The sequence below is a fragment of the Harmonia axyridis genome, chromosome 7 (genome assembly GCF_914767665.1).
Source record: "Harmonia axyridis chromosome 7, icHarAxyr1.1, whole genome shotgun sequence".
In the NCBI taxonomy this organism is placed as follows: Eukaryota; Metazoa; Arthropoda; class Insecta; order Coleoptera; family Coccinellidae; genus Harmonia; species Harmonia axyridis.
The window spans coordinates 7224574-8213129 of record NC_059507.1 but is presented as its reverse complement, the minus strand read 5'-3'; the positions used below and the strand labels follow the sequence as shown (position 1 = coordinate 8213129).

Sequence of the window (988556 nt, the reverse complement as noted above, 5' to 3'; positions counted from 1 at the left end):
ATTAAGGACCATAATAAAAATGTCTACACCAGGTTGCAAGTTTTTTTTGATTGCCATAACAATAATAATAAACGAAGAGTGTAATCATAGGAAAAACATGTATTGTACTAGTACATGAATATATTTAATGTAGTCAAGGTCACTACACGCCGCGCCGTGCCGCTTAATATTTGTTTAAAAATCGCGCGTTTGACGAAAAAATAAATACACGTGATATCTTACTACACCCCCCCTCCCCCTTGTGATATTTTCGTGATTTTTATCAAACCCCTCCCCCCCTTTCAAGCCTCACGTGATTAATGGACAACCCCTTAACCGCTGGATCGAATTTATCAGCAAGTGGTTAACAGGGCCTTAGAGTAGCCGCACACTATACTCTTTCAATTTGAGGTATAAGATATTGTAACTAGTAGATGTTACCATTATTTATAAACATTAATAAATAAACTCAAAATTTGATGAGGCGTTCTGAGAGGATTGTTTGATCACAGAAACACTTATGAAATTATCAGTATGGCACACAGTGATCCCTGTCTTAGACACCTCAAATCTCCATAGCTCAGCTCAGATCTTATTTTTTTTAAAGATCCGGAATTTACATTCCCTTCGCCACTAATTTCATTTTTCCTATTTTCTGCTGTTGTCTGATCGGGAGGCTCTCCTCCAATCTCCATAGCGGAACATGGTGGGGTTAGATCACAAGCGGTTCCGAACTTCCGACAGATGCGCAGACCACAACGCCATCTCTCGGGCAAGCGAAGAGTCACTACAACAATAATAATAATTTATACCGTTTCGAAATCCGCCAATTCTCCATGTTACTTAGAAGATTGATCAAAGTATCAGCCAATTGAAAGACTGCAGTGTGCGGACCCTCTCAACCTTTATAATGTATATTAATGTATAATAGAACGGGTGTAGCGCGTCATAATATGACGTATGTTATACATAAAGAGTGAATTTTGCAATTCGAGGTACTATTGGTAGAATGTAGTAATTTATATTGCCCGTGCAATTATAATAATGAAAATCCTTGTTATTTGTGAGCAATATTTTTTATTTTAGTATTTTATTCAGCATATTCATATCATGAATCATTTTAATTTATAAAATAAATCATTTCATCCCATTTTTATAGACACATTTTTGAGAAAATTAGTTCATTTCTCTTTTTTTTATTTTGTATTAATATTTTCGAAATTAATTTTTCTTTCTGTATACCAAATATGTTGCTAAGCATTTTTGCATCATAATCTTGTAGGAAGGCACAATCAAGAGAAGAGTTTGCGGAAGTCATCGCCAACCTTCGATAGAAGACGGCACCTAAAGAAGAAGAATCTTGTCTTAAGAATTCAATCGATAAGCAGCAGTTCTTTGACGACATTCGAAATCTCTTAAAGTTAGGAATAAAAGTGGAAAGTTATATGCATTTTTCAAAAGCAAAAAATAGAGAGTAGATTTCCGAGATGTATGAAGGAGAATAATTTTCCTTCGAAATTGTTGCTTGAGATGTGTATATTGTTGTTGATATTTCGATAAAACCATATTTTGAATTCTCCTCCTTAATTTATTAACAGCAATCTTTAGAGTTCTATATTTTTTTTTATCATCAAAAAATGGCAAAGCTTGTTATCATATTAGATTTCTTTTTAATCGAAGAAATCGATCGTCAATTGTGATGTCAATTCAGTGTGGTGAATAATATTCATGAGAATCATTTGGAATGATATAAATGAGATATTTATACGCCTACATGTAAATTTGCTATCATAAATGTGTCTTTGAATGTAATAGTCATTGTCAGATAAAGTAGTTGATTCTTTCCAAGAATTTTCAAAGAAAAAATGATCTATTTGGAATGAAGGAGAACAACATATTTGTTTCTTTTCAAGAGTCAGAAAACAGAAATCACATATATGGAGATTTTATAAAATGGAGTACGAAAAATGCCAATTTCATAGCCGAAAAACAAATGACAACAAAAATATTCAAGGAAATATTCTTCATGAATTTATGTTATATTTCATTGTTGTTTAATATACCTATGGTTATTCTTTTACTAGCAAAAACCCTATGACTTGATCCTCACTAATTTTCATGTGTTTATAATTTATTGATATGAATGATTTTTATATTTCAAAAATGATGATTTTCATATTTGAGTCATGTGAATTATATAAGAACTAAGATTGACAGAAATGTGAAGGAAAGCATATAAATGTTATTATATTTTTCAGCTTGACCTAGTTTAAAAACTTAGATTTTTGTATGTATGTTATAAGACCATTTTTTTTTCTTACACATTCTCATTTCCACAACTGAGTTACCTTAGGTTAACTTTCTTCGAATGGCTTAGTTGAGCTTCATTCTGTATTCAAATATGTGATTACTGCCTTCTACCTAATTCTAGGAAGACGAAACATCTACTACTGACAAATCAGTAGAAATAAGATATCATTCTTAGCGGTCTTATTAAGACATTATCGTAAGCCTTGATATTAAGGCCAGGTTTTTGATGTACATAGAATTTATATAGGTGCTGGATTCAGAACGTCATTCGAATTTATTTAGTATTCCTCTCAATTCAACATTTGAAAGAGCATGTTATGAAATTTGTTTATCATTGTTATTGATGTTTCTCTGGAAACTATGAATGTTTTGTGAGAATGTAATTATTGTATATGTTGATATTTATGAATTGTTATTAGTGTAAAAACAAGAAACATTGATCTGATACTTCTTTGTCTAGTATTTCCCTATCAAACCTCTCCTTAAAAAAATGTTCAACATGAAAATTTTTGATTTATTTTTTCGATATGAAACTTAAAAGGAATGAAGCTTTAATCCTCTTTAGAAATTGTTCTTTATATCTGAAAAGATTTTCTCGTCTTTAGTTCCCCCTTCAGAGATTTTATCGGAAACTGTATGAACAACACTATCAGAATATACTTCCTAGGAAGTTTCCCCAGAAAATTTTCAGTATATCATCTAGGTGGAAAGTAGGATCGGTCAGAAATAGACTACCGACGTTATCTTACTTCCACTAGCTTGAACTTCCTATTGGACATGATAAAAGTTGATAAACCTCAGATTTCCAAAGAAACTATTACGACATCTCGTAGTATTTGTGGAAGTGAAATCGAGTTTGGTGTTGTATCTATTTCAAATTTTGATATGTGTCGGAAAATGGCGCTTTTAAGATTCAATTGGGTTAACATTTTCATAATCGTGTATATGACAATATTTTTCATAGGTAAATAGAACATATTTTCGAAAATTTAACAAAGAAGTTATTAATTTTATACCGAGCGTTTTGATTATGGAGGTAATGTCAATCAAATTCCAGTTCATTGTGCAGAAACAAAGATTAAAATTTTCATGAACGACTCTAACGTTCATGATGTCTATACTTTTGAGACAGGAGATAATGTCACAATGATCTGCAAAGGAGATGCACCACTTGAATGGAAAACACCTGTAGTGACAGATGAAGTGAGTTGATATAGTAGTGTCTATATCAACATTACTCATAAATAAAATTTGAATATTTCAGCAATATGAAGATTTCACAGGAATTTCCATATCCAACTATTCAATCCAAGAGAAAAATTACCAATACGCTTCCCAACTTGATATAGTCAATATAACGTTTCCATTTGTGGGTTACTATATCTGTTTTGAGAAGAAAAACTTAAAAAATTCTGAGAAGAGATATTTTTATGTTCATGGTGAGTAAAAAAGTAAAATATTAGGAAAAATGGAAGTCAAAGTTGATTAATCAATAATTCGATTTCATACATAGAAAAGCAATAACAATAAGCCTTCTACTTTATGTAACTGTTGACTTATAAAGTTCGAAATAAGTTTATTCAACAAAACAACTATAATAAGATAAAACACGTATTTGAATAACTTGATTTTCAGATGAACATCGCTTAGCTGTGAGAGAAACTAAGGCTAATTATGAAATAATATATTCCTCCAAGTATACCAGAACAGTGGTACCTTGTAGACCAACATCTCCTGATGTCAACGTAACTTTAATGACAGAAGGAGGCACTATAGTAAGTGGAAAATATTCAATCCTACCTTTCTTGTTCCAAGACAACATCAAGATATCATTTTGCCCAAATATCTACAATTTTCATTCATCAAAATGTTGGAATTTTGCGTGCATAGATTAACAACTCCAAGCAAAATTTTTGTGTCAACAGGGGAGTCAGAAAAGAAACATCTTGCTTCAAAATTTCCGATTGAGTATATAAAAAATTCAGACCATCATTCATGAATCAACTAACAATATTAACTTAGGATACACAACAAGATACATTTCTGAAAGGTCTGGATGACCTGCATTCGCCATATTCATGTAACAAAGTGTAATGTGTGTTTTTTTTCGAGGTATATAACTTTAAGTTGGCATTACTGTTCAAGATGGCGACCGATTCAACAGCTGTCAAGTGATCTATTCTCAGTTTGGTTCGGCAATTTATCATGAATAGACTCACAACCCTTGCAAATAATGCAATTTCATTTCGAAAATAATGGTTCTGTGCGGAATACGTATCGCGCACTACGTCCATTAGCGATGAAGTGCACTTCTGTCTGAATGGCTACGTCAACAAACAAAACTGCCGCATTTGGAGTGAAGCTAATCCTCAAGTGTATGTCGAAACACCGTTACATCCAGAAAAACTGACTGTTTGGTGCCTTTATGGGCTGGTGGAATCATTGGTCCGTACTCCTTCAAAAACGATGATGGCCAGAACGTTACAGTCAATGGTGATCGGTATAGAGCCATGATTACTAACTTTTTCATTCCTCAATTGAACAACCATGATGTCCAGCAGCTGTGGTTCCAACAAGACAGCGCAACATGTCACACAGCTCGTGCCACAAACGATTTATTGAAAGACACGTTTGGTGACCGCCTAATTTCACGTTTTGGACCTGTGAATTGGCCTCCAAGATCTTGTGATTTAACACCGCTAGACTACTTTCTGTGGGGCTATGTAAAGTCATTGGTCTATGCGGATAAGCCACAAACCCTTGACCATTTAGAAGACAACATTCGCTGTGTTATTGCCGATATACGGCTACAAATGTTGGAAAAAGTCATCGAAAATTGGACATCCAGATTGGACTACATCCGAGCCAGCCGTGATGGTCATATGTCAGAAATCATATTTAAAATGTAATGCCACAAGATTATCTTGTGGATAAAAAAAATTCATGTCAATCGAATAATCCATCGTTGTTTTATTGCAATTTAAAGTTCTATAGCTCTAAAAGAAACACCCTTTATTTCTTATTTTTGTTAAAGGTGCCACTGAACAACACGGATAATTGTGAATATGCCTTCGGTTATAATCCATATGAAGGTTATTTTTTTGATGCCAATTCCACAAGTGATAACTGCATCTTGAAATGTCACTTTTCCAGGAAAAATGTTTCTTACGACTATTCATTCCAGTTAGTGGTAGAACGTAAGTATACCTGGTATTATTGTCAGTAAAAATTAGGGGTGATTCGACTTGATTAATTATGTATTACTAACATGTTATATTTGAGAAATGCACTGCGCAAAAAAATTAACGCACATTCTGAAAATCTCAATTTTAATGAAAGTTAACTCTACATTGACTTTATAACTTATTTTTCATCTTCTCTCGGGTAGGTTTTGAACGAAATAAGACACATTAAATGGAAGAAGCTCGGCAACGACGGTTCATACTCAAAATGAGTGATCTCAAAATATTCTGATCTAATCCTTCCCAGATTTCTCTGAGTTGGATTCCTAAGTCATTAAGAGTAGCTGGATTATTTTCTGAACTTCTCAGCCTTCTATTGAGGTTGTCCCAAACCTGCTCAATCGGATTGAGATCTGGACTTCTTGCTGGCCATTCCATTCGAGAGACTTCAACCTCTTCAAGGTACTCCTGAACGATGCGCGCACGATAGGGTCATTATCGTCCATAAAAATGAAATTTTCAGCAATGTATGGGGCAAATGGCACTACATGCTCTTCAAGAATATTCCTTATATAGCTATCAGAATTCATAGCTCCATTATCAACGAGCACTAGGTCTGAGCGAGCAGTCAAAGATATTCCACCCCATACCATAATCGATCTTCCCCTGGAACCAGTAGTATTCAGGAAATTGCACTGAACATATCTTTCATGTGGACGTCTGTATACAAAAGGGAACGTCGATCACAATGGTAGAGGCAGGATCTAGACTCATCTGTGAGGAGAACTCTTTCCCAATCAGCCTCTTCCTAATGGATATGCTCTCTCGCAAAATCCAAACGCGCCCTTCGATGGGCTGGGGTAAGAGCTGGGCCTCTTGCCGCGACACGAGGCCTTAAATCATATTCTCTGATGCGATTTCTTATTGTCTGAGTGCTAATTTGCACCCCATGAGTTTGCACAAGCTGATTTTGAAGGAGTCGAGCACGAGCGGGTGCAAACCATTGTCTCAACGAAGAAACTCTCATGTAACGTTCTTGAATGGCAGTTGTTACCCGTGGTCTACCCTGTCCTGGTCTTCGGACATTCATACCTATCTCCCTGAATCTTTGTGCAATTCTTGTGTATGTCCACCCTTCTTCTAGCAAAACTACCGCTTGGGCACATTCCTCTTGGGTCAAATTGCGTGTTTCACGTTGCATAGCGATCGAGTGTAGAAAATCAAACGAAAGAAAAACTATTGATCACTAGAATTGATCGAGAACAACTGATTTCAGAGTGGAGCCAATATATTCAAAATCTGATAATCTCATCTTTTTTTATTCCCGCTGGGAAAAAACATCTGTATTGAAGAAAAACGTTGAAAGTGGATAACATATGGATGCATAATTCTGATTGAAATAATTATCATTGAGAACACCTTCAGTTGTTGAATAAATTTCAGAGTTCCATAATGTGCGTTAATTCTTTTGCGCAGTGTATTACTAACATGTTATATTTGAAAAATCATTTTATATTGTCTCAAGAATCCATCATCAAGATTTTCCACTAACTGATCATCAATATTACAGCACTTAAGTCACATATAGCCGAACCATTCATCAGTCAAACTAAGAAACATTTCATTGTTGGTGATAATTTGACCCTGGAATGTACTGTGGACAGTGATGTTTATACAGATATTATTTGGGAATTTCCCAAAGATGGAATTGTGAGTTATGATACCTATAGGTAGTGATGTTAAAAGTTCGTATGCTTTCTTTCAAACATTTAAAGATTTTTTTGTTCATATATCGTCATATACTCTCATTTGAATTCATACTTAAATATGAAGCTTTCAGACATTGGGTTTGTGTGATAGTTCCAACTTCTATTATTATTATTATTATTTCTTATAACGGGTGTTTTTTTTCGAGGTATATAACTTTAAGTTGGCATTACTGTTCAAAATGGTGACCGATATAACAGCTGTCAAATGATTTGTTCTCAGTTTGGTTTGGCAATTCATCATAAATAGACTCACGCCTGAACAAGGCTTGCAAATAGTGTAATTTCATTTCAAAAATAATGGTTCTGTGCGGAATACGTATCGCGCACTACGTCCATTTTATTTTGTTTAGCGATGAAGCGCACTTCTGGTTGAATGGCTACGTCAACAAACAAAACTGCCGCATTTGGAGTGAAGCTAATCCTCAATTGTATGTCGAAACACCGTTACATCCAGAAAAACTGACTGTTCGGTGTGCTTTATGGGGTGGTGGAATCATTGGTCCGTACTTCTTCAAAAACGACGATGGACAGAACATTAAAGTCAATGGTAATTGGTATAGATCCATTATTACTAACTTTTTCATTCCTGAATTGAACAACCATGATGTCCAAGAGCTTTGGTTCCAACAAGACGGCCCAACATGTCACACAGCTCGTGCCACAATCGATTTATTGAAAGACACGTTTGGTTACCGCCTAATTTCATGTTTTGGACCTGTGAATTGGCCTCCAAGATCTTGTGATTTAACACCGCTAGACTACTTTCTATGGGGCTATGTAAAGTCATTGGTCTATGCAGATAAGCCACAAACCCTTGACCATTTGGAAGACAACATTCGCCGTGTTATTGCCGATATACGGCCACAAATGTTGGAAAAAGTCATCGAAAATTGGACGTCCAGATTGGACTACATCCGAGCCAGCCGTGGCGGTCATATGCCAGAAATCATATTTAAAATATAATGTCACAAGATTATATTGCGGATAAATAAAATTCATGTCAATCGAATAATCCATCGTTGTTTTATTGCAATTTAAAGTTCTATAGCTCTAAAAAACACCCTTTATTATAAAAAAACACGATTTCTCTTCTGCTAGCATTAATTTCAATTTGATAAGATTCCTTACGTACTAATACAGATTCAATTAAATATAAAAATATTATTTCAGCAAAAAAAAGTTGATGAGGATAGGTATCAATCAACATTCAGTATCTCAAATCTCAATACAAGCAATTCAGGAAAATATAGGTGCTCTGTCCAAGATAAACAAAATCATTCTAGCCATACGGAAATAACAATAACTGTACATGGTAAAGTATTTTACATAACATAAGTAGGGCGATTCTGTAAATCATGTTCATTGTTTAATATTTAATGAATCACATGTGTTCTTTTTTTAATTCAGTGTATTTCTTGAGGATATTCAGCATTGAATTTAATATAATTTTTCCCCGAATTCTCAGTTTTAGACTTTATCAAGTAGTTGTTTTTGTTTTCAATAGATGACCAATTCGTTTTTTTTACCGGACCTGAAATGTTTGAAGATAAAAAAAGAAAAGTAGGATCAACTGTCACTTGGAATGTAACCTTCGAAGCATATCCAAACAGTGAAGCTCATTGGTAATGGTTTATAATTTTTTTTTTTATTTCGCTTTTGATATTCAAGTATATATAAAATATAAGATATTCAAGGTAAAGTTCAGTTAGTTTTACCCTATATTGGTCCTAGATAATTTCAAAAACAAAATATGGGATATACCTACAGGAAAAGAACAAATAACTATATTTAAAATTGTATATTAGACTAATTCCCAAGTTCATATTGTCATTTCTGGCAAGGCTCCCGTGTTTCTTTTATTATCAGCTCCTGTTTTCGTCTTGGTCTAATAATGATGCGTGCACGCAAGCAAAGAACCGAATACAGCTTGAAAAATCCCAAAAACTGAACAATTTCCAATGTTGCCAATGTAGGTGCTTATTCTGATTGTGCATATTTATTTCATTCATTTATATAAAATATCGTTTTCATATAAGACTAATAATGTGTCATAGTTAGTCTTCCAGTACAAAATAAAAGTTCAGGACAATCTCAAAATTTGTTTTGTAAGCAGTGAAATGATTTTTTCGACAATCTGGCTATGATATTTTCGCTTCGATCGCTGACGTCATACCATTTCTAATATAAATGAACTATAATTTGAATATGCTGCTACGAATAAAATCATTGTGCGTATTCCACATACATATTATTATACATGATATTTTTCACAGGTTTGATAACAATGATCAAATAATTATCCGAAATAGTACAAAATACGAAATGATTTCTGATAAATCCTTTGGGTACCTCAGTATCAAAAATATAACTTACAAAGATCGAGGAAACTATACTCTAGTCATAAATAATACTAAGGTGAAAAATAATTTAACAAAAGAACTACAGGTATACGGTAAATTGTAGATATGATTAGATAGGTATTCGTTTGATCTGGAATTTTTGTAATTTAAGGTGAACCTGTAATAGATCTTGTAGTGGACGAATTTCAGATGCCTGAAGAAAAAACTAAAATCATATGTGAAGTTTATTCTAATCCAATATCTAAATACTGGATTGAATATAAGCCTTGTTTAGATAATAGTTGTGAGTATAAAAAGGTTAGTAATTGGAAAGAATTTTTTCTTTATATCAGTATTAAATTACAATCATTAACTGTCGACATTTCAATATTTTCCTAAAACATTTGAATAAATTTGACGAAATAATTTTCCAAAATGAATTAACGAATTAAGGGAAATTCAATGAATTCTGTGATCAAATTATCAGACATACAGAATAAGAGAAAGAATAACACGCGCTTACATATCTGCTTTATTATTTTACTTTTGAAGTATCTATATGTTATATGTTTGTTATTATATTTTTATATTCCAGCTCTCTTCTCATGAAACACTTTTGTATTTTGGAAAAACGACACTAGAGAAGTCTTTCACGAGTTCTTCTATTGTAAAATGTACCGCGATAAATACAAATGGTTTGAAAGTAAAGGAAAAGAAGGTATATATAACAGGTGAGAAAATTTGTGTTTTTTATTTTCATCCATTTTCGATTTATTCGAAATTACGTTGCAACTGTATTATAATTCTCTTTCATTTTGTATTCCATGAATAATGTATCTTTTCCATCCATACTAGATGTATCTAATACTCTAATATTTATCCAATAATCTGATATTTTACTTTGTTTATATGAAAAATCAAATGACAAAATTTGAGTTAAATATTCTCAAAAATATATGGATTATGTTTATCAACTATACTTGCAGACAATACAATAACTCAATGGTATTTTTGGCTGGCCATCATACTTCTCATGGTATTGATTATAATAACATGTGTGATAGTTTATTTGAAGGATCACAGAAAGAAAGTGAGTAATATTTACATAAAATTATATTCGTGTTCTGAAAAACAGTTTCTAGAAATTGGAAAAACTACTCCGAGAAGTTGGTTTGGCTTATTTCAAAAGTGGACATTTGGAACATCTCAATCCTGAGCTTGGTTTAGAAGATCAAGTGGACTTACTACCTTATGACAGGAAATGGGAATTCCCAGCAGAAAATTTGAAGATAGGTAAGAAAGCTTCTTCGGAATTGCTTGATGAGATATTCAATTATCGTATTATATCAAAATTGAACTAGGAGATTTTGTTCGGGCAAACATGGCGGCCAAGTCAAAATATATATTATCAGGTGCCTAGGACCCGAATGGAGAAATGGTGAACCGACGAATCGCTCAGGGGGATACCCGGTACAAAATAATAGAGGAGAAAAAGAAGTTTTTTTTTCAGAAAAATCAAAAGTGAATCTTTTTTTCGTCTGATTTTAGAATCATAATTCTGTCAACCATTTTTGCTCATTTTATTGGCCTGTGCAATTGTCATCATTTATTTTCTGATATAATTCCTGGGCTAGATACTAAAAACCAATTCATGCTATTGTTTTGTTTGCAAATGCCTAACGAAATCTTTTAGGAAAACAGTTAGGAGCTGGTGCTTTTGGAGTAGTAATGAAGGGAGAGGCAAAAGGTATAATACCAGGAGAAGAACGAACAACAGTTGCAGTGAAAATGGTTAAAAAGGACGCTAGTCATATCTATATTAAATCTCTGGCTTCAGAACTCAAGATAATGGTTCACTTGGGAAATCACCTCAATGTTGTCAATCTTCTTGGAGCATGCACAAAAAATGTAGCTAAAGGTATACAATTCACAAGGGTTAATCTATACAAAACTATAGGGTTAGATATAATATACAGTGTGTCAATTTGAAAAGTTACCACCATTAACAACTAGGTCCCCATAAAAAAATCAGAAAAAAATGCAAAATTGAATCTCTGTACCTAGATAAAAATCTGGAAGGATAACTATAGGTCTTCATTTGCTTTTATTAACTGAAAATAGCTAAGTGTAACTCCCTCCCTTCGCAATGCCAATTCAGGGCAATCATCATGCCAAAAAAAAAACCAAAAAAAATTTTCACGAATCCATTTTTGAACTTCTAATACCCGGTATCTCAGAAACCAGCATGGTTTACATGTTGGATAGAAACTTCCTAACTTGAGGTCTAGAGTCTACAATTCATAGATTGGACATTCTTAATGAATCACTCTTTATAGTTAAGTTTCTTTTGAATCCTAGTTGATACCAAACCCTGATTGCTTAAGTAAATATGGAGAAATATAGATTTCCCTGCAGTATTCTAACCTAGATTCTTTGCAGGCCAATTATTCGTTATAGTTGAGTACTGCAAATTTGGTAACACCCATAATTATTTATATCGACATAGAAACGAGTTTATAGATCAAATAGATCGTACTACTGGAACCATTGATTTTAACATTGGGAACGAAAGATTGCAGAGATCATATTCTGTAGCAAGTTCGAGAAGGTATGTATGCAATCAAATCAATCATAAATATATTTTTCATAAATTAATATCGTACTAACATTTACTCTGTGACATAAAATACAACACCAAGGAGACGTTGGAATTTTTTGACCAACCTTGACAGACAAATTTCAACCAGTCGAAGATCGTTATGGATTAAAATTTATTGAATAAAGTGAAGGTGGTTTTTTATTTGGAGAAATTGCTAATCGTCTTGAGCATAACCAATACAGTTTAGAATTTTTGACTTGTAGTTTTATCGACCACATCTTTTGCTTCTTTAGTTAAACATTTGTCAAATTTGCTTCAAAAACTCCAAAGCCTTCTTGGGGTTGCATTTTTCAAGTTACAGAGTATGAGATGAAAAGTTAAGTCTGTAGACTATTATATAATTTAATTAATAAGCTTTCTCCACCTTGTATTGCACTATGGATTGTTTTATGTGAGCCAGCCTTTATATTTCTCAGTGGCTTACAATCTTAACGTAAAAGTTGGTAAAATGTTGCCTTTTTAGTTGCTTTCCAATGAATTATGTTACGCAGTTATCCAAACAGAGCAATAACTGTGTGAAATTTTCTTCAATATCCGAAAATGATTCAGATCAAGAGGACTGTAAAGGGATCAGCATATGTCCAAAAGCTGAAGAAGGTAAAAATTTGACAAAAACCATTACTATTGGATACTTTTGTTTATTCTTGTATCCCAGTGAAGTGTTACTGTACTTTTTTTATTCACAAAAAAATTACCTACTCAATATTGATTTAAACATCTCAATTTCTTTTTTCGATTGATCCTCTTTTTTGATTGAGCTGTATTCATATAAATATACATGATGCTGCAGGTATAAATTCATTCATTTGAAAAATTTAGAGAAGTATTGAATTCTGATGTTTCTCGAAAACGTGCTTGAATATTGAATAAATATTGGGGAAGAGCTACACGAATAAAAAATTTTCAGGTGAAGACGAAATATTGCTGAGCAATAACAGTAGCATACAGCCTAATTGGCGCACAAACTATAGAGGAGATTACAACGGTTCTGTTAAACCTGTCTGTACCAAAGATCTAATGGTGTGGGCATTTCAAGTGGCCAAAGGAATGGACTACCTTGTTTCCCGCAAAGTATTGCATGGTGACTTAGCTGCTAGAAACATACTCCTAGCGAATGATAACGTTGTTAAGATTTGCGACTTTGGCTTGGCGAAAAGTATATACAAAAACGATAACTACAAGAAGAACAGCGACGTAAGTATCATGAAATATAGAACAGCAGGGAAGCACTGACATCAGATATCCTGATGTCAGTCAGAGTTAAGCTTATGTATACACGAAAAATTTCATAACTATTCTCACTGAAATATTTTTTTTCGGCAACCGTCCGGGAAGTGCTCACTTCCCGGACGCTTTTTCTCTGAGAAAGTAGCATTTCCCGGCCTAGTCCGGAAAGTACGTACTTCCCGGACTAGGCCGGAAAAGAATCATAGAATCCATAGCAACCGAGATAACGGCTGACAGTTCATATGAAATTAGTTGTCAAAAATTTGCATGTTTTTTGATCGCAATCGCAATAAAATATGGAGAGCAGCAGCGATAGTGTTATTTTACATGGTTGCCGAAAAAATATTGTACGCAACACGCGGTTTTTTTGGACTCACAGAGTTCCAGGACTCGCTTACGCTCGTCCTGGAATTTTGTCTATTCGTCCAAAAAAACCCTATTTTCCGGACTTGTTTCGTAAATTACTATTCCCGATATTCGGCTTAAATTTTCTATGGTTCAGTGATCGAGCTATTCACAACAAATTTTTCACGAAGCTCGGAATAGTTATTATATGAACACACAGGACATTAAAACTGGATCTGATCAGTTATCAGGCAAACATTGAGTATTTCTTCTCCAAAACACTTGCCAGAAGAGGAGCACGAACTCTTTTTATTGGCCCAGATCTTTTCTGTAATATAGGTAAAAAACCTACAAAAAAGAGTTTCAAGTGAAGGGAAAAACCGAAAGAAAATCCCTCTGGCGGAATCTTTCTGGGTTGGATCATTCCAAAAAAAATTCTTCGAAACTTAGATACTGCAAGATCTGAGATGTATCTGGATCTTAGCTAGAATGCTCCTCACTGGATTCATTTGTTTATTTTATGACTAACAAGTTGCTTTTTAGTGTCCCTTACCTGTAAAATGGATGGCAATTGAATCCATCAGTGATAAGATATTTTCTACACAATCAGATGTCTGGTCATTTGGAATCGTTTTATGGGAATTTTTCTCCCTTGCCAGAACCCCTTATCCAGCTATGGATGTAGACGAAAGATTTTACACGAAGCTTGTTGAGGGTTATCGAATGGAAGCACCTGAATACTCAACCAATGAAATGTAAGCTTTTCTGAAAAAATCAATAAATAAAGAGGAAAATTCACCTTAAATTTCCAAAATAATGAAGGATGAATAATAATTCTGTTGTGATGCTATATTTTTCTCTTCATATATTTTCATTAAATATATACTCTGTGACTTAAAAAATGCAACACCATGAAGGGCATGAAGGCCAATTTTCGAGTACAGGATTCATTGCAAATCAATGGTACCCTTCATACAGTTTTCCGTCGATCAGAGCTTTGGCTTGTTGTCTTACGACCACATGTTGTGTTTCTTCCAGTGACTGCTTGTCATCGAGGACAACGTTTGTAGTGGTGTACCTTGGAACGGAATTAAGACACGTTATTAATAAAAAAATGCCTTCATCTTACGTTTGTGTCAAATTCGTTCGAAAAACTTCGAAACCTTCTTGGCGTTTTAATTTTTATAGAGTATTTTTATCTCTCAGCCTGTTTCGTAGCTTTTTTTCATTTACTTTGGCGGAATAGTACAAATATACTGAAAGGATCGTATGATATTTGATTTTTCTCATTACAGTTATCAAATAATGTTGGAATGCTGGTCTCAGGATCCTCTGAAAAGACCCTCGTTCAGTAAACTAGAAGATAGATTGGGAAAAATGATTGGAGAAGAAACACGACAGGTGAGATAAGTAGATATTTGATTTTTTTCATTTTTTATTGTAGAAGGAGATATTTTTCGCTTCTCCGATTCATAAAGGCCAACTAAGGAAGTATCTTTAGATCAAGAAGAAATGGTTAAATAGAAGTCTAGAAATCAAAAATTGTAAATTGTTAGATATGGTGGATGCGATAGAATTTTCATTTACAAAATTGAAGATACCTTGTTTCACTTATCTTTCATCATTCTCATATTTTATCTGTGCATTTCATTACGTGAAGACTATTCATTATTTTTCCTGAAAAACTATCTCAATTTACAGTATTATATCGAGCTCAACGACCCATACCTGAAGTGCAACATGGAAAGGAGTAGGAGCATCGAAGATTACCTGAATAGACTCAATTCTCCAAATTTCGAAAATTTGTCAACTCCTCTATTATACATGAATCAACCCAACCAATCTCCAGGTTACTTGATTATGGAAAATAGAAAACCTAGCGAGTTCACTTTTAAAACTGAATCATTATCCGATAATAATCTTTGTGATGACGTTTTCATCACAGAAGAAAATGAAAAAGAAACACATAAGGAAAATGAAAATTCTGATGCAAAAGAGAGCAGTGGAACCACTGGGTATTATGTGAACGCTATCAGTAATCCTTCCTATGTTTATCCTAAGATAAGGGATTCTCAGCAAGCCCAAAATCTACAAACTCACGCTTTGTGATGACTAAACCAACAAACCAGTGCTGGAACCAGTGAAGTATTCAACGAAAAAACGATATTAGTTTTATTCAGGAAGTCAAAAGGATGACTTGTAAATAATGAATTTTTTGCTAGTTTAATTTATTCATTATAATTTTATTTTTTCTCAATTTCAATGGCCTAATGATGAGAAATTAGTTATGTACTTTTACTTTTTTTAATAAAATGAATTCTCAAATTAGACTCTATGTTTTATTCATCAAATTTGAAAATTTCGTTTTGAAGAATTTCATTTTAGGTCATCTTGATATATCAGCGAAAAATGATCTTCATTTTCTATTCGAGAAATGGAATACACTTTTATGATAGAAATCAGTGCAACCATCGTTTATATCAGGCCAATTGAAAAATCCCTGGTCAACCATTGTAAAACACATTTTTTTGCCAAAATTCGATTTCATTTTTGAACATAGTTTCCTTCGAGGGCGACACAGCGATTATAGCGATCTTCTAACTTTTCGATACCATTTTTGTAGTACGATTTGTCTTTCGCTTCGAAATAGGCCTCAGTTTCGGCGATTACTTCTTCATTGGCGCTGAATTTCTTTTCAGCAAGCATTCTTTTGAGGTCTGAGAACAGGAAAAAGACGCTGGGTGCCAGATCTGGCGAATACGGTGGATGCAGAAGCAATTCGAAGCCCAATTCATGCAATGTTGCCATTGTTTTCATTGATTTGTGACACGGCGCATTGTCTTGATGAAACAGCACCTCTTTTTTTCTTCAAATATCACAAAATCTCTTCCGAACCTGCAGCAGAGGAGATATCCACTGGAAGAGCTCTGTACTGATTCATACTATGGTATCAATATGTCAAAATAAATGAAAAATAGAACGGATAATGAAATTCCAAGATGAAACTGTAAAAGAATACTTGCTGCATTACATCCTACACAGATAAGGAAAATATCGAGACCAGATTTACATATATATGATACCAAATTTATAACTTGGTTTTGAACCTATTTATTTTCAAGTTTTGTTGAAACGAAACTTTTTCGTATTTCCTGTATAGGGTGGTGAAATTTATTGATTGGGTCACGGAAATAAGTGTACCTTAAATAATCAACAGAAATAAAATTCAGTTCATATGTGAAGTTTATCGTGAACTTGCGATAAAATTGACACGTCAAAAATTAGATTTTCCTCATCTAAGTCCCAGAACGTGAGAAAATGTCACCGAAAGAGAATAATGAATGGGAAATTGCTGTATAGAATTTACATTTCTTGATAGGAGGTACTTTGGAGTTTTTGAAACTCTAAATCCCTAGAATGTTGGATTTGACTGAACATTCTATGTTTCAGAAGAAGCATATTGAATATATACTTGCATATAATCAAATGAAAATCAATCAATATGAATAATATCGAAAAGGAGAACACTTAAAGTATAAGCTTTGCTTAAGTAACCCCTCTCTTTCCTTAAGTAAAATTGACTGAAATAATAAAAAATATAGTTTCTTATTTGAAAATCTTGACTTTGATGAATTTGAGTTTTCCAAGTTAATGATCTTCTGATGAACACCTTGTACATTTTTGGTTCAAACCAAAAACAGTCTTATAATACTACATATTTGCATAAGCTAAAATGAAAAGAGTTGTTTCGAGACTATCTTTTTCTGCAGAAATATTAAGAAAAAAACCCCATCCCCATCGCTATCTTTTTTTTTCATAAGAATCCTATTAACTCATGAACCGTTGAGTCTTTACCCAAACCAAAAAAAAAGCTATCTGATGATGCAATAATATACTGAGTGTGCCATTCGAAATAAGAAATTAATAGTCTGTTTCCGGAATAATCACAATATGCCAATTTTCAGCTCAAAATTATGATTAGTTTTCCATAAACGTCTAATATAGGCCATCGCGGTGAATCACCCTGTATTTCAAAAAAATACATCTTGATTAAATGATCTCTGTTGGGCTTAAAAATAAATATTCTTGTACCTTTTAGAACAAAGGTAACAATATTTGTCTAGTATTACATCAAGATAAATGAGAAAATATTTAGTTAAGGATCAATAGTTGAAATACATCGATGTTAAGATGTCGAGTTACAGCACGCCCAACTACTCCAAAATACTAATGGACTGGGTAATGGGTGACCAGTAAAAGAGACTCAGGATCAGTTTGAAAACTATCGTGGTTGCGCGAAATACTAATGTTCAAAATGTGTCGGTAGATGTTCTTGTTTTTACGGTGATTATTATGGCTTTCCCAAAAAGTTTTCTGGTGCTTCCAACATTGATCAGTGCTTTTGGATTACTCAAAAGTGGTGAGCTGTTAATACCTTCCTTGATGTTCATTTCTCAAAAAATTACCCACTCAATATTTTCTTCGATGAAATTTTTGCGAATCTGTTGATATTTTCTTTAAGTCAATGAAATTGTTTTAATAATTCCTGTTGGAAGTTTTATTGAAGTGCAAAAATTCAAATCTCGTAGCCCATTCATAAGAATCCCAAAATCTAAAGACGCACAACACAGAATTTTTTTTTAAATATTGTGAGTGCGTACTATCAATTGAATGTCCGTTTTTCAGACATCGAAGAATAGTTTCAAATGGATATCAACTATATCAATATTATGCGAGAGGAAACATTGTTTATTTATATCATTCTTATAGATAATGAAACATCTATGCAACTACATCATCATACAGATAGGTTTTACTTGGTGTTCAATATAAAATAGCAAATAGAAAAAAATGCACTAAGGTGACATACCTCATCAGATTCGCATTAGGATGATATGACTAGATAATGAGTAAATATTTAAATGCACGCTAATCTCAACAATGATTTGCCTCAAACCATTCATAAATATAATAATTATAACGTCTGTTAGGTGACTAAGATAGTCGGAATACAAAAAATAAAGCTTGAACGATTCCTAAAATCAGAAATCACCCATGAAAAGTTTTCAATATCGTGTTTTTCAGGAAGTCTTTCAACGAATTAAATTTAATCGCAGAAAATTATCACATAACCTGCGAGATTAATTTTAATAATAATCGTTTTCTCAGGCTGTTTGACATACAATACAGTCTCGGTATAAAAATAGTTATCAAATATTTCGATATGACTCAATTTCGTTCATAAATTGATGTTTTTATATCTAATATCCACAAGTCACTTCTTCACTATCGTTTTAAGAAGATAAGTGTTGATCTGAATGATTCTCAGACGATCAATGCAAATTTTTTTTTTAAATATTTATGCAGTTTCATTCTTTACTTTTTTATACATTTTGCGCACTTGATCCCTGATCAGTGCGTTCTATAATCTAGCCACAATGTCTGTAAAACTTTAGTATGTAAACAAAGACAACTCTAAAATTTTTAGGGTAGGTTCAGATCTCGAATGCCATAGTTAAGTTAGTTAATGGGCAGATTAAGACTAGGGGTTTCATAAATTAGGTCAAAATTTTCTTTTCCCATCTCTCTCTGTGTCCCATCGTCACTTCATGTACAGCGCACTGTTAAAATTTTGCACAACAACGGTTTTTTTTCAAGATATTCGAAGAGGAACATAAATTGAACGCAAATCGATTGAATTCCAAATTGGGACTTTATAATATTCAATAGAATGAATTTAAAGTATGAAGCCTAGAAGAGAACGAAATTTACTCAAGAATGGTGCCACTTAACAACATTTAAAACCTTCAGAGATCACTTGAATAAGAAGGCATAAGGACAACCAGTTCTGAATTTTATTGGTTTTTAGAATAAATATCGATTGTTCAGGAAAAATGCGATTTTCAATAAGCTACAGCTTGACCTTTAGTTATCAAACTTTTCCACTAGTGATCTTTCATTTCCAAAGTGTTGATTACGTAAAAGTTGTTTGGTTTTTCCACAATCCTGACCAAAAGTAATTCCGAGTACTTATCTGCAATTCTTGTGTATATTTCTGATGATCGATTGAATGCACGTAAAGAATCGATTAGAATTCAGTTTGTATTGGTTTTCGGAAGGAGTCTGCAACATTGCCTAGGGGCTTCAGCGTGATTCAACGTAAACTTGTCTAATCTTTGGATTCACGAAGACTGTCTTCGGAGAAAGTTGACTCACCGCTCGAAGTGAATGGATTAAATAATCTAGGTTGAATGGAAGTGTTTAAATTCTTGTTTATATAATTTGTTTTTTTTTTGTAATTATTACAACCTGAAATTCGAAATCTTGAATGGGCTTCTACGAACGTCGTGAAGTGGTTGGTCTAAAAATAGAATTTCAAGAAGTTGACGCAGGTTCTACACAGACTATTGTGTTTGCGAGGATAAGTAATATTTACGATCTGACTTCGTTTTGGAAGCTTTTAGCGCTTGTCCATTCATGCACCTTTTGGAGATCATATAATGTAATACATATTTGAGATAAGGGATTCACGGCTTGGCTTGATTTTCATCAATAAAAAATTATGAAATGGAAAGGAACCTTGCAAAATCACTTATTTAACACTTATTAAACTTATTGTATAAAACAACCGAAAATATCAACAGGATCTAAGACACATGAGGCATCTTATAGATTTGTCGCCTAACCTATTTCGGGTTTTTGTAGAGCAGCTCTGGAAAATTGTCTTTCAACTGGAGTTGAAGATGCTCGCATTGATATAAAATCCTTGGCCATTTTGGCCAAGTTTTGGAAAATATTTCTGAAACTACCAAAATCTATCAATTCCTTTCATAGAAATGTGAGAAAACTACAAATAAAGTCACACTGGCGAATGCTTCAGTCTCTCGGCACTCGAGGAATCCCCTTATTTAGTCTAAATGCGCTCAGAAATATATGCTGTGCAACGCGTGCATATTAAGCTCAAGTAATATCAAGTCAAGCTGAAGTATGTAATTTTTCACAAGTTTGATTTTCAAGTTAAGTAGTTGGTTAAAATGTCAAGCTACTTGTCTTGATGAATCCCCATTTAAGATATGATTGATTGTGATGTCCTAGTTGTTGGTTGTTAAATGTAAATGGGTAGTTCTGATGATACGATTCTCCTGAAATTCTTCTTAAATATTTGGATGATTATACAATGTTATATTGTGTATCTAGTGCGAAAAACCGAACACCATTTACGAGTGGTGCAACCTCATGGGTCAGAATGTGGTTTTCCACGTGATGCACACTATACATTTTCTACGATTGTGAATAACCAGTAAACTTTCACAAATTCGAAATTAAAACTCTCAATTCGAAGTGATTGATTCCAAAATGACCTTCGTTTACAGCATTATACAGGGTGTTAGTGAAAAGGTGCGACAAACTTCAGGTTGTGATTCTGTATGGAAAAATAAAAAAAAATGACTCAAAATATCATTCGAGATGATCTTTGATAATACATTGTTTATTTAAGCTTATTCTAGGGTTGCTTCATGCAACGGATGCAAAGATTGGTAACATTTTTCTATGAAATTAAAACAAAAAGTTATCTCTGATGGTGATAATTGTAATATTGATGAAAACGACATGTATGTTCAAGTACGATAAGATTGAGTATTGAGGAAGCAGTACGATGGGCTATCTTTCAGACACGTCTATTGAAGTTGAACATGGGCTGCTGATCTAATCGATAAAAAGGAACTACTTCCTGTGGGCGTTCATCTGTTGACTCGATAAGACGACCCTTTATGGAACTCTGTTTACTTAGGGAAAAGTACGAGAAAAGCACTGATTTGGCGACAACTGAATTTGACTATGAATTCTTCATCAGTTATCATCAGATATTCGAAAATATCGTATTGCTCAAAAACTTAAACAATTATCTGAAGAATTTTCCATCAGGAAATGTAAATTAAGAAAATCAACAAATATATTCTCTCGACTAAACGACCAATATAAGGATTTTTTAAATCAAAAAGTGCATATCTACATTTTATAAGGTTTGAAAATTTCGAGATTTTATAAATTTTATAATACAAACAAACACAAAAATGTTGTTGCTGATTAGTTCTAGAGTTCAAATCTCTGAAACAATTTATACAAAATCATCAAATAGCTGAAATATTCAAGTAACCTATGGACGTTCGTTAAATTCAAAGAGATATCTTTGGTATGAGATTCGATAGTTTCGTTCTTTACCGGGCATCTCAATCACCAATATAAAGGGTGCTTTTTTAGAGCTATAGAACTTTAAATTGCAATCAAACAACGATGGATTATTCGATTGACATGAATTTTATTTATCCGCATGATAATCTTGTGGCATTACATTTCAAATATGATTTCTGGCATATGACCGCCACGGCTGGCTCGGATGTAGTCCAATCTGGACGTCCAATTTTCGATGACTTTTTACAACATTTGTGGCCGTATTTTTCAAATGGTCAAGGGTTTGTGGCTTATCCGCATAGACCAATGACTTTACATAGCCCCACAGAAAGTAGTCTAGTGGTGTTAAATTACAAGATCTTGGAGGCCAATTCTCAGGTCCAAAACGTGAAATTAGGCGGTCACCAAACGTGTCTTTCAATAAATCGATTGTGGCACGAGCTGTGTGACATGTTGCGCCGTCTTGTTGAAACCACAGCTCCTGGACATCATGGTTGTTCAATTCAGGAATGAAAAAGTTAGTAATCATGGCTATATACTGATCACCATTGACTGTAACGTTCTGGCCATCATCGTTTTTCAAGAAGTACGGACCAATGATTCCACCAGCTCATAAAGCGCACCAAACAGTCAGTTTTTCTGGATGTAAGGGTGTTTCGACATACACTTGAGGATTACCTTCACTCCAAATGCGGCAGTTTTGTTTGTTGATGTAGCCATTCAACCAGAAGTGCGCTTCATCGCTGAACAAAATTCGCTTCTATGATGAATTGCCAAACCTAACTGAGAATAAATCACTTGACAGCTGTTAAAGCGGTCGCCATCTTGAACAGTAATGCCACTTTAAAGTTATATACCTCGAAAAAAACACCCGTTATCTAAAAGGATTATTGTGAAATGGACCAACAGAGGTCACCATTTTAGAAAAATTCTGTTCGGTTAAGTGGAAAAACACAAGTTCTGTTTGATAGTGAGATAATTGTCGTTGTCCTCCGTAGTGATTTTCATTCACATAATTGAACGCTCGTTCCCCAAACCGAACTATCATTTTGTGCCGATAATTGTAATTTTCAAGCTTTGAGATTTGATTTGATGAAAATGGCATAGTTACTAATTAAATAAACAAAAACATAATTATTTCACGAAAGATTTTCAAAATGAATGCCAATTATTGGATAATCCGAATTTTATGATGGGCAGTGTATTTAACATCTGTTCATCTGACATCAATTGATCAGTGTGAGCATTTGCAATTTTAGATAGATCAACAATTAGTCATTCTATGTTTATCCATATGAAATTGACTTTAACGATATTGTTCCTGAATTGAATAATTCACACTTGCTATCTGAAAATGTAGTTCGAATGAATCATTTCTATTTGCATGTGAGAGGTGGGCAAACATCGTCTACCTCTCGTGTGATAAATTTGATTTTATATGCTAATACCTAATTTTTTCTTCTAATCTCATCTTGATAGTGGCGATGGCGTATCAGGGGAAGAGGAAGCCCTAATTCACTTTATTTTTATTGAAATTGATGAAATATTTCCATAAATATCGTTTTTTGCATTGACAGAATAGTTCCGAGTACCTAATGTAATATAACCGTGAACTCTATGTGAAACTGAGATATTTCTGCACGATTTCGTTCTACTAAGTATAGCAGAATGAACAGATCGCCACAAAATTAGAGAGAATCTATTTGGTGTCTAATGATCAAGATTCTTCAAAGTTACCCAAATAGGTTTCTGTAAAAAAATGTAAAAAAAAATATTTGAGTTCTGTGTATACTTTGTTACTATTTCTTTCCGCTTCAGGTAGTGGAAGGTACTTTAATTATATGTATATTTCTGTGCGGTCGTTCCCCGAACATATCACTTCATCATTTCGTTAAGATGTCTGTAATTTTCGAATTTTAAGTCGGGATAAGTTTAGGAAGATAAAGTTCGATTCACTGGTGACGTCATCAAATTTTCCATACTACCGGCCGACCATAAACACGATAACTCTCTAATGGAAAGACCTAGAGGTGTGAAATTTCCGGATCTCGAATTCAGCGATTGATAAATTTATTGTTTTATTCTAAATTTTCCTGATAATTTCGATCAGTTATGTGGTCTCCAAGAGCGCATTAATGTACGACCGCCCAAAAGCTCCAGTCAGTTCTTTCCTTGAATTTTTTTTATTTGATATAGATCTTTTGAGCAGGAAGGTGTTGATTTAAGTTAGAAAATATATTTCTTAATACTTCGAAGATTAATTTGACTCAGTGTCAGTACTTAGTTGAATCTTTGCGATTTGAATCAATTTCCGAAGAAAATGTGTGACCACTTCCTTCGGCGTTTTATCAAATATACGAGAATTTTTGATAGGAGTAGTAAGATTGAATGCAAGAATATGGAAGCCTAGATTCTGATATTATTAAATTTAGACCACATCCTGCGTTCTGCAGAACTTTTCAAGTTCGTTTTATGCAGAAAACCAAATCCGCTATTGCATCAATCATGATACCCAGATTTATGATTCGGTGAATACTCAGAAATTTCGGAAGATATTAATAACTGATATTGTCATTTCCTATATGAATTTCTCTTATTTCTTCAACAACACTTCTTCGAATAATTTTTCCTGGGATTTTCAGTTCATCCATCATATAATCTACATCGATCAAAGAAAACACTCCAAGTTTCACTAAATTGTTTATTATTTCAATTCATTTCATGAAAATGATAATTTTATGATTTCATTTAGGTTATTTATTAAATTCAACGTATTATTAGATATTTTTGGGTGACAAACTTGAATTCAGCCACGAATTCATAATAAGTGAGTTGAACTTTATCGTTTGAGATCATTTGATATTATAAACATTGTGACGAAATTTTAGAGAGAACTGTTTTACTGTGTTTGATAATAATATTCTGGAGTTCGAAGACATTCGTATTTCTCTTCAATCGACATAGATTATCATACTTAAAGTATTCCGAAGAGATCACCTCTTGTATACCTTGAGGAATACTAATAACTAAGCTCATGGTATGTGGACTAAGACACAGAATGTGTACCTACCTACGATGAATATATCAGGTTCTCTTACCGCTATATTCAACGATGTTTTGAATAATACACACTTAGAGTTTTCAGTTTCAAAAACACATTGCAAATGGAAATGAGTTTTCAAATTTTCATAAATACCTTCGATGTTTTTTTTAGCAAAGAATAGAAGGATAAAAATCACCTATTGTGCACCACAAAACTCTTGTATACCCATAGGTATTATATTTTTTACTGAAAATAGAAATCGGCAGTAACTTCTGGAAAATCATCTCATTGAAACCTAGTATGGCAATATAACTTTCTTGAATGCAGCGATCACTTCATAAAATAAGGAGAATAGACAATTTATTCCTTTCTCGAAATATCAAGCGGACAACCTTCATGGTTTCACCTTACGACTCACCTGGATGACTAATCGCGTTCAAGAATTTATCTTGAAAAAACATTAATGGACTGACAGTTCGTTGAAACATTTTGGGAACACCATTCGTATAACTCTGTGCTCTTGCAATCAATAGTTCGTCAAAAAACCTTCATGTGATGAAAACTCAGGATGAACTTCTTTCGATTCTCTTCGAATGAATACTAGTAGATGTCTTAAGAAATTTGCTAGTGAATATAACAGAATTTTAGTCATAATTTTTTTTCGCCACTTTGTGGCTCACTTTTGAATTTTGGACTTGTGGAAGAATATCAATGCCTTTTATACTTGTATCATAATAGTTATTTATAATACAAGTGCAGAAGGCATTCATATTCTTCCACGAGTTCAAAATTAAAAAACGAGCCACGAAGTGGCAAGTTTTTGAAAGAACGAGTGGTAGAATGAGCCTTTTGTACGCGTATTATACATTATTTTCTCTAATTCATTGCATTTTTATCGAAATCAATGAAATATTTCCATAAATATCATTTAGTGATCTTTGCATTGAAAAATGTTGGTTGGCAGAACTGATTTCTTTAAGGCAAATTGATGAATTGACAGATAAAGCCGTGGCGGAAAGTTCGGAGTACCAACATATAATAATTAAATATAACCATGAAAACTGTGTGTTTCTGATATATTCTCGCACGATTTTGTTCTACAAGATGTTGAAGAATGAACGGAATTACCACAGAATTAGAGAAATAAATATTAAGCTTCAAGAGCCAGTCTCTATTTCTGCAATTGCAACAATCAGATTTCTGTTTGTTTACCTCAATATTTCATGAAGTTTTAGCTTAACATCAGGTCATAAGACTCATTAGATTGGCTTCTCAAATGTGTTTTGATTTCCTATCTAGAGTATCTAGATTTATTACTCTGAGATCCTTACTAGCATTAGCATCATCACAACACAATCTTTGAATTTTTATATATCGTTAGAACTGGAGAAATATATCAACAACTTTGATAGCCCAGAATTTGAAGAGCAAATCAAATCATCGTTTATTGTATTGTGAACATTGTTTTGATAGGTCAATAAACCCAGACAAGATTATTGATAGAATTCCATCCCACGTATTCAAATGAGTACGGAGTAAGAATAGATTCATGTGTATTGTTTCCTCGAATGAGTAAATTGACATAACCAATAGAAAATTCTTTCCTTTTCCAAAAATTTGTAAATATTGTGGCACGGAAAAATTAATATTAAATTCACCTTTGAAGTCTCTATTTCGTTACGAATTTTATTGAAATTTTCATAGTAAGTTTACAATATCAGTTAGAGCTCCTTAAATAAGAAAATAATATAATAAATGTATAATAATAGTATGTTCACTTTAAACTGGAGAACGTCAGAAGTGGCCCAACAAAATTATTCAATTGATTCCGTTTTCATAACCCCCCTGAGACATTGTTGTGAAATTCAGAACTCAATGATCGCTAATTAATATTGGCTGGTAATTCCCAAGGAAATAGGGAGCTTTTAGTGATATTATTGTTTCATCGATCTCCTCAAACAATATGATGGAAATTAATTGAATACTCAGTTTCATCGTAATTGCACTTTGTCGCCATCAGAAGGCAGTTTGATTAATTTTTATCTCAACAACAATATTATGCTTCCTTAATCACTAAATGTTCAGGGCTTTTTGATCATATAAAATTGTAGAGGAAACAATTCCCCACAGCAAAATTCATAGAATTGATTAAATTAAAAACCATGCTGGTTTTCGATCATTTTCTCTATTTCATTTAGTATAATCCTTTCAATATTGCTTTTTCTCTTTGAGCGTTCTTTTTCCGGAAAGAGCTTTCCATCATTTAATAATTACTTCAGACACGAACGAGTTGAGAGTTTTCGTAGAAGATACAGGGTCATTCACCGGGATGGCCTATTAGACGTTTATGGAAAACTAATCATAATTTTGCATATTAAGGACAATTATCTTTCTACCCCCAACTATTTTTGTATGTAGAATCGACTGAAAAATATAGGTTCTCATTTGAAAATATTGAGTTTTGATGAATTGGAGTTGTGCAAGTTCATGATCTTTTTATGAACACCCAGTACATTTTTGGCCGAAACCGCAGTCTTATAATACTACGTATTTGCAGAATCGGGAGAAAGATCAATGTCTGAAACCCCAATAAGCAAATTTTCAGCTCAAGATTATGGTTAGTTTTCCATAAACGTCTAATAGGCCATCCCGGTGAATCACCCCGTATATCAACAATAACAAAAACAAATCTGAAAATTTTGGTTAAAAATTATAAATAAGAATACTTTAACGTTCACCAATACAATAATTTCAGTCAAGGTTGGTAAATATGAAACAATGAATATATATATATTCAAATAGTTCGAGCCATTCCTTTCAAGGTTGGTGAGTTGTCCATTCAAGCTTAACAATAGGACAACATCTTCATTCCTACGTCATATGGGTAGGCAGATGCATCATTTCTATTAATTTCACCTCAATTTGATGACCTAATGAGAGAATACAGTCGGTGCAAATGATCTAGGTTCTTCAATAATCTAATTTCTTCCTTATGATTTTGTCTTGATCTAGTGGGTTGTCTTATACATAATTTATCGTTTTTTCATACACGAAAGCATATTTCCATGATAATACCCAAACTTTAAAAACGAATTGAGAAAATCTTATGTCTTTGCATATTCTTCGAATCCTTATTCGAGTTAGGAAAACATACGAGAAATATCATTCTCGTACATAATATTTTTGGACAGGATTTCAATTGTGTAAACACAAAGTGATATTTAAGGCATTTACATGTGTTAAGTACGTGAGATATAGATGCTATTTACTTGATTATGCTAAGAAAATTCAGTTAACGTTTGTGAAACATAAATATCCATAAATGAAACCCAAGAATTGTTGTTATTCAAGTTGGAAAATTATGAAACCATTCATTCATTCGAGGAAAAATATCTTCCGATTGAATCCATAAGAGTTTAAATTCCAGTTCTGTTCAAAGATGCAATTTTTTCGAAGAAGAAATATTTCGCAAGATTCCTCAGAAAAATTGTTCTTCTGTTCGAATCCGTTATTCGAATTGTTCTATTTTTCAATGCGGAAATGAACTAATTCAAGAATTATCATCTCAAATGAAGGCAAATCGTATTCAATAGAAGTGGGCTTTGGTTCGAATATTCCATGAACGCTTATACAACACATCACTTTATGCATTCAATAACTTTCTCTCCAGATTTGTTCACACCAAATTTGTAATCGATTTCGAATTATTTTCTGAGGAGCTAAATGAAGCCAAATGGAATTACTAGAATCATTGAATTGCAAAAATGTTACTTTGAAATTTATAAGTGAAAATCTTTCATTGATTCAAATTCAATTGATTCGGTACTTACTTGATGGAAAATCTTTATCAAGTGATATGAAATATGAAATTTCAACAAATATTTTAATATTACAATTGTTTTGAGAATACTAATTTCATGTTGATCCCATAAACAACAGTAGAAAATTTTAGAGGAGTATCGAAAAAAATTACGCAATATTACCGTTAGCACAAAACAGTTGGTTGAGATTTTGGATTTAAGCTGTTCAAGTCATCAAAACCATAAAAAAGACACCATAGAAAATGTTTCCTCCCTGAAAAACATCACAAAACTTCCTTCTACCTCTGCTGTGTCTAGGGATTCACAGCTTGACTTGATATTCAAGCTACTTTACTTGAGCTTGACTTGAAATCAACTCTTGACTTGAACTTGTTCAAGTCAAGAAGTAGTTTTTCAATGTTAAGTCAAGTACTTACTTAGTGAATCAATACTTGATTCGACATTGAAAAACTACTACTTGACTTGAACTTGAGTTCATTTCGAATCAAGTTCAAGTCAAATAACTTGAATATCAAGTCAATCCCTATAGCTGTGTCTTCAGATAGAGTCGAACTGAAAACATTGTAGTTCAAACACATCAACTCAATTCCGATTATCAAAATTTGATTATTCGAATAAAGAATAATACAAATGGAAATACGTTTCAAAGAGCCAGCAGCATAGCGCGAGGAAAAAATAAACAGTTTTATCAGGAGGAAGTCTAAACCTACGCATTGCTTGATAGAACAATACATCCTCCGATTCGCATGTAACAGCTCCTTTTGTTCTTGATTGTATTTTTATTAGGAACGAAATCATTTTATTCGATCGTAGAATAGTTTAAATGTAAAGAATTTGAACGGCCTGTTCTGAAGGATAGAAAGAGATAAAGTGTTATCATCTCCTGTTATCTAACATTGGAAAATCCGAAATAGTTTTATACCAATGTGTTCAATATTTGATCGGATTATCATCGCATAAAAGCTCCTTTCTACAAATATCGAGTCAAGTTATACGAAGTGACATAGAAAAAAAGACCCTCAGTAATAATCAATTTGTTAGCATATGTTTAGATCAGTAATTTCCATGAAAATCTAACCGTTGTAAAAAATGAAAGAATCAATAATGTGTTGGGTTTTAACTATTTCTCATTCACTCGGATACACTTCAACACCTAATGAGGTGATCGATTTCCTATTCTCATCTCTCCTATTCCCAGGCTCCAAGTGCTGCTAGAGTCTGTGGATGATGATGGTAAGCGTAATCCCATAATATCCTAGAAATGTTCAATGGGTGAAAGATCAGGAAATCTATGGGGTCAGAGCTCTAGACTCAATTGTCTTCAAAATTGGCCATGTGCACACCTAGCCAAAATGATGTTGGACAATTTTGGAGATTATTGTACTCCCTATCTTTAACCAATTGAACACATTTGGTAAATTATGAAATTACTCCAACGACCATTATCTTGTTAATTATATGACCAAACGTGCTTCTGAGCGTATAAGACATCGTTGAGACACAACACATAAGTGTGCTAGCCCTACAGATGGCGTCAGAGGCTGCTTATTTCTCGGAAGAGCGGCACCTTCTCGCAAAAATTGATAGAATCATCAGAAAAATAGAAAATTCAAACAGATTATCAGGAAAAAAAGTAAACCACTGATGTGAGGACAGGAGCTAATGGGCGCTTGTTTATTCATACTCCAAATGCACCCTTGAAGACCACATATATACTATACGCTCGAAGGATCCTGACTTCAGTGCTTTCCTTATTTCTACGTCACTTGTGCAATTTTTGAAATATGATAATAGTTTTATTTTCAACCTCTACTTTTTTTTTTCAGAGAATATAATTCCAAGTCCGAAAATAGATTTCCCGCATTTGGAGGATGCTCTTGAAAAGGGCAGTAACTACACCATTTTCTGCGAAGGTAATTCCAGATTGAGCTGGTCTACGCCTTCCGTGAAAGATGTGAGTATCAAAGTTCAACTTGTTCAATTTGTGAGAAATCACTGATTATGAAACTTGATGTTGATATTTCACACGTTTGTGGTTCTCAGAAACTAGTCAAATGAACATTTTTCATTGATATTCCTAGTATAAAATATAACAAGGTTTTTCCAGTATCGATGCAGTATTCCATCGATATAAAATTCAATAGGTAAAATTGACATCATTACATTGTGTATTGTGATTGACGCAACTCATACATTTATTTGTCAGTTCTCTGAGATTCTATTTTCTTCCTATTCTGATATCCTGACGTGGAGTCAAAATCTTTTGAGTGCTACCATTTGATACAAATCGCATCAATGTAGTTAATTCTAAAATTTATTTATTTTCAGGATGAATATCTATTTTACACTCAGGTGAAATTTAGGGAGGCTAAACCTCGACATGATAAGTACAAATATGCTTCGGAGTTGCTGATAACGAACATCACCTTTCCTTTTGTTGGATTTTACACTTGCTATGAAAGTCCTCAACATTTCAGCCAACTATATCTTTATGTCCACGGTAAGATACCTACTTGTTGTGCCTTCTCTACCAGTATTATACTTGAATTCTCTGATTTTTTCTAGAAAATAATGGGGTTTATCCATAAATTTCGTTTATAGATATTTGCATTGAAGAATGTGAGTTTGCAGTGAAGTTTTGATGGATAATAGATAAATCTATGCCAGGATAGTTCCGACTAGCAGTATATAAATAATAGAAAAATATAGAAATCTGTGTGAATCCTAGATATTCTCGCACGATTTTCTTCAACAATATGTGGAGGAATAAACGGATCAGCCACAGTCGTTCAAATTTCCCCATTTCACACACGAAAATCACATCCAAACACTAAAATTCGTATCAGGAACATGTGATGATAATCTCCTCTAGAAAACCAATCATACACGAATGTGTTTTGTGTGTTGCCTAATCAAATATTCTACTCCTGCTCGTGATATACCTCCTCGATCTCATATGTTCCTGGTAAAAAATTCGTAGACCAAATTCTTGATTATTATTCGCTCGAATTTCCCCATTTTACACACAAAAATCAATTCCAAACCCAAAAATTCGTATCAGGAACATATGATGATTGAGGAGGTATCCGGGTCGAAGATCTTCTCTAGGCAGCCAATCATACACGAATGTGTTTTGTGTGTTGCCTACTCAATTATCCTACTCCTGCTCCTGATATACCTCCTCGATCTCATATGTTCCTGGTACAAATTTCGTAGACGAAATTCTTGTTTATTCTTTCGAATTTCCCCATTTCACACACAAAAATCAATTCCAAACTGAAAAATTTGTATCAGGAACATATGATGATTGAGGAGATATCCGGGTCGCTGATCTTCTCTAAGCAACCAATCATACACGAATGTGTTTTGTGTTTTGCCTACCCAATTGTACCCATGTTCTCGATTTCCTCTTGCTCCTGATATACCTTCTCGATCTCATATGCTCCTGTTACAGAATTCGTACACCAAATTCTTGATTTTTCGTTCGAATTTCCCCATTTCGCACACGAAAATCACATCCAAACACTAAAATTCTCATTGAAAACATATTCTGATGAGGGGGTGTCTGGGTCGCTGATCTTCTCTAGGCAACCAATCATACACGAAGACGTTTTGTGTGTTGCCTACTCAATTTTACTCCTGTTCCTGATATACTCCTGCTCCTGGTGTACCTCCTCAATATCATATGTTCCTGTCACAAAATTCTTGATTTTTTTGTCGAATTTTTCACCACTGTGACTTCAAATAATTTTATCATTCAAAACATATTTTTATCGGAATATTATAGAGGCTAAAAAAATGAAAAATAATAATAATTATTTTCAGATGAAGAACATCTTTCAGTGGAAAACAAAGATCTGGAAAGTATTGTAGTGACACAATACAGCGATGCTGTGATACCTTGTAGACCAACATTCCCTGATGTTTCTGTCAACTTAACGAAAGTCAGTGGAGATGAAGTAAGTTGGAAACATATTCTAAATGAAATTCAATAATAATTCATTTAATAATAATAATATTCAACAGCACAACTACAATCGCACGAAAAAGCACATAATACTTTAGTTGAACACTAAGCACGACGCTACCGAATCAGTATGCATTATTACCTATCTTTTTCGCATATCCAAGGCAAGCTCAATTGGATTTAAAACAGGCGACTGAGCTGGCCAGTCTGAATTCCTAACTCTTAGTTTTTCGTATGAAAAACCCAACAATTTTTTAAAACTAACTTTTTTCCATTGTGTTTGATTAGTTTATGATTATAAATTCCATAACGGCTGAAATTTGATATGAGAGTTTTATATAATATTAGGACTGCATTGTCCAATATGTTTTTAAGTCCTAAATAAAATGATTCCACTTGCTGAACACGAGAAATACAGATTCATTTGTTGGAGGTTCTCAAAAAATATGCACTTACAACTAGTCAGATACTCTCATAAAGGCTCAGATACCTATGACAATTAATGCTTACGATAATGATTGGTTTGAACTCTTAACTAGAGAGAAATTAAATATACAAAAAAATAATGAGGTTCAATGAAGAGCTCGTCAATGGGATGATTTATCAAATACTTACCTACTTATAAATATCGTCTGAAAAGAGAGCTTCTATGGAATCTGATTTACTTACTTATTTTATCTGGTATACAGGGTGTTTCCTAAAAATGCGGCAAAAATTCAGGGGGTTGTTCCTTGGACTATTCTAAGAATATTTTGTCCTTTGATGATTTTTGAAAAACCTATTTGTTTCGAAGATATAGGGGAAACAAAATTTCAGATAATAACATTTTATTATGAAAAATTACATGAAAATTCAACTCAACCTACAAAAACTGTTGAAAATGACCACCTCTAGCCAGCATACAAGCATCCAATCTTCTCCTCATTGACTGCCGAACCCTTTCAAAAACACCAGGATCATGTCTTATTAAGTTACACCCAGCAAACGAATTCAAATGAAAACCGTGTTTAATCTGTATTCCTTTACCATCTGCACTTATCAATTTTTAGTCAAAAAACTGGCCGTTTTTAGTAATTGGAATGTTGTTAAACAAATTTAAAAATAAATTGTACCTACTTAGTAAACACAGTGCGGTACGCATTTTATTTAAACTATTATTAATTTTAAAAATATGAAAAATGTTGTTCGCCCTGTATCTTCGAAACAAAGAGGTTTTTCAAAAATCATCCAAGGACAAAACATGCTTAAAATAGTCCAAGGAACAACCCCCTGAATTTTTGCCGCATGTTTAGGAAACACCCTGTATATCTGGACGAAGTCATTACTAGAAAATGGAATCTAATGCTATAGATATGTTATTTGAAGATATGAGTGATGTTTTTTATTTTCATTCACATCGAAATTTTCTAGATCAAAAGTTTTTATTGCAATGCGAAATATCTTGGAAATGATTCATCCTCCACTTATTTATGTTACTCATTTCTTCATTATTCATTCACTCGAGGCAATAATCAACTATGACCCATTCAGTCAATAATCAACATTGATCAATTGATGTACGAAAGACATACTTTTTTTTCAATATGTAAGTGTATTGTCATTGTTTTTTGTTCTGTCTCATTTAGGTGAGGAAAACTCGAAATATTCAATTCGAAAGCTTGAATAAAATTGCCATCAGTCAGAAATAATCAAGTCGACCCTGTTAATCAAAATCGAAAATTTCGGTCTATTTCCATAGCTGTAGATAGTATTCGAATCCATAGCTTTGCCACAAAACTCAATAGGAGTCTAGTTAATGAACTAATTCCATTGTAAATATTCCTCCCGTATCAATACCGCAAGTAACAACCGATAAAGATAACAATAATACGATATCGAATAAAAATTGCATTTATTCAATGTAAATCGAAACTTTTCTAGCTTCCTCCGTGGTTTAATAGCTTATATACGTCTCAAAGTTTCGAACGAAAAATAGAGGAAACAGGATACAACTGCAATATTTGAAGCATGCACATTTTGGGTGATAATGCCACCGATTTTACCTATACGTGGTTTAGTTCTAGTTTACTGAGGAAAAATTCAAGACCATATTCTTCGTATAAATTACATACAGGGTGATTCACCGGGATGACCCATTAGACGTTGATGGAAAACTAATCATAATTTTGAGCTGAAAATTTGGGAGAAAGATCAAACCTCAATATACAAATTTTCATCTCAAAATTATGATTAATTTTCCTTAAACGTCTAATGGGCCATCCCGGTGAATCACCGTGTCTATTATTTTTATCAATTGCCTAGAGTCTAGACTAAATTTTAGAGAAACACATATTTCAAGAGATTTGAGTAAAATTTACTGCAGATACTGTGATTTATCTGATTTGATTTATTGTCATTTTCTGTGCTGCATCATAACTGCAATACTGAATGAAAGTTAACCATCCCAACAAAACCTGATCTATAAAATTGGGGAAATTGTCTGTACTCATTTAGCAATCTTTATAGAGTGAATAGTTATGATTGTGGTTATATCCAAAGAATTCTTACGTAGGTATCTTCTCAGAAAATATGCTATTATGTAACGTTTTATTAAATTGAAAGCTTCAGACACCTCACGAGTAAGTAAAATCTCATTCAAGAGAAAATGACTTTTGATGAAACATGGTTTCAATTAATACTATAAATAATAATGTTATAGATATTAATATGAATGATTTTCCAATGAAATTTTTCATTTTTAATGGCTCGCTATCTGGGCTGCTGTCACTCTTGAAGCTGTTATCTTTTGACACTTGACAAATAAAACCTACGCCACTACTAAAAATGGGACGATACACACTTCAACATTCACTTAAAATTCACTTTAAAAATTGAAAATTTTGCAGTACATCGTTCGCAAAACTAAATAAGAACATTTTGGTCGTCGTGAAGACTTTCAAAATGCATCAAAACAATCTGGATTTTCATGGAAAAATCATCTTCAGTGATGGAAATCATTCTCACCTCGGTATGGCTACGTTAATAAGCAGAATTGTCGCATTTGGTTCTCGGAAAATCCAAGAATTTGACTTCTCAGTAATAAGGTTAAAATAAATGTATTCATCAAAGAAAAACATAATGAGATCGTGAAAAGAATGTCAATATCATTAACGTCTTGTGTATTCAAAATATGTTAAGCATTCTTGATACTTAATATACATTGTTTTTGATCTGAAAGAATATCGTGATTTGACTGGATCAAGATCTGGATGAGCGAACAACCTGTCAAAAACATCTAGCTTTCTTGAAGAATAACTGATAAATTTTCAAAGAAAGGAAGCTCTTGATTTAACATCGAATAATTCTGAATATTTTCAACCGTCGGTGTTTTTTTTAAAACTATAGAACTTTAAATTGCAATAAAACAACGATGGGTTATTCGATTGATATGAATTTTATTTATCCGCAAGATAATCTTGTGGCATTACATTTTAAATATGATTTCTGGCATATGACCGCCACGGTTGGCTCGGATGTAGTCCAATCTGGACGTCCAATTTTCGATTACTTTTTCCAACATTTGTGGCCGTATATCAGCAATAACACGGCGAATGTTGTCTTCCAAATGGTCAAGAGTTTGTGGCTTATCCGCATAGACCAATGACTTTACATAGCCCCACAGAAAGTAGTCTAGCGTCGTTAAATCACAAGGTCTTGGAGGCCAATTCACAGGTCCAAAACGTGAAATTAGGCGGTCAATAAATCAATTGTGGCAAGAGCTGTGTGACATATTGCGCCGTCTTGTTGGAACCACAGCTCCTGGACATCATGGTTGTTCAATTCAGGAATGAAAAAGTTAGTAATCATGGCTCTATACCGATCACCATTGACTGTAACGTTCTGGCCATCATCGTTTTTGAAGAAGTACGGACCAATGATTCCACCAGCCCATGAAGCGCACCAAACAGTCAGTTTTTTCTGGATGTAACGGTGTTTCGACATACACTTGAGGATTAGCTTCACTCCAAATGTGGCAGTTTTGTTCGTTGACGTAGCCATTCAACCAGAAGTGCACTTCATCGCTAATGGACGTAGTGCGCGATACGTATTCCGCACAGAACTATTATTTTCGAAATAAAATTGCACTATTTGCAAGCGTTGTTCGGGCGTGAGTCTATTCATGATAAATTGCCGAACCAAACTGAGAATAAATCACTTGACAGCTGTTGAATCGGTCGCCATCTTGAACAGAAATACCAACTTAAAATTATATACCTCGAAAAAAACACCCGTTATAACCTGAAGAGAACAGAACTGTATCAACCTAACAAGATATCACTGCAATATGACTGTAAATTATCAAGTATCATTCTCTAACCACTTTCGGATTGTATATAACGTAACAACCGAAAGATTCACAGATTGCCTGGTTACTAACATTTGCTTAGAATGGAATGTATTTTAATAGGAAATTCAGATTAAGATAGGATATCTATACGAGGACGGTACGATGTTCCAATACAATAGAATGTATGGATTCTTGACCAATGCTACCAATCAGGTGGAGATGACGTTCTTCAGATGTTACTTCACCAGAGGAAATCAAACATTTGACTACCCAATTTTGATGGAGAAAGAAAGTACGTGATTTTCACTTTGGATTTCACAAGTGGAAATCGCAGCAAGGAACTGAATGCAATGCAATCAATGAATTTTCTAGTTGATTGAATGGATTATCTTTTTTTTCTGATTAAAATAATACATAATATTTACCTACTGGTCCATAAAATTCAGAAAATTTTGAAACTGTTTCAAAAGTTTCCACTTTTTCCAACCATTCTTTAAGAATGAGTATTCTTTGGCGTCCACTTCATCCGTACTAAGTTAACGTCTAGGCATTATTGCAAAACAAATTTTCAGATTTTGGATCGAAAGAACGTAAAACATTAACTGATCCAAATTCTTAGAAACGCAAACGACAAGAACTTGTCTGAAACTGGAAAAGTTATCAAACGAGGAGCAAAAGAACTATTCAGACATAAAGAGTAAACATTTGATTTATCATAAATTAACATTTGGAAGACAAAAATCAGCTACTTTTGAAACGGTAACAAAATTTCTGAAGTTCCTTAAATTACTTAGAGTAGTATAAATACATTTCCCTTGGTTGTCTATACATCCCTCGATTATAACTTATTTGGATCGGCATTGAACGGAAGAACCAAAAAAATTGTATTTTGCAACAGATTATTGCTGCGATTTCTGCAAATGTTCTATTGTATTTCAGGTTGAAAATTTCACATACAACCCAAAAACTGGATTTTCATTTTACGCGTCTGAGTTGAGTCAAATTGGAGATTACACTTGTAGATTAACTTGGAAAGATCAAGAATATGAAATTGCTTATTTTGTCCATATGAACCGTAAGTTTGTGGAACTTTGGTCGTGGGGCTTCTTCCTCTACAGTGTTTTCTCTCTTTTTCTTCCTTCTTCTTCTTTCCATTGGTGTGTTTTGTCTAACTACTTTTATGTTTCTTATTAATCGGTGTCCAGTTTTGGTGGTGATCTGTGCTAAATGTCTTGCTCTTACTCAACAGACTAACACCTCAGAAGAAATAATAACATCAATTTTTTTCAATCTCATTTTGAATATTACTTCTACATTGAAAATTTCATATAATGAAGTTGATATGCATATTTGAGATCTCCTGAGGTTTTAGTCTTTCATTTCCACTTTTTTCAATATCATTTTATTGATTTTAGTTATAACTGATTCCTTGGCTCAACCGTTCATCGAAGAAGTGAATAAAAAGTTGCACAACGTTGTAGGTGATACAGTTGAACTAAAATGTATGATTAAATCACAGGTCCACACCACAATTGTGTGGGAGACTCCGATTCGAAAAATTGATGTGAGTTAACACTATTTTTTCGCTTAGATTTAAGCCAATCTGATTTTTTTTATTTCACAGGAAAGAATGTCGGTTTCTCCTCTGCAGAGAGATTCAGACTATTCTGATATGTATTTTCAAACTCTGACCATTAGAAATGTTAGTTTGAGGGATAAAGGAAGATATTGGTGTAAAGCTAGTGACAATCAGGACCACACCAATGAAAATAGCATCGATTTGACAATTTATGGTAATTATATTGACCATTCAATTATATTCAAAAAGTATATCAGTTGGTGATAAGTTTGAAATTCATCTAATCTTTCTAACTAAGATGTAGTCATCTGAAGAATTAGAAAAAAAAAATTTCACTTATTCTTGTGTTATTTTCCTATTAGCTTTCATTAAATTTGTGTCATAGTTAACATATTTTTCTTCAGATTCTAACGATCACTTCCTTCGTCTCATTGAGGAGAATGGGTCCTACCAAATTTCTGAGGAAGCAGGAGCCCCATCTGTCCAATGGAGAATTGACATCGATGCTCATCCAGAGCCAAATATTACATGGTAAAAATATTAGATATCCTCTTCACATAGTAGCATATTTTTCCTCCATTACCAATGATGTTCAAAACAATCGGATCACCCGGTAGAAAATAACTAATTTCAATAAAATTCATACGAATTTTATGGTTGCAATAAAACAAACTGAAAAAAATCAATATGTTCTTCACATGAATAAATTAAAACTTCTTCTGTCAGGAAAAAATATATAACTCTTTTGTGATAGTCAAACAGGTACTTAACATTGTGAAAAAATATTTTGTACTCCAAACATAACAACTGACATTTCACTTTCCAGTGTACGTTTAATTGTTTTATTTGATATAGTGACAACAAGATCCAAAAAAGTTGTTTCTATTATTCGTTTCATATTATTTTTCGACGTGTTCATATGACAAGAAAAAATACTGACAGATAAGGAAAACGGCAAATAACAATAGGTATTATTTTCTATATTGCACCTGTAGAATTTCGGAAACTTCTCCAATTCATTTGGCAACTGTAACAAGAATCAACATCGAACCTTACATCTTTCGGTGTCGAAAAGTGCAATGTTTACTTAGATTAATATGATATGATATCGGCATATTATACAAATAAGCAATGTAGGTAACTACAATCAAACATTTTATTCTTCTTCCTTTAGCACATGAACAGTTTTTCAGAAGTTCCAGTTGTTAGGTATTGTAATTTCACATAGAGATGCAATAGTTGGATAGTTGTAATAGTTGGAGACCTTTTTGAGATAAAAGATCGAAATTTTTATAATGATGTTAAATAAAAAAGGAAAATTTTCAACTACCGATCTTTCAACCTATTAATTTTTCATCTAGGCTCGACAACAAGAACGAACTGATCCCTCTAGGAGTTTCCAATAAATATGAAACTAGATTATCGGCAGAAAACGCATTTCTGATGATCAAGGATATCACCATACTAGATTTTGGGAACTATACGTTGGTAGCCCAGAACAAATATGACACTGAGATCCTTACTCTATTCCTCAACGTCACAGGTAAGTCAGATCAATAAAAGATTATTTTGTCTCATATCTCATTAGTGTGTAACTGAAAATCTATTATTTTGTGGAGCCTATCAGCCATCAGTAATTTTAATATATATTCTAATTTTCACCTTGTGGTGGTGATTTTCCCTGACTATTTTTCAATATTCATTTTTAGTTGGTAAATTCCTGACAGACATATTCAACATAATATTCTTCATTAGATTCCTTATGCTTTTTCTAGATAAACCTACGATTGAATTGAGCTCAGAAAAAGACTTCCAAATGAAAAATGAGAAATCTGTTGTGACTTGCACTGTGGCTGCCTATCCTGAGCCTGTGATTTTTTGGGAGTTCAGACCATGTTTGACCAACACTTGTGCCTATGTTGCGGTAAGTCAAATCCATAAACAATAAACCTAACAGAATACTCGAAACTTGAGAATTCCTAGTATAAGCTTTACACTTCTTATAGAGGCTAGGAAAGAAACATAACTTTAAAAAAAATCAAAATAACGAAAACAGTATAAATTGATGATAATCCAAGGAATTTTTTCGAATACAATACAACAATGTTTCTCACATTAAATATCTACAATACCAATAAATATCCTTGCCAATATCGTATATTCCATAAACCTATTTTATGTCTTCAAATCAGGAGGCCTAAATTATTCTAATTTTTCAGTTGAAAAGTGTTGGCTATCATCAAAATGGACTCAAGTTCATTTCTAATATGACAGTACAAATTGAACAATCTGGCGTTATAAGATGCATGGCTAACAATTCCAAAGGGCAGGACGTTAAGGAGATTGGACTATATGTATCCGGTTAGTAAAAAAAAATTGGTTTTATATTGATAGAACTCACTTTGATCCTCAAAATCATCGGATCATTTTGTTTTCCTTTTATCCCAACCAAATGTGTCTTTATCAAATATTTCATCATAAGTGTTCATAAACTAATGGAAAATTGATATTTCGACAGATGTTAAGAATGGTTTCGACATATTCGGCTTAGATGAAGAAGTCGTTTATGATCAGAAAGGACACAATGCTTTAGTTGCTATAGGAGAGTCCGTTACATTAACTTGTGGTGCTTATGTCCAAAATTTCTCACAAGAAATAGAATGGCGAAGAAATTCCGAGAAAATAATCTCAAACAACAGTGAGTATAATAGATATTTATTTCATATTTATTTTTCTCTTTTGGACTACAAAGAAATCAAATAGTTCTGGAATTCGGCACATGAAAAAAATCAGTAATTGATCTTAAACATCAAAATACACATCTCATATTTCGATTTCTTCAATTTCATTTCAGAATCTTATTTCTATAATAGAATCTCATTTTTAGCTAGTAAAATATACATTTTTTTTACAGAATATACCTTACAGAGGAGCCATACAAAATTCAGCAATAGATCTCTGTTAACAATTCACAATATGACGCACATAGACAATGGAATCTACACATGTGTTCTTTTCGATATTGAAGATGGAGAAAAAAAAGAGATCAAAAGAAGAAATATATCCTTTCACGTTGAAAGATCCATGGCTCCAACCTTAAACCGCTCAAATCTGAATGAAACTGTTGAAATCATTTATGGTGCTAGACTTGAGCTAGTTTGTGAGTTCATAGGCTTGCCTAAGCCGACTATAACATGGTTCAAGGTATGTATAAATTAAGTTGAAATATAATCGATATGAATTCATTTTTTTTGAGCTCTCTTTACCCAAACAGAATTCTCATTTGGTAGTGATATCTGTAATTATCGAATTATGAATAATAAGAAAATAATCTCAAGCTTTGTGCAAAATTTCAAGTGGGTAACATCGTTGAAACTGTAGAACATTCAAACAGTGTAAGGAAAAAATGAGGAAAATACTTCATCAAATATTATATATGTGTTTATACAATTTTGTGTTCTCCAAGTGCAAAATTGACGCATGAATGCACAAGCGCTCAAAAGCTCCTGACTTCTGGTCTGTGCTTCATGAAATGTCAAATTTAGTTATCGAAAGATCGAATTTTAGTTCCTTTCTGTGTAGACTACTGCACACAGTTAGAAATTGAGGTTTTTCTCATTTGAAGTTCTTTCTCGATAACTTTCGAAGTTTTCATTTTCGGTATAGGGTTTGTTTAAGTAACCAACCCCCTTTTTATGAGTAGAATTGACTGAAATAATGAAGAACATAGGCTCTAGTTCGAAAACCTTGAAATTTAATGAATTTGAGTCGTCTGAATACAAGATCTTCTGAAAAACACCCTGTACATTTTTGGTCGAAACCCTAACATGCAAATTTTCAGCACAAAATTATGATTAGTTTTCCATAAACGTCTACTAGCCCATCGCGGTGAATCACCCTATATAGCAAAAAAATAACAATAGCATTCCAATTATCTATATACAGTTATATATATCCTCCAAGGGTGAAATAAGCGAACGAGAGCTCGAAAGCTCCTGATTTCATGTCAGTGATTTCCTCCTTTTTCATTATGTGAATTATTTTAATTAACATCTTCTACTTGATTTACAGAATAACGAATTATTCCACGCTTCTGAGTCTAGAATGACAATGGAAGATGATAATCAGAAGTTGATATTTGCAAATACTCTTCCTCCAGATGAAGGAACATACAAATGTGAAGGGAAGAATATTTTAGGCAGTGAATCGAAGGAAATGGTACTATCTTTCAAAAGTGAGTAGACCTCCTACAATGCATCTGATGCATCTATTTAAATATCAGTAAATTTGGAGAGAAACCTCTAAAAGTTGCTCATAACCAATTATTAAATGCACTTATAATTTTTCATAGATAAATTTGGAAAACACTGGTACATAATTATCATTGGCATCCTCATCTTTGCAATATTCTCAGCCTGCATCATAATCTACATCAAGGACAACAGGAAGAAGGTATATTCCATTTTCTCATCGTCCTTGCAATTCTTGACATGATCTTTGTTTTTAGAAATTGGAGAAAGTCCTAATGGAGGCTGGATTAGCAAATTTCGAGAAAGGTCAACTGGAAAATCTCAACCCAGAGCTTGGAATAGACGATCAAGCTGAACTTTTACCTTACGATAAAAAATGGGAATTTCCTATACAGAATTTGAAATTAGGTGAGTACTCGGTACAAACGAGTCTGATTCTTCGTAATTGAACTCAATAAAAGATTCAGCTGTCACCCATATTTGTGTATCCCATAAAATACAATAGTAATTCGATATAACATAATATGTTGTTTTTTATGTCCTCTGTTTCCTTTTTTATCCTTTCAATTCCTTCAATGAAAATTCATGCAAAAGAATGAAGATTATAATATAAATTTTGGAAAATTGAGGAAAGTTAATATAAAACCTGAAGGGTTCACCACACTTAAGACGATGAGAAAATGAGGATATTCATCTAGAGCTTCAGGCAAAAAAAGATCATATACGTTAATAATTTGCACAAATTTTCAAATATCTGCTTTTTTGTTAATTTTTGAAATTTATCTTTTTGTTCTAGTAAATTCATTCAAATGAAAAATCAACTGAGTTATTTTCATGATTTCCTAGCAGCTTATAAATTATGCCCACAATCAATGCTTCGCTTTATGTGCACATCAACAAATTTTTTCCATTGAATAATGCATTAGGCTAATTCTGTTTATATATTTTTTTCAAAAACTTTTTCATCTAATATTGAAGTAAACGACTCAATTATCAGCAATGAATATTTAGCTTTTCAACAGCAATAATGAACAATAATAACCAAAAACTACTCACATATTCAAACTGAAAAAAGTTTGAACTTAAATGGTACATATCCCACAAAGATTTTCTTAAATAAAGCGCTAATATTTCATCAGATGATCTTCACGTCAAAGAGTTCTCGAGAAAACAATTTTCTCAAAACTAATCCATATTCCAAGCTTTGGTATTACCAGTTCATTTTTACTGAATGACGTCAAGTAACTTGCTTCAGGCATTCTAAGAATCTTCAAAGTAATATAGGTGCAGCATTTATTCCTTAATCATCAATATTCATGATTAAGAATCGAGCGCAATCTTCAGAACAACATAATTGATTTAATTTATCTCTACCCTACAACCGAATATTATGATAAACCAGAATATATTAATTAATTCAGCAATTATAAAATTAATTTCTGAATTTTATTCGACTCATTTTTTTTTCAGGAAAACAATTAGGAGCTGGTGCATTCGGTGTGGTAATGAAAGGTGAAGCAAGGGGCATTTTAGAAGACGAAGCTGTCACCACAGTGGCTGTAAAAATGGTCAAACGAAATGCCGAACATACCTACGTCAAAGCACTAGCTTCAGAATTGAAAATTATGGTACATCTAGGGAAGCACCTCAATGTAGTGAATTTACTAGGTGCTTGCACAAAAAATGTTGCCAAAAGTAAGATAATTGGTTAGATCGAATTGGATATATCATTAAATATTTTTTTTCTTTGTAGGAGAACTTTTAGTGATAGTCGAATATTGCAAATTCGGAAATTTGCATAATTACCTTTATAGACATAGAGATAATTATATAAATCAAGTAGATCCTCAAACTGGCAGAATAGACTTTTCAATAGGTGCAGATATATTGGAGAGAAGCTATTCTTTAGCTAGCAGCAAAAGGTGAGAATTCGGAAAAACGTAACATGGTCAGTTTTTGGCACTTTCTCACAAATGAAAATTTGAAATATTGAAATTAATCTTTGTGAATACTGATTGTTTGTATGTTTTCAGTGCATATCCAATGAAATATGCAGCGCTCTCATTCAGAAGCAACAGTGGTAAATCCAATGTAGACAGTAGACGAGACAGTGAACTGTGTAATACAGCAAAGACAGAATCTACTATTGTTAGTATGACGCCCAATACAGACCAAAGTGAGTTTGAAACATCTCATCCAGAAAATTACATTCTTTGAATTTATATTTTTCATTATTTAAAAAACAACTAGCTGTTTTTGATTGAGCTTCATAATTGTTAGAATTAGAGTCACTACACATTGATTCTAAATATTTACAACTTTGCTGTTTATTTTTCGAAATTCAAGACTTAATTGTAAAAAACTGGTTATACATTTATGATTCAAAGTATTATCCATCGCTGGCCACTACTTTCTCCCATCTTTCGTGAAGAGTACGAATCCCGCGTTGAAAATACTGGTCATCTTTTGAAGCGATCCACGAATCTATCCAATTTTTACTTCTCCATAAGACCGGAAGTGCTGGTAAGCCAGGCCGTGTTCCATTGATCGAAACAATAGATAGTTCAAGGAATCAACGTCTGGAGAATACGGCGGGTTGGATAGGACTTTCCATTTCAACGTTTCCAAGTATGTCTTGACCACTTTCGCAACATGGGGTCGAGCATTGTCATGCAAAATCACTTTATCATTTCTCTCGTTGTATTGCGGACGTTTGTCTTTCAATACTTGGCTCAAACACATTAATTGAGTTCGATAACGATCGCCTGTGATTGTTTCAGTCGGTTTTAACAACTTATAATACGCTACGCCGAGCTGGTCCCACCAAATAATGGGCATGACCTTAGAACCGTGAATATTCGGTTTGGCCGTCGACGTGGAAGCATGGCCGAGATATCCCCATGATTTCGAGCCTAGCAAGCAGCTGTTCACAAGTAAACAAACGCCGTTCGACATCTCTGGGCTTCAACCCGTATGGCACCCAATTTCCTTGATTCTGAATCATTTCCATGACTTTCGAGCGTTTTAAATTGGCTTATTGCGTCACTCCCAATGATCCTGCCAATTTTTGTTGCGTTTGACACAAGTTTTGATCAAGTAATGCCTCCAATTCGCTCTTCCACCGCCATGCTGTTCTTCGATGTCAAAATTACCGTTTTTGAAGCGTTCGTCACGTTCTTTCGCTAATAACGGCCTCGCCAAAGGTATTTGAGAGCATTCAATAAGCCTCAGTCTTCATATTAAAGCAGAAAATTAAAACCTCCCGCAAATGATGAGAATTTGGATTGTAAACTGACATGTTTAATCGAGAATAATTTTATTGATGCAGACATAAATCGACTTATATTTCAATGGCATTATGTTTACACATACCTAAGCTTATTGTATAACATCTACGATCTATTTATTTCGACTACCACTTACCGCTACGGCCATCTATTGCAAAACTGCGGAAGCAAAGTTGTACACCTTATGTAATACTGTAGTGGTGTCACTTTAGAAATTTATGTGAAAATAATGATATCTGATTTCAGTTTCAGCTGAGGAAGGATTAACTTCCAATAGCGGCAATAATATTCAGCCCGAATGGCGTAGCAACTACAAAGCAGACTACAAAGGCACTGTGAGGCCTATAGCAACTAAAGATCTCCTAGCCTGGGCTTTCCAAGTGTCCAGAGGGATGGAATACCTCGCCTCAAGGAAAGTTCTCCACGGAGATCTAGCAGCCAGAAACATCCTTCTCACAGACGACAACGTGGTCAAGATTTGTGATTTTGGACTGGCCAAAAGCATGTACAAGAGTGATAATTATAAGAAGAATAGTGATGTAAGTGTAATTTTCACTAAAGTGTAGAAGGTTATTATAGATCTTTGGATCGTTTTTAGGGTCCCCTTCCAGTGAAATGGATGGCAGTTGAATCTATCAGAGATCGAGTTTTCTCCACACAATCCGATGTGTGGTCTTTTGGTATCGTTCTTTGGGAGTTCTTCTCTCTCGCTAGAACACCTTATCCAGGAATGGAAGCTGATGAAAGACTTTATGCCAAACTTGTTGAAGGCTACAGGATGGAATCGCCTGAGTTTGCAACAAAAGAAGCGTAAGTGTTACATCACGAGAATTATTTAAGTAAATACCAAATTTTCATCACAGGCCTGAACCTTGATCTTTTGATTATCATGATAGTAAGTTTTTTTTAATATAATATCTATGTTTCTCAAGGTATCGCCTGATGCTGGATTGCTGGTCTGCGAAACCAATGAATAGGCCGTCCTTCACAAAATTGGCAGAACGGCTTGGATCTATGCTTGAAGACAGTGTCAGAAAGGTAATTAAATTTATAGCTCCTCTGTATTATTTTTCTCTTGGGTTTAGGGTATTCGTTATAACTAATGCAGCTTCATCACAAATGACGTGTGCCGAAGGAAAATTAAAGAATTAGACAGAAATAATAGGGTCTTTTTAATCTTTTTTAACTCCTGGACATTCGGGAATCAAAGGAAACGAAGAGGAAAGAGAAATACTCCAGGGGATTCTACCAGGGATGGATCACCCCAAAATTATAATTTTCGGAACTACAATTCTACAAGATGCAAAAAATTTAGATTCCGCTAAGAAAATCCTCACTGGCTTCCTCATAAGGCACTGCCACTCTAGGAAGTACCTAATGATAATAGGATTATCAGAAACTGACGAATGCAGATTCTGTGGGGGCAGAATGCAAAGTCATTGCAAGCTTACGCAGAAAATGCTTTGAACGAGAAATTTATAGGAGTAAGGATGTAACCCTCTGGAAGTAATCCCAGATACTAGACACTGGAGTTCATTAGATCTCTGAAACTGGAAGACCAACTGTAGATGGTGCAGCTCCCATGGGAGCTACAATAGACTTTATGATAGTGGTGTAAAGTAACCTTTTAACAGGATTCAGTACTTCATTCATTCTGAGGTTGTGTCATAGTTTGGATGTTTTTTTCATTGAATAATTGTTTATATTTGGGAAAATTATAGATATGGGTCTAGGTCTGAAAAACCACAATAAAAACAAAAAGTTTCAACTTCTTCCTTGTCTGAGTTGAAGATATTTAAGTTAATGCAGTTAATTATGCTTATTTAAACAATGTTTTTTGCAGCATTACATCGATCTCAACGACCCGTACCTGATGATGAACACCCAGCGTCTAGAAAATGGACAAGATGACTATCTAGCGATGGTCAGTCCACCCAACTTCGAAAACCTGTCATCTCCCCAGCACTACGTCAACGAACTAGAGCAATCCTCTGGGTATTTGAGCATGAAGAGTCCGACCATCTTCAGCCCAAGACCAGGAGAAGAACATGTGTTTACTTTCGAAGCCAAAAGAAGAAACAGTCACGACAATGACGAAAATTCGCCAGAACTTGCCCCAATGTTAGAGAATGGGAGAACTCCCTGCACAAGCCCAGTACCTTACAGTTTTGCCAACCCTTCATATCACCTGCCACCAAACATATGTGACGATTCAATGCGTAGTGACAAAGACATTGTTAAGTCATCTGATAATTATGTTAATATGCCCCAGAATAAAAGTCTGGTGAAAGAAAAGACTGACGGTCATCCCAATATAAAAGTGGATGAGGATACCAAAGATGTCCACTATGTCAACAGTAGTAGTAGAGACTGGGAAACCATTATAGTTTGAGTGTTGCTATGTACCTGATGGAATCGAATCCTTTGTGATAATAGTTAAAATGCTGCGTGGCACTTTAAGATTTTATCGGTCTTGCAGTATTTTTTCTAATTAACTTTGGACTTTTACCAATTAGGATTAGTCCACCTAACAAACTCTTGAAAGACTTAAATGTTCTCAATTCTGTACTGTATTTATCTCTAGAAGGAAGCTTGGAAGATCATACTTTGAGTTCATTCAAATCCTTAATCATATTGAGATTCAGTGCTCAGTGAAAACAGCGGCGCATCCAAGAATTGAGTCCAAGGGGCTAAGTGATGGTAATATGGCGAACGATAAGAAATTATGTTCCTTTTTCAAAAACTGTCAGAACTATTCTATCGTTTTTCTCTAGTTTATGCCAAATATATTACTTTCAGTACAAATTGAAAATATTTTCCTGGCAGGGTGTATGCATATTATAACCCCTTGTGGATGCGCCTCTGGTATATGAGACAGAATCCTGTCATATTACACAAGTGAGTGTGAGAGATTTGTAGAACACTAACTGACAGTTATGTGTTATTTGTAGATATTACGAGCGATATCAACAAAAATTCTTCGTAAAATGCTTTAAGAATCATTTCCTGATATTTTATGAAATTTGAAGAATCTGCTTATATTTATAACTATTAGTGTTTTGCAGGAAATTTTTATACGTAGAATAAGATGAAATTTATCTTATATTGCCTCTTATTATTCCTATTGGAAAAAAAAACTAGGTAAATCTTTCGAGGAAATCGAAATTTTTTTTGACTCCTGTTGAAGTTGAAAAGATTTTATCTTTCTGCAAATCAACGAATGCATGATCGAAATATGCCATAAAGTTCATTTTGACATTCATTTTTAGTCTATATGTCAACATTGTATGTACAAATTTATAATTATAATATTTTTCTGAATTTGTCCCCCTTTTTTTCACCTCTTGCAGTTAAACACTTCCACTAATTTTTTATGGTCCAAAATTTTTGAAGAAAAAATGGTACGCCACAGAGATATTTCCCTACTTTCAACTAAAAATCGGGCAACTCGACCCACCCCTGTTTAGCGACGCCACTGCTTTTATTGATTCGACATATATACACACATCGTCAAAAGTCTGGGCGCCTCCTATCAACTCTTTAGATTTTTCCTCATTTTTCCTATTTTGTCTCATCTTGCAAAAAGCAAAGAGTAACAAACAAAGATTTTCTATAAAAAAATATATTGCGGTTGAAATAGAAGAAAATATTCATCTGATTTCCAAAACATAAAATCTTTATTTCTTGAGAAACCTAGGGGGCAAAGACATTTGAAGATGTGTTTATTTCTAATGAAACACTCACACCTCATATATTCATTATTTAATTGGATTATATGTTGGATAACCAATATTTAGCCGAAGACATCTTATAACCTAATAAAATTCATCCTCATACTTCCTATAAATGACTTGCACGTCATTTTAGAACCCTAACCAAGTCGAATTCTGTGAAGAGCATAGCAGTCTAGCTATGGACATATTTCTTTTTCTTCCTTTCGGCACATTCGTAATAGGTCATATCTTCCTGCATTCGAATGCTGTATGGAACATTGTGAATGTTGTTCAGGTTTACCTTCTTGCAGTTGGAAAGTATTTCGTCCACCAGACCCCTCTTATAGGAATGCCACTTTTTCTGTTGAATGAAATCGTGAAAAATCGATCTTGTGTCCGGCAATCTCTGATTCAGAAATTGTCTTATATGAGTCCAGATCTCTTTGTTCTTCTGTATCAACCAGTAGCGTGGTATCAGGAGTATCTTGGTTTTTTTCGAAGTTATAATGAAGCGTCTAATGAAGTTCTCGCCAATGTTGAATGTAGCTAGGGAGTTGAACGTCCCCACCTGGGAATATGTTATTTCATTATCAAGGGGTCTTTATGAACCACTACATCATCAGAGTTGGCTGTGGGTTATTGTTTAGTTTGCTTCTCATTGCTCATTGAGGGTCCACTAGATATTCTTATGACAAACAACAATATTCCAACTGCCACCACCAGCAACAATTTGGAAAAATTTTCAGCTTACCCTTATGAAGTGTGTCTTGATTGATTTCGTAACAACTTCGAGGCGAGATTTCATTGGATCAGTGAAAGATACATACTTGCTCCTAGAAAATAAGGAATTTTTCACACAGTGAATTATTTGAGCTGGTACAAATTGATTTTTGACCACAATCAAATGTGTGGTAATACTTTAGATGTCAGGAATCTTTTTAGGCTAGCCCATATAAAATAGTCCAGCCGAATCAAACTGTTGAAAGGAGAAAAGTTATTAAAGGCTATGAAAGTTGATATTGATCCTACAATCGCAATGTACTTTGGTATTGAGATTTACTCAGTATAGAATGAGTGAAGCTTCCACTATGCAAGAAGAGAATGAATCGGCCATCAAACTACAATCTAGTTGTTTCAAGACTGCTTGAAATGTTTGATGTCTCTCAGTTCCAAAGCATCTGCCATCGTTAAGATTAAGCTTGATTGAGGAGGTTCCGTTTCACTGCGACCTAATGGTCTATTACTCTATTGTGTCTCCCAATCCCTATTCTCGTCATAACATAACTATAGCTCGCCTTCCAGTTCCAGAGTTCCAATGAACCCCAGTATCTGGGATGGCTTCAAGGAGGCTATTCCTCACTTCTACAAGTTTCTTGTCCAAAGCAGATTTTGCGTTGGCCAGTGATGGCGAGGCATTTCATCACCAGGTGATTCGGAAATTCTTCTTCCTCCCCACAAAATCTGCACTCGTAATTTTCTGCTAGATCCATTCTCATGGGGTGTTTCCTAAGGCGACAATGCCGTATGAGGAATCCAGTGAGGAGGTGTGGTATATTCTTGCTTAAATCCAGATACTCCTTGGATATCGCAATGTCAAAGTTGCAAAGTTACTTCTTGGATTGGCCAGAATGTTTCTCTTTCGATTTTTTCCTTCTCCTGAAAATCTTTCTTGTAGGTACATTTGTCTATACCACAGAAAGGTTCCGGGCCGATGGAAGTAGTTAGTGCTCATTTTCTAGCAAGTATGTTGGCCTCTCATCTGTCGTCGTTACAACTGATCACTACACGACTGAGTCTACTAGTGATTAAGCTCAAAATTATTGAAGGGATATCCTTCTTATTTAGAGTGAAGGAAACGTTTATGAATAACCGAATACTTTTTTGTAAAGCATATGCTTATTATTCATCATTATATATTGGATTACTTACTGATTCTTGTGTAGATTTTCATCAGACAATGACAGCTCCGACAGTTGACGTTCGTTTAAAAGTTGCGTTGAAGCTTCGCCGAATTTATCCCTTTCGCCAGAAGTAAGGTGATCATCGATACTGCTCAGTAGTTTATACGACTTCTTACAGCCCACCTCTGTCACTTCCATATCCATGTATTCGACTAGATGACACTGACCCTCGATTATAAAATACACATATCTCTTATCGCCCATATCCTCCCCAAGAACAAGTTCTTCAACGCCGTATATCTTGACCTTAGAAAGGATGCAGCAATCCCTTAGGGTCATTTCATCCCATGAGCTGAAATAGGTGAACATCGACATACATCGGCGAATTTCGTCCCATTCGGCCATCACCGAAGATTTCAACACGGAGTCGAAGTCTTCTTTATGTAGCACCAGCATCTCACAATGATCTATTAGAAGGAGGGGCATTATTATTATTTGAACTGGGGTCGTTGTGGTTCGGTGAGCCTTCCGGGAACTGCGACCCTGTAGATCTTTTGTTCTCTACCCTACTCATTCATGGAAACCCAAGGAGGTCGTCAATGACGTTAATAAAACTGACAACCTCCTTGGGGGCCTTGGCCGTTACCTCTCTGGTATCCAGGACCGACTTACCGATATGAATGGTTTTTAAACCAGCCAGCTCTGGCACTTGCATACCATGTGTTCGGCTGTTTCTGCTTCCGATCCACAGAGCCTGAAAATCTCATCTGCTGACTTTCCCATGCGGTACAAATGATGTTTGTACCGACAGTGCCCCGTTAGCAGTCCCACCATCACCCGAAGCTCGGCTCGTGACAGCTTCAAGAGCTTCTTGGCGTAGGTAGGTTAAATCGTCACGAATATCTTTGCCTGAGCAAGTCCAGGAGTGTTAGTCCAGTGGATTATCCTGTTATTCAACTCCCATAGCTGAACTGCAGCTTGATATTGGTCTTTTCCTAGCCCACAGAAAGGCTCAGGTCCAGCAGGTGTTAACCTTGATGCACTTTTTGTAAGTTCATCAGCTTTTTCATTTCCTTCAACCCCACAGTGCCCTGGTACCCATAGCAGAGTCACTTCATTGCCTCTGGGCAGTTGTTTCATTAAAACATTTGACCGTATCATCAAGGATTAGTTATTTATTTGGCCAGTCTTTCTCAAGCTAAATGGCGTAGGTGCGCCCTCTATCTAAGGATGTTGGTGTTTCTTCCGGAGGAGATCGCTGGTGGACTAATCAGTTGGACTATCCAGCGATCTCTGCCCAAGACACACCCTCTCACACCATCGTAGAGAGGTGGCTCTGCTCCAATTCGGGGATTCTTTATGAACCCACCGATGCCTCGCTAGAGAGTGACGCAAAGCCAGCAACGCCACCTCTCGAGCATGCAGTCACTACATTAATAATTGCACGGATAAAGTTCCACGAGCGGCAAGTTTTTGAATAAACGAGTATTAGAATGAACCTTCTGTATGTCTATGTGGTTTCCTCACCTGAAGTTACGACAGTAGCAGTTCTTTTGACACCGTGCAACAAGGAAACCTCCCCAAACATAGACCCAGCTTCTCTTGTTCCAACTTCTTGAGTGACCCATTCACTCAATACTGAATCGAAGACTGTTTTGTAAACGACCACCTCACCGGAAAGGAGAAAAAACAGCGCTTTTGCATCATCATCCTGTCTGACGATGGTCCTCTTAGGGGGTATATATCGAAAATACGTAACCTCTGCCAATTGCTCCTTCACACTCTGTCGAAAAATTCAGAATTATGCTGATTAAACGTTAATATACAGGTTTTTTCGTGAATATCGGGTCATACAAAAGAGGTCAATTGATCAAACTGATGTGTAGGCATACAGCGTGACCCATTTTGAAATATCCACTGAAATGACTCCTTGGGAAGATTCTGGATCCAAAAATGTTTCACATGAAATTTTCTTAGTCTTCAGGGGGACCCTGTAGATTTTTTGAAAAGTGAATATACATTTTTCTTTGTAGAATGAAAATCGTGACACCTGTTTACAAGATAAGTGAGGCATTTCATACTAAAAACTCGCTCTGTATGCAAAACTTAAAAAAAAAATTGGGCATTAAGGACTCACATTCGGATACCTTCGGAAGCACTTCAACCCACCCAAAACTCGGTGTAACTTTTTTTTCTCCTCCTCAGTTCGTCGATCCTTCGGAGTGCTCATAATTCGTTTTTGCTAAATTAACAGAAAAAAAATTTCGTTATTTCTGCTTCAACTTTTAATTTATTGATTATTCTTCATTCTAATTCACTTTCTTGCATACTCGGGATTCGAGACTGTTCAATTTTTCGCTGTTACCTTTTGTCTAATACCCTTTTCGTTATTTATTATACATACATTGTTATTCATTTTGATCAGCTAACATCAACTTTGGTACTGTTAATTTTGTGTCGTTATACATCTTTTGTCATTTATTTTATTATTTTCTTTAATTAATTTTATTTTATTCATTGAGAAATTATCATGTAACTATTGAACTTACCTCTATTGTAAAATTGCTTTTCTTTTTCGATTTTTGAGTCAAAAGTCTTATATTTCTCATAACGTTCTCTCCTAATTTCATATCTGAGAAGTCCTCCAGCCAAAATTGATTTGCCAGAGCTAACCTAGCAGTTGCCCTGAATCTCTTTCGTGCCCTTACAGCTCTTGCTGCTTTTTCTTCGGGAGTCTACGAAAAATCTTTTTGGAAAGAATCTCTTAAATTAATAAACTGACTTACCATCATTTGAGTTTTGGACTTTGCCTTGACCATGGTGATATAGATAATACACCACTACCAAAAATAAAATTGAAGCGAACAGAATAAAATAGGGAAAAAATCTAAAACGTTTTCACAAAGAAGTGAATTTCTGCTCGTTACATCTGTCAAAACCACAAATCAAATGATAATTTCGATAGTTTTGTAATGATTGATATTCTATGATTCAATCCTTGATTGAGATGGAATTGCTTCACATGGCTACCTCTAAATAAAGAAATAATAATAATAATAATAATAATAATAACTCCTGCCCACCGCAGATTCCAGGAGCTCCCTGACCCAGGAAGCTGAAACCTGTCGAAGGGTCCCTGTCCAGGGTAACGGACGAAGCCGTGTGGAAAGCAGAACAAGAATTTTTCCACCGTAGCTCTGCGGATCGTAAAAAGCGATCAAAGGTCGTCTCCCCCACGACACGGAGGAACCCATGAATGATGGTGAATTTGAGGAATAGGAATATAGAGCCGCTGCCTGAGGTTCGTCAGGGCGTGTCTGGAGCTGGCGCTGGACATGACAGTATGCGAGACGTCGGTGACAGAGTGCTAAGGAGACGGGCGTCTGTCGAACAAAATGCTACGCCTCCACAATCTCAACATTCTAGGAGAAGAATAACACGAGTTTCTCCGACCGCTGAAGATGCTGCGCAGGATCCCCAACCAGCACTCACCCAAGCAGGTCTACCAAGAAGACGCATGAAATGGACAAGTTCGATAAATGAAACGATCATGCGCATATATTATGAAGTGACTAATATGGAAAAGGATAAAATAGGCTACCGGCAAAAATTATTTGCAGAATTCCACAGAAACTATCCCGAACTCCAAGTTTCTGAGCAAAGAGTAGCCGACCAATACCGGGTCATATTGAGAAATAAAATTGTACCCGATAATAATAATAATAATTTTTTTACCTGACGTTTGGCTTACTACTGCGTAAAGCATCTTCGAAGGTTTCTAGGTCGTATATTATTACTGATTTACGCCAATGTGAACTTTACCAGTCACAAGATTTTGTATATTCACACCATCTGATCAATTTTATCTTTTCCACTTCTTGAAACTTGTCCCAGTTTTTGTATCGGTTTGTAAGTTGATTCTATGTTATGTCTTCTGAGAAGTTTGCCTATTTTGTCGGTAACTGAATATACAAGATGGTCCAACGAAAACTCAACTTGATGGGTCCAAGCGATTTTCCACTTTTTCATTTTAAAGCCAGAAAATTGACGTGTTAAGTTTTCTTTGGACTATACTGTATAAGAAGCAAGTATGCTTCTCTTTGGAATCATTTCTGATCACCTTTTTCGGTTTTTGATGACGTGGTCTTAATACTCGTTTAATTTCTCTCTAGCTGTAATACCATTGAGTAAGAAGGCTTACTCAAGGGATTCAATTCTACCTGGAGGTATCACTGGTACTATCCAGTGTCTTGATCACTTTCTCTTTTGGTTGTGGATGCAGATATATTTGTGAGTTGATTTGCCTGAGACCCATGTGTCCTAGTTTATCGTTACCAAGATGTCCAAAAATGGAAGAGCACTATATCTTTCAATTTCATTGGTGAATTGATACTTGAAAATGTTCTTCACCGTGACACCAAATGACAAAGATGTCATCCTCATAACACAGTCAAATTGATCTGTTTGTATACCATCTTTTTCGAATTTTTCCTTGTAGAAGTTTTCTCAGAAGAAGTCTTCAACTTGGCTGCTATATACAGGGTGGCCACTTTTTCAATTGGATTGTACTTTCAAACCATAATAGTTAGAAGGTCGGTCAAATGGAGAAAAAGTTGCATTCATAGAAGCATGTCAAGCAGTTCAAACAAATCGAGATTATCAGGGCCGGTTTTTGAGATATCATAAGAAAAGTAAATTCTGTCATTTTGATTTTTCTTTTTTTCCCACCTTATTTCAAATATTATCAAATAATGTTACAGGAATTTTTTATTCGACAGTAAATTGTTCGCAATTTGACGTAATCCGATTTCGTATCCAACGTTTCGTGCTCTCTGGTCCACCCTCAACCTCATTTTTTTTCAATATAGACCTGTATATTTTATGACACTTTTCGAAATAACTTTGAACGCTGAATTCCACTCTTATGGTTTAAAAGCTACCAATACAATGCCATTGAAAAAGTGGCCACCCTGTATAGATGACATCTTCGAGTAATAAAAATCATCATCGGTCAATAATATGAAGGATTATCTCAGAACAAAATGAAATGAATGAAGCTGATGGAAGCTAAGTGACACGGATAGTATTTAACGATAGCACGAAAATATAGAAGTCTTACCAAAAGATTTAGAAAACAGGTCATTCCATTTATTGATTAACAGTAAGGATGAAGTCCTGGTGGTGCCATCCTTAGATAAACATTCGCAAAAAATATCAATCGAAATGTTAAAAAAAACACAAATATCATCAGTTTAATACGGTTTATTAACAACACTAATTTATCAAACCCTATCTACCCTTTCTATTCTCCCTTATTGGGTCATCCCTGATCGAAGATGCCGTCCTCTTGACAAACGGCTTGCGGCACACGTAATAATCTAAGTCCTCGTTGAGACGAATGCTCAATGGTACGTTGTTTATAGAATTTATGTTCGATTTCTGCGATTGGCCAGCTATGTCATAATAGCACTCCTTTCTATAATCCAACCAGCCTCGTTTCTTTGCAAATTCGTCGAATAGTTGCTGTCTGGTAGGAAGACGATTCCTCAGGAAGATAGAGATGTTATTCCAGGTGGGTTTGTCCCTTGAGAACAGCCAATAACTAGGTATTGCCAGTAGTTTTACTTTCGTTCTAGAAACGTAATACCTCGAATCCAAGTGCTCACCAATGTTGAAAGAAGCGAGTAGACTCATTTTGGCCACCTTAAAAAAATATAATTATTTGGCGTGTAAACAAACGACATGAAATTGAGGAATATATATTTGTAATTGTTTGATACATGGCCAACATCGATTTTTTTTGTTAAGGTTTTCCCTTTTCATTATCATTGTAGCTTCTAGATCAATAATTAATGAAATTAATCAATGAAATGAAATTTTATTGCATTACAATGCACAAAAATGAATACAATTTCATAACAATGGAAACTCACCCTTATGAAATGCGTTTCTAAACTTGTAACAGGAACTTCTCTAGCGCAAGTAACTCTTGATACTCGACTTTCAAATTGTTTGACACTGGAAAAAGCATAATTTTTTGTTATTTTATTGCTTCAAATTTCAATCAATGAAATATACAAACAACGAATATACAGGGTGATTCAACGGCGCGATAGCCTATTAGACGTTTATGGAAAACTAATTATAATTTAGGTATAGGATTTGCTTAAGAAACCCCCATCTTTTTATACGTAGAATTGACTGAAATAATAAAAATATAGATTCTAATTTGAAAGTCTTGAGTTTTGATGAATTTGAGTTGCCCAAGTTCATGATCTTCTCATGAACATCCTGTACATTTTTGGTCCAAACCACAAACAGTCTTATAATACTACGTATTTTCAGAATCGAAAATTTGAAATGTTTTTTCGACAAAAACTTTTTCTGCAGAAATATTAAAAAAAAAATGTGAGTCCTCGTCGCCACCATTTTTTCACAAGAATCCCATTTACTCATGAACTGTTTTACCGAAGGTATGGCATATTTCTAAAATTGTGATCAAAAGAGCTATCTAAGGATGCAATAATATACTGGGTGTCTCATTTGAAATAAGGAAGTAGGTAGTAGTATTTTTCCGGTATAACCGGAAGTTGTAGAGATCTGAAATTTTTTAGGGAGAAATATCATTGTCTCAAACTCCAACAAGCAAATATTCAGCACAAAATAATGATTAGTTTTCCGTAAACGTCTAAAAGGTCTTTGTAGTGAATCACCCTGTAAGTGACATATAGATATAAGTTTTTAGCGTTAATAGTTTCGGAGAATTGATATATACAATTTTATTAAGATACACTTGAAGAATCCGCTAGATTTTTCACTTTCTGAAAAGATACTTTGAAAATTTTGAGAAAGGTATGAAAATATTAATTGAGAATGATAAACCAAAATGTAGCTATAAATTAAGACTATTAATGACCTAGAAATAAGAATGTGATTATTTGCTGTTTTAATATACGAGTTGATTACAAAGTTTTCCCTATTGACCTCATTTGTGAAAAAGGAAATTTTATTTGGTAAATTTTTATTCAATAAAATGCCAATAGATAACATTTCAATAACTTGAATATTCCCTATAGATATCATCCATTCAATAAATTTATTGATCGTCATTGAGGTTTATTAATAATTATTTACGTGTACCTAAATACATCAAACTAATTCCTACGTTAGTTAACCAAACTGGTATTTTGATGAGAGAGAGAATAATCTTTAATCATAACTAACACATTTATGATATTTGGAATTTTCTTCATTCATTTTTTTCTCATAAAACGGTTATTCTTGAGAACCTGGATTATATTTCGATTAGGATCGGGTTGTGTTATTTTAATGTACAGAGTGTATCTAGAAAACAAAGCGTTCGCCAGCCCATGTTTATAGCACTTTTTTTCTAATAATGATTAGAGGATCTGTCATTTTCTTTTGTACCTCCAATTTAGGAACGCCCTGTATAATGATTATTTCAATACATGACTTTTACCTAGTCCACAGTTTTACCTTGACCACAGTCCTACCTTGTCCACATATCTTACCCGCAAATATATTTTGCCCACAAATCTATCTTGCCAACTGATCTATCTGACTCGTGGATCTATCTAGCCCGCAGATCAGTAAATAGTATGAATAGGATCGTTTTTTTTTTCTAATTGCTTAAAGGCGGCCGAAGGGTTTGTAGTGACTCTCTCTCCCCGAGAGGTGGCGTTATGAGCTTCGCGTCACACTCTAGTGCAGCCCCGGCAGTTTTGTGAAGGCCGCCGCGTTGAGCCAGAGTCACCTCTCCACGATGAAGTGAGAAGGTTTCTTAGGCAGAGATCGCTGGATTTCCCAATCCACAAAAAGGGGAGCTTGGTTCGAAAAGGACTCGTTCAAAAGAAAATGAACTACAATCTTCTTTGTGATGTTGTTCATTTGCCTCGTTTAGCTAGTGTTGTGTAGATAATTTAATTTTTCATGAATTAAAGTTAATGCTTAGTGAAACTGTACTCACTAGTTAACTCGTTGAGCTGGAGTGAGTTCGTTTAAAACACGAGCATAAGAGAGCTTCCTAATCTGCCTCCTACGTCTTTTGTTTTGCTTCTTGGTCCCATCCATATCTAAATAGGGCATTTTCAACAGGCTCTTAGACAAATTCTCCAGCTCGCTGGAGCCGAACGAATGATTTTGTCTCAGCTTTATATCAGACATCGACTTGTCCACGTCCAATTTAGTCTTCACAAACTTCCCCAGGTCGACAGTCAAGGACCTACCCCTCTGCAAGGGAGCCATTTCGAACTGGTTGAACAGAGAGTAGGTCTTCTTGTTTTTGAACGTGGTCACCTTCATCTCCACGCATTCCAGAAGGTCAACGGCGCCGTCTATCAAGAAGTAGACGTACCTCTTGTCGCCGTGGTCTTGACTCAGTATGAGAGCGTGCTCCTCGTAGTAGCGCATTTTGGACACCATGCAACTCTGCTGGATGTAGCGGTCGTCCCACATCTTGAAATATTCGAACTTGTTGATGGACTTCTTGATTTCGTTCCATTCCTTCAGCACCGTGTCTCTGAGCACTCTGTCGAAGTCGTCGCGTTTCACCAGCAGGAATTCCGAACGCTCTGGGGATGCAAGATTGAAAATTCTACAGAAGAATTCATTATATTTGAAGATTTATAGTAGTCCGGGAGCCAGTAACAGATATACATGACCAAGTTCATCTCGAACGGTAATTAGTAGAATGCATCAGGTAATAGTAATAAAAAGCCTCGTGAACGTCAGCTGCGACTCTGCTGGGGGGGAGAGCGGCGGCAGCCCCCCAAACACGAAAAAAATAAATAAATTCAGTCATTTCCTCCCAACTGAAAATTTGTCAAATTGTAGCTAACCCAATATCTAGACGTAAAAATACAATCAGCTGGCTATAGCATGGTGGATTATACGTCAGCTGGTGCCTCAAACATGAAAAAAAAAAATATTTTCAATGACAGCGTGTGTGACGTCACGCCACTTACACGAGGCGACTGGTATTCGCACAGTGCTTACGAATTCATTGGTGTACAATCACTTGTACCGTTCGTGTCGTGTTTTGTTCGTTACGCGATGGCTGAAATAAAAAAAAAATCCTACAAATATTGTATTGTGCCTATGTGTGCAAGCACGACAATTAAAAACCCCAATAAATTGTTTTTTCATGTACCAAATGAGATGAATCAAAGGAAGAATTAGTGAAAATTAATGAGGCGTGACTTAATTGGACCTAAAACTACTTCATATGTGTGTGAAGATCATTTTGATGTAAGTACCTATCAGTACTAGCTGTCTATTTCTGATAATAAAAATACTAAGGTGTAAGTTGGTTTGAAATAAGTTATTGAGTAAAAATAACTTTGCCCTTTCACGAAGCCTTTTTCCATTATGGTGACATAAAAACAAAACTCGAGTTTAAACTACACTGTACAACTACAAACGGCGCGAGAGCCTTGGCGCGGCTAAGTATTCAAACCTAATTTATGGTGTAGCGATCACAGGCAAGTGGCGTGACGTCACAGACGTGTCGGAGACCAAAGACGTTCCGCGCTAAAATACGTAAATTTAAATAATCTATTTCTCAGTCATTTATTGATGAATTTTCAAAAATTTTTCACTGATTTATCAGTTTTGCTCAATATTTTAATTATATCGTGTCAAATATAGTATTATCAACATCACTAAACTAGTCCATTGCGAGAGAATGAGAGACTCGAAATTGTTTCGGTTTCCTTTTTTCTGCAAAATGGCCAAAATGCTTACCTACTTAATCATACTCATTCTTAGATACAGACCGTTCGTTATGATTGAAGCGCTCCTTTTTGCACCAATCAAAAGCGCCAGTTCACCGAACATATCTCCTGGCTCTTTATCCTTCAGGGCAACTTGTGTAATTTTTTCGATCAGTGGATCGTATTTAGATTTCAGCACCCTGGCAGTACCAGAAATAACGAAATACAAGGCCAGAGCTTCGTCTCCTTGTCTCACTATCATTCGATCGGCGTCGTATTCGGCATAATAGGTTATAGCAGCCAGGTCTTTCTTCACCTCCTGTAATCAGTTAAAATTTTGAATTGAGATTCTATTAGATATCTATGATATAAAAAATGCAACACCAAGAAGGCTTTAAGAATTTTGTGACCAAACTCAGCAAAAATATTCAACTACATACTCAAAGGTTGTATTGTAATTGATAAAATTTCATTCAGAATAATCTAGTAGCCATGGAAAAATTGACGGTTCATTTGTTGCTCCTATCGAAATTATTTTAGCAGGGCCGCCGCCAGACATTTTGGCGCCTTGGCAAAGTAAAATTTTGCCGCCCTGCTTCGCTCAATTTGTCTGAATTTCCTTTGGAGGAAGCCCCTGGAAGCCACATTTTTTCTGAGGGTCAAAATAAGTAGGATTGCAGAAAATAAGAGTTTAAGGATGAAACTTACTGAAGGGTATTTTCTGAAACATTTCATGGTTCCTAGCACCCTACGAAGATGCTGTTTTTCGGCATCGGTCCTTTTTTCTTGGGAAACTTTCATCATTGCTTTTTCCTTCAAAGAACATATTTCAAATTACAATAGGAAAGTTGATATTCCACTTTCACTTCGTGCAAAAACACCATTTCGATTCTGTGTAATTTGTAGGCTTCATTACTGTGTACCATCGTCACTTCAAAATCTTCATTCTAGTCATTTTGGCGTAATTATAGAACCAGGAGCTTTTGATGCGCTTTTGTTTCATGTGGCGGTTTGGTGAGAGGTTTTCAGCCAATATGAACGTATTACGATGATAAGGCGGTGAGTAAGACAATTCAGTGGTCCCTGTCTTATACACCTTCCACACATCTGTAGTGTGACGTACTAACGACCAATAGGAAATGCTGTTGCATGACGAATTCAGTAAGCGTTTTTGAGGATATAGCAGCCCTAACAATGCTATACTTGAAGTGGGGATGGACACAATAATAAAGCGTACATAGATCACAACAAGTTTTCATAACGCGCATAAGCGTGTTGAGCTTTTCAGAAGACTCCAAATAGTCTAGGAAAGTCAGGATAAAAACATTAAACCTTAGATTAGGTTGAATTAACGTCTGATGTGGGTTCCTATTGAATTTTATTACAGTAGGACTTTACCTAACTGGAATTTCAGTAATCACGATTTAATCGACAGAATCTTTATAAACGTTCAACCGAGCGTTGAACGAATCTTCGAAAACTGCAACTATTACTTTCTGAAGTCATATTACAACATTATTCATATACTTTACCGTCAAGGAGAATTGTCCCTTCGGTTTTTTCCTGGTCAATATTTGAATGTTTTTTGCCACATTCATACCAAGCTGTTCGCCCTCAGTGTCCTCCAACCAATAATGATTTTGGTATGCCAATCGAACAGCAGCCCTGAAGTGCAACCTGGCCAATCTGGCTCTTTTCGCTTTTGCAGCTGCCGCCTACAAAATGTAGAGTATTGGTCAAGAGCGTAGACATGGAATATAATAAGATGAATATTGATTAACGGGAAGATAAATCTGAAGGTAATGAATATTGGTTCTGATTCTTCTCACTATAGGTACATACATAAACAGAAAAATTTCTTAAATTTTATTATTAAGTCTTCTGTACTTACTAGCAAAGACATATTCTTTCTTCGATCCATCGTAGCTCATGTTAGGAGGTACCTATTCTCAATATATCAAAATCCCTAAAATCTTCTCTAAAATCGCGGAAAATAATACCTACATGACACAAAAAGTTTATTAATTATAAATAGGTAATAGGTCAAAAGTCAATTTTGATTTGAAATTAAGATGCACAGAATCTCTTATTTGAAATGTGCTATGGTTAAGCCCCGCCCCATTCGCCATTTTTAGGCTCAAACTGAGCGTATTGTCGTCACTCTAACTGTGCCAAGGCTAAGTCCACAGCCAACTAATGCACGTAGTCACGTAATAGGCTTTCATTTCAGTATCCAATTTCGAATTATTGTCTAAAGTTAAAAGAACAACTCAAATATATCTACAGAGGAAACCACAATACAAACACTAATTTACCACTACCTACTCTTATGACTTACAACAAACCAACACCACTAATCACTTTAATTTAATGTTTTCATCTTCATTCATTGTTTATTCCTTTCTGATTGAATCTTAAGGATATCGGTATGTTAAAAAATTGATTGTACTGCGATTTTTTAGATTGCTTCAGAACTTTTTCCACTAACTGCTTGCCATGTCTACTGAAATCTTTCCTTTTGTAAAAACGTTTTTCTACTTCTTCTTTAGACGGTACATTATGTTCGTAAAAGAATCTCATTCTATGCCATAATTTTTTATTTTTTTCCAATAGCCAGAATCTTGGTATCAGTAAACATTCAGTATCGTTGCTTGATGAGATTATTGTCCTATCGTGAAGGTCTTCGCCTATGTTGAAGCAGGACATTTTTGAAAATTGAAAAACCTCAAAAAAAAACAGAAATAGATCATAAGAATATTGATGGGAAAAAACAATAGCTTCAGAGATTTTCTTGAACCAACCTCGATAAAATACACTATGCTTTCGTTATTTTCTTGCCTAAAATTATTATAATATTTATTGATGTTTTCTCGTTGTCATCAGTATTGTAAAAAAGGTACTCACTCAGTATTTTCACTGTTAAACTGGTTCATCTGTATTATTTGTATAGCATTTGCCTTTCCTTTTAATATTAAATGAACAAACTGATTTGTATTCGAATCTTTTTCATAAATGATTTCCCCATCAGTGAAGTACTTAATTTTACTGAATTTTTCACATTCTTTTCTCAATGAAACATCCCAATCTTCAAAGTAGGAAATTTTATCGAGATAATTTGCAATATTGGGAGACTCGGAAAGTATAGCATTTTTATGTTCCGATAATAATTCTTTCTGATTATCCATAAATATAAACTATTTCAAGCCAAAGTTTTATGATGTTCCAAATAAGTAAGTACATACCTAACATCATTGTTTAGTCAATAACCCCTCGGTTACTAATATTGCCTCCATAATAACGCCATTCAAAATCTATAGAATATTCTATGAAAGTGTTCCATTCCAATTTATCGATGGCTCCAAAGACCTCAGAGGAAAAAGACCATAATTTCATTCTATGTTGCTGAATTTTGTAGTTCTCTGGTTTTCAAGGACGAAAAATCTATGATCAGGAATAAAATCAAGCCAAACAAACATTCTTCACATTGTTATGTATAATGTCAAAATTTGCAGTAGGAAATAGAAACATTTTTGGGTGAAAGGTCAAGTGGATAACAAGATATCGATAATGTTTTCAACATGAGCAAATGTTCAAAATTAAAAAGTATCATCGACTTTATAAAAGTACACTCGGAAATGATCATACTATCGGAAAACCGGTGTTCAGCTGGAAGTAACAAGTTGAAATGAAATTCTCCAGAAAAACGGTTTTTGTGGTGATATCCATGTTTCTTATATCATTTTTGTTTTCAAACATATTTAGCACTTCTACAATCGATCCAAAATTGATTGTTACTGAGAAATATCAGAATATTGGAGATCAGTCTACAAACCTTATATGGTTTGTTCAGGTACAGAAAACTTAATTTCATAAATTCTATCATTCTGTATATAACTTCTTTCAGATTAGTGATATTCACATTAGCGTATTCCGAGATCCTTCAAGAATAATTCAGTTTAAGGACTTCTGTTATCGTACCTTGGACACAATCAAACCTATTGTTGTATTAGCATCTGGAGATTTGACCGATGCTAAAAGTAAGGATCGGGTAGGCTCTACTCAAATAGAAACAGAATGGCAATATTACCACGATATACTTAAAGAAGCTCAAATTGAAGAAAAGACTCTTTGGCTTGATATACGAGGAAATCATGGTAGGTTCCTATTCCTATGAATTATCTTTAAAATTATTCATCTATTTCTTATGTTTCCAGATAGCTTCAATGTGGCTGGACAAAATTCAAAGCAAAATTATTTCAGGAATTATTCAATCCAAGGAAAGACACATCCTAGGTCTTATATGTATCAAATAGTAAAAGATAACGTTACTTATTCGTTTGTTGCTGTGGATGCATGTTTAGATCCTGGACCTAAACGTCCATTCAATTTTGTTGGTATACTGGATGAACCAGAAATAGCTCAAATAAATAAAATGAGAGAAAAACTAGATTCGAGTGATAATGATTATACCATATGGTTTGGTCACTTTCCTACTTCGTGTATCCTTTCATATGGAGAAGATACAATTAGAGATATTATAGGAAAAGATAAGAATGGACTTGCATACTTGTGTGGACATCTGCATAAATTAGGTGGTCTAGTTCCTAACATGTATACTTTACAAGACAATGGATTCTTAGAATTAGAGTTAGGAGATTGGAAAGATAATAGAATGTAAGTCATAGTGTTCTTACTGCATTTACTTATTTTAGGCCGATGATAATTTGTGTAAACATTAAAAAAATGTTTTTCTATTTCAGGTATAGAGTTATAGCTATAGATCATGGAGTATTGTCCTTCACTGATGTTGAGCATAATGACTGGCCTGTGATACTTGTAACTAACCCAAAACATGCACTTTTTGTGAATCCTCTCAGAGAAAACTTAGAAAGCATACGTAATTCTAGATTTATTAGGTAAGTTGTAGGTCTAATAGCGGTCCAAACCATATAGTGCTGATACTACAATCTGCGATATTTCATAGAGAAAAAAGACACCATGACTTATTATAATCTTTATAGGATTTTAGCATTTTCCCTATCCAGAATCACTTCTGTTAAAGTAAAAATTAATAGTGAGGATTGGAAATTTTGCCATCATGTTGATGGTCCTCTGTATGTTGCACCTTGGAATCCCAACCTTTATCCAGAGGGGCTGCATGATATTGAGGTAACATTATATACATAATGTTTAAATACAACTATAGGTAACACTTATACATATAATAGAAAATTCTTAAAAAACTTAAGAAAAATAGTTAATAATTTCAACATTTACATTTTGAATCTTTCAGGTTCTTGTAAAAGATTTAGATGGACGATCAAAAACAATTAAACATAGTTTTGCCTTAGATGGTACACGACTGACTTTCAACGCAATGCCCAAATTTTTATTGACGATCAGTGCCAATATTTTGGTGAGAATCATTCATTGCTGTTTTGATGAAAATAAATCTCACTAAAAAAACTTTGCTTCCAGTTTCGAGTGATGTTCATAGCAAGTGTTTTGTTTTCTGTGATCCCTCTGATTTTTTTGAGGTACCTGCATAAAATGGTAGAAGGTGAGTCTTATACCCTTTACCTATCTTCACCTATACTTGAGTCATTGATTTTAATTTTCGATTCATGCAAAGCATTTATCGATTTCATTTTAAGTTGATTTTAAAAGGGTTTTGTTGAAATTCGAATAATCGTTTTGCAGTAGGAAAAGTGCCAAAACCAAGACTGAACCAAAGTTGTTTTAAAATTTGGCTTCGAAAATTGTGGGTTCTTTCCACAATAGATAGGATGTTTTGGCCGATGGTAATATATCCGATTTACCTCTGTATTGGACCATGGTCTATTGGTTATGTTATTGAAGAACACATTGGTGTGATCTTTGCCTGGGGAATCTATGTTAGAGGAACTTTCCTTCCAGGATCTTTCACTTATGCCTATGGGTTCATACAAGTGAGTTTAAAGTATCTCGTTTTAATTAATATAATTATAACAATACTTTATAAGATGTGTGTAAGACAAAATAATCCCTTCACAAATGGAATCTTGAGAATTCAAAGTTATATATGTTTATTACTTCAAGTTATTCATTTTCATTTTAAATGATAGTCATCGAAAATCCTATGTCGACTTTCTGATGGGTTCCTAAAATTTCCTACTTAAAACATTGAATATAAATTTCTTTCCATTATCTAATAAATTAAATTGTTCGACTTTACTTACAGATCATAATGTTTCAAATTCCTCTGACTTTCATATTGGCCAATGGAGTGGATCAAAGGTAACGCAAAAAATAGACCCATATTTACCATATACTTATTGGTTTTTATTTTTAGATTTCAAAATCAAGTACTGAAACCAAAAAAAAAGAAATCGAAGTTGGCTGCTATGACATTACATACTCCCTTTGTGTTATTGATACTGTTTCAACTAGAAATGGCTTATTTATTTTGGTTGGCTTATGGTACCTTAGCCTTCATCTTAGGGCCGTTAAGAACATGGTCTGTGTTTCTGGCTATTGCTCTTTGGTATCAATCTCTGACTTATCCCTCAAATTGTACAAGGTTTGTGAAAATTGATTTGAATTTGACGGAACTTATATTTAATACGATTTTTTACATATGGATTGTTTTTTCAGAAAAGCTGCCTCAATATGGAGTCCCAAACAACCTGAAGAAAGTTCAACAATTAATACACTAGAACGATAGACTTATTGTTGTTAAAAATCGATCGATATCGATGTACTGAATAAACAAATACAGTAATCTTTTTTTCCTTTTATTCTATTCATGTTATCATTCAATTTTTTCTTCTGAATGTCAATATTTGAAATAAAATATTGTTGCATCAAAAATTTTTTTCATTCATACAGGCAATGTTATCACCAGCACTTGAGGGGTAGGTATGGGACATCAGGTTCCTAATTAAATTATGAAAGAGGTTCAATTTCCTTCACACTTCCAGCTCTATTGATAAACTCAACATTGCATTTTACATTAAGAAAAGAATTTTTACTAAGAAATGAAATGAAAATTATCAAAGGAATGGAACTAATTTTGCATTATTATTTCTAATCCATAATCTTTGGAAATCAAAGGAATAATTTCAACCCACTGAAATTTCCAGTTTACATTTTGGGATGTGTAGAAACCAAAAAAAAAGCCTTATGAACCGAAAGCCATAAGAACTATTGGCAAGAAAATTAATACTAAAATTGAAATTAAGAGCTAGAAACAAAATGAATAAATATAAAACTGAATACAATCTTTTTTACCAGAGTTCTTGCCATATAGTTTCGTAGTTACGAAAAAATATTTGGATTCAAAACCCGCATTCATTACAAGATTACTTTTGGGCCATATCAGATGTTTTTTCTTACGAGTTGAGAAATTCCACTAAAGAAGAAAAAATAAACCATAACATATTTATTATACATTGATAAGGATTCTTATTCCTGAAAACCACAGATCCTGATATTAATACTTTGTTGGTCATTTTGGCTTGAACCTTCTGAATATTTCGACTCGAATTTAAAAAATTTAAAAGTCTTTTGAAGCGTTATTGACGTTTGAAATATATGAATATTGGATAATGATAAATAAAATAAGAAAAAAAACGACAAAAAGATCCAGGTCTAGCTATATTGATCAGGCTGTTGTAAAGTTCCCACTCCCAGGCGCGATCCTACTACTGCTCGACACGGGGACTTTTGGCTGCTGAGTTTCCTCCCTGGCCCGGTTCGCCCCTCCTTGGCTAACCTGGTCATCCCAGACTCCTCTAGGATGACCAAGCTTAGTGCGGACGCCCAGTCAACGTAAGACGCTTTACCACAGGACTCCTGATCTCAAACCATCCACTGAACCCGACCTCCAAGTAGCTGGATTACAGGAGACGCCACGCTCCCAGTCGGAAGAGAGTGAGCAAGTTGTGGAAGTGTTGTTACCGATAGTCAACGTAATATAAAATAGATTATTTGTAATGACTTTCCTTACTTCTATTATAATAATGGAAAAATATTTTATTGAAAAACAAATATAAAATTGGTGAAAAATTGGAATGAAGTACAAATTATTTGAAGTTTAATGCTTCACGTCCATCACGCATGCGTGACCTAAGACAGGCAACTCATAATACGTTTGCCGAAAGAACCGAGAGCAATGAAATATTTATATTTTCTTACTTTGCGGTAAAAATGTTTTCACTAGGCGTATTGCGTAACATAATATGGATCACAAAATATTATAAAAGTAAATGCAGTATCGCCATCGAATGAAATGTAATATTTCGTATATTAATTATTTTATTTTATATTTCATGCCGGTACGTACACATTTATCTATACGTGAAACAATGAAATTTATTTGATAAATTTTCAGTTGGATACATTTCACTTATTCATGAACTTTTTCATCTTACACAAATAAAAACTATGAATGTCTCTTCTTGTCTACCCATACTTGATTTAAATACCTTATATTCTGCTTAACTATTATATTTCCTTTAGTTAACGAAAAAAATTGTTGATAGGTACGCACTTCTACTTTTTCTTAGCACAGTTGATGGTGGCTTCTGTAATGATTAATTGCATAAAAATATTTTAACATATTTTCTTTAAACTTTACATAATGAAATCCTGAAGAACTGTAGGACTGATTATATTAAAAAAATATACAAACTTTTCTTCCTTTTTTTTCTCCTCATTTTGTTAAAGATGAAAAAGATTAATTTTCGTACGGAACACTGTAAAACAGGAATCACCTTTTATTCAGAAGAAATTAAATAATGATAGATAGGAATTATGAAAATTTCAAAATAATTGATGAATGTATCAAGAGTTGCCTGCAAACTGTTGAATAGGTGTCTTCCGTTACGTTTTTCCTGTGTTGTATAAACGAAACATTGGACTAAATTCATAGATATTTCTCAAGAATTTACAATTTATTCTTATGAAACACTTTTCCTTCTATTATAATAGAGTTGAAGAACGAAATTCATATTATATTTCGTCTCTTGAAATTAGATTTACGCTAAGGACAAACGTATCATGTGTTGCCTGCCTCATGTCACGCTTGCGCAATAATGCCAAACATTAAACTTCAATTAATTCGTAAATCATTAAAATTTTTCACTAATTTTACATTTGTTCGTGAATAAAATACTTTGCCCACTATCATAATAGAAGTGAAAACGTCCTTATAAATAATATATATTCTATTTCGTTGACTATCGGTAACAACACTTCCACAAGTTGCTCACTCTCTTCCGACTGGGAGCGTGGCGTCTCCTGTAATCCAGCTACTTGGAGGTCGGATTCAGTGGATGGTTTGAGATCAGGAGTCCTGTGGTAAAGCGTCTTACGTTGACTGGGCGTCCGCACTAAGCTTGGCATCAATATGGTCATTCTAGAGGAGTCTGGGATGACCAGGTTAGCCAAGGAGGGGCGAACCGGGCCAGGGAGGAAACTCAGCAGCCAAAAGTCCCCGTGTCGAGCAGTAGTAGGATCGCGCCTGGGAGTGGGAACTTTACAACAGCCTGATCAATATAGCTAGACCTGGATCTTTTTGTCGTTTTTTTTCTCATTTTATTCATCATTATCCAATATTTATATATTTCAAACGTCAATAACGCTCCGAAAGATTTTAAATTTTTTTAAAAATTTCTTCTGAGCTCAATGAATAATGACTAAATAGGTATACCTACTGAACGAGTATGAATTTCTCATTATTTTTATTTGAAATGACATTTCTATCAGTGAGGGTGAGGACAATATTTCTGTTCTGAAGTATATTTGATAAATTTTCGCTTTACATGTGGAATGTGACTGTGATGGGATACCTACCTGATGTAAATTCAAATTAATTTTATGTAGCGCGCAAATTGTTTATAGATTTCACAGAATCTTGATTCAGTGTAAAATTGGTGCAGTGAGATTTCCGAAAAATCAATTCTAATTTGTATTTGAAATATTATTATCGACCCTTTGTCTGTCACTCTATACCTGAAAATTGTGATATCAATCTTTTTTTAGAAGTTGCATTATATATTTTTTATTTCTCTTTTCTACTAGTTGATATATCCTATGATAATATCTTGTCCACTCCTAAATCATTGTTCTGATTATTGAAACTTGATATTATTGCAGGTATTGTTCGTGGAATATTGAGGGTAAAAAACTCAGTACTTACATTTTGCTTAATACAAACTTTTTATTATTAATACATTAAATATACATATTAAGTCTTCTGATGAATGCTAAATAGTAATTTGTACTGCGATATGCTCCCACTAAATAAAGTTTATAAAAACTATATACCAATTAATAACATGATTAAATTCTATATCGTTATTATCAATAAAATTAAAAACCTTTAGATGCAACTACTATTATGATTTCATAGAAGCAGTGGAATTTTCCGTCATCAACATTGTTATTCACTTTTTCCCAGATTATGTCTTTGTTCTTCTTCATGATATTATCGTAATCTTCGAAGTAACTTTCGTGTTCCTCTTCTGGAATATTAGGTAGAAATGGGTTTACCGCTTTGACACTTGCTGAAAAATTCGAATAACTTATTAGATCAGTGTTTTTATTGCTTTGGTACCTATAGTAGAGATAAAGTTTGGAATTTTTTATTTTTTGCAGTTTCAGTTTATTCTACTAGGCACATATGTCTATTTTCAATTGAATTTCTGAAAAAATAATAGCCAATTGTGCCCTTGGAGACCACATAGGTATATACATATGTGATCTGCAAAAGCACGAGTGAAAAAATTTTGCTCGAAGCTTTGATAGGTAGGTAATATACCTAATTGTGTTTATTGACAGATCATGTTACTCGATTACTCACCATTGACTGTTGCCAGATTAGGATAAGTGTAACATCTTCTATCTGATCGGCACACCTTCACATGAAATCCAACCTTATTGAGAATAGTTCTAACCTCATCTTCAGGATCAGGAGAATTATGGTAGGGTGAAAGGTACTTCTTATAATCCTTCTTATACTTTGCCCATTTTTCCGTTTTGGCCATTTCTTCATATATGTCATAAATGGGGTTCTTTGCCAGAAACGTTAAAAGAATTTCTCCATCTGGTTTCAACATGGTGTATATATTTTGGAAAGCTATACTGAAACATTAACACATTTTTAAGATTTGGGGTTTATTGGGACAGCAGTCGATTATAAAATTATTCATACCTACATTTTTATTATATGAAAGCTGATCAATAATAGTTCAATAATTAAAAGGAGAATCTGAAATTTGTTTTCTGAAATTTGTGAAATTTTCGTTTTTGCACAACTTTTTAAATTATATCATGGATGTGACTGGAAATTTATTTTCAGACTAACGTCTATTGCCTCAACACAACAACGAAAAAAATTGTCAAAAATCAGGTCCATGCTGAGTGAGGTCATTTTGAATTTCAACCTTGAAGAATATATCCTGTATGCCATTTTTCGTTAAAGTTTCCATAATTTTTTTAATTTTTTACGCAGTTTGTTTCAAAATAATCAATTCGTTTCTATGCCACACCTGTATCTTGTAAGAAGTTTTATGTGGGCCACCCTGTTACGGAAGTGTTGCAATTTACTACCCAAACCGATAATCATTCTTATCAGATAAAATCGGCTAATAATTGTAGAAATCAAAAATATTAAAAGGATTTGAGGACATACAGAACGATAGACGTACAAAAAAGCAAAGATGTTAAGAAATTATCTTTACTGAAATTTCAAATTCCCAAAAATCCTAGAAATGATCACAATACTTCCGTCTACAGTTGGTAAATATATAGGTATTCAACAGGAAGAAAACCCAAGACAGAGACAAGTCTCGTCTATGAAATTTTGGAAGGCCATCGACCCGAGAATAGTATATCTAAATATCATAGGCCTACTACAACTTTTATTCTTTTCTTTTGGTTAATAATGTATTCATCCTCAGTAGTCAGTTCTAGCATTAAGATGTAATCTCTATCTATCCAAATTTCCTGCCTAGACCAAAAGTTTTGTGATACATACCATAGGCTGATAAAATAATCATTCTCAACATAATGGGTCTAGACCTATTGCCTTTTGACTAGTCTGATAATTGACTGAATTCACAAGAATCCCATAATATCTACTTTGAATAATCGAGTCAATCAAGGATGGAAACTACCAAAGAATGAGTAAACATCGCTCTACTTATTAGAATGATTACTTATATGTTTGGTATGTTGGACATCTACTCAATGATTTTTTCTAAACAAGTTTTTGAATTTTACATTTCTTGTTGTGAGACAAATTGGACACTTTTGTTTTGAAGGTGAAGATAATTGAAAACTAATGTCGGTGTCTCAGGCGTAAACATCAACTCCATATAGCAATCACTCTTACATAGTTACAGGGTGTTTTTCGAAAATGTTCGTTTTCGAACTATTGCTGTAACTTTTCTCTGTTGAAAATTTTTCATTTCTTTAAAAACATTCTTGAAGCAACTTTTGACGTAGAATTGAATGACGTAAATTGAGTTTTCCAAAAACTGATCTTTATGAAATATCGCTAAGAAATCTTTTGTTCAATTTACGTCAAAAGTGCGTATATATGTATACATATTTCAATAGAGATTAACATTCCCATTCCAAAAATATAGCATACTTGAAATTTTTCTGCATTCATGTTTAAGATATTGAATTTTCACCGCTTACTACGTTTTCAAACATATCGAATAGAAGAATCTATTAAAAATTCATTACATTACAAAATTATACAGAGTGGCCATTTGAAAACGAAACAGACGAGATTACAGACGAAATAAAGTTTTTCGATAGAAATGCTCGGACAGGTCGATTTCTGTTTCGAGGGGAACAACTTGAGATGTAGGTTACAGACGCATAGCGCTTCAACCCTTGCTGCTACAACCCCCACCCCCAATTTTTGAATAGGGAAGATGGGGTGAGTGATACCTCAATTTGAAGGTATTTTTATACTGATTTCAGCACAGTAATTGTTTTTTCATTTTATGCATTAGTTCTCGAAATATTCATGCGTTAGTTAGTTAGGAAGGAAGCCACAGTCATGGTTGTTTTGAAGCTCAAAATGTCGATTTTTCACAAAACACTACAAGTGCCATGAAAACACCACTTCATTTTCAAATACTTAGTTAAGAATATTTCGAGAACTAATGCATAAAATGAAAAAACAATTACTGTGCTGAAATCAGTATACAAATACCTTTCAAATGAGGTATCACTCACCCCATCTTCCCTATTCAAAATTTGGGGGTGAGGGTTGTAGTAGCAAGGGTTGAAGCGCTATGCGTCCGTAACCTACATCTTAAGTTGTCCCCCTCGAAACAGAAATCGACCTGTCCGAGCATTTCTATCGAAAAACTTTATTTCGTCTGTAATCTCGTCTGTTTCGTTTTCAAATGGCCACCCTGTATATTATATTCTCTTAGCTCAAAAACATGACCTATCAATTTTCAAAGCAAATGATTACCTACAGAAATAATCTGTAGAAAATCAGAAAATGAAAGTCCCCGAGGAATGATTTTTATTCCTATAAACTGTAAGATCTGAAACACTTCCGAGTTTCAAATTTTTGAATAATTTAGTATTTTTTTCTTTCATTATAATTTATATTGGTTTTAATGTGTTCTTCAGTTATAAGGAATATGTTCCGAATATATTTGAAGTGGAGCATTTATTAGATATCAATTCAGATATCAGATTCACTTCAAGTGAAGAATATTGGTGATAAGAAAAGGGTTAAAATTAGAACATTGTTGAATAGGAATATTTTCAATGAAGAAATTCAAACGACGATCACTTAAAACTAGGTGAATTCCATAGAACCAATAAGGAAAAAATATTTCTTATCATTATGTGTAGATAATTCGAAAAGAGGGTATTCAAAAATTGAAGAAAATAAAATATTCTGTAATACCCCACCGAAAATCTTTATCAAAAATCAACATTAAATTTGAATGGGAATGAAAAATAAAATAAATAATGAAATAAAATTAAAATTAATCATTAGATTGAATTTTTCACCAATTAATAAAAAGGAGGGAGCAAATTAATATGCCTATGTCACCTACCAAGTTGAGAAAAAAAATTTGTTGTGATATTTAAAATGAAATTTCACGTTTCAAATTCGATAGTTATTTTTCACGAACATCAGAATTATATGAGGAGATACAAACTCACCTCTGCTTGACAACCCAGTGAAGACAGAAAAATGAAAAAATATGATCAAATTTCTCCTGAAACTTCTCAGGTACATCAGTACATTCGATATTCAACTTTTCGAAAACAATTTGTTGGCAACCATATTCACCCCTTGCGTATTCTAACATCTCATTTGAATTGTCGGTTCCAATCACTCTATCCACCTTATCTGCAATTTTGGGCAGCAAAACCTCGCACAGAGTGTGTCCATCTCCTGATCCAACATCTAATATTGTTTCTTTATGGTCCTTCCATTTGAGATATTTCGAAAAATTTTCGATTACATGTGTGGCATCTGCCTGCTGAAGTCCCTTCTTACTTTTGTACAACTTGGCGTTATTCATTTTAAACTTGTGAATGAGATATGTTTACTTTTTTCTCGGAGAACCTTATGTGGTCTGAATGTAAACTAGTAATGAGGAATCCAAGACTACCTTATATATTTTGAGAGGGACCCTATAACCACTTAGGATTTGATCGATCCTCAGTGCGTTCTAACAAGTAGAATAATATTCTTCAATGGAACAACTGAAGATTATTTGACTGTGCTCGAGCCCTTCTACCCAACATGTTTGGTCCCCAAATTTACATTCCTTGGGACCGGATTTTGGGAGATAGTGGGTTCTAATAGATAATTTTCCTTGACTAGTGCGTGTTGGTCTAGGATTTTATATCGATAACGGTTCATTCTTGAAATAACTACTTTTGGGCTAGAGAATTGAAGCTTTTCAGGGGCGTAACATTTATTTAGATATTACATTTTGGATGTGAATTTTTAAAAAAAGTTTTACCCATGATTTTGCCTTGAAAATTCAAGGATCTTGTTTTCGAGCTGGAAGGATCAAACAATTTTGTAGCAAATTTCATGCTAATAATCTTATAGTTTCTGAGAAAAGCTGTGGACGATGGCAGACAGATTTGTTTATTCCATTTTTGGATTTTACACATTCCAAAAAAAAAATTCAGGGATAATTTCCAAAAGTTAATCATTGAAAGTATTCAATAAAAACGTTCAATATTACGTTGATTATTTTCCTTAGATACCCCAAATTATTTGAAAATCTAAAAAATCCTAATGTCTATAATAGCCCCTAGTTGAAAAAATGTGTCTAGAAATGATCTTAATGGCATATTTTTGGAATTTCAAAATATAACAAAGTAAATTATTATTTGTATGTATAATATGAGTATACCCATTAATATTAATTTTTTCAGAAGTTCTTTTTGAATAATGCATTCAAATACATATCAAAAATTCACAAATATATAATTATACAGTTGTTACAAGAAATTTAAGTTTTTATTAGAGAATACATCAATATGCAAAGTTGAATGAAATTCAACACCTCAATTCAACTTTTATATTGAGAGACAACCTGAGACACTCTTCAAAAAATCCAGAAAAAGTATTTCAACTCATCAATACTTCCTATCATAATCAAGTTTTTGAGCTTTCGTTCCCTGAATAGATTGCTCCATCATTTGGTCAATAATTGTCAGTAATTGTCGAATTGACGTGAAGTTTATATGTTTCGAGAGCCCGTTCATTGAGGCGCCAATTGCACCCTTGGATATACCGTCTGTGACCTCAAAGTTTGCAGTTTGTGCATACATGAACGAGCTTTCAAAAGTTTCCCAGTTTAGATCTATAATGCTTTCCCTCATATTTTTTTATAATGAAATAATTATATTCTTCTTTGAAGCAAATGATTTATCTTACAATATATTATTAGAGAATAGGAACAAATATTAATTCAATACCTTCAAAATACACGAAAAACTGAATAACTCATAAGAAATCATTTTAAGTTTGTCCCATATCAGCTCAGTTGTGAAGTTTAAACAGCTTGATAAGACGTATGCCGTTTAAATAATTAATGCAAATATTTTATGGAATATAAAGAAAAGGAATGGATCTGTGGAATCTTTGATGGTATTGTTTTTGATCTTCATTACCCTGAACCCAAAATGTGTAAACTACACAGAGGGTTATGAATTTTTATTCAGAATTAGATGGCAGTGTAGTTTTCATTCATTCAAAATCATCCTTCCTTATGTCTAAATAACTATTGTGCATATATTATGTTAAACTCATTGTCCACGTTACAATGATCTGAAATGAATAGAATTTCTTTGAAGAAATTATTTTGGTCCATTGATGGATATTTCCTTTTTTTCTCTATGGTGTTTATTTTCAATGGGCTTACCAGGAAGTGTATAGAAAGATTCAAGTGTGCATAAAAAGCGGGAATATATAAATTTTCCAGGTATAACTCGACATTTTGGGCGCTCGTTCTCTGAACAGATCACCCTATCATTTCGTCAGGAAGTCAGATCTAGAAATATGAAATTTTTCGGTTAAATGAGAAAATCATATTAGGGTTTTCGTAAACATGACAGTTAAAAAATTTGTTTTCCTGGTAATTTTAAATGTTATTGCATTTAGATGTGAAATAAAAGTTTTACGCTTCATGTAGGATTTCACCTTGATCGATCTGACAAAATTGATATTATAGGTGTAGATATAAAATAACCATAAGTTTTCCAATTATCCATATGATTTTTAGTTAGTACCAACCTTCAAACGATACGTGTCAAAATTTGACAGCAGTCCGACATTTAGTTAGTGAGATATTGCGTTGTTAGTGTAGCTACTTTTGTTATTTGAAAAAAGATGAAAAACAAAAAAGAATTTCGTGTGCTGATAAAATATTGCTATTTGAAAGAAAAAAATACAGTTGAAGCAAAATCTTGGCTCGATGAAGAGGTTCCGGGGTCGGCACCAGGAAAATCAAACATCATTGATTGGTATGCTAAGTTTAAATGTCGTGAAATGAGCATCGATGACGGCGAACGCAGTGGACTCCCAAAAGAGGCTGTCACCGACGAAAAAATCAAAAAAGTTCACAAAATAATTTTGTATGACCGTAAAGTGAAGTTGATCGAGATAGCAGACATTGTGAAGATATCATCTGAACGTTTTCATCATATCATTCACGAATATTTGTACATGAGGAATCTGTGTGCAAAAAGGGTGCCGCACGAGCTCACAATCGATCAAAAGCAACAACGTGTTAACGATTCTAAGCAGTGTTTGAAGGTGTTGAACTGTAATAAACCTGAATTTTTGCGTCAATATGTGACAATGGATGAAACATGGCTCCATCATTTCACTTCGGAGTCCAATCGATAGTCAGCTGAGTGGACTCCACACGATGAACCGAATCCAAAGCGAGGAAAAACACAACAGTCAGCGGGCAACGTTATGGCATCAGTATTCTGGGATGCGCAAGGTATAATATTCATTGATTACCTCCAAAAGGGCCAGACCATCAACAGCGATTATTATATAGCGTTATTGGATAATTTATAGGATGAAATTGTTGAAAAACGGCGCCATTTGAAGAAAAAAAAAGTGCTTTTTCATCAAGACAATGCGCCACGTCAAAAATCAATGACAAAATTGCATAAATTGGGCTTCGAATTGCTTCTGCATCCACCGTAATCGCCAGATCTGGCCCCCAGCGACTTTTTCCTGTTCTCAGACCTCCAAGAATGCTCGCTGGAAAGAAATTTAGCGCCAATGAAGAAGTGATCTCCGGAATTGAGGCTTATTTTGAAGCGAAAGACAAATCGTACTACAAAAATGGTATCGAAAAGTTGGAAGATTGCTATAACCGCTGTATCGCCTTCGAAGGCAACTATGTATGTTGAATAATAAAATCGAATTCTGCCAAAAAAATGTGTTTTACTATGGTAGACCGGGTTCCTTTCAATTGGCCTGTTATCTCGATCGCATCAGAATGTTATGTTCATTCATTTTTCGATTGTTGATTAAAACTTTATTTTTGTTAATTTTTCTGTAATTGGGTTCAGAAAAATAAAGCTGTTAATTTATTTATAAACTTCAATGCAGCAATCAGTAATTTCAACTTTTCCTCTCTGAAAATATTCATAGTAAGCCGGAAGTCATTTTCTTCCCACCCTACCCAACGCCGCTGCCCTATCCAAAACAAAATCCTCCGAAGACATACACAAACAACTCACAGCTGCCATGCACATCAGGTGGAAGGAATCCAAGAAGAAGCTCTGCATCGGCCATGACCAGACACAATTGGATTTTTTGTGAGTTGGTTGACCGGTCCACCCGGGCCTATTTCGTATATCCTAAAGTTTTAAATGTTGTACAGGTCAGTAAAATAAAAGCACCAAACTATATATCCTTATCTCGGCAGTGCGGGTCGTCTAACTGGCCTTGTTTCTCATTACAAGCCGGCACAGGGTTTTGGAAGTGTTCTCTAAGTTCAACGAACGATGGTTATGGTCGCTTACTTGTTTTACAGAATACTTTTGAAATTTTATTCGAAAGTTCATCCTTATACCGATCGAGTAGTATATTGTGCAATAAGTGGGGAAAGTTCAACTTTTCTCACGAGTGAGAAAAGGAGAAAATCCATTTTTTCTCACGAGTGTGGAAGTAGAACACACTAGTGAGAAAAAGACTTTCCTACAATTAATAATAATAATAATATAACTTTATTCAGAATAAATAAACAATAATATGGTTACAAAGAAGAAATGGCTACATTTCGGATATGAATAAAGTGGTTTAGAGATAAGTGCAAAGCACTTGTTTCCCATTACAAAAGACAGATAGATTCACTGTTTAAGTATAAAAATATGAAAAAAAAAAAAAAAAAAAAAAAAAAAAAACAGTGATGAGGTATTAAAATTAAAAATAAATATAAATGTAAAGTTTTAAAGTATATATGCAAAAATATTAATATGTAAGATGTTAGAATCATAAAAATGTGAAGTGTAAAAAGCATAAACATTCATAACGTAAAGATATAAGAAAAAGAAAAGAAAAAAAAAAAAAAAAAACAGTATCACAATGAACTCACAATAATAAACTGCAATAAAATGCAATATAGTACAACATATCAAAATACATATTATAAAATACAACGAAATATAACGAACATATACATTAGATTTCAGTGAGTTGGGAGAACCATTCTCTTTCATTTTCATATATGTATCTCTTTAATTCTCCTTTAAAATTCTGTGTGGTCTTGCAATTTTTTATCTCCTCAGGCAGCGAATTGTACATCTTTATTGAGATATAGGAATATGCTCTTTGCGTTTTGGATTTTGTAACAAGCGGGATTATGTGTTTATTTCGATTCCGTGTGTTGTGCTCATGGTTAGGAATCTCAGCTTTATTTTTCTGGAAGTGGTACCTCATATTCACACAAAGGTAAAACAATTGCCTGATATCCATGACTTTTAACTCTCTATAGAGGCTATTGGAATTATATCTAGAATTTTTATGTAGGATCAACTTCAGAAACCGTCTTTGTATTACCTCCAATTGGTTGAGATGTGTTTTAAGCGCACCACCCCAAGCTGTAATACCGTAACGTATATGACTTTCTACGAGGGAGAAATAGATCAATCGCATAATTGGTAGGGAAAGTAGCGTATTCTTCATAGGTTACTCAATTTCCAAACTATATTTTGCTCATACTGTGAGAAATGTTATTCCACACGGCACTTTTTTTAGTAAAAGTACAGTGCGCAACATGTGGAGAAAGTCCATTTCTCATTCGTGTGTTTCTGGCAATCGCCTTTCAGGCGAGTTCCTTCATCGAAAAATTGTACCTTTTTATTGATTGATTTGATTACGTGAATCACGAAAATGCTTGCAGTTGGGCGATCAGTATATTAATTCAGAAATTATAGGTAAAAATCTGAAATTTAAAAGAAAAAAATTTATAATATTCTCGAGGCTGCAACTTCTCCTAGACGTAAGCTACGCCCTTGAAACTTCAGTATGTTTTAGATCGGAACTGGATGTTTGAAAAACGTTTTTATTTGAGGGGTCTGTGACGAATATTTCAGGATATATAACGATTTTTGTAGGCAAATTCAATTTTTTCCCAAATTTCGAGTTCAAATTTCCTCAAAACCGGGGGTTCTACGGAGAATCGGTGAGCGATGCCGAAATTGACGATTCCTGATTAGCCGAATTTCAATCTCACTTGTAAAATTTTTTGTCCAAAAATTTTCGTAAAATTTTCCATACCCTTAGAAAATTGAAAAAAAAATTAAAGTTCCTTCATGGGACTATTGTATCATTTAATTGATTGATTCGACTACGTAGATCATGAAAATGCTTGCAGTTGGGCGATCAGTACATAATTTCTGAAATTACAGGTAAAAATCTGAAATTTTCGAGAAAAAAAATTGATAATATTCCCGAGGCTGCAACTTCTTCTGGGCGCAAGCTTCGCCCTTGAAACCTCAGTATGTTTCAGATCGTAACTTGATATTCGAAAAACGTTTTTATTTGAGGGGTCTATGACGAATAATTCGTGAGATATAACGATTTTTGGAGGGAAATTCAATTTTTACTGTTTTTTTCCCAAATTTCGGGTTCAAATTCCATCAAAACTGTGGGGTGTATAGAAAAATCAGTGAGCGGTGCCAAAATTGGCACCACTTTCAGAACACAGTGTTCCCTGCCTTATACACCTTCCATCTCCATATCGGAGCATGATGACTTTGCCGTAGAACGGTTATTTTTGATTATTCCTTCATTTTTCATATGTCATATATCAGCCTGAAATAGATATGTAATATTTTCATTCCAGGATTACAATGAAAGAACGTTATTTAACAAGAAAAAATTTATTTGAAAGCATAAATTTTTCGCTCTATCGCTTCTATCCGTAAAAAATAGGTACGATTGGAATATCAATTACAAAAACAGATAATTAAATCTATCGATACAATGATTTTAAACAACAGGCATATGCAACAAATCGCCGTACTTTATAAAATGTAATAAGACACTTTTTGAGACTATACATCCCAATTTGTTATTAATTGAAATGTACATATTTTTGAGCTTCAGAAACAGGCATTGTGAGTAAGTTCAGCAATCATTTCTCCAGCTTAGGGGATCACTTAATTCAAATTTAGATTTTTAATAATGCTTGAAACATGAAATGAAACTCAAGTTTCATAAATTACAGAAAACGATTAGGAGTGTATTCAAGTAGGTGAGGGTTTTATTTTTCGAATTTAACAAGATTCAAGTACTGATCTTGTTTATTTTATATTGTACAGGGTGTTATTCGATATTCTCTACTAAGCTAAAATATTTTTGGGAGCTGAGTCAGAAAAATAATTGTTTTGAAAAAAAATTTGTTTGTATTTTTCTTCTGATATGATTAAGTATTCAATTCTGAAACGCTATCTTCGGGAGAGATATGTTCAATAAAAATATAGCTGGGATAAGCTAAAAAGCTCACGTATACAGATTTACCTAGAGGAACTAATTTAACACGACACAGGGTAAAAAAAAATATCCTGGATAAACTATACATCCTGCAGGAACTATTTTCTGCTAATGGCAGTTTATAAAAATATTTCACATACATTCTTGGCATGGAAAACTCCAACCGATCTACTGAACATGATGAATGCTGAATTTACCAGTATAAAAATATCCTCATTTGGAAAAGATCTTTATCCTTTTCTTGCCAGAATTTGTTTGCTCGTATATCAGATGTATTCATAATGATAGTCGTCTTCATATTCTTCAGGAGTGCAGAAAAAGAACTCGATGAGATTGAAAATGGGTCCTCTTGAAAACGGATTGAAGTATCTACCTCTTCTATCCCTCAAGTATGGGTACCGCTTGTAATTGAACATTTCGTTTGTGGTTAGGTTCATACATGCATGGAGGACCTAAAAAAGATGAAAAATGATTGTCAAACAATGTTACAGAAAATGCATATCCAATGTATATCCAAGACAAGAGGATAATAGGAAAAATATTGGTGATGATTTATTAAGCAAAACATCTGAACATGCAATAAAACAGCACATTTCGGGTGGGGGAGTTGAGGTTTCGAACCCGCTAAACCAACCAGTGGCTACGCCCTTGGTATTTCTCTTTAAATATGTAGAGGAAAATATAATAAAGAATCCAGTGTGAAATCTTTTAGGAACATCACTGCACAGATAATTCAAGAAAGGTTTTTTAAAGGTATAATTTTTAAAACAGCTCGTTTGGCAAGGAATTCGAAGCGCAAAAAGCTACAAGAAAAAAGAAGATCAAGTTTCAAATCTACCATATTTACAGAACCCACAGTAGGTTTAGGACAATCAAAGAACTCAACCGTGGGATTCAAAATCCTAATCTTATCTGAATATTTCAAGTTTTTAGGTTTTCCGTTCGCGAATTTATCAATTCACTGCTCAAAATTAAAAAAATACATACATTGTGACGAAATTATATAGCGCTTTGTTGAAAAAAAAAAAAGATGCGATGGCCGGGAATCGAACCCGGATCAACTGCTTGGAAGGCAACTATGCTGACCATTACACCACCATCGCCCGTTGATTTAATGAATTATAAGATTATACCAAAGAGTAATAACCATAGATAGAAGAAGTATACGCAATTTTTACATGTCCCCAACATGGTTAGATTACGTTATCGGATTGTGATATATTTTCAAAGCCACAATTTTACTATCATTATGAATGTATATATAATAAACTATATATATATATATATATATATATATATATAAATTATTGATTGATTGATATTATATTGAATGAAATATATTTATTTGAGTGATTCCCGATTAAATATGCTAATTCGAATGTTTGGAATCCGATATATTTTCTAATTGTCGAATTTATAATGAGCAGAATATTTATTATTTTCTGTATTTACCTGCGGAAATCCAAGGTTTGGCAACTTTTACTCTCCTAGTGTCATCGGTTGTTCCACGTCGTTTGGCGCGCTTGAAGTTTGTTTTCTGAATTTCTGATATATTTAGATATTTATTTAAACATATTTTGAGAAAATACGAAACGTCGATTCACTATGGGACATAAGATGTGCGTTCTTTGTGGAAAAACACGCGAATTGAGAAAAAATCGTATCACTGATATGTTTTCATTTCTGCGCACTTAATGTCAAATTTGATAGTTCATGTTGGGGACAAAATTTGCTTACTGAAAATGACATATATGCTCCCTCTATCTAAGTTTATTACTATGAGGATTCTGTAATAGTCGAATGAATTGGGACTACAGCAGTTGAGAGTTCGAAATCATATAAAGTCATATTTAAATTGAAGTATCAATTTGTTCTTACCGAAGTGCAGGTAAGTATCCATCCTAATCCAGAGAAAACGAAGGCCTCAACCAATCCTAGTATATACATCACGCTGAAACCTTCGATAGCTATACAGTATGTAGCAAAGTAGATTGTGAACGAACAATTTATTGCTACACTCATGACAAACAGGAAGAACCAGGTTCTGTTTCTCAATCCTACGCAATTATATATAAAAGGGCAGTGATGATCGAAGTAAGACACACATCTATTGCATATTCGACAATGTTTCGCTCTAAGTGGACGAAGGCATTTGCAGGTATGACAGAGACGATTTATCATTGTGTTTCTCTTCTTCCATTTGTCTTGGTAAGGTATTTGCTTGATAGCCCTGTGGTAAGATTCGGTGTTCATTGGAAGGTATCCAGGGTTCTTCCGATTTGCTACAATCCAACAAACCCACATGACTATATTCCAGTATATAAAACAATAGTGTGAAGCTCTAAGGATGTTCCATGTGATCGGTATGCACTGAAAGAGAACAAAAGTCAGATCATTTTCATTTATAGTCATAGATAAAGAGATTTCAACATAAAAGTGGGAAGCATTATGTTTGCATCAATCAATTTTATTCTATCAAAGTCGGGGATACTCTATCATCTGAGTACACTCTGAAATTAGGAGTACCACAGGGATCCGTCCTTGGACCTCTGTTGTTCCTTATTTTTATCAATGACCTTCCTGCAAGTTTGAGAGATGAATTTTTCAGTTTTTGTTCCCAAAACGAGTTACCATCATTCTCGAAGATGTGTTTAATTATTTTGTTTGCTGACGACACATCGTTTGCTGTTAGGGCTTCTTCATTCGAAGAGCTCCAAATATTGTACGAGTTTCTACTTGATTGTTTTGTAAAATGGTGCCGTACAAATAATAATAATAAAGACTGAATGTATATTCATTTTTCAATGGGTAAATATAGTAAGAAACTCGTTCTTCACCATCTAGATACTGTAACCACATCTAAAGATTGTGTAAAATTTCTTGGAATTTTTCTGGATGAAGGTTTAAGATGGTTCAGTCACATTGATTTGGTCTGCGGTAAATTGAAAAGTTCATTTTTCGCTATAAGTAGAGTAAGACACTTGTTTCCCATGTCATCGTTGATCAATATTTATTACAGCTTAGTATATAGCCATATATCTTACAACATCCTACTTTGGGGAAATTCTTCAAAGGTTAGTAGGGTCTTTATTATTCAAAAGCGAATTTTGCGTATGATATATGATATAACACCAAGGACGTCTTGTAGACCAGTTTTTTCACAAAATGGTATTCTCACGCTGTCTTGTATTTTCATTCTTAAAACCTTATTATACATATATAAAGGAAAAAGAGAATAGCATCACAAAATTATCAAGCTTTCATAATTACCATACAAGAATTAAGTGGGGGAGTGCTGTTTGTGCCAAAACACAGAACAACAAAATTTGAAATGTCGGCCACATATCAGGGCATAAAATTGTTCAATCATTTACCTTCCCATAATACGTCTCTGAATCTTAGAGCATTCAAGACCAGTATGAAAGCTTTATTGTTAAGAAATTGTTATTGTACTGTTGGTGAATTTTTAAACGATACATTTGATAATTATTTATGTTAACTTTTTTCTTTTTTTGTGACTTATCTCCCACATAATTGCATGTCTTATGAGATCAAAGGACGGTTATTATTATTATTATTATCATTGGTTGAAATTCATACTTCTTCATCCTCTCCTTCATGGTCACGTGATCACAGACTCAATATGTGTTCTGAAACAAATTTGGCGACCAAATCGTCGCTGACTTTTCTACCACGTTTAAAGTTAGAATACTAAGTTTTTAAGGTTGTGTTCTCTGAAACAATGTCTGGCACTCGTCTTTTGAAGCTTGGGACAAACGAGAACAAGAGTGGTGTGGTACTAGCGCCATACCTTGGACTTATTGTGTGATGTGAATAGAATTTAATTCTATCAACTTACCCTTATGACATACATAGGATACCCCCAAAGAAGCACGGAGCATAAAAAGAAACAAAGAGGTGCTTTAGAATGACCACCCTTTCCGAAAAGCAAACCCCACACTTCACTTATCGGTGGGAACCACGTCTTCCTCTTCTTTATTTCAGATTGCAACACTTGTACAATGTCGAAATGTCGATGACTTTGAGCCAACATCAGTGGTGTTTTGTCGTTTTTGTCTAAAGGTTCCAAGTCGATATTGCTCTGAAAATACACGATACATTGCAGCAGAAGTTCACATTGATTGAATTTAAGCAGTCACCTTCTCAGCTATAAGTTTTACGCAAGTTACATTTCCTGAGAGACAAGCTAAATGAAGAGGCGTTGATCCAAAATGATCGGAGTTTTGTAGAGCAGCCCCAGAATACATCAGAAGTCGAATGAGATCAGCGTGGCCTTTGTAAGCTGCCCAATGCATAGCTGTGTCACCATTTATGTCTACTAGGTGGTTCAAAGCTCCCATTCCTAATAAATAAGCAGCCGTGGCTGTTCTGCCGAACATACAGGCTGTCATCAGAGGCGTCAGACCTAGAAACAAGAGGAGAAAGCACTTCTTATTTCCTCTTTAATGGTAATAGTTATTTGTTTTACTAGGCACCGAAGTAGTAGATTCCAATACTATTCTCCTCTGAATAACTCACTATTTCTCATCAAAAAAATTAAAAACGCTTTATTCCCATAGTAAATTTGCTATAACTCCATCTTTCACAACACCTCTCCCTCATTGGTAGTCTGCCAAGCGATGCGAGTAGAAGCCACGTGAGGGCCAGTCAATGTTATTATATGGTTATGGCACAATAGTGCCATCTGTGTGCCTAGCCCGGGAGTAATTTTAAAAAGAATCAAATATCCATTGCTCATAAATAAAGCGTCCCTCCTAATAGCTAGCTTACCTTTGAAATCTGCTGCATTCACAGCAACTCCAGCCTGCAGCAAGACCTGGACAACAGCTGTGTGTCCTTTTCGGCAAGCCCAATGGATCGGTCGAGGCCCTTGAATACCGAGACATGGAAGATCGAAAGGAGCTCCTCTGTCCACGATTAGCCTCATTATTTCGACATTTCCGTCTAGTGCAGCCCAATGGGCTGGTGTGTAGCCCCATTCGTCTCTGAATCGTAGTACTTGAGTTCCAGATTTTTCAATTAGTTCCTCAATTTCGGAAATTTCCCTACAATCATATCGAATATTGTTAGGTGTACAACTTTGCTTCCGTCGTTTTGCTATAGCGGTAAGTGGTAGTCGGAATAATAAGGTCGTAGATGTCATACAATAAGCTAAGGTGTATGTAAACATAACGTCAACGAAATATTAGTCGATTTGTGTCTACATGATAAAGTTGTTCTCGATTAAATATGTCAGCTTTCGAACCAAATTCTCGTCATTTGCTGGAAGTTTCAATTTTCTGCTTTAATATGAAGAAATCTGCGGCTGAGGCTCATCGAATGCTCTCAAATACCTATGGTGAGGCCGCTATTAGTGGAAGAACATGCCGAAAGTGGTTTCAACGCTTCAAGAACGGAGATTTTGACGTCGAAGACCAGCATGGCGGTGGAAGTGAGAAGGTTTTCGAAGATGCAGAATTGGCGGCATTACTTGATCAAAACTCGTGTCAAACACAACAAGAATTGGCAGGATCATTGGAAAATACGCAACAAGTCATTTCAAAACGCCTGAAAGTCATGAGAATGATTCAGAAACAAGAAAATTGGATCCCGTACGAGTTGAAGCCGGCAGATGTTTAACGGCGTATGTTTGCTGCTTGTAAGGCAAAGACGGAAGGGATTTCTGCATCGCATTGTGACTGAAGAGGAAAAATGGGTTCATTACGATAATCCCAAGCGCAGAAAATCCTGGGGAATATCCCGGCCATGCTTCCATATCGACGGCAAAACCGAATATTCACGGTTCCAAGGTCATGCTCAGTATTTGGGGGGACCAGCTCGGCGTAGGGTATTATGAGTTGTTAAAACCGACTGAAACAATCACAGGCGATCTTTATCGAACGCAATTAATGCGTTTGAGCCGAACATTGAAAGACAAACGGCCGCAATATAACGAGAAACATGATAAATTGATTTTACAGCATGACAATGCTCGACTCCATGTTGCGAAAATGATCAAGACATACTTGGAAACGTTGAAATGGTCCTACCCCACCCGCCGTATTCTCCAGACGCTGCTCCCCCAGACTATCACTTGTTTCAATCAATGTCACACGCCCTAGCTGACCAGCACTTCCGGTCTAATAAAGAAGTAAAAAATTGGATTGATTTGTGGATCGCTTCAAAAGATGACCAGTTTTTCTACGCGGTATTCGCATGCTGCCCGAAAGATGGAAGAAAGTAGTGGCCAGCGATGGACAATACTTTGAATCATAAATGTCGTTGAGTAGTGTATCTAAATTAATATACAAGATGGAGCATTCAACACAGAACTCGAAAAAAAGATCAGATGTACATAATTACCAGACAAGACAAATGCATAATTACTATCTAGATAATATAAGAACTAATAGAGCCAAAAATTCACCGATCTACCAGGCTGCAATGGAATACAACAACTTACCAGAAGAAGTGAAGAAGAGAAAACTTTGAAATTGTTTAATAGATCACTTGAAAATTATAAAATGACACATTCATCATTGGGGTTTTTTTATTTTTGCTTTGTGCTAATTTTTACAAAACATCCATGTATTGAAGATTTGTAGAATTTAATGTATTAATAGTATATTCATTCTAACACAAGTTGCAGAATGCGCTCCTATTCCAACACGAATGCGAAATTCGAAAACGAGCGACGAAGGAGCGAATTTTCGAACGCAAGAGTGTTGGAATTGCCTTCTGCAACGAGTATTAGACGATATTTTCTCTATTTCATTCAAGTTATGTGGAATATTGAAGAAATTCAATGAAAAATTCAGATTATATCCTAGTGACTTTTGTATTGTATTTGGCAATTGGTGTGGTTGTTACAAAAATTGACAGATTACGGAATTTGAATATGAATCGTATGTTTCGAATTTTGAAATAATTTACAATTACGCATTAAATTCGTGAATTATGTCTGTCGAAATCAATTTAACACCACCAGAATTAAGAGAAATTGCGAATATAATGTTACAAATCAATTCACTATATCCATATTTTATTATATTTACAATTATTGACGTTTGTTGAAATTTGATAGGAGTCAGTAAAGACAACCACAAAACGAAAAATATAACTGAAAACGATGCTGTAATGAATTGATCACAGCACTGTTTTTAGAACTGTAATGAACTCATTACGATACTGAAATAGAGATATAAATAAATAAATCTGAAAGAGAACTGACTATTTAAAATAATTTATTTTTATCAACTTTTAGTATTTATCTCGACCTTCAGTTCAATCTCCGAATTATAGAATGAATTTCTTATATTTATTACTTTTATACAACCAACAATTTACAGCCACCAATCGCAAGTTTTCAGTGTATTTTCATTCTTTGCGCTACCAAAAGCTTATTGCCGAAAATTCCAACAAAAAGCAGGATAAAACTCACCCAGATTTAACAATATCGAAAATAGTCCTATGGGTCTGCTCGGTGATATCGGCCTCAAGTCCGTCCCTGTCGTGGGCCTCCGAAGCAGCAGGATGGTCGGTGTCGGCTACCATGTTACAAGAAGTCTGCGGCAAGGCCCAAACGTTGCGGGCCGCGCCGGGACTCGGGTACACCTTGCAAAGCGTTCTGACCACCTTCTGCACCTTCCAGAAATTTCTGAGGTGCACTGCTGAGTTCTGCAGTTTTTTTTTTTTTCAGAGGACCCTATCTGTTTGTTTTGGTCTATGCGGATGTTTGAACTCTAAATGCTGCGGTGACACTATGCGCATTGATCGAATTTCTTGAATAGACGCATGCGCATTGAGAAAATCAAATAAAATTATTGGTATTTAGCACGATATCAAATTGCCGCTCTTAACAATTTTTTCAATAGGGGTCGAGTACGGCGCCAAGAAATTGTTCTTGGCTTCCTCAACAAGGTGGAGTCTGAAATACAGAATGTCCCCTAATTGAAAGAACAAACGCAAATGACAGATTCCTCGCATCATTTTAAGAAAATCCTATAAACATGGGCCCGCAAATACTTTGTTTTCGAGAGTTGTTTTTTTCTTAGAGCACCTTAATTCCCTTCACAAGATATTTAACCTAAATTTGTCATTGATATTCTGATTTAGAGTTTTCATCATGTGATAAGCTTATTTTGAATGCAAATCTACAGGGTAATATTTTTTCTGGATGAGTGCCCGCTTCTTTGTTGTTTGTAGAATTTTTTTACGTGGACCACTGATAGTTTATAAGAACGTTAAAAGAATATTTGGTCCTGTACTACACATTTTGGTTTTTTGTAGTTTTGTCATATCTGTTACAGATTTCGACGAAAAAATTCAAACAATTCTACCGTAATTCCCAGGAAAATTCAAATTATTGTAAAGATCCAGTTAGTAAGCTGTTATGAATGAATTAATTATAAGTTTTGGTACTTATTTAATTCTTTTCAAAATATTTAAGTGAAATATTTGTTGCCTGAGTGTATTTTAAGTGCGTTTTTAAGAGGACCTTAATAATTATTTGTGGATCAACAAAATGAAATTTTTCAGTAAGGACGAGTTTCAATTCATTCATTTTATTCTTAAAATAGTACATTTTGTTTTGGAACAATTACATAGTTTATACATGACATAGACATTAGTAATCTAAAGCTATTGAATGGATAACAAAAAAATAACATTTGTATAAATATAATTGCTATATTTCATAAATTAAGTAGTATATAGTTTCACAACATCACAGTCAATTAACTTAATGATATAATTCATAGAACCATAGATAAAGATATTCTTGTTACACTAAAAATCAAAATTTTATAACAACAATGTATAACATTCTTAAAATTTTGAAATACGTATAACTTTTTTAAAAATAAAGAAATTGTACATGTATGTGATGTATATATAATCACAAAAGAATGAGGAGAATTAAAACTAAAATATAAATGAGAACCATCGCTGATAATAAAATTTCAGCAAATAACTGAATCTAGTTACTTAATTTTATAATTAGCTGTCAAAAGGGTTAACCCCGTATCACCTGAGGTTTTTTTGTGTCTATTCTGACATCTATTTTCATGTCTATTTCTGAGCTTATTTCTGATGGATGACTGGCAAAATGCACTATACTTTTTCCATATTTGTTTCAGAGCTAATAGAGGAGTATCAGCTAATGTCACTCATACTACTCTATTACAGACCTTCATATTTTGTACATAAATATTTGAGACATTGATATAAAATAGTGTTGGTCGGCCTGCATTTTGACAGTTTAGGGGGAAAAGTTCGGGTGAATGCTTGAATCAAGAGTCAAAAATAAGCCTAAAGGAGTGTGCACTTTAAGCACACACTGTCAGGCTCAGAAATTGGCTTATTGTGATACAGGGTTTAAACGTATTTAATTCAAAATATTCAGATAACAAAATGTTAAAATACATTTCTGGAAATTGTTAAATTCTTTATCTAATGTTCATAAAAATAACTGAACAAAATTCTGCTCTAATGCTTTTGTTTTGAATAAATATGAAGGAACATCCTTAAAGTAAGCTGCGTAACATTTTCCATATATGAAATCTCCAAAATACAACTAATTAATATTTCCAATGAAAACAAGATGGGAAAATGAATGTAGTTGGAAAAAATAAATGAACTGGTATAATTTCACAGCAGTAGTAAATGATGGAAAGTATTAAGATCTAAATTTCCAATGAGCAAACGTATCTTAATGACGATTCTTGATAAAATATACCCAGTATAAAAATGAACACAGACTGTCAATTCTAGAACAAGATCACTAACCTCACTTTTAAGGAATGTTCTGAAAAATTAACTAAATGAACTTATTCTAATGACATTTATCTAACATCTTTTCTAATATGATATACATATTATGCTCAACTTGATATATTAAGCACCACTAAGTATTTTAAGCTATAACTTCACGAACTTAAATGATTTAAATCAATTTAATATATAGTATATATACCCAACTGAATCACATTGAACGTCACTGGAATCAATAGTCTATATTCCAAAACATTTTTCAGATTTCAATTTGAAGGAAAATTTCTCAAATAACTAAGAAATTATGTAAATTTTAAAGGAAAATCAAGATATTTTGCAAAATATACTGTAACTTAACAGTTATGTTCTGTTACTGTTGAAACCTTCTGTTTCTCAATTATTAATGAAGTAATAGGTAAAATTGTTAATTAACCATGAATACTGACCACAGATCAAAGACTATAGCATAAAATAATATAATTGATGTGCTTGTGAAACGAATTTATCTGTTCCCCTTACAACCAGCAGCCCTTACAGCCAAATCTTAAAATTCTCAAACGTATTTGTCTGGAATGATCAAATCAATAAAACTCTGTGTGAGTTCCAATGAAATGATATAATATTTGTTACAATTCGTTAATTTGATTACTTTATGCCATATCTTTCCCTTGTTGTTGAAGGAAATGAACCATGAAACCTAACATGAATTATCTCATGGGTCCAATAGCTTCAAATCTCAACCGTCAACTTTTAGAATTCTAGGATATGTACGACTCCTATATAAATACCAAATCAAGAAATTTCAACAGGAATTCGTTTGTAACAATAATATACATAATCGAATTTTCTACAAACCCGAATTTCATTGCTTCATACACCTTATCTGTCACTTGTTGTCTTCAAATAGACTGTTCTATATATTACAGTAATAAATTCCTGAAAAATGTTTTGTTTGCTTCTTAAAATGCTATAACATATTGAGATACCAAATTATACATAAATTCCTGCCTACCTTGCTATCAGCAATTGGTACTGGGTGGACAAATATCTACAGAAATGCTATTTTGTATCATTCTTAGTCTTAGAGAAGTTTAACAATTAAGTATCCTGACAATGAACCAAATGCCATACCGAAGCCAATAAAAACTGATATTATGCAAAGAGCAACTTCAGTTTCATGCTGTTCCACCAGCCTATAACACAAAAAACATTGTTTATACATTTTATCAATACTAAATCAAAGTCTGGAATAAAAATAAGGTGAAAAGTGAAGAATAAAGGGTTCTTATTATTTTTGCTAGAGTATACTTACTGTGGGGCCTTTATAACAGCTGCGTTTACTAAGTATCCATTGGTCAATGCAAACAGCGCCAATATAATTATAAATTCATAGTCCCTCGAAAAAACCACGTCCAGATGATGTCTTGGTTGGGCATTACACAGGAGAAGTAAGGGTACAAATATCAATCTCGAAAAACTCAATACTACCAAAACGATCAAATTTTTGGGCTGAAAACAAACATAAGTAGAGCAAAATCGAATTTTTATGAGCTACATTATTACTTTAGTGAACCTTCCTGCTGATAATCTACCGATATAGTCTGAAACGTTGAACAGTAAGTAGTTGATGACAGGAACAAAGAAGATATCTGCGAACAAATACGTAAACTTCAATAAAAAAAAATCACAAAAAGTTATGTGTTTGATTGTCTCAGTCTTTACTTGTCGGAAATTCATCTTGATGATTAAAAAGTAAAATAACTTATTTCCGCTTTATATATTTATTTTCACAACAATTGTTTCGTCATGATAACATGACTTCGTCAGGTGAGCATGGTAACTACCAGTTACCATGCTCACCTGACGAAGTCATGTTATCATGACGAAACAATTGTTGTGAAAATAAATATATAAAGCGGAAATAAGTTATTTTACTTTTTAATCAACAAAAAGTTATGTGAAATTGAAAATTCACAACCATACAAGGAACATAAGAGATTATCCTACTTAACGAATTGAAGTGAACATATTATCAAAAGTACTACAAAAATGGTATCGAAAAGTTGGAATGTCGCTATAATCGCTGTATCGCCCTCTAAGGCAACTATGTTGAATAATAAAATCGAATTTTGCCAAAAAAATATGTTTTACTATGGTAGACCGAGGACTTTTCAATGGACTAGTTTAGTGATGATGATAATACTATATTTGCCACGATAGAATTAAAATATAGAGCAAAACTGATAAATCAGTGAAAAAATTTTGAAAATCCATCAATAAATGACTGAGAAATAGATTATTTAAATTTACGTATTTTAGCGTGGAAATTCTTTGGTCTGTGACGTCACGGCTCTTACCTGTGATCGCTACACCATAAATTACGTTTAAATACTTAGCCGCGCCAAGGCTCTCGCGCCGTTTGTAGTTTTACAGTGTAGTTTTAACTCGAGTTTTGTTTTTATGTCACCATAATGGAAGAAGGCTTCGTGAAAGGACAAAGTGACAATTTGCCTAAAATAGATATATTCGCAATGATGGAGTTTTTTTCTTCAAATCCATCTTATGTCAGTGCAGAAATAAAAGGAGTTAAACTTTTCAAGTAAGTATCTACTTTTGAGTTTGCTTTATCATGGTTCAACTTATAACGATGATTTATTTAAAAAACGTTTCATAAACAGTTTGTAGTTGAGTACTGGTTGTTGAAGTCTATCAATGGCAAAACATATTTATGTGAGGAGTAAAAAGTAAAAATAGAAAAAAGTAATTTATATGTATGTATATAGTAAGTTATTTCAGCCATCGTGTAACGAACAAAACACGACACGAACGGCACAAGTGATTGTACACCAATGAATTCGTAAGCACTCTGCGAATACCAGTCGTCTAGTGTGTGACGTCACGACACTTACACTTACTATGAAATTATTCTTCCAAGCGCAACTTCAAAGTCCCATAACTTTTTCATTTCTAGAGATATTTCAATGATTCTTCCACATTTTTGTTTCATTTTACTTAAATTTTCAGAATTAATCCTTAACAAAAAAATTAAAACTAGTCCATTGGCCTGTTACAATGTTTTGAAGGATTTATCTCAAATCTTACTAACCACTCCATTTACTATGACCCTTTCCTTCAGACTCGACCAGCACAGTAACACCAGGTGAGACACAAGTGGTGGTGAAGAGGACCATGAAACAAGTTACTCCAATAGTCCAGATTTTTCTGAAAATCAAACTGTAATCGACGTCCTTGATGAACTGGGAACTGGAGGAATCAGAGTAATCTTCCAGAGACTTTACTCTAATGTTGTACTTGAAAAATATGGTGTTGACCATCAGGATGTAACTGATAATTCCCAGGAATATGGTGGCAGATCCTATGATGAAATAAACAAAAGCTGCATGTGTAGATGAGGCGCCGATAGCAAGTGAAATGATTTCAGCTATGGCTGCGAATATTCCACCAAGGGACTGACCACTGTTGACGGCTGTTATGTAGATGGCAGAGAAATTTCCAACTATTCCGAATATGCTTCCGCTCAATATTGCACTACATCCTACAATGTAATATTGTCAAAACAAGATCCAATATTGCGAAATGAAGTCATATTTTGATCAAATTTAAGATCTCTGAAAAATTTCCTCTCACCGTTAAGGACAATCATGGTAACCATTGTCAAAACGAAAAATTCTTCTTGCCCTGCAACAAAAATAATTGCATTATTAGGAAATAGGAGATATTAATTAATCTTAACAATATACTCACATTTGTCAGTATTCATAGTAACAAAAAACACAGTCATAATAAATAAAAATAACATTATTATCATCACAGTCAGGACTCTGGCACTGAGAGAAACCCTACAAATAAAAGAAAAATCAATGTTTAATATTCTCCCTAGAATAGAATGTTTGATGAAATATCTATATTTTACATACCTTTTGATTAAATAAATATTAAGGATCAAAAAGAGTAAGGTAGGTACAGATGCTGCTACATTGAGAAAAGAAGTAAACTCAACCTGCAAGTTAGTCTGCTTTTCGTTCATAAACGAAGAAACATTAGTGTTCACATCTCTGAACTTATACATCCAATACTGAAAACAAAATTACAGTTTCAATGAAATATTGCTTATTGTACAAAAAATATTTATTGTATGTTATTGTTTTCCAATAAGAGCTTTCAGTTTAATTTAAAAAGAAACGAGTATATTTTAAAAGAAATCAATAGATGTTTGTTTCATTGTGAAGAGGAAGGTGTGCCATTAACGATGGCAAAAGATATCAGCCAAAGGGCCGCTACGCCTACGGTTGCAGGACCATATCGTCGGCTAAGAGTGTAAATCTGCTAAGTCCATTTTGATGAATTTCACAGGAGACCAAAAAAACCGTACAGTACAGTGTTATAATAATAATAATAAGAGAGTTTATTCATGAAAATACATTCAATAAACTCTATTGAATGTATTTTCATGAATAAACTCTCTTATTATTATTATTATAACACTGTACTGTACGGTTTTTTTGGTCTCCTGTGAAATTCATCAAAATGGACTTAGCAGATTTACACTCTTAGCCGACGATATCCTTTTCATGAAATTTTCCATGTCTATTTTGCACATTTGCGGCTCTATGTCCTCGATTAATTCACGAATTTCATCTTCAAGATCGATTTACCAGTTTTAGAATTTATTGAAAGGTGTATCGTTCCATTTTTAGTAATGGCGTAGTTTTTATTTATCTACTGTCAAAAGATGGAATCTTCAAAAGTGACAGATGTCTAGATAGCGGGTTATTCAAAATGAAATCACTTATTGGAAAACCCTATATAAAGTAGATCATAATTTCTCTAGTTTTTCGTAAATCGCCCTATAGCTCTGAAACCAATACCCAATTGCATATTTATTGAGCCAAAATTAGAAGTTACATAGCCATTCTCAACTCTCATTTAAAACAAAAACAAATCAGATCTATACTAACAATATAATAACATGCAATATGTAACTCATATATTTCGAAATTAACGATTTGTTTTACATTATTGCGTAAAATTCATCCAGCTGCAATCTGATCCCTATCAAAAAAAATCTAGGATGCGTTGAACTTTGGCCAACTCGTGACAAGGAAGATATTGCTAAGTCGAATTGTTGTTCACATGCTGCTTTATCTTGAGTTTTAGTCATCTTATTTTTATTTCTGAAGATAGTAGCACCACATTTCCGGAATATACAAAAAACTCGAATATAACTTGATAGAAATTTATCCCATTGACAATAAGATGTCAATGATGTTAATTTATTCTTCAAAATCAAAACGCAATATTGGATTTAATTTTATGTCGATCGTCGATGGTAGCTGAAGTAGAAAACCGTAAACGACAACATTTTTTCATTGAACATTTGAGACGTTAGAAGTGAAAAAATCTACTAGTGGATGTGGCTTACAATCAGCCCTCTACAGTGCCTGGTTATACCACATATTGCCATTGTATGAAGAACCTATCTTTATACAACACATATTCGAAGTTCTTATGGAACCAGTTGTAGGTTTGTTCTTATAGTAACTTTCCAATGACTACTCAGCTTTTCTTTCACAAATCTTTAGTGTCCTCTGATAGTCGTATTCTCGGATAATTTTTGCAAGTTGCAGTATTAGAAAACTCTGTACATGCATATTGTGATAATAAAAATGAAAATAAGGTTGTAACCCAAAAATGTTATCTTTGTATTAGTGTTGGCCGATACTTAGAAATTTATGAATTTTTTTGATCGTAAACTATTGATAAGGATGTGAACGCCTTCAGCATTAAGTTCAATTACTAACCGACAATCCTGTTCAAAGTTTTCAAATGCTACAAATCCATTACAACAATAAGAAAAATAAAATGAAGAATTTGTTTAAAAAAATGGTCATATTTCTATATATTCATTATTTTTCGATTAACTGCACCATAAGAGAGCTCGATAAGGACTTAAACAAATTGATATTTATTAATTGAATCATTTGATGGAAACTATATCAACAAATATCAGGACATGTGATTTTCAAGTTCAGTTGTGGGATCGGAAAGGTTAGGCAGATGATATAAAAACCATATACATAATTAATAAGCTTTTGAGCGCTTGTTTTGATTCATCGTTCAAACGATATTACCGATAAATTTCATTGGAAGTTTTTGTTGGCTTTGTTGTTATGTAACTTGAAAGAAATTTATTGTTATGGACATAATACGTTACTTTCTACCGAAATACAAAATTTCAACTCGTCACAGCTGCAGTTTTGAAATTATCAGCAAAATAAAATTGCAAATGTTTATCCCTTAGTAACTTTTTGGTGGATTTTGCTCAGTGGCATTCGAGATCCGAAACTACCATAAAAATTCCGAGTTTTTTCGTACGAGAGTTATCGTATTTACGCCCGGACGGACGGACATATTTGAATTTTACCCCGAGTTGTTTATCAATAAGTCAAATCAAATTTTTCAAGTTGAGACCTCGGTTGAGACCAATCTTGGCTTTAAACTCGAGAAATACTGACATTGCGAAGGACTTAAAGCGAGCGCTTAGAAATATTCAAAATTTCGAAACCGCACAAAAAAATTTTGCGATAGGAAATATTCTATTCATTACCCTAATAACAAACAATTCATTTTGTTCTGCAGCGAAAATCACTTTGGGATAATAATACGCGGTATTGCTCTGAAGATGAACCAACAAGTCATTCGATAGAATAATGTAGCTGATATTTCTTTATTTTGGGAATAGTCCATGAATGAATGATTGGAGATGATATTCAATCAGATTTGAATGGAATATTCCAAAATGAGAAAAGACATGTAAATATTTCCACGTGAATGGAAGATTTTTTAAATGATTACGCAATTTGAAATACACATGTGACTGATAAATAAAGATACTTCGATGTTTTCGACCAAAGAACAATTTCAGTTCATTTTTCCCATAATAGACATTTGTTTTGAAATGGAATACAAAAAAATTAACTCTTCTGTCGTCCATAACTTTTCTTGTGAACTGTATAGCTATTTGCATATTATTTATCACAAATATTGGTAGGTATGTATATACCTCATTGATCATCCTATGTCCAGGAAATTATCAATCGGTTTTAAAGGCTGAAAAGTTATGTCTAGGAAACAATCATAAAACTTGACAAAAAGTGTTTCTATTAATTTATTCAAATTTCGAAAATTTTCGCAAAATAATTTTGTGGATCGATATTTCTTGTAGGATTTTTTAAACCAATTGCAATATATTGGAAAAAAGTGTAGAAGTGTACAAATTTACAGCGTTTTCATTTAATCGATTGGTGTAATAAAAAATCTTTTGTGAGCGTTTAACATTCCCTTGTTGCAATAATGAATGGATTTTCCAAATTAAATTCATAACTAATTTGTACTTGATCATGGCTGAATAATTGATCATTTCAGGATATCAGAAATGTACGCTATTTCGCAAGAATACGTAGAATGATTACTTAGTGCCTAACAAGTAATAATGATCAGATGACGTCATTTTTTGAATTTAAAAAAATTGAAGTGATCGATTACTATAATCCCATTTCTGATGTGACGGAATTAAAATTGATAATATTCGACTCATCGGCTATCGAAATAGGAATTTGTGAAAAGAAAATAATCGCCATGAAATATAAACATGAATATCTCGAAATAACAACAAATTTTGTTATTTCATTTAAAACATACCCTATCACATTTTCTTCAAAGTAGTTAACAATACCGGAGCAAACGATAATAAATAAATAATAAATGATAACCCAGTTTCTGAATATATTTTTTGTTTATTTTGGAGTTTTAATATTTATTTTTTATCATAACAACGCTTTTTGGCAATTTTTGAATCAAAGAACTGTATATAGGTAATTATATGAAATGTGTGTTATTATGATGTCATTGTTGTCGGTTAGTATATCTATACTACCGGGAATTTCGAATTCAGTAGGTGTTCACTCTTTGTTTTTTTCTTGATTTATCCAAATCCGAAAATAGAACCGGCCTATCGTCTTTAGATTTTGAATTATGATCGAAATTTGTAAAACTCATTTCAATAATGATGAATAGCTCTCTTGTTTAACTCGTATTTACTGCATTTGAGCTTTTGTAGTTACAAGAGTAAAATTGAAAAAAATTGTAAAAAATCATAGTTATTCAGGGTTCAATCATCCTAACTGTAAAATCCTATGCATGGATTTCATACTATTGGACTCTTGCAGGTAAGAAGTTTATGGTAATCTTTTTAAAACAATTTCAGGCAGTAAATGAGAAATAGAAAACTGAATTTATAATACTCACATCATTTGCAGTGACAAAAAACGACCAAGGTGTAATAACAACAATTCCTAACAAATAAAAGCTGAAGTAGGTTAAATAATATTTGTCTCTAGTTTGTCCAGGAATTATCCTTGATGTATCTCTTGTGCTGGCGTGAAGAATAATTTCCGAGTTATCATCTTTGTCCAAATCCGAATCCATATCTTGCCCTGCTTGAAGTAGGGGTTGTTTTCCTGAATGAGCCATTTCAATCTGATAAATCAAAACTTTTTGCATTTGCACTGTTGGTCCCAATAATTATTTTATTCTTATATTAGATACACATATTCAATTTTTGGAACATTTTCAATGATATGTGATGTAACTTGATTGAATCATTACTTTAAAAAGTTATGGTAGAATTCAGCATTTTCTTCTTGCAAGGCTTCAACTGGGCACCTCTAAGGCAGTTGATGAATAAAGAAATTTGCGGAAACTGAGACGAGAACTTATCTATATTACTCCCTATACTGTCTACTTTGGTTGAATTCGAGTCGTCTATTCGAGAACTGTTCATAAAACGAATACTCAAAATTGATTGATCAACTTGGCAAGAATGAAAGTGAAGTGACAGCACTTTGTTTAGAGATTTGTATTTGTTATTATTGAAATCCATGGTTGCCATTTACGTGTGGTACTGTTTGAACTATAAATACAAAATTTCTGTGAAATCAAGATCGAATTTTTAATTATAAATTATTCTTCCTTAAATCACACGATACTGTTCACTCAGAAAAACTTATTTCTTTGATCTCATGAATCTTATCTTCAGTGTAATTATTGTTTTCTGTCGAAAATATATTGGTAGTTCAATACGAATTTTTACCCCAAAATTTCATGTTCTGTCACATTGACTTATGTCTATTAAAACTTAAATAATAAAAATATTAAAGATATTTTGACTATCAAATCACGAAATTAGTTCACATAATCGAGAAATATTTTACAGTAGCAGGACTCTTCGTCTCTTCCAGTTTTAGTAGTATAAGAGGTCATTGAAGGTTACTTGATTTAAATGTCTGTATGGAATTTCTAGTTTGAGAACATTACTATTCGAAAATTAAGAATATTTAAAGGTGGTTTAGAATGTTCAGAAGATTACGCCAATTTTTAGTATGAGGTGGATCACTCATTTAGAAGGGGGGCCAAAAAGAGTTAATCATGCTGCTGTATCTGTGGGACATAAAGTTTATTCCTTTGGAGGATACTGCACTGGAGAAAATTCCCGGGAGTACACTTCTATGGATGTTCATGTTCTAAATACAACAACATTCAGATGGACTAAACACCCTGTTAGTGATCTTCCGTACTTCGAAAATGACGATATCCTTCCGTATAAACGATATGGTCACACAGCAGTAGTTTATGGTGATAAGATTTATATATGGGGTGGACGCAATGATAGGGCATCATGTGCTGTTTTGTTCTGTTTTGATACAATCTGGCATTGTTGGACAGCCCCTAATGTAACAGGAAATATCCCTTTGGCTAGAGATGGACATACAGCATGTGTATGGAACAACTGCATGTACATTTTTGGGGGCTATGAAGAAGCATCCGATGCTTTTGCTCGAACAGTCTTCTATTTAGATTTGACAAGAATGCATTGGAGATATGTGTGTACTACTGGTGAGTTAAAAAAGAACATGAATTATTATAAATTATGGTGAAATTTATCATGAATGACTACATGTTTTAGGAATGGAACCTTCTGTCCGAGACTTTCACACAACTGTTTGTATAAAGAACAGGATCTATCTCTTCGGAGGGAGAGGTACTTCTTATATGAATTCTTTTACAAACATCATTGAAACATATTCCAATGTTCTTTGGTATTTTGATTTAACAACCTTCACCTGGCATAAACCTGATGTCACTGGTGATATTCCTTGTGGAAGAAGAAGTCACTCAGCATGTAAGAAATATATTTTATTATAAAGACTCATAGAATTTATTGCAATAATTGTTTATTCTGATAATACATTCCTATTAAAAAAATCTTTAGTTGGAACACATATGTGTATGAGAACTATGTATTTACCACTACAATTTATATTTTTATTTAGTTTTGAATTTTAACTCATCCTCAGATAGAAAAGTTAACAATTGACTTCTGGGCAAAAGGTCAAAAATGCAGATTATGTAACCTCAGAAATAAATTATAGTGAGCAACAACTATACATGAGCAACTATCAATTAGTAAAGGCTGAAATATCCTTCTATATAGCTTTTTGATTTTTTTCAGTTGTTTACGATGATAAAATGTATATATTTGGTGGATACAATGCAATAGAAGGTAAACATTTCAATGATTTATATGAATTCGATCCGAGTATATTACGATGGAGGAAAATCGAAGCTCCTGGAGAGGAACCTTGTGAAAGACGCAGACAAGCTTGTGTTCTTGTAGGAAATAGGGTATTTCTCTTTGGTGGAACAAGGTGAGAATTGATGTTTTTCTGAGTTTAGAAAATCAATCTACCGTTTTTAGTCCTTTGCCGAACTTCTGTGAAAACGGTCAAGACATAGAAGATAGACTTATTGACCATAGTGATATGTTAATACTGGATTTTGCTCCAAGTTTAAGAACCTTGTGTATGGTCGCTATTAGAAAATATGGACTCAATGATGCAGTTTTACCCCAAAATTTGAAGTGAGTATACTTTGATGTATAGCAGGAAAATAATTTCTTTGAGAAGTAATACTAGACCTATTTGTAATGGTTTTTTATATTATCAGCTGATCTACTAATATAATAAGAGAACAATTTAAGAAAGTAGTTACTTTTGGAATTTCCTGCTCAGTAACTTTAAATGTAACAATGCTCCCTTTAACTGATATCTTTTAATAGACATTTGAACCTCTTTAAATTTCCGATAGGTCAAACTATTAGTTTATATTTGACAGCCTTTGAAAACAGAAAAGCTTGTGAATATATAACAAAAAAAGCTCTTATTACAAAAATATTATTTCTCAAGTCATAAAATGCTTTGAGAATAGATTGATTAATTGAAAATTGATTAAAAAATATATAAGTAATTTTAAAATGGTTTCAAAATGGCCATAAAGTTAAATCATATGTAATTCATTTTTCATTTCTGATAGATAATTATCTTAATTATTTTCAGAATGGACCTAAAAAATATGTTCTCTCCAAATAAAATAAGTCTAATCAGGCCTAGCAATTCAGCTGGATAATTGCTCAATACAGGTGTTCTTCAAGTATGTTGATACACTTATGCATATTCAAACTAATTTTATTTCTTTTTTCAATTTACGGGTAATTAACATTTTCAGGAATAACGGAAGTTGTCATATAAATAAAACTACTATCTGAGTTGTGAGAAACCCCATTCAATTGACCTTTGAAAAAGTTTGATAGTACTTGTAACTACCTTCAATTTTTCTGTCATGATATACTGAAGCTTTTGAAATAAATTTTCAAAAAATCAAGTATTCTTATCAAAAAGTTAATTTGAGTTTGAAAATTCGTATATAACATGACTGTAAGGAATAAATATTTTAAGAAATTCAGGATGTACTTATTCACCTTTTGCTACATGAATACAAGTAAACTGACAACAATCCATTTATCAATTTATGTACAAAAACTAAACAATTGAAAAAAATATTTTTGTTTTTAGTTATATGTATGTTATAAAGTTATATCTATATTATATATGATTATATATTTAGTATATTCCAGTGAAGCTTATGTTGAAATCATTGAATTGAAGAAGTGAGCTACAGTTTCCAAAATGCATAATAAGACCCTCTTGCTCATAGAGCGAAATGTGAGTTTATATGTCCTGAATTTCTTATATGTAAAGTCCATTGTGCGAATAATAGACTATTTCTCCCGAAGAAATAATTCATTTGAATTGGTAGTCAAAATCCAATAGGTCTCTCAAATACGATGTGAATAACTCGGTGCCTACATTCTCAGTTTGTTTTAATAGGAATGTTTAAATAGATATTTTCTTGTAATACATAATTTATTTTATTTAGTAACTGTCATTGCAGTATTTATTTATTCTCAATGAAATTGTAGAATGGAGTCATTCATATTGTAATAGCTCTACGATGATATGTCCATTTATATTACATTTGTACATTAATATATTTTAATAAAATCACTTGTGAAGAGTTAAATCATATTTTATTTCATCGATATATTATCTGGATTTCAGTTCAGAATTTTTTCATCTCTATTTCAAACGGCATTCGACAGTTTCTTTTTCAATTTCAAAATATCATTCCTTCCGTAGATATACATGAATCATATTAATTCAAGCATAATTACTACTACATAATTTTCCAAAAAATGTATATGTGCCCATTCCACATTATACAGTCCTAGGTTTCTATTACTGTTTCTCTACTTATATTAAGGTATGAAATAGTTTAACTGCCTTTGGTAGTTACTATTTATATTCTGATAAATACATGTTTTTCTAAACAATAAATAATTTATAAGAAAAGTTCGATTGAAAATAATTACTATTCTAGAAAATATTATAAATTTATTACTTTTGGGTCTCCTTTTCATACATTATTCAACACAACAGATTGAATCCAAGGCAAATGTGAAGAAACTCTAGTATATACTCCAGCACTTCTAGTTATACCACAAGCTTTGCCGAAAGATGTCACTCCAATGATGAAGTAATGTTTCCTTCGAGTGAAACTCACAAACTGAAGTGGTCCTCCTGAGTCGCCCTATCAACATAAAAATTAAGTAAGAATGATGTTGAATAATTAGATCCAGAACCAAGTTCTACAACGGTTTTTTTCTCAAGTAATAAATAAAAATAATCACCAATAACGGTTCAACGCGTTAGAGAAAAAATGCAGCTACTGTCCACAGAAAGACAATTTTTTTTGGATACAATGAGTTTTTAGGATTGTATTGGATTTAATGATGATCGTTTCTTCTTGATTACCTCGCATGTGTCTATAATTTTTTCTGCATCGGCTGAACCAGCACAAACTTGAAACTCATCGTCTATGTCACCAGTGGCTGAAGCTCTGCGATACTGGTGTCTACAATCTGCATTTCCTACTATTCTAAGGCGCACTTTGATCAAATGGCTACTGGGTTGTCCTGAAAAATTCATCAAATGTATGTTCAACGTGTAAAACATATTTTTTTTCAATTTTTCGGAGGCAATCTGAATAATAATCATTATATTCGTATAATAAGGAAACCAACTAATTTCTTGATATAAATTCAAATTTAGAAACCTTCCTTATGCTTTGAAACAGGAATGAAGCTGGTATCTCCCCAGGCCATCTTAGTGTCAAACTAGCTCAATTTAATGCTATAATATAGAACAAAATATCTACCAGCAAACTCAGTTATTCCCCAACCAGTAGCAGTAATGTCTTCATGGTCTGCTATCACTCCGCCAGGAAAGAGACAAGCAGGTTTTACAAAGTCGGTTACTCTCACTGGCCTATCTAAAACCAAAATTGCAATGTCGTGTTTCAGTTTTGATCGATCATAGTTGGGATGCTGAATTATCGTTTTAACATTGAAATCTTGTGGTTCTGCCTCATCAGTATTATTGAGAATGTCCAAATCACCAAGGCGTACGTATTTCACATCTCCTCTGTAAAAGAAATATATGTATTGAAGGATTTTGACTGTGGTTACATCATCCACATGAAATTTTGCATGAGGCTTGAAATTTTCATTCTACATCCAAATACAAATTTTCATCTTGATCGAAGCAAATTAACATAAGATAAATAAGTGCAACAGAAAAAATTACCTACTCACAAATCACGTGAATATAGACAATGTGCTGCTGTTAAAATATGCTGATGTGTGATTAGAGATCCACCACATTTCCATTCTTTTTGGTTCTCACTGCCATATCCCAGAATGGCCTTGAAAAATAAAATTAACTAAGACAATATTTCTACAATTCAATGAATAAATTTTGCTAGGCTCTGATATTTAAAATAGTCTAATATTGAAAATATAATAATTAATAACTACCATATGTGGAAATTCTTGTGCCAACGATTTCTCTCCTCCTACACCAGCTATGAACACTCCTTCTCGAGGAGGATAATATTCTTCACATTCTGAAAGTTTACAAATTTTTATTTCTATCAGAATGAAAAACTGCAATTTTTATACTATGGTTTTACGTATGCCCTAAGCTTTTGGGAGGTCTCACTGCAGTCTAGGATAGTTGGGATAGAAAACAAAATCCCTGTAAATTTTACACTATGATTCGTTATTTCCTGTTTCAACGCAAAAAACTTTACCCCTGATGAAAAAATGTAGAACTGTCAATGTAAATATTTTTTTTATGAATTCTAAAAATGTTTATCTCTGGAATTATAAGTGCTACTACTGCGGTAAGAAGTATTCTAAACATTATGATCGTAGGCATAACGAGGGGGGGGATTATTGAAGACATAAACCCCTCCATTGATCAGAAGAAATAAAAAAATTTTGAGTAACAATTTTTAAAAAAATGGAAAAATTTTGCGTTTTCGAAGTGGGGGTAGCCCCTATGAGTCAATCCTAGTTACGCCAATGATTATGATCATAACAATATATATTTCCAATATCATATTTATGTATTTGTTGTTAATTTTCTGAAAAATGAATTTTTTAAAATTTGTTTCCAAAATTTTTTGCTTCATAAATTCATGGATCATGTTCTCGAGGTTGAGGGATCAATGCAGTATGACAACCAATTTTTGTACCGAATTTCATGCCTTTAGCTCTTATAGTTTCCGTGAAATGCTCTAGACGACGCACGCATGTATTTTTTTTCAAATTCTATTTTATGATCTTACGCTTTTCAATATTTGACCGATTAAAAAGTTAAGGGAAATAATAAAATGAAAAATTTTCAATTCAATAGTGGATATTGGAACGAAATCAACTTATTTCTTTATAGATACCTACCTGAATTTTTTCATTGTAACAACTTACTTCTTTCGCTCCAAGCAGTAGAAGACAAACTTTCTTTCGTCAATGATGAATTTGTCGATGGGTTGAAATTACCTGCATTGCCCACTAGAGGCTTAACAGTATTAATTTTTTCACCAGAAGGACAACATATTATCGGGATCTTTCCATTATAACTGCAAAGATCGACACGTTGGCGTTGTTTTATTCGAGTCAATGCCCAAGAACAGTTTCCAATTGAGACGCAGCTGCCCTGCATTTTTTCGCTCTGAATTGAACACTGATCACCTGAAATTTCCAAAAAAAAACGCTTTTCGCCATTATTCAAAAAGTCAAGAAAAAATAATCTAATTCTAAACAGTTCAATTTGCACTACTGTAGTTTTTATAGATCACGTTTAATACCTCCATTCAAATGAAAGAATAAAAAGATTAGTTGTGGGTAATTTAAATCAGCCTCAATTATGTTATATTATCTTTTTATCCATACCTTCATATCATAAATAGTTTACTAAATTTGTTAATTTTTTTGAGTATTTAATTTAATTTGATGATAATATTTTTGGTATTCAAATCAGTTCAATGACTTCTCTATATGTTAGTTGTTATTTCTAGTAGGATGTTGACTGGAAATTTGAATGACCATATTTATTACCTTGATATAGTTCAGCTCCATTTGAGAAAAAAATTTTACAAAGCACAACTAAAGGAAACCACACGGAAAATAATAGGAGAATCATTGTATTAAGTTCAGTTAAGACATAAACACATCACTCAACCATTCATTGATTAAGTACTCTTGAAATTATTATAAGACCAGTTTCAGAAGAATTCAGTAGATAAGGACGCAACATCAGAAAGGTGAGCAAGTTTCTTCTTTTATATGACGTAGATATTAAAGTGAGTATTTATGCTTATTTAACGCTCTTGTTTTTTACAAGATCGTAGATCAAAGACCTTTAATTGATATAAGAATTTGTGAAGAATTCAATATCAAATAATTAGAACTAAATCACATCCTCTAAAATAAAATATTGGAATATCACATTTTACGTATATATTCATAATGCCGCCAATAATTACATCAACTTCTAGAAATTCTAGAAACAAACAGATATGAGTTCAGTACCAGTTTCAACTCCTTTTGTCAACTACGAGCATTTTGGGATTCTGTTAGTGAAGTTTTGCAAAACGAAGATCAAATCAACGCTGATTAGTTTTTTAATAAAAAAGGAGTAGTTCACAAAGAATTCGTTCCTTTTGGACAAACCGTCCACCAAGTTTTTTATGAAGGCGTCCTTGAAAGACAGAAAAAGGATCATTCACGTTAAACCAGACATTGAAGACAATTGGATGCTTCATCATGATAACTGCTTTTTCCATAATAGAATTTTTGACCTTAAAATGCATTCCAGTGGTTCCCCAGGCCCCCTATATACCTGATCTATGTCCCTTTGACTTTTCCATTTTCCAAAACTGAAAAATGTCTTCGAATGATCTATTTTCGGGAGTTTAGACAGAACATAAAAGGGTGTAATCATATTTTATTTCATCGATATATTATCTGGATTTCAGTTCAGAATTTTTTAATCCCTATTTCAAACTACATTAGAATTTTTTTTTTTTAATTTCAAAACTTTCATTCCTTCTGTAGATATACATGAATCATATTAATTCAAGTAATGGATATTACTAATTGCTAAGTACTTCTATATAATTTTCCAGAAAATGTATAAGTGCCCATTCTGCATTATGCTTCTGTGACTTTCTCTACTTATAAGGCACTCTAAGCTACGAAATGCTCCTTTTATACCCTATTATATAATGTCGTTACTCTTCAATTTAAAATAGTTTAACTGCCATCTGTAGGTACTATTTAATTTTAATGAATACATGTTTTTCTACAATAAATAATATATTATAAGAAAAGTTCGATTGAAAATAATTACTATTCTAAAAAATATTATAAATTTATTACTTTTGGGTCTCCTTTTCACACATTATTTACCACAACAGATTGAATCCAAGGCAAATGTGAAGAAACTCTAGTATATACTCCAGCACTTCTAGTTATACCACAAGCTTTGCCGAAAGATGTCACTCCAATGATAAAGTACTCTTTAATTCCATCAGTGTAACTCGTAAACTGAAGTGGTCCTCCTGAGTCGCCCTATCAACATAAAAATTAAGTTAGAATGATGTTGTTGAATAACATGTTACAGAACAAATGCAGCTACTGTCCACATAAAGATATAATTTTTTTTTATACAATGAGTTTTTAGGATTGCATTGGATTTAACGATTATCATTTCTGGACTTGACTTCTGGATAATATTATCAAATAAGATTAATTACTATTGATTACCTCGCATGTGTCTATAATTTTTTCTGGATCGGCTGAACCAGCACAAATTTGAATCTCATCGTCTATGTCACCAGTGGCTGAATATCTGCGATACTGGTGTCTACAATCTTCATTTCCTACTATTCTAAGGCGCACTTCGATCAAATGGCTACTGGGTTGACCTGAAAAATTCATCAAATGTATGTTCAACGTGTAAAACATATTTTTTTCAATTTTTGGGAGACAATCTGAATAATAATCATTATATTTGTATAATAAGGAAACCAACTAATTTCTTGATATAAATTCAAATTTAGAAACCTTCCTTTCGCTTTGAAAGTGGAATGAAGCTGATATCTCCCCAGGCCATCTTAGAGTCAAACTAGCTCAATTTAATCTTATTATATAGAACAAAATATCTACCAGCAAACTCAGTTATCCCCCAACCAGTAGCAGTAATATATTTATCGTCTGCTATCACTCCACCAGGAAAGAGACAAGCAGGTTTTACAAAGACGGTTATTCTCACTGGCCTATCTAAAACCAAAATTGCAATGTCGTGTTTCAGTTTTGATCGATCATAGTTGGGATGCTGAATTATCGTTTTAACATTGAAATCTTGTGGTTCTGCCCAATCAGTGTTATTGAAAATATCCAAATCACCAAGGCGTACGTATTTCACATCTCCTCTGTAAAAGAAATATATGTATTGAAGGATTTTGACTGTGGTTACATCATCCACATGAAATTTTGCATGAGGCTTGAAATTTTCATCTCGATCCAAGCAAATTAACAAGAAGATAATTTTTCAACTGCAACAGAAAAAATTACCTACTCACAAATCAAGTGAATATAGACAATGTGCTGCTGTTAAAATATGCTGATGGGTAATTAGAGATCCACCACATTTCCATTCTTTTTGGTTCTCACTGCCATATCCCAGAATGGCCTTGAAAAATAATATTAATTTAGACAATATTTGTACAATTTAATGAATAAATTTTGGTAGTTTTATATTGATAATATAATATCATAAATGAATATGTACCATGTGAGGAAATTCGTGTGCCAATGTTTTCGTTCCTCCTGAAGGATATACAAAGACCATGGGGTAGTAGCGTACACTACTACTACCTCCTTCTGGAGAAGGATAATATTCTTCAAATTCTGAAAGTTTATAAATTTTTATTTCTATCAGAATGAAAAACTGCGAATTTTACTATGGTTTTACATATGCCCTAAGCTTTGGAGAGGTTTCACTGCAGTCTAGGATAGTTGGGATAGAAAATAAAATCCCTGTAAATTTTACACTATGGTTCCTTATTTCCTGTTTCAACGCAAAAAACTTTAACCCTGATGAAAAGAATATAGAATTTCAATGTAAATATTTCTGGAATTATAAGTGCCACTACAGCGGTAAGAAGTATTCTATACATTATGATCATAGGCGTAACAAGGGGGAGGGGATTATTGAAGACATAAACCCCTCCATTGATCAGAAGAAATAGAAAAAATTGTGAGTAACAATTTTAAAAAAATTGAAAAATTTTGCGTTTTCAAAGTGGGGGTAACCCCCTATGAGTCAATCCTAGTTACGCCAATGATTATGATAATCTATATCTATATAATACTAGATGACCCGGCGAACTTCGTACCGCCCTATAATCAAGCTATTTTTTTTTTATTTGAATTGAGTTGATTTCTTTATTGCTGTTGGTATATTATATATACATATACATATATATATATATATATATATATATATATATATATATATTTTTTTTAATTCACACTAGCGTGGTTCAATTGTGATTATTCGGGCCGGAAGGCCAAGAATAATTTCTGTTGTCAATGGGGAAATATTATCTGTCGTATGATACCAACTGTCCCCAAGAGCACCGCCTTCTGCATCCAAATAGTAGTGTTGGGAGGCAGCTTCAATTCCTGGAGATGCTCTGTAGTTTTTCGATGAACCAATCCATTGCAGCTCATAATCAGAGGTTTTATTTCTACTTTTTCCAGTTGCCACATACTTTTCATTTGCCGTGACAGTGCCTGGTATTTGGTAATTTTTTCTCCATAGGTCTTAGTGAGATTTTAATCAAGTGGCACTGCAAAGTCTATGATATAGGCTATTTTGTTCTTCTTGAGCCATACCACCATATCCGGTCTGTTGTGCTCCACAGCTTGATCCGTGATAAGGGTCAAGTCCCAGTAAATTTTTACGGTTTCGTTCTCGAGAACCGTTTGTAGAGCGTATATATGGTGTGGTACAAAGTGCAGTAATAGGCCCTCCCTCAAGCACAGCAACTGATGTACGACCTTCCCCATGTTGTTGTGGCGGGCGAGGTATTTGGTGCCTGCTATCGCTGTGCAACCCGAGGACAAGTGTTGCACTGTTTCCTCGGCTTTGTCACATAGTCTGCATTTCGTTGAGACAACTGGCTGCTTCATTATATGCTTGGTATGAACACGTGTAGGCACGACCTGATCCTGAATCGCCAGCATTGTTCCCTCTGTTTGGGGGAAGAGGTAGCCCTGAGTCAGGTAGGTGTTGGAGTTCGACATGTCAACATCAGTCTGGTGTAGGCTCGCGTAGAATCTTCCGTGCAGCGGTTTTGCCTCCCAGATATGTTTTCGTCTATCAGATGGCTCCTCCGCTACAGGTTCCTGCGTGTCCACTTCCTCCTGGAGCGCAGATGGGTAAAGTTGTGCTGATACCCATTGTTGGACTGGTAGGTTTCCTATCCTGAAGTAATCTCTTATCTTCTTTTCTTCTTTCAGGTAGATGTCTTCCAAGCTGCTCAGGCCTCGACCACCTTCCTTTCGTGGCAAGTATAATCTTTCGATTGCCGAGTTTGGATGAAGCATACCGTTCTTCGTGAAGGTAGTTCTGATTTTCCTGTCTAGTCTTTCTAGGTCTGTTCTAGACCAGGTCATCACTCCTGCTGTGTAAGCAAATGCCGGCATTGCCCAGATGTTCATGGCCTCCATTTTGTTTTTTGATGACAACTGCGTTTTCATTATTCGGCGTACTCTGCCCATGAGCTCATTCGCAATCTCCCTCTTGTTTTCTGGCTGTTTTATTTCGAAAGTTTCCTGGATACCCAAGTATTTGTATCTCTCTGTTTCTCCAAGTGTGTTTATTGTCGTTCCGTCCAGCATGGTTAGCTTTTTCCCTTCCTCCAATTTACCACGCCTAACGTTGACCACACCACACTTCTCAAGCCCGAATCTCATTCCTATGTCCTCGCTAAACATCCTGACCAACTCTATCTGCCCCTCTAACTGTTTTTTACCTCTGGTGAATAATTTAAGCTCGTCCAGGTAAAATAGGTGACTCAGTCTGTTCCTTGCGTTCAGAGAATAGCTGTATGCAGATCTGTTCAGTATATTGCTAAGAGGGTTCAGCGCGAGACAGAACCACTGTGGGCTCAGTCCATCTCCCTGGAATATTCCTCGTTTGATCTTGATTTCTGAGGTCCTGTAGGAGGTTGATTTGTCTCTCCATGTCAGCGAAGTGCGCCATGTTGACATCAGGCACTTTAGCAGTTGTATTACCTCAGGATGGACTTTATAGATTTTGAGTATTTCGAGCAGCCATGAGTGTGGAACCGAATCGAACGCTTTTTGGTAGTCGATCCACGCTACTGAGATGTTCTTCAGCCTTTTCTTCGCCTGCTTAGTGACAGCATTATCGATTACTAGTAGCTCTTTGCTTCCTCGAGCCTTACTTTTACATCCATTCTGTTCCCAGGACATTATGTTGTTAGTTTTGATATGGGTGTTAATCTTGTGGCCAATGATCGATGTGAGTATCTTGTAAATCGCAGGTAGACAGGTAATGGGTCTGTAGTTTTTCGGATTCGTTAGATCTCCTTTCTTGGGTATCATGAGTGTCGTGCCAAGTGTAAAATAAAAAGGAATTGTCGTTGGGTCTTTTATTGCTCCCTTGATAAGCCGAGCCAGCACTTTATGGGTCGCTGTTAGTGACTTCCACCAGAAATTGTGGATTCCATCCACACCAGCTGCTGACCAGTTCTTGAGTCTCCTGACTGTTGCCTTCACGTCTTCTTCCGTTATAGTAATCTCAGTCATTTCTGTAAGGTCAAGATGTGCACTTTTTTCCGCCTCTATCCATGCAGCCTCGGTGTTGTGGCTCCCTTCCTGTGTCCAGGTGTCCGACCAGTATTGCTGCATCTTGTGCGTGTCAGGCGAAGCAGTTTGTTGGTTACTGTGTCCGCCCGAAAGTCGCCTGAAAAATTCTCGCTGGTTATTTTTGAACAGGTTGTTTTCTTGATACCTTTGAGTTCTCTTGTCTGTCTTTTTTAATCTTTAACTTTCGGGCGTATGCCCACACTTTCTTCTCGACTTTTTTACCCAACTTTCGGTTAACCAGATAGATGTGAAGGACGCCTATTTCTTTTCGAAGAGTTGTTATTCTTCTTTCTATTCGTGCCTTCCATGGTGGTGTCCTCTGTTGACGGTTTTCTTGATTTGGTGTTCGTGATGATGTGTCCTGAATGATGTTGGTTATATTAGCAGCGCAGTATACTTTAGAGGAATCCGTGGAATTGAAACGTCTTCTCCTCTGTAAATACTTCCCTTTCAAAATTGTGAATGTAATGGCTCGGTGGCGGTACCAACGGCGTCAGTTTGACTTGACCTTTCGAGCAACACAATGTAGGGGCTTCATTTTTAAACTTAAATGCCTTGCAATGTTGACAAACAACGTTCATTGGTCCAATAGCAACGATACGCAGTGTACTGTAGTCAATTTCTTTGTTATAATTAAGTGCAGCTCTATAGGGGTTAAACGCAACACTTCTATTTTGTTGGTTCCGGTTCCATCGATTCCGTTCAACTTCATTTCGCGTTTCACGTTGCTCATCAGTTTGACTTGCTCTTGTATTTCATTGACTTGCAGCATTGCGGGTTCTGAGCTTAAGTTTGTACGTCTAATTGCCGTCATTTTTAGAAACAAAAATTTAACTTAAAATAGAAAAAAACTATAGTACCTATTCTTTTGTAAAAGTATGAAAATGGTCTATCAAAACTTCCCAACACTATATTAATTTGACTAACCTTGTTGAACAAACACTTCAGAAAAAAACACACCCTACAAATTATCCTGTAGAAACCAATGTGAAAAATACACTAAGAAATGGTAAATGAATTATGTAGGTATTTTGTTATTACATAATTCATTTACCATTTCTTAGTGTATTTTTCACATTGTATATATAAATGAATCCCTTTTTCCTTGTTCACGGCATCACGCGTGAATGGCTGGACCGATTTCACTAATTCTTTTTTTGTTGTATTTGTTATTATTAGGAGAAGGTTCTTATGTAAGAAAAAAATACGAAAGTTGCAAAATTCACGTAGTTGACATTGAAACAAAGAAACGTAGTTTATAATGTTTATATGCTCTTTGCAAATATATTGGTCGAAGCCGCCTCGGTGGCGTGGTCGACAGAGACCTCGACTGCGGCACAGAAGGTCCGGGTTCGAATCCCGGTGAGGGCATGGATGTTAAGTGGTTGTTCAAGACTACGAAAAAAACTAAAATTGTATGTTGACATTAGGATGAATGCGAGTGTGAATTATATGTAATACATGTGGGAAAAATAGGGGAAATCCAACGAATTTGTGACTGGGTACATAACCAAAGGTTGAGTGAGCCCAACAAGCGAGAAAGAATGAATGAATAAATATCGGTCGGAGTTGGTCTGTGGTCGGAGCCGCCTAGGTGGCGTGGGCGACAGAGACCTCGACTGCGGCATCGAAGATCCGGATTCGATCCCGGTGAGGGCATGGATTTGCAAGATTTGCGAAAGAGAACCAAAACCGGTTTGGTAGTGCAGTGTTATTATTGGCAGGTGATTTTCGACAAACATTACCAGTAATACCACGTTCAACGCCAGCCGACGAACTTAAAGCTTAAAAACATCCATCTTATGGAAATATATGTTAAAACGCTCAAATTAAGTATGAACATGCGGGTCGAACTGCAGAATGACCAATCTGGAGAAACTTTTTCAAAGCAATTGCTCGATATTGGTAATGGAAAAATACCTGTTGTCTCATCGTCTGGATACATTACGTTCCCACCAATATCTGTCATTTTATGAAATCTAAGACAGAACTGATTGAAAAGGTTTTCCCAAATATTGCACAAAATTGTAAAGATCATGTTTGGATGAGAGATCGAGTTATATTGGCTGCAAAAAACATTGATGACAATGAAATGAATTTTCAAATTCAAAATATAATAACTGGTGAATTGATTACATACAAATCGATTGATTCAGTCACTAACCAAGATGACATTGTTAACTATCCAACGGAATTCTTAAATTCGCTGGAATTACCCGGATTACCACCTCATAATCTGCAATTAAAAATCGGATCGGTAATAATCATGTTGCGGAATATAAACCAGCCACGTCTTTGCAATGGCACCCGACTTGCGGTGAAGAGATTAATGAATAACGTGATAGAAGGTATTATTTTGAAAGGGAAGTACAAAGGAGAAGACGTTTCAATTCCACGGATTCCTCTAATTCCGAACGACATGCTGTTCGACTTTAAACGGTTACAATTTCCAGTGCGGCTAGCATTTGCAATGTCGATAAATAAATCACAAGGGCAGTCGCTAAGTGTTTGTGGCATTTATCTTGAAAATTCATGTTTTTCACATGGCAAGTTATATGTCGCCTGTTCCCGTGTCGGAATACCAACAACACTATTTATATACGCGCCAGAATATAAAACTAAGAATATTGTGTATCATAAAGCATTAGAATAATAAACACTTTATTTTTGGAAAAATTTCGATTTATTAATATACCAACAGCAATACTTAATAAAGAAATTTACTTAATTCGGATAAAAGGGTAACAGATATTTCTTGATTATAGGGCGGTACGAAGTTCGCCGGGTCAACTAGTAACTATATATTTCCAATCTCATGTTATGTATTTGTTGTTAATTTTCTGAAAAATGAATTTTTTTGGAATTTGTTTCCATAATTTTTTGCTTCATAAATTCATGGATCATGTTCTCGAGGTGAAGGGATCAATGCAGTATAACAACCGATTTTTGTACCGAATTTCAGACAATAGCTCGTATAGTTTCCGTGAAATGCTCTAGACGACGCACGCATGTTTTTTTTTTCAAATTCTATTTTATGATCTTACGCTTTTCAATACTTGAACGTTTCAAAAGTTTAGGGAAATAATAAAATAAAAAATTTTCAATTCAATAGTGGATATTGAAACGAAATCAACTTATTTTTTATAGATACCTACCAGAATTTTTTAATTGTATAACTTACTTCTTCCGCTCCAAACAGTAGAAGACAAACGTCCTTTCAGCAATGATAAATTTGTCGATGGATTGAAATTACCTGTAACGCCCACTAGAGGCTCAACAGTATTAATTTTTTCACCGGAAGGACAACATATTATCGGGATCTTTCCATTATAACTGCAAAGATCGACACGTTGGCGTTGTTTTATTCGATTCAATGCCCAAGAACAGTTTCCAATTGAGACGCAGCTGCCCTGCATTTTTTCGCTCTGAATTGAACACTGATCACCTGAAATTTCCAAAAAAAAAGTTTTTTGCCATTATTCTGCAGGTCATGAAAAATAATCTAATTCTAAACAGTTTATATTGCACTACTGTCGTTTTTTATAGAAGACGTTTTATACCTGCATTCAAATAAAAGAATAAAAAGATTGGAGCGAAAAATATTTCCCTGAAAAATTATATTTTCTCTCAATATAAACAGAGACTCGAGAGATTTTTTGACAGAATAAGTTTTTTCCGGCTTATCTTTCCATTTTATTATAATATAAAAATTCAATGGATTCGTTTCTTACTTGATACAAATTCATTATTCTTAGATAAAATTAAAAAATATGGAATAAACGTGAGATTATCAAAACAAAAGCCAAGAACAATTCGATAAATTCACTCCATTGGCTTTTTTCAAATCAAATATTTTTCAACGCTTATAAGCAAATGAACTCGAATAAACTGTTACTAGATAAAGTCTTGTCGTAGACGTTAAATTTCAAGTTCATTCAATAACATTCCCCTTTTTGAATTTTCAATATTCACTATTACCACACATTACACAATACTTAGAATATCACCTAAAATTACAACAATAAAATTTGAAAGGGATAAGTTGTAGGTATCATTTAAATCAGCGTCAACTCTATGTTACATTATCTTTTTATCCATACCTTCATATTATAAATAGTTTACTAAATTTGTTAATTTTTTTGATTATTTTATTTAATTTGATGATAATATTTTTGATATTCAAATCAGTTCAATGACTTCTCTATATTTTAGTTGTTATTTCTAGTAGGATGTCGACTGGAAATTTGAATGACCATATTTATTACCTTGATATAGTTCAGCTCCATTTGAGAACAAAATTTTACAGAGCACAATTAAAGGAAACCACACGGAAAATAATAGGAGAATCATTGTATTAAGTTCAGTTGAGACAAAAACACATCACTCAACTTCATTGATTAAGTACTCTTGAAATTATTATAAGACGCGTTTCAGAAGAATTCAGTAGATAAGGACGCAACATCAGAAAGGTGAGCAAAGTTTCTTCCGCCAATAATTACATCATTTCTAGAAATTCTAGTAACAAACAGATATGAGTTTCATAAAATATTCAACCGCAAAATAATTACACTATGCGAGAAATACAATATTATTCTATTATTCAGCTAACATTATTTACAATAATTCAAGTTTCACCTATAATCCATAATTGAATGAATCTGAGGTCGATATATTATGTATTTTTGGAAAAAAAATTGTTATTCTGTCTAAGTAATTATGAACAAGTGTTTCTATAAGAAAAACACAACTTCATGTTATAGTTCAACAGAAAACCCCTTGGAAAAATCAGAGTATGACACTGGATTGTTATTTAAACATCGTAAAACAAACAGGAACAATGTTGAAATTCGCCCAAATTTGAATTTTGGTCTACAACTTGAAAACAAAGGAAGATAGAGGAATGCAATTAACTTACCTGCAAATTCTGTAATTCCCCACCCAGTAGCTGTAATTTCAACGTCTGGATGTATTTTACCATCAACAAACAGACATGCTGGTTTCACAAAGCTGGTTATCCTCACTTCATCATTAAGTTCTAATATAGCTATATCGTGCTTCAAGGATGCCGAATCAAAATCTGGATGGGGAATAGATTTTTTCACATAGTAATCCTGGGGATCTGGTATATCTTGATCATCTGCTATGTCCAAATCGCCAAGACGAACAAATTTCACGTCACCCCTGTAAACAAATCTGATTTTACAAAACTGAACAAAAACAATTTTTTACAACCTAGCTTTTGTTGAGTTTTATGAAACGTTTCAGGCTAAAGTATATGGGGCAGAAGATCTAAAATATAAAAGTGTTTGTTTTATTCTGTCTTTTAATCGTTTAAAGTTTAAACCAAAGTGAATCACGAAACTATATTTTACAAATTATATTTATTTTGAGACTAAAACTAGTAGTTCCAAGTTCGTTTAGTCAGGAAAGAAATATACTTATGAGGGATATCACAGCTCTGCTCTTCTCAGAAACTTCACAGAAGCATGTGACAGCCAGAAATTTATAAGAAAAATTATCTTCTCTTCTGTAATGTTTACAGTTACACTTGTCAGATGAGGTTCTTTGATGAGCAGTATTGCATGAGATAATAAAGTACATAGGCGTACAACTTTGCTTCTGCCTTTTTACCGAATTTCCTGGCTTTGTTGTAAAAAACTGGTTATACATTTATGATTCAAAGTATTGTCCATCGCTGGCCACTACTTTCGGGCAGCATACAAATCCCGCCTTGAAAAGCTTGACTGCCAATTCTTTTTGCGTTTGACACGAGTCTTGATCAAGTAATACCTCCAATTCTGCATCTCCGAAAACCTTCTTCCTTCCACCGCCATGCTGGTCTTCGATGTCAAAATCACCGTTCTTGGAGCGTTGAAATCACTATCGGCACGTTCTTTCACTAATAGCGGCGTTACCTTAGGTATTTGAGAGTATTCGAGGAGCCTCGCAGCCGAAGATTTCTTCTTATTAAAGCAGAAAATTGAAACCTCCCGCAAATGACGAGAATTTATACGAATACCTAAGCCTATTGTATGACATCTACGATCTATTTATTCCGACTACCACTTACCGCTACAGCCATTTATTGCAAAACGGCGGAAGCAGAGTTGTACAGCTAATAACTATTCAATTCGAATTCTCAGAAATATTCCACCTACTCACAAATCGCGGGAATAAAGACAGTGGGCTGCCGTGAGGATATGTCGTAGACTAATAAGAGATCCTCCACATTTCCACTCTTTTTCTGCCTCTGTTCCATATCCGAGAAGAGCCTAAAAAAGAAATTTACATTTAGTCGTATATGGCAGTTCTACAGGGTGTGCCTCTGCTCTTGATGAAAATGGCTAGGAACTCGAAGAATATATTTATTTGTCATATAATATAGTTTTTCCAAGCTTTTGTAATGACTCTTTGCTTGTCTGAGAGATGGCGTCGTTGGCTGTGCATCTCTCGGAAGATCGGTACTGCTTGAAACATAGTCCTTCGGATTTTAATGCTGCAAGATCTTAAAAGTACTTGAATTCTAGTAAGAATCTACTAAACCTCCTCACTTGCTACCTCACAACTCAGTTGTCATCATTTATCAAACGCTGTGGTTCTGTGGACAACTGGTGGTTATCTCAGCTTTGATGTTGAAGTTTAACTTTTCCAGTTTAGTATCGAGACCACAGAGAACTCGAATTATTTCATTTCATGCTCACCATATGTGGGAATTCTTGAGAGAGTACTCCTCCTACTGCTGCAAATACAAAAGCTGGACGAGGTGGTGGAGGTGGATTATACTCCGCACATTCTGAAAAAAGAAAAATATACAGATTAAATATATCCTGAACAAAAAGGAAAAACTTCTTGAACTTATTGATTATGACATAGACTCCATGAAAAGAGGATGTGTGTGGCAAAAATGAGAGTGGCAACATTCCAAGTTATGTGGTGAACCTGCGCGGTTGTCCTTCGTGTATCAGTAACCTCCAATAATCTTTAAGTGAAGTTTTGCAAACCGAAGATCAAATCAACGCTGATTAGTTTTTTTGATAAAAAAGGAGTAGTTCACAAAAAATTTGTTCCATTTGGACAAACCGTCCACCAAGTTTTTTATGAAGGCGTCCTTGAAAGACACAGAAAAAGGATCATTCACGTGAAACCAGACATTGAAGATGCTTCATCATGATAACTGCTTTTTCCATAATAGAATTTTTGACCTTAAAATGCATTCCTGTGGTTCCCCAGGCCCCCTATTCACCTGATCTCTGTCCCTTTGACTTTTCCATTCTCCAAAACTGAAAAATGTCTTCGAAGGATCTATTTTCGGGAGTTTAGACTGAACATAAAAGGGTGTAATCATATTTTATTTCATCGATATATTATCTGGATTTCAGTTCAGAATTTTTTTATCCCTATTTCAAACTACATTCGACTTTTTTTTTTTTAATTTCAAAACTTTCATTCCTTCTGTAGATTTACATGAATCATATTAATTCAAGTAATAGATATTACTAATTGCTAAGTACTTCTACATAATTTTCCAGAAAATGTATAAGTGCCCATTCTACAATATGCTTCTGTGACTTTCTCTACTTATAAGGCACTCTAAGCTATGAAATGCTCCTTTTATACTCTATTATACAATGCCGTTACTCTTCAATTTAAAATAGTTTAACTGCCATCTGTAGGTACTATTTAATTTTAATGAATACATGTTTTTCTACAATAAATAATATATTATAAGAAAAGTTCGATTGAAAATAATTACTACTCTGAAAATATTATAAATTTATTACTTTTGGGTCTCCTTTTCATACATTATTCACCACAACAGATTGAATCCAAGGCAAATGTGAAGAAACTCTAGTATATACTCCAGCACTTCTACTTTTACCACAAGCTTTGCCGAAAGATGTCACTCCAATGATGAAGTAATGTTTTCCTCGAGTGTAACTCGTAAACTGAAGTGGTCCTCCTGAGTCGCCCTATCAACATAAAAATTAAGTTAGAATGATGTTGTTGAATAATTAGATCCAGAACCAAGTTCTACAACGGTTTTTTCTCAAGTAATAAATAAAAATAATCACCAATAACTGTTAAACGCGTTAGAGAACAAATGCAGCTACTGTCCACATAAAGACAATTTTTTTTGGATACAATGAGTTTTTAGGATTGTATTGGATTTAATGATGATCGTTTCTTCTTGATTACCTCGCACGTGTCTATAATTTTTTCTGCATCGGCTGAACCAGCACAAACTTGAATCTCATCGTCTATGTCACCAGTGGCTGAAGCTCTGCGATACTGGTGTCTACAATCTGCATTTCCTACTATTCTAAGGCGCACTTTGATCAAATGGCTACTGGGTTGACCTGAAAAATTCATCAAATTTATGTTCAACGTGTAAAACATATTTTTTTCAATTTTTCGGAGGCAATCTGAATAATGATCATTATATTCGTATAATAAGGAAACCAACTAATTTCTTGATATAAATTCAAATTTAGAAACCTTCCTTTTGCTTTGAAAGTGGAATGAAGCTGATATCTCTTCAGGCAATCTTAGTGTCAAACTAGCTCAATTTAATCCTATTTTATAGAACAAAATATTAACCAGAAAACTCAGTTATTCCCCAACCAGTAGCAGTAATGTCTTCATGGTCTGCTATCACTCCACCAAGAAAGAGACAAGCAGGTTTTACAAAGTCGGTTATTCTCACTGGCCTATCTAAAACCAAAATTGCAATGTCGTGTTTCAGTTTTGATCGATCATAGTTGGGATGCTGAATTATCGTTTTAACATTGAAATCTTGTGGTTCTGCCTTATCAGTATTATTGAGAATATCCAAATCACCAAGGCGTACGTATTTTACTCTGTAAAAAAATATATGTATTGAAGGATTTTGGCTGTGGTTACATCATCCACATGAAATTTACATGAGGCTTGAAATTGTCATTCTACATCCAACTATAAATTTTCATCTTGATCGAAGCAAATTAACAAGAATATAAATAAGTACAACAGAAAAAATTACCTACTCACAAATCACGTGAATAGAGACAATGTGCTGCTGTTAAAATATGCTGATGGGTAATTAGAGATCCACCACATTTCCATTCTTTTTGGTTCTCACTACCATATCCCAGAATAGCCTTGAAAAATAAAATTAATTAAGACCATATTTCTACAATTTAATGAATAATTTTTGGTGGGCTCTGATATTTGAAATAGTTTTATATTGATAATATCATAAATGAATATGTACCATGTGAGGAAATTCTTGTGCCAATGATTTCTCTCCTCCTACACCACTACTACTACCTCCTTCTGGAGGAGGATAATATTCTTCACATTCTGAAAGTTTACAAACTTTTATTTCTATCAGAATGAAAAACTGCAATTTTTATACTATGGTTTTACGTATGCCCTAAGCTTTTGAGAGGTCTCACTGCAGTGAGACCTCTCATCTTCTATCCCAACTATCCTAGACTGCAGTCTAGGATAGTTGGGATAGAAAACAAAATCCCTGTAAATTTTACACTATGATTCGTTATTTCCTGTTTCAACGCAAAAAACTTTACCCCTGATGAAAAAATACAGAATTATCAATGTAAATATTTTTTAATAAATTCCAAAAATTTTTATCTCTGGAATTATAAGAAGTATTCTATACATTATGATCATAGGCGTAACGAGAGGGGGGGATTATTGAAGACATAAACCCCTCCATTGATCAGAAGAGATAAAAAAAATTGTGAGTAACAATTTTAAAAAAAATTGAAAGATTTTGCGTTTTCGAAGTGGGAGTAATCCCCTATGAGTCAATCCTAGTTACGCCAATGCTTATGATCATAACAATATATATTTCCAATTTCATGTTTATGTATTTATTGTTATTTTCTGAAGAATGAATTTTTTAAATTTGTTTCCATAATTTTTTGCTTCATAAATTCATGGATCATGTTCTCGAGCGAGGTGGAGGGATCAATGCAGTATAACAACAGATTTTTGTAGCGAATTTCATGCCAATAGCTCTTATAGTTTCCGTTTTCAGTGAAATGCTCTTGACGACGCACGCATGTTTTTTTTTCAAATTCAATTTTATGATCTTACGCTTTTCAATATTTGACCGATTCAAAAGGTTAGGGAAATAATAAAATGACAAATTTCCAATTCAATAGTGGATATTGAAACTTATTTTTTTATAGATACCTACCTGAATTTTTTCATTGCAACAACTTACTTCTTTCACTCCAAGCAGTAGAAGACAAACTTTCTTTCGGCAATGATAAATTTGTCGATGGGTTGAAATTACCTGCAACACCCACTAGAGGCTTAACATTATTAATTTTTTCACCAGAAGGACAACATATTATCGGGATCTTTCCTTTATAACTGCAAAGATGGACACGTTGGCGTTGTTTTATTCGAGTCAATGCCCAAGAACAGTTTCCAATTGAGACGCAGCTGCCCTGCATTTTTTCGCTCTGAATTGAACACTGATCACCTGAAATTTCCAAAAAAAAAATTTTTTCCCATTATTCTGAAGGTCATGAAAAAATAATCTAATTATAAACAGTTTATATTGCACTACTGTCGTTTTTCATAGAAGACGTTTTATACCTCCATTCAAATAAAAGAATAAAACGATTGGTGCGAAAAATATTTCCCTAAAAAATCATATTTTCTCTCAATTTAAACAGAGACTCGAGAGATTTTTTGACAAAATAATTTTTTTCTGGAATAACATTCCCCTTTTTGAATTTTCAATATTCCCTATTACCACACATTACACAATACTTAGAATAACACCTAAAATTACAACGATAAAATAAGGGATAATAAGGGTATCAATTAAATCAGCGTCAACTCTATGTTACATTATCTTTTTATCCATACCTTCATATTATAAATAGTTTACTAAATTTGTTAAGTTTTTTGAGTATTTTATTTAATTTGATGATAATATTTTTGATATTCAAATCAGTTCAATGACTTCTCTATATTTTAGTTGTTATTTCTAGTAGGATGTCGACTGGAAATTTGAATGACCATATTTATTACCTTGATATAGTTCAGCTCCATTTGAGAAACAAATTTTACAGAGCACAACTAAAGGAAACCACACTGAAAATAAGAGGAGAATCATTGTATTAAGTTCAGTTAAGACAAAAACACATCACTCAACCATGCATTGATTAAGTACTCTTGAAATTATTATAAGACCAGTTTCAGAAGAATTCAGTAGATAAGGACGCAACATCAGAAAGGTGAGCAAGTTTCTTCTTTTATATGACGTAGATATTAAAGTGAGTATTTATGCTTATTTATCGCTCTTGTTTTTTACAAGATTGTAGATCAAAGACCTTTAATTGATATAAGAATTTGTGAAGAATTCAATATCAAATAATTAGAACTAAATCACGTCCTCTAAAATAAAATATTGGAATATATTACATTTTAGGTATATTTTCATAATGCCTCCAATAATTACATCAACTTCTAGAAGTTCTAGAAACAAACAGATATGAGTTTCATAAAATATTCAAACGCAAAATAATTACACTATGCGGGAAATATATTATTCTATTATTCAGCTAACTTTATTTGAAATAATTCAAGTTTCACCTATAATCCATAATGGACTAGTTTTAATTTTTTTGTTAAGAATTAATTCTAAAAATTTAAGTAAAATGAAACAAAAATGAGGAAGAATCATTGAAATATCTCTAGAAATGAAAAAGTTATGGGACTTTGAATTTGCGCTTGGAAGAATAATTTCATAGTACGTGTAAGTGTCGTGACGTCACACACTAGACGACTGGTATTCGCAGAGTGCTTACGAATTCATTGTTGTACAATCACTTGTGCCGTTCGTGTCGTGTTTTGTTCGTTACACGATGGCTGAAATAACTTACTTTATAAATACATATAAATTACTTTTTTCTCTTTTTACTTTTTACTCCTCACATAAATATGTTTTGCCATTGATAGACTTCAACAACCAGTACTCAACTACAAACTGTTTATGAAACGTTTTTTAAATAAATCATCGTTATAAGTTGAACCATGATGAAGCAAACTCAAAAGTAGATACTTCCTTGAAAAGTTTAACTCCTTTCATTTCTGCACTGTGATAAGATGGATTTGAAGAAAAAAACTCCATCACTGCGAATATATCTATTTTAGGCAAATTGTCACTTTGTCCTTTCACGAAGCCTTCTTCCATTATGGTGGCATAAAAACAAAACTCGAGTTAAAACTACACTGTACAACTACAAACGGCGCGACAGCCTTGGCGCGGCTAAGTATTTAAACGTAATTTATGGTGTTGCGATCACAGGCAAGAGCCGTGACGTCACAGACCAAAGACGTTCCGCGCTAAAATACGTAAATTTATAAATAATCTATTTCTCAGTCATTTATTGATGGATTTTCAAAACTTTTTTTAATGATTTATCAGTTTTGCTCTATATTTTAATTCTATCGTGTTTAATATAGTATTATCAACATCACTAAACTAGTCCCTTGAATGAATCTGCTGAGGTCAATGTATTATGTATTTTAAAAAAAATGGTTATTCTGTCTAAGTAATTATAAACAAGTGTTTCTATAAGAAAAAACACAACTTCATGTTATAGTTCAGCAGAAAACCCCTTAGAAAAATCAGAGTATGACACTAGATTGTTATTTAAACATCGTAAAACAAACAGGTACAATGTTAAAATCGCCCAAATTTGAATTTTGGTCTATAACTTGAAAACAATGGAAGATGGAGGAATGCAATTAACTTATCCACATATGATGATAAAATTTGAAACATACACCAGTCACCATTGGCGCAACGCTCTATTAAGCGTTGAAATTTTTGAATTTTTTCACACAGTATCAAAAAGTTCCATTAGAGATTGTTTACATAAAAAAATCTTCACAATTTTTTCCTCCAAATTTAATCATTTACTCCTTGTTATACTATCTATGTTTTACCAACAAAAATTTTTTAATTTAAACAGCTCCTTCAGGGTGTTGCAGTTTCTTTGTCAGTTAGTATATTTTAGTAAGTGAATGAAAATATGTGATGTTTTTTTTTCGTTCTGTGCCTGCAAATCTATGTAACGACCACAATTTTTTTTATGAAATTTGAATGCCTAAACTGTTTGGGACGCAACTACATATTTTCATACAAATGTCTGTTTTCCAGATATATGGTGAGCTGTGAATTAACATAAATGTTTTATTTCTTGTTTGACTGTTCTGATGTTGATGAAATGTTGATTTTAGTTTTATTATTTGCAATAATAAATTAATCAGTGAAAAATTACCACTCGAAAATTGCCTTTTTACTTTTTGGAATGTGAATCCAAATAAAATAATCCATCTGTCCGCAGTTTAGAGTTTTTCTCGAAAATTCACATGGAATTTGAAACAAAAATAAAGTAGAATTTTTAGTGTTTTATTTTATAAAAACATTTAATGCAGCAAGATTCTTTTTATTATTTTTTTATATGTTATCTTATAAAATGGATTCTATCCAAGATAAATGAGATGAAACTCTGGTGTACACTCCTGCACTATTTATAATGCCACAAGCTTTACCAAATGAAGTCACTCCGATTATAGTATAGTATCTGTTTATGCCATTATATTTTGTTATTTGTAAAGGACCTCCTGAGTCACCCTGCAAAAAAGAACTTATTAAAACCAATTATTTATTAAATACACTGTGTTCTAAATTGGAGGTACAAACAAAAATAAGAGATTCCCCGGATGATTTTAAGAAAAAAAGTCCTATGAACATGGGCTCGAAAATGCTTTGAGATACAGGAAAAAGTTTGATTTTTTCCTCAAAGAATCTATACTTTACAAGATATTCAACTTCGACACAGATATTCCGATTTAGAGTTTGCATCACGTGATATGCAAAACTACATGGTATTACTTTTTTGGAAGAGTGCCCGATTCAGTTTAGTACTGAACTTTCAGATTTCTTGAAGTTTTATCGCATCCTCTACTGATTTTGAGAAAAAATTCAAACAAATCTTTCGAAATTCGCAGGAGAATTAAATTATCACAGAAATCCACTTAGTAAGCTGTGATGAATAGATCAATTATTAGTTTTTGGTAGGTACTTATTTCCTTGATCTGAAGCAATGTTTCATAAAGATTTATTTCATAAACTCTTATAATTTTCATAAAAAAGTAGGACTAGAAGAAACAACCTGTATCTCGAATTTTTGATAAGCCTTAACTGAAATATTCTGTTGAAAACTTAATGGAATTATTTTTTAATGGATTCATTGATGATTTGATACATGTCGATTGCATAGTGCCAATAATTTAGTTATAAATCCTGAAAATTGGATAAAATACCTAATTATTATGCCGAAGCCTTTCACAGCCGGATTCTCCGACAAAATTGGAAAATTTCCAGCTCTTTATCCTTGGTCTAGTCGGATTTTCACCTGACGTTTCGCTTACTCCTGCGGTAAGCATCTTCAGAGGTAAGCGAAACAAAATTTTCCAATTCTGTCAAATTCCTAAATTGTTTTATTCCAACTTATAATTATAATTTACCTGACAAGTATCCATAATCTTTTTTTCATTAGCAGATTCAGCGCAGATATAATTCTCATCGTCAATATTAGCACGGACTCCACTCTTTGCATACTGTCGTCTACAATTTTGGTTGCTAATTATTTTCAACTGCACTTTTATTAGTTTACTGCTGGGTTCACCTGGAAGTTTTTATCAGTTTGCTCATAATTTATTTCGAATATTTAATAAATGTTGAGAAGCACTGCGAAGATAAGTATGAAATGGAAAACATGGGACAGAAATAAATATAATGAAAAAATTTGAACATCTCTTAGGGAAGTCATAGGTATGAACAGCCATCCTTAACAATCTAAATTGTAAGAACTGTTCACCTTTCGCTTGCGTTCAAGCCAACAACTTTTATTGGCCAAAGCTTATCATAGAGCTTGTAGAACAATCTCAATAAAGAAATGAACATATGAGAAGTGATACAACACTAGAAATCCTCGTTGAATAGCATATTATTTGTTCTTAAATAACAAAGGTTTTATCTACCTGCAAATTCTGTAATTCCCCACCCAGTAGCTGTAATTTCAACTTCTGGATGTATTTTACCATCAACAAACAGACATGCTGGTTTCACAAAGCTGGTTATCCTCACTTCATCATTAAGTTCTAATATAGCTATATCGTGCTTCAAGGATGCCGAATCAAAATCTGGATGAGGAATAGATTTTTTCACATAGTAATCCTGGGGATCTGCTATATCTTGATCATCTGCTATGTCCAAATCGCCAAGACGAACAAATTTCACGTCTCCCCTATAAACAAATCTCGTTTGACCAACACTGAACAAAAACAATTTCTTACATCCTAGCTATTGTTAAGTTTCATGAAACGTTTCAGATGATGAAGGCCAAAGTATATGGGGCAGAAGATCTAAAATATTAAAGTTTCTGTTTTATTCTGTCTTTTAATCGTTTAAACACGAAACTGTATTTTACAAATTAAATTTATTCGGGGACTAAAACTAGGAGCTCCGAGTTCCTTTAGTCAGGAAAAAAATTTACTTATGAGTACAGTACAGTAGCTCTGCTCTTCTCAGAAACTTCACAGAAGCATAGGCCAGCCAGAAATTCATAAGGAAAAATTCTCTAATTCTCTTCTCTTCTGTTATTTTTTCAGATCACTTGGATGATAAAGTTCTTTAATAAGAAATAAGCAGCATTGCATAAGATAATAAAGTACATAGGCTTACAACTTTGCTTCTGCCGTTTTTTTCCGAAATTCCAGGCTTTGTTTAAAAAACTGGTTATACATTTATGATTCAACGTATTGTCCATTGCTGGCCACTACTTTGTCCCATCTTTCGGGCAGCATACAAGTCCTGCATTGGAAAGCTTTCCTGCCAATTCTTGTTGCGTTTGACACGAGTCTTGATCAAGTAATGCCTCCAATTCTGCATCTCCGAAAACCTTCTCCCTTCCACTGCCATGTTGGTCTTCGATGTCAAAATCACCGTTCTTGGAGCGTTGAAATTACTATCGGCACGTTCTTCCACTAATAGCGGCCTCACCATAGGTATTTGAGAGCATTCGAGGAGCTTCAGCCGCAGATTTCTTCATATTAAAGCAAGCCTATTGTATGACATCTACGATCTATTTATTTCGACTACCACTTACCGCTACAGCCATTTATTGCAAAACGGCGGAAGCAAAGTTGTACAGCTAATACCTATTCAATCGAATTCTCAGAAATATTCCACCTACTCACAAATCGCGGGAATAAAGACAGTGGGCTGCCGTGAGGATATGTCGTAGACTAATAAGAGATCCTCCACATTTCCACTCTTTTTCTGCCTCTGTTCCATATCCGAGAAGAGCCTAAAAAAGAAATTTACATTTAGTCGTATATGGCAGTTCTACAGGGTGTGCCTCTGCTCTTGATGAAAATGGCTAGAAACTCGAAGAATATATTTATTTGTCATATAATATAGTTTTTCCAAGCTTTTGTAATGACTCTTTGCTTGTCCGAGAGATGGCGTCGTGGGCTGTGCATCTCTCGGAAGATCGGAACTGCTTGGAACATAGTCCTTCGGATTTTAATGCTGCAAGATCTTAAAAGTACTTGAATTCTAGTAAGAATCTACTACACCTCCTCACTTGCTACCTCACAACTTAGTTGTTATCATTCATCAAACGCTAATAAAAAAATCCTGTGGACAACTGGTGGTTACTTCAGCTTTGATGTTCAAGTTTAACTTTTCCAGTTCAGTACCGAGACCACAGAGAACTCGAATAATTATCTCATTTCATGCTCACCATATGTGGGAATTCTTGAGAGAGAGCTCGTACTCCTCCTACTGCTGCAAATACAAAAGCTGGACGAGGTGGTGGAGGTGGATTATACTCCGCACATTCTGAAGAACGAAAAATGTACAGATTAAATATTGATCTAGATATAACACTATGAAAAGCGAATGTGTTTGGCAGAAAAGTAATGAGACTGGCAACATTGAAAGTTATGTGGCAACACTGCGCTGCTGTTTCTGATAGATTAGTTTCATCACTTTTCTGTCACAAGAGGTACTATAAAAAAATTTGAATAATTCAACATAATTCCGTTACAATGTCTATATTTTTCGAATTTTGAAGAGGGAATTGTTCTTAAACCATAAGTTTCGACTCAGACATGACGAATCCGTCCTTAATTAGATTCAATCCGTCCGTAAACACAATAACTCTCGAACGAAAAGTGATAGTACATTCGATCAGGATGAGAATTTGTGTTTCGACAGTTCTACATTGAGCTCTTACAAAAAATAAATCTTACATGATCAATGTTTCATATCTCAGATTACTACTTTAAATTTGAATAAAAAAATGTTTCCTCACTTCTCCGGCTCAACTCTCCAACACTTGTAGCTCCTTTGTTAATTATTTTTTCTGTCGATGTTTCGTTTCTCTCCTTCAGGGCTTCCGAAGGACAGCAAATAATGGGAGTCTTTCCATTGAAACTACAAGTATGTACTTTCTGGCCTGTTCGAATTGCACTCAATGCCCAAGGACAATTATATATAGAAGAACATTCACCTTCTCTGCCGTCTATTTCACTTGTGCATTGATCTCCTGCGAAGTAAAATGTGTTCGTGTTCTTTTTCTTGTTCAGATATCAAAGGCAATTTTAAATGAGCGATACCATCTTCAGAAGCCATAGAAACTCAAAAAAATATAACCTAAATAAATTAATTTACACATTTAATATTTAATGTATGTTATCGCAAAACTTCAACAGATTTCTGAACTTTGTGAAAATATATATTTGAGCACTCGTTTCAAGAACAGATCTACATAAATGCTTCGGGATGTCTGAAGTGTTCGAAAAAGATCTTAAACGATAAGTTTTGACTCGCCGATGATAAATCATGGGTGAGATTGAATTCTGCACGTCCGCTTTCCATGAATACTATCATTCTTGAACGAAAAACCTAGAATCTTGAAATATCGGAAGAGAAATAACTATCTTTTTTAGTTGTTGAGTAAAAACACAGGATTTACCGGCTTATGATTGATCCATGTAATTGCAAGGAAATAAAGGTATGAGCTTCTTCGTGAATTAGAAAAAAATAACAAAAAATAATTTATTGAACATACCATTCATCTATATGCAACACTTATTTTTTTTGAAAGATATAATTGGTCAAAGAAATCTATCTTATTTTACTTAACAATTCATTAACCTTTCTGCAAAAACTTATTTCAGTTCTCTCTCTCTCTCTGGTTCTAAGACAATAACCACTGTTCAATCTAAGATTATTTCAAGTTAATAATTATCGAGAGCAATTGGTTTCCATGGAAATTAGGAAACATGCACCTATATAATAAACAAAACATTTGAATTTCAAGGACTCAAATTAATTTTGAGTTGGGACACAATACAAAGGCCTCATACCGAATCGACAATATTGAACTTTTTCATCAGAGAATAAGAATAATCAATTTCGAATCAAATATCCAGTACCTATTACCTTCGTAGAAGTTCGCTCCTTCAACGGAAATAATTTGACACATCACAAAGATAGGAAACCAAAGAGTTGAATATATCAGCAACATCTTCAGACCCTTCAATAATAATGTACTTGCAGAGTACAATTTAGGTACTGGTCGTTAAATTTCGCAAGTATATATCTACATTTCGGTGGGTTCCTTGAGGTGAACAGGTTATTTCCTTGATGACGTGTATTTATTAAGTAGACGAAGTAGTAGAGTAGGTATACCCATTCTGCAATCACACGAGAAAATGAAGTGGCAGGATTCCCAGAAATAATTAACTGCTCTGGTTAAAACTCAATGATTATATTTTAGACGTCTGATGAGCTTTTTGACGTCATCGAGATTTGGTAGTCTGATTATATTTGATAGAGTTATGATTAATAGTACATTTTTTATGAGAAACGGTTGAATGGTTCCCGTAATAAGAATACAAATTACTTTTAGTTATAATAAATTCTCTGGTTCCTCAAATCAAAATTTCAAATAAAAACATTTAAGTAAATAAAAAAATATTTTCAATAAAATTGAATTTAAAGGATTTAATGTAATCAAGCAAAAAGCCTATCTACATCTTGGTAAAAAATTTTATAGCCAAAACCGATTGGAAGTACTGAAAATTTCACACCTCAGTTTATTATTCTTCTTTTTTTATGACAATACATATATATTCTCATCTTTTTCTTTCAGTTAAAAACTTCGGCACTCGATGGTATACTAGTTCGGTAATTGGAATTTTGTATTAGATGTGTTAATTTGGCTGCTAGTATTCCCAAAGACCTCAATTTTCAAAGAAGTGTGTATATGCCTTCTACAACATAGTTGTATTTTCCTATCTTGTTATCAGTTCAAATGTAAATACCTGATGAAGCCATGGAGTGGCGAAACAATTGTGGTATTCATTATAAAGGGTTATCCATTTTGTAGCTTCGAAAGTAAATGTAAATAAACACGTCTAATTTTCATTGGACCTTGCTAGTATATGTGTGGAATACAACATCATTTATATGTCCTCCGCTTGATCTCTTACAAGACTCGATCCTTGTAAGGTAATTTTCGATGGCCGAGCAATATCTCACCAATAACTTGACTGATGTTGGTTTTCAGATTGTCAATAGTCTGAGGATTATCGCCATAAACATAACCCTTCAAAAAATCCATAGGCTATAAATCACAAGATCTTGGTGGCCAACTCACATCACCAAAACGAGAAATTACGTGTCCCGGGAATTTTTCTTGCAATAAACCCAAAACAGATCGTGTTGTATGGCTTGTTGCACCATCTTGCTGGAACCACATCTCTTCCAATTCTATATCATCAATTTCAGGCCAAAAAAAAACCGTAACCATTTGGGTATAGCGATGAAAATTGACGGTTTGAGTGACATATTCTTCATTTTCAAAGAAGTACGTGTCAATCACTACACCAGAACAGATTACACACCAAACAGTGATTCTCCGCATTTACATGAGGATTTTCACTGTGCCATATGCGACAGTTTTGCTTATTTTCATACTCAAATGAGCTTTGTCAGTAAATTCGATGCGAAAAATCGTCACCCAATAGAAATATATTCTCACTCATGTCAGTTTGCTTGAGTCATGTGTCAACTGAACCTTATAAGGATGGAGATCGAAATCCAGATACAAAATGCGCCATAACGTGCCGTGAGAGAGGCCCAAACGGTGTGCGCGCCGAAGAATCTAGAAATTTGGAACTTTTTAAACACTTTCACGGACAGCAGCAATATTGGTTGAGCGTGCATTTTGATGATGAAAGGACTTTGAAAAATCAGTAACAGATCCAGTCTTTCCAAGTTTTTCACTGTCTTACCAATTGTATGCTTACATGGACGATTTTGTCAATCATAATCTAGCCCTAATGATCTTGTATGAAACGTACAACTACAGAATCGTTATTTTGTAGTAAGTTTTCACAATTTACACACGTTCATCAGTAGATAAACGACCCATAGTTAGAAGCTATCCTTCAACTGAACATATGACGCTTCTGATGACAGATTAATTCAAAGTTATGAATTTTTGGATTTATTCGCTCATGTTTATACCACATGACATTTCTTGTAATCTCTCTGAGTTTATCTACTACTCTCCTCTCCAAATAAATCGAGCATAAAACATAGCTTACTTATTTTTGAACTGAGAGCTGAAGAAATTTAAGAAATTCTAAGCTTTTGAAAAATTACCTAATGCTTTGAAGAGTTGGCATAAAGAACAAATTGATATTATTCAATAATTTTTTTTCTAATATTTCAGAATATTTTAATGAAACAATCTCGGAGATTCAGGCTCAAACACAAGACCATTCTCTGTGTCATTCTAAGTAATTAATATACATTTTTCATGACTTTTTAATATTTTTTCCAAATGAAACCAGGCGAATATTGGTGTAGATTTTTAACTATTGATGCGATGAAGGAAATGAAAAAATCTCATATTGAGTAGTTCAATTGTAATTTTTTATTTCATGAAAACAAAAAGATTAAAATAAAACAAAAATTATTTTACAAATAGGCAGGTGGAAGAAATATCCAACAACATCTTACAAACCTGAAATGAAAAGAATAAAATATAAATCTAATTATTTCAAACAATACTGTACAATTTTCTTGTAATATATCTTTCTGCAATCAATTTAAAAAAATAAGGATCATGGAATAATTAAATTACAAAGTGAAATATTTCATAGAAAATTTTCAAATCGCTTAATAGTATTATAGAATAAATTAATTAAAAACTTTGTCCAAGAGCAAAAATTTCATCGGTTACTTCAACATGAAGTAAGTCATTTTCGAGATACAAAACCATAATTAGTATCGCCGAAGATCAAAATTTCAACTATTTAATTTTCTACAAAAACTTCAGAACTCACTTTGTCTTTCTATTCATTAAACCTTAATTAAAGGTTAATTTTCATGAGTAAAAACCCTTGGAGAATAAATTTATTATCAGTCCTTCGACACTAAATAAGAAAAAAAATAATGTCATATCTACACAATACCAGAAAGCGATCCCGTAGACCTGGTTTCAATTGGGTAAAATGAGATTAAATGGTTTATCAATAGCAGCGACAATAGAAAAGGTATAGAAGGAAATGTTGGAAGATTAAATAAAGCTACAAGATGGATTTTTATATGATCTACATTCTCAGAACTGCCATATTTCAAATCTCATTTTACAGAATGAAAGCAGATCCATTTCATCTTTAGACCCGCAATAAATAGCAAGATGCAACTATTCTGTCATTGGTATATCTTTGAACCGCTCCCTGGTGATTAAAAACCTCCTTGAACAAACATCAGTTACTGTGGCAGTTTTCATCTTGCGATACATGATTGCTATCTGGGGTTGCTTCTTTCGTCTCTTGAACAGGTGGTTTGAAAGCGGCAGCATAAGGAAAACGTTTGTTACACTTATTTACGTAGTCCTCTACCTGGGATTCACAGCTACCAAAAGCTCCTTTTCTCAATGATTGTAAAACGTTAGTACAATTCTGGAACAAGGAAAAAATAATAATAAATAGGCCAATGAATTCCATGAAGAATTCAAAATTGAAATATTGAACCATTTGGATCATAATCAAAACAAGAATTATACTTTCTTTGTTTTTATTACTAAAAATTGGATACTAACACTGATTTTTTCTATTCAAAAAACAAAATGTATTTGGCAATCTGAACCATAAGTGTCATTGGTGGGAAAAGGAGGAAATAATCTTTAAATTGATATCCTAATCAAAAAACAAAATGCATTTGGCAATCTGAACCATAAGTGTCATTGGTGGGAAAAAGAGAAAATAATCTTTAAATTGATATCCTAATCAAAAAACAAAATGCATTTGGCAATCTGACCCATAAGTGTCATTGGTGGAAAAGGAGATATTTACCTTTAAATTGATATCAGTATATTTTTTATTGTCCATGCTTGTAACCAAATTGATTGCAGCGTTCTGCGTCTTCTCATCTAAGAAATACATCATAGAAGCGCCCTCCAGTGCGGCCTCCAAACTCTTGGAATGACGCTTCAGGAAATCGGCGTTCAGAACTTTGGCGTTCTTATCACCGAAGAATTCTTTGGTTTCTCTCTCTACGACTTCGATTACGGCTGGGTCCCAACTACTCTTGTTCTTGGAACACACCTTGTGGAAGCGAATCAGGCAACTGTGGAGTCTTGGGTTTTCAGAGTCCAGTCTGAAGCACCGTTTCAGGGATTGCAGCATAAGAAGCACTTTGTCTGAAATATTGCATTTGAAAATGAACTTTTCTTCAAAGAATTTCTGCATCGACTGCTGAGATAATAAGTCTTTTACGATTAATACATATAGAGAATGTAGAGAAATATAGCAAAAATATAAATACAAAGATAAAATTTGAAGAATATAGATGAAACTACAAAATGTATAGATAAAATTGTAACAAATAGTATAAAGACAAAACAACGTAAACAAAATTTGTGTGTTTCACAATACATTGTTATTTTTGGATAGGTCAATATTGAAAGTCAAATTATTGTGGATATTGAGTAATGTAATAAAAATTGAAAAAGTGGACTTACTTTTCCTATAGTATACTTCAAAAGCCATTAAATGTGTTTCTATTCTATTATTTGCTAAAGTCTGCAATGGTTGCAAGAATTTTATGGCTTGGTCTAATGGATTATCCGCCTGTAAATAAAATTTCAATTATTATTACTGATTACAATTCATTATTGAAAATATTGAGTAGTAGTGGAGATACACACAATATAAGCACAACAAAGAGATTTTATATGTATTTATATTCCAGAAAAATACGATATCTTGAGCAGTATGTGATCAAATATATTTTTCTCTCGAAAGTGATCACAATGCTTTCACTTCCTTCGTTAGACTTGGAAGTAAAACATTAAAAGTGATCACCATTTTTGAAAATTTCTTTAGTCAATCTTTTACGCGCTTGTTATAAGCAAGGAAAATTGAAGCAGGACGGGAGCTTTTGAGCGCTCGTCATTCATACATTCGCCAATTGCATCCTTGAAGACCACATGTATACCTATCTACAGCTATGTGATCTTTCAAGTGTACAATATTCTGATGAATGAACAAGAGATCAAGATCTCCTGGACTCACATCAGTCTGATCAGTTTGATGTCCTCAACACTTACCCTTTCCAATTTTTCTGGTATTAATTCGTCCAACTGAGGTGCGTCTGGTTCAACATCCCCTTGTTGTCTGGACTTGTGATGTTGGTCCCTTTTTATCTGGGCCTCCTTGGCTTGAGCACTCTCCTGTTCTGCCTTCTTTTTAGCTTTCCTCTGCTTGCTCCTCAATTTTTTCAATTCGGAAGGCGCTAAGTTTTCTGAAAATAAAAGTATACATAAATATCGAACATCTTTTGGTTAGGACAGGATTCAATGTTCAAAATGAAAGAATGAGGGAGTTAAGATTCTATATAAATTGCAAAATCATCTTGTCTGGTTAGTAATACAGGGTCCTGCAACAGTGAAGAGGTGATAAAAATCTCTAGTTGAGGAAGAGAAAGAAATATATCTTTTTATAGAATCGCCTTATCACTTGAGCACTGTACTAAATATATTTTGTCATATATCTGTTCAGATATTTAGCAGATATCATTAGTCACCTTGAATATTTGATGTTATAAAGTTATGGTGTGTGTTTTTGGAATTTAACTATGATCAAATATTACACATTTCACCATATGGTATACTTAATAAAATTTATGGACTTTAGAGGCGTATATCCTTTTAATATATATACTATTATAAAATACCCATTAGGGTATTATAATTTATCATTCTAACTGTCAGATAGTTACGTTGACGTTCAATATAATTTCTCTCGTCCATTAAATGAATTGAAGAATTATCGATTGTTAGATGATTCCAATTGAAGATATAACATATCTCACCTTCAAATGCAGTGTATAGAAACTGAAGACAAAAGTATGACACCAAGTATCATAGTATTTCAACAATTCCAAATACTATCCGAATGTCTGAAATATCTGATACAATCGATATCTGTTGACAAGAATGTTACAAACATCATTTCCATCAATTTGAACTTCAACGTTGATCTCCCGATGACTAGATACAATATTAATTCAGACATATCTCCATTTTTGTCAGATAGAAAACCCGATATTTATGTTTCTGATTTGGATTTCAAAGACATGGAGTTGTTATTGGATAAACTAGCAACCAGTTACAGCTTCAACAACAAATCTGTTTTTATAAATGTAGCGAATAATTGTACTCAGTTGTCATCGGAAATTACTAGTCGACATTTTTCAGAAGTGTTGTTTTTACTCAACGGGGACATCGATGTGGTTCTTGGTTCTTCAGCTGATGGCAAGTTCTCGAAAAAATTATGCTCGATGTGTCATGGAAGAAAAATGGAGCAAAATACACCAAAAGTTACAACTAAATCAAAGTATTCGACTGTGAATATTCTTAATCTTGGTGTTACCGAATTCTGGCCACCGTACTTAATGCTAAATAATTTCAGATATAGAGGTCTTTTTATCGATATCTTAGAAATATATGCCGGACGCAACAATATTTCTCTTGTTGTCCATAATTTTGACATTGTAACGTACAAAAAGGAGTGCATCGATGATCTATTCGATGGCAATTACGACATATGCGTAGTTCCCATACCAAAAGCAAACAATATGGTCGATTTCGTTTATCACTTTTACGAAGACTACGATTACTGGTACGTACCAAGGTCCCAAAATGTCCCTTCTTGGTATTATATGATATTCGCATTACCCACTCAAGTTTGGCAAAGCTGGTTATGTACCTGCCTCTTCATACCTCTGCTCGTTTGGACTATGGGTAAATTAATCCCAAATTTCAACTGCGCGCTTACAACAAAGCCTATCAAATCGGTAACATTCGTTTACAAAACTTTCGTGGACCAACAGATCAGATTTCAGGCAGATACAATCTCCGATGCCATATTTCTGGGTGTTATAATCGTGTCAGTGTTTCTCCTTAATCTAATTTATAAATCGAGATTCACTTTTCTCCTTCTGGGTCCTAACTTCTACCCTCAGCCCATCAGGACGATCTACGATGCAGCTGAAGCAAATTACAAGGTGACTTTCACGTCGCATCTGAAAGTGGACTTGGAGGATTTGTATCCCGAGTTGAAGAGTTATTTTTCGACCAATTATATACCGTCCAACGAATTCAACTGGACGCATGAAGTGGCGTACAAGAGGGATACCATAGCTCTAAAATCGGATCTACCAGCCAAATATATGACACCAGCGTATCTGGATAAAGATGGAAAGAAACTCATAGTAAGGCTGGATGAACGAGCACGAAGGACTTTAGCTGCCTTCAACTTCATCAGAGGACATCCCATATCATATTCCCTAAAAAAATTCTTAACCGATTTGGCGGAAAGTGGTCTACTTGCACGAATCACGTCGACATATTATATCTCCGATGAATGTGTATTTCAAAGTATTGGACATCGAAAACTGAATTTTTTTCAAGTCAAAGGCCCTTTTATATTGTTGTTTTTTGGTGTTTCATTGGGTTGGGTAACTTTTCTGTTAGAATTAAGCTTTCGAACGTTAAATAAACATACATAAATTTTGAAATATTTTACTGAATAACATTATGATGATACTGAAGTTATCGTGTTTATGTTGTTATGTTTAGTCAACGTCAAAGATACAGAATTCAATCCGGAAATTTCGTTGAAAAAATTGAGTATTTCAGAAACGAATAAATAGATTCTTGAGATGTTTTCGTTCAATTATTGGTGCACAACTTTGCTTCTGTCGTTTTGCAATAGATGACTGTAGCGGTAAGTGGTAGTCGAAATAGACGTTTCTCCCTCGTTCTATCACTTGTTTCGATCAATGGCACATGGCCTGGCTGACCAGAGCTTCCGGTCTTTTGAAGAAGTTAAAAATTGTATCGATTCGTGGATCGTTTCAAAAGATGATCGGTTTTTTCAACGCGGGATTCGTACGCTGCCCGAAAGATGGGAAAAAAGTAGTGACCAGCGATGGACAATACTTCGCATCATGAATGTATAACCAGTTCTTTACAATAAAGCCTTGATATTCGAGAAAAAAAAGGCGGAAGCAAAGTAGTACGCCTATGTAGAATATTCTAAAAAGTATTTTAATGATTTACCAAATTCTATTCCTTCTATTGAAATATTATCATATCCTCAAGATGTTGTGAACTATGTGTGTGTACCAGTGATGCAAGAAGCGCGCTAAAGCTTGCTGCAATCTCCGATCATCTTATCCTAGATCAAGCGATGATCAAGTTCATTGCTTCGATCTTCACCTTTGTGTGTCTTCGTTTTCGTTGCTAATTGAACTTTATCTCTCGACGTTCAGACCAAGATCACGACTCACGTGTGTACCTAGGTCGATTATTATTACTACTGGGTGTTCTTATTGAGCGCTGGTCCACCGAATGAGACAAGTCTATCATTTGCCTTATATATCTATTTTTTCAAATTTATAGCCAGGGATGGTCTTAAACAGTTAGGTTAGACCAACTGATGATAAATTCTTGGTCTAATTCAATAATGTCCGGCCGCCTGTGAACACGATAACTGTCGAAAGAAATGAGCTAGAAACTTGAATTTTTTTAAAGTTGGTTAAGATCAAAGTTGAGATTTTGAATGATTAATCTCAAGATCCTTGAAAAATTTGAAGCTGATCACATCTTTATAAAAATATAAAATTCAAGAAGAATATTGGATAAGAATTACTAAATATTTCCGTGATTACAGATTTGATCGGATTGAGATTTTGCTTGTATGTATTAATAACAATTTCAAGCTTCGTGCGAAATTTCTTATGGATAGAGTAGCCTGAACGATGGGAAATTAAAAAATTTTGTTGAAAAACGAAAATCTTATTAATATTTCAAGGACAATAGATGTGACCGAGTTGAAAATTCGTGTTTATATAGAGGGTGTTTTTTTTTCGAGGTATATAACTTTAAGTTGGCATTACTGTTCAAGATGGCGACCGATTTAACAGCTGTCAAGTGATTTATTCTCAGTTTGGTTTGGTAATTCATCATGAATAGACTCACGCCTGAACAACGCTTGCAAATAGTGCAATTTTACTTCGAAAATAATGGTTCTGTGCGGAATACGTATCGCGCACTACGTCCATTTTATCGTCCACAAAATCGTCCATCAGAGCAGTTACTTCGATTAACCATGGAACGTTTTCGCACCACGTTTACTCTTATTAATAACTCGCATACTCAGAGACGCCGTACGGTGCGTACAGAAGAAGCTATTGTTGTAGAGCGTAGCATTGAGGAAGACCCGAATGAGTCTATCCGCCATCGAGCACAGGAATTGGATCTGTGTCCATCCACTTTATGGAAGATTTTGCGGAAGGATCTTGGTTTGCGTGCTTACAAAATCCAACTCGTGCAAGAATTATAGCCAAACGATCATCAAGTAAGGCATAGATTCGTCGAATGGGCCCAAAATGAGATTGCCGTTGTTTCCGATTTTCATAAGCGAATTTTATTTAGCGATGAAGCGCATTTCTGGTTGAATGGCGCTTTTTGGGCTGGTGGAATCATAGGTCCGTACTTCAAAAACGATGATGGCCAGAACGTTACAGTCAATGGTGATCGGTATAGAGCCATGATTACTAATTTTTTCATTCCTGAATTGAACAACCATGATGTCCAGGAGCTGTGGTTCCAACAAGACGGCGCAACATGTCACACAGCTCGTGCCACAATCGATTTATTGAAAGACGCGTTTGGTGACCGCCTAATTTCACGTTTTGGACCTGTGAATTGGCCTCCAAGATCTTGTGATTTAACTCGATGGCATACTAGTTCGGTAATTGGAATTTTGTATTAGATGTGTTAATTTGGCTGCTAGTATTCCCAAAGACCTCAATTTTCAAAGAAGTGTGTATATGCCTTCTACAACATAGTTGTATTTTCCTATCTTGTTATCAGTTCAAATGTAAATACCTGATGAAGCCATGGAGTGGCGAAACAATTGTGGTATTCATTATAAAGGGTTATCCATTTTGTAGCTTCGAAAGTAAATGTAAATAAACACGTCAAATTTTCATTGGACCTTGCTAGTATGTGTGGAATACAACATCATTTATATGTCCTCCGCGTGATCTCTTACAAGACTCGATCCTTGTAAGGTAATTTTCGATGACCGAGCAATATCTCACCAATAACTTGACTGATGTTGGTTTTCAGATTGTCAATAGTCTGAGGATTATCGCCATATACATAACCCTTCAAAAAATCTATAGGCTATAAATCACAAGATCTTGGTGGCCAACTCACATCACCTAAACGAGAAATTACACGTCCCGGGAATTTTTCTTGCAATAAACCCAAAACAGATCGTGTTGTATGGCTTGTTGCACCATCTTGCTGGAAACACATCTCTTCCAATTCGATATCATCACTTTCAGGTCAAAAAGAAAACGGTAACCATTTGGGTATAGCGATGAGAATTGACGGTTTGAGTGACATATTCTTCATTTTCAAAGAAGTACGGGCCAATCACTCCACCAGAACAAATTACAAACCAATCAGTGATTCTCCGAATTTACATGAGGATTTTCACTGTCCCATATTCGACAGTTTTGCTTATTTTCATACTCAAATGAGCTTTGTCGCTGAAGTAAATTCGATGCGAAAAATCGTCACCCAATAGAAATATATTCTCACTCATGTCAGTTTGCTTGAGTCATGTGTCAACTGAACCTTATAAGGATGGAGATCGAAATCCAGATACAAAATGCGCCATAACGTGCCGTGAGAGAGGCCCAAACGGTGTGCGCGCCGAAGAATCTAGAAATTTGGAACTTTTTAAACACTTTCACGGACAGCAGCAATATTGGTTGAGCGTGCATTTTGATGATGAAAGGACTTTGAAAAATCAGTAACAGATCCAGTCTTTCCAAGTTTTTCACTGTCTTACCAATTGTATGCTTACATGGACGATTTTGTCAATCATAATCTAGCCCTAATGATCTTGTATGAAACGTACAACTACAGAATCGTTATTTTGTAGCAAGTTTTCACAATTTACACACGTTCATCAGTAGATAAACGACCCATAGTTAGAAGCTATCCTTCAACTGAACATATGACGCTTCTGATGACAGATTAATTCAAAGTTATGAATTTTTGGATTTATTCGCTCATGTTTATACCACATGACATTTCTTGTAATCTCTCTGAGTTTATCTACTACTCTCCTCTCCATATAAATCGAGCATAAAACATAGCTTACTTATTTTTGAACTGAGAGCTGAAACGGTATAGACTCCTTTTAAGAAATTCTAAGCTTTTGAAAAATTACCTAATGCTTTGAAGAGTTGGCATAAAGAACAAATTGATATTATTCAATAATTTTTTTTCTAATATTTCAGAATATTTTAATGAAACAATCTCGAAGATTCAGGCTCAAACACAAGACCATTCTCTGTGTCATTCTAAGTAATTAATATACATTTTTCATGACTTTTTAATATTTTTTCCAAATGAAACCAGGCGAATATTGCTGTAGATTTTTAACTATTGATGCGATGAAGGAAATGAAAAAATCTCATATTGAGTAGTTCAATTGTAATTTTTTATTTCATGAAAACAAAAAGATTAAAATAAAACAAAAATTATTTTACAAATAGGCAGGTGGAAGAAATATCCAACAACATCTTACAAACCTGAAATGAAAAGAATAAAATATAAATCTAATTATTTCAAACAATACTGTACAATTTTCTTGTAATATATCTTTCTGCAATCAATTTAAAAAAAATAAGGATCATGGAATAATTAAATTACAAAGTGAAATATTTCATAGAAAATTTTCAAATCGCTTAATAGTATTATAGAATAAATTAATTAAAAACTTTGTCCAAGAGCAAAAATTTCATCGGTTACTTCAACATGAAGTAAGTCATTTTCGAGATACAAAACCATAATTAGTATCGCCGAAGATCAAAATTTCAACTATTTAATTTTCTACAAAAACTTCAGAACTCACTTTGTCTTTCTATTCATTAAACCTTAATTAAAGGTTAATTTTCATGAGTAAAAACCCTTGGAGAATAAATTTATTATCAGTCCTTCGACACTAAATAAGAAAAAAATAATGTCATATCTACACAATACCAGAAAGCGATCCCGTAGACCTGGTTTCAATTGGGTAAAATGAGATTAAATGGTTTATCAATAGCAGCGACAATAGAAAAGGTATAGAAGGAAATGTTGGAAGATTAAATAAAGCTACAAGATGGATTTTTATATGATCTACATTCTCAGAACTGCCATATTTCAAATCTCATTTTACAGAATGAAAGCAGATCCATTTCATCTTTAGACCCGCAATAAATAGCAAGATGCAACTATTCTGTCATTGGTATATCTTTGAACCGCTCCCTGGTGATTAAAAACCTCCTTGAACAAACATCAGTTACTGTGGCAGTTTTCATCTTGCGATACATGATTGCTATCTGGGGTTGCTTCTTTCGTCTCTTGAACAGGTGGTTTGAAAGCGGCAGCATAAGGAAAACGTTTGTTACACTTATTTACGTAGTCCTCTACCTGGGATTCACAGCTACCAAAAGCTCCTTTTCTCAATGATTGTAAAACGTTAGTACAATTCTGAAACAAGGAAAAAAATTATAATAAATAGGCCAATCAATGAATTCCTTGAAGAATTCAAAATTGAAATATTGAACTATGTATTTGGATCATAATCAAAACAAGAATTATACTTTCTTTATTTTTACTACTAAAAATTGGATATTAACACTGATCTGTACTGAATTTCCTAGTCAAAAAACAAAATGTATTTGGCAATCTGAACCATAAGTGTCATTGGTGGAAAAGGAGATATTTACCTTTAAATTGATATCAGTATATTTTTTATTGTCCATGCATGTAACCAAATTGATTGCAGCGTTCTGCGTCTTCTCATCTAAGAAATACATCATAGAAGCGCCCTCCAGTGCGGCCTCCAAACTCTTGGAATGACGCTTCAGGAAATCGGCGTTCAGAACTTTGGCGTTCTTATCACCGAAGAATTCTTTGGTTTCTCTCTCTACGACTTCGATTACGGCTGGGTCCCAACTACTCTTGTTCTTGGAACACACCTTGTGGAAGCGAATCAGGCAACTGTGGAGTCTTGGGTTTTCAGAGTCCAGTCTGAAGCACCGTTTCAGGGATTGCAGCATAAGAAGCACTTTGTCTGAAATATTGCATTTGAAAATGAACTTTTCTTCAAAGAATTTCTGCATCGACTGCTGAGATAATAAGTCTTTTACGATTAATACATATAGAGAATGTAGAGAAATATAGCAAATATATAAATACATAGATAAAATTTGAAGAATATAGATGAAACTACAAAATGTATAGATAAAATTGTAACAAATAGTATAAAGACAAAACAACGTAAACAAAATTTGTGTGTTTCACAATACATTGTTATTTTTGGATAGGTCAATATTGAAAGTCAAATTATTGTGGATATTGAGTAATGTAATGAAAATTGAAAAAGTGGACTTACTTTTCCTATAGTATACTTCAAAAGCCATTAAATGTGTTTCTATTCTATTATTTGCTAAAGTCTGCAATGGTTGCAAGAATTTTATGGCTTGGTCTAATGGATTATCCGCCTGTAAATAAAATTTCAATTATTATTACTGATTACAATTCATTATTGAAAATATTGAGTAGTAGTGGAGATACACACAATATAAGCACAACAAAGAGATTTTATATGTATTTATATTCCAGAAAAATACGATATCTTGAGCAGTATGTGATCAAATAATATATTTTTCTCTCGAAAGTGATCACAGTGCTTTCACTACCTTTGTTAGACTTGGAAATAAAACATTATAATTGAAATTGAAATTGTATTTTGAAAATTTCGTTAGTCAATCTTTTGAGCCCTTGTTAAAAGCAAGGTCAGATCCATAGAAAATTAAAGCAGGTCGGGATCTTTTGAGCGCTCGTCATTCATAAGTTCGCCAATTGCATCCTTGAAGACCACATGTAACCTATATCATAGTATAAGGAAAGGATAGTAAGCCAGTGTAGTGCTTTTTTCGATTTTGTTGATGTTGAGCGCCATCTAGTTGTACTCACGTTTAACTCGAATTTTACTATCAAAAATTGGTCCGTAAAGTGGAGACCTCTGAAAAAATTGGTGTTATTTTGAAGAACTAAAATATTTGAAATAGAGTGGTCAGAAGATTTCTATATTTTGATATTTTTTCTGCTCTGTAATAAGCATTTACGACAGTGGCGTGTATTTGTGATAACTTAATAATAACATAAAAATTGTTGGCAATGTCATGCGACCCCTTTTCAACCACGCCACTGAATGAATTATCGTATTATTTCTACGCCATCTATAGCTCATGATTCAGTGCCATCTATTATCGAGTTACTTATCCAAATCCAACTACAGTAGCGACCCCTGGTGACTATTTCCTTGCCGTCAAACGGCGGTTGGCCTCCTTATACTATGCCTATATACAGCTATGTGATCTTCCATGTGTATAATTTTCTCATGAATGAATGGGAGCTCAAAATCTCCTGGCCTCACATCAATGCTTCGATTATTGCTCAACACTCACCCTTTCCAATTTTTCTGGTATTAATTCGTCCAACTGAGGTGCGTCTGGTTCAACATCCCCTTGTTGTCTGGACTTGTGATGTTGGTCCCTTTTTATCTGGGCCTCCTTGGCTTGAGCACTCTCCTGTTCTGCCTTCTTTTTAGCTTTCCTCTGCTTGCTCCTCAATTTTTTCAATTCGGAAGGCGCTAAGTTTTCTAGAAACAAAAGTATACATAAATATCGAACATCTTTTGGTTAGGACAGGATTCAATGTTCAAAATGAAAGAATGAGGGAGTTAAGATTCTGTCAAACTTGCGAAATTATCATTTCTGATTAGTAATACAGGTTGCTGCAACAGTGAAGAGGTGCTAAAAATCTCTAGTTGAGGAAGAGAAAGAAATCTATCTTTTTATAGAATGGACTAGTTTAGTGATGTTGATAATACTATATTTGACAAGATAGAATTAAAAAATAGAGCAAAACTGATAAATCAGTGAAAAAATGTTGAAAATCTTTCAATAAATGACGGAGAAATAGATTATTTAAATTTACGTATTTTAGCGCGGATTGCTTTGGTCTCCGACACGTCTGTGACGTCACGGCACTGGTCTGTGTTCGCTACACCATAAATTACGTTTAAATACTTAGCCGCGCCAAGGCTCACGCGCCGTTTGTAGTTGTACAGTGTAGTTTTAACTCGAGTTTTGTTTTTATGTCACCATAATGGAAGAAGTCTTCGTGAAAGGACAAAGTGACAATTTGCCTAAAATAGATATATTTGCAGTGATGGAGTTTTTTTCTTCAAATCCATCTTATGTCAGTGCTGAAATAAAAGGAGTTAAACTTTTCAAGTAAGTATCGACTTTTGAGTTTGCTTCATCATGGTTCAACTAATAACGATGATTTATTTAAAAAACGTTTCATAAACAGTTTGTAGTTGGGTACTGGTTGTTGAAGTCTATCAATGGCAAAACATATTTATGTGAGGAGTAAAAAATAAAAAGAGAAAAAAGTAATTTATATGTATGTATATAGTAAGTTATTTCAGCCATCGTGTAACGAACGAAACACAACACGAACGGCACAAGTGATTGTACACCAATGAGGTCGTAAGCACTCTGCGAATAACAGTCGTCTAGTGTGTGACGTCACGACACTTACACGTACTATGAAATTATTCTTCCAAGCGCAACTTCAAAGTCCCATAACTTTTTCATTTCTAGAGATATTTCAATGATTTTTCCACATTTTTGTTTCATTTTACTTAAATTTTTAGTATTAATCCTTATCAAAAAAATGAAAACTAGTCCATTGCCTTATCACTTGAGCACTGTACTAAATATATTTTGTCATATATCTGTTCAGATATTTAGCAGCATATTTAGCATAAGTCACTTTGAATATTTGATGTTATAAAGTTATGGTGAGTGCTATTGGAATTTAACTATGATCAAATATTACACATTTCGCCATATGGTATACTCAATAAAATTTTTAGACTGTAGAGGCCTATATCCTTAATATATATACTATTATAAAATACCCATTAGGATATTATAATTTATTATTCTAACACGGAAACTGTCAGATAGTCATGTTGACGTTAAGTTTAATTTCTCTCATCCATTAAATGAATTGAAGGACTATCGATTGTTGGATGATTGAAGATATGACATATCTCACCTTCAAATGCAGTGTATAGAAACTGATGACAAAAGTATGACACCAAGTATCATAGTATTTCAACAATTCCAAATACTATCCGAATGTCTGAAATATCTAATACAATCGATATCTGTTGACAAGAATGTTACAAACATCATTTCCATCAATTTGAACTTCAACGTTGATTTCCCGATGACTAGATATAATAGTAATTATGAAATGTCTCCATTTTTGTCAGATAGAAAACCCGATATTTATGTTTCTGATTTGGATTTCAAAGACATGGAGTTATTATTGGATAAATTAGCAACCAGTTACAGCTTCAACAACAAATCTATTTTTATAAATGTAGCGAATAATTGTACTCAGTTGTCATCGGAAATTACTAGTCGACATTTTTCAGAAGTGTTGTTTTTACTCAACGGGGACATCGATGTGGTTCTTGGTTCTTCAACTGATGGCAAGTTTTCGAGAAGATTATGCTCGGTGTGTCATGGAAGAAAAATGGAGCAAAATACACCAAAAGTTACCACTAAATCAAAGTATTCGAGTGTGAATATTCTTAATCTTGGTGTTACCGAATTCTGGCCACCGTACATAATGCCAAATAATTTCAAATATAGGGGTCTTTTTATCGATATCATAGAAATATATGCCGGACGCAACAATATTTCTCTAGTTGTCCATAATTTTGACAATGAATGGTACAAAAAGGAGTGTATCGGTGATCTATTTGAAGGAAATTACGACATATGCGTAGTTCCCATACCAAAAGCGAACAATATGGTCGATTTCGTTTATCACTTTTACGAAGACTACGATTGCTGGTACGTACCAAGGACCCAAAATGTCCCCTCTTGGTATTATATGGTATTCGCACTACCCACACCAGTTTGGGGAAGCTGGTTATGTACCTGCCTCTTCATACCTCTGCTCGTTTGGACTATGAGTAAATTAATCCCAAATTTCAACTGCGCGCTTACAACAAAGCCTATCAAATCGGTATCGTTCGTTTACAAAACTTTCGTGGACCAACAGATCAGATTCCAGGCAGATACAATCTCCGATGCCATATTTCTGGGAGTCATAATCGTGTCAGTGTTTCTCCTGAATTTAATTTATAAATCGAGATTCACTTTTCTCCTTCTGGGTCCTAACTTCTACCCTCAGCCCATCAGGACGATTTACGATGCAGCTGAAGCAAATTACAAGGTTACCTTCTCATCTCATCTGAAAGTGGACTTGGAGGATTTGTATCCCGAGTTGAAGAGTTATTTTTCGACCAATTACATTCCGTCCAACGAATTCAACTGGACGAATGAAGTGGCGTACAAGAGGGATACCATAGCTCTAAAATCGAATCTACCTGCCAGGTACTTGACACCAACGTATCTGGATAAAGATGGAAAGAAACTCATAGTAAGGCTGGATGAACGGGCACGAAGAACTTTAGCTGCTTACAACTTCATCAGAGGACATCCGATATCATATTCCCTAAAAAAATTCTTAACCGATTTGGCGGAAAGTGGTCTACTTGCACGAATCACGTCGACATATTATATCTCCGATGAATGTGTATTTCAAAGTATTGGACATCGAAAACTGAATTTGATTCAAGTCAAAGGCCCTTTTATATTGTTGTTTTTTGGTGTTTCATTGGGTTGGGTAACTTTTCTGTTAGAATTAAGCTTTCGAACGTTAAATAAACATACATAGATTTCGAATTATTTTACTGAATAACATTATGATGATACTGAAGTTATCGTGTTTATACTGTTGTTTAGTCAACGCCAGAGATACAGAATTCAATCCGGAAATTTCGTTGAAAAAAATTGAGTATTTCAGAAACGAATAAATAGATTCTTGAAATGTTTTCGTTCAATTATTGGCGCACAACTTTGCTTCCGTCGTTTTGCAATAGATGGCTGTAGCGGTAAGTGGTAGTCGAAATAGACGTTTCTCCCTCGTTCTATCACTTGTTTCGATCAATGGCACATGGCCTGGCTGACCAGAACTTCCGGTCTTTTGAAGAAGTTAAAAGTTGGATCGATTCGTGGATCGCTTCAAAAGATGTTCAGTTTTTTCAACGCGGGATTCGTACGCTGCCCGAAAGATGGGAAAAAAGTAGTGACCAGCGATGGACAATACTTCGCATCATAAAGGTATAACCAGTTCTTTTCATTAAAGCCTTGATATTCGGGAAAAAAACGGCGGAAGCAAAGTAGTACACCTATGTAGAATATTCGAAAAAACATTATCATAATGATTTATCAAACTCTATTCCTTCTATTGAAATATTGTAAGATCCTCAAGATGTTGTGAACTATGTGTGTGTACCAGTGATGCAAGAAGCGCGCTGAAACTTGCTGCAATCTCCGATCATCTTATCCTAGATCAAGCGATGATCAAGTTCATTGCTTCGATCTTCACCTTTGTGTGTCTTCGTTTTCGTTGCTAATTGAAATTTATCTCTCGACTTTCAGACCAAGATCACGACTCACGTGTGTACCTAGGTCGATTATTATTATTACTGGGTGTTCTTATTGAGCGCTGGTCCACCGAATAAGACAAGTCTATCATTTTGCCTTATATCTCTATTTTTTTGAATTTTGAGCCGGGGATGGTCTTAAACAGTTAGGTTAGACCCACTGATGATAAATTCTTGGTCTAATTCAAGAATGCCCGGCCGCCTGTGAACACGATAACTGTCGAAAGAAATTAGCTAGAAACTTGAATTTTTTTAAAGTTTGTTAAGATCAAAGTTGAGATTTTGAATGATTAATTTCAAGATCCTTAAGCTGATCACATCTTTATAAAAATATAAAATTTAAAAAGAATATTAGATAAGAATTACTAAATATTTCCGTGATTACAGATTTGATCGGATTGAGATTTTGCTTGTATGTATTTAAAATAACAATTTCAAGCTTTATGCAAAATTTCTCATGGATAAAGTAGCCTGAACGATGAGAAATTAAAAATTTTTGTTGAAAAACGAGAATCTTATTAATATTTCAATAACAATAGATGTGACCGAGTTAAAAATTTGTGTTTATATAATATAGAATAAAAATTTCAAACTTTGTCAGAAATTTCGTGTTAATAGAAATTTCAAGCAGAATATCGAAAAGCAGTAAAGTCGAGTCTTGAACTGTTGACTTCAGGTAGCGATCATCTCCCAGGTTTCGGTTGAAATGTTTCGATATAAAATTTTTATTTTCATTTTGGTGTTTCATGACGGTTAGCTGAAATTTGGATATAAATTTTGGATGCTAAGGCTGTTAGAAAAGTTTCCGGACACACAGACAGACAGCTAGGAATGAAACCAGAGTTGTTCGAAATGGAATTGAATGCAAACAATTATTTTCATGAAGCTTCATATCTCGGTTTAAATTTTATCCCAATAATGGAACAACGAAAAATTCAAATGCAGCTTCTTGTACAAAAGAAAATAATTATTTCATTCAGAAAATTTCTTTCAATTTCTGTGGTAACGTAAGTAATGAACAAATACCTCATTTTCTTACGCTCACACTTCGGAAAAATATATTCAATATGCAGACGCACGGTTTCCACTTTTGATTATGTATATGATTATAATGAATTTCATGCATGTTTATGTATTTCAATTATATCGAGTGATTGAAGTTTTTTTTTCCCGAAACTCTTGTACTGTGAATGTCGCAAATGTTTCACCTTCGATTTGGTCATACTTTCCATTCGTTTTCAACCTTACTTTTACTTTTGTTTGGAAATTTTTCGAACATGAAAATTGTACGATATCTCAACAATATGAAAATATTTTAATGAGAAATTATTTGTGCAACCATCTTTGCTGCTGCGTAACACGCTCACGGTCTGCCTATTGTAATTTTTTTCACCGTCACGGATCGTTTATTGATTTGTTTTACATACATTCCCCGCTCATGTTTCGAAAAAAATACGGTTCTATCGAAACAGCGATCTATTTACCACGAGTGAGACTAATCAATAATTTCATTTGATGGTCGAAGTTAAATTAGAAAATAAATTCAAAACGCTGTATGTTTCACACTGTGGTTTATTATTTCCTCTTATTGCAAATTGTCTAGATACTCGTAAGTGGAAATAATAATAATTCAATTTAATTTGAAAAATATCAACAAATTCAGTATCACCGTAGCCACACATTTTTTTTTATTTCATGATTCATATTTTCCCAAGTTTCTCTTTAAAGTCGATTTCTTGTTTTTTGGTCTTCTAACAGGCAGACCGTTTTTTTTTCGATATTTGGATTCTGCCCATTCCAAAACGTAAACTGTTAAAATTTCAGGCGAGAAAATTTTTTCTCGTGCAATTCCAAAGGTATAATTGGTTATAATCATAGAGTTTACGCAATTTTAACATGTCCCAACATGGTAAGATTACGTTGTCGGATAATGATATATTTTCAAATCCACAATTTTACTATATCGTTTTAAATGTATATCACATTGAATGAAATATATTCATTTGAGTGACTCCTGATTAGATTCGCAAATTTGAATATTTGGAATCCGATATTTTTCCTAATTGTCGAATTTATAATAAGCAGAATATTTATTATTTTCTGTATCTACCTGCTGAAATTCAAGGTTTGGCAACTTTTGCTCTCCTTGTGTCATCGGTAGTTTCATATCGTTTGGCGCGCTTGAAGTTTGTTTTCTGAATTTCTGATATATTTAGGTATTCATATCAATATATTTTGAGTTGATATGAAACGTTGATTCACTAAGGGACATAAGAAGTGCGTTCTTTGTAGAGAAACTCGCGAATTCATTGAAATATCGTATCACTGATATACTTTCATTTCCGCGCGCTTCATGTCAAATTTTATAGTTCATGTCGAGGATAAAATTTGCTCACTGAAAATGTCATATGCTCCCTCTATCTATGTTTATTACTCTGAGGTTAGAATTAATCAAAATTCAAGAAAAGCAACCGCTCAGGAGTTTTCGAGTGCTCCCTTGGACACCACAAAACTGTATATAGGATTATATACCGCTTAATAATTAAAATCAATGATCTGTAATGAGTATCGTTCAAACCATAAAAATTGTTGAATTTTTGAATATGTATCTTGAACAGAAACCAAGATATAGCGAAATATTTGAAACGGTAATTTCTAAGAAACGCCTTGTAACTCAAGAACGAATCAAGATATCTATGATCTGCTTTCTGATATCTTTTCATTTCGAAAAAAGAGATAGGAAGTCCTTGAAGAATCTTATAGTTCTCTAAATGCATTCAGTGAGCATCGAATTTGGGACATCCTGTACATTGTTTTACAAAAAAAAAATTAAAATTAATAGTTTTAGTAAGCCTTACCTATATCTTCGAGAAAAAAAAATTTCATTGATTTTTCTGGATCTAAGTCGCACCCATATGTCAAGGATTCGAAAGCAGTTAATGAACCATTAAAGATTACCTCTCATCGTCAACTCCTTTGTTCTTAGACGCATATATCGTCTTTAATTAATTCGAAAAGTGGGCTTTTCAGCGAAGCCGCAGTTGCCACATCGTCTCATTTTGTCATTTTTCTGCAATATTGATATAGGCCAGATCCGACGATTACCACTTAGTCGTTTTGAATTATGTATACGCGACAAATATTCAGCACATGTGTCATTCGATATGATAATACGGTTTCGCCTATTCGAATAAATTCAGAATCGTTCGATTGCAATCGCATTCTTATCACGAGGTTGTTCGGCTGACCTATCGCTCGTATCTCCGCGAATCTCTTTGGAATTTTTAGCCAGTCACATTTTCTCAGTTTGGAAAGCGATGTGTGTGTGGATGGAATAAAATGGAATCGAATTACGGAATTTGGATGACAGGATTTGCCAAATTCGATGTTGACTGAATGCATCTCGGGAACTATAAGACTTAGAGAAAAAAATCTTCAAAAACCTTTTTTTTCGAAATGTAACGGGTGTTTGTTTTTTCGAGGTATATAACTTTAAGTTGGCATTTCTGTTCAAGATGGCGACTGATTTAACAGCTGTCAAGTGATTTATTCTCAGTTTGGTTTGGCAATTCATCATGAATAGCCTCACGCCTGAACAACGCTTACAAATAGTGCAATTTTATTTCGAAAATAATGGTTCTGTGCGGAATACGTATCGCGCACTACGTCCATTAGTGATGAAGCGTGGTTGAATGGCTAAGTCAACAAACAAAACTGCCGCATTTGGAGTGAAGCTAATCCTCAAGTGTATGTCGAAACACCGTTACATCCAGAAAAACTGACTGTTTGGTGCGCTTTATGGGCTGGTGGAATCATAGGTCCGTACTTCAAAAACGATGATGGCCAGAACGTTACAGTCAATGGTGATCGGTATAGAGCCATGATTACTAACTTTTTCATTCCTGAATTAAACAACCATGATGTCCAGGAGCTGTGGTTCCAACAAGACGAAGCAACATGTCACACAGCACGTGCCACAATCGATTTATTGAAAGACACTTTTGGTGACCGCCTAATTTCACGTTTTGGACCTGTGAATTGGCCTCCAAGATCATGTGATTTAACACCGCTAGACTACTTTCTGTGGGGCTATGAAAAGTCATTGGTCTATGCGGATGAGCCACAAACCCTTGACCATTTGGAAGACAACATTCGCCGTGTTATTGCCGATATACGGCCACAAATGTTAGAAAAAGTCATCGAAAATTGGAAGTCCAGATTGGACTACATCTGATCCAGCCGTGGCGGTCATATGCCAGAAATCATATTTAAAATGTAATGCCACAAGATTTTCTTGCGGATAAATAAAATTCATGTCAATCGAATAATCCATCGTTGTTTTATTGCAATTTAAAGTTCTATAGCTCTAAAAAAAAAACTCTTTACTAAATCACAAAGAAACTTCAACACCCAGAAGGAGCTGTATAAATTTTTAATTTTTTTTTTGTAAAACATAGATAGTATAGCAATCAAGATCCATATCCCATCAATGCAACGAATGCAAAATACAAACCAACTTCAATTACTTGCACATTCGATCTCGATAATTTAATATTTCTCCTTGTTACGCCACTTTGTATAGCTTCTTAATGTATCACGATTTCGCTATATTTTTTTCCGGACCCTATTGTAGTAAACCGTTTCGTTGAAATGTTCAGAATGCCTTTCTTTTTCGATCCACAGAGGTCACTTGGAGTGAAACAAGACTTGCACAACGGTTACAAATGCTTGCAGCACCCTGAGTGCGTTCACTCGAGGAATATAGAATAATAATTGGTCGAAAATGTGTATATTTGTGTGAAGTTATCATTCGTTTTGATACATCATTTTGAGAGTAGTATGTTCTAAATAAGTTGCAGAATGGGCTCCTATTCCAACACGAATGCGAAATTCGAAAACGAGCAACGAAGGAGCGAATTTTCGCACGCATGAGTGTTGGAATTGCCTTCTGCAACGAGTATCAGACGATATTTTCTCTATTTCATTCAAGTTTTGTGAAAAATTGTCGGAATTCAATGGAAAATTCAGATTGACAGATCACGGAATTTGAATCGTACGTTTCGAATTTTGAAATAATTTATAATTACGCATTAAATTCTTGAATAATATCTGACGAAATCGATTTAATACCGCCAGAAGTAAGAGAAATTGCGAATAATGTTGCAAATCATTTCACTATATCCAAATAAAATTAAATTGACAATTGAAATATCTTCAAATTTGATAGGATCGGAAGTCAGCGTAGACAACCACAAAACGAAAAATATAACTGAAAACAATGAACTTATTACAGCATTGTTTTTAGTACTGTAATGAACCCATTACAATACTGAAATAGAGAAATAATAAATAATAATACAAGACAGAAATATTGATGAAACGAATTTTTTCTCATTATAATCTGGTAGATAATTACATGGCATTATTTTTTATCTTTCATAAATAAAAAAAAGAGTTCTCCAGAAATTTGGCTCTACTGAAGAAGTGATTCAAACCTATTTAGAAAGCGAAGACGAATATTTCTACAGAAAAGATTTTGAAAACTTAATGAGCGTTGAAGTACTTTTGTAGGAGACTTTGTAGACGAAAAAAGTCGAATTTAAAAAAAAAATTTTCTTGTTAAGGATGGGGAAATCCTCCTCAATTTTTTCATAGTCCATAAACCCAACCGTTCTTCCTCAAAGTTGACCTTCCAGACAGATGATGACAATTCAGAGTTAACTGCGCCTACTTCAACCGATGTTTTCTTCACAATATCTTATAATAATTGGTGCTTAAATTAGTTTCTTCCACATACGAGGTATCCGGGATTATTATCTTCGACACAACCTCGAAAACTATTTTATTGCACGGAATATTTGTCTTCAACAATAAGAAGAATGCGGAACATTGAAGATATGTCGATAATGAAGGCAATTGTTATTGATAGCAACGAGTCGGTCATTTATTTTTTTGATATACATTCATAAATTCCAAGACAATCGGTTAATATTCATGTCCATATTTTTTATAATCATCTCGATATATTCCTGGAATAAAGCAATTTTACTATATATCACTGTATATTTTGATATATTCTCGATACAGTAACTTGGGAATGACCGACTTTCTCAATGCGAGAACTTGGTACAATATACTTCTCTCACAAATGTTTTCGACATGAATAAAACTTCTTGAATACCCCAACACATATTTAAAAAATCCGGCGAATTCGCCATTTTGTAACACCCTATATTTCGGGGAGGGATTGTCACCGACAAATCAGTTATCAAATAGGGGTGTCTGGCAGGGGGTAGCAACTGTTATAAGTGTCTGGTAAAGAATGACGAGTTTAGTTATACCGAAGAAAATACAAAAAAATTGAGCTTTATATTAGGTGAACAACTTTGCTTCCGCCGTTTCGCAATAGATGGCTGTAACGGTAAGTGGTAGTCGAAATAAATAGACCGCAGATGTCATACAATGAGCTTAGGTATTTGTAAACATTAGACCATCGAAATATTAGTCGATTTGTGTCTGCAACATAAAGTTATTCTCGATTAAACATGTCAGCTTACTAGCCAAATTCTCGTCATTTGCGAGAGATTTCAATTTTCTGCTTCAATACAAAAAAAATCTGCAGCTGAGACTCATCGAATTCTCTGAAATACTTTTGGTGAGGGTGCAATAAATGAAAGAAGGTGCTGAAAGTGGTTTCAACGCTTCAAGAACGGAGATTTTGACGTCGAAGACCAGCATGGCGGTGAAAGAGAGAAGGTTTTCGAAGATGCAGAATTGGAGCCATTACTTGATCAAGACTGGTGTCAAACGCAACAAGAATTGGCAGGATCATTGGAAGTGACGCAACAAGCCTTTTTAAATCGCCTGGAAGTCATGGGAATGATTCAGAAACAAGGAAATTGGGTACCGTACGAGTTGAAGCCGAGATATGTTAAACGGCGTTTTTTGCTTGTGAACAGCTGCTTGCAAGGCAAAGACGTAAGGGATTTCTGCATCGCATTGTGACTGGAGACGAAAAATGGGTTCGTTACGATAATCCCAAGCGCAGAATATCATGAAGGATATCCCAGCCATTCTTCCACGTCGAAGGCCAAACCGAATATTCACGGTTCCAAGGTCATGCTCAGTATTTGGTGGGACGAGCTTGGCGTTGTGTATTATTAGTTGTAAAAACGAACTGAAGCAAACATAAGCGATCGTTATCGAACGCAATTAATGCATTCGAGCCGAGCATTGAAAGACAAACGACCGCAATACAACGAGAGGCATGATAAAGTGATTTTACAGCATGACAATGCTCGACTCGATGTTGCGAAAGTGGTCTTGACATACTTGGAAACGTTGAAATGGGAAGTCCTACCCCACCCGTCGTATTCTCCAGACGTTGCTCACTTGTTTTGATCAATGGAACACGCCCTGGCTGACCAGCACTTCCGGTCTTATGAAGAAGTAAAAAATTAGATCAATTATTTCAACGCGGGATTCGTACACTGCCCGAAAAATGGGAGAAAGTATTGGCCAGCGATGAACAATACTTTGAATCATAAATGTATAACCAGTTTTTTTCACAATAGAGCCTCGAATTTCGGAAAGAAACGGCGGAAGCAAAGTGGTACGCCAATGTGTATATTCCCTTTCTTCCGAGATCATTCCAACTAGCTCTACGAAACCTATTCAAACCAACATGTTGCAGCCAATAATATCATTAAAGAAACATATTTCTCATCGCTTCTAATTTACAGTGGTGTCGATACCTCTCCACCTTCAAACGCAAAATTCAATCGAACGTTAACATCAGCCATGTTGCAACGCTATGTCTGCCCAGATTAGAATCGATTCTCTCGTCGAACCTTTTGTTAAGTGCTCCGAAACAGATCCGAATTTATGCCAGACATGTCTCATTATCGGTAGGTTCTTGCACGAGCCAATTTTCACGGACGTGGCTCGTGCACCGGGAGCACAAGTGAATGGACCGACAGACAAAAGAGGCACGCGTTGCTTGGGGCTGAACGTGAATGTGGCAAGGACGAGAATGAAAAAAAATTACATTTGATCTAGGTATCTCAGGTGTTCTTTAAGATCGGGGAGGTCCGAGATGAATGGCTCGATAGTTTTTGTCTGTTGCTATTGTTAATGAAGACTTAATTTGAAAGGTTTTAAAATCGAATACAAGGTGGTATCCATTGAGTAATTGAGATAGATATAGGGAGTATACGCAATTTTTACATGTCCCCAACATGGTTAGATTACGTTGTCGGATTGTGATATATTTTCAAATCCACAATTATACTATATCGTTATGGATGTATATTATATTGAATGAAATATATTTATTTGAGTGATTCCCTATTAAATATGCAAATTTAAATATTTGGAATCCGATATTTTTCCTAATTATCGAATTTATAATAAGCAGATTATTTATTTTTTTCTGTATCTACCTGCTGAAATCCAAAGTTTGGCAACTTTTGCTCTCCTAATGTCATCGGTTGTTTCACGTCGTTTGGCGCGTTTGAAGTTTGTTTTCTGAATTTCTGGTATATTTAGGTATTTATTTCAATATATTTTGAGTGAATATGAAACTTTGATTCACTATGGTATATAAGAAATACGTTCTTTGTGGAGAAACTCGCGAATTGAGTAAAATATCGTATCACTGATATGTTTTCATTTCCGCGCGCTTCATGTCAAATTTGATAGGTCATGTTGGGGACAAATTTGCTTACTGAAAATGACATATTCTCCCTCTATCTATGTTTATTACTCTTAGGTCAGGACATTGATTTGTGACACGGCGCATTGTTTTGATGAAACAGCACCTTTTTTCTTCAAATTGGGCCGTTTTTTAACATGAATGAATTTCTGGAGCACCGGGGACTTTTTCATTTAATAATCTAAACGTGTCCATCATATTATTCACGAATATTTGTACATGAGAAAGCTGTGTGCAAAATGAGTGCCGCGCGAGCTCAACATCGGTCAAAAGCAACAACGTGTTAATGATTCTGAGCTGTGTTTGAAGCTGTTTAGGTGCAATAAACCTGAATTCTTGCGTCGATATGTGACAATGGATGAAAAATGGCTCCATCATTTCACTCCGGAGTCCAATGGACAGTCAGCTGAGTGGACTGCACACGTTGAACCGAATCCAAAGCGATGAAAAACACAACAGGCAGCTGGCAAGGTTATGGCATGAGTATTCTGGGATACGCATTGATTACCTCCAAAAGGGCCAGAACATCAACAGCGATTATTATATAGCGTCACTGGATCGTTTGAAGGATGACATCGTTAAAAAACGGCCCCCAAGATAAAAAAGTGCTGTTTCATCAAGACAATGCGCCGTGTCACAAATCAATGAAAACAATGACAAAATTGCATGAATTGGGCTTCGGATTGCATTTGCATCCCACGTATTCGCCAGATCTGGCCCCCAGCGACTTTTTCCTGTTCTCAGACCTTAAAAGAATGCTCGCTGGAAAGAAATTTAGCGCCAATGAAGAAGTAATCGCCGAAACTGAGGCCTATTTTGAAGCGAAAAGTTGGAAGATCGCTATAATCGCTGTATCGCCCTCGAAGGCAACTATGTTGAATAATAAAATCGAATTTTGCAAAAAAAAATGTGTTTTACTATGGTAGACCGGGGAATTTCCAATTGGATCATCAACAAGTCAAAATCTAAATTAGAGTAAAACTCTCTGTATACTTATCTAATTCAACAACATCTGACGAAGAGTTCATCGTCCTGCGTTCATCCTCCACAACATCCTGTGCTACGGCGATGGTATTTAATTGGTAGCCTCCTATGATCGATACCATCACGACCTTCGATCTCCGAGTCAAGTTCAGGACCAATAATGGGATCGTCTCCGTGACTCGCGTCGTTACCTGGGGATTTCCTTTCGAAGATGCTAATACGATCACATCGGAGTTCCGCGTGGTGATCGGTGTAATCGAGGTGTCGATATTGTATTACCGCTCATTGTTATCGTGTTTTATTGGTGTTTTTTTAGTCGTTTGTTCTTGCCGGTATTTATGGTGGGAAATTTCGTTTTTTTTTTTTGCTACTCGATGATATATCATTATGTAATGAGGAAGCAACGTCTTTTTCAGGTTCCCGTTGCTTCTAAACAACTTGCTTATTTGGGAAGAAGGATGTCAGTTTGTCAAACATGCGCCAGACTAAAATTCTGATTCTCTTTAGATTAATTGATACAAAAAAAAAACCAACTATGATAAATAACAATTTTAACCTTCGTGTAGAATTTAGGGTGGAAAACATTATTAGATAGTATTCATTCGTATGTGTGAAGTTCAAAAGAGTCATAAAAAAAATTGTATAATATTTTCAAGAATTCGTGGGTTAATTTCGGAAGTTCCATTCATAGTTAGCTTCCAACACTTGGACTTCTATATTCTACGCGGATAGTACTATATTGTATCAAAACTGCAGACATTTTCACGGATTCGTTTGTCTGAGAGATGCTATCATCAATTTCGAGACATTCTGAGGACAATGTCTTGGCACCCCATTGTCAGATTATCCCTGAGGATATATGATTATGATTTTCCCATTTTCCACCATTACAGCTCGCGGTGCCTGGTTATGAACATTTTGGCTAACATATTTGATATTATTGGACATCAGATATATGAGGATTCAGTTATTATGGTCTCTCTTAAAAAAATTTCACAATATGTCGTTTCTCGGTCATGTGAATTATTCTGGAGTCATCTTGTGGCATGAAAAATGGAATGGAATGGAAGATCTTGGATTTTGTATATCATTTCATAGTCAATGTGGAGCAGTGTATAAAAAATTATCGATGGCGGTGCCTAATATAACCAAGGAAGATCATTTCTCAGTCGGGTTCTGGCCGCCGAACATCCAAATTCCATCCCAACCAGAAATGAGAGCTCCCCGATTGATGAGCAAAAACCCCGAAAATTGCAAAAAATCCATTTTCAAAGCTCCATATCTCGAAAATTGTCCACTTCTGATCAGTTTATCAAGAACTACAACATATCAAAAATTCAGCCAAATTCACGGAAAGCTATTTCCCATATAAAACGTGCGGGGTCCTTTCCTCTACCTTAATATAGCTATATATAAATTTTTTTTTAAAGTTCCCACATTGGAATTTAATACCATTATATCAATCAATTCGATAACTTAGATGACGAAAATGCTTGCAGTTCAGCGATTAGTCCATTATTTCAGTAATTATAGGTTGTAAACTGAAATTTTCAAAAACAATTTTGATAATATTCTCGAGGCTGCCAATTCTCCTTGAGACATGTTACGAACTTAAAACTTCAACATGTTTTAGATCACAGCTGGATCTATAAAAAACCTTTTATTTAATAGGACTGTGATCAATATTTCAGGAGATATAACGATTATTGTGTTCAAATTCAATCTTTACGGGTTTTTTCCAAATTTCAAGTTTAAAATTTTCACAAACTGTGAGGCCTACGAACAATCGGTAAGCGGTATTGGGATAAATGATCCCCAATGAGCCGAATTTCGCTCTCATCAGAATATTTCAGGAGATATAACGATATTTACCAATAATCCTGGGACACCCAGTAAACTGTGTCCTATTTGAACCAGTATTTTCAAGGTATTTTCCATTTATATCGGTATTCAAGAACTGTCAATCGTCCTTCTTCGACACAATAGTTATGCAAAACCATAAAGATCATCTTCATCTCATCTACACAACGCTAATAATCGATTGGGTACGGTATGACCGGGAATAATCGGAGAATTGAAATGTTTAAGGTGTGAAACAGCAGATAAACGTCAAATTTCCGCTTTTTGCCGCGTCTCCTTGAACGTGTAGGCGCCAAGACCTACAGAGACCATAATTATAGATCGGAATTTCGAGTGATCCGAGGACAAAGAGAGGAGATCTCGAGCAAGGTACGCTGACTAACATTCTACTTTTACTTTCACTGTTTCGACGTTCGCGCATTCATTTCAACGAGGACCTATAGATTCATACGATCGCAATTTTCAGCTATTTAAATTGTTCAATGTGAACGAAACAATTCATCGATATTGTCAATACTAGGTGATCTAGAGGCTCTATTACAGACCCTCATAGATGAAGCTCGGCAGAGGAAGGCTCAGGTATACATTGCTCTGTTTATTTTCTTTTCAATTGGTAGGACCTGAAGATGATATCTAGGAGATCGAAACATGTATCCACTCGATGAAACATTCAGAGTCGACATAGAGAGTTTCTCTTCTACTTTTACTTAGTACTACTCCAATAGGAGTTGATGGATGACGTTTTTATTCTCTAGAGCATACAGACCTAAAATGGGAATCTCTAAAACAGTGATAAGTGACCCCACTATTTTACAGAACGAGTCACTAGCTGTCTATACGTGCACCCACGAGTGTCTTAAAAGAAACCTCAAAGGGGCGCATATTTATATCACTACGGACTGAAGTCCTTGGAACCATATAGCCAAGGGTCTCTGCTGACATGGGAGTTTCGTAATACCCTTAAAGCAAACTGGTCAGAAGCAATTATATGAGTACCGAGGCATTGTGGTGTTAGAGTAAATGAAAAAGCACATAAGCTTGCGAAAAGAGCATCAGTTGTTGGCCCTGAGCCTTTCTGTGAATTTGGAAAAGACCAATATAAGGCAACGGTCCAACAATGGGAATTGGAAAATAGAATAACCCTTTGGAGGAATACTCCTGGTCTTGCCCAGGCGAATAAATTTGTGGTGCTTTCACTTAAACCAGAAAGTTCTTTAAGCTACCACGAGCTGAGCTTCGGATCATGGTGGGACTGCTGACAGGACACTGTCGGTGCAAATATCTTTTGTACCGCATGGGTAAGTCAGCAGATGAGATTTACAGGCTCCGTGGGACAAAGGAAGATATACATGACTTGACTGGCCTGGATATAAAAAATGTATCAGGTGTGTGAATAAGTCTTTCCCGTTTTTTGTAAGAGATGGCGCCACCAATACTGTGCGAGTATTTAATGGTTACATATGTCATAATCAAAGCTTATTCATCTGTCAACAATTCCACACTAACACATTAGTTGAAATTTTTTCGCATCATAAATTTTTGAAATCGTGAAAATGTCGAAATTTGAGCCGAGTCGACGTCATTTGCGGGAAGTTTCACTTTATTGGTTCAATTTGAAGAAATCTGCTGCCGAGGCGCATCGGTTGCTTCAGGAAGCTTATGGAGAAGGTTGTGTCGATGATTCAAGTGTTCGCGGATGGTTTCGACGCTTCAAAAGTGGCGATTTCGACGTGGAAGACAAGGAGCGTTCCGGGCGGCCGCAAATCTTTGAAGATCAAGAATTGGCGACTTTGCTTGATGAAGATTCGTGTCAAACGCAAGAAGAACTTGCTGAAGCATTGGGAGTTGACCGAACAACCATTTCCAAGCGTTTGAAAGCCATGGGAATGATCCAAAAGCAAGGAAATTGGGTGCCGTACGAACTGAAGCTGAGAGACGTCGAACGCCGTTTTTTCACTTGCGAACAGATGCTTCAGCGACATAAAAGAAAGGGTTTTCTGCATCGTATCGTGACTGGCGATGAAAAGTGGATCCGTTACGATAATCAGAAGCGAAGAAAATCATGGGGACTACCCGGCCATGCATCATCATCGACGGCCAAGCCAAATATTCATGGCGCCAAGCTCATGCTCTGTATATGGTGGGACCAGCTAGGTGTGGTTTACTATGAGTTTCTGAAACCGAATGAAAGGATCACAGGCAAGGTCTATCGACGACAATTGATGCGTTTGAGCCGCGCACTGCGAGAAAAACGGCCACAATACTCCGACAGCCACGACAAAGTTATTTTGCAACATGACAATGCTCGCCCACATGTTGCACAGCCGGTGAAAACATACTTAGAAACGCTCAAATGGGAAGTCCTACCCCACCCGCCGTATAGTCCAGACATTGCTCCGTCTGATTACCATCTCTTCAGATCGATGACGCATGGCCTGGCTGACCAGCACTTCCATTCCTACGAGGAAGCCAAAAAATGGGTGGATGACTGGATAGAGGCCAAACCGGTCGAATTTTTTCGCAACGGGATTCGTATGTTGCCAGAAAGATGGGGAAAAGTTGTAGCTAGCGATGGCCAATACTTTCAATAATTCATTTGTAACCATTTTTTCACAATAAAGGCTCAAAATTTGAAAAAAAACGGGAAAGACTTATTCACACACCTTAGAAAATGTAATGCTGCCTTGCCAACTCATCGATTAATGTTCAGCGTGTATCTAGTATTTTAGTAATCTTCATTTATCACCAAATTTAGTATAGCGTGCCTTTAAAAGAGAAATGTTGCATCCTTCATAAACAAAATGTACAAGCTTTACATGCTGGTGTTGCCCCACAACGCTTTGTCGATAGTTACCGAGTTGTCAGCAAAGTATAAGAAACAAAAGCGGTCCCAAAACTGACCCTTGGGGTACACCACACTCTACCTTCTTTATTCACTTGTGGGGATTCTTTAATGCTCTAGCCAAGTTGATAACAACCCCAAGAATTTTCTAAACTTCAACGACTGCTCTAACCATAAAATTTTGGGTTACGATAGTTCTCACAGTCTCATCATAGAAATAACAAACCACAGCGATCAGGTGAGATTCACACCCGAAATATTATAATTGAAAATAATAAACCAAAATTGTGGTACAGTTAGATTCGGCTAGTTCGAATTCCAAAGGTTTATTACGGACAAATGTAAATCAAAATTGTCGGATTCTCTACTTATAATTCTCCGAACCAATCAATCGAAACTGAATCAGGTCAAATCTATAACTTCCGTGAGACCAATACAAGTATTATATAACATAATGGCGACACAGTTAAGACCATAGATCATTCGACTTTGTAGCAATACCGTTTAAATCGTCTCATGTTTCGAAGCTCTAACGCACTTTCCTTGGTCATTTGAATAATTGACGCTGAGATTCTGTACCGGGCCTTTTTCGTGCAACGCCATGCAAATCTGGCTCTATATATTATTCTGATAGCGAGAGAAAGGAATTCGAGCAATTTTTCAGGAGATTATCATGGAAAGTATGTAGCATGATGTTAATATTTCAAGAATAATAAAATTCACACAAATTCTGCAGAAATCTTTATACGCTTCGAAAAACTATTTCTTTTGATGGCATTATTATTGATCATATCCTCTTAAAAAAAAATTAAATTCCCAAAACTACAGTTTTCAAGGAAACAATTAACAAAGCACCTACGTCAGCTTTTGAGCGCTCGTTTTTCAAACCAAAGGAATAATTTAGAGATTTCTTTCAAAACAAACTCAAATCTCAGTAAATTCACCAAACACAACAAAGCGCGCCAAACAGTGACAAGTTGAAAATGGAGAAGCTTTTCAACAATCATTATCATTATTATTGATTAGCATTCGAGATGAAAATGGGCCTCACCACTGAAGATGTTTTATCGATGAAAATACGGATAATTTTGATGCATTTCAAGGACCCAATCAGCGAAGATACGACGTTGCTGGTGATCGACCGGCTCGAGTTCTGGTGTCAACTGAACTTTAAAAGCCTAAAGGCCTAAATTTTTACGCTAAATACGGTGCAATGTCGTTTGTGGAATGTCTAATTTTCAAGATCGACTATAAATCTAAAAACCTGAGTTTTCGTCAAAACTGCGATCTACAGCAGCAATATTCTCAGTTCCAGAGCAATGTATCACTAACTTGTCCCAAAAGCTCGATTTTTTCAACAGTTTCCCTATTGCCGGCCGAGAAGGTGCTTCACGTCGATCTGAAGGTGTTTCACGTCGACCTAAAGATGCTTCACGTCGGCGTAAAGGTGCTTCACGTCGACCTAAAGGTGCTTCAGTTTTGGCGAACTGCGACTGCGAAATTTTCACAATTTTTGTAGTAAATTTTAACAATTTCAATGCGTTGTTGGATCATGTATCACTCCATTTTTAGTAATTGCGTAGTTTTTACTTGTCAAATGCCAAAAAATGACAGTTTTGAAAGCGGCAACTGGCCAGATAGCGGGCTATTCAAAATGAAACCTCTTATTGAAAAATCCTTCATTTCACTTGTTCCTTTTAAAATTTGAAGGGATGAAGTAGCTTTTAGTAGCTCTTCAATGGAAATTCGCTTCCCAGTCAACAAATAATGGTAATCAGCTGTCCAGATCGATTTAAGAATTTATAGGTACGCGACAATTCTGGAACGGTCTTGTTACGCTCGACCGGCAGAAGAAGGAAAAGGATATAATTTATACTTTCCTGATCGGAACACCCATAATAGAGGTGAGCGCGAATTCAGATTATACGATTGGAATCATAATAACAACGCGAATGCGTTCCGAACCAAACCTATTGACTTTCTCGGTACAAGACCAGACAAGGTGGTGAATTATTGCACCTTCCATTCTAGTTGAATTATTGTGAAAATCGTTCCCATTGCCTTGGGCGACTCGTTTATGTCCGTTGAGGGTGTGGTGCTTCCCGCGGAATTCAAAATGAATCATAGTGCATCAGGGATTCTGCCATGGTTGCTCTACACTCAACTTATTTTACTCGTTTCGATAAATACCTGTGAAAATTGAATTAAAGTATTTGATTGAGTGGCTCTTCACTTGATGCGAATTAATTTCAAACCGAAAATGAAGTAGCAGTTATTATAAAGGGTTTTCCAATAAGAATTGTTCGCTACAAAAATGGTGAAAATTTTGCAGTCACAGTTCGCAAAACTGAAGCACCTTTAGGTTGACGTAAAGCACCTTTAGGTTGATGTGAAGCACCTTTACGCCGACGTGAAGCATCTTTAGGCCGGCGTGAAGCACCTTCTCGGTCGGGAAAAATTGAAACTGGAGCAAAAATTGAGCTGTTGGGACAAGTTAGCGATGCCTTGCTATCTGAGAAGGTGTCATATTTCAACATTAGACAAGTGAATATGCGAAATTACTAAATACGGAAAGATACACGTATCAACAACGCACTGATTTTGTTATAATTTGCCACAAATATGGTGAACATTTTGTAGTCACATTTCGAAAGACTAAAGCACTTTTGGGTCGTCGTGAAGCACCTTCACGGTCGGCAATAGTGAAAGTGGTAGTAAAATTCAAGCTTTTGGGATAAGTAAGTGATGTGAAAGTACAATATTTATGGAGATCAATTAAGAAAGTAATTTTTTATTATTACAGCCAGGAAAGTTTAGTTGAGGCAGGAACAAGTTGTTTAACTTCTTGGCGCTATCGACCTCCATACAGACTTGATTTAGCTCATATGGAATTTTTGCTTAAGCGTAATCTCAAATTATAATTTTACGCCAAAAACAGGTAAGCCTAAATACTTGAGCGACAGAAGTTAGCGGAAGAGTTTACATTTTCCTCAATTCGTTTCAATAAATAATAATCGCATTGTGTCCTCTAATAATTTATGAGTCTATCGGATAGACATGGCTTTCTTTTTTTGAGCGTTCCAGAAAATATCATTTTTGTAAAAATAACTCATACAGTTCCCAAGGAAGTCTAATATTTTCAGATTCTACACATTTTAAAATGTGAATGTCTATTTTGTTCCAATGATTAGATTCTTCCAAGGAGAATAATAAATCAAAACGAATTTTCCTTTTTGGAAAACGCTGTAATCAATCAAAGAACCTAATATATCTTAGGTAATAGCATAATTTGAAAATTGGTATCAGTAGGTGTGGAAGACATATTAACCTGTCATTTTATAGAACCATTCCGAATATTTCTGATTTGTCAGTAAATAAGCTTCAACAAAATTTGATACTCGAATACATTCTGAAGGATGCTGTTAATCGTACTCAATAAATAAATTTGAAACTTGATGCGACGAAATCATAAATCAACACCTCTACGAACACCTACTTTACAATTACAATATAAAGCTAGAATAACATTTTTCTCAATACGATTCCTTCAAATTTGTGAAAATGAACTTCAGGTAATTAGATACAACTTGAGTACGGATCACAATAGAATTATCATAATTCGAGCGAAACTCGCCAACGATTCACAAAATGATTTCAGCCAGAAGAAAGTGAATCTAATCTGGACCAAAACATGAGAAGCTACATATACATACCGGCACAATGAAAAACATCAAACACGAACGTGAAAAGAAAATTTCTACTCTCACAAACCATTAAGATCCTTTTGTGGAGTTTGCATTAAATCCTTCTCTCTTCAGAAGTAATTCGAATTAATTACCAATTTCAATAAAACAAAGGCTCCTCACGACCAGACAATTCACATATGATTTAGTTGTCAAATATTTCGCTGTAGGTAATTAAAAAGCGGGGAAATCGAGTGGCATCATGACCTCTTTAGCGAGAATGCTAACTATCCCTCAAATGTTAACAGCAAATGAACCGATAACTAAAAAAAAAGGAAAGAAAAGCAATATTGTCTAAAATGGATAAATCTATAACTATCTTAAACGATAAAGGTTTAGATATTAAGTTGTGGTATTCCCCAGAATACTATTTTTGGGCCTTCTTACTACTATAAATACGTTGAATGTATATTTTTTTAAATAATTCGCATTTCTTGTTTTGTAAGATCCTTTCCTTGAATTATTCGGAAGATTCAACCGCGGAAAAATCAAACCAAAACCTCCAAGTCGAATGTAATATGAAAGATCTCATCTTCGAAGAAGGTGGCAATGACTCTAGCGGAACAGCATCAATCGTGAAAGTACCGAGTCAAGTTCAAGTGCGATATGAAAACAAACGGTAGCAGATGCTCATAAAAGATTGTCGTAGACTGGTATGTGTATGTAGGTTAATCGACATACGGCTTATGGCGCATAAATTTCCATCTTACTTTTCCTGAGCGTAGCTCATCATCGAATGTAGCTTTTTAATACGTCTCTTTGAAATATATTATTATCTTACTTAGTTGGTTATCAGGCTCATAAATTTCATCTTCATTCGATTTAATGATCAGTCTATTTCCAGTATTGCCTATAGTTAATATTAATATCGAATGCAATTTTCTCTTTTATTGAGTTCAGATTTGGATTAGAAGTAATTTCAATTGTTCTACGAATCTTTCCACGGAAATTATTTGAATCATCTGCGTTGAATTCAATCAACTTGCTAAACTATATTAATCTCTAAACATTCAAAAGCCTACCCAAAGGATTAGTTTCGATTAATATATTTCTTGGAAACCATGGAACAATAAAAGATTAATTCAACACAGTGTTTGATTGTAACGGGTGTTTTTAGCTGCATGAGAAGTTTTGATGTTCTATTGGCAATTCACCATGAAGAACGCTTCCAAATTGTGAAAATTTAATTGAAAAAAATCTGTTCGCGCGAAGTTCATAGAGAATTTCATCCATTTTACGGTCAACATAATCGACCTAGAGAGCAAGCTATTCTTGCAGTTATTGATCATTTTCGCACTAATTTTACTCGTCTCGTTTCAAAACCATCAACAATACAAAAAGTAGTGCACCGGAGAGATTAAAGCGTGAAGTGTTGAAGAAGACACCGAAATGTTGATACGTCGCTGTTCTCAACTTGTTGGCCTTTGTTCATCGACTACGTCGAAAGTTTTACGTAAGTATTTTGTCTTACGTGCCTATAAAATACAGCTCGTGCAAAAATTGAAGCCAAATGATTTCTTTTTATGAGACTATATTAAAGCCATTGGTTTATGCCGATAAACCAGCAATTCTTGAAGCATTGGAAGCCAATATTCAAGCCACCATTGACGCAATACGGCCAGATTTATGTAGTGTAAATTGGATTACCGAATGCTCAATTTTGTTTATGGTTTGTGCTGGTCATTTGCTTGAATGTAGTCAGCCAGTTGGACACTTGTTTGAAACATTTGGTTTGACTTCAAATTCAAAAACGTTTTTAGTGTTCTTAATGTAATTTGAAGGCTAAAAATAATCTTGCTGGTTTTCGGAAAAATGTGATACATATTAGTATATTTCAAACATCCTGCTGTTGGTTGATCAATTAATATAAGATTTGAAGGACAAAGGTTGGCGATTTGGAAATGAAATGCCTAAAACAGATATGGGATGCGATCTTTAAAAAAAATTGAATCAAGAACACAATACACATGTTTGATCTGTTGATTGTGGAGAGTTCTTCACAGGAATTATAAAAATAATAATTCTGGATAAAATTTCCAATACAGAATAATATTTATATAGGAGTATAAGTTATTGGGCGTGCACAAAATATTCATTCTATAAAGTATGAAGTATTTCAGCACAGACGAAGTTAAAGCAATATGCAATCAACTTGCGGGGTACTTGTAATGTCAAAGGAACTGATATATGAATTGTTCGATTAAAAACATTAATTATCGTTGAAAATGAGTCCAGTCACGATGATCTTTCGAGTTATGTACAGGTATTCGAGAACGTGGAATAATTTCTGCAAGACAATGGGATTTCCAGAAACCGGATCTGAATCTAGCAAAATGCGGAAAATTCAACAAGATCCGAATGTCAAATGCTGATACATAACAAGAAAGAATGTAGACAAAAATTACCCACTATATAATAGTTCCTGAATTGGAGGTACAAACGAAAATGAAAGATTGCTTGGATAATTTCAAGAAAAAAAAGGTCCTATGAACATGGTCCCGCAAAAGTTTTGTTTTCGGGATACTGGGTGTTTCTTGAAGTCCTACTTTCTTGAAATGATTATACCAGTTTATCGAATATTCTCAATCTTCGCTACATATTGAGTAAAGTACCAAAATTTATAATTCATTCATCTCAGTTAATTAGGTCTTCATAATAATTTGAATTTTCCTGAGGATCAGTAGATAATTGTTTGAAATTTTTCTATCCAAATCGATAGCAATTACGACAAAACTACAAGAAACTAAAATGTGGAGCACTGCTCCAAAGTTTCTTATTACATTTTTCTAAACTACCAGTGGTCCACCAAAAAAAGTTCTGGAGGAGAGAAGCGGGCACTGTACCAGAAAAAATATCACCCTGTAAAATTGCATTCAAAATGAGCATATCTATCACATGATGAAATCTTTAAATTGGAATATCCATGCCAAATTTGAGTTGAATATCTTCTGAAGGGAAGGTACTATGAGAAAAAAACTGAAAAAAAAATCAAAATTTAAGACTCTGTATCTCGAAAACAAGGCGTTCGCGTAGGGATTCACGGCTTGGCTTGATATTCAAGCTACTTGGCTTGAGGCTGACTTGAAATCAACTCAAATTCAAGTCAAGTAGTAGTTTTTCAATGTTAAGTTAAGTACTTATAAACAAATATTTGACTTAACATTGAAAAACAACTACTTGACTTGAATTTGAGTTGATTTCAAGTCAGCCTCAAGCCAAGTAGTTTAAATATCAAGCCAAGCCGTGAATCCCTACGCGAACACCTTGTTTTCGAGATACAGAGTGTTAAATTTCCATTTTTTTTTCCGGTTTTTTTCTCATAGTACCTTCCCTTCAGAAGATATTTAACTCAAATTTGGCATAGATATACCAATTTGAAGATTTCATCATGAGATATGCTTATTTTGAATGCAATTTTACAGGGTGATATTTTTTTCTGGTACAGTGCTCGCTTCTCTCCTGTTTCTCGTAGTACCTTCCCTTCAGAATTTGGCATGGATTTTCCAATTTAAAGATTGGGGTCCACATTTATAGGACTTTTTTTTCTTAAAATAATCCGAGGGATCTGTCATTTTCGTTTGCATCTCCAATTTTGGAACACCCTGTATAGCAAACTGTTATTATTTTTCATGCAGAATCGCCACCTGAAGTTCGTGGCACTTATTATCTAACATCCTGTATATCATCAAATTTCTTTGGGGATTGTCTGTTTTTGCATTGCCATGGTATGGTAATGAAATACTCCAAAAGTGGATCCATCGATCAAGCTGTGTAATAAGAGCATAGGCGTAACAAGGGGGGTTATTGGGGACAAAACACCCCCCATTGATTAGAATAAATAAAAAGCAATTGTAAGTAACAATTAACATTTTATGAAAAATTGATAGATTTTGCTCTTTCAGAGTGGGTCAGCTATGAGTCAACTCTAGTTACGCCAATAAAAAAGAGATACCTAATAAAGAAAATTCTTAAGGTGTGGGTCGGTCAAAACAATCTCGAAGATCTCCGAGACTGACCCATGAAAAGAACGAGGAAGAACAACTCATGGTCTAGGCGTCCTCACATGCACATAAATGGCTACTCCCAATAAGATCTTTCCGGATGATTGACTTTCGGCACAAATCATTTATGTACCAACCTAACCAACCCATGGGCAAAATCGCGATACCTTCGTACGGCCTTGCGTGTGCCCAAAAAATGACAATCGACGATCGTGCTCCGGTACCACGAGGAGGTACCCCTCCCGAGTAGCTGGGAACATGGACGCCGTCGTCGACTTCCTTCCAGTCAGTAGTACCAACTTGCCGGCCCGTGATGCCGGTCGCTAGCTAATCCCGAACATGTAACTGCGTTGCGCCAGCTAGTGTCAACAGCGAAAAAGGAGTTTTCCGGTGAATTCGCAAAAGTTGTGAGGTTCAGTGATTTTTTTTTCCCGAGGATTTACTGTTTGCACCTGTAGGCGGTTTGCTGTGATCTACCCCTGAAAAGTAAGGATGCGAAAGAGATAATAAAAGGATCACTTTAGCTAGTTTTTCTTTCCACCTAATGGTGTTGGTGTTTGTTTTCTATTATTTCGAAGAAATTCTTTTTTCTTGAACCAATTTCTCTCAATGATCATATTTCTTATTTAAAAAATTGATGAGTTCGTAAAGCATAAATAGGTTGATACAAAAATTAATAATTGTTGCAAAACTTTTCTAGTCGTTGACTTGGAACAGTCATCAGAATAGAAAAAGAAACTTTTAAATTAAATCATTTCCATATATAAAATGAGTGATTAGCCATATCCTAGAAGTGAATGCAGATCATCTAGGCCTTTCAGAAAAGTAGCTTGTTTTGTATCCTAAGACTGTTAGTTTCGGAGATACAGGGTGACTCATGCAAATTGGCCTAAATTTCTGATCTACATAAGAATCAGCAGTTCGATTTTTTTCAAATTTTGTGGGTGTCTTCACTACATGCAGCCCTTCGAAACGATTACTGTAATTTCGATATTTTCAGGGCAGTACTCAGATTATTGAATTTTTTCCTGAAGTCTTTCCAATCTATATTTTTTTCAAAAGAATTCAGTTTCATCAAGCATTGATATTTTAAGCAGCTTGTTACAACAATCAGTAGATGCTGAGGGTTTACAATGAAAGAGAGTTGAACAGAAAGCTATAAAATCCGAAAAATTGTCAGATTACACCAAATATTATCACAAAAAGAATAAAAACAGAACCGTATTTCAAAAAAGTTACAGAACACATCAATTCTTTCGTTTGCTACTCCTTTGAAGAAAATGTGCCATTCAAAGTAAAAATTGAATTAATTAGACTGAATTATGTATTTTTTTATGCCAATAATGATATTTCTCTAAAACGTGTAAAATATAGAGATTGCGAAGTCTAAAGGAAAAACTCTATAATCTGAGTACTGCACTGAAAATATTGAAATTGAATCTATCGCTTTGAAGGGCTACATGAAGTCAATAAACCCACAAAATTTTAACAAAATCGGACTGCCGATTCCCAAATTATGGAGATCAGAAGTTTTGGCCAATTTTAATGAATCACCCTGTATCCCCGAAACTAACAAGTCTTAGGATACAAAACAAGTTACTTTTCTGAAAGGCCTGAATAATAGATAAAACCGTGACCGAAGGGGTCAAATATAACCAAAACATTTTTGTGGAACTGAGATCTTCCCTCACAAATTTGTTCTACAAGGTATTACAGAATGAAGGGATTTGCCGCAGAATTAGAGATAATAATTCCAAGGCTTTTCTCAGATAAGTCTCAGAGATACAATAGCTCCCTATAGCATTATCTAACAAACTATAGTAGTTTCCGATTCAGTTTGACAGGTAACTGTTCCTGATGTAATTCCACTTAGCTTTTCCTTCAACGCCTCTCCATTTATTATAATTAGAGCGATAACGGAAGAAAATTACCTAATACATGTAAAGACGAAATCAAGAACAACAATTTATTGCAAAAACATTGCGGTACATAGATATTATGTAAGGAAATGAATCGTATCAGCAGAAAAAACTATTTCTCGGCGAATATATATATACATCGTATGCATAAATGCACTTTTTCTAAACAAGAAGAAAATCGATTGTCTCGTATCTATGCAATTCCCATGACAATTGTTGCACTCGATAATTATTCACGGGATCTCATGCAGCTATTGAGAATTCAAAATAGATTTATGCTTTCTCAACTGGGTAATATGTTGACATTGAAAAGTCATCTCAATGACGACATATTTGCGTTTATTCCCAACTATGCAGCTGTTGTATAATAGCATAGTATAAGGAATGGATAGTAAGCCAACCGCCGTTTGACGGCAAGGAGCTGGTCACTTGGAGTCGCTTCTGTAGTTGGAACCAATGTTTTACGGGTTGCATATATCGAACACTATTGACTACCCAAAGTGGAGAAGTAACTCGATAATAGATGGCGCTGAATCATGAGCTATAGATGGCGCAGAAATAATACGATAATTCATTCAGTGGCGTGGTTGAAAAGGGGTCGCATGACATTGCCAACAATTTTTATGTTATTATTAAGTTAACACTACATTTGAATATTCGAATAATTGCGTTTTGCATTATGATAAAAGTTTGAATGATCACTTAACTCTCTATTCAGGAATAATTAAAACAAATTGATAGATACAATTGAATTAAAATTATTCATATAATAGTAGAAAGTGGTTTCATCCGAAGAAATATGAATAGAATTGGGATATTATCAATGAAAAAATATATAAAAATTGAATATAAGATTCAAACATATGAATTTAGCAATAAAGAGTTCTAAAAATAATAATATAAGATTCCACATTCGAAATGTAATGCCATCTTTTAAATCGTTGGCAAAGTTTTTTCATTTGAAACCTTGCTTTTCTGATCCCTATGCATTGTGATTTTTAGACATTTCCCTATTTCAGTGGTCAAAAATTTTTTTATTCTGAATTGAGAACCGACGAATCTTTCTATTCTTTTAAACCTGGGGTCTTGAAATGTACACACATCATCCTCTAACTAAACTGAATCAGAAAAACAAAGTGTTTTGAATCATTCATAGAATTGAGGACGAAGTGTATTCTTGGAGGATTAAATGTTCTCAAAATCCGCTCGATCATTCTTTTTGTATCTGAATACCTGTAATGAGAATGAATTTATTTATGGCATTTAGATTGTATTGCTGTGTCCCAGCGTAGGATTACTGCGTCTACATAAGGATCTATAATTGTATTTTGAACGTTGTCATGTAATGAAAATTATTTATGAATTTCCAAAATGAGGTTTTTGATTGAGAATTAGTCTCGAAAATTAGCTCCGCTTTGGGTGATCGGTATTAATTTTCTCGATAATTTGGAACAATGAGCGATAACGAATGATACTGCTAGTCTACTTGGATGATTTTTTTATGCAATTTTTTCAATGAAAATTGTTTTGGGGTTTGAGGATGCATTAAATTGAATTTGTATTTTAGTATATCCTGAAACATACTAACTATATTTATCTTAAAATGATAAGGAAATGCCAGGCGGCAAATTTTCAAAGTGCCTGTTATGGTTTATTACATCGCTTGTCGTTAGACACTTCTATCTTTTGAGCGTTTTCTTGTGTACCTCCAATTTCTTTTATTACAAGGTCAGAAGGATTATTGAACGCATTACGACCCTAGGACCGGATCATAAAATACCATTTGGTACCTAACATGTACTTGGGTAAATATCTTATTTTCTCCTTTCTTGCTATAAGAATAAGGTTAAAACCAGAAATCATGGTTCTGCACTTCTGCAGTTTTTGCCCATTCTTATATTATTTCTTGAGAAGGATGAGAAAGAAATTGTGAAATGAAATTGTTTCTCGTATATTTTTCATTCCTCTGAGGAATCAACAAACTGATTGGATAATTGAAAAAAAAAACTAATACTTGAAATATCCAGAAGCTATTTCAGATGCGCAATAAAAAAGAACCCTACACGGTTTTTATATATAGTGACAAGGAAACCATCAAATATATGGGTCTCGGTACCTAATTTGTTATTTTTGCCAACTTCAAAGAAATAATTGCCAGTTAATTCATAATGATTATTGATGGTTGCAAGAGCATTCGCTCAGTATCTTCATGATTACAAGGTTTTATTGACTGAAACTGTGTGCTTTTCAAAGCATCAAATTCATTATCACCAGGGCAGCACTGAGACTCAATAACCCTCATCAATATCGTATAGTGTCTTATATCGGAAAAGCTTTATTCCCATAGAAAATTATTTTATAAAGAATTGGTGCGGGTTGAATTCAAATGATAGAGAGTATCGAAAAAATACATCGTATTGTTTCCTTCCAAGAACAAAAAAAAAAATCAGAAACTTTTGATTTCTAATTCAGTAAAAATTGAGGAAATCTCTCTAAATTTTTATTGAATTAGAAATCGAAAGCTTCTGACCTGGTCGTAGCTAAATTCTTTAATGTATTTCTGACATCTAAATTCACCTTGATACTCACTTGTTACCATTTACTTGAATATTGAAGGGATTGAGGCAATAGGTCCTTTCTCAAATGCTGGATAAATAACAGATTTAGAACAAGATCTTGTAGAACTGATGTTAACCAGAGAGCTAAGAGTTTTAATTAAACACGGATAACAACGATTCTGATTTAAAAAATCATTTTCAGTTCTTTCTTCGTTAATGGTTGAGCTTGGATTTAATAAAGTAGCTTATTTACTTTATAAAAAAAACTGCACAGCACTAAGAGTGGCTATTTGCTTAGTATGTATAGAAAAACTAAAATTCCATCTGTCTCTACCAACTCTTGAACTTTTCTTTATAAAATTTCTTTTATTTGATATTAAAACTGAATTTTCCAATTTTCAAGTTTTTTCCTTCATTTTTACCAAAAAAGATGTATTACTAGGAAACCTCTTATATTTCAAGCTCCTGACCTATATGAAAAATCCATTGATATGTTCAATCCACAAACTACAACCCGAAAATATTCATTTCAATTTTAAATATAAGGTAAATATAAAAATAAAACATGATTTTATTTATTTTCAACATCATTGAGATATTTCAATATAATTTGGTTGTTTAAGGTAAACTTTTCTTCAAATATTCATAAAAACATGGGCTGATTTTTCGGTCAGAAAATATTATTACAGTCGAATAATAAAATACATAACTCTAAGAATCGTAAAAGGTTGGGAAAAAATGATCGAAACCAACTGTCAAATGGTAAATATAGCTTTTGAGAAATTTCATAGGAACTTACGACATTAGGAAATTAATGTTGATAGAAACTTTACCTATTCTCACTCAATCTATGACAAAACAATGTCAATCGAATATTCTTCAAATACATTCAATTGCAATATCGATATCCCGGAAAATGGAGTTTATTCCATTCATAAATCCTGAAAAAACCTAGAGATATCATTTCATGACGACTGGACCTGATTAGTGATTTCATGATAACTTGTAGCATTGTACTTGTTTATCACAAATACACGCCACTGGCGTAAATTCTTATTGTAGAGCAGAAAAAATATCAAAATATAGAAATCTTCTGACCACTCTATTTCAAATGTTTTAGTTCTTCAAAATAACACCAATTCTTTCAGAGGGCTCCACTTTACGGACCAATTTTTTGACAGTAAAATTCGAGGCTTAACGTGAGTGCAACTAGATGGCGCTCAACATCAACAAAATCGAAAAAAGCACTACACTGGCTTACTATCCTTTCCTTATACTATGATAATAGATAATAGAGAAATATTGCCATTTCTGGCATGCTTCTAGCAATATTTCAAGTGTCTGAGTGAACTAAAATAGTTATTTATAATACAAGTGCAGAAGGCATTGATATTCTTCCACGAGTTCAAAATTCAAAAACGAGCCACGAAGTGGCGAGTTTTGGAATGAACGAGTGGTAGAATGAGCCTTCTGTACGAGTATCATACATTATTTTCTCTTATTCATTGCATTTTCATTGAAATTAATGAAATATTTCCATAAATATAATTTAGTGATTTTTGCATTGAAAAATGTTGGTTGGCAGAACTGATTTCTTTAAGGCAATTTGATGAATTGACAGATAATGCCGTAGCGGAAAGTTCGGAGTGCCAACATAGAATAATAAAATATAACCATGAAAACTGTGCGTTTCTGATATATTCTCGCACGATTTTGTTCTACAAGATGTGGAAGAATGAACGGAATAACCACAGAATTAGAGAATAGTTATTTATAATACAAGTGCAGAAGGCATTGATATTCTTCCACGAGTTCAAAATTCAAAAACGAGCCACGAAGTGGCGAGTTTTGGAATGAACGAGTGGTAGAATGAGCCTTCTGTACGAGTATTATACATTATTTTCTCTAATTCATTGCATTTTCATTGAAATTAATGAAATATTTCCATAAATACAATTTAGTGATTTGTGCATTGAAAAATGTTGGTTGGCAGAACTGATTTCTTTGAGGCAATTCGATGAATTGACAGATAAAGCCGTAGCGGAAAGTTCGGAGTGCCAACATAGAATAATAAAATATAACCATGAAAACTGTGCGTTTCTGATATATTCTCGCACGATTTTGTTCTACAAGATGTGGAAGAATGAACGGAATAACCACAGAATTAGAGAAAAGTCATTTTAACTCTCTTGGCTGTTCCTTTTCTCATTAATTAAGATGTTGAGAAATAAATGTAAACATTCAGATAATCAAAGTGTTGACTGCGTGAATTTCTTGCTACATTCTAAGAATTTAAAAGATAATTGACTCAAGTTTGATTCAATTTTTTCACTGAATAAATTTTCATTCAATCAGAAGATACGTAGGTCAAGGATCAGTATAATAGAATAGTCACTTTTTTTGTAACATACATTTTACAAAAATTACTTCGTTCATTTTTCATAGTTCATCAATAAGGCGGAATCTTAATATTATTCATAGTGCACAATGTATTATTCAATTACAGACGATTAAAACAGAAATGATTCAACGTCAGAAATAAACTGATATTATTTTCAGAACAATAACAAAATACGTTAGATAAACAAGAATTTTTCTAAGAATGCATTGTGAACCAAATATATTCAAGAAATATTCTCACATGGGGGTCAAGAGCTTTCGAGCACTTTTGAACATCATTCATCCTCTTATTGGAGACCACAAAACTGTTGTGTATATTAAATGTGATTTATGATATTATTGTTGTCGGCTATTTCGAGTAGATGAAGAGTTTTGATGAAACGATCCTACTGAAATTGGGCATAAACATTTGAGTGATTAATTAATTATCTAAGTATATATAAAACCGCTTGCACATATACGTCAAACTTTAAACGTAAAATCACAGCCCAAACGGGACCATCTAGAGCAAAAATGACAAGAATAAGACCCCCCTCAAAATCGTCTGGAGATTCCGGGAAAAATCCCAAACCTTCGATTCTCCCCGCGGTTTTCGAGTATACGGGGTGTTTCGGATCATTTTGACATTTCAAGTCCCATATTTCTGTGGTATCTGTGGACAATTTGGCTGTCAGTGTCATGTTAGTAATAAATATTCCATTTCGATATATGAAAGTTCTTGAAAAAGTTTGCAGTTTCCAAAATTGTTATTCAATATTTAAATAAATGCCGACAGATAAAATGCAAAGTCTTCCGCGAATCGAAAATTCGATAGATATTTGTCAAAATTTGGAAATGAACATTTATATCATCGAATGCATTTTCCTCAATTCAGGTTTGTTTTAAGTGTTTGTATTATTTGGAATTAATTGGATGAATGTTACTTTATTTCAGGAATTTTTCGTTTATTTTCCACAAACTATAAAACTACATTCCCTTTCGTGAAAATTTGAATTTATTGCGACAGAAGATGGAACTACCAAAGAGAACAGAAGCTTCATTCATCAATTCAGTCTTGGATTGGAGTAAAAGTTGTGCTACTATGAAACAGTATTAAACAGATAGAAAAACTCCTTATAGATAATTCACAATTGGCTTTATTACTGGAAAAAAAGAGCCAAGTTAGTCAGATAACATTCAAAAGTTTCCATATGTTTTTTGAATATCTAAAATATACACTTTTACGACAGAGGAGTGCAAAAATATAAGTGACCACTCCGTTTTTGAAGAATTTGAGTGCAGTGCTGTTGAATTTATAATGAATAAGTCAAATCTTTCATACTAATAATTTCAACTATATATACCCTGTTATATTATTTTCCGCTCAACTGAAACATGTATTAATAAACCTTGGAAATTAGAGACTCTCAAACTTATAACCTGATTTCTCAAAAAGGTTTCACCAAGATAAGATATTATAGGTAATTGCTTATGAGGTAACATAGGCCATGGGTATTTGAAAGGCAAGTCTATTCATTATGTCTCTTTTTAGTTGGTTTATTATAGCTATACTGAATATTTCTAAAAATAACATTCACTTTAGATGTGAATTAATTAAATTTGGACTTATGCATCATATCATATATGACTATGAAATTGAGAAAGATATATTCTTCTAAATTCCATTATAAGTCTTTTGAATAGTACTTTGAAGATATTGATTTCAATAACGTATGGAATATATCAGTTGAAATACTAGTCAAAATGTTACGACAGAAATAAATCTTGAAGGATCATTCAGTATATGAAGAATTTTAAAATGGCAGTCACTTTCGAAATTGGTATCAATTTTCCAGCAATTCAATGAAGGTATAAAATACTTTAAAAAGCAGACTATTTATTGAAAATTTCCATGTCATGAATGAATGATCAAATTTGTATAAAAATGTAGATACCTACCTATTTGTTCACTAAAGTTTCCAATCTTTTAATCGTTATGGAAATAGGTGCTATATGGCCATTTCAAAAATGCTATCCTACTGATTTATTCATTGCTTTTCATTTTGGTAGAAATTAAATTATTCATTGATTCAGATCCAAAGTTAACATTTGAAAAAATCAAGTCAGATATCGAACCCACTAATATGGGTCAATAGTATTGGCCGATACAATTTTAGTACCGATTTCAAATACTCAGTTCCTTTTGACTGAAGTAAAAATTGAACAATGATCTTTGTATCTTGAAATGAGTTTTGCACTTTTCTAGTGTTCAACAATGAGATAATTATTAAATTGACTCAAGAAATTAACAGAGTATGCTATATCAGGAGTAGTTAATACTGCTAAAGATGTTAATAAACCTATTAATTTCTTATATGGTTCATCATTACAATTCTCTTTTGTTGAATTAAAATTCCATTTAGTTTTCAAATGTTCACAATCAGACATGTTGAATTATTGCAATACATATTTGAAGAATATAATCGATAGCGTTACTACTTTTTCCATTATTTCTAGAAATATTCAACCCTAATCATTTTTTAGCTTCCCCTAATTTCTTTATCATAAAATTTTCTATCAGAAAATTCATTCAGAATTAACATTAGTTAAAACAAAAAAGTCATCCACGTACAATGCAACAATAGTAAGCCAGTTATTTTTTGATTTATGTAAATACTATGATCAGTTGTTGATCTTTTGAAACTTATATCTATCAAAATTTTATTTACTATATAGGACATAAATTGCCCTGTTTAATTCACTTCTGAGTAAAACCCAGAGCCACAAGTCTCGTTCTATAACATAGCATCAATACAATCTTCAGATACTAATAAACTCCTTAGTTCCTAGTTCGTCAGGAATTTCCAATAGGACCTTCAAATTGTTGCAATTATATTATATTTCCTCACAAAATATGGAATAGAAGAATAATTTTCTGCTCAACTGAAAAATGTATTGATAAACCTTGGAAATGAGGGACTTCTTATAACCTGATTTCTCAGATATGGGTATCGGAAAGGTAGATCTATTATTCATTCTGCCTCTTTTCAGTTTGTTTATTACACTTATACTGAATATTCCTAAAACAAAAATCTCACTGTAGGTCCTCTCATAGATCTTATCGAACGATTATGTAAATTCAATATTTGTCAAAACTGAAAATAAACATTGAATGCAATTTCTTTATTTCAGGTAGTATTTCTATTAATGAGTCAATTGAATAAATGTAACTTCATTTTAGGGCTCACAAGTAAATATCCAATGGAATGATAGCCCTTAAAATATATCTATTATTCATTTTGAATTGACTTACAAGAATATCAATATTTTCATCGGCAAGACATAAAATGACAAATTTTCTTTCAAAGTTGAAATTCAGAGAAAAATATGCTAATAATTGTCTATTGTAACTATTAAATAAACAAAAAAAAGGACCATAAAAAGGATTACAACTTAACTAACAAACATAAACTTTTTTTGTCAATTTTTCCCACCCAATCATCAATTAAATTTGGACTTATGCGTCATACATGTCTCTATAAAGAAGAAATGTGCTAATTTAAAATCTTAATGTTGGGATTATATTATTATCATAGACCTAATATCCATGGACGTCGCGTTAGAGAGAGAAGTCGAGAGAACGAATGAGATGGAACATCGGATGGAAGTCTGTCAACTCTCTTGATATATTGCCCTAGAGAAAGAGAACAATATACATCTCTTTCAACTCGAAGAGTTGAACGTTAAATCGTTATTTCAAATTTGAATTTAAAGCAAAGAATTGTGAATACTAGCTCTACAAATTTTGCTACTTACGATGGCAGTGTACTTTTATTTTGAGAGAATCTAGTGAGAAGAAGAGACTTTTTTTAGTGGAATTTTGCTACTAAATTTATTTTGTTGGGAAAGAAAGACTTTCAAATTTTTTGTTCTTTTGAGAACATCCATCATGCCTCAAAGTTGCTCAGCATATAACTGCACAGTTAAAAGAAAGAAAGGGGAGAATATAACATTACACTTGTAAGTTTTATCATCCCTTTAAAGCAACGAAAACTGATGAAAAACATTCGAATTTAGTTTTCCGAATCCAGGCACATTGAGAAATGAATGGATATTGGCTTTGAGAAGAGCCAATTTTGTTCCTACTCAATATTCAAGGATATGCAGCAATCATTTTCAGGAAAATGATTATCTAACGAATATGCAAGGAAAAAGAGTTTTAAAGAAAAATGCTGTTCCATCTAAATTTAACTTTAAAAGCTATCTGTCTGTTTTATGGCTGCTTTAATCTATTAAATTTGATTCTATTCGAAATAGATTGAAAGGTGAAATAGATCATGAGTTGGAGAATGGAATAGTATAGAACCTCAATGCTCAATCCTAATGGTATTTCGATAATCATGGATGAATGAATGTTCTCTTTTATCTAATAAAAATTTTCTGTAGCATAATTTTTCTACCTGAAGTAAAAGAAATATTACCAATTCCAAAGATGATTGAATCGAATATTACTTATCTTCACCTATAGCCAATAAGAGTATTGCTGATTCCTATAAGCAATTATTTATATGTATATTATATTTCCTTGAGATATCAACGAGTCCAACTCATTGTTACATTAAATCCTGTTCTGTCCCCACAATGTCAGAAAGAAGTATGGTCTAAAATTTCTCAATTTTCCTGATTCACATGGTAGAAGTTCATCCAAATATATGCCATATTTTATTCCATCATTGAATTAGGCAAATCGAAATGATAAATATAAAAAAGTATGTAAATTTCATTCTATTCAGTTCATAAAACGTATAAATAAATATCATGTCTTTATACCTATCTTTCAATCAGATGATTTTGACATTTGACCATCTCAGAGTAATAAATCACCTATGTATTTTATTGCTTTTAGGTTCTTTACAGATTTCCATCAGTAGCATCTCTGTTCGAATCAAGAGAAATCATATATTCTTCTCTCTCTAGGTCTTTCTCCTCTACGAGCTTCTGAAAAATCACGTGACACTCGGTCCATGGATATTAGGTCTATGATTATTATTCAATATTCTCTAAAAATTTTTTACAAACCTATAAGCATGAATAACTTTCTTGAAAGACTGACGCTCACATTTTGATTATTCATTTCTCCCAAATTCTTCAAAGAAAGAAATTGCCATTTCTGGAAAAATGAGATCTGAGAATTTGGTTGATATCGGTTATTTTTTATTCATTATTAAAGAATACAATATACGATTTATATTAGGGATGAGACGGTATTTCAATACCGCGATTTTGGAACGGTATTTTTGAGTAACGTAGTAGCGCGTTCCACAAACGTAAAGTAACCGGTTCCAAAGTAACGATAGTTACGGCGTACCGGCACCGGACTTCGAATAATAACATCAAAAAAAAAATAGTAAGCCAGTGCCTTTTACAAAACTAAATTCATTTATGATCACCCAAAAACTCCTGCTGTCAGTGCTTTCAATTTTTTTTCATTCATTTGCGCCATGTTCAACGAGGAGAAATTACTTTACCTTCCTGTAACTTCGTAAAAATCGTTTTTGCCATTGTGTTTTCAGTGCCTAATGGAATATATTTGATTTCCATAGTATCTTCCAGAATTAGAAGTAAACAATTCGATTAATGATTTTAATATTTTCGATGTTTTTTTTAATATTTTTTGATTATTTCTTCGATAAAAATTGGTTGTAGCAAATGTTAATTAGTTAATCCGAGATCACTTTCAACAATTGAACCTTATTCTCAATCGGAAATGCAAATATACTTAAAAATTCTCTGTAAAATAACGGTAAACAAAAAATCGATTCTAGATATGTATTACTATATGTGAAATGAGTTTCTATCAATTTGTAATATTCAATCAATTTGCCAATGAAATTCCAGCTATAATTTCTTTCACGTAATACCTAGATTATCCGATGATGGTATATTTCCACTGAAGTTTACACCATCTGTTTTTAATGAGGTGCCCTTCGAAGATTCTAACCATGTTGTTATTCTGAGCCACCAAAACATTTTTATGGTTTTATGATTTTGTTATGCTTGCATACGTTCCTCTTAAATTACGTAGAAACTCAATGAACAATGAATTATTATTCAACAGGACAGTCCACAAATAGTCTAGGTATACCAACGGTCTCGTTTCCTTCGTTCCTCCGTCGCTGGTACTCAACTTAGTTGCAATCGCCTACGGTTTTGTTACCTGTAACCACAGTTACAAAATCGCGGTATTTTGGAGCGGTATTTTTCTGGAGCGGTCGCGAATGTAACGCGACTGGTGAGTAACCGGTATTCCCATCCCTAATTTATATTCGAACAAAATTTTAAGACATGCGTCTGAGTTTGACTGACAATTATGGTCATAGAGAAATCTTTGTTTATGGTTATGACTGCGTTCGGCAAATCCACACTAGGGATGGGCAAAGGTCAGAAAACTATCGATATCTATATATTGTGTCGATATTTTCTGACACTATCGAAATGTATCGAAATATGTAAGAGTAAAATATCGATATTAGCGATTCAAGTTCATCCCCAAGCCACCTATCGGAAGAAACTGTAATATCGGCTTAAGGTACGGTAGGAGTGAAAGCTTTGACGGCGTGCATTTCTGCAGGTTAAATTTTTATATTTTAGTGTTCGAGGAGTTATAATATATATGAAAGTTTGTTCAAAGCATTTTGAAGAGTCTGATTTTCATACACAAAGTAAGTTGTAAAAATATCAGTATCAATGGAGCTCCATGTGTAGTAATATTTTTCAATATTCAGGTAAGGAGCTGAGACACGCAGATTTGTGTTTGAGACCGAGAAAAACTAACTTAAGACGCCGAAATTTGAAAAGAAATGCAGTCCCAACAAAAAACCTTCCTACAGGTACTCATGAGAACATAAAGAAGATAGAAAGACGAAATTTAACTAGATATGATCCTGTGCAACAACCAATTGTAATTATATAATGATCCTTTTAAATGAAAATAAATCTAATATTTACAAAATTTTCAGTTGAAATCTGACTGTGAAGTAATGACACAAAATCAAGATGAAAATGAACTTCATGCTCAGGTAAAGTATTGAGATATTCTAGTTGAATCAAATGATGATATTGAAATTTCAGGAAATGATTCACAGGCCTGATGAATTGTTGGCTGCTGAAGCTCTATGTGCTTTTATCAATAAGGACAATTTGTGACAATATTACTACAAATCAAAAGCTTAACAGCTTGACAGGGTTGAATTCTTTCGAAATGCTGAAAACTATTGAAATTTTAGTATTAAGAATAAAAAGAGAAAATTTTGTTTCATCCCTCAATATTAGGGAAAAAATACATTTACAAAACTAAAGAATGACACTAGCTATGTTGTATTGTCTTTACTCTTTGGAAACATCAGTTCCCAAAGTATAAAAGAAATTTTTTATGACATGCTAACTGTGTTAGCGACAGTATTGAAACCTGCGAGCTATCTTCCACCTATTGAGGAAATTCGTAATAATTTGCCGCAACACTTTGAGCAATTTACTGATGTGAGAGTCATTCTTGATTGTACAGAAATCTCTGTTCACAGAACTAAATGCCTGTGTTGTAGAGTAAGATGTTATTCTAACTATAAAGGGAATAACACTGTAAAATTCATGGTGGCCGTGACGCCTGCAGGATTGATCAGTTTTGTCAGTGAAGCTTATGGTGGAAGAGCATCTGACAAAATAATTTTTGAGCAGAGTGGTCTCATATCCTCCCTGAAGCCTAATGAGGATGCCATTATGGTGGATCGAAGTTTTCTAATTGATGAAATTTTTCCGGAAAACGGAATAAAACTGATTCGCCCACCATTCATGCGAAACAGAAAACAAATGTCTCTTCAGGAGGTTGAACAAAATATATTCATAGCTAGAGCAAGAGTCCATATCAAACGTGTGAACCAGAGAATAAAAATTTTGAGTAATGTTTTACCGTGGAACCTGGTTCCTTAAATAGTAGAAATAATGATTATATGTTGTGCGATTGTAAACCTGTCCAGCCCCATTTTTTCTGAAGATAATTTCTGAATATTTTTGTATTTTGCCTTTATTTCGAGTAGCAATGTAGATGTTAAATCTAAAGCTTCTGTGTAGCGAAACAGTTGTTATTTATATATATATATATATATATATATACATATATATATATATATATATATATATATATATATATATATATATATATATATATATATATAATCTGTATCCCATTTGTTACCTTTCAGTGTATGGGTTAGTTGTTATTTAAATAATAAATAAGTGGAAATAGAATAACTGTAATTTTATTTCAAAAAATATATTAATTTTTCAATTATTCATTACAAATATGGTGTAACATTTTCTCAATATATTTTTTTTGTTTGTTTTTTAGATAATGGACGATTATTCTTAAATAAGAATGAATTCACCTTCTATCACATTCCTATTATTTGGAGTTGCTTCCAAATACCGGAAATATTCAGTTAAACTGAGGAATACACTATTTTCTTTGTCCATCATATTTCTTTCTTCCCAAATAACACTCAAAATATTTTTGTTTACAATATCTTACCTTTAGCCGAAAAAGCATGCTGAAGAGGGCGCTGCCTACCCTTGAATCGGGAATATATCGCTGTGATATTTTGGTGTGAGAAAATTCTGTTGATTTGAATAAAGTTTTTCTATCATAGAGGATAATAATAAGATTCAGTGGAAAACGACATATTTAGTAGTTTGCTTCCATTTTTATGGAGTATTTTGTCCTCCTGAACATTCATAGGGACATTGATGTTGACGAGGACGCTGTGATTACAAGGTTCTCAAAGGGTTCAAAGTTTTGAAGACCAAATTAGATTTTGTGATGTAGTTGCCAATTGTTTTTTTTTTCATATTAAACAATCTATTTTTTTTTAATTTCTACCTGAATGGTTAAAACCCTGATAAGTAAATAATGGTATTATAATACAACAAATACATAAGGGTAAAACTTATTTTGCGAAATTCTAGGCTCTATTGTAAAAAACTGGTTATACATTTATAATTCAAAGTATTGCCCATCGCTGGTCACTTCTTTCTCCCATCTTTCGGACAGCGTACGAATTGAAAAAACTGGTCATCTTTTGAAGCGATCCACGAATCGATCCAAGTTTTTACTTCTTCATAAGATCGGAAGTGTTGTTCAGCCAGGCCATGTGCTATTGATTGAAACAAGTGATAGTCCGTGGGAGCAACGTCTGGAGAATACGTCGGGTAGGGTTGTGGGGTAGGAATTCCCATTTTAACGTTTCCAAGTATATCTTGATTACTTCAATTCATCTTCTCTCTCGTTGTATTGCGGCGGTTTATCTTTCAATGCTCGGTACAAACGCATTAATTGCGTTCGATAACGATCGCCTGTGATTCTTTCAGTCATAATATACTACGCCGAGCTGGTCCCACCAAATACTGAGCATGACCTTAGAACCGTGAATATTCGGTTTGGCCGTCGATGTGGAAGTATTGTCAGGATATCCACATGATTTCATGCGCTTGGGATTATCGTAATGAACCCATTTTTCGTCTCCAGTCCCAATCCGATGCAGAAACCCCTTCCGTCTTTGTCTTGCAAGCAGCTGTTCACAAGTAAATAAACGTCGTTCAAACACCTCGCGGCTTCAACTCGTACCGCACCCAATTTCCTTGTTTCTGAGTCATTCCTATGACTTTCAGGCGTTTTGAAATGGCTTTTAGTGTCACTCCTATTGATCCTACAATTATTGTTGCGTTTGACATGAATCTTGATCAATTATTACCTCCAATTCTGCATCTTCAAAAAACTTCTCTCTTCCACCGCGATGGTGGTCTTCGAAATCAAAATCACCATTCTTGAAGCGTTGAAACCACTCATCTATTTCTTTATTTATTTAATCAAACGGAACAAGCCATTTTACAGATGTACCAGAAAATAACTAAACCTAGACATAAACAATATCGTTGGTACGTTCTTCCACCAATATCGTTCTCACTATAGGTATTTGAAAGCATTCGATGAACCTCAGCCGCGGATTTTTTCATATTTTAGTAGAAAATTGAAACCTCCCGCAAATGACGAGAATTTGGCTCGTAAGCTAACATGGTTAGTCGTGAATAACTTTATGATGCAGACACAAATCGACTAACATGTCAATGGCGTTATGTTCACAAATACCTAAACTTATTGTATGACATCTACGATATATTTATTTCTCTAATTCTGTGGTTACTCCGTTCATTCTTCCACATCTTGTGGAACAAAATCGTGCGAGAATATATCAGAAAAGCACAGTTTTCATGGTTATATTTCATTATTATATGTTGGTACTCCGAACTTTCCGCCACGGCTTTATCCGCCAGTTCATCAATTTGCCTTAAAAAAAATCAGTTCTGCCAACCAACATTTTTCAAGCCAAACATCACTTAATGATATTTATGGAAATATTTCATTAATTTCAATAAGAATGCAATGAATTAGAGAAAATAATATATAATACTCGAACAGAAGGCTCATTCTACCACTCGTTCATTCAAAAACTCGCCACTTCGTGGCTCGTTTTTGAATTTTGAACTCGTGGAAGAATATCAATGCCTTCTGCACTTGTATTATAAATAACTATTCTACTACCACTTACAGTTACAGCCATCTATTGCAAAACGGCGGACGCAAAGTTGTACGCCTTATATAAATATTCATATGAATATCTAAATATAAATATTTTTGAGAGGTAAGGCTTGATATCGGTATAATCTGCGATTTGGTCCCATAGAAATACTCGAAGCCCATAACGGCGAACCCCCTCAAAATTGAAGGCTAGGACCGCCCTTGATTTGTCGTCATGGAAAGTTATTTGCATCAAATATTTTCATGTGAACAAGGGCCAAACGGTATGTTCTAGGAAAAAAAATCATACAGAATTCCACCCTAGAATCAGCATAGTATACCGAGTGAATCGTCTGAAATCAGCTAACGATACAAGGTTTCCGAAAAAAATCTTTTATTTTCTAGAGGGATACCCAGTGAAGGATCTACCGGCATAGTGACGGGGTCCAAGGGGCGGAGCCCCTTCGGCGAGCAGAGCGAGTTAACTATATAAAACTGAATTGCAATACCATATGCAGCGTTCAAGTTCGTTCATAGGTGTAATTCTACATTCGAAAATATGACAATTCGAAACGATACTTTCTTGGAAAGTCCAAAACTGCAAAATCGTGAAATTTCATAGTGTTAGCATAACCAAAACCATCAAAATTCAAGAACAATTTAGGAAGAAAAGTACTCAATATTTCGGTATTCTAGTAACAACACATCCTACGGAGAAATGTTGTTTATATGAGAAGAATAATCACACGAATGTTCATATACTGTTATAATCCTCACAAAAAAGTAGAACAAGCATAGATAGATACAAGAAACACAGTATCTCGAAGACTTTTTTTTCTTAAAATTATCCAAGGCATCTCGTTTGTACCTCCAATTTAGGAACATCCTATTTTGTTTGTTGTTTTTCTTCAAGTATTGCTCATTTAACACTTTTTCACCGTACTGATGATGGCCGAAAGTCCGAAACACCTGTCTACGGTTAGCGCTTCTCCTGAGGGCATGTCCAATATTCTTTTTCCTTGCTTTGCAATTTGACCCTCGATATCCTTTCAACATATCCTATTCCTGTTCAGAACATTCCTGTGCTCCCCAAAATGACGCATGAAAATCCCAAAATCTTCTGGCGCGAAGTATCTAAGCGCTTCTCCAAAATTTGTGAAAAAAAAACGTGATTTGAAATCCTCCTTCGAGAAAACTACTTCTAATAGCGTAGGATTTCTCCAGAAGTGAAATCCTACGTATGCAGGCATCTTGCGCAATATTCACAATGGCCCAAATCTGCAATTACACCAATTACCGACGTATAAACCTGAAAATTCTCACTTTCAGCACGGCCTACCTTGAAACAACCGACGTTTCCGAATACCGCCTTGAAAAAAGTCACACGGGTCATGTATGAATGGAGAGTTGTGACAATACCGAAAAAATAATGAAGATTAATTTGATGCTTGATGAGATCCGCTATCTTCACATCAAAGCATTCACCGGACTCCACAAGAACAATTAATAAAGCGAAAAGAGTCAAGGCGTTTGGTTTGAATTCCTTCGAGCGATTGTCCGATTTTTTCCATCCCACCGTATCGGATTAGAAATCGAATTTAAAACGGGAAAATTCACATAGCCTTTTTCGACAATTTAATACCCAACTGTCTTATTATGAAAAGTAAGTGAGCGCTCTATCTTGTAAACCGAGACATTAGGTGTCTATAAGTCAAGAATGTCTCAAAAGAAACCTCAACGAGGTGCATTTTTATATTGCTACGGACAGCAAGGCCACGCTGATATCCCTGGAATCATTTGCCAGGGGTCTCTGAGGACAGTGGAGTACCGTAAAACCAAAAAGTAACTGGCCAGAGGCAATTAAGTAACTCTACTATGGGTACTGGGACATGGTGGTATTGAAGGAAACAAAAACTTGCATAAAGAGCATCAAGGTGTTGGCCCTGAGCCTTTCTGTGGACTTGGAAAAAGCCAATATAAGACAGCCATACTATAATGAGAGTCGGACAATAAAAAAACCTTCTCTTCTTGGTCTTGCTGAGGCAAAGAAATCTGTGTTGCTTTAACCGACCTATAGCAGGAAGATCCTGAAGCTATCACGAGCTGAACTTTGGTTAATGGTGAGACTGCTGACAGGACACTGTTGGTGCAAATACCTCTTTTACCGCATGGGTAAATCAGCAGATGAGATCTGCAGGCTCTGTGGAAAGGAGGTAGAAACACCAGAACTCATTGTGTGCAAATGTCCGGGGTTGACTGGCCTAAGAGCCACTCATATGGAAAAGTCAATTGTGGATACTCACAAAGTAATAGCCAAGGCTCTTAAGGATGTCGTTAGCTTCTTTAGTAGTTGCTACATCCTCCTTGAGGTTTGTATGAATAGGTAGGGTTAAGAACAAATGATCTATTTGGTAGCAGCTCCGTAAAGGCTAACACAAACGATCCTGATTCAATAATAATAATAATATCATGTATGGAAAATGACATCATTTAAATGAACTCCACGACATCTCCGTACATACTGCATTGCGTCAACCCAATGTTTCATCACTTATTCACATAAATTCGGCTGTATTTCATCAAATGTTCATTTTCAATTATTCAGTTGTTGGATTATCAGTATAAACTTGTGACTCAACATCTCCTTACCACGAAGTGGAAAGAGGTGTTTACACCAAGTGACATTCTCATGATCTGCCAAAGTTTAATTACTCCTCTTCCCTCAGCGTTTTTGAGTTCAAACCACTTTTCAGGATGAGTGAAGCAATTTCAAATGTTCCTCTGGTTTACCGTCCTTCTCTACCACCCTATTCAAATACGTTTTAACGTCTTCTTCTTCTTCATCTTTGATTTTAAAAAAACTGGTTTTTCAGTCTTTGACAAGACTTCTTGAATTATATTTTTATGTGAAAATTCATGAAAGAATAAATGTTTGTTGGGAAGATTTTACTCACCAAATATCTTCTGAAACTAGACATCAATAAGCACTCACCTGCAAAAGAAAAATAATTGAAAACATGAAAAAAAAAAAGATGTAGTCATCAAAGAGTAATGATTTAATATACAGCATGATTCATTAATGTAATTGTAGGGTAAAATCATCACATTTTGAGGTCTAGATTATACAATTCAGAGATTGAACATTCTCAATCAATTATCACATAATTCAATCAGAAGCATGGGTTAATATAAAATTAACACTTCTCCAGGGGGTGTATCGCTTCATAACCTGCTCCTTGAAACAATAAATATGTAGATTCGAATCGCAGCATGCTACGAGAACAATTACGAGTACAAATTGATAGGAATCCATCGAATTGGTTCTCAAGGTGAAATTGAATCAATCATCTGTTACTCCGTTGCGATATAAGTATGAACTAGTTTCAAAATATTCGGTACAATTACACGTATTCAAATGGGTTTAACAATGCAGTACAGAATGATAATTGCCGGAGCACAGCTAGCTCTAGGCTACTCGGTACGAAATTCGCCGAGAAATAATAAGACACCCGATATATTTCACCTCATTCTAATGGTCAGTTATATTAAATAACGATAGAAATTAATTCGAATGTTGATACCTTATTAGAGGCTTCGAATCGAATATAATTGATCTGGATATAAAAATTTTACGATCGTTGATAAAGAGTAAAGGATCTACGCGAGTTTCCTGATCATTTCGAAAAAAATTTTCACGATTGAGGCAATGTTTTCGGTTTCTTTGGAGATTGCGTTACAAATCGGTATTGTATGAATTTTTGATATGATAGGGATCTTAACGTAATGGTAGGTAATGGACTAGTTTAGTGATGTTGATAATACTATATTTGACACGATAGAATTAAAATATAGAGCAAAACTGATAAATCAGTGAAAAAATTTTGAAAATCCATCAATAAATGACTGAGAAATAGATTATTTAAATTTACGTATTTTAGCGCGGAACATCTTTGGTCTCCGACTCGTCTGTAACGTCACGCCACTTGCCTGTGATCGCTACACCATAAATTACGTTTAAATAGTAAGCCGCGCCAAGGCTCTCGCGCCGTTTGTAGTTGTACAGTGTAGTTTTAACTCGAGTTTTGTTTTTATGTCACCATAATGGAAGAAGGCTTCGTGAAAGGACAAAGTGACAATTTGCCTAAAATAGATATATTCGCAGTGATGGAGTTTTTTTCTTCAAATCCATCCTATGTCAGTGCTGAAATAAAAGGAGTTAAACTTTTCAAGTAAGTATCTACTTTTGAGTTTGCTTCATCATGTTGAATTTTGTTGATTGGTTCAACTTATAACGATGATTTATTTAAAAAACGTTTCATAAACAGTTTGTAGTTGAGTACTGGTTGTTGAAGTCTATCCATTATCAATGGCAAAACATATTTATGTGAGGAGTAAGGAGTAAGAAGTAAAAAGAGAAAAAAGTAATGTTTACTGCCCGTATAAAATCCGGTATGAATCAATTCTATCTAAGTGGACTTGCTATTGATATTCATGTCATTTGGTACATGAAAAAACAATTTATTGGGGTTTTTAATTATCGTGGTTGCACACATAGGCACAAAACAATATTTGTAGGATTTTTTTTATTTCAGCCATCGTGTAACGAACAAAACACGACACGAACGGCACAAGTGATTGTACACCAATGAATTCGTAAGCACTCTGCGAATACCAGTCGCCTCGTGTAAGTGGCGTGACGTCACACACTAGACGCTGCGTAGTATGAAATTATTCTTCCAAGCGCAAATTCAAAGTCATATAACTTTTTCATTTCTAGAGATATTTCAATGATTCTTCCACATTTTTGTTTCATTTTACTTAAATTTTTAGAATTAATCCTTAACAAAAAATGAAAACTAGTCCATTACCAAATTTCTAAAAATCTATGATGACAAGGTGTGAACTTGACCAATACAGAAAGTGTTCCCGATTTCGAGATACAAACGATTCATTTTAAGAAAAATAAGTCCTATAAACATAAGTCCGCAAACGCTTTTTTTTCGAAATACGGGGCGTTAAAATTTGATTTTTTTTCAAACTTTTCTCATAGCACTTTTCTTTCACAAGATATTCAACTCAAAGTTGACATAGATATTTCAATTTCAAGTTCTCATCATTTGACTTGCTAATTTTGAATTCAAATGAACAGGGTGATATTCTTTCTGGAACGATGCTCGCTTTTTTCTTCTAGAACTTTCTTTGGAGAACCACTGGCAGTTCAAGAAAATGTAAAAAGAAACTTTGGTTCAGTACTACATTTTTTGATTTCTCATAGTATCTGCTACCGATTTCGAAGAAGTTTTGGTACTTATTTACTCAATCTGTAGCAAAAATTAATAAAGATTCGATAAACTGGTATAACCATCACAAAGAGGAGGACTACAAAGAACATGCTGTACCTCTAAAACAAAGCGCTTGCAGGCCTTTTTTTTCTTAAATTTATTCAAGGAATCTTTCATTTTCCTTTGTAACTCTAATTCAGGAACACGAGACGGTCAAATTCATGCAAGAATTCAGATTTATACAACTCGAAAAAAAGTGTCGAAAGCAAGTTATGAACGATGTGCATAATTAAGATTAACTTTAAACACCTCCAATATACTCCTCGGAGCTTTGAGGCATGAACTACTAATTGGGTATTATATTTCAAATATTCTGATTTCACACTGCTCTTATTAGCGATTTCAACGCGTTCAGCTCCAAATTTGGACACTTCATAACATCCTACTAATTGTGATGCAAATGAGGAATGATCCAATATCGAAGATTGAGAATAATTATTATTCATAAATAATGAATCGACTCAGACTTTGTCTGACTTTTTTTAGTTTCTTTCAACAAGAGGAATGCTAATACGTATAGTATTGAGAATTTATGGGCAAATTATGGCAAAAATCTAGAGAGATGATGGAATTGAATCAAATATACTGATTTATACTGGACAAATTATAACAAGCATTTATTATATTCCGATTATAGCTGATGGATTTTTTCACAACAATTAAAATATTTCGGACGTGAATATATCTTAAAATTCGAACAATTGAATATTGAATTATCAATTATCAGTATCATGGCCTCCTTCACACGTTTAGAGTTTCATAATTCTGTATTCAGTTTTTCAATAAGGATGTCAAAAAAATTATAGACAATGTTTCCGCTGAAACCATTTCAAATAGTATCATTATTATGAGAAAATGTCCCACATGGCCAGGAGTATTTTTGATCCTTTTTTAATAATTCATTTAATCAAATTTCTCTACTTGATACTACTCTAACTTTTCTTGGAAAGTACATTAAAATTGATGAAGAAATCCTCGAGCTTATAATGAATTTCACAAGTTGTAATAAAAAACATTCACACAAACTATTTAACATAAAATGATGCGATTGAAAATGTCTAATGGTTTATCCCAAATAATTATTATAGTTTCATATCTCACTAGATATTCATAAAAAAATCTACATTGATATTTTATTCATCTTATATCGAGTTATTTTACAGTATTTCCGATTTTTAGAAAACAACCATTCTAGAACTCTAATAAAAATTTGCAGGTGAAATTCTCAAACTTCGATCATATACGTCGAATAAAACTAATGTTGAAATATCGAACGTGAAGTGAAAGCCTCAAATCAATTATTTCAAGCAATTGCTACCGTAACCACCCACTAGACTTGACCATATTATAAGCAAATTATAATTCGTTTAAACGGATTCAGTTGATTGATAATTACCAATTACAAGAGTTCCAATCAACTGCAGAGGTTGCTGCCAAATTTGAGGACAACCCATAAAAAAATTGTCAACAATTTTGTTTCTTTATTAGATGACATTCACCATTGGGAAGCGGTGTTATCAGTTATCACAGTGGGGATTATGTTGATGAAAAAATTGCAACATCATTACACAACACAATAAAAATTCTCAGGCCGCTAACAATTATACAAATAGTATTAGTGTGTCAACTACCAATTTCAGTGTACAAGCTAAAATGCCTCAAGTTCGATTGTAACTTCTTTCAGAAGGTCTTCTTAAGAGTTGTAATTGTTTTGGTCGTGATACCCGATTATCAGTGATATGATTATCTGAAAGACAAAATCGATGTCGTAATTGTTAGACTCCTCAAAGGTCGTAGAACACTGAAGAAGCTCCGTGAACTCAAAACATGTAGAATATTGTTTTCTACAAGAGCTATGAAATATCGCCTTTGAATTATTATTAACTTGCAATCAAAAATCTTATAATATCGTACAGAACGGTTAAAATCCTTGCAGAATCATTTCCTCCTGTTCAGACTGCGCAAAATGATTCTGCAGAGTAATAGACCAGTGAAATACGTTCTTTTGAATTAGGGAAATATATAATGTCGACGAAGGCCATTTTGAAAAAAATTCTGGCTATTCACAATCGAAATGAAAGTATAGTCTGTAACGCTCGTTTTTTGTATTAGATACAATATACAATTATCGTTTCCGGTGTATATACTCAAGTTTGTAATGGAGAGATAAATGAATGATAGATTTTCTTATCATATCGGTACTTTCTTTTTGTTGTTATCGTTCGACTTTGTGAAATAATCGCGGTATAAGATAAAGCAAGCATTTGGTTTATAAGAAACCTGCGAGTTGTTGAAGATTGCGACGCTAGAATTACTGCATGAACTGGTCTTTATGTAGAGAGCTGGAAAAGAATCACGTCGTAGCCTTAGCCATCATATTCTCCTGATCTTTAGCTCATCGAGCATGCTTGGAAAGATTACCCAATTCTGAGGATACAATGAAAATCCGGATAAGTCAGCGAAGATACTTGGCTTGAGCTCTTGTTATTGACTAAAATTTAAACGCCTCAAGACCTAAGTCTTTATGTAAAATACATTATAATGTAGTCTGAGCAATGCCCAATTTCCAAGATCGATGAGGAAACGACAACCTGGGTTTTTTTTACTTCATACCAAAGAAACTAAAGCACTTTTGGCAGCCTCTGCCGATATACTTTACTTGGAACACCTTGTAACGTGTGTTTTTTTTTCGAGGTATATAACTTTAAGTTGGCATTACTGTTCAAGGTGGCGACCGATTTAACAGCTGTCAAGTGATTTATTCTCAGTTTGGTTTGGCAATTCATCATGAATAGACTCACGCCTGAACAATGCTTGCAAATAGTGCAATTTTATTTCGAAAATAATGGTTCTGTGCGGAATACGTATCGCGCACTACATCCATTTTATTTTGTTTAGCGATGAAGCGCACTTCTGGTTGAATGGCTACGTCAACAAACAAAACTGCAGCATTTGGAGTGAAGCTTATTCTCAAGTGTATGTCGAAACACCGTTACATCCAGAAAAACTGACTGTTTGGTGCTGGTGGAATCATTGGTCCGTACTTCTTCAAAAACGATGATGGCCAGAACGTTACAGTCAATGGTGATCGGTATAGAGCCATGATTACTAACTTTTTCATTCCTGAATTGAACAACCATGATGTCCAGGAGCTGTGGTTCTAACAAGACGGCGCAACATGTCACACAGCTCGTGCCACAATCGATTTATTGAAAGACACGTTTGGTGACCGCCTAATTTCACGTTTTGGACCTGTGAATTAACACCGCTAGACTACTTTCTGTGGGGCTATGTGAAGTCATTGGTCTATGCGGATAAGCCACAAACCCTTGACCATTTGGAAGACAACATTCGCCGTGTTATTGCCGATATACGGACACAAATGTTGGAAAAAGTCATCGAAAATTGGACGTCCAGATTGGACTACATCCGATCCAGCCGTGGCGGTCATATGCCAGCAATCATATTCAAAATGTAATGCCACAAGATTATCTTGGGGATAAATAAAATTCATGTCAATCGAATAATCCATCGTTGTTTTATTGCAATTTAAAGTTCTATAGCTCTAAAAAACACCCTTTATAAGTTTCACCTAGTTCCTCGTAATCATTGTTCTTCATTGCCGAAAGTTTTCACGGATTTCTGACCATGACAACGCACACACATCATTGGTTCCTATACAACGGTCAAAGCATTTCGAAAAACCCCAGAGCATAGCCTGCGTTGCATCCTTTGGGCTACACATCCATCAAAATCCTTCTAGTCTTCGCGTGTCCAGCTCTCAACTAGGAAAAGTTAAACGCTCACGTCGCCTCGGTCGTGATCTCGACTGATAAAGCATCCACGTACAAGTGGTTCTCATTTTTTCTTTTTTTTTTTGGACAATTACGGCTACGTGTAAGAACGCCTTCCGTATTTTCGAGTGAACGCAAGAAATAATTTGATCGGGAGATAGGATAATGGCTATCGAGATACGTCTTGGACTCTAAATAGTTCCTCACGCTTCGTGGTCTCTTACACCACTTCAGTTCGTTCACTTATTACAGTTTTGAAAAATTGTGTTAGGAATTTCGTTTTCAACGAAAACTTACCAACAAACAATCATAACATATATCGCTGTTATGATACTGAATAAAATAATTCTTACCACGAAAGTTCTAACACTCACAGCTCAAAAGAAATAATTTTTGTGATTTTTTCATCGTCATAATATTACGCATTTACTTCCGGAAAATGGTAGCTTAGAAGTTAGCAATCAATTCTTTGGTGCGGATTACCTGGGTTCGAGTCTTCCTTTGGCCAGTACATATTTTTTATATTCTTTCCTTTCTTTTGTTTTTTTAATTCCATTTATTAAAAATTTGAGATATTATACAAGGTGGTAAGAAAACAATATTTAATTTTCAACAGTGTGAGGTTACACTCCAAAAAAATGTTACCAAATTGACTTGGATTTTAACGATCAAGCAATCGTACAATCAACTCGTTGGTTGTAGTTCCTGGCTGGATCCAAAATAAATCCTAATTGAACACAAAAATCACTTGTGTCGTGACTGTCAACGTAATAAAAGTATTGTGAATGTTCCGCGTTGAATGAAAAACGCAGTGGCATCTCTAATCGAATTGTCTTCACGTTTCACCCGCATTTCTACCTTCACTTTTTAACGACAAAGCGCGCGAAGAATTTATATCGAGTTAAATTACGCTAATAGAGAGAATATCTGCCATATGTATCAATTTTGGACACTTTCACAATCATTTATCGCTGTTTTGCCTCTTTTTTTCAAATAGAAATGATTCAAAATGGTCATAACGGCAACAATGTGTATTTATTGACATTTCTGATGTCATTTGAGTTCACTAGGTTATGCCATTCAATAATGGACGCTTCGACAATTTTTAGAAATCATTAAATTGTTGTATAGAAATTAGTGAATACTGAGAAAAATAAGAGGAATTCATTCAAGGCATTACATATTCAGTTCGTTTCAATATTCGTGGTATTTATTATATATGTGGTATGCGGTATAGACAACTGAAATAACACTACTCGGAATACGTGTTCTCAGTTCTCGAGTGATCATTCGATTCTTAATAGTTCTCGAAGAAATTGTTCTCGAATGATCATGTGATTCTTGATAGTTCTCAAGAAGTTTGTTCTCGAGTTATAATTCGATTCTTGATAGTTCTCTAGAAGATTTTCCTCTATTGTAGCGTTTACTCGATTCCGTCCATCACTTATTTCATATGCAAATACCACAGGAAAACGACAGTTAGAGAAACCTACCAACCATCGATCAATCCATCTTAAGAGTGCAATCTACCACAGTGGTGTATACTGTATACTTCCTAAGACAACGTAATCACGGCTCGCCTGGTTAATTAGCGTTCCACAATATATTAGACAATGTAGAGTCGGTCACAATAGAAACGAAATCTGTGATGTTATTATAGGTTTGACGGGCCGCCGTAAAATCAGGAGGTGTGTTATTGAAGCAGACCTCATTACGAAATTCCGAATGATGACATACATCCAACCCAGGTGTTTGAAGTCTCCCTTTAATGTACGATCGTATCGTATGGAAGGTTTTTCATAAGAAAAAACACAAGAGATTTTTTCAATAGAAAAAACTAGATTGCTCAAAAGTTTAAACAAAACAAATAAGAAGATAGCGAAGCTGGAGTGTTTTCATTTAGTACCGTTTGTTCGAGTTGAATTGCTGAAAAGAAATCTAGTTTTGAGTTGAAAGATTTAAATTTATCCTATCTCAAGAAAGATTGAGTGAATTTTTGCTAGGTAAGGTAAATTCACTCAAATACTGAAAAGTCAACTAAATCTGACGGTATTTTCACTTTGACAAACTCTTATTTATTGCATTGATAGTTACAAATCGGCAAAATCAAGTTTAAACATTATTTCAGGTTTGAATCAATATAATAGAAGAAAAGAACGTAATTAAAAACAAAAACCAGATAAAATACAAATTGAAATTTCCTTTATATCTAGGTCGGCCAAAAAGACCACTTATTAAGATTTGTATCTTATTGAAATTACGTTGGGGTGTGCTTTGATCATAAATCTGATTATACATGAACTAGATTAATTAATTGAAACTGTATCTTTTTCGGAATCCAGTAACCTGAAGCAAGTAAATAAGTTTCGAAACATTCATTGTTATCGTCTATTGTTTTGATACAGGAGAACAATGCCCTGATTAGGAAAGTTATATTCACAATGTGTCAACGCAATATCGATCATAAAAAATATGAACATCATACACAAAAATAGTAGAATGACGTTATGTTCCTCAGTGGTATAGAAAAGATATTCTTAAATAGGAAAGAGATCATTATCTGTTCATTTGGGAATATTTCAAGGATACATTCGACATTTCTTTTCCAATATATCATCCAATATATCTTTAATTTTTGAAGATCCTGATGAACCAAGCTTGAAATTGTTATTTTAAATCGAAATACCAACTACTTGACTTGAAAATAAAGCTCGTGAAAAATTACATACTTGAGCTTGACTTGATTTTAGATATTTTTTACTTGACTTGATATCAAGCTACTTGATATTACTTGAGCTTGATATGCACGCGTCACAGGGCATATATTTCTGCAATCTCGTGCGCGCTTAAACTAAATAAGGGGATTCCTCGAGCGCCGAGAGACTGAAGCTTTCGCCAGTGTGACTTTATTAGTAGTTTTCTCACATTTCTATGAAATCTATTGGTAGATTTTGGCAGTTTCAGAAATATCTTTCCAAACTTGGCCGAAATAGCCAAGGATTTTTTTATCAACGCCAGCATCTTTAACTCCTGTTGAAAGACAATTTTCCAGAGCTGCTCTTAGAGTTACAAAAACCCGCAATAGGTTAGGCGACAAATCTATAAAATGCCTCATATGTCTTAGATCCTGGATAGAAAATTATAATAATAATATAGTTTATTCTGTGAACTACAGGTATAAACAATAAACTTACCTGGGTGCTTATTTTTTCATTATTTTTCATTTTGTTATGATTTATAGTGATTAAATTTATGTTTATTACAAAAAGTTGATATTTTCGGTTCTTTTATAGAATGAGTTTAATAAATTTAAGTGTTTTTGTAAGGTTCCTCCTCATTTCATCACTTTTTTATTGATGTGACGCTACACAATGAAACTGCTAAAAATCAAGCAGATTGATATAATTCAAGTACTTGATAAATGAATACTCGACTTGACTTAAGATTGAAAAACTAGCCAAGTAGTTTGGAAATCAAGCCAAGCCGTGAATCCCTAGTGGTCACAGAAATATTGGGTAATTTTGTGTCGATATTCTTCTTGAATTTTATCTTGTTCTGGTGATGCAATCAACAGAAAATTTAGCACGAAGCTTAAAATTGTTACTGTATATCGAAATTTTCATCTCAATCAAAACTGCATTTTTGAAATTGAAAATCCCATAAAAATCGGTGATTTGTAAGAAAAAATATCACTAATTTCGTTTTGGACGGAGAAGTGACGTGGTGGTTTTAGGAAGGATCCATACCTTCCTCCAAGAAGTAGACGGTCGTGAACAAGACTATTGTCCATATTGCAAAATCGTGCTATTGGTTAATTAAAGTGCTCTGCCAGCGCGAACGGAATCGTACTAGGTAGTATATAGTGAGTTATTATTTAAAAATGTTGCGCTCTGATTATCTCATTATGATGGATTATATCTGGGTATGTTCAGTCATGACATAACAAGACGGCTAATTCGTACACAACACCGAGGAAGTTGGCTACGAATGCACCGCACTCTGAGTGATGCAAAAATCAGGGCAATTATCCATAGATAATATAAAAGCGTCAGCGTAGAGATCCCGTATCTATGTAAATTAATGTAATGTTTAAAATGTCCGAGTGCAGCAACAAGAGAGTATCCGTATTGAGCAAAACCAATAGAAAATTTAAAATATTCAGGGTTTCTCAACGTGTCATTTTGAAAATTTCCTTAAGAACTCCAATGAACTAAAGAAAATGCAGAAATAGAATCGTGGTGGGTAGCTTCTTAGTGAATAACATTATTGAAATTCAGTGAACTCAAAGAATCCTATAAGATCTCTAGAAAACGTAGGTGCTCTATGTTTCGATAGGTTATTCGACAAAATTCAGTTATTCAATATTCATTCACTATATGAATATACAAGGTGTTTCAAAATTAGAGGTACAAACGAAAATGATCCTTTGATTCAAAAAAAAAAGTCTCATAAACATGATCCCACAAACGCTTTGTTTTCGAGATGCAGGGAGTTAAATTTTGATTTTTCTTCTCATACCACCTTCCCTTCACGAGATAATCAACTTAAAATTGGCATACATATTTCAATTTCATGTTTTCATCAAGTTATCAAGTGCTAATTTCGAAGGCAAACCTACGGGGCGATATTTTTTCTGGAACAGTGTCCGCTTCTCTCCTCCAGAACGTTTTTTAGGTGGACAACTGGTAGTTTAGCAAAATGTAGAAAAAAACTTTTGTTCACACTTTTTGATTTTTTGTAGTTTTGTCGTATCTGCTACCGATTTCGAGAAAAAAAATTCCATACTATTCTCTAGTAACCATCAGGAAAATAAAAATTATAACAAAAATCCAGATAGTAAGCTGTGATGACTAAATTAATTATAAGTTTCAGTACCTATTCACCCAATTTGTAGCGAGGAATAATAAGAATTCGATAAACTGGTATCAGCACCAGAAGTAGGACTAAAAGAATCACTCTGTATCTCGAAAATAAATCGTTTGAGGGGCCATGATTATGGGCCTTTTTTTCTTAAAATCACCTAAGGAATCCCTTATTTTCCGTTGCACCTCCAATTTAGGAACACCCTGTTTTATATACCGTTTCATGTTTTTATTTCATTATCAATAATCATCGATAAATCACTAAACTTAACTAAAATCAAACTAAGAATATAAATGTATATATACATTAAGCATTTTTTTGGTATCTGCTATAAATATTTCCAAAAAAAAAAAACTAAATGACACAAAGTGAGAGCACAGATAAGACAAAAAGAATACTCTCTCGAAATAATGATTACTAAATGGTGAATGCGCAGGTGATAATGTGTTGGCACTTATTTAACTTCTATCATTTCCTCATGATGACAGAACTTTATTGTTATTTTAAATCGGAGCAATGAAAAGATCTCTGGTGATGATACTCCGATTGTCATGATATATAACCGAGTTGAGTTTCTCGCTGTATCTTGCGCCATATTAAGTAGTTAACTACGGTGAGTAGGCTCAACTCGGTCTTGTAGTTGAATCGCAGTTTTCCTCTTTTGAATGACCATCTAGTACCTCAAGATATATAATAATAATAATAGATAGAAGATAGAATAAAAACAACCATTAGAAGATTATGGATGCTACTGAAATGTTGATGCCTGCTCATATTGATGTTATAGTACATTCATTTTAGCCATGGTATGAGGTCACTGAACACGAAACCGAGATGCCAACAGTATCCGTCTTGAAAACTCACACAAAACCAAACAATTTCTGAAATTTGTGTTGTCAACCCTTTGCTATGTACTTATTCTGATTGTGCCTATGTATTTCACTCTCAATAAGAATTACTTTTCGTCATTTCGGGTTAATCGGTCTGTTCGTGATGTTCCCGACCTATCCATTTGCAGGCGTTGTGTGAGGATGTTGGACGAGTTTTCGTTTCCTGAACTGCAGAACTTTTCTGGCTACAACCAAAGGACATGGTTTCAGCAGTTCACACACGTCCAATAAGACCTTCAATGAATCATCATTAATCTTCTGGTATGCAATGAAACGTTTGGAAAAGAATCTCCAAATTTTGATTTGTAAGCAGCAAAAGAATCGTTAAGACAGTCTGGCAACGACATTATCCTTCGACCGAATCCTTTAAAAAAACTCGCATTCTTCCTTCAGGCAACTACAGCTCGACTTACCAACCAGCAAAAAAAAAACTGCTCTGCCCTGCATAAGCCATTATCATAAGACCTCTTTCCGTTCTCTGAATGTTCCCAAAGCGTTCGCCGCAACAATTGTTACAATTAAAAATCGAATCGGGGAAAGGCTCGACAAACGTAGGAAATTACACACAGAAATACTAGATCAGTCGTGAACCCCTGTTGACCTTTCTGCGGTGCACCGATCTATATCTTATTCGGTTTAATAGCAAGGTTATCAAGGCGTGGCCGATCCTAGTCAAGTGGATCGCAACGGAACGATCTTTCTGCGGTTCGAATAATAAGAAATGCAATACTAATATAAAGGGCATTTCGGGGTCCGAAAATTCGGAATAGCAAGGTCTCGAATTGTTCTGGTGTCACCGATGTTTCTCAAGACTGTATAATTTGATTTTATTATTTAAATTTGAGGTGATCGGAGGTAGGTGGTACTCGAATATTTCCAGTATCGGTTGAAAGGTTATATACAGTGGATATACGGAAGTTGTAGTGTGTGTATGCACTTCATGTACGAAGTGACGTCCGACCAATCAAAAACTTCTTGTTACTGCTTGGAGCGTCGACAAATCCAAATATATTTGTTCGCCCTACCTGAACCTAACACTTCACTTAGTATGTCCCGGGTCTAGTTAATAAAAACCCATTTTTTCTTGAAAAATTTACTTTCAACAGTAATACATGTACTCCAATATTTCCCTTAACATTTCAATACTTTTTCTGTAGAAAGATTAGGATTTGCTTCCGATATAGGCTTCAACCTCGGCAATCATTTCTTCGTTGAGCTAAATTTCTTTGCCTGGAGTATTATTTTGAGGTTTGCTAAAAGCCAGTAATATCTATGGGCCAGATCTGGACAATAAGCTGAGTAATCGAGCACTCGGAAGCGAAATTCGTTCATATTGACCATTCAAATATTCAGAGCATAAGTAAAGTAATGTGTGCCAACATGATAAAATGAATTAACTAAAAATGATTTATTGACTAGGACATATCGATTTAAGTGGGACTCGAAGTTTAAGGCCCTGTATATTCAAATTAATCCGATGATCTTCAGTTTGTCATTGATCAAAATCATAATACTCGTTAGAATAGATAATGGGTAGATAAATTTAAAAAATAAAGCAAAAACAAAAACATTTCTAGCAATCATCATAGCACGTGTTGAATGATTCGATAGTATCGACGAAATTGCGGTATAAAATGTTAAACAGGTAGTTACTACACACTCGCGAATTAGTCGAAAGAGAAACTAATTGAGTGGTTAGAAGGAAAAACGTCATAATTGTAAAGTAGCGTGTCGAGAAAGTACATTGTTTTATATCGTTAAGATTCTTTCCGATGGTATAGATATGTCAGTACTTATCAGTTTGGGTTCTGCTTATTCTTAACTAATATGTATTCCAAATTTGATAAATTTTTTTACCTATATACCCGTAAGCAGTAGAACTTTATGGAAGAAAATATTTTTTTGTAATATCCGATTGAATCACATTCTGAAATTACATTATTCATCACATACATACACATTCATCACATATTATTTTTTAATTATTAGTTTAATAATGAAAATCAATTATTATGAATAGAATGATCAAATTCAATTTAACCATTTTTTAAAGAAACTGATTCTAGATGAAATATATGACTGGTATTGAACAGCAAAGCAAAATAAAAGGACACAATAAATAGTAATTCTAGCACTTTTACTTTCGTTGTGGACTATATGTATGCAAATCATTCTGAATGATTTACATATGTTGAATGAGGAGTGCTTTATGTGTAACGACTCTGGTGTTGGTGTATTTTTTCAAACATCTCTCCATAACCCGTTGACCTATAGACTTCAGATTTATTGTCTTTATTTTGTATTGGTAGTTTTCAATAGAAATATTCGAATTATCAATTAGAACCTACCAGGCAACTGCACAGGGTGTTCTTGAGTTGGAGGTACAAATGAAAATGGGAAATTTCTGGGGTAATTTTAAGAAAAAAAGTCCTATAAACATGGGTCCGTGAACGCTTGGCTTTCGAGATACAGGATAGTGAAGTTTGATTTTCTTTTTTCAGGTTTTTTCTCATCACCTCTGCACTTCACAAGATATTCAACATAAATGTATAACCAGCTGTTTACAATAAAGCCTGTAATTTCGGAAAAAAACGGCGGAAGCAAAGTTGTACGCCTATGTGAATCAGTACTAATTTATATCGATTGATAGTTTGATAATCGAAAGTACCGATAATAAATTACTAGGATCCAGGCTCAGATGTGGTACAAATTTTCGCATATGCCGACTTGGTTTGTAGGAGCCTTAATTTATTATGGATTGATAGTTTGATAATCGGTAGTACCGATTATCGATCTCTAATAAATTAGTAGGATCTAGAAGCGGTTCAAATTTTCGCATTTGCCGCGTGGGTTTGTAGGAGCCTGAATTTATTATCGATTGATAGTTTGATAATCGGAAGTACCGATAATAAATTAGCATATGCCGCGTTGATTTGTGGAAGCCTTTATTTATTATCGATAGATAGTTTGATAATCGGAAGTACCGATTATCGATTGATAGTTTGATAAACGGTAGTACCGATTATCAATCTATAATAAATTAGTAGGATCCAGATGCGGTTCGAATTTTCGCATTTGCCACGTGGGTTTATAGGAGCCCAAATTTATTATCGATTGATAGCTTGATAATCGGAAGTACCGATTATCGATTGATATCGAGTATTATCAATCTACAATGAATTAGCAGGATCCAGATTCAGATGCGGCAGATTCGCATTTGTCGCGTGGGTTTGTAGGAGCCCAAATTTATTATCGATTGATAGCTTGATAATCGGTATAAAGTACCGATTATCGATTGATATTATCAATTGATATTTTCAATTGATTATCGATTGATATTATCAATTGGTTATCGATTGATATTATCAATTGGTTATCGATTGATATTATCAATCTATAATAAATCAGCAGGATCCAGACTCAGATGCGGTACGAAAATTCGCATTGTTGGTTAATGCATTATAAATCGAAATCGCCAGTTCGCAACAACGAGAGATACCCACCGGGCCACACCCGCAACCTTGTTTTTCAGATTCGTTCCACTTGATATCCGATAATTCACGTTTTATATAACGTTTTGTCCATTTGAGCGAGACTCCAGCGACCGACCGACCGGCCGTCTCTTATCTCTCGAACCCGCAGATGTCGAAGCGATTGACCACACCGCACGGCGACCGTCTCCAAGCAGTGTCGGGCTAGGTGGGGCCCTCGTTTTTTCCATAAAATAATAGCCAAGAGAGAAAGGTCTCAAGGTTCCCTCTGGGCGCCCCACCTCCCCAAGGAGCAATTGCAATTAGGAAAATCGAGCAATAATGTTCGCGATTACGACGCGTTGAGATCGTGGCGAGACCGGTTTCGGAAGTGACAGTGCCGTAAGGACCTAACCTAACATCTGCCAGTAGGTTGTGTCGTATCCGAAGGGACTTTGTTGTCATCATGTGATAAGACGAGTGGATTATTTTCGAGGATATGAGAAAATATAGCTCGAGAAGTAAGGTTATAAAGGAAGACTGGGAATTGTTGACCGAATTGTAGTTGAAAAGCTTTTATTTTTAAAAGCAATAAATACAAAATCAATTTCTTCAAATTTGTGAAAATTTATTTCATTTGATGATCTTTATGTTCGTATAGTACATGACCGTAAAAACCATAGAGTAATAAACATAGATAGAGGGATTATACAGAATTTTTACGTGTCCCCAACATGGTTAGATTACGTTGTCGGATTGCGATATATTCTAAAATCCACAATTTTACTATATCGTTATGAATGTATATTATATTGAATGGAATATATTTATTTGAGTGATTCCCGATTAAATATGCAAATTTGATTATTTGGAATCCGATATTTTTCCTCAATTGTCGAATTTATAATAAGCAGAATATTTATTTTCTGTATCTACCTGCTGAAATCCAAGGTTTGGCAACTTTTGCTCTCCTAGTGCCATCCGTTGTTTTCCATCGTTTGGCGCGCTTAAAGTTTGTTTTCTGAATTTCTGATATATTTAGGTATTCATCTCAATATATTTTGAGTTGATATGAAACGTTGATTCACTATGGGACATAAGAAGTGCGTTCTTTGTGGAGAAACTCGAGAATTGAGTGAAATATCGTATCACTGATACATGTTAATTTCTACGCGCTTCATGTCAAATTCGATAGTTCATATTGGGGACAAAATTTGCTTACAAAAAATGACAAATGCTCCCTCCTCTATTTATGTTTATCACTCTGAGGATACGACCACTAGATTACGAGGACATGAATAAATAAAGCTCGAGAATTAAAGCTGAAGGGATATCTGGGAATGTACAAAAACTTTCAGTTGAAAAGCTTATATGAATTGTGTAAAAAAATGATATCCACAAATTTTCGAAAATTAATTTTGAAGTGCGTTCATTAGTTTACAAAATATATGCCCCAAACTTCTATCTCAAAACAATACAATTATGTACTCAATTAACCTGTTGCACTCTGACATACTATTGACATTACCTGATACATTAGTGATGTTGAACATTGCTTAAGTTATAAAAAAACCTGTTTTTTAAGTTGAGTAAGTAGTTTAAGTTCATTCGACGATTTTATCAAATATGCATAAACTCAAATATACAAAACCAAGAGAAATACCTTTATCTCGTTCAAAGGTCAACATTTTACAGAACTGGTTCAGATCATTTGCGGGAAAAAATCAAGGAGAATCGTTTCAGATTGTTAAATAATTAATATAAATTAATATAAACCATCATCTCAATTAAGAAGAACCTCGATCGTAGGATAAACTTTTTGCTATTTCACGGTTGAACTAGCGTAGGTAATGGTGAAGAGTTCAAAAGAATTAGCAGTTTGATCTGATATGATTAAAAATCTATTTCACATCATTCAGAACAAACCAGTCTGTATAATATACATAAGAAAAGTATTTTTTCTTGTAATTGTTATGTTAATTTTCCATTTTTATACTATGAAATAGGTAATAATCTGAAATTTTCAAAAAAAAAATTGATAATTTTCACGAGGCTAACACTTCTTCTGGACATAAGCTACATACTTGAAACTTCACTATGTTTTAGATAAGAACTCGATCTTCGAAAAACTTTTTTATTTGACGGGTCTGTGACCAATATGTTAGGAGATATAACGATTCTTGGATAGAAATTCAATTTTTACTGTTTTTTTCCCGAATTTCGAGTTCGAATTACCTCAAAACTGTGAGTTTTAGGAGAAATCGGTGAGCGGTGTCAGAATTGACGATCATCAATTTTCCGAATTTCGAACTCATCTGAAAATATTTTGTCGAAACATTTTCGTAAAATTCTCCATACCTAGACCTTGGAAAATTGAAAAAAATTAAAAGTATATTAGTATTGAATAAAAACAAGATTTACTTCCACGAGATTTAATACATACAAGTCAGCGTCTTTCTTGATTTTATTCATTGCATTTCATTGCAACCAGATTCCAATAAAACCCAAGAAAATGCTTACTTTCGGAATGGGAAGAAAGTTCAAAAGCGAAACCGCGATCCAGTCATAAAAATACTGTAACGAGGCAATACTGCAAAAACGACATCCTTGGAAGAAACATGCCTTGCGGATAAATATTTCCCATAATTATTAATTATTTATATAACTCCATACCTGCGCGAAATGAACAACTACTTAATTACATCGTCACCATTTTTCATGGGATTAATGTATTCATGTTAATAACTTATAATAGCTCAACAGCCTCGTTTTGCACATGACATGCTACACAGTGTGAAATAATCGTAATAAACTGCTCTACATGAATAAAAAAGTCGGTTTATAAATCTGCGAATATTCCTTCAACAACAAATATCAGTTCTTATTCGAATGAATTTATCCACATTGATTTTTTTCCGAAAACTTTATGCTCAATAATCAAAGTGTAAAAGTGCATCTTAATTAATAATAATTGAGAAGTTTTTTGTCAAAACTTTCGAGACGTGCGTTAAGTTGATAATTGGAGAAAAAACTAATTTACATTAGTATAAAATATTCAAAACTCGAAAATTCGTGCGAAGTCACAAAAATATCAAAATAAACATTCAGATTAGCTCTGCAAGAGGTCGAACATTCGATCTTTTAAAATGTGGGACTGTGGTCAAGCTTTCTCTCATTAGAAAATGAACAAATCGATAAATACTCCATGCACTTGCTCTGCTTAAAAGGAACAATTGTTTTACTTTCGCTAATTCAGATCGATCGAATGTTTAAACGGTATTATCCAACACATTCACTCGCTAATAATAATTGAACCTCTTGTATTTGAATACATCTGACTGACAACAAGCATTATTTCACACTTATATTTATTTTGACATAAAACACTGCTAATTTTACACCATGGTTTAGTATTTCCTAAGGATTCACGGCTTGGTTTGATATTCAAGCTACTTGGCTCAAGCTCAAGTAGCTAGAGGTCGACTTGAAATCAAGTCAAGTAGTAGGTTTTCAATGTTAAGTCGAGTACTTCGATAAATAAATACTTGACTTGATATTGTAAGCTTGATATAGTAAGTTGTGATCAATAAATTAATTATAAGTTTGGGTACTTATTTACCCAGTTTGTAGCTAAGATTAATAAAGATTCGATAAACTGGTATAATCATCACAAAAAAGGAAACAGAAATATCCTGTATCTCGAAAACAAATGGGCCCATGTGTATAAGACTATTTTCTTAAAATAATCAAAAGAATCTCCCATTTTCCTTTGTACCTCCAATTTAGGAACACCCTGTATTATCTGACAGACTTTTTTTTAACAGTTCTTGAATTCTACACATTCCAAAACTCAAACTCCTGCTTGGTTGTCCATAAAAATCGTGGATGGGCAGTTGAATTGATCGGTGATAGAATCCTCAACTATCAATTTTGAGTACATAGGTTAACTCCCAGTTGCAGGAACGTTAATTAAAATTTAATGTCGCCCTTAAAATTTTACGAGATTAAACTTTTTAATGCGGCATTATATTTTAATATATCTAGTTACGTTGCTGTAACTGGGTGTGGGACTCACATACAGCTGCAGGAACTTTCATTAGAATTTAATGCCCTCATTAAAATTTTATTCCTCCAGTAGAAGAAGCCTCTTAGCCGCCTGCAACGTTTAATGGAGAATTAAAATTTTGATGCAGCATTAAATTTTAAGGAACTTTCCTGCAACTGAGATTCAAATATAATTTTAAATAAAAACCAATTAGTTACAACTCGAAAAAATAAAGATATCAAATGTTAAAAAAAACCTCTTGTTACTTCCAGATGTATCCGAAGAAGATATTGATATTATCGCTCGCCATCGCCCTAGTCACATGCGCGGAATCCAAAGAACGCAACTTTCGCAGACTGGTTGGCGGTCACTTAAAAGTAGCGGACCAAACATCGAACGATGCGGAACTCCTCGACGCGAGATCCAGCGGTTCCAACGACAAGAAGAAGGCAGATTCGGACGGAGGCGCTGAAGAGGAGAAGAAGACGTTGGCTCAACAGGTGGCCGACGGAAAATACGGCCTGATCCAGAAGGAGCTGTTCAAGAAGCCCCTGAAGCAACCGGGAATCATCAGTTATGACGCTAATCCCGAAGTTCCCAAGGACAACATCAACAGCCTGGGAGGGCTGAGCAAGGAGGACATATGGCTGGCGGAGAACCATCTGTTGGTGATCAAGGGAGGTACTTATCCGAAACATTCGGATAAATTCGACAACTCTCCCTTGATTTGGCCGGCTATCGACAACTACACGGCGCCCAAGAGGCCTGTCAAATTGCCGTCACATCCTAAGGTGAGTTTCGCTATGCCGAAATCATTGAGAACTATAAAGTTACAGGGATCTTAGAACCCGTTCAGAAAAAAAAATTAAGATTTCGTGATCTGCCAATATTTTTCCAGAGGAGAAGGGACAAAAATAACGTACGGTGTTGCCAGAACGATTGAATGATCAGTAAAAGTTAGGAATATTACAATAATTCCAACTTTCGTCGAAAGAAATTTCTTTCGTCGTCCCGTTGTAATGCGGTCGTTTGTCTTTCAATGCTCGGCTCAAACGCATTAATTGCGTTCGATAACGATCGCCTGTGATCGTTTCAGTCGGTTTTAACAATTCATAATAGACTACACCGAGCTGGTCTCCCAAATACTGAGCATGACCTTAGAGCCATGAATATTTGGTTTGACCGTCGTCGTGAAAACATGGCCGGGATATCCCCATGATTTTCTGAGCTTAAGATAATCGTAATGAACCCATTTTTCATCTCCAGTCACAATGCGATGCATAAATATCTTCCGTCTTTACTTTGCAAGCAACTGTTCACAAGCAAACAAATCTCTCGGCTTCAACTGGTACCGCACCCAATTTCATTGTTTCTGAATCATTCCCATGACTTTCAGGCGTTTTAAAATGGCTTGTTGCGTCACTGCCAATGATCCTGCCAATTCTTGTTGGGTTTGACACGAGTCTTGATCAAGTAATGCCTCCAATTCTGCATCTTAGAAAACCTTCTCTCTTCCACAGCTATGCTGGTCTCCGACGTCAAAATCGCCGTTCTTGAAACGTTGAAACCACTCTCGGCACGTTGTTTCACTAATAGCAGCCTCGCTAAAGGTATTTGAGAGCATTCGATGAGCCTCAACCGCAGATTTCTTTATATTAAAGCAAAAAATTAAAAACTCCCGTGAATGAGGAGAATTTGGCTCGTAAGCTGACATGTTTAAGCTAGAATAACTTGATGATTCAGTCACAAATTGACTAATATCTCGATGCCGTTATGTTTACAAATACCTAAGCTTATTGTATGACATCTACGATCTATTTATTTTGACTACCAATTACCACTAAAGCCATCTATCGCAAAACGGCGGAAGCAAATTTCAAATTCAATATTTTTCGCAAAATACTGATGATATGGTATACCTACAAAGCTCTGATGCCGCACTTTATTTTTACCACTCCTCCTCTGTCAAATATTGACAGTTCACGAGAATGACACGTGTTGGTGTTCCCTCTCAAGCAAAAGAAGTTCAAAATCGACAAACCTCATTATTTTCCAGGTACCGCCGCCATTTCCTGTCCAACTCACCGAAGACGGACCACTACAAATCCTGGGCACAAACTCTACGCGAACGCTTGATGTCCCGCCGTCCCTATACGCCCTACCGCCCCCCGAAGGCGGCTACGTACCGGGAACGGGACCATACTTCCCCCAGAATACGAATACGGCCGACGCTGCTGCCGGGGGAGCTCAGAACGAAAATCCTAAGAAGACTCAGGGGGAAGGGGAAAGGGGGCGACCGTTCCCCCCGTCGTCTTTGAACGGTACCTTGCCCCCCTTCTTTGCGCATTTGCCCCCTGGCGCGGTGGCTGTGCCGCCCCCGCCCTCGATCAACGACTTCGACGAAGACGACCCTTCGATCTACTATCCGCCGCCGTACAGCTTCTCGTACCCAAGTAAGGACAACTCCTCTTGGGTGCCGGCCGGTCCGCTGGTACCCGGGATTATCCTACCCCCACCGCCGGACTTCTTCGCGCCGGAAGAGGAGACGCCCACGACGAAGAAGACGCCCAAGAGGCCGGTATACACTAAACGGCCCAAGGTGCAGAAGACGACGCAGCAATCTCCGCAGATCCATCCCACGACCACGCCCATACCGCCCACTTCGGTGATTAACATAACCCTTCGCAAACCTATCAAGGTGGTACCGAACAGCCCGGCGGACATCAACAACGAATTAAAGCCTATCGTTACAACCACGCCGGCTACCAGATCTTCACACAGGACTACCACAAAAACATCAGTTAACAAAATCAAGTCGTCACGTCCACATACCAAGAGACCGTCGGTTACCATACTGAAACCGGTCAAGTCTGTCCAATCGCATAGAACGTACTACAATCAAGCACCATCGTCTGGTAATCCATTCAAAATATACGGTCCGCCTAGAACAACGACGAAACCCAAAAGCTCTACCCAAGTGCCACTACAACACTATTACACTACCGCAGACGACATCAACTCCAACGTTGTCACGGTAATACCGGAAAGAAACACCGCGAAACCCACCAACTACTATTACTACGAAGAAGACCCTCAGACCAACAGCGTGACAACTCCGCAGTCCAACAAAGTAGCTCACAACTTCTTCAACCTGCCTAACCAATATTTCGAAGCGCCGAGAAAGACACAACAGCCAAGGACCAAGTATGTTTACGTAACGTCGAAACCATTCAACGCCCCCAGTCCTAGATACAACCAAGTACGGCAGAGAGGAAGACCGACCAGCTTCAATTTGCACCTAGAGAAACTGAAGGAGCAGATAGAGTATTTCTCATCGCCAAGACCGGTGTTCAGAGAGATTCAAACGCCGAGAGCCGTATACCAATACAGTTTTCAGGCGTCTAAATATAAGCCTGCAGACCAGAACAATTTCCGACCTTCTCAGCCTGATACCCCAACAGGTATGTAGCACAATTGAATTTCATTCAGTCAAATGTTCATATTTGTTTTTACCAAAAATTGAAGCGATATGGCTCATTGCTGAGCTCAAAATGTATACAACTCCCCTTTAAGATCATTGTTATCACATCAAATATGCTTGAAATGTCCAACTAGATCTTCTACTTATTGTAACAATTCTCATTTGCAGATGACGAGGAAGGTTTCAAACCCATGCCAAGATACAGCGTGCAGATCCAACAAGCTGTAGATATTTCAACCAACCAAACTACTCCATATCCACCCCAAAACCCGATATACTTCAAGCAAAGCTTCAGGGCAACAACAGAAAAACCTTTAGAACAACAACAACAACGGTACTACACCACAGCCAAACCCAAGTTCACCTTTAATAACGAACAGACTGGAAGAGGAAATGTACTGAAGACCAACCCCAGCGTTCAATACACATCTGGAGTGGTCGACCACAATAACGGTTACAGCGGTTACTTCTTTAAGCAGGGAAATGGTTATTACGAAGACTCGAACGACAAAAACAAGCAAATAGATTTCGGGCAACGAATACCTAGTCATACCACCGCAGTGCCATCATTGAGATACTCCACGCAATCTCCAAAGGTGGTGTACGTAACAGCAAGCAGTAGCCCGCCGCGTCAAGCAAAACCTATATCACTGGAAGGAGACACCTTGGTCAATTACAAAAACCCCCGTCCAAATGTGAACCCGGACGCCGAACTGATCCCTGTGGATACCCCTCAACGTGTCGAACACACCAAAGCTGCTAAAAACGTACGAAGGCCTTACAATGCCAATTTGGAAGGCGATAGCTTGGTAAACTACGTCAACCCCCGACCGAATATAAATCAGAACGATGAACTGATCCCTGTGGAAACCCCTCAGCGTGTCAATTACCACAAAGCGGCCAAATACGTGCAGAGGCCTTATAATTCCAACTTCCAACAGGAAGGCGACACATTGGTCAACTACTTGAATCCTCGGCCTGCTATAAATCCTGACGCTGAACTGATTCCTGTGGACAACCCTCAACGTGTCAAATACCACAGAGTGGCTAATTACGTACAAAGACCCTCCACTTCTCACAATCCCAACTTCCAACTAGAAGGTGACACACTGATCAATTACATAAACCCACGCCCCAATATAAATCCGGACTCCGAACTGATCCCTGAGGCCATCCCTCAACGTGCCAAATACCCCAATTACCTGCAAAGGCCTCTGCAATCTTATAACTCAAATTTGAGACAAAATTCCAACGGGGGGGCACAATACCTAAAGGCTGTACCAATAAGCGTACCCAACGAGGATGCAAGAAGAGGGTCCTTCATCTCGTATTCATTGCCTGGTAACAACGGGGCACATTTTTACTTCCTGACACCTCAGCTTGCGCAGAGTACAGATCAGGGAGCCGATTTCTATTACTCCCAAAGGGACAGTGAAAGGATACGAAGGAACAATAGGGGCGGAAACAAAAGATGAAGAATCGAAGAGAAAAGTGAAAAATTCTCCAAGTGTCATTGTAGTAGGATAACCTCGTAGTGCGTAACATAATCGGTCTGTGATTTTTAACGTTTCGCCAGGCGAAACATGACTTTATTTAAAGAGCCTTCAATGGTATGCAGGGCGAGTCTTGAAGGTGTACATTAAATTTAACGCAAAAATTATTTCATTTGATGAAAGACATCTATAGTTGAATTTAATGTACAACTTTAAGACTCAGCCTGTATATTGAATTAATGTTATCTACTTATTTATAAAAAATTAATATAGTCGACTATATTTACACTAGATTAGGATAATAATTTATATGAGAAAAATTGAAAATTCAATTAAATGTTGGTCTTGTTAATCATTCCTACGATCTGTTGTTCAAAATTATTAATATTGGGGCTGCTCATTCGTAGAATATTATTATTCAATAATTTTGGAGAAAGAGGATTTTGTGACTACAGTTAGTTATTGCAAAATTTGTTCACATTGAATTTTGAGGATCTCATCAATATTAATTTAAAAAATATTCACAGAATGTTCATAATCTATAAACTTATGATACTTTATGATTTCTTAAGAAATGTTAATAAAACGATCCAATACCTATGAAACAATCACAGCTGAAGAAACGCCAAATTATCATTCGTTTCAAGTTCAAATTACCGTGAGAAAATTTTTTGCAACTAGTCATTACCCCATATTTCTCTTGACATACAATGTCATGTCGTTTATCATTGCGAAGAACAATACAGCAAATGGATATGTATGTGAAAATTCTTCTTTTGTGAATGAAATTTCCAAGCATGCGAAAGTGGAATAAAGAAGAATTTGATCTCACCTGAGAGAATGCATATTTTACCATCGTTAAGACTGAGAGCAAACCTTAGGTATAAACATTGCACCATTTGACTTAGAAGACACAAAACTATTTCTCACAACCATTGTGATTTCTCTTCTGAACTTTGAACAGACAAGAATTTGGGCTACTTAGAAGACAGCAGAACATAATAGTGCAATGGAAATGCTACGATTTTTTTTTCCATATGCAACAATTTGATATTTGTATTATTATTATTGAATTTGTTCAATTATATGGTAAAAGTGAATATTTCTTTCATGAACAACATTGTAATCATACATTGAAAAAATATTTCCAATCGATAATATCAAAGCTTTTCTCAAAATATCATTTGAATAATTTATCCAATAAGCTGCAAAATTTTTTTGTAGATAAGAGTATAGTTTTCATTTCAATTTCATGTCAAAAATGTTTGATATAATTCCCAAAATTTCCGAAAATTATTCTGTACCCTTTTCCATATACGATTCAGATTACACAGACATCAAATTATTAGTAGCATGAACTAGATAGGCCAACCATTTTACATTTTCACTATCCAAAACCAATATAAAATTAACTCTTAGATGAAAATTTTCAAAAAATTGTATCCTTTCCGATAATTTTTAATTTTTCTAGTGAGTCAACTGAATATGTTAGACTACACTGTAAATAAGACAAGTTATTTAACCTTTTTAGGGTGAAAATAATCTTATCACTTTTTTTAGACGTATTTTTATTCCGAAGTGCCTTTTCATTATGCTTATTTCAGATATTTTGTGCAGTGGCATTCATGAATATTTGCCATTGGTGACAATTTACATCCATTAAAAAAGTAAATGACGTAAGTGAAATTATATTTTATGCTCAAGGTTATTTTTAATAATCAGTTCGTAATCTGTCATCGATTGGTTTGAATTAATAGCTAAAACTTTTTATTTTGCTTCCGAATCTACTGAAGATAGAGAGGAATACTTTGTGAACACAGCTGGAATGAAAATCTTCAAATTCAATATTTCGGTTCACAAAATGCATATCATACTATTCCTAATAATTTTGATTTAATGTGTATGTTGACCTATAGGTTTGAAAATCTTATAAATTACCTGAAATTCTTAACAGATTCTGATGAAATTTGTTATGGGTATCCAATTTGGATTTCAAATAGTCTCATACGAATTTCATAGTGAATTTTTGACAAATTTTTCTCATCATCATGAGAAATTCACTTTTCCACATCCAATATGGTAATGTTTAAAATTGGACGCAAAATGTCAAGCAATAATAAAAATTAAACTTACCTGTATTTAATTCCTGCTCTGCACTTTCGTCCTTCAAAGGTTCATCAAACAGATGTAGGTACACTTCTATAGCACATTTCGCAGATTTGAAATAGAACGGATGCCCACGTAAAACATCCTCTAATCTCAAAAGTCCAACATAGGAACGCAAAGTCATCTTTCTCATACAGTAAGTATGAAAATCAAATTGGTCCTCGATAATTTCCGAAAAATGCTGAAAGGAAAAGATTTTTACTGAGTATAACAGCTTGCGAAACATTCCTGATATTACTTACTCTATCAACTTCGAAACATTTTTTCAAAGCTTCCCCGTATTTTCCCAATCTTTGATAAGCCAAAGCACATTCAGTCTGGAACCACATACACTGCATCTCGTTTAGATTATCCATAGGAGAAATTCCCTCACGAGTAAACTTTGAGCAAGTCTCTTCCGCCTCTTTTACTTTGTTCGCTCTTAGCATATATTTGGAACATTTTGAATTAATGTAACGATCTGCTGTGTCGAGTTGCTGAGCTTCGTCCAACCACTTATATGCTTCTTGTGGATCACCAGCATGCTAATAAAACAAAAAATATATTTGGAAAATATTATACATTATTTTCTCTAATTCACGGAATTTTTATTGAAATTGATTGAATATTTCCCTAAATATCGTTTAGAGATTTTTGCATTGAAAAATATTGGTTGGCAACACTGTTTCCTGTATCATAAATTTGACAGATAATAGATAAATCTGTGACAGAATAGTTTCTAGTACCAATATATAATAATGAAATATAACCAAGAAATCTGTATGAAACTGAGATAGTCCCACACAATTCTGTTCTACAAGATATCACAGAATGAAGGGATTTGCCACAGAATTAGAGAAATAATCTTACCTTATGTATTCTTCCTTTGGTAACATACAGTTCAATTAAAGTTGGAGTATGCTCAATTGCAGCATCTATATACTTCAATGCTACTTCCGTTTTATCAAAATAATCATAATGTTGTGCTATGTAATAATAAACCCACAATAAGGCTGATGCAGGTTCTTTAGGACCATTGGTTGAGTTTTCATTATACTTCCCACACTTCTTAAGGGATTCAATATAACCTAAGCATAACTCTTCAATAATATCTGCTTTACTCTTGTCCTCATAAAGAGACCTGAGATCTACAAAGAGGGGCGGTACTCCTTTGGACAAAGCTTTCTGCATGTATTCATCTACCAATATTTTGAACTGAAATTATAAAAGAAATGAAAACATCGTCAAAAACATTATTCACAAATAGTTATTTATAATAAAACTGCAGTGGAGTTGATATTCTTCCATAAGTTCTGCACAAGCATTATACATTACTATTTCACTGAATTTTATTGAAATTAATGGAATATTTCCATAAATATCGTTTAGTGATTTTTGCACTGAAAATATTAGTTGGCAGAACTGTTCTCTGTATCATAAATTTGACAATATATAAAGTCATGACAGGAGTACCAACACATAATAATAATATATAACAATGAAATCTCTGTTCTGTAGTTCTTTTTATGAATCTGTGATTCTATAGTCGTTAGGTTATGAAAGGTAATGGGGATTGAACCACAATTGTGTTGTGAGCTGTACCGATCTCATTTTTGCAGTGTTGATATATACAGAATGAATAGAAATATTCAATTATCGTTATTGAAAACGCCTCACTCACCATTTCATAATGTATAATAAAGATTAGAATTTCTACACTGTACATCTATATAAGAATATACCTTTACTATAGCATCACATTCAAACTTTGAATTATTTTGGGCAAAACAAAAAAAAAATGTCGTAAGAAGAAATGTAGATGAATATTTAATTACCTGTTCACCAGATGCATAAACCAGAGGTAATCTCTTTGGTGGCATGGACCTTGGATATTTTTCCTTATAGTCTTTGTAAAACTTTACAATGTCTTCAGAACTAGTGATCTGTTTGGCCTCAATCATTTTTTTGTAATAACCAGTATTCTCGGGATTTCTTCTGATGAGGTCATCATAACATTTTGTGGCTTTATTGAATTGTGACAAAAGAAGGAAGAGTTCTCCAAAAGTTTCTTTGAGGGTTAATTTATCAACGATGTGATTCTGATTGTTCTCTAAATGTTTTAAAGCCTCTTTGAGATCGCCAGATTCTCTTATCACCATATTTTGATACAAAAGTAGTTCACTATGCTCATAATCGAAACTGTTGACAATCTAAAATAAATGGTAATTAATTTTTTTATTTCTTATTAGAACATAATAAAAGTGTAACACTAAAGCTTCAGTAAAACTACTGTCTGTGCATGATTTGAAACCAAACATATAATGATTTTCCATATCTATCTAGCATAACTTGAACTGGCTTATAAAACCATAGTTATATGCTATTTTTTCACCTGAAATGTCTAAAGACATCCCAGATCATACATAACCAAAGAGATGAGTTGTATTTTGTTCAATTTACGAACACCAAATTGAGTGTACTTACTGGCTGTTGATCTAAGAAAGTTTCCAAAATACTAATTGCATTTCTATAATCTCCAAGCAAATGAAAAGACATAGCATATCCAATCCATGAGGCTCTTTGAATTGGACGTAACATCAAAAGTTGATACCTTGTATCCTATAATAGATAAATTACACATTAACACTTATCTTATCTCAATCTCTCACATTTTATTGGACAAGTATAACTAATTTCAGATGCTGATTTCATTTAAAAGCATCAGAGGATTCATTACTCCAAGCTTACTACTTACTCTATAACCTTCAAGATCCCTCATTTGGATTTGCAGAAGAGACAAGTCTCTCAAAATCTGAATATTGTCTTTTTCCCATTTTAGAGCATTGCGATAGCATTTAATAGCTTCATCATATTTTTTGTCCGATCTCTGTAGTAATCCATACACATGCCAGCATACATGAGACCTCAAATCATTTCTAAGTCCTCTTCTAACATATTCATAAGCTTCTTCTTTTCTTCCTAAACAATTCAGGGTCAATCCTTTCATTGCAAGAGTTTCTAAAATAAAAAGAATAAGAATACTTGAATCTTAATGCATAATTTTTTATATAAAAGTTGAAGTATAAAATTCTGTTGAATTTGAAACAAAGTCCTATTTCATTCTTCCAAATAAATATATGTTAATAAAGGACCATAAACTTAAATGTTTTATAAATAATATTAATAAAAACAATCAATTGAATATTCGAATAAATATGTGGAAATTGGGGAACTTAAGTGAAGCTTTTCAAGACAACAGTAAGTTTTCATTTCAAAACATTCCAATTATTAATGTGAACTCTTGAAATAGATGTCTTAAATCATTTGATTAATATTTCATCTAATTATCAATGGTGCTTACCTCCATGTTCTGTAAATTTTGGATTTGACAGTATTTGTTTGGCAAATTTCAATCCATTTTTGTATAGTTTATGTTCATAACATTTCTGAAACACAAGTATTGATGTTGATAACATAAAAATGAAAAGTACTCAGAAGAAGTCATATTAACAAAAAAATTTTGAATCGGGATAAATTGGAGAAGAAAAGAATAAACGCAATAGAAAACATCATTCAGGAACCCTTAAAAGAGCATAATATATTTTTTTCGAATTCCTGATAAAGTAATACTTGCGTCTGGCAAAGGTTGTTAGGCTATTTATATGTCAAATTTACTAACCAAAATTCTTTTGAACAAGGCATTTTCCTTTGGCGGCAAGGGATTACTTGAGGGCATTTTAAATTACAACCCAAATCAAAACTTATTTCAGCCGGAAAATCAAATTTGATCGAAATCAAAACCTCGTGGCCACAAACTTTTCTCAATGTCGATTGTGGTCACGTGACTTATGTCATTTGACAATGACTGTCAAATCTAAACGAACAATCTATTTGAACACGGTATTAAAAAATTCATATCAAAAACAGAAAACTCAATGATAATAAATATATTTCATAAAGACGTAAGGAATCTGAATATTGAAAAGCGGACCCCTCAAATATAAATCCCTTGGTAATATGTCAATCCATCAATCTTAATTACCACAACAGAATACAATAGAAATTCTACTCAATCAGGAATGAAATTTGTATTATTTTTACAATTAATAATATTGCAAATGAGTATGTTGCCATTGAATATTGCAACTTCCAAATACTATTTTTGTTTTATTTTGAAATAATTACAGAAAAATAGCAAATAATAGTAGAACTTAGAACCAAAAATTTCAATATTCAAATATTCCCGCTTGGCCACATTGTATAGAAACATTTGAGTATAAAATAATATTCTATATTCTATGGAATAAATCCATTCAAATCTTATGTAAATACTTCTTTGTAGGGATGGGAATACCGGTTACTCACCAGTCGCGTTACATTCGTGACCGCTCCAGAAAAATACCGCTCCTAAATACCGCGATTTTGTAACTGTGGTTACAGGTAACAAAACCGTAGGCGATTGCAACTAAGTTGAGTACCACCGACAGAGGAACGAAGGAAACGAGACCGTTGGGATACCTAGACTATTTGTCGACTGTCCTGTTGAATGATAATTCATTGTTCATTGAGTTTCTACGTTATTCTAGAAGAACGTTTGCAAGCATAACAAAATCATAAAACCATAAATTTTTTTGGTGACTCAAAATAACAACAAAGATTAGAATCTTCGAAGGGCAACTCATTAAAAACAGATGGTGTAAACTCCAACGGAAATATACCATCCTCGGGTAATCTAGGTATTACGTGAAAGAAGTTATATATCTATGTGTATTGCTGAAGACGTGGTATTCAGCGTGAGACCTTAATGAGGTATCCATATTTACCAAACCTCGTTCAAATATCCCAAACCGTTTCGATGTTATTATTCGAAGTCCGGTGCCGGTACGCCGAAACTATCGTTACTTTGGAACCGGTTACTTTACGTTTGTGGAACGCGCGACTACGTTACTCGAAAATACCGTTCCAAAATCGCGGTATTGAAATACCGTCCCATCCCTACTTCTTTGTCAAAAAAGATCAGCAATATGGATTTGATTTGAGAATTAAAAGTTTATTTCCCAAAAAATGGAATCATGCTCCGCAGGAATAGCAAATTTTTTCACAATGTGATTCCAATGAATGTATTTTTAAATTCCAAGTAAACATTTTTTTTTCGTCCGAATGATACTCATTAATATTATTATTATTATTATAAATTTTCAGGAGACAAAAAACAACATTGTATGATGTTTTAAATTTGAAAAAAGAATGCTCGTCTAAAGAAATAAAAGATTCTTTTATAAAACTCTCAAAATTAGTAATAATTAATAATAAAAATGGTGAGTTTTATACATTATATAAATCCATTTTTAGTATCACCCAGATAAAACCAAAAATTCGAAAAGTGGTCACCAAAACTTCTTGAAAATTAATGAAGCATACAGTATTTTGAGCAGACCAGATTCAAGAAGAAATTATGATTTGAAATTGGAGAACCCTGAACCTATTGAACGAAAAAACCATTATCAAACTTATGATACATCCATGTATGAAAAGTGAGTTGAGTAATTATCTCAATTGATATTGTTTTTTTTTTATTGAGATTGATTATTATTTTATGTTGTCGCACACTATATATGTATCGTTAATAATTTAATATGGAATACTTTTCAGTCCTATTTTTCACCGTTATAAATCTAAACATGGTGCTTCTGAAGAAAAAGAATACTATGGCGTAAAAGGAATCAAAAAGCAACCTCATTATGTTATAGTTTTAATCTGTATTGGTATTGCTTTAATTGGTTTTACAGTTGAGATGGTTCTTGTAAGGACGTCATTTATTTTTAGAAGGGATAAAATGAAAAGGGACAGTGAAGCAAATGAATTATTATTAGAAAAAATAAGAAGTACTTCAGAACTCAATGGTAGACAACTCCAAATAGAAATTTTGAAGAAAAAGTTTGAGGAAGAAGCAGCAAGGAGGAGATGACAAATTATAATTTATTAAATGAATTGAAAAGCACTAATTTTATTATTTGTTTTCCTCAGCTAAGGTTGGGAGGGATTTGTTAATGAATAGAAATATTCAGATTAGCTTCCAAAAAGGATTCATTTTAACTTGATTATAAATTATAATCATTTTTGAGAAACATATTCACTATATCTGAAAAGTAATCATCCAAATTGATACTTTCTTAGGATTAACACTTAGTGAAATTTATTATTATTATTTATCCCTGATTTGTTTGATACACTTTATCATTAACAAAGTAATACTTCAATTATGTGTAATTTCAAAGTTCAAATATCTAAAAAATTATCCGTAATCTGTTGTTGGTAGCATTGGGTTTGGGTAATAAGTTGACGGTAAGGTTGTAAAGAAATGACATTTATGTTTAGGAAACATAACCTTAGAGATATGGATCTCAAATTCTGAAAATTCAGTTCTCAATATCTGATAAGAATCCACTGCCCAAAATGAAATTAATAATTTGTGGGTTCATCTCACTATTTTATTTTGATATTGTGAAAAGTGATTTCACTGTAGAAGATTGTTGGGCTTTAGGCTTTAACAAAGCAAATCTATTATGTTCTTCCTGTGAGCAGCTTCCGAATTTTGATTTAGATGTTATAAAAAACCACTGCCGTGAATGTTGTCATCAAGATGAGACCGTAAAAGAAGAGAAGAAGTATGCAAAAGCTGTTCTTGAAGTCTGCACATGTAAATTTGGTACATATGCTCAAATTCAAGCATTCATTAAGAGTGATAGACCTAGCAAATTTCCAAATCTACAGATCAGATATGTTAGAGGTCTAGATCCCATAATAAAATTGTATGATAAAGATGGTCACTTACAAGAAACGGTGGCAATTGAAAAATGGAACACAGATTCAGTTGAAGAATTTTTGAATACTCATTTGCTCAAGCCTGAGGAGTTGGATAATGATTATTTAAGAACTAACATGATTTGAATTATATCAATATTTAAATAAAAATTTTTGAAATATTTGACTTTTGTACAAAACCATATTTACCATTTAAGTGACATGCCTAAAAAAATCTCATATATAAACTTTTTTCTTCATTAGAATTTCAACTAGATAATTAGGCTACATGCCAGAATTTACTAATAAATTACAACTTGTAATCTCTTGAAACTAAAGCCAAGAATCTCCAAATAATTTCTTAATAGTGAAAAATATACTTGAATCCTACTTTATAAACTGTTTTTCACATCCAATTCAAGGCATATCAATAATGGGCAAGGTAAAAATAGTAAAAACTAAGGTATTATTGTTTTATTTTTATTTCTGATTAAATAGAAACCTTAAATAACATTTTGAAAGTTAGTCTTAAAAGTGTTAATACGAAAAAGTAGATGTCAACTGGAATCATCTTACAGTCCATGAGCATCTTGGGGAGACCTCACATCATCAATTTTTAGAATCATTTTAACTAATTGAGTCGCCAAGAGCAATTGTTGCTTCTTAGATTTCAAAGATTCAATAACATGTTGTTCCCTCATGTTACTGTTGCCTGTTTGCATACAATCAATTCCAAGGGCATGATCTTTGGTTGTAGTTTGTTTTGCCTTCATTTCTCCGAGAGCGTGAATAGCAGACAAACCACTGTTTTCAGCCAAAGCAAGTGGAATCGATTCCAAAGCCTCGGCAAAGCTTCTGAAGGCATATTGCTCCAAAGATGCCAATTGATCAGCCTGTGCAGCAACTGCCAGACTGCAAGAGATTTCAGCGGCACCTCCTCCGTAAACCACCCTAGGTTCCTGAATCAGACTTCTGACCACACACAAGGCATCGTGAATGCTTCTCTTAGCCTCGTCGACTATCATTTGATTTCCTGCTCTGATCAAAATTGTGACTGCTCTTGAGTTTGAACAATCTTCAATAACCAACATCCTGTCTTTCGTAGTTCCAAAGCATAACTCTCTGACCAAACCAGCCTTTCCAAGCTTCTGCTCGTTGAGTTCCTCAAAACGAGGGACAATTCTTCCGCCAGTAGCTATGGCGATGAGTTCAATCTCTGGGCCACCTACCCAACGTACAGCGGGTAGCTCTCTCTGAAGAAGTAGGTGATTAGCCTCATCGTCGAATCCCCACTGACAAATGGCCAAGGTAGCACCAGCATTTTTAACTAATGAAACCTGAAAAAAAGTATATAAAAATAAATTCGCTGTTAACAAGATGATAAGTCAAATTCATTTATTTATTAATGACATGAAAAGAACCTAAGATAAAAAAATTCTATATCATCTACTTCCACCCCTATTCCTGACGACTTCTCCACAATATATTCAAAATTAGTCTTCGAAAATCCAACAAACACATGGAGAAATATACATAGAACACACTTCACAAACTTTCTGAGAAATAAGTACCTTCGAATTTATTTACACAAAACTGTTCATCATTTTGTAAGTGATAAAATACATACATATACCTAGTCAGTTTATAAATCATAAACATTCACAAAATATATCCAAGAAAGAGATTTCCATCAATAATAGGTAACAAATATACATACCATTTCATTGAATTTATCTTGTTCATATTGCCTCAACTCTTTGTAATCTTCTACACTGGTAACATCCAACTTATGTTTAGTTTTAGGTTTTGGGGGTTCAAATGGGCAAGTGAGAATAGCCAATTTTACATTTTTCAATTCTTTTGGCATCTGAGGATGGGACATTGTTTTATCAATTACAACTCCTTTGACCAATATTGTGTCTTCCAAACGACCTGGAAACGAAAATATATTTAAAATTTATATGCATTACATAATTTAAAAAGCCAAGGGATTGGAAAAGAATAAACATAAATGATATTTGAGTCTACTTACCTCCTACTTTGCCTTCAACTTTGATAAGTTCAAAATTAACATCCTTAGTTTTCAAATCAGCTACCGCCATAACAGCTTTAACAGCTATTTCTGCCATCTGTCTATGACACTTATTGATTATTTTTGAACCTAAAGTAGTCATAGCTACCTCAACCAATGGTTCAATATTATCTGAAGAAACGGGGAATAACTCGGCTATCTTGTCAAGATGTTTTACAGCCACATCGCAAGCAAGTTCATATCCATCTGCAATCCTAATTGGATGGATACCACGATCAATTAAAGCACTAGCTTGCTCCAAGAGAGCACCAGCAAGAACTACTACTCCTGTAGTTCCATCTCCTAAAAAGTGAGGATGGCTTACAATACGTAAAATTAAAGATATATAATTTAAATAAATATACCTAATGTGCATCAACAATATTAAAGATAAAATTAAATTCATGTCAAATATAGGTATTCCAATATGACCCAAAGAGAATAAATGAATAATAGGGACTCATTTCAACAAACAATGCCTATCAAAATACAAAAAAATGTCTTATTTTACCTATTTCATCATCCTGCGATTGGGATAACTGAACTAACAATTTTCCAATTTCATGCTCAACATCCATCATTTTCAGAATTGTAGCACCATCGTTAGTGACTGTAACTTCCCCTAAAAAGATATTAGTGGTACTTTTAAGTCATTATTAATCACACTTTATTTACCATCTGAGGATACCATCATTTTATCCAATCCTTTAGGACCTAAAGAAGTTTTAACGGTTGCAGCAATTTGCTTTGCTGCCATAATATGTGACTAAAAAATAATATATTTTTCTATTCATAATAAGCAGGAATAAGATTTCTTTTACCTTCAAGGCATCTAAGCCGGATAGTCTTTTTTGTTTATCCTGATCTCTCAAAATAATAAAAGGTCTGCCATATTCATCAAAGGCAATGCTTCCTGGAAAACCCGACATGGTTTATATGTGAAAAAGATAATTTTTCACTAGGATGAATTCAGATTAAGATTCTCATAAGAATTTCGGTTATTTACACAGAAAGCAAATGACCAAGAGATGAAGGAACGTCAAAATTAGGGAATAATGAGCAATTCTGCTATTGCGCAGGACACTTCTATTGGGGGGCCCGTATGACTTTTAAAAATTGAAAATAAATTTTATTTGCTAACATAAAACTCTGAAACTTACCCATGGTATGATTTTCGTTTGAAAAAGTCTAATTTAATTAGAATATAGCCTTGATTGAAATTATATTCTGAAGAATCTAAAAATTATAACACAAGTGTTATTTCACAGACAATTCAAATTGACATATATATTAAACATAGATGATTGATAAAGATAATCAAAGATTGTGCTGAGATATTTTATTCGTAATGTTTCAATACTTGGCAAATAAATATTCTTTCTAACAGTACAGTCAAATAGGAAGAGGAGAGTTATTATATACCTCTCAATAAATAACTTTTAATTGGTATAGGTCTATTTGCATTTTGTTTTTTGCTCGATCTATGAATCGATAAAGTTTATACAATTTATGAGGACTTTCTAACACTAAAGATGGTTCAATCCGTTGCTGCGTTACATTAAAAATATTAGTATTGTTTTTGGCTGTTGGCCACATTGATTTATATATTCTATGGACTGTGGAAATGCTCGCTTTCACCTAACCAACCTAAAATAATTCTTGCTTCTTTATCCGAAAAGTTGTTTTTCATTGAATTATTTCAAAGTTCCGTTGCGATTGTAAGACCAAATAATCTAAAATAATGGCTGAAGCTATGAAACAAACAGTGGCTACTATGTTGAAGGGAATTGAAAGGTAACCTAATATAACTATGCTATGTCGATAGAGTATGAAGTTATTTTATTTTCAGATACAACCCAGATAATTTGCCCACTCTAGAACGTTATGTTGAAATTCAATCAAGAGAAAATGCTTATGATTTGGAAGCTAATTTAGCTGTTTTGAAATTATATCAGTTCAATCCCCACAGTTTCAGTAAAGATATAACATGTCAAATATTGTTGAAAGCTCTAACTAATCTACCACATACAGACTTCATCCTTTGCAAATGTTTATTGAATGAAAAACAAGTAGGTTGACATTCAAAGAAAAGTATATCGGATACTAATAATTTTATTTTTTTCAGCTATCTGATGAGCCGATAAATCAAATCATTTATTTGGCCCATATACTTGAACAATGCGAATTTCAATCATTTTGGAATAGAATTCAAACCTTACCCGATCTAACTAAAAGTATAACTGGTTTTTTGGACTCGATTAGAAAATTTGTTTGTCACGTTGTGGGCATCACTTATCAGACCATTGAGCGATCTAATCTTGCCCAACTTCTTGGAGATATTGATGATTCGACTCTGAATGTTTGGATAAAGAAATATGGCTGGAAGGATCAAGGAAGCTTAATCTTTATAGCCAATCAAGAAGAGAATATCAAAACCAAAAATATCAATGAAAAGATTGATTTTGATAATGTCGGTGCAATTATGGCTGCATGTCACTGAATAAATTTTTTTAACATTGTTTTTTATTCAAGTAATTAAACATTAAATATGTATAATAAATTTGTATTATGTCAGGATACATTGAATAAACTCCGAAGTTGATGTTCATGATTTAAATTTCCTTGTCATCATTTTTTTATGAAATTATTGTTTACTAGCTCAACATATTGCAAGGTGAGCAGTTTTATTTTCATTAGCAAAAATATGAATGATAAATTCACAAAATAAATGATTTTACTTATGGATTTTTGCAGCGAATGATATTTCGATAATGCATTCATACAAGTTTTTGGCAATTCTTAAGTAGTTTTACTGATAACTATGACGAAAATCAGTATTTTTGAGGCAAATTGAATTTAGGCACTAAAAAAATATTAAGGAATAATGTATAAGCCCATTGTGCCCAACAAAATGAGAATCTAAGAAAAAATTTATATTTTCTATGTCACAAGTTTGACGTTGGAATTAACCTGTAAATAAAAACATCTCATATTTGAAAGTAATAAAATTACATTTTATTATATTTCTCATTCTCTGCTCATATTGTTCTGGATTTAACATGTAATTTGATCTTACTAATTGGAATATGGGAAAAATGCAGAAATAATAAAACATCACTCTGGAATGCACAACAATTTTTGGAAAAAAGGTTTTTTCGACAATTGATTTTTTTACACTAAGCACTCAAATCATGGATAATGCACAAAATCTGCCGAACAATCCTCCAAAAAGCGTGGATGATTGCAACCAGGTACAGGAACTAGCATCATGGAAAGCGCTTGCTATAAGTTTATCATTTGAAAACCGAATGCTCCATAGACATTTAAAAGACATCTATACAGACTTAATTGATATGCATGATAAATTCAACATGGTTTTTGAATCGAACAATGTTTATTATTCACCAACTGGTAAAAGTACTCATGAACCTATGACTTATGAAATATTTAGAAAACATGCATATAAAGATGTAACAGAAATCGATGATATTCATGAACCTAGAACAGAAGATCTTTCATCTTCATTGAAAAATGAAGTTGATACTTTGATTGATACTAAACAGAAGAAGCATAATATGGTCAACCAAGCTGAAAATAATGATAAGGAAAAAAGTGATGATATAGAAAAATCTGAAGATGAAATTTATGAACTTAAGAATAAGAATGAAATAAGAAATAGAAGAAAGGATATACTGAAAGAGCTTTATGGTTCTAATAGTGCTCAGATAGCTGGCATTGAAACAGCATTACAGTTAAATTTTGAACGTGTTAATAGTCAATTGAAGCCAAGTTTGTGGCCCGAACTACAACTGAATTTAGGCAAATCAACAGTTTCAAAAATTCGAACTGAAGAATAAAGTTATTATCAACTCATTATAATATTGGTCATTAATAATTTTGATTATAAGTTGGAATCGAAGCAAATGGAAAAATGATCTATGATTTTAGAGATGTTGAAATGATATATTGTTTAGTTTTACTCTGGTAATTTTCAAGTTTAATTTTTCTAAATCAATTAGAATATTTATAATTACCACTTGAATATTTTGTTTATTTTGGTTTAGAATTTTTTGATATATGTTGGTTATATTAATCCACAAAATGTATTCAAAATCTTTTTCAAATAATAAAAAGTAAAATGTTAAATATGCATTATAGATGATTTCTTATGTTTGTACATATCTCCAATTGATATACCATAGCACAGTTTCAATTTATGTTGTATATGTAATATACAAGTATTTTTAAAACTCGATTCCTTGATTTTCAGGCTTTGAAATTAATCAAAAATAATACAGAATAACGGTTTAACAAAGAGAATACTGTATTGGCAAAGTTCCCCCTCTGTTTTCATTTAGTCATCATTGTTGGCTAGATTATAGGATACTGATGAGCTCTAAAATGATCAATACTGGTCTATCGTTACTCATTTCCGATGACTGCTTGTTTCCCTGCGCTTAACTTTAGACCATGATATCTATCGATATGATATTCTTATTAATCAATAAATTATTATTGATTAGATTAATAATAAACTAGTAAACATGTTTATTACTGTGCATTTTGGTAAAAGCAAGATGTCAGTGCCACAAAAACTGATCATTGCATCATGGGACTAAGATATATCTAAGTACTGGCATAGTATATATATATATAGTACTATGGTACTGGTGTGTTTACTGATTAGATTTTGTCTGAGATAAATTTGGCGATTAGAACTTGGGATAGCTGGTACCTACTTACCATTTCTTCTATAGGTGGCGCTATTTGATGAAAAGGCCATATTTCTATGGAAACGACTATAGATCTCTAGATATCTCTAACCTCCATACTTTAGAAATTCAAAAGTCTCTAGTTTTGTGTTATGAGTTTCAAGAATGAGTGGGTACACCAGTATTTCTAGGAGATTTACATGGAACTTACAAGACGAGGGATTCAGCTTTATCGGCAATATTTCAATGAAGTTAAGAACAGTGAAAAGTGAGTCGCCACTAACTACTTTTTTTGGAATTGCTTTCCGATGAAAACAGATTGTTAAATATTTCAGAATGGAGCAACAGTCAAGATGAAAAATACATATTTACACTAGAAAAATAATTTTGTTAGGTACACATCAATTATTGAATTTTCGTTCTTTGTCTTGGCGAGAATTCTGAAATTTCATATTTGGGGGGTGATTACCCCTTGTACCCCCTATATCTACGCCCTTGGTTTGAGCGTAGAGAGTTGGTCGGTGTGAGTGCCTATAGGTGGCAATGGTGGCATTATTGTTCCTCTCTACACTATTGAAACATTTTGAACTTTTATAACTTCAGAAATACATATAACAAAGGCAAATTATCAAAAAACAATCCTCTGTATATGCTTCCAACAAGTTTTTGTTGTACTTTCATGTTTTAATTCCTCTTGGAATAGTTCCATTGTCCTTTTGGACCAATCAAGAGCTGACATTATTTTTTTGAGATTCATCAAGGGAACTGAACTAATTTATTTTTAAGACATGTAAACCTTGATAAATGTGTTCGAAAAATGTATATAATTCTGCTGCGTAATCACATATCATGGTGCTTTTTGGCATAATTTATTTCACATTAGTGAATGAAACTTGAGGACGATTAGTGTTTTTCACAGTCGTTAGTGGCTTTTCTGACAGGATCCAACATTTCAGGGGCGCATCAGCCCAATCCATTCCAATAGTTGTATAGGAGCTCGATTTGGCATAAGTATTAATAAATTCGAATAATATTATCGAAAAAAAATCCTTCATTAACAAATAAGACAATTTAATTTGAGAATAGATACCTATATCCTTAAAAGGATATCCTTAAAAACGAATTGGTACCTATACATATAAATATAAAATAGATTGAACGTCAGTTATCTAGGTAACGGGTGTTTTTTTTCGAGGTATATAACTTTAAGTTGGCATTACTGTTCAAGATGGCGACCGATTTAACAGCTGTCAAGTGATTTATTCTCAGTTTGGTTTGGCAATTCATCATGAATAGACTCACGCTTGAACAACGCTTGCAAATAGTGCAATTTCATTTCGAAAATAATGGTTCAGTGCGGAATACGTATCGCGCACTACGTCCATTTTATTTTGTTTAGCAATGAAGCGGACTTCTGGTTGAATGCAACGTCAACAAACAAAATTGCCGCATTTGGAGTGAAGCTAGTCCTCAAGTGTATGTCGAAACACCGTTACATCCAGAAAAACTGACTGTTTGGTGCGTGGCTGGTGGAATCATTGGTCCGTACTTCTTCAAAAACGATGATGGCCAGAACGTTACAGTCAATGGTGATGGGTATAGAGCCATGATTACTAACTTTTTCATTCCTGAATTGAATGATGTCCAGGAGCTGTGGTTCCAACAAGACGGCACAACATGTCACACAGCTCGTGCCACAATCGATTTATTGAAAGATACGTTTGGTGATCGTCTAATTTCACGTTTAGGACCTGTGAATTGGCCTCCAAGATCTTGTGATTTAACACTGCTAGACTACTTTCTGTGGGGCTATGTAAAGTCATTGGTCTATGCGGATAAGCCACAATTCCTTGACCATTTGGAAGAGAACATTTGCCGTGTTATTGCCGATATACGGCCACAAATGTTGGAAAAAGTCATCGAAAATTGGACGTCCAGATTGGACTACATCCGAGCCAGCCGTGGCGGTCATATGCCAAAAATCATATTTAAAATGCAATGCCACAAGATTATCTTGCGGATAAATAAAATTCATGTCAATCGAATAATCCATCGTTGTTTTATTGCAATTTAAAGTTCTATAGCTCAAAGAAACACCCTTTATATGCAGAAATTTTTGACTGATGATGGATAATTTTTTTCAAAGAGTTCAATAGGTATACCAACTCTCTAAACCTTCTACATTCGGTAGTTACATTATTTATGATTGCCAATTTCGAAATGTTATCATATAGATATTTGTGAGAAGGATAGATTTAGAAGTAGTGGACTTTCTTCAAGTTCGACTTCTGTTTGAGATCCGTAATTTCTGCTTATATATTTTTTATTACCTTCAGTGTTAACATAATTGGTATAGGTATATGTAGCAAAGCCTCTATTTATATTTTGTCTCTCTCCGATAAGACACCAAATATACCTTTCTTGAAAAAGTGTAATTCTGGTAATCACAAGTTAGGTGGTTTGTTCTACTTAACAACTTCCTTTTTTGGTTTCCTGCTTTTGGACCACCTACAATGCTACTTCTCCTATACCTACAACACACAATGGAGTCAGTGTTCTCGATTAGAAGCAAAAGGAAAGTCTTATTTACATTTCAGAAAACTATTAGATTCTAAGATTTTTAAGAAGATTAGAATTTCAGTTGGAATCTATACTGCTCAACAATTGAAATGGATTTTCTAAATCAGTGTTATGTGTATCAATTTATGCTAAAAAAGAACTTAGGTGGAAATAAAGTAGGTATATTTCTTATCGTTATTTTACAGTCTTCGAGCCTATTTTGTTGCATGTTGAGCATGAGATGGAATCATAGACGTGTATCATCTTGGGATAATAAGGACTATAATCGAATAGAACTTGGAGAACATAAATATTTTAATTTTATTTTTATTTTTTGATGTACACCCAATATTTCCATATTCATATTCATAGAACCCCTATAGGCGGGGGCAAAGAGAGGCCAGGATTCTTTTATTTAAGGGGGGCAAGATTTTCAGATTCATCTAGTTAAAAACATGTTCATTTTTCTGCTCATGCTATATTTCAGGGGGGGGCAACAACAATTCAGAGAGGCCAGCAAAAATTTTGTAAGGCCAGCGAAAAATTTAGGGGGCCGGCCCCCCTTCGACGCCACTGGACATAATAGCGGAGCAGTAGATAGATTAAGTCCACCTACGTAAACAAAAAATGTTCAGGAACTTTCAATGTTTGAAATAGATTTCATCGAACGCATAAATTCAATACGAAATAACTCATTTAGCTCGAATAATTCAATAGTCCGAGCATCTTGCTCTGGCGTATAGCGTGGTACCATTTCACATCTACAAAATGAATATTTATTGTTGTACAACAGTTGCACATTCCACAAGTTCATAAATACTATATTCCGCTCACGAAAAATACCTCGTTCACACAGCTTTTATAAATATAATGTGAACATGAGCTTTTCAATTTGCATTTTAATTATTTGGTCTGGTTATTTATCGTGCCCATTCATTAATTCTTTATCTAATATTTTGCTCCTATTCTTCCGAACATGCTGTTGGGTCGAGCAACATTCTTAATGGATGTGTTAAAGATCACGCGAAGCTTTATGCGTATGGAGATTCTGTCAAGAAGTGGTTTTCGTGGAAGAATAGCGACCTCTGTATCTATTGGAAAGTATATCTTTTTAATTTTTTAATTATTTGATAATTTTTTTAATGGTTTTCCTTTCCTTCTGTATTGAATTTGTGTGTGAATTTCAAAAAGTGCCACTTTTCTTAACTCAGACTATTTAATTTAGATTCAGTTGTGAAATAACTACAATTAATCAAAAATAAATAATCGATAAATTTAGATTTTTTCTCGTTTTTCCTATTTTATCTCATTCTGGATAAAGCAAAGAGTAACAAACAGAGATTTTCTATCAAATATATTGCAGTTGAAATAGAGGAAAATATTCACCCCATTTCCAGAACTTTGATTGTAGATTTCTTGAGAAACCTAGGGGGGGGGGACAAGATTTTTGACGATTTGTTACCTATAATGTTTTTGTATCAATACTTAATAGTAAGCCATGCAATCATCGCGTGTTAGTTCATTTAGACTATCTGATTCTGATCAGTGTCTTCTTTCTCATTTCACCTTTCTGCATAAGGAGAGGTGTTAATTTCCACCATGAGAGCCGGCAAGTTGAGTGTACCGGTTTTGAAAAAATTGCCGGAGATTCAAACGTACATATTTTCGCTCTCTGGTCAACTTCTCATGGAACGAATGTACTTTGATCTTATTTGCCGACTACCTTTATTTTTCATTTCATTAAATCTCCTCTTAAATATTCGAATTTCTTAAGGCAGCTCCTGTTAATTTGCATGTTGTGCTCGTAATTTCTGGTGTTAACATCTTAAGCATTCAAAAGCCTCGGTCTGAGCCCCACACAAGATACACCAATCTGCTGTATGGGTTTAATCCGAATATTTTACGACCTTCAAAGGTACAAAAGGCTCTTATTTGCGACATGTTCGAGGATGAATTCTAATTATAATTATTATTTTCTCGGTTACTCATTATTTCGGATGAAAACGGAAAATTCTCGGATAATCCGAATCAAATTTTGTAGGTAAGTATCTGAGATAGGATTCTGGTCTGTCGTTACTCAGTATTTGAGGTCGAAATTATTACTTGCAGCTACTATAAGGATTACCGAAAACACCTGAATTATTAATATTTTAGGCCTATACATTTGCATGCGCATTTGGATTTGTACCAGACTTTAAAACTAAAAATTTCGAATTGCATATTTGTTCGTCTTAAAATTGACGAGAAGAGAATTTTTAAATTATTTAAATTGAATCAATGATACCGCATTGATCCTCCAAGATCGTGATTAGAACGAATGAATTATTGAGCCGAACAAATTTTGAGAAATTAATATTTACAGAAATTCACTACGCAAAATCATGACATTTTAAACATGTAATGCTATCGTTGTACTGAATGAAATATTTTATATTTTTTCTAGCTCAATAAATTTCGGAGTTACGAATTTTTCAAGATTCCCCTTTGAATATGTAGAAAATTCAAGAAAAATATAGAAAATGTTTCAATGACAACTAATTCGACAGAGTTGATATTTTGCGTTTATATATAATAGTTATTTATGCAACAAGTGCAAAAAGTGAATGTTTATTGCACTCGACGTGAAATTGTCCGACAACACGTCGAGTGCAATAAACAATTTTTGCACGAGTTGCATACAACATTTTTTCTACGTTCATGCAAAAAGCAAAAAATGATTTATTGAGGTGCGGCACTAGGTGTAGGAAAATGAAAAGCGCAACTTGAATACTTGAATATACTTGAATTATTAATATCGATTTGCATTGAAACAGGAACTAATATGTTACGAACAATTTAACTCAAACTTTATTTTTACCCTCAATGCTGAAAGTGAATGAACAATTGTTGACAGCACGTTGAAGTATAATGACAGATGAGTGCAATAAAGAACTTCTTTTTCCACTAAATATAGTTCAATAAAGTTTTGCTTTTTGCATGAATGTAGAAAAAATAACAATTTCAAGCTTTTTGCAAAATTTCGCGAAGATGGCGACATCAGAACCATGAAAAATCCAAACGATATATAAAGAGAAAAACATTTTAGTGACAGCCGATTCAACCATTTTAAAATTATGAGTATACCTAGATATTATAATGACTGTTTCAGCTTGATGCAGAATTTCATTTGGAAAGTTAAACCGAAATCATAAAAAAGGAGAAGAATATCTTAAAAATTTCCAATATTTTCCTAATAACCGATCCGACTAGGTTTAAATTTAGCTTGTAAAGGGTATTCCAATAGGAAGGGGATACAATTTGAAATGGTTATAATGGCAACACTGTGTGATATTTTTGACATTTGTTATGTCATTTGTGTTCAGTAGGTTATGTCATTTGATCAGGTGAAGATACACGCTTCAACAACGTTTTGAAATCGTAAAATTGTTCAATCATAATCACTGCTTATTTGGGAATACTGAAAAAAATTTGAGAAGAATTTATGGACAGCATTATTCAGTTGATTGACTTACTTTTCGTCGTATTGTGGACAAATTTGGAAGGGGTATAATGTACGTGACCTTCCATCTCAAAAGTGGGATCAAATAAAATCCATATGCTTTTCAGCGTTTTTATTATTATTTTCGTAAATTATATATACAAGAATATTTACAAGGAGAAATATACAGGATAGATAAATTTAAATTTTTAATTAAAAATTAGTACCTGAGATCTGGGATCGCACCTAATGTTTTTATATAAATTATAATGTATGAACAATATTGGGTGGTTAGTATAATTTTTTTCCTAGAGGTATGTTGAGTCAAATAAAACACATATTCGCCTCAGGTGGGATACATTTTTTCAGGATTTCTTACGTTAGAGTAATGTGATGTATCAATTTATGTCGTATTCTAATATTAGTATTTTGTGAAGTAGTAGTGCCGAGGTATTTGGTTTGTTTCAAGTTTTTTGGCAGCATATTTAAAGAATTTTATAGTATCGTTTTTTATTTTGTCCTGAATTAGTTCGATATTTCCTGTTTTGTGAATTTCATCGATTGGTGTATACCTTGATTCATTTAGAATGATTCTAAGGAATTTATTTTGTAACACTTGTCATGTTTTTAAATTTGACAATGAAGTTTGGCTCCATATTGGATCTGCATACAGGAATACCGGAAGGATGCATTGTTTGTATATTCGTATTTTTGATTTTTTGCTGAGTTTGCTTCCCTTAGACAAAAGTGGGTACAGACTGCGAAGTAGTATGTAGCACTTCTGTCTAATGTTGTTTATGTGGTCATTGAAGTTTAATTTTCTGTCTAGGGTGAGACCTAAATATTTGACCGTGTTTTGTTTGTTTATTATTTGACCGTTGAATGTTAGATGATTTGGATTTGGTGCAAGTTTATTTTTATGCGTGAAGTGGATTAGGGTAGTTTTACTAGTTTTACTCGTATCAATTTTGATTTTCCATTTCTGATAATATTTTTATAACTCGTTCAAATGATTTTGAATGTATTGATTCACTTGATTGGAATTTGATGATTCGGCCACTATTGCAGTGTCATCGTCAAATATTTTTAGTGTTGTAATCAAAAGAGAGATATTTGACGATTGGGTTATTATTCTAGGCGGTTCCGAACTTCCGAGAGATGCGATGACCACGGCTCCATCTCTCGATGGCTTCGAAGACTTTCTCTTAAGAAACTATCGTTCCATAATGTTAAGGCGACTTTCGGAAACTTCAAATCGAGAACAGACGTCGAGCTTCTGTGGAAGTTCATTGACGTCAACAAACATGTTACTTTTTCATCTCCAGGCACATTATGTAATTAGTTTTTATGCTCGGAAACAATGTGATTGAGGGTATGAGTCGTGTAATTTCCGAACTTAATATTCAGCCACAGTCCACCTCTGTGCTACGAATACCCATATCTCGGTACATAGCAATTAAGTTGAAATAAAGAAATTTTTTTATTTCTTTCGACGCTTCATCTAATTATATATGAGTTATATGTTGAACTGAGGAATTTGCATTGTTGTGGCTATATGTTACATTAACGGAAGGCATCGATACAAAATTACACGTAACCACTTCCTGAGCAAGACGAATTGAATCCGGTGAGAATTTAGGGTTACTGTCTAAACCACTTATTACCTGAAGGTATACAGGGGGATTCATTAAGAATGTCCAATCTTTGAACTGAAAATTTTAGACCTAAAAACAAGGGGTAGGCAGGGTACCCATAAATGCTCATATAACAGGCCAATTGAAAAGTCCCCGGTCTACCATAGTAAAACACATTTTTTTTGTCAAAATTCGATTTTTTATTCAACATAATTGCCTTCGAGGGCGCCACAGCGATTATGGCGATCTTCCAACTTTTCGATACCATTTTGTAGTTCGATTTGTCTTTCGCTTCAAAATAGGCCTCAGTTTCAGCGATTACTTTTCTTCATTGGCGCTAACTTTCCTTACAACGAGTATTCTTTTGAGGTCCGAGAACAGAAAAAAGTCGCTGGGGGCCAGATCTGGCGAATACGGTGGATGCAGAAGCAATTCGAAGCCCAATTCATGCAATTTTGCCATTGTTTTCATTGATTTGTGACACGGCGCATTGTCTTGATGAAGCAGCACCTTTTTTCTTCAAATGGGGCCGTTTTTTAACGATTTCAGACTTTGAACGATCCAATAACGCTATACAGGGTGTCCCGGGAAGAACGCGACAAACGGATACCATGAAATGAGGTCATCATGGAGGACTCATATCAAGAGGTTTCAATCGCCTGAGTGCCTTCGTTTGGGATATACAGGGTGATATTCGTCGTATGAGAGAAATTTCACAGGTCAATAACACTTTAACTAATCGACCGAATAATTTCAAATGTTGAAGTTTTGTCACCCCTTACTACCCCCTTCCTTCAATATTTCTGAAATGAAGTTAATCAGATCCGGACTAGGAAAATTTCAGATCATTCCTAACTTCATGAATATTGGATCACCCTGTACGTGAACATTATGATTTTTCTTCATTTTCGCATACACAAAGAATTGATTCACAATAAAAATTCTAAATCTCAGCAAGGCACGGTCATACAGGGTGAACAATAAACATTCCCTTAAGAGTGAATTTATTTTAGTTCAATAACTCTTCAACTAACCCACCGAATACCTTCAAATTTTGAAGTTTTGTCACCGTTTACTGTCGCCTTTCTTCAACATTTTTGGAATCGAATAAATCAGATTCGGACTAGGAAAATTTTAGACCTTTTCTATTTTCTTGAATATTGAATCACCCTGTACGTTGACATCATGATTTTTTTTCACTCATACGATGAACATCTTCCTGTATATTCCAAACGAAGGCACTTAGGCGATTGAAACCTTTTGATACGAGTTGATGTTCTTAATTTACGGTATTCATTTGTCGCATTCTTCCCGGGACACCCTGTATAATAATCGCTGTTGATGGTCTGGTCCTTTTGGAGGTAATCAATGAACATTATACCTTGCGCATCCCAGAATACTGATGCCATAACCTTGCCAGCTGACTGTTGTGTTTTCCTCGCTTTGGATTCAGTTCATCGTGAGCAGTCCACTCAGCTGACTGTCGATTGGACTCCGGAGTGAAATGATGGAGCCATATCTCATCCATTGTCACATATCGACGGAAAAATTCAGATTTATTGCACTTAAACAGCTTTAAATACTCCTCAGAATCATTAACACATTGTTGCTCGCGCGGCACCCATTTTGCACACAGCTTTCTCATGTAGATACAAATATTCGTAAATGATATAATATACACGTTCAGATGATATCTTCGTAATGTCTGCTATCTCGATCAACTCAAATAAAAAAAAACATTCAAAATTATTTTGTGTACTTTTTGATTTTTTCGTCGCTGATAGCCTTTTTTGGGCGTCCACTGCGTTCCCCATCTTCGGTGTTCAATTCACCACGTTTAAACTTAGCATACCAATCAATGATGGTTGATTTTCCTGGTGCAGACGCCGAAAACTCTTCATCAAGCCAAGATTATGCTTCAACTGTATTTATTAATAAAACACTACATTGCATTGAAAGACTTCGTATTTTTCTCGATTCTGTACATTTCAAGACATAGACTAACTTATTTAAGGTTGGGAAGACTTTCTGAACGATTACAAAGGTTTATTGTTGGAAAAATAAAACATACCTACCAATGAATAGAATTCAAATTTTTTATATATTCGCATTTTCAGATTTATTGAATATAATCCAAAACCACCACATGATACGATATTGGAGCTCCAGAGTAAGTATACATGACCTATCATATTCCAACCTTAATCAAGCAGAGAGCAAACAAGTAATTTGCATTATACTTGAATTAATTTTATATCACTGAAGTTTTAATAGCGTTAGTAGAAACAATAGGACCAGCAGAATGATGGTGTTTTATTAATACTTGAAGTGATTCAGGAATACTGTTTCATTTTATAGTTATTCATCCGAGTCGAGGTTAGTATAAATTTTTGTTCGGTTTAAACGAAGTATGTATAATGTACAAGTTTCGAAATACAAACATTTCCGATGGATCAGGTATTTCTATGAAAACCTTTGTGTTTCTATCCAAATGGTTATTATAATTTCTATGAGGAACTGAGTGTAACAATTATTTTAATTCCTTTTTCCTTCAATGGTTTTTATGAATAACAAACGAGTCACTCAATACTTCTGGGCACCGACAGAACCATGCCAATTTTTTCTTTGTTAGTACTAAGCATCAAAAAATCCGTGTCAGCATAGAGTTAAAAAAAAACTTCCTCAAATGCAAAAAAAACGAAAGAACAGATCAACCAGTAGAGCTATTTTTGCTACCATTGGAAAGCTATTACTGTTTAGTGTACATTTTTATCTGGAAGAACCATTGGGCTATTTTTGTCAGAAGATGAATCAATGCCGAACGTTATCATGGTGTGATATGATGAAATAATTTCTTGTGCCTCAGTAAGTTATGTCAAAAAATGTAAATACATCAATATATTACAAGAATTTTTACATATCAATGATATTAACATGAACGGTATAAACGGTATCAAAATAAATATGCTTAAAATCATTATCTCAGGAATTCATACATACAATTTCGATCTTGAAGTAATTTTGACTTTCTCTATTATTAAGTAATTGGTTGTAAACTCAAGTTTTCTTAAATTTAGGAGTATACCATCAACAAAATTCTTCTAACCTCTGATTCGATGCCAATTGGTGTGAGATATACCTACTGAAAGATTATTCATGTATGAAACGAACAATAGCGGTACAAGTATTGAGCCTTGCGGAACCCCTGTTGTTATATATAAGTTTGGAAAATTCTCCATGTCCATAAATGTGATATTATCTTATTTCTTGATCGTGCCATCGCCATTCTTGACAAGGATTACCACCAATCTCTTGCGCAAGTCCATGATTTTCTAAACATTTTTGAGATGAATTTCATCGAAGAGAATTAGAATACAGTTTCACTTTGCAAAGCATTTTGGAAGTTCTGAGATGTTCTATATTTCTAGCCCTTGGCGAATCAGTGTTCAATACTAAGGTAATAAAAATTAGGGGACGACGAAATGAAAAATCCTTCGTCATAATCGACAGAGCTCTTTGTTCTTTCGTCCTTTATTGCCCGGTAATAAAATATCATTATAATGGACCATCTGTCAGCTACTCTCACTTATGTTTTCAATACACTTACCTCCAACGATATTTTCTATTTTCTCAGGTAGGTTCTTGAATCTTCTGGATAATTTCATTACATAAAAATACTCACATAAATTCTTAATTATCATCATGTTTCCAGTTATGGATTGTATGCAGTTAACCCTCACTGTGTGAAATTTATATTCTGTACTGCTCGATTATGCTAATGAGGTACCTATGTTATTGAAAGACCAGAGTTGAATTTGATTCATTTGAAGCTGCCACAAAAGAGTTTGCCATCGCCAAGGTTGTGGTTTTGTGGTAGTAATGAACGATTGTATTACTAACCTGGCGTTGTACAGGGTGTTTTAAATGATTGCGAAAGATTTTCAAGGGCGATTTTCAGCGAAAACTGATGAGGACGAAGGTAATTCTTTCTTTGAAATTTTTCGCATTTTGAATTGCTTACAGTTGATTTATCTGCTTTTTCTTTATTCGTGTTTAGTTCATGGCAAAATTCTTTTTCTTATATTCATAAACATTTAATAATATGAAGTTTCAATATTTTTTCTGAAGAAAAATTATTTCTTTCAAAATGTCCAAGCAGTTGGAAGCGCAATTCATTCAATTTGAATATGGTTTTCATCGATTTGTGACAAGGAGCTTGTCTAGGTGTTTCTTTTCTCGATTAAACATGTCAGTTCACTAGCCAAATTCTTGTCATTTGCAGGAGGTTTTAATTTGCTGCTTTAATATGGAGAAATCTGCGGCTGAGGCTCATCGAATGCTCTCAAATACCTACGATGAGGCCACTATTACTGAAAGAACGCGCCGCGAGTGGTTTCGACGCTTCAAGAACGGTGATTTCGACGTCGAAGACCAGCATGGCGGTGGAAGAGAGAAGATTTTCGAAGGTGCAGAATGGGAGGTATTACTTTATCAAGAATCTTGTCAAACGCAACAAGAATTAACAGGATCATTTGGAGAGACGCACCAAGCCATTTCAAAACTCTTGAAAGTCATGGGAATGATTCAGAAACAAGGAAATTGGGTGCAGTACGAGTTGAAGCTGAGAGATGTTGAACGGTGTTTGTTTGCTTGTGAACAGCTGTTTGCAAGGCAAATATGGGAGGGATTTCTGAAATGAGTTCATTACGAGAATCCCAAGCGCAGAAAATCATGGGGATATCCCGGCCATGCTTCCACGTCGACATCCAAACCGAATATTCACGGTTCTAAGGTCATGTTGAGCCGAGCATTGAAAAACAAACGGCCGCAATACAACGAGATACATGATGAAGGGATTTAACAGCATGACAATGCTCGATCTCATGTTGCGGAAGTGGTCAAGACATACTTGGAAACCTTGAAGTTTGAAGTCCTACCCCACCCGACGTATTCTGCAGACGTTGCTCCCTTAGACTATCACTTGTTTCGATCAATGGTACACGGCTTGGCCGACCAGCACTTCCGGTCTTACAAAGAAGTAAAAAATTGGATCGATTCGTGGATCGCTTCAAAAGATGACCAGTTTTTTCTACGCGGGATTCGTACGCTGGCCGAAAGATGGAAGAAAGTAGTGGCCAGCGATGGACAATACTTCAAATCATAAATATATAACCAGTTCTTTACAATAAAGCCCCGAATTTCGGAAAAAAACGCCGGAAGCATCGACTGCTTTTCACTAAGCTAAGAAGGCTCTATTCAAATGAAAAACTCAAAATTCTGTTTATTCCTATAAAATAGCTCCAAATAGTGTACGTAATCGACAATGTGTTGTGTGTTGCTTTTGATCAGCTATGAGAAGAGACTGAATAGCAAGTATCAAGCTATTGCTTCGCTAGCACAGTGTTTTTTTCCATAAAAACAATGTTTTGAAACACGTTTTTATCCATTTTTCAAACATGATAATATGCTCCGAAATTTTGCGACGCATCTGTTGAAGGGACGCATTGAGTGACGTGGTTTCTGTCTGAATTCTCCAGTGATATCGCTGTAGCTATTCGAAAAACGAAAAACGAAGCAGAAACACAAGAATAAACTAGTTCGGAAATCAATAAAATAACAATATTATACTGCCAGTTCTCACGGAGAGGCCTGGCAACGTAGACTTGATGTGGAAGCGGACAGAAATAAAAGCAAATTAGTAAGTTAGTTAGAAATGATTTAGATCAGGACTAGGGAACAACAGGGCGCGCATGTTGTGCGTACCAGCGTACACATTTCCATACGTAGATCGTTATAAATTAGATGGAGATAGACGCCTTATCACGGTGTGCTTCATTACTACACCGATCCATAAATACGGACGTATGACAAATAAACCAAAGAGACCACTAGTATTGACTAAAGGATTCGCGAGAGCCGACTTATCATGTGAAATTCAATGTTGCCGAACTGGAAATCCAGCCTGGTCAGGGACGGATCAGTTTGAATTCGATTCCGAACAATACGCATAGAGATAGGCGTACAACTTTGCTTCCGATGTTTTATTTCCGAAATTCGAGGCTTTGTTGTAAAAAACTTGTTATACATTTATGATTTAAAGTATTATCCATCCCTGGCCACTACTTTCTCCCATCTTTCGGACAGCGTACGAATCTCGCTTTGAAAAAACTGGTCATTATCTGAAGCGATCCACGAATCGATCCAAATTTTTACTTCTTCATAAGACCGGGAGTGCTGGTCGAATGCCATTGATCGAAACAACAATAGTCCGAGGAAGCAACGTCTGGAGAATACGGCGGGTGGGATAGGACTTTCCATTTCAACTTTTCCAAGTATGTTTTGACCACTTTCGCAACATGGGGTCGAGCATTGTCATGCTGTAAAATCACTTTATCATGTCTCTCGTTGTATTGCACCGTTTTTTTTTCAATACTCGGTTCAAAAGCATTAATTGCGTTCGACAACGATCGCTTGTGATTGTTTAGTTGGTTTTAACAACTCATAATACACAACGCCGGGCTGGTCCCACCAAATACTGAGCATGACCTTGGAACCGTGAATATTCGGTTTGGCCCTCGTCGTGTCCGGGATATCCCCATGATTTTATGCACTTGGGATTGTCGTAATGAACCCATTTTTCGTCTCCAGTAACAATGCGATGCAGAAATCCCTTCCGCCTTTGCCTTGCAAGCAGATGGTCACAAGCAAACAAACGCGTTTGACAGGAGTCTGGATCAAGTATTGCATCCAATCCTACATCTTCGCAAACCTTCTTTCTTCCACCGACATGCTGGTCTTCGACGTCAAAATCACCATTCTTGAAGCGTTGAAACCACTCTAAATCTCTAGTTCTCATAATAGCCAACCCTAGGAACTTGACAGTTACAAATGAAAGGAAGCTTTCTCTGAAAGACGATCGAATTATGTTTATGGAACTGGATCCACTTTCAAGCTCCCTCTTCAAAGGCAACTTTCTAATAAAGCTGTCTTCACCAAAGGAGCTTTTTCATATTTATTATGGAACAGGCCCTTACTAATGTTCATTGAAATTATTTAAATTTGACGTTAACCTGTCACCGACACATATCTGAAATCACTGAATTTGACAAGGATCACCCAAATTCGATGCTCACTGAAAGCATCTAGAGAATTATAAGACTCAGAAAAATCTCTTCAAGTAATCTCGAACTCTTTTTTCGAAATTAAAAGGTATTAGAAAACAGATCAGAAATATCTTGGTTCGTTCTTGAATTGCAGGACGTTTCTGAGAAATGAAGGTTTCAAGTATTCATAGATCATAGAAATGAATTACCGTTTTTGAGATAAAGAGAAGAGTTGGGGTTTTTCAAATGGGACACCCTATATTTGATGTATTGATTACGAATAACGAGATCGGGGGTTCTCGAAGATTTTTTCTGAATTTTATAGTTCCCGAGATGCTCTCACTCTGTATCTAGCTTATTAGAGGAAAACTAGTATACTTGAAATTGTCTAGGTACGTTCCTACATGTAATTTTAGGTAATTTTTTACTAATTTTCCGCAAGATTGGTTAATCTCGAGCTCTTTTCATGACCTGTTTCTTTTAGTATGGAAGTTTATTGGGTTATTTTGACTTTATTGACACCGTTAAAAATAAATTTCTCAGAATGATTACCATAATGAGCATTTCGAGTGACAAATCTTTTTTAGGACGATTTTATCAAGGATAAAAGTGCAAGATGTTTTATTTATACGTAGAATTAACTTCTCCGTCATTAAGAAATCATCCAAGTATTGCGGAAAAAAGTACAACAGATTTCGAGGAAAGACGAAATGAGTTCGAAGAAAGATTGCAAAAATTGAGATTTAGATAATTGATAGAAATTTTGAAGGGAATTCAATCCTTTATAATATTGATAATAATGACAAATATCGAAAAAACCATAGGAAACGAGATACTTGCCAAAAAGGTACAAAATAGTAATTTACGTAACAAGTCCGGAAAATAGAGTTTTTTTGGACGAATAGACAAAATTCCAGGACGAGCGTAAGCGAGTCCTGGAAGTCTGTGAGTCCAAAAAAACCATTTTCGGGCGTGTTGCGTACAATATTTTTTCGGCAACCATGTAAAATAACACTATCGCTGCTGCTTTCCATATTTTATTACGATTGCGATAAAAAAACATGCAAATTTTTGACAACTAATTTCATATGAACTGTCAGCCGTTATCTCGGTTGCTATGGATTCTATGATTCTTTTCCGGCCTAGTCCGGGAAGTACGTACTTTCCGGACTAGGCCGGGAAATGCTACTTTCTCAGAGAAAAAGCGTCCGGGAAGTGAGCACTTCCCGGACGGTTGCCGAAAAAATCTATTTTTGTGGACTTAGATCTTGGATTTCAATGATCACGGACGTCAATTCATTTGTAGGTTCTGCGACAACCTTTAGGATGTCAAAATACAAGTTTATACGAGTTTATAGCTGTATATCTCAAATTCCTAGGTGAACTACTAAGATGACTGGACTATGTTGCCTTATACACTGTGTCCGTAAAGTATGGAACAAATTCATTTTAGCTAAACAGACTATTTTAAGAAATAATCCTGAAACACGTCGATTTTTCATTTTAATTTACCGTATTTTAAAATAATAATCTAATATACAGGGTGAATTACTTTCGAGACATGAAGTCACCGTAATTTTTTTTTATTGGAACACTCCCATTTTGTCTCAATTTTCCGATTACTCTAGCTAAGCTGATTCCAAAAATGTATCACATGTTGATTTCAATTGGTACAGGGTGGACAAAAATACAATAGTTTTGTGTGTGTTCATAAAGTAACGCGTAACATTCTTTATTAGCTAAATTAATAATATTATCAAAAATACTTATTGTCTAGCGGCAATTGGTTTGAATGTGACACCCTGTAGTTTGTTACATTTTTAGATTAATAAAAATGTATTAAAATAAGAAATAATTTCTTTCATATTCTATCTGCTAGACCACAAGTACCAAACATGTTTGGAAACAGCTCATTTTTATTAATCTAAAAATGTAACAAACTACAGGGTGTTACATTCAAACCAATTGCCGCTAGACAATAAGTATTTTTGATAATATTGTTAATTTAAATAATAAAGAATGTTACGCGTTACTTTATGAGCACACACAAAACTATTGTATTTTTGTCCACCCTGTACCAATTGGAATCAACATGTGATACATTTTTGGAATCAGCTCAGCTAGAGTGATCGGACAATTGAGACAAAATGGAGGTGTTCCATTTGAAAAAAATACGGTGACGTCATTACTCGAAAGTAATTCACCCTGTATATTAGATTATTATTTTAAAATACGGTAAATTAAAATAAAAAATCAACGTGTTTCAGGATTATTTCTATAAATGGTTTGTTTAGCTAAAAATGAATTTGTTCCATACTTTACGGACACAGAGTACCTATACATTTTCATTTACAAAAATTCAATTTCGTTATTCATCCCCACAATCCCCGATGCGTCAACATCATTGCCGCCGCGTCATTCTTCGATAAAAATACGGCCGACATGTTGCGGCCGAAGACACACGGTATCAATTTATCGTCGGGCTGTTATGAATATATTAGTGCGTATTTCAGTGGTGCCCATCAAGGGCTACGGCCCGCGAAATAGACAAGACAATAGTTTGTTTCTGTGGCCCAGACAATGGACGATCGGCGTGCGGCGTCCTTTTCGAATTCGCCGCGCTCCGAACCTTTCGGGTGCGGTGTTGCAACAGCGCGAGAAACTGGGTCTGCGCACGGAGACCACAGATCGGGCGTCAGGCCATAGATAAGGCTGTGTTGTGAGCTAATTGTGAGTGGGAGGAAGAAATGTCGGTTTTTCGTTCTTGTCGTTGTTTAGTTGGGATGTGAAGTTTATGTCTAAAAGAGGGATTACCACAACGTGGCTTTCCGCGTATCAGTCAAACTTTGGTAATCATTCATTTCCCCTCTGGTGCTCCTGCGATGATGAAACTTTGTACGGTATCATGTTTCTCGTTGTATTGCGACCGTTTGCTCGACTCAAACGCATTAATTGAGTTCGATAACTATCGCCCGTGATTGTTTTAGTCGGTTTCAACAACTCATAATACACAACGCCGAGCTGGTCCAACCAAATACTGAGCATGACCTAGGAACCGTGAATATTTGTTGGCCGTCGACGTGGAAGCATGGCCAGGATATCCAAATTATTTTCTGCGTTTGGGATTATCGTAATGAACCCATTTTTCGTCTCCAGTCACAATACGATGCAGAAATCTCTTCCGTCTTTGCTTTGCAAGCAGCTGTTCACAAGCAAACAAACGCCCTTCGACATATTTCGGCTTCAACTCGTACGGCACCTAATATCCTAGTTTCTGAATAATTCCTATGACTTTCAGGCATTTTGAAATGACTTATTGCTTAACTCCCAATGATCCTGCCAATTCTTGTTGCGTTTGACACGAGTATTGATCAAGTAATGCCTCCAATTCTGCATCTTCGAAAACCTTCTCTTTTCCACTGCCATGCTGGTCTTCGACGACAAAATCACCATTCTTGAAGCGTTGAAACCTCTCTCGTCACGTTCTTTCACTAATAGCGGCCTCACTTTAGGTATTTAAGAGCATTCGGAGAGCCCCAGCCGCAGATTTCTTCAGCAGAAAATTAAAACATCCCGTAAATGATGAGAATTTAGCTCGTATACTGACATGTTTAATCGAGAATGACTTTATGATGCAGACACAAATCGACGAAGTAGCACACTTAAATACTATCATACTCCAAAGAATTAAAACCTACGATGCAACAGTATGGTGTTAAATAAGTAATACAAAGTTGACAAACCACTACATTTTTATAAAAAAAAATGTGCCAAATAATAAATATGATCAGATACACTAAAATATCCACACTCCATATAAAGAAATAAATATTAGAACACATATCAATATAATTTCAAATAAATTTTATGAAACGAGTTCACAAGCAACAACGAACTAACAAAAGAAATAACTAACTGGGGAGAAACCTACTCAACATAAGCTCCCATATTGAAATCTACTGATCTTTCAACAGATTATCTGATGTATAACATAAAAACTATTTGACTTGATTACACCTAAAGATGAACAGAAAACAAAATCTGGACCATAACCATTTCAAATTGTATCATTTCTGTTGAAAAACCCTATACCTACGTAGTCGATAATCAATTATTTCATAAGTCAATCTTAAACTGATAAAATATCTGCGAATTAGGTGTCTTATGAAAAAAAATTGAAAAATTTAAAACGAGGTCATGGAAATTTTAGAAAGGGAAATAATTATGAATGTAGTTGATGAATAAGAAATGAGAATATTTAAATTTGCTTAGAATATTGCGAAACATGAACACATTTTCTCAGCTCTTCACTCGAATAACTGGATCAATTTCCATATTATCAAAAATTATCACGTATAACGTCAGCGTCTAACATTAATTTTATCGACATCTGTCAATACGTTTTGCAAAAGAAGACAAATAAAAAGAAACGAGTTTAGAATCACTTTAGTGTTATCAACGCTGGGCCAAGCGACAAACATATTATAGATTAGGCTTGTTATGAATTTTAATGTTTTCTTGAAGAAATAAGAAATAAATGTTTAAAATTTTGAAAATATACATAAAATCGAATGATGTCTGGATCAACTTCAAGTTATAATGTGGACTAATTTTGTACACCTTGTGCACCTGAAGGGTCCTTTAATGGTTGAGTTGAAGCTACCTACCTTTCTGTCCGTCTTCAATCCATCTATTCATGAAAAGAATAAGCGAATCCAACAGAATACCTGAACATTGACACAAACGAATATGAAAGAAGAATATATTGGTTTAAACAATTGAAAGACTTGTTTTTTTCGAGTGGTCTATTCAAGGTCACTTTGGAGCACAATAAAGAATTCTGTTCAAATTTTTAAATATTTGAAGCATAAAACATACCATGGGAAGATGGAGATATGATAAATAAACAAACAGATATGAGGTGAAAATTATTCTTGATACTACAACTAATATTAATTATTGTACTATTATTGGATAAGTTTTCACTGAAACGATAATAAAATAAAAAAAAATAATAGAGCAATAAAATGCTATTTAGATAACCGAGAAAAACAAAAGTCGAAAAAGGTATATTTTCTATTATCTGGAAATCTACGGAATTTTCTTCGATGCATTATAGAATACAGTGTCTTCATAAATTGGAGGTACACACGAAAATGCGAGATTCCTCAGATAGTTTTAAGAAAAAAAAAGTCCCACAGTCCCACAGGGTGTTGGAATTTTATTTTGTTTTCAAACTTGAACCTTGAAGGAAATGTTAGTAACATTGGCTGTCGATTGAGCTTTATTTATTGATTACCGAAAATCAATAGTTCAATACCATCATTGATTGGTATGCTAAGTTTAAACGTGGTGAAATGAGCACCGAAGACGGCGAATGCAGTGGACGCCCAAAAGAGGCTGTCACCGACAAAAAATCAAAAAAGTTCACAAAATAATTTTGAATGACCGTAAAGTGAAGTTGATCGAGATAGCAGACATTGTGAGGATATCATATGAACGTGCACATCATATTATTCACGAATATTTGTACATGAGAAAGCTGTGTGCACAATTGGTGCCACGCGAGCTCACAATCGATTAAAGCAAGAACGTGTTAATGATTATAAGTAGTGTTTGAAGTTGTTTAAGTGCAATAAACCTGAATTTTTGCGTCGATATGTGACAATGGATGAAACATGGCTCCATCATTTCACTCCGGAGTCCAATCGACAGTCAGCTGAGTGGACAGTATTCTGGGATGCGCAAGGTATAATATTCATTGATTACCTCCAAAAGAGCCAGACCATCAACAGCGATTATTATACAGGGTGTTTCCTAAACATGCGGCAAAAATTCAGGGGGTTGTTCCTTGGACTATTCTAAGAATATTTTGTCCTTTGATGATTTTTGAAAAACCTATTTGTTTCGAAGATATAGGGGAAACAAAATTTCAGATAATAACATTTTATTATGAAAAATTACATGAAAATTCAACTCAACCTACAAAAACTGTTGAAAATGACCACCTCTAGCCAGCATACAAGCATCCAATCTTCTCCTCATTGACTGCCGAACCCTTTCAAAAACACCAGGATCATTTCTTATTAAGTTACACCCAGCAATGATCCGATTTCGCAAGTCTTCCACATTTTCTACTGGAGTGGTATAAACTAATGATTTATGCACTTATCAATTTTTAGTCAAAAAACTGGCCGTTTTTAGTAATTGGAATGTTGTTAAACAAATTTAAAAATAAATTGTACCTACTTAGTAAACACAGTGCGGTACGCATTTTTATTTAAACTATTATTAATTTTAAAAATATGAAAAATGTTGTTCGCCCTGTATCTTCGAAACAAAGAGGTTTTTCAAAAATCATCCAAGGACAAAACATGCTTAAAATAGTCCAAGGAACAACCCCCTGAATTTTTGCCGCATGTTCAGGAAACACCCTGTATAGCGTTATCGGATCGTTTAAAGGATGAAATCGTTAAAAAACGGCCCCATTTGAAGAAAAAAAATGGCTATTTCATCAAGGAAATGCGCCGTGTCACAAATCAATGAAAACAAAGGCAGAATTGCATGAATTGGGCTTTGAAATGCTTCTGCATCCACCGCATTCGCCAGATCTAGCTCCCAGCGACTTTTTCCTGTTCTAAGACCTCAAAAGAATGTTCGCTGGAAAGAAATTTAGCGCCAATGAAGAAGTAATCGCCGAAACTGAGGCCTATTTTGAAGCGAAAGACAAATCGTACTACAAAAATGGTATCGAAAAGTTGGAAGATCGCTATAATCACTGTATCGCCCTCGAAGGCAACTATGTTGAATAATAAAATCGAATTTTGCCAAAAAAATGTGTTTTACTATGGTAGACCGGGAACTTTTCAATTGGCCTGTTATGACTTTAACACCTAGTATCTTGAGAACGGAGCATTTCCGGACATATATTTATTTGAAGAATTTATATCAGAATATTGCGCGGAATCACCCCCTGAAGTTTGTCAAAGTACTTTTGAATCACCCTGTATATTGACTGTATAACATAAATAGATGAAATTTTTGCTTCTTCGTATTTCAAAAATGATCCCTAATCAAAACCCCAAACGAAATTTCAATCCCCAAGTCTTCCCCTTCAAGTGCGTCAATAACACATCGACACCGCCAGTCACCTGCATCTTACAATCTGACGATAAAAACCCAACAAGGCAACGTCGTCTCTACCTGTCCGCTCCACACGCGGCTCCGCAGAATCCTCGCGAGGGGAGGGGGAGGCGAGGAGGCAGAAAGGAATGCAGGGAGGGCACTCTACAAACCACTTGCTCGCCCAACATCGGAAACCAACTCAGTCACAATCCGAGCACCGACTTCGGCTGGACTTAAAGCCGTTCGCACACGCGTCGTGATACGTGCTTACGCCACCCGGTATCCGTTCGATGCGATTCTAACCCCCAAAACTGGATTTTGCTAATCGAAATCGTTGCGATAATGAGTTGAACGCGCGAATATGTGATTGTGCAGTGTCGAGACATGCGAATTTTGGAGATTAAACTAGTGAATCTGTGAAACGAAAAGCGTTGTTGTGTTTATATCTCCGAGGATCCTGTTTCTACGCTCACTTTGGATTAATACGTCTCTTGCTCTTGCAGCGGCCAGCAGTTTTCAGTGGATTGGAGATACATGGTGTTTTTCTAGGTAGGTCCGAGGAGGCCTGGAACACCAGTGTGTCATTTAAACAGTTGATGGCTGCATTATATTACTTAACTTCCAGTTATAAACGGATAGAAATACCTAGATAGTTAGAGAAATTATGGTACAAATGAATCCGGACCAAAAAACTACCCTGAAATGAATAAATTTGTGATTATGCTAATACTAGCGGTTCAGAGTTGATTGAACTGATCAAATAACTTTGAAATGTAATTATATACAAAACAAATTCTCAAAGAGCAACATTTTAATTCAGACAGATACGAATAAAATTCGAGTTTTCGGAGATATCAACGCTGGGTTAAGAAATGAAGCGCGATTTAATATTTCCCATAATTGGCTGAATAACGCCTTATTCCCGTAATATTTTAAATGGTAGATACCAAAATATAACGCCAAGAAGAAAAAGTATCTTCCAAGTTCATATAGATCCGAATAAAATTCGAGTTTTCGGAGATATCAACGCTGGGTTAAGAAATGAAGCGCGAATTAATATTTCCCATAATTGGCTGAATAACGCCTTATTCCCGTAATATTTTAAATGGTAGATACCAAAATATAACGCCAAGAAGAAAAAGTATCTTCCAAGTTCATATAGATCCGAATAAAATTCGAGTTTTCGGAGATATCAACGCTGGGTTAAGAAATGAACAGAGAATTAGATAATTTTTCTCATAATTGGCTGCAAACTCCATATTGCCGAAATATTTTGAATGGTAGAAACCAAAATAAACTCCAAGAAGAAGTATCTTCATTCAAATCCCAAAAAAGCAATTCTAGATTCAGATAGATCTGAATGAAATTCGAGTTTTGGGAGATATCAACGCTGGGTCGAGAAAAGAACCGGGAATTAGATAATCTTTCTCATAATTGGCTGCAAACGTCATATTGCCCCGTGGAAATCTTAGTTCAAGTCCCGAAAAAGCATATTTTAGATTCAGATAGATCCGAATAAAATTCGAGTTTTGAGAGATATCAACGCTGGGTTAAGAAAGAAACCGGGAATTAGATAATCTATCGCATAATTAGCTACAAAGGCAATATTCCCGTAAACTTTGAGATGGTAGGAACCAAAATATAACTCTAAGAAGAAAAAGAATCTTCGTTTAAATTAGTAAATAACCCAAATAGTTCCTAGTAGCGCTTTTTAAGATATCGGTCCTCAAATGCAAATCTTTTATTGAACTCAGATCTCTAGATACATTTTCAAAGTTATCATATATCAGCGTTGGGTTAAGCAAGAATCCGAAGTTGTAGATATAGATTTCTTAATAACCAACGTGTTTTTTTTAAGATTTAATTAATCAAAATATGTAGGTATAACCTGATAATTCAACAAGAAGAGATCTTTTTAATGCTATAGTCAAATCCACAGACAGTTTATAGATCCCTTTAATCGATAGTTGGTCCTTTAAATTCATATCTTGAATCGAATTTCTATTATGAATAAAATTGTTTCAAAGAGTCATTTCTAGTTGGATCCAGTTCAATACTGAAAGTTTTTGGAGATACCAACGTTGGGTTAGGAAAGAAACTACCTATCGCTAGATCGTTTATAGCTCGGTTTATAGTAATAAGAATGGAACTTTAGACAAGGGAATAAACCAAAATATGAGTAATAAAGCTTATATCAATTTATATTTTCTTCTCAATATTCGTTACAATTTTCCATATGAATGAATAAATTCATTGAATAGGTGCGATCAGTTAAAGATCAAAGGATGATTACCCCAACTCGAAAATGTGATACAACCGTCCTAAAAAGCAATTTATACCTTTCTATTGTGAAAAGACATAGAAAAAACCTTATCCCATCTTATTATTCACCCACGAGTACATTGTGTTTGGAATGCTACAGTTTGCAGACCTGAAAGTCTTGAACTTGAGACCTGGGTCACTGCCAAATAGTTGGAGACGCCAATATACCTCTGCGGGAATGCTCTCTGGAGGATCTTCACCTTGGAGAATTTATAGCAGTCACATTTTTTCGATTCGAGAATGGCGCGCGTTGCTTCTATAGATTTTTTTCGATTCTATAATTACTTTTCAATTATTTCTGGAGTGTGTTTTGAAATTTATTTCGATTATTCTCATTTGATTTTTCCATCTGAGTTATTATCAGGATTCTTTATAGAAATAGAATATATGCGTTATTGCATTCAAGAGAAAATACTAATGGTATTATTCAGATTTCAAGATATACCAGAACTTGACAAGTATATTTATATTTTACAATAAAAGTAAAAACGAAATAAATTTTTGATGATATCTATAAGCGTTGAATTTCTTTGAATTGACGCAACTTGTACTTATCCATTCATTCATCAAATACGTTTCTGGATAGATTTCCACATGTATCTTGTAGAATAAACTCTTGTAATAAAGCTGATGAAGAACACAAAAATTTCAGAGTTCTTCTCAGAAACGACAAGAACTTGCGTGTAATTTACTGCTAGCTTCTCACCATTTATCATTTTAGCTGACAAATTTGATCTATGAAGATGAGAGATTGAAGGTTCAAGGATTCTTCAGATTTTATTCCCGCGTGCAGTTAATTCTATAATTTTGATAGAATTTGAATCCCTACAAAGCAACAAAACATTACTAGGCATTGATTCCTGATTACACAGCAGATGTATGAAAAACATACAAAAAATATAAGATACATTTTGATATGAGATGAAACAAATAAAAGAAAACAAACCAATAAAAATATGAGGTAAATATACGTCGAGTAGAATAAGAATCGTTGACAAAAATAGTTTCAGTTGGAAAGAAATAAAATCGACAAATTTTATAACACAAAATCAAGTTATTTATAACATGAAGGATACAAAGCTTTTGAAGATTTGGAAGTTATGGATTTCGTAATGAAAATTTGGGATTAAGAATGAATAGTTCCCTTTTCTTAAACGAATGAATGAATCTTGTATTTAAATTGAAGGCTCCCAAGTTGTGAACAGAATCCGTCGATCTCTCATCTATTTTTTTGTGACCGAAAACGATCTCCATTATCGGTGCTCCCCATTTTTTTTCTCGATATGAAGCTTACGAAGCACAAAAGCTAGAAAAAGCAATTTTGTGGCCGATTTCTCTAGAGCCTTGGCTCGGTTGCGAGAACAAAGCAAGATCTCCTCTTTTTTGGGCGATTGCCATCGCCATGAAGAGACGTGACACGGTCGTCGTTTGTTTTTTGGGTACAATCTCACCATAGCTACGCCAATTATTAACGGATCTGTTACCCGGCAGGGGCGTACGTCTGGACGGTGTCAAAAAGGAATTTCCGAAGGACTAATTCATCTTTCGAAAAATTTGTCTGTAATGGTTCGTTTACATTCATGATTCTTCATATTATCAGCTGGCCCAATTGTGCAGCAGAACGTTGTAACCTAGAATTCTTCAAGTTCAAATTGCACGAACTAAAATTATCATGTGTGGTTGCATGCAACTCTAATATTAATCGGCCTAATCGTTCGCTACATTAGCAGAACTTTTAGAGACTTCAACGTTAGATCAAGCGAGAAAATTGCCTTGAATTCATTATTTTAAATGAAAAGAATAATATTCATTTAGTTCCTTCAATTTTGAATTAAACTGTCTGGCTATTGCATTGTATCCTGATATGCTTTTCGCTCAGAAATTATTCCAATAGTTCGCTGTGATTTTGTAGAAGAATAACTCACTTCAGCACATATATTGCCGTCAACGTAAGGATCGTATTTCTTTTGAAAACACCTCTACATCTCCCTGTACTTCATTCGATAAATAACTCTGATTGCCCGCATTTGTGCTAGAAATATCTTATTCTGAGATGTGCTGTTTTCCCAGTAAACAGTGAAGTATGATTGGGTAGACAGAATATTGGCAATGTATAGAAGCTTCAATATATCTTCTTGGATGTGATGTTTCATAATATTAAGAGCAAACATTGTGGTGTTGAGTTTCCCGTTTAAGTATTCTATTTGGGCGTTCCACATACTTGTGTTGAAGTCTTCAAAACGATGTTATTCAGGGTTATATTTTTTGTTTGTATTGAAAATGGTAAATTCTGTTTTATTGATATCCAGTTGAAATTTGATGGTGATGCACCATTTCTCAAATTTTTCAGAATTTATTGGCTCTTGTCTATTACAATTTGGTTGCTTTTGTATTGATAGTACCTATTTGTACATCAGCGTGAATGGTAGTTTTAAAATCTGTTTTGGTTATTGTTTTTATCACATCAGGTAAGCCATTAACGTAAATCAAGAAAAGCAATGGACCCAGTATGCTTCCCTGTAGGACTCCCAATAAGCTTGCTCTTCCTCATTCTTTTTTGTGTTTTATTTTTAACTTTTTATTGATATTTTATCACTGAATTATTTCATTTACTTTCCTCAACATTACAAATCGAAAAACAACTTTCAATTTTTGTTCACAAGGTAGGAAAAATGAATGACAATTTTAATATTTCTTCGAAACTCCTCGAGATGGAATGCTTTTATTCTTATGGAGTATTGAAATGTCCTATTGATAAAGGTGAAAAAACTTTATTTCTCTTCATAGTTGTCCCCTTATCAGAAATTATTCAAAACCTGTTTTTATCAAAATATTTAACAACTTGTTCTTTTCCTTCTAAGATAAATACATCACCCATTCTTGAAGTGATTCAACTCAAACTACTTCGATTATAATTCAGGGATATATTCAGTTGAATGTTAGAGAAACCATGATTTGGAGATGTCAATGATAAGTTGAGAACGAAACTGAGACGAAAATGTCTCGAATATGCTAAAAATAGGTGTTATAACCGTAAAATTCAAATGAACTGATCTGTTATGAAGCAGAATTCCAAACATTCTTAACACAATAGATGTGTGTTCAATTTAGTAAGTTTTGAATACGTCTTATGTATTTTATACACCACTTAATGATTTTGGTGTTATGAAAAAAAATTGAATCACATTCTCAATAGATTTTTTTCCGTTTCTGAACTCTGAGGAATCTAATTTGAAGCCTTCGCTGAACGAGTAAATAAGATGAGTCGAAGTCGAAGCCGATGTGTCAAAAAATAACGATGTTTTCAAAAAAATAATCTAAGATATGTAGGTAGAAATCAGAACACAATTTGGCAATATGAAGAAAGCGTAAAGATAGGAAATTTCAATTAAGAGTATCAATGATCAATGGAAACTAACCTATGTTCGGGAGATATCAATGATGGGCCAAGACAGAAACTTAGGATTTCGATAATGCGTTGAGAAATTGGAGATGCCAACGACAGATTAAGAACGAAACTGACGGAGTCGATGAACGTTCGACACTTTATTAACTCAAGCAGATTATCTACAGTTCGATAAGCTCACGGCCTGTCTAGTTCAGCGGTTTCTAACTTTTAAATTCTTGTTACCCCTTCGGCTTATCATGGATAGTTTTTTAGTTTTTTCCATCTCATGGAATTATTATTATCAAGAAAAGATATTGTATTTAACATAATTCATCATTGTATATTGAACAAATGTACAATTAATTCACTCGTATATTAATCATTTGAGTGTGAAGCTCTCAAGTATTGTTTCACCGAGTTTTTCATGTACAGATTCAGAGTATTTCTGGTTTTGTTTTTAATTCAATTACCGAAACATCGACTTTTGGTTTCTTTCCATGTTTTTCGGAAGACACAGACTACTCCAGATATGAAGGTTTTTCCTTAGTTCTCGACAACTTTTAAAGTTTTCATTTTATGTATAGGGTTTGCCTAAGTGATCTTCCCCTTTTTATAAGTAATATTGACTGAAGTAATGAAAAATAATGGTTCTAATTTGAAAATCTTGAATTTTTATGAATTTGAGCTGTCCAAGTTCATGATTTTCTCATAAACACCCTATTTATTTTTGGTCCAAACCGTAAACAGTCTTATAACTAACTACGGGTATTGGCAATATCCAAAATGAAAAAGGTTTTCTCGAAAAAAACTTCTTCTGCAAAAATATTCGAAAAAATGTGAATACTCATCACTTTTTTTTCATGAAAATTCAATTGATACAAGAACCGTTGAGTTTTCACCAAGGTAAAGCAATTTGCTTTAATTATCATCAAGAAAGCTATCTATTGACGCAATAATATACTGGGTGTGCCATTTGAAATGAGAGTGTAGTAGTCTGTTTCCGGAAGATGTAGAGGTCTGAAAATATTTTAGGCAGGAAAATTATTTGTTTACTAGGCAGAAAAGTAGTAGATTCACTGCTGCGGCTGATAGTTCATAGCCGAGCGTGGCTAGGAATTCAGCCAAGGCAGTCAATCTACTTTGCTGCCGAGTTGAACAGATAATGTTTTCTTAGATTGTTTATAATGATACATGTAGGATATTGTTTTTGAAAATTATTACAATTCCCAAAATCTTTTTATTTTTCTTGTAGTGATAAATTAAAACGAAATTTGACAGATATCGCAATTGTTGGTTGCTATGGAAATGTATGTCCATAATAATTATAGTTTGACAAATCATGAAATATCTGACAGTTTTTCGGAATAATATCAGATATATTCATATTAGAGACAGTGATAGCGACTTAGAAGTACTTATCCCTCCAGAAATAAGGGAGGGAACAAAAAATATTGATTGTCAGAAAATGTCGAATGTTTTATGCGCATTGAGAATAATTATTTTGCTGTCCAGGCAGGAAAAGTAATACTTTGCTGATTGATATGCGTCTACAGAATTAATATTTGCTGTCAATCGGGGAAAAATATTATTGTTTCAAACCCCAGTGTGGATACTTTCAGTACAATATTATTATTAGTTTACCATTATCGAATCAACCTGTAGGTATTTATTTTTCGATAAAAAGTCGTCTAATCCTTTTTCCATTCCAAAAAAAAATCAATAAATAAGGACTTTCCGCAATGCCGAACTTTTCAAAACGAATAATAGTGGAAACCTCAAATAAATCGAAGCTCTCTATTGTAAAACATTACTTTTTTTTGAACTGACCGCTTCTTTTAAAGATGTTTTATTTTTTTGCACAAAAACGACGCCTCATACGAAAAAAAGGCATTCGACAATTTTTGTCACAAATTGAACCAGGAATTCAAAAATGATTTTTAATTTGAAATATCCCAGTGGCGTACAAAAAAAAAAATTGAGCGCAATAAATAAATAGTCAGTTTTTAAAAAAAATTTGCGAATAAAAGGTTATATTTCAGCTATCATTATTTTTTCATGCAGTTAGTCGCACTTATTCACCAACGCCTTGTGTAACATATTCAGGAAGTGAGCCTTCGAAAATAGTCGAAATCCTTCGCCTGCCCGTGCCGTACGCCCCTGAGGCGACCCGGTCTCCCAGCATCCCCGTGGCCGAAACCGAGCCGCTAATAACCAGAATGAAGTGCTACTACCATCTCCGAAAACATTCCATCCGAAAGAGAACCGTAGGATCTAGTGTCCCGGCCGACGACGATGGCCCTCTCCAAATATGTTTGTAATGGTTCCTCAATTTACCGGATTCTTTGAAGGTGCCGAGACAGATAATACTTCGATCACGTGACTTTTTCACACTTGCCCACGGCCAGGCGCAACAGTGGACGCTGCTTTATCGGCCGATTTGCCTTTATGAGCGTTTCTATTTGCCGTTTCTTTTTGCGTTTTATTGTTTCTCATTATGGAGAACTGTGGGGTGGTGAGGTGAGAAATATGCGTCGAGCGGTTGATGGATTTTTCACACTTAAGTGCGTATCAAAAAACTCTTCTCAAATTCGGAGAATGGACTGAAGATAATAAACATAAATAATTTTAAATATTCGGTTTTCTCACAGATGTTACTAAGATATCTAATAAATTCTCAATATCGTATTCAAATTCATAATAAATATTCAACAGTATATCTCTCATTTCCCAATTTCCCATATACGTCTTATATACTTTTTTAGTTTCTTGAGAGTACTCTCCCCACTTGCTGCACACTATACTTTTCTCACGAGTGAGAAAAAAGACTTCCTACAACTGATATGAAAAGTAGCATATTATTCTTCATGACTTATTGGATTTCAAAACTATGTATTCATTCTGTGAGAAATATTATTCCACATGGCACTTTGCCCACTCTTCGCTTGATAGACCAATAAACGACGTTACTAGAACTAGAGAAATCTCAACAAAAATACAGAGGAAAATGATCAATATTTCATTACAATAGATCAGACCAATTTAACGTTTTCCTTATTGTTATAAACAAAAATCATATAAGTCTTGTGCAAAATTTCTTTTCCTACAACATCTATGAAAAGTAGCCTATATTTCATAGCTTACCTAGTGAATTTCAGAACTATGTGTTACTCATACTATGAGAAATATTATTTCTCACACCACGCTTAATAGACCAATGAAATTGTGCTTTTGTAAAGTCATTTAAAACGTGAGAAATGCATAGGCACTATCAAGGCCGTTTTAAATTGCATCAGGTATATTACTTATATTATTTAAATTTGTGCAGTTGTAGGAAAACTATAGGGCGCAACATGTTGCGCAGCGTATATTGTTCAACAAGTGGGGAAAGTCCAACTTTTCTCACGAGCGTGAAAGTTTGTGTGAGAGCCATTCGCCTTTCAGACTTGTGCCGCAAACACACGAGTGAGAAAAAAGACTTTTCCTATAACTGATATGAAAAGTAGTATATTCTTCATAACTTATTGGTTTTCAAAACTATGTAATAAAGTCCTTTTTTTCACTCGTGTTGCGGCACTCGCCTTTCAAGCTCGTGCCACAAACTTCTGCACTCGTGAGAAAACTTGAACTTTCCCCACTTGTTGTACAATATACTAATTGTCCACATATTGTACACTATACTTTTTCTACAACTGCACAAATTTAAATAATACAATTAATGTACCTAACCCAATTCTAAATGACCTTCGTCAACAGTACCTATGCATTTATTGCATTTCCATAGAAACGACTTTCAAAAAGCCCAAATTCATTGGTCTACCAAGCGAGGTATGGAGAAAGTGGCATGTGGAACAATATTTCTCACAGTATGAGCAATACATAGTTTTGAAATTCAGTAAGCTATGAAGAATACACTGTGTTTCATAGCAGTTGTAGGAAAAGAACTTTTCCTGTTTCCTCTCAACTGTATTTCCATACCTCTTATATAAGACATATAAGTTTTTGAGCACCCACCCCGTAAATCTTTTTTGATACGTTATTACTCCCATTCCCTTCTTGCAGGATGTACGAACCTCCCCGATGATGGTCTACCTCTTCACCACAATGCTGTGGCTCAGCCTGCTGTTCGTCTGGGCGTCCGCAGGAGCCGAGCACATCAGGAACCTGGAGATATCCGAAGGAGCACCGGTCGGTACCAGGATAGGATTCATTGGAGATGGCGCTTCCGACTCAGGACCTCCCTACCTCATCGTACCAGTGGGCAGCGCTGTCGAAACAGACCTCAGCATCGACCAAAACACCGGAGAGATCCGGACTAAGGTGCAACTCGACCGTGAGAAACGCAACAGCTACTCCCTGGTTGCCATTCCTATCAGCGGCGACAACGTCAAGGTCATAGTGAAGGTGTTGGATGAGAATGATAACGCTCCTACGTTTCCCACTAAAGTTATGAACATCGAGTTTTCGGAAAATACGCCCAAAGACGTCAAACGCACTTTGAACCCCGCTAAGGACCTGGACTTGGACTTGTACAACACCCAACGTTACAATATAGTGTCAGGGAATGTTAACAACGCCTTCAGGTTGTCTTCACATCGTGAGAGAGATGGTGTGCTTTATTTGGATCTCCAAATCAATGGGTATCTAGACAGGGAGACTGTCCCGACTTACAGTTTGGTCATAGAGGCTCTGGATGGAGGTACGCCGCCTTTGAGAGGAGAAATGACTGTTAACATAACCATACAAGACGTCAACGACAACCAGCCGATGTTCAACCAAACCAGATACTTCGCTACGGTACCCGAAAACGCCACCATAGGAACCAGTGTGTTGAAAGTGTATGCCAGTGACAGTGATTCCGGTGAAAACGGTCAGATAGAATATTCCATCAACCGAAGACAAAGCGATCGCGATAATATGTTTAAAATCGATCCTACCACTGGTTTGGTAACAGTAAACAAGCCATTGGACTTCGAGACCAAGGAACTGCACGAGCTGGTGATCGTAGCCAAAGACCACGGTTTGCAACCCTTGGAGACGACCACCTTTGTTTCTATAAGGGTTACTGATGTTAACGACAACCAGCCTATCATCAACGTGATATTCTTGAGTGATGACGCCACTCCAAAGATTAGTGAATCAGCGAAGAAGGGAGACTTTGTGGCTAGGATATCTGTGAATGATCCAGACTCCAAGACTGAGTACTCCAACGTTAACGTAACCCTTACAGGAGGCAACGGAAGGTTTGGACTAACAACTCGCGACAACATCATCTATCTGATGATCGTTTCGATGCCTCTGGACAGGGAGATGCAGCCCAACTACACCCTGAAGGTCGTGGCTACCGACCAAGGGAACCCACCCTTGCACGCCTCCAAGGTTATCAACCTGCAGGTGACTGACATCAACGACAATCCTCCTAAGTTCGAACGCGATGTCTATTACGCCAACGTGATGGAGGTGTCAGATCCGGGGACGAGTGTTATCCAGGTGGTCGCGAGCGATATGGACGAGGGGAACAACAGTGCGGTACATTACTCGTTGAGGGATTCCCCGGAGACGCACTCGTCTTGGTTCCAGATCGATCCGCGTAGTGGTCTGATAACGACAAGAGTGAATGTTGATTGTGAAACAGACCCAGTGCCTCAGTTGACGGTGGTGGCTACTGACAACGGTTTCCCGCCGTTGTCATCTACTGTCAAAGTGCTGGTGACGATACATGATGTGAACGACAATGAGCCGATCTTCGACCAGAGCTTCTACAACGTGACAGTGGCTGAGAATGAGGCTGTTGGACGCTGTATTTTTAAGGTACGACCTTTTTTCTTTTAGTTGATAAGAGAATAATATCCTTCAGAAGGGTATAGCTCTTCATTGATTTAGAAACATTCTAATGGCGAGGAATGACTTACTGGAATACCATAAGGAGTGAGCTCGGTTATAAACGGTTGTTGTTGGTCTTTTGGTGCTTTTGGTTGCCACCAGCCTAGCTGTACGTAGAAGAACTGCTTTCTTCATTATATTGCATGGATGTTACACAAGTCCTAGTTCTTTAATGTTGTACCAGAGGTTCTCAGATACTTACCTCGCAGAATGGAATAGTTTTTGCTTGAAGTTCATGTATTTTGTAATTTTCTCGACTTTTGTCTTATGTTGTTGTTTGAGTTTGATACGACGATGAGTGTTGCTCTCCTTCAATGTTCGTTCGCTATTATTATGTCTGATCTTTTGTTTCATTGATAAGCTCTTTTGTTTTGATATTTGATTTCTATTCATCTCATTTTCGAACAAAATCCTTTAATACAATGGGTAGTTTTTCAAGAGCTTGAGAACTTTAAATGATGATATGAGACAGAAATATTAATGAAATGAATATAGTCCAATTTTTCATTGCTTTTCCAATCAATCTGGCCGTGTGGCAACTCAATATGCAAATTTGAATATTTGGAATCCGATATTTTTCCTAATTGTCGAATTTATAATATACAGAATATTTATTATTTTCTGCTGAATTCAAAGGTTTGGCAACTTTTGCTCTCCTAGTGTCATCGGTTGTTTCACGTCTTTTGCGCTTGAAGTTTGTTTTCTGAATTTCTGGTATATTTAGGTATTTATTTCAATATATTTTGGGTTAATATGAAACGTTGATTCACTATGAGACATAAGAAGTGCGTTCTTTGGGGATAAACTTGCGAATTGAGTGAAATATTGTATTACTGATATGTTTTCATTTCCGCGCGCTTCATGTCAAATTTGATAGTTCATGTTGGGGACAAAATTTGCTTACTGAAAATGACATATGCTCCCTCTATCTATGTTTATTACTCTGGGGTCAAAACTGAGCGAAAATAGATTCCTAATCCTCCCAATTTAGTTTACAAAATTCCACACAATGCAGTTAAATTTCTTAACTTATTTAGCAGTTACTTACGCTTCCGTAAACTCGGATCGACCATAAAATACTCCATCATCATCATCTCAATTCAAGTGGTATCATTTGATAACTAGGCATGATCTCACACAGCGTTAAAGTCGCACCAAAGATGAAGTTTAAGAGGTTTCTTTAGACTCGCAGCGAACTTCTAAGTAAACAAGAAGAATGAAAACCCCCACGGCCAAAGTCTGTATCATGAAGTCTGATCTGTAATTATTTGCTCATTAATGACACAGACCACAGAACTCGCTCTAAAATATTTCCCTACTTAGGCTTTAATGAAATATTGCGAGCATCCTATGAGTGTCAGAATGCTGAAAAATATCCATTTGATGGTTGAGAATTTCTTATCCTCACCACTGAGACCGAATGGTGGGGGCAAATTATAAGTTGTTCCTCGACTCAGTCGACGTGCTGCTAGAACATCGGAGCTGAACTGGCTCGTTTTTATTTAATTAGTTGAAAAAGTCAATTCGTCAAACAGTTAATTTCTGTACGCTTTTTTTTTTTTCGTCGATCGTTAGACTCACGAAAGCTGAAACGAAATATGTGTGGGTTGGATCTGTGAAGAGAAAGGAGCTGACCTGTTGTTACGGATGAATTTTCAGCTAGATATGAATTCATTTCGAAATGTTTTCTTGAATGGAATTCGAATGCTGTTCATACAGGGTGTCTCGTAAAGACCACGTCAAACCGAGGGAGAATGTAGATCAAAGGATAACCCACCTGCTATGACAAAATTCCTATAATAAAAGTCTTACCGTTTTCGAGATATTTTTTTTTTTCGAAAATAATGAATTTTTGCCCCTTTCAATAGTTTTGCCCTTACGGTTGGTACAATTTTACATCTTTCTGGTTAATTTTTTCAGTTAAATATTGCTGAAGAATGATTTTAACGTTTACATTAAGAACATCCCCCGAAAATTTTAAAGGGGGGCTAAGAGAAATATTTTTGTTGGAAATTTTGGTAGTGGATTATTTTGTTCATGAAGTTTAGCCCATCGTAGTGGAAAAAAAATGTACCGAGCTACTGCTGCACATTACTCCAATAATTTGTCTATTTTATAGTGATTTCAAAGAGGTATAATACAAGTAATTTTTTATTCGAAAAAAAAAGATATGGCTGTTTTTAGCCAAATGGGTACGTTTCTGACAAAATCAAGTTTGTCAATTCTGTTAAGAAATCTTCGATGTTGCATTACTTAGTGAACAATGGCAATTGTTCACGTGCGAAAATATTACTCGCATAATTATTCACCTCAACGAAATTCAATTTTGCCGGCAAATTTTGGAAAACATCATGCAGATCCAGATTTTTTTAATAAGATCATTTGGAGCGACAAGTCTTCCTGTACCAAGGATGGGTACATGAAGACCTAAATCCTCACCGGTGGATTGGAAGAGAAGGTGAAATTTTGTGGCCTCCTCGTTCACCTGACCTAAATCCTATGGACTTTTAATATTGGGGCTGCCTAAAAGACAAAGTATACGCAACACCCATACGTGATGAAGCCGAATTGCGGATGCGTTCTCTCAATTCGGCTTCATCACGTATGGGTGTTGGGTATACTTTGTTTTTTAGGCAGCCCCAATAATAAAAGTCCATAGGATTTAGGTCAGGTGATCGAGGAGGCCACAAAATTTCACCTTCTCTTCCAATCCACCGGTGGGGATAAGTTCTATTCAAATGTGCGGTATCTTCGAGTCCGTAATGTGCTGGGCATCCATCATGTTGAAACCACAGACTACGGCACATCTTCCAATAAAATGGGCAGCTGGTTGGTTAAAAATTCCAAATAATTGTTTGCGTTCAGTGATGGCGGCAGTTCAATCGGGCCCAAAATTGCACCATTAAATATTCTAGTCCATAAATTGATCTTGAATCGATATTGTGATCTATCTTCTCTCACTTAGTGTGGATTTATGATATTCCAGCTATGCAAACTGTGAAGATTCATATACTCGTCGCTCCAAATGATCTTATTAAAAAAATCTGGATCTGCATGATGTTTTCCAAAATTTTCCGGCAAAATTGAATTTCGTTGAGGTGAATAATTATGCGAGTAATATTTTCGCACGTAAACAATTGCCATTGTTCACTAAGTAATGCAACATCGAAGATTTCTCAACAGAATTGACAAACTTGATTTTGTCAGAAACGTACCCATTTGGATAAAAACAGCCATATCTTTTTTTTTCGAATAACAAATTACTTGTGTGATACCTCTCTGAAATCACTATGAAATTTATTGGTGTAATGTGCAGCAGTAGCTCGGTACATTTTTTTTCCACTATGATGGGCTAAACTTCATGAACAAAATAATCCACTACCAAAATTTCCAATAAAAATATTTCTCTTAGCCCCCCTTTAAAATGTTCGGGGGATGTTTTTAATGTAAACGTTGAAATCATTCTTCTGCAATATTTTACTGAAAAAATTAACCAGAAAGATGTAAAATTGTACCAACCGTAAAGGCAAAACTATTGAAAGGGGCAAAAATTCATTATTTTCAACAAAAAAAAAATATCTCGAAAACGGTAAGACTTTTATAATGGGAAATTCGTGTTAGCAGGTGGGTTATCCTTTGATCTACATTCTCCCTCGGTTTGACGTGGTCTTTACGGGACACCCTGTATATGGATATTTGATTCATTGTTCGCAATTGATATTTTTGTCGAATAAACACAATGAGTAAGTGCACATGCATATGAAATGTTAAATAGAAAAACATTATTTTTAATACTGGAGGTTTGGAATCGTTTGAGGAAAAAATATTTAATCCCACAGTTTTGCAATGAACCTCAAAGTAATACACATAGGTAGAGGCTGCATATGTCAATTTCAGTAAGCAAATTTTGTTCCCAACATTAACTATCAAATTTGACATGAAGCGCTCGGAAATGAAAACATATCTGTGATAAGATATTTCACCCAATTCGCGAGTTTCTCCATAAAAACGCACTTATTATGTCCCATAGTGAATCAACGTTTGATATCAACTCAACATATATTGAAATAAATTAAATAATAAATATTCAGCTCATTATAAATTCGACAATTAGGAAAAATATCGGATTCCAAATATTCAAATTTCCATATTTAATCGGGAATCACTCAAATAAATATATTTTATTCAATATAATATACATTCCTAACGATATAGTAAAATTGTGGATTTGAAAATATATCACATTCCGACAACGTAATCTAACCTTGTTGGGGACATGTAAAAATTGCGTATACTCTTTGTGTTTATTACTCTATGCAATGAACAGAATCCAAAAATCGAATAAAACAAATTCATCCGTCTGACGTTCAGAGATTTTTTTGGGAACTTTAAACAAGTTTGCTATAAAATTCAATTGTTGATCTCCTACCTCAATTTTTATCTGTTTAACATGAAATAGGTATCTCAAAGGATAGGCAGAATCTAAAGGTACGGTTTTCTGGGACAGTTTCCGTCGACCGCCGCGTTTAGACGACTTTATCTAGCCAATCGCGATTCTAGCAATGACGTATCCATCCACTTCGCTTTTCCTCTGACAGTCTCCGTCGACTGCCGCGTTTCGCCGACTTCATCTAACCAATCGCAATTCTAGCAATCGCTTAGCTGGGTGGAGCTTCAATTGAATCAAATGTTTTTACTTATTTCCCTTCAAGTTTTGTTTGCTGGTATAATTATTTATTATATTGATCTCTAAACTATTTAAGGACAAAAATAAACATAATCTAAAAATGAATTTTGTAATAAGCCTCTATTTCTGTAATAATTCCTGGTTAGTGCTGCGACTATAGAATGAAAGAAAACATCTAGTTCTTCTTCTTGAATTGCCGATCTCGTCGTTCGGCTTTGTAGGAAAGCCGTTTTGATCTCGTTCAACTCTTATCAAATTCTCCTGTTGCTGTTTCCGCTTTTTCTGATTCTCGCGGAATCTGATTACAAAATATCCAAAACCTTCAAACCAGTCGTGGATTATCAACGATTCCGTTTCCTATGGCGACTCATGTCTTGTAGCGATCTTATCTGTCGTTCCGTACACGGTTGTAGCGGAGAGAAGGAGCGCCCAAACACTCCGAGTGGTTCTTGGGAAATTTGGGACAGAGACTTGGATGTCGGGCCGCGATACGTGAAAAAGAAGTGAAATGCAAATCGGCCGGTTTTTAATTGGTGATGATTTATCATTTTTATTCCGTTTCGAATTTAGATTCCGATGATGAATGCGTCGACGTTTCTTAATGGTCTCGTCGATATTTCGTCATGGCATTTTTTTTTCGCTGGTATCGTTCGGAGTTTCGAGTTTGAACTATTGGCGATGATGGTTTTGTTGTAGGTATTGTTCCCAATGATGTATAGGTTAGTAAGAGGTTTCGTGTTCACGGAATATACAAGCTGTCTCATAATTACTGATCAATAATATTCTATGATCAAAAATTTAAAATATTTCTTTTGAAAAAATTTATTTATTTATTTTTTTCGGAACTTAAGAATCCAGAAATTTCTAGTATTCTGCAAAAAAATTTTCTCGAAAATTATCATCGAGGTATCATGTTTTATCATAAAATAGGTTGAAAATTTCTCATAATTATATTTCAATGAAAAAAAAAAATTAAAAAAATATCAATTTGATCCAATTATATGAAACTAAATTGATATTTATTTTGATCTTGATTGAACTAGGAATTCATCAAGCCAATTAGCTTGACATTTTAACCAACTACTTGACTTGAAAATCAAGCTCGTGAAAAATTACATACTTGAGCTTGACTTGACTTGATTTCAGATATTTATTGCTTGACTTGATATCAAGCTACTTGATATTACTTGAGCTTGATATGCACGCGTCGCACGGCATATATTTCTGCAATCTCGTGCGCGCTTAGACTAAATAAGGGGATTCCTCGAGCGCCGAGAGACTGAAGCATTCGCCAGTGTGACTTTATTTGTAAGTTAAATAAATAAAATAGTTTTTCGCAAGGTTCCTTTTCATTTTATCATTCTTTTTTTGATGTGACACTACACAATAAAACTGCTAAAATCAAGTAGCTTGATATGATTCAAGTACTTGATAAATAAATACTTGACTTGACATTGGAAAAGTAGCTTGAAAATCAAGCCAACCCTGAATCCCTAGTCATAACATAGAAAATAATAAAATTTTATCGGAGTCAGGAGCTTGTACGAAATTATTCAAATTCAAATCAATGTAATTTTGTCACTAAATTTCGCATGAACCGTTAAACCATTATAATACAATACAATTACTCAATTAACCTGCAAAGTGACATACCATGAAAACATAGAATTACGTTATTGCTCCAACTCTATATATCATTAATCATTTTGCTGAAGCAATTGTCTCTGAGCAAATGAAAAGCACGTAGAAATAATAAATGAATCCTTGAAAGGTTTAATTTTCCGCTTTTGATTTTGCCTGTTTCGATATATTGCCACTAAATCATGGAAAAAGAACATTCTGCATTAATTATAAGTTGGTACTTATTGACCCAATCTGAAGCGAAGATAAAGCTTCAATAAACTGGTATAATATCACAAAAGAGTAGAACTACAAGAAACACCCTATATCTCGAAAACAAAGCGTTTACGGGCCTATGTTTATAGAACTTTTTTTTCTTAAAATAATCCGAGGAATCTGATAATTTCATTATTACCTTCAATTACGGGATGGGTCCTGAGATATCGAAATTTCAAAAAAAAAAAAAATCCCCGAAAAAATATATTCACACGAAAAATTCCGAATGAACTTTGAATAATATTTCCGTTATTACATCAATCGAGAACAAATTCGTGTGATTCAAATGGTATACGCCTCGAGTCCTACTAGACCACTAGTAAAAGAAACATGGACGCCTCACAGAACAGCAGAGATCAACGAACACTGAATAGCAGGTTTTCTGTGACGAACAGGCGTCAAGTCGGAGGCGACTTTATCGGCTAACATTGATGGTTCCAGTGATTTAGGATGCAGGCGGCATAATTAAGTACCTTGAAAATATCAGAACGATCTATGGAGAATCTATAAATTGTTTGTTTCGAGAATGGGGAATTCTTTTATTCGGGCGATAATGAGGTGGGTATTCTTCGTGAAATATCCTTAAAAGGTTGAATTTGTGTCCTTAACACTCAAGAGGAAATATTGTGTAAGTGTGTGGAAATTTAAAATTCGAAATCGTCTGTGCTTTGGGTTCGGAGAAGCAGTACAGTTGAACTGAGCGGGTGTGGGCTGCTTTAGATTGTGCTTTTATGGAAAAATGTTTTATTTTAAATCAGTTTGACAGTGAAAATTTCGAGAGCACTGACTTGAAGTTAGGAGGTTTTTAAGCTCGTTCTTTAATGCACCAATTGAACTCTTGGATGTAACAATGTATTCTTTAAAGGTGCAATCGGAGCATAAATGAACGCGAGTTCAAAAGATTGTGACTTCACGTCAGCGATTTCATCAGTTTTTTCCATGGAGTAATAAACATAGATGGAGGTGTTACACGCAATTTTTACTTGTCCCCAACATGGTTAGATTACGTTGTCGGATTGTGATATATTTTCAAATTCACAATTTTACTATATCGTTATGAATGTATATTATATTGAATGAAATATTTGTATCTGAGTAATTCCCGATTACATGTGCAAATTTGAATATTTGGAATCCGATATTTTTCCTGTCGAATTTATAATAAGCAGAATATTTTCTGTATACAGTGTGGAACAGCCAAATGGAATAAATTCGATAACGGATAAATGAGGGCGTGTTGGGAAAAACGCTTGGACACGTCGATTTTTATTTTTAACTGCACATCTTTTAAAAAAAAAAAAAATTATATAGGGTGCGTCATGTGACAGTGGCCAATACCAACTTTCTTATTTTAAACGCAAGCCCCTGTATATTATTAATTTTTTGGATTCTTCAGAAAATTCTAGACATAATTCATGTACAATGTCCTAAACCTATCTTCAACTGTTTCGGAAATATTAAGTATTCTCAGATTTATTACAAAAATTAATTTTTTTTTTTTTATCCGTTATCGAATTTATTCCATTTGGCTGTTCCACACTGTATACCTGCTGAAATCCAAGGTTTGGCAACTTTTGCTCTCCTAGTGTCATCGGTTGTTTCACGTCGTTTGGCGCGCTTGAGGTTTGTTTTCTGAATTTATGATATATTTAGGTATTCATTTCCATATATTTTGAGTTAATATGAAAAGTTGATTCACTACGGGACATAAGAAGTGCGTTCTTAGTGCAGAAACCCACGAATTGATTGAAATATCGTATCACTGATATGTTTTCAATTCCGCGTGCCTAAAGTCAAATTTGATAGTAATTGTCGGGGACAAAATTTGCATACTGAAAATGAAATATGCTCCCTCTATCTATCATCTATGTTTATAACTCTGAGGGTAAATCTAAACAAACTATAAGAAACCAAAACCGTAGTACTGGACTAAATTTTTTTTTCCCATTTTTCTAAACTATCTCCAATTTAGGAAAACCTTGTATATTTCGTATATTATTGATCAATACCCCCCTTACGCTTTAAAAAGAAATTCAATTTCAAGGGATCGAAAAAGAAAAACGAGACTCTTACATCAATTATCAAACGTGCATTCCTGCCATCTCGTGCAGAATATATATGGGAGAGATAACCTAAACGTCGATTTGGAGCTCGATATATATACCCATTGAAGTTGAGACCGAGAAGAGATTTGTTTCCTATTGAAAAAGACGTAGTTAATGAGGCGAAACATGTGGCAACAATTTTTACTTTACAACTTCGCTGTACAGCAATCCTTGCGTTTAACGATTCCAGTTTCAGGAATCGAGGCTAGCGGCACGGGGAAATGAGAACTGATCCGATTCGTTTGCGACGTTGCCAAGCCAAAGGCCAAATCCGTAGTTCTACTCCAAATCACCAGATCACTTCACTGGAAATTTCTTACTCCAATTTCTGCGGCAAATCCATTCATTCTGATATACCTTGGAGAACAAAATCGTGCAGCAATATCTCAGTTTCGCAGAGTTCATGGTTATATGTCATTTTATATGTTGGTACTCGGCACTGTCCTGTCACTGATTTATCTATTGTTTGTCAAATTTTGGTATACAGAAAAAACAATTCTGCCAATTATCATTTTTCAATGCAAAAAATCACTTAACTATATTGAACAAAATATTCCATTCTACAATAAAAATTCCGTTGTCAGATTGTGGTATATTTTCAAATACTCAATTTTACTATATCGTTTATTATACTATATTTATTTTATTTTATTATTTTATTTATTATATTGAATGAAATGAGTGATTCCCGATTACATATGCAAATTTGAATATTTGAAATCCGATATTTTTCCTAATTGTCGAATTTATAATGAGCAGAATATTTATTATTTTCTATATCTACCTGCTGAAATCCAAGGCTTGGCAACTTTTGCTTTCCTAGTGTCATCGGTTGTTTCACGTCGTTTGGCGCGCTTGAAGGTTTTCTGGATTTCTGTTATATTTAGGTATTTATTTCAATATATTTTGAGTTAATATGAAACGTTGATTCACTATGGGACATAAAAAGTGCGTTCTTCGCGGAGAAATCACGAATTGAGTGAAATATCGTATCACTGATATGTTCTCATTTCTGCGCGCTTCATGTCAAATTTGATAGTTCATGTTGGAGACAAAAGTTGCTTACTGAATATGACATATGCTCCCTCTATCAATGTTCATTACTCTGAGGTTCTACTCGATGTTAATTGTTCAGATTCAGCTATCTTTCAGATTTTCCTGATTCAATCAGATATTATAACAATGAAGAGGTTTCACTGAAAATTTCTAATCAACAATCAATCAATTTAATCAACCCAAAGTCTTGGGATAGAAAAACCTACCCACTATAAATTTCCTTAATTCTCCCGTCAAAACAGCTGGCAACATCGCGCGGGGCGACTGACATGTTCTGCCAGATATACATGAAATCAGGGTTAACCGGTGCTCTTCTGCTCTTCTTCTCATTCAGGTTAGGTTAGGTCTATTAACGTCCTTATTACGCCTGTCAGTGTTACCACAAGCGCCTGAAATATGTCACATATCTTGTCTGTTCGCGGTAACCCACCGTGTCATACTCGTTGTTCAATTAACGCGAGATGAGTCCCTATAACACTCCTCTATGGCTTCTTTTGCCTCTCATCTACTTTCACTTTCGGTTTATTGAATATACGCGATTTTGTCTTTGAAGAAAAGTTTATCTGTTCTCTGGGAACGATTGAATCTCTATAGAATAGCATTGTGTTCATTAGGGGGCAACTAAAAGAACAGATTAAAAAACCATGCATAATTACATGAAATCAAAAATTTAAGCCTTAAACACCCTGCCGAAGGTTTCTCGTTTTTAGCTCCAAAGTACAAGTTCTCCTCACTATTTTCCTCTATATTATACTACCTGAAGAATACTCAAGACCATGAAAATAAAAGTACTGAGAAAGATTACATCAGGAAGAAGAAGAAATCCAACAGCTGCTATACAATTTCGATGAACATAAACCATAGAAAGTTTTCTATAATTTCAATGAAAGCGTCCCTAATTTCAATTTCTACATCATGAAATTCCAGCTACAAGTGATTTTATGTCGGACGCTAATCCGTCCATACTCTATACGAAGAATGTTGGATCATTAAGATTAGAATTGTATCATTTATAAATGATGAATCACAAGATGATTCTTTATACCTCCTGGAGCTAATAACTCATGAGAGCAGTGTGTACATCAGGTATTCGTAATTGGTCTTACAAGTCAATAATTGCATCAATCAAGATAATACTTACTACCTTCTCAGTTATCTCAATTTTATATCTTTACAATAGAAACATCTCGTATACTGGAGGGTATATAGATTAGAAATGCATGCTTAGTTTGGGATAAATAAGTCGTGTTAAATCCAAGATTGCATCAGTTAACCTACATTGGACTTGAATAATAGAAACGTATGATATGGATCGACAACAACTTTCAATTTTTTCAAAATGGGAGAATCTGATTCTTTAAGCAAGATTTCTTAGAGCAACTCTTGAAATTCTTGCAGTTCTGTTTACCAAAAAATGTAAACTAACGGATGTTGTAATGAAGACCTTCCCACATTCTCTTTACTTTACTTGCTGCTCTACTTTCAACCTTTCTACGGACCTTTCAACTGGGCTGATTCTTCGAGCTGCTCAATCAAAACAACGATCTGACAATTAAGTGAAACAATTGAAGAAGAACAACAGTTGAAGAAATATCATCGGGGATTGGTTGATCGAAAGATATCAAGAAAACCATTTTACTTCGAAAAAGGTCGGTGGGAACTTTCTCTTGATTGTAACGATACAAGAGATAACTACACCTCCTCAATATCAGATCTGAGTTGCATTCACTTTCTGAATGCGTAAAACCTCGAATGAGCAAATCCAACGGCCGAACAGATGAGAAACTCCGATTAGCGAGTGAATGAACAGCAGAGTTACAGGAGAATTGAGCACTTATATAAATAAAAGAGGAAAAGTACCGGCCTTACCTTGATAAAAATTACCTATGAATTCCCAATCTTCACTCGGGAACTAATTAACTGTAAAATCACTAATAAGGCTAACTGATTTCTATAATGTGAAGATACTGGAGATATCTATTAATCTGAAGACATTCCTTGATATTGGTAGGCAGAGGTATTTCACGATTGAAAATATGCACATGTGAAATGTTTTCGTTTTTTTTATGGTGACATGGCAATACGTGAGCAATTCTGAAGGGGGTCTATTGGTACTACTTTTCATAAAACAGACAGAAAATTCAAAGAAATTTACCAAATTGTAGCTGAAACAAGCAATAACAGGTCAGTATAACGCTATTGCAAAGTCCACTCAAAAAGATTGTCAAAGAGTTGGCAGAACTGTTCTCCATAATTCCACCAGTTACTGTCTGACAGATTTCAAAGAGTGAAGTTTCTGGATGCACAATTTTAAATTTCTATCAGGTACACGTCTGCAAAAATTTGAAAAAGGCCGAATTTTGGAAGTCTTTCTAGCTCATATGTGGAGTATTTTGGGAGTCATATCCATATGAAGGGTGTTTTTTCAGAGCTATAGAACTTTAAATTGCAATAAAACAACGATGGATTATTCGATTGACATGAATTTTATTCATCCGCGAGATAATCTTGTGGCATTACATTTTGAATATGATTTTTGGCATATGACCGCCACGGCTGGCTCGGATGTAGTTCAATCTGGACGTCCAATTTTCGATGACTCTTTCCAACATTTGTGGCCGTATATCGGCAATAACACGGCGAACGGCGAATGTTGTCTTCCAAATGGTCGAGGGTTTGTGGCTTATCCGCATAGACCAATGACTTTACATAGCCCCACAGAAAGTAGTCTAACGGTGTTGAATCACAAGATCTTGGAGGTCAATTCACAGGTCCAAAACGTGAAATTAGGCGGTCATCAAACGTGTCTTTCAATAAATCGATTGTGGCACAAGCTGTGTGACATGTTGCGCCGTCTTGTTGAAACCACAGCTCCTGGACATCATGGTTGTTCAATTCAGGAATGAAAAAGTTAGTAATCATGGCTCTATACCGATCACCATTAACTGTAACGTTCTGGCTATCATCGTTTTTGAAGAAGTACGGACCAATGATTCCACCAGCCCATAAAGCGCACCAAACAGTCAGTTTTTCTGGATGTAACGGTGTTTCGACATACACTTGAGGATTAGCTTCACTCCAAATGCGGCAGTTTTGTTTGTTGACGTAGACATTCAACCAGAAGTGCGCTTCATCGCTTATCAAAATTCGCTTATGAAAATCAGGAACAACGGCAATCTCATTTTTGGCCCATTCAACGAATCTACGCCTTACTTGATGATCGTTTGGCTGAGAATAAATCACTTGACAGCTGTTAAATCGGTCGCCATCTTGAACAGTAATATCAACTTAAAGTTATATACCTCGAAAAACAACACCCTTTATGTAGCCACTCAACCAGAATTGCGCTTCATCGCTAAACAAAATGAAATGGACGTAGTGCGCGATACGTATTCCGCACAGAACCATTATTTTCGAAATAAAATTGCACTATTTGCAAGCGTTGTTCAGGCTTGAGTCTATTCATGATAAATTGCCAAACCAAACTGGGAATAAATCACTTGACAGCTGTTAAATCGGTCGCTATCTTGAACAGTAATGCCAACTTGAAGTTATATACCTCGAAAAAAATACCCTTTAGTAACTTTTTCTCATTTTTAACTGTATATCTAGTCATTTTCATTTCACATAAGCCTTAGTTTTCTCTTCTTTTAATGTTTTGGTTCTTTTCATCTTTCTGTAAAAGATTTTTTTTCTCCAGTTCTCCTTTCTGAGTTGTGAGCGATCATTTTTCTGAAGAATATATAGCATTTACGATTTCCTATAGTATAAATTACTCTGAAAACCCCATGTTCATCCGACACAAGTGCTTTCTTTCGGACACCCCTTGATATATTTCGTTCGCTCCGACCATAGAACATATACTTATTATCATAAACACGCTGGTGCTTCCTCCAAATATGACATCTTCATTCATGAAATTTTTATTGCTCCAAACATTCTTCAACAAGATTTACGACTTTCCTTGCTATTTGAACGGCTCAATAATTTCATGCCTTGTATAAAATCGGATTAGATTGTGTTGGCTGGGTATTAAAATTAAAACTCCGTTTATCAGATGTCTACAACTGCCATCCTAGAATACTGAAGTGATAATTTCTCGAAATGTTACCCAATCGTTTTGAGATGGAATATCGTAAAAACTGAGTCGATGATATCTGTATTCATGATGGGAATTTTATGGTCAAACGCAGTTGCTGCAAGTGTTAAATGTTCATAGTATTACAAGTTGATGTAATGCGAGAATTAATATATCAGCGGTATGCATAATATAATTGGGTAATAAATAATGAAAAACTAAGTCAAACAGTGGGAGAGGTGACATAGATATTAATAATTGAATTTCTAAAAAAACATAAACTCCTTGTTACTCCTGATTTCTTGAATTTATTCCCAACAGAGTGTTGTGAAGGTTGATACTTGTATTTTTCGCTTAATGCACTGTGGGACATTTTGTGTAAAATATTTGGTATGCGATAGCTTCTACAATAGAGATGTAATGAAAAAATACATTATTTTTGAATGAAATACACAATTACATCCTATTGGCCAAAGCTAGCTGTTTCTGGTCGATTGCTTCCTTCAGATGGTCCAATTGTTGGCAGTACAGTTCCGAGTTGACAGTTGTGCCGTAGGGGAGCAGCTTATAGTAGATAATTTCCTGTCAATCCCACCAAACACACAGTAAAACCTTCCTGGCCGTCAATCCTAGCTTCTGCCGGAACCGTTTTCGCTTGACGTTGTCGTAAGTGTTTCACTTTTCAACACCAGTTACCAACTGCTTCAAAAATGGATCGATTTTGTTGCGATTCAGCAGCGATTCGCAGATGGAGATTCGGCTCGAAAGGTTTTTTGCGTTAGCTCATGTGGTATCCATTCATCGAGCTTCTTCTTGAGGTCAGCTTTATGAAAATATTTCCCAACGGTTTCTTGAGCAATTTTTAGCACTTGGGCAATCAGAACAGTGCTTACATGACGGACGGACTCGACAATGCCCATGATTTTATCGACAATTGGCCTTCCAGTGTGCGATGCATCTTTTACATCGGAATTACTGAAACGGAATCGACGAACACAAAATTGCGCGTGATTGGCTGTTAGAGTATCAGGACCATAAACAATATTTACATTTTCAGCCGCCTGGCTTGCATTTTCGCCTTTATCGAAGAAAAACTGTAAAATATAGCGTATTTTCTCTTTGCTTGTGTCCGTCTTTGGCGCGCGCTCAAACTAAACTGAGTCAACTAATCACAAAACTGGCAGAAAAGTTTTTGTAGTTCAAAATCTATCTAATGCCATCGGATAGGATGGCGATAAGATAGGATTCATAAAACGCTAAATACAGATAACTAAAGCCATCTATTGGGAATATAATGGATTTCTTTTTACTACAACTGATAGATTTCCGTAAAAACGACTCAATCTCCATTACAAATTTTGAACGAAAATTGCCAGCTTCCTGTTCATCTCATCTAGATCAATGCTGAAAAAGAAATGAAGTTCCCTAGCCATATAAAAGCAACGCGGTCATACCCACAATTAAATTGGCTGTTAGATTGTGTAGCCAACCAGGTAATGGTTTACTCAAAGGAACTGTTCGTTCGAATTATAATCAATGATTTCTCGAAAAAAATTCCTGCTACAATTATGGGTAACAGAAGCTTGTAATTCACTTCTTTGCACCATGTCCAACATATTCGAGGAATGAAATTCTTTTAATAAATACAAGGCCATAAACCGAACCTATATATAGGCAACTATAAGTTTACAGGCAGCTTCTTGACTCACAATCGGGAAATAACTTTACTAAGATGCTGCTGCTTTCTTCGTTCCAAGAAACCCTGTTTTGTTTTTTGTCTGAACATGGGAGATCTTGGCTGGCTGCTATGTTTATAGCTGATTGGAAATTATCGTTCTGAGATGGGAAATTCTATGAGTTTTTCATCGACGCAAAAACGACACCATATTGCTCAAAAGATTATTCTTTGTTGGGTAGTTATTACAAAAGTGATCATTAGTTGTGGGTTTGTATTACAAACGAGAAATTATTTTGTAATTAACAATATGTGGGGTCTGGGCTAAAAGTGTCTTGCACCCGCAATGCTTGGCCAAAGATAATAAGAGTTCGGAGTAATTAATTGTTTTGTATTATCGACGAACATAATTGCTTATCATATTTGAAGTATCCATTTACTTCTTTTCCATTAGCTATAGATGCATTGGGCGTAAGCAGTAGATAGCAGTTTTGAAATTTTCTATTGCATGTTTACTGAGGTGTATAAAAGAATATTTCCCTCCTGTCAAAAATTCTATGTATGCGGAGAACAATTATCGAAAATTACAGCGATAATTGCATTGTAGGAAGCGAAACTGCACTGCGATAATTGTTCTGTTCATAGATGCATAATTTCTATGCATCTTAGACAGTTCGAATCTATGGCAATTCCATTCTAAATCAGTTTGACAAGTAATGTAACAGTTTATTCGGGAAATATTCCCCCGAATTACACTCGTGCATCAAAATGACCGGATAATTTCGCATTCCAGCGTGTTTTCTTCGAAAAACTGCATTCGGTCATTTTCATTTTTGGAGAAAGAGCCCTCCACCTTCGGTGTCGGGCTCTTTCTCCAAAAATGAAAATGAACTCATGCAGTTTTTATGACAACACGCTGTCATGCAAAATTATCGGTAATTTTGATGCACTTGTGCAATTACTTATGATAATTCATCATATATTCGAAGTTTATCATGCTGGGTATGTCATAAAAAACTGTCCATTAGCTAACTGAAGGCTACCAATCACTAAATTCACTAATATTCACGAAAATATTCAGCCTATAATTCAGTCATATCCATCTATCTATATTTTTTATAGATCGTGTTGGGATATATACTTCAATTTTCTTCCTTGCATTATTCTCATAATAATAATATACTATATTTTCCATTATTTCATTTGATAATATTGCCCTCTTCTCTCATTGTGATAATAAATTATGTTTCAGATTGAAATAGTTTCAATATATGTGAAAGTTTCTGACTTCTTTTGGTTGTGTAATAAAGTTACTTTATAAAAATTTTACTTTTCATATTTTATTTATATGAAATAACATTTTATCAATTGATTTTTCTCAAAAACGAAATCTTTTATTGTTTTTTCAACGAAACTAATCCTTATATCATGAAATCCGATAATAGAAATGAAAGGGGGCATGAATGAGAGTTATTTCTCTTCATAAAATTCAAATTTTAGTCACCTGTTGCATGTAGTTATTTTAATTCCAATGCTAGACTCAAAAATTCGCCTTATATACCCTTCACATTATTAATATTCATATACCTAATCCTGACATAGCTAATTCATTTTTTGAGCACAATAATTATTACATATTCAATTCCAAATAACAACCAACTACTCTCTCTTTCTGATTCACATCAGAAGTGCATAATACACCTAGTTTCTTGCTCAATCAGTTCATTAATACTAAATGTCATTAACTGCAGAATTTATAACGTCTGATTCGTTGCTACTTCTTTATAATAACTTGAAATTATTACTTCGCTGGCATTCAGCTAGCTGGGAACACGAATTATTCGATAGTGAGTTAAATTTAATTACTGTAACAAATAATTTTTTCGGTAATATGTATATTGAGGAGAGAAGAGAAAGTTATCTGTTTCTTTTTACTGCAGACTCCAGGTGTAATAAGATGCGCTGTTTTGTTGATAAAATACTGTTTTTTGATGGGAAAAATACTCTGCAAGCAAAGCAATGTTTTATTCAGACTCTGCTCTATTGACATCTGTCAAAAGGTGGTATGCTGACTTTGAACGTGGTCGAAGAACATTCCAAGACGCTGAAGACTCTAGTCGCTACACTCGTGAGTCGGTGCAAGCCATCCACAGTGATCAAATACTCAAAAATCAGCTGGCAAGGTTATGGCATCCGTATTTTGGGAATTTATAGACGAAGATAAAACCATCAACAGTGAATAGTGCATAACTTCTTTGGATCGATTGAGTGCAGCAAGTAAAAAAAATGTCTTCAAATGCAAAAAAAAATCTTTTTCACCAAGACAATGCTCCTTGCCACAAATTGACGAAAATCATAATCAAATTGAAGAAATTGTGCTTTCAACTGCTTGATCACCCAGTTTATCCTTCAGATCTGGCCCACCAGTGATTACTGGGTTATTGAAGACCTCAAAAGAAAATTCTCCAGGGAATGATATTTGGCTCTAACCTAAAAAGCAAAGACGAGTACATGTATGACTCTTGAAGGTTACGTATAAATTTGATTTTTTAAGAAAAACGTGTTTTTACTGGTTAGACAGGGGACTAAAGTGAAGTGTTGTATTGAGGAGTGAAGAAAGAGTTGTTAGTTTTCTCTACTCCTGACTCTATGTATAGTAAGAGGCGTTGTTTTGTTTGTTAATTATTTCCAGGTTTTTTCTACCTATTTTTCGCACAAAATATCACTATTTCACGTACGTAATTCCCCATTTAATGATGCAACAAACGAGGTCCCGACACACATTATAATTTTAGCAACTGTAAAATTCAATATTTTACAACTTGTTATATGGTCCTGTAATGTTTAGTTGGATTCCAAAACCAGGTAGGTATATTGACCACCCATCGTGTGAGGGTTTTGACCCACGGAGGTAGAATGGGTCCTTTGTTCGACATATTTGCACACCTTCATCTTTGTTGACGATTTTTCGGGATTTTGTGTTTGGCGTTCAAGTGCGCCCTTCACTATGTCTTTTGTCACAACAGATACTATCTATTTGGGAAGAATTCCTTCAATGATTTCACATTGATGTTTGTTTGGGAATATATGGCTATTTATTCAGAGATATTGTAGCTATAGCTACAATATTTAAAGTCTTCTAGCAGGCCAATTGAAAAGTCCCCGGTCTGCCATAGTAAAAAAAAACTTTTTTTTTTTGGTAAAATTCGATTTTATTATTCAACTCAGTTGCCATCGAGGGCGATACAGCGATTTTAGCGATCTTCCAACTTTTCGTTACCATTTTTGTAGTACGATTTGTCTTTCGCTTCAAAATAGCCTTCAGTTTCGTCGATTACTTCTTCATTGGCGCTAAATTTGTTTATTTGTTTATTTCTTTCCAGCGAGCATTCATTTGAGGTCTGAGAACAGGAAAAAGTCGCTGGAGGCCAGATCTGACGACTACGGTGGATGCAGAAGCAATTCGAAGCCCAATTCTTGCAATTTTGCCATTATTTTCATTGATTTGTGACACGGCGCATTGTCTTGATGAAACAGCACCTTTTTTTCTCCAAATGGGGCCGTTTTTGAAGATTTCATCCTTTAAACGATCAAATATCGCTATATAAAAATCGCTGTTGATGGTCTAGCCTTTGGGGGGTAATCAATGAATATTATACCTCGCGCATCCCAGAATACTGATGCCATAACCTTGCCACCTGACTGTTGTGTTTTTCGTCGCTTTGGATTCGGTTCATCGTATGCAGTCCACTCAACTGATTGTCGATTAGACTCCGGAGTGATATGATGGAGCCATGTTTCATCCATTAACAGCTTCAAACACTGCTCAGAATCATTAATACATTGTTGCTTTTGATCGATTGTGAGCATTTTGCACTCAGCTTTCTCATTTACAAATATTCGTGAATGATATGATGTACACGTTCAAAAGATATCTTCACAATGTCTGCTATCTCGATCAACTTCACTTTACGGTCATTCAAAATAATTTTGTGAACCATTTTGATTTTTTCGTCGATGACAGCCACTTTTGGGCGTCCACTGGTTCGCCGTCTTCGGTGCTCATTTCACCACGTTTAAACTCAGCATACCAATCAATGATGGTTGATTTTTCTGGCGCAGACTCTGGAACCTCTTCATCAAGCCAAGATTTTGCTTCAACTGTATTTTTGCCTTCAAAAGCCAATATTATTTCAGCACACTAAATTTTTTTTTCATCTTTTTTCAAATAACAGAAGTAGCTACACTCACAACGCAATATCTCACAAACTAATGGTCGGACTGCTGTCAAATTTTGATACGTATCGTTTGAAGGTTGGTACTAACTAAAAATCATATGGATTCAATACTAGCACCGCCATCTGTGCATCAGACCGGAGACTTTTCAATTGGCCTAATATTACCAAACCCATTGGCAAAGAAACTCTTATTTTCGAGGTCATCGAACTGAAAATCATAACTAGTTGTATAAATCTCAATCTGAATAGTAAAAAGATGTTATAAAACACAATCTTAATCTGCGCAAATTCCTCTTAGTGATATTAGAGCCCGAACAAGATTAATTTTCTTGATTGAATTATTGAACACTTCTATCGATCTGTATCAAGGTAATGTTATCATCCCGAACAAAGATGTTGATTGAAGAAAAACAGTATGAGGTCTGCCCACGCTATAAAACAGCCGTTAAGGTGAGGATTCTTGATAGACCACGAAAAGGTTCTGGTAACAATTTCCACGCCTGGTCTTTTGACATATATGATAAAACGGATTTTCTTCGTACAGTTTCATGATTTATAACTGGTTTTTTTCCATCGCAATGAACTCAACTAAATTATATTTATCATGTCGTCCTTTTTCTCATCTCTTGGATTTATCCCGTTTTCTACTCGAAACGTTATATTCATTTAATTAACTCAAGCTAGGATTGAGGAATGTGTTTTTACTCAAAGCTTCTCGTTCATTCCACTATTTCTTGCATATTAGTCATTACGGGTTTATTACAAGTGCGCTATCAATTTGTAAGTTGTCATTTGTTGCTGTCAATTATTGTAATATAACATTATTTTTCTCTCCCATAACCTGAAAAATAGTCCGTCGGAAATGTTATAAGATGTCTTCGATTAATTTACGAACTTGTTTCGTTCATCTTGACATTTTTTCTCGAATTCCAACAGTTGTGAATGTGCAGGGAAGTCGGCTAATCAAAGAGAAAATTATTTCAAAGATGTCAACATGGCCTTTTTCAGCTGGAGGCGGTGATCACATTGGAAATACACACATCGCCAAAATTCTTGGATGTTTGTCGAAAAGAAATACGCAATTTAAATTGCAATAAAACAACGATGGATTATTCGATTGACATGAATTTTATTTATCCTCAAGATAATCTTGTGGCATTACATTTTAAATATGATTTCTGGCATATAACCGCCACGGCTGACTTTTTCCAACATTTGTGGCCGTATATCGGCAATAACACGGCGAATGTTGTCTTCCAAATGGTCAAGGGTTTGTGGCTTATCCGCATAGACCAATGACTTTACATAGCCCCACAGAAAGTAGTCTAGCGGTGTTAAATCACAAGATCTTGGGGTCCAAAACGTGAAATTAGGCGGTCACCAAACGTGTCTTTCAATAATTCGATTGTGGCACGAGCTGTGTGACATGTTGCGCCGTCTTGTTGGAACCACAGCTCCTGGGCATCATGGTTGTTCAATTCAGGAATGAAAAAGTTAGTAATCATGGCTCTATACCGATCACCATTGACTGTAACGTTCTGGCCATCATCGTTTTTGAAGAAGTACGGACCAATGATTTCACAAGCCCATAAAGCGCACCAAACAGTCAGTTTTTTTGGATGTAACGGTGCTTCGACATACACTTGAGGATTAGCTTCACTCCAAATGCGGCAGTTTTGTTTGTTGACGTAGCCATTCAGCCAGAAGTGCGCTTCATCGCTAAACAAAATAAAATGGACGTAGTGCGCGATACGTATTCCGCACAGAACCATTATTTTCGAAATAAAATTGCACTATTTGCAAGCGTTGTTCAGGCGTGAGTCTATTCATGATGAATTGCCAAACCGAACTGTGAATAGTTTACTTGACATCTGTTAAATCGGTCGTCATCTTGAACAGAAATGTCAACTTAAAGTTATATAGTGTCATCGGTTGTTTCAGGTCGTTTGGCGCGCTTGAAGTTTGTTTTGCGAATTTCTGATATATTTAGGTATTTATTTCATTATTTTGAGTTAATATGAAACTTTGATTCACTATGGGACATATGAAGTGTAGAAACTCGCGAATTGAATGAAATATCGTATCTCTGATATGTTTTCATTTCCGCGATCTTCATGTCAAATTTGATAGTTCATGTTGGGGACAAAATTTGCTTACTGAAAATGACATATGCTCCCACTATCTATGTTTATTTCTCCGAGCTAATTCCCAAGAAAAATGTACCTATCAATAAGTATTCATTATTTTAGGGGTGAGTTACCCTCAAAATCATTTCCTCACGCCCTTTGGATTCGTTCTTTCACCTATAAGACACCTGTGGCGTCAAACCTAACTTGCAATTCGATACGCCGTTTCGTTGTCAATTCTCTGGTCTCAAAAAGACCGATTAACAGTTACTTGGATAACTCCTATCTCTCTGGGTGTTGTTTCAGAAATATTTCGAAATATTCCGCCATATAAAGTGCCTTGAGCATCTGCTGGTGCGATTGTGCAGCTCTAGGAATGTGTTGATATTAGAATAGATATTAATCAAAATGATTTATACATACCTACGGACTGTCGTACTTCGTAAGGAACTGTAATCTGCAGAATGCGTTGGCTGTTGATGAAAATGTGCTGGCTATTCGAGTTTGAAGGAAATCGAGAATCATTCGTGTGCGAAATTGAAAAAGATGAAGAAGACGATCTCGAAGTGGTTTGTGTTTATTTTGACGCTTTTTTTCATGACTAGGTTTTTTTTGACCAAGTAAAGGCTACAAAATTTTAAGTTATTTCTTATTTATCTCTTGTCAACTGCTACAGATGAAGTTTTTTCTTTATTTGAGTTATGTCAAGTTTAACCTCAGAGTAATAAACATAGATAGAGGGAGCATATGTTATTTTCAATAAGCAAATTTTGTCCCCAACATGAATTATCAAATTTGACATGAAGCGCGCGGAAATAAAAACATATCAGTGATACGATTTTTCACTCAATTCGTAAGTTTTACCACAAAGGACGCACTTCTTATGTCCCATAGTGAATCAACGTTTCATATTAACTTGAAATATATTGATATAAATACCTAAATATATCAGAAATTCAGAAAACAAACTCCAAGCGCGCCAAAAGACGTGAAACAACCTATGACACTAGGAGAGCAAAAGTTGCCAAATTTTGGATTTCAGCAGGACGATACAGAAAATATTCTGCTTATTATAAATTCGAAAATTAGGAGAAATATCGGATTAAATGTTTCCCTATTTTTGAACTTTGTTGGCTCTACAGGATGATTGTTATTGTTGTCAAAGAAATACGTAATTATCTGAGTGAAAATGATTTGAATCATGAAATTTTCTATACTTCTTCTCTGTCATTTATTTCGGAGTGTGAATATTACAATTATAAACTCATCCCATGCGTATTTTCGAAGCATCAACCGCTAAAAATGGAAATAATAAAAGTTACACTGCCTCCTCTGAACCGGAGAATTTCAATTTATCTTTACCTTCTCTTTTCTTTCATAAGAAAAAAAAAGACACGTTGCGTTTTATGGTCCAAAACCCCCCTCATTTCAGTCCATAATATTCACTTCGAAGGAATCGCTACAGTTTTACGATCCAACAGATAATGACAGCAATTAGAAGATGAGGAAAGAACTCGCCTGTTCAAAACGTTCGAATACAAGGTAATAAAATCAAAAATAATGACGTAATTTCAATCTTTTACGTGCAACATTCAATTTCTGTGAGATAGGCCAAGGGTGAAGGGTGAAATATTAAACGATTCACCTTTTTTTTTTAATTTTAATACCTAACAATAGAAGCTTGCAATGAGAAGTATGCCGATTCGTGAAAACAAAATTATAAAAACAGTCACTACATGACTCAGGTGTGAATAAAGTATATAAAGACGAGTCAGGAATGCTTTATTTTTTTTAAGGATGCCTCCCCTGCCTCTAAATGGTGCTTCTATTATTCAGTTTTTTGTGATAACTTCTGAACGACTCAACGGATTCAGGTCATTTTTTGAATTTGAGTTAAAACAAATAACAGTAATGATTTGTTTCTCAATACTTTTCTCATAAGTCTTCAAGGCCGACAAATACAGACTAACCATAGAATTTATTGGTAAGAAACTTTTTTTCGCTGAAGTTGCCGACGAAATTCCTTGCAAGAACATTTTTGATTTCATTAATATCAGTAGTCAAATTTTCTAGAAATTGAGTTTTGAAATTTTTTTCCTGAATTTCTAGCCTTTATATGATTTTATTTCTAACGTACGAGAACGTTGTGAACAGTTTTCGCACGAATTTTCCTTCGAATGGTTTATATGAACGTATATTAAACTATTTCTTCCTTTGACTCCATCCCACGATTGAAAAAGTTGCCTCATAAGAGAGATAAACTCATAGAAAAGTTCATACAGTTCCTTTCTGAATTCCTACAATTTGATCTTAAAATTACGTGAATCTATCGTTATTCTCTGTGAACCGAGCTTAAAAATCCGCTCATATTATATAGGAAGCATTTCTCCAGTTATAATACCATATATTTCATATTGATAGCACGTTTTTACCGCCTGCCAGCACTCTACTTCAATACCAGGTATTAAATGAAATACAGTTAGATAGTTTCTTTATGTCTAAATTTGTCAGACTTAATTTCGTTGGACTTCCTACGAATTTAATTGGTCCTAATTAATAGCTTTTATATTCGATACAATCGAACTGAAATAGAGACCTTCGATTGTTCGATAACATTGCGTGCTGTAAGAACAATCGAGAAATCACATAGGCCATAGGGTATTCCAATGGGAATGATATACTTTAAAATGGTTATAGTGGCAACACTGTGTATTATTTTTTGACATGTCTTATGTCATTTGTGTTCATAGGTTATGTCATTTAATCATTGAAAGGTACATGATTCCCCGATATTATTTTTTCTTCTTCTTTTTTAAGAAGGCGTATCTAATTCGTGAAAATTTCAATGGTGATGTTTTTTCGTAAATTACAATTACAAAACACGAAGAAATATTTTAGAAACTTCTCGGAAATGATGATGAGCCCGTTCATTATATACAAATCAGCATAGTAAAAGTAATGATGATGATGAAATCCATGTTTCACATAGAACTACCCATAAAAAGCGAATATATTGCAGGCAGGACGTTGAAACACGTATGGTTATGTACCCTTGAGGTGAGTCTAATTCTAGTCATCGACTAGCTGTAAATAAAACGCAGCTTCAATCTGGACTTTATTATGGCAAAAAGAGCCAGAGACTAGTTTGATACTTCTTCATAATAAAATAATGAAATTTATTGTCGCTTTCTGAAAGATTTTCTATAAATAACGACTGTTTCACATGCTAGTAGAGAATTTATCAAATACATGTGTCGAATTCTATTACTACCAGTTATAAAATTGTCATATGAGGATATTTATATGCACTCGGGCATAGTATCAGCTCAATTATTACAAGAATTCTTTGCGGTATCCTGACTCTGTGGTCGGCTGAGTTAGGTTCGATTCGAAAATTAGTGTCTGGCGATTGGTCACAACACAGCAAACAGGAAGTTTGAGAATAATGCGTCCTAACAAGGACGTATCACTTTGACATGCGGTTATATCCACTTGAGGAAGTTCATATTTCAAAATCAACGAAGAAAAAAGGTTTTTATTGAAATCATCACTTGTTTTATTGTCATTATCTGTCAGATTTGTGATACAGAAAACTGTTTTGCCAACCAACGAACCAAATTCTTCAATGCATATATCACTAAATGATAAACTCGCCACTTTGTGGCTAGTTTTTGAATTTTGAAATCGTGGAAGAAAATAAATGCTTTCTGCACTTTTATTATAAATAATCATTCTTCTGAATGAAAGAGACGTTGTTTTGACGAATGGTGAACATAGAATATTCAAAGTAGTATATTTGAATTGGTTGTCAGTCTGACAGTTTACACATGAATGGTGTGACATAATGATGTGAAGATAGAGTACATATTTTGTGGGAATTGAAAGACTCAATCTTTTTACACTTATTCAAAAGGTATTTATTCAAGTTTGATTGAACGACCTCAAAAATATTTTGAGGTAACATTAACGTATTTCTGGAATTCTTTATTGTTGTTGTTACTCTATTTCTTTGAAATATGGTGAAGAAATTTGCAAGCAACCCATCTATGGAAGATAATCATATGAAGCAGACATTTTTATTGGTTCAGTGCAATTCCTGGTATTATAAAACATATCACCTGCACCTTAGTTGCCAATCTGGAGTGTTTTATAAAAATGCGATTGACATCTAGGCGATCTCAATAACTTCAAATGCCATCGAAATTACTCTCAATTCCAGTACATGCAAAAACTTCAGTAGATATGTTGACATTAAGTAATCACGGTTTCACTTCATAAAGTCATTTTTCTTCGATCCCAAGTCTTAGATCCAGGTTATCGGCCAACATTATGCGTTTTATATGACGCAAAAACTCGATTCAGAGATAGAGATAACTTTGTCGGAGAAACGTCGGAATAACTTGCAACTGCCAAGATAACTCCAGTTGAAAAACCGAGGAAATTTCAATTTTCAAAAAAATACAGGCGAGATATGTAATGAAGAAATCGCTTTGAACTTTCTCTTATAAATTACTATCGATGTCGATTCGGTTTTGTTCTGAAAACTTGTTTGAGACCCACGTATGTGTGGATATCTTACAACTTTCTTCGGTACTGCGCTAGAGCAGAGCATCTCACTCGTTTTGTCATCGATAAATAACAAAATCGAGATAATAAATTCCAACAGTATTTTACCTAATTGATTCTTTTCGACTAGAATGCTCGGAATGGAGGGAATATGCGATATTCTCAGCATGAGGAATAATTTCATGCGAGAGTACTTTACTATCTGAAGATAGACTGACTCATTCCACGTTTTTTGCGTTTCCAATATTCTCAGTGAATTCACGTAATCATAAGTTATGATACATAGGTGTACAACTTTGCTTCCGCAGTTTTTTACAAAATTTGAGGCATTATTATAAAAAACTGGTAATACATTTCATACATTTCAATACTCGGCTCAAACGTATTAATTACGTTCGATAACCATCGCCTGTGATCATTTCAGTCGGTTTTAACAACTCATAATACACTACAATGAGCTGGTCCTATCAAGTATGATGAACCGTGAATATTCGGTCCGACCGTCGACGTGGAAGCATAGCTAGGATGCCCCCATGTTTTTCTGCCCTTGGGATTATCGTAATGTACCAATTTTTCGTCGCCAGTCACAATGCGCTGCAGAAATCCCTTCCGTCTTTGCCTTACAAGCAGCTGTTCACATGCAAACAAACGCCGTTCAACATCTCTCGGCTTCAACTCGTACGGCACCAAATTTCCTTGTTTCTGAATCATTCCCATGACTTTCAGGCGTTTTGAAATGGCTTGTTGCGTCACTCCCAATGATCCTGCAAATTCTTGTTGTGTTTGACACGAGTCTTGATCAAGTAATGCCTCCAATTCTGCATCTTCGAAAATCTTCTCTCTTCCCCCGCCATGCTGGTCTTCGACGTCAAAATCACCGTTCTTGAAGCGTTGAAACCACTCTCGGCACATTCTTTCACTAAAAGCGGTCTCACTATAGCTATTTGAGAGCATTTGATGAGCCTCAGCTGCAGATTTCTTCGAATTAAAGCAGAAAATTACCTCCAGCAAATGACTAGAATTTGGCTCGTAAGCTGACATGTTTGATCGAGAATAACTTTATGATGCAGACACAAATCGACTAATATTTCGATAGCGTTATGTTTACAAATACCTTAGCTTATTGTATGACATCTATGATCTATTCATTTCGAACAGTGGAAGCAAAGTTGTACACCTAATATTTTTTGTCTTTTTCAATATTCAGGGATCTGCAGAGTTTTTTATTAATTCTATTTGATTCATTTATTTTTGTATTGAGAGTATGGTTTGTTTTGGAGAGTTTGCATACTTTTATGTTTGATTCCTCTGGTTTAAAGACGTATTGAGTTTGAGTTGAGTGAATAATTTATCAATTGCTTATAATTAATATGAAATAGGCGAGTTATTGTCAAAAATTGAATAGTTATCAAATGGTGTGTGTCTACATTGCTCAGGGCACTCCATCTCGATATCTAAGTTGAATTTTATAGGATAATTGAAATACTGTGATGAATTATGGAGGAGACTTAATGGATTCGAATGAAAGATGGGGTTATAAAAGCTTTGTGGGAATAAATGTAGTTTAATAATAATTTATACGTTTTCGGATACGTTGAAAATTTCCTCAGATAAGATCTCCGATGGCATGAGGCGGAACATTAAAATCTCTATAAATTGCGAAAGACACATCTCGTAGAAAACACACGTTAACAACAATTCAGAATAATTTCATCATAATCGACCATCACTATTTCGTTTTATGCATGCAATAAACATAACCGTTTTGCTTTTAAATCACTTTCACCACTGGACGCGTATATATACGCTAAAAAACATCGGCCACCTTTGTCGAAAAACCGAAAGTGTACCATCGTTGAAGAAAAAAAAACGAAATCTCGAATCGATCTTTCGACCATCATATGAATAAATTAATTTCCAATCGGAAGAAGAAAATGCCTCGATAAAGCGGGTCACGTGGTGTCAAAATAGCGGCCTAAAGCCGGCGGCCACGCCGTCTTGATTTATATCAAAACCTGTACAACATTTGAGCATTTAAATTCGCCGGTGTAGGTATGGTGCATTAACCCGATTTTATGAATGGATGATGGAATGGACTCCGATGCTTCAATAGATGTGCGGATACATCTTCGTCTTATTTTCTTACGGTTGTTGCTTGTTGTTGTTGTTGGCGATTAGAAAGCGGATGACCTCAAGCCTTTGCTCATTGTAAAAGTCGATTTTTTTCTGTATCGAATTGCTTACCTTCGGGTGTTCAACTGACTTCGATATTCAAATGATCCTTAGCCCAATAAGTCGCAACTTATAATTATGATACTAGGAAAAGTGAAAACACTGTATATTTCACGCAATGGTTTTCTATTTTCTTCCTATTGGATTATATATATTTGGGTTATATAAATACAGAGTATTCACTAATACACAGATGATGATAATAATCGTTTATTCTCAAGACAACTCTAGTAAGTCTAAACTCTATCTCTATACAAGTATAGCTCATAAGGCAGAACAGAAGAGACTTCAAAACACTCAGGTTATGTCGTTGACGTTCGCTCTCGATCATCGAAGATCTATTCTTGTTTTCTCTCTCGATGGCCCTCGATGGCCTCGCCACGCGCAGACTCGTAGCGCCACCGTACGACCTGACATAATACTATCAAGTGTAGGGTTGGTTGTCTCTCTCGTAATCTGTTCGGATGAAGTAATATTCTAACACTCCCTCCCTTCATCGTCGAACTACAACCAGCATTCTCCACTCCAAGTCTAATCTATAAACAGAACTCAATTAGTTTATACTCTAGTCCCTAGAAATACTCTGAAAACAAAAATTCAATGAGTTAGTATTAAATCATTAGATTTTGAGTTAATCTCTTATGACCGTCTGATGGTAAAGGTTTTATCATTAAGTCATCCACATTCTCCTTGGTTGGAATCCATCTCACTGTGATTCTCTTTACTTCAACACATTGTTTTACGAAATCACCATGTGTTTCAGCCATATGTCTTCTAAGTCCAGATTTCTCTCTATGTAGTAGGTCGTCATTTATTACCTCTAAATGATCATCAAATACTTTTAGTTTGGGACTACCATCTTTCTTGGTGCAGTCTCCAGCGGAATTTTTATCACACCAGACTGTTGTAGGAAACATCAGTTTTCCTATCACAAATCTAAGTACCTTGTCAAGAATTATTAATTCTTGATAGGCATTATTCATGGTTAGGTATTCGGCTCTACAAGTGGACAATGTGACATAGGTTTGATTATGGCTTCTCCAAGCTATTACATCTTCAAACAATTTAATAACATACCTTTCAGTTGATGACAAGTCGGTATGGTCTCTAAATGTTGCATCGGTAAATGCCTCTAAGTATTAAGTTTGAGCGGTGAATTTAAGTCTTAAATACACAGTACCTTTCAAATACTTGAAGATTCTCTTTACACCTTTCCAATCAGCTTCGGTCGGCTTCATTTGTTTTCTTGTTAAATAGTTAACAGCAAACGTAGTGTCTACCATTTGATGGATACATTAAGCTACCGATCGCTTCTCAATAAGGAACTCTTTTCATCTCTATAAGGAACTCTTCTCATCACTATACGGAACTCTTTTCATCTCTAGTTTATCTGAGTCATCTTGTAGATTCTCCGATTGATTTCTCTTAATCCTATTTTTAATCTGTCTGGTTACCATAGGAGTATTTTGAGCATTGCAGTCATTCATATTTAATCTATCTAATATATTCATGGTATAATTTGATTGATTGATTTATATACCTCTCTTCTCGGTTTCTCTTTATATTTATATCATTTCTCCTCTAAGTATGTAAACAAGGTCCATGTATATCATTCTCTGAACCAAGTTTCTAGATCTCTTCAGTGAATCTCTTATTACATCTCTTTGGACTTATCTTCAGTCCATATAGGGCTTTCTGGAGTTTATATACATAAGATCGTTTGATCTCATTGTCAATGTCTACTCCATCAAGAATCTCCATATAGAACCCCTCTATAGTGCCATTTAAAAAGGCAGGTTTTTTTTTTTCTTCTGATTGACAAGCATGTAAATCATATTTATTTATTATTGCAAATGTAGCTCTAATTACAGGAAGTCTAATGTCATAGATATTTTTGACCTTAAAGCCTCGTATGACTAATCTTACTTTGTATCGTATAAGACCATTTGCCTCTAATTTTCTCTCGAATACCATTTCGAGTCTATAATGTTTGCCCGTTTTCCAGATATTTGAAGATTCCTTTTATCTACCAAAATCCAAACCTTATTTTGTATCATGGAATCAATTTCTTCTTTTTATAGCTTTCTTCCATAAGTGGCCTTCTCTAGAATTTTTAGCTTCCTCGAATTTAATCGGTTCTCGATTTAATGAAGAGATAAGACAAAACCTCATATCTTCTTCTCTATTGGTTTTCTCATATTTACCTAAAATAATAATATTAATAGCTGATCTTTATTGATAATTAATTATCCAGAGGCAATCGACCGAGGTCGTTCAGCCCAATTTCTAAAATATTATTCTCTGAGTAATTAAGAAACCTTGCATAGCTTACGTCCTTTACGATTTTCTTCAAGTGTAGCAGGGTATTGGCCTTTTGATCGGCAGTTCCCTTATTTTGGCTCTTTCGAGTTTTTCATCCAATCCCAGTCGATTATGTTTTCCTGGGTCTGTAATTTTTCTTTAGTGTCATCAAGTTGTTTATTTCTATAAACATCTTTGTAGGCAAGTTTCTTGTTAAATCTCACATGTAGCTCGAGCTTGAATGCCACGTCAAGTATCCTGTAGCGGTATAACCCACTAGGACAGCTTTCAGGGCACATTATCCAAATTTCAAGCTGGGTTTTGGAATCTTAATGTATGCGAACATCGCAATACATAATAATACTTACAAATACTTCCAATACATCCAAAATCTCTCAATTTGATCAAAGTGGCATTTTGCATTTGGTGCAAACTTTGTCAACGGTGTTTGATATCTGATAGACTTGTGTGTTCTGTTGTACACATCTATAGATGCATCAATACCAATCTCCCACATACTCTTAGGTAGTCTGGAATCAAAAATGTATGTACGAACCTTCTTTTGGATCGTCAAGTTAAACCTCTCCGCTCTCTCATTCTCTATATTTTCTCTACTCAGTACTTCTGGGAATTTCCTTTTTGTAAATCTGTACCTTAATCTGACCTGATATAATATACCTTCTCATTTTTCTCCAACAAGTTTCTTGTTGATATTAAGAATTTCTTTAATGCTTCAGCCAACTCATCTTCTGTTTTAATGGATATGCTTTAGCAAGTCTCCAATAGTCTTCTATGTAGACATTAATGAATCTTTACTGACCTGGATGAGATGGTGGTTTAATAAGTCCCATCGTGTCAGTGTGTGTCAACTGGTTGTTTCTCAGCTCTCATTCTGTCTCTTTAAAATGTAATTTTTCCATTGTCGATATGATACATACTTCACGTTCATGTTTTGCAGTGATTCCAAGTTATCGATCTAAATTACCTCTCTACTGATATGACTGCAATCCCAATTTTTCTTGTTGCTCAGATTGTGTTTCATGTGTTTTGTCAGTTAAAATTTGTAGAACTTTCTCTTTAGTTGAAACGATGAGATTATATTGCTTCTCCCTCCCAATCGCAGATTCTGGTTCTCCCTCCGAACCTAATAACTCGTTATTGGAATGTGTCTGCGATTGCAAGCTTATCTCATCTTCTTCGTTTATCGTTGCTCGACTCTCTAAAACAATCTCATGATTAATCTTATTGTAAACACTTAGGATTTGGAATTGTCCTCTAAAGCAATTTCATTATTAACCTCATTATAAACTCTTAGGACCTGTTCTCTAAAACAAATTCATTATTACTCTTATTGTAAACTCTTAGGATTTGGAATTGTCCTCTAAAGCAATTTCATTATTAACCTCATTATTAACTCTTAGGACCTGTTCTCTAAAACAAATTCATTATTAATCTTATTGTAAACTCTTAGGACTTGGACATCTAAGTAAATATTGAACCCAGAGTCTGCGAGTTTACGTAAGGGAAGTAAATTCTCAGAAATCTCTTTCTCTGCAAAAACGTTTTGCAATTTCTTAGTATTCTCATTTCTAGAATCTGAATATAAGATTAACTCACCCTTACTATCGATTACAATGACTGCTATCTCGTTTTATTCGCTCTCTATACTCATATTTTGACATCTCTCAAAGTTTCTCAAGTCAGACAATCATTTACGATATGGTCTGTTGCTACAGAATCTGCAAAGAAGTTAATGATTGGATCAAGTTTACCTGTTTTAGTTTCTCTATGCTTTATACTTTCAACCCTTCTTGCCTTGGAGCGACCCTCTTTGTTGAATCTCTTACTCTCTCTCATTCTTCTCTGGTCTACGTGGCTTCGTTCTTAGTGTTGAAACTTGGCTTGTTCAACCTACCTCTACTCGATCCTTTAAATTTAACGTTTCGTTCGTGCCACCATTGTTAATGCAATCCTCTTACTTGATTGTCCCACAATCGAAGCAGAATCACTTACTTACTCTGTTGCCTCAAATTGCAATCAGTTGACCAGTGTCTCTCTTTGTTACAACGGAAGCATTTTAATTCAAGTACCCGTTGAACTTTTGGAATCTCCTCTTCAATTTCAGACCTCTTCTCAACCTCTAATCTCTCTGATCTCGTCTAAATTACCTTCTTGGTTTGGGGTCTGTCTCCTGGTCAGATCTGCATCTCGTATATGACTGGTAATGCAGTCTGATAAAGTGCAGGTCTTATCTTTTTGAGCAGTTAGCTCAATCACACCTCGAAAGCTTCATACTCTCATACTATCGAGTCGAATCTTTCACAGAAATCATCGACCGATTCGTGTTTCTCCATTTTAATGGAGTACGAGTGAGCTCTTACCTGAATTGTGTGTGTCGCATTTGACTTGTACTTCCTGGAGAACCTCAAACCTTTACTTACTTCAACAGGGTCTTAGGATATTGAAAGTTTTCTTTCAAGTAATTCTCCTCAATTATGTTTATGATAATATCTCATACTCAATTACTTCTCTTGGATTTGTTAGCCTCTGAAAAAGTTTGGTTACTCGTACTTGGCTCTATGACGTCCAACAAATCGTTTGTCAAAAAGCTCTGATCATAGACTGTCCATCCAGATCTTAAAATTTGAATTCTGCTCTGCAACATAGATTAATTTTAAATACCTGGGTTTTCTAGTACTCTAGAATTTTAACCCCAAAAATTATTCTCTCAATTCTAATCACCTCTGTGAAATGAATTAATTTTTATTAAATACAGCTGGGTTTTCTCAAACTCTTAAATCTCTAAGATTTAATCTCGAAAATATTCTCATCACTCTAATTACCACTGTAACATGAATAAATTTTTATATACCTGGGTTTTCTCGCACTCTAATCTCTAATATTCTCTACTCTACTCTACTCTATTGTCGACAATTTCTACTCTCTCAAATCTCTAAATCTCTAATATCTCAAAAGGGGTTTTGTGTAATGACTTCTAAAATTTCTCTAGCATCATCTCTCATCTAGTCTCATCGTATCACTCGTTGATAATGCTCTAGTCAGCTTAAATCAAGGAAATGGGCAATTATTAATTGCATGAAAGACTTACATTTGTTCTGACAATTCTCTCTTTCCTCGTAATGCATGAAACCTATATCTTCTGCACTTACGGAAATGGTGGAATCGCTATGATAATCCACCAATGGTTTTCCTTGATTTCCTTTGGTTACCATCTATTTCAGGATTTATGAAACAAAATATTTATATTATGTATTCTAAGATTTTTGTGCATTATATGCTCTCTTAGTCCATCTACTACCAGGTATAAGATATAAAATTTTGTTTCGTGCTTCTGAATTGCCTCAGACGCACAGCAATCTGATACAATTCGAAACGGAATTATCAAGTTTTCAAATATCACCACCTCATATTTGTAAACCTTACTACAAAAGCGGTATCACGCACTGCAATGAAAACCTGTTGAGTTAGGTATGGCCATTTTACAAATACGGGATGAATACTTGAATCCTATAATATCCCTAGCTTACAAACAAACAACACAGCACAGCAAGCATTGTATGAAAGAAGCCCTGAAATAATAGTTATCACTAATCTTACCATACTGCAGTTTTTGTAGTTTAGTGAAATAAATAATTCCCCAAATTTTTCATCAATATATATAGTCTCAAAATATCTCAATCTCTGGATTATGTTTATGGAATGTGAAACATCCAATTTTACATGCTCCAAGCAATGTATGTAGAATCTTCAAATCTACATGCTCCAATTCTCTAGGTGTGGTATGTAAATTCTATAAAATTATCCAGTCTAAAACAGAAAGTATGTTAGCACAATTTCTAAAGTTTACATAATCTCAGGCTCTGAAAGGTTTCAATAAACACTATAAAATTTCCTCATGTAAACCTCTCGAATGATGTATGTACATCTCTCAAATTATGACTCTGAAAAATACTCTAAATTCACATAATATTACTTTCTCAAATGATGAATGTGAAATCTCTAAATTTACAAACATCTAAATCAATTTGATACAATGAGTATGCAAAATCTACATCTGCATAATCTAAATCTATAAAACATGTGTATATTAAAATATCTCATTTCTCAAATCTGGATCTCTCATTTAAATCTATAAAACTTGTGTATAGCAAAATATCTCGTTTCTCTAATCTGAATCTTAATCATCTAAATCTATAAAACATGTGTATAGCAAAATATCTCGTTTCTCTAAACTGAATCTTAATCATCTAAATCTATAAAACATGTGTATAGCAAAATATCTCGTTTCTCTAAACTGAATCTTAATCATCTAAATCTATAAAACATGTGTATAGCAAAATATCTCGTTTCTCTAAACATCAACTGTCAATAACCGTTAAGAATCAAAGTTGATTCCTTGTCTAATAGATAGGTAAACACATTAACCAAATATAGTATATACTGTATAACAGGAATTCTCTATTTCAGGAATGAATATGAAATAAATCATTTCCATTCACTGAACTAACTAAAATATCTCTAGCCTCATAATTAAGTTGAAATTCAACTTACCTCAATGTTTTTCTTGTTGTTTACACAACATATTTTCAGAAGTTTACCTTGTTGCGCAGTTTAAAGCGTGCACTGAGCCTATAACCTATTGGATTATATATATTTGGGTTATATAAATACAGAGTATTCACTAATACACAGATGATGATAATAATCGTTTATTCTCAAGACAACTCTAGTAAGTCTAAACTCTATCTCTATACAAGTATAGCTCATAAGGCAGAACAGAAGAGACTTCAAAACACTCAGGTTATGTCGTTGACGTTCGCTCTCGATCATCGAAGATCTATTCTTGTTTTCTCTCTCGATGGCCCTCGATGGCCTCGCCACGCGCAGACTCGTAGCGCCACCGTACGACCTGACATAATACTATCAAGTGTAGGGTTGGTTGTCTCTCTCGTAATCTGTTCGGATGAAGTAATATTCTAACACTTCCATCTCGAAGAATATTTCAAATACAAAGATCAACTATCCCCAACAAGCCAAATTTCGAACTTGTCAGAAAATTTTAAGATTCAACAATTTTTCTCTAATTCTGTGGTTATTCCGTTCATTCTTCCACATCTTGTAGAATAAAATCGTGCGAGAATATATCAGAAACGCACAGTTCTCATGGTTATATTTTATTATTATATGTTGGTACTCCGAACTTTCCGCCACGGCTTTATCTGTCAATTCATCAATTTGCCTTAAAGAAATCAGTTCTGCCAACTAATATTTTTCAATGCAAAAATCACTGAATGATATTTATGGAAATATATCATTGATTTCAATAAAAATGCAATGAATTAGAGAAAATAATGTATAATACTCGTACAGAAGGCTCATTCTACCACTCGTTCATTCAAAAACTCGCCACTTCGTGGCTCGTTTTTGAATTTTGAACTCGTGCAAGAATATCAATGCCTTCTGCACTTGTATTATAAATAACTATTCTGACATTTCTAGGAATAATTTCTGCATGGGAATAATATACCATTTTATTATTTGATTCGATGACGTAGATCACGAAAATGCTTACGGTTGAAATAGTCCATTATTTCAGAAGTTGAAGGTTGTGAACTGAAATTTTTTAAAATATTTTGATAATTTCCTCGAGGCTCTCTACTCTCCATGAGGAAAGATACGGACTCGAAACCTCGATATGTTTTAGATCGAAGCTCGATCTATAAAAAATGTAATTATTTGAGGGGGCTGTGACCAAGATTTTGGGAGTTACAACTATTCTCGTAGATATACAATTTTTACTGATTTTTTCAAAATTTCGAGTTCAAATTGTCATAAACATAAAATTTTTCTACGAATTTTCAAGTTGCAAAGAGTCACTCCTCACACGGTGCTGAAAGCTTCTTATTTTTTTAATGAAAGTAACAGTGTTTTTTTCAAACACCAATATCAAAGAGTAAATTAAATTCTGTCATATCTCTTTGCACCAACGTCTAATTAACGCTAATGATAAGATAACTATGGTAATGACATGCAGCATTACGTCAATCATGAGTATATGAATAATCAATCGAATCAAATTTGATCAGTGAATTTAAATGCGCTTGCAGAAAAATAACTGTTTTGGCTATTTAAAATTTTCACTTATGAATTTTTTTTGCTAACGCAAGAATTTTGCTACTACAAAATAGTAATTTTCTAGTATATGACGTCGAGTGAAAAATTCCTCAAAACCATTAAAGTCAAGCTTACTTTTAATTACTGCTGTTTATGTATGACTAGAAAATTGCCTCTAATTGCAGGATTTATTGCGAATGCAGGTAAATTTTGAACTTCTCGGCAATTAACACGTAAAGTCTTATTTGGCGTTTGTACGTTTGTCGTAACACTTGTATAACTCGACGCGACATTGGTAGATATTAGACGACAAGCCATTGCTTCCGACTCAAGTCTGCGCAAAGTAGGTCGCCATTACCTGAATTTGCATCGAAAGTTGATATACACAGGTGTCTCGCACAGACAGGTTCTCAATCGCAGTCATTTCCTATCATATTCGAGAGAGTGCTATTAATCAAAGTAGTCCTTTCCCTCATTCAGAAATGCAATTATAGGTTCACGGTTTATTGCTGCTCAAACTTTGGTGCATATAAGACCATAATGCGATTATGATTACGTTGAACTTATAAATGTTTGTGCGGTAGTTGGCATTAACATCGGCAAGTATTGATAAATGGTCCTATCGGTTTTGACAGATGGAGAAATTGGTCAATCATTGAATCGTGACATTTGCACGGTGTTGAAATTGATTTTTTGCACGACTCGTGTAAAATTTGCTATTTTACACCTTTCAAAGCGGGAGTTATGCTAGTCTTCTTACTCCTTTCGGTAAAAAAGCATAATCAACATAATTAATAGAATAAAAACTATTATATTCTGTTTTCTTTGCAAAACCATGTTTTTTGTATAAATGACAACAAAATCAGTCGAATAGCTTTTTTTGAGACTACCGTAAATGCTCTATTTACGTAATTTTTGGTGGAAGCTTTGAAATTATTGAACTTCTCATAAAAACCTAATTAGTAGACAACCCATTCTGATTATGAATATAATCTATTTGTTTCTACAGAAACCAATTTCAACAAAAAACAGGAGCAATTTGGCGACCTCTCAGAGTAATGAACATAGATAGAGGTAGCATATGTCATTTTCAGTAAGCAAATCTTGTCCCCAACATGAACTATCAAATTTGGTATAAAGCGCGCTGAATGAAAACATATCAGTGATACGATATTTCACTCAATTCGCGAGATTCTTCACAAAAAACGCACTTCTTATGTCCCATAGTGAATCAAAGTTTTATATTTAATCAAAATATATTGAAATAAATACCTAAATATATCAGAAATTCAGAAAACAAACTTCAAGCGCGCTAAACGACGTGAAACAACCGATGACACTAGGAGAGCAAAAGTTGCCAAACCTTGGATTTCAGCAGGTAGATACAGAAAATAATAAATATTCTGCTTACTATAAATGCGACAATTAGGAAAAGGATTCCAAATATTCAAATTTGCATATTTAATCGAGAATCACTCAAATGAATATATACCATTCAATATAATATACATTCATAATGATCTAGTAAAATTGTGGATTTGGAAATATATCACAATCCGACAACGTAATGTTGGGAACATGTAAAAATTGCCTATACTTCCTCTATCAATGTTCATTACTCTATGTGCGACCCTTATTCATCACCAGTCATAGTAATTGAAATGTGATATTGATATAATTGATTCTGTTCTTTTTAGATTTTTTCAATTGTGAAATCGAGGCATACTCGAGAATGATTTTTCTTTCAGTGCTTCAATTCTTCTTTTTTCGTGAATCAGAATTTGAATGCGTGTTATAAAATAGTGAATACTTCATTGAAAATTAGAAACAACCTTATTGTTTCTGTGCAGATATGAATGTTGGTAATATTTATCACCAGATAGATATCGTGAGTTGTACTACTGCAGTTATCTAGATAATTCACCAAACGCATTCATGAGTTATACTCTGAGTCGTACTAGGTTGTGCAGGAACAGTAGAATCAGGAGATTGTTTTAAAGGCTTAATAGACAATAATTATTCTACATTTATGTAAATTATAATATGGAATAAATTATATTCACTAGAAACAACAAATCTGAACTTTCTTTATGGATAGTCTAATTCACATTGACGTTGAAATGAGCTGTATATTAAATAGAATGTCAAATCGATAACCAACGAAAAAAATAGATTGAATAAATTCAAATCAAGTACTCCAATTATTCAGCGGCAAATTATGTTCACAGAGCAGCTTTTTCGATATCGAGAAAATCGCAAAACGCAGAATGTTTTTCCATAAATTACATCAGATGTATCAGATTTGCTCGGAGACCGATAGAAAATGTAGGTCACGTAATTTCCTATCGACGGAGACACTCGCTTCAAACGCATTAATTTATATCGATCTTGTTCTAATGAGAGAAATTCCTCATTTTATGGACTCTAAACATATGTTAACGCAAGAATCGATCGTAGAGGAGATTCGTTTCTAAAGTGGAAACAAATGCATTCGATCTTTTTTCCTGCTGTTCTGAGAGCGACGAACATGAGAAATTGAGTCGACTTCTAATTAAAGTTAGTTTTGCCCCCGGCGACGCTTGCGTGCATTTTAAAATGGAAAAACATACTCGTCGTCGTAACAGCGGTCGATTTGAATATTGGCTGTTTTTTGAATCTTGAAAAAATTCACTGCTCCTTGGAAACGATTTTACTGTGATATTAAAAGCGAGAGAATTACTTCGTCAGATCCATGGAATCTGAGAGCTTCATAATAAAAGGTTCCAATAGGAATGCTACAGTTTAAAATGGTTATAATGGCAACACTGTGTATTATTTTTTGACATTTATAATGTCATTAGTGTTCAGTAGGTTATGCTATTTAATAATGGAAAGATAAAACAATTTAACAATTTCTAAACGTTGTTGAAGCAGGTATCTATCTATTATTGAATGGCATAACCTAGAGATAACAAATGTTAAGAAATGATATGCAGTGTTGCCATTATAAACATGTGAAATTATATCCAAGTTGGGATTCATCAAGCCAAGAAGCTTGACATTTTAACCAACTACTTGACTTGAAAATCAAGCTCGTGGAAAATTACATACTTGAGCTTGACTTGATTTTAGATATTTCTTGCTTGACTTGATATCAAGCTACTTGATATTACTTGAGCTTGATATGCACGCGTCGCACGGCATATATTTCTTCAATTTCGTGCGCGCTTAGACTGAATAAGGGAATTCCTCGAGCGCAGAGGGACTGAAGCATTCACCAGTGTGACTTTAATAGTAGTTTTCTCACATTTCTATGAAATCTGAGGGTAGATTTTGGTAGTTTCAGAAATATTTTTCCAAATTTGGCCAAAATGGCCAAGGATTTTTTTATCAACGCCATCATCTTCAGCTCCTGTTGAAAGACAATTTTTCAGAGTTGCTCTTACAGTTACAGAAACCCGCAATAGGTTAGTCGACAAATTTATAAGATGCTTCATGTGTCTTAGATCCTGGATGGAAAATTATGAAATCAAACAAAGCCTGAAAGTTTCTCAGTATTAAGAAACCTAATTCTTCAATTTTTCATTTTGTAATGATTTATAGTAATTTAATTTATGTTTCTATTTAAAAAAAGTTGATATTTTAGGTTTTTTATACAATAATTTGAAAAAATTAAAGTGTTTTTTACAAGGTTCCTCCTCATTTCATCATTTTTTTATTGATGTGACACTATACAATAAAACTGCTAAAAATCAAGTGGCTCGATATGATTCAAGTACTTTATCAATAAATACTTGACTTCGCTTGAGATTGAAAAACTTCTACTTGACTTGAAATCAAGTCAAGCTCAAGCCGTGAATCCCTATATCTAAGTGTTTTTCATATCGTAATAACTATTAAAAATATCGAAACAAGAATCTTTTCGGCTGTTTAAATATTTCCTAATGTTGTTTATTTTTTCTTAAACATCGAACTAACAAATTTTTTTTTTATTTTCAGGTGAGTTTCCACTATTGATGAATTTTCACTATGAACGTAAGTAATTCTTAGTTGGATACTTTATAGAGATTTTTTTTGTATATAAATTAACAACCTTAAGAAAGAGGGGGTTGGAATTCCTATAAATGGGCAAATATATTTTCTAGGAAGAACAATTTAACTACAACACGTTGAATAGTGAGTCATTTCACTGAATAATATCGTCTATGAATTGTTCTTAAATTTTTTTTTGGATTCACAAATACACACTGACTTTGATAAAACAATTCGACAATTTTCAAACGTTATTGAAGCGTATATTTTTCTATAACTAAACTATCTACTCATAAACTTCTGAACACAAATGACTTTCCCCGGTCAACGTTGTTGATCGCTTTAACAGGCATTTATATTCATTCCACATATAAGACAGACATACAAACTAAATAAAATTCTAAGAACGTCCGAAATACAGCTATATACGCAACTCTAATGAAATTTCCTTTGTAATTCCTAAATCTGCCCTTCAAGATTTTTCTATATTGCGTATTATTGAGATTCACTGGGGAAAACCGGAAAAGAATCGAAAGCCCGGTTCACACTTATTTTTCAGAAAACATAATTTGTGTTATAAAAATGTGTAACTACATAATCGAAACAATTTTCGACAGATCATTTCGTTATATCATCACTTCTTCAAACGACTATTGAACTAAGGATTATGATATCAAAATGTGTGTTCAATTTCATAAGTTTCAATTAAATTCAATTTCAAGATTTGGCATTCAAAATTATAATTGAAACACTAATTTCTTCCATCTGATTAACGTAGACATACACTAACTATTGTATATAAGTCTTTATATAAACATCAAGAGAAGACCCAAGTTATCAAAGATTTATCTTTTTATTTGCAATAACGAAAAAGACTCACAAACAAATATTCAATAATTCTTTCATGCTAGACACTGCATCTTTCGTAAATTTAAGGATACAACTAATGAGTCACCATATACATCGAAACTTTAATTGAAATGACTTCTCGATGCCCCAAGCTACCGAATAAAATCATTAATATATTAGGAATAAATCTGAAATAAATTATACTTTTCCTTGGTGCGTATAAAAAACATTCGAAAACTAGAAATCATAAACAATATATCCAATGGTGTGCCGTAGGTACAGGCTACGTTGAAACATAATGAGATATTATAGGAAATATGCTTTTTGTAGTTGGAAGTCTTTTTAATTGCTTTATAAATACATAATAAATCAAAAATTCTGAGATGCCGCTATGGGCAATTTTTATGACTCACCATATTTTATGATAGCTATTCAATTAGATCTTACACGTTATTTGTACCTTGGGTATTATACGGACGACAAAGAATAGTCGTGAGTTTATGGACCTTGCGGATGAACCGTGAAGCCATGTTTTCCTCAGCACATCATATGTTTACTCATTATGTCAAAAAGCGAATTCATTCTAGATTCACCTAATTTATAGGGATACCTTCAGGAATGAAAAAGAACTCGAATCTTGAATAAAAACATTCACATTGAACATTCTAGTTGGAAACCACGGTATAATTTATTTTGAGATCAGCTATATGAAATCAATATGAATTTTTTGCAACACGAGGTCGAGCATTGTCATGCAGTAAAATCATTTTATCATTCCCAAGACTTTCAGGCGATTTGAAATGGCTTGTTGCGTCACTCCCAATGACCCTGCCAATACTTGTTGCGTTTGACTCGAGTCTTGATCAAGTAATGCCTTCAATTCTGCATCTTTCACTGCCATGCTGTCCTTCGACGTCAAAATCACCGTTTTTGAAGCGTTGAAACCACTTTCGGCACGTTCTTTCATTAATAGGGGCCTCACCATAGGTATTTGAAAGCATCCGATGAGCCTCAGCCGCAGATTTCTTCATGTTAATGCAGAAAATTAAAACCTTCCGCAAATGACGAGAATTTGGCTCGTAAGCTGGCATGTTTAATCGAGAATAACTTTATGATGCAGACACAAATCAACTAATATTTCGATGGCGTTATGTTGACAGATATCTATGCTTATTGCATAATATCTACGACCTATTTATTTCGACTACCACTCACTTCTACAGCCATTTATTGCAAAACGGCGGAAGCAAAGTTGTACACCTAATAAGTTCTGAATGAGAAGGAAAAAATGATAAACCTTTTTGAAGAAATTTCAACGTTTGTTGAGAATTATTCACATTTTGATCGGTCAACAAATATTCTTTCTATTCAAGAATATTTTCAACGGAAATCGTGAATCCTGTGACCGAAAACTTTCTCTAACATCCTTCCACCTACGAAAATACTCCAGAAAGTGAACCTCACTGAACTCTGCCGCCATAATCGAATATTCATATCCACCACAAGACAAAAGAAACAAACAGCATCGTCCACAACAGACCGAGTTAAATTAGTAGCATAAAAATATAAAATATATCTGTTAATGTTAATCGATATATTATGTTAATAAGAACAAGAAATTCAGAGAAAGACATGATTTACAATATTACCACTATCCTTATGACTATATCAAAGAACGAGCATGTGTTAGCGTTTTGTAACGGTGCTCAACATATATAAATATGAATGAATCTGAAGAATTTTAGGCGATACCAAACTGGGAGTTTATTGAAGTAGTAATGCGTTCCGTTTGACCAATAAATATGAGGCTCGTTTTCAGCAGAAAAAGATAGAATTCACTAGTTTTTTTTGAGTTGTGGAACCCTGGGAAGCGATGAAACGCAAGTAGAATTCTGCGTATTCAAGAGATAATATATTCTTTGAACAGTCTCTATTCTAAACATAGGAAGAAAGTCGGAATTTTTTTTGAATAAGTGATAAACTTGATCAGAGGCCTAATTTGTTACTTTGAATCATCAATAAGCTCCTTAGAGCTACATTCTACATTCAATTGTTTGGAAATACACAGGGTATACAAAAAAAGAAATGACCTAACATTTGTTTTTTATGGACTCAAATAATGAAAAATCGAAATATCTCAAAAACGGTTAGTTTTATGAATATGAAACTTGAAAAAGTTTTTGAAGTCATCTTATTTATTGATTAATTCGTTTACGTATATCACAAAAATGCTTAGTCCATTATTTCATGAATTATAGGTATCTGAAATTAAAAAAAAATTGATTATTTTCTCGAGGCTGCCACTTCTTTTGGTTATACGCCACGCTCTTGAAACCTCACTATGTTTCAGATCACAACTCGATCAGAGAAAAACGTTTTTATTTGAGTGGTATGCGACAAATATTTTAGGAGATATAACGATTCTTGGATAGAGATTCAATTTTTACTGTTTTTTCCCAAATTTCGAGTTCAAATTTCTTCAAAACTGTGAGTTTCGTAAAATTTCCCATACCTAACCCTCAGAAAATTGAAAAAAAATGAAAGTTCCTTCATGGAAATATTGTATCATTTTATTGATTGATTCGACTATGTAGATCACGAAAATGCTTGCATTTGGGCGGTCAGTACATTATTTCAGAAATTATAGGTAAAAATTTGAAATTTTCGAGAAAAAAATTGATGATATTCCCGAGGCTGCAACTTCTCCTGGACGTGAGCTACGCCCTTGAAACCTCACTATGTTTCAGAGCGGAACTTGAAGTTTGAAAAACGTTTTTAATTGAGTAGTCTGAGACGAATAATTCAGGAGATGTAACGATTTTTAGAGGCAAATTCAATTTTTTTCCAAATTTCGAGTTCAAATTTCCTCAAAACCGGGAGTTCTACGAAGAATCGGTGAGCGGTGCCATAATTGACGATCTCCGATTAGCCGAATTTCGATCTCACCTGAAAAATTTTTTGTTAAAAAATTTTCGTAAAATTTTCCATACCTAACCCTTAGAAAATTTTCGAAAAAATAAAAGTTCCTTCATGGGAATATTGTATCATTTTATTGATTGATTCGACTTTGTAGATTACGAAAATGCTTGCAGTTGGGCGATCAGTACATTATTTTATAAATTATATGCAAAAATCTGAAATTTTCAAAGAAAAAATTGATAATTTTCCCGAAGCTGCCACTTCTTCTGGACGTGGACTACGAACTTGAAACCTCACTATGTTTAAGAGCGGAATTTGAAGTTTGAAAAACGTTTTTATTTTAGGGGTCTGTGACGAATAATTCAGGAGATATAACGATTTTACAGGCAAATTTCGAGTCTCAGTTCAAAATTCGAAAAACACATTCCTCGTAACGAACGAAAGAGCGATCGAATAAAAAATTATCAACATTTCTTCCATTCACAAAACCATAGAAGTCGAAGACCGTTTAACCTCAAAAACCACCCGAGAGGTACATCACTCACGTTCCCCAAACACGATAGCTGTCCCAAAATAATTCATTACCTCCGAACGTAGTATAATAGAAGCCTCAGCTCGAAAAGTGTGAAATCCACCTTTTCGCGAGACACATAGATTAATGCACGAGATCGTATCGTCCCCGCGCTCGTTTTTTTGGCCCCCCTCCCGAAATTCCTGCCCAAAACTCGATGATTTACCACTGGGCCTCCGACTATTTCGATACATCCTTTTTCGGACGGAGATTTCGAGATTTTCAAAGTCCAACGGAATAAAATTCTCTTCATCTGGTCCGGTGTCGTTTTAGGAATATTCAGAATGAACGATCAGGTTTCTTCGATTCCAAGATGGGCGCCGACTGTCGTCAACTAAAATCGGTCCCGACCGAATGCATATCATTAGAGGAGGTGAAATATCTGAATTTTAATAATTCCGCCACACATCCGATACGTTCGACCTTAGATAAGGTTGAAGTCCTCGCGTGTGTGAGGCTCTTTAGACGCATTTGGCGGTTTGGCTGATCAGGCAGGGGAAATAATGATCTGTCAAGGTGACTTTTCATTGCGGGATTTAAAAAATTGAGGCACCACTTGGATTATTCTGAATATTTAATATTTATGCATTACCAGACTTTTTCTCATAGATTATTTCTTACATAGGCGTACAACTTTGCTTCCGCCGTTTTTTCCGAAAATCGAGGCTTTATTGTAAAAAAACTTGTTATATACTTATGATTCAAAGTATTGTCCATCGCTGGCCACTACTTTCTCCCATCTTTCGGACAGCGTACGAATCCCGCGTTGAAAAAACTGGTCATCTTTTGAAGCGAATCGATCCAGTTTTTTTCTTTTTCATTAGACCGTAAGTGCTGATCAGCCAGGCCGTGTGCCATTGATCGAAATAACTGATAGTCCGAGGGAGCATCATCTGGAGAATACGACGGGTGGGGTAGGTCTTCCCATTTCAACATTTCCAAGTATGTTTTGACTACTTTCGCAACATGGGGTCGAGCATTGTCATGCTAAAAATCACTTTAGCATGTATCTCGTTGTAATGCGGCCGTTTGTCTTTCAATCCTCTGCTCAAACGCATTAATTGAGTTCGATAAAGATCGCTTGTGATTGTTTCAGTCAATTTCAACAATTCATAATACACTTCGCCGAGCTAGTCCCACCAAATACTGAGCATGACTTTGGAACCGTGAATATTCGGTTTGACCGTCGACGTGGAATCATGGCCGAGATATCCCCATGATTTTCTGCGCTTGGGATTATCGTAATGAATCCATTTTTCACAATGCGGTGCAGAAATCCCTTCCGTCAATGCCTTGCAAGTAGCTGTTCACAAACAAACAAATGGAGTTCAACATCTTTCGGCTTCAACTCGTACGCCACCCAATTTTCTTGTTTCTGAATCATTCCCATGACTTTCAGGCGTTTTGAAATGGCTTGTTGCGTCACTCCTAATGATCCTGCCAATTCTTGTTGCGTTTGACACGAGTCTTGATCAAGTAATGCCTCCAATTCTGCATCTTCGAACATCTTCTCGCTTTCACAGCCATGCTGGTCTTCGACGTCAAAATCACTGTCCTTGAAGCGTTGAAACCACTCTCGGCACGTTCTTTCACTAATAGCGGCCTCACCATAGGTATTTGAGAGCATTCGATGTGCCTCAGCCGCAGATTTCTTCTTATTAAAGCAGAAAATTAAAACCTCCCACAAATGACGCGAATTTGGCCCGTAAGCTGACATGTTTAATCGAGAATAACTTTATGATGCAGACACAAATCGACTAATATTTCGATGGCGTTATGTTTACAAATACCTAAGCTTATTGTATGACATCTACGATCTATTTATTTCGACTACCGCTACAGCTATCGGCGGAAGCAAAGTTGTACACCAAATACCATCTTCCTCTAAACCTCATTCTTCTTTATTGAACGCTCTTTCTCCGAATGGATCCCTCTATCATTTCTTCAAAAAAAAATTCGAAGATTTCAGTGCTTAACCGTGATAGAGCATCGCGTCAATGGAGGAACACGCTGTATATACTCGCAAAATTTCAACCTGAAAAGATTTGTATTCACTGAAATATTGGGAAGGTTTTTCTTTTCCGAAATCTTGAATTTTTTATAGTTCTTCTTGTAAAATCAGATTGAATGATTTACTTTCGATCTTCTTCTTGAATTCTTTCTGGTTCTGGTCATAAGCTCAACATGAATTCTGCATTTATTTCATTAATCTTAATACAATATTTCATTATTATCATATCATTTTTTTTTCTGCTGATACTTGTATTAAAAATAACTATATACATCGATCTCTTTCAGTTTTTCTCGTATCAAAAATTCGCGCAATACGCTGTTATACGAATTCTCCAAGGCCGGCTTCTGGGCATACGCAGTTAATTCACTTCATAAAATTTCGGCGTGAAATTTCAGATTCTATCAGGTAGCTCTTCAAAACCGTATAAATTAAAATGAAAAAAATTCCCCTGAGTCCTGTCCAAGCTGCCGCTCGTAGCGGCTCAGTCAACGTCGAGAGCGAGTAATTTCGCAAGTAGGATGATGGTTCTTTGATTGAATTGCGAAAATATATCGGTTGGATATATTCAACTGTGTTACTTTCTCTTGCCGATATACCATAAATGTTGTTTACGGTGTAGTTTGCCACTTCTCTCCCGATTCTGATGTCGGCATGTTGAAAGGAAGATCACCTGAATTCAGTGAGTGAATTGATGTTATCGAGTATACATTTCTTCGAAAAATGGATCCGTCCAGAAGCATTTTCAATTTTTTTTGTCGTTAAGTTGGCCATCCGTCTGTAAACACGAACAGCGTGGTTTACTTTGTAAATGGGCAAAATCAGATTAGGGGTTCTGTAAATATGACCGTTTTTGTTTTCCATTTGGACAATTTTTGAAACTACAGGGTTTTCCATTAAGAGGTTCCATTTTGAATAAACCGCCTCTGGGGAGCTGTCACTTTTGAAGCTGTCATCTTCTGACATTTGACAAATAAAAACTACGCCATTACTAAGAATGGAACGATATACGGTTTAAAAATGTATTGGAGTTGATAAAAATTCACTACAAAAATAGTGAAAATTTTGCAGTCACAGTTCGCGAAACTAAAGTATTTTTGGGTTGTCGAGAAGCACCTTCTCGGCAGGCAATAGTGAAACTGGTGAAAGAATTTCTGTTGTTGGGACAAGTTAGTGATGTAAATATCAAAATCGTGTGCAGCTCTCAAAAAAAAACTGAAAATATTGTAAAAGAACTCAAGCTGGTCGATGACCAGTAAGGTCGTTTCTTCGCTGATTGTGTCCTTGAAATGCACCAAAATGATTATTGTCAGTGATAAGTCCCATTTTCAACTCGGAGGCTACTGTAAATAAGCAGAACGAGACACAAAACACTATTCCCTTACAATGATGATAGATAAAAGTCCAAAACATTTTCCTATCGACTTCATTCAATTTCGGAGTATAGAAACTTCTGGAAACGAATTATTATAAAATTTAACACACTGTGTACGTAAAGTATGGAACAAATTCATTTCTAGCTAAACAGACCATTTTAAGAAATAATCCTGAAACACGTCGATTTTTCATTTTAATTTACCGTATTTTGAAATAATAATCTAATATACAAGGTGAATTACTTTCGAATAATGACGTCACCATCATTTTTCTTGAATGGAACACCCCCATTTTGTCTCAGTTTTCTGATTATACTAGCTGAGCTGATTCCAAAAATGTATCACATGTTGATTCCAATTGGTACAGGGTGGACAAAAATACAATAGTTTTGTGTGTGCTCATAAAGTAACGCGTAACATTCTTTATTAGTTAATTTAGCAATATTATCAAAAATGCTTATTGTCTAGCGGCAATTGGTTTGAATGTAACACCCTGTAGTTTGTTACATTTTTAGATTAATAAAAATGTTAAAAAATAAGAAATAATTTCTTTCATATTCTGTCTGCTAGACCACAAGTACCAAACATGTTTGGAAACAGCTCATTTTTATTAATCTAAAAATGTAACAAACTACAGTGTGTTACATTCAAACCAATTGCCGCTAGACAATAAGTATTTTTGATAATATTGTTAATTCAACTAATAAAGAATGTTACGCGTTACTTTATGAGCACTCACAAAACTATTGTATTTTTGTCCACCCTGTACCAATTGGAATCAACATGTGATACATTTTTGGAATCAGCTCAGCTAGAGTATTCGGAAATTTGAGACGAAATGAGGGTGTTCCATTCAAAAAAATTACGGTGACGTAATCATTCGAAAGTAATTCACCCTGTTTGTTAGATTATTATTTCAAAATATGGTAAATTAAAATAAAAAATCGACGTGTTTCAAGATTATTTCTTGAAATGGTATGTTTAGCTAAAAATGGATTTGTTCCATACTTCACAGACACAGTGTATATAAATGTCTAAAACATTTTCCTATCGACTTCATTCATTTTCTGAGTGTACAAACTTCCGCAAACGAATTATTATGAAATTTAACATAATAAATGGAGCATTTTCATGTGTGGTTGGTAGACCTCGAAAAAAGATCGTGCTTAAAACTCGTTAACAGCTCTTGTTAGTATGTCCCTCACTTCGGTTTCTTAATTTTGAGTAGCGATTAATTAAACAGAATAACTCCTCGGAATATCGCTCATGAATATGCATAACTCTTGACCGATTTCACATTTATCACAGTACATCTGCATTTCACTCCGTTTGGGAATGACCTAAACCCTGAAGCTTTGGTGAAATCCGCTCAAAAAAAAAATTACTTGAAATTAGCGACATCCCATTCAACATTTACAATCGCTACTTGACAAATCGAGATCTGAATCTTTGAGTCATCGCATCGAGTTTGGGTTGTTGTTGTGTTGACGAAAGTAAGTTTGACCTCCTAAAGTAGTTTTGGAATACGAATAAAAACTGGACAACCTAAAACAAAAGACAATACGGTAGTACAGAAACGTATTGAGACTATTTTCTCGAGGGGTTTTTGTAAGCAAAGATTTGCAAATAAAGTTTATTATACTGGACTTATATCCACTGTTTGGTGGGTACTGTGGTTAGATAATACTCAACAAATTTGTAAGGAAAGATTTGCAAATAATGTTTATTATACTGGACTTATATCCAGTGTTTGGTGATTACTGTAGTTAGATAATACCGAATATATTTGTAAGGGGAGAATAAAAAAAAAAAGTTTTTTATATCCATAATATACAGGGTGAGTCTTTGACTTGTACATATATTTTAACCCAAGATTCCTGAGGTCAAAAGAAACACTGTTTTCCTTTACCATTTTTTCTGATTCGGCCCGGTTAAAAAGATACAGGCTGTTGAAAATCGTTAAAGAAATGTGATTTTCAGCTATATCTCGTAAATGGTTCTATCGAAGGAAATGATTTTTGAAATATAGCTTTTTTTTTATGTGATACATCTTATCCGAACACAAGATTCCATACACATCACATCGAAACATACCACTAGGACTAGGTACATACTAGACAAATTTTCATGTGATTGAGATTGAATACTTTCATTCTTTTGCTATTCCATAAATTCATCCTAAGAGCATATGATTGAAATACTTCCAAGAGGGCCATAATTGTTTTAATGTGAAAACAAATTAGGTGAGTTGAAAGAAACTGGATATTCTATTGTGGATATTTAAATTGAATACTTCTCATTTATTTTCAATGCCAAAATCAAGATGAATTAAGTAGTAAAGTTGGCTATAATGTAGGTACACATTAAGAACAAATTTGATTACAAGTGGAGTCTAACATTTTCCATTGATTACAGAGCCAGAATATTTTACATATTTCCATACTTTCATACTGATGGCTTCAAAAATATTGATGCATTTCAATATTTTTATGAGATAGTTGGAACAGATCAAATGCTTCATTTCATAACAAATATCTTATAACAATAACAGTGTAAACTGTAAATGAAAATTTTAGGTTAGAACATAGATTATTCGAACCGAACTGCTGTGTTTATATTTGGTATCACTCGAAATTTGAAAGTCAAACTTAAAACCACAGATTACTATAGTCTGTGTTAGAACTTTCACAGATCAATATTATTTATTTGAGATTTTAAGGTTGAATGGCAATTCTTGTAAACAAAACGATATCATATAAATGAAATAATATAATGAATGAATGGATATGAGTATCAGAGCTAATATGGGTGGTAGCGAGCTCAATTCGTTATAATTATCGAAAATGAAATAGAAATCAAGAGAAGAATATTTAATCTTTAGCGTCAACGAAATTGGAATAACTCATTTATTTTATTATAAACACTACTTTGTTCAACAAATGGAATGTTAAACGTGAGTTTATGATGGTTTTTCTAATTTAGTAGCTTATTTCCAAGGTTCAAAAGGTGTATCTTATGCTTGAGAAAACTTCAGTGTTCCGGTTTTCAGGGGTGAATTAGCTCATTTTGAAAATTTAAAATGGCTATATCTTTTTAACAGGGCCGAATCGGAAAAAATGGTAAATGAAAAAAGTATTTCTTTTGACCTCAGGAACCTTCGGTTAAAATATATGTACAAGTCAAAGACTCACCCTGTATAATTATAGTATTTCTTCTATTCATCCAATAGGAAACTTCTCGTATATGGTAGTAATAAGATATTAATATACACGCGAAGACCTGAGGTCACAAAGTCCATCATAATTTGATTTAGTGCATTTATATTAAAACCGCATAGTAGGATGATGATTTTATTGATTCAAATACTAATTAACAGCACGAACTTGGAAAGTTAATAGCAAATAAATTCCCACATTTAACAGTCGCAAGATCCTTGTACTAAATAGCTCAGTAGTTCTTTCATCCGAGAAGATAATGGGAATCATTATAAAAAGTCAAATAAGTACCTACTTGCACATGTCACTCAGTTGTACTGGAATTAGCATTTTTATTATCATTGACTGAAACACCGCTTGAGAATACGTTACTAGATTTCATGCATACCCACCCGATGTTAAAAGTGACCTCAAATAAAGAACAATTATGATTGTTGAGAATGAAAGTGGGCATTGACTCTTTGTTCCACTGCTTTTACATCCGATGGCGTGTTGTGGAATGGCTGTCATCTTTCCTGTGAAATTACCTGGGATAATCTGTTTATTAGAAAGCGTGTAGTTCAGATGTTACAGTACGAGTAGCTAACTTCACCAGTAGTTGAAATAGTTCGACCGACACAGATCCCTTATTTTTATCCGGCTCGAAGGACCAAAATACGGGATCTGCGTTTTGCGTGTGTTTTGATGCTTGATGTATGATTTTGTATTTCGCATCACTGGTCTTTTGAATATCAAATTTTAGTCCTACTTGTCTCAGACCACTTTTTCCAGAGAATGTGAACGACAGGGACAGAGAATGAAAGAATCACATATTGCTCTCATTGAAGAATTGAATCCAATAGGTCAAATCGATAAGATGGGCTCTCGTTGGTACCACTTCTTCAAGAACTGCCAGCACTTTCGTTATTTTTTCTCAAATTAACCGAGTTTCAACTGTTTCATACTCGTTTTTTCATTCCTTATCCAAGTTGCTCTCAGTCACTTTCCAGTTTAACGACCAATAACCCCAATTATTCTGGTTGCACTTATTTCGATATGGCACCAATATTAATTTCACTACACTTGATTTCCTGTTTCTCTCGAGTTAATTGAGTTGTTCAGAAGTTACTGCATTCTAAAATAGTGGAATCTCGAGCTTGACAAATGGCATTTGGGTAATTGAACATGGGTTTATACTTCAAATTCAGTGGCTAAGTGATTGTCGTCCTCTTTGACGGAAAGAAGATTTGAGCAACTTAAACAGACGAGATAGCCGCAGGAGTGATAACTTGATATTCTTGAACTCTATGGGTTCACCATGCAGGCATTCTGTGTTGGCTTGCATTAGCTGTGCTCTGTGTGTTAAGGTGATCTGATTCTTTTTATTGTCTCTTTTCGATATAGTTTCATCGTTTTTTTACTTTTATGTTTCTTATGCTCCTTATTTTGCATTTTTGATTTCTACTCAATGAACAGATATTACATTTACTGAACAATATGTACCCATTTGACCAAAGATCTTTATTTTACTGTTTATACCCTTTTACAATATTCGGGGACAATGTTTAGGGATTCAAGAAGCTTGAGCTTGAATCAGGTAGCTTGAATATCAAGCCAAACTGTGAAGTAAGTATAATTTTTCAATGTCAAGTCAAGTATTTATTTATTAAGTACTTGACTTAACATTGAAAAACTACTACTCGATTTAAATTTAAGTTGATTTCAAGTAAAGCTCAAGGTACTTGAGCTTGAGCTTGAGCCAAGTAGCTTCAATATCAAGCCAAGCCATGAATCCCTAACAATGTTGTTCTTAGTTTGTTTTCATAATAGTTTCGAATTAATGATTATGATTTGAAATGTTCCGTTTGTTATTAAGACATTATGTTCATTTATTGAAATATATTATTCATTGAATTTAATAATAGCGAAATAATTTGTTAAGAAGCCTTCTTTAAGAAACAAAATCAAAGATATAGGCATACATACATCTTCGAGTCAAGGCATACTGTTATGATACAGAAAAAAATTAATGGAATAAAAGTAACGTAAAATACACTGGAGATCGCTGATGGCTTAAAATTAAAAAAAAAAGATAATTGGAAAGCAAAATTAGAATGAAATCTTCTTTCGAATGAGTAAAGAAGGTGTTTCTGCAACTTTACGCGCATCTCAACTCAACATTCATTTGTACAAGACGCCGTTCATAGAATGAATTTTTTTTTTGAGAGAATCGTGGTTACCAAGATAAGTGAATCACCCTGTACAAGTTTGGCAATGTAACGAAAACCCAATTATAATCGGCTCTTGTGATATTATCACAGGGATAACTCGAATTGAGAAACATAAACTTTCATGCGAAAAAAAAGCGATTTTTAATCGAATATTGTCGACTACCGGCTCGAGAATAGTCCGACCAGTCCTGCCTAAAGATGGCAAAAAATCGTAAAACACAGAGTGCGTTCTCGGGCTAGTCGATAAATTCGGAAAGAGAAAGTAACACAATTAACTTGAACTTCGCATCAACTTTTTCATTTAATAATACCAAAGTGGCCAGACCAGATTTCGATCGCAGACGTATCGGTGGAGAGAAGTTTACTTTTATACTCTATGAATTTATTCATTACATTATCTGCGAGCATCGCGATCATCGACATGCCGGGATTTATTTTACGCAAGGCAATTTCCGCCATGCGTAATTTGTTCGTGATTTTAATACATAGAAAAAAAGTATGGGACGACGCTGTCATTATAAGATGTTCCTGTGCCCGAGGTTCGATCTTGTGATCGGCCATGATGACGTTTTATAAGGTGTTAATTGGAAATAAAGGGGTGAAGTTGAGGTGAAATATTAGATGTAGTAAAAAGAAATCAATTATTTTTTCAATAGATGGCTTTAGTTATCTGTATCTCGCGTTTTATAAGTCCTATCGGGTTCAACTAGATGATATCAGAAAGATGAGATTTCGTACTACAAAAACTTCCCTGATAGTTCTGTGATTAGTTGACTCAGTTTAGTTTGAGCGTGTGTCGAAGATGGACACTAGCAAAGAGAGGATACGCTATATTTAATAGTTTTCTTTGATAAAGGCGAAAATGCAAGCCAGGCGGCTGAAAATGTAAATAGTGGTTACTGTCTTGATACTGAAACAGCCAATCATGCGCAATTTCGGTTTAGTCAATTCCGTTCCGGTAATTTTGATTTTAAAGATGCACCACGCACTGGAGGGCCAATTGTTGAAAATGTCGATAAAATCATGGACATTGTTTAGTGGGACCGTCATGTGAGCCTTGTTTCGATTGCCCAATAGCTAAAGATTTCACAAAAAGCCGTTTGTAACCATTTACAGAATATGGGTCCCAAGAAGTAGCTTGATGTATGGGTACCAAACGAGTTAACGCAAAAAACTTCATGGACCTAATTTTCATCTGCGAATCGTTGCTAAATTGCAACAAAATCGACCCATTTTTGAAGTGGTTGGTGACTGGCTATGAAAAGTGGATCACTTACGACAACGTCAAGCGAAAACGGTCGTGGTCGAAGCGCGTTGAGCCGGCGGAAACGGTGGCCAAGCTAGGATTGACGGCCAGGAAGGTTTTGCTGTGTGTTTGGTGGGATTGCCTGGGAATTATCAACTATGAGCTGCTCCCTACGGCGCAACTGTTAACTCGGAACTATACAGTTAGACCGTCTGAAGGAAGCAGTCGCCCAGAACTGGCCAGCTTTGGCCAACAGGAAAGGAATTGTGTTCCGTCAGGACAACGCCACACATCGATAGTGACTCGAGCTCCAGGAGCTTGGTTGTGAGGTTCTTATGCATCCACCTTATAGTACCACCAAATGATTACCATATGTTCCTGTCCATAGTGAACAATTTTGCTGGTGAAAAATTCTCTTCAACAGAGTCTTGTGAAAATCGATTGTCCCAATTTTTTGCCAATAGGGATGAGGGCTTCTATGAGAGAGGCATAAAGATTTCTTCAAAATGGCAACAAGTTATCTGATCATTCCTAACTATGGTAATTAAAGCCTTGTTTTCCATGCAAAAAAAAATTGATTTCTTTTTACTACACCTCATATTTACAACTTGGACCCCATCCAGTTTAATTAAACTCACCAAATGTATTCTCCGTGACGTATTTTAATCTCTTGGGTGCACATATAATCCCGTCCAGAAAAACAACCCAATCCAAGGACCAAAACCTCGATTTTTATTGGTCGCAAGAGCTGCATTCTATCGCCGCTCGGCTTAATCTCCGGTGGATCCGATTCAGCTAATTCTGAATTATGTCCCAAATCGTTTTAGCCGCCGTCCGAGATCACGGCCTTCTACGGCTTTTTTTTCGCACCGGTGTTGAGCATTGTGCGGGCAGTGTGGGTGAGCCCGAAGGTCGGCGGCAGGAGGAAATGCAAATCTAAGTAGTTTCATTCATCACTCCCGATTACGATTAGTTCGTATGAAAATGAATATGGGCGTAGTTGGCCATGCGTGCACTCGTGAGATTTGTTGTGGCTATCCGGTGTTATTTGAGACAAATAGGGGGATTTGGACAGTGGCGTAGAGAACAGGAGGCAATGGACTAGTTTTCATTTTTTTCTTAAGGATTAATTCTAAAAATTTAAGTAAAATGAAAAAAAAAGTGGAATAATCATTGAAATATCTCTAGAAATGTAAAAATTATGGGACTTTGAAGTTGCGCTTGGAAGAATAATTTCATAGTACGTGTAAGTGGCGTGACGTCACACACTAGACGACTGGTATTCGCAGAGTGCTTACGAATTCATTGGTGTACAATCACTTGTGCCGTTCGTGTCGTGTTTTGTTCGTTACACGATGGCTGAAATAACTTACTATATACATACATATAAATTACTTTTCTCTCTTTTTACTTTTTGCTCCTCACATAAATATGTTTTGCCATTGATAGACCTCAACAACCAGTACCCAACTACAAACTGTTTATGAAACGTTTTTTAAATAAATCATCGTTATAAGTTGAACCATGATGAAGCAAACTCAAAAGTAGATACTTACTTGAAAAGTTTAACTCCTTTTATTTCAGCACTGACATAAGATGTATTTGAAGAAAAAAACTCCATCACTGCGAATATATCTATTTTAGGCAAATTGTCACTTTGTCCTTTCACGAAGCCTTCTTCCATTATGGTGACATAAAAACAAAACTCGAGTTAAAACTACACTGTACAACTACAAACGGCGCGAGAGCCTTGGCGCGGCTAAGTATTTAAACGTAATTTATGGTATAGCGATCACAGGCAAGAGCCGTGACGTCACAGACCAAAGACGTTCCGCGCTAAAATACGTAAATTTAAATTATCTATTCTCAGTCATTTATTGATGGATTTTCAAAAATTTTTCACTGATTTATCAGTTTTGCTCTATATTTTGAATCTATCGTGTCAAATATAGTATTATCAACATCACTTAACTAGTCCATTGGCCTACCAGTGCGTGGTGGATCTTCAACATCGAAATTACCGGAATGGAATCGACGAAACCAAAATTGTACGTGCTCGGCTTCCAGTTAACATATCAGGACCATAAACACTAGCTACATTTTCAACGGCTTGGCTTGCATTTTCACCTTTATCGAAGAAAAACTGTAAAATAAACTGCGCTTAAACTGAACTGGGTCGACTAATCACAAAACTGTCAGAAAAAGTACAAAATCTCATCTCAGGTGGGATTGTGGAAATTTTTTCTGGTAGTAATTTCTAGCTGAGTTCTCTATATGTTGAGATCTTTTTTGGATCTTATATCACATGAATGACAGTCGGATCTCTTCTCATATACAAAGTCTCTTATTTTCAGCAGTTTCAATAACTAATCTTTTTATGAGTTCAGCAATCTCAGTCATGATCTTATATTCAATGAAATATTTTCATAACTAATAAAAAAATCGAACCAAGAATATGTTTGACTGAGTTTAAATATTTCCTAATGTTGTTTATTTTTTTATAAATATCAATCTAACAATTTTTTTTATTTTCAGGTGAGTTTCCACGATTGATGAATTTTTATTATAAACGTAAGTAATTCTTCGTTCCATGCTTTAGAGAGATTCTATTGTAATTCAAAACTTCAAGAATAAATGTGTTGGAATTCATATTTAGCAAACAATATTTATTCGAAAAATAGTGGCACCAAATTGATCCATGTTACAATGAGAAAAATAATCAAATAAATTTGAACATTGCCTCTCAATAAGTAAATCACAAGACATCTCCCAATTAAAAAATGGAGACTATCGGAATATACCCAATTAAACGTGTCTTTCCGAGCTTTATGATATGTATAAAATCCGAAAATTAACATATCCATTCGGAATCACGTGGGCTGCTGAATTTTGGCTGAAGGATCTACATGTCAAATCAAACAGTTCTGAATTCCCATAGAAACCACAGGACAACTGTTAGATACTTACGTAACACCGTATCTATATCGTGCTTGAATAAATTTAAAAGAATCTACGGGCATACCTTCTGAAGAGTGTTAATTTATTCGTCTATCGAAACGAAGAAGTTTTTGAATTTTTCGTTGTGTGTTTTTGTGGAACACTGGTGGGAGAATTTATAGATTGAGGACGGTGAGTGAATGTCACTCTGTTTTTTTTTAGTTTTTTTTTTGCACGACCTATATAAAAAGCTATTTCACTACCTTAAAACGGGAGTAAAGTATGTTTTTCATTCTCGTTCAACAATTATTATTATTCTCTTTTTCAACAATAAATAATCAACATCGAAGAATTTAAGCATCAAACGTCTAAAATTCGACAATATTTTTGAGTTGGAGTGATAGATATTGTTTATGATGGAAGATTTATATTTTATAATACCAGTTTATTATTGTTATTTTTCAAACCAAAAAACAAAAGGTTAATAAAAAAAATCTTGAAAGTTAAAAAATGAAATCCAATTGTAACCTGAAAAATTAACCTTTTTCAAGAACCAAGTTGGATGCACTGGTAGTTGGAATAAACTACAACAAAGTAATACTGCTATAGTCGTAAGAGAGTGAAATCCGATGTATATTTTAAAAGCCAATTATTAAATTCCTAGCGTTGCCCATTTATTGATGTGTTTTATTATGTCTGAAGTTGAAAGCCCTCTACGATTTGTCAGTGAATATTCAACGACTTTTTACGACCTGCCATTTTATACGTGTAGATTTCCTAGGTATCAACCTACGGTTACAGCTACCCAATGAAGTCGTCATAAAAGCATCATTTCGAAAAACTTGCGAGTTTCTAGGCTGAATAAGCTTTTCGGTCTGTTAGAGAGCGGCACATCAAAAGCTCCACTCAGATCATAAAATGTCGTAAAATACTGATCGTAGAAAGATAAAATAAATACCGCTTCATGTTGGCGGCAAAAAGTTGAAATGTAAATCAACTATAAATTTTTTTTCTCGAAAATTATCCCAAATAATTTTTTCAAGATTGATATTCTAGATAATATGGAGTTAATCAAGAAGTAGGTACTTATTTCCGCTTCATGATTTCGAGTAGGTTCATTAGTCCAAGCGTTTGTTAGTATATTTTCAATAACATAATTCAATAGACAATTCAATAACTTTTTTCCATATAATTATTGTCATACTCAGTTTATGGCCTTTTGTTGATGAAATTATGGAAATGTGGTAGCTATTTGATTTATTCATCGGATTTAATAATTAATAAATCATTAAAATAGATATTATGACAGCTTATACACAGTTTAATTATTTCTTCGAACATTATTACATCAAATTCATGTAAAGCCGTCAAATCATACGTATGTAGCAGCTGGGATTACAAACAATTTCATCACAATAAAGGTATAACAGAATATATTTTCTCCAATTCTGTGGTTATTCCGTTCATTCTTCCACATCTTGTAGAACAAAATCGTGCGAGAATATATCAGAAACGCACAGTTTTCATAGTTATATTTTATTATTCTATGTTGGTACTCCGAACTTTCCGCCACGGCTTTATCTGTCAATTCATCAATTTGCCTTGAAGAAATCAGTTCTGCCAACCAACATTTTTCAATGCAAACATCACTAAATTATATTTATGGAAATATTTCATTAATTTCAATGAAAATGCAATGAATTAGAGAAAATAATGTATAATACTCGTACAGAAGGCCCATTCTACCACTCGTTCATTCCAAAACTCGCCACTTCGTGGCTCGTTTTTGAATTTTGAACTCGTGGAAGAATACCAATGCCTTCTGCACTTGTATTATAAATAACTATTCTCTAATTCTGTGGTTATTCCGTTCATTCTTCCACATCTTGTAGAACAAAATCGTGCGAGAATATATCAGAAACGCACAGTTTTCATGGTTATATTTTATTATTCTATGTGGGCACTCCGAACTTTCCGCCACGGCTTTATCTGTCAATTCATCAAATTGCCTTAAAGAAATTAGTTCTGCCAACCAACATTTTTCAATGCAAAAATCACTAAATTATATTTATGGAAATATTTCATTAATTTCAACGAAAATGCTATGAATTAGAGAAAATAATGTATAATACTCGTACAGAAGGCTCATTCTACCACTCGTTCATTCCAAAACTCGCCACTTCGTGGCTCTTTTTGGAATTTTGAACTCGTGGAAGAATATCAATGCCTTCTGCACTTGTATTATAAATAACTATTCTCTAATTCTGTGGTTATTCCGTTCATTCTTCCACATCTTGTAGAACAAAATCGTGCGAGAATATATCAGAAACGCACAGTTTTCATGGTTATATTTTATTATTCTATGTTGGTACTCCGAACTTTCCGCCACGGCTTTATCTGTCAATTCATCAATTTGCCTTAAAGAAATCAGATCTGCCAACCAACATTTTTCAATGCAAAAAGCACTAAATTATATTTATGGAAATATTTCATTAATTTCAATGAAAATGCAATGAATTAGAGAAAATAATGTATAATACTCGTACAGAAGGCTCATTCTACCACTCGTTCATTCCAAAACTCGCCACTTCGTGGCTCGTTTTTGAATTTTGAACTCGTGGAAGAATATCAATGCCTTCTGCACTTGTATTATAAATAACTATTTTTCAATCTAATATTTTCCATGTATCGAATTGGCAGAGAAAAGTATCTTCCTTATGGTGAGATGAATAAATTCCAAACAATTGATATTCATCAATTAAAATGCCGGGATTTATTGTTATTAAAATTATTTTTACTTCTATACTTGAGTTAAGTAATAAATAAGTATGATACCGTAAGATTCAAACCTGAGATTTATTAGTTATGAATTCTTCTATTCCGCAAATTTCATGTTGAACAATTTTGGAAAAACTGCATTTATATTAATTTTATATTCTGCAAAAAATGTAGAGGCTTTTTTCCTAGAAGTATTTCAAATATTGAAACGAAGGAACTAATAGCATAACGTTAGTAAGCAAGAATGCATTAACATAATTTCGTTATTTGTCGAGGAGTATATTTATAATACTTGCTATGATAATGACAACACCATCTTGACAACAGGCGTTTAAGATTAGAGACGGCTTGTCCTTAAATTTTGTTGTCGGATATTTTGTAAGCCATTTAGCAATCTATTAAATCCACCATGTCTGTTATCGGTTCTATTAGTCACTTGCGCTGAGGATCTACAGACATTAATTGATCTCGGTTCTCTATGAGAACAATAACTTCATTCCACCGCCAACACTTCATGATTTTTTTCTCAGATTGATCTCATATATGGATCAGTATATGGTGGAGTATAGAGATATTTATTCTTTTTCCGAATATATTGTATAAATAAGAATGTAGGTCTTAAATTTCACGCACTTTTGGCTATCATATTATTTGACAACGTTACAGATTTGATCCTTGGACTATGAAATTTTGTGAATATTTGTTTCTAAGCTAATAACTCTGTATTTTTGTCATCAAAAAATGCTGAATGATATTATTTTTTCGGTGAGTATATGTATCTTGTGAAACGGGATAATATTTTATTGTATAAAAAACCAATTTTCAACTTTTGATGCAACGAAGTTTTTGAGTCAATAGAGTGTATTATCTTATCTGTGTAAAATTTGCAGTTCTTCTTCTTCTCTATTCAGATGCATCGAAACCTGCAGCAGTTATTTAATTAAGTGGGAAATAAATGCGCGACTCATTATAGAAGAATTTATGCATTCGTATCTCTCGAAAAAAATTAACATAAGAACTTTCCTGAGGATGATCAATTCACAAGAAATATAAGTAGCGAGTTGGCTGCTCGCTGGAAACTAGTTTCGAGAAATAGCGACATGTACATATAACATTCTTTGCACAATGCATGATTTTAGCATGAGGATTTATCACTTCGAAAGATATGAATAGGTAGTCTTGTTGGTGCCAACCCGGTAGCTACGCAGAAAATCAGCGTGTGCAGGACTTCCCTTCATACCGGTGGAAGAACAGTTTGATACTTGTATCGTAGCTACACTTTCTCAAAGTACCTACAGCAGTGGCACTACTTTATCCTTTTGCTAAAGGGTGTTTTTTTAGAGCTATAGAACTTTAAATTGTAATAAAACAACGATGGATTATTCGATTGACATGAATTTTATTTATCCGCAAGATAATCTTGTGGCATTACATTTTAAATATGATTTCTCGCATATGACCGCCACGGCTGGCTCGGATGTAGTCCAATCTGGACGTCCAATTTTCGATGACTTTGTCCAACATTTGTGGCCGTATATCGGCAATAACACGGCGGTTGTTGTCTTCCAAATGGTCAAGGGTTTGTGGCTTATCCGCATAGACCAATGACTTTAGATAGCCCCACAGAAAGTAGTCTAGCGGTGTTAAATCACAAGATCTTGGAGGCCAATTCACAGGTCCAAAACGTGAAATTAGGCGGTCACCAAACGTGTCTTTCAATAAATCGATTGTGGCACGAGCTGTGTGACATGTTGCGCCGTCTTGTTGTTACCACAGCTCCTGGACATCATGGTTGTTCAATTCAGGAATGAAAAAGTTAGTCATCATGGCTCTATACCGATCACCATTGACTGTAACGTTCTGACCATCATCGTTTTTGAAGAAGTACGGACCAATGATTCCACCAGCCCATAAAGCTCACCAAACAGTCAGTTTTTCTGGATGTAACGGTGTTTCGACATACACTTGAGGATTAGCTTCACTCCAAATGCGGCAGTTTTGTTTGTTGACGTAGCCATTCAACCAGAAGTGCGCTTTATCGCTAAACAAAATAAAATGGACGTAGTGCGCGATACGTATTCCGCACAGAACCATTATTTTCGAAATAAAATTGCACTATTTGCAAGCGTTGTTCAGGCGTGAGTCTATTCATGATGAATTGCCAAACCAAACTGAGAATAAATCACTTGACAGCTGTTAAATCGGTCGCCATCTTTAACAGTAATGCCAACTTAAAGTTATATACCTCGAAAAAAAAACACTTGTTATATTGTTTTCGAAATTGGAAAATAAAAAGTATACACTTGGATATACCTATACATATAGAGTTCTGGGGTCTCAAGGATACATGATACAGGACTTATATCATAGCTCCAATCCTCAACAATTTTTTTTGTCAATCTTTATTATCACCATTGTCATTGCCACAACTTTCGATGTAATGAGAAGAAATTGCAAGCTACGAACTCCATTTCAAAGAATGTAACCAACTCCGAATAGAAAAAACTCTTAGCGCTCTTTTGTTATATGTAATTCGAAAGCAAATAATGACGCCAATACATCAACAAATGTTACTTACCGGATCCATTTACGTTTTGGAAACCAACCGTAGCTGATGACTGGCTCCAGGAAGAGATATTTATAGAAAGTTCCGAATCAATTCCCGATCAACAATAGATCGTGTTATTTTTTTTGTTGATACCTAATGATTGACGTGTATAAATGAATATCGATAGGTGCCAAATCGTCGATAGATTGACACCTGTTGAATTCAGCGATGATGAAAGTGAGTAAATCAACTTGGTTCTCAAACTGCATCTTCAACCGGAAATCGTCCACTTGAAAATCCATTGTTTCCGTTCCATTGTCGATCTGTAGGCAATTTATGTTCGAGGTTTGAGCAGAATGTGGTGTAATTCATATTTTAGTTTGTTTAGAAATGAGCAATTGTATTTTCTTCGCTACTGAATGGATAACTCTATTCAAGAACAATGTGACTCGGAATTGGACTCTTGTGATTTGTTGGTGGTTTCTAACTTGCTCACGTCGTGATTATTAGACAGAAAATTACTGAAGTATTATGAAGTATTGATTCATTATTATTTACAAGTATGAAGTGTACTGCTCTGGTTATTTGTTGTAAGTTTTTTCTGAAAGTCAATGATGAAGTAACTCTAATACACATAGGTTTTTCCCTATGATTTGTGGAGTTGCTTTAGTTTTAGTTTACACTGATCAACAATTGCTAGAGGGATCACTTATGAACTTCTCTTCATTTGTATTTTTTTCAAGTTATCTCGTGAATATCTGTACATTATATGTTCTCTAAGGAAAAATTAAGATGTTTTGAGTTGATTATATCAAAGTCTTCCTCACTTCATCGGCTCTTGTTCACAAAATCGATTATTATCTGTAGGCTGTTATAGGTGGAGTGAAAAGCAATGTGGTATTTGTTATTAAATCTCGTTCAAACACATAAGGTGACAATAATTGAAGAAATGAGAACAATATCAGCTTATCAGTCATGCCGAGAAGACGTTTGGCTCCTGTGCAACTGGACCAAATCATACGGTGGATACAGGAAGGTTTGTCCCAGCGAGAAGTGTCCCGGCGGTTGAATGTTTCGCAAAGTGTCGTGAGTCGGGCTTGGAATAGGTTCATCCAAAACGACTCAGTAGCTTATGTTCATGGGGGAGGTCGGCAGCGCAGTACAACAGCTGCCCAAGATCGTCTTTTGATCCTCAATGCTAGGAGAAATCCCACTTACCCGGCGTCGCGGCTCAATAGATCACTGAGAGTTGCAACAGGAGTTCTAATTTCGAACCAGACTGTAAGACGACGACTACATGTTCGTGGTTTGAGAGCACGTAGGAGGGTACAACATCCCCGTTTGAATAGGGAACATCGGGTTCATCGACGGCAATGGGCTGAGGAGCACCGCAATTGGACACTTGAAGATTGGAGCCGATGTTTATTTACGAATGAGTCTAGATTTCGTTTGGTTAACTCCGATGGACGTATTCTTGCTTGGAGGGAAAGAGGTCGAAGGTATGCAGAACAGTTTATGGTACCCACAACAGCTTTTGCGCAGGTTCTATATGTGTATGGGGAGGCATTTGTTTGAACCAACGCACAGAGTTGGTTGTTCTGCAGAACACCACCATGACCAGCCAGAGATATCACGATATGATTATTGAACCCATAATTGTTCCGTTTGCGGCTGCCGTGGGCGAGAATTTCATTTTAATTGACGATAATGCCCGTCCACACCGTAGTCGTCTGGTTAATGAAACGCTGGAAACTCATGCTATTGATAGGATGGACTGGCCAGCTCGCTCTCCAGACATGAATTGCATCGAACATGTCTGGTCTGAGATGTCTAGACAATTGTCAACCTTAGAACAACCGATCAATAACCTGGAGGACCTTTCTAACGCTTTACGGGATATTTGAACGAATTTGCCCCAAAATTTTATAAATCGTTTGATCGAAAGTATGCCTCGTAGGGTAGAATGCTTGAGACGAGCTCGTGAGGGACCAACTAGGTACTAGCTTAACCGAAACTTCAGCCTTCTTGTGGTTTCATCATAAAATTTTTATGTTATTCATACACAGAATTTTGAGTGTACCTAATAAAGTCTTTTTTTCTCTCCAACTTTCCATTTTTTCATTCTTTTCTCAAGTAAACCATATTATCAACTGAAAATACTCTGATATCTGACTAAATTTATAATCTTGGAGCGAATATTTCAGAAATAAATTTAGAACAAGTAAGTGATCCCTATCAATTGTTGAGCAGTGTAGTTGGTTAAAATGTCAAGCTACTTGGCTTGATGAATCCCTAGGCAGAATTGCCAACTTAGCGTTAAAAAGAATTAGGGTAAGCCTTTTCAGCTGTAGAATATATTTAACGTAGTCCAATATTGTTATATATGCCCCTTGGTTCTTCATATACGGCGATCGCACATTAAACATGTCCCATTGATATCTTCGATCTGATGCAGTAACTCATAACCGTGCAATATAGTTGCGGGCATCATTTCAGCATTTCTAGGTAGCATTTAACGTTAACCAGTCCGAGCAGAGATAGCAATCAACCAATTGAAAATAAAAAAAAAATTCCCATAAGGTAATATGTAATCAAGTAATACCTTACGTATAAATTAAGTTTGAATAGATAAATGAGGTAGCGACCATAGAGGTGTATAAACGTGTGTTGCTCATTGCTACCCAGTGCGTTACACTAGAATACCATTGTTTTCAGTCATAAATTCATAATAATAAGACAATTCGCTAATAACCATTCATCAACTGACTGACACTTCCATTACTAGGAGCATTCAGAGAGGATCTGTTGTTGTCCGGCGCAAAAAGAGCTCTGTTGAGTATACGATTGTTGCTGCTGCACCATACTGCTTTATTCCACAGATAAAACCAGCAGTTTTCCCTCTGAACGCTTCAAAATGTGAATTTTACTATCCATTATTTCGAAGTACGCTTCCTAAGACTGGACATTACCACTTCCAGTATTCAGCAGCTTACAACTAAAGATAACGGTTCGACATGGGTCAATGTAAAGGCCGGAAAAGTCAAATAAATAATTTCGTTTCGCTAAAGAATCAATACCTTGTGCTGAATTTGTAATGGACACCAAATATACCGAATTTTTCATCAGATTGTGGATATTATTGGGCTTGTTCATATAACATTGAGTATAACACTTTACTCAATGAATCCTATTCACTTGCAATAGTGTAACTTCAGTAGGTAATCACTGAAGGCCATATCTGGAGAATCAGCAGTTGGAAAAGCAATTTTTTCTATTCAATCATTTTATTATTTTATTATTATTTGAACTGGGGTCGTTTTGCGACCATGCAGATCTTTTGTTCACTACCCTACTCATTCATAGAAACCCAGGGAGGTCGTCAACGACGTTAATAAAATTGACAACCTCCCTAGGGGCCTTGACCATTACCTCTCTGGTATCCAGGACCGGCTTGCCCATGTGAATGGTTCTTAGGCCAGCCAGCTCTGGACACTTGCATATCAAGTGTTCAGCCGTTTCTACTTCCGATCCACAGAGCCTGCAAATCTCGTCTGCTGACTTACCCATACGGTACAAATGATGTTTGTACCGACAGTGCCCCGTCTGCAGTCCCACCATCACCCGAAGCTCCGCTCACGACAGCTTCAGGAGCTTTCTGGTGTAAGTAGGTGAAATCTTCACGAATTTCTTTGCCTGAGCAAGTCTAGGAGTGTTAGTCCAGTGGATTGTCCTACTGTTCAACTCCCATAGCTGGACCGCAGCTTTGTATTGGTCTTTTCCTATCCCACAGAAATGCTCAGGTCCAGCAGGTCTTAACCTTGATGCACTTTTTGCAAGCTCATCCGCTCTCTCATTTCCTTCAACCCCACAGTGCCCTGGTACCCATAGTAGAGTCACCTTATTTCCTCTGGCCAGTTGCTTTATGGTGTCACGGCACTCCCAAGTCAGCAGAGACCCCTGACAGCACGATTCCAGGGATCTCAGCGTGGTTTGGCTGTACGGGGTGATGTAGATATGCGCCCCTTTGAGGTTCATTTTGAGACACTCCTGGGCGCATACATAAACAGCCATTATCTCGGTCTGTAGAATCGAGGGCTCACTTCCCAGGGCTTTAGAGATCCTCAGTCTAGGTCCATATATCCCAATGCCGGTGCCCTTCTCTGTTTTTGATCCATCTGTAAACCATATGGATGACTTTTTGTCCAGACGATTTATGAGACTTATTGCACTATGACGGTCATTTATAACCGTTTCAAAGGGCGTTTCAAAATCGTAGGTGGTTGGCATAATATCTGATGGTTTTGCGAGGAGGTTTGAATCTAGTTGTTCTATTCAATCATAGTTTTCATCGATTTAATTGGTTCTCACGATGTCTGAACATTTTTGTGAGAAACTGAACATAAAAAAAAAGAGATAGAAACTGAAAGTTGCTCTAAATTTTGGTTTCTGAAGACGCTTGTGAAGATTTTATTTGGATTGAAGTTGATAATATCAACTTAAGTGGTTCCTTCTGTTGCACTAAGAAGGTTAGCTTTTGGGAAATGTATGTAATGGAAAACCTGGAGAATAGCGAATAATATCTAATCATGTAAAATCACAAACTTATTCTATATTCCTTAGCATCCCGTTTGGTCTTCAATCAGAGACGCATATTGTAACTTATCAGTTAATATTCAGCTCTGCAACTCGAGGTGAAAATATCCTGTCACTGTGGGAAGCGAACACCCCACGGTGCATAGATGAATGGAACATAGATCGATACAATTAACAGGAACGTGCGGTTTGGCCTCAGTTTTACGGTCTTAAATCATTGTGAAGAGTTCAAGCACAGTTTCGACCAACACTTACATCAATTTTATTTGAAGAGTCACCGGTATTCGATTAGATCAGAAATATTAAAGCACCGAAGTACTTTATGAATGGATATAATTATTGTTCAGTGTGGACAACTTTTCTTTTTGTCCTTACTTATTACTCTGATTTTTCCGCGTCTGGAACAATGAACGTATCAAGTTGGCAGCTATCAATTAATGGCCAAGGATACTCAGATATTCAATTATCTGGTATGAGTTGTTAATTCCATTGGAACGACCTCCTGAAAATCTAATAAAATATAAATATCTAATTTAGTGTCGCGTTCTTTTTATCAGTTAATACGTCTTATTGATTTATATTGAAATTGATTTGCATTATTAGATATATATCACTTTGCTTGTGCAACTGGATAAAAATGAGTGGCACATATCAGAAATCGATAATTTGTCGAATCATATCTAATTGACTTTAATGAATGATACAGAATTATTTACCATCATTCTTCTGGATCAATGTAGTTCAATGGCTCAAAATAAAGGAATTAAAGTCAGAAATTTTTATTATTTTAATTTACCGTATTTTAAAATAATAATCTAATATAAAGGGTGAATTACTTTCGAGTAATGACGTCACCGTTATTTTTTTAAATGGAACACCCCCATTTTGTCTCAATTTTCCGATTACCCTAGCTGACCTGATTCCAAAAATGTATCACATGTTGATTCCAATTGGTACAGGCTGGACAAAAATACAATAGTTTTGTGTGTGCTTATAAAGTAACGCGTAATATTCTCCATTAGTTAAATTAACAATACTATCAAAAATACTTATTGTCTAGCGGCAATAAACAAATAATAACATTTCACAAAAAACTAGACGACTATGTTTTTTCAAATTGATAAGAAATAATTTCTTTCACATTCTGTCTGCTAGACCACAAGTACCAAACATGTATGGAAACAGCTCATTTTTATTAATCTAAAAATGTAACAAACTACAGGGTGTTAGATTCAAATTGCCGCTAGACAATAAGTATTTTTGATAATATTGTTAATTCAACTATTGAAGAATGTTACGCGTTACTTTTTGAGCACACACAAAACTATTGTATTTTTGTTTACCCTGTACCAATTGGAATCAACATGTGATACTTTTTTGTTTGGAATCAGCTCAGCGAGAGTAATCCGAAAGTTGAGACAAAATGGGGGTGACGTCATTACTGGAAATTAATTCACCCTGTATAGCAGATTATTATTTTAAAATTCGTTAAATTAAAATGAAAAATCGACGTATTTCAGGATTATTTCTTAAAATGGCCTCTTTAGCTAAAAATGAATTTGTTCCATACTTTACAAACACAGTGCATTTTACTCTCGATTTTACTTTGTTTGTACAACTGGATAAAAATGAATTTGTCGGATCATATCCAATTGACTCTAATAAAAAATACATAATTATTTAACATAATTCTTTTGGCTCTAAAGTCTGTTCAATGTAGGCTCGAAATAATGGAATTAAAGTCAGAAATTTTATTATCCAGGAAACTATAAACAGGTTGTTAGTCAATAAGTGTGACAAACTATACAGTGTATACATAAAGTAAGGAATAAATTCATAATCTGGAAAAGGAAAAATTTTTCGAACAAATTCTGTATATTTCTTTTGAAGCATTTGCAGAGCAAAAGAGCAAGCAGTTAAGTATAGATTATCTTAATACTCCGTGTCTCTAGTACAATTATCTTTCTAGATGAATCCAAAATGCTTTTCAAACCAGACTCTCCGTATACGTTACTGTTACTGGTTTGAAGATTATGCAGCGCCTGACTTCATCATTTTACCGTCTGCACTTTTATTCTTTATAGGCCGGTAGCAGCCTTCTCGGATTATGAATACCTCGGATCGCAGTAAACATCGAATTTTAGTATCGTCTCGGACGTTGAACAAAAACCCATAAAGTAGAGTTTGCGAAATATATTACTATAAGGCACGTCAAAAACGCGCAGAACGGAAAAAATGACCTATGTGCCATCTTCGATTTTTTTCAGCTGGTTTACTGTCTTCAGCAGCACTCCCTCTGTATTATTGCATGCAAATCACAACGCCCTGAAGTATTACTCGTTAGACTAGTGTCTACTTTCAAGTCTTTCTACACTCTTAAGGAAGGTAGAAATGCTTAGCTCGAGGATGCATAACTACATATTTAAAATATACGCATATTAAAATAAAAATACACAGTAGTAATTGAATAAGAGTGTGAATCACAGAATACTTATATATCTATGGTTCTAATGGTGTGACACTAGCCTTCGAAAGAATATTTCTTTGTCAGACTATCAAAACAATCTTTTTATTGCGTACAAAACAAATTTAGTCTTTCTATTCCGAACTTTCCATTCTAAACTGAATCATTCGAATTCTTATAAAATCCATATTTCATATAAATGCTGATGAACGTGAGTATAACAGATTAAAATTGAATAAAAACAAATTTTATTACAAATGGAATAAATACGCACTGTCAAAATGAAACAAATCGGCAACAAAAAGAGTTGACAACACAAACTTAAGAAATTGCTCGGTTCCGAGTGGTTTTTCAAAGCAAACAAAACGACATAAAGCATATCAACAATTTTTAGAGCTTGCTTTTTGAATTATCAATTCGTCCATTTGAGGAAACCATAGGAACTTTTCTCTGGTAGGAACTCACAGAGATAACAATCATAGATCTTATTTATTACTCTTCTGTGAAATAGATATACAAATCAACATCGCATCACATGATTTCATTGGATTTGAGAGATTCAAACTATTCAGCTTGAATCTTGATTCTACTATTCCATTATAAAATAATTTCTCATTTAATTTCGTCGAACAGTAAATCACTTTTATCGTCTAAGTTGAGATAATTCGCGCATCGATACTTTCACCCTGTGGAGGTGAAATTTAATTAATTCAAATCATGGTCTTGTCTCATAATTCAATTACGATTCGTGGAAGATGAGATGCCTGGCAATCTTCCGTTAGGTGAACTCGTGAGAGGTGCAAGAACTACATATGTAATTGCAATATGTGTTCAGATACTTATATGGATTTCATCAGCGATTAGTCTAATAATCAGTAGTTTCTAGTCCTGCTATTAGGGATGTGTTCAAAGAATTGGAGCCAGTTTTTATGTAAGCAGTTCTATCTTTAGAACTTTGGGGAAAATGTCTAGGCTATACCGAATATTTATTAACATTTTGAATGAGGAAAAATTCATGATATACTAAATATTTGATTGCCCAGAAAGTTCTTGGAATTGATCTTTTGGAAAGCTCGCTGTAAGGGATTTTGTGAATTATTTTTTTTCTATTGCTGGCATAAATGTAGATACTATACAGGTTGTTCCTAAATTGAAGTTACAAAGGAATATGACAGATTACTCGGATCATTTTAAGAGGAAGAGTATTATGAACATAAGCCGCACCCGCTTTGTTTTTGAGATATAGGGTGTTAAGGTTTAATTTTTTTTCAAATATTATTCTCAATTCTCATAGCATATTTTCTTCATAAGATATTTAACTTCCAATTTGAAGTTTTTGTCATGTGTAATGCTAATTTTGAATGCAAATCTAGGATCATATTTTTTCTAGAACATTGCTTTCCTCCAGAAATATTTTTTTCTCGACCCATGGTATGGAAATTAAAATTGAATATACCTACCATAGAGTAATGAACTTAGATAGAGGGATTATACGCAATTTTTACATGTCCCCAACATAGTTACATTACGTTGTCGAATTGTGATATATTTTCAAATCCACAATATTACTAAATCATTATGAATGTATATTATGAACGAAATATATCATATTTATTTGAGCGATTCCCGATTAAATATGCAAATTTGAATATTTGGAATCCGATTTTTTTCCTAATTGTCGAATTTATAATGAGCAGAATATTTATTATTTTTTGCATCTACCTGCTGAAATCCAAGGTTTGGCAACTCCTGCTATCCTAGTGTCATCGGTTGTTTCACGTCGTTTGGCGCGCTTGAAGTTTGTTTTCTGAATTTCTGATATATTTAGGTATTTATTTCGATATATATCGAGTTATTATGGAACGTTGATTCACTATTGGACATAATAAGTGCGTTCTTTGTGGGGAAACTCGCGAATTGAGTGAAATATCGTATCACTGATATGTCTTCATTTCCGCGCGCTTCATGTCGAATTTGATAGTTCATGTTGGGGACAAAATTTGCTTACTGAAAATGACATATGCTCCCTCTATCTATGCTATATTACTCTGAGATACCTGCCAATTGAGATAAGCATTGAGAGCAAAAATGACTAAATACAACGTTATGTTACATTTCACCGATATTTCGAACGAATAACGTCCCCGCATGCACCGCCACTGTCCGATATACGCGAAGGCGAAGCCCTTGCTCGAGTCTCATCAATTATCTAATGCGCTAATGAGTTTTATGGCTTTTCGTTCATAATGTAATCACAAGCTCGGGTCTTGGAGATGCTATATAAGCTAAAAATTTCATCCCCGCCTCTAGAGCGCTCAAATTAATCTTACGCTCACCAAATGGAATGTGTTTACTGATTTTTCGATCGGTCTACTTTAATTACCGGACGTCGAAGCTCCTACATTCCCTTGGATCTTGATCGATTCGTGGTTCGCTTCGAAATTATATTGAATTAGTAAAATCCATATTATGGTTTTTTGTATGACGCAATCGAAGTTTGATTTGGGATTAAGATACATACCAACTTTTATTAAAAAACTGTGAATTCTTCATCTTGGTTTATTATTTATTCGTAGAATATCTCAAATTATTAAAAAACTGTGAGAAAATTAAGATAAGATAAGATTGACTTGATATCATTCTACTTGATATTACTTGAGCTTGATATGCATGCGTCGCACGGTATATATTTCTACAATCTTCTGCGCGCTTAGACTAAATAAGGGGATTCCTCGAGCGCCGAGATACTGAAGCATTCGCCAGTGTGACTTTATTAGTAGTTTTCTCACATTTCTATGAAATCTAATGTTAGGTTTTGGTAGTTTCAGAAATATCTTTCCAAACTTGGAAAAATGGCCAAGGATTTTTATCAACGCCAGCATCTTCAGCTACTGTTGAAAGACAATTTTCCAGAGCTGCTCTTACAGTTACAAAAACGCGCAATAAGTTAGGCGACAAATCTTTAAGATGCTTCATGTGTTTTAGATCCTGGGTGGAAAATTATGAAATCAAACAAAGCTTGGAGGTTTCTCAATATTAAGAAACTGTATTTTTTATTATTTTTTATATTGTTATGATTTATAATGATTCAATTTAAGTTTCTATTTAAAAAAAGTAGGTATTTTCGGTTCTTTTATAAAATGAGTTTAATAAATAAAAGTGTTTTTTTCAAGGTTCCTTCTCATTGCATAATTTTTTAATTGATGTAACACTACACAATAAAACTGCTAAAAATCCGCAATAGTGTATTCAAAAATCATAAACTACGAGTTCCACGACTTTGTGGTTAAAGAAATTGTAATCAGTATAATTATGAAATGTTAAATTTTTGAAGAACGATTTATTCAATTTTTGTTTTATTTTCTGGTTTCGATCTAGAGGTAATCTGTAATTTTCGAATATTTCTATTTACCAAAGATGAAAGTTTTAAAATGGCTCAAAATCAAAGGTTTCGAAATTATGAGGGTAGGACAAGTCCGATGTCAAGTTCAGAAGAGATTGATAATTTCGTTTGGCATCCAGTTCAACATATCCGTTGCAATCTATCTCAGCCGATCTACCGACACGAAAATATGCAAAGCCACCGATTCTAAATGAACAGAAAGCTCGATCTGGACAGAGACCTGAGAAACAAGACCAAAAAATAACGCATACATCTACACGTACACACGAACTTGTACATACATCAGCAGCATAAAAAATAACCATGTCAATGAATAAAATACTTAAAAGGCCATTCTGGAACAGAAGTCCTTCAGCACATTGTCCTGTTAATGTTATAATTAAAGCACCGACGACACTTTGACATCTGGCGTGGTACTAAAGCTGTCAGGAAGCTTTCAATACCCGGTACCAGTTCAATACATAACCTCACCGGAGGTTAGTTGAGCAGTTCGGCCCGTCTGTCAGTCTGTCTTTCGGATCGCCCTCCGAGGTGAGTTATTTCGAGTATTTTTACTGTTTCTTTGGACGGTGCCTTCGAGAATGCAAATTAAGTTAGGGGAATGTTATTGTAATTAAACCCTGATGGAATTCTCTGCGCTGTTTCTGGCTCAAAAACGACCAAGTGGCCGTACGAATAGCTCACTGAGATTTTAATTTGTGCCAATTGCTTTACGTTGCATGTTAGGCACACGGACTTTCAGAATACGATGTATCGAAGTTGGAATTCTAGGCATCGAAATGTTGGAGCCTGTTGGACCTACCAATGGAAAAAAATACGAAAAACCCACCATTTCAATGAGAATCGTACCGCGTGGTTTGAATCTTGGTGTATTTGTTCAACATTTTATATCTGTGGAACAATAGGGGGTACTAAGATACAAAATATCCGTCTTCGCCTATTTATGATTTCAAGTCAAGCTCAAGTCAATTAGTAGTTTTCAATCTCAAGTCAAGCCAAGTATTTATTTATCTAGTACTTAAATTATATCAAGCTACAGCAGTTTAATTGTTCAGTGTCACATCAATGAAAAATTGATGAAATGAGAAGGAACCTTGCCAAAAACACTTTTATTTATTAAACTTATTGTATGAAAGAACCTTAAATATCAACTCCTTTGAAAAGGAAATATAAATTAAATCACTATAAATAATAACAAAATAAGAAATATTCAAAAAATAATGTTCGTTTGATTTCATAATTTTCCATCCAAGATCTAAGACACATGGGGCATCTTATAGATTTGTCGCCTAACCTATTGCGGGTTGTTGTAACTGTAAGAACAGCTCTGTCCTTCAACAGGAGCTGAAGATGCAGACGTGGATAAAAAATCTTTGGTCATTTTGGCCAAGTTTGGAAAGATATTCCTGAAACTATCAAAATCTAACAATAGATTTCATAGAAATGTGAGAAAACTACTAATAAAGTCACACTGGCGAATGCTTCAATCTCTCGGCGCTCAAGGAATTCCCTTATTCAGTCTAAGCACGCATGGGATTGAAGAAATATATGCCATGCGACGCGTGCATATCAAGCTCCAGTAATATCAAGTAGCTTGATATCAAGTCAAGCAAGAAATATTTTAAATCAAGTCAAGTCAAGCTCAAGTATGTCATTTTTCACGAGCTTGATTTTCAAGGCCAGTAGTTGGTTAATATGTCAAGCTGCTTGGCTTGATGAATCCCTAATCATTTCCGCAAATTGTAGGCAAATTCGAATAAAACTACAAAGGTTTTAGTACTCTCCGATACCAGTATGTTAACAAAGAGCGGACTTTCAAGTCCTCTCGTTTGAATTGTCCCCTTCTCCGATAATAACACCAACGATTGCATTACAAGTACGAATATGTCCCTACACGTAACATGCCATATTTGCATTTGCGACAATAGGAGCTGCACAACAATATGGATTTGATATATTATTGTCATTACGCCTAATTTTCGATATTTATGGACTTATTATATCATCGTACTTTACGGTCGACAATTCATGGTGCCCCATGTAAGACAATTATTATTATTATCATTGTATGCGTGAGAATTGTTGTTTGTTTGGAACAATACCTTGTCAGACCTCAGGCGCCTCTAGGGGAGAAATGACAATGTGGCAAACGCGCTGTCTTGTAAATAAGAATGATCACTGGAATGTTCTTGCCGAATATTCATATAAAAAAACAGATCTAGATCTCCAGTAAGTGCAAGAATAACGAGAGCTCAAAAGATCCCGACACCAAGTGCTTGTCTCGAAGATTTTCAATTATAACTATCATCGATCAAGAATTGTTAATCCCTTTATTAAATGTCCTTCAATATGAAAAAGTTAAAAATGATAGAAATATTGATATCTCTGAGATTTTTTGGTTTTCTCTGAGATTATTCATATAAAAAGAAGAAAAGTGTTCATACCAGAACTTCTGTGATCTGCATGATGGTCCATTCTTTAATTCCTTCACTCAACAATATTCAATCTGCATTGTAAAGGGTGTTTTTTTAGAAATATAGAACTTTAAATTACAATAAAACAACTATGGATTATTCGATTGACATGAATTTTATTTATCCGCAAGATAATCTTGTGGCATTACATTTTAAATATGATTTCTGGTATATGATCGCCACGGCTGGCTCGGATGTAGTCCAATCTGGACGTCCAATTTTCGATGACTTTTTCCAACATTTGTGGCCGTATATCGGCAATAACACGGCGAATGTTGTCTTCCAAATGGTCAAGGGTTTGAGGCTTATCCGCATAGACCATTGACTATACATAGCCCCATAGAAAGTAGTCTAGCGGTGTTAAATCACAAGATCTTGGAGGCCAATTCACAGGTCCAAAACGTGAAATTATATTATCTTTCAATAAATCGATTGTGGCACGAGCTGTGTGATATGTTGCGCCGTCTTGTTGGAACCACAGCTTCTATTGCTCATCATTATTGCTCAATTCAGGAATGAAAGAGTTAGTAATCATGACTCTATACCGATCACCATTGACTGTAACGTTCTGGCCATCATCGTTTTTGAAGAAGTACGGACTAATTATTCCACCAGCCCATAAAGCGCACCAAACAGACAGTTTTTCTGGATGTAACGGTGTTTCGACATACACTTGAGGATTAGCTTCACTCCAAATGCGGCAGTTTTGTTTGTAGACGTAGCCATTCAACCAGAAGTGCGCTTCATCGCTAAACAAAATGAAATGGACGTAGTGCGCGATACGTATTCCGCACAGAACCATTATTTTCGAAATAAAATTGCACTATTTGCAATTTTGTTTAGGCGTGAGTCTATTCATGATGAATTGCTAAAACAAACTGAAAATAAATAAACAGTAATAATAAGCCTTTATAATAATAATAAGCCTTTATTTCCAACAGGTATACCCAATTACAGGAAATCAAAAACTACAATCAATACTAATTTAACAAGAAAAAAAAAATTAATGCTATATCATGAACATAATCCAATAAAATCATGAAAATTAAGAGATAAACAACCCATACACACCCCAAAAGACAGTTTTCAGGCCCCGGAAAATAAAAACAAAATACAATAAATAAATGGAAATCGAATACAATATAATGTCATGCGTGTTCCCCTCAACTTCAGATGTTTTCATTCAAATACAAATCACATATATGAACCAGAGATTGAGAATGCAGATCACATCTATCCGCTAGAGAGTTAACAACGGAACAAGCAAATCTCAGTGGTGACTGCAACAGCAAATTAGTTCTTGGTGTACTTATGTAAAAAAAATATCTAGTTCTAGCATTCGGGCGAGGTACGAAAAAATCTAGCTTACTCAGCAATTCAACGCAGTCAATTCTACCACCCAGAAGACCATGAAGGAATTTGATGGCATGCAAACCTCTTCTGCATTCGAGGCTTTTTGAATTGAATCTTGATAATAAGATACTATGATCGTATCCCCTAGGTGGGTATAGTCCATCCTCACGATATGAAAGCCACTTCAAAAACCTTCTTTGTACAGTCTCTAGATGGTGAGCATGACAGTTATAGATTGGGCGCCAAATTAGGCAACCATACTCGAGCTTACTTCTGACCAACGCGTTAAATAAGTGAATTATTGTTGACGAATTCTCAAACAATCTCGCGTAATGACAACTTAAAGTGATATACCTCGAAAAAAACAACCCGTTATCATCAAATTTTGCATACATTTGTGTGTGGCTAAAAAAGTTGCCAAACAATAACAGTTATCAAACTTTTCTAATGTTATTTTATTTTGGTAATTTAATGATGTTTCTCTCATCAATTTTATACACTTTGGAGTTCATGTAAGATTGTAAGCGGTAGAATTATATAGCCTCTTTCATCTTGATAAAGACGGTTTTATACCTTAATGATATGGAGTAACTACCAGTTGATGTCTGGATTAATTTTTCCCCAGTTCAGTTATAATGAGATTTTTTCCTGAGGTACTTCGGTTTCTCAGAAGACCGATATAATAAATCGCCCATTTTGTTCATAACGAACTATAAAGTCCTTACTTCTGCCATTGTAAATTAAGGTCAACTTCCAAGGATATATGCAGGATGCTGAATTCAAGTTTTATAGCGTTTTTACAGCTCCACATTAGCAATTTTTTCTATTTGATCGTCTGGATCGTTTCTTTATCTTTGCCGTTTTATGCAGGCGAAAAAGGAGTGGATGTAGACGTTTAATTATTTGAGAAAATATCTTTATGGATGTGAGCTAGTAAAAAATCCATTCTTTATTGAAGAGAGATTATTTTTAGCTTTCTTCAGTTCAGGTAATGAGACCGGTAGTATAAAACTACTCACTTGATATGTATTTTTTCTATTATTATTTCAATTCTATGTGGTCTGAGTGAATATGATTGTTACAAGAGGAATGTGGGCCTTATCTTACATATATAGACCAATCAAGCCTCTGTTATTTCCCATCAAAGATAATGTTCAAGTCAAGTTCGAGTTGCATAAAAATAATCTAAGAGTTTAGTGATTGACTAAGTATGTTTTTATTGAAGGCGATGGACATAATGGAAATATTCGGATTTTTCTGTCTGTTTGGAAGGATGTTTACTCCTGAAGGGAGTTCTGAACTTCGTAATACATATGACAATTTCAAAAATTCAGAATGTAAATGATTTGCTCTGATGGAATTCTTGTTTTTCAATAAAAATAAAGATTCCTCTTTGTTTCAGTTATTTTATGTTCAAGGTACATTTTTGGTGTATGATTTTAGTAATAAATGAACGAAAAATTTCATATTTTTACTGACTTAGATATTCTATGAGATATTTGGAAGAGAGAAGGTTTCCGAAGATGCAGAATTGAGGGCATTACTGGATCAAGATTTGTATCAAACGCAACAAGAATTAACAGGATCATTGGGAGTGACGCAACAAGCCATTTCAAAACGCCTGAAAGTCATGGAGATGACTCAGAAAGTCAGAAACAAGGAAATTGGATACCGTACGACTTGAAGCCGAGAGATGTTGAACGGCGTTTGTTTGCTTGTGAACAGCTGCTTGCAAGGCAAAGAAGGGATTTCTGCATTGCATTGTGACTGGATACGAAAAATGGGTTCATTACGATAATCTCAAGCGCAGAAAATCATGGAGATATCCTAGCCATGCTTCTACGTGGACGGCCAAACCGAATATTCACGGTCCCAAGATCATGATCAGTATTTGTTGGTACCAGCTCAGCGTAGTGTATTATGAGTTGTTCAAACCGACCGAAACAATCACAGGCGATCGTTATCGAACGCAATTAATGCGAGAGAAATGATGAAGTGATTTGAAGCATGACTCCATGTTGCGAAAGTGGTCAAGAGATACTTGGAAACGTTGAAATGGGAAATTCTACCTCACCCGCTGTATTCTCCAGACGTTGCTCCCTCGGGCTATCACTTGTTTCGATAAATGGCACACGGCTTGTCTGACCAGCTCATCCGCTCTTATGAAAAAGTAAAAAATTCGTGGATTGCTTCAAAAAATGACCAGTTTTTTCAACGCGGGATTCGTAAGCTGCCCGAAAGATGAAAGAAAGTAGTGGCCAGCGATAGACAATACTTTGAATCATAAATGTATGACCAGTTTTTTACAATACAGTCTAGAATTTCGGAAATGAACGAAGGAAGCAATGTTCTTCGCCTATGTAAATTCTTTGATATTCCGAAACCTGCCTGCCAAAAAAAAGGAAGTAATCTTGTCATTGTTTTCCATACCATAGTTGAAGATCCCCACGATATCAATTGAGAGATCAAAATCATCGGAAGAACCCTGAAATTCACCAGCCTTCTAGATTCATCTGGCCGTCCAAGAAGCGGGAACAGACCCACTTACCATTTCTAACGGAGAAGGCATCCCAAGCCGAAGTTAGGCAAGAAATAAAAACACACTGAACATATGATGAGATCAAGTTCTTAGGAGCTAACAGACGTGGGACAAAGACGCACCGAGAGCATCTAGCGTGTTGAAAGGCGATGGACGCATTTTCGAAGTTACAGCGACTATACCTGAGCGTACGATGGAATGGACTACCTTGAGGCCATCAGTTTTTCATGTAGATAAGCAGTGTTGTCAAATTGTAAACCATCCCGTAGAGTAGAAATATGAGTGCTATTCGATGAATAGAATCAGGAAATAACATTGGAATACTGCTGGGTTCGTTTCGATTGCTTTCATGAAGTGCAGGATGCTTTCAATGCCATAGATAATGGGTAATGATATAAACATGACCGAATATCAGCCATTCATTGGAGCTAAGAACTTTGCAGTTGGTACCTTAGCAACTAGGTGATTAAACATATCAGTTTCTTCTTTCTCAAACAGATAAATACCTACATAATAATTTCACTAGGGTTAGGACAAGTTAACACATCGGAGATTATCTCAGGACTTCACCTAAGATCATGCTATTCCTATTCATACTCAAACTTTTAGCAAAAATTACGGAATTTCCCCTTTAGTCTGGATTTTTGAGACGAATACGCCATATGAGAAGATCTTTCCGTCTTTTTTAGAGCTAATTTCCTCACCTCCGGTTTCTGTATTCCGTGATTTCATTGAAAATTTCTACTAATCAGACGTCAAATCATTTGTAAACTATCAATTGACTTTTCAAATATGATTATACTAACTAACTTGAACAGATAACATAGCTGTTAACAGTTCTGTTAGTTGAGCAACACTTTGATAAACCTGACGTAACAACCTATGGAGAAAGCTTTTGCATGTTCAATAATTCTATGTGCTTCTTCACCAGGATCAATTATTTTACATAGTTCTTTTGAGATAAGGTGCAACCAAATAATGATTTAAATATTTCTTCGAAGGATAATATCTCGTTAATGATGAAAAATAATATAATAAATAAGTTCATTTTGAATAAATCATTATATGAAGTGTCAACAAAGAAGATACATTTTTACAGACAAAACCGTTTAAGTTAAATTATCTGCGATGATGTCTACAATTATAATCTTATAATGAAGGCGACAACAGCATAATTAACCAGTATATGGTTTTTGAGAAACATAAAAAACAATTCAAAAAGGGAAATTAGCACAAATACATAGGTCCTCGGGCAGTTTTCGTCGACCGCCACGTTTTGACAACTTTATCCAACCAATCGCAATTTTAGCAATCCTGTAGCTGGGCGGAGCTACGAGTTTGCTAGAACTGCGATTGGTAAGATAAAGTCGTCAAAACGCGGCGGTCGACGGAAACGAACCTTAAGTTGTGTTTTAGGTGAAGATTAAACTCAGCGAGCTAAAGCTAGTGAAGTTGGGAAGCAAATTGAAGAGACTATTTCATTGTATAGTGTTTCACAAAGTTGAAATACCATAGCAACGGCTTGTTTTCTAGTAGCAAAACTAACTTCTTTTGCGTGTTGGAAAAACCGCTTTTTGCCAATTCTCTCAGCACATTTGTTTTGACAAAACCACAAGTCATCCAGGCAAGTAGACAACATTCATAAATTGTCAAAGCAACAAACTTTCATACCAATCGAAAATTTGCAATTAAAATTCCTTTTTTTTTATGCTATGAACGAAAATACTTAGTAATCAATAAAACATGTGGAATGGGCATATTTCTTGATGGTTCATTTCATTTAAGTAACGTAAATGAAGAAAACGATGTAATGATGATATAATTGCTAGTCTCAGTTAGTAGGTATTGAACCTTCTGATGTTAATTGATCCTAAGTAGATTAGATTTCTCAATAAGGAAAGCTACGGTTTCCAGGAAAACAATTTGTCCAGTTATGGCCATTTATGGATACCTCTTACCCTCAAAATACTTAAGAAATTGTTTTCGTTTTAAGTTTCTGCGTAATCATTTCTATAATTTTTTTTTCTATTTCAACGAATATTCGAAGCTTCTGCGATCTATTATAATGGGTTTGGCAGCCTCGAAACAAATAACACCCTGACGGTATCGTCAAAAGATCGATATCAGCCGATGATCTCTGCCACCGCAGGTATAATCCCTGATTGACGTGTCAAACCGGAAACTTGGCAACATAGTTCCAGGTAGCTAAAACTCGCGGTCATCCAGCATGGAATGTGCATTCACGTGGCGAGAGATACACACTCGGGCATCTTTTGGTCCGCTTGGATTCTGTGGCCAATTACCGCGCGCTTTTTCACGTGTACGAGGCCATCCAAATTCCGAGGAATGGAACGCGACACTTGCTCTAATTGATCATAGCAAATTGAGACACCACCATAGAACCCAAAGTTTTCGTCGTTGGATTACAAAAAATTTTGAGAATTTTTTTTTCTATATTTTTCTTGAATTTTCTATGGTTCGGATGATGTCATCGACAAGAAATTTTGCATAAAGCTTCGATATTTTTATTTTACATCTACCTGCAGAATCTCAACTCAGTAGGATCTGTTGTTGCGCGAATATTAGGTAATATTTTTCCATATTCTGCTTGAATTTTCTATGGTTCTGGAGACGCTATCGAAACGAAAATTCGGACGAAGCTTGAAATTGTTATTCTACCTATACTGACAAAATCTCATCTCGATCGGATCTGCTGTTACGGGAATATCGGGTATCCCCTTTTCAATATTCTGCTTGAATTTTCTATGGTTCCGATTATATGATCAGCTAGAAATTTCGCACGGAGCTTGAAATTGTCATTTATATCAACTCTCAACATCCTAATTCCGTTGGTTTTGTGGTCTCTGAAATACTAGGTAATTTTTTTTATATTATTTTGAATTTTCCATGGTGCTGGTGAAGCTATGTAAAACAGAATTTTGGATGAAGTTGTAAAATGTTATTCCATATATACACGAAAAAACTCCAACTCAATCGTATCTGCTGGCATAGAAATATTGTTTTTTTTTCAATATTCCACTTGAATTTTCTTTGGTTCTGATATGATCGGCTTGAAATTGTCATCAACTCGAAATCTCAATTCCGGCGGTTACTTGTACTTTTTTCCGATATTCTTCTTGAATTTTCTAGAGTTCTGAAAACACTATCGAAACAAAATCTTGGATGAAGCTTCAAATTGTTAATCTATCTATACACGCAAAATCACATATCTATTGAGTATTTCTTTTTCAATATTCTATTTGAATTATCTTTGGTTCTGAAGATATGATCAGCTTGAAATTTCGCAAGGAGCTTGAAATTGTCATTTTATATCAACCTTCAACATTTCAATTCCTTTCGTTTTTTGGTGACTGAAATATTAGGTAATTTTTTTGGATATTTTCTTGAATTTTCTATGGTGCTAGTGACGCTATGAAAACAAAATCTTGGACAATGCTCGAAATTGTTATTCTACATACACAGAAATATTCAATATTCCAAGTGGAATATTGGCAGAGACATACCAAAGAAAATTCTAGTTAATTTTCTTTGGTTCTGATGAGCTTGAAATTGTCATACCCCAAAATCTCAAATTCGGCGGTTTTGTGGTCACTGAAATATAAGGTAAATATAAGACAAAGCTTGAAATTGTAATTTTACATATCGCCTCATATCGATCGGATCTGCTGGCACAGAAATGTCGGGTATTTGTTTTTCAATATTCCAAATGGAATATTGAACTATATCGAATGAATTTTAGAGCCAGATGAATGTACTAATCTTCACTCAAGACTTGAGACAATTATGAACAGACTTTGTGACGAAATTATAGAGCTATATGTTCAGAGAACCACTGCTCTAAAAGCTGATACTATGTTTGTTTCATTTTTAATTTGGTGTGGTTTTTTGGTGCTACAGCTCGATCAATATTTTTATAGACTGAATTGGAATTCTAGACGTGAGTTGTTAGGTAGTCACTGACATCTCTCTCGAAAATATGGAATAGCACTTGTTCAAAACCTAGACTGCTCTTATTCGAAGTGCATTCGAAATCGATGCTCTCCATCAACCACATTCAAAAGTAATTCCCATTCTGTGATCAATTATGGTGTCATTGATCCCCGCCACGTTGATTGAATATGTTTGAGTTGAAGGAATCGAATTGGAAGAGGAGGAAGAAGAGTATCTAATTTAAATCGAGATTAGATAGTCCATCGAATGGGCAGACTCTTCAAAAATTTATCACCTCGTCTTCGGCAAAAAGGGCGGCCCGTCTGCTAGATCTCTAAAATGTGGGCCATTATAAATACTCAGAACAAATTAAGCCCTGACAGAACGTATAAATTATAATCTGGAGATTTAACGAGAGTTTACACTTGGCGGTGATGAGACGGTGGTATCTTTTGGATCCGGCGAATGAAGTCGGATTTTTATTTTCAATTTAAATGGTCCTCCACGCGTGGGGATTCAAGTGCGGTTTTCGAGTGATCCTTGGAGAGTGAAAACATTACCGGAGAATATATCACGAGGATTTACAGAACCGAGCCATTCTAACTGATCATTCTATTGCAATTCACTGAGAATTTGAAATTTTTTGAAAAATCACTTTATCCTTCATTTGGGAATATACAGGGTGGGCCGCGGTCGATGTTACCTTGGAATTTTTCGGAGAACAAAAGGTACGATTTCATCGAAAATTTGGTTTCTTGGGTAGGAACTATACTGCTCTATCGATCCAAAACATTTTCAGCACTGGGGTGTTGCCGCTTATATCAAAAAAGACTAACTTCGATACTTCAAACGGAACACTCTGTATATTATATATATTTTTTTTTCGATTTGCCGTAGCCTCTTTATTAACAGGCCAATTGAAAAGTCCCGGTCTACCATAGTAAAACACATTTTTTTTGGCAAAATTCGATTTTTTATTCAACATAGTTGCCTTCGAGGGCGACACAGCGATTATGGCGATCTTTCAACTTTTCGATACCATTTTGTAGTTCGATTTGTCTTTCGTTTCAAAATAGGCGATTACTTTTCTTCATTGGCGCTAAATTTCCTTACAGCGAGCATTCTTTCGAGGTCTGAGAACAGGAAAAAGTCGCTGGGGGCCATATCTGGCGAATACGGTGGATGCAGAAGCAATTCGAAGCCCAATTCATGCAATTTTGCCATTGTTTTCATTGATTTGTGACACGGCGCATTGACTTGATGAAACAGCACCTTTTTTCTCAAATGGGGTCTTTTTTAACGATTACATCCTTTGAACGCTATATTATAATCGCTGTTGATGTTCTGGCCCTTTCGGAGGTAATCAATGAATATTCTACCTTGCGCATCCCAGAATACTGATTCCATAATATTGCCAGCTGATTGTTGTGTTTTTCCTCGGTTTTGGATTCAGTTCATCGTGTGCAGTACACTCAGCTGACTGTCGATTGTACTCCGGAGTGAAATGATGGGCCATGTTTCATCCATTGCCACATATCGACGCAAAAATTCGAGTTTATTGCACTTAAACATTTTGAAACTCTGCTTAGAATCATTAACACGTTGTTGCTCTTGATCGATTGTGAGCTCGCGCGACACCCATTTTGCACAAAGCTTTCTCATGTACAAAAATTCGTGAATGATATGATGTACACGTTCAGATGATATTTTCACAATGTCTGCAATCTCGATCAACTTCACTTTCTGGTCATTCAAAATTATTTTGTGAACTTTTTTGATTTTTTCGTCGGTGACAGCCTCTTTTGGGCGCCCACTGCATTCGCCGTCTTCTGTGCTCATTTCACCACGTTTATACTTAGCACACCTATCAATGATGGTTGATTTTCCTGGTGCAGACCCCGGAAATTCTTCATCAAGCCAAGATTTTGCTTCATCTATTTTTCCCTTCGAAAAGCAATATTTTATCAGCACACGATATTTTTTTTCCTTTTTTTTCAAATAACAAAAGTAGTTAAACTGACAACGCAATATCTTACAAACTATGGTCGGACTGCTGTCAAATTTTGACACGTATCATTTGAAGGTTGGATCTAACTAAAAATCATATGGATTTAATACTAGCACCGCCATCTGTGCATCCTAACCGGGGAGTTTTCAATTGGCCTAATAGCACCTTTGAGCGGACAAGAGCAGATTCCAAAATCTGTCATCTAATTCTAGACATTCCAGCTTAACGATCCAAGAAGGCATTACACAAAAAATGGAGTAAATTTTGAGCCACCCTTTATATCGTTCTCTCGGCATAATTAAAAACGAATAAAACGACTCGAAGTTGTAAACATGGCGGTATCATCTGCCGCGAAGAGCGTTAATACAGAATTCCGGATCATTACAAACGCACAACAAAAGAATGCAATAAAGCAGATAAAATTCGTTCGGCGCAGGATGAGAAACTGAAACCCGACAATTTCCTTCAATTTCCGTTTCATTTGCTCCATAGTTTATGACCTTCTGCTTAATCTTGAGGCAGGAACGTGTGAAAAAGGCCCCGTCCCGGGAGATATGAAGCCATTGGCTGTTATAAAACAGTTGAGTGTGCATGAAGCTATTTACGACCCGCCTGCAGTTGTTTTCACTTATCTGTACAGGAAGTCCAGCCGGCCGTGGTTTGTAAATAGTTGTAAGTATCTGCTGTTTTAGGTTCTCTCTCCGAGCGAAGGAGCATTCCACGCTCTTCACAGTTTCTGCTGGAATTTTGAACTGATTCGATTCCCCTCTTGGTTGTTATATGAAATTGTTTTTTATGGACCATAGATGATGGTGAAACTAATCAGATGATATTGCACTGAGATTGTTCTTCTTATTCTTCTTTTTATTACCTCAGAGAAGAGCTGCCCTGCCTACTCACATACTAGCGACCTGAAGATCAGAACTGTCGATTTGACCTGAGAATGAACATTTGAAATCCATATACATTTATTTCAGAACACTTTAGAACTCTTTCAGAAGAGAGGTTCAAACAAAAACTGATTTGGTATCAGGAATTGTTGAGTACTCGTCATTTTTGCTCATATCGCGCCTTTGGATACCTTATGACTGTACATATGGTGTTCCTGAATTATAGGCATCAACGAGAATGACAGATTCCTCGGATCATTTGAAGAAAGAAATGTCCTATAAACAGGGAAAGGCAAATGCTTTGTTTTTGGGATGCAGGGTGTTTGATTTTGATTTTTTTCTCATAGCATCTCCCCTTCAGGAGATATTCAACTTAAATTTAACATAGATATTCCAATTTGAAGTTTTTATTATGTGATATGCTAATTTAGAATGCAAATCTACAGAGTGATATCTTTTCTGAAACAGTGTCCGCTGCTTTCACCTAGAACTTTTTTCTGTTGGACCACTGGTATTTTAGAAAAATGTAAAAAGAAACTTTGGTCCAGTACTACACTTTTTGGTTTTTATCAGATTTGTCGTTTCTGACAACTTCTCAACAATAATAATCACAATAAATCACATTTCATGTTTGAGGTATAGCGTTTTCGGGTTTTCGTGTGGATTATTAAAACACTGATGGACGACAGACGAGAACTTCATTGTGGTACAGCACTTGGAAACATCCTTGAACACTCTTCTAACTCAACGGGTCATCACCTCGTAACTTACCCGACTGAACTCTTTTTTTTCCCAGTTTTATACCTGGGTTACAAACGTAAAATCATATTGTACAAGTGAATTTCTTCTTCCTTTTCTTATTCTCTAAGTTGTATGCCTGCGCAATGGTAACATGGTGCCTGCACACTAATTAGGGCAGAGGAAAGATATTCTCTATTGTATATTTCTGAGAACCTTTTGAATGAGAAAGTTGTATGCACAAGTACCACAAAAGACAGTTGTTGCACTAATACAGGTATATTTATATTAAATATTGTGACGACAATTTTGGATTGACAAAGACATTATATCTACTTGCTTTTTGTCGCCTCACATGTATTCCTATATTCAGACTGTTGTCTCCAAGGGCGCAATTGGCACATGAATTGAAGAGCGCTCAGAAATTTGTGATGCAAAGTCAGCGGCTTCTTTTTTATTTGATTGCGCATTTGTTTTAAGTAGGTAAATAATTTTTTCTTTTATAAAAACGTAGTCAATTGCCCTCACATATAAGTTTTCTATCTTTTTCTTTTTGGTGTACATCTATGTAGAATTTCTAATTCTTCCTGGGCAATTAGAGTGTGAGCGGGAATTATCAAATCTCTATCCAATTAACACATTGGGCTTCTAGGTGTTTCAACACATTTTATATTTATATCCACTCCTACAACAATCTGGTAAGGAATTCACAGATTGGATAGATCCGCTACGGTTACTTGGATATCTCGTAAGAGTGGGAAAGCATCAAACCCAAAGATATATTTACATATTCAGCATCCATCAGGACCACCAATACTTCATTATATTTGGATATCTTTTTACAACCTGTAAAAGGTGTTGCGGTATCTTCAAACCTCCCATAAAGCTTCGGCAGTTTATGGTATTGACTTCAAACCATTTTTTTTGTACAGTTATTTGAATATACGATGTTCTACTGTTCGATCGATATACGTGGGCTTTGTTGTTGCATCAGAATGTCTTTCAGTTTTTCGAAATTGGTGAATGAAAGGCGAATAATGCATTTATTCATTCAAATTTGGGTTATTGCATCCATAGAATAATCCAATAATTTAGGAATCGATTTCTTTACTTTTCACTTTTTCCTTCTTTGAAATGTTCATTTGTGGAAATAGTTTCATAACGATTTCATGGTTATATTTCATGTTATGTGTTATCTACAGCGGTGGATTTTTATGAAAATTTTTCTCAATTCTATCGTTTAGTTGCCATTTGCAGAAAAAAAATTGCTTGTTTTATTCGGAGAAAATCTTCTTTTGTAGCACGAGGGGAATTGTCAAACGTTGAAGCTTTGTCACAAAAAGTATTAAAATAGAATATTCTAAAACAAGTTGCAGAATGGGCTCCTATTCCAACACGAATGCGAAATTCAAACGCATGGGTGTTGCCTTCTGCAACGACTATTGGACGATATATTCTCCATTTCAGTAAGGTAAATATTATCGAAATTCAATGAAAAATTCAGATTACATATCCTAGTGACTTTTGTATTGTATCTTGGCAGTTGGTGTGACTGAAAATTGACAGATTACGGAATTCGAATTTGAATCGTTCGTTTCGAATTTCGAAATAATTTACAATTACGCAATAAATTCGTGAATTATGTCTGACGAAACCGATTTAACATTACCAAAATCAAGATAAATTGCGAATAATGTTGCAAATCATTTCACTATATCCAAATTATAGTCCATTCAGGAATTATTGACATCCCGGGTGGCTTTGGAAAATCGAAATTAAGTTGGTACTGGCTCATTCAGTAACATTTTGAATTGCAGATTTCGGGTTGGCATTGAATTGACAGGAGGTTAGATTTCAGTTTGTTTGTGTTATTGGTTTTGATCGAAGAAATTTTGAAACTTGAAAGTTGTATCAATTTCAAACACACATTGATCAGTTTATTCGAGTATTTCTCACAGTACTGTTTGAAAAAAGAAAAAGGCAAGTCATTACAACCTGGATTATTAGTGGAAGAAAACCTGTGCAATACGATTTCACCTCATTGAATGATTTGATTGTTACCAAAAGCAACCAATATATCAGTCTGGATAAAATTTGACCAAAAAGCATCTGGATTTTAAACAATCAAAGTCAACATTATCTACATAAACTTAATTGGTAACAAGTTCAAAACAGTTAATAAGAGGAAAATTCTTATTGATGAACAGAAAAATATTATGAGTTGAGTACGATTTTATGGTGAATACAGAGAATATTTGCAACAAAATGTGAAATTCATTTATCTGGAGGAAACTTGGTTATTTGAAAATGGCAGCATTATTCAACAGTGGACTCTAGAAAGAAAACAAAATGTTTTTCAAGTATTTTCAAGGGTAAAAGTAGAAGGAGCACTAGACGTTCAAGGCCTACTTCGATGTCAATAATTCCTGAATGGACTGTATGTTATATTGACAATTGAGGTGTGTTGAAATTTGATAAGATCGGAAGTCAGTGTAGACAACCACAAAACGAAAAATATAACTCAAAATAATGCTGTGAAGAGTTCATTACAGCACTGTTTTTAGTACTGTAATGAACTACTAAAACAGAGAAAAATCATTTTAACATTCGTTTATCCAAAAACTTCCCTTCAGATAAACTATTTAAATTTAGGGTATCTGACACCGCATAGGTTTCACAAAATCGGTATCGCCTTGACTAGTAGCTGACCGATGGCGCATTTGACTCGTAGCATTCGTGGAACATACCTTTTTTTTTCAATACCGAGTAGTAGGCAGTAATTGTGTCCGTCTGACGAATCGAGTAAAATTCCTAGGAATCGATAGATGATCACCCGATATACATTTCCAAATGATCATCTCTCACAATGGTTATTATTGACTTCCTGTAAGAGGTCTCCTGGCCGAAAATGACGGTCCGACTGAATATCGTATTCAAAGAAACTGGCCATTTCGAAAATCAATTACAGAGACCTGATCTAGTTTCTCTATCATTTTAATGATTGAGCCTGGCACCACAAAAAAAATCCGACGGAGACGTTGGTACTGGCTAGAAACCATAATTATCAGACCCCAAGGACCCCATGAGATTTCGTATCATAATAACAGACAATTTCGGAGTTATTTCTCTAAATAACACAGTATCGGTCCCTCTCCATTTCGGATTCCACTGGATAAGTATGCACATGAGTTATGTAATTCGTTCATGTTTAAGTTATTCCGATGCCCAACCACGGGTGACGAAACACCTGGATTTGTCGGTTTTCCACCTAGGGGCCGAAAAAAAGTTCGCTTCTCGTGCGTAATTTGACCATTTCGATCGATTAATCCAAGATTTGAAGTTTCCTGGTCTACAACAGAAAATATACTCAATTTTTTTTTAAAGTTAACTAATTATTAATAACTTCGGATTTGTTATGGAAGAAATTAACCCCTCCAGATATTTTCGAAGTTTTCTATTTTATAGAATCTAATTTTCGAAAGTATGGAATCCAATTTTCAAGTGTATGGAATCCAATTTTCAAATGTATGGAATCCAATTTTCAAATATATGGAATCCAATTTTAGAATATTCTAATGTTTTCTAATTTATAGAATCTAATTTTCGAAAGTATGGAATTCAATTTTCAAATGTATGGAATCCAATTTTCAAATGTATGGAATCCAATTTTCAAATATATGCAATCCAATTTTCGAGTGGATGGAATCCAATTTTCGAATGTGAAGAATCCCATTCTCAAATGTGTGGTATCCGATTTTCGAAAACTATTAGAACTATCGTAAGCAATTCCGAACAAAAATCAGTTGTTTTATCGCATTCACTTTCTTTTCTCGAAATTACATTAATTTTTAAGGCAATTGGAAATTGTGTACACATAAACTTTAAACGTGTAATGCTATTGATTGACACTTTGTAAGTCTATGATCTATGAACCTCTGAACACAAAACTTGAACCCAATTTTCGGATTCCTTCCTTCATCATGCGTGTGGTGTGAAAATACACAAACTCCTTTTATGACAACCAGGAAAATGCCTGTTAGATGTCGCCTGATTCGTATGTGACACTATGAATAGATTTATTTTCAGCTATTGTTTTCGAAACCGGCCATTTCCATTCATTAAACGGTGACGTTAAACACCGTTTAACTGTGAACATAGAGAGACTTTTGTTCTTCTTCGCGGTTGTTTAAATCATTCGAAGTGCATGGAAATTCTTTGTGTGCACTATCCAACGGTATTCTGCATTATAATGAATTGATATAGCGATTTCTCATAAATGAATCATTTTGTAATTAATACAAAACACATGCATGTTTAGGGATAATGAGAATAACAAGCTATAATATCGTTTTGCTTTGATGCAAAATGGGTAATTGAAATGTACAAAATTAGTAGGTTTTTTGTGAATTTTAACAATGTCAATCCTGTGTTTCGTATTTCGTTCCGCTTTTTTTGAAGGCGTAGTTTTTACTTGTCAAATGTCAAAAAAATGACAGCTTGAAAAGTGACAGCCCTCCAGATAGCGGGCTTTTCAAAACGAAACTTCTTATAAGAAAATCCTTAATTATGTAATCTTTAAGCTTTCCGTCAGTGCTTTCTTCATTTCTACCAGGACAATCCCACTCCAAATCATGTGGTAATATTTTTGTGATGATTGATAAATTCTCCTCGATATTCATGAATCAGAAATCAAAGGATTGTAGATCCAATATATCAAATTGTTCCCATACATACCTTTCCATAGCGAAGTGTTCGTAGGTTTTGTTTCCATCTTCAGAACTCATAAATCATTTTAAATTACTCTAGTCATCTCTGCCAGCTAGTATTATGCAACTTTACTCCCTCTAGCGTACAGTTTGTTAATGTTGTTTCCTCTTTTGCAGGCTAATCGCTTACTATGGTTCACGATTTGTATACGTCTCGAACAATTTGTTCGGGAAAGAATCACAGTGTATACTTTTTATTTATTATATATTTTTCATTTCAGGAACATGAATCATTTCATTGGATGTTCTGATATGAATCCATAAATATATTTCTTTTAAACAATCCATAACAAAATACTTTACATTTCTCGGATGTTCTACTCAGTGGAGATGTTCAGTTTGCACAAACTATTTCGATTCATTGGTCAATATTTCAATACTCAAAAATTGAATAAGTGTCACTTTAATTTAGTCTTTCTGGTGAATGCTATTATGATAGAGAAACGTGTAAAACGTACTGTATGAAGCAATATTATTAAAGATATGCTTAATCTATTTAATTAGTTATATATTCATGTGGGTGCATAAAATTTAACGTACCTACATATCATATTATGCGTTTTCAATTCAATAGAAAGAGTTCATTTTGCTTTTTTGCACATCATAAAACAAATATTAAAAACGAACACTGAAAGATAAAATAACATGAGATGTATGCTCGCTGTGAGATTATGAATTTTCATGAGCTTCATCCATCTAAAAAACGTTTTCACACGGTCTTAAAACGATTAGTCTGTTCATTGTTATGAACATATTATTAGTAGTAGAACAAGTTCAAGAAATATGTTGATTATATCAAATAGGATTTGAAGGTTCGTTTTATATTTTTTAAATTGTATATCTATGTAGATTATTTATACCGTTGCTGAGTTGGTTTAACGATAAGAATCAGTATGAGCAATTCATCAACTTCAGGATTAACTACACATTAGCCACTTGGGAATAAAATGATTTCTCAACAATTTTTTTCGTTGTTAAATGGGGGAGAGATTTTAAATTTTGAAATTAATCGGTATATTAGGCCAATTGAAAAGTCTCCGGTCTGATGCACAGATGGCGGTGCTAGTATTGAATCCATATGATTTTTAGTTAGTGCCAAACTTCAAACGATACGTGTCAAAATTTTACAGCAGTCCGACCATTAGTTTGTGAGATATTGCGTTGTGAGTGTAGCTGCTTTTGTTATTTGAAAAAAGATGGAAAAAAATTTCGTGTGCTGTTGAAAAATTGCTTTTTGAAGGAAAAAATATAGTTGAAGCAAAATCTTGGCTTGATGAAGAGTTTCTGGGGGTTCTGCACCAGGAAAATCAACCATCATTGATTGGTATGCTAAGTTTAAAAGTGGTGAAATCAGCACCAAAGACGGCGAACGCAGTGGACGCCCAAAAGAGGATGTCACAAAATAATTTTGAATGACCGTACAGTGAAATCGATCGAGATAGCAGACATTGTGAAGACATCATCTGAACGTGTACATCATACCTTCACGAATATTTGTATATGAGAAAGCTATGTGCAAAATGGGTGCCGCGCGAGCTCACAACCAATGAAAAACAACAACGTATTAATGATTCTGAGCAGTGTTTGAAGCTGTTTAAGTGCAATAAACCTGAATTTTTGCGTCGATATGTGATAATGGATGAAACATATGGCTCCATCATTGCACTCCGTAGTCCAATCGACAGTCAGCTGAGTGGACTACACACGATGAACCGAACCCAAAGCGAGGAAAAACACAACAGTCAGCTGGCAAGGTTATGGCATCAGTATTTTGGGATGCGCAAGGTATAATATTCATTGATTACCTCCAAAAGGGCCAGACCATCAACAGCGTTATTGGTTGGTTTAAAAGATGAAATCGTTAAAAAACGACCCCATTTGAAGAAAAAAAGGTGCTGTTTCATCAAGACAATGCGCCGTGTCTCAAATCATTCGAATTGCTTCTGCATCCACCGTATTCGCCAGATCTGGCCCCCAGCGACTTTTTCCTGTTCTCAGACCTCAAAAGAATACTCGCTGGAAAGATATTTAGCGCCAATGAAGAAGTAATCGCCGAAACTAAGGCCTATTTTGAAGCGAAAGACAAATCGTACTACAAAAATGGTATCGAAAAGTTGGAAGATCGCTATAATCGCTGTATCGCCCTCGAAGGCAACTATGTTGAATAATAAAATCGAATTTTGCCAAAAAAATGTGTTTTACTATGGTTGACCGGTGACTTTTCAATTGGCCTGCTAATTTATGAACGAAAAATGTCGTTAGCATATGAACGAAAGTGTGTAAACCAACTGGACACTGCACTTAAATGGTCAAGATGAAGCCAGATACATTCCTGAACATATAATATATCTTTTAATCCAACTGTTGAACAACCTACAGAAGAAAGTGCTACGAAATTGAATTAAAACGAAGGAAATAATTTTTCGATGGCATGCATGTTATCTCAAAGGAGCATAGAGCATAATGATCGTTCATAAAATAACAACTCGTCTCAAGTGTTATGTAGATACATTTCTGTGGACGTATCTGCGAACATTTCTGCATCTATTTGTTACGTCCGTTGTGGCATTCTCCTTATACGACGCAAGCAATTATATATATGATTCTTCGCAGATATATCGACATAATTTAATGTAAAAGTTGAGATTAAATCAGTGGATTTGTCACAGATTAAACGGATTTATGCTCAGTTCTTCACGGAACCTAGCAGAAGGAATTCGATTGAAACTTAAAACCGGAATAACCCTCAAATGTGTTTTCTGTGAACGTCGGGTAGGTTCGGTCAGTGAATCACTAATTTTTTTCAAGTGAGGCTTTTTTAGGTAGATGAGAAGTTTCGATGGTTGTTGTCTAACGCTTCTAAATTGTGGAAATTTACTTTAGAAAATTGAATCTGTTCGCGAAGTTCACTTTCTTCATTTTACGGTCAATGTTGTTGAACAAGAAATTCGTGCAGTTATTGATCGTTTTCGCACTCGATTCGAAATCATCAAAAAGACATGTGCGTACCGAAGATAATATTGCTTGGGTAGCACAAAGTGTCGAAGAATACGCCGAAATGTTAATACGTCGCCGTTCCCAACTTGTTGGCCTTTGTCCTTCAACTACGTGGAGAATTTTACATAGGGATCTTGCTTACGTGCCTTAAAATATAGCTTGTAAAGGGTGTTTTTTTCAGAGCTATAGAACTTTAAATTGCAATAAAACATGAATAAATATGATTTCTGGCATATGACCGCCACGGCTGGTTCGGATGTAGTCCAATCTGGACGTCCAATTTTAGCCCCACAAAAAGTAGTCTAGCGGTGTTAAATCACAAGATCTTGGAGGCCAATTCACAGGTCCAAAACGTGAAATTAGGCGGTCACCAAACGTGTCTTTCAATAAATCGATTGTGGCACGAGCTGTGTGACATGTTGCGCCGTCTTGTTGGAACCACAGCTCCTGGACATCATGGTTGTTCAATTCAGGAATGAAAAAGTTAGTAATCATGGCTCTATACCGATCACCATTGACTGTAACGTTCTGACCATCATCGTTTTTGAAGAAGTACGGATCAATGATTCCACCAGCCCATAAAGCGCACCAAACAGTCAGTTTTTCTGGATGTAACGGTGTTTCGACATACACTTGAGGATTAGCTTCACTCCAAATTCGGCAGTTTTGTTTGTTGACGTAGCTATTCAACCAGAAGTGCGCTTCATCGCTAAACAAAATTCGCTTATGAAAATCGGGAACAACGTCATCTCATTTTGGGCTCATATGCACTATTTTTGCAGAATCAATTTGACGATTACTTTTTATGAGGCTATCTCATTGGTTTAAGCTGACAAACCAGCAACTCTTGAAGCATTGGAAGCAAACATTCAAGCCAGCATTGACGCCATTCGGCCAGATTTATCAGAAAAAGTAGTGAAAAAATAGACTGATCGAATGGATTATATTAGAAAAATAATTGCCATGACATAACCTACCAGGTTATAATAATAACAAATTTATTCTAACAATACTTCTATCGTGTATTATTATTTAAAGTTCTCAAGATCTCCACAAAACAATCATTGTTATTGAATTATGAATTTTGTATCAAGGGAATCGAGAATTTCGTCCGATTGTACTTATTTTAATGAACTCTCAACTTCTTTTTACACTGAAAGTACTGAAACTTTTTTTTTTCAGGTAAGCGACAACCTTTTTATGAATTCAGATCGACCGAAAGGTGAGTCTTGGAAAATGATATTTTTCTTTAGTCTTTTTCAATCAACGTAGTTCGTTACAATGGCATCCCTACTACAAATTTCTGTCAACAAACGAACTAATCTCACGTCAGATACTTCAAGTAAAACGTATTTCTTCCATGAGTTACGTTCCACAGTAAATATATTAGAAAAACGAACATTACAAGACCATAATGAAGATCTACATTTACAAACTGGCTTTGTACTGGCGATTGTCACATACTTCTGGAAATCGTTCAAGCACACGGGATGTCATCTTGTTCACAATTAGTTGCAAACACCCCGTAGTTTTTACGGGACCAACGTACATGCATCTTGAAATTCTTGACTGATGTATATATTTATGCTCGTGGTGAAAAAACTGAAGATGGATGCATTACTCGTTATCTTCACTGAACCCATTTCATCTTCTCATTAATATGTTGAGAGCGTAACACGTAATGTGATTATTTCAACTATTTTCTATAATGGTAGAGTAGAAAATATGAAGACGTATTGGAAATTAATAAGAGATCGGGCCGAATAGAATATAGCAATTTGGTCTTGAACTGTAATATAATGACTATTGAACTCTATAAAGTGTTTTTTGACGGTGGAAGCTGTACTGTCTGGATTTATCTACGAACTACGGTAAAATACCGGACTGGACTGGTTGGTTAACATGTTGATTAGAAATTTATTAATTTCGAATGGCGTTGGGTCGTAACATTCTTCAGAAAATTATAGTTCCATGTTATTTCAGGTTCTCTTTTTGTTATTCCAATGATGAACTTTTGTTAACTTTCTTTCTGTAAAATTTCTCCCTAGAATTTCCACAGTTCATTTTTTGAACAATAATCGTTTTATACTATAAAAGATATTCGAATGGTTTTAGTACAAAATTCATTGAATGCAATTCATCATGGGATTTTCAGATAAAACATTAATTTTTTTAAACATATTCAAAGTACGTTCACTGAAATGAATTGAATTTTTATGCTGTACCGAATATAATACTTTTCACCGAATAGTTCCAATTTCCTCAAAACTGTGGGTTCTACGAAAAATCGGTGGGCGGTGTCGAAATTGACAACCCCTAATCAGCCGAATTTCTAACTCACCCGAAAATCTAAAATTTTCGGGGAAAAAATTGATGATATTCCCGAAGCTGCAATTTCTCCTGGACATGAGCTACGCCCTCGAAATCTCAGTATGTTTTAGATCGGAACTTGATATTCGAAAAACGTTTGTATTTGAGGGGTCTGTGACGAATATTTCAGGACATATAAGGATTTTTGTAGGGAAATTCAATTTTTTTCCAAATTTCGAGTTCAAATTTCCTCAAAACCGTGAGCTCTTCGGAGATTCGGTGAGCGGTGCCAGAATTGATGATCTCTGATCAGCCTAATTTCGATCTAACCTGAAAAATTTTTCGTCCAAAAATTTTCGTAAAATTTTCCATATCTAACCCTCAGAAAATTGAAAGAAATATAAGTTCCTTCATGGGAATTGTATCATTTTATTGATTGATTCGACTATGTAGATTACGAAAATGCTTGCAGTTGGGCGATCAGTACATTATTTCAGAAATTATAGGTAAAAATCTGAAATTTTCGAGGAAAAAATGGATGATATTCCCGAGGCTGCAATTTCTCCTGGATATGAGGTACGCCCTTGAAATCTCAGTATGTTTTAGATCGGAACTTGATATTCGAAAAACGTTTTGTATTTGTGGAGTCTGTGACCAATTATTTGGGAGATATAACGATTTTTGGAGGGAAATTCATACTCTTCGTATTCGGAATGAAACGCCCGAGTATGATTTTTCTGAACTAATGAAATTCATGAGAAATCTCGTAGTACAGAATGATGAAAATATAATAAAAAAAAACGATAATACTTTTGGAAATTTCGGGTCCAGAGAAATGAGCAAGGTTTCTAATGGGCAAGGGATTTGCCCAAATTTACAGTATGTTTTAGATTTTGTAAAATCTGAATATATTTTCCACGTAATTCACTTGTGAGAACATCTACATAACTTGAACATGAATCATTGACTTATATACTCCTTGAAATACTGAGGATTCCGATTTCTGAAAAGTACCTTCTGCAGCGATAGTTTTTCCTGTAATCAAACTCCTCTACGGTGTGACTTCACCTAACAACAATGCCTCGTTCTACAATAAAAACGATAAAAACAATAAAACGTGAAAATGGGTTCTCTCCGCAACGCTCACGGAATAATAAAAAGTACTAAGTTAAAGTGTGGTCAAGGCATGCTTCGTGACTCTTCATCTTCTCCTTTATGAATTCCGAAAGATAAGGGAATAGAAACATGCCTAACTCACCCACTGAAGTGTGGGTATATCTTGGGTTGGTGCACTTGTAGTTTTGAAATTGCTCCGTGATATTGTTCTCACTGGGTTCGGTTTGGTGAAGGTGAAGAATTGTAGGAATAGGCTTTTATAGACCGATCTCGCGATACCGGCAGATTAATTGAGGTTATGGTTGGGTGACCGTCGATCCAATAGAAAAAGACGATTTAGCGTTGGGAAAGGATCGAGCTGGATGCAGTAGTTCGAATGATATTTCATTGCGAAACAAGGATATTTCATTTCATATCGAAAGATGGAATAGTATATTTAGTATCGAGAACGGTAAGGACATTTTACCGATCGAAAACAATAGTTATTTTTGCCTGAGATCGGTAGTTCTTAACGTTCGAGGTAATTTTAGCGGTTTTTGAACGATAGACACACTTTCCATTGAAACTACAGAATAATTAAATAAAAAATTTAAATAATCATTCCTGACTTTAATATCAATGCTTTGTAGGAATATATTAGGTGTAGGTACAACTTTGCTTCCGCCGTTTTGCAATAGAAGGTTGTACCGGTAAGTGGTAGTCGAAATAAAACGATCGTAGATGTCATACAATAAGCTTAGGTATTTGTAAACATAACGCCATCGAAATATTAGTCGATTTGTGTCTGAATCATAAAATTATTCTCGATAAAACATGTCAGCTTACGAGTCAAACTCTCGTCATTTGCGGGAATTTTCAATTTTCTGCGGTTGAGGCTCATTGAATGCTCTCTAATGCCCATGGTGAGGCCGCTATTAGTGAAAAAACGTGCCGAGAGTGGTTTCAACGGTTCAAGAACGGTGATTTTGACGACCAGCATAGCGGTGGAAGAGAGAAGGTTTTTGGAAGATGTAGAATTGGAGGCATTACTTGATCAAGACTCATGTCAAACGCAACAAGAATATGCAGGATCATTGGGAGTGACGCAACAAGCCATTTCAAAACGCCTGAAAGTCATGGGAATGATTCAGAAACAAGTAAATTGGGAACCGATAGATGTTGAACGGCGTTTTTTTGCTTTTGAACAGCTCTTTGCAAGGCAAAGACGGAAGGGATTTCTGCATCGCATTGTGACTGAGGACGAAAAATGGGTTCATTACGATAATCCTAGCGCAGAAAATCATGGGGATATCCCGTCCATGCTTCCACGTCGACAGCCAAACCGAATTTTCACGGTTCCAAGGTCATGCTCAGTATTTGGTGGGACCAGCCAGGCGTAGTGTATTATGAGTAGTTAAAACCGACTGAAACCATCGCAGGCGATCGTTATCGAATGCAATTAATGCGTTTGAGCCGAGCATTGAAAGACAAACGACCGCAATACTACGAGAGACATGATAAAGTGATTTTACATCATGACAATACTCGACCCAAGTTGCGAAGGGGTCAAGACAAGTTCTACACCACCCCCCGTATTCTCCAGATGTTGCTCCCTCGGACTATCACTTGTTTCGATCAATGGCACACGGCCTGGCTGACCAGCACTTCCAGTCTCATGAAGAAGTGAAAAATTGGATTGTTTCAAAAGAAGACCAGTTTTTTCAACGCGGGATTCGTACGCTGTCCGAAAGATAGAAGAAAGTAGTGGCAAGCGATGGAAAATACTTTGAATCATAAATGTAAAACCAGTTTTTTACAATAAAGACTCGAATTTCGAAAAAAAACGGCGCAAGCAAAGTTGTACGCCTATGTAATAGAATGCATTGTTTTGGTGATGAAAGCTTATTGATTGTAGATTGTCGAAGTAAGTTATAATAATCAACTGAATTCACTTATAATAGAATTTAAAAATGAGCGATATCGAATCTGTCATTAGTTCTACTCATTAGAACACTCCACAATTAGTTTAATTTTTCATATAATTTCTCATTTGATCACTTGTTGCACGATTTTCAAATTGAAAGGCTGATTTAATTTCCAAACTTTATAATCATGAAACTGCCCAGATATTCGGTCATTCATCTAGCTCACCGCAAAATGCACAGGCTGTATATAATGCGGAATAGTGGATGGTAATTGCTGTTTATAGTTTTCTATAATGGTGTCCTTACTGTCTTTTGTTCGGTGTGGCATTAAATGGCCAACTACACTTCTATCCGATTGTATTTATGCCCAGAACCACGTGACTAACGTGCAAGGCTTGCTTGGATCGGGTAATGAGGTGTGCGGGAGCAGGCGTAGGTGTTCGTCGTTCTGCAGATCCGTATTTTTAAGGAAATTTATGGATTGTATGAGAAAGGATTAACTGTACTTACTTCAAGTGTCTTTGAGTTTCTCAGTTGGAATGGTAATTTTTCAGGTAGTGTTCAGCTCTAGAAAGATATATCATCATGATAGGAGGTTCCAAAAGTTTGGTGATCCATCGTTTATTACAATTTTGTTAAAACATTGTTGCCATGTATGACATAGTTATTATTCGAAGAATTTTAAGGAGTGCAAAGATATAAGGCCAATAGAAAAATCCCCGGTCTGATGCACAGATGGCGAAGCTAGTAATAAATCCATATGATTTTTAGTTAGTACCAACCTTCAAACGATACGTGTTAATGATTCTGAGGAGAGTTTGAAGCTGTTTAAGTGCAATAAACCAGAACTTTTGCGTCGATATGTGATGGATGAAACATGGCTCCATCATTTCACTCCGGAGTCCAATCAACAGTCAGCTGAGTGGACTGCACAAGATGAACCGAATCCAAAGCGAGGAAAGATGCAACAGTCAGCTGGCAAGGTTATGGCATCAGTATTCTGGGATGCGCAAGGTATAATATTCATTGATTACCTCCAAAAGGGTCAGACCATCAACAGCGATTATTATATAGTGTTATTGAATCGTTTAAAGGATGAAATCGTTGAAAAACCGCCCCGTTTGAAAAAAAAAATGTGCTGTTTCATCAAGACAATGCGGCGTGTCACAAATCAATGAAAACAATGGAAAATTACATGAGTTGGGCTTCGAATTGCTTCTGCGTCCATCGCATTCGCTAGATCTGGCCCCCAGCGACTTTTTTCTGTTCTCAGACCTCAAAAGAATGCTCACTGGAAAGAAATTCAGCGTCAATGAAGAAGTAATCGCAGAAACAGAGGCCTATTTTGAAGCGAAAGACAAATCGTACTACAAAGATGGTATCGAAGAGATGTTGTATAATAAAATCGAATTTTGCCAAAAAAATGTGTTTTACTATGGTAGACCGAGGACTTTTCAATTGGCCTGTTAATATCTTTTAGTTGCTCAATAAGAAAGACAACTTTTTTCCGTCTCTGTGATATCCTTCAGATCGTTGCAAGACATAGATAGGAAATGGCGAGGCATCCTCGTCACCAGGTGATCAGGAGTTTCTTCCTCCTTCCAAAAGAATATGTACACGCCGATTTCTGCTAGACACATTCTCATAAGGTGCTTCCTGAGACGCCCTGTAAGAAGCTTGCTAACATTCAGAAACTTCTTGGAATTCACAGTGTCAAAATTTCGAAGAAACTTTTTGGAATGCTCTAATCCAGGAAGATTCCACCAGAGTGTTTTTCTTCCGGCCTTTTCTTTCTCCTGTAACTATTTTTCGTGGGTACATATACCACAGAAAGGTTCCATGTCAATGAAAGGAGTTTGTGCTCCTTTTCTGGCAAGTATGTTGGCCTCTTCATTCCTTAATTTCCTGAGTGACCGGACCCCCAGACTAAAAAGACCTTATCATTCTTGCCTGTGGTCTCTATGAACTTAGGGTTCCTGGGAGTTATTCTAGTTACATTGTTCACAGGCTATATTTGAAGTAGTTGAACAGCAATTAGATATTCAATTATAACTCAGAACGACTTGTTTCAGGAGCGGATAGCTTCCGAAGTAAGAGAAAATATCCTCTAAAAATCATCTCATTAAGTAATACAGATATTATCCTGCCCTTTCAAAAGATTCAAGTCAATTTTTATGCCAGAGATGTTTGGTTCTCGAACACCACGAGAATTCTTTCTCAATCCGCCCCTGTCTTCGTCCATAGAACCGACCACAGTCGTTCTACCGCGACGCGAATCGTACCTGGTCCACCACAGATCACTTTACCGTAAACTTATCACACTACTGTTTTTCGTGTCGATGGCAATTATTGAGCATATTCATAATACATATCCGTAGTCGAACCAAACGCAGTGGTGGGGGAAGGGCTTACGGCCGGTCACCGAACGAAGAGTGGCCTCTGAAATTGGCTGAGAAATGAAATTGAGCCGCAGCCGATGGCCGTCTTGAACTTCGGTGGCCTTGTCGGCTATACGTAACACAACTAGTGAATGAGAGCTGGTCGTAAGACCAGCATAATGAATATCATAACCTCAGAGTAATGAACATAGATAGAGGGAGAATATGTCGTTTTCAGTAAGCTTATTTTGTCGCAAACATAAACTGTCAAATTTGACATGAAGCGCGCGGAAATGAAAACATATCAGTGATACGATATTTCACTCAATTCGGGAGTTTCTCCACAAAGAACGCACTTCTTATGTCCCATAGTGAATCAACGTTTCATATTAATTCAAAATATATTGAAATAAATACCTCAATATATCAGAAATCCAGAAAACAAACTTCAAGCGCGCCAAAAGACTTGAAACAACGGTTGACACTAGGAGAGCAATAGTTGCCAAACCTTGGATTTCAGTAGGTATATAAAGAAAATAATGAATCTTCTGCTTATTATAAATTCGACAATTAGGAAAAATATCGGATTCCAAATATTCAAATTTGCATATTTAATCGGGAATCACTCAAATAAAAATATTCCATTCAATATAATATACATTCGTAATGATATAGTAAAATTGTGTATTTGAAAATATATCACAAACCGACAACGTAATCTAACCATGTTGGGGACATGTAAAAATTGCGTATACTCCCTCTACCTATGTTTATTACTCTATGGTACATAGCTATGGTGAATGACTTGTAATACCTGGAACCTAGAGAATTTACATTAAGATTTCAACTCTTTGAAAATCCCAAACAAAAAATATCTCTTGGCTTGCATAGTCTCCAATCGAGAATCGCACAAAAAGCTTTTAAAATCCTTTGCTTCTTACCAAATGCACAATATACAAGGAGAGGTGTGGGTAACTGTTCTTCTCCTCATGTGTTCTTCTTCTCATATATCAGAGACGGGGTTCCCTTCCAACGGTATTCTATTAGTAGATCACTGACAGCCATTGTGTTAAAAAACACCAATCTTCTTTACACTCACCACGCAATCTTGCACGGGTCTTACAGAGAGCGAAGAGTAGGAGTTGCAGAGACCCCACCGCGTTACATGTCACCTTGAGAAGGGCCCCACTGGGGGGCCTCGCCGAACAAGGCACCCTCTTGGATATTACTGCTTCTTTTGTTACGACTTCCTAGATCGATAGTGTCCCCTTCGAAATGCATTTTCGCTTCTGAATTCGAGTTTTGAGAGGTGGTTTCTTCCTGGAATGGTGCTATTTATGAGTTCTCTGATGGCGATTTCGCTGATACTGCAGAGTTTCTTCACTGACAATAAGTAAATAGGCGCTATACTGGCTCAGTTATCATTCAGTGACGGGCGTAGAAGAGTTATTGTGAGGCGTCTTCTGGTTGCAGTTTCTGCTGTATTCTTTCGAAAAGTTTTTGGTTGAGTATTCTGTCAGATTAATTTAATGCTAGAGAAATTTGAGTCCTTTGTGCATTCAGTCTCTATTTCTTCCTTAGATATGCATTAGTCTTTATGAAGTGTTTGGTTGAAGTTGAACCAGAGAGAGAGAGAGAGAGATGTAGTTGGTAGTCTCTTAAGGTTGTAGACTACTTTGCGCTGAAACTGCAATTCCGCTAGATGGAGCTACCCGAAAATTTTTGGTAGATGTGTACCTGGCACACCCATTCAAGTTGAAGAACCGCCTGTTTGGTATTTATTGCCCCTAATAAAATCTCAACTCTCGATGAAGCCCAGCAAAGAGTAAATTTGTGTTTCTGTAAACTTTAGAAATTCAGTTCAGTTAAGATACAGTGGCGTATCCTAGGGGGGGGGGATAAGGGGGATATATACCCCCCAGAAGGAATATCCATTATATGTAACAACCTTATATATCACAATCTTATTATGAGTAAGCAAAATTCTTTGGAAAACTTCTTCAAAAGAAGGAAAATTTGTTATATTTGTTTAGTTATATATTACTAAATAAGATAATTACTGTAAATATTGTGAATACAGAAATGACAATGAACCACTGTCATGGACGTATATCGAATATGGATAATAGAAAAAAATATATGATTATCTCTGAGTGTATGATTTCACAGAGAAAATCATAAATAGTGCATATTGAGATTTCTAGAATTCTAGAAAATTCAATGATGGAATAAAATATGGCATATATTTGGATGAACTTCTACCATGTGAATCAGGAAAATTGAGAAATTTTAGACCATACTTCTTTCTGACATTGTGGGGACAGAACAGGATTTAATGTAACAATGAGTTGGACTCGTTAATATCTCAAGGAAATATAATATACATATAAATAATTGCTTATAGGAATCAGCAATACTCTTATTGGCTATAGGTGAAGATAAGTAATATTCGGTTCAATCATCTTTTGAATTGGTAATATTTCTTTTACTTCAGGTAGAAAAATTCTCAATATTTTTCACAATTCTTTGCTTTAAATTCAAATTTGGAATAACGATTTAACGTTCAACTCTTCGAGTTGAAAGAGATGTATATTGTTCTCTTTCTCTAGGGCAATAAATCAAGAGAGTTGAGTTAACGAAAAAGATTATTTAAATAAAATATTGCAATTTCTTAAACTTTTATGACATGAAATTTTCAAGGAGGTATGTATACAAGAATGGCTTCACGAAGCGAAAAATTTTACTATGAATTTTTTCAAGTTAATATTAATGAAGGAAGTACGAGAAAATTTTCTTAATCAAGAATTGCCTATTTTCAGGGTTAAATTTAAATGGTAAATATTGTAGATAGAGTTTCGGGAATAGGGAGTTTTTCAAAAGAAATTAAGCAAAAATATTTTATAATCTCGAGATCATGTCAAAATGAAGAATTTGAAGGGCTGTTTTCATTTCTAGATTTGGGATTTACGGCTTGGCTTGATTTTCATGCTACTTGGCTTGAGCTTGACTTGATTTTAAGTCAAGATCAAGTCAAGTAGTAGTTTTTCAATCTCAAGTCTAGTCAAGTATTTATTTATGAATCATATCAAGCAACTTGATTTTGAGCAGTTGTGTAGTGTCACAACCTTGCAAAAAAGACTTCTATTCATTAAACTTATCGTATTAAAGAACCGAAAATATCAACTTTTTTGAAATAGAAACAAAAATTAAATCACTATAAATCATAACAAAATAAAAAATTATGAAAAAATTAAGTTTCTCAATATTGAGAAACCTCCAGGCTTTGTTTGATTTCATAATTTCCCATCCAGGATCTAAGACACATGAGGCATCTTATAGATTTGTCGCACAACCTATTGAAAGCAGCACTGGAAAATTGTCTTTCAACAGGAGCTGAAGATGCTGACGTTGATATAAAATCCTTGGCCATTTTGGCCAAGTTTGGAAAGATATTTCTGAAACTACCAAAATCTACCAATAGATGTCATGGAAATGTGAGAAAACTACTATTAAAGTCACACTGGCGAATGCTTCAGTCTCTCGGCGCTCGAGGAATCCCTTTATTTAGCCTAAGCGCGCACGAGATTGCAGAAACATATGCCGTGCGACGCCTGCATATCAAGCTCAAGTAATATCAAGTAGCTTGATATCAAGTCAAGCAATAAATATCTAAAATCAAGTCAAGTCAAGCTCAAGTATGTAATTTTGCCCGAGCTTGATTTTCAAGTCAAGTTGAAATGTGAAGCTACTTGGCTTGGTGAATGCCTAGTTCTATCAGGTTGATTTGATACTTGAGAAATTTAAGTACTTTCTGCATTCAGTCTTTACTACTACCTTAGGTATGCTTTAGTCTTCATGAAGTGTTTGGTTGAAGTTGAACCATGAGACGGATTATCCATTTGGTATTTTCTTAAGCAAAAATATTTGGGAATCTCGAGATCATATTAATAAAAAGAATCTGAAGGCATATTTCCATTTCTAGAGTCTTCTATACCAGAAATATTTTTGCATTCACCTTCAACAGTTTAACCAAGCCAATTTATTGTTTGAGTTCTTCTATTCTTTCTGTGGCCAAGAAGACACTAGTTTAGTATAGGAATAATAAGCTTCAACAACATGTCATGCTGACATATGGCTGGTTTGCTGTAGGCAGATTGGAGAACAGATCTAGTTCAAAAAAGTTATTTTTGTGGAAGAATTTGCAATGTTTCCTGTTGAAGGCTATGTTTTTTTATAATAGATGTTCTCAATGAAACAATAATTTTGAAGAAATTTCTCTAATTAAAGTTACCTCATCATTAGACTTGAAAAACTCATCAATATATGTTAGTTATTCGCTGTTAGATTACAAATCCTTCCACCGAAAGAACGGATTTCCTCAAAAGGAAGATTTCATCAAAGCGAATCTTTCTTGACAGTTAGAAGGAATTCCTGCCGCACCAGAGTATGTGCTGCCGACTCTTCGTGCGCTCTTAACATGGTGGCAAATACGACATTTAATATACCATAATAATGGGCAAACTATGATAATCTCGAGTATGAAACAGATTTATGATAGCGGGGCTATTTGCTCACACTGCTTAGAGGTTAGACTAGAACAAATTGCGATTGTAATTTTAGCAGACGTAGTTGGCTCTAAATGATTATAAATTATATTGTTATATAGTTCGGAATTAAGACAGATCTATCTTGGCACTCGGTGGAAACTATAATAAACTCTCGGATTTCCTGAAGGTTCCATTCGGAAGAATTTACACGGTGCTTTGAATGTATAATTTTCTAGTTTGAAATTCAATTCCTATCGCCGTATATGTTCTTGCTCTAGGTATGTCTGGTCCAAAATCATTCTGTAAATATACGCAATCAACAATGAGGAATAGCTATAAATTATATGATAATTACGACGTTTTACTGCTACATGACGAAAGTTAATCAGTTTCTGTAATCGTTTCAGACTTTAGTGGTTTCAATGAAACTTCCTTTCTTTTCCTTCCCTGTATATTTTCTCATAGAGAAATGGATCCATCAATTTGACTCATCAAATGGAGGGTAGTCATGCCCGAGTTCTAGTATCTATAAGGTGTGTGAATAAGTCTTTCCCGTTTTTTTTTCAAATTTTGAGCCTTTATTGTGAAAAAATGGTTACAAATGAATTATTGAAAGTATTGGCCATCGCTAGCTACAACTTTTCCCCATCTTTCTGGCAACATACGAATCCCGTTGCGAAAAAATTCGACCGGTTTGGCCTCTATCCAGTCATCCACCCATTTTTTGGCTTCCTCGTAGGAATGGAAGTGCTGGTCAGCCAGGCCATGCGTCATCGATCTGAAGAGATGGTAATCAGACGGAGCAATGTCTGGACTATACGGCGGGTGGGGTAGGACTTCCCATTTGAGCGTTTCTAAGTATGTTTTCACCGGCTGTGCAACATGTGGGCGAGCATTGTCATGTTGCAAAATAACTTTGTCGTGCCTGTCGGAGTATTGTGGCCGTTTTTCTCGCAGTGCGCGGCTCAAACGCATCAATTGTCGTCGATAGACCTCGCCTGTGATCCTTTCATTCGGTTTCAGAAGCTCATAGTAAACCACACCTAGCTGGTCCCACCATATACAGAGCATGAGCTTGACGCCATGAATATTTGTCTTGGCCGTCGATGATGATGCATGGCCGGGTAGTCCCCATGATTTTCTTCGCTTCTGATTATCGTAACGGATCCACTTTTCATCGCCAGTCACGATACGATGCAGAAAACCCTTTCTTTTATGTCGCTGAAGCAGCTGTTCGCAAGTGAAAAAACGCCGTTCGACGTCTCTCAGCTTCAGTTCGTACGGCACCCAATTTCCTTGCTTTTGGATCATTCCCATGGCTTTCAAACGCTTGGAAATGGTTGTTCGGTCAACTCCCAATGCTTCAGCAAGTTCTTCTTGCGTTTGACACGAATCTTCATCAAGCAAAGTCGCCAATTCTTGATCTTCAAAGATTTGCGGCCGCCCGGAACGCTCCTTGTCTTCCACGTCGAAATCGCCACTTTTGAAGCGTCGAAACCATCCGCGAACACTTGAATCATCGACACAACCTTCTCCATAAGCTTATTGAAGCAACCGATGCGCCTCGGCAGCAGATTTCTTCAAATTGAACCAATAAAGTGAAACTTCCCGCAAATGACGTCGACTCGGCTCAAATTTCGACATTTTCACGATTTCAAAAATTTATGATGCGAAAAAATTTCAACTAATGTGTTAGTGTGGAATTGTTGACAGATGAATAAGCTTTGATTATGACATATGTAACCATTAAATACTCGCACAGTATTGGTGGCGCCATCTCTTACAAAAAACGGGAAAGACTTATTCACACACCTGATATATTATTTCCATTAAGAAACCTCTATCAAGTTGTCAAATACTTCTAGGGGCATATTCAACCATTTCTCTTAAACCACTTGCATAAGTTGCTTTGGGGAGCTCTAATCTTTCTTTTAATCTTATCCCATAAGTGCTCCATGGGATTCAGATCAGGTAAGCGAGAAGGTCACTCTAAAACTGAAACACCTTCTGATTCTAAGGAAATTTGCAACTTTCCTTGCCAGAGTCCGACCACAGCTTGCAATACTAAAACATCATACCTGTTAGGGCTTGTCGAATGGAAATTGATGGAGTTTTTTCACCAATTATAATTTCACCAAAACATTAAAGTATCTCCTTTATATTTGCCAAATCGCTGGTCATCAGTTCATAAGCTGATTCTAGTTTCATTCTAAAGTGAGACATATCTTCAATAGTCCAATTTTCATGCTCCAAACATCAATTTCAACGGGTAGTTTATTTGGCCTTGAAAGTTTTGGAATCCTTCAGTCTTCTGGTAAGTTACTCCCAAATGTGATGTCTTCTTCTGATTGTTTCGACAGAAGCATACCTGTAGCTTGTAGAAATTACCTATAATGTTCTGGTTGAGATATAGGATTTCTTCTTGCTATTTGAGCTACAAAGCAATCTTACCCTTTTTCCCTCTATTTCTCCTTGATGTATTCTTCAGGGTTTTCAATTCCAGGAACCTAGACTTTGTTTTTGGAACAAACCTTTACGTTACACCAACGGTTCTTGCAATCTGCCGTTGAGTGACCTCTTGCTCTTCCAGAGCAATAATTATTTCTTTTGGACTCAAGTGCGTCATTTTTTTGCGAAAAGAAAAGACTATAAACTCTCTGTAAGCATAAATCTTATCGAATTGTTATGTTATGTTTATCCACCTGTTCTTCTTAGTTAATACATGTACTCTCTCATCACTTTCACACCACAGGAAAGAATAGGCAATATTTCATATTAATACTGGGTGATTCCAAATAAGTTCGGTTGCCTGTTTGTTTCTCCACATCTATGACAGTCACTACATCCGTATAGCATATCCTTGCACGAAAACAGAATAATTGCTCAATCAATACCTACCAACCCATGATATTCTAATCATAACACACATAACTCAGAAAGCTGATAAGTGAAATAAGTCACCCACGCTCGACCTTTGACCTCAGTACCGGCGTTGTCCGCACTACAGAGAATAATTCTATTCTCAGTGGTCCACACCTCACACCTGATTACAATTTCTCTGATATCTGAACATAACTAAGGGTTTAACAATAGTGACATTTACACCGGACAATTAAATTCCTTACCGTCTAAAATATTTACTGGCTGAATATGTAGCGAGGAGAGCTGTTGGTTTCTGTCTGGCAATTAGAGAGATGGAACCGAATACAATGCCGTGTTTTGTGGGTTACATCAGGGCTTTATTTCGCGGAAATTGTTTATAAATCAATGTTACAGAGGCGCTGTATGCGAATATGGCGATAAACGCTGGTTTGGTCGTTCGAGGACATAGAGGCAGGTTCTGAATTCTTAAGCGGAGCTACATATCGGAAATTGGATTTCAGCCAGTGCAGCAGGTTGGATGTGTTTGGTTTTAAAGTGACCTTTGTGCACTGGGACCATTCATTTTAAGCACTTTATAATCTAGAAAAAAAGGAAATTTATCGTTATTATAATTATTATTGCATCTGCTACTTTAATAAAGAAGGTACCAATTGTAATGTGCTTGGTTTTGAAGAAACCTTTCTGCACTTGGTACCTAACATTCTACTTTAGAAATGAAGGTAATTTGGCATTATATGATTATAATTGCATATGTTGCTTCAACAAAGATTATCCCAATAGAAGAGGCACCAATTGTAACGTGCTTGGTTTTAAAGTAACCTTGCTACATTGGTACCATTTATTTTTGGTACATAACATTCTAAATTCTAAACGAAGCCAATTGATCAGTATTATTGTGATTATAATTGGATCTCTTGCTTCAAAAAAAGGAGATTATTCCAATAGGAGAGGTACCTATTGTATTCAGAGCTAGATTATGCATTTTCAGCATAGGTACATAAAAGATCACTCTTCGTTTTGGACGATGATAAAAATCATTATGCAGATATTATTCTCTTTCTAGATTCTAATCACCATCAACAACAACAAAACTAAATGTGGCCAAGGCACTTGTAAAGAGAGATCGATGTATATTTGAGCCAAAATCCTTCAGGAGGAACTGAATCAATTGAGACAAGACTTTGTATCCGATGGTTTCAGCTCGAAACTAATCGAACTAACATTGGGAACGACGTCAAATATGAGAGAACAGGGCTCTAAAAATAATTTTCAACGATAGAATATAGATACTTGTCGTTTATACCGACAAATAAGAAGACAAAATACATCTGCTTTCCAAAGCTGACGTATATAGAATACCTTGTGACAGTGGAAGAGTTCTTATAGGCAGTACATTTGAACTCACGCCCAGAAATTCTCTCAAATATTTAGAACTATTATCCTCGAATGAATATAAAAATCATCTTAATATATAAACTGAAGAGAAGAAACACCAATAGCTCATAGCGCCTGGTTACCAAAAAAAGATTGCACTGACACTGTCAGGGAATGTCCTAGGAACCTCTGAAGATGCCTGCCGCTGTAGTAGGCGAAAACTCAGGTGAAAAAGATTTGGGAACTATATCAAGTGTTGATATACTCATGATGCTTGAATTAGCCAACATATTCAAATGGAATTGCGTGTTAGAAGATACCGCCGCTATTCTGTTCAAAGCATGTAAGCGTTATGGGCGCAGTTCTGCTAACAAGCCAATCGAAATGTTAAAAATTGAATGTGAAAGTAACCTTCTATTCGATTGTCATCATCTAATAACGGTTGAGGAATCAGCGATATAATTATATTGGCAGTCATAAATGCACTTACATTATTACAATCTCGTATTTATTACACAGTTTCTGTGTAGGTATGTTTCGTACAATTAACGGAGAAAACACTATCATCTGTTATTCAACACAATGTTTGGGATGCATCTGGCCATTCCATGAATTTATGACATGTTCTTTAACAGCATAGAATTAACGCTCTATTGGGAAAAGCAATAATTATTCAACAGGCCAAATTGTTTTTCGCTGAACTGCGCTAATTGAATGGAATATTTGAGTTATGTTATATCCCACATTACCTTAACTACTAAAGAAATACAATAGCAAAGACTGGAAATTATGCTTCTTTAGAATTATTAATTTTTATTACATACACGATGTTTCTGAATTGGAGGTATAAACTAAAATGACAGATTTCAACTGGAGAAAGGCAAAGCCAAAAAGTGCATTCCAAGATCGTATGTATACGTATGTGTTTACGGTAGACTTACTGATTGATAAAATGAATTAGAAAATAATAGAGAAACTTTCAACAGGACAAAACAAGATTGAAAAACATCATAAATCATACAATAAAGCATGATATCAAATTAAAACGATAAAAAACAGAAAAAAGAAAGCAATTAGAACAAAAATACAGTAAGCTGTATTTACATGATTGTAGAAAGGAGGTTGTTTCCAGTATTCAGCATACTTGCTAACAGCATCATTTGGTTCCGATGGTTTTGTATGTAGCATTTTACTGACATTTTCGAGCATGCTAGTCCAAATTTACACCTGTCTTCTCCATTATCTGCTCCACCCCATTAGACTAGGTTATAGGGACATCTAGTAACTTATAGTCGATAGTGGGAGGGAACCACCAGCAGATTGAACCTGAAGCAGATTGCAGGTGACCTAAAACCTAACCTAAAACGTTCAGTTTTGAACCAACTCATCGGAGACAAAGAATAATAAAGTTGGTCCTGAAAAAAACAGGTTATGAACATATCACGTAAAATCATAAAAAATTTTTGTGGCTACCCTCATTATCCTCAACATGCACGTCCTCGGCTATCTCACGATCAAGACTCAAATGAAATAACGAATTGGACATTATGAGCTTATTACAAGACTCGTTCAGCAATCTAATGTTATTTTCGCAGAGCCAGTTTCACCATAACATATCATTTTATATGTGCACTCACTCTTAATAAGTTCGTTCCTTAAATCTGCAAATTTCGTGATACCATTCGCGATTCTGACTTCGACATTGTCGTATTTCTCGCTCCTATCAGGATGTTACATCATTTTAATGGCGCAGATCCGCCATGATATTAGTAACGTAAGACATAACAACTCCATGATGAATGGCATAGAAAAGGCAAAACATGGTCATTTTTAGTACCGGTCTGCAACTAACTTCATGTCGATACTGTGCTGATAGTTCACAGCGTGTCGGTCGCTCCTGAGAATAATTTCAATTAGAATTAAAACAGCAAGCCATGGAGGTATGGTGTCCGCCTAAAGGCTGCCACACACCAAGCGATTTACTTCACTCGTTTTCGACTCGTTGAATTAAGGAATTCAGTATCAAGGTACACTCGTTTGTATAAAATTTGGCAGTGATTTATGAACAAAATATTCCAGTTAATATGAAACAGTTTCGAAAACTTGAAGAATATGTGTTGCGAATTGTTATACGTCTCACAAATCTCAATCTAGGAATGGGGTTGCTGCTAATATTCCCGAGGAAATATTCTGAATACTAATGCAATTTTCACAATCAATATCGACACTTTGACCTTCTTATGTTGAAATTTTCTTGATTCTTTCATACGATCCCCCGTTTATGATTCATATTGTATCTTGAAAGTTTTATCTTCTCGTTTTTTTTTCGTATTCTTCATTCAACATCTCTGATCGCTCATGATTGAATTGCTCAAGAACAATCTATAAATAAAAATTGTTTCTTACATGTTATTTCAACATACAGTATTGGCAACGATACGTCCTGATATTATAGTTCCCATTAGTTAAAAAGATATAGTAACGGGTGTTTTTTTTTTGAGGTATATAACTTTAAGTTGGCATTACTGTTCAAGATGGCGAGTGATTTATTCTCAGTTTGGTTTGGCAATTCATCATGCCTGAACAACGCTTGCAAATAGTGCAAAGTTACGCACTACGTCCATTTTATTTTGTTTAGCGATGAAGCGCACTTCTGGTTGAATGGCTACGTCAACAAACAAAACTGCCGCATTTGGAGTGAAGCTAATCCTCAAGTGTATGTTGAAACACCGTTACATCCAGAAAAACTGACTGTTTGGTGCGCTTTATAGGCTGGTGGAATCATTGGTCCGTACTTCTTCAAAAACGATGATGGCCAGAACGTTACAGTCAATGGTGATCGGTATAGAGCCATGATTACTAACTTTTTCATTCCTGAATTGAACAACCATGATGTCCAGAAGCTGTGGTTCCAACAAGACGGCGCAACATGTCACACAGCTCGTGCCACAATCGATTTATTGAAAGACACGTTTGGTGACCGCCTATTTTCACGTTTTGGAACTGTGAATTGGCCTCCAAGATCCTGTGATTTAACACCGCTAGACTACTTTCTGTGGGGCTATGTTGAGTCATTGGTCTATGCGGATAAGCCTCAAACCCTTGACCATTTGGAAGACAATATTCGCCGTGTTATTGCCGATATACGGCCACAAATGTTGGAAAAAGTCATCGAAAATTGGAGGTCCAGATTGGACTACATCCGAGCCAGCCGTGGCGGCCATATGCCAGAAATCATATTTAAAATGTAATACCACAAGATTATCTTGCGGCTAAATAAAATTCATGTCAATCGAATAATCCATCGTTGTTTTATTGCAATTTAAAGTTCTATAGCTCTAAAAAAACACCCTTTATGAGGCGGTCATTTGAATATTTCCAACATCGCTTTGAGGAAAGGTGGTACATGTAGGCATGTTCTAAATGATTCGGTCTAGTTCATATGAATTCTGGCATTCTTTATGCTTTTCTTTCTAACACGAAGATATAACATCTAAAGATTTGTCAGTAGTATCGGTTGAACAAGATTAAATTTCTAAGGAGTCGGAAAATATTCAGAGATACAAGGGAAACGCGTGTATAACGGCCTTTAAAATTACAATTGAACCCGCAAGACGACACAAGTCTTATCTGGACATTAGACGAGGGTATGTTCTGTTGGCTATGATCTTTATCAGCATAATTTAATATTTGTTCGATATATTAAAATATCACATTGCAGTTGACGTATTTCTGCTAGATAATCTTCGAGAACAGGTGAACACTTCGAAGATTGTCATGGCGAATGTATGCAGCTTAGCATATCTTATAGCAAACCTTATAATTTCTGAGGAACTGGTTGTGTTTAATTGCTGTGAAAATTGACTACTTGAATACTGTCTTTTGATTACATGAGGTGGTATCATTTCGCAGATGTATTTTCATACATTGGAGGTAAATTTGAAGTTGAGTGAATTGTAAAAAAATCGGAAACAATACAAATTATCCCAAGTATTTTTTGCTAAGGCTTTGTTACTGTGTTCCATCGCCACTTGAGGCACAGCTTTGTTGATTTTTTATCCAACAGTGAATGGTCAGGATCCTGACACTTCTGTCAAACTGTGTTGACACTTCTGTTCAGTGAGGTTTGGCCATAGAGTAATGAACATAGAGAGAGTATACGCAATTTTTACATATCCCCAACAAGGTTAGATTACGTTATCGGATTGTGATATATTTTTAAATCCACAATTTCACTATATCATTATTAAATGTATATCTATTATATTGAATGAAATATATTTATTTGAGTGATTCCTAATTAAATATGCAAATTTGAATATTTGGAATACGATATTCTTCCTAATTGTTGAATTTATAATAAGCAGAATATTTATTATTTTCTGTATCTACATTCTGAAAACCAAGGTTTGTCAACTTTTGCTCTCCTAGTGTCATCGGTTGTTTCACGTCGTTTGGCGCGCTTGAAGGTTGTTTTCTGAATTTCTGATATATTTAGGTATTTATTTCGATATATTTTGAGTTGATATGAAACCTTAATTCACTATTGGACATAAGAAGTGCGTTCTTTGTGGAGAAACTCTCGAATTTAGTGAAATATCGCATCACTGATATGTTTTCATTTCCGCGCGCTTCATTTCAAACTTGACAGTTCATGTTGGAGACAAAATCTGCTTACTGAAAATGACATATGCTCCCTTTATCTATGTTTAATACTCTGAGGAATTGGCAATTCATCATGAATTGCCAGAACAACGTTTCCGAATTATGTAAATTTATTTTGGAAAAATAAATCTGTCCCCAAAGTTCATAGTGTCCTTGAAAACTTCCATTGTTTGTGTCCGAGTGGATGGCTCTCCTACAAAGTGCAGGCAAGTCCCGCACTACAATAGCTCAGAGAGGACGCGAAGAGTACGGTGATTAGTGTTAACACCTCGCGTATAAAAATGCAATCGTTTGTGTTTGTGTGTGTGTGTCTGTCTGTCTCTTTATAACTCTGTACGTGTTACTCAGCGAGTCGGCCATAGGGATCGTCTGTCCGAGGAGTGAGGAAATTAACAACTGGCCTTCTGTAATAAGATATAGCCAACTACGAAGAAGCGAAGGAGAAAGAACTTGGGTATCATTATATACAGACGTTGCGATGTCTCTGCGATTTGTATCCTACGTCTTAAGTGCGAACATTTGGTCGGTCTACGGCACAACATGAAACAATGATTATTAACTTTGAATGACATAGGGAAACAAAAAAAATCGCATATGACTCCCTGGAGAACCTAAATCTTTTTTGAAAATCAGATATGAAATTACACTAGTGAAATCACTATGGGGAAATCCTTTCAATCTGTGGAAATTGTGAAGAAAAAAATTATCGATATGATTTGCGATTGGTTATCCTACTCATGAGCGCTCGTTCCCTGAACGCTCTATCATTTCGTTGAATGTCTGTTACTAATATTTGCATTTTATGTTAGGAATGGCCTCAAATCAAACGATAAGGTCTAACCTTGACAATGTCAAATTCACTGATGACGAATTCGTAAGGCTGTAAACAAGATAACTCTCGAACGAAAAGATTCAGAAATCTTGTAAAGGAATAAAATCCAACTATAGGAGTTCCATAAGAATCGCCTTTCGAAATTTGGTTTTCTTGATAATTTCGAAACTGATTTGATTCTGAATGCTAGATTCAGATGTAAAATGATGATTTAAAGTTAATCGCCAAACCAGACCTATAGAAATTTCAAGAAGGAATTAAAAAAAGACCTTATATTAACGTAACCGCAGAACCGACGAAATTGAGATTTTGGTGTTGTTATAAAATAACGATTTCAAGCTTCATGCCAAATTTCAAACAGATCACGTCATCAGGAATTCTTCTTCAACAGCCTGTTCTCATCCACTTGACGAAAACCCACCTTACAATGTCTTAAATCTTAAAAGATCAATAAATTACTACTATATATATATGTTGAGACCATAGAGTCTGCATTCGCGATGCTCTTTACCGATCCTGGCCTGTCCTGCACCGACACTTTCGCTGACCAGCACACCGAGCGGCCATTTTGTCCAGTCCTTGGCCAACGCAGCGAAATAGCGATTAGTTTAACGGGCTGGTAACTCGTTAATTGACTTATTTATGTTAAAAGCCCGGTGATATAATATTAAATGTTGGATCTCAACTAATTATCGATGCTCCGTTGCCATAGCTATTTTACGCCTGGGAGGAGTTGGCATAATTAGGCTTGAAGTTAGCCACGGACCGTAAAGTGTGAAGATATTTGCATTCGCGGATATTTTTCGCAGCGAGCATTAATATCACTCGTATATGTATATAGGATGACGGGAACGTATCCTAAGAATAATTGCAACGGTCAGCTCCTATAGCCGGAATGACATGTTTTTTCGATTATGAGATTCTGACGACGTTGCAAAAACTTAATAGGAATGAGGAAAAAGTGGAACATGCTAAGATTCTCCTCATGCATATATATTATATCTATCTCCTGCTTCGCCACACAAAGCTTTCGATTTCAGATAATTCTGCATTATCGAGTTGAAGGCAATGATATAATGAAAGGTCACTCAACTGGTGTGGTTTTGATGTGGATATGAGTAGTCCGGATCTTTTGAGCGCTCGTGCAGGAATCATGAACGCCGAAAAGCTCCTGACTTCACATTTGAGCTTTCCTCATTTTTCGATATTCTGCTGCAATTTTCTATGTTTTCCATGAAGCTTAAAAGGTTTTCCAATAAAACGTTTCATTTTGAGAGAAATGTTTATTTAATTGTGAAGAGGAGAGTATGTCATTAACAATATCAGCCAAATGGCCGTCACAGCTACGGTTACAGCATTATATCATTTTCCATGACCTTCTTCTTCTTCTTATGTTAGGCCTTAGGCCTGTTCTTGACGATCTTTCAAACCTGATGCTCAGTTCTGCAGAAGTAACTGCATCAATTCACATATTTGCTGTATGTCCTCACGAATTTCATCTTTAAGGGCTTGAATCTACTGTGGAGCATTGGCATAGACCTCATCTTTCATGAGGTCTCAAATAAAAAAGGCTGAGGGTGGCCAATTGTGATCACCTCTTCGATTCATAATACGGCTAGGTAACTTCTCTTGACAAATTGCTATGGTTTCGTTGATTGTATGGCACATAGCACCGTCTTGTTGAAAATAAACTGGGACTATGCAAAATACAGTGTAATGTCGTTTATTCAATGCCTAATTCCTAAGATCGACGAGGAATCGTGAAAACTACAGCAATATTCTCAGTTGTTCCTGAATGATAAATTTGGATTCTTTCCATGATTAAGCCCCAAGTTTTCCACCAGTTTTACTATTACCGGCAGAGAAGATGCTTCACTAAGACCTAAAGGTGCTTTAGTTTTGCTAACTGTGACTGCAAAATTTTTACTATTCTTGTAGTGAACTTTAATCATTTCAGTGCGCTGTTGAAACGTCATTCGTTTCATTGTTAGTAATGGCGTAGTTTTTACTTGTCAAATGTCAAAAGATGACAGCTTCAAAAGAGACAGCTGCCGAGATAGCGGGCTGTTAAAAATGAAACCTCTAACTGAAATGTCCCTTTTTTTTCCAAAAATTCACACTCCGTTCTTACTAATGGAATAAACATTTAAACATAAATTGAACTTTTTCCAATATGCTCTGATATGGAAAATGATTTGACAACGTGTATATTCAGTGTTTCTGCGTGACCCCTCGTAAAGTCCTCCTACACGATGCGCTCCTGCATGTCTGTCATGAGTAGTGGAGGTGTCACAGCGACCGTGTCTTCGCTTCTAGTGGTCCAAAGTAATTAGGGGGAATGCTGCGAATGTCTGAAGTTCCTAACTTTTTGTCGAACGCCAAGTTTATAGCGTCGCATACTCTGAAATCGTGAGCCACCTTTAGTGGCCGCTTGGTGAGATAATAATGAAATTTATCCGCTTGAGGCTATTCGATGTAAGCTCACAGAAGAGCGTTGCTTGACGCGTTCACTCAGACTCGACCTGACCTGGTACAGTGCGGAACTTTTTCATACATTCAATTGCATTTTCACGATCACGACGATTTACCTTCTTATGGTCCAAATTTTCCGTGATTAATGTCAAGAAGTTGTCATACAGGGTGGCCACTTTTTCAATGGGATTGTATTGGTAACTTTTAAACCATAAGAGTTAGAAGGCCGGTCAAATGGAGAAAAAGACCCAAAGAAATTTGGATAAGGGTCAAAATCACCTGAAAATCAACTTTGAATGGCATTGTATGATATATCGTTGAATTCAGCGTTAAAAGTTATTTCGAAAAGTGTCATAAAATATACAGGTCCGTATTGAAAAAAATGAGGTTGAGTGTGGCCCAGAGAGCACGAAACGTTGGATACGAAGTCTGATTACGTCAAATTGAGAACAATTTACTGTCGAATAAAAAATTCCTGTTACATTTTTTGATAATATTTGAAATAAAGTGGGAAAAAAAAAATCAAAATGACAGAATTTACTTTTCTTATGATATCTCAATAACCGGCCCTGATAATCTCGATTTGTTTAAACTGCTTGATATTGCTTCTATGCATGCAACTTTTTCTCCATTTGACCGACCTTCTAACTCTTATGGTTTAAAAGTTACCAATACAATCCCATTGAAAAAGTGGCCACCCTATATATACTTTGTATTTTTGTGACGTTTCTTCATGGAATACATAGAGTAATAATAAACATAGATAGAGAAAGTATACGCAGTTTTTACATGTCCCCAACATGGTTAGATTACGTTTTCGGATTTTCAAATCCACAATTTTACTACATATATCGTTATGAATGTATATAATATTGAATGAAATATATTTATTTAAGTGATTCCTGATTAAATATGCAAATTTGAATATTTGGAATCCGATATTTTTTCTAATTGTCGAATTTATAATAAGCAGAATATTTATTATTTTCTGTTTCTACCTGTTGAAATCCAGGGTTTGGCAACTTTTGCTCTCCTAGTGTCATCGGTTGTTTCACGTCGTTTGGCGCGCTTGATGTTTGTTTTCTGAATTTCTGCTATATTCAGGTATTTATTGTAATATATTTTGAGTTAATATGAAACGTTGATTCACTATGGGACATAGGAAGTGCGTTGTATGTAGAGAAACTCGCGAATTGAATGAAATATCGTATCACTGATATGTTATCATTTCCGCGTGCTTCATGTCAAATTTGATAGTTCATGTTGGGGACAAAATTTGATTACTGAAAACGACACATGCCCCCTCTGTCTATGTTTATTACTCTGAGCATTTTTGTAACGTTCTCTCAATAAAATACAATCACTATAAATCTATGGGAGATGATTCCCAAATGTAGAGGCCTCTAGGGGACCTGGTACACCTGAGGATGCATTTCAAGGACCCAATCTGCAAAGAAGAGACGTTCTTAGTGAATTTGCTTGTGTCAACCGAATTGTCCTAAGTCCTTATGCAAAATACGATGTAATATAGTTTGTGGAATGCCTAATTCCTAAAATTGACTAGGAATCGACAAACTTGAACTACATGCTGATTTTCATCCATTATTTAATCTTCTTCTGTCGTTCTTCGATTCTAGCGCGTCATTTTTTGTTTTCTGTTATTTTGAATTGATGAATTATTTCATCATCCTTCATTATTATGTAAATTCTATCTTCTGCCTGCCTAAGATCATCCTCGACGAAGACACATAGTTCACGCAAACCCAAAGCTTCTGAGATCGGAATTCAACAGTTTTATTGAAGATATATGATGACAACTGAACAAATATTGTTCACGAAATATTCCAACCATGTCTGAATTGCCGGATAGCAAATCAATATTTATGCAAATGCGCTAGCTACATGGGTATAATTAAAATATCAAGCCCACTTATCGACTGTCTCACGTTCGAATATATGGCCCTTTTTCAACTGGAGACCTTTACCCTACTGAAAGTGAGGGCGTTTCTCTCGACACAAATTGACTCATTTCGAGAAATGCCAACCCTTTTTTCATTTCGCTCAGAAATTGAACAATAAATAGGTTGGAGAAAGTCTTACCCAAGTTTATTTACAACGAAGAAAATACCAAGTTATGGTTATAATGGTTTTTAACAATACAGTACGAAATGAGTCAATTTTTTTCTAGGTATTCAGTGGAACATAAAGTTGATTAATATCACATAGGCAGTTGGGAGTTTGCGAAATGCGTGACAAAGTCCACTTATTGAATATTTAAAGCAATATGCGTAGTTCCTATTGACCGTTAACACCCACTACATTGAATATTGATAGAAAACGTTGGTACACACACAGGAATTATTTTATGACTGGTACAGAATTATTTTCAATTGTCGTTAACCTATTTCAGTTGAATCGTTCGTTTTTTCAGGTTTACTTTGATCGATAGTTATTATGGATGGCATTTGCATTTTGACATCGTTCCACTACGATCGCTTATCGATTTGTACGTATTTCTAGCTCGTTATACAAATATAGTACCATAAGGTCTTAGGTGAGAATGAATAACAATACCTAATTCTACCTACTACCTCTTAGACTGCTGTAACCAACATTTTGTACACACCCCTCGTGGTTCTTGCATCATCGCCATCTATCGGTCATTTGGAGCATTTCAATCCAATTTATAAAACAATTCTCATTGATTCTGGATCGATTTTTTTCACGCAGAATATTCGTTATACTTATTTAACGTTAACAAAAGTTCTGGAGAAATAGTTATTTATGTATCAAGGGAGTTATGAGGGTTTTAACCACAGAGGGCAACAGATTTCAATCCCGAGGGACGTAAGTCCCGAGGGATTGTTGCGTTGCCCGAGGTGGTTAAAATCCAATAACTCACAAGATAGATAATTAATTTTATTTCATACTGCATGAAATATAAAAACCAAATTGTTTTGGTTTTCAGAACAAAACGAATTATCTTTATTAAGAATTAAGTAGGCATGGTTGCCATGGAAATGTCACTGACAACATTGTAGATATTTGTCATATCGTGTTTCTCATCATATTCAAATTAGTGAAAATGAATGCAAACTCAGAGAGAATTGAGATTTCAAGAGATTTGTTGGAAAAGGCTGAAAAAGCTCGTTCCGTACTACTACCAACAAAGTCGGAACTTAAGTACAAAAAGGAATATGACAAATTTCTTTGCTAGTTTTTTGGAATGGCCGAATCCAGAAACATTCACAGGACATTGTCTGCGAAGGACTTCTGCGACTGCCTTGGTCAATGCAGGAGCAAATATGACAACATTGAAGAGACATGATGGATGGCGAAGTTCAACGGTGGCAGAAGGGTATTTGGCCGACAGCATGGAATTGAAAAACAAAACTGCAAGACTGTTAGTTGGCATGTCGGATGAAAGAAGGGAAACAACTTCATGTTTGAATACAGTCATTAACAGTGACAACCGTTTAATAGAAAATCCTTGCAATTCGGGTAACAACTTTAGTGGTAAATTCGACAAATGTCGGTTTGTTTTTGTGAACACTTTAGAGGGAGTTAAAGATCTATAACTGCCCTGTTTAACTCCCAAGGGAGTTATGACAATGTTTATAGTTACGGTAACTAAGCATTTATTCCTTTGTAATGTATCAGTATGAAATAAAAGCATATTATATACTAAAAAAAAAGCTCTGTTAGCGAAAGATCGGGGATATGGGCGGCCATTGCAAAAGATTCACATGGGTCGCTTCGAAAAAGTTTAAACTTACTCGGGCAACATGAGGTCGGGCATTATTTTGCTGAAATATTGGATCTCGAGGCGGTTAAGGTAAGGGAGAACATATGGCTCCACTATTTCTTGAAGGTAACACAGCGCTGTCATGTTACCTCGAACGAAGACTAAAGGTAACCTACTTGCATGTGCAATAGCATCCCATACCATAACGCCTACTGTCTGGTGTACATGACACTCAACATCAAACTGAGGTTCACGTGTATTTCTACCCGACGTCGTCTAACCCTTTTTCGGTCATCATGTGCACCCAAGGAGAATCGAGATTTATCAGAAAAGACGACCTGATGCCATTCCACATTAAAATGTTGACGTTCTCTGCACCACTGTAATCGTTGCCGGTGATGCTCAACCGTCAGAGGTGACACAAGATGGGGTTGATAATGCTGCAGTCCAAAAAACCTTAATCGGCGGTAAACCGTTCGGACAGTTACAGGATGGCCTTGTTCTCCTAACCACTCATCAACCAAAGATCGAGTTGTCGCAAATCGGTCTCTAATGGCCATAAGTCTTAGACGTCGATCTTGAACTTCATTTGTGCCCATTCGACGTCCGGTACCTACTCTTCTTCGATTTTGGGCATTATCAAACCACGCTTGACAACAACTCAAGTAGAAGTTGGATTTCTGTTCGTACGGTTAGCGATCTCTCGAAATGACAATCCCCCCTCCAGTAAACCAATAATTCGGCCTCTTTCAAATTCACTTAGCTGGCGATAAATTCCGCGTACACGTGCTCTAGGCATTTTAACAACAACTAAACATCGACTTTGGCTCTCCTCGAACAGCTGGTTTGTTGTAAAATTAAAAAAACGACTACAATATTTAAGTAACAAAAATTGTTTACATGAAAAAACCTTTTTTTCGAAATTCAATCATTTACTCCTTGCTTTACTATCTATCTTTCATTCAAAAAACCTTAAAATTTAAACAGCTCCTTCTGGGTGTTGCAGTTTCTCTGTCAGTTAGTATGTCTGCGTGCAGGTTGGACTAAATGTTCTGAGTGATTGTCATGTTCAAGAAAAAAAATTAAAATGTCGTCGTTCTTATAGAGACCTTTCCTCCGCTGAAAATTGCAGGTTACAACATGTAAGGTGTCAAATTTTCGGCGGTTGGCTTTAATAACCTCCAAAATCGATATTGAATAATTATTGCGCTAAAACAATACTTTCCCCGTTGATATTCTTTGGTTTATCCTAAACTACAACCCATAACCATGGATTATGCTGGAACCTCTCATTACTTCTCTCTGTACTCAATCGAAACGAAGATTATCGTATCACAGATTAATCGAAATTTTGATCGGTCAGTTTGACCCATCACAATTTCTACAAAATTATATTACTTTGCATTTTCGGAATCAATTCAAGAAGATTGTTCCTAATTACCTTTAATGATAGAGTCATCAAATGTAAGAGTGCAGTTGAAGGGGAATCGACGTGAATGCTTCAGCAATTTTTCTCATCGCTATAAACTGCAACGAGTGGTGCTTACCAGTCTGCAGTGTTCACTACTGAAATACCACTTGTACTGACCAATTATGAACCCATAAGTCATCCAACAGCTCGATCTAGATTCGTAGGGTGAAGCAGATGCATTAAATTACCAGCTACGTCGACATTTTCTCGAATAAAAGAGGTCTTCATTGAGCCAGGGTCAACAAGATTTCGTACTTTTACATACCCTTATAAAACACATGGGAGAAGGCTTAGTTAACTGTAGAAACTGCAGGTGTCTTCTATAAAGTATCTTATCAGTCGCTGAGGAGCTTACGATTTTTTAATAGTTGCATATCAATAATGTATAAAATATGATGCCGAGAAGATAGAATAAAGTAGCTTAGTTATGTAGCCTTCACGTCCCTTGCTTAGGTGATCTCTGAATTGCTAATAGTGACTAAAACTAACTCCAAACCTGAATATTCTCAGATAATTTTGCACTTCTGCCTCACAACTAAAATAATTCTTGGATGGTTCTATTTGAAATTTCAAAAATTTAGTATATGTCGACACATCTGAACCATTTTGACTATGGGGCCAATAAATGTCACATGTTCATGCCATCAAATAGTGGACATGTATTGAAAGTTGGCGTATTCTGTAGAGACAGATGTATATTTCTTTATTGCACTTTTGGTTCAATATCAAGCAAAAATAATAACCATTCTCAGCTTTTTGATAACTAATATTATCTATTTTCTGTATAATCTTATATATTTTTTTATTTCAGGTTAGTATTACCCCTTCGTGATGATATTCTCAACAATTTGAAAATTGGTGAGTAATGGTTTTATATTATTTCAATCATATATGTATTAACGGTTCCGAAGAATGTAGAAATGTGAAAAGAAAGAAAATCTGATGGCTGATCTTCCGATGAAAAAAGAAATAACAACAATTTCAAATGAAAATTGTTTATTAAAATCTATTCATTAATAATTAACGAACTTTATATGACGGGCTCTCCGCCCTCTATCTCGAAAACGAATCAAAGTATAAAAAAGGACCTACCCGAACAGGACTCGAACCCGCTACGTCCGAATCACTAATCCAGTGCTCTCACCAACTGAGCCACCGAGGAAGTTGAAAGTCCAACCGCATATCGAGGAACCCTCTGTTAGCCATCAAATATTATGCTATTATAATTAATTTTTAATTTTATCTGATACAATAGTAATTATTACAGAAAAAAAGCGAAAAACCTATAGAAAACCATTGATTTTGATAGTCGCGGACACCCTACCATATTTAGGTGCTGAGACAACTTTTAGGATGTCCAATTACAAGTTCAAACAAGTTTCTAGCTGGGTATCACGAATTCCTAAGGTAACTAATATGTTGACTGGATGGAATTATTATAAAGGGTGTTTTTTTCGAGGTATATAACTTCAAGTTGGCATTACTGTTCACGATGGCGACCGAGTTAACAGCTGACAAGTGATTTATTCTCAGTTTGGTTTGGCAATTCAGCATCAATAGACTCACGCCTGAATAACGCTTGCAAATAGTGCAATTTTATTTCGAAAATCAAGGTTTTGTGCGGAATACGTATCGCTCACTACGTCCATTTTATTTTGTTTAGCGATGAAGCGCACTTCTGGTTGAATGGCTACGTCAACAAACAAAACTGCCGCATTTGGAGTGAAGCTAATCCTCAAGTGTATGTCGAAACACCGTTACATCCAGAAAAACTGACTGTTTGGTGCGCTTTATGGACTGGTGGAATCATTGGTCCGTACTTCTTCAAAAACGATGATGGCCAGAACGTTACAGTCAATGGTGATCGGTATAGAGCCATGATTACTAACTTTTTCATTCCTGAATTGAACAACCATGATGTCCAGGAGCTGTGGTTCCAACAAGACGGCGCAACATGTCACACAACTCGTGCCACAATCGATTTATTGAAAGACACGTTTGGTGACCGCCTAATTTCACGTTTTGGACCTGTGAATTGGCCTCCAACATCTTATGATTTAACACCGCTAGACTACTTTCTGTGGGGCTATGTAAAGTCATTGGTCTATGCGGATAAGCCACAAACCCTTGACCATTTGGAAGACAACATTCGCCGTGTTATTGCCGATATACGGCCACAAATGTTGGAAAAAGTCATCGAAAATTGGACGTCCAGATTGGACTACATCCGAGCCAGCCGTGGCGGTCATATGCCAGAAATCATATTTAAAATGTAATGCCACAAGATTATCTTGCGGATAAATAAAATTCATGTCAATCGAATAATTCATCGTTGTTTTATTGAAATTTAAAGTTATATAGCTCTAAAAAAACACCCTTTAGACTATACCTCTATATCTTCGATAGACTAACAAACAATAAAGAAGTGTTCAGAAAAAAACTAAAGTCTTCTATTGGAAAAGAAGATCATCTCCAACGGCTTGGTGTGTTGACCCTGCGAAAATTTCGGGACTCCAGTGTTGTCGGCCGCGAGAAAGAGATCGGCCTCATGCAAATCTCTGACAGTTATAAAGGTGGACCAGCCTGACAGAGATGTTTGTTTACTGCCCGGATCGCTTACGGGACAACTCTCGCATGCAGATCTTCGAGAGCTGTCATTTATCTGCTCTCCCCCCTCGGCCTCACCTCTTTCCGTATTTAGCCAGCACGGATAGTCGAAAGCTTTATTTATATTGCCCTAAAAGTCCAAAGGAATTTAGCAGATTTAAGCATGTGCTGTATACAATGCCATCAGATATTTTGCGGACGGCTGAGAAGTCTCGGACCTTTGCGTTTCTTTCAAGGAGGATGGACGGTCTGTGCAGATCGCCAAAATTTAATGGAAACACGGAATGATAAAACTGTTCGTTTTGTTTCCTTTCGCAGCGAACAAAAGAGTTTGGTGGTACCGAACCTTTTCGGCGATGTGAGATTTAGAGAGGTTAGGTTAGACTCTACAGCAATGAAGAACATAAATAGAGATGGCCTACCCTCTATGTCAGTACAGATTGTTGTGGATAACTGTCTGTCTTTCGTCTTTGTTGTTTCGATTTGTGGACAATTTGAGAAGAGGGGGGAGGTTAGTTATTATTCAGATGTCTGAAAATGTTTCCTTAACTTTTCTAAATCTTTTGGCTTGGTAGATCATGAAATTACTTGTCAATAAACTTGTGTGGCATCAGAGACGATCTATTAAAGCTATTACAGTCTTAGTTACTTGAAAGCAGAATGAACCCAATAAACGACAGATAATTCTCAAACTCTGTGTAAGCATGGTAAACAGCTAGGCCAACTAGGGATCCACGGCTTGGCTTGTTACTCAAGCTACTTGGCTTCAGCTTGACTTGATTTCAAGTAGTAGTTTTTCAATCTCAAGTCAAGTATTTATATTTCAAGTATTTGAATCATATCAAGGATTTTTATCAGTTTTTTTGTGAAGCACCACATCAATGAAAAAAATGATGAAATGAGAAGGAACTTTGCCAAAAACCATTTTACTTATTGAACTCATTGTATAGAAGAACCGAAAATATCAACTTTTATCTTATAGATTAATCGCCTAACCTATTGCGGGTTTATGTAACTTTAAGAGCAGCTCTGGAAAATTGTCTTTCAACAGGAGCTGAAGATGCTGGCGTTGATAAAAATCCTTGGTCATTTTGTGTCAAGTTCAGAAAGATATTTCTGAAACTACCAAAATCTACCAATAGATTGCTTAAGTCTCTCGGCGCTCGAGGAATCCCCTTATTTAGTCCAAGCGCGCACGAAATTGCAGAAATATATGCCCTACGATACGTGCATATCAAGCTCAAGTGATATCAAGTAGCTTGATATCAATTCAAGGAATAACTATCTAAAACTAAGTCAAGTCAAACTCAAGAATGTAATTTTTCACAAGCTTGATTTTCAAGTCAAGTAGTTGGTTAAAATGTCAAGCTACTTGGCATGAATCCCTAAGGCCAACAGTGAAATAATTGCTAATACATTCAAATAAACTTTTCAAATAATTATCATATTCTCTTGAATACATATGTAGGGGATAGATAATATCCCAATCAATTCTATTCTCAGGCATGCATGAAGTAATATTTTCAAGTAAAACTTCAAATTATAAGGTGTGTGAATAAGTCTTTCCCGTTTTTTTTTCAAATTTTGAGCCTTTATTGTAAAAAAATGGTTACAAATGAATTATTGAAAGTATTGGCCATCGCTAGCTACAACTTTTCCCCATCTTTCTGGCAACATATGAATCCCGTTGCGAAAAAATTCGACCGGTTTGGCCTCTATCCAGTCATCCACCCATTTTTTGGCTTCCTCGTAGGAATGGAAGTGCTGGTCAGCCAGGCCATGCGTCATCGATATGAAGAGATGGTAATCAGACGGAGCAATGTCTGGACTATACGGCGGGTGGGGTAGGACTTCCCATTTGAGCGTTTCTAAGTATGTTTTCACCGGCTGTGCAACATGTGGGCGAGCATTGTCATGTTGCAAAATAACTTTGTCGTGCCTGTCGGAGTATTGTGGCCGTTTTTCTCGCAGTGCGCGGCTCAAACGCATCAATTGTCGTCGATAGACCTCGCCTGTGATCCTTTCATTCGGTTTCAGAAGCTCATAGTAAACCACACCTAGCTGGTCCCACCATATACAGAGCATGAGCTTGGCGCCATGAATATTTGGCTTGGCCGTCGATGATGATGCATGGCCGGGTAGTCCCAATGATTTTCTTCGCTTCTGATTATCGTAACGGATCCACTTTTCATCGCCAGTCGCGATATGATGCAGAAAACCCTTTCTTTTATGTCGCTGAAGCAGCTGTTCGCAAGTGAAAAAACGCCGTTCGACGTCTCTCAGCTTCAGTTCGTACGGCACCCAATTTCCTTGCTTTTGGATCATTCCCATGGCTTTCAAACGCTTGGAAATGGTTGTTCGGTCAACTCCCAATGCTTCAGCAAGTTCTTTTTGCGTTTGACACGAATCTTCATCAAGCAAAGTCGCCAATTCTTGATCTTCAAAGATTTGCGGCCGCCCGGAACGCTCCTTGTCTTCCACGTCGAAATCGCCACTTTTGAAGCGTCGAAACCATCCGCGAACACTTGAATCATCGACACAACCTTCTCCATAAGCTTCCTGAAGCAACCGATGCGCCTCGGCAGCAGATTTCTTCAAATTGAACCAATAAAGTGAAACTTCCCGCAAATGACGTCGACTCGGCTCAAATTTCGACATTTTCACGATTTCAAAAATTTATGAAGCGAAAAAATTTCAACTAATGTGTTAGTGTGGAATTGTTGACAGATGAATAAGCTTTGATTATGACATATGTAACCATTAAATACTCGCACAGTATTGGTGGCGCCATCTCTTACAAAAAACGGGAAAGACTTATTCACACACCTGATAATATTCCCTGAATAATAAAAATGACCCTGAACATGATAACTGATAATTTCATATTTTTAAGCAACCTACATGAGATTGATCTTTGAAAGAAAAAAAACAACTACAATATTTCAGAATTATATTCTCTTCAAAAGTGAGGGTTACATTCCATACCAACTCGCTGTTCAACCATGACTTTTTCACATATTTTTTCACATACCTCCACATCTATATACTGGTTCAAATAAACGTAGAATTGATATATAATTTACCTGATTATATATTACAATTCGAAGGTAAAGTAGATCGGTACGGATGAGAACTAAAGAAAAAGAAAATTCGTATCATTTGAGTAACTGTATTCTGTAATTACAGTCCTGCGGAGGGATTATAAGACTCAACGCACAGAACATTCGCACACTGCCCGTCGAATCATAGAATAATCCGTTTTGAATCACCTGCCACGGTAATTCGATGTTAATACGATTGCTTATCTATGTATGGTATCGAATAAACTATGTGAGTGTGCTCAGCATAATCCATGAATAATAATTCTGATTACACCTTCGCTCGCTTTGGTGGAATCTGCGAGACGCTGGCTGTTGATGAGCCTAAAGGCTATCAACTCCACCTCGACATTTTGCTTGGTCGTTTCATTCGCGCGAGCAGTATCAAAACATGGACATTTCTTCTGTTTCTGTTGGATTGCGGCTTCAGGGCTCAGAGTAATAAAATATATAGAAATACCTTTTCTGTCTTATTCCTCGAGCTCAAAGATTGTTTTTATTTACCTCGAAACCACAGAATCCTCATAACAAAGATTTAATTTCAACACTAACTCTACGCTTTACCAGCAAACTTAAGCTGAACTTTAATTGATTTCTGAATCACAAGCCAACTAGATGTCCACTATATCCAAACATATAGGCAAGCAAAACCGAGCAATCCATATTGTTTGTTTGCCGATGTACTCAAGCATTTGAAAACATCCTGGTATTGTCATGAAGTTGCTAATCTTAAATCAACCTTTCTCTGTCCAGAAATGGTTCTTAAAGCCCATTTTGATACATTCAGACTTTAAATAGTAGAGTATATGCGTTAACTCAATGATTTTATATGAATTTCCCACTTCATATTAGCATCAACAATTTTGTCGTCGAAGATATATGTATTTCATCATCTCCTAGAGTCACTTCGCGAAAAAATTCATCCTTAGATTGATCCGTTCGAAACAAAATGAATTCAGCCTTTTCTGCATCGAGTAATATTCAATTGGAATTGTACCACTCCTGCACATTGACCACAGTTTCATTCTTTCCAGTAGCAACAATATAAGTGTCATCAGCATAAAGAATCATCATTTGATGACTTTGGCCAAGGCAATCAGGAGGATCATTCATATAAATAACAAATAACAAAGGTCCCAGGATACTGCCCTGAGGTACACCTATTTTAATTTCTTACATGTCTTAGATTTATGTTTTATTTCCAACATTCAATTTATTTTGTGAGTTCATATGTTATCATATATTTTTTGTACACAGAAAAGATCTTTAGAATTTCAAATGGAAACTACTGTATTTTATTGTCTCGTGGTACCCTTACATCGAGCATCTTCTTAAGACCATTAATTAAAGCCTTGGTTATTATGCAAAAATAATGGATTTCTTTTTACTACACATTATATATTGTTTCATAAACAATATGTAACCCATCTCCTACAGCAGCAGCCAGAATTCCCCCCGTGGCATCTCCACATATACCGGTCACGTTGAGGCTGAAAGCAGAAATTTCGAAAAGAGAACGGGCATGCTGATTGAGTCCCTCTTTAAAATATTCATTCGACGAAGATCCGACCGTAAAATATTCCGAATTTCAGAAGACCTTACAAAAGTCTGTGTGCAGCAGGTATTTTAACTAAGTATATCGTTAACTAAAGGCATTGTTCGAAGAGGCCGAAGGCATCTCAGGATGACAACGTCGTATTTTTTCCTGCAGTCCACGTTCTCCGATCAAGATAGACTGCAACCCTTATATTTGGCGAGTCAGGGACCTCTGCATCATGAGGAATTATGCACTCTGCACCGCAATATTTGTTTTTGGGTGTGCAGATCGCTATTTAATGATATATTATTATTTACTGTCGATGGATTCCTCGTTTCTTTTTGCGCGCTCACCGGGACTACTCGACACTCGTCGAATTCTGGCGATTCGGACGAGGAAATGTGCATCGGGTTATTTGTTCAGTGGCGGATCCAGACGGGGGGTAATTAACCTTCAAGTTTAGATGAAATATTCATAGTTTAAGAGAGGAATCGGCTTTCAAACAAAAGAAAATGCTCTTAGTATAGCTAGATACTTAAGAGGGAACACCACCACGTGGCTGCTCAGTTCAAAACGAAATTAGAGATATTTCATCCTAGAAATCAACGTTTTTTCTTAATGGGTTTCCTCTTAATTTCTTTAAACACTTATCTTTATTGAAGTATTTGAATATTTTCAATGAATAAAGCTATTTCATTTTTAGCAGTTTTATTATGTAGCGTCACATCAATAAAAAAATGATGAAATGAGAAGGAACCTTGCAAAAAAAATTTTTATTTTTTAAACTTATTATATGAAAGAACCGAAAATATCAATTTCTTTCAAATAGAAACATGAATTAAATCACTGTAAATCATAACAAAATGAAAAATAATATAAAAAAAGTTTCTTAAAATTGAGAAACCTCCAGGCTTTGTTTGATTTCATAATTTTTCATCCAGGATCTAAGACCATGAGGCATCAAGTAGCTTGAAATCCAGTCAAGCAAAAAAATTCTAAAATCAAGTCAAGCTCAATTATGTAATTTTTCACGAGCGTGATTTTCAAGTCAAGTAGTTGATTAAAATGTCAAACTAACGGGTGTTTTTTGTCGAGGTATATAACTTCAAGTTGGCATTACTGTTCGAGATGGCGACCGATTTAACAGCTGTCAATTGACTTATTCTCAGTTTGGTTTGGCAATTCATCATGAATGGACTCACGCCTGAACAACGCTTCCAAATAGTGCAATTTTATTTCGAAAATAATGGTTCTGTGCGGAATACGTATCGCGCACTACGTCCATTTTATTTTGTTTAACGATGAAGCGCACTTCTGGTTGAATGGCTACGTCAACAAACAAAACTGCCGCATTTGGAGTGAAGCTAATCCTCAAGTGTATGTCGAAACACCGTTACATCCAGAAAAACTGACTGTTTGGTGCGCTTTATGGGCTGGTGGAATCATTGGTCCGTACTTCTTCCAAAACGATGATGGCCAGAACGTTACAGTCAATGGTGATCGGTATAGAGCCATGAATACTAACTTTTTCATTCCTGAATTGAACAACCATGATGTTCAGGAGCTGTGGTTCCAACAAGACGGCGCAACATGTCACACAGCTCGTGCCACAATCGATTTATTGAAAGACACGTTTGGTGACTGCCCAATTTCACGTTTTGGACCTGTGAATTGACTTCCAAGATCTTGTGATTTAACACCGCTAGACTATTTTCTGTGGGGCTATGTAAAGTCATTGGTCTATGCGGATAAGACAACATTCGCCGTGTTATTACCGATATACGTCCACAAATGTTGGAAAAAGTCATCGAAAATTGGACGTCCAGATTGGACTACATCCGAGCCAGCCGTGGCGGTCATATGCCAGAAATCATATTTAAAATGTAATGACACAAGATTATCTTGCGGATAAATAAAATTCATGTCAATCGAATAATCCATCGTTGTTTTATTGCAATTTAAAGTTCTATAGCTCAAAAAAAACACCCTTTACTTGGCTTGATGAATCCTTAGTCCCAGTGTTCCACCAAAAAAAGTTCTGGAGGAAAGAAGCGAGCTGTTCTTCCAGAAAAAATCACCCTGTAGATTTTTATTCGAAATATCCCTGTATCTCGAAAACAAAGCGTTTGCGGGCCCATGTTTATAGAACTTTTTTTCCCAAAATGATCCGAGGTGCAGGACCATATTCATAGGACATTATTTCTCGAAATGATAAGAGGATCCTGTTATTTTTCGTTTATACCTCCAAATTAGGAACATCCTGTTGCTCCTATCATTCGATCATTCCAACTACCCCTCCAAGAAAACAGACTGATTTCACGAATTTGGCGTGAATGAGAAGCGGCACACATAATTCAGCACCTGAACGTAACGAGGGTTGCGTAGGTGATCGCAGCATCCTGCATTGCTTTATATGAACGTCTCTAAAATATATTTACGATCGTTCAGTATTCCCAAATGTGTTTCTACATAAGAATGTCCCTGCTCCGTGCCATACCCATAAATATGGCCGGCGTGGTACATCCACGGCCTTCTTCGACACCAGACAACTGGGTTGTATATCGGTAACATACCTTAATTAATTTGAATGTTATCTGCACATACAAATTAAACTGAGGCAGTTACTCGTTAACGGTAAACGTGGTTTATGTAAACGAGTCGCTTTTGTTCGCATTGCTACAAATGAGGGGATCAAGCGTGGATCCGATTCGTTAAGAAAATGTTGAAATTTAATGGTTTGGGAATGCAGCCGATGTCGCTTTTGGTGGATTTATTCGATCGAGTGACGCGGATTTGCCATCTCCTCTGGTTCACGGTTGATGCAACTCTGCACGATCCAGATTCGTACCTCAGAGTAATGAACATAGATATAGTAAGCTAATTTGCCTCCAACATGAACTGTCAAATTTAACATGAAGCGCGCGGAAATGAAAATATATCAGTGATATGATATTTCACTCAATTCGCGAGTTTCTCCACAAAGAACGCACTTCTTAAGTCCCAAAGTGAATCAAAGTTTCATATTAACTCAAAATATATTGAAATAAATACCTAAATATATCAGAAATTCAGAAAACAAACTTCAAGCGCGTCAAACGACGTGAAACAACCGATGACACTAGGAGAGCAAAGGTTGCCAAACCTTGGATTTCAGCAGGTAGATACAGAAAATAATGAATATTCTGCTTAGTATAAATTCGAAAATTAGGAAAAATATCGGGTTCCAAATATTCAAATTTGCATTCTATCGGGAATATCGAGGATATAGTAAAATTGTATCCAATCCAAAATCAATTTATCATGTTCCTTGTTGTCGTGCGGCCGTTTGTCTTGCAATGCTCGGCTAAAAAGCTTGAATTGCGTTCAATAATAATCGCCTGTGATTGTTTTGGTCGATTTAAACAACTCATAATACACTACGCCGAGCTGGTCCCAACAAATACTGAGCACGATCTTGGAACCGTGAATATTTGGTTTGGCCGTCTTGGTGGAAGCATGGCCGGGATATTCCCATCATTCTCTGCATTTGGGATTATCGTAATGAACCCATTTTTCGTATCCAGTCACAATGCGATTCAGAAATCCCTTCCGTCTTTGCCTTGCAAGCAGCTGTTCACAAGCAAACAAACGCCGTTCGACATCTCTCGTACGGAACCCAATTTCCTTGTTTCTGAATCATTTCCGTGACTTTCAGGCGTTTTGACATGACTTTTTGTGTCACTCCCAATGATCCTGCCAATTCTTGTTGCGTTCGCCACAGTCTTGATCAAGTAATGCCTCCAATTCTGCATCTTCGAAAACCTTCTCTCTTCCACCGCCATGCTGGTCTTCGATATCAAAATCACCGTTCTTGAAGCATTGAAACCACTCTCGGTACGTTCTTTTACTTATAGCGGCCTCACCATAGGTATTTGAGAGCATTCAATGAGAATCAGTCGCAGATTTCTTCATATTAAAGTAAAATATTAAAACCTTCCGTAAATGACCAGAATTTGGCTCGTAAGCTGACATGTTTAATCGAGAATAACTTAATGATGCAGACACAAGTCTACTGAAAAGTAAATTTGGCGTTCGGAATGGAGTTCTTGTGATGTGTTCAACAAAACTCGAATCTTTGACCCTGCAGACAAAATTGATAAAACACAGCACTCTAAAGGCTTTGAATGTCCATTTTTAATCACTAAGAACTCACGAAGATATTAGTCAACTCTTGGACCAATACTATTGGCCAGGAGGTTGTTGAGTACTCTAAGAGCGCTAGTGCCTCTTACGGTAAATATAAGTTTATGATTTCATAAAATAAAATCAGAATTACCTTCTTATCGACCCACAATCGTAATAGTTTTCTCGATACAAAAATTCCATCTCACGTGATACACTATACTCACCAAGAAATGCAGATAACTGTTCTGACGAGTTCCCATATCTTGAGCTACTCAATTATTATTATAATTCTAGATTGTGAGGCATCTTCGAAGATTCAAATTGATGATCTCGCGTTATTAGTACGTTGATGTAATGAAGGAAATAAATATAATCCCGAATAATACAGGAAAGGGAAAAGTACCACATCGTAACCTCTGAATTAACGACAAAAAGGAATGTGCTATTTAATTAGCTCTTTGTGGAAACGAACAGTTGGCAGAACTGGGTATTATACAGGTGATTCACGAGGATCTGTGTATATTCCTACCATGTGTAGAGGCTACTCAGGTTGACATAAAATAACAATTTCAAAGTGCAATCTACTCTTTATACATTTTATACAGGGTGATGATTTTCGGTTTTTATCGGAAATTTCGATCCATCATAACTTTTGAACGGTTTTCGCGAATCAATTAAAATTGTCGTAGTACAGAGAATTGTCTTTGTCGTTTTTATTTGAGAAGTCTGTGACGAATAATTCAGGAGATATAACGAGTTCTATAGGCAAATTCAATTTTTCCCAAATTTCGAGTTCAAAATTCCTCAAAACCGGAAGCTCTACGAAGAATCGGTGAGCGGTGCCATAATTGTCGATCTCTGATTAGCCGAATTTCGATCTCACCTGAAAAATTTTTAGTCCAAAAATTTTCGTAAAATTTTCCATACCTAACCCCTAGAAAATTTTCAAAAAAATAAAAGTTCCTTTAGGGAATATTGTATCATTTTATTGATTCGACCATGTAGATTACGAAAATGCTTGCAGTTGGGCGATCAGTACATTATTTCATAAATTAAAGGCAAAAATCTGAAATTTTCAAAGAAGAAATTGATAATTTTCCCGAAGCTCCCACTTCTTCTGTACGTGCACTTGAAACCTCACTATGTTTCAGAGCGGAACTTGAAGTTTGAAAAACGTTTTTATTTGAGGGGTCTGTGACGAATAATTCAGGAGATATAACGATTTTTAGAGGCAAATTCAATTTTTCCCAAATTTCGAGTTCAAATTTCCTCAAAACCGGGAGCTCTACGAAGAATCGGTGAGCGATGCCATAATTGACGATCTCTGATTAGCCGAATGTCGATCTCACCTGAAAAATTTTTTGTCGAAAAATTTTCCATACCTCACCCTTGGAAAATTTTTGAAAAAATAAAAGTTCCTTCATGGAAAAATATTCCCATACAATGATACAATAGTATAATTTTATTGTTCGATTCGACTATGTAGATCACGAAAATGCTCGCAGATGGGCGATCAGTACATTATATCATAAGTTATAGGCAAAAATCTGAAATTTTCAAAGAAAACATTGATAATTTTTGATTGATAAGTACTTTTAGTAACCAACATATTCAGAATTATGAGAATCCATAGAATCCCAAAAATTTCAGCCTGTGTATGGTTTATTTTCAATGTTTGATGATTATTATTCAAACATAGCAATTGTTGAGTGAAACTGGCAACAACATTCTTCATTGCCTTTCTGTAAGAGTTTCAATTGAATATTGAATTTCAGTTTTTGTTTTCGCTTAGCATAAAAGCTAAAAGTAGCTGTCACCTCTACCCAACATACAGCATTTTCATAAATGTGTATAGATGGAATAATAATTCTAAGCATCGTGTAATATTTCGTGTTAATAGCTTCATCAGAGTCATAGAAGATTCAAGCAGAATATCGAAAAAAAAACTAAGAAGTCAGAATCTTTTGGGTGAGCTTGAAAACCATATTTCCGTCTCATGGAGTATTTTGAAGATCAAACCACGGCTCATTATGAATGGATTTCAACAATTTCATTATTTTCAAATAGAATTCCTTCAATTCCTGAACGAGATCAGTCCAATCGATCATAAAATTGATGGACAGATAAACTTTTAACGAACACCCCATCATACTACCTTCGAGGCCTTCCTCGACTGATCCAAATACAATTACCGATGATTTTTCCTAGATAATCCCATCTCAACAAAAACCCATTCAGTTCTTTTATGGCTTGGTTCCTCCTAGTCCCAAGATCTTCGACGAAACCACATTCGATAATACGCTCAGGAATGCAAGAGGAAAGATGGACAGAAATAGACGTCTGAATTTACCGCACATCGTTGTCTTGTTAGTTTTTCAAAAAGCATTATTCGAACAGAAGTTTTATCCTTCCATCCCACATACAGTATGGCAATTCAAATAATAATTATAGAAAGTAAGGAGGACGATACTGTATAATTTCAGGGGCGCGCAGGGAGGGTAATGATAGGGTTCTGGCTGTGTCATTTCGGTGTGGAGGCTATTTCGTTGTAGCTGATGTTCAGCACGTATTCAAGGTCTTTCGAATTGCCTTCTGTGGTCCGTAGATTATGGAACCCAACCAGATATAATTACGATGAGGTATGAGATACAATATAATTCGATAAGAAATATACGGTGATAATGTCCTGTCTAACCCCTTAATGTACTTCAGATTGACTTTCCTCATGGCATCTTCAGAGTTTACGTTGTGGGATAATCAATTATCTCACAAGCTTATAGATTTCTGTGTGATCGTGTTCAATTTAGAAAATATTCATTCCCAAAATTCGACCATTACAGAATACAAGTACTCAAGAAGAAATAGAAATAGACTACTTCCAACATATTGTCATTCATCACTTTGCTAGAACAATTTTGTTGAGGCGGCGGAAAAGTGAAAACCTCAAGAGAAAATTTCCGAGAATGCCATCTTATAATCAACTAACATTCTATATCAATGAAAAAAAGGATTTTGCTCAAAAGAAAAAGTTAAGAGTGAAAGCATTTGCATTTGGTAGAAGTAAAAGAAACATATCTTTTCTACTTGCGAGCAAACCTTTCTGATCAAAAGTAGATGTATCCATACGGAAAACATATTGAAATGTGAAAATCAGCTTATTGAATTTCCCCTCTGCTTCATCACCTGATTCATCAAGCCAAGTAGCTTGACATATTAACCAACTACTTGACTTGAAAATCAAGCTCGTGAAAAATTATATACTTGAGCTTGACTTGACTTGATTTTAGATATTTATTGCTTTACTTGATATCAAACTACTTGATATTACTTGAGCTTGATATGCACGCGTCGCACGGTATATTTTTCTGCAATCTCGTGCGAGCATAGAATAAATGAGGGGATTCCTCGAACGCCGAGAGACTGAATCATTGGCCAGTGTGACTTCATTAAGAGTTTTCTCACATTTCTATGAAATCTATTGGTAGATTTTGGTAGTTTCAGAAATATATTTCCAAACATGGCCAAAATGGCCGAGGATATTTTATAAACGCCAGCATCTCCAGCTCCTGTTGAAAGACAATTTTCCAGAGATGGTCTTACAGTTACAAAAACCCGCAATAGGTTAGGCGACAAATCTATAAGATACCCCATGTGTCTTAGATCCTGGATGAAAAATTATGAAATCAAACAAAGCCTGGAGGGTTCTCAATATAAAGAAACTTTATTTTTGGATATATTTTTTATTTTGTTATGATTTATAGTAATTTAATTAATGTTTCTATTTCAAAAAAGTTGATACTTCCGGTTTTTCATACAATATGTTCAATAAATAAAAGTGTTCCTTCTCATTTCATCATTTTTTATTGATGTGACACCACACAATAAAATCAATTAGCTTGATATGATTCAAGTACTTGATAAATAAATACTTGGCTTGAGATTGTAAAACAACTACTTGACTTGAAAATAGGTCAAGCTCAAGCCAAGTAGCTTAAAAAACAAGCCATTATCATTATCTCTCATTTCTATGGATTACCTTTCACAACTAAGGGAAAGGCTGTGCTTATTTGTTCTTAATATTCATTTTTCACCAGTTTTCCTTCTTTCCATCAATATGGCTTATTGTGACGAACTGACAGAACGATCTTTTCGAAGAACCTTTAACGCAACAATGAAATTGAGAAAAAAAACGAGTAGGTATTCTTCTTTCCGCTAGAAGCGGCCTGACAGAGCCCGTTTATACCGACCCCGTATGGCAGATTTACGACCACAGATCCTAATCTACGGAACCAGAGAGAGGAGCGAACAAGTGACGAGTCCCGAAATTCGCGGACCACGCCTGAATCCACCAACGCCACCTGGTGACAGGTCCGGCCAAAATGGTCGGTCGTAGTTCGCGTTGTCAAGTCTTACTCTCTCTGGCCGATCTCATCGATTCCTCGAACTCGAATATTTTAATCTGAAATGACATCGAGAGGGGCGACGACCTCTGGCGGCTGGATGAATTTTGGTGTCGAGACGAGAAGAAGGTGAAGCTCTTGGCATTAGACTCCCATTGATACACATCACGTGGGGATTTCCTTATTGTGCGGAGGAGATGTGTTGTGTTATGTTCTGTTATGGTCGATTGTTATCTTCAGGAATAAGAAGTCATCTAACTGTGTCCTTGTTGTATAGATATTTAAATTTTTACATACAACGGTGAAGGAGTAAAGGCGATCTTGAGGCTCCAGGATGACAAATCGACTTGGTACCTGTCCCCGTAACCTAATGAGAATTGATTTTTCACTTATTAGTGGTATTTTAGTAATAACAATCTTCGTTTCCACTGTTGTATCAGGTGTGTGAATAAGTCTTTCCCGTTTTTTTTCAAATTTTGAGCCTTTATTGTGAAAAAATGGTTACAAATGAATTATTGAAAGTATTGGCCATCGCTAGCTACAACTTTTCCCCATCTTTCTGGCAACATACGAATCCCGTTGCGAAAAAATTCGACCGGTTTGGCCTCTATCCAGTCATCCACCCATTTTTTCGCTTCCTCGTAGGTATGGAAGTGCTGGTCAGCCAGGCCATGCGTCATCGATCTGAAGAGATGGTAATCAGACGGAGCAATGTCTGGACTATACGGCGGGTGGGGTAGGACTTCCCATTTGAGCGTTTCTAAGTATGTTTTCACCGGCTGTGCAACATGTGGGCGAGCATTGTCATGTTGCAAAATAACTTTGTCGTGCCTGTCGGAGTATTGTGGCCGTTTTTCTCGCAGTGCGCGGCTCAAACGCATCAATTGTCGTCGATAGACCTCGCCTGTGATCCTTTCATTCGGTTTCAGAAGCTCATAGTGAACCACACCTAGCTGGTCCCACCATATACAGAGCATGAGCTTGGCGCCATGAATATTTGGCTTGGCCGTCGATGATGATGCATGGCCGGGTAGTCCCCATGATTTTCTTCGCTTCGGATTATCGTAACGGATCCACTTTTCATCGCCAGTCACGATACGATGCAGAAAACCCTTTCTTTTATGTCGCTGAAGCAGCTGTTCGCAAGTGAAAAAACGCCGTTCGACGTCTCTCAGCTTCAGTTCGTACGGCACCCAATTTCCTTGCTTTTGGATCATTCCCATGGCTTTCAAACGTTTGGAAATGGTTTTTCGGTCAACTCCCAATGCTTCAGCAAGTTCTTCTTGCGTTTGACACTAATCTTCATCAAGCAAAGTCGCCAATTCTTGATCTTCAAAGATTTGCGGCCTCCCGGAACGCTCCTTGTCTTCCACGTCGAAATCGACACTTTTGAAGCGTCGAAACCATCCGCGAACACTTGAATCATCGACACAACCTTCTCCATAAGCTTCCTGAAGCAACCGATGCGCCTCGGCAGCAGATTTCTTCAAATTGAACCAATAAAGTGAAACTTCCCGCAAATGACGTCGACTCGGCTCAAATTTCGACATTTTCACGATTTCAAAAGTTTATGATGCGAAAAAATTTCAACTAATGTGTTAGTGTGGAATTGTTGACAGATGAATAAGCTTTGATTATGACATATGTAACCATTTAATACTCGCACAGTATTGGTGGCGCCATCTCTTACAAAAAACGGGAAAGACTTATTCACACACCTGATACTAGTTGACGAAATATCTAATTTGCAAATTAAAGGTTTTGACAACATATTTGAAGAGTTTTCCATTCAGAGGTTTCATTTTGACATTAATAATGGGTCTTTATTTATTCAAAATCGGTACATCTGATGGAGAATCTTCTTTTAACCCAATGTCATTTATCACAGTTTTGATGAGGAAACGAAAAAGCTCATGAATAAAATATTCTCGTATTATTTTTCATCTTTTATCAGAAAATCAACGCACATTCCAGAAATAATAATCTCTCTAACTAGTATGGTTCAAATTTTGTATCAGGACCATTCAGCCGAGAATGGAGGAATCGTCGCTACCTAACCCCGCCAATGTCAATCCAACAGTACAACTCCACCGGAAATAGATACTTGCAAAAAGTTTAGCTTTGCTCACGAAAATGAACTCAGTAAAGTAATACTTTCGTTTAAATGCATTTAACGCTGTTTCGATAACTAAAGATAAGGAATAATACGCAAAAACTTCATACCAGCGCAGGGCTACCGTTGCCAAGATATCTATTGTACCTTACTAACTGCTACAATGTTTCCTTGGCCTGCTTTCAGTTTTCTAATTAGCAAAGCGATTAATGGTTTATCAATAAGGGTCAAGTCAACAGTTGAAATAACAATCTCTCTCTTCATGCATTTAAATATCATCCATTCATTGTACTGTTCAGAAATAACACGACTAGTTGAGACATGATTAGTAACAGCTGACTTATTGTTCCCTTTATTACCAATATGCTCCTTGTATCAGTAATTCCCATCTAATCAACTCAAAATTGCTTTCGTCGAAACTATCAACACTGAAATCAAAGTCGCCATTAATACAATTAGGTTTTTCTCTTCCACTCAATTATTGCGAATCTTTTTCAATTTTAATTTGGGTGATATCCCAGATGTATAATCAACGGAAATGCCAATGAGGCAGCCAGAAAAATATAGAGTAAGAACAAATGTACGTTTCTACCTTTCAAATCTACTCCGACGATCTATACCTGCCAAACTTATTCCAAGGTCTATACCTGAAATGGCAATTTAATTCGATCTTATTTTCTTTTTGTATCCTGGATAGTGAACCAATGTTCGATGTCGATTTTTTTAATTTAAATTGCTAACTTGCTTCAATTAAATAATATTTTTTCGAAAAGGTATTGGTGATTGATCAGTTAAAAGTTCAAATTGCCGCTTACTGTTCTCTGCTCTGTTTTCTGTTTTCTTATTTCTGTCTTATATTTTGAGTTATGAGTGGATTTTGCATGAAGAATCGAGGAAGCCTTATAAAAAGACTAGATTTGTGAAGGCAAATCATAAATTTGACATTATGACAAGACATCTTATCTAAAAACTTAGGGATTCATCAAGCCAAGTAGCTTAACATTTTAACCAACTACTTGACTTGAAAATCAAGCTCGTGAAAAATTAAATACTCGAGCTTGACTTGATTTTAGATATTTATTGCTTGATTTGATATCAAGCTACTTGATATTACTTGAGCTTGATATGCACGCATCGCACGGCGTATTTTTCTGCAATCTTGAGCGCGCTTAGACTAAAGAAGGAGATTCCTCTAGCGCCGAGAGACTGAAGCATTCGCCAGTGTGACTGTAGTACTTTTCTCACATTTCTATAAAATCTATTGGTAGATTTTGTTAGTTTCAGAAATATCTTTCCAAACATGGCCAGAATGGCCAAGGATTTTTCATCACCGCCAGCATCTTCAGCTCTTGTTGAAAGACAATTTTTCAGAGCTGCTCTTACATTTACAAAAACCAGTAATAGGTTAGGCGACAAATCTATAAGATGCCTCATGTGTCTTAGATCCTGGATGGAAAATTATGAAATCAAACAAAGCCTGGAGGTTTTTAAATATAAAGAAACTTATTTTTTGATTATTTTTTATTTTGTTATGATTTATAGCGATTTAATTTATATTTCTTTTTCAAAAAAGTTGTTATTTTCGGCTCTGTCATAACAATAAGATTAATAAATAAAAGTGTGCTCTGCAAGATTCTCGAGCTTCACTTGAAATCAAGTCAAACTCAAGCCAAGTAGCTTGAAAATCAAGCCAAGCCTTGATTTCATATAAAAACTACTCTTGTGGATCTGCTCGACGGGTCTTCCTAAAACTCAAATTATCACTTCGAGATGAGTTTATAAGGTGTCAGCCTAACTTTGATGTTCTTTCGTACCTCTTGGTCTAAGTGCAGAATGCCGATAAAGACCGTTTTGTGAACAGTGTGGAGCAGTTTGGCATCATTTTAAGGCAAAAATCTCCGATATACAGGAATGTGTACCGTTTCAGTAGTGCCAAAGGAATTTGATATCACTGACCTGGCGAAATGCATTAAAGATATGTAAATGTTTCATTAAGATCCAGATGATTGTGGAAAACCATGTTGAAATGCGTACATCAGAACAGGTTTTGCTCTTAAAATTCTAACGTTACAGCGGAATGGCCAAAACCGACATTCGAAACTAAAATATTCTCTACTCTTGGACAATCACGGATAACAATCGTACCGGGAAAGAAAAAAGGTCCTAGCATTGAAGTAATCGCCGTTTCATTCAGCCTGGAAGATAATCATTCGAGATATTCCCAGCTATTGCTTTCACGGAGGCGTAAAATTCTTTATTTCGACCGTGGTTTTGAGAGTCGCCGCGCGGCTCAGTAAGTACAAGTGTAAATATGCTAGTCATATTGTATAATTGAAAATCGCAGGTAATGGACAAACGAAACCTGGTTTTTTACTGGCCAATTATAAATGAGAATCGTTGATAGCGAGTTTGGTGAGATATTTCGATATTCGACATTTTTTCTACGTTGTTGGAATTTTTTAATGTTGGTAGTATGTTTCGCACCAGAATTCGTTTCTGCATGGACTGATGCGATAGAATTGATTGGAACTCCTTCAATTGGAACTATTCGTATTGTTTATCTTAAGAATTGGGTTTTTTTCGATATTCTCCCGAAATATTGGGTAATTTTTTTTATATTCTTTAAAAATATTCGGTTATTTTTTTCGATATTCTTCAGAAATATTGGGTAATTTGCTTTTTGATATTCTTCAGAAATATTGGGTAATTTTTTTCCATATTCTTCAGAAATCTTGGGTGATTTTTTTTCGATATTCTTCAGAAATATTGGGTAAGTTTTTTCAATATTCTCCAAAAATATAGGATAATTTTTTTCGATATTCTTCAGAAATCTTGGGTAATTTTTTTTCGATATTCTTCACAAATATTGGGTATTTTTTTTGATATTCTTCAGAAATCTTGGATGATGTTTTTCTATATTCTTCAGAAATATTGGGTAATTTTTTTCGATATTCTTCAGGAATCTCCGGTAATTTTTGTTCCATATTTTTCAGAAATATTGGGTAATTGTTTTTCGATAATGTTCAGAAATATTGGGTAGTTTTTTCGGTATTCATCAGAAATATTAGGTAATTTTTTTTCGATATTCTTCAGAAATTTTGTAATATTTGTCAATATTCCTGAAACATTTTGGGTATTTTTTTTCAGAATTCGGTATCAGTTCGGAGACGACTACTCAAAATCTCCTGACGCAAATCCAACGTGTTATTTCGACTTGTTGAATGTTGCTGTTTTGCAAACTGTCAAACAGAGGTATATTGATTTCACAAGTAATCCCCAATGACAACTCGATTTCTTCCAATCCCAGTCGCAGAAAGAAACCACACTCTTTTTATAGGATAGGTTACATGTAGGTCCATTATCAACCAGTCTCTGGACACCACATTATTCAGTCTCATGTCCGTACATTAATTGAACAGGTACGTTATGAAATTGCACGAACAATGTCGACAAAAAAAAAACTATTAGTATCGTTTGAAAAGTGCAAGCCAGCGAGTGGTAACTGGATACTTCTAAGAAATGTAATAACCAAGTAAGGTTGAAAAATAACCGCAGATCTCAGTTATTTTATTCCGCTCGGTTGGTAATATCGGTGATGGATTCTAGTGATGGCTCATTGAAGAAATATCGCTTACCTCATGCGCTATGTTGAATTATATTGTTTTAGATTGCTAGATACACCGCGTGCAATAAAATCCCAGGTGAGGTTTGTTGCCAGAGACTCGAGAAGTAAAAATTATGGCTCAATTAATGCCTCCGTCGCTATGCGACATATACAGGCTGTTCACCTTAACAACCTTGACCGAAGTAACTCTGTTTCTAAGGATCCAGACAAAACATAATTGATTTACTATTTTTTTTTAATCAGATAAGGCTAGAGGTAATGTCTTAAAAAAAGATTCATTCGATAGTAAAAAAGAAAAAGAGAATAAAAGAATTATAGCGGATATAATATAACTGAGTCGGAGCAAGACCTCTGTCAAATTTGTCTTTGAAGTTGAAAGTGGAAAATCCTTCCACAACCCTTGATGCCTAACTCTTTCCAGAGGGAAACTACATTTGGCGTTGGTTCCTTGCTGAGGTTGAAATGTTGTCCTCTAAGATGACTGATATTCAAAGGTAACAGACTTTTGATGTCTTCACCAATCCTAGAAAGGAGATAGAAAGAGATTAGTATTCCACATAGACTGACCAGTTGAGGTCGGAACTACTGGTTTTTCTGAGATCTAGGATCTAGATTAAGTTATAGCGTTCGAAGAGTATGCTTTTTGGTATTCTAGGAAACTTATGATGCACATAGTATTTTTCAATGTTTAAGGGCTGGGATCTCAAGGAATGGTTTGGACAGACTTTGAAATATAGCTTTTCAGGAACGCTGCCAATAAAATAAAGCTTGCCATGTTGATTTGCAACGTCCGGAACGGATAAGGAACGCCAAGAAGAAGAAGAAGGGCAATGACAAGACAAGTCATTAAGTCATTCAAAAGGGCATCCAGATCTTCCTGGAGAATGTAAGAAAGCTTGTGGTTGAAGTTGAACAATTTGGTATCATCAGAAATTGGGGAGTAGACATATTTAAGGATGCTTGACAAATCTGAATCTTTCAGAATGTTGTTATTTACGTGAGATAAAGGAAAGCAGCGTTGGTTAAAGTTTATAGCGTTCTTGTTTTATTTGTTCGCCAGATAGAGTCTAGGAGACCCTGTATGCGTCGATTCGATAGATGTACTCGGCTGGTAAACGCGTACAGCGAATTGACATATCAATACTCCCTAACATCACCATTTAATGCCACCAATCTCCGCACAGCCATCTCTGCCATAACTTCCACAAGATCGATCTTGTGTAAGAGCTCTCGAAAAGAACTCATAACGGTGTACTGTCGATTAGAATCCACCTACTTTCATTCGGGAACTGGTCTGAAGCTTTATTTTTACGTATATCACACGAAGGTAAAGTGAATCGAGATGAAGATTTCAGATTCCAGGATTCCGCTGATGGTCGATCTTTTTTTTTTTCAAGCGATGGTAAACGTTGATATAGCCATAACGCTATGTGAATATAATTATTTCTTCATCTTCGCGTAAGATATCACGTTGCATGTTTGACTTAATAACGATGTTTTTAATTATCTTCGAGCTGATAACGAAGTTGACGAGAAAAAGGTGGGTTTTGTTGGTACATTTCTTTGAGTTTGAGTACGGGTAACTGGTAGCTTGAGTAAAGAAATGCCTTTTTCTCAACTAGAAGCAATTAGCAAGTTTGGTTTCGCGAAAAATGAACTAGTGAAGTATTGTGTTGAAGAAATTCCGGAGAGTTCACACTTTGCCATATACAGGGTGTTTCCTAAACATGCGGCAAAAATTCAGGGGGTTGTTCCTTGGACTATTTTAAGCATGTTTTGTCCTTGGATGATTTTTGAAAAACCTCTTCGTTTCGAAGATACAGGGCGAACAACATTTTTCATATTTTTAAAATTAATAATAGTTTAAATAAAAATGCGTACCGCACTGTGTTTACTAAGTAGGTACAATTTATTTTTTAATTTGTATAACAACATTCCAATTACTAAAAACGGCCAGTTTTTTGACTAAAATCATTAGTTTATACCACTCCAGTAGAAAATGTGGAAGACTTGCGAAATCGGATCATTGCTGGGTGTAACTTAATAAGAAATGATCCTGGTGTTTTTGAAAGGGTTCGGCAGTCAATGAGGAGAAGATTGGATGCTTGTATGCTGGCTAGAGGTGGTCATTTTCAACAGTTTTTGTAGGTTGAGTTGAATTTTCATGTAATTTTTCATAATAAAATGTTATTATCTGAAATTTTGTTTCCCCTATATCTTCGAAACAAATAGGTTTTTCAAAAATCATCAAAGGACAAAACATTCTTAGAATAGTCCAAGGAACAACCCCCTGAATTTTTGCCGCATGTTTAGGAAACACCCTGTATAAATCAATAAAATAGAACTAACATAAGCAAATTTCACTTTCCTTGAGATTTATTGCAGATTGCTCCGAAATTGTTGAGTCTTAGTGAAGAATATTCAATTCTAGTTGTTCATTTTTGTGAATAATTTAGCTGTTGGGGCCGTAGGGGACCAATCCAAATTTTTACCTTCTAATAGCTAGTGGACGAAGTATTCAACACTGTTCCAGATACAATTTTTAATATAATACCTTACTCCAATAGTCTCGGATCTGGTGCATAGATGGCATTTAAACATACCATTTTTTCTCGTTAGTACCAAGCTATTCCATGTTAATTCGCCAAAAAACATTGAAATCTGTCTAATCTATGCCGGCTCTTCATTCTCAAACATTGAACTTTCGAATCGTTCTAGAGCAGAAAATTGTAACAAGGCTCAAAACCAGGGCATCAGTTTCAAAGGATTTAGACATTGCTACAATGATACTGAATGTCTCACAGCAAAGTAGTTTTCAATAGTATTTTTAAACAAATAAATTGTGTTAAAATTAGAGGATCTCTGCCTCAGACTAATAAACATAGATAGAGGGAGCATATGTCATTTTCAGTAAGCAAATTTTGTCACCAACATGGACTATCAAAGTTGACATGAAGCGCGCGGAAATGAAAACATATCAGTGATACGATATTTCACTCAATTCGCGAGTTTCTCCACAAAGAATCATTATTTCATATTAACTCAAAATATATTGAAATAAATACCTGAATAAATCAGAAATTTAGAAAAAAAACCTCAAGCGCGTCAAACGACGTGAATCAACCGATGACACTAGGAGAGCAAAAGTTGCCAAACCTTGGATTTCAGCAGGTAGATACAAAATATAATAAATATACTGCTTATTATAAATTCGACAATTAGGAAAAATATCGGATTCCAAATATTCAAATTTGCATATTTCATCGGGAATCACTCAAATAAATATATTTCATTCAATATAATATACATTCATAACGATATAGTAAAATTGTGGATTTGAAAATATATCACAATCCGACAACGTAATCTAACCATGTTGGGGACATGTAAAAATTGCGTATACTTCCTCTATCTGGGTTTATCAGTTCAGTTGAGAGATAGTGTTGTAACTTCGAATTCTTCAGGATGTTCACATCGAACATCCTTGTTACTTACTCTCCGCATTCCTAAGGAAGCTGTCTATGATTTGATTCACTTAAGGTACAAGGAAAACATTTCAGCCAATTAAATATGATAAGCGTTAAATCTTTCCTTTAATAGTGATTTTAATTCGAATAGGTAACCGTTTAATGGTCAGCATCTTCATTAAGCCCCTGACATAACGCTGCGCCGGGGAACGTACCTTTATTATTCATTTTTTATTCAAATTAGGATTGAAAAACGCTTATCAGGAAGACTCGGTCCACTCCGTCTTCCCATAATTAACGCAATTTGTCACATTTCTAAAAACCTACCAATTTATCGGCGGGAGCCGCCTTCGAGAAATGAATAACGATAACGGTCGCGCCATCGAGCACTGCCCTGCTTCTTCTTTTTCGCGAATCGTTCTACGAGCACGAACATACACTGATATATGTCCGTAAAGTATGGAACAAATTCATTTTCAGCTAAACAGACCATTTTAAGAAATAATCCTGAAACACGTCTATTTTTTATTTTAATTTACCGTATTTTAAAATAATAATCTAATATACAGGGTGAATTACTTTCGAGTAATGACGTCACCCCTTTTTTTTTTTAAATGGAACACCCCCATTTTGTCTCAATTTTCCGAATACTCTAGCTGAGCTGATTCCAAAAATGTATCACATGTTGATTCCAATTGGTACAGGGTGGACGAAAATACAATAGTTTTGTGTGCTCATGAAGTAACGCGTAACATTCTTTATTAGTTAAATTAACAAAATTATCAAAAATACTGATTGCCTAACGGCAATTGGTTTGAATCAAACCCTGTAGTTTGTTACATTTTCAGATTAATAAAAATGAGCTGTTTCCAAACATGTTTGGTACTTGTGGTCCAGCAGACAGAATATGAAAGGAATTATTTTATTAATCTGAAAATGTAACCAACTACAGGGTTTGATTCAAACCAATTGCCGTTAGGCAATCAGTATTTTTGATAATTTTGTTAATTTAACTAATAAAGAATGTTACGCGTTACTTCATGAGCACACAAAACTATTGTATTTTCGTCCATCCTGTACCAATTGGAATCAACATGTGATACATTTTTGGAATCAGCTCAGCTAGAGTATTCGGAAAATTGAGACAAAATGGGGGTGTTCCATTTAAAAAAAAGACGGTGACGTCATTACTCGAAAGTAATTGACCCTGTATATTAGATTATTATTTTAAAATACGGAAAATTAAAATAAAAAATCGACGTGTTTCAAGACTATTTCTCAAAACGGTCTGTTTAGCTAAAAATGAATTTGTTCCATACTTTACGAGCACGAACATAGAATATGATAGAGCGAAGAAATCATCGAACGTTATTTTCGCTGAAACGGTCGTCGTAGATCTTACGGGAACACGATTTTGCATGCAATATTCTTTTCGGGATTTTGTCGTGGTAGTGTGAATCTCATGTAGCAATATTAATGACGTCTAGGTCGGTAATCGTGTTTTTCTATGGAACAGAACGGGATTCTTGTGCCATGACGATAATAATTTATACGGAATTAATTCTGCCTCTGCTGTTTACGCCGTCCTTCTTTCTTGCTGCCGTTTCACTTCCCAATAATAATATTCTTGTCCTCCTATCGGACTTTTTTAGCGCCTACCATTTCGTTACTGTGACTGTAATTTCAAAATTCAGACCCGGAAATATCGTCAAACTTTGAGGTTCTACTCACTGATTACCTTCATATTAGAGGCTTTTCAGCTTGCCAAAAAAGTGGTGGAATTGGTGGCGGAGCCACTTGCTTTTGTCAAAAACCAATGCTTTGAACAAGGATATCTCCCTGAATAACTCAAGATCGCTAGAATCCCACCTAACACTAAAAAGGAAGAAGTAAACATATGTAGGCAACTTCAAATCAATATCACTTTGTTATCACTATCTCCTGAACAACAAAAACTAATATAGATTCAAGAAAGGCCAGTCCACATTAACTGAGATGATAAAGATCATGCACTATCTGCATACTGCATGAGAAGCAGGATACACTGACCTATTTAAGGCATTCGACTGTATAGATTACCTAAAACACTTGTGCAAGTTAGAGTACCGTGGCATAAGAGATTCAGTGTTCGAACTGATGAGAGTCAAAGCGGGGTACCGCAAGGGTCCATTTTTGGCCCAAAATTATTTTTTATCTTTATGGATAACCTAGAAGACTCTACGTTTCTGTATAGATCGAAGAATTCGAGGATCCTTTAGAGAAAGACAGAATTATTGGAGAAGCAGGTGATGGGCTGGTTAGTTCAAAACAATCTGTCAACCAATCCAAAAAAAAACAGAAAATACCGATAATATTTAAGCCTATTGGCCAAAATAATTACTTAACACTTTTAGGTCTTATACTTACTCAGACGTGCTGCAATATTAATAATCTTGTGAACTTCTTTAGCTTGTGACTTTTTGACGTACTACAACGTTATGAATGTTTGTCTTATTAATTAAGTATTGTTTCAGATATATACGTTTATATACTTCAAGTTATTCTATTATATTGACAAATCTTGATAATTCGAAGTCAAAAATATTTTAATTCTATAAGCATCCAAAAAAGATGAATTTTCTTTCGAGGCACGTTGTAATACAGATTGGGCGACATGTACAAATTAAGATCCATCAAATGTCAATTTCCTAAAAATTGATGTATCACACTCTTATTTCGTCAATGGCATCAACGAAGGCATAATGCCTTCTTTAGAATCCAATGTGCCTTGAATCCGCGCAAAAACTATAGTAATTCGCTAGAATGGGGTGTACGGTCTTTGGGAATTATAGGGCTATTAAGTTTTTGCTGAGCGTGCCACCCACTTCGTAAACTGCTATCTCAAACTTGGACGTGCAGATGTTTGCTAGCTTACACCCGAGAAAATTTCAGATTGATGAAGAACTTTGGAAATAGGAAGTTGTTTAGCAAGGCTCTAGTTCTTTGTCCGTTTGAATTAGTGATGCAAGATTTAGGAAATTTCGACGCTCTAAAAAAACAATTGAACTATTTTAATTGTGATTATGGTTTATTGTTTCCGATGAAAATGCTTGCAAGGATTTTCGCCTTCTAAAATTTTTGCTTCGCACGAGAATATAAAGAATATTCGTAAGTAATTGCACAAGTGCATCAAAATTACCGATAATTTTGCATGACAGCGTCCGACACCGAAGGTGGAGGGCTCTTTCTCCAAAAATGAAAATGACCGAATGCAGTTTTTCAAGGAAAACACGCTGGAATGCGAAATTATCCGGTCATTTTGATGCACGAGTGTAATTCGGGGGAATATTTCCCGAATAAACTGTTACATCACTTGTCAAACTGATGTAGAATGGAATTGCCATAGATTCGAACTGTGTAAGATGCATAGAAACTATGCATCTATGAACAGAACAATTATCGCAGTGCAGTTTCGCTTCCTACAATGCAATTATCGCTGTAATTTTCGATAATTGTTCTCCAGATACATAGAATTTTTGACAGGAGGGAAATATTCTCTAAAATTTGGTATTGTTTGAGTGTCTTACAATAGTTATTTGTTTTACTAGGCAGCAAAGTAGTAGATTGATTGCCGCGGCTACGCTCGGCTAGGAATTCAGCCAAGATTTCTTGAACTTCTTACCAGATAAATACCTTAAATCCTTCTGGTAATTTATTGTAAATTTTCGGACTCCAAAAGTCAACTCCTAGCTGAGAAAATTCACGTCTATGATATGAAATAGACAGGTTTGTCCTAATTCTGAATTCTGGTGTAGATGGAATGATAGGTACTATTAGTTGAAAAGTTACTCAAGTTTTTATGAATATAGGTGGCACACTCCAATATATATGTCGCTGGAATGGTAAGAACTCTCAGTTTTCTAAACGCCTCTCTACAGCTCAGTTTGCTAGAGATTGTGGATTTTCCGCATTACTCTCTTTCGGTAAACCAGTAGATCTCGCACATGTACTGATGTTCCCCATAGAAGAATTCCATTAGAAGCAATTGAATGAAAGTTGGCAAAATAAGTTGTTGATGCTGCCTCTGTAGTAGATAGTTTAGTCAGGTTTTTATTGTATAAATGGCCACTGCCAGTGTTTTCTTCATGGTGTCTATTTGTGGTTTCCATGATAGAGCTCCGTCCAAAGTTACTGCCAATAGTTTCATTGTGTTCTCTTTCTTAATCGTTAAAATTAGTTGTTGTGTTTTGTTTGCATTTATCTAAAGATAATTATATCAGTTCCTAGCTTCCATCAGCATGCATTCAAGCAAGAAGGAACACATCTGATGTCAGACCTCAAAAGGGATCTTGCAGAAGAGTGTAACAGTCGAAATGAAAGGCATCAACATTAACGGCGCAATCACGCAAAGATACGAATTACCATCACACCCCAATTCCTGGAATTTGATGAACGTCTTCGGAATCCCAGCCTCCATTCGCCACCAGCCATTCGAGCATCATCTTAATCGGTCATTAATACGATTATTCAGACTCTGGACCAGGAACAGCGCGCTCAGATGAGTGCGCCCCTCGCATCGATTTGTACGATTTCGGCAGAGAATCGATAGCGTCGAAATTATAGGCCGCACTCTGATAGCTACCAAATAATATCTGATTTCGGGCGTATTGGCTGTGTCAATTGCGTGAACCGGCCAAATCAAATCTATCATTACGTTTTCGGGGTCCGCCCGACCGGGCCGATATTACCCCCTCTACCGGCCGGCCGCCGAACACCAATAACCCAAAATCTCCCGGTTCTACAATTATATTGTTTCAGAAACCGACGAAATTGTTGTCTTTGCGTTTTGAGTTATAACGAAATTGGCCCTCCGCTTGAGGATTTGGACGTTCAAGGTCGCGCTGGACGGGGCCCGTAATTATAGAGCTGGTGAACCGGGAGTTTTTGCTCTATTTTTGTCTGGTGTGTTCTCTTCTCTGGCTTGTAACGCCATAAGTTCTTTGCGACGCGGTTAATTGTTTTGCATTACCGGCGGAGGAGGGTTGATGTTATTTTCACGCCGTGTGGATACCGGCGGTAATGTTGACGGCCGAATTCGTCGAGATGGCTCTGGGTTTATAGTTCACGATGAACTGGAATTTTCAACAGAATTGGTGAAGCGGTGCCATAATTGACGATATCTGATTAGCCGAATTTCGATCTCACCTGAAGAATTTTTTGTCGACAAATTTTCGTAAAATTTTCCATACCTAACCCTTAGAGAATGGAAAAAAATAAAAGTTCCTTCATGGTAATATTGTATCATTTTTTTCATTGATTCGACTATGTAGATCACGAAAATGCTTGCAGTTGTGCGCTCAGTACATTATTTCAGAAATTATAGTGAAAAATCTGAAATTTTCGAGGAGAAAAATGAAAATATTCCCGAGGGTGCAACTTCTCCTGGACGTGAGCTACGCCCTTGAAATCTCAGTATGTTTTAGATCGGAACTTGATGTTTAAAAAACGTTTTTATATGAGGGGTCTGTGACGAATAATTCAGGAGATATAACGATTTTTAGAGGCAAATTCAATTTTTTCCCAAATTTCGAATTCAATTTTCTTCAAAACTGGAGCTCTACGAAGAATCGATGGGCGGTGCCATAATTGACGATCTCTGATTAGCCGAATTTCGATCTCATCTGAAAAATTTTTTGTCGAAAAATTTTCGTAAAATTTTCCATACCTAACCCTTAGAAAATTGAAAAAAAAATAAAAGTTCCTTTATGGTAATATTGTATCATTTTATTGATTAATTCGACTATGTATATCACGAAAATGCTGGCAGTTGGGCGCTCAGTACATTATTTCAGAAATTATAGTGAAAAATCTGAAAAATTCGAGGAGAAAAATGAAAATATTTCCGAGGCTGCAACTTCTCCTGGACGTGAGCTACGCCCTTGAGATCTCAGTATGTTTTAGATCGGAACTTGATGTTTAAAAAACGTTTTTATATGAGGGGCCTGTGACGAATAATTCAGGAGATATATCGATTTTTAGAGCCAAATTCAATTTTTTTCCAAATTTTGAGTTCAATTTTCTTCAAAACCGTGAGCTCTACGAAGAATCGGTGAGCGTTGCCAGAATTTACGATCTCTCATTAGCCGGATTTCGATCACACCTGAAAAATTTTTCGTCGAAAAATTTTCGTAAAATTTTCCATTACTTAGAAAATTGGTAAAAAATAAAAGTTCCTCCATGGTAATATTGTATCATTTTATTGATTAATTCGACTATGTAGATCACGGAAATGCTTGCAGTTGGGCGCTCAGTACATTATTTCAGAAATTATAGTGAAAAATCTGAAATTTTCGAGGAGAAAAATGAAAATATTCCCGAGGCTGCAACTTCTCCTGGACGTGAGCTACGCCCTTGTATGTTTTAGATGGGAACTTGATGTTTGAAAAACGTTTTTATTTGAGAGTTCTGTGACGAATAATTAAGGAGATATAACGATTATTGAGCAGAGATTCAATTTTGACGGTTTTTTCAGAATTTCGAGTTCGAAATTTCCATAAACTAAGCGATTCACGATGAATTGGTTAGAAGTACTAGAAAGAAAGATCCTCAATTAGCTTTATTTTGTACTTGCTGGGCTCAAATTTTCCATACCTGGACCTTAAAAAAAAATTTTTTTTAAATGTTCCCATATCTGGATTTTGTACAATCATATCCATTGATTTGATAACGTTAATTACGAAAATGTTTGCAAATCAGAGATAAGTCTATTAATTCGGCCTGCCAACACTTGTAAAATGAAGATACGGACTTAAATCCTCAATATGTTTTAGATCACAGCTCGATCTTCAAAAACCGTTTTCATTTGAGGGGTCTGTTGCCAATATTTCAGGAGATATATCTCCTGAAATATTGGCATTATTTTATAGAGATTAAATTTTTATTCATTTTTCCCTATTCCCTTTCGAGTGGAGACATCTCCGTCACATGTTAAGTGATTCTGGAACGGAAACAAAAGTTTTACGAGGTACTATAATTCTCGCATTCGACTGTGTCTCGATAAAACACCCGAGACTGTCGTCCAAAAAAAAGGCGTGAAATCGTAAAAGAATCCACGTCATATTCCTCTAATAACCACCTCGCGAACATCCCAGTTGAAAAATCCCCTTTCATTTCACAGCGAATTCAGAAATTATTACACGAGTTGGCTCTAAGTACCAACTTTATAGTGTGGAGAGATGCATCTCGCCGTTTCCAGATGCCACAAATAAGGCGCTTTATTAAAATCGAAGACGGCCGGCGATTTTCCGAGAGAGTCTCGAGATGCGCAAATATGAAAATACGACAAAAACGGCGGTCTCGTTTCGATCTTAATCCCTGTGCCAGATCATCTTTGTGAGCCTCGCCGTTCATCTTCGGATTAAATCAACAATTCCTATTTTATCCGATGGCCGTTTTGCATCTCCGCTTTTTTTTTCGTTCTTCCATATCCAATTATTTGAAGGTCGTAATTCAGCATAAATCTTCCTGGGAAGTCTCTACTGGCACTCTGCACTGTGAAATTATAGCTAAGTGAATTTTGAAATCCAGAAAAATAATAAGAAAAGACAAAAGATACGCTGGAAGCACTCGAACCTACCTTTGTCGGAATGAACTCCAGATTGGGGAGTTGTTACTATCCTGGTATCTATTTGCAGTCACACACTTCAAGAAAATGATTAGAATATACAAAATAACGAAATTTAATTGCTAACTTTGAACTGTGTTACGCACCATTTGAAGTTAGAACAGAATCAAATTTAGAAAATATTGAGTGTTGTATTAACACTTTGTGTTTTGAAGGGTTTGGAAGGGTCATCTGTGCTTATTTCATTTCTAATCAACTGATTTCCCTAACTCACAAAATATAGAATTGTTATGAAGAATTGCTGTGTGTTGTAGAAACTTGGATTTGGTATTCAGACCTTTTTGTTTTTCCTCAGTGCTAAGAATCCTCGAGCTTCGAACTTGGCTACTAAGGCACCTTGAAAAAACTCTACTATTAATCTAATTCGAAGCCCAATTCATGCAATTTTGCCATTTTTTTCATTGATTTGTGACACGGTGCACGGTCTTGATGAAACAGCACCTTTTTTTTTTCAAATGGGGCCGTTTTTTAACGATTTCATCCTTTAAACGATCCAATAACGCTATAAAATAATCGCTAATGATGGTCTAGCACTTTTGGAGGTAATCAATGAATATTATACCTTGCGCATCCCATACTGATGCCATAACCTTGCCAACTGACTGTTGTGTTTTTCCTCGCTTTGGATTCGGTTCATCTTGTGCAGTCCACTCAGCTGACTGTCGATTGGACTCCGGTGTGAAATGATGATGCCATGTTCCATCCATTGTCGCATATCGACGCAAAAATTCATGTTTTTTCAACTTGCACAGCTTCAAACACTGCTCAGAATAATTAACAAGTTGTTGGTTTTGATCGATTGTGAGCTCGCGCGGCACCCATTTTGCACACAGCTTTCTCATGTACAAATATTCTTGAATTATATGATATACACCTTCAGATGATATCTTCACAATGTCTGCTATCTCGGTCTACTTCACTTTTCGGTCTTTCAAAATTATTTGGTCGACTTTTTTGATTTTTTCGTAGGTGACAGCCTCTTTTGGGCTTTCACTGCGTTCGCCGTCTCAGCATACCAATCAATGATGGTTGATATTCCTGGTGCAGACCCCGGAAACTCTTCATCAAGCTAATATTTTATCAGCACACGAAATTCTTTTTTTCCATCTCTTTTCAATCAATAAAAGTAGCTATACTCACAACGCAATATCTCACAAACTAATGGCCGGACTGCTGTCAAATTTTGATACGTATCGTTTGAAGGTTGGTACTAACCTAAAAATCATATGGATTTAATACTAGAACCGCCATCTGTGCATCTGACAGGGGACTTTCCAATTGGCCTAATAGACGTATCTTGCGATGGAATTCGATGCGTAAGTGATTTTTGCCTCTGCACGAAATCGACTAATCGTTTTTTTTTCAATCGGCATATCTCTTCGTCTGGAAAATGAAGTAATTAATAGTTGCTATATCTTTGGCCGAGCAACAGTTGGCTCGATCCGGCTTATTATAGTAGAAAATCAACTCCGAGATGAGCTATTAATATAATCACATAAATATGCAATATATCATCTCGGTATGCCGTTCAGAAACTGCCGCTGCCCCGTAAGAACTAATTATGTCTAGAAGCGCGTCATTTTTACGAATTCCCAGTGATCTACCGCATTCGGTGCGCTTCCTCACTTCGTCCATCGTCGGCCGGGCATGGGACAATGTTATTTACGAGATCATCGGGATTAACGAAATCAAGACGGCTTTCGGATTTCAGCTGATCTCTGGATTTACACCCGTGGGAATGGCTGTAGAGTAATTGTCTACGTCATGTGTGTATCGCATTACGGATGCAGCGCATAATACGCCCATAAAGAGTTGTATTGGCTGAAATTATTACACTTCTGTTTCTTGTAAGGGAATTTTATGGGTACGCGGAAGATTTTTTGAATGTCCCCTGTAAGGCTGATATTGATGCTAGATACTGGACTTGTGCAGTAGACCGCTCGTATAGTGTGTTCGCATATTGGGGATCAGTTTTGGTATTCTTTTCATTGAGACCCAGGGATTGTAAGTCAGTCAGTTTATGTAATATGCTAATTTTGAATGCAAATCTACAAGGTGATATTTTTTCTGGAACAGTGCCTACTTCTTTTCAACAGAACACTTTTTGGTGGACTACTGGTAGTTTAAAAAAATGTAAAGAGAAACTTTGGTCCAGTACTACACTTTTCGATATCTTCTAGCTTTGTCGTATCTGTCGTATCTTTAGTAATTCTTAAGAAAATCCAAATTATTATAAAGATCCATTTAGTGAGCTGTGAGTTTTGGTAATCATTTATCCAATCTGTAGCGAAGATCAATAAAAATTCAATAAGCAGGTATAATCATCTCAAAAAAGTAGGACTACAAAAAACCGGAACTATCTCAAAAACAAAGCTTTCGCGGGATTTGTTTTTGTTTTTTTTATACAAGGAAACACTTTTTTTTTACCCCCAATTTAGGAAATCCCTGTATTAATTCAAACATATCGAATCAATTGTCATTCCCATAAATTACTATTTTCGACTTGAAATTGTGTATGTTACATCATTCTTCTCTATGCTTACTATGTTATATTGATAAAGAAATACACGAAAATCAATGTTGGGGAATGGCAGTGATCATTTGAATAATAGGCCCAAACTTCAACTTGTTTTCGAATAAAAGTTGTAAATAACTTCTTAATGAGTATATAAAATGAGTGAAAATAGTTATTTATAATACAAGTGCAGAAGGCATTGATATTCTTCCACGAGTTCAAAATTCAAAAACGAGCCACGAAGTGGCGAGTTTTGTAATGAACGAGTGGTAGAATGAGCCTTCTGTACGAGTATTATACATTATTTTCTCTAATTCATTGCATTTTGATTGAAATTAATGAAATATTTCCATAAATATCATTTAGTGATTTTTGCATTGAAAAATGTTGGTTGGCAGAACTGATTTCTTTAAGGCAAATTGATGAATTGACAGATAAAGCCGTGGCGGAAAGTTCGGAGTACCAACATATAATAATGAAATATAACCATGAAAACTGTGCGTTTCTGATATATTCTCGCACGATTTTGTTCTACAAGATGTGGAAGAATGAACGAAATAACCACAGAATTAGAGAAATATGTATTTATGAGAAACCAATCAACAGTTATAATGATATCAACCTTAACATTTGGGAATGACAGAATTTTCCTATTATCATACATTTTCAGTAATTCAACCGATATACACCTCATATTATTAAATCATTCATCATGCCACCCACTCTCTACTTACGTTCTAATCGGAATCGAAGAGCATTCTGAGTAATTTAGATGTACTAGAGTTCATTTCCAGGATTTTATGCCCACACTCATGGATATATTACGCTAATGTCCAATAATCTCCACTGGAAGCATCCAATAAACTCATTAGGCATAAGTAGTGTACGGCAGTTAACATTGAATAACACACAAATGCATTATGCGCAAAAAAAATGGCGAAGAAGTCGACGAATGCAACCGTTGATATTATCGGGTTTTAAAAACTAATCTTAATCGTCTTGTCTGAATCTTGATGAATCCTTGACTTGGTCTAATGGTTAAAACTTGTATACAATCAGTTTAATTATTGCGCTATTAATTTTATATCGTGAATATTTCGTGTTTTAATCATTTATAGCTTGAAAAATAGTTTTCTGCTTGGACGACCTAAAAATTCAGTCTTGGGGCTATCTCAGAATACACCGATAAAAAAGTACAAAATTTTAATGTGATGGCATGATAGCTATGGAATCTGAAGTATCAATTCCTATATGTTTTATGTTCTGAAAATATCTTATACAAGTGTTTTGTTTATTTTCGTTTGGGGGCTAGTCGAAAAAGTTATTCTGTTCTCGCATTGTAAAAGATTTACTTAATTATATCAGCTCTTATCAGCGAATAATTTGAAATAGCTCTCAAGTTTTTATAGCAAGTAAATTGATAGAGATCATAGAAAAATTGCCCAATTCTTTCTTTTAACGACTTTGTGTATTTTGTCACCTTTTAGCTTGGTCAAGGATTCGATAAACTTTTTCTCAGGAACTGAATACGTCATGGTTACATTGAAATCCTTTTATTAGGTTTCTTGAATCCAGGATCGTAACTGGATTATTTTTACTTTTCATCATTTTATTTTATTTATTACCCTCTCGATTAGGATGAATGAAAGTTTGTTTTATAAAATCATGTTTATTTATTATGGAATACGTTGCCGAAAGCGAATAGCATATGTATTATCGTTATCTTCAAGTATTTGTAGATCTACTTGAAATCCGATAAAACTGTTAAATCCACCTCTGGTAAGTTATCAACGGGAACCTGTCTTAATTTAAGTGACCTAATTTATTTTCGTAATGGTAGCCTCGTTTTGAGGTAGCCGATTTCGAATGTGTAGGCGTACAGAAATGTTTTGTTTCGATATTTTAGGAATTGATCAATTTCGTGTTTATATTATCTTCAGGAGAGTGTACCGTAAAAATCGAAAGGTTTGATGTTAATTATCGATGAATACGTTCCATATTCGAAGGTTATTATTGGACTGATCTGATTCGCCATTCCCAACAAATTTTTACCCACTATTTCCTTGACTACAAAACTGACGGAGTTGAGATTTGGGTGTACATTAGGCCAATTGAAAAGTCCCCGGAAAGATGGAAAAAAAGAATTTCGTGTGCTGATAAAATATTGCTTTTTGAAGGGAAAAAATACAGTTGAAGCAAAATCATTTCACTCCGGAGTCCAATCGACAGTCAGCTGAGTGGACTGTACACGATGAACCGAATCCAAAGTGAGGAAAAACACAACAGTCAGCTGGCAAAGTTATGGCAAAGTTATGGCGATAGTATTCTGGGATGCGCAAGTTAAAATATTCATTGATCACCTCCAAAAGGGCCAGACCATCAACAGCGATTATTATATAGCTTTATGGGATCGTTTAAAGGATGGAATCGTTAAAAAACGGCTGCATTTGGAGAAAAAAAGGTGCTGTTTCATCAAGACAATGCGCCGTGTCACAAATCGAAGAAAACAATGGCAAAATTGCATGAATTGGGCTTCCAATTGCTTATGCATCCATCTTATTCAGATCAGGCCCCCAGCGATTTTTTCCTGTTCAACAGACCTCAAATGAATGCTCGTGGAAAGAAATTCAGCGCCAATGAAGAAGTAATCGCCAAAACTGAGGCTTATTTAGAAGCGAAAGACAAATCGTACTATAAAAATGGTATCGAAAAGTTGAAACATCGCTATAATCGCTGTGTCGCCCTCGAAGGCAACTATGTTGAATAATAAAATCGAATTTTGCCAAAAAAATGTATTTTACTAAGGTATCACTGAGTCGAGATTACATTTCGAGGGCGCTATTGGTGCATGAATGTACAAGTGCTCAAAAGCTCCCGATTCCTAGTTACCTACTGCTTTTCCTGAATCTCTGATGTTGCGACAGTCTATCAAAGTGTTATATTCCTGGGCGCCGCTCAAAGTCACCTTCCATAACCGCCTTTTTTTCAAACCTCTGGTGTGTAAAATGAATAAGTTGCACCGTAGCATATAATTGTACCATTTCTGTACCCATCAATTAATCTCGTCCTGGTAGGACTCACCAATTAAAGATTCAACCACGCACACATGCGCTGCCTACGGTTTACCTACCCAACCGACATTTCATGTACACCAAATGCATATAATCAAGATGAAAATTCACTTTCTATCCAAGCTGAAAAACTAGTCGCCTGGTCTATAAGACCGTCACATCCTTGGCGAATATTACTAGATATTTGCTCGGTTCGTTATTATATTGTTAGTGATTTCATAGTTTGAGTGTTGTAAATTTGTAGCGATAGGAGTGTTGTAAAGTATAAAACGTGACTTTAAGTGTTTTCTTGTGCAAATTGAGCCGATACGTTATTGTTCGATATATCCAGTTATATTATACATTGTGTCATGCAAATTATTTTCTTTTGTGCGTTTTCTATATAAATAAATTGTCGAAGGGAAAAAGTTCACTGAAAGGAATTTATATCACTTAGGTCCGTCAACTGTTTGTCCGAGATTATCCAATATTAATACCGCTACTTTTAATACGCTCATTAAATTTAGAGGATTGAAAATACTGCAGAACCAATACAATATTTTTGACTCCGAGTCTACCGAAGGAAGAATAAAAAGCTTTATAGTTTTGGGTCTTCCGATTTGATTGCATTTTAGACACACTTTGACTTGTGTCTGTCGGTCTGTTTGTTCGTACATTCTTGTGAAGCTCATAACTTCTGCAATTCTTATCCGTTGTTGATTTGGTATGGGTATTCTGTTTTATTTATGAGAATCAAAGTGTACTTTTTTTTATTCCTTTAGAAGAACGTCTAAAGGTAATTTTGAAAAAAGCAAGCTACCACTCAAAAATATGAGAGTACAGGGATGCAAGAATGCCAGTAATATGATGGAAAAGGACAAGGTTTACTTTTTCGACCAATTCTGGAATGAATTAAATTATTTGTACAGGTTTGAAATAGTTGGTTTTTTGTTGATGAATATTTTCCCTGTGTTATTATCGAAGACCCCTATTAGCCATATTTAGAATGAAACATTTCAAAAATAATTATTAAATACTTTTGTTCTATACGCAAAATTAAGGAGTTTTTCCAATTTTAGAAAATACAATATAGAAATAGGCATATCACGTGATGTAAACCCTAAATTGGAATAACCATGTTGTGTTTCAATTGAACGTGTTGTGTTTTATGAAAGCTATGAGGAAAAAATTCGAAAATAAAGAAACTTTAACACCCTGTATCTCGAAAACAAAGCGTTTGCGGGTCCAATGTTATAGGACTTTTTCTTCTCGAAATTATCCGAGAAATCTATTATTTTCGTTTGTACTTCTAATTTAGGAATAATGTATAACATCTCTGGCGACCATTTCAAGATGACAAGATTGACAAGTGATAAAGATATAAATGTATGTCATCTCTTCCAAGTTGTGACACTAACTTATGCCCTATTTTGTTTCAGGTGAGCGGATTCAACTTCCAGGTCGGCCATGTGCAATAATCTCATCTCAGATCGGTAAAGTATTGTCATGTTACTTCTTTCTGCTACACATCGCCTTATTTGAGCAAAACTTCGCCGTACAACTATCCGCGTAACAAATGAAGAACAAGAATTGCAACTAATAAAAACTGTCTTTATGGACTAGCATTTTTCCTTAGAATACCCCGTTACTAATAACTTACTGAAAATGATTTCTTCTGCTAATTAGGGGGATTTTTCTCAAGAGGCAACCGGCTTTCTTGCTGCTTGCATCTCCCGCATTTTTATGGAACTTGTTTGGAAAGATTAAAATTTATGAAGTTGCACGCTGTCGATGTCAAAGTGAGGAAATTCATCGTCCATAGCGGTGATGAGGTGTGAAATTGATGCTTTCAAAATTGAATATGCCAGTGAACTATTTTTTTTTAATTTTATTCGAATCGCATACTTCATAATATACTAACTGACAAAGAAACTGCATTACCCAGAAGGAGCTGTTTAATTTTAAATTTTTTTTTGGTGAAACATAGATAGCATAGAAATGATTGAAATTTGGAGAAAAACACGAAGGGTTTACAATTTTTTTTAAATAAATTTGTTAATAATGTGTTTGTCTTGGCATTGTTGCAATAAAATGGTCTATTTCTTCTTGAGGGATACTATCCTAAGCTAGCTAACTCTTGAATATGTTTTGCATTTCTTCTGAGCGGTAATGGCTGAGATGAATGAATTTTAAATAATTTGATATTTAAGTGGACTATTAATTGTTAATTGAATTTGACGTTAACCAACGTAACATTAGTATCTAACATGATTCATATATCGTGTTCATGATAACTAGTCCAGATATTCAAAGCGAGTTGAAATGTCAAGGTTGAGTCTTTCTTTAAACTCTATCCGCATACTTTAATTAAGAAGAATTAACTATTAATGAAATAGGCTGTCGATATCCAGACTCTACATGATGTATTACAATTAGTCATAGCAAAATGTTAATTGGATCAGAATAAATTTAGTAGGTATCTCTATTTTTATACTGCAGTGATCGTGCTATAGCTTTATGGATTTGAAGAGAAAAAATGAAGGGAATTTTTAATATTAGGTGTACAAATTTGCTTCCGCCGTTTTGAAATAGTTGGCTGTAGCGGTGAGTGGTAGTCGAAATAAATAGATCGTAGATATCATACAATAAGCTTGGGTATGTGTAAGCATAACGCCATCGAAATATTAGTCGATTTGTGTCTGCATCATAAAGTTATTCTCGATTGAACATGTCAGATTAAGAGCCAAATTCTCATTTGCGGAAGGTTTCAATTTTCTGCTTTGATATGAAGAAAACCGCAGGTGAAACTCATCGAATGCTCTTAAATATTCATGGTAAGTCCGCTATTAGTGATTTATACGACGAAGACCAGCATGGCGATGGAAGAGAGAAGGTTTTGGAAGATGCAGAACAGGAGACACTACTTGATCAAGACTCGTGTCAAATGCAACAAGAATTGGCAGGATCATTGAAAGTGACGCAACAAGCCATCTCAAAACACCAGAAAGTCATGGGAATGATTCAGAAACCATAAAATTGGGTGCCGTACAAGTTGAAGCCGAGAGATGTTGAACGGCGTTTGTTTGCTTGTGACCAGTTGCTTGCAAGGCAAATACGGAAGGGATTTCTGCATCACATTGTGACTGGAAACGAAAAATGGGTTCATTATGATAATCCCAAGGGCAGAAAATCATGGAGATATCCCGGCCATGCTTCCACTTCGACGGTCAAACCGAATATTCACGTTTCCAAGGTCATGCTCAGTATTGGGTGGAACCAGCTCGACGAAGCGTATTGTGAGTTGTTTAAACCGACTGGAGCAATCACAGGCAATCATTATCGAACGCAATTAATGCATTTGAGCCGAGCATTGAAAGACAAATGGCCTTAATTCGAGGAGAGACATGATGAAGCAATTTGACAGCGTGATATACTGTAAAATTTGCTGATTCGTGGATCGCTTGAAGAGATAACCAGTTTTCTACAATAAAGCCCCGAATTTCAAAAAGAAACTGCGGAAGAAAAGTTGTACGCCTATGTAAACCTACAAAGCATCTTTTAAATTATTTATTTCTAAGATTACTGTTATTTATGAAATTAAATTTGTCGCATTCAGGACATTTGAAGTCCAATCAATAATTTGAAAACGAAGCCCCATAGGCAACAAATTTCTCCAACGTTTTATCAAGAATATCAGCCTGTATAGGTCCCTCAATTTTTCACCTAGTATTTCGAATCACCCTGTATATCATGGTGGAGTCTCATCATCGAAAATTTTCAAGTCTCGAATCCATAAAATCTCACTTTCCCCGGTTTCGCGAATGGAAAACGTACGACCGAGAGAGCATAGACATTAATTATTCCCCTAAATGCATTATTCTGGTGGAAATATTCAGTCATTCCTCATAACAACTCAGGTCTCCGCATCTTGGCGGCACTGGCTGCTCCACGTCCTGTAATTTCAGATCGACCGCTGCGGTCTCCGCAGCCTCTCTGATAGACATGCCCCATTAGAGGGGGCCCAGGTAGAAAATGAGGTAAAACAACGAATATGTAGCCACAGAAGCCGTTGAAATCGTAATGACGCAGTCTGATTGTCGGAATAAAAGTTTACATTATCGAATATGAAAAATGACCGTGGACGAAATTATTATACTTAGCGAAGGAACCTTCCAAAAGGTAATGGACGATGTCCCATGGGAATTAGAATCTTGATGGTCGGGCTTAGGAATGTCGATGTACGGAGTGTCGCAAGAATACGCTCTATTAGTGTGACGTCACACACCGCCATTTTTGGTTCTCCTGTCATTGTTCGGAATCCAAACAAATAAATTGTCATTCATATTAGTACGGTGTCGTTGAAGGAATTGGCTTATTTTCATGAATAAGAGTATTTGAGGAACGATTTCAGTATTAATTGATAGACAGAAGGAACGAGGTTGATACCTGTAAGTTTGAATCCTGTATCATTCCCCAGATTTTGTAAAAAGCCGTGTTTATCGTTCCTTCTGTGTATCAATTAATAGTAAAATCGTTCCTTAAATAATCTTATTTATCAAAATAAGCCAATTTATTCAACGACAACGTACTAATTTGAATGACAATTTGTTTGTTTGGATTCCGAACACTGACAGGAGAACTAAAATGAGTTTTGCAATGAGCAAAGTCCTTCTGTGTAAATGAGTCCATTCGACTTCTTGTTTTTCTATTGATATCAAAATTGCATATTCGAAATTTTATATTGACTGCATAACTTGAATCGAATGAATTTCAAGAAGAATATCGAAAAAAAATTACGCAATATTTCCAGGAACACAAAACCGACGAATTTGATTTGAAAATCAATGTCAAGCTCCATCCTCTGTGTAATGAACAAAAATAGAAGGAGCATATGTCATTTTCAGTAAGCAAATTTTGTCCCCAACGTCAACTATCAAATTTGATATGAAGCGCGCTGAAATGAAAACATATCAGTGATACGATATTTCACTCAATTTGCGAGTTTCTCCACAAAGAACGCAATTCTTATGTCCCATAGTGAATCAACGTTTCATATTAACTCAAAATATATTGAAATAAATACCTAAATATATCAGAAATTCAGAAAACAAACTTCAAGCGCGCCAATCGACGTGAAACACCCGATGACACTAGGAGAGCAAAAGTTGCCAAACCTTGGATTTCAGCAGGTAGATACAGAAAAAAATAAATATTCTGCTTATTATAAATTCGACAATTAGGAAAAATATCGGATTCCAAATATTCAAATTTGCATATTTAATTGAGAATCGCTCAAATAAATATATTTCATTCAATGTAATACACATTCATAAAGATATAGTGAAATTGTTGATTTGAGAATATATCACAATCCGACAACGTAACCTAATCATGTTGGGGACATGTAAAAATTGCATGTACCTCCTCTATCTATGTTTATTACTCTATAGCTGAAACACAATATAGATAAATATTCCAATCATTTCCGATATTTTTCAATATTTTTCCCAATATGCATCAAATACTTATATGATTTTTTCAAATGGATTTTTTCAAGCATAAATAATCGACAAACATTCTCTAATTTTGAAGAATGGTCCTTTAAAAGAAAGTTCCGATTTCTCTATTGCTAATAGTCCATTTTCGACTGTAGATACCACCAGAAACGAATTTATGAATATGTAATGACATGCAATGAAGATATCTAACTTTTAAGTGCCGTAAAGGTGGATAAAAGAAATACATCAGATTTAAAGTAGTCGGTAATCTATTATTTGGAACCGGCTCAGTGAAAGTCTTCCTCTGGATTACCAATGGAAATAATTTGTCGACTCAATTCAAACACATAAATAACATTGGATGCGTTAATTTTATAGTGCGAGTGTAAATTGGGAAATTTGATATTTGTAAAATAGTTAGTTGAATAGAAAGTCCATTTTTAATTTTTCTTTAGTACATGTATTTTATATCTTCTTTCTAGAGATGTTATGATGAAATATGTCATCTATACTTATTCATATATTGCATAAGTTCTCTTACTTCTTTACGATTCCGATCAATGGATTAAACATTGTTTACACTAAGCAGTGTGCAATGAGCAATACGAGACAAATGATAAACGTGGAGAATTGAGGGCAATAAAGTCTTTAGCCGTGAAATAAGGTCCACAACTTTTTTTCAATTTGAAAAGCGATACTTTCGAACACAATCGATGTGCTTGTGGTACTCAACGTAATACTTCACTCAATACAATAAGTCTCAGGTCCAAACAGTAAAACTCATTTTTCTTTAAAAATTCGACTTTATTCGTCATCATAATTGACTTCAAGAGTGGTACATGTACTCCAACATTCATTTTTTTTATATCTTTTCCGCAGGGAGATTCGTCTTTGCCTTCATTATAGCCAAATTTTTTCCCTAGAGCATTTTTCTGAAGTTTGCTTGAAGTCAGTGATCATTGGGGACCAGATCTGGACAAAAAGCTGGGTGGTCCATCAGTTGGAAGCCAATTATTGGAATATGTCAATGATATATTTTTTATTTTATATTCGCGGAAGTTTTTTCTCAATTTTTTCAATCTTTTGAAGCTTAGTTCTGACAAGAACACAAATTTTATGGCACTGGCCTTGCGATCTGTGCACCAGACATGAACATTTTTATAGGTGCACGTTGAGATAAACACACTTGTCACCAGCTTAGTATCATGTCGAATCTCAAGATGACCAGAGTAATAACGTGTGAATTTGCTTTCAAACTTTCAAGTCTAATGATTCGATGCGGCTACAAAAACTCCGAGTGAGTCACCCTAGCACAGAGCGAACATTCAATTAACAAAATGTTATTCATTTGTTAGTAGTTCATGTGCTGTGAAATGAAAGTTAGATGAAGATAGATTATTATTATCCTCCATCATTTCTGCCTACCGCTCAGAGATTACTTCAGTTTTATCATCCATTTTATTGACAGGAAGCTCGTCGGACATTTGCTTATCGAATTTTATGTCTGGTATGAATAGTTAGACAGAGCTGTCTTTGAAATTCAACCAGCTATCGCGGTAGAATGATCATGGTTTATCACATAACTCTAAGAAAAGTTCTGCGCTCTTAAGAAAAAAATCGAATAAAATAATGAAGAACGACCTGTTATTTGCAGACGCGCACTAGATAATGATTATCTACTTACATTACGGAACTCGCTAATGAAGAAAATCATCGTTATATGTGCATTGGAATGGCGGATGTCAAAAATCGTAAAAGAGACATAAAAGTATAGGAAGTTCATTTGAGAAGGAAAAATGTAGAAAGAATTTTTTGCCATTATTGCAATGAAGGTTTAATGCCTGATTTTCCGATGATAGGTACCAAGGATTGTTACTGCACAAATTCAAAAATGAAGTTCCAAGAGCCACTGACTTGTGAACATAAAAAAATATACGACCCAGTGGACGACAGAAAAATAGGACACTGTGTTACATATTATAACCATAATAAATTTTATCATTGCTAATGGAATGAGCTTTCATACTATGACGTAAGTATTACGAGAAAAAATCTGGGAAAATCAAACTTTAACACTCTGCATCTCGAAAACAAAGCGTTTGCAGACCTATGTTTACAGGACTTTTTTCTTAAAATGATTTGAGGAATCTATCATTTTCGTTTGTATCTTAAATTCAGGAACATCCTGTATAGTTATGAATTAAGGAAAGCGTGTATCAACGATTGTTCGAAACTATTGCACCCGTTCAGCTAATTAATAAACTCAATATCAATATTTCTCGATCTTAATAAGTTGCGTGAACCAAATACTTTATAGGCTCCATCAGAAAGGCTTTTCTTATCACCTCATTTGTTCCGCGTATTTTTACCCACGGACAATCAACACGTGCAGTATAATATCCTGCGGCATTTTTTCCGCGAGCTATCCTTTACCTGAAAGGTGAAAAATCGCCATTACGTAACATGGAATTACAGAAATAACTCATTATATCACGGAAATGGCTAATGAGGAAAATATACATCATTCCAAGATGTAAGAGATACCGAAAATCAATAAATATCGGCCGTGTACACGCATACGATGTTTAGACCATAGAAAAAACGATGCAGGAAGCGCTCGCTCTGTGCGCGCCGCGTTCTTTGGTCTCGATTGGAGTAGATCATCCTCCAGAGTATCGAGGTAACAATTAGTTTCTGTTTAATTGTCGGGTTCGGTTATTATGCTGTTTAGGACGTCATTAGGACTATTTGGGATCATAGCTGAATGTATGTCTATTAATCATGATATCTCGAAGGGAGAATATTCGAAATACTCCCATGAAATGAATAGGTATTTGCTCCGATTGATCTGATGAATTGATTGTTCAGAATTATTATACAGGGTTAGAACTATTTAGGGGGCCACTACAGGGATATCGAAAGCCGTTAGGAAGACAGGGTGACTTAAATTACAAAAAAGTTGCGTTATTTAGGGATTAGTGTCCAAAATATCTCCAATAGTTCTCGATATATTTCGGGATTTTCTTATTTTCTGTATAACCCATTTGTTTTTGGAGGTAATCTCACGAAATTTAGTTTATAGCCATTATCCAATATGGAGATTCTAATGGTGTATTCAGTTTTTTTTCTGTTTTCCATTGTTTCAGAGACGCGATAGCCAATTTTTTTTTCTTATGGACATTATATTGGTTCTCCTTATGGGGTGATGAAGAAAAAAATTACAAATTCAACAATGTATCACACTCTACAAAAATATTGAGTCTGAGTACGCAAATTTTCGAATTTGCGTACTCAGACTCAACAATTCTTCGGAGTTGTTATGTGAAATCATCACTTGACTATCGTTTCTCTGAAACAATGGAAAACAGGAAAAATCTGAAGACATCATTAGTATCTCTATATTGGATAATGGCTACAAGCCAAACTTCGTGGAGTTATCTCCAAAAACAAATGAGTTATACAGAAAAAAAAATCTCGATTTTCACTTTTTTCCAGATATCTCGGGAACCAATGGAGATATTTCGGATCTGTTCACACCAACACATTCATCTCTAAATAACGCAACTTTTTTGTATTTAAGCCATCCTGTCTTTCTAACGGTTTTCGATATCCCTGTAGTGCCCCTCTAAACAGTTCTAACCCTGTATACCTACATAATCTGAACTGAGAACACCAACAAAGGACGTCAAAATAAAAAAAAATTCGATCGGAAAAAATACCATTCTTATGATTCAGATTTTGCCCGAATGAAATCTCGACCAACCTCGGAAATATGTCTAAAATAAGAGTCTGCGAATGGCCTCCTAGTTAGACATGATGAACTATCATCGCCGAGACATTTAGAAGTGAATTAAACCAGCAGGCATTTCATCTTTCGCTCCACAAATGAGAACTGAAAACACTCGGCAACAAACAGCATTGAGCAATTGGCAAGAAGAAATATTTCATCGATTAGAAGATTTCTCCACCGGCCGGACTAATAGATGTGAGCGATAACGGAGGACATTTCTAGGTCTGTTGGAGGTAATTTAAGCATTTGTAGTCGCCACAATTCGCGTAACTCGGATACTTTCTTGTCAGATGGTGATAAACACGGCAAAAATCGACTTTACATTTGTGTGTCAAGGATAGGAGTCGGGAATAGAAAGACATTCGGCTCGAGTTCTACAAATTATAACAATGATAGTCTTTGTTGTATGAAATATGCACACAAATAGTAAAAATCTGTGTGTATTCCATTCAACGAAATCTCAGACGCTGGAAACAGACATTTAAGGTACACTTAATTTATTTAAGCAATAGCATGACGCCAGGTTTTTATGCACGTTTTTAAGGTAGTTACAGCTTGCATCTCGGATTCGTCATCAGTGACGTCATGCCAGTGCTAAATCAAATATACCATATTTTTAGTCACTAAACCCTAGGATAATATACAGCACAAATAAAAAAAACTCTGCCAAGACATTCTAATTTAGAAGGAATTCCTTTGGAATTCAATCCATCTAAATGTTTATATCCCGGACTTACATCCATATCATAGAACATAATCCTCTACTTAGTAATGTGACATCTATATCGCCAATAAGGATATACGATCTGTAATAACTTATGGTTTTCAAGGTATGTTACATTAATACATATTGTATGAAACCGTTTCTTAAACTGTGATAGCTTTTATTTGTACAATTTCAGGATATCTAGATCAGTAGATTTGTCCTTATCGTATAACCATGCACATGATCATTGACATTCCTAAAATAATCCTTCCATTTCCAGAATACTCTTTGAATGAGTTGATGGATATGATCAATGACTAAGACTATTTATTTCCATTGTTCTGAATACCATTTTTCTAGCGTTCGTATTCCGAAAAATAGCTCATTTCGTCACAATGTCTGTTATTCTCGAATTTTGGCCTAGAAATGGTTTAAACTCTAGAAGATAGGATTCATTTCATTGATGACAAATCCATCCTGGAATTAAATTATGCTGAAGACACATGACACATTTGAAGACCCCCTGTAGCTATGTAGACTCCATGAGAATTTCTTTGTTAATTTAAATATTAATGGCCCCAGAATACCACCTTGTGGTACTCCACATGAATATATTGGTATAAGAGAAAATTTTATGTTTGGTTGCCGTCGTTCATAAAAGTGCCAAACCACTGGACTTCAAGTAAACTAGACATAGGTGTGCGCTGCTACAGATCCACAAAATCCTGATGGATAGCCCAGCATCTATGTAGATATAGGTTTTATCGGTGGAAGCGACCCCGTGCCGTGGTTCGGCTGTTACATAAGACGATAAGAAACGGGTTGAGAACAAATCGGTTGAGCGCTAATGGGATTGGGACCGAATAATGAAGACCTCGAAAGACTCCTACAGAAACGATTAAGATTAGGCGGAATTCTGTTGATACAGCGAAGTGTCCCATTTAATGGCGTACCGTCAATTACGTAGATCTGTTTTGGTTTATTGTTTTCGATAATGAGCCCTGGTTGGCGTGGGGATGTGAATTTGGGCGATTTGCGGATTCTCAATCGCTACCAACTTAACACAAGAAATAATCGGAGAACACATTCCAATGAGATCTAGAAATATCAGAGTCCATTCTAACTAATCTTGAAGTATTAGGTGTACAACTTTGCTTCCGCCGTTTTGCAATAGATGGCTGTAGATGTAACAAATAGATCGATAATGTCATACAATAACGACGATATCAAAGCCGGAGTACCCCAAGGATCGATCATAGGGCCCATAAATTGTGAAAAATTACAAGAATACGAAACAAACTTCATATCACATTCTTTGTAATATCTTTCAGTTCACCTTGGACGACTTTTTGTTTTTATTTAACCCTGTTATATGCCTGTTGGATGCTATAATGATAAATGAATAAATAAATATATAGGTAGTACGCTTGGAAGACTCTTCCTCACGTAAAATACACCTCCCAGTATTTATGCTCGTTATTTTGTATTTAAAATCAACATTAGCTGGTCTTTTTTTCCTCATCTGCATTCAATAATCAGACGTACTACTCCTTCATAAAAATTTGATCTGATTCCTCCTTGAGAAAATGAGCGAAAACGTTGAAATTCTTCACATTACACACCGTCAAAAGCAGCGCAAAGAGATAGGTATTCCTTCCTAATATATACGGAGTAGGTGTTTCAATATTGTCAAAGATAAAAATCTTCTGGCGTTCTTTCGAATCACTCCATTGTTCTCTGTCTGAAAATTCAAATTCGACGTTTCAAGACTGAAATAATTAATTTATACTTTGTCCTAATGGATGCTTAGACTGGTTCTACACAATAATGGTCGAGGGGCGGTAACCCATGGGCGTTACAAAATGGAGAACCTATTTACATTTTAATTGAGAAAAAGTATGATACCATTCATATGGTCTTAATTAGTATGTGAATTTCTGTCATTTGGATGGTTCCCAGGTCGAAAACACGCGACTAAGTGCTGATAAATGTGTGAACAATAGAGTTGAAATGATTAATTATTTCAGCTAGGAAAAATTACCAACTCACTATGCCGTCACAATACCCAATCTAAAAGAGACAGAAAACGTCAAAATAATTCAAACTTATTCAGTTTCTGAATACATTGAAGGGACAGTATCGAAATGTTTGTCTTTGCCATTTATAGATTACACAGACGAGATCAATAGATTTTCTAAAATTTGGATTTTGAGAAAAACATAAAAATTTTATTATTTTATATTTCTTGCTATAAAGTTCTCCGAATTTGTAAGATATTGTAATGAAATGTCTATTTTTCTTTTAAACTAATGAACGATCCGTTATGGCTAGTATGACTGTATTTTATTATCTGGCTCACGCAAGAAGTAGGTAACATGTAAAATGAAGACATTAATTTATATTGCTCTAAGAGAACAAGAAGAATTTTTATGTGCATGTAAAACCAATATACGGCTATTGGTAATTAACGATTGAAATAATCTATACCTACCTTCAGCGCTGTAGGAGGGCAAGCTTTCAATGTTCCTGGAATGAGCCATTCTACTTACGTTGTTACGTCTCTCATTGTAAGTATTTATCAACGCATATTGAAAATTAATTTTTATCTTATAAAAATTTTGGCTGATTAATTTTTCTTTGTTTCATTCGGATTCAATATTAAATTTGGTTTTTCGTTTGGAATTATAGGTTTCATGGGTCATGTATACAGGGTGATTCACCATGATGGCCTATTAGACGTTTATGGAAAATTGACCATAATTTTGAGCTGAAAATCTGCACATTGGGGTGTAAGACAAGATCTTTCTCCATAAAATATTTTCAGATCTCTACAATTTCCGGTTATACCGGAAACAAACCACTACTTCCTTATTTCAAATGGCACACCCAGTATATTATTGCATCGTTAGATAGCTTTTTTATGACAATTTTGGCAATATGCCATACTTTGGGTAAAAACTCAACGGATCATGAGTTGATGGGATTCTTATAAAAAAAACGGTGGCGATGAGGACACATTTTTTTGAAAATTTGGACAGAAAAAGCTAATGAACTGTTGAGTGTTAATCCAAGGTATGACATATTGCCGAAATTGTCGTCAAAAAAGCTATCTAATGGTGCAATAATATACTGGGTGTGCTATTCGAAATAAGGAAGTAGTAGTCTGTTTCCGGTATAACCGGAAGTTGTAGAGATCTGAAAATATTTAAAGGAGAAAGATCATTGTCTCAAACAGTATAACTCCAATTTTCTGCGCAAAATTATGATTAGTTTTTCATAAACGTCTAATATGCCATCCCAGTGAATCACCCTGTATATTTGAGATCTTTAAAAGTGCAGGTTGAAAATGGTTTTATCAAAGAATCACATCAGCTGTAGGTATCTATTTGCTCAACTTAAAATCTTCTGGTTTCTGTTTAAAGAGGCTTCTCTGTTCAAATATTCGAAGTCTACTAGTTTCATCTTCATAATGAATAGTCCAAATAAGACTATTTGAGTCGAGACTTTCAACATAGTGACTCGTTATAAAACTCGAATGTGGGCACAAATACCATAAAGGTGGTTTCACATGTGTTTATTGAGACAAAACATTGAGTAATATTTTATATTTTATAGTCGGGGACAATAAAATAGAAAGCTATATGAAAAAATCTTCACTGAGATAGTTCTACATGGGAATCCAGAGATTTTATTCCACCAATTATTTGATGTTCTCAAAACTGAATATCCATTTAGGACAGTGATGAATTCATCATCATCAGAAATAACTTTTTCATCGGGTCATCAAATAATGCATATAACGGGTGTTTTTTTTGGAGGTATATAACTTTAAGTTGGCATTACTGTTCAAGATGGCGACCGATTTAACAGTTGTCAAGTGATTTATTCACAGTTTGGTTTGGCAATTCATCATGAATAGACTCACGCCTGAACAACGCTTGCAAATACTGCAATTTTATTTCGAAAATAATGGTTCTGTGCGGAATACGTATCGCGCACTACGTCCATTTTATTTTGTTTAGCGATGAAGCGCACTTCTGGTTGAATGGCTACGTCAACAAACAAAACTGCCGCATTTGGAGTGAAGCTAATCCTCAAGTGTATGTCGAAACACCGTTACATCCAGAAAAACTGACTGTTTGGTGCGCTTTATGAGCTAATCCTCAAGTGTATGTCGAAACACCGTTACATCCAGAAAAACTGACTGTTTGGTGCGCTTTATGGGCTGGTGGAATCATTGGTCCGTACTTCTTCAAAAACGATGATGGCCAGAACGTTACAGTCAATGGTGATCGGTATAAAGTCATGATTACTAAATTTTTCATTCCTGAATTGAACAACCATGATGTCCAGGAGCTGTGGTTCCAACAAGACGGCGCAACATGCCCCACAGCTCGTGCCACAATCGATTTATTGAAAGACACGTTTGGTGACCGCCTAATTTCACGTTTTGGACCTATGAATTGGCCTTACAGATCTTGTGGTTTAACACCGCTAGACTACTTTCTGTAGGGCTATGTAAAGTCATTGGTCTCTGCGGATAAGCCACAAACCCTTGACCATTGGGAAGACAACATTCGCCGTGTTATTGTCGATATACGGCCACAAATGTTGGAAAAAGTCATCGAAAATTGGACGTCCAGATTGGACTACATCCGAGCCAGCCGTGTCGGTCATATGCCAGAAATCATATTTATAATGTTATGCCACAAGATTATCTTGCGGATAAATAAAGTTCATGTCAATCGAATAATCCATCGTTGTTTTATTGCAATTTAAAGTTCTATAGCTCTAAAAAAAACACCCTTTATAAATTATAAATTGTTCAGGGAAGTTTATTCTTCTCCGATTACATATTTTTATTTTATATATAAGTAGTTTGAAAAGTTTAATAATTATGGGTATAAGAAAAATGAATCAATTTAAAACCCAAGTTAGTGAAATATAGTGTTTTCAGTTCAATATCCTTCTGTTCTAAATTCTATCTCTTCTATTCTAAAGTTTAATGTCCTGCTCAATTATAAAGATGTACGAGAAGATTTTGGTTTCAGCAATATAAATCAAGCTCAGTATAATTGAATTTATTCTCATCCTTATCTACCTCATTATGTAGTTTCCTGTAGCCTAGAACGAAAACATTATAATATTGATGAACAGAAAACAATTTCAGTTGTCAGATATCAATATCACTCTTCCAAAGACAGGAACTATATTGTAAAGATTTATATTCATCCTCACACCCAGAGTTCTATTAGCGAATACATGACTCAGTTTATAATCGATATTTTTGATCGCTGTAGCGATGACGAACTCGTTTTAAAACCGTAAAAGAAGGCTCAACAACACATTTCTACAGCCATTTTCACCCACTTAAAATTGTATCTGTCAATATATTATTAATTTTAATTACTAGACGAATAAAAAATTAAGAAAGACGTATGCATAAACCTAGTGATTCCAAAATATGTATCTGGTCGAAAGGTCAAAATTTCCATTTGGGTGTCATTGGTCATATGATGGTCGTACGTTAGGCATACTAGGCGGGTCCTTTCAAAGTATCATATTGGATCCAGAAGTTTTCAATCGATTCACTATCGAAAAGCTTCCATAAATAATTGAGAAAAAAACCTTCAAATTATATATCTGCCTATTCTTTATGATCTTCAATAATGAATAGATTCTAATCTATGAAATAATGTATATTGGGAGAATGTTTGGTAGAATGCAAGGAGCGAAAACATTTTTTGATGATGGAAAAGTTGATTGGTTAATTTGCAGATGGGTGGCTACCAATAGGTTGACGTAACCTCTCGTTGATTGTGATTATCTTGAAGGAAGTGATTAATTTCGTACGATGTGAACAATTAAGATAGCAGCGCATGATTGCGCCCACAAAATTCGGCAGGAAGGTTTGATTTGAAATTTTTCAGACGGTTTTTTTTCTACTATATTTTTGAGCGTAATACGTTCACTGAACCGAAAGCTCTATCATTTCGTCAAAATGTCTGTAGTTTTCGAATTTTGAGCTGTTAATGGACTAAATCTAACTTGGGAGTTCCGTTAATGAAGATTCGCTTGAGATCAATATTTGCATTTGGATCTACATTTACTACCTATGTAAAGTACCGTGGAAAATTTTTGTGTATCAAGAAGAATATCGAAAAAATTACCCAATATTTCCGTGTCTACAAAACCGACAGAGTTGAAATTTTGGGTGTTCATATAAAATTTCAAGCTCCGTGAAAAATTTCATGATGATCACATCATCAGATTCATGGAAAATTCAAGAAGAATATTGGAAAAATTGGAAAAGCACTGATGTGAAGTCGGAAGCTTTTGAGCTCCCGCTCATTTATACACTTATGTTCATTAATTGCACCCTTGGATACAACTTATACCAATAAGTTGTTCTGTGGTCTCCAAGAATTGAATTGGAGCATGAATGAAGGAGCCACGTCAGTCATTTTTTTTCATCAAAAATTCAGCATCTCTATGCAATTATTATCGATTCAATATTACTCAGTGTTATTGGGATATGTCAATTTCAGTTTGTTATTGGTTGTCGAGTTCATTGCAAAAAAAATGGGAATTTTATTTTTGATTTGTATATTTCAAGAAAAAGATAGATTTAGTCCGAATTTGACTACCAAATGAGAAATAAAATACAGGGTATGCTCAACATTAACGTTTGAATGAGTCATAAATGAAGTGTCTCATTTTGATAATCCCATAGAGTAACAAACATAGTTAGAGGAAGTATACGCAATTTTCACATGTCTCCAACAGGGTTAGATTACGTTGTCGGATTGTGATATATTTTCAAATCCACAATTTTACTATATCGTTATGAATGTATATTATATTGAATGAAATATATTTATTTGAGTGATTCTTGATTAAATAAGCAAATTTGAATATTTTGAATTCTATATTTTTCTTATTGTCGAATTTATATTAAGCAGAATATTTATTATTTTCTCTATCTACCTGCTGAAATCAAAGGTTTGGCAACTTTTGCTCTCCTAGTGTCATCGGTTGTTTCACGTCGTTTGGCGCGCTTAAAGTTTGTTTTCTAAATTTCCGATATATTTAGGTATTTATTTCAATATATTTTGAGTTAATATGAAACATTGATTCACTATGGGACATAAAAAGTGCGTTCTTTGTGGAGAAACTCGCGAATTGAGTGAAATATCGTATCACTGATATGTTTTCATTTCCGCGCGCTTCATGTCAAATTTGATAGTTCCTGTAAAGGACATAATAAGCTTACTGAAAATGACATATGCTCCCTCTATATTTGTTTATTACTCTGAGGATTTTCTAGTAGAGTTCTCAATGATCAAAAAGTCAGTATTTTCCTCCATTCTTCTGGGACTCACTTTCAAAATCTCATTCAAATAAATTTATTCATTTTGGAGTCATTGGATTTTTGGGAATGTAGCTCATAGAGCCTAATGATACAGAGTCGAAAAAAAAAACGAAAATTTCGAGGCTTAAGCAAATACTTCTTTGTTTCCAGGTTTGTGTTAGGAATACTTAATCTAAAAAACATCCACACGCGAAATTCCATAAGAACAATTTTATAAAAAATATTTAAAATTAATGTAGACATAAATGATATAACGAGAATACATGTCTATTATCATCATCATCATCAAAATGCAGGAATACTATACCACTGATCCGTTTCCGAAGAATAGCATACTTAGCTATTGGCCGAATGTTGTAGCTCCTCAAGATTTGTTCGACATTTTTCTCAATTGACTGCACGATATGCCGTTCGCCATCAGGCAGGTGGACCACAGAACGCCTCTTGTCTAATTGTCAGATCACGTTTCTCTCATTCCAGCTTGATTATCCCCCGAAGAGGATGCCTATAATGCCAAGGGTACACGCAGAACGATAATTAGACCGCTTTTTCGACATATTTTAGGCAAAGGAAGTTTGGACGGTCAACGTCAAAAATTCGAAGAGTTTGCGAGCTATTCGTTGCCAAACAAGAATATATCATAATAAGAGAATGGGTTTGGTACAATATCCTTCTTGTTGTGATTTTATTTCTCTACAATGTGCTTCAATGGTTTTTGAATTTTTTTTTTAATTTCAGCCCTCTGTAATTTTATTTTTTTTTTGTTCCGACATTAGAATCTCTCCGGCATAATTTACAGATTGCGTAGGATGAAATACCTCACGAGGTAATCGATCACCAGGTAGAATCTCCACAAAAAAGGATGCAGTAGTGTAAATAAAAAACTGAAATTCGGCAAAATTGACAGGCCAATTAGAGCCAATTTTATATTCAAAGTTTCAATAATCCCCAAAAAATAAGGATAATTTTTCTAACGCCCCTGGTATATACAGTCACTGACACAACCTGAGGCATTTGTTGGAGTTAATTTCATGAAGAAAAACTAGCAAGTATGAGGTATGACTTGTATATCACTTGTATACTATCATAGCATAGAGTAATAAATATAGATGAAGGGAGTATTTGCAATTTTTACCTGTTCTCAACATGGTTAGATTACGTTGTCGAATTGTGTTTTATTTTCAAATCCACAATTTTACTATATCGTTATGAATGTATATTATATTGAATGAAATATATTTATTTGAGTGATTCCCGATTTAATATGCGAATTTGAATATTTGGCATCCGATATTTTTCCTAATTGTCGGATTTATAATAAGCAGAATATTTATTATTTTCTGTATCTACCTGCTGAAATCCAAGGTTTGGCAACTTTTGCTCTCCTAGTGTCATCGGTTGTTTCACGTCGTTTGGCGCGCTTGAAGTTTGTTTTTTGAATTTCTGATATATTTAGGTATTCATCTCAATATATTTTGAGTTGATATGGAACGTTGATTCATTATGGGACATAAGAATTGCTTTTTTTTTGGAGAAACTCGCGAATTGAGTGAAATATCGTTTCACTGATATGTTTTCATTTCCTCGTTCTTCATGTCAAATTTCATGTTGGGGACAAAATTTGCTTACTGAAAATGACATAAGCTCCCACTATCTCTATTTATTACTCTGAGCTTCATAGTAACTACATACAAATTATATTCAATACGACACAATTCGCTGATCATAAAAGAAGTAAAATCTGGCAGTCCTGGGATCTTGAACTTGAACTACAGTTATCAATTCATTTATTAATGCATCATTGTAGAGAATAGGATCAAAATGAGCCAATCAATACTTCAAAACTGAAGTATGTATAAAATGTTTAAAATCATTAAATATATGCCGTTAATTTTGTATTCTTAGTATTTTGTAGGTAGGTAGTAAATATATTCCTTCATTCAATCACCAATGTGGTCGCCAGTAAAATTTTGTTACCAACTCCTATAATAAATTGGCGATTAATGCACTAGTTGTTTAAATGACCCTTCTGTCGACCTCAATGACTACACGAAATATATTGTCAGTGATTTCCATTAACCATTCTAATGATTTTATGGGCAAATAAATTAAGTACTTACAGAATATACAAATCCATGCTCATTCGCGATGCACCTATGGAATATGTTAAGTATTTGTGACTTTTACTGAGCGCTCGTTCTTCGAAGCTAACATTTCGTCGCAATTTTGATAAAGGGAATTTTTTTCTCAGTTCAATATTTTATTTAAACTATATTTCATATTTCTGTCAGTTACGTAAGATGAATATTGAACTGAATTATTTCAAATGCCTAATAGTTCGTCGAATTCAAATTGTCCCTATTGGAAGGAAGATACTACGTCATTGGAGTACTGTCTTTTGATTTGCTGGATGTTGATGATGCATAGATATACGTTACAGCGATGCCACTTCATTTGAAATAGTAAATAAGGTTGTAACTAATATAATATACTTACCTTATATGGGAAAAATTTGTATATAAGATTATCGGTATGTTTTTTTGGAACTGAGAGTGGATAAATTATTATGATTTAATTATAAACTACCTACTTTTGAAATTTGATTTGAATATACCTCTTTTACGATACTGAAGATATATCATTTATTAGACTGATAATATTCTGTATTCTGTTTATTACCTATTGTAGAATAGTTATAATAACTTCAGATCGGATGCTTAGGGTTCTACAAGATACCATACAAATACATTTTGAGTTGATAATGATTGTGCATCCGTTTCACTTGTTTAGTAAATTTAATCAAGTTCGTAATTAAGTTTCCTGTTAAAACCGGCAATTACCGGGTGATTTAATAAAGTTGGATATCGTAAACTGGAGCGAGTATATCTTCTGTAATTATCACAATATGGTTGATATTCAGGACCGTAGGAAGGTGTCATCGTTCATTGGAAGTAATAACTTGCTGCAACTCTTCGAAAACTTATTAGGCGTTCAAGGTGAAACCAAACGGAAGAGATTTTATATTTGTTGATAGTGATTCTGCAGAATTTCGAATAGGGGATATTTAATAGTGTAGCTTATATAGCAAGAGTAGAGAGAGAAATATAAATAAACAAATTTTTTCTAATTGTCGAATTTATAATAAGCAGACTATTTATTATTATCTGTATCTACCTGCTGAAATCCAAGGTTTGGCAACTTTTGCTCTCCTAGTGTCATCGGTTGTTTCACGTCGTTTGGCGCGCTTGAAGTTTGTTTTCTGAATTTCTGATATATTTAGGTGTTTATTTCAATATATTTTGAGTTAATATGAAACGTTGATTCCCTATGGGATATAAGAAGTACTTTCTTTGTGGAAAAACTCGCGAATTGATTGAAATATCGTATCACTGGTATGTTTTCATTTGACAGTTCATGTTGGGGACAAAATTTGCTCACTAAAATGACATATGCTCCCTCTATATATGATCATTACTCTGAGGTGAAACTAAACTGAAGATATCATAATTGATATCAATTGCCTTGAGATCATCGAAATACATTGACAACCACTTGACATCTATCAAGTTATTGATGTGAACAATGCCTTTCAAGTGAAATATTCAGCTGGTATTTGATGTGTTTGGTCGAAATTAGTGATACAGAAAGACTTTCATCCCATATGGAAGAAGCAGTACCGGTTATTGGCAAGGTACAAATTCATTCATTATCTGAATTCATCTCCGAAAAAATTGGGCTATGTAATGAGTTTAACTACACATGCTGCAGATTCAGTGATCAAATACCGTCAAAATGAAGCAGTTGTACATAAAAGCCTTTACCATACGCTACAGCTCATTACACAGTCATACAATAATCTGACAAAGAGCATAGAAGAAGATTTCTCACTATATCCACTTATATTAACATCCAATAATAAAGTTTCCTTCATTGCCTGCTTCGGCCCTGACCGCATGCGCCATAATTATCACAATATGGCCAATAACACTAATTGCAACTAGATATGGCCTCGGACTTTCGTTACTACATAATAATACAATACGTGACTGTGCTGCCATCTTCGGCGTAGACCTGGAAAACATTTATCAAAGGCATTTTTCCATCGAAGGGTAATGCATGGAATGAAATCATCTACTAATGAATAGGTTTGCTGCGGTATGCAATTGTCTAGGGAACATGGCTGTATACCAGTACCCTATCTCGACTTACAGACAGCATTGGGCGTATCTGAGGTGAGGAGTAAAACGAATAGGCCTTATATATGGCGTCCAGTTTGGTTTTTTCTTCGAGAGCTGCGAATAGAGTTTTCCGAAAAATCAAGTCGATTCAGACATTAAGAAACACCAGGTTTGGCTACTTGTAGGTAGCAGCAGCCTTTGGAAGAAAAAAAAGAGTAGAGATAAGGTCACAATTAATTCAATTCTTCTCATATCTGATAATTGAGAACATATATCATGATATAAATATATTCTTTTGAAGAAGAGTAATACAAAAATTGTTAACTTCAAACAATGAAGAATGTGTAGCTAAATCTCAGTATTAGCATCATACATTTCAACGTGAGTAGGTGTAGGTATTGTTTTGTGTATTTTTATACAGAATAAGCTCAAATATACTCATATTTAAGGGCTTCTTCATCCAAACCAAATCTTTTTCATTCTTCTTTTTCAATAAAAGTTGACGAAAGAATCCGAAACTGAATGGATAGCTTGGAAACCACCATGAAATTTATAAATTGAACAACCTTTCACCAAGTGGTCAAAGGTTTCTTCTAAGCCACACAAACATAATGGGCTTTCAATAGAATGCCATTTGAAGAGCATACTATTGCAACGACCATGACCAGTCCGAAGTCAATTTGAAGTACTCCAAATTTTCCTAGGAAGATTGAAACCTAGATCTTTCCCTGAAGAATCAACCATTAGACTTTTGTTGAAGAGATTACAAATACTCCATTCCGATCGCTAAATTTCCTTGTCACTTTCATTAGATTGAAGGAAGGTATTAATTCATAAAGGTTTGCGTGACTTTAATCTGGCAGCTCTAGTATGGGAGGTAAGATACAATTGAAAATAAGTTCGGATAGAAATGAAATTCTTCCTAAGATTTCTTGATTGATAAGTGATAGCACTGGTAAACAATGTAAACATGTAGATCCAATAGTTCCACTGATCATTCTCATAGAAACGTTAAGCTGTGCATCATTTTTATGAACATGAGCACTATTGAATCAAATATAACAACAGTATTCAGCAGCAGAAAAACCTAAGGCCAAAGCTGCTGTAGGAAGAGTGCTGGCATCAGCACCCCATGATGAACCATCTAATTTTTGAAGGATATCCTCGACTTCAATTTCAAACGTAAATTTTCCAAGTGAACCTTTAATTTCAAAGAATTCTAGTATCTGAGAGGTAAGATACAATTGGAGATGAGTTTGGGAAGAAATTACATTTCTCACAAGATTTCTTGACTGCAATCAGTCAAGGTGTGGATCTAATGGATCCACTGACAATTCTCACAAAAATAACATTGAGTAACAAGCTAAAAGAATAGATGTGATATAAAACCATTTGATGCATAGTGTCGATCTTTCTCAGAAGTGTCCACAGAATTCCCACAAAATGTATCGAAATTGATAGAAATAAAAATGTTTCCAATGATTAATTCACAAACACAATGAAGGTTATAAGGGTGTGAAATAAAAACCTCACATCCTGCCATGATTGGCTTGTCGATAATTGACACTTCAACCTCATCGAAGGAATTGCCCCCAAATGAGGTTGCAACTCTAGAAAATTCGACAATTTCCTGTGCTTCTCCTCTCGATGAATGAAAAAGGGGGCAAAATTCACCTATTCATGCTCATTCCATCATATTCAAAGTTTAAATATCCGTGAATGTTGTCGTGTATGGCTACTTATATTACGGTCGGCATCCTTTATGGAATTTCTGTTCAGAATTGAATAACTTTCTTGCATTTGTCCTCGCAGTGGATAAGCAGGGTCGAATCAGGTGGTGACAGGTTATGTATGTTTCAGATAGTGTTCCTCTTGAGTAATACGTGCAAGGCTACTACCTGGAAGGGAGAGATGGAGAAATAGTATTCAGCTATCATCATTCATCTCCTATTGTGTTTTATTTAATCTTTTCGCTGATATCCTCTATATCTTTGTATGACACTCTAGGTCTTTGTTTTCAGTTCTCCTTTGTAGTCTGAATTATTCAATAGCGAAAGTGTTTATTCAATTATTTTTATGAGAGTCTCTATTTTGAATTAATAAAGCATCAATTTCAGTTTCATGAATTTCTACTTAGAACATCAAAGTGGAGCTTTCTCCACATAGGCCATACTGTATTTTCGGCGAATAACGATAAAAAATCCAATATTCATCAATGTATTTCTGTTATTATCATAGTCTCCAGATTTTTGGAGTCATTGACCCAGTTACTAATCGTTTAGACCAGAGTTTTTTTGTTGATATTTATTCTGATTCACTACTATACAGGGTTTTCCTGAATTGAAGGGATTTACAGATTTCTCGGATCATTTTAAGGAAAAAGTCTAATAAACATGGTCCCACAAACGCTTCGTTAAAGTTTGATTTTTTTCAAGTTTTTTCTCATAGCACCTTCTCTTCACAAGATATTCAACTCAAATTTGGCAGAGATATTCGAAAGTTTTCATCATGTGATATGCTAATTTTGTACGCAAGTCTACAGGGTGATACAGTGTCCGCTTTCCTCCAGAACTTTATTTTGGTAGACCACTGATTGTCTAGAAAAATGCAAAAAGAAACTTTGATCCGGAATACACGACATAGTTTCGTCAACCAATTTCGAGAAAAAACATCAGAAAAATCTAGGACTACAAGGAACGCCCTGTATCTCAAAACAAAAAAAGTTTTCAGGCCCATATTTATAGAATCTTTTTTTACTCAAACTCAGCTTGTAGCTGTGTAATGCCATAGATATTTTGGTAACTTTGATAGCGTTAAGCAGCTAAATCCAAGTTATTAGAAACTTTAAGTGAACGTTGGGTCGAAAGGATGAGGCTAAATAATATTTTGTGACAAAACTCATAGCATAGCCTCATCCTCTTGCTATAACTCTTTCGCCGTCATCTCCTGTAACTCAATTTATTTGTAACATTGAAATTACTCATTGAATTTCATTGGGTGTTTTTCTGTCTTCCATGTGATCTCTTTTGATGTGTCCAGCCATTATTCTCGACTGTTTCTAATGGAGATATCTATCTGGCTCCCTGCTCTTGGCAAGTAATAGGTAGACGTACTTCCAGTTCTCTGAACACTGAAAGTACGTATACGCTTCAAATTTTAAATTATCACTCGTCAAAATATGGCTGACCATTCGAAGATGTCACCTTATCACTGGGTACGTCCCTGTTCTGGCCATTTGTGAGTATGGCAGATCAAACTCACTTTTTGTATCTAAATTGATAGTAAGTCGATGAGTCGACAGTTTTTTTATTTTTACATTAGATCTGTTCGTGGGGAAGACAATGGCCGCTCCGATGGCTGGCGATGGTTTTTGTAGAAGTAACCGTGAAATGACGTATTATTTTTCCAAACGGTCTTTTCCAAGACGAATCGGTTGATCGGAGAATCATTAGCGAAAGCTGCCTGGCTAACCTTTTGGAATAACGACATTCTTCGGTATACGGAGCGAGCAAAATTCGAAAAGTACTCATTTTCGTAAAAACAAAACAGAATGCCGGTTAGAGGAGTTCCGTTGGAACATCATCTGTTTCACTCTAAAAAGTTTTAAAGTATAAATAGTCAACTCAAAAGATCCAAAAAAAACGAAGGAACATTAATCTATACGTTTTTCATACTTATCTGACAATTTCTCATTTAAATTAAGTTTATTTACATAAATACAAAAACAGTCAGAATCAGAAGTAAAAACTTCGATTGTAAAAATGCGAAACATGCTGAGTATGCATTTTGAACCTAAGGAAATGTCTTGATATTGCCTGTCTATATAATTGATTGAACTGCAGCGATCCCAAAATTGACCCCTGGTGAACACCGCGAGCTTTACCATAAACTCAAGACTTCGGGAGCAATTATGCTTATAATTATTGACCATTTATTTTTATTGATCGTATTATGTCAAGTAACTTTTTTAATTAATTTTAAAGAGTTTTTCTATTAGAGGCTTCATTTTGGATAGCGCACCATTAGGTCGGCTGTCACTTGTGAAGCTGTCATTTTTTGACATTTGAGAAGTAAAAACCACACCATTACTAAAAATGGGCACTCTTCAAAATATACCCTATTTTTTAAAATAAAAATGAGACCTTCTATTGGAAAACCCTTTATAACGATGTTAACTACTCGAATTGAGGCACAAGTTTTTATCGTTGAGTCAAACCAAGAATCTTAGTGCAATTTTAAATATTTGCTCCAAATGATACCTCGTTATTCGCTTGACCAAGAGCACAAAATCAAATGGGTTACGTTCATCCCACATTATGAGTTAGTTCGAACGACATTCTCGTTGCGTCATTGTATCTCATCTTCACGCATCGAAAGAGAGCAGTTCCAACAACAAAACGTTAAAAACTCATTTAGAATAAAAGCACTCACCACATAAATCACGGGCTAAAGGTATCATAACTTGGAGATAATATATGGAATGCCGAATGGCGCATCTCTCATATATACGCGGTGTTTAATTATTTTTAATTTACAGCTACAGTTAGGTATGTTATTAACTGCATAATCGATATCATTCTAGATAATGCCGCTGACGCAGATTTATACGATGCTGCAACATTCTTGCGTATGTGTGACCGCTAAAGATGGAAATTCATTCTGGTTGGGGATTTTTCGCTTGACCATATCCAGTTTCAATGGCCGAAAAAAAAATTTGCCTAGATGCCAGATGCGTGAAATTCATATGAGTTATGACGGCTGTCACAAATTTTTCAAGATCAAATCATCATGAAATTCAAGATATTATGGTTACAGTATGTATAAAATATGGCTGGCGAATTTATTTGGACGCGTAAAGAAATAAAGTGGATATTACCAACCTACGTATGGAGTTTCTGCGATGTTATTGAAATGAACATGTGTTGTTTTGAGGTGAATTATGGATCTTTTTTACTGTTTGGCAGATAATAGATGAATTCGTAGTAGGAGAATTTCAAGTACCAACATAAAATGATGATATATTACCATGAAATCAGTATAAATCTGAGATATTCTCTCACGATTTTGTTCTACAAGGAGTGACAGAATGAACAGATTAGCCATAGAATAAGAGAAACATTTTTCTTTCTTGTGATAAAATGGATTTTTTTGGGTTGAGCATATATACTAAAAAAATCAAAACGTTCATCGAATCGCATTCTTGAATTAGCTGAAATGTTTAAATTGTCCATCTATTTCGGCTAAGAAGGACTGAGGGCATTGAAATATGCACGTGTGATTTAAAACTTCTCAGTCTCAATCCTGAAACGAACGAGATGAGCTGAACAGGCGAAGAGGAGTCATCATGTTCCTTTTGTTGTGGAATATCATAACGGGTTCTTCGCAGCAGCCTTGACCCTCGATGTGCACCACAAGAAACTATTTTAATTATTATTTCATTACAGAAGCGGCACTCGAGTTGTAGAGGAATATCTAACCTTTCCATTTTACTCATCGGCTAAAATAGCTAATTTGGATTTTTTCAGATCTTCAATAACGATTGGTACAAATCAATTAATTCCAAGGGGGGAATCTCTAAGTCGCTTGAACTCACAATATATGAGGTTGAGGAACAAGTAAATTCATTATTTCTGCTTTATTTCAATTCTTTGAAAAAATGTTACAAACATGCAATTTGAGTCAAATATGTGCCGTTCTTTTCAATAACTTGTTGCCAACAAGAATCCAACTTCATGATGCCTCTTTCGTAGAAGCCGTTGTTACTTTTGGTGAAAAAACAAAAAAACAACCAATTTTCACAGGCCTCTATTGAGGCCAAATTTGTACAGGTCGTATTCAGTTGGTGCCAAGTCCGTACTAGAGGGTAGATGCATAAGAACTTCCCATGCAATCTTCTGGAGCATCTAGCGCGTCATCAAAACCATGTGCTGCCTGACGTTGTCCTTATCAAACACGAATCCTTTCCTATTCACCAATGCTGGCCTCTTCTTTCCGATCGCCAGCTTCAAACAGGGGAATTCATCACAGTAGAGGGCAACACTGAGCGTTTGACTATAGGGGACCAGCTCATAGTAGAGTATTCCCTGCCAATCCCACCAAACACACAGCAACACCTTTCTGGCCTTTAATCCTGGCTTGCTCAGCAAATATCCCTGACTCACTGCATTTCGACCACGACCGTTTTCGCTTGACGTTGTCGTAAGTGATATTCTTTTCTCCTCCAGTCACCAATTGCTTCAAAAATTGGTCGATTTTGTTGCGATCCAGCAGCGATTCGCAGATGGATATTCGGCCTATGAGGTTTTTTGTGCTAACTCATGTGGTACCCTTACATCGAACTTCTTCTTGAGACCAGCCTTATGCAAATGGTTCCAAATGGTTTTTTGTCCATTCTTTAGCTCTTGGGCAATCGAAACAGTGCCTAAATAACGGTGGAACTCATGTGTCCCACAAACATCGAGCTTTTTCGTGATAAAGGTAAAAGAGTGTAACGATTTAGTGAGTTAATTTAGTTTTTCAATTCAACCACATTTGCTTGGTATGTGAGAGCTGGTACCATCCCGATCTCCGGATCTATTACACATAATGAAATATTACTCTCAATTCACTCTACACTCTTCTTGCATTGGTCCGCCAAAATTTCGATGGGTTTCTTATCATAAGAAACATAGCTACACACTAAATTTCATTGAAAGATTCCAACTACTATCACTGGGTGTTGTCACTTTGGTATAAATTGCATCGCATACCTGGAAGTTTTCCCAGAATTCCTTGGAGTTTCGATATCTTCATGGCTAATGAAGGGGAATGTAAGTTTCTGTCACCGTTGACACGATTGTATGTCGAACACCAACGAAATCTATTCAGTTGCTGGTGCGTTGAATTAGTGATCGAATCTAGAATAAATCGTAATGTTCATTAGAAGCAACACGGTTAACGTGTCTGCTGTTAGGTAATGGTACCTACACGATTCAGGAGAAGTTGCAAGACGGGCTAACTGATGAGGCTACAAGAGTGAATTGTTGATGGTGGTCGAAACAATAAGGTTCAAGGGAAATCATGAATGAATGAAATTGAAATATGGCATACTCCAAAGAAGATTCAACGAAGATTTCCTAGTAGTCTATGTATTATGCTTTGTTATGATACTATGACATGTGTTTTGTTTATGACTTTCAACATTTGTTCTGTGAGTCATATTTTGTTGACCTTTCAGTTTGGCGATTATTATAATCGAATAATTTGAAATTATTTTCGATTTTATCAAATATTTCAAACGAGTTGATCAGCTTAATGAAACTTCAAGGATCCTCTTATCTATCTTTTTCAAAAGTTTCGCAATAAATCGTGAACAGAGAGAATTTGAGGCATTTTAGACATCTTTTCTTTCGACTTAACAATCAGTTCGGAGTAAGTTAGCATCGAATTACAATCTAGAAATCTCTGAAGATACCTACCACAATGGACTAGTTTAGTGATGTTGATAATACTATATTTGACACGATAGAATTAAAATATAGAGCAAAACTGATAAATCAGTGAAAAAATTTTGAAAATCCATCAATAAATGACTGAAAAATAGATTATTTAAATTTACGTATTTTAGCGCGGAACGTCTTTGGTCTGTGACGTCACGGCTCTTGCCTGTGATCGCTACACCATTAATTATGTTTAAATACTTAGCCGCGCCAAGGCTCTCTCGCCGTTTGTAGTTGTACAGTGTAGATTTAACTCGAGTTCTGTTTTTATGTCACCATAATGGAATAAGGCTTTGTGAAAGGACAAAGTGACAATTTGCCTAAAATATATATATTCGCAGTGATGGAGTTTTTTTCTTCGAATCCATCTTATGTCAGTGCAGAAATGAAAGGATCTACTTTTGAGTTTGCTTCATCATGGTTCAACTTATAACGATGATTAAAAAACGTTTAAAAAACGTTTCATAAACAGTTTGTAGTTGAGTACTGGTTGTTGAAGTCTATCAATGGCAAAACATATCAATGTGAGGAGTAAAAAGTAAAAAGAGAAAAAAGTAATTTATATGTATGTATATAGTAAGTTATTTCAGCCATCGTGTAACGAACAAAACACGACACGAACGGCACAAGTGATTGTACACCAATGAATTCGTAAGCACTCTGCGAATACCAGTCGTCTAGTGTGTGACGTCACGGCACTTACACGTACTATGAAATTATTCTTCCAAGCGCAACTTCAAAGTCCCATAACTGTTTCATTTCTAGAGATATTTCAATGATTCTTCCACATTTTTGTTTCATTTTACTTAAATTTTTAGATTTAATCCTTAACAAAAGAATGAAAAGTAGTCCATTGAAGGCAAAAAGCTAGAGCATAGTTGAACTCAGTTCGACAACACAGCTTCGAAAGTTTTCAGGATCAGGAATTCATTTTGCCAAAATCAAGTATTTTGGACATATTAAGCTCAGTCTCAAAGCTTTCAAAGCTCTTTGACTACTTTGCATGGGTGAGAAACTCTAAAACTACAATGCGTTCTATGAATTGCCACGTACGAAATGATTTGTGGGACACATCGGTCAATTTCAGGTAGACCCTATGCTGTCTGAGTGTACATTAAGCCCAAATGCAGACGAAGATCTAAAGCCTCGACCACCACGCGAGTTATCAGCCATAATATCGCGAAAACCTCTCAGAATTAATTGCATCAACATCTCGCCTCTCATCTTGCCACTAAATTAAAAATGTAATACAGAAAGATGGAGTCGATGAGAGGCAACCATCAACCATGTAGAGATCGATCTCCAGCTGGTCATTTTCATAGCAGCACGTAGACCATGGGTCCGTGAAGAAGAAAATTATACCGTGATTACATGACGAGACTGTGTTTCGAGTTTGTTAAATGGCAATTTTGGGCTCTCATTCGGATTATTAGAGGGCATTATCACTTAATGAGGGCTGAAGTGGGCTTGGATATATTTCTGATCGGGATGTTTCTTCATACGGATTATTGGGGAATATAGGTTATGTGGTCTATAGAATGACAGAGATTTCACGTTCTACTGGGTTACAAAGTCGTCCTGATGTTACAGTGTTTCAATGACTTATGCCAAACAGAACTGTCATCCGAAGCGTTTAGTCGAAGCTTAGCCATTTAACAATTGTGAAAACTGACTACAAAAATAGTGATTCCTTAGTAAATACGTTCCGTGCATTTACGGTCGATATAATCGTCCATCTAAGCGTACAATTGGTTGGACATTGAGAAAATTCGAAGAGACTGGACCTTTTACTGATGTTTCAAAGCTCATACATCATCGAAATGCAAGCTCGACCGAAAATATTGCTGCTGTAAGTGAAAGTGTTGGAAAAGATCTAATAACGGGTGTTTTTTTTCGAGGTATATAACTTTAAGTTGGCATTACTGTTCAAGATAGCGACCGATTTAACAGCTGTTAAGTGATTTATTTTCAGTTTGGTTTGGCAATTCATCATGAATAGACTCACGCCTGAACAAGGCTTGCAACTAGTGCAATTTTATTTCGAAAATAATGGTTCTGTGCGGAATACGTATCGCGCACGACGTCCATTTTATTTTGTTTAGAGATGAAGCGCACTTCTGGTTGAATGGCTACGTCAACAAACAAAACTGCCGCATTTGGAGTGAAGCTAATCCTCAAGTGTATGTCGAAACACCCTTACATCCAGAAAAACTGACCGTTTGGTGCGCTTTATGGGCTGGTGGATTCATTGGTCCGTAATTCTTCAAAAACGATGATGGCCAGAACGTTACAGTCAATGGTGATCGGTATAGAGCCATGATTCCTAACTTTTTCATTCCTGAATTGAACAACCATGATGTCCAGGAGCTGTGGTTCCAACAAGACGGCGCAACATGTCACACAGCTCGTGCCACAATCGATTTATTGAAAGACACGTTTGGTGACCGACTAATTTCACGTTTTGGACATGTGAATCGGCCTCCAAGATTTTGTGATTTAACACCGCTAGACTACTTTCTGTAGAGCTATGTAAAGTCATTGGTCTATGCGGATAAGCCACAAACCCTTGACCATTTGGAAGACAACATTCGCCGTGTTATTGCCGATATATGGCCACAAATGTTGGAAAAAGTCATCGAAAATTGGACGTCCAGATTGGACTACATCCGAGCCAGCCGTGGCGGTCATATGCCAGAAATCATATTTGAAATGTAATGCCACAATATTATCTTGCGGATAAAAAAAAATCATGTCAATCGAATAATCCATCGTTGTTTTATTGCAATTTAAAGTTCTATAGCTCTAAAAAAAACACCCTTTATATTAGCATCTTGAGGTTAAGTTGATACAAAAACTGAAGCCAGGTGACAATGAAATGTTGAAACAACAACGTTTGGATGACAATTCTAATGAATTCTGAATGTATTTGTGCTTCATTCACGTTTATTTTCGAAACCACTAAATGGACAACTCTTTATGAACATTAAATGATGTGTGCCAAATCAATAACCTTTGAAATATACAGATATGAATGTACGCTGATGGATTAGTCTGGGATGCGAGATCTGCATCCTTCAAAGGCTAATTAGGAGTCCAAATCTGTTCTTTTGAATATTAATTGGATTTCACTGTTTACAGAGCTCAATCCGATCGATAAATTACAATATCATCGTTACAATAATCATCTATGTCCTCCTTCCTCCGCTAATTCTCCTAAGAGAGAAGTGATACCTCACATAATAATTAATGTTCGTAAATCATTTCTGTCTGTCACATTGTTTAATTAAGAATGTATAATGCCAATATCTGATGCAGACAGTGCTCCCTCTACCTTTGAAGAGGAGCACCACCTCCAAGTTAACTAATAATAGCCGTCACGTGACCATACTTGCAATTTATACGAAGGGTGGGGCAACTTTGACAAAATCTACTGAAATTGGATACCAAACGAGAAGTTGTTATTACCAGACAACCCTATATCATTACGTTGGAGGTCGTGGACCTTCGAACAATTCTGAGAAGAAATGTACGAATATCTGGGTTGCGATCTATATTTGCTCAAGAATTTTGTGAATTGGGAACTGCCTACAAGAAGGAGTCGAATGAGATGGGCTGGATGGGAATATTTTCAATATAGCAATATAGTGCAGATAAGCTCTAAATTAATAAGAATGTATTTTTTGGCGTATCCAATGGGAATAATACCCAAGGTTTGACCTTTGATTGAAAACTTCGTGAAAAGGCAATTTGGGACCTGTTCAACCCTACGCTTGATGCATCTTGCCCCATCAATAAACAGAAAGATTAATACCATATAGGTTCATTATAATGCAAAATTATGACGAAAAATAATTCAACTTTTTTTTCGAGAACTGGTTTTAATCACTTAGATTTTGACTCGATTTGAATATTTCCCATTATTTCTTCAGAACAATAATGATTCGCTTCTCCAAAATTATAGAAGGATGATACTCATTAACAAAGAGAATATACTTAACTCAATGATTCCAATCTCAAAATGAATTAATTTAATGTCATTAAAATTGCCGTTAAGGATTGAGGGATTCATCAAGCCTAGTAGCTTGACATTTTAACCAACTACTTGATTTGAGAATCAATCTCGTGAAAAATTACATACTTGAGCTTGACTTGACTTGATTTTGGATATTTATTGCTTGACTTTATATCAAGCTACTTGATATTACTTGAGCTTGATATACAAACGTCGCAAGGCATATATTGCTGCAATCTCGTGCGCGCTTAGACTAAATAAGGGGATTCCTCGAGCGCCGAGAGACTGAATCATTCGCCAGTGAGACTTTATTAGTAGTTTTCCCACATTTCTATGAAATATATTGATAGGTTTTGGTAGTTTCAGAAATATCTTTCCAAACTGTTTTACCAACCCCAGTATCTTCTGCTCCTGTTGAAAGATAATTTTCCAGAGCTGCTCTTACATTTACAAAAACCCGCAATAGCTTAGGCGACAAATCTATGAGATGCCTCATGTGTCTTAGATCCTGGATGGAAAATTATGAAATCAAACAAAGCCTGGAGGTTTCTCAGTATTGTCCAAATTCCTATGACAAATTGCTTAATTTATTTTTTTATTATTTTTTATCGTGTTATGATTTATAGTGATTTAATTTTTGTTTCTATTTCAAAAAAGTTGATATTTTCGGGTGTTTTATACAAAAAGTTCAGTAAATAAAAGTGGTTTTTGCATGGTTCCTTCTCATTTAATCATTTTTTTATTGATGTGACACTACACAATAAAACTGCTAAAAATTGAGTAGTATGAAAATCAAGCCAAGCCGTGAATCCCCAATTAAGGCACAAATATCTCTGAATATTCTTGTGTAAATCAAACAGGGTAAATCAGATGCCGGATCAAGACTTTATAAAGTGATAGTTTCAGTTGAAATAAGGAGTTCTTTTAAATATTTTTTCTTATCTCGAATCCCTTCGCAGATACAGGCTATATTGGCAAGATATTTACTATCTAATTTTTTATTATTACGAAAAAAAAGATCGGGGGTTCTTGAAATTTTTTTCTCTGAGTCTTATAGTTCTCGAGATGCTTTCAGTGAGCATCAAATCTGGGACACCCAGTACTCTAGCATCCCCTGAGCGTTATCTAGCTTTTAGACACTCTGTATAGCGAAAGATTTGTTTCAGTCTATCCTCCATTTGGCCACAGGAATCCATACTCAATACCTAATAAACAAACATAAATTATGCAGCATTCTTAATTACACGTCGACCAGTGTTGACTGTTACAAATTGTTGATATTTTGGATAATTCGAATAACGTATAAATAATAATCACCGTCGATTTGTTAAAGAAGGAAATGTGCCTTTTGATCGTGAAAGGGCTGAAATTTATAGTGTAGCTCTGAGCTGTTGCACTCCACGAATACTATACCTACATATTCGAAACATCTACGACGACCAGACCTATGAACTCAACAAATATGCATCACTGTCAAATTCTATCTAACTGGAGAGTGTTCGACCTCTATCTGTTGTTCTTGCGCTAGAACCCATAATTCTACAAACACATTCACATATAAGAATACAGGGCTGTACCAACATAAAACAGACGCACTCTTCGCTATAAGGACTTCATTGGAAGTAATGATATACTCCATTCATTTCAGCAATGGCATAACGTCAACGATCAAAAGGAAATGTCGTTACCAGATTGTCAAAACTATCCTTTTACTACTCATCGAACAATTTTGATACACCGAACGCTTCATTGTATACTGGAAGATTGATTACGAATCTTCCAAATTCTTATGAAATCAATATTTCACATGAGTACTGATAATAATGAATACTGTAGATGAAAATCAAATCGAAATCAACCAAACATAATTCTTGCAATTCTTTTCAAGGTGGATACCAGTTGGCATCTCGGATACGTCATCGATGACGTCACGCATTAGCGAAATATATACTATCTATAAGTACAGAACAGGGTCTAATGAAGGCTTTATAAGAAGAGCTAAAAAAATATGTCGGGATAGAAAACATTGAAACATGAACATAAACACCTCTGTTAGCAGTGCATAATTAAAATTGAATTCAACTAAATGAAAGGTTTCTCCAGAATTTTATTTCAGAACTATGAAGGTAGGTACATGTACGATGATAATGAACTAATATAATAATTGTCTTCGTCCAAATAGTGTCTAAGATTGAGACTCTTCTGTCCTTACTGAAACTCTCATAAAAGCTCTAATAAGCTTTGAGATGGGAGGAGGATGGAAAGACTTGATGTATTTTTTAAAATCATTTCTTCCAGAATGATGTTAATCATTATATTCTAATCAAACAGTATTATACAACTCTATTCAACATTCAAAAACGCAACATCTCTTCTAACAAGATGAAGAAATGCGAAATTCCGTGATTCCGCCCCTGATTTTTGTACTATTTCAATGAACACATCTCCTAACTAACATATATATTTCCACATGCTGAGTTCACAAGCACCCACTCCAATATTGAAAATCCAACCGTTAGACCGGAGGCCTCTTCATAATACCCATCCAAGCAATTGTTAAAAAAAAACATAATTTACTACTTAAAACTTTGAACATTCGTATTCACTTGTTAACGGTTCGCCAAGATCAATAAATTTCGAATTAAAGAAGAAGAAAGGTGTTCGTCCGCCGCTAATGCCATAGAAAATAACACGGATGAATAGTTGGAAGATACGTAAAATGCGAAGTGACAAGGTAAGACGCACAATGGATTATTGCGAATGGGAGATGACTGCCATTTGTAATTCATTAGGTGAAAATAGCGGCTCTTTTGATTCTGGGAGAATTATGCGAGGGCCATCCCAGCGGAGCTGGTTTCCGTCTTCCTTTGTGTTTGCATTTCCATGATTCATATACGGCCGGATCGATTATATATTGTATAGATCCGTGAAATTGTTGTGGGTGCATGTGCATATCTTCGGGTTCGATTTCCTATTAGGGAGGACAGCTGAAATAGAAAATTGATAGGGACTGCTTCCGTACAATCAATATCATATGGTAATACATATCAAGTTCAAGATTAGAAGTTTTATATTTTTTTCTCATTGAATCGTCGCTTCCAAAATGAAACACATTGAATATTTTTGGAAAATTTAGTTTCTTTGTGAAATTCAAACAATCCGATTATCTTTGGAATATGGTTATATGAAATACATGTAAATTTCTATGAAATACGTGTAAATTTCTATGAAATACGTGTGAATTTATATGAAATACATATAATTATATGAAATACATACATGCAATTATATGAAATACATTTTCGAATGAAGCAACAAATATTATTATTTGGAATATTCATTCGTTCAAAATGATACCTGTTCAGCCTTGCAGAGAGCCATTCATTTGGCTCAATTTACTAGCACTTTTTTGGACGTGCGCAACTGTATTTTGATAGTGGCTTCTTCAATATTGAATTTCGAATGAATTGTCTGTTGAAATATAATATTTTCCAATAATTTCGTTGATACGTTCGTTTTTAACACTTTTTTTTTTCAGGTAAGCCACTTGTGATGTCTCCTTCAAATGAATCCTGGTGAAGTGAGTGAAAAGTATATATTCAATTTGAATTTGTTAAGATATGACTAGCAACAGTAGACTTATCGAAAACATTGTCATTTATATGACCAATACTTAGTGAAATACGATTGATAACAGAATTCTTCCAATTCGAGCGTTGAAATACAAAACTAGTCCGGTTCGAACGAAACAGACAGACCGACCTGACGCAGTCCTTCGGATGCAAATTCAGAGACCTTCTTGGCCTTTAATCTATGCGCTTAGCATTTCTCGCATCGCAAAAAAGAAGGACGGTCGCTATCAGTTGATGTGTGCACAAGGACCTTGTTAATTCGCTCTTTAATTTCTTTTATTCTTTTATGGGTCCCACGACTTGGCGATACGATCGGGTCTACCACATATTTCTATAGAAGGAGGAGGCAGCCTTGTGAGCAGGTCTTGACGCAAAGATGTTATTTAAATTTCGCTAATTAACACTGAAAAGGCCTGAAATTGGCCGGAGAATGATGCGTCCTGGGCTGGTTGACTTATTATTGGACGTTTTCAGGATGAATTCTGGCCACACTTTGAGAGAATCACGGTGGCAGGCGGGTCATTTGGAATTGGAATTTTCGGAGAGTTTTTATGAGCATGAATTCATTATTTGCAATCGTGATACATAGGCGTACAAGTTTGCTTCCGCCGTTTTTTTCCGAAATTCGAGGCTTTATTGTGAAAAACTGGTTATAATGGGTGTTTTTTTTCGAAGTATATAACTTTAAGTTGGCACTACTGTTCAAGATGGCGACCGATTTAACAGTTGTCAAGTGATTTATTCTCAGTTTGGTTTGGCAATTCATCATGAATAGACTCACGCCTGAACAACGCTTGCAAATAGTGCAATTTTATTTCGAAAATAATGGTTCTGTGCGGAATACGTATCGCGCACTACGTCCATTTTATTTTGTTTAGCGATGAAGCGCACTTCTGGTTGAATGGCTACTGCAACAAATAAAACTGCCGCATTTGGAGTGAAGCTAATCCTCAAGTGTATGTCGAAACACCGTTACATTCAGAAAAACTGACTGTTTGGTGCGCTTTATGGGCTGGTGGAATCATTGGTCCGTACTTCTTCAAAAACGATGATGGCCAGAACGTTACAGTCAATGGTGATCGGTATAGAGCCATGATTACTAACTTTTTCATTCCTGAATTGAACAACCATGATGTCCAGGAGCTGTGGTTCCAACAAGACAGCGCAACATGTCACACAGCTCGTGCCACAATCGATTTATTGAAAGACACGTTTGGTGACCGCCTAATTTCACGTTTTGGACCTGTGAATTGACCTCCAAGATCTTGTGATTTAATACCGCTAGACTACTTTCTGTGGGGCTCTGTAAAGTCATTGGTCTATGCGGATAAGCCACAAACCCTTGACCATTTGAAAGACAACATTCGCCGTGTTATTGCCGATATACGGCCACAAATGTTGGAAAAAGTGATCGAAAATTGGACGTCCAGATTGGACTACATCCGAGCCACCCGTGGCGGTCATATGCCAGAAATCATATTTAAAATGTAATGCCACAAGATTATCTTGCGGATAAATAAAATTCATGTCAATCGAATAATCCATTATTGCAATTTAAAGTTCTAGAGCTCTAAAAAAAAACACCCTTTACATTTATGATTCAAAGTATTGTCCATCGTTGGCCACTACTTTCTCCCATCTTCTGGGCAGCGTACCATTCCCGCATTGAAAAAACTGGTCATCTTTTGAAGCGAACAACGAATCGATGCAATTTTTTTCTTCTTTATAAGGCCGTGTGCCTTTGATAAACAAGTGATAGTCCGAGGGATTCGTACGCTGACCGAAAGATAGAATAAAGTATTGGCCAGCGAAGGACAACACTTTGAATCATAAATGTATAACCAGTTTTTTACAATAAAGCCTTAAATTTCGGAAAAAAAAACGGCGGAAGCAAAGAGTACCATTTGAAATATTTCAAGAATCGAATACAACAAACGCTGACGAATTTGTTTTTAAAGAGCATTATTTAAAATGAAGACGGCTTTGGCTTGAAGTACAGCTTATGCTCAAATTGTGAACTAGTGAAAGTTAAGTATGAAAAGGTGAGGCAAAATTAAAGGCAGTATAGCAGCATATTGTATGTTGGTCCACCGATCAAATAACCAAACATTCTGACTATGGATTTCTTTAGGGGATCACTTTCGCAGGGAGACCTCAGTCCGAACGCCTTGTGCCATTTTATGGCCTGGCTGCTTGCAGAACCACATTGGTGTACGAGTATCATCGTCCACACCTACGAATAGAGAAGAAGTTGGCTCATTAGATGAAGTCGGGATTTTAATGAAGCTCCAGTGGTGACAGCACATGCAGTACTTGCACTGAAGCAGCGAAACATGGCTATTTCGTGGTTCTTTATGGTACCGGCGACAATGTGATTTAAATGCAACTGAATTAATCTCTTCCAGCTAGAGGTCGCGCAGTCTGTGAGGGTGTGGTCGATTCTTGGGTACATGCCGTTCTAGATGTGGGATTATTCGAGAGTATCGATGAAATACCTACTGGATAGATGGATTCATCAATGGCGAATGGGGATTCATCAAGCCGAGTAGCTTGACATTTTAACCAACTACTTGACTTGAAAATCAAGCTCGGGAAAAATTACATACTTGAGCTTGACTTGATTTCAGATATTTATTGCTTGACTTGATATCAAGCTACTTGACATATCTTGAGCTTAATATGCACGCGTCGCACGGCATATATTTCTGCAATCTCGTGCGCGCTTAGACTAAATAAGAAGATTCCTTGATCGCCGAGAGACTGAAGCATTCGCCAGTGTGATTTTATTAGTAGTTTTCTCACATTTCTTTGAAATCTATTGGTAGATTTTGGTAGTTTCAGAAATATCTTTCCAGACTTGGCCAAAATGTCCAAGGATTTTTTATTATCGCCAGCATCTTCAGCTTCTGTTGAAAGACAATTTTCCAGAGCTGCTCTCACAGTTACAACAACCCGCAATAGGTTAGGCGACAAATCTATGAGATGCCTCATGTGTCTTAGATCCTGGATGGTAAATTATGAAATCAAACAAAGCCTGGAGGTTTCTGAATATTGAGAAACTTTATTTTTTAATTATTTTTTATTTTATTATGATTAATAGTGATTTCTTTTATGTTTCTATTTCTAGAATGTTGATATTTTCGGTTCTTTTCTACAATAAGTTTAATAAATAAAAGTGTTTTTGCAAGGTTCCTTCTCATTTCATCATTTTTTCCATTGATGTGACACTATACAATAAAACTGTCAAAAATCAAGTAGTTTGATATGATTCAAGTACTTGATAAATGAATACTTGACTTGAGATTGAAAAACTCTTACTTGACTTGAGCTTCACTTGAAATCAAGACAAATCAAGAGGTGTTGCGATAACTTATTTTGAAAATCGTATCGAGTATTATCTGACCCTAAAATTTGGATTCAAAATATCCATCGATAATGAAATAATAGCGAAAATAGTGGAAGAGGCAATGTGGAATTTATCTCGAGAATATTATTCATATCAGACACATTTCAAATGTCTTCCATTATTTTACCTGTCATTTTGTTATCGCTGAAAATTTTGAAGCAAAATTTCAGGATAAGGCAGTATTCGATAAGATCTTCAAAATGAGGTATTGCAACACCCCTCATCCCTTTTGGAAATCAAGGGGTTGTACTCACTCCGTTAAGTGGTTGAAGTTACGGGAATGCGAAGAACGGAAAAGTTGTTCCCCCCTCCAATCAGAAATTGACGGGTCCGAGCGATTTTCCACATTTTCATTTCAAAGTCGGAAAAGCAAGGTGTTTAGTTTTCATTGGACCACGCTGTATATCTTCTCTTTATTGCTATTTCGTGTGTTCTTGACATTAACTCATACTTATTAAATTATTTATGTTCGCCTACCACAAGAGTGCACCAGATAGATCGACACGTAAATTCAATCAATAGTCCCAAGAATTGCCATAAAGAGCCATTCGTTGTGAACTTTGAGCGATTCTTGCAGTCATTCATCATTTATCGACAGACCTTTCTCTACGCCCATAAGTTCTGGCAAGCCAAACATAAATAATAATCTAGCGTGAGTACGAGACAACAGAGATTGTCGGTTATAAGTCATTAGTCTCGCTTTATGTAGGTATAATGTTATTATTTTCATTTCAGGGAAGTATGACAAAGTTTAGGATATCATCCCGTTAGGAATGAAGCCTACTTATTTGAAAGTTCCTTCGTTATAAAGGGTTTTTCACTAAGAGGTCCACTCAGAGTAATAAACATAGATAGAGGGAGCATATGTCATTTTCAGTAAGCAAATTTTGTGCCCAACATGAACTATCAAATTTGACATGAAGCGCGCGGAAATGAAAACATATCAGTGATGCGATATTTCACTAAATTCGCGAGTTTCTCCACAAAGAACGCACTTCTAATGTCCAATAGTAAATCAACGTTTCATATTAACGCAGAATATAATGAAATAAATATCTAGATATATCAGAAATTCAGAAAACGAACTTCAAGCGCGCCAAACGACTTGAAACAACCGATGACACTAGGAGAGCAAAATTTGCCAAACCTTGGATATCAGCAGGTAGATACAGAAAATACTAAATATCCTGCTCATTATAAATTCGACAATTAGGAAAAATATCGGATTCCAAATATTCAAATTTGCATATTTAATCAAGAATCACTCAAATAAATATATTTCATTCAGTATAATATACATTCATAACGATATAGTAAATTTGTGGATTTGAGAATATATCACAATCCGACAACGTATTCTAACCATGTTGGGGACATATAAGAATTGCGTATACTCCCTCCATCTATGTTTATTACTCTATGGTGAACCCCCTTGATTGACAAAACAATAAATTAGAGAAATTCTCTATGCCAAATCGACTCGAGCAATGGAACAATAATGAATACCTACTCTATATGAATCCTATAAGTCTACCACATCAAAACAGGAAATAATCGAATGGAAGGAATGCCAATTACTGAGTTAAACAAAAATTAAAGAAGCAGAATGTTATTCATCGCACCGACGTGGAAAACAAAGCCGAACATTTCGCAGAAATTTCATTACCGGAGCAAATTTCATTAGGTAAGATATACGAGTAAAGAAAGTGAAGTACGAAGAGTAAATAAAATGAGGAGTAACTTGACACATCGATAAATTACACGTGAGAACATCATCAAGACTCAGAGCCATAATTACGAAGATGACTTTGATGAATCTGATAGATTCTTCAACGTGGTGGACAAACCCTTCGTCTTCAAATTTTTACAGGAATGGCGCAGATTTACAACTCAAGAGGGCTTTGCGAAAATATACCCTATAATATCACCACTGTATTATTTTGAAGGGGGCTTACTCAGAAGACGATATAATTAATTTGGATAGATGATAAATGTTTCTGTTACACTGGTCAATTTCCGATATGATTTTGCCAATATAATCTGCCAAAATGTCTACAAATAGAGTTCCAAACTCCACATTTTATAGATTCACTGAGAGAAGTGTTTATTTGATATAAACGCAAATGCATATAGTTAAAAAATCATTTATTTGATATATGGACATACAAATATTAGTTTCATGGAAATAAATAATTTATTTGAAATCCCACCAATAATCATCATTTATTATTACACTTCATTAATTTACGCATAACTTATATTAATAATGCTGAAGAAATATCAATTTGAAGGAAATAAATATAGTTGAAGTTAATATATCATTTAGTAATAATTAATAAACCTTATTTATATGTAATAAAAATAATATTTCAATTCAGTAATGACTAATGGTTCACGTATTTCATGGATAATAATTTTGGTTGTTTCTACCATCCGATTGTTAGGGTATGAGAAGAACCGTTTCCCAAACTAGGTAATTTTTCACAGTTCATATTGAGAGTATCCGGGTTTGAACCCTAGTCGGATTGATCGCATCTGTTCCGTCTAACTACTGTTCTGCCAACATCACTAAAAACCAAATAGGTACAAACGATCTAAACCCAAAATTCAGTACAGATGTGCTAAGCGGTGTTCAATAAGCCCATAGTAACACAGATTTTATGTTTAAAAAGGAAATTCAAATCAAAGGAAAAGTTCAAAGACAGATCCTTCAAGGAGATGCGCTTCTCTTTGAGGGATGTGTCCTTGAACTTTTCCACAGATTGGATCGCTAGAATTATGTTAGTTTGTTAATTATAATAAATCCTATGTTCTGAGTGAATAAATTATTGAATTCTCGTAAGAGTTTATTCATAAATAGCAAATGTTCGTTAACTACCATTTGAAAATTCATTGACAATGAATCTATGATATTTTTGGAGATAACGTAAGTCCATATGAATTATTTATTAAATATTATCAAATACCTTGTGAACAAATATTTTATTCTCTATTAATAAACTTTTTTGAAAGCATTATTTAACTATTAATGAATATATTTAATTCAAATCTGCTGTAATAGTTGTGAATAAATAACCTCCAAATAAGTTCAATAAAAAAATATGGATTTCTCTCAGTGTTGGAAGATCTTTCACTAATTCAGATCCAAGACACGCAGCAGGAACCTCCTAGTTACCTATCTGTTCTTATAGTTCTGATTTCCAGTTATCGTCAGTGGAAAAATGCAGAACATCGAAAACTAACTGGAGGACATAATTGGTAATTATATATTACCATCTTGTCTTTCAGGTTGCGACGTTAGAGATTGTTGCCATCCCGATTCCTGTAATTATCTCAACAAAATGTGATTCGTCGATAGACATCACTTCACCATTGCGAAATTCAATAAAAAGTTCAAAATTAAGTCGTATTTTGTAATTAATATTGATTGCTTCAGATGTCTGGATGTTGGCTAATTGAATAGGTTTAATGATACAAAAAGTACTTGTTCTAACCATATTGGATTATTTTGAGTGAATAATTGTTCGTATCTTGTATTTGCACATCTACAGATCTCTAGAATATGGTATTTTTTCCATAAAGAAACACCAGTCTCATTATCGATAATGAAAAAGACTGAACGTTCGTTGCTTCGGACAAGAAACTATTGAAATACATTGAAAAGTTCACGTTGAATATTCAAGAGAACTCCACCCATACCTACTCATTAAAAAATCTCGATCTAGAATTATTTCACAAAAACTTGATTGGGAGGCACCCACATGGACAAAATAACACACTAAAAATAATCAATATGAAGTTTCTTAATATAGTTCAATCTAATAACATGGGATCATTTTGAGTGCAGTGAAATACCATCGTTCAATTAATTAGTGTTTTTCGTTTTTCCTTTGAGCGTCCATAAACTTCACATAAAATAGTTATAATAGGTATATTTCATGTTTATATGTCAAATAATCATTTGCTTCGGTTTTGCTTGACTGCTATGGTCATTAGTCTCAACATATATGATAGCCAATAGCCAACTTGGAAAAATATAACTCTCATTAATAATACAGCATAAAATAAGCAATTTGAATTGGAAAAATTGTTCGATACTTTAAAAGAAAAGGGAATGAACATCTGTTTCATTAAACTGAGGTTAGGTAAGGTTTGTTCTATGAAACATATTTTACACATTATAGTTTTTTCTCATAGTCTCAAACTCTATTCAAAATATTGATTATTGATTTGAGTTCATTGATGATTCCCAATGATGACAACATCGTTGGGAAGCAGCTTTGAATGCAAGTAAATATTCCATAGATACTAGTAGTAGTTTAGTTATACAGGGTGGCCACTTTTTCAATGGGTTTGTATCGTTAACTTTTAAACCATAAGAGTTAGAAGGTCGGTCAAATGGAGAAAAAGTTGCATGCATAGAAGCATTATCAAGCAGTTCAAACAAATCGAGATTATCAGGGCCGGTTATTGAGATATCATAAAAAAAGTAAATTCTATCATTTTGATTTTTCTTTTTTTCCCACTTTATTTCAAATATTATCAAAAAATGTTTCAGGAATTTTTTATTCGACAGTAAATTGTTCTCAATTTGACGTAATCAGGTTTCGTATCCAACGTTTCGTGCTCTCTGGGCCACTCTCAACCTAATTTTTTTCAATACGGACCGGTATATTTTATAATACTTTTCGAAATAACTTTTAACGCTGAATTCAACGATATATCATACAATGTCATTCAAAGTTGATTTTCGGGTGATTTGGACCCTTATCCAAATTTCTTCTGATAATCTCGATTTGTTTGAACTGCTTGATAATGCTTCTATGCGTGCAACTTTTTCTCCATTTGACCGATCTTCTAACTCTTATGGTTTAAAAGTTACCAATACAATCCCATTGAAAAAGTGGCCACCCTGTATAGCAGAGGCAACCACACAAATAAGAATTGTAGTTTTCGACCATGTTGAACTCTATTCTTTTTCTGAAATTGTGGATAGAATGAATATAACTTGAAACATTTAAGTCGATTTGACTTATTGTATAATGGTCTTCGTTGACTGTATACATTTCCTGCGTTTCCATAGCAACGACTTTTCAAAGGTAGATAACAATTTTTGTGGAAGAGTTCCAGAAATGTATTTTGCTTCGAAAAGATATTCTATCGAACCACTCCCTCTAGCTGCCAACTAGGGGAAATTTCAATACTGAGTTTACATTCAGTGTTCAATGTTAATAAGTCCCAGCTAAAAATAAAGCAGAATCATGGATAGATTATAAATATTTAGTAGTCACGACCTGCCTCACCGAAGAGCATTACAATATGCAGAGAGCTAATACCGCAAAAAACGCCAAGTGAAGTGTTTTATTGTGAGGACCAAACGGTTATATTCTCTATTCTTATATTCCCATTGTGTGAATGCGATTCAGAAACCCCACAAATGGTCATTCAATATTTTTCCTTCAATAAAAGTTGGAATTTGAATAACTAAAGCAGCGGTCACTATAAAATTCAACCACAGTATTTTGTTCGGTAACCTGGATTTTTACCGTTCTGTGTTGGTTCATATGCGACAATTGTTCTATGCTGTTGACATTCTTGTTCCTTTTTTACTGAAAACGTTTTTTCTATTTCTTTGTACAATCACGACTTTATGAAATATTGTCGGTGTATCGAATGAATCTGTGATTTCCACATTCAATGTACCCTCAGAGTAATAAATATAAATAGAGGGAGCAAATGTCATTTTCAGTAAGTAAATTTGTCCCCAATATGAACTATCAAACTTGACATGAAGCGCGCGAAAATGAAAACATATCAATGATACGATATTTCACTCAATTCGCGAGTTTCTCCTCAAAGAATGCACTTCTTATGTCACATAGTTAATCAACGTTTCATATTAACTCAAAATATATTCATAAAATACCTCAATATGTCAGAAATTCAGAAAACAATCTTCAAGCGCGCCAAAAGACGTGAAACAAGCGATGACACTAGGAGAGCAAAAGTTGCCAAACCTTGGATTTCAGCAGGTACATACAGAAAATAATAAATATTCTGCTTATTATAAATTCGACAATTAGGAAAAATATCGGATTCCAAATATTCAAATTTGCATAATAACTCGGGAATCACTGAAATGAATATATTTCATTCAATATAACATACATTCATAATGATATAGTAAAATTATGGATTTGAAAATATATCTCAATCCGACAACGTAATCTTACCATGTTGGGGACATGTAAAAATTGCGTATACTTCCTCTATCTATATTTATTACTCTATGGATGCACCAAAACCACCGACTACAAGTAGATCTTTTATCTTCAATTTCAATAAACATAGACTCTCTCTATGAAGGGAAATTTCAAAGATATATATTTTTAAGGACCGAATACTATACATGTTATATCAACCTATAAAACATATTTTTTCAATGGTAGTTTCTTCTGAATGCGTTATAATTTAAAGAGTTCTGATTTTGTTTATTTCCTCGAGAATTACCCGTTACAACACAGAGGCAATATATATCATACATGGAATGTACATTTACTCTCAAGCCAACTCGTATTTCACAAAGTTTTTTATGATATATTGTTATTAGAACCATAATACTCAGGTACTTCGTGATTTTATAAGACGTTCGTTACAAGTAAGTAGGTTTGCATTTTCTGATAAATCAGTTTATAGTAGCATTAATTGGAGATACATACATTCGAATCCATTCAGTACAATAGATCCAGGAAACATATAATTCTCCTGTAATAAACATTCCAATCGGATATGTAAATCTTAGAGAAACTCATAAGAACGTTACTTTTTACAATTATGTTCATACTTATTACGAACTTGAAATAAAGTTGACAGTTCTTCATTCTTATCATACAATTTTTCGTTCTGAATATGTTTCAATCGACTGCAAAGCTCCAACAATGCAGTTTATACTATTAGTAGATAACCAGATAGCTTCGACTAAATACAGCGTTGGAAATCTGTAGATCGCCAATAAATCGATCAAAGATAGCTACGACAGGCAAGCGAACAAACAAATTGAAAGTGCAAATATGGCCGCTGGGACTTAGTGCAAAACGGTGTAGGTAGAATATAGAAACACCTGAGTAACAATGTTGAAGCGCACTGGTATGCCTTCATGGTGTCATACGAAAAGAAGTGCAGAAATGTACATAGTTCCGGTATTTTTGGTTTGAAGAGAAAAATTCAGGCTCTTCGATGCACTAGCTGCCTTTTGAAGCTAGGAATTTCTCATAGTTTTGTAACTGTACCTACTTATACTACTTGTTAGTCTGCGTTCAGGAGAAATATATTGAAAAGTTGACTCATACTGCAACTATATCTGGGTAAAACCTGAAAATACTCGATCTAATAATATGATTTTGTCAAAGATGGAGAAATAACTGTTGGAATTCTTCTGGTACTCTCAACTAATCTCAACGTGAGTTGGAATTCTTTTAGGTTCAGCTGGAAGGACTGCCAATGGAAAAGATATTTTCTATCCAACCATTCTCTGTTGGGTAAAAAAAATTAGGGGTGCTGTGCTTGAATGGTAATGAGATACAGTAACAAAACTTACACAGAACACAACCTCTTAGCTCATACAAACTCTAAGCTGCTAAGATGCCTTACAAAACCTTAGGAAAGTCGGGATAGAAACATACATAAAACAAAAGAATATGATATGGATACTCTCGTACCCTTCAATGGTGTATTTGTTTTAGCGATGGCATGACATCACACCTTGTGAGAATTTGGTACCCTGACTCGAGCCATATCGTTTACGGCTCAAAACACGTAAATTACAGACAGTTTCATCTCATTTTCGACAATAATCTCTTCTGCACATCAATTCATCTTCCAGCCGACTGAATCCAAAAGAGCGCTTATCTCCGCAGTCACTCTAACGGATGCATTCTAAGTAAAATCGAGAAAGTCTCAGTAGGCCGATGAAAAACTCTCTTTACGCAATTTCATTTGGGGCAAGTCCTCGACGCCGATGCAACTTTCCAATGCACTTGATGCAGAAGCAATTTACATAACATTATGAAGACCAACAACGTACGTATTGTGAAGCTGATCGTTAACATGGTTTCGATGAATGAAATATACTTTCATTGATAACTGATTAATGAATTGTGTTTGAGAGTGAAAAAAGAAGGCGGTCAGTTCGAATGAACTCAATTGAAAGCCACTGCCTTGGGAGATCGATAGACGTCTGTGCAAATGCGTATAAGTAAAATGCGATCATTTGTTCGACTTTGGTTCCCAGTCATCTACGATTTCATATGGACTGAAATTACATATTGAAAACATGAAACGATTAGTCGAGAGTTATTTTTTCAGTATCTGTTCCTTTGGGTTATGTCGGTTATCTGTTATTTGCCGAAGCGTGAAAAGAATAATAGTTCGAATGATTGATTTTTATCTAAAGAATGTTCACTTGCGTTGGATTTCGAAAACCAGGAAAGTTGAGTTGGAACTCAGCAAAAACCACAATTGAAAAATGATATATCTTATATTAATTCCAGTAAAGTACATTGGAATTCGTTTGTAATAACTCTTTCTTCAGATGACCCACACAGTTGTTTTAAAGCTTCAGTAATAAATATAATACCAAGATCATGTCTCTTCTAAAGATCACAGTTATTGCTCTAACGAAAGCTGATCAATTTGGAAAGAAGCAAAGCGAATAGACTAAAAAATGAAAGGCTTCTGGTTCGAAAGAAACAGAATACTTGATATACAAACTCATACACTACACAAAATCATCAATAGAAACAGAAAACCAGTGAGCGCATAAAAAGGAGTAGAAGATCAAAAAATTTAAATCAGAGAATATAATGTTGGAGAGCTAGGAAAAATTAATTTAGAATTCACACAGCTGATTATGAACAAATTTAGAAAACTGAAATTATACCATGATTGACTGCAACAGAAGAAGAAGATAATCAACATTTGTAAACAGGGAATTCCGGAAGAGCCTGCAAAAGAAATGAATAGGCACATCGTTCAATTCTTGCAAATCTGAAGTTGGGATACCAACATCAAAGGAGAATATATCGGCATGTTACAAGGTTTGAAAACACAATACAAAAAAATCCCATTTAAGCTTGTAACCAGAAGGATCTGGTGTGTTCATTTCTGATGATCCTTCAACACACAGGAGAAAATTATTTATTGAAGCAGAGACATCCTTGAGAATGAAAAATGTATGGACTTCCAATGGTGTTATCTACGCTCTCTTGACTGAAATAATATGTTTCATGCTGCTTTTTTGTTGGTGAGATTTTACATTCTTTTGATTCGAAAAGTTAGTCTCCAACTTTTCTTAGTAGTCTTTTCATTGGAAGCAATTCAAGATTAGTAATACTGTTTCTCTAATTCTGTGGTTATTCCGTTCATTCTTCCACATCTTGTAGAACAAAATCGTGCGAGAATATATCAGAAACGCACAGTTTTCATGGTTATATTTTATTATTCTATGTTGGTACTCCGAACTTTCCGCCACGGCTTTATCTGTCAATTCATCAATTTGCCTTAAAGAAATCAGTTCTGCCAACCAACATTTTTCAATGCAAAAATCACTAAGATATATTTATGGAAATATTTCATTAATTTCAATGAAAATGCAATGAATTATAGAAAATAATGTATAATACTCGTACAGAAGGCTCATTCTACCACTCGTTCATTCCAAAACTCGCCACTTCGTGGCTCGTTTTTGAATTTTGAACTCGTGGAAGAATATCAATGCCTTCTGCACTTGTATTATAAATAACTATTCTGTTTTCCATAATACCATTTGGAATAGGTACTAATGTTAGAGGTATTTGGTTGATGTTTGAATGATGCTACACTACACAAGCTTAGCTTAGGCATCCTATTCAGTTGAATCTGTGTAATATTACCTGAATAATAGTTTTCATTTACCACAGATTTAACATTCTTTTGATTCGAAAAGTTAGTTCAACTCCTCCTAGGAGTCTTTCCAACGACAGCAACTTAAGATTAGTATAAATGTTTCTGTATCAGTAGTGATAAGTACTAATTGTTAGAGATGCTGGCGAGTTTGGTTGATGTAAATGTTTGAATGATGCTAGATAACTCAACACAAGGTTAGCTTATGCATATTATTCAGTTAAATCTGTGTAAAATTACCTGAAATATAATTTTTATCTATCCCAGATTTTACATTCATCTGATTGGAAAAGTTAGTTCAACTTCCCTTAGGAGTTTCTCCATCGGGAGCAACTTAAGATTAGTATTAGTAATAATGTTTCTGTCCTGTGTAATACCAGTAGTGATAAGTACAAATTGTTAGAGATGTTTGAACGATGCTAGACAACACAACGCAAGCTTAGCCTAGGCATCTTATTCAGTCAAATCTGTGTAATATTACCCGAATAATAGTTTTTATCTATCCCGTAAGACCCAAAACGCCGATGGCAACTTCCGTGCCAACATCGAATCGATTAATAACAATAAAACCAGTACCCATTTCCTCGAGGTATCAAAGTCAGGCCATCACCAAAACAGATATACGATCGATATCAAAAGATAACAACTAATATATCATGTTTTCAATTCGGTAGTGTCGCGAGACTGGAAATATTATGATAATAATTGACCCGCCTCTCGGATTAACATCGAACAGAAATGGTAGTCTCACGGGTAGCGTCAATTTTTTGGAGATAGCGGCGGAGAGAGGATGGTTGTTGCTTGGAAGGATTCGTCGCGCCATTGGTCGAGAGTTAAGTCAGCGACTACCGGTTGGTTAGACGGTCTCACCTGCCGCTCGCATTATGATGATAATAATAACACCGTGTGGTAATGATGAGCGCAGACTTGATCGTCAAGTAATTGAATGAAGGAGCATGGCTCCTTCTCTCAGTTGTGTCTATGACACCGGAAAGAGAGCATAGGATTGTGGAATGGGAAAGATTTGGTGATAGAAAATGCTCTGAGTCTGAGGATGAAGTATTTAAGGATATAGTGTGTTTATTTTAGTATTGGTATTATGTCATACCTAGTGAGATTTTGGTGCCAACCAAAAATGTCTGGTCACTGCTTGAAGTGTTCACAAATCTGGGGATTTTTGCTGAGACTACTAAATATGGAATGATGACTTGAAGAATCGATTATTTAAAAGGTCTCCTTGAAGGGATTGTCGAAGTGACAACTGTCCTTTCGTCTCACTTTACCTCCTAGACCATTTTGACAACTAAACGTTTTGATATGGTAGAAATCTAGAGATGAAATACTATTAATTAAATAAAGATTAACCTTTTCATATTCTGATCCCGCTTAGCTCTGCATTGTCTCCAAGGAGTTGTATTGTCGAATAACACACGATTCTCTATCTACACACAACCCAGCAGGAAGTTATAAAGAAAATTATCTTGCCTTTGGTCTATCATTTCCAGCAATGTATGACCATTTTTTTTTCAATTCGGTAAATTGCTTGCTATAGAGCATGCCCGTCATGGCAGTCACTGTTGGGACAAACAACTTAGTGATGTGCGAAGCTAAAAAACAACTGAAAATATTGCTGCTGTAGCCCGTTGTGTTGACAAAAACCCAGGTTTGAAGATTCCTCGTCGATATTGGAATAAGGTTATGATTAATGTTTTTTTGTGTGACCGAAAGATATTTTGCAAGAAAAGTTTCTTAGCTGTGTTGTTTATCGATGAGTTGTTAACAAGTCGCCACAGAGATCTTGTGATATAACACCTTTAGTCTCTTTTCTTCAGAGCCAGGTGGAAGATGAGATCTATGCCAATGCTCCACCATCGTTGCAAGATGAGATTCGAGAAGTAATAGGGGACAGGTAGCCTCAAATGTGCTTATTGTGCCTGGAACATGGCTGTAGCCGTGGCGGCTATTTGGCTGATATCGTTTTCCATCGATCGATTGTAGCAAACCTCAGAGTAATAAACATACAAAGAAGGAGCATATATATCATTTTCAGTAAGCAAATTTGATCCCCAACATGAACTATCAAATTTGACATGAAGCGCGCGGAAATGAAAACATCAGTGATACGATATTTCACTCAATTCGCGAGTTTCTCCACAAAGAACACACTTCCTATGTCCCATAGTGAGTCAAGGTTTCATATTAACTCAAAATATATTGAAATAAATACCTAAATATGTCAGGAATTCAGAAAACAATCTTCGAGCGCGCCAAACGTTGTGAAACAACCGATGACACTAGGAGAGCAATAGCTGCCAAACCTTGGATTTCAGCAGGTAGATACAGAAAATAATAAATATTCTGCTTATTATAAATTCGACAATTAGGAAAAATATCGGATCCCAAATATTCAAATTGCATATTTGATTGGGAATCACTCAAATAAATATATTTCATTCAATATAATATACATTCATAACGATATAGTAAAATTGTGGATTTGAAAATGCAATCACAATCCGACAACGTAATCTAACTATGTTGGGGTCATGTAAAAATTGCGTATACTTCCTGTATCTATGTTTATTATTCTATGTACCAAACCAAGGAGTTATATTCAGACGAAGAAGCAGCTACTGTGTTTCGCCGCTTCTCTGTAGCTTGAACACTTGAAGTTACAAAAAAAAAAACGTTCGAATACTGGTCAAATAATTACCGCCATAAAGCTGGCCCTGCAAAGTGTATGTTACAATTCAAAGCCCTAATTAAACACGGACAGGTATCCCGAAAATATGCAAAGTATCCTCTAACAAACGACAACACCATTGTCCATGAATAGCCTACTTGTAACTAGCGTCTCATAACTCGCGATTTCGAAGGCCTAAAACACCAATCGTCCCATTTACAAACCGCATTTCTCTTAGCTTAATTGCATTTTATGCAATGCTCTATGTTCGCGTCTGTGCGCCGACCACTGGTTCGACTATAACTTAGAGGTGGCAGGGCACAGTACCAGGCTCTCCTCTGTGTTCCGATCGACCAACGAGCGGCACGAAAATTCCACCTCTGATATTATCTGTTGGTAATTATACACTTCACCCTGGCCTACTGCGGGTTTCGAAGCCTGCCACCGTTCATTTGTTTCATCGGCTACCTTGATTATGAATTTGAAATATCTTGTGGCGTGTCTTGAGGAATTCCTAATAAAAGATAAGGTCACCCGGGAGTCTACCGGTTAATACCCGGTGTATATTCATTATTATTAATGAACTTTTATGCCCAAAATCTTGAACGTCTTTAAGAGTGACCGTTATCGATTCGATAGACTTTAATGATCGTCGGTGATTTTATGGCTTTATTGAATATTAGCTGCCTATATAGCAGCTTCGATTTTCGATAAATGTGTACACGTTTCTTTAGTTTCTCCCTCAGAGTGATGGACATAGATCGAGAGAGCATATGTCATTTTCAGTAAGCAAATTTTGTCCCCAACATGAACTATCAAATTTGACATGAAGCGCGCGGAAATAAAAACATATCAGTGATACGATATTTCTCTCAATTCGCGAGTTTCTCCACAAAGAACGCACTTCTTATGTTCCATAATGAATCAACGTTTCATATTAACTCAAAATATATTGCAATAAATACCTAAATATATCAGAAACTCAGAAAACAAACTTCAAGCGCGCCAAACGACGTGAAACAACCGATGACACTAGGAGAGCAAAAGTTGCCAAACCTTGGATTTCAGCAGGTAGATATAGAAAATAATAAATATTCTGGTTATTATAAATTCGACAATTAGGAAAAATATGGGATTCTAAATATTCAAATTTGCATATTCAATTGAGAATCACTCATATAAATATATTTCATTCAATTTAATATACATTCATAACGATATAGGAAAATTGTGGATTTGAAAATATATCACAATCCGACAACGTAATCTAACCATATTGGGGACATGTAAAATTGTGTATACTACCTCTATATATATGTTGATTACTCTATGGTTAGCACAAAATTGTATAACAAGAATTCTACAAGTGTCAATACTTTGATTGGTGTCATTGACAATTGTGAAATGGCTACAAAAGAGAGTTGAATGTCATGTGGTTCCTTTGCATAAAATAAATAGTTGTACTCGTAAATCCTAGTTAAAACTCTATCAAATATAATTTCAAGATCTGCCAAAAACTGTCATAAGATGAATCGAAAGAACACGAATTCGCTACAATAGATTTTAAAACATTTACTCTTGAAAAGTTTATACATAAAGCCGTGGCAGTAGAACTAATGCTAGAGCACGTAATGAAATTCATGCAAATAAAGTTTGTCATTATCGACGTATGTGATCATCGGGGGCGTACTTTCCCCTTATTCGATGTTCCCGTAATAAAACCTCGCTATCTAGATACCTGTCAGAATATAAGGTTATCTCATCCAAGAAGAAAAACTAGTGTATGCAATCCAGTCGACTGCTTGTAGGTTTATGTCTTCGTCTCCTTTCATGTTTTCTTCACTAAATTCTTTGAATGATTGCATTATGATCGTTACAATGACCTTAGAATCTTCAGTGTTTCAATTTTCTCATATATCATCTGAGTTAATTCATTCTTGTTCTCGTAAAATAAAACAGGCAGAAGATTTGTGAAATTATAAATTGGGAAAATGACCAGTAATTACCCCTTAGAATGGACCCACTAAGGCTCTACTCAGTCTAATTAGGTGTGGTAATACTGCTGATTCACTTTGTACTCTACAATCAAGCGAGGTATAACAATTTTCAGTCCACAAGCTACTTAAACTGGATAAAATCCCATATGTGTTCTTCTTTGTTTGCATTGGATAGGTTCGAGTGAGAATTTCCAGTTTATTTAAAATTCGAATTATTTCACACGTTCAATCTGATGAAGAAATGATTCCTTTTCATACCGCTCTGATACGTATATACACGGTGTCCCAAAGCAGGTTTTAGGTGTAGAAAAATGAGAAATTGTACTACAAAAACTTTTCTGACAGTTATGTGATTAGTTGACTCAGTTTAGTTTGAGTGCGCCTCAAATAAGGACATTGGCAAGGAAAAAATACGCTACATTTCACAGTTTTTCCATCAGTAAAGGCGAAAATGCAAGCTAGGCTGCTGAAATTGAATGAAAAAAACACGCGCAATTTTGGTTTCGTCGATTCCGCTCCGGTAATTTCGATGATAAAGATGCACCGCGCACTGGAAGGCCAATTGTCGAAAATGCCTATAAAAACATGGACATTGGGGAGTGGAGAAGATTTGTGCCAGTTTTGGGTGTATCTCTTCTAGGTGGAAACAATTGCCATCTCCTATTCGCCATCCGTGACGTCAAGCTCCTACTAAAGTCATCTATATGAAATGGTTATCTCTATCGTTTTACACGAAAATTATTCGAATTACACAGCCAGTGCAAAATATAACTGTTTTTGAATTCCCTACCGCATGTAAAATAAAAAAAATAAATTTTCATTATGGAAGATGCAGAGGACCGTTAGCCAACCAAAGCAATGAACGAATTGGCATTATCCAGAAATTGGCTTTATTGCCTTCAGGAATAATTACCACCGCAGGCCAGATGGAGATTTAAATTTATTTTAGTGTTCCAAAACGGTTTTATTGAGTCGTTGGATGTGGCATTTATATCTTTCAATGTGAGGTTCATGTTTCTGATATATGTACTCTTCTCGTTTTTTTATTGCCCTACAAGGGCTTAAGCTGACTACTCATCAACGAAAATCTTGAAAGAAATGCATGGAGCACCAAGAAATTTCTCAAAAATTACTTGTTGGTGTCAACATTAGGGTTAGAACTCAATTTTTTGTTTTGAATACAATAATATTATGAAGTATATTGATCATTTATTTCAGCAATGGTATGACGTCAACGATCGACGAAAAATGTCAATGTCAAACAACCCTTTTACTGCTCACAGTGCAAAATTCTTAAGATTTTATTTCGAAATTTTACACAGAACAAAGAGCTGACAACACAAACTTTAGAAACTGGCTAGTTTTGTGTGATTCTTCAAGATGAATGAAATTGGCTTCTCGGATGCCGTCATGCCATTGCTACATGACAAAATGCTAAATTAACTATATCTACAGCTAACAAAACTTTTTGACTAGAATAATAATTTCAGAAGTAACTGCCATTACAGTGATCTCTGTGAAATAAACTTATTGCGTTGCATACCTTGAGAATTATCTTCTCGTAATTCACAGTAACAAATTCCTTAGAAGGTCTTAATTACTCTATATTCAATCAGTTTAATTCCAACAGTTATATTCTAACTGTACCAAGTTTCTGTCTTAAGAACAAGAAAAATAAGGAACTTCAAATTGACAATATTGCAAAATTGTTAGCGACATGGAACAAATCGATGAACATCGTTCGAATAGATTTTTCAAAGATCATTGAACAAGTAATTTCTTCAAAACAACCGTTAATAAACGACATATCGCAAATTGACAGAATGTACAGATATTTGTTAGAACGTCTTATATTATCTGAAGCTATGCTCGATATTAAGACATGTTTGATGAATTACCGTTTGAATTCAATCAGATCAAAGCAACCCATAGATAGACGACTTCTAAACGGTTCAAGCCATGTTGACCGAGCAAGTTAATGAGGATAAGGATTGCTTCACGGAAACTCAAGAATACCAACGAATCACACACTGAACGTTGTGATGGTGAAATTTTTCCTCGACTTATTGGAGGTTACAGGCCAATTGTAAAGTCCCCGGTCTACCATAGTAAAACACATTTTTTTGGCAAAATTCGATTTTATTATTCAACATAGTTGCCTTCGAGGGCGATACAGCGATTATAGCGATCTTCCAACTTTTCGATAACATTTTTGTAGTACGATTTGTCTTTCGCTCAAAATAGGCCTCAGATTCGGCGATTACTTCTTCATTGGCGCTAAATTTCTTTCCAGCGAGCATTCTTTTGAGGTCTGAGAACAGGAAAAAGTCGCTGGGAGCCAGATCTGGCGAATACGGTGGATTCAGGAGCAATTCAAAGCCCAATTCATGCAATTTTGCCATTGTTTTCATTGATTCGTGGCACAGCGCATTGTCTTGATGAAACAGCACTTTTTTTTCTTCGAATGGGGCCGTTTTTCAACGATTTCTTACTTCAAACGATCCAATAACGCGATATAATAATCGCTGTTGATAGTCTGGCCTTTTTGGAGGTAATCAATGGATATTATACCTTGCGCATCCCAGAATACCGATGCCATAACCTTGCCAGCTGACTGTTGTGCTTTTCCTCGCTTTGGATTCGGTACATCGTGTGCAGTCCACTCAGCTGACTGTCGATTGGACTCCGGAGTGAAATGATGGAGCCATGTTTCATCCATTGTCACATATCGACGAAAAAATTCAGGTTTATTGCACTTAAACAGCTTCGAACACTGCTCAGAATCATTAACATGTTTTTGCTTTTGATCGATTGTGAACTCGCGTAGCATCTATTCTGCACACAGCTTTCTCATGTGAAAATATTCGTGAATGATTGATGTACACGTTCAGATGATAGCTTCACAATGTCTGCTATCTCGATCTACTTCACTTTACGCTCATTCAGAATTATTTTGTGAACTTTTTTGATTTTTTCGTCGGTTACAGCCACTTTTGGGCGTCCACTAAGTTATTTGCCACTCGTGACTAGATGATAATAAAGCGAATATAAAAATGAAAAATAACCATTTGACCGCTCCTTAGCAAATTTTCATAACAATTTGGACGTATTTTCCGAACTTGCCAGATACATATCTCGCGAAATATCCATTGTAATTGATATTCATGCAGCGTCCCCGTTGAATTTACATTTCCAGATTAAAATCGCATCTTAATTTTATTTTTAATCCGTGAACAATGTCTCGGGTAATAAAAATTTCATTTGAGTTTGTACACCGGGTAGCAAAACACAATGGTCGGATGACGTCACGCTTGACTACGGCGACCAACGCGAAGAATACCTCGAAACACAAATGCGACAATATGCATGGTTTCCACGCCCTCTATACGTGACGTGATAAGCTAAAACGACAAGTTCAAGTACATCGAACGATGGGCTAGAGTGAGGTTAGACTCTGGTTATAAAAGTCAATGCTTTGGGAGAGAACTCCCTTCAAAATTGTATAAGGAAAGCACTGATGTAAAGCTAGAGGCTTTTAAGCGCTCGATAATTCATTTGCTAATTACACAATGGACTAGTTTTCATTTTTTTGTTAAGGATTAATTCTAAAAATTTAAGCAAAATGAAACAAAAATGTGGAAGAATCATTGAAATATCTCTAGAAATGAAAAAGTTATGGCACTTTGAAGTTGCGCTTGGAAGAATAATTTCATAGTACGTGTAAGTGTCGTGACGTCACACACTAGACGACTGGTATTAGCAGAGTGCTTACGAATTCATTGGTGTACAATCACTTGTGCCGTTCGTGTCGTGTTTTGTTCGTTACACGATGGCTGAAATAACTTACTATATACATACATATAAATTACTTTTTTCTCTTTTTACTTTTTACTCCTCACATAAATATGTTTTGCCATTGATAGACTTCAACAACCAGTACTCAACTACAAACTGTTTATGAAACGTTTTTTAAATAAATCATAGTTATAAGTTGAACCATGATGTAGCAAACTCAAAAGTAGATACTTAGTTGAAAAGTTTAACTCCTTTTATTTCTGCACTGACATAAGATGGATTTGAAGAAAAAAACTCCATCACTGCGAATATATCTATTTTAGGCAAATTGTCACTTTGTCCTTTCACGAAGCCTTCTTCCATTATGGTGACATAAAAACAAAACTCGAGTTAAAACTACACTGTACAACAAACGGCGCGAGAGCCTTGGCGCGGCTAAGTATTTAAACGTAATTTATGGTGTAGCGATCACAGGCAAGAGCCGTGACGTCACAGACCAAAGACGTTCTGCGCTAAAATACGTAAATTTAAATAATCTATTTCTCAGTCATTTATTGATGGATTTTCAAAATTTTTTCACTGATTTATCAGTTTTGCTTTATATTTCAATTTTATCGTGTCAAATATAGTATTATCAACACCACTAAACTAGTCCATTGGATTAATACTTTCCTTCAATCTGATAAAAGTGGCAAAGAAAATTGGCGTTCTGAATTGAATACTTACAAGGTCTTCAATAAAAGTTAAATCGTTGATTCTTGTTGAACTCTTTATGTTTCTGATGATGTGATCAGCTTGAAATTTCGCCCAGAGCTTGAAAGTTTTATTTCATCTGAATACTCAAACTCTCAACTCCGTCGGTTATGCAGTGTATTACATAAATTTCCTTATTTTATGAATCAGATATTTCCCGTAGCATCTACAGAAGAGACACATCATTTTGCAAAACCAATTGGTGTTCTCCACGATACCATTCACTAGCCCCTACTGGAATATTCATCCAAACAAATCTACGCGACCATTATTTCACCTTGACTTCAACCGTCTACCTGTCACAAATCCTCTTGTACCATACTTATTTGAAGCGACATCTGCAAAGAAGGATTGGCACTAATTGAAGCTTTGAACTGACTACCAGTACAACTGATTGAAGTTATTGATTACTTAGTAAGGCATTCCCGACTAAAACTACTCTTTTATTTAATGTTAATGATATTCACAAAAAAAAAATGAATGCTCTCCAGAAAATCAAAAAAATCGAGAAAACCTTTTATTTAGTTCGACTCAGTTCTATGGCTATCTGTTCTCGATGGTTAAGATGGATGCTGCATTCAATTCAATTTGGCTCTGAAAAAAGTTGTATCTAACATTCAATTTGGCTCTGAAAAAAGTTGTATCTAAGATGTCTAAAATACTGGTGTGTTCACTGATTAGATTTTGTTGGAGATAATTTTGGCGACTCAGGCTCGGCATGGGTTCCTTTTTTTTTTTCTTCCTTAAGGTGGCGCTATACAAAGATGTAACCAATCAACGGCATCATTTTAAAATATTCATTTGTTCTGTCAAAAGTAGTTTATTGTTGATTTAACCTCAAAATGATATTGACAGAGAGGTGACGAAAGCGCCATAAGAAACGATGTGGAAATCAAGTGAAAAGGGACCAATACCATTAAAATCCAAGAAGGTTAGTACCTTCAAAAGTCGGCACTGTAATCTCAAGGTTTTCCAAAAGTAAGTGAACAAACTACAGTTTAAAGCATCCAAGACGTTTTTTAACTGAAAACGAAAAATGAATTCAAGAATCCTTTTTCTTGCTGAGTATTTCGTCAAGTTCATCAGCATACAGTTACGGACTGCTAGACCGCGAGGTGAGCTCTGAAACATGTCAGGTCGAATTTTATTGCTTCTAACCTAACCTCTCCACGTGTCTGAACTACTAAAAAAGCCTTATCTGCCTGATTATATCAATATTTCGGTGCAGACCAAACGTGGGTTGGCTTATCTGCCGGAATAATATAAAATATAACAAAGGACAACGTCGTGCAGGAATACAAATTCTCCGATTTCAAAGAAAATGGTTAGGGTGGGTTCAACGGTCTAGCCGGCGACATAGATGGCGCTCTGTCAGAGAAGCGAAAACAACCTGGTGGGTTATTCAGGTGTATCTCAAGAGCGCTGAATGGGAATTATGCTTAAATAGTCATTATCAAGTGAACTGATGTGGATAATAACCTATCGAGTATTTGATTTTACTTCGATCTGAAAGCTTTCTGATAGTGGGTAATGTGGTGGTTTGAAAAATGTTGGAATTGATATGGTCGGTTCTTAGGCTGGCCTGAGCCTACTATGCTACAAACAACATTGTCTCAAATGCTTTTTAAACTACCACTTGTTGGAATATTTCAGCATATATAGTTTTATGGCGAGATGAGTAAACCATGAAAAATTGAACATTCGGAATCTGAGATTAAGTCAATAAAAATCAATCAACCGTAAGCCTGATATTCATTATTGGCAAATATACGTCTCGATAGAGATATCTAATGAGAGGGATATCGATAAAATTCCATTAGTTGAATGAAGAGAGTATGATGCGGTCTATTTGAACAATTTCCGTTCCAACATCACTTTGAGAAAGGGAGAGTATAAGTAGGCGTGTCCGAAATTATCTGTCTAGACCTCAGAGTAATGAACATAGATAGAGGGAGCATATGTCATATTCAGTAAGCAAAGTTTGTCCCCAACATGAACTATCAAATTTGACATGAAGCAAGCGGGAAAACATATCAGTGATACGATATTTCACTCAATTCGCGAGTTTCTCCACAAAGAAATGAATCAAAGTTTCATATTAACTCAAAATATATTGAAATAAATACCAAAATATATCAGAAATTCAGAAAACAACCTTCAAGCGCGCCAAACGTCTTGAAACAACCGATGACACTAGGAGAGCAAAAGTTGCCAAACCCTGGATTGCTGCAGGTAGATACAGAAAATATTAAATATTCTGCTTATTATAATTTCGACAATTAGGAAAAATATCGGATTCCAAATATTCAAATCAGCATATTCAATCGGGAATCACTCAAATAAATATATTTCATTCAATATAATATACATTCATAACGATATAGTAAAATTGTAGATTTAAAAATATATCACAATCCGACAACGTAATCTAACTATGTTGGGGACATATGAAAATTGCGTTTACTTCTTCTATTTATGTTTATTACTCTATGGTATAGACTATCTGAATTTGGATTTAGTATTTATGGGAAATAAATATGTTTTCATCATTTTATTTTGCGATGTTTTCACGGTGGCATCATAATCGTAAAAATTAAATGAAAATTATGAATACCTATAGCCTTAAGCATAAGAACGAAAAAAAAGTCAACTGGAGTTGAATCCGGTGACTTTGCCGGCTTTGGTATCATACCTCTAGTGCAAATAAGCCGTCCAGAAAAAGTTCTGTTAATAAATTCTGACAGTAGAAATCCATCCTGATGAGACCAAATTTTTTTTGAATAATTTTTCCTTAAGTTAATGAAAATGCATCAGAAATCGAAAAAAACAATCTTGTATTGTAAACATCCTTATCACAAGAGGCTTCAGCAATTCGTCAATGCGATCTACTCCTTGTTTAGTGGTCCGTAAAATCACCGCAGCAATATAAAGAGAGAGACAAGGATCAAAATTAGCTCCGAGGGAATCACAAAGCCACAAAACAATTCGAGAAACAGAGCCGTGGCCCAAAATTGCTTATTATACGCCATAAAATGGCGGCCGATCATAAAAAAGCCCCAACCGGCAATTTGAGGCAGCGTGTATCATTATCTGTCTTTTTTTCGATGTCATTCACCCAAGCTGGATCATTAGATTCGGAATTGTGGTGTTTAGATGTATCATTACGTGTGATATCATCTGTTTTTCGTTTTCAGATTTCGAATTCTTATTATTTCGCACACCTCAAATAAGATGTCTCGGGTATGGTCTAGATGGCGCTGTCTCTCCCCCTTCTCAGATTGTATCTATTCATCGGGAGTCGGATCGTTTCCATTATTTCGTTTGTTTCGTGGGAACAAAAAGTACTACAGGGTGTAATTAATTTCATCAAGTTGGCTTCATATTCGTTCCTTCATGAACGAATCGACTACTAATTTCGAAACGTTGTGTGGAATTTGGCTTTTATTAGTCCAATTGAAAAGTCTCGGATCTGATGCACAGATGCTAGTATTAAATCTATATGATTTTTAGTTAGTACCAACCTTCAAACAATACGAGTCAAAATTTGACAGCAGTCCGACCATTAGTTTGTGAGATATTGCGTTGTGAATGTAGCTATTTGAAAAAAGATGAAAAAAAAAAAGAATTTCGTGTGCTAAAAAATATTGCTTTTTGAAGAGAAAAAAAACAGATGAAGCAAAATCTTGGCTTGATGAAGAGTTTTCGGGGTCTGCACCAGGAAAATCATCCATCATTGATTGATGTGCTAAGTTTAAACGTGATGAAATGAGCACCGAAGACGGCGAACGCAGTGGACGCCCAAAAGAGGCTGTCACCGACCAAAAAATCAAAAAATTTCACAAAATAATTTTGAATGACCGTAAAGTGAAGATGATCGAGATAGCAGACATTGTGAAGATATCATCTGAACGTGTACATCATATCATTCACGAATATTTGTACATAAAGATCTGTGTGCAAAATGGGTGCCGCGCGAGCTCACAATCGATCAAAAGCAACAGTGTTTTAGTGATTCTGAGCAGTATTTGAAGCTGTTCAAGTGTAATAAACTTGAATTTTTGCGTCGATATGTGACAATGGATGAAACATGGCTCCATCATTTCACTTCGGAGTCCAATCGACAGTCAGCTGAGTGGACTGCACACGATGAATCGAATCCAAAGCGAGGAAAAACACAACAGTCAGCTGGCAAGGTTATGGCATTAGTATTCTGGGATGCGCAAGGTATAATATTCATTGATCACCTCCAAAAGGGCCAGTCCATCAACAGCGATTATTATATAGCGTTATTGGATCGTTTAAAGGATGAAATCGTTAAAAAAGGCCCCATTTGAAGAAAAAAGTTGCTGTTTCATCAAGACAACGCTCTGTGTCACAAATCAATGGAAACAACGGCAAAATTTAATGAATTGGGCTTAGAATTGCTTCTGCATCCACCGTATTCGCCAGATCTGGCCCATAGCGACTTTTTTTTGTTCTAAGACCTCGAAAGAATGCTCACTGGAAAGGAATTCAGCTCAATGAAGAAGTAATCGCCGAAACTGAGGCCTATGTTGAGGCGAAAGACAAATCGTACTACAAAAATGGTATCCAAAAGTTGGAAGATCGCTATAATCGCTGTATCGCCTCGAAGGCAACTTTGTTGAATAATAAAATCGAATTTTGCCAAAAAATGTGTTTTACTATGGTAGACTGGGGACTTTTCAATTGGCCTGTTAGATGGCGCTCTCTCCCCCTTCTCAGATTTTATCTATTCATCGAGATTCGGATCATTTCCATTATTTCATTCTTTTCGTGGGAACAGAAATAACTAAAGGGTGTAATTAAGTTCATCAAGTTGGCTTCATATTCGTTACTTCATGAACGAATCGACTCCCAACAATTATCGTCAAAAATTGGTTTACTGACGTGTCGATAAACTGAAACTACTAATTTTGAAACGTTGTGAGGAATTTGGCTTCTACTGTCACGGTTGCCTTGGCAGACATACCTACTCCAAATGGATAATAAGACCGAGATTTTAAATTCTTAATGTAATAATATATATTTCTATGGAAACTCAGATGGCAGGTCAAGCGAGAAAATAATTGTAGGTTGTGTTCGTTTATTGATTAGAGAAATTACAATTTGAGCGGTATTTCTTAATCATTTTCTATATGTTGTTATAAACAAAGTTAGAGTAATAGTGAAGTCTTAAAGATGAAAAATTGAAAAATTTCTACCTTCACAAATGTTCGATGAAAAATCCAGAAGATACGCAATGAGGATAATTCTGAAATATAAGAAAATATCAGGTGTGTGAATAAGTCTTTCCCGTTTTTTTTCAAATTTTGAGCCTTTATTGTGAAAAAATGGTTACAAATGAATTATTGAAAGTATTGGCCATCGCTAGCTACAACTTTTCCTCATCTTTCTGGCAACATACGAATCCCGTTGCGAAAAAATTCGACCGGTTTGGCCTCTATCCAGTCATCCACCCATTTTTTGGCTTCCTCGTAGGAATGGAAGTGCTGGTCAGCCAGGCCATGCGTCATCGATCTGAAGAGATGGTAATCAGACGGAGCAATGTCTGGACTATACGGCGGGTGGGGTAGGACTTCCCATTTGAGCGTTTCTAAGTATGTTTTCACCGGCTGTGCAACATGTGGGCGAGCATTGTCATGTTGCAAAATAACTTTGTCGTGCCTGTCGGAGTATTGTGACCGTTTTTCTCGCAGTGCGCGGCTCAAACGCATCAATTGTCGTCGATAGACCTCGCCTGTGATCCTTTCATTCGGTTTCAGAAGCTCATAGTAAACCACACCTAGCTGGTCCCACCATATACAGAGCATGAGCTTGGCGCCATGAATATTTGGCTTGGCCGTCGATGATGATGCATGGCCGGGTAGTCCCCATGATTTTCTTCGCTTCGGATTATCGTAACGGATCCACTTTTCATCGCCAGTCACGATACGATGCAGAAAACCCTTTCTTTCATGTCGCTGAAGCAGCTGTTCGCAAGTGAAAAAACGCCGTTCGACGTCTCTCAGCTTCAGTTCGTACGGCACCCAATTTCCTTGCTTTTGGATCATTCCCATGGCTTTCAAACGCTTGGAAATGGTTGTTCGGTCAACTCCCAATGCTTCAGCAAGTTCTTCTTGCGTTTGACACGAATCTTCATCAAGCAAAGTCGCCATTTCTTGATCTTCAAAGATTTGCGGCCGCCCGGAACGCTTCTTGCCTTCCACGTCGAAATTGCCACTTTTGAAGCGTCGAAACCATCCGCGAACACTTGAATCATCGACACAACCTTCTCCATAAGCTTCCTGAAGCAACCGATGCGCCTCGGCAGCAGATTTCTTCAAATTGAACCATTAAGTGAAACTTCCCGCAAATGACGTCGACTCGGCTCAAATTTCGACATTTTCACGATTTCAAAAATTTATGATGCGAAAAAATTTCAACTAATGTGTTAGTGTGGAATTGTTGACAGATGAATAAGCTTTGGTTATGACATATGTAACCATTAAATACTCGCACAGTATTGGTGGCGCCATCTCCTACAAAAAACGGGAAAGACTTATTCACACACCTGATAAGATCATTCGGAAAATTATTTCTCTAATTCTGTGGTTTTTCCGTTCATTCTTCCAAATCTTGTAGAACAAAATCGTGCGAGAATATATTATCAGAAACGCACAGTTTTCATGGTTATATTTTATTATTCTATGTTGGCACTCCGAACTTTCCGCTACGGCTTTATCTGTCAATTCATCAAATTGCCTTAAAGAAATCAGTTCTGCCAACCAACATTTTTCAATGCAAAAATCACTAAATTATATTTATGGAAATATTTCATTAATTTCAATGAAAATGCAATGAATTAGAGAAAATAATGTATAATACTCGTACAGAAGGCTCATTCTACCACTCGTTCATTCCAAAACTCGCCACTTCGTGGCTCGTTTTTGAATTTTGAACTCGTGGAAGAATATCAATGTCTTCTGCACTTGTATTATAAATAACTATTCCAGAACTTCAGAATACACTTATGAGGTTTTAGATAGAAGATAATTCAAAAGTTTCTTAGTAAAATTCTACTACTTTTGACTCCAAATTTCTATAAAAATTGGAATCGACACAAAGTGATTATAAAAAATTTAAGAAAAAAATTGTTGATATTATTAGTACTGATTGAAATCTGTAGTGATCTTGAATAACTTTCGTGGTTAACAATTATTTTATTTTATATGGTCTTCTTCCTTTGACAGAAATGTCCACCCGAGACATCATGCAATTTTAGGTCGCCAACATCTCAATTTGAATAATAAATTGGGCTACATCCTATAGTAGATACCTTGCAGTCCTTGCAAAAGGGTGTGTTCAGAAACAGGTTTCAATCGGATACTGTCCACCTTCTCTTTACTTTCAATTACAGAAGAATTAGCATTCACTGAAAATCCCACTAAATAACAATTAAAAAAATTGATTCCAATCATATTATAAAGTATTGTATTCCGCTAATAATGCTTGTAACATCAATATAAAAAATTATTAGTTATTATGACGAAACAACTAGCATTTATAGTGAGGACAAACTTTCAATCTTCCCTTCATAACATCATTAAAAATATTCAAAAATGTAGATATTAGTCAAAATTGATCCAGCAAACAATTGTAGCAAATTCTGTTCTTGTTTTACTTTCATAACCCAGATACTATCCAAATAATAATCCAGAGTTACATTACAAACTAAACGTGGGTGACTTTTATGTAAAATTCTCTGCACTCAGGTCGACCAGTTTTAGTTCCAAGAAATTGAAAGGTTTCCTATATAAACACAACTACTATTTCACCTGCTTTCTGAATGTATTCTGCAAATGGAGCCGAAGTATCGAATAACTAAACCGTCACAAAAAGTATGGGAAAAAATATTAAAAGTAGATACAGTGCAGTTTGAGACCAGAATAATAATAATTAAATTTCTCCTGAATTATTCCTCGATAAAGAAACATACATTACAAAGCGGTCACCCATCCGGGTAGCAACCTCGTCCAACGCTGGCTTTTCAAGTCGATATATTTTTTTTTAATGTCATTTCGATTTTCCACGTCTTCCTATCAGCAATAATTCCGTTAATTAGTATCGACGCATATGAATATAATATCGGAAAAAGTGTGGGTATCGTGTTTCGAGAGAAATATCCTCCGCTCTTTTAATTTCCATTTCATTTGAATATATAATCCATTCCTGAGTGTTTGTGATCGGACACCTGCACTCTACTTGCGACATTCTCAAATAGGAATTCACTTTTTCAACAATATACGTATACAGGATGTCCATCCAGCTCTCTAGGTGTGAACACGTTGTTAATTATGAACTTTGGATTTTTAGCACTGTCTCGACAAAACTGAATGATCGCTCACATATATTATATTATGTTCACTTCGATGTGATTAGCACTACCACAGAGAAATCAAAAGGTGGAAATAGTTTATTCCTATCGTCATTAATTATTTTCAGTCTATGACTATGAATGAATAAATACTAAGGTTACTTACTTTCCCAAAGAGTTAGTTGCTTCCTATAATCTCACAGAATATTTGAATCAATATACTTCATACTATATATGATGATACTCTATCATCTGAGTACACTTTAAAATTAGGAGTACCACAGGGATCCGTCCTTGGACCTCTGTTGTTCCTTATTTTTATCAATGACCTTCCTGCAAGTTTGAAAGATGAATTGTTCAGTTTTTGTTCCCAAAACGAGTTACCATCATTCTCGAAGATGTGTTTAATTATTTTGTTTGCTGACGACACATCGTTTGCTGTTAGGGCTTCTTCTTTCGAAGAGCTCCAAACATTGTGCGAGTTTCTACTTGATTGTTTTGTAAAATGGTGCCGTACAAATAATCTTGTAATTAATATCGGAAAGACTGAATGTATTCATTTTTCATTGGGTAAATATGGTAAGAAACTCGTTCTTCACCATCTAGATACTGTAACCACATCTAAAGATTGTGTAAAATTTCTTGGAATTTTTCTGGATGAAGGTTTAAGATGGTTCAGTCACATTGATTTGGTCTGCGGTAAATTGAAAAGTTCATTTTTCGCTATAAGTAGAGTAAGACACTTGTTTCCCATGTCATCGTTGATCAATATTTATTACAGCTTAGTATATAGCCATATATCTTACAACATCCTACTTTGGGGAAATTCTTCAGAGGTTAGTAGGGTCTTTATTATTCAAAAGCGGATTTTGCGCATGATATATAACACCAAGTACGTCTTGTAGACCAGTTTTTTCACAAAATGGTATTCTCACGCTGTCTTGTATTTTCATTCTTAAAACCTTATTATATATTAAGGAAAAAGAGAGTAGCATCACAAAATTATCAAGCTTTCATAATTACCATACAAGAAGTGGGGGAGTGCTGTTTGTGCCAAAACACAGAACAACAAAAATTGAAATGTCGCCCACATATCAGGGCATAAAATTGTTCAATCATTTACCTTCCCATATTACGTCTCTGAATCTTAGAGAATTCAAGGCCAGTGTGAAAGCTTTATTGTTAAGAAATTGTTATTATACTGTTGGTGAATTTTTAAACGATACATTTGATAATTATTTATGTTAACTTTTTTGTTTTTTTTTGTGACTTATCTCACACATAATTTTATGTCTTATGAGATCAATAAACGATTATTATATTATTATTATTATTATAACACTTTGCCAGTTATGTCTGTCTTGATTTCCTTGGTTATGCATTCCAACAATCAATTCAAAAGTCAACTAAGCAAAGTTGGCAATTATAGGAATCTTCACATTTCTATGATATTATCACCGTTCGGTCAAAATATTTATGTGAAAGTTTGCTCGAAATTGAATTTGATTATCATCTACATGGAATATTCTTTTCAAGAATGTAATGAACAAATTACTTATTCAATTTTTTTTTACAGGTGAGACAACAGTTTTGACTCTTGTGACTGCCCTATAGTTACCTACATTTTGGTAAGCCTCTTCAATTGTGAAGAACTATTCTTTTGAAATAAATTGATAGCATTCAAGCTGTAGGGATTTTATGACATGAAAGGCTCTAATTTTAGCATTTTTGTACGAAATGATTGAGCTCTAAGAATTGCTATCACATTTTTACTGCTCAAACTAAATATTCTCGTACGATTACATACTATATACTTAGAAAAATTGTACAATTGAAAATCATTTTTATGGCGACATTCAACACATATTTTCCACTCTGAGTGTTGTGTAAGAGATTCTCCAAATTATTTTATCTAAGAGTATACATTTCAAATCTTTATTCTCCTATACTACGTGCATTTTTCATCTCGATGACGCGTTATGGTCTTCTTTGCGTGGGACGTAACATTGCTACACAAATTCCACAAAAGTAATGCGACGTACCTTCCACATCTAGTCATTTCACAATCTTCCGGGCATCCTGTATATTAGCCGACATCTGTCAACCATCAGTCTTGCTTTAACGATGTAATATCCGATAAGAGCAGCATAGAGAGAATATCAAGTTCCCATATTCAAGTCTGTTAGGTGTGGCTTATTCTGCTACTGATCTGCCTGATCCGCAATAACAATATGATTCATGTGTTTAATGAGTAGATCCTTGATCAATTATGCTAATAAAAATTTGCATAGAGTGGCCTCATTTTGAATTGCCGACAAAAAGGCAGTTTTCATTCATGGAACAAGATTCTACGTGGGCTGACAGGCGATTCTATGGTTCAGATAAACGGATTGTCGCATTGGTTTCATAATACATACAGTACAGTCATATTATTCATACGATGTTCGTTTTCTCCTTGTTTTCTGCAATTCTATGGGAATGGTACTCATTGAATATAATCTGATACAAAAAGAAGATTTTGCTTAATTACCAATGACTTGATTGCTTAGCGTAATTACTGACCGGTTTTGAATGTGATGCACATTGTAGTTCATCAAATGATCTGGGTTTTTTCCATACGTTGCAAAAAAATTATCTCAATAACGAATAGACAAACATTCGTCTGTTAACCTAACCTAACCTAACCTTTCTAGGAATATAAAATAAAAATTATTAACGATATTTCACCTATGCCCTTTCATGCCAAAACCTTTTCTATGGGGGGACGAGAGTGAACTTTGAAAACCAAATGGAAATTCCTGTTATTTATTGCAAACTCGTATTCTACGCGAAAAAATACAAAAGTTTTGTGAGAATCATTTTTGAGAATCGTCACAGAAGGCTCTGTATTCGAGTTTTAATTTTCCGTCTGAACGACCTTAACCTAACCGTTCCATTTCTCGTTGACATGAAATTCGGACGTTTTCTGTTGAACTGTTTGTTTTCAGTACATGTACTGGTATTGATCATTTGAAAATGAAGAAATTATTCGTTTTGGTTCAAAATATAATCCTCATGAGGATGTATCAATTGAAATTTAGTGAAGGTAGAGCTGAGACCATTTGTACGGTTCTTTTTCTGGTCGTCGAAGTATTATAGACATTTAAAATAATATTCAATTATATAGATTTGTGGAAACCATTGATTACGGAAAGTATCTAATCTCGACATTGACATCTGTTGTGATTGCACACATATACTGTCGTTAACTAAAGGGTGACATACAAGCTCATATCTCATTATTTCTGGTTATAATAAGAATGTCCATAAACGAAGAGTTAGCCAAGTTTTTAAAAAGGGAGTTTGCGAAACAGACAGCTACATTGAGGGGAGAATTAAGTGAAATTCTGAGGGAGGAAATAAAACAATCTGTACTGGCCAATGAAACTAGAATTTCGTCATGTGAGATAGAAATTAGTAAAATACAGAGTGAAATTCTGAAGATCAAACGTTCTGCTATAAAGAATAATGTTATAATATTCGGTTTGAATTTGGAAGATTCCAATTTGGTGCAGTCCGTAATCTCTCAGATAAATTCATTACTGGGGACAGAGATTGCTGAGAGAGAGGTCAATAATATCTATAGATTGGGTAAGAAGAAGTCAATAGTCAAAGTTGAGTTTCTGTCATTTCTTACCAAATTAAAAGTTGTTAGCAATCGTCGGAAGCTCAGGGGAACCCAGGTTTATATCAACGAAGATCTCTGTGAAGAGGACCGTCGTGATGCGGAACTTCTGAGACAACAGTTATCCCTAGCCAAAAGCAAGAATCTTAAGGCATATATAAAGGCAAGGTGCCTCTATGTTAATGGTGACAGATATACAGTTGAAGAACTCAGGGAAGAGGTGAAGGTGGAACTTGGACAATCTGATAGTCCTAAGAGAAGAGTAGCCGAATTACCTACGGCTGCTGAACATGTAATAAACAGTGCCCCCAATAGTCCCGCCCCTGTAGGAAGATACAAGCAAATGTTGAAAGAACACGATCATTTGCAGATTGAGGAAGATTCTAGGATTAGTAAGGAGATTTCAAACATATCACAGATCCTGGATAGAGCAAGGGATCTGGGTGAGTTGGGGAGGACGAGATCACACTCATCGAGCAGCAATAAGGGGACAAAGAAATCTGGTAGTTACGGAAATAAGCCAAAGACAGTTAAATAGGGAAGTATTTGGAAATATTGTTAGAATACTGTTTATTTTGGAATTTATTCAACGATTAATAAAAATTTTTGTTTCTCATTATTTTTGGGTATTTTGTGTATTTTTTAGACTATTTTTATTTTGATTGTTTTGTTCATGATGGATCAGTTCTTGAGAGACTTTGATGATGGTGAATATGAGACTAAATATATAGATCAAATATGTGATTTAGAAATGAAAGATTGTACACAATCTAAATTCAGAATCATTCATAACAATATAAGAAGTGTTGAAAAAAATCTTGACGAGTTCAAAATAAATTTAAGAACCTGTATCGACAAATTTCATGTTGTGGTCTTGACTGAAACATTCCAGATTTCAGATCTTAGAGTGTACCATATTGATGGGTACACGAGTGTTTACAACGGTGGAACATATAACAAAAATGATGGAGTCATAATATACATCCGTGAAGATCTGGAATATCGTCATAGGATAGTGCCGATTGGGGACATTACAGCCTTGGAAGTAGATATACAACTGCTAGGTAAGATAATTAGAATAACTGGCATTTACCGCTCACCACAGATCTGCACCCAAAGATTCAATCAGGATCTATTTTGTAATCTTGAAAATGCAGATGAGTGTGATCAACATGTGTTGGTGGGTGATATGAATGTTGATCTGATGGCTTCAAATGATGTTGTTGTGGAAGAATATAAAAATATTTTGAGTTATTTCGGTTACAGATCTTATATAAATGATATAACCAGGCCCCACAGTGGGAGTTGTCTAGATCATATATACTTGAAAAGCAATAACACTACTATAGGTAAAAATCATCATGCATATATTGCTCGTACAGACATAACAGATCACTATTCTATAATAATTTGCCTAGATTATGAAAAAAATCAGAAAACAACAACTACCACATATAAAAGTTACGTTAATTATGCAAAAATGAAAGATTATCTGAGAAATATAAACTGGCAGGAAATAATAAAAGGAAAAAACGTAAATGCATTTGCTGACACTTTAATTAATGTAATTACAACTTGTTTGATAGACAATACAAAGAAAAAGAAGTTGACATATAATAAAGCAGGAAAAAAGGATTGGATCACCCCAAGTATTTTGAAGTCTATTATTAAAAAAAACACTTTATATAAGGAACACATTAAGGACCCATATAATTCAGACTTAAAAAAAAAGTATAATGCTTATAAAAATGTTTTACAGAAGCTGATAAAAACATCAAAGAACAATTATATGAATAATTGTGTTTTGAGAAATTCATCGAGAACTAGATCTCTGTGGTCTTTCGTGGACAAAGTTTGTGGGAATGTCAGACCTGAAACAAAAATTAGTTCCATTAGAAGCACTAGTGGTAGAATGGTTACGTCTGGGAAAGAGATAGTGGAGGAATTCGGTGAATATTTCGGTAATATAGGGAAGCAACTTGCTGATAACATAAAAGAAAACCAGGAAAGTGTGGAAGATGTAAAATTTTGTGGAAGTTCATTATTTCTGTTTCCAACTTGTCCTAGTGAAGTAGAATTGATCATAATGGAGCTGAAAAATAATGGTGCTCCTGGAAAGGATGGTATAAAATCTGAGCTCTTGAAAAAGATAAAGGGGGAAATTAGTGAACCTTTATCATTGTTGGTGAACTTATGTTTCGAAACCGGGCAGTTTCCTAGGACTTTAAAGACAGGTATTGTTGTACCACTATACAAGTCAGGAGAAAAAACAAATATAGAGAATTATAGACCTATTACATTAACATCTAACTTTGCAAAGATTATTGAGAAAATATTCAAAAATCGCATACTCTGCTTTTTAGATAAGAATAAGATATTATCTGACAACCAATATGGATTCAGAAAGGGATGTTCGACAGAGGATGCGATTAGAAAATTAACAAAAAATATATATAATTGGCTAGATACAGGAAGGATGGGATTATGCGTTTTCATAGATCTTGCCAAAGCGTTCGATACAGTTTGTCATAAAAAACTACTCGGAAAACTTTACAGAATTGGTTTCCGGGGTAGGGCTTACGATCTGATTGAAGATTACATAACGGAGAGAACTCAACAAATAGGGGTGAATGACCATGTGGGGGAGATAAAGTCAACAGAATATGGAGTTCCCCAGGGAACTGTTCTGGGACCGATATTATTTATAATATATATGAATAATTTACTACTAATGGAAGGAGACGGAGATATTATCAGCTTCGCAGATGATACCGTTATTTTATATGAGGATGCATCATGGAGTAGATTAAAATTAAAGGCTGAAAAGGATTTGTACGGTAAAATTCAATGGTTCAAAGAGAACAAATTAACACTCAACTTAATGAAGACGAAATACTTACCGTTTAGTTCCTATAAGACAGGTCTTCCGCACATGGGAAATCTGGAAGTCGACAGAGGTGTATCAATTCTTGAAGCGGAGAAGATCAAATATTTGGGCATTATGGTTGATAGACACCTGCGATGGGACTTGCATATTGATTTATTGGTGAGAAAACTTAGATGTCTGCTTCCAAAATTTAGACATCTGAGAGGGTACATGAGTACGTCATACCTGAGGATGATTTACCTCTCTCTTTGCCAATCTCTCATTAAATATGGAATCATTGGCTGGGGTGGGGCATACATTTGCCATATGAGAAGGGTGGAGATTATACAGAAGTGGATACTCCGAACTATTTATGAGAAACCACTAATGTTCCCATCTGGTGAGCTGTATGATGTCTCGGGGGTTCTGACTCCACACCAACTCTTCGCTTTGGAGATGATATATTCAGTTAATGCCAAGAAGATTGATATCAAGATGAGTACTAGTGATCACGAAACAAGAAACAGAAGAAATCAGGTATTTAGACCAAGAGCTAAAAAACGGATAGGAGAAAGATGTTTCACCTACCTCGCACCGCGTGTCTATACGAACGTTCCTGATGATCTGAAGAATGGCCGAAGGCTTATTAAGAAAAAACTGAGACATTGGATTATGGAAAGAGGCAGGGAATATTTTTATAGGATTGTTAACCCATAGAACTGCTTAATGAAAATTCTTATTTGCGAAGCAATCCCAGTGTGGATGTAGTAGCTCGTTTTCCATTGGCGTGACAATCCAGCTACCCATAGGACACCCGTTTTCTTATTTTATGGATTTTTTTTTTTTTTCATTGGTTACATGATGTAATGGTCCATTTGCCGATAGAACATTCATTTTCAATTTGTTTAGAATAAGTATATTATTTTGGTTTTTGTATGAAAGTATTATATTTTGTATTTTGTATATCGCATACTGGCTTGCGCCTCAGCGATTAATGTTTATACTGATTTTTCAGAATAAACTATTATTATTATTATTATTATTATTATTATTAAGTAAGATTATTTGGAAACTAGTAGAAATCTAAGTCAAGCCTTCAATCTTGATGCGCAGAAAGTTTTTCATTGTTTCAACGACAAGTTGGCCAATTCACGATTAGAATTTCATGTGAATGATTAATGAAACAGATACATTAAAGTCGAACGACGAGAAATTCAAATTCAAATACAGATCTATCTGTATTCATGGATTCATGAAAGATTGTACAAAACTTTTGTATTTTTGCTGCAGAATAGAAATTCGCAAAAAACAATAGGGATTCTCGTTAAATTAAAAAATCACCTGGTGTTTTGCATTTCATTGTACAGTTTGGGCAAAGAGTTTCTGAAACAGGGATTTGTTCAAATTGGTGTGATTATAGGATAATACTTCTATTCAAAGAAAGCCATTGACAATGATGATACAATATGTTTTTTTTTTATTTAATTGCTGTTATTTTATGGGACCTACCATTTGAAAAATTCATATACGTTTATATGTTGGGATTCGTTCTTGCGGGTTAGCATTTTACATGTTGATACTGCCAACAACAAAAAATTCAACTCTACTAGAACGAACTACATAAAGAAACATTGAATAGGAATTTTTTTTTAATCCTATTGTCTGCAGCCTCCGATAAATTTCATTTCCTGGATTTATAATCAACAGGTCCGAGATATTATGTTTCATCTTGTTGCGCTTTACCCGTTGAGGCAGTCTACGGACGTGATATCGATTATTTTTTTACGCCATGTAATCAATTCACTAGACACAGTTCAATTATCTGAAATTCAATTCCGTCGGTCGCATACTTCCATCCAGACGATGCGGTTTCCGATACCGAGTGTTTTCAATGTCACCCGTTTTTAAACCCCTCAATCATACACTCAACGCACGAAACGTTGAACTGCTGCACTCAAGGTTGACAATTTTTAGCGTTCGATTCTTGAATAGATTGCTTTTTTATTTCGTCACAATGTTTGTATTTTTCGAATTTTGAGTGAGCTGAGAATGGTCTCAAAGTTCTAGTCCTAGTTCCTTGATATTTCTTTCAATATTTTTGTGTACTATGCCAGTTGTTGAGGTTATAATTGAAATAGTTCTCGTTGAAATCATATTCCACTGACGTTTCACCAGAAACTTGGGGTCCCTATATTTTGAAATTTTTTCGACCACCTTTTGAGGTATGTTGTTATTTGATGTTGCTAAGTCGATGAGTATTGCTGTCTTCTGATGTTTATCGACTAATAATATATCTGGTCTCTTGTGAAGAACTGTTTTGTCAATGAGATGAGAACCATACAATTCCTCTACCTATATAGTTTCATTTTCCAGGATGGTTTCCGGTTTGTTCTTGATTCACCTCGTTGAAATGTCTTTGAATATTTGGAGTTTTTCTGGAATTGTCTGAAACAGCACTTTTTTTTCTTCGAATAGGGCCGTTTTTAACGATTTCATTCTTTAAACGATCCAATAACGCTATATAATAATCGCTGCTGATGGTCTGGCCATTTTGGAGGTAATCAATGAATGTTGTACCTTGAGCATCCCAGAATACTGATGCCATAACCTAGCCAGCTGACTTTTGTATTTTTCCTCGCTTTGGATTCGGTTCATCGTGTGCAGTCCACTCACCTGACTGTCGATTGGACTCCGGAGTGAAATTATGGAGTCATGTTTCATCCATTGTTACATATCGACAATTCAGGTTTATTGCAATTAAACAGCTTCAAACACTCCTCAGAATCATTAAAATACTGTTGCTTTTGATCGATTGTGAGCTCGCGCGGCACCCATTTTGCACACAGCTTTCTCATGTACAAATATTCGTGAATGATATGATGTACACGTTCAGATGATATCTTCACAATGTCTGCCATCTCTTCAACTTCACTTTACGGTCATTCAAAATTATTCAATAAACTTTTTTGATTTTTTCGTCGGTGACAGCCTCTTTTTGGCGTCCTCTGCGTTTGCCGCCTTCGGTACTAATTTCACCAAGTACAAACTTAGCATACCAATCAATGATGGTTGATTTTCTTGGTGCAGACCCCGGAAACACTTCGTCAAGCCAAGATTTTACTTCAGCTTTATTTTTTCCCTTCAAAAAGCAATATTTCATCAGCACACGAAACCTTTTTTTCCATCTTTTTTCAAATAACAAAAGTAGCTACACTCACAACGCAATATCTCACAAACTAATGGTCTGACTGCTGTCAAATTTTGACACGTATCGTTTGAAGGTTGGTACTAACTGAAAATCATATGGATTTGATACTACCACCGCCATCTGTGCATCAGACCGAGGATTTTTCAATTGGCCTCATATAAACCATAGTGTTAAATGTGCAGTGTTTTTGGTGTTGCGTTTATGGAGCACTTTTAATTCAACGGAGCGAAAAACATAATTAGGCGCTTTTTCAATCTCGACTCGACAATATTTTCAATTAATTTCGCCGTAATTAATCAAGGAGTATATTCGAATCGACTTGTCAAGGCTCCCCGGTCTAAAACGGGATCGCTTGGTAGAAATAATGAAATTCAGAGAGATCTGAGACCGCGCCATATCCTTAATGCGCATAAAAAGCTCGCGCTGCGCTAGCGAAAAAGTTGAAAACCTTACTGAAAGTGTATATTTGGTTATCTTGAGCGATTTAGACGGTGTCCGATAAAAAATAATTATGCGAGTGTACTTGGCGGAGACGGGAGAGGGATCGATGTGATCTACGGACTGGCCGCCGCATTCCGCTGGGGAATATGCTACGCCTAAATGACATAGAAAACCGAGCCACTCGGCATTATTCCTGATTGCCGTTGCTGACTTTGATCGTTTTCTCACGATAAATCGAGCTCTTGGAATATCGATTTGAATCCGATCTGAAGGGAAGCGGACGGAGCCGCGCGAACTTCGCACAATAGGGGGCCGGTTCTTGATTGGTTATTACGGTCGAGTACTGTGAAACGTCATCAATGACGTCGCGCCTCGATTAGCGACGGAATTGTCTGTGTGCTCGGTTCGTTAATTATTACGCGATTCGGTGGTTTGGAAATGTCAACATTTCGGAAGGTTTGCTGAATGATGAAAGTTCATCCATACGAAAATGCATAGAAGAGATGGTGTGGATAATATAACAGGCCCATTGAAAAGTCTCCGGTCTACCATAGTAAAACACATTTTTTTGGCATAATTCGATTTTATTATTCAACATAGTTGCCTTCGAGGGCGATACAGCGATTATAGCGATCTTCCAACTTTCCAATACCATTATTGTAGTACGATTTGTCTTTCGCTTCAAAATAGGCCTCAGTTTCGGCGATTACTTCTTCATTGGCGCTAAATTTCTTTCCACCGAGCATTCTTTTGAGGTCTGAGAACAGGAAAAAGACGCTGGAGGCCAGATCAGACGAATACGTGGATTCAGAAGCAATTCGAAGCCCAATTCATGCAATTTTGCCATTTTTTTCATTGATTTGTGACACGGCGCATTGTCTTGATGAAACAGCACCTTTTTTCTCTTCAAATGAGACCGTTTTTCCACGATTTCATCCTTTAAACGTTAATATAATAATCGCTGTTGATAGTCTGGCACTTTTGGAGGTAATCAATGAATATTATACCTTGCGCATCCCAGAATACTGATGCCATAACCTTGCCATCTGACTGTTGTGTTTTTCCTCGCTTTGGATTCGATTCATCGTGTGCAGTCCAGACTGTCGATTGGACTCCGGAGTGAAATGATGGAGCCATGTTTCATCCATTGTTACATATCGACGCAAAAATTCAGGTTTATTGCACTTGAACAGCTTCAAAGTAGTGTAGTGTAGTGGCTCTTCTCTAGCTCGATAGATGGCACCGCACGCTGCGCAATTCTCGGAGAACGGCACCGCTTGCAACAAAACCCTGTGGCAAAGTTATGGCAGTCTGCTATGTAGGTGTTTGAGGCAGAGACTAACGAGTTTTCCATTCTGATTATTTTAACAGTGATCTTGGGATGAAATACAGCATTCCCCTGAGAGAGAGGGCACCGTTCAAATTGGTAGAAACGACTATTATTCCACATTAGTGGCTAGTACTTAATCGTCAATATTATTCAACCCACTGTCTTCAGTCATAAATCCAATCACATTTCATTGAATATCCTAAAATGAATAGGCATATCGAAGAGAACCAACTATCGATAAATCCCGTGGATCGTCTTACAAAGATGATTAGTTTTCGTTACACGGAAGTAGTAAACGATCGCCATTACAGTCGTCTCCTGTCCGTTAACAACTCAGACCAAAAAGGGAAGCGGAATACCGACAATTCAATAGATAAAGATCGTTCAATGAGAAAAATATCCACACAATCTCACCGTCCATTGTTTTTTCATTTCTAATTAACACTTTGTAAATTGCTGTTTGGCCTGTATAAGGAACAGTCGGCCTGTAATGGAATTTTGCACTTTTGCGATGGAAAAGAAGTTGCAGCAACGGAATTCCCAGTTTTTATGATTTTTATTTTATAGCACCGCATGTTAAGCATACTGAATTAAGATATTATGTTAATTTGCGCGGTGGGGTAATTACTCAGTGAATAATTCATGTAATTGGTATCGTGTATGTATAGAGTTAGGTGTTATATTTTATTCGAAACGCAATTTTGTTCCACTTCTCGGGTCGGATAGTCCGGAAGGTGCATGGGCGTAGACATAACTTTGTCGTAAGGTGAGAGGCAAGAAATATGAATTTGATATTAATTTTATTAATTTCGACATAAGCGATTTCCTGTGAGTGTGTGTAATAATGGTATAAGCACAATCTAGACAGATATTCTCTTGAAAATTTCAAGTTTCCTGTGTAGAAAATTTGGTACAAAAATTGTGTGCAATATCAGGACCGGCATAATGGACATTTTGCCGGGGCGCCAAATTTTATTAGCGCAAAGTCAGTTAATAAAACAAGACATACTTTTTTGACACAAAAATTTGTAGTAAAATAAAAGGAATTGTCAAGCGACAATTTTTTGACATTGAATAGATGAATTGTGCAAAGCAGGGCGGCGAAATTTTATTTTGCCGTGGCGCCAAAATGTCTGGCCGCAGTTTTTATTATTATTATTTATTGAAAATAAGAGAAGAGGCAAAAGCCTATACATCTCAGGTACAAATAAATTCAAAGAAATACATTGCTAGTGAGCGAGGAGTTCAAAACAATACAATCATGAAGAGAAGGCAGGAAAAAAAAAACAAACAAATTAAGATTGGAAATCACGATACAGTCAATTGATGATCAAGACGCTTTTTGAAAGCGTTTATTGACGGGGCGCATACAACTTCACTAGGCAGTGCGTCCCAAGCGTGGAATACACGATTAGAGAAAAAATAAAATTGTTTTGAGCAATATTACATTAAATTTTTCACACAGCTGGATATGGTTAATGAATTTCATTTTGGTCAGATCTGTTGTCACTGAAATGTTAATTTCTGTCGATATTCTGCCTCAGTTTCTTATTTTGAGTTCTTGATTATTTCTTTTCAGATATTCTTCTTCAATTTTCTCTGGTTCTGTTGGAACGTTCAGCGTGAAATTCGGCAATAGGCTTGAAATTATTATTTTACAACTGAATGATTATATTCATCACGATCGAATTCGCTGTTTCAAAATGATCAGGATGAGACTATTTCTAACGGCCATATTTGGGGAACTCCTTCTCGGATTTTGCCAATTAACAAACTTAGCCTAGAGATTTAGAGTTTCTCCTTTCAAGAGTCATCGTGTTCACAGCTGGACTAAACCAAAAAATCTAGCTATACTAGGTGGCTAGTTCATATCACCTCATTCATGTACTTGTTTTTGAGACTTGGAATGTAATCCGCAGACATAGAAAATTATAGACTGAACAACACAAGATCCGCACACACCCATGTTACTTCGAAAAGTAAAATCGCTATCTGTATATCAACTCTGAAATAAAACAAACTATTTCATAAACAAAGCGTGTTTATTTTCTATCACCATTCGAAGGACTATATGTCCAGCCCGTACCATCTTCTATGGATTTCTCGAAAATCCCGCCTCATTTAACAAATTATACTCGAGAGTAATCCTGCATGGACTAATACATTAATGAGGTAAATAATAGAGTGGTCCAGTGGACTCGGCGATGCACTATAGTCTATACGAATACCGCTAGGTGGCAGCGTTCAATCTTCCGAAAGCCATTTATAAATCCGAGACGTGATAATCGATTTTGTAGAAATGCACAGTTCAATAAAACTGAGTCGGCCGCGAGATCTTATATGACTTGTTTGCAGTGGAAATTCAATCTTGGACACTCCGTATCGATCTCCTTCTACGAAAGTGGCGGTGTTGCATTTCGGTTTTTTCGCAGAACGATCTGGATTGTATCACCATCAGAAAGAAGGTCGAATCTCTGCACTGGACCAATTGGTTTCTTACCGCTTTTCGATCGATCGGAAATTTTTTCCTTGTTTTCGATTTGTATGGATTCGAAACGAACGGAAAATAAGTCTATGTGTGTGTCTCAAGGAAATTATTCAAAAGATTGACACGATTCAGAACTAATTGAACATCACTGAACTTTTTCCTCTTCTTCTTCCAAAGGGTGTTTTTTTTTAGAGCTATAGAACTTTGAATTGCAATAAAACAACGATGGATTATTCGATTGACATGAATTTTATTTATCCGCAAGATAATCTTGTGACATTCCATTTTAAATATGATTTCTGGCATATGACCGCCACGGCTGGCTCGGATGTAGTCCAATCTGGACGTCCAATTTTCGATGACTTTTTCCAACATTTGTGGCCGTATATTGGCAATAACGCGGCGAATGTTGTCTTCCAAATGGTCAAGGGTTTGTGGCTTATCCGCATAGACCAATGACTTTACATAGCCCCACAGAAAGTAGTCTAGCGGTGTTAAATCACAAGATGTTGGAGGCCAATTCACAGGTCCAAAACGTGAAATTAGGCGGTCACCAAACGTGTCTTTCAATAAATCGATTGTGGCACGAGCTGTGTGACATGTTGCGCCGTCTTGTTGGAACCACAGCTCCTGGACATCATGGTTGTTCAATTCAGGAATGAAAAAGTTAGTAATCAGGGCTCTATACCGATCACCATTGACTGTAACGTTCTGGCAATCATCGTTTTTGAAGAAGTACGGACCAATGATTCCACCAGCCCATAAAGCGCACCAAACAGTCAGTTTTTCTGGATGTAACGGTGATTCCACATACACTTGAGGATTAGCTTCACTCCAAATGCGGCAGTTTTGTTTGTTGACGTAGCCATTCTACCAGAAGTGCGCTTCATCGCTAAACAAAATTCGCTTTTGAAAATCGGGAACAACGGCAATCTCATTTTGGGCTATTTGCAAGCGTTGTTCAGGCGTGAGTCTATTCATAATGAATTGCCAAACCAAACTGAGAATAAATCACTTGATAGCTGTTAAATCGGTCGCCATCTTGAAGAGTAATGTCAACTTAAAGTTATATACCTCGAAAAAAAACACCCGATACTTGGCTTAATGAATCCTCAATTCTACCACTCGTTCATTCAAAAACTCTCCACTTCGTGGCTTCTGCATTTTGTATTATGAGTAACTAATCCTATTTTCAAGAATTCTCGTCAAAATTCATTCTACTTCAAGCCAATTCGCCTATTTTCAATTCATTAATTAATTAATAATTTGTCATTCTATAGATATTGACTGGAGTTTTTCGTGCTTGATCCTATCTCCGTACCATTCCTGCAACATTCAGGATCCTTGTTCCATTCGAAAGAAATATATAAATAACTCAATAATGCAAATTGAAATCAGTTCCGATTGAAAATCGTAATGAATAGTCATAAAGCAAGTGGAGACAGGCTGACTGGCAAGTGTATCTGTCCGTTGAATGTTGCAATCTGGCCTTGCCTCAAAAAATTACGTGAACACAACACACCTTCCTTCTTAGAGACGAGGAAGGCGTAACATTAGTTTTTCTGTTTCCGAGAGCAGATCTCTGAACGGCGACAGCACGTCTAGTTAATATTATTGTAATGAGCGGATTCGTCACTGCGTAGGATACAAGTTTTGATTATAATTCGATAACTAACACCAACATTTGGAAGCGGATGTGAATACCACCTTCAAATAGTATTGGAGATTCTTTTTGCGAAGAGTTTTCAGGATTATGGCGTAACTGTTCATTTTACGCATTTTTTTTATTTATTTTTAATTTATTGAAGAATTCGAAAAGTAATTCTGAAAGAGATCTGAAAAAGACTATTTCAATATTGAAATTATCGAGACTTTCAATAAAAGTTATTGTAAATAAAAATGCAGAAGGCATTGATATTCTTCCACGAGTTCAAAATTCAAAAACAATCCAATAATAATTTTTCATTTGGAAATTATACAAGGAATCTCTCACTTTCCTTTTTACCTCCATTTAAGGAACACCCTGTATAGACGAAAAGTTGGCTTAGATGTCCCCAAAATGGTTTGATTACGTTGTCCGATTATGATATATTTTCAAATCCACAATTTTACTATATCGTTATGAATGTATATTATATTGAATGAAATATATTTATTTGAGTGATTCTCAACTAAATATAAAGATTTGAATATTTGGAATCCGATATTTTTCTAATTGTCGAATTTATAATGAGCAGAATACTTTTTATTTTCTGTATATACTTCCTGGAATCCAAGGTTTGGCAACTTTTGCCCTCCTTATGTCGTTTGGCGCGCTTGAAGTTTGTTTTCTGGATTTCTGATATATTGAGGTATTTATTTTAATATATTTTGAGTAGATATGAAACGTTGATTCACTATGGGACATAAGAAGTGCGTTCTTTGTGGAGAAACTCGCGAATTGAGTTAAATATCGTATCACTGATATGTTTTCATTTCTGCTCGCTTAATGTCAAATTTGATAGTTCATGTTGGGGACAAATTTTGCTTACTGAAAATGACATATTATGCTCCTTCTATCTATGTTTATTACTCTGATAATGCTCCATTTTGTCGGAATCGTAACATTTCAAAGAGGCAATCCATCGAAGGAGGCATGGTGTGGGCAAGGCTCACAGCTTCGAGAACGAGAACAAGAAGAAGAATCAAAAGCACTGTTCGCTATTCAGCTAACCCGCACCAGACAATGACATAATTAGTCAAAACGGCATGTCTACTTCAACTACAACATTGTATTTGTTGTTTGCTGAACTAATTATAAGCGTGTAGCCAGCGCATACTGTGGATCGTGATGCTTGGGGCAATGCAATACGAAATCAATTATGTGCAGTCGCATCAGGTGATCCAGCTGGCCTAAAAGGGTTCCATTAGAGGATCCTGAAGTTCGAAGTAATGAGGTAATGTGGTTGATTATAGACAATTGTATTCGTTAATAAGTCTCGATGACATCATGTCTCGAAAAATTCATACTTAGCCTTCGAAATCATATCTGTAATTTAGTTTGGGATTTGTCGTTGAAGGAGGTCAATGACTGAGAGATATTCTTCGTATTTTCGTTTTGGTATTCAACAATTAGTGTGTGCCGAATTGTTGAAGTCCTTCAATAGAATACGCTGCATCAGATTCTGAACAAAATGATTAAGTTCAAATTACAGGATTGGGACCATTGATATCAGGCCACCAATTTGGACAAAGCCAACTTTTCGTCTATAAAGGGTGTTCGTCATTGGGTAAATAAGTACCGAAACCAGGGCCAGCGTTAGGGGTGAAACAGTGAAGCGCCTCTATTTGAGGGGCGGCAATTCTGCCCATTCTTGATTATTAAAAACAAGCTCCATTAGAGCTACAATTTCTAATTGTTGTGTAGGTACCAAAAAGCTCATAAATGACCAACATATTTTTTTATGGAACACCCTATTTTTCATGGAATTTTCAGATTGAATATAATAAATGAACCCAATACAACTAAAATAAAAAGAATTACAATTTGAAGCTCGACCCAGAGTTGCGTGTTGATTACGTCGTTAGAACTATATAAAATTCAAGCCGAAAGTCTAGAATTTTTCACTTCATTTATCCATTTGAAGGATCAGAAATATCCAGCGTGGTCCAATAGACTCTTTACTCAATTGATCAACAACAACAAATGAGCGAACAAGGTCGTCCAATTCATCTGAATGGAACTGGACAATTTCAAAAATTCATAATAGTGCGATAGGCAGTGAATAAATCATTGCAGCGTATCAGAAATTCTTGGCATTCTATTATGTGAAAACAACGTTTACTTTTCAGGTTCTTGATATATCCACCAACTAATTAGTCTGTGATCTTATATCTCAGGTATTTCATACTAGTATAAAACTGCGGTAATAATAGTGAGTATTTTCAATTAGCGGAAAAAGAGTGCGTTTGATAGAACACTGGTCTCATTAGAAAGAGGTCCAGTGGCGGGTAGATAATCTTTCCGAGCAGAATTGTAGTTCGGAGCAGTTATGAACTGGACAGCGTAAATCAAAGAGATGAGGAGTTCTTTTCATCTATTACGCCCTTCGAAACCACATACATGTATATAGGAAGATGTGGTCCCCAAGGGCGCAAGACTGCTGTCATTATTTTTTCTTTCGATATTCTGCTTGAATTTTCTTCAAATGGTTATTCTGCATATAAACACAAAATCTCAACCTGATCAAATCTTTAATGATGGAGATATTGAGTATTTTTTCCAATATTCTTCTTGATTTTTCTATGGTTCTGATGATGTGATGATTTGCATAATTTTTTTCGACTTCTAGAAAAATGTTTCTCAAAACTTCGAGAAGACTTAAGAATAAAAAAAAATAACTAAGTAACATCAACAAATTAGAATCAATCTGTATCTTTATGAATTATAAACATCACGGGTGTTTTGAATTGTGAAGGGAGCTCATAGAGTGATAAACATAGATAGAGGGAGTATAAGCAATTTTTACATGTCCCCAACATGGTTAGATTACGTTGTCGGATTGTGATATATTTTCAAATTCACAATTTTACTATATCGTTATGAATGTATATTAAATTCAATGAAATATATTTATTTGAGTGATTCCCGATTAAATATGCAAATTTGAATATTTGGAATCCGATATTTTTCCTAATTGTCGAATTTATAATAAGCAGATTATTTATTAATTTCTGTATCTACCTGCTGAAGTCTAAGGTTTGGCAACTTTTGCTCTCCTAGTGTCGTCGGTTGTTCCACGTCATTTGGCGCGCTTAAAGTTTGTTCTCTGAATTTCTGATATATTTAGGTATTTATTTCAATATATTTTGAGTTGATATGAAACGTTGATTCACAATGGGACATGAGAAGTGCGTTCTTTGTGGAGAAACTCGCAAATTGAGAGAAATATCGTATCTCTGATATGTTTTCATTTCCGCGAGCTTCATGTCAAATTTGATACTGCATGTTGGGGAAAAAATTTGCTTACTGAAAATGACATATGCTCCCTCTATCTATGTTTATTTCTCTGAGATTGAGCCTCATACATAAACTGTAAAAATGACCTTCAATCAATGTATTTTTCAATGTAGGTACCTACCAAAATTGATCTCCTTCATTTTGAAAAATGAAAAATTTAGTTATGAAATACATTATTATTTTAGAATATCATTTAATACCATGAAATTCTGAAGTGGCACGTCACCAAATATCTAATTTTCTTCAAAATACTCGTTATTTTGATCCTTAACATCATGTGGAATTATTTCCATATCATGCGTAAGGTATACATAGCATAATCCCCGCCACTGTATCTCTGATTGCCGTTCGGTTATTAAGGAAGCCTGTCATAACTTTGGTTCTCATGATTAAAGTTGGTATAAAACCAACATGGCCTCAGAATTAATTTGCTCTCGCTGCTTCTGCCTAGTACCATCTCGGCTTTTTCTCTTATCGGATAGGGGATATGTAACAGACCCGTTGATTGCATAGCTGAAAAACCATATATTGTTTCGGTATGTACTTTGAAAAAACGAAAAACGTTTTTAGCATTCGCATGCGTTCAGATAACCGCTAATGAAGTCGAGTGCATCATACAAGTGTATTTATAATATCCGCAGAAAACAAGCAACTCAAATGTTGGGTTTGAAATTCTGTAACAAGCTGTAACAGAAATGTTTCATACCACAAGACATATAAATGCAATTGATATTTTCGAGCATTTCTATTTTAAAATGAATAGACATGATACTATTTTCCTAAAAGCAAAATCATGCAAATAGTAATTTACGTAACAAGTCCGGAAAATAGGGTTTTTTTGGACGAATAGACAAAATTCCAGGACTCGCTTACGCTCGTCCTGGAAGTCTGTGAGTCCAAAAAAACCATTTTCGGGCGTGTTGCGTACAATATTTTTTCGGCAACCATGTAAAATAACTCTATCGCTGCTGCTTTCCAAATTTTATTGCGATTGCGATCAAAAAACATGCAAATTTTTGACAACTAATTTCATATGAACTGTCAGCCGTTATCTCGATTGCTATGGATTCTATGATTCTTTTCCGGCCTAGTCCGGGAAGTACGTACTTTCCGGACTAGGCCGGGAAATGCTACTTCCTCAGAGAAAAAGCGTCCGGGAAGTGAGCACTTCCCGGACGGTTGCCGAAAAAAGTATTTTATCACTTCGCCAGTTATGTCTTGGTTTTCTTGGTTATGCAACCAATTCATTCAAAAAGTCATCTTTGCAATTCTATGATTATGTCACCTTCCTGTCACAATATAAATGGACTAATTCCTCTGCGTAATAAACATAGATAGAGGGAGCATAGGTCATTTTCAGTAAGCAAATTTTGTCGCTAACATGAACAATCAAATATGGCATGAAGTGCGCTGAAATGAAAACATATCAGTGATACGATATTTCACACAATTCGCGATTTTCTCCACAAAGAACGAACTTCTTATGACCCATAGGGAATCAACGTTTCTTATTAACTCAAATATTTCGAAATAAATACCTAAATATATCAGAAATTCAGAAAACAAACTGCAAGCGCGTCAAACGACGTGAAACAACCGATGACACTAGGAGAGCAAAAGTTGCCAAACCTTGGATTTCAGCAGGTTGATACAGAAAATAATAAATATTCTGCTCATTATAAATTCGAAAATTGGGAAAAATATCGGATTCCAAATATTCAATTTTGCATATTTAATCGGGAATCACTCAAATAAATATATTTAATTCTATATAATATACATTCATAACGATATAGTAAAATTGTGGATTTGAAAATATATCACAATCCGACAACGTATTCTAACCATGTCGGGGACACGTAAAAAATGCGTTTACTTTCTCTATCTAAGTTGATTATCCTATACCTAATTCACACTATTTCAGCATCGTTTTCGGTTGCACTTTTTTTAGTTTTGTGTTCTTCTCTGCATTTTTAGGCTGCGATTGTGCTTAGAGTGCAGCAACGTGAAAATTATCGACAACTGAAAGAACACCTCATTTCTCTCCTTCTCTTCGCTGTTTTCATCAATGAAATATTATATAATACGAAAGGAGAAAGACCTCTAGGTGAAAATTGCATATTTCGTAACAAATTTTTACAATTCAGCCGAAGTGAACGTTGAACAAATGGAACAACATTCCTTCATACTGACCTCATTGAAGAGACTCGTGAGGAAGATACAAGTAAAAATGTCGGATACTCTGATATTTTCCGTGACCCGAGATTCATGTCTATCTGCGGTACGACCTCATTCACATTAATATTATAATGTAACTGTTAGTAATGTTATTGAATAGTTTCCATTGTAAAGCAAGCTCAAGAACACGAGTTCTTACTCTTGAAAGCACAGAACGTCGAGTAATAGCTTGGTAACTCCCAAAGCACGACGTTTTGAACGAAACTTTCGATAACTCTGTTCATGGACACTCCTGAACGATTGTTTTTCACCATTCAGAAGGATTCAGATTATTACTCTGATTGTCTAGAGATGCTACAATATTTCCGCACCCCTGAGTTCTCTACCTAATCTTTCTCAGTCCAAACTTCCCTTTACGTGCTTTCTGTATAGGTATCATCGATATTTAGTTGTTGCTAAAATGCCTAGAGCACGTATACGCGGAATTTATCGTCAGCTAAGTGAATTTGAAAGAGGTCGAATAATTGGTCAACGGGAGACGTGATTGTCATTTAGAGAAATCGCTAACCGTACGAAGAGAGATCCAACTACTGTTATGAGATGTTGTCAAGCGTGGTTTGATAATGCCCAAAATCGAAGAAGAGTAGGCACCGGTCGTCGAAAAGGCACAAATGGAGTTAAAGATCGATGTCTAAGACTTATGGCCATTAGAGACCGATTTGCGACAGCTCGATCTTTGGCTGATGATGAGTGGTTAGGAGAACAAGGCCATCCAGTAACTGTCCGAACGGTTTACCGCCGGATAAGGTCTTTTGGATCGCAGCATTATCGACCCCTTCTTGTGTTACCTCTGACGGTTGAGTATCGCCGGCAACGATTACAGAGGTGCAGGAACGTCAACATTGGAAAGTGGAATGGCATCAGGTCGTCTTTTCTGATGAATGTCGATTCTCCTTGGGTGCACATGATTGCCGATGAAGGGTTAGACGACGTCGGGGAGAAAGACGTGAACTTCAGTTCGATGCTGAGCGTCATGTACACCAGACAGTAGGAGTTATGGTATGGGGTGCTTTTGCACATGCAAGAAGGTCACCTTGAGTCTTCATTCGAGGTAACATGAAAGCGCTGCATTACCTTCAAGAAATAATGAAGTCATATGTTCTCCCTTACTTTAACCGGCTTGAGAATCCAATATTTTAGCAAGATAATGCCGGATCTTATGTTGCCAAAGTTAGTTTAAACTTTTTCGAAGCGACCCATGTGAATCTTTTGCCATGGCCGCCCAGATCCCCCGATCTTTTGCCCATAGAGTATGTTTGGGACATCATGGGTAGAAGGCTTGGACTTTTACCCCAGCCGCCACGGACTTTGGCGCATCTTAGACATGAAGTACAGGTAGCTTGGGGTAGTATCCCTCTAGAAGAAATAGACCATCTTATTGCATCAATGCCGAGATGTGTTTGGGAGTGTATAGATAATCGCGGTGGACAAACACATTATCAACAAATTTAAAAAAAAAATTGTAAACCCTTCGTTTTTTCTCTAAATTCAATCAATTACTTCTTGCTAAAAAAATTGATTTTGAACAGCTCCTTCTGTGTGTTCTGGGTCTTTCTGAAAAAAAAAACTCTTTTTCAGTTTGTATATTTTTCAAAGCACTCCTAAACGCAGTCATCTCTACGTTCCTCTCTTTGTCGATGTCACGAACTGTATGGCCACATCTCCATCTTGAATTATGACATTCTAAGATCGTAACTAAAGGATTTAAGGGTCACAAAGCTTCCATTCTACATATTTTAGCTTCCGTTCGTACAACAAAAGACACTAGGAAAACAACTGGTCTTAAGTGCCTATAAACCATTGTGAATCTACATAGGAATCCATTCCGGTATATTTCAAAGTATCCAGGGAAGCTGGTTGGTCCATCTAATTTATGAAATTTTCACCGTTGCCTAATGTTCGTTCAGAAAACTACACACGTGGTAAAAATCTAGCGATATCGTCTATACGTTTCTCTATTTCAGTATCGTAATGAGTTCATTACAGTTCTAAAAACAGTGCTGTAATGAACTCATTACAGCATTGCTATCAGTTATATTTTTCGTTTTGTGGTTGTCTACACTGACATCCAATCCTACCTAATTTCAACACACGTCAATTGTCAATATAATAAAATTTGGATATAGTTAAATGATTTGCAATTTCTCTCAATTCTGATGGTGTTAAATTGATTTCGTGAGACATAATTCACGAATTTGATGCATAATTGCATATCATTTCAATATTCGAAACGTACGATTCAAATTACGTAATCTGTCAATTTTCGTAACAGTCACACCAACTGCCAAGATACAATACAAAAGTCACTATGCCGTATAATCTGAATTTTTCATTGAATTTCGACAATATTTCACAAAACTTGACTGAAATAGAGGAAATATCGTCTAATACTCGTTGCAGAAGGCAATTCCAACACCCATGCGTTCGAAAACTCGCTCGTTTTCGAATTTCGCATTCGTATGTTGGAATAGTAGCCAATTCTACAACTTGTTTTAGAAGATACTATTATTTACACATTATTGAAGTTATTCAAACTATAAGAATGAAAGTACCTCTAGGAAAAATTTTGAACTTGAAATTTAAGATCATAAATTTTCAAATTTCAGAAATGGAAATAATAGAAAAATCCCAGTAGCAGACGAAAAGTTTCAGTAGATTGATGTTGTCGAATAGAAATGGTCTTGATATTTCCCTTCGCTCCCAGAGGAAAATTGCGAAGGCATAATTACCTCAAGATATGTGCGTGTAAAATAAATATGTTTAACTAACATCTGTGAATTCCTGTTAAGTGATTTTTAATTAACATTATGCCAAAGGCGACGAAATGTATAATTATTCAGATTGGCGACACTGATATTGAATCGTTCTGCAACAATAAAACCTCCGATCCGCCATGTGTTCTTATGAATTAATTATGAAAAACGCTAGCTAGCTATATGAATAAAATGAAAATTTATGTGCTGAGCCTATGGCGTTGTTTATTGATTTATTGTTCTGTTGAATTCATTAGCCAATAATAAAACTGAAAGGAAGTGGTAACCGATACTTCATGCAATATATATTCATATCTTTATAATTGTGAACTCACGAATCAATATTAATTTTTCCATAAATAGAGAAACATTTCGGAAATATAGAGTGTTTTTTTTTCGAGGTATATAACTTTAAGTTGGCATTCCTGTTCAAATTGGCGATCGATTTGACAGCTGTCAAGTGATTTATTCGCAGTTTGGTTTGGCAATTCATCATGAATAGACTCACGCCTGAACAACGCTTGCAAATAGTGCAATTTCATTTCGAAAATAATGGTTCTTTGCGGAATACGTATCGCGCACTACGTCCATTTTATTTTGTTTAGCGATGAAGCGCACTTCTGGTTGAATGGCTACGTCAACAAACAAAACTGCCGCATTTGGAGTGAAGCTAATTCTCAAGTGTATGTCGAAACACCGTTACATCCAGAAAAACTGACTGTTTGGTGCGCTTTATGGGCTGATGGAATCATTGGTCCGTACTTCTTCAAAAACGATGATGGCCAGAACGTTACAGTCAATGGTGATCCGAGTGGTGATCGGTATAGAGCCATGATTACTAACTTTTTCCTTCCTGAATTGAACAACCATGATGTCCAAGAGCTGTGGTTCTAACAAGACGGCGCAAAATGTCACACAGCTCATGCCACAATCGATTTATTGAAAGACACGTTTGGTAACCACCTAATTTCACGTTTTGGACCTGTGAATTGGCCTCCAAGATCTTGTGATTTAACACCGCTAGACTACTTTCTGTGGGGCTATGTAAAGTCATTGGTATATGCGGATAAGCCACAAACCCTTGACCATTTGGAAGACAACATTCGCCGTGTTATTGCCGATTTACGGCCACAAATGTTGGATATCATATTTAAAATGTAATGCCACAAGATTATCTTGCGGAAAAATAAAATGCATGTCAATCGAATAATCCATCGTTGTTTTATTGCAATTTAAAGTTCTATAGCTCTAAAAAAAACACCCTTTACAATTTTCAAGAATTCGATAACGAGCATTTTGTTGTGGGGACGAGGCATAAGAAATTAATCAATTCTGTCAGGTCTGCCACTTTGTCAAGTATCATACACCTCGATATAGCCGACCACATATCTAATGAGATCTATGGTTTCAATTAGTGAGCTTACTTACCCACCATCGATCTGAAACAATAGATAAGAATCGAATGAATTCAAATAAATTCCTAACGAGACACTTAATTACAGTATTTAATTGAACTTTTTCCTTTTAGAGATTCAATTGATTCCCCTTTTATCAATGCTACACAGCAATCAGAGTCATTTCCTTTTGTTCGGCAGCGAACTGAGGCCACATGGGGCAGCTTTCATACAAATAACTCCGAGAAAAAGGGAAATATCGAACTTTTTAGTGACCGAAATTCAAAATAATCTCAATTTATCGTCAATATTTAGAGTTTGATTCAAGAAAAATAGATTAAAAATCTATTTAGAATGAACAAAAAAGACATTAGGTACCTTTGAAGAAAACGGAACCGAGATATGAAAAATTGTTCTTCAAAAATGACTGAGAATTCAAAACTTTATTGGCTAAAACTAATGTCATAAGTTTCTATACTCAACTATTTGCTTTTACTGCTCACAGTTGTTAATGGAATATCACAAAAGTCCTCATTTTTTGAGTATATTCACAGATTTATCGGAAGTATTTCCTGATGTTTTTTGCTAACAAACACCCGGTATCTGCTATATCTACGCCTGAAGTTATGCAATTTTTGGAACGAATCGTAGATGAGAATAGATACCCACGTAAAACCGCTCAAGATTTATCTTGTTATTAGATTAATAATTATTGTCCTTTCATATCCTAACTGTACTTGACGTCTATTCTGTTCATACAATCGTAGTGTATGCTAACAATTTATGACTTTTATCAGATGATGCGGATCAGTATATACTGTACGATGTAGAACTTCCGTCAAATTTTTAATCACAATTGGGAATATCTTGTTTTCAACCTCCCTATTCAAGGTTTATCGTGCTGCATTGTTACTAAGGTAACTAAGGAGATATTGTTCAAATCCTAAAAAAGGAGTTAATCTCGTGAAATATCTCTATCGACTGATGGCGGAAACTGACCCTTGAACATAACCAATTGAAGAAAAACAGTCCATTCGATTCACCAACTCATCGCGGAAGCCACATGAAAGATCAAATCCCAAGAATTAATTTTACTAGATTGGGGGGATTTGACCAGTTACAGAAGATGCCTACAGGATGTCGCCAACCACAGCTTTTTTCAAGTATAGTTGAATAAACCTGGAGATATAGAATCTCATTTCGAATTGAAACCACAATTAGACGTGTATTATAGTTTAGATAAGGTAAAAACAATTGGTTCTTCTTTGGCATTTGATTCGTAGACCTCAAAACTAATTTACTTATTTCATAGAATCAGAGAAACAAATAGATCGATATGACGCTTATTATGTTCAAATGGACCAAAGCCTTCTAAGACTGATTGTGGTCGGCGATATAGAGATATAGATAGATAGATAGGTAGATATGTTTATTCTCATTGAAATAAACAATTGAAACTATGAACTAGTACATTGGTGAATCTACATAGGAATTGGCTATGTATATTGAACACAAACATGTGTAGAAAGAGGAGAAAATGAGTAAATGTCTTCCCAGTTCATTTAAGAGAGAATACCACCACGTGACTGCTCAGTTCAAAAAACGAAACAATGAATGTAGAATGTAGAAAGTCAATATTTTTATTTTGCGAATGAAAAAAAAGTATTCAAAGTCACTCGAATTTTGAAGAGCATCATTGAAAGTGAGCTTAATAAGTAGAAGAATTTTTAAGCAGCTTTCATCATGGTCGACATATGGATAGACGTACGTACCTTTTCATTCATAGAGTTATAAAACAAGATAGAGGGAGTAAACGCAATTTTTACATGTCCCCAACATGTTTAGATTACGTTATCGGATTGTGATATATTTTCAAATTCACAATTTCTCTATATCATTACGAATATATGATATATTGAATGAAATATATTTATTTGAGTGATTCCCGATTAAATGCAAATTTGAATATTTGGAATCCGATATTTTTCCTAAATGTTGAATTTATAATAAGCAGAATATTTATTTTTTTCTATATCCACCTGCTGAAATGCTAGGGGTGGCAACTTTTGCCCTCCTAGTGTCATCGGTTGTTTCACGTCGTTTGACGCGCTTGAAGTTTGTTTTCTGAATTTCTGATATATTTTGGTATTTATTTCAATAAATTTTGAGTTAATATGAAACTATGAGATATAGGAAGTGCGTTTTTTGTGTAGAAACTCGCGAATTGAGTGAAATATCGTATCACTGATATGTTTTCATTTCCGCGCGCTTCATGTCAAATTCGACAGTTTATGTTGGAGACAAAATTTGCTAACTGAAAATGACATATGCTCCCTCGATCTACGTTTATTACTCTGAGGTTTCATTCTAACCTCAAATTCTTATACATGATAACGGGATGAAATTCTCACGAGGAATCGAGGGGCAATATAGGAGATATTTGGTTCATTTGCGAACAAAAGTGAATATTATCCAATCAGATATCTGAGCGGGTTCGGGACCATACGAACAGAGCATAAAGCGAAGTCATTACCATACAAACTGCAATCGTGTCTAGCAGCGCAACAGTGCGCTCTCTGTCGCGAATTTATGTAAGCTTCGACTGAAAAGCGCTAATGGCAACTATCTGAGAGCAGGGACTGCCTTAATTATCATGTAATTAAACAATACCTATTAGGTATTCAGTCTAGATGCTTGAAGTGCCCCGAGATTGCTAACAATGCAAAAGAGAATAGGTGCATGGCCATTCTCTATGCCCACACCGGGTTGTTCAGAGATCTAGCGGGCAGGAAATTGATACGAAAATCTGGTGGAGGTACCGGGAAAAATTAATTGAAATTCTGACCTGGAAGAAATATGGAGACCTGTATACAAATTATCAAAGAACCTACGTGAAACATAAATAATACTAATCTCATCATTCAACCCCATTTTCGTTCTTGCCCAAAATTTTAAGATGGAAAAATTTGTCTCAAATTTTACATACCTAGACCTTGAAATAAATTCTGGTGGCTGACTTTTACAAGTCAGCACTTTAAAATTTTCGTAAATAGCAATCATTTACTTCACTAACTCTCTGGGTTACCTGGTATAAAATCATTTCGTGCAGCCTCAAAGTATTCTATTGATCAAGCAAATACTGGTAGTACCATAATTGATTACGGTCTAATATAACATCGACTTCTCTTTCAATTCGCCTCTATGTTATAAATCCATGCGTGATGCAGTCTGGACTTATACGGCGCACACAGATATAAATAGAGGTGATACACAAATATTCGCAAAATAAAAGACAAGGCTGATGTGTAACATACCCCTTACTTAATTTATGCAATCAACGAACAAAGCTGTGCCGATGTTGTCGATGAACAAATAGCGGTGTTTTCTGATCGTTCAAAAGGACTATCATAATTCCTCATTGATATTCACGGCACAGTGGCGTAGTTCTAGTAATAATTCATTAGAGGTTCTGTACAAGCCTGCAGAGTTTTGCTGTTGTTGGTTGCTTACCGCTATTTTATGTCTAATTGAGAATTTTGGAATGTAATACAGTAATTTAAATTAAGTGTGAACAAGAGTACAATATTTAAAAAACGATATAAATAATGACAAACTTTTTTTCATCATATTTCAATAATTTTAATATTATATTTTCTTCTCGAAAATATATTAATTATATTTTTTTGTTACAGGTAAATATCAAAACTCTTTACAAAAAATCAACAAATGAGCTAAAATAAGGGTAACGTATTATTTTGAGTACAATTATAGCTACTAATTCGCAGAATCGTAATAGTTTCTGCTTAGAAAATTGTTGTACAAATGTACTTATTATAGTAGATTTAAATTTATTTGAGCATTGTCAGCGATCGGAGGACAAAAATCAAGTCTGTCAAAAAAAATGCTTTTACTGCTCACAAAACCAATTTTGAGATTCTATTCTGAACGTTTCATTGAATACAAAAATATTGATTATGATTCATTCAAATTCTTTTGAAATTAAAATTTTATATGAATGCTGATCCTCATGAGTATACCAGATGAAATTCAAATCGAAAACAACTAAAACCAATTCTTATAAAGGATTAAATAAAAACGCACAATCGGCATGAGTACATCGGCAATATAGCTAAAGAATCACTACATTAACTCTATTTTGTGTGCGTTTTCATTGTGGATACAGTTTTCACTTATTAGATACGTCATCAGTGACGTCATGCTATTGCTAAAGTTCAATGAATCGAATTCAGTGAAAAATTGATTTGAGAAGTAGCCAGTGATTTTGGAGGCTCAAAAACTTGCTAAAATTTATCAACACTAGTCCAACTAGCAATGAATCGAAGATTGACTGCAAAATACGGGTTATAACTCATGTTTCCATTTCTGCGTTGAAAACTGAATAAATCTGCGTACATCCTCGAGTTGTTCAACATTAAGAAACATCGTACTTGAGCTTACACCCCATCCTTCACTTTCCGAAATCTACATCTAGACTGGAAGGCAACATGACCATTTCCGAAATGAGCATCGGCTCCATAACTTATTGTAAGTTCGAATCTGAAAGGGTAATGCCTCAGTGTCCCTTACGTACCTACTCGGGACAAAATTCACCGAAACCGATTTCATTATCGGAATGGATGATTATATCGACCAGACAGATTTCTGCTCGGACATGTCCGCTTGTCCACCACGCATAATGGATGACATCCGAAGATGTCATCCCATTATCACGGAAATATTTTCGATCGATCATTTTTCGAGGTGGTTGACGATAAGGTTGCCCGGGGGACAGGGCCGTATCGGGAAAAAACGCGAGCTCAAGAATCGCCTTAAGTATAAGTTAATTACATGAATTCCAAAAGCATTTATTTTCGCTAGATTATAACTAGTGGTTTTTTAGCTTCATGAGAGGTTTCGTTACTCTTGAAAAACCTCAAAATTAGATTGGCGATTTTTTAAGGGACTAGCCTTCTTGGATTTTGATGGTATTGGTCTCTCTTTCTCAGAGTTATAAACATATGTAGATAGAGGGAGCATATGTATTTTCAGTACCTAAGTAAATTTTGTCCTTAACATGAACTATCAAAATTGACAAGATGCGCGCGGAAATGAAAACATATATCAGAGATCCGCAATTTCACTCAATTCGCGAGTTTCTCCACAAAGAACGCACTTCTTATGTCCCATAGTGAAAAAACGTTTCATGTTAATTGGAAATATATTCAAATAAATACCTTAATATATCAGAAATTCATAATAAAAACTTCAAGCGCGCCAAACGACATGAAACAACCGATGACACTAGGAGAGCTAAAGTTGCAAAACCTTAGATTTCAGGAGGTAGATACAGAAAATTGTAAATATCCTGCTTATTATAAATTCGTAAATAAGGAAAAATATCGGATTCCAAATATTCAAACTCGAATATTTAATCAAGATTCACCCAAATAAATATATTTCATTCAATTTAATTCACATTCATAACGATATAGTAAAATTTTGGGTTTGAAAATATATCACAATCCGACAACGTGATCTAACCTTGTTGGGGACATGTAAAAATTGCGTATACTTCCTCTATCTAATAACAATAACAATAATAATCAAAATGATACCGATGATTGGTTTATCCTTTGAAGAAAAGAAGAAGAAAAGGGACCCGTGCCGACCTAACCTACCAAACACAAATGACATGGAAAATTTAATTTTCATTTTCAATCGTATCATTTCTATACGCTCTATTAGTGATGACGTCACACACCGCCATTTTAGTTCTCCTGTCAGTGTTCGGAATTCAAACAAACAAATTGTCATTCAAATTAGTACGTTGTCGTTGAAGAAATTGGCTTATTTTGATAAATAAGAGTATTTGAGGAACGATTTTACTATTAGTTGATAGACAGAAGGCACAATATTAATGCCAGTAAGTTCGAATTTGTTAGGCTTTTTAGCCTAATTGATATTGGTAGAAAACAGAAATACACCTTCTATGAGACCTTTGTCAAGAGCGCTCTAATATATGGCGCAGAAACATGGAGAATAACGGAAAACAACAGGAGGAAGCTCGAAGCGACTGAGATGGATGTTTTTAGACGATCTGTAAGAGTATCCCGAAGAGATAGGGTCAGAAACGAAGACATCAGGCGGCGTATGGGAGTGGATGGATCATTAACAACAGATATTGAAAGAAAACAGCTAGTGTGGTATGGACATGTACAGAGGATGAATGTGGACAGACTGCCAAGGATGACCATGCACTGGATACCACCAAACCGCAGGAAGCGAGGAAGACCCAAGAAATCATGGAAGAAAGGAATAACCAAGGCTATGAGTGATAGGAATCTAAGAGAGGACCAATGGAACGATAGGAACGAGTGGAAGTTAGGCATCTGACAACGTCGCCGGACGTTTTAAAACCGATTATATATATATAAGTTCGAATTTGAAGTTCAACTAATAAACACGGCTTTTTACAAAATCTGGGGAATGATACAGGATTCAAACTTACTGGTATTAACCTCGTTCCTTCTGTCTATCAATTAATACCGAAATCGTTCCTCAAATACTCTTATTTATGAAAATAAGCCAATTCCTTCAACGACACCGTACCAATTTGAATGACAATTTATTTATTTGGATTCCGAATACTGACAGGAGAACCAAAAATGGCGGTGTGTGACGTCACACTAATAGAGCGTATTGAGATTTGGTAAACCCCTTTATAATATGTCCGAAATATACCTATCTGTTGAAAAATGTAAGCTACTATATGTAATCTCTTGCATTAAGTCCGAAAATATACATTTTTGATCCTTCAACATAATATACAATTTTCGAACCCTACCGAAGTTGATTTTCAATTTGAAAAGGATCGCTTAGGTCAGACCTCAAGCTGGTTTTATATTGCCCGAATACCGGTTTCCTCCTATTCGAAGCCACTCGGTAGAATCGGCCTCGTTAAACAGTGACAAAATGCAAATTCGAATTCGGCCGAAATGATATCGAGAACTATCGATTTCCCATTCGCGATCGTTTTGTTATCTCGAAACTACGCGAAATTTCGCTCTGACCAGATAAAATACGCCAACGAATAAATATTCATGAATCGGTGGACGTATTGGTGACTCGGCGTCCGAAGAAATTAATCTTTTGGCACCAAGATTATCACCTCGAGATTCGCTGTCCAAACGACGATTTTTTCACTTCATCTGATGGTAAGAAATTAACTACCTGCCGTCGGTTTCATCTGCGATATGCAAATCGAACCATCGCCAGATAGAACCTGTGGGTCCTGGAATGGTGTCACTACGCCTAAAACACTATTTCCAATTTTTGATTTAACTAAGTTTTTTTTGTGAAAATTCAACTCCATTGTGGAAAAATGTTTACAAATAAATCATTCAAAGTATTGCCCAAAGTTAGCTACAACTTTTTCTCATCTTTTTCGTAGAGCTCGAATACCATTTTGGTAAAAGTGTTCATCTTTCGAGGCTATCCACGAATCAAGCCACGTTTTGATGCCTTTGATGTGTTTTGAAGTGATGATTCACATCGGTCGCTTCGAAAAAGTTTAAACTAACTCTGGCAACATGAGGTCGGGCATTATCATGCTGAAATATTGGATTCTCGAGCCGGTTAAGGTAAGGGAGAACATATGGCTCCACTATTCCTTGAAGGTAACGCAACGCTGTCATGTTACCTCAAATAAAGACTAAAGGCGACCTACTTGCTTGTGCAATAGCACCCCATACCATAACGCCTACTGTCCGGTGTACTTGACGCTCAACATCAAACTGAGGTTCACGTCTTTCTCCCTGACGTCGTCTAACCCTTCTTGGGCCATCATGTGCACTCAAGGAGAATCGAGATTCATCAGAAAAGACGACCTGATGCCATTCCACGTTCCAATGTAGACGTTCTCTGCACCACTGTAATCGTTGCCGGCGATGCTCAACCGTCAGAGGTAACACAAGATAGGGTCAATAATGCTGCAGTCCAAAAGACCTTATCCGGCAGTAAACCATTCGGACAGTTACAGGATGTCCTTGTTCTCCTAACCATTCATCAGCCAATGATCGAGTTGTCGCAAATCGGTCTCTAATGGCCAAAGTCTTAGACGTCGATCTTGAACTTCATTTGTGCCCCTTCGACGTCCGTTGCCTACTCTTCTCCGATTTTGGGCATTATCAAATCACGCTTAACAACATCTCATAATAGTAGTTGGATTTCTGTTCGTACGGTAAGCGATTTCTCAAAATGACAACCCCGCCTCCAGTAGACCAATAATTCGACCTCTTTCAAATTCTCTTAGCTGGCGAAAAATTCCGCATACACCTTGCTATACTATTTATGTTTCACCAAAAAAAAATTTAAAATTTAAACAGATCCTTTTGGATGTTGAGGTTTCTTTGTCAGTTAGTATAAATGAACATTTTCGATTTTAATCTCATAGAAGCTGCATTTATCGACTGACGATAACCCAAAGAAAAAACTGCATTACAATGTAATAAGCGTAGCGAATAATTTTCATACTATTAATTCAGCTAACGAATAGTCGAAAGTATGTTAAATACCGATATTCACTGATGCTGTCATTATCAGTGCAGTGATCTCCATTGTCGTTACCCTGGTGATGAGTATCTTCTACATACATACCGTTATCGGCAAATTTAATCAGAAGAATTTCAACCGCGCCTATTGAAAACGCCTAGTTAGTACGGTCTTTGAGGTGGAAGCTCGTTTAGGACTTTAATAATAATAAAGTTCTTTCATCTAACGTAAAGTATGAATGAGCGAACGTTCTGCTAAAGGAACCGATAATTTAGACTCGATTGATTTGTGTTTTGATAGATTAGTTCGATAGCGAAAGGCTAATATCTCGTGAATCGATTTTTTATGGTTGCTCGTCTCATTCACTAATAGGCTAAGAGCCCAAGACGGCCAGAATTTCGTCATTTTATAAAAGATAAAGTTTTCTGTGCATGTCTTCTATACTGGTAAAGATGAGGAGCGACTATAGCTACCTATATATATAAACTGGATTGTGGTTACTTCGGCAGGTATAAGCTTTTTTAAACGATTTAAAAATAGCCAACTATAGGTAACTGAAAAGAATGTAGTTTTTCTCAGAGTAATAAATATAGATAGAGAGAGCATATGTCATTTTCAGTGAACAAATTTTCTTCCCAACAAGAACTATCAAATTTTACATTGAGCGAGCGCAAATGAAAACATATCAGTGAGACGATATTTCACTCAATTCGCGAGTTTCTCCACAAAGAACGCATTTCTTATATCCCATAGTGAATCAACGTTGCATATTAACTCAAAATATTTTCAAATAAATACCTAAATTCATCAGAAATTCAGAAAACAACTTCAAGCACGCCAAACGACGTGAAACAACCGATGACACTAGGAGAGCAAAAGTTACCAAACCTTGGATTTCAGCAGGTAGATACAGAAAATAATAATTTTTCTGCCTATTATTGATTCGACAATTAGGAAAAATATTGGATTCCAAATATTCAAATTTGCATATTTAATCGGGAATCACTCAAATAAATATATTTCATTAAATATAATATAATATACATTCATAACGATATAGTAAAATTGTGGATTTGAAAATATATTACAATCCGACAACGTAATCTAACCATGTTGGTGACATGTAAAAATTGCGTATACTCCCTCTATCTATGTTATTATCTATGTAGTTTTTCTCTCTGATAACGAAACAGCTTTGGATTCAGTCAATGACTGGATGAGTTCAACATACATCGCTTTCTAACAGAATATAACTCAAAATTTCTAAGGTAAATGGACTAATGACAATCACGCAAATCTCTCGACTTGTAATCAATACTTTTCTGGAGTTCTTGAAGTGAAGTATGTGCTTAATTAGCATTTCCTCTAAAAATCGATCGAACTGGAGACTTGATTGAGTTTTCGACCTGTAGAACTAGGGGAAGTTGCAGTTTCTCAATGTTTACCGCTCGGATTCCACTCAATTTAGATTTTATCTGCTCGAGACCTCGTTAAAAAATTTTCATGTGATTAAAAACTCAATAAGTAATTAGATAGTGAAAATTAATCCGACTTTATTACGGTATACAGTCGATTTTTCTCGCAACCAAACAACCAGTAGGTCTCCACTGCCTCCTTGCTGAACGTGTAATTATTGCCTGTTTATAGCGAAAATAATGATATAGAGCGATCTTGATGTTTACGACGGCATAGTCAACATTTTTTTTTAATTTTGAAGACCGGACGAAGAGGAAAATATTGAATTCACTGATGATTGTTCTTATAGACTCTGTTTCATCACGATGTGGTTAAAAAAATGGACGTTGGTCTGGAATTTTCCATTTAGATTCCACGCAGTTCGATAATCGAATGAGAAAAAATTGATTATCTACTTTTAACCATCTCACTCAATTTATGTATCCAGAAATGTCAGAATTATTTCCAAAAAAGGGATTGGAAGTTGGCCATAATCTTAGAGTAATAAATATAGACAGAGGGAACATACGCGACTTTCATTAACCTCATCATAAAATTTGACAGATAGATCGGAAGTACAAATTATAATTCAATGAGTATCTCAAAAATATCATATAGGTTTTGCTGAAATTTTATGTGTACAGGATGGTCTAAATTCGCACTAGGACCACCCACGTCAAAGATGATCTACCCTTACCAGTCATCATATCAGACGCCTCTTCTGTCATATTTAAACGTTCCAAGTTATTATTAAAAAGAATTATCTTATCGCAAATGCCCCTAAAATTACACATAAAATATTTGGGAAAAATGACTGAAGATGAATCTGCCAATTAGAGGAAGAGGTTATCTCTCTCGCGTTTATGGCACTTCCACGATGACCCTCTTCATTCATCAAGCCCAAAATTGCACCGATGGGCACAGAATAAAAGTCAGCAAACGTGTAATTACTTCGCTGACATGAAACAGATAATAATTGTGATTTCTCTTCAAATTTTAATTAAGGAGATAGTAATATTAGTGGGGAGAGGAGAAGGTCATGAACCCGCTCGGGATGTTGCCGAGATCCAATTTAAATTTCTTAATTAATGGTATTAAGGACTTACGGGTCGCTTTTAATTAATTGAAGATACAAAAAGGCGAAAACCGAATTTCATTGGCAGACCAGCGAGCTTCCACTGCGTCAAATTTCAATGTCCTGACTTCGCGTGCTTTTCCTGTTCAAAATGTTGAATTGATTTATTTTTCTGGTGGATCATTTTTTAATTATATAGGCGTACAACTTTGTTTCCGCCGTTTTTATCCAAAATTCGAGACATTTAATGAACCCATTTTCCATCTCCAGTCACAATGCGATGCAGAAATCTCTTGCGTCTTTGCCTTGCAAGCTGCTGTGCACAAGCAAACAAACGCCGTTCAACATCTCTCGGCTTCAATTCGTACGGCACCAAATTTCCATGTTTCTGAATCATTCCCATGACTTTCAAGCGTTTTGAAATGGCTTGTTGCGTCACTCCCAAAGCTCCTGCTAATTCTTGTTGCGTTTGACACGAATCTTGATTAAGTAATGCCTCCAATTCTGCATCATCGAAAACCTTCTTTCTTCCACAGCCATGCTGGTCTTCGACGTCAAAGTCACCGTTCTTGAAGCGTTGAAACTACTCTCGGCACGTTCTTCCACTAATAGCGGCCTCATCATAGGTATTTGAGAGCATTCGATGAGCCTCAGCCGTAGTTTTCTTCATATTGAAGCAGAAAATTGAAACCTCCTGCAATGACGAAAATTTGGCTCATAAGCTGACATGTTTAATTGAGAATAACGTTATGATGCAGACATAAATCGACTAATATTACGATAGCGTTATGTTTACAAATGCCTAAGCTTATTGTATGACAGCTACGATCTGTTTATTTCGACTACCACTTATCATTACACCCATCTATTGCAAACCTGTCGAAAATATCGGTTTCATATTGTATTTGCAAATAAATAAATATATAAAATTAATATATATAAATAAATTGAAACGAAATTTGAAAGAAATCCCAATTGTTGGAATGGTTGGTTGTTATGGAAATGTATATGCCCATAATAATTATAGTTTGACAACTTATGAAATATCTGACAGTTTTTTGGAAAAAATCGAATATATTCATATTATGGACAGTGGTAGCGATTTAGAAGTACGTAATCGTCCAGAAATAAAGGAGGTGGCAAAAAATTTGATTGTTAGAAAATGTCAAATGTTTTATTCCCATTCAGATCGATTATTTTGCTGCCTAGGCAGGAAAAGTAATACTTGCAGATTGCAGATTGATATGTGTCTGCAAAATCAATATTTGCTGTCAATCGGAGAGAACACTATATTTTTCCGTGAAGGCGGTATCAGAACCATAAAGAATTAAGCAGAGTTTTTGCACTCATTGATATTTAAAATCTTCTTCGTTAAAAACTGCATGGCGTCCATCGAACGGTCACCCATCCAGACACTGATCCAACCCAAAGCTGCTCAACATCTCGATCACAATTTTATTTTCACGCCTTGTAAATTCGTCAAAAACTAAACATTCAAACTTCGCGGAGGGTTAATTTCATCGTCTATGAAAATAACGGAGCCGAAAGGAATCGTAAATCCTTGCGAGGCGGTCGCGCGGCGCAACGAAGAAACAAAAGTACATACCAGTCGCGGAGCGCAACACTGAGGACTTCATTTTAATTCTACTTCAATTATGAATGAAAACGATGCTCAACGTCCGAAGGTAATTCGGAACAGCGAGGCCCCATTACCGCAATGGCGTTTTAATGCCGATATTTATTGATAATGGCGGATCGCATGCGATTCTTAATGCGATATTGCGGCCCCCCGTTGGGTGCAGCATGAGCATCCCGAACCACCCGTCGAAAAGGCCCGATGTCAGTTTTAGGTGATTTTGATGCCAAAATATTGGCCGTTCTCATTTGCATTTGACAAAAGTTATAGGATCGTCCTGGGAGAATGACTGGGACAGGACACGGCTCGCTGGTTTTTGAAAGGCATCCGCGAATGGGGGTAACGGTACGACGTTAGCTCTTCCACGTGTTCATTAGGTGGTGTAATAAAAAAAATCCATTATTTTTTCGATAGATGGCTTTAGTTTTCTGTATCTCGCGTTGTGTATGTCCACTAGATGGCGTTAAAAAGATGAGATTTCGTACTACAAAAACTCTTCTGACAGTTTTGTGATTGGTTGACTCAGTTCAGTTTGAGAGCGCGTCAAAGATGGAACATTAGCAAAGAGAAATTACGCTATATTTCACATTTTTTCATCGATAACAGCGAAAATGAGAGCCAGAAGGTTGAACATGTCAATAGAGTTTATGGTCTTGATACTGTAACAGCCAATCACGCGCAACTTTGGTTGAGTCGATTCCGTTGCGGTAATTTCGATGTCAGAGATGCACCACACACTGGAAGGCCAATTGTCGAGAATTTCGATAAAATCTTGAACATTGTCGAGTCCGACCGTCATGTCAGCACTGTTTCGATTGCTAAGAGCTGAAAATTGCACAAAATACCGTTTGGAACCATTTGCATAAGGCTGGTCTCAAGAAGAAGCTTGAGGTTTGGTTACCACACGAGTTAATGCAAAAAAACGAATTTTCATCTGCAAATTGCAACAAAATCGACCTATTTTTCAAGCGGTTGGTGGCTGGTGATGAAAAGTGGATAATTTACGACAACGTCAAGCTAAAACGGTCGTGGGTCGAAACGCGGTGAGCAGGCTGAAACGGTGACCAAGCTAGGATTGACAGCCAGGAAGGTTTTGCTGTGTGTTTGGTGGGATTGGCAGGGAATTACCTACTATGAGCTGCTCCCTTATGGCAAAACTGTTAACTCGGAACTGTACTGCCAACAATTGTACCGTCTGAAGGAAGCAATCGCCCAAAAGTGGCAGCTTTGGCTAATAGGAGAGAAATTGTGTTCCATGAGGAGAACACATCGATAGTGACTCGCCAGATGATCCAGGAGCTTGAATGAAAGGTTCTTATGCATACACCTTATAGTCCGGACCTAGCACCTAGTGATTATCATCTGTTCCTGTCCATGGCGAACAATTTTGCTGGTGAAAAATTCGCTTCAACAGAGGTATGTGAAAATTGACAGTCTCAAGTTTTTGCCAATAGGGACGAGGGCTTTTGTTAGGAGGCATAAGGGTATTACCTTCAAAATGGCAACAAGTTATCGAACAAAACGGCGCATATTTGACCTAAATCGGTTTTTTCTAATTATTATTATTAAAGCCTTGTCTTTCATGCAGAAATAATAGATTTCTATATATGGCAACTTAGCTGTTCGCCAATATACGAAGACATAAAGTTTCATTGGTTTTCAGCAGTTCGTATCTTCTTGGAAGAGCCGATTTCCGGTAACTTGATGAAAAATATAAAATAATTACAAATTTCTCGTAGCGCGAACAAGTTGTGATACGTTGCGAGTGGTGTTAATCAACGAATAAATATTCCCTTCACTAGACATAAAACAAACAAATAGCTAAAAAACATGATGGAGTTTATGACACCTGAGACAAGTATTGCGTAAAAAACTATATTGCGCAATAAATGTCATCGGTAATTGGCATATGCAAATGAAAATACGGCAATTTGTGGGCTTCCGCAACAAGAATACGGACCAGTATAACCGCGTCCGCCGAGAGAAGTCGCTAAAATATGAACCGCAAACCGCTTTAAACGCATTGAATAAATACTTTCATCATTTAATTGCCGTACAAATCCAGAATTCTTACTTCAACATTCGATAACATGTATGAAAAGTATTAACCTTCCAACGAGAAGGATAAGTTCTTCTTGGTCCTGTGAAATACCCAATAAGGTACCGCAGTTTGACGTCCGCATATTTTCAGAGTATAATTATAATCACTGTATATAAAGTATATAAAGTGTCTTTTTGCTATAATTATTTATGTGAATACATAAAACAATTATGGAAAAAATCACTTACAAAATGAGTAAAATATTCACTGATGTGCAGATTGCAGATCAGAATTGGAGCTGATCAAATGAAAATTAACATTCATTCAATGCACAAAAAAAAAACAACGACAGGTGGAAAAGTTTATGAGTGAAACACAAAAAAGTTCCAAGAATATGCATAACAAAAGGATTTCCAAAACGAAGAAATTGAAATCTTCTGAGATTATCATCTCGATAAGTCAGATAAATTTCTGTCTTATGTATGCTGCAATACTTAAGAACTATGAAGACTTCCGACCTTCAGATCTGAACAGAAGAAGAATTTTCACGATCGTCGCCATTCCATATTTCCCTTTCGTGATGTCTATTGTGGATCTGTCTTATTTTTCGTCCCACTCGACTGGCCCAGCAGCCTTGCGACTTTTTCAATCTTGCCACAAGCATAAGCGATGTAGATAATGCAAGAATGTGCGATTGTTGGAGATAAAACACAGGCTCTTGGTAACAACTAACACGGTAGCTACTGGTTGAGCCAGGTCTGGCATGAACGAACTTCCTCAATGATTATATTTTCCCTCTTTCGACCGATTCGATCGGAATGGGAATCTTAACATCAATTTGACAACGTCGCGAATTATGTCGTTCGAAAGTTGAAATGAAGTTGATTCTCGATGAAATAATCAGAAATGAATTGATAAATAGAATAGATGAATTGTGAAGACTTGAATTTTTGAGAAGCAATTTTTCGCATCAGTCATGTGAATTCATTTTGGCAATCTGGTTTGATGGGATTTGAATTCATTTATTGATTTCCTCCAAAATTACAGCCATTTCAAAGATTCGTTCGAAGATTTTATTTGAAACACTATATTTATGGTATATATTTCTCTTTGGTGTGACGTCATTGATGACGTATCCGAGATGCCTACGCCTTGAAAACGGAGATAGAACCGAGCAATTCCTAATGTTTGTATTGCCAACCGATTTCTATAATATACAGATATTTTCAATTGTTATCAGCATCTATATAAAATATTGATTTCAAGAGAATTGGAATGAATCATAATTAATATTCCTGTAGGTATACAATGAAACGTTAGGAATAGAATTTCAAATTTATTGTTTGGCAGTAAAACGATTGTTTTGAAGGTCTGGAACGACATTTTCTTCGATAAGTGGCATCTTGTCATTGCTGAAATGGATTAAATATAGAAATGCTTGTTTTTAAACTCTAAAAATAAGGGAAAACATCGAAATGATTTTGGGTGAGAAGTAGGGAACATTCCTAGTGCGCCTTCGATACGTTCCTGCATCCGCGGTCAATGTTTTACGATTTTGCGCTAAGCCTGACACTGTTGCCACTTTGCATTTCAAATTCGAATGTTTTTACGTGGAGTTCGTGCCAGATCGAGGGGAGATACTTAGCATAAAGATATGTATTATCCGAGTCTTACGCTGGGCCTAGCTGGGAGTGAGTGGCTGCCTCAAATGAAGATCTATTGGGTTCTATGTGCCATGGCATATCCTCCGTGGGAACATCGGCTACGTGGATTGTTACGGAACTGTCTAGAAAGGCATTGAATGAGCCGTTTGCCCCGCTAGGACGATAAATAAGCCGAATATAAATTGTAGACAATCGGGCATTTTGGCGCTGAAGGAAGTTTGCCATGTTTGCTGATTTGGTTTAGTGATTTCGTATTATCCGTTATAGGGAACGGAATGCAGTTGTGTCCGCTGCAGAATATTGCTATGCAACTCTGGAAGACCGAGCTTTGTTCGGTATACTCGAAAGGAACTATATTTATAACTGGGGACGTCAAAAAACTGGAGACCTTCATCAGAATTATCAATTTTCGGCTCAGAAATCATGCTAGTTGATAACTTCATGTTCTTAACTTTCCACTACGTAATGTCACAACCTTTTTCGTTTTTCTTTTCTACTCTTTGTCATTCTGGTTTTGTAGCATTTTTATTGGAGTTTGGTGTAGGTTTTTCTAATTCAGAATATTTTTCACATCACGCTAAGTTCCATATGTACCGGGTTTTTCACCATAATTTGACCCCCCCTATAACTTTATTACTAGAAGAGGTACAGAAAAATGTTTTTCACAAAAGTTTCATGAAATCGACTAGTGTTTTTTAAAATGATTTCACAAAACGAAATATATACAGAGTGGGCAACATATTGATAGCAACTTAATTTTTTCAAATGGAACACCCTGTATATTTTTCTATATTTGACTAGCTCTTTGTCCCCTGATTCCGAATATATAACATATGTTTGGACTATCTTTCTTATTCTGTGTACCACAGAGTTTCAAATTTTAAGAACCACCTGGCAAGCTAAGTAATCTGTTTTCAATTGGAAGGCTGCGATAACTCAAAATGCCCTTTTTTGAGTTATCTCGTTGGCAACGATATATAACATACGTTTGTCGTTGAATAAAACTATTCATCGAATATGCACTACATAGAAGCGGAAAAATATGAAATATTTTCGCTTTATGTGGAGAACAAAAAAAATGAGGAAGCTACAAGGAGAGAATATATGGAGTTGCATCCGAATGATCCAATTCCAATTTATAGTAAAAAACGTATGTCATATCGTTGCCAACGAGATAACTCAAAGAAGGGCATTTTGAGTTATCGCAGCCTTCCACTTGAAAACTGATTACTTAGCTTGCCAAGTGGTTCTTAAAATTTGAAACTCTGTGGTACTCAAAATAAAAGAGATAGGCCAAACATATGTTATATATTGGAAATCAGGGGAAAAAGAGCTAGTCAAATATAGAAAAATATACAGAGTGTTCCATTTGAAAAAATGAAGTTGCTATCAATATGTTGCCCACTTTGTATATATTTCGTTTTGTGAAATCATTTCAAAAAACACTATAGTCGATTTCATGAAACTTTTGTAGAAAACATTTTTTTGTACCTCTTTTATTCAAATTATAGTGAAAAACCCGGTACCTTAGTCAAGCTCTTTTATTCTTGTAGTAATTTTTTCCAATTCTTCAATTGACGTCGGCTGTTGAATAGTGTAGAATTTAAATGTATATATAAATAACACTTCCCTCAGGATGTCCTGGTCATTTTTTTCATAAATTCGACTTTATTCGTCAACATCTCAGAGTAATAAACATAGATAGAGGGAGCATATGTCATTTTCAGTAAGAAAATTTTCTCCCCAACATGAATTATCAAATTTGACATGAAGCGCGCGGAAATGAAAACATCAGTGGTACGATATTTCAATCAATTCGCGAGTTTCTCCACAAAGAACGCACTTTTTATGTCCCAAAGTGATTCAACGTTCTATATTAACTCGAAATATATCGAAATAAATACCAAAATATATCAGTAATTCAGAAAACAAACTTCAAGCGCGCCAAACGACGTGGAACAACCGATGACACTAGGAGAGCAAAATTTGCCAAACCTTGAATTTCAGCCGGTAGATACAGAAAATAATAAATATTCTGCTTATTATAAATTCGACAATTAGGAAAAATATCTGATTCCAAATATTCAAATTTGCATATATTATCTGGAATCACTCGAATATATATATTTCATTCAATATAATATACATTCCTAACGATATAGTAACATTGTGGATTTGAAAATATATTACAATCCGACAACATAATCTAACCATGTTGGGGACATGTAAAAATTGCGTATACTACCTCTATCTATGTTTATTACTCTATGGTCAACATAGTACCTTCAAGAGTTATATAGGTAGATACTCCAACACTTTCTTACTTTGCAATACCTTTCCATTTCACTTTACGTTGTGAATAGTAATAGTAATGAGTGGGTATTAATTAATACTGCTCTAAAACAGAATAAATTCAAACTTCTTCTTTACAAAACTTAGTAAAAAGTGAAAGCACTGACCACAAAATGTCAAACTTCATTACACAGAAATCGACGCACAATCGCCTGACCGGTAGCCAATTGCAACCACTGCGTGATTTCCCTACAAAAAAAAAGCCACCAGATATAATCCCCAGCTGATCGAAATCACCATCATGCGGTTAATTCTAGACGATTGAGGGAAAAGTGTGACACACCGTGGAATCGTAGAAATGGCCTCGGGCGGGAAGTTTAACCAGCTCCCATCAGTCGGCAGATTCCGGATAAAAGTGCATCGGCATATGTTCCCTCGGGGGCGCTACTGTACCGACACTCCCTTCTTGTAACTAAAAGATGGTAGGATCGAAGTTAATGAGAGTAGAAGATGATGGGAAGATCGCTCGAATAATAAGACCGATAAATTTCGTGCGCGTGATTTCGTCTCGATATTTATGCGAGGAGATTCTGTGCGTTGAAGGATTCGTGTTTCGTTTCTATGGTTCTTTGATGACTAACTTTTGGGTTTTGATTGGGAATGAGCATTATTACTCAATTCATCAGAAGAATGGACTTTAATGAACAAAGATCAAATATAAAGCTTAGTTTATTCGGCGAAAATTGTTCTTTCTTCAAATTTGGTTTATATCTATCTAATTATTCTACAAAAATGTAGGAAATTCCATGATTCTAAACAGAATTCGAATGAATTTCATCAATTGATACTCTCCAACAAAAAATTCTACTTTTTTAAGATTTTTTTCAGGAAGAACTGTGCTTCACAAGTCTACCAAATGGCTAGTAAAAGTATATTGTATAACAAGTTGCAGAATGGGCTCCTATTCCAACACGAATTCGAACGCATGAGTGTTGGAATTGCCTTTTGCAACGAGTATTAGACAATATTTTCTCTATTTCAGTCAAGATTTGTGAAATATTGTTGAAATTCAATGAAAAATTCAGATTATATATCGTAGTGACTTTTGTATTGTATCTTGGCAGTTGGTGTGACTGTTACGAAAATTGACAGATCACGGAATTTGAATTTGAATCGTATGTTTCGAATTTTGAAATAATTTATAATTACGCATTGAATTCGTAAATTATGTCTGACAAAATCGATTTAACACCACTAGAAAATTAAGAGAAATTGCGAATAAAGTTGCGATTCATTTCACTATATCCAAATAATATTGTATTGACAAATGAAGTTGATAGGATCAGAAGTCAGTGTAGACAACCACAAAACGAAAAATATAACTGAAAACAATGCTGTAATGAGTTCATTGCAGCACTGTTTTCAATATTGTAATGAACTCATTACGATATAGAGAAAAAGATTATTAAAGCCATGACGATTTTTCATGATCTTTTGGGAATAATTTCATAAAAATTACATCGTTAATGGATTCTTGACTGGTTCATTTCATAGTGAGGCAGGTAATCTAATCTTTCAACACCCGAAACATAACAAAAAGGGCTTATTTACTCAAATTATCATCCACCTTCCGAATGCCCCATCGCAGAAGCACAACAAACGAGTTCAAACTCTCCCAAATTACCCTTTATCACAATCGAAATCTAACTCAACCATAGAGAATACCCGCAAACAAAAAGGATCTAGATTGTTAACGAGCCAAAATCCGAAGGATGCGTTTAAAACCGGCGAAATCAAAAATTGAACCCACATATTCTCTAGATTCGGGCGACGATAAAAACAGACTATGTCAAAGTTTTCACATATCACTCGGTTTTTTAGTGCGGCCACGTCTTTAGCAAGGAATGTCGTCCGGAAGATTGACAGTACAATGAATGGGTGTTACTCGCTAAGATTTCAACCAGTTCGGTTTTCTCGGAGAGAGATACCCATCGAAAGTTGGTCGTCGTCGAAATGAGGTCCATGTAATGCACACTCCTATCCATCTGAAGGGTTGAATATCAACAAGCTCTCCGATTCGAATTTCATCTTCAATTGGTCGTTGACTGTACTTGCTTGGACGTCTCTCAGACGGTCGAGATACTGTCTGCGACCTGGGATTTATTCGGTACATATACTAAATGACAAAGAAACTGCAACACCCAGAAAGGAGCTGTTTAAATTTTAATTTTTTTCTTTTTGTAAAACATAGATTCTATAGCAAGGAGTAAATGATTGAAATTTGTAAAAAAAACGAAGGGTTTACAATTCTTTTTAATAAATTTGTTAATAGTGTGTTTGCCCACCGCGATTATATATACACTCCCCAACACGTCTCGGCATTGATGCAATAAGATGGTATATTTCTTCTTGAGGAATACTATCGTAAGCTACCTGTACTTCATGTCTCAGAGCCGCCAAAGTCCGTGGGGGCTGGGGTAAATTTCCAAGCCTTCTACCCATGTTGTCCTAATCATGCTCTATGGGCTAAATATTGGGGGATCTGGGCGGCCATGGCAAAAGATTCACATGGATATCTTCGAAAAAGTTTAAACTAACTCTGGCAACCTGAGGTCGGGCATTATTCTGCTGAAATATTGGATTATCGAGCCGGTTAAGGTAAGGGAGAACATATGTCTCCACCATTTCTCGAAGGTAACGCAGCGCTGTCATGTTACCTCGAATAAAGACTAAAGGTGACCTACTTGCATGTGCAATGGCACCCCATAACGCCTACTGTCCGGTGTACATGACGCTCAACATCCAACTGAGGTTCACGTCTTTCTCCCTGACGTCATCTAACCCTTCTTCTGCCATCATGTGCACCCAAGGAGAATCGAGATTCATCAGCAACACGACCTGATGCCATTCCACATTCCAATGTTGACGTTCTCTACACCACTGTAATCGTTGCCGGCGATGCTCAACCGTCAGAGGTAACACAAGATGGGGTCGATAATGCTCAAGTCCAAAAGACCTTATTCGACGGTAAACTTTTCGGACAGTTACAGGAAGGCCTTGTTCTCCTAACCACTCATCAGCCAAAGATCGAGTTGTCGCAATCGGTCTATAATGGCTTAGACGTCGATCTTGAACTTCATTTGTGCCCCTTCGACGTCCGGTGCCTACTCTGCTTCGATTTTGGGCATTATCAAACCACGTTTGACAACATCTCATAACAGTAGTTGGATTTCTGTTCGTACGGTTAGCGATTTCTCGAAATGACATATCCGCCTTTCGTAGACCAATAATTCGACCTCTTTCAAATTCACTTAGCTGGCGATAAATTCCGCATACAAGGAATTTTAACAACAATTAAACATCGACTTTGGATCCCCTCGAATAGCTGGTTTGTTGTGAAATTCAAAAAACTTGCAAAAAACTACTACAATAATTAAGTAACAAAAATTGTTTACATGAAAAAACCTTCACGAGTTTTTTCTCCAAATTCAGTCATTTACTCCTTGCTTTACTATCTATATTTGAACAAAAAATTTAAACAGCTCCTTCTGGATGTTGCAGTTTCTTTGTCAGTTAATATATTAATTGAATATTATGATGCGTCTATTCATTTTATGATTGTGACGGTAGGACATGTCATTTATATCTAAGTAGAAGATTGTGAATATTTTGTATCACAATTCTTCGACCTTGTTGTTGTGTTTTTTTCAATTCTTACCGATACTCGAGTTACTAGGCACGTCGGTTTTCGCCACGAATCAGCATCGCATTTCACGTACTTACCATCGAATTGCGGAATGAAAGAGAGAAGACCGGTAAGCCTTCGGAGATCCCCCTGTAATAAATCAGGAGATTGTCCGAGAGCTCTGCGCGAGAACGACTGACCGTTTCCGTCATATTTAGTCTCATTATGAATACAATTTCATAAATCGTTGATGTCGGATGGTTGCAAGCTTTAATGCACCATGATTTCTGGTAGCCTGACGTTGCATTCACCTTCAATTCAGGCCAGCTATAGCGAGATGAAATCGGCCTCGAGGTCTATTATAAAGCAGATTACCCAGATTTCGGTTTATTATTTTCAACCGGGGATGGATATAACTGATTTAATTGATTATTCATTAAGTGAATACCTTTTTTTTTTTATTTTACACATGTTGCAAACGTTTAGATATCCGCTTCAGGATGTTTGTTTCTCTTTTGGCTTTTTTTAGCTTTATTTATGAGAATTTCTTCAGTTTGTCTTATTTATTATTGTTATTTTATTGTATACTAAAATGTCTTTATCTTATTCAGTATTGTTCATATGTTGATTCATTTTGGGTATTGATATTTGTGGATATATTATATCTATTATGAATGTTAGAAATATTATCAGTTATAATATCACAAGAGCATAGACAATATCCGATTATACACCGATTCACGAGACTTAATTCGCGAAACATCACGAGAGCGCAGCTCGAGTGGTGTTTCGCGAATTACGTCGAGTGAAGAGGTTCGTATAATCGAAATATATTTTCTATGCTCGAGTGGTATTCGTTTATATAACGAATAATTTCAATATCTATAACCAAAGCACTGCATTTTGATAATTCAATGACATTTCACTGAGCTTGACTTTTATTTTTTGGCGAACGTCCAAGAATGATCACAATAAGGCAGGAGGCGAAAAACCAAAACTATTATACCAAGTCGTCAAGTAGTATATTCACTTATCAATACGCCGTAACTATGGGAAATTTACGGATTCTATTTATTGGTTCATCAGAGCATGAGTTGCGTAATGATATTTTGAGTACCCCATAGAGTAATAAACATAGAAAGAGGGAGTATACGAAATTTTTACATGTCCCCAACATGGTTAGGTTACGTTGTCGCATTGTGATATATTTTCAAATCCACAATATTACCATATCGTTATGAATGTAGATTATATTAGAAGAAATATATTTATTTGAATGATACGCAAATTTGAATATATGGAATCCGATATTTTCCTAATTGTCCGAATTTATAATAGGCAGAATATTTATTATTTTCGCTATCTACCTGTTGAAATCCAAGGTTTGGCAACTTTTGCTCTCCTAGTGTCATCGGTTGTTGCACGTCGTTTGGCGCACTTGATGTTTGTTTTCTAAATTTCTGATATATTTGGGTATTTATTTCAATATATTTTGAGTTTATTCACTATGTAACATAAGAAGTGCGTTCTTTGTGGAGAAACTCGCCAATTGAGTGAAATATCTTATCACTGATATGTTTTCATTTCCACGCGCTTCATGTCAAATTTGATAGTTCATGTTGGGGCCAAAATTTGCTCACTGAAAATGACCTATGCTCCCTCTATCTATGTTTATTCCTCTGAGGAGTACATGTATTACAATCGAAGGTGACCGTAACGAGATCTGAGTTAGTTTCTCTTGTATTTTTCAAGTGTTTAGTTCATTCTTCAACTGTTTGTTTCACTTTTCGAAATATCCGCTTTTCAAAACCCTGTCCTGCGTTCAGTTGCTTCAAATTCTGAAGAATCGAACTCCAGGAATTTCTTAGAAAGGCAGTGGTAAAAATCCGAGCCTCTCCATTTTCGTTCTGGCAACGATTCTGGGAAAACACCATTTCCCATCGAAGAGAACCACCAATTTCCAATCAACGTTTCACAATCGCAGGCCATTACAGATACCGCTTCACTGCGTGCATTAAAGTTTGACATCTTGCCAATAGAAGAGCCACAACTGCCGGGAGTATCGACAAAAAGACAAACGATGCAATCAATCAAAAAGCGTTGAGGAGTCGTGAAAATAGATTCCAAGAGTCATCCTTCGAATCTTCCTCTATCAATGGTTCCTTGGCCGATGTCAGGAGGCGCTAATAGAAAAGCGGTATCTTGATCTTGACGCGAGTATGCTGCTGTGCTGCAAAGAATGAGGTGTTTTATCGCGAGATCTAGCGAGAATTATGAATAAAAGTGATGGAAACACGTGTACAGTGCATCCCAATTTGGGTGAGACAGCCAGGTTTCTCGCTTGTTATTTAAGATAGAGCCTTGCGGTTTTCACGTTCCTGTCCTACTTTTTCGTGAAACTCAAGTTGGTCTAATCAGATTTTGCATAACTGTTTCCGTTCAAGAGATACAGGGTGATTTTGGAAATTGATACTTTTCGGACCCCTTCTTTATCTCCGAAGTTATTAGAAATAATGCTGAGGTAAAAACTACGTCTGAATCAGAATTCTGCGTAGAATCCAGTGGCGTACTCAATATTTTTTTTCGGGGTATGGTTTTGAAGATTCAACACAAACCTATGTTTTTTTAATGGAACACCATGTGTATCATTACTTCGTTGAATTCGTTATTTTTTTCCCTTCAAAATGATATATGATACTATGTAGGTAGGATGTTCAGAAATGTAAAAAAAAAAATTAAAACATCAAATAATGATGATTTTTTGTTAATGGGCCATGAATTTTCTATGTTTCAATAAGAGGATTATTACTTTCGATTTTTAAAAGTAGTAGGTCATTGATGACACAAACATCCTTGTTGTTATTATGGCTACTATGCATTTGGGAGCATTGTTTTATCAAGTAGGCATTGGAGGGAAAAAACCAATCTGATCTAGCTGTCATCGCTATAAATTATTGTTATCATTATTGATTCTTCTTTTCTATGGGAAATCCATTGCCCATTAACAAAAAATCATCATTATTTGAAGTTTTAATGTTTTTTTAACATTTCTGAACATCCTACCTGCATAGTGTCATATATCATTTTGAAGGGAAAAAAATAACGAATTCAACGAAGTAATGATACACATGGTGTTCCATTAAAAAAACATAGGTTTGTGTTGAATCTTCAAAACCATACCCCGAAAAAAATAATTGAGTACGCCACTGGATTCTACGCAAAATTCTGATTCAGACGTAGTTTTCACCTCAGCATTATTCCTAATAACTTCGGAGATAAAGGAGGGGTCCGAAAAGTATCAATTTCCAAAATGACCCTGTATCTCTTGAACGGAAACAGTTATGCAAAATCTGATTAGACCAACTTGAGTTTCACGAAAAAGTAGGAGAGGAACGTGAAAACCGCAAGGCTCTATCTTAAATAACAAGCGAGAAACCTGGCTGTCTCACCCAAAATGGGATGCACTGTACACACTTTTTGAAGATGGGGTTCGTTTTGATCTCGGCGATCGTCATTCTATATTAAAATGTTTTATTTCTCTGGGAAGATTTTTCGAGAAAATTCTTAGATATCTATTTTCAAAGATGGTGACGTTATGCCTGATTCAGATATGAGCCCATCAACAGTTTTTTCTAACGGTAATGCTACTTTTGAACATAGCCAATTGAAATTTGTATTGTCTCTATAGCTACAACAGTAACTTCCGAACCCAATTAGTAAACATACATTTTTTTTTTAATTCGACATTATTTGTTGCTCTCCTAGTGTCATCGGTTGTTTCACGTCTTTTGGCGCGCTTGAAGTTTGTTTTCTGAATTTCTGATGTATCTAGGTATTTATTTCAATATATTTTGAGTTAATGTGAAACGTTGATTCACTGTGGGACATAAGAAGTGCATTCTTTGTGGAGAAACTCTCCAATTGAGTGAAATATCGTATCACTGAAATGTTTTCATTTCCGCGCGCTTCATGTCAAATTTGATAGTTCATGTTGGGGACAAAATTTGCTTACTGAAAATGACATATTCTCCCTCTATCTATGTTTTTTACCCTGAGGCCAGAATGAACGGATTTACCATAGAATTAGAGAAAGAAACTTTGCATCTAACTTTAATTTGTTAAGTTTAAATCTACACACAAAATTTCTACTCGGTCATATCTGTTTCTACTTGAATATTTCATATTTGCATCCGATATTCTACTGGAATATTCTATGATGCTGGTGACACAATCAATATGAAACTTTGCATCAATCCTGATTTTGTTATTTCATATCAGAATTGTATCCAAGGAAACAGAGTTGATCTGCATCCTACAAAAATGATGCACTCTCGACCGGTTTTATCAATCTTCCTTTTGTTATGTCAGTAAGTTCTTCTTTATTTTCTCCGGACCGTCTTCAATAGATTTGGAAACACCATGCCCAATTCGAGATTTTGGTAATTTCATAGCTCGTTCATCTGAATTTAGATTCGGTTCCTAATTTACCGCCAGGTTAAGCCGCATTAACACTAATGCTTCGTTTGTTCCAGAATGATGGGTAGTAAGAATAATATAAAAAGAATGAAGGGTAGGGCATTACTTTTTTGAAATGTTCGAGTTCGTTATTGAAATGTTTAAAAGTCCTCGAACTGGCTGGAAAATCTTCTTGTTCCAACAATTTTTAGTCTATTCCATGATTTCAAATTATGCATACCATTTCCACCAATATGTACCTTGCCTAACCAGGAAGAACACATTTTTCTTTAAAAATTTACTTTATTCGTCAACATGGTCACCTTCAATTGTGATACATGTACTCCTCAGAGGACATAGATAGAGGGAGCGTATGTCATTTTTAGTAAGCAAATTTTGTCCCCAACTTGAACTATCAAATTTGACATGAAGCAAGCGAAAATGAAAACATATCAGTGATAAGATAGTTCACTCAATTCGCGAGTTTATCCACAAAGGACGCACTTTTTATGTCCCATAGTGAATCAACGTTTCATATCAACTCAAAATATAATGTAATAAATACCTAAATATGTCAAAAATTCCGAAAACAAATTTCAATCGCGCCAAACGACGTGAAACAACCGATGACACTAGGAGAGCAAAAGTTGCCAAACCTTGGATTTCAGCAGGTAGATACAGAAAATTACAAATATCTTGCTTATTATAAATTCGACAATTGGGAAAAATATCGGATTACAAATATTCAAATTTGCATATTTAATCGGCAATCTCTCAAATAAATATATTTCATTCAATATAATATACATTCATAACGATATAGTAAAATTGTGGATTTGAAAATATATCACAATCCGACAACGTAATCTAACCATGTTGGGGACATGTAAAAATAGCGTATACTCCCTCTATCTATGTTTATTACTCTACGTTTTTGCTTTCGAAATAGGCTTCAACCTTGACAAAACCTACTTCATTAGAGCCTAATTTCTTTCGTTCCTAGCTTCCTAGTCCAAAATATTTGAACTACATTCTCTATTGTAAATTAGATCTCGATGTAGAATACCGAGATAGAGCAATAAAATCAATTGCATTTGTTCAACATTTCGACATGTGCAGTTGAGCAGTGTTTGCTGCCGGTGTCTATACCTATAGAAGTAGACGTGGAAAGTCGTTCGAATAGATCTTTTTGAAGATATCTACAATTGATTAGAACACCTCGTAACGGTAACCTACCCACCCATATTCCGTTAATATAAGTATGGTTATCATAATTTTAGTACCACATTGTTTGAACTAGAAGGACATTGGATACTCGGATTGAAATTTAAATGTCTCTGTAAGAACATTGCGCGTCGTAAAGCAAAACGGACGTTTATGGCCACCATTATTCATATAATTGTTTCATATGTTCACGCTGTGACCGATTGAAGTCAACTTATGTTCATTATCATATCGTCACCTCAACATTTGGAGTTTTTGGGTAGATTTTTGAGGATTTGAATTATATGTAAGGTTCCTTATGTTGGATTAGATCAGCTCTTCTGATTCGATTTGAAATTGAAATATTTAATTTCTTATCAAGTGCGCAAAGTGTTGCTTTTCCTCCCGCAAATACAATTATATTGATAATTTCAAAACTTCTTGTTTGATCGAGATGAAATTCTGCCTTCAGATGTAGATTAATAACTTCAAGCTCCAAACAATAATTAAAATACTAGGATTCTAGAGAATTGGTAGAAGATACGACAGAAATACAAGAAACCAAAAAGTGTAGTACTGGAACATAGTCTATTCCAACATTTTTCTGAACTACCAGTGGTTCATCAAAATATTGTGCTGGAGAAAAGAAGCGGGCTCTATCCAAGAAATATTATAACCCTGTAGATTTGCATCCACTTTTCACTTTATGAAAACTTTAAAATTGGGATATCTATGCCAATTTTAAGTTCAATATCTTGTGGAGGGAAGGTGCTATGAGAAGAAATCAAACTTCAACACCCCATTACTTGAAAACAAAGCATTTGCGGGCCAAAGTCTTTTTTTCTTATAATCTGACAGTTTCGTTTGTACCTTCAATTAAGGAACACCGAGGGATCATTCGAGGATTCCTTATTAATCCTCACCAATAACTCTTATTACTAATTCTACCACATTTGTCAGGCGTGCATTCTAGAAACACCCCTCGAGATGAGGCCACTCTCCTTCTACTCCTTGGAGACAATTAAGAATCTCTGTTGCCGATCTGTTCAGGGTAATCAGTCATAGTACTCTTACTTCGTGTGAACACCAAAGTGCACACCACACTGTGACTTTGATGAATCGTTCCAGTGATGCTGGGCGAAATTGAAAATGCACAAATTTGTTCTTGATTTTATCTCGTCGGCCGTTTATTTTTAGCAGATTCTAAATGAGTCCCATGATTTGTTGTGAATATTCAGCAATCTTCTGGCATGCAAGGGTCTTTCGAATTGAAAGCCATTTTTTTTTACGAAAACATGCCATAATGAGCGTCGAAATTTATGAATAATTTAAAGTTAGTTGAATAGCAATATACTCACTGAAATACAGGGTGTTCCTGAATTGGTATAAACAGATTTCATCCCTCATTACACCTAGAACTACATATCAAAAACTCTGTGGTTCTCATTGTACTCCTTGATCTCATTGAAATGTTCTTTTCAGATCTCTGCAACCGATCCTGACTGTGGGGTCAATGCCATGGTGAATTACACCATCGGTGATGGTTTTGGAAAATTGAAAGAGTTCGAAGTCAGATCTTCAACTGGAGAAATTTGCATCAGTAAGGAGTTGGACTACGAAACAAGAAATTCTTATGAGTTCCCAGTCGTAGCTACTGACAGAGGTAAGCTTTTTGAATTGTTCACTAATTATCATCACTTTTATTTATACATTTCTATTCTTTCTCTGGAATTTTAAATGATACTATATTTCTTCAATTTATTTGAAATGCTGAAATTACCAAATCAATTGTATATGTCATAGAGAAGGATGCGGTAAATTTATACCTATATCTATCAGCCATTTATTCAGTGATGTCTGTTGAAACAAAGCATACGTCTCGGTATTTTTCTGTGGTTTAACATTCATAAATCAAACATGTATCGAATCCTAAAGCTAGATATATAATCTCTCAGGAAAATTGTCAGTTCGTTCTGTTTCTATCTTCGTACAATGCTGTTGAGGGTAATAAATATATTGTTCTCAACACTTTCGCATTCTTGAGTATCTGTATGGTCACCCCGAATGAAAAATGACACCTGTCTCACGATTTTTGGTTCGTGAGCCGAAGTTAAGAATGACATCGTGATTCCGGGTTTGTTTTGTACATCTGCACTTCATAAATAGTTAATAGATTATAGAATACAGTAGAATAGGATGCAGAAATCTATACGGCAACGCTTTGCTCTCAGAACCGGATTCAGCGGTTGCTAGATTCTTGAAAATGGGAACAATTCGTTTTTGGGGTTGTGTATTCCAACTCGTTTTGGGAGGAAATTGAAACTTCGAGATGAATTTTACGATTATTCCATCATTTCATCGTTTCAGAGCGATCGCTCCCCGAACAGATAGCTTTTTCATTTCGTCAGTTGAATTCTAGTACTCTCGCTGGAAAAAAACTAAAGACTTAAAATATCTGGTCACCTTCGAATCTCCAATGCTTCAGTTGAATTAGTCGAAGGGAAAAATCCAACTAGGGTTTCCGTAGATACATTAGTTCGAAATTTTGTTTTCCTCATAATTTAAAAACTACAAAATTGATCGAAATGAAATGTTGATAAGAAATTCCAAGGTTCTTGCTAAATTTAATGTTGATTGGCAATCAGAACTATATAGGCGTACAACTTTGCCTCTGCCTTTTTTTTCCGAAATTCAAAGCTTCATATTAAAAAACTGGTTATACATTTATGATTCAAAGTATTGTCCATCGCTGGCCACTACTTTCTTCCATCTTTCAGGTAGCGTACGAATTCCGCGTTGAAAAAACTGGTCATCTTCTTAAGTGATCCACGAATCGATCCAATTTTATACTTCTTCATAAGACCGGAAGTGCTGGTCAGCCTGTGATTGTTTCAGTCGGTTTTAACAACTGATAATACACTGCGCTGAGCTAGTCCCACCAAATAGTGAGCAAGACCTTGGAACCGTGAATATTGGGTTTGACCGTCGACGTGTAAGCATGGCCGCCATATCCCCATGATTTTCTGCACTTGGGATTATCGTAGTGAACCCATTTTTCGTTTCCAGTCACAATTCAATGCAGAAATCCCTTTCGTCTTTGCCTTACAAGCAGCTGTTCACAAGCAAACAAACGCCATTCAACATCTCTCGGCTTCAACTCGTACGGCATCCAATTTCCTTGTTTCTGAATCAATGACTTTCAGGCATTTTGAAATGGCTTGTTGCGTCACTTCCAACAATTCTGCCAATTCTTGTTGCGTTTGACACGAGTCTTGATCAAGTAATACCTTGAATTCTGCATCTTCGAAAACCTTCTCTCTTCCACTGCCATGCTGCTCGAAATCACCGTTCTTGAAGCGTTGAAACCACTCTCGGCACGTTCTTTCACTAATAGAAAAAAAGCCTCAATTATCTTGAAAACGGATACCACGATTTTTCAGATTTTGGTGTGCAAGAATATTGTGATATGGCCAATATCATGGTGGTATTTACATTATAGTCACATCTTTCCATTTTCGGTATAAAAATGAACTTCGTCATTTCAAATTGGTCACACTGTATGTATTTGTTTTACCTTTTTACATCCTTAAGAGATACTGAATATTTTTCATTGAATATTCCCTAAGTATACCTAAATGCCATAAGCATCGTCTCCAAGGGTGCAATAGGCAGGCGCTTTTCTCGTATTTTTCACCATATTTACATATTTGCTCTAAGCTCACTTGGGAAAAATATCATTTCACATACCCAAGTCACAATTTTGAAGGCAGAACAGTTCGTACCATTCCTTTATTCCAAATAGAACATTATTCATTGCGCGCATACCGCCACGGTGCCTTTCCTGCGCTTCTATCAGAGCAGCGTCCCCGGCCGTGAGTTCAGTATCGCATAGTTTCCGCAATTCCTGCATACTACTGTATTTCCTGCTAGAATTACGACCCCGCAAAAATCCTTATAGCAGCTATTATTACGTCTGCACGTGAAAACTATCGCATATATCGTTTTCTACAAGGAGGAGGCAGAGCTAGAGGAAACGGTATAAGATGTGAATTAAATCGCCTCCGTAACGTCGAGATGAATCTTGCAGAGGACCCTGGGATTTTCTCACCGTCCGGCAGTTCCTTCAAACGGAGATTCCATCGGTTCTAATTCATACATATGAATATCAGAATATCGGAAATACAACGATAATACATTGATATTTTAAAATACCTTCGAGTTTTTTTGTGGCTACACCCCAGGGGTCTGTTCTTGGGTCAGGAATGTTCGCTTAGAGGTGTGAAATTTCACATTCACGGAAAATATATTGAAAATACACTAAAGGGAGAATTTGAACTCAAAACGTGATGTCTTTCTCCTAATATCTTCGAAATTGCAAATGATTCCTTCAAATTCTTACGAAATCAATATTTTTTATAAATGCCGATGAGTATAGCAGCTGAAAATTAAATTCAGAACAACAAAAACATATTCTTATAACTAATGAAATAAATACGCACAATCAGAACCAGTTGACAACAGAAACTTCAGAAATTTTGGCCAGTTTTTAGTGCATTTTCAAGGGGGCTATAGTTGGCATATCGATTTCGTCATCCATGACGTCATGGCATCGCTGAAATGTATATACTACCATTATCAGAGTCCATAGCAGAATTAAATTTCTCTTGCTCTTCACATTCTCGAAATCAATTATAGAACAGAAACAGAAGCTGAATATCTGGCAAGATGCACTAGTATTTCATATTATCTACATCAAAATACATCAGAATTGATATTCTTTTCTACCGGAAAGGTTGGAACTTCTTCTCCAAGACACAAATTTCATTCAAAAGCTTATCCACTGATTTACTCGGTGTTCATTATCTACCAGCTGTCAGTGTCTTCAACCACAGAATACCAATCAATACATAGAAATTTTCTTCTTGTTTCAGGTGGCCTCGGCACAACTGCGATGGTCAAAATCCAGATCACAGACGTCGACGACAACCGTCCAGTGTTCTACCCCAGAGAATACAACGTCTCCTTACGCGAGGGTGACAGTTCTTTTTCAGCAAATTCACCAGTTGTGGTCGTCGTGGCGACAGACGCCGACTCGGGACGATTCGGCCAGTTAACCTACAAGATCTCTGCAGGAAACGACGCTGGACTCTTCAGAATCGACAGGCACACAGGGGAGATATTCGTCAACCGTCCAGGTTCCCTTTCCAGAAGGAATCTGCCTTATCACCACCTGAACATCAGCGCCACCGACGGCGCAGATCTGAAATCGGCTGTGGACGCGGAAGTGTTCATTTCTGTGATCGATTCTGCGCAGAGACCGCCCATTTTTGAAAGAGCTAGATACACGTTTTCTGTGACAGAAAATGTGGAGAAGGACACGCTTGTGGGAAATGTTACTGCTCGAGTTTCTGGCACAGGTAAGCAGGCGTTTTTTTTTACGATAATGGCATAATTGTAGGGCGCATAGAGCGCCATCTATAACCTACAATTTGGACGGAAATCTTTGGAGATGTATCTCGAAACAAAGTGTGTTTCTACCTCCAATTCAGGAACACCTCGTTTACCGAAATATTCATCCGAATGAAGATCCAAGCCAGCTTATCAGAGAGTCCAGCCCTGTCGCGTAAAAAATACATCGTCACATTTTATTACAACATCCTAAGTTCTCTGCACGAATATGGAATCTAACATGCAACTCGGAATGAGATGTTTGAAACTTGCCGTCTCTGACGTTTCCGAATTAATTTAGTATGTAAAACACCATCATAAATGGAAAATGATTAAAAAGATCCTAGTCGTGAGTGTATAAAACCACCTCTACAAATTCAGATGTCAGAATTAATATGGTGAGGTATTTCGAATATCCGGAATAGATCCTTGCGGGAAACCCACGTGGTCAAGTTCATATTTGAGTAACTATTCGAAATTTGTGAAATGTGTTATTACAATGACAGCATTCAGTTATAGTAAAATATTTTTATTGACTTTGGATTGACAAAAAAAAACACATCTGAAGGCGTTTCATTTTGAATAACCCGCTATCTGGGCAGCTGTCACTTTTTGAAGACGTCTTCTTTTGACGTTTGACAGGTACCATAAATGGAATGATACACGCTTCAACAACACACTGAGATTGTTAAAATTTACTACAAAAATTTTGCATTCACAGTTCGTAAAACTAAAGTACTTTTGGGTCGTCGTGAAGCACCTTTTTGGACGGCAATAGTGAAACTGGTGGAAAATTTTGAGCTGTTGGTAAAAATCAGTGATGTGAAGAATCGAAACCGTCTTCTTTCCCTTGTCTTAATTTCCACCAATCACAAACGCCCAATTTAGAATAAGAAATGGTTTCTAGATGGAAAACTGTATGACAGCACCTGTCAGCAGTTTTTTCGAGTTTACTCGCGTCAAAACTTAATAGTTATTGTCATGAAAGATTACAATATCTTTGAAAACAAGTAATTATGGCCTCATGAAGTCTTGTCATATACCATTCGGGCATTTAATTTTTCCTGTGAAAAAACACAAAGCAAAGTAATATTTTTTCAACAAAAATCATTCGTGCAGGTGCAAAAATCCTCGTTGCCGTGGCGGTCATTTGGCTGATATGGTTTTCCATGGTTAATAGGCATACTTTCCTTTTCATATTGAAACAAACATCCATTGATTACTCCAAAAATCAAACAACAATCAGTAATATACGCCAAAAAAAAAACAGAAAAGCTTGATTAATATTAACGTAATCAACTTGTAGATAAGGGAATTGGCAGTCTCCTTTGCAGGAATTGCAATTAGGGATTCACGGCTTGACTTGATATTCAAGCTACTTGACTTGATATTCAGCTACTTGACTTGATATTCAAGCTACTTGACTTGAGATTGACCTGAAATCCTTTCAAGTTCAAGTCAAGTAGTAGTTTTTCAATGACAAGACAAGTATTTATTTATCAAGTACTTTGGCAGCCACCTTTACAAGAATTGCAAAAGGGATTCACGGCTTGACTTGATATCCAAGCTACTTGACTTGATATTCAGTCCACTTGACTTGAGTTTGACTTGAAATCCTTTCAAGTTCAAGTCAAGTAAAGTAGTTTTTCAATGTCAAGACAAGTATTTACTTATCAAGTACTTGATTCGACATTGAAAAACTATTACTTGACTTGAACTTGAGTTGATTTCAAGTCGAACTCAAGTCAAGTAGCTCGAATATCAATTCAAAACGTGAATTCCTAACTGCAATCTTATACTAGGGACAATACGCTCTATTAGTGATGACGTCACACACCGCCATTTTAGTTCTCCTGTCAGTATTCGGAATCCAAACAAACAAATTATCATTCAAATTAGTACGTTGTCGTTGAAGAAATTGTCTCATTTTGATAAATAAGATTATTCAAGCAACGATTTCAGTATTAATTGTTGGACAGAAGGAACGAGATTAATACCAGTAAGTACGAACTAGAAGTTCAACTAATAAACACGGTTTTTTACAAAATCTGGGGAATGATACATGATTCAAACTTACTGGTATTAACCTCGTTCCTTCTGTCTATCAATTGAAAGTGAAATCGTTCCTCAAATACTCTAATTTATGAAAATAAGCCAATTCCTTCAACGACATCGTACTAACTTGAATGACAATCTATTTGTTTGGATTCCGAACACTGACAGGAGAACCAAAGATGGCGGTGTGTGAGGTCACACTAATAGAGCGTATTAATAGTGTAAATCGACTTTCAATGGTTCGCGACAACACCCGAATTGTTAGGTATTCTTCTTGTTTGAGATTTGATTGTATTTTCATTGAATATTCTATATATATATATATTTTTCGAGGTTTAGTCTAATTTCTGCCCCCATCTGGTACCCCTAAACCTCACCGCTCCCGATATCATCTTCTTCCTCATAACAATCGGAGGATCGCGAAAGAGCCTGATGGCGGACATTTTTGGGCAAGCGCCCCCCTCGGTGTGCTCCCCTCCCCTCTCCTCGACTCGTTTCGCGAAATCCAAGCCGAATCCCAATCCCATTTTGGCCGGTATGTACGATAAATAAATCGGCAAATTCAGTGCAACGCACCGGATTTCAGACGACACACAACTTCTTGAAAGTGACTCGCCGATACCCGTCTCGCGACCGAAGCCTACCAAGCCTGCCCCCTCGCCCCTCTGCTACGACCACCCCCCCTGCCCCCCCCTGGTTCCCCGCCCGATTCGGAGGCGGCAGGGACCCGTTTGTTTGGTTTTCGGGAGTTTCGTACAGCGAGCTGACTTTTCTGCGTGCTATAAATCCAAAACGGCGGTGACAGGTCCTAGAGGTTGTCAAACGGGGGTCCGTTTGGTCCGTGGAAGGGGCCCCAAACGATGAGGATGTTAGAAAATTGTTCGTTATTTTTCAAAAGCATCTTCATTTGATCTCATTCGTTTTGGTTCAAAAACCATCAGGTACCTGGATGTTTAAAAAATGGTAACCAGTCAATTTCAAGTGTTTAGTATAGTTTTATGTAGACCTTTATGCCTTTAATAAGAAAAGCTGGTCAGAAGACTCTGGTCAACGCTGGTTCCCAAGTTATAGGGTGTTCAAAATAGACAGCCATAGTTTTTTTCGCTACTTTGCGGTGTACAACTTTGCTACCGCCGTTCTGCAATAGTTGGCTATAGCGGTAAGTGGTAGTCGAAATATCGAAGATCGTAGATGTCATACAATAAGCTTGGGTATTTGTAAACATAACGCCATCGCAATATTAGTCGATTTGTGTCTGCATCGTAAAGTTATTCTCGATTAAAAATGTCAGCTTACGAGCCAAATTCTCGTCATTTGCAGAAGATTTAAATTTTCTGCTTTAATATAGAGAAATCTGCGCCTGATGCTCATCGAATGCTAGCAAATGCCAATGGTGAGGCCGCTATTAGTGGAAATACGTGCCGAGAGTGGTTTGAACGCTTCAAGAACGGAGATTTTGACGTCGAAGACCAGCATGGCGGTGGAAGTAAGAAGGTTTTCGAAGATGCAGAATTGAAGGTATTACTTGATCAAGACTCGTGTCAAACGTAACAAAAATTGGCAGGATCATTGTGAGTGACGCAACAAGCCATTTTAAAACGCCCGAAAGTCATGGGAATGATTCAGAAACAAGGAAATTGGGTGCCGTACGAGTTGAAACCGAGAGATGTCGAACGGCGTTTGTTTGCTTATGAACAGCTGCTTGCAAGGCAAAGACGGAAGGGATTTCTGCATTGCATTGTGACTGGAGACGTAAAATGGGTTCATTACGATATTCCCAAGCGCTGAAAATCATGAGGATATCCCGGCCATACTTCAACGTCGGCAGCCAAACCGAATATTCACGGTTCCAAGCTCATGCTCAGTATTTGGTGGGACTAGCTCGACGTAGTGTATTATGAGTTGATAAAACCGACTGAAACAAACACAGGTGATCGTTATCGAACGCAATTAATGCGTTTGAGCCAAGAATTGAAGCACAAACGGTCGCAATTCAATTAATTCGATTCATGTTGCGAAAGTGGTCAAGACATACTTGGAAACGTTAAAATGGAAAGGCCTACCCCACCCACCGTATTCCCTCGGACTATCACTTGTTTCAATCAATGGCACAAGGCCTGGCTGACCAGCCCTTCTGGTCTTATGAAGGAGTAAAAAATTGGATCGATTCGTAGATCGCTTCAGAAAATGGCCAGTTTTTTCAACGCGGGATTCGTACGCTACCCGAAAGATGGGAGAAAGTAGTGGCCAGCGATGGACAACATTTTGAATCATAAATGCATAACAATTTTTTCACAATAAACACAATAATTCACAATAAAGCCTCGAATTTTGTAAAAAACGGCGGAAGCAAAGTTGTACGTCTATGTAACTGAATTGCATAACATCAGTTCACTTGAAATTATTGTTCGATAAAAATAGATTTATTCGCTAATAATTTCAATAAAGAAAAAAGTGTCCTTCCATATAAGTTCCCGACTCGTTGAATCCTTCAGCATCTTTCGCTATCTCATCCGTAAACGAGATCATGTTGGGGACCGCTGGTTCAATTTAAAAAGGCCTGATATCCACGTCTCCAAAACGGACGTGCCTAGCGAATACAATGGTCACTTTTCACTTAGCATACTACCGAAATGTCGTCCGCTCAGACGGCAGACAGACAGACGCTCGCATCCCTTGAAATAATTGCCAACTGTGCTGCCCCCTGTTCTTTATTTTCGGATAGGAGTTTGCCTAAATGCTAATCAGGATGTTAGTCGGTGCGCTGGCGGACATACGACGTTTAAGAGAACACTGCCGAATTCAGATCGCATAAATAACGTCGTTGTATCGGAATTATTACTCGGTTTTATACAGTGTGTTCCTGAATTGGAGGTATAAAGGAAAATGAGACAGTATAACGACTGGAATTTTCTTTTACTATAATTTCTCCAATTTTCTACTGTTGTTCATTTGAGAGTAGGGATTCACGGCTTGGCTGGATTTTCAAGCTACTTGGCTTGAGCTTGACTTGATTTCAAGTGAAGCTCAAGCAAGTAGTAACTTCTACTTGACTTGAGCTTCAAATGAAATCAAATCAAGCTCAAGTCAAGTAGTAGTTTTTGTATCCCAAGTCAAGTATTTATTTATCAAGTCCGTGAATGATATCAAGCTACTTGATTTTTGGCAGTTTTATTGTGTAGTGTCACATCAATAAATAAAATGATGCAATGAGAAGAAACCTCGCTAAACACACTTTTATTTATTACACTTATTGTATAAAAAAACCGAAAATATCATTTTTTTAAATAAAAACATAAATTAAACCACTATAAATCATAAAAAATTAAAAAAGATGAAAAATAAAGTTTCTTAATATTGAGAAACCTCCAGGCTTTGTGTAACTCCATAATTTTCTATCCAGGATCTAAGACACATGAGGCATCTTATAAATTTGTCGCCTAACCTATTTCGGGTTTTTGTAACTGTAAGAGCAGCTCTGTAAAATTGTCTTTCAACAGGAGCTGAAGATGCTAGCGTTGATAAAAAATCCTTTGTTTGGAAATATATTTCTGAAACTACCAAAATCTACCAATAGATTTCATAGAAATGTGAGAAAAATACTAAAAAAGTCACACTGGCGAATGCTTCAGTTTCTCGGCGCTCGGGGAATCCCCTCATTTAGTCTAAGCGCACACGAGGTTGCAGAAACGCCGTGCGACGCGTGCATATCAGCTCAAGTGATATCAAGTAGTTTGATATCAAATAATATTTCTAAAAGAACACAAACCTTTTTGGATTACCCAATACCCTGAGAAAATCAGAATACAGTCTTCATAAACACACTCAACCATTTCGTTGAAAACATAAACGAACTGCAATATAGAAGAATGCACCTGGTTGGATTTATTCATTTTTTCAACCATTGTCAGCTGATTGTGTACCTATAGAAACGAAATTCAATATCTTATCAAATTACCTTAATTAATTGCTCTCTTTTATTCCTTTGTCGAGCTGAACTCATGATTTAACTGCTGCATTTCCTTTCTCATTCAAGAACACCGGATTGAATCTGAACCTGCCCTCTATTTTGTATATGTATTACATAAACGACGACGTTATACGTTTTGTTTTTCATTAGGTATATTCTTTTGGAGATCTCTTAACTCTCTTTTTTATGTCTTTTATAAAACTTATCTCAATGAAACAACTAGGTACTATAATGCTTTTTCGGCATCTCAGGAACTAATTTTCGATGTTGTAGATGATTTATTTTTCCTCTTCTGTATAATAACTTTTGAATATTTACTACCTCTAAGCTCCAGTCAGTCATTTCATTATATCAGCCAACAAATCTTCAGTTGCATTTTTACAAATTCTCTACCGAGTTGAATGTATTTAAAATGTTAAAATTTCCTTTTAACTATAACACTAATATAATCTCTTTCTATCTTATCTCTTTGTTTTCATTCAGGATTCTTTCTATAGCATGCCTAAAAACTTTGTCAACTCTTTCATAACTTATTTTATCCTTTGTATATGAACTGGATCCACCGCCCCCGCAAGGGACATCAACGCCCGCGTGCGGAACATATTTTGGCGCCCCTTAAAGGGGGGAGGTGAAGAAAAGCACTGCTGGATAATCGGAATTTTTTTTTTAATGTTTTGTTAAGAATTTAGTGTAGAATGGTTGAAAATCTATCAGCAACCTTCATTGCCTTAAGAATTTTATGGTGTTAGTTGTAACATAATAATACATTTCAAATGTGTTTCAAAACTTAAGCTGTATTCTTCTATATATCATTCATAAAGGCATTAACATTTAATTAGGATCAATCCAGAAATTGAATAGATGTTTTTCTAGATTTGGCTGCTGCAAATAATTTCATATTATCAATCAATCAATTTTATCGAGTATCTCTTGCTCTATATCTAAGATTGCCAAACCAGAAAATCTTTCTTATGACATGTATACTTCAAATAGTTTTAAATTATTTTTAATTTAGAGAATGATCTCTCACCAGAAGCAACAGACACAGGTAAAGTGAGAAGGATTCTTGAGGCAATACTAAGATTCGGTAGAGAAGAAGTTAGATTATTTTCAAAAATATATTGTAGAATTTCAAGAGGATTTTCGCTTCAGATGATGAAAACAATCTTAGGGCTTTTATCTCATTGAATAAATCATTTTATTTTACGTCAGCCTCTTTTTTTCCTGATCAGTTAGCATTTGTTGAAGAGCATTGCAGCATTTTAATAAAAATTTGTCATTTTATTTGAGAATATCACAAATAAAACAAAAAACGTTATCGTAATCAGATATGAAATCAAACCTACTATTTAAGGAACTTAGTGTTTGATCAATTATTTTCAAAAAGAAATGTATTTCAAAAGCGATTTTTTGGATTTTGGATCTTGAGGTGCCTCATCCGTCTGTTCATAACCGAACAATTTTGGTTTATACTTTCGTCTCACAGTATATAATAGAGAAAAACCTTGATCTATTTCAAGAGCTGCCGCTAGTTTTCCAGCTTCCGCAAGTTTTTCTTCGAAAACATTATCATCCCTATAATTTTTGAAATGATCAACTAAATTCTTCAAATAGTTTTGGCACACCTTAATGTCAATCGCTACACTTTGCATCATTTTGCTTACAATATTAATCTGGAATGAAACATCATAAGAAATTATTATACTTCAAATAAATTTAAAAGAATGAATATTTAATAAAAGAGATCTTGATTTATGTCTAGTTTCTATGTTGAAAGTATCATTTTCTGCTATTTCTAAACGGCTATCACATAATTGAATTAAATGAAACTTTAGCATCAATTCTACTTGACCATCTAGTATCACTTACTTCTTTTAGATGTAACTGAGGATCATGCTTTTTTATAATATTCCAATCTTTTTGTGGATGAAGAGAAATTTATATAAAGTTTCTGTACAATATCAAAGGAGTCCACTGTTTCATTTGAAACCTTAGCAGCATCATTTTCAGTTGAATTTAAGCTGTGCGCAGCACATGGCGCAAAAAATGCCCTAGGATAAGCATCGAGTATGCGATTTTGTAAACCAATATCTGGCTATTTCTTATCGATTGCGACGTTCGGAAAAAAATTGGTGAAAAAATTTGAAATAATCTTTTTCGAAAACCTTTGATCCATCGGTTCTTCATGAGGTCTATAAGAGGTTTTGGCGCCCTTTTAGAGTGGCGCCCGCGTGCGGTGCACGCGTTGCACGCGCGGTTGCGGGGGCTCTGACTGGATCACATCACCATATCCTTCTTATTTATTTCACAAAATGGTTTCTTTTCTTTTCCTAAACCTTTGTTTTATATACCTACTTGTTCGAAATCCACTTTCTGAACCGTATGTGAAAACAAATCTTGAATTAGTCTCAGAAAATTGGATGCAAAATGAAAACAGCTTTGAAACCGTGAGTTCGACCAACTTCTATTCATTCCTATTTTTCTCAGCATTTCCAACTATTCTGCATCTATAATCTTCCAAATACAATAGTTGGTCTCGTCTAGTTTTGCTCTGATCATCATCAACCACTTATGAAGGAACTAACCTTTTATATGAAATGTTTTTTCCTACAAATTGATGCTGTAAGAATGCAAGGAATTTAATAGAACATTTATCCACTTTGCCTTGTCACAAAAATGAACCATTTAACACAAAGGCAGTAGTTCGAATGCACCATTAAAATTCAGTGGTTGATATCAATCCAACCAAATAGCCAACAGTGCGATTGAAAGTTATGAAACGTCTTCTATTAGACACGTAGGTAACACTTATGACATATCGCCTGCGATAAGAAGACATAAGTTCACTTCTTTCTTACGCGCTTTTCAATGTAACAAAAACCGGTCTAACCTCAAACCGACTGTATATATCGAAGATTGAAATCGGTCGGCGAGGTATAATTACCAGAGATATTTCACTCCTTGTATAACGTGCATTCATGTCCTCCTAATTACATCAAAGCTACGTACGTGCATTATTAATGATCGACTTCATCAATCAAACCTCAAAACGCATTGTATCCCCACCGTTTCGCAACAGCTTCTATTAAGCTGGCTTCTTCTTCACGCTTGCGGATTTGGATCGAGTCATATAGCTTCCGACAAGCTCTCCTTTGTATAAAGGATCGTTTCAAGGTTGGAGCCCCCATGACTGGCTTCATGATCGGATCTAATGGCGTCATCTCAGGATGTGATTTGGAGCGATGGGCCTGATGCGGAGGTGCCAGCTGAATGCCAAGGGTTGCTCTTTTTACTATAATAGCCATTCATCCGATTCGGCAAGAAGTTATTGGGAAAGCCCGCATAGTAATAAACATACATAGAGGGAGCATATGTCATTTTCAGTAAGCAAATTTTGTCCCCAACATGAACTATCAAATTTGACATGAAGCGCGCGGAAATGAAAACATATCAGTGATACGATATTTCACTCAATTCGCAAGTTTCTCCACAAAGAACGCACTTCTTATGTCCCATAGTAAATCAACGTTTCATATCAACTCAAAATATAATGAAATAAATGCCTGAATATATCAGAAATTCAGAAAACAAACTCCAAGCGCGCCAAACGACGTGAAACAACCGATGACACTAGGAGAGCAAAAGTTGCCAAACTTTGGATTTCAGTAGGTAGATACAGAAAATAATAACTATTCTGCTTATTGTAAATTCGGCAATTAGAAAAAATATGGGATTCCAAATATTCAAATTTTCATATTTGATCAGGAATCACTGAAATGTGTTTATTTTATAAACAAACAATTAAAACTTGCCACTCGACATCTGCAATAGCAATATGAAATGCAAAACCACTGATTGATCTTTGGATTGATACGTTTCTTGGTGTTGCAAGAAATTTAAATATATTATTTTCTTTCAGATACAAGAGGTAACGTGAGATATTCCATATATTCTGGCGACCCAGACCAGTTCTTCAAAATAGGCACATTTTCTGGCGTTATAAGGACAGCTAACTTCTTGGATCATGAGACCAAATCCAATGTTCTCTTGAACATTCAAGCTACAAGTGGAGATCCACCAGTGTATGGACATACTCAGGTGAGTTGATCTTAGGGTTAACATTTCTGGACCGAATTGAATTCGTTCTTTATCCCATTTTATGAGGTCCATAAATGATTTTTAGTTTTTTACCATATCGTTTTATCAACAAAAAAATTCACACATCTTTCTGTTTTGAGCTTAGGGAAAAATAAGCTTTGTTCGAAATGTGTGTACATTGTGATATGGTCGGTGATATTTAAATTGTTGTCAGAACAATAATAAACTTTGTTATTCGAAACGAACTTCAATCAGTAGAATTAGGAATATTATACAACAGTATACAAGTACATTCTAATGATTTTTTTGTAGGATTTTTTTACCAATTTTTTTTAAATAACAAAAGTGCTTTGTGGGGATACCCAACTCTTCTGCAAAAAACGAAAAGTTGCCAATTTTTTTTCATTCGCAAATTGAACATATTGAAATAGTACAATGTAGATTATTGTTGGAGAAAATTATGTGCAAACTCCAAAAAAATCGGTGGTTTGTAGGAAAATATCTCTAATTTAGTTTTGAACTGAGCAATCACGTGGTGGTATTCCTTCTTAAGGAATTCAAAGTTCAATAACAGCTAAATGAACTTATTATTATCTCAGAAAAAGGAAAGATCTGTAAATGTAAATAAAAAGTGTTCCAATGGTTCATTATTATAAATATTAAAACAAAATTGGTACGGTTTATCCTATTTTAAGCAGCTTCGGACGCGATCAACATCTGGATGGGCGACCGCAAATATTCACCTCCCTTAACAGGTTTTTTTCAAAACACTCATTACATTTTTTTCTCCGCAGGTCAACATCGAGATAGAGGACGTGAACGACAACGCCCCCGAGTTCGAGTCCACCACCGTCCGGATAGCGGTGCCGGAGAACGTCGACGTGGGGGTCCCGATCTACTCGGCCCAGGCTGCCGACCGGGACTCGGGCGCGAACGGCGTTGTCAGATACAGGATCGTCAATCAGCCGGCCGGCGGCAAGCTGTTCGAAATCGACCCCAGACACGGCCATCTAACCCTGACGCGTCATCTCGATTACGAGATGACGCAGAGGCACACCATCGTCGTCACGGCGACGGACACCGGCAACCCGCCGTTGTCCGCGAATTTGACCGTTTTCGTCGACGTCCAGGACTTCAACGATAACCCGCCCGTCTTCGAGAGGCACGACTACGTGGTGCAAGTCTCTGAGGGTCTTCCGGTCAATTCGCAGGTGAGTTCAAGTTTTTTGGTGAGAGAAGTCGTGTCGTGGGGATGGTGCTTTAGTTGTGCTAGCACTCAGAGACCCTCCAGGCACATAAAAAAGTCCCACCTTCTATAAAATCACTGGTTCATGTAGGATGCACCCCATGATCGCAAGAACTGTCTTCCTTTTGGGTTCTCAACCATGGTGTTACAGGTACCATTAGATTCTTAGGGTATGGGTATTCTTTTTCCAATCGCAACCATGGAGATTGGCGAAATTTTGCTCACTACTACAACATCCCAGAATACCAGCTCTTCACATGGCAAAACACCAAGTATACACAAAGGTGCATTTAGCATTCAAACTGTATCAAATTGGTTAGTGTGAAACAGTGGCATCTTGAGAATTACACACAACATTTGAGCAATACATAGATGCACTTTCTAAATGAATACACAAGTGAGATCTGGTCGAAAAGACTCGTTTAGAAGTCCAAGTGCACCACGACACACAATACTGATAGTATGAGAGTGGTTCCAACGCGGAGATTGTGCTTTAGTACTGCTAGCACTCTGGGAAGTGACACTAGCTGTCTCTAAGTGAGCTCAAGAATGTCTCAAACGAAACTTCAAAGGGGAGCATATCACTAAGGACAGCCAGGCCACGCTGAGATCCCTGGAATCATATAACCAGTGGTCTCTGCTGACATAAGACTGTCGTAATGCCCTAAAGCAACTGGCCAGAGGCAAGAAAGTAACTCCACTAAGGGTACCAGGGAATTGTAATGTTAAATGAAATGAAAAAGCCGACGAATTTGCGAAAAGGGCATCAAGTTTAACACCTGATGACCCTGAGCCTTTCTGTAGGCTTTTAAAAGACCAATATAAGGCAGCGATCCAACAATGGGAGTTGGACAATAGAATAACCCTCTGTCTTGCTTAGGCAAAAAAATTGTGGTGCTTCCACCAGCTGCCACGAGCTGAGCTTTGGGTAATAAAGGGACTGCTGATAGGCCACTATCGGTGCAAATATCTTTTGTAGCACATGAGAAGCAGATGAGATTGTCAGGATCTGTGAACGGAGGTAGAAACAGCTGAACACATAGTGTGTAAATGTCCGGGATTAACTGGCCTAATAACCACTCATGTGGGAAAGTCCGTCCTGGATACTCACGAGGTAAAAGCCAAGGCTCCTAAAGACGTTGTTGGTTTCGTTGAGTACCTCCTTGGGTTTGTATGAATAGGCAAGGTTAACAACAGAAGATCCATGTGGTTCCAGCTTCCGTAAAACTAGCCGAGCTCACAGCGACACAGCATATCAAAAACCCCATCTTCTAACGGAACTGTGAAAAACAAAAATGTAGGGTACGCCACAAGATGGCAAGATCATTCTTTCTAGTGGGAAGACAACTATGTGGCACAGTACAGCTTGATTCTTGAGAAATTGGTTTCCTTTTCCCATTTGGAACCATGCAGTTCAGCAAACATCCCAGAATTAGAGCTCTTCTCTTGCAAAACACCATTCATTAGCCTCAGGATAGAAGACTCCATTATGCATTCACCTTTTCTTTGCAAAGAAATCACTATCAATTTTCCTCTCTTGCAGATCCTCCAGGTTGTCGCAGTGGACCTCGATACCGGCAACAACGCAAGATTGACATACAGGCTATCGCAACAAAACAATTCCGTTTTGGCCAGTAAAATATTCGGTATCTTTCCGAACAGCGGTTGGATTTACCTCAGGGAGAATTTGGACAGGGAGACCAAAGACAAGTTCAATTTGATCGTAGCTGCAACTGACAACGGTACACCTCCCCAAACAGCAACAGCTCGAGTCACCGTTAACGTTTTGGACACTAACGACAATAGTCCTATTTTTGTGAAGAAATCTTACGAGTTCCAGATTGAAGAGAATCAACCGAGGAACACCTTCGTTGGAACCGTATCTGCCAAAGATGCTGATTACGAATCCAATGCGATTGTCAGGTATCACATCATACCGTCTAATAGCAGCTTCCAGATAAACAGCATAACAGGTAAGTTTTGTTTAGTTTCTTCATTATTCGTCTAGGTATCTCAATAGCGTAAAAGGCTTGTGCGGGTTGGGAATAGATATATTTGATCATATTAGGCAATTGAAAAGTACCCGGTCACAACAGGCAGCTGGCAAGGTTATGGCATCAGTATTCTGGGAAGCGCAAGGTATAATATTCATTGATTACCTCCAAAAGGGCCAGACCATCAACAGTGATTATTATATAGCGTTATTGGAGCGTTTAAAGGATGAAATCGTTAAAAAAAAGGCACCATTCGAAGAAAAAAAGTTGCTGTTTCATCAGGACAATGCGCCGTGTCACAAATCAATGAAAACAATGGCAAATTGCATGAATTGAGCTTCGAATTGCTTCTGCAACTACCGTATTCGCCAGATCTGGCCCCCAGCGACTTTTTCCTGTTCTCAGACTTCAAAAGAATGCTCGCTGGAAAGAAATTTAGCGCCAATGAAGAAGTAATCGCCGAAACTGAGGCCTATTTTGAAGCGAAAGACAAATCGTACTACAAAAATGGTATCGAAAGAGTTGATATAATCGCTGTATCGCCCTCGAAGGCAACTATGTTGAATAATAAAATCGAATTTTGCAAAAAAATGTGTTTACTATGGTAGACTAGGGACTTTTCAATTGGCCTGTTATGCGTTTTCAATTCGAGACAGAAATTACTTCAATCAACCAACTAATATGTCATCGTTGTGAAAATATCTGAGCGATCACAACATATATTTTCTATTACACCCCTGGGTGGTTCAACATCTTTTCGAATGAATTTTCAGTCGAATAAAAGTAATAGTGGAGAAGAGCATATTTCAGTCGGAAGACTTCTATCCGAAGCTCACAAAGAGGTTCAGTATTTCTTCGACAAACACTATTAGTTCCGTCTGACAGCATAGGTGTGTTTGTTTTTCATTTACTCTATTTGTCGACATTCGGGAGATTGAAAACGTTCAAGAAGACAAATATTGAGGAAAACTACATGAATTTTACATTACCGGCAAATCTCAACCATATTCCTTTCGATAGTTGGATTTCATTCTAAATAAATTTGTATTTGGTAAAATAAATAATGGAGTGACAGGCCGAAAGAAATCATCAGGAATTTCGAGTCGAAGATATTTTCGTACCTGATGAAATGAATTTCATTGATTTCTTGATTTATAGCTTTTATATAATAATAATAATAATAATTGACTTTATTCCCACAAAACAAGATCAATACAAATAATTTTACAAAGAAAAAAATAACCTCGAAAATGTGAGAATAGGCGGAGTCCAGTGATGCACCTAAGTACATCTTCTGTTCAACTCAACCTGGGGTGATTTTTTTAGGTCGAATCTTTCAAAAATCTCGAAAAGGAAACATCTTATGGAAAAATATTTCCCTAGTCTGAAATATTCAAAATATTGCAAGTGACACTTGGCGAGTTCTCCTATATCTCTTTAAGGATCAGCAATAGACAAGATAAAGGCCTAGTCTGAAATATTCAAATTATGTCAAGCCACACTGGGCGAATTTTCCTATACCCTTTTAAGGATCAGCAATAGACTGGATAAAGGCCTAATCTGTAGTATTCAAAATATTGCAAGCTACACTCGGCGAGTTTTCCTATATTCTTTTGAGGATCAGAAATAGACATGAAAAACACATAGTATGTAATATTCAAAATATTACAAGCCGAAATCGGCAAGGTTTCCCATATCCTCGTAAGGATCTACAATAGACACGATAAAAGCCTAGTCTGTAATATTCAGAACATTGCAATTCACACTCGGCGAGTTTTCTTATATCCTTTTAAGGATCAGCCATATAAACGATAATGGCCTAATCTGTAATATTCAAAATATAGCAATCCACACTCGGCGAGTTTTCCCATATCGTTTTAAGGATCAGCAATAGACACGATAATAGCCTAGTCTATAATATTCAAAATATCGCAAGCCACACTCGGCGAGTTTTCTTATAGCCTTTTAAGTATCAGCAATAGACACGATAAACACCTAGTCTGTAATATTAAAATTATTGCACGCCAGACTGGGCGAGTTTTCCAATATCCTTTTAAGGATCAGCAATAGACAAAATGAAGGCCTTATCTGTTATATTCGGAATATTACAAGCCACACTCGGCAAGTTTTCCTATATCGTTCTAAGGATCAGCAATAGACACGATAAAGGCGTAGTCTATAATATTCAAAATATCGCAAGCCACACTCGGCGAGTTTTCTTATAGCCTTTTAAGGATCAGCCATATAAACGATAATGGCCTAATCTGTAATATTCAAAATATAGCAATCCACACTCGGCGAGTTTTCCCATATCGTTTTAAGGATCAGCAATAGACACGATAATAGCCTAGTCTATAATATTCAAAATATCGCAAGCCACACTCGGCGAGTTTTCTTATAGCCTTTTAAGGATCAGCCATATAAACGATAATGGCCTAATCTGTAATATTCAAAATATAGCAATCCACACTCGGCGAGTTTTCCCATATCGTTTTAAGGATCAGCAATAGACACGATAATAGCCTAGTCTATAATATTCAAAATATCGCAAGCCACACTCGGCGAGTTTTCTTATAGCCTTTTAAGTATCAGCAATAGACACGATAAACACCTAGTCTGTAATATTAAAATTATTGCACGCCAGACTGGGCGAGTTTTCCAATATCCTTTTAAGGATCAGCAATAGACAAAATGAAGGCCTAATCTGTTATATTCGGAATATTACAAGCCACACTCGGCAAGTTTTCCTATATCGTTCTAAGGATCAGCAATAGACACGATAAAGGCGTAGTCTATAATATTCAAAATATCGCAAGCCACACTCGGCGAGTTTTCTTATAGCCTTTTAAGTATCAGCAATAGACACGATAAAGGCCTAGTCTGTAATATTGAAATTATCGCAAGTCAGACTGGGCGAGTTTTCCAATATCCTTTTAAGGATCAGCAATAGACAAAATGAAGGCCTAATCTGTTATACTCAAGATATTGCAAGCCACACTTGGCAAGTTTTCCTATATCGTTTTAAGGATCAGCAATAGACACGATAAAGGACTAGACTGTAAAATTCAAAATATTGCAAGCCACACTCGGCGAGTTTTCCTATAACTTCCTCTTACTTCGGCGGTGTGGTCTTCTCCAACCAATTTTTTTTCTCCATCTAATCAGATCCGTATCGCGATTATCATAATTGCCTCTTGTAAGCCAGCGCCCAAAAACAGAAGAATCCGACATCATTACCGATATGAAAACCTCCCCGGTCGGCGGGATACACGAAAACGCAGAAATAACGATCGAACAAAAATCCATTCCGAAAGTGGAAACGTCCGCGTGTAGCGCCACAAGCATGTTCCATTATATACCGAGTGATAATTGAATACGAAGAAGCGCGTCGATTGGCCCAGCGGAGTGTCAATCCTTTATTATTTGTCGTTTCTCGGGCGGAATCCTAAAAGCATTCCTGGTCCGTATACCATCCCAATTTCTGGTACGTGACCGGCATCATCGGCCTCATACATTTCAATCATATTCTGTGCCTCTGTGGCGTTCTCTCGCATGTGGAGAGCGCTGCTCGCCGAGGTTCGTCTGGTGCGTTCGACGCTGACCAAAAAAAAAACTTGGGAGATGTCCGCGGAAAATGGCCGAATCTGCACTGATTACCATGCGATAGTTATTTATCCTAAATTGGAGGTACAAACGAAAATGACAGATTAGCTGTTTTATGTGGTATCATAGAGTAATAAACATAGATAGGAGGGAGTATACGCAATTTTTACATCTCCCCAATAATTTTCACATGGTTAGATTACGTTGTCGAATTGTGACATATTTTCAACTCTACATTTTTACTATATCGTTATGAATGTAAAGGGTGTTTTTTTAGAACTTTAAATTGCAATAAAACAACGATGGATTTATTAGATTGACATGAATTTTATTTATCCGCAAGATAATCTTGTGGCATTACATTTTAAATATGATTTCTCTAATTCTGTGGTTATTCCGTTCATTCTTCCACATCTTGTAGAACAAAATCGTGCGAGAATATATCAGAAACGCACAGTTTTCATGGTTATATTTTATTATTATATGTTGGTACTCCGAACTTTCCGCCACGGCTTTATCTGTCAATTCATCTATTTGCCTTAAAGAAATCAGTTCTGCCAACCAACATTTTTCAATGCAAAAATCACTAAATGATATTCATGGAAATATTTCATTAATTTCAATAAAAATGCAATGAATTAGAGAAAATAATGTATAATACACGTACAGAAGGCTCATTCTACCACTCGTTCATTCAAAAACTCGCCACTTCGTGGCTCGTTTTTGAATTTTGAACTCGTGGAAGAATATCAATGCCTTCTGCACTTGTATTATAAATAACTATTCTGGCATATGACCGCTACGGCTGGCTCGGATGTAGTCCAATCTGGACGTCCAATTTTCGATGACTTTTTCCAACATTTGTGGCCGTATATCGGCAATAACACGGCGAATGTTGTCTTCCAAATGGTCAAGGGTTTGTGGCTTATCCGCATAGACCAATGACTTTACAAAGCCCCACAGAAAGTAGTCTAGCGGTGTTGAATCACAAGATCTTGGAGGCCAATTCACAGGTCCATAACGTGAAATTAGGTGGTCACCAAACGTGTCTTTCAATAAATCGATTGTGTCACGAGCTGTGTGACATGTTGCGCCGTCTTGTTGGAACCACAGCTCCTGGACATCATGGTTGTTAAATCCAGGAATGAAAAAGTTAGTAATCATGGCTCCATACCGATCATCATTGACTGTAACGTTCTGGCCATCATCGTTTTTGAAGAAGTACGCACCAAACAGTCAGTATTTCTGGATGTAACAGTGTTTCGACATACACTTGAGGATTAGCTTCACTCCAAATGCGGCAGTTTTGTTTGTTGACGTAGCCATTCAACCAGAAGTGCGCTTCATCGCTAAACAAAATAAAATGGACGAAGTGCGCGATACGTATTCCGCACAGAAGCATTATTTTCGAAATAAAATTGCACTATTTGCAAGCGTTGTTCATGCGTGAGTCTATTCATGATGAATTGCCAAACCAAACTGAGAATAAATCAATTGACAGCTGTTGAATCGGTCGCCATCTTAAACAGTAATGCCAACTTAAAGTTATATACCTCGAAAAAAAACACCCGTTATTTTCATTTCCGCGCGCTTCTTGTCAAATTTGATACTCTGAGGATTATCTCGAACAGAAACCAAGATATAGCGGAATATTTGAAACAGTAATTTTTCAGAAACGCCCTGTAACTCGAGATATCCATGAGCTGCTTTCTGACATCTTAAAACTTCGAAAAAAGAGAATAGGGATGCTTGAAGATTTTTTCTCTAAGTCTTATAGTTCTCCAGGTGCTCTCAGTGAGCATTGAATTTGGGACACTCTACACTGGTATTTTTTTTTTATAATTCCTCAAGAAAAAAATTGTATATTAACCAGTATCCCATCTAGAAACGCACCTCTAACAAGCAGCTCTCAAGATATCCCCCCGTATATCGAGGATTCCTTTCACACGAACGGATATAAGCTCAACTGTTGAAAATCTCTTTTTCTCTCGTGTTTCATTTAATTTTTTTGTGTTTTCAACTTGTATCGCGAGGTGTCGCGATCGATCATGCTTCGCTGACAACGGCAAGATATTTGCGGTACAAGGATCGTATTACACGCACTGGGTGTTTTTTGTTTTGAAACGCCGTATCGTTTTTATCAGGTCTGCATGGCTTATTTATTTAGAAGGAGTACGCCGGCTACAGGATGTCGCAGAATTGGCATCAAACCGCATCCTTGAGGTATCCGTTCTGTATGTAATAACGCCCGTGACAGTTCGACCAGTTGTGTTTGCCTCGCTGAAGATGCTATTTTCTAATTATTTTATTTTAGGTTTTTGTTGATTGATACAGGATTCTTTCATTGATGATGGACTTCGAAGTTGTGTTTTTCGTGTAAAAGTGGTAACAAGAAGGAAAGCACATGAAATTTTCGTAATAGATTTTGTAGATTTCGTAGTAAAATTTGTTACATTTGTAGATTAATAAAAATGACCTGTTTCCAAACATATTTGGTACTTGTGGTCTAGCAGACAGAATACGAATGAAATTATTTCTTATTTTCCACATTTTTATTAATCTAAAAATGTAACAAACTACAAGGTGTTACATTCAAACCAATTGCCGCTAGACGATAAGTATTTTTGATAATATTGTTAATTCAACTAATGAAGAATGTTGCACGTTACTTTATGGGCCCACACAAAACTATTGTATTTTTCTCCACCCTGTACCAATTGGAATCAACATGTGATACATTACATAGCTCAGCTAGAGTAATCGAAAAATTGAGACAAAATGGGGGTTATTCGAAAGTAATTCACCCTGTATATTAGATTATTATTTTAGAGTACGGTAAATTAAAATCAAAAATCGAAGTGTTTCAGGATTTTTTCTTAAAATGGTCTGTTTAGCTAAAAATGAATTTGTTCCATACTTTACGGACGCAGTGTATAATACTCGTACAGAATAGTTATTTATAATACAAGTGCAGAAGGCATTGATATTCTTCCACGAGTTCAAAATTCAAAAACGAGCCACGAATAGCTAGTTTTTGAATGAACGAGTGGTAGAATGAGCCTTCTGTACGAGTATTATACATTATTTTCTCTAATTCATTGCATATTCATTGAAATCAATGAAATATTTCCATAAATATCATTTAGTGATTTTTGCATTGAAAAATGTTGGTTGGCAGAACTGATTTCTTCAAGGCAAATTGACGAATTGACAGATAAAGCCGTGGCGGAAAGTTCGGAGTACCAACATATAATAATAAAATATAACCATGAAAACTGTGCGTTTCTGATATATTCTCGCACGATTTTGTTCTACAAGATGTGGAAGAATGAACGGAATAACCAAAGAATTAGGGAAAGCTCATTCTCTCTCTCATCTATTGTGGCAGATTCACAGATTTGCCGCCTGTAGGATAATAAACTTGTGCCGCCAATGAATTTTGATACCTCAGTTCACAATCATATCCAAATTTGGAAATTCGTACTGTGCGACAAGAAGCGCTTCCAGTCAAACTTAATAGTTCATGTTGGGGACAAAATTAGCTTACTGAAAATGGCATATGCTCCCTCTATCTATGATTGTTACTCTGAGTGTATTTCCATACGATACTGTGTCAAAAAAAATTTCAGCGCATAACCATAATACAGCGTCGCGTCAATGGTGGAACACCCTGTATAAACAACGAAATTCCAAAGCTGTGATGAGGCTTCAAATGATCCTCGATAAAGTTGCGCGATTTCCGCAAAGAAACTCCATTCCGAACAGAAATATTCGAGATATGCGCACTCATATATCGGAAAAACGCTTTAAACAATGGTTACAACTCACTCCGACATCATCGCAGGAGTCATTACACAGATCTAGTTCCGAGCAGAAGCAGAGAATCAGGGCGACGCATAGAATTTATAGACCTCTCATACTGATATAAAGTCTCAGAAGTCTGTTGATTACCCAACGTTGGTGGCATCGTAGAACTGACGGCTGTATTCCATTTCTGACGATCTAATTGATCCAATAAAAATCCTCAGATGCTCCGGAGTTGTTTTATCAGCGTGAGAGGCTTCGCAGCATCCCGGACACGTCTTCTTTATTCTAATTGAGCTTACGCACGGACTCCTTACCAATATCACACTAAGATAATTTGTAAAAGTCGATGTTGATGCGAGACTTGGGAGCTCCGTAATGATGATGACGAGGACGAATATAAGTTGATTTCTCGGGCTCTTTGAGGTTCTACACAATCTCGAACTTGTTAGTTATGTACGCGATACGAGGTTTAGCATAATCGGGAAACTTTGAGAGCTCTTGAGGTATGCCAATATAGCCGAAGTAAATAATGCGCAGCTACGAGATGAAGTTGTCAAATTCCCTGTGACTCTCGTATGAAGTACGATGAAGTTAGCCGTTATGCTAACAATTTTCAACATTTAGTTTATTATTTACGATGACACATATTTGATATCAAGCGAAAAAATTGAAAAAAGTTCCCTACTTTCCACATTTTTCCGGTATTCTGCTTGAAATTTTTTTGTTTTTGACAACGTTATTGACTCGAAATTTTACTGAAAGCTCAAAAATGCTACTTTATATACACACGCAAAATATCAACTCGAACAGATTTGTTTTCACTGAAATTTTAGGTTTGTTTTGATATTCTGCTTGAATTTTCTATGTTTCTGATTGAGTTTTATACCTCAGAGTCATAACCATAGATGGAGGGAGCATATGTCATTTTCAGTAAGCAAATTTTGTCCTTAACATGAACTATCAAATTTGACATGAAGCGCGCGGAAATGAAAACATATCAGTGATACGATATTTTACTCAATTCGCGAGTTTCTCCACAAAAAACGCACTTCTTATGTCCAATAGTGAATCAAAGTTTCATATTAACTCAAAAAATATTGAAATAAATACCTAAATATATTAGAAATTCAGAAAACAAACTACAACCGCCCCAAACGACGTAAAACAACCGATGACACTAGGAGAGCAAAAGTTGCCAAACCTTGGATTCCAGCAGGTAGATACAGAAAATAATAAATATTCTGTTTATTATAAATTCGACAATAAGGAAAAATATCAGATTTCAAATATTCAAATTTGCATATTTGATCGGGGGTAAAAACCTAACGGTATTAGTTTTATTGCCACTGCTATGAGCCAAAACCACATTTCACCCCACAATAAGGAGTTCAAACATGAACATAGCACCAAACCTGAATAGCGGAAGCAATTTCATGTCCGTGTAGCTAAATTCTTATCGTTGAAAGAGATCTTTCACATACAAAAGCAATTTTTCCTTTTCAAGGTACGGACAGAGTATTACTCTGTAGCAGAATCATCAATCAACGACCTGTTCGATAATCTATGTTATAAGTGAAGAATGCCATAGGAAAACTTGCAGTGATTCAAACAAATGAAAGTTTTATGCATAGCTTTCTACTGATAATTTTTTGTATCCTTTAGCAAAACGCATTTCAAACAATTTGAAACAACTTGAGTTTTGCATAAGTAAATAAAAAATTTCTTGAGCTAACTCATGCATCTCTGTCATTATACCATCAGATAATATTGATATTGGGTAGGTGAAAACTCACAGTCAAACTCCACCAAATACTTTGAGTTTGACTGTGAGTTTTCACCTACCCAATATCATCACCTCCACTGTATGTCATGGATCGCCTCCGTTGGATAGATAATATTGATTTTAGGGTTTTTTGAATATCGATAATTGTTGGCACGAAATCGTAGAGGAAAACAAATCAGATCAATTAATCAAGAATTGATTCAAACAAGATAATTATAATGAGATGAAAGAACCAATGAACCTTTCTGTAATATTCACACTTAATTAATAGTCGACAACATTCTCAACCTTCGAAGAATTTCAAATGATTAATATTTTTCATCCCGAGTCTCCTAATCGCCAAGATCCCACAGAATCTGAATCAAACAATTATCCTTCCAGGACAAATCTTCACGAAAGAATCTCTGGACCGAGAATCGAAAGAATCGTACGACATCATCGTGGAGGCCAAAGACCAAGGGTCCCCATCTAGATCCGCGAGGGTCCCCGCCAAAATCCACGTTCTGGACGTCAATGACAACTCCCCGGAAATAGTCGACCCCCAAGAGGACGTGGTGAGCGTCCGCGAAGAGCAGTCCCCTGGAACGGAGGTCGTAAAGGTGAGAGCCATCGATTCCGACGTGGGGGAGAACGCCTCCATCACCTACTCCATCGTCCGGGAGAAAGACTCCGACGGTTACGACGCCTTCACCATCGATCCTGTTTCTGGAGTGATCAGGACCAGGGTCACCTTGGACCACGAGGAGAGGACAATCTATCGGTTGACCGTCGCTGCTACTGATGCTGGCACGCCTCCCAAGCAGAGCGTAAGGAAGCTGAGGGTTGGTGTGTTGGATTTGAACGATAACAGGCCTACATTCACTAGTTCGAGCTTGAGTTTTAAGGTAAGTTAAATCTTGAGGTGATAGAATAAGAGACAGAGGCACTGAAGCAGATTATTCACATGAGTAAAAAACGCTAATCTTCTTTTGGAGAAGAAAAACTGTATCCCAAAAAGACTTCTCAATTTTTCAGCTGTTAAATCTCTAAAACTGATCTCAGTTTGATAATGAAGTAAAAAGCCAACTGATCTCTTCGAGATCGCTTGATTTAAAATGAACAGAGTTTCGCCAGAGTCTTCAGTTCTCTGGATAGGCAGATGGTATTTGTTGCCTCATTTTCCCCAAGCACAACATTTCTATTTCAACAACTGGAACCTCTCTCTTGACAGCTCATATTCTAAAATCAAATATCCTCATTGAATTACAAAAAAAAAAACACCCATGAATATCCTTAATATTTCCAGGTACCGGAAGACGCAGGAGTGGGTCACACCGTAGGTTCTGTCGCTATTTCCGAATCCTTGGACCAAGAAAACGCCATCTATGGGAGTACAGGCGGCCACGTGACATACACCTTGACTTCCTGCCTCAATGATCAAGTGAAAGGTGCCTTCGATATAGACAGGACCACAGGCTTCTTGATCGTCGCCAAAGAACTGGACAGGGAATTGCAGTCCAAGTACCAACTGGAAATAAGAGCTTTGGATACCAGTTCCGTAGATAACCCACAGAGCAGTGCGATAACAGTAACGATTGAAATCGAGGATGTGAACGACAACTATCCCAAATGGCCAATGGATCCAATCACCATAAGTATCAACGAAGATGCTGATCTAGAGTCGGTTATTCACAACTTCTCAGCTTTTGACCCAGATAGTGGTAGCAATGGTGACGTGAGATACACTCTCATGAAGCAAGAACCAGATAGTTCAACCTTCTTGATAGACTCTCTCACAGGTCATTTGATTTTGAACAAACCTTTAGACTATGAGAACGTCAAGGAGTATTTTTTAGTAGTTGTTGCCACTGATCAGTGTCCTAATATCACCCAGAGATTGAGTTCTTCTGTTACTGTAAGAGTACTGATCAGAGACGTCAATGATAATGCTCCAAAATTTGTACATCCCATAAAGCATTCAATCGCAATGGAACATGGAATTAGTGTCGGCATGGCCATCACTCAAGTGGTTGCTACTGACGAAGATACAGGTGAAAACGGTAGAGTAACGTATATACTGTCTGATGAAAAACGAGATGGCTTCTTCTCACTTGGATACGACACTGGAATCCTGACGATTTTGAAGCCTTTAAAAGAATACCAGAAAACCTATTCGGTTAACATCACAGCTATGGACCAAGGTCACCCCCAAAAACGATCTAATCTACAACTGAAGCTCAACTCTGAAGATTCTGAGGACAGCGGCCCAAAATTCCTGAACTCTGTTTTCAAAGCTAGTGCTTCTGAAGATGCTGCTATTGGTACATTCGTCACCAAAGTCACAATTTCTGGTTCTTCAAATCATGGTGAGTTTTATTGCTTCAATTTCATATATTCTAGACTGATGATGTTTGTTTTTGCAGATGCTAACTTGACGTTCTACTTACCTTCCGAAGTGGCTGATGATGCTTTCTCAATAGACTCCGAAGGAAAGATAACCGTTGCAAATTTTTTAGATCGTGAAAAGAAGGATGTGTATAATCTACCTGTATACATCATCGACTCCTCCAAGTCCTCAAAAACACTCTTCGACGTTGCCAGCCTTCTGATAACAGTTTTAGATGTCAACGATCACGCGCCACAATTCAAGAACGGTGCTTGTTACCGGTTGTCAGTTCCAGAGAACAACGAATACGGCGTAATCCACACAGTAACAGCTGAAGACTCGGATGAAGGCTTGAACGGACAAATCACCTACGCCATCAGTGGCGGCAACGTCGGAAACAAGTTCGGCATCGACGCAAAGACCGGAGATCTAACTGCAAAATCTCTAGACCGCGAAAGCTTCTCCAGGTATCACTTGACGATCTTGGCGCATGATAGGGGCAATCCTCAGCTTCAGGGTTATTGCAACTTAACGGTTTTCGTCGAGGATCAGAATGATAACGATCCCAAATTCGACGAGATGAAATATTCGAGATCTATCAAAGAGGACATTGCTGCGGATACATCTATACTTAGAGTGCACGCTTCAGATTCCGATATTGGAATCAACAGTAGGATCATCTATTCCCTGGCCAACGAGAGCCAATGGTTATTTCGGATTGATAACAAGACTGGAATCATTTACACTGCAGGGTGAGTCATTTTCTAAACGACCTAAAGGTCTTCCAATTATGTTTTACTATTTTCTCCCTTCATGTTCCTTAGTGTTCTTCGAGTATCATAATTTGTATTTTATTTCAGGTCATTCGATAGAGAAGTCAAAAGTGTCTACAAATTCTTGGTGGTTGCCACAGATTCTGGAAAATACAATGCACGTTCAACAAGAGTACCAGTGACAATCTTCATCGAAGACGTCAATGATAACACACCAATCTTTTCCAAATATCCCTTCAGGGAAAAAGTATCGGCCTACATTCAACCCGGTCAGCCTATTGTCACCATCCAGGCAAAAGATTTAGACATAGGAAACAACGCAGAAATAGTGTATAGCATACCTCAAGGACATGGGCACGCCAAATTCCGTATCAACCCGAACAATGGCATCTTAACCGCTACCCAAAGCTTGGCTAGTGAAAACGGACAGATAATCTACATCGAAGTTGTGGCAACAGATAAGGGTAACCCTTCGAAGAGTACCACAGGTCTTGTTGAAATTACGGTAGGGGACATAGCAGAAGAAACGCCCAAACTTGTGTTTCAAACTAGCAGGTACGATTTATCACTGATGGAAAATACAGAAGAACATCAGCATGTGGCACAAGTGGCAGCGGTGAGAACAGATGGAAGGAGACAGAAGATATCGTACTCTTTCGGAAGTGGTAACGAAGAGAACATCTTCAGTATCAATAGCGACAGTGGGTATATCCAAGTGAAGAATTCGAAGCAGTTGGACTTCGAGAAGCACCACTCTATTCACTTGGTGGTTGAAGCTAAGACAGATGGGTACCCTGCTCTTCGAAGCTATTGTGACATCGTAGTCAACCTTACGGACCAGAATGATAACGCACCAAGATTTTCACAAGAGCTCTACACGGCTTCTGTTTGGGAGGAAAACAACAAAGGAACATTCGTTCTTCAGGTTGTGGCTCTCGACGACGACGGAGGTCAAAACTCAAGAATTAGGTACCACATAGTCGATGGAAACCGAGACAACGCCTTCAAAATCGAGCCTGCCTTCAGTGGAGTATTGAAGACGAACATAGCATTGGACAGAGAGATCAGAGATTCGTACAGGCTGACTGTTATTGCAACTGATGAGGGTATACCTCAGATGACGGGAACGGCGAAGATAAAAATAAATATTCTGGACGTGAATGATAACCATCCAACATTTCCCAAGCCGAAAACCATTCAAGTTCCTGAAAACACCAATGTGGGTAATGTCCTCACCACCGTGTCTGCCAATGATGTTGATTTATACCCATCTTTAACCTACAAATTCTCTGAAGATAACAGTGCTGAGATCAATCAGTATTTCAGTATCGATAGATTTAGTGGTAAAGTAACCTTGAGGCGAGGACTGGACTATGAGTCTAGACAGGAATTCACCATGAAGATTTTGGCTTCGGATTCTGTACATATTGCTGTGACAACCTTAACTATTAGAGTAACCGATGTCAACGACAATGCACCAGAGTTTTCTCAGAACTCCTATACTGCAGCTTTGCCAGGTGAGTTGAAGTATTATATTTCAATTTTATACTATAAATGTCATTTCGTTCGAACTTATCATGATCTCTATTCTTTATTACTTCAAAGGCATCTAATAATATGTTTTTATGTTTTCAGAATATTTAAATGGTACACCTATAGACATAATTCATCTCAATGCAACTGATATCGACTCAGAAGAGAACGCACTTATCAAATACAGTATACTTGGTAAACCACAGGGCTTTACTATCAACTCAAATGGTGTTCTTCAAGCAAACTTCACGAACTTTTCGAAAATTTCCGAAGATATCTACTTGATCGTAAAAGCTGAAGATTCTGGAAAATCTCCATTACATTCTTTGACCTCCGTTAGAGTGAAGTCCAGTGGATCAATGCCCGATATTGGAAGAAATAAAAAAGAACAAAGGTATGTATTAAATGATACTATTTCACAATCATCAACAATTCAGTAATAGTTAGAGTGGTTATTACATATTGTGTTTTATTTTTAGGCTCAATATACCTGAGAATCTCCAAAGAGGCAACATCATCCTAAAATTACCTCCAACCTCACGAGAGTCACTGCCATATGCAATTGTAGAAGGAAACGAAGATGGTAGATTCGAAATTGTCCCCAGCCCTTCAAACCTGATTCTTGCAAAACCTCTGGATAGGGAGACGAAGGATTTTTACCACCTCAAGATTTCGAATGGCGAAGAAGAGAGTCCCTCCATGATGAACGTTTTTATAACTGTCGAAGACTTCAATGACAGTCCTCCTGTCTTCAAAAGTGAAGCTTACAAAATAAGCATACCGGAGAATACTCCTCAAGGCTCTTCAATATCTACGGTTTCTGCCTCAGATGCAGATCTAGCAGGAACACCAAACTCTGAAATAGAGTATGAGATAACATCAGGCAACGATGAGGCATGCTTCTCTTTGGAGGAATCGACTGGTGTACTCAAAGTCAATAAAACTTTGGATTATGATAATGGAAAACAACAATATATGCTCATCATAAAAGCCTGTGACAAAGGAACAACACCAATATGTTCATTTACAACGTTCAGAGTAGATTTAGAAGATAGCAATGACAACATGCCGAAATTCCCAGTATCTGAATATCTGGAGTTTATTGGTGAGAATGAACCTGTGGGCACAGCAATATTTACTGCTCAAGCTACTGATTTAGACAAGGGCATTTATGGATACCTCAACTATTCCCTGGCAAGTTTACCTTCCAGCAATGATGACTCATATAAGATGTTCCACATTGATTCTTCTTCTGGCTTAGTCGTTACCAATGCGGTGTTCGATTATGAGCAAAGAAGCAAATATATTTTCATCGTTAAAGTAACTGACAGTGGAGGTTTTTCCAACTCTGTCAAAGTCAGAGTAGAAATAGAGGGCAAGGATGAATTTTATCCCCAATTCACGGAAAAGACTTACAAGTTCACCCTGGCTACTTCAATCAACCTTCCTCTAGGATTCATAGTCGGCTACTTGCAAGCAACTGATAGAGACAAGGGAGCGGATGGAAGAGTGGTGTACCAATTGACAACTCAACATAACTTCTTCAAAGTTAATCGAACTACTGGTGCTGTTTTGATAAAGAAGAAATTGGATAGTTCAGACTCACATGATTTAGGCCGAGAGGTTAGTCTAGTGGTATCAGCCAGTTCTGGGCGGCAAGGCTCATTGACCAACATGTCAGTTGTCGAAATCATCCTAGATCCTTTAGCAGATCCAGGCACCAATTTGGCCATAAACAGAAAAGACGGATCCAGTGTTGTAACAGCAGAAGATGGTGCTTTCAATTGGGCTATCGCTTTGTTTATCATCATAGTCTTGATAGTGATGGTTTTCGGAGCAGTATTCGTCTTTCTTCACATGAGAAATAAGAGGAACAAAGGTGGAAATAAATCTCATCTAAACTCGGAATCAGCCAACACTTCCAACAACTATGTGGATCCTTCAGCTTTCGATACGATTCCTATAAGAAATCTCGGAAACAACTCCAACAACCAAAACCAATTCGCCCCACCAAAGTATGATGAAATACCGCCATATGGGGGAGGTCATCCAGCAAGCTCGAACTCTGGAGCAGCTACAACTTCTGAATTATCAGGTTCTGAGCAGTCAGGTTCAAGCGGAAGAGGATCAGCTGAAGACGGAGAAGACGGCGAGGATGAAGAGATCAGGATGATAAATGAAGGTCCTCTTCAAAGAGATCCAAGAATGATGTGTCAAAACGACGACGACAATTTGTCAGATATGTCAGTGAGAAATACCCAAGAATATCTAGCGAGGTTAGGAATCGTGAACAATAATAGTAACGCAGCTGCTCAGACAGCAACAAGGCTATGTTCCGATCCTAGAGCCGGAAGTAGCAAAGATACCGTGCATCACCATCCCTCAGTTCCTTTAGATAGTCTGAATATCTACGATGAGGAACGAAACAACGATCACGACATCAGTAACTTTTATGCTAAATTGAACGATGTAGCCGGAAGTGATAGAGCTAGCTCGACCGACGAAGGTGGTGGTGTAAATCCTGGTTTGGACCACGTTATAGCTTTAGCCTCCTATGGAGAAGTCCCCACAGTAACTCATCAACCTTCTATGAATGGTTCCCTGAGTTCAATTGTTCACAGTGAAGAAGAACTAGCGGGAAGTTATAACTGGGATTATTTACTGGACTGGGGTCCTCAATATCAGCCTCTAGCTCATGTTTTTTCCGAAATAGCAAGACTTAAAGACGATACCGCTTCCGTGAAGAGTGGCGCGAGTGGTAATTCTAGTGTAAAAAGCAAAAATTCAGTGGCCTTGGCAAAAAACGTTTCACCGCCTATGATAACAAGTGTTGCGCCAAGAGCGATTACTATGCCAGTGTTGAGTGGAAGGACATCCAACCATCATACCGGTGGTCACAACCAAATGCATCTGTTACCCAGATCTCCTATCAGTCATGATGCATCAGGTGCACCCTTCAGTACGTCGTCTGCGATGTCGCCTAATTTTTCACCGAGTTTATCACCTCTAGCAACAAAATCGCCAAGTATTTCGCCCTTAGTAGCTCCAGGATTGTCGACAACGCACCACGTCATGCGGCAACCACCTCAGAACAGGAATAAAACTATCGTTGAAACAGAAATGAGACTTTAGGGAGAATTTAAACTTCTTTTCTCGGCTGTGTAGTAGTTACGAAAGACTTTTTTTTCAATGTGTAATTATGTAAATAGTAATATTATGATCCTGCCATTTAAAGCCATTCTAATGCAACGAATGTGACTCGTTTGAATGTTTTTGTAAACTTATAAGTTATTCAATTTTGTAAATATGTAATATTCTTGTATGATCAACTTTTGAAAATAGTGTCATAAATTAATTTTCAAATTAATATGAATTTCTTTTTTTAATTCACCGAAATATCGACATGTTTTAATTATTAAAAAACTTTTTTGAAGAATGTGAAAATCTGTGATTGTGTTGAACACTACCTATTTTTAGTTAAGTATAGCCAAAATCTGTAATATTTCATGAAATGAAATTATCTTGTATGTCTTTATTAGGAAACGAATTGTCAAAATGAATTGTAAAAATTGAATCATCAAAACAAAATAAAGAACAATTGAAATAAAATGATGAATAAAGAATAGCCAATTACTTTGAGTTTCTTTTCCCTAAAACCAAAAATAAAAATAACAATCCACTAAGCAATGATTTCAAACTACAAACAGAAAGATATTGCCACATTCCTTTGTATCTTAAAAACACTGCCAATATTTTCCACAAAAATTTAGCGTAGTTCCCAAAAAATAACATAAAAACAAGATTCTGTATATTCATCTATTCAGTTTGGTATAGTTACAAGAGTATTTTCAAGCATCATTTTCCATCAATGAGGAAATGTATTTACATTATATAAAATTAAAATGAAAAAGTAACATGATTTTCCATATGGAAGCCAACGTTACTTATTTAGTTAATATATTCTTATTTATATGAATATTTACATCATTACTGGGTGATCAAATTCATGCGTTGTTACTCAAAAAATAACAAAATGTTAATCGGGGAGTTGATTATTGTTTATTTCAGATTCAAAACATGGTCCCATTCAACACTATTTCAATGCTTTTTGAGTACCAACTGTATTTGATGAAGAACAAAGAAATTCTAACAACACATCTAGTGATTGAAAAAAATTTCGGTACATTATCCATGATTTCAATAAATAAAACAACTAATAATTCTACAAATATCAATAAATATTTAAATGTCATCTCGATACTCGCATGTTACGTGGGAATTTCGAATAAAAAATAAATTAAAAAATAATATTTTACAATAAATCCAATGGAATGTTATATACAGTCTTTTCACATCGCATAATTTAAAAAAACGCTCATGTTGACTGACTCATAAATAAAATTTGATACCACTTCCTCAAATTCAATTCATGGTAGAAAAGCGAGCATTCTGAGTATAATCTCATAAGTACAAAATTTACAAAAGCTACTGCCACAAAGGATCAATGGATATAATATATTATTATCTTCCGAACAGTGTTGCTGGTCTTTTAAGAAACAAAAGTTATAAATTTGTTTTATGTTGCCTTTCATTCATATTTTTATTTGCAAAAAAAAAATTAATCAAGTAATAGTGAATATTTTGTCACACAACGCTTTTGGGAAGATAGTAGATATTATTCCTTGAGAACATCTTTCAATTTTGATACACTATCCAAAATATTTAAGGCAATATCTACCTAGTCATAAACATGATATAAATTGAATTATTAAATTTTATAATTGCACAAAATGACTATATAAGTTTACGATTATCACCATCAAAATGTGAATTTTAATGAGGCACTATGGATTGTGAGTAAAATTAGTCAAATTCCAAGTTCTCATAATCACATTCATATAATATATATAATAACAACATGGTGAAAGATCATTTTCAAATCGCACTTCAGAATGTACCAACAAATCATTGAAGAAATATCTGAAAGCTAGTAAAATGGAATTTATGAAGTCTGCAAATATAACTTGAAGAAATGCATTACAGTAAGCTTCGAGATTTGTGTTTATTTGTCTACTACTTCTTCGTTTTTTTCTACTAGGAGTGATTTAAATCAGACTTGAGCTACTGTATTCACGAGAGGAATGAGTTTCGAGATCAAATATTACCAAAAAACAGTCAAGATCAGCTTGAGAGAATACTGATATTTAAAATCACTTGCCGAATATTCTGACGCAGCTACTTTACTAAATAGTAAATATATTTAGTCGTAACACAATGGCACAAAACAGTATATAATTATGTCATGAATACAATCGAATCAACAACAATTTATACAATATTTGAAATATTTTAAGAATTCAATGATAACATTGAAAATAGTTCGAATATATTGAATTAATTTCTACTTGATGAAATGAATCAATTGAACATCAATTTTTTTTCAATTCACAATGAAGGTGGGTTCGATATAACTGTTATTGGAAAACTAGCACCAAACAACACTTGAATATCAACAAATATCACATCTATGAAACAAAAAACCATATCTTACTTTCACATAATAAATAAAGACGATTACTATAAAAAGGCGATACCAATTTTCACAAAAAATTAATGAGAATTTTACTGGATATACAAACTGAATGGTAAAATCAAGAGTTTGATACTTTTGAGTTTCAAGAAGATTTTTCTGTGAAAGTTCAATTCTTGTATTGACATTTGAATTAACAGTTCCACTTAAGTATTAAAAATTATATAATAAAAATTATGTAAGTATATTCTTTTTTATGATTTACTGTGAAATTTCGTAGTAATACTATAATACTGAATAGACAAATAGATTACAAAAATGTAGTTCTTTTCAATACTTCATAAAGTTTAATTGATCTGATATGTTTTCATATTTGTTACGGTTCGCTAAGTACCTAAGACCTGTGAATTACTAAAAATTTTTGACAGAATACCTTCACCAAATGATCTCAGACAAACATTTCCTTACTGTGACCTTTTTTGAGCAAATTTTATGTTTTTCCTTTTCAATATGATTCAAGTTTGTAAAGATATTTTCTCCATGCAAATTGTTTAGTCATTTCAGAATTCGGCTTGTAGGATTAACACTTCTTGAATTTGATTGAAGTCCATCAAATATTCTGAACTATAATAGGTATATCGCCGAGAATTTCAGAGTGCTTACTAACAGTTTCCAATATTCCAGGTAACCTGCTTTGTATATACACTTGCCACTTGTCATTGGTCAACAGAATTTTGCCTTGACAGAAGTTTTGGAGGTTATTACTGGTTAATATCTTGCCATTTTTCTTTCATGATTTTTTTCTATAATCTGAAAATTAAAATGACAAATGACAAGACGAGTAGGAGTGGTTACCGAACTCGACCAGAATAAAAGTGCGGTTACTCTGGTAATAGATAACCGAAACTGAACAAAAATGATTTTCTTTAACACTATTCATTATGTATTGCAATATATATTTGATTATTGATTCTGATTGATTAGTATCTACATTAAATACAAGTTGTTTGGTGCTAGTGCCAAGTTAGAAAAGATAAAAATCCATTACCAGTTCTTATTATTGCATGAACTCCCTCTCCATTTCAGCAAAACTAGGCCTCTGCCTAGTCCGTCGCACTTGTAAAGGAACAGTAGTATCTTGAGCTTGTCCAATTATGGGTAAATCTCTTAGAGTCGTAGGAGAAAACCTTACTCTCGAAACAGAGCTATTACTTTCTTTTGCCGAAACATATGAACTATCATCAGATGTTAAACTGTCTGGGGGAGTGGGGTTTGTAGGAGTATTCCCCCCCGAATGGCCTTGACTAGTTTGAAAGTTGTTACGTTTGAGACTTGAGCGAAGCTTGGTGTAACCCGAAGTAGTTTCTAAAGTGCTAGGCCGTTCAAAATTACCAGAACGTTCGAAACTAATGTCGTGTGAACTTTGCCTTTGGAAATTATTATAATCGTAATCATACAACTGTCTCCTTACAAAATGAGTTGGGGTATGTGCTAAATCTTCTTCTAACCTAAAACTAGGATTTATATTGGATCCACTTATGTTTGTTGAGCTAGCATTGGAAACGTTCGAAGGAGTCCTTCTGTGAGTTTGCAGAGGTAACCTCTGGGGTGTTCTTGAACTACTATGACTACTTATACTTGATGGGTTGTCATATGCATAGTCAGTGCCATAACCGTATAGTGTAGTACTTGTCCCGGTAGCAGAATACTCTGAGCTGTATCCTCCGTAGGATTGATCTACATAATGTCCATAGGGGATGCTTTCTACTTTGAGAGGTGCCATTTCATGCTGGTAGTCACCTAAAAATTAATATAATGGGTATTTCAATACAAATAAGAGTAACCATAACACCACAAAATAATTGGAAAAAGACATTATGATGATTATGATTTTTTATTTCAATCGATATCTTTGGATATAGATCAAAATACATGTGATGAATTTTAATTTCAATCTCGAATATGTTACGTAGCTTTATCAAAAACATGCAGTTCACATTTTATTACCTGGAATGTATATTGTCGCATTTCTTTCATAAGGCCCATACATTTCAGAACCATCGTTGCTGGTAGAACTTGATTTTCTTCTCGGAGAAGGATTAGGTGGATGATGTTGAGGTGAATCGGTGAACCTTAGTGGTCGTTGGTCCTCCGGTTGCAAATTTATCAGTTGTGAACCTGTCAGCATCGGACGATAGTGTTTTGTGGGCCCGTGGTAAGTGTTATGGTTGTACCCTGAAGTGGTTGAGTATTCGTAATCTTGATTTTCAATAGGCCGCCAAGCAGGTAGATCGCCAAATTCAGACCTTAGAAAAGTAGGTAAATTTTTATAATGTGTTATAAAATGTCAATATGCACACATACTGTCCAAATATCGAATTCCACATTCTGAACTCACAGCTTCACAACCTTAAGTTTAGGAAAACTATGAATATCACCATAAGGTCGAACAGGTAGGCTTATCATTTTGCCCAAATGTATAATTTTCAAATTTTGAGTCAGATTAGTCTCAAATGACAAGGTCCGACTCACTGGTGCAGAATTCGATGTCAAAATTGTTCAAAAAAGTGACAAATGTCATTGTGTTCAAGCATCATTCTATTATGTCATGGAATGTCACTGGCCAGGAAGTTTTGACTTCAGATTTTTAAAGAATTTTAATGACGAGAGCTGTCTTGATCATGCTCTTGTATTATGTGAGGATTGTAAAAACAAAACTTGAAACAGTAAATATACAGGGTTAGAACTATTAAGAGGGGCACTACAGGGATATCGAAAACCGTTAGAGATACAGGGAATCTAAATAGTTCTAACCCTGTAAAATCAGACCATGTACTAAAGATAAATTTTCTCACCTATTAGGTTGAAGTTTTGGATGGAATGGTGAAACATTGGATAATCTTACATCATAGCCAGATGCCACTCCTGCTAACATTGCAGCGATATTGTACAGAACAAGTTCAACTATACCTAGCTTTGGTTTCACTCTCTGACCTGAAATAATTCAAAGTGTGGGTAACAATTTGAGAAAAACTTGAATTTTAATTGAAAAGTAAACGGTATTGATATTTTCGATCAATTTGTTTTGTGTGTTATCTATCAATTTATTTCCTACTTGAGAAAGTCTCAAGATTCAATAGAAAGAGAAACATGAAATTCATAAATCTCATTTATTGAAATATTTATATATTTGTTATATTCTGTTTCTAAACTTATCAGAAGCTCATCCTTTACTTGAATCAATATATATTCATTTTTCTTTTTTTCTTCCTGTAACACCTTGTTTCTAATCAGAACTTATTATACATTTTATATCCACTTACCTTCGCCACTATATAAAGTTGGAAAGGGCACGTTATGTCTTATTGCAGTCGGTATAGGATATTCAGGACCCCAATCCTCCGGTGGTACGAAATCTGTGAGGGCAAACATAAACTTTCTCTGATTTTTACACTAAGAAATATCATTATTATTCACTATGCTACTACTTCCAACAAGCTGTTAGCAAACCAAAAATATTTAATATCACTAGAACAAATCAGCCATAAGAAAAAACCTGCCATAAGTGAATAACAATTGACATTTTTCTGATTTTTTCGAAAGTGCTACATATAATCTTATGCATCAAATTGAATGCAATGTAGCAGTTAATTCAATATTTTATTTCATTATTTCGTTCAAAATATTTTGCTGAATCATTAATTTTGAAATCAAGAGCGATTTCTCTTTCAATCAAGAAAATTCGTAATTGGAGACAATCAGGAAACGAGTTTAGATTAGTTTTTCATCGAAAAATAAATTAATAAAGCTAGTTGAAATGTAAGTATGTATTCTCAATATATAATTTATTGTTTGAATTGATTTATTGTAAATCTTCGGTGATTTTATTATGTTAAATTTAAATATATACTCCATTTGTTATAGAAAATAGCAATTAGCAAGAACGTGCGAGAAAAAAGGACATGCGTGTGTAAAATAATACAGCAAATACAAAACATCAATACAGAATTTATTCAAACTCAAATTTACACCAAAATTAAACCATCACCATAATAGCAAACCCATTACAGATACAAACTATAAACAAAAAAAAGAAAATATATATCAAGAACTGTAATATAAAAGACTTAACTCATAATAGTGCATGACTAAATGATTATAGTTTATAAGCTAAACTTAAAATACACTACAGAAATAAAATAGGAAAAAATAGTCGACCATAATTATTACTGTGAAATAAATATTAAAACAAACATGAATGGAATAATACGAATAAATGATGGATGAAAAGTGAAAGACGAAAAAATAAATAAAAATTTCGTAAGAATTTATCACATAATGGTAATAACAAAGATCGAACAATCTAATAAAACACAGGAAACTTACAAATACTATGTGGTAAACTTTCCACAGATATGCCTTTGAATAGAATGTTTTTATTAATACAAAATAAAAGATAATTAACAACACAAGAATTTTGTTTATTTTCTACTCTGAATAACAAAAGTTGTCATCCAAAATTCTGCAATGACTATTCAATGACAAATTCAAATTATTTCTTTGAAACGAAAAAGAAACCCTGTAGATATCTATGTAATAACACTTTTGGAATTCATTGAATTAAAGAGAGGCATGAATTGAAGGCCAGAAAAAAAAAAACATGTGAATTATATGGATTTCAAAAATTCGGAAATACATGAAATTCATTAGTTTTTGTGAAAAAGTTAAAACGACGGCATTTTTCTGGCAAGAGAAAAGTTTTCTATAGTGAAATCAATACTCTGACTTGATAACTTTTTTATACTTATAGGCTTACAAATTAAGTTTAGCGTCCACATTTCCTGTGCTCTTTTTTTAACTTTTTTCATAGAAGCTTTAAAAATCTCTCAGAGCAGAGGAATGTAGTAAGATGCTTAGGGATTTGAAGAACAAGGATGTTTCGACGGGACTAACACAAAACAAATTCTGTTCAATTATAATGAATTCTTTTGATTTGACTTTTTACTTTTATTGTGCAATATGCATTTGTAGCATTTCATGGAATATTTCATTATTTCAAGTTGATATTTCTAAATATAGTATTTTCAGTGTTCAACCAAGATGTTGAGGTCTTTAATAAGAACTAACAGCACATTATGGATTTCCTCCCTGCATGTTGTTTGTTGTACATTTAACATGAACAGAATTGATATTGTGTAATTCAATTCATTATTAGAAATTAGAAGTATTCAATTTTCAGAATTGGTTTTCGAATTCTTATACACATGTCTATAATAATTCAATTTTTGAATCTAGGAGTAATCCAAGTATATTTTCAAGTATACCTGAAGTGGAAAAAGTTGAAATTCCATCAAACTAGTTCATTGTAAGCCTATATACCATATAAAAAGTGGGAGAGTACTGCCAACATCTTTTCTGTCTTAGAAAAGTCTCTATATACGGTCTATAGATTCCATTAAGTTAATGTTACAAATCGGTTCTATCACTGAAGTCCATCGAATTACTAACACCTTTAGCAACTACAAAACTATTAGTCGAAAAGATCGATTCATAATGGGAATCGGCTATGTTACCTATAGACCTACTCAGTCGATTATTGCTACCCAATCCTTTCTTAGCCGAAGCATTATTGCCCATCGGAAGGCTGTTATTTCTAGTGTTAAGCCCAAACCTTTTTATCTCACTCAGGGGAGTCAAAGCTTTACTTAGGAAAAGTTGAAAACCAGAACTCTTAACACTATCGGTTGGGGAGGAGTTGTTATTGTTTCTGGGGGGAGAGCTATTACCTATTTCGTGAGGTGATTTGCCTCCTAGAGGTGCGCGGGTCTTATCCAAATTAGGTGCGCTCTTTGAGAATATACTGCGGTTCTGAGCAGGTCTGAGCATGGTGATTTGACCCCTTTCCCTTTGGTGACAAGTGGAGGGACCCCAGGTTTTGCCCTTGACTCCGTCAGCGGGCACTGAAAATTCAAGGCTCACTTTTTTTTGTCTTAGTTAAATTGGCAGTTTTGCTTTTTTTAATTTCCTATAGTGGCGAGTGTGTTATTTTATGGATGAACATTCTGAAATTTTGTTTATTGTATAATTGAGACAAGAATTGCAGTGATACTTAGGTATAATCTGCAAAACGAATCGTTTTAAGGACCAAATATTAACAATTATACAGGTATGTATATGGGTTTAATGTATGGAACGCCTCATTCATCTGGAAAACAGAGATCACACGATTTTTATAGATTTGGGTCTGCAATGATCTGGTGGTATTTACATTATTGTTAGATCTTTCCTTTTTTCAAAATGATAATTAACTTTGTAATTTCAAATGTATCATCCTGTATATTATTTGCCTATTGAAATACTGATTATGTTTTTATATGTTCTTCCTCGAACAAAAACTCATTTAGTTTGCACTTCTTAAAATTGCCTTCATTAAAAAAAAAGGCTTTGGGAAATGTACTGAATAAAACATAAAACTAATGCAACAATAGTATATTCTAAAACAAGTTGCAGAATGGGCTCCTATTCCAACACGAATGCGAAAGTTTTCGACGCATGAGTGTTGGACTTGCCTTCTTCAACGAGTATTAGACAATATTTTCTCTATTTCGGTCAAGTTTTGTGAAATATTGTCGAAATTCAATGAAAAATGCAGATTATACATTCTAGTGACTTTTGTATTGTATCTTGGCAGATGGTATGACTGTTACGAAAATTGACAGATTACAGTATTCGAATTTGAATCGTACGTTATAAATTTTGAAATAATTTATAATTACGCATTGAATTCGTGAATTATGTCTGACAAAACCGATTTAAGACCACCAGGGAATCAAGGGAAATTGCGAATAATGTTGCAAAACATTTCACTATAACCAAAGTATATTATTTTGACAATTGACGTGTGTTGAAATTTGATAGGATCGGAAGTCAGTGTAGACTACCACAAAACGAAAAATATAACTGAAAACAACGCTATAATGAGTTCATTACAGCACTGTTTTTAGTAATGCATTACGATGCTGAAATAGAGAAAATATATTATCTAACCTGAACACTGAATAATGCTTATTTCTTCTGAACTGAAAATAAAGATAAATACATAACATCACATAACGATATTATGTGTTTAACCTCAATGTCAGTAAAGAAACTGAGTATTTACGTTGCTGACTCTTTCAGTCAAAAAATATATTCAATTTTGTCTTCTGCGACATTTCCGATGACGCTTTTTTCAAGTGAATAGGCTTCACGATAAAATATAAAATCAGCGTTACACAGGTAATACATTACCATCCGCAAATAGAAATTCAGAAGAGAAAAAAAGGACTATTCTAAAAAGTGAATAAAAAAGCTTATACTGAACAGTGATGCCTGAAAAGACTACAAATATAAAACAATCGTAAATATTCACGACTACTGTAAATCACACAGTAAAAAAAAAAATAACACACTTTTACTAACCTACATGGCTATCATCCATGCAGTTTTTGAAAAGAAGAAAATATCATGCCAATAGGAAAATAAAACGATCACAAAACTGCACTCTATATAAAATTGAAAGATAATTCAAATATCAAGTGAATATAAAAAATTATCTGCTCACCAATAAGGAGCCGACTGGTTTTCAATAATTATTATTTAGGAAACAATAATTATAAAAACATATGGAACTTATCAACCCTTAAAATAAGAAGCTTAAGCGAATATTTTTTTTATAGAATATTGTCGCCGACAGATTATTTTTCATATTCACTCTGTGCAATCGTTGAATTCACATTCAACTCCATTTACTCACGTGCTATTGCTCGGAGCCTGGGGATTGCTGGGCTTCCTGGTGGACTGTGGGGAGTTATAACACCAGCCATAGTTTTAGGATCTACAGTATGTTGGACAGTTATTGTATGCCTAAAATCCGAAGGGTAACCTATCGTAGTTCCTGGTTCTTTCTTCAGTAATTTCAAGCGAGATTTATTTAGCTTTCCTGAGAAAAAAAAAGAAGAAAATGGAATATCTCACGAAATTTAATAAATAATTGAATATACTCAGTTACATAAGAAGTATTACTCACAGAAGGAATAATTTCTTCAATCTGATTTCGGCTTATTTATAATAATAAACCTTGAGAATCGCATGAGTAAAAAAAATATCAATCCCTTCTGAAATTTTCTCAGTTCACGTGTAAGAATTTGTGGAATCTAAAAAAAATCTGTCGGTCCGTCGTCCACAGCTTTTATCGGAAACACTAAGTGCTATTCTCATGAAATTTAGTAAAAAAAATCTGTTGCCAAACCGCATTAATTTTTCTAGCTTGAAAACTCAATACAAGTTTTGCTGGTTTGCAACTTCCAAATTTCAGTTCGATTGGATAAAATTCTATATGGGAATAGAGTCCAATCCAATCGTTTCAGACCACTCTTGGTTCAAAATTGAAGAGAGGCTTTTCAGTGACCATTTCGGGACTACCATTGTCTGTAGAAAAGGAAGACCTGTTACTATGTGTACCCTATCAGCGCATGATAGCCTTTGGACTTTTTTTATGCCATCCACGATTAGTGTTTCCTTCAACTGCGGTTCAATGTCGACAACTTTTGAACTGTCGCAAAGAACCGCAACAAATGGAGCAGAATGAATCAACATCCTGATCAAAATAAGAACATAGAAGAATATTCGTGGAAATTTAACAAAAACAAATTATAAATTTTCTTAGAACTGGTGAAAAATATTCCTCAGTACTGTTTATTTCATCAAAGGGACCAACAAACACATTTTTTTTAAATTTCATATATTATTATTATTTTTATATTTTTATTTTTTTAATTGAATATCAATTTATGTTATCGTTTCTCATTGATCCCAGGCTACCACATCTGTTTCAGAAATCATTCCTTCTGATAACGATTTCGAGTGATACATAGTAGATTAATGTTCTTCTCATACAAGTGAATATTATTATCAATTTGGATGTAACTCACCTTTCCTCTTATTAGGCGTAGGTGTTTGTTGCGTTATTATAAAATTAAGTTCTCTTCTCAGAAGGTCGAATTCTCGGTCGTGCAGTTCTTTTTCTTTCATTCGTAATTGTTCCTCTTGCATCTTCTGCAGCATTTGCGCTTTTTGGAGGTCTTCTTCCCTACATCGAAGTTCCTAGACGAAACGAAAATAATTCATGTTATCAAGATATAAGAGAGCTTTCGAATAATTGATATTACCTCCTCGAACGTTTTGCATTCCTTCGCATATTGAAAAGCAGCAAAGAATGAAGGTGTGAATAGTTAGAAACACAAATATTCTTTCGTTTCATTCAAACTATATACAGGACATATATATTGGCATGACGGACAATTTTTTATTCAGAAAAAAGTACCACCTCGAGCGGGAATCGAACTCGCAACCTCCGAATCATTTGTCCAGCGCTCTAACCGATGAGCTACCGCGGTAGCTTAAAATTGTCTGCCATGCCAATATTATATCCTCTCAATTATTTTCAGACGAAAAATCATTATTTCATATATACAGAACCAGCAACAGTGGCGAGGTGGTCCATATATCGAGTAAGGAAATAAATAGGAATCATATTTTTTATATCTCCCCAAATAGAGATATGGAACACCCCGCCACTGTTGCAAGACCCTGTACAATCAAAATTACGATATAATAATAACCGAACAAGCTATATGTATAGACACACATACAACTAAATAACAAAGTAATGAGATCCTTTGTGTCGTATGGCTGGAATTCTGCAGGAACAGATGAGATTTCCGAGGCACGTTCGATTTTTAGCGTGTAATAAAGAGCACCGGTATTTTAAGATCGATAGACTACAGACTTACCTTTTCTTTTCGTCGTAGTTCCAGAAGGACCTCCTCAATTTCTTGCCGCCAGTCATCTTGCATGATGTGGAAACTTTCGTGTGGTGTTTGGGTAAAGGACGAGTGAACTATTGAATCTAAAGACTCCAGTATTTGTTCGAAAGAAGGCCTTCGGTGTGGATCAGATTCCCAGCATCCTGAGGAGGAAGAAATAAAGGGTTAGACTAAAGTAAACGGGGGATTTCATAACACAAATATATTTATTGAAGCTGTACAGGGTGGTTCGAATTTTATATCTAATGATGGGATCTACAGAGAGGCTCGAAAATGTGCCATCCACTTTTATATAACTGCTGTAGTTCACTTCGAATTTGAACCAGGCTGTACAGGGTGGGCACATTTCGATGTGCGAACTAAAGGTTGTTTTTTAGAGCTATAGAACTTTAAATTGCAATAAAACAACGATGGATTATTCGATTGACATGAATTTTATTTATCCGCAAGATAATCTTGTGGCATTACATTTTAAATATGATTTCTGGCATATGATCGCCACGGCTGGCTCGGATGTAGTCCAATCTGGACGTCCAATTTTCGATGACTTTTTCCAACATTTGTGGCCGTATATCGGCAATAACACGGCGAATGTTGTCTTCCAAATGGTCAAGGGTTTGTGGTTTATCCGCATAGATCAATGACTTTACATAGCCCCACAGAAAGTAGTCTAGCGGTGTTAAATCACAAGATCTTGGAGACCAATTCACAGGTCCAAAACTTGAAATTAGGCGGTGACCAAACGTGTCTTTCAATAAATCGATTGTGGCACGAGGTGTGTGACATGTTGCGCCGTCTTGTTGGAACCATAATGGTTGTTCAATTCAGGAATGAAAAAGTTAGTAATCATGGCTCTATACCGATCACCATTGACTGTAACGTTCTGGCCATCATCGTTTTTGAAGAAGTACGGACGAATGATTCCACCAGCCCATAAAGCGCACCAAACAATCAGTTTTTCTGGAAGTAACGGTGTTTCGACATACACTTGAGGATTAGCTTCACTCCAAATGCGGCAGTTTTGTTTGTCGACGAAGCCATTCAACCAGAAGTGCGATTCATCGCTAAACAAAATAAAATGGACGTAGTGCGCGATACGTATTTCGCACAGAACCATTATTTTCGAAATAAAATTGCACTATTTGCAAGCGTTGTTCAGGCGTGAGTCTATTCATGATGAATTGCCAAACCAAACTGAGAATAAATCACTTGACAGCTGTTAAATCGGTCGCCATCTTGAACAGTAATGCCAACTTAAAGTTATATACCTCGAAAAAAAACACCCGTTACAACTTTTAAACCAGAGGAGATAGACAAAATCTGATAGCCTATTCTCGTTTTTTTTTTTCTGAGAAACTAACAAAAGTAGTATTCATATTTGGCCAACATCTTTTGTTGTCGAATTATAAGCGAAAATTGGAAAAATGGCGATATCTAAAATCATTCATATCTTCGCTAATACTGATGATAGAGCTCTGAAATTAAAACATTATACAGGCACATTTTTACGTATAATCCAGTGGCGTGCTGGGTTTTTAATTAATATTTCATTTATTTGGAGATTTAATTCATTTTGTGTTCGTTGTATAATTTATTTTAATCAAGCCATATGTAGGGTTCGTATCAGAAAATTTTTTTAGATTTTTTCGTTCGGGAGTTCTTATTAAAGGCCGGTTCTTGAATTTGACCAAGAATTCGAAAAAGACTAAAAAATAGTATAATATGTGCATGATTCGCTCAAAAATAACAGAAATGTGAAAATAGCAGTTTTTTTCACGCATTCCAAAACGAAATGAAGAAAACATCAAGGAGATAAAAAATTCCTTGAACGATTCATAAGTTTTATGGTTGGCAGTAAACCGATATGAAGTCAAAACTAAAGACTTAAAATCAATTTAAGCATTCTACGATGCCGATGTGGACGAACAACAAAAACGACGTTCTCAAGATAAGTTAGGGTTACCAAATATCAAATTGCAACAAGTTCCCCTCTCCTATCAATTCCATACCGATGTTTTTCCTTCGAATCGATAGGTTTCTCGTTTTCCGGCTTTATAGGTCCGGTTCAAAACTTAATGGCATGTCGAAAAAACATCATTATATAATTGATCGAGGATCCATTATTAACTGTTCAGTCTGAAAACGACATAAGTATTATTTGAGTTCGATAACGCTTTGTTTGTTTTGCTTTCTTGCGGTTTGGGTTTTCCAGGAGTCGAACAATGCGCTGAAAGCGATGCGGCACAGGTCCGTATTCAGGCTGAGTATATGCTTAATGAATGTTAGTTCCTCCCTGGAGAAACTCCAATGTTTACAATTAGCGTGTAAGTTTTATGAAAATATTCGGGAAAAATACTGACTCGGTGTCAGGAGATTTCAAGCGCTCGATCATTCATGCGCCTATTGGAGACCAAAAAACTACTGCAAGTACATATTATGATGTCATTGTTGTCGGTTAAATAATCTCATGAGACAATCCCCTCGAATTGAATTTAAACCTAGTCCGATCTGTTGATTCTTGAAAGCGATCAACTTGAAATTTTGCATCAACCTGGAAATTGTTATTATACATATATTAGACCAATTGAAAAGTCCCCAGTCTGATGCTAGTTTTAAATCCATATGATTTTTAGTTAATACCAAGCTTCAAATGATACGTGTCAAAATTTGACAGCAGTCCGATCATTAGTTTGTGAGATATTGCGTTGTGAGTGTAGCTACTTTTGTTATTTGAAAAAATATGAAAAAAAAAAAGAATTTCGTGTGCTGAGAAAATATTGCTTGTTGAAGGGAAAAATACAGTTGAAGCAAAATTTTGGCTAGATGAAGAGTTTCCGGGGTCTGCACCAGGAAAATCGACCATCATTGATTGGTATGCTAAATTTAAATGGTGAAATGAGCACCGAAGACGGCGAACGCAGTGGTCGCCCAAAAGAGGCTATCACCGACGAAAAAATAAAAAAAGTTCACAACATAATTTTGAATGAACGTAAAGTGATGTTGGTCGAGATAGCAGACATTGTGAAGATATCAACTTAACGTGTGCATCATATCATTCACGAATTTTTGTACTTGAGGAAGCTGTGTGCAAAATGGGTGCCGCGCGAGCTCACAATCGATCAAAAGCAACAACGTGTTAATGATTCTGAGCAGTGTTTGAAGCTGTGTGAGTTCAATAAACATGAATTTTTGCGTTGATATGTGACAATGGATGAAACATGGCTCCATCATTTCACTCCCGAGTCCAATCGACAGTCAGCTGAGTGGACTGCACACGGTGAACCGAATCCAAAGCGAGGAAAAACACAACAGTCAACTGGCAAGATTATGGCATCAGTATTCAGGGATGCGCAAGGTATAATATTCATTGATTACCTCCAAAAGGGCCAGACCATCAACAGCGATTATTATATAGCTTTATTGGATCGTTTGAAGGATGAAATCGTTTAAAAACGGCCCCATTTGAAGAAAAAAGGTACTGTTTCATCAAGACAATGCGCCGTGTCACAAATCAATGAAAACAATGGCAAAATTGCATGAATTGGGCTTCGAATTGCTTCTGCATCCACCGTATTCGCCAGATCTGGCCCCCAGCGATTTTTTCCTGTTCTCAGATCTCGAAAAGAATGCTCGCTGGAAAGAAATTTAGCACCAATAAAGAAGTAATCGCCGAAACTGAGGCCTATTTCGAAGCGAAAAACAAATCGTACTACAGGAAAAAAATGAAAATGAAATAACTGTCTGAAATAAACGGAAAATTCCTGCCTGACTTTTTAATAATCCTCTTGGATCTGCTTATTATTATTACAATAGAGAAGGGGGGAGGCCGAAGCCTATAACCCCACAAAAACTAAACAGAAATTTCATGTATGAGATACAATAAAAAATATCGTGAAAACACAAGAAGTTTAAAAAAAAATAAAACAAATTATGAAAAAAAAGTTCATCAAGCTGGTTCTTGAAGCTATTGGCACTTGGGGCGCCCGTTATTGAAAAGTCTTCAAACAACATTGAATTACCCCAGTTCCTGTGAAAAATCTCCAGACCTGATATCGACGTTAAGAACTTGGCGTCGCAACGCCCAAATTTCAGCCATCCCACTCCATTCATCTCCACCGCCCAAAACCACGACAGCTCCACCGTCAATTCCGGGCGTCTTTCAGGCCATCATCGCAGAAGGACGTCCCACCGCTCTCGCTCATTTGTATGCGTCCTATCTACCATTGTGTCTTTCCTGGATAGTCTTTTATTTTAAAGAGCGCGCGTCGACAGCCTTTTCGGCCGTCTTGCATCTCAATTAGACCCGGGGAGCGACCATAATGGTGTCATCGTAAAAAATGAGCGTGTCGTTGGGGCGAGGATATCGTTGTCGTAAATTCATATTAGGCCACGGGGCCCGAGACGATATGAAAACAGAGGAGAAACGTAGAGAAAAGTGGATGGTTTTATGCCAGGGCGAGAGAGGCGGCGGTCGGTTACTCAGATGGGAAAACATAGCAAAATATCAATTATGGTTATTTTCGTTATTTCCTCCTATCTTACAAATGAAGGGTGTTTTTTTAGAGCTATAGAACTTTAAATTGCAATAAAACAACGACGGATTATTCGATTGACATGAATTTTATTTATCCGCAAGATAATCTTGTGGCATTACATTTTAAATATGATTTCTGGCATACGACCGCCACGGCTGGCTCGGATGTAGTCCAATCTGGACGTCCGATTTTTGATTACTTTTTCCAACATTTGTGGCCGTATATCGGCAATAACACGGCGAATGTTGTCTTCCAAATGGTCAAGGGTTTGTGGCTTATCCGCATAGACCAATGACTTTACACAGCCCCACAGAAAGTAGTCTCGCGGTATTAAATCACAAGATCTTGGAGTCCAATTCACAGGTCCAAAACGTGCAATTAGGCGGTCACCAAACGTGTCTTTCAATAAATCGATTGTGGCACGAGTGACATGTTGCGCCGTCTTGTTGGAACCACAGCTCCTGGACATCATGGTTGTTCAATTCAGGAATGAAAAAGTTAGTAATCATGGCTCTATACCGATCACCATTGACTGTAACGTTCTGGCCATCATCGTTTTTGAAGAAGTACTAATCAATGATTCCACCAGCCCATAAAGCGCACCAAACAGTCAGTTTTTCTGGATGTAACAGTGTTTCGACATACACTTGAGGATTTGCTTCACTCCAAATGCGGCAGTTTTGTTTGTTGACGTAGCCATTCAACCAGAAGTGCGCTTCATCGCTAAACAAAATAAAATGGATGTAGTGCGCGATACGTATTCCGCACAGAACCATTATTTTCGAAATAAAATTGCAAGCGTTGTTCAGGCGTGAGTCTATTCATGATGAATTGCCAAACCAAACTGAGAATAAATCACTTGACAGCTGTTTAATCGATCGCCATCTTGAACAGTAATGCCAACTTAAAGTTATATACCTCGAAAAAAAACACCCTATACATTTATGATTCAAAGTATGGTCATCTTTTGAAGCGGTCCACGAATCGATCCAATTTTTTACTTCTTCATAAGACCGGAAGTGCTGGTCAGCCAGGCCGTGTGCCATTGATCGAAACAATCGACAGTTCAACCTTTGCGCCAACTACCAAATTCCTTTCTAGAAATGTGGAATTTGGTAGTTGACCCGCGGTTCAACCGTCGGTTATCCTTTATAATACCGGCTCCAAATGAGATGTAGTTTAACAGTGAGTTGAATCGTTGAACCTTATATTTTGAAACCATTTCGACTCAAAACTCAAAATGATAGAGTTTCAGGAAGAAAATTCAATGATAATCTCCTGAATATTGTGTTCCACATGAGCAAATTATCGACTGTTATTCAAAAGACTTTCTCGAAATGTATCGATTTCATCTTAGGGTAATGAAGAACAATTAACCTATCATTCGATTCCGGTATAAATAACCAATATACGGGGAAATTCACTGAACTATAATAATTAACCTCAGTTGTTGAAACATAAATGCTAAAAAAAAATTAAATTGTTATTTAATTACAGGTAATTGTGATGCCGACGATAATATTCATTCGTTATAATTGTAAATCCATTAATGCAAAATATCAGGAGACGGCAAACCTTCACAATTGCTAGAATATAGAATCGTACCAATGATGAAGAACTGTTCGTTATATAGCTATATAGCATATAATAATATGTATATTGTAAATATAAACCATTACATTACATGGTGGACATTTAAAAGAAAATTCCAATGCGAATCAAGATATCTATGATCTGCTTTCTGATATCATATTATTTCGGAAAAAGAGATCGGGGGTCCTTGAAGATTTTTTCCTAAGTCTTATAGTTCTCGATGTGCTCTCAGTGAGCATCGAATTTGAGACAGTCCAATTGAAAAGTTCCCGGTCTACCAAAGTAAAACACAGTTTTTTTGGCGAAATTCGATTTTATTATTCAACATAGTTGCGTTCGAGGGCTATACAGCGATTATAGCGATCTTCCAACTCTCCGATAACATTTTTGTAGTACGATTTGTCTTTGCTTCAAAATAGACCTCAGTTTCGGCGATTACTCTTTCATTGGCGCTAAATTTCTTTCCATCGAGCATTCTTTTGGGGTCGGAGAACAGGAAAAGTCGCTGGGGGCTAGATCTGGCGAATACGGTGGATGCAGAAGCAATTCGAAGCTCAAATCATGCAATTTTGCCATTGTTTTCATCGATTTGAGACACAGCGCATGGTCTTGATGAAACAGCATTTTTTTTCTTCAAATGGGTCCGTTTTGTAACGATTTAATCCTTTAAACGATCTTATAACGCTATATCATAATCGCTGTTGACGGTCTGGCTTTTTTGGAGGTAATCAATGAATATTATACCTTGCGCATAGCAGAATACTGATGCCATAACCCTGCCAGCTGACTGTTGTGTTTTTCCTCGCTTTGGATTCGGTTCATCGTGTGCTGTCCACTCAGCTGACTGTCGATTGGGCTCCGGAGTGAAAAGATGGAGCCATGTGTCGTCCATTGTCACATATCGGACCAAAATCCAGTTTCATAGCACTTAAATAGCATCAAATACTGCTGAAAATCATTAACAAGTTGTTGCTTTTGATCGATTGTGAGCTCGCGCGGCACCCATTTTGCACACAGCTTTCTCATGTACAAATATTCGTGAATGATATGATTTACACGTTCAGATGATATCTTCACTATGTCTGCTATCTCGATCAACTTCATACGGTCATTCAAAATTATTTTGCGAACTTTCTTATTTTTTCGTCGGTGACAGCCTCTTTTGGGCGTCCAATGCGTTCGCCGTTTTCGGTGATCATTTCACCACGTTTAAACTTAGCATACCAATCAATGAATGTTGATTTTCCTGGTGCAGACCCCGGAAATTCTTCCATCTTTTTTCAAATAACAAAAGTAGCTACACCCACAACGCAATGTCTCGCAAACTAATGTTCGGACTGCTCTCAAATTTTGACACGTATCGTTTGAAGGTTGGTACTAACTAAAAATCATATGGATTTAAGTCTAGCACCGGCATCTGTGCATCAGACCGGGGACTTTTCAATTGGCCTATTATAATTCAATGAAGACGTTTTAAAATAATTGCAGATGGCACTTCTTTTTTAAAAGCAAAATTATCCAAAAAATATATAATCGAATTTGAATTCACAGGACGAAAAAGGAACAATATCCATTCACTCATTTGAAAACAATTTATACACAAATTTGTGGTCAATGTGGGATATAATTGGATATATTATAGAATTCTACTTGTTTCATGGAAAGGAAGGAATAAATAATCAGAGACCAGTTAGGAATCTATAATTATGTGAGAATATAAGAATCGATTTGAAATTAACAGAATAGTTATTTATAATACAAGTGCAGAAGGCATTGGTATTCTTCCACGAGTTCAAAATTCAAAAACGAGCCACGAAGTGGCGAGTTTTGGAATGAACGAGTGGTAGAATGAGCCTTCTGTACGCGTATTATACATTATTTTCTCTAATTCATTGCATTTTCATTGAAATTAATGAAATATTTCCATAAATATAATTTAGTGATTTTTGCATTGAAAAATGTTGGTTGGCAGAACTGATTTATTTAAGGCAAATTCATGAATTGACAGATAAAGCCGTGGCGGAAAGTTCGGAGTAACAACATAGAATAATAAAATATAACCATGAAAACTGTGCGTTTCTGATATATTCTCGCACGATTTTGTTCTACAAGATGTGGAAGAATGAACGGAATAACCACAGAATTGGAGAAAAAAAATTTTATATTTAAGGAACTCCCAAATGGATTCGAAAATTAAAAACATTTTAACGAAATGTAAGAATCTGCTCAGTTCGGTCAACGAGCGCTGAAAAAATGCGAAAAAAGGGTTTATACTCACTTTCCATCAGGTCTCCCCAGGGCTTAGGACAAGTACTCGGTATGGGCAGGGTAAGTTTATTCACAGCAACCCCGTACGCCACAGCCAAAGTGTCGATACCCCTGTACGGTGTTTCGCCGGTCAGCAACTCCCAGAGAAGTACCCCGTAACTCCAAACGTCGCTCGCTTTCGAAAATGTCGAATTTTTTATGACCTCCGGGGCCATCCAAGCGTATGTGCCGGCCTGGGACATTCTGGTCGTCTTATAGACCTCCCTGGCCAGGCCGAAGTCCGTGATCTTGAGTGTCTTGAACTGAAATTCGCCGTTTTCTATGTCTTCGTAGATGAGCACTGAAAAAGAAAAAAATAACGTCAATTAGTTTTTTTTAAGAAGGGTAATAATGATGAAAATAAAACTGTTGTCGAGGGAGAAGAGATACAGGGTTTTCCAATAAGAGGTTTCATTTTGAAATAAAAAACAAACTAGTATATTTTAAGAGAAAACAATGAATTGTCATTTTACAGTGAAGAAGAATGACCGTTAAATCTATGGCTGCAGCTTCATATCCTTCTCATGAAATTTTTCACGATCAATTTGTACATTTGCGAAAATATCAATTTTTTTGAAATAGAAACATAAAATCAATCACTATAAATCATAAAAAAAGAAAAAATGAAGTTTCCTATTATCGAAAAACCTCCAGGCTATACTTGATTCCATAATTTTCCATCCAGGATCTAAGACACATGAGACATCTTATAGATTCGTCGCCTAACCTTTTACGGGTTTTTGTAACTGTAAGAGCAGCTCTGGAAAATTGTCTTTCAATAGGAACTGAAGATGCTGGCGTTGATGAAAAATCCTTGGCCATTTTGGCAAAGTTTGGAACGATATTTCTGAAACTACCAAAATCTACCAATAGATTTCATAGAAATGTGAGAAAACTACTAATAAAGTCACACTGGCGAATGCTTCAGTCTCTCGGCGCTCGAGGAATCCCCTTATTTGGTCTAAGCGCGCACGAGATTGCAGAAATATATGCCGTGCAACGCGTGCATATCAAGCTCAAGTAATATTAAGTAGCTTTTATATCAAGTCAAGCAATAAATATCTAAAATCTAGTCAAGTCAAGCTCAAGTATGTTATTTTTCACGATCATGAGTTTCAAGTCAAGTAGTTGTTTAAAATGTCAAGCTACTTGGCTTGATGAATCCTTAAAGAAAAAGAATAAACGAAAACCGTCAACATCAGTGAGTATATTGGAGAATTATACCCATTTAACAACAAAAGAAATACTGAAAATTTCGGGCTTATTCCCAAAAAAAAAAACGTATAGATACAAAAAAATCATATAATATACATACATTGATACCTTTTCATAGGACACCATAATATTAATATGCATCGAATTGTTACCGACTAAAATCCCGCCTTACAGGAAGATCCGAATATACTTCTATTTATATCTCCATGTTTGTGGTTTCACTAATAAACACATCAATTTCAATTTCTCATTGCGCGGGAAATGAAATTACTTTTGGTCAGTATCGATGTTTACTTGCACTCAGTGATTTTCATCTGACAGAGACCGCTAAAACCGCGGAGCCAGACACACCTGCGAAATAATTGTTTCAATTAAAGCAACGGAAGTCGTTTGCGCCACCATTTTCCAGTCTGGCTCCTGTTCCGCCTAAAAATCGCGAGAACAGAATAATGAACCATCTCTAAACGAGACAGATCAAGTTATAAACTATAGGTGAATTCCGAAATAAATTATCAAAAATTCTCGAAAAAACACAAATTCTTCAAAACGGTTCATTATCACCTACTATCTTGAAGAATATTCAAAATTCAATGTTTTTTCGATTAAAAAATACTTTAAAAATGAAAAAAAACATTCAACCTCTTCGGATTCGAACCTGTGGTCACGAGAGTACTGGCAAAGAGTCGAGTCAAGTCAAAAATAATTTACTTACATTTTTTATGCAGTTTTTGAACACCACTGAGACATTTTGTTATTATAATAGTTCCTACAATTTAGGAACATGTATAATTGTATTAATTATTGATGAATTTAATTCTATTGACAATTGAGTACCGTATAATTTACTTATTTGAAAATATTTGCAAGAAAATAAAAACAAAAAACCTGCCCAAGATATGGATGCGATTTACAATAATGTTATGTTATTGTCTAGTAATCACATTTTTTTATGGAATACATATAACTATACGCAGCTGATGGTAAATTGGCTCATGAAAAATGAGGAGAAATTGGTATGATGACTCTGAGACCTATTTACTCATATACAGGGTGGCCATTTGAAAACGAAACAGACGAGATTACAGACGAAATAAAGTTTTTCGATAGAAATGCTCGGACAGGTCGATTTCTGTTTCGAGGGGGACAACTTAAGATGTAGGTCACGGACGCATAGCGCTTCAACCCTTGCTGCTACAACCCCCACCCCCAATTTTTGATTAGGGAAGATGGGGTGAGTGATACCTCAATTTAAAGGTATTTTTATACTGATTTCAGCACAGTAATTGTTTTTTCATTTTATGCATTAGTTCTCGAAATATTCTTAACTAAGTATTTGAAAATGAAGTAGTGTTTTCATGGCACTTGTAGTGTTTTGTGAAAAATCGACATTTTGAGCTTCAAAACAACCATGACTGTGGCTTCCTTCCTAACTAACTAACGCATGAATAGTTCGAGAACTAATGCATAAAATGAAAAAACAATTCCTGTGCTGAAATCAGTATAAAAATACCTTTAAATTGAGGTATCACTCACCCCATCTTCCCTATTCAAAAATTGGGGGTGGGGGTTGTAGCAGCAAGGGTTGAAGCGCTATGCGTCCGTAACCTCCTTCTCAAGTTGTCCCACTCGAAACAGAAATCGACCTGTCCGAGCATTTCTATCGAAAAACTTTATTTCGTCTGTAATCTCGTCTGTTTCGTTTTCAAATGGCCACCCTGTATATTCGAATATTCCTAAATATACTCGTAGACATTGGAATATTTCAATATATATTCATCTATATTCGAATATTTTAAAATGTACCCGTATATATTTGAATATTCCAATTTATACTCGTATATATTCGAAAATTGCGATATATACTTGTAAATATTCGAATATTTCAATATATAATCGTATATACATATTGGAATATTCGACTAATAATTATTGTTAAACGTCTATTCGAACATATACGACGTTTCTAATATATTTGAATATTAGACTAATACTTATTAATAACTGACTATTCGAATACATTAGAATAGAATAGAAAATTCGGATATAGTCGTTTACCAGTAATTAATAGTTAAATATTTAGATATATTACAATACTTGTTTATGTTCGAATAGTCGTTTATCAATAATAAGTATTAGTCGAATATATACAAGTATTCTAATGCATATTCGAATTGTCAGTTATGAATAATTATTAGTCTATGTATTAGACTGTTCGAATTATTCGACAATTCGAATGAAATATAAAACGACTAATCGAATTTATATATTTCTAGTCCTAGTCGAATCCCCAATAACCTTTCAACATAAACTACTCCTGACCCCTCCAGTTCAGAGATCTCACAGTTAGATTTTATGATTTTGTGTCAGCGCTTTTCAATCTTGGCAACAATCCAGGAAATCAATATCCTATACGGTTGCAAATCCTTCAGGGATTCAATCCTACCCTCTAAAAATCCAGCGGAACTTCACCTGCCATTGTTTTTCAACTTCCGAAGATATAAACCCGAATACGAGAATACGTAAACAACCAGCAGAATGGAAGAATGAATAGGCTGAAAACTTCGATATAAACCCAGGACAATACTGCAGGTTACGCCTTATTTTCATGAACCAAGACTGAAAATATTCGAATAAATAGTGGAACATGAATCGCAGCAATGTCAAATGATGGTTTCCCATTTTCACCATTCTTTATTTTCTCTTTCTCATTAATATAGGCTGTTTTTTTTTTCGAGGTATATAACTTTAAGTTGGCATTACTGTTCCAGATGGCGACCGATTTAACAGCTGTCAAGTGATTAATTCTCAGTTTGGTTTGGCAATTCATCATGAATAGACTCAGGCCTGAACAACGCTTGCAAATAGTGCAATTTTATTTCGAAAATAATGGTTCTGTGCGGAATGCGTATCGCGCACTACGTCCATTTTATTTTGTTTAGCGATGAAGCGCACTTCTGGTTGAATGGCTACGTCAACAAACAAAACTGCCGCATTTGGAGTGTAGCTAATCCTCAAGTGTATGTCGAAACACCGTTACATCCAGAAAAACTGACTGTTTGGTGCGCTTTATGGGCTGGTGGAATCATTGGTCCGTACTTCTTCAAAAACGATGATGGCCAGAACGTTACAGTTAATGGTGATCGCTATAGAGCCATGATTACTAACTTTTTCATTCCTGAATTGAACAACCATGATGTCCAGGAGCTGTGGTTCCAACAAGACGGCGCAACATGTCACACAGCTCGTGCCACAATCGATTTATTGAAAGACACGTTTGGTGACCGACTAATTTCACGTTTTGGACCTATGAATTGGCCTCCAAGATCTAGTGATTTAACACCGCTAGACTACTTTCTGTGGGGCTATGTAAAGTCATTGGTCTATGCGGATAAGCCACAAACCCTTGACCATTTGGAAGACAACATTCGCCATGTTATTGCCGATATATGGCCACAAATGTTGGAAAAAGTCATCGAAAATTGGACGTCCAGATTGGAGTACATCCGAGCCAGCCGTGGCGGTCATATGTCAGAAATCATATTTAAAATGTAATGCCACAAGATTATCTTGCGGATAAATAAAATTCATGTCAATCGAATAATCCATCGTTGTTTTATTGCAATTTAAAGTTCTAAAGCTCTAAAAAAAAAACCCCTTTACAGTTGATACAAAAAAAATCGAGAACTGACTGACTCAGTCAGTTTATTTATTAGTTTATTGGAGACCACAGAACTGTATATAAGAATACAGATATCCCATCATTTTACCTAATTTTTCCACTCAATTGCGCTCAATAAGATCACACCTTGTCAATAAGAGATATTTACCTATGTGGTTAGGCAAAATTAAATCTGTACATGATTTGATCCTCTTGTCGTTTTATTTCTCCAGAAAATATATCTCGAGGTCATTTAGAATTTACTTAACGCGGCAGGTTGTATGATAAGTTTTGGTTGAATTAGTTAAGTATATATCAAGAATAAACAGATAGATAAACTTATATTACAGTAAAAATGCAGAAAGGGGGAATACCGAAATACGAACTTGATATATGTATGTGTATCAACATTGGATAAAAATCTCCTGCCAATAAATAGAAAGAGAATGGAATATCATTCAGAAAGAACGAGTTTATTACGTGTTGAAATTCTGAAAACTCTTTTAAACTTTATAAAGAAATTATTATGGAATAAAACCATAGGGATTTCGGAAAAATAAGATACAATAGAATACAAAAAATATTTCTATGTTGAACACTTTATATTTCTACGGTTCATTTTATTACAAAAACAAAATAGAAAATATTTTCCTAGGTTTTTTACGAAGAATGAGATTCTGCAAAGAAAAATTTATATTCCCCATTCAAAAAATTTACTTGACCTTGAAATCAAACTCCAAAGTTTTCATTCGAAAACTACCCCTGAAAACTTGAGACATTTTTTGTTCCTCCCCAAAGATTTATTTAAACATCTTGTTCATTGTTAGCGGTGGTTACAATTATTGATGTAAATATGAAAAAATGAATTGAATTGAGTTTGCTATGCTTTTTTACCCCAGAGAAGTAGAATATTCAATTCATTCCCGTTTTAGGAAAGTAAAATGCTTATTATACAGATCGTGCAAAAAAAATTATTGAAATATAAGCACTAATAACTGAGGGACAAAAAAGCGTTTTATGTAGGTCACGAGCTGACATTTGACATTTTATATAATCCCTGATTACAATGAATTGTCTGCGAGACTAACCTCAATGTAGAAAAGTAACCTTAGTGCAATAGTGAAACTCCAAATAGAATAAAAAGACATGTTTTTCTCTTAATAAGTATATGTCAAGGAGTATTGTTCAGACAAAACGGTAAACGCGTTGTCCTGTCAAAAGAAAATTGACAGATTTGGAACACAATACGCTTATAAATATCAACTCTTGCAACTAGTTGAAATCTAGATCAGAAAATTTTCTGTAACAACTAACAATATAAATGCATTACTTCAGTAACTAATTGTTCACGATTTTCAGATCGAAAAATAAGGAAACTTCACATATGGATATGTTGATAATATTACATATTCCAATGAACAATACTTTCAATGGGTAGATTTATAAATGTGCACATAAACCGAGAACAATGAAGACAATAAAACATTAATGGAAATAATAAAATACAAGAACTTGATCGTTTTCCCAAGAACATGGGTAAATCTTTGTTGAACTAGGTTATTTGGAAATGAGGAAAAAACAAATAAATTTTTTTTAGTGGTATTCTTTTTTCTTATCAAAATATTCAGTCGGTTTTTTCTTCGTTTCACTATTGATTACTTTTTGACTGATGTTTGGTGAGCGGGTTGGGTTAGGTAAAGGTATTCATATGCATTTGATCTACTCCTCAACTTACTAGCAATGATTTTGTTTCGATTTTTTCCATAATTTTCTCGATAATTTTAGTCTAATCTTTATACAACTAAAAAAGAAAGCGTGGGATGCTCAGATTGACATTGCTTCATTTTCAATGTGCGCAATTGATATAGTTTTCATTCCTTATAGTACTCACCAATAATGAAGCCACAATTTATGTTGAATGTACGCAACTTCAAAGTAATAATCATAGATAGAGGGAACATATGTCATTTTCAGTAAGCAAATTTGACATGAAGCGCGCGGGAATAAAAACATATCAGTGATACGATATTTCACTCAATTCGCAAGTTTCTCCGCAAAGAACGCACTTCTTATGTCCCATAGTGAATCAACGTTTCATATTTACTCGAAATATATCGAAATAAATACCCAATATATCAGGAATTCAGAAAACAAACTTCAAGCGCCCCAAACGACGTGAAACAACCGATGACACTAGGAGAGCAAAAGTTGCCAAACCTTGGATTTCAGCAGGTAGATACAGAAAATAATAAATATTCTGCTTATTATAAATTCGACAATCAGGAAAAATATCGGATTTCAAATATTCAAATAAATATATTTCATTCAATATAACATACATTCATAATGATATAGTGAAATTATGGATTTGAAAATATATCACAATCCGACAACGTAATATAACCATGTTGGGGACATGTAAAAATTGCGTATACTCCCTCTATCTATGTTTATTACTCCATGGGCCTTATTGAGTGAAATGTTATATTGAATGCAACTGAATCTTTTAGTTTCCTAATTAAATTTTTTGGAAGGACAAACACTTCCGGGAGCGTTAAAACTCCACCTCTTCAACTACTCCAAACGGTCATCGCCGATAAAAACAAACGAGCAATCGATACACAGAGCTCCCGATGTAAAACCGATGGACACAACAGATCAAAGTGCAACCTTGTTCATCGTAAACGAACATTTGTTGATGTTTTGACTGAACAGCTGATTCGTAAGTAATATAAATCCACACGATGTAACCGACCTACCTAGGTTAATATCACGAGAAATTATGGAACAGGCCACTACTAACAGTAAGTTGTTTACGTTAGTACTAGATATCCTTGGCAGTCGTAACTTTCAACAATTAATTGTTCAGAGCCGGATCCCGCTCCAAAAGCACGGTCAGTTGGTAATTCAATTGTACTCCAGCGTATACGTACTCTGATGAACGACTAGGTTATTGCAGAATGGAACAAAGTTTCACATGATGGTGTATTATTTTTTCCTCCTTCGAAAAATGGATCTAGAAGAACGCTACTGTGATCCGGACTTCACAGCTCGGTTTAAATGACATATGTCAAACAGAACTGTCATCCGAAGCGTCATTTGTTGATTTGAAGGTTAGCCATTCAACAATATGGATAGTTTATCTACTGCTGAATGTGACAATCTTGTGAAAACTCTCTACAAAGATAATGATTTTGAAATTAGTACGTTTCGTGTATTACGGACAGATTATGGTCGACATAATCATCCAACTGAGCGTACAATTGGTAATATAGTGACAAAATTACTGGATTCGTAACTGACGTCTTAAGGACCATACATCACCGAAATGCACATTCTAGCAAAAATATTGCTGCTGTAAGTCAAAGTGTCGAAGAAAATCCAAATGTATCCATTCCTCAGCGCGCACAACCTTTGGGCCTCTCTTATGGCACGCTATGGCGTATTTTGCTTCTGGATTTGCATCTCCATCCTTAAAGATCCAGTTGGCACAAGAATAAAAGCCAGCTGACCATAGAATGCGTAGAACATATCCCTACTGGGTGCTTAAACGATACTGTTTGGATGACGATGTTTCGCATCGTATTTTCTTCAGCGACGGAGCACATTTGATGGTTATGTCAACAAGCAAAATTGTCGCATATGTGGCAGGGAAAATCTTCGCGTCCACCAAAAGTCACTGTATGGTGTGCAATTTGGTCAGGTGGCGTCATTGGCCCTTGCTTCTTTGAAGATGAAGAAGGTGCCAATCAAATGTCAATTCTCATCGGTTTTTAATTTTTGGCACGAAATTAACGATATGGAAATGGAAGAAATGTGGTTCCAGCCAGGGCCGACGTTAGGGTTGAAACAATGAAGCAGCCGTTTAAGGTACCTTTATTTGAGTAGCGGCAATTCGGCCCAGTTTGCTGGTCACTTTTTCTTATTTCATCCTCGATTCTTAAAAACAACGTAAGATGGTTCCGCTCTGCGGCGTTTGTCAATACTCCCTGCAGTAAAAATCTCCAAACCTCCTGTATGTGTATATAACGCATGGTAGTCCAACCAATATAAACAGAATTCCCTATTACCGTCATTGAAAGAGGGATAAAATCATTATGTACTTCACAAAGACGAAAAACAACACTACCTATAAGGTAGGTCATTTTGTTATTGATGCTTTTTCAGCAGGGGCACCGAAAAATTCTTTGCTTCAGGCACCAAATTACTCGCGCCAGTCCTGGTTCCAGGAGTATGGTACAACAAGTCATACAAAGCGACTCATTTTGGCTTAATTGCAATGAAAATTCATACAGAGTTACGGTAAGAGACACATTGGGTCATACTTATTGTTATTTTGTCCTTGTACAATGAAAGATATTGTACAGGGTGCTCAAATTCGATTCTCACCGAGAGCATTAATTAACTTTTAATTTAGATTGTGTGTACATCAGAAAATGCAGAGAAAACGTGTACCATAGAAATATTCGCAAAAGGATCATTGTGGTTATGAAAAAAAAACAAAAGATTTCTGGAAACTTTACCACCCTGTATCTGAAAAGATAGCACGTTAACGAAATATATCCGTATGAAGTTTTTTCCTTAAAATGGCTCCAAATATCAGCATATCTTTAAAGAACACCTGTAGATGTCGTTGCGTTCGAGAGTTATCATGTTCACGAACGGCTCAAAATTCAAAAAATACATTATGACAAAACGATAGAGCTATCTGTTCGGAGATACATCTTAAAAATAATAAACTGAAATGTGTTCCCCATCCTACATATACCAACTTGTCATATACGTGTTTATATTGTGTGTTTGTATCCCTCCATCTTTCAAGTGAATAAATCGTTTCATTTGAGAATCAGCACAAATACCACCCACTTACCCATTAACATCATTAAATTATTGAAATGTATGATAATGGGAGGCAGCTCACTCGCAGGTAACCAACCTAAATCATGTGTTTTGAAAAAAACACCCTTTCAAGAATTCAGTCAATAACAACGTTCGCGGCTACCTCCGCGCAGATTTTTGCGAAACTCGTCCCACGTGGTACCCCTTTTTCAGAATTTCAATGATAATCAAGTCGAAGTCGACGACATTCTGATTTATGTAGATGGCGCATAAAGTTCTCCGAGTTATTCGCCAGGTAGAATTGGACGATATCAATCTTCTTTGTTGTAAGTAACTATGAGATGTCCAAATTTGCGGGTTTGGTGACCCTTAGCACGCGTCGTTGTTTGTTGGATGCTCCGAAAAACATTATTAACTTTGTTTACCGAAAGAGGTGTTCCTCGGAGAACGCATATATTATTATTTCAAATTTGCATTGGTCATGGATGTACTGTTAAAAGCCATTTAAAGAACGGTCTAGTATATCGTATAGGAAAACATAAAATAAGCAGAAGAACACCTCCAAAGGCTGTTACAGGTTCTATAGAAGGGTAATACCTAGGGTAATACCATAAAGCAACTGACCAAAGGGAATAAAGTAACTCTACTATGGGCATTGTGATATTGAAGGAAACGAAAAAGCCGATGAACTTCCAGAAAAGAGCATCAATGTTAACACTTTTTGGACCTAAGTCTTTCTGTGGGCTTGGAAAAGACCAATATAAGGAATCCTAGCAGAAGTATCCGAGTCCTACCCTTCATCATCGGAGCAAGGGGGTTCTGGTGCCGAGAAAGCAGTGCCCATCTGCAAACCCTCTCAATAGACACCATGCAAATTAGAAGGGAACTTGTGATGACAACTCTACGAGGAGGATGGTCCATCCACAAGGATGTCAGTCGCAGAGAGTGGGATTAGCATTTCATTTTTAGCAAGATCCACAGAGCGTAATTGATCTTTTATGCGTGTTGCATGTGTTCGTGTTCGGGATTATGGCCTTTTCCGCTCTAAGTGTGTGAGAGTGAACGGTTGAGCGTTATCAAAGACAATTTTTTATTTTCACTTATACCATTGAACTGTGTCCTATATACGCTTGCGCTATTTGTAATTCACACTGTTTACTTGAATAAAGATCTTTAACAGCACTCCAACAATTTGAGTGGGACAATAGAAAAACTCTCTGGAGAAAAACTCCGGTCTTGCTCTGGCAAAGAAATTTGTGGTTCTTTCACTGACCTATACCAAGAAGCTCCTGAAGCTACCACGAGCTGAGACTCGGGTAATGGTGGCACTGCTGACAGAACACTGTCGGTGCAAATACCTTTTGTACCGCATGGATAAGTCTGCAGATGAGATCTGCAGGCTCTGGGGAAAGGAAGTAGAAACCACCGAACACAGAGTGTGAAAATGTCAGGGGCTGACTGGCCTAAGAACCACTCACATGGAAAAGTCAGTTCTGGATACTCACCAAGTGAAAGCCAAGTCTCTTAAAGATATCGTCGGTTTCGTTAACCGTATCGACGGCCTCCCTGGGTTTGTATGAATAGGTAGGGTTAAGAACTAAAGATCATATTGGTCTCAGTTCCCGGAAGGCTAACAGAGCGATTTAATATTAAGATCTCCAAGCAGAAGACCAAATGCATGTCCAAAGCAGGGAGACCGGTATGATGTACACTAGTACTGGAAAACAAAATCCATCACCAAGTCATGTCATTTGAATAGCTAGACATCACAACCTCAGGTGTCTCTTGGAAAATGAAGTGAGGAAATGGACCAACAAAGCTGGGGACATCTAAAATATCCAATCTGGAAAAACAAACAAAGACCAGTTGTGACATATGGTGCAGAAGCAAGAGAGAACATATCTGATAAAGAGAACAACCGATATGAACAAAACCAGGATATACACTGAGAAAAGTGTCAAACTGATTGATAAGAAGAAGAAGAAGAAGTAGGGAATGGACCAGCACGTTGACAGACGGAGTCCAGATTATCTGAGGAATGACGAAATATAGAAATGAAAATGAGGAAAAACAATTACGTAAAGTCAGGAACTTTTGAGCTCTCGTTCAGTCATGCACCAATCGAACCCTTGAAAACCACATACACCTTTATAAAGTAATGAGGTCTCCAAGGAAACAGCTCTTCATATAATATGAATGAGTTGAGTACTTATCAATCGATGCAGCTGAAGTAACCCGCTTCATTTTTGTGCCTGGGTGCCATATCATACGTATATCTGAAATCTTCATATCTTCATTCCGCCATACGTAAAGTGATTCATGCTTGGCCGGTATCGTTACATTTATTATAAACGCCAATAAGAGACGTGATAAAATATGACTAAGAACCCAATTACAAATACACATCCTTCTTTGTCAACTTTTATCACATCGACCTTCTGAATTTTATCGATATTGAAAATTGTTTTGGAGGGAATGCCAAATGCACTGAATCGATGAAAACATTATCTGCCCGAATCTCACTGAGATGTCTAAAAATACTGGCGTGTTCACTGATTAGATTTTCTTTAAGATAAATCTGGCAACTAGAACTAGAACTAGCTTGCCGGTAGTTCCCTTATCTTCCGTAGGTGGCGCTATTTAATAAAACTTCTTTCTTTCTTAAAAGGTGTTTTATGAAAACTAATCAAGATGCAAAGAATACATTGGTGTTCTCACTAATGTCCAAAACTACTGTATCTTGTTTATTTCACTCTGTAAAAGATGATGTCTCTGGAATCAATATTTCCATATTCGACAAGTGAAAATGATGATGACACCAGAAACAACATGTCAACAAAATAAATGAACACGTAGATTCGCTGACTTAATTGTGATTTCAAATTGTATCACTTCTTGGAACATGAATTGAAAGTTTGGAATACTTAATATAGCAATGTGACGTTCAATAGGATAAAGAGCTCTATTTACTTCAACTGAATTTTTTAGTATAGATACGACCATTTCCACTAAACTTTATTACTTAATTTGGTAGTTACTTGGTGGCAATTAATTTAATTGATATTAAATACTTAACTGTTTTAACAGGCCAATTGAAAAGTCTACCATAGTAAAACACATTTTTTTGGCAAAATTCGATTTTATTATTCAACATAGTTGTCTTTGAGGGCGATACAGCGATTATACCGATCTTCCAACTCTCCGATTACATTTTTGTAGTACGATTTGTCTTTCGCTTGAAAATAGGCCTCAGTTTCGGCGATTACTTCTTCATTGGCGCGAAATTTCTTTCCAGCCAGCATTCTTTTGTGTTCTGAGAACAGGAAAAAAGGCGCTGGGGGCCAGATCTGGCGAATACGGTGGATGAAGAAGCCATTCGAAGCCCAATTCATGCAATTTTGCCATTGTTTTCATTGATTTGTGACACGACGCATTGTCTTCATGAAACACCAACTTTTTTTTTTCAAATGAGCCTTTTTTCAACGATTTCATGCTTTAAACAATCCAATAACGCTATATAATAATCGCTGTTGATGGTCTGGCCCTTTATACCTTGCGCATCGTAGAATACTGATGCCATAACCTTGCCAGCTGACTGTTGTGTTTTTCCTCGTATCCATTTATTTTTAGTTTGTTCATCTGATGTGTCATCGGATTTAATTTTTTTTCCAGATACAGAATCCCAGAAACCAGTTCTCGTAAGAATTGCTTGAAGCTTTATAGTTCATTTTTTATTGGATCTATTCTATTACTTGTTGCTACCTTTTCATTTTCCGCCATCTGTTTTATAATTTTTCAATTTGTCGAATTTTATCTACTTCACTTGTAACAATTGGTCCTTTTAAGCAAAAGGAATGTCTGGGCCCATAAGGTGTAGTTATTAGATAGAGTACGCAGTTTTCGAGCAGTAATGAACTTCCCCAATTGTTTAATTCTAACAACTTGACATTCAATACAATACAGGTATCATAATGTTACATAGGGTAATAAATAGTTCCAACCGTTTGATGCGAGTTCCGAGATACAGCCACCAACAAAGTTTTCCTTGAAGGATAAGTTGGAAAAAGTTAATCCTTCAAAGACGCCGTCAACCTTCTTCAGGACCCACATTCCAAATCCAAGTGGCGAATAAATCGCCCGAAGAACGTCGGTAATATCGTCCGTTTTACTATTTTTTTTCGACCGATCCATTAAATTTTATATGGGCAACCAAAAATGAAGCGCTTTCTCCTGCAAATCTTAACGAAATTACTTCTTATGGCTCGCCCATTAAAGCAATATAACGATTTCACGGACTAGGACATTACCGTTCATATTATATCACGTGTATAATATATACCGAGTATAATTTATCACTCATTTATTGCCATTGGAGGAGTTTATACTCCATTAAAGGCCGCGTTTTCGAACAAAAAGATGGAGGAGAGAAGACGAGTGAAGAGGTCATATATCATCGATTGTGATTTCTGGAACGAATTCGGAAAATGTTTTCTATACGGATATTACTCGTTTTATTATTGTAAGACCATTTCGCACATTCTCGTTCTGTACGTTCAATGATGATGGCAATATTAGAAGAACCGCCTTACATTTTGCAATCCTTCGGGTTTTAATTGATGCACGGGCCTTGACTGCGTCTTAGCCGTCCCGTTGTGGCAATCCACATTCTTTTGTATTCAAGTGGAATGGTTTTGCTCGCATATGGGAATCCAGATATTAGGCCAATTGAAAAGTCGCCGGTCTGATGCGCAGATGGCGGTGCTAGTATTAAATCCATATGATTTTTAGTTAGTACCAAGCTTCAAATGATAAGTGTCAAAATTTGACAGCAGTCCGACCATTAGTTTGTGAGATATTGCGTTGTGAGTGTAGCTACTTTTATTGTTTGAAAAAAGATGGAAAAAAAGAATTTCGTGTGCTGATAAAATATTGCTTTTTCAAGGGAAAAAATACGGTTGAAGCAAAATCTTGGCTTGATGGAGAGTTTCCAGGGTCTTCACCAGAAAAATCAACCATCATTGATTGGTATGATAATTTTAAACGTGATGAAATGAGCACCGAAGACGGCAAACATAGTGGACGCCCAAAAGAGGTTGTCACCGACGAAAAAATCGAAAAAGTACAAAAAAAAATTTTGAATGACCGTAAAGTGAAGTTGATCGAGATAGCAGGCATTATGAAGATATCATCTAAACGTGTACATCATATAATTCACGAATATTTGTACATGAGAAAGCTGTGTGCAGAATGGGTGCCCCGCGAGCTCACAATCGACCAAAAGCAACACCGTGTTAATGATTCTGAGCAGTGTTTGAAGCTGTTCAAGAGCAATAAACCTGAATTTTTGCGTCGATATGTGACAGTGAATGACACATGGCTCCACCGTTTCACTCCGGAGTCCAATCGACAGTCAGCTGAGTGGACTGCACACGATGAACCGAAACCAAAGAGAGGAAAAGCACAACAGTCAGCTGGCAAGGTTATGGCATCAGTATTCTGGGATGCGCAAGGTATAATATCCATTGATTACCACCAAAAGGGCCAGACTATCAACAGCGATTTTTATATAGCGTTATTGGATCGTTTATAGGATGAAATCGTTAAAAAACGGCCCCATTTGAAGATAAAAAGGTGCTGTTTCATCAAGACAATGCGTCGTGTCACAAATCATTGAAAACAGTGGCAAAATTGCATGAATTGGGCTTCGAATTGCTTCTGCATCCACCGTATTCGCCAGATCTGGCTCCCAGCGACTTTTTTCTGTTCCCAGACCTCAAAAGAATGCTCGCTGGAAAGAAATTTAGCGCCAATGAAGAAGTAATCGCCGAAACTGAGGCCTATTTTGAAGCGAAAGCAAATCGTACTACAAAAATGGTATCGAAAAGTTGGAAGATCCCTATAATCGCTGTATCGCCCTCGAAGGCAACTATGTTGAATAATCAAATCGAATTTTGCCAAAGAAAAAAGTGTTTTACTATGGTAGACCGGGGACTCTTCAATTGGCCTGTTATCGTAAGTAATTGCACAAGTGCATCAAAATTACCGATAATTTTGCATGACAGCGTGTTGTCATAAAAACTGCATGAGTTCATTTTCATTTTTTGAGAAAGAGCCCGACACCGAAGGTGGAGGGCTCTTTCTCCAAAAATGAAAATGACCGAATGCAGTTTTTCAAAAAAAACACGCTGGAATGCGAAATTATCCGGTCATTTTGATGCACGAGTGTAATTCGGGGGAATATTTCCCGAATAAACCATTACATCACTTGTCAAACTGATGTAGAATGGAATTGCCATAGATTCGAACTGTGTAAGATGCATAGAAACTATGCATCTATGAACAGAACAATTATCGCAGTGCAGTTTCGCTTCCTACAATGCAATTATCGCTGTAATTTTCGATAATTGTTCTCCATATAAACATAGAATTTTTGACAGGAGGGAAATATTCAGTGTAAAACTCCTCGATATCCGTTACTTGAATTTTTTCGAAATTTTTTTTTTGCAGCATTCCCCAGATATCCAGCAACGAAGCTTCGCGCATAAAGTGCGATGTATTAATTACCAATTAATTAGACGGGAAGCTCAATCGAGTGAAGCATACGCTGTACGTGCTTCCACATAGCCGTGCAAGTACCGGCGCGCAGCAGAAATCCTTGTGCGGCAAAATTATAATTCTAATCTTGTTGCTTTTCGCAGTAGGATTCGCATTTTCTCGGCATAAGGACAACGTCAGGTTCAACGACACCAACGTCCTTTGTGGATGGCCGGAGATCCGACCGTTCTCCGCTCTGATGGAAATTCCAACATCGTTTGACGCTGCATATTCGGAAAAAAAAACTATGTATGCACATGGGTTTATTGTTTTCATTTCCCATAGTGGAAAAAGACGGTACGGCGGTAAAACAATGGTTTATCTTTTTTTTTTTTTCTATCTCGGGGAATATCTCAGATCGTGCAAAACTGTATAATGAGTGTTATGCAGGTGGATTCGAACCCGGAGTTTTTTGGTGGGATAGAATATGAACTATGTCTTCAACTTCAGATAAAAATGTAGAATTTGTGTTCTTGACATCACTACGTAACAGGCCAATTGAAAAGTCCCCTGTCTACCATATTAAAACACATTTTTTTGCAAAATTCGATTTTATTATTCAACATAGTTGCCTTCGAGGGCTATACAGCGAATATAGCGATCTTCCAACTTTTCGATACCATTTTTGTAGTACGATTTGTCTTTCGCTTCAAAATAGGCCTCAGTTTCGGCGAATACTTTTCATTGGCGCTAAATTTCTTTCCAGCGAGCATTCTTTTGGGGTCTGAGAACAGGAAAAAGTCACTGGGGGCCAGATCTGGCGAATACGGTGGATGCATAAACAATTCTAAGCCCAATTCATGCAATTTTGCCATTGTTTTTATTGATTTGTGACACGGCGCATTGTCTTGATGAAACAGCACCTTTTTTCTTCTAATGGGTTTGTTTTTTAACGATTTCATCCTTTAAACGGTCCAATAACGCTAAATAATATTCGCTGTTGACGGTCTGGCCTTTTGGAGGTAATCAATGGATATTATACCTTGCGCATACCAAAATACTGATGCCATAACATTTCCAGCTGACTGTTGTGTTTTTCCTCGCATTGGATTCGGTTCATCGTGTGTAGTCCACTCAGTTGACTGTCGATTGGACTCCGGAGTAAAATGATGGAGCCATGTTTCATCCATTGTCACATATCGACGCAAAAGTTCAGGTTTATTGCACTTGAACAGCTTCAAACACTGCTCAGAATCGTTAACACGTTATTGCTTTAGATCGATTGAGAGCTCGCGCGGCACCCATTTCGCACATAGCTTTCTCATGTACAAATATTCGTGAATGTACACGTTCAAATGATATCTTCACAATGTCTACCATCTCGATCAACTTCACTTTACGGTCATGCAAAATAATTTTGTCCTTCACAAAATTATTTCTCCTGAAATATACTCGATATATTTCGAAAACCAAAATGAAACCTTTTATTGGAAGACCCTTTATATGGGTTTGGTTTGTGACGTTACTTGGAACCATGATGTTTTTGGTCGAAATCCCTGAATTACCTTTAAAACGGTTTTGCGCAGATTTTAGTTTTATACTGCGTGAGCTTGTTCTGGACGGACAGTTGAAATTTTTGCTCAAATCAACCAATACATTTTCTCAAGTTCATATGACATATTCATTTTTGAGTGTTATTCCTTCTTCAGCCAGATGGTACATAAACAACTATTAAATTACAATGCTAAGTGTGTCATGAAAACACCATCGTGAATTCAATCCATTTAATATAATCATATTATATATTTTCATTGTTTACCAATTATCTCAAGTATTGATAAAAATGACCAATTTCACATTACTGAGAATTCCTAATAGGAATGAATCGATTATGATAACAAAAAATCGAATGTTTACATAGAACGCCATAGAAATATTCAACATAGATTCCTTTTATAATAATTAATTTTAATTGAGTATTTTTTATCGAAAAGGTGTATCAGTTTGATGATAGGATATTTTTCCTGTCAATTTCCACGAATTTTGCGAAATGTTCCTAACTGCATATTTATTGTTCAATAGAATTGAATAATCTGGTATTTCCCTGAAATAATTCACTGATATTCTGTTAAACCGTGTCTATTATACAGTAGCGATAATTTTGTTGTTCGATTATTTGCCTAGCATAACCCTGTAAAAGTCAAAGTTCGCGTTTTTGGAATGGTACAGAGGCGTAGTTACCGCCGTATCAATGGTACAAGACTCGAACATGTGTGAGCATTTTTTTTTTAATATTATCCATAATCTAGATTTATATTCAAGGGGAATCTAAAGCGTGTTTTTTTTCGAGGTATATAACTTTAAGTTGGCGCATTACTGTTCAAGATTGCGACCGATTTAACAGCTGTCAAGTGATTTATTCTCAGTTTGGTTTGGCAATTCATCATGAATAGACTCACGCCTGAACAACGCTTGCAAATAGTGCAATTTTATTTCGAAAATAATGGTTCAATGCGGAATACGTATCGCGCACTACGTCCATTTTATTTTGTATGGCTACGTCAACAAATAAAACTGCCGCATTTGGAGTGAAGCTAATCCTCAAGTCTATGTCGAAACACCGTTATATCTAGAAAAACTGACTGTTTGGTGCGCTTTATGGGCTGCTGGAATCATTGATCCGTACTTCTTCAAAAACGATGATGGCCAGAACGTGACAGTCAATGGTGATCGGTATAGAGCCATGATTACTAACTTTTTCATTCCTGAATTGAACAACCATGATGTCCAGGCGCTGTGGTTCCAACAAGACGGCGTAACATGTCACACAGCTCGTGCCACAATCGATTTATTGAAAGACACGTTTGGTGACCGCCTAATTTCACGTTTTGGACCTGTGAATTGGCCTCCAAGATCTTGTGATTTAACACCGCTAGACTACTTTCTGTGGGGCTATGTAAAGTCATTGGTCTATGCGGATAAGCCACAAACCCTTGACCATTTGGAAGACAACATTCGCCGTGTTATTGCCGATATACGGCCACAAATGTTGGAAAAAGTCATCAATTCGACGTCCAGATTGGACTACATCCGAGCCAGCCGTGGCGGTCATATGCCAGAAATCATATTCAAAATGTAATGCCACAAGATTATCTTGCGGATAAATAAAATTCATGTCAATCGAATAATCCATCGTTGTTTTATTGCTATTTAAAGTTCTATAGCTATAAAAAAAACACCCTTTATTATCAGAGCTATCAAAGGGGAGTCTATTATCAGAGCTATCATCGTAGTCTACAGCTTTCCCTTCAGTTCAAGAATTTTAATGAACTCCAGTATCTGGGAAGGTTTCAAGGAAGTTACTTCCCCACATCTACAAGTCTCTTGTCCGAAGCATTATTTGCATTGAGTTTCCTGCTAGACACATTCTCATGAGGTGCTTCCTGAGGCATCAAGGATTCCAGTGAAATGTGGTATATTCTTGCCAAGATCCAAATACTTTTTTTAGATCTCGCAGTATCATAGTGTCGAAGAAATTGTTGGAATGATCCAACCCAGGAAGATTGCGTCAGAGTGTTTTTCTTTCTCCTGAAACTCTTTCTTGTAGGTATATTCACTTATACCACAGAAATTTTCTAGACCAACGAAAAGACTTTGTGCTCCTTTTCTGGCAAATATGTTGGCCTCTTCATTTCCTCCAATTCTCGAGTGACTGGGAACCCAGACTAAACTGACCTTGTTATTCTTGCCTATGAGTTTCCTTCGTCACTCTAATACCATCTTAGAATCGATGATATGTGAGCTCAATGCTTTGATGGCAGCCTTCGAGAAACGCGCTGCATGTGTTAGCACACATTAGCTAATGAGTGATTCCCCCGTTTAGGGAAACAACAAAGATAACCATACAGAACAATGTTGACCATTCCTGTTACAATGCTAACCTTTTTTTTTATATTAATTTGTGAATAATTTTTACCTTCCATTGGGCCCTTATAAGACATTTTGATATATACCCCTCTAAGGCAAGCTACGCCACTGGTGACTGGAATGGTAATGAAGGAAATCAAGGAATGTGTTCTCATGAAATTTGGCACGAGAATCTGTTCTAATTCGTTATCGATCCTTTCATACTCCTGTTTTCACAGTAGAATATAAGGTAGGAGGTGAACTTCTTTCTAGTTTGTTCAATATTTACTGGAAGATGTCCAAAATACAGTTCACATAGGATTTAAGCTAATTTCTAAGAAGTTTTAATACAACAGTCATGTTCACAAAAATTGCTCGAAATGTCGTCCATTACCTCTGATACGCGTTTATGATTGTCTGATTAGTTAACCACGTAAAAATTAGATAGAGGGAGCATATGTCATTTTCAGTAAGCAAATTTGACATGAACTATCAAATTTGGCATGAAGCTCGCGAAAATGAAAACATATCAATGATACGATATTTCACTCAATTCGCGAGTTTCTCCACAAAGAACGCACTTCTATGTCCCACAGCGAATCCACGTTTCATATTAACCCAAAATATATTGAAATAAATACCTCAATATGTCACAAATTCAGCAAACTAACTTCAAGCGCGCCAAACGACGTGCAACAACCGATGACACTAGGAGAGCAAAATTTGCCAAACCTTGGATTTCAGCAGGTAGATACAGAAAATAATAAATATTCTGCATACTATAAACTCGACAATTAGGAAAAATATCGGATTCCAAATATTCAAAATTGCATATTTAATCTGGAATAACTCAAATGAATATATTTCATTCAATATAATATACATTCATAACGATATAGTAAAATTGTGGATTTGAAAATATATCACAATCCGACAACGTAATCTAACAATGTTAGGGACATGTAAAAACTGCGCATACTTCCTCCACCCATGTTTATTACTCTATGTATGATATATATCTCAAAATCTCCTCCCACTTTTTTTTTGGCACAAGTTTTTGTGCCACCTCAATAAAAATTAAATAGAATATCCATATTCTCTTGTCTCTTGAACGATCTGCAATAGAAGAAAATTCGCAATCGCCTCAATTAATCTCAATCACCTACCAAAATGAGACTGTGATAGATCCAGCACAAATTCTCCATGTGTATTCTAATGAGGCGACTTTTATGGAGAATGAGGTTATGTTTGTGTCGCCACTAATTTGAAATATTGTACGAGCGCTAGATATAGGTGCGCCCATTTTCGGAAACTCCAATTATCGTTCGATATTGTCGTGAGAAAGTTACTTACTTACTTGAAAGGCTACTTGATCAAATAAGAATGGGGTGATTATGATAACGCACCTCACAATGTTGTCAATCTACATAGTGAGTTTTAAGTAAAGAACACCTCATTTATCTCGGAAACTGAAAGCACGTTTTTTATAGATTTTGATGTGGAAGAATCTTGTGATGAGGCCATAGAGTACTAAACATAGATAGAGGGAGTATACGTAATTTTTGCATGTCCCCAACAGATTACGTTGTCGGATTGTGATATATTTTCAAATCCACAATTTTCCTATATCGTTATGAATGTATATTATATTGAATGAAATATATTTATTTGAGTGATTCCCGATTAAAAATGCAAATTTCAATATTTGGAATCAGATATTTTTCCTAATTGACCAATGTATAATAAGTAGAATATTTATTATTTTCTGTATCTACCTGCTGAAATCCAAGGTTTGGCAACTTTTGCTCTCCTAGTGTCATCGGTTGTTGTTTCAAGTCGATTGGCGCGCTTGAAGTTTGTTTTCTCAATTTCTGATGTATTTAGGTACTTATTTCAATATATTTTGAGTTAATATGAAACGTTGACTCACTTTGGGACATAAGAAGTGCGTTCTTTGTGAAGAAACTCGCGAATTGAATGAAATATCGTATCAATGATATGGTTTCATTTCCACGCGCTTCATGTCAAATTTGATAGTTCATGTTGGGGACAAAATTTGCTTATTGGGCTGTTATTATGGTGGTATTTATTTACATTGTTGTCAAATCTTTCCTTTTTGCTGAACAACAATGAACTTTGTTTAAAATTATATTTTTTACTTTCTGACATCCTTCAGAAATTGAGAAGACATCGGGGGTCCTTGAAGATTTATTCCCTAAGTCTTGTTCATGTTTTTCTTGTTCTTGAGATGCTGTCATGCAAATTATCTCGTACGTTACGTTGCAACGGCTCTCCATACGATGATACGATACGTGAATTCACAAACAAAGAAATACCGGTCTTCAAGAATCGGTTCTTCTATACATAATCACATATTTATGAAAATTGTATTCCGGTAGATCTTGTTTTCGTAGAAAGGAATATTTGTTGATCCATCAAATAGATATTCATAAACATGATTATATTGTTGAAATATTTCAGTGGAACAATCATTTCGATAGGTTTCATTAAAGTTAATCAGGTGTTTTCCAGGATTATCATTGAGATAAATAGGATAGGAAGGTATTGATTTCATGATCGTTTTCATATACACATCTTGAATGAATATGTTCCATTATATTGACTTGAAATTATCAGCATCGTTTTTCCACATTCGTTTCTACAATAAATACAGAATAGAATATTGTGTATCTAGTGCGATAAAAACGAACATTTCTTAAGAGTGTGGAAATTTGACGTCACACTTATAAGAAATGTGGTTTTCGAACCTGTTGCGCACTAAGTATACTTTTTCGATTGTAAAAAATTGTGAATATAAATTAAAACGCTTACATCGAAATGGTTTATTTAAAATTCAAACGGCTCTCAAAGGCCCAATTTTGTTGGTGTATAAATGGCAGAATCATTCAGGACAGTCCGAACTGTGGGAAATTCTTCACGGCTTTTAACCATGCAGAATAATAATGCATGGTTTTTGCGCATAACATGCAGAATCTTTCGTTTATAATGCAAATAAATGATGATATAAAGGCGATATTTCATCGCAGCCGTACAACAAATGAGGTCTTCATTATAACTAAAGAGTTATAATCCATTTTCTTATTTGAATGAATTATTTATTTATTTGTATAAATTAATAAAATGTTATGCAGAGTTTGCCGAAGGCGATACCTCTGCGTCAACATCGTAGGATTGTACCCAGATCGTTCCTCCTACAAAGTTTCAGAAGGAACGTAGAAAATTACCGAAAAACCTATAACAAATCCACGTTACATTGATTGTGCATCAGGAAATATTATCATTAGACTGAGGACACCACGATAAATCATAGCAGCTTGCTGAAATTCAGCGAAGCAATGTTAAAAACATTGCTCGATGTATGGGTACCACACGAATTAACGCAAAAAAAAACCTCATGGACCGAATTTTCATCTATGCATCGCTGCTGAATTGCAACAAAATCGAATCATTTCTGAAGCGGTTGGTGATTGATGGTGAAAAGTGGATCACCTACGACAACGTCAAGCGAAAACGGTCGTGGACGAAACGCGGTGAGCCGGAAACAGTGGCCCAGCTAGGATTGAGGGCCTAGAAGGTTTTGCTGTGTTTGGTGGTATTGGCAGAGAATTATCCACTATGAGTAGCTCCTTTACGGCACAACTGTTAACTAGGAACTGTACCGTCAACAATTGGGCCGTCTGAAGGAAGCAATCGCCTAGAAGCGGTCAGCTTTGGCCGATAGGAGAGGAATTGTGTTACATCAGGACAACGCCAGGCCACACACATCGATGGCAACTGGCCAGAAGCTCCGGGAGCTTGGTTGGGAGGTTCTTATGCATCCACCTTATAGTCCGGACTTGGCACCAAGTGATTGCCATCTGTTTCTGTCCATGGCGAACAATTTTGATGGTGAAAAATTCGCTTCAACAGAGGCTTGTGAAAATCGGCCGTCTGAATTTTTTGCCAATAGGGACAAGGGCTTCTATGAAAGAGGCATATTGATATTACCTTCGAAATGGCAACAAGTTATCGAACAAAACAGAGTATGTTTCACCTAAATCGGATCATTCTAACTATGGCAATTAGAGTCTTGTTTTTCATGCAAAAATTATTTTTTTTTACCAAAACTTATTATAAATGATAAAATTATCGTTTTATCATACCAAACATGGGAAAAAAAATTATCATCAACAGACTTACCATTCGAACTTTTCAGGTCCCTGTGGATCAGCGAAATCGGCGCTCCGCAGTGCAGATAGTCCATCCCCCTGGCGATCTGTATCGCCCAATCCACCAGCACGTCCGGCCTGATCTTCTTCCCCGCCAACACCCTGTTCAACGACCCGCCCCTGCAGTACTCGAGCACCAGACACAGGTTGGGTTCCTGCAAACAGACACCCTCGAGCGACACTATGTTCTCGTGTTCGAGCAGCGAGAAGAGTTTCGCCTCCTTGAGGACGTTCTCCACGACCGCGTTTATGTCCGCGTCCGAGTCCTGTCTCGCCGCCTTCACCGCCACCTCGGTTCCGCCGCCCCTGTTCCTCCACACGCCCCTGTACACTTTGCCGAAACCGCCTACCCCGATCACCTCCTCCAGTTCCAGTTCCGAGAAATCTATCTTTATCGGATGGATGTCGGACATGATCGTGTTCATCGCGTTTATCGGATCGTCGTAGGACACGAAGTTCGAAGGGAATATGCCGACCTTGTCGTCGATCTTCCCGGTCCACCATCCCTCGTCACCCGAGATCTTGGCGTCTTCGGAAAGGACCTGTAAAAATTCACAATGAATGAACGGCAGTAAGACATTAAGGGTGTAGGGGAAGGTTTGGGAACAGTCTTTCCTAAAGCTCTAGGGTTTTCTCGGACAGTCTCCGTCGACCGTCCTTTATCTAACCAATAGCAATTCTAGTAATCGTGTAGCTCAGCCCAACTGGGCGGAGCTCCGTCGACCGTCGCGTTTCGATGACTTGATCTAACCAATTAAAATTCTAGCAATTTCGTAGCTCCGCCCAGCTACACGTCTCCAGCTACAGTTTTCTCGGACAGTCTCCGTCGACCGTCGCGTTTCGACGACTTTATCTAACCAATCGCAATTCTAGTAATCTCGTAGCTCCGCCCAGGTGGGCAGAGCTACAATCTCCGTCGACCGTCGCGTTTCTAAGACTTTATCTAACCAATCGCAATTCTAGGAATCTCGTAGCTCCGCCCAGGTGGGCAGAACAGTCTCCGTTGACCGTCGCGTTTCGAAGACTTTATCTAACCAATCGCAATTCTAACAATGACGCCCAGCTACGCGCCTTGAGCTACGGTTTCTTCGGACAGTCTCCTAGTTCAGTCGACTTGTGCTCAAAAGGGCCCTCGCGGGAAAGTGTTGGGGTAGTTTTGATTTCTTCGATCATACATGGTTTTTTTTGGGTTGCTGAACTCGAATCTTAAGTTTGCTACAAAAATTTCGTGAAGGAACGTCAAAAAATACAAAAAAGTTTAAAAAATGCAAAAAAGTTTAAAAAATGAGAATGGTAAAGGAGAATCATGATGATCACCAATAGTGAATGATTTCCCTTCCAAGATTAACTTTCCTAACTCTTACGAACTTCATAGTTCGTAAGGGATACTGCTAACACTTGATTTCTCGGTTACTCGATTGGTAGAGCATCGGACTAGCGATTCGGAGGTTGCGGGTTCGAGTCCCGCTCGGGGAGGTACTTTTTCCGGAATCAAACAATTGTCTGTTAGCCATCAAAATATTGTGCTATTGCTTTAAAAGATGTCAAACCTCAGATTCGGATTCCAAAACCCCAAAAAATATATAAAATGGAAGAAATCAAAACTATCCCAAAACTTTCATGTGAAAAACACATATTGACTGCACTATCCGTCTACCGCCACGTTTCGACGATTTTGGGAAATATCCGAGTATGCCGTAGCCTTAAGGTGGTATACCAAATGTAGAGGAATAGTTCTTCCAATCATACTATTCCATAAAAAGATTTATCCAAATGTTCGTTTGATTTTATGCCGAAAACATACGATCTTTAAACCCTAGAGTTGAAAATGAAATTTACGTGAATGTATTGAACTGTGATGTCGATTCTTTCAGATAATTCGCGACGTGAATAGCTTTCATTGCCACTTCATGTAATTCAACTGTGTTAGAATTTGATTATTTTACAGTGCCGACCTGGCATATACCAGCAAGGGACATAATCAACTGTGATGACATGATCGTTGCATAAAATTATAAACGCACAACAAAAGTGTTTCAAATGAACTTGGAAATGTTCTGTCTGATGATAAGGCAAACTATTAATAACATTGATAAAATTGATCAGAAAATGTGGGGGATATTATAACGCCTAGTCCTTTTTGTATTCCACCAAAAATCTTTTCTTCAGAGGTATGACGGTCCTTGAGATCCGAAATCATTTATGTATTAGAAATATTCTACTTCGAGTGACTTTCAATGTACTTCATCCAAAAAAAAAAAAAGAGAAAAAAACAGTCGTACAACGAACTAAAAACGAGTAAAACTGCTCATTTCATTAATCCCTACGAACCGCACTGTTTTATGCAAATCATAATAAAAATAATTAAGATGGTGATGAAGGTGCGTAGCTGCAGCCAATGAAAATAACCAAATCGGCATCCGGCAGAACGTGGACTATTTTAGCCATTAGAAAAAACCAAATCTACACAGACCATCCGTTAAATACCGGAGTTTATTTGAAAGTATTGTTAGGCAATAAATCCCTGGCCTCAAATGCATTACTGGAAACTTGGATAACCCTCGTATAATCGAAATATGTATTCTGGCGGACTCAACTAATCATAATTTTGTTCGGAAAAGTTGCATATTGGAGTTTGAGACAATGATCTTTTCCATGAAATATTTTCGGACCTCTACATTTCCCTGTCATACCGGAAACAGACTACTACTTTCTCATTTCTAATGGCACACCCAGTATATGAATAATTATTTGAAAACAATTTCAGCAATATAACTTGGGTATAAACTCAACTCCACGTAAAATGTTATCTCAATTATCTCCATGCAATAAACAATTTGAATATATGTATTCAAACTGAAAATACTTCAAGAAACAAGAACAGAACTTTGCACTCCATAAATCTCAATTAATGAATAGGATAGTAGAAGTTATAATTGCAACAAAACACAATAAAATTGTAACTATAGATGTATTAGTAAGATGTATTAATCAATTTGCACCTTCATCTTTTCTTGTCTAAGTTTAAGAAGACTTCTAACCATCTTCCAATGTTCTAAATGTTATAATTCCACTATCGCCATCTATTAAGTCTTCAAACAATGACAGTACTGTTCATCTCCAAAAATCGTTTCATTAGCCTTGAAAGGAATCGTTTTACAAAGATTACTGTAAATATTACACTGCAAAAAAATAAGGATACAAGCTCAACAATTATTGACATACTTAATTGGTTTTTTTATCATTTACACTTAAACACATTAGGAAACAACAATGATTTTCTTGTAATCAAATTGGCTAGTTATACTATCAAAGTTGGAGAAAAACAAGTATTACTACTGTTCAATTAATAATAGTTCAAATATTATTAACAAAAGTAGCAAATAGGTAAAAACAAACTTTAATTTCTGTAAAAGGATTACTCTCGGGATTACTCTTTTCCAAAATCATCGAAACTTATGGATACAATTTCTTCCAAACCTCAATCTAAGATTATCTCTCAGATGAATTGAAGAATTTTGAGGATGAACGCAATAGTCAGCCACTAATGCTTAGGACGAGGTTTAACATGTAAAAGATATGTCAGATGTTTGAAGTGAACTAAACTCCATATATTAAGTTGCAAATTTATTCCAATCCTCTTATACTGAATAGTAGAAACTTAATTATTTCTTAAAAATGTGTCCTTCACTGAATTATTTGATGGTTTTATTTCCATCCCAACAATTTGATTTCTTTGGTTCAAAATTTCTATTTAATTATATCTCGATGAAGATCTTACCTCCACAATTTGCCCTTTGCGAAGAGTGAGTTCATCCTCCCCTTGCGCATCATAATCATAAAGAGCTGTACCCAAATTGTATGAGTGCGGCCCCCTATGCGGCCTTTCGGTGGAAGTATTTGTACTACTGAAAGTGCTCCCATTGCGATGGAACGATTCCATGGACCTCTTCGGCACTAGGCACAGGTCTATGGGAGGCATCCGTCAACAGTCGGATACAATTTCAAAGTGTCTGAAATTGAAGATAATAGACAAATGAATACACCACAAATATAGTCAAATATAGCTCAGGTAAATATGTATTTATAATACAGATGATCAGTTGTCAACCATGAGTAGGAAATAAACATAATATTTCTCAATTAAAATAAAATAAAACACAAAATTCACCAAATCAATATGATCTATGAAAATTGAAAATATCAGCAACATCATGATTAAATTCCATTATGGTTTTATCGCAATTAATATGATTATATTATTAATTTATATCAGAAATTTCCGACAAGAATAATTTCAAAAAGAGTAAATACAGAATAATAAATGGCCCACATTCACAAAGGAATTGCGAGATATTCAAAAGTGAGTTATGAGAATATCGATAGTTAATTTCGAATTAATAAATTGCAAACAAAAAATAGGAGAGAATAAAAATTCTAAAAATGAAACTTGAAATTTCATATGAAAAAATGTCATATCTAAGTAAATATAGAATATTAGCTACAGACTAATAGCTGAAGTGGAATTATGCTCACTCTAATTTGTCATTAATTAATGAAGAATATACAATATATTATATGTGAGTTATTCCATAAAATTCAAAATAAGATAAACTATAGATGTTGATCTATAACATGTTTCAGAAATTAAATTGGTTATTACATCAGTATTTATTTGGAATATAAGCAACCAAATAAGGTGAATTATTGTATAAAATATATCATGAATAAAAGCAAATACGTATCTTCCAAAACATTTCAAGATTAGCAGGATCTGCCCAAATGTCAAATTGCAGTTCAGAATAGTAAATAAACAGAATTCTTACCTTTTCTGGGGTTAGGACAAACATGAAAGTCTATTCCTTTTATGCCATAGGAAATAATTTTTGGAAAAGAAACCTTACACATATCACTTTCTAAGTAGAATACACCACAAACAAATACAATTGTAAACCAGGTGGTCAAGGAATACAACACTTCACAATTCACTGTAAAATAAAATGATCACTTGGAAACCTTCTATTTACCACAGGCCTTAAAATTAAAATTCACAGGTGTTTTAATAACATTGGAACTCACTTCAATCTCATTTTTCCAATTTTCTAATAAGATGTTTTCAAATGTCAGCAGCAGATCCTGCTAGCGGCCATATTTTCGTCACCTATTCTTCCCAACACCGACCACAGACTGCAGGTTTAAATCAAACTACAGAAACCAGAAGTTTGATACGTGTAAGTAGAAAACTTTTCTACTGGTGGTTCACGCCATCTCTTAGGTGTTCTACAAAGTCATTGCTTTAGAATTAAGTTGAAACCAACAGTGGCGTACCCACATGTTGAGTTGAGGGGAAACTGTAACTGTCGGCTATTTTTATTAAATTACATTGAATTGCAATAATTTCTTGCTATTCAATTTGAAGTAAACTTTGTCTTATATGATTTTTAGTCTTGATCGATATAAGGAATTAGCGGATACAATCAATAAATTGAATTGATATTTTTCAAATAATGGGAACAAAAGGATATTTTTATTGAAACAAATACACAAAAAACTTACAACTTACGAATTTTATTAGTTGCAGGATGAAAAAATAGATCAATAACAACACATTATGGATATGAAATAAATTATTTTTCTTCTATGGAACTAGAACTCGAATCATGTCCATATTTTTTCTTTGTATAATAAGTGACCCAATGCTGATAATGTTTCCTTTGGTTCTCCAAGACAATATGCGAGCTGAGATTTTCCTTATATTCAATACCAGAATGATCACTCTGAAGATCATTTCCCCCCTGTGGACAACTATGTATCTCCCCAACACTTATATTCTTGCATTTACAAATCACTTCTCCTTCCGACGATGCAAGGCTGGAGGAGTCTACCATCTTGGAACATTTCCTAGAGTATTCTAATCTTTCTTTAGTGAGGTTTGAAAGGTCTGAACGATATCTACAGGGAATATCATTTTTCACTGGTGGCTTATGCAGAATATAGTTAGTAATGCTAGTTTTATCTCTTTTAGATTGAGGAGAATTGGTCATGATGAATCCATCATTGTTATAAGATGCAGATATTTTTCTCGTACTGTTATTTGGTTCTGTCAGAATTATTTCATCTGACTGCATATAAGTATTTTTACTGGACGGTTCAATTCTTTTGAAAGATTTTGTACTCTCTGGTAACCTGAGTAATATGTTATGATCTGATAGTTTGATTTTGTACTTTCGACTTTTATCTAGTGAGAATTCATAATTTGTGGGTAGCATAGTCAGGACTGTACTTGTTGGCATTCCGTAATTTTTATCGTTAGGTTGTTGTGTTATAATGATTTGCGTTTCATCCAAAGGCTTTTCAATATTCTCTGCCTCTTCTGTATTTGTTCGGTCGTCATATTGTGAATCTTGTAGTGCGGGATTTGAACCTAGTTCAATCTCTTCTGTGACTGCTTTGATGATTTCAACTCTATTAGAACTGTCTTTTTCTTCTTCCCTTTCTTCTTCTTGTTTTTCCTCTCCTTCTTCTTCTTGTTTTTCTTCCCTTTCTTCTTCTTTTTCTTCTTCCCTTACTTCTTCTTTTTCTTCTTCTACTTCTTCTTCTTCTTCTGCCTTTTCTTCTTCTTCAGTTGAAACTTTATTTTGTTCTTCATTAGTCGTAATTAGAGAGGACTCATTCTGATTTTTTCTTCCCCCTTGGTGGGATATTTCCACATCTTCCATATATTCATATAAACGCTCTGGGATCGTTAATCTTTTACTTGGTAACTTTGTTATTATTTCCGTAAAAACATCGGAAAGATGTTTATTCGATTCCAAACGACGGTCTCTGTAACTGGCAGGGGATACATCCCCAGCTTTCGATTTATTTTCAGAAAGATCCTGCTCAACTACATCCAAGTTGTCTGAATTTTTGGTCTCTCCAATTTTGCTCTGTTCATCCGACATTCTAGATTCGACCGGTGGACTATCCACCAAAACTGCGGCTTTTCTCTCAGGCAGTTCTTCTTTCTCTATCAGTGATTTGTAGTAATCATCATGTTGTGGCTTCCGTTCAGAATCCGATTCTCGTCGATTTGTAGAAAACCGTTTTATGCGGTACTTTGGTTCCCCGTAGGGGTTATGAATTGTAGCTTCCATGTCAGTATGAGGAGCATCAGAAGTTTTCTGAGGAGCAAGGAACATTTTCTTCAAGGACGGTATTCTTTTTAGGCTTTTACTGGAGGTTTTGCTGATCAACTGAAATTCACCGATAGTGTCTTGATAACTCCTAGATGGGTCTGCCACAATTTCTGTTTCATCACCACTTATATCAGACACTTCATCCTCTTGTATGTCTTCGTTGATTGAACCGACAACAGTAACCCCATGGAATTCACAGCTTCTATTCTTTGTAACTTTAGTTCGACTAGGTTCTGTGTTGACTCCTATTGTCCTGAATTCTACAACACTACCATTACTTTCGTCCAAGGACCCTTGAAAATTGGTGGAAAAGGGATTAAGAACAAAAGAATCCCCAGTTTTTTTCATCAAATACTCTTTGAAACCAAATAAGTAAGAGCTATCGTTACCACTGTACACTGTTTGAGTATGGGTTGTCATCTTTGGAGGAGAACAAGGTAAAACTCCAGAGTCTACAAAGCTAGTGTTGGAGTCACACTGAGTTGAAATATTTTGTCTGAAACCCAGCTCAGACGGTGTCTTTTCCATATTCATTGATCTTTCTTTATGAGTTCTAAGCGAGTGCTTACTCGGTGTAAGTGTAAAATGGCTTTTCATAATGTTATCTTTTTTTTTCTCGCCATCATCTCGAACTTTAAAACTTGACTTATGAATATCTGCTTCTAATTCTTTGTTTTTCTTGATTATTGTAGACAATTCAACGCTGGTAGATTTACTGAGGACTATTTTCGTTTGAGTTGCTTCTTCATTCGTGTTCAAATCGCCAGCTATGTCATCTTTCACTACAGATTCATATACAAAGTTACTCTTTTTCGGTGCTTGAGGATGTTTAGATGGTGGAATGTCCAACTTGAAAATATTTTGTAGTTGTAAAGGGTTTCTAATATCGATAGCGGGCATCCTTTGTATCTTGAGACGTTGTTTCGAATTCTCAATCTCCTGAGCAATATTCATCCTCACCTTTTCCAACAAATCATGAATTTGGCGTTCTAAGCTACATTTACCGCAGGTTTCAATATTTTCACATTTATGCGTAGTATTATCACTCATTATTTTCTGTTGTTCACTAAGTAACCTTTCATTTTGTTGTTTCACCAAAAGGTTATTGAAATAGGACTTAGCCAGTTCGAGTTCATTTTCGATTGATTTGACTTTATCCGCCTCATGCAATTTTTTTGCCCTAGATAAATTTCTTTCAAGCTTGGAGATATGTTTTATTTGATTTTCTAATTCTTTTTTCAGATAAACTTCAGTTTTCAATGTATTGAATAATTTTATCTGGTCGCTTTTTGATCCCACCTCTCCCATTTTCAGAAGAGGTATGTACACAATATGTTTATCACAATAATTATTTTCACCTTTATTTTCATTAGCCTCATCACAATTGCTGCAATTTTGTATATCTGTCTTCAGCTGAATGAGTTCGTTCTGAAAGCTATTCAGAAGACATCGGCTATCTTTTATATTTTGTATATTAACGAGTAGATTGCCAATATGAGGACTGTATGATTTTGATTGTGTGGAGATTGGATCAACAACTGAATGAATTGGTGAGTTTGGTGGAGTTTGAGGGGTATATTGGTCCTTTTCTTCGAATTGGTTTCGTGCCATAGGAGGCGTTCCGAGGATATCTTTGATAGGGCTGACTCCTCTTTCTTGAACTGGAAAAATAAAAATAAAATAAAGATCAATATAGGTACAAATATTAAATAAAGTGGTGAAGGAACAGAAAAATATTTGTAGAATTTTAGGTTGCAAGGAGCTTATTTCGACTATGAATCTTGAGTTTTGTCTGTAATATTATAGAATTCCAAAATTTATGCTTGAAATGAAAATTTCAATTAATGCAAGCCGAAAATTTCGCAATAATCTCTGAATTAAATTAAAAAATAATTTCAGATAAGTATTTTGGAAGTAAACCTGAAGCAATTTCTAAAGATGGGTACTTGTAACGGGTGTTTTTTTTCGAGGTATATAACTTTAAGTTGGCATTACTGTTCAAGATGGCGACCGATTTAACAGCTGTCAAGTGATTTATTCTCAGTTTGGTTTGGCAATTCATCATTGTTGTTGTCTAAATGTATTTATAGTGTTGATGAATATATGCGGAAGATAAATTAGCTTAATTTAGGTTATTTTTTGTATTTGACATATCCTATACCTATAGTTGTTGCTGTTGTATATATAATTGATATTGTGTATATGATGTAATAATGGTCTAAAGGATAAATATATATTATTATTATTATTATCATGAATAGACTCACGCCTGAACAACGCATGCAAATAGTGCAATTTTATTTCGAAAATAATGGTTCTGTGCGGAATACGTATCGCGCACTACGTCCATTTTATTTTGTTTAGCGATGAAGCGCACTTCTGGTTGAATGGCTACGTCAACAAACAAAACTGCCGCATTTGGAGTGAAGCTAATCCTCAAGTGTATGTCGAAATACCGTTACATCCAGAAAAACTGACTGTTTGGTGCCCTTTATGGGCTGGTGGAATCATTGGTCCGTACTTCTTCAAAAACGATGATGGCCAGAACGTTACAGTCAATGGTGATCGGTATAGAGCCATGATTACTAACTTTTTCATTCCTGAATTAAACAACCATGATGTCCTCGAGCTGTGGTTCCAACAAGACGGCGCAACATGTCACACAGCTTGTGCCACAATCGATTTATTGAAAGACACGTTTGGTGACCGCCTAATTTCACGTTTTGGACCTGTGAATTGGCCTCCAAGATCTTGTGATTTAATACCGCTTGACTTCTTTCTGTGGGGCTATGTAAAGTCATTGGTCTATGCGGATAAGCCACAAACCCTTGACCATTTGGAAGACAACATTCGCCGTGTTATTGCCGATATACGGCCACAAATGTTGGAAAAAGTCATCGAAAATTGGACGTCCAGATTGGACTACATCCGAGCCAGCAGTGGCGGTCATATGCCAAAAATCATATTTAAAATGTAATGCCACAAGATTATCTTGCGGAGAAATAAAATTCATGTCAATCGAATAATCCATCGTTGTTTTATTACAATTTAAAGTTCTCTGAAAAAAACACCCTTTATAAATGGGTGAATGAATATCTTTATGTTTACTTGACATGAAATGAATAACTGGTATACAATAACAGAATTTCTATGAACTTACCAGTTTTCGGAGATTTTCGTGCTTTCTGAATCTCCTTTTCCAAATTCTTCTCGGTCCTCTCAATAACTGAGGAAATTTTTGGAATGAGATCTTCGAAAACTTCCAATTTTTTCGCTATATCCACATCTGTATCAGTTTGGTTCACTGAAAAGTCACATTGAGTTGAAATTGTGGCGCAGCTTTTCACTGGATTACATTTCAAGATCTCTTCCTTCGAGTATGAGGATTGCGGCTTTCTTTTAACATCTTCACCGTCTCTGGTTGGTGATTTCTTCTTGTTCTTGTGTCTCTTATTTTTGTAGATATCGCATTCTGGCACGCAGATCCTGAAAATTCAAATTATTTTCCGTTACCTAAATGGCGAACTATACACTATGGTTTATTATTTTTTTCTTTCCTCATAAAATATCTCATCGCTTATGAAAAAATCATATAATTAATATCAATTTGAAAAAAATTCACTGAAAATGCATCGGCGGGATTCGAACCTGTCGTCATTCGAATCGAACGGAATTCTTAAGGAAATATTCAAAATAGTTTTTGGAGGACTATGACTTTGCGGTAAAAAAATATTTTATTAAGTATCACCATTGAGTTTGAATCTATTCTCAATTTGAAGAATGATTTTTTCGAAATTCTATTTCCAAATTTCTCAACTGCAAATACAGATAGCGTTTATAGAGCTAAGAGGTTCAAGGCTTTCTGACAACCAATTTTTGTACCAAATTTCAAGCAAATAGTTTTTATAGTTTCAATTGTGAAAATTTCAGGGAGAGGTTTTTATTCTTTATTCGATTTGCTCAATAAATTTGAAAAAAATAGCTGCTACCACCAAATTTTATTTTTTATGGATGAAATAAATAATTTTATGCATACAAAATCTAAAAGTAGGATAAACTTTAGATTTTTTCTCGAAACTTGCGGTGCTTTCAGACGGAAAAAACTGAATTCCATCGAAAATTCTTCGTCACTAATTCAACCTAATCTTTTGAGGTAATTTCAGGCTCACAATTCGAATATTCGGGCAAAATGAACAATTAAACATGATTTCATATGAAATGAAATATAACTTGACAAAATCAAAACTAATTTAGGATTTTTCGATTTTAATAATAATAATAATAATAATAATAATAATAGTATTTATTTCCAGAATTGTATCTACAATTACAAAATGAAAACAAGTCAAAAATTCTTTACAAATGAAACTACTATACCTATGCTATATGTACATGACAAAAGTCTATAAATTCAAGTATTGAATATGGTTCACATTTTATTAACATTGCTAATAATTCTCTTTTGAAGAGTTTCAATTCCTTAATGGCTCTCATTTTTCTAGGTAGATGATTGAAGAGTTTCATACTCATATAAAAATTATTACGCTCCGTACTCGTTAGTTTGTGAATAGGTAGTAGATAATCAATCATTCTCCTGGTATTATTCACATTTCTAAAATTCTGAAAATAGGAATTGTTCTTGAATAAAAATAATAAAATTTTATAGATATATAGACCAGGTGCAGTTAGTATATTATATCTTCTGAATATACCCCGACATGATTCCCTGTATTTCATGTGAAACATTATCCTCATAGCCATCTTCTGAGCGATGAACACGCGTTCAGCCTGGGTGCTCCCACCCCAGAAAATGATTCCATATGCCATAATTGATTGAAAATTTGCAAAATAAACAATCCTCAAGGTGTCTATATCTATTCTATTTCTAATGGCTCTTAGTGTATATATGATCGTATGCAGTCTCTTCGTCACTGTTTCACAATGCAACCCCCAACCAAGATTGCTCTCAATAAATACACCTAATAATTTAGTACAAGATCTTACTTGAACTATTCCATTGTCAAAAGTGATACTCTCCGGAAATGTTAGATTTGGGCGATTAGTTGAAAACATTAAAACATTAGTTTTATTCCCATTGAGAACTAAACCATTTTCGATACACCATTTTTCAATCACTGTCATTGATGTTTTCAAAGTGTTCATGACATCTCCAATAGTCTGCCCTGATATTAAAACATTAGCGTCATCAGCATATAAATATGTTTCTATATGTTCTTCTCTGGGTGATAGATGTTCAATTGTTAAATTATGTTGTGGTGAAGTCTCAGTTGAATAGGTAGTAGATGGAGAAAGTATAAGTTGATCTTGAGGAACCAGAACCTTCTGGAAAATTTCGGGTAAGTCGTTGATATACACTACGAATAAGATGGGCCCCACTATGGTTCCTTGCGGCACTCCCTTGTGTATAGTTCTTTCAGATGATAGAATTCGAGTTCCTTCGTGGTCCAAAAAAGTGATTTGCTTCCTGTTGCTGAGGTAACTCTCAAAGAGTTTGAGGGGAATCCCTCTTATGCCGTATATTTTCAGTTTCTCCAGCAAAATCTCGTGATCGACAGAGTCGAAAGCTCTCGAAAAGTCCACGAAGAGCCCCGCAGGCACTCGACCTTCCTCAAGAAGAAAAGTTATCTTTCGTATGAATTCAAATAAAGCGGTTTCAGTACTCTTGGTCTTGGTGAAACCATGCTGACTCCCCGATAAAACCTTGAATTTTCTGAAGAAGTCCACAAGGCGGTTAGAGAGAAGCTTTTCAAAGATTTTAGCGAATGAGGTAACCAAACTAATTGGTCTGTAATTTGAAAGATTGTCCAAATCACCCTTTTTATGACATGGTTTAACAATGGTCCGTTGAAGAGCATCTGGAAAAACGCCTGACTTTAATACACAATTCATTATGAAACAAACTGGTTTTATTATAAGTGAAAAGTGTCGTTTTATCACACTCATTGGGACTTCATCATATCCACAGGATGTTTTATTTTTCATCACTCTTACTATATCCCGCAGTTCTGGCTCCAAAACTTCGAAAAGATAGAATGAGTTGGATAAAGGAGTTTTAGAATTAGAAACCTTATTAGTGACATGAGAACTGCTGGAATCTGGATATACAATGATTGGTGGAGTTATGAAAAAATCATTAAATTGATCTGCCAACTGGGACATTTTGGCACTACTATCAGTATATCCACTAGGAAGTTTATTCTCGGCTGATTTATTCTTATGATTTATATCCTTGATGACATTCCACACTACTTTTGATTTATTTGGAGCATTAGATGAATAAAAACTTCTTTTATTAAAACTCAGAGCCTCATCGTATCGGCGTTTACAATTTTTATATACATTTAAAAACTCTGAATTTTGTCTGGATACGAGAAACAACAAATCCAACTCATTCTTCAATGACTGAACTTCGGGTGTTATTTCAGCTTTTTTAGGTCTCATTGTATTTATAGATTTAATAGGAAAAGCCAATTTGAAAATCTCAATAAATGTGTCTGAAAAGAAGTTCCACATTTCATCTATATGTTCATCAGGAATGTCATAAAGTCTAGACCAGTTGACATCAAAAAGAAGATCCGCGAAAATATGATGGTTTTCTTCCTTAAATACTCTTACATTCTTTTTGCTAGTGAGCTTTCTCGAGCAAGTATCAGTTTGAAAGGTGAATTTCTGGCCGGAGTGGTCGGACAGATGTTCCTCAATTATTGTGGTAACCCCTTCAACGTTTGTTATGATGTTGTCTAAACAAGTTGAACTGTTTAAGGTTTTTCTAGTGGGTTCCGTAGTTGAAAATTTTAGATTGAAAGATTCAATAATTGCATGAAACATCTTTGACTCATTTGAAATCGTCAATAAATCTATATTAAAATCACCAGCAATAATGAATTTATATGCTTTGCATTTATCAAGTAAAATCATGAGTTTTTCAAAAAATATTTCGATATTGCTTAGAGGCAAAGTATTAGGACGATAAATACAAATAATTAAGTACTTGTCCGAACCAATTACCACCTGACTTGCGCAACATTCGAACGATCCATTTACATTCAGATTTTTAAAGTCTATTCTATCTGTGCATTGCATACCCTGTTTGAAAAATATGGCGCATCCACCATGTCGACCCTTCTCTCGGCAGTACATAGATGTCAGGGCATAACCATGTGGTATGTACATCATAAGTTCTTCTTCACTCTTCCAGTGCTCGGTTACGCATAAAATGTTTATTCCATGTATAGATAAGGTTGTCTCAAGTCCTAAAAACGAAGTCCCTATGGATTGAATGTTGTAATTGAGTAGACTGAATGATTTACTATGATTAACTTTGACCGTTACTTTACTATTGCATCTGAGATTGGATCCTTCCGAAAAAAATTCCTGAAGTTGAACTCTCTCAAGACTACACCACTTGGCCATGATGCCGGCTTTGACAATTCCAAATATAATGTGTCCGAGGGTACTCCAACACTAAAGGCAGAATTATTGCCTCTGGTGGGAAGTTTCCTTACTTCGAAATTCTCCTGATTTGTGGACTCCTTCAGAAAGTCTCTCACATCATTTTCTGTTACATGGGGTCCACATATTTTTCCAACGTACAACCATTTCCTTCTCTGTGCTCCTTTGATTTTAGATTCGGGATTTACCTGTCTCGATCCAGTACATAGCAGGCTGGATTTTTGTTTTTGTTTCGCTGTTTTTTTCTTGACTACCTGAGTCCAGGATAATTTTTCTGGTTCTTCAATTCGATCAATTGGTTTTTCAGTATGCAAATTCTTAGTTTGATCCAATTTCATACCCTGATCATTTTTATGCAATAACACTGGGTTTGATAAATTGGATATCTTCCTTTTACTGTTTCTGCTTGGAGGATTTTCTGTTGCGGAACTGCTTGAAAGAATATTCTCAGTTAGCATCATATTTCTGGGATCATCAGTTACAGATGCCGGTGAACAATCTGTCAAATTGTCGATTTTAATGACTGGTATAACAACCTTATGATGGGAATTGTTATCAACAGATTCATGATGTTCATTCGCGTTTTTCTGCGGTACATTTGTTTTCCGTTCGATATCCTGTATTCGTTGAAGGAGTAAGGCATTATTCAATTTTAGAATTTCATTTTTTTCATTCGCCGATTCTAACAGTTGAGTGAGAAATTGATTTTTAGTCTCCAATAATTTAATCTCGAGTAATCCCAGAGTACTCACTGTTTCTTCCTCTGATTTTCGAAGCAATATCCCGGTAGTTTCTTCGGAGTTGCAGCAGTTTATATGAAACCCATCAATAAATTTTATGTGTTCCATCTTTTTAGCACAGGATTTATGCATAATTTTTTCACAGAATGCACAAATGACTACACCGCACTTTCTTGAGCAGCATGAAAAGCCTTTTTCATTTTTATATTCGATATTAACATCGATATTACTTTGTTTTTGAGAGCTCGTCTCAGATACGTCATCACTTTCGTCGCCCATATTGAATATGGGAAAATTTTATTCTTAACCTGTTCAATATTTCAATTTCAAGTTCATACTTTTCAAAAAAAGACAATTATTGACACTGAATATTTTTATTGACATCAACTAATAGCATAGATTGTACAAGCATCAAATGATAACATTTCAGTTGTCTCTCAATAAACAACCAACATTTACAAGATATTGGCATAGTCAATACTTATATATTTGTGGCAATATGCACAAATCAAAAAGTTTTTATATATATAAGGGCCCTTGCAATATAAAGTATAGTATGATACAATTTTCCCTGTAATAACTGAAGAGATTCCTCTCATAAAAAAATTTAAGAGTATGAAAAATCTCAATGCTTCACGGATCTTCAGAAAAAATTGAAGATCACTATTAGCACATCGAGAAATAAGGAAGTTTCAGTAGAGTGAAATCAATATTATTTCAATCTAAAAAATTTTTTCATCAAAATTTGAAACTCTTATTCAATATCCTGACATTTTCCAATACAGTTGCAGATTTGATGCATCAAAGCATCTACTTTCTTAATTTCAATTCAAAAAATCAGAAAATACTCAATTGTGACTTGATGGCATAAAATCTACAAATTGAAAACTGTTGCTGAGGAAAAATTACTTCTTAATTCATTCTTACAATATACCAGCGAGTTTTGGAGTTCCTTTGAGTGAAGTTGCTGCTCCACATATTTGACTAGTTAATTTTCCACAATCAGAAATAATTAAGACATGGCTTGTTCCCCATACAAAGACAAACTAGAAACCATTCTCGATTAAATAATTTTCCATAACAAGAAATAAAAAGATAAGAAAGGAGTTAAGGTGATACTCCTGTTCAACTTAAATAAAATTCATAACATAACTCAGGACTAAACTTTGAAGTAAAATACAAACTCAACGAATATTCACTCTTTGCCATGGGGTGTAAAGCCAACTCACTTACAACTAAAACTTGCGCTTACATGGGAAAAAGCAGTTGAATATACCGGGTATATACATCTCAAAGAACGCATTAATGAAATGGATGAAAAAATTCTTCATTCGTACACAACTAGTGAATTACAGAAAAGTACAAAATATTTATACTAGTTGTGCGTATTGATTAAAAATGCTTATAGAATACTTGTAAATAATATATGCAGGGAGTATGGGGGGGAGTTTGTAGTATATTCTTAGATTCAATCTATATATACAATATTTACAAAAAAACTCCAATATACAGAGAATATAAATTATAAAATGAGGAAGGAAAATCGGAGCAGAGACAAATGCTCAGAATCTAAGAATCACAATAATTTTTATTATCTACATATTTTCGGCGATATAAGCCTTTGAATTCGGTGGTTTATACATCGTGGACATTCTCTGTCCCTACCCACTAAATTTGACACAGCCTGTTTTCATTTCTCTTGGATTACCCAACTGATTATCTCTTCCCCAAAATTTCGCTATTTTTCCAGCTATCATCTCCATAAACTTGTGAGACTCATTAGGACTTCCTAGAAGTCCGTCAAAAATTCTTCCATTTCTTTCGATAAAGGATATATTAAGTGTCCCTCTCTTTTTTAACCTTGTACTCCTCTCCAAGGATTGTTGCTATTTCACCCTGCATGAAGGCCCAGGGCACATTTGAGTTGGCCAGAGGGCATTTCTCTCCGCTAGGACAATACACCTGCAATAAGGATTCAATTGTCAATAACATTCAAGTATAATATATTCCAATATGAAACTTGAATTGAATAAAAAAATTTCAATACTCACTTCAGCTCCAGCACCTTGTCTCTTGATACTTTCCCTGCTGCAGGGGAAGCAAAACTTGTGATGGGGAACTGATGGACACTGAACGAAATGTGTATCTTCCAATCTCTCCTGGCATAAGGTACATTTCAAAATTGCAGTAGTTTGAGATGTTGGTGGTGCATTGGTCTCAGAATTTCCAGTTAGGGAATCTACACCTGAGCCACCAATGTTACCAGCGCCAGCTTCAGTTGAAGTGACGGTAGTCGATGAAACATGACGAGAACCAGAAGATCTACGTCCACTAGAAGAGCCAGCTGAAAAATTAAAATCACATCATTGCAGATTTGTCTCTTTTAATTATAAATTTACAGGTTAATGGACATTTTCAGTGTTTACTATGAAATAATTTGTGAATTGATGGATATAATCAGAAATTCAGAATACACCTGGTTGTCAAATGTCAAATGAAGGTTTATATTGTTGATATGTTTTATCTTATAGTTTATGTTCATTCTCAATTGTAAATCTCTTCTTTTTTGTGGTTAATCCTTGTAATTGGGTTATTCCTGTTAGGATTCCTGCTTATGTTAAATAATGAACTTCAAAAAAAAACAAGTTGCAGAAATATATTCATAAACGTGGACCATTAAGGAACAATTAAGTGTAATTAAGATCAATTAAATGTAACATAGGAAAATTAACTCAGGCATTGCAAAAAGAAACTATGTCATAGCCTTTGCTTCTGCATGTGCCATTTATTATTAGACTATATTTTGACTTCTCTTCAAACTTAACTGAAAATGGCCATTGTTTAAACTGAATGCAAGAATGGTTTCTGAACCAACCTGTAGAATTTGGAGAATGCTGCGACCCTCTGCTAGCAGATCTCGGCAAGGCGTTGGTTGGAGGACTGCCTCCTGTTGATCTGGGACTTCCTGGAGGCAGATTATCGGCCACCGACATCAGAGCAGCCATTGGACTTTGACTTGATCCAGAATTGGCTTGAGCCTGCTGGGTAGACACAGCAGTGATTGCTTCAGGAGGTGATCCAGTTCTGTTCGTTAGAGGCGAACCAGAACTGTTACTGTTAGAATTCGCTACTGATACTGGCACTGAAAAATCAAGATGAAGATTAAATCAAATTCTTTTTTGATGTGGAATTGTATTTGGTGGTAACGTGAATTCATTTGGTGGTTCAAGGAGTCATAAAATTCACAAATGTTCAATTGGATAAGAGATCTTAGTTCAATACTTTTAGCAGCAATCCCTTATGTCATCACCAGAGACTGTTGATTTGAATATCTGTTTATATCAGTACTGTTTGTTGTATTAGATTCTTTATATAGTTGGATATTGAATTTATTCATTTTCTCTGGGGTTTAGAAAGATGGTAAATGTTTGGAAATACATTTTCAGTCTCATTTTGCAGTTTCAAATTATCATTTTAATTGAAATTCGGTGTATGTTAGGAGACTATATGACGATGCTATCATCTGATTGAAAAGTATGTAGTGTATGTCCTTTTCAATTGTTTTCCGAACAGAGAAATGGTATTTTGAAAATGAATGTCAGTAAATAGAGAATCTCAAGCCAATGTGAATGTTATTGTAGTGTATGGTCTTGAGCGAATTACTGACTGATATCATGCAGTAGCCCAAATCGGTTGTGCTACTTTTTCAACTCCAGTTGGAAGTGAAGAATATTTGTTTTCTTTCTTTTTATCAACGGGTGATAAAGCGTCTATTTTGGTTCAAGTATAACGTAAAAGGAGCTGTCTAGTCATTCATTAATGACACTGTGATAACGATAACAAGTTCCCCTTATGCCATTGGTAGGCACAACGTGATGTGAGCAATTTAGATAACAATCCTATTATATTGAAGTTACTTAAATAGTAAGTCCCAAATTAAACAGTGGAAAACTGGACGTGACGCACAACATTCTCATATTGGCCCAAAATCACGTAGAATACACATTCCCAACGTGATTTTCTCCGGTATTATTTATAAACGAAAATTTACATCGTCTCCTAACCTTCAACTTCTTCAAATTCTTCTCGAAGTACTTGAAAAAAAATCACAAAGCAGATGATTCATTCATTTGTAATTCAACAAATCCAAGACTACGTTATACGTTTTGCATAACAAATTCTTCTTCTTCTTCTTCTTATCGAGCACTTCATTTGTATTCCCACTTTGTCAGCTTCGCCGATGAAGCCTGAGAATTTAATTGGCGCCTTTGTAATGTTGGAAACTTGGATCTTGTGATTGAAAAAGAAAATTAATTATGACAAGCGTATTATGACGTAGGCAAAACTGTACGGCACCAAGGATTGGTAACGGCTCACTTGATTATTCCGTCGGCAGTGGCGTACCGGAAAAATGAAACGTGAATTTTAATGTGCACGGGTAAAGATCTGAATAATGTGGAGAATGAAAACCGTTGAAGGTCATAAGGTACGTAGCTATCTAGCGTTTGTGATTTACATAAGTTATCATTCGCGAAAGTGAGAATGCTTTATGTCGTACCTGGCAACTTTGTGTATTTTTCAAATTGCATGCAGGAATGCTGAAATTTGACAATCGCGTTTGTATGTGTACGGGGGTCCAAAATTCGATGCTCAATGGAAGCATCTTGAGAACAACAAGAGTCAGAGAACAAAAATCAGAAATCAGATTGTAAATATCTTGTTTCGTTTTCGAGTTACAGGACGTTTCTGAAAAAAAAATGACTGTATCAACTATTTCGCTTATTTTGGTTTTTCTAGACACCGTACTTGATAACAATTATACAATGGACAAGAAATTAATTGAATCTCGATATAAATAAAAAATATTTATACATATATAAGGTGTCCCATCTAAAAAATCAAGTCGAAAAACTGAATATCTTTGAACAGCTCACAATCGATCAAAAAGTAACTACGTCTTAATGATTCTGAGCATTGTTTGAAGCTGTTAAGTGCAATAAACCTGAATTTTCGCGTCGATATGTGACAATGGATGGAACATAGCTCCATCGTTTCACTCCGGAGTCCAATCGACAGTCAGCTGAGTGGACTGCACACGATGAACCGAATCCTAAGCGAGGAAAAACACAACAGTAAGCTGGCAAGGTTATGGCATCAGTATTCTGGGATGCGCAAGGTATAATATTCGTTGATTACCTCCAAAAGGGCCAGACTACCAACAGCGATTATTATATATCGTTATTGTGTCGTTTAAAGGATGAAATCGTTCAAAAACGGCCCCATTTGAAGAAAAAAAAGATTCTGTTTCATCAAGACATGCGCCGTGTCACAAATCAATGAAAACAATGGCAAAATTGCATGGATTGGGCTTCGAATTGCTTCTGCATCCACCGTATTCACCAGATCTGGCTCCCATCTAATTTTTCCTGTTCTCAGACCTCAAAAGAATGCTCGCTGGAAAGAAATTTAGCGCCAATGAAGAAGTAATCGCCGAAACTGAGGCCTATTTTGAAGCGAAAGACAAATCGTACTACAAAAATGGTATCGAAAAGTTGGGAGATCGCTATAATCGCTGTATCGCCGTCGAAGGCAACTATGTTGAATAATAAAATCGAATTTTGCCAAAAAAATTTGTTTTACTATGGTAGACCGGGGACTTTTCAATTGGCCTGTTAATGTATCAACAATGTGTGTCATTCATATTATACTTTTTTGTAATAGAACATTAAATAACGAAAATTAGTTGCGACATCGAAACGACCTTCAGAAAAATCGCGACTAAAATACTTCGTTGCAAATATTTAAGGAAATAAATAATCGTTTCAACGATAAACACGGAGATAATTAACTGAAGGTCTAGGTAAAACGAGATAGCTGTTTAAGCGCACTGTTATCCTAATACCTCAAAAAGATAATGGATATTATCCACATTTTTCTCATATATTTTTTAATTTTCCTGTAAAACCAGGTGAGGTTCAAAATTACCACATCGAAATCGATGTTTTCAAATCGAAATACGGAAACAAAGAAAAGGAACAGGATCATTGAAGAGCTGTCTGTGATCGAACGTTCACAGAACACAACAAAACGTCACAGAAATAAAGAATGTCTGTGGCAGAATTTGTTGCGTTTTTTGGTATGCAGATCCTGGACCTGGGATAACCAAATTTGCACGTTCCAGGTCGAATTCGACCGGCTGTTCCCTGTCGAATTGCATGACGCACCCCACGCGACATGCGCCACGTTCGACTCCAACGCACATTGACGCCATTTCCGGTGCCGCTTATCGTTAAAAATATACGAAGTGGAAATCCATACAAGTTCGTGATAGTCTGTTCGGGAGGAAGCCCATTCTATGCAGACGCCGATCGTTTTCACTGAAATTCATTGACCTCACAATAGCCTACTCGATGAACAATCAATTTTGACAAGTGCATAGAAAATGCGCGTATATACATGGAGTATTGATTTTGATGTGTATTATTGAGAGGGAAATGGTTTCACTCTCAGAGTAATAAACATAGATAGAGGGAGCATATGTCATTTTCAGTAAACAAATTTAGTCGCCAACATGACCTATCAAATTTGACAAGAAACGCGCGGAAATGAAAACATATCAGTGATGCGATATTTCACTCAATTCGCGAGTTTCTCTACAAAGAACTCACTTCTTATGTCCCATAGTGAATCAACGTTTCATATTAACTCAGAATATATTGAAATAAATACCTAAATATACCAGAAATTCAGCAATAAAACTACAAGCGCGCCAAACGACGTGAAACAACCGATGACACTAGGAGAGCAAAAGTTGCCAAACCTTGTATTTCAGCAGTTAGATACAGAAAATAATAAATATTCTGCTTATTATAAATTCAACAATTAGGAAAAATATCGGATTCCAAATATTCAAATTTGCATATTTAATCGTGAATCACTCAAATAAATATATTTCATTCAATATAATATACATTCATAACAATTTAGTAAAATTGTGGATTTGGAAATATATCACAATCCGACAACGTAATCTAACCATGTTGGAGACATGTAAAAATTACTCATAACAAAAAAGTAATTTATTTCATATAAATTATCCACAAGACGCCTCATGTTGAAATCTTAAACAATGGGCTATGCTGTCAATTCATCGAAAAAATACGCATTATAGTATAATAGCCAATATTTACTAATAATTTATGACTCAAATCAAGAACTGAATAGTCCTATTTTTTTCTCGAACAATTCCAAAGATTCATTATTCGAAATAATTAACCTGAATTGTTTAAAGTCATTATCAGTTTATTGCTACTGCTATAAATTTATTGGCCTTGAGTATGATTCTGTGTGGACAAGACAAGCTGTTAACAATAAAAATGAAGATCAACTTGTTTTGGTGAAACTCAAAATTGTGGCAAAAATAAGCAACAATATTGAATTCGACAAAAAAATGGCTTCCCAATAAAAGGTTTTTTTTATATTATTTATATAGAAAAACCGAGTATATTTCAAGAGATATCTATGGATGTTCATTTCATTGTAATTAGGAAGGTATGTCATTAACGATAGAAAACGATATAATCCAAATCGCCGCCACGGCTACCGTTGCAGATCCACATCATTTTCATGATGAACAGAAGAAACAACAATTTTGGTACTTCGAGCCAAATAAAATCACAAATAAACTTTTTGGTCCTTCGAGCCGGATGAAACAACATTTTGGTACTTCGAGCCAAATAAAATCACAAATAACATTTTTGGTCCTTCGAGCCGGATGAAACAACATTTTGGTACTTCGAGCCAAATAAAATCACAAATAACATTTTTGGTCCTTCGAGCCGGATGAAACAACATTTTGGTACTTCGAGCCAAATAAAATAATACATAATGTCTTTAACAAGAGTCTAATCGTTGATCCTTCAGAGAAAGTTCCAAGTTCCATTCTTCCTAGGAAAACTTGGTGTACTTTAAATCGACTTAGGACTGGTCATGGTCGTTGCAATCGTATGCTCTTCAAATGGCATTCTATTAAAAGCCCATCTACGTGAGTGTGGCGTAGAAGAAACCATTCACCAGTTGGTAAATGGTTGTTCAATCCCATAAATTTCATAGTGCTTTTCAAACTATCAATTTTCGATTCGTTTTTAGAATGAGTCGCTAACTTTTCAATGTACCCAATGAAAACTATAACATATAGTACTCCTTTCTAGTTCTATTCTCTTTTGTTTTTTTATTTAATTACAATATGTATATGCGTCGTAAACTTCTGGTGAAAAAGAAGAATGGAAAAGATTTTGTTTGGATGAAGAAGTTAGGTCAGGTTATTCTGTAAACAAATGCACAAAACAATCGCTGCAACTATAGGGGAGAAAGAGTTTTTGCTGAGGCCCTAATCTGTGAGCTCTTGAATATCATACGTTGAAACGTATGATGCCTCATTCACATTTCATCTTCTAATGCTGAGATTATTCACATGCTTTATTGTTTGAGGTTGACAAAGTTTTCAAATAATAATCGATTCATCATCCAGTTTTCCAATGAACGTCTTGGTAAACGAGTGTTCCAAAACAAAACAACCCGAATATAACCTTCAAACCTAGACTCGAAACGCAGACAATTCAACGCCTCAGATTGAAAGGTGATGATAATCGTAAACTCAATCCAAAAACAAATCCTATATAGGCACGAACTCAATCGATCAAAAACAAAATAACCCAAACCAAACTCTTCATCATATTCTCTCTCATACTTCTATAACTTATCGATCTCCAACGAGCACAGCCGAAGGATCACCCCGCTGCTCGAATTTGTCACGATATTTACGTCATGCGACGTAAAAGCGGGTCACGTGAGTAAGCACGTATACGTCGAAACGGGCTCCCTGCTGACATTGTGTTCGTAATCTAACCCCCCCTTCCCTCGGGCCTTCGCCAATCGCAAAACCGGTCTGGCAACTATGAGAGCGACGCGGACGGACGTTGTTTTGCGAAAAACGAGCGGTATTTGAGATAGCGTGTAATCGCGGTTGTGCCACGAAGCGTTGACGGATATGTGGGGCATAGAACAGGAGGCAGAAAAGGCTGGTTCATTGATTCGGATTGCCTACATCCGTGGCGGATTTGAAAGCGTATATATATACGTCGGTTTGGGTTGTTATCGAGCGAACGTGCCTCATATTTCGACTCTGTGGATCGTGTGAAGGTTATTACACTATGCTTTGTTTCTATGGTTGATACGAAGAAGATTGAAGAATGATTTGTTGTTATTGTAACGTTTGAAAACGTATACTTGTCGAGTTATGACCAGAAAAAAGAATATGCAGGTTCCTAAGCAATAAAAAAATCTGGCTTCAACATTTCTGATTGAGTAGCAGATTTCCCAAAAATCAATTTTTGTTATGTTATCCTCGTTGTAATTGTAACGTTCGAATATGTAAGGTGCTTGTCATGTTATGACCAGATGAGAGAATATGCACTTATGCCACTCGGAAAAGGTTCCGAAGCAATAGAAACATCTGGCTTCAACGTTTCCGATTGAGTAACAGATTTCTCAAAGTTTAATCAATCTTATGTTATCTATGTTATCAGAAGAGAGAATATGGACTTATGCTATTCGGAAAAGGTTTCGGAGCAATAGAAACATCTGGCTTCAACATTTCCGACTGAGTAACAGGTTTCTCAATCATCAATCTATGTTATGTTATCTTTATTGTAATTGTGAGGTTTGAAAACGTATGGAGCTTGTCAAGTTATATCCAGAAGAGAGACTATGCTACTCGGAAAAGGTTTCGAAGCAATAGACCTGGCTTCAACATTTCCGATTGAGTAACAGATTTCTTAATCTGTGTTATGTTATCGTTGTTGTAATTGTAACGTTTGAAAACGTATGGAGCTTGTCAAGTTATGACCAGAAGAGAGAATATGCATTTATGCTACTCGTATGCTACTTGAAAATGGTTCCGAAGCGATAGAAACATCTGGCTTCAACGTTTCCGATTGAGTAACAGATTTCTCAATCATCAATCTGTGTTATGTTATCTTTGTTGTAATTGTAACGTTCGAAAACGTATGGAGCTTGTCAAGTTATGACCAGAAGAGAGAATATGCATTTATGCTACTCGTATGCTACTTGAAAATGGTTCCGAAGCGATAGAAACATCTGGCTTCAACGTTTCCGATTGAGTAACAGATTTCTCAATCATCAATCTGTGTTATGTTATCTTTGTTGTTATTGTAAAGTTTTAAAACGTATGGTGCTAGTCAAGTTATGACCAGAAGAGAATATACACTTATGCTACTCGGAAAAGGTTCCGAAGCAATAAAAACATCTGGCTTCAACATTTTCGATTGAGTAACATGCTTCTCAATCATCAATCTATGTTATGCTATCTTTATTGTAATTGTGACGTTTGGAAACGTATGCAGCTTGTCAAGTTATGTCCAGAAGAGAGACTATGCTACTCGGAAAAGGTTCCGAAGCAATAGATCTGGCTTCAACATTTCCAATTGAGTGACAGATTTCTCAATCATCAATCAGTGTTATGTTACCTTTGTTGTGATTGTAACGTTTGAAAACGTATGAAGCTTGTCAAGTTATGACCAGAAGAGAGAATATGCACTTTTGCTACTCGGAAAAGTTTTCGGAGCAATAGAAACATCTGGCTTCAACAAAAACAGAAATTTAGAATCCATTGTAAGAGAAAACATTGTTGCAAATTCAAAGTTTTCCAACCTGCAATACATTTTTCACAAAAAATTCTTTCAGTAATAGTAACGAAGTTTTGAAATTTCGAATATTCAATCATAAATTAATAATCTAGGATCAAATTCCACGCGATTATATTGATCATCATCATTTGGGATGGATAATGAAATATACGAATGGATAAAATGCGCATTTTTTTTCTTATAATTCAAGTACGTGAACTGTGGAAACGATAAACCAGAGAATGTGAACATATAAACATCTGTGGTCAGTTCCGGTTCGAGTGATAATATGGATAGACATTGGACATTACGTATGTTGTTGTTCATGAAAAAACAGTGATAGCGAAAGTGCGATAAAAACATTTGTAAATAAATTCATAGTTAGTTTATCTTATAACCCAAACCTCAACACGATCTCATTGCGAAAAAAATAATAGATTTCATAAGATTCATAGAGTAATAAACATAGATAGAGGGAGTATACGCAATTTTTACATGTCCCCAACATGGTTAGATTACGTTGTCGGATTGTAATATATTTTCATATTCACAATTTTACTATATTGTTATGAATGTATATTATATTGAATGAAATATATTTAATTGAGTGATTCTCGATTAAATATTCAAATTTGAATCCGAAATGTTTCTTAATTGTCGAATTTATAAGAAGCAGAATATTTATTATTTTCTGTATCTACCTGCTGAAATCCAAGGTTTGGCTACTTTTGCTCTCCTAGTGTCATCGGTTGTTTCACGTCGTTTGGCGCGCTTGAAGTTTGTTTTCTGAAATATTTAGGTATTTATTTCAATATATTTTGAGTTAATATGAAACATTGATTCATTATGGGACATAAGAAGTGCGTTCTTTGTGGAGAAACTCGCGAATTGAGTGGAATATCGTATCACTGATATGTTTTCATTTTCACTCGCTTATTGTCAAATTTGTTGGGGACAAAATTTGTTTACTGCACATGACATATGCTCCCTCTATCTATGTTTCTTAGCTTTTTCCTTACACGAATTTCTCCTACATAAAAAAATATTCTCCTGTATTCAATGCTTCTCTAATTCACATATTTTTTTGTCGATTATGAAAAAAACTATTAGCTAGGTCAATCCCTATACGAAAGAGACTCTTTTAATCGAATTAATTATTTGGATATTCGAACTGCCATTGATGTGCATTTGAAAAGAAAGAATACAGGTGCGGAAACCGTTTTTTCCTTTATTAAAATTCATAAACATGTTATTGAGTAAAGAAATTTCTTAAAGAACAGCTGAATAAGACCGGACACATCTGGCGGGCAGGTAGACCAGACGGCATGTTAGGCAGAAGGTAAAATAAATTGCCCATGCCTTTGTTCTCCTTGCTGGGACAAACAGTCGACCCATATTCAGAGCTTCGACGAGGACATGTGCATGAAGGGCATGGGAAAAGGATGACCTAAATTTTTCGAACGGTAAAAACTGATAGAGATAAACCTTTTTGAGAGGTTGGTTATTGGTTCACATCATTCAGGTCTGGAATGCAGACAAATTTCGGTTTTGGGTTGGTATTTCTAACGGTAAACAGTTATTGAATGGGAAAAATACCGTTGCTTTATCAGGTAGATGCTGTAAGCTGTGAATTTTACACTAAGGTCTTTCAACACAAAATATCTCGACACAGGACGAAAAAAATTGAAATAAAATTATCAATATGATATAATTATGAATATGAAATTTCAAAAATAGCTAGCTATGAGTGCTATAGGACTTTGCGGTAAAAACTATTGCATATTGCATACAGTATAATGGTTGCAGTATATAATTAATCTAATTCTGTGACAAACCATACCTTGTAGAATCTCAGAGTAATAAACATAGATAGGGGGAGCATATGTCAATTTCAGTAAGCAAATTTTGTCCCCAACATGAACTATCAAATTTGACATGAAGCGCGCGGAAATGAAAACATGTCACTGATACGATATTTCATTCAATTCGCGAGTTTCTCCACAAAGAACGCACTACTTATGTCCCATAGTGAATCAACGTTTAATATTAACCCAAAATATATCGAAATAAATACCTAAATATATAAGAAATTCAGAAAACAAACTTCAAACGACCGACGTGAAACAACCGATGACACTAAGAGAGCAAAAGTTGCTAAACCTTGGATTTCAGCAGGTATATACAGAAAATAAGAAATATCCCTGAACGATATATAAATATTCCATTAATTTCAATAAAAATTTAAAAGGATTAGAGTAAATAATGTATAACACTCGTACAGAAGACTCTTTCTAACACTCGTTTTTGAATGTTGAACTCATGGAAGAATATCAATGCCTTCTGCAATTTCATTTTTATTATAAATAACTATTTTTCACTGGAACATCGATTTGGCTGATCAATTTGGTCTTGAAGACCAGAACTCTGTTTTCAATAGCTCATTCACTGAAAATTTTACTAAGAAAAGATTTCTCAAGCAATGGATAGTGGTTGAATATCGAAATTTGTAATTTTCACGAAGAATTAAGCCTCAACTCCATAGGTAAATGCCAAAGCTCCATTCAAATCGATAGAGGAGCCTCAAAATTTTCCAACAGTAAATCTGTTCGAGTCGTAAATTGGCAACTAAAACACGAATAGCAGGTATGGGCCTGGCCTAATGTTTATTCAACATTATGGTTTTTTTTTACAGCTAGCGTGATCGCGTCAATATTGTTATTTCGTTTCTACTCGACCAGTGGATATAAATAAATACCGCTATCGTTTCGATTACGTAAGATCTCGCACGTTGAAGTGGGCTAATAGCCTTAGCGATACCCAGAATATTCGACCCTGGTTCTATTCTCGGAATATATCAGAAGAAACGTATGATATTCGAGAGAGTTTGCAGCCCTCGGTCTGCGGTCTTCGAGACATAACACAGCCTGTAGACCTAACTCAACTTTGAGATTCATTAGGGAAGGGAAGTTTGTACTTTATTTTTAGGAATAATAAATCTTCGGGTACGCCAATGTCAAGTCGACATTGTTACTCCTCCTGCAACCGTCGTAAATAGATGATATTTAAAAGTTAAAAGGGAAAACAAACGACATATGGTGAATTCTAATAATTCTACTAAAGGGTGTTTTTTTAGAGCTATAGAACTTTAAATTGCAATAAAACAACGATGGATTATTCGATTGACATGAATTTCATTTATCCGCAAGATATTCTTGTGGCATTACATTTTAAATATGATTTCTGACATATGACCGCCACGGCTGGCTCGGATGTAGTCCAATCTGGACGTCCAATTTTCGATGACTTTTTCCAACATTTGTGACCGTATATCGGCAATAACACGGCGAATGTTGTCTTCCAAATGGTCAAGGGTTTGTGACTTATCCGCATAGACCAATGACTTTACATAGCCCACAGAAAGTAGTCTAGCGGTGTTAAATCACAAGATCTTGGAGGCCAATTCACAGGTCCAAAACGTGAAATTAGGCGGTCACCAAACGTGTCTTTCACTAAATCGATTGTGGCATGAGCTGTGTGACATGTTGCGCCGTCTTGTTGGAACCACAGCTCCTGTACATCATGGTTGTTCAGTTCAGGAATGAAAAAGTTAGTAATCATGGCTCTATACCGATCACCATTGACTGTAACGTTCTGGCCATCATCGTTTTTGAAGAAGTACGGACCAATGATTCCACCAGCCCATAAAGCGCACCAAACAGTCAGTTTTTCTGGAAATAACGGTGTTTCGACATACACTTGAGGATTAGCTTCACTCCAAATGGGGCAGTTTTGTTTGTTGACGTAGCCATTCAACCAGAAGTGCGCTTCATCGCTAAACAAAATAAAATGGACGTAGTGCGCGATACGTATTCCGCATAGAACCATTATTTTCGAAATAAAATTGCACTATTTGCGAGCGTTGTTCAGGCGTGAGTCTATTCATGATGAATTGCCAAACCAAACTGAGAATAAATCACTTGACAGCTGTTAAATCGGTCGCCATCTTTAACAGTAATGCCAACTCAAAGTTATATACCTCGAAAAAAAAACACCCGTTACAGATCAATGAAAATTTTATACCACTGTTCATTATTTTATTTTCGACACAAAATATATCGATATTTTTATGTAATAGTAAATTATTTCATGAGGTTGAAAAGTGTCACTTTTTATGGCTTGAAAAGTCACTTCTCTTTCGAATTAAATATTTTTTTTTTCAAACCTTCAGCAATTCATAAAAATCTGGAGATCCTTTAAATAAGATTTATATCAACGATCGTTATAATTGTTAGATAAAGCTGTCATCTTTTGAAATTTGACAAGTAAAAACTAGGCCATTACTAAAAATCTCAGAGTAATAAATATAGTATAGAGGAATCATATATGTCAACTGCTAAAAACCAAGTAGCTTGATATGATTCAGGTACTTCGGTACTTGACTTGAAATTGAAAAATTACTACTTGAATTGAGCCTGACTAATCAAGTCAAGACGTTAATCCCTAATCTGTATATACAGTTATGTGGTCTCCAAATGGTCATGAACGAGCTTCAAACTTTACATCAGTGCTTTCTCAATTTTCCATCAAAATGCTTCCACTCGGAAGCAAAATCTGCGTGCGTAATTCTAAAAGAAAATGGTACGTGATGTACCACTAGTACTGGTACCCGAAGCGTTTCCATCGGACGTGTATATGGCGAGTGGAAGACGCAGAAGCCACTACGTAGCCTTGAACGAGGCTCACGTTCTCACGCCACTAACATCTGTTGCAAAAAAACGAACTTGTTTTCGATTGGCCAGCAGTCACGACAAAGACAAACACGATGGTGGGTAACATTCCTGCAGATCGACTCGTTCGAAATCCAGTTATAAATCGATTTTGCTATTTTTGTCGCCAAGAAGACTAAATCTGGCCGTAGACGGGTCGATATCATTTCAAAATATGTATCTGGTTCTGTTCGATATAAATTGATCGATATATTTGCAATGTATTTCGGTGTAATTCTCCCAAAAACATATTGCTCAACTTGGAAAATTCTGGGTGAATAAAAAATTGCATAAATAGGTAATTGTCAGTAGAGGCAATAATGGGATTTATGCAAGTAAGTATGTAACAATTTTTTTCGGCAACCATCTAGGAAGTGCTCACTTCCCGGACGCTTTTTCTCTGAGAAAGTCCGAAAAAATATTGTACGCAACACGCCCGAAAATGGTTTTTTTGGACTCACAGACTTCCAGGACTCGCTTACGCTCGTCCTGGAATTTTGTCTATTCGTCCAAAAAAACCCAATTTTCCGGACTTGTTACGTAAATTACTATTATTGCTAATAATGGGACAGTTAAAGCTCGAAATATTAGCCAACTCATAGCAACCTGATCCCTAGAATAAGCAAGCATTGATTTTGCTCTCAATACAAGGAATATTCACCAAGTAAAGAAAACAAGAAAATAGGTATAAAAGTTTAATGAGTCTACTTGAGACACAATAGTTGTCAAATTATTTGATTTATAGAAAATAGGTATTAATAATATAACAAACTCATAATCATCAAATCTATATGTTTCCAATTTCATGATTATGTTTTATTAACTTCACAAGAAATGATTTTTTTCTATTTTATTTACCTGATTTTTTGCTTTAAACGTTCACGGATTGTATTCTCGAGATAGAAGGACCAATACGGTATAACAATTGATTTTTTTTACTTAATTTTAAAGCTTTGGATGGATTGCGGACGAATTTTTCCTAATCGATTTTTGGATTCTACACATTGCAAAACTTAAACTGAAAATTTCAGGGTGTTGTTAATTTTTTTCCTCGATCGGTTCTAAAGATTTATTATTGAAAATTTTAAAAACAAAGGAGTTATAGCAATAAAGCTTCCTAAAAATGAAATCAAGACCTTCTTAACTATAATTTACGTGTATAGTGTATCCAAAGTCACTTGGAGGAAGCCATAATATTTCGATTATAGAAGTGTTGTCCAAATTTACGGAAATTCCTTTGGGACCTGCGAATTTATTGCCTAACAATACTCTGAAATAAACCCCTGCATTTAGTAGATCGCGGTATCCACTTCAAAGGGAAATCTGGCCAAGCGTTTTTATGGACTAGTTCAAGTGACTTTGGATATACTATACCAACTAGTTTGGATCAAATTGTTAATATATTTTGATGTTTGTTTAATGACTTTGATCCCAAGTCTGCTGCGCCTCTGTGATAGCTGATAATCAATAAAGCAAAGTCTTCACATCCACGTGTTAATGAGCATTCAGATAATAAACAAAGACTAAGTATGTAGCAGATTGAAGCTCCTTGTTATAATCGTCACCTAGCGTGTTGAAATCTTTGGTGATTAGTAACCTGTTCAGAAATAGAATCATTTTGTGGTGTGGCGGAGCAGGTAGTGCTGTTATTGGATTAATGCTCAGGGTTTCAAGTACTAGTACTGCTTTTAGAAAAGATGCCCTTTGCACTTGAGATAATCATACGCTGTTCTGCACTGAACATGAACTTATAAGCGAAATACGAATTATTATGAAGGCTACTTAGATTGTCTTTGAATGAGATTCATTTATCATTATAATATACAGGATGTAAATAAATATTACGAAATGTTTTGCTCTTCAGATAAACAAGTTATCATGGGTTCTACTAGATTCACTCTAAATTGGCAGTACCAAAAGCAAATCTGAACGAACCAAATGAAAAATCGGATTGCACCATAGTTTTTGCCGAGTTTTAAGCTCACGTTTGAACCCACTGCCAAATTTCTTCATATCACTGATATGTTTATTTTTCCGTGCACCTTATGTCAAATTTGTTAGTTCTTGTTGGGGACAAAATTTGCTTACTGAAAATGACGTATGCTCGCTCTATCTATGTTTATTACTCTGAGGAAATACCTGATGATATTATCCCTCTTCCAATGAGGGTTATAGGGAATTCTGTTCGATATTGGTTGGGCTGCCATGTGTTTTTAATTATACAGGAGGCTTGGTAAAGGCGGTTTGGAGATTTTTATTGATGCAGGGGATTTCAAAATATGTAATCTAGCCCATTCTCTACTCCTCGCTGTTCGTTGCGTTGAGGTATTCGAATGACTCACCGTCGAATTTAAAACCTAACAGAATAATCACAGGTATACGACTCATTGTTTTACGCGTTTCAAAATTAGCAATCAAAATTTAACGATCGGAAAATCTGCCCCGGCCTGGCGAAAAAATCCGAAAACAATGGTTCCCGAGTTAATCGACTCCATTTCTACACTTTATTAGCATTCCTGGATTTATCGACAGGAATTAATAGTGCGTTGGTGATTTCATTGCACATTTGTTTTTGTTTTCCATTGGCGACTTCAAGGTTCCGATATCGAATTCCAACCAAATTGCAATGGCGGATGAAATTGACTACCGGACCTGTTGCTAGGTTGGGATGTCGGGAAATTCGAATATATACACGTCGCAGTTGCAACGGGATATATACAGTGTGAGTATCAAGTATGGAACGCCTGATTTATCTCGGAAACGGATCGGATTTTTGTAGACTTTGGTGTGCAAGAATCTAGTATTATGGCTCATATCATGGTGGTAATTAAATTGTTGTCAGATCTTTCCTTTTTTTTTTCGAAATACTTCATTAGTTCATATGGATCACCCTGTATATTTTGTCCTCTGAAATCCTTATGAACTACTGAATACTTTTCGTGTAATATTCCAAAGGCAAAAATATAAACGATGATCCATTTGAAATAAAAAAGTTCATTATTATATTATCCCAGAAATATCCCACCATAGTATCGGACATATCACAAGATCCTTGCAGAACAAAATCTATAAAAATACTTGAAACTAACCTTGTATATACGTAAACAGTGGGGGTTGGTTTCTTATATTGAAAAAAAGAGGAAAACATGGAATAATCGCTCAAAACTTCAAGTCCTTCCAATTTTGTGCGCTAAAAAACTTATTTTCACTGAAATTTAAGATTTTTTCAATATCCTACGCGAATTATCTTTGGTTCAGATGACACTATCAACAACACGACATCAAGTAAAAATTTTGGAATCGTAATTAGGTAACGGGTGTTTTTTTTCGAGGTATATAACTTTAAGTTGGCATTACTGTTCAAGATGGCGACCGATTTAACAGCTGTCAAGTGATTTATTCTCAGTTTGGTTTGGCAATTCATCATGAATAGACTCACGCTTGAACAACGCTTGCAAATAGTGCAATTTTATTTCGAAAATAATGGTTCTGTGCGGAATACGTATCGCGCACTACGTCCATTTTATTTTGTTTAGCGATTCTGGTTGAATGGCTACGTCACCAAATAAAACTACCGCATTTGGAGTGAAGCTAATCCTCAAGTGTATGTCGAAACACCGTTACATCCAGAAAAACTGACTGTTTGGTGCGCTTTATGGGCTGGTGGAATCATTGGTCCGTACTTCTTCAAAAAGGATGATGGCCAGAACGTTACAGTCAATGGTGATCGGTGTAGAGCCATGATTACTAACTTTTTCATTCCTGAATTGAACAACCATGATGTCCAGGAGCTGTGGTTCCAACAAGACGGCGCAACATGTCACATAGCTGGTGCCACAATCGATTTATTGAAAGACACGTTTTGGACCTGTGAATTGGCCTCCATGATCTTGTGATTTAACACCGCTAGACTACTTTCTGTGGGGCTATGTAAAGTCATTGGTCTATGCGGATAAGCCACTAACCCTTGACCATTTGGAAGACAACATTCGCTGTGTTATTGCCGATATACGGCCACAAATGTTGGAAAAAGTCATCGAAAATTGGACGTCCAGATTGGACTACATCCGTGCCAGCCGTGGCGGTCATATGGCAGAAATCATATTTAAAATGTAATGCCACAAGATTATCTTGCGGATAAATAAAATTCATGTCAATCGAATAATCCATCGTTGTTTTATTGTAATTTAAAGTTCTATAGCTCTAAAAAAAACACCCTTTATATCTAGTTGTCATTGAGATATTAGGTTTTTTCTATGTTCTGCTTGAATTTCCTATGGTTCAGATAACGCAATCCATACGAAATTTTGCAATAAACAGACGAACAGAATCGAATTTGAGGATGGATTCTTAATTTGCTTGTCGAACCTTATCTTTTAAACCATTCCAAGCTGAGAAATACTGAAGTTGGAGAATCTTATTATAGCATATACGTTCTTGTGCATCAACAGAAATACGTACATCGTTAACACAAAATCCCATGACTTGTTCTCTACTAGCTCGTAAAGCCGTAAAATGCAGCATCTCCAATAAAACTGTCTGACAAAGTCAGCGGGGCATCATACAGTAATTTCCAACTTTTCACAATAATGTGTTGCACACCGAGATAAACATTTCGACGTTATGTAACCAAGATGATCTCATCCACGAGAAAGCCAGCCGGTCAACAAGTCGAACCGCTATCTCGTATGAGTTATCCTTCATAAGGCCTCAAGATGTAACGTTTTCCTCGGGGCAATGATAACATCATCATTATTCTTTTTCCGACTAAGGTATAAAAATAATCGTTATGGGTGTCACCCAACGGTAAACAAGGTGCCGCTCAAGCAGATTGGCGAAATGGGTTAGATCACCTCGACGTGCCAAGACCTTCGACCAAATGGAGAGGTCCATCTTTAGGTTCACGTATACGTGTTTTGTACAGAATGTACCAAGATTTACTTCCTTTCTTCAAGAATGTTGGCGAACGAAAAATTTGAATTTGTTTTAAAAAAAATTTTGGCCATGGATTCATCCACAACATCTTGGAGGACACAGCAGATTCTTCAGCAATAAGGTCGAGAACCAAACCAATGATTGTTGATGATAAGACTCCGATTCCTTTGAATTTCTATGCCTTTGAACTTGAGAGATTTCGCTATCTTATGTTCATATTCCATGATACTTAAGTGTGAGAACCTTACCAAGACAATACATGGATAATAGAATGCTACAGACGAGGTCGTTGGTCTTACCAGAAGAAATCGTAAGTAACCATTTGGATGCGCAAGCAACTAATAGTAATAAAAACCAAAGAATTGAACTTCCTACCTCTGTTATAGTACAGAGGCTAAATAATGAGCATATTGTCTTGAATTGTGGCCAGGAGATGATCGAGTCCTAAAATATACGTCCAAACTAAGCTTCTGGTGTACAAGAAGAGAGATGGAAAAGGCAGCTCTTTGTATTTTATTACTCTAAGGAGATCAGAGATGAGGAAAGAATGTGAATGAACTCCTTTCCTTTATACCATTTCCTAAAATCATAAAACTCGAAAGACCCAAACTTTGGAGGTACCATTAAATGCTCCCTCAAATGATTCGAAAACCGAAACAGGTGCTAGCGCTGGAGTGCTGACTATCCTATTGTTATTAAGTAACCGAGCTACCAAAAAAAACTCAAAATTGATTCAAGTAAAGTTGATTAGTTTGGTCGAGAATTAAATGAAAGAAGGCGCCAATACCCTTGCCAAAGCACACATCGCACCAACGCCTTCTTCTGGCCACTAACCTCTCTGTGGTATAGAAAAAATCACCTAAATGGAAGCCTTTCTATAGAAGGAGAAAACTGAAAAATGAAGTGAAATCTTTCAGGAATGAATAACGTTTTTAATACTCATTAAGCACAAGGTGCACCTCATCAGTGGTATCCTCACAGAGCATTGACGCCTTAGGAAGCACCTAATGAGAATACGGTTATCAGAAACTGACGAGTACATATTCTGTGGGGTGAAGAAATCCCTCATTATGACTTATTCTTCTTCCTCTTTCATTTAAGTCTCTTCTTGGCGGTATCTCTGTTGAAGTGGAGACCCAGATCTCCAACCATCTTTTCCTTGTTCTTTCTACATCTCTTTTTCCGATTGGTTATCACCTGGTCACTAATTGCCTCGTTATTGCAATCCAACGCAAAAAACCTTTTCATGAGACAGATTTAGGAGTGAGGATTTAATCTCTTTGTAGCCATCCCAGATACTGGAGTTTATAAGAACTCTGGAACTGGAAGGCGAGCTGTAGATGCTGCAGTGGTGCGATAGACCTTATGGTCGTAGTTTGGTTATCAGTAGAATGTGGTTTGGGATAGATACTATGAAAATTAAGGACTGAAAGATCAGATCACAATAAAAATAGCATGGCAAAAAGTCGACGAGTTGTAAATTCATTTGGTATCAGTAAAAGTGACGTAGGACTGTAGGCGAGAGCGTCAACTCCATCCCAGCTCAGCTACGGTTAACCCAGCTGTCGAAAACATAAAAATAACTTCATTAACGTTTTAGTGTCATGGGAACAATTTCATTCAGAGCCGCGGTCTTTCAGAGATGCTGCACTCTCCTTAATCTGATCAGAACCTTGCACATTCCATTGCCCTCGATGACCTTTACGCGCTACTAAAAATAAACCGACCGGTGCAATGTGCAACCAAGTTCTTCGCTGTTACGACGACTGTCGGTGTTGCAGTCACCACTACTACGCCGTCTGGTGCACAGTCTCCCAACTGGACCGACCGGTTTTCGCCATTTAATTCAACCTGTTCCACTGGGGCCGGTTCTTTCAACGTCATAAAGCAGCTTTCACAAACCGCTCGGACGGCATTTTTCTGCGGGCTGGAATCCGAGAGATAGAGAGAGACGGAGAGGTCGGATTCGGTAATGTCGAAGTGAGCTGGCCGTATCTGGACCACGAATCGCGACTGCAGGACTGGAAAACCATGACCAAATAAGCGCTGCTAGCTTAGGACGGTATGCGATTGGTATAAGCTGCGAAGGATTTCGAAATTAGTGGATTTCATCGATTTATTGATATGTCTGGCTAGTCAATCTTCATTTAGATGCGAAATCATTAAACCGTCCCCCACGATGAAGTCCTAAGTTATACTTTTCACCCAGCGCCATCTGTATAGTTTCAACTCGAAACGATACTATTAATTCATCATTGGAGTGTCTATCAATTACGTATTCATCTTCTACTCTACCAGACTGTGTTACAAACATGGAACTTATGCGAGTTAGGAAAGGATTTGTTACTGTGTCCTTCCACTTTAGGCAATTGATCGTTATTTGCTAACGCAACACCGAAATTCATATGTTTCAAGTGACTAGCCTGTGTAGGATAACAGATTAACTTTGATCAACATGGAACTCTCGGGAATTTCAGGTGTGCGCATTAAGTCAACATCAGCGCATCGGCAACATCTAACCATGAAGTTGAAAACATGTAACATATATCTCTAATATACTACAAGAACTGCTGTAGTATATTAGAGATATATGAGCACTTCTAGTTTCTGATTGTGATGAAAATTATTCATTTATTGTTGTTGTATTGATATTTATCTTATTTTTTCCTGTCGAGATAATTTGCTTTATAATATGAAATGTAAAGCAGTGTAAAATTAGTGGTATATGTTCAAACACAATATGTACTGTTTCGTCACAACTGTGTTATAAAGTGTGGTTCTTTTAAGAGCTTGAGAACTTTAAATAACAAAGCAAGACATAAATATTATCTGGTAGATAATTTCATGGCATTTATTTTTGAAATATGATCTCCGGCATATGTCCGCCGCTGCTAAGAGTTTTAGTCCATTCGCTCAGTCCAATTTTTCACTACTTTTTGAAATAAATCTGGCCGTAGGGCTTCAATGGTGGCTTGAATATTGGCTTCCAATGCTTCAAGAGTTGCTGGTTTGTTAGCATAAACAAATGACTCAACATAGCCCCATAAAAAGTAATAGAGAGGCTTTAAGTTAGAAGTTGAAAACTTGCGACAATTAAGTTCATAGTTTTTTATTTGAAATTAATTGTTACCGAGTGGAGACCGAATACATATAATATGCATAGATAACACCCCAAACTTGAAACTTACAGAACCTGCACAGTCAATCAAATATTCAAAATTTAAATAATCAAATTTTACATTCTGAGACCGAAAAATGATGTCTACATTTAATCTTCCACCATTGACTTAATCTAAAAAATTCAAAAGGGACATGTTAAGGCACAACTCCACTCAAAAAATTGTATCCCAAAGTATTCAATTTCGAAACGAAATTAACTGTAAAAAGGATATACGTAATAAAGTGAAATGATATCATATATCTTTTTTTATGGTATCGACAGAAAAGAGAGATCGAACAACCATAAAATCCCAGCAGACAGGCCCACCACAAATTATCGCCCTTCGTCAGAGGAATGTCGACTACCGACAAAATAATAAATTAAAACCGATTGCCCCGGCACCCAAACAAGGGCCTTCGAGAAACTAGGTCAATAGGAGAACCGGTCCTAGTCCGTTTTTCGAATCCCCGAGATCCTAACGCGACGGACCAAGCGTCCTAGAGCGATGACGCGAAAAGGTTTACTTTCTAACTGTTCACGAAACCGGATAATCTACTAGAAAGTTACCGAACCCGTACAAAAAAAAATCCTTCTACGCCCCGTAATAAAATCCCTTGGGCGACAATAACCGAGCACGGTCCTTCGAATAATAGTGTCAACTCGACGGGTTCGACGACCTCCAAGTGCCCAACATCGGCAATTTATGAATTGCCGCAATATCAACAAGAAGCCGAGGCAGCCGCTTGTGAAAGCTCGGTTTTAGTCATTCCGCATCGGATTTCAAGAACCCCGTCTCGACTAGTGACGTCACAGACAGACAAGTCGAGATGACGCACTAAAATACCATATGCTGTGCTTGCTTGGGAGGCCACGCCAACTGCTGGAAAACGAATTGTTGTTTGGCAACACGAGTTTCGTCATTGGGACTGAAGGTTATTTGTATCATATTGTAGATAAGCTTCTTGGGAATTATTAGTTTAGTATCTTTGATAACAACTACACGAAGAACAAGTTGCCGAGTTCGACACAGTTATATTTACTTCTTCAAGAAGTTTTCCTTACAATTCTACCTCACCCAATTCGAAGAATGTCTATCGTTCCATCTAGAATTAAAACGATAATGACAACAGTCATAAAAAGATTCTGATTTAATGTACATTGAACATACTGACTGCAATAATTGATATCTAAATATTGACGAGTCTATACATACTACCTATATAATCGCAACTGCAATTTGGAGATACATAGTGCATTTACATAAAAAACATGTTTAGAGTACACTATAAACATTCAATCAAAAAATCATCTGATCACAACAACTTTGTGGTGCTGCAATCTATTACAAATTTTCAATTATGACTTTCATTAACTTCATTGGCTTTTTGTTCGACCTTGTACTGACTCATCACAAAATTCGAATTTAATGAATAAACATCGAAATAAATACAGAATGTAAATGAAGCATTTTCAGGACAAACGATTCTTCCGTTGAATTCGAAATTGTCGAATACTAAAGTACTATTTTCCTAAATATAGACCGGTATGAGTCACGCTAGATAATAGAACTATAAAATTATGACAGGACAATTGTTCCATCAATAAACTTCCACATGAATACATTTTCAACGATACGTATCGAGTAGAAATTCGCAGATACATAAATAAACATCTAGAGCTACCAGATAGTACGTCATGAAATAAAATTGATCCTCACATAGCTTTTTTACCAGCTCAATTGAATAAACATCTTGCTCCATTTGGTTAGGAAAGTTTTATGGCATTAAAACAACTACGATTATACAAAACTACCTAGGTATTTGTCACGTTTGGTCGGATTTGCTATCAAAAATATGAGAAACAAATCATGTAATAGCACTTGGTAGGTAAAAGGCCAAGGAAAACGCAAATTTGGAGAATACGCAGAGGACAAAGACTAAACCTTGGATGGTTATGACAGTAGTAGTAGAAAAAGTTGAATTATTTTGATCAGAATTCTCAACAATGCAATTCAGTTATGAACCAGGTCAAGTGTCAATAACGTTCGTGACGTTTACCAACAAGCAGAGTTTCAAAATTAACCAATCTCCAGGAGATACCTTGAGCTCGGCGCTTTTACAAAATTGCCACCAGAAAACGTCTTGATACCACCAAACGTAAACAACTTATCATTCCAATAAACTCACCACTAGTTTTGAACGCAGTTGCCGTATCAAAGGAAGCTGTTCTTAGAGGATGTTTCTCCTGTTTAAAACTCCTGTCAGCCGAAACTACAAAACCCTGAGCTATAGAAACGGCTGGCAAAGAATCACCTCTGGTCAAGGGTGGCCTTACAGCATTACTATGTTCCTCCACAGACATCATCCTCTTGGAGGGATTCATCTCCCCGTTTGCGTGGTGACCTGGAGCGTGATGATGATGGTCATCATCATCAACAGCAGCCATACCACGCTTCAACCCTTGTTGAGGTATAGAACTGGCCCTGCCGTTGGAGGTATGATGATGGGAAATGGGGTGGTGAGCAGCTAGATGGGCAGCTACAGGAAGGCGTACCGTAGTGCGCCCAACAAGGGCCTCATGTTCAGGAGTAGCCTCTAGCTGCGTGGGCCTAGACATGGCAGCGTTCCTCGGCGGAGGAGCGCTAACAGTTTGGTATTCGGCAAGCATTCCTGAACGCGTATGGTGTAGATTATAATTAGTAGAATGGTGGCTGGAAGGTTGCCGGCTCGACGCTCCCACAACTTCGCCGTTCTGGTGCTCGTGTCCTGTACTCCTATGCGGCTTGGTCGCGTGAGAAGGGCGTGTCTGCTCCTGGAACCCGTGGGCCCTCTTCATCTGCCTCGCGGTCTCCAAAACTATCTCAATCCTGTCCGCACCTTCATAGTTCACACAGCCACGGCACACGGCCTCGCTGAAATCGTGCACCATCGCCCACGGCATACGCGGCAGATCGCATAAGTAGCAGTGCTGCCTCTTGGCCTGCTGTATCTGCATGACCGACATCTTAGGTTCGAATCAACAGTTCGATAAATACAACTCGAAAAACGATCACACGACAAGTCACTACACCATAATAACCAACCGTACCGCGCGAACTTACAATACTGACTACGCTGCGCTGCGTTTCTGAACTGACGCTGTTTCGCAGTACGCAGACGAGAGCTGTATGTGTGCGGTGTGGAGCAGCGTGTGTAGGCCGTGTAACGAAGGAGGGGTGGGGGGGAATAGGAGCTGGCAATCATTACACTGGGTGACGTCACGAGATCGTAGCGACCAATGGATGCGGGCGACTACGTCACTGCGCCGTCGGTGCAATTGGGTTTTGCGTACCCTTCTGTTCTGTTCGTGTTTCGGTGTTTACACTGTTCGGACGTTGCCGGTTCTTCGGTATTTTCTTGAGCAAGGGGAGAAAAAGGGAATTGTTTGGAATATTGCTGGCTTTAAAGGGTTTTTGGTTGGGCGATAATGAAACGCGTATTTATTTTAATACTGGATTGAAAGGTTCAATTTTCGCCATCGATATGTACTATTATTATATACATATAGATATATATCGACACCAAATCGTCTAAGAAGAATATAATGCTATAAAATTCGACTATTTCGGATGAAATCGATATTTTTATTGATTTTAACATATTTTTTGAATTTCCATGAATTCGGCAACCCTCGAAAATTCTTCTTTTTTTCTGTATCTTGGCATTTCTTTGCAGTAGCGGCTCGTAAGATTTGGATAGGTTTAGGCGAAAAACAGATTTTGAATTATACAGGGTGTAAGTCGGGAGGAACGGGCCAAACTCCAGGAGCGTATTGTACACGTGAAAATAATTCAAAAAAACTCATATGTTCATTGTATGAGAACATATGAGTTTTTTTGAATTATTTTCACGTGTACAATAGGCTCATGGAGTTCAGCCCGTTCCCGACTCACCCTGTATATTTATGAAATGTTATTAATATCTGAGTGGGAAGGGGCGTAAGGGTGCATCTGCACAACTAAATTTAAATCTTATAGATTAAACTAATTGACGGATTATTCAATACAACGAACTTATTGATAATTTGATCCATGAAATCATCATCCTTCTGCAGCGAACAAAACAATTCTTTTTCTATCGAAAGAAGTGCTAGCGACGACAACCTATGATTTTTCTTTGAATTTTGGCAATAGGTTTTGACACGTTTGAAGCAAGAAGAATGTCCTTCTACTGAAATACTTGTTGATGGAATGGTAGCAGTTAATGTGAATAATTTGTAAGCCTCTGGAAATATTTTTTGAAGATCATCAATCACGAAGTGTTTCAAAATTGATGCTATATTCGGTAATTTTGAAAAATCTTCGTCTTGGTATATTACAGTTAATTCACTTATTAATTGTTGTTTGTCAAACATATTTTTATAAAATTTAGTGAGATGATCTACTGAAACGGTGGGAAAGTTGCTAGTGTATGCTTTAAATTTTGAAGAATCTACTAAAGAAAAATATAATAATTCTGACATGTCTGCAAATCTTATGTCAAGTTGACTCACAATATTCTCGATGATTTCATAGAATGAAACTATCGAAGATAATCTCTCATCGTCTTTTACATCAGAGTCTGATAATCTGATCCTTTTGGAATGTTGGATGTCAACTTCATCCAATCCAATTCGCGATTGTGCTTTTTCAAAGATTATATTGAAGAAGTCCTCACTCATCAAGGATTTTATGCGTTCTTGCGCTGAAATAATTTGATTTTTGCAGTAATCGACATCTATTGAATTTTTTTGGAGAATATCGAAAAGGGGATCGGTGATATCGAAAATATTCTTGAAAACTGTCGTTAAAAATGAAAATTCTAGACTGTTCATATCTTGAAAATACCCCCTAGCACCATTAACAGACTCTATCGATGAGTTTTTATCGTCGATTATTTTCGAGAACACATTTTTAATATTGCTCCAGTCGGAGTCTATAACCTGAATAATATTAGACTTGGAAGTCCATCTGTTATCATCAGAAGAAGAGGGAATTCTGTTTTGGAGAATAGAATCCAGAATAAAAGTGCGTTTTGCTGACTGGTGAAAAAATCCGGAAATTGATGTTACAGTAGCAAAATAGATCCGGCAGTTTTTCATATTCCTCAAACCACCCTGTAAAACTAAAGTGAGCCTATGCGCGTAACAATGTGTAAATAGAGCCGCTGGTGCGTCATCTTTGATTTTTTTCTGCAACCCATTCAGAGAACCTACCATCACACTGGCGCCATCATAACACTGTCCGACTAATTTTTTTCTGTAATCAAACGGCTGTAAAACTGACTTTATTAAATCGTACATTGGATCGGCCTTTCTGTCTTCACTAACGTCATAAAATCCTAAAAAGACTTCCCTAATTTCGGCCTGTTTGTTTACATACCTGATAGAAATAGCGCACTGAGATTTTTCCAAAATTTCGGTTGTATCGTCTACTTGTACGGCAAAAAATAAAGACTCCTTAATTTCCGCGTGAATTTTGTCAGTGAGATGTTCAGAAATGCAACTAATCAGATCATTTTGAATGGTTTCGGATAACCCCGAGAAAATATGGTCAATTTTCTTCAAATGATTTTGTATCTCCGCATCTCGCTTAACTAATAAATCAAAAGTTTCATTGAAATTTCCGGAATCAAAAGAATCGCTGTTTTCATTATGACCTAAGAAAGAAATTTCCTGTTTTGCTAAAAAGCAAGTAACGTCAATTAAGTAACTCATCAACCTTCTATTTTTCCTTATTTCTTCATTTAACAATTTCAAAGTCAATGAAGACTGCATTTGTGGATCGTCTTGAACAGTGCGTGTGTCCTTTTCCAATTTTTTCAAACTCAAAAAACTACGCATGTGCTCCCTCGATAACTCGTGTTTTTTAACACCAGCGGATAAATTCTTCATGTCCGAATATCCCTGTGAAACCCAAACATTATTTCTGGCCTTTCCAAGAAGTAAACAGGGCCAACAAAATAAAGCCTGTTTGAAAGAGCTACCGCACAGCCACTGGCGACTGCCATACCAGTGGGTTTTGAAAGTACGTGAAAATGTTTCGCCATGCCTTTTATCAAGTGTTTGAAAATTGAGAGAAGGTGTCGGACGGCCAATTTTAACGATATCCTTTCGTTTATTATCGTCCAACCAAGAAAAAGGAGTTTCCAATAAGGAACGAATAATGTCAGGAATGGGATCCATTTCTCAAGAATTTGAAAATACGAACTAATGTTCCAACTAAACTAAAACAACTAAATAAAAACAGAAAGGTACTTATCAGGTTCTGTCACTTTCGGATAATGTTCAAATCAAATAAGGATGGTAAAACACAAATGCGCAAACACAGGATTCTAACCTCAAATATTATAATTATCGGTAGGTAATTATAATAATAAACTGAACTGGAATCTTTACAATTCCTGGCTGCGAGATCACTCAGAGAACGTTTTCGAAAGTACTGAAAGGCGGACAAGATCAGCGCCTACTCTTCGCCTTATTTCGTATATTTCACTCTACACACCAATGTATCTATCCTTTACTGACTCATTGGTAGATTCCGCGGCCATCGGCAGGCCTGACGTGAAGTGCTACATTTGCAGCCGTTGGGATAGATCGCCTTCAGATTGGTCGCGGCAGGAACATTGGCGTAACAAGAGTTGACTCATAGGGGACTAGCTGCAGTTTAAAAAAGGAAAATGGTTCAATATTTTATATATTTTTTCCATGGTATTGTTTTATTTCTTCTAATCAAGGGTGAAATATCACAATCGTGTGCGAGATTTTTAAATGAAAAATTCTTTGATAACATATTGGGATTGAAAATGTTAAAGAGGGATCTGATACGTAAAAATATATAAATCATTTTAAAATTTCGATAAGTGGATACACTAAAGATTTTGCAAAGTAGACGCCGTGAAGAATATCGATGCCTTCTGCACTTGTATTATAAATAACTATTCTACATATCAAATTTTTAAGTGGCTTATTTTGATTTATTATCTAATATATAAAATTCTTCTGTCACGGGGTGCGTAATCGAACTCCTCCGAAACGGCTCGACCGATTTTCGTGATCCTTAGCGAGGATATTAGTCAGGGGGGAGAATCGGACAACATTTATTTTTCATCCCCCTAAATGTTAAGGGTGGTCCACCCCTTAATTTTTTTTTTTTATTTTTCAGATAAAATTTTTTGTTTTTATTTTTTTATGATACATCATACAAAAATACATGCAACCCTAAATTTTCACCCCTCTACGATCAACCCTTATTTTTTATTTGGTAATTAAAAAGTTTTTTTTTTTTTTGCAAGAATTTTTTTTTATTTTGTCATGATATTTTTGTTTGAAAAATCTCTCAATTTTTCACCCCTCTACGTTCAACCCTTATTTTTTATTTGTTAATTATAAGCTTTAATTTTTTGGCAAAAATTTTTTTTTTATTCTATCATGACTTTAAATGAAAAATCTCATATTACTCCCAATTTTCACCCCTCTACGATCAACCCCTATTTTTTTTTGTGGATTATAAACTTTAATTTTTTGGCAAAAATTTTTTTTTTATTTTGTCGACTTAAAAAAAATCTGATTATACTCTCAATTTTTCATCCCTCTACGATTAACCACTTTTTTTTATTTGTTAATTATAAACTTCAATATTTTTGGTAGGAATTATTTTTAATTTGTCATGACAGAATAAAAAATTTCATATCTCTCTCAATTTTCACTCTTATACGATCAACCCCTATTTTAAAATCCCGATTTTTATCGTTTTTAATCTATCCACAGATCCGCAATAAGGTTGCAAGATGGCAATCAAATATTATAATTGTAGTACGATAAATTCTTATTCAGAGTTTATAATTTCAAGTTCCTTTTTTTATTTTCTGTTGAATTTTGTTTCTAAAGATGCCGGCAATTAGACGTACAAACTTAAGTCGCAGAACCCGTAATGCTACAAGTCAAAGAAATACAAAAGCAAGTCAAACTGATGAGCAACGAGAAACGCGGAATGAAGTTGAACGGAATCGATGGAACCGGAACCAACAAAATAGAAGTGTTGCGTTTAACCCCTATAGAGCTGCATTTAATTATAACAAAGAAATTGACTACAGTACACTGCATATCGTTGCTATTGGACCAATGAACGTTATTTGTCAATATTGCAAGGCATTTAAGTTTAAAAATGAAGCCCCTGCATTGTGTTGCTCGAACATAAAGAAATTAACTTAATTCAGATGAAAAGGTAACAGACATTTCTTGATTATAGGGCGGTACGAAGTTTGCCGGGTCAGCTAGTACTCAATAAAAATCTTTTGAATCGGTCAAGGAAAATAAATTGGAATGTTCATCAAAGATATAGAATTGATATTTTTAAATCTCTTCAGTTTAGACAATCCAATAATCAATATCTCTTATATCAATTAACATTATGGTACCTACTACTTGATCATTTGGATTTAATTGATATTATAACTATGACAGCTTTTATGAGATATTGATACCGAATATCAGTGATAAAATAGAGATATGGCTTTCGATTTTTTAAAAATACTCAATTTATTTTGAATAAATATAGATAAGATGATTATTATATCGGAAAAAAAATCAATTGATTATTGAGAAGATTATTGATTCAATGTGAAGAATGCACCCACAAGCTGTGGTGCAGGAGGTTTTAATTTTCCGCTTCGATATGAAGAAATCTGCGGCTGAGGCTCATCGAATGCTTTCAAATACCTATGGCGAGGCCGGTTTAGTTAAAGAACGTGCCGAGAGTGGTTTCAACACTTCAAGAAACGTGATTTTGACGTCGAAGACCAACAGGCGGTTGAATAGAGGAGGTTTTCGAAGATGCAGAGTTGGAGGCATTAATTGATCAAGACTCGTGTAAAACGCAACAAGAATTGACAGGATCATTGGGAGTGACGCAACAAGCCATTTCAAAACGCCTGGAAGTCATGGGAATGATTCAGAAATAAGGAAATTGGGTGCCGTACGAGTTGAAACTGAGAGATGTTGAAAGGCATTTATATGTAAAGGGTGTTTTTTTCGAGGTATATAACTTTAAGTTGGCATTTCTGTTCAAGATGGCGACCGATTTAACAGCTGTTAAGTGATTTATTCTCAGTTTGGTTTGGCAATTCATCATGAATACACTCACGCCTGAACAACGCTTGCAAATAGTGCAATTTTATTTCGAAAATAATGGTTCTGTGCAGAATACGTATCGCTCACTACGTCCATTTTATTTTGTTTAGCGATGAAGCGCACTTCTGGTTGAATGGCTACGTCAACAAACAAAACTGCCGCATTTGGAGTGAAGCTAATCCTCAAGTGTATGTCGAAACACCGTTACATCCAGAAAAACTGACTGTTTGGTGCGCTTTATGGGCTGGTGGAATCATTGGTCCGTACTCCTTCAAAAACGATGATGGCCAGAACACAGCTCGTGCCACAATCGATTTATTGAAAGACACGTTTGGTGACCGCCTAATTTCACGTTTTGGACCTGTGAATTGGCCTCCAAGATCTTGTGATTTAACACCGCTAGACTACTTTCTGTTGGGCTATGTAAAGTCATTGGTCTATGCGGATAAGCCACAAACCCTTGACCATTTGGAAGACAACATTCGCCGTGTTATTGCCGATATACGGCCACAAATGTTGGAAAAAGTCATCGAAAATTGGACGTCCAGATTGGACTACATCCGAGCCAGCCGTGGCGTTCATATGCCAGAAATCATATTTAAAATGTAATGCCACAAGATTATCTTGCGGATAAATAAAATTCATGTCAATCGAATAATCCATCGTTGTTTTATTGCAATTTAAAGTTCTATAGCTCTAAAAAAAAACACCCTTCATTTATAACAGTAACACTCTGTTAAATGAATGGAAATCTAAGAAAGAACGATATACACATCAAAATAAAATCATTTTATTCATTTAACAAAGTGTTATTATTAATATCCAATATTTGCCCTACTCCAACAAATCTGTTTTTTTTTTCGAATTAACGAACATTCCTTGATGATGGCTAAATGTATAGACGAAACGTTGTAATTTTCCATATCCCTACTATTGGTAATGAAAAAAAAAACTTTTCAATGGTTCAACGTGGCAACGTCGCAACGGCGTCGTAACCACGTCGATAACCATTGTCCTGGTGTTGTTTGTTGCCCTCTCCGCTTTACCGTTCTCATCCGAAACCTATCCGGCCCAAAAATGCGCTTATGTTATGACGTTCGAAATTTTCAATGATAATTTCTCTCTCGGCTCTCTATGGCCGTACGCGGTCATCGAGCCGCATCGGGCAGGTAACGTGATGTAATCTTTTCGACGAAGCGGTGACCTGAATAGCTTTGAAGCGGTCAAGTGAACCGACAAACACGCCAACGGGATTCCATTTCGAGAATGGCCTCCGATTTTGCCCGATCTGAAAGAGATAAGGTCAGTTTTCCTTTCGAGCGAAGACGAAAATAGATACCTTTTTATCCTTTCCAATTGTATAGGTACCTTTACCTCGGGAACGTTGTGGTTCCTACAAAGACTGCCAGATATGCGTGAATAATCGATAATTATAGCCAAAACAATATTTTTTCCCGAAAGAAAACCATTTTTCAATCATTTCAAAACACAGAAATGAAAATATACACGAATTACAAAAAAATGTTATATCTAAAAACGAACAAAGAAAAACAAACTACAACAAATAAAAAACTCTGAAAACACTAACACATACAAGGAAATATTAAAAAAAACATAATACGATGTTTGATGTCATATTTAATTAAATTCAATGTAATTGCAGAAGGCAATGAAGTTCAATCTAGACGGCTGTCTTTGAATTTCTCCAGTTCGTTTTTATCGACCTGTCACGAAGTTTTGATATCTTTGATATCAGTTCTCCAAACTTTATAATATCGGCTTTTGTAGTACATTCTAAAGTAAATTATTCCAACGAGAAATGTTATTCAGAATATAGAATTGAACTCGGTGTCCCACAGGGTTCTGTATTGATTCAACTATGAAGATCACGAAAATCCCTGCAGTTGGGCGATTAGTACATTATTTCAGAAATTATAGGTAAAAATCTGAAATTTTCGAGAAAAAAATTAATAATATTCCCGAGACTGCAACTTCTTCTGGACGTGAGCTACGCCTTAGAAACCTCAGTATGTTTTAGGTCGGAACTTGATGTTTGAAAAACATTTTTATTTGAGGGGTCTGCGACGAATAATTCAGGAGATATAAGGATTTTAAGAGGGAAATGCAATTTTTTCCCCAATTTCGGGTTCAAATTTCTTCTAAACCGTGAGCTCTACGAAGAATCGGTGAGCGGTGCCATAATTGACGATCTCTAATAAGCCGAATTTCGATCTCACCTGAAAAATTTTTTGTCCAAAAATTTTCGCAAAATTTTCCATACCTAACCCTTAGAAAAATTTTTGTAAAAATAAAAGTTCCTTCGTGAGAATATTGTATCACTTTTTGATTGATTCAACTATGAAGATCACGAAAAGGCTTGCAGTTGGGCGATCAGTACTTTATTTCATAAATTATAGGCAAAAATCTGAACTTTTCAAAGAAAAAATTGATAATTTTCCCGAAGCTACCACTTCTTCTGGACGTGGGCTACGCACTTGAAACCTCACTATGTTTTAGATCGGAACTTGAAGTTTGAAAAACGTTTCTATTCGAGGGGTCTGCGGCGAATAATTCAATATCAGGAGATATAAGGATTTTTAGAGGGAAATGCAATTTTTCCCTAATTTCGAGTTCAAATTTCTTCAAAACCGTGACCTCTACGAAGAATCGGTGAGCGATACTAGAACTGACGATCTCTGATTAGCCGAATTTCGATCGCACCTGAAAAATTTTTTGTGGAAAAACTTTCGTAAAATTTTCCATACCTAACCCTTAAAAAATTGAAAAAAAAAAATTTCCTTCATGCCGCATATGAACTGATGAGTTTGCATCATGAGAAGCGTCAATCGATATATTTTTACACCAATTCTAATTCTGGACGTTGAACGTAAATATTTATGAAAATGCTGAACCTGAAACTTACAGCGAGGAGTATTGAAATATTTCAGATGAGAACTGGTGGTTTTCCTGGAAGTCTTGCGATTCAGCAACTTATTTTACATGGACTTTGATATAAATTTGTGCCAAAACCATCAATATCTGATATTTCTTATTGATATACAGTTTTTTGTCTAAAAATACAATTCCAACTGACAAAATCAGAGGAGAAGTAAAGTTCTCGTTGGAACGACCTGTATAGAATTTTCACCGATATAGTATATCGATTGACAACTTGATTGTCACGTCATGTTTTTCCTATTCCCTTTAACCAGTTGACTTGTTTTTTTAAGTCTTTATACTTACTTGGAAAGTTATATCGAGAACAGAATTGTATAAGAATATGACTAATTTTGGTATCATGCTCGACAAATGAATGGGTATTGTGAGAAGTCGTTTTATCGTTCAGGGAACGAACAGAATACCATAGTAGGTGCTTCTAATAATGTTTCCGAGAAGAACAAGAAGCGCCGCCGATTTACCTTTTTAGCTTAATGGCATTTGAAGTAGATCAGTAGATCTGGCATCAACACAGTGGACTAACAAGCGCCAGTTTATATTTATCATGAAAAAGTTAGATAAATTCCAAACAATTCTGAAAGTCCTTATGTTTTTGCATTTTCAAATAGACGTGGCAACGTCGAAATTTTCTTGTTATTATGGGAAATCTGAAATCGGAACCCAAATTTTCTGAAAATCTCCAAAACCACCAATATCAAATAGGAAAATTGTGATCTGCGCTTTGTTTACAACGAAACGAAAGTTAAGAAAAATCCAACTATAGGGTTTTTTCGTCTCCAGGTACAATCCATACCGTATTTGCCTTGCAATCAGCTCTTCACAAGCAAACAAATGACGTTCAAAATCTATCGGCTTCAACTCGTACGGCACAAAATTTCCTTGTTTCTGAATAATTCCCATAACTTTCAGACGTTTTGAATGGCTTGTTGCGTTACTCTTCTCTTCTAGTTGCGTGTGAAACGAGTCTTGTTCAAGTAATACCTCCAATTCAGCATCTTCGAAAACCTTCTCTCTTCCACCGCCATGCAGGTCTTCGACATCAAAATCACCATTCTTGAAGCATTGAAACCACTCTCGGCAAATTTTTTCATTAATAACGGCCTCACCATAGGTATTTGAGAGCATTCGATGAACCTCAGCCGCAGATTTCTTCATATTACAGCAGAAAATTAAATCGCCGAGAATTTGGCTCGTAAGGTGACATGTTTAATCGAGAATAACATCTACGATCTATTTATTTCGACTACCACTTACCGCTACCGGCTACAGCCATCTATTACAAAACGGCGGAACCAAAATTATACACCTAATAATTTCAAACAATAAAGAATGTGTAGACAAAATCTCAGTATCAGCAGAGGAAATGTAAACGGGGTATCATACATTTCAAAGTATGATAGAAGAGCACAGATAAAAACCTCAGCAACAACTCTGTCTCCCCGTATTGTTTTGTGTATTTGTTGTGAGAGTTATTTAAAAAAGGACCACATCCGCGTCATCATCTATAGTTAAATTCGACAAAAAACGCTCAACCCCTTAGAAATCCCTTCAATATTACAGAGAAATCGGGAGGGGTTTCTTCAACCAGGACCTATTCTCCAAGGGATGATGTGGATCTATGGGCAATGCGGATCTACCGGCAATGTGGATCTACCGGTATTGTGGATCTACCGGTATTGTGGATCTACCGGTGTTGTGGATCTTCCGGCAATGTGGATCTACCACCGACAAGATATATCTACCGGTGTACTAGCTTTTTATTAAAAAAACAATATAAAAATAGAACGTAAAAATGACAACTTCTTGACATTAGTCAATCAATCCTGGTTTCTTCAACCAGGACCAATTCTCTAAGGGATGAGGTGGATCCATGGCAATGCGGATCTACCGGCAATGTGGATCTACCGGTATTGTGGATCTACCGGTATTGTGGATCTACCGGTATTGTGGATCTACCGGTGTTGTGGATCTTCCGGCAATGTGGATCTACCACCGACAAGATAGATCTACCGGTGTACTAGCTTTTTATTAAAAAAACAATATAAAAATAGAACGTAAAAATGACAACTTCTTGACATTAGTCAATCAATCCTGGTTTCTTCAACCAGGACCGATTCTCTAAGGGATGAGGTGGATCCATGGGCAATGCGGATCTACCGGCAATGTGGATCTACCGACAATGTGGGTCTAACACCTATACAAGGTAGAACCACCGGTGTACTAGTTCTTCATTAAAAAAACAATATAAAAATGCAACATAACATGAGATCTTCTTGTCGATCCTTGTATAATTATAATGCACACAAGGAACTGCACCTTCAACATCCCAATTCCCATAGTAGTATCCCGTGGAATGTCTTCGGAATGCTACGTATAAGCTTCAGATCGATAAATTCGAGACATGAACGAAAAGCGATTAATTCAAAACGTAAGATGCATGGTCACGGTTTTCCCTTGAAGAGTTCATTTCACCCGGACAAGGCATGGAAAAATAGCTGCCGGTTCACTTCGTACTATCGATTCGCTTCCCACCGTCTCTCCGGCAGGCAGGCCAGATGAACAGAAGTTGGTCGGAACGTGTCCTTAGGCGTGCCAGGACTGCCAGGGTAGGAAACCTGCTCTTATGGAAGGACCCGTTTCAAAATTTTATACTACTAAATCGAATGAAGGTGGAATTGAAAAAAAAAGTTTACTTTACGAAAAGATTCAATGTTTTCATGATGTGAAAAGTTTTAATTTTGATAACCTATTTCTATGTACATAAAAGAGGATCTATGAATATTATGTAAGGACATTCCGTTCAAGACAAGGTTAATACAACGAACTATTTTCGAAAAAATTGTACGGAAGAAAAAAAGGCTTTGCTTTTTCCTCCGAGCGAACGATCATAGAGTAAAAATTGACACTTCGAAGGAGGTATTTTGGGTTGCCTGACCAAAAAAAGGTGATTGTTATTTTTTCATGAATTCATTTTTTTTTATTTTTTGAATGTGAGTGTTAGAATGAGCCGTTTTTACAAGTATCATACATCATTTTCTCTGATTCGCTGAATTTTTATTGGAATTAATGAAGTATTTCCATGAATTCGTTTAGTAATTTTTTTATTGACAAATGTTGGTTGGCAGAAATGTTTCCTGTATCTCATAGAAAGAGAGTATAGGCAATTTTTACATGTCCCCAACAAGGTTAGGTTACGTTGTCAGATTGTGATATATTTTCAAATCCACAATTTTACTAAATCGTTATGAATGTATATTATATTGAATGGAATATATTTGAGTGATTCCCGATTAAATATGCAAATTTGAATATTGGAATGCGATATTTTTCCTAATTGTCGAATCAATAATAAGTAGAATATTTATTATTTTCTGTATCTACCTGCTGAAATCCAAGGTTTGGCAACTTTTGCTCTCCTAGTGTCATCGGTTGTTTCAAGTCGTTTGGCGCGCTTGAAGTTTGTTTTCTGAATTTCTGATATATTTAGGTATTTATTTCAATATATTTTGGGTTAATATGAACCTTGATTCACTATGGGACATAAGAAGTGCGCGTGCGTGAAGAAACTCACGAATTGAGTGAAAAATATTATCACTGATATGTTTTCATTTCCGCGCGCTTCATGTCAAATTTGAAAGTTCATGTTGGGAACAAAATTTGCTTAATGAAAATGACATAGGGAGGATATGTCATTTTCAGTATCTATCTATGTTTATTAGTCTGAGCTGTTTCTCAAATTTGACAGATAATAGACAAATCCGTGTCAGATATTGATGTGCCAAAGTTGTTTTTCAACGAGACGGCACTACGTGCCACAAAAGCTGTGCACTTTGTAAAAAAAGTTTCTTGGCCGTGTTATTTCTCGAAGAGATGATCACAATTCACCACCAGTTAGTAAACTGTGATGAACAAATTGATGATAAGTATCACACGTGTAATTGCGTCCTGATCAAATGGAGGAATTGTCGGATGAGGACAAACTTCAAGATACTAATTTTCAGCCAACGTTTCGTTTATTTTTGCATAAACTTCATCAGGGCCTGAAAGAGCACAAATTCTTATTACCCCATGTAATAAAAGGGGGTCAAAACATAAAAACATCAAAAGGGACAAAAGCAAGGTTAACACACATGATGTTACACATAAACTTACACACCTCAATTAGCGAAGCAAACTATGTAAAAACAAGGAATCATCAACATGGGTACAATCCCATAATTCAGGAACATAAACAACTAAGTGTAGAATAAAAGAATTAGATCGCAATATCAAAATATATCACATCAAATTAATGATAAGTTTCGGTACTTATTTACCAAATCTGTAACGAAGATGAATAAAGAATCGATGGACTGGTATAATCATCACAAAAAAGTATGTCTACAAGAAACACTCTCTATCTCGAAAACAAAGCGTTTGCGGTCCATGTACAAAGGACATTTTTTCCTTAAAATTACCCAAGGAATCTTTCATTCTCCTTTGTACCTCCAAGTCAGAAACACCCTGCAAGACCATAGGCGCGCGTTTCCTGCGCCTACGCGCTGATCCGCCACTGATCACCATAAATATCCCAATAACGATGGCAGTCCTCTCTCAGTAAACAACCTCCCCTTCAGCCCATATCTCAGACTGTGTCCTATCCCACATTCTGCGCCCCTCGAGCATCATCCGAGGCCTGATCGTCGTAAGTCGGTTTCCCTTCTAAAAAATCGATGTAGGCGGCTGCGCCTGCTTCCCGCCGCCGCTCCTGTTCGACCTCCGCCTTCCCCGTGACTCGCAGGGAAGAAACTGGGATGCAGCCAGAAAGCCTGCCTTGCGGGTCGGCCCCCGGATCGATGCATTACCAGGGCCAGGAAGGTTGGTCGGCTATCGATTCCGGGAAGAGCAAAAAGGGGCCCAGTCGAATTATGACGTCAGCTCCGGACAAAACATTCGGCTGGCTTTATGGTGTTGCAATTCCCTTTCTTCGGAATTCTCGGCGATGCGAGAGGAGATCGTATAGATTCGCGATGAGAGGCTGGAAGGGATCGAACTGGAGCCGTTGTTGGATGATTTATGCTGCATCTAGGGTGACTCGAATTATATGCTCAATGGCAGCATCTCGAGAACTATAAGAGTTGACCACTTAACCAGAAAAGAAAAGGAATGTTGAGAAGTTGAGCCTCAGAATGAGATCGACAAAATGTTACGTGTCATCCTCTTCTTAAGGTACCGTCTTCGTTCCGAAGTTTGGCTATCATCATAAAAGCTATGCGTATTCTTGATACTGCAGGTCTAAACAGTTGGCAGGTGTTGCAATTGTGCCATACTCTTAACTTCTTCAACCATGAGTTCCTTCTTCTTCCTATGGATCTTTTGCCCATTATCTTTCCCTGGATAATTAGCTGTAGCAACTGTTATTAACCTCCCTTCATAATATTTCCCAGGTATTGCAGCTTGCGCTTACTTGTTTGATGCACTTTATTGTGGGGTGGAATCATGGACTCTTGATGGAGATGCGATAAGACCACTCAATGCATTCAAAATGTGGAGCTCCAGAAATTTTGAAAGTTTCATGGAAAGATAGAATAACTAACACCGAAGAGTTGAAAGAAAGAGTAAGGAAAAAGAAGTTGAATTGATAATTAAGGAGAGGAAGTTGCAATATCGCCGGCAGAAATACAGTATCTCAAGAATGCCGGGGAAAATAGAAGGCAAAAGAAGTGTAAGATGAAGACGAATCTCATGACTGAAAGACCTGAGAGAATGGTTTGGTTGCAGTTTAAAATAACTATTTAGAGCAGATACCTCAAAAATCAGGATAGGTATGATGAATGCCAACTTCCACCTCGTTGAGATTTTCGGTGTTGATAAGAAATAACATTATGTTACCCATTTTTCGTCTCTAGTCACAATGTGTTGTAGAAATCTCTTCCGGCTTTGCCTTGCAAGCAGCTGTTCACAAGCAAACATACGCCGTTCAACATATCTCAGCTTCAACTCGTATGGCACTCAATTTCCTTGTTTCTGGATCATTCCCATGACTTTCAGGCGTTTTAAAATAGTTTGTTGTGTCACTCTCAATGATCCTGCTAATTATTGTGGCGTTTGACACGAGTCTTGATCAAGTAATGCCTCCAATTCTGCATCTTCGGAAACCTTTTCTCTTCCACCGCCACGCTGGTCTTCGACGTCAAAATCACCGTTCTTGAAGCGTTGAAACCACTACCGGCACGTTTTTTCACTAATAGCGGCCTCACTATAGGTATTTCAGAGCATTCGATGAGCCTCAGCTGCAGATTTCTTCAAATTGAAGCAGAAAATTACCACCTCCAACAAATGACAAGAATTTGACTCGTACGCTGACATGTTTAATCGAGAATAACTTTATGATACAGACACAATTCGACTAATATTTCGATGGCGTTATGTTTCCAAATACGATCTCTTTATTTCGACTACCACTTACCGCTACAGCCTTCTATTGCAAAACGGTTGAAGCAAAGTTATACACCAAATAGTATATTGATATTGGCCGCTTGATTTTCTTTGATTCTCGAGTAATAAGAAACCTAGATTTAAAAGCCCTTATTATGTTGTGACAAATGTCTTCTTACTGGCTGCCTTATTGATCCAATATTCATTAGCGGATAAGGGTGGTGTTAGACTCTTGGGCCATCAAATATTGGGCAGAGGAATCCAAGAGAAATCAATAAGGTGTTGAACCTACATGATGCGTTTTGCGCTCATTCATACGGATGGGCACTTCTAATAAGGTAATCGATATCTTGCAGAGAGGTGGTAGTTACTATTTCAGGCTACTAATACATCACGATGAAGCTCACCCCATCTGTGTAGGTTGCGGTAAATTGAGTAGGTAGGAAACTGTCGATTGGTTGCCCAGACAATGGGTAAAAATCGAAATGACTCACGTTTTTCGGAGGAGTCTGAAGTATATCTCGCTTGAGCCTTAAATGGTCGTGAGATATACATACAGGGTGTTTTTCTGATTATCTTACGAAAATTTAGAATTTGTTTCGTTAGATCGTTCAAAAAAAAGGTTCCGATGAACATCGATCCGAAGTTGCTTCGTTTCTGAGAAACAACAACAAAATGACATTTATAAAATATCATAACTGTTCTCTAACTGATTTGGTTGGAATTTGGTACAGTTATTTTAAATCATAGGGCGCTTATTATTATGATTATTCTTCGCTAACAAAAGTGAATGCAGGTCAAGCAAAAGTTTCTTATTTGATTCATTGTCTTGAATTTACTCTAAGTTGACACTGAAGAGGACAATATCGATGTCGAAACAGCGTTAAATGAAAATAACGTCATTTCATTTTTTAAATTATGCAGTTTTTTAGGCTTAATGTTTCAGGTATTATTCGGAATTGAGTCTATTCAAAGCAATAATATTGCATAAGTAGGTATTCAATTACGGAAGCGATAAGATAAATACATAGAAGGGACAGAGGTCATAATAGGCATTCACTTTACACCACATTTACATGTTGGGATGGCACATTAGCGCCATAATAGTGATAATAATAGAGATAAAGTGATAAACATAATTATATAGGATTAAATCACTTTATAATATTGTCGAATAAAAGTTTATTTGACTTCACACCAGACGATAAGATAAATAGCACCTGTTTAATGTAGTTTACGGCTCAGAGCCTGGATCCTACTAATTTATATGTTAATAATCGGTAACCTCCCTTCCCCTCACCATAGTTATTATGACAGAACTGAGAAATCTCAATATTTAGTGCTTTTCCTAAAAAAGCTAGCACAGGGATTCAATGAATATTGAACAATGAGCCTGATGAGTCACACGCTGAAAATCCCCCACAAAATCATAAAAACCGTTTAGAAAAACGAAAACAGATGAATAAAAGTAAACTTAAAGCTGATAAATAAGATATGATGATGATACGATCTTAATAACCTCGTAATATGTATATAGCTTCTGGAGAAGTTGGCCGAAGCTGCTGGGGAACACGGACTGAAAGTCGAAACCAAATTTATGGTTATATCAAAGAATACTCAAGCCAATGTGGATCTTATTCTGGGAAATCAAACGATCTAAATAGTACAGATATAAAAACACCAGGGCACTATGATAACACAAAATTAGAATAGAACAGGCAAGAGCTTTCTTTGTGAAGATGAAGCGAGCACATTGAAGGAGTGACCTCACGCTAGGCTTCAGGTTGAGGTTGCTACGATGCCATGTTTTCTATGTGCTTTTTTACAGCATGGAATGCTGGAACCTAAGGAAAACAGAGATAAGAAGACTGAATCTGTTTGAGACGTGGCCTTTCCGAAGAATTCACATTATAAGTTGGATAGAGCGAGCTACAAAATAGACTGTTATGCAAAGGAAACAGAAGCTGTGTTCACGCAGAAGAAGCGCAATATCTAGGACACATATGCAAGGAAGAATTGGGAAAAGAAGAAGCATATATGCAGGAGCCTAAAAGAGTGGTTCAATTGCTCTTCAAGTCAGCTTTTCAGATCTTCCCTATCCAAGATTTGGATAGCCTCGATGATTACCGACTTTCGAGAAGAATATATCATTCGAATAATTTAAAGACATCATATGAATGATTCGTTAATATTGAAGTATCTAAATCGATGTTCTGATGACATATAATTATTTTTAGAGCCAAAACTATAAACGTATATTTTTTCCGCCATATACATACAGCGATAAATGTGATTCAACCAAGTCCACTCTTTCTATGTTCCATCATTGTTTCTATCCATAAAAGACGTGAAAGTGTTAGTGAATGAAGGCCGAAGTCCAAACGAAGATAATTGACCGATTCAAACGTTTCTGTTTGGGCCCAGTCGTAATTTTATCAAACAACAAACAAACCAACTCAAAAACACGAGAAATATCGGCAGTAGCAAAACAAAACAGAGAGTTATCGGCAATTCCGCCCGTTATCACCAACGGCCACAACCAAAACATGGCAGTAGTAGTGATCTCACAATGGCGTATCCCGAAAAGCGGGACATGTAACATTTTACCCAGTTCTCATCTGCGCAGTCCTCGTGGGGCACTATGGAGATAACGCTGAAACTGCGGTGTGGATCAATTTTGCTAAGGCTCTTATCATCCACGAACGGATCTCGTGAAACGTCACTTTCGACCCAGACTGGCGTGACGCTATGGCTTCGTACGTGCAGAAGCGAAAAGATGGGATAGCGGCAGATTCCGCGAATATATTTTCGATTTATTGATTGCAACGATATCTTTGAAATAGTTGGAAAATTTTGGTTGTGTGAAGGATAACGAAGGGATTATTCAGAAAATAAAAAAAAAGTGCTAACTAGGGATTCATCAAGCCAATTAGCTTGAAATTTTAAGCAACTACTCGACTGGAAAATCAAGCTCGTGAAAAATTACATACTTGAGCTTGACTTGATTCTAGATATTTATTGTTTGACTTGATATCAATCTGCTTGATATTACTTGAGCTTGATATGCACGCGTCGCACGGCACATATTTCTGCAATCTCGTGCGAGCTTAGACTAAATAAGGGGATTACTCGAGCGCCGAGAGACTGAAGCATTCGCCAGTGTGACTCAATTAGTAGTTTTCTCACATTTCTATAAATCTATCGTTAGATTTTGGTAGTTTCATAATAATTTTCCAAATTTGGCCGAAATGGCCAAGGATTTTTTTATCAACGCCAGTATCTTCAGCTCCTGTTGAGTCACAAAAATCCGCAATAGGTTAGGCAACAAATCTATAAGATCATGTGCCTTAGATCCTAGATGGAAAATTATGAAATCAAAGCCTGGAGGTTTCTCAATATCAAGAAACATTTTTTTTTTATAATTTTTCATTTTGTTATGATTTATAGTGATTTAATTTATTTTTCTTTTTCAAAAAGTTGATATTTTCGGTTCGTTTATACAATAAGTTCAATAAAAAAAAGTGTTTTTTGAAAGGTTTCTTCTCATTTCATCATTTTTTTATTGATGTGACACTACACAATAAAAAAGCTAAAAATCAAGTAGCTAGATATGATGAAAGTACTTGATAAATATATACTTGACTCGACTTGAGATTGAAAAACTACTACTTGACTTGAGCTTGACTGGAAATTAAGTCGAGCTCAAGCCAAGTACCTTGAAGATCAAGCCAAGCCGTGAATCCCTAGTGCTAACCGTAGACACGTGTTTCGGGCTTTTGGCCTTTCATCAGTAACCGAAACACTGCATATTGATAATTCAATGACATTTCACTGAGATTAACTTTTATTTTATTGGCAAACTTCTTGGACGTTACTATGGAAATGATCACAATTTGGCAGAAGGCAAAACAACAAAACGATTAAACCACGTCGTCAAAGGTATATTCTTTCATCAATACGCCGTAACCATGGGAAATTCACGGATTCTATTGGTTCATCAAAACAAATGTGGGATGGTATGAAGTCTCTTTTATTTAACATGTAGAAACCAAAAAAGTTATTTTTATTACGTAGTGCGAAACAGCGAAACTTATTGAAAATCGATTCAATTACTTAGGATAATAGATAGTAATATGGATAAAATTTGTGACATTGGCGGGTGCTCCCAAAGTGCACTTGTCTCACGGAGCTCATCTCACAGGAGATGAATATTGAAGTGCAACTAAGTTGGTTCGTGCAGGTAATTTTGTATTAAATTGAAAGGAATTTCTCAGAAGGCAGACATTATTAATTCAATGGTAGATTATTTTTACTTGAAGTGGTAATTTGATCTTCATAATAAGACTCATCTATAAGATCCGACAATGTGACGAGTTTGAATGATTTTATAATGAGAATAACAATTTAATTTTGTTTCTATCATGTGGATGTTTATGCAAAAAAGTAAGAATCCTTGTATTCAATCTCGGCATATCAGATGAAGGGATTCACGGCTTGGCTTGATATTAAAGCTACTTGACTCAAGCTTAAGCTCAAGTAGCTTGAGCTTGACTTGAAATCAACTCAAGTTAAGTAGTATTTTTATCAATGTCAAGTTAAGTATTTATTCATAAAGTACTTGACTTGACATTGAAAAACTACTACTTGACTTGAACTTGAGTTGATTTCAAGTTAAGCTCAAGCTACTTGAGCTTGAGTCAAGTAGCTTGGATATCAAGCCAAGCCGTGAATTCCTAATCAGATGACAAAGACAGTGTCACACCTTGTTTTTATAATCAGCTCCAAAAGATACGTATCAATATAGAATCCGGAACGTGATATGGAATGGTGACTCTAATTTTGCTTATTTTTGGAGCAGTTTAAGCCATACAAACAGGATTTTTCTAAATATTTGACAATGGATGGAACCTCGATCAATCACTACATTCCTGTGTCAAAGAAAGCGTCAGCTGAGTGGAAATCTGTCAGTGAAAGCCGCCCAAAGCGTTTAAATCTCTGGCATCAGCTGGCAAGGTTATGGCATCCATATTTTGGGACGTGCTCATTGATTATCTTGACAGAAGTGAAATCGTCAATCTCTCTCACCAAGACAATACTCCATGGTCAAAATTAACGAAGTGCTCTTCCAACTGCTTGACCAGCCTGCTTATTCTCCAGATTTGTCCCCCATTGATAACTGGATTTTTGTACACCTCAAAAGAATGTTCTAGGAAAGGAATTTGGCTCTAATGAAGAAGTAACTCCCAAGGTTGAAGCCTATTTCAAAAACATAGACGAATCTTTCTATAGAAAAAGTATTGAAAAGTTAGAGGAGCGTTGATATAATGCAGGGCCCCCGCAAGGGACATCAACGCCCGCGTGCGGAACATATTTTGGCGCCCCTTAAAGGGGGGAGGTGGAGAAAAGCACTGCTGGATAATCGGAATTTAGTGTAGAATGGTTGAAAATCTATCAGCAACGTTCATTGCCTTAAGAACTTTATGGTGTTAGTTGTAACAGAATATATTTTAAATGTGTTTCAAAACTTAAGCTGTATTCTTCTATAAATTATTCATAAAGGCATAAACATTTAATTAGGATCAATCCCGAAATTGAATGGATGTTTTTCTAGATTTGGCTGTTGCAAATTTTTTTATCAATCAATCAATCAATTTTATCGAGTATCTCTTGCTCTATATCTAAGATTGCCAATCCAGAAAATCTTTCTTATGACATGGTAGACTTCAAATAGTTTTCAATTATTTTCAATTTAGCGAATTATCTCTCACCAGAAGCAACAGACACAGGTAATGTGAGAAGGATTCTTGAGGCAATTCTAAGATTCGTTAGAGAAGAAGTAAGCTTTTGTTAAAGAGCATGACAGCATTTTAATAGAAATTTATCATTCAATTTAGGAATATCACAAATAAAACAAAAAACGTTATCGTAATCAGATATCATATCAAACCTACTATTTGAGGAACTTAGTGTTTGATCAATTATTTCCAAAAAGAAATTTATTTTAAAAGCGATTTTTGGATCTTGAGGTGCCTCATCCGTTTGTTCATAATCGAACAATTTTGGTTTATACTTTCGTCTTACAGTATAGAGAAAAACCTTGATCTATGTCAAGAGCAGCCGCTAGTTTTCCAGCTTCCGCAATTTTTTCCTCGAGAACATTATCATCCCTATAATTTTTGAAATGATCAACTAAATTCTTCAAATAGTTTTGGCACACTTTAATGTCAATCGCTACACTTTGCATCATTTTGCTTACAATATTAATCTGGAATGAAACATCATAATAATAAATATATAATAAATTATTATACTTCAAATAAATTTAAAAGAATGAATATTTAATAAAAGAGAACTTGCTTTATGTCTAGTTTCTATGTTAAAAGTATCATTTTCTGCTATTTCTAAAAGGCTATCACATATTTGAATAAAATGAAACTTTAGCATCAATTCTACTTGACCATCTAGTATCACTTAGGGGTTTTGGATGTAACTGAGGATCATGCTTTTTATAACATTCCAATCTTTTTGTGAATTTAGAGAAATATATATAAAGATCTTGTACAATATCAAAAGAGTCCACTGTTTCATTTGAAACCTAAGCAGCATCATTCTCAGTTAAATTTAAGCTGTGTGCAGCACATGGCGCAAAAAATGCTCTAGGATTAGCATCGAGTATGCGTTTTTGTAAACCAATATCTGGCTATTTCATACCGATTGCGACGTTCGGAAACTTGTATAAATTGCAAGAAAGAAGTTTGGAAAAAAAAATTGTTAAAAAAATTTGAAAGAATCTTTTTCGAAAACCTTTGGTCCATCGGTTCTTCATGCGGTCTATAAGAGGTTTTGGCGCCCTTTTAGAGTGGCGCCCGCGTGCGGTGCACGCGTTGCACGCGCGGTTGCGGGGGCCCTGATATAATGTCATCTTTGAAGTCAAAATTTCAAGATAAAATGTGTTTTCACTGGTCAGATCAAGAATTATTGGAGTGTTAGAGTTATTATTCATAAAAAGAAACAAAAACACGAGTGATAATAATGATTCAAAACAATGTACCACCTTCACCAAGTTAACCATTTGCGAGACGCTATGTAAATATAAAAATTCTCTCAAAAACGAACGAAGATAAGTTTTGAAGTCGGGTCTGTTTTTATCTGCACAGAATACATGGCCTCTTTATTCTAAAGATATCTTGAGTAAACGGGGTACTATGAACCTATTGAGTAAGCGTGATATTCCACCATGCGAGCGGGAGATGATCGAAGATGATTCAAAAACAAAAAAATATGAAAATATCAGCAGTCTATTTACAGAATCTTATCAGAGGAAACACTGCAACATGTTTTCCATACGAAAGTACGTCGGAGATAAGGCTAATATCACGGATATTTCAAGGAGGTTTATAATATGCGATCTATTCCGTTTAGCATATCTGCCAATCTGGTTATGACGTCTTGGAGAAATTTCTGGCCGTTAGAAAAATGAACATCTGCAATCGTTTTGGAAAGTATTCAGGGTCTTTCACGAGGAACCTCACCCATATTTATACGGGAAACTACTGAACGTATTTTCATGAAATTCAGCACTTATAAGTATTTCACGATGCTGATGAAATCTAAAATATTTTCAAGGCATGAGCACCTCCGGTTTTTCCGGAAATGACGTCAACTTCCGTTTTTCAAATTAGAACACCATTTTTTTATTGCAGAACTAGATTCCTTAGAAAATTTCAAGTTATTTTGATGTAACATTTTTCAGTTTTGGTTGGAAAATTCTCTCTGAGCGGGAAAATTCGAAAAAAAAATCGAAAATAGAGCTCCGCTGAAACAAGAATAACTTCGAGGTTATTGGATGGAAAATTTTCATTTTTGGGATTTTTCAAGATGTAAGATTGATGTATCCACTTTAAAAATCGAAATCGCGATTCATGATACAGGGGGTGAAAAAATCGCTTTCAAAGTTATGGATGACAAAATCGTGAAAAATCAATTTTTTCAAATTAGAACCCCATTTTTTTATGGCAGATATTGAATCTACGTTAAAAAATAATGTGAGTGTAAGCATCACACCCTTGCCCTAAAATGGATATTTTCTGAGTTATTCACAAAAAACTGTTTTTCGTCTTGAATTTTCAGCTATTTTTTTTCCCTTCACGCCAAAAAGATGAAATTTTCAGGAACTGTTACTTAAACCATGTTTTAGATTTTACTACCCTAATATGCAAGAGAAAAAAGTAACAGGTTGTTCCTAAATAGATGGCGAATTTTGATTCGAATTTGTATCGGAAACCTCTTTATTTCAACTAATCGGCCATCGGTTTTCTCTCCAGTGATAAATAAATAATTCCTTATGAACCATATGCAGAAACTTACCATGTTTTACATTCTTTTTTTTTTAATAATAGATATCATTAATTACATCTGCCAAATTCCTCTTTATTCAGTAGCATTTTGTGTTTACTATTAATTTGGTGATAATTCGTATTAAGTTATAAAATCACTATGCCTAATTTTACCAATGAAGATTATTCAAATCTCATTCTACTTCATGGAGAATGTAATAAAGTTGTAGATAGAACGATTCGACTGCTCATTGAGAGGTTTCCTGACCGACCCAGACCAACGAGAGATACCATTAACAGAACCATGACAAACTTGAGAAATTCTCTAGTTATAACTGCGAGAGTTTGCCATGGTTCTCCTAATAGTAACTTGAAGTCGGTTTCAAGAACGGGTGAGTGAAAAATCTACAGCATGGTTCAAATAATAGTTCCTGAAAATTTCATCTTTTTGGCGTGAAGGGAAAAGAAATAGCTGAAAATTCAAGACGAAAAACAGTTTTTTGTGAATAACTCAGAAAATATCCATTTTAGGGCAAGGGTGTGATGCATACACTCACATTATTTTTTAACGTAGATTCAATATCTGCCATAGAAAAATGGGGTTCTAATTTGAAAAAATTGATTTTTCACGATTTTGTCATCCCTAACTTTGAAAGCGATTTTTTCACCCCCTGTATCATGAATCGCGATTTCGATTTCTGAAGTGGATACATCAATCTTACATCTTGAAAAATCCCAAAAATGAAAATTTTCCATCCAATAACCTCGAAGTTATTCTTGTTTCAGCGGAGCTCTATTTTCGATTTTTTTTCGAATTTTCCCGCTCAGAGAGAATTTTCCAACCAAAACTGAAAAATGTTACTTGAAAATATTTTAGATTTCATCAGCATCGTGAAATACTTATAAGTGCTGAATTTCATGAAAATACGTTCAGTAGTTTCCCGTATAAATATGGGTGAGGTTCCTCGTGAAAGACCCTGTATATGTGAGTGTTTCGAAATGGCGAATTTTGATATCGATTAGGATTTCGAAACGATACTCTTCAAGTCATAGCGCTTACACAATGAAATTATCAGGTTTTGTGAGTACACAAAAAAAGCCAATATTTTCGATTACTCTTTCTAGATTCTTCCAAGCTTTGGGCTCTATCTTGGATACTTCTTCTGAGACTAAATTACAAATATTGGTCTTTACTTGATGACAGTTGTTCTATTTCCACTTTTTATTCATATAAATAATTATTGTTTCGCTGAAGGAATAGCTTCTTCACCATAACGCCTACTGTCCGGTGTACATGACGCTCAACTTCAAACTGAGGTTCACGTCTTTCTCCCCCGAAGTTACAGGAAGGTCTTGTTTTCTCAACCACTCATTAGCCAAATATCGAGTTGTCGTAAATCAGTCTCTAATGGCCATAAGTCTTAGACGTCGATCTTGAACTTTTGCCCCTTCGACGTCCAGTGGCTACTGTTCTTCGATTTTGGGCATTATCAAACCAAGCTTGACAACATCACATAACAGTAGTTCTGTTCGTACGGTTAGCGATTTCTCGAAATGACAACCCCGCCTTCTGTAGACCAATAATTCGACCTCTTTCAAATTCACTCAGCTGGCGATAAATCCCGTGTAGATGTGCTCTAGGCATTTTAACATCGACTTTAGATCTCCTCGAACAGTTGATTTGTTGTAAAATTCAAAAAACTTCCAAAAACGACTACAATATTTAAGTAACAAACATTGTTTACATGAAAAAACCTCCACGATTTTTTTCTCCAAATTCAATCATTTACTCCTTGCTATATTATCCATGTTTTACCAAAAAAAAAATTAAATTTAAACAGCTCCTTCTGGGTGTTGCAGTTTCTTTGTCAGTAATTCCACGTATTCCAATTTCATATTAGAATTAGGACATACGTTTAACATAATCTTCAAATTCTACAAACCGAAAGTTAAAGTTATGGCAACAAAGTAAGGAAACTGAAATTTTCCATTAGTTTTTTGTTGGGATAATGGACGAAAATGTTCAAACGAGATATCGGAGGAACGAGAATCTATTTAATGAGGGCGAATATGAATCGAAATATTCTCACGGTTGATTGGAATATATATCCAGATGAAGTCATTATTTTCTATAGAAACCAAGCTTCAAGGTCTTTTTATGGTTGTCTACAAGACGTTGCGCCCAATAATGGAATATTTCTGTATAAAAAACTGATACTTGTGGCTTCGGAAGGTGTGAACAAACTTGATGCCTTCTTCGAAATGAAATGACATTTATTCTATTTCAACTTTATAATTATACAAATTGGGGGTACAACGAAAATGGCAAATTCCTCGTATTATTTCAAGTAAAAAGTAGTATAAATAACGCTTGGTTTTCGAGATACAATGTGTTGAAGTTTGGTTTGGCAATTCATCATGAATAGACTCACGCCTGAACAACGCTTGCAAATAGTGCAATTTTATTTCGAAAATAATGGTTCTGTGCGGAATACGTATCCCGCACTACGTCCATTTTATTTTGTTTAGCGATGAAGCGCACTTCTGGTTGAATGGCTACGTCAACAAATAAAACTGCCGCATTTGGAGTGAAGCTAATCCTCAAGTGTATGTCGAAACACCGTTACATCCAGAAAAACTGACTTTTTGGTGCGCTTTATGGGCTGGTGGAATCATTGGTCCGTACTTCTTCAAAAACGTTACAGTCAATGGTGATCGGTATAGAGCCATGATTACTAACTTTTCCATTCCTGAATTGAACAACCATGATGTCCAGGAGCTGTGGTTCCAACAAGACGGCGCAACATGTCACACAGCTCGTACCACAATCGATTTATTGAAAGACACGTTTGGTGACCGCCTAATTTCACGTTTTGGACCTGTGAATTGGCCTCCAAGATCTTGTGATTTAACACCGCTAGACTACTTTCTGTGGAGCTATGTAAAGTCATTGGTCTATGCGAATAAGCCACAAATCCTTGACCATTTGGAAGACAACATTCGCCGTGTTATTACCGATATACGGCCACAAATGTTGGAAAAAGTCATCGAAAATTGGACGTCCAGATTGGACTACATCCGAGCCAGCCGTGGCGGTCATATGCCAGAAATCATATTCAAAATGTAATGCCACAAGATTATCTTGCGGATAAATAAAATTCATGTCAATCGAATAATCCATCGTTGTTTTATTGCAATTTTAAGTTCTATAGCTCTAAAAAAAAACCCTTTATAACAAGGAGTAAATGATGAGAAAAAAACCAAGGGTTTACAATTACAGTTTTTTTGTCAATTAGTATATTTGAAACTTTTGACTATGGAAATAGCTCCTGAATGATTCTGGAGACTTATCTCTAGACACAAAAAACCGAGTGATCCAGTATTCACCACGTATGGAAATAAATTGATCCTTGACTTTCATCACACGTGTCATTTCATACATAATTCCAACATATCTACATCATAAATCGAGGAATATTTCTATAATTTGTAAACGGACATGTTTTATTGAAAATTCTCATGTTGCGCTCTTTTCATTACCTTATAATTATCACCCGATCTCCATTTCAAATTCAGCATCATTACGATACTGACGTAAGCCATTGTTTAAATATAATCGATCGTTTTTTATCTCAACGACTGTTTGTCCAGATTTTATTAAAGGTAATAAACACACGATATCTTATCGCATTATTTCGAATGCACACAAACTCGGTACATATTCTATACTTCTGTTATCTTTTTGAACACACAGATTCGAAGGGCATCTCATTATTGAATTTCCTGATTACAAGGAGCAGATGCCCGATTACTGTCGTTGACAGGGAAGGTGGCGTCCTCAATAAAACCATTATACAGGTCTGCTTTCATGAAGAAAATACTGACAGCTTATGTTCCCCCTTTTCAACAAGATAATACATATGCATCGAGAGATGCTACAATTCAATTTGTTCCTGTAGCCAATCCAAAGGATCTTTATTGGAAATAATAAACCCAAAACAATTTTTGTTCTTCTTCCAGCGTCCAAATAGGCACAATGCCTGATACACATCGCAATTCATCTCATGAAGGTAGATTATCGTTTTCGGGGTCGTCCTGGGCTTGGTTTTCCCAGTGGTGATTTATATGAACTTTCCTGTTCAGTATCCAATCATTGATGATGTCTATCTAGCTTGCTCTCCTAAGGGTCACGCTTCTCTGTCTATACCATAGGGTATTTCCAATTATTCTTCGCCCATTTTCCTTTCTGCTGCCTCCAATATCTGGCGAGTCTTAGATGTTCCAGATCTTGTTTCTGATGCATACGTTAGAATAGGTATTTCCTTGAATCAATTAGATTCAAACCTCTTGGCAAAACCCTCGGATGTAATGCCTATATTCGATTTCGAAAATCCCTTTGAAACGGTCATTGATGAAGGTCTCATTGCAATGAACTTCGTAAATCACTTGGACAAAAATCCTCCATATGGTATACCGATGGATCAAAATCAGAAAGAGGCACAGGTATTGGGGTATATGGGCCTAAAACAAGAATGCTTGGGAAGTGGGCCCTCTATCATGCAAATCGAGGCACTAGCTGACTATTCTTGTGCTCAAGAGTGCTCAAAAGAAACCTCGAAGAGGCGCGTATTAACATCACTACGGACAGCCAGGCCACGCTGAGATCCCTGGAATCATATAGACAGGGGTCTCTACTGACATGGCAGTACCATAATACCATAAAGCAACTGGCCAGAGGGAATAAAGTAACTCGACTATGGGTACCGGGGCAATGTGGTATTAAAAGAAACGAAAAAGCCAATGAACTTGCAAAAAGGGCAAACACCTGTTAGTCCTGAGCTCTTTTGTGGACTTGGAAAGGACCAATATGAGATAGCGGTCCAACAATGGGAGTGGGACTATAGAAAAACCCTCGGGAGAAACACTCAAGGTCTTGTTTAGGCAAAGAAATTTGTGGTGCTTTCACAGACCTATACCAGAAAGTTCCTGAAGCTACCACGAGCTGAGTTTCGATAATGATGGGCTGCTAACAGGACAACAACCGTTTGTACTGCATGGGTAAGTCAGCAGATGAGATCTGCAGGATCTGTGGAAAGGAGATAGAAACAGCCGAACAGATAGTGTGCACTCATATGGGAAAGTCGGGAAAGTCAGTTCTGGATACTCACGAAGTAATAGCCAAGGCTCCTAAGGATGTCTTCGGTTTCGTTAACCTTATCGACAGTTTCCCTGGGTTTGTATGAATAGGTAGGGTTAAGAGCAGAAGATAAATTTGGTCGCAGTTCACAGAAGACTAACAGAGCAGCAACGACCCCGATTCAGTGAATAATATTAAGGATAGAATCTTGTAAAAATGTTTTTTTTGTGTCACTTGTGATATTTGTTGCGGAATAAGAACTTGTGTTCTTACTTCTGGTTCTCTGTCACCATAACTAAAGGGTGTTTTTTTTAGAGCAATAGAACTTTAAATTGCAATAAAACAACGATGGATTATTCGATTGACATGAAATTTTAAATATGATTTCTGGCATATAATCGCCACGGCTGGCTCGGATGTAGTCCAATCTGGACGTCCAATTTTCGATTACTTTTTCCAACATTTGTGGCCGTATATCGGCAATAACACGGCGAATGTTGTCTTCCAAATGGTCAAGGGTTTGTGGCTTATCCGCATAGACCAATGACTTTACATAGCCCCACAGAAAGTAGTCTAGCAGTGTTAAATCACAAGATCTTGGAGGCCAATTCACAGATCCAAAACGTGAAATTAGGCGGTCACCAAACGAGTATTTCAATAAATCGATTGTGGCACGAGCTGTGTGACATGTTGCGCCGTCTTGTTGGAACCACAGCTCCTGGACATCATGGTTGTTCAATTCAGGAATGAAAAAGTTATGAATCATGGCTCTATACCGATCACCATTGACTGTAACGTTCTGGCCATCATAGTTTTTGAAGAAGTACGGACCAATGATTCCACCAGCCCATAAAGCGCACCAAACAGTCAGTTTTTCTGAATGTAACGGTGTTTCGACATACACTTGAGGATTAGCTTCACTCCAAATGCGGCAGTTTTGTTTGGTGACGTAGCCATTCAGCCAGAAGTGCGCTTCATCGCTAAACAAAATAAAATGGACGTAGTGCGCGATACGTATACCGCACAGAACCATTATTTTCGAAATAAAATTGCATTATTTGCAAGCGTTGTTCAGGCGTGAGTCTATTCATGATGAATTGCCAAACCAAACTGAGAATAAATCACTTGACAGCTGTTAAATCGGTCGCCATCTTGAACAGTAATGCCAACTCAAAGTTATATACCTCGAAAAAAAAAACACCCGTTAGATATATCCAGGACCAAGTAATAAAACTTCATCATTTGTTGTGTGATGGTTCCATTTACGACTAATTTACATCAGAGAGGTGTTTTGGAGGTGGTCATGCACTTAGTTTTGGCTGTAGATATTACCTTCTCAAGAGAATGAGCAAGTGTGTATCTGCAATCCAGTGTTATGGATTCGGTAAACTCCTCAAACAATTCTCATAACATTTTCCAAGGGTACAGGCACCCTTAAGTTCACTTCCTTCCATTCAAACAGATGATACAAACTAATTTCACCAACGGAACAAAAATAGGCCTTATCCATATTCCAAATCGTAATTGTCCATCACTCAAGTAACACCCGAACGGAAAATTGACCTCTGTCGAACTCGAAAATTGTAATAAGTTTTGATTAAAGCGTTCGTTCACCTACTAATACGACCAATTCATCGACAATAACGTATCGAGTGATATTCACTAGCCACTGTAACGAAATTAACGGTAACAATTACGAAAGTTGGGGCTTCTAAAAACTTAACGATCAGAAATTAACATCGCTGACGGAACGAAGCAAAAGCAGATTCAATGGTCTCGAAGAGGAAAGTTGAAAGAATTATTTTCCTGTTATAACGGTCTCACAGAACTGCATTTCATATGGACGTACTGCAATTAAAGGCACATACTGTTTCTTTTTCAACGCGCTTCAATGGGCAAAAACGGTACCTATATAAGCAGTATAATTTATCCATCATTCAAAAAGTACTTCAAACTTCATACTCTTGTTTATTATTTCCCGTTTCATCACAAAATGCCTCGAAGAAAAGAATATCAAATTATCGATGTAAACCAAAATTTCAATGGATATCTGAAATTCACATCCACCATCTTCACAATAATTATATTTCTGTTCTGACAACTACCTTTGTTTAGATATCATTCAGTATTGATTATCATCTTGTTGAGTTGATATTGACGGTGATATTTAATGTTATATGCGGATTAGAACAGTTTCTTCCCCTGAACTCAAGCGACGCAACGTGCCGCTTGGTTTGTTGAGGCATCCATTTTTTTGTAAAGCATTTAACGCTTTTGATTCAGAGTTCAGAGTAAATAAGTAAAGCAGCTCTTATTTTTAGTTACCATAAGTACATAGGTCTCTACTCAGAGCCTTAGGTTTTCATCCTTCACAAAATAAGTTATGTCTTAAGGCTCTTGTTCTAGTTGTTATGATTACTTTGGTGAATTCAGGAGTTTTGTCCTCTTTCTAGTGTATTTGGAATAGCATATTTTGCCTGGTGCCAAATATGTTATCATAGTTAGGAACTCATATCATCTCTATTATAGAGTAGACGACCTACTTCTGGTAACTAGCTAGGCAATTCGTGAAGTTTCACGATTAAGGATGAATCTTGGCGTTTTATCCTTCATTTTCGTTTCTTGTTCATTAAGTTTTCGTTGTTTACGAGTTCCTATAGAAAATGAAGGTAGGGTTTGAATAACTGTGCAGTTAGTCTGGAGTATTCTGTTATATAGGGTGTTTTTTTTTCGAGGTATATAAGTTGGCATTACTGTTCAAGATGGCGATCGATTTGACAGCTGTCAAGTGATTTATTCTCAGTTTGGTTTGGCAATTCATCATGAATGACTAACGGCTGAACAACGCTTGCAAATAGAGCAATTTTGTTTCGAAAATAATGGTTCTGTGCGGAATACGTATCGCGCACTACGTCCATTTTATTTTGTTTAGCGATGAAGCGCACTTCTGGTTGAATGGCTAAGTAAACAAACAAAACTGCCGCATTTGGAGTGAAGCTAATCCTCAAGTGTATGTCGAAACACCGTTACATCCAGAAAAACCGACTGTTTGGTGCGCTTTATGAGCTGGTGGAATCATTGGTCCGTACTTCTTCAAAAACGGTTATGGCCAGAACGTTACAGTCAATGGTGATCGGTATAGAGCCATGATTACTAACTTTTTCATTCCTGAATTGAACAACCATGATGTCCAGGAGCTGTGGTTCCAACAAGACGGCACAACATGTCACACAGCTCGTGCCACAATCGATTTATTGAAAGGCACGTTTGGTGACCGCCTAATTTCACGTTTTGGACCTGTGAATTGGCCTCCAAGATCTTGTGATTTAACACCGCTAGACTACTTTCTGTGGGGCTATGTAAAGTCATTGGTCTATGCGGATAAGCCACAAACCCTTGACCATTTGGAAGACAACATTCGCCGTGTTATTGCCGATATACGGCCACAAATGTTGGAAAAGTCATCAAAAATTGGACGTCCAGATTGGACTACATCCGAGCAAGCCGTGGCGGTCATATACCAGAAATCATATTTAAAATGTAATGCCACAAGATTATCTTGCGGATAAATAAAATTCATGTCAATCGAATAATCCATCGTTGTTTTATTGCAATTTAAAGTTCTATAGTTCTAAAAAAAACACCCTTTAGTTATTATTGCGTTGGAATATCGTAAAAAGGAAAGACAATCGACCTGCCTTACTCAAACAAAAACTAATGATCGACTGTTCGCTGTTCACACGAAGACGATATATTATAGCCAACTGAGATTGTTCATGGATGCATAATTACATGGAGGAGTTCAGTGTTATGGGATTAGTGGAAACAATTTACTATATTCATTAACATTCATATTATGTATAATGTAAAACGCATTTTTTCTCATGGAAATATCATCGGCTGCTGCATTACGTTGGTATTTTCGTCGATTCTATTGTTACGGAGAAGATACTAACAAAGCGGCTGATGAGGGAGTACCTAGTAACTACGGAACGTAGCGGATCGGAAACTGACAATAGACTATTGTTTCAAGACGATATTATTCAATGTTCACATAACCTCAACAGAAAGGGAAACGAAAAACACTACCGGGAACGTTCTCGATGTTTATCGTGTGAATTGAAAAGAAAAATAGTAAGCGACTTCACTAATACTGGAAAATTCGTTCAGATAGAAAATAATAGCTAAGTCACTCAAAAATTGAGGTATGCAAATAACTAATCAGTCTGCACAATTAACCTAGCAAAGAACTATCAGAAATGAGATATAGCGATACATTCTGATAGGCTGCAATGAAAACATTGAGCTCACCTATCATCAATTCTCCCATAGGTCTCTCCCATGGGAGAGACCTATGTCCAACAATGGACGCAAAGGGTTGTATGATGATGATCATCAATTCTAAGATGGTATTGGAGTGCCGAAGAAAACTCAATGAAATAGGCAAGAATAACAAGGTCTGTTTAATCTGATTTCCTGGCCACTCAAGAATTAGAGGGAATGAAGAGGCCAACACACTTGCCAGAAAAGAAGCACAAACTCCTTTCATCAGCCCGGAACCTTTCTGTGGCGTAGACAAATGTACCTACAAGAAAGAGTTCCAGGAGAAGGAAGAAATCGAAAGAGAAATACTTCCTGGTTTGGATTACTCCAAAAAGTTTCCTGGAAACTTTGACTTTACTAGATCCAAGCAGTATCTGGATCTTAGTAAAAATATGCTACACCTTCTCACTGGATTCCTCACAGGACATTGTCGCCTTAGGAAACACCTCATGAGAATGGGTCTAAAGGAAAATGACGAGTGCAGATTCCGTGGGGAGGAGGAAGAAACTCTGGATCACCTGGTGACGGAATGCCTCGCCATCGCAAGCCAACGCAAAATCTGCTTTGGATAAGAAACTTGTAGAAGTGAGGAATTAGACTCTTTGGAGCCATCCCAGATATTGGAGTTCATTATTAGAACTCTGGAACTGGAAGGCGAGCTGTAAATCACGTTATGGAGAGAATAGCTCTGATGGGGAGGATAATAGACCATTAGGTCGCAGTGAAATGGAACCTCCTCAATAAAATCTTAACACCCTATGGAATCAATCGTTGACAAAAGAGAATGTTCACGAACACTCAGATGTTGCCTCATCTTTTCTGAGTTTTTCTTCTTTTTAGTGATTGCTATATCTTAATTTTCAGTGAAATTTCAACACTTTGAATTTAAATGGTTTCATTACACTTCAATATCAACTTGATTTACTATAGTTCAACGGAAGTTGTGACCTTCCTTTGACAGTATCATAACTGATAATATACGAATTTTCCAAGCTCACACATAGAAGCTGATGATGAATCATTTCCGACACATTTTGGGGTGATCCTGGTGAACGATTCATCGAAAATGTTCTGGAATTCGGAAATGATACATACTGTTCAACCATCGAAAAACCAGCACACCACATTCGATATAACATCCCAATCGATAACCAAATAAGGCAATGAATGTAAGAGATCAAAGTGCCTTATCAGTTTATCAGTTATTGAACAACTTTTTTAAAGTACCCACAGAGGCGTTTTCATGTCTTATCTGGTAGGACACTTTCAAAAAATTGGCTGATAAATAGAGCGACAACCTTTTTTTTTTTTCGATGGATGTGGGAAGTATGTGCAAGAGCAAATGTTTGGACTCCGTTATCTAGGTTGGAGAGCTGATGTGATAAAATAATCTTATCCGTAGATATTTTCGAATAAACAGAAGTGCTTACGTTTTCGAATACCTGCTTTTGAAGGAGGTTATTGTATTCCATTACATACATAGTTTCCTTTTGTTGCTATGCGTCTATAATAATAATAGCTCCACTCATATGACAATTTTATTTACTTTTTGCTATAGAATTATCAGATGGATGCCTGATAACGGAACCTAATGAACAGATTAACTCGTCTCCGGTTAATGTTGATAGAGAAATATAGGAGATGGCAAAATTTGGATGCATTCAGTTCACCCAGAAAAATATTTTCCTTGAGTTCATATCAATTGTGAATAACGAATGTGTCAAAATTATGGAGAATATGTATTTTTCATTCAAATTCAAAGAATAATCTAACCAAATATTTTTTAAAAGGTGGTTTCAGGGATTAGCTTCAGAAGTAGCTTATATCGACTGAAAACGATTACAATTTTATTGAATGAGGTGTTCTACAGGGTGTTTCCTAAACATGCGGCAAAAATTCAGGGGGTTGTTCCTTGGACTATTCTAAGAATATTTTGTCCTTTGATGATTTTTGAAAAACCTATTTGTTTCGAAGATATAGGGGAAACAAAATTTCAGATAATAACATTTTATTATGAAAAATTACATGAAAATTCAACTCAACCTACAAAAACTGTTGAAAATGACCACCTCTAGCCAGCATACAAGCATCCAATCTTCTCCTCATTGACTGCCGAACCCTTTCAAAAACACCAGGATCATTTCTTATTAAGTTACACCCAGCAATGATCCGATTTCGCAAGTCTTCCACATTTTCTACTGGAGTGGTATAAACTAATGATTTTAGATGGCCCCATAGGAAATAATCTAAGGGGTTTAAGTCCGGGGAACGAGCAGGCCATAAATGAGGTCCACCTCTTCCAATCCAGCGATCTGGATTTATTTAAACTATTATTAATTTTAAAAATATGAAAAATGTTGTTCGCCCTGTATCATCGAAACAAAGAGGTTTTTCAAAAATCATCCAAGGACAAAACATGCTTAGAATAGTCCAAGGAACAACCCCCTGAATTTTTGCCGCATGTTTAGGAAACACCCTGTATAAGAGTCACGAAGATTTTGGACTGAAATTTTTTCACAAATGGAGCAAATCGACGAATAGATTCCTCAAACGCAGCAAAACTCAGACGGAGTAGGAACTGGGTCAGTTACACAAAATTCCATTAGTAATGCAAAATTTGAGACACACACTAGATCAGTTGGTGGAGCACTGGACTAGTGATTCGGAGGTTGCTGGTTCGAGTCTTGCTCGAGGAAAGTATCCTCTTGAATAACATAGGCGTACAACTTTGTTTCCGCCGTTATTATCCGAAATTCGAGGCTTTTTTTTGTGAAAATCTGGTTATACATTTATGATTCAAAGTACTGTCCATCGCTGGTTACTACTTTCTCCCATCTTTCGGGCAGCGTACGAATCCCGCGTTGAAAAATCTGGTCATCTTTTGAAGCGATCCACAAATCGATCCAATTTTCCACTTCTTCATAAGACCGGAAGTGCTGGTCAGCCAGGCCGTGTGCCATTGATCGAAAAAAGTGATAGACCGAGGAAGCAACTTCTTGAGAATACGGCGAGTGGGGTAAGACTTCCCATTTCAACGTTTCCAAGTATGTCTTGACCACTTTCTCAACACGAGGTCGAGCATTGTCATGCTGTAAAATCACTTAATCATGTCTCTAGTTATATTGCGGCCATTTGTATTTCAACGCTCGGTTCAAAAACATTAATTGCGTTCGATAACGATCGTCTGTGATCGTTTCAGTCGGTTTTAACAATTCATAATACACCTCGTCAAGCTGGTCCCACCAAATACTGAGCATGACCTTGGAACCGTGAATATTCGGTTTGGCCGTCGACGTGGAATCATGGCCGGGATATTCCCAAGATTTTCTGCGCTCGGGATTATTGTAATAAACCTATTTTTCGTCTCCAGTCACAATGCGATGCAGAAATCCCATCCGTCTTGTCCTTAAAAGCAGCTTTTCACAAGCAAACAGACGCCGTTCAACATCTCTCGGCTTCAACTCGTACGGCACCCAATTTCCTTGTTTCTGAATCATTTCCATGACTTTCAGGCGTTTTGAAATGGCTTGTCGCATCACTTCCAATGATCCTGCCAATTCTTGTTGCGTTTGACACCAGTCTTGATCAAGTAATGCCTCCAATTCTGCATCTTCAAAAACCTTCTCTCTTCCACCGTTATGCTCGTCTTCGGCATCAAAATCACCGTTCTTGATGCGTTGAAACCACTCTCGGCACGTTCTATCATTAAAAGCGGCCACACTATAGTTATTTGAGAGCATTCGATGAGCCTCAGCCGCAGATTTCTCCAAATTAAAGCAGAAAATTAAAACCTTCCGCAAATGACGAGAATTTGGCTCGTAAGCTGACATGTTTAATCGAGAATAACTTTATGATGCCGACACAACTCGACTTATATTTCGATGGCGTTATGTTTACAAATACCTAAGCTTATTGTATGACATCTACGATCTATTCATTTCGACTACAACTTACCGCTACAGCCATCTATTGCCAAACGGCGGAAATAAAGTTGTACACCTAATATGAATCATTGAAATTTCGTGTTTTTGGGAGGCTAGAGCGCAGGATATTGGCCAGGTTGAGTACTTCAAGATACCATTATTGGAGATAAGCCAACGGCTAGTCATCAAAAAGCCATCCTGTGTATACTAGTGGCGCGAACACCTCGTCGTGGCAAGCGATCCTTTGTTCTATCCGATTAAATATGTAAGATCTCTGCCACTTTATCTCTTCATCGCAAACAATAACATCCTCCAGTTCCCATCGCCGCGCGTACTAGGAGGCTCCGCATCAGAAGAGCAATTAAGTCGAGATAATATTCGATCGGACGTAATTTCCGAAAACATACGCATAATATCTCATTCTTCTGGCTCCTCTTCCATGACCGTGACTGTCCGACCTTCTTTCCGCTCTTTCTAGTCTCGATCCTCTCGTTCCACCACCACAGCCAGAGCCTGCTCGACTGAACGCACCGCCGACCCTGGAAAGGTCGACTTCACAACAACCATTCCCACACAATAATCGGTCTCTACACTCGCAACAATGCCGGCCGTTCTAACGAGTGCAAAAACAGAGGCGGAACCTACGACAACATTGGCGTTCGTCCGTAGGTGTTTATTGGCATTCTGCATGGCTCTATACAGATCCTAAGCGGTTCTGAACTGAGGCGTTTCTGTACTTCTGTCAAGCAAAGTAGCTCGACATCTCAACCAACTACTTGACTTGAAAATCAAGCTCGTGAAAAATTACATACTTGCGCTTGACTTGATTTTAGATATTTATTGCTTGACTTGATATTAAGCTACTTGATATTACTTGAGTTTGATATGCACGCGTCGCGCGGCATATATATTTCTCTTGCGCGCTTAGACTAAATAAAAGGATTTCTCGTGCGCTGGGAGACTGAAGCATTCGCCAGTGTGACTTTATTAGTAGTTTTCTCACATTTCTATGAAATCTATTGGTAGATTTCAGTAGTTTCAGAAATATCTCTCCAAACTTGGCCCAAGATGGCCAAGGATTTTTTATCAGCGCCAGCATCTTCAGCTCCTGTTGAAAGACAATTTTTCACAGCTGCTCTTACAGTTACAGAAACCCGCAATACGTTAGGCGACAAATCTTTAAGATGCCTCATGTGTCTTAGATCCTGGATGGAAAATTATGAAATCAAACAAAGCCTGGAGGTTTCTCAAACTTTATATTTTTTATTATTTTTTATTTTGTTATGATTTATGGTGATTTAATTCATGTTTCTATTTCAAAGAAGTTGATATTTTCGGTTCTTTCAGACAATAAGTTTAATAAATGAAAGTGTGTTTAGCAAGGTTCCTTCTCATTTCATCATTTTTTATTAATGCGACACTACACAATAAAACTGCTAAAAATCGAGTAGCTTGGTATGATTAAAGTACTTGAATTGACTTGAGATTGAAGAACTACTACTACTAAAAAGGAAGCTTGAAAATCCAGCCAAGCCGTAAATCCTTAGTGACCAGGCAATGTCTTGGTGGAAGAGAATTTGTTTTCTTTAACATCGATCTAATAACTTTATGTAATAATCACTGTTGTCGGTTTTACCTTTGCCAAGATATAAAATGAACAATACAATGCAAAAATACGAATTCCACAATCTTGTCAGCTGATGTTTGTGATTTTGGTAGCTTTGGACGGCTTTCACCAACTTCTCACTCAGCTGACACTTTTTTTGAATCAGGAGTGTAGTGATGAAGCCATGTCTCATTCTCTGTCACATTTCGACGCAAAAAAAATTCTGTTTATTCCACTTAAACAGTTCCAACAAGGGCATCAAGGAAAAGAAACGTTCTTTCGCAATTTTTTCACTTCACTTCGCCTCATTGATACTTCATACGAAATATGAGAAAGACCACAACAATCTTGGGAAGACATGGCCGATAGCGAGATCAAGAGGAGAAAATACTGTCAGTTAGCCATCAATGGACAATGATGAAGAAGAATAGAATAAAGTGGAAGGAGTTCATAAAATTTAGATAAATGTGTAGGAATTGTTAATTTGATTCAATGAACTCATACACCGTAAGAAATTATATGGGTTACATATCACATAAATTTCAAAAATTCAGCGTGATAGTCCACACAACCCATACAGTACCTTCGATCTTTCTTTCATCAGATACGCCCCTGGCCACAGAACACAATCGGATTGTGCATAATGTGACGACCTATCAGAACCAGCCGTTATGGGTGAGAACACCGAAAAATTCGAACATTCTACCGTCATACCGCTTACACACGTCAAGGCCATCAGTTACCTACTCCACAGTTTCGATTGTTCCACTTGCTCGATTCATACCACAGACAATGGGATGGGTACAACAGACACCAGCATGGAAAAGATCCTGCGATAAGCGTATCCGATGGGTTGGCTGGATTAGCTTACCATACGCTCACTTCCGACTTGTGGAGGATCAGACAACATTGGTAATGATGGTCATGTTGTAGCATCGTTTTTTAGGACAGTCCGAAACCATAATTAAAAAAAAAAGGGATTTGCTCAAAAAGAAAAAGGAAGAGTAAAAGCATTTGCTTCTAGTAAAGGGTAAAAGTACAAGCATATCCTTCATCCTTCATCATAACCTTTTACTTCAGAGAAAATCCTTCTGCTCAGAAGTAAATGGATCACCCTCACCTGCAACATAGGGTAAGTCTTCAACCTCTTCAGAAACCTCTTCGTTTGGTTCAAAATTTGGGTTACCTACAGTTTTTGCAATATTGTGCAACACTGCAACAAGCAACTATGACTTTAGGTACATAATTTTCTAGTTTAACGCGGCAGATATACTGCAATATTGGAAATCCCCTCTTCAGCTCACAGAAACACCTTTTCATGATCACCCTTTCCTTTTTAAGCACCTTATTGAGCTTTCTCTCTGTTTCATCATCTGTATCTGAGAAAGGTGTCATCTACCATGGCTAGAAACCCTATCCATCGTCCCTACTAGTACTGAGTTGGGTTTTGTATGCACAACTTCTTTAACTTAAAAATTTATGTCAAATGCTTCGTTGTGCATGGATCACGAACAACTAAGAGTATTGCTGCTGTAGCTTGTAGTGTTGACGGAAACACAGGTTTGCCAGGTCCTGTTCGATTTGATATAAATTAATGATTTTTCATATCCAGAATTAGAAGATATTGATGTGAACGACGTTTATTTTCAACAAGACGGCTCTACCACATAAGCAACGAAACAATGGCAATTTTGCAAGAAAAGTTTCCTGGTCGTGTATCGAAGAAGTATCACAGTTGGCCACCGAGATCATGTGACTTAACACCTCAAGACTTTTTTCTTTGAAGCTACGTAAAAGATAAGGTCTTGTTAATTTTGTTTTGGGAAAATAAACATTATTCTATTCTATTCTATTCTATGCTAATGCTCTACACTCGATTAAAGATCTTAAAGATGGAAACCGCAAATATCTGAATTGGTTTTGGAAAATATACCCTTTTTTATATCAAAATGAAACATCTTATTGAAAACCCCTTCATAAAAGCTTGTAGGACATTTCTCTGGTTATTTTCAAGCGATCTATTATTAAAAACCATGATTCAAAATATCACAAGATTATACAGATGGAGAGCCTTTTATTATTCGTACGATATTTCTCCATCCTCGTTGTATGGAATCCTGAAAAGAGCAAAACGTGCAATTTCTATTCCCCGCCCGTATCTTAAAAGGATTTCGACTAAAATGCACCGAATTCGCAGGACCAAGTATCTCTTACGAGACAAGCCGAGGGAATAGGCTATCCTGTCTGGAATACGGGAGTACACTAGATTCGTGACTTGGCTACCGCTATGACCATACTGAATATAAATATCTACGTAGGAATCTCATCAATTTAGAAGCAGTATCGGAGTACGAGGAGGTTCTGGACATCAATTTTACGAGTCTATTTATGTTTATTACTTTCAATCCGTTCTGCAGTGCAAACCAACTGAAATCATTGTAAGATATCATCCCTCTTTGCTTCATTTATTTATTTCCTATGACGTGACGTCATCGATGACGTATACAAAAGGTCAACTGTATCCACCTTAAATACGAGCATAAACCGTTTTCTATAGTGCCAAAGTATTTATTCTGATTTTAACTAATTATTTCACTCTTAATAAGAATTGGATTTGGTTGTGATTTTTTTCAGAAAAGCTCAGTAACTCGAGAACGAGGCAAGATATTCACGATTCGATTTCTAATATCTTATTATTTTGAGAGGAGAGATCGGAGGTCCTTGAAGATTTTTAGTCTAATAGTTCTGGAGATGCTCTCGGAGAACATCGAATTTGGGACACGCTGTTCGTTGACTTGGCAGGATTTTGCAAGGAAAATGAAAAACGTAGCCAGGATACTGTATCCGATCCAACTCAACGTAACAAACTGTCTCGAAACAGAAAAAAGCTCACCGTGAACTCGGGTATCGGTTAATTACCTATCCCGATCTGACAACTCTCGTAATGGACTTTCTAGTGGCATTCCTAGGCCTAGTAGAGTATGATGTAACGGTAAACGGTAAAGCCTACCCAACAACTATACATCCTTGTTTCGGTTTCACAGCGTTATTCAACGGTAACTTCAACACGAAGACCAGCTCGTACTACAGACCTTCTGGCTCATATTAACAATCATTTGAGTCAGTCAGGCCCACCAGGTAGTTTCGACATCTCGAATTCTGATGAGATTCGACTATTGAATTGATCAATATGATAATCGTATACGGGTGTCCCAAACTAGATGGCTCGTTAGACGTTTCTAACAGTAACAGCTCTGAAAACATTCCAGGTGGATTGGACGAAACTAATTACCTAAAAAATCAAATTTTCAATGTGATCCTACTTTTCATTTTGTGAAAGATATAATAAGCCATTGAAGTCGGTACAGTTAGAATATATTCATTCTTGAAACTGAGACAGGCCATTGTTCTGAAATTGCAAAAGGCGTTTGAAATATCGAGTTCAAAATTCAAAAACCAGCCACGGAGTGGCGATTTTTTGTTGTTTTTGTTTAAAATGAAACAACTTATTGGTGTAGTGACTCTGTAAGCCCAAGAGGTGGCGTTGCTGGTTTCGCATCATTCGAGGATTCATAAAGAATCCCCGAATTTAGCAGAGTCACCTCTCCACGATGTTGTGAGAGGGTGTGTCTTGGGCAGAGATCGCTGGATAGTCCAACTGATGAGTCCTCTAGCGATCTCTGGACGAAACACCGTAATACCTGGAGAGAGGGCGCACCTAAGCCACACAAACTTGGTTCGAGAACGATTGCCAAATTGGAAAGCCCTTTATAAGTCATACATATTATGACATTCGCAGTGGATCTTTCCTAGACAAACTTATGGAATACTTTAAGAAATGAAGATTCAAAGTGAATACATCGAACAGAGTTGCAATCTACTCGGAGGATCAATAGTAAAGAAAGAGAAAGCAGGAAACGTCAAAATAGAAAATCAAACAATAGAATGGAAAAAGCAAAATTCTAGAGTAATTCTAGATGAAAGAATGAACTTTAAGAAACAGATAGAAGAAAACAGGAAAAAAGGCAAGACAATTGCACAGGAGACTGTACCCGCTGCTCAATCCAAAAAGTAAACTTTCCTCAGAAAACAAGATGAAGATAATGAAAATAGTGCCTGGTATAATATGAAAGACAATAATAAAACAACTTGCAAAGTACACTAAATATAGTAATCAAAACAGCGGTTGGCGCCTCATGGTATATAACCAACCAACAAATCAGAAAAGAATTGAAAATTGAAACTATTGAGGAAATAGTTAACATACAAAGAACGAAGACAATAGAGACACTGAAAGAACATGAAAATAAGGAATTGAGAAAGATATTACAGATTGAAATAAGAATGATAGATAAGAGGAAGTACTTCTTTCAAAGAAGCAAATAGAAGAAAAATGTAACATGCAGTGGAGAAGAAAGTCTCGCATTTAAATAAAATTAGGAAATCGGAGAAATGAAGGTAGAGCTGTAGGGAATAAAATTCCAGTCATTATACAAAAAGAAAATTTGAGAGATATACGCTCTATTAGTGATGACGTCACACACCGCCATTTTTGGTTCTCCTGTCAGTGTTCGGAATTCAAACAAACAAATTGTCATTCGAATTAGTACGTTATCGTTGAAGAAATTGGCTTATTTTGATAAATAAAATTATTTAAGGAACGATTTTACTATTAATTGATAGACAGAAGGCACGAGATTAATGCCAGTAAGTTCGAACTTGAAGTTCAACTAATAAACACGGCTTTTTACAAAATCTGGGGAATGATACAGGATTCAAACTTACTGTTATTAACCTCTTTCCTTCTGTCTATCAATAAATACTGAAATCGTTCCTCAAATACTCTTATTTATGAAAATAAGCCAATTCCTTCAACGACACCGTACTAATTTGAATGACAATTTGTTTGTTTGGATTCCGAACACTGACAGGAGAACCAAAAATGGCGGTGTGTGACGTCACACTAATAGAGCGTATTCGCAGTGGATCTTCAATGCTTTGAGAAATTTTGTGATTATAAGGTACCTTAGAAAAAATAATAAACCATCATGTAAAATTTGCAGATTTTCATTCCAATTCCACTCTACCCAGAAAATGGAATTTTCAAGACAGCATCACATCAAAACGTATTCAGATTTATTATTGAACAACTTCCAAACAAAACTACGCAATTTGCTCAAGCCCAATATTGCTCAAACCTCTCACCAATCTTAAAATTCGCAACGTATCCAAGGGTAACTCGAAAATTCAATGTTAACACGTACAATTGTCGTGGTATTGACCTCGAAGTAGGCCTACTGATTAAAATCTATTCAGTTTTGCTATATGACATAAACAGTAAATCGTTCGAAGAGAAGAAACGAGATTGGGATGTTGTTGGTTCGCCGGTAGATCCGGCAACAGGGCTCTTCAAAATAGATTCGCCGGTGATGCCGGCCAGAATGCTGCCTACTTGCGCTCAACTTGCGCGGGTGTAAGCAAGATTCAGATGCGTCACAAGCCCTTGAACTCCATTGATGACAGTACGAATCCAATAAATTAACTGAGAGAAAAGGTGCAACGTTGCCGGACTGGATGCCAGCTCTAAAACAAAACAATTTCAGTTACCGCATCCTGTAGATACGTTTTTTATGAGAAAATCCAAGATGAAGTCTTTCGTGGTGTGTAGGTCTCCTCGTAAAAAGTAAAAATAATTCAAAATATGTTGGAGTAGTCATTAATCTCGAAAAGGAGACAGTTTTTTAGGCGCTCGCTCATTCATGCGCCGATTATAATCATAAATGAACAAGCGCCCAAAAGATCCCGACTCCTCGTCAGTGAAAAGTTTATTGGTCGTATTATTACAATTGACCACCAAGATCTTGTGATTTAACGCTTTTAGACTTTTTTCTTTAGGGCCACGTAAAAAATAAGGTCTATGCCAACGCTCCACAATAATACCTAATAGAAAATCTTAATTTTCCAAAGTATATATTATATATATTTATGAACAAAAAATAAATGAAGAGTTATTTGAAATACAAGTGCAGAAGGCATTGATATTCTTCCAGGAGTTCAAAATCCAAAAACGAATCACGAAGGGGTGAGCTTCTGAATGAAAGATTGTTAAAATGAGTCTTTTGTACGAGTACTAAAAAATAATTTCTCTAATTCACAGAATTTTTTTGAGGATAATGGAATATTTTTATAAATGTGGTCTAGTGAATTTAACATTGAAAAATAGTAATACGCTCTATTAGTGATGACGTCACACACCGCCATTTTAGTTCTCCTGTCAGTGTTCGGAATCCAAACAAACAATTGTCATTCAAATTAGTACGTTGTCGTTGAAGAAATTGGCTTATTTTGATAAATAAGATTATTTAAGGAACGATTTTACTATTAATTGATAGACAGAAGGCACGAGATTAAGTTCGAACTTGAAGTTCAACTAATAAACACGGCTTTATACAAAATCTGGGGAATGATACAGGATTCAAACTTACTGGTATTAACCTAGTTCCTTCTGTCTATCAATCAATACTGAAATCGTTCCTCAAATACTCTTATTTATGAAAATAAGCCAATTCCTTCAACGACACCGTACTAATTTGAATGACAATTTATTTGTTTGGATTCCGAACACTGACAGGACAACCAAAAATGGCGGTGTGTGACGTCACACTAATAGAGCGTATTAGCAGAACTGTATTCTATATCACAAATTTGACAGATAATAGAAAAATCCGTGACACGAGAGTTCCAAGTACCAACATATAATAATGAAATATAACCTTGAAATCTGTGTAAAACTGAGATATTCCGGCACGATTTTTTTACAATTTATGGCAGAATCAACGGATTTGCCACGGAATCAAATAAAATAATATTATGCAGCATGTTCATAAAAAAAAATCCAATGTATTGAACTGAATCGACTGTAGATATTGCCGGAAAAGGGATACTATAAGCTTGGCGCAGAATGCTTTCTTCTCAGATTTTCCAACGATTCGCGAGGATTGAATGGTAATGGAACAATCATGAAAGGAAGGCGCCACTTGAATGCATTCCTGGTAGAAAACAGAAATGCACGGCTCCTACGCAGGTTGCAAAATATCTTCCAATTGTTCTAATTGTTCTGACATCAATAAACCGTTCTTATAGAAAAAACATAATAAAATTTAGATCAGTGACGTAGACATAGAAGAAAGGAGCATAAATCGATAATAAAAAAAATGTTGCGTTCGACATAAAATCAGTTCTTATGGGATACCACTTTTCAGTCAATTCTCCTCTGTTTGATGTTATTCAAAAAATTCCAGAACAGCACTGGCCTTGAGTCATGATCTTTTGAGCGTTCATCTTTTATTATTATTATTGAAAATGATGTGGTTATGTTCTGACGATGGTATCAACAAAAAATTTTGCACGAAGCTTAGAATGATAATTGCCCTAATTCTTTTTGTATATTACATGAATATGTTGATGTGATACACGAAGCTTGAAATTGTTATTTTATATATATATGGAGCCAAAATTTGAACTCGGTGATTATCCCTAAAGATCAAAATCCAAAAACCAATCACGATGATGGTAACTGAAATATTGCGAAATTTTTTTCTCTCCTTGAATTTTCTGCTGTTTCAGAGACGTTTAAATGAAATTCCGCATGAAGATTTAAATTGTAAATTCACGTTGAATTTGAAATTTGGATTGAATTGTAATTTTTGAAATAATCATGAAAACGAAATTCCCAACGTTCATATCAACGAACAATGATAGAGTATAATTCGTCACTTCGAAGGATGTATTTTGGGTTGCCTGACAGAAAAAAGATGTTTGAATTGAATTTTCATCAGTTACACCACCAGTGTGAAGCCGGAACAGGCAGTCTAGTATGTAATAAAATCATATAAAATGCAAGTCTGCCTAATAATTTCGGATCTACTGTGTCTGTGCGACACCGACTTCCCCAGCCTAGAAAGCCACTTTGCACCCAGACAAATCGATCAGGGACGCGCACAGGGGCTTAAAGGATCCCGTGGGTTATCGATTTTGGAATACCGGACTATTGTGTCATGCCCAGTACGAGTCCTCTCCCTTCAGCCCCTCTTTCAAAGGGAAATATCTCTTTCACTGGTCATCAAAGCTTTAGGCCGAATTTTTAATGCGCATAATATCATCGGGAGGTAATAACATAAATTAAAACCAGGCAGCGAAAGAATAAAACAAACAATGTATTCATATAATAAATTAATACTCTCAACCTTATCGAATTCGTGATCATGCAAATATTGGGTACTCATTTTCCAACATTCCTCTTGAATTTTCTATGGTCCTGATGATGCTATCCACAATAAATTTCTCGAATGAAAAAGTCTCTTATGCCTTTACATTTCATGAATATTTTGATATGTGTGTTCGTTTATCCAGAAATACTATTAATTTTTGAAATACCTTATTGCATTTTTTCATACAAGATATATCGAATGTGATACTGTATTTTATAATTTAATACTGTATTTTATAATTTAATATTCGAACTGTATATCCTATGTATATGTATATCCACCTTCAGGTATTCGCAATAAATTATGCTATTAATAATACAATGATCAATTATTTAAAAAATAATTGAATACAAATTCGCAGAATTGATGCATTGACTAATGAATATAAAGTTTTTTAATTATATGTTGTTATGGGAATTAATCGACAATCTGAAACGTACCCGTTTTTGTTCAAGAAATATTTCCATGAGTTCACAAGCCATCCACAAAATATAAAAAAAATCAATTGTAAGAAGAAATGATATATTATTTTTTTTCTGAAGCCAAAATTTTAAACTTATCAAAATCATTATATCTCAATACAAGCACTCAAAATCTCCATTCACTCGGATGTGTTGTCCCTAAAATATTCCTGATTAATTGTTCGATGTTCTTCTTGGATTTTTTCTCTAATTTTTATGACCAGATCAACATCAAATTTGTCATCAGTCTTAAAATTGTTGTACTACATAATAAACGCTGATTTTCATTCCGGTCGAATATTTCAAACCATCAGGAAAACAACATTTCGAACGGCTATATATCTACGGAAGTCATAGTCATAGGCTTCACACCAACGAGATCTGAACCTACCTCGAAAATTTCAAGATAATACCGTATCAAAGTTATTATAAATAAGATAATAACTCGTACACATAATACGATTGAACGACATTAGGACGAAATAAGCGCTCAAAAAATTTATGACTGCCTCCTGTGAGGTTTGAACTCACGACCCCTGGTTTACGAGACCAGTGCTCTACCACTGAGCTAAAGAGGCTTGTTGTGCAATAACGACACCAAGAGATACACGTTATCAGGGGCTTTTCTCAATATTGAAAATCGTATTTTATAGATGATTTCATTAGTTTCTGTGTTGAAATCGCAAAGAATAATTTGAGTTCATACATTAAAATCAGAAATGTTATATCAAAAGTCTCGATATATTCATTTCAAGGGGAAATTGAATACCTTTATCGCTTTTCACAAAAAGCCAATTTTGTTCAATGGTAAAGCACAAAATTTCAATGCTGCAAATTTTAGATAAATCTTAAATTTTTTCTATCTCAACAGAGAATAATACTGATATATCTGGGGGTGATACAAGCCTCCGATAATATGTGCGAGCTGTTACAACATTTTATTAATTTGGAATTGTATGAAGTAGCATTTTGTTGAAAACAAAGTTTTATTTATATTAACCGCCTGATTTTTTGGCTGTAAGTCATGTATAGTGTTGAAATTTCATTCGAAAACGATTGAAAAAATTACTTGAGATATAGAAATAACCAAATACCAGAAGAAAAATATCATTACATTCAAACAAGAAACAGGGTCAACGCAGAAATCAGAAACATAAAACGTAACTACTGGGAAAAGTTTACCTGCGACATGGAGCATGACTTGTATGGAGCTCAAAGGAAGGTGTGGGGAATGTTGAAGAGAAGGAAACTGGACATCGTGGAATATGCACAGACACAACAAATTGATGAGTCCCGCTGGAAAACCTATTTTGAACAACTGTACACAGATAACCCCGAAGAGGAGGATAAGGAACACAGTGAAGAAGGAAGTGGAGAAAGCGAAGAATGTCCCGTAATATCCGAAGAAATGACTACAGAAATAGCAAAAAAGATTAAGAACAGAAAATCGCCAGGGCTCGATAATATACCGAATGAGCTGCTGAAATACGGAGGTCCAAAATTGATCGTGGAACTTACAAAGCTCTTCAACAAAATATTAACATCCAAAAAAGTCCCTAAAGAATGGAAAAAGAGCATAACCATTCCTATATTCAAAAAAGGGGACAAGAAATCACCAGAAAACTATAGAGGCATAACCCTACTTAGCTCAGTAATGAAACTTTTCACAAAGATCATAGAAGCAATAATAAGCGAGCATGTGAACATATCAGAAGAACAACAAGGGTTCAGGAAAAATCGGTCGACTATAGATGCTATTTTCGTGGTCAGGCAAGTGGTAGAAAAGGCTATAGAATACGGAAAGCCCGCATACATGTGCTTTATAGACCTCACCAAAGCGTTCGATAGGGTAAGACTAAGTGACGTAGTGGATATCCTTGGAAAGAAACAGGTGCCGAAAACAATAATAGATATCATAAGACAACTTAATCACAATACATCTACCCACATATTAGTTAATCAAAACCTAACAGAGGAAATAAAAACACCAACAGGAATTCGACAAGGAGATTCCTTAAGCCCCCAACTTTTTAATCAAATAATGGACGAAATAATAAAACAAGTCAAAAGTACAAAAGGAGGATATGCGCTTACAACGGGCATAATCAAGATTGTCTGTTTTGCCGATGACGCCCTGATTATAGCAGAGAACGAAGACGATTTACAACGGCTCCTGAACGCATTCTATGTGAAAGCTAAAAGTCTCAACATGCAAATATCCATCACAAAAACAAAAACCCTCGTCGTTTCCAAAGAGCCAGTGAGATGCAAACTTTCTCTGGAAAATAAAATCATCGAACAAGTTATGTCATTCGACTACCTAGGCATACAAATTACTTCAAGCCAAAATAGAACAAATGAAGTGAATGGACAAGCGAATAAAGCCAGCCGAATATCAGGTGCACTACGGGACATCATCTGGAGTAACACATTTATGAATAAAAAGGCTAAAGTTAGGATATACAAAACTTGTGTTAGACCGGTATTGACATACGCTACAGAAACAAGAGCTGACAACCAAAAAACTAAAAATATCATTCGAACAACTGAAATGAAAATACTAAGAAACATCTCAGGATACACACTAAGAGATAGGAAAAGAAACACTGACATAAGGCACGAATGTCAAGTAGAAGACATTGTCAGGTGGGGACGTAAGCGAAGAAGAGCCTGGAATGATCACGTGGACAGGATGACTACGGGAAGACTAGCAAAAATCGCTAGAGATGGTATACCACGGACACGACGCCCCTTAGGAAGACCCCCAAAGAGATGGATGGATTCGTGGTCATCAATATCTCAAGAGAGCTGAGAGTTGGAAAACACAGGCCTAAGGCCTATGATATGTGGAAGAAGAAGAAGAATATTTTTAGAAAGAATATCCTTTGAGGATCAATTGCAGTCGTGTATTTTACCAAAAAGCAGACATTTGGTGGTTATGAGGGAGTTCATGTTGTTTATGCTTTTTCAGCAGGGGCGCCGATAAATCCTTTGCACCCTTGAAGACCACATAACTGTATATAGGCATATCCAAGCCAATTTTGAGACGATTCACCCAAGACTCAACCTAAACCGCTTCAGGGGTAGGATTCTGTAACTTTCGTTATCATAGCAAACGAAAGCGATAACGTTACGAAGCGAAGCTAAGCGAAGCGAATGCGGTATTCTGTAAGCGTCTTTTTCTTTATCGTTTCGTTATCTTTACGCTTTTAGTTTCGTTGTCGGAGCTTACCGACTTTACACGAAGGAACATTGGCAACGTTGCAAATAAGTAGATATTTAAGCTACTGTAGGATTCTGCAGGTTTTGACATATGAGGTACCTGAGATAATCTGTAATAAGAGCAATGAGATAAGAGTCCCTTTTATGGACTCTAGCTGTAATGTCCTTTGAATAATCCACAGTATTTAACTTGAGTATTGTCAGAAATTATATTTTGATTTATGACTCTCATTGGAAGTTACTTAACAAAGGGTTTCATACCATTTTAAACTGTTTAGTTTATCATTAAGAATGAATTAGCTAATTGAATACAGCACCTGAATGCAAATATTGAGTATTACAAAAAGTCTTATTTGAGCACTGGAAGAAATTCGAAATGGAACCTCGTTCAATGGATTATAATTTAAAACCTTCATTCTTATTCCAGTTACAAAACCTACCCATACTACAAAATAAGTTCGGGGAGTCAACTAATAGTGTGTATAGGTATAAAGAAATATTCATCATGTTTTCAATGATTCTGATCATCGACGAGGAAATCTCAAGAAGAGTTCGTCTAACTCTTACAAGAGAGGAGAATAGATTTCTTCGAGATAGAAGTGATCCATTTAACTTAACGGATGAGAGATTCATAGACGTTTTCCGTTTGTCGAAACATTTAGTTCACGTTCTATTCGATGAATTGAAACCATTTATGGATAATTATTGGAGGAACACGAGAACGCCATTTGAACAGCGAATATTGATAACTCTGAGATTTTTTGCCAGTGGAAATTACCAACGCGGTATTGGACAAGAATATTTGCTAGCAGTAAGTCAACCCATGGTCAGTCGTTGTGTTAGTGAAGTGACTAAATTGATTAACCATGTATTCCAAGGAAGAATTAAATTCCCTAATGATTCTGAGAAGACCCAAAATAAAGGGAAATTTTTTGAGAAATGTGTGTGTTCTTTTCTTGAAGATAACTTTCATAACGCAATTTTTCAATAATTAATAGAATGAATTTCAAACTTAATATTAAGAATTGTGATATTGTGAAGCAAAACATTCAAAATTATAACCTCGAAATCGAAATCATTCAAGTGTCATAATATGACGCTTAAGACTTGGTCACGTGGTGAAAGTAAACCAATCAAAAACGTCGTCGGACTTTTCGTAATGACAACGAACCCTAAAATGTTTCGTTATCGTCATGAGGTCGTTCTTTGCTTCGGCAAACACGACTATTGCCGAATCCCTTTACAGAATACCGAACCGAGCAAAACTGTCGTTTCGTCACGTTTTCGCTTCGCTTTGCTGCTACAGAATCCCACCACAGAAGCGAAAGGATATCTAAATTTACGCCCGACCGAACGGCGCAGTTATCGAATTCGTTAAAAATAGGCCCCCTTTCGTTAATAACATTAACGACGTACAAAACGGGAAGACAGACAAAGCGCGACACGTGCAAGATACAAGCCCTTCCCCAGCACCTTGTGTACATTCGCCTTGGACAACGTCTTTCCTCATTGTGCAACCGTCGGCCGCACCTTTAGAAACTCTCCCTCCGTATATTTTTCTTCCTCGATACCGGGCAGATGTGCCTTGACGTATAAGAAAAGAAGAAGTGTGCGTAACCTCGGTTTTGCAGATGGCAGCTGGCCCTGATGACTTGTTAGCCGGAGTTTTTTTGTTCGGCCGAGACGCCGCGTGCGCAAAAGGTTCGGCCGCGCCGAACACGTGATCACTTTACGACCGATATTTCGGGATAGGAAGAATAGGTGATTATTTCTTGCGAGATTTGCCTAAGAATAGAAACGACGTACGATCTCCTCTGAGGAGCTGGCCTGACACGTGGCGTGAATTGATGAGGAGGGGATGCTAGGAACGTGGGTCTTTTTCACCCCTCGATAAGAGGGTCAGCCCATTGTTGACAAAACGAAGACACCGTAAGGTGAACACGGTATGATTAATATATGCCATTTTTTTCAAATGGCTGTGTTGGGATATTAACAAAAAACTTATCAAAAAGAGACCTAGTTTCTTCCAAAGACATCTGCCTATGGCAGCAATGATACATCTTGAACAAATTGGCCAAGTTGAATATTTGCTCTGATATCATCTCCCCAGCGAGTTTTGGTGGTCTTCCTACACTTGCTGATATTCTCGAAGTTCTCATTGTTCAATTCTTGTCCCACCTAGGACCATTTCATTTCCTCGATCCTACCTATTACGTCTTCTACCTTTGTTCTTCTTCTGAACTCTTCATTTCGAATATGGTCTCTCAAGGAGATTCCTAACATAGGATTTTCTATAGGTCTTTGAGTCGATTTGCTGAGTGGACTGTAAATGCTATCGTTTCCACGATATGAGTGAGAACCGGGAGTATACAGGTGTTGAATACTTTTCTCTTTAGGTTTATAGGAATGTCTTATAACATTTTTAAGTTTTCCCACAGCGACCCAAGTCAAACGTATCAGGTGTGTGAATAAGTCTTTCCCGTTTTTTTTTAAATTTTGAGCCTTTATTGTGAAAAAATGGTTACAAATGAATTATTGAAAGTATTGGCCATCGCTAGCTACAACTTTTCCCCATCTTTCTGCCAACATGCGAATCCCGTTGAGAAAAAATTCGACCGGTTTGGCCTCTATCCAGTCATCCACCCATTTTTTGGCTTCCTCGTAGGAATGGAAGTGCTGGTCAGCCAGGCCATGCGTCATCGATCTGAAGAGATGGTAATCAGACGGAGCAATGTCTGGACTATACGGCGGGTGGGGTAGGACTTCCCATTTGAGCGTTTCTAAGTATGTTTTCACCGGCTGTGCAACTTTTGGCGAGCATTGTCATGTTGCAAAATAACTTTGTCGTGCCTGTCGGAGTATTGTGGCCGTTTTTCTAGCAGTGCGCGGCTCAAACGCATCAATTATCGTCGATAGACCTCGCCTGTGATCCTTTCATTCGGTTTCAGAAGCTCATAGTAAACCACACCTAGCTGGTCCCACTATATACAGAGCATGAGCTTGGCGCCATGAATATTTGGCTTGGCCGTCGATGATGATGCATGGCCGGGTAGTCCCCATGATTTTCTTCGCTTCGGATTATCGTAACGGATCCACTTTTCATCGCCAGTCACGATACGATGCAGAAAACCCTTTCTTTTATGTCGCTGAAGCAGCTGTTCGCAAGTGAAAAAACGCCGTTCGACGTCTCTCAGCTTCAGTTCGTACGGCACCCAATTTCCTTGCTTTTGGATCATTCCCATGGCTTTCAAACGCTTGGAAATGGTTGTTCGATCAACTCCCAATGCTTCAGCAAGTTCTTCTTGCGTTTGACACGAATCTTCATCAAGCAAAGTCGCCAATTCTTGATCTTCAAAGATTTGCGGCCGCCCGGAACGCTCCTTGTCTTCCACGTCGAAATCGCCACTTTTGAAGCGTCGAAACCATCCGCGAACACTTGAATCATCGACACAACCTTCTCCATAAGCTTCCTGAAGCAACCGATGCGCCTCGGCAGCAGATTTCTTCAAATTGAACTAATAAAGTGAAACTTCCCGCAAATGACGTCGACTCGGCTCAAATTTCGACATTTTCACGATTTCAAAAATTTATGATGCGAAAAAATTTCAACTAATGTGTTAGTGTGGAATTGTTGACAGATGAATAAGCTTTGATTATGACATATGTAACCATTAAATACTCGCACAGTATTGGTGGCGCCATCTCTTACAAAAAACGGGAAAGACTTATTCACACACCTTATATTATTTTCATGAATTCTACAGTTTGTTTATGTTTGCCCAGTGTTATCGTATGTCCATGGTATACATACTCGTTGACTTTCTCGATTTCACTAACATCTATTTCGATCTTAACATCCCGTTCAGTCATTATCTTGGTTTTGCTCATGTTCCCTCTAAGACTTCACCTTCAACTGACAGTTCCCCAAGTTCTTCCACCGTGTTGCTTATGAGTATAATATTATACCCCATTCAGTCCAATTTAATTTTTCAAATACGTCTTCCAATGCAAGAATGAACAATTTTGGGGAATTGGTTTCTCCTGTCTAACTCTTCTTTTTATTTTTTGAATAGCTATATATTTTCTATTACATTTTGGATGGTTGGTCTGCTATATATTTGATCGACAAATTTTAAATGGAAAAAGGAGATTGAGTTTTTTATTCTCAGCCCTTTCGAGTTAAATATAAAACTGCAGGTGAATCCCACATTCAGCTTTTTTTTTCTTATTTTGGTGAGGCGTTCTCAAGCCAATTTCAAAGGTGCGCTCTCTCTGAAGATTGCGGTGATTCATCACGAGATCACTGATGAAATCATGAGTTTGGCACAGTGATCTTTGCCAAATACACCTTCCATCTCCATCGTGAAGTGGTGCCGATTTAGAGAGTGATGCACAGCCCACAACGCCATCTCTCGGGCCAGCACAGAGTAGTTACATACAGAAATTGCTTAAAATGTGTGAAATTCATGTTTTTAGCATTAATTTCGTGAAAATAACACCAAATTTTCCCCAATCCAAACGCTAAATACTTAATAATGAAGTATACAATGCAATATGCAATGTAGGATCATGAAAATAAAAAAACAACAAATCAGGAGCATTCATTCATGATTACATATTTATAATTTTACTTAGTAAAATAAAACAAAGCAAAATCCTACTCCTGATAATTTTAGAATTGTGAAATACTAATTATTTGATTACCTAATTGTATATTTTCGGATTCCGATTGAATTATATCTATATTTGAATTTGGAATATAAATTTAGAGTGAGAAAGAATTAAAAAGACATTTGAAAATGATTTTTCAGATGATGGCAATAATAAAAGTGTAAAATTTGGGGACATTTCCCATCTGATTTTGATTATACCTACACATATCACAAAACGTCAACTGAAAATTTTAGGAGGAAAGTTATTGATTTTTTTCCTCAAAGTATTCCAAGAAGTTCTTTTTGGAATTAATAAAACAATATTATTGTTTCAATCTCAGATGGCTATAAATATTGTTCAATATTTCTTTTTTAATGGTAGATTTACATATGTGAGGTGCATTTGTGGAAAGGTTATTTGTTCCTTGAACAATTGTGATTATGAATTCCTTGATCCCTAGTTGAAATATAGGTAAGATACCTTTAAAAAAGTTCCTTATTGAAAAGAAGTTAATTACTTACTTACCTGTGTGTTCAACACCAAATATACACTAAACATTCTCACATTATAGAAAAATTTTCAGCTCTCATTATAAATTATAGGGTAGACTATAGACTCACCGATCTGAAAAAAATAAAAGAGATTATACATTGCACTGAAAAAATTATGTTCTTTTAATATTTGTGCCTCAAAATTTGAGTGGAAGATTTGGTTGGAACTTAAACATATGTACGCAGAGAAGAGATTCAATTATTTGAAACAGGAAATTATTCTTATCCCACCTACCATATCCGTCACCTGCTTCCGAGCTTTTGCCTTTCATCAATTTCCTCCTATGTTCGGCCAAGGCACTACCATGCTCCAAATAATCTTTTCGTTTTTGATCCTTATTATGTATGGTAATTTTGAATTCAGTAGGTTGAACATTTTTTCTGAATGAGGATGGGGTATCAGGCTCGTAGAATTGAGAATTATTTGAACGAAAAGTCTCAATCTCTTTCCTAATCTCTTCAATTTGCTGGCTATTATCATAACAGGTTGTTAATTTGTTGAGGAGCAGTTCTTCTTTCAACGACTTCAAATATTTTTTTTTGTATTTTTCTGGTAGGGAAGGAATTTCCCTCTTTTTCGACTTTATTTCTTTTTTTAAATCTTCAACATATCTGTCAGTTGACAAGTTTGGATCTGTTTTTGATTTGAATTTATTTGTGCACAAAATTTCCTTTATATTCACTTTTATTATTCTATCTTCTGGTACACTTCTAAGATTGATGTCTACTCTGCCTCTATTTCTGGGTGAATTGTAATGTTTTGTTTCAGCCAATTTTTTTGCTTTTGGAGCCAGTCCATACTTTTTCAATTCATGTTGTAAAAATTTCTCACTTTCCTTAGTTGCTTTCACCCACGAGTTTTCATTGTTTTGGGATTGATCGTCGCTTTTGGATTGGTTCTTTTTGAATTGAATATCATTTGGACATGAGCAGTTAGATTTGTAAGTCTTTGAATAACTGGAAACATCTCTTGTGTTTTTTGCTGATTTGAAATTTTTTCTAGCATTGTACATTGTCTGAAAATTTCTACATCTAGGATGAGTATTGCTTTATGATAGAAAACACAATTCTAACGCTTCATAAGTTGCAGCATTTGTTTGTATCGAACGTGTCTGAGCTGGAAAAACATGTAGGTATTTACTCAGGAAAAAAGTTTATGATGAATTTTATTACTCAATAATGCATTTAATATGCATATTTGTTTCCGATAATCACCATTAAAGACAAGCAAGTCAAGAAAATGGAAAGATGAAGGAATTTTAGGAGATTCACTGAAATTTAGACACATTCTGTTGAATGATAACACTCCTGACATCTATTTGTCATTACTTCAAAGTATATATGGCAATCACAGAGCGCTGTAAAATAAGAATAATGAATTATGATATTTATATTTATTAATAATAATAAAGTTTATTTGCTTTCAACAAATTATTTTATTATAATACAAAAGAATTTACAATAAAATTGAGAATTTTTGTGCAATTATCTATATATAAATTTATGCAGAACCATGTAATGGAACTTGGGAAGATTGAATTAAACTTGCGATTTCTTTGAGTGATGATTTTTCTCATGTAACAAAACAAAATTGAAACAAAAATCACTTAATGACTATTTATACAAAACGAATTTTGACCAAATTTCTATGCTTTCATGAACACAAAAAAATAAATTCCTTTTTTTATAACCTAAAAATTTAAAAGTCATAACCTATATTTCTGAAAGGAAGTTAAATTATTGAATTCTTTTAGATTTTGTATTAAAAACATTACAGCCATGAGTGTTCCATTACCAACTGGTAGTGGATTTGAAAATGTTGACCCCGAACAAATTAAAACGGTAGCTGAACCTTTTTCTTGAAACATTAGTCTACCCATTTGTGTATATTGTAATGAGATTTGTCGTTTATATATCTATTTACCTTTTTTTTCTATTTTAGTTTAAGGATTTCCTAATATCTTACAACAAATTATCAGAACTTTGTTTTAATGACTGTATATCAGATTTTACCAGTAGAAATATAAGAAATAAGGAAGTAAGTAACATTTATTAACTGACAATTCATCAGTTTACAGCCCTTGATTATTTTTTAGGATAGGTGTGCACTTAATTGTTTAGAAAAATTTTTGAAAGTTAATCAAAGGATTTCACAAAGATTCCAGGAATTCCAAATGTTAGCGAATGAAAATGCCATGGCAGCAGCACAAAAACTTGGGCAAATGACATGATAAAAGCACTACAATGGTAGTTCTTTTTATAGTATATTCCTGTATCATCTTGTTTTTTGATATATTATAAAAGTACTATTGTTAACATACATATTCAGTTGACATATTTCAAGATGTTGAAATTTTCATTTTATCATAACATGTATGTAAACATCTTATTCTTGAAATGTTCAGTATTAAGATTGGGTACCTCATATTTGTTAGTTAGAGTGGGAAAAGTATGTCATCTGTTTAAATTAAAATATGCAATTATAAGGAGTTGAAATATATTTCATTATAATAATATTGTACAGGAATAAAAAAGAGTTGTGTAGTATTTTAAGCATTTTAATCTTTTGGTAATTTTTGAATAACATTGAGAGAATTACCTCACACAGAGTTGCCTAAGTCTTAACTACATTTTGTTATCCATTATATTTTTTTTATTAGAATTTCTAAGTCTTTTTGAAAAAGCAATATAAAAAAAATATATCATGCTGGCAGATGATATAAATGCCTTATTTTCTTGAAACCTGCTTACGCCATCAATATAAATTTTTCCATATTATTTGTGAATATTTCCACAAATAGTTTTATTATAATAAGGTTAGAAATCAATCTCAATATTGTAAATTTTTATTATTCATCTTACAAAGCATTGATTAACAATTTTTGAAATGAGGTATTTTTTTACAATATGGCATCCAATGAGGTAACTCTTAAATAATATTGAATCTCTACTATTCAAACTGAATAAACTACTACTTAAAATAATAATAAATTAATCAGTCCTTTCACTGTCGAACATGTTGCTCTAACCAATTTAAGGTCCACCAAATAATTTCTTTTTCTGATGCCCTCATGTTTATTGCTAACTGTGTATTATGTGATAATTTGCTTTCATTTAGCAATATTTTATCTTGTTCCAAAGATGTTTGATAGGTTGCTAATAACAATTTAAGCCTGGTTTGCAAGAATGTCCAAGATTTTTTCTCCAAAGATACATCTAGGGCACATTCAATATATTCCAAATCCCCAGGTTTATTACTTTTTATCCAATGATCCAGCTGGCCTAAAAGTATTACAAACAATCATATTATTTTTGTCTAATAAATAACCGAAAATTTCAGTTTATAAACCCGCGATAAGAAAATTTAAAATATGTCAAAGACCGATGTTACAATCATTTAAAAAGTTGCCTGTGTCCTCTGAAAATTTTCAGTTTAGTTGTAGGAAAGTTTGTGAATATTAAATGAAAAATTCTCACAAATTGCTTCTAAAGGTTTTTTATGAATTATATGAGGCAATTAAATTAATTGAAGACGGATCTATATTCCACATAGAATTTTAAAGTGTTCATTTGACTTGACCAAATGATAAAGTAGAAGAAAAATCAACTTCAAAACTATATTTTTGAAGATTAATAGGTTAGAACATTTTGAGAAATGAAATGAATGATGTTGAATCAAAAAAAGAATGATTCAAAAATGTTTCAACATTATTACCTTCATTCATATTGAATATTCTCAAAAATGCCAGAAGTTTTCCATTGATGGGGTTTTCTCCTTTACTCAATTTGAATTCTTGTGTATTCTCAAGGTCTAATTTTTTCAGAAGTATAGTTCGTTTATCTCTTAGTGGATCACATTTGCTAATTCCAAGTCTAACGAAATAAGAATCATATTCGTTATTGTTAGGGATGAACCTGAAACATAATTTGTGATTTTTTTAGTCAATGTGGCTGTTATACTATGAGGGTAATTCATTCAATTAATATGAAAGAGGAGATTCTTCAGAATGGACTTCTGTTTTGAAAGAAAAATGCTTAAGTATAAAAGACATGTTTTGCAGAGAAAATATTTGTATCTGGCAATATATTTCAATTACTCGTATTGCTATGATGAATTCATATTTTCTCCACTTTATTCTGAAGAATTTGTGTGACAATAGTTAAATTTTTCTGATTCTCTCAGTATTCTACTTGGGGCGTTAAAAAAACAAATAATCTTCATTTTCTCACCCGTTATGAATGAAGAACTCGGCGTTCGTTCTTGGTCCATAAAAAATGAACAACTGCTCATCTTTCTTGAAGTCCCGGAGTGCCAAACATTCGCTTCTGTTGAGTGCAGGATTGTAATCTGTGGATATCTGAGCAAAAAATGAGTGAATTAGTTATATGAAAGTACAAAATGTACTATAGATTTAATCTATTCCATTGAATACCCTGAATATTCAGTGAAAACCAACTCTAATGTACAGTAACTTTTGTAACCTTCTTTTTACAGGTTTTTCAGCTATAAGGAAATAATTAGATTGAGCAACATCATACCCATTTACTCGCCGAATTTCATGGCTTTAGTTATCAGTTTCAAAATTTGATTTTGATTCATAAATGAGGGTTCAGTACTTGGTAGTGGTACTTTTTATGTGTAAAGAAAATTCACTTTTGAATTTGTCTACAATACGAGTATATTGAGTTGATCAAGTGAATAATGTCGTCCATGAATTTAAATTTCTCTCATTATTGACAAATGTGCACTGAAAAAATTTTGATAAAACAATTATTCAATTTCTGAATGTAGTTCAAGCGTGTACCTCTCCATGATTAAATGACATAACCTACTGAACACAAATGACATAAGAAATGTCAAAATATAATACACGGTGTTGCTATTATCACTATTTTGAATTGTGAATTGTTACTGGAACACAGTAACAAAGCCTACACAGAAAACACCTGGATTAGCAAAGGTACATTGCAACGGAGGCAACACTTTCTTCTGCACATTTTCAAATACCGATTTACATAGATGTAATCATTATTTATGTGACACTAAACCGGAAATTCCGACAATATCTTGCTCTAATTAAAAAAAAAACGGAAAATACCATTTGCAAAGCGTTGACTATATGAATCATTACTTACTTATGATCCAAGAGTATTGTCGGTTGAGGATTTAATTTGAACTTTCTCTCAATCCAATCATGGAAACGGAAAATAATACAAATATTCCATTACATCGAATATTTCTGAATATAATATGGTGATTTAATATTAACCTATACTTACTGTCTTTGAATGATTACTTACCATTCCATTCGTATGATTACATAAATCCCAAAGGGGTATGAGAGCTGATACTTTGGTTTCCCCATTGTCAGAAGGAATCATATTTTGTCGAGTCATTACTGTAGACACTGCCCAACTGAAAAAAAGACATAGATTACTCTAATAAAACCATATGGAAATGAGATATGAAAATAATTTTGCTGAAATTATTCTTTCAATGACAAGAAAAATGAATCTAAAATCAAACATTTATAATACATAATGAAGCAGTATATTCGCTAACAATAAAAAATAAAACTGCAAATTGTAAAGCTGGGTCAACAGTCGAATAATTTTCAATTCAACTGCATTTGAATGAAACGAAAATCCAGATAAATATTCAAGGTTATCAAATATCTCTTCGTTTTCTCGACCAAGGTCACAGTCAATAAATAATTTTATTGATTTTCACCTGTTACGGATAGATATTCGAGTGAAAGAGAAATTATTAACTGTATTGAATAGGGTCAAGTTTTGAGATAAGAATGAGTAGATGAATCGAAAGTTTGGAAAGTTGAAAATCAATTTCCGAAATGAATACGGACGAACTAATAAACGAAAAATTCTAGAAAAGCACTCGGCATCGGGAGCTCTTGACGCTTGTCATTCATGCGCCGTTGGATATCACATAATTGTATATAAGTATAAATGAGATATAATGATGTCATGGTTGTCGGTTAGTTTATCTGGATTGGCGGTTATTTTACATAAACAAACTAATTTTTGATGAACGGAAGTGAAAGATATTGATGGACAACGTTTATTTTCAACAAGAAGGCGCTATGTGCCACACAAGCAACGAAACAATCCCAATTTTGCAAGAAAAGTTTCCTGGGCGTGTTATTTCTTGAAGAGGTGATAACAATTGGCCACCGAGATCTTGTGATTTAACACCTTCAGACTTCTTCGATTAGCAAAAACGCTAGAGAAATCAAAAATGGCCAATTATCATCGGGGCAGGTGATGTTTTTTGTTGGGGGAGGGGGCTGTCGATGGGATTTATTGATTCTTTTTCAGCAGAGGCGCCAAAAAATTCTGTTTCAGGCGTCAAAATTGCTCGCGCCGGCCCTGACTACATATACTAATTGATACACTTTATATTATTATGAGATGTCACCAAATTTTTATCGATCTATCGCCTCATTGGATTTGGTTTGAATTCTATGGTTCATCCAGGAACACACTGAAAGTTATGAAGAACTGATTTGCTCACGACAATGTTTTCTATCCTAACAGCTACCACAAAAGTTTTGAGAACCCACCCATAAGTATACTTAACAATCAACGTTAAAGGTGGATATTGACGTTAAAGTAAATAACTGTCTGTAAAATTCGCACTGTTTTTCAGACAGATCACGATCTCAACCGCTGGTTGAATAATAATATTTATGTGAAAGTGAAATCTAGTTTCGAAGACGCATTTTAAATCACATACCATCTGTCGCGCATATGGTAAATAATACGTTTCTATTTCTATTTTCACGCAATTCGTGATATCTTTTATTTCAATGTAATCAAATTTTAGTAGACATAAGTATCTCGATTCTACATGCAGTTTTCTAATACGAAGAAATGGCAAACCCTTCTTCGACAAAAAATCCAACACGCCACTGGAAAATGTGAATTTTTCACTGGGATCGATTATTTTATTATTGACTAGACATCAATGTTATACAGTTGTACAAACGAAAATAACATATTCCTCGGATAATTTCAAGAAAATACATACCATGCAGTTATCATCAATATATTTCGAAAAAAGTCCAAAATACGTAAAGATTGAATAACAGTCCAATTGAAAAGTCCCCGGTCTACCATAGTAAAACATAGTTTTTTGGCAAAATTCGATTTTATTATTCAACATAGTTGCATTCAAGGGCGATACAGCGATAAAAGCGATATTCCAACTTTTCGATACCATTTTTGTAGTACGATTTGTTTTTCGCTTTCAGCGATTACTTCGTCATTGGCGCTAAATTTCTTTCCAGCGAGCATTCTTTTGAGATCTGAGAACAGAAAAAAGTCGCTGGGAGTCAGATCTGGCGAATAAGGTGGATGCAGAAGCAATTCGAAGCCCAATTCATGCAATTTTGCCATTGTTTTCATTGATTTGTGACACGGCGCATCTTTTTTTCTTCAAATGGGACGGTTTTTAACGATTTCATCTTTCAAACGATCCAATAACGCTATATAATAATCGCTGTTGATGGTCTGGCCCTTTTGGAGGTAATCAATGAATATTATACCTTGCGCATCCCAGAATACTGATGCCATAACCTTGCCAGCTGACTGTTGTGTTTTTCCTCGCATTGAATTCGGTACATCGTGTGCAGTCCACTCCACTGACTGTCGATTGGACTCCGGAGTGAAATGATGGAGCCATGTTTCATCCATTGCCACATATCGACGCAAAAATTCAGGTTTATTGCACTCAAACATTTTCAAATACTGCTCAGAATCATTAACACGTTGTTGGTTTTCAGCGATTGTGAGCTCGCGCGGTACCCATTTTGCATACAGCTTTCTCATGTACACGTTCAGATGATATCTTCACAATGTCTGCTATCTCAATCAACTTCATTTTACGGTCATTCAAATTTATTTTGTGAACTTTTTTGATTTTTTCGTCGGTGACAGCCTCTTTTGGGTGCCCACTGCGTTCGCCGTCTTCTGTGCTCATTTCACCACCTTTAAACTTAGCATACCAATTCAATGATGGTTGATTTTCCTGGTGCAGACCTCGGAAACTCTACATCAAGCCAAGATTTTGCTTCAACTGTATTTTTTCCTTCAAAAAGCAATATTTTATCAGCACACGAAATTATTTTTTTCAAATAACAAAGCTACCTACACTCACAACGCAATATCTCACAAACTTAACTTGTATAATTTTGAGAAGAGATATATTTATTCTAGTAGGTTTATAATTTGGAAATAATAAAGACAGAACTCAAGTCGGAATATTTTAAACAGAACATAATGATTCAAAGGTCATAACAATAACTAGCTCCTAATATATAAACACAATAATTTCTATTATGGTCCTTCGACTTTCAAATTGAATAGTATTGACTATACGGTAATATAAACATGAAGATTGCACTGTACAATTATCATCCACAATAATCATTAATTACTACCATAGGAATCTCATGTTAGGAAACCAAATAAAGAAATAATAAGTCTGATTGAACTTGCACTCTTCTGGAACACGTTCAGTTAATTGCTTAGGCATCTAAGTTGGCGAATTTTCTATAGGACAAATCATTGGGAATACCTTGAAGACCTTTTTTTACGTAATACCATGTCAATTCATCCAAAGTGTGTACAACTACAATTTGCTTTCACGTTCCAGTTGGCTAGCCTAACATTATTGTTTGGAGTTTATTCAGTGTGAAGAAAGTAAAGCATCAATTATTATGGCGATGAATTCATTATGGGGTAATATTGTTACGTCTTTATCAGCTGATCGAGATAGTGACAAGACCTAGAAAATTGGTATATTCAGGGCATCGACAAATAAATGACATAATATACAGGGTGTCCCCCTGAAGTAGGATACGATAACTTTGATATCACGTATACTTAATCTAAAACGGTAAATTATAATTTTTTTTGTTGAATTTACCATCTCTTCTAGTCAAAAATGCAGAAATAAATGCAAGGTGTCGTACTTTTACTCCACTCGTTTGTTGTGATACCAACATAATAATAAGCTAATTCGCGGTTATAATTTCATGATGTCAACCGATAGAGCTTGACATTCCTGTTGTTTTCACAAACCATTTGTAGATAGAAAATGATAATTGTGGGTTTTCTACAGTTTCTTATACTCTACCTGTTACGTGACAGATTATTTATTGATCGATTATATTAGACTGGAGAAAATTTATTGTCTGAAGGCAGTTTTGTACATGAAATCAATGATAACGAAAACATTATTCAGGATGTATATTGAATAAAAAATCGATTGGAATATATCAGGCCAATTGAAAAGTCGCCGCTCAGATGCACAGATGGCGGTGCTAGTATTAAATCCTTTTGATTTTTACTAAGTACCAACCTCCAAACGATATGTGTCAAAATTTGACACCAGTCCGACCATTACTTTGTGAGATATTGAGTTGTGAGTGTAGCTACTTTTGTTACTTGAAAAAAGATGGAAAAAAAAAATTCGTGTGCTGATATTATATTGCTTTTTGCAGGGAAAAAATACAGTTGAAGCAAAATCTTGGTTTGATGAAGAGTTTTCGGGGTCTGCACCAAGGAAAATCAACCATCATTGATTGGTATGCTAAGTTTAAACGTGGTAAAATGAGCACCGAAGACGGCGAATGCAGTGGACGCCCAAAAGAGGCTGTCACCGACGAAAAAATCGAAAAAGTTCACAAAATGAATTTGAATGACCGTAAAGTGAAGTTGATCGAGATAGCAGACACTGTGACGATATCATCTGAACGTGTACATCATATCATTCACGAATATTTGTACATGAGAAAGCTGTGTGGAAAATGGGTACCGCGCGAGCTCACAATCGATCAAAAGCAACAAAGGGTTAATGATTCTGAGCAGTGTTTGAAGCTGTTAAAGAACAATAAACCTGAATTTTTGCGTCAAAATGTGATAATGGACGAAACATGGCTCCATCATTTCACTCCGGAGTCCAATCGACAGTCAGCTGAGTGGACTGCACACGATGACCGAATCCAAAGCGAGGATAAACACAACAGTCAGCTGGCAAGGTTATGGCATCAGTATTCTGGGATGCGCAAGGTATAATATTCATTTATTACCTCCAAAAGGGCCAGACCATCAACAGCGATTATTATATAGCGTTATTGGATCGTTTAAAGGATGAAATCGTTAAATGGCGGCCTCATTTGAAGAAAAAAAGATGCTGTTTCTACAAGACAATGAGCCGTGTCACAAATCAATGAAAACAATGGCAAAATTGCATGAATTTGGCTTCGAATTGCTTCTGCATCCACCGTATTCGCCAGATCTGACCCCCAGCGACTTTTTCCTCTTTTCAGACCTCAAAAGAATGCTCGCTGGAAAGAAATTTAGCGCCAATGAAGAAGTAATCGCCGAAACTGAGGCCTAATTTGAAGTGAAAGACAAATCGTACTACAAAAATGGTATCGAAAAGTTGTAAGATCGCTATAATCGCTGTATCGCCCTCGAAGACAACTAAATATGTTGAATAATAAAATCGAATTTTGCCAAAAAAAATGTGTTTTACTATGGTAGACCAGGGACTTTTCAATTGACCTGTTATTATATACGGTATATACGAGATTTTAGCTCTCGGTTTTATGTCTCACCCCATCCTCAAGCTAAAACCTAATTTTTTCTAATTCATATAAGAAATAACTATTTTACTTTTATTTTAAAAGAGAAATCTTCATGAAATTCAACACAAAATTCATCAACTTAGTATAGCATCCGACATCAATTCTCCTGTACCTCAACTATGCCACATGCCATCTCAATTGATGCCAATCAACTTGCCATCAGCCATCCATAAAAGTATTTCACGCAGAATGCAACGAGATCCCTCTTACAGATACCTGTCATCATGCAGTTAGCAAATCCCAGATTCGATAAACGCTTATCGGAAAACACTGAACCCATACACGTAGAGAAAGTAGCAGACAACGTAGCCGATTAAATCCATATTCTCTCGATTGAGCCGGTGCCACTCCAAGAGTCTGGATTTGTAGGCCATACTCGACCTTGATAGCCGGATGGTTTCTCGTATTGGAGATCGGAGGAAACGAAAAAAATCGCTATTAGTGTGAAAGATACAAGTCGCGGAAGGAAACAGTCGGATAGTTCTCTCTTTTGAATCTGAGGAGACGACGATATGGGAAACGGATGGTTCTGAAGTATCATTAGACGGCACATTTCCTATTAGGTTTATAAGAAATAACTGCCAATTCCGCCGAGAAGCAACTAGCACCTTATATAAGGTGTAGTAAAAAGAAATCCATTATTTTTGCATGAAAAACAAGGCTCAAATTACCATAGTTAGATCTGATCCGATTTAGATCAATTATGCCTCGTTTTGTTCCATAACTTGTTGCCATTCTGAAGGTAATATCGTTAAGCCTCTCTCATAGAAGCCCTTGTCGCTATTGGCAAAAAATTGAGACAGTCGATTTTCACAAGCCTCTGCTGAAGCGCATTTTTCACCAGCAAAATTGTTCGCCTTGAACAGGAAAAGATGGTAATAACTTGGTGCCAGGTACGGACCATAAGGTGGATTTATAAGAACCTAACAACCAAGCTCCTGGAGCTTCTGGTGATTCACTATTGATGTGGGTGGTCTGTCGTTGTCCTGATGGAACACAATTCCTTTCCTATTGGCCAAAGCTGGCCGTTTCTGGGCGATTGCTTCCTTCAGACGGTATAATTATTGACAGTGAAGTTCCCGTCAACAGCTCTGCCTTAGGGGAGCAGCTGATAGTAGATAATTACTTGCCAATCCCACCAAACACACATCAAAACCTTCCTGGTCGTCAATCCTAGCTTGGTCACCGTTTCCGCCGGCTCACCACATTTCGACCACGACCGTTTTTGCTTGACGTTGTCGTAAGTGATGTACCCTTAATCACCAGTCACCAACCGCTTCCAAAATGGGTCGATTTTGTTGCGATTCACCAGCGATTCGCAGATGGAAATTGGGTCCATGAATGGTGGTACCCATCTTTGACGCGCGCTCAAACTAAGCTGAGTCAACAAATCACAAAACTGTCACAAAAGTTTTTGTGATACGAAATCTTTTTCTAACGCAATATTGGAAAAATAATAGATTTCTCTCTACTACACCTAATAACATAAAATTTGAAAGGTCTTAAATTCTTATGGAACAATTCATGTCCCAATCAAAATATCTACATTCAATTCCAACAAAATTATCATCAAATATTGAGATCCAGGCAACTGGAATTTTAATCCTGGCGATTGAAATTTGGAAAATTTGAAATTGTTGTTGAATCATCTACGGTCCAAATCCATCCCATTACAATTGGGCAAGACTTATATAAGTTAAGGGGGTTACTAGGAGGTTGTAGACACAGATCAACACACAGAATGGTCTTAAGTATTTTTTCGAGGAGAAATATTATAGAATCAGAACAGCGAACGAAAACTTGGAGATTCGAGTTGGTAATGAACCAGCAAAAGTAAAATTAACATGTCTTAGTTAATACGATATCGATTAGGAAGAATCTAGATGCCATACGTGATTCAGGTTGAATTATTTTCTTGATTATCAATACAGAAATTTGGAGCAAACGTGCATAATCTGTTATTACATTATCTTGATAATGTTTCAGATAAAATAGGAAGTGAAGTCCTAAAAAGAACTGAAAAACACATAGTAAGTGTAGCCCAATTCGCATACTCTAATATTAAAACCCATACTTTGAAGGCATGATTTTTTTTTAAATGCCTCAAAGTAGTCTCCTATTACAAATAATAGGAGGTCTTTATTGATCTTCTTTTTGAAACACTTGGAAAAAAAACTCGGCAGTCGGCTAACGCCACACTACACACTGACACATTGAGAACGCAAACGGTTTCGATTCTTCGCATTACCAACTTGTTCAAACAGCTCAAATTTTTCACCAACTTCACTATTGCCGGCGGAGAAGTTGCTTCACGACGTCCCAAAAGTGCTTTTATTTTGCAAACTGTGACTGCATAATTTTCACCCTTTTTTTGTAGTGAATTTTAACAATTTCAGTGCGTTGTTGAAGCGTGTATCGTTCCTTTTTTAGTAATTACGTATATTTTACTTGTCAAATGTCAAAAAATGGCAGCTGGCGATTCAAAATTAAACCTCTTATTGGAAAACCCTATATTATCATTAAGTCGAACATTTTTCACGAAAATAAATGAAAGGAGCTGAATTGCAACAATCGACAAAGGCAGGCAGGTTTTTCGGAAAGATCATTTTCATCCCAAAAGTGATGGGAAAGCTTCCTTTACCTTTGGTAGACACTGAAGCAAACTCAAGTTTCTGACGCGGCTGTTCTTTGACATAAATGTGAAGAGGCATAATAATTCATATTCACAACAGTGTAATGGACCTAAGAACATTTGTAAGAGGAAGACTACCTACCACCCAGAATATCGTTTCACTGCCAATTTCGAAATTCGATCTGGTGTTATTTCACAAGCACAATATCGAATGGCATGGCTGTTACTATAGCAGAGTTACATACTTTAAGGGGTACCGGAAATGCATGGAATTCCTTCGAAAATAATTACCCCCAAGGAAGGCATATAGCTTTCTGGATACGTGATAAAACGCACGTCGTCTGCCAGCATATGCAACTTCAATCGAAAGGGGCTAGACACTGATTGAATGAATTTTCTTCCTGCTGCATGCCTGTAAGACCGATTAGATAATTCAGATCTATTGGGCATAGATTCTGATTTACTGGAATGCCCGTATGCTCTTTAAGTCTGTCGTCAATTGAAGTTTTTTACTTGTCTCGATTGAGTTTAAATCGCATTTAGTTTATTATTTCAATTTATCACAAAATATCTCAACCACACTGAGAGAAATCCATATTTTTTTTATTAATAAAGCACTTATTTGGAGGTTATTTATTCACAATTATTTCAGCCGATTTATATTTGATATATTCATTAATAGTTTCCTATTATGCTTTCAAAAAGGTTTATAAATACAGAATAAAATATTTGTTTACAAGGTATTTGATAATATTTAATATATTTCGGTGATAAATAATTTATATGAACTTACGTTTTCTCCACAAATAACATAAATTCAGTGTCAACAAATTTTCAACTGGTAGTTAACGAACATTTGCTATTTATGAATAAACTCTCACAAGAATTCAATAATTTATTCACTCAGAATACAGGATTTATTAATAATTAACAAACTAACATAATTCTAGCGATCCAATCTGTGGAAAAGTTTAAGGACACATCCCTCAACGAGAAGCGCATCTCCTTGAAGGATATGTCCTTGAACATTTCCTTTGATTTGAATTTCCTTTTTAAACATAAAATCCGTAACACAGATTTTATGTTTAAAAAGGGCTTATTGAACGCCGCTTAGCACATCTGTACTGAACTTTGGGTTTAGATCATTTGTACCTGCTTAGTTATTAGTGATGTTGGCACAACAGTGGTTAGAGTGAACAGATGCAATCAAGATGACTAGGGTTCAAACCCGGATACCCTCAATATGAACTCTAAAAAATTACATAGTTTGGCAAACGGTTCTTCTCAGACCCTAACAATCGGATAATAGAAACAACCAAAATAATTTTCTAAGAAATACGTTAACCATTACTGAATTGAAATATTATTTTTATTCAGCATGGATACATATTACATTTAAATAAGGTTTATTAAGTATTACTCAATGATATATTAATCTCAACTATATTTATTTCCTTGAAATGGACATTTCTTCAGCATTATTAATATAAGTTATGCGTAAATAAATGAGGTGATAAATGATGATTATTAGTGGGATTTCAAATAAATTATTTATTTCCATGAAACTAATATTTGTTTGTCCATATATCCAATAAATGATTCATTAACTATAATACATTTTCGATAATATCATATAAACACTTCTCTCAGTGCAGTTAAAAAATCTTATGAGAAATTCCAAGCTACGAGCTTAAAATCAGAAATAATTCCCAAGAATAAGAAGTGAATGAAACATATGTCGAAAATGTGTAAAACGATTAATTTGTATTTCAGATATTACAAGCATTTTGGAGAGAGTTACTCTCCAATCCAGTATTATCTCATTCTCCGAAGTTTTTTTTTATATTTTCCCCATCTACAATACCGTGCGTTTAATGAGTAACAAGTTTCCAAATCCAATAACTATTGATTGGCGATTTCTAAATGACGAATAAAGTTAATTGAACATTCAACGTATCATTCCCTCAGTGGTATTCCCCTAATCAGGAGCTAATTGGTCGGCTCAACTATTGTCGATAATGATGAACGAAGTGAATTGTAGAAATTATGACAATGATATCAATAAATTATCAATTACTGCGAAGGAATGTTCGAATCATATATGTATTGCCCAACTATTATAATAATTAATTGACCGTTAAAGGAGAACAGGGTCTTCTGTACAGTAAATATTCTTCTTTCCATCAGTAAAAAACTTTTATGTTAGTGTTTATATAATAAACATCAGAAGAAAATATTTTTACATAGGTTAAAGTAGAGAATATTCGTGTTGGTTCTTATCACTGAAGAGTGGAAGTACTGGGTTGTGTCGTAATCAAGATTTCACAGCCTTGTTTCAATGACATATGTCAAACAGAACTGTCATCTGAAACGTCAATGTTAAGTTGGAGGTTAGCCATCCAAAAATACTTACTTACCAAAATAATGATTCTGTATGAAGTACGTTTCATCTTACGATCGACATAATTGTCCATCTGAGCTTACATTCGGTAAGACTGAAAAAAACTTCGAAGAGGCTGGATCTATTAATTATGCCTCAAGGCCCATACATCATCGAAATCGCACGCTAGACCGAAAATATTGCTGCTGTAAGTGAAAGTTTTGAAGAAGATCCAAAATTATCCAGTCCTCGGCGCGCACAACATTTGGGCCTCTCTTACGACACGCTATTTGGATTTCCATGCTTTGCACAGCAATTAACAGTAACACGTCTTAAAGAGAGTATCTTATTTCCCTCTAATACACAAATTTTAGGATTGCAGATGTTTGTCTGATGATATTTTCAGTCGCATAACATCCAATGCACTTTTTTCAAATAAAAATCATGTCAAATGTGAACTACAATCTACATTTAATCACGTAAGCGAAAAGAATTTTGGCATTAGGTTCACAAGTAAGGTCTGATTTATGATTTGAAGACTTATCTACTACTAGATGCAATGTCAGAGTTGCCGGAAAGTTACCGGAATAACAAAAATGTTTATTGCAATTGGCTTATCGTCAATCTTCACGAGAAGCTTCAAACTTCATCATAAACTTCCTATTCAGGGAGAATTTTTCCAGGAAACAAAACTTTCAACAAAATTGGGATAAATAATAAACAACTTAATTAGGTTCTTACACCCTATCAGTATTCTAAGCACATTTAGCTGAAATTGTAACTGACGTCAATATGTTAAACAACTGTTGAAATTTCACCTATGGCGTATAAACTTTATTTTTTTAATAGACAGATTCTCCAGTATAGCGGCGACATATGTTGAACACGTTGATTCGGGCGTGCTTTGAATTTGTTCACTTTCTTTTTCACACCGTCTGTTTTGATTTGTTTAACATTGATAGATCACGAAGTTAACAATTCACCAGTGATTTGAGAGTCTTTGAAACACATGAAACTCAATTAATGAAAACCTAAACATAATGGAATGGTTGTGAACTAGTCACAGCAATAAATCATGTAGCACTCCCATACGAACAAATAGAGAGTTTTTTAAACAATCTGACTTTTTTTGGTATCAGAATATAACCTCTAACCATTAGAAATGAAGAAAATAGAAATAATTTCTACTCTTTGACATGTAACGGGTGTTTTTTTCGAGGTATATAACTTTAAGTTGGCATTACTGTTCAAGATGGCGACCGATTTCACAGCTGTCAAGTGATTTATTCTCAGTTTGGTTTGACAATTCATCATGAATAGACTCACGCCTGAACAACACTTGCAAATAGTACAATTTTATTTCGAAATGAGATTGCCGTTGTTCCCGATTTTCATAAGCGAATTTTGTTTAGCGATGAAGCGCACTTCTGGTTGAATGGCTTCGTCAACAAACAAAACTGCCGCACTTGGAGTGAAGCTCATCCTCAAGTGTATGTCGAAACACCGTTACATCCAGAAAAACTGACTGTTCGGTGCGCTTTATGGGCTGGTGGAATCATTGGTCCGTACTTCTTCAAAAACGATGATGGCCAGAACGTTACAGTCAATGGTGATCGGTATAGAGCCATGATTACTAACTTTTTCATTCCTGAATTGAACAACCATGATGTCCAGGAGATGTGGTTCCAACAAGACGGCGCAACATGTCACACAGCTCGTGCCATAATCGATTTTTCGAAAGACACGTTTGGTGACCGCCTAATTTCACGTTTTGGACCTGTGAATTGGCCTCCAAGATCTTGTGATTTAACACCGCTAGACTACTTTCTGTGGGGCTATGTTAAGTCATTGGTCTATGCGTATAAGCCACAAACCCTTGACCATTTGGAAGACAACATTCGCCGTGTTATTGCCGATATACGGCCACAAATGTTGGAAAAAGTCATCGAAAATTGGACGTCCAGATTGGACTACATCCGAGCCAGCCGTGGCGGTCATATGCCAGAAATCATATTTAAAATGTAATGCCACAAGATTATCTTGCGGATAAATAAAATTCATGTCAATCGAATAAACCATCGTTGTTTTATTACAATTTAAAGTTCTATAGCTCTAAAAAAACACCCTTTACTAGTCAATATTCATATCTTTAAAATGAATGTATTGGAAAAATTAAAATTGTTAGTACATTGAAGGAAAGCTGCAGCCCCAAAGCCTCTCTTAGCTGCTTCCTCTTATTGAACAGCAAATAATGATGGTGTGAAAAATTAATAGTCGGTGTTGGATATGGGACTTACATTGTTGTACATTTAACATAAAATCATCAAATCATTTGCGTCGTTTCCATTTCTCTTTCATCTCCATTCGTGTGCGAGAGAATGTGTGATTTTCTATAATTCCATTATGTTGATGTGCTTTCATTGTTCATTCGTGATAATTTCGCTTTTAATTGATCGATCCCGTGCGAATTAATGTAACTTTATGACCAGTATTCGTGCATCTTTCCCATGCTTTCCATTTCGGTTATAAACGATTTTTCGTTTTTCCACGCTTCTGATAACCAGCCATCTTTTCACTTTCTACAGATGAATCTTTTGATGTGTGTACTCACCTAATGAACTTTTCTGTCGATTTAATTTTTCAACAGCTAATGGAAATACAAAGTTGTAGGAATTGAGATGTGAAGAAGATATAATAAGAGTATGTATTAGATGAACAACTTTCCGCCGTTTTGCAATAGAAAGATCGAAATAAAAATCGATTTGTGTCTGCATCATGAAGTTATTCTCGATTAAACATGTCAGCTTACGAGCCAAATTTTCGTCATTTGCGGGAGGTTTTAATTTTCTGCTTCAATGTGAAGAAATCTGCTGCTGAGGCTCATCGAATGCTCGCAAATATCTATGATTAGGCCACTATTAGTGAAAAAACGTGGCGAGAATAGTTTCAACGTTTCAAGAACGGTGATTTTGACGTCGAAGACCAGCATGGCGTTGGAAGAGAGGAGGTTTAAGAAGATGCAGAATTGGAGGCATTACTTGATCAAGACTCGTGTCAAACGCAACAAGAATTGACAGGATCATTGGGAGCGACGCTACTAGCCATTTCAAAACGCATGAAAGTCATAGGAATGATTCAGAAACAAGGAAATTGGATGCCGTACAAGTTGAAGCCGAGAGATGTTGAACGGCGTTTGTTTGCTTGTGAACAGCTGCTTGCAAGGCAAAGACAGAAGGGATTTCTGCATCGCATTGTGACTGAAGACGAAAAATGGGTTCATTACGGAAATCTCAAGCGCAGAAATCATGAGGACATTCCGACCATGCTTTTAAGTCGACGGCCAAACCGATTATTCACGGTTCCAAGATCATGCTCAGTATTTGGTGGAACCAGCTCGGCGTATTGTACTATAAGTTTTTTAAACCGACTGAAACAATCACAGGTGATTGTTATCGAAAGCAATTAATGAGTTTGGGCCGAGAATTGTGAGACAAATGGCCTCAATACAACGAGAGTCATAACAAAGTTATTTTACAGCATGCCAATGCTCGACCCCATGTTGCGAAAGTGGTCAAGACATACTTGGAAACGTTGAAATGGGAAGTCCTACCCAACCCGCCGTTTTCTCCAGACGTTGCTCCCTCAGACTATCACTTGTTCACTTGTATCACTTGTTTCGATCAAGGGCACACGGCCTGGCTGACCATTCTCCCGGTCTTATGAAGAAGTAAAAAATTGGATCGATTCGTGGATCTCCCCAAAAGATGACCAGTTTTTTCAACGCGGGATTCGTACACTGACTGAAAATTGAGAGAAAGTAGTCCAACGATAGACAATACTTTGAAACAAAAACCAGTTTTTTACAATTAAGCCACAAATTTCGGGAAAAAGCGGCGAAAGCAAAGTTGTACGCCTATGTATCATGTTCCAATAAGAGAGGTTTAATTTTAAATAGCCCGCTAACTGGGCAGCTGTCATTTTTGACATTTGATAAATAAAAACCACGCCATTACTAAAAATGAAACGATATACGCTTCAACAAAGCACTGAAATTGATAAATTTTTTTTTGGGTCATCGTGAAGCATATTTTCGGCCGGCAATAGTGAAGCTGGTTGGTAATGTGAAGAATCGAAACCGTGTGCGTTCTAAACGTGTCACTGTTTAGTGCAGCGTTAGCCGACTGCCGTAAAACAATTATTTTCTCCTATTATTTGTTTTAGGAGAAAACTTTGAGACACTCAAAAAAAATTATATGACAGACCTCTTTTTTAATTTTTGTCCTAGAATCTTTTGAATCAATTCAGAAACACCCTGTGGATTCTGAGACCTTGGAGAAAATAATAAAATTTGCAGTTTTATATTCAGACAATTCTCGAGTCGAAATGTTTGATTTCCGAAAGAAAGCTAAAACACCAACACTTACTTTTAATTGTTATTGGTAAACCTCGTTTTCTTTGAGGTGAAGTACTCGGGTTTAAAAAGCTAATCGGTCATCCTATTTTGATGTCAACGTGAAATAGCCGGTTACATCTTCATTTCAAGGATTTTACGATAGGCGACTCTTAAAAGGTTTTGAGTAACTTCCTGCGTAGTTAAAGTATTCTTGGTAATTATTTTCACTTGACATCGGGATTACTCGAAAACAGGTATTGCCATAAATCACTCACGTAATGTATAAATGTTGATACCGCTTGTTTAGCTGCTGTTACTTGTGTTGGGAAATAATACTTACATATATGCATGCATCGGAGTTTTTCTGGTCTCATCTGGTGAATTTTAAATTGATTGCGCGCTATACATAATACTTTCTAAAAATACTCGTTACAAATCCATTTACCTAAGAAAAACAAGACTTGTCGATTCGATTTGATACTTTATTCCCAGAACTGAAAGATCTACAGGGTGGTCCTGAGGTACAAAGGAAAATGAGAGATTCCTTGGATAATTTTGAGGAAGAAAAGTCCTATAAATATGGGTCAGCAAACGCTTTATTTTCGAGATACATGGTGTTTCTTGTAGTCTTACTTTTTGTGATGTTTATACCAGTTTATTAAATCTTATTTATTGATCTTCGCTACATATTCGGTAAATATGTACGTACCGAAACTTATGATTCATTTATTCATCACACCTTATTAACTGGATCCAGAAAAAATATAACCCTGTAGATTTATATTCAAAATTAGCATATCGCACGATGAAAACTTCAAATTAAAATATCTGTGGCAAATTTAAGTTGGATATTTTTTGAAGGTGTTATGAGAAAAAAATCTCAACTTGATGACGAGAAACCAGTTACGCCGCTGATACAGACAATGTTTTTTCGGTTAAACATATTGGCTACTTCAATGCTTCGCAGAATTTGCCATACCTAGCCCTTAGAAAATTGAAAAAAATAAAAAGTTCCTTCATGGGAATATTGTACCATTTTATTGATTGATTCGACTATGTAGATCACGAAAATGCTTGTAGTTGGGCGATTAGTACATTATTTCAGAAATTATAGGTAAAATCTGAAATTGAATTGAAAATGAATGAGAGCGGAATTTGAAGTTTGAAAAACGTTTCTATTTGAGGGGTCTGTGACGAATAATTCAGGAGATATAACGATTTTTAGAGGCAAATTCAATTTTTTCCCAAATTTCGAGTTCAAATTTCCTCAAAACCGGGAGCTCTACGAAAAATGGGTGAGCGGTGCCAGAATTGACGATCTCTGATTAGCCGAATTTCGATCTCACCTAAAAAATTTTTTGTCCAAAAATTTTTGAAAAAATAAAAGTTCCTTCATGGGAATATTGTATCATTTTATTGATTGATTCGACTATGTAGATTACGAAAATGCTTGTAGTTGGGCGATCAGTACATTATTTCATAAATTATAGGCAAAAATCTGAAATTTGCTAAGGAAAAATTGATAATTTTCCCGAAGCTGCCACTTTTTCTGGACGTGAGCTACGCACTTGAAACCTCACTATGTTTTAGAGCAGAGCTTGAAGTTTGAAAAAGGTTTTTATTTGAGGGGTCTGCGACGAATAATTCAGGAGATATAACGATTTTTAGAGTCAAATTCAATTTTTTCCCGAATTTCGAGTTCAAATTCCCTCGAAACCGGGAGCTCTACGAAGAATCGGTGTGCGGTGCCATAATTGACGATCTCTGATTAGCAGAATTTCGATCTCACCTGAAAAATTTTTTGTCCAAAAATTTTCTATACCTAACCCTTAGAAAAATTTTTTAAAAATAAAAGTTCCTTCATGGGAATATTGTATCATTTCATTGATTGGTTCGACTATGTAGATTACGAAAATGCTTGCAGTAGGGCGATCAGTACATTATTTCATAAATTACAGGAGAAAATCTGAAATTTCAAAGAAAAAATTGATAATTTTCCCGGAGCTGCCACTTTTTCTGGACATGAGCTAAGCACTTGAAACTTCACTATGTTTTAGAGCAGAGCTTGAAGTTTGAAAAAGGTTTTTATTTGAGGGGTCTGCGACGAATAATTCAGGAGATATAACGATTTTTGGATGAAAATTAAATTTTTCACAAATTTCTAGTTCGAATTTTCTCTTAACTGTGAGGTCTACGCAAAATCGGTGGGCGATTCCTTTTTTCAATTCATATACAGGGGGTCACAATGAAAAAAGTGTAACTTTGGTCTATATCTCTGTTTTCGAATACTCTGTATAAAAAATTAAAATTATGCTTCTAACTACCCCAAACACTCATGACAAAAAAAGATTTTCAAAATATCTTCATCTGCGTCTGAGGTGGTGGCCACACGGTATAATTAAAAAGTGAAAAAAGAATACTTGTCATTTGATTTTAATTACTTTAGCCTAATTCATTACGTCCAAAGTTACCATAATGCTCGTCTCTTATTATCACAGTTTGTTGATGCATATAATCGAGCATCATAGAAACCCTAGCGTACATGCCCACCTTTAGCCGGAGAAAGCCTCTTTACCGATCTTCTGAGTACCAACTCCTCAAAACGCACATGCTTAAGTCGCCCAAATCCCCACTATCCGTGATTTGTGAAAGGACTCCAACAGCAGCACATGTCTTCGTCCGTCATTTAGTTCTAATCAAACAACACCAGAAGATCACCGATAGCCATGACGACAGTATGGTGATAACAGTTGCAAGTTTTCCGGTAGAAGATTTTCGGGATAAGTTTCTATGATCTCTCACGTTGCGTTCGATATGTCATCTTTCCAACTGTGAACGTTTTTTTACTGTTATTGTTTACATTATAAGTGTCAGTTGAAAAGTGCCGGTGCCAAAATGGTGTTTGTCAAGTTGGTGGTGTTGTTAACACTGACTAGATTAGGGGTGTTGTGTACTGATGATACGGAGGAAATTACTGAAGTGACGGAAGTGAGGGATGGGAAAGAATTCAGACTTGAGGTAATTGAATTTTGCAGAAATACCATCTATTTTCTTAAGAACAGTCTTGACTTCGTTCATGTTCGTCAAGAACTTATTTTTTTCAAGACATTTCAACTTCTTCTTTGACAAAATATTTTAAGTTATGAAAAGAAGCATACTTACTACTACTACTTCGGTCACAACAGCACGGTGGAAAAATGTAATAAGGGAGTAGCATAGAGTATTAAACATAGATAGAGGGAGTATACGCAATTTTTACATGTCCACAACATGGTTAGATTACGTTGTCGGCTTGTGATTTATTTTCAAATACTAAATTTTATTATTTGAAATCCGATATTGTTCCTATTTGTCGAATTTATAATAAGTAGAATATTTATTTTTTTCTGTATCTAGGTACCTGCTGAAATCCAAGGTGTGGCAACGTTTGCTCTCCTAGTGTCATCGGTTGTTTCACGTCGTTTGGCGCGCTAGAAGTTTGTTTTCTGAATTTCTGATATATTTAGGTATCTGTTTCAATATATTCTGAGTTGATATAAAATGTCGATTCACTATGGGACATAAGAAGTGCGTTCTTTGTGTAGAAACGCGCTTCATATCATGTTTATGTTGGGGATAAAATTTGCTTACTGAAAAAGATAGATGAGATTTGTCGAAGAATATTTTGTTATCAGTTTTTCAAAAATGCCAAATGTTTCAAAGATATTGAGTTTTTCGACTTGATGTTTTGATGGGACACCTTACTTATAAATATTTTTCCTTTATTTCGAGATTCAATTCATTTTATATCTATTGTATAATTGTTATCGAGTCAAATATAGAGTGTCCTATGAGCAAACGTACCAAAACATCTGAAAATGTCATGGAACCTCTACCTGATACAAATATCCTTACCAATTTTCATTTAATATCAAATAAGTAGAAGGCAGATTGGAAGTACCCTAAATTTCACGTTTACGCATGCTCAATCTGGCAAAGCTGAAAATTGTATGGAACTATCTATGGCCCAAACTGAATACCCAAACCTAATTTCATTGAAATCTGATAAGAATTGTAGAAATTAAAGCTGCTACAATGAGGTGAGGACACACAGACCCTCACACAGACATATATAGACAGACAGACACCAAATCATATTTGTTCAAGATACTCTGAAATGCATTTCATAAATAGAAATTTCAAAATTGGAGAAAAAAAGTGTTTCCATTCAAAAAGCGATCACACTGCTCTTACTATCTGCGGTAGACTCGAAAACAATTCGCCAATTCATATCGACAAAAAAAGACTGCCTGAAATTAAAATGAATGAAAATCCTGCAAATTTTACGCAACGGTTATCTCCTCTATACATCACGATATAAATAGTTAAAAACAACCTATAAATAATTAATTTACTTCGATGTTTGAACCTGGCAACACAAAGTTCAAATATAGACTCATTTTATAACTTAGTTGTTATTTTAATAGGAATAGGTCAACCTTCTGTTTACTATTATCACAAATTCAGAGTTATCTTATATGCAGGGTGGGCCTTCGACTTGTATATATATTTAAACCGAAGATTCTTGAGGTCAAAGGAACACATTTTTCAATTCATAAACACAATGCTCAAATCAGAAGATTGACTTTTTCATGAATTTGCATGTAAGCAAAATCTTGGAACTAAGCTCCTACCAATACTCGTACACATTTTTAGATTCTTCCCATACAAAAGCATGAACATTTTCAGTTGATTAGTAATTGCTTTCATCGGACCATTACAAAGGTTCCCAATTGGAAATAATCAACCAATATGAATCATTCGTGATTCCTCTCACAACGAAAATTATTGTATGTTCTTAGCGATTGAAAAACAGATAAGTATAACAGTTTGTTTTTGAAACAACTCAACAAGAAATGTGATAAAAATTACTCAAGCTACTTTATTTATACACGTTATCGTGATATAAATAACCGTTTCGTCGAATTCGATGGTTGATAACTAATCGAAGTTTATTTTCATTTCTTTCACCGTGAATAATTTTCACAATACCTTGGTTCAGTGGAAGAATTTATCGTCTGTAGTTGGCGTCAGAGGAATAAGATCTTTTCGATATCAGTTGGTATCTATTAACTATACAGGAAGAATCTTAAACAACTAATCTAGTATAGCTATTCAAAATGGAACCTCTTATTGGAAGATCCTTTATATGGGAGCAATAGAGAGCTGGGATAAAAGATGAATATAAGAAATTCAAGATATGCTATTTCCCATTTTGGAGAAATATTTATTATTTGAGAAATCTCAATGAAAACTACTTCGACAATGACAATGAAAATGTTCAGGGTATAGTTTCTCTGTTATTGACAAAATTAGAAAATTCTGGTCTTTTTAGTCCAGAATTTTCCAATTCGGTCGACAAATCCAGCCGTAAAAGCCTTCTGCTTTATATTCTCTATTATTACACCTATTGAGCATAACCAAGCGGTCGATCAAAGAAGAAAAGTATCAACTCTTGTGTAAATATATCATAGGCAAAAGGTTATCAATTTCCACTACCCGTTTTACTGATTCGATGTCAATAAAATTTGGTTTATGTATTCAGATTGGACCGTAAGTGGTCCCGTAGAAATGTCACCTCTTCCGTATGTACAAAGAAAAATTTCCAGAATACCTCGAGTTCTATGGTTAGATTTTGATGAAATTTGACAATAGGGTTAGATGGTGAGTGTCTCCATGTGCCATCCCTAAAGTTTCGTATTTATATATTTCAATCCCAATATATACTCTGTGACAAAAAATGCAACATCAACAAGGATTAGAATTTGTCACCAAACTTGGAAGAAATATTCAACTAGTCAAAGGTAGCAATTAATTGATATTTCAAAGAAATTCAATGAAAGATAACGGCATTTGTTATTAATAATAATGTGTTACACCATCCCTTTTATTTTGACACTCCTGCACCTCGCTGGACATAGATTTAACCAGGTGATCGGTTTACTCCTGAACCTCAGAGTAATAAACATAGATAGAGGGAACAGAAGTCATTTTCAGTAAGCAAATTTTGTCCCCAACGTGAACTATCAAATTTGACATAAAGCGCGCAGAAATTAAAACATATCAGTGATACGATATTTCACTCAATTCGGGAATTTCTCCACAAAGAACACAATTCTCATGTCACATAATGACTCAACGTTTCATATTAACTCAAAATATATTGCAATAAATACCTAAATATATCAGAAATTCAGAAAACAAACTTCAAGCGCTCCAAACGACGTGAAACAACCGATGACACTAGGAGAGCAAAAGTTGCCAAACCTTGGATTTCAGCAGGTAGATACAGAACAATATTCTGCTTATTATAAATTCGACAATTAGGAAAAATATCGGATTTCAAATATTCAATTTGCATTTTCAATCGGGAATCAATCAAATGAATATGATATATTTCATTCAATATAATATACATTCATAACGATATAGTAAAATTGTGGATTTGAAAATATATCACAATCCGACAACGTAATCTTACCATGTTGGAGACATGTAAAAATTGCGTATACTCCCTCTATCTATGTTTATTACTCTATGGTTTATGCCCACAAACCAGCAACTCTTGAAGCACTGGAAGCAGCCACCATTGACGCCATACGGTCAGATTGATTGGAGAAAGTAGTGAAAAATTGGACCGATAGAATGGACTACGTAACTCATAGATGCGGCGGACATATGCCGGAAATCATATTACAAAATCAAATGCCATGAAATTATCTACCAGGTTATAATAAAAAAATTGTCAAGCTTTTAAAAAACACCCTTTATATTCCGTATTTCGCATTATTCGGACATTCTCGATCAACCTCTAATTTCCATTTCATTACAGACATGGCGAGCTGTAGAAAACGATAGATTGGACATGTCCGGATGGATACCACAGGGTGCACCATCAGAACATCAGCAATTACCAATACTCAAAAGAAGAAGGCTACGTAAAAGAAAACGAAGACCAGCCCAAACCAAGTTCAACGACCAAAACTCCGGTAACATGCAAGACAGACTCCTATACTTGCCTACAAGACGTCAGCGTCCCTTCAAATTCGGCCAACACGACGAAGTATGGGACGACATGCAACAGGAAAGTCCCAAGCAGGCTGTGAACCGCAGAAGAGTCGTTCCAGAATACCCATCCGGCAACAATGTCGGATTAGAATCAGAACCGGAGATAGTTACGCAGAAACAGGCAGAATCTAATCCATTGAGTGCTGTGATCCGTTTCGGGGATGCAGTTGAAGAAACCACCAAGTCTAGGTCTACGGAGAGAATCAGGGATCCGTTCGATGCCCTCAAAGAAGCCGAGGAGAAGCAGAAAACTCCAGAAGAGATCAAACAAACTGCCGCACCGTCCAATCTCAAATCGCTGCTGAAGAAAACTGGTGGCACTATAAGTCTCAGCGAGATTCTCCAGCAGAAAAATCTATCCCTTTCCGAACTACTGACAGGAAACATTGAAGCTATTTCAGCTCTGACAACTCCTCCGGAGAGTACTCAGCCCACTGAAGTGATGCAAGCTAATGAACCAACCAGGTATCAAAGAATACCACCTTCAGAAAGGAAAAAGATATCGGATAGGGTTTCCGAGCAACCTTACGATTCTGCTGAATTCGAAGAGAAACAGCTCATAGAAGCTCAAAGAAAAAGGTTAGCTTTACTGCAAGCTCATAAAGCCAATAAGATATATCTTGGAATAACACACGCCTACGAGATTGTTACAGAGCCTATTACAGAAAGGAGAATATTTGTACCGTCACATCCTAAACATTATTCGACTTCCAGTTATAAGCCTATATTATTCCAAAATGGACAAAAATCAACGACGGTAAAAACAAGGACTTTCACAAATGATATTGATGAAAATAAGATTTCCGAATCCACAAATACAATCAGTCCATACAAATTTCCCCAAAAGAGATTGCCCATAACTAGTGCTAAATTACTTGCAAGAACAACAAAGAAAGCCCCAGTGGAAAAAAACAAGGTGTACACCATACCACCTGAAGCAATACGAATAACCATCGATGAAATTCTGAAAAAAGAAGAAAAACCATTAGAATCAACCAATGATGAGCCTCTGCAAATTTCATTGAACTTTGACATTCCGACTAAAGACATTGAAGACTCTTCACAAAGCTCAAAAGAAAGCATTGACACTGAAACTTCAAATGAAAAATTGGATATCTTAGGTGCAGGTGACGAAATAATGGAGATGTTGGAAGACCCAGTATATAAAGACAAATTATCTAGGATATTACGTGAAAGGAATATGACTTTGCAAGAGTTGGTAGATCAAAGAGAAAGAGGTTCCAGCCAACTCCATTTGGCAGACATATTCCACAATAAAACAAGAGAACCTGAACCTGTTGACGAACCCTTCGTTGGACTGATTATTGAAGAAAAACGCTCTAATAATTCTAGAGAACAAAAAAGTATGAAATTTGACGAAATATCAACAATAGAAAATGTAATTCTTGACATGAAAGACAACAAACTGAGTAGCGAAGAAGAAATTACAACATCACAACCAACAACTGAAAAGAAACCACCCCGTATTAGTGAATTTGGTAAAAATAACACTTTCAATTACGCAGCTATCATGCCTTTTTGGAAGCAATTCCATCCAGATGTATTCAACCGCTTTTATAAGGAAGAAGCCGAATCATTAAATGATGTTGATAGAATTGAGGAAATTAATAATAGATTATCAGATTCTATTACCAACAAATTTAATGTTGAGTTACCTCAGAAGAATTATCATCTGGATGAAGAATCTATTTTTGATATACCTTCTGGTATTAAATCTGCACTTGTTGCTAGTTTTGCTATAGTTGGACTGAGTTTATTTATGTTTTTAACAATCCTACTGATATTCAAATGGACACAAAGAAAAAAGAACAAACTGAACTACACAAGCAGTTTATCTGGTTCCAAAATTAAATCGCCCATTTTGGAAATGCCTCGCAGAAGTGCACTCAGGACTTTTGTTTGTGAAACACTTGGCAGAAGAACCAAGTTTTACAAATCAAATCTACAAAGCATGTCGGATATATGGGACAACAAAAAAGAAAAATTTTGAGATAAAACTGACTGGAGTAACTTTCCTTCAGCATTCCATTTCATTTTTGTTCAAAATTTTTTTGGACACTATCTAATGAAATTGAGAGAAATCTAAGGCTGCTTAGTATTTATCTATAGCCAATCAATAAACAATAACAGCTGGTTGCAGCAGCAAATTTCAAGAGAGCTCTATAGTAAAACAGAAATCCAACTGACATATAATTTTGTCATAAACAAGTTTCTTCAATATAAATTTGGATAGAGACAATTATTATATACTGCACATACATCAAAATTGATATTATGAATCAGACCAAAATTATTTGTAAGACTTATGTATAGATTTTCCTGTGCCAATCAAAATCGTTTTACCTGATATCAGCTTGTTTTTGAAAGTCAAATAATCATTATATTTTATCTGTATTGTGTCGTCAATGTTCTATCATATGTAATTGTAACAACTTTTCGATTGTGGAGTTCTATTTCTCCAAAATGATATTTCTAGAATCTAGATGGATCTGAGTCAGTGCAACATGTACTTCTAATTGAAAATGTATGGATTGATTGAATCATTTTGCTACAATTCCAATGATTTGATTCTACACAGGATCATGTAGCTATGCCATAACATACTATATTAATAATACAAATTAAAATTGTATGTGTTCATAAAAAGTAGTATCGATCAACACAAAAAGTACTTGAGAATTTGCATTTTAAATTATTTATTGGGGTTCTGAATGGTTTAGTTGTAAATTAAATTCCTACAACCAGTATTAGAGAAAAATCAAAATATTGTTGTATACTTTGTGCAATATTTCACCTGTAAATAAGAATTTTACATAAGACGATACTTTAGTGTTGTCAGTTTACGCTTTTGATAATTATTTGAGTATAAACTGAGACATTAAGTTATATATGTTTTGTGGAATATTTTCATCTTAATGTAACATAATGTTATTTATTGTTATTTGTTTTGTTGAAATGAATAAATATTTAATGAAAAATGTATGATGTCACTAATTCTAGAATTTCAGTTCTGATTTTTCTTCATTTATCTCACATGTTCATTATTCATTTCACATTTTTATTTTCTATTTTCATATTTATTGTAATACTTGTTTTTATTTTGTTAATTATCCTGACAAAAGATCACTCATCACACAAGATAGTCAGTTGTATGAGCAAATAACAGTGCTATCCTAATAAGATGGAATAAGTACCTACATAGTAACATAGGACATAGAATACAGTCGGTTTTCTATAGTGCCACATTAACTTCAAATTTTATGCACATCAGATTTTTCAATAAGACAAAATATTCTAGGAAAACTGAATTATCATTCATATGAAAATCAGATGTATGCTGAATAATAGCTGTTTCACAGAGAAATAGGAATTCGACTTTCTGGCTTCACATCCTATTCAAAGTAAAGGAATCTATTGATATTTTTCATCCCATCGATCTTATCTAATATAATATGTAATAAATTGTTATTGACTAAAAAAACAGAAATATACATCAATTCATGACTCACCAATATTCTTGGTACGTAAAGTGTGGCTTCAACAATCTGCTCACAGAATCATCATTATTGGAGAATAATGTATGAAAATAAGCATATTGCCTAGCCACACTCCTTATTTGTCTTAGAGCAACTTCTAAAGTAGGACTTCCTTTCAAAACCTCAAGTTCTTCCTTTGAGAAATAAAGAATTGTTGGATAAGACTTTGGTAAAATGTCGATGTACGGTTTATAGAACGAATTTTCTTTAAATTTTTCAACCAAAAGATAAATTGCTAATGTTACATTGGGCATATTTTTGAGTAATTGATCTTTTTCCACGTATTTCTTTAACATAGTTTTTTTTGCACCTTCAACTGTCATCATCAATTTCCTAGGAACTGCTATGAAAAGTGAAGCATAGGGAATATCGATATCAGCTTTTAAACCTAAATCATAGCCTGGAAATTCTGCGATAGAGGAACCATCGAAAATAGCACCATTAGCTTTCAACCATTTGGAAAAAGATTCAAGTTTTTCAGGCGTACACCGACTACCTTCTCCATTATCACTTATAGATTTTTGTAGTTCAAGATTCTTTATCTTATCAATGAGTGACGATAATTCACAATGATTATCCAATGCCTTTTTTATGATTGTTGGCTGAGATATAGATGTACTTAATTTAAGTAACTGATCCACTTTTTCCTTCAGTTCCTGTTTCTCGGGTATCAGGTTATGTTTATTTTGTATTTTGACATTTCTCTGAGGTTGCTTTTTACTGTTTTTACCCATTTTTTAGAAATATCACAATGAAAAATTGCACGTCACCACAACACTTCCAATCGAAAATTTTACCCCGAGACAAATGTCATATATTGCGTTTGAGAAATTTGATAGTTACATTTCTATTTTAAGATGAAAAGAGCCCACGTGGGAATACAAGAATTTAACATTATAATCAAATGAGACAAAATCTAACGGATAGATGTCTCTAGTGTCGAGTTTGAATAATCATCAAGAAAAATTTGAATTACGTATACTGAAATAAAAATATGTGCGAAGTAATATATAAATCTTTTTTTGATGGAAATATTCAGTTTAATTTAAATACTGGAAAATATTAATGAGGTAATTTGGAAATGTTGGATAATACCTACTTTGGTGAAATGTCGATATATTGCTATATATATAATCGATTTCCTGAAATCTTTCATCCAGAAGATAAATTGCTGAAGCTTCATTGGGCATATTTTTAAATAATTGACTTTTCTCCACGTATTTCTTTAGAATAATTCTGAAATGTACATCCATTCATCGATTTCTTTAGTTTCATCAATATTGGGCAAAAATATAAATTGATATTAGTCATAATAACATAAACAGAATACTGTCGGATTTATTATATCAGGCAAAATATTGCATTAGGAAATAACCCATGTATTCATTTACCAACAACATTATCGCACCTCCTGGACCTAGTCTAAGAACTTTTGGTACCAATCCTTTATAGAGAGCTTTCCAACCTTCTTCTTTATATATAACTATTATCGTTTTCATGCATGATCTATATTTGACTTTTCCTAATTCTGGTTGTGGACCTTGTATCCTTGATTTCGCTACATCAAAAGGAATATTTGCGCAAGATGCTAGTGTTCCTGCTGCAAATCCTAAGCCTAGTTTCTCAATGACTCCCATTTTTCTGCTATGTGCTGAAGACATATCTTTGATGGAATGGTAGAGAGCGAAATACACTATATTGAATACCGAACCTCTCATTATGGTTGCAGACAGCCCTTTGAATAAGCCATTCCTGCCAATACCATTTTTATGGTATATTTCTTTTGCCACTGTGAAAGGTGATGGTACCTCTTTCATTTTAGCCCTATTTGCTTGTAGATGGATCTTCACAACCTCGAATGGGGTCACCAAAAAGGATTCTGTAGCACCTGCGCAAGCCCCCGCTAGAGAGTATGTCATAGGGCTAGGTTTTTCTTGTCCAAACATGAACAACCTCTGGAACTCACCGAAAGTGAAAAACTTTATTGCTCTTTTTGGGGTTTCTACTAAGATTGGCGGCAGGATTCCTTTCCAAAATGAAAGTATTCCCTCGTTTTTGTAAATTTTCTTCATGCAATCGGCAATACCGGTGTAATAATCTGATTTATTTGCTGTTTCTTGTTTTGCTTGAAGCTGAAGTCTGGTTTTGACCAAATCAAGGGGATGCATTAAACATACTTCTACAAACCCTGCGCTTGCTCCTGCTGATAAGGAAATGAGTCTCTCTTTGCCTTTTCCTTCATTAGGAATCATTTGATTGTGGATGTTTTGTATAATTTAAAGAATCTAGTAAGAAGCATTAAGAACCTAATACCGAATTTCAGTTTTTGTACTTTCAAGTGGACGAGGATCAATTCTATACATTTTGGCAAAAGTCATTTGCAGATGGGTATGATCTCTTCAGATTCGAAATTTTTGATATATTCAAGTTGTCAAGGAATTATGTCAAAATAATAATTGCTTCTGGTGATGAAATTGACTTTTCTATTTCTGTTAGGGATCTCTCTTAGAAGACTTGGGGAGTTCCAGAATTACCCTTCTAACGAAAATTAAGTATTTCTGTAAAAAAAATTAATAATCTAAAATTGGAAAATGAGTAGGGGTACATAAAATTGAAATGTTTCATTTCAAAATTGCTCAATAAGGTAACATAGACTACATATTATGTAAATTATGTTACATACCTATGTAGAAAAGGAGCAAAGATAGTTATGGATTTCATCAGGTTAGAGTAACTGTCAACGTCTAAGGAAATAAATTTGATAATTCCTTCCAAAAAAAGAGTAAAGGCGGTACATTATATAGGAAACTAAAATACTATAGCAGTAAAAGAAAAACTACAGTTGAATGCTTCTAAGAGTGTTCTAGAATTTTAATGAGAGGTTTTGTTGTAATATAATATATCATCAAAAATGTAACCAAGTCTTGCTTTCATTGTCGTTGTATAAGTATGCTCATGCAGGTGTAAATTGATTTCAGAATCTGGAACAAAACAGAATAATAAGCAAAACTGAACACAAGTAAATGAGGTTCTTTGTAAATCTATTGTGGTGGCTATTTGCTAACGTCGAAAGAACGTTAACTCTTGTTACAGAAACCCAACCGTTTTACGTCAAAGTCACCACGCTCCGCTATGTGATGGAAGGTGTATATGGCAGGGATCTTCGAGTCTATGAGCTATCTGCTTATCATTGGATCAGTTTATCAGTCCCATGATTCTATTAATTTTGGTGTTTTTGATCCATTCAGTTCTATTAGTTCTAATAATCATTAGCTTCTAAAATTTTCGAATAACTTTCACCTACCCTTAGCACAGTTTTCAGAGCCACCTTTTCAAATTTTCCAACAGTCAGTACCAAGCATCTCTGAGACCTTCTCATCATTATCAACATCGTTTTACGTATTTCTGTGTCAGCGTCATACCATTCACTTTCGTATATTGCATCAGAGATCCCAACACTCTGTAAGTAATATTAATAGTGAAATGGGAGAATCTTTGGAAAATTCGACCGTTACCTCAGTGCTTAGTACTTCCCCATACCAATATAGTATTGTAAGTTGAGAAGAACTGCACATCAAGCAGCCGAATCCGAAAAACTTTTTCATAAATTCTTGAGCCTGAAAATGATGAGGTAGGTATATTCATGTTTCGGTTTTCAAATCAAAGTATTCTTCCGTGTTTTTATAATCCAAATATAGTTATTTTGTTGTGTTTATCAGATAACAGCGGTGTGACATAATTAATGTGTCGTATTCAGACATACATTTATTTAATGTCTTTGGGTTGCAACATTGGAAATTGGAACCTGTAATAATTATGCAACCAAACTATCTTGTTGAGGTATTTTGCAGCAGTGAATCTCATGTGACCGCGATGTGTCAATATATTTCCAAGAATAAATTTTTGTAGTCGTTTGGGGAAAAATTTCAATCTTCTCTTAAACTTTCATGTTTGACCTTTTGGGAATGTAAAACTGAATCGGCACATGCGCCAAAATTTAAAACGATGTTAATTATTATACTTACGTAACAACGTTTCTGTAATCATTAATAATTTTAGTACACATCTTCTGCTTCTGCAGAAGATGTTGGAAGTCGAAAGAAACATTTGTAATGAAAACACAATTCCTGAACTGAATAAGAAAAGTAAAACAATATGATCATAATATGAGGGAAATTTAAAAAAAGTCATCCATTAGGCAGTTATATTGCGTGAAATAAGAGCATTAGAGAAAATCAGTAAAGTATTGATAGCAAGAAACTAGCTGAAATCTATTAAAACAAATTATTATATATATATATATATATAATCAAAATCCCAATGATACCTTTCGGTGTTCGGGTATTAAAAAAATTCATGAATTTATATCTTGACTCTGCAGAGGTCTACATCAAGTGTTAGCTAGCACTCAACAGGTGGCACCTCGGGTTACGTCGGTCTCAGAAATGTATTACCATACAATATAAAATATCATTATACATATATTGAGTATAATGAAGAATTAGAAGAAGTTAATTAGAGGCGCAGGGATTATATACATATATTTATATATATAGGGAATATCTCAAATTATCGAGAGTTACCAGTTATCTTTTTATATAAGGACTGGTATTTAAAACCCCTTCGCCTCTAATTAACTGGATTCTATATCTTCGAAATGCCAAATTTCAAATCAATATCAATTTTACATTGTGGGGGATTTCAATATAAGCGGTATACATGGAATAGATTCCAATTCCGATAAATCGAATAGTGTTCTTGACAGTCTTAATGATTTCCTCGATTTGAACAGTTTCAGGTTGTATAACGATGTAAAAAATGTCCAAGATAGGACACTAGACTTAGTTATTAGCTCGGAAAATAACTCGAATAGGTAGCGAGGTACTTCCTCCCTTTCGTGAAAGAAGACGCATCTCATCCTGCTCTTGAAATCTCAATAACTTTAGATTGCCACAAAAAAAGTAACAAGTATGTTTTAGAAGAGCCAAGGTACAATTTTAAAAAACTAATTTCCTCAAACTAGTTAACAGCGTTAGAGATTCTGATTGGGAAAGTGTATTATCTGAAAAATCTGATGTGAATGTGGCTTTAGGTAACTTTTACAGGAAATTATATGAAATTATAGATGACTGTGTACCTAGGAACGTAGTATTTTCTAATTTTAAACGTTATCCGATTTGGTTCACGAATGAAATCAGGAATATGTTAAAGGAGAAGAAAAAGTATAAGAAAATGAGGTTTATATCTGACTTTTTAGAGACAAGTTTGTGAAAGCGAGGAGGGCATTAAAAAGAATGATCAGATCGGAAAAAGGGAATTATATAAGAAAGGTTGAAAGAAATATAACAACAGATTCAAACGGATTTTGGAATTTCGTGGCGTATAAACAAATAATAATTCTGATATCGGTACCTTCTCTACTATAGTTTAATTCGACCCAAACTTGAATTTGGTAGACAGATATGGTTTGCTGAATATCGCAGTGAATTGGTTCAGTTGGAAAAAATACAAAACAAATTTTTAAGATACATATTTAAAGAAATATAATAAACGAGCTGACTATAAAACTGTAAGAACATATCAACTAAGGAATGAATTTGAAATATTATCGCCAGAAAACAGACGAACTCTCACGGTGTTAACTTTTTTGCATAAATTGATCAATAACAAGATAAACTCACCGGAAATATTATCACTTGTAGGATTCAACGTACCCCTAAGAAAAACTCGATCTTTCCCTGTGTTCCTCGTATGTTCACTACTAGATCTCCGCTTGTGGCCATGTTACGATAAGCAAATGAACTCAATTCCATGACAGATCTTGAATGGACAATGTCGCAAAGTACTTTTCGTACATCAGTTATGCGATACCTCATACACCTCTCTGTGTGATTCAACCCCATTAAATTAAATTAAACTATATTGTATTATATGGTTAGGTTCAATGTTGGCATGCAACTTATACCTTCTTGTGATTTATTAAAAAAAAAAATACTTACAAGAATGATAGGAATAGATCAAGGAAGCGTCATTGGAACATTACTTTTCATAATTTACCTGAATGACTTGGGAAACATAATTCAAAATAGTGAAGGAAATATTGTCAATTTCGTCGACGACACAAATTTACTTACTGGTGCAGAAGATTTTGAAGAGCTGACAAGAAGAGCAAGTCACATTTTTGTAAAGTCAAAAGCATGGTTCGATCAAAATAATCTAATATTAAATGAAAATAAATCAAAAGTCCTGCTGTTTGATACAAATAGATCAAAAAAAGAAAAGTCAGATAATGTTGCTTTGTCGCAATTTAATTTCAAAATATCTGAGTCAGTGAAGTTCCTTGGCATATATATTGATCGATTCTTGAACTGGCGCCAGCATACGGAAATTATTTGTAGAAGATTAAGTAAAATTTGTTTTGCACTTAGATCAATTACAGAGTATATGAGTGAGAATACCTTGAGAATTATATATTTTGGAAATTTCGAAAGCACTCTCAAGTATGGTATTATTTTTTGGGGAAATAATGAAAATTTAGAAAAGATATTTTTAATTCAGAAAAGAGCTATACGTATTATTTGTAAAATGGGTTATAGAGAATCATGTAGGGGAAAATTTAAACTTAAGAATATTTTTACGGTATGTGGTTTATACTTGTTTGAATGTTTGATGTTTTTATATAAGAATAAGCATAAATTCTCAGTTGAAAATCCCAGTAGTTATAATACCAGAAACCTAGATATAAATTTTCCAACTCATAGACTTACATTAACTGAGAAATGTCCTTCTTATATGGCTATCAAAACTTTTAATAAATTGCCCTATGAAATAAAATGTATAACACATTATAAAACATTCCGAAATAGAGTAAAACATCTGCTTATTAGTTTAGAACCATATAGCTTAAGGGAATATTTTGATCGAGCTGGATAAAGCTCAGAATTTTGACGTCATTTCATTTAAATTGTCAGTTTTAGTTTCATACTGTAACTTTGAATTTACTTGAAATAAAGAAATATTATTATTATTATCTATGGTTATTTTTTATGTTACCTTTTTATCCTTGTAATGAGACTTTTATGGTCTGTTAGGATATAAATAAATGAATTACTTTCAATTGAAAGTAATCTGTGTAATGATATTTTATATATGCTTCTTTTGAAATAAATAAAATTTTTAATCTTTTGTAATAAATAAAATTATGTTCCACCAACAATAGAGAGGTATTAAATTAATACCTCTCTATTCTGTGCCTCTAGCTAGTCTTGCTTACTGGAGGGCACTATTGTTGGTGGAACATAATTTTATTTATTACAAAAGAACCTGTTCAAAGTGAGCACTAAACATAGCGGGTACTCATTCTAGAATAAGTAGGTATCGAAATTTCTCACCCTTATACCTCCCAAGCAGAATCCTGCCATTTGAATGGTTCTCAGAAAAAAATCAATGAAGAAAAGTTGGCTCATTTGTTTGTCTAACATCTCAACGTCGCTGGAAAGAACAGAAAGTCATAGAAACTTGGTCTTGCAAATTAAAACATTTTGTGTGAGAATTTCTGAAATTCCTATGTTGATGCTAATAAATTTGTTAATAAAGTAGAGGTACTTTGGAGCGACAAATGTTTCATATAGCAAATGAAACACTGAAATCCGGAGAATATGTTAATCAGCAAATAAGATTAAAAACTACCTTATTATATCCTGATGTTCGGATATGCAATTTCTCCAAAATGAAGCAGTTTCTTTGTATGTTATTTTTCGATAATCTGTGTCTTGAAAAACATCGTTACCAACATAGTGTTTGAAATGCTTTAGGACATGCTGAAGGCATTTCAGTCTCAAAATATGAAAAATGATGAAAACCAACAGAGCCATGTCCATGGTGTATGCCATGAAAGCTGTCACAGATTCGGTGACCACGTAAACAACTAAGGTAATTGTATAATACTGATCTCTGTCGAATGGTAACAGCATTTCAAATGGATGAAATGGTTCTTTGTGTTGTTTGGTGTGTGTATAACGTAGATAACCGCAAAGTCCCATGAAAGAAATATTCGTCATAATCACAGCTGACATGTAGATCAAAAAGGCTCTAAGAATTGGCTCAGAGGTGGTGCTCAGGATCTTCCTCAGGTGAGTACCTTTGAGACGGTGCATTTCCCCCTCTTTCAGAAATACTCTATCGAATTGATTTGGAATCTTGTTCACTTCGCAAATTATAATTTTGATTGCTGTGATTGTTGTTGTGCAAGTTGCTCCTATGTAATTAGAAAAGACCTCAGTTGATAGCCTGTTCATGTAGAAAATGTTGGAGATGAAGCTTAAAGAAGCTAAAATCACTATCAATTTCATTGTGAAAGCATAGGCCTGATATGAGATTGCTTTAAATCCTTTGGTTTTAACGCTTTTGCGAAGACCAAAATAGCTGAAAACATTGTGAAGATATCGGAATAGATCAGAGTTCGACATGGTTCTGATTCTTGTAGAATCATAGATTTGAATAAAGGGAAGGAGAACGATTAGTTATTCTTAAAACTTTTCACATACTCCATTAAGTAATTTTCCCAATAACGATAAGTCAGAAAGTTTTAGTTTTTCATGTGATTGCGCCAGAACAAAACTGCAAGGACTATTATTAAGGACTGTTAGTGAAGTTATTGCGGTTAATAGGGTAATTCCCTGAAATTTAAGGATCAGGAGATGTTTCAAATAAAAAATTCCATCAATAATTTGAGGTTTCTTTCTTTTATGACTCTCTACTTTTTGCAATTGTAATTTTAATAGTTCAATATAGTTTAACATTTGTTCGCCACATTTTGTTTTATATTCAACTGCTAATGAACATCCCAAATCCAAAATTGCAAACTTTGTTTTACAATAAATCTTCTATTCATAATACCTATTAGGCCAATTGAAAAGTACCCGGTCTGATGCACAGATGGAGGTGCTAGTATTAAATCCATATGATTTTTAGTTATTACCAACCTTCAAACAATACTTGTCAAAATTTGACAGCAGTCCGACCATTAGTTGTGAGATATTGTGTTGTGAGTGTAGCTACTTTTGTTATTTGAAAAAAGATGGAAAAAAGAATTTAGTGTGCTGATAAAATATTGGTTTTTGAAGGGAAAAAATACAGTTGAAGCAAAATCTTGGCTTGATGAAGAGTTTCCCTGGTCTGTACCAGGAAAATCAATCATCATTGATTGGTATGCTAGGTTTAAACGTGGTGAAATGAGCACCGAATATAGCGAACGCAGTGGACGCCCAAAAGAGGATGTCACCGACGAAAAAAATCAAAAAAGTTCACGATAATACCCCGTGTCACAAATAAATGAAAACAATGGCAAAATTGCATGAATTGGGCTTCGAATTGCTTCTGAATCCACCGTATTCGCCAGATCTGGCCCCCAGCGACTTTTTCCTGTTCTCAGACCAGACCTCAAAAGAATGTTCGCTGGAAAGAAATTTAACGTCAATGGAGAAGTTATCGCCGAAATTGAGGCCTATTTTGAAGCGGAAGACCAATCGAACTACAAAAATGGTATCGAAAAGTTGGAAGATCGCTATAATCGCTGTATCGTCCTCGAAGGCAAATATTATTATTATTATCAATTAAAATATGTTGAATAATAAAATCGAAGCACTACGAGCACATCTATGTCCGAGGTTTATTATTTTCCTTTATCTATCCGCTTTATCGGCGTCGCCCCTTATTTGCCATCTGTAATTTTTGCATTCTTAATCGGTATACACCTACTCGTTGTTTTCGGTTTTTTGTTTCATTCTCGTCACAAAATTTCAATACTGTAGTTATCAAAGTACTGAACTGAGTAATTCGCATCGAAAAATTGTCTGGGCCGTGTTATACAATTTATTGTGATTCATTCAAATTGCAATTTAATTGTGCAGATATCAGTTTTGAGTTGATTATATCTAAACGGTGTTCCTAATGTGTACAAATGAAAATGACAGATTTCTCGGATCATTTTGAGAAAAAAGTCCTATAACATGAATCTGCAAACGCTTTGGTTTTGAGATACCGGAGTTTTTTTTCCATAGTACCTTCCCTTCACAAGATATTTAACTTGAATTGGCATAGATCTTCCGATTTAAAGTTTTCAGCTTGTGATATGCTTATTTTGTATGCAAATCTACAGGGTGATATTTTTTCTGGAAGGGTATCTGCTTCTTTCCACCAGAACTATTTTTTGGTGAAGCACTTGTTCTATAGAAAAATGTGAAAAGAAACTCTGGTCTAGTACAACACTTTTTGGTTTGTTGTATCAGGTGTGTGAATAAGTCTTTCCCGTTTTTTTTCAAATTTTGAGCCTTTATTGTGAAAAAATGGTTACAAATGAATTATTGAAAGTATTGGCCATCGCTAGCTACAACTTTTCCCCATCTTTCTGGCAACATACGAATCCCGTTGCGAAAAAATTCGACCGGTTTGGCCTCTATCCAGTCATCCACCCATTTTTTGGCTTCCTCGTAGGAATGGAAGTGCTGGTCAGCCAGGCCATGCGTCATCGATCTGAAGAGATGGTAATCAGACGGAGCAATGTCTGGACTATACGGCGGGTGGGGTAGGACTTCCCATTTGAGCGTTTCTAAGTATGTTTTCACCGGCTGTGCAACATGTGGGCGAGCATTGTCATGTTGCAAAATAACTTTGTCGTGCCTGTCGGAGTATTGTGGCCGTTTTTCTCGCAGTGCGCGGCTCAAACGCATCAATTGTCGTCGATAGACCTCGCCTGTGATCCTTTCATTCGGTTTCAGAAGCTCATAGTAAACCACACCTAGCTGGTCCCACCATATACAGAGCATGAGCTTGGAGCCATGAATATTTGGCTTGGCCGTCGATGATGATGCATGGCCGGGTAGTCCCCATGATTTTCTTCGCTTCGGATTATCGTAACGGATCCACTTTTCATCGCCAGTCACGATACGATGCAGAAAACCCTTTCTTTTATGTCGCTGAAGCAGCTGTTCGCAAGTGAAAAAACGCCGTTCGACGTCTCTCAGCTTCAGTTCGTACGGCACCCAATTTCCTTGCTTTTGGATCATTCCCATGGCTTTCAAACGCTTGGAAATGGTTGTTCGGTCAACTCCCAATGCTTCAGCAAGTTCTTCTTGCGTTTGACACGAATCTTCATCAAGCAAAGTCGCCAATTCTTGATCTTCAAAGATTTGCGGCCGCCCGGAACGCTCCTTGTCTTCCACGTCGAAATCGCCACTTTTGAAGCGTCGAAACCATCCGCGAACACTTGAATCATCGACACAACCTTCTCCATAAGCTTCCTGAAGCAACCGATGCGCCTCGGCAGCAGATTTCTTCAAATTGAACCAATAAAGGGAAACTTCTCGCAAATGACGTCGACTCGGCTCAAATTTCGACATTTTCACGATTTCAAAAATTTATGATGCGAAAAAATTTCAACTAAGGTGTTAGTGTGGAATTGTTGACAGATGAATAAGCTTTGATTATGACATATGTAACCATTAAATACTCGCACAGTATTGGTGGCGCCATCTCTTACAAAAAACGGGAAAGACTTATTCACACACCTTATAGTTTTGTCGTATCTGCTATGGATTTCGAGAAATAAAATTCAAACAGCTCTCTGGTAATCCTCAGGAAAATCCAAATTATTATAAAAATCCAGTTAGTAAGCTGTAATGAATAAATTAATTATAACTTATGGTACTTATCAACAAATTCTGTAGAGAAGATTAATAAAGATTCTATAAACTAATAAATATAAGCATCACTAAAAAGTATGAAGTTTTGCGCCCCTGCAGACCTTGCGCCCGTGGCAAGAGCCACCTTTGCCACGCCCTAGATACGGCACTGTAGACCGAGGACTTTTCAATTGGCCTGTAATGATAGAGCTCTCTATTCGGAATAGGTATTCAAAAAGACTCTTCAAATCTCTTTGTTGATGCTCGACGAAGACTTGTGTTCACCTACATAGGTACATACCTCTCAAACATCTAATTGATTTGAGCGGAACTAACGAATTATTGTTCGTTTTCGGAGCATTTCGAATTCTAATCTCATTTCAATAAGATTTGTAGCCTGAACAGAAATGCAAATTGGTGTGAATATTGCTATAGATATATATAACTCGGCTAGAATCATTGGCTTATGAAATCTCGATCACATTTAGAAAATGATTTAATTCCAACTGTGTACGCATGAATTAGCATAAGTAATATAAGATTGATTCGAAAGGTGATCGTTTGAATTATACACTTTTGATGAATTTTTAGATTGATTTGGAAATATAGAAATATCCAACTCAATCTGGTTTGTTAAAGTTTCGAACGAATTTCATGGTTTAGATTATTCCAATAATTTCTCAAACATTGCTCAACGCTTTGAAAATCTTTTATATTGAGAAACACACCTGGCGTTTGGAGCTTTTGGGCGCGTTCGTCATTTATGCGCCTATTGAAAAATAGAAAAAGATGTTAACTTAAGTTCTTAGGGGGACATTGTGTAAAGGTCACGGGCGTAGCCAGGTTTCAGTTTCGGGGGGGGGTTTTACATATTATAAAAAAAAACTTATGTTTTTCTTTTTAAATATATCAACTTTAAAAGAGGCAACCCATTCAGTCTATTTTCACTAGTTTTATTTTTCAAGTATGTTTTGAGAAAAAAAGCATTTTCAAAATCACTTTTTGAAATTTTGTTTATTTCTTTACATCGATTCCTATGAATATATTTAAGAAAAAAATACCGTCGTAGTATTTATACAACAGAGTACTCAAATTCAAATTTATGAGTAGAAAGTTTATATGCAAAAAACCGGTAAAAAATGATAGTTATCACCTTTTTTGCATTTTTTTTAATGTTTCATCATGAAATTTTGGTGGCAAACTTCAGATTCGAAGTCTGTACCCCAGAAACAGAGATAATAAATCGAAGAAATTAAAACTAACCCATCAACTGAGTTTTAGCAGAGATAGATATAAGGTTTTTCGGACAAAAAACTTTATGGAAGAACACGTCAGAAGATTAAATTTTTTTTGTATTTTTTTTTAATGTTCCGTCACAGAATTTTGGTGCTAAACCTCAGATTCGGATTCAGAACCCAAAAAAATAAAGGGTGTTTTTTTTAGAGCTATAGAAATTTAAATTGCCATAAAACAACGAAAGATTATTCGATTGATATGAATTTTATTTATCCGTAAGATAATCTTGTGGCATTATATTTTGAATATGATTTCTGGCATATGACCGACAAGGCTGGCTCGGATGTAGTCCGATCTGGACGTCCAATTTTCGATGACTTTTCCAACATTTGTGGCCGTATATCGGCAATAACACGGCGAATGTTGTCTTCCAAATGGTCAAGGATTTGTGGCTTATCCGCATGGCCCAATGACTTTACATAGCCCCACACAAAGTAGTCTAGCGGTGTTAAATCACAAGATCTTGGAGGCCAATTGGTCCAAAACGTGAAATTAGGCGGTCACCAAACGTGTCTTCCAATAAATCGATTGTGGCACGAGCTGTGTGACATGTTGCGCGGTCTTGTTGGAACCACAGTTCCTGGACATCATGGTTGTTCAATTCAGGAATGAAAAAGTTAGTAATCATGGCTCTATACCGATCACCATTGACTGTAACGTTCTGGCCATCATCGTTTTTGAAGAAGTACGGACCAATGATTCCACCAGCCCATAAAGCGCACCAAACAGTCAGTTTTTCTGGATGTAACGGTGTTTCGACATACACTTGAGGATTAGCTTCACTCCAAATGCGGCAGTTTTGTTTGTTGACGTAGCCATTCAACCAGAAGTGCGCTTCATCGCTAAAAAAAATAAAATGGACGTAGTGCGCGATACGTATTCCGCACAGAACCATTATTTTCGAAATGAAATTGCACTATTTTCAAGCGTTGTTCAGGCGCGAGTCTATTCATGATGAATTGCCATATCGAACTGAGAATAAATCACTTGACAGCTGTTAAATCGGTCGCCATCTTGAACAGAAATGCCAACTTAAAGTTATATACCTCGAAAAAAAACACCCGTTACATACGATCGAATAAATCAAACTAACCCATAACTTTCCTTTGAGGGGCACATGTGAGCACAAATTAACTGGAATACGTAGAGGTAATTTAATTCAAATTTCACATTACAAATTAATTGAACTGAGAGTGATAATTTCATTCACTTTTTACAAATTCCATTAAAAAATATTTTCGAGATTTTGAAAAACAAATAAGTTTTTTTGACATCTTTAACATTTCGGGGGGGGTTTGAACCCCCAAAACCCCCCCCCCCCTGGCTACGCCCGTGGTAAAGGTTGGTTCTAAAAATCTTAAATTGGAAGGGGCTTGAGTGACATCTTCTTTTAAAGATTATTCGAAGTCCGTTTTCAAAAGTGCCTAACAACTAACATTGTTAGTACTTCCGAAAAATCAGAAAAAACAACATTATAAATTCAGTGAGGCAATGGCTCACAGATCATTTCCAAGAGAAATAGATTGGTAGAAGAGAGCCGATTGAATGGCCACCACGCATCCCTTGACATATTTAGATTTTTTCCTCTAGAGAGATTCGAACTGGATTATGTAAAAAATACAGCCTTGAAAAGTTGAAGAATAGAAAGTCAGGACACACACTGCATACCGAGAAATTCAAGTTCAGGTTTTCCAAAACGTAAGGGTCGAATTGAAAAATAGATTATATTATTATCCACATAATAATAAACAAAATCTTGAAAATCTTTTTTGATAAAAAAAATTCTCATTATTTCCATGTTTCATTGCAACTCTTGTTATCGTAACTATTCTAATCTTTTTTATTTTTCATACTGACAAAAAAGTGTATGGCACGTTTGAAAAGGCAATTGAATTACTCCATAGGGTTGATATACATTGATTAGGACCAAAGTTGACCTCTTTTTGAATTTTTCTTTTCTTTTTAATTTTGCATGGGGCTGATATATATAAAGGGGTGTAACTTTTCAATTGGACACACTGTATTTATATCGTTCTGATGAGTTGGTTAACATATATCGATCGAAAAGTCACCAAGCACTATAATCTACTAAGGTGGTGGGGTAGGTGTATAAAGTAGGGATCACTGACTAGTCTTACTGACAATTCCTTCAATGGTTCTCAGAAGAAATATCTTGCCTTTTATGGTTCTTATTTCCTGTGGTCCTGTACATTATATGTTCTCTAAGGAAAAAGTAAGATGTTTTGAGTTGATTATATCAAAGTCTTCCTCACTTCATCGGCTCTTGTTCACAAAATTGATTATTATCTGTAGGCTGTTACAGGTGGAGTGAAAAGAAATGTGGTATTTGTTATTGAATCTGTTTTTTTCTCTCGTTCAAACACATAAGGTGACAATAATTGAAGAAATGAGAACAATATCAGCTTATCTGTCATGCCGAGAAGACGTTTGGCTCCTGTGCAACTGGACCAAATCCTACGGTGGATACAGGAAGGTTTGTCCCAGCGAGAAGTGTCCCGGCGGGGCGGTTGACACTTCGTGTCGTGAGTCGGGCTTGGAATAGGTTCATCCAAAAATAGCTTATGTTCATGGGGGAGGTCGGCAGCGCAGTACAACAGCTGCCCAAGATCGTCTTTTGATCCTCAATGCTAGGAGAAATCCCACTTACCCGGCGTCGCGGCTCAATAGATCACTGAGAGTTGCAACAGGAGTTCTAATTTCGAACCAGACTGTAAGACGACGACTACATGTTCGTGGTTTGAGAGCACGTAGGAGGGTACAACATCCCCGTTTGCATAGGGAACACCGGGTTCATCGACGGCAATGGGCTGAGGAGCACCGCAATTGGACACTTGAAGATTGGAGCCGATGTTTATTTAAGGATGAGTTTAGATTTCGTTTGGTCAACTCCGATGGACGTATTCTTGCTTGGAGGGAAAGCGGTCGAAGGTATGCAGAACAGTTTATGGTACCCACAACAGCTTTTGGCGGAGGTTCTATATGTGTATGGGGAGGCATTTGTTTGAACCAAAGCACAGAATTGGTTGTTCTGCAGAACACCACCATGACCAGCCAGAGATATCACGATATGATTATTGAACCCATAATTGTTCCGTTTGCGGCTGCCGTGGGCGAGAATTTCATTTTAATTGACGATAATGCCCGTCCACACCGTAGTCGTCTGGTTAATGAAGCGCTAGAAACTCATGCTATTCATAGGATGGACTGGCCAGCTCGCTCTCCAGACATGAATTGCATCGAACATGTCTGGTCTGAGATGTCTAGACAATTGTCAACCTTAGAACAACCGATCAATAACCTGGAGGATCTTTCTAATGCTTTACGGGATATTTGGACGAATTTGCCCCAAAATTTTATAAATCGTTTGATCGAAAGTATGCCTCGTAGGGTAGAATGCTTGAGACTAGCTCGTGGGGGACCAACTAGGTACTAGCTTAACCGAAACTTCAGCCTTCTTGTGGTTTCATCATAAAATTTTTATGTTATTCAAACACAGAATTTTGAGTGTTCCTAATAAAGTCTTTTTTTCTCTCCAACTTTCCATTTTTTCATTCTTTTCTCAAGTGAACCATATTATCAACTGAAAATACTCTGATATCTGACTAAATTCATAATCTTGGAGCGAATATTTCAGAAATAAATTTAGAACAAGTAAGTGATCCCTATCAATTGTTGAGCAGTGTAGTTGCAACACCTTTGCTCTTCAAAGTTTCCGTCAACAGTTCTTGTAATTTTTCCTTCGTCGATATTCGTGATTTTTTATGTGCACATATTTGTCTAAAATCTGGTATCGTTACCAGATCTCTACTAGAGTAATGTGTTATTTTGAGGAAATAATTTTGCAGTGATACATTTCATAATCTGTTCGATTATGGTGATTTTTCAAAACAAATGAATGTTACTTGATGAATAACGAAGCATAACATCATTTTTCTAATATCGCAGTTTATAAGCTATTTTTAAGTTCTAGAAAAAAAAAATAGGTGATATCATTATTTCATTATCAATGAAATTATTTCAGCAATGAAGGTTTTAATGCTCTGTTTTCAATTTTCGACGAAACTGCAATACACAAAAACATATGAGTGTTGCCAAAATGATTCATTGGTAGTAAAATGATAAAAATTACCGGCGTTTCTTTAATTTATTTTGAAATGCTTTGTTGTCAGTAATCAAAAATGAATTATTGTCAATGTTCGATATGAAAAATTTGATATTTCAGCCTGTCATTCAATTCCATTTTCTATACCTAGATTAAATTCGTTATTTCATGATGACTTCCGTTTTTGTAAATCGATATAATCTCGTATTCTTTAATATCTCATCAGTTGATACATGTACAGAAATATGCAGCGCACCAATATTGTTTTATAACTTTCGATAATAATCCGTTGAAATTTTCAATATACGTTTTTTTTTTATTTAAATATGTAATTGGAATCCAAAAACTCAATAAAAAAAATCGAGGAAAGTAGGTACTGGGCTTTAAAGCGCTCATTCATTCATGCGCCGTTAGAGATCATAGAACTGTATAGGTAGTAGTATAGATGTCATTGTTGTCGGTTAGTTTTATCGAATTAATGGGTTCTGATGATACTATCCTCTTAAAATTTAGTATGAACATATTGGGATTTCTTTCGATATTTTGCATATTTTATAACATTTTTCGAAATAACTTTTAACGCTGAATTCAACGATATATCATACAATGTCATTCAAAGTTGATTTTCAGGTGATTTTGACCCTCATCCAAATTTAATGGTGTGTATGTAAGAAAAAACAAGTCTATTAATGTTCTGACCCAAATTCAATCGAACCCAGAAAAAAAATTGAGAACTGTGGCCAGTGAATGAAATTTTTCAAAAACGGCTGTTAATAAAATAGTCAAGAGCCGCGAATACAATGATTTTAAATTTGAATACCAAGCCTTGCAAAAATTATATCGTAATGATCTCAAAATAAAGTTCGATTCTGTGATTTGTTTCAACGGAACAAATGACAAATACAACAATAGTGATACCTCGCGAGAAAATTGAGAATGTTTTGGAAGGTATTCAAGGAGACCAAGCAAGCAAATGTATAAGAAGTATGGGTTCTAGACCCGTAAAGTGCATATTACAAAATGGTGGACATTTCGAACACTTATATCATTAATTTTCATTTACTTTCGAATAATCATTTGATTTTTCTTTCATCAAATGATACTTTCGTTTAATTATTATGAATTGAAATATTTAAATGATTATTATAAAAGAAGAACCAAGAAACCACTGGTTTCTTGCTTTGATTCTAATATGTCCCATTTAGTTCAAGATGGGTAAGTTGATTTTCTTATCGAAATTTATTGCATATTGCATGTTGTTAATTAAACTAAATGAAGGTAATTCAGATCCGACCCAAAGAAAATTGGATAAGTGTCAAAATCACCTGGAAATCAACTTTGAATGACATTGTATGATATATCGTTGAATTCAGCGTTAAAAGTTATTTCGAAAAGTGTCATAAAATATACGGGTCCGTATTGAAAAAAAATGAGGTTAAGGGTGGCCCAGAGAGCACGAAACATTGGATACGAAATCTGATTACGTCAAATTGAGAACAATTTACTGTCGAATAAAAAATTCCTGTAACATTTTTTGATTATATTTGAAATAAAGTGGGAAAAAAGAAAAATCAAAATGATAGAATTCACTTTTGTTATGATATCTCAAAAACCGGCTCTGATAATCTCGATTTGTTTGAACTGCTTGATAATGGCTCTATGCATGCAACTTTTTCTCCATTTGACCGACCTTCTAACTCTTATGGTTTAAAAGTTAACAATACAATCCCATTGAAAAAGTGGCCAGCCTGTATACAGTTCTGAGGTGTCAAAGGCAATTTACGCATGACAAGCGCTCAAAAGCTTCCTAGCATCAGTGCTTCTCTAATTTTTATCATTTTATGTTTTTCAAGGAAGGGACCATGAGTATCTACAATATTTCAGGATATTCGTTAATCTACTTTTTGAGTAACTGCATCACTATTAAATAATAATCCATTGGACAAATTCATCTAGAAAACCTAAAACACTGTCTATTTTTTCATAAAATAAGCAGATCTGAAAATGTTTCAGTAAATATTAAAATGCACATTTTGACGAAGGCCTCTACTTTATGTGGAGTAAGCCAATTAACACAAAACTAGCCCAGACGATATCAACGAAGTTGTGAAAAGGAAAAGTAGATATTTTACGCTAATCTCAGTATAGGTGTGTCTCAATGCAATTACGCAAGACTTTTGTTTTTCCTCGACAACAACAACAACTGAAAACTAATTGGAAAGAAATTTTCTCATTCATATTTATCTCTCTTTTGGTTTAGACTACGTCATAGTCACAGCCTGGACCACCGTCTTGTCCAGTGGGCTATCAACACAATACCGCTAGAAATCATTGAACACAGGTGGGTACTCCATAAGTACCATTTCCATTTCACATCACTTTCGACTTCATTTCAACGAAGAACAGTGTGGAGTTTACTTTCGGACAAGTGAGAACAACTAGTCGATTTGGTTAATTCTCGAGATTGAAATATAACCCAGTTATATCTGCAAGAATGCAGGTCAACCCCGAAGCTGTTTAATTAAAAAATAATAATAATTGTGTTGTGCGATTGAAGTATTATCTTGAGCTGGTCTACTTTCCATTCGTGGATTTACGAGAATGGTCCGGTGAGTCAGGATAGAGGAAAATTTGGGAAATTTTTATGTGTTTTCCTGCTGGTTCGATACTTTGGAGGTAAGTGGAAATGATAACGATGGAATTGGTTGATTGAGTGAAATTAAATGGCAATCGAGTTGAGGATTCTGCTTCGGAACTTTAAGTTTTAAAATATTTTGTCGTGTTTGGTCGTTTGGTTTTATGAAATATTTATAGTTTCAATGGACTATACTTTTATGAAAGTAACCATGTTCTTGTGCAAATAATTTTGATTCTTTTAGTCTTCAGTTAATAAAGTAGTTGTCGAAACGGCGTCAAACATTCCTTGGGCAAAACTGTGGTTACTTCAACTCTAAGCATCATTAAGACGCATCTTTAAGAGCTTGAATGAAATGTTATTTTAAATCTAAGCGATACTAAAGAGTGTTTTTTTTAGAGCTATAGAACTTTAAATTGCAATAAAACATCGATGGATTATTCGATTGACATGAATTTTATTTATCCGCAAGATAATCTTGTGCCATTACATTTTAAATATGATTTCTGGCATATGACCGCCACGGCTGGCTCGGATGTAGTCCAATCTGGACGTCCAATTTTCGATGACCTTTTCCAACATTTGTGGCCGTATATCGGCAATAACACGGCGAATGTTGTCTTCCAAATGGTCAAGGGTTTGTGGCTTATCCGCATAGACCAATGACTTTACATAGCCCCACAGAAAGTAGTCTAGCGGTGTTAAATCACAAGATCTTGGAGGCCAATTCACAGATCCAAAACGTGAAATTAGGCGGTCACCAAATGTGTCTTTCAATAAATAGATTGTGGCACGAGCTGTGTGACATATTGCGCCGTCTTGTTGGAACCACAGCTCCTGGACATCATGGTTGTTCAATTCAGAAATGAAAAAGTTAGTAATCATGGCTTTATACCAATCACCATCGACTGTAACGTTCTGGCCATCATCGTTTTTGAAGAAGTACGGACCAATGATTAGACCAGCCCATAAAGCGCACCAAACAGTCAGTTTTTCTGGATGTAACGATGTTTCGACATACACTTAAGGATTAGCTTCATTCCAAATGCGGCAGTTTTGTTTATTGACGTAGCCATTAAACCAGAAGTGCGATTCATCGCTAAACAAAATAAAATGGACGTAAAACGTAAAAAAACACCCGTTACATTCGAGCTAGGGAGTATACAAAAGTTTATTCTATGTTTTTGAGCGCTCTTTTCAATCCGCTTATTATTTCAAAACAAGGAAGCAACGTCTATATTTTTCAATTTTTGAACCGGCTAGATTTGATTTACAGAATCAGCATTCATATTTGAAATCAACCAGTAAAATAGGTCTTCAAAATATTAGGGAACGTTGTGGTCTAAACTTTTGTTAACGGGCAAAATACGCACAATGGTTTCGGAGTTATAGTGATCTGAAATTTGGTTCTCTCAATAACTTTGTCGGATTAAAAGTTGAATTTTGGTTTCATATCTCAAAGTATTTGCTACTAAATTTTGAGTTAGCCAATGGAGTATCGACAAAATGAGTCATACAAAAGTCCAGCTTCATAGCTCAGAAAGGAAACTTGGCTTTTTTGGAAATTTCTTAGGTGAATGAATGAGACCTAACAACAAAATCTGTGAACATAGAATCATGTATACTTCAGATGTCCATAAAATAAAATGGAGTGAAAAACATCCCAATCGAAACATAGAGTTTTCTGCAAAACTTATACAAGGTGTATATGAATAGTTGCGAAAAAATTTTGGGGGCGATTCTTTGTCAAAAAATTGGGTGGATCTTCCATTCATACTTTTTTTTTGAGCCTCTCCTGCCTAGTTACAGCCCCCTACAGATGACACCCGAAAAATAGTTTTTAATTTGTGTAAAGTTCATCATTGTTTTTTTTTTGTAACAGTACCAGTTTTGTACCAGTTCTCAATGAAAATATCGTTTTGACATCTGTCTATTGGATAAATTTAAGGTCGAAAATATTTCCAGCCTCCACAACTCTAGGCGTATTATCTGTTGATAATTTTTTTTCTCAAAAACCATGAATTTCAGCAATAAATACAAACGACCTAATTTGTTAAGTCTATTCAAAATTAATTTTCTCATTGTGAAATATGAATATAGAAAAAGTTATTGCGAAACAAGATTGAGGGTGGCTTTTTCTACCCCTTGGAATCACAGATGAACAGAACCAAAAATTTTTTTGAATGCATACCATCTTGCTCGCATAAAATATCAGTTTAATTTCATTGTCGTGAATTTATTGGTTTAAAAAAAAAATTAAAAACTACTTTTCGGGCGCCATCTTTAGGGAGCTGTAGCAGGTGGGCTCAAAAAAAAAATTTTTTTATGAAAGACCCACCCTATTTTTTGACAACTAAATTTTTTCGCAACTATTCATATACACCCTGTATATTTCAGAAGAACTTAATCAGAGAAAATTATTAAACTATTAATTGATGAGCATGCAAGAGATTTTGATCGGTATTTTATACTTTTCTGAATAATTAAAATATTAACGGTGTTAGGTGATGGGATACAGTATCAAAGCCTACACAGCACTCACAAAATGAGCTCTGACGTGGAGTCAAAAGCTTTCAAGCGCTCGGTCATGCATTATCCACTTGTACCCTTGGAGATCACAGAACGAAATAAAGGGTGTTTCTTTTAGGGCTATAGAAGTTTAAATTGCAATAAAAGAACGATGGATTATTCGATTGACATGAATTTCATTTATCCGCAAGATAATCTTGTGGCATATGACCACCACAGCTGACTCGGATGTAGTCCAATCTGGACGTCCAATTTTCGATGACTTTATCCAACATTTGTAGCCGTATATCGGCAATAACACGGCGAATGTTGCCTTCCAAATGGTCAAAACTCTGGTCCAAAACGTGAAATTAGGCGGTCACCAAACGTGTCTTTCAATAAATTGATTGTGGCACGAGCTGTGTGACATGTTGCGCCGTCTTGTTGGAACCACAGCTCCTAGACATCATTGTTGCTCAATTCAGGAATGAAAAAGTTAGTAATCATGGCTCTATACCGATCACCATTGACTGTAACGTTCTGGCCATCATCGTTTTTGAAGAAGTACGGACCAATGATTCCATCAGCCCATAAAGCGCACCAAACAGTCAGTTTTTCTGGATGTAACGGTGTTTCGACATACACTTGAGTATTAGCTTCACTCCAAATGCGGCAGTTTTGTTTGTTGACGTAGCCATTCAACCAGAAGTGCGCTTCATCGCTTAACAAAATTCGCTTATGAAAATTGGGAACAACGGCAATCTCATTTTAGGCCCATTTGCAAGCGTTGTTCAGGCGTGAGTCTATTCATGATGAATTGCCGAACCAAACTGAGAATAAATCACTTGACAGCTGTTAAATCGGTCGCCATCTTGAACAGTAATGCCAACTTAAAGTTATATACCTCGAAAAAAAACACCCTTTATCTTTATATAGTTATATATGGTCTCCAAGGGCGCATGAATGAAAGAGTGCTAAAATGCTCATGTGTTAATGATGCATACCTATAAACTTATATGTAGTGTATATAGGTCTGGTCGGATGGACTGAAAAATTTGAGGACGAATTTGTACCTTATCGTTTGAGACCATTCCTGGTTGAAAATTCGAAAATTATTGAAAAATTAAGCGATCATAATCTACGCACTATTAAGAGCATTCTGACCTGAGCTTTTACTGATCAAGTTTCAATAGAATGAAGCCATTTCGGTATATCCTTTCATTCAGGTGAACAGAAATAACAAATTACAAGGACTAAACATTTTAATGTTTAAGTTTCTACTGAGAGCAGGTTCGAACGATTGAGAAATAGTCTTGGCAAATAAGTCAACAGACTCTTGTTGATCTTGTATCTCATTTGCTAATAAGCTGTGTGACCAGATTTGTATATTTTCTTTTGAAATTAATAAATCATTTACAATTGTTCTTATTTGGGTCTTCAGGATGTTGTTATGAAATATTTGATCAACAGATGTTTTGGAAAGCATTGACGAAAGGAAACATTACCGATGTTAATAACATTAACATGACATATAAATCAGCGTATGAGGTCTTAATTTATTTTTTCTGTTTATCTGTCAAAATCTGTTTGGGGTTCGCATTAAACAAAATAACATCTATTTACTCACATCAAATAATAAGGTGCGATGATGAAGAAGACTGAAATTAGTTTTTCAACATGTGAAGATTGATTGAATTTTGAGGTCATTACGCACATAAACAAAGAAGATATGTTTCTTGCATTATTAGTTAATTTTTTTAGTGATTAGTAATAGGTAATATGTGAATAATTTATTGTGTCCCCCGGTCACTTACACCTATAATAATTATGGATGTAACTGTTAATTATTAACACCAGCAATATTAATCGAAAGTCCTATAAACAGCAAGAAGTTGATATGATGTTGTAAAATCGTAAAATCTATAAATAACTGATAAACAAGATGAAGATTATGCCATGATCACCTCCTGAACGTAAATCTATAGGTACCTACTTTCACTAAATTTACACTTCCAATATTTGGACCAAGAATTAGATAACCATACTTTCTTTCCACTGAATTCTACTTAATATGATTTAATGTTGTATACATGCATGTGAATGAATATGTTTCTGTGCCGAGATCAGGTCGTTTCGCATATTTTGGTCACATATTACAAAATGATGCAAATTTTGCATACATGCTTCTTGCTACAGAAAAGCTTCTCTCTTGGTGAATCTGAAATCTGAATACATTTTATCTGATCTTGAGTCTGGACAGTTTGAATTCGAGATTCAGCAGTCTGGATTAGATATGAGTATCTACCTTGAAATGACATCTATAAAACAATTTTAATGCTCATAGTCTAAGTAACAAACTAAATTATCTGTATCGAATTTCAAACATAATTTATACTAACTGACAAAGAAACTGCAACAACCAGTAGGAGCTGTTCAGATTTTAATTTTTTCTGGTAAAATATAGATAGTATAGCAAGGAGTGAATGATTGAAATTTGGAGGAAAAAACGAAGGGTTTACAATTTTTTTTTAATAAATTTGTTAATACTGTGTTTGTCCACCACGATTATCTATAAACTCCCCAACACGTCTCGGCATTGATACAATAAGATGGTCTATTTCTTCTTGAGGGATACTATCCCAAGCTACCTGTACTTAATGACTCAGAGCCGCCAAGTCCATGGGGGCTGGGGTAAATTTCCAAGCCTTCTTCCCATGATGTCCCAAATATGCTCTATGGGCGAAAAATCGGAAGATCTGGTTGGCCATGGCAAAAGATTCGCATGGGTCGCTTCGAAAAAGCTTTAATCATCTCTGGCAACATAAGGTCGGGCATTATCTTGCTGAAATATTGGATTCTCGAGCCGGTTAAGGTAAGGGAGAACATATGGCTCCACTAGTTCTTGAAGGTGTCGCAACGCTGTCATGTTACCTCGAATAAAGACAAAAGGTGACCTACTTGCATGTGCAATAGCACCCCATATCATAACGCCTACTGTCCGGTGTACATGACGCTCAACATCAAACTGAGATTCACGTCTTTCTCCCCGACGTCGTCTAACTCTTCTTCTGCCATCATGTGCACCTAATGAGAATCAAGATTCATCAGAAAAGACGACCTGATGCCATTCCACATTCCAATGTTGACGTTCTCTGCACCACTGTAATCGTTGCCGGCGATGCTCAACCGTCACAGGTAACACAAGATGGGGTCGATAATGCTGCAGTCCAAAATACCTTATCCGGTGGTAAACTGTTCGAACAGTTACAGAATGGCCTTGTTCTCCTAACCCATCATTATAATATTCAAGTAACAAAAATTGTTTACATGATAAAACCTTCAAGATTCAGGCAATTCTCATGAAAAAGCATAAATTATTTATTTATTGAATCTATTCGAAATATCATCTAGATCTAGTCAGTAATCACATGCAAAGCAAAGATTAGATTAGATTAATCTTCGATGCAAAGTTAGAACAACAGAAAAAAGAAAAAAATATACTTTTTTCATCCTCGTAGCTCAAGAGTACCTAGGATGTTTGAATGTAAAAAAATGAATGTATCAAATTCATATTGACTACACAGAAGGATCAAATTCATCGTTAAATTCGCAAGTTTTTCCGGAATAAGACGACACGAACTAATAGACGTGACTCTATTCAATTCCTGTATACTAATTTGCAACGCATAAAACTGATCTTGAAAATAATGAGAATGTCTAAAATTCAAGACGTAACCCCTTATGTTCGATGATGCCCAAATAAAGTATATTTAATTATTTCGTGGACAGTAATGATATCTGTCAACAGTTCATAATCTGTTTGTATCGATATAAATACGATATATCGAATACGATATCATACCTTACCTCCCATGGACAGCAATTATGTAACACTCGAATAGGAAACTGTTAATGACTAAACTCAAATTCTGATCAGATTATGCTATGAATGGAATTGGAATTATTGAACCAAAGGAATTCAATGATCACAATCGAAATTATTTATGTTGTTGTTGATATTAACAGGCCAATTGAAAAGTGCCCGGTCTACCATAGTAAAACACATTTTTTTCGCAAAATTCGATTTTATTATTTAACATAGTTGCCTTCGACGGCGATACAGCGATTATAGCGATCTTCCATCTTTTCGATACCATTTTTGTAGTACGATTTGTCTTTTGCTTCAAAATAGGCCTTAGTTTCGGCGATTACTTCTTCATTGGTGCTAAATTTCTTTCCAGCGAGCATTCTTTTGTGGTCTGAGAACAGAAAAAAGTCGCTGGGGGCCTGATCTGGCGAATACGGTGGATGCAGAAGAAATTCGAAGCACAATTCATGCAATTTCGTCATTGCTTTCATTGATTAGTGACACGGCGCATTGTCTTGATGAAACAGCACCTTTTTTTCTTCAAATGGGGCTGTTTTTTTATGATTTCATCCATAACGCTTTATTTTAATAGCTGTTGATGGTCTGGCCGTTTTGGTGGTAATCAATTCAATAAATATTATACCTTGCGCATCGCAGAATACTGATGCCATAACATTGCCAGCTGACTGTTGTATTTTTCCTCGCTTTGGATTCGGGTGATCGTGTGCAGTCCACTCAGCTGACTGTCGATTGAACTCCAGAGTAAAATAATGGAGCCATGTTTCATCCATTGTCACATATCGACACAAAATTTCAGGTTTATTGCACTTAAACAGCTTCAAACACTGTTCAGAATCATTAACACGTCGTTGCTTTTGATCGATTGTGAGCTCGCGCGGCACACATTTTACACACAGCTTTCTCATGTACAAATATTCGTGAATGATACGCGGTACATGTTCAGAAGATATCTTCACAATGTCTGCTATCAACTCCACTTTACGGTCATTCAAAATTATTTTGTGACAGTTTCGAATTCGACACACTGTACTTCGAAAGTTATTTAAAAAAACGGAAATAAAAAAAATTTCAACACCTTGTATCTTGGAAACGAAGCGTTTCCGGGAATATATTTATTTGGACAATTCATATTAGAATATTGGGAGGAATCATCTCCTGATTTTTGGCAAAGTATTTTTGAATCAACCGGTATATGAAATTTATCAATTACCTACTAAGTTTAGTTATCCAAAAAGTAAGAAACTATAGTTTGAATTGTGTAGTAATACAATTGTTATTCACCTAATGAAAAAGTGTGTACCTATAATTATTATCAATTATATTTCTACCATCTTACGACCAAGTCAATAAAATATTCTGTCATTATCATGAAATTTCAATTTTTGAACATGTAAATTAAATTATCATTCTCCGAATAGGATTTTCTTCATGTAATTCACGGTTATTTCCGAACACTCGAAGAAATCGTAAATTATTTTTTAACGACCTCCAGGAAAGAGATATTGTCGGTGTCCTATTTGCTCATAGAAATACAAGTAAGAGTACACTTCAAATTCCGAACGATTTCCTATTCGCGATATGAATAAAATGAATCATACTAACTTGTTTACAATAGTTGGGTTTTTCAATGCGAAGAATTCTCTTATCTTCCTATAAGTAAATAACTTAACATCGGTTATTCAACCTGTACCGTCCGCTAGAAGATTTCTCTCTGTACGAAGTTATTACTGAGGAAGCAATTACCTGTTATAACACCCTAGAAGCTATAACCTATCGGGTATATCACCACATTTAAGTTTTTCGAGCTTCACTTCAGAAAATTTCAATCTGTAATAAATTTTTGCAAAGGGTAATAGCATTCACAATTATAGTCAATTGTTCTGTGAATGTGGCTGAAGGTTTCGACTTTCTATGTTCCCACATGGAAAATCACGTCAAATCCGCATGAGAAACTATATTTTCCTACTTCCGGGCCTAAAGTGACAACTTCACTCCCTTGTGACAGGTACTAAAGTGTCACATTTAATCCCTCCGGGATTAAATATTGACGAAACTCCCGGAACGATTAAATCACAAACAAACGAATTTAAGGGATATTTTATTGAATAATATTATTAATTAGAATGGTAATTAACGTTAATATTCAAATTAATATTGTGACAGTTCGTCATATTGACCAGTCTTTCCTGGGTTAATGCACCAGGTAACTGACGAGTAACAGATAGGTCCTTTTCATATTGAACTGGTGTTTGTTTCGAAGATCCTGCAGAAACAGGAAGCGAGAATATGAGGACTGTGACATAACTATAGTGGACGAATCGGCGACTTGACCAAATATTTTATCTGAAATTTTTTGTTTATTTTTAATAGACGATTCAATATATCCCTCGGCCACGTTGGAGGATTTCCATCCTCCATGTCTCTTCAGCACGTCTATTGTTGCTCCCGAATCAGCTAACAAAGACGCAGATGTGCGTCTAAAACAATGTCCCGTATAAGACGTCGCATTTTCTAATTTCAAGAAAGCTGCTATTTGCCGTGGAAATGTACCAAACATGTTTTTTCCTACTACTCGCGTAGTACATTCTTTGTTGATGTATTGAACAAAAAATTTTGAATGAGGTGTCCCTGTCTTTCGCAATGCCACATATTTTAGAAATATCGCCACAAAACTGATGGCACTGTTTTCTGAATTTTTGATCACAAAATTTCGGTCAATTTTATTTTTGGTGTTTCTAATCGCAATTAGGAAGGAATCGCCCAAATCTCTCACATCGTCGATTTCTAAATCAACCAACTCTTTTCCACGACAAGCTCCCGCAACGCCCAAAATAAGTGCTACCTACAAAAAAATTGATTTCTTAAAATTTCTGAATATAAACAAATTTCCAAATTTACCTTAAGCATTAAATATTTATCATCCGGAGCCTCCCGTAAGAACTGATCTACCTGCCCAGACGTGAGAATTCTTGACTTCTTTGGCTTAAATCCCTCATTTCTTCTCTTCAAAAAAGCTAATAATTTTGGAAATTTACTTATATCAATATCTTCTCTAATGTTAATAACCGATTTCAGCATTGAGTAATGTGTCCAGAGAGTTGAGGCACAAACCGCTTTTGATTTATCATTGAAGTAGACTAACAGCGCATTTTCAGTAGGTTGTCTCACATTTTTTAAGCGGCACCACTTTTTAAAAGCATCGTACTGCTGCTCGTATAGTTTTCTAGATTTCGGTGGTAACAATTCTTCACCTACTTCGGCTGCTCTTTTATCAATATCAGATACACCTTCTTCACTTATGATACCAATAATTATCAATAACAATGTTTCTTTACAATGACACTAGTAATGACAATGTTTCTAAATTATAATTGTCACAACGCAATGTTACTATGGTAACTTATTTTAAAGACAGTTTATTAAATGAGTTGAAGAGAGAAAAAACTGATTGAAATTATTGAAATAATTAATAAAATCATACCGGAAGTACGAAAAGTATCGTATATACCTTGCGACTGAAGTACATTTAATCCTTCAGGTAAATTATGGCCCTCCCTGCGGTCGGGCCATAAACTTTACCTTCAGGATTGAATGTACTACTTCAGTCCCGCGGTATATAATATACTATTTCAATATGTATTGTATTATTTTATTGAATATTTCCCTCCTGTCAAAAATTCTATGTATATGGAGAACAATTATCAAAAATTACAGCGATAATTGCTTTGTAGGAAGCGAAACTGCACTGCGATAATTGTTCTGTTCATAGATGCATAGTTTCTATGCTTCTTACACAGTTCGAATCTATGGCAATTCCATTCTACATCAGTTTGACAAGTGATGTAATGGTTTATTCGGGAAATATTCCCCCGAATTACACTCGTGCATCAAAATTACCGGATAATTTCGCATTCCAGCGTGTTTTCTTTGAAAAACTGCATTCGGTCATTTTCATTTTTGGAGAAAGAGCCCTTCACCTTTCGGTGAAAATGAACTTATGCAGTTTTTATGACAACACGCTGTCATGCAAAATTATCGGTAATTTTGATGCACTTGTGCAATTACTTACGATAATACCACATAACTGTCAAGCAAGGTTAGTTTTGTTGATTGAGAATTGTAATAGGAACAAAATAACTTTTTGCGCGCTTGTAAAAGGTTTTCCAAATCAAGGTTTCATTTTGAATGTCCCGCTTTCTGAAGCTTTTATCTTTTGCCATATGATAAGAAAAAACTACGCCATTACTGAAAATGGAACGATAGACAGCGCATTGTCTTGATGAAACAGCACCTTTTTTTCTTCAAATGGGTTCGTTTTTTATCGATTTCATCCTTTAAACGATCCAATAACGATATTTAATAATTGCTGTTGATGGTCTGGCCCTTTTGGAGGTAATCAATGAATATTATACCTTGCGCATCCCAAAATACTGATGCCATAACCTTGCCAGATCACTGTTGTGTTTTCCTCGCTTTGGATTCGGTTCATCGTGTGCACGTGTGCAGTCCACTCAGCTGACTATCGATTGGACTCCGGAGTGAAATGATGGTGCCATGTTGCATCCATTGTCTATATCGACGCAAAAATTCAGGTTTATTGCACTTAAACAGCTTCAAACACTGCTCTGCATCATTAACACGTTGTTGCTTTTGATTGATTTTGAGCTCGCGCGGCACCCATTTTGCACACAGCTTTCTCATGTACATATATTCATGAATGATATGATGTACACGTTCAGATGATATCTTCACAATGTCTGCTACCTCGATCAACTTCACTTTACGGCCATTCAAAATTATTCTGTGAACTTTTTTGATTTTTTCGTCGGTGACAGCCTCTTTTGGACGTCCACTGCGGTCGCCGTCTTCAGTGCTCATTTTATACCATTTTTACGCATACCAATCAATGATGGTTGATTTTTCCTGGTGCAGACCCAGAAAACTCTTCATCAAGCCAAAATTTTGCTTCAACTGTATTTTTTCCTTCAAAAGCAATATTTTATCAGCACACGAAATTTGTGTTCCATATTTTTTCAAATAACAAAAGTATCTACACTCACAACGCAATATCTCTCAAACTAATGGTCGGACTGCTGTCAAATTTTGACACGTATCGTTTGAAGGTTGGTATTAACTAAAAATCATATGGATTTAATAGTAGCACCGCCATCTGTGCATCAGACCGGGGTCTTTTCAATTGGCCTAATATACAAGGATGAAAAAATTAAAATAAATCCTTCATATCAATTACGTAATGGCACAAATTTCATAAAAATATCTATGAAGCTATTGAAATCATGATGAAAGAATTTGGTTTTTTCTTTATTGAAACTTTAACACCCTGTTCCCAAAAGTTATGAGGTTTTGGATTTAGGTTTAATGAAACAGCATTTTATTATTCGAAGGAGCAATAATAAGCTAATGAATGAACGAGCGCAAAAAAAGTTACTGAGTTTTTTCAAATTTCTTTTAATTTATTATCGGAATTTCTACTACAAATTATTTATTCAATAAAAGTTTCATTTTCAAAGAGTAATGAGCATACAAAATTCCCTTTCATTGGAGCTGCATTTAGCATTTGATAAGAATCTTGAAAGAAACGGTTTCTTGACTTTAGGTACACCATCTACCTTGTCGCCAGAAAACTTTCCTCTTAATAGGAGAAACCCATTATAGCAATTTTTGTCACGGTTCGAGTAGCCATATCCCCTGAAGTTCATTTTGCGTGATGTCCCTGTTTCTTTCTCTAGTCAAAGTACTTTTACTTCTATAGTTCCACTCCAGATGATTCGTCTCTCAATAGATGGTCGCTGTCATTTTCGAATTTGATTGATTCGATTCAAGATTCATCCTCACGACTAGCTTATTAGAAATTAATTTCATCTCGAGTTTGTTTTGTAATCGATTTATTCATTATAGATGTTGAAAATTTCAGCTCTAACGCCTGATTAGAACGTAGATGATGTAAAATGCGCAATATGCTAATTTGAGTTCTAAAAGATGAAAATGAGGATAGCACTGCCTGAAGTATGAAGCTCTTGTGTGCTCGTACATTTATATGTATATATTTATATATACAGGGTGTCTCATTTAAAAGTGTCCACCCTCAATAACGCAAGAACGAATCAGAATTTGTGAAAACACTCAGACAGGTCGGTTTTTGATGACATGGGGACATGATCTGGGATACAAAGTTTGTTTCTACTAGCAACCCCTGGAGAGGGTTGCAACCCTATCAGAAAGGACCCCGCATGTTTCTTATGGGAAATGGCTTTCCGTGAATTTGGCTGAATTTTTGATATGTTGTAGTTCTTGATAAACTGATCAGAAGTGTCCATAGCCACAAAGCTCAAAAATGGACAGTTTTCGAGATATGGAGCTTTGAAAATGGATTTTTTGCAATTTTCGGGGTTTTTGCTTATCAATCAGGGAGCTCTCATTTCCGGTTGGGATGGAATTTGGATGTTCGGCGGTCAGAACCCGACTGAGAAATTATCTTCCTTGGTTATATTAGGCACCGCCATCGATAATTTTTTATACACTGCTCCACATTGGCTTTGAAATGAGATACAAAATCCAAGATCTTCCATACATCTTTTCATGCCACAAAATAACGCCAGAATAATTCACATGACCGAGAAACGACATATTGTGAGATTTTTTTAAGAGAGACCATGATAACTGAATCCTCATATATCTGATGTCCAATAATATCAAATATGTTAGCAAAAATGTTCATAACCAGACACCGCGAGCTGTAATGGGGGAAAATGGGAAAATCAAAATCATATATCCTCAGGGATAATAATTGATCACTATTGATGTCATTTACATATGATATGTGAATTGTTTCTCACAAATAGATAATCTGACAATGGGGTGCCAAGACATTTTCCTCAGAATGTCTCGAAATTGATGATATAGCATCTCACAGACAAACGAATCCGTGCAGTTTTGATACAATATAGTACTATCCGGGTAAAATATAGAAGTCCAAGTGTTGGAAGCTAACTATGAATGTAGCACAAATATATGCATGGATTCAAATTTGTATGAACCTGCAGTTTGTGTCTATAAAGTCAATATTCACAAAGTTACAGGGTGTTTTTATGGAATTATGGAACCGATAAAACTAAATGAAATAGAGATGTTCTAATTGATCGTATAATTTCTATCGAAAGAAAAATATTTTGAACAAACAGTATTAGTAAAAATTTACAGCAAATGCTCAAAGTACTCGCTTATTTATAAAACTTATTGTATAAAAGAACCGAAAATATCAACTTTTTTGAAATAGAAACATAAATTGAATCACTATAAATCATAACAAAATCAAAAATAATTAAAAATAAAGTTTCTTAATATTGAGAAACCTCCAACCTTTGTTTGATATCATAATTTTCCATCCAGGATCTAAGACACTGAGGCATCTTATAGATTTGTCGCCTAACCTATTACTGGTTTTTATAACTGCAAGAGCAGCTCTGGAAAATTGTCTTTTAACAGGAGCTGAAGATGCTGGCGTTGACAAAAAATCCTTGGCCATTTTGGCCAAGTTTGGAAAGATATTTGTGAAACTACCAAAATCTTCAAATAGATTTAATAGAAATGTGAAAAAACTACTAATAAAATCACACTGGCGAATGCTTCAGTCTCTCGGCGCTCGAGGAATCCCCTTTATTTAGTCTAAGCGCGCACGAGTTTGCAAAAATATATGCCGTGTGACGCGTGCATATCAAGTTCAAGTAATATCAAGTACCTTGATATCAAGTCAAGCAATAAATTAATATCTAAAAGTCAAGCTTAAGTGTGTAATTTTTCATGAGCTTGATTTTCAAGTCAAGTAGTCGGTTAAAAAGTCAAGCTACTTGGCTTAATGAATCCCATCTTAGTAGCTATATGTCATTTTATCACGATGTCTAAGTATATTTTCGAATTTCGAGGCAGAGTCAGAATTTTTTTTTAATGTTTGCCATATTTCACTCAATATAGCAACTTAATTTCCATAATGAATTGTATTAATATTTTGCTAGAATTCCTTCGAATCTGCTTCTTTTCAGAAAATGAAGCACGCATCAAGAATAGCATTCGTTGCTTTGGTCTTAATAAAACTATGTACCTGTTCTAACATCCTGATGATTACTTTAGGAGGGACGAAATCGCACAAAATACCTTTTTGGGAATTGGCAGGAGGACTCGTGACAAGAGGACATAATATAACATTTTTGAATGCTTTTCCACCGGATTTCGTTCTGCCGGGATTGGAAGAAATAACTCCCACTAATCTAGTCTTCTTCGTTAAAAATTTCACCAATTGGGACCTAGTAGGTGCCAGGATGAGGAACGAACTGCCTGTTCATCCTCTGGACATGATAAGATATGGCTATAAGGTGAGTGGAAACGAAAAAAAACATTTTGTAAAAAAAAATGAAAAATGAATTATTTATCTGTAAAACTAAATATGTGTGATCTGTTTACAATGATTATATAATACGTAGATGCGCCCTTCAGCGCTCATGCTGAGCATTTTGACATCAACATTGAAGAGAGAAAGGTTGAGCCTCCTGTCATGTGACCCTGGAGATGAGACTAAAGAAGTTTGAATTTCAGCCAATGACAGGATTAGTATTGACAAGAGAATTGGTTAACCAATTCTCCTGTCAAGAAATGTAAATAATACATATTATACGTCTTCATTTCTATGTTGTAATTGATTATAATATCTCTCTGTCTACGCGTTATCTGCTTATTACATCATTGTCATTTTGTAGGACCACATATTTTGTTGAACGATTCCAAGAAAAGAATTAATATAGTGTCGGTATCTATACATACATAGAAATTTTTATGGTTTACATTCAACTTCAAAACTAATCGCAATAAAAACAAATGATTACACCAATAATGGAATCTACTGAAAAAAGTGCCTGTAGAATGTTTTTCTTTCAAGTTTATAGCACCAGTAATAAAGAAGTTATGAGAACTTATCATTTCACGCCATTTTTCAATTTTTATTATAGCTTGAAAACAGTTGAATTGATGAGGTTATGGTATTTATGTATTTATGCCTATTTATTTCAATATTTTAATTTCATAAACTATATTATAAACCTCTCTGATCCTCCTTTGAATCAGAGAATAAGAATATCATGCACCTTGTAAAGGGTGTTTTTTTTTTAGAGCTATAGAACTTTAAATTGCAATAAAACAACGATGGATTATTCGATTGACATGAATTTTATTTATCCGCAAGATAATCTTGTGGCATTACATTTTAAATATGATTTCTGGCATATGACCGCCACGGCTGGTTCGGATGTAGTCCAATCTGGACGTCCAATTTTCGATGACTTTTTCCAACATTTGTGGCCGTATATCGGCAATAACACGGCGAATGTTGTCTTCCAAATGGTCAAGGGTTTGTGGCTTATCCGCATAGACCAATGACTTTACATAGCCCCACAGAAAGTAGTCTAGCGGTGTTAAATCACAAGACCTTGGAGGCCAATTCACAGGTCCAAAACGTGAAATTAGGCGGTCACCAAACGTGTCTTTCAATAAATCGATTGTGGCACGAGCTGTGTGACATGTTGCGCCGTCTTGTTGGAACCACAGCTCCTGGACATCATGGTTGTTCAATTCAGGAATGCAAAAGTTAGTAATCATAGCTCTATACCGATCACCATTGATTGTAACGTTCTGGCCAACATCGTTTTTGAAGAAGTACGGACCAATGATAGCCCATAAAGCGCACCAAACAGTCAGTTTTTCTGGATGTAACGATGTTTCGACATACACTTGAGGATTAGCTTCACTCCAAATGCGGCAGTTTTGTTTGTTGACGTAGCCATTCAACCAGAAGTGCGCTTCATCGCTAAACAAAATAAAATGGACGTAGTGCGCGATACGTATTCCGCACAGAACCATTATTTTCGAAATGAAGTTGCACTATTTGCAAGCGTTGTTCAGGCGTGAGTCTACTCATGATGAATTGCCAAACCAAACTGAGAATAAATCATTTGACAACTGTTAAATCGGTCGCCATCTTGAACAGAAATGCCAACTTAAAGTTATATACCTCGAAAAAAAACACCCGTTACCTTGTATATTCAATGAATAAAAAATTTTGTAATACAAAAAAAACACTGCTTTCAGTCTTGTGAAGAGACACTAGAAGATCCCGAAACAAACGAGATGCTTCACATCCACAAGTCCTTCGACCTGGTGATTTTAGACGGTGCTTTTCCAGAATGTGCTCTTGGATTCGTTAAACATTACAACGCACCCTTCATGTATATCAATACTGTGGCGATGTACACTGGAAGCTTATCTTTGGCAGGAAACCCCAATCCCTACTCTACCACACCTTTCTTGGCAACATCTTACACGGACAACATGAAACTTTATGAGAGAGCCTCCAATGCTGTGTGGTTCTGGGCAGGAAATATACTACACGCAATCATGACCAGATGGATGATACAGGTGAGAAAGTCTTGTTAATGACAATGGAAATCGGATTCTTTTCGATTGTAGTATTAGCCGGAAGCAACAGTTCAACACTTTTTAACAGATTATAAATTCGAATGTAGTATTTATCGTTTATACTGAGAGTTCCAGAAAGAGGAGTCAATAATTCATCAAGATTAAAAATTATTGTTGAAAAATTCCGAATTAAAATGTTATTCAGTCGAAAACAACAATCCTTATGGTCTGGAGAAAATTCATAGTCAGTTTGAATAGGTGCGTGCGCTCAGACTCAATACAGAAGTGCTTCAAATCAATGTCAGTTTTCTTTAAAATTCTAAAATTTAAATTTATTACAGATTTTACCCTTAGGCCATCTATACACAATTTATTGAACTTATTGTTGTATATATGGTGGATGCGCTTTATATAAGCGAATCCGCCAATTTACGTTTCCCGATTATAACATTTTTACATTTTGCAAATCGTCTCTCAGCCTAGCGACGGCTCTGTATATACAACAGACTACCATAATAGAGATGAAGAATAATCAATCATATTCTATTCGTATATCATATCATACGCATAGCAACAAGAATGTGAAAGTTATGAAGAAACTAAAATTCTATTATTTCAGGGAATTGTATCAAAAAAATTTGGATACGACATGCCTGCCATATACAAAATGTCGAGCAATGTTAGTTTTATACTTCAGAACTCCCACCCAGCAGTTACTTATTCTAAGGCTTATCTACCCAACGTTGCAGAAATTGCTTGTATACACTGTAAAGATCCTAAACCACTTCCACCAGTAAGTATGTTTAAAATTATTAAGGATATAGACTTACTTCATCAATATATTATGATTAATAGTACAATAGCAGAACTAATTAACACACTTGTGTCTAAAATGTCTAATACGACCACAATATTTTCTACAAAAAAAATTAATGCATTATTATTATGCATCTTTCGAAAAACTTTCTAGTTATCACAGCTATGCTACTAGAAACACTGCTATACTCTCTCTGCCTAAGCACAGCACATCCAAATTCGAAAATTCACCTACTTATAAAGGATTAAAATTGTTCAATAGATTGCCTGAATCAATCAAATTTTTAGATCGTACAAGTTTCAAAAAGAGAATAATGTCTTTATTGCTTGGAAAATGTTTTTATAGCATAAACGAATATTTCCATGATTCTCCTCTCAATTGTTAGGCATTTGTTCTATTATTATTGTTGCTATATATTATACTGAATTGTAATTCATTTGTTTATTTTTCTTTTCTTCTTTCTCTATGATGTGACTTATCTCATACATTTTATAATGTCTTAAGAGATCAATAAATGTTATTATTATTAATCATTAAAAAAAAACAACTTTCTCCCACTCTTTTCGAAAAGTGGAACATTACAAACAATTTTTGCATGTAGAGCTGAATTTTACACAATGACATTGTAAAAAATGAATAGATATTATTAAAAACTTGAGATTGTCAGTTCACTACAAAATAATATTAATTTTTCTCAATATTAGTCCTTCTATCGATAACCCTATTTCGATTTGTGAAATACTCAAACTAAAATTAATTATTTGATTAAGGGACTCGAAGAATTCGTAAATGGAAGTGGTGAAGCAGGTTTCATTTACTTCAGTATGGGATCATCAGTGAAAGCCTTCAACATGCCAGAGTATTTCAGAAGGATGCTCATACGAGTATTCAGACAACTACCGCAAAGGGTACTCTGGAAATGGGAAGGAGAAGACATGGAAGATCTGCCGGAAAATGTTAAACTAGGCCGATGGTTACCACAACAAGATTTACTTGGTAATATTTCATGTTGAAATCTTAACCTTTCATTATCTATACTCCAAGAATATAATGAGTATTAAAAAGATTGTTTTTCTTCATTTTTGACATGAGACTAAGGCCGATCTGAATCTGAATCATTTCTAGGACACCCCAAAATCAAAGCATTTGTTACACACGGAGGCTTGTTAAGTATGTTCGAGACAGTCTACCATGGAGTTCCAATAGTTACTCTTCCGGTTTTCTGCGACCATGATGCAAATTCAGCCAAATCAGAAGCTGACGGATACGCCATCAAGTTGGATTTAGCCACAATCAATGTTGAGACCCTCTTGTGGGCTATAAAACGAATAATTCATGATCCGAAGTATCGCATAGAAGTTTTGAGGAGGCAGAAAGTGTTCCGGGACCAAAAAGAATCTCCTTTGGACAGAGCAGTGTTCTGGACGGAGTATGTGCTACGAAATAGAGGTGCAGGTTACCTACAGTCACCTACGAGGTTCCTCAGTACCACGGAATACTATATGCTGGATATAGCATTCTTCTTCCTTCTTTGGCTTGTTATGGTATACTACAGTTTTTTGAAGCCAGCTTTTTCCTTTATTCCAAGGCTATTGAGAACAGATTCTAATAAAAAAGAAGTGAAAACAGATTGAGAAGAAAATGTCGAATCAAAATCTTTTCCTTTTGGAAAACTTTGAGATAATTGAAACTTTAGAAGGTACAAAAGTATCCTGAGGAAGTATCCAAAGCACTCATTTCATTTTCACTCACCTGATATTTTCTCTCATACTTTGATATAAGACAAAATATGTAGAGGAGTTGAATGAAGTGAAAACATGATTTTTAAACAAATTTTGTATGTTACTCTTCTGACCTGAATATGATTTTGATATGTGTGATTTAGTTGATAATTTGAATGAAGTGAGTAAAATATGATAAAATATTTATAACACTTATGAGACGTTTGTAAGAAGAATAAAAATATAAATTGTGTCTGACATAAACATTTTTTTTCACCTATAATAAAATCATGCAGTTAGGAATTAATATGTCTAAATAGTTATATTAATATAAATTCCTGATACAAATTTCAAAACTACTAAATCAGTTAACGTCAAATTCGTACGAGTCTAGTTGGAAAATATATGTTATTGTAAGTTTATTCTGACATCCAAGTTTTTTGGTCTGCTTTAAGCAATATTTCTAAAATGTATGAACTAATTTGGTAAAAGATATTTTGCATTACAAATTAATAAGGTTTATTGGTCATAAACACTTTCCCATTTCATAAGAAAAAAACGATATGTTGATACAATCATTGGATTGTTTCATGTTCCCATTCAAATGATCTTTTATTTTACTCTAATAATTGATAGAAAAAAAAGTACTTCATTCTTCTGGTAACTTTGTCTTTTATCAATTATATTCTATTCTTCCTGTTCACATATATTTTCAGAATATAGAAAATGGCTGTAGGATTTGAAAATTTTTTATTGCAAACATTTTAAGATAACAAAAATTGATTTAAACAGGATACAAAATATCATAATGTCCTGGACGATACAGAAGATGAACAAATGGAACACAACCTTCGGGAAGGTCATGTTCTGTAACGGCTTTTCCAACACCTCTATCCATATAAACAACGCGTACACCAGTTTCTAAAGCAGCACAAGCTGCTATGATGTGGATATGATCACTTTCTTTATACATAGGTTCAACTTCTTGATGGCAGAAATCCTCTACCTGAAGAAGGAATAAGGTCAAGTGCTTCCATCAGTGTTCGAGAAATATTTCTTTCCCAAAAATTGTAAATGGCAGTGCATAACATTTTTTATGTATGTGTTCACACACTGCATAGTTATAATATCATGAAAAAAAAAAAATTTGGCTATCCCAAAAAAACTGAAATAATCCTAAAGGATAATACAACAAAACAACTGTTGCTATTGCTTGTTTGACTCATCGAAGTTATGATAAACCAAAAATGGAGTTTATTCCAACTCAAATTAATTTCCTTTATAGTTCTATTCTACTTACTGTTCTGTGACCTTCAATGAAACAGCTATAAAAGTCTTTTTCCTTTTGCAACTGACCACTTGTAAGCAATCGTAAATAAACTACCATATAATCTGAATATCCTTGATCATTGAATAGATTCAATAGCTCTACTTTAGCTTCATCCAGATTTTCTATTTCTCGTACTCTCCGTAAAACGTCCATATACTATTGAAATAGAAATAAACTGACTGAATTGAAGGATATGGCAAATAATTCATTCCATAAATCCAAAGAAAATACTTTTTTCCTCTTAGACATATTTTGTTCAAATCAATATATGTACTTACAGTGTCATAAAAATCTTCAACTGTAAATTGTTGGAAACCAAGCTCAACCAGAACATCTTTGCTTTTTTCAGCTCGTTTGTAAAAGGAGTCAAATTCTTCTTTATTATCTAATAGTTTTTCAATATAAGCAAAACTGAAAGCCCTAAAGAAACAGTTGCCATCAGGCCTAGTTCTTCTGATGTTTCCATATTTAAGAGACAAATTTCTTATTTTTTCTTGATAAACAGCATCATGTGAATACTCGTGTTCTAATGAAAGGATGTTTTCTAAATTACCTACTAAAGGTATAGTCTCTGAAATCTGAAAAAGTAAATATAAGCACTAAGCTTTTCACTCTGGTGATTAGTTATGTAAAACACTTTTTGAATAATGTTCAAACGACCATATAAACAGTGACATATTGAGTTGTGATTACATTTTTTTTTCAACTTTTCTTAATTACATACTTCTTTTTCTATTTGTCTTTGCTGAGCCATTATCAACTCATCTTGATTAAATTGAGGAGCATCTTCTGTAGTAGTTGAGGAATTTTTTGCTTCGTCGCCCATTATTTTGACTTTTAATCAATTAAGAATAAATAACTCAAATAGGTAATGACAAAAAAATTATTTTTTGCGAATCCAAATGTGAATCGCAAATTTTTGTTTACTATCATAGAATATTGAACTAATTATTAATTGACTACAGATGGCAGGTCATAGAATTATGTATTATTAGTTCAATGTGGCAGGTTAATAGCTATGGCGGCTGGGATTATCAAACACAACAACTTTCAAATTAAAATGTCCAGGTTAAAAAATATATTAGTTTATGATGATTGCACTTCTTATTTTGTATCGATGTTTCATCCCAAATATTTTCACTCAGATAAAAATAAATTATTATTAGTTTTTTCAATATAGAAGAACTAATTTTAAAATCAGAAATAGAATAGTTCCAAACAAAAGTAGATCTAACATTCCTAATTTGCAAAACTGACATATAACCTCGAATAATTAGCAAAAAGGTTATTGTTTTCAATTTCTGGTGTTTACTGATTAATGTCTTCAGAGGAATAATAAAAATATTAAATAATGATATAAGTTATTGAATTAAATGATAATTCTTCTGTGTCGGTGTCTTTAAGATAACGAGCCAACTTTTTTTTAGCACTCCATAATTTTGATAAGTTTTTGTCACTAACAAAATTATAATGAAGTAATACCTGCCTGCTAAGGTATTAAATGATCGTTATATTTCTTCTCATATTGATACATACAGAATAAACTATTTATATAGAAAAGACTATCCTTTTTGAATGACAAGTCTAAACAAAAATTATTTTACAGATAATTTGCATTTGAAATAAGATGGCTTTGAAACTATGGTTTTCCTTCTCTATACTATTGGGTGTTTATGATTTTGGTTCCACTCATATGCTATTTTTTGATGAATATGAACCAATAATTTCCAAGATAGATACAAAATTTTTGAGTCTTGGACTTGATACCTCCGTAATTCAAAATGGATTCAAGAAATTTAATATGTCGTGAGTAAATCTATGTATGCTGATTAATATCATTTGTTATTTGAATTGAGCATGATTGAGGTACAAACTATAAGCTTTCTAAGATTGGAATTAATCCAATAATGGAAGTGTACTTTTTCAAGATATAAATCATCATGAATATCCCACCTTTCATAAATGTTAATGAGAATTCTATAGAGGCAAAAGTGTATTTGTTTTCTAGGAATCCAAAATTGATAAAAATGATATCACATTTGTCACCAGCTAATTTGAGAGTTGGTGGAAATATGGCAGATCGTTTGATTTTTGTGCCGAGCAAAGATGATTCAAAACACAATTTGAAATATTCAGAGCAAAATCCAGAATCCTCTGATGAATACTGTAATTATGTCTCAACACAGAATTTTTCTATGTATGGTAAGCTTAGATTCTAACTTGCTTACTTCATTCAATTCAGTGAGCATCTACAAATAGTTCTAGTTAATTCAACAGTGATGTTAAATTAATTGATAAAAATTCAAACTTTTGATCCTCTCCTTTATATCCCTGCATATCTCAGTCCAAGAAATCTATGTTGCTTAAACCAACCTTTCTCTCTTCAATGCTAGAATCAATGCTCTACATGATTCTTTCTGATTCTTGATTGTGTATTATGAGATGTATTAATTTTATTTTTGTAGGTCAGGACTGGCTAATGTTGAATAATTTGACAAGAAAAACAAATTTAGATATGGTTTTCGACTTGAATGCCTTGAGAAGATTATCAAATGACTCATGGGATTCAAGAAATGCTGAAGTTCTCATAAATTTTTCCAATAAATACGGACTCAATTTGGATTGGCAACTTGGAAATGGTAAAATATTTCAGCTTCAATCGATTTTACGCTGAATGAAATATATAATTTTTGAAGAACCCAATTCATTCCGACATAAATTCAACTATGAAGAACTAGCTTCTGATTTTCTCAAGCTCAAGAAAATCCTGAAAAAATACAAGAGGTATGGAAGCTCTCTTCTTATTGGTCCTGATACTACTAGGCCTGATATTTCACACAAAGAGAGCATGAAATATTTGGAAGAATTTTTGGCAAAGGGCAAATTTGCTATTGATGTTATTAGTTGGCACCAGTAAGTATTTTATAATTGCTAAAGGGATTCAATTCGAAAATATATGACTACCACAATCTTCAATGTTTTGAGTGAGAAATGAATGAAATGAGTTATAAAAGCTATTCGTTTTCAGATATTATTTCAATGGAAGAACAGCAAACCAATCAAACTTTCTCGATCCTGTTATCTTTGATATTCTGAAATGGCAGATCGATGTTGTAAAATTTATTCAGAAAAAGACTAATTCGACATCTAAAGAGATTTGGTTAGGTGAGTCTGTTGATATTTGTAAGCAATGGCATCTAAGAGATCTGATTTATCAGGCGAGACTGCATCAGCATGGGGTGGGGGTTCCCCCAAGTACTCTGACAAATTCATTGCATGTTTCATATGGTTGGACAAACTTGGAACAGCAGCTAAAAACGGAATAGATGTTGTAGTTCGCCAATCTATTTTTAATGGACATTATGCCCTCATCTCTGACACTTATGAACCAAATCCTGTGAGTGAAAATATTGTAAATTTTGCTGATTTATTTAATCTTGTTCACCTTTAGGACTATTGGATCAGCATTCTCTTCAAGAAATTAGTTGGGACTCGAGTCATCTCTTGTTTCAATTCAACTGGTAGTAGAGTCAGGCTTTACTGTCACTGTTCTAATAATAAAGCTCAAGAAAATGGTTTTCCTTCTATAACAGGTATTACATCAGTTTATTATAGGGTGTATTTTAAATATGAAAACAGAAATGTTTGCTATTTAATTTATTTAATTGGGTATTTCTTTGAGTTTATAAAATTTCATTTTTCAGTTTATGGCATGAATATGCAGAATACAACTGCCAAAATTCATATTATAGGATTGGATAGAGATCCCAGAACATCACTAAAAGTAGTTTCTTATACTATTTCCAGCAAAGGATCACTATTGGGAAAGTAAGTTGACATGAAGCTTTGGTAATTTCTCCAAATTAAAATAATACGAATTAATTGATTAGTTTGACTACAAATACTTCTTTGGTTGTAAAAACTATATTATTTTCAATTTGAAAATTATATATATTATACTTTAAGGTTTCTCATTCCAGAAATATCTATTTGAATGATAAATTGCTGAAACTCACATCCACTAATGATGTACCACACTTCCAGCCTAAAATAGTGGATGCGAAACCATATGTGGTCATTCCTCCATTTTCAATAGTTTTTTGGATTATACCTATAAAAAGTCAAATTTGTAATTAATAGGAAATAAGTTGTTTCCTACTTTCTCGTTCCAGACTATTAATGTAAACCCTAATTTTATATTTAACATTCTCTTTAAATTAAGATTATAACCTATTCTTCAAATAAATTTGTTGTTATTTTTTTTTGCTATACTCTGAATAAAAGATTCTGGAAATTTCAAACCATGGTTTATTATTTTCCCATTTATCACAAAATTTGCAATGAGATTTGATTGTAGCATATCGTAGTAACGTCACTCAATAAGTCCAGGGACTGGCGCACAGATGGCATCACCAGTACCATAGCACCATATTTTACTTGTTAGTATCAAACTTCAAAAGCTGGGTGTCAAGTTTCGGGATCGAGGTATTGAAGGTTAAGTGATGCTACATTTGTTGTTGTTCGAATAATGAATAAAAACGAGTTTCGTGTAGGTAGATATTGATAAAACATTGTTTTTTCATGGGAAAAAATATTGTGCAGGCAAAGCAATGGCTCGATCATTCAGATTGTGGAAAATAAATACCTAATATTTCCGTGATTAACGATTCGATCGTGACGAGATTTGACGTGTATCTTTCGAAAAGCAAATTCAAGCTTAGTGCGAAATTTCGCGTTGATTGCATTTTCAGAATCATAGAAAATGCAAGCAGAATATCAAAAAATACACAATATCTCTTAGACAACAGTCAAGTTGAAATTTTGAGTGCATATCTAGAATGAGAATTACAAAATTTCGTGCTCATCGCGTCATCAGATCCATAGAATATACAAGTAAGACCTGCTCGGCGTAGTGTATTATGAGTTGTTAAAACCGACTGAAGCAATCACAGGCGATCGTTATCGAACGCAAGTAATGCGTTTGAGTCGAGAATTGAAAGACAAACGGGCGCAATAAAACGAGAGACATGATAAAGTGGTTTTACAGCATGACAATGCTCGATCCCATATTGCGAAGGGGTCAAGACATACTTGGAAACTTTGAAAAGGGAAGTCCTACCCCACCCGCCCAATTCTCCAGACGTTGTCCTCGGACTATCACTTGTTTCGATCAATGGCACACGGCCTTGCTGACCAGCACTTCCGATCTCATGAAGAAGTTGGATCGCTTCAAAAGATGACCAGTTTTTCCAACACGGGATTCGTACGCTGCCCGAAAGTTGGGTGAAAGTAGTGGCCAGCGATGGACAATACTTTGAATCATAATAGTTATTTATAATACAAGTGCAGAAGGCATTGATATTCTTCCACGAGTTCAAAATTCAAAAACGAGCCACAAAGTGGCGAGTTTTTGAATGAACGAGTGGTAGAATGAGCCTTCTGTACGAGTATTATACATTATTTTCTCTAATCCATTGCATTCTTATTGAAATTAATGAAATATTTCCATAAAAATCATTTAGTGATTTTTGCATTGAAAAATGTTGGTTGACAGAACTGATTTCTTTAAGGCAAATTGATGAATTGACAGATAAAGCCGTGGCGGAAAGTTCGAAGTACCAGCATATAATAATAAAATATAACCATGAAAACTGTGCGTTTCTGATATATTCTCGCACTATTTTGTTCTACAAGATGTGGAATAATGAACGGAATAACCACAGAATTAGAGAAATGTATAATCTGTTTCTCAAAATAAAGCCTCGAATTTCGGAAACAAAAACGGCGGAAGCAAACTTGTACGCCTATGTTATGTATATTTCTCTTCAATAAATCATGAGGAGTAAAATAAAGTTTTCGTTCAAAAGTATAGATACTTCCCTAAATGTGTTGTCTTCTTCACAAGACCCCATTTTTTCAAAAACCTCCAAGAATTCATCAAATACCGAGAAATCTGAGAGAAAGCGCAACCTGGCAATAATGAACCTTTGTGTACAATTTGCAGCGTTTTCAGTTGATGATGCTCTATTTTCACGGTCACTGGATCCCTCCCGGAAGCGATTCCTCAGAAATCTGCATCATTCATGCATCGCACAGTCCTCAATTTCGACCCAGTAATTTCCCTCGACTTCTTCCTGAGTGCACGGCAACCGGGACACTTTCCAAAGCCAACTCGTCAAAGAGCTGAGTCCGTTTCGAATTCCTACCTTAACGATTTTTCGTCGAGGGTTCCTGAGACCTTTCGATCGGCCCACTCAAATATCGCCGACTCCAGAATCCGTGCTCGAGTGTTTGTTAACTTCCGAGTTCTAGCCACTTGTCCATCAATGAGTGTCATGCGAAAAATCTTTTGTTTCCAGTGCTTGTCCATTCATCAGAATCGCAAATTACACTGAAGACGATCGATATGCTCAATATAGTTCATCATTGATGTGTTAAATTCGAAGGAGAATGGCCGATTTTGTTTTAATTTAATCGAATTCTGTTTAATGCAATCGGAACGATCGAACTAGTTGTCTTTTTTTCGAAACGCTAGCTACTATAGCAAAGAACATGTAAATACTTACTCTATGACTACTAGCTAGCTAGTTCTTAGAACATAGAATAATTTTATACTCTATGATCTAATTAGTTTAAGTCTATGGTCCGTCGGGGGCGTGATTTGTGTTCTCTTCTTCTTGCTTGACTGGCCTTCAGGCTGTCCATATCGTCATCTAGTCAGAATAAAGATCAACATCAAGGAAACTTTCAAACGTATACAATTGCATCGTCGCAAACTAATAATAATGTAATCTAATATAATATAAAGAAAATAAAAATACGCACATGGGGACAGAACACATTATTTCTTGAGGGATGATTAACCCTGGCAACTTTCATATGGTTGGCAGATTTCTGTTATTCAGCACTACATCTCAGTAATTATTAGATATAGAGAAAATCTAAGGAAAGCACTGAGTAGGAATCAGAGGCTTTTGAGCTTCTATTGGAGATCAAAGAACGGTACATCAAATAGCTAGTTCCTCCTTGTTATTTCATCATTTCATTGTGCGCCAAATTTAAAACTTGATTGTGTAGCGCGAATACGAAATACAACCCAGTTGACATGAATACTCTTGAAAACGAGAAAATATTTCATTTTCAATAGAATTTCCGGCTCACAAGGTTTTTTGTAACTTTTTTTCAATAAACCTTCTCATTTTCGAAAAATCTTGAGAAAAATATAATTTAATGACATTTCGATGGAATTTTGTTGATGATATTTTAATTGTTGTTTCAATCATTTTTTCTTTCTAGAAAAAGAGATTTCAGACCTCTGCTTACTAGACATATCTTTTTCTATTTTTAAGGTTGTCGTCTTGTTTCGAAGGTTGACTATCATCATGATTATCTCATGACATATAAAGCGTGCCAAAAAATAACGCCTTGTTCGAAGAATTCTCGTACCCGCCGATTTTTATTTTAAAAAGCAAGTTACGCAATGCATTTTTTAATTTGATATTTCTAACCGCTCACAAATGTTTTTCTCGCCCATTCAGCATTATAACTAAAAGAAAAAATTGTCATGCCTTTTTTTCATCCAGACATTAGGTAGAAATAAACAATTTGTAATTGAAGAATACTGCAATCAGACCAAAATTCTTGTACAAGTACAAATAATTATCTGAAAATATCTTTCCACCCGTCGATTTCTATTTTCAAAATTAAGTAAATCCGTGCATTCCTGAAGTTGAAGCTAGGTTTATTCCCCTAGCCCCACCAAGTTTTTCTTCTTCTAGAAAAATATTGATTGTGAAAGGCATAGAATAGCCTTCCACAATCAAAATATTTTTCCAATAGAAGAAAAATTGGTGGGGGTTGAAACTTAAAAGAGTTATCTGACGAGAAACAGAAATGGCAGAAAAACTCAAGTTGCCTCGGCATCTAGTTTCTGAGATACAAGGGTGATTTAAAAAATCGGACTGTAGTGACTCTTTGGTAGATCGAGAGATGACGCCGCACGCTGCACAACTCTCGGAGAACGTCACTGTTTGGAATATAAACCCATCCATTCTACGTCACGCTCCGCTATGTATGTCGAGGTGTATATGGCAGGTACTACAGAATGGACACACTGATGATTCCATCATTAATCCCATAAATTTGATGGTTTAACCAAACTTCTACGTATCCAGGATCATTATAACTTTTACTATCTAAACTTTCTTTCTGTAACAGTCTTTTATTTTGTCGTATTTCACCAAGTTTTTACATTGAAGAAGTCAGTATTACTTGAGGTTCATCAGATTTTCCATTTTAAAACCAGAAATTTCAGGGTTTACCATCAATATTCACACTGGGTGCCACGTATGATGGTCTTGCAGATCTATTCATACAATGGATCCACAAACATACTTGGATGACCTAAGCCAATGTTTCTTTCACTGATAAGATTCAACATTTTGACTTGAATAAATCCTTGTTCAATTTTAAAACTCCCTGTCTGGTCATTGTGGCATAAATTCAATTTCTTGGGACTTTTCACTCGTCCACTTTAAAATGTATGTTCCAAAAGCTCAGGTCATGCGCAAGGACGTTATACCTACTAGAAAATATGCGCTTGGTCCCCGTAATACCCTTCACTTTTTTTCCCTCTTCAGTTCCGTTAGAAATTCAGAATGCAAAAGTTGAAATAATTGATGAGAAGATTTTCGGAAGGTCTTCTTGTATTCGATTGTTATCGCTATTCAGGAAAATGATGTTTTTACGAAGCAATTTCCTAACGTTGATACTCATCATTGTGTTCAGTTCATGCTTAGGAGATAATCCGTAAGTTTTTGAATTTTGAAGGATGTTAGTTGGTAGTTCGTGGACATAGTTCAATTATTATTCATTCAGCTTTTTTTAAAAATGAAACAATAATACCTACACTTGACAGTTGTGAATTCAATAAATGAATTCTTATTCGAAATTGAGACTAATTTTACAAAAATATAATTTGAGATATTTCTTCCCTTTGATTCGTGCAATAAATCAAAAAAAGTTTCAGTGAAAGTCTCCTAAGTCATAGGTCTTTGGATATTACACCAGATAAATACAATTTCTTCAAGTAATAGAGGCAGGATATCACGAAAAATGTATTTACAGAGTTTAAATGATTTATTTAGGTAAAATCTAAGACTGTGACAATATGTCTATGGGTAAACTAGAACAAGAGATTCTTATGAACTTAATTTTTAATATTTCATTGAAACAATTTCAAATTTCTGAATAAGCAGAACACTGCAGAAACTGAAAAAGCTTCTGTTTTTTTCGTTGTGCAGAAGTTACCACTAATTTTCCAATTTTCAATTTGTATAATAGTTGATAGTTATCAATCCATACCAGTTTTTTGATGCTGTTAATCACAATCACCAATCATAAGACCTTTTTTCATGAAATTTGGTACAAGAATCTTTTGTTTTACCGTACTGATATGTTGAATTGAATTGTTAAAGGATTATTCATAAGTTATTACAATTCAAATGTTTTTTCGTCTTTTTTCCTTATAAATATCTAATGTTTCATACTAATAGTAATAGTAATAATAATAATTATAATTCTGGAAATGTTATTTTCTTTTTCATTGAAGAAAATCGAACTGCGTAAAAATATTCATCATTCAGTTCAGATATGGAAAATGTTAATTTAGTTAGTTCTCTAAAAGATTCATCTTTGATATTCCAGGTGTAATCCAAAACAATTGTGAGAAGTACATTATTAGTCGGTTTCATATTCTCGATAAGTTTGCAGGATCTAGTAAGATCAAAAGGGTTGAAGCGTTGAATTATGAAAAAGCACGCACAACATAAGCCTACTCTTGTATCTAAGAATGGGGGCTCACAGTGACGGCTCGTCAATTCTAGAGATATAGAATCGAAATGTTGAAACTTATTCTGAATTATCAATATATTCATTCGGCTATATAAAATTTAAATTGTTCTGTGAACAAAATTATGCTATGCATATTAAACTAAGATTTTGATAAGTTTATAGATCATTCTGTGTGATCAGTATATTTTGTGGTTTATCGAAAACCATTCAGAACGATTTAATTGATTTAGTGACCAAAATTTTGAGGAAGAAATTCATAACGAAATTGAGAGTGTTTGTCCTGGGAAATGGACGAGACAGCAGATACCAGATGTTTTTCTCAGATGTCTGTAATTTTTCGCTTTTCAGAGAGATTTTGAGGTTTTTTGAAGTCCATAAAGGTCCAACCGCGAACAATATGTTTTCATATTTTGTTAGAGAATTTCGGTAATTTTAACATTGCAACAAAATTAGTAGGACAAACTTATTCAAGGCAGCTCTAATGCTAGGAAAATTAACGGTTTACAATCTCGAAACAAGACAAATGCTCCTCAACTTTTATTCATGCACCGTAATGCACATAAATTGAAGTTAGTTTCACATAATTCTACTGAAAAATTAATGATGTCGCGTGTTTTTTTCGAATCTTTTTTTTTATAATTTGTATATAGCTTTGGCCGTCCCACACCTAAAGGCACGAGCCGTCACTGGGGGCTCATTAAACTCCTTGTTGAGCTTTATTCAGTTATTGTCTCTACCTATAATACAAATGAACATAAGGGCGTCATGTCGAATTTCGTGATGTTTGATGCATAAATAAAATCCGTCATATCAAAAGTCAATAAGGTCTGTTATTATTGAGTGTAGTGAAAAGAAATCCATTATTCTTCCAACAGATTAGATATCTGCATCTCGCGTTGTATAAGTCCGATCGGGTTCCACTTAATGACGCCAGAAATATAAGGTTTCTTACTGCAAAAACTTCTCTGACGGTTTTGTGATTAGCTGACTCAGTTTAGTTTGAGCGCGCGTCAAAGATGGACTCTAGCAAAAGAAAGTACGCTACATTTTACAGTTTTTCTTCGATGAAGGCAAAAATGCAAGCCAGGCGGTTAAAAATGAGAAAAGTGTTTATGGTACTGATACTGAAACAGCCAATCATGCGCAATTTTGGTTTCGTCGATTCCATACCGGTAATGTCGATCTCAAAAGATGCATCACTAAAAGGCCAATCATGTAAGCACTGTTTCGATTGCCCAAGAGCTTAAGATTGCACAAAAAACCGTTTGGAACCATTTGCATAAGACTGGTCTCAAGAAGAAGCTCGATGTATGGGTACTACACGATTAAATACAGAAAAACCTTATGGACCGAATTTCCCCATCTGCGAATCGCAACGAAATCGACCCATTTTTGAAGCGGTTGGTTACCAGTGATGTAAAGTGGAACATTTACGACAACGTCAAGCGGAAACGGTCATGGTCAAAACGCGGTGAGCCGTCGGAAACGGTCGCTAAGTTAGGATTGACAGCCAGGAAGGTTTTGCTTTGTGTTTGGTGGGATTGGCATGAAATTACCTACTATGAGTTGATCCCCTACGGCACAACTGTCAACTCGAAACTGTACCGTCAACAAATGGACCGTCTGAGGTCTGAAGTAAACAATCGTCCAGAAGCGTCAAGCTTTGGCCAAAAAGAGAGGATTTGTGTTCCATCAGGACAACGTCAGGCCACACACTTCGATATAGTAACTCGCCAGAAGCTCTGAGAGCTTGGTTGGGAGTCTCTTATGCATCCACCTTATAGTCCGGACCTGGCACCAAGTTTTCCTTTTCCTGTCCATGGAGAACAATTTTGCTGGTGAAAAATTCGTTTCAATAAAGGATCGTGAAAATCGACTGTCTCAATTTTTCGCCAATAGGCTTCTATGAGAGAAGCATAACGATATTACCTTCAAAATAGCAACAAGTTATCGAACAAAACGGCGCATATTTGACCTAAATTGGATCATTCTAACTATGGTAATTGAAGCCTTGCTTTTCATGCAAAATAAATAGATTTCTTTTCACTACAATTTTTACTGAGAATGTTATAGTACCAGTATAATGAAGAAGGGAATTTTTAATTTCACGTCATATTCCAATTCTCTCTTATAGCTTAGAAACAGTTGAATTTATAAGGTTGCGGATTTCACTAAATTATTTCTCTCAAAAATCGAGCCATTAATTCTTTTCTAACTGAAAGGGATTCTGAGAATTCCTCACCAAATGACGAATTTGGGACAACCGATATAATTAGGAGTGTTTTTATGTCTACTGATACTTTACGCTTGAACTCAAGAAATAATGTATTTATTTACAGCCCCTGTCCACTCGATTACTATGCCGAGAAGGATTATAAGGAAACCCAAATAGAAAGAGAAAAAAATACAGACGAAGGCGAACCACAGTAAGTTAACTAAATATCCAACAAAATATAATTAATAAAGAACTTCTATCATGTTTTTTCCAGGACCGGCCTTACAATAAACGATATCATGCCTGAGGATCCAAATAACTATGACAAAATGAGACCTCCCAAAAAGAATGGTAACCCAACTACAGTATACTTTCATGTTACCGTTATGGGTTTGGACAGCATTGATGAAGGTTCAATGGTAAGTCTCATGCAGTGTTTATTAGGATAGGTTACAAGACAACGAAAGCGCCAAAAAAAGAAAAAAATGTTTGTTTTTATTGTTATCAATATCTTATAAATTAATATATCGAAAAGTCCAAGTGAAATAATTTTAATTAAATAACATTACTTTATATTAAATTCTATCCAGATGGCGACACAGATATACTATTCTTTATTCAGGAGAAAGTAGTCTCAAAATATTAAAATATTCAGAAGAAGCCAATCAAATTTTTTTCAGTTCAGCTTATTTCATAGAATACTTAACAAACTGTCTATAGTTTATTTTTTTCAGACCTACGCCGCCGATATCTTTTTTGCTCAAACTTGGAAGGATTACAGACTACGACTTCCTGAAAACATGACCACCGAATATAGATTGCTCGAGGTAGATTGGCTGAAGAATATGTGGAGGCCTGATTCTTACTTCAAAAATGCTAAATCAGTTACTTTTCAAACTATGACAATACCAAATCACTATATGTGGCTTTATAGGGATAAGACGATTCTTTACATGGTTAAGTACGTGCAACATTTATGAAAATATTTATAAATCACTCATTCACACATAGTTCACAACTTACAGTCGACAACTTAAAACAAACAGTTTCTAATTCAAAACTAAAAACTTGTTAGAAAAATCGAATTATTTGAGACCATATTTTCTATTCAGTCAAGGGCATTTTTGAATCAATTCGGAAATTCTGAAACCCTATAAATGCAAAAAAAAATCCTAAAAAATATTGCGAAATCACTAGCTCGCAATTTTGTTCAAGCTAATGGACCCTTGCCAATTGCTTGATAGAGAGGGCAAACATTATTTAGCTATTGAGGTTGAGCATTTGACTAACTAGATACATCTCAACCATTCTACATCTTTTGTAATAGATACTGCAAGTTAAACAAAGTTAAATCACCTCGACAATCTAAAATATTTTTGCTACTTCAATTATTCCAAATTTAATATTATGCAACCATATTTTGCAGGTTGACTCTGAGATTGTCATGTGCCATGAATTTCATGATATACCCACATGACACCCAAGAATGTAAACTACAAATGGAAAGTCGTGAGTAGAGTAAATTCGAATGAATCCTACTCCAAAGCAATATGGCAACTATTCCTTTCAGTTTCTCATACAACAGCAGATTTGATTTTCCAATGGGATCCTGATGTTCCACTTGTCGTTGATAAGAATATAGAATTACCACAGTTAGCACTTGTTGAAAACCATACAGCAGATTGCACACAAGTGTACTCAACAGGTAAAGAAAATCGAAAATCTCGAAACGATTCTTTGAGTTGGAATTTTCAGGTAATTTCACGTGCTTGGAGGTAGTTTTCCAATTGAAAAGACGTCTGGGGTATTATTTGTTCCATACATATATTCCAACATGTTTGATTGTTATCATGTCGGTGAGTATATGCTTATTTATTTATAATTATCATATTTGTTTCTGTTCTACACTGCTCAACAATTGATAGGGATCACTTACTTGTTCTAAATTTATTTCTGAAATATTCGCTCCAAGATTATAAATTTAGTCAGATATCAGAGTATTTTCAGTTGATAATATGGTTCACTTGAGAAAAGAATGAAAAAATGGAAAGTTTGAGAGAAAAAAAGACTTTATTAGGAACACTCAAAATTCTGTGTTTGAATAACATAAAAATTTTATGATGAAACCACAAGAAGGCTGAAGTTTCGGTTAAGCTAGTACCTAGTTGGTCCCCTACGAGCTCGTCTCAAGCATTCTACCCTATGAGGCATACTTTCGATCAAACGATTTATAAAATTTTGGGGCAAATTCGTCCAAATATCCCGTAAAGCGTTAGAAAGGTCCTCCAGGTTATTGATCGGTTGTTCTAAGGTTGACAATTGTCTAGACATCTCAGACCAGACATGTTCGATGCAATTCATGTCTGGAGAGCGAGCTGGCCAGTCCATCCTATCAATAGCATGAGTTTCTAGCGCTTCATTAACCAGACGACTACGGTGTGGACGGGCATTATCGTCAATTAAAATGAAATTCTCACCCACGGCAGCCGCAAACGGAACAATTATGGGTTCAATAATCATATCGTGATATTTCTGGCTGGTCATGGTGGTGTTCTGCAGAACAACCAACTCTGTGCGTTGGTTCAAACAAATGCCTCCCCATACACATATAGAACCTCCGCCAAAAGCTGTTGTGGGTACCATAAACTGTTCTGCATACCTTCGACCTCTTTCCCTCCAAGCAAGAATACGTCCATCGGAGTTGACCAAACGAAATCTAGACTCATCCGTAAATAAACATCGGCTCCAATCTTCAAGTGTCCAATTGCGGTGCTCCTCAGCCCATTGCCGTCGATGAACCCGGTGTTCCCTATTCAAACGGGGATGTTGTACCCTCCTACGTGCTCTCAAACCACGAACATGTAGTCGTCGTCTTAGAGTCTGGTTCGAAATTAGAACTCCTGTTGCAACTCTCAGTGATCTATTGAGCCGCGACGCCGGGTAAGTGGGATTTCTCCTTGCATTGAGGATCAAAAGACGATCTTGGGCAGCTGTTGTTCTGCGCTGCCGACCTCCCCCATGAACATAAGCTACTGAGTCGTTTTGGATGAACCTATTCCAAGCCCGACTCACGACACTTTGCGAAACATTCAACCGCCGGGACACTTCTCGCTGGGACAAACCTTCCTGTATCCACCGTATGATTTGGTCCAGTTGCACAGGAGCCAAACGTCTTCTCGGCATGACTGATAAGCTGATATTGTTCTCATTTCTTCAATTATTGTCACCTTATGTGTTTGAACGAGAGAAAAAACAGATTTAATAACAAATACCACATTGCTTTTCACTCCACCTGTAACAGCCTACAGATAATAATCGATTTTGTGAACAAGAGCCGATGAAGTGAGGAAGACTTTGATATAATCAACTCAAAACATCTTACTTTTTCCTTAGAGGACATATAATGTACAGATATTCACGAGATAACTTGAAAAAAATTCAAATGAAGAGAAGTTCATAAGTGATCCCTAGCAATTGTTGATCAGTGTATTTCAAATGTGTTTCCAAGCTATCATTTTATTATAAATGATTAAGAATATCTTACTTCATTGCAGTGGGTATCTTTTTGGATAAAACCAGAAGCTGCACCAGCTAGAGTTACACTAGGAGTTACATCTCTACTTACTCTTTCAACACAACATGCAAAGAGTCAAGCTGCTCTACCTCCAGTATCATATTTAAAAGCAGTGGATGCTTTCATGTCAGTGTGTACAATGTGAGTACCTATTCTTTTCACATATTCTGCTTTATTGAAATAACTTTTTTCGGCAACCGTCCGGGAAGTGCTCACTTCCCGGACGCTTTTTCTCTGAGAAAGTAGCATTTCCCGGCCTAGTCCGGAAAGTACGTACTTCCCGGACTAGGCCGGAAAAGAATCATAGAATCCATAGCAACCGAGATAACGGCTGACAGTTCATATGAAATTAGTTGTCAAAAATTTGCATGTTTTTTTATCGCAATCGCAATAAAATATTGAAAGCAGCAGCGATAGTGTTATTTTACATGGTTGCCGAAAAAATATTGTACGCAACACGCCCGAAAATGGTTTTTTTGGACTCAGACTTCCAGGACTCGCTTACGCGAGTCCTGGAATTTTGTCTATTTGTCCAAAAAAAACCTATTTTCCGGACTTGTTACGTAAATTACTATTTTAACCTCACTGAAATTTTCAGATTTGTTTTCATGGCACTGATGGAATACTGCTTGGTTAATATAGTCCTAGGTGACTCAGATCTTCCCAAACCGCCTCAACCTAATTCGAAAATAGAATCATTGATCGAAGGACCAACTACAAAGGAGAATTCCTTTCTTCTCAGTGGAAAACCCAAAGTTGCACCCACTGTTTCTCCTGCTCAAAGAGCCAGAAATCAAGCCATAAACATTGATCGATTTTCTAGGGTATTTTTTCCAGCGTTATTCGCTGTACTCAATGGGACGTACTGGATTATGTTCGCTGAGTATATATGAATTGATTGCGCCATGACATTTTTATTGTTGAAGTTGAATATATACATATGGTATCCATTTGAATTACGACCTAGAATAATCGTGTTCAATCAGTCTAAAGATAAATTAGGTAATTCGATATAGATTCAATAAACATGATTCTCAGTCAAATTTAATATAAACACGTATTTCATTATCACAATTGAAACATATAAAAAATTACGGACATTTGGGCCAATGATAGCTTGTTCCAGGACGCAAAAATATCATTCTAAATATTATATTTACTAATGCATCAAGTGAAAATCTATATACCTAATGTTTAACGAGCTATTTTAGTTTATAGTCAATCGAGTATTGTTAAAGTTTTTTAGAATAATTTTTCTGAAAGTATAAATTTTGCAATTTAGTAGCTATATCACACAAAAGTTGAAAATATCTATCAATTTAGTAGAAATCATGTTAATTCAATCTATATTTGTTCAATTAAACGTTTTCAGGATATCAGCCATATCCATTTGAAAGTACTTGGGGCTGTTACATTGACTAATTAATTCTAAACGACCGTATTTTGAAAATAACATGAAATTATTCTGACTATTCATGATTTCATTGTACGAAAAATGTGTAAAAACATCTATGATTAGTTTCGTCTAAGATATTGGGAAATATTAGTATTGACAACTACTCACTCTCGAAAAAATATAACAAAAGTGGTGACTAAGCCATAACCAGCCTTCTTCAATTTGAAGGAGATTCACATTCCTATTTCAGTCGATATCTCCATAATTTTTTTGGGTTCTCATCAAATTTCGCTACAATTCTATTATACAGCGCCACCTACACCGAATGAAAGGGAAATATCGGTAATCCTGCAACTTCGCGTCGCGTGAAATGTTTTGAACAAAATCTAATAAGTGGATACACAATATTTTCAGCCATCCCAGTTTTGCCCCTAAATAATAATAAATATTAATATGTATCTAAATGAGATGTCAAAGTCATTTGATAGATGTTTACCTATTGACAAAATTATTAGAAGCCTTATTATAAATCTTCATCTAAATTATTGATAGGAAAAAATACATATCTCACTTAATATTCAAGTTACTGTTTTTAAAAAGTTCTGTTCTAAATGAAAATATGTAGTTTCAATTTATTTTAATTTATAGCTGCTTAATTCTTCGTCCATTGATAAAATGCATACATAACAGAAGTTTGGTTGGAACATGAAGAAAGAGGAATTTCTTTTACCAACTTTTTCTCATGCTTACCGCAACGTCCAATCAAAAGATCAAATGAAAACAATAATATTTATGTTGTCCATTCCACATTGAAAGTTAATTACATTTCATGTAAATATATTGTATGTATATAAATAAAATTGAAATTCGTCGTTTATTTCTATATTAAAGTATACATTTAGTTACATGATTTTGTTCCAGAAGTGTAAACTTTGTGGGAGACAGTAGTTTCGAAGTTAAATTCGAAATCAAGTAAAATTTCATTCTCTCTATTTACACAAATCGAACTCTCAGAGTTCAATAAGTTGTAATTTTGTCACAGGAGCGGAAAATTCTGGTTGTCCAAATTTAGAGCAAATTTTCAAACTATGGTGGTGCCACCTGCGTAAGTTAGAGGAAGTTCCTTCAATCCCGAGCTTCTTTCTTTATTCTGAACTGTTTTTCATCCACTCCTGGACATAGATCTATCCCGAGCTAGCCTTCGTCTGAATTGTCTTAAAATAATTCAACAAGCGGAAACAACAGCATTTCCAGCATCACTTACCAAAACCATTAACCATTAATTATTTACGGATCATACCCAATGTCACCTGCTTTTGTCAGTATTGTCAAATGTCATCAAAAAACGAATTGTCAGTGTTGAAAGCAAATGTTTGGAGGAAGGGAAAAAAAGAGCAAGAACAATAAAAAACTGCCACTTAGAAGAAAAAATAATGTAATATTTGTTATCTGATTTTGTGAAACATATTTAGAATAATAAAGAATTGTAGAGAGATTCTTCATCTTATGGGTGATGAATAGGTAATATAATACTGACGTTTACAACTAACAACAGAATAGATGAATTTGTAAAGTGGATCACCAAATAAAACAAGAAAAGTTTCGAAAACCTTATACATGTTATATTTTATTCATTTCTTTCTAATATCAAAATGGAACACATTCAAATGAGAGACTTTTCCGAATTTTGTGAGCAATTACATGACATGAGACTCAAATTCCATAAATGGGATAGCTGTGAAAGAACTATTGCTCTGTACTATCTGATGGCTGGGTTGCCTTTTGCTAATGCAAGATTCTTACAACATGCCATCGAGGGTTGTATTGCTATAGTGAAGACACCTGAAGCTCAAATCCTGGAAAAGAATGCCAATGATGTAACTTATATTACCAGTATGCTTGCAGAACATCCCCAAAATGCTTTATCCCTTCTTCTTACTCATTTACCTCTACTTCAACCTGGAAATAAAGATACAGCATATTGTTATTTGGAAGCTATCAAAAAGGTTTTAACAGGATCTGTAACTCCACCCTATAAAATTCATAATGAGTGTGTGGAACTTATGTCTTATGTTTTTGTACATCCTGCATTTGACAAAAACGACAAAAAGAAATTTAAACATTTATTAAAGCAAGTCTTGAATAAAGTCAGTCCAGAAACCTTTGTTCATTCTCAAAGTAATGGAACCAATGAAGAAACTGTTAATCGAGAACCTATCCAAAATACATTGAGACAAAATAGAAGGTCTAATAGTCTGACTCCAGCTCAAACTAACTCATTTGATAATATTCAACAAAATCAAGTGTGGTCCTCTCAGGAAAATTTAACTCATCCTACACCAAAGCAGCGTAGTTATTCATTATCAAATGACAAACCATTAGTTATAAATGCGCCTCCAATTCAGGTTAGTAGTTCTGAAACAAGACTCCAGGATATTGACGGTATCAAAAATTATCCCGTTATGAAGAGTATAGTGTCATGGTTAAAAAGTCTAAGGTTACACAAATACAGTTGGATTTTCACCAATCTATCATATCATCAGATGTTGAACTTGGATGAAGCTACCCTTGAGGGTATAGGAATAACAAAAGGTGCTAGACATAAGTTACTCTTGAACCTAGGTAAACTGAAAGAACGACCTATTTTGATGAATGAACTAGAAACTGAAGTAATAAATGGAGGGGATTTAAATAATGCTTTGAAGAAGCTGAAGAATCTATTGCAGACCCCTCTACAAGTTTCAATAGAGGAAGATTTACCATCTAAATTTGTTAAAGTTATGGGAAAAAGTAAGTTTATCAACTAAATTGTTTTAATTTATAAAACTTTTGCCCCTGTGGGAATTGATATATCTTGCATATATAAATAATATAAAATTTCACTTAACAAAACTTGTAGGGTGAATAAGGTTTTTTCAAATATGTTACATTGTTTGGAATTGAGATATTTCCTTAGCTCATATTCATTTTTTGCAGTATTCACACAACTACTCATGTTGAGAAAGCCCACCGATGAAACATTGTCATTGTTCAGTACAATATGTGAGAGGGCTGATCTCTCAGATTCTTTCACAGATGAGCAAAAGCACAGGCTGGCAATGTGGCAAAACCAGCTGACTAAGGGACCAGGTCAAATACCGTTCTCCATGCAATATGGGGGCGTTTCCCAAAAGTGAGTATCTTCTAATCTAAATGTTTGTATGGCTCACTACACAATTTTCCCCCAAGACACAATGACTAAGTAATTTTTTTGTATTTCTTCAGACCTCTCCACTGTCAGCCTGTTAACTTATCAGTAGCCAAATCTACATTTCATCAGGCAGATTATGCTAAAAAAAGCTCATCTTTTCCTAACGTTCAAGTAACACCAATGCATACTGGGCATCGTCATTCCATTGGTAGTGTTACTTTGCAGAATCACTTGGCAAACTTTCCCTCACAAAATCCATGGCACCATGAAAGGTAGGTTTTTTTAATTAATGCTGCAAGTTAAGGTTAATAATTGATTTGACAATCAAATTAATCAAATGAATTGATTAATTTGATTCAGAGGGGTGGGTTTACTAGGAAAGAGTTTTTTTAATACTACAGGAAAATGTATACACAATGTAAGAATAGGAAAACAACTATTTTCATCATAGCACATCTTTATTTTTATCTATTCAAGGTTCAGTAGATTATCCTTTTCAAATTTCATTTTGTGTCCACCTGAAATCATTCATTACATGACAAAATTCAACTTAAAAGATAATTATTTCAATCATGAAAGAAATATTCTTGATAGAAGGATATATAAGAAATATTTATGTTTACAGTCAGATGATGACGGTTCAACGTGAGAAGAATATTAATTACATAGAAGCTCCACAACATCAAGTTCGTTTTCAGAATGTAGAGGAAAATGAAGTTCGAAGAAAGCAGCAAATTCTTAAAAACCTGGACATTGAAAGTAGTCTAGAGTCACTTTGCCTCCAAATGATGGAACATGCCTTAGGGCCTTGAAAATGTGAAGGAATTATATAAATATCTTATTCACATTGGTTCCATTTAATGAATGAAAGAAATTAATATTACAGAACGGAATCCTTTCAGAAAAATCACATTTGAAAGTGCTGCTTTTCAAGATTACTTATCACCCTTTCATTACACATTCAGATATTTGGGGTGAATAGAAATGAATATTATAACTATTGAATTTCCAGTCAAATCCTCAATCTGAAGGTGTTACAAAAGTTCTCTTGGGTTTTATCTTTTATCACAGCACAAAGTGATTTTTCAAGCAGGGATTCCTCGAATTCTTTTTGTTTTATTCAAGAAATACATGTGACAATGGCTGATTTCAGCTTAAGTGATTCAATGGTACTGACTTATAGGATGAGTCTGGAATGATATCCTAGATAATTATTGTAATAACGCCCAGTGAGAAACTTGAATGTGTAATGTTTTAATCTGTTTTTTCAATTAGTTTGATACAGTGCATAGCATTGATCGTTTTCTAACTGAGAAATTTGTTGTAAATGAGATATTCTAGAACTCAAACTGATTAGAGTAAATTTATATTTTTATATTCACTTAAGACATCGAATGTTAATAAACAAATTTTATCCTTTCTTGATAAATTTGAATTAATCATGTGAATGATTTCATTTTTACAATAATTTTTATTTTGTGAGTTATAATTCAATTCAAATGTTCAAACAAAGTAAAATGCTAAAAAAAATTCATTTAATTAATGAATTTCCCCATGAATTATTTCATGTATCTCAACCTAAACAAATATGAAGACTTTAAGTCTCATACTGGACGTTCACTTATTTACTTAAATTCAAAATAACTGCTGGCAGATATTTTACTTTATTTTCTGTGACACATTTTAACATAAGTATAGATTTTATATTATATCTTGAAATTTATTTATAGCATTTAATATCTGTACTGTTTGCTTTAATTTTCAGACTGGATTTTTATAAATGTCACCCGTATTAAAAATTCCTTTTGTAGTAGTTGTTTTAAGACGATAACATTTTAGCTCCCATAGTCTACAAAATTAAATTTGAAATTATGTTGTGTACTTGTGGATGTTTTTTGATCGTCTCTGTGTGATAATATTTCGTCCTTTGACGAAAACTGATGTTAAAAGACTGATATATGAATAAATTGGTATATATACTTCGCTTTTGTGAGTTTTTATTTGACATTATCCCAATTGAGTTATTATATTTTCATAAAAATGAAATGGTGTATTACCCCTTCGAGTATGACTGAACCCTCTCCCTGAAGAAAAAAGAGAAATCAAAACGAATTTTTGACAACCCCCTTGATGTTGAAATTCACTTCTTTCGTTCATCATTATAGACTATAGTTGAAATGAGTATGGAGAATGAGGAAAACCAAAGAGTTGAATTGAAAATAAAAATGAAATTCATTATTCCTGTAGAGTACGGAAAATATTTCACCTTCTGGTATATTTTTTCTATTTAGAGGATATTCAAAATACTAATTCCAAAGAATAAAAAGCTTTTTTTTGTTATTAACCACTTTTCCTCGATATTGTAAAGAATGTATGTGGAGTTTAGTTGATTATACCCATTTACAAGTGTTTTGTTTACAGATGGAGCTACTTGAATCTCGGATTAATATAAATATACTTCTGTTTTTTTGGCATAGTTCTGCAAATAATAATGAAAATTTATTTATTCTTATAGGGAAAATAGCCCTATTTAATATTTTTACTTAGAGGGCAAAAGAAGAGTAAGTTGAAACCATAGACTATCTGTTAAAAACGTAAATATTCATGCGATTGCGGAACTTGCACATTTTAGGCATTTTAGCGCATATTTAACAATTTCTCTATCCGAAAGTTGTACGTAGTACGAAACTGTACCTTTATCTGTTATTTATTTGTATATACTGATAATATTGAGACTTTGCTAATTTGCTTTGCTCTTAAATGACTTAGGTTATTTCTCTAGGCGTATTATCTACATTCACTTTACCAACAAGTTAAAATAATCGTAGTACAAGTAAGGTTTACAGTTTTGAGATAATCTAATTTCAATCACGAAACGTCATGTCGCACATAAGTAAAGTCGAAATAAAGCCCTACGAAGAATCCATCTACTTGAAACCTTTCAGGATGTCGTTTGTCGAAAATGGAGTGCAGAGGAACTGGGACTTGATTGAAGTACATGACAGTGTTGCAATTATAATCTACAATATTTCTCGAAATGTTTTAGTTTTGGTGAAGCAATTCAGACCTGCCGTTTACTATAATCAAATACCGTTGAATGAAAGAAAAGGGCAAATAGATACAACAAAATATACATCTGCTTTGGGTATGAGTCTTGAGCTTTGTGCAGGTATCATCGACAAGGAATTGTCAACTGTAGAAATTGCAAAAGAAGAAATTCTTGAAGAAACAGGATATTCAGTTTCCTGTGATCAAATTGAATTTGTTAGTTCTTATGCATCTGGTGTAGGTACAAGCAGTAGTCTTCAAACCCTATATTATTGTGAAGTGAAAGATGATATGAAAGTGGAACAAGGTGGTGGTGTTGATGATGAGTTCATCGAAATTGTTGAAATGACAATTCCAGAAATAAGAAAATATATTTCAGGAACAAATATTATGAGTCCACCAAGTTTCTTGTTTGGAATATATTGGTTCTTGGTGAATAAAGCAAAATCAGAGGTTTGATTCATGCAGACGTACGAAAGAAATGTATCCAATAAATAATTTTGAATCAATAGATTTTTGATTCCCAAAATTTGGATTTGGTTTTTCATGGAATACCTTTCAAAAAATATGATTTAAAGTTATTGCTGAGCACTATATTGCTGTTGTGTGAAATGAGTAGTAGTAGTAGTAAGAGATCTTTGTTGCTCATAAACAAACAAATGACCATTGACCTAAGGTCATTCAGCCTGTGAAATGATTTGTTGATAGTTGAACTAGAAAATAATGTTTCTCATCTCGCTCTCAATGAATTTTTGTAATCATTGATTTTATTTGACTTATGGTTAAGGAAGATATAATATCAGAAAAAATTATATGCAGGAAAGAGGAATAATTCATGAATATTGTCGAAGAAAACTTGGACCATAATAGCTCTGCAATACATATTAAATCAATGAATTTTTGAAGATCATTTAAAAATTACTGAGGTACAGAAAAAATACAAATTGTATTTTAATAAATTCACCATATTTCACCACTGTATTTCAAAGTATTTTATTATTATACGCCATAGGGTAATAAACATATGTTTATTGTTTATTTCTCAGACAAAGACTAACCTTTATCAGAGTTAGCCACCGATTTTAGGTTAAGGCTGGCCGTTCTACAAAACAGAAAAGAAGAAAAAGAAAACCCTGGTTATATTATTACAGATTAGTGTTTGATATTATTATTAAATAAAAAAAAAACGGCCGTTTCAGCACATAATACAATAAAGCATAAACAAAAATTATAGATTTCAGAAAAACATATTTCACTTTTATTGAATAACAGCAAGAGATTTATTGTTAATATTCTCTAGAGGAACTAGGCCTTTTCGTTCGAGAGTTAACTTGTTCATTGCCTGATGAAGGGATATAATTTTTGCATACATTCATCATTGATGAATCGAATCTTATCGTTTGAGACCATTCCCGGCTCAAAATATGAAAATTACAAAACAAATTACGAAATGAAATAACGCTGTGTTCATGGAGGGATCGCTAAAATATGATTAAGCACGGAGAGAATTATTTTTATTTTAGATTTTCTCCCAAAGTGAATGACCTTTCTCAACCCAATGGTATTGCAATGAAATGTTGTAATGGGATATTATAAACGAAAATGCTGCTTAGGGAACCTGTCTTCTTTCTTATTGTCGAGACTTCTTTTTATGGGGAAACACTCCTTTTGAACAATGTCATCTTCTATCCCTACCAGCTTGTTGGATTATAATCTTCGAAAATATATTAATTTATGTAAACATCCGACTTCTCTAATAGTCGCCTGAATAATGTTTATAAATCTCAATATTAATGTTAATCACTTTCACTCAAGCAAGTCATAGAAAAAACATGAAATGAAATCGATAATAACATTCACGGTATCAATTCAGAATTTTTTCAGTTTTTCAAATTTTTCAATGAATATTTTAACTATCTCCTTATGCACGAGAAATAGCAATAAATACTCGGCGTTCTGGTTAAAAAAGTTGTAGAACCAAAATACGAAAAATATCCATTCCCACTTTTCAATTTAAGAGTTTAGACTGCTAGTATTCTAACTTATTGCAAAAAAACTGCGGAACAAATATGTTCTCGTCAGTTTGGACTGGCAACACTTACTCATTTATCTCGGTTACCTATTCGTTTCTAATTTATAATCCATTAGGTTCCTTTTCATTATTACAATCTCGCGAGATATCAAGGTCATTGTGCTCTGTGGTGTTTTTTCATTCATATCATATTTTTAGATCGAATAGTTTTTCATCCAAGAATTGAATAAAATTAGTGCGCCCTTTTCTATATAGAGTTTTTCTCGAAAATTTCAGAGCTAATATTTTACTCAATAATTCTCGTTCCTAACCAAAAATAACACATTTTTTCTTAAAAATTCGATCAGTACGTCAACATAGTCACCTCCAAGAGTGATGAATGTACTTCAACGCTCCTCTTGCTTTTCAATGCATTTGCTGTAGAAAGTAAATAGGCGTACAACTTTGCTTTCAACATTTTTCTTCCGAAATTCGAGGCTTTATTGTAAAAAACTGGTTATACATTTATGATTCCATTTATGATTATTGTCCATCGCTGGTCACTACTTTCTCCCATCTTTCGGGCAGTGTACAAATCCCGCGTTGAAAAAACTGGTTATCCTTTGAAGCGATCCACGAATCCATCCAATTTTTTACTTCTTCATAAGACCGGAAGTGCTGGTCAGCCAGGCCGTGTGCCATTGATCGATACAAGTGATAGTCCAAGGGAGCAACGTCTGGAGAATACGGCGGGTGTGGTAGGTCTTCCCATTTCAACATTTCCAAGTATGTCTTGACCACTTTCGCAACATGGGGTCTAGCATTGTCATGCTGTAAAATCACAATGTCTCTCGTTGTATTGCGACCGTTTGCCCTTCAATCCTCGGCTCAAACGCATTAATTGCGTTCGATAACGTTGAATAGCATGACCGGGATGTCCCCATGATTTTCTGCGCTTGGGATTTGTAATGAACCCATTCTTCGTCTCCAGTAACAATGCGATGCAGAATTCCCTTCCGTCTTTACCTTGCAAGCAGCTGTTCACAAGCAAACAAACGCCGTTTAACATCTCTTGGATTCAACTCGTACGGCACCCAATTGTTGAATTCGTAATTTTTTTCTTTATCACCTCATAAGGAAAAGACATATGGTGTCCATAAGAAAAAAAATAACTATCCTGTCTCTGAAACAATGAAAAACAAAAAAAAATCTTACTACACCATTAGAATCTCTATATTGGATAATGACTACAAACCGAATTTCGTGAAGAAACAAATGAGTTATGCAGAAAAAAAGAATATCTCGATTTTCTGTTTTTAGAGATATCTTGGGAACCATTGGAGATATTTTGGATCTGTTAACACCAACACACTAATCCCTAAATAACGCAACTTTTTTGTGATTTAAGCCATCCTCTATCTCTTATGGTTTTCGATATCCCTGTATAGTGCCCCTCTAAATAGTTCTAAAAAAAATCTCTTGTAATTAATCCTTAGGAAAACTGAAATTATTACAAAAAATCAGTTAATAAGCTGTGATGAATACATTGATTATGAATTTTGTTACTTACTTACCAAATCTGTAGCGAAGATTGATAGAGATCAGACAAACTAGTAAGTAAAATTCCACAAAAAAGTAGGACTACAAGAAACACCCTGCATCCTGCATCTCGAAAACAAAGCGTTTGCGTTAAATTGTGCTTCCAACAACCTTAAACACATCACAAAAAATGATTTTCAAAATATCCATTTTTACTCCCTCCAAAATGAGATCCTTGTCTGGGGTGGACCACCCTGTCTAGTTCTTAGTATTTGTAGGTTCAAAATGAGGGATGACCCCATCAAGAAAACCCCATTTCCTCATTCTTGTTCCATCCCAATTGCACTCTAATTCATATCCTCCATTCTGAATTTTTTTTTTTCATCAAAACTAACAACATCCGTAACTAATTGCCGTTGCATTGCAGATTACAGATTGTCCTTTCTAGTAAAAAGCACTTCCTGCGCTCTGCTTCGGGGGTCACACCTATCGCGGGCCAAGATATGTGAGTAGAGATGAAGGTGAAAGTCTTTCTCATTGTCTTCAATTATATAAACCCCTCCGAGACCATTCTGAAGTCAGTTCAGTTCGCAGAAACATCTGAGCATCTTGCCTATCAATCTATACACGATGAAATTATTCGTAAGTATATTTGCAACAAATATCAGCGAGAATCCTCCCTTCCGGTATACAGTCTCATCTCAAAAGATCCCTCAAGATAACACTTCAATCCATAAGTCCGAAGCCTAATCAGCAAAAACACATTTTTCCTCGAAAATTCGACTTTGTTCTAATATTTCAATACCTTTTCTTTAGAAAGATTCGTCTTTGTAATCGAAAGGGCTTCAACCTCGGCAATCACTTCTTCATTCGTGCCTAATTATTTACCTTGAGCACCTTTTGATCCTTGTTGTCGATGAAACAGAGTCTGAATATCACTCATCAAGCCATTGCATATCTTGAACAGTATTTTTTCACTTCCAAAAACAGTGACTTATCATTACACAAAACTGGTTTCGATGTATTCCAAACTTGGTACTACTAGGACCAGGACTTCGTAAGTAAATTATAGCTTCATCATTATACCAAATCTTCTTTTTGAAATAGGTATTTGGAGCCTTTTCCCAATCAGTTAGTCCAATACTTATTCCAGTTACTTCATTTTGAAACCTTCCAAATCATTTTTGCTTTACTAAAAACGTCTTGTAACTTATGGAATGCCTAATTCGTATTTTTATAACTCGTCACAACTTCTTTATTTGTTGATGGTATAGCTAGGCCCGTTTGATTGAAGATTAACCATCAGAGGAATTGCCGGCTAACCCTTTTGGTTCTTTGCAGGTATGCATAGCTGTCCTTTCTGTCCTAGCAACAGTAAATGCCGGTTTTTCTGGTAGTTACGGTGGCGGTCAAGAAGAAGGAAGCTATCAAAGTCAACAGTCTGGTTACGGCGGTGGTTACGGTGGTGGTTACGAAGAGCACGATCCTGGACATCATGTTCACCATACGGTGGAAATCACCAAGCCAGTTCCAGTACCAGTCTATCAGCATGTCAGTGTACCAATTCCTCACTCAGTTCCAATCCCAGTGCCCAAACCTGTTGCTGTTCCTGTTCCACAGCCTTACCCCGTCCATGTACATGTTCCTCAACCCGTTGCTGTACCTGTCATCAAGACCATCACAATCCCAGTCGAGAAACCTGTACCTTACAAGGTAGAGAAGGAAGTACACTTCCACGTAGAGAAGCCAGTTCCTGTTAAGGTTGAGAAGCATGTGCAGATCCCAATCCCTAAACCAGTTCCAGTTAAGGTGCCAGTTTACAAAGTGATCTACCATCACAGCAAATCCCACCATCATCACTGAGGATATACCAGAAGACTGTTTTCATCTTAGATGCTTGTCATTTTAATTTATCTTGTTTCTTCTCTTGTTATTTGTTGTGACTTTCTCTTGTTGCTTATTGTTTAAGTATATTAATTTAAATGATTTAAAAAGTTGTTTTAATCGAATACGTCCTGGTTTGAAACTCGTTTGAAGTTGAAAGTATCATCAATTGAGTCGAGGACATTGCTCCTCTATAGCTGTTCTAAAAAAGCCTTTTTTCTCTCAATCGTTATATCATTATCATAATGAGCAAAAAAGAAGAATTTAGTTGTTCTCGAAACATGATATTTGAAGCAGACTACAGTCAACAATAGGTACCTACTCAATTTCTTCTTGGGTACTATTTCAGCTCTTATTTTACTGCTTGAACCTTAAAAAATTTCACAATTGTAGAATCACAATTGGAGTGATTTGAAACTATTCATTATTATTATTATTTTGATTCTTTGACCTCTCGTTTTTCAAATTGATCAATCTATAATTTCGTGACAAAGTCAAAAATAACACTTGAAGCTTCGTGCAAAATTTCGTGATATTCTTCAACCAGAACCATATTAAATTCAAGAAGAATATCGAAAAAATTCCTCAATATTTTCGTGACCACAGAACCGATAAAGTTGAGATTTTGGGTGTTTATATTGAATAAGTGAATAACAATTTCAAGCCATTTGCAAATTATTGGGCTGCTCACATTATTGGAAATATAAAAAATTCAAGATAATATTGGAAAAGTTATATTAATGATTCGATCAAATCGAGATTTTGATAATATCCAAACAGAATAGCTGAAAAAAGAGTCTAATAATTCCGGAACAATAAAACAATTCTAAACTTTATGGAAAATTTTATGTTGACCACGTCGTCACAATTATAGGAAATTCAAGAAGAAAATTGAAAATAAAATAAATAAAATAAATAAAATTTCCTTGATAACAGATACATCACATCTTTGGAGAAAATGACTTATTCTTTCTGAATTTTTTTGCAAGGAGAGTCGAAGAAATACCAAGATGCGAAAAATATATACTTGAGAAAAACGGAATCCTGGTAGGATGTTGAGTTTAGAAAAAAAGTTGAAGCATTTATTGAATAAAAAAGAAAATTTAATTACAAAGATTGAATTATTCCGAAATAGAAAATTTGAATACAGAAAAAATCGATCCTTTCAAGTATGCATTTGTGTTGATATTTTCTCGTTTTTTCACAAAAAATTGTTCCAAAATTGTGATAAATGCTGAAAGAACTTATAACGAAATACTCTGTTTTTATGGCATGCCCCTTTGCAGGGTGACTGAGTCAGTTTTGGAGTTAAATTATACAGAACTGTATATATTTACTTTTGGAATTGCGATTCATTTGACCTTCATTCAAGAAATTTTATAGCAAAACATGTATATTTTCTATGAGGTCCTGTTGTATATAGAACAGTTTCGTAATTAGGTATAGAGAAAAGATAGATAACTTTACAATAGCCTAGTGGAATTAATTGAACAATGAAGATATGCTTTTAGTCTGTTTAATATTCATGTGATATAATATTTTATTAGAAGCTGAGATTAATGTTTCCCTTCTCTTTTCTTCTTGTTATATTATATCATAGTGAACTCTGTCAGAAAAATCGAAATAGAAAACTCTATCCTCTGATGACAGAGACCAGAAACTTGGATTTTGGTTATTTTTATTATGGGGAAGTTATGGAATCTATATTTTTGGATTGAAATCTACAGTATGAGAGGGGTTATTGTTTTTTCTGGTATTATAGGAATGTACTAAATATCTCAACTGTTTTCTCGCGGCTCTATTTGTGTGCATAAAAGTGGCTTTCCATAATAAATATACCAGGTAGGGCCAATAAACCTATTTTTTTTAACAACCATCAAAACAAGATCTATAATTGAGATTATTTAATATCCTAATTGCCTTTCTCTGTCAACGTCAAATTCCATGTACCTTCGCACTATTGCCCACAATGAAATATCATACGTTAGAGCCTTAGACTCTAAGTTCCAAGCTCTCTCCAAAGCTCTCATCTGCATTTGCATATCTAAACATGAGCTGGATCATCTGATGATACATTAATTGTTGAATCAGTCATGAACAGAATGCAGCCTATTTTCCCAAATATTCTGGAAGGTCATTGAAATAAATTGAAAAAAATGGAGGACCCATAACGGATTCTTGACGAACTCCCATTTGAACGTAGAGCTTTCGCGAAGAACTGCGATCGTAATAGATACTGCGACCACTAAAATATTCATAATTACTAAAAATAAAAGAATGTTGAAAGCTTCTTACTTCCTGATTGTATAACATGCAATCGAATCAAAGAAAACAATAACAGTCGAAAAAATTATATTACCAATTGTTGAATACTTCGTTTTCTTATTGACTTCCATAGCCTCGAGAGAATTCTAATAATTTTCAGGATCCGGTAATTTCGCTATAAAACATATTAATCTTTATAAGAAAACAATAATACCTGATGGTAGAAATGGATGACATTCCTAAAACCATGCGATCGTCCATTCTATAACGATGTTCAGTTTGCCGGAAGTTATTATGAATGGAATTCGAAATGACGAAGAAACTGAAAAAAAATTCATGCCTGCTCTTCAAGAACATGATAAAGCTGTTGCAAACTGCCATTTCTCCATTTAATGAGACTGACCAGTGAAAGTAAATCGTAGCAATAAATAATTCGATTTATGTTAGATAGTATCTCTCCTTTCTGAATTCTACAATGTCATCGACCATTCTGATTCATTTATTTCTTGACCTTTTACGTGTTAATGAAAGCGTTAGCATCAAAACTTCCCAAGCTATCAATTCTGAAGTAAAAGTCTTATGAATATTTAGCCCGTATTCATAAAATTATATATTTTGGTTAATATTGCTTCCGACAGGAAGATGACCACATGGGAAATTGTTATTAATGTATTCAGTATCAAGATGAGTAGCTGTCGGCTTTTCCTTGTTCTGTCTAAGGTATAATGACCGCAATTGTTGAGAAATAAGTCTCACGATTTATCTAGTAGGTACTATGATAACTAAAGTGGTCCAGATGGATCCACAAATATTTATATGGTTTCGATAGAAAAAAGAAACGAAATGAAGGAAGAATGGACGTGAACTCAGGAGCATTTGAGCGTTCGTTCATTGATGCGTCAATTGCGGGTTAGGTGACCACATAACTGTACATATATTGGTATAGGGTGTCCCAAATTCGATGCTCACTGAAAGCATCTTGAGAACTATAAGACTTAGATAACAAGGACTCTCTTTTTTCGAAATAATAAGATATCAGAAAGCCAATCATTGATATCTTGATTCGTTATCGAGTTACAGGGCCTTTCTGAAAAATATTCTTTTTCAAATATTTCGCTATACAGGGTGATTCACCGCGATGGTCTATTAGACATTTATGGAAAACTAATCATAATTTTGTGTTGGAATTTTGTATATTGTGGTTCGAGACAACGATCTTTCCCCCTAAAATAATTTCAGACCTCTACAGCTTCCGGTTATACTGGAAACAGACTACTTCTTTCTTATTTCAAATGGCTCACCCAGTATATTATTGCATAGTTAGATAGCTTATTTGATGACAATTTCAGCAATATGCCATACCTTGGGTATACACTCAACGGTTTATGAGATTTTTATGAAAAAAAAAATGGTTGCGACGAGGACTCGCGTTTTTTCAAATGAAGGATATGCTCTGCTCATACTCTATTAGTATAAGGTTCTACTCGGAATATTATGAATGCGAGCTGAAGGATTTCCTTTATATCCTGCAAGTATAAGCATAACCTTTTTTTTATGAATACGGCCCATTATTTCTGCAGAAATAACGATTTCTTCCGTAGAATCATAAGAGCGTTTGCATTTCAGACCAAAATGTACAGGGTGTTTATTTCGAACAACTCAAATTCATCAAAATACAAGATTTTCGAATTACAACCTATATTTTCTATTTTTTCAGTCAATTCTACGTATAATTACTTGAGCAAACCCTATACCCAAAATGACAACTTTAATTATCGAGAGATAGCTTGAACGAAGAAAATAACGCAATTTCTTGAGTAATCTGTGACTTTCGGAAAACTCATACTATATTCCTGTTAGTACCAAGCTTCAAAAGACGAGTTTCAAAATCATAGAGTCTGGATCGAGATATTGAAGGTTAAGTGACGTTACATTTGTTGTTGTTTAAAAAAATGGAGAAAACGAGTTTCGTGTATTGATAAAAACAGTTTTTTGATAAGAAAAAAGTATTATTCAGATTCTTGTTGTTCATCTGCAACAACGGTTTTTGCTCTAATGAAGAAATGATTGAAGCCTAAAGCAGAATGAATAGGTATTGCCGCAGAAAATGAATTGAAAAATATAGGAGCTTTGGAGTACATGTAGATATCTTCAAGGTGTTTTCAATGTGTTTTTTTCTGATTAAGCTTGGGACCAATTTTTATTCGATTTTTATTTTTTTTTATAAAAATATTAAAATCGAAAGGACTTACCTATTCCTTATGGATGTATCACTCCTGATCTTCTATTTCTACATTCAAGGATTCTCGATAGGATTTTTCAATTCTTTGATTACTTTATCATTTTTTAACTCCCTCTAATACAGGCTATTAGATTCAAGTTATGAAAATTTGTAACAACATTTTATTTTTCGAGTTAAGGTTGTACAACTAGAATGATAACTCATTAATTTTTCAATATATTTTTCTATATTTCTTTTATAATCAAGAATTTATTCATTGCGATAAATGATAATCAAATAAAGAAGAATTCATATAAATTTAGTTCATTGTCTGAATTCCAAAAAATATAAATTCAATTGATTTTTCCTAATATATAACTTATAACATGCTACTTTCATAAATATTTGTCAGCTGATACCATATAAATAATATTTTTCTTTTATTTTTATCAATTATTTCAGTTCCATGATAACTGTATCATTATGTTTTTGGTATGATAATTATAATATTCGTAGCAGTCGTTTGTATTTATTATTTAAATAAAATATTTGATATTGTACGATGTTCACATAACAACTTAAACTCTATTCATATTGCACATAAATTATTTTGAATAAATTTGATTATTAACTTTCATACAACATACAACAGCTGGTATGTTAGAGAAATTGAAACCAAAACATTTTTCAACGTGTACCTATAACTTACGTTTAAAGACATCAATCAGCAGTCATAACATTTCATTACAAAAATATAAATAAATTAATCGCGAATTCAATACAATACATTATTAGATTCGAGATCCAAGAGGTGGTGGTTTAAACTCTCTTCTTAGTTCTGGCCTGATTTTCGCTTTTCTCGTGTAATCAAGACTTGCAGGAACTTTCCTTGCGTATATAACATTACCTCTAGTTCCTGCGATGTGTTTAACAAATTTCTGCTTGTTACGATATTTCGGTGTTGATTCAAACTGTATTTGAGGCACTACAATGTGCTGTATATAAGCTTGTTTGGGTATTTGAGGCTTTATCAGTTCAGATTGAATCTTTGACTTTAGAGGTGTTCCATCTACAGCTTGTAAAATGGTAGTTGGCGAAATTTTTACTGTTTTGATTTGTTGTTGGATCTGTGGTTCTTGATTAAGCTTCTGAAAAATATTCTCATGTTCTGTGTTTGTATTTAAAGTGTACAAATCAGGATTGGCCAATACTTGATGCTTGATAGGTGGTTCATTTATTTGCTCTTGGACATGAATAACGCGAAATTTTTCTGGTTTGGGGGTAGATGGAATGACTTTCACACGATCATATGCATTTTCCTTCTGAGCGAAATGGTTGGTTTCAAAATTCTCATCTTTTATAGCATCTGAGAATCCGAAACCTTCACTTTTAGATAGAGCCTTTTCATGGTCAAAGTTGAGCGCCCTATTTTCTATACGTTCAATAGGTATTTCGGTACTCCTGATGATTTTCACATTGGGACTCAAGTTCCTCCAAGTGTATTTTTGTTGGTATAAATCTGATAAATCCTGTTGGTAATCTACATCTTTGATTCTCCCCAATGCCTCTAGACTTTTCTGCGTAGTTGCGGAAATATACGATTGTCCAGCGTTTTCCAAAATAATATTTTCGGAATGTTGTGACGCAGATGCGTTTGAACCAAAAGTTTTTCTTTTTTTACTGTCTTGTTTGAGGCCGAATTGAGCATCTTCGTTTGAACTACCTGGAAGATCTATTTCAACATTTTGTTTCCTGGTACCTGTGATGATGTCCCCTTGTTGAATATTAGTGCGTTGAGGCTTTTCAAAAGCTATTTCTTGGTTCTGATTCTGTTGATTTTCGAACCTGACACTGTACCCCAGGTTGAAGAGTTGTGGCTGACCGTTGTTCTGGGGTAATTTGGATTTGATGAAGTTCTTCGTTGTGTAAATATTTTGCGATGGTTGAAGCAGTTTGGGTGATCTCTGATTGCTGAGTTCTAAGGCATGTAAAGTTGGTACTTTGGTGGGTAGGGTCTCAGGGTAGTGGATATCTGTGCTTGCATATCCTAATATTCCGTAGGGGAATATGAAGAATATTGATATCTGAAAACAAAAAATATTTTGCATTCTCATCTAATTATATTGATGATGAATAAAAAGGTAGAATTAAGCACCCTAGTTTAGTCTATTTTTTGTCAAATATAGTGGGATTGGTTGAAGAACGATAGAGCAAATTTACTTGAATGGACAGCACTGAAATGAAGTCGTTTGTTCGAATTTGTATTCTGCCATTTTTCAGATGAAGTTAAAAATTCCTGGGCTGTGATATGTCAAGTTAACATAAAATGCCTCACCAGAACTAAAGGAAATTTAAGCCAAATATCGAAAGGAAATTTCAGTAACAACAGAATAGGTTAAAATTCAGTTTTTATATATAAAAAAATCAATGTTCTGGCAATTTTAAAAAGGCAGTATTATCGAAACCTCGAATCTATATAAACTGATTGACGTTATGATTAATCAAATAAGATCTCGTTATTTGAATCTCGAAAAAAGGTACATTTCTGTCTAAGTCGAATATCCTAAGTATGTAATATATTGAAAAAAAATTATCAATTTGTTTTTATTCATGACCCGGATTTCTTTCTCTAGGACAGTTGAGAATAGGTATTTTTTCAAACTACAAGACCAACTGGAATTTTCAGATATGCGTGTTCAGTAATATGAAGAAAGTAGGATCAAGAGTATCATCTTAATTTCATTTTACAGTTTAGATTTGTGTTATTGACCCAAATTATTTAGATCGGAACGTTGGCTACATTCTGTTATTGGAGCAATAACAAAGTGATATTAGTCCAATCATTTTTTTCAGTGAAACAATATTCAATCAAGGACTTCTTCCAAAAATGTTTCGATATTTTTGATGTATACAAATTTTGCCGAGTAAATTTTCGGTTTTATAAAATTCTTAAAAAAAATCAACTTGAATGAAAAAACCACGAGAACATTTTACAGAAAAACCATCATGTTGGTGGGAGTTTTGCCACTAGAATTTTTAATCATGATTTGCTTGGAAATTTGTGGACAAAATTTGGATTTTATATTGATCAGGGTGTACTTTGAAGACATATTAATTATCAAGGATTCTTGTACCTTTTTTCAGGGAAAACTTCGTATGAACGATTGCCGTGAACGTCTTGATTTTTGAGATACAGGGTGATAAAGTTTTTAGCAAAAATCTTTTTTTGATAACTATTGGGTAACTATTGTAGATATCTTTATAAAATTTTTGCTGCACGTCTTCAATGCATCAAGGTGCATTTTTCAATGTACAAACAATGTTATTAGTTTTGCCAGTGGCTTCCGTAAGGTTTTTGGAAGAAGAACTGTTACGTTACTGATAACTCTTGAAATAAAAATTATTTTTGGAATTCTTATTAATTTCTTAGCAAATTCGATCTTTTGATTTCAATTCCTCTGATAGGCGTTTCACTTCAAGGCCAAATCGCTAAAAGTTTGTCAAGAGGACAGTTCTGACAATTTACAGAATCAATGCTAGTTTTGTTGCTAATTTATAATGAAAAGATTTGAGCCTTCCATATGAATCATTTTTTAAAATTGAATTGATCTCGTTTTTCAACCTAGCTGAAACTTCGGGTAAAATTTTGGTTATTATTGGAAATTGAGAGTTTTAAAATACCTAAAGTAAAATCAGTTGCCATTTTCTGACTTGTTCAACATTTGATTTTAAACGAACTCGTTTGAACAAAAAACCAACAGTTACTTACGCGATTTGACTCTGAAATTGAACGTTCTTTATTTTTTTTAACAAAAACTGTGTGTCACTCAAAATGAAACCAAATTTAATCAGAAATCAATAAAAATCTCAACATAATTTTTGTTTCAAGAAAAAGCAGTGGTGTAACATTTTTCTCCCAAAATGGTCAATGCAAAACCGGTATGGAACCAAAAATAATAAAATGCATTCCTGTTTTTCAAAAGTTAGAACGTTCATATAAAGTTTTTTTTTCAAATGGTTCGAAGAATCCCCCCCCCTTAAAAGTAAGCATGTCTTCAAGGATAACCCTGTATAGCTTTTGAGACATCCGAGCGACTTGTTTGGTATGTCACAAATGTCAAGATAGTTATTCAGCATCTACAACCACCGATAACAAATTTTTCTTTATTTTGACTTACTAGTTTAGCTTGTGTCATATTTGGTCAGTTCTCTCGGCCTTGCAGTTCTTCAAACTCGGTCTCCTGAACGAACAGTAGGCATACTCGGCACTCTAAGACACCCGCTATGTGACCCTGACCGCTACTACACTGGGAAAAACCTTATACAAACGATTTGTTTTAATCTGGCTGAAATATTTCAATTTGTTTCCCCCAGTTCTTTGCTTCTTCGCGGCAGATGCACTTGATAATTTCACCCGACAGTGTACGCTTTCAACTTTACTTTCATGGGGATAGCGCTTGTTCGATCGAGAGATTATTCATATTTTTCTATGGCGGAAAATGTAGTAATGAAGAACAAGGGAAACACGAGTGGCATATTATGTAGAAAAGAGCATGCTAACTGTATGTCACACGGTGGGTTGTTGTGCCTACGGAGTGTGCACTCAGAGAAAGTATCTGTCCAGGACTGTAATCGGTCAAAATGTAGCTGATAGATATATAGCAAAAACGTTTTGGGCAGTTTTGTAGAAAAAAATATTTTTTCTCCGATTGATAGTAAATATTGATTTTGCAGACACATATCTATCAGCAAAGTATTACTTTTCCTGCCTAGGCACCAAAATGATTATTCTCAATAATAAAACATTTCATAAGTTGTCAAACTATAATTATTATGGACATATAGGTACATTTCCATAACAACCAACCATTCCAAAAATTGCAAATTCTATCAAATTTTGCTAATACATTATCCTTCATATATCATTAAAAACAATCGGAGAAAGAATTATATGTTCAACTCGGCAGCAAAGTAGATTGACTGCCTTAGCTGAATTCCCAGCCTCGCTACGCCCTGGGTATGAACATCAGCCGCGGCAGTCAATCTACTACTTTGCTGCCTTGTAATACAAATATCTATTTTCTCCGATTGGCAGCTAATACTCATTTTGCAGACACATATCGATCAGCAAAGTATTACTTTTCCTGCCTAGGCAGTAAAGTAATAACTTTTCCTGCCTAGGCACCAAAATGATTATTTTCAATGAGAATAAAACATTTCATAAGTTGTCAAACTATAATTATTATGGACATATAAATTTCCATAGTAATCAAGCATTCCAAAAATTGCGATTTCTAAAAAATTTTGCAAATACTTTGTCCTACATATATCATTATAAACAATCGGAGAAAATATTATATGTTTAATTAGGCAGCAAAGTAGATTGACTGCCTTGGCTGAATTCCTTGCCTCGCTACGCGGCAGTCAATCTACTACTTTGCTGCCTAGTAAAACAAATAACTATTTTCTACGGTTGACAGTAAATATTAATTTTGCAGATACATATCAACCAGCAAAGTATTACTTTTCCTGCCTAGGCAGCAAAGTAAGGACTTTCCTGTCTAGGCAGCAAAGTAAGGACTTTCCTGTCTAGGCAGCCAAAAGATTGATCTCAATGGGAATAAAGCATTTGACATTTTTTGACAATCAATATTTTTTGCCACCTTCCTCATTTCTGGATAGGTAAGTACTTCTAAGTCGCTATCACTGTCCATAATATGAATATATCCGATATTTTTCAACAAAACTGTCAGAATATTCATAAGAATAGGTAACTTATGAGATGCCATTCAAAATATTATTGTTTTTAGGTTCCTGTAACTTTTTTAGCACGAATCGAAGTTTTATTTGATTTATTTTTAATTCCGACTCTGCTAGAACTCCGTGAAGCCTCTCATATATCACTCTCAGTATCATCAACCTCAAAGATACAGAAATTCACCATATATCTGATACATTTTTCTTCTGAATCACTCTCTGCATGAACTGTATCCATGTTAGCGTATAAAAGAGAAGATTAGTAATTTTGAAGCAAACCGTATAAAAGAAAACATCAATTCAATTATTTGAATCGGCATAACACGTTAAAATTCATGAGTAGATAATGTAAATTTGCCACGATGTACCGTTGTTCATGACTGTACCACTGCTTGATTTTTGCTTTCAATTTTCGATGAAAATGATAACAGATCTAGGGTAATGTATAGAGGTTTAATTGAAATAAAAGGAATTCGAGAAAAGCAAAAAACTTGGAGTTGGGAGCTTTTGAACTCTTATCCATTCATGCGCCTGTTGGAGACCACAAAATTATGTATGCAATCGGTATGAACTTTCGAAAGATTATAAAGGGTGTTTTTTTAGAGCTATAGAACTTTAAATTGCAATAAAACAACGATGGATTATTCGATTGACATGAATTTTATTTATCCGCAAGATAAAGGGTCCTGTAGACCCTACTTCATTTCCAACAGATTGTTGAGTTTTCCCTGCGTTTTCATATTAAATTGTTTATTGCATATCAAAAAGAACTCAAGGTTGCTGAAAAAATGCTCTGATTACCATGATTACGATACAAGACATAAAGATATTCTCTGTATTCCAAAACATAGAACAACCAAATTTCAGCACTCGCCAACGTACTATGGTATCAGATTGTTCAATCATCTTCCGGAGAGACTGAAAGTTTTGGAGTACAGAAAATGACATTAAGGAATTGTTGTTGATGAACTGTTTTTATAGTGTCAGCGAATACTTGGATTACTCTTTTGTTTAAGGAATTTGAATCTTTTGTAGATCAAATTTTCGGTTTCAGTTACTAATTTCTTTCTTTTTTCGTATTATTATTATTATTGTATGCATATTCATTTTGACGTTTTCTATACAGTGTACTCTGTCTTAAGGAAATAAAGAAATATTATTATTATTATTGGCATTACATTTTAAATATGATTTCTGGCATATGACCGCCACGACTGGCTCGGATGTAGTCCAATCTGGACGTCCAATTTTCGATTACTTTTTCCAACATTTGTGGCCGTATATCGGCAATAACACGGCGAATGTTGTCTTCCAAATGGTCAAGGGTTTGTGGCTTATCCGCATAGACCAATGACTTTACATATCCCCACAGAAAGTAGTCTAGCGGTGTTAAATCACAAGATCAAGGAGGCCAATTCACAGGTCCAAAACGTGAAATTAGGCGGTCACCAAACGTGTCTTTCAATAAATCGATTGTGGCACGAGCTGTGCTCCGTCTTGTTGGAACCACAGCTCTTGGACATCATGGTTGTTCAATTCAAGAATGAAAAAGTTAGCAATCATGGCTTTATACCGATCACCATTGACTGTAACGTTCTGGTCATCATCGTTTTTGAAGAAGTACGGACCAATGATTCCACCAGCCCATAAAGCGCACCAAATAGTCAGTTTTTCTAGATGTAACGGTGTTTCGACATACACTAGAGGATTAGCTTCACTCAAATGCGGCAGTTTTGTTTGTTGACGTAGTCATTCAACCAGAAGTGCGCTTCATCGCTTAACAAAATAAAATGGACGTAGTGCGCGATACGTATTCCGCACAGAACCATTATTTTCGAAATGAAATTGTACTATTTGCAAGCGTTGTTCAGGCGTGAGTCTATTCATGATGAATTGCCAAACCAAACTGAGAATAAATCACTTGACAGCTGTTGAATCCGTCGCCATCTTGAACAGTAATGCCAACTTAAAGTTATATACCTCAAAAAAAAAACACCCGTTTGTAATGGGTTTTTCAATAAGATGTTGTATTTTGATATTGAAAAATGATGCAGATTTGCAGCTGTTTATATTCGATAAATCGACCTTTAAGGTCTTAAATCGATTGTGGAGCATTGACAAACCTACACCTTATCTTTCACGTGGCTCAAAAAAAAAGTCTGAAGGTGTTAAATCACAAGATTTCGGTGGCCAATTGTGATCACCTATTCAATGATGCATTTCTAGGACCCACACAGCGAAGATGCGACTGGTGATCGACCAGATTGAGTCTTTTGGGCTAACTGAACTTCAAAAGACTTAAGACCTAAGTTCTTTTACCAAATACGGTGTAATGTCTTTTGTGGAAATCGACGAATCTGGGTTTTCTTCATCACCACAGGTTACATCAGCAATTTTCTCAGTTGTTCTTGAATGATGCATACGGTTTCGATTCTTCACATCACTAATTTGTCCCTACAGCTCAAATTTTTTTCACCAGTTTCACTAATGCCTACCGAAAAGGTGCTTTAGGAAGATCCAAAATTATTGAAAAATCAAAACTTATATATTATACTACACTCTTTTTGAATTGCTAGATTCCAAGTGGGCAGTAGGTCCAACCCAACATGTCCAACCCTCAGCGTAATAAAATACATTCATTTTTATTTTATAACTCTTCGATGCAACTCTTTTGTCTGCCATGAATGTAGGTAACTACTATAAAGTGGATTGAAAATTAAGAGGCCACTGCTTGATAAAATTCATTCGTGTCTAACTTCTTTCCAATGCGTAAAGAGAGCGCTAGTAGAAAGGTATTCCTTTCGTTAGTGCAAGTTTGATTTGTTGTCTAAGCAAAAGGAGTAAAGGAGAAGCTCCACAACCAATGAAATTTGTTAAATTGAAAAACAATTCACTTAATACAAATACATGGCAAAAATCGAAGGATATTCTCAATACAGGATGTTCCTAAATTGGAGGTACAAGCGAAAATGATAGATTTCTTGGATCATATTAAGAAAAAGGTCCTAACATGCAGAACGAAATATTATCTAGTCCGGTCAATTTAGACATTCGAAGTTATAAAGTCCCAACAAGCTGAATTTCTGTGAAGTTGTTCAAAACATAATTATAAACAATATAAGGAAAAAATTTAATTCAAGGTCAAAGGTCAAAAAAATCAGTTTTTCACGATTTTCAGCAAAACGGTAAGTTTTATCATAAAAATACTTCAGACAAAAATTGTAGATCATAAAATTATCTATAAAAAATGTATCAATACTTTTTTTCTAACGAGCCACCGTTTCTGAGATATAACGATTCAAAAAATTATAAAAGTTGTTATCGTCATAATATGCACACGTTTCCACGCCACCTATAAGGTAGTGTACTTAGCGCGTTTTTTTTAACGTGGTTTCCCCAGTAGGCCTACTCCACGGGTCAGTTGTGATCCTGTTCAATGTAAAACTATTGCAAAATAACGGAAATTTTCAAAGATTGGGAAAGATAAAAGCGATGTAAATGAAAAAAAAGTGTTGAAGTTTATTCGTCTTATTCGTAAGTTTCAAATTCTTGTTCTTCTTCTTGTTCTTCTCCTCCTGCTTCTTCTTCATCTTCATTTTGGATGCAAGTAAATTGCGTCAATAGCGATGTATCGCATGATACTTCGTCGGAGTCAAACGAATCCTCCATTGTTTGTGATTCAATATTAGAGCACGACCGGCCTTGACAATTTGTGCATGCCAAAGAACAAGACTGTCCGACTTTTTTGCAACCACATTTAGCACTGCATCCCTTTTTGCAGTTGCAAAAAATAGTGTTCAGCAGTTTTTCCGGCGCAGGTGGAAGTAAAGTTTGAACTGGCTCTAATATATTGTTGACCAACTTCCAACCCCAGCCTGTAGGGTCTAGCTGATAACCAAGCCACACTTGAACTTGGTAATATACTCGAAAAAGATGTTGCTGAGCAGCAACTGAGGTTGGAGGAAGACAAGCTAATTGAACTTGTTTTTTATTTTTAGTATTTTTAACGAAACATGCATATCGATGCTTATCTAAACAGGTAGTTTTTTTAGGAGCTCCGTACATAGAAAGAAGAAAGCGAATGCCGTTGGTAATAACTTCTTGTTGAGTTGAATTACTCTTTTTAAAAACTTCAGCACATTGAATTAAATCTTGTTTTTTAAACATTTTGAAAACTGCTGTTTTACCCCTCCTGTAAAATGCAGATGTCGTATCACAGCCAGTTATTGCGTGTAAAAATAGTACATGATCTTTACACTTTACACTAAAGTAAATAAACTTTTTGATGAATATATATCTGATTGATGCTGAGCTTTTCCTGGTTTTAAGAAAAAAATAGTTTTTTCAGTTGGCGTATATACAGATGTATATACGTGGCGTACTCATGCATATTATGACGATAACAACTTTTATAACTTTTTGAATCGTTATATCTCAGAAACGGTGGCTCGTAAGAAAAAAAGTATTGATACATTTTTTATAGATAATTTTATGATTTACAATTTTTGTCTGAGGTACTTTTATGATAAAACTTACCGTTTTGCTGAAAATCGTGAAAAACTGATTTTTTTGACCTTTGACCTCGAATTAAATTTTTTCCTTACAGGGGAATGATGGGGAACTTCTAGATATTGTTTATAATTATGTTTTGAACAACTTCACAGAAATTCAGCTTGTTGGGACTTTATGTAACTTCACTCTCATTTTTTGGTCTAAATTGACCGGACTATATCACACATTTTTCAACTTGCATAGTTTCATTTCTACTTCTCAAGACTTTACATGAGTTGATTTTAAAGATTTAATCGAAAAAACTGTAATTTTAAGAAAAGTGATTTCTCGATGAATAAATTCAATTAAAAAGATTGAGATTCATATAGCCATACATCTGATTTTCGATTTTTCTAGAACTCTCAGGTAAGTATATGAATATACATATATGATATATGAGAGTATGAAGACTCTCTGGGAATTATCTCATGTAATATAATACATAACGTTTCTTAATTTTTTTGCGATACACTTTTAGGCCACACTCGAAACATTTCATTAATGGAAAGGATATGCACTTTTGTCGATTTTCTCCTGCAGGAGACAATGGCTGGTTGAATGAATGAAGTCATTGTTGATCGTTGCTTTTGTTGTCTTGCATGTTGTTATATTTTTGATTTATTTTCCAGGGTGTTCTTGCATAAATTATTAGTCATTTCTGCTGAGAAATTTTAACTGCCTTGAGTGCCAGCTTGTTTCTTATGTACCTTTTACAACTACCTAGCCTATAAAATAAACAAACATTTATTTCCTAGTTGAAGTTTAGAAGAATATGAATTACTTGATGTTATTTACTTATTGTTAACTTTTCATCAACTTAGTCGAGGCATTCGAAGTCAGAACATCTTGAAAATTTCGAATTTCAAGGTTTTCCGTTTTATATACAGAGTGGGGCATTGAAAACGGAACAGCGGCTCTGTAGGTCGGGAAAACCGAATTATATACACGTGGTGCAACGAAAAGCTTCAAAATTAGTTGTCGCAACACCCCTCATCTCTATTCAAAATCAAGGGGTTTTGTGCTCAACCCCCTAAGGGGGTTGAAGTTACGGGTATGAAAAAGTGGAAAAGTTGTTCACCATCGAATCAGAAATTGACGTGTCTGAGTGATTTTCCACATTTTCATTTTGAATTCGGAAAATTGAGGGAAGGACACCATTCGCGATGAAATTTACCCGAAATGTGTTCCATCCCTTCTTGGAGCTGTGACCACCACCCCTAAATTTTAAAATGGAAACATATGAGTGAGATCTCATGTGAAATGTACATCTCTTGTTAATATTAAACAACAGAAATTAATCAATTCTGCTAGTTAGGATTTCAAGATATAAGGAATTTAAAGTTAGGAAATCACTTTTCTATTCCCTCAATCAAAAATAAATCTGATAAAGCAATTATGATTGCTAATGAACTAAATGTTCAAACTGTCTTCATTCCATTTCCATGCATCAGTACAAATTCTGTTCAATATGAAGCATTACATTTCGAAGCATTCATAGAATTATCGTTTATAAAGGGTGTTTTTTTAGAGCTATAGAACTTTAAATTGCAATAAAACAACAATGGATTATTCGATTGACATGAATTTTAATAATCTTGTGGCATTACATTTTAAATATGATTTCTGGCATATGACCGCCATGACTGGCTCGGATGTAGTCCAATCTGGAAGTCCAATTTTCAATTACTTTTTCCAACATTTGTGGCCGTATATCGGCAATAACACGGCGAATGTTGTCTTCCAAATGGTCAAGGGTTTGTGGCTTATCCGCATAGACCAATGACTTTACATAGCCCCACAGAAAGTAGTCCAGCGGTGTTAAATCACAAGATCTTGGAGGCCAATTCACAGGTCCAAAACGTGAAATTAGGCGGTCACCAAACGTGTCTTTCAATAAATCGATTGTGGCACGAGCTGTGTGACATGTTGCGCCGTCTTGTTGGAACCACAGCTCCTGGACATCATGGTTGTTCAATTCAGGAATGAAAAAGTTAGTAATCATGGCTCTATACCGATCACCATTGACTGTAACGTTCTGGCCATCATCGTTTTTGAAGAAGTATGGATCAATGATTCCACCAGTCCATAAAGCGCACCAAACAGTCAGTTTTTCTGGATGTAACGTTGTTTCGAAATACACTTGAGGATTAGCTTCACTCAAAATGCGGCAGTTTTGTTTGTTGACGTAGCCATTCAACCAGAAGTGCGCTTCATGGCTAAACAAAATTCGCTTATGAAAATCGAGAACAACGGCAATCTCATTTTGGGCCCATTCGACGAATCTACGCCTTACTTGATGATCGTTTGGCTTCAATTCTTGCACGAGTTGGATTTTGTAAGCACGCAAACCAAGATCCTTCCGCAAAATCTACCATAAAGTGGATGGACACGGATCCAATTCCTGTGCTCGCTCTACAGCAGCAATAGCTTCTTCTGTACGCACCGTACGGCGTCTCTGGGGATGCGAGTTATCAATAAGAGTAAACATGGTGCGAAAAAGTTCCATGGTTAATTGAATTAACTGCTTTGATGGACGATTTTGTCGACGATAAAATGAACGTAGTGCGCGATACGTATTTCGCACAGAACCATTATTTTCGAAATGAAATTGGACTATTTATAAGCGTTGTTCAGGCGTGAGTCTATTCATGATGAATTGCCAAACCAAACTGAGAATAAATCACTTGACAGCTGTGAAATCGGTCACCATCTCGAACAGTAATGCCAACTTGAAGTTATATACCTCGAAAAAAGCACCCTTTATTTTATAATTTTAAGAGGGGTTGCAACTTTAGCTTTTCGTCGAAATGTCACCCCATAAAATCTTTTGCCTCAATTCAGAACAACCTCTATATTTGGAAGGTATAGATCGATATTTTGCATTCCATTACAATCCATTAGATCGTATTGGTAATGTAACTGTAATAATGAAAATAGAAATGAAGACTTTATGTGTGCTCATACCTGCTGGATTATCTATTCGTGATACGATTACAACCAATACTATTTGTAATACTAGCCTGATCCACCAATGATTGGTTGAAGATTAGAATGGCCAGAATAAGAATGACCAGATGGAATGGTAGGCTGTAAATTCAATCTAGAAATGACTTTCTGCATTTTTCACGGAAGAATAGAATTACTCTTGATTTTAGACGACTAAAGAACTAGGGAATGGAGATTTTCCAAGATGAGGCAGTAAAAGACATTACGAGCAAGAAATTTAATTATTTTGCTGCGGTTACTTTATTAAGTTAGTTATAATGGACTTCAATAGAATCACAAGACTGAATCAACTATACAAGTCACTGGTAAAGTGGAACCAAATATTCATTTGGGAGAAACTTTGATTTTCTGAAATATAAAGTAAGGGAATATTTGATATTTGGATATTGAAATTCTGCAAAGAAAATACGTTTCTCTAATTCTGTGGCAAATCCGTTCGTTCTGTCATACCTTGTAGAACAAAAAAAAGTTTTGCCTATTAATGAGTTTACTTCACTCATTCATGAGCCAATTGGAGTCCACATATACCTGTATACTATTATGTGAATCCATGGGCACAATTGAAGCATGATTGAACGAGCACCTAGAAGCTCTTGACTTCAAGTCATTTCTTTCCTATTTTTTTTTAAACGAATATATTATTAGAGCCTTGTCTGACAGAATAGCGAGACCAGGCCTATATAACAGGTGTTTTTTTTCGAGGTATATAACTTTAAGTTGGCACTGTTCAAGATGGCGACCGATTTAACAGCTATCAAGTGATTTATTCTCAGTTTGGTTTGGCAATTCATCATGAATAGACTCACGCCTGAACAACGCTTTCAAATTTTTTATTTCGAAAATAAATGGTTCTGTGCGGAATACGTATCGCGCACTACGTCCATTTATTTTGTTTATCAAAACTGCCGCATTTGGAGTGAAGCTAATCCTCAAGTTTATGTCGAAACACTGTTATATCCAGAAAAACTGACTGTTTGGTGCGCTTTATGGGCTGGTGGATTCAAAAACGATGATGGCCAGAACGTTACAGTCAATGGTCATCGGTATAGAGCCATGATTACTAACTTTTTCATTCCTGAATTGAACAACCATGATGTCTAGGAGCTGTGGTTCCAACAAGACGGCGCAACATGTCACACAGCTCATGCAACAATCGATTTATTGAAAGATACGTTTGGTGACCGCCTAATTTCACGTTTTGGACCTGTAAATTGGCCTCCAAGATCTTGTTATTCAACACCGCTAGACTACTTTCTGTGGGGCTATGTAAAGTCATTGGTCTATGCGGATAAGCCACAAACCCTTGACCATTTGGAAGACAACATTCGCCGTGTTATTGCCGATATACGGCCACAAATGTTGGAAAAAGTCATCGAAAATTGGACGTCCAGATTGGACTACATTCGAGCCAACCGTGGCGGTCATACGCCAGAAATCATATTTAAAATGTAATGCCACAATATTATCTTGCGGATAAATAAAATTCATGTCAATCCAATAATCCATCGTTGTTTTATTGCAATTTAAAGTTCTATAGCTCTAAAAAAAAACACCCTTTACATGGACCTGCAAATGCTTTGTATACAAGGTGTTGAGGTTCGATTTTTTTTTCGAGTGTTTTCTCATAGCATTCTCCAAATCCAGATTATTTGACTGAACTTTGGCATAGTTTCAATTCCAATTTAGAGTTCACATTACGTGATATGTCAATTTTGATTGCAAATCTGCAGGGTGCAGATATGTTTTTGGAACAGTGCCTGCTTCTTCCTCCAGAACTTTTTCTGATGCACCACTGGTAGTTTAAAAATTCATATAGAGAAAAACTGTAGTATAAAACCTAACTTTTTGATTTCTCGTAGTTTTGTCGTATCACCTACCGATTTCGAAAAAACAATTTCTAACAATTCTTTCGAAATCCTCGGGAAATTTGGAATTATCATAAAAATCTATTCAGTAAGCTGTGATAAATAAATAAATTATTGGTTTTGGTGTTTATTTTCCCAATATGTAGTAGTGATTCATAAAGATTCGATAAACTTATATATAATAATCACAAAAAAGTAGGACTACAAGAAACACTCTGTATCTCGAAAACAAAGCGTTTTCGGTCCCAGGTTTTAAATCCTCAATTTACCAAGAAACAATTGAGCGACGTGCCAATGTAGATTAGATAGAAATCAATTCGAAACGGCATATTCTAATAATACCTACACATTCCATCCAGAAAAGGGGTATGTGCGCACTTTCGTACATCTTGCGCAATAAGACCAATTGAGATGGTCCAGTTTAAGCGGGTCACCTTCCTCTCGACGTATTATCTGTCACCACGAATTTTTTTCAACACGCATCGAATCGGGATGGTGTACTTTCAAATCTATTATCAAGCGGCAAGAAACCTCTCTCCTCTCGCTCTAGAATCAACTTGAAATGATGAAAGATTGGTAACTGGCGCGTTTAATATCTTGTAATTTCTAATCATCTGAATTGGAAGATCCTCCCATATACCTTGATCAATAATTATTTTTTTTTTTGGACACTCACCTGTGAAGCTGTGAAGTAACTATTTCATAAATGGGATGATTTTTAGAGAGGAAATACCTGGTTAAAGAAGTCGATCGATTGGTGAAAGATGGTTCCACTCACAAAATTGATTGCCATCAATATTAATCACTCTTCAATTAAATATATTTATATTTCGTCATCATGAGATAGTAACCCAAAATAGTCAGAAAAGTAAACCTAGCGTTGGTCAATAAAACAAGCAATATCACATAGTAGTACAACTTTGCTTCCACCGTTTTTTTTCCGAAATTCGAAGCTTTAATGTAAAAAACTTGTTATACATTTATGATTCAAAATGTTGTCCATCGCTGGCCACTACTTTATCCCATCTTTCGGGCAGCGTAAGAATCCCGCATTGAAAAAACTGGCCATCTTTTGATGCGATCCACGAATCGATCCAATTTTTTACTTATTCCAGAAGTGCTGGTCAGCTAAGCCATGTGCCATTGATCAAAACAAATGATAGTCCGTGGAGAATACTCTGGGTGGGATAGGACTTCCCATTTCAACGTTTGTTCAAGTATGTCTTGACCACTTTCGCAACATGGGGTCGAGCTAATGCATGATAATTCATGCTGTAAAATCACTTTATCATGTGTCTCGTTGTATTGCGGCCGTTTGTCTTTAAGCTCGGCTCAAACGCATTAATTGCGTTCGATGACAATTGCTTGTGATTGTTTCAGTCAGTTTTAACAACTTATAATACACTACACCGAGCTGCTCCCATCAAATACTTAGCATGACCTTGGATCTGTGAATATTCGGTTATGATGTCAAAACTACGAATTCTATGAAACTAAAACAGCAATTAAATGTAGAGTGACAGCTTGAAGCCCATTGCGAAATTTTATGATGATGTATAACCAGAACCGGAGAAAATTCTATCGAAAAAGAAAGTGACAACCGATACTATCGAGATTTTGTGTATATCAAATAACAGTTTCATGATTCGTGTAAATAAAAAATTCAATATCAAAATATCAAAAAAATGTAATATTTTAGTGACAACAGATCAAAAAATTTGAGATTTTGCACGTAGATGAACAATTTCAAGTTTTATGTACAATTTAATGTTGATGGCGTCACGAGAACTATTCTTTGTTGAATATTTCTATTCATTGTAATGATTGCAAAACTCCCTATAGATGAATTGTCGAAATTCTTAACTTTGAACTACTTTATCAACAGATGAGGCTCAATCTCCATCTGATTGAGAAATCTAATTTTATGGTATGTTTATTGGAATTTCTTATAGGTTTTCTTTTGAACTATCATTTAGATTGAATAAAGAATAGACTACTACGAATATTCCCAATATACACAAGAAGCATATGGGTCATATGAAGAAAAGGTAATAATATAGATGAATTCACTATCGCTATAATCAAGTTTTAACGACAGGCAAGCTATATCGAAACAGTCATTAAAAGTTTTAATTTTTTTTTAGAAAAAAGTGTTTGAATACAATAGAAGGTATTGCAATGTGTAAAGAGAGAGTTAATTTGCTAAATAAAGACTTATCCCATTATTTACTATTCTTAGTAAATGGTGATGGATGGGAACAACACATTATCAGATTTTTTCTTCAATTTGATTAAATTAAATGGAATACCCTCCATATTCAGAATTTTTCGGCCGAATTATTCACAATAATACTAAACTTCTGGAAGGATTTTCCGATTGGATTCTTTACATTGAAAAAACTATTAAAAATTTCAGGAGGTATGGAATACCTTATACACAATATTTATTTTGATTTTGAATAGGTTGATTAGGTATTTGGCTTGAAATCAAAATCACTAAAAAGGTCAATTTGGAGATATTTATTTGCTATTTCTTGTCCCTGTCATGTTTTGTGATTGTAAAAGGAAGTGGAAAATAATATTTTCTTTTCTTCTTGTGAATAATTTTTTCAATATATTTTATGATGCAATATTCGATTCAGAGATCAACTTACCATGCAACATTGGGAAAGCGGTTCAATCTGCGCTTATCTAACAATTATTCCTAACAAGTAGAGGAGCAAGTATGATTTGTTCTATATGTCAAGTTTAGGCAGTTCAAGTTTTTTTTAACAATAATTCTGTATTTTTCGCAATTAATAGCGTAATGTAGATACTTTCCATCAACAGTTGTGAAAAGTAGAATATTTCAAACGTATTTGAATTTAAAAAGTGTCACTTTCATAAGAGCCAATGAAAATCTCTAGAATATAAGCATGCCTTTAAGGAGCACTTTGTATAATGAGACAGGAAAAAATTGCTCATCGTTTCAGTATATCTAATTGATCAGATCAATGCAGCTAACCATTTACTCAATTCCTCATTAACTTTGCTGGGTTCTAATTAATTGAATATCTTCATATATTGATCATTTAATTATCACACTTTAACGGGGAACCAAGACACTAATGGATTTGGTAAGACCGGAAATATCTAATACATCAATAATTACACAACATGCCTTATTAAAATCAATTTCTGTAACAACATAGAGTTTCTTCAAATCTGCTTCTTTACTATACATGATAGTGCTATCTATGCAGGAAACGGCCCTCAAAAATGATTGTGGAAAATGAATTCAGAGTGCAATTTTTTAGCTTTGTATATGTATTACTACAAATCACAATGTGCACCCAACAGTAACACGTTTTAGAGTTTAGACTATCACTGTTTTTATTAACAAATTTGTGTAAATTCGGAGTCAAAAAACCATAATTGATTAGAAGAGTACGTACTTGATTCAACGTTTTTCCAGGTAAAAAATTATAAGCATCTAATGGTCTCCTGTCCTTTCTACGAACCACCAAGATAACATACAAAACTCAATCATTGTGAACGTAGAATATAAATTATCATTATTTGGATGAATGCTGAAATCCAGAAATAATGAGGAACTTTGTCTTGAACTAAAATAAAGATGAACACATTAATTTTCATTTAGGATCAGTAAGAGAAACTATTCATTCATTTCTATAAAAGCATTAAATTATGACAATCGATTTGGACCATGCACAGATAGTATTTAATTCTTTATGTTAGAAGGGGTATTTCAAAGGAATAATTTCATATCATTGGATATAATGAATTACAAACAAATTGAATATTATTAAACGAGGTTATTGTTCCATATCAATTTTATTTGCCATATGCCTCGTTAGGATTTAAGATATTCATGATGATGATTTGATGCGAAATATTTTTACTGCTTTTCAAAATAATCGCCTTTGAGATCTACAGGGTGTTTCCTAAACATGCGGCAAAAATTCAGGGGGTTGTTCCTTGGACTATTTTAAGCATGTTTTGTCCTTGGATGACTTTTGAAAAACCTCTTTGTTTCGAAGATACAGGGCGAACAACATTTTTCATATTTTTAAAATTAATAATAGTTTAAATAAAAATGCGTACCGCACTGTGTTTACTAAGTAGGTACAATTTATATTTAAATTTGTTTAACAACATTCCAATTACTAAAAACGACTTAAACCCCTTAGATTATTTCCTATGGGGCCATCTAAAATCATTAGTTTATACCACTCCAGTAGAAAATGTGGAAGACTTGCGAAATCGGATCATTGCTGGGTGTAACTTAATAAGAAATGATCCTGGTGTTTTTGAAAGGGTTCGGCAGTCAATGAGGAGAAGATTGGATGCTTGTATGCTAGCTAGAGGTGGTCATTTTCAACAGTTTTGGTAGGTTGAGTTGAATTTTCATGTAATTTTTCATAATAAAATGTTATTATCTGAAATTTTGTTTCCCCTATATCTTCGAAACAAATAGGTTTTTCAAAAATCATCAAAGGACAAAATATTCTTAGAATAGTCCAAGGAACAACCCCCTGAATTTTTGCCGCATGTTCAGGAAACACCCTGTATACACTTTTGCATGCGATTGAACCAACATTCGAAATATTTTTTCTAGTCAGAAGATGGAAGTACTATAACATGCGTTTGAAGGCCTCACCGCATCTTCAGGCGATGAAATCGTTGTCCACTAAGTTTATTTTTAATTTCTGGGAATAGGAAGAAGTGATTCGATGCCAATAAGTCGGGGCTGTAAGGCGGATGACCCAATAATTTGATGTTTGTGTCCAAATACTCATTCGTTGCATGCATTTGATGTGTGTGAGCTCGCATTGTCATGATGCCAGATGATTCGTTGTTTTGAGTATGTTTCTCTCAGTTTACCGAGAACTTCATGTTGACAAATTATTTCATGACACTCTGAATTAACGGTTTCTTGATTTTCAAGAGCCATAATTGCCACAGGATCAGTTTTCGTAAAGGAAGACCCAAGAAATATCGAATCGGTAATCAAAAAATGTTGACATTTCGACTAATTTTTGGTTCAAACTTCGTTATCAAACCTTTCTTTCTTACATTACAGATATGAGTAAACGTTGTCGTCAAAAAATTTTTTTGGTACCCCACTCCCAGGAAAAAAAAAGATCTACGCCCTAGATCGTACGTTCTATTTTCCTTATGATTTTTGGGTATGACTAAAACCAACGAATTCATCAAAATTTTGTGGAAACCACTACTACCATACTTCCTTCGATGATGAACTACACTCTTTCTTTTTCTGTTTCACATTTACTGAAATCGAGTTCGCTAACTCTAAATAGAACTAAGCATCCTTGACTTGTTTGAATAAGGAAGACTATTAGGAGATGAAATCTTAATCTACTTTCTTGACATCCATGAAAAATCTTCTGCTTTGATCCTCGCCATCCTCTGAAGGATATATTATATTATATACTTACATAAAAAATTTGATCGAAAATTGCTATAAGCGACAAAATAACATACTATTAGCTTCCTTCTACTGCTATGAATGCTTCATAAATCATATGCAGTTCTAATGAAACCGAGTATTTAAAAAATACACTTTTTATAGTTTTAGTATGTCTTGGGTAAGCCTCGGATTTTGAAAAACCCTTAAATGATATTGGTAATCCATATCTAAAATTTCAGCTTTCATGATACGAATTGCCAAAGTAATGAATGTTTAATTGAAAAAAGTATAAATGTATAGGGTGTTCCATTTGTACTATCGAAGTTGTTAGTATCTACTTTTCTTCCAATAAAATCGTACGTTCTATTTTCTTTATGAGATTAGGGTATGACTTGAATCAACGAATTCATAAAAACTTTGTGGAAACTGCTATTAACATACTTCGTTCGATGATGAATTACACTTTTTCCTTTTCTGTTTTCATATTTACTAAAATCGAGCTCAATAGAACTAACCATCCTTTACTTATTTGAATGAGGTAATGAGGAAGACTATTCAGAGATGAACTCTTTATCCACTTTCTTGACATCCATGAAAAATTTTCTGTTTTGATTCTCGCTATCCTCTGAACGATATATTACAGACGACTTACATAAAAAATTCGATCGAAAATTGCTATAAGCGACAAAATAATATACTATTAGCTTCCTTCCACTGCTATGAATGCTTCATAAATCATATGCAGTTCTAATGAAACCTAGCATTGAAAAGATACACTTTTTATAGTTTTAGTATGTCTTGGGTAAGCCCAGGATTTTGAACAACCCTTAAATGATTGGTAATGCATATCTAAAATTTCAGCTTTCATGATACGAATTGCCAGAGTAATGAATGTTTAATCGAAAAAAGTATAAATGTATAGGGTGTTCCATTTGTAATATCGAAGTTGTTAGTAGGTATCTACTTTTCTTCCAATAAAATCGTACGTAATATTTTCCTTAGGGTATGACTTAAACCAACGAATTCATAAAAACTTTGTGGAAACTGCTATTAACATACTTCGTTCGATGATGAATTACACTTTTTCTTTTTCTGTTTCATATTTACTAAAATCGAGCTCAATATAACTAACCATCTTTAACTTATTTGAATGAGATAATGAGGAAGACTATTCAGAAATGAAATCTTAATCTACTTTCTTGACATCCATGAAAAATCTTCTGTTTTGATCCTCGCTATTCTCTGAATGATATATTACAGACAGCTTACCTAAAGAAATTTGATCGAAAATTGCTATAAGCGACAAAATAACATACTATTAGCTTCCTTCTACTGCTATGAATTCTTCATAAATCATATGCAGTTCTAATGAAACCGAGCATTGAAAAGATACACTTTTATAGTTTTAGAATGTTTTGGGTAAGCCTCGGATTTTGAACAACTCTTAAATGATTGGTAATCCATATCTAAAATTTCAGCCTTCATTATACGAATTGCCGAAGTAAAGATGTTTGACCGAAAAAAGTAATGATATATAGATTGTTCCATTTGTAATATCGAAGTTGTTAGTATCTACTTTTTCTTCCGATAGAATCGTACGTTCTATTTTCCTTATGACTTTAGGGTATGACTAAAATCAACCAATTCATCAAAACTTTTTGGAAACCGCTGCTAACATACTTCCTTTGATGATGAATTAGACTTTTTCTTTTTCTGTTTCATATTTACTAAAATCGAGCTCAATAGAACTAACCATCCTAAACTTATTTGAATGAAGTAATGAGGAAGACTATTCAGAGATGAAATCTCAATCTACTTTCTTGACATCCATGAAAAATCTTCTGTTTTGATCCTCGCTATCCTCTGAATGATATATTACAGACGACTTACATAAAAAATTTGATCGAAAATTGCTATAAGCGACAAAATAACATACTATTAGCTTCCTTCTACTGCTATGAATGCTTCATAAATCATATGCTGTTCTAATGAAACCAAGCATTGATACATCCTTTCCAATTAGCATAGATAATTGTCCCAATGGCCGGTCCTACCTCACATCGAGAGAGTAAAAAAAAATGCGATCAATGAAAGAAGCAATTCAGAAGACACAATGGTCCTTTTCGAAATATATCGCACCTTTTTCAAACCAGTTTAACGTCGATGATTTTGCCATCGAGGATGTTGGTAGGGCGGTTCAGATCGGCAAAGAAAGTACAAATAAATATGAATGTCCGATGTTGAGATGTTCATTTTGTGATCATCAGCCAACTAGATCATATCATATTTCAGAGATGGTAAGTTTTTCTCATTTTGATTCGATTAGGTGACTAAAGTGAATGTGAAAGTGTCGAAGCGGATTTTTGTGGTATGCGTAATCGGATATTTAATCTTAATATCGGTCAATCTTCAGGTTTTTAGATGCATATTTCTCTTCATCCGGTTGAGGGGATCTCCTCGGATGTTGACGATTCATCCATGCATAATTGTATGCAGCTTAAGTGATAATTCTTCATGGATTTGGATTGGAAGTGATAATTTAAATACGTTCAATTTTTTCTTAAAATTTTGATAGAAAATATGATTTATTTGTCGATTTTTTTCGAATAGGGGGTATGTTTAATTTCAATTGTTCAAATATAATAGGTACTTCCGGATTATTCCTCAATCGCAGAAAAAATAATAGGATACGTCAAATTTAAATTATTTTAGTTCACGTTTAGAGATTAAGAAAATTATTGAAATTACGGTATTTCAAAATTGAGTTCATTGAAAATAAATACCAATCGGATATTTCTCATTGAATGTTTATATTCAATATTGAATCAATAACAAGTATCCCGAATAATTGTTTCAAATGATTATTAATTCCCCAATCGAATATTGCAATTACCTAATTCCCCAGTTTTTAATTTGTTATTGATTATAACTAACACTAATTTCACATCTTTCCTCTAATATAGTTTATATTTAGTACCTATTCTATATACCGAAATATCAGTACAAAAACTGATTTCTACCTATATTAAGCTTTTGACTTATTATCATGCAAAGACTAATCGCCCTAAATATTGACATTCAATCAGAAAAAATTGTGTATTTAGTTAAATTAGTTTCAAATAAAATGTACAGGAATTTTAGAAACATAAAATTCCAAAAACAAAAAAATATTCATATTTTCACTTTCAAAATTTTCTGTTTATATGTTCTTAATATTTTGCTTGAATTTCCTATTGCCTGGTATCGCGATCAACACAGTTTTGCAAACCTGGGGTTTGCTAATTTACATCCTTGTGCAAAATTTCAACTCGGTCAGATTGATTGTCACGGAAATGTTGTTTTTTTCGATATTCCGCTTGAATTTTTCATGATTCTCGTGAAGCCATCGAAACCAAATTTTGCATCTACCTCAGAATAGGTATTTTACATCTATACGCAAATTTTCCACTAGGTCGGAGCTATTTTCAGTGAAATATTAGGTTTCTTCGATATTCCGCTTGAATTTTCCATGGTTTTGATGACGAAAATTGAACGAAAATCTTCATCAACCTTTGTTGCGATTCCACATCTACATACAAAAGTACAACAAGGTCAGATATGCTGTCACAAATTATTGTGATACCCTTATTTTCTATTCTTCTGGTCATTTTATTCACATCATATTTTGCTTGAAGTCTCAAACTCTTATTCTACATCTGAATGCAAAATTTGATGCCCATCGAATAAGTATTTTAGAATTCAACTCTAAAACAAAATTTCGTTTTTCCGTTCGCGAATTATCTTGTCAGAATTTACTTTGACCAGGGTTTCTTCATCAGCGAGCCAAACTTCATCGTTTGAGACCATTCCTGATTCAAAATTCTAAAAATACAGGCATCAAGACAAAAAAAAAATGACGAGCGATCAAACCCATTTTTTCTGAGATAAGAAAATTGTATTTCATAATAATAGCGATGTCTCCTAATGAATATCAGATTGAAGACAATTACAGATCTGAACATATTCATCAGAGGACGATCTTCAAGAGTGACAGTCAAAATAATTATATTCCAAATAATTATCAGTTATTTTGATATGCTAACAATCGTGATCACTGTTATTTCTCCGTTTATGATTTGGAACTGTTCAATAATTACATGGCACTTATGTATTAAGATATTTAAAAGACCCATTCGAAAAACTCAATAGGAAAATAATATGCCCTTTAGGCAACAGTAGCATGATTTGAGAAAAAACTTCATAGTAATGAATATCGATTTGAATTTTCCATTTATTCCATAAAAAAACTGAAAAAAAGTAACTAAGAGGTTTTGAGCGTCCATTGCACCCTTGGAGACTATACATATAGAGAACTATGTATAACTTCTGAGATTTTTAGTATATCTAGATATAAGGATCCTCCTGAAATATGGCATGGACCTTCAAAGGATGATGTCACATAAATAAACTAAATTTCTGCCTATATTTGATCGTCCGAGCAACTTTGCTACCTCTATGTTTTTATTTGACCCCTTGATTCATTAAGTAGATACTTTAAAACTTACGAATTAAATATTGGTTAGTTATCTATTTCCATTCGTAAACCTCAGGAATTGTGAGAGTTCTCTTCTCTTCAGAAAAATTTTATAGTTGTCGACTTAAAGATAGTAAAGAATCTGATAATTGACATTCCTCCTTTCTTCCACTCACTACTCTAAGCTAATTGCATCAAATTACCTACAAAACATTTGCTATAAGTACTAATGCAGATAATCCAATCTATAGAGTTAGCAGACTGAAAAACGTTTTATACTTTTGACCTTTCGAAAGAGTTCTAATAGAATATCTCCTACCTCAAATTATACTCTTGATGTATGTATTCATTCAATTCAGTAACTATGTGAGTGTATGTTTCAAGTTCAAGGTTTTGAACGCTCGATTCTTGAACAAAATCTCTTGTCAAAATCTCTGTATTTTGAGCCTGAAACGGTCTCAAAATCACACTGATGTCGAATCCGTCCAAAAATTAAATCTAGATCGCCCATCCGGCCGTAGACACGATAACTCTCGAGAGAAAATACCTAGAATCTTGAAATTTCCAAGGTAGGTTCGTAGTTGACTAGGGCTTCCACATACAGGGTGTTTCTTAATCGGAAATACAAACTAAAATAATAATAATAAATCGTATCTCATATAGAATATATATAGAAAGTTTTATGGTCTCCGAGGGCGCAATTGGCATATGAACGACGAGCGATCGAAAACTTTTGAATAACGTCAAAGTTTTCCTCATTTTTTTATATGTGCCCCCGTTTTCTTGAAAAAATTGCTCGAGGTTGTCAAATGAGATTTTGCACTATTATGCTCGGTATTATGCAATTCTTTGATCTGCAGCACCCTAAGAAATTTTTAATATTGAAACAGGAATCTATATCCAAAATTTCGTGAAAGAATTACTCGAATAAGAATAAGAACAATTGCCCAAATAACGGGTGTTTTTTTTCGAGGTATATAACTTTAAGTTGGCATTTCTGTTCAAGATGGCGACCGATTTAACAGCTGTCAAGTGATTTATTCTCAGTTTGGTTTGGCAATTCATCATGAATAGACTCACGCCTGAACAACGCTTGCAAATAGTGCAATTTTATTTCGAAAATAATGGTTCTGTGCGGAAAACGTATCGCGCACTACGTCCATTTTATTTCGTTTAGCGATGAAGCGCACTTCTGGTTGAATGGCTACGTCAACAAACAAAACTGACGCATTTGGAGTGAATCTAATCCTCAAGTGTATGTCGAAACACCGTTACATCCAGAAAAACTGACTGTTTGGTGCGCTTTATGGGCTGGTGGAATCATTGGTCCGTACTTCTTCAAAAACGATGATGGCCAGAACGTTACAGTCAATGGTGATCGGTATAGAGCCATGATTACTAACTTTTTCATTCCTGAATTGAACAACCATGATGTCCAGAAGCTGTGGTTCCAACAAGACGGCGCAACATGTCATACAGCTCGTGCCAGAATCGATTTATTGAAAGACACGTTTGGTGACCGCCTAATTTCACGTTTTGGACCTGTGAATTGGCCTCCAAGATCTTGTGATTTAACACCGCTAGACTACTTTCTGTCGGGCTATGTAAAGTCATTGGTCTATGCGGATAAGCCACAAATCCTTGACCATTTGGAAGACAACATTCGCCTTGTTATAGCCGATATACGGCCACAAATGTTGGAAAAAGTCATTGAAAATTGGATGTCCAGATTGGACTACATCCGAGTCAGCCGTGGCGGTCATATGCCAGAAATCATATTTAAAATGTAATGCCACAAGATTATCTTGCGGATAAATGAAATTCATGTCAATCGAATAATCCATCGTTGTTTTATTGCAATTTAAAGTTCTATAGCTCTAAAAAAAACACCCTTTACTTCTTACTTCGAGTAATTCCTTTTCTTATTCTCATAATAAATCCTTTTGTTTTCTATCAAAAAGCAAATTAATTTGAGTGGCGTTGAAATTCTTTTTTCAATTATTATGAAAATATTACCCACTTTCAAAATGTAAATTCCCGATTGAAAGTAAAAAACAATGCATACTTCTTCAGATGAGTAGACAGTAATACCCACCTGAAGTAGTCATAGTATGACTAAAAAAAATTGTCGTAGAATAGTTATTTTTAATACAAGTGCAGAAGGCATTGATATTCTTCCACGAGTTCAAAATTCAAAAACGAGCCACGAAGTGGCGAGTTTTGGAATGAACGAGTGGTAGAATGAGCCTTCTGTATGAGTATTATACATTATTTTCTCTAATTCATTGCATTTTCATTGAAATTAATGAAATATTTCCATAAATATATTTTAGTGATTTTTGCATTGAAAAATGTTGGTTGGCAGAACTGATTTCTTTAAGGTAAATTGATGAATTGACAAATAAAGCCGTGGTGGAAAGTTCGGAGTACCAACATAGAATAATAAAATATAACCACGAAAACTGTGCGTTTCTGATATATTCTCGCACGATTTTGTTCTACAAGATGTGGAAGAATGAACGGAATAACCACATAATTAGAGAAAAGTAAATTATTGCTTTCATTCATAATTTCAAAATGAACTTTCGTCAAGTAAACACCGAAACAACCAAATATCAGAAAACAAAAGTAAGGATTGAAGAAACACATTCGAAGATAATTTAGAATGATATAGTTGGGGCGTACCTCCTTCACTTACTAATTCAAGAATATGAATACAAAAGAATAATCGAACACACACAGACAGATAGAATGTAAGATGAGATATTCCTAATGCGATAATAACATGCATCAACAATCTAATTTTCACATAGACAAACCCAACAATTTCGTTCCGGTATCGCTATACCTTAATATGAATTCATTTCCAGGATATCAATTTTTTTTGTTCGATATAATTGCTTGATTTATATCTTATGCTACATACTGGTAACACTCCCATTTCCTTCACTTGCATCTTGTTACCTGATCCACTTCCTGATCATTTAATATCTACGTTCAACGGATGAAAGGAAAGTAGAGGCTAGTAGCTGTTCATTATTTTTCTTTCCAGTCATCGTCATACCAAATTATCGCAACATAGTTGAAAAAATTATTATCTCGATCGAAGGATTTCACTTTTCAGATGACCACTCCACAGATCCCTTGGCTGATTAATGACTATCTCTTAAAGATTATGTGGAAAGAGGTTTTTCGAATTATAGGATGATTATACTTCCTGTCTCTATATTTCGTTCTTTCGCCAATCGGGACAACAATGAATGGATAAAAAAATCTCTTAACACAAGTTATAATTTTCGAAAATTATTAGACATTTGATCAGAACAGATATGTAATTGACAGGGTGTTTCCTCAGAGTAATGAACATAGGGAAGCATATGTCATTTTCAGTAAGCAAATTTTGTCCCCAACATGAACTATCAACTTTGACATGAAGCGCGCGGAAATGAAAACATATCAGTGGTACGATATTTCACTCAATTCGCGAGTTTATCCACAAAGAACGCACTTCTTATGTCCCATAGTGAATCAACGTTTCATATTAACTCAAAATATATTGAAATAAAAAACTAAATATATCAGAAATTCATAACAAACTTCAAGCACGCCAAACGACGTGAAACAACCGATGACACCAGGAGAGCAAAAGTTGCCAAACTTTGGATTTCAGCGGGTAGATAAAGGAAATAATAAATATTCTGCTTATTATAAATTCGACAATTAGGAAAAATATCGGATCCCAAATATTCTAATTTGCATATTTAATCGGAAATCACTCAAATAAATATATTTCACTCAATATAATATACATTTATGATGATAGAGTAAAATTGTGAATTTGAAAATATATCACAATCCGACAACGTAATCTAACCATGTTGGGGACATGTGAAAATTGCATATACTCCCTCTGTATATGTTTAATACTCTATGGGTGTTCCTAAATTAGAAGTACAAACAAAAATGACAGATTCCTCGGATCATTTAAAAAAAAAACTTCCTATAAATATAGGCCCGCGAAATCTTTGCTTTCGAGATACAGGGTATTAAAGTTTGATATTTTTGAAGTATTTTTTCACATAGCACTTTTCTGTTACCTGATATTCAACTTAATTTTGGTATAGATATTCCAATTTGAAGTTTCATCATGTGATATATGTACTACTTTTGAATGTAAATCTATAAAGTGATATTTTTTTCTGGTAGACAATTATTAGATGGTATAATCATCACAAAAAGTAGGACTACATAAAACACCCCGTATCTCGAAAAAAAAGTGTTTGAGGATACATATTCGTAGGACTTTTTTCATAAAAATACCTAGAAAGGAATCCCTCATTCACATTTGTATCTCTAATTCAGGAATACCCTGTACAATGTTTGCCCAAGTTTCAAATAAACCATTAGGAGATTAGAAGTTTATCTCATCTTATTATTTTTCAATTCATGACTGGTAAGTCTATTACCTGTCAAAATTTCGGAACAAGGAATCAAGTTTGTATCGAAATTTGAAGATCTAGCTACGCTACCTTTGTTGTTGTTCAAAAAATGGATGAAAACGAGTTTCGTGTACTAATAAAATGCTGTTTTTCGATGGGAAAAAATCCAGACTCTGGTTCATCAAAAAAAAAAAACAGTTAGAAGGTGGTATGCCGACTTCAACTTCAGCTCTAATGAAGAAGTGACTCCGAGATTAAATCCTATTTCGCAAGCAAATACGAATCGACATTTTCACATTCTGCAGATAAAATCATTAGGACAGATTTCATTTCGATCGTCTAAAATGATTGCGATATTTCTGCAACGAATTAGAATAGAAAAAACGCCCACTGATGTCATAAGCATATCTGTGTAGAAAATACTGATATCCTTTTTGGCCGGACTCTTCCTACGTATTTGCATTAATCTGCCATTATATGAGAAGAATTCTGGTAAGATGACAAAGTTCAGAATTTATCGACACCATTTAAAATTTTAATCGCTGGAATTGGAGAAAGCTTGCCTGATATGCTTTACATAATCCACATATGAGACTCTCCCTGAAATGCTCAATAAAATGACCATCGTCCTGGATTATTTCACTTTCGAGTTTTCTCAACAGATGAGAGCATTGGATTAAATTAAAATTTTATAGAATTAATTATTCGATAATGTCATTGACTTCCGAATGTGACCATTTAATCGTGTTTGGGTGTTAGTAAGATGTTTTTTATTACGGTTTTGACGGCAATTTTGTTTCATATTTATATCCAGATTTCTAAATTTTTGTCACAAGGATATTTCGATACATACTAAGAAGTAATTTCATCGTTTCTTTGTCTGCATGTTGAATATTTTCTTTGTCGACGTTTGCAATGAAAGCTGAGAATAGAATGCTTTCTCGCCTATAAACTATTCATAAAATTAATAAAAATTCAAGAATATTTTGAAAATTTTAGTACATATTTCATACGGATTCTCCTTTTGAATTCCAGATTCGTGTAAAACTAATATATATTTATTACAAAAACACTTTGGTTCTATTCAGGGATTCATCAAGCCAAATATCTTTACATTTTAACCAACTACTTGACTTGAAAATCAAGCTCATGTAAAATTACATACTTGGGCTTGATTCCTTGATTTGACTTGATTGCAGATATTTATTGCTTGACTTGATATCAAGCTACTTGTTATTACTTGAGCTTGATATGCACGCGTCGCACGGCATATATTTCTGCAATCTCGTGCGCGCTTAGACTAAAAAAGGGGATTCCTCGAGCGCCGAGTGGCTGAAGCATTCGCCAGTGTGATTTTATAAGTAGTTTTCTCACATTTCTATGAAATCTATCGGTAGATTTTGGTAGTTTCAGAAATATGTTTTCAAACTTGGACAAAATGGCCAAGGATTTTTTATCAACGCCAGCATCTTCAGTTACTGTTAAAATTGACAATTTTCCAGAACTTCTCTTACAGTTACAAAAACCCGCAATAGGTTAGGCGATAAATCTATAAAATGACTCATGTGTCTTAGATCCTGGATGAAAAATTATTAAATCAAACAAAGTCTGAAACTTGAAATTAAATCAAGCTCAAGCCAAGTAGCTTGAAAATCAAACCAAACCGTGAATTCCTAGTTCTATTTTATCTTTCTGCAGTACCATGCCCAACGTATTCCTGTTTTGTTATTGAAAAGATTTCAATTCGAAAATCTCAAACAAAAAACAATGATAATACTAATTGATTTCAAACAATATATCTCAATTTAATTTTCTTTGTTTCAGTATATTCAAACACTTTCGTTGGCATGCCTATTATGCTTCTCCTTATCCAATGCTGAATCTCCAACAACAAAAGCCCCTACTCCGAAGAAAACCAGAACAGCCGACAAAGAAAACACCTACGTTCCAAAGGAACCCGCAAACTCTCCAACAAATTTCGGATTTGTCCCAACAAAAACATCTGAAAACTATATCCAGAGGGAACCTTCAGCTAGATACGTATACCCTGATCTGCTGCGACAAACTCAAGCATACACAACAAAATACCAAACCTATGAAAAGCCACAAATAAGTCAGCAACCACAGGTTCAGTATGTTCAACAACAGGTTGTGCCTTCTTACAACATTGCTGGAACACAAGCAACTCAGCAATATGTGTATCCACAGCAGTACATACAGAACTACCAGCCTGCTCAAGACTATAGCCAACATTTCGAATACCAGTTCAGTCAACCTCAGCTGTCTCAATATTATCAAGAACCACAAACCACAAAAAATGTGAACTACCTTTCTGCCCATTCCGTACCTCAATACTTGTACCTTCAACAATCTAGTAACGCCATCGAGAATGTTATCAGTCCAAAGGATCAGGGTGTGAGATTCATAATGTTCATTCCAACTTTCGAACCACAACAAACCCTCCATCAAAATTATTATCAATCTCAACAAACATCAGGACAGGATTATACAACAGCTACCATCAAACAACAGCCTGAGCAAGTGCAGTATGTGTATAACACTGAACCTTCCCAAAACTCACAAAGAGGATCAAGTTATGAAAAGGAACCTACCAGTCTCTTGGATTCTTACGTACCTTCTGCTCTTCAAGTTCAGTATTATAAAAAATTACAAGCGCAGAGCCAGGCTAATCAGATTGTTAGCGATGAAAAACAGGCTACTCAAAGTTTGAAGAACAAGAGTAATGGTAAATATGAAAGATGAATGTGTTTCTTCAAATTGAGGAATGAGCTGTTTTGTGATAATCTGCTTAGAAATGTTGTTTTTTAAGCTTTATTATATATTTGCCTTAATGTTATTTTTTTCATTAATTAATTATCATTATTTTATTATTATTGTTTATTTACTTGTATTTAGTCTGAACATGTACATAAAGTTTTGTTAAACATGAAGTTTTTCATTATTAATGAATTCATAAATATACTTTCTTAAAGTACATCTTTTTCGAAATGACCTTAGAACAATTTCAGATTGTTAGACAAACATCAACTACTAAAGTTTATTATGGTATTAATGCATCTTTCAAACTTAACTAGAAAATATTTTTACATGAGTTTCCCACATTGGAATTTTATGCTATATTATCAATTATTTGATACCATTGATCACGAAATTGCTTGCAGTTTGGAGATTTATCTATTATTTCGGAATTTATAGGTTCAAAACTGAAATTTTCAAAAAAATTTCTATAATATTCTTAAGTCTGTCTACTCTCCCTGAAGCAAGATACGAACTTGAAATCTTAATATGTTTCGGATCACAGCTCGATCTTCTGAGAACGTTTATATTTGAGGGGGCCGTGGCCAATATTTTAGGCTCTATAACGATTATTATGTAGAAATTTAATTTTTACGGTTTTTTTCCAAATTTCGAATTCAAATTCTCATAAACTGTGAGGCGTACGAACAATCGGTAAGCGGTGTTAAAATTGACGATCTCAAATTATTCGAATTTTGATCTCATCCCAGAATTTTTATATCGAAAAATTTTTGCAGAATTTTCTATACCTGAAACTAAAAAAATTTGAAAAATTTAAAAGTTCCTTCATAGGAATTGTGTACCTCTTCATCGATTGATTTAATCACCTAGATCACGAAAATGCATACAAATGAGCGATTAGTCCATTATTTCAGAAATTATAGGTTCTTCAAAAAAATTTTGATAATATTGCAGAGGCTGTCAAATCTCCCTGAAGCAAGATACGAACTTTAAATCTTAATATGTTTCAAATCACAGCTCGATCTTCGAAAAACGTTTTTATTTGAAGGAGCTGTGACCAATATTTGAGGCTCTATAACGATTATTGGGTAGTAATTAAATTTTTACGGTTTTCCAATTATTGATCCTACACAACGTTGCTTCGGTTCCAATTCAGAAAAGTACATGGAAAATAAGACATTTAATTTGAATAAAGGTTTTTTAATTTTAGTGGCTCCGGACATCAATTGAGTACTTTTTTTCAAATTTTTTACAGGCATTGGATAAATCAATATCTATCTCCACTTATTAAAAACCATTTACTTCTGTGGAGTGTTATTTTTTTTTAATTTTTGGAAAAAAAAATGTTTTAAAATATATTGAGCCTACGACCGGCCAGATAAAAGTTGATTTAACCGAGAATTCCTCATAATCATGGGCATTAGGCCCATAAAATCCAGAGAATCAGCTCATAAAAGCAAGGTGGAAAAAAATAATAATTTATAATTCCAAAATATTTTCTTCCACTTTTCGTGTTTCATACTATTGCTTTCTCACACTTCTTCTTCAACATCCTGTGTACAGTAGTTGTAGATGGAAAGTTAAATCTGAATTTGCTGATGTCCTCTGATACGCAACTATCAAATTCTTGAGGAAAAGTTCTTTCATAATCAGTTCGAAAAAAGACAACCAATAAAAAACATAAATATATATTTTAACAATTTAAATAAACAAAAGGAAATAACGAAGTCAATTAGAAACCTAATTTTACTTTGGCATCAGTCGAAATGATTAAAATCACTAATTTCAATGTTTTGAAGTCACTGCTGTGGGTTGATGAGCTGGTCTCCAATCGCTTTGCTGAGAATACTGAGTCGTTGGAATCTTACTAGAGTACTTTTGATGAGATTCATTAGTAGCACTTATCTCTCTGTGCTCGAAAGAATCTTTGTCTTGTTTACCATCCTCCCCATGCTGGCTTATATAATTCTTCAAGTGGTTCTTGATCTGATTCTGTTGCTCAGCACTGAAGTTCTCTAGACCTGCTATGATGGCTGGTGCTTTGAAATTCGTCGGCGACTTTGAATATTGCTGTGCAACAACTTGGGCTAGCTGATTCAAGTAGGAATCACCCTGTACACTGGATGGTGGTGCATAGAAAAGTCCAGAATTTGAAGCTACTAACTGATTATTCGCTTGGTAATGTGATGCCAGAGAAGCAGGTCTTTCTGTAGCCACCAAATGCTTGTTGTTCACTTGGTAGTGAGTTGAAACCGAAGAAGGCTTCTCTGCAGCAGGTTGAGCTGTAGAATACACTGGGACAGATTGCTCTGCAGAGTGCGATTGATACGATTGATGTATTGGGTAAACTGTAGGACTTGCTGCAACATTATAATGTATCATCTGCACGTTTGAAATTCCTGAGCCATCTTGGTGGACGGATGGAGCCTGTCTCTGGATATTTGCAGCTTGATCTGGTGTCAAGTAAACTGGAAAAGCTTTAACGATTATAAGGGCGGCTTGGGGTTGTTGTGTGTACACAGAACGTTGTAGAAGTTGAATCGGCACAGGGACATAATGCTGAGGGTACTGTTGTGGAACTGCCCTCTGTTGAACTAAATACTGTTGATTTTGATGGTTCTGGAATTGAATGTCGTTTTGCAGATGAGCACCTTGGATGTCATCTTGTAGACCCACTGAAGATCCCAAAAGGCTCAGTATCACGATTGTTGAAATCTGGAAAAAAAAAAATCAGTATTTAGATGAAGGAAATCTTTCACTCTTCATTTTTTTGTGAATGAGGCGATAGGATGGATTTTGTTTAATTAACGATGCTTTTGATGTGAAGGTACTGAAGAACAACTTTCACACACTTCTGCAATCTATGAACCATGAAATTAACATTTCATTTTGTGAGTTCCATTCAACTCGATTCATCTGTGCTCTCATTCGAATGAAATGTCCACTCATTTCTTCTGCATATGCTGAGTGATGAAAGTGAATGCAACTGTGGTTTTTCATAATAAAAACTACTGTCATTGACCATCCACTCGAGCCAGCATCCGCTTGACTGGAACTCATAAATTAAAAAAAAAAAATTATGTGAATTGGAGGCTTTATAAAAACGTTATTTTTATCGGAATAATTTGAACTTAATCAGCATCGAAAATGCAAATGCTTATGAGTGTTTGGAGTTTCTATACTTATACAGAGTGGTGCACATAAAAGAGTCCAGCAGTAAAATACTGGGTTAGGCCAATTTTGATGTGAGAAGGTATATTTTGTGATGCAAATTCTATCATCTCTTTAAGCACGCATTGCCATTTAAGAGGATCTTAAGAGGATGATCGTACACCCCCGAATTTGCAATCACAAGATGTCTCCCATAAAAAAACTGGAACTGGGAAAATTTCAAAATTTCAAATCAACGGGAATATCTGTCTGGACTCTTTCATGTGATTCACTTGATTTTTGGCACTTTATAGTCGAATAATATCAAATCAAAAGAATCAGTTCGGAACTTTCATAATTCAAGGTAGGTTTTTATTTTCCTGTATGGTCAAATGAAAAATTTGATCTCATTCAATAAAATATCAATTAAATAATATTGTACATAGTTTTGTCCAATGAGATAAGTTATGAAACGTTCTCAAGATAATACCTTAGGGTAGAAGCCTGTCAAGAATCAAAAATATATCGTAAGTATGTAAATCAGATCAATAAACTTGGATTTTTTTTTAAATTTTTTGTAAATTTAGGTCGAGGCTTCCAATTTAAGTAGTATCTGGTCAAAAATTGAAGGATTATCAAGACGAAAGATTACAATAAGGAAAAGTTGGTAGATAGATACCATTCTAGTCGCAGCAATCATCCTTAGGACAACAGAGTGATTTCATAACGACGGGCAAGAGGTTCCAAAGAAGTAGCCATGCTATAGATCCATAAAATAATAAAGCCGTGAAATACATTGAATTTTGAGGAATTTTGACGTCCAAAACAAGAATTATGAATGACAGTACTGACTGAAAATTTTACACCTCAAAAAAAGGGACACTTCTGTAGTCACCACAGAATTCCTTATACATTTAACGTTTTCTATAAAAGCGTAAAGTAATGGTAATGACATCAAGTTTTGATATAATTATGTAAATTTGTTGAAAAATGCGAATGTGATTACATTTGGCTGTCCATTGAATTTGTGATGATTAGGCAGGTACATAATCTTCAATTTTTCCACGGAGAAAGTCAAAAAGTTTGATTTCTAGCAAGACAACGTCTACTGGGTGCATCAATTATTAATATTAAAGCAATGTGGAGATACAAGCATTATTAAACTCATCAAGAAAACCCATGTAACGTTCATTATAAAGAAAACAATGTGGCAGACATAATTGGCAAACGAAAGCTTCGACCCAAGATTAAGTAATTCATTGCAAAAGGCCTTGGTCACATTGAGTAGCATCAATAATTATACTGTCATTATTCTTTTATTAAAATAAGCAACGTTATTCTCTAAGCTCCCGAGTGATTGACCTCAGCGATATCAAAGAAAAAATGAACATTCCGGAAAAATCTACAAAGGATTCGAAAAACAGCTATATGTACTAGATATTTTAGTTTCCACCCGCAATTAAGAAACCTCACTCATATCATTATATACAGGGTGTCTCAGAATAAAATTTCAATAGGTTATTCCTGCTCAACTGGCCAAATACAAGTAGGTAGGTAGTTTGAAAAATTAATAAATCATCCTTTTTGGATTTTTTGGTTCGAAAAAGGGAAAAAACATTTTAAATTGATGATGCGTTGTTTCACTGATACTCATATAACTAAAACAACTCATCATTTATTTTGAAGACGATTGGAAATATTAAAATGGAAAAAAGTAACAACATTTATTCAAAAGACTTATTTTTCATTCTATTCTTATTGACCAATCATATGTTCCTACAAAAATTATGAGTAATGAAACCCTGTATTCTCCGAGCATGACTATTTTTTGGCAGAACTTCAACGCTAGTTTATGAAGTTTGGAAAGTTATAACAATGCTTCAAAGCGCATTGCGATATCTTTTAGGATGTCCAAGATATTAGGAAATTTTTTTTAAACTTCAACAACCTGTATTTTGATACAGGAGCATTTGTGTCAGGTATAACTTGAGATTTTTATGATTAAAAATCTGAAATAATGTTCGGGCAATATCATATTCAATATATATATGGCCAGCCAAAAAACCTCAATGGAAAAATGAAATTCTCGGAAAAAGATCTCTATTATTATTCTGAAAAACTTAATCATAGGGCAAAGTTTCATATTCTCCTCTCAAACAACGAATATCAGTTATTGTGGCTACATTCATAAGTGAATACTCTAATAACTCTAAATTGAAAACTAGATTTAGGCTTAAAAAAATCGAGAAATCTGAATACTACTCACAATTGAATTAGTTTTTTTGCACATGATTAACACTCTCGACTGATCTCTGTTTGAGAACTGAATGAGTCTGGTCCTACTTCTTCTAAACGAAAGTAAAACGAAAGATGTTCCTTTCGTCAATTTAAATTTATGAAATCAGAGAAATTCCATCGAGCATTTTATTGATTGCCAAATGGACGATCATAATTTAGTACATTCTTCTTATGTCCGAGAGTATTCATTGAGCAACTGTAGGAAGGAAATGTTTCAGTATATTTCCGCAACGAATGATTAATGAGAGTGTAATCTGCAATCAGTTATTGGAGAAAGGAAGTTTCTGGACGATGCATTTATGAAATTAAATAATTGAGTACGTGCTCTTTTTATTGTTTGTTAGTATTTGGAATGTTCAATTGGACGAATACCTTCACAATCTAAATAAAATAGTAGTTTCTAGTCCACAATTTTGTATTTCATACATTTGCCAATAAAGTTTATTGTCTATTCAGGGCGTTCCTTACGAATAGGCTAAAAATTGAAAAAAAAAAAAAATTAAATTCCTTCATGGGAACATTGTAATATTTCAGAAATTATAGGTAAATATCTGAAATTTTCGAAAAAAAACTTGATAACATTGTTATCCGAGACTAAAACTTCTTCTGGACGTAAGCTACGCCTTTGAAACCTTAATATGTTTTAGATCAGAACTTGATGTTTGAAAAACGTTTGTATTTGAGGGGTCTATGACGAATAATTCGGGAGATATAACGATTTTTGGAGGGAAATGCAATTTTTCCCCTAATTTCGAGTTCAAATTTCTTCTAAACCGTGAGCTTTACGAAGAATCGTTGAGCGGTGCCATAATTGACAATCTCTGATAAGCCGAATTTCGATCTCACCTGAAAAATTTTTTGTCGAAAAATGTTCGCAAAATTTTCCATACCTCTAACCCTTAGAAAATTGAGAAAAAATAAAATTTCCTTCATGGGAACATTGTATCATTTTATTGATTGATTCGACTATGTAGATCACGAAAATGCTTCAGTTGGGCGATTAGTACATTATTTCAGATATTATTGGTAAAAATCTGAAATTTTCGAAAAAAAACTTGATAATATTCTCCAGGCTACAACTTCTTCTGGACGTAAGTAACGCCTTTGAAACCCCACTATGGTTTAGATCAGAACTTGATGTTTGAAAAACGTTTTTATTTGAGCGGTCTGTGACGAATAATTCGGGAGATATAACGATTTTTGGAGGAATATTCAATTCTTTCCCAAATTTCGAGTTCAAATTTCTTCAAAACCATGAGCTCTACGAAGAATAGGTTAGCGGTGCCAACATTGACGATCTCTGATTAGCCGAATTTCGATCTCACCTGAAAAATTTTTCGTCGAACAATTTTCGTAAAATTTTCCATACCTAACCCTTAGAAAATTGAAAAAAAATAAAAGTTCCTTCATGGGAACATTGTATCATTTTATTGATTGATCCGACTATGTAGATCACGAAAATGCTTCAGTTGGGCGATTAGTACATTATTTCAGATATTATTGGTAAAAATCTGAAATTTTCGAAAAAAAACCTGATAATATTCCCGAGACTACAACTTCTTCTGGACAGAAGCTACGCCTTTGAAACCTCACTATGTTTTAGATCAGAACTTGACATTTGAAAAACATTTTTATTTGAGAGGTCTATGACGAATAATTCAGGAGATATAACGATTTTTGGAGGGAAATGCAATTTTTTTCCTAATTTCGAGTTCAAATTTCTTCAAAACCGTGTGCTCTACGAAGAATCGGTGAGAGGTGCCAGAAAGAAGAAATCTTTGAATTTTTTAGATTACTAGAAAATTGTTTGAAATGTTTTCTCGAAATCAGATTCGACAAAACTACAAAAATTTAAAAGTGTAGAACTGCACCAAATTTTCTCCACCAAAAAAAATTCTGGAGGATAGAGGAGGGCATATCACACTGTAGATTTACATTCAAAATTAGCATATCGCATCATGAAAACTTTGAGATGGATTTTCAATGACTTTAAGTTAAATATCTACTTGTGAAGGGAAGGTACTATAAGAAGAAAAATTGAAAAAACATACAACTTTAACAACTTGTGTCTCGAAAACAAAGCGTTTACGTACCCATATTTATAGAACTTTTTTTTTCAAATAATGCGAGGAATCAATTCAGGAACACCCTGTATATCTGTTTGCGTGGTGTCCAAGGGCATATTTGGTGGTTTCAAAAATTATTAACCTTCCAATATCCATGAAATTCCATAAATTTTGATTTAATCGCGAAGTTCAAGTATACAATATCTGATTAACGAAAATAAACTTACAATAATCTTCATTACTTCTATCTTCAAAATGAGCACTTCCTAGATCAGACGATTGACCACTCTCACTACCAGTTTGCAAATGTACAACGAGAGATATTGACCCTTTCTTTTATACATCTACCAATATTCCGAAGGTACTGCTGCACCAAAGAATGGTGCTACACATTCTGCAATCGAGAGGTATATCATAATTTCACCACCGTCTTTCCCTCAAAAAGTACTTTCGCTGAGGTTGAGTACGAATGCACGACATGGTACTCTTCGATAACCGGGAGAGCAAAGACAATAAGACGTTTTTTTCCGTCCCAAGTGCGGCTAATCGTAATTATAAGCCTATTTCCAAGCGGAAGCAAATCTTCTAGGTTAATTTTCCTCTTCTTTGCGTGCAAAAGTTCAATTAGGAAGAATGTGAGTATTACATGGAGCAGTGAGTAGTTTTCGAGAGAGAGAGATTAAGTTGGTATAATTTGTATAGTTCATTAAATATATATTAACATTATATTTTAATATGAGGATCTCACGTATGATGATGAAATCTGAATGGAGATATGAAGGTGTTTTCGTGGCAACCAGTAGCCTAGCAGTCTACTTTTTTTTTTGGTGTGGTGATACGAAAAATGTCGCATTGAATTAGTTATATAATATGTCCAAGATATCCAGGCACATATAAGCTTCATTAATGATGAGTGATCTTTGGCTTGTTGAGAAAATCCCATTAGTTCTACAGTCTAGACATTATACCATATTATAGGAGAGGTCAGCAACCAGTGGTCCACATGAAATTATTTTATACAGGTTGCTCCCATATAAAAATGTCCAGTCTAATACTTCCGTAATAAGTATAAGTATGAGTCTTTTCAACTGCCGAGACAGGTCAATTTTTATTTGTATGTCCTTAAGAGGGATTACTACCACGTGGATTTCTGCGAATAAAATCATACATTAATTATCCATTCATTTCACCTCTGGCGCTCCTACTATAACCAAACATTGTACGGTGTACGAAATTGTACATTCAATTTATCTTCTTTCTTTTTACGAAGCATATAAGTAGAGGGCAGCACGGTATGATGGTCGATTTCTTTTTTTCACAAAATTATAGTTTTACCTCTTTTGTAATGATTTTTGGTAGGTTTTTTCACGAATATTTCAAAAATATACTGACAAAGAAACTGCAACACCCAGAAGGAGCTGTTTAAGTTTAAGTTTTTTTGGTAAAACATAGATAAGTATAGCAAGGAGTGAATGAAGGTTTTTTCATGTAAACAATTTTTGTTACTTAAATATTGTAGTCGTTTTTTGCAAGTTTTTTAATTTTACATCGAACCAGCAGTTCGAGGAGATCCAAGTGCTTAGAGCACGTGTACGCGGTATTTATCGCCAGCTAAGTGTATTTGAAAGAGTACGAACAGAAATCCAACTACTGTTAAGAGATGTTGTCAAGCGTGGTTAGATAATGCCCAAAATGGAAGAAGAGTAGGCACCGGACGTCGAAGTGGCACAAATGAAGTTCAAGATCGACGTCTAAGACTTATGGCTGACTTAGAGACCGACTTGCGAACACTTGGCTGATGAGTGGTTAGGAGAACAAGGCCATCCTGTAACTGTCCGAACGGTTTACCGCCGGATAAGGTCTTTTGGACTGCGGCATTATCGACCCCATCTTGTGTTACCTCTGATGGTTGAGCATCGCCGGCAACGATTAGAGCGGTGCAGAGAACGTCAACATTGGAATGTGGAATGGCATCAGGTCGTCTTTTCTAATGAATCTCGATTCTCCTTGGGTGCACATGATGGCCGAAGAAGGGTTAGACGATGTCGAGGAGAAAGACGTGAACCTCAGTTTGATATAGAGCGTCATGTACACCGGACAATGACGCTATGGTACATGTAAAAGTAAGACTGCTTCTCTCGGTTTGACGCTGATATTGGCTGAATGGCAGGTCTTAGCTACTTTTTCGTTAATGTTGTAGGTATATAGTTTTTTTATTTACATATTCCATAAACTGTAGCGAGACTTCTTGCCTTGTACATTGATACTTTATTCGATTCCTTAAAATAACTTCAATTTTACTCCAGTGATATATGTTATGAATCATAGAGAATTCAATCCACAATGTCAGTTTGCCATTGAGGCAACGTTATAACAAAAAGAAGTGAGATAATTCTTCTGAGTGAGATTGTTGAAATCTTGAAATCAATTTTCAGGTAGTTCATTATTGACATAAACTAACTAAGGAAAACTTTCATTGGAAGAATTAAACTGCTATATAAATTGGAATTAGAAAAAGCCTTCTTGTTTCATTTAACTATTTCCATGTTAAAAATGGTCGGAGTTCCTGAGAGTTCTCATAAAGGCCTAGAAGAGTCGGGATAAAAAACATTAAAATACTTAAAAAATATATTTATTCAACTTTTGGTCTCATATAATTCATAGGCAGAAAAATCATATTGAATTTTATTTTCTCCTTTATGAGTCATTCTTTGGTTTTCTTCTCTCGAATTTGAATTTGAGAGGTCCGTTTGGTGTGTACATAGGATGAATGTGGTAGTCCAAGGGTGGATAGTTGTAAGAGATCTTGTAGTTTGCAATAACCTGAAACATTGAAAAAAAATTTAGACATTGTATCGTAAAATTTTTTTCAGATGAACTGATGAAAACCGTTGTTAAATAGTTGTATACCTATATAACTACAATTTGTTTTGAGCATAGGTAAGTTTCACTTTTTTAGAAATCTTTTGTTTCCAGCAAATATATGAAAAGTTTATAGAAAAACATCATGTTTAGGTAATAAAAATCAATTTTTACATGGATCAATTTGTCTTCGATATCTCATATCCTGCCATAACCAAAAAGTTGAAAATGAATCATTAAGACTGTGGCAATTCCTGTCCAGAGCATTTATCGTATGGATTTGTTATTGATTCATAAATCCTCTCAAATTTAAAATTCAATTTTTGAATGAAAAAGCCTAAAAATATAATTTCTAAAAAACTATGATATGTGCTTACACCTGTATGAATTAGACACTTGTGTTATATGTTCCTTCGAATACACTAGTTGCTACATTATACTGCTTATAAAAATTTAAGCTATTGAGTCAAAATTTAAAATAAATATCAATTGATAACATTATCTCTTCAATGAGTTGTAGTAAAATTCAACTGCAGCCTATAGTTTATCTCATTTAATTTCAAAATTTCATACTGATTTGATCTGATTCGTTAAGTTATGAGGATAATCTCAATTGTCATAAATGCTTGAACGAAGAACCATTAGATGATTATATGTATCACAATTCAAAAAGATGTTGCTATCTTATTGTTTTCTGAAACTCATCAGAATTTTCTGCCTTATAAAAAGTTAAAAGAACAGGTCTCCAGGACATATTTAAAGAACAAGCCAATTAAAACACTTTTAGGTAAAACGTAGCATGTGATGCCACTGGTAGGAAAAATAAGGTCCAATGTAGAAACCTCTACAATAAAAAATTCACCTTAGATATGACAACCTGCATCTCCATATCAGCGAATCTTTTTCCTAGACACATTCTCCTACCGTGGCCGAATGGTAAGGAAGCAAAATTGTGAGTTTTCCCTTTTGGGTCCGACCATCGTTCAGGTAAAAATTCGGAACTTCTTGGAAAATATTCATCGAGATTACTGATGACATAATGTTGAAAAATTACTTGCACCTGAAAAATAAGAAGTTTGAATCGTGTGAGTAGAATAAAATAAATTAGATAGCTTTGATTAGATGAACACAACCAAGTGTATCGAGCGTCCTCTTTAAGTGAAGTTAAAGTGTAATCCTAATGCGAAAAAACGTAAAATTGCCAATTTTTGAATAGGAATTTTGAAAACATAGGAATTATTGCGACAATCAATCAAACACCTGGTCATTTGAAAACTAGCAATATTTGTCTGAAGTATATTGGACAGAATCATCATATTTTGATGTCTAGAAGATTGAACATTCTTAATGAATCATCCTGTATATAAGAAATATTAAAAATGTTACCAACATTCTGTATCTATCTATTGAGCTTAGCATTTCGATATATTTTAATACATAAGTATTTATTTCGACTTCTTAAATACCAAAATCATTACTGATTATATGAACCAAAACAAAAAATCTTTTTTATTTCAGAAATGGTATTCCGAAGCATATAAATATAGGTTTCTGATAATATATACCATTTATTAAGAATTACTCATTGAAATTTTTTGACATATAGGTACCCATAAATAAATATAAATACGACTAATATTATATATAACAAAGTGCCAAAATATAAGGCAATCAATTCTCATTCAAATATTATTAGGTACTTACTCCTTTCGGTACTTGATAGCCACCTATAACAGTATTATTAGTTGTGCATCTGCCATTTCCTATAACAACTGGAAACATTCTGGAAAGTTATAATGGAAATTATACCTCTCTGCAGTTTAAGATATGTACCGGGTTTTTCACCATAATTTGACCCCCCCCTTTCACTTTGTTACTGAAAGAGGTATATACAAAAAAATGTTTTCCACAAAGGTTTCACGAAATTGACTAGTGTTTTCTAAAATGATCTCACAAAATGAAAAATATACAGAGTGGGTAACATATTGATTGCAACTTCATTTTTTCAAATGGAACACCTTGCATATTTTTCTATATTTGACTAGCTCTTTTTCCCCTGAATTCAAATATATAACATATGTTTGGCCTATCTCTCTTATTCTGAGTACCACAGATTTTCAAATTTCAAGAAACCCCTGGCAAGCTAAGTAATCTGTTTTCGAGTGGAATGCTGCGATAACTCAAAATGCCCTTTTTTGAGTTATCTCGTTGGTAACGATATATGACTTACGTTTGTCATTGAATAAAACTATTCATCGAATATGCACTACACAGAAGCGGAAAAATTTGAAATATTTTCACTTTATGTGAAGAACAATAAAAATAAGAAAGCTACAAGGAGAGAATATATGGAGTTGCATCCAAATGATCCAATTCCAATTTATAGTGAAAAACGTAAATATTATCGTTGCCAACGAGATACCTCAAAGAAGGGCATTTTGAGTTATCGCATCCTTCCACTTGAAAACTGATTACTTAGGGGTTTCTTGAAATTTGAAACTCTGTGGTACTCAGAATAAGACAGATAGATCAAGCATATGTCATATATTCGAAATCAGGGGAAAAAAAGCTAGTCAAATATAGAAAAATATACAGGATGTTCCGTTTGAAAAATTGAAGTTGCAATCAATATGTTGCTCACTCTGTATATATTTCATTTTGTGAGATCATTTTAAAAAACACTAGTCGACTTCATGAAACTTTTGTCGAAAACATTTTTTGTACCTCTTTTAGTAAAAAAGTTAAAGGGGGGGTCAAATTATGGTGAAAAACCCGGTACCTAATAGATTTGATGGAATTATTAATGGTCTCATTCAAAATAAATCTTGAATTTCAAATTTATTCTTACTCGCCTCATTGTTTCCTTAATGCAGTATTTCAAGTAACCAGATTTGTTTAGAAAATCAATAGTTATGTCTGAATTTGCTGTGATCTTACTAGATACTAGATGCTTGTATAGTTTTTCTTGGACATCCTGATGTTGTGCCAACTGGTATAAAATTGAAGCTACTGCGTTGGAAGTCTGAAAATATGGAATAAGGGAGATTACTTAAAATTTCTACTTTCAATTCGAATAGGTTAATATTATTAACACATTTATCATAATTGTTTATAAAAAAAATTATAGCAAATATACAGGGTGCTAGGGAATCAGTGCGAATAAAAAAATAATTACTTTTTCCATGAAGTATCCAACTCAAATATGTGTGCAAATGAATGTATCTATATCCAAAAGTATAATCTTATTTCATTAACTTACTGTATCTATTCCTACAAGAAACAAATCTAAAGCTAGGTTTTTGGCTGTTTTTGGATTGTTATTCCTCAAGACTTTCTGTAAGACGGAACAGTTTTCGTCAGTAGAAGAAGAAGGATTCCTCATAGCGTCTTCTATATGTATGTTACATAATCTGAAAAATATAACAAATTAAAAATTATCAGTTTCAATTCAATTTCTGGGGTTTTATAATTCAAGTGAGATATGGAACAAAGATGATAATAATAATAATATTTAAGATACCCGTCGAAGGGTTAAGCCTTTTTCAACAGTGAAAATGAAATGCATTCTGCGAGTGATGAAAATTTTGGAATCTGAGGCCAAATATCATTTTGACTTTAAAAGTGATCCCTACCTTTGGTAGACCAGAAAGCAATATAGATTAACTCAAAAACCCTCTACTTACACTCTACTTACTCATAAATTGTGTCCAAAGCTTTTATGTATTTCTTGAACAAAGGAGTAGAAACAATCCTCCACATTGGATTTTTCAACTCCAAAATTGGAACTCCCATAAAAAAGGTGTTAACTGCGTCTATTAATTCTTGTGTGTGCTTCTTTGGATTTTCGGCCAAACAATTCAACTTGATGTCCAGAGCAACTCTAGCCAAGGCTAAGATTTCATTTTTGAGCTAATATAAACTAAAAAAAGATTCATAATAGCATACTCACATTCTAATGACCATTTGTGGATTTCATTCAAAAAATCTCCAGGAACTTCTTCTTTATCGTCTTTTAGGAATTCAATTCTGGAAATTGCGATCTGAATTAATAATCATTACGAAATAATAAGAGATAATTCGAAAAAATAAAAATTTTTCATTTTGGAATTGTCTATTGTCTCGCAAATATTTTGTTTTTCATTCATATTAGAGATTAATTACCCAACTGGCCAACTCATAGGTGAACAATGTGCATTTATTCACATAAAATATGAATTATTTTAAATTTTATGTTACGGTTAGTGTTTCAACCAACTGGTAATTATCAAGAAAGTCTCCATGTTGTAATTGTAGTCTGCTCGGAAATACATTCTATTTATCTCAATTAACCAACACGTTACAGTTATTTCTCAAAGAACTATTATCAGCAACAAAGCAAGGCGAGATATACTTATTTTCATTTGTAAAACAACAAGGTTACTATGAGAGGAGCTTTCCAGAATTCATATTTATTTATGTATGTGTTTTATTGCATTGACTCGGTTTCGAGTCCGTTCTTTACTTGAAGGAAATTTATTCTAAATCAGAAATAAATTGACAGTTATTCCAATTCATGAATTCGCTACTGTGTAGCGAAACAATTTTATAAAATTACCTAAAAAGTGAAAATAGAATAATTGTCAATTTAATTTCGATATATGTTCTATTCATGAATTGATCGATAGGTATTACCTTTCTATGAAATTGTTACCAGCTTCATTTATTGTATCAATGTACTGATGAGCCGCAGAAGCATGCAACATGATCTGATTCACTTTAGATCTGAATTTCTGCCATTCTTCTCCATGCCTGAAAATAGGTTAAATATTATGAGATAAAAAAAAACATGATGCCAAAACGCTCATAACTAATAAGAAGTGCTTTCATCAGTCCTCAATGGACAAAATATACTGAGTGGATAAAGTAAGGAACTAAATTCATAACTTCGTTATTGAATGTTCTCGAACATTTTTTGCTGATTTAATAGACGGTACAGTTTACCTAATTGATTAAGTACAATATTGCTACCGTAGGTAACAATTTTTTTTAGAGAATGACACATTTACTGTGAGTGTTAAAAAATGAAACTTTCATAGAAGAAAATCTTTATGAGACCCAAAAAACAGACCAAATTTAGAGCAAATGATCAAATTGTGCTTCGTTAACCATTTGGCCGCAATGTTTCCAAATGAAGAAGAAACAGATTTACGGCATTAGGATTTTCATCAAATAATTTAATTAAAAGAAATTGCAGATGAAAGTAGTTGAGTTGAGTTTATTGGTGATGTGGATTTTGGTAACAGCTAAAAATGATCGATTTACGACCCAAAAATCCAAACAATAGTGAAGTACTCATCAATGATTTTATTTCCTTTTTATTTTATTACTTCTCTGGAAATAAAGAGCAAATGTTATTTATTGCTGAGGCAATAAATCATTGACCTTCAAAGTTTATATGATTTTCTACTCAAGGAAATCGAAAGTATGAAATCGAATAGCAGAGGAATGGGTTTGAATAATGATATGAAATCCAGTGAATTTAAAATTCAGATCTTATCGTCATTTTTATAGAGCAACGGTCTTTTTAGATTTCACGTCAATTGCGCCATTAGAGACTACATAATTGTATATAAGTGAATATGGTCTCCAAGGACGCCATTTATTTCCCCAATTTTTTTGAAAATGTTTGATTGAGTTATCTTCAAAAACAAACTTCTAGCACAAACACAAACACAAAAAAAATTACAAAAATACCTAAATCAATAAGAATTATATATCTATACTTACACAGCTATCACACCTCCATCTTCACCGAATATCTCTTTCTTATGCTTGTGCTTGTAATAAGTCAAGGATGGCATTGAGGGCCTATAAGGCAAATTGTCCTCTTGTTTGAAAACACGTTGGATCAAATCAGGATCAAAGAGAAACAACATATCTGGTCTGCCAAGGAGACCTTCCATTTTCACTATTTTTCCATATTTTTGGTGGAGTTGTTTACATAGTTGATCGATGTGCTCTATCTGGAAGCCACCTGAAATGAATTATGGCTTTATAAATAAACAGTAGGTATTATTTTTATTTATGGTTCTTATGATGTGATCGATTTGAAAATTCTCGTCGAGCTTGCATGCATAATTTTATTCAAATCGAACTGAAAGTTTGAAGTTTTTAAGACTTTCCGTTATTATCTTGTTTACGGACAGAATTTAATTTAACCATTGGATCATCATCTTCAGAGAACTAGCACTCAATATAATAAATGATCTAGTACCCATTGTAACTGGTTAGTTTCATTGCAAAATATTCTAATAAAGATATTGATAATAAATATATCTACCTATTGAGCTGAATACTGAGATTAGTAAATGAGAAAATTATGTCAAGGTTGTATTTACAATCGAAAGGAAGTTATGTAAATAACCCGTTATATGGTGTACTATTGAGATTCTCGCACATTTCAGCCTGAAGGTTAGTAATTATTCATTTTTATACATAATCATCGCAACAGATTGGTGATGAAAAGATGCTCACTATTGATTGCCATAAGATTTTAATTAAATAGAAGAAGGTGAGGTGGGTAGCAAAAAATATTATACATAATTTCAATCAATTTATTCGTTTTTTCGAATTTGTACTAGTTGAGATGAAAACTAACTGTCCCAATAGCTCAAATTTTCCACTAGTTTCACTATTGGCAGCCAAGAAGGTGCTTCACGACGACCCAAAAGTGCTTTAGTTTTTCTAACTGTTATGCTAAATTTTGTAGCGAGTTTCAACAATTTCAATGTGTTCTTGAAGCGTGTATCGTTCGATTTTTATCAATGAAGTAGTTTTTACTTGTCAAATGTCAAAAGATGGCAGCTTCAAAAGTGACAGCTCTTATTGGAGAACCCTATAATTGTTACATAATAAATTCAGCTCTTATGGATGAGAAAATAATGGATATTTTTGTAAAATATGTATTCACCACATACCTAGAAGTTAACTACGTAGATATCTTTTTTCGAAACATCAATCACGATCAATCATATACCGAGAGTCATACCAATAACTGTGTTGAAAGCAGAAGTAAAAAGATATTAGGAAATAATTCTGATCCAACTGAACTGTTACTTCATTATTTTAATATTCACTTTGAATCTAACTTTCTTTTAGGAACTAGGTCGAGAATTTAATTTGATTTGAATGAAACGATCCAAGATCCAATACTTCTTGAAAATCTGAAGAAATGGAACTCAGAATTATAAAATTGAGTTATTACATCAGAATTAAAAAAATAAAACAGGTTTTCGAAATTTTAAAATCATATAGTAATTGCCATCTTCTTTTCCATTTGTAATGTTTTAGGAAATTATTGATCTAGTGAGAATTTTGGAAAAGAGCATCCTTTTAATCGATATTCAATCCTGGAAAAATAGTCAAATACACTAGAAAAAAGAAAAAGAAAGAAGAATTTTGAAAAGAGAAAATTTCTATTGACACACAAGAATTTGAGTTTTAAAACAAAGAAGGAATTCTTTAACACGTCTGCTGCATTTTTTGGATAGTTGAGAATTCAGTAATGGGAAGGTTGAAAGAGTTGGGCTATCTAGAAGAATGACGAAGAATAGTGTGTATAATATAAAAAAAAATTAAAAGAAAAACAAAATGAAGAACAGTCTATATCTATATTTTTCATTTTTTTTTATTATTGAAGATAAGCAAGAGCTAATGAGCTGTTCTTCTAATTAACACCTCATAAAAAGCATAAGGTAACAAAAAGGATTAGCTAAAACAAGGCACTGTCTTCAACATCCAGTAATTCGAATGATGAACATTAAACAAGCCATAAAATGGATTATCATTTGCATATTTTGATTAACAACCATTTAGATTGCTCATTGAGTAGTAGTTTTTCTATACATATAGTGAAATGTATTTCATTAGCTAACGTAATTTGAAATTTTGTTGTCCTAGTGATGCAATGAAAAATATACATGTATATTTTTCATTGATGCAAAACAGACAATTCCAAATTGTTGTTGCGATATTATTTGGGGGTTACATTAAAAATTTGGGGACGTTTGTTTCATAGAGTATTTTCGAAATAAATATTGGCGAAATATATTTCAAAAATACAAATTTATTTCTATAGACAAAATATTATATCCTCGTTTTCTGCTGCAACTTTTTACCACATATTGAGATATACAAACAGGGTGGTCCAGATTTTAGTCCAATAACTTTGGCGTCAGATAGAACAACTCTTTCGATGAAAAACATATATCTTAACAAGCTTCATTTTAGAGATACAGGATGTTCAAATTTGAAAAAAAAAGTATTTACTTATTACTTAGTGTTTTTACATACATTGCTCTGCTTTTTGGTTATTGAAGTCTAGATAATGTAATGTTCCGAATAAGGCGGGTGTCTCCGACCAACATTAACCAGTGGCGAAGATATAGGGGTGCGATAATCCTTTTCCCATTGAAAATCTACACTACTGTCTTTTTTGAAGAAATTATTCCACTTCTGAAATCAACAGAGCATCACTCAAAAAAGTTTTCTTGATTTTTTTCATAGAATGTAGCATTTTCGAGATAATCTTTTACAAAGCAAACATAGTCCACAAATAATCTACAAAAATAATTTTTTTAAATTTTCCTATTCGTGAAATTACAAAAATTGCCGTGGTGTATTTTTTATTGAGTTGTTCCATCCGACGCCAAAGTTATCTAAAATCTGGACCAGCACTACCCTGTATATAAGGGTATTTCACCCTTGACGCAATGGTCTATCATGATTAAGCATGAAATTTTCAATTTTTTTCTAAACAGCATCAATAGGCTCCTATAGAGCTACAATCTCAAATGGTTTGGAAATACTCAAAGTGTACCAAAAAAGTGTAAATGACGAAACATATGTTTTTTATTGAATTTTCAGATTGAATTGAATAAATGAACCCAAGACTTTTCATAAATTGGGGGGTCTTTGGAAAAACCTAATACCTCCGAATTCAATGAATTCATTTAATGAGATTTTGAAAGTGAATCTCAAAAGAACGTAGGTAAATAGCATAGACCCATTAGGATAATAAGTCTATGGTAAATAGGTACTGACCTTTTGATATAGTCATTAAGAACTGTGTTTCAATATGGCAAGAATATTCATGAAACCAAGAAATGTTAAATTCAGAGATAACCATCAACATTTCTACTTTTCTGTTGCAAGTCACTCATTTAATTACCTTCTGAAGTATGACGTCTTTTACCCATTGCAAGTCATAATAATTGGTGCGCTAATAATGATTTTCATTTCAACAGAATTCGAGCATTTGCCTTCCCCTGTGATTTTCAAAAACAGCATTTCTTCGAATAATATTCTTATCAAAAAAAAAAAAACTCACCGACGTAAGGTAAAAATCTCCACGTATTCCCTACCAAAGGCAGAGCTTTTGGTCCTGGTATACTGCTGTAAGGTAAAGCATTATCCCATTCAGAACTCACACCATCGATAACACCAGGATTAAGAGTTTGGGAAAAAGGTCGACTTATCAATTTCCGAGATAAACGCACATTTTTGACCAACATTTCAAAATTGGCGCACTGCCCAACTCCAAGACGTGAGAACGTACAGTCTAAAGACACGGTTAGACGCGCAATCAGTTGCGTACAGTCCAAGACTAAGGCAGACCCATTATCCCACCCAATTTCTTCAAGGATCCACATGGGTGACCCCAATGAGGCTTTGTCATGATACACATTTATTAAAAAATATCAAATTGTTATGAAGACAACGATTCGATTCGTTATTTCTGATTTTTGCGCGCTATTAAAAACTATCCCTCAGATTTCACCGAAATTTCATGTGTATCTATACAGGGTGTTCCTAAACTGAAGGTACAAAGGAAAACGAGAGATTCTTTGGATAATCGAAAAAAAAAAGTCTTATAAACATAGGCCCGCAAACACTTCGTTTTCGAGATATAGGGTTTTTCTTGTAGTCCTACTTTTTTGTGATGATTATAATTAATTTATAACTTATAATAGCTTACCTACTAACTGGATCTTTATAATAATTTGAATTCTCCTGAAGATTACTAGCGAATTGTTTGAAATTTTTTTCTTTAGATCAAAAGCAGATACGACAAAACTACAAGAAACCAAAAACTGTAGTATCTACTGGACCAAAGTTTATTTTTACATTTTTCTAAACTACCAGTGGTCCGCCAGAAAATAATTTCGGAGAAAAGAAGCACTGTTCCAGAAAAAATATACCCTTTCGATTTGCTTTCAAAATTAGCATATCCCATCAATCCTCAAATTGGAATATCGATGTCAAATTTAAGTTGAATACCTTGTGAAGGGAAGGTGCTATGAGAAAAAACTTGGAAAAATCATACTTTATCACCCTTTCTCTTGAAAATAAAGCGTTTGCGTTTGCCCATATTTTTAGGACTTTTCTTTCTTAAAATGATCCGAGGAATGTTTCATTTTCGTTTCCAATTTCCCCATATAAAGTTCATCGATAAGGCGAAATTTCTGTTTTTGAACGTACAATCCCCGAACAGAGAGCACTATCATTTTGTAACGATGAATGTGTTTTCCAAATTTGGAGCCAGAGATCATCCGGCCGTAAATATGATGACTCTCGAACGAAACAACATAGAAACTTTGAAAATTCAGGGTTGGTTCGAATTTCGTATACCCTGGTTAAATTCGTTAATAGGTAAAATCCGACTGAGGTTGATGTGGCCCTTTGAAATTGTGTTATCCTCATAATTTCCAAACCAAAAATTCGATCGAATTGAAATGTGGCATTCAGATGAGAAATAACAATATCAAAGCACTATGCTGAATTTAATGTCAATTGCATCACTAGAACCAGAGAAATTTCAAAAAGAATTTGGAAAAAAAGGTCAATATTCTATTAAAAATGAATCCGATCAAAATGAGATTTTATCTGTAATGTCAAAAATTTTCTGGAAATTGCTTTGTTAGAGCCAAAGAAAATTCAGCAGATTATTTTTTTCAATTGCATGGAAGGTCGAATATGATACATTATTTGAGAGGTTGAAAGGTTTGATTGGAAAAATGTTTTGAGCCTAAAATCTGTACAGTTTTTGATCCATCCAATCAGTTTAGCGAAAGTTATGAATATATGCGACTTCAATTCGTCGATTGGACCAGTTGAGCGAATTTTTCACCGTTATTTAAACCGCAATTTTATTCCATGGTCTCATTCTTCGCTATATCTTAAGCTTAAGGTAATCGAACTCGCATATACAAAACGCCAAAATTTCACCAAGAGATTTCTGATTTCACGATCAATCGAAGACCTGTTTTATCACGATTTTGTTTCCATAGTGGTTCTCATTTCATCCTATATCAATTATTTTCATAATTTTTCTGGAAAGTTTTTGAAAAATATTATTTCCTTGATCGTTTGAAAGAACTGAAACTGTTTTCATCATGAAAAACAACAATTTCAATCGAATTTTTACGTATATACACTGCGCAAAAGAATTAACGCACATTATGGAAATTTCAAATTTATTCTACAACTGAAGGAGTTCTCAATGATAATTATTTTTATCAGAATTATGCATGCATATGTTATCCACTTTCAACGTTTCTCTTCAATACAGATGTTTTTTCCCAGCAGGAACAAAAAAAGAAGAGATTATCAGATTTTGAATGTATTGGCTCCATTCTGAAATCAGTTGTTCTCGATCAATTCTAGTGATCAATAGTTTTTCTTTCATTTGATTTTCTACACTCGACCGCTATGCAACGCGAAACACGTAATTTGACCCAAGAGGAATGTACCCAAGCGGTAGTTTTGCGAGAAGAAGGGTGGACATACACAAGAATTGCAGAAAGGTTTGGAGTTTCCCATACAAGTGTGTCCAGAATGTTGCAGCGATTCAGGGAGACAGGTATGAATGTCCGAAGACCAGGACAGGGTAGACCACGGGTAACAACTGCCATTCAAGAACGTTACTCGAGAGTTTCTTCGTTGAGACAACGGTTTGCAACCGCTCGCCTCCTTTGACTTTGACACACTTGTATGGGAAACTCCAAACCTTTCTGCAATTCTTGTGTAAGTCCACCCTTCTTCTCGCAAAACTACCGCTTGGGTACATTCCTCTTGGGTCAAATTGCGTGTTTCGCGTTGCATAGCGATCGAGTGTAGAAAATCAAATGAAAGAAAAACTATTGATCACTAGAATTGATCGAGAACAACTGATTTCAGAATGGAGCCAATACATTCAAAATCTGATAATCTCATCTTTTTTTATTCCTGCTGGGAAAAAAACATCTGTATTGAAGAAAACAGTTGAAAGTGGATAACATATGCATGCATAATTCTGATAAAAATAATTATCATTGAGAACACCTTCAGTTGAAGAATAAATTTGAGATTTCCATAATGTGCGTTAATTCTTTTGCGCAGTGTATTTTGACAGGGAGGTAAAAATAAAATCGAATCGTTGAAGAACCTATAGGTAGATGCAAATTTTGCTAATATGACTCTTTGAAATAATTATTGGGGAGCATTATAATATTTGAAAAGATTTCTTATATGTATGTATTAAATGTTAGTTAATGCCCAATTCCAAAATCGGAATATAATACACGGGTGCTCTTTAACGGTTAAGAGCTGAATTATTCGATTTTTTTTCTATCCAGCGTCATTACTTAGGCTCTATTAGAGCTACATTCTAAAATTATTTGGAAATACACAGGGTGTATATCAAAAATCTATTAGAGTTAGGTACATTTTCAAATTGCTTATGAATACACAAGGTGTACCAAAAAAAATGTAAATGTTATATGTCTTTTCTTATGGAACCCCCTGTTTTTTATTGTGTTTTCAGATTGCATTGAATAAATGAACTCAAGTTTGTTTGAAGTTTCATATACTTAAAACTTAGCGTTTCTGACTTTTGGGATATTTCGGTTTTTCATACAGGGTGGTCCAATGAAAACTCAACACCTCGATTTTCCGAACTAAAATGTGGAAAATCGCTCGGAACCGTCAATTTCTGATTGAAGGGGAGGGAACAAATTTTCCGGTTTTTCCATCCTCGTAACTCCAAAATGGGGGTGAGCACAACCCCTTGATTCTGAATAGGGATGACGGGTTTGCAATAACTTATTTCGAAGATCGTATCCATCAAAATATTCATCGATAATGAATTAACAGCTAAAATAGTGAAAGAGGCAATGTGTAATTTATCTAGAGAAAATTATTCACATCCGGTATCCGGTTTCAAAGGTATTTGGTAATTTTGGTATAGTTAAGTACTCTCCCATATTTAACTCGTCATTTCGTTATCGAATTTTGGAAAAACCTAATGTTTTTCCAAATACCCTTCAATTATTGTGGCCAGCATTCAAGATGCTTTTTCTAAAATAATTGTTTTTTTTTTTGGATAATGGATGATTCGATGATTATTCATAAATTACAATGAAATAAATCAATTGAACTGAAAGAAACACTATTTTCATTGTTCATCATATTATTTCCCGAACTACGAAATTCTTCTGTTTACAATGATCTTCCCTACACTTGAAAACGAATGATGTAGAGGGCGCATCCTACCTTTGAATCGGGAACGCTCTGTAAAGGTTAAGTTCTAATCAATTTTTAACTGTCAATAATGCTTTTCTTTCTATGACTTATACTTCATATTTGCATTCTATGAATTTATATTGAAGTCATGAATACAAACTGTTGAAAATATAAAATTTCCCGCTTATTTCATTATTTTAACCTAGAAGTGAAGTTCAATTACTTGTATTAGGAATTAATTGGTTCGTTAATTACAACAATTGAGTGCAAAATGCAACTATGCATCCAGTAATAAGTCATTGGGATCAACAGTATGGTTATGGTAATCAATATAAAGTTTGTCAACAATCCAAACTAAAAACTGTTTTTATTTTAGCGAAGAACAATTATTTTGAGCCTTATTTGGAACGGTTGAGATGTTTAGGAAATGACAATTTCTCACAATTATATCCTTATGAAGACATTATTCCAGATTCGCCAATTTTTGCTTGTAAATTCTCTGGAAGGACTAATTTCGAACATATTTTGGCACTAGCTAATGAAGATGGTAAAATAGGCATTCAAAACATTAAAAAAGGGCAGGAAAGAATAGGACTACGTGCGCATAATAACGCAATTTTTGATTTAACATGGCTCTTCCAACAGATGAAAATAGTAACTGCCTCAGGAGACCACAGTAGCAAACTTTACGATATTTCAAGTTCTGGAATTAGAGAAGAGACTACTTACTTAAAACATGAAAGATCAGTGAAGACTGTGGCATCTAGTAGAGATGATCCTGGTATATTTGCTACAGGTAATATTAATTAGAATAAGTTGTTTAGTCATTTCAATCAGTGATGTACAGAATTGTTCAAGAATGAAATAAATCATTCACTTCTCAAATGAAATTGACTAGTGAAAAACCAAGGATTAACATATTACTTACCAGAAGGCGTGGAATTTTGAATAATTTTTATGAAAATTAAAATTTACACTAATTTTGTTTATCTTTGATTCACTCGGTTATTGAAAGATAATGGGATGCATTTCCCTCTCTTTCTTTCCTGTTAAATATACTCATTTATTTCTTTTGCATTCTCTATCAAGTTCTGAAGCCTACAAAAGCACATTTGAATTCATAGGAACCTCTAAGCAGTAAAACAATTAGTATGTTTCATTTGAGATGTTCTGGTACTTAATTCAATTCTGAACAGGTATAATTTCACTTTATTTCAGGATGAAAATTGCTAAAGTAAAACTACAATTTCTTTATTTCAGGTGGTCGTGATGGTAATATCATTGTTTGGGATATTCGAGCAGAAAATGCTGCTAATAGTTCTTTAATTGGAAAGAGTGATATCCTCATTAGCAAATCACATGTCACCAAAGCTGTAACACCTTCAAGATCTAAAAAAAATATTGTGTTATGCAGCCAAAATAACTCTGTAACAGGTCTAGTGTTTAAGAATTCTAATACCTTAATATCCTGTGGTGCTGGAGATGGGTGCATTAAGGTATGGGACCTTAGAAAAACACACTATAATAGCAAACGGGATCCCTTACCTAAATATACATTACCTTATCCAGGTAAATCAGCTAGACATGGATACAGTAATCTAGTTATAGATCCTAATAATACCAAACTTTATGTGAATTGTCTTGATAACAACATTTATTGTTATAACATTGGAACATATGACACTACTCCTATAATGACCTACACAGGTCATCAAAATAATACTTTTTACATCAAGTCAGCTCTTAGTAGAGACGGTTCTTATTTAATAAGTGGAAGTAGTGACGAATGCGCATACATTTGGAATTTGAAAAATCCCGAACCGATTTGCAAGTTGACTGGACATACGGCAGAGGTTACTTGTGTTGCATGGTATCAACATGCTGAAATGTGTATTGTGACTTGCTCAGATGATATAAAACACAAGTTGTGGAGAATAGGAACTGAAGACTTACCTGAAAATTTTGAAATTGATGGCCAAGGTAAAACAGAAACTTTGCCTTCATTTAACAAATCGAATAGAATCAATTTGAAGAGAAACCATGCGAACTCACAAATTTTCAAGGAAGTTCCGAAAAAATTCATAAACTCGTGTGAAAAATGCTTATGTGGTACTGACAATGACAGGTTTTGTAAAAGTTGCAATCACTCGAATAAAAGGAAAACCGATGACCAAACGAAAGATCCAAATAAGAGACTTCACAGTCAATTTGGGCCTCGTAAACTGTTTGACAATTTAGTTGATTTACCGAATAATGATCATAATCCTAACAAAAGGAAATTCAGTGATCTTTCCCCCTTGAAGGGTTTACCTAATTTTGTTATAGATGGAGTAGCTCCTCATCTGAATTTTTCGCCACCAAAGAAAAAACATTGTGATTGGCTTACCAAATTAAGAATTGAACATAGTTTTAAGAGGAAAATGTTAGAGAATTCTTGTGATTTAAACTCAAAAATTACTAAAATAGAGACCACACCCAAAAATAAGACCCCAACTAGAACCATAGCACAGAGGAGTCCTCTTCTTAAATATTTTAAAATGACAAATAATAGTTCTAAGTGTGACAAACATTCTTCTGCATTGAAAAAGTGTAATGATTGTGATAGTTTGAATAATATTGATAGTATTCCCAAGTAATATGATTCAAGTGGAGTTCAATTTAAAGTTTTAGACTAGTTAATTTATGCACTTTATTGGTAAATGATATTTATATAACTATTTCATAACTAAGTGTACCTATACAGGATAGTTGATAAATAAACAACTTAACTGTTGCTTACATTTGCTGCAGAAGAAGTGAAATTTTCATTTTATTCTAGCATTTCATATCAATTTCTTTGAATTTTGCAAAAATTCGAATTCAATTTCATTTTAATAATTCATATTTTTGGTAAATTTTCAACTTCTTATTATTCTAACTATCTGTTTCCTTTAGAAAATACAATTATTACTATTATTCATGTCTAATAACATATTAAGATGAAATTAAAATATATGCTTCTAGTAAAACATTCATTAATAGACTGAATTGGAATCTCATGATTCCATACTTCTCAATGTTCAATGTATCGAATTGGCTCATCAAATAATAATATTATGATGTAGTTTTATGTAGTACTTGTCATTAATATTATGCAAATACTAGTTATTGATCTCTCTATTTTATTTTTCTTATGAAATACTGGCATTCATAAAAAATGTCCTTATTACTCATTTGTAAATTTTTGCTGTAAATAGACTGTGTGCTTCGTCAGAAATATTTAATATAAACAATATTTTCCAATTTGAATGTGTTTTATTGGAATTTCTACTTATTTCTCTGTATCTATTTAAAAAACATGCATATTCTTGTCAGTAACCTTTTTTACCTTTTGAGTCAATGCACTTACTGTTGCAATAGGCCATTTAACGATTTATTCAAATCCTATTCAAGGTTTGAACAGCAAAGGCTGTAATTGATAATCAGTACTTATGAGTTATTAATTCTGAAACAATTGTCGTTCCAGTTTAGGTAATTGTTTACCGTTGAAATGAATTTATAATTTAGTCGATAAAGTATCACAAAACATATCTGAGGAAGGAAAAAAAAGCATACTTGAGCAATTTGGCGACCGATATCAATGCAACCATCAAGCTTTTGCAAATTTTATTCATTCGATGTAATGAAATGCACATTACAGATTACACATACCTAGTGACAAGTAGGTCTTGTGAATATTATAGGAATGAGTCGAATTCATTATTTTGTCTTGACGTTTTTTATCTTTGATATCGATCACAGTGAGTTAAAACCATTACTAATTTAAGTAAATAAAATTATTTAGGCGCTTTCTCAATATTCTCGGGAAAAATTCAAAATTTTTATAGGTATTAATTATCCATACAGAATATTCTTTCAGTTAATTATTTCTTAATTTTATTAGTAGATGTTGTAAATAAATTGAAAACTGAAAACATTATTCAAAAGGCAAAATTTGGTTAGATATGAATTCCGTGAAAATGGATGTTCGAAATTTTGTTTATTTTTGAAATTACGATAGAAATGAAATTTTGCAGAATATTCAGAAAATAACCCAAGATTTTCGTAACAGATCCGACTTGTTGAAATTTAGTTTGTACTTTTCATGTGAAATACTCGATTATTTATGACGAATTTCAGGAGGCGCTCAATAACCACACAATGAGTGAACAAGAGCTCAAAAGCTTAAGAGCGGCTTATAGTTCATAAGTGACATTCTAGTAATCTGCAAAAGTTTAACTTCACCTCTCTGACCAGCGTTTTTGAGATCCCTCCTCAACTTATTTCTGAAACTCTTAAGGCCAAGTTAATACTTTTCTCGATTTTTTCTCTTCTGAAAATTTAAGATAAAATCACAGAATTTGTTCCAGCCTTCTCTTTGGAATGTATTTACTGCCCCACGCATTCTACGGAGGATGAATGCAAGGAAATGGATATGACACAAATTTGCATTAACGAAACGAAATGCGGATATGCAAGATTCATTGAAGAAAAAAAAGGTAACGCGAAATTACTATCATCATAATTATTGGAAGCAAGTTTTGTGAACTAAACGCTGTTTACATTAGCGATTATACTGTAGTGATTCTATGCATGCCCGAGAGGTGGCGCAACTGGCTTCGCGGCACAGTCTAGCGCGGCACCATAAGACTCACCGTACTAGGGCAGAGTCATCCCTCCACGATGGAATGGCAGGGTGTCTTGGGCAGAAATCGCTGTAACAATTTGATTCTCTCTAGTGGGGTACATTCCCATAGCTCTTGTTTTTCTCACACAGGCTAGCCATTGTACTTTGTCGAGGATCTTATTCGTAAATCATTCAACCATAGAATATTTTTAAAATTATAATTAGTCTGTCATCTGATTTTAATTTTCCAGATATCGGAGAACTCTACCCCCATCATTGGCTCATCAAATAATAATATTATGAAGTAGTTTTTATGTAGTACTTGTCATTAATATTATGCAAATACTAGTTATTGATCTCTCTATTTTATTTTTCTTATGAAATACTGACATTCATTAAAAATGTCCTTATTACTCATTTGTAAATTTTTGCTGTAAATAGACTGTGTGCTTCGTCAGAAATATTTAATATAAACAATATTTTCCAATTTGAATGTGTTTTATTGGAATTTCTACTTATTTCTCTGTATCTATTTAAAAAACATGCATATTCTTGTCAGTAACCTTTTTTACCTTTTGAGTCAATGCACTTACTGTTGCAATAGGCCATTTAACGATTTATTCAAATCCTTCAAATTATTCGGTGATGTTCATGAAGCACAAGTGAATCATGTCAATTTTCACTTGGGAGTATGCACAGACTTTTCTTCTTCTATCCTTCATAAAAATGACAATTTCTTGAAAGTGTTCTGAGTACAAAAGGTCCTTCGTGCCAACTCAGTGATCCCTGCCTTATACACCTCCATACCAGAGGGTAGAACGGTTGGGTTTCTGTCCGGTGCCGTTCTGCAGATAATTAAGCAACGTACAACGCCATCTCTCGATTTATCAAAGAGACTACTGGTATACCTTAATATCTGGCGTTCTACTGGGCCGATTTCGATGAACTTTGATTTGGGGATTCAATTTGGGTCATAATTTTTAACACAGGAATTTTAGCAAGTACGAAAAAGCAGGAAATATTATAACACACCATTGTCAGAGGAATTTTGGACGATAAGTGGCCAACATTGAACGTTAAATAGATGACACTTCAGGTGTAGCACCTCGTACACGTGAAAAAACAGTTTTGGAGTGGCAAGAACGGATTTATGAAGGAGGTAATATTAATTAAACAAACTGAATTCAATTATGGATTTTTCATTACCAATAAAATCGTAATATAAATAATTCATTTAAAATAAATTTATATTAGTATGTATTCCTAATTTGAAAATTCATCCTTCTGCTCCTCCTTCAGCACCACCCCCTCCCCCTGCATCACCTCCTTCTCCTTGCATGTTGCGCCAAACGATAAAGCCAATGATAACGTTGAAAGCAACAATTTGAAATATTGGATTATTAGTGAATTCGACGCAATTGTCACTCACGTAATCCATGTTTTCATAAGATGAAAATGTCACATCGATGGAATTGCAGGATACTTAGACGTTACCTATAATTGTAAATGAAAATAGTTAAGTAGTGGTAGGCGAAAAAGAATTTGAATGGAAAGTTTCAGCACTGTTCAACATGGTCGAATTACGATCATAACATTGAGAACATCACAAAAGAAGGATATGAGATTACATCATTCTCGTCTCCTACAATTATATACTAATCGAAAAAGAAACTGCAACACCCATATGCAGCTGTTTAAATTTTAAATTGATTTTGGTGAAACAAAGATAGTATAGCAAGGAGTAAATGATTGAAATTTGGAAAAAAAACGAAGGGTTTACAATTTTTTTTAATAAATTTGTCAATGATGTGTTTGTCCATCGCGATTATCTATCTATACATTCTCCAACATGTCCCGGCATTGATGCAATAAGATGGTCTATTTCTTCTTGAGGGGTACTATCCCAAGCTAACTGTACTTCACTACTTCATGTCTCAGAGCCGCCAAAGTCCGTGGGGTCTGGGATAAATTTCCAAGCCTTCTAACCATAATGTCCAAACATGCTCTAAGGGCGTAAGATCAAGGGATCTGGGCGGCCATGGCAAAAGATCCACATGGGTCGCTTCGAAAAAGTTTAAACTAATTATCTTGATGAAATATTGGATTCTCGAGCCGGTTATAGTAAGGGAGAACATATGGCTCCACCATTTCTTGAAGGTAATGCAGCGCTGTCATGTTATCTCGGTTAAAGACTAAAGGTGACCTACTTGCATGTGCAACAGCACCCCATACCATAACGCTTACTGTTCGGTGTACATGACACTCAACATCAAACTGAGGTTCAGGTCTTTCTCCCCGACGTCGTCTAACCCTTTTTCGGCCATCATGTGCACCCAAGGAGAATCGAGATTCTTCCGAAAAGACGAACTGATGCTATTCCACATTCCAATGTTGACGTTTTCTGTACCTCTGTAATCGTTGCCGGCAATGCGTAACCGTCAGAGGTTGAGCATGGAGCTGGATGTTGCAGTTTCTTTGTCAGTTAGTATACTAACTCAGAATTCAGATAATCTAGACATATTCCTTTTTAACATGTCTACGTTTACACCCCTTTACTCGATGTGATGTTGAAAAGGGAATTGATTTAATGACTGCATCTATTGCCTTTGTTTAACTAATCAGGGCCCCCGCAAGGGTCATCAACGCCGGCGTGCCGAAAATATTTTGGCGCCCCTTAAGGGGGGAAAGTGGAGAAAATCGTCGCAGGATAATCGGCAAAAAATGTTTCAGTTTTTGTTAGGAATTTATTTGTAGAAGGGTTAAAAAAACTATCAGCAACCTTTATTGAATGCCTTAAGAACTTTATGCTGTCAGTTGTTGCATAATACATTTTTTAAATGTTTCATTATTTTATTCAAGCATTCGATCAAAACCGCATTTTATTTTAATTCTGTAATGAAACTGCAGAGTTTTCGAAACCTGAGCTTTATTCTTCTTTAAATTATTCATAATATTATATTAAAATATTAATATTATTATTAATAATTATTAAATATTATTCCATACTCCCAGCCATCTTCTCCCTTTGTTGAAGTCTAGCTTTTTTTTGCTCTCGAAATTTTGCATCAGAAGGTCGTTTTCTCTTGTATGGCTCCTAGAATTTAAGAAAAACTTGATCCAAAATTGGTAAGGACATTCACCCATGATTCACTTTGCGCCATCCCTTTGAGAATAACCCGTATGTTTTCATTTTTATGAATTTAAACCTTAAATCCGAGCCTTTAAACCTAAACGGAGTTAATATTAATAATAATAATAAGTTAAGACCGATCTGAAGCACATACCCTGTTTCTGTTATAATAATTAATTTTTGGCAAAGGTGAAATATAATTTTTTTAGAATGTCAAACGGCTACGAACATCAAATAAATAATACAGATCCAGGGTGCATATTAAAAAAAAAATTAAGTATAATATGATGGTGGCCCCAGGTAACAAATTCAAAATATCAAAGTCGATTCAATTTTTTCACGATTACAAACAATACTTCCCTATTTGAAGCAAATAAAAATAATATTATAGTATATAGGTATGGGCTAATTTAGGATGTGCACCATTTTGAACAGAAAAAAAATATAGAATTTTATAGACTAATAGAAATGCTAATACTGTATGTGGATAGGTACTTACCATTTCATAAAATTTAATTTAATCACAACAAGAAACAGTAAAACAAACCATAATTACACAAAATACAAATCTTTCCAATTATCTGAGTATTTTAATTTTTTGCGTCTTGACCTCAACCCCTAAACGTTTCGAAACAAAATAACTATTCTTTGGATAGGTTTCTGCTGTTATAGCATAGCAAGCAGATTATGGTAGTTTCAGAAATTCTCTGTAACATGTAGTATTTTTCCTACAGATGGTGGCGAAAGTTTCAGTAATTCCCCTGGCTAAAAGCTATCGCTTCGGTATTTATGATTGTTTATGTGTACCATATGCGTTTTAGTGATGATCGAAGAAATGGTGCCCGCCGTCCGGTGCAAGATGGTCCATAAAGAAATCCCGTACCGACAAAGGGATGATTATTTATGATTTGTTTACTCGAAAAGAATCGTATAATTGCAATCTGTGGCCGAGGTTATTTTATAGGGATTGTGACGTTCGGGAACTTGTTTGGATGTGTAAAAGATGTCTTTGCACGTTTAAAATTGTTGAAAAAATAAAAAAAATCTTTTTCAAAAACCTTTGGTCTTTCGGATTTTCATGCGGTCTATAAGAGATTTTGGCGCCGCTTAAGAGTGGCGCCCGCGTGCGGTGCACGCGTTGAACGCGCGGTTGCGGGGGCCCTGTAACTAATTGGATGGATTTCATCTCTGTTCCTCTTGTTGGATATGAACAATATCAAGACGTATCTTTGCCAATAGTATACAGAGTGAGTTTTAAGAATGGAAAATCTGAATTATCTCGGAAACGAATTGCACGATTTTTAAAGATTTTGGTGTGCAAGAACCTTGAGATATTACAAAATGTAATCCTTTGCGTTTAATAGACCAATTCCTTAGAAACAGTTCGAAATAGTTATCGTTGCTACATTTCTATGTTCATTACTTGAAGAAAACCGGAATAATTTTCAATAAATATTTTAACGCATAAAATTCTATAATAAAACTAGAATAAATATTTACCTGATCTTGAGACAAGTACACAGTAACATAAAACGAAAAATTTTTGTGGTAATATTCGAGATGTAACGAAGATTTGACAACCAAACTATAGCAATCAACTTGACGGAATTACTGACATTGCATTATGGCTAGTGAAAATGAAAAACATTGGTTTTTTTGATTCTTCTATTCAACGGTTGATTTTCATTTCAATTTTTACACCCATAATAGAATTAGGTGAGTGAAAATTTAATGATATTTATAAGATTAAAACTGGGACCAAAAGGCTATACCTACTGATGTGTCCCATGAACATTTTTTGCAGTTGAATTATTTCACTTTTGAGCTGAAGGACTTAGGTCAATTGCCTTAAATACAGTTATTTATTTTATTTTTTCATTTATTTTATTTCACTTAATATAAAATTCTACTTTGTCCCATTGAAACTTTAAAAAACACTTTTAATGCAAAAAGACTTTTATAAGACTTGTTTCAGAATAGGAGTTATCTGAACAAAAATCAGCATTTTTTGAAATAAAGCCTATTCAAGGTTTGAACAGCAAAGGCTGTAATTGATAATCAGTACTTATGAGTTATTAATTCTGAAACAATTGTCGTTCCAGTTTAGGTAATTGTTTACCGTTGAAATTAATTTATAATTTAGTCGATAAAGTATCACAAAACATATCTGAGGAAGGAAAAAAAACGCATACTTGGGCAATTTGGCGACCGATATCAATGCAACCATCAAGCTTTTGCAAATTTTATTCATTCGATGTAATGAAATGCACATTACAGATTACACATACCTAGTGACAAGTAGGTCTTGTGAATATTATAGGAATGAGTCGAATTCATTATTTTGTCTTGACGTTTTTTATCTTTGATATCGATCACAGTGAGTTAAAACCATTACTGATTTCAGTAAATATTCTTATACTTTCTCAATACTCTCGGGAAAAATTCAAAATTTTTATAGGTATTAATTATCCATACAGAATATTCTTTCAGTTAATTATTTCTTAATTTTATTAGTAGATGTTGTAAATAAATTGAAAACTGAAAACATTATTCAAAAGGCAAAATTTGGTTAGATATGAATTCCGTGAAAATGGATGTTCGAAATTTTGTTTATTTTTGAAATTACGATAGAAATGAAATTTTGCAGAATATTCAGAAAATAACCCAAGATTTTCGTAACAGATCCGACTTGTTGAAATTTAGTTTGTACTTTTCATGTGAAATACTCGATTATTTATGACAAATTTCAGGAAGCGCTCAATAAACACACAATGAATGAACAAGAGCTCAAAAGCTTAAGAACGGCTTATAGTTCATAAGTGACTTTCTCGTAATCTGCAAAAGTTTAACTTCACCTCTCTGACCAGCGTTTTTGAGATCCCACCTCAACTTATTTCTGAAACTCTTAAGGCCAAGTTAATACTTTTCTCGATTTTTTCTCTTCTGAAAATTTAAGATAAAATCACAGAATTTGTTCCAGCCTTCTCTTTGGAATGTATTTACTGCCCCACGCATTCTACGGAGGATGAATGCAAGGAAATGGATATGACACAAATTTGCATTAACGAAACGAAATGCGGATATGCAAGATTCATTGAAGAAAAAAAAGGTAACGCGAAATTACTATCATCCTAATTATTGAAAGCAAGTTTTGTGAACTAATCCTGCGAATAGCGATTATACTGTAGTGATTCTATGCATGCCCGAGAGGTGGCGCTACTGGCTTCGCTGCACAGTCTAGCGCGGCACCACAAGACTCACCGTACTACGGCAGAGTCATCCCTCCACGATGGAATGGCAGGGTGTCTTGGGCAGAAATCGCTGTAACAATTTGATTCTCTCTAGTGGGGTACATTCCCATAGCTCTTGTTTTTCTCACACAGGCTAGCCATTGTACTTTGTCGAGGATCTTATTCGTAAATCATTCAACCATAGAATATTTTTAAAATTATAATTAGTCTGTCATCTGATTTTAATTTTCCAGATATCGGAGAACTATATCCCCATCATTTAAGCAAGCAAATCCTCAGCGTGACCGTGAAAAAGGGATGTATGGACGAGGACTATTGTACGAAACTTCAGCAAAAACGTGATACTTCGCTCGAATCTCCTGATATTTCGACCAAATCTCCTGATACTTCGACCAAATCTCCTGGTACTCCGTTCAAATCTCCTGAATGTATCTTTTGTGAGGAGGATCTTTGCATTTTGCGTAAGCCAATCTTAACAAACGATAATCAGATTAAGTTATTTTTGAGGTCGATTTGCTAGAGCTCAGCTTTTCAGAACTATCGCCATTTTTCATCGTTTTCATGAGGATATCTTCTATATTGTTGGAAAATCTTACAATACCCTTAACTATCATATTGTAAGGGTTAAGAACTGGTCCTGATACTGTAACAGCCCATTCACGCAATTTGGTTTCGTCGATTCCGGTATTTTCGACGTCAAAGATGAACCACACACTGGAAGGTCAAATGTAGATAAAATCATTTGGAACCATTTGCATAAAGCTGGTCTCAATAAGAAACAAGATATAAGGGTACCACACGAGTTAACGCAAAATAACATCATGGACCGAATTTCCATCTGCGAATCTCTGCTGAATCGTAACAAATTCGACCAATTTTGGAAACGGTTGGTGACTGGTGATGAAAAGTGGATCACTTACGACAACGTCAAGTGAAAACGGTCGAGGTCGAAACGCGGTGAGCCGTCGAAAATGGTGACCAAGCTAGAATTGACGGCCAGGAAGGTTTTGCTGTGTGTTTGGTGGGATTATCAGGGAATTATATGCTATGAGCTGCTTCCCTACGGCACAACTGTTGACTCGGAACTATACTGTTGGACCGTCTGAAGGAAGCAATCACCCAGATCGGCCAGATTCGGCCAATAGGAGAGGAATTGTGTTCCATCAAGACAAGGCTAGGTCACACATATTGATAGTGACTCGTCAGGAGCTCCGGGAGCTTGGTTGGAAGGTTCTTGTCCATCCACCTTATAGTCCGGACCTGGCCCCAAGTGATTACCATTTGTTTCTGTCCATGGCGAACAATTTTGCTGGTGAAAAATTCGCTTCAACAGAGGCTTGTGAAAATCGATATTACCTTCGAAATGGAAACAACTTATCGAACAAAACGGCGCGTAATTGACCTAAATTAATTGAAGTATTTTATTTCATGCACTTTGTATAAGCTTTGTGTAAAAGTTGCGGGAAAACGATTGGAGGGAATTAGCTGATTGGCCCATATCATTTGATTAATAAAGTACTTAAATTCTTATTGAACATATCTTGTAATCTTCAGAGTTCCCAATCCTTTGTGTGGAGTGCAATGAAGTAGAAGATAAGTACTGTCCAATAAAAACGGAACCATTCGTGTCTTGTCCAACCGGCGAGGTTTGCTCTAGACAGATGGTTAAGGGTAGGTACTTACGTAATAATTTACGAATACAATCAATATCATTTCATAATTTTAATAAGCGCTTGATGCACGTTTCCACCATAAAGTTGTCATCATCAGAAACCTCAGATTAGGTTATAACTATCTACTTAATAACGGGTGTTTTTTTTTGGAGGTATATAACTTTAAGTTGGCATTACTGTTCAAGATGGCGACCGATTTAACAGCTGTCAAGTGATTTATTCTCAGTTTGGTTTGGCAATTCATAATAAATAGACTCACGCCTGAACATCGCTTGCAAATAGTGCAATTTTATTTCGAAAATAATGGTTCTGTGCGGAATACGTATCGCGCACTACGTCCATTTTATCGTCGACAAAATCGTCCATCAGAGCAGTTAATTCGATTAACCATGGAACGTTTTCGCACCACGTTTAATCTTATTGATAACTAGCATTCCCAAAGACGCCGTACGGTGCGTACAGAAGAAGCTATTGCTGCTGTAAAGCGTAGCATTGAGGAAGACCCGAATGAGTCTATCCGCCATCGAGCACAGGAATTGGATCTGTGTCCATCCACTTTATGGAAGATTTTGCGGAAGAATCTTGGTTTGCGTGCTTAAAAAATCCAACTCGTGCAAGAATTGAAGCCAAACGATCATCAAGTAAGGCGTAGATTCGTCGAATGAGCCCAAAATGAGATTGCCGTTGTTCCCGATTTTCATAAGCGAATTTTGTTTAGCGATGAAGCGCACTTCTGGTTGAATGGCTACGTCAACAAACAAAACTGCCGCATTTGGAGTGAAGCTAATCCTCAAGTGTATGTCGAAACACCGTTGCATCCAGAAAAACTAACTGTTTGGTGCGCTTTATGGGCTGGTGGAATCATTGGCCCGTACTTCTTCGAAAACGACGATGGCCAGAACGTTACAGTCAATGGTGATCGGTATAGAGCCATGATTACTAACTTTTTCAGTCCTGAATTGAACAACCATGATGTCCAGGAACTGTGGTTCCAACAAGACGGCGCAACATGTCACACAGCTCGTGCCACAATCGATTTATTGAAAGACACGTTTGGTGACCGCCTAATTTCACGTTTTGGACCTGTGAATTGGCCTCCAAGATCTTGTGATTTAACACCGCTAGACTACTTTCTTTGGGCTATGTAAAGTCATTGGTCTATGCGGATAAGCCACAAACCCTTGACCATTTGGAAGACAACATTCGCCGCGTTATTGCCGATATACGGCCACAAATGTTGGAAAAAGTCATCGAAAATTGGACGTCCAGATTGGACTGCATCCGAGCTAGCCGTGGCGGTCATATGCCAGAAATCATATTTAAAATGTAATGCCACAAGATTATCATGCGGGTAAATACAATTCATGTCAATCGAATAATCCATCGTTGTTTAATTGCAATTTAAAGTTCTATAGCTCTAAAAAAAACACCCTTTACTTATTTCCGTAGTAGTTGCGGAACACCTTGTATCTCAATGTCAATTTTTTTTACATATCAGTGTTTTCTTATTTTTTCTTCTCCATTCATTGAATATTCCTTGGTTTTGGAATATTCTTCGAGATAAATATGAAACGTGAAAATTTTTCACTGTTTTTCCTTTCAGCGGAGAATTACACTCAAAAAAGAGGCTGTATGGATCCAGCACGCTGTCAAAATGATCATCTTTGTGAATATTGTAACAATGATATATGCTGGACTGATCCAATTAAATCGCCCTTTCAAAAACACCTTGAAGTCGTTGAGGAAAATAAAACGATGCGAGCAAAACATGCAAAAGTTACCCCCCATAATAATTCCGACATTCAAAAGTTGAGCTCTCGTTTGATTATCATTGTGGTTGTGAACTTGTACGTAGTATTGATATAATTTAATTCATGAATAGACATATAATGTGTAAAATAGTCTGTGTTGGTTTTTGTGTAACTAACAAATTCAGAAGTGTAATAAAATTATAGATTTAAAAGAAAAATTTAACTAAAATTGAATAATCAATAAATAGTATAATGAGTATCAAGAAGATATCAGATAAAATCACAGAATAATATTTCGTTATTACCTACCTATTAATCATGTTCTTCTTCTCAACAATTGTCACTTATTGTAAATCGACTAATTATATCCTAAAATGGTAGGAAAAGGGAATTGATTGTAGGAATATGGATGGCAGAAATAAAATTGATAATTATGGATATTTTATCACACCTATATTGAGCAAATATACCAATAAATAGATAAAATTAATGAGCACTTATATCTAATTCAACATGAACAGAATATATAAGTTATCAGTTATGAAAATAGAAAAAGACCAAAAATAGATATACAAAAGTATACATTCATCGTTGATATAATATATAACACGTTCAATCGATAAAATATGTAATATTTAGATATTTAGCTGAACATTTATATTGTTAATGAACTGAACCTTGTTACTTTCCAATAAATACAAATAAGTTTTTGTTTGATTTCTAGTTATTTATCTTCAAAAATATACCTTGTCAACATATCTGAATTCGAATCATTGAATTTTAAAAAATTTTCACAACCCTGTTTTTTATATGATATTTCAATGTGCAAATTGAAATAAATTTCATTTCTTCAAAATGTGTAAATTCATTGCGTAGAGAAATGTATCAGAAAATTTAATTTTCTAATTTTTGTACATACACAGTGTACTCTTCATGGGGTTTCTTAGGATCGAATACTATCTTGTCATCAATTTTATAGTCGCTGTACTTCAGGGAATATACTTTCTCGAAACCTAGCCTCTTCATGATTTGCGCTGAAAAATAACTGGTGCATTCAACGTACATTAGCTTGCATCCTTTCTCTATAGCGATCTTTCTGCAAAAAAAAAACATGAATCATCAATAGTAGTTTTCAGGCCCTACTATTGGATTGTTAAATTTGTTATCTTATGATTTGATGATTCCAAATGAAACAATACCTCTATCTCTTTCCGAAAATTTCCGTTCTCCAAAATTTTCATTATTTCCAGAAGATGATTGAACAATATAAAACCATGGTACGTTGGTGATGACTACCCTCATTTTGAAGATCTTTTCGAGTGCTATCTGATACTTAAATTTCGCTTCAAAATTCGATCGATAACAAAATAACAGGTAAAAGAGTGGAAGTAAAGGGTGTTTTTTTAGAGATATAGAACTGTAAATTGCAATAAAACAACGATGGATTATTCGATTGACATGAATTTTATTCATCCTCAGGATAATCTTGTGGCATTACATTTTAAATATGATTTCTGGCATATGAGCGCCACGTCTGGCTCGGATGTAGTCCAATCTGGACGTCCAATTTTCGATGACTTTTTCCAACATTTGTGGCCGTATATCGGCAATAACAAGGCGAATGTTGTCTTCCAAATGGTCAAGGGTTTGTGGCTTTTCCGCATAGACCAATGACTTTACATAGCCCCACAGAAAGTAGTCAAGCGGTGTTAAATCACAAGATCTTGGAGGCCAATGCACAGGTCCAAAACGTGAATTTAGGCGGTCACCAAACGTGTCTTTCAATAAATCGATTGTGGCACGAGCTGTGTGACATGTTGCGCCGTGTTGTTGGAACCACAGCTCCTGGACTTCATGGTTGTTCAATTCAGGAATGGAAAAGTTAGTAATCATGGCTCTATACCGATCACCATTGACTGTAACGTTCTGGCCATCATCGTTTTTGAAGAAGAACTTCACTCCAGATGCGGCAGTTTGTTTGTTGACGTAGCCATTCAACCAGAAGTGCGCTTCATCGCTAAACAAAATTCGCTCATGAAAATCGGGAACAACGGCAATCTCAGAACCATTATTTTCGAAATAAAATTGCACTTTTTGCAAGCGTTTTTCAGGCGTGAGTCTATTCATGATGAATTGCCAAACCAAACTGAGAATAAATCACTTGACAGCTGATAAATCGGTTGCCATCTTGAACAGTAATGCCAACTTAAAGTTATATACCTCGAAAAAAAACACCCTTTACTTACTACTAAATAACTTCGAAATGTGTCGGATACGAATAATATTCTCGAGATAAATTCCACATTGTCTCTTTCACTATTTTCGCTGTTATTTCATTATCGATGGATATTTTGAAGCGAAATTTAAGGTTCAGATAAGATGAGATAAGATAAGATCTTCAAAATTTGTTATCGCAACATTCCTCATCCTTCAAAATCTAGGGGTTGTGCTCACCCCCGTTAGGGGGTTGAAATTACGGGGATAGAAAAAACGGAAAAGTTGCTCCCCCTCGAATCAGAAGTTGACGGGTCCGAGCGATTTTCCACATTTTCATTTTAAAGTCGAAAAATCGAGGTGTTAAGTTTTCGTTGAACCACCATGTATATATTTCTGTGGTGTACACGGGCGCATTATGAAAATTGTTTTGGTATATCCGGTTCGAGAGGAAGGTCGTTAGCAAACTCGAACGTTCGAAAATTCCATTTTCGTCGTCTACGAGAAGCACGTTATCGAGAAGGGTGCGTAAATAAAGGAGGTTTGACCTTGGAGAAAAGCAACAGGTCCTTGACCCCAAATAGGGAGGATCATTATTCCAGACGTACTCTGTTTATATTCCTATTCTGGTAAGGTGGAACTGGAAATATATCTGATATCAAAGATGTTGATTATCTTATTTGATATTTTGCAAGTTTGTTGTCATTCTCATTGAGAATAGTGGCCTATTAGACTTTCATGAAAAACTAATCATAATTTTGAGCTGAAAATTTGCATATCAGGGTATGAGACAATGATCTTTCTCCCTAAATATTTTCAGATCTCTACAACTTCCGGTTATACCGGAAAGAGGCTACTACTTCCTTATTTCAAATGGCACACCCAGTATATTGTTAGATAACTTTTTTGTTGACAATTTTGGCAATATGGCATAGGTACCTTGGGTAAAAACTCAACGGTTCATGAGTTAATGGAATGCTTATGAAAAAAATGGTGGAGATGGAGGACCTACATTTCTTTGAATATTTCGGCAGAAAAAGCTTTTTTCTTTAATTTTTTTCTTTTTCGCTTCTGCAAATACGTAGTATTATAAGACTGTTTGCGGTTTGGACCGAAAATGTACAAGGTGTTTATAAGGAGATCATGAACCTGGACAACTCAAATTCATCAAAACTCAATATTTTCAAATTTTTATTATTTCAGTCGATTCTACGTACAAAAATAGTATGGGTTACTCAAGCAAACCCTATACTCAAAATGAATACTCTAGGAGTTGTCGAGGAAGAATTTTAAATGAGGAAAAACCGCAATTTCTTACACAGAAATAAACTAAAATTCGATGTTTCCTAAACTGAATTTGGCATTTCGAGAATTGTAATGAATTATTCGTAATTGAAAATTGTATTGGTTTATGGATTTCTCAACAATCCCAACGAAAAATTAATTATAATTCATGAAATGTAAAATTTATTTATTATTTAGTTATCCAAACATCGAATTTAAGTTTTTTTCTATGTTTTCCGGGAGTCAAAGACTACTCCTAGAGCTAGGTACTTGCTCTAACTTCGGTAGACTCCAAAGTACTTTTCAGATGTATAATTTCTTACCTAGTTTCATCGACCAGTCTTGTTGCCACTCCTCTACCTCTCATGCAGGGATCAACGGAGATGATCTTCACAGTCATCGCTTTCTCAATATCAGGATATTTTCCAAAAATATCACATTGGACAGTATTATAGAGAAGAAAATCCAATATCAATTGGAACTTTTCACTGTCGACGCAAGATTTCTCGTTTGGCTCATGTCTAGAAACAACACCGTTCATCGAGAAAGCTACCAGTTTACCATTAGACACAGCCTTGACAGAAGTTCCTTCTTCCAGTGTGGACAAGATATAAGCTTCCAGATCTGGACACTTGCCATCTGTCCCAGTTAGGCCAATGTATTCGTTGAGAGGTTCATCACGGTTGAAAAATCGTCTTGCCAAGTCTATGACGTCATCTTTATCTTCGTCTTCCACAAGTTTGATTTCGATATCACCATCCGTCGAGTCTTGGGACATACTGCGAACCTGAAACAACAAATTAAGAACTGTTAGCCGGTAGGAAAATCTAAATAATAATGATTTCAACAAAAAAATTCCTGAAAACCTTTGTAGCACTTTTTTAATCCAAGGTTATTTTTTAACTCGAGTTAAATCTTTCATTTCTGTTAAATTAGTTAAATCTGCAATTTCCGTCTAATCCCTTAATAGACTGTAACTAGGGAATTCAATCCCGCAAATGCGGGATTTTCCACGCTGGATCTGCGGGATTCAATATTAAAATTGCATATTAGACAATATAAGCACAAACGTCTTTTGAAACGTCCTAGAAAGCAATAAACTACTCATAAGTTACGGACAAATTGGAAAGTCATTATAACTCGACATTGAGTAAAGAAATGGTTAAAGCTTTATTTTCTAGGATAAAAGAGCGCCGTCAATGTATGTCAATTATGGTACCGTATTGAGAAAATCTAGGCAAATATCTGGAATTTCTGGGATAACAATCAAGGTTGCCAAGAAGATACATTTGTACTTCATAGCAAATCAACATCACGAAATGAAATTAAGAGTTTGACTGAGAGGCTGCAAATAGGGACGTCTTTAGAAGACCAAAACAATCCTAAACCGAAGACCATTTCACATATGCTGATGAGGATAAAGTACCTTCATCTAATCTAGCAACGAGACGTGAACCATCTCCTTTGAATTTAGAAGAGGAATCGAAGCATAGTATTCATACTACGTGGGTACCAGAATCAAAGGCTTCTTCTATGGCTTGACGAGCTCGGGTATGAACAACACTTGACCAGTTATTAAAACATGAAATGACCCTTTTTGAATTCAGATGGAATAGGGATACGGGTACATACTTGGAAGCTCAATTTTGAATAACAAATGCTTTTTAGTTGGAAAAACTGTGAGACAGCACTAGTCGGCAGATTTTTCGAATTCACCTGCGGAAAAACTTGACAGCTGTTGCCATGAAATAATAGTTATTTATAATACAAGTGCAGAAGGCATTCATATTCTTCCACGAGTTCAAAATTCAAAAACGAGCCACGAAGTGGCGAGTTTTTGAAAGAACGAGTGTTAGAATGAGCCTTCTGTACGAGTATTATACATTATTTTCTCTAATTCATTGCATTTTTATCGAAATCAATGAAATATTTCCATAAATATCATTTAGTGATTTTTGCATTGAAAAATGTTGGTTGGCAGAACTGATTTCTTTAAGGCAAATTGATGAATTGACAGATAAAGCCGTGGCGGAAAGTTCGGAGTACCAACATATAATAATAAAATATAACCATGAAAACTGTGCGTTTCTAATATATTCTCGCACGATTTTGTTCTACAAGATGTGGAAGAATGAACTGAATAACCACAGAATTAGAGAATAGTTATTTATAATACAAGTGCAGAAGGCATTGATATTCTTCCACGAGTTCAAAATTCAAAAACGAGCCACGAAGTGGCGAGTTTTGGAATGAACGAGTGGTAGAATGAGCCTTCTGTACGAGTATTATACATTATTTTCTCTAATTCATTGCATTTTCATTGAAATTAATGAAATATTCCCAAAAATATAATTTAGTGATTTTTGCATTGAAAAATGTTGGTTGGCAGAACTGATTTCTTTAAGGCAAATTGATGAATTGACAGATAAAGCCGTGGCGGAAAGTTCGGAGTACCAACACAGAATAATAAAATATAACCATGAAAACTGTGCGTTTCTGATATATTCTCGCACGATTTTGTTCTACAAGATGTGGAAGAATGAACGGAATAACCACAGAATTAGAGAAACACTCTTATACCATAGTATGTTTTCGATAGCATAAGACCTTTTTATGAGCATGTTTAATAGGTTGAGAACAAACAATATATATTGTTAACAATCCCGCATTCTAAGTATTAGTATAGGTAAGTCGGTGCTCATAGGTGCTGGATTTTGAAGATGAAAAACTCGTAGTCAAAACAAAAAAAGATTCCGTAGAGATGAGTGTAGCAACTTCAAACTAGGTACAACTTCGAACCAGACTACTTCGCTATGTTGTTAGTTGTTTGGCAGAACCTATAGAATTTTTTCGAATTTTATTTTTATAAATATGAGTTCGTTAAGAAAAAATTAGATGAAATATAAAACTGCTTGAATATCATTGCAGATAATTTCAATATAAATAAGATCCATGTCATGTGTCTCCATAATTTATTACCAATAAAATAGTAATAATTTACTCTCATTCTCTAACCAGTGGAATGATTGACAGGTTGGTTTCAGCAGCCTTGAGCTTCCAATATTTATTGAAATAAAATTTTGCAATACAAAGGAATTTTACTTTTACAACACATTATCATTTAATCATCGATAATAATCAATGCATTTTTCCATAATCTAGATATTGCAATTAGTTAGTTTTTTTTTGCTCTAACCTGCAGAATATATTAGATTTTATTATAACTGTTAAAAATGAATCTTTACAATCATTCCAGATGAATATTTTTTTCCAGATTCATAACAATAATGTGTGATTTTTGATGGTTTTCAATTGAAAAAAGAAGGTTATTTTTTACATATTACAAAAATAGTTTTTATACAACCGTTTGTTAATGTCCATCTCATACACACTAAAATATATGTTCTACTTTTTGATAATGTATAATTTTATGCTTCATTTTTTCCTATGTTTTCGAGGGGAACTCACATCTCTATACTGATACGAATATATCTACAATTAGCGCAGAACTATTAACTTTCGTCATTGGGTAGGTATATTAAAATCTGAAGTTAAAGATGAAAAATTGCTGAATCAATCCTGATATTGAGAATGGGAAATTCAATTATCTCCAGCCTTTCGTAAACTCGATAACTCTCTAACGGGGAGAACTATAGACACTTGAAATTTTAGGGTAAATTCGAAGGCAAAATTCGACTAGAGGTTTAGTAAATTTTTGTGATATATTCAGACAGAATATTCCAGTTTTTGGAGAGTAGAATACATTGATAGGACGACTGACCTTCCAACAAGTTCCACAAAGTAACATCATTCCCTCAATTATCGATTAGATTTGGGATGATGTTTGAATTATGTAACACGTAACATTCTATTCGAAATCTCAATATTTGAGCGATCCTTATTGGTGGGAACGTTGCCAAGGGTTACATCTGTAGAAACTAGGGGAACATCCTTTTTTTTGCAGCGTCGACAGAAAAAAAAAACATTCATTGTTTTTAGGCGCTTTTTCCAGAGAACTCAATGTTTTTTTCATGATTTCGTGCTGATCCACAAATGGCATATAACGAAAGGAAAAAAATCGAACCTTTCAGGCATGCAATTATTATTTTTATATGATTCTTGATTTCGTCAAGAATATTATTCCAACAAAAGTGATTAAAATCAATCGAACCGTTCAAACGTTATTGGAGAAAATGTATAATTAAAATGAAGACTTCGGATGAGTGTAGTACGAAAAGAAAGCATTTTTGGACATACATATGTTTATAGGACCTTTTTCTTTTTTTGTTGAGTACTATCACCTCCGGAAATTCCTACCCATAATTAGGAAACACCCTCTACATCAGAAATGGGTACGAAGTATTCAATGAGAACTAAAACCTTCGCATTCGCCATTTTGTACCACGCTGTATAACATAACAATCCTTTATATATGGGTACTTCTTTGAGTGTACATCCTCATTTGAATCTTGCTACGTATACTCTTGACACTCTTAATTATTGATTAGAGATTTGAAAAAGAGAATCATATGAGCAAGAAAAATGTTAGTTTTGGGAGATTTCGAGTCCTGGTTTTCTGGTTAAGGGAGTAGCGATGGGAGACAATAGCCTATTCAAAACAAAACCGGTTCCCCCAACTTTTAGAAACCCTAAACTCCTGAGAGGTCTCTCAAATGCGTAGGAGAGGCAGAATAAATCATTGACTATAAAAATTTTTTTTTTAGTTTTAAGTCGTCTCGTAGACTCGCGTAATTTTTCTGACTTAACTCTATTAACCAAGAGTTATTTATTTTCATTTCATTTCCTTTAAATTTGGGTATTGTCAACCTATCACGAAAATTCAGATGGAATTATATAATTTTTTTGAATGTCTATGGTTTTTATTTCAATACGTGTATTTTCAAAAGAAACCAAGATATCAAGGTGGAATAAAAACTGAAAGATGGCGAAAAGAATGATCTTTGTAATAAACTAACCATAAACTCTACAAATACAGGTTTTTTTTCACCGTTCATAAATAAGCTATAAACATTTGTGGGAAACTTTTCTGGAGTTTGTTGAAACACCAGAGAATTTATCCTCAATTTGGGGTAGAAACAATTGGAATCGATGAAAAATTACTAAAATTCTTGGATAACGAATTTCAGCGAAATTTTAGATGACCGAGTTTTTTGCCGGTGAGTGTATATATACAGTTCACCTGTAATATTTAGCGAGATCAAGAAAATAATAAATATTTAAAAATTGAATCTCCGCAACTTGTTTTTGAATCATCACATAGTGATAATAATCCGCATAATAGGAATGAATTTTTCATTTGCACATCCTACTTAATTTCTTACGCCAATAGAATTGCTACCATTCCACATAAATATTTATCTGCTTCTAATCATATTTCAAACACGTAAAAAGCAACTACGGAATAAAATATTATCCAATGAATCAATAAGAATTCAAGTAATATTTTCACGGAAAGCAATGCGTTTTAGTTTATTATTTCTAATATTGAATGTTCAACTCCTTTTGACATTATCACTCTTTTTATGTTTAAATTCCAAAAATCTAATGAAGAACACTGTAGATGTCACAGAATAATTCATTATTTCCTTCTATTTCGGAAAAATTTCACAAATCCAAAGATTTTTCAGCGGAAGGTGACTTCCGCTTAAAAATTAATTAATTATCGAAGTTGAATTCGTTTTAGTAATTTTCAATTTTCTCCGGTATTTACGTCACCTGTGGCTACATAGATTTATTAAAGTTTTCATAAGTTGGTCAAGTGACTTAAGTTTGACTATACAACTAAAGGAACTTAAGAAATGCTCATCTTCTCGATTGATTCTATATTGATACTTGTTTATTTTGAATAAGGCTTATATTCATTTGAAAACAATTTTTATTTCAGATCTGTGTTTACGAATACCCCAAGTTTAATACAAGGATATTGATGAGGTGATGTGGGTTCATATATTTTAAGATCTTATGGAGTTTCAGAAATTATATCATATCAGTAAAGGGTTTGATGAAAAATTGTCTGCTATTATCATGAGTATTCCTTCTTCAATGTTTGCATAAACTGAAGAAATATATATTATTTTATAATTTCAAGAAATCCAAGTTTTTTCATTACCTACTATGTTATTGAATATGAAAACACCTCAAGATGTGATCATTTTTGGGCCAATTATCTTCGAAGAATAAAATTTCGTTAGGATCATATATTCAATTAGGAGCATGAGAATTATATCCTTTTTAGAAGTTCAATATCCAAAGTTTTCAACAGATTTGCTGACATTTTGGACATTGATAACTGATACAAAATTGTATCCACTGTTCCAGAAAAATACCACACTGTAGATTCTTAAATTGAAATATCTATTACAAATTTAAGTTAAATATCTTGTAAAGGAAAGGCGCTATGAGAAAAAACTTGAAAAAAATTCGAATTTTAATACCCTGCATGCCGAAAACAAGGCATTTGTGGGCCCATGTTTGTGGGACTTATTTTCTTAAAATGATCCGAGAAAACTGTAATTTTCGTTTGTACCTCCAATTAAGAAACACCCTGTATAATTGGTCGAATGAATGTTGAAAAATTAGTATGACGATATTTTGAAAAGGGATTTGAATACTATTAAGTATTTATAGGGAAAATGTTTTAAATGTTATTCCTGTTGATAAAAATTTTGATTACACTTTAGAAAGACTAATATAAGAAATCTGTTCAAAACTATTTTGCGAAGAAAAGTGGTCATATTAAGAATATGCATATTTGTCTTTATGTTATATTCGACACAATATTTCAGGACTAGTAAAAAAGCTGTGAGAAACTTCTTAACTGCGCTTGTTTAGCTGCATAGGTGTTGTAAAAGAGGAAAATCATGATGTTGTAACGTAAGTTATCACTCTACATTCTCTCGCAGAAAATGGAAGCAAACATTTATGGAACACAGCAAGTATATCGGAGAAATAATAAATTTCTTCCGACACAGTTACGGTAGATAACATCCCTTATTGTTTGACCTAGATCCAACGTTGGCTCAGTTTACATTGTATTCACCAGGAAAATAGAGTTTGCAATATTGAAAATTTTAGAGCTTTCAAAGTCAGTTTATAACCTGTGGGCTATACACATAAACTATACTGGGGCAGAAGTTGAAGTATGAATAAATAGGGATAATATTTGAGTGAAACAGCAGAATTATTTTCAAATAAGCGGTAAAAGTTTTCCAACAAAGGAGAAGGCTCAAAACATTCGGAAACTAATAAATTCTATAATCTTCGTCATAATGTAATGTAATTATGTCATAGTTTCGAAAGTGAGAGTAAAATATTCACCCTGTATTGGTGAAATGGAGCCAACAAACTCCGAAAAAATTTGGTTCGAAAATTTTTTTTCATTTTGAATGTTTATCGTCGAAATCTGTTGATATTTGAGATGTATCAAATAGGGGATGAAAAGTATAATTAGTGAATGAAATCTTAAGTATTATTCACATATTTACCACATTGTCCTCGAACTTGATTTTGCCGAATTTTTCGGTCAAATAATTAGATTGGAGTTGCACTGACATTTTTTTTTCAGTTTCCACCACCGAACTTATTACGTATATCCTTAGAATTTCGTTCAACCGAACAGATCCTTTCACCGCGATTGTGTGCGTCCGGGCAAGCAAAAGCGCCTGCTTTTATAATATTCCTGATCCTCCACGGCAAACTGCGATGGTGAGTGCAAAAACGGAGCTACGCACACTCGGCGGTTTCAAGACCAACCTCGCTTGTTTTTTCGTTCAAAAAGTGAAAAAATATAGCTGGGCGCTTTGAAAGTTGACCAGGGTGGGACAAGGTGAGGCTGTAGGAAACGAAAAAAAAGTATATCGATTTTGAAGTTTCTCATATTTTATGTCAAAAATGAAAATATCAAATGGGAAATTTTGTTATACCCGCCAGTCATAATTTATGAGATATTGATGACAATCGTCATATGCGACAAGAAATTGCAAATTTCAGCAAAAAGGATACCCCGAACTGGCTGAATTTTTAATATGTTATGGTCCAAGTCATTTCTAACAAAAATTTCACTAAGCAAGTTTTTCTAAAGTCTAGTTTCGACGCTAGAGGCTCTGTCAGAGTAATAAAAATAGATAGAGGGAGTATATGTCATTTTCAGTAAGCAAATTTTGTCCCCAACATGAACTATCTAATTTGACATGAAGCGAGCAGAAATGAAAACAAATCAATGATACGATTTTCAGGTCAATTCGCGAGTTCCTACACAAAGAACGCACTTCTTATGTACCATAGTAAATCAATGTTTCATATTCACTCGGAATATATTGAAATAAATACCTAAATATATCAGAAATTCAGAAAACAAACTTCAAACGCCCAAACGACGTGAAACCACCAATGACACTAGGAAAGCAAAAGTTGCCAAATTTTGGATTTCAGCAGGTAGATACAGAAAATAATAAATATTCTGCTTATTATAAATTCGACAATTAGGAAAAATATCGGATTCCAAATATTCAAATTTGCATATTTAATCGGGAATCATTCAAATAAATATATTTCATTCAATAAAATATACATTCATAACGATATAGTAAAATTGTGAATTAGAAAATATGTCACAATCCGACAATGTAATCTAACCATTTTGGGGACATATAAAAATTGCGTATAGTCCCTCTATCTATGTTTATTACTCTATGGAGGCTCCTGAATGTTCTCTCATATGTTTTCCATTGTTACAAAATACAAAACGTTATCCTGGATAATCATCACTCTTCTGAGTAATCAAGATCTGAACAGTCATTAATATGAGATATTGTTAAGTGGAGTTTATACCACGTGGCATTCCCGTTCTCTGCCAAAGATTAACTACTCCTCGCTTCTCAGCCCTTTTGAGATCCCACCACTTTTCAGGATGATCAAACAATTTAGCATCCTTTTTACCACATGCAAGGATTCAATATACGTTTTTACGTCTTTATTTTTAATTTTAGAAAAACCGTTTCTTCGGTCTTTGAAAAGACTTTTTGTATAATATTTCATGTGTTCCATGATGGTTGTTATAACGGGTGTTTTTTTTTCAAGGTATATAACTTTAAGTTGGCATTACTGTTCAAGATGGAGACCGATTTAACAGCTGTCAAGTGATTTATTCTGAGTTTGGTTTGGCAATTCATCATGAATAGACTCACGCCTGAACAACGCTTGCAAATAGTGCAATTTTATTTCGAAAATAATGGTTCTGTGCGGAATACGTATCGCGCACGACATCCATTTTATCGTCGACAAAATCGTCCATCAGAGCAGTTTATTCGATTAACCATGGAACGTTTTCGCACCAAGTTTACTCGTTACGCGTTAACTCGCATCCCCAGAGACGCCGTACGGTGCGTACAGAAGAAGCTATTGCTGCTGTAGAGCGTAGCATTGAGGAAGACCCGAATGAGTCTATCCGCCATCGAGCACAGGAATTGGATCTGTGTCCATCCACTTCATGGAAGATTTTGCGGAAGGATCTTGGTTTGCGTGCTAACAAAATCCAACTCGTGCAAGAATTGAAGCCAAACGATCATTAAGTGAGGCGTAGATTCGTCGAATGGGCCCAAAATGAGATTGCCGTTGTTACCGATTTTCATAAGCGAATTTTGTTTAGCGATGAAGCGCACTTCTGGTTGAATGGCTACGTCAACAAACAAAAATGCCGCATTTGGAGTGAAGCTAATCCTCAAGTGTATGTCGAAACACCGTTACATCCAGAAAAACTGACTGTTTGGTGCGCTTTATGGGCTGGTGAAATCATTGGTCCGTACTTCTTCAAAAACGATGATGGTCAGAACGTTACAGTCAATGGTGATCGGTATAGAGCCATAATTACTAACTTTTTCATTCCTGAATTGAACAACCATGATGTCCAGGAGCTGTGGTTCCAACAAAACGGCGCAACATGTCACACAGCTCGTGCCGCAATCGATTTATTGAAAGACACGTTTGGTGACCGCCTATTTTCACGTTTTGGACCTGTGAATTGGCCTTCAAGATCTTGTGATTTAACACCGCTAGACTACTTTCTGTGGGACTATGTAAAGTCATTGGTCTATGCGGATAAGCCACAAACCCTTGACCATTTGGAAGACAACATTCGCCGTGTTATTGCCGATATACGGCCACAAATGTTGGAAAAAGTCATCGAAAATTGGATTACATCCGAGCCAGCCCTGGCGGTCATATGGCAGAAATCATATTTAAAATGTAATGCCACAAGATTATTTTGCGGATAAATAAAATTCATGTCAATCGAATAATCCATCGTTGTTTTATTGCAATTCAAAGTTCTATAGCTTTAAAAAAAACATCCTTTATCTGCAGATGACATCAAAGTTGTTGATGTTGATGACCCCGATACTCCTGCTAGAGCAGTATTTTCTCAATCGAAGGACAATGAAGCAATATTCAACAAATTTTCTGGATTTGTGGGAAATTGGTTAATCAAATGAACTGCTAGCTCTTAGTGAAAGAGCAGGATAGGTTCATACAGCAAAAACGTTATCGATAGATAATTTTCTACGCTTTAGCGGAGCAAGATAAGAATATTTATGTGTGATTATAATTCCAAAAAAATGAAATCTGATTGGAATTTGATTTTTGATCAGTTAATAAGCCTTAGATGTTAACGACAGCTTGCAAAAACTTATCTCGTTGATTTGAGTGATTGCTTTAAGTTGACGTAACTGACATTAGAACACTGCATTAATACCGCATAATAAACATCATAATGTAAATATTCTGATACATAAATAGATTATAGACTATATATCATATAGTCTCTGATCACTCAATTCAAGGATATAACTCATCTCTGCCTATAATCTCCATACTGGTTTAGGCATCTGTGTTGAACACATATGGACATCATTAAGAAGAATACATGTCAACATTTTATTCGTGTGTCAGATTACACATTCAGACAACATAGTACATATTATCAATTATGGATTTGAAAGATCACTTAAACTTAAGTAGTACAAATTGTCAAAATTATTCTCATCACAATATTCTCCTATACTCAAGCCTAATCTTTCATTCAGATTGTTTCATTTTGTCAGTTCTTCTCAAATGTATCAGACTTTTACAGGGAAATAAAATTTTTGTATGAAGATTGAAATTGTGTCATTTCTGACTTAATTCTTCTACATTTTTAGAGCAAAACCGACTTTATTTCATTTTGGACTGAGATATGTATTCAATGTGGACCTACTCCGAAATTTAGAACCTATGCAAAAACCTATGAATTTTGGGCTTTGACTCAAATTTGATAATTTTTGAAATTTATAATTTCTGGTTTTATCGTTCAGGTACATCTGATTTGTTGAAAATAATCAGTTTTGTTTAGTCGATATTCAAAATTGATTGATTTGAATCCAAAGTTAATTTGGAAGAAAACAATAAACTCGGATGAAAAATACATTGGAAATTTTTGGAAGCAGGTAAATTTATAAATGAAAGTCTTAGTAAAATACGTAGATAAATACTTTTCAAAAAAATTGAGAAATCAATATATTGTTATTTTAGAGGCATTTATGTTATAGCTTCAAACAATGACAGAATTTCATGTCTTTTTACGAGTTTACGATCATTTTTAGAAAATTCTTCTTGAAATTTCTATATAGAACAACCTTCGTTTATTTAGCCTTGCACGTAAAATTAGGTGCCCATTCCATAGATGCAACAAAAATTTGTGATGAAAAAATTACGATGTTGATGAGAATAATTTAAATTATTGAAAAAATTATAAGTTTTTCACAAGATATCAGTGATTCATTTCTTCACTTCACGAATGCACTATGCTATCAATTTGAGATCGATATAATCCATTTTTAATAGCTCTCGGTCATTTTTCTCGATTGCTAGAATCTTTGCAAATTATACGACGTCTAGTGATACTAATCTGTAATGAACTGTAAAATGAAAGGTGAAGTTGAAGGCTGTATTGAAGGTTACTTATCAATAATTGAATCACCGAAATACTACCATAATATCAATTAAAACTTTTATGCGCGTGATACATGTTCCAACCACTATCCTTATTGTGTAGTACTTGCAATTAAGCCATTTTTTTCGTTACATTCTTATTACAATACGTTGTATTGTCTGCATTTTTGCATTATTTGGCATAAAGGTAATTGGAATAAATTCAGAACAAAAATCAAAGGCAAGATCAAGATCCAATATGTACCTAATACCAAAATTGAGAATATGTATTGCTATGATGATACTAAATATTATATATTTTCACCGCAAAGGGTAGGTATTATGTTCATGATTAAAATTCTTTTTATCGATATTTATTTCGTTTTTTTTTGATGAGTTATTCTGCTATAAAAGAGAGAATAGTACATTTCATATGATTGGTTCCATCAATTTGTATCAACCCTGTAATCATAATGACAGCAACCCCTTAAATCTTAAACTGATGGTAATTCGATTGGCTTTTCAAGAATGCCATGCACTTGACCTAGTTAGAGTAGAGTAAAATAGTTAAGATAGCAAGAGTTTCAATGGAACATGAAAATAATGAAAAAATTTTAACTATAAAACATTTTCAAAATGATGAAAATTTCAACTCGAATTTGCTTGTGCATATTCTTAGTTTCAATTGTTCCACATCTCAGGGCTGTGTGTTAAAAACAACCTAATTCGAATATCACCATAGGAAAAATGTAAAGGTGTCAAGTCTTGATTCGGTCAAAATTTGGATCATTTTCCTAGGCCCTAGCTCACAATTTCCAAGAGTTATTGACTGATCGAGCGCTATTAAACTCAGCTTGCAGTTCCAAGTGTAAAATACCTTAAACCTATCAATTATTAATCAAATCTACTGAATTATTTTCCTAAACATTGTCTACCGATAAAAGGAAAGATTGAAGAATAGCGAGGTCAAGTTTGTTACGTAAAATTTTGAATCATTTGTGTTTTTAACCAGGTTGTGGTTGAACAAGACTATTTTGCAGACAAAAAGTAAAAACTACTGAAAATGAAATGATAGTAGGCGTGAAATCAGTGTCAAGGTTAAGCCTTGTTATGACTAGACGTTGATGCCGATAGAAGAGCTTGAAAAGATTCTGTCAATAGTTTTTGTTATTTCCTTATTATTTTCACGGTTTTTCTTATATACAGGGCGATCCAACAAGAACTTAACACCTAGATTTTCCGACTTTAAAATGGAAATGTGGAAAATCGCTCGGACCCGTTAATTTTTTATTCATTTCAAAGACAAAAAATCGAGGTGTTAAGTTTTTGTTGGACCACTCCGTATATATATATATCACTGTTCCTTTACATAGGTATTTCAGAGCTTCTGTAACTGAGCGCACGTCACACCTTATGTGATTACATACATTTGATATGCATACTGACAAGTGGTCCAATACCACCTTTCAAATTGAACTTTGGTACCTTATTTTTCTGGCAAGCCGGAATTTATCAAGTTTTTTCTTCAATTTTTGCCAAGAATGTTCAATTATTAGGTTTTAAGAAATGGGAAAATGTTTTATATGTTCATAAAGGACAGTGGCGGTGCTAGAGAGACCAACGGGTAGAGTAAGAAAATACAATATAAATTTAATGTCAATTAGAGGGACCTGGAAATCTTGCCCCTACTTAAAAATCCTGGCTCCTCCTTGGCCCCCCTATTCTTGAAAGCTGGAGTCACCACTGGTGAAGTAATTGAGTAATAGTTGTAGAAAAAATATTTTCTTTATTGTTATAACAACCTATATTTTTTTTCGGTAGGAATTGAATAATTCTTGCAAGCTTGTCACCCACTGAAAATTAGTGAAATTATATCGTCAGAAATTAATGAAATATTCGCACGAATCATAATCCTTGACATGCAAACACTCTCTTCTTTACATAATGATTTATAATGTTCAGAAAAAGTGCTGATACTGCGGATGCCATCGCTCCCATGGCATTGAACTTGGTAATTGGTCTTATTGATTTAAAAATTTCTTGCATAATGCAAGGATATTCATTCCAATTACATGCTTGAGCTATATGAATAATCTGCTGTTTTTCAGATTTCAGGAGATCAATTGAGCTAGTGGAGGCATTGTTCTTTGTCACGATATCATTAAGTACTTCCGGACTCTTCAATCTCATGTTTCTAATTACATATTGAGAAAAAACGTCATATAAACATTGTAGGGTAGAACAAATTCGCCCTGTATCTCCGAAGACGATAACTTGAAAAAAATAACGAAAAAAAATGTGTTTGAATATTTTTAATACCCTTATTTCCAACAAAAACCAAGATACAGCGAAATATTAGAAACACCCTGTAACTCGAGAATAATATTGCATTACAATATTTTATTATTTCGAGAAAAGAGATCAAGTGACCTTGAAGATTTTTTCTCCAAGTCTTATAGTTCTCGAGATGCTTTCAGTGAGCATCAAATTCGGTACACCCTGTACGTTTAAACGTTAAATATGGAATATACTTCAAAGCATATCGAATGAGGACCTATTACTCTCTGAATAAGTTAATCCATTTTGCATAACAATTAAATCAATACTATCGCATTACCAGGTCTCAAAAAATGTACAGCATTCTTATTTCTCCTAAATACACCAATTTCGGGTTTGCTTTTTTCAGATGAAGATGTTTTTTCAGCAACATTGTATCGAACTAACTTCATTCAAATAATAATCATTTCATATCAATTCTTAATATGAGGTACTGTATCAACTGCATCAACTACATTCTCGGAACTTTTCTAGGTGACAATTGGAAATTTTAATGTGTATCACAAGCGTCAACACAAGACTTGCTTTACATCGAGCTTTAAATTTAACCGCATCAAAAAACCAGACGTTGGAAATTTCCTATGCATTGATTCAGTTAAATCCTGTTCTATAAATCTATATGGGTTGTTCCCATTTTACATCATATCAGATTTTTGAACAATTTCTGCCTTCCATTGTTGGAAAATACACCGAATTATAAAAAAAAATGAAAGTTCGGACGTTGACATGTCCATATGACAACTTCCCATTAGGTTCAAATTCCCTCTTATTTTGCACTTATTTTGGAATTGTTGGTTCATTAGGTAAAACTCTTTTGGGTGTTTCTCTACCACAATAATTTTAATCGTACTAATTTGGTCCAATGTGTAGTCGAAATTTAGAACAAACGATGAATTGTTTCAGAAGTGCGAGGATCGGTTTTTTCAAGAAAAATCAAACCTTTCAGTTAGCCAACGTTTCGTCAATCTTTATTGACATCATCAGAACACTGTTAAAATTAAATGAGATGGAATCATAATTAATTTGTATAAAACTAGAAAAACAGGACAAACTTGGAGAACAACAAGCAATAGACATAACTCTGAGATCAGTGATCATAAAAACAGAAAACACACAAAATTCTAACACTATCAGTTCTGTTGACACCAAAATATTGTGTTGAATTTTCTAATGTTCTGATTAAGCGATCAACATGAAATTTTGGAAGAAGTTTGCAATTGTTATATAACATTCAAATACAAAGTTTCGTTACGATCAAATCAGCAGTTTAGATTTCAACAGGAAAACCAAATTTTGAACTTGAAATTTTGAAAATCTAAAGTATCTAGGTCTTTTCGTTCGAGAGTTATGGTGTTTAGGCCGGCCGTACGAACCGATATATTTCAATTGGACCACGGATTCGTCATCAGTGTGTAGAACTTCACCTTTTGAGTCCAATCTTGGCTCAAATTTCGAAAATTACAGACCCTGTGACGAACTGAAATAACGATCTGTTCAGGGAACGAGAGCACAAAAGGACCTATTTTGCACGATTAGTTTTATCTTCAGAATATTCTGTGAATATGGATTCATCTACGACTTCTTCTGTTATGATTCAAGGTTCTATAAGATGACATCAACTCACATCCTTTTACTTCGTAATTACTTTCGTTGTAAAAAAAAATATTGCATTTAACTCATGTACGAAGCGCAGTTCATACTGATGCCATATCGCTTATGCGATATCTTGTAAACGATCTGTATATTAGTCAATGAAATGAATTAAGAAGGGTTCTATAATGCTTCAGCGATCAGTTCAAAAATTAGTACGCTTTATTTTACGCTAAAGACCATCGATTTATATGAGGTTTTCACCATTATACATTTTAAAAAGTTCCTCATTGTGGAAGTCTTTTTTTATAATTTGTTTAGTGACTTTATTAATAGTTTTCTCACATTTCTATGAAATCTATTGGTAGATTTTGGTAGTTTCAGAAATATCTTTCTCTAATTCTGTGGTTATTCCGTTCATTCTTCCACATCTTGTAGAACAAAATCGTGCGAGAATATATCAGAAACGCACAGTTTTCATGGTTATATTTTATTATTCTATGTTGGTACTCCGAACTTTCCGCCACGGCTTTATCTGTCAATTCATCAATTTGCCTTAAAGAAATCAGTTCTGCCAACCAACATTTTTCAATGCAAAAATCACTAAATGATATTTATGGAAATATTTCATTAATTTCAATGAAAATGCAATGAATTAGAGAAAATAATGTATAATACTCGTACAGAAGGCTCATTCTACCACTCGTTCATTCCAAAACTCGCCACTTCGTGGCTCGTTTTTGAATTTTGAACTCGTGGAAGAATATCAATGCCTTCTACACTTGTATTATAAATAACTATTCCAAACTTGACCAAAATGACCAAGGATTTTTTATCAATGCCAGCATCTTCAGCTCTTGTTGAAAGTCAATATTCCAGAACTGCTCTTACAGTTACAAGAACCCGCAATAGGTTAGGTGACAAATCTATAAGATGCCTCATGTGTCTTAGATCCTGAATGGAATATTATGAAATTAAACAAAGCCTGGAGGTTTCTCAATATCAAGAAACTTTATTTTTTTAATTTTATTATGATTTATAGTGATTTAATCTATGCTACTATTTCAAAAAAGATGATATTTTCGGTTCTCTTATACAATAAGTTTAATAAATGAAAGTGTTTTTTGCAATGTTCCTTCTCATTTCATCATTTTTTATTGATGTGACACTACACAATACAACTGCTAGAAATCTTGACTTGAGATTGAAAAACTACTACTTGACTTGAAAACAAGTCAAGCTCAAGCCAAGTAACGGGTGTTTTTTTTTCGAGGTATATAACTTTGAGTTGGTATTACTGTTCAAGATGGCGACCGATTTAATAGCTGTCAAGTGATTTATTCTCAGTTTGGTTTGGCAATTCATCATGAATAGACTCATGCTCGCAAATAGTGCAATTTCATTTCGAAAATAATGGTTCTGTGCGGAATACGTATCGCGAACTACGTCCATTATATTCTGTTTAGCGATGAAGCGCATTTCTGGTTGAATGGCTACGTCAACAAACAAAACTGCCGCATTTGGAGTGAAGCTAATCCTCAAGTGTATGTCGAAACACCGTTACATCCAGAAAAACTGACTGGTGCGCTTTATGGGCTAGTGGAATCATTGGTCCGTACTTCTTCAAAAACGATGATGGCCAGAACGTTACAGTCAATGGTGATCGGTATAGAGCCATGATTACTAACTTTTTCAGTCCTGAATTGAACAACCATGATGTCCAGGAACTGTGGTTCCAACAAGACGGCGCAACATGTCACACAGCTCGTGCCACAATCGATTTATTGAAAGACACGTTTGGTGACCGCCTAATTTCACGTTTTGGACCTGTGAATTGGCCTCCAAGATCTTGTGATTTAACACCGCTAGACTACTTTCTGTGGGGCTATGTAAAGTCATTGGTCTATGCGGATAAGCCATAAACCCTTGACCATTTGGAAGACAACATTCGCTGTGTTATTGCCGATATACGGCAACAAATGTTGGACAAAGTCATCGAAAATTGGACGTCCAGATTGGACTACATCCGAGCCAGCCGTGGCGGTCATATGCCAGAAATCATATTTAAAATGTAACGCCACAAGATTATCTTGCGGATAAATAAAATTCATGTCAATCGAATAATCCATCGTTGTTTTATTGCAGTTTGAATTTCTATAGCTCTAAAAAAAAACACCCTTCAGCTTGAAAATCAAGCCAAGCCGTGAATCCCCAGAATTGGCCACCAAGATCTTGTGATTTATTACCTTTGGATTTTTTTGTGGTGCATCTTTGTGCATAACATCCTTCAAGTTATTGCCCGAAAGGTCATTGAAAATTAACTTACAAAGAATCGAGTCCTGTAAAGAGATCATGAAAATTTGATCGATAGTCTAAATGAATGTGTGTTCTTGAACGTTTACTTTCGGAACAACAAAATGGACAACCCTTTACAATACCATCTAAACTGCTTCACTATCTCCGAAATGTAATTTACCCTGAAAGCAGATCCGTCAGAGCTCGATCGATTTTGTATCAAGAGGCTGGATGAGAAGCTGTATCAGACGGCCTGAAACAACGGCAAACAATCTATTGTTCTCAGAAAGTAACACAGTATGAGAGAAGCAATCATCCTTAAAAGCTGTAAGCTGTAAAACTAGGCCGCAGTGGCGTCTAGAAGACGAATAGGGCAATTAAATTGAATCGTTTTTTCCCCTATTCGATGATGATATTGAGACGAAAGACGTTAAATTTTTGATGTTGGAAGTGAAACTTTTATGGGTATTGATTAGAAACATGGTACAGTTGACAATAATTTGTTGAATCAATATGAGGGTTTTTCAATTAGAAGTTTCATTTCGTTTTTAAAAAAGTAGTATATTTAAAGAAAAACGGTATCAGCCAAATGGCCGCCACGTCTATGGATGCAGCACTATATCCTTTTCATTAAATTTTCCAATTCGAATATTTGTACAAGAGGAAGCTGTGTGCAAAATGGGTGCCGCTTGAGCTCACAATCGATCGAAAGCAACAACGTGCTAATGATTCTGAGCAGTGTTTGAAGCTGTTTAAGTGTTATAAACCTGAATTTTGCATCGATATGTTACAATGGATGAAACATTGCTCCATCATTTCACTCCGTAGTCCAATCGACAGTCAGCTGATTGGACTGCACACGATGAACCGAATCCAAAGCGAGGAAAAACACAACAGTCAGCTGGCAAGGTTATGGCATTATTATTCTGGGATGCACAAGGTATAATATTCATTGATTACCTTCAAAAGGGTCAGGCCATCAACAGCGATTATTATATAGCGTTATTGGATCGTTTAAAGGATTAAATCGTGAAAAAACGGCCCCATTTTAAGAAAAAAAGGTGCTGTTTCATCAAGACAATGCGCCGTGTCACAAATCAATGAAAACAATGGCGAAATTGCATGAATTGGGCTTCGAATTGCTTCTGCATCCACCGTATTTGCCAGATCTGGCCCCCAGCGACTTTTTCCTGTTCTCAGACCTCAAAAGAATGCTCGCTGGAAAGAAATTCAGCGCCAATGAAGAAGTAATCGCCGAAACTGAGGCCTATTTTGAAGCTAAAGACAAATCGTACTACAAAAATGGTATCGAAAAGTTGGAAAATCGCTATAATCGCTGTATCGCCCTGTATGTTGAATAATAATATCGAATTTTGCAAAAAAAATGTGTTTTACTATGGTAGACCGGGGACTTTTCAATTGGCCTATTAAATTAGCCCTGTTACAAGCCAACCAAAACCTTACATTATTAGATATGAAGAATTTTGATCGAATATTTTGATCTGATCATCGGTGAGAGGTAAGATATGCCAACAATATGGAATGTTGGCAGTCGATTATAATTTTCATGGAATTATAGTTTCACTTCTTTCGTAATGGTTTCTGGTAGTTTTTTTTCACGAATATATTGAATATACATCAGTGCTTTGTAGAAAGTAGAATTCATAAATTTTTTTTGGGAAAACGAAAAGTTACCAAATTTTTTGTTTCGTTTTTCATTCGCAAATCAAAAATATTCACTATCTACAATGTAGATTAATGTTTGAGGAAATAATGTGAAAACTTCATAAAAATTGGTTATTTGTAAGAAGAAATATCTCTAATTCTGTTTTGAACTGATCAGCCACGTGTTGGCTGATACCAAATGACGCATTGCTTCTTTCTAATGCAGTTCCGTCAAGAAGAATATATAAGCAAATGCAAACGTTATTCATGAATCAACGGTTGTGGAAGAAAACGCACGAAAGAAATTTTACATTTTAATCCATTTTACTTCAATGAATAATTCACTGAATTTTATCGGCGATAAGTAGATTTTCACCTAATTTTGTATCATGTATTTGGTATATCGTATGATATTGTACCAAGACCAAAATTAATTTGAGACCATACAATTCCCTCAAGTGTAACAAGAAAAATCTGCTGACATATTCTAGATGATCTGATTTCATATCCTGTTCCCTGTTACGCAAAACAAGTTGGTATATACCAACATAACTTTTCATAAAGTGACAGTATGAATTGGTCTATAAACCAGCATTTACGACTGGAGTAAAAGTTAAGTGAGTCAGGCTGAATAACACAGAAAAATAGTGTGAACGGAAGGATCAAAGAAATATATTAAAAAAAGCAATATCCGAAAATTCGAGATAAGCACTGATTTGATGTCAAGAATTTCGGATCTTTCATTCATGACCCTACTGCGCAACAAAACTGCATATACAGGGTCTTTTATTGACAAATGTATCGGGTGTCCCTAATTCGTTGCCTAATCCGGAGATCCTAGGTGGCCACCGAATATAGTTTACAGATATTATCATAGATAACGCAAATGTTTCATCCCCTTAAAGCAAAAAGAAACACTGACAATTTAATTCAAATCAATGAAACATATTTTCGAAATTTAATAAAATCTTGAAACTACAGTTTTGAATAATTTCGAAAATCAAGAAACTTGTTAATAACTTCCTGAGCATTTACTTGCGCCATTTTATGAGAATTCAATATAAATGAGTTTTTGCCATTTATGAAATTTTATTCTTCTTAATTTTTCCGGATCATTAACAGAAACAAGTTTCAGTATACGTATGTTAATAAAGCATTCTTTCGCAAATGGCTAATTAATAGCCAGAATCTGCAATAAAAACATATTTTTTGATTCCTTGATATTGCATTAAGCTTGTCAAAAGTTTATTACATAGATAAGAAATAATTATAAACTAAATTACACATGTTTCATTATGATGATAAACTATTCGATATAATTAATTGGAAATACCTAATTCCCAAATATCAGAATTCGAATTTAACATAATTTACACTCGTTTTCTCACATAAAACAGTTCATGTATAGTAGGGAGTTTTTGACGTCATGCATATTCCTATTGCACCCTTGGAGAATACATAACTGTATATAGATGTTAGGTAAACAGGGTGTCCCAAAGAAAATTTGACCCCCCCAGAACTTAGAAACGAACAATTAAGAGTTCTCAAGTGAGAATTTTGTTCCATCATATTGATTGATTCGATAACGTAGTTCACGAAAAAGCTGGTATTTCAGAGCTTAGTCCATTATTTTGGGAATAATAGCCTGTAAACAGAAATTTTCCAAAAAATTTTGATAATATTCCTCAGGATGCCAACTCTTCCTGAAGCAAGATACGAACTTGAAACCTTAATATGTTTCAGATCCCACCTCGATCTATAAAAAACTATCCTATTTGAGGGGGATGTGACCAATATTTTATGAGATATAACGATTTTAGTTTTTACGGTTATTTCCAAATTTCGAGTTCAAATTTTCATGAACTGTGAGGCCTATGAACAATCGGTAAGCGATGTCAGAATAATCGATCTCCAACTAGCTGAATTCCGCGTTTACTCAAAAATTTTTAGATCGAAAATTCGTCCCAAGTTTTCCAAACCTACCCCCTTTGAAAAATTTTTTTTTTTAGGAAAAATTAAAAGCTACATATCGATTGATTAGTTAACGTAGATCACTAAATTGCTTACAGTTCAGAGGTTTGTCCATTATTCTAGGAGTTATAGGTTGTAAACTGTTTTTTTCCAAAAAGTTTTGATAATATTCTCGAGACTGCCAACTCTCTTAGTGGCAAGACAGGGACTTGAAACCTCAGATGTTTCAGATAGCACCTCGATCTATAAAAACGATTTTATTTGAGAGGGCTGTGACCAATATTTTAGAAGATATAACGATTATTGTGTAGGAATTCAGTTCCTACGGTTTCTTTCAAATTTTGGGTTCAAATTTTCATTTACTGTGAGTTCTATGAACAATCGGTAAGCGATATTAGAATAATCGATCCCCAACTAGCCGAAACCTGCGCTTAACCGGAAATTTTTAGATCAATTGAAAAAATTAGACCTAGAAAAAAAAATCAAATATTTTCAAAAAAACAAAAAATAGTTGAAATTTTCAAATTCGGTGAATTTGATATATTAGGGGTGGTTTTTCCGAAACAATGACTAGGAATGCTTTCTTCCTAATACAGAATTTGAAAATTATTTTTGGATTCTTCAAAACTCTTAGGTTCTGGAGTTTGAGGGGTTCAACCGAGGGTTCAACTGCCTGTTCAACATCACCTTTTGACGGTAAGTTCAATATTATTTTGTGAATCCTTATTTTTATCTGGAACTGACGGCCCACTACATTCACAGTCGATCCTGTTAATAAAATTAATTTTTTAGACTCCTTTTGTAAACGATGTGTGGGAGTACCTATTATTCGTTTAGCAATACTGGAATTCCTCCGGACATAGCGTAATGATAATGTAATTGTCGTGAATTAAAAAAAAAGTACTCTTGCAAGTCCACTAGAAGGCGTGATATTTTATGATAATAGAAACCTTGATCCTACCTTGTGAAGGTTCAGCAAGTGAAGGTTCAGAATGAAATATTAGAAGAAGTCCCTTCCATTTAATTCCATTGTGATTATGTGCATATCCTACTTGTGTCGGAAAATTGCAATCTCGATTATAATGAAAAATCTCAGACGAACGACTCATCATCATTCTGATTATTTGATATGCCACATTTCAAGGATTTCCAATTCAATTCAAAGAGGAATTAATAGGTATATCTTTTAACAGTTTTGAACGCTCGGTCCCCGAACATATGGTTCTATCATGATGCTGAAAACAATATAAATGTCAATGACTCCACAAGACTAAATTGCACACCATACAGTAACTTTTTGTGGATGTAATAGTCTCTCAGCAGTTACATGAGGATTTTCACTGGCCTCATATGCGAAAATCTTGCTTGTTCAATTAACTACCGAATGAATAATGTGCTTTGTTGCTGAAGAAAGTTCGATGCGAAAAATTGTCATCCAAACGTTCTTGTAAAAGTACCCAATCGACATATGTTCTAGCCATTCCATAATCAACTGGTTTTAGTCCTTGTATCAACTGAACTTTATAAAGATGGAGGTGCAAATCTAGATGCAAAATATGGTAAAACATGCCATGAAAGACACCCAAATGTTGTGCGTGCCGAGAAATGAATAAATTTGTATATTTTTCAACATTTTCACTTACAGCAGCAATCCAATTCCGGGCGGATCCCTATGAAATACTGCAGGATCAAAATTGCGGGATTTTTCATGCGGGATCTACGGGATTCAATATTAAAATTGCATGTAAGACAATAAAAGCGCAAATGTCATTTGAAACATACCAGAAAGTATTAAACCAATCATAAGTTACGGACGAATATGCAACACTAGTTACTGATGAAACTACACATTATTTCAGAAATTATAAGTAAAACTCTGAAAGTTTCGAAAAAAAATAGATGAAATTCCCGAGGCTGCAACTTCTCCTGGACGTAAGCTACGCCCTTAAAACCTCAGTATGTTTTAGATCGGAACTTGATGTTTGAAAAACATTTTTATTTGAGGGATCTGTGACGAATAATTTAGGAGATATAACGATTTTTGGATGGAAATTCAATTTTTTCCCAAATTTCGAGTTCGAATTTCCTCAAAATTGTGAGGTATACGCAAAATCGATGAGCGGTGCCAGAATTGACGATCCCTGATTAGCCGAATGTCGATCAAACCTGAAAAATTTTTGTCGAAAAATTTTCCATACTTGGAGAATTGAAAAAAATTAAAAGTTCCTTCATGAGACTATTGTACCATTTTATTGATTGATTCGACTATGAAGATCACGAAAATACTTGCTGTTTGGCGATTAGTACATTATTTCCGAAAATATTGGTAAAAATCTGAAATTTTCGAAAAAAAAATTGGATAAAATTCCTGATGCTACAACTTCTCCTGGACGTAAGCTATGCCCTTGAAACCTCACTATGTTTCAGATCAGCACCCGATGATCAAAATACGGTTTTATTGAGAGGTCTGAGACGAATAATTTAGGAGATATAACGATATTTGTATGAAAATTTGATTCTTTCCCAAATTTCGAGTTCGAATTTCCTCAAAACTGTGAGGTCTACGCAAAATCGGTAAGCGGTGCCAGAATTGACGATCCATGATTAACCGAATTTCGATCCCACCTGAAAAAATTTTCGTCAAAAAATTTTCTTAAAATTTTCCAAAATTGAAAAAAAATTAAAAAATTCTTCAGGGAACTATTGTACCCTTTTATTGATTGATTCGACCATGTTGGTCACGAAAATGCTTGCAGTTTGGCGATTAGTAGGTACAATATTTCAGAAATTATAGGTAAAATCTGAAATATTCGAAAAAAAACTTTTAAACTATAATATTATGTTTTTATTAGCATAAGATCTTTTTATGAGCATGTTCAATAGGTTGAGTACAAAGATTATATATATCCCGCAATTTTTGCGGACCCGCGGGATTGATAATTTTCATCCCGCGGATTTGCGGGATTGATTTTTGGTGCGGGATTGGATTCCCTAATTTTGATGATGTATGGGCCTTAAGACATCACTAAAAGATCCAGTCTCTCCGAATTTTTCACTGTTTAACCAATTGTACGCCCAGATGGAAGATTATGCCTAAATATTCTGCGTTGAAAGTCGAAATCATAAACCAGAGTGTTTCACTTTTATAGAAAAAAGTGTATTTGTACTCGTCGTTCAAAATAACAGTTTCATAAGGGAACCGTTATTTTTCAACCCCGCCTTTGATATATATTAGGGATCGTAGAAGGATATTTCAATCGCGAAACCGAGCAAATTTTTTATGGTATTGCAATAGAAAGGATTTCGCTCATACATTGGGAGCATTATATAAATCGCCAACCTCAAATACAAGACAATGACATTGTATTGTTCCGTTCAAATTAATAGCTCCGACAAAGGAAGTACCTAATCGATAAGAACATATCCGTCTTGTCATCTTTGCGCGAAGGTTGATACAAAGCAATGGCAATCATTGTTTCCTTAAAATAAAACACGATAATATTTATATGTCTAATTGACAGCATGAAAAACACCAATGTCGATAGTTTGAGCTGCTCCAATAATTTTGAAGGTTGATTTCTTGATAACGAAGTACCTATTTACTGAGACCACTAAGAATGAAAGAGTAACATTTGTGTTATTGCATTCTATGCAGCTGCTTTTTGAGCGCTCGTTCCCGAACCGATAGATCTATCATTTCGTCACAAAATGTCTGTAATTTTCGAATTTCGAGCCGGACTTGGTCTCCATGATGACGAATCTGTCTTCAAAATCAATTCTGTCCGTCCAGTCTGTTAATTTCGTAACTGCTGGTTCCACTGAAATGAAAATTTTCATGTGGATGTTGAATGACAATTCTAAGCATCGTGCAAAAAAAAAACTTGTTGATCGCGTAACTACAAATACAGAAAATTCAAGAAAAATACAGTTGAAGCAAAATCTTGGCTTGATGAAGAGTTTCTGGGGTCTGCACCAGGAAAATCAGCCATCATTGTATGCTAAGTTAAAACCTGGTGAAATGAGCACCGAAGACGGCGAACGCAGTGGACGTCCAAAACCGACGAAACATTCAAAAAAGTTCACAAAATAATTTTGAATGACCGTAAAGTGAAGTTGATCGAGATAGCAGACATTGTGAAGATATCATCTGAACGTGTACATCATATCATTCACGAACATTTGTACATGAGAAAGCTGTGTGCAAAATGTGTGCCGCGAGAGCTCACAATCGATAAAAATCAACAACTTGTTAATGATTCTGAAAAGTGTTAATAGCTGTTTAAGTGCAATAAACCTGAATTTTTGCGTCGATATGTAACAATGGATGACATGGCTCCATCATTTCACTCCAGAGTCCAATCGACAGTCAGCTGAGTGGACTGCACATGATGAACAGAATCCAAAGCAAGGAAAAACACAACAGTCAGCTGGCAAGGTTATGGAATCAGTATTCTTTAATGCACAAGGTATAATATTAATTGATTACCTCCAAAAGGGCCAGACCCTCAACAGCGATTATTATATAGCGTTATTGGATCGTTTAAAGGATGAAATCGTTAAAAAACGGCCCCATTAGAAGAAAAAAAAGGTGCTGTTTCATTAAGACAATGCGCCGTGTCACAAATCAATTAAAACAATGGCAAAATTGCATGAATTGGACTTTGAATTGCTTTTGCATCCACCGTTTTCGCCAGATCTGGCCTCCAGCGACTTTTTCCTGTTCTCAGACTTCAAAAGAATGCTCGCTGGAAAGAAATTTAGCGCCAATGAAGAAGTAATAAGCGCCAAAACTGAGGCATATTTCGAAGCGAAAGACAAATCGTACTACAAAAATGGTATCGAAAAGTTGGAAGATCGCTATAATCGCTGTATCGCCCTCGAAGGCAACTATGTTGAATAATAAAATTAAATTTTCCCAAAAAAATGTGTTCTACTATGGTAGACCGGGGACTTTTCAATTAGCCCGTTTTCCCGGAAACTGTTGATTTTCGGTTATCAATAAATATGGCTCAATCGACAGCAAATGAGTGGAACTAACATCTCCTTCAAGGTTTATTTTTAACTTGGAAACCCCCTGTATTTATTCTTCTATAAAAAAGTCATCTAATTTTTTTTTATTCCAAGAAAATTAATAAGTAAGGTCTTTCCACACTAACGAAAATGAAAATTAATAATAGAATGCAATCTAGTGTAATACACAGCTTAGGTACTTATCCAATCGTTTGACCCTTATCTGATACAATCTAATCTAAACATTTGGATTTCATTTTCACTCAAATATATCATCCTTGTCTGTTACAATATAGTTCATGACCTCCTCTTCGTTACATTTATCTCTGCAAGCCTTAACCCTATTACATTATTATCTTGCTGCACCCACCAGCATGATTTCGAGTCATAATAATTGAACACCACAGCATGCACCAGGAAAAGGAACAGTGATTCATTTTCGTCGAGCAGATAAATAGAAAGCTATTTGTATTCAGTTCTAACATTTCAGTCAAGTTACGTGTCCCCCAAGTGCCCGTACCAATAAAGAAAATCTTGATCAAATCGGACACCGTGTTTTTTTAAAACAGAATCGTGTGTAGTTATTCTCATTCAGAGCCTAGGTTCAGACAAAAAAAAATTGTTGCGGTGTAGGGACATTGACTTGTTCGCTTCGTATTCAGATTTCATTGCATTGCAATAATCTCAGGGATATTCTGATACTGATACTGATTATGTTGTTAGTTACATAAAAGGATATTTATGTAGGTTATCAAATTCCTGCGTGAAATATGTACAATGGATATTAACATGCAAGTTCACATTTCTTTCGGTTTATCATTTCAAATGACGTTTATTTGGAAACATTTTAAGAGTGAATTCTTTGTCAATGGATGTAATTAGGGAATCCACTGCCTCAAATGCGAGATCCCTCTGAAATTCTGCGGGTTCAAAATTGCGGGGATTCAATATTAAAATTGCCTTTTAGACATTAAGAGCGCAAATGTCTTCTGAAACGTCCCAGAAAGCAATAAACCAATCATAAGTTACGAATCAAGATGCAAAAATGGTAACTGCTGAAACTACACTACGATTCATGATTAGTATATTTGGGATGTCATTATAACTCGACATTGAGTAAAGAAATGGTTGAAACTTTATTTTCTAGGATAAAAGAGCGCCGTTCATTAATGACAAGTATGGTAACGTATTTAGAAAATCCAGGCAAATATCTGGAATTTCTGGGATAAGAGTCAATTGCTACAAATGGCCAAGAAGATACATTTGTACTTCATAGCAAATCAACATTACGAAATGAAATCAACAGTTTGACTGACAGGCTGCAAATAGAGACGTCTTTAGAAGATCCAACATTTTACTTATGCTGATGAGAATAAAGTACCTTCATCTAATCTAGCAACAAGACGTGAACCATCGCCTTTGAATTTAGAAGAGGAATCGAATCATAGTATTCGTACTGCGTGTGTACCAGAATAAAAGGCTTATTCTATGGCTGTACGAGCACGAGTACGACCTAGACTTGACCAGTTATTAAAACATGACATTTTCATTTTGAAGTTGAAAAATCGAGGTGTTAAGTTTCCGTTGGACCACCCTGTACAAACAGTCCTAAAATGTATTGTTAGGAGATACTAAAACTCATTTTTAAATGGACAAAAATTCAATTTTTTTTAATACTGCTATGTCTTTTTCAAAAACCCTTCATACAAATTGCTGACACCTAAGTAGACCTAATATTCAATGCATGACCTTTATAGAATTGTTTTTTCGAGTTGACAAGTTATGATTGAATGACTCGACTGATTCTTCATCGTTCTGCATCGATAATTTTAATTGCACCATAAAAGTGACAAATAATATTTCTCAACCTAACACACTATTAACATCAAACATGATTTACGAGAATTTCATTTAATGAAATTAAAAAAACAATTTTATTAAAATACAGTTGCAAAACCCACGCAAAGTTACGTGGGTATTCATTTATTTTCCCTTCTCATATTTTCCGCTTTCCTACGTGACAATTTTTCTTAGGTTCTGATGACACTAACAAGCAGCTGTTCACAAGCAAACATCTCTTATGGCTTCAACTCGAACGGCACCCAATTTCCTTGTTTCTGAATCATTCCCAGACTTTCAGGCGTTTTGAAATGGCTTGTTGCGTCACTCCCAATGATCCTTCCAATTCTTGTTGCGTTTGACACGAGTCTCGATCAAGTAATGCCTCCAATTCAGCATCTTCAAAAACCTTCTTTCTCCCACCGCCATGCTGGTCTTCGACGTCAAAACCACCGTTCTTGAAGCGTTGAAACCACTCTCGACACGTTTTTTCACTAATATCGGTCTCGCCATAGGTATTTGAGAGCATTCGATGCGCCTCAGTCGCAGATTCTTCATATTAAAGCAGCAAACTTCCCGCAAATTACAAGAATTTGGCTCGTAAGCTGACATGTTTAATCGAGTATAACTTAATGAAGCAGACACAAATCGACTAATATTTCGATGGTGTTATGTTAAGAAATACCTAATCTTATTGTATGACTTCTACGATCTATGTATTTCGACTTCCTCTTACCGCAACAGCCATCTATTGCAAAACGGCGGAAGCAAAGTTATACACTAACTGAAAAATGGTTTCAGGTTAATTTCAAATGTTAGTATTGTTTTTTTGTAGACCTTTATGCCTTTGATAAGAAAAGCTGCTCAGAATGCTCTGGTCAATGCCGATTCCCAAGTATTTAAAGTAGACATAGCGATAAAAGCTACAAATTTTATATAACCATATTACCACAACATATTTGAATGGATTTTTCACTACTTTTCAGTTAAAAAGGCTACTGGTTGAATTCCTTTTCATAGCATATACTAACTGCCATTCAGGAATGCTGTTATTATATTCTTTTGCCTTCAATATTCCAATGAAAATAGTGAAATAATGAAGGAATAACAAAAATAAAAAATTGTATGAGCCAAACAGCTGAGCAGATATGTTTTCAGCCTAGTCAAGTAATTCATAAGTAAAGACGATAAGACTCTTTTAGCAGAAAAGTTGTGGAAAACTATTCAAATATGTTCCTCGGTTCAGAAGTCATGATAATATTAAATTTGTAGTTTTTATCGCTATGTCTACATTAAATACCCCATATCTTGGGAAGCAGTCTTCTGATCAGCTTTTCTTATTAAGGGACATGAACATTTGAAATTAACCAGTGACCATTTTTCATACAGTCAGCTGCATGATCCTCTGGCAATTCGAAATTGGTAATGCGAAAATTACAAATATTGTAACAAAATGATTATTTTGGAGAACTATCGTTTCAACGAGATTTTTCTCTTCAAATCTGGTAGCATCCAGATTTTTCAATGAATGCTCATCATTTTCGAGCTGATAAAGTAGTATGTATTTCCACAGTAAATACGATAATTTTAAATAGTGATTATGCCTTGTTATGCTCCAAATGTCTTAAATTATCACCAAATCATCAGTTTATACTTTGGATTATTTATTGATAGTGCACAATATTCGGCAGTCCACATTTGAATAGAATTTAAAAGTTAAATTCGAACTTTACTTACTTTGAGGATTTCCAGCAATTCACAACAAATTCAAATGCACACTGGCTCACTTATTACACTCAGAATCGTTAATGGAAATTCATCAAATGAAATTTTAATCCGTCTTATCGAAAACGTTCGCTGAGCATATCAGGACTTGTACTCAAAACGAATTGAGTACATTAGGTACCTACTTATTTGTTTATCAGTAACTTCGTCGGTTTGTAATTCAATATCCTCCATAATAATTATTAATATACTTGGAGTATTGTTACCATACGTCACATCGTTCACAAATTGTTTCTTCCGGACCATAGTATGATATTGTCCAATTGAATATTTAGATTGAGCAAATGATGTTTTGTAAGCCACATGTGACGTCGAATTGTCGTAAAATCATTAATCAGTATGAACAATAAATATTGAATTATATCGTGAATAGGTCTATCTCGTTTGCTAATTGCGATAATATCCAAGTGTATAAATTTTAGTCCTGAATGTATTCAACAATTGATATCGTTTTGGCTTATTTCTATTAATGAACTTAATCGCTACTAGGACGTTTTCTGGGCTACATTATCCATAGTTAACTTACTGCAAACAATTAGAAACTACGAAATGCAAAAAGCTGCTTATATTAGGCCAATTGAAAAATCTCTGGTCTGATGCACAGATGGCGGTGCTAGTATCGAATCCATATGATTTTTAGTTAGGTCCAACCTTCAAACGATACGTGTCAAAATTTGACAGCAGTCCGACCATTAGTTTGTGAGATATTGCGTTGTGAATGTAGCTACTTTTGTTATTTGAAAAAAGATGGAAAAAAAAGAATTCCGTGTGCTGATAAAATATTGCTTTTGGAAGGGAAAATACAGTTGAAGCAAAATCTTGGCTTGATGAAGAGTTTCCGGGGCCTGCTCCAGGAAAATCAACCATCACTGATTGGTATGCTAAGTTTAAACGTGGTGAAATGAGCATCGAAGACGGCGAATGCAGTAGACGCCCAAAAGAGGCAGTCAACGACGAAAAAATCAAAAAAGTTCACGAAATAATTTTGAATGAGCGTAAAGCGAAGTTGATCGCGATAGCAGATATTGTGAAGATATCTGAACGTGCACATCATATCATTCACTAATATTTGTACATAAGAAAGCTGTGTGCAAAATGGGTGCTGCGCGAGCTCACAATCGATCAAAAGCATCATGTTAATGATTCTGAGCAGTGTTTCTAGCTGTTTAAGTGCAGTAAACCTGAAAATATGCTTAACGATCTTGATACTTAATATACAAGGTATTTTATTCAACGAGTTAAAGAATCGAATCAGTATAATAAACCAAAAAAAACCAAATTGTGATTTTTTTCAATCAATAGTCTTCAAAATGTAAATAAATGTTGGAGATATTGAATTGACATTGAAAATCAATATTCTCGCATTTCAAATAAAAAGATCAATAGGTAGAAAATGTTAGAACTCACCCCGTCATGGTGGGAAATCATTTCGCTAAACCGAAAAACCAAATAAAATAAACAAGAAGAGCAGTAAGCTGATTGATCATGACTCTAAAACGAGTAAGTGTTTACTATTTTTGTATCGGTTGGCATCAGACTGAAGTCATACTCAAAGGGATATAAAGCTGAGTGAATCTATTTATATGATGGAACTGTTTGAGGAACTATTTATTGGCCTGTGAAATGTATAGCTTGTTTTTCGTTTTATTATTTATGTGATTTCATTGCTTGCTTCACATTTCATTACAGAAAACGAAAACTAAAACCATCAATCTACTTTTCCGGTTCAATGAGTTGAATTATGTTTATGAATCGTGGAGAGATTCTCAATTTATCTTGATGCTTCAACAATTCGCTAGAATCTATGTTTAGTGTGTTTTTACCTTATTATTTTTATGATTTCAATGATTTCATCCTTCATCGATAACTTCACGGAAAGTCTCTTAAGTCTGATGTGGTCTCCAAGTGTACAATTGACGCATAAGTGAAGCTGCTCTCCAAGACATCTGAGTTCACATTATGATTTTTTCGATGTTATAATTGAATTTTCCATGACATAAATGACGAAATCATCATTAAATTCTGTATAAAGCTTGAAATTGTTATTTTATATTCACTCTCAAATTCTGAACTCAATGGGATCTATAGACTTATAGTCACTGTACAATATTCTGCTTCAATTTTCTGATGACACTCAAAAACAAAACATTACCAGAATATAGAATGTTCAAGCAACATATATGAACAAATTTCCAATATCAAAAAATACATCCTATTAAGTTACAATTTTGCGTGTGAATGATCTATGATTCTGATGAGTTGAGCAACACAGAATTTTGCACCATACTTACTTGAAATTAATATTTTTCGATGTAGTTCGAATAATATACGATCGCAAATATACACGCGAAATTGCAACTCGATAGGATGTGTTATTTATGGCCAGTTGCATCATTTGCCTAAACATTGATTAAATTTTTAACATTGATTACTTTCTAATTTCTCTTAAAAAATCAGAATGCGCCGTGTCACAAATCAATGAAAACAATGACAAAATTGCATGAATTGGGCTACGAATTGCTTCTGCATCCACCTCATTCGCCAGATCTGACCCCCAGCGACTTTTTCCTGTTCTCAGACCCCATAAGAATGCTCGCTGGAAAGAAATTTAGCGCCAATGAAACTGAGGCCTCTATTTTGAAGCGAACGACAAATCGTACTACAAAAATGGTATCGAAAAGTTGGAAGATGGGTATAATCGCTGTATCGCCCTCGAAGGCAGTTGTTGAGTAATGAAATCGAATTTTGCCAAAAAAAATTTTCAATTGGCATGTTACACCTACATAACTCTTAAACTTGAATATGTATTTGCCAATCATACGTTTGCATTATTACATTTTATAAGTAATTACTTGAATTTCATTCTGACAGTTAACATTCAGAGAAGTAGGTATTCTAGGTAATTAGTTGTTAATTCCAGTTTGGTGCTGTAGAAATGAAGTTGTATATTGATATTGTATGAATTTTTCAAAGTCAAAGTTAACGTAAAAAAGTGATCTACTTCGTTATACATATAAAGTCCCTGCTAAAATTATAAATTACCTGACAACTATAAAACGGTTCAGGAACATGTCTAAGAAAACTGAGAAAAAAAAAGAAAAATATTAGACGTGCCAATGTTGAACGCTATCATAACATAAGTGTCTGTTTAAATCATTTTAAGCATAATAATTAGGAATTGGAATTACAGAATTATAACTTCATATAAATAATTCATCAGAAGAATAAATAGCTTCACTATAAATAATAAGGCAAATAGGTTTATGGGTAGTTAAAAATATCATATTCAGGTATTTTCCTCAAAAAATTAAAATACATAGACATGCCTTCTCTATTTCTTCTCTGGGACATTTTTTTCGGTGAGTACTTCCGAAAAATAAAAAAAGATTGTAAATTTAGTGAACCACAGTGAGGCATGGGCTCACAGATCATTTCCAAGAAAAATGGATTTGTAGAAGAGGACTAAGATTGAATTCCCATCACTCTCCCCAGACTTGACATTTTTAGATTTTTCCTCTGGTGACATTCCCAGTCGGTTGTGTATAAAACACACCCCCGAGTTCTAGAAGAATTTAAAGTAAGAATACGCACAGCAAAGAACTCAATGGCATGAGGCGCCATCTGTCGACTATTAGTAGGAAGTTAAATCGTAAAGCTTAGTATATTACTTGAAGAGTTCTTCATTGAAAGATTTTCTGAAAAAAAAGGAATACGGACATCTATTTTTGATTATTGGAAGGAATAAAACAATAAAACCAATAAGCGAAGATTTCTTTCATATGTTTCGCGCCAGTTGTAATGATTTTAGGAATGATTTTGTAAAAATTTAAATTAATAAAATGAGCAAGAGGACATAAATATCAAAGATACACTCTCTTTACCCTCGAAAATAACACTATCCCTGTACCTTCTTAAAATTTATTAAAACGATATTAGGAAAATATTCATTCAAGATTCTTGGAGCCGCTAGGAATTTTGGAAATTCTACATTTATTTTTTTCATTTGTACATCAAATTTCATTACATTAACTGCAGAAATATTGGTTCAATTGATTTGATGGAAATTTGTTTTTCCGTTCACAAGGAAAAGTTTGGATGTAACTGTAAAAATTTTTTTTATTGGAGTTAATCGAGCAATTGGTTTTCAATGATAAGATCTGAAAATGTAAATCGTTGAACAATATTACAAATCTTCCCTTATGAACAATTGAAAATAAATTCCATTTAATTTGTTTGCGCCTTGAAAGAAGTTTACGCAACTCATCATACACATCACGGTTTTACCAGTAGCCTGAGAAGTTCTAAGTTCAAATTTGAAATATGGTTTTCAGAAAGTTTCAACTAAAAATCTTTATACTGAACTGATTCAGAGAAAAATAATTATAGATGAGCTCCATTTCTGTCAATTTTCTAAAATGAATTATACTCATTAGTCCAAGTTCATTTGTAGTAGTCAACCCCATATTATTTTATTTGCACCACATTTTTCTCTGAACTTCAAACAAAATAGGTATTCAAAATTTCGTTAATGCCCAATTTTATTAGGTGTTAATTCATTTCAGCAACGTTATATAATAGTGTATTGATAATTTAATGATTTCTTGAATATTTAATGATTCATATTGTGCCTAGATTTTGAATCTTGAAAAAATGTTCGCTGCAAAAAAGGTATTAGAGGAAAGAAGAGGGCACTGTTCCAGAAAAATATCACCCTGTAGATTTGCATTCAAAATTAGCATATCACATAATGCAAACATTGAATTGGAATATCTATGCCAAATTTAAGCTGAATATCTTGTGAAGGGAAGGTGCTATAAGAAAAAAAACTTGAAAAAAAAACAAACTTCAACACCTTGTTTCTCGTAAACAAAGCGTTTGCGGGCCCATGTTTAGAGGACTTTTTCTTCTTGAAATGATCCAAGGAATCTGTCATTTTTGTTTGTCCCTCCAATTTAGGAACATTCTGTATATCCATAAGTCAAATTTCCTGTTGGCTTTTTTTGCAACTAATTCGAAGATTTATAATTAGAAATAAACTAAACTAAAGATGAATGATCTACGAATCGCCGAAAATACATTCCAAGTTTAAGGTTCTGCATAAAAAAAGAACGCTAATCATCTGATCTTGTACTCCGGTTCACATATTCGAAATTCCGGCTGATGCACTGCGCACACCGATCGACTTTGCGAAATTCGTCCGCACTGCGCGTATACGGAGGACGCACAGAATCACAGAGTGTATCATCCGAGTTCCGATTAGATTTCAGTTCAACTCAAAACGTCGTTGCGGTGGGTGCAAACGCACCATGCGCGATCTAGCCAGTAAAATGGCCGAGCTGAAATTCGAAGCACCCCTAGCCCAATTTGACGATGGTGACGAATGGGGCTCAAGCGAGTTCCAAAACGCGTTCAAGAACGAGCACAACATAAACAATATCAACCTGACGAAGAAAACGAAAGATTTAAGCGACGTTCTGAACGAAAACGAGGAAATCATCAATAATTCTACCCTTGATACGATAACACAGAACAAGAAAAATATACTGTCAAATGGAGAGGTCCCTTCGGTTGCTGACAACTTCACCGAGACTTTCTCAGGCTCCCTGGAGGACCTAGTGAATACCTTCGATGACAAGATAACCAAGTGTTTTGGGAATTATGAGGAATCGGTGGAGAAACTTGCACCAGTGCAGGTTAGGACACAGGAGGAGATTATGAACGAATGCCAGTAAGTCCATAATCCAATTATTCGCACGAAAATCGCTGAAAATCCGACTATTCCCTATCGTTATCGATAGATATCGAAGGTATCCAGGAGAAATATTGTTTATATAGTGTTGTCAGATTCAGATAAGACCGGTACCTCTAAAATAGGGTAACCTTTTGCTCAAGTGGATCCCATTTGTTTATCTTCGATCGGACAAACATACCTGATGTTTATTTTTGGGAGCAAAGCTCAGACGATGGTCGATTATATTTTTAATTTCCATTGCTTGAATGAAATCAGTCGGTTTCTTTATTTTCTCCATGTGTGTATTCACTTAGATTGATATATTCTGCAGTACTGATTCTCAAGAGTTATCAATTCTGACTAGTTTCTTGAATATAAACAGAATCATGGAAAATATTCGTGATTCAGTTAATTCAGCGAAATTCTTAAAATACTGATAGGCTCATGCTGATCATTGGACCCGATGAAAACGGCTGAACTTGTTTGCATACTATCAAATTTGGCATGGTTATATCAATGAGATCACCTTGAGTGTGTAGGTTGTCTTTTGACAAGACAAGAGGCTTAGTCCTCTAAGAAATAATACGGATTATGTTGAAGAACTTCATTATGAAACCAAGGCAGATATATTTTTATTTGGAGTGGATTATCATAAATGTGATTGCAAATCTTATTTACGAATAGGGTTTGAATGTATGGGTATGTTAAAAAAAACTTGTTGGAAGTAATTATTATAGGTTGAAGAGCATTGAGTGGTTGAATTTTAACCAATATGATGGTAAAATTCTTCACTGTTCATTTTGAAACACAATAGTATCTTTGCCCAACATTTTCTCTTAGATTCTGTAACATAAAGAAAAACACTTTTTTCAGTTGATAGGTTATTGTTATTGTTGATACTTTGATCACACATACATGTGTTCTTATGCTACAAAATATTGACAAAAACATTGAATAAGAATATTTTTGTTGTTACTTATGTTCACAACATTCCTATTGATTGGTATCACAATTCTTCAGTTTTTTGCATCCAAAATATAAAGAATGTAGAAATAAAGACAAGCTCATTAAATCATTCATATACATGAAATTAATGAATGAAGTTAAACATAGTACTTATCTTATAAAGGAGATTTTAATTGATTTAAGGTCATCAACCTCAAATATCATATTGTTTTCATATTTCTTATTCTCTATTAATTCTCCTCGACTATATCATTAATGTATTCGATCTAGACAACGTGAACTAATTTACATTTACGATAATTAACATCTTATAATAGATTGAAGTTAAAATACTGTACCTCATCACTTTCTGAACTACTTTGTTCTTTCATTGTATACCCAATAACCTGAATAGTTTGAGTTTATAGGTATGGAATTTGGAACTCGAAACAAAATATGTATTACTTCGTGAAAAAATGCGAAATTGTCTTATGTTGAAGTTATTATTCACTATGGATTTAAACATTTTCGACGTGTTTAGAATTGGTTTCGAAGCTACATAGGTATAAACCTTAACAGAAACAAAATCGAGGCAGAAGAAAGTTATTCTTATTTGTATGCATTGTACAAATATAATTTTCGAAATGGGAATCAATTGATAGTCCAGAGTACAATTATTTTTTATCGCTACCATCTGAAATTCCTATTTTCGCTTTCTGATCAACTTTTTTCCAATAAGATTTTTCATATTTCTTCTAGAAGAATTGATTTCAAATGGATCTTTACTTTATTCCAGAAAATACAATACACATAATATTGAAAATTTTATTTTTTCCATAGTGAACCTCTGAAATGTTTCACTTGTTTCAACCATTTATTGCCATGAAGAAAAGCATCGAATTTATTGTTTACTTAAATAATCGGCATAAAGTCAATCAATTATTGATTACTTTCGCAAACACCGAGCAGGTCATGTACACATTTCGGCACTTAACACTTTCAAGGTATCTGTAATCACAAGACGTTATGTAACCTGAATGCTTCATACAAAAACATCAAATATTTGTCGTAGAGGAGTGTAAACCACAGCGGTATATTTTCACTTAAAATAAGTGTTGATTTATAGGAAGTGCTGTAGACTGGAGCGAAAGTTATCATAAATGAGGAAGATAAAAATCTCACAAAAAGTATATTGAACCTAATTAGCTTTTTGTTGGCTTGATCCAATATCAAACTATTAGGAATGGAGAGTATAACACACTATAGATATCATACGTTCCATACGTTCAAAACAATCTTTCCACTCCGAATCAAGTAACTCCAAAATATCCATTTTGAAGGCATCAACTGCCTCTTCTTGTGTTGAAAAACGCTCACCTCTAATTTATTATTGTGTAACAAAAAAAGTCATTGGGTGCTAAATCGGGACTATACGGTGGATGTCCCCTCAATTCAACGTTTTGACCACTCAGAAATTCACTTATTCTTAAAGTGTCAGAGCTTATGTTGTCATGTAGAAGGATGACTGTCTGCACGATTTTTTTTGTGAATTTCCGCAAGTACTTTAAGTAGGCAAATGGTCATGTAGCACTCAGAATGAAGTGTTCTATGTTTCTCTAATGGTACAGTAGCCACATGTACTTGTTGTAAGAACCACTTTTGTTGAATTTGATTCAACTTGCCCCATATGGTCGACTGCTGTTTAGTTTCCAGTTCATATGCATATATCCAAGATTTGTCACCAATCACGAACTTATAAACGTCTTTTGAAGCTCCGCAATTAACGTTTTTGAGCCTCTCTTTACACCAATTGACAAGAACTTCATTATGAGAGATCCAAACTCGAGTTACGACCAAATCTACATGTAAAATCGAACATATGATGGTGAATATAATGTGCAAACGTGCCTCTATCTCACGGTATGTTGCATGACGATTTTACATTATCAGTTCTTGCACAGCTTCGATGTTTTCTGGCACAACAACTGATTTTCGATGACCTTGACAAAATTCGTCCTTGAGGTTACGGCGACCACGGTTGAACTCATTATGCAAGTGATAAGCAATGGTTTTAGTAAGTGCTTCATCCCCAAAAGTCATTGTTTCTGAATCATTTCCATGACTTTCGGGCGTTTTGTAATGGCTTCTTGCGTCACTCCTAATGATCCTGCCAATTCTTGTTGCATTTGACACGAGTCTTGATCAAGTTATGCCTCCAATTCTGCATATTCAAAAACCTTCTCTCTCTTCCTCCGCCATGCTGGTCTTCGACGTCAAAATCAGCGTTCTTGAAGCGTTGAAACCACTCTCGGCACGTTCTTTCGCTAATAGGGGCCTCACCATAGGTATTTGAGAGCATTCGATGGGCCTCAGTCTCAGATTTCTTCATATTAAAGCAGAAAATTAAAACCTCGCGCGAATGACGAGAATTTGGCTCGTAAGCTGACATGTTCAATCGAGAATAACTTTATGAAGTAAAGTTGTACACCTAATATATATTTGACATTTAGTCATCAGGGTTCCTGAAATATATGAGATAACCTTCGTACTCTAAAAGGTTACTTATTTGAATCATTGATTTGCAAAACCAGGGAACAAAACCTTCAGGTGGAATGCCTAGAATAACTGAATAACTCGTCTATGGGCGCTTGAAATAGTCTGTGGGGTGAAACAGAACTTTCAGCCAATAATATGGCCAAACTGAGACCTTAATCAACATTTCCCAATAAACTTTGTTTAGATGTTTACAATCCAGCCCAAAGGTGATACCCCTCCTAATGAAGCTTCATTTAATCGATATTCAGTGTCAAAAGAGGCATTTCGCATCAGACCAAAGCTTTATCGTCAGAACCTTCAACCTTTAATGAAATCTAAATAAGGAAACTATAAAAAGACAACACTGAAACCTTGAACTCTTCAGTGGAAGGATCCATTATTTTCCATCAATCTGGAAAGTTGAAGATTCGATCCACTCTCATGGAAATTTTTAAGTAATGCATCAGATTCAGATACAAAGACTTTACTTGCAAAATAAGGTATATCGGGAGTCAAAATTGTTTATTTGATCCTATATCAAAACTGAACTTTGTATATTATTATTGTTCAGATAAGGAATATCATTGCATTGTCTGTGTGGCTCAATCTCTCAATTTTGGTTTTATTCAGGTCATAAAATGAATGCGTTTTGATATGCATATTCGGATGACATCAATATCCTTAACTTTTGAGGAGCAGTTTATTTTTAGCACAGTTGCAGCTCCAATTCAATTGTGTTGAGAAATTCCTGTCTAAAGAAAACTAACAAAAAAAGCAAGAATGAGAGATTTTCATCATTGTTTAGTACTTGTTAGGAAGCTCTAGACTCATACTTCCTATTATAATCATAATATGAAAGTTGCATTGTTTTCATTTCACTCATTCCCCTCTCTTTTGTTCAAATAACCAAGGCCTTCTGTATTAGTCACAACAACTGTAGTTCTGACATTTTGTTCCGAAATTCACGCTTGCACAACGTAGACTTCTAGGCGCCCAGCGTCTCGACGGTGTAGAGTGATCGATATAGGAATAAAACGAAAACAGGGGAATGTTTTATACATAATTAAATGTAAGGGGACATTTATACCGAGGGCAATAAGACTGACGATCTCTTCCAGGCTTTCAATAACATTCAAAAATTCCGTTTTAAAGTTATTCTCCTTGAAAAAAAATTCTAAATTCTATTTTTGATTTTTCAAATAGTGTGTTCACTTTTAGAATGAACACAATTTTTGGTTTCGAAATTTTCGCTGGTAAAATACAATTCAGAGCATCCTGAACAATTGGTCTCGTATCGGTGTGTCTAGGTGGCCGCAAATTCTTGTTACAGCGTTAACTTCTGTAATTTTCATCAGATTTCTATGAAATTCGGTACGGGTATCTAGATTGGGTCCTCAGAGTAATAAACATAGATAGAGGGAGCATATCGTCGGCTAAGAGTGTAAGGCCCGGTGCACACATCCGACTTTTGCAGTTACGACACCGTTGCTGTGTCGTACTTGCGGCCTGTTGTACAAAGAATCAAATGGGAGCATGCACACTACCCGCCGTGCCGTTGCGACGTCGTAACTGCCATCATGCGGGCTGTGGTACAAAGAATCAAATGGGAGCATGCACACTAGCGTACGACACCGCAACGGTGTCGCAACTGTAAATGTCGGATGTGTGCACCGGGGCTTAATCTGCTAGGTCCATAATGAACAATTTTACATGAGACCAAAAAAACCGTACAGTACAGTGTTATAATAATAATAATAATAAGAGAGTTTATTCATGAAAATACATTCAATAAACTCTATTGAATGAGAGTTTATTCATGAAAATACATTCAATAAACTCTATTGAATGTATTTCCATGAATAAACTCTCTTATTATTATTATTATTATAACACTGTACTGTACGGTTTTATTGGTCTCATGTAAAATTGTTCATTATGGACATAGCAGATTTACACTCTTAGCCGACGATATGTCATTTTCAGTAAGCAAATTTTGTCCCCAACATGAACTATCAAATTTGACATGAAGCGCGCGGAAATGAAAACATATCAGTGATACGATATTTCACTCAATTCGCGAATTTCTCCACAAAGAACGCACTTCTTATGTACCATAGTGAATCAACGTTTCATATTAACTCAAAATATATTGAAATAAATACCTAAATATATCAGAAATTCATAAAACAAACTTCAAGCGCGCCAAACGACGTGAAACAACCGATGACACTAGGAGAGCAAAAGTTGCCAAACCTTAGATTTCAGCAGGTAGATACAGAAAATAATAAACATTATGCTTATTATAAATATGACAATTAGGAAAAATATCGGATTCCAAATATTCAAATTTGCATATTTAATCGGGAATCACTCAAATAAATATATTTTATTCATTATAACATACATTCATAATGATAAAGTAAAATTGTGGATTTGAAAATATATCACAATCCGACAACGTAATCTAACCATGTTGGGGACATGTAAAAATTGCGTATACTTCCTCTATCTATGTTTATTACTCTATGATTGGGTTGCATATGATTCAAATGACAACACTGTTTTATTTTTTGACATTTCTTATGTCATTTGTGTTCAATAGGTTATGCCATTTGCTCATGGAAATATTCGACAACCTTTGGGAATTGACAATTGACCATATTCACCGTCGCCATATTGATGTGCGACAATACCAACTACCCAGTGTTCCCAACGAAGAAATATTGAGTTTACTAGAAAAATACCGCTAATATCAAAAATACTATCAGCCATAGAGATTATTCTTCCACTGACTATTTCGAAAAATGGAGCGAAGCCTTCATTTATACACTCGGCCACAGTTAATTTGTTCATAAAACCGTCTTTCGCTAATGTTTTCATTTCCAAAAGGTGAAATTTTTGCGAAATATTGTCCCAAACAAGCCTATGTGGCGTAGCAGCCAGAAAAGGTACACATAAACTTCACTTATAAACTTTATATTGTGGAATTTTTCTAGTAAACTCAATATTTCTTCGTTGGGAACACTGGGTAGTTGGTATTGTCGCACAACAATATGGCGACGGTGAATATGGTCAATTGTTTTATAGAAACAGTGCTAATTTGTGAATGCTAAGAGAAAAATTAAATTAAAACTCGGTATCACATTGGCAATGTTGCCATTATCACCATTTAAAATTGTACTATTCCCATAGGAAAGCCCTTCAAGTAAATACGTATCTGTTTAGCAGTTGTTATACAGCTTCCATTCAATTTTATGTGAGATATTAAGTGAATCGGATGAAGCTTGGGTATTATGATTATGGGTGTGAGTCATTCGTATGTGGGGGCAGAGAAACATTGTATTTATTCAGTTCATAATTTCAAGAATGAGAGGGTCAATTTGGATGTCCTTATGAGTGCTGTTATGAACCGTTGTTTGATGATTTGTCTGGTGCGGTAGATGTTTCAACTGCTACCATATTAATTTGACCTTTATTCAAGAGAAGAACTTTAAATATTTGACGTTTAAAATTATGCTTTTTTACAAAAAATGAATATAGCCGTTAATTTTTTTTTACTTTCCAATTTTCAGATTAGATCAGTGGAAATTTATAATTTTTTTCCGTAAGAAAGCTGCATAGCTGACTTTTTGGATAACTTAGTTCTTTGATGAACTAACAAATAGATTTTGAGAAAATTCACAAAAAAAATCCGATACAATTCTAACGAAATTTCGCATTTTACTTTTTGGCAACTTATTCCCAAATTTAATTTAATCATTGCTGCCCTTATTTAATATATTCCTGTTCGCTGAATGCTGTATCTCAGTCGCTTTAGTAATTATTGTGTAGTAAAGTAAATAGTAATGTCAGGGTCAGGGTTATAGTAATGATACATGTGTTGAATGAATGAATATTAAATACAATGTACCTAACTGTTTGAAAAACATTCTACTTCTTTGGGATTAACTTTGCTAGCATATTGGCTCGGGTGAAATCGACTTCCTGTAATTTTTAGAGGGAGATATTAGAATGCAGACGACGATGTATCCGAAATGAAGTCTCAATCAAATATATTTTGCATTGAAAACGGAAGTGAGTAAGACATGGTGCATTGGTTAAAATCAATAAAATTGAGAGGAAATCACCGACTGGAGTTCGATTCAGAACGAAAAAGTGCAATGTTTGCTCCTCCTCAAAAAAATAAGGACTCTACAAACCAGGAATTTCATCACCAATTCAATGAAGATGAACTTAAGACAAGTTCAAAACAGTGAGGTTATACAATTTAATCCTTATATTTGTTGAAATCCAATTTTATTGGTAGCAAAAACATAGAAAGTATAAAATTGGATTTTTTCTGTGACGGGAAAAAAATTTGACATTTTATCTCTGTTGACAGGTAACAAAATATGACTTTTCACGAAATTACTTTTTTCCCCGGGAAAAAAGTGAGTACTTTTTTCCCGGATATATATTTATCTACATATAGGTAAAGGAATAATAATAATTCGACCACACTATTGATGGCTTTTGTTGTTGTGCCAATTCCGAAAAATAAGCCAATAACACTGTCTCCGAGAAAGAACTGCATGTCTTTTTCATTTTCCATTACATAAATCTTGAATACGCGGTTTCGTAAATTTTCCGCGATTTAGCTGGCAATAATTTTCGTGACGCTACTTGCGCTGTTTCTATCAACTCCAGTGGAGTCAGAGAAAACTCAGAATCAGACATTTTTTAACTTTATATTATTCAACAAAATAACTACTAAACAATTATTACTGAGTTCGCAATTTTTGAAACAAATCACAAAATTAAATTGACAGATATTTGATTACTTTGAAGTTTCCCTTAGCAACGCAGGTCTATTTGCAGCTTACTAGTTTAAAAATTCAAAATTCATATCGATAACATTCTGACTTTAATATATTGTAATAATATGTCTTTCTCTATTAAATTGTCGTTTTTCCTGTCACAGAAAAAAATAGTGTATTATACACGGGAAAAATATTAGATTTTGTCTCCCTCCGCTTCGCGTCGACAACATAACCTCGAGCTAAAATCTAATACTTTTTTCCCTTGTATAATAAATAACTATTATTCGTCACATTTTTCCAATGATTTTAAAAATTTCTTTTAGTTGACAAGTATTTATTTGATGGATTCGGTTCTTACCAGAGAGTAATAAACATAGATTGATGTCCCCAATATGGTTAGATTAGGTACATTGTCGGATTGTGATATATTTTCAAATCCACAATTTCACTATATCGTTATGAATGTATATTATATTGAATGAAATATATTTATTTGAGTGATTCCCGAATAAACATGCAAATTGGAATATTTGGAATCTGATATTTTTCCTAATTGTCGAATTTGTAATAAGCTAAATATTTATTATTTTCTGTATAGACCTGCTGAACTCCAAGGTTTGGCAACTTTTGCTCTCCTAGTGTCATCGGTTGTTTCACGTCGTTTGGCGCGCTTGAAGTTTCTTTTCTGAATTTCTGATATATTTAGGTATTTATTTCATTATATTTCGAGTTAATATGAAACGTTGATGCACTATGGGATATAAGAAGTGTGTTCTTTCTGGAGAAACTCCCGAATTGAGTGAAATATCGTATCACTGATATGTTTTCATTTCCGCGCGCCTCATGTCAAATTTGATAGTCCATGTTGGGGACAAAATTTGCTTACTGAAAATGAGATATCCTTCCTCTATCGATGTTTATTACTCTGAGATTCTTACACATTACATATTTCATTTTAGAAATAAGGATTCTCCGAACTAGTGAGAACAATGTAAATTAGAAAATTCTTTAAACAAAATATGAAATCTCTTCGATATACAATACAACCTACATTGATGTATCAAACTACCTCAATATAATGCCCAATCAAAGATTCATTCTTATTTATGTAGTATTTGGGTTTTGATAACTATTTTTGCGACCGTTAAATTCTTATCTTTTCCCAGGCAATTATTTTCTCACGTAGACGAATTAATGAAAACCTCGCATCGAACATTAATTCTATTTTATGAGTTTATTCAAAACTTATATGGTTCGGAAAAATAACACATCCATGACTTGGAATATTTTATAATGGAACTAAGTAGGTTTATGGTAGGAAGAATACTAGTACCACAAACAGTCTTATGATACTACGTATTTGCAGAATCGATGAAGAAAAAAATGTTTTCGACAAAAGCTATTTCTGCCGAAGAATAAAAAAAAAGATTCTCATTAACTCATGAACCATTGAGTTTTTATCCAAGGTATGGCATATTGCCGAAATTATCGTCAAAAAAAGCTATCCAATGATGCAATAATATACAGGGTGTGCCATTTGAAATAAGGAAGTAGAAGTCTGTTTCTGGTATAACCGGAAGTTGTAGCGGTCTGAAAATATTTTAGGAAGAAAGATCATTGTCTCAAACTCCAATATGCATATTTTCAGCTCAAAATGATCCATAAACGCCTAATAGGTCATCCCGGTGAATCACCCTGTATTTTCCGACGAATCGATCACATTGGGAATAATCCGGAAAAACGTAAATTTGCAACCATAAAGTTTTATGTGTTCTAAAATTGGCATATTTCGAATTGTCGTGTCTCGTTCACGAGTGATATATTGTCGATCGATTTCAAGAGCATTTCACAGGAAAATACGATGTTGGATTTACGAAAAGCCGTTCACCTTGCCTTACGTAACAGAACACGCAACTCTACTAGTACCTAGTCCTACTAAATATGGATTTTCTTGTACCACCACATGACGCTGATGTTAGGATCAGATTGTACTAGTGAGAAATCCAATATTTTGAGGTCAGCTAACATCGCAGAAGAAATGTTGAATGATTTTTCGTTTGACTCTTGAAAATGGCAAATTCGCATATATTCAATCTGTTCCTTATTGATACATACCTCATTTTCGATTACATTGCCATATGGCAACATAATTTGAAGTTTTCGATAACTATAAATTGACAGTTGGTATTCTATTTCCACCTGTTAGTATGCAGAGTGAGTTTCAAGTATGGAATGCTCTCAGAGTAATAAACATAGATAAAGGGAACATATGTCATACTCAGTAAGCAAATTTTATCCCCAACATGAACTATCAAATTTGACATGCAGCGCGCGGAAATAAAAACATATCAGTGATACGATATTTCACTCAATTCGCGAGTTTCTCCACAAAGAACGCACTTCTTATGTCCCATAGTGAATCAACCCCTCATATCAACTCAAAATATATTGAGATGAATACTTAAATATATCAGAAATTCAGAAAACAAATTTCAAGTGCGCCAAACGACGTGAAACAACCGATGACACTAAGAGAGCAAAAGTTGCCAAACTTTGGATTTCAACAGGTAGATACAGAAAATAATTAATATTCTGCATACTATAAATTCGAAAATGAGGAAAAATATTGGATTCCGAATATTCAAATTCACAATCCGACAACGTAATGTAACCATGTTGGGGACATGTGAAATTGCGTATACTCCCTCTATCTATGTTTATTATTCTATGGGAACGCCATAGAATAGAAAGAAAGATCATAGAAGCGGATATTACAATTTTTATAGATTTTGGTGTGGAAGGATCTCGTGTTCCTTAAAACTCACTCTGGAATAGGAATTGTGATTTTTCAAGGCCTAAAAGTTGTTGTTTTCTCGGCAAAGATTCTCCACCCAAAAAATTTCGTACTTCGTGAATTTCCATCGAGTAAAGACAGAATAAATCGAAAATTCACAACAAATAATGTTGTATGAGTTCAAACAACTCAAACCAGTCTGTCCTTATCATGCATTATAAAGGAATGGAATCTTGAGAATGCTCCCAAAAGATTCTTAACGGATCTCTAGCTGATGGAACTTTCTTTGAAAACTTGTCGAGACTTTCAAGATTGGGGCTTGCCTTCACCCAGGTAACATGTTTATATTATGGCATATTAGCACGAGCAAAGGTGAAAGCAGCTATTTTTTAACTCGTTTATTTATGCTGAAGGATAGTGTCCACTTGAATGAGGATCGTATGATTACTCCTTCTTAATTGCTTTTAACTTTTGAAGAAGGAATAGAATGTGTTGAGGTTGTTGATCTTTTGGGATATTAAAATTATGTATTAGATAAGTTATATACAGGATGTTCCTGAATTGAAGGTACAAAGAAAATGAGAGATCCTTTGGATAATTTCAAGAAAAAAGTCCTATGAACATGGACCCGCAAACGCTTTGCTTTTAAGATACAGTGTGTTTCTTGTAGTCCTACTTTTTTGTGATTACCTTACCAGTTTATCGAATATTTATTAATCTTAGCTAAAGATAGGGTTAATAAGTACCAAAACTTGTAATTATTATATTCATAACAGCTTACTAAGTGAATCTTCATAATAATTTGGATTTTCCTTAGGTTTACTAGAGAATTGTCTGATTTGTTTTCTCGAAATCGGTAGCAGATAGAACAATATTACAAGAAACCAAAAGTGTAGTATTGGACCAAGATTTCCTTCTACATTTTTCCAAACTACCAGTGATCCACCAAAAAAATCTGTTTCAGAAAAAATTTCACCATGTAGATTTACATTCAAAAGTGGCATATCACATGATGAAAACATTAAATTGGAATATTTATGCCAAATTTAAGTTAAATATCTTTGTCCCCAATTTCTAAATGCATTTCAGGCCATTCTGAACAACTTTGGTTGAGTGTATGTATGTCTGTGTGTCCGCACATACTTGCAACAGAATTTACTCCAACAATTCTCTTCTGATTTTAATGAAATTTGGTGTGGGTATTCAGTTGGGGTCGTAGATGATCCTTAATGAAATCCAGCTTTCCCAGATAAGAGGCGCTCGTTGAATTTGAGCAAACGTAAAATAGTAAATAGTCAACAAGAATCACCCCCTGCATTATTGATATATCTATTGAATTGCAACATTTTCAGATATTCTACACTAGAACTATTATTCATTTGATTTACTATAACCATTATTCACTTTGAATCCAGGAAATCCAAACTATCCGTATCATGATTTATTAGCAATTGCTGCACCCCCTACCACCCTTATAAGAAACATTAGATTTCATGCTTCAGTTTACTTAACATCCCCCAAGAGCTCATACAAGAAACTTGATACTTATCTTCAAATCGCTCGAAAAAGAGAGTAACAAGTTGTAAGAATTGTTGGGGGTAGCTTTAAGAATCCACCCTTACTCCAGTAGGTATTGATTTCTACACTATGAAGGGAATATCCCCATAACATTTCACCCTACGCATGCTCGTCAACTGACTACGCACATATTTTAGGTTGAACCACGTGAAATATTTCCACCGTTAAAAGCTTCTCGGGATAGAGGAAAATTCTTTGAATTTTCCGTTGAATATTTGGGGATATGAAGTTTCATTCCATACATTGCTATACAGGGTGTTCGAATTGATGCGAAGGATTAAATGTTTAAATCTTCAACGAAAATTTAAAATCTCTTTCCATGCAAATTGAAATTACTGCTTTTAGAAGGCTAAAAACTGATCAAATCACCTCTATAACTTGCGAAGGGATGAAAAACCACTCCCAACAATATCTTACGTTCGAACTTAATTAATAATTAAATAAATATTGTCATTCTTCAAAAACAAAATGAGTAAAGGATACTTATGAAGTGAGGAGTTTTTGTTCACTTGTTCCAATTAGTATTTTCTGTGGTATGAAAGCTGCATAGCCAATTTACTTCATCGTTTAATCAAGATATAAAATTTCAATGAATTCTGTGGAATAGATTTGGAGATATCGCAATGATACAGAAAAAACTCCTATATTCGCAAAGTATAGTCTTAGTTCTTTTTGATAACACACAAAACTATAAAGATTTAGGCTAAATGATAACCATCTGCTCCTCTAAAACAGGGGATCAATACAGGCAGTAACTTAAAAGATTGGATACTTAAAATAAATGGATCATCAACTTTTTTAATTGAAGCTAGCTCCCTAAAATGTTATCCTATCAATTAATAAACTCTTTATTATCGGAAACTTAGGCGATGTGCCTACTTGTCATTATAACTCTCTGATGGGTCAACTCATTTTCAAATTTATTGCTGCTTGGTTTGATTTTTTTCAATTCGCATATAAATATTAATATTTTTATTAATATTTCAAATTTTATATTGGATCTAATATCCAGCAATGTTTTCAGTATAATCGAAATGTACACTCGACTGAAAATATTGCTGATGTGAATGAAAGTGTTAAAGAAGATCCAAATTCATCCATTTCTCTGCGCGCACAACATTTGGGCCTCTCTTACGGCACGCTATGGAGTATTTTGTATCTATTCTTTTAAGGTTAGGTTGATACTAGAACTAAAGCCAGCTGACCATGGAATGCATAGAACATATGCCGATTGGGTGCTTCAACATTATTCACTTATTCATGGTTATGTAAAAAAGCAGAATTGTCGCATATGGGCAGTGAAAATCCTCATCTAACTGCTGAGAGACCATAACATCCACGAAAAGTCACTGTATGGTGTGTAATTTTATCTGGTGGAGTGATTGGCTGGTACTTCTTTGAAAATGAAAAAGGTGTCACTCAAACTCTCAATTCTCGTCGCTATATCGAAATGATTACCGATTTTTTGCCTGAAATTTTGAATTGAAAGAGACAGGTTCCAGCAAGATGGTGCAACAAGCCACACAACAATACCCATTTTGGCTTTATTGAGAAAAAAATTCCTAGGACGTGTAATTGACCTTCAAGATCTTGTGATTTATCGCCCTTAGATTTTTTAGTAGATAATTCGTCATTTAAATGTTTTATGTTGATAAACTGGCGTATCTCAAAGAAATAGATCTGAGAGACCATATTTGAGGGATATTTCAGATTCTGCACCCAAAAATTAACTAGGAACAGTTGAAAGATCGCAGACACAAATATGTCTGTTTGTATTCATTTGAGTAGTTGAGATTCGTCAAAACTAGAACCGTTATGTTGGAACTGAAATAATAAACCTTGGTGAGAAATGTGCAGTCTTGACTACTGAAAATCCCTTTCTAGAACACCAGGAAATTTATTGACATAAGTTTCTTTCAAAGGATTTCCCTTTGATCATTCAAATGTTTGAACAAAAGGATCCAGTCGTTCCAAAGCTTCAGTTCTCGTATTTGAAACGTGACTTCTAAAACATTCTGTCTCTTCAATAAATCCTTCATTATTCATCTTATATTTCAATCTCTCATTTTCCCATGCCTTAACCGTCTCAACAGATGGTTTCTGGCCTCAAGGAAGGTCGTATGTTAATAACAATTCATTGTTTATTCGATATATGTGTCGATTTACAGATATAATAGTACGTTGCGCTTTAGAAATGGGATAAGTAGCATCTACGGTGTTCAGATCAATTTAAGCTGGAATTATCTCCTTAAACAATCAGTTAGGTTAAATAGGTGAACTGCTGATTGTGGTATTCCAATTTGATGAGTTTCAGATACATTTGGGAAATCATTTGGAGTTGTGATAAAATCTGATGCTCTTTAGTTGATTAGGAATCCACACAGGAATGTTGTTCGAAAAATGAGAAAAACACCAACGTAGAATTTGGAGCTTCTGTACGCTTTTAAATTTTTTCACTAAGTTTCGCATGAACTTTCAAATCGTTATAATATAATACAATTACCCTAGATGGGGCTGAATGACCTCTAAGATCCCCTGATTTGACACCACTAGGCTTATTTTGGTAGGATCTTTTGAAATGTGTCGTGTTTAAGTTAGTAGCTTCTTCTTTAAAATATCTTCATCAAATAATGGTATTAGGCCGATTGAAAAGTCCCCGGTCTGATGCACAGATGGCGGTGCTAGTATTAATTCCATATGATTTTTGGTAGGTACCAACCTTCAAACGACACGTGTCAAAAATTTTTTTCGGGGTCTGCACCAGGAAAATCAACCATCATTGATTGGTATGCTAAGTTTAAACGTGGTGAAATGAGCATAAAAGTTTACAAAATAATTTTGAATGACAGTAAAGTGAAGTTGATCGAGATAGCAGACATTGTGAAGATATCATCTGAACATCTACATCATATCATTCACGAATATTTGTACATGAGAAAGCTGTGTGCAAAATGGGTGCCGCGCGAGCTCACAATCGATCAAAAACAACAACGTGTTAATGATTCTGAGCAGTATTTGAAGCTGTTTAAGTGCAATAAACCTGAATTTTTGGGTCGATATGTGACAATGGATGAAACATGGCTCCATCATTTCACTCCGGAGTCCAATCGACAGTCAGCTGAGTGGACTGCACACGATGAACCGAATCCAATCCAAAGCGAGGAAAAACACAGTCAGCTGGCAAGGTTATGGCATTAGTATTCTGGGATGCGCAAGGTATAAGATTCATTGATTACCTCCAAAAGGGTCAGACCATCGACGGCGATTATTATATAGCGTTATTTGATCGTTTAAAGGATGAAATCGTTAAAAAACGGCCTCATTCGAAGAAAAAAGGTGCTGTTTCAACAAGACAATGCGCCGTGTCACATATCAATGAAAACAATGGCAAAATTGCATGAATTGGGCTTCAAATTTTTTCGTGAACCATGATAAAAGTGAATACTATTATTCAAAATAATAAACCAAAAAAATGAAAAATAAAGCAGCAGTCATTCTATTCCATTACAACATTAAATAAAATAATTAATCCAATAATGCTTACAACTACATTCTATTGGAGAAAGCAAAGCCTATACTCATTCTAAATTTCAAAGTCACAATGTATATTAGCCTTTCTCATTATTGTAAATATTTATCTAATGATTAAACAGTGAGTAGACATATACATACATTCGATGATGCAATGAATCGAGCTATCTACCTATCAGTGTGCCATTTTGATATAAATATTTTTCTTGTATTATCATGGAGAGATTTATATTTTCATTGGATATCAATGTACCGAGCTTTGAAATGGGGTTATACATCGATACATTACTGATCAATTTTTCGTGAAATAAATATCAAATTCATCGCCAATAATCAATTTTCTTATCGATATGAGGTCAATATTAATACGAATTTATTTCACATTCGATCTAGGAATATAACCCGTATGTAGCAGAAAACTATTCTCATTTTGATTGGTTTTATTATTTCCAATACCTACTGAATCTCTGATGAACAAGGCAATGAGTAGAATGTATAATGTGAAGAAATACACCACCTGAAAATTTTCTTTGAATTCTAACAACTAGCATGACATTTAGTATGAAAATTTTGCTGCATCAATTTCAATACATTAAAAAAAATTGCTTAAAATCAAGAAATAAAATTCACACTTGAAGTTATTCACGGGCTTGTGAAGCTCACGTGAATTGTTATTAAGCATGTGCAACGCAAAAAAGTTAATGCTACATTTGTTGTTGTTTGAAAAATAAATAAAAACTAGTAGAACAGTCACCTTCACAGTCCCTGATTGCAATCATTGTTTTGTATGTTTTCTAGATTAACTTAATCTCAATGATGATCTTTGATCAATAATTACTTTTAAGAGCTTTATAATTATTCATTCAATTATTGAAAAATGTTATCTAAACAAAATTATTTCTTTCAGAATGTGGTGGACTATAACAGGCAACTTTGGGAATATACTACCGATAGATTGGTCCAAATCGTATGCTAGGAAACTTCATATGCCTGCTCTTAATTTGAACGAAAAGGTGAGAAGAAGAGTAACCATTGCACATTATGTTGTTGAATTATACATGTCATGTACATTCTATCAAAGAAATATTAGAGGAAATCATTTGAAAATCCCGTTTGAAGGTATTGGCGAAATTAATTTCATCTTAAATTTGGAACAATTAGAAATCCTCTTGTTTATCTACTGTCTCATTCTGTTAGTTTGAAACTATTTTTCGCTATTATTTTTTCATCAAATATCTTCATCCGAACTAGAGTAACCAACCATTGCTGAACTGTGATAATTCTATTACATCTGAAACGATGATATCATCCCATTTGAGCAATTATTATGTATATAGCTTTAACAGCTGGTTAACCAATTGAAATTGTAATTGGTCATTGTTTTCCGGGAACTTGTGCGCTAAATATTATCCAGTAACAAGAAGTTATGCGAACATCGGCAAGTCTTATTCACAGATGTTCGCTTTTATGTATGTTGAAGTAATAATAATAAATTAAAAAATACCGACTGAAGTCAGGTGCTTTTGCGAGCCTGTTCCAATTATTTCGTAGTCATGTCAATATTCAGTACTTCTTAAGGATTTCAATAAGTAAAAAATATACAGGCTGATCCATTCGAAAAAACTAAGTTTATTATTATTCTGACTATCACTTGTTTCGATCGCTGGCACACGGCCTGGCTGACCAGCACTTTCGGTCATATGAAGAAGTAAAAAATTGGATCGATTCGTGGATCGCTTCAACAGATGACCAGTTTTTTCAACGCGGGATTCGTACGCTGTCCAAAAGATGGGAGAAAGTAGTGGCCAGCAATGGCCACTACTTTCTCCCATCTTTTGGACAGCGTACGAATCCCGCGTTGAAAAAACTGGTCATCTGTTGAAGCGATCCACGAATCGATCCAATTTTTTACTTCTTCATATTGAATCATATTCTTCACTTTGAATCACAAGTGTATTACCAGTTTTTTACAATAAAGCCTCGAATTTCGGAAAATAACGGCGGAAGCAAAGTTGTACGCCTATGTATAAAAATCCTTAAATTCTTTCCCGAGATAAAGGTATAGATATTTGTATAAATTGCGTACCTTGTAAGACATTTTCACAAATAAACAAATTATTATTATTAACAATTTTACCTATTTAATTGTTTTTGTTTTCAGGGTTCCTCAACACCTGAAGATGAACTAGAACTTTCATCTGAAGACGAAGCTGTAGCGAGTGACTTGGATATGCACGCACTCATTTTAAATGGAATTCACCAGGACACCGAGCCTTTGAAGACAGCAGACGAAGTCATACAAGAAATTGACGATATGATGCAAGAAGATTCATGTTCAGATGAAAACGGTGACTTGATAGCCGAAAATAACGAAGTTCTGGAAAAGGCTAAAGAAGTTCTCAGTTCACCTCTATATGAGGACAGTAAGTAAAAGATTTTATGGTTACATATATGATGAATTATTTGTTATTTTAGAGAAAACCCATATAATTTTAGTACAATTTCTTCGAAATCTAAGGTATTCCCATCATTCTCAATACCGTCAATTCCATCATAAGATGCAAGAAATGATATATTTTTGCGTTATATTTCTATAACTCCTAATAACTTTTAGATGGTTTCATAATAACCCCACAAAAATGTCCATTTTCAAAACTTCCTTTTAGTTATAAACTTCACTTATATTTTATATTCACAGATTATCTATCTATTTCTGTATCTTCATCTTATTTGGAAAATTAATATTTATGATTTGTTTATTTCAGAGCTACGTGACCTCAGTTTATCTCAACTGAACGAACTGTTTCTCGAACTAGAAGTTCTCATCCGGGAGTTCTCAGAGACCTTAATTTCGGAACTGGCTCTACGAGATGAACTGGAGTATGAAAAAGAGTTGAAGAATACATTCATTTCACTATTACTTGCCGTACAAAATAAAAGACGACAGTATCATGTAGAGAAGAAGAGGAGTTCCAAAAATAATTCTGTGAAAACTCCCAATGGACTTGATCCTAAGGTATGTAGTTATGATTATTTCTAGTAAATACTTTTTTACTTTCATCTAATTTTGATTGAACAAATACTACTCCAAGCTGAAATAAGTCTACCTATCTACAAAATCCGTTCAATTGCTTCGAAGATAAACACGGAACTAGAGTTCGGATTTTGAATTAACAAAAAAAAACATAAAATTATGATATTGAGAAAACAGATAATTCCCATGTGAATGAATATAGTTTACAAATGTTTCTCTTATTTTTCAGTATCTTACAACAGTAATTCCGTACCATTTAGATAGTGGACCTCCAGATAACCAAACTCTTCAAATTCTCATAAAAAGTAAGTTTACTAAAATTGAATTTTGTCCATGACACTCAAGCTGAAATAATTTCTTTTCAGTTCTGAAAGCCATAAATGAAGATAGTCCAACTGTTCCAGCGTTGTTAACAGATTACATTTTAAAAGGTGAGTTACCGAGTATTGAGATTTTGAGAATTGGAACTTCATAACTTGTTCTCTAGGTACAAGACTAGCTGCGTACTAATACCACATTGAAAAACGAAAACATTCCATATTATTTTAGATTAAAAAGTTAACCAGTTTCGCGCTTCTTAAAGCTCATCAGTATCACACAGATTTCTACTTTTTTAGTAACCACAGGGGATGGAAGAAGCTTAGGTTTTTGAACGCCAGGTGTCGTATTGACACATACACTGTCAATGTCAATGCTTTTGTTGTTGGCTTTCAATCAAATTCCCTCTGTTTTCACCTGGCTAGAAGGGTTTTAACAATACTGATGAACTTTAAAAAGAGCGAAAACAGTCTATCGTTGTCTACCTCTGATGGCAGCACATTTTCCTCTTGAAAGTTTGCCAGTTTGTTATTTTGTTTAATTATCTTATTATTATTGTTATATTTTAATTAAATTATTTTTTTCAGTTATATGTCCGACGTAAAGAACTTATCTAATATTTAAATTGAGAGAAGAGACACAGAAAACCTAGGTGGATATTAATAATTGAGAATTAGAGTATAAGGTTTTAGCTTCACGACTATTGTATATTTTGTTTGCTGTTTTTATTTATCAGAAAATATGAATTGATGTTGATATTGTTCCTGTGTTTATCGTTTTAATGTTTTGTACATAAATATTGGCTTAAAATACTCTAGTCTAATGATTGTTTTGAATTGACGATGCATATGGTGATAGATGAAGATGTTATGCATTTTAACCCCCTTTTTTTATTACTTATTTTTGAGATCATATCTCACTTCAATTTTTTATATTGAATTTTGATGTTCTCAATGTAATTTGACCTCAATGTCATTCTTGCCTTGAAATAATAAACTCTTCATCTCCTGCAGTGATGTATTTCATCTGCAGAAATTCCGTCTATATCTATCAACTTCTCTTATTCTGAAAATTTCCATAAAAAAACATTAAATCGAATTTAATTTCTTGAGAAATCCTTGCCAAAATTGTGGAAGTAAATGTATCATTTTGTATGTCTGTAATTTTGTTGAGTGTTTTGTGATTTTGCTTCTATAATTATAATTAAAATTATTATTTTGAAATATTTACAAATTTTGCTGTGAAACTATACTTCATCGAAAATAGAGATGAATCAATATTTTTAGCAATTTTTATGAATGATACAACATTATAATTGTAGAAGGAATTTGAAGAAATGAACATTTGAGACTGTTTTCAATGAAGTATATATTTTTAAAGAAGCACATAATCTTGAGTGCAATATGCACATAATTTGTATTATATTTTCCTTACGATTGTGTATAAAGTGATAATAGCTTATGTAAAAAATTATTTATTCACATCTTAAAATACCTATTAACAGCAAGTTATTTCTTGCTGATGTGCTTACAGATGTTCTAGCTAAAAATGGGCAAACCAACATAGCTGATTAATTCAACTAAGGAATTTCTTGTTAACAATTACAGAAATGTCGAGACTTATGCATTTAATATGAATTTTGTCTGCCGAAAATCTTTGTTAGATCTCAATAAAAATTAATCCATAGAATTGAGTTTTTATTCTAGAATAATAATATTGAAATCATAAGTGCTATTGAGAGAAATGTTATTTTCCATGAAGTTGTTATAATATGTTGTTGAAAAGCCTATCTAAAGAAATTTCCCTCCAAAATTTCGTGTATGGAGAAGAGAAGAAAGAAAAGAAAAATTTGATAATCAGAAAAAAACAGATACAAAACCAATAAACAAAGATTCAACATTGTGAAAACAAGGAATAGAGATAAGTTCAGTTACCTACCAAAGTGCTGAAAATATTACAAAAAGCTTACAAAGTATCAACATGGAAATGATGACTGAAAATCGTATTCTCAGACAAGAAAATAATTATTAACCTCCGAAATTTCCTTGTATGATTTTTAACTATTATTTGGGCATGAAACCTATTGCGGTTTGAACTGAAAGAGCTCAACATTCTACGAAAATGAATCATAAATCTCTTTTTAACTAATCGAGATGAGTTTACGAGTTTGGCTTACAAATTTGTTAACTACTGGTTATTAGGATGTCTACAAATATTGTTCTGTCCCTTGATTAGATTTAATTTAACGTTTAAAGTAATTTTTCCGATTCGAATTCGGGATCACCGCTAGTTCTCTTTTTTTCCGTGGGTGGCGCTTTTAAAAAAGCGCCATATGAAGTGAAGTACCGGCAAGCTTTTTATTTCTTGCATCCAAGAATGCCGGTCCCTTCAAAAGTCGCCTGTTTTTATCAGGATGAGCACAATTCTTTGTCTAGTTGGGGATCTGGAGAACTATCGCAGCGAAAAGAGAACCATTCGCACTTTTACTAGCTCTTTTTGCTACCAGACATTTTATTATCAAGTTATTATAATTAATAGAAGATTTTTTCTTAAAAAAATATTATGGATATTATTCGAAGAAGAACATCTGACATTTGATAATACGATAAATGTGAGGTTAAATTATTGGACATTTAAGGCGCCAAAGTTTAAGATTGACAGATATACGTTTTGTTTAATAAATTTCCAAAACAACAGTCTAATAGCTACAAATAAAAATGAGTAAACGTCCTTCTTCTGATGCGACTCCTAGTCCCTCAAAAATGATGAGGTAAGAAAAATTAGTTGCATTCCATAATATATTTTATCATTTCTTTCTTATAGGAAATGTAAGGACATCTCCAGACCCTCTGTTGGAAATATAGATTCTATTAAAGATACACTTATATTTCAAGAATTAGAATTAGATCATTACATAGGTGCCCATTATCCTGGAATGCCTGGGGCTCAGAGTGGTCCTGTACCGATCATAAGAACATTTGGTATTACTAAAAGTGGAAATAGTGTATGCTGTCATATACATGGATTTTCTCCATATTTTTATATAAATGTACCGCAGTCGTTTTCAGAGTCAGACTGCAAACCATTCAAGGTGAGTGTTTGCATAAATATGTTCTGAATCACATTTAATTCTACTGAATTTCTCCAGACCAAATTAAACGAAGCTGTTGTTGCTGATATAAGGGGAGGCAACAAAGATGGCATCACAGATGCAGTATTAGCATTAGAATCGATTGAAGGAAAGAATCTTGTTGAATACACAGGAGAAGAGAATCAGAAATTCGTCAAAATTACTGTAGCTCTCCCTAAGTTCATACCAGCAGCTAAACGATTATTAGAAAATCAGATTATATATCAACCTCTATCAGGTCATTCATTCACATTCTTTGAATCTAATGTTGACATTGAAATGAGGTTTATGATAGACACAAAAATTATGGGATGCTGTTGGCTTGAACTTCCAGCTGGTAAATGGTACCGCAGAAATAAATTTTCTAAATTCCCAGTGCAATCTAGGTGTCAGCTTGAAGTTGATGTATCATGGGAAGATTTCATAGCCCATTCACCTGAAGAAGAAAATTGGTCTGATGTAGCACGATTTAGAATTCATAGTTTTGATATTGAGTGTGCAGGAAGAAAAGGTTCGATACTTCTAGAATTATAATTTTCTGAATCATAAGAAACTTCTTGATTGTAGGTATATTTCCTGAACCAAATGTCGATCCAGTGATTCAAATCGCTAATGTTGTCAGACTGCATGGAGAAGAAGATGTACTCATAAGAAACGTTTTTACCTTGAATACCTGTGCTCCTATTGGACATGCTGAAGTATAGTTTTTAAAGCATCTGTTGTTGAAAAGTATTTAATTGATTTTATTTTAGGTCAAATGTTTCGATAAAGAAGGAGATATGTTGGAAGCTTGGGCTAAGTTTGTAAGAGCAATTGATCCAGATATATTCACTGGATATAACATTAACAACTTTGATTTTCCATATTTATTGGACAGAGCTAAACATCTAAAATTAAAGGAATTTGATTTTCTAGGTAGAATTCTTAATTCAAGGTACTGTACTAAAATTATATCCTGACTTCCTAATTATCTCATTTCAATATTCAGATCTGTTGTGAAAGAAACTGTAACTCAAACCAAAATTGGCAAGAGGACCTACAAATCCATTAATTTTGAGGGTCGAGTGCCATATGACATGTTGATGGTGTCTAAAAGGGACTTCAAATTGAGATCATATACTTTGAACAGTGTTTGTCAAGAAATCCTGGGTGAACAGAAGGAAGATGTACATTATAGTATTATTACGGATTTACAAAATGGGGATGAGCAAACAAGAAGAAGGTATTTCAATTATTCGAAATAATATAATGTAAATAAGACCGATAGATTCCAGTTTAAACGTAGAAATATTCTTAGTAGAATAAGCTAAAGAATATAGAATATGCGCCATGATGAAACAAATATTTAATATATTTTACATTATTTCATTTTTAAAATTGACATCATAAGTTTAAAAGTGTTTTTTTGTTTATTAATATTTATTTCCCTCACTCATTCCATTCTAGATTAGCTGTATATTGTATCAAAGATGCTGATCTGCCATTGAGATTATTAAATCATGTTAAAAGTTTTACGAATGATGTTGAAATGTCGAGAGTAACAGGTGTTCCCATAACAAGTTTACTAACCAAGGGAGAACAGGTTAAAGTTGTAGCCCAGTTATTAAGACATGTAAGTTCATCTTGTGCTTATTACTTTTCCTACCTAATTTTTGAAATTAATTGTAGTGCTGGTATATTTACTAGTTGATCAAAATTTCAGGCTAGAGAAGCTGGATACTTCATGCCTGTTTATGGTTACAATCCAAGTTCAGAACAGTACGAAGGAGCCACAGTTATTGAACCAATACGAGGATACTACACTGATCCCATAGCCACCCTAGATTTCAGTTCTCTATACCCCAGTATTATGATTGCCCACAATCTTTGCTATACAACGTTATTGAAACCAAATGTTCACCAAAAGTTAGGGTAGGTTCAAACAATAAATTCCTCGGTGCTACTTTATTAATCTCCACCGATTTTCAGGTTGACCGATGAACAAATTACCAAAACACCTGCGAATTGCATGTTCGTAAAATCTTCAGTTAGGCCAGGACTCTTACCCCATATCCTTAAACATCTTCTGTCAGCCAGAAAGAAAACTAAGGCTCTTCTGAAAGAAACCAAAGATCCAGTATTGAAGGCGGTTTTGGACGGTAGACAATTAGCTTATAAAATATCGGCAAATTCCGTATATGGTTTTACTGGAGCTCAAGTTGGAAAGTTGCCATGCTTGGAAATTTCTGGGGTAAATTGTAGACATTCAAAATATTATTTCAAATGTGATTGTTGTTTTTCTTTGTAGAGTGTGACTGCATATGGTAGAACGATGATTGAACAAACTAAACAAGAAGTTGAGCAGCATTATTGCACAGCGAACGGATATGAAGCTGATGCCAAAGTGATATATGGTGACACCGACTCAGTGATGGTAAACTTCAAAGTTAAAACTTTGGAGAAAAGTATGGAGTTAGGTAGAGAGGCGGCAGAATTGATCAGCAAAAAATTCATTCAGCCTATCAAGTTGGAATTTGAAAAGGTTAGTGATATTCTAAATGCTTAGTAAAATACATTGAAAGATTCATTATTTTTAGGTTTATTACCCATATTTACTCATTAATAAGAAGAGATATGCAGGTTTATACTTCACCAATACAGAAAAATATGATAAGATGGACTGTAAAGGTTTGGAAACTGTTAGGAGAGATAATTGTACTTTAGTAGTAGATGTTATTAATACCTGTTTACAAAAATTATTAATTAATAGGTAATGTTGATTTTATCTATTGGAAACTTAATACTTAATTTTGTCTAATCTTCCAGAGATCCAGATGATGCGGTAGATTACGCAAAATTAGTTATTTCAGATTTGCTACAAAATAATGTCGATATATCGAAACTTGTTATAACTAAAGAATTGACTAAAGCTGATTATGCTGCAAAGCAAGCACATGTGGAATTGGCAAAAAAAATGACCAAGAGAGATCCTGGTAATGCTCCGAAACTTGGAGATCGTATACCTTATGTAATAACAGCGGCAGCAAAGAGTGCTAAGGCTTTTGAAAAGGCAGAGGTAAATTTATGAAAATCGCTTTTTGTATTTCAGTCTATCAGTGAAATGTTTCAGGATCCAATATATGTTCTGGAAAATAATATTCCTATAGATACTAAATATTATTTGGAGAATCAGTTATCTAAACCATTGGTTCGAATTTTTGAACCTATCCTAGGCGAAAAGGCTGAATCTGTTTTATTACGTGAGTTTTGGAATTAATAGATATGTACTTCAAATATTATAAAAATTTTCTTCTTAGGTGGAGATCACACTAGAACTAGAACATTGGTTACATCAAGAATAGGTGCCTTATCAGCTTTCACCAAAAAGAAAGAGACATGTATTGGTTGCAAGTCTGTATTGCCAAATGGCTATGAGAAAGAAGCCGTGTGTAATCATTGTAAACCAAAAGAAGGTGAACTTTATCAGCAAGAGTTGTCCCATCACAGGATGTTGGAAGATCGCTTTTCACAACTTTACACGGAGTGTCAAAGATGTCAGGGATCATTGCATGAAGAAATTTTGTGCAGCAGCAGAGACTGTCCTATTTTTTATATTAGAAAAAAAGTGCAAATGGAGTTGGAATCAAGTAATACTAAAATTTGTAGATTTGGACAACCTGGTGTGGAGTTGGAAGATGAATTATTCTGAAGTTTTATTTTTCACATGACTTATTGTATTTTTATATGAATGTTCTCAAGTATTATATTAATTTTGAATGATTAAAATTTTGTTGAATGGATTTTTTTTTAATATTTTAGGTGTAGGTCCTTGAAATATCTTGATTACAAGCTTATGAAATTAACAATCATGTGAATCCAATTTTTTTGATGAGGTAATCCAGAGCTGACGCTAGCCAAACGCCACTCCGTTAGAGTGGCGTTTGGCTAGCGTCAGCTCTTTTCAACTTTTCAAAATGAAAAAAAAATTCATATTGTATATATTCAGAATTGGTGATTCTTCGTAATATCAAATTCTAAAGCTGATCTGATTAGAAACTCTTTCCGTAAAAGTATTACCAAATATACTACATGTTTTTTGAGTGGATCCGCTTTATTTAGCGTACCCACCAAATTATTTTCCTGAGAATCGACATATGGCGACACCTAGGAAAAATAGCCAAAACTAAGCTTCGATCTTACAGGATTCTACTCGTGCTATACGTTGCAGAATTCTACTGCTGGTATCCGTTACAGGATTCTACTCGTGATATACGTTACAGGATTCTACTCGTGATATACGTTACAGGATTCTACTCGTGATATAAGTTACAGGAATCTTCTCCTGGTATACGTTACAGGATTCTACTCGTGATATAAGTTACAGGAATCTACTCCTGGTATACGTTACAGGATTCTACTCGTGATATACATTACAGGATTCTACTCGTGATATACATTATAGGATTCTACTCCTACGCCAAGTATAAGTTCAGTAAATTACGCATAGATGACTTACTGACAAATTCTCTAGTAAATTCAATATTTGGAATTTTATAGAAAAACTGACATAATTGATGACGCATCACTGCAGTATTAGGTCTGAGTGCATACACCTATTCAAACTGATAATTTATTCTCTCTAGACCATAAAGATTATGTTCCATCATTGAAAATTTTTTTCTATTAATTTTCGTCAAGTTTATCTAGCGCAGACTGAGCTTCGATGTATTGTAAGACTTAAAAAAACCTTCTGCATCGAATGAAATTTACAGACTCTGTGAATGGGAAACTGCTGAACATATAGTGCCCAAATGCCCAGAGCTTACCTCCCTCACCGTCATACACTTGGGTAAACCAGCTCTTCATCGTCACAATGCGACTGCAAAAGAATTGAGAGAACAGGGTATAAAACAATAGATCAAATCGGTCGCATTTGTCAAAAATTGTATTCCAAGGCAGCCAACTATAATAATAACACTCCTAAATGATATTTAAAATTCATAGCATTAAGATTTTTGTAAGCTTAGAACCTACTGAAAATATTATTCATAACACCAACAAATTTTTATATAAGGCTCATTTTCTGAAACGAATAAAATTTTTTTTAAGAGGTACTGGTAAAAAATAATATACACATTTATTAATTTATTTATGGTACAAAATCTTGATGTAGAGATATATGTGATATCCATTTTTCACAGATGATCTAATGCAATGGAATGACAAAGTAAAAAGTAATAACGTAAAACAAATATATTAAATAACTTAATTCAATACACAAATATTGATGAATTCACGTGTACATCCATTAAGGCCTTTCAACAAATGAATACAGGGAATTTTAAAAACAGGACTAGAATTTCTGAAATGTTATTTCCTAGTTTTCAAAGTGTTGCTTAACCATTCCATTGCCATATCCAAACCTTCTCCCTTTGTTGCAGATGTTTTGAAAATTTGGAAAGTTCTGTTTTTTAATGCTTCCAAGCCTAGCGCCTGGTGAACTTCCTTCAGTGACATACAACCAGGTATATCTTGTTTATTAGCTAGGACTACAAGAACAGCATCAGCAAGTTCTTCTTCCTACAAATTTACGGTAAATTAGATTGTTTGATATGGTATAGTGAGAAATATGTTATTTATGTGGAAATAACTCACTCTAAGCATATGGAAGAGTTCATCCTTAGAGATTCCCATTCTTTCCTTATCAGCAGAATCTACTACATAGATTATTGCATCTGTATTACTATAATAGCATCTCCAATATGGCCTGTGAAATCAGAGAAATTTTGATACATCTGAAATGAAGCAAAAGCTTTATTCTACCTTATGCTTGTTTGTCCACCCAAATCCCACACTTGGAATTTTAAATTCTTATAAGTAACTTGTTCGACATTAAAACCTATTGTTGGTATTGTGGTTACTACTTCACCCACTTGAAGTCTATATAAAATTGTTGTTTTACCGGCACCATCCAATCCTAATATCAATATCCTCATTTCTCTCGCCCCGATCAGGCTTCGAAAATAGCTGAATAACATACCTGCAATTCAGTATAACCTGTAGTTAATTTCTTCAACTGAAGTATATAAAAAAACTCATACCCATTTTATAAGAAAGTCTACACTTATACAAATCTGAAATATTTCCAAATATTCAATTCATTCTACAATAATTCCTGCGTAATCCTTCAACAAACATAAATAATCAAATAACAATAAAAATTTCTTCCCTTTTGACGTGTATTTTATTTTATGAGTATCAATTTTCAATCATAGAGTATCACCTTCAACGTCATTTTATTAAGATCCACAGAATATAATAAATTTTCAAAATGATCATGTTCCAGATCCTGGCATTACGATGATTAAAACATGAATTTTCAATTAATGATTAAATTTTTTGTACTAACTTCGAATGAAAATGCAGCAGTAGTACGTTAATGATGTGAGAATATTCCTGTTTGAGATATTTGACGAGATGTCATGATGACAACATATTAAGGTTAATTTTATGTCAAAATAAACAATGCAATAAATGTTTACAATTGCCGAAAATAATTATATTTTATATTAAAATGAATAATGTTGTGAATGTCGGTGATTGTTGTCGTGCCTGTCTCCGTATAGATTGCCATTTAACACCAACAAATGCTCAGGATGAAGATTGTGTAAAATTTTGTGATAAACTTTTAGCTTGTATATCTGAAATAGTAAGTCTACTCTTGATGTGGACAATTCAATTTGAAATATGTATATATTTATGTAAATGTTTCCTATATAATTAAATTTTTTGATAGGAATGGTCCAAAGAAGGTATCCCCTCTTTTATTTGTTCATCTTGTATTGAGAGACTTCGAGTGTCTTACGATTTCAGAACAGTTTGTTTACAATCAGAAAGTACACTCCAGAAATGTGGCCACTTGAGAAGTTTCACGGCAATTTCCGAAGGTGGAACTATCTCAATTCCGAAACTAGAATTTACGCAAGCTAATATTATAGAAAATATCGTTATAACAACAGATGAATCGCCAAATACAGAATACTTGCATCTTAAACATTTCTTGGATAATGAGGATGAACTTAAAAATGATGTAAATAATATGTCAAGGAGTGCATCCCCAGGTATGCACTATACTTTTACGAGTGCTTATAACTTAAGATGAAAAATTGCATTTTAGCATTTCATCTTGGGAGTCAAGATTCTCATCTCCAAGAATTGACCAATAAATTATCTCAAAAAACCCTCGAAGAACTAGAGCAAAAGCATTTACAGAATTATGAAGGACAAGAACAACATTTTAATATATCCAATTTTGGAAATTCACAAACTTCACAATTGAATATGGAACAAAGTCAAAACCAATTACATAATTCTTTAGCAGTGAAGCAACATCATGTCCAAGTCAATCAAAGAATACAAGAAGTTCCTATAATGCAAAAACATATTATCAAAAGAACAACAGGTAAAATATTGAATTATTTTTATTGAGTATTAAAAAATTATGCTAGAAATTACAATGACAAGAAATCTATCTTAGAATTATTTAAATATGAACCTATTTCATCTTCAGGAATACAAGTGCGACCCCTATCACCATCATCTCAGAAAAAAGAAACAAAAATTTTCGCATGTGAATTGTGTGAAAAAAGTTATAGGAAAAATGCAAATCTGAGAATCCACATGAGAACACATACAGGAGAAAAACCATTCGAATGTAAATATTGTGATAAGAGGTTCTATCATTCATCCCATTTACGAGAACATATAAGAAGGCACACTGGGGAAAAACCTTTCCAATGTGCAGTCTGTAATAAGAGGTTTACCATTAAAGGGGAATTAACAATGCATATGAAATCTCATACAGGTAAAGACCATCTTTGAACACTTAATTTGTGTATAGACTGAAAAAGATTTGATTTTATGGAGAATCCTACTTAATTCATCTGTTCAACTATTGACAAAGTATTAAAATTTTTGAGCAGACAACATTTTAATCATCTATGTAAATAAAAATGGAGCTCTATTTTTATTGTCATTGCATCACGTTAACACTTTTAGTAATTAGTGTTTAGTAATTGAAACACTTCAACAAGTATTCCTAAATCTTGTTATGTAATGAATTCCTTCCAGGTGAAAAACCATACGCCTGTCCTTGCTGTGATCGAAGATGTTTAACAGCTGCTGACCTAAAAGTTCATATGAGGACCCACACTGGAGAGAAACCTTTCACCTGCAATACTTGTGGAAAGAAATTTGCAAGCACCTACATCCTTAAATCACATATAAAAACACACACAGGTGAACGGCCATATACTTGCACTATATGTCACAAAACGTTCACTCAATCTTCTCATTTGAATGTGCATATGAGAAAACATACCGGGGAAAAAGTTGCTTGCAAGATGTGCAACGCAGAATTCACGCACTCATCCCAGTTAACGGTGCACATGAGGAAGCATACTGGAAAACAACCATATAAATGCACAGTTTGTGACAAAATCTGCAATTATGCGGCTGAATTGCAGAATCATATGATGAAGCATACGGGAGAGAAGTTTCAATGTGTTACTTGTGATAAAAGATTTACCACAGCAGCTTATTTGAACGAACATATAAGGACACATACAGGTAAATATAAATATACAAGCAGATTATCTTTTTTTCATAGTTTAACCAGACAATCGGTCTGCCTAATCTGTATGTAATGAAATCGGTAATTTATTGCATTACTTACATGCTAGCTTTATTATTTTCTCTATTTCTTTGGCAAATCCGTTCATTCTGCCATATCTGGTAGAACAAAATCGTTTAGAAATGTTTCAGTTTCCCACAGATTTCATGGTTATTTTTCATTTTTATATGTTGGTACTCGGAACCTAACTGTCACACAATTATCTATTATCTGTCAAATTTGTGATACAGAGAACAGTTCTGCCAACCAACGTTAAAAACATTGAATTACTACAATATTCGAAATTCTGTATGTATTCTAATAATAAATATGGTAATATGTATGTATATGATTGCATTGAAATATAAAACATAAGAAACAACATTGAGCTGAAGACTAAACTTTGGTTGGTCTCACAGGCCGACAGACAGTTGGGCTAGTGTACAGATTGAGTATACTTTGAAAGAAAAACATGAGTTAATATATTCTAGATGCAAGTTCATTCAAACTCATCTAGACATATCGAGAAGTTATGATTATAGTAGACTAATAAATATTTCTCAAAACAGGCGAAAACCTGTCAACCTGCTCTATTTGCAAGCGTCAATTCACTAGGCAGCAGTATCTGGAAAAACATATGAGAACGCACACAGGAGAAAAGCCGTTCAGTTGTACTCAGTGTGGAAAAAAATTCTCCCAGTCATCATCTCTAAAAGTTCATATAAGAATTCACACTGGGGAGAAACCATATGCCTGCACACTTTGTGATCGAAAGTTCACCACATCCTCGGATCTAACTGCTCATACCAAAAAGCACAAAAAGTATATAAACTTGTAATGTATCCAATCTGAATAATTATAATTTTACTCAGTATTCCTAATATTCCCTCTCAGTTTGAGCATTTGGTATATTAAATATGAACTGAAACTGTTGGGATTAAGAACAGAAGAACAGTATTACATATACTGAAAGATTTGATTTGAGTTAGTCGAATGTTCATTACCGAGAAACTGCCCTACAATAGCGGATTTGACAATATGAAGAATATTTTTCTCTATATTGACATCCTTATAAATTACACTTTCGAAAACTATTTACATTAATTACTGGAATAATTCAAATGTATTATCACATAACGAGAAGCAAACTGGATTGGGAGAAGTTTCGTTTATTTTGATTTGGCACAAATATTATGCAAATTGAAAATATCCACTTTTTATATACTTAAATCATTGAATAATTTGAGAGGATTTGAAAATTTTGACAAATAGCCTATTGATTGTTGAATTATTCATTGAACTAAGCTACCAAGATTCGTGTTCAGAGAGTCCCCATGTTAATATTTACGTTTTTGTTAATGTTTTCTACCCTGGCTTTCCTAGTCCACTGTGAAACCTCCCAGGAGCTTAGAATTGTGCAAGATAAAGAGAACCAGTTGTGCTCTGTGTAGGTTTTGTTACTGTGTCCCATCGGAATAACTGTTTTCATCCTATATTTTAAATTTTTATGTGAAAGATTGTATAAGTATTCAATTGAAGCTAAAGGACCAAGGTTTTGAATATTTTGACTGAACTCTTAGTTGACACCCAATCAGGTTTCAATTTTCATTAAATTGACTACCTATGTATATAATCTCCAGAATTGTTTGTTCACTTAGTGAACTAGATTCTTAAAATTTGTATATTACTCTACAGAACTTTGTATTTTAACGGAAGTGGAGAAAACTTTTAGAACCCATTTGTTCATATGAAAAACTAAATTCAAATTATAATGTATAAAATTAATATAACGCAAATTATTTAAAACCATTTTATTCAATATAAGATATAAAAATTTAACTTTCTTTTTTTTCTTTCATACAGTTACAATCAAATGATATTTATATTTTTTTTCTGTATATAATACAGACAGTATGATAATACAAATTAAACTTGAATATAATGCCAATAAGGTGAGGAACTTCTTTAAACGAGATTTTTCGAAAGCATTATACTTTTCTAATACATAATGAATCAAAAGGAATGGGGTCACCAATAGAAGTGTAGTTGTTCCTTTTATTCCGAGAAATATGTGAACATCATAAAGATCAATTAAGGTCATATCAATTTATTCTTCTGCATGTTTCTACTTTATTTTATTCAAATGAATTTTATTGTAGGTGTACAAAAATTTTGTGTCATCTTGACAATTTTATGATTCATTAATTAATTTAAGAATTAATTCATAAACTGATATAGCATCTAATTCTTCAATTTTTTCTCAATTAACTTGCAAAGTGACATTCTGACGTCAAAATTTGTCTTTTTTGATTTAAATAGATCTTTTTATTCACAGGTTTTTTTGAAAATATGATCGAAAGATGTTCTGTGGTCCAGAGGTTTTTTTTCAGATCCATAGAAGTAAATATGATCCATAGATGGTCTATGGTCGGACCATAAAATTATTATTTTTTTTTGTATGAAAGCTACACATTTAAGATAACTCACTCATCGATGAACTTTATATACGCAAAAAATTTCAGTGAAATCTGGTGGATAAATTTTGTGATATGGAAAACGCAAATGATTTCTGAATGACAGTTGAACCGGATGGATCTGTTTTTACCACAATAACAAACGAGTAAAAAGAACTTTCATGGTTTTTCATTTTTTGTTGACATAATTTTTTAAGTGGCACTGATTATCAGTGAATGATATGTTTCAGAAATAATTTTTTAGATTGACAAAAAAAGAAAACATCATTTTTGCAAACTCTATGATATATTCAACCTTCAACCTCATTCATTTGCTTATAGTTGAGGTTATCTTATCTAAATAACAAAATTTTGTTGATAGTCAATTCCCAAAAGAATACAATGTAATTGAATATACCTATGCATTCCAAGGTATTATGTCAATTCATCGAATCACTTAGAAATATTATCAACAATGAGGAAGTATCAACAGCTATTGCTGCTGTTGTTCTCCTTTACCAGCCTGATATTGGTTCTTGTATATCGTCATGAATATAACAGACTACATTATGTTCTGGAGGTATTCAACTTTTTTGGAACACCATGTAATTTCAGTGAATTGAGAACAAGTGATAAACGTTTAGATCATTTTGACTGGGGCCAAAACCCAGTATGGCAACAAAATGGTGAATATCAAATATTTTCCGCTTTCTCGAATAATAGCTATGCTCAAGTCATTGCTGTTGTTAAAAAGGTGTCAAAAATGCCAAAAAAATGTATTTTATGGCATGAAGATGAGAATCCCACTACAGCTTCGATAAGCTCATTAAAGATTGCTGATTCTGATGGTTTAGAGGCATATATTTTTAGTTGTGGATTTAAATATCATAAGATTCCTCCATACGCTGTGTCTATTGGTTTTAGTTCTAAAAACTTTACTCCACAAAAAATAATATTGACTCACATTGAAAAGTCTGACTTTGTCAAAGCTACAGTTTGTGTACCACCATCAACTTATAATAAGAGAGAATTAGTGGAGTTTTTAAGTTTTCACTCATTGATAGGATTTAAATATTTCATTCTTTACTATGATGATATACCTTATAGCCTGTTGAAGTTTCTAAGTAATTTGAGTAAAATACTAGAGATTGATTTCACTTTTTATCCATGGAATTTTCCTTTCAATTCTTCAGGTCTTATAAGGAGTATAATAGAAAAAGATTGTTTATTAAGAACATTCGGTAAGAGTGAATCTTCGATCGTATTAGCTTTTAATGAATACCTAATACCTTTAGATTCATATGGTATTTATCCCCTCTTCCAAAAAGGTAATCATTCTTTTGAATCTATAAACATTCCTGTTCAAGCTATGTGTATTAAAACTAACGAAACCTTCTATCCTATAGCTGTACAAAATACTAACTCTTATGATGATGGGGAAATGCGGGTAGTAAAATTTCATTTTAATACTAATGTGAAAAATACCAAAACTAATGATAAAAATTCAGACCAAATGGTTGTTCATTCTTACAAATATTGTAAGGGATATACTGGGCCTTTTAAAAGTGAGAGATCTATGTCTATGTATTCTACAGATTTTTCAAGGTCCCTACTTGTAAGGCTCTTAACCCATAATGAAATTTGATTTGAATGTATTCAATGAATTATTGCCAACTTCTAGGGACAGCAAATATATTTTTATATGATAAATTTTGTTGCATATTTTGAGAAATTTTTATTAAAAATATTTTTTATCAAATGAGTATTATTTGTTTTGATCCCATTGAAAAACATAGCAACTCAATTAGAAGTCCACAACTTCTTTCATTAAAAAATTCAATAAGAAAAAATCACAGTTAAAATGAGAAATACGACGATGAACCAAAGTAGTGCGTTAATATTTCAAATAGGTACAAAAATGAGAATGTAGAAGGTGTAAGATGCTTAAACATGATCTATTTCCAGTTTTTTCAATATACTTTCGATATACAGGGTGGCCATTTGAAAACGAAACAGACGAGATTACAGACGAAATAAAGTTTTTCGATAGAAATGCTCGGACAGGTCGATTTCTGTTTCGAGGGGGACAACTTAAGATGTAGGTTACGGACGCATAGCGCTTCAACCCTTGCTACTACAACCCTCACCCCCAAATTTTGAATAGGGAAGATGGGGTGAGTGATACCTCATTTGAAAGGTATTTTTATACAGATTTCAGCACAGTAATTGTTTTTTCATTTTATGCATTAGTTCTCGAAATATTCTTAACTAAGTATTTGAAAATGAAGTAGTGTTTTCATGGCACTTGTAGTTTTTTGTGAAAAATCGACATTTTGAGCTTCAAAACAACCATGACTGTGGCTTCCTTCCTAACTAACTAACGCATGAATATTTCGAGAACTAATGCATAAAATGAAAAAACAATTACTGTGCTGAAATCAGTATAAAAATACCTTTAAATTGAGGTATCACTCACCCCATCTTCCCTATTAAAAAATTGGGGGTGGGGGTTGTAGTAGCAAGGGTTGAAGCGCTATGCGTCCGTAACCTACATCTTAAGTTGTCCCCCTCGAAACAGAAATCGACCTGTCCGAGCATTTCTATCGAAAAACTTTATTTCGTCTGTAATCTCGTCTGTTTCGTTTTCAAATGGCCACCCTGTATTTGAAGATTTTGAAGTAATAGTTGAACTTTTCGATTTTCCACAGCCGACTGGGAGTGGGATGTCAATAATTCCTGAACGGACAATATATATAGGGTGGGCCACGGTCGATGGTACCCTAGACTTATGGAGGGTAGAGATATCTCTACTCCAAAAGCAAACTGAAAAAAGTAAATATATACAGTGTTCTATTTAAAATATCGAAGTCTTAAGTACTTTCTGATATAAGCGGCAAAACTGCAAAAATTCTAGGGTACCATCGAACGTGGCCCATCCTGTATATTTTCTCCTAATTGACCATATTCACCGTCGCCATATTGTTGTGCGACAATACCAACTACCCAGTGTTCCTAACGGAGAAATATTGAGTTTACTAGAAAAATACCGCTTATATCAAAAATACTATCAGCCACCCAGCAAACCATGTTGTTATATGCGCCTTCCCGTTACATAACATCCCTAAGAAATGAGGTATATACCTGATACATCTCAAAACTAATGTATCTGATACATAACATTTCATACATCCATGAAATTATTTGACTTATTCATATATCATATATGTAACATTGTTATATTACTGAAGTTACGTATATGATACATCTTCCAGCATCCCTAAAAACAATATAACTCTGATATCTACTAGTGTGTAATATAGTTACATATCATATATGTAACATTCGCAATATATATTTTACATTGCTAATGTTATGTAAAAGCTATGTAAATATAGCATATTCATGATATATTACTCAGATCTATACAAGTACTCTTATAATACATAACCTTTATTAAAGTTGAACTGTTTAGAGATTTTTGCCAGGACTAGCCCAGCAAACACGTTACATCACTTGGCAGTTTCGCGAAGTCTCAAATTGCACATTGACAGATATCTTCATTGCGATTACGCATACTTGTTCTAAACATATTTATTTTGCGACATTGCTTTGTTAACAACAATTCGAAGATGCAGTGATAATAATTTGAGGATATTAATAAATAACCACAATGCCATCCCCATAGAAAGTGGTAAATTAGTAGTTAAAAAGTTTACCATCGAGCGACTTCGCAACGAAGTCTTTTTTAGAACTACACAATGTTAACATGAATTGGATGATATTTCAAATCCTTTTTGAGTGGGTCACTTTATGTTCCCAATGTGGCTGTTTATTCTGGTGAATGTAATAGTAATACTTTGCACATTATTATTTTCAATTATCCATCTGTGGCACTGAAATATCCAGCCCTCAAAGAGTCCGACGAATATTTATTTATTCTCCTTCATCTGGATGTAATAAACAAAAACAAACGATTCAGAGCAATCCGAGAGGTCGTCGGTGAGACCAGAACGTGATCCTAATAGAAGCATTTTTGCAACAAAATACAGATTACGTATTCACTTGGTCCGTTTTCTGGCTGATCGAGCGATATTTCGAAAACTACAATAGCTATAGGCTTCCCGTTTTTTCAGTTTTATTTGTGCGTTGGTGTCTGCCATGTGGCTGGTGATATAGCTATATCACCAAAAAACCAATAAATTAAAATATATATAGTATTTTTTTATAAGTGGTCAAATGAAGACCGGCTCTGTTTGTTAATTTTATTATTTTATGAGAGATAATTTCACTTTTTTGTGACGTTTGTTTTTTTATATTAGATTGAATAATTATTTATTATATGGATGTTTCATTACTTCATTTCCCATTTCCAAATTGTATGTACAAATTTCTACAGGATTACTTTTGTGATATTCATAAAATAGTCCCTTTGGCACTATACAGTGTGTTTCCAAATTGTATGTATGACTTTGTACAAGATATTCTACACATTAAATAAATGATATTCTATATAGGAATCCTTGTCCGAATTTGAACAATACAAGGCATTTGACCTATATCAAATATCATTTATTCAATGGGTAGAATATCTTGTACAAAGTCATACATACAATTTGGAAACACACTGTATAGTGCCAAAGGGACTTTTTTATGAATATCACAAAAGTAATGTTTTGTGGGGATTACAGATTCCTGCGTTACGGTCATGGTGGCGTTGCCAACAAGGTTAACGCTTCCCCCAACAGAGGGCGCAACAATCTACTTAAGCCTCGAAGTAAGCATCTTAAACGGAGATAAGCCGAGCATTTTGTGTCTGTTCTATATTTTATTTTTAATGTTTTATAACCGTCTAACTAGGAGTAGGCATATAGAGGCCTAGTTAGAAAACCATTTATTTTTCTCGTTAACTAGGAGTAGGCAGATTGAGACCTAGTTAGCGCATGTCCCGTTATAGTTATCCCGAGGTTAATCAGGAGTAGGCAGATTAAGGCCTGAATAAACCCCACCATCGACCAAGTCGTCACGCTGTCCCAAAAGTTTTATTTAATAAAGTTCAAAATTTTATCTTATATGGAAGTCAGTATGTGTACTCTATGTGTAGTGAAAAAAAGAATAGAATTGAGAAGTCTAATAATGAAATCATAATCGAACTTCCTATTGAAATTGATATAATGTTCTCTATGTGTGGTGAAAAAGGGAACGGAATATAGAGATATCAAAGAGACCTCGCATGAAACGACCCAATGTGGTTATTAAAAAGACATTTATTGACTCAAAAACTTCCATAAAAGTGACAACAAATGGATGTTTTTTTGGGGATATTTTTTCATGTCTCAATTTGAACAACACAACGACTTGAAATGCGTACATGATGTCGCGGACATTTCGCTGCAAATGCGAGCGGGAGGCAATGTTTTTAATACATCGCATGCGAGCTTTTAGTTGCAAAGTTACTTCCATGGTACTTCACAGTTACCTCCCAGTGTTTGCTGGGAGTGCAGTGAAAAGTGATATGCATTTTCTAACTTTTGATTGTTAGAAGTGATGAACTATAATAATAATAATATTCAATATTCTTTGATTTTTCATCAATTCCGGATTACTTTCATCGTGGAAATATGTGAGATAAGAAGTGAAAAACTGTAATAATAATATTCAACATTCGATGATTTTTCACCAATTCCAGATTAGTTTCATAGTGAAAATATGTGAGGTAAGTGAATATAAGTATACTTCGACAACGTAACTACATTTAAATATATAAATGCTGTTGTATGTGCCTTTCATTTTGCTTTTGTACTTGCATGCCTGTTAATAGCATAGGTATATTTGCTGCATGTTTTTGTGGATCGTTAATGGAATGTGTGCATGGTTTCTGTCTTCTTCATTCAAATTATATGCATTTTGATATTTTTCCTTTTTATGGTAATTTGCATTTGGGTGTATATAGTTCTGAAGTAATACCACAATTGTTTTATCATCTAAATAAGAAGTATCTGAATAGTGCGCTAGTTTTTACTACTTAGACTATTTTTCTGCTATACTTTATTTATGTTTGTGATGTATATACCTATGTTATTCTCTGCTATTCGTGAAATTAAAACATCTAGATTTCATATATGCACAATACACTTTTCTTCCATCATTATTAATGACCAATGTCAGATCACATAAGGATGCTTTTTGAAAAATAGATTCTGATAAGTTTAATCAAATGTTTTAGTATGATATAAATAATTTTGCTGTTTCAGAGTGAGGAATCACCTCCTGAAGTTTACTCATGTATTCAAAACTTTCATAACTTTATATTATGCAAGAAATTTGTTATTTATCCAATCAGGAAACCTCGTTACTGAGAATTTTAATTGTAAATACCATTTTTTAATAACATTCCAATATGTTTAGGTTTTGCATCTCAATCTTTTATCCAATGTGCAGACTTTGAGAAGATAGATATCAGCCGAGTGGATAAGGCTGGCCACATTGAGGATCAAGAGACAAAAATAAGTTTTGGTTGATGTAGGTACTTTGATTACATTAAAAATTTTAAATAATTCTATGATCTTTCATTTAACAAACACCCAATAGTTAAATTATTAAATCCTGTTTTACTATTCATAAATTATTTGTAATATTTCAAATGTGGTGCATACCAAACGTAGGAATCTGGTTTTTGTTGAATTTTCTAGGTTCAAAATAATAATATTGTTGACTAAAAAATATCTTTCTAGAAAAAATTAAAGATGGAGTTTAAATATATATTTTTGGAATGCACCTTAATTCATAAGTATCTCTTTTCATGTAATTTATAAGTGATATATCTCTTATTAATTGATGTTGGCTAGATACCAGCAGTTTTAGTTTCAATTGGTATTGTGTATGATTTGTTATATTTTTGTTTGGAAGGTATTGAAAAAAATTCCAACAAATTCACTAAAACATAATTTGTGTGGTGTCGGCATATTTAGATTTTTTATATGTAGTTTGATTAGTTTTTCCTCCAGAAAGAATTGTACAGGTATGTATTGTTTTTGAATTGCATAGAGAATTTACTTCTGAGTACCTATATGTAATATAAACATTCAGATAACTATTACATTTTTCTTATGTCTCTTGTTTGTAGCAGATATATTTCTTTTGGTTATATCACATAGAACGGATAAATTTTTTTATATTGATATTACTGAGTATATATTATGTAATATAACCATATATAGGTTGGCCCAGTTCTTGTAGAGTAACTTGGTGTATTCACTTTTTTAGGATGAAAGCGTCATAGTCACTTTATAGGTCAATAAATTCACAAAAACATAAGGAGGTTATTGACATCAGGTTGTTCAAAATTAAAGATTTTATTGATAAATCTGGTAACTTGAACAACCTCGATATAACTTCCTTATTATGTAATTACGACCCATATTCATATTATGTTTTCATCTTAAAAACTGAAAACTCTCACAACTGTTATTCTACAAAAAACTGAGCCAGCCTGTATATATATTTATATTACATAAAAAGGATGTACCATAAATATTACAGATGTAATATACCAGCGATGTATCATGTATGTTACATGAAATGTAACAGCTACGTATATGATACATAAAGGATGTACCATAAATATTACAGATGTAATATACCAGCGATGTATCATGTATGTTACATGAAATGTAACAGCTACGTATATGATACATAAAGGATGTACCATAAATATTACAGATGTAATATACCAGCGATGTATCATGTATGTTACATGATCTGTACATGATACATGGCAATTTTGTTACATGTTATGTAACGGAAGGCGGACATAGAGCGGTCGTTGAGCGGTACTAGAAAGGCGCGTGTATGTTACATTGTTATGTAACATAGATCGTTGTAATATATATGTTATGTCTATGATA

The 988556-nt window shown here is 35.1% G+C and overlaps 49 protein-coding genes, 4 long non-coding RNA genes and 1 other non-coding gene across 78 annotated transcripts; 28 read left to right on the top strand and 26 right to left on the bottom strand.

The window, feature by feature from the left end:
• Positions 1 to 3015: 3015 nt before the first annotated feature.
• LOC123684519 (vascular endothelial growth factor receptor 2-like) lies at positions 3016 to 7205 on the top strand. The gene is made up of 6 exons (XM_045623813.1): positions 3016 to 3253; positions 3347 to 3492; positions 3554 to 3728; positions 3925 to 4064; positions 5324 to 5486; positions 7042 to 7205. The coding sequence occupies exons 1-6, from the start codon at positions 3067 to 3069 to the stop codon at positions 7203 to 7205; spliced, it is 975 nt and encodes a 324-aa protein (XP_045479769.1). The 5' UTR covers positions 3016 to 3066.
• On the top strand, positions 7048 to 16140 carry LOC123684646 (vascular endothelial growth factor receptor kdr-like). Of its 2 annotated transcripts, XM_045623973.1 has the most exons (15): positions 7048 to 7181; positions 8411 to 8552; positions 8745 to 8862; positions 9514 to 9692; positions 9752 to 9897; positions 10175 to 10310; positions 10566 to 10669; positions 10722 to 10872; positions 11273 to 11497; positions 12019 to 12187; positions 12702 to 12835; positions 13146 to 13432; positions 14354 to 14565; positions 15106 to 15211; positions 15512 to 16140. In XM_045623973.1, the coding sequence occupies exons 3-15, from the start codon at positions 8777 to 8779 to the stop codon at positions 15917 to 15919; spliced, it is 2343 nt and encodes a 780-aa protein (XP_045479929.1). In that variant the 5' UTR covers positions 7048 to 7181; positions 8411 to 8552; positions 8745 to 8776; the 3' UTR covers positions 15920 to 16140. The 2 variants fall into 2 exon arrangements, with proteins under 2 accessions (XP_045479929.1, XP_045479930.1); XM_045623974.1 differs by lacking the exons at positions 7048 to 7181; positions 8411 to 8552; positions 8745 to 8862 and having other exon boundaries at positions 9588 to 9685.
• Positions 16141 to 18073: 1933 nt separating this feature from the next.
• LOC123684174 (vascular endothelial growth factor receptor 1-like) lies at positions 18074 to 49598 on the top strand. Of its 3 annotated transcripts, none has more exons than XM_045623334.1 (23): positions 18074 to 18230; positions 30694 to 30821; positions 31196 to 31367; positions 32693 to 32826; positions 38101 to 38236; positions 38577 to 38725; positions 38786 to 38954; positions 39145 to 39271; positions 40102 to 40283; positions 40516 to 40664; positions 40960 to 41101; positions 41259 to 41438; positions 41655 to 41944; positions 42812 to 42974; positions 43092 to 43192; positions 43248 to 43398; positions 44461 to 44685; positions 44744 to 44912; positions 45024 to 45166; positions 46524 to 46816; positions 46876 to 47087; positions 47210 to 47315; positions 48121 to 49598. In XM_045623334.1, the coding sequence occupies exons 1-23, from the start codon at positions 18164 to 18166 to the stop codon at positions 48667 to 48669; spliced, it is 4137 nt and encodes a 1378-aa protein (XP_045479290.1). In that variant the 5' UTR covers positions 18074 to 18163; the 3' UTR covers positions 48670 to 49598. The 3 variants fall into 3 exon arrangements, with proteins under 3 accessions (XP_045479290.1, XP_045479289.1, XP_045479288.1); XM_045623333.1 differs by lacking the exon at positions 38101 to 38236 and adding an exon at positions 37291 to 37453; XM_045623332.1 differs by lacking the exon at positions 38101 to 38236 and adding an exon at positions 37282 to 37453.
• Positions 49599 to 50022: 424 nt separating this feature from the next.
• On the bottom strand, positions 50023 to 54838 carry LOC123684155 (cyclic nucleotide-binding domain-containing protein 2-like). Its single transcript, XM_045623307.1, has 7 exons — positions 54678 to 54838; positions 54441 to 54626; positions 54029 to 54133; positions 53419 to 53674; positions 51920 to 52358; positions 50742 to 50823; positions 50023 to 50558 (listed from the first exon to the last, which is right to left on the bottom strand). The coding sequence occupies exons 1-7, from the start codon at positions 54708 to 54710 to the stop codon at positions 50184 to 50186; spliced, it is 1476 nt and encodes a 491-aa protein (XP_045479263.1). The 5' UTR covers positions 54711 to 54838; the 3' UTR covers positions 50023 to 50183.
• Positions 54839 to 57135: 2297 nt separating this feature from the next.
• Positions 57136 to 64455, bottom strand: LOC123684327. Its single transcript, XM_045623546.1, has 7 exons — positions 63514 to 64455; positions 63155 to 63337; positions 62331 to 62435; positions 61686 to 61941; positions 59879 to 60482; positions 57825 to 57909; positions 57136 to 57594 (listed from the first exon to the last, which is right to left on the bottom strand). Exons 1-7 carry the CDS (start codon positions 63541 to 63543, stop codon positions 57181 to 57183), a joined length of 1677 nt encoding a protein of 558 aa, XP_045479502.1. The 5' UTR covers positions 63544 to 64455; the 3' UTR covers positions 57136 to 57180.
• A 595-nt stretch (positions 64456 to 65050) lies between these two features.
• LOC123684326 (transmembrane protein 62-like) lies at positions 65051 to 68385 on the top strand. Its single transcript, XM_045623545.1, has 11 exons — positions 65051 to 65472; positions 65527 to 65776; positions 65837 to 66296; positions 66383 to 66538; positions 66644 to 66791; positions 66916 to 67038; positions 67101 to 67182; positions 67323 to 67570; positions 67843 to 67898; positions 67954 to 68181; positions 68256 to 68385. The coding sequence occupies exons 1-11, from the start codon at positions 65308 to 65310 to the stop codon at positions 68323 to 68325; spliced, it is 1986 nt and encodes a 661-aa protein (XP_045479501.1). The 5' UTR covers positions 65051 to 65307; the 3' UTR covers positions 68326 to 68385.
• Positions 68386 to 71862: 3477 nt separating this feature from the next.
• On the bottom strand, positions 71863 to 76444 carry LOC123684308 (juvenile hormone acid O-methyltransferase-like). The gene is made up of 3 exons (XM_045623517.1): positions 75813 to 76444; positions 72466 to 72746; positions 71863 to 72169 (listed from the first exon to the last, which is right to left on the bottom strand). The coding sequence occupies exons 1-3, from the start codon at positions 76175 to 76177 to the stop codon at positions 71976 to 71978; spliced, it is 840 nt and encodes a 279-aa protein (XP_045479473.1). The 5' UTR covers positions 76178 to 76444; the 3' UTR covers positions 71863 to 71975.
• A 6072-nt stretch (positions 76445 to 82516) lies between these two features.
• Positions 82517 to 91487, bottom strand: LOC123684914 (probable protein S-acyltransferase 23). Its single transcript, XM_045624425.1, has 6 exons — positions 90581 to 91487; positions 87931 to 88205; positions 87300 to 87565; positions 86999 to 87241; positions 85018 to 85509; positions 82517 to 83591 (listed from the first exon to the last, which is right to left on the bottom strand). The coding sequence occupies exons 1-6, from the start codon at positions 90691 to 90693 to the stop codon at positions 83406 to 83408; spliced, it is 1575 nt and encodes a 524-aa protein (XP_045480381.1). The 5' UTR covers positions 90694 to 91487; the 3' UTR covers positions 82517 to 83405.
• Positions 91488 to 91681: 194 nt separating this feature from the next.
• LOC123684915 (equilibrative nucleoside transporter 1-like) lies at positions 91682 to 102002 on the bottom strand. Of its 2 annotated transcripts, XM_045624427.1 has the most exons (9): positions 101599 to 101835; positions 101239 to 101469; positions 96849 to 97006; positions 96676 to 96770; positions 96559 to 96609; positions 96017 to 96466; positions 94474 to 94559; positions 94223 to 94419; positions 91682 to 94103 (listed from the first exon to the last, which is right to left on the bottom strand). In XM_045624427.1, the coding sequence occupies exons 2-9, from the start codon at positions 101461 to 101463 to the stop codon at positions 93992 to 93994; spliced, it is 1374 nt and encodes a 457-aa protein (XP_045480383.1). In that variant the 5' UTR covers positions 101464 to 101469; positions 101599 to 101835; the 3' UTR covers positions 91682 to 93991. The 2 variants fall into 2 exon arrangements, with proteins under 2 accessions (XP_045480383.1, XP_045480382.1); XM_045624426.1 differs by having other exon boundaries at positions 101239 to 102002.
• Positions 102003 to 102007: 5 nt separating this feature from the next.
• On the top strand, positions 102008 to 105408 carry LOC123684917 (kelch domain-containing protein 3). Its single transcript, XM_045624428.1, has 6 exons — positions 102008 to 102885; positions 102956 to 103171; positions 103502 to 103697; positions 103748 to 103909; positions 104385 to 104478; positions 104554 to 105408. The coding sequence occupies exons 1-5, from the start codon at positions 102372 to 102374 to the stop codon at positions 104452 to 104454; spliced, it is 1158 nt and encodes a 385-aa protein (XP_045480384.1). The 5' UTR covers positions 102008 to 102371; the 3' UTR covers positions 104455 to 104478; positions 104554 to 105408.
• A 261-nt stretch (positions 105409 to 105669) lies between these two features.
• Positions 105670 to 133394, bottom strand: LOC123684912 (venom serine protease Bi-VSP-like). Of its 3 annotated transcripts, none has more exons than XM_045624421.1 (11): positions 133239 to 133394; positions 132106 to 132339; positions 131533 to 131630; positions 130985 to 131094; positions 129767 to 130032; positions 124920 to 125183; positions 123942 to 124030; positions 123719 to 123828; positions 106603 to 106868; positions 106200 to 106360; positions 105670 to 105975 (listed from the first exon to the last, which is right to left on the bottom strand). In XM_045624421.1, exons 1-11 carry the CDS (start codon positions 133321 to 133323, stop codon positions 105802 to 105804), a joined length of 1857 nt encoding a protein of 618 aa, XP_045480377.1. In that variant the 5' UTR covers positions 133324 to 133394; the 3' UTR covers positions 105670 to 105801. The 3 variants fall into 3 exon arrangements, with proteins under 3 accessions (XP_045480377.1, XP_045480376.1, XP_045480375.1); XM_045624420.1 differs by lacking the exon at positions 123719 to 123828 and adding an exon at positions 107039 to 107148; XM_045624419.1 differs by lacking the exons at positions 123719 to 123828; positions 123942 to 124030 and adding exons at positions 107039 to 107148; positions 107261 to 107349.
• On the bottom strand, positions 110054 to 122627 carry LOC123684913 (venom serine protease Bi-VSP-like). Of its 3 annotated transcripts, XM_045624423.1 has the most exons (10): positions 122473 to 122627; positions 121393 to 121484; positions 120854 to 120963; positions 119607 to 119872; positions 117873 to 118136; positions 111582 to 111700; positions 111373 to 111482; positions 110957 to 111222; positions 110555 to 110715; positions 110054 to 110359 (listed from the first exon to the last, which is right to left on the bottom strand). In XM_045624423.1, exons 1-10 carry the CDS (start codon positions 122489 to 122491, stop codon positions 110183 to 110185), a joined length of 1584 nt encoding a protein of 527 aa, XP_045480379.1. In that variant the 5' UTR covers positions 122492 to 122627; the 3' UTR covers positions 110054 to 110182. The 3 variants fall into 3 exon arrangements, with proteins under 3 accessions (XP_045480379.1, XP_045480378.1, XP_045480380.1); XM_045624422.1 differs by lacking the exon at positions 122473 to 122627 and having other exon boundaries at positions 121393 to 122449; XM_045624424.1 differs by lacking the exon at positions 122473 to 122627 and having other exon boundaries at positions 120850 to 120963.
• A 2324-nt stretch (positions 133395 to 135718) lies between the features above and the next one.
• LOC123684518 (N-alpha-acetyltransferase 16, NatA auxiliary subunit-like) lies at positions 135719 to 139053 on the bottom strand. The gene is made up of 5 exons (XM_045623811.1): positions 139050 to 139053; positions 138424 to 138650; positions 137836 to 137944; positions 137168 to 137514; positions 135719 to 136774 (listed from the first exon to the last, which is right to left on the bottom strand). The coding sequence occupies exons 1-5, from the start codon at positions 139051 to 139053 to the stop codon at positions 136580 to 136582; spliced, it is 882 nt and encodes a 293-aa protein (XP_045479767.1). The 3' UTR covers positions 135719 to 136579.
• Positions 139054 to 144882: 5829 nt separating this feature from the next.
• Positions 144883 to 225067, bottom strand: LOC123685137 (N-alpha-acetyltransferase 15, NatA auxiliary subunit). The gene is made up of 12 exons (XM_045624732.1): positions 224885 to 225067; positions 224567 to 224651; positions 223961 to 224223; positions 223690 to 223824; positions 223041 to 223415; positions 222076 to 222420; positions 221469 to 221750; positions 221194 to 221407; positions 147924 to 148117; positions 146846 to 146954; positions 146178 to 146524; positions 144883 to 145938 (listed from the first exon to the last, which is right to left on the bottom strand). Exons 1-12 carry the CDS (start codon positions 224939 to 224941, stop codon positions 145744 to 145746), a joined length of 2601 nt encoding a protein of 866 aa, XP_045480688.1. The 5' UTR covers positions 224942 to 225067; the 3' UTR covers positions 144883 to 145743.
• LOC123685136 lies at positions 174485 to 219415 on the top strand. Of its 2 annotated transcripts, none has more exons than XM_045624731.1 (4): positions 174485 to 174685; positions 214359 to 214877; positions 216143 to 217547; positions 217736 to 219415. In XM_045624731.1, the coding sequence occupies exons 2-4, from the start codon at positions 214359 to 214361 to the stop codon at positions 219040 to 219042; spliced, it is 3231 nt and encodes a 1076-aa protein (XP_045480687.1). In that variant the 5' UTR covers positions 174485 to 174685; the 3' UTR covers positions 219043 to 219415. The 2 variants fall into 2 exon arrangements, with proteins under 2 accessions (XP_045480687.1, XP_045480686.1); XM_045624730.1 differs by lacking the exon at positions 174485 to 174685 and adding an exon at positions 210262 to 210562.
• A 447-nt stretch (positions 225068 to 225514) lies between the features above and the next one.
• LOC123685138 (dnaJ-like protein 60) lies at positions 225515 to 227206 on the top strand. The gene is made up of 5 exons (XM_045624733.1): positions 225515 to 225537; positions 226205 to 226342; positions 226408 to 226501; positions 226558 to 226739; positions 226858 to 227206. The coding sequence occupies exons 2-5, from the start codon at positions 226278 to 226280 to the stop codon at positions 227171 to 227173; spliced, it is 657 nt and encodes a 218-aa protein (XP_045480689.1). The 5' UTR covers positions 225515 to 225537; positions 226205 to 226277; the 3' UTR covers positions 227174 to 227206.
• A 347-nt stretch (positions 227207 to 227553) lies between these two features.
• On the top strand, positions 227554 to 228191 carry LOC123685139 (selenoprotein F). Its single transcript, XM_045624734.1, has one exon. The coding sequence runs from the start codon at positions 227662 to 227664 to the stop codon at positions 228154 to 228156; it is 495 nt and encodes a 164-aa protein (XP_045480690.1). The 5' UTR covers positions 227554 to 227661; the 3' UTR covers positions 228157 to 228191.
• Positions 228192 to 228477: 286 nt separating this feature from the next.
• LOC123685133 (T-complex protein 1 subunit epsilon) lies at positions 228478 to 231365 on the bottom strand. 2 transcript variants are annotated; one of them, XM_045624726.1, is made up of 7 exons: positions 231241 to 231365; positions 230902 to 230993; positions 230756 to 230846; positions 230592 to 230702; positions 230042 to 230383; positions 229727 to 229941; positions 228478 to 229346 (listed from the first exon to the last, which is right to left on the bottom strand). In XM_045624726.1, exons 1-7 carry the CDS (start codon positions 231242 to 231244, stop codon positions 228582 to 228584), a joined length of 1620 nt encoding a protein of 539 aa, XP_045480682.1. In that variant the 5' UTR covers positions 231245 to 231365; the 3' UTR covers positions 228478 to 228581. The 2 variants fall into 2 exon arrangements, with proteins under 2 accessions (XP_045480682.1, XP_045480681.1); XM_045624725.1 differs by lacking the exon at positions 231241 to 231365 and having other exon boundaries at positions 230902 to 231149.
• Positions 231366 to 231692: 327 nt separating this feature from the next.
• Positions 231693 to 232682, top strand: LOC123685135 (eukaryotic translation initiation factor 3 subunit K). Its single transcript, XM_045624729.1, has 3 exons — positions 231693 to 231874; positions 231930 to 232149; positions 232206 to 232682. Exons 1-3 carry the CDS (start codon positions 231822 to 231824, stop codon positions 232578 to 232580), a joined length of 648 nt encoding a protein of 215 aa, XP_045480685.1. The 5' UTR covers positions 231693 to 231821; the 3' UTR covers positions 232581 to 232682.
• A 356-nt stretch (positions 232683 to 233038) lies between these two features.
• LOC123685134 lies at positions 233039 to 234230 on the top strand. The gene has a single exon (XM_045624727.1). It carries the CDS (start codon positions 233272 to 233274, stop codon positions 233935 to 233937), a length of 666 nt encoding a protein of 221 aa, XP_045480683.1. The 5' UTR covers positions 233039 to 233271; the 3' UTR covers positions 233938 to 234230.
• Positions 234231 to 256883: 22653 nt separating this feature from the next.
• Positions 256884 to 589517, top strand: LOC123685129 (protein dachsous). Of its 2 annotated transcripts, XM_045624720.1 has the most exons (13): positions 256884 to 257240; positions 266461 to 268209; positions 554692 to 554872; positions 558141 to 558626; positions 568602 to 568780; positions 569575 to 569991; positions 571570 to 571999; positions 581595 to 582097; positions 582499 to 583558; positions 583616 to 584330; positions 584439 to 585868; positions 585987 to 586278; positions 586364 to 589517. In XM_045624720.1, the coding sequence occupies exons 2-13, from the start codon at positions 266479 to 266481 to the stop codon at positions 589014 to 589016; spliced, it is 10077 nt and encodes a 3358-aa protein (XP_045480676.1). In that variant the 5' UTR covers positions 256884 to 257240; positions 266461 to 266478; the 3' UTR covers positions 589017 to 589517. The 2 variants fall into 2 exon arrangements, with proteins under 2 accessions (XP_045480676.1, XP_045480675.1); XM_045624719.1 differs by having other exon boundaries at positions 582499 to 584330.
• On the bottom strand, positions 298856 to 299510 carry LOC123685132. Its single transcript, XR_006748262.1, has 2 exons — positions 299273 to 299510; positions 298856 to 299144 (listed from the first exon to the last, which is right to left on the bottom strand). It is a non-coding gene; the product is annotated as an uncharacterized LOC123685132 (long non-coding RNA).
• Positions 589518 to 589686: 169 nt separating the features above from the next.
• Positions 589687 to 639287, bottom strand: LOC123685130 (mitogen-activated protein kinase kinase kinase 11-like). 4 transcript variants are annotated; one of them, XM_045624722.1, is made up of 13 exons: positions 639176 to 639287; positions 638923 to 639084; positions 637878 to 638109; positions 634068 to 634638; positions 609687 to 610016; positions 601248 to 601423; positions 600387 to 600558; positions 599210 to 599395; positions 597201 to 597374; positions 594738 to 594830; positions 594270 to 594408; positions 593422 to 593720; positions 589687 to 593214 (listed from the first exon to the last, which is right to left on the bottom strand). In XM_045624722.1, exons 3-13 carry the CDS (start codon positions 638076 to 638078, stop codon positions 592472 to 592474), a joined length of 3084 nt encoding a protein of 1027 aa, XP_045480678.1. In that variant the 5' UTR covers positions 638079 to 638109; positions 638923 to 639084; positions 639176 to 639287; the 3' UTR covers positions 589687 to 592471. The 4 variants fall into 4 exon arrangements, with proteins under 4 accessions (XP_045480678.1, XP_045480679.1, XP_045480677.1 ...); XM_045624723.1 differs by having other exon boundaries at positions 589687 to 592224; positions 592463 to 593214; positions 638923 to 639281; XM_045624721.1 differs by having other exon boundaries at positions 638923 to 639281.
• Positions 639288 to 639601: 314 nt separating this feature from the next.
• Positions 639602 to 733368, bottom strand: LOC123685126 (FK506-binding protein 5-like). The gene is made up of 4 exons (XM_045624715.1): positions 733232 to 733368; positions 732290 to 733175; positions 644435 to 644760; positions 639602 to 642935 (listed from the first exon to the last, which is right to left on the bottom strand). The coding sequence occupies exons 2-4, from the start codon at positions 733069 to 733071 to the stop codon at positions 639724 to 639726; spliced, it is 4320 nt and encodes a 1439-aa protein (XP_045480671.1). The 5' UTR covers positions 733072 to 733175; positions 733232 to 733368; the 3' UTR covers positions 639602 to 639723.
• On the bottom strand, positions 649843 to 676219 carry LOC123685128 (interferon regulatory factor 2-binding protein 1). Its single transcript, XM_045624718.1, has 4 exons — positions 675241 to 676219; positions 652363 to 652629; positions 651539 to 651831; positions 649843 to 651449 (listed from the first exon to the last, which is right to left on the bottom strand). Exons 1-4 carry the CDS (start codon positions 676055 to 676057, stop codon positions 651324 to 651326), a joined length of 1503 nt encoding a protein of 500 aa, XP_045480674.1. The 5' UTR covers positions 676058 to 676219; the 3' UTR covers positions 649843 to 651323.
• Positions 676702 to 679655, bottom strand: LOC123685127 (zinc finger MYM-type protein 1-like). The gene is made up of 2 exons (XM_045624717.1): positions 679410 to 679655; positions 676702 to 679305 (listed from the first exon to the last, which is right to left on the bottom strand). The coding sequence occupies exon 2, from the start codon at positions 679253 to 679255 to the stop codon at positions 677057 to 677059; it is 2199 nt and encodes a 732-aa protein (XP_045480673.1). The 5' UTR covers positions 679256 to 679305; positions 679410 to 679655; the 3' UTR covers positions 676702 to 677056.
• Positions 724139 to 724210, bottom strand: Trnat-cgu. The gene has a single exon. It is a non-coding gene; the product is annotated as a tRNA-Thr (tRNA).
• Positions 733369 to 733742: 374 nt separating the features above from the next.
• On the top strand, positions 733743 to 734605 carry LOC123685125 (mitochondrial import inner membrane translocase subunit Tim9). The gene is made up of 3 exons (XM_045624714.1): positions 733743 to 733900; positions 734001 to 734096; positions 734155 to 734605. The coding sequence occupies exons 1-3, from the start codon at positions 733838 to 733840 to the stop codon at positions 734287 to 734289; spliced, it is 294 nt and encodes a 97-aa protein (XP_045480670.1). The 5' UTR covers positions 733743 to 733837; the 3' UTR covers positions 734290 to 734605.
• Positions 734606 to 734888: 283 nt separating this feature from the next.
• LOC123685122 (actin-histidine N-methyltransferase) lies at positions 734889 to 763720 on the bottom strand. The gene is made up of 5 exons (XM_045624709.1): positions 762774 to 763720; positions 737360 to 737474; positions 736289 to 736416; positions 735774 to 735973; positions 734889 to 735340 (listed from the first exon to the last, which is right to left on the bottom strand). Exons 1-5 carry the CDS (start codon positions 763532 to 763534, stop codon positions 735063 to 735065), a joined length of 1482 nt encoding a protein of 493 aa, XP_045480665.1. The 5' UTR covers positions 763535 to 763720; the 3' UTR covers positions 734889 to 735062.
• LOC123685121 lies at positions 754827 to 762246 on the top strand. The gene is made up of 2 exons (XM_045624707.1): positions 754827 to 755154; positions 759008 to 762246. Exons 1-2 carry the CDS (start codon positions 755032 to 755034, stop codon positions 761252 to 761254), a joined length of 2370 nt encoding a protein of 789 aa, XP_045480663.1. The 5' UTR covers positions 754827 to 755031; the 3' UTR covers positions 761255 to 762246.
• Positions 763721 to 764113: 393 nt separating the features above from the next.
• On the bottom strand, positions 764114 to 765364 carry LOC123685123 (mitochondrial 2-oxodicarboxylate carrier-like). The gene has a single exon (XM_045624710.1). The coding sequence runs from the start codon at positions 765050 to 765052 to the stop codon at positions 764147 to 764149; it is 906 nt and encodes a 301-aa protein (XP_045480666.1). The 5' UTR covers positions 765053 to 765364; the 3' UTR covers positions 764114 to 764146.
• Positions 765365 to 765642: 278 nt separating this feature from the next.
• On the bottom strand, positions 765643 to 771297 carry LOC123685124 (odorant receptor 49b-like). 3 transcript variants are annotated; one of them, XM_045624711.1, is made up of 5 exons: positions 768800 to 769066; positions 768515 to 768684; positions 766316 to 766417; positions 766105 to 766260; positions 765643 to 765781 (listed from the first exon to the last, which is right to left on the bottom strand). In XM_045624711.1, the coding sequence occupies exons 2-5, from the start codon at positions 768674 to 768676 to the stop codon at positions 765731 to 765733; spliced, it is 471 nt and encodes a 156-aa protein (XP_045480667.1). In that variant the 5' UTR covers positions 768677 to 768684; positions 768800 to 769066; the 3' UTR covers positions 765643 to 765730. The 3 variants fall into 3 exon arrangements, with proteins under 3 accessions (XP_045480667.1, XP_045480668.1, XP_045480669.1); XM_045624712.1 differs by having other exon boundaries at positions 768935 to 769066; XM_045624713.1 differs by lacking the exons at positions 768515 to 768684; positions 768800 to 769066 and adding an exon at positions 770192 to 771297.
• A 10840-nt stretch (positions 771298 to 782137) lies between these two features.
• On the top strand, positions 782138 to 802210 carry LOC123685120 (UDP-glucosyltransferase 2). Its single transcript, XM_045624706.1, has 6 exons — positions 782138 to 782576; positions 796993 to 797322; positions 799088 to 799414; positions 800034 to 800207; positions 801002 to 801227; positions 801357 to 802210. Exons 2-6 carry the CDS (start codon positions 796996 to 796998, stop codon positions 801863 to 801865), a joined length of 1563 nt encoding a protein of 520 aa, XP_045480662.1. The 5' UTR covers positions 782138 to 782576; positions 796993 to 796995; the 3' UTR covers positions 801866 to 802210.
• A 475-nt stretch (positions 802211 to 802685) lies between these two features.
• Positions 802686 to 804237, bottom strand: LOC123685119 (ubiquitin thioesterase otubain-like). Its single transcript, XM_045624705.1, has 4 exons — positions 804007 to 804237; positions 803561 to 803860; positions 803253 to 803438; positions 802686 to 802958 (listed from the first exon to the last, which is right to left on the bottom strand). The coding sequence occupies exons 1-4, from the start codon at positions 804106 to 804108 to the stop codon at positions 802737 to 802739; spliced, it is 810 nt and encodes a 269-aa protein (XP_045480661.1). The 5' UTR covers positions 804109 to 804237; the 3' UTR covers positions 802686 to 802736.
• A 307-nt stretch (positions 804238 to 804544) lies between these two features.
• Positions 804545 to 807583, top strand: LOC123685118 (heparanase-like). The gene is made up of 10 exons (XM_045624704.1): positions 804545 to 804776; positions 804889 to 805088; positions 805291 to 805484; positions 805748 to 805921; positions 805979 to 806195; positions 806311 to 806447; positions 806501 to 806679; positions 806734 to 806875; positions 806987 to 807110; positions 807263 to 807583. The coding sequence occupies exons 2-10, from the start codon at positions 804910 to 804912 to the stop codon at positions 807417 to 807419; spliced, it is 1503 nt and encodes a 500-aa protein (XP_045480660.1). The 5' UTR covers positions 804545 to 804776; positions 804889 to 804909; the 3' UTR covers positions 807420 to 807583.
• Positions 807584 to 811910: 4327 nt separating this feature from the next.
• On the top strand, positions 811911 to 821134 carry LOC123685117 (glycine receptor subunit alpha-2-like). The gene is made up of 9 exons (XM_045624703.1): positions 811911 to 812090; positions 815474 to 815560; positions 815624 to 815768; positions 816084 to 816310; positions 816776 to 816858; positions 816920 to 817054; positions 817105 to 817205; positions 818904 to 819064; positions 819522 to 821134. The coding sequence occupies exons 1-9, from the start codon at positions 812017 to 812019 to the stop codon at positions 819814 to 819816; spliced, it is 1308 nt and encodes a 435-aa protein (XP_045480659.1). The 5' UTR covers positions 811911 to 812016; the 3' UTR covers positions 819817 to 821134.
• A 538-nt stretch (positions 821135 to 821672) lies between these two features.
• On the top strand, positions 821673 to 825495 carry LOC123685116 (protein Smaug homolog 1). Its single transcript, XM_045624702.1, has 4 exons — positions 821673 to 823109; positions 823296 to 823491; positions 823584 to 823781; positions 824135 to 825495. The coding sequence occupies exons 1-4, from the start codon at positions 821972 to 821974 to the stop codon at positions 824319 to 824321; spliced, it is 1719 nt and encodes a 572-aa protein (XP_045480658.1). The 5' UTR covers positions 821673 to 821971; the 3' UTR covers positions 824322 to 825495.
• Positions 825496 to 826102: 607 nt separating this feature from the next.
• On the top strand, positions 826103 to 827066 carry LOC123685114 (uridine diphosphate glucose pyrophosphatase NUDT14-like). The gene has a single exon (XM_045624699.1). It carries the CDS (start codon positions 826390 to 826392, stop codon positions 827014 to 827016), a length of 627 nt encoding a protein of 208 aa, XP_045480655.1. The 5' UTR covers positions 826103 to 826389; the 3' UTR covers positions 827017 to 827066.
• A 3532-nt stretch (positions 827067 to 830598) lies between these two features.
• Positions 830599 to 832094, top strand: LOC123685115 (anti-sigma-I factor RsgI2-like). The gene is made up of 2 exons (XM_045624701.1): positions 830599 to 830749; positions 831449 to 832094. The coding sequence occupies exons 1-2, from the start codon at positions 830738 to 830740 to the stop codon at positions 831968 to 831970; spliced, it is 534 nt and encodes a 177-aa protein (XP_045480657.1). The 5' UTR covers positions 830599 to 830737; the 3' UTR covers positions 831971 to 832094.
• A 4764-nt stretch (positions 832095 to 836858) lies between these two features.
• LOC123685113 lies at positions 836859 to 841046 on the bottom strand. Its single transcript, XM_045624698.1, has 2 exons — positions 840656 to 841046; positions 836859 to 838561 (listed from the first exon to the last, which is right to left on the bottom strand). The coding sequence occupies exons 1-2, from the start codon at positions 840671 to 840673 to the stop codon at positions 837269 to 837271; spliced, it is 1311 nt and encodes a 436-aa protein (XP_045480654.1). The 5' UTR covers positions 840674 to 841046; the 3' UTR covers positions 836859 to 837268.
• An 18119-nt stretch (positions 841047 to 859165) lies between these two features.
• Positions 859166 to 868990, top strand: LOC123684513. Its single transcript, XM_045623805.1, has 2 exons — positions 859166 to 859384; positions 867864 to 868990. The coding sequence occupies exons 1-2, from the start codon at positions 859166 to 859168 to the stop codon at positions 868800 to 868802; spliced, it is 1158 nt and encodes a 385-aa protein (XP_045479761.1). The 3' UTR covers positions 868803 to 868990.
• A 1499-nt stretch (positions 868991 to 870489) lies between these two features.
• LOC123685111 lies at positions 870490 to 876732 on the bottom strand. 3 transcript variants are annotated; one of them, XM_045624697.1, is made up of 2 exons: positions 876559 to 876732; positions 870490 to 871532 (listed from the first exon to the last, which is right to left on the bottom strand). In XM_045624697.1, exons 1-2 carry the CDS (start codon positions 876568 to 876570, stop codon positions 870603 to 870605), a joined length of 942 nt encoding a protein of 313 aa, XP_045480653.1. In that variant the 5' UTR covers positions 876571 to 876732; the 3' UTR covers positions 870490 to 870602. The 3 variants fall into 3 exon arrangements, with proteins under 3 accessions (XP_045480653.1, XP_045480651.1, XP_045480652.1); XM_045624695.1 differs by lacking the exon at positions 876559 to 876732 and adding an exon at positions 874234 to 874385; XM_045624696.1 differs by lacking the exon at positions 876559 to 876732 and adding an exon at positions 872647 to 872804.
• LOC123685112 lies at positions 872895 to 873143 on the top strand. The gene is made up of 2 exons (XR_006748261.1): positions 872895 to 873009; positions 873062 to 873143. It is a non-coding gene; the product is annotated as an uncharacterized LOC123685112 (long non-coding RNA).
• Positions 876733 to 878947: 2215 nt separating the features above from the next.
• On the bottom strand, positions 878948 to 888841 carry LOC123685110 (probable cytochrome P450 301a1, mitochondrial). 2 transcript variants are annotated; one of them, XM_045624693.1, is made up of 10 exons: positions 888561 to 888838; positions 884960 to 885206; positions 883865 to 883981; positions 883143 to 883219; positions 882888 to 883083; positions 882453 to 882603; positions 882046 to 882215; positions 880898 to 880976; positions 880056 to 880253; positions 878948 to 879154 (listed from the first exon to the last, which is right to left on the bottom strand). In XM_045624693.1, exons 1-10 carry the CDS (start codon positions 888742 to 888744, stop codon positions 879029 to 879031), a joined length of 1545 nt encoding a protein of 514 aa, XP_045480649.1. In that variant the 5' UTR covers positions 888745 to 888838; the 3' UTR covers positions 878948 to 879028. The 2 variants fall into 2 exon arrangements, with proteins under 2 accessions (XP_045480649.1, XP_045480650.1); XM_045624694.1 differs by lacking the exon at positions 878948 to 879154 and having other exon boundaries at positions 880115 to 880253; positions 882042 to 882215; positions 888561 to 888841.
• A 4015-nt stretch (positions 888842 to 892856) lies between these two features.
• Positions 892857 to 896016, top strand: LOC123685109 (protein lethal(2)denticleless). Its single transcript, XM_045624691.1, has 3 exons — positions 892857 to 893054; positions 893109 to 893528; positions 893993 to 896016. The coding sequence occupies exons 1-3, from the start codon at positions 893012 to 893014 to the stop codon at positions 895366 to 895368; spliced, it is 1839 nt and encodes a 612-aa protein (XP_045480647.1). The 5' UTR covers positions 892857 to 893011; the 3' UTR covers positions 895369 to 896016.
• Positions 896017 to 896384: 368 nt separating this feature from the next.
• On the top strand, positions 896385 to 907388 carry LOC123685105. Of its 3 annotated transcripts, none has more exons than XM_045624687.1 (5): positions 896385 to 896511; positions 897121 to 897248; positions 903990 to 904219; positions 905313 to 905429; positions 907035 to 907388. In XM_045624687.1, exons 2-5 carry the CDS (start codon positions 897223 to 897225, stop codon positions 907295 to 907297), a joined length of 636 nt encoding a protein of 211 aa, XP_045480643.1. In that variant the 5' UTR covers positions 896385 to 896511; positions 897121 to 897222; the 3' UTR covers positions 907298 to 907388. The 3 variants fall into 3 exon arrangements, with proteins under 3 accessions (XP_045480643.1, XP_045480641.1, XP_045480642.1); XM_045624685.1 differs by lacking the exons at positions 896385 to 896511; positions 897121 to 897248 and adding exons at positions 902091 to 902223; positions 903488 to 903616 and having other exon boundaries at positions 903992 to 904219; XM_045624686.1 differs by lacking the exons at positions 896385 to 896511; positions 897121 to 897248 and adding exons at positions 902769 to 902884; positions 903488 to 903616 and having other exon boundaries at positions 903992 to 904219.
• On the bottom strand, positions 898561 to 902146 carry LOC123685108. The gene is made up of 2 exons (XR_006748260.1): positions 902008 to 902146; positions 898561 to 898871 (listed from the first exon to the last, which is right to left on the bottom strand). It is a non-coding gene; the product is annotated as an uncharacterized LOC123685108 (long non-coding RNA).
• A 225-nt stretch (positions 907389 to 907613) lies between the features above and the next one.
• On the bottom strand, positions 907614 to 942712 carry LOC123685106 (arylalkylamine N-acetyltransferase 1-like). Of its 3 annotated transcripts, none has more exons than XM_045624689.1 (3): positions 942562 to 942712; positions 911004 to 911467; positions 907614 to 908278 (listed from the first exon to the last, which is right to left on the bottom strand). In XM_045624689.1, the coding sequence occupies exons 1-3, from the start codon at positions 942580 to 942582 to the stop codon at positions 908077 to 908079; spliced, it is 687 nt and encodes a 228-aa protein (XP_045480645.1). In that variant the 5' UTR covers positions 942583 to 942712; the 3' UTR covers positions 907614 to 908076. The 3 variants fall into 3 exon arrangements, with proteins under 3 accessions (XP_045480645.1, XP_045480646.1, XP_045480644.1); XM_045624690.1 differs by lacking the exon at positions 942562 to 942712 and adding an exon at positions 941107 to 941275; XM_045624688.1 differs by lacking the exon at positions 942562 to 942712 and adding an exon at positions 918186 to 918350.
• Positions 942713 to 946388: 3676 nt separating this feature from the next.
• LOC123685104 (fasciculation and elongation protein zeta-2) lies at positions 946389 to 968108 on the top strand. The gene is made up of 7 exons (XM_045624684.1): positions 946389 to 946882; positions 963975 to 964080; positions 965229 to 965490; positions 965833 to 966083; positions 966331 to 966406; positions 966467 to 966532; positions 967007 to 968108. The coding sequence occupies exons 1-7, from the start codon at positions 946461 to 946463 to the stop codon at positions 967021 to 967023; spliced, it is 1200 nt and encodes a 399-aa protein (XP_045480640.1). The 5' UTR covers positions 946389 to 946460; the 3' UTR covers positions 967024 to 968108.
• A 922-nt stretch (positions 968109 to 969030) lies between these two features.
• LOC123685103 (DNA polymerase delta catalytic subunit) lies at positions 969031 to 973328 on the top strand. Its single transcript, XM_045624683.1, has 14 exons — positions 969031 to 969189; positions 969243 to 969510; positions 969568 to 970060; positions 970117 to 970247; positions 970302 to 970483; positions 970538 to 970771; positions 970996 to 971161; positions 971252 to 971460; positions 971518 to 971779; positions 971837 to 972070; positions 972126 to 972298; positions 972355 to 972604; positions 972659 to 972788; positions 972846 to 973328. The coding sequence occupies exons 1-14, from the start codon at positions 969137 to 969139 to the stop codon at positions 973235 to 973237; spliced, it is 3177 nt and encodes a 1058-aa protein (XP_045480639.1). The 5' UTR covers positions 969031 to 969136; the 3' UTR covers positions 973238 to 973328.
• Positions 973329 to 974658: 1330 nt separating this feature from the next.
• On the bottom strand, positions 974659 to 975795 carry LOC123685102 (ADP-ribosylation factor-like protein 1). Its single transcript, XM_045624682.1, has 4 exons — positions 975630 to 975795; positions 975352 to 975568; positions 975184 to 975295; positions 974659 to 975108 (listed from the first exon to the last, which is right to left on the bottom strand). The coding sequence occupies exons 1-4, from the start codon at positions 975631 to 975633 to the stop codon at positions 974899 to 974901; spliced, it is 543 nt and encodes a 180-aa protein (XP_045480638.1). The 5' UTR covers positions 975634 to 975795; the 3' UTR covers positions 974659 to 974898.
• Positions 975796 to 976017: 222 nt separating this feature from the next.
• Positions 976018 to 980038, top strand: LOC123685100 (zinc finger protein 883-like). 2 transcript variants are annotated; one of them, XM_045624681.1, is made up of 7 exons: positions 976095 to 976237; positions 976325 to 976340; positions 976402 to 976649; positions 976706 to 976990; positions 977099 to 977392; positions 977659 to 978156; positions 978769 to 980038. In XM_045624681.1, the coding sequence occupies exons 2-7, from the start codon at positions 976327 to 976329 to the stop codon at positions 979035 to 979037; spliced, it is 1608 nt and encodes a 535-aa protein (XP_045480637.1). In that variant the 5' UTR covers positions 976095 to 976237; positions 976325 to 976326; the 3' UTR covers positions 979038 to 980038. The 2 variants fall into 2 exon arrangements, with proteins under 2 accessions (XP_045480636.1, XP_045480637.1); XM_045624680.1 differs by having other exon boundaries at positions 976018 to 976237; positions 976325 to 976649.
• A 931-nt stretch (positions 980039 to 980969) lies between these two features.
• LOC123685099 lies at positions 980970 to 982411 on the top strand. The gene has a single exon (XM_045624679.1). It carries the CDS (start codon positions 981128 to 981130, stop codon positions 982295 to 982297), a length of 1170 nt encoding a protein of 389 aa, XP_045480635.1. The 5' UTR covers positions 980970 to 981127; the 3' UTR covers positions 982298 to 982411.
• Positions 982412 to 986152: 3741 nt separating this feature from the next.
• Positions 986153 to 987230, top strand: LOC123685098. The gene is made up of 2 exons (XR_006748258.1): positions 986153 to 986365; positions 987058 to 987230. It is a non-coding gene; the product is annotated as an uncharacterized LOC123685098 (long non-coding RNA).
• The last annotated feature ends 1326 nt before the right edge of the window (positions 987231 to 988556 follow it).

Excerpts from the sequence above, each read along its gene's own strand:
- LOC123684519 (XM_045623813.1), top strand. The coding sequence starts at position 3,067 with ATGATAAAAGTTGATAAACCTCAGATTTCCAAAGAAACTATTACGACA. Across the intron at positions 4,065-5,323 it reads TGACAGAAGGAGGCACTATA|GTGCCACTGAACAACACGGA; the intron begins GTAAGTGGAAAA and ends TTTTTGTTAAAG. Across the intron at positions 5,487-7,041 it reads ATTCCAGTTAGTGGTAGAAC|CACTTAAGTCACATATAGCC; the intron begins GTAAGTATACCT and ends TCAATATTACAG.
- LOC123684646 (XM_045623973.1), top strand. The coding sequence starts at position 8,777 with ATGTTTGAAGATAAAAAAAGAAAAGTAGGATCAACTGTCACTTGGAAT. Across the intron at positions 9,693-9,751 it reads AAAAGAACTACAGGTATACG|GTGAACCTGTAATAGATCTT; the intron begins GTAAATTGTAGA and ends TTGTAATTTAAG. Across the intron at positions 12,188-12,701 it reads TCTGTAGCAAGTTCGAGAAG|TTGCTTTCCAATGAATTATG; the intron begins GTATGTATGCAA and ends TTGCCTTTTTAG.
- LOC123684174 (XM_045623332.1), top strand. The coding sequence starts at position 18,164 with ATGGCTTTCCCAAAAAGTTTTCTGGTGCTTCCAACATTGATCAGTGCT. Across the intron at positions 41,439-41,654 it reads GAAAATAATCTCAAACAACA|AATATACCTTACAGAGGAGC; the intron begins GTGAGTATAATA and ends TTTTTTTTACAG. Across the intron at positions 44,686-44,743 it reads CACAAAAAATGTTGCCAAAA|GAGAACTTTTAGTGATAGTC; the intron begins GTAAGATAATTG and ends TTTTCTTTGTAG.
- LOC123684155 (XM_045623307.1), bottom strand. The coding sequence starts at position 54,710 with ATGGTCAAGGCAAAGTCCAAAACTCAAATGATG. Across the intron at positions 54,134-54,440 it reads AAAGCAATTTTACAATAGAG|CAAAAACGAATTATGAGCAC; the intron begins GTAAGTTCAATA and ends CTGTTAATTTAG. Across the intron at positions 53,675-54,028 it reads GCTTCCGAAGGTATCCGAAT|AGTGTGAAGGAGCAATTGGC; the intron begins GTGAGTCCTTAA and ends ATTTTTCGACAG.
- LOC123684327 (XM_045623546.1), bottom strand. The coding sequence starts at position 63,543 with ATGGATCGAAGAAAGAATATGTCTTTGCTA. Across the intron at positions 62,436-63,154 it reads AGGGACAATTCTCCTTGACG|GAAAAAGCAATGATGAAAGT; the intron begins GTAAAGTATATG and ends TGTTCTTTGAAG. Across the intron at positions 60,483-61,685 it reads CGCTTCAATCATAACGAACG|AGCGTTCGGAATTCCTGCTG; the intron begins GTCTGTATCTAA and ends TTGCATCCCCAG.
- LOC123684326 (XM_045623545.1), top strand. The coding sequence starts at position 65,308 with ATGAAATTCTCCAGAAAAACGGTTTTTGTGGTGATATCCATGTTTCTT. Across the intron at positions 65,777-65,836 it reads TGATATACGAGGAAATCATG|ATAGCTTCAATGTGGCTGGA; the intron begins GTAGGTTCCTAT and ends TTATGTTTCCAG. Across the intron at positions 66,539-66,643 it reads CGTAATTCTAGATTTATTAG|GATTTTAGCATTTTCCCTAT; the intron begins GTAAGTTGTAGG and ends TAATCTTTATAG.
- LOC123684308 (XM_045623517.1), bottom strand. The coding sequence starts at position 76,177 with ATGAATAACGCCAAGTTGTACAAAAGTAAGAAGGGACTTCAGCAGGCA. Across the intron at positions 72,747-75,812 it reads CACTGGGTTGTCAAGCAGAG|TATAGCTTTCCAAAATATAT; the intron begins GTGAGTTTGTAT and ends TTAATGTTTCAG. Across the intron at positions 72,170-72,465 it reads TAATCTGGCAACAGTCAATG|CAAGTGTCAAAGCGGTAAAC; the intron begins GTGAGTAATCGA and ends CGAATTTTTCAG.
- LOC123684914 (XM_045624425.1), bottom strand. The coding sequence starts at position 90,693 with ATGGTAGCCGACACCGACCATCCTGCTGCTTCGGAGGCCCACGACAGG. Across the intron at positions 88,206-90,580 it reads TTCGATATTGTTAAATCTGG|GGAAATTTCCGAAATTGAGG; the intron begins GTGAGTTTTATC and ends ATATGATTGTAG. Across the intron at positions 83,592-85,017 it reads GGATACTTACCTGCACTTCG|GTCCTCCATGCATGTATGAA; the intron begins GTAAGAACAAAT and ends CATCTTTTTTAG.
- LOC123684915 (XM_045624426.1), bottom strand. The coding sequence starts at position 101,493 with ATGCAAAAAGTTTTGATTTATCAGATTGAAATGGCTCATTCAGGAAAA. Across the intron at positions 97,007-101,238 it reads TTTTTGTCACTGCAAATGAT|TATTGGATGTATAAGTTCAG; the intron begins GTGAGTATTATA and ends TTTTGTTTTCAG. Across the intron at positions 94,420-94,473 it reads CAGCAGGAAGGTTCACTAAA|CCCAAAAATTTGATCGTTTT; the intron begins GTAATAATGTAG and ends GTTTGTTTTCAG.
- LOC123684917 (XM_045624428.1), top strand. The coding sequence starts at position 102,372 with ATGAGGTGGATCACTCATTTAGAAGGGGGGCCAAAAAGAGTTAATCAT. Across the intron at positions 102,886-102,955 it reads GAGATATGTGTGTACTACTG|GAATGGAACCTTCTGTCCGA; the intron begins GTGAGTTAAAAA and ends TACATGTTTTAG. Across the intron at positions 103,698-103,747 it reads TTTCTCTTTGGTGGAACAAG|TCCTTTGCCGAACTTCTGTG; the intron begins GTGAGAATTGAT and ends TACCGTTTTTAG.
- LOC123684913 (XM_045624422.1), bottom strand. The coding sequence starts at position 121,611 with ATGTTGCCACTCTCATTTTTGCCACACACATCCTCTTTTCATGGAGTC. Across the intron at positions 111,223-111,372 it reads TGTCTATATTCACTTGATTT|AGGAGATGTGAAATACGTAC; the intron begins GTGAGTAGGTAA and ends TTTCTTTTACAG. Across the intron at positions 110,716-110,956 it reads GGGGATAACTGAGTTTGCTG|GTCAACCCAGTAGCCATTTG; the intron begins GTAGATATTTTG and ends TGAATTTTTCAG.
- LOC123684912 (XM_045624421.1), bottom strand. The coding sequence starts at position 133,323 with ATGTTGCTGATATATTCAACTCTTTGGTTTCCTATCTTTGTGATGTGT. Across the intron at positions 131,631-132,105 it reads TGGAGAGTTGAGCCGGAGAA|AATGTGCGGAGTATAATCCA; the intron begins GTGAGGAAACAT and ends TTCGTTCTTCAG. Across the intron at positions 131,095-131,532 it reads CTCAAGAATTCCCACATATG|GCTCTTCTCGGATATGGAAC; the intron begins GTGAGCATGAAA and ends TTTCTTTTTTAG.
- LOC123684518 (XM_045623811.1), bottom strand. Across the intron at positions 137,945-138,423 it reads TACCAGAAAAATTGGAAAGG|GCGGATAATCCATTAGACCA; the intron begins GTAAGTGTTGAG and ends TTTTATTTACAG. Across the intron at positions 137,515-137,835 it reads TGAAGTATACTATAGGAAAA|ACAAAGTGCTTCTTATGCTG; the intron begins GTAAGTCCACTT and ends GCAATATTTCAG.
- LOC123685136 (XM_045624731.1), top strand. The coding sequence starts at position 214,359 with ATGTATCCGAAGAAGATATTGATATTATCGCTCGCCATCGCCCTAGTC. Across the intron at positions 214,878-216,142 it reads AATTGCCGTCACATCCTAAG|GTACCGCCGCCATTTCCTGT; the intron begins GTGAGTTTCGCT and ends ATTATTTTCCAG. Across the intron at positions 217,548-217,735 it reads TCAGCCTGATACCCCAACAG|ATGACGAGGAAGGTTTCAAA; the intron begins GTATGTAGCACA and ends TCTCATTTGCAG.
- LOC123685137 (XM_045624732.1), bottom strand. The coding sequence starts at position 224,941 with ATGCCCTCAAGTAATCCCTTGCCGCCAAAGGAAAATGCCTTGTTCAAA. Across the intron at positions 223,825-223,960 it reads GGGATCTTGAAGGTTATAGA|GATACAAGGTATCAACTTTT; the intron begins GTAAGTAGTAAG and ends TATCTATTATAG. Across the intron at positions 146,955-147,923 it reads TACCAGAAAAATTGGAAAGG|GCGGATAATCCATTAGACCA; the intron begins GTGAGTGTTGAG and ends TTTTATTTACAG.
- LOC123685138 (XM_045624733.1), top strand. The coding sequence starts at position 226,278 with ATGCTCCGCAGGAATAGCAAATTTTTTCACAATGTGATTCCAATGAAT. Across the intron at positions 226,502-226,557 it reads TTATAAAACTCTCAAAATTA|TATCACCCAGATAAAACCAA; the intron begins GTAATAATTAAT and ends ATCCATTTTTAG. Across the intron at positions 226,740-226,857 it reads GATACATCCATGTATGAAAA|TCCTATTTTTCACCGTTATA; the intron begins GTGAGTTGAGTA and ends AATACTTTTCAG.
- LOC123685139 (XM_045624734.1), top strand. The coding sequence starts at position 227,662 with ATGAAATTAATAATTTGTGGGTTCATCTCACTATTTTATTTTGATATT.
- LOC123685133 (XM_045624725.1), bottom strand. The coding sequence starts at position 231,009 with ATGTCGGGTTTTCCAGGAAGCATTGCCTTTGATGAATATGGCAGACCT. Across the intron at positions 230,847-230,901 it reads CCGGCTTAGATGCCTTGAAG|TCACATATTATGGCAGCAAA; the intron begins GTAAAAGAAATC and ends ATTATTTTTTAG. Across the intron at positions 229,942-230,041 it reads AGTTGAAGGCAAAGTAGGAG|GTCGTTTGGAAGACACAATA; the intron begins GTAAGTAGACTC and ends TTTCGTTTCCAG.
- LOC123685135 (XM_045624729.1), top strand. The coding sequence starts at position 231,822 with ATGGCTGAAGCTATGAAACAAACAGTGGCTACTATGTTGAAGGGAATT. Across the intron at positions 231,875-231,929 it reads ATGTTGAAGGGAATTGAAAG|ATACAACCCAGATAATTTGC; the intron begins GTAACCTAATAT and ends TTTTATTTTCAG. Across the intron at positions 232,150-232,205 it reads GTTTATTGAATGAAAAACAA|CTATCTGATGAGCCGATAAA; the intron begins GTAGGTTGACAT and ends TATTTTTTTCAG.
- LOC123685134 (XM_045624727.1), top strand. The coding sequence starts at position 233,272 with ATGGATAATGCACAAAATCTGCCGAACAATCCTCCAAAAAGCGTGGAT.
- LOC123685129 (XM_045624719.1), top strand. The coding sequence starts at position 266,479 with ATGATGGTCTACCTCTTCACCACAATGCTGTGGCTCAGCCTGCTGTTC. Across the intron at positions 569,992-571,569 it reads GTCTTCCGGTCAATTCGCAG|ATCCTCCAGGTTGTCGCAGT; the intron begins GTGAGTTCAAGT and ends CCTCTCTTGCAG. Across the intron at positions 584,331-584,438 it reads GGAATCATTTACACTGCAGG|GTCATTCGATAGAGAAGTCA; the intron begins GTGAGTCATTTT and ends ATTTTATTTCAG.
- LOC123685130 (XM_045624722.1), bottom strand. The coding sequence starts at position 638,078 with ATGCCTCCCATAGACCTGTGCCTAGTGCCGAAGAGGTCCATGGAATCG. Across the intron at positions 634,639-637,877 it reads GCAAAGGGCAAATTGTGGAG|GTCCTTTCCGAAGACGCCAA; the intron begins GTAAGATCTTCA and ends GAATTTTTACAG. Across the intron at positions 601,424-609,686 it reads CTGGGGAGACCTGATGGAAA|GATGCTGGGAATCTGATCCA; the intron begins GTGAGTATAAAC and ends CTTCCTCCTCAG.
- LOC123685128 (XM_045624718.1), bottom strand. The coding sequence starts at position 676,057 with ATGTCGGTCATGCAGATACAGCAGGCCAAGAGGCAGCACTGCTACTTA. Across the intron at positions 652,630-675,240 it reads AACTGCGTTCAAAACTAGTG|TGCCAGTATCAGTAGCGAAT; the intron begins GTGAGTTTATTG and ends TTGATTTTTCAG. Across the intron at positions 651,832-652,362 it reads GCATTCTCCAAATTCTACAG|CTGGCTCTTCTAGTGGACGT; the intron begins GTTGGTTCAGAA and ends TTAATTTTTCAG.
- LOC123685127 (XM_045624717.1), bottom strand. The coding sequence starts at position 679,255 with ATGGATCCCATTCCTGACATTATTCGTTCCTTATTGGAAACTCCTTTT.
- LOC123685126 (XM_045624715.1), bottom strand. The coding sequence starts at position 733,071 with ATGTACAATGCTAGAAAAAATTTCAAATCAGCAAAAAACACAAGAGAT. Across the intron at positions 644,761-732,289 it reads GCAGGTGACGGATATGGTAG|GATCTGCGTGCCAGAATGCG; the intron begins GTGGGATAAGAA and ends TTGAATTTTCAG. Across the intron at positions 642,936-644,434 it reads ACGAAAATCTCCGAAAACTG|TTCAAGAAAGAGGAGTCAGC; the intron begins GTAAGTTCATAG and ends TTATTTTTCCAG.
- LOC123685125 (XM_045624714.1), top strand. The coding sequence starts at position 733,838 with ATGAGTGTTCCATTACCAACTGGTAGTGGATTTGAAAATGTTGACCCC. Across the intron at positions 733,901-734,000 it reads ACCCCGAACAAATTAAAACG|TTTAAGGATTTCCTAATATC; the intron begins GTAGCTGAACCT and ends TTTCTATTTTAG. Across the intron at positions 734,097-734,154 it reads GAAATATAAGAAATAAGGAA|GATAGGTGTGCACTTAATTG; the intron begins GTAAGTAACATT and ends ATTATTTTTTAG.
- LOC123685121 (XM_045624707.1), top strand. The coding sequence starts at position 755,032 with ATGGTGTTTGTCAAGTTGGTGGTGTTGTTAACACTGACTAGATTAGGG. Across the intron at positions 755,155-759,007 it reads GGAAAGAATTCAGACTTGAG|ACATGGCGAGCTGTAGAAAA; the intron begins GTAATTGAATTT and ends ATTTCATTACAG.
- LOC123685122 (XM_045624709.1), bottom strand. The coding sequence starts at position 763,534 with ATGGGTAAAAACAGTAAAAAGCAACCTCAGAGAAATGTCAAAATACAA. Across the intron at positions 737,475-762,773 it reads TTTACGTACCAAGAATATTG|TTGGGCAGTGTCTACAGTAA; the intron begins GTGAGTCATGAA and ends TCTTTTTTTCAG. Across the intron at positions 735,341-735,773 it reads AATATTCAATATGAATGAAG|GCCAGCTGGATCATTGGATA; the intron begins GTAATAATGTTG and ends TAATACTTTTAG.
- LOC123685123 (XM_045624710.1), bottom strand. The coding sequence starts at position 765,052 with ATGATTCCTAATGAAGGAAAAGGCAAAGAGAGACTCATTTCCTTATCA.
- LOC123685124 (XM_045624711.1), bottom strand. The coding sequence starts at position 768,676 with ATGAGGTATCGCATAACTGATGTACGAAAAGTACTTTGCGACATTGTC. Across the intron at positions 766,418-768,514 it reads AGATCGAGTTTTTCTTAGGG|GCTCAAGAATTTATGAAAAA; the intron begins GTACGTTGAATC and ends CATCATTTTCAG. Across the intron at positions 765,782-766,104 it reads CTCTGAAAACTGTGCTAAGG|ATTCTGAAATCAATTTACAC; the intron begins GTAGGTGAAAGT and ends GTTTTGTTCCAG.
- LOC123685120 (XM_045624706.1), top strand. The coding sequence starts at position 796,996 with ATGAAGCACGCATCAAGAATAGCATTCGTTGCTTTGGTCTTAATAAAA. Across the intron at positions 800,208-801,001 it reads ATCCTAAACCACTTCCACCA|GGACTCGAAGAATTCGTAAA; the intron begins GTAAGTATGTTT and ends TATTTGATTAAG. Across the intron at positions 801,228-801,356 it reads ACCACAACAAGATTTACTTG|GACACCCCAAAATCAAAGCA; the intron begins GTAATATTTCAT and ends AATCATTTCTAG.
- LOC123685119 (XM_045624705.1), bottom strand. The coding sequence starts at position 804,108 with ATGGGCGACGAAGCAAAAAATTCCTCAACTACTACAGAAGATGCTCCT. Across the intron at positions 803,861-804,006 it reads AAAGACAAATAGAAAAAGAA|ATTTCAGAGACTATACCTTT; the intron begins GTATGTAATTAA and ends TTACTTTTTCAG. Across the intron at positions 802,959-803,252 it reads TCATTGAAGGTCACAGAACA|GTAGAGGATTTCTGCCATCA; the intron begins GTAAGTAGAATA and ends TTCCTTCTTCAG.
- LOC123685118 (XM_045624704.1), top strand. The coding sequence starts at position 804,910 with ATGGCTTTGAAACTATGGTTTTCCTTCTCTATACTATTGGGTGTTTAT. Across the intron at positions 806,196-806,310 it reads GATGTTATTAGTTGGCACCA|ATATTATTTCAATGGAAGAA; the intron begins GTAAGTATTTTA and ends ATTCGTTTTCAG. Across the intron at positions 807,111-807,262 it reads AAAGGATCACTATTGGGAAA|AAATATCTATTTGAATGATA; the intron begins GTAAGTTGACAT and ends TTCTCATTCCAG.
- LOC123685117 (XM_045624703.1), top strand. The coding sequence starts at position 812,017 with ATGATGTTTTTACGAAGCAATTTCCTAACGTTGATACTCATCATTGTG. Across the intron at positions 815,769-816,083 it reads GCATTGATGAAGGTTCAATG|ACCTACGCCGCCGATATCTT; the intron begins GTAAGTCTCATG and ends TATTTTTTTCAG. Across the intron at positions 817,206-818,903 it reads GTTTGATTGTTATCATGTCG|TGGGTATCTTTTTGGATAAA; the intron begins GTGAGTATATGC and ends ACTTCATTGCAG.
- LOC123685116 (XM_045624702.1), top strand. The coding sequence starts at position 821,972 with ATGGAACACATTCAAATGAGAGACTTTTCCGAATTTTGTGAGCAATTA. Across the intron at positions 823,110-823,295 it reads TGTTAAAGTTATGGGAAAAA|TATTCACACAACTACTCATG; the intron begins GTAAGTTTATCA and ends CATTTTTTGCAG. Across the intron at positions 823,782-824,134 it reads AATCCATGGCACCATGAAAG|TCAGATGATGACGGTTCAAC; the intron begins GTAGGTTTTTTT and ends TTATGTTTACAG.
- LOC123685114 (XM_045624699.1), top strand. The coding sequence starts at position 826,390 with ATGTCGCACATAAGTAAAGTCGAAATAAAGCCCTACGAAGAATCCATC.
- LOC123684513 (XM_045623805.1), top strand. The coding sequence starts at position 859,166 with ATGCGATCAATGAAAGAAGCAATTCAGAAGACACAATGGTCCTTTTCG. Across the intron at positions 859,385-867,863 it reads CATATCATATTTCAGAGATG|TATATTCAAACACTTTCGTT; the intron begins GTAAGTTTTTCT and ends TCTTTGTTTCAG.
- LOC123685111 (XM_045624695.1), bottom strand. The coding sequence starts at position 874,257 with ATGTGCAAAAAAACTAATTCAATT. Across the intron at positions 871,533-874,233 it reads GCAAAAAAACTAATTCAATT|ATTTCAACAATCGTGATACT; the intron begins GTGAGTAGTATT and ends TTTTTTTTCCAG.
- LOC123685110 (XM_045624693.1), bottom strand. The coding sequence starts at position 888,744 with ATGTTGGTCAAAAATGTGCGTTTATCTCGGAAATTGATAAGTCGACCT. Across the intron at positions 883,220-883,864 it reads GGTAACAATTTCATAGAAAG|AATTGAATTCCTAAAAGACG; the intron begins GTAATACCTATC and ends CGCAATTTCCAG. Across the intron at positions 880,977-882,045 it reads TGCATTAAGGAAACAATGAG|AATGTTTCCAGTTGTTATAG; the intron begins GCGAGTAAGAAT and ends ATAACTTTCCAG.
- LOC123685109 (XM_045624691.1), top strand. The coding sequence starts at position 893,012 with ATGCATCCAGTAATAAGTCATTGGGATCAACAGTATGGTTATG. Across the intron at positions 893,055-893,108 it reads GGATCAACAGTATGGTTATG|CGAAGAACAATTATTTTGAG; the intron begins GTAATCAATATA and ends TTTTTATTTTAG. Across the intron at positions 893,529-893,992 it reads TCCTGGTATATTTGCTACAG|GTGGTCGTGATGGTAATATC; the intron begins GTAATATTAATT and ends TCTTTATTTCAG.
- LOC123685105 (XM_045624685.1), top strand. The coding sequence starts at position 902,145 with ATGAAAAACATTGGTTTTTTTGATTCTTCTATTCAACGGTTGATTTTC. Across the intron at positions 902,224-903,487 it reads TACACCCATAATAGAATTAG|CCTTCTCTTTGGAATGTATT; the intron begins GTGAGTGAAAAT and ends AATTTGTTCCAG. Across the intron at positions 904,220-905,312 it reads GGAGGATCTTTGCATTTTGC|AGTTCCCAATCCTTTGTGTG; the intron begins GTAAGCCAATCT and ends TGTAATCTTCAG.
- LOC123685106 (XM_045624688.1), bottom strand. The coding sequence starts at position 918,254 with ATGTCAGTGCAACTCCAATCTAATTATTTGACCGAAAAATTCGGCAAA. Across the intron at positions 911,468-918,185 it reads TCAAGTTCGAGGACAATGTG|GTTCGCAGTATGTCCCAAGA; the intron begins GTAAATATGTGA and ends TTGTTGTTTCAG. Across the intron at positions 908,279-911,003 it reads AGACTGGTCGATGAAACTAG|AAAGATCGCTATAGAGAAAG; the intron begins GTAAGAAATTAT and ends TTTTTTTTGCAG.
- LOC123685104 (XM_045624684.1), top strand. The coding sequence starts at position 946,461 with ATGCGCGATCTAGCCAGTAAAATGGCCGAGCTGAAATTCGAAGCACCC. Across the intron at positions 946,883-963,974 it reads GAGATTATGAACGAATGCCA|AATGTGGTGGACTATAACAG; the intron begins GTAAGTCCATAA and ends TATTTCTTTCAG. Across the intron at positions 965,491-965,832 it reads TTCACCTCTATATGAGGACA|AGCTACGTGACCTCAGTTTA; the intron begins GTAAGTAAAAGA and ends TGTTTATTTCAG.
- LOC123685103 (XM_045624683.1), top strand. The coding sequence starts at position 969,137 with ATGAGTAAACGTCCTTCTTCTGATGCGACTCCTAGTCCCTCAAAAATG. Across the intron at positions 970,248-970,301 it reads CTCCTATTGGACATGCTGAA|GTCAAATGTTTCGATAAAGA; the intron begins GTATAGTTTTTA and ends ATTTTATTTTAG. Across the intron at positions 971,162-971,251 it reads TAGCCCAGTTATTAAGACAT|GCTAGAGAAGCTGGATACTT; the intron begins GTAAGTTCATCT and ends TCAAAATTTCAG.
- LOC123685102 (XM_045624682.1), bottom strand. Across the intron at positions 975,296-975,351 it reads GGTGGACAAACAAGCATAAG|GCCATATTGGAGATGCTATT; the intron begins GTAGAATAAAGC and ends CTGATTTCACAG. Across the intron at positions 975,109-975,183 it reads AACTCTTCCATATGCTTAGA|GAAGAAGAACTTGCTGATGC; the intron begins GTGAGTTATTTC and ends GTAAATTTGTAG.
- LOC123685100 (XM_045624680.1), top strand. The coding sequence starts at position 976,103 with ATGAATAATGTTGTGAATGTCGGTGATTGTTGTCGTGCCTGTCTCCGT. Across the intron at positions 976,650-976,705 it reads GTCAAGGAGTGCATCCCCAG|CATTTCATCTTGGGAGTCAA; the intron begins GTATGCACTATA and ends ATTGCATTTTAG. Across the intron at positions 978,157-978,768 it reads ACATATAAGGACACATACAG|GCGAAAACCTGTCAACCTGC; the intron begins GTAAATATAAAT and ends TTCTCAAAACAG.
- LOC123685099 (XM_045624679.1), top strand. The coding sequence starts at position 981,128 with ATGAGGAAGTATCAACAGCTATTGCTGCTGTTGTTCTCCTTTACCAGC.